At 36.7% G+C, this 1,153,433-nt stretch overlaps 2 protein-coding genes, 2 non-coding genes and 2 pseudogenes across 11 annotated transcripts; 1 reads left to right on the top strand and 5 right to left on the bottom strand.

The window, feature by feature from the left end:
• Window positions 1-155,470: 155,470 nt before the first annotated feature.
• Window positions 155,471-155,543, bottom strand: LOC133753832 (U2 spliceosomal RNA; annotated as a pseudogene).
• A 4,497-nt stretch (window positions 155,544-160,040) lies between these two features.
• On the top strand, window positions 160,041-887,351 carry PCDH11X (protocadherin 11 X-linked). Of its 8 annotated transcripts, XM_062183507.1 has the most exons (8): window positions 160,041-160,580; window positions 191,905-194,400; window positions 488,014-488,094; window positions 536,117-536,146; window positions 679,843-680,041; window positions 762,588-762,611; window positions 886,669-886,946; window positions 886,983-887,351. In XM_062183507.1, the coding sequence occupies exons 1-8, from the start codon at window positions 160,041-160,043 to the stop codon at window positions 887,349-887,351; spliced, it is 4,017 nt and encodes a 1,338-aa protein (XP_062039491.1). The 8 variants fall into 8 exon arrangements, with proteins under 8 accessions (XP_062039491.1, XP_062039487.1, XP_062039492.1 ...); XM_062183503.1 differs by having other exon boundaries at window positions 886,669-887,351; XM_062183508.1 differs by lacking the exon at window positions 762,588-762,611.
• On the bottom strand, window positions 521,267-521,401 carry LOC133753903 (small nucleolar RNA SNORA42/SNORA80 family). Its single transcript, XR_009865137.1, has one exon. It is a non-coding gene; the product is annotated as a small nucleolar RNA SNORA42/SNORA80 family (small nucleolar RNA).
• LOC133753541 (phosphoglycerate mutase 1-like) lies at window positions 635,353-635,850 on the bottom strand (annotated as a pseudogene).
• Window positions 649,277-651,116, bottom strand: LOC133753517 (nuclear pore complex protein Nup50-like). Its single transcript, XM_062184197.1, is given in 2 exon segments — window positions 649,277-650,702; window positions 650,705-651,116. Coding segments are annotated over 2 exon segments (1,368 nt in total). The 5' UTR covers window positions 650,856-651,116; the 3' UTR covers window positions 649,277-649,485.
• Window positions 887,352-991,043: 103,692 nt separating the features above from the next.
• LOC133753922 (small nucleolar RNA SNORD77) lies at window positions 991,044-991,111 on the bottom strand. The gene has a single exon (XR_009865152.1). It is a non-coding gene; the product is annotated as a small nucleolar RNA SNORD77 (small nucleolar RNA).
• Window positions 991,112-1,153,433: the final 162,322 nt, after the last annotated feature.

Consider the following 1,153,433-nt stretch of genomic DNA (forward strand, 5'->3'; position numbering starts at 1 on the left):
CTTAGTAAAGCTAATCTCAAACTCACTACAGCCACAATTGTGAGACAGTCTTGTGTTGTTTAAACCACTAAGTTGTGGTTACTTGTTATAGCAGAAATAGAAAATAATAAGTAGACACAGATATTTACCTCAGAATGTTTCTTTTACTATTGGACCTCTGATGTCACAGAACATTTTATACATGGAAAAAAAAAATAAAAGCTCAGTACTAATAACCAGCATGCCTCAAAACCAAATAGTCAGTGGTACAGCTAAAGATAATTATTGCAAATACTAAATAATTTTAATGATTTTCAGTAGGCACTCAGAAATTCATTTTCTTTACATATTGTTACACATAGGATAGGTATTATAAGCATCCTGATTTCAGATTGTGTTTTAGATTTAGAAGTCTAAACACCAGATCCCATGGCATAGCCTTGCACCAACATCACATAACACTCTCCATCAACTCCCAAGTTGAATGTCTTGAACTAAAACCCAATTCATGTCTTTAGCAGATTTAAACAATAAAAGAACAGAAAATATATCTGGGGGAGAGTGGGTGTATGTATATTATATAAAGATCTTCTGTTTATAAGAATATTAATATCATGATTAAGAAGTGAAGCCCAATACATTTCAATATTTCTTCCACATGACCATTTTAATATTTGTAAATGAAATATGAAATATATCCATTTCAAAAATAATATTAAAATTGGAAAAGCAACAATAACACATTTGTATCCTTTTTTTGCTTGCACATGCACTGGCCCACCTCAAAGGTGACTAGTTAATTCATAGCAAGATTTTAGTGTTTTTAAGATTTATTTGGGGCCAGCGCTGTGGCATGGCAGGTAAAGCTGCTGCCTACAGTGCCAGCATTCCATATGGGCCCAGTTCGAGTCCCGGCTGCTCTACTTCTGATCCAGCTCTCTGCTATGGCTTGGGAAAGCAGTGGAAGATGGCCCAAGTCCTTGGGCCCCTGCACCCGCATGGGAAGACCCAGAAGAAGCTCCTGGCCACTGTGGCCAAGTGGGGATTGAACCAGTGGATGGAAGACCTCTCTTTGATTATTTGAAAGCAGAGCATCAGAAAGAGAGAGAGAGAGAGAGAGAGAGAGCACTCTTCCATCTGGTAGTTCACTCAACAAATGGTCATAAGAGCCAGGGCTAGACACTCTGAAGCCAGAAGTCAATAATTCCATCTTGGCCTTCCAAATAGGTTTCAGGGGCCCAAGGACTTGGACCATCATCTGCTGCCTCCCAGCTGCATTAGTAGGGAGCTGGACAGGAAGCAGAATGTCCAGGACTGGAATAAACACTCAGGTATGGAATATCAGTGTCACAAGCTATGGCTTAACCTGCTGTGCCATGATGCTGGACCATAGCAAGATTATAAAAATTTAATGTTTAGTCAGTCGATCACCTTATCCTTCACTTTTGAGGACAACATGATTATGTTAGGTATTGAATATAACTTTCAACATTTTGATGTCTCTAAAATATGAAATTGATTATTTTAAAAATAGCATACAATAATCAACATGATGTAGAGAAACTATAAATCCTAAATTCCCCATAAATTTGCCATATATCTTTGATTCATTTGCATATAATTACATTCAACACAAGATCCACATTTCAAAATCAGATAAGAAAACACAGCAAAATATTTAAGTCACCAAAGTTAAGATAAATGCAAGAGTGAACAATTTAAATAATGATTTTACCACAATCTTAATCAATATCTACATAAATGTGACACTAGTGACATATCATGGGCTTATCATGAGATCTGAATTTTTTTTCAGATATGATAATGACTAAGTTACCGACTTTTCTATGTGTCAGACATAAGAATAAGTAGTTGCAATGCATTAACTTATTCAATGAAGATAAAATTAATTTTTTCACCTTACCAATGAAGAAACTGATAAGCAGTTGTAAGGGATAAGAGGCATACACTTTATGCTGAAGATTTTTTCTCACCCACCTTGTTTTCCTACATCCTATATTAATATTCATAGGCTTGGGTACCCATGTAAATTTGTGTCTGTTTTCATAGTTGTTAGTAACAATATTAAATTCCTTACCCACAGTTAGAGTTATATTCCAGAAATATAATACATCTAAAAATAACTCTTAAGTATGTTAGAGTTATAGTCTCAGTAAAAAATATTGAAAATGCTGATTTTTGATGGTTATAATAAAATTTACATAATGTTGGGGATGAGATTCTAAAAATTAGCTTATTTCAATGATAATTTTTACTCTGTAGAGGCTGTGTAGAATAGAGACTGAAAAATAAACCTTAAGCATATTATGATTTAACATAGAAATCCAATTTCATTGATCAAGATCAAATTGAATTATTTTAATTGACACTCAGAATACTAGCCTTTTCCCTTTCATTCAGTAGCATCCATTTACATCTTCTGAATCAGAATCAAAGCTTCTGGCAAGTTATTTTAGATGTGAAAATACTTAAATCCTTAACATAAGCTTTCATTTAAGGAGTGCAAATTAGTATTTTATTTCCCTGAAACACATTGATACAATAGTTTAATATTATATCTAATATTATTATTGCCAATATTACTATTTAATTTCTTTGAATGTTTAGTATGAGTGATTATGATAGGCACTTTACACGCACTATCTCCTTTAGCAACTGTTGTAAATATTATTATTATATCCATTTGGAAGATAAGTATAGCTAATACATACTGTGGACCTTCATTTGAAGTCTCAGGTTTAGTGCTCCAAGAAACATATATGTTTTTAAAAATGGACACGGTGGGCCGGCGCCACAGCTCAATAGGCTAATCCTCCGCCTGTGGCACCAGATTCTGTCCTGGTTGCTCCTCTTCCAGGCCAGCTCTCTGTTGTGGCCTGGGAGTGCAGTGGAGGATGGCCCAAGTACTTGGGCCCTGCACCCGCATGGGAGACCAGGAGAAGCACATAGCTCCTGGCTTGGGATCAGCGTGGTGTGCCGGCCGCAGAGGCCATTGGAGGGTGAACCAATGGAAAAAGGACGACCTTTCTCTCTGTCTCTCTCTCACTGTCCACTCTGTGAAAAAAAAAAAAAAAAAAGGACACGGTCTCTGTTCTTGGAGAAGTTGTAATCTGATATATTCCTTGTACTTCGTAACTTTCTCTAAAAAGTTCTATACATCATTTTATTACACCACGTTGAATTAAATCTTTGCTTTCCATTCCTAGTTGAATATAAAACAAATTAAAAGCCTGTAAGTCTTTATTTTGTTGTGCTTTTTAGGATGCTACTTGACATAAAGGAACATAACAATACTTTTTAGTGCACATGTTGCACTGTCACAGTTGTTGCTGTGGTTTAATATCTCTTTTTCCATTTGTCCTCTAAGAAGAAAAAAAATCCCCACTTTCCATTCATCTCTGAGATTATTGCAGTCTTATTTATGCTCTCATGATTTCAATTAAACTTCACTCACTAATATTGTCAGTTACAATGTAATGGCTAAATATACTGGACAATTTCATTTTCTTTTCTCATTTCGTTTAACCTCTTTGCAGCACATGACATCCTGACCACATTCTTATTCTTTAATTATCTCCTCCTCTAACTTCTGAGATGCCATTCTCTCTTCATTTTTTTACTAAATCTCTAAATCCAACTTTAGAAGTTTTTATATCCTGGTTTCTCTAACCAAGAGCTATAGATACTTGGCCATTCTTGGATCTGGTTTCTGGAACTGGTATGCTCTCTTCATCACTAAATTATAAGATGTCTTAGGGGAGGTACTTTGTGTCCTTTTCTTGTTATTCCAGTTTGTAATACAAAAGCGGTAACAAAGTAGGTCTTCCACAAATAGTGATAATGTACATTGATAAAAAAAGAAAAATCCATTGTCTGTGCAGGTTCTACAAAATCTTGTGGCTGGTTTTGTATAATAAAATAAATTATCAAAGACACAATTAAAAAAAGTCAGTGAACAAGTTTCAATATGTAAATTTAAAATATAGACATTCCTAATGTTACCCCCTGTTATCCAAGGTAATTGCTTCCAGGAATCTTCCCTCACCTCCAGTTACCAAAATCCAAGATGATCAAATTCCTAATACAAAATGGTATAGTATTTGCACGTAATCTAAGCATATCCTCCTGTATACTTTAAATCATCTCTAGATTACTTCTAATACCTAATACAATGAAAATGTTATATAGTTATTTTACTGTATTCTTTAAGGAATAATGACAAAAAGTAGTTTACATATTCAGTACAAATACAGGTTTTTTCCTAAATATTTTTAAATTCATTTATTTGTTTTATTTGAGGGGCAGAAAGACAGAGAGAGATTGGGACAGAAAGAAATAGATCTCCCATCTGCTGGTTCACTCCCCAGATTCCCAAAATGGCCAAGGCTGGGCTAGGTCAAAGCCAGGAGCTAGGAACTAAATCTAGGCCTACCACATTGGTGTCAGGAACTCAACTATTGAGCCATCACATGCTGCCTCTCATGGTGCTAGACTCCAGAGTGGAATCAGGAATGGAACAAAGGCACTCTGACCTCGGATTCAGGGGTCCCATGCAGCATCTTAACTGCTGTGCAGAACTCATGCCCCTCATAGCACTTTTCATACAAGGTTGGTTAGATCACAGATGTTGAACCCTCAGATAGGAAGTGCCAGCTATATTTCATTTGGAAAATATCAATAATTCATTATTTGCTACTTCATTGTTAAGATTGTGGCAGACACCAAGAATACAATTAGCTAACATATTCCTAAACAGTTTACAATATATCCAATGGGATAAGATTAACCAGTGAAATAATAAGGAAAAATACAAAAAAATTGTGGGGTAATAGGCACTTAACATAGTGCTTAAGGTGTCTACATCCCACATCAGAATATCTAGGCTTCATCCTAACTCTAGTTTCCAGCTAATGCAGATTCTGAGAACAGCAATGATGGCTCAAATAATTGGGTTCATGCTACCCTTTTGAGAGATTTGGATTGAGTTCCCAACTCTCAGTTTCAGATCCAACCCAGCCCCAGCTACTGTGAGCATTTGAGTATGGGAGCTTTCTCTGTCTCTGTCTCTGTCTCTATCTCTATCTCTATCTCTATCTCTGTATCTATCTCTATCTCTACCTCTTTGTCTCTTTACCTCTCAAATAAAGTATAAAAATTTTAAAATGTTACTATACTAGTTTAGATTGAAAATATTCTCAAAAGTTCAAAAAATAGTGGTAGATATTTAAAGATCACTTTAGACAAGGTAAGCTCCACAAAAATGTGGAACTTAGAAGTCACAGTTGGAAAATGAGCTTCTCTTTCAATTTTATTCATATATTTGAAAGCTGAAGAGACAATGAGGGGAAGAGGACAGGAGAGGGGAGGAGAGTTGAGTGGAGGGGAGGGGAGGAGAGAAGAGGAAAGGAGGGGAGAAGAGGAGAGGAGAAGAAGCACTCCTATCCATTGCTTCACGTCCCAAATATCCATATGCTCACAATGGCAGGACAAAGTTGAAAGCTACAGATGCAATCCAGGTCTCCTCATGGGTGGCATGAGTCCAATTACTTGAACTGTGCTTCCCATGTTCTATGTTAGTAGAGTCATGAGCTAGAACCAGAAGCTGGAGTTGGGTATCAAATCCAGGTATTCTGATGTGGGATGCAAGAGTCTTAACTGATGTCTGAACAATGAGGTCAGACATCTGTCCCTGGAAAATGAATTTTTGAGTAAAGGAAAATATGAGAAAAGCTACAGAGATAAAAAATGAGGATAGTATTTATGAAATAGGTTGAGAACTAATCTAACTGGAATGAGTACTTTATATCGTGTATTGGAAAGTGGTTTGTCACACTATTACCCTTCTGGCTCACCGAGTTTGAACTTTGTTTCCAGATAGTCTCATAAACTTCATTTTATAACCCATATGTCAGTAACCTGATTATGATTATTTACATAAGAAGATGTTACAGGGGTCAGTGTTTGGTGTAGTGGTTAAGAATCAGTCTGAGATGCCCATATCCCATGTAAGAGTGCATGAGTGTATATCCTAGCTCTGCTCCAAATTCCAGTTTCCTGCTAATATGCACCCTGGGAGGCAGCAGATGATGGTACAAGTATTAGGGTCCCCACCACCTATATGGGAGGCCTAACATGAGTTCCTTAGGTCTTGGCTTCAGTCTGGCCCAGATCCAGCTGTTATGAACCCTTGGTGAATAAACCAGCAGATTTTGATGGGATATCTCTCTCTTTCTCTTTCTCTTTCTCTCTCTCTCTTTCTCCCCCTCCCTACTTCCCTCCCTTTCAAATAAATAAAATAATCTCTTTACATTAATAAAAATAATTTTAAAAAATTTAAAAGATGTCTAATATTTATGTACATTCCATTTTTACTTAATTTTCATGATAAAAACGGAATAAATAACCAAAGCTACTATTTTGTTCTCCAATATTAAAAGTGAGATGATATTCTGTTTAAGTATTAAGGATGATTAGTATTATATTGAATAAATTTTCTGTTATTCAAAGAAATTCTAAAGTTTGTTTTCTGAATTCAACAAATACACTGCCTCTTCTCTTAATGATCTATAATAAATGATTAAAATCAAATTTACAGTTTTCTCAAAAGTATAGTTCATAACCTCATATCTCTTGTCCTGGGAATGAAGTCTGCATTTGACTTTGGTGTTTATAAAGAGAAGCAGCAAATGCATTTCACTTGCTCTTGATGTTTTATGCTTAAACACTATGACAATTTGTTTCATATTGGTCTCATTATCACTTCTAAAGTTTTAATTTGGTAGACAGGAAGATTTTTTTAATTTAATTTCAAATGGAGAAGCTGAAGCCCAAGTAAGGTCTTAGAACAAGACCAGTAAATGAAAGTGAAGTGCATTTTCAGGGAAAAAATGGCAATAATACTATTTTACTGGGATGAGGAATTTGGAATAAAAGGAACAACTCAACTTTAACCCTTTTGTAAATGCAACAATTTTAGAAGTGTGATGGAGAAGGAAGATTAGAGTAGAATTTCAGAAGAAACTAAAGATTCACCATAAATGTCATTTATTTATAATTCATTATCATTTTTAATTTACAAAAAAACATAAAGTGGTGGAGAATGAATTTACTTTCAAAGTAGGATGAAGAAACAATCTTTAAAACAATCTAGTCCTGCCACTGTGTCTGAAACACATTTGTTGCAATACAATGAGGAAACAAATATTTAAATTTTAATGCATCTATGTGGCTATGTGCATCTATGCACATAGATGCTAATGAATCTATGTGGCTAAGAAAATTTAGAGTTAGAAACATGCCAGGGGATTCCAATTCAATCCCATCAAAGTGGCATGTACCAATGCCATCTCACTAGTCCAAGTGATCAATTTCAGTTCACAATTGATCATGATAAGACTAAGAGTCAAAGGGATCACACAAACAAGACAAGTGTCTGCTAATATTAACTGATAGAATCAAAAAGGGAGATCCAACATGGGAAGCAGGATACACAGCAGACTCATAGAATGGCAGACGTCCTAAACAACACTCTGGCCTCAGAATCAGCCCTTAAGGCATTCGGATCTGGATGAAGAGCCCATGAGAGTATTGTAGGCATGGAAAGCCAAGATACCATGGAAAAGAAAAAAAGAAGAAGACCTAAATGAAAGATCTCTGTGAGTGAGATCCCAGTGGAAAGAACGGGGCCATCAAAGAAGGAGGTACCTTTCTCTGAAGGGAGGAGTGAACTTCCACTTTGACTATGACCCTATCAGAATAAGATCAAAGTCAGTGAACTCTAAAGGCTTCCATAGCCCTGGCACCTCATGACTAGAGCCTAGGGAGATTACTGACACCATGAACAGGAGTGTCAAATTGTTAAGTCAGCAACAGGAGTCACTGTGTACTTACATCCCATGTGGGATCGATCCTTAATGTGTTGTCTAATGTGCAGTGATGCTATAACTAGTACTGAAACAGTATTTTTACACTTTGTGTTTCTGCGTGGGTACAAACTGATGAGATCTTTACTAATTATATACTGAATCGATCTTCTGTATATAAAGATAATTGGAAATGAAAAAAAAACCTGGTGTTAAATTGGAAATGGCATAGAAAATTAATTAACTTTTTAAAAAAAATATTATGTAGGCTCTCTGTCTCTAATGTGCTGTACACTGTTATTTCATGCTATAACTAGTACTCCAACGGTAGTTTTTTCACTTTGTATTGCTATATGGGGCAAACTGTTGAAATCTTTACCTAATATATGCTAAACTGATCTTCTGTATATAAAGAGAATTGAAAATGAATCATGATGTGATTGGAAGGGGAGAGGGAGCGGGAAAGGGGAGGGTTGCGGGTGGGAGGGAAGTTATGGGAGGGGGAAGCCATTGTAACCCATAAGCTGTACTTTGGAAATTTATATTCATTAAATAAAAGTTTAATAAAAAATAAATAAATAAACAAAAGTTAAAAAAATTTAACAGCATTCTGAACCACAATTTTTCAAAACAAAAGAATCAAAAGGGATCAAACATTCCTACACTCTAAAAAGACATGGGAAATCTGCTTTTTGAGTTTTTATTTGATGCCATTTATAGGGGCAATCATTATTGGACAATAATTGATTCAGTTAAAGCTAGTATGTTTTTAACTTCCAAAAGCATTTAATATTATTTTCATTTAACATTGATTTCTTCCTTATTTACTGAAACAGAAACGATTGGACCAACATTATGATGGAAATTCAAAATGAAGTTTTACACCAGTTATTGATTGATGCACTTAAAACTTTGCAAGAATATTAAAATTTTCTAGTATTCAAATTTACAAATGAGTCAGAAATATATTTATTCTATTCTTTTAGGTAGCAAAATGCACAAGTGCTACTTGACTACTTGAGTTGAAGTTAGTGAATTATTTATTAAAATGATAATTAGGATGAGTCATTATGTAAGTCTAAGGAGACATGTTTATTACTTCAAGCAGAAAAAATGATTAATTTACTGATGGCATAGATAAATTCATACTTTAATTACAATTTTAATATAAAAGTATAATATTTCATTTAATTTTAATAAAATATTAAATTTATAATCAAATAGAGACTATCCAGGAACAGTGCTATAATTTCACCTTTCTTTGTCTTTCATTTAACTCCCTGTTATAACTACCAACAAAGCCTTTAAAAGTAAAAGCATCTTATGTTTGGTCAGCATTCTTGTAGCATCTTGACGGTAAATTTGCATAGTGGAAACTAACAGCTAAATAAGAGTTTGCTGTTATATATGGTTAAGAATCATTTGCCACTACCACTACCCCCATTTGGTACCAAGAGATTAATGGCCAGCTGAGGAATGTTAGGGAGAATACAAAAATAAGAATCTGGCAACCTTGTTGACATTGGGGAAATTTTCTAAATCTGATATACTCCTATTTTAAGACAGCCAAATGAAGAGCGAAATCAATAAATAATAAAGAGACACATGATATGGGGTTTTCTAAGTACAGGCAGGCCAAAGGATATCATATGTAAAAAAAATCATCAAAGTGTTTATGGAAATTAAGGTAGGGAAAACTATGTAAATTAATAGTCTTCATTTGACAACCCTCTTTGAACATTGTGTGTAAACACCAGCATGCACACTCCAACGGTTATTTCCCTGACATCTATATTTCTTTTTAAATCCACTGTTATGACTGTTTAGAAATTGACTTCAAATTTGTTATCAACTACTTATTTTATTTTGTTAAAAAAGCTTTTCAAAATAGGTTCACTTAACATAATTTTATATCTAGTAAGTGTGTATCTCTGTTGCTTCCAGTAATTATTTTAAAATGGTAAAGAGATTGGCTATTGTAATAGATAAACTCACAGAAAATAACATAAGAACTTGAGAAATTATTTGGACATGTGGCACAATATGTATACACCAGTAATGATGCAGAGCATTGTGGGGAACTCTACTCATTCAGGTGAAGGAATTTAAAATACATAATAATTCTAATTTCAAGTCTGTTTCTTAGCATATTACCTTTACCAAGTTAAATTTCCTCATCTATAAAATATAATTACTAATTATTCTACTTCCATGGAGTATTTGTGAGAATTTAATAAAAAAACAACAAAATGTGTACAAGTATTCTACAAAGAACAATATGTTATACAAATGCTAGCTACTTCTCTTAGCCCAGAAACTCTCTTTATTCAAGGGCTATGATAATGTAGTGGCATGTAAATTCAGTGACTCCTGAGATTCTCTAGAGTTGAGTTTAAAATATAAAATATATGCTTTATTAGAACACATTCATCTGAAGAAGGAGCATAATAACAACTTTCTGATAATACGTAGTACAGAAAAACCTCTATAACAAACTAAATGTATCTACTTTAGAAAAAGACATTAAAGGACTCATATAATCTGGATTTAGTCCTGAGGAGGGTAATGGGGAAATAAGGATATGCGAAAAATAATTTTTTAAAAAGTCCTATTTTTAATCTTGAGTCCTTTGCTATGGTTCTGTGATGGAGTCTGAGTCAACCTGCTGTAGACTCTTTCCTTGCATCTGTTATTTAATTTCCCTAGATCATCCTCTTTTTGTATCTTCAAGCCTAATAAAAACTTAGGGCTACAATTTATAAGAATAATGAGAGCAAAATGAAACCATTTCAGTTTTATTTTCTCCTATCAGTTGATTTCAAAATGTACTGCATTCCCACTAAACACAAAAACAAGGCCTTCCTTTTGAAGCTGACTCTACTGGTTTAGAGGTAATCATGATTGTTATATAAATTCCTGAATTAGTTTACAAAAATTGCATTACCTTTGAAATTATCAGAACTGTAAATGAAAAAAAAAATCACTACCAAATATTGAAATTGATTGATACACTCCATGGTTACATATTTGAAAACAAAATGGAAATTGAGACACAAGAGAGAAAACCTGAAATTAAAATGTTAGAAACATCAGAAAATACACTGTTAATGAAATAATGTTCCCTAATGGTGCTTTTTCATTACTGATAATTTTTGTGCTTTTCTTGTGTTTGCTAAAAAGATGGAAACTTTGAATATCTGCAATGAGAAATATAAAACTTTTAAACTCCATAAATAAGGAGTATTTTAAATGTAAAAATCAATGATTCTAGATAAGTATGTGGAATAATATAATACATTTTGGATTAATTATATATATATGTGTGTGTGTCTGTGTGTGTGTGTTAAGATGTTCATGTACTTCATACACATCTAATAAATTCCCTGGTTAAATAAATCAGTGTATGTAGGTTTATGATTGTAACACATTAAGTTGATTAATGTATTTATATGATAAATATATGAAAAATACATCTAAATCAAACATGAAAATCATTAAATACTGTAAAAGTCAAGTGTATAACAGATTTATTAAAAATTTAATTGGTTATCAATGGATACCATATTATACATATTATTACTAAAGTAAATTCAGTTTTACCAGTTGGATATAAAATGCATTTTTCTCTCTGATGACAAACCGGTTAGACATGAGACCTTTTAAAATATTTTGAGGGGCCGGCGCCGTGGCTCAGTAGGCTAATCCTCCACCTTGCGGCGCCGGCACACCGGGTTCTACTCCTGGTTGGGGCACCAATCCTGTCCCGGTTGCACCTCTTCCAGGCCAGCTCTCTGCTGTGGCCAGGGAGTGCAGTGGAGGATGGCCCAAGTTCTTGGACCTTGCACCCCATGGGAGACCAGGAGAAGCACCTGGCTCCTGCCATCGGAACAGCGTGGTGCGCCGGCCGCAGCGTGCCTACCGCGGCGACCATTGGAGGGTGAACCAACGGCAAAAGGATGACCTTTCTCTCTGTCTCCCTCTACTGTCCACTCTGCCTGTCAAAAAAAAATATTTTGAGAAAAGCCGGCGCCATGGCTCACTAGGCTAATGCTCCACATTGCGGCGCCCGCACTCCGGGTTCTAGTCACGGTCGGGGCACCAGATTCTGTCCCGGTTGCCCCTCTTCCAGGCCAGCTCTCTGCTGTGGCCAGGGAGGGCAGTGGAGGATGGCCCAAGTGCTTGGGCCCTGCACCACATGGGAGACCAGGAGAAGCACCTGGCTCCTACCATCGGATCAGCGCAGTGCACCGGCCGCAGCGCACTGGCCACGGCAGCCATTGGAGGGTGAACCAACGGCAAAGGAAGACCTTTCTCTGTCTGTCTCTCTCACTATCCACTCTGCCTGTCAAAAAATAAAAAAAAAATATTTTGAGATTAAGAATATGTTCCTTGAGTCTGAAATAAATTCTGAATAATGGAAGAGGGAAACTGCATGTGACAGAACTAGTAAAACCAAAGAGAAATCACGGAAGAGAATACATATTCACAAAAACTTATAAATTTTTAAACTTTTATTTAATGAATATAAATTTCCAGTGTACAGCTTATGGATTACAATGGCTTCCCCCTCCCATAACTTCCCTCCCATCTGCAACCCTCCCCTCTCCCGCTCCCTCTCCCCTTCCATTCACATCAACATTAATTTTCAATTCTCTTTATATACAGAAGATCAGTTTAGTATATATTAAGGATTTCAATAGTTTGCACCCACATAGAAACACAAAGTGAAACATACTGTTTGAGTACTAGTTATAGCATTAAATCAAAATGTACAGCACATTAAGGACAGAGATCCCACATGAGGAGCAAGTGCACAGTGACTCATGTTGTTGACTCAACAAATTGACGCTCTAGTTTATGGCGCCAGTAACCACCCTAGGCTGTCGTCATGAGTTGCCAAGGCTATGGAAGCCTTCCAAGTTTGCCGACTCTGATCATATTTAGACAAGGTCATAAAAGACAGGGTGAGGATAGTAACCAATGATCCTAAGAGTGGCATTAACCAGGTCTGAACAATTATACAGCATGAAGTGGGGAAGAGGACCATCAGTACACACAGGTTGGGAGTAGAGCCATTGAAGGTAGAGTAGAGGTTATGAGTGCGAAGGAATGAGGCCCAAGTGCGCTATACAGGGTCTAGAACAAAGGACAGAGTCATTATTAGAGGAGTTAAGAAAGGTGCTGTCTAAGCTACAATGAAGTTTTCTGATTGAGAGGCAAATAGAACCTGACAGAAGGGGCTTGAGTTAAGAGGCCCAGGCCTATCTATCTCTTCACATGAGGTATATCCTAAGGGAGGTCTGAACCTCATAGGGGAAGGCACTCTGTTGACTTTCATTACTTGGCTGGCCTGGGAGGAAAGCTGGCTAGGTAAAGGCAGGTGGCATCTCTAACAAGAAACTTACAGTTCTGCCAGCAATGTTGCTGACCATACTTGGCTGTCCCCTCAACTGCAGTGGTCACTTTGGAAGCTGGGCTTTAAGTCGCCATGTTTAAAATTATAAACTCCTCAACCAACAAGAGGCACTTGCTTACTTCACAGTATTTTTGAAAGCACCTGTAGGATTTTACAAGTATTTACCCCTTTAGGCCTCTGGGGCTTTCTCATTAAGATAACCATCATGTCTAGTAACACAAGATCATTAGAGCTTTTAATTCTCAAACATTTGTATTAATAGCATTTTCCATAATAGAAACTTAAAATTTAGTACCACATCACATCTTGACAGTACTTCTAATATAATCCAAATAGCCTGATTAGTTGGTGTCTCTATAAGATGAGAGACATAGGTTCTTCGATTTTTTCAGTTGGGCCCAAACTGGAAAAACCAAAGTCCAGGATTTACTGGAAATTTTAGAGACCAGATTGTTTGAAACTTTGATTTTTTGAATGCCAGTCAAGAATGCCAAGGAGGCTCAAAATCCAAACTATCTGGTTGAAATAAGATTCCTTAAAATCATGACATAACATAGACCAAATTTGATCATTGTTACAAGGTGATTATTCAAATCTTTGAAAATAAGCACATATTTAAATAACCCATAGCTCTTAATAAAAATTCAGCTGTTTTTGAACAGTTAGAATTTAACAGACATCAAGAGAACATAATAGATTACTTTAACACATTGCTTTAACAGAGCATCAGAGTTTAATTCTATGTCAAAGAGAAATTGAGCTTCCTGTGATCTTTTGCTGTGAGGTTTCCTTCCTTTACCTTCTTTCATATTGGTGACCATGTTTCTGTGTTTCTGTGTGTAACACATCTTTAAGCATCTATTGCAGGGCAGGACGAGTGACAACAAATTCTTTCAATTTCTGTTTGCTATGAAAAGTCTTAATTTCACCTTCATTCACAAATGAGAGCTTTGCAGGATATAATATTCTGGGCTGGCAGTTTTTCTCTCTTAGTACCTGGGCTATGTCTCGCCATTCCCTTCTAGCTTGTAGGGTTTCTGATGAGAAGTCTGCTGTGAGTCTAATTGGAGATCCTCTAAGAGTAATCTGACGTTTATCTCTTGCACATTTTAGGATCTTTTCTTTATGTTCCACTGTGGGGAGTTTGATTACAACACGTCGTGGTGAGGATCTCTTTTGGTCATGTTTATTAGGGGTTCTATGAGCTTCCTGTACTAGGATGTCTCTGTCCTCCAAACCTGGGAAATTTTCTGCTAGTATCTCACTAAAAATGCCTTCTAATCCTTTCTCCCTCTCCATGCCTTCAGGAACTCCTAGAACCCGAATGTTGGGTTTTTTAATAGTATCCTGTAGATTCCCGACAATATTTTTCAGATTTCTAATTTCTTTTTCTTTTCTTTGGTTTGCCTGTTTCCTTTCCTGTTCTCTGTCTTCTAAGTCTGATTTTCTCCTTTCTGCTTCGCCCATTCTGTTTTTAAGGCTCTCTAATGTGTTTGTCATTTGATCTATTGAATTCTTCATTTCATTATGATTTCTCGTCACTATCACAGTTTCTTGTTCCACTAGTTGTTTCATTTCATTTTGATTCCTCCTTAATATTTCACTTTCACGAGAGAGATTTTCTATCTCGTCCATTAAGGATTTCTGTAGTTCAAGAATTTGTTTTTGAGAACTGCTTAATGTTCTTATCAATTTTTTGTGATCCGCTTCTTGCATTTCTTCGATCTCATCATCTTCATAATCTTGAATTGGGGTGTCTTTTTCATTTGGGGGTGTCATAGTGTCTTCCTTGTTCTTGTTACCTCGGTTTTTGCGTTTGTTGTTTGGCATGTTGGAGATATTTGGTTTCTTCACTGTGGTGTTTTTTCTTGTTACACTATGGCTCTATATTAAGTGGACTGTCTGCTTTCGATGGAGCCTTAGAGGCTTGAGATGAGTGTGGACTGAGAGCTGTGTTTGGTTCCTCAGGGTTGAGAGTGTGTCAAAGATTACACTCCCAGGTTAGGCATGGTAAATCTCTCTTTCTTTCTTTCTTTTTTTGATTCAAAAGGGAAGTAATTCTGCACAGCTGAATGTAATTGGAGGTAGTTAGCAGGCAAATGATATACCCACAGGAGCCAGAGATCGGAAGCTCATTCCCAAGGACCATACAGGGAATCTGTGCTGCCCTTGGTGTGGGCTCCAATTCTCCTGCAGTCTCCCACTGGGTTGCCAAGTTAGATCCTAATCTCCTGTTATTCCACCACCCCCCCCAGAGCCAGGTTTTTCTGCTAGGCTCAGGGCCAGTGCAGACCTGAGGTCGCCCTGCTTATGACGTATGTCCAAAATGGCGCCTGCTCTTTGTCTTGCTCGCCTTTGAGAGGTGAGCAGAGAGAGAGAAACTTGTGTCCGTATAGGTCACTTTTTTTTTCCTCTCTCTCTCTTCTAGTTAGCCTGGTGAACTTTTCCCCACAGAGTTTCAAGCCTCGTTCCCTCTAGTCTCCTCTTTCCGCTTGCCCGCTGGTGTCTCGGGCTATTGAGGTTCGGCTCACCTCGCGTTCCAGCGATGGTGTGTTGATTCTGCCGCTGGTGTCCCGAACTTGTGCTCCCTCGCTCTCCACGGAGGTCCACTGTGAATCACTAGTTCCAGAAGAGTTCCCTCTGCTGTTTCTTCCCCTACTCTTCCTTGACCCTGCAGTATCTCCACTTTTATTAAACTGCCTCTCCCCTGGAGTAATAGTGTGCTCCCTTCCTATTCCGCCATCTTGCCACTCTCCCTCACCCATTCTATTTTTAAGGCTCTCTAATGTGTTTGTCATTTGATCTATTGAATTCTTCATTTCATTATGATTTCTCGTCACTATCACAGTTTCTTGTTCCACTAGTTGTTTCATTTCATTTTGATTCCTCCTTAATATTTCATTTTCACGAGCGAGATTTTCTATCTTGTCCTTAAGGATTTCTGTAGTTCAAGAATTTATTTTTGAGAACTTCTTAATGTTCTTATCAATTTTTTGTGATCCGCTTCTTGCATTTCTTCGATCTCATCATCTTCATAATCTTGAATTAGGGTGTCTTTTTCATTTGGGGTCTTCATAGTGTCTTCCTTGTTCTTGTTACCTCGGTTTTTGCGTTTGTTGTTTGGCATGTTGGAGATATTTGGTTTCTTCACTGTGCTGTTTTTTCTGGTTATACTATGGCTCTAGGTTAAGTGGACTGTCTGCTTTCGATGGAGCCTTAGAGGCTTGAGATGAGTGTGGCCTGAGAGGTCTGTTTGGTTCCTAAGAGTTGAGGGTGTGTCAAAGGTGACACTCCCAGGTTAGGCGTGGTAAATCTCTCTTTCTTTCTTTCTTCTTTTTTTTTTTTTTTGATTCAAAAGGGAAGTAATTCTGCACAGCTGAATGTAATTGGAGGTAGTTAGCAGGCAAATGATATACCCACAGGAGCCAGAGATCGGAAGCTCTTTCCCAAGGACCACACAGGGAATCTCTGCTGCCCTTGGTGTGGGTTCCAATTCTCCTGCAGTCTCCCACTGGGTTGCCAAGTTAGATCCTAATCTCCTGTTATTCCACCACCGCCCCAGAGCCAGGTTTTTCTGCTAGGCTCAGGGCCGGTGCAGACCTGAGGTCGCCCTGCTTATGACGTATGTCCAAAATGGCGCCTGCTCTTTGTTTTGCTCGCCTTTGAGAGGTGAGCGGAGAGAGAGAAACTCGTGTCTGTATCGATCATTTTTTTTCTCTCTCTTCTAGTTAGCCTGGTGAACTTTTCCCCACGGGATTTCAAGCTTCATTCCCTCTAGTCTCCTCTTTCCGCTTGCCCGCTGGTGTCTCGGGCTATTGAGGTTTGGCTCACCTCGCGTTCCAGCGCTGGTGTGTTGATTCTGCCACTGGTGTCCCGAACTTGGGCTCCCACGCTCTCCATGCAGGTCCACTGTGAATCACTAGTTCCGGAAGAGTTTCCTCTGCTGTTTCTTCCCCTACTCTTCCTTGACCCTGCAGTATCTCCACTTTTATTAAACTATCTCTTCCCTGACTATCAGTGTGCTCCCTTCCTATTCCGCCATCTTGCTGCTCTCCTATGACGTTTTAAGAACCAAAATCAGCCACTATCTAGTGAATTACAAATACCACCAAGGCCAAGAATCAAGCAGATTGAAGATACTGATAAAACTGATCATAAAATGAAATTGCAGTTTGTAGTCTGTTACAATCATTTGACATAATTGCCATTTTTCTCAGGTTGCACATGTTGACTTCTCACTGTAAGATGTGTTAGATAACCTCTTACCTAGCCTACAATCTAAACTATAAATGGTATCCTTAAATGTAAGTAAAAATATAAGATTTTTTAAAATAAGAAACTTGACCTTCAACTAAAGACAATGACTGCCTCTTTCAAGAAATAACTTCTTGTCTGGATACACATAGGCATCTGTGAATAATATCTTTATGTAGCCTTATACTATTTAAGAATTTTCAAAAGAAGGCAAGCATAGAAAATATCAGATGTCTCTACTTGTTAGAATGAATAAAGAAAACTGTCTAGTGTATAAGAGATATGGAAATTCAGTCTTCAACACTGGAAAAGCTTTTTTTCATATATGCTTCAAGTAGTCTTTCAAAAGAAAGCTGTAACTCCAAATTGATATCCTGAAATAACCATTTATACTACTGCACACACACAAGAGTGTGCTCACACATATAATGTGACCTGAAAGAGTTTTTTTTAAAGACATGCACTTAAAATAATTTTCTAAATTCAAACATTAATAATGGTAGGTAGTATTTATAGAATATTTAATATATCTTGGGCATTTTTAAAGCATTCCACATGTATCAATTCTCTCCTTACAACACAACTATGTGATCGATCCTGTCATCATGCCTAATTCTCAACTGACAAAAAGGATGCAAAAAAGTGGAGCAGGATTCAAAAGTCTGCCTCCTCATCCAAGTTCTTAAATCTTCATATCCTTTTAAGTAAAAACAACATGCATGGTTGGCAAAAACATCAATACTGAAACATTTCCTTAATATTTACAATATTAACAATAAATATATATAGGTATTGACCTCGGAGATTTTTATAACGGTATTCTAAAGAATGGTTTAACTATTCAGGTATTTCATTAAACAAGATACGTCTTCTCTAAACTTCCATATCAAGTTAATCTTCAAGCTTGTCTTATTTTCTGAAAATTACCAGAAACATAAAGATTATCTTTTTCTGCTTTAAAGGAAGTATGCTAGTTTATGTCATTCAACACGTTTGAAGCACACTCTTTGAATTGATAATGCTAATTTGCTAGAAAATATTCATCAAGCTTCTATCATGTACTAAATGCCTTGTATTCATTATCTTATTTAAATCTTACAAAAATCCTATGAGGTAACTACTACTGTTATCCTTACTCTACTGAAGAGAACAATAATAAAAGCAGTCTGTTTATTGGCAAAACATATGGTATATGAAAGAATGCCCACTGTTCATGAAGTCTGGAAATATTTGGTCTACTAAGACATATGACTTTCTCCAGATCATTTGTGTTCTTAAATGAAGTAATTTAAAGAAAAAATATATACCCAAATTCTCAAATACAATGAACTTGCTCTGTATTCTTATGTGGACTTAAAATTATTCAAAAACATTCATTTCATGTACATTAGTACATAAGAATTCTATACTCAATGTAAATACTAACTAGTACTTCACACATTTTTGTCCAGCCACAAGTCTTTTTTTTTTTTGCCAGGCAGAGTTAGACAGTTAGAGAGAGAGACAGAGAGAAAGGTCTTCCTTTTCTATTGGTTCACCCCCAAATGGCCGCTATGGCCAGCGCTGTGCGGATCCAAAACCAGGAGCCAGATGTTTCCTCCTGGTCTCCCATGCAGGTGCAGGGCCCAAGCACTTGGGCCATCCTTCACTGCTTTCTCGGGCCACAGCAGAGAGCTGGACTGGAAGAGGAGCAACAGGGACAGAATCCGGCACCCCAACAAGGACTATAAAACGGGGTGCTGGTGCCGCAGGCAGAGGATTAGCCAAGTGAGCTGCGGGGCCAGCCACCAGCCACAAGTCTTACCATATTTGTCCTAATTTAAGCTTTCATCCCTTCACTCAGGACTATAGTTTATTAATAATGTTTATTTATTTGAAAGGCAGATATAGACAGAGTGACAGATACAGACAGAGCCACCCATTGGTTCACTCCTCAAATTCCTGCAACAACTATGGCAGAGCCATCAGCCAGGTGCCAAGAATTCAATCCAGGTCTTCCATGAGGGTGGTGGAGGCCCAACTACTTGAGCCATCACCTGCTGCCTCCCAGGTTGTATATTGGCAGGAAGCAGGAACTGGAGCAGAGCCAGAACTTGAACCCAAGCACTTCAATATGGGGTGCAAGCATCCCGATCAGCATCTTAAAGGCTGTGCCAAACACCTGCCCTGGACCAGGTCTTTATTGAAAGCCATTAAAAATGACCTCCTTCCATCTAATATTCTTCATTTTATAATTTGCTCATTCACTGAATGTTCATTAAGTACTTACTATGTGCTAGACATTGTGAATATGATGGTAAATAAAAGAGACATTGATCCTTGGTCTCACAGAACTTATAGCCTGAGAATCCCTCTAATTAAAATTATACCATTGGACCAGCACCGCTGTGCATGCGGAGGGTTAACCCTCTGCTTGCTGAGCCAGCATCCCATATGGGTACCAATTTTGGTCCCGGCGGCTCCACTTCTGATCCAGCCTCCTGCTAATGCACCTGGGAAAAGCAACAAAAGATGGCCCAAGTACTTGGGCCCCTGCACCCATGTGGGTGATCCAGATGGAGCTCTTGGTTCCTGGGTTTGGCCTGGTCCATACTGCAGTTGCGGCTGGGGAGTGAACCAGCAGATGGAACATCTTTCTCTCTCTGCCTCTGTCTCTTCCTCTCCCGCTCTGTAACTCTGACTTTCAAATAAATAAATATTTTTAAAAAAGAAAAGGAGAAAAATCTAAAATGAATCCCACTGGTTCGAAGATAATTTCAAATTCCACAACTTAATATTTGAGATATTTTAAAATATGGTGTCAAAATATTTTTTACATATATCTCTTCCAGTACGGTCTAACCTAAACTCTATTTTATAGTCAGAGAAATTTCCTCATCCTGCAAATATGTAATATTCATTCCCACATCTGTACCATCTCTCACAGCATTTCCTCCATACAAACTTTTGAATGTCTTCTCCTTGGTCACAAAATAATATTCATTGTCCTTTCAGTAATAGATCATGTCTCTGCCCTGTCATAAAAATGTTCCCAATTCCTCCCACTGAAGTCTTTATTCAATGAACTACTATGAACCTAGAATTTACATAAAGTTTTCCAAATTTCATCCGCAAGGGACTTCAAGGCTCACTGAGAGCACATCGCACATTTCAGATCAAATTATGACTGTAACTCTTCCATTTAAGTTGAAAAAGAAACTCTGAAAAGATTGCATTGCATAGAAACTGATGCATGGTGTCTGTAATGTTCAAATTCTTAGGCTTCAAGATGTCTCCATTTAATTATGATGATTAATAGATGTGTGTGTTTGTGTGTGTGTGTATATATATATATATATATATATATATATATATTACACAGATATGGTACATATCCTGATACATAAAACATATTATTTTATGTAGCTAATATACTTTAAATGTAGTACATATATAATTATAAAAGAGAAAGAAGTCCATAATAAATCCCTTCCCTCTGTTCATCGATTTTTTAAACAAATAAATAACATGAAATATCAGGAACTAAATTAAGAACTACAGCATTCTAAGGTGGAATTTTATGCCCTTGTTGTAAACTCATGCTGAATAATTTCTGAGACAGTAAATTTAATAAATTTCACTTCCATGATTAAATTATATACAACAGTTAATTTTAAAATAGAAAGACTATCCACATAAGCCAGATTTTTTTTTTACATGAAGCATTGAGGAGAAGAAGAATGAGCTTGAAAGTAAATGTTTCCCCAGGATCCCTACGTGAAGATTCAACCTGGCACACACCATGATTTTAGTCTGAGCAGAGAACCCAACCATGTCAGGTTGAATTTCTGACCTACGGAATTTGGGGCTATGAAACAGATGCTGTTGTAAGCCACCACATTTGTGGTAATTTGTTACTCAGCCACATAAAATGGTAAAAGGTGAATCTGGAAATATGGATTAAAAACTTCTCAAGTATGCAGAGATACCATCTGAACCAAAGCCACTTTTACTTAAATTATCTCTCCCTCTTAAAATGTTGTCTTCTGAGCTGGCACATTAGTTTATATGATGGCTAAAATATCCTACCCCAAACTCTTTCAGAATCTCTAATCTTTCCAAACTTTTCTTACTTTTGAATACATGCTGAGAACTCCTATTATCCACATCTAAATGCAGCAGGATAGAAAAGTAAAGGAGTAGGTGTTAGCAAAGCCACACATATAGTATGAGGATAACTCGAAGTACTGGGAAATCACTCTGTTTTTAAAAGAACTCATTTCACAGCTGATCCATTGTTATGGGTTCAGTTGTATTTCCCTGAAAGATACATTGAAGTCCTAAACCCTAGTACATGAGAAAGTGAACTTGTTTGGAAATAGGGCCATTGAAGATGTAATTAATAAGACGAGGTAATTCTGGAGAAGGATGGACCCTTAATCCAATCTGACTAGTGTTCTGATAGGAAGAAGAGAGATGCACAAAAAGACAGCCAAGTGAAGGAAGAAGCAGAGTTTAGACTTAAGCTGCTGCAAACCAAGAAATTGTTATTGCTAGGACACGTTGGAATGGGCACAGAAGGATACTCTTCTAGAAGTTTCACTGAGAGTGTCATCCTGGCAATACAAGATATGGGGCTTCTACTCTCCAATATTCTGATAAGCAAAATTTCTGTTGTTTTAATCTGTTAGTTTGTGGCACTTTGTTATGGAAGACCTAGAAAACAAATCTATCCAATATGTAAGCAACGTGGAAGGACACTTTGAAAATTTAGATACTAACTGAACAGGTTTTATCATTTACAAAAGCCAAACACTGAGGAATTATTGATATGGACGAGCTGTATAATCTTTTGCTTGTATTTCCTCTTGAAATCTACAGCAGTTCCATACTTGGATTGTCCTGTAGGGGACAGGAAGCAACATAATAAAGTGATCTATTGTCATTTTATGTCTAATAGAACAAAATGGTATTTTTGGATTATTTCCTTCCTTAAGTATTTGCAATCTTTGTTATTTGAGGTAAGTAAAGTGAAAAATATCTGTTGAGAAAGCCTATATTATTTATGATGCCTCTAACAATTTCATTTCTTATTGGTATTGACCAATAGGATGAAATTTCAAGCAGTCAATGTATATTACTATAATCTTGCCACACAATTTTAAAATGTAGGATCCAGTTTCAATCATGAACATACAGATTTCAAGCAAAGAGAAAGATGTATTTTATTATCTGCTCATTTTTTAAAACAATTTCTAATGGAACAACTCTTTAAACCAAACTCCAAAATAATTGTTAGATGACAATTGTAATGTTTTGAAGTTCAGGTCCATTTATTCATACACTCTCTGGTAGAATTATATTGAGGAATATTTTTTTTCACCTGAGACCTTCTCAAAATTGTTCCCTAGTCTTAATTGCCCACTCAGTGTTGTAGCAGGTAAAAGCCACCACCTGTGGCACAGGCATCCCATAAGGGCCCCGGTTTGCACCCCGCCTGCTCCACTTCAGATCCAGCTCCCTGCTAATGTGCCTTGAAAAACAGCTGGAGATGCTCCAAGGCCCTGGGCCCCAGCTACCCACTTGGGAAACCCTGAAGAATTTCCTGGCTCCTGGATTCAGATCAGCCCAGTTCTGATGGTTGCAGCCTTTGGGAAGTAGACCAGTGGATGGAAGATATTTTCTCTCTCTCTCTCTCTCTCTCTCTCTCTCTCTCTCTCAAATAAATAAATAAATAAATAAATCTTTAAAAAGTTACCATATAACTTTGCTCAATGTAGATAACAGGTAGGTAGATAGGTTAAATAGACACATAGGTGGATTTCTAGGTAGCTTCCTAAACAGATACAGAGATTTAAGATAGCATCTTTGCGAAATAATTTGATCTTTCCCTGGAATCAACAGGGTATATAACAAAGATATATAATCTATCATTAACACAACCAAGAACATAACAATATGCATATCTTGACAGCCAAGGCATGAGCTTTCTCCATTGGTCAGCCTTTATATATTATAGAACCAAGAAGTGAAAAGAAATCTTAGTTCTTCAAGGATTTAAGATGTTGAGGACAAGGGGCCCAAAATTGAAAAGAAAATATCGACTTGAGAAAACCTGAGAAAAATTCAAGAAATTTCTTCAATAGGTCAGGCACTGAGTTAGACATTTTATTTATATTGTCTTGGAGGATACTTATATTAATAGGCTCTATGAGATAGATGTTATTAATCTACATTCCAAGGTTCTGAAAAATTCATTAAAGTATTTATTCTTACTCAAATAATATGTAGCAGATGTAGTATTCAAACCCTAGTCTGCATGTCACAAAAGTCTGTAATTTTTCGACGGTATTTGATCTTCCTTAATACAAACACAACTTGGCATCAATGAACTTTGACATAAGAAACGAAGATTTCCAGGCAAACTTTGGTCCTCAAATAAAGTACTATTTGCATACTATGACACAGTATTTTAGAGTTGATCACTGCTATGAATTCTAAGTGAAGCTATGAAACTGTTTAAAGGAGTAAATAAAATCAAATGCAGGAAAACAATGACTTTGATCCCTTGCTTTTTCAAAAAGCATGGAAACAAAATGACTCTGAATCATAGTTAAACGTGACATAAAATAAAATGATTATATTTATTTGGGGCAGAGTGTTAGCATTGAGCATAGTTTATTCACCAAGTTATTTTAATCTGTAACTAGTCTCAATCTTCTATATGAGTTGAATTTATAAGATTATCGATGTTCCTATCAAGTTCATTGTTGATCGATTTTTAATTATCTTTAATATGAAGGAAATTCAAATTTCTTTATATATATTCTGTTCCTACATAAAGCCAAATTTCTGCTGATTCAGGCAACACTTAGTTACAATCTATAGTAGTTCCCTTGATCCCTAGTTCTGTTTTCCATGATTTCAGTTACCCACGATCCAGCGCAGTCTGAAAATATTAAATGGAATACTCCAGAAATAAACTCATATTACAGCATATTGTTATAAATATCCTGTCTTATTATTAGTTATGGTTGTTAATCTCTTACTCTGATTAACTGTAAATTAAAATTTATCATAGATATCTATGTATAAGAAAAAACATGTTATATTTAAGATTTGATACTACTATTTGTTTCAGGCATCCACTAGGGTTCTTGGAATGTATCCTCCACAGAAAGGAGGGTGATTATTGTATTTAAAGTAGAAAAGTTTTAGCCTCTAGAGCCTCTGGACAAATTATATAAAATTAGTTATTATTCTATAGCAATGACTTTAATGAACCGTGGAGACACTAACTTTTAAAAGTCAGTAAATTCTCACAGCTTCTTTACCGTTCACACTAAAAAATTTACTCTTACCTGTTGAAGAAATAGACAGTTTTCAGATATGTATTCTAATTTTAAATGGAGTTTATATTTTTGTAGGATTATATATGACCATATTTTTAGTTTTAATGTCTTTAGCTATCCAGAAAGTGAATGTTATAGCCAAAGAAATACAAAAGACTACTTTCTGATTGGTACAGGCAATTTTCAAATCATGCTATTAATAGAATTACCTATTTAAAAATAAAGAAATTATAAAAAGAGCTTGAATGTAGTTCTTCCTTTTGTTTTTCAGATGACAATGAAAACCTGAATCACATTTCACAGATAATATTTAAGTCTAATATTAAACAAGAATTTAAATATTTGGATTTATTGAGACACTATTAAATTAATATATAAAGTCCTGAGATTATTTAAAAGCATTATGTTTTGCTTGATTTATATTTGTTGCTTGTCACCTACATAAAATATGATGAATCTCTATGCTTTTCATACTTTGTTTTTGTGTTTCAAATATTCAACTTACGTGGGCTTTTGTTTCATTTTTTCCATTTAATGATTAGATGCAACAAAAGTGACCCTGTAAATGAGATGAAATATCGCAGGTTTGTGCATCCTGGTAAGATATATTTAATAAATATGTAAATCAATCAATTTATCTCTCTCCTCAGGCAGAAAAGGTGTATGAATTCATAAGCATCACTTTAAATTCTACTGAGTGCACCAAAAGTATTTCCAGGAAGTATTGGAGAGGAAGTTTAAATTTTATGTTTGTCATATGGACACACAATATTGGCACCTTCATATACAGTTACTTATTCCAAATTCAGAAACAGCAAGACAGATCTGAAACCTAGCATTATTTACCATTTCCAGCCAAGTTTCATAAAGCAGAGGATGAGTGAATGCAATCAGATTCAGAATTATAATATGGTGTTCTATTCTAGTCTGACACATGAGGTAAACATTCTGCATCAACTCTCTTCATCTGATTTCAAGTCAGAATGATTTTTGTCTAACCTGATAAAACTGGCAGTCTTACACACTTTGCATCACATAAAGTATGAAAACATGCACACATATTTGTGGAATTTCAAAGCAAACCAAACTAAATAATGAAAAACATGGGCTGAAATATTATTGGTGACTATGTGTAAAAGAGAGAGGTGAAATGGAAACCTGAAGAAAAATATACAGAAGTAAATATTTTAACAGAAATCCATGGATATTTAAAACAATGATATTTAATATGACATATATTATCTACATATCTAGATTTTTTTTATTCCATGTAACTATTTTTAAAGCTTTCTAGATATGTTTTCTAAAGATGCTAATTTTTTTTCTTTTGTAAACATATCACACAATTTATAACATAGTTTCTGTATTCTAAAGGGCCTCTCAATTGTCTAACCTTGATGTTTGCATAATTTTTTCAGCAGTTTCTGAATAACATGAAGATCTGCAATTCAGCCAAAAGAAAAAGGGAAAAATGTCTTGTATTGGCAGTCTATAAAACAAGAACATATGGACGGACATACTGGGACAGTTTGATACTCTATCCAATGAAATATTTTCTTTTATAGCAAAGCATGTCTTGAATGGCACAGATGGCTTCTTATATATTATCTTCAAAAGGCTAAGAAAAAGCAAAATTAGTACCTTAGATCTGGATAGTGCTTTATAGGTTGTAAGACTTAATGGCATGCATATTTAGCAACAAAACTAAGAGTGTTTTGCCACAACTATATGGAATTTTTTAAAAAGGAAAATGATAGCAATAGTAATAGAGATAATGATATTCATGAAATATATGAGAAAATAGGAGGATTTTGCACAAATATTTCAAGGCTAAAAGATGGCAGTTAGACTGTCAAAATCTAGCGACTATCAAAATCTAGTAACTCCTTTTTTTTTTTTTTTTGTCACCATACCTCAATGAGCTTGCTCATTTCCCTTAAAAATTAATTTTAGGTCTATCAACTATGTAGCTAACTAAGCCAGAGGTAGGGAAACTGTTTTTTGCTAAGGGCCATTTGGATATTTCAAACATGGTTCATGGACTATAAAAAAATATCAACTTAAAAATTTGCTTGTTATAGGTTTATACAATTTCAAGGCCTACCAGCAGTAATCATGGCAGGGTCAGACAAAATGATTTCGTGGGCACAAGTTCCCCATCCCTGAAATATTTATTTAAAGTGTATTATGTGGTTTTTTTGTAGTAGCTATTGATAGTTTTTCAATCCAGTTATCTTTTTCTTTACTTAGCCTAAATTTTCCATAGCCAATCATAATGCACCCAGATTCTGGTACTCCTGTGTGTTATGAAAGAAGCTACATTCATTGGTACATGCCCCAAATTGTACATCTCCTCCCTCTCTTTTCCACTCTGAAATTTTTCCCAAAAGCAATTTTTAACTTTTCAGTTAAAATTTAAACACCTAAGAATAATTGTGTGTTAATTACAGAGTTCAACCACTAGTACTAGAACAACAACAACAACAACAAATACTAAAAAGGATAAAGTATTACATTGTACATCTAAAGTCAGGACAAGAGCTGATCAGGTCATTGTTTCTTGTGTCCATTTCACTTCCACAGGTTTCCCCTTTGGTGCTCAGTTGTCGCCGATCAGGGAAAACAAATGATATTTTTCTCTTTGGGACTGGCTTAATTCACTCAGCATGATGTTTTCCAGATTCCTCCATCTTGTTGCAAATGACTGGGTTTCATTGTTCCTTACTGCTGTATAGTATTCTATGGAGTACATGTCCCATAATTTCTTTATCCAGTCTACTGTTGATGGGCATTTGGGTTGGTTCCAGGTCTTAGCTATTGTGAATTGAGCTGCAATAAACATTAATGTGCAGATGGCTTTTTTATTTGCCAAATTAATTTCCTTTGGGTAAATTCCAAGGAGTGGGATGGCTGGGTTGTATGGTAGGGTTATGTTCAGGTGTCTGAGGAATCTCCAGACTGACTTCCATAGTGGCTTAACCAGTTTGCATTCCCACCAACAGTGGGTTAGTGTCCCTTTTTCCCCACATCCTCTCCAGCATCTATTGTTGGTAGATTTCTGGATGTGAGCCATTCTGACCGGGGTGAGGTGAAACCTCATTGTGGTTTTGATTTGCATTTCTCTGATTGCTAGTGATCTTGAACATTTTCTCATGTGTCTGTTGGCCATTTGGATTTCCTCTTTCGAAAAATGTCTATTGAGGTCCTTGGCCCATCTCTTAAATGGGTTGTTTGTTCTGTTGTTGTGGATTTTCTTGATTTCTTTGTAGATTCTGGTTATCAACCCTTTATCTGTAGTATAGTTTGCAAATATTTTTCCCATTCTGTCGGTTGCCTCTTCACTTTCCTGACTGTTTCTTTTGAAGTACAGAAACTTCTCAATTTGATGCAATCCCAAATGTTAATTTTGGTTTTGACTGCCTGTGCTCCTGGGGTCTTTTCCAAGAAGTCTTTGCCTGTACCTATATCTTGCAGGGTTTCTCCAATGCTCTCTAATAATTTGATGGTTTCGGGTCGTAGATTTATGTCTTTAATCCACGTTGAGTGAATTTTGTGTAAGGTGAAAGGTATGGGTCTTGCCTCAAGCTTCTGCATGTGGAAATCCAATTTTCCCAGCACCATCCTTATTCCAGGGATTAGTTTTGGATCTTTGATCAAATATAAGTTGCCTGTAGATGTTTGGATTGATTTCTGGTGTTTCTATTCTGTTCCATTGGTCTATCCATCTGTTTCTGTACCAGTACCATGCTGTTTTGATAACAACTGCCCTGTAGTATGTCCTGAAATCTGGTATTGTGATGCCTCCGGCTTTTTTTTTTGTTGTACAAGATTGCTTTGGCTATTCGAGGTCTTCTGTGTCTCCATATGAATTTCAGCATCATTTTTTCCAGATCTGAGAAGAAGGTCTTCGGTATCTTGATTGGTATTGCATTGAATGTATAAATTGCTTTTGGGAGAATAGACATTTTGATGATATTGATTCTTCCAGTCCATGAGCATGGAAGATTTCTCCATTTTTTGGTATCCTCTTCTATTTCTTTCTTTAAGGTTTGCCATCTCACTAGTCCAAGTGATCAATTTCAGTTCACATTCGATGGCTCGGATAGGTCTAAGAATCAAAGGGATCACACAAACAAGACAAGTGTCTGCTAATATTAACTGATAGAATCAAAAAGGGAGAGAATGATCCAACATGGGTTGTGGGATACACAGCAGACTCATAGAATGGCAGATGTCCTAAACAACACTCTGGCCTCAGAATCAGCTCTTAAGGCATTCGGATCTGGCTGAAGAGCCCATGAGAGTATTGTAGGCATGGAAAGCCAAGATACCATGGAAATGAAAAAAAGAAGAAGACCTAAATGAAAGATCTCTGTTAGTGAGATCCCCGTGGAAAGAACGGGGCCATCAAAGAAGGAGGTACCTTTCTCTGAAGGGAGGAGAGAACTTCCACTTTGACTATGACCCTATCAGAATAAGATCAAAGTCAGTGAACTCTAAAGGCTTCCATAGCCCTGGCAACTCATGACTAGAGCCTAGGGAGATTACTGACACCATGAACAGGAGTGTCAAATTGTTAAGTCAGCAACAGAAATCACTGTGTACTTACATCCCATGTGGGAACTGTCCTTAATGTGCTGTCTAATGTGCAGTGATGCTATAACTAGTACTGAAACAGTATTTTTACACTTTGTGTTTCTGCATGGGTACAAACTGATGAGATCTTTACTAATTATATACTGAATCGATCTTCTGTATATATAGATAATTGGAAATGAAAAAAGAAAACCTGGTGTTAAATTGGAAATGGCATAGAAAATTAATTAATTTTTAAAAAACTATTATGTAGGATCTCTGTCTTTAGTGTGCTGTACACTCTTATTTAATGCTATAACTAGTACTCCAACAGTATTTTTTTTTCACTTTGTGTTGCTATATGGGGGCAAACTGTTGAAATCGTTACCTAATATATACTAAACTGATCTTTTGTATATAAAGAGAATTGAAAATGAATCATGATGTGATTGGAAGGGGAGAGGGAGCAGGAAAGGGGAGGGTTGTGGGTGGGAGGGAAGTTTTGGGAGGGGGAAGCCATTGTAACCCATAAGCTGTACTTTGGAAATTTATATTCATTAAATAAAAGTTTAATTTTAAAAAAGCTACATTCAAATTCGACATGATTCTATAGACTCACTTATATGTCCTTTCAGCTTTTTTGCCACTGTAAAATGAACTTATAAATGTTCTAGTCAATCATTAAAAACATTATATTGGATGTCCAGCAAATAATCGTTCAATGTTTTATCTGATAGAAAGCATTCATATCGGAGCTGGCACTGTGGTGTAGTTGGTAAAACCACCACTTGCAGTGCCAGCATCCTTTATGGGCACCGGTTTGTGTTCCAACTGCTCCACTTCCAATCCAGCTCTCTGCTATGGCCGGGGAAAGCAGTGGAAGATGGCCCAAATCCCTGCACCTGCGTGGGCTACCCAAAAGCAGCACCCGGCTACTGGCTCCTGGCTCTTGGCTTCAGATGGCCACAGCTTCGGCCCTTGTGGCTATTTGGGGAGTAAGCCAGCGGATGGAAGACCTCTCTCTCTCTCTCTCTCTCTCTCTCTCTCTGCCTGTGCCTCTCTGTAACTCTGCCTTTAAAGCAAAATAAAATAAAATAAATCTTTAAAAAAAAACATTCGTATCTATTATCCAATTCAATGCAAACATACTTTAAGAAACAAATTATAGTAACCAATCTTCAAACATTTTGTAAGAAAAATAATTCTTTCTTTGGTGTCTGCTAGGGCCAACAAAATTGACCTGCAAGAGGCCAAATAATAGTAATTTCATCTATATTTAAAAAAAATGGTTAGAGGCATCATTGTAGCATATCTGGTAAAGCCACCACCTGCAATGCCGGCTTTCCATATGGGTGCCATTTGTTTCCAATACTGCTCCCTACTTATAGCCTGCAAAAAGCTACAGAAGATGGCCCAAGTGCTTGGGCCCCTGCTACCCATGTCAGAGACACAGAAGAAGCTCCTAGCTAAAGGCTTTGTCCCGTTTCTGCCCTGGCTGTTGCAGCCACTTGGGGAGCAAACCAGTGGATAGATCTCTCTGTGTCTCTCCCTTTATCTCTAAAACTCTGCCTTTCAAATAAATAAATAATTTTTTAAAAATAATATGGCCAACAGATATGTGAGAAAATGTTCAACATCACTGTCCAGCAGGGAAATACAAATTGAAGCCACAATGAGATATCATGTCAACCTTGGCAGAATGGGTAAAATACAAAATATAGACAATAACAAATGCTGACAAAAATGTGGAGAAAGGAGAACTCTTATTGTTGGAGGGAATGTAAATTAGTCCAGTCATTGTGCAAAACAACATGGAGATTTCTTAAAAAACTAGAAATAGACTTTCCATATGATCTAGTAATCCCACTACTAAGTATATACCCAAAAGGCATGAACACGTTGTATCAAAGAGATACTGGCACCACTAATGCTATAGTAGCACTGTTCACAACAGCCAAAATATGGAATCAACCAAGGTGTCCTTCATCAGATGAATGGATAAAAAAATGTAGCATATATACACAATATTACTCATCTATAAAAGACTGAAATTCTACCATTTGCAGCAAAATGGATGCAACTGGAGGACATCTTATTGAGTGAAATAAGCCAGATACAAAAAAACAAATACCATATGTTCTTCCTTATATGTGGGAGCTAAAATTAAAAATGGGAAAAATTTTTTTAAAAAAAGCAAAAAAGAAATGCCTGTGTGTATCAGTGTTATGGCAAATATAGTTTTATCAAACTTTATTTTATACCTTTATCATATCACTGGTTAGGAATGTCATACTACTATAATTTTAATGATCTGTGTCACATTGAAATTTGCTGTATGTGAGTAGAATGGTCATCTTTCTATTTGATTATTATTTAAAACCCTTGCCTATATTTACACTAAACCAAGTTCTCTTTGTTTTTTATTTGTTGGACTCTTTATTAAATGGAGCATTAAGCTCTTGACTATAATGTAAATTGAAAATGAAAAAAGACAGAAAGACAAGAGAAAGAAAGACAAAAGAAAGAAAGAAAGAAAGAAAGGAAGAAACAAAGAGAGAGGGTGAGGGTTGGTGGAAGAGGAAGGGAATGGCATATTCTTAGAATTTTATCTATAAACTATATTGAATCTGTTAAAAACTGAAAAACTAAAAATAAAAATTAATTTTACAAATTCAAAATACTTTAAAAAGAAAAATAGATGAAATGGTTGGACAACAAAGCATAGTAATTATTCAAATGATTCTGTTATTTATTTATAGCAAATCATCTAAGCTGCTAGCTAAAGAAGAATCTTTTGTGCTGTTCTCCAAATAATTGTTCTACCATTTTCATAAGTAAATGACTGATGAACTCTGTAATGTCTATATATGGATAGAGGACCTAATTTATAAATTATTGTTTTAAGCTTAAACAAATAAGAAAAACAGGCCTTACCATTTTCCCCATATCTTTGCTCTCTATAAGAAAAATTACTACTATTAAAACACTTAAATTAGTGAAAGGCAAGAACTTTAATATTGAAAATATGTAATCAAGAATGTTGTTTTTTATCAGAGAACTTGATTTATTATTAATATTTACAGATTCATAGAATGCTTTTATTAATGAAGTCACTTTTTCTGGGATATATTAAAGGCAATTATTAATAATTGTCTAGTGGTGCAGGCATTTGGTCTAGCAGTTAAGATACAGGTTAGGATGTCAATGTAGAATATCAGAGAACATCTTCTTGATAGTTCCCTCTGGCTCCTGACTCCAGCTTCCTGTTGATGCAGATTCTGTGAGTTGGCAGCCATGGCTCAAGTAGTTGGGTTCCTACCGCCCATGTGAGAGAATGGATTGTGTTCCAGATGCCCTGCTTTGGCCTAGCTCCAGCTATTGTTGGTATTTCAAAAGTGTGTTAGTGAATTGGAGCTTGCTCGCTGTACTACTATATACATCAAAAGACTGTATTAATCTCACAAACATACTATTAAATCAAGAAAGCCAGAAATAAATGAATATATGATAAATAATGTCATATATATTAGTATGAAAAGATAATCTTTGTTAACAGAATCAAGAATTGAGGTTCTCTCTTTTCGTGTTTGTGTGTAAGTGCATATTTCAAGAAGTTAGTGGAAAATAGAGTTAAAAGATGTTTATTTTGGTGCAAAAAGGTTTGAAACTTATAAACAGTTTTCTCATAACCCATATTTTCCATGAAATTTTGAATATCTCATATATGCATACTCCCTCACAAGTACTCATTCCTATGGTTCTTCTCTGGAAAACCCTAATTAAATTATTCTTAAATTAGAATGTTTTTAAAATATACTCTGGTACAGCTTTGTCCCTGGTACAGGACAAAGCTGTAAATCCCATTGGGGTAGAAGTCAGAGAAAACAAGGGGGCAGAGCAAATATATACATTATGTGTAAATTAAAATGTCTGGTATAAAGTGTAAATTTAATAAGGTCTGCTATTTTGAAAAATTTAGGTCTTGCAGAATGAGTGAAATCTCTCCCAGGAAAAGAAATCTGGGGAAGAATATTCCAGAGAGAAGAAACATTAATAACAACAGGAGGACATGAAAGTGAAAAATCAAATACTGGTTTCAAAGAATGAGTTCTGAGTCTACAAGCCTTCAGTCAAAGATCAGGCTATGTCACTCCTTAGAGTTTCCACTTAACCTAAGCATTCTAAGAATCACCTCCTTTAGCTAGAAAATAAAAGCCACATTAATAAGCAACTTTATGAGTATTTCAACCCAGCAGTCTGTCTCAAAAGCATGAGCTCTAACCTCCTTACTATATGCCCTTTACCTAGGCCATAGCAATTCTTAATTCAGTTCTTTAAGAATCTATCTACCTGATATTATTATTATCGTGATTTGCTAAACATGTAATGGTACTGCTACAACTGTCTTTTTAAGTTTACAACTATAATAATCCATTTGAACACTTATTCCAGTCACTGATATCTTGGCAAGAAAGTGTCAAACATCACTAAGCAATTCCTTTTACTGGAACTAATAGAATTCTTTACAAACGCATATTGCTATAATTTTTCCTTTTCATTTTATGGAACACTGGGCACACCCTTTTTGTCACAAGGACCTCAAGACTATAAGAATTGGATTTATTAATTAATTTCAAATTTCTGAATCAGTATAGCACTAAATACCTTTGCTCAAAGTGTGGTAGTGATTTTACGAATGTGCTAAAAATATACAAGCTATTTTTTTACCAAAAAAAAAATGCAATACCTTGATATAGTTAAGGTCAGTTAGTCTGACAGATTGCCAGAAATCCACTTTATCAACAACAGTCTTAAGATTGAAGAGGCAAACTCAATACATTACCACAACAGAAAGCAAGTTCAAAGAAGTTTTCCTTACAGATTCTATACAGGGAAGGTTCAATGAGATAGGAAAGTGGTTCCCCCATCTCCAGGTCACGTGAGGCAAAAATAAAGAATTGTGTGTGTTGTCATGGGGAGCATAGCCACAGATTGTATATATAAGGGAACAGGGTGTGGGCCAGTAAAATTTGAGGGCAAATGTCTGGTCTGTTTAAACATGGTGTTAAAAAAGTAGGGAACTCAGTCTGCCAAGTGGGATAGATGCCCCTATGTTACTATCTCTGGCCACTTAGCTTAAGCCATTTGGGTGTGGAGTCCAAAACATAATAACCAGGCAGATGCCTTTATTGTGTTGTTTCCTCCCAAAGAAGAGCATATTTGGGAAGGAAACTGAAGAACTGAGGTTAATGGCAACATGGAAAAGAGTATCAGACTCATCGTTCAAGAGGCTGTATCAAAGAAATTGATGATCACAAGGAGGAAGCCATAAATGGTTCTGAAAGTGTGAAAAACCAAATCAACTTATCTTCTTTGTTTTTAATTGAGCTATAAGATTAGCAGATATAATTAAAAAGATACATCAAAAAGTTAATGGAATGGAATTAACAGATATATTTGTTTTGGTGCAAAACTTTAGAAATCCATGTATATGAGAGGTCTTCAAAGCATTTTTGAAAACATGTGTTTTGAAAAAGAAAATTAAAGGATTTCAAAATTTTTTACACCAAAGAACATATTGTTCAATTCCATTTTCTGCAAACTTGTTGAAATTAACTTTGTGGTTAGCATCTTGGTTAAGTCAAGGGAGGACAAATTTTAAAACATGACCTAGGAAATAAGGTGAAAGGGTATTTCTAACTAAGTAGATAATGGATTATAAAAGCATATTGCTTAATGAATGACAAAATTGGAGAAAGATTTCCAGAGCTCTTAGCACATGTTTTTGCACATGATCCCGTCCTGATCATCATCATCAACAACAAAAACACTATTTGCAGATAACAAAATAGATAGGTATAGTAAATGTGTAGATGGTAGATTTAAACTCTTAAAGACATACAATTCAAAAGTATTGAATTGAAATTGAGACTATGGGCGCTGGCGCTGTGGTGCAGTAGGTCTATCCTCCGCCTGCGGCGCCAGCATCCCATATGGGCGCTGGTTCTAATCTCAGCTGCTCCTCTTCTAATCCAGCTCTCTGCTATGGCCTGGGAAAGCAGTAGAAGATGGTCCAAGTGCTTGGGCCCCTGCACCTGCATGGGAGACCGGGAAGAAGCTCCTGGCTCCCAGCTTCGGATCAGCACAGTTTACAGCAGTTGTAGCCATTTGGGGAGTAAACCAGCGGAAGGAAGACCTTTCTCTCTCTCTCTTCCTCTCACTGTCTGTAACTCTACCTCTCAACTAAATAAATAAAATCTTTTAAAAAATTAAAAGAAATTGAGACTGTGGATTTCCAAGCCTTTGTTCTCCCATTGGTGCTAAAACAACCAACCAACCAATAAAAAAAGCCTTGGGTATAATAATCATACAAGAACTCTTAGAAAACAGTCAAAGATTCTAAGAACCAAGCAAATGTCCAATTGCGAATAAGTTACACTCAAGATGGTAGGAAATGCCATGACATTTTTATTCATCTTTGTCCTACATTTTCACTTGGGCAAGTTCTCCATCTGGAGAAGGTTCTAGTAAAATCCTCCATTCTCTACCTTGAACTAGAGATCAGACAAAATATTATTTGAAATGCTCCACCTTATGTTGGGGATGCCTGAAGGATTGGTCTGTTTTGCCTGACTTTTTTTAAAAACTTCTTGAGCTCAAGTAGGGAGAAGCAGCAAAATTCAGAGCTCAACAAAGAGAATAGCAGAAAGCAATTGGGACTGACTGTAAAAGCATCAGAGGAAAAACAAACTCATAGATGCATGAGTAAAATGATTACATGAGAAGAAATACACTAGATCCTGAGCAGAAGCTGGTGTGGAACTTTCAGAAAATGGAAGACATTTAAAATCAACTGAGAGAACAGGTGAAACAAAATGTCAAAACAGGTGCAAACAATAAAACAGACAAAAAAAACCTAAAGATATCTTAAGTTCTTCTTCAAGTTGATTCCAAAGTTCATTACTAAGGTCCAGTTAATTAGTGAATGACTTCCCAGGCACAAACCAACCTACAAAGACTAGGAGATATAACATTTATCAAAAGCCCAATTTCAAGCTAAAAAACCACAAGCTTTACAAATAGCAGAAACAATCCCTTAAGAAATGCAGTCATCAGAACTACTATACCAAACTTTTAAACAGTTTAAATGAACCATGATAACTAAAGGGAATCAGGAAAATAATATCTGTACAAAATGAGAATTAGCAAAGAAGAGACATTATAAAAAGTTATCAACCAGGGGTTGGCATTGTGGCACAGTGGGTTAAGCCACTGCTTGTAATGCTGGCATCCCATATCAGAGTGCCAGTTCAAGTGCTGCCTGCTCTGCTTCCAACCCAGTTCCCTGCTAATGTGCCTGTGAAAGCAGTGATCATGGTCCAAGTACTTGTGTCCCTGCCATCCATGTGGGAAACCAGGATGGAGTTCCACTCCTGACTTTGGCCTGGACTAGCTTCAGCCATTGCAGACATTTGAGGAATGACCAGCTAATATTCTCTCTCTCTCTCTCTCTCTCTCTCTCTCTCTCTCTCTCTCTCTCCCCTCTATCATTCTCATTTTCAAATAAATAAAATATCTTTTAGAAAAGGAATGAAACAAATTCTAAAGATGAAAAATATAATAACTGATCTGAAAAGTTCACTACAATAGTGGAACATTCAACTTGAACAAGCAGAAGAAAGAATAGGCAATAATGCATAGAAGGTATTTGAAGTCTGAGGAACAAAATTAAAAATGAACAGAATTGAACAGAGACTAAGTGTTTTATCAAGCAGATCAATATATGCTTTTTTAGTAATAAACTTAACCATGGAAGTGAAAGACTAGTATACTGAACACAACAGAATGTTGCTGAAATAAATTAAAGGAGATATAAGTAAATTGAAAAACATTCACAGTTAATGATTTGGAAAACTTAACACAGACGCTATGCCAATACTCCCCAAAACAATGTATAGATTCAGTGCAATCTATATCAAATTTCCAATAACTTTTTTCAGAAATAGAATTTCCTAAAATTCACATGAAATCACAAGGGGCCTCAAATAGCCAAAAAAAATCTTGAAATTTAACTTTGAACCTTAAAGACTCATAGACTAGAAATCAATATAATATGTGTGAAATTAAATCAGACACAAGGATTGAAAAAGATATTCCATGTTCTTGCATATTTTGAATAAAAGATAAGATAACAAGTAACTGAAACAAACAAGATTGTACTAATCAGGATAGACAAATATCCAAATAATTTTTTTAAAAGTCTTTGCCTTAAAAACAGTAAGATTGTTTCTCCCTCACAGTACACGTCCTGTAAGTTCATTGTGTGTGTTGGGGAGGGGTGCTCCTCTTTGCACAGTACTCTCAGGGAAATGGCTTGTCAGTCCACTACCTGGACTGTCACCATCTACTATTGGTAGTAGGAGGCAATGTGCAGAATGTGTTTCTAGGATCTCTGCTTGGAAGTTGCACTCATCACTTTTTCTCATACTTTATTGTCTGCTCAAGGCAACTCTCATGGCTACATCCTGTGGGGAGCTACCCCCACATATAGCAGTGTCATATGGAATTTTCCACACCTAGCCCTAACCTCAGGTTAAGGCGACCTGTTTACACCAAGACTTGCCTGAGATATGCAGGTGTTCTAGACCTCTAACTGCATAACAGGATGTTATTGATGTTATCAGTTGTTTGGATTTTATGCAACCTTTTGTTTGTTACGCTATACTGACTCTGTGTAACCATCTTTGAGCTTGTGGAGCTGTGGGTATATATACTCGTTTCTTGCTGTGCTCGGGGCCGGTGGTTGAAGAGCCTCTCAAGAAGGCGGCCTCTGGTCCCTTGTCGCCAAGCTCCCTACCTTGGCTTGAAGGCTTCAAGGCATTACACGCTGATGAACGGACCGAGTACTGTGTCTTCGCTTAGTTTGTCGAGTGGCCGCCGACAGCTGGTGCCGTGACTCGGATTCACTTCATCAGGTAAGCCTCTATAGAGGGAAGTCTACGGCTGTGAGCCGCGGGAACTCAAGGGGGGCAGCTTAGCACGTGTAGGGCGTGGGAGACTGGGATTTAGCCTGGGAGCCCCTCCGATCTAACCATGGGAAACGCACAATCGCATAAGAATGTTAAATGGGTAATCAAAGCTCTGCTAAAGAGTGCCAGGACGCCGGTCGCTGGACATAACATTACAGAATTTATAGAAAGTGTCAGGAGCCATACGCCCTGGTTCACGGAGGAATGCCTCTTAACACACAGACGGTGGAGGGAGTTAAGAAGGCACCTTAAAGGGAAACAGTTAACACCTGAGGCGTGGCGCCTCTGGCGATGTATTGACCAAGCCTTTGAGAGTAATCAGGAGGAGGTGGTCCAATGTTTGCTGGCCACCTCTGAGTGCCCGGAGAAAGAGAGCAGGGCTGGCAGTCAAAGTGGAGATAGCGATATTGGAGCAGCCGCCAGAAAGGACAGGCGGGGAGGAGCTGGCCTTGAGCCATCAGCTCCCCTGGAACCCACGCCTCCAGCACCGTGGTGGGCAGATGGCCCACCACCGTGATATCCCTCAGATGGGGAGCCCCCTGACAGTGCAGACTCTACCATTTCCTCAACTAGTGAGACAACAACTCAGTCAGAGAGGGCATTTCCGGCCATTGCGAGAAAAAACAGACCCGAGCAGACAACCAGATCTAAGCCCAACTGGGGAGCCTATTATAATCCATTCCAGGTCTTTCCAGTAACTGAGGATGCACAGGGAAACAGGGGCTGGACTCCAGTTGATTTTGCCGCCCTTAAAGAACTTCAGAAGGCAGTCAATCTATATGGACCCCAAGCTAATTTCACTCACGCCGTCTTAGGCACTCTGGGGACGCAAGGGCTAATTCCCGATGACTGGAAAAACATTTGCAAGGCAGTCCTTGGAGGAGGAGATTTCCTCCTCTGGGTGTCAGCTTATCGAGAATTAGCCCGTACCCAGGCTACTAAGAATCGCATGGATGGACAGCCGGCATGGAATGAGGATATGCTATTGGGAGAAGGATGCTTTGACATGGAAGACAGGCAATGCAGGGTGCCAAGAGAGGTGTTAATTCAAATAAGGGAAACCGTGCTTAAAGCATGGAGGGTAGTGCCAAAACACTGAGAGATAAAGCATAGCCTTACAAAAATCTTGCAAGGACCCTCCGAGCCCTATGCAGACTTCATTCATCGGCTTAATGAGGCAGCAGGCATCTTATTTAACTCTGTTGATGAGGCCCTGCCTTTAGTCTCATTCTCTGCCGCTTTGTTTCAGATGTGTTTCCCTGTCCTAAGCAATGGGCTCCTATGCTGATGACCAGTTCTTTTCTGTGCTGCTGTAGTTAACTTATCTGAGAGTTTGCACGTGTCTTGAAGGTTTCATGTTTTATTGGATTTGTCTGTCTTTAATGTTTGAGTGACTACCTAATTCTAATCAGATCTAGCCCACAGCCTTGGTTACTAGTTTTTGGCTGAGCGGTTTGACTCTCTAACAGTTTAAATTCTCAAGTGGAGTCTAACAACTTTGGGACTTCCAGTAGGATCCCTGGAACTCTCAAAGAATGAGACTCTAAATTTGTTAAAGTAACAACTGTTTGAGTCAATTCAAATTATACAAAGTGTATCAAAATGTTGTAAGTAATGTCAGACCTATGTTGTATTCATGTTTTTGCTTTCCAGCTAAAGTGGTCTTACAAGTCTTTACATGTCCTGAATATGCTTTAAACTTGTTTCTTTCACAGATCTGTTTTTGCAAAAACTATAGTGTCTCTTTTTAACAGTGTCTACTTAATTGATTACTCTGCTGTTTCTAAAGTTCTCTTTTTAGCTCTGTTAAATAGTTCTGAGTTAGGTGAGGATTTTGTGTGCTAACTCTTATGTTCAAGGTTTTTTTTCTGGTTTCCAAGGTAATCTAGTGTGTACTCTACTGTCTCTGTTAAGTTCAGATTGATGAAAAGCATTGTTAAATATCATTATGATTAGATCTGGTCTAAAAGTGTTAGGATCACCCTGTCTAATGAAGGGCTATCATTTCAGGATGTTAAAAAATTCTATTCTAACCAGATACTCTAAGTTCTCTTGTCACCTTTAACGAAGTTTCTAAAAATCGAAGTTCTAAATTCTCTAAACTTTTGGTATCTCCAAAAGGGCCCCTAGAGATGTCAAAAGATATATTTCTCATCTTACAGAGATAATAACCAATTGGGATGTTTAAAAGTGCTGCCAAGAAGTAAAATGATTCAATACTCTACTAAAATTCCTCACAACCCACAGGAAATTTTTCAAAGGGGTCAAGGGAATCAAGGTTCCAAAAACATTGGGGACATTTAACCCCTAAACCTCAGATGCTCGTTAGATGGAGAGACCCTCTCACCAGACTCTGGAGAGGGCCTGACCCATTGATTGCGTTGGGAAGAGGATTTGGCTGTGTGTTCCCCATAGGGGAGTTGACTCCAAATTTGAATACTGGCCAAAAATATCGGGCCTATGCCTGATGCAAATAACAACCCACCCAGGGAGCAGTTTGCCCCCGAGGGAGATCCCCTTGTCTTTCCTCTTCCAGAAACGGACAGAGATCCAGAGGCAGGTGATGATGCAGACGCTGTGATCCTGACAAGAAGTGCCCGGCCCAGGGATGGGGGATTTGATGACCCAAATGTGATCATCAAAACACTTCAGGAAGGAGCACCGGTGGCATTCACAGATGGGGCTAAAGGAGGAACTGGAGTAGCCCTCCTAGGGGATAAAATCTTTCGAGTAGTTACCGCCTCTCCATCTCCACAGCATGCTGAGCTAGCAGCTGTATCAAAAATTATTAGTTGTGTTTCAGGACCATTAAATATTTTTTCAGACAGTGCTTATGTAGTTAATGCAGTAACAAAGTTAGGTTCACCATCCTTAATTTCCAAACATTCTACAGTCCATGCCTACTTTGAGCTGGTACAGCAAGCCCTATTTCACCGTATCGAGCCCATATTTATTGGCTTTATCAGGGCTCATACAGGCTTGCCCGGACCCTTATCCAATGGAAATGCAACAGCAGATTCACAATCTCGTTTTTTCGTAATTGGCACCGTAGTGGATCAGGCCAAGAATTTTCATAACTTATGGCATGTTAATAGTAAAACTTTATCTTTAAAATTTAAAATCCCTATTCGCATTGCAAAAGAAATTGTATGGAACTGCCCAAAGTGTGTCACTTTCCAACCTGTTAAAACACCCACTGGGACTAATCCCTGGGGCCTATTTCCTTGCCACATATGGCAAATGGATGTTACCCATCACTCCGAGTTTGGTAAATTGGCACAGCGGATACCTTTTCTGGCATACTCATGGCGTCAGCCATGGCCAAGGAAACAGTGACACATGTTAAACAACACTTGTTGCAATGTTTTGCCACCTGGGGCATTCCTAAAGTCATAAAAACTGATAATGGGCCAGCATACACTTCTCAAGAAATGAAGCGCTTTGTTCAACAATTTGGTATTACCCACATTACTGGCATTCCCTATAATCCACAAGGACAAGCCATTGTGGAGCAAGCAAATTTGTATCTTAAAACTATCATATTAAAACAAAAGGGGGGAGTAGGGCCACTCACCCGTTCCCCTAAGGATATACTTAATTATGCCCTATTTACCATTAATTTTTTAAACAAAACATCAAACGGCAAGACCCCAGCAGAACGTCACATGTTCCGATATGACAGTTTTGATCATCCCTCACAGACAGTCGACAAACAGTCCTCTGCACACTCGGCTGAGAATGATAAGGTTCCAGTCAACACAAAACAAATGATCCTATGGAGGGACCCCCAAGATAACCAATGGAAGGGTCCGTTCCCTTTGCTACGAAGGGTACGGTTTGTTTTTCTCCACAGGGAGCCTCACAACCAGTTTGGGCACCAGAGAGAAGGATCCAGCTGCTCAAGAAAGACCCAGAGGAGCAACCCTCGGAACTGTCCGCTGAACCGGCTGCAGAGACAGACGAATGAAAAGACTGTTGTGTGCCCTTTTGATAGCCTTGCTGTTAATCTGCCTTGCTGCAGCTTTGGGAATTATTATTGATTGTGCTTTAGATGTATTTGTTAGAGCTCAAAATGCTTCACGGGTATAAGATATTTGCCTTCATGCTGATGGTGGCGGGTGTTGCCTGCAATGAGAAGAAGGTGTCTCTTGGGGATTGCTTAGGGCACTTCCCTGGCCTATGCCTCTGTCCAATACCTCAGCTTACTTGCCTGTTATTATTGCTGGAAAGGCAACAGCGCACCAACTTGGTGATCCGACAGGCTATGTTGGCCATCCAGCGGGACGACCCCCATGATGAAGCGATTTGGCTCAGCATGCTGGAGCGGTAGTCAATGACGGGTAACCACTGGCAAGCACAGGGAGCAACCTAAGACAGAACAGGGAGAGGAGCCGCTCCCTGTTTCCATGATAGGTAAGCCCGTGGTGCGTTGCTGGGGACCTAAGACAGGCACGCTCTCTAGCTAGAAAACTAAAAAGGGGGAGATGTGGGGAGCTACCCCCACATATAGCAGTGTCATATGGAATTTTCCACACCTAGCCCTAACCTCGGGTTAAGGCGACCTGTTTACACCAAGACTTGCCTGAGATATGCAGGTATTCTAGACCTCTAACTGCATAACAGGATGTTATTGATGTTATCGGTTGTTTGGATTTTATGTAACCATTTGTTTGTTACGCTATACTGACTCTGTGTAACCATCTTTGAGCTTGTGGAGCTGTGGGTATATATACTCGTTTCTTGCTGTGCTCGGGGCCGGTGGTTGAAGAGCCTCTCAAGAAGGCGGCCTCTGGTCCCTTGTCGCCAAGCTCCCTACCTTGGCTTGAAGGCTTCAAGGCATTACACGCTGATGAACGGACCGAGTACTGTGTCTTCGCTTAGTTTGTCGAGTGGCCGCCGACAACATCCATTTTCAAAGGGAAATGAAAGTACCATCTTCCATTATACATAGAAAGAATAGTGATAAGTACATCTGAGTACCACTAATATCTTCTACAAAAATAAATTGAAATGATCACATAATTGCTGTAGTTATCATTATTACTCTTACCATGTCTTAGTCTATTTGTGTTGCTATAACAGAGTACCTAAGATTGGGTAACTTTTAAAGTATAAACGTTGATTTCTCACAGTTCTGGAGACTGCGAGGTCCAAAGGCAAGGCAAGGATAAATTCCATGGTCTGGTGAGGGCTGCTTTCTGCTTCCAAGGTGACAGAATATTGCCACATCCTCCAGTGCAGAGGAGCACTCTGCCCTTACAAGGCAGAAGGTAGAAAGGCAAGCAGGCCTAATGCTGTATGAATGGTCTTTTATAAGGCCTTCAGCCCATTCATAAGGCAGGTACCCTCATGGGCTAATCACCTCTGAAGGTTCCTACTTCTTAATACCATCACACTGACATAACCTAAATTTTGTAGAGGCTATACTCAAACCATACTATCATGTTTACTCTAAGCATTTCATATACATAATCTCACTTGAACCTCAGAATTATTCTATTATTATTGTCAATGCACATATGAAGATATTGAGGCCAAGAATGTTTAAAATGCTTGTTCAAAATTACAGAAGGAGTGATAGTCAAATAACTGATCAAGAATACTGGCAACATGCAATGAGGAGATATTAAGAAAATAAGTCATGTTAGTAATTTTCACATCATGTGATATAGGTAGCCAATTATTGATAAGGATGGGGCATGTGGTCCCATTTGTAAGAATAAAATGTACTGTTTGTTCCTGCTTATATGAGGTACACTGATGCTAAAAACACAGGAAATGTTTTTTATTAAAAAAAAAGATTTATTTCTTTGTTAGAAAGGCAGAGTTACAGAGAGAGAGGGAGAGACTGAGATCTTCCACCTGCTGGTTTACTCCCCAGATGGCTGCAATAACTGGTGCAGAATCAAGCCAAATTCTTTAGCCAGGAGCTTCTTCTGGGTCTCTGACATGGGTGCAGGGGCCCAAGCATTTGGATAATCTGCTGCTGCTTTCCCAGACCATCAGCAGGGAGCTGGATCAGAAGTGGAGCAGCTAGGACTTGAACCTGTGCCTGTATGGAATGCTGGTACCCCAGTCAGTGGCTTAACCTGCTGCGCCTCAGCAGCAGCTCCAGAAAATGTTCTTAAAATGCGGATAGGAATAAGAGCACACTTTCTACTAATTATATACTAACTTCCACATGTTAGTTGTGCAAAATGTCACTAGGAAAGGAAAATTGGTTTGAAAAGACTTACAGAATCAGAAATGTAGTTAGAAGGAGGATAGTTAACGGTGGCATTCCTTAGGGAAACATGATCAAAATCCTTAAAATATATATGAGGGGTATAGAACCAGGAATTGCCATTTTCTGTGAAATATTCAAAAAAGAGATTTTAAAAATTCTGTGAATTACACTTCAGTGTTCCCTACTCAACAATCTTAAAAGTGTATTCACTTGTTTCCATATGTGGCAAGCTTCCATTTGTTTGTGTTTATATTAGTTTTTTATCTTATTATAAAGTTCCAGCTCTATAAATTAACTCCATTTAAAAATATTTAAATGGAAAAAATGTTCTATTTATTTTAATTCTAATACAGTAAAACACAAAAAATTGAATGTAAATCTCATAGAAAATACTGCTGTCTGGCGCTGCAGCTCACTAGGCTAATCCTCTGCCTGCGGCGCCGGCACCCTGGGTTCTAATCCCACTCGGGGTGCCGGATTCTGACCCGGTTGCTCCTCTTCCAGTCCAGCTCTTTGCTGTGGCCCGGGAAGGCAGTGGAGGATGGCCCAAGTCCTTGGGCCCTGCACCCCATGGGAGACCAGGAGAAGCACCTGGCTCCTGCCTTCGGATCAGCACGGTGTGCCGGCCGCAGCGCGCTGGCCTCAGTGGCCATTGAGGGGTGAAGTAATGGAAAAGGAAGACCTTTCTCTCTGTCGCTCTCTCTCACTGTCCACTCTGTCCAAAAAAAAAAAAAATAGAAAATACTGCTGTCTGAACAAAACAAGCGTGGGCACACAGCAATAAAATCAGAGGCATTTGTCACTTAGAGGGATATTAAGTCACCTAAACACATCTCTGTTTTTTCAAACAAAGTGCTAAAAAAGGAAAAATAAAATGAGCCTTCCATCAAACTCCTCACTACAGGTGGATCAGCAGAAAACCAGGTTTCTGAGTGACAGGCATTCATCCAAAAGCAATGCTATGACTTTTTAAATTTTGTTTATGTAACATTTATACACAAAAAAATTTAATATTTTATGTTACACTCTATGAATAATTAAAGTATAACTTCTTTACTAAAGAAATGAATCCGTCTAAATAGATATTTACAAATCAGAATATTGCAGCTTTACATTTTGCAATCTTTTTTGTTTCTTAATATTTCTCTAAACCTCTGCACATCGGTAGAAATTTCTAGTTTATATTTGCGGCTCTATGGGTTGCTAGATTCGTTTATAACAAAGCCAGAGTATGAAAAGGAAGTGCTGCCAGGGAGTGTGAAAAGAAGATATAGCAAGATGTTTTGGAACAGCAAAGAAAAGGATGTGGTTAGGTATACAAAGACATGCTTTAGCTCAGAAGGCTCTAAGGAAAATGTCTACAGTTATCTCCAACAGATAACTCCCTCTTCATTTGTAGGAGAAATACTTCACACTCCTTTCACTCCTCATAACCCTTCTTCCACTGCTATTCTTAACAAACTGACTCATACACATCTTATTAAATATTTCTGCTGAGGTATTCTAGGCGTAAGATAACTTCTTTCTCCTAAGTATTTGCCTCATTTATTTCTTTTGTTGCCTATGCACACATATAGAGAGAGCATTTCTCATCTAGGCACTGCAGGAATTATCAAGGAAAAAAAAGGACACTAATCTGATCCTACAACTAAAGCGTGTACAGGGAGTAAACAGAGAAGGAGGTATAAGCCTAATTGCCTTGAGGAATAACGAAAACATTCCTAGAGAAAATGAAGTTTAAACTCAGTCTTCAATGACTAGTAAGGGTCTCCTGAACCCAGGGAAGCCATTAGCACCTAAAGCACTCTAAAATTTTCTTAACATACTCACTGGAAGTGGCCATTTGGCCTTGTAGTTTAGAGGCCTCTGTCCCACATTTGTATATCTGGGTTTGAGTCTCAACTCTAACCCCTGTTTCCATCTTTCTGTTAATGCAGCCCCTGGAAGGCAGCAGGCACTAGTTAAAATAATTGGGTCCCTGCCACCCATGTGGGAGACATGGACTGAGTCCCTGGCTCTTGGCTTTGGCCCCAGCCAGAGGTCATTGCAGCATCTGGGGAGTGAATCAGTGGATGGGAGCCCTTTCTCACTCTCTACTTGTCTGTGTCTCACCTGTCCCTCAAATAAATAAAGCGATAGATTTTTAAATATCACATACCATATAGAAAGTTGAAGATGAAGTCACTTTTGCACATGACAGAGAGTAGATGAGGACACGAGGAGGAATTATAGCACTCCTCATATAAGAGCACATATGTTGTCTTTATTCTGTCTACTTGAAAATTATCCCTTTCTTACATTATTTTAGGACACATGTTCAGGAAGCCTACCTAATAGTATACACTGTTCTCCAGCTCTGTAATCTACTCTGCAGATAAATTCAATGGCATAGAGCCAAATGCAACAAGAGAAAAATGCCAATTTATATGGTTGTGTTAAACCATGCAGCAGCCGGCGCGGTGGCTTAACAGGCTAATCCTCCGCCTTTCGGCACCGGCACACCGGGTTCTAGTCCCGGTCGGGGCACCGATCCTGTCCCGGTTGCCCCTCTTCCAGGCCAGCTCTCTGCTGTGGCCAGGGAGTGCAGTGGAAGATGGCCCAAGTTCTTGGACCCTGCACCCCATGGGAGACCAGGAGAAGCACCTGGCTCCTGCCATCGGAACGGCGCGGTGCGCCGGCCGCAGCGCGCCTACCGCGGCGGCCATTGGAGGGTGAACCAATGGCAAAAAGGAAGACCTTTCTCTCTGTCTCCCTCTACTGTCCACTCTGCCTGTAAAAAAAAAAAAAAAAAAAAAAAAAAAAAAACATGCAGCAACATAACATGGCTATTTTACTGAAAGAAAGGTAAATAAAATAAGCTTCAAAAAAAGTTTACAGGTAAGTAAATGGGAGACAATTCAGTTTGGAAAAATATAACCTGGATTATTTTATCTATGCTATCATTTAAGACCTAGGAACAGGCCTAAATTACTGTTGACTGTGAAATGCCCTGGAAAATGACAAAAACAAGAAACTCTACCTGCTTTGGTATTCCTGTACAACACAATGCGATTCACCTAAGCTCACAAAATTCAGAAACTGGCAACAGAAAAGGAAAACGTCAAAAGAAGAGAATATCAAAGAATTCCAAGTATACTCAATTTTTTTCTGCATAAACTTAATACAAAGAACAACCCAGTATGTTCTTCACTTTGAATGAAATTAAGAAGATGATGATGATGAAAGATGATGAGGATGGCAGCTGTAATTTAGTGAGTACATGCATTTTGTTGAGCACTATAAACCTATTACCTGACTTCAACCTTACCACATAAAGTATTTTAAGTTCTAATTTACAGATGAGAACAATGTAAATGCATTGGTGACAGCTACATAAAAATGAGCCTCTCTGGTGCTATGGTTCATGCAAAATATGAGAAACATACTATGTTCTCATTAATAAATTTTAAGAAATCTTTGTAAAATCTGATTTCAGTTAACTGCATCCAAATTTATTATTTGCATGCTAAATTAAAATAAGTTCTCCAAGGTAAAATGAAATCAAGTAGTTTTAAATGTCTTAGATAAAATATATTGTTCATTTTTTTTCAGTATGGTGACAAATCCAGAAGTGGATATTGTCAGCTGGCTTTTTCCTGTTTGACTCTTGCTCTTCCACTTCCTATGCAAGTTGACATGACTCCCACACTGGTGCCTCATCATAAGACTATGAAGTGCTGAAATTTCCTCTTCACAGTACACACACATCTCATTCTACTACAAAATACCACATACTTGTCCTTCACTACGGGCTTATATTCATGATAGTTACTGGTTTGAAGTCTCATAATTCAAGTAAAGATGAAATGTTTTTGTACTTGTATGCTTGCATCTTAATATGCACACAATAACATGAGCATTTGTTGTAATATAGGACCTGGTAAGTAAGGCATTTATTAGAAGGGTTTGCAATATGTAACATTTCCTTGAAAAACAAATTGGGAATTTACAGTGTGCAAGGCACTATGAAAGTCCCTGTTACCTCCTCTCATAACAATAAAAACATTCAACTGTCCCAGCCAGGAAATGAGATGGAGAAGGATAATGGAAACATATGCTCTGGTCCCTGTCATCACAGCACTTAGCAATGAAGTTGTTTTCTAGGAATAGGGATTCAATGTATACCATAGTTTTTGATCACTATCAGAGCTTTATCCAAGTTTAGAAAAGTGAAGAGAAAAACAGATCTGGCCTCTTATCCACACACAAGAAAATAATTATTTTCATTTTGAAAAGAATTTACTTCCATATTCAAACCATATATTTGTTTCTATTAATAGAGAGCTTAATGGAATTATGAGGGTGGATAGCAAATTGCAGGAGGCTCAAATTTTGGTAGAGTCATAACAGCCAGATAGGAGTAAGAAGCACTTGAGTTCTGTTGACTGTAGTGTGAATACAGATAAGGTTAATTTCCTATATGTTTCACTCTAAATAAAATCCTAGAAGATAGAATTTTTTGATGTTTTCACTATAAGGAAATGTTAAGTGCTTGAAATGATAAATGTATCTACCTCAATTGGACATTACACAATTCATACATGTAAGAAACATCACATAGGATCACATAAATATGTAAAATTTGTATATTTCTGTCAAATCTTTAAGTGATTTTAAAAAATAATTAAGTTAATTTAGGATGAGAGGATGAAATATAATTGAAACTACAATTTGATAAATCAAAGTGAAATCTTTTAAGAAGCTTCAATGCATAGTTGAAAATCATGTAGCATATTTTAAATACATGTCCAGATATTTGAGTGCAATTTAAGAATTGTTGCCTGGAAAAATCTTATATGTAGTTAAAAAAACTTCCTTCTTCCAAATAGTGGTTTCATTCATAAGGACAATGTTCATGCCAAAGAAATATAAAATATCTTGTAAATTTATAAGATAGTAATTCAGGCCGGCCCCGTGGCTCACTTGGTTAATCCTCTGCACCCCGGGTTCTAGTCCCCGTTGGGGCGCCGGATTCTGTCCTGGTTGCCCCTCTTCCAGTCCAGCTCTCTGCTGTGGCCCGGGAGTGCAGTGGAGGATGGCCCAAGTGCTTGGGCCCTGCACCCGCATGGGAGACCAGGAGGAAGCACCTGGCTCCTGGCTTCGGATCGGCGCAGCACGCCGGCCGGCCATAGCACCCATTTGCAGGGTGAACCAATGGAAGGAATACCTTTCTCTCTGTTTCTATCTCTCACTGTCTAACTCTGCCTGTCAAAAAAAAAAAAAAGATAGTAGTTCAAATATGCAAATATCTACATATATGCCTTTGGAGCTATAATTATTTTATTATTTATTGACAAAATAATTCAACAAATAAGTTTAAATCATTATTAACTAAGATAATATTATATACTTAAAAGATATATTAATTCTAAAAGTGTCCAATCCTATTTTTCTTGTTCATATATGGGAATTGGCTACATGCTACCTCAGAGAATGAATTTTAGACAGTGATGGCAAATTTATTTAAAGTTGTCTTCCAGCAAAAAATGATCCAGAAACCCAAATAGGAAGAGCAAAATAAATCCAGAGAACAATTTTTTAAACCTTTTACATTTGTGCAGAAACATATAACAACATAAATAGAATTCCAATTATAGTTTTTTTTTTTTAAAGGGGGGGGGGCTCTTGAAAAATGCCTGAGATGGCTGGGACTAGCTCCAGGTTTCTTTTTATCTTTCACAAAATAGATAACCTATGGGCTACAGAGAATCAGTTCTCTTTTTTCTCTTTCTATTATCAAATGACATAGCCACAAACCTGGTTTCATCAGAAAATCCAGGAGCCTGGTGAACAAAAAGCTATTCTTCTCCCACTCGGGAATAAAAACTCTTAGTGGAACTAAGAATAACAATAATGCTTATTGTAAGTGACATTGGAATTAAGATTAATATCTGCAGAGCATTTTATAATTCACAAAGTATGTTCATATATATTATATTATTTGATTTTCCAGCAAATCTATGAGGAAGAATTACTCTCATGTTACAAATAATGCTCGAAATCCCTTTCTCTATGGCTGAAAGTTTTTTTTTTTTTTTCCTGCAGAAATTTGATTTACTATGAGGGGTGCCAAAGGAGAACAATTACAGTGCTATATGTTAGACATTAAATGTATATTTCCACAGAATCTATTAAACATTCAAATGTTGTTATTCTTGATAGTGTCTTCCATTTAAAGTACTAATAATTGGTGACTTCTATTAGAAACCGAATTACCCTCTAAAGCAATAATTACAAATAAATAACTCTGCATGCACACTATTTTCTCAACCCGTTCTTTAAAACCCAAGTATCTCAGAGAGAATTTCCTACTGAGGCTCCCGTACTCTAACAATAAAAAGTCTTTTATTAGTCTAGCAAGAAAAACATTGAGTACACCTGCTTTAGAGGAATGAGAACTCCTTTCTGCAGGATGAAGGTTGTAACTGATGAAGGGACCTTTGAGAACTCCAAAGCTTGTTCACCTCCTATTTTATATTCATCTCATAAAACTGTGGCAGTTTTCCTAGTACTACTATCTAGTTTAGTAGTCAAGGACTATGTTTTGCAATAAATCATTTTCAAGCCCTTTTTGATGTCTCTTCCTTTGCCTCGGCCGCAGAATCCTGAAAACTCAAAAGTAGGATAAATCTCTCTGAAAGGGCCTCTCATTGAACAGCTGTAATAGATCTGACATCCAGACATTCAAGTTACAAGAATTCTTCTCAGTCTACCAATTCTAAATCTACCCTGGTTTGTGGACTTATCACTTCCTTTACTAAAAAGCCTTAGAAAGACAGAGATGGAATATGATATTTAGGCATATCACATGCTTTTAAACCTTTGTGAACAGTCCAATGCAACTTCAAATTAGAAAATAATTCCTATTTCAACATCCTCTGATTTTCAAAATAAGAAACAACTGTGTTGACTACCATGGACATAGCCCCATTCTAGATGTGACAGAATTCAAAGAAGTATTCTTATACACAGTGATGGCCTGCACAGAACTTCCAATGGCAGCACAAATGCCGTGACACGATCTCATTAAAGGGAGAGAGAATAAAGGTGACTGTCTACTATTAATAATATGACCTACAAATATTACAAATAAATTATGACTCATAGTCACTTACTTTATTCTCATTCTCTTGTGGTAAAATTAATTTTCTTTCTTTTTAAAAAGGGGGTCAAATTTTACAAGAAAGGTATTGGATTTAATTATTATTTTATTATTAACATATGATTGCTAGAATCTCTTACATTTAAATAACAACTTTTTAAAATGAAAGCTAGCTTCTCTAACCAGTGGAGCTATGTATAATTATCAGATCAGAAATGTAGTGAGAAAAGGAGTATGCATTAATTTTTCAGTGATCATCCGTCATTGAAATAAACCTCTGTAAAAAATGTGAGGGGGGATCTCTCTAGTGGACTGCCTAATAAAAAGTGCTTTCAACAGCAGTCTGGTCTTCTTGTACCAAAGGATATTTTATTAAAATAAAACAATATTTTGCAGCAGGCAGTTCATTGCTATATAAAGTAAACAGTGAGACAATGGAACAGCCATCAAAATAGTTTTGAAAAGATTCTATTATTTTACCAATCTCTACACTACTCCAGTGTGACTCAAAGTCCTAGGGACTGTGATTTCTTTAGGGATTGAGCATGTACTCATCAAACCTGTGGTTGCTGGAAGAAAACTCCTCAATATCCTCATGTAAGCTAGATCAACTTCCCTAGTACAGGTACAACACTGACTGCAATACCAGCATTTTGTTTCTACAAGCAGCCTATGCATTACTAAGAGAAACTCACATTCTACAAAACCACTCACTAAATAAAAAGGTGCTATTTGTCTTTTCTGTTGAGGAACAGTGTATTTTCTTCATATATTTGTTGAACTCTTTACTTAGTATAGGGTTAACCTTATAAGTATAAAGTAAACTGAAAATATATCTTTGTAAAAATTAAGAGTGGGAATAGGAGAGGGAGTAGGAAAAAGGGTTGGAGCGTGGGCAGAAGGGAGGGTAATGTGGGAAGTGTCACTATGTTCCTGAATCTATATATATGAAATATATGAAACTTGAATAACTGAAATAGAATTTTACAAAAAAGAAAAACAGATTTGAGTAGATCCTGCTTAGCATTGTGCAAAACAAACAACCAAAAACCTTAATAGAATAATACTGATTGTAAAAAGTGATAAATTCCTCCCAAATGATGAACTACAACAGTAAATATAGATTTGTATCTTGAAAGAAAAATGTGAAGTTATATTGAGAGATGAGTGTGCAAAAAGAATTTGGTATATTCAGTTCTGAAAACAAGACTAAACTTCACAAACACTTGGAGAAAATGTGCAATAAGAACTTCCAAGAAAATGCTTATGGTCATATCAAGCCTAGAAGAAGACAGTAGCAAGAATGAACAATGTGAATGTACAGTACTTTTCTGTGATTTCCCAGATTATGCTGTGTTAATGTAGTTTAGTTAAGCTGCTGGTACATGGTGGCACAAAAGGCTAATGATTAGGAAAAACCATGCACGAACTAGCACAAATTTAGCCATATAATATTCTTCAGCCAATAATATGTGTTGATGCTTAATTTTCTGCAAGGATTATGGATACATGTCTTGACACAGAGTTGCTTTAAGGAATCTGAAATATCAAAGCAATGCATGGAGAACAAGCCACAGGGAAATAGATGTAAGCAAAGAATAAACTTTGTCTTGAGCTATGGAGATTCAGGCTTAGTTTTACTACAGCATAACCCACCCTTTCCTAACTAATACAAGGAACATACAGGAAAGCTTGAAAAGCAATCTTAAGACCAGCAGTGACTAGTATTTTCAAGAAGATCTTTTCTCCCCTCAATGAAATAGTACTTTACCTTTTGAAGATTATCCACGTGTTTGCAACTTTACTGCTCCCAGATATGTTGATCAATCACAGAGCTCAGAGTCGATGATAATGAAGGCTTTGTGACATCACCCAAAAAGAGACACCTCGTTCTGCTCTGCTAGGACTTCAAGGACAGGTCACAAACTAGAATACACTGACTGGAATTACACCCAAACTCTCATATTCTCCATCATTCCCTCTTCATTAAGGGTAGCTGTGCCTTTCATAAGTATTCTTTACTTGTATAAAGGGGCTGGAAATGTTCCCCAATCAGTCCCTATTTCTTTCACTGTTCTTCTTAATTCTAGGTAAAGCTTCCATATCAGCAGCTATTTAAGCTATGCTTAATCTAAGGACCTGCCTTTAATCATGGCAAGAAGGGCAAGTGTCAAACCCTAATGTTGTCCCATTAACTAATAGTTGTGTTAAACTATTGGCAATTCCAAAGTTATTTTTGAAGGTTCTCATAATTGCTAAGTTTTCTCTATGCTTTATAGTCACATGTTAATATCACTAAAGTGTTAAGAATCTGAGAGCAACAAATCCATGTATTCGATAAAGAGAAGAAATTGGATTAGACAAATTTTTGCAGCATATTTCTTCAGTTTACTGAAATGCCTTGTTTCCAAGTGCAGTGGCTTACATCTGCTATGCCAACCCCCAAATAAATCAACATGAAAATGGTTTCTTAAATATTTAGCTACAAAAATATAATCAACTTAAAAAGCTTAATTTTTGGTATCAATTCTGTGTAACCAATTTTTATGTAAAGGCTAATATGTGTTAGGTACTACACTGGATTTGTGAATGCAAATTTAAACAAGACATTGTTTCTGATTCACAAAAAGTAGGAAGTCCAATTGTCTTTTCTCTACTCCTTGGCACCATCTACTTTCAAAATGATCCTTTCAGTTGCCACCTTACCTGAGTTTGTTCTCCTCTTTTTTCAGTGTGTGTTTTTATATTGAGGATAAATTGTTCGCAGTCAATCGAAGCCTTGAACTGATATACCCAACACTTGAGAGCACCTTCATTTGGCTCACTGAAGGTTTGGTGACTTGGAGCCCTTTTATTCTCTCTGGGAAGATTCCGTTAGTGTTAAGAAGAGGAAGCAATCTGTGCTTTTGAATCAAATCCTTCTGAGAAAGATTAGGCTTATTATTATCCCGACTATAAAAAGAAACCAGGAAATGTGTGACCATGGTCACAAAGGAAGTCAGTGGCAAAGATCAGGATTAATCTCCAGCATCTCTGCTATCTAATTAACTAAGATCAAAATAATCTTATTATTGCACCCTATGCATGCACGACTGTGAGTATTTTTGAAATTCATAACAGAAAGTAATTGATTTTTGCTTAATGCTAATGAAAAATTTCCCCTTTAAAAAATCTTCCATTCCTATAATAAGTTTACCTCATCATATAATTATATATTAAAATATCAAAGAGTTTATCAACGAAATAAGTATGATAAATTAGCATCTAAGAATAGGAACAAATTAATAATTTACAAATATATGCATTTTAAGATGAGTAAATAACATGAAGGATTGTTAACACTTTACTCTCGATCATGTATATTTAGAAAGAAACAAGTATTTGCATGTCAGAGTTGGTGCAGCAGCATCTATTTAAGAATCATTCTTTTTTCCTCCAACAGATGGATTCCACTGTTCATGTTTGAATCTGGGACAGTTTAAAAGCCTATCTCCCCTTCCCATCTGACTAAGATCTTTCCAGGAGGGAAGACAAAGCTATATCAAGAACAGTAAGGAATCTTACTTTCTGTCTTTCAAAACACTCTGGGGTAGGTGAACAAAGCAGTAGTTAGGTAGAAACAAATTAGTCCAGGAGACTGAATAATTTTAATGTGAAATCTCAAATACAACAAGAAGTGTTCATTCTTTAGTTTACAATATATACACTATGCCTTTCCCCCATATCTTTTGGGGAAGTCTTTTTTGCATATCTTTTGAAATGCTTTGCCGTTGCTACAACACTAGTAGGTTGAGAGCATCATGCTATATTAATATTTGCCCTCTTAAAGATAAAAACAAAAAATAGTGATGGAAAATAGAGTATATTTTAAAATTTGGGCTGGGGATTTAAATATCAGATTAAACATACGATAAATTCATAGACACTTAAATAATATTTAAGATAGCTAGAGTTTTATAACTGCTATTTCTCCTGTGACTGTGAAAAAGAAAATACCCTTGTAGAAAGATTCAAGGATATAACCCTTCATTATGGCTGAGTGATGTCCTAGTCATCTAGGTTTTGAAGGAACATCTTTTTCTAAATATAAAAAGTAATGTCCACCAGTTCTCTAGTGGATGTATTATTGTTGCTCAGAAGTATTTGACTTCTTTCTTCAGAGTACTGAAAGTCCATACTAAAGCCTAATTTTCCTCCCCAATTACATCTTAAATAATTGTAATTACAAGAGAAAACTTAGAAAGGGTCATTTAGTTTTAGTCTTTTTCATAATTTAACTAGCATTACACTTTCGGTAAGAGGCAAAACTGATTCATTGGTTTAATTTACCGCTATGATCATAGTGAAGGGGGGGGAGGTTAGACAAAGAAAAGATAAATGTAAAATAGAATGCAGAATAACAAGGAGAGAATTGTCCCTTCTGTGTCTGCTGTCCTAATACTGTTTGGCAATCTCCTTCATTTTAAATCTTAATTATATGAATGAGATGTGCTCTAAATCGTATGCATTTGTTGCCAAATGACTGGAAACTTGCTAGTTAAGTGTCAGGTAGAAGAAAATACTTTCTCAGGTGCAAGAAGAAGCAATGCGGTGCAGTGAGCGGAAAGAAACATTCAAACAATTATACACCCTACTGCTCCAAGTCATTTTAAAACAATATGTAAACTAATGCAATACTAACACAATGCTTCATAAATGGCAAATGGGCTCCATGAACAACTAACCTTCTAAGTAAAAAAAAATACAGTATCATTGATTTTTTTCTATAAAAGTTTAAATGTCACATCTGTTTTTATTCATAATGTGTATAATCTGAGTTTTATATATAAATAATATCCTTTGTATAAACAAACACATCATTATATTTCATTTTTATGGGACATCATTCATGATCATCTGAATGAAATTAAAATACAAAATTTTGGGACATTTATAAAAATATTTATACTTGAATTTTTGACATCCAGATATCTGTAATTTTCTTTTACTTTGTAAACATATACCCAACAACCAGAAAAATGAAATTTAAAGCTATATTTATTTAAAACTTTGAGTTATAAACTTCTAATTTCTATTATGAATCTATCACCTAAAGCATGCTTGCTACCTAAAAATGTTCTCCAAAGATCAGAAGTATCTAAATCATGTGGTAATGTCAGGGAAACACAGAATCTCAGGTGTGATCCTAGATGAACAAAATCAGAATCTGCATATTAATTGTGCAACTGGAGAAGTTTTATTTTTTAATGTATTTCTTTTTATTTATTTAAAATGCAGAGAGACAGCAATAGACAGAGGGAGGTCTTCCATTGGCTTCTTTACTCCCCAAAAGAACAGGGTTCAAAAGCATAACTCTACTTTTTTAGCTTGTTTCAATCTCAGTTTCCTCATCTACAAATGATGACAATAATTCTGACACTACTACCAGTGAATTAATAAATAGGTCAAATTAGAACTTATGTAAAAATAGGAGAGAGCAGCAAGATGGCGGAATAGGAAGGGAGCACATTGATAGTTCAGCAAGACACACAGGTTAATAAAAGTGGAGACACTGCAGGATCAAGGAAGAGTAGGGGAAGAAACAGCAGAGGAAACTCTTCCGGAACTAGTGATTCACAGTGGACCTGCGTGGAGAACGTGGGAGCCCAAGTTCAGGACACCAGTGGCGGACTCAACACACCAGCGCTGGAACGCGAAGTGAGCCGAACCTCAATAGCCCGAGACACCAGCGGGCAAGCGGAAAGAGGAGGCTAGAGGGAACAAGGCTTGAAACTCCGTGGGGAAAAGTTCACCAGGCTAACTAGAAGAGAGAGAGGAAAAAAAAAAAGTGACCGATACGGACACGAGTTTCTCTCTCTCCGCTCACCTCTCAAAGGCGAGCAAGACAAAGAGCAGGCGCCATTTTGGACATACGTCATAAGCAGGGCGACCTCAGGTCTGCACTGGCCCTGAGCCTAGCAGAAAAACCTGGCTCTGGGGGGAGGGGTGAAATAACAGGAGATTAGCATCTAACTTGGCAACCCAGTGGGAGACTGCAGGAGAATTGGAGCCCACACCAAGGGCAGCACAGATTCCCTGTGTGGTCCTTGGGAAAGAGCTTCTGATCTCTGGCTCCTGTGGGTATATCATTTGCCTGCTAACTACCTCCAATTATGTGCAGCTGTGCGGAATTACTTCCCTTTTGAATCAAAGAAAGAAAGAAAGAAAGAAAGAAAGAAAGAAAGAAAGAAAGAGAGAGAGATTTACCACACCTAACCTGGGAGTGTCATTTTTGACACACCCTCAGCCCTGAGGAACCAAACACAGCTCTCAGTCCACACTCATCTCAAGCCTCTAAGGCACCACTGAAAGCAGACAGTCCACTTAATATAGAGCCATAGTGTAACAAGAAAAAACACCACAGTGAAGAAACCAAATATCTCCAACATGCCAAACGACAAACGCAAAAACCAAGCTAACAAGAACAAGGAAGAAACTATGACACCCCCAAATGAAAAAGACACCCCAATTCAAGATTATGAAGATGATGAGATCGAAGAAATGCAAGAAGCGGATCTCAAAAAAATGATAAGAACATTAAGAAGTTCTCAAAAACAAATTCTTGAACTACAGAAATGCTTAATGGACAAGATAGAAAATCTCTCTCGTGAAAATGAAATATTAAGGAGGAATCAAAATGAAATGAAACAACTAGTGGAACAAGAAACTGAGATAGTGACCAGAAATCATAATGAAATGAAGAATTCAATAGATCAAATGACAAACACATTAGAGAGCCTTAAAAACAGAATGGGCGAAGCAGAAGAGAGAATATCAGACTTAGAAGACAGAGAACAGGAAAGGAAACAGGCAAACCAAAGAAAGGAAGAAGAAATTAGAAATCTAAAAAATATTGTCGGGAATCTGCAGGATACTATTAAAAAACCCAACATTCGGGTTCTAGGAGTTCCTGAAGGCATGGAGAGGGAGAAAGGATTAGAAGGCATTTTCAGTGAGATACTAGCAGAAAATTTCCCAGGTTTGGAGAAGGACAGAGGCATCTTAGTAAAGGAAGCTTATAGAACCCCTAATAAACATGACCAAAAGAGATCCTCACCACGACGTGTTGTAATCAAACTCACCACAGTGAAACACAAAGAAAAGATCCTAAAATGTGCAAGAGAGAAACGTCAGATTACTCTTAGAGGATCTCCAATTAGACTCACAGCAGACTTCTCATCAGAAACCCTACAAGCTAGAAGGGAATGGCGAGACATAGCCCAGGTACTAAGAGGGAAAAACTGCCAGCCCAGAATATTATATCCTGCAAAGCTCTCATTTGTGAATGAAGGTGAAATTAAGACTTTTCATAGCAAACAGAAACTGAAAGAATTTGTTGCCACTCATCCTGCCCTGCAAAAGATACTTAAAGATGTGTTACACACAGAAACACAGAAACATGGTCACCAATATGAAAGAAGGTAAAGGAAGGAAACCTCACAGCAAAAGATCACAGGAAGCTCAATTTCTCTTTGACATAGAATTAAACTCTGATGCTCTCTTAAAGCAATGTGTTAAAGTAATCTATTATGTTCTCTTGATGTCTGTTAAATTCTAATTGTTCAAAAACAGCTGAATTTTTTTAAGAGCTACGGGTTATGTAAATATGTGCTTATTTTCAAAGATTTGAATAATCACCTGTAACAATGATCAAATTTGGTCTATGTTATGTCATGATTTTAAGGAATCTTATTTCAACCAGATACTTTGGATTTTGAGCCTTCTTGGCATTCTTGACAGGCATTCAAAAAATCAAAGTTTCAAACAATCTGGTCTCTAAAATTTCCAGTAAATCCTGGACTTTGGTTTTTCCAGTTTGGGCCCAACTGAAAAAATCGAAGGACCTATGTCTCTCATCTTATAGAGACACCAACTAATAGCGCTATTTGGATCATATTAGAAGTACTGTCAAGATGTGATGTGGTACCAAACTTTAGTTTCTATAATGGAAAATGCTATCAATACAAATGTTTGAGAATTAAAAAGTCTAATGATCTTGTGTTACTAGACATGATAGTTATTTAATGAGAAAGCCCCAGAGGCCTAAAAGGTTAAATACTTGTAAAATCCTACAGGTGCTTTCAAAAATACTGTGAAGTAAGCAAGTGCCTCTTGTTGGTTGATGAGTTTATAATTTTAAACATGGCGACTTAAAGTCTTTTGTCATCCACAGTTATATATGATGTGCTGCTCATAAAACTAAAGCGTTGTTGGTTCTGTGTTTAGCTGTCCTCCTATAGGTTCCTATGGACTTTTTCCAGCTACTTCCATTGTATTCAGTACTTTGGGATGGCTCTGTAAACAGATGAAGCCAATAATGTATTAACAGTACCAACTGAGAGAAAGTATGGTTAACTGAGGTTACTAAAAACAAAAAGCAATTCAAGTCAATTGGCAATTTACAAAAAGAGTTAGATTTTAAAAGCTATTATTAAAATTGCTATATTGGTCTATTATGCTATGTTATATGTGTGTACATATTGTATGTCCACATGGGGAAATTTTATTAAGAGTTTTATTTTAAATGGCTTATAGATAAGATTGTTCATAAATTTAAGCTGCTAAAATCAATCAAAGATACATTTTAATTTGTGTGACCTGAATCTGTGTATCATATGTTTTAAACTTGTTGGTAGAAAGAAACTAAAAACCTTTTATATGGTTGTGCTTAAGTTTACTGGTTAAACAAACTACACCATGTTAGATATTTAAGAGGTGTTTTCAAATACATGATTCTTAAAATTTATAGAAGGCATTGGACCTTCTGGTAAATGTTTTCTTAAGTTGTTATCTAATGGATGAAACGGTTTGCTAAGTATTCATGTGATATTGCTATTGTCAGCAAGCGATCTAGGACTTGCTCCCTCATTTCTCTATTCTAAGCCCAACTTGTTCTTTCATTTCTCTATTCTCTTCAAGGTAGGAATCTAATTCTATTATGAAGGAATCTGTAGGACGCACAATTTAATCTTTAGACCTTATAAAAGAGATGGCTAACATTTTTCTGTCATAGCATAGCCAAAATAAGAACTTAAATAATAATCTCATAGCTAGATTCACTTCGCCATCAGCAAAGTATACAGTAAGTAGAAAAAACCTCCCTTTCAGACCAAAGGGAAAGAAGGTTTTAACGTGAGAATATAATTTTCCTCATGGGCATTGTCTACCTTAGAAAAACTACTACAGAACATGCCTGTGACTATAGACTTGTAGTTCAGGCCACCGAAGATTAGAGATGGGACACGGGCACTCCCTTGACTTGCATCCTCTGGTCTGCTTTAACACAAACCAGGAGGAAAAGAAAGCTCGGCATCAGAAGCAATGGGTGGCAGGCCTATTAATGGCTGATCTGTACAGTGATCCTCAAGGAGACCCAACAGGCCAGTCCACTGCAGTGGCTTTCAATGTGGTAAGCCTGGGCCTCAGCATAAATCAGCTTGTGAAGAGCCCTGGCAGCTCTGCCAAGAGTTGGATTACTGGAAATGGACCTGCCCTGGAGTCGAAGGATGCCCAGTTCAGTGCCACAGATCTTCTTGGCTCTAAGCTGAAAAGCCCTTCACTCAGCCCAACTTCCAAAGTGACCACTGCAGCTGAGGGGATGGTCAAGTAGGGTCAGCCACATTGCAGGCAGAACTGTAAATTTCTTGTTAGAGATGCCCCCTGCCTTTACTTGGCCAGCTCTCCTCCCAGGCCAGCCAAGTAATGAAAGTCAACAGAGTGCCTTCCCCTAGGAGGTTCACACCTCCCTTAGGATATACCCCATGTGAAGAGATAGATAGGTCTGGGCCTCTTAACTTGCAAGGCCTAAAGCCCACCAGATTATTATCAAGCCCCTTCTATCAGGTTCTATTTGCCTCTCAATCAGAAAACTTAATTGTAGCTTAGACAGCACCTTTCTTAGCTCCTCTAATAATGACTCTGTCCTTTGTTCTAGACCCTGTCTAGCGTACTTGGGCCTCATTCCTTTGTAATCATAACCTCTACTCTACCACCAATGGCTCTACTCTCAACCTGTGTGTACTGATGGTCCTCTTCCCCACTTAATGCTGTATAATTGTTCAAACCTGGTAAATGCCACTCTTAGAATCATTGGTTACTATCCTCACCCTGTCTTTTATGACCTTTTCTAAATATGATCAGAGTCGGTAAACTTGGAAGGCTTCCCTAGCCTTGGCAACTCATGACGACAGCCTAGGGTGGTTACTGGCACCATAAACTAGAGTGTCAATTTGTTGGGTCAACAACAGGAGCCACTGTGCACTTGCTCCTCATGTGGGATCTCTGTCCTTAATGTGCTGTACATTTTGATTTGATGCTATAACTAGTACTCAAACAGTATGTTTCACTTTGTGTTGCTATGTGGGTGCAAACTGTTGAAACCTTTATACTAAATTGATCTTCTGTATATAAAGAGAATTGAAAATGAATCTTGATGCAAATGGAAGGGGAGAGGGAGCGGGAGAAGGGAGGGTTGCGGGTGGGAGGGGAGTTATGGGAGGGGGAAGCCATTGTAATCCATAAGCTGTACACTGGAAATTTATATTCATTAAATAAAAGTTAAAAAAAGAAGTTATGTAAAAATAGTATGAAATGAAGACAATAACATAAAACAATATGGTGTTCAAAGGTAGAGGAGGAAGATAGTTTAAAAAAGTGGAGAGAGTGTAGTCTCAGGAAAGAGTTAAGGAAAAAAAATGGCAGAGAAAACTCCACACAAATTAGATGGACACAGTGGACCTACAAGGAGGGTGTGGACATGCACAACTCGACCCCAGAAGCCAAGAACATCAGCACCAGCCCTGATATGAGGTGAGTGCAGTCTGCCACTAGCAATGAAGCTGCAGGAAGAGCCTAGAGGGAATTTGGCTTGGAGCCCTGTGGGAGATAGCGTACCTGCCAAACTAGAGGAGAAAATAACTGGGGGAGGGACACATTTCTCTCTCCTAATCACCCTGCAATGGTGTCCTCTAACAAGTCGATAGAGGGCAGGCACCAATTTGGACATATGTAACAGTTGTGCCAGCTCATACACATGCACCCAGCAACCAGCAGAGTAGAAACTCCTGATTCTGGCAGGGAGAACTGACAGGGGGTTGAGTGCTTGTGACTGTGGGAGGCTTGTGTGCCAGGACTGTGAAAACAGTGAAGCTGCATGGGAAGGCTCAGGGTATGGCTGGGACTTTGAGAAGTCACTGTGGGCAGCACCACACACTGCGGGCTCCCTAATACCCTAGTGAGGGTCGTTGCTACAAAATCCGTGCTTACACTGAGGAATGCACAGACCTTTGTGTGGTTATTGTGGCAGCACAGATGAATATTGTACCCATTGGGGCTAGCGCCCAGGCACTGGTCTCCTTTGAGGAGAGGAAGTGAGCTGAGACTATGACAACAGAGCAGAAAAAAACCTCCCCACTGATTAAAACAAAAGCGAAGATGTATCACGTCCAACCTGAGTGTCAACTTGAACACCCCCTTCACCCTGGAGCACTAAACAGAGCTCGTTGGCCACAACCACCACACACCTTTAGGTATTCGATGAAAAAGTAGACACTCCACTAATCCACAGTGTCACAGTCCAATGATAAAAACAGCCACAGAGAAAAAAAAAACAAAGAAGAAACTGATTCGACTCTCCACAAATGCTGAATAATAAATGCAACAAGAAATAAGAATGATAACATGATCCCCCAAAAAGAACGCAACACTTCAATGCTAGAACGTGAAGATAAAGAGATTGTAGAAATGCCAGAAATGGAATTCAGAGATTGATCATAGGATTACTTAGAAGTAATCAGAAGCAAATGCACAAACTAATGAAATCCATACATGACATGAAAGAAATGTTCTCCCACAATACTGAGATCTTTAAAAGAAAGCAAAGTGAAATCTTGGAAATGAAGAATTCAGTACAAAAAATGAAAAATGCAGTAGAAAGCCTTAACAACAGAATCCATGAGAGAAGAAAGAATATCTGACTTAGAAGAAAAAGCATAGGAAATTACACAGTCAGACCAAACACAAGAAGAAATTAGAAAACTAAAAAACACTATTGGGAATCTACAGGATACTATCAAATGACCCAACATACAAATTCTAGGAGTTCCTGAAGGTGAGGTGTGGAAAGAGAGAAAGGAGAAGGCCTTTTTGGTGAAATAATAACAGAAAATATCCCCAATTTGGAGAAAGAAAGGAACATTCAAGTACAGCAAGCACATAGAACTCTAAATAGACATGACTAGAAAAGATCTTCACCATGACACATTGTAGTCAACACTGCAGTAAAACATAAAGAAAAGATTTTAAAATGCACAAGAGAAATGCCAGATTACTTTCAGAGGATCTCCAATTAGACGCACAGTGGAATTCTCATCAGAAACCCTATAGGATAGAAGATAATGGTGAGATGTATTCCAAATCTTAAGAGAAAAAACTTGCAGCCGGCTCTGTGGCTCACTTGGTTAATCCTCCACCTGTGGTGCCAGCATCCCATATGGGTGTCGGGTTCTAATCCCGGCTGTTCCTCTTCCAGTCCAGCTCTCTGCTGTGGCCTGGGAAGGCAGTGGAGGATGGCCCAAGTGCTTGGGTGCCTGTGCCCGCATGGGAGACCAGGAAGAGGAACCTGGCTCCTGGCTTCAGATCGGCATAGTTCTGGCTTAAAATAACAAGTGTTAGGGAGTGGGCATTTGGTACAGTGGTTAAGATGCTACTTGGAACACTGGCACCCTATATTGGAGTGTGTGGTTTTCAGTCGCAACTCTGCTTCTGATTTCAGTTATCTGCTAATTGACATCCTGGGAAGCAGCAAGTGATGGCTCGAGTACTTGGATCCCTGCCACCCACATGGGAGATCTAGATTGACTTCCCAGCTCCTGGCTTCAGCCTAGCCCACCTCTGTGTGACTTTTGTAGGAACTGAACAAGCAGATGGATGATCTCTGTCTGTCTCTTTGCCTTTCAAACAATGTAATACTTTGTCCATTTTAGTATTTTATTGTTCTAGTACTAGTGGTTGAACTCTGTAATTAACACACAATTATTCTTAGGTGTTTAAATTTTAACTGAAAAGTGATCCTGGTTAAATATAAGAGTGAGAAAAAGAGAGGGAGGAGATGTACAATTGGGGACATGCTCAATCGGACTTGCCCCAAACGATGGAGTTAGAAACGTGCCAGGGGATTCCAATACAATCCCATTAAGGTGGCATGTACCAATGCCATCTCGCTAGTGCATGTGATCAATTTCAGTTCACAATTGATCACACTGATAGGTCTAAGAGTCAAAGGGATCACACAAACAAGACTAATGTCTGCTAATACTAACTGATAGAACCAAAAAGGGAGAGAACGATCCAACATGGGAAGTGGGAGACACAGCAGACTCATAGAATGGCAGATGTCCTAAATAGCACTCTGGCCTCAGAATCAGCCCTTGAGGCAATTGGATCTGGCTGAAGAGCCTATGAGAGTATTTTAGGCATGGAAAGCCAAGACACTCTGGAAAAAAAAAGAAGACCTAAATGAAAGATCTCAGCGAGTGTGATCCCAGTGGAAAGAACGGGGCCATCAAAGAAGGAGGTACCTTTCTCTGAAGGGAGGAGAGAACTTCCACTTTGACTATGACCCTGTCAGAATAAGATCAAAGTCAGTGTACCCTAAAGGCTTCCATAGCCTTGGCAACTCATGACTAGAGCCTAGGGAGATTACTGATGCCATAAACAAGAGTGTTAAATTGTTAATTCAACATCAAGAGTCACTAGTTCACTCCCCAGATGTCTCCTACAGTCTGGGATGGACAGGGGCTGAAGCTGAGAACAAGGAACATAATCCATGTCTCCCATATGGGTGGCAGTAACCCAATTACTTGAGCCATTAGCATTGCCTTCCAGGGTCCACATTAGCAGGAAGCAGGAAGCAGGAGCCAGAGTTGGGAACTGAACCCAAGCACTCTGATATGGGACATGGTGTCCTAATTGCTAGGCTAAATGTCTACTCCAAAGAATACATCTTGAGCAAGAGAGAATAAGGCAGAGAAGGTAAAACAAACACAGGAAAAGGGCTAGAAGAGGCACTCCATTGAATTAGGAAGTGCTGTAGTAACGCAAACTTCTCACTCTTTCAAAGTAAACTATTTTTCTAGGTAGCATTTTATATTAGGAAACTCAAACACAGTTTTAAAGTAATTCTCATAGTCCATCTCCTACCCTTCCACTTCTTAAGGACACCACTCAGTGTATTCGTACTTCTTTGAATACTATAGATAGTTTCCTACAAACATTTATTTAGGATCAATTTTCTCATATCTTAAAAATAAAAATAAAAACTTTTGAGCACGCATTCCCATCCAGGCATGAGTGTCATCCTATATATCACCTTCTTTTAAGAAAAGCATTTTTATTTGCCATTGCCTTTCATCACTTACCAATCACGCTTTAAGCTGCTGAAATTCAGCTTATTGCCATCACTACCATGAATAGCACACCTACTACCATCACTGCAACTGCTCTTGTCATAAATAGTGTTATACTGTTTCCTGCTAAATCTGAAGGCATCTCCCAGTCCTTACTTCACTTGACCCTGGTGTAACATTTAACACTGGTAATTGCTACCTCTTTTTGAAACATTCTCTCTTGCTTGTTATCCATCACACTGCATTCTCCTAGTTTTTCTCCAATTGCTCTCACATTTTTGCTTTAGTTCCTTTTTCGAGCTGTGTGTACTCTGCAGATCCCTTAACCATTGCTATCTTCGGGCCTGTAACCCACTGTTAGATTCTGAGTCCATAAACTCCAAAAAAAATGACTATGACTTCACCAAGCAGATCTAAGCATAAGATGATGATCTCCATCCTCCCAAATCTTGTTCTTTTTTTATCTTAGTAAAGGCTATCAACATTTCTTACTTTAATTACTGTTAATGCATTCTAAATGACTCCTCCCAACCTAACAAAACTTAATACTATTTTTCACACTTCAGAAAAAGAAATTGTCTTCATTCTTTTTTTTTAAAGATTTATTTATTTATTTGAAAGTCAGAGTTACACAGAGAGAGGAGAGGGAGAAAGAGAGAGAGAGAAAGAGAGAGAGAGAGAGAGAGAGAGAGAGAGAGAGAGAGAGAGAATCTTCTATTTGCTGGTTCACACTGCAGATTGCTGCAGTGGATGAGGTTTTTAGGCTGAGGCCAGTGAACCATCTGCTGGTTCACTCCCCAACTGGCCACAATGGCTGGAGCTGCGCCAATCTGAAACCAGGAGCTTCCTCTGGGTCTTTCACGTGGGTGCAGGGGCCCAAGGACTTGGGCCGTCTTCTGCTATCAGAGGCCACAGCAAAGAGCTGGATCTGAAGAGGAGCAGCCAGGACTAGAACCGGTGCCGTAATGGGATGCCGGCACTTCAGGCCAGGGAGTTAACTCGCTGCGCCACAGTGCTGGCCCCAAGAAATTATCTTCAAAAGGCAAATAATATCATTATACTCTATTTAAAAAGCCAATTGACTTTCCAATGTATTCCTCCAACACATTATCACTCTATGCAGGGCCTTCCTGTGACAGGATTCCATCCTGAGCTAACTCTCCAATCTCATTCTTCATTACTTCTCATCTTCTACTCCATATTCCAACCATTCTAAAGTTATTCATTTCCTCAGAACTTAGTCATCTTTGTCTAGATTCTCTTTACTCATGAGTTCTTTCTTCCTTCTATGCTTCTCACCCTAAGCTAACTCCTATCTATGCTTTTTCTTTCAGCGTACTTTCCCCAATAGATCTTATTCCCATCTTGTAAAGAACATAGCAGAAGAGCAAATTTGATTTTAAGATAAGTTAATATATGAATAGCCATGGAAATACAATCTTAAGATAATAAAGACATCTAATACTTATGAAGGGTTTTCCATGTGCCAAGCTCTGGTACAAATATATTACATATATTAACTCATATGCTTATAAATAACTTATGGTCTGTATTGCTGATGTTCCCATTTTGTAGATTAATGAAATGAGTCAAAGAGAGCAAACTGAGAGCAAAATTATATAGGGAGCAAATGTTGGAACTGTAATTTGCATCTATGCAATCTCACTCCAGAGTCCAGGTTCTTAATCATCATTTAAAAATAGAATAGCTTGGGGGGGTAGCATTGTAGCATAGCAGGTAAAGCCACCTCCTGTGACCCTGCATCCCATATGGGCACCAGTTCTTGTCCCAACTGCTCCACTTCTGATCCAGCTCCTTGCTAATGGCCTGAGAAAAGCAGTGGAAGATGGCCCAAGTATTTGGGCCACTGCATCCATGTGGGAGATCTGTAAGAAGTTCCTGGCCCCTTGTCTTGGCTTGGCTCAGCCCTGGTCGTTGTAGCCATCTAGGGAGTAAATCAACAGATGGATTCTCTCTCTCTCTCTCTCTCTCTCTCTCTCTGTAACTCTGCCCTTCAAATAAATCTTTAAATATATATATAATATATATAATATATTATATATATTATATATTATATATATTATATATATATATATATATAATAGCTCGAAATGGGCATTTGGTACAGCAGTTAACAGGGCCACATCCCACACTGGAGTTCTGACTCTGCTTCTGATTCCAGCTTCCTGCTAATGTAAACCCTAGGAAGCAGCAGATGATGGCCCAAGGACTCAAGTCGCTGCCACCCATGTGGGATACACAGATTGAATTCTGGACTCCTAACTTTCATCTGACCAACCCCAGATAGTTGTGGGCATTTAGAGAGTCACCATTTGATGGAAAATGTCTGTATGTTTCTGTCTCTTTGCATCTTAAATAAATAAATTTTAAAAAATAATGCCTAAAACTTAAAATCAAACCCAGCCTCCCACCCTTAGCCAAGATGTCCTTGCCTGTCTTTCAGGATCAAAAGGAATTCGCTGAATTGAGGCAGTGATACAGCTGGCCCTACAAGGTTCTAATCACTGGACTGATGGAGTCATTTATGTCTCCAGTCAATAAAATCCTTTTTGTCCAGTGTTGTCTAGAAGGATCTGTTTAAGGAATTCCAGGTCCTGGCAGAATATAATTCCAGGCCTGGGAAGAATATAACTACCACTTGCATGTATCACACACCCACCCCCAACCAACTGAAGTCCACCTGAGCATCGTAAACATTTTCCAAGAGCACAGCATCACTGACCAATCAGAGAAAGGCCATGAGCACCACTGACCAACCAGGAACTTTGACAAAGCTGAACATGCATCTCTCAGCCCCAATTTCAGTATACAAGAATCTTTACCCCAAGCTCCTAAAGGATCCTGGGAATTCAGCAATAGTGGCCTTGTCCCATGCTCTGCATTTTGCAATAAATACCTACTTTATTCTACCACACTGATGTCTGTAATCTATTTTCTTCACATTTCAAGCTTGGGAGTTCTATGGCAATACCTCCAACTACTTTTGGGGGTTGCTCAGCATTATGCTGACACAGAATTTATCATACATCAGACTGTTCCAGCTCATGAACATATCTTGATAAATTTAATCTCAAAATACTCATTCAGCAATTGAATGACATAGGCGTAACCAGCACTAATAATCCTTGCATTGCTAATATTTGGGGAAAGGGGAATGAAAGGAGATTTCTTTCCCCAATGGAGCTATATATTGTTAACTTAAATTAAAACAGCACTAACAATTCATATTTGTGAATCAATTGTATTCAAAGTACTTACTTGAATAAGATGGCCTCTTTTTGCTCTGGGGCTCAACTATTTAAAATTATAACATTAGCAAAGCTATTTTCCAGTTTTATTTTGCACTGTAAATCTGAATGTGTATAAAATTGCATCCAATTTGAGCCCAACAAAGTAAAACAAGGTATTGACTTCCAAGGCAGCCCTTTAATCACTAGAATGAGTGTTTCAGTGGGTTTTTATATTGCAGGAGTACCATGCAAGACCACCCAGTATAACTCTGTAAATTGTAATGATGAACACTTAAGAGCTTCATCTTGAAAGAATCCTGATCGTGATTAAGGAGAATTCTTATTTCTGATACAAGCTGAAAGACCTAAATTTCCTTGGACCTCAGTTTTTGCATCTGTAAAGTTGTATGGTGGACAAGGATACATGTGAACTCTTTGCATCTCTGAATACCTGATTCTGTAAAGCCACTAACCACTTTCAAAATGCAGTCTAATTATTTTGTGATAATTCTTCCAGCCACTAAACTAATAAATGGTAGCTCACTTTTTCCTGTAGGTGAGGCATATCAGAGTAAAGCAGGGGCATTGTTTACCCTGTATTGCATATTTGATTAGTAAGGAGGATTTGCTTTCTAAAAATTGTAGCGTTGAATAAAAACTCCTTTGAGAATATCTGTATTATGTCACGTGTGAGCAGGAAATTACCATCATGATACCAGAAGATAGTGTGTTCAGAGTATTAATTATGAAGCAGTGCTAATTGAATAATGCATGGCAGTTATTAAGGGGGAGAATTTCAAGAACTGATATGCTATGACTCAAATGCCAGTCAGGAATGAGACATTATACTACAAGAGCCCAGGTACAAAGAGTCACTGGCACCAGTGAGGGTGTGTGATAGCTATCTGGCACCAAAAAAACATAGTCTGTACAGGATGTGAGCTAAAATTCATAAAGCATCTACTGGCAGAAATTGCTATAAAGCCCACATTTAGTAAGCTGCTTTTGTGAACCTTGGGTGCAAAGCTAATGAGGTTAGAATAAAATCTTCCCAGGAGGTCATCCTATAAGATTTGTTCTTTTCTTTTCAGGCATTGTGTAAAATAACATTAAATATCAAATTTCAACAGAATTACTAAACAAGCAAAGAGCAGCTTACCTACCTCCTGAGTGAAGGTGACAATAGAAAAAAAATAAAGGGACAAAAGAATCTGATTTCAGACCTTCTTACAGGGAAATACGGTTTTAATGAATGTTAGTGAGTACAAAGAAGTCAGTCATGCCATAAACTCAGGAAGAATCAAATTTACTAAGCATTTCTTTTTAGCCTTAGCAAGACTGAGTTAATGCACTAAAATATTACTATGGCAAAATATGAAACTAAAAAGATATCACAGTTACATGCTTTATTTTTAACAAGAGAAAAATTCTATTAACATCGACTTACAGTATTTCCCTGAAATATAAAACATTTCTATCTTCATAAAGGTCTTTTAACCAGCAAGGCCATGGCCTTGTAAAAAATTTTCCTGATAATGCTATTAGGAAGCTTACATTTTAGTGTGAGTGGGAACCACGGATAGGATTTCTGGGTTAATAGATCCAACCAGCTCCAAAAACATATTCTGAAAAAATATATTTTAATTAATATAATGTCTTCATTACACTATTCCTATTTTCCATAATCTCAGTAGTCACCAAAGGCATTCACAGAAAAAAATGACAAATGTATTAAGCTGCTTCCAGAGAATACTCTTCTTGATAAAGAAAAATAAATTCAAGTACAAGACAGCCTATTCTAGATGTAGAATCCAAGTCTTACTGAAAATGAAAGAAGCCTTAGAGGACTTCCAGTCACTCCAGGATATTTTTCAAAAGGAAAAATTTTGTTTCTCTGAGCATTTTGCTTTCTAACATATTCCAGCTGTCCAGTTAGGTAAGCCAGTGCAATCAAGGAGAACACAGATGAAAAGAATCAACACCAACAACAAAACCACTGGGGGAAAAAACGGGTTCCTGTCAGATAATGCAAACTTTGTAATGTGAAAATGTGAATGTAATAAAGCTGCTGATGCAATCACCTGCAGCCATTTGTCCAAAGCAGGAAAATGGCAGTGATGTTTTTTACATAAGCAGAAAAACCACGCTTTCCACTACAAGATTTCTATAACCATTATTTAGAAGGACACAGAAGCAGTAGTTCTGAACTACTGAACAGTAATACGATGCACAAATTTTACAATGGATAAGCCAGCTAACAAAAAGGAGATTTATTTCATGAAATATCTCTCCTGTCAATGTACGCCATCCACAGGGAGAAACAAAGAGCAAAGAATCCCTAAACTAGGCATGATTGACAATGCACTTCTGCCCCTTGGAACAAGCCTTTAATACCTGTCCTTGCTCTTTTCTCTGTGATACTTTCTTCCTTGTCCGATTTCCTCTTTCATTCAGATTTCCTTCTCACTCCAACCATCAAGAAAAAAATTATGGTAGAAAAAATAAAACTGTGTAAAATATAAACATATAAATCTTTTTTTAAATTTGTACTCTCATAATGTACTCAAATTCTTGTGATTATATCTCACTTTCCCTGTCCTCTCCTCCAGATTGATCAAGAATTATTTCCAGGATTGAATGCTCCAGAAGGCAGATTTATCTCTACTTTTGTTTTGACTTCTTTTCTCTTGTTTTATTTTGCTAACTATATATCAATACTTATTTGTGGAGTTAATGACTGTTATATATCTGAAAAACAAATGATAAATTAATAAGCAAAATTTTCCTTAAGAGAATCCTATTGTTTATCCCTAGCCACTCAGTAGGGCTCAGATATGAAGAAGAGAAAGAACTTTTACCCAGAATCTTTGCTCATCTACAACCATATAACATCCACTGATGTTGACAGCAGCTATTAATTCAAATCTTCAAAAAATGGTTTGGTTTATTAAATGAAAGGAAACATGTAAAAAATATTTTGAAAATGATCCTTTCTTCAAGTAAAATGAAAACAAAAACAACATAAAAGGTATTAACTCAAGAAAGGCAGGAGAAATAAAAAGTTATGGGTTAAAGAGTCACAGACATAAATAACACACATCTTTCATTTTATGGTTGAAAAAAATTAAATACCAGTGAATTGAAGTCCTTCCTATTTCCACGTGGTCTATGGACCAACAGCATAAGCATCATCTCGGATCTTGTTGGAAATACAGATTTTCAACCTCACTCTGTAGTTATAAAATCAGAAACTGCATTTTAACAAGATCCCCACTCCAGATGATTTGCATACACATTGAAGTTTGAAGGCAGTTTGTTAGAAATATTTCTAAACATGTTACCCAGAAAGCAATATTCTTAAACCAACATGTTAGAAAAAATATTTTGGAAGAAGAGTGGTTCAAGCATACTGCCCTCCTTCACAGTGAGTGAGCTATTGCCATAAACTAAATTAATACTTTTGAATTTTACACCATTCTTTCAAGCCTTTTGTATTCCAGTTAGTGAATTTCTACTTTAGAGCAAGCAGGCATATCCAAGGAATAATTCTGGCACTGGAAGAATCTGGTTTATCCCATGATAGATTCTAGAAGTTCTTATTTCCACTCACATGCAGAAGGCATTTCCAGCTTTCTAGTTTCTTCTACTTATTTGTCAACTGTAAAGCTAGTGGTAAATGAACACAATATACACACATATATTCAATCAATTATTAAAAGCAAGCAAAGAATCTAATTCTAAATGTAAATAATGTCTTCTGTTTGTTATGTGATCTTTTTGCCATAAAGAAAACATCCTGAGGTCAGATTTTGCACATCTGTTTTAGATAAAAGATGTTAAAGGGTTTTCTTTTTTTAAATTTTACTTAAGGCATACAGATTTCATGTATTTCATATATGCTGATTTAGGAACATAGTAATACTTCCTACCTTACCACGCCTCCTGTCCATGCTCCCACCCTTCTTCCTCCTTTCTCACTTAATCTCTTTCTCAATTTTTACAATGATCTACTTTCAGTTTACTTTATACTCATAAGATTAATCTTACACTAAGTAAAGAATTCAACAAATAGTAAGAAAAAAAAAGCAACCATTATGCTTAGTGAAATTAGCCAGTCCTAGAAAGACAAATACCTTATGTTTTCCGTGATCTGTGGTAACTAATAGAATACCAAAAATGTAATGTATAGGAGTGAAATTGACATTCCGAGATTCAATGATTGTTTACAGCCCTTGTCTCTACTCTTGAAGAATAGCAAAAAGATTCTCAATGATAAAAATTGCTAAGCAAATGAAAGTGTCATTGTTTACTTGATGATATGTCACATTTGGAATCTTAAAATACTATGCCACAGGGCATAGTAAAGCCATTGCCTGCAGTGCCAGCATCCCATACAGGCACTGGGCTGCCTCATTTCCAATTCAGCTCTCTGCTATGGCCTGGGAAAGCAGTAGAAGATGGCTCAAGTGCTTAGGTCCCTGCACCCCTGTGGGAGATCTGGAAGAAACTCCTGGATCCTGGCTTCAGAGAGGCCCAGCTCCGCCCATTCTGGACATTTGGGGAGTGAACCAGTGGATGGATGATCTCTCTCTCTCTCTCTCTCTCTCTCTCTCTCTCTGCCTCTCTGTAACGCCACCTTTCAAATAAATAAACAAATCTTACTAAAAATACTATGCCACTTTAGCATTTTAAATATTCTGTCTGCCTCATTCCTGTCTTTCTTCTTCATCTGTTCTTGCTAGCCATTAATGATATCTCACAGATGAAGAGAGATTTGCAACTGCTGGTTCACTCCCAAGGGCTCACAATAGCTTGGGATGAGTCAGCTGAAATCAGGAGCCTGGAACTCAATCCAGGTCTCCCAAGTGGGTGCAGTCAGTCAATTACCTGAGCCATAACCTGAAGTCTGCCAGGATGCACATTAGCAGAGGCTGGAATCAGAAGCAGAGGGATCAGGACTGGAACACAGACATGCTGATACGGGATTCAGCATCTTAACATTTGCACCTAATGTCTATTCCTATATCTCACTTTTTGTATCCCTAATTAACCATGATATAGAAAAGAATGACTGTGTCAGTAATTACAATCAACTCATTACCATTGCTCTTAATTTTCCATTAATTCAAACTAGTTGACCAATCAAAAAGAATGAAATGTTTTAAAAAGAGAAAAATGTAAATGTGACTACTTTGTGTTGTCCAAAAGGTGATTTAAAAACAAATCCTTCTTCATCTTGTTAAGTCATTGCACATTACTTTCCAATCCTTGTTTTTGATATAGTCCCATCTTGCATGCTATTTCGCTCTCCTAGTATATTTCTGACAATTTGTATCAGTCCATCATAGACTCCTCTCCAGACTTCCCTTCTTTGTTCAATACTCTAAAGGCATGTGTAGATGTTCTCTAGTTCTACTGCTCTTTCTTTTCATATTTTTCCTCACAAATCTCAATGTGCTATATGACCTTGAACTAATGACTTAACATCTCTGAGCCTCAGATTCCTCATATGCAAAATAAGGACGATAAATTAACTAACTGCCACAGTTATTAAGAGGTTTTAGTTAATACATGTTAGAGAATTTTGAACAAGCCTGACACATAGAATTCATATGACTATTTTCCAAAGCTACTTCTCCCGATTTCTGGAGACTCTTCCAATTTCCAAGATAATATGTCCTATTTTTACTGACTACCATTCCATAAAATGCCCTGATTTTCTCTCATGCTGAACTGTGGGAGGTCAGAATACAATCCTTCAGAATACGAAGGACTGTTGAGCTGAAGACAATTAAGAGGTAGATGTAGGAAAGCTATCTGCTCTCTCTATATTTGTCTAAAAGTGGAACACAGATTTACAAAGACCAAAGGTACCCTGTCCCCTTCTACCAGGGAGGACAAAGGTGAACCACTGAAAGTATCTTTGGACGCTTAGCAGCCTGATGATGATACCAGAGGAATCTACACTAACAAGCTTAACTAATTAACATTTATCTGCCAGTTATTTGACTTCTCTCACTTGTAAAGATTCAATTCCAGCGCCGGCACTGTGGCGCAGCGAGTTAACACCCTGGCCTGAAGCGCCAGCATCCCATATGGGCACCGGTTTGAACCCCGGCTGCTCCACTTCTGATCCAGTTCTCTGCTATGGCCTGGGAAAGCAGTAGAAGATGACCCAATTCCTTGGGCCCCTGCACCCACATGGGAGACCCAGAAGAAGCTCCTGGCTCCTGGCTTCAGATCAGCACAGCTTCGGCTATTGCAGCCAGTTGGGGAGTGAACCAGCAGATGGAAGACCTCTCTCTCTCTCTCTCTCTCTCTCTCTCTCTCTTTCTCTCTCTCTCTCTCTGCCTCTCCTCTCTCTGTGTAACTCTGACTTTCAAATAAATAAATAATTAAAAAAATATTCAATCCCTTTTCCTTTGTCTTTTCACTTATCTAAAAATGAGTTGTTCTATGCTGAAGATGCTATATAAGCTAGGATTCAAAGCTACCTCTTTGATAATTACTCATTTTCTGAGTGTCCCGTGTGTGTGTGTGTGTGTGTGTATGCAATAAGGAAATACGTAGGTTAATAAACTACTGTTTGCTTTTCTTTTGTTAATCTGTCTTTTGCAACAGGGATTCATTCCAAAATGTCAATAGTGCCAAGGTTCAGGAAATCCACTTGTCCTGAAAATTTGTCCCTTCCACATTCCTAAATTTTAGATGTTCACTTTGTTCTTCAGATTAAGCTGTTTCTCCTCTATCTGCTCTCTAAGCCATGACTCATTTATTAAAATCAATCTTGTCTTTAGATAGGAGGAATCTAAGGCTGACTCTATGCCCAGACAAGTGGGTTTTTACTTCATTTTCAAAATGTAGGCTCTGTATTTTGCCCCATACTCTTGAGTACTACAGTAATGAGGAGTAAAGAACTTATGCTACTCTTGCTAGTTGTCTTCTTATATCTTGCTCCATAATATCCCATGACTGGTCTCTGTACTAGCTACTAGACTTCCCATACTGTTTCCTGTTTTGAGGCTTTCACATTTTATTTTCTACCTCTCTGTAGGGTTACCTGCTAATTCCTGAGGTTGGCATTACCATTATGTTGAAAAACCCCACTAAAATTAAGAATTAATCATAAAAATCCTGTCACCTCTAGCTTCCTGACATAAATATTGTGATAACGCACAGGGTTATAAATTCTTTTTAGCCTAAGTCTAGGATAAATTTGATAAGAATTATTATATCTTTACTAATATCTCAGATTTTTTTCTTAAGTGATGCAGAAGAAAATAAATGCAGCACTTTAGAATATGTAGATTAGTTTCCACTCACTATCTGACTTTTCCCAAATCAGCATTTCAGTTTTAAAAAATAATGACAAATGATTACTTCAGTGTTCCAATTCACTTGTAACTAAATGGCAGTTTTAGAAAGAAAAAATGGTAAGCACAAGCAAAAAATAAACCAAAGGATAATAAATAAGCCACATGCCTAAAAATGCATTAGCAGAAAGAGTTACAAAATTTTCAACATCTCAGACAAAAAAAGAGTAAGTGTAGATATTCTTTGAATTCACTCACATACAGTTTTGTTGGAAAATCACAAGTACGTTGTTTAAAGCATTTCACTATTTTAGCTGTGTGACTTTGCCCCGCAGTCCATATCTAAACGTAAAAGAATAAGACTTCAGAATTTTTCATTCTCTGTTATTAGACAAAGAAGAATCATTATCATTTTCTTCACTATGTCATCTTAATAATCAATATTTATAGGCCAAACCAAACATAGTCCAAAATCACATTTCTTTGCAGAGGTCTTATTAAAAAGATAAAGCATCTTCTCTTAAATACTGTTAGATTTTCCATTTCTAAGCTGTAGTTAGATGAAATGAAATGGAGACCCATGAAGCAGATAAATGAAACTGATTTAGAGAACAAGCCGGTCATCTAATCTGAGGAATAAAACGTAATGTCTAAATAGGGATTCGTGCATGGTAAAAGTTTCAGGAAAAGGACTTTACACTCCTGAATATTTGAGTATGTTGAGTATGTTATATTAAATGCTTTAAATCCATCCATTTTGAGGGCAATATTTCAAGTATTATCACCTTTATTTTAGGGTATACTATAGATATAGTGCCCAGTGATCACTACATAACAGGACTATGGCTTCCTTTGCCATAAGACCACTTTGTTTATATGAATGAAGTTTGTCTTCAAAGTCATAACATATATGATACTTTCTCATTTCCTTAGAGATCAAATCAACCTTATGTGAGCTTTTTCCTACAGTGTACATTAAATCATAAAAGTCAGCTGGTGCTGCAGCTCACTAGGTTAATCCTCCGCCTTGCAGCGCCGGCACACCGGGTTCTAGTCCCGGTCGGGGCACCGGATTCTGTCCCGGTTGCCCCTCTTCCAGGCCAGCTCTCTGCTGTGGCCAGGGAGTGCAGTAGAGGATGGCCCAAGTGCTTGGGTCCTGCACCCCATGGGAGACCAGGATAAGCCCCCGGCTCCTGCCATCGGATCAGCGCGGTGTGCCGGCCGCAGCGCGCCAATCGCGGCGGCCATTGGAGGGTGAACCAACGGCAAAAGGAAGACCTTTCTCTCTGTCTCTCTCTCTCACTGTCCACTCTGCCTGTCAAAAAAAAAAAAAGTCAGCAATTACTCATAGATATGTGCTTTTTTTACTACAAAAACGACAAAAATGACGTGTAACTTTTAAGATGCATTCAGAAATTAAACATGTTGCTAGCCACAGGAGTTCACATTTCATGAAGTCATATCATAGTGGCCTTTTCTCAGAAAATTCAGAATCCCTAAATCTAACAAAATATAAACACAATAGCGTGCATTAAAGAAGCAAATTCTGTTTGTAAGATTTAGTGTAGCATTATTTCTTTTATTCAGTTTAGTTTGATACTTGTTTTTACATCAACATGATGGTAAGTTAACTGGAAGTTTTAACCCTCCGATTAACAAAGTTAACTTGGATTGTTGTCCTATTTTCTTCTTAAATGCGGAACCACCCTGTCACTTTAAACTAGAAAGTGTAGCCTCCATGTTTAAACCCACAGAAGAGTGACAAAGTTTCATTTTTATTAAAATTTACAACCTTACAGCAGTGTCATCCTAGCCTAACAGTATCAGAGATTATTTAGCGACAAGCCTTGCCCTTTTTATTGACAAGCTTAGGTTTCAAACCTTCTTCCCTCTGGTCTAAGTACACTGCATAGCCCAATGCATTATTGCTTTGCTGCTTAAAATGCCTAATGAATTATTGCCTCTTTACAATAAGCACGATGCTGGTTCTAGCAAGCACTTAATGGCATTCACAATTAAAATCTACCTGAAAATTTGTTTATGGAAAAATCAGCCTCATTAACAGGTTTGCCACTAAGTCCCTCATAATGCTGTTTTGTGGAAGATATTAAAGGTGAGAAAGGAAGGGAAATTGAAAGGGGAAAAAAGCTCCATAGCAAACAACTGTCTATCTTTGAGTTTTAAGGTCAGTATCACACTGACAATTGTCACAGCTACCCTTGAAAACAAAGTTACTTGGAGTGAGAATCAAAAAGGAAAACATTTGATTGGTCACTCCTAAGACTTTTCTCTGCTTTTCTGAAGAGCTTGGTCATAAAGCTATAGGCAGAGCTGCTGCTAGGTCATAAGGCCCCTTTATGTGATTTATTAAAGGCACTTGTGTTATTTTTCTATTGCTATCATAACAAATTGCCACAAACTTGGAGCTTCAAAACAGCATCCACTTATCATCTAACAGCTTTATAGGTCAGAAGTACAGACTGACTCAACTGGGTTCTCCGCTCAAGGTGTCACAAGGCTGAAATCAAGCTGCTGGCCAGTCTGTGTTCCTTTACCATAAGTTTTAGGGATGAATCTGTTTCCAAGCTCCTTCATATTGTTAGCATAATCCAGATGTAGGATGGAGGTTGCTGCTCCCTTGCTGTCAAATATTGGCTGCCTTCAGTTACTAATAGATATATTCCTTCTCACATGTCACCCTCTATCTTCTACCCAGCAAAAGGCATGCTGATTCACCCTTGTTCCTGTTATCTCACTTCCCTTTTTCTGATTACCAGAAGAAAACTTTCTATATTCTGGAATTATGGGTTTTTTTTTTTTCATTTTATTTGAAAGGTAGAATAAGAGAGAGATCGATCTTCCACCTGCTAGTTCACTTCCCAAATACCTGCAACAGTCAGAGACTGGCCAAAACAAAGTCAGCAGTCAAGGTACCGCATTTGGGTCTCCCAGAGGGGTGCAGGGGACCAAAAACTTGAGTGTGTATATCAGGATTCCATGTCAGAAGCAGAGTAACCAGGTACTTGGATATAGAGTGTTGGCAACCCAAACATTGACTTAACTGCTATCCCATATGTCTGTGCCAACTCTCTGCTTTTAAAGGAATCACAAGTTTAAATTGGGCCCAGCTCGACAATATCTGTATTTTACAGTCCAGTAAGTTTTAACATTAATTACATTAGCAACATCACTTTATGATAATATTTATGTTAGTGTTTGATTGAATAAACAAGGCCTGGGAATCTTAGGTTAAAAGATGCACAAACATCTATAAAATTCTACCTGCCACAATACCTTCCTCTAAGAGAAAATCTCTCCAGGATGCACAGTTTGGGTTTCAACCCCTACTTGCCTCACTTATTAATCCCTTGTGCTGTAAACAATTGTAGACTCATACACAGAAGCCCGGACCTGTAGTCCCTAGAATTCAAGAGGCCTTGATTTCCTCTTCTAAGAACCTCCCCTTCCCTGCCCAGCTCTATCTACTGAAGAGATCTTACCTTTATAACGGATCTTCCCACTTTATTTCAAACTTTGTTTTCCTGTCTTTAACTTTAAATGTATATTTAATAATCTGTGCATAATTGTTGCTCTGGAATACATCTCTAGGCCCAATTTACTTCATCCCCTTCAGTAATCTCAATCTGTGTCTCCTTCAGTAATTTCTGAACTAAATGAAAAGTCATCAATTCGTCAAAGTAGCACAGATTTTTTTCCTTAATTTTTTTACTGCCAAAAATATCATTGCTATATTTCAAAATAGCGACCAGTGCCATGGCACAGCAGATTAACCTACCACTTGAGATGCCAGTATCGCGTGTCAGCATACCAATTGAGTCCTAGCTGCTTGGCATCTGATCCAACTCCCCACTAATGCACCTGGGAATTAGTAGATGATGAATCAATTCCTTGGGTTCCTGCAATTCATGTGGAACTTTAATAGCAAAGATGAACTACTTTTCTACGTACCTATTTAAAAATGTTTTGCATAGATCCAGCACAAAGAAAAAAAAATTGTTTAAATTAACCAAATCCTTTTAGCAGAATTATCTGGGAACTTTATTCTCTATTCAAAGTTGTCAAATTTCTAGTGGACTGAGATCTTATTCAGAGAACATGGGAACTGAACCTCTCTCCCAGACAGAAAAATGGTTATGAACTTCCCTTGCAAGCTCTCCAATAATTTGGGCCAGGAAATAATAATTTCTGTTTTAATGTTATATGACTGTGATCTCTCCTCACACAGTGAACACTCATTTCTTCCTTCTCAACATTGTAATTCATAAAAAAAGCTTCTCAGAGCAAGTGTAGTAGCACAGCAGGTTAAGTTGCTGCTTGCAACGCCAACATCCCATACTGGAGCAAGAGTTTGAGTCCCATTCACTCTGCTTCCAATCCAGCTTCTGGCTACTGTACCTGGGAAAGCAGTGGATGATGGCTCAAGTACTTGGGCCACTGTCACCCACATGGGAGGCCTAGATGAAATCTCTGACTCCTGGCTTCAGTCTGGTCCAGACATGCTTGTTGCAGCTGTTTGGGGAGTGAACCAGCAACTGGAAAGGCTCTCTCTCTCCCCCCCATCTCTATCTCTCTATCTCTATCTATCTCTATCTCTATCTCTATCTCTATCATCTCTTTTCTTTCTCTCTCTCTGTCTCATGTGTCTGGCTTATCTCTCTCTCCCTCTCTGCCACATTATCTTTGGAATAAATAATTTAAATGAAAACATTTAAATAAATAATTTAAAACATTTAAATAAATAATTTAAATGAAAACATTTAAAATAAAATACAAAAATTTAAAAGCTTCTCATATCCATCTCACTGGTTTGTAAGTCTACTGCAACAGGGTCTTTGGCATTCTAAGTCAGACAAGCTAAATGATTAAAAGTGTGGATACAGAGCTCTGGCATGGATATATGTTTGCACTAGTTAGCATATGTTATGAATTAAGATGCAATGCAGTCTGATAGGAAAAACACTAATTTGAATTTAGGATACATGGATTTAAATTCAAGGCCTTACTCTCACTGTAAACTCTTTTACTTAGCTTGAGTCCCTGTCCTTTCATCAGTAAAATGAGAAAGCAGGCGAGGATTTTGTTCCCCAGCAACCTTTTATTTAAGGAATACAAACTACATTCATTTCATTCATACAACTTTACAAATATAGTGATTCTTCCAACTACATGTGCCCTCCTACCCACATTCCCACCCCTCTTCTTTTCCTCTTTCCTATAGCCATTCTTATTTTAAAATAAGATCTATTTTCAATTAACTTTACAAACATATCATTAACTTTATACCAAGAGTTCAACAAATTATAGGAAAAAAAAAGAAAACCTGTTCCTCAGCAGTCATGACAAGGGCTGTTTAAAGTCATTTCAACTTGAAGTGTTAATTTTACTTTTATAGATTTCCTTTTAGGTACTCTATTAGTTACCACAGATCAGGGAGAACATACGGTAATTGTCCTTTTGGGATTGGCTTATTTCACTAAGTGTGATATTTCCCAGTTGCATCCATTTTGTTGGAAATAACCTGATTTCATTTTTGTGCCACTATGTAGTATTCCATGGTGTACATATCCCATAATTTCTTTATCCAGTCTTCAGTTTACAGGCACTTGGGTTGATTCCATGTCTTAGCTACTGTGAATTGAACTGCAGTGAACATGATGGTAAAATAACTCTTTCATATGCTGATTTCATTTCCCTTGGGTAAATTCCCAGGAGTGGGATGTATGGGTCATATGATAGGTCTAAATTCAGACTTCTGAAGTATCTCCATACTGTCTTCCACAGTGGCTGTACCAGTTTACATTCCCACCAACAGTGGACCAGGGTAATTTTTTTCCCCACATCCTTACAAGCATTCTAACTGGGGTGAGGTGAAACCTCATTGTGGTTTTTATTTGCATTTCCCTGATGGCTGGTGATCCTGAGCACTTTTTTTCATGTGTCTATTGGCCATTAGGATTTCCTCTATTGAAAAATGCCTGTTTAAGTCCTTCACCCATTCCTTAACTGGGTTGTTTGTTTTGTTGTTGTTGAGTTTCTTAATCTCTTTATATATTCTGGTTATTAATACTTTATCAGTTGCATAGTTTTCAAATATTTTCTCTCACACTGTCGGTTGCCTCTTCACTTTTCTGAGTGTATCTTTTGCAGTGCAGAAGCTTCTCAGCTTGATGTAATCCCATTTGTCAATTTTGGCTTTGGTTGCCTGTGCCTCTGGTGTCTATTCCAAGAACTCTTTGCCTATGCCAATATCATGTAAGATTTCCCCAATGCTCTCTAATAATTTCATGGTATCAGGTTGTAGATTTAAGCCTTTAATCCATTTTGAGTGCATTTTTGTGTGAGGTGTAAGGTAGGGGTCTTATTTCATATTTTTGCATGTGGAAATCAAGTTTTCCCAGCACCATTTGTTGAAAAGACTGTCCTTGCTCCAGGAATTGATTTTAGCTCCTTTGTCAAAGATAAGTTGGTTGTAGATGCTTGGATTGATTTCTGGCATTTCTATTCTGTTCCATTGGTCTATCCATCTATTTTTTGTATGAGATGCTCTTGAAATCTGGTATTGTGATGCCTCCAGCTTTGTTTGTGTTGTATAAAATTGCTTTAGCTATTCGGGGTCATTTTTTATACATCTGAGAAGAATGTCCTTGGTATTTTGATTAGTATCTCATTGAATATGTAAATTGCTTTTGGCAGATTGGACATTTTGATGATATTGATTCTTCCAATCCATGAACATGGACGATTTTTCCATTTTTGTGTATTTTTTTCTATAATGATTTGTAATTCTCATTGTAGAGATTTTGACATCCTTAGTTAAATTTATTCCAAAGTATTTAATGTTTTTGTAGCTATTGTGAATGGGATTGATCTTAGAAGTTCTTTCTTGGCCGTGGCAGTGTCTGTGTATACAAAGGCTATTGATGTTTTTGTTTGTTGATTTTATATCCTGCCACTTTACCAAACTCTTCTATGGGTTCCAATAGTCTCTTAGAGGAGTCTTCTGGATTCCCTATATATAGAATCATGTCACCTACAAATAGAGATAATATGACGTCCTCCTTCCCAATATGTATCCATTGGTTTTTTCTTCTTGCCTAATGACTCTGGTCTAAACTTCCAGGACTATACTGAATAGCAGTGCTGTGAGTTGGCATCCTTGTTTGGTTCCAGGTCCCAGTGGGTATGCTTCCAGCTTCTCATACAGCATGACACTGGCCATGCATGTGTCATAAATTGCCTTGATTGTGTTGAGAAATGTTCCATCTGTACCCAATTTGCTTAAAGTTTTCATCATGAAAGTGTGTTGTATTTATCAAATGCTTTATCTTCACCTATTGAGATAATCATATGGTTTTTGTTCTTCATTTTTTAATGTGATGTATCACATTGATAGATTTGTGAATGTTGAAACAACCCTGCACACAAGGGATAAATCCCATTTGGTCTGGATTAACGATTTTTTTGATGTGTTGTTTTATTCAATAGACTAGTATTTTGTTGAGGATTTTCATCAGGAAAATTGGTCTGTAGTTCTTTTTCTCTCTTGTGTCTGTTTTAGTTTTAGGAATTAAGGTGATGCTGACATCATAGAAGGTGTTTGGGAGGATTCCCTCCCATTCAATTATTTTGAATAGCTTGACAATAATTAGAGCTAGTTCTTCTTTAAGTGTCTGGTAGACTTCAGCAACGAAGCCATCTGGTCCTGGGCTTTTCTTTGCTAAGAGGGTCTTTATTACTGATTCAATTTCTGTCTTAGTTATTGGTGTGTTTAGGTTTTCTATGTTTACATGGCTCAATTTAGGTAGGTTGTATGTGTCCAGGAATCTATCCATTTCTTCCAGTTTTCTAGCAATGTGGTTTAACTCTAATGGCTTTATCTTTGAAATTGAGCTAAGGCTTCTTATAACCAGTCAATAGTATTGTTTTTTGAAGATTAAAAAAAGACATGAAACCACTTTAAATAATCATAAGCACATCAGTATAAAAGGAATACCTGATATATCCTAGCAAGATTCTTTGAAGAACAATTTATGCTGCCACTCAGCAAATGGGTATGTTCACAAATAAGTTATTTTAATCCATTAGGCCTCAGTTTTCTCAACTTTAAAATAAGGGAGATGGCCTAAATCAGTGATTTTCTTAAAGGTATTTTTATTTTTTAGCAGCAAAACTATGACTTCAGACAAAGAATTAAGGTATCCCTGCATAAGACTCATAGAATGGCAAATGTCCTAAACAGGACTCTGGCCTTAGAATCAGCCCTTAAGGCATTCAGATCTGGCTAAAAAGCCCATGAGAGTTTCTCAGGCATGGAAAGCCAAGACACTGTGGCAAAAAATGACCTAAATGAAAGATCTCTGTGAGTGAGATCCCAGTGGAAAGAAGGAGTTACCTTTCTCTGAAGGGAGGAGAGAGCTTCCACTTTATGGCCTTGTCTAAATAAGGCTGGAGTTTGTGAACTCAAGAGGCTTCCTTAGCCTTGGCAGCTCATGACAAGAGCCTCAGGTGATTACTGAGGTCTTAAATAAGAGTGTCAATTGTTAAATCAACAACATGAGTTACTGTGCACTTACTCCCCATGTAGAATCTCTGTCCTTAATGTGTTGTATTATGAGAATTAATGGTAAAACTAGTCTTCAAACAGTACTCTATACTTTGTGTGTCTGCATGGGTGCAAGCTATTGAAATCTTTACTTAGTATATACTAAGTTGGTCTTCTGTATATAAAGATAATTAAAAATGAATCATAATGAAGAATGGGATGGGAGAGGGAGTAGGAGATGGGATGGTTTGCGAGTGGGAGGGTGGTTATGGGGGGAAAAAACTGCTATAAACCAAAAGTTGTACTTTTGAAATTCATGTTTATTTTAAAAAATTCTAAAAAAAAAAAAACAGGTATCCCTGCATAAATATCAGCCAAAATGTGGAGCAATTCAAACTAAGGGAGGCCTTGCTCATTCCACTTCTTTCTTACTTCACTCCATACCTTTGGTTCTAAGGCGCCTCTATGGATTCTGAGGAAAACATTGTGGAACATCCAGACCAGGTGATCCTGTGCTTGTCTTCCAGTTTCAAAGATCTGCTTAAAATCATGACAAATAAAAAGAGCTAGTCAATGGAATTTGTATAGAAAGTTTTTTTGTGTGTTCCAAAAAAAGAATGAGAAGTAAATTCAACCAGTTCTAACCTACCTTTCTAATTCTATTTTGTTTTCTATGCACATTTTAAATATCATGAAACACACAAAGATACCATAAATAGCATGCTCTATTTTTTTAACTGCCCTTACCTAGGATTTTGTTTCACAACCAAAAATGTGCCCCCAGTTTTTCTGACTGGTATTACTGGCACCCACTGCAATCATCCCTTCGATGATTTGACACTCTTGACTATCAATTCTCACAAAATTCTTAGAAAAAGAGATTTTAAATTTTTGTACAGTACAAACCAAAACTATAATTATATGGTTAAGTATATGATTATATGATTGACTTAAGAAAAATATCAACCAGATATTGGTTAATATTCAGAATTAAGTTTACCTTTGCTTAATCCATCTGCCTTTTTTGCTTGTATCATTTCTTCTAGGTTTCACAGATCCACTGCTATTATATTCCTGAGTGTAAATAAATTATTTCTTAAATGGTACTGCTATCAGCTTTAAATAAATTTAAAGTAACTTTTAAAAAGTGAATAAATTCAAAACTTTATTTATTTATTTATTTATTTATTTTATTTTTGACAGGCAGAGTGGATAATGAGAGAGCGAGAGAGACAGAGAGAAAGGTCTTCCTTTGCCATTGGTTCACCCTCCAATGGTCGCCGCGGTAGGCGCGCTGCGGCCGGCGCACCGCGCTGATCGGATGGCAGGAGCCAGGTGTTTATCCTGGTCTCCCATGGGGTGCAGGGCCCAAGCACTTGGGCCATCCTCCACTGCACTCCCGGGCCACAGCAGAGAGCTGGCCTGGAAGAGGGGCAACCGGAACAGAATCCGGTGCCCTGACCGGGACTAGAACCCGGTGTGCCGGTGCCGCAAGGTGGAGGATTAGCCTGTTGAGCCACGGCGCAGGTTCAAAACTTTAATAGTTTTAGATTTCAAGTTATTTGTCCTTTGATTTTTGTAACTTTAAATACTACATTTTCTTCCCAACTTAAAAAAAAAATTAGGCTTTTTGTCATAAAGTGCTTTTAGTATTTCTACTTCGCCGGTTAGCAACTAAAGCAGATAAATCCATTTATTTAAAACATCATAATAAAATGACTTTTTCCTGGCTCTCATTACAAGAAGTGCTGAATATCCATTCCAAAAATTACTATCAAATTTGTGTAATGCTATACACAAATTCCACAACAAATACCAACAAAAGCCAGTACCCCACTGCTATTAGTAGACTCACAGAAAGTCCCAGACCCCATGAGGTTGACATACTCTAGAGCACATTTATTTCTTTTAAAATATTAAAAAATAAATTGTGACCATGGAACTATATGACTTGATGGTGCTGTTCTGAAAAAAAATGTGCTGAAAAATGGTTATAGGTGACCTACAATTAATAGTGTCACTATTCAGACAAGATACATTGTTAATGAATAAGTACTTAAAAGTACTTTCTGAGTACTCAGTTCTCATATACCTCATGAATTCAGAATTGCACTTAAAACTAGACCTCCTGTATTTGTCTTAAGCTTATGACAAACTTTACCACAGGAGCCACTGTCTATAACTACAAGGGAATATTCTATCCAACTAGGTACACAATTTTAAAATTAATTGAAAGAATATATGTATATCTGAGCAAGTTTAATTTTAGAAAAGAATGTATTTGATGAGTTAAACAAAATGCAGACAGAAATGACATAGTTGGTACTATACATTCCTTCATGATTTTTCAAAAATGGCTTTGGCTAACCAAATGAAATTACATATGTCATTGATCTATTAAGTATATTATTTCCTGTGGAGAGTTTAAAAAAAATGCTAAAAATAAGTTCCAGACTTGGAATATCTTCTAGGCAGAAAACTGTTTTTCATGTTAACCAAAAGAAACAGTGGTTTAAACATTTGACTTAAGTGTCCACGGTTGACTGTTGACAGCCAAAATTAATATACTATACTATAATAGCCTAGCATGTCAATAATCTTTAAAGTCAAATTGAGAGATTACTGAGTCCTCTTGCCAAACTAAATATATACTTTGAGATATATGCTAGCTCTATTTTATGTATGTAGAAAGTTAATCTCTTAAAGAAACAAATACCATACAAAAGAAAATGAGCAAATAAATTATAACCAAGTAAAATGAGTTTCACTTATATTGTGATTAAAATCTGAATGGGATCATAACAAACCATTTTGGCATAAGGATTCTTTTGAGCGAAAGACAATTTTTAAAAAGAAACAGGAAGAGCTCTCTGTCCTCTCTCCATTGGACTAAAGGCAGGGCATAAAGTTTCCTTTGTAAAGGAAATTTCCATTTATAAAGAAAGTTTCTGTTTGCAAAGGTACCTTCCTATCCTCTAGTAGGAAAAGTGACTCTTACCACTGAAGATGGCACCAAGATGAGTACACATAAATATTATTTATTTATCATTACTTCCCAATTTACTTCTTTGTTATTTTCCCATAATTTACTCCCCTCCAGAAGCCCAAACCTCATTTTTCTTTGTCTAGTTACTTCTCCATAATTAATCAGCTTTCGTTAAAATGGTACATTAGTCCCCAGCTCTAAGCACCTCTTTTGAGTTTTTTTATTATTTTTAAGTGAATCCTAGAAAATGTAAAAATATTAACATCAATACATTTTTTATGACTTTTCTCCTGTTAATCTGTGTTTTTGTCATTTTAATTAACAGGCACCAGATTCTGAACATGACAGGATAGAGAAAAGTTTTTTTTTTTCCTACTCCACACATGCAAAATTTCTCTACAGAGCAATCAATGTATCAGTCATCTCAAGAGTGGAACTTAGCCATGAAATTACATAAGACAATATATCATAGAAGTTTAAGGCAGAAATTGAAGGAAAAGTACATGTAATTGATGTTTTAAGAGGAATTTTAATTAGAATGTAATTTAGAAAAAAATTGGACTTTGACTAAGTAACTGATATTGTTTCTTCATTTACTCATGAATGTTTTGTTACGTAGTAATGACATTCTAGTCCAAATACCTAGAACTTAAAGAACTGCTGAATGAATGTATTATTCTTATTTTCACCACTTTAACCATTCTATTGTATAATTTAAGACATGAAAGTATAAAATGTAAAATTTAAAGACAATTGGGTCTCACATTCTCTTTTGTGATAATTCAGAAATAATAATTTCATCTATTATGTTATATAATATCTCAGTAGGAATGTAAGTACCTTATAAGTCACCATCTCTCAAAGTAAGTTCAAAAGTACAACAGTAGATGTTAATGATGAAAAGAAAAGAAAAAAATCAGATTCTACAGGCAATTAATTTTGACAAATTCTGGATTACAGTTTGTTACACATTTTTTTGCTGTCATACAACTCAGAGCCTTTAATGTTAATATGAATTACAAATCCGTGGAACGTACTTCAGGAACCAGTATTTTAAGTAAGTGCATCAGTTAACTAACAAATACATGGCAAGGGTTAAAGGTTGACAGAATGATTCCTTAAGGTAGTTTTTTGTTGTTTTTTGTTTTTTTGTTTTTTTGGTTTTTTTTTTTGTTTTTGTTTTTGTTTTTTTTTTTTTGACAGGCAGAGTTAGACAGTGAGAGAGAGAGAGAAAGGTCTTCCTTTTTCCGTTGGTTCACCCCCCAAGTGGCTGCTATGCCAGCTGCGCCGATCCGAAGCCAGGAGCCAGATGCTTCCTCCTGGTCTCCCATGGGGTGCATGGCCCAAGCACTTGGGCCATCCTCCACTGCACTCACGGGCCACAGCAGAGAGCTGGACTGGAAGAGGAGCAACCGGGACAGAACTGGCGCTCCAACCGGGACTAGAACCAGGGGTGCTGGTGCCGCAGGCGGAGAATTAGCCAAGTGAGCTGTGGCGCCAGCCTCCTTAAGGTAGTTTAACAACAAACTGATGCATCTGCTTCAGTTTCTTGCAGTGAGTATTAGAGTCACCAAAATGATCAGTGAACCAAACAAATTAATTGCCCAATTTGGGTTTGATGATCCCTCACTACTAGATTTGGTGGTGTTACACTGCCTTGGTCTCTGATTCACAGCAGTCAATGTTTCAAAGAAAAAAATTTACTACTTCTTAAGTTTCCAGTTGTGTATGTGTGTGTGAATGTATATACCTAGTATTTGAACAAAATTCAGCATTTCTGATCTCTGTTTTACTTTTTGAATTTACCTACCACCTTTACATCTATGATTACTTTCAACCTTTGGCCAGTGATACTGTCTACATTGTCTGCATTTATGAACACGTACCAGGAGGAAAAAGGAGAAAGACAATTATTTCTCCCTATTGTCATTGTGATTTCAGGAAGAGTTAAGTACATTTTTTATGTCATTGCTTAGTAGTTTATATTCATTTTAACAAGCCAAGTTAAAGAAGAACTTTCTTCTTTCAAACTTTGGATTTGTCATTATTTTGAGAGTCATTAGTTTAATTAGAGCATTGTGCTAATGAGTATAAGGCCATGGATTTGAGTCACATATAGGCCAGTTAATTTTGAGCTGAAAAAATATTTCCACCCACTCTAGGACCTTTACCATTAACCAAGCCTCTAACGAAGGTCTGTGGATTTTTGTCATAAAGAAAACCTATCCTCACTGCTAAATTAAAAAAAAAATGGAGCAGTGTCATATGCATATGCGGACAGCACTTTTTTTGTCATTGTTAACTAATAGATATTTAACCATACCTCTAAATATGTACTTTACTTAATGGCGCTTTTCCAAGGAGAGAAAATCAATTTGATCACCTTTTCCTAAGAAATGTTACATATTGACCAGTAAAACCAAGTTATTCATTCCTTTATACAGGTGTGAGCATTTTTGTTTAAAGTCAATGATACTTATGTGCAGTATTACAACAAGCATAAAAGCAATTAAAAGATTCTTGGAATATTATTACTTTCTAAAAACCTACTTACTCTGTATTTTCATAAAGGAATCCCAGTCATTTTAACTTAGTCTATAAATTATGATTCCATTTTCTTCTCATATCAGATTATAAGTTAGAGCACAGAACTTCAATTACAAAAGAGAAAATCATCACACTTGCTTCTTAGCCCTTGTATTTTAAAAATAACAAAAATGACAACTGGTCTAAAGAAAAATTTTAAAGTTTGATAAATGCTCCTTTTGTATGAAATATAATATACTTAGCAGTTCAAAGTGGAAAAAATTCTAATCCAAGAGAGGATTGTCATCACAGCCCTCAAAAAAAAGATTGATTTGATAGTTCTTTATTTTATGTTCAATACAAAATTCCGTTTCATTTGATTTCTCAGGAATTTCATGTACCTTTTAAGCATGGCAGATGCTTATCTGAGAAGGAAAATGTCTTATGACCAAAAGTCCAAAACTTTTCAAGTTGATAAAGACCAGTCCCAATCCAACTTAATTTTAGTTTTCACTTTACCACTAGTGTTTGGAGATGAAGGAACACAAAGTTAGTGCTTCCAGTAATTTAGAGTGATGCTAGCAATACCTTCTTGCATGTGGAAATACTTTTAATAGTTGAATTGTTTTTATTTATTTATGTGTTTTATAAAGAATAAAATTATTGAAGGAAAAAAAAGACACTTCACCCTTTTCGTGCTTAAATTAAAGGACTACAATTTCTTCTAGAAGTATACCAAGGTTTTTGGTTTTACTTTCCCTTTAGTCCATGATGTGCCTAAGAACCTTATTCCAAAAGGCTACAGAAACTATTAAAATTTTTTCAAAATTTATGTGATTTTGCAGGACTTAGTGAATTCACTCAGAAAAGATCTGAATCTATAACTTACATTTCCATTTTAAAAGATATTTTTATTGTTTGCTGGAGGAATAAATGGAAAGCTTTCTCACATGGATAAATAAAGGTGAATCGTGGTGTTGGAACCTGGTGCTTATACATATAAGCATTCTTTTATTAAAGAACACAAAGTTACTTTGCCAAATGTGGTGTAAACATAATATTTATAGAGAAAAGAGAAGTCACGATAAATGACAACAGTGTAAAAGCTGATGAATAACGCAAACATAGAATCCAAGGAAATAGCATAGTTTTATAATAAACTGCTTAACAGAGCTCTGTGATGCTTCCTTTTCAACATTTTTGGCTGCCTATCATTTGATTACCTCTTCATATTACAATGATTTTGTAATATTAGGCTTTGGAAGAGACCAAAGTAATTGAGGGCCCCCAAGTTTAAACTCCATTAGCTTCTTGGTAAATCTGCCTATGTATTAGTTATGCAGTCAATATGTAGTTGTTGGGGCCGGCGCCGTGGTTCACTTGGTTAATCCTCCACCTGGGCGCCAGCATCCCATATGGGCACCAGGTTCCAGGCCTGGTTGCTCCTCTTCTGATCCGGCTCTCTGCTGTGGCCAAGGAAGGCAGTGGAGGATGGCCCAAATGCTTGGGCACCTGCAACTGCGTGGGAGACCAGGAAGAAGCACCTGGCTCCTGGCTTCAGATTGGAGTAGCTTTGGCCGTAGCGGCCATTTGGGGGGTGAACAAACGGAAGGAAGACCTTTCTCTCAGTCTCTCTCTCTCTCTCTCTCTCACTGTCTAACTCTGTCAAATAAATTAAAAAAAAATGTAGTTGTTTAAAATATTTCAAATAATGTAATTGAAGGTTCTATAAATAAAAAAAAATTCCTGTTTCAAAAAAAAAGATTTCAAATAAAGACATTCTGCTGTTTCAAAATATGGACTACTATATATCTATGTCTACACCTGAATCTCTACCTATATACATATATGAGGGTGCTTCAAAATGTTTATTGAAAATGGATTTAAAAGATAAGCTGTTTTGGTGCAAAAAATTTGGAATCCATGCATACAATGGCTCTTCAAAGAGTACACAAAGTGTGTACCATGAAAAAGTTGCATGGATTTCAAAAACATTTTTATCAAAATAAATGTATCTATTAACTTCACTTCTCCATGAATTTTTTGAAGCACATTAGCGTAGAGTACACAAAACATTAATATCAATTTTGACAACATTTAAGAGTATGACAGCTCCACAGGGGAGATGCAAGTTATGTGGTGGGAGGACATTTTTTTTTCGGCAAATAAATTTGAATTTACCAATTCCTTTTCCCTGTCTACCACAATTAATAGGATTGTACTTGAATCCCATAATTCACCAGCAAAAGCTATAAAACACACATGAAACAGAAAGACAATGTAAAGAATTAAAGTGTATTGAATATAGTGTTTCAATAAATATTCATTTATGAATGAATATATGAACTAATGAATGAATGAATAAATAGATATCTGTACATCCCCCTTTCATTTACCTCAATGACTGCTTTGGATGTCTAATGAAGTCTAAATTTTTTGGAGCATAATACTAAATTAAAATATTTGTATTAGCTACTCATTAAGCAGTTTATCTTTTTAAGATTTATTTATTTGGCCAGCGCCACGACTCAATAGGCTAATCCTCCACCTTGCGGCACCAGCACACCGGGGTTCTAGTCCCGATCGGGGTGCCAGATTCTGTCCCGGTTGCCCCCCTTCCAGGCCAGCTCTCTGCTGTGGCCAGGGAGTGCAGTGGAGGATGGCCCAAGTGCTTGGGTCCTGCAACCCATGGGAGACCAGGATAAGCCCCTGGCTCCTGCCAACGGATCAGCGCAGTGCGCCGGCTGCAGCACACCGGCAGCGGCGGCCATTGGAGGGTGAACCAATGGCAAAAGGAAGACCTTTCTCTCTGTCTCTCTCTCTCACTGTCCACTCTGCCTGTCAAAAAAAAAAGATTTATTTATTTATGTGAAAGTCCGAGTTACAGAGAGAGGGAGAGACACAGAGAAAGAACTTGCATCTGCTGGTACACTCACCAGATGACCACAATAGTGAATGCTGTGCCAAGCCTCATCCAGGAGCCAGGAGCTTCATCCAAGTCTCCTGCATGTGTGGCAGAGGCCCAAACACCTTAGCCATGTTCTGCTGCTTTTCCCAGGACTTTAGCAGGGAACTGGATTGGAAGTGAAGCAGTCACGACAGGAACCAGCGCCCATGTGGGATGCCAGCATTGCAGGCGGTGGCTTTAACCACTACGCAACACACCAGCCTGTTCAGCAGTTTTTATGTTCATTATTTCATCTAGTCTTCCTAAAAATTCCCAAGAAAAGTTTATTTCTTAAGACATAGTTTTTGAAATTGGAATTTAGAAAATTTAAGCAACTTACAAATGTTCCACAAACCAGAAATTCCACATAACCAGAAATTAAATCCAAGTTTTCTAGATATTTTAATTTTTTAAAAAAATTATTTATTTTTATTTTATATGAAAGGCAGAGAGACAAAAAGACACACACACACACACACACACACCTTTGATTTGTTAGTTCATTCCACAAAAACCCACTAGAACTGGGGCTGGACTAGGACAAAGCCAGGAGCACAGAACTCAGTCCAGGTCTCCCACATGGGTGGCAGGAATCCAAGTACTTGGCACCATCACCTTCATTAATGCTAATGTCCATTAGCATTACCATGGTCTTGGGAGCAGATCTGAAACTCAGTCCTGGGAACTCATACATGGGATGCAGGCATCCCCATCAGCGTCTTCACTATTTTACTAATCGCCTGCCCCTTGGCATTTAGGTAATATACACCTCAGCTGTTTCTGTTTCCTTCATGCCATGCTGTAAAAAGATAGTCAACCAAAAGGATCTTGTCATTTTAAAATTATGTTCCATGTACATTCTTATAATATTGTTTTATTACAATGTATCTTTTTTAAATTTATCCCCTTTCATTTTCATATCTATAAATTGCTCTTCATAATCCCATTTTGAAATTTGATCTAGATTTGACAAGAACACATCAAGGGCTACGTGAATGTTAATAGTATGACATAAGTATGAGAGGTCTTCAACAAGTTCATGGAAATACATGTTATGAGAAAACTATACAGATTTCAAAAAATTTTGAACCAAAATAAATTACTCTTTTTTAAGATTTGTTTTATGTATTTGAAAGACAGAGTTACAGAGAGAGGTAGAGACAGAGAGAGAGGTCTTCCATCCACTGGTTCACTCCCCAGATGGCTGCAAACGGCCAGAGCTGCACCAATCTGAAGCCAGGAGCCAGGAACTTCCCTCAGATCTCTCACGCGGGTGCAGGAGCCCAAGGACTTGGGCCATCTTCCACAGCTATCCCAGGCCATAGCAGAGAGCTGGATAGGAAGAGGAGCAGCTGGGACTAGAACTGGTGCCCATGTGGGATGCCGGAGCTTCGGGCTAAGGTGTTAATCCGCTGAGCCACAGCCGTCGACCCCAAATTACTCTTTTAATTCTATTTTCCCCATGAACATTTTGTGTATCCTGATATAAATGTACAGCGAGTAACCTCACCATGACAGGGCAGACAAGTTTGAAGAATGAACAATACTTTTATAACTATCTAGCATCATTTTTCACACTGCTTCAGAAGCTTTCCCTGGTTGAATAAATTCTTTACATGCCCCTGCTGAAAAGTCACATCATATGTTTACACAGTCAAGACACAGGAGCTCCTCCTCTAAACACACCTGTTCCCAACTTTACCTCCAACTCCAATTTGTTCCTCTGCTGCCCCCTAGAGGGCATGGGCCACAGTACACACAACTTCGCTCCTGGTTCGTCTGTTGCAGACTACCCTGCCCAAACTCTTGCCTGGGGAACTGGAGATTAGCAGTTGGAGAGTTTGGATGCCAATTTGTGTCTCTCCACCATTTGTTAACCTTCCTTTTTTGCCAGTCTAAAGACTGTAAATCATTGTGAAGGGAACATTGACTTCAATTCCTTTTTTTGCTATGAATTCTACTTCCCACACCAGACACACTGCTCACCAACCTCCAGATGTGCATTTGACTCCAATTCGAGAACTTGCAGAAAAGTCGAAAGAGAAATAACACAGACTGAGTTGTAAAAGTTATAGTATTGAATTCAAAAGACAGAAAGAGGAAAAAATGTGCTTGAAAGGACAAAGGACCTTTACTATTTTCTTCTCACTTAGGACCCTGAGTTTGCCTGTTCCTCAAGTCCCACCTTCGTATTACTGAGTCCAATACAGAGAACCAGTTCCTACACATGCCTTGGACACAAAAGACTACCTTCTACATTTTGGATTTATTTTCATTTATTAATAGCTGAATGGCACTCTAAGACAAGTTCTTTTTCATAAGAGCTTATAGTTTCTTGGTGAAACAAGTCTAGTGTAACAACTAAGGTATTGTTTATCTGGCAATGTTACCAGTCTAAAATGCCTCTCATTCCTAAGCGTTCTGTTATCTATAACAAGTAGGTACCACGTTTCAGGAAATTTTTAATTTATAATATTTTTATGCGTTGCTAACCTAGAAAGTTCTTTGAAGAACAGACTAGGACAACACAGTTTTTTTAAAAAGTCTATTTAGTACAGACTTCAGTAGCTTTTAATGTTTCTTGAAATGTTACTTTACAATTCCTGAGAAACACAGCTTACTACTTCTTCAATATTTTTTATTTAAGTATATAATTCTTGAAGTCCTTCACTTTGAAGATATACACTTCATTGTATGTGTCAATAATTGAGATGTACACCAACATTACAGCATTACTGACTAGCTTATCTTGTAAATGTACTTTTTAAAACTATTCTTTTTTATTTCATAGGAGGGGAGGGAGGGGGGGAAGGAAGAGGGGGAGGAGATAGGAAATAGAGAGAGGGAGGGATAGAGAGGGAGAGAGGGAGAGAGAGAGAGAGGGAGGAAGAAAGAAAGAGAAGGACTCTCATTTGAGGATCACTCCCTAAATGCCCTCAACATCCAGGGCTGGGCAGGGGCTGAAGCCAGAAGCTGAGAATTCAATCAAAGTCTCTGCTGTGAGTGGCAAGAATTTAGCCACTTGAGCCATCACTGTTGCCTTCCAAGGTCTGCATTAGCTGGAGTGAGGAGCCAGAGCTGGAAATGAATCCAGGTACTCTAATGTAAGACATGGGCTTCTTACTTACTAAGCTAAATTTTCACTCCCTAAATTAACTTTTAAAATATTATAACCATTATAACAATCTATTCAGGCTTTCTGCAAAATGCTAACCTTTATAAAAAGTGCCAATTTTATTCATTCATAGGAAATTTTGAAACATGTGTCATTTAAATTTGTGACACAGTTAATTTCACATTCTCTGACATTTTATTTGTAATTTTTACACAATGATTACACTTTCATGATTATTTTTGGGGAATAATTTATAATTGATGTGAGTGGAAGTGTGGGTGTTATGTAATTCAGTTGCACTGTTCAAAAATAACAAAAATGTTTGAATGACATATTATTATTGTGATAAATTCCAAAAACTTACCTGCATAATCTATACACCTCAGCATGTTTCATAGATGGCTCAAGAATTAAAATTTAATAAGAGTGTCAATTGTTAAATCAACAATGGGAGTCATTGTGCACCTGCTCCCCATGTAGGACCTCTGCCCTTAATGTGTTGTACTATGAGAATTAATGGTAAAACTACTACTCAAGCAGTACTCTATACTTTGTGTGTCTTTCTGGATGCAGTCTGTTGAAATCTTTATTTAAGTATATACTAAGTTGATCTTCTGTATATAAAGATAATTGAAAATGAATCATGATGAAGAATGGGATGGGAGAGGGAGTGGGATATAGGATGGTTGCGGGTGGGAGAGATGTTATGGGGGGAAGCTGCTATAATTCAAAAGTTATATTTTGGAAATTTATATTTATTAAATAAAAGTTGAAAAGAAATATAAAAGACAGAAAAAAATAAAATTTAAAATATGAAGCTATTCAAAGATGGCTGAATAGGGAAAAGATTTGCTGCTTATGAACAGGTGAAAGTAGCAGAAGAAAAGTAAAGGAAGTGCATTCCCAGGGGAGAGTAGAAGAGAAGTTCACAGTAAAAATTCTGCAGAATAAAAAGGGATACCATGAGCAGTGTGTAAGGTGCAGACACACAGGAGTGCACAGGGACACCACACACAATTCCTGTAGCCGGGGGCTGGAGGAGACGCCTGCATCTGCATCTGCAAGTGAGATGAGAACAGCTTGCAGAAGAACAGTCAATACAGGCCACTGGTGATATGGCCTGAGGGAGTACCTTGTAGACCACACTGACTTTGAGTCTGACCTGTAAGACCTTGTAGGAGACAGAGTATTCACCTAATTCATAGAAGGAAAAGCACATTTCTTTCTTCCCATCCTGCCACAAGGGCATCCAAGAACCAGCAGGGAGAAGGCACCATCTTGACACAATTAGAGGCTGCAAAGGCTCTCATCAGGCATCTGACCAGGGAATTTCACCAGAGGGAAAAATCCATGTTCCCCACTGACTTTGAGTCTGTCTGGGAGGGTTGACAGGGAGCTGCACACTCGTGGAGGAGTGTGAGGTTCCCCCATCTTTTCCTTTTTTTTAATTTTTAATTTTAATTTTTTTTGACAGGCAGAGTGGACAGTGAGAGAGAGACAGAGAGAAAGGTCTTCCTTTGAAGTTGGTTCACCCTCAAATGGCCGCCAGGGCCGGCGCGCTGCGGCCGGCGCACCGCACTGATCTGTTGGCAGGAGCCAGGTGCTTCTCCTGGTCTCCCATGGGGTGCAGGGCCCAAGCACTTGGGCCATCCTCCATTGCACTCCCGGGCCACAGCAGAGAACTGGCCTGGAAGGGGGACAACCGGGATAGAATCCGGCGCCCTGACCGGGACTAAAACCCGGTGTGCCGGCGCCGCTAGGCGGAGGATTAGCCTAGTGAGCCGCGGCACCGGCTGCACCCATCCTTTTCAAACCGCCAAGGAGTAGCACCCACATGAACCTGGCTTGGAAGTGACTCTGCTTTCTCTGTGGATGGGGCAGGTTTCCAAGGCTGAGTGGGTCCTCTGCACCCCGTTACTGTGAGAGCCTTGTGCACTGTAACTATGGGTATGATGTGACTTCATAATAGGGTCTAGGGTGTAGCTGGGAATCCAGGCAATTACTCAGAGCTCCTTGATGGCCTGGGGTAGATCATTGCCAAGGATTCCAGTGTAGATGGGGGTTGTACCACTGTGTGTTAACCTCCCTCACTGATCACCTTGGAAAATATGAGGTAAGGTTGTGATTATGACAACAAGAATGATCATTACTGCTCGCCTGCTGACAATAGAGCTCTACCACATCCAACTTGGGTGTCATCCTGGATTCTCCACCAACACTTGAGCAATAACCAGAGTTCACTGGTCACACTCAGCACATGCCATTGGGTATTCACTGAAGGAACAGACACTCTTCTAAGCGAGAGGGTCATACTTAAAAGATAAAATCCATCAGAGGAGAAAACCAACAAGTATTTCCACAAATACCTAAAAATAAACGCAGAAATAAAAGTACCAAGAAGATGGAAGAGAACATGACTCCCCCAAAGTAACACAACAACACTTCAATGTTAGAATGTGAAGATGAAGAATTGGATGAAATGCCTTAAAAGAAATTTAAAAGAATGATCAGCATATTATTCAAGAACAATGAGAAGTAAATTCATGAGGTAAAGAAATCCATACATGAAATGGAAGAAAAATTTTCCCATGAGATAGAGATTTTGAAAAAAATCAAACTGAAATATTAGAAATGAAGAATTCAATATGTCAAATAAAAAACAGTGAAAAAATATAGTGGAAAATTGAGGCAGAAGAAAGACTATCTGAGCTAGAAGACAAATCTTTGGAAATGCCTTTGTCAGACCAAAAAAAAAAAAAAATGAAGAAGAAGAAATTAGTGTTCAGGAATTATGGGATGCTATCAATTGACCCAACAAAAGGGTATTAGGAGTTCCTGAATGTATGAAAAGACAGAATGGATTGGAAGGCCTATTAGGCCTATTCAGTGAAATAATTACAGAAAGTGTCCCTAATTTGAAGAAAGGGATATCCAAGTACACAAGGCCCATAGAATTCCTACTAGACATGACCAGAAAAGATCTTCCCCATGACACAATACAGTCAAACTTTCAACAGTAAAACATAAAAAAAGATTCTAAAATATGCACCAGAGAAACACCAGATTACCCTCAGAGGATGTACAATTAGACTTACAGCTGATTTCTAATCATAAACCCTACAGGTTAAGAGAGACTGCAGAGACATAATCCAAGACTTAAAAGAAAAAAAAGTCAACCCAGAATACTGTATCCACAAAATCTCATTTACAAATGAAGATGAAATAAAGACATCCCATGACAAACAGAAAGAATTTGCCACCACTCATCCAACTTTACAAAAGATGCTTAAGGATGTGCTGCACACAGAAAAACAGAAAGACAGTCATCATTAGAAAAGAATGTGAAGAGAAAAAATCTCCTAGTAAGTGTACAAAGGAAATTCAAAGCAAACAATAGTAATATTTACATAAAAACTCCAGGGCCAAATCATTACTTACCAATAGTAATCTTGAATGTAAATTGGCTTAAATTCTCCAAATAAAAGATACAGACTAGCTGAATGGATTCAAAACAAAGACTCATCTATTTGCTGCAAACAAGAAACACACCTCGCCAACAAAGATACATAAAGACTGAAAGTGAAAGGATGGAAAAAGGTATTCCATACTCTGGAAAGCAAAACTCAGCAGGAATAGCCATCTTAATATCAGACAAAATAGAGTTAAACAAAAAAAATGTTTAAAAGAGACAAAGAAGGGCATTATGTAATGATTAAGGGATCAATTCAACAGAAAGATGTGACTATAGTAAATGTATATGCACCCAATGCAAGGGCTCCTAGCTATATAAAAGAAATTTTAATGAATCGAAAGGGAGACATAGACTCAATACAATAGTAATGGGGGATTTTCACACCCTATTTTGACCAATGGACAAATCAACTAGACAAAAAATTAACAGAGAAACAACAGAGTTAATCTCCACTATGGATCAGATGTACCTAACTGATATCTACAAGAAAATCTCAACCCACAATTTAAGAATATACATTATTTTCATCACTGCATGGATGAGTTATTTTGTTATTCAAAGGATGGTGGTAAGAAGTTTGTCTACTGGGATCATGGCTTTGAGCCAAGCAGGTAACATTTTATTGACACTGGGCCTAGGGCACCAGGGAAAGGGACAGGTAAGAAGTTTTCAGAGTACCAATGCTTCAGCTGAGTATTAGAGCCTAAGCACTGGTACTAGCAATGAGTATTAGTATGCCCTCACACCACTGAGTTAGATAAATAAGAAAAGCTAAGCCACCAGGTTTGGACATGGAATAAAACTCAGATTTGTTGGAATTGTTCCAAGAACACTGAACATTGGGTCTGAAAAGAGAACAAATTTTAAAAACTCGTTAATCAACAAAGTGGAGATTTCTGAAGGATACTTTGTTATGACAGGATTAGGTTGAGCCTGAAGGAGAAGTGGTGTTTTTAGCTCCAGCAACAGGGCTAGAGAAGATAGAGGCTAATAACAAAATTCAAGGTGGAAGGAGTCTAGGCACAGTATTTATTTTCTTTGCTAATTTTGTACTATACCTTTTTTTCCTCAAAAGAACTATCCTATTTTCCAGCCATTTCTGTTCACCATCTAGCCTGTCAAAAATAATAACCACAATAGGATCAATAGTGTGCAAAAATGCACCTGTGGTTTCACTTTATTTAGCAGTTAGTTATGAAAGAACAATTAGTTTAAAAATTCAAAGCATCTTCACATGGGGTACATCCTAAGGGAGGTGTGAACCTCCTAGGGGAAGGCACTCTGTTGACTTTCATTACTTGGCTGGCCTGGGAGGAGAGCTGGCCAGGTAAAGGCAGGGGGCATCTCTAACAAGAAATTTACAGTTCTGCCTGCAATGTTGCTGACCCTACTTGACCATCCCCTCAGCTGCAGTGGTCACTTTGGAAGTTGGGCTGAGTGAAGGGCTTTTCAGCTTAGAGCCGATAAGATCTGTGGCTCTGACCTGGGCATCCTTCGACTCCAGGGCAGGTCCATTTCCAGTGATCCAACTCTTGGCAGAGCTGCCAGGGCTCTTTACAAGCTGACTTCTGCTGAAGTCACACCTCCCTTAGGATGTACCCCATGTGAAGAGATAGATAGGTCTGGGCCTCTGAATTTACAAGGCCTAAAGCCTACCAGATTATTATCAAGCCCCTTCTATCAGGTTCTATTTGCCTCTCAATCAGAAAAATTACTTGTAGCTTAGACAGCACCTTTCTTAGCTCCTCTAATAATGACTCTGTCCTTTGTTCTAGGCCCTGTCTAGTGCAATTGGGCCTCATTCCTTTGTAATCATAACCTCTACTCTACCACCAATGGCTCTACTCCCAACCTGTGTGTACTGATGGTCCTCTTCCCCACTTAATGCTGTATAATTGTTCAGACCTGGTTAATGCCACTCTTAGGATCATTGGTTACTATCCTCACCCTGTCTTTTATGACCTTGTCTAAATATGATCAGAGTCGGCAAACTTGGAAGGCTTCCATAGCCTTGGCAACTCATGACGACAGCCTAGGGTGGTTACTGGTGCCATAAACTAGAGTGTCAATTTGTTGGGTCAACAACAGGAGTCCCTGTGCACTTGCTCCTCATGTGGAATCTCTGTCCTTAATGTGCTGTACATTGTGATTGAATGCTATAACTAGTACTCAAACAGTATGTTTCACTTTGTGTTGCTATGTGGGTGCAAACTGTTGAAATCTTTATACTAAACTGATCTTCTGTATATAAAGAGAATTGAAAATGAATCTTGATGCAAATGGAAGAGGAGAGGGAGCGGGAGAGGGGAGGGTTGCGGGTGGGAGGGAAGTTATGGGAGGGGGAAGCCATTGTAATCCATAAGCTGTACACTGGAAATTTATATTCATTGAATAAAAGTTAAAAAAAATTCAAAGCATCTTTTTCAAAAAGTTAAAATAATGCAAATCACCATTCCTCACCTTATGTGAAAGAAGATCTAAACATTTTGGCAATTGGAAAGAATCCTGGATTGCTATATTTTATCCAAAGACAGAAGCTGATAGCTAAATTTTAGTAATGATGAAATAAAAAAATGTTCAATCTTACATGAAAAACAGAAGTCCTATGTTGATTATCTAAACACATGTCTAATCATTTAAAATGGATGGCTGCAGTAGTCTAGTCAATGAAAAAAGCATATTTTTAATATTTTGTTAACTAGACCACAGCCATGCTTGTTAAAAAATAACGTAAAGTAGTATTCCTATATGCTTCAATGAAATATGCAGCATATTTATTTTCAAACATCAAAAAATACAACTGATTCCTCAAACCATAAAAAGGTAAATCTACTTAGTCCATAGTCATAATAGAAATAAAGAGGCTTATAAAATAAAGAAGGCTCAGAGTGGTGTGGGATTAGTTTTGATTCTTGAAAAATGTGTATTTTTATCAATCTCAATATATTGTTTTAGAAACATTATGTGATTGCTTTCATCTGTGTGCCTATTTCCCAAATTTATCACAGTAGCTGAAACCTACTTCCCAAAGAGTTGGCCAGATAGGAATTTTGATGGTACAAAAAGTATTCATTCTCAATGTCAAAATAAAACATAATAAAATAAAATATTTCTTCTTTCCTCAAAAAACAGACATTCTTGGAATCTTTTTTTTTTAGATGTATTTATTGGGCTGGCACTGTGGTGTAGCGGGTAAGGCCGCTGGCTGCAGTGCCAGCATTCCATACGAGTGCTGGTTCAAGTCACGGCTGCTCTGCTATGGCCTGGAAAAGCAGTAGAAGATGGCCCAAGTCCTTGGGCTTCTGCACCTGCATGGGAGACCCGGAAGAAGCTCCTGGCTTCTGCCTTGGATCAGCGCAGCTCTGGCTGTTGCGGCCACTTGGGGAGTTGAGCTAGCAGATGGAAGATCTCTCTCTCTCTCTCTCTCTCTCTCTCTCTCTCTCTCTCTGCTTCAGCCTCTCTGCAACTCTGCCTTTCAAATAAATAAATAAATAATCTTTTTTAAAAAGATATATTTATTTGAGAGGCAGTTACAAAGAGAGAGACAGAGAGGTCTTCTATCTGCTTGCTCACTCTCCAAATGGGTGCAACCGCAGGAGCTGGGCCCCTCTGAATCCAGGAACCAGGAGCTTCTTCTGAGTCTCCCACATGGGTGCAGGGGCCCAAGCACTTGGGCCATCTTCTACTGCTTTCTCAAGCCATTAACCGAGGGCTGGATCTGAAGAGGAGCAGCCGGGACTAGAAACAGCGCCCATATGGAATGCCGGCACCTCAAGCAGAGGCTTAGCCTAATTCGCCACAGCGCTGGCCCCATTCCTGGAATCTTTCACCTCACTGTGCAATATCTTCACAACTCAAGTAACAAACTACCCTAAATAAACAAGGTCAGAGACTGTTAATAATATTCTAATTTTGCTTCTTTTACACAATAATTTCCTCTGCTCATGTGCTGCCATCACAATACATGCAAATAACACAGAGATGAAAAGACTCATAAGATATAGTTTGCAACAATTCATCTGCAGAAAAGTGAGAGTCCAGCAAGAGAAGCATATTCTTTAGAAGCAAACAGCACATTTGAGGGCAACATCACATACCTTCAGTCATTTAATTGCATTAATAAGAGTGCAGAGCTTCAGCAAATTCAAGTATACTCATAAGGCCATAATTTCCAGATTCTTATGAAAGATACTCAACTAAGCTTCTTTCCACTGCAAGTGTGGAGTTGTTTTCCCCTAGAGTGGGAAAAATCTTATATAACCTGATTATCAGACAATTGCCCCACTCCTTAGCTACAGAAGTTTTGGAGTAGTCAGGAATTTCTATAGAAATATTTCCTTCCTGGAAAATCCTTTATCAGGTAACTTTTTGTCCGCTCCTCCTTGAGCTTTTGGTAAAGTTTCCTTCAGAGTAGGGAACCATTTTAAACTTTTCCCAATGATTCACCCAAGCACTGTAGCAAACTTCCAATATTTTATTATTTTGGTAATGTCGTAAGTCCATTCCCAGGACTAAAAATAATCTTACAAGTCATGTCCAGGAGGGAATGGAGAAGTGTTAGTTTCATTTCACAGGTATGCCCTTTTCAAATTCTTATAATCTGTAGTGGTGGAGAGGGGGAAGGGTGTTGGAAGGCCTCATTCATCTTTCTAAGCTTTCACTAATAGCACCCTCTAGTGTTTCCAGTTAAGATGTTCATCTAATCAGTATGTCTGCAGTTAAACTGACAGCATATTGCTCTGTAACCACCGGGATTTATCCCATTTCTACTTTTAGCTTCTGACGAAATCATTTGCATTTTGTGTGCCTGTACCCGTGGAAGCCTTCTCTTCATTTTTGACTTGAATGCCTTAACACTAGAAGTATTTACTGATTAAATGTAAAAGTGCCTGTATAAACGAAGATAGTAAAAATGTTTAAAATTGAAAAGCACTTTTAACTTTTCAAAGCACTTGCATATACTTTATCCGTCACCATACCAGTATACATGCATGCTTACTGCTGTAGAAAGATTTCTTTAGGGCTAAAAAAAACCCCAAATTCTTAACCAAGTGTTTCTCTTTAAGCAGTCCCTATCCCTCCAGGATTTAAATCATCATTTAATTTTATGCAACATCTTTATTTCCTAAGTCTTAGAAAGTGATAACTTTTAACAGAATGTCAGTCAATGTGCTAAGCATTATAGGTGAATTATATTATTTAAATTTCACTATAATATTTTGGGGTGGATTAGGTTATTATCTTATTATCTCCATTTTTAGAGAAAGAAACTGAAGGCTTTTGGGTAATTTTGTATAAAAATTATATAAGGCAAACCACATTTGTATTTTAAAAATTTCTAGCAGCCACATTCAAATATTAAAAATAAACAGATTAAATTAACAATATATTTTAACCAATTAGTCAAAATATTATTTCATCGTGAAATTGATATGATATTAACAAGATATTTTGTACACTTAAGTATATGTTTGTGTTGTGTTATGTCTTCAAAATAAGGTGTTTTACACTCACAACACATCTCAACTTGCAAAAGCCACATGTCATATGCTCACTAGACACATGTGACTAGAGGTTATGTTATTGGACAGCACAGGTATAGAGATTAATCTATCTCTAGCCACACAGCAAGAAAGTGTCAGACCTGGGACTCCAAATTTGATCTAAAACTAAAGTCCATTTCTTAACCATTGGACAATACTGCTTTCAATAAAATGCAATTATTGCTGATGACTTAATATTTAACTTGAAATATACCAAGTATTTTACCCAGTCTTACTGTTTCATGTCCACACATCACCTACTTTTCCAATACGAATGAAGATGCATTGATTATATTTATGTGCAATTTACAGTGCAAGTTGTTTTCTGCAATAAAAAATGGATGGAATTCAGTATGTAATAACTGTCATATGATAGATACAAGGAACTTGTGCTCATTCATCTGCATAACTTGTGCATTTTCTCTCTGCACAGAGAGTATATGGAAAGGCAAATCACAATCAGATGGCAGATTATTTGATAAGGGATGTTGCAATGTAAGGGCAATTGAAATAACAGAAAATCTGATGGGTTTCATCAATCTCATATTAAGTGTACCTTTGTCAAAGAGATGAAAATATGCATGAATAAGTATTGTCAATATTCAATCTCTTTGCGTTTTCTTTTACTGGAACACCATGACTGATCAATCCTTCTTCAGATTAACATTTTTTTTAGTTTAATCAATTCTTACAGGCCTGCGAAACATCCTTACAAGAAAATCTCTTATTTGATCCACTATTTACATATAATAACTTTATAGTTTAACCGTCAGGGACTAGGCATATTTCCATGCTTTCAAGGTATATATATTACCATAATTTCCCTTTTACCATCAGAGCAGAACTCTGGTTCAGGTTCCTAATTGGAAGGCAAAAAAAAGTGCAATAAATATCATAATTCTTTCATGTCAACTGCTCCAAGAAACAGAATCCCAAAGTCCTTTTTACTTCGTGAGGTTTTATTAATTATAAAATTTTTATGTAACCCACATTCTGAAAACTTGTAACCACACAATCTGAAGACCATATGCTGAGAGGCAGCAGAATGGTTTGTAAAGAATAGGGATTTGGATTTCCCAACTCTGCATTTTACAGCTATATAAACTAGGGCATTTTACACAGTCTCTGTTTCCTCATTTTAAAAAATAATACTTACCTCACAGAATGCTTTTGAGGATTATTAGGACAATTTATATAATGTAGATGGTGCATAAAAAGCAGTCAATAAGAGAAAAGTCCTTCTCTGTGTAGGCAGAGCAGAGTCCTCATCAGTCCTTAATCTAGAATGCCGAGAGTTTTTGCCAGGTGTCCTGGCTTTTGGTTATTCCATTGCTCATTGGTGCCACCATCAGACAGAACATAGGAGAACAGAAAATGGGGAAAGTGTTCATTATTTTCAGATGTGGATTTCTGTCAGTCTTTTCAACAAACTGAATTTCTCAGATGATTTTCTGGGTTACTTAGAACAACTACTGGAATCTCCTTGGTCTGTAAGTAATGTTTCTACCTCACAGAGATCATTTTCTATTGGGCTATACACCTCAAAGTAAATGCTGAGCTCTTTTTACTGCAGAAAACTCTAGATTGACTATGAAGCAATCATGTAGCTGAACTTAGGAGTTATACACGCTGAATGGAAGTCTGTTTCTCTTTAGCTCCACGATCTTATGCAAGCTCTATGAGCTTCAGTTTTGGGAACTGCAAAATGGGGATAGTAATACAAACCTCCTAAGTTGGTCATGGTGATTATCTTTAAATTCTTCCTAACAGTCACCAAAGGTCTCTCCCCCTATCTCAGGTTTAGATGGAAATTTTAAGAAATCAGTTAATTGGTGTCAAATGTGGATGCTATGAATAATTCTTAGTGCTCTGAAAGGGTTTTCATGGTATGGCTCTGCCATAGTGTCCTGGATCAATCGGTGGTTTTATTTTCAATGAGTTCCTGCCATCCCCTATGAGAGAGTCTCATCCAGCAGTGCAAAGCCTAAGAGTCAGAGCCGTAACCATTTGACAGCATCTCATTTCATCTCCCAGATATTTCCTAGCTCCTGAGAGGAGGACAATGAACGTGCTGGATACTATGAATGATGGAGGCAGAGTTACCGGAGGTAGAAAACACAAGTGTCAAGCATCTCCCCCAGACCTGAGCAAGCAAATATATCCTCCTGTATTCTTTTCTGCTGGTCGCCCTGGACTGCGGTGCTAATCTTTCTCCCAGTTGTGGCTTTAGGTGCTTAAAAATGCAAAAGAAAAAAAAGTAATGTGAGGAATATTTGAACCAAGGTTTTAACCTTTGAAAATAGCAGGAATTGGAAAGGAGACAGTTAAGAAGATGGAGAGGCCCACACTGGAGAAGGAAGTCATAAAGATTTGCCCTTAAATAAAAAACTTTCCGTGAGAAAGCTATTGAGAGAATCAACTCATAATAATTCGCACATTCTTTTCCTTCTTTATGTTCTATCCTTTCACGAATGCCATCTCCCCTTTCAGTCAGGAGACAAAAAACATAAAAATGGATACTATGCTCTTGGCGCCCGAAAACAGTCTACTTTTTCTCCTTTTATTTCAGCAAGGAGAGCCTCCCCCTTTCAGAAACAAAGCAATGTACCAGTAAGATAAGTTTCTCTACAGCTTAAGAATGGAAAGTGGACCACCCCTCACCTGCAAGCGGCACAGCCTTCTGGAGAAGTGAATGTGGAGAATTCACCTGGTTTATTCTCTGGCCTCTGGCTAAATTTAAGGACTTGCTCCTTGGAACAAGAATCGGAATAGATCAGCTGTGGCGGTTTTGATGCTGTTTGCTATTTATTTGTAATCCCACGACAGGGACGGGGGAATGGGCCTCTGCTTCTTGGTACTCTTGACACATCCGAGCCATAAACCAGCCACATCGCCCCCGTCGCTTCAGTGGTCTTGGGAGACCTGGCACCCTGATGCCCGCCCGGGCGTCGCCGACTAGGCAGCCAGAGCGCGCGGTAAGCACCAGCCTTGCCGCTTCCGGCTGGGTTCCTCCTTCCCTTCAATCCTCTCCTACTTTGCCAAAGCGCTGTCCACACCCGCGATGCTGCCCCCGTCCCCGGCAGCGATGCGCCTGGACCCCACTAAAGCAGCTCGCAGGTACCAACCTGCTTGAGCTCACTCTGACTTGCTTTCGGGGATAGTCAAAAGCTAGGATCTCTCCTTCACCCCCATTCACTCACCGCCCCCAGACGATCACTCGGGAAAGACAACCCAGGTCCCAGACCCGCTCACTCTTGAGTCTGGTATATGCCGACACAGCCTCTCAGCTCCAACTGCGGCTTTGCCCGGCTCCTTCCCCTACTTCCACTAGTCTGCCTTAAGTATCCTTTGTATGAGAAAATGGTGCTGCTGGATGCTTGTTCTTTAGCTGGATGGAGTCAGGGCAGCCAGCGGGATGGCGAGAGAAGCAAGCACGCTGAGTAAGAAAAAAAAAATCAAACTTCTGGAAGATAATGTAAATGAGTGAAACTTCAAGGGAGGCCTGCGAGAGCACTGAGCGTAGGACCTAGGGGAGCAAGGCATGCCCTCATTACTGCTCAGCAAAGCGGGCAGCCCGAAAGCCGAGCGCTCTCCCCAGCAGCGGGTCCCGCACGCGAGCGTGCCGCCTGCACGCATTCTGCCGCCTTCTCTGGGCGGCGAGCAGTAACTTCCCAAGCTTACCTCCGTCTCGCCCCCGCCCTTCTCCCCCGGTTCTCCGTCAGCGGGGAGGGGCAGCCCCCGGAGCGGTGGGGGATGTGGGGTGCAGAGAGTGGGGACCAGAGGGGGGTACCCAGCAGTTGGTGCTGCGCCATCCCCTCCCAACAGGCAGCCCGGGAACTGGCTCACTTCTCCCCCCCACCCCTCCTTCCACTCGCTCACCCCCCTTCCTTCCCCCTTCTCCCCCTCTCTCTAGTCCCTCCCCCTCGCCATTCAAAAGGGCTGGCTCGACACTGGCTCCTTGCAGTCGGCGAACTGTCAGGGCGGGAGGAGCTGTGAGCCAGAGCTGCACGCAGCGGCCCGCGCGGCAAAGCGGAAGGCGAGGCTTCGAGTGCGCAGAGTGGCAGTGGCAGCGGCGAGCCAGGCGGCAGGCACAGGCAGCCCAGGCAGCCCGGGCGGCCCCGACAGCCTCACAAACAGCCCGCACGACACCAGCTGCTCCGCGGACTGCGAGCTGTGGCGGTAGAGCCCGCTACAGCAATCGCAGTCTCCGTGGAGCGGGCGGAAGCCTTTTTTCTCCTTTACGTTTCCCTCTTCATTCTACTCTAGAGGCTTCGTTCACTGAGTAAGTATCCCGTGCGGGTGCCAGAGCAGACTGCGGCGGGGGAGGCATGAGTCTCGCACTCAGTGCGCGGAGGCTGCCTGCTGCCTGCGCCTGGGGTTTGGACTAGGACCACAGAGTGGCTTTAGACACGCTTCTAGCGTCCTCCCTTCCCCCTTCCCTTCCCTGGAGGGAAGGCAAGCAGCGAATCCCGGGGGAGAGCGCTAAGAGAATGTCTTTTTGGCACTGCCACCGCTCGGCTTGGTTACTTTGCGAAAACTCTCACTTTTGTCAGAAAAGTGTCCGCGCATGAATTTCCCCGACATTGGCTGTGCAAAAAGGTCTTTCACTTGCACGCCTAACAACCGGCTTTGGCAGGGCTGAGCGCAACTCTAAGACTGGGGCAAGGTGCTGAGGTAAAACCATGCCCCAGGCTCCCAGGCTCCCCTGGCGGAGGGGTCTGAGCACTGGGGCAAAGCCCGAAGCCCAGAATCCGCGTCGGACCTGAAGCGGCTGGGCCTCGCTGTGCCGGGTCTCTTGGAGGTGGTGGGGGTGGGAGGTTGTCGGCTTTGGATCCCCGCCAGGGTGGCCTGCACTCTTGGGGGTCCGACCTTGGCGCAGCGCTGGAGAGCGCTGCCCACCACAGGGCGCGCAGGGTCCCCTGGGCTGTTCCTCCTGGCACTCCTCTCCCCGCCCTTCCTTCCCGCCCTACTTACAGGGCTGTGTTCAGCCAGCACCTGCTGGATGTGGAGATGGTAGGTGTGGGAAGTGCTGCCTATCTTTTTTAAAAACAGGGCAACTTCATTTAATCGCGCAGCCCAAAGACGGCCTCCTTTTCTTATGGGAAAAAAAAAAAGACTTTTTCTAAGAGTGTAGCCGAACGTAAAAGGGTTCTTCTTGCTCTAAATAAATGACTGGTAATCCCTTAGCCAAAGCCCGCCCACTTATTCCATAAATATATGGCGTTTTCTAAGAGACCCGGAAAAAAAAAACAAACAGTTCATGTCTCCACAAAGGAATTTTTTTTATAAGATCGTAGCCATAAAACTGAAAACTGCGTCTTTTCGAGAAGAGAGGCTTCTTAATGAGAGTGCTATCGGAAAAGGTGACTTTTTGCAAGCCAGTGGCCGCAGATGGGTACGTTTCCTGAGACACTTTATCAGGGCACGGTGGCAGAACGCCCCGTGCTGGAGAGCAGACTTGCTGAGAGCGCTGAGCCGCAAATCGCCGCCTCCTCCGCGCCAGGGTGCAGGGTGCTGGTCGCTGGTCGCTATCACAAGAGTGTGTTGCAGGAGCCACTTCCAAGCCTCTCCCAAGAAACACTTTTAGAGCCTCACACAAGGTCCCTTTGCTTGCAGAATGATTCATTCCGAGCTCCGCTGCTTTGGCCGCCCTTGCGGCTTGGGGTGCAGGGCGCTGGGGTGCGCGTGTGGAGTGCGTGTGTGTGCACGCGCGCCTGCCGGCGAGCCCTCGCCTCTCCGAGCAGGGTGCCCTTCCAAAATGTTGGCTCCGAAGCCGGGACTGGAAAGTTGCGCCACTGCGGCACACACCCACAAAGATGGGAAGGAAAGAAGAGGGGCTGGGACAAAAGGAGGAGAATTAAATGGTAACTACAACAAGCCGACATAGAAATCGCCTCCTTCCTCGCGTGGAAACATCCCGAGATGGGCTCTAGACCTAGCCTTGGCGCTGTTTCCGCACACGGGAAAGTGTCGGAGTTCAGTGCTTGAAAATCCGGGTAGCCGGGGAAGGGACAGAAAGGTGAGGAGGAGGCGATGGTGTTGGCGGGGCCGCGGCCGCGCTCTTAGCGCTGCAGCCAGGAAACAACCTGAGGAGCGCGCGGGGCACAGTCCCGAACACTGGGCGCCACACCGAGGACAGCAGCGCCTTCTGACTCAGAGCGACCCACCTCCAGTTTCCTCAGAGAAGTGCCGCAGACGGGATTCCAAAGGGGGTGGGGGTGGGGCAGTCCTTGCGGGCACCTTTGCAACTTGGTAAAAACTCAATGGAATTCCACTCTTAATCTTGTTTGAAGCCGACTCGCGCAGTCAGGACAGGAAAACTCAGCCTCAAGGCTGTCCTGGTCTCCCTCTCCGTGTGTGCGGGCTGGGGGGCGTTGGAAAGCAAGTGGAAGTAATAGTGTATCCCCCTTTCTTGCCTTTGTCTGGTTCATCGTAGGCAGCGCGGATGTAGTGCGGGTGGTGGTGACGAAAGACTGGAGAGATGGACGCGCGAAGGTCTAAAGATACCTTTCTCCCTCTGCTAAATTAAGAACTGCCGCACGCGGCTCCGGCAAGCTGAGTCTCCCCCCGCCGCCGCTGCCGGCGCACTGCGCTTGCCAGGCGGCGAGCGAGCGCCTCCGCCAGCGAGGCCCGAGAACCGTGTTCTCCAGTCGCCTTCGCATGGGCAGCCCCTCCTTGTGGCAATGATGTCAGCTGCAGAACGGCTCGGCGGGCTGCGAGAGGGGTCCGGGCCGGGAGCGCGAACGGCCCTGCCCCGCGCGCTCCCCGTGCGCAGCCGCCCTCGCTTCCCTTCGGCCCTTCCCGCGCTCCCGCTCGCGGCCCCTCCTTGCGTCTCCCTGGCTCCTCAGAGGCGCTCGGAGAAGCCGGAGGCTTGAAGATGATGGGGCGCGGGGTGGCAGTGCAGGTCGGTTTTGAACCCCGAGGTCAAACACAGATTTGAGGTCTTCCCTTTTGCTCCTTCCCCCCGCGCCCCGCTGCCTTCCCTTTCCAGTTTGCACTTTCTCTATTCACAGTGAATTTACTTACTGCTTTTTAGAGGGCAAGTTCTCTGATGCCGTAGTAACAGTTACCAGTGTTAAATTTCCGCTCTTTTTCCCCGCCCCCCTCCTCCCGCCGGGCGGTACGGAAGAAGGACGTGAGGACTGGCTTAACTTGCCCGTGGCTCTCTTTGCCTTGCACAGAGCAAGCTCTCTAGAAGGCGGGCAGGGTTGTCTTCTCAGATTTGTGGGGCGGTGGGGGAGGGGTGCAGCCTCAGGCCAAGGCGCGGGGCGGGAGGGGGGGGGAGAGTCCCATTAACTGCTAGGGACTGGAAATTGGAAGTTACCAAGAGAAAAGCTCCAGCCGTGCCTGCTGCAGGGTAGAGGCCACCGTGCTCTTTATTATAAGGCTGCGCAGTCTCTTCTAGAGGCCGGAGCGCCAAATTGGGAAGATTCCGGAATAGGTTTTTGCAAGAAGGAAGCCTGCTGCGACTTCCCTTCTGAGCTTGCTCTTCTTGTTTTAAGGACCAGCCACCTGCTTTCCCGAATTTGAGGCTAATCCGTTTCCCCTGATTGCGGCCAATTCTTTCTTTAGTTCTGGGAGAAGGGCAGCAGCATGCAGTTGGCGAAGGTTGCACAGGGCAAGAGGGAGGGGACGGAGATAGGGCGTATGGAGGCATCTGGAGCCTGGAGGAGCTGAGTTACCTTCCAAAGGAAATGACATTCAAGGGGGATTGCAACAAACTGCTTACCTCCTGTATTTTGGCTTGGAGGCAGGTGGGAGATATGGGGGGAAGGGAACTAGAGCAAAGAATTCATGTGGTAAATGTAGCGCCCCCCCCTTCTTTTTCTTTTTACCTTTGATGGAAAGCTTCCCACACATGATAAATCGCTGGCAGCAAGCTAAAAGTTACTGTGCATTTGAAATAGAGGAATGGGGAGGAAACTCAGAGCAAGCATCAAAACACATTCATTTTCTAGAGCTCAATCATTTGCTAAGGATTGAAAGGAGCGCCCCTCCTTTTTATCACCTGAATGCTAGTGTGATAGGCGCTCAAATAGTGCTGGGTTTTAGAGGCTGGAAGCCCTGGCAGAAGGGACTGCAGGTTTCACATTGTTCCTAATCTTGATATTCAAAAGTTTATGTTTTTTGCAAGATAGAAATTCGCGATAGAGAGGGCTTACAGACCGCTGGTGGCAGGAAGAAATCTGGTAAGGGATTTCGAAAGCAGAAAAATACTCCTTTTCTCAGTGCAAGCAGTCCACAGCAGCCTTCAGCCAGGATTTATACGATTCTTGGGGGAGCAGCAAGGGAAGGCACACCCACAAGGAGACTTTATAGAAACCACTGGTTCTGAGCTACGTTGAGGAAATATGTATGGCTGCCACGTTTCCTATTAGTGGGAAAGGAAATTATTCAGAGAATGAATATTTCAAAGCTAATTCTTTCCAATAATCTTGCTTTGCATACTTTAAAGGTGGTGTCATCTTTTTTTTTTATTTATTCACTAAAGGATCCACAAACATTAATTAGTAACCCACTGTGCCAGACAATGTGTTAGGCTTCATGAATACAAAGGAGAACATGAAAACTGTGACGTGAGCCTTTCTGAGCTGGGAGATTCTTATAAAGCTAGGATACAATAGTGATAAATGCTCTAACTGAGCATAATGGAGGGAGGAATTAATTTTTGCGAAGTGGTTGAGATGAAGTTCATAAAGAAGACATCTCTCTGACTTTAAATATTAGGCATTCTTAATCAGTGGCAAGCCAGGAAGTATACCTGGAAGGTCATGACTCACATAGACCAAGTAAAGAAGGGTGTGGGGAAACTCGATGCCTTGCTATGGAGTTAAGAGGTATGTGTGTATGTTGTAGATACCAACCAGCTTTGGAGAGTTTTCAAATAGTTATATTAAAACAACAACATAACGTGAGAAAATTGGGCAGTAGGTGGCACACAATAGAAATATTGTTGATTGTCTTTAAGGAATCATTGAATAAACTGATGCATTGGGATAGAGAATACAGGTAGATAAGTCAAGATATACTGTAACATCTGGCTAAGAGGACAGTTGATAGGAGAGGGCCTAAAGAAAATCAGTAGAACTAATAAAATAATTCTGCTTCTGGGAAGAAAATGTCTCTTTAGACACCATGTATCCACTTTTATCATTTTACTCACTTTCCTCACCCAGTCTTCAAAATTCCCCATGTTCCACCAACAGAGTCAACTCCTTTTGGGTGGGGAAGCTCCCCATTCCTTCACCCACTTGTAGGCACATTCATTTCCATCTCAGCCCAGTTTTTACACACCTCCCCACATCATTTCTTCATTCTGCATAATTTCTTCTGTCCTTATCCACTTTGGCTCACTCTCAGTGACTAGAGTTCCTTAACTTTGGCTTTTACCTCCCCTATGTTCTAGGAAGCAGCTTTCTCTCTATCTTTTGTCCTTTCTCTTGCAGTCTTTCTCTACCCCCTCTTCCCTGTATTCCTTACCCTGTAGTTTCTGCACTTCTGTCTGCCTTTTAAGTCCTCCTCCCCATTAGCCACCTTGGAAATCTTCAGTGACCTCAAAGAAGCTTTAGAAAAACATAGCAAAAAAGCAACATCCATTTACATTTTACTTACAGACTTGTTGAATTTTCTTGACTAAGAAGGTTTCTTGCTGCCTCTATATATTTTATGCTTTATTTCAAACAAGATTTTTCGTGGAATTCCTATGATTTGTTGCATTTTTTTATGCCTGCAAATGTCTGCTTTCTTTTGGCTACAACGAGGGATTCAAATATTGTACTCTGGGGGAGTATTTTCAACTTTTCTGAATTTCTCACTGCACATTCCTGACACTGTTTCTCTGCATCCCATCCTTTCTGTCATCTTCCTATGGGTCATTCTTTTTTATGTTTCCAGTAAACGGATTCTTATTTTTATTCCTTTCTCTGTTTTTGCTTTGTGGGATTGTCATATTGGCTCAAGTTTAAATATTTTGAGAGGGCATTCCCCCTTAGCTGATTTCCTCTCATACACAAACAGGATTTTAAGCCCTTAGTCAATGTGTGTCCATACTAACACGCACAGTTACCATGTCTTAAGTGTCAAAAGAACCCTCGTTTTTTTGTTTTTCGTTTTAACTGCATTCTTAGAAAGTTTTCTGTGTGTGTGTGTGTGTAGAAAAGGGACAATTTTAATACTGTCCTTTTCTCCACATTCAGTGAGGTTGACTCAACATCACTGGGAATTGGGGAGGGAAAAAAGAATATGCTATAAAACTGGATGATACGCCCTTTCATCAAAGGCATATGTAAATTTTACCTTTGGGAAAAATAAAATATATAAGTACACTTAATTGGATTGACTTTATATTATAACATTCCAAATTACATGTCATTGTCTGAGCAGAGTTCTATTATCTGAAGACTTTATTGATCATTCAGTATCCAGAATGAAGAAACCTAGGTAAGATGCCTTGATATTCGAGACTGGCTTGCAATGCTTCAATTAATCTAATCATACTTGAAAATGGTGTTATTCTTCAATGGAAGCTCAGCATGAAGGCATCGTCCCTAAAATATGGTCATATCAAATGACCTATATGCCATGGCCCCTCAAGATTTATGCCCTGTACAACATTAATTGTAAAGCACAGGCTCATCACATAAAGAAAGCTATTTTAGGGTGAAAAGTATCTTAAGATTCAGTTACATCTGTGGAAAGACTATTCTCATTATCAAACTAAAAAAAAATGGAAAAAAAGAGTCTTTTTCAATTATGGTTTTGAATTAGAAGAGTGACTTGCCAGACATCATGAAATGCTTCTATTATTTTTTGCACTCTAAAAATTCTTAACTGTTCAAGGATTTAAACTGTCCTTTTAATTGTGTCCAATGTGTTCAGCATTGAATCAGTATAATACATTTTGAAACTAAGGATGACAATGGCTGTGGTTGTAATTTCCAGCCCAAATCTGAAAGGATGATTTTGTCCACCTAATCTGCACTGGTGAATGTGTACATTTAGGTAAACAAGAATAGGGAAAAAGAAAGAAGAGAAGAAATCCTGGGAGAGGACTTTTCTCTGTTCAATAAAAACAGTTTTATTAATGTAATGTGTCTTTTAGCATAATGATAATAAAACAATTTGCTGATGGATTTTAATTAAACAAGAAAAACTCATTTCTTTTTAAAAACTTTTAAGTGAATGGAATACAAATTGAAGTCTGAACTGATTTTTACAGTTCAGTAACTGTTTTCATAGTAAATGAAAATAAAACATTGTTTCTTCCATGCTTTTATTATATTCTATTCATTTTATTTTATTCATTCTTCTACTTAACATTTTCAGTATGTACAATATTCTATAGCTTTTCTTCTACAAAATAATTATATCATTTTCATTTCATTGAAAACATTGAATAGAAGGCATAAAAGTGGATTTTATCATTTGGGGAGACAAAAGGTCAGACAGATAAAATCTGATAAGGCTTTTCCAATTAGTTAGAGGGATGCCTCAATAGGATTGAGGGTCTTCAATCTGTAAGCCAGGACATTTGTCCACACCCAGTCTTGCCTCTCATTTCTTTGAATACCTTTCATCAAAGTTCTGAATGTAAAAGTAAAAAAAAAATGATGTCTTGGATTAAAACATAAAAATCTCAAAGATGAGTTTATTAATATATATTAAAATGTTTTCCAGTTAAGTAGCTAATTGCTTTATATTCTCCTCCTATTTAGTGTCTTTGTGCACTAGTGCCACAAAAAGTATGATAAAATAATGGGATGACGTAGTTACACAGACTTACAGACACTTATACATTTGCTTCATTTTATTTGTAGGAATAATTCAAATTATAAGCCATAATAATGACACTCCATGAAGTTTACTTAATGTAGGAAATATTTAGTATTATATTCTGTTTCATTTTTCTTTTAGGATGTCTATATTTTAATATATAATTTATTTTAGAAAATATTTGTCAATGGTTTTTAAGTAGTACTTTTTTTCTGACATGTCATTTTTGAAGCAACAGATCTTTGGTGATCAATTGCCTATAGGTTTGTGTTATACTAACCTAAAAGATCTTGGGCTTGCAATATGCAAGTCATTGTTTATTGTCTTCAAGGTTATAAACTCTCTTTTACTAGATGTTTCAGGTCAGGTAAGTGAGAGCAGAGGGTGTACTTACATTATGTGAACATAAGATATTTTATGATTCTCATTTGATTAGTATATAGAGAGTGACCTTGAGCAAATAACATTGCCTCCCAGGATTACAATTTTCTCATAAGTAAAATGAAGGAGTTGAAAGTTATTTCAAGGCCCTTTCCAATGAAAAGATGATCCTGTTTTACAAAATATAATGAACACACAACACATTCTTTCCTTATCACATGACTCTGCAAATATTACCAGTTTCACTGCCTTGATTCATTAACCATCAATAACTAAAAGTCTTTGGCTTGCCCAGTATTTTGCAATACCTTAGAAGTGGGAATTAGGCTAGGTTGTGAAGGGTGGCCCTTAAAGAAGTTTAAGAGAGTGCATTCATTGAAAAGCTTATATTCTTGGCAAAGACAATGAACAAAAACAATAAGGTAATAAGTAGTCACATTAAATTGAATTTGGTAAGTATGTATGGAGGGTCACTCTGTACACATTATAGTACATGAAGTATGGTATATGTTTCTGGAAGTGAAAGGAATCAGAAAGATTACTGAGTCCAACCTCGTCAGTTTACAAATTAGAAAATTAAGGTCAGAGATGTGAAATGAGTGCTCTGGGAATTCATGTAAGGTATCCTGTAATGGCAGTAATGTATTTACTTCACAATATACCTATTCCCTACTTTCTAGTGTATTTAGAATTCCAAAATAACATCATTTATGGCTTTTTAATTAGAGTGGGATAAAACGCAATACTAGTTTTGTATCTTATCAGAAAGTTAAACATATGCAAGACTTATTTATTTTTTGGCTTTACTAATCTTGATAATTTTCCAATCTTACTCAGATATGAAAAGTACTGTTTATCCAAACTTGAATCAGCATCATTAAAAGCACCTGCATTGTGCATATTGTGTTATGAAACTATAAAATGCTATCTTGACTTAGAGGCCAAATGAATAGACAAAAATATCAATGCATTAAATAATATAAATATTTTAACTTTTAAAGAGTGACTGAGCCTGCCCATTTACTGAAGATGGCTAGGAATACACATTCCTGGAAGGATTATTTTATTCTTATAAATGTGTAGTTACCTTAAGGACTTAACTGTACATTTCCCCAAAGGTTTAAATATAATTTGGGGAAGATATGGAGTGAAATTTCTAAAATTTGATGTGCTTGCTACATAATCTAGATTCCCTGTGTCAGGTAGTGTATGTGTGTGTGTGTGTGTATGTGTTAGGGATATGGATCAGGCAAAGGTAGTCAAGCAAAATAGGCCAAAGCAAAGCTTTCTTTTCTTTCAGGAATAACCTTAGACTATTCTGCTTTGTGAGAAAGGAGATAGGGAGGGTAGAAGAAATCAAATGGAGAAGAAAGGGAACTGTAAGAGTGTTAGGTGATAGGGCCTGGCTTTCAATTTAGTGTGAAATTTGCAACCTTTTTGAAACTTCCTGGGCTGGCTTCTCTCTCTCACATCTAATATGGTATATTTAGAATATCTTAAGTGCTATTTGGTGGTTGCTTGCTAGTTTATAAGGATCAAAAATCTTCTAAAACGTGATTATGTTACATTTTTAAAGGAGTAGCTTAGGAATAGGTAATAAACACACATACACAAGTAAGATAAAATCTTTACGTTGTAGCTGATTCTGTGGTCTTCAGGCAAGATTTTCATTGTCTTTTTCTTTAGATCAGGAAAGAATTTGCTCAGCTGAACACTGACCTTTTAATCTCTAGTCAGACTCCACAATTCTTACTGCTTTCCTTGTCTGCAACTTTTTTTAGTCCAGGAACTCAGTTTCAACATCCCTGAAATGAAGCAGCTACCATGTGCTGGCCCTTATCTAATGTGAATGCATGCAAAGCGAGACTATTTAGGGGAGGAAATTTGAATACATTGAGTATCATACACGTTGTGAATGCTGTGAATGCTCCAGAACTGCATACAAGAGTAAATAAATATGGGCATGCAAGACGAATGCTCCAAAAATGAATATCTGGGTCACTGTAACAGAGTCAAAGCACTTCAGAAAGAAAAAAAGTCAGTACACAATTTCTAAGCAATCACAATTACTACTAATGGCTTGTTATTTTAAACTCCAGTTTCTAGGAAGTTATAGTCTTCCCATGCTTGTCAAACTTTTATGTGCAGACCAGTCCTCTGGAAATCTTGTTAAAATGCAGATTCTGATTCAGTAGAATCTAGGTGAGGCCTGAAATTTTGCATTTCTGAGAAGCTTCCTGGGCATGGAGATGCTGCTGCCTCTCAGGCCACACTTTGAAGAAAGGGGCTAATTCCTAGTCTGATTAACAAGCATGAAAATGGGGAAATAGGCCATGGGTAACTTTTTAAGAGATTCAATTTAGGTATTTTGCAAAGAATGAGATTTTTAAAATAGTATACTACTATTTGCATTTTGATATTAACATTGGTTGTAAAATGTGATGTGACTGTTAGTTGAAGTTGCAGCTTAGAATAATAATTAGTTTCTTGTTAATTTTATTGTGAATTCTGTTGAATTGACTATATACATTTAAACCATTTTGAAAATTCAAACCATTGGGCATACAGTGTCAATAATTTATACGCCCACCCACCCACACACACACACACACACATATTTACATTTCCAAACAGATCCAAAAGTTGTGAGCAGTTTTAGCATAAAATAGATTTTTTTTTGACATGCAGAGTGGATAGTGAGAGAGAGAGACAGAGAGAAAGGTCTTCCTTTTTGCCCTTGGTTCACCCTCCAATGGTCGCTGAGGCCAGCGCATCTCGCTGATCCGAAGCCAGGAGCCAGGTGCCTCTCCTGGTCTCCCATGTGGGTGCAGGGCCCAAGGACTTGGGCCATCCTCCACTGCCTTCCCGGGCCACAGCAGAGAGCTGGCCTGGAAGAGGGGCAACTGGGATAGAATCCGTCGCCCCAACTGGGACTAGAACCCGGTGTGCCGGTGCCGTAAGGTGGAGGATTAGCCTGTTAAGCCACGGCGCCGGCCATAAAATAGATTTTTGACCCTATTAGTTTTTAAAATATTATCAATGAACATATCTGTTAATCATTCAGATTCCAAAAAAATTGCCAATTAAATTTTCACTTAGGCTATTTGAAGACCTTCTTTTAGTGTTTGACATTTGCAGGGTAGCAACAGAACAATTGATAGAAGTTATTTTATGTTTGGTGTTCACTAACATAACCCTCAAAGTGGTAACAGACAATGAAGTAGACACCATGCTAACTACTTTCATCACACCTAGATTTTTGTATTAGAATACAGCAGATAGCCCCCTTAAATGTAGTGATCCTTTCATTCAGAAGCAATCTGGGGAAAGTTTCATAGTTAAAGTTCTTTATGCACAACTCATCTTGGTATAGAACCAGTGTCAGATTAAAACAGACAACATTGAAAACAGCTATTGAAATAAGTTAAGTGGAAGTGCTTAAACTGTGTTTGTTAGGAAGTACACTGTTGCTCTGGCAGGGTTAGGGAAACAAAAGAAAGAGTTGTCACTTCAAATCCGTATTCATGTCTTAATTGTGGCATTGGGATTCAGAAGCCACCACCCTCCCAATGAAACTGTATTAGTCTTTTCTGAACTCTGTTACTTTAATAGCAACAACATACTTTGGTGGCAATGTGAGGATCCCAGTGAGCTAAAGGGCCAATTGGATTAAAAATGTTTTTTTTTTCCTGAGTGCTAAATGAATTTGGGTGTCTGCCAATGTTGCCTTGGGTTTCATTACTCTTAACATTATTTAATAATGCTAAGCATAGACTGTTTCCATGTGCCCGAGGAGGCATGTATAGCATCCTAAATACCACTTATTATTTTTGGAGGTGCATGTTCTAAAAAATACAAAAAAAAAAAAGAAATACAAGAAATAAACCAACCAAAAGAAGCAGATGAAAAATACAAAACATCTCAGACTCTCTTTTCAAAGATGAGAGAAGGAAACCCACTCTATCAAAAGAAATATCAGTTCTATGAATATGTGCTTTTCATATTTTGAGACAATGAGAAACAGTTGATTTAATTCACAACACTATTAAAATAAAAAAGCATAAAACAGATTACAGTATTAAAAAAAAACTTCCTTAGAGTCATACCTGGAAAAATATGAGAAAAATTTTTATAATGATCTAGCAATTATTAGAAATGCCACAAACACTGTTTTAAATGGTGTCATTTGGAGTGAATATGAATACATGTTAAGAGAGTGAATTTTTTCATATTTTTATTTATGTATTTGAGTGACAGACACACATGTATACACTCATACACACACACACAGAGTTTCATCTGCTGATTCACTCACTAAATACCCACAATGACTGGGCCAAAGCCTGAAGCTGGGAAGAAAATCCAGAGTGCCAGGAATGTAATAGTTAAGCCATTACTGGTGTCTCCTAGCGTATGCATTAACAGGAACCTGTAATCAGAAACTGAAATCAGGAACTGAACCCAAGTGCTCTGGTTTGGGGCATGACATCTTTTTTTTTTTTTTTTTTTAAGAATCTTATTTATTTTACTTTTTTTTTTTAAGAGGAAGAGGGAGATTTCCCATCTGCTAGCTCACTACCCAAATTTCTGAACAGCTGAGATTGGGCCAGGCCAGACTGAAGCTGGGAGCCAGGAACTGAATCCAGGTCTTTCCCATGGGAGGCAGGATCCTAGATTCTTGAGTAATCTCCTCATGTCTCCATGGGCACATGTTGTCAGGAAGCTGGAATCTGGAGCAGAGCTGGGACTAGAACTCAGGCACTCCACTATGGGATGTGGGTGTCCCAAGTGATATCTTAATTGCTGCACCAAATGCCCTCCCCTTAACCAGCATCTCACCTGCTAGGCTAAATGCCCCCCTGAGATTTTTTGTTTGTTTAATTAGAGAAAAATTTTGTGCAACTGTATAAAATTGTAATTTTCATGAGTTTTAAAGAAACAACAGTGAAGGTTGAATAGAATTAGAAGATAATGCCATATAATATATAATGAATGTACTTATAATTACTAATAATATTACTATAATATGATAGTAATTAGGAAAGGCCATACCTTTTTTGTTTAATGTCTATATTTATTTTTACGTACTTGCTGTTAAGCAGGATGACAGAGAGAGATGGAGAAAGATAAATCTTCATCGTCAGGTTCACTCCCCAAATGCCCACACCAGCCAGGCCTGGGCCAAGCCAGGAGTCAGGAACTCCATTCAGGTTTCCCACTTGGGTTGGAGGAATCCAAGCACTTGAGCCATCATCTGTCTCCTCCCAGGCTGCAAGAAGCTGGATTGGGGGGCCGGGTTAAAGCCCTGGCCTGAAGCACCAGCATCCCATGTGGGTGCCGGTTCTAGTCCCGGCTGCTCCTCTAATGATCCAGCTCTCTGCTATGGCCTGGGATAGCAGTAGAAGATGGTCCAAGTCCTTGGGCCCCTGCGCCCACGTGGGAGACCCAGAAGAAGCTCCTGGTTCTTGACAGCAGCTTGGGCCATTGCAGCCATCTGGGGAGTGAACCAGCGGATGGAAGACCTCTCTCTCTGATTCTACCTCTCTGTAACTCTGTCTTTCAAATAAATAAAATAAATCTTAAAAAAGAAAAAAGAAGCTGCATTGGAAGTGGAGCAGGCAGGACTTGAAATGGCACTCTGATATGGAATACAGACATCCCAAGCAGCAGTTTAATTCACTGTGTTGCAACACCCACCTGAATACTAACACTTTTAACTATATGAATGATTACATAATAATTTGAAAATACTTTTGGTACATTTTAATGTACTCCAGATTTTATTGCATCTGAATCTCACAGTTCTGTGAAACAGATATTGCAAATACACTTTTTGGTACATGAGGAAAGAGACAAAGACAAGTTTGTGGTTTTGTTTTTCTTTTTTTCCTTAGGGTCACACATCTTTTAAGTGTCAGAAGCAGCACTAGATCCTTGTTCTTAGTGCACACATTAGCTAGGGAATGAATATCATACCAGGAATCTATTTTTTTTTTTTGGTCCAGTGAGACTTTTTAAAGAAAAAAATAACAAGGTGCTACATTTAATCCTTTAAGACTTTGAAATTTGTATTAGAAAGTTTGAGTTATCACTCATTGAGTCTTATGAGGCATAATTAGAATAACATCTCTAGCCTCAGAGATTGAAAACATGTGATAACATACACATACAGTGATACGGAGCCGTAGTGGACTAGATAATAGGATGTGATCCAATTGAACAAGGTAGGCGTACTATGCTGGAAAAAAAAAATAGGATTTGATTCTAATTTAAAATAGGCTCAGAAACCAGAGTTAGACTTCTGAGAATTTTATTCTCTGTGAAGACAAAAATATTTGAGAGAAGAGGTCTGGAGGGAGCTTGTTTCAGAGGAAAAAAAAAGCAAAATCTATTACGACTATGGGTTGTCTGTTAGATATAGACTGTTAAATAATAAAGTAAAGTGTATTGCTCTGGGTCAGTCCTGAAAATGCTTGTAACCCAGAACTTCAGGAGGTTTCAGGATTATCATTTTATCTGGATTATATTCGAGCATTTCTGTAAAAAGAGTTTTATGATAGTAGTTAACCACATGGAGTGAATAGTTCTACCCTTTGGGAGGTCACACTTCGTTTTCCCTTGGAAGAACTGGATTATTAGAAGGTATGACAAAAATATCTTTTGTTGTCAGAGAAGCAAACCTTGTTCAGTTTCTTTAATGAATCTCAGGAGATAATTAGTAGACTTAAAAATATAAATGATGACACATATTCTGCCAAAGTGCTACTGAATATATAAGACAAACACTATCCCTATTGTAAGATTTCCTTAAAATTGTAATTCTTCTACATGAAACTGATATTTATGATTTTTTCTTTTTGTTTTAAAGATTTATTTACTCATTTAAAAGTCAGTTACAGAGAGAGAGAGGGAGAGACAGAAAGAAAGAGAGTGTCTTCTGTCTGATGGCTCATTCCCCAAGTGGACACAATGGCCAGGGCTGAGCCAGATCATAGCCAGGCACTAGTATCTTCATCTTGGTATCCCACCTGGATGGTAGGGGCCCAAATAATTGGAGCACCTTCTTGTGTTTCCCCAGGCACATTAGCAGGGAGCTGGATCAGAGGTGGAGCAGCCAGGACAGGAACTGGTGCCTATGGAGGATTCCAGTATCACAGGTGGTGGCTTTACCTGCTATGCCACAACACTGGCCATGTGCTTTTTTTTCTTTTTTCTTTTTGACAGGCAGAGTTAGACAGAGAGAAAGATACAGAGAGAAAGGTCTTCCTTTTTCCATTGGTTCACCCCCCAAATGGTCACTACGGCTGGCGTGCTGTGCCAATACGAAGCCAGGAGCCAGGTGCTTCCTCCTGATCTCCATGGGGGTGCAGAGCCCAAGCACTTGGGCCATCCTCCACTGCACTCCCAGGCCACAGCAGAGAGCTGGACTGGGAGAGGAGCAACCAGGACAGAACTGGCGCCCCGACCGGGACTAGAACCCAGGGTGCCGGCGCCGCAGGTGGAGGATTAGCCTAGTGAGCCACGTCACCGGCGATTTTTTTTCTTAATACTTAAAACTACTCTGTGAATTAGCTGATGTGCACATTTTTATCTTCCTCACCTTCAATTTTTTCATTTCTTTTTTCCAAATGAAGAATCAGGCTAATCTAGACTGGCCAAGGTCACCAATTTAACTAGGAGTAAGTTCAAATTCCATAAGCTTTACACCATGTCATGTATACTGGGTTACTGGTTATAGATAGCTTACCTTGGAAGTTATATAATATCTTGAAATTTCAATGAAGGAAATAGGAGACTTAGACATGGAATACAAGTTAGGGGTAACACTTCTCTGCAGAAAAAGATGCAAGTTGTGATGAGATATGCAGGCTTGACTAAATTAGCAGTATGTTCAGATACCTCACAAATAGCAATATTTTGGTAAAAAATACTTAATTTGTTTGCTGTGAGGGTTTTCTTTCTGTTATTATTATTAGCGTTTCCAAATGGAGACAGTTGGAATTATTTCAGTTCTTATGCATTATGTAATATCCTGGAATTTCTAGTTTATTTGATTATTCTTTTTCAAGTGAGAAGATAATCTTTTTTGTCTTTGTGCATAACTTATACTTTTTCTGAAGTAATTTAATAAAACAGATTTTTTTCAGTATCGACTATAATGTATACCTGCTTAAGGTGTTTTGCTTTACAGATGGTTCTATTGTTTTTCCTAAATATTTTAAATCATCTATTTATTTGAAAGTCAGGAAGGGAGAGAGACAGAGAGAGTGAATCCACTTGCTGATTCACTCCCCAAATGCTCCTAACCACCAGAATTGGGCCAGACCGGGTCAGGAGCGAGGAACTACATACAGGTCTCTCAAGTAGTGGGCAATGACCAATGTACTTGAACTGTCCATTACCTGATGCTTTTCAGCAAATTAGCAGGAAGCTGGAACTAGGATTCAAACACAGACACTCCAATATGGGATGCAGGTCTCACAAGCAGCATATTAATAGCTGTATCAAATGCCCACCCCTGGTTCCATTCTTTTTAGCATGACTTGCCCAAGGTCACAAATGCTACAAAGTGACTGTCTGGAACAGAATTTAGGATTTCCTAGTTAATGTGTCTTTCTTTATATCATACTGTCACATATTTTGCCATAATAAAAGAGCTTATAGAATTAAAAATATTAAATGTCTAATGATCATAAAGCCTGAAATGTTCCAAAGTGTATATTTGAATAGTAAATACCAAACAATGAATTAAAAGCAAAATGGTGACTCTGAATAAATTGCAAATACTTACAAATACTAATTAACTAATTTTCTGAATTAAGCCTGAATTTTATAAGACAACATTACATTTTTATAACATCTGTTATCTCGTCTATCCGATGTATCTCCTATGTGAGCTTTTATGTTGCAATCTAAACTTTACTGAAATTTCACGAAAATACTCTGCTCTATTGCAGCATAGAGATGTCTTGAATCCAAGAAGTTTGTTTGGAAGAAATACTTTATGGACAGTTGTATAGTCAATATTAACTTTAGTAACATGCCTCTCTGATTTAGGACCCCAAAATACATTAAATGTAAAATTTTAGTATTATATAAACACTATAATTTGTAGAACTTACATTTTGCTTATTTACAGAAAATTATATTTCTCCTGTGTATTTTAAAGGTGTTTGCTCTCCTGCTAAAAATGTCTAACACATTAGGCTTTTAATAGATTAATGGAATGGTGTTGCAAACTTTTGCTCAACAAACACACTTTCAAAGGTCATGCTGTTTTCAAAATATAAACTAACACTTTTGGTTAAAAGCAAGGAAATAGTCTAAAAGCCAGCAAACTCCAATTGTGTTTGTTTGAATGAAATTTTTTATGTATCTCAAATTATGTTCTTTTCTAAAAATCATGAGGATTTTCAATTTGCATAGATGTCATTTTATCTGGCACAGTTATTGGTCTACAGATTTTGTTATTTTCTCTTCTACCAGAGTCATATATTCTTTCTGCATAGAGTAAATTCTTAAACCTTTTTAAAAATAATTTTAACATCTTAACTTATTTTCCAAAGATAATTTCTAGATACAGTGTTTTTTATTATTAATAGCATGAGTGTTTTGGAACTACTATGAATAATGAAATTTTAGCTATCTTATGAAGAAAATCAATGGAGCAGAATTTGCTTCTTTAAGAAGCAACTGAAGATAAACAGAAAAAGTTGGAAACTGTTAAATGACCAAAAGGTCAGTAGCATTTTCTTAGCTCTTCTAGATGTGATTTACTTGATAAGCTTCTTTGAAAAACTAATAAGTTCATAGTAATTGAAAGATCCAGAATCAATTATCTAAAGAGAATTTATGTTTCAAATAGCAATGTCAAATTAACAAACCAAAACAATTACTTTTTGCACACTTGATAATCATTAAGTATTTTAGTTTGGTTCAAATTAACCAAAAGCTTCCTCTCTTCTTTAGTTATTAATATCTGTTTTTATCTATGCTCCTGTGAGATGAGGTATTCTAATCACCTCCATGTGATAAAAATGGAAATTGAGACTTGCCTAAAGGTACAAATATAGTAAACATTCATGTCGGGAATCAAATTCATATCTTTTTTATTTCACAGCACAAGTATTTAAGCAGAACAATAAATATAAATGTATTTTTCTATATTTTAAAAATATCATTAAGCATATTAATGACTGTGTACATGGATATTTTATTTTTATTTCTTTTTAGACAACCGATTCATATTATATCCATTTCTCAGCTGTTTAACTATATTAGGGCTGTAGAATACCATGCCTCATACAAAAAAGAACACATTAGTTAACTGAATATTAGGCTTTGATTTTTTTTTTCTTCTAGGCAGCTTAATTGTAGGAGAAATATCCTATCTGTAAAAGTCACCTGTCATTAACAATTCAGTTACAGTCTGAAAAATGTGGACACACACACTTTCAAGGGTCCAATTTAAAACCTAGACTTTCTCCTTTGATAATTCTATTTGCTGATTATATAATCAGTGTAAGCAAATTTAAATTATAGGTGGCTTATGATCTTCTTCATCAAAGATTATTGCATTTTTACTTCATTTGTATTAGAGATTTGACAGGTTTGATTTAGAGGCAGGTAGTACTTTTGATTTTTAATGGATTCTCTTGGACAATCTGAAGTTAAAAATAATAGCTTTCAGTTCTAGTCTTTGTAATGTATGTAATACTGGGATAAATACTGGAGGGATTAAAATGTCTCATAGCATTAAATAAATAAGTAACGAACATTCTCTTGAACTACAAAGGGAGAATTTACTTATTTACAATCCATCCGCATAGTACCACAACTAGTTGAATCAATCAGTTATTTTAACTGATTTTCTTACAAGTTAACTGTTGGTTTTATTTTTATGTGTACATTAGCTTCATTTCCAAAATAACTCAATTTATATTTCTACTGAAGACAAGTAAAATGTAGCAACTCCTTATTCTTTACTCATATTCTTAGGGCTTATCTGCCATGATAGACAATTGTGAGTCAAGAATATTGATCAAAGATCAATCAAAAGTATCAGGGAGAGGACATTTGACCTAGTGGTTAAGATGTCAGTGTCTCACATCCAGGTGCCTGAGTTTGCTTCCTGGCTCCAACTTCCCGCCAATGCAGACCCTGAGACACGGGATGCTGGCTAGTGTAATTGTGTTCCTACCACCCATGTGGCAGACCAGGGTTGAGTTCCTGGTTCCCAGGTTCTTCCTGCCCCATCCCAGGGTGTTGTGGGACATTTGGGGAATGAACCAGCTGGTGGGAGATCTCTCTACATATCTGTCTCTCTGCCACTCATAAGGCAAGTTTAAAATATCTTTTCTTGGATTGATTTTCTTAATTATTAACATTATTAAATAATAATGATGCCAATGCAATACAAATATAAAACATAGATGAACAAAGATGCCTCTGCTTAGTAAGTACAAACAAGGAACTTAGCATGATAGTGTTTTACTCAAGTATACTTCTATTTTAGTAGGTAAATATTATTTTTTAAATTGTTATATTTTGAAATGTTGAAAAGATTTAATCCCTTGAACCACTTTTCCAAAATACAAGTATATAAATATATATTTAAAATTCATGTTACATAATGGCTTTCAAATTAGGCCAAGAGAAATATAAATTTGTATTTAGTCATGCTTATGCACTGTATTTGAGGCCAGCATTGTAGTGGGTAAAGCAGCCACTTGTGAAGCCAGCGTCCCAATATAGGTGCCAGTTCACTTCCTGGCTGCTCTACTTCCAATCCAGCTCCCAGCTAATGCCCTGAGAGAGCAGCAGAAAATGGCCTAAGTGCTTGGACCCCTGAACCCACGTGGGAGACCCAGATGAAGCTCCTGGCTTCTGGCGTCTGCTTGGCCCAGCCCTGGCCATTGCAGCCACTTGGGGCGTGAACCAGCAGATGGAAGATCTCTCTCTCTGTGTGTCTCCTCCTATCCCCATATATATCTATATCTATCTGTCTATCTATTTATCTATCTAAACAAGTTAATACAAATATACAAATTAATACTTCCATAGATAGATAGATAGATAGATGTATACCTGACTTTCAAATGAATAAATAAATCTTAAAAAAACTGTATTTCTCTCCATGGTATTCCATACAACTTTGTTACTTGTTGAATTCTATTTTCACATAAAAAAAACAGTTTTTGTAGGGCTTAGGTTGATTTCCTGCTGTTAGAAAATATTAGCTTCAGATAGCAGTAGTGTTATGACTCAATTCTTGCTGGGATGTATTTTATTCAGATACAGATTATTTCTTCCTTTAGTATATATAATATACATAATATCTAAACTGATGTAATAAGCCATAAAATGTATTTATTCAAAAATTTTTAAAACTAAAGAGTTAAGCTCAATTTATTAGATTTTCTAATCATATATCACAAATTAATACTTAAACTATAGTCTTCTCCAGAGGCTTTATCGGCTTGGTTTTTACTTCATATGTTATATTTTCCTGATTTATCTTTTTTGTATTTATTTAAGAGGCAGAGAGACCCGGCGAGCTCCCATCTGCTACTTCATTTCCCAAATGCCTGCAATGGCCAGAGCTGTGTCGAACCAAAGCCAGGAGCTGGTAGTCAAAGCAGATCTCCCAGGTGAATGGCAGGGGCCCAGCTACTTGAGCCATCACTGCTGTTTCTCAGTGTGTGCATTAGCAGGAGGTTGGAATCCAGAGCAGATCTTGGAATTGAACTCAGACACTCCAATATGAGATGTGGGCAACCCGAATGGTAACCCAAGTGCTAAGCCAAATGCCTGCATTTCTTTTTAAGAAAAAAAAAATCTTACATCATAAGTATTTAAAGTTTGAAGAATATTCCACAAAATTGTCCTTATATTTCAACTAAGACCAGAACTTCGTTTAAAAAAAAAACACTGTATTTTCTGACCTTAAGAGGAGTTGTCTCCACAACTAAAATTCATATTACCTTAGAGTTCATAATAAATCACAAACACATGTTGTTCTGTTGAGCAAAATACCCTTTTTCTATTGAGGCATCATACAAGGCTCATAGAAGAGAGTGTGCAATGATTAGTAAGAGACTGCTTGCTATAGGAGTCACACACTTAAAATGTTTAGTATAGTGTGATAAATGATTTAAATGAGCCTGATATGGTGTTTAAAGATTCACAACTGAAGGTGGGTAATGCAGCGCAGCAGAATAAGCTGCTGCTTGAAGCATCCACATCTCAGACCAGACAGACTGCCTGTTTGAATCCTTGCTACCTAACTTTTGATTCAGCTTCCTGTTAGAAAATAAAAATAATGGTCATTCAACAGATTTCTGAGAGACTATGAAAATAAATGAAAGCATGAAAAATTGTGTTAGTTGGAGACACTGAAAGGTATGATGCTTTAAATGTTATACATTTATATCCATAAATTATAACAAATACTGAACACTGATATATTCATACATTTAAAAAGTTATATGTTATAAGATCAGTTTTGATAATACCTAAGTTGTATATTTTTCTAAACATTTCTAAACATTCAAGTGCATTTGTACAGTTATGTATATTATTCATATAATAAACATTAATATTTGTGGCTAACCATATATTTCTCAGATAAATGGCAATATAATGATGTAATCCTAAATTAAAAAATCATACATATCATACATATTAATCAAGGAAAAACAAATTAAATTTTAGCTATATAAACAATTCCAAATACATTACATGTCATCCACACTAGTAGCATTCTGACCTCTTAGTAATAAACCCACAACATTCCCGAGAGAGCTGCCAAGTTCATGTAGTATGGAAATTAACTTGATACCTAATTAGGTTTTTTCATACTCTTCCATTTTCCATACTATTGTTCTATAATTTTTCATTCTTCTGTTGAATTTTCACCATTCTTTACTCACAGAGTGAGTTGCTGAAAGATTAAATATGTTGGAAGATTAAATATGTTACTCCAAGTCACTTTTATTCTACTTCTGTTTTCTATACATGTGTTTTTTTGCCGAACAATCAATTTGAAAAATCACCTTGATCTTCTGTTTTTTTTTATACTTTTATTTAATAAATATAAATTTCTAAAGTACAACTTTTGGATTATAGCAGTTTTTCCCCCCATAACCACCCTCCCACCGCAAACCATCCCATCTCCTACTCCCTCTCCCATCCCATTCTTCATTAAGATTCATTTTCAATTATCTTTATATACAGAAGATCAACTTAGTATATACTAAGTAAAGATTTCAATAGATTGTTACTTGTTGAATTGCACCCACACAGATATATACAAAGTATAAAATACTGTTTAAATACTAGTTTTACCATTAATTCGCATAGTACAACACATTAAGGACAAAGATCCTACATGGGGAGTAAGTGCACAGTGTATCATCTGTTTTGTAAGTATTTGTTTTTCAAAAAGTAAAACAAGAATGTAAAATTAAGAAAATGTAGTTGGGCTTAATAAAGACAGCTATTTTTTCCATACTCGATATTTGACACCTTGCTTTCTCTTACTTATCTTAAGAGATGCATAGTAAAAGGATATACATCCAGAAGAATAAAATTTTGATATGTGTTGAAGTGTTTGACAAAGGGAAAACATACTTGTACAGATATTTTTCACTAGCAATTGAAACAAAAGTAACATAGGAAAGATGACTGTGTTGTAATTAGAAATCTTCAGTTTTGTGTCACAGCAGGTTAAGCCACTGCCTGAGACACCGGCATCCCATATGGGAGCACAGGTTCAAGTCCTAGTTGCTCTAATTTGGATCTGGCTCCCTGATAATGTGACTGGGAAACCAGTAGAGGATGGCCTTCGCAAGTACTTGGGATTCTGCCGCTTACATGGAGGACCTGGATGGAGTTCCTTGCCCCTGGCTTTGGCCTGGCCCAATCCTGGCCATTGTGGCCATTTAAGGAGTGAACTAGTAGATGGGAGATCTCCTTCTCTGTCTTTCCCTCTCTCAGTCACTCTGCCTTTCAACTATATAAGTAAATCTTTAAAGAAATAGTCTGTTTGTACCTTTATGTACCCATTTTTTAATGTAGTGTAAAAATCAGCAACTGCTTTCTTTTGAAAATTATGAATTTTTGTTCCTACTATTTATTTTTGTTGAAGGACACAACTAATAAAAAAATCCTATAATACATTCAGTTGATTTAAAGCAAATAATGGCTTTAACTTCAGGTATATTTAGTTTAAACTCAAGTTATTAAAAAATAGAAACTTAAAAAAGTAAGTTAATTATCTTATCCAGACCTTAAGTAAAATATTACTTATTTAGCACAGAAAGATGTAAAAGAGAGAAGTATTTATTTTCTAACTTTGTTAATCAAGAGCAAAAAAAGAGGCTCTTGAGTGAGACAGTTTCTTTATTTTTATCACCAAAAGATAAGATGGGCTGCATATTCTACCTGAATAATAGAAATTCGTTCAACACAATTTGATTTAAAAGCATTTGCATGGATATGGTAGATTTACTCTTGTTTATTTATATTCAAGGGAATGGAAATAGTCAAGCATAGAGTAAAAGGATAGAGTAAACTTTACTTTCATTAGAGAAAGTCACTTTTTATTTTAGTTTGGACTGAAGTGAATAACTTTACAAAATAAGTCCATACAAGAGCATTACATATTTTAAAATGAGAAATATTATAGCATTAGATACAGATTATACAGATATTAACATAATATGTAGCATTAAATAGCAGTCATTTGTTTTGCAAAAAATTTCTTCACTGTGTAAGTGAATTGATCTTAAGTTCTATATATCAAGCTCCTACAGTTTGCCATCAGTCCTTCAAGTGTTACAAATGACTAATATTCAACCTTAGAAGGAAATATAAATGAAAGGCGCTTAGTGAAGGCAAGAATCTTGGAGGCCAAAATATTTTGAAGGAATTTTAACTGAAACAATAAAATCCTGATTGACTTGAAAATAAAATGAAGGATTATAAAAGCTTGCTTTCATGAAGAACTGGACAATAGAGAAAATACATTGTAAAACATTTATTTATGTATGTATGTATGTATGTATTTAGCTTATTTCAAGGAAGGCACACATACACAAGCACACACACACATACACACACAGAGCACGAGGGAATTCAGAAAAATGATAGTCCTTCAAGTGGGGTAGATGCTCTTGTCCTTTATAGCATTCTTATGATTAAGTAGCACTGATGGCAGTCATGGGCAGGCAGTGGTACGCCCTGCATGCATATGTTAGAAAAGGTGCAGTAACGTGTCTATCCAAGTTGTTATTGGCAGTTTGTGTTCCACCTCAGTGGAAGTCTTCCAAAAACAGATTTTACTTTATGGAGATATCAGACAACGATTCCCTCCCAAATGGTCTTTGTCTTACATTCATTGTCTTTTCTGTACAGTTACCTACGATAGTAGTATACGTTGCACAGAGTTTACATCAATTGATTCTGTTGACTAGAATACACCTTTTTTTGTTCCTCTTTTACTTCCAGCTTTTTAAATTATTATTATTATTTTTTTGACAGGCAGAGTGGACAGTGAGAGAGAGAGACAGAGAGAAAGGTCTTCCTTTGCTGTTGGTTCACCCTCCAATAGCCGCCGCAGCCAGTGCGCTGCGGCCAGCGCAACACGCTGATCTGAAGCCAGGAGCCAGGTGCTTCTCCTGGTCACCCATGGGGTGCAGGGCCCAAGCACTTGGGCCATAGCAGAGAGCTGGCCTGGAAGAGGGGCAACCAGGACAGAATCCAGCACCCCGACCAGGACTAGAACCCGGTGTGCCGGCGCCGCAGGCGGAGGATTAGCCTATTGAGCCACGGTGCCGGCCTACTTCCAGCTTTTTGCTGACACACTTTCTAGTCTGGCTGCTGTGCCTTTAACAATTTTCAAATAAGTAATTTCTCTGCTTGTGTAAAAATACTTATGGCTCACTACACATCAAATTGGTATTATTAAGAAGACCCATACACTTCTTTAATCTCCACATATTCATTAATGTCCTTCATGAAACAGGTTTTCTTGCACACCTAGTTTGTATATTCTCCAGATATTTGTGATAAATCTTTCTTACTGATATAGTGATTTATATAGATAGTTGAATATTAATGGAAAATCTGACCAAATACTTATGCACAATCTATGAAGTTGAACTACATGAAATTGCTATTTTTATGGTCAAACTTGGTTGAACATTAGCAATTCCATACAATTCAACCTTATCATCAAAGGTCACAGAATAGAATATTTATCAAAAGGGAGAAAATGATACTTTTACTATTAATAACCTTCAAATTATGAAGAAAAACCTCAGTGGAAGTATTTCCTGACTTCTTTCTCACATATACAGATTTGTCAAGATCATTAAATAAGGCTTAAGTAAAAACTAAGGTTGGAGAAGTCTTTATGAATAATACATATTTCTGAAGAAAGTGAGATTTGTAAAGTTGAGATTTCAGATCTAATTTTAGTATAAGTTCCCGAAAAATGAAACACAATTCCATTAAATGTCCTCAGTGCAAATTACCCAGTTATGCAACGTCAATTTCAATGAGATGTAGCACAAATAAATCTATTTTCCAATTCAATTACTTGTTGAAAGAGTAGGCATTTTTCTAATAACAAGATAGGCATTTGGATGAAAGATAGTATTTAGTTCTTTCTGATTTATTGTGTTTGCCACTTAATATAGATCATAGAAGCACATGGAATAACTGTTTAACCATTTACAGAAAATTTGATTGCTGAGAAAAAGTTAAAATAACCAAACCATTTTCCATGAAATATCTTTCCCATTTTTCCTAAAGTTACATTTTCATGCAGAATAGCTCTTTACTGGGTGATGCACTTGCAAATTTTAATCTAGATTCTGCTTCTAAAACATTGCTAGATTTTGTTCTCTTATTTTTATATTTGAACTCCCAAACATATTTTTTCTTTTACAAAGTCCGTATAGTAACTGTCACTCAAGTTTGGAGTCAGATGCATATCTTGATCACTCTGTGATCTTGGACAAGTTACTTAAATGTTATTGTTATTTTAATAATTGAATACTTAATTGGAAAGTGTATTAAGATGAATCCAGTTGCTGAATGTGTCATGCTGTTTGTCACCATAGCAGTTTGCAGAAACATGGATCTTTATTTTCTTTATATTTTGTTTTAGAAGGATTAGGACTTAACAGGAATTTGCCACTGCATAAACAACCTTGGTAGCTGAGTTCAAATAGCATGAATGGAAAACTATTGAATTTCTCCAATCTTTTCCAATTATGTATTGATAGCGTGATTACTGATAAAGCCTACTGTTTGCTAAATAGTGGAAACTTTATACTTCTTGAACTGGTAGCATTACTGGCAACAGTAACCAGTAAAAATCAAGATTATTCTTTCTTGGCAGCTTAGGCAATGTTAGTATGATATGTTTTCCTTTTAAATCAAACATAAGTCTTTTCAAATGATTACCAAAATCAACCATGATTCTTTCGAAAGAAGTCATCAAAATTATTTTAAACAATATTATATTTTTTGTTGTAATTCAGAATGTTCTTTATATACAAAAATGCCACAGAGATGAAATGTCAGTGTATATTTCAAGTATTTCTTATCATTTGCAACTAGTAAAGAACTAGTAAAAAAGTAAGAAGTCATTTAAAATATCATTAATTCATTATATTAAAATTTTAGTTAAAATATGTCCCTAATATCATCTCTAGTAATGTATTTGTTAACTGAGCTGAGGAAATCCTATTTTAAAATACATGTTCCTTCATCATTCTTAAATGATTTAGTCAACATCTATGCAGATGTATATTTCGTTTCTTTTATGCCAGAAATTATATTTTATTTCTAAATTGACCACTCTCTCTAGTCAAAGATATAAAGTGTAATGGTATAATTATTTATTATGAAATTGCATGTCTATAAATATTATTTCAACTACCAGATATTTAAGTGACCAAAGTATGAAAGTTCTTTTTTTATGAAAGTTCTTTTAAAAGGTAACATAATAATAATAACAGGCATGTTATACAATGTAGTAATAAAAGATAACCAAAGACTTATTAATTGATCGGACTCAGAAAGACAAATTTTCTGAGGAGCTTTACTCGGTCTTAGCGAGAAACCCAAGAATTATATTTTTTTAAACTTTTAAAACATGATAGTACAAGGGTTTGAGAATTACTAAATATAATCGATAGCAAAATGGCTAAGAAAAATACACAATTTCTATTTATTATAATTGAAATGACAAAAAAAGATTGATAAAAGCAGTTACTGCTATTACTCCTAAAAGCTGAGGCTTCCCTTTGTAATATATAAAAATGTGACACATACCCAACTTTTTCTATTTTGCAGAATTTTATTCCTCTAAGATAAAGTAATACATTTAGAAGAGGAATTTTTGAAATCCCAAATTCTGTCTCTCCTCAAAGTATAATTTCTTTGCCTAATCTGATATTCTTTGAATACATGAATACATAAATGTACATATATAGATGTGTATGGGCATAATTTTAAATCAATATTTGTAATAACGTGAAAAAATACATTTCCAATATTTTAAGATTCTAATATTAGGACAGAAGCATTTTATTCGCTACAATTATGCTCCTTGGTTACATATATGTTAGAGCAGTTTCACAACAAAATATGTGATCAGGACAAATAAACTATAAGGCAAAGGAAATAGAATGTTTATCCCCCTCAAATAAAAAGAAAACATGATTTGTTAATATTAAAGTAACATTGGATAAATGAAGTGCCTGAACTTTTTTCTTGAATAATTTAATGTATTTTATATGAGCAACTTAAGGGACTATGAAGTGGAGACATCAGCAGGAATGCAAATTTGACAGGGGAGAACAAAGGTTGCTATTCAAACTTGATTATTTAAATTGACTGCCTTTGTAATGATATGTTGTTAAACACTTTGATGTACTTATAGTGAACATTGTAGGAATTTACTACTTTTTGAAAATTGAGAATACTCAGTTTTTTCCTGTCTTGTGATATGCCAAGCATAAAACTTGCTAGAAGAATAAAGACTGAAAGTGAAGAAATGTCTTGTGTTTGCTAAAATACATCCACTTAAAGGGTTTGATTTCCACTAGAAAAAGTTGTTTTGTTTTAAAAGGAAAGAATGGGCATTTGATGTTTCTCACCTTTCATGATTGTGACAATTCTTTTAGATATCTTAAATTCTCTAAGTGGAGATTTGTCATAATCTCCACAGTACACCTGTTTAAAAATTGTAGGTCACAGAAATCTGAAACTACAAAAAAGTTTTCTCAAGATGATAAATCACAAGGAGTGTAAATTTCAGTTACCTCACCTGTGGGAATGTTTTTCCTATTACTTTTCAACTCAAAGAGCCCCAGGTGATGGGAACTTTAATGTCTCTGAAAAACTACTTATCTGTGCAAATTGAATTTGCATATACAAGTTAGAATTTGAGTTTAGGCTTAGACCTTAACTGTTACAGGTATAATAAACAATGTGGAATTTGATACTTGACCACATTTATTTAGTGCAGGAAAAACAGCAACGAAAGAGGTTCATTTTGAAACGATTTTGCTATTGACAGGGGATAGTGTTTATTTTCTTTGTGGTTTTCCCTTATTGACTATGTGCAGGTTACACCTTGCAAAATGCATACAAGAGCAGAGATTAGACAACATTTTACTCCATAGCTTCTGTGAAATCTGAATAAGGATGAAGGGTTTTTTATTATCAGTAACACCAAGGATGTGTTCTTATAGGCCTATGTTTTCTAAGGATCAGGGCAAGACTATGAGATAAATATTCTGAATTGAACAAAGTTCAGATAGTTCAAACTTTAACACTAACATCTTAGTAAACATTACTGATATAAAGGTGCACAAGGAGAATCAGTAATTAAGACAGAAACTAAACTTGATAAAATTAATTTCATAAGCTTGAATCAACCAATTGAAATTCTGTCTATGGAGACTATTGAAAAGCAGTATGTTTCCTTTAGCTGATGTGTTAGTTGCTCCTCTCCTCAGCCATCTTCTCTGATTTTCGTCTATATTAGCAAAATTTTTGTCAGACTTTCAACCTGTTTTGGTCATGCAATTGTTTTTTGACTGTCTTAACCTTAAAATAGAGTTAGGGCCTGGCGCTGTGGCGCAGTAGGGTTATTCCTCCGCCTGCGGCGCTGGCATCCCATATGGGCGCTGGTTCTAGTCCCAACTGCACCTCTTCCAGTCCTGCTCTCTGCTGTGGCCTGGGAAAGAAGTAGAAGATGGCCCAAGTCTTTGAGGCCCTGCACCCGCATGGGAGACCAGGAAGAAGCACCTGGCTCCTGGCTTCGGATTGGCGTAGCTCCTGCCATTGTGGCCATTTGGGGAGTGAACCAAGGGAAGGAAGACCTTTCTCTCTGTCTCTCCCTCTCACTATCTGTAACTCTATCTCTCAAATAAATAAATAAAATCTTAAAAATAAATTAGAGTTATTCTTATTTCATTTACAAATCCATATGAATGACTAATTTTTTTAAAGATTTGCCATGTGTTTTATTTCTAGAGTGCTTTAGTAAATTCCTAGTCTCATGGACAGATGAGAGGGCATTTCATCATCTGGACTGATGATAATATGTTGGCCAATCAGAAAAAAAGTTATGAATGTAGTATATATTTCTTTGTGTTAATCTTTCATATATCCTTTAATGTTACTGTAGTCTTTTAATCCAGACACCTGAAATTTGTACCACTTCTTCCTATTTTATCCAATGCACACAACAGTTAGTGTCGCTAGACTCAACATGTGACAGGTAATTCGTGGTAATAATGCTGTACCTGAAATTCGGTGTTTTATCCAACATCCAATATTCCTACAGTAAATGTGCTTAGGCTTTAAAAGTAATTTTTGCTACACTTTACAATTATACAAATGTACTAGTAAGTCATCCAGCTAGCAGGGTTAAAATGGAAGAAACTATAGCATTAAATATCAGCCATCCCAACTTTATTATTACAGAATTTTTCCAGAAGGATGCTATTTTCTGAGTGGTCATTTGTAGTCAGTTATACTTTGGCTTCCATTCAATTCAGGTGCTGTGCAATTGCTCTTTAAAGGCATATCCTAAATGTGCCATCAGGTCAATCACTAATTAAAGTTATTTTCATAGATAATTATGTTTTCAACATTTAGTTTGGAGTGAATTAGTCACATCGACTTGTTGCATTACCAAGAATCAAGAGTAATTTGAGGAAATAAAAGTGATTTGGTCCTCAGACCTTTGCTACTTATGTTCTCCATGATTACAATTAATAGGAAAAATGATGAGCGAGCGAGCGAGCGAGCGAGGTCAGAAAAGTAGTGTTTTAATTCACCCACTAACACTGTAACAAGTGGCCAACATCGTAGATATTTGTTATTGGAGGTCAAAATTCCAGAATTTGGAGTTGGTGTTTTTTATGTCACTTAGAAATCCATATAAATGACTGATTCACTCACCCAGATGCCTGGGAGAGCTGAGAACTCAATCCCTGTATCCAGTGTGGGTGGCAGGGAACTAACCACTTGAGCCATCACAGGCTACTTCCCCAGGGTCTGCATTAGTAGGAAGCTGGAGCAGAGCTGGGACTCTAAACCATGCACTCTACTATGGGATGCAGGCTTTCCAGCAGCACCAAACACCTGCCCTCACCAAAGTGTATGATCTTTACTTTTAGATTAGTACCAAGGTAATAGTGGTTGAGGTGTTTTAGACCGTCTCCTAAAGCATGAAAATTTTTAATGAATCTTAGATTATATGACACTGTCTGATAAGAATCCTATACGGGAATTAAAAGAAAATTCACCTCTGTTTATATTTAGCTACACTTATAGTAGCTATTCTAGTCTTTAATCTTTACATATAGAGGCCAAGATGGAAGATTAGAAAAATGTTTAATATTCACACTTTATTAGAGGTGTCTTTAGGGAACCTAGCTCCACAATGATCATATTTATCTTTAGTACAATTGTAATTAACATGTAAATTTTTTGATGTTTAAAGTTTTCATTTTCATTACCTTTTATAAAAATATCTTTATAATCAAATAGCAACTATAGATATATAAGATTAAAATGCATCCTCTCATTTAATCTCAACTGTTTCTAACAATGTTACATTTATTCTCCAGACTTTACGTTATCTGTTCTTGACTCATCTCTTCAGTCACTCAGACTTGACACTGTTTGGATTATTTCCAGAGGAAACTTCAGACTTTTCTATCTTGCCATCTCTTTCCCTTCCAATCCTTCTTATACCTTTCACTCACTTACCAAAAACATTTAAAGACATAATTCTGGTAATAGCATATCACTTTGATTTTTCTTTTGTCACTAAACCTAGATAATGTATTATTTATCTTGTACAGGTCTTATGTCCAAAACTACTTAGCATAGTGCTTTACACATGGAGGATGCGTACAAAGTACAAGTCAACTGGATGGATGGAAGGATGGATGGATGGATGGATGGATGGATGGATGGGAAAGAATGGTGTATTAAAAGAAAACATATTTTTCTTGAGTAAATTCATACATATCCTAGATTAAGTATAGAGTGTGAAGTACTTCTGAACTATGCTGTCCAGTATGATAGCAATTAACTACACATGAAAATTTAAATTTAATTAAAATTAGAATTCATTTCTTCAGTTTTAATATCTATATTTCAAGTTGCTAGTAGGCACATGTGAATGCCGTATTGGATATAGAATATTTCTGTTATTGTCAAAGGTTTTATTGGGTTGTGCTTTTCAAGAAATTTTTGACAGCAATAGTTGAGAGAAACACATTTTTTATGAAATCATACTAAAGTGATAGTCATAGAGTAAATATTATAGGCTTCCCATTTACCATATGAAAAAAGCATAATTTATTGCCATTTATAATGTAAGCCATTATCCCTCAAAGAGGAACGCTGATATCCATATCATTGTTGTCATTTTTTTCACATCCTAAATATATGTTTTGCAATACTAATAATACAAACTCAACATATTTGAATTGGTAAGAAGTTCTCATAATTCCTATGTAAATATGCATTAAATGCATTAACCAATTTGGCCCAATTAGAATTAAGAATACAACCATATAGGCTGGCTTTTCAAAATCTTTAAAAGCTTCTTCCCTGTGAAGTCTTAGAAATTCTTTTCCAGCATATCCTACCACTAAAAGTATCATGCATATTTTGTTTTTTAATCCGAGAGATCCATAAGATCATATCGAAAACCTAGTCTTTATGTTCCTTGCCTCCCCTTTTCCAAAACTGAAAATTGTGCAAAGATCTTTAACTTTTTCTTGATTTGTAGCCCTTACAGCAAATTGGAGGGTCCTGCCATATAACGATGGACCTCTGTCATGTGTTGTCTACTTGTTGAATATAGATTTGTGGTTTCTTGAAATCCAACTCAAAGTGTTTGACCTACCACAGGAAAATCCTTTTGTGAGTAAGAAGGAATCCACAGATCACATGCCAGAGAGGTCTTGCCTCAGCTGCTCTCAACTTTGTTATCTTGTGAAGAAGCTGACAAGCTTGGGTGAGACACTGTTTTGCTATCCTCCTTACAGAATTCAACATTCCTCTTCTAAAATAATATGAATTGATATCAAGAGACATTAGAGTTAAGATCAATCTCATAACTGAAGAAAATTGAAATTGATATGCAGACAAATAATAATTCTTAGTGACATAATATGTGATTAAATTCAAGGAATGCATGATCATTTCCCTCAGAGACAGGAAGTAAATACTACTAGCAGGGATTACACTTAGTCCATATGTATAGAACCTTGAATCTGTGCTTTCTACTGTTTGATAAATCTACAAATTCCCAATTTTATACATTAGGTTTATGGAATTGTTGTAATGATTCAGTAGATAAAGCCCAATTAGTGGTCGTGTCATTTTTTATTTATGCTTTCCGTAGCAGACAAGTATAGATAGCAAATAGTTCACACCAGTTTGAACTTGGTGAATATTTTGTGCCTACATGGATGATTTGCTGCTATCAGCACTTCATCCATCAGGGAATATAAAATCATTGCATCCCTGAAACTAAAGCAACCTTGAGGATCCTGCTGTGGTACTGTCTATCTAGTGCAGCATTAGGGTTATTGGAACCCTTTCTTTTCAGTACATATATTTTATTTAAGTTTCAACTGATTACATTTTATTGGAGGCAAAGACCTTTTTCTTCCCCTTCCTCTTTTTATCCTCCATCCCACAGCTGATTGCAGAGCACTATGAGGACTGTACGAAAGTGGGTTTTAATTCAGATATTTCAAGGTGAGTTTTATATATGTTAAGTACCATTTTAGTATCATATAAGTCTTCTTTCCGTGGGTCTTCTCAGGAGTACTAACTTTATCTAAACTCCTGTTTTTCATATTTGAACTTTGATTTTTCTTCGGAGATAAGTTTCAAGTTGAAATGTTAACAATGAGAATGAATGAGAGGAAAGGGTAGTCTGTGTTTCAATACTGATTGATATCATATCAGGAGAGATATAAAACAACAACAACAACAACAACAAAAATACCACACATTGTAGTAAATACCTCCATTGGCATGGATGACCATATATGTCATCAAGGGATTGTCAATTTCTAAATTAATTATGAGAAGAGATACAACACTAACGCTGACTGACTGATGGTAAACTGTGAAGATGCAAAGTCTCTGATGGGTCACTAAGAGATGTCATTAGGATCATTAGTTATCCATGTACTGGTAAATTCCTTAAGTATCTATTTCAGACAAATATTTCTGTAGACTGCAGGCACCCTGGATAGAGGGACGGTTATTCCTCATTTTTGAATTTCCAATGTTTGCTTCAAAACATGTACTAAACAAATATTTTCCAAATCAACAAATGGGAGTATTCTAAGTAACGAGTATATGGACTTTATTGGGAGGATCATTTGATTTAATAAGCTAATAGTACATACCCCTCTCCATTTTCATTTAAGTTAATAAAAGATGTTTAGGATGCTGTTTAAATAAAACCAAGCTTGGAAATCATGTTCCGTGTCACGGAAGTTTTAACTTTTTTAGAAACTATTTAATTTTGTAGAGTCAACAATTAATTTGTCCTTAAGTGCACCTCCCTCAACCTGTCACAACACTTCCTCTATAATAAAATAACATTTTTAAAAAGAATGCATTTAAGTTCTTTGTCACAAAAACCCATTCTCAGCTTCTCTCATGAATGAGACAGAAGAACAGACTGAGATACTCACGTGCTGTTTGCCATTGCTTAAAGGAGAATTTCTTATAAGTACTAATCAGTGCTAAATTCTCAGGCATTTTAAACTGAATTTAAGGAAGAAAAGATTTAAACGATGCTATCGATGCTATTTTACATTTTTACATAATTAATATTTTGGTTCCTTTCCATTCCCTCTGTTACTCCTGTGTCACTTTCACCATTCTCTTCTGGTATTCAAATCATAGTCTCAAGTGTGCCCAAGATCTCCTGGATCCAGTGAATCTCCCTATCTCTCCTTGTCCCTTTCATTCCTTCAAGTCTCCTCTTCAATGAAGTCATTCTCAGTTCCATTCCTTCCCCCAAATTACTCCCTGCTCTTTTTGAGTGTCTGTAATTCTTTCAGATGTCTACCCAAAGCTTAAATTCTCCATCTTCCCTTTCACCCCAATTTCCTCCAGTTAAATATGAATCCCACTTTCTACAGCCTAGACTGTCTGAATACCTCTAGTTCCCTTAGTCCGTCTCAGTGGTGAAGATCTTCCCTTGCTTCTCAGTCATTCTTTTCCTCTCCTTAGTGTTCTCATTCTTTCCATGTTTCCTCCACAGTGTTTTGCATATTTTCTGTTCCTCTCATTTTCCACCAGTAACTCACAGTCTTCCCCAAATTATTCAAGCCCCTTACAAGTACTGGAACATAAACTATCACATTATTAGTCTATTTAGAAATAGATTCAATTTACAAACTGCCATGAATAAGACAGGTTGTAGCTTAACCATTGATAATATGACTTAATTTTATGCTTTATGTCTACTTAATATGCACACAACATTTTACAGATTTGATATTTAAACCAAGCTCATTTTCAAGAGAACTTGAGATATTAGAGGGAAATTACAAACATTTAGGAAGCACAGTCCATTTTCTTAGTAGTGTTTTACCATTTAGATAGCAAAGCAAAATTAAACGAAGATAAACATTTTATTTAACAAGATATTCAGTTCAAAACAACATTCTGTACAAATTTTAAGGGGTGAATAAGAAAGGCTGCATGAGTACACAAACGTGGTATTTGAGTGCACGTAACACATAGTATTAATGAAATTCTGAGATTTTGTTTCCACATTAAATAAAACCCAAGCTCACTGCTCCAAGACTTTGTGGACTGCCTTCATTATAGTTGCCATATTTTAACAATTCTTGCTCTTATACTTATTCATATATTCCCCAAGTGATGCTAAACTACGAAAAGTTTCTTAGAGGAAATGAGTTTTGAAGGCCCTGCAGTAGGTGATGACCTTGAAAAAAATTATAGCTAAATAATAGTTGTTGGCTTGGCTGAAGAGGAGAGATCACAGATTATGAATTAAAGAGAAAGGCATTTGCTAGAAGCAGCTAATTAAGGACCTTGCATGCTAGGCCTCAAAGTTTAGCTTCTCTAGAGTTCAATATGTAACAAATGAATTTTTTTATTTTCAGTTGTTGTTGTTGTTTTGTTTTGATTATTGTATATACTGTTTTTCAAAATAATTAGTATTCATTTTCCAACAAACATAATAAGTAAAAGTAGTCCATAAGAAAGTAGTGGTTCTATAGATAATACATTTGGATATGTATTGTTAAAAAATACTTTTTTTCTGAATAAAAAAATAGAGGTGGGGAAGCTGTCCTTATGTCAAATCTGACTCATTTTAACAGTTCCTCTTGAAAATTAGCAGCTGTAATTAGTGGAAAATTTTAAAGGTGCAATGTTGTAGTTGTCAGCTCTAACAAGTTTTAATTATACTTTTTATTTTAAAGTAATCAACTTTAAAGAAGTTGAATTTTTATTATTTCCAGAAGAAAACCACAATGACATAGTTAACATGTTAGTTGCAGATCTATTTCAAACATCATTTGATTTTATGGGATGGGATTGCTTCAATATTTTCAACACCGTGCTGGATTACAGGGCTTCAAGATGTATAATGATTATCCAGTAGACATAACCCTCCTATTTTTTCTAACTTATATTTGTTCTGACATACTTACTTATTAATTAAAATCATCCCATAAATCAACATAGGTTTCCTATTCAATAAAAAAAATTGGTCAATTTTAGCACTTGAAAATCAATCATAATAATATGTGGAAAATAAGTGTTAATTGGATATGTGTTTCTTGAACATGTTATCAAGAGTTATAAAACTTTCCCTCAAAATTTTTATAACCAGAATATTAACCAATATATCTTGAAAATAGTGAATTATCATTGAAATACTCTTCTAAAGCAGACTATTCATTATAAATTACAAGAAAAAATTACTTGTTATCAAGATAGAAATTACCATAAAATAAATTGTTTACCAAAAACAGTCTTTAAATATTATAAATCTAATTTAAGTCGATTAAAATTATATGAAGTGTTCAGCTGATGAGAAGTTATTTGGGCTTTGCATGTGAAATTGTGATATAAAATTTTTTAGGTGGTAGAATTGCTCATAATTGAGATACAGTATGCAAATGATTACAAATTTTTTAAGGCTTATTTTCATAGAATACTAGAACAAGAAATGATCTTGGAGATAAATTCTATTCACCTTCAATGAGGAAGTGAGGCATAGAACGATTAAATGACATATGTAGAGTCAAAGCTACTTAAAGGTAGACTTAATACTAGAATTCAATTCCCATTATTTTTCCATAGGCTTATAATTATCTTTGTGAATGCAGGATATACAAACACATTTATTCTATTTTCGTTAGTTTAATAATACATTTACTTTTTTTTTTTTTTGACAGGCAGAGTGGATAGTGAGAGAGAGAGACAGAGAGAAAGGTCTTCCTTTTTGCCATTGGTTCACCCTCCAATGGCCGCTGCGGCCAGCGCATCTTGCTGATCCGAAGCCAGGAGCCAGGTGCTTCTCCTGGTCTCCCATGTGGGTGCAGGGCCCAAGGACTTGGGCCATCCTCCACTGCTTTCCCGGGCCATAGCAGAGAGCTGGCCTGGAAGAGGGGCCACCGGGATAGAATCCGGCACCCCAACCGGGACTAGAACCCGATGTGCTGGCGCCACAAGGTGGAGGATTAGCCTATTAAGCCACGGTGCCGGCCAAACATATACAATTTACAAACATATACAACAATTATTTGGTACCAGAATCTGTTCTAAGCATTTTACATATATTAATTCACTTAGTCTTCATAATAATACTATGAGGTAGATATCTATTAGCTACATCTTACACAGAGACACATATAATTTAATTAACTTGCAGAAAATCACACACCTAATAAGTGGTGGATGATTTAAAATCAGACAGTCTGTCTTCATAGCCTATACTCCAGCATCTTAGACTAAAATTCAAATAAGTTCATCTGTCCCAGGCAGTTAATAAAGTTCATATTTGAGATTATAGCATTTTATGATTTTGATGTTTTTTAGTACTGAAAATTAATGATTATCTCAATTTTGATGTCAAATACATGTAGCAATAGCTTTAAGTGAATGATTTTGGTACAATGCTTGTGAATCCCTGAATGAATGATTTTTCTAAAGTCATCAATATTGTTAATAAAGAGAGTGCAAAAATGGATTTCTATGGAATCCTCCAGTTAATTGTGTATGGGGCAATTTTCATTTATTTTAAAATTAGAATATTAAATCAAAAGTATACTTAAATGATGCCTCTATGAAATGGATTTTTTGTTAGCATGGTAGTATTAGCTATCAACTAATTATTTTTCAAACACTTGATAATGACGGTGTAAGCAGTTGATTTTACATTTTCTCATTAATGTGTAGCACATAAAACAGAAATAAAAAAAATCTTATTTGCTGGCTTATTTTAGTGTGTGAATTTAATTGCTACTTTGAAAGTAACATTGAGCAAAAATATGTCCTTTAAGAGATACCATATTTGTATAGGTTGACATACCAACATATTGACACACTAGGAAAGAAATAAGTAACTATAAATGCAAACCAATTATAGTAACATTATGTACTGAATATGGAAAAGGTAAAAAAAAATGTTTCTTAAAATATCTATTTTATTAATTTGAAAGAAGGAAAGGGAGAGAGAAAGCGACACAGATGTTCCATCCGCTGGTTTACTTTCCAAATGTTTGCAATGCCTGGAGCTCTGCCAGGTCAAAGCCAGGAGCCCAGAACTCCGTCCGGTTATCCCATGTGGGTCGCAGGGGCCTAAGCACCTGGGCCATCTTCTACTGCCTTCCCAGGTGAATTTGCAGGGAATTGGATTGGAAACAGAGCACTTGGGACATGAACCGGCACTTAAATATGGGATGCCCACATCAAAAGTGGTGGCTTAACCTGTCCTGCCATAATGGCGGCCTAATGAAAGAAAAATCTTGATGCACAAATATCTGTTTAAGGTTACTGTTTTATGTATAATAATATAGTAAGTTCTGAAAATTGCCATAAAATTTAAATGTTACAATAGTAGAATCTCACATTGCCTGTATTTGTTCATTTCTTCTCCAATACAAGTAAGAAACAACAAAATAATAATAATAATAATAATAATAATAATAATAATAAAAGCTGACTCATACGATTTAAGGATGAATCCCCCTTTCCCTTATTTTAGGGATAAAAGAGATTAGGTGCAAGTCTGTGTATTGTACAGGGGAAAAAATCAAGGATTCTGTTTCTGTTTCAGTGCTTAGTGGCTTTTACTAGTGATTTAACTAAATTTAGACTCACAGAAACTTTTTCTTCATTAGTATTAGTTTTTATAAAAAATTCTTGTAAAAGATAACATAAAAATAATTCATCATCACTCATTAAGACTGTATCCAGCACTGTGGGGAACTTAGAGGTGAAGGGGTAAGTCTGCACAAACATAGAAACAGAGATTTTGTAAACTGTAGCAGGCAATGTACATCAGTACTCTGACCATATATTCAGAGGAGGAAGAGGCAATATGGACTGGGGGGTCAACAGAGAAGAATTAAGAGTGAAATGATAATTGGATATGGTAGAACAACAGTAACTTGCACTGTTTGATTCTGTATCACAGGTAAAGGTAATTATTCATAGTATGCATGCATTTATGATATTGCATAAAGCCACACAGTGTCAAACTTACACAGTTGTCTATTAGGATATTTGCGCTATATCCTTCAGTTTCCTGTCTGAAGTTTTTGAAGAATTAATGATTTCTATCATGCATTATATTCTTCATACTATCTGTATATGGATTATGATGGTGGTATATGAGAAGAACATGGTGAGTACTCCATAATTCTATTGAGCCTACCCAATACACTAAAAACTGTCAAGTAGGTAGTTGCATTGATGTATTACTTCTTTATAATTTTGATGTCTCAGACATATTACATTTATTTATTAGAGCACCTATTCTCGGTTTTATTGGGATTATATACTGTTTGATGAAAATAATTATATTTTAAGATACTATTTATTTATAACTGTAAAACTGATTTTTTCCCTCTCAGAGAATGTAAGGCAGTGTGATTTCTAATTTTGAAAGAGCGATATTATTTTTCCTTGAATTAACAAGTTACCAATCTCTTTAAAATACTCACTACCTAATAGTTTCAAAATGTAATGTCATAAATTAGTACTCATTACTAGATGATTTAATAATCAATTTTCCTGCATCATTTCACTTTATATATTTTTGTCCCATACCTATGAATTGACTACCTCAGCTATCACTCACTGTCCTGGATGTGCACATTCCTCAAGATTATTGACCACTTAATCTAGATCAGCATTGTCCAAGAGAACTTTCTGTAATGCCAGAAATGTTCTATAATCTGTGCTGCCCAATGATTTAGTCCTTAGCCACAATTGACTGTTGAACATTTGCAAGTAGGGAATGGAATGTTTAATTTAATTTAATAGATTTTCCTCATAAGAGCTACTAGTGGACTGTATAGGCCCAGATGTTTATAGTCTGCACATGATTGTATTGTGGAAAATATAATTTTCTTTTTTCTTCAGAAGTATAATACCATTGCTTCTAAGTTTTTATTCTTGTGCTATATGTAATATCAAGTATTGATGCAAAGCAATTTGATCACGAATAGCATTTGTCTTTATCTTCCAGAATTGTCAGTTAATAGGAAGAATTCATGCAGCACTTGATCACAGTTTCCTAGAGCAAGTGCCAGTTATAATGAGTGTGAAATATTTCTGGTTGTGATAATTTATTTCATGATCTCTCTTAAGGAGCTAATATCTCTAAGAAGAAAAACCGAAATCTTTCAGCATTTCTAATATTATTGTAATAGTAAGAAATTTTCTGGATAATACTAATGTTTATCAGCTATGTAGAAAATATAATTTAACCAAAAAGAAGTAATGGTCATTTTCCACCTATTTCATATTCTAGTTCACATTGAAATCATTATAATATAAGTTATAATTCTAAAATCCAAAAATATTTTGGGAGGCAAAGTCACACAAATAATTTGTCATAAGTATCTAATAAAAATACTGTATTTTACTTCTTTCATAATCTCTTTTCCAAAATCAATGTGAAACCAGATTTGAGAACATAAACTTAAATATTTTTGAAAATCTTCATAAATAAGCAAGATTGAAATTCTGTTATTCATAAAGAGTTCAATAGCTGAATTAATAAACTAGCAATGACTGAAAATCCCTAAACAAAAATGTCTTTTTTGGATGTATATATTATTTATTTGAAAATGCAGTGGTGTGGAACATAAGTGAAACTATTGCATTTGAGAACTGCCTTAATGTGAGAGTAACCACAACACACCACTTGCATTTCAACTATTGCTTTATATAGTGGCATTTCAATTGGTAATTTTCTTTGAATTTATTTGTTTGTGCACATACACACATACACACTAGGACACACATAGAGATTATTATTTTAAGCATAAAAATGAAACATCTCTTGGTTATTCCGCAATTAGTGTTTGTCTGATGTTTGCTAGCCAAAAAAATTAATACCATATATAATGGTGTAGAGGTAGAACTCTTATATTCTAGATATCCCATTTGATGACTTCAAGTCATTTTGAGGTTAATGCACTGCTTGATTTGTACAAAACATAAATGTAGCACATAATTCATCTTCTCATACGCTAGTATATTGCTACATAGAAAGAATACTCAATTTTTACTTGTAGTGAAAATACATGGAGAATACTGAATGAAGGCTAACAATAAAAGATATTACTTTGAATTCTTAAATAAACCCTAGTGGTGTTTGTGGCTTCCCAAATTGGAAAACATCATAGAAAGAGAAAAGAAAACCTTTAAATTGGAAGAATTTATAATTATTTTGAAAAGGCGCTGTGTTAATCCATTTAAATATTTTGTTTGCTGATAGTAGGAAAAACTGTTCTGCTAAGAACAACTAAGTGTACTTTGTAATGAAAATAATTACAGGTGATGATAGTGAATAAAATACACTCTCACTAGAAAAATTTAGAACTGTGAATAAAACAAAATGAATGAAATAATAAACAGTCCGAATTGTTGTAACGTATGCCTATTGTTTTCTTTGAGTGTCAGTAATTTTTTTCTTGGAAGAAAGAAAAAGATTAAAAACAAAAGAATTGGAGACTTAAAGCTCTAGAAAACATTTCTAAAGCACTTACTATGTGGCATAGTGCCATGTGGTGCTAAGTTAAATATAAAGGCTTAGTAATTTTTAGGGTATATTTCAAATGATTCTGGCTTTCAGATTGGAAAATTATAGTATGAAATATGATGATTTAGCAGTCATTTCAATTTAAAATGTTCTTTATGAATAAAGAGTTCTATACCTAAATTATTATTTTTGACGAACTAAATCTTCAGGTGTTGTGTATGTTATCACAGGTGGTAGAGTTCCCTTAAAAGCATTCAATTTTAAAATCCCATCTTTGTACACATTCAAACGAGCTGATAATATTGAAGCAGAACCCACCAAAATTTCTCAAATTTAGCAAGATGTTTTGAAAGCCAAAATTGAGAATTTTCTGCTTTACATTAATAACATATTAAAGATTCAAAATGTGGCCTATGTGTATAAAGAGTATTCAAAAAGTTTATGAAAAATGCATGTTGTCTTTTAATTCCATTTTTTTCCACCAGCTTTTTGAAGCAAACTCTCATTCTAGTTTATGTTTCAATTGTTTTTCTATTCATTAAGGAATTAATGTTTTCACTTTAAAGTTGTCATCTGGTTTGCTGTGGCTTTGAGGTGAAACAAAACAAAAAGTACAGAAATGATATTTAAATGTGTGTAAGAGTATACGAACTAAAAAATGGATATTACTGAATCTTTAGGCTGAGATACCTATTATAAGACAGTTCAAAAGTTGCTATGTGATTTTTGCTTAGTGGTCCATAATGTATAGCTACTTGGTTGTGGATTATGTTACTCCAAAGACGTAACAGGAGGAGCTTTATTTTTTCCCTGGGTGAACGAATGCAGCTATTAAAGATGAAAATAATCTCCTTTTCTTCAGAACAGCAGGTTGATAGATATATTTTTCTTTTCTTTTAAAAAAGTTTTTATTTATTTTAATTTATTTGAATTTCAGAGACAAAGAGACACAGAGAACTCTTCCATCTACTGGTGGACTCCTCAAAGTCTTGTAGCACCTGAAGAGGCTGGATCAGGCCAAAGTCAGGAACGTGGAGCTCAACTTTAGTCATGACCTGCTGCCACCTAGAGTGTGGGTGAGCAGGAAGCAGGAATCAAAAGTAGAGCCAGGACTCTAACCCAGATATTCCAATATGAGATGCTAGCATCCCAAACGGTGTCTTAATATTGTACCAAACACCTAACCCACTGTTCATTATCTGTTAACTAATATTTTAACTTGATTAGCTTTTCACAATATCAACTGGGATCTTGTTTTCAGCTACCATTTCCAAGACTGGTGGTGTAACTTATTTGCTTTTAACTATTGATTTTATTGCATCGTGAATTTGATACATTAGAAGTTGACACAAGTAAAATATATTAAGTTATGCAGAAGTATGCATCTATAAATGAGAATAATCTGATAAAATGCTTTGAGTATTCAATTAATTCTTAAATTTAGGAAGCTGAACAATCAACAGTAAAATATTAATTTGTATTTCTACACATAATTTAAGCATTAATATTGTGAATGTAATACCACCTATTTTTTCTGGGTAGACATGTGATTTCCTTTTAATTCATCAGTACAGGAGTTAATAAGAGTTTTCACTTCCTTTATATATCTAAAACTCAAAATAGGCTATTGAACAAATACCCACTCAACTCACAAATTATCCCAAAGATGCATATTTTAAAAAACCATATTTTGTCAACAGATGAGTTGAATTGTTATTAAATAACACCTTTCCCAATCCCTCAATTTCTTTGATTTCATGATGTCAAAACACCTCCATCATTTCACAATTTAGTAATAGATGCTAAGTCCATTAGTTTCTGTTTCTGTCTGTCTCTCTTTTCTTTTGCAAGCACTTTCCTTTTTTTGGGGGGGGGGACAGGCAGAGTTAGAGAGAGAGAGAGAGAGAAAGGTCTTCCTTTTCCGTTGGTTCACCCCCCAAATGGCTGCTACGGCCAGCACGCTGCGCCGATCCGAAGCCAGGAGCCAGGTGCTTCCTCCTGGTCTCCCATGCAGGTGCAGGGCCCAAGCACTTGGGCCATCCTCCTCTGCCTTCCCGGGCCACAGCAGAGAGCTGGACTGGAAGAGGAGCAACCGGGACAGAACCGGGGCCCCAACTGGGACTAGAACCTGGGGTGCCGGTGCCGCAGGCGGAGGATTAGCCAAGTGAGCTGTGGCGCCGACCCAAGCACTTTCTTTTTTTTTTTTTTAACTTTTATTTAATGAATATAAATTTCCAAAGTACAGCTTATGGGTTACAATGGCTTCCCCCCTTCCCTCCCACCCGCAACCCTCCCCTTTCCCGCTCCCTTTCCCCTTCCATTCACATAAAGATTCATTTTCAATCCTCTTTATATACAGAAGATCAGTTTAGTACATATTAGGTAAAGATTTCAACAGTTTGCCCATATAGCAACATAAAGTGAAAAAACTACCATTGGAGTACTAATTATATATTCCCTTTACACATGGATACCTTTGGCTAAGTAATTTATACCTTCTTAAAATATGATCTTAAAGAATTTTTAGAGTGTGAAATGTATGACCATTTGATGGAAATACTAATATGTAAATTAGTACCTGTAGATACTCACATATCACCTAGATTGAATAAAATAACTGATTTAAAATCACTTAGAGAAATTAAAATTCTACACCAAATGCAAATTATCTTTCAGATTTTGAATTTATGATTTATGATAATCTGGTAGTTGTTGAAATATATTAAAACAATTATTAGATACTGAAATAATCATGATTAAAGTCACATACATGTGTTCATATGTACTTGACAAATAATGTTTTTAGCATACAGAATATGTCTCTGGTTTGATTAATCTGTAAAGCTGTATTTCAAATGTTCCCCAAATCATATCAAAATACAAAATAATATAGAAAATATAGAAAAGTGACTTTCACAAATGGTCTTATAAGTGATGTTGAGCACTGATTAACAGATTTTGAAACTCTGTTAGAGAACACTGCACTAACTGTTGAGGAGTGTTAGAATGAATCAACAAAGTTAAGCATTTTGGACACAGAGGCAACATTGTTGGAATCCACTTCTCAGGGAAGATTAGATCCCAAAGTGTAAATCAGACATGTACAAAAATGTGTACAATAAATGAGCCCTTTGTGGAATCAGATTTAATGGAAATACTAGTTGTATATAAGTAAAGTACCTTATTAAAATTTTCACTGTGACATCTCAAATTTCAGAATGTACAGGCATTGCTGGTGTCGAATAGGGGCAACCAAATGCTCCTGAATTACTCTTCTTGCTGTGGTCAGTCCCTTTGAAAATATTGGGTTCATCAGTTGCTCCAGTTTGTCCTTCTCCCAGTGTGGCTATGTTTCACATTTTCATGTCCTAGATCCCTTAGTGTCAACCTCAAAAACTTTCTTACTGTTTACCCAGGCTATTTAAGAAACTTTACCTCTGCATGAGAACAAGAGCATCAAAGTGACTATATAATTCATCATGGTTGTTGAATGGTATATTTTTTACTCCGTGAGTCATTAAAATACTACACTTGATCTTAGCCAAAAGGCCAAGAAGCGATGTGAGTCATTAAAATAATCAGAATATGGGAGTTTAGTGGAGTTAAGATAATGGGCAGCATACAGATATTTCTTATGTTCACTAATACCCAGCTGTTTCATTCTTTTAAAGTGTTTTATTATAGTATATAAATCACTCATTCACATAGAATTAATTTAAACATATCACAAATGAGGGGCAGGTGTTGTGGTGCAATGGATTAAACCACTGCCTGTGATGCCAGCATCCCATATAAGTGTTAGTTTGAGTCCCAGTTGCTCCACTTCTGATCCAGCTCCTTGCTAATGTGCCTGGGAAAGCAGCAGAATGTGGTCCAAGTGCTTGAGTCTCTGCCACCCTTGTGGAAGACCTGGATGGAGTTCCAGGCTTCTGACTATGAAATAGTCCAGCCCTGGCCTTTGTAGCCCTTTGGGGAGTGAACCAGCAGATGGAAGATCTCTCTCACTTTGTCTCTCCTTCTCTTTTATGACTCTGCCTTTCAAATCAATCAATCAATCAAATCAATCAATTATCTATCCATCTATCTATCTATCTATATCACAGATGGAACTGCCACTATAATTGAAGGAGAATATAACAAAAACATCAAAGAAATTATGCCTTGGAAATCTGACAGATCATTTGAACATCACTTTTGTGATTTGAAACTTTTAGAATTATACATATTAGAGGTGCAGCTCTCTTACCTATTCATCCTTCTGAATTAAATTCTTCATAGATTATAAAATGAACCTGCAGGTTTGATTTTCATATCTTCATATTTTTGAGGTGTTTATTTTGTTTCTATTTTTCTCTTATTATCATTATTATAGCCCTATAAATACAACTGTTGCCTATCCAACCACTAGATACTGCCAAAAAAAGGGCTTCACTTAAATAGCACAGCTTCTATTGAAACTGGTAAAAATTTTTTAATCTCTCATTTCATTTTGCTTACTCTATCAATCTCCAAACTAACTTCAGTCTATAGTAGGAATGGTTTGCCAGGGAAGGATTAGGGAATTTAAGATTATCTTATTTTCTCATAAGAAAAGATAAAAATTAGATCCAAGTAAATGTATGTGTGTAGACATATTTTCCCTGAATACTTGAGATAAATTTATCATGCATCCATAAAACTGAGAAGTGACTATATTCATATTTAGCAACTTATTTCTCTACTGGTCATTCAAGGAATTAAACTCAGCATTTTCAGGGAAAACCCTTTTAATTTTAAGGATAATAAATTTTCAAATGATAAATGTAAGAGTTGGAGTGAAAATCTGGGGATTGAGGTTATTTAATCATGTATGTTCACATTTGGTAGAAGCAGTGTTGAGTTCAAAAATGGTTGAACGGTGAATTAAAGGCCAGCTGGAATATTTACATTATCAAATATAAACTCTAGGGGGACCAATTTTTTTGAGGTTCTCTGTTTTTCTGTTTTTTTTTTTCTTTATATGTTCCTTTTTATGTTTTTAAAGGAATTTATTAATACACTAGGTTCTCAGGGTCACAGCAAATGCATGATAATTACTACAACACAATTCTCATCAATTGTCATGTTAATGTGATAATAGTACAAAGAGAAGAGATTCCATGTAATTCACAGATACAATTCTAAGAATATAATGAAGAGCAAGATTTTTGTCTGTTTTGTTTACTGATGTACTCTCAGGGCCTAGAACTGTGCTTGGCACATAACAATTGTTGTGTAAACATTTGGTACATGAGTCACTTCACCTTCATGAATTCATTTCATCTGAAAGTAATTGCTAACTAGAAGTTAAATATCCCTTGTAGCTTGGCAATATTTTATTTGATGATGATAATAAAAGTAGAGTAGAATTAGAGTGGAATGGGAGAACTCCTTAAAATTAGGTCACTTTCTAATTCTTTTTCTTGCATAGAGATACTGCAACATGCATAGAATGTTTTAAAATATGGTTTATAGTACTCCTTTGCCAGTTGTAATATTGTGTAATACCTAAGGGTAAGATAAGAATAGAGCAGTAGTTTTAGTTCCAATTGTCACTGTCCCATTATTGTTTTTGCTTATGTTTGCATGGTATTTATAAAACTACATACATAGACACTCATATTCAGATGTCCTAGATTCACAGTGAATAGGGCACACACATATGTGTGCATATTAACTCACAGTGTCAGTGGTGTATTTTTAATCTCACACTCATAGAGTATGAGACCAATAATTCACAAGAGACCTATTGTTGAGCAGGTTTCTGTATCAGGTAGTCCCAATGCTCATCATTGAGCAAATGATGCTAAAAATACTGTAGCACAGACAACAGTCTTTTTGTGTTGTTTACTAGGATAGCGAATGTCTTCAGCATTAGCATTACTCATTATTATACCTGAAATGTTCTATAAATGGCATCAATGTCTCAACACAGGAAGATGGTTGGAGTCATAATTGTAATATTATGTGATCGGAATTTATAAAATGAGATGTTTAAAGTTTATCTAGTTTGCCTTTTGCTTCTATTTGGGATCTCAGCCATCTCATTTTTTGCAACATATGTATTTATTCTATTGCTGATTGCAAATAGGACAATTTCTTTTTCTCCCATTTTATGTCTTCCAATATTTGCATATGCACATTTCTGAAAATGCAGACATGTAGCTATGCAGTGGAACAACTGAATGTGGTGCATTGTCTGTCATAATCACAGCACAGTATCCATAGCAAGTTATTTATATCATGTCGTAAGTCCTCCCATTTTAAGACCATTACTAAAACTTTGTTAATGTTATTGATTACCAATAAATATTGAGAACTTCCTTAATTAGATACGTATGTACATTAATACTCTTCTGTAATGGAATTTTAAATGACCATCTGTCCACTCATCTTTTAAAACTGCTGAATATTTTGATAGCTGCATTAACCCCTATTTAATAATAAAAATATAACATCTGATAGTGTTTAGTGCAGTGTAATATAAATCTCATTTTGTGATTACATAACATATTACCTACAAATAACATGTAGAAGCATATCAGAATGTTTCATGATACTAGAGATTTAAAATATTTAACATATCATACTGCAACTATATTAAACAAATCAAATTGAGATTTTAGAAAGAAAATGAGAAAAATTTTGCTGACTATAAAGAAATAAAGATTTCTTGCTGAATTTCACCTGAAAAATTAGAGAATTGAGATACTTGGAAGGATTTCAGTGAGTGAAAAATAAGGGAAAAAAAGCAGCCAAGAGATTGCTTTTTTTACTAACTTTAAACTCAGCAAAATGTTTTGAAATGCCTTTCTTATTTTTTTATTTTTTTAAAAAAATTTACTTATTTTTAATTGACAAATATAATTGCATATATTTTGGGTATACAAGGTGAAGTTTTGATCCATGTATTCATCACAGAGTCAATTAAGCTAATTAAGAAATCTATTACTACACAGGTTTTTTACTGTGATGAGAACATTAAAAAATATATCCTTTTAACAATTTTTAAATGTCTAATACAATGAATTTCTTATTTTTAAACTCTATTCAGGCTCTTCTTTTAGTGAGTAATTCCTATGTCAGTTTGTGGAAGTTTTTATTTTCATATGGACTACCTTCTGCATTCTATACTCATAAGTTCTCAGACTTGGAATTTCTCCTAGCCCAACTTTCCCATTGAACTCTTGGATGTTGTCTATCAAATTTCTATGTCTAAAACAAATTTCCAGTCTCAACTGGCAGTTCCCATTCTGTATCAGTACCTACAAAGATATGGAATTCACTATTTCCTGAACCTTTTTTTTTTCTTCAAAATGCTTTAATGAGCATTTGTTTATCTTGACCTGAAAGTTGCCTCCACCCCAACTTATACCCATTATTGTTTTTCTAATCTAAGGAAAGAAAACTCTAATTCCCTTTACACATAATAGTTCTTATGTTTAGGTGTTTGTCGCATCAAGCTGTCTCCCAAAGGATTTCTTTTGCTTCAATGCAAACTACCTGAGTCGTCCCTCATATGTCATGATTCCTTTGTCCACATCAGTTTTTACATTGTGGTACCCAGAGCTGAAGATATGGAATATTGTACAAAATATTCCTTGCCAATAGAATAATTACAATTGAAATCCATAAGATCACAAACAATAATAATTACATTTTGTAATTGGTAACAAATATACTTTTTCTTAACTATTGAATTAAGTATTTTAATTCTTTGTATTTCAAGTATTTTGAATTAAATGTTTTAATTACATGTATTCCCTGTAATTATTTTCATACAATTAAAATATTTGTTATATTTCATCTTAATATAAAAAATCATAATACTTTTTGCAAAACAAATTTGCCATTATTTAACAGTGCTGATTTCATTAATATTTCACTTGATGGTTTTAATTTAAAACTGAGCATTTAGTTAACTAGAGTTGGCTTCCTAATAATTTTTATTCTTCCTCTTTTCTCCCTTTCTCTCTCTCTCTCTTGTCTTTGTCAGTATTCTGCGGGTTGATACAAAGAACTGTCACAATTGTGCCTGGTATGGACTTGTTGTCCGGGACGTATATATTTGCGGTCCTGTTAGCATGCGTCGTGTTTCAGTCTGGCGCCCAGGAGAAGAACTACACGGTCCGAGAAGAAATGCCAGAAAACGTCCTGATAGGCGACTTGTTGAAAGACCTCAACTTGTCGCTTATTCCAGACAAGTCCTTGACATCGCCAATGCAGTTCAAACTAGTCTACAAGACAGGAGATGTGCCACTGATTCGGATTGAAGAGGGCACTGGTGAGATCTTCACTACTGGCGCTCGCATCGATCGTGAGAAATTATGTGCCGGTATCATGCTGGATGCCCGTTGCTTTTATGAAGTGGAGGTTGCCGTTTTGCCGGATGAAATATTTAGACTGGTTAAGATACGTTTCCTGATAGAGGACATAAATGATAACGCACCATTATTCCCGGCAACGGTTATCAACATATCAATTCCAGAGAATTCGGCTATAAACTCTCGATATGCTCTCCCAGCGGCTGTTGATCCTGATATCGGAATAAATGGAGTTCAAAATTACCAACTAATTAAGGTGCGTTTGAAAACATGTTTTAAAAAACATTATTTCATTTTTTAAGACAAAAATCAATCAATATACTTCAAGTTTTGAGTAAGCATTACACCATTTTTTCAGTTTAAACAAGGCATGGTAGATAAAATTCATCAACACAATTTTTACAAATACATGAGAGGTATGAATTTTTATTGTGTGTCTACTAGTTTCAAACAGTTGAGCTTCCCTTAACAATCTACTTGGGGTCAATCAAAGAGCTCATCCCGTCTAGCTTGCTCAGTATCCTACTTTTAACCTGTCTAGTGATGGCTCTTCATAGGTTAGACCTAAACAATAAAGTATGGTTGAATACACAAACCTGGCTACCATTTTTCTTATTATGTTAGATAGGAAGCTTTATATTGTCATTTGAAAATGTGCCAAATAAGTTTATTGGGTGAATATAATATTCAATAATTTTTTTTAATTATGTGAGGGAGAGACAGAGAGAGAGAGAGAGAGAGAGAGAGAGAGAGAGCTTTTAACTGCTGACTCATTCTCTAAATGCCCACAATGGCCAGTTCTGGGTCAGACTGAAGCTGGTAGCCAGGAACGCAGTCTGTAACTTCCATGTGAGTGGCAGGAACCCAATAACTTGAGCCATCACCATTGCTTCTCTGGGTGTGCATTAGCAGGCACCTGGAGTCAGGAACTAGAGCTGGGTATAGAACCTAGAAACTGATGAGAGATGTGACTTCATCACCGAAGTCTTAACTGCTAGGCTGAATGTCCACCCCACAGAGCACTTTTATTACTAACATATCCGAACATGCAAAGATTAATAATAAATATTTTTCAAGATAATTTCAAGTCAAAAAAAATATCTGTAAGCACATTTTTGGTCATCAAAGTGACTAAATGTCAATGTTAAATATTTTCATTGTGTTCCAATACTTTGAAAACACACAATGTTCTTTTGCTGTAAGGGATAACTAAGCCTTTAGGCACAAAAATTCAGGTAATCCAAGGAACCTACTCTGGCTGGATTTGGGTATTGGAGTGAGGAAGGTAGGGGTAAGAACAAATGAAATATTTGATATTCTTCAAAATATGTGCAGAAGGGTCACATTTACCGAGTGAATGGGCATTATTAGTTACCTGCATGTTGTATGATGTAGTAGAAAACTCAGGATTTGGACCTGTAAGTTAGTAGAATGCAATTGAATGATCTTTAAATGTCTATAAAAATTGTGCAGATTTCACATAGATATGGCTAGAGGATTTTCAAACACTAATATTTTCTTATTCTCTGCCAGACTATGATTGACATGACTAATGTTAAAAATATTTAAAAACATATGACATATAACTGTTTTGTCCTAGAGGCTATAAAATATGTGAAAATTGTTCAACTAATGCCAATATGTTGAAAAGATGTATCTGTTTATAAATACATTCAAAATCAAAGGCTACAGATCTCTTTAACTTTCCTTTTTTTATTTCAGTTGCCTGAATTCAGGTGAAAAGCAGATGTGTTTGCTTATATGAAGCAAATGCAGATAGAAGAGGGTGAGATGATTTATAAATGAGTATTTGTTTAGGAGAGAGCCCTAATCACATCTCCTTATCATAATCATATGAAATGGAAAAATATGCAGGAGGCAAAAAGATGTGAACCACAATTTCGTTCTTACCCCCCTACTACAGCTACTACTTTCAGGCTAATATTTCTTTCTTTTTTTAAAAAAAAAGATTTATTTATTTGAGAGGCAGAGTTACAGACAGAGAGAGGGAGATACAGAGAGAAAGGTCTTCCATCTGCTGGTTCACTCTCCAATTGGCCACAATGGCCAGAGCTGGGCCAATCTGAAGCCAGGAGCCAGGAGCTTCTTCTGGTTCTCCCACGTGAATGCAGGGACCCAAGTACCTAGGCCATCTTGCACTGCTTTCCCAGGCCATTAGCAGGGGACTGGGTTGGAAAAGGAACAGCCAGGATGTGAACCAGGGCCCATATGGGATGCAGGCACTGGAGGTGGAGGCTTAATCTACTACGCCAAAGCACAGGTACCAGGCTAGTATTTCTGACCTTTGACTTCATCAACCATAATATGGAGATGATGATTTAAGTATTACAGGGGCAGAATTGGGAAGAATAAGCTCAAAGTACAGAGTAGATATACTTGGGCAGAATATTTTTAGAGATGTTTTAAAATATTCCACTACTCAGAGAAAAGTGTGTAGCAGAGTAGATACCATTTCTAAAGCAACACTGTACAGTAAAACTTTATTAAATGACACAAGTTCTGTCATCTGTGATATCCAATACCATAGCCACTAGTCACCTGTAGATGTACCGAGTACTTCAAATGTGGCTAGTGCTACTAAGGAGCTGAATTTTTAATTTAATTTAATTTTAATAGTCACATGTGGATAATGGCATCCATGTTGGACACCATAGCCTATAGCAGAAGACTTTATTTGGAAAATAAAAATTAATGCTTAAAATGAAAATGGGGCCTCATCAAGTGTAAATAAGGTGTTTGGAACAGGGTCTCTCCACCCCACTATCCTGACACTTGTGTTCTTTTAAAATGCTATACTTTAGTCAAGAAATAACTTTATCATTTCTCACTCAGGGCAGCTTAATGAACTTCCAAGAAATATCTGACTTGTCCTGAAAGCTGCTTAACAAATTCAGTCAAAACAAATAAGCCTACCAGCATAATTTTCGCTTTGTTAAAATGTGCTTCCATTTGATTTTCTTTTAAAGACTATCAGCAAATGACAAAAAGATAGTCTTACCAGACATTTCTAGATGAGTCTTGGGAATAGAAATGTTCTAAAATTGCTGTTTCAGAATGTGTGATAAGCCTAAAGTAGCACTATGATATACCTAAAGTACTGGGGCATTTGTATGGACAAATACTATTCTGACTGCTTGTTAAAAATAATGGGAATGGAACACAAAGCATAGCCCTAGGCATGCAGAGGGCCATGACATGGGTGACTTTAACTGAGTGCACTCTGACTTGCAAAAAGGCCCTGTCATGACAGCGGCATGTTGCTATGGGAAAGGGAAAATAAAGAAAAAGAAAAGAACCACGTTTGATTCATCCACAGACTATAGTAAATTTTATAATTTAAAAGTAAGTAGGCCAACCATAATGATTTCTTTCAAAAGACCCGCCGTCCTGCCAAATAGGATGAGAATTTAATTAATATTAGTTTGCTCTACTTTTGTTCAATAGATAAGAATAGCAAAATTACAGTTAGTTGCTACTAACTAGGGTAATATAAAACGTATGTGAAATGTTCAAATAGCAAAGGGAGAGAAGGGGGAAATACAGAGAAAAATTCCTGAGAAAAAAATAGGTCAATTTATAGATGAAGGGGTCCTGCTGTTGATAATTTTATATTAATTAATTGAAATTAAAGGCAGTATAATAGATACTAGTATTAAGTGTGTCAAAGTGTGTAGAATATAAACTTGCATAAGATTAAAAACTTAGAAACTTTATTTCTAAAATTTTGATTAATATATAAATATTTTAAGGATTTGATATTTTTTGAAGGTAAGTATGCTTTGGCATAAACAAGGAAAGTAGTATTATTCTACATTTTAAATATTTAGAAAGTGAATTTCAGAGTGGTAGTGCATTTTTCTTATGATCATATGACTAGTAAATGAGAGAGATGGGAGCCAAAATATGGTTTCTGACCCTTAGAATTGATCAAAAGAGAAACACACAGGAAGATGTACTGATAACCTTAGAAGCAGAGATCATAGCAAGTTCATGACATGAGAATCAGTGAGTAGACGAAGGGAAAACAAGGAGAAGGATAGGAACGCAAAAATGAAATGCCTTTTAAGTGATTCTGCTTAGTAAAAAGAAAAGCAAATTAAAACTTATCAATGTGACCTTGATGAGGTCTAATTTTCAGCTTTTCCTTTTTTTTGCCTTGTTTTGCTTGCTTCCTTTATTTTTGGCATTTTTTATTTAAGGCAAACAGATTTCATGTATTTTATATATACAGGTTTATGAACACAGTGATACTTCCCACCCTGAACTCCCTCCTGCCCACACTCCCACCCTTCCTCCTCCTTTCTCTCTTATTCCCTCTCAATTTTTATGATGATCTACCTTCAGTTTACTTTATACTCATAAGATTACCCTACACCAAGTAAAGAGTTCAACAAATAGTAAGAAGAAAGAAAAAAAAAACAAAAAACAAAAAACCACTCTTCCTCATAGTAGAGACAAGGGCTGTAAACAATCATCAAATCTCAAAATGTCAATTTCTCTCCTATATATTACATTTTCAGCTTTTCAAGCCATCATGTTTCTCTCTAAAGAAAAATGATTCATCTACTTTTGTAAGCATTTTTGATGATGCCACTCAAAAAAAAAAAAAAACTCAGATGTTAGATCTTCTCTTTGTTTTAAATAGATATTGTAATGAGAATTCCTAGTATCATTTTTTCTTAATTTGAACTATGTTAAATATTTATATCTATATACATATATATACATATATAGATTTATGTATATGTGTATGTATACGAATGTGTATATATATATATATATATATCTAGAGAGAGAGAGAGAGAGAGAGAGAGACACACACACACACTGTATCACACATGTTGCAGTATTTGAATAGGCTATTGACCATGAGTGGGAAATTACAGAATCTCTTCTACTTTTTTTTTTATTCTGATGGCCTGTTATTTATTAAGTTCTTTTTCATATTCTAAGTCTTGTTGACAGACAGCACAACATTTTTACAAACAGAAATATTCCTCAAGCAATCTGACTCAGGATATGTCCATAAACCACAGGGACCTACTTCTTTCCATGGTTGGAACTCACGGGAAATTAGTTTGTGTAATGGTGTTACATATGTCTTCATTTTCTGCTTGAGCTTTCCATGTTCCCTGGCATGTATCAGTAGTAAAATTCTTACACTAGCCCAATGACAGTGTGCTGATCAGTTCCCTTGAGGGAGGAGTGACAGTATTTCAAAGACTGACAGTTTGTGCTGACAGAGCAAGTAGATCAATTTATCCTCAGATTGGTAACCCCACTCAATCTACCCATCCCATAAGACAGCCTAATCTTTTCTACTACCCTCAAAAATAATCTAATCTGAGACAATCTTTTCACATAACAAAGCCTTTTGTCCCTTGTTTCTATTTTAATTACACATTTTCTTCACTGATCAAGATCTGTACTTGGATTTATGAAAATAAGATTATACTTAGATTTGTTTTGAAATCTTGGGTTAGAAAATCCAAATTATAAAAAAACTCATCCACCATTAAATTTAATGATCTTGATTCAAATTTCTGAGAATGAGAAATCAAATGATACATGGTTGAAACAAAAAGCAAAGTTTACTATTCTGAAAGAATTAATATTTCTTTACCATATGTTACCATAGCTCTAAGTGGCACATAAAATCAGAAGTGAGTAAATATGCATTAATATCATTACAGGCAGAATATCCTATAACAACTAATATGTTCAACAGTTTACAAAGCTTACTTAGTTTTCATGGCTCCAGCATGCTCAGAAGAGTTCAAATATAAAGATTTCCTAATTTTTTCAATTGTAAAAAGTTTTCTTTAGAAATTCACCAATTCAGCTTTAAGATTATTATGTATTCTCTGAATTCTATTATGTGCATATTAACATTTTTGATCTATGCTGAAAAGGAAAAGAGAGGACAATCAAATGGTAATGACTATTAGGTCCCTAAAAGCTGAGGTTATTTTCAGAGTGCACCTCCAGCGGGGAAAAAAATGACAACATAAAACACATTCTTTTCATAAATGGATCTTTATTAAGGCTGTCAGGTCTTATTAAAATGAGAGTGTGACACTAATAGGATTAAGTAACTTTTGACTTCATTACTATTAAGAGTCCTGGTTAGAATTCCACTAATGCCTTTTGTTAAATATACCTGTTATTAATAGTGCAACATGCAACAATATATATTAGACATTTTAGATATCTCAATTGTAAAATATATAAATTGAAGCAATAGAAAACAAATCTGATTAACTTACTGGCATCATGCCTCTTAACCTGATATTACCAACTAACTATAAAAAGCACCACTAAATTTTATTATTAGTTGCAGATTTATTGATCTGTTATTTTATTGCTTGCCATATTTAAATAAAAATCAATTTTATGCCTGCCCAGGAGAATTACTTAAAAGTGAAAATAAAAGTATATTTATACAGGACAAAATCATTTGTTATAGAATTCTTTCATGAGAACATGGGGTGTGAATACACAGATCCAGTTGGCTTTTATAATTCTGATCAATACTAATAATCTAAGATAATAAATGTCCCACTGTTGGTTGTTTACCTTGCATAAATTACTCTTTTTGCTACAAAATTTTCTATTTACTATAACTCTTTGTTCTGCTGTGGGGACACTCTCTTAGTGAACTGAAATATAATTTTTCATTAGATAAAGAACAATGGGTACATTTCTAAAGGTTTTGTTTCACAGTTGATAACATCTTGTATCAGAAAAGATGGTAAAGGCAATAAGGTCATTCTGGAGAAAAATTTCTGATTTTGTTTTAATTTGATGGATGAAATAATTTATATAGCAGATTGGGATCAGTTTCTGAAGGATTTTTTGCTGTATCCCAAAATACAGAATGCACATGAAAAATAGTTCTCACTTAAAAATTAAATGCTAAAAAATTTATATTCTCCCTTTGCATTTATCACTTTACAGCCATCTTCACAAAATCAATCAAGAAAGTGTGAATAATTAAATAATCCAGTGACATAATAATAAATCAAATAAATTGCTTTGACACAAATTACATTTTACTAGGTCTTTGCTGAAGTGACTTTTAGTTTCTGAACGTAGGTAGAAGTTACCAGAGAAGGAAAGTACTGGATTCAAATTAACTAAATAACACATAACTTTATTTTACCATTTTTGAAATGTCCTTCATTCATTGGTCTTTGCAGGAATTAGATGTTTTCAAATTTTATTCTGAAAATATATGAAAAAATATTTTTATTATAAAATGTTAAACATTAGTCACTGGAAAGCTTAGAATACATGTGAAAATACACACAGGTTTTTTTAGCATTTAAAATGATAAAAATAGAGATTTTCACATGTTTTTCATTTGCTGTAAAATCAAAGTGATAATTCCAGCTCACTTTCATTTAGAAAACTGTTACATATTTTTTAATGTATTGGAAAGATTTTTAGCAGTATTATATTTTAATTGCTGCTTGTGTTCATCTCTGTACTTGCAAGTATAGTAAGAAAAGTAGCATAAAGTTGTATAGCAGAAAATATAAACACAAGAATTATTTTTCAAAGCAAGTTGAAACTTTGTTTCATTTTACAAAATAAGGGATTTTTTTTTTTTTGACAGGCAGAGTGGATAGTGAGAGAGAGAGACAGAGAGAAAGGTCTTCCTTTTTGCTGTTGGTTCACCCTCCAATGGCCGCTGCGGCCGGTGCATCGCGCTGATCCAAAGCCAGGAGCCAGGTGCTTCTCCTGGTCTCCCACGCGGGTGCAGGGCCCTAGCACTTGGGCCATCCTCCACTGCCTTCCTGGGCCATAGCAGAGAGCTGGCCTGGAAGAGAGGCAACTGGGATAGAATCCGGCACCCCAACCGGGACTAGAACCCGGTGTGCCGGCGCCGCAAGGTGGAGGATTAGCCTGTTAAGCCACGGCGCCGGCCCAAAATAAGGCATTTTTAAAGTTGCCTATTAATAAAGTGAAATTTTGGATTATTTAGCATAAATTGCATTTGGCCTTGAAATCACATTTAATCTGGGACTTTATTCAATGCATGATAATGTCATGAACATTTTTCATCCTTCTGCTTATTTTATATATAAAGGTTCATTATTTTGAGTTCCTCTTACACAATGAAGTAAAACTAAATCATGAAAAGCTCTTCTGTCAAATTTTGTCTTACTTGTAAGAGTAACTGACAGCTAACTAATATCTTAGTCTAAGTCTAGTGATGTAAATTTAATGAGTGACCAATATGCAAAGTCTTGAGGCACAAATATATATTTGAAAAATAGCCACTGTCCTCAAGGAGCTTAATAACAAGTATTATAAAGAGTATGTTTTTACACTAATGACTAATGTAAGGAGGAAAACCTTTATTTCATTAAAAGGACATTTTATCTGGAGTTGCTCATGCTGCAATCAAAAAAGGAGTTATATTAAGTTTAATAATCATAACAAGGTTAAAATATCCAAACTTATTTTTTGTAGACTTTTACCACGTACCTTCAGGAATTTATTTTGTTACCAGGTCTGATTTTGGCATTGATACTGTTACTAACATTTATCTTTAAAATCATTTTGATAATTTTTTTTTTTTAAATTTTTGGCAGGTAGAGTGGATAGTGAGAGAGAGAGACAGAGAGAAAGGTCTTCCTTTTGCTGTTGGTTCACCCTCCAATGGCCGCCATGGCCAGCACGCTGTGGCCGGCGCAACCGTGCTGATCCGATGGCAGGAGCCAGGTGCTTATCCTGGTCTCCCATGGGGTGCAGGGCCCAAGCACTTGGGCCATCCTCCACTGCACTCCCTGGCCACAGCAGAGATCTGGCCTGGAAGAGGGGCAACCGGGACAGAATCCGGCGTCCCGACCAGGACTAGAACCCAGTGTGCCGGCGCCACTAGGCGGAGGATTAGCCTATTGAGCCACGGCGCCGGCCCATTTTGATACTTTTTAATGAAAACTGTAATTTCTGTGATAATGGTGGTAATCACATGAGTCTTTCTATTATCTTAATTCCCAAACATTATCTGTGACTCCAATTCCTTTCCTATATAATGGAATGAATTCAAATTATCCTTATATAACAGGCAGGATTATTAAAAGAATGAATAAAACAAGAAAAATCTATAAAATTTACTGAGTGCCATGAAAAATATGTTCTATAGATAATAGTTGTTGATTTTACCCTATAGTTTGAGATTCATTAAGAGTCTTCCCAATTTTTCTAAGATCTAATGCTTTATACTCTTTAAAAAGCTTATTTTACAACCTAAACTTAGTTGATCATACATATTTTATGCATGTATACAAAGAATAATACAACAGCAGTATTCTCTTTCTCAATCAATGTCCCTGGCTCCACATTTATTTCTGGATTAAGTTCAATGTTTTTGAAAGTCTTCTATTTACCTTCTTTAGCTTATCTATTGAATCAAATGTCTCCTCTTCATTTGTCTTTGCCTCCTCCTGGCCCTCCATATGACTATGATATTGCTAATGTGAGTACTGTCTCAAATACTGCTTCTACCATCTGGAATTACTTTATTTATGTCTCCTTCATATGCTATTTTAAATACATCAGATTTCTTCTCTTTTCTGTCTCATACTGACAACATTTTTGTTTATTTGTTTTGTTTTCCTATCCATTTTATTGCAAGTTTGGCTTTTTGTGGGAGAGATATGTAATAATGTATTTGATATTTTGTTTTTAATTATTCTAAATTAAATAGGCTTTAAATATTTTTAAAGCAGATTTGCTACTTTCATGGATACTAGTATGTTTTCCTTGTTTATGAAAGAGTTACTATGTCCCATGAGGACAAGAGTTTGCTTAAAAGTTAGTCCATTTAAAATGGTTTGGCCAGGAGTACACAGCAAAATCAACGGCCTTCACCCTAAAGACAGTGGAACAAGTAGGACTTTGCTGTCTACAATGGAAACAATCAACTAAATGGTTAACAGAAGAAGAAAGTGGTGCTCTAAATAATCCAAGGATGCATAAATTTTAGAAAAACAATTTAATGGATTATAGATAAGAAGTATAGCACTTTATAGTTTACTTCTGGTTGAAAATAATGCTTTATTTAAACAGCTGAATGATTAACCTGATGAATTAGAGAGTTCATATAGATATCACAAAGCTTGAAAATATAATCATGTTTAGTTACAATCTAATGAATATTCAGTTAACTCCCAGAAGTTCAACTACCTTCGATAAATAAATAAATATAAAATGAAGGCTACTTACATTGGTTGAATACACAATAATATTACAATATTCTGATGTTGATTATTTCATTCTCTAGTGATCTCACACCACTTTTCCTCTGAGGACATAAGTATTTAACAGATTTGGTGTGTTTCAGGAGGCATTTAACTTGATAATTTTATTGTAAAGAAAGTTATTCCTAAGGAATCAGCTATACATAGCCACATTACCCCATCGAACACATAATTTTCCAAGATTGCAAACCCTGCATATAACTCTCTGAGTTGAAGAAGTAGCAAAAAGATACTTTTTTGCAATTGTTTAAGATTTTTATTTATTTGAGAGGTAGAGTTACAGAGAGAAGGAGAGATAGACAGAAAAATCCTCCATCCACTGGTTCACTCCCCAGATGGCCGCAATGGCCAGAGCTGTGCTGATCTGAAGCCAGGAGCCAGGAGCTTCTTCCGTGTCTCCCATGTGGGTGCAGGGGCCCAAGGACTTGGGTCATCTTCTACTGCTTTCCCAGGCCATAGCAGAGAGCTGGATCAGAAGAGAAGCAGCCGGAACTAGAACCTGCACCAGTGTGGGATGCTAGCACTGCAGGTGGAGGATTAACCTACTGTGCCACAGACCCAGCCCCTCATTTTATTTATTTATTTATTTATTTATTTTTTGAGAGGTAGAGAGACAGACACAGAGAGGCAGAGATCCCTTGTCTGTTGGTTCACTCTCCAAATACTGTAAAGGCTGGGGCTGGACTAGGCCAAAGATAGTAATCAGAATTCAATCTTGATCTTCTATGTGAGTGGAAAAACACAACCACTTAAGCCATATCTACTCTCTGCCACTGTATGCATTAGCAGGTAGCTTGAATCAGAAGTGTAGCCTGGACTTGAACTTAGACACTCTGACATATGATGTGGGCATTCCAAATGGTGTCTTAAATACTTTGCCAAATGTAACTGTTACTTTGAATCCTTTGGAAACCATAGTAATGATATGTGAATGCACCTTTAAACTACAAGTATTCATGGGCTTGGAAAACTGAGAATGTCCTCATGGAGGACAGGATATGAAGCCCTTAGTTGTAACATTGTTGTCTGATTTCTGTATAGACTAAAGTAAACATCTGTAGTTTTAAGATTCCAGACATTTCGTCTGAAATGTGTTTTCTGCAGAAATCGTGCATGAGGTTTTAGGTATATCTAGTTGACTGAAGTTTTGCCTTAGGCCTTCAAATGATTTTTAAGATAAAATATCTAATTGGTATAATGCAAGGATTTTTTAAAGGATTTATTTAATTGAAAGGCGGTGTGAGAGAAAGGAGACACACACACACACACAGAGAGAGAGAGAGAGAGAGAGAGAGAGAGAGAGTCAGTCTTCTATTTGCTGGTTCACTTCCCAAATGCCCACACCAACCAGGTCTGAGCCAGGCCAAATCCAGGAGCCAGGAACCCCATCAGGGTCTTCCACGTAAGTGGCAGAAACTGCCTTTCCAGGTGCATTAGCAGGAAGCTGGAGTTGTCAGAATCTTTTTTTTTAAGCTTTTATTTAATGAATATAAATTTCCAAAGTACAGCTTACGGATTACAATGGCTTCCCCCCCACCATAACTTCCCTCCCACCTGCAACCCTCCCCTTTCCCGCTCTCTCTCCCCTTCCATTCACATAAAGATTCATTTTCAATTCTCTTTATATACAGAAGATCAGTTTAGTATATATTAAGTAAAGATTTCAACAGTTTTCCCCCACATAGCAACACAAAGTGAAAAATACTGTTGGAGTACTAGTTATAGTATTAAATCACAATGTACAGCACATTAATGACAGAGATCCTACATGATAGTTTTTAAAAATTGATTAATTTTCTATGTAATTTCCAATTTAACACCAAGTTTTTGTTTTCATTTTCAACAATCTTTATATACATAAGATCGATTCAGTATATACTAAGTAAAGATTTCATCAGTTTGCACCCACACATAGACACAAAGTGTAAAAATACTGTTTCAGTACTAGCTATATCATTACTTCACCTTGGACAACCCATTAAGGACAGATCCCACATGGGACGTAAGTACACAGTGACTCTTGATGTTGATTTAACAATTTAACACTCTTGTTTACGGCGTCAGTAATCTCCCTAGGCTCTAGCCATGAGTTGCCGAGGCTATGGAAGCCTTTAGGGTTCACCAACTTCGATCTTATTCTGACAGGGTCATAGTCAAAGTGGAAGTTCTCTCCTCCCCTCAGAGAAAGGTACCTCCTTCTTTGATGGCCCTGTTCTTTCCACTGGGATCTTACTCGCTGAGATCTTTCATTTAGGTTTCTTTCTTTCTTTCTTTCTTTCTTTCTTTCTTTCTTTCTTTCTTTCTTTCTTTCTTTCTTTCTTTCTTTCTTTCTTTCTTTCTTTCTTTCTTTCTTTCTTTCTTTCTTTTTTTCCCTAGAGTGTCTTGGCTTTCCATGCCTACAATACTCTAATGGGCTCTTCATCCAGATCCGAATGCCTTAAGGGCTGATTCTGAGGCTACTGCCCTTCCAGGTGCATTAGCAGGAAGCTGGAGTTGTCAGAATCTTAACTGTATTCTGTAAGGGATGCGGGCGTACTGCCTCCCAATGTCCAAGGACTTTCTTTTATAGCTAGAGCTCTTACACAGAAAATGATAATAGTTTATATGCTGGATAATAATAATAAAGCTTAGCTTTCATTTCTTTAGATTTTAAATATCTGAATTTTATTATTTATTTAATAGATACAATTTCTTGCGTTTGTCTAGAAATATGTGGTGAAAATTTATCTAATTAAAAATTTTATCCACTTGCTCTATGGGTGTTATAAATAATAATCTAATTTTCATTATTTCTGGTCTTCTCTAATTGAGACTGTAGGATTTGAGTAAACAAACTGACTCCACTCTGAGAAAAATTTTATACATAACCCCACAAAGTGACTGGCTTTACCTGAAGACATCACAAAAGTCATGGAACCTGGAATTAAAAGAGAGGCTTACGTTGGTGCAAAAAAAAATTTAGATACCTATGCATAGGTGAAGTTTTCAAAAATCCAAGCATATGCAAGGTTTTCAAAAATCTCATCACAAAAATTACACATGGGTTTCCAAACTTTTGCATCAAAATAAACATCTTTTAAATCCATTTTCCATGAAATGCTCTTGTATTTAGATAGTGAAGAATGCATTTTTAAAAACTTACCGGATAATCTCCTGTTATTATCAGACAACTGTGGAATTTTATGAAGCAATTATTTTTGTATTTTTTTTCATCTGAAAGAAGTGCCTTAATTAGATTAGGGAAAGCAGTAAGGAAACATAAACCAGGTTGTTATATAACCCTAAAGTTATTCCTTAGTGTCTCCACACTTAACTGCATAATATTATTGACAGTTGTTTCATTTGTTCCTGTTGTTAAGCTTACTTAAACTTTAAGTTGTTTTAATGAGTTAGTGATAGTTGATTCACTCATAGAAGTGGTACTTTGGCACACTGAGTTATGTTACTTCTTTCTCACAACAGCTTTTGTGTTTTGTGCGTACAAATTGATATTGAGAGATTTTGTTGTTGTTGTGATGTTCTCATAAATGATTGCATGTGTCTGTGCTTTCCCACATGGTTAACAAGTGCTGTTTCACACACATACACACACATAAACACACACACACACGCTCGTGCTCTAACAGTCGTTGCTTAAAAATATATTTGTATAGTTTGATGATCATTTAGGGCATGTATATTTTTTTATAAGTCCTGCTTTCTCAAATGGTTTTCTACATGGGCAGTGGGCATGTGGTATGACCTATAGAGTTCAGACTTAATTTGTAGCTTAAAAAGTATTATCTTTGTGTATTTTTTCTATATTTTTACATCAATTCGATACTCATCTGTTTTCTTGTTACCTGTTTGCATTGTATAAGATGAGCATGATCATATAATTTATCATTTAATCTAGGACAGTTTTGAAATTGAAATTTAAATAGAGCAGCTGGCATTTGGCACAATGGTAAGACATCACTTGGAATACCTGCATCCCATATTGTAGTGTTTAGGTTCAAGTCTAAACGCTATTCATTATACCAGTTGCCTGTTAATGTGCATCCTGGGAGGCAGTAGGTGATTATTAAAGTGATTAGGTTCTATCACTCATGTGGGAGACCTAGAGTCAATTCCTGGCTTCTGGCTCCTGGCTTTGGCTTGACTCAGCCCAGCTCTTTTAGGTATTTGATGAGTGAATCAGCAGATGAGATTCTCTCTCTCTCTCTCTCTCTCTCTCTCTCTCTCACCATCTCTCTCTTTTGACTAAATACTAATTTTAAAAATTGTAATTCTTTATTACTATAATTCTTGCTTTAAAAATTTATTTGACAGGTAGAATTAGAGACAATGAGAGAGAGAGAGACGGAGAGAAAGGTCTTCCTTCCATTGGTTCACTCCCCAAATGCCAGCCACGGCTGGCACTGCGCCGATCCAAAGCCAGGAGCCAGGAGCCAGGAGTCTCATCTTGGTCTCCCATGTGGGTGCAGAGGCACAAGGACTTGGGCCATCCTCCACTGCCTTCCCAGGCCACAGCAGAGAGCTGGACTGGAAGAGAGGCAACTGGGACTAGAACCTGGAGCCCATATGGGATACCGGCAGCATAGGAGGATGATTAACTAAGTGAGCCACGGCGCCAGCCCCTATTACTATAATTCTTATAGTATCAATAAAAAATTAAATAGAGACAACCTGAATACACAGTCACAGTATTCAAAACCCCAAGTTTCTAGACTGGCTCCTTCTTTGACATTCTACTTTCCATTTCCTCTTCTTCCTAAAGATTTGGTCTACCTTGGGTGAGCGAACTGCCATTTCCTGTATGACATTATAAGGGTCAACTATTATTTGCACAAACCCTAACTGCACTCTCCTTTTATTTTAGCTGAACAACTCTCACAATGAGTTATCTCAGTTGGCAAAAGATTAGCTTGTGAAGAAGAGTCATCTGGCAGAAGATATACTGTCATCAAATTTATATAGGGTGAATCATTTTCTGAGCTGACATTGTTCATCTTACATAGTGTTCACTAAAGTTAAACAGGCAAGAAAAGGAGACATAATTGTGTTGCACTGACTCACAAAAAGTAGGAGGGGTTACATTTCTGGTGAGATTTCTAAACAGTAAGATTTCAGGAGCTAACTGTGTTATTGAATTCCTTCTGTACCCATTTTTTCTGAATAATAATTTGGAAGCCATAGCTTGGAGAGAGGTTAAGCTACGGAACTACTAGAGCACCTTTCTAAAGTAGGAGTTGAGTTATAGATAGAATAGCTTTTAGTGGCTTCTGTAGAATGGCAACTTTACCTGTCTGGACATATTCTTTTTTTAAGATTTATTTATTTATTTGAAAGGCAGAGTAACACAGTGAGAGGAGAGGCAAAGACAAAAAGAGAGAGAGAGAGCGAGAGAGAGAGAGAGAGAGGTCCTTCATCTGCTGGTTCACTCTCCAGATGGCTGCAACAGCCGGAGCTGTGCCGATCCGAAGCCAGGAGCCAGGAGCTTCTTCCAGGCCTCCCACACAGGTGCAGGGACCCAAGGACTTGGGCCACCTTCTACTTTCCCAGGCCATAGCAGAGAGCTGGATTGGAAGTGGAGCAGCTGGGACTTGAACCGGCACCCTTATGGGATGCCAGCACTGCAGGCAACGGTTTTACACACTACACCACAGCACCGGCCCTGGACATATTCTTTATAAAGTCTCTATTTTCCTTCATTATATTGATTTGAATCTAATTGATACCATCAATATGTAATCAAATTTGTATTTGTTATTTCTCTCCATTCATCAACATTACCAAAAATGTTGTCATCACTAATAACTCAATCACATTTTGCTTTTCTTCATGGCTTTGCCTGAATTTTTCACTCCAAATTTTTGCATATTATGTTTCATATTTTATATGCACCATGTACCTTTTGATGGTAACCTAAGTACCCATTTCCTATTATAGTAGAACCAGACATTTTCCAAAGCATAAATTTAAATTTGGATCAAAAAATGTTTTAAATGAATAGAATCACTGAACCAGATATGATTCAGGTTTCCATTCTAGAAGTCAGCTATGCATATCAGTAGCATTGATCTCTTTTAAATGACATTATTCATGAAAAAGAATCAATTAAATGAATTAGTAAACACATTCTAAGTATGTTTATTTTGAAACTTGCCTTTACTTCTCGGAGATGTCATAAATATTTTAGCATGGTCCCTAACAAAAGTAATTGAATTGGATTCAAATAAGTATCTAATTAATAGAGTTGATAGTAATTGCTACAAGCCTAAATAATTCTAGTGATAATAAAAATCAATTTAATACAAATGTAGGATAGAGTTCAGTTAGCTTAATAATTTAATGGTTTAATGGTACAATTTTATTTTAGAGCAATGTAATAAAATACAAATTACTTATTATTAAGTTAGTTAACTATATTAATTGTTTTTCTTCTAACTCTTGGCAGTATAACAAATCATAATCCATTGATAGGGTTTACTGTATTTCAAAATATATATTCTAATATCAATTTTGAGAAACTATACTTTTATTAGACTTTGATAATCAAAACACAATTTCAGGCAGCTGAATGTCACTTGAATATCTAGGCTTTTTATGCATGCTATTATTTGTGAAAGTAATTTAGTATAATTTTGTAAAATTCAGTCATTCAAAACCATTGTCAACACTTTGCTATTCAATAATTAACCAAATTTTAGTGAACCATATTCCACCTCATTATCTTCTATTTTCCTTCAAAATACTCTTTAAATTCTTCCTAGAAATTCTTCACTTCAACAAATGTATATGAAGATTCCTAGAATGAATTCTTTAAAATCCAAAATTATGTGTAGGAATAAGATCAGGTCAACTCGCCAATAGATTTATTTTCTGTAATTGGTAAACTCTCTACTTTAGTTCAGATCACTGTTGTAGCAGCCTGATTCTTGGCTTTTATTACATGTAGAGTATTTTACAAGGAGTTACAAGGAGTAGCATCTTCCCTTTTCTAAGAGGACAGGTTCAAGTAAGTAGGTGTGTTTCTCTATAATAGCAAGAATTTTCACAAAAATTATTGTACATTTTGTGAGCTGTTATGTGATGCTACATTACATGTGTATGATGTCTAATGATCAAACAGGATAGTTTGCATTCCTATTTACTTAAATATGTTATTTTAATTTTGAAAACAACAAAACTCTGGTGTTCTGTAGCATGATAGAATGGCTGTAGTTCACAGGGTCCTACAATATATTTTACGAATAGCTGGAAGGAAGAAGCTTCAGGTTTCCAACTATGGAGTTGCGATGGGGAGATTGAGATCTTGATTGATCCCATCTGATCAGTACATATTGTGTACTCTTATCTGTAATGTAAGATTTTAAAGGGAGTTTCAAACTGGACTTTGTAGGTATCACAAATGTCAGTGTAATGGGCATCATTGTAAATACTTTCCTGTTTTAATAATATACTTTGTTTCATCTATACTACCTTGAAGATTTTCAGTAGTCTTGCATATATTTCTTCAAAACATTTTGCTCACAACTATTGGCTTCTTACTGACACTGCGGTAACATACAGAGACCAGATACCTACAATTTTAACATCTGTGTTGATTCTCAGAGGTAATGGGTAAGAATTATACTGGTTCTGACATATAAGACCTTAACATTAATTTTTAGTAAAAAAAAAAAAGTATTTTTAAAATGATTTTATCCACACTTCCTAGTTATCATCCTTTAATCATAGTATCTTCTAGTGTTATAAAATGGTTGTGTGAGCATTGTACTCATAGTTTGGAGTTTAGTTTTGACAATATTTTATAAGAAATATTTAAGATGTAACTTTCCCAATGTATATTTTCCAGTTACAATGAAATCTATATAGTTCTATGCTTTTTCCCCTAAAAAAAAGTGACTGTATGGATTGAAAGCAGATTTGATTATTTGAGACTTTAAATTGGTAAATTTATTCACAATACATCATAAAAAGAAGACATAATCCCCCAAAAGACCCAGTTAAAAGGAGAATTAAGCTAAAAATTCCCCTGCCAACTTTTAACTTTTGAAGCATTTATTTTATACCCCTCAGCTGTCAAGGACTGTCACATCTTTTGACATTTATGACAGCTCTTTTAGTGGGATAAAGGAGAGACATTGTTATAATAGCTAAAGGAAGAACTAGATCAGCCTCCTAGATTACCAAATAGTGATAAATCTGCTGTCATGCTTTTGTTTTTTTTCCAGTAGTGTCCACTGGATTATCTATTATTACTCAGTATGATATAGATGTAATAAGATGTAGTGAACTGTGAACATTTTTCTGTGTTTTGTCTTAAACGTATGTTTAACGAGCTTAGTAAGTCACTAAAGCAATGCATGAAATTCTAAAAATTGCATTGGAATATTATTAAATTACTTGTAAAATCTTGACATTTAAACCACTATGGTTTTTCGTAAGATATTGTCACAGATCAAATACATCCTCACTTTCATGAAAGAAATAATGAAATGTAAGGGATATTAGATGTAACTTTATATAAATATAAAATTAAAAGTTATACATTCATTCAATAAGATAAACAGAGTAGCATTATATATACATACCCTTTCAGATACTTTTAGTTCTTGTTTATCATCTATGTTTTTAGCTCTGATTGAATAAAAACCTATTGTGGAAGCTGAATCAAAATTTGATTTTGATATTTTACTTGAAACCAAAGGTCATCTGAAGAAATCATGACTTCTTTAGTTATTTTGATAGGCGCACTAATAATTAGACTAGTTGGATTCATTTAAATTCAATTGTTATATTTTACACGTGCTTTTATTTTTATCATCTCTATTTTCATGTTATTGTATAAATCTAGGCACTTTTAAATAGTAACTCCATTGGTCACAAATAATAACTAACTTGCTGCTGTTCTGCCATAACCTACAAATAATCTAAGTCAAAAGTTTCTCTTTCTAGAACATTTAATCCATTTACATTTTCATAAAAAAGTATTTTTGATCACTTAAGGTATTTTAGAAGTATAATTGATAACAAGAAAGTTGAAACACAATATATATTTATGTACAGTCTGCATACTGCTTCAAAAAATTGATGTTTATGCAAATGTTTCTCCATGAAATTTACTTGTTTCTCTCCATTTATATTTTTCATGGTCTCTTCTGATTATTCACTGAATCCTATGTTTATAATTCCATTTATAAATTTTAGAGTAAGATTTATATTTGGATATAATTTAGTCTTTTCCTTATAGGATGGCAATTCTTGTGGTGTTGACTAAGGGTATTTCTCAACCTTGTCATTATTGGCATTTGAGGTTAGAAAATTCTTTCTTGTGAGGTAGGGTGGGAGCAGTCCTGCGCTGTTAGAAGTTTATCAGCAGTCTTGATCTCAACCAAATAAATCCCAGTAACTCTTCTGCCCAGCTGTGATACCTAGGAATATCTCCGGAGTTTGCTAAGTATTCCATTGAGAAGGTGGAGAGTGCTTTTCTCCTGTAAAGAACACTCTAGACTCTCCTTGCACATCTCTGAGTGCTAAGAGCAGATTTTTGTCTTTTATAAGATTTTAGTGACTTCACGGGCAAGTCAGGTTGTTTTTGGATCTCACTCCCTAAGAACTTCAAAAGGTAAGCATTTTCAGATAACAAAATATTTCACAAATGTTTAAACAATACATGCAGTTTAAACCACTTGTCCCTTAGGGAGTCATGGTTGCAATACTGTTAGCACACACAAGTCCTCTGGTAGGAAGAGATTTGATGAAGTACTTGTCCATTTTGAAAGTTGACAGAGTGTTATAATCATTTTAAAGGTGGAAGTTACTTCCTTTTCCATGTAACTGAAAAGAACACAAAGTTAAATGGTAGAGCAGAGTAGCTTGGAGATGGCTTTCTTTTTCCAATTTCGGATGAGATTTATGTCTCATTAATTGCACAAAGATTTTCAGTATTTATTCTATTTTATATTATGTATGATAAACACATTTATTATTACCTCTAGCAAAATCTTAGCTTCTGTAATGAAGCTAATTCATGCAATGAATATTTTTATTAACCAAACATGGGTGTCCAACACTAACCTAATGTTCAAACTTAGAATAAAAAATCGGGAGGATAAAAGTGATACATATGAGGATGTTTGTTGGTATATGTGCTGTAACTGATTGGAGTTTAGCTAGTAAAGAAAGACATCTTGTCATTAACAAAATCTGTGTACTTCTAATTTGATTTAATGATCATGTAAGCATTATTCATAATATTAAAATAGTAAATTTTAAAAATTATCCTTTATTTTTAATATGGCTAAAAACAAAAATGAACACCATCTAGAATTAGGTAAATTAAAATCTAATTGATTATTCAGGATATTAATGGGGGATAAAGGTTAATATTGGTGTATAACAGACTAATAAATATATCTTATTAAAACAATAATTTATTAAGCTAGTGTTTTATTAATGGCTTTTCATTGAAAATTTTTTTCTTAGCTCTTGAATTTTATAGTATTTTTTCTCTTAAGATTGTGGCTCAGGAAAAAAATATTTTGACCATACACCCATCATCATTTTTATTTGAAATGCTATTATGTATTTTAAAATACCTATGTTTCAGTGAGTAAAACCATGATCAGTTTGGTTGATCTCATCACTGTCTGGATTTGCAAACAGCTGATTAATTGGATATGGATGGACGTTTTAGTTGTTTGATTGATTTACATAGTTGCTGGATATTTCACCATTAAAAAGAAAAACTTGTTTTGTCTTTCAAGGCATTATTTTAATTAGTCTTGGAGAAATTTCATGAACATTACTATTCTTGGGATGGAGGCAAGATATTATAGTGAATTGATACCCTGATTAAAGTGTGTTACTAATTGCACCTGAGGGAAAATAAATACTAATGATCTGAAAATATTGTCTCTCCCAATTCAAACTGATTCCAAACATAATAAATTACTCCTAGAATCAGTACCATGGGGCATAGTGTTTGCTGGTAAGAAATACTTCCAGTAAGTTAGAATAGGTTAAGATTCTTTAAGTATTTAAAGAGTAGTTATGCTTACAGAACACTTGCAGCTTTTTAACCTGTTAAAGAATTATTTTTTAAAAAAGATTTATTTATTTGAGAGGCAGAGAGAGAGAGAGAGAGAGAGAAAGAGAGAAAGAGAGGAGAGAGGTCTTCCATCTTCTGGGTCACTCCCCAATCACTGGAGCTGGGCTGATCTGAAGCCAAGAGCCAGGAGCTCCTTCGGGGTCTCCCATGTGAGTACAGGGACCCAAGCACATAGGCCATTTTCTGCTGCTTTCCCAGGCCATTAGCAGGGAGCTGGATCAGAAGTGGAACAGCCAGGTCTTGAATCGGCGTCCATTTGTGATGCAGGCAGAGGCTTAACCTACTATGCCACAATGCTGGCCAGCACCGGTCCATTGAGGGATTCTTTTAAGAAGAGTCAGAGATAATAAAGAACCTGAAATCATCTCAGAGGATGCACAATTTCCTTCTAAAATGTAATGAGAAAACATTTGGGTATATGGGGTTGAGTTCTACTTTCCCCTAAAGTAAAACAGAATCAGAGGTGAGGCCTTTTGAATATCTTGAGATCTAGCTAGCCCATGGATTATAAAAATAATGCTGACTAAAAATGGTCTTAACTGAAGCTTTCTCTGTTTTAGTGGAAAGGGGGCTACTCTCTGTGGCCTAGTATTTGTCCTAAACTTTTCTCTCTTTGCTCCGTTTATCCCTTATCTCAGATAGCTGTCACAACTCTTCCATGCTATGCACCACATTCCTTGACTAGTCTTAATGCCAATAAAGAATATGCATTTGGGTTAAAATGCAGATTTATGAAAACACACATCTGAGATTCTCAGTACTTCACCTCCACTGAGATTAACATACTCTTTTGGTTTGTTTGAAACCTGCTGGGGGAAAAAATACCCAAGTTCTTTTGCCTCTTCCTTGCCATCTTCCAACCTTCCACCCAACCTGTGGAGAGCTGACTCTATTTGTTGGCTTCCATTATACTTCTCTAAAACCAGACCACTAAGAAATCTGGAACTTTCATTCATGTATATGAACGACGTTTTCATGATCAACAATAAAAAATATATTGATTATAAGATTTTTCTGTCCATCCATGAAAATATTAGTGATTTCCAAATACTCACCAAGTCCTTGCTTAGAATAAACCATTTCTGGTTAGTTACTGGCAATTTGAAACTCCCATTTCATTCAAAAAGCAGAAGATTTAACTTTTCTTAACATGATCCAGGGACACATTCATCATTTAGTTAACTTCCTTCAGGAAATATTTCCACCATCCTTATCGTGATCTATTTAATCAGTAGTCAGAGGCTTTGATGTACAGAAGAAATGGCTTTTTCATATGGTATAGAAACTGAAATCCTCTTTTGGCAAAAAGATTTTTGGGCTTTGAGGATACTAAGTCCTGGAGAAATTGGTTTAGACCTTTTAACATTTCACAAAATTGAACTAATCAGAGTTAGAAACACTGAAGATGCTCTGAATCTTGACAGATAAATGCCTTCATAAAACCTTAGGTTATGTAATGGTGTTTTACATTTCCTGCAAGTTAGCTTATGTACTGACTTCCTTTACTTAAAGTTTTCTCTGACATGCTAGACCAGAAGCATCTTGAATTTTTATCTTTCAAATATAACTAAGCATTTAGGTTTGCAGTAACATTTGTTAGTGAAATACACTTTCCGTTTTTTTGATAACTAATTTTTGATAGGATTTGATCTAATCACGAATCCTATTAACCACTAGAATGCTACCTTACTTGCTTTGAATTGTTCAAATAAGTACACAGCAACATAAAATGCTTTTGGACTGTTTCTAGAAAATTGTTTTTTAAAAGAACATCTTTATTTAAAGAAAATTTTATGAAAGACTTCTGTGAAATATAAAGTACATTATACCATCTGTCAAAGACTAGAAAAACTGAATTCCATGTTTGAGAATTTGATAAATCTTAACTTATACATTGAAATAATTTTTTCTTATTTATTTTATTTTAAAATTGACTTGTAAAATCATATATATATTTATGTACCATTAATATTTTAAATGGTATTTCTTGCATTTCTTTTTTCACTGAGTGATATTTCCTTAGCATGACAGAGTAGTTTTTTTTTTGGGGGGGGGGCAGGGAATAAAACCTGTTTATCAGTGCCTCAGTGTTTGGGGATCAGGATACCTGAGGTTTAGGTATTTGTTTTTTGTTTTTGTTTTTTTTTTTTTTTCCACAGTAATTTCCTGATAATTACTTCATGCTGAGAGCTCTTCACAATAGTTCTTGCCACACCAGAAAGGCCTCCTTTTTGAGAGGTTAATTGTAGTTCAGTGAAAAAAAAAACATTAAACTCAAAGTGAAGAGACTTTTATTTAAAACATGGCTCTGCCGTGAACTCTCTGGCTCATCATGGGCAAGTCAGGAACCTCACTGAGCCTGTGTCCTTCTTGTAAAAGGAGAAGTAAGGCAAGATGATATCCAAAGTCTGTTCTAATACTAGTGTTCTGTGATTCGATATACTATATTTTTGTTTTCTTATGAATCCAGCTCATCTAAGTTGAGCACCGGCAAACAGCTGCTAGAAAGAGTTGATTAGCCACAATTGGGAGTGACATTTCATTTGTTTTGCATGTCATTTCAATTAAAAGCAGCTAGTGATTAAAATCACATGCTTGAAAATATATTCTTTCAAAGAAAATATTTTCAAATAAAATGCAACACATTAAAATCTCTGGGTCAAGTCCAATTTGTATTTTAAACAATTGCATAGTATTAAGTGTTTTTCTGTGTAATAAGATGTGATTAGCTTTTCAAGGGTTAGAATCTGGAGGGACGGAGAAAGAGAGAGAGAGAGAGAGAATGAGAGAGATCTTTCATCTGCTGGTTCACTCCCCGGATGGCCAGTGCTGAGTCTGGGCCAGGCCGAAGCCAGAAGTTTTGAATGGCATCAGAGTCTCCTACATACTTGGCAGGGGCCCAAGTGCTTGGATCAACTTTTGCTGCTTTGGTAGGTACATTAGCAAGGAGCTGGATCAGAATTGCATCAGTCAGGACTCAAACCTGTGCCGTTATGGGATACTGGTTTCCCAGGCAGTGGCTTAACCCACTGCGCCACAATGCCAGCCTCTGTCTCACTTATTAATCTGTCCTCATGACTGTAACAACCCAGAAAGCTTCAAATAAATTTCCTTTGCTCCAGCTCTATCACAAATTTCAACTAACACTTTACAGCATTTTGATCAGAGTGCACATTCTAGACAATATAATCAAGTAGCCTGATTATTCTCCCATATGAAGAAAATTGAGTAGTGACAGTGACATATCTCGATAAAAAAAGGAAACAGGAGTGGGTGTTGTGGCACATTGGGTTAAACCCCTGCTTGCCATGTTTGAATTCCATCTGAATTCCACCCAGGCTACTCTGCACTTCCAATTCCAATCTAGCTTCTTGCTAATACACACCCTGGAAGGTAGCAGTTAATAGTGCAGTTCTTGGATTCCTGCTACCCATGTGGGAAACCTGGGTGGAGATGCCGGTTCGTACCTCAGTACTGGCCTTGCTCCAGGTGTTTTGGGCATTTTGGGAGTGATCCAGTGAATGGAAGACTTCTCTCTCTCTCTCTCTCCATCATTTCATATAGATGAAAACAAATAAATAAACATTTAAACAATGAAATAGTGTCTTTCACATGTATTTTACAAATTCTGAAGTAAAGGTAAGTACACATTGAGACAGAACCTAGTACAAAAACCAACAATTTTTAAGAACCTCCTTTGAGTGCCTTTTCTCTTGTCAAAAAGGAAACTGCTATGAGTGTTGAAATCTGAAAAAAAAATGAGGGAACAAAGCCAATAAAAGGAATTCCAATTTTGGGAGTAACACTAAGAAGAACTACATGATATTAATAGCATTGTTTTACTAAACAGGTTTTGGTAGGTCACATTAGATAAAATCTACAACATGTATATTCCAATCTTATATGTGGCTTCACCAAAAATTCATGCTACTACTATTGACATTTTAATGTAAATTCATTTTTTTCCAAAGAGAGCTGGTGTTTTCTTGCACATCGCTCTGTTTTCTTTAATATAACTTTAAAGTAGGAAGGGATTTGGTGACTTCAGAGTTACTGGCAGATACTCATGTGTGACTAATATCTGAGGTCATTTTATTTGTAATCCATTCTATTGTGTTTCGACAATGCTACTGATGATTCCTGAAAGAAATGTTCTCAAAATATTACATAGAATTTAAATGGCACCATGATGTTTAAAGATGTAACCAACAATTCCTAATCTCTCCAGTAGTTTCAGACAACCTATGACAAATTAAGGAATTTTACTAGAATAAAAGTAAATTCATTATAGTATCTTATTGAATTTGTGTTGATAATATTGAATGTATTTCCCTGCTGTTTTTCTAAAGTGGCTAGATTGGGTGCAGGCTTCAGCTTAGTGGTTTAGACATACGTGCCCTACATTGGGAGTGTGTGGGCTCCTGGTTTTAGTAACTAGCTCTGACATCTGACTCCAACTTCCTGCTAACCCAGACTTTGGGAGGCAGCAGTTATGATTCAAGTGGTTGGGTTCCTGCCACCCACATGGGAAACTGGATTGAATTACCGGCTCCCAGCTTCTGCCTGGCTTTGCCCAGCTGTTGCAGGTATTTGAGGAGTGGAGCAGCAGATGGGAGCTCCCTTTCTCTGTCTCTCTGCCTCTCAATAAATAATAGATAAATGAATAAATAAATATCCACAATCAGTATGGTTTTAACCACCTGAAACTATCCTCTTGCATTCTTGTGACTCAAAGGTGTATCAGTAATAGACAAAAATGAACAAACAAATTTAAAATAAGGTGTGTTCTTTATAAATCAAGCAGTGGTGAAAGCTCAGAAATAAATTTTTATTCTTTCTACTACTTTTCCTCGATCTACAGAATAAACAGCTTTTATTTAATCAGTTTTAGAATCTAATCTCTTTAGAACTATTTTTAGTACTTACTGGCACTGTATGCACTTTCTGGGCAACTGTACCAGATTTATAGTGCTGAAAGTGCTGTGTTATTTATTACCTACCAATAGGCAACAAAGTGGTGTCTTACATATGCATATGTCAGAAATGTTAACATCTACTACAGTGGTTCATTTAATTCTTTCCCAGAACAATACATAAAAAATATAGCTTTTCGTTTGGCATTGAATAACCTTTAATTTTTTTAAATCAAAGAAAATGCATCTCTTGGAGTTTCATATCTAACATCAACTTTCTCTTCTTTGATTTAAAAAATCCCTACAAAGAGTGAAAGTTTTAACATCTTGCTTATTTCAGCAGGTTTTGCCCTGGTTTTGGGACCCAAAGCTTTTTTTCAACTTAGGAAGAAATATCATTCAAAAATCAAATAAAGTTACTTATATTACATGACGTTATTAGAAAGTCCATAAATTTTTCTTGACCTAAATCTGAACTTCTAATTTTGTGTTCTTGAGATCAATGTCATTTTAAATACCAGCATCCAAAACCAATATATTGTGTGCATATGGCTTTTGCATCAGTTCATACAGTAAGCTATTTTCTTCTCTGAGGTTTTGTTTTTATTTTTACTGTGCATGTGTATTGCACAGAAGTAAAGTTTTCAATTTTATAAGTATTGTGCTGACCACATACCACACTTAGTATGTCATAATTTCTTCGGAAAATAAAGGTTTACAACTAGGTTGTAACATTTTACTAGCTTTTGACACTTCAGCTTTTATTACATCCTTGATGCTTCAGCTTTTATTACTCCTTTAACAAAATAACGTAGATGTTTCAGAAAATAACTCTGAAATTGTTTTCTAGATAGCTTTATTAAAGGAAAAGAAAAAAAAAACTCCTTAGTGAACAGTTGTAGACTATTTCTGTGCCAATATAGGCTAAGGATTAAAAACAAGTACAATCCCTGCTTTGTTTCTTTTTATCTGTTTTTTTTAAGATCTATTTATTAACTTATTTGAAAGTCGGAATTACTGAGAAAGAGGGAGAGACAGAGATAGAGAGATCTTCCATCTGCTGATTCACTCTCTAAATGGCCACAACGACCAGGGCTGGGCCAGACCAAACTCAGGAACCAGGAGCTTCTTCTGGGTCTCCCACATGTATGCAGGGACTCAAGCATTTGGGCCATCCTCTGCTGCTTTCCCAGGCTCATTAGCAGGGAGCTGGATATGAAGTTGAGTAGCTGGTGCTTGAACTGGTGCCCACATGGGATTCCGGTGCTGCAAATGCTGGCTTAACCCACTGTACCACAGTACCAGCTCCTCTCCCTTTATCTTAAAACAGGAGCTATCCTTTTAGTTCTTGCATTTGTTCATCTAAGAGGTACTTACTGAATGTGTTCATATAAAAGGCATCTTCAAAAGTGTCATGGAAATGTATATTATAAAAAAGTGCATAGATTTTGAAATTCTTTGCATCAAAATGAACTTGTACTTTGATTTCATTTTCCACAAACCTTTTGAAGAACCTTCATATACAAAATGCTATCTTCTTAGAGACAGTACATATATACAAAGTGTCATGCCATGTCACTATACACTCATACCTTTTGTATATTAAGTAATTCAAGTAGAGTTACTCTCATATAGGATAGCTAGTGCTCTCGCCAAAGGATAAACAACATTTGGATAGGTAGTAAAGGATTTCCTCAAGTAGGTAATACCTTTATAAACATGGATAAACAAATAATTCTAAGTATGTTTTGAATTCAGGATACTATAGGTGAATTATACCATACATACTACTTCTTTTTAGGACATGTCTGTACTAGAGTTAAGGAGATGATGAATTAAGGAGCCATACATCTTTTTCCCTTTTTCTCCCTTCTCACTGTCTTGATATCATGGTCAGACATGTCAGAGGGCTTAAGTTCTTTCACTGTTCAAGAGGATGTGAATATCAATTGAGCTAACTGCCATGAAGTAGAACTAATGTTGGATTCATGTGTTAGTCATATTTTATTTCTGAAGGAGATGTGACAGAAAACAGTCTTGGAACAGTCATTCAATAATGTTAGTAAAGTCATGTTGGCACCACCCTTTCATATTGTACTTAAACATCATGCTAGAATTGTTAAAAAGTATTTGTGTCTCACATGTGGGCAACTCTGGTATAAATTTCCTGGACAACATGATGTTTACATATATAAACCAATAACTCATTCATAGAGCTTTAAATATCTGGGAGAGGGGACATTACACCTGCAATCACATGGTTGAAATTGAGTGTCTTTGTTAAAGAAAACTAGACACAGTACAGTCCAATATAACTTTCTATAGTAATGGAAATGTTCTACGTGTTTGCTGTGTAACATGATAGCTACACATACAGCTACTGGGAGTTCAACTGTGGCTGTTATAAATTTGAAAATTTTATCTAACTTCAAGTCATTATAATTTAAATGTAAATCTTCCCTTGGAGTCACTATCTTATTGATTAGTACAGTCATAGAAGACAAAAGAGCAATGGGGACATTATCTATTAGATGGTATGTATATTTCATTGTCACCTTGAAATTCAGGAAGTCTGCATTTTGGGGTAGATATTTGGGCTAGTGATAACCATGCTGGTTAAGATTCTCAGGCCCCATATGGGAGTACTTGAGTTTGATACCTGGCTCCAGATTCTGACTCTTGGCTTTCTGCTACAGCACACCATGGGAAGCAACACATAATGGCTCAAGTGATTGAGTTCCTGCCACTCACATCAGAGATCTACCTTGAGTTGTGAGCTTCAGCTTTAGCCCAACCTAGGCCAGCCTTTATGAGCGTTTAAGAAGTAAGCTGGCAGATAGGAACTCTCTCTCTCTCCCCCTCTCTCAGATAAATAAATAAAAAAAGAAAAATCTATCTTCTAAGATTATTTCCATTTTACATAAAATGACTGAGACAGAAAGTATTTTTATTCTTTTTAATTCTTCCAATGCCATAACTTTGCCTTAATTTGCTTGGGAAAGCAAAGACCAACTCAAAAGTCAGGCAAACACATAAGACTAAACTCTAAATATGTAAACAGGAAGTACACAAACATAAGTGCATAAAATTAAAAGTTAAACTAGCCTGTTCTTTTTTTCCATGTGTATTATAGTCATAGTTGTATAATTGTATATGAAATCAAGAACTACAGAACATTTACTTTTTCCTTTTATACTGTGTTAATACAAGGACACTTCAAAATGTTTGTGGAAAATGGAATTAAAAGGTAAGTTTATTTTGGTGAAAAAACTTTGAAATCCATGCATAGTTGTCTTATAATACACTTTTATACATGAACTTTTTGAAGACCCCCTTTAATCTTGTGCAATACCCAAATACATTGTTTTATTTTTCTTGTGATTTGCTTGAAGATATTTACGCACATCTTTGGATTTTTTTAGTGCTAAGATTCACTTACATATTCACTTATACGTTTATTCCAATACAGGGCTATGATATGGTGGAAGAATTACATGTTGATTATGAATTTTTAGATGGCATTTCAGAAATATTAATTAAAATCACCAGCTTGCTCCAGTGTGATTTTTTTCAACTTTTGATATGAACTAAAGTGTATATATTGGTTATGTTGTTTTTAACTTATACAATTAAACTTAGAACTCTATTCTTATTTTAGTCATATGACCAATTAAACAATGTGTTTTTTTCTTGAAATGTACAGCAAGGCAAACTTTTTTCATGTTATATCTATTTACTGTGTGAAAATTGGCAAACTGCAAATTTATCATTTCTTTTATAGCATATTTTAAGAAAAATAGAATTTTATCATAGTAATATTTAATATAAAGAAATACAGTGTTTATTATTATAATTTGATTGAAATAAACTTAGTAATTAATGATAATTTTGTATTTGTAATGGCATCCCAAAAAGCTCTTAGGAAGTTTCACATCCAAAATGTCTCAGTTATGAGTAGAAAAATAGTTTCTAAATTATATTTCATAAAAGTTCATGGCATCCAATACTATTTTTATTAATTCTTTGCATGCTGATATATTGAATATCTAATATGATTGGAGCATTTGCCTAGGAAGTGGGGATATATGTTGGTGAGCAAACATTTTGCTAATGTAATGAAAAATCAACTTCTAGCTAAGATGTGAGAAAAATCAATGACAATCTAAGTATTTAATTATGATACTGATAGTAACGTCTTTATATTAATTAAGTGAATATATGCATTTTAATAAAAACTATAAAGGGAAATCATAAGATACTATTAGAGGTTTAAAAAGGCGATATTATCATATATGAGGAGGTTCAGATAGTTCGTGGAAAATGGAATTAAAAGATAATGTGCATTTCCATGAACTCTTTGAAGCCCCCTCATATATATGCGTACATGAATGAATGAATACATGTATATTTAAAGATCACTCATGTAATAGGAATCTTAAGTTCCTCTTCTGATCTTTGCTTCACACTCTCACTATCTTTTTATTCTATTCATTTCTGTCAAAATTCCGCATGTAACATTGGGCAGGAACCACCTGAGAGCAAGTCAGTACTATTCCTCCGTCAGCTGGCATATTCACTATTTGTCTGTCTAGGGCTCATCTGATTGTAGTTCAGATAGGGAAATGTTTTTTAAACATCCCCATACTGTGACTTCAGGTGCATAAAGAAAAGAAAGGTGCTGTGCCAACCTATCTTTTCCAATTCTACATTTCAGTGTGTGCCCTTTGTGCTTGCTTATTTAAAAAAGGGAGGGGGAAGTTAAAAAAATTGTATTGTTAATCTCCAAGATAATTTTATTTCATCATGTGTTCCTAGAGGAAAAAAATGAAATTCTATGTACTCATACTTTGCATAAATTTGTTATAACAGTAAATCCTTTTATTTCATCCATCTACCAAAGATTTTGACTCTATTTATTAGATGTCTTGAATGCTGCTGTCTTCGATGAATATTCTGTACTTGCTGGTTACATTTGGTGGCTAAAAAGCATATTAGATAACTGAAATCTACAGTAAAATATATTTTAATTCATTTAGAATAACCATGGTTCTTATCACAATATTAGTGATATGCAGAGTTGAGATTTAGGACACAGGTTTTCTGGCACCTATTTCTGTCTTGCTATGACATCTTACTATGTCATGTGTCTTCAAGGAATTGAAAGTTGTTCTCATTACATAAGTTAACATGGTTAAATCATTTCATGATATATATTGATATTGGTATATTAATTTGTATTAACATAGTTAAATTGCATTTCATTACATGTTTTTCCAGGGTCAAAATATTTTTGGGCTTGATGTCATTGAAACACCAGAAGGAGACAAGATGCCACAACTGATCGTTCAAAAGGAATTAGATAGGGAAGAGAAGGATACCTATGTGATGAAAGTAAAGGTTGAAGATGGTGGCTTTCCTCAAAGATCCAGTACTGCTATCTTACAAGTAAGTGTTGCTGATACAAATGACAACCGCCCAGTCTTCAAGGAAAATGAGATTGAAGTCAGTATACCTGAAAATGCTCCTGTAGGTACTTCAGTGACACAACTCCACGCTACAGATGCTGACATAGGTGAAAATGCCAAGATTCATTTCTATTTCAGCAATCTAGTCTCCAACATTGCCAAGCGACTGTTTCACCTCAACACGACCACTGGACTTATCACAGTCAAAGAACCACTGGATAGGGAAGAAGCACCAAGCCACAAGTTACTGGTTTTGGCAACTGATGGTGGATCAATGCCAGCAAGAGCAATGGTATTGGTAAATGTTACAGATATCAATGATAATGTCCCATCGATTGACATAAGATACATCATCAATCCAACAAATGGCACCGTGGTTCTTTCAGAAAATGCCCCACTCAATACCAAAGTTGCTCTCATAACTGTGACAGATAAGGATGCTGACCATAATGGTAGGGTGACGTGTTTCACAGATCATGAAGTCCCTTTCAGATTAAGGCCAGTATTTAGTAATCAGTTCCTCCTGGAGACTGCTGCATATCTTGACTATGAGTCCACTAGAGAATATGCCATTAAATTGTTGGCTGCGGATGCTGGCAAACCTCCTTTGAATCAGTCATCCATGCTCCTCGTCAAAGTGAAAGATGAAAATGACAATGCTCCTGTTTTCACCCAGCCTTTCATAAGTATTTCTGTTCCTGAAAATAACTCTCCTGGCACTCAGTTGACAAAAATAAGTGCAACCGATGCAGACAGTGGGCGGAATGCTGAGATCAATTACCTGCTGGGCACTGATGCTCCACCTGAATTCAATCTGGATCATCGTACAGGCATTCTGACTGCAGTAAAGAAACTAGATAGAGAAAAACAGGAAAAATATTATTTCACAGTTCTGGCAAAAGATAATGGCATTCCACCCTTAATAACTAATGCCACAGTCTTAGTGACTGTTCTTGATCAGAATGATAACAGCCCAATTTTCACTCACAATGAGTACAACTTCTATGTCCCAGAAAACCTCCCAAGACATGGCACAGTGGGACTCATCACTGTAACTGATCCTGACTATGGCGAGAATTCTGCAGTCACTCTCTCCATTGTAGATGTGAATGATGAGTTCACCATTGATCCACAGACTGGTGTCATCCGACCAAATATCTCATTTGATAGAGAAAAGCAAGAATCTTACACTTTCTATGTAAAAGCTGAGGATGGTGGTAGGGTATCACGCTCTTCAACTGCCAAAGTAACCATTAATGTGGTTGATGTCAATGACAACAAACCAGTTTTTGTTATCCCTCCTTCCAACTACTCCTATGAATTGGTTCTACCATCTACTAATCCAGGAGCAGTGGTCTTTCAGGTAGTTGCTGTTGACAATGATACTGGCATGAATGCAGAAATTCGTTACAGCATCGCAGGGGGAAACGCAAAGGGTCTGTTTATAATTGACCAAACATCAGGAAATATCACACTGAAAGAGAAATGTGTTGTTGCTGACCTTGGTTTACACAGATTGGTAGTCAAAGCTAAGGACTTAGGACAACCTGATTCCCTCTTCAATGTTATAGTTGTCAATCTGTTCGTGAATGAATCAGTGACCAATGCTACACTGATTAATGAACTGGTGCACAAAAGCATTGAAACACCAGTGACACAAAATGTTGAGACAGCTGATGCATCCTCACCAACCAGTGACTATGTCAAGATCATGGTTGCCATTGTTGCTGGCACCATAACTGTCATCTTAGTTATTTTCATCACTGCTGTTGTAAGATGTCGCCAAGCACCACATCTTAAGGCTGCTCAGAAAAACAAACAGAATTCTGAATGGGTTACCCCAAACCCAGAAAACAGGCAGATGATAATGATGAAGAAAAAGAAGAAGAAGAAGAAGAAGAATGCCCCTAAGAACTTGTTGCTTAACTTTGTCACTATTGAAGAAGCAAAAGCAGATGATGCTGACAATGATGGAAACAGTGTCACACTTGACCTTCCCATTGAGCTGGAAGAGCAAACCATGGGCAAGTACAACTGGGGCACAACACCTACCACATTCAAGCCTGACAGCCCTGATTTGGCCCGACACTACAAATCTGCCTCTCCGCAGCCGACCTTCCAGATCCAGCCTGAGACGCCCCTGAATTCTAAGCACCACATCATTCAGGAACTGCCTCTCGATAACACCTTCGTGGCCTGTGATTCCATCTCCAAGTGCTCCTCCAGCAGTTCTGATCCCTACAGCGTTTCTGAGTGCAGCTATCCGGTGACAACCTTCAAGGCCCCTGTGTCTGTACACACCAGACCGGTAGGTAATTTATGTGTCCTATGTAACTTTTTTACTTTATGTTATTTTAAAATAATTTTCTGTTGATTTGGAACTTTACAGAATGTTATGACTTCAAAGAGGGATCAAAATGAAAATATTCTGCAGAAGTATAAAAATAGATACATAGATTAATTTAAAAAGTTCGATAGATAATCAGAACAAAATGACTAATGATTGTAGGAAAATTGGGTGCAGAATGATCATTATAATAGGGGTAATTGTGTCTGTAGATGGCAGTGTGGCCCTTCTTGCTGGAGAATATACTGGAAAAACCCCAAAACAAGGATTGTAGCACTGTCCTCTGTACCATTTTGTGCATGAGGGCCACAACATTTTGGGCTAGATACATGATGGTGGAAGTCTTTTCAAATTGAACAAGCAGTTCTTAATACTAATGGAATTGAGAATCCAATCTTAATTTGGAAAAATTTGTGGCTGCTCAAGGAAATTAAATGACACGTAGATGTCCTCCCCCATTCTAACCCACCATGCCTCCAGATCCCTGTAAAGAAAAGTGCCATTTTCATATTAGGAACTAAAAATTATTCTGGTTCATCAAACCTATATTTGCACAATATAGTAAGAATTCGTATTAGATAAATGAAAGTATGATAACTCTAATCTTCAAGAAAGAGAATGAAGTATACATGAGATCTCTATTTTAGATACTCATGTCCATATAAATATTTGCATATTTATGTAAGGAATTCAGAGCCCTTCAGAAGACATTCTTAAAAAATAATGACTTTTGGAAAATGAAATATGTTTGCCTTCTCTAGTAGATATGAAGGAAACTATGACCATATTAAGACCAAGAAATCTGTACACAATAAATTAAAATGTAATAGATATAAAGAAACAAGAGTTCATGCTGTCTTTTTAATCTATATCACATGGAGAAATGAATGCAAATTCATCCCAGAAATTCATAATTAAATTAACTGAATTAATTATGTTTGATTCCTTAATAAAATCAAGCAATGCAATTTAACTGCACTTTTTTGTCTCACAAAGTCCTGTCACATGCACACTGTTTTATTTTGTCTGGGAAATTAAAAATGTACATAATCTCTGTTTTGGTGAATAATGTCTTAAAAATTTATTCAGGCTTAATAAAGTGGTACTGGTATTAATTAGGCATTTCCTCTTGCCAAAAATTAGAGATATTAAAGCAGACTACCAATTCAAGATAAGAGTGTAAATGATTTACCATAATTTTGGAAATAGCTTCAGGAGTGGAGATCATTCAAGGATGTGAACAGTTACATTATACAAATAACATTAAAATTTCTCTCTTATCACCTGGTAAAGGTAAGTTTTTAATTCAATTGTGGGTGCATATTTGCTACAGTGGTAATCTAATTCAGTGATGTTGCAAAAGGTAAGATGAAATAGTACCCTAGTCCGTGTGGAATTTCTGTTATGCTTTGAATGACGGGGCAGTAATTATTTCTATGTCTTTTGAGTCCCATCTACTTTTGGTGGATGTTTGATGGGCGATAAACAGAATAGATACTTCATCTATCCTCAGAGTATGTTTCTGTTTATATTTAACCATTCAAAATGGCACTCTCATTTCCCAGTTCCAATTATTCTGCTTCTTGAAAACATTTCTCAACAGAAAGGTCTCCTTTATGATAACACCTTATTGTGTTGCATTTCCAAATAACACTTTTCCTTAGGCTAAATTTGTAACTTGCTTTAAAAAGTAAGCACAGGGTGGGATTTGTGAATTACATTTGTATATCATTGGTTTTGGTAGATTGACTCACAAAGCTACTCAAAAGCACAAGTTCTGGTTTAATCTATTTTCAGTGGCACAGAGATGTTCTATGAGTTAGACTAATTTTACTTAGCTATATGAACATACAGTAAGCAAAGCATGCATAAAGGAAAATATTGAAATACTTTACAAATAAATTCATATTTTGTTTTTTAAAATATTTTGAAAAGTCATAATTGATAACTCTTTCCCATGATGGCATTTTTTTGTTATACTGCTAAGATATCATATTCCTATGATGGCATTTTTTGTTATATTGTTAAGATATCATAAGACAAATGGCTCCATGAATCAGACAAAACATAAAAAGTAAATGCTCATGAGAATGAGTTATTGGTTGTCATTAGGTTTTTATTAAGTGAAAGGACAATCTTATAATCAGTGAGTTCTCACATGCCTTAGGTGATTTTTTCCCATTTTAAAATATAAATAAATCATAAACTTTTTATGCCATTAGTTAACAGTAGTTTTGTATTCATTACTAAATATTTTGTAGACATAAATTGGTGAGCTTAGGCAGACTAATTTGATGCTAAAACTAATTTGAATGCTTCATTTTGTGCTACATCTACAGTTTCCTTCATTCTTGCCATCTACTCTTCAATTTGTCATTAATGCTAGAAGAGGCATCTTATATTCACTGATACTGCAGAATGCTAACAAGATAAGTGAGCATTGAAAAAGGTATTATGTATTTAAAAATTCAAATACAGTAGGTGTCTTCTTTTCAAAGAAACATCATAGAAAATGCGGAAAAGTGTCAGCAGTACAATAAAAGTTCATTGTTCCTTAAGGAAATTCTGACAGTAGAATAAAATATTACTGTAGCAAAAAGTGGAAATATTCTACTTTACTTTAAACAAAGTGAGAAATACGTTTTCAAAAGGAGAATTAAGGGTGGTATTTACATTTACTTCATTACTCATTGAGTAGGAATATGGAAGTGGGGACATAAAATGGTTTTGGTAGATTGTTGGATGTAAGACTATTTATTAGAAATTTTATATTGTGAAAGGGGAATCAAATACAGATTTTTTTCTGACTCTGGTGTTCTGAAAAAATATGAAATGTTTATTAGAAAGGAATGCATATATTGCATTAAGTTGCCTTTACTTGGGGAATATGATGCACCTTTTTGCATATGTTTTTACATGAATTATGGAAGACATTTTGTGTTTATTGTAGTAGAAATGAGAGACGTGAATTTAAGAGAATGATTTATCAGATTATTTTCTATGAAAACCTTTCAGAGCAAATATTTTGTTGTTATGGCCCTAGAAAAATAATGAGTATAAATAATTGAGAATCAGTGTTGATGATTGTCATATAAACATTTGCAAAATAGAGGAGAAAAAAATTAAAGCCTAATTTTTTTAGGGCTTTCTATATAGCTGTCACTGCTTTAGACATATATTTGAGGTACCTTATTCTCCCTCCCTCCTCTAAAAATTTCTAACAAATTTCAATGATTTGAGTTGAAATAGTCTTGTGATTTAGAAGTGAGGTACAAAGAATGGTGAAAGATTGACATAGATATAATTTATGGATGAAACTACATTGTAGATATAATACATGGATTCAAAATGAGAACAGCATTTTGAGTTAGCTTGGAATAACATTGGTATCCACTATTGTTAAATTCAAAACTTTGATTTTGTGCATCTGTATTTTGATAATGTGAATTTTAGCCATGTAGCATGCTTGGCAAATAAGATTCCTAGAACACAACCATCTGATTTTGATAACATGTTATTTTTCTTGTCCTAGACTGATTCCAGGACATCAACTATTGAAATCTGCAGTGAGATATAACTTTCTAGGAACAACATAATTCCATTCCTTTTCCAAAAAATTTCAATGATTTGTGATTTCAAAATTTGGCTAAGATTATTAATTTTGTAATCTGGGTTTCCCACTATACAAGCAAGCAAAACAAAAACCACATTAAAAATGATGCCCCAATTGAACCGTGTGTTACTTTAGCTGTAATCTGGTAATCAAAGCTTAAAATTTATGGAAGAAACAGTGTAGTGCAATAATAGAGTTCTAACATGCTGTTTCTATGTTTGCTTGCTCTGAATTTAAACAATGGTAATGTAATAGAATGCTGTCTTGTACATACTGATGGTTAATATATCGATCATGAAACCTGGAATTACTTGCCCAGTCTGATTGCTGAAGAATTTAAACATCATATCCAGGAGTTTGGAAATGAAGCTGAACTATCCAAACTGCCCTCTTAAAGGTATCCAGGGCAAGAGATATTTTTAAGACCAAACAAACAAACAAAAAATGAAAACAAAATATTTAGTGCTTTAAACTAGCATAGTGTTGCCAAGAAAATCGTTATAATTACCCAGCACTCTGCTTAAAAGTTGGATGATAGAAAACAATTTTACTTTTTTTTAGGTTGATTGTAATCATGTTGTTCCACTACTTTAATCGTTAAAAAATTTTTTTGTTGTAATCATGTTTCCTTTTTCTATAAATACGTAAAAAGAACTTTTTCCTATTTTTATCTACCAAAGGAGAATGTAAAGTTCTTTATACTCCCTGATACTTTGAGAAGATGCAATAGTATTTCTTGAATATGAAACAGAACTTCAATCACATGAGTGTAGAAACACGGCTTTAGGCAGAGTATTTGAAAAATATTATATCTTAATTTTGAAACTACCTAGGGAATATATAAGCACTAAAGTCACATTTAAATAGATTTATTTTCTTTCTCTGGCATTAAATTACAGAACACATATCATTACTTTCATAATCTGACTTTCAAAATGTACTCACCTTTTACACCATGTTGATTAACTCATTTCCTACACAAAGGAGTAAATGTTTTGAATTTGGTGTACATTGTATTTTATTGAGGAAAGAATGGCATATTCCAATTTTATACTATATTCTTTAAGCTGCTTATGACTTACTAACATTACTAACAGAATTTAAAAAAAACACTCTTGATTTCTTGGGACATAAAGGGAGTATAAAGGACCTTTATAATCATGACATGACATAACTTTTTCTTCCTGAATTTTCATTCAAATGCTTATTTGTATATTTTGTCTTGAAAAATGTGAGTAGGATTTTGTCTGTCATGTATGTACATTAAAATCAGAGTATTATTTGAAGTGTTCTTTGATGTAAAAGTATTTAGAAGAAGTTCATGCTGTATTTAGCATTTCAAATTAGTATAATTCTTGGGTATATTCGATATAGATAATATTTTAAACACATTTATGTTAAAATTTAGTGTTCCTATTGATTTGATATGGAATCTCTTATACCTCCAATGCTGTCAAGTTCCTTGAACGTATGTGCTATCTGGCTGCTTAAACAGTTAATAGCTGATTATAGTGTCTGTGAGTGTAACTACTTTTACTGGTAATGACAGATGTTACTTTAAGTACAATATTATATTGCAAAAGATAATTGTAGAAAAATGTTAAAAATTAAAATTTACCTTGGTACAAGTTATTCACATAGAACAATTTTACAGTTCTACCACATTTCTTTTTCATAAATTAAATATTTTAGTTTAATTCATATCATTCCCAAGAATGTCAAAATTGAGCCAATTTAGTGTACCCCTAAAGTCATTGCCCTGTAAGTATCAAGATATACTGAAAGTGTGAGTTTCTAAAATCCAGAGTCTCAGTTTACTTGTAAATAATGAAACTCAAGAAAGTGAATCAGGAGTGTAAATGTCCTATAACAAACTACCATAGCTTCATGATCATTTGTGTATGTACTTATTATGTAAATGCATTTAAAATACTATGTCATGGCTACCTCGATCTCTCAGTTTCTGTACACTGTGTGAGTTAAGGGAGAATACTTCATGTTTCTTTCACTGTGTGCCCTTTCCTTTGTGACTGTAAAGAGAAAATCTCCTCGTCACCCCTTTGTATGTATGAAGAAGAAATATCTTGAAATAATTATCCAGAATCTCTTTAAAGCATTCCTCAATGGTTTTGTGTGTCTTCTTTGCAGAAGATGAAAATAGAAATTTTATTTTTAAAGCTGTAAGTTATTCCATCTCTCAGAATGCAGCTTCTGTGAGAAAGGAACTTCTAAACTGATTTCTTTCCTACTCTTTGTGCTAAAATATTTACCCATAAAGGCCAATGAGGATTGGAAATAAACAGTATTTAAAATTGGGCCATCAAAGAAAATGGATTTTAGTTTTGTCTATTTAATTGTCCTTCATATATTCTTTGCTTGTGTTTAAAGGAATAATATTTCCATTTGAGAATAATATGGAAGGCATTGTAGCTAGCTTTTCACAGAAGCCAAGCAGGATTAAAATTCTCATTTCCTACTTGTTTCCATCTTACCAGTTAAAATAGTGGCACTTGTAGTTTAGCTGATGCTATTATTATATGTTTCTAACCCCTTGTGTTGGCATTAATGGCCACTTGGAATATTCTCAATGAAGTGTCCTTGGCAGTCTCTGTGGTTCTTATTCTAGTCAATGAATAGAAAAAGACAGAAAGATTACAAATCTTAAGATTAGTATTGTAGATATAAAAAATTTTTTGTGAACTTAAGTTATTGAATCAGAAGTAGACTGATTAGCTACAGCATACTTTATACTTTCTACCCTGCAAGCATTCTAAGAAATACTAATTTTAAATTAAAATCTCTAGTACATAAATTGAAAATAAAACAGTGAAATGCATTCCTTCATTTTACTTTAAATATAAAACTTTATTTTTAAATTTAAGACATTTAAAAAATTTTATTTTGGACAATATTTTATGTTTAATGATTTAAGTATACCATTATAAAACAATTTAAATTTCATATGATAAGTAGTCTTTAATGTATTGTGTTCTGTTTTTTCTGTTGACCACCCTGTCTATATTACCAATGAAAATGCATGCACTTCAGAACAACCCTTAAACACTGAACTTTGATTTAATCAGGTAACCACTATTCTGTGCAATATTTACTGTTCATTCCAATATAAAATACTACTGCCTCATTTTCCTATTTTATCCCCTATGATCCTCACTGTTTAATTAGATGTTGCAATTGTACATCTAGCTGAGTGTGATGTGAAGCCTGATCTCAACTGCAATGCTACAGAAGCAGACCTTATGAACTCTTATATGATTAAAGCCACACTCTGTAAATGCTTCCTGTAGGTGCTCCTGTGTAAAGACATTTTCCTAGATGTTGTGGAGTTTATTCTTTGTTTATTTGAAGTATTATTTAGTTTTCTAGCATATTCAAAGGTGCTGTGATAACTGAAAACTGTATGTGTTATACAAATCACTATTTAAGAAAAAGAACTATGTGCAATTTGTTTTTTCACTCATTATGGGTGTTCATGAGATTTGTGATTTAATGGGGTATTTATAATTAGGAATAGACTTCAAAAATTCTAGAGTAGCTATAGGCTTTTATTTTTATTATACATGCAAAACACAACCAATTTAGAAAAATTCAGAAAATTGCATATAGATTTTAAATGAAGAATTTTAAAGTTATTTGTTTTTATTGCCATCTATGTCTGTAAATTCTTTATAACTTATTTAGTAATTCTGTTTGAAGGCTCTATAACTTTTGGAAGTGGTGCATTTTAATCTTACAGTATTATTCCCTTCATTTTATATTATGAACTGCACAAGATTTTTTACACTTATTGAATATCAACATATTTATTATGCATATTATTTATTTTTATAGATGTGTGATTGGACACAGTCATGTAATAGCATAGTTTGATTACTTGGCAGTGTAATACAGAGACATGCTACATATCTCTACCATAAGATTAACTTCCCTTCAGGTAAAATATCGTTTTCATTAAAAAAACTTTTTTAATTAATAAGAATGCCATCTTCATTTCCACCACATTTTCCTTTATCAGGCACAAGCAAGTAATTTAATTATTTCCAAGAATTCTTACAACCAACTCTTTCACCTCTTCCATATTATAGATTTTCTCAATTAAAATTACTTAAACTGTACCTTTTTAGATAGCTAATTATTCACACATATACACATTCTATCCAAATAGGAATAAAACTTTTTTAAGTGGAAATATCACATTTCATTAGAATTCAGTTAGTCAAATTTGCATAGTAATGAAAATGAAGTATTTCAATGAGTTTCTTGGGAACATTTACAATTCCTTATACTTTAGCTTTATATTTATTAATTATTCATTTATTTATTTCATAAAACATTACTCACTTTGAAATTCAATGTTTTTAAAAATTTTCATTATTTTACCTCAAAACTTGATGAGAACATTAAATGACAAAATAACACTTTAATTTTACACTTAGTTAGGGAAAAGTTTAAAAATAATGCTTTTACCCTGTTCAGTCACAGTTAAAAGTAAACAAATGTGCAATTCTGATAACAGTACTTTTACAGAAATGCATAAAATAAACTTTAACATGTATCTACTTGTTTTATTGCATATTAATTCTAACTTAGTTACATAATCAATGTAGATCACCATTTCAATTATTCATTATAAATAAGAGAATTAATCATAAACATTGTCATCTTGCACAACAAAATTTCCAGGAATTCAATTACATAGCTCAAAGAGTTGTTCAGTGTCACAAGCTTGAAGTAATTGAAATTTTTAAAAAGTTTGACCAGCTCTTTTGGCATGTAAACATATAGACTTATTTTCAAGGGTGGAGCAACTACACAGAAAGGCTTCCATGAACTCTGGAAAATTAGTCTATGAGCCCCTAAATGAGAAATCATATGATTATTTCATTATTATTTTCAATCATTTGATCACTGTCACTCAAAACTCATTGTCTGAATCTAGAGTAGTTGATGTTTAACAACGAAGTTCCACAAGGTGCTACAATTCAACTTTACATTTATAAATTTTATTTGTTTATAAGGTTACACACACATTCATTTCAAAATTATAGAAATTATAGGGAATACACAATTAAGATGTAGGTTTGGAAACTGAAACATAAGCTTTTATCTCATGTCTAGAAATAAATAAACTTATTTGTGTGTCTAAAGGAAAGCTGATTTTAATTTGATGTTGAAGTAATTATAAAATAGTTTGACTAAAATGGATTAGTATATGTATAAGCATACATATGTCTGCATATATGCATGTATGTTTTTGTAAAATTTCTACCAGAAAAAAAAGTGATAGAAACTTCATTTTAAAGATAGCTTGTTCTAAGATGACACATCTACATTCACAGTGATATTGTCTCCTTTTAAAGCGTTATGTCCCACTTCAAACTATAATCATCGTTTATCCCTTATATCATCCAATATATCATCTTTCATTTGGTGAAGCTCCTGTCATATTAAGTGCATTATGAATATGTGCTCATATGATTTTTTCCTTTTAAACCATGTTACCTGGCTGTAATGTAATAGCAGTACATCTCTTCACCATGTTTCCCTATTCTGAATGATCAATGTCCAATAATATTAAAGTATACATAAAAATTAAATTCCTTTTTGTTATCTACATACTAGTGTATATTCTCCTTCTCTTGTAAAACAAAAAGCAAAGACAAATTATTCTTCAGTAATAGACAACTTCTGCTAAGTTAATATGACTAAAATATATCCAAGTAAAAGTCCATTAAATCAATCCTCTTTATTTTGCATTAATACCTTTCTTAATTGTAATACTTGTGAAAATAAAAGAGATATGTAGCTTGCTGTTAATTCTCTGTACAATGTCAAATTTTCAGTTTAAGGTTTCTATAGTATTATAGGTCTAATTCATGTTTTCACCCATCATTTACATGCATACACACCTTACTATGTATATGTACACACACACACACACACATTTTTGTAGATTATGGATTGACATGCATCATAGGAATAATTGACGATATCATATAGAAAATGTGTACAATTTGATGTAATTTCTGTTTCTGAGTGGCATTAGTACTAAGAATGGTATTTGAAGAAAAACAGTAAGATTAAAATTGTGAAGATTTAAATTCAAGTGGACACATAACAGTCACCTTAAAATTTTTGCTTTCCTTTATATTTTGTAGCTGTGATTTTAAAAAAGAATAAACAGATTTTGTGTGAATAAATTAGAATGAATATTATAGAGCATCTTTCAACTGGAATACATGTAGACACTAACACCTGGTTGTATTTTATGTAATTTTGATGCATAAAGTGTGTATAATCTGTATTAAGTGAATATCTATAAATAAAGTTGTTTCTGCATTGCAATAACACATCTTCTGATATTTTTTGAAGTGGTTGGTGTCAGCAGGGGCTACCAATTTCATTAACATCATCAAAGATTCTAAAATATTTTATCTCAGTAACATCCTACATTCCTCATAACATAACACATTACTTATGTTGAATTAACCAAAAATTTACTGACACTCCTATTCACCAACATTGTGAGGTAACTGATCCTTTTCAAATCACCTAGAGCAATGAAGAAGACAAAATTAAATTGTGTTTACTAAAGTTTTAGTTTTGTGCATTTTTCATAATTTAATTCATTGAATATTGGTAATATGATATAATTTGTTAACCACCATATTAAATAAAACATGCTACATGATGAAATTTACCATGTGTTCAAATCAGACTAAATATTTCTCGAATTCTTACTGCAAGCAAGACAATGTGGAGAATGTTGTTGATTACAGTGAGGGATTGGCCATGAGGGGTAAGGATGCAGGGCAACTGAGGCCCTTGATGGCTGCTATTAAAACCTAATGCCCAAGGAATTTAACTGCAAGTATGTTAAAAAAAAAAACTCTGTATTTTTCTGTGCATAAAAATCTCTGAGTATACCAGATTTTTAAAAAATCACATGAGACAAAATACCAAACCTCAGTTTTTAATCATAATAGTTAGAAGAGTGTGTGTGTGTGTGTGCGTGTGCATGTGCGTGTGTGTGTGTGTGTGTGTGTGAATATCACTAGTGAATCACCTTGCAAGTATATATTTGGCCCTACCAGGAATGTATTTACCCTATTTCAGAACGAATCAGCAACACTTTCCTCTACTCAGGCACATTCAAGTAGATCAACAGGATTTGTTGATCTCACTTCTAAAATACATCTGACATTTGTCCCTTTGCCACTTCCTTTTTTCAGATCTTCATCACAAGTCACTTGTTCCACTATTAACAAGTTGTTTTACTTTCTACTTTCATCTGTCCTTTCAAATTGTTACCCCCTATCCAGAATGTGCGTTCTAAAACAAAGATGTGATCAAGTGAAGCCTGTGACAGAAAAGTTCTGGAGTCTTTCTCCATTGCATATAAAGCCTGAGTTGCTGCATTTTTCAGAGGACTTCACAATCTTAACCAGGTCAACTTGTCATCCTATCTCCCACCATTCTTGGCCCCCTATATTTTTTCACAACTACTACCCTCTGTTCCCTGACCATGTCATGTACCATGCACTTTTGTGCTTCAAAAATCTGCACATTTTAACAGAACTAAAATGACAAGGTGCTTTGTACAAGACACTGCTATGGAGACTACAATTATAACTAAGCCATGATTAGTGATGTAGAAGAGCAATTGCAGGGATAAAGCAAGTTGAGAAATCATTTTAATTCCAGAGAGAATATGATAAACTTGAAAGATTACTACCTGTGGTTTTATTAAAAATAAAAGAAGACTGGATGATATCCTTTTTCTTTCATGTTTTTCTGATTTCTTAGTGTTGACATACATAATTCTTATAATATTAAAACCCATCAATTAAATGACTAGATCCTATAATCTTTAAATATTAGTTTCTAAAATCTATTTCCAGAAAATTACTATTACAATACTTTTATTCACTAGTTTTAGAAAAACTTATTTCAGCTATTTGGATTTACATTACATTTCCTGTTATGGAGTTGTACTCAAAAAGTATCAAAGGAAAGCATAATTCATTTGTTGGTCTGGATGTACTCTGTATACATAGGGCTGAGAGAACCACATGCTACTTATAGACATTTTAGCAAAAGAAGCAACTCAGTATGAGATTTTTCCAAAAACATTGCCATTATGCTATATGGCAAGAAAAAGATTTCCTTGTCCTCTGTAGAGATTTTCCAAGTTGTATCATCATAAATACATAGATATTGACAACTATGGTTAGAACATTATATATATATATATATATATATATAAATGTATATATATATTATTACTGTTTTACTGAGATATAATGGTTACCCCATATAGAAATCATTTTTCATCTCCTCTAAGCTGAAAATCAGTTACCAATTTTGTAAAAACAGATACAGAAGGAAAAAATAATGAGATATCAAATGTAGATGATGTCTGAATTATAAAAGAGTAGAGTACTCCTGAAAATTTAGAAACCACATATCTCTACTTAAAACTGCGAGTGACATATTTATATGCAATTTTAAGAAATGTACTTCTTGGCACACACAGTGAAAGCAAATATACCACCTGCTTCCTAGAAATAGAGGAGATGAAAATAAACCACCTAGTTCTTAAATTAGTCCTTTTTTTCCCTTTTGTCCTCATTATGATGAGGAAAAAAAGGCTTTCTAAATTATATGCAAGAAGCATCCTGGGAGATTGGGTTTTGTTTTGGTTGGGTTCTCTTTCACATCTTTGCTAGACAGTCTTATATTAAGATGCTGGAACACTAGCTTTAGTATAACAAATTTCCAAAGTATCTGATGCTTTGCAAAGATTCAGCACTCATTTCATCTATTTTTGTAAAGAGCACCATCAGGAGTAAGAAGATAGCTCACTTATAATTATTGAGGATTGTCTAACCATTCAAGACAAAGTAACAGCAGTTATTAACATTCTTAAAGTCAAAGACTATTTTCTTTAGTGCGTACACCTTATGCACTCTATAAAGGGGTAGTCAAGTGAATGATTGGATTTAAGGTTAAACACTCAATAGCATTAAAAAAGTAAAGGAGGACCATATTGTCATATTTCAATTGAAAGTAAATCCCCCTATATTTGTGTTATTATGTATTTTTTCTAATTGCTTCCTTCAAGGCAATGAAAGAATTATTATAGAGAATTATTATTCATAAAACATACCTCTTTTAAAAAATATGACAGAACCCCAAATTATTTTTCCTTTGATTTTTCTCTTAGAAAAAATTCTATATTAAATTAATGTAACTGAAAAAAGTAGCATAACTAAATGCCAAGTCTGTCTTCACTCTATTCCTATTTCAACTCTTTTTGTGTTTGTGTGTGAAATTTCAAATTTGTTACTGCATTTGTGGTTTCATGGAGAAAAAAAAAATATCCCGATACGAAGTCCCAAGAAAAATTGAATATAGATTTGTCAACATTCCTCTTCTTTAGGTTATTCTGGTATGTGAAATGTGTTAGACCACCAGACTACCACCTATGGGTATAGTCATACTAACATGGCGTTGTGTCCTTTTTTGTCTTAAGATTTAGTTTTTATTTGAAAGGCAGGATTATAGACACAGAGGGAGAGACAGACAGAAATCTTCCATCCACTGTGGTTCACTCCTCAAATAGCTGCAACAGCCAGGGCTGGGCTTGTCCAAATCTAGGAGCCAGGAACTTCATCTTGGTCTCCCACATGCGTAGTAGGTCCCCAAGCAAGCACCTGGGCCACCTTCTGTTGCTTTCCCAGGTCATTAGCAGGGAGCTGGATCAGAAGCTAAGCAGCCGGGACGAGTCAGCACCCATATGGGATGTCAGCATTGCAGGCCTCAGTTTAATCCACTACACCACAATGCCACCACTTGTGCCTTGTCCTGTTAATACACATAAGAAGCATACTATAGGTCAGGTCTCACTTCAGTCAGAGTAACCTTGTGACCACCATGTTCACGGAGAGACATGTATTTTGTCTCTTACCTAATTTCCGTTCATCCTGTAAGATAAAAAAGAAAAAGCCTTAATCACCTGTACAGTTTCTGTGTAAAGTGATCCTTTTCACCCTAGAACACAATTCTCTACTATCCTCTCTTACAATATATTTTTAAAAGATTTATATATTTATTTATATTTATTTATTTATTCGGAAGACAGATTCACAAAGAAAATGAGAGACCAAGAGAGATGGAGAGAGAGAGAGAGAGAGAGAGAGAGAGAGAGAGAGAGAGAATCTTCTATCTGCTGGTTCACTCTCCAAATGACCACAATTCCAAAGCAGCCTGGAACTACATCCAGTTTCTCATAAGGGTGGCATTTGGATCATCTTCTGTTGCTTTTCCGGGCATGTCAGCAAGAAACTAGATCGGAAGTGGAGCAGCAGGAATTCAAACTGGCACTCATCTGGATGCTGGCTTTGAAGGCAGCAGCTTAATCTGCAGTGCTACAATGCTGGCCCCCCCTTATAATACATTTTTATCAATAGTATCACCCTCTGATATACTTCAATCAAATCAACTGAACTCTTATTCCTTGAGCAGTGGTAATAATGCTCATCACAATGTAGATATACAGTATGTGCAGAGTAAAATTTATTTATCCACAAAGCCTGTTACTCTGAAAATATATTTTTCACGTCGATGGAAGTGCAGTTTGTAGGGCTAAAACAACGTGATCGAATTGTTTGAACTGAGATTGAGACAGGGAGAGGGTGCTACTCCTGGAAAGATCAAATGTCTAACAGGAAAATGTCACAGCCAAAAGGTTAAAACCGTGGATTCTATCATTTCCTCGGTTTCATCAACCTGTTACTTAGTTTGCCTCTCCGTGGAAATGCCTAGCATTGGCCCTTGTTCAACTCATCATTCTTGAATATTCGTTCCATATTTAACCTTCTCCTCTGTTAGAAACATCGAATAGTCAGATATATTCCCTCTGAAGATGCCCCCTGAAGAAGGGAATGTTACAACTGAGAAAGATCTCCATATAGGTTCAATTTCCATACAGAGATGTATAATACTAACATTATATGCAATACATTTTAAGTAATACGCATATAATACATAATATATATGTTATATATATTATATATATGTTATATATATAATATATATAACATATACATTTTAAGTGATACGCATATAATACATATATATGTTATATATATATAAATATATAACATACATATATGTGTGGATATAGATATATGAAACTAGAGTGAATACAACTTAAGTCAAAAATTTAGATCCCAATTTCAAAAGAAAAACTAAAATGAAGATTATATTCTTACAATAGGAACAAATGTTTCAGATTTCAAGAGACCTTTTACTTGAATTATGCTTATAATGCTCTCAAATCTGCTGCTTTTATTATACTGACCAATCTAAATCTGATGCTTGTAGTATTTTCTAAAATCTTTTTTAAAATTTATTTATTTGAGAGACCGAGAGACTTAGAGAAGGGGAGAGAGAGAGAGAGAGAGCGCACGCAAGCGCAAGAGCAAGAGAGAGCTCATCTTCTGGTTCTCTCCCTACATGCTAACAAGGGCTGAATCAGCAGGAAGATGGAGTTAAGGAGATGGAATTAAGTGCAGCTACTCCAGTGTGTATGACCGTATACTAACTGGCAGCTTAACCGCTGAGCCAAACAGCTGCCCACTATAATCTTTATGTGATTTGTAGATTCAGCTGCGATCTTTTATTTTAGAGATAGAATGGGACCTTAGTGATAATGTAGTGTCCTAGTCTGCCTCTATAATTTTATAAATGGTGAATACAAGACTGTGAGAGTACTGACCTTTGTTGAGTACCTATTTGTGTCAGTCAGTGCGCTAAGCACCTTATTTATGTTACTTGTTTATCTCAGAGAGGTTACAGAGCTAGTAGCAGAGCAAGGCTCTATAGCTAAGTCTAGTTGACTTAAGTTTTCCCTCTGCTATTCTATATCACAATTCTGGCAGTACTACAGCTCCTGGGGCTTCTGATAGGAGGTCTACAAGCCCTTCACTTTTAGCACTTTACTTCAAAACCTGCTTCTAGATTTTTCCAATTATCTTCAACACTTTCCTAGACTCATTCTCTTCCCTTTCATCTCAGGCACCTGATTTTGTACACGGTTATTTTTTCCTCAGTTTTTACAAAGCTGACAATCTGCATGTTCATTCTGGAAGATGCTATCATCAGTAGATGTATGCTTAGCAGATGTGTGCCATAAGACAGAATTTTCCATGAATAGGTCAGTTGGAAATATGCAAATAGCAGACAAGGAAGTCTCTCTTCTTGCAATTTCTCCCCCTTCTGGAACAATCTTTGAATGTAGTGAATACCCAAAAATGTTTGAATGAACTTTCTGCAGGTTATTTGTTGGAAATCCCTCTTCCAACTCTGCTTTTGAAATGTTTAAAATAAAATATTAATTCTTATGTCTTGTTTTTGGTAAACCACAAGATGATGTTGACAAAGGAAGGCATATATGAGTATCACAACATTTAAATGCAGTCTCTATTTTAATTAATAATAAAAAAGAAAAATTTAATAAATTAAGTACAACTATGGATTTTTAAGCCTGATTAGACACATTGGTAATATCAGAAACATATAATGTGGGTCAATGCTATCTAGAAAATCTTATCAAAAGTTGCTAAATGAAGTTCAATGTGAATTTTCATTTTAACTATTCAATTTATTCAATTCATGTGTAGTAATTGAAACATTAATTTTTAATACTGTCCAATAAGTAGTATACCATATTATTGAATACATTTGGTTCCAAATAGGCAAAGTTCAACAGTTGTTTAGGAAGCTGCATTAACTCCTAAAGACCACTTAGGGAACATATATCAGATGCCTTTGCTGTATTAAATTCTGAAAGTACAAATTTGCAAAAAGAAGGAAAGGATTAACTCAATGAAATTTTGTGACTGTCTGTTAGGTGCCAGACATAAAGCTAGACACACTGAGAAGTAAGGTGTGGTGGGGCATGCTGGACGTTAGAGTCAGATCATTTTTCAAATCTATATTTGCAGGCTTTTAGATGTACAATCTTTGTCTTCTTTGAAGCAAAGCAGCTTCATATGTCCAATGATATCAAGATATTCAGTTAATATGATTGTGAGGACCAAATGAATAAAAATATACACAGCACAGTATAGACATAAATAAAGTCCCCATCCCTGTTGAATAATTCACCTAATCTTAAGAGTTAGATATTAATATATACTCACTTTATAGATTAAACATTCGAACAAACTCATCTCATAGAGCTTCAACAATTTGCCCAAGCCTAACTTAAGCCCCTATACCACAGCTACCTCATAACAAGAGTCTAGGTGATTCTATTTTATTAGCTGCTTAGCTAGAGTTCACCAATACAATAGTATGGTTGCCTCTTGATCTCTGCCATGTGTGTCCTTTATAGGAGCCCAAGTAGTGATATTGAGTATTGCTCTGTGCAATGGTGTTAAATTTAATACCCCCTCAGTTGTAGGTGTATGACTTTTTCAGTATAACTTGTAAAAACAATTTTATGTTAATAAATGTGAAAATTATTAACAAAGGTGGCTTAGTGCTAGGATAATAAAAACTCACATGAAGATAAAATGAAGGTGATTTGCTTAAGATCATGCAGTTAGATTTTATAGGAATTAGGTGAAGAGTGTTAAGTCCCTGCTTTCAGTTCAGAATTCTTCACAATACAGCACAACTTATTTAGTGTGTAATAACTTTCTGACCTGAATAACAACTGTATTGAAATTACATTGAATAGTATTACAATTAGAACGAACTGAAAAGCTTACAAAAATAAAACTCTGCTAGGTGAAAGACCATGGTTGCTATTTGACTTTCCTGTCTATTAGATCTAGTTGTGACCTTGAGGGTTCATCATCCCCCTCTGAAAATCAGTGTCTTCGTTGGTAAAATGGAGACAATGTGCTATTCAGAACCTCAAATGAGGTGATTTTCCACAAAAAATTTTTTTTTGAAAAATGAGAGCCATATATAAATGATGATTTTTATCAATTATATGTAACTAAACATGCCTTTAATACTGCCCTGCAATCTAGTTTCCTCTCTCACAAGACACCAAAAAGGATGGGTTGTTGATGACAAATATCTTATTAACAGTTCATGCAAATATCCAAAGTGGCCGACTTTTGATTATCTGTGGGAGTCTAGAAGACTCCTGTGTTTCAGAATGTTACCTTCTAATTTGTGAATTGTATTTTATGAATTATTTTTTTGAATAGGTCATAGCACATGGAATGAAATTCCTTAAAACCATGGATTTTTCATGACACTTAAGGAAGATTGGATAGCTTCCAGAGGCAAGGAGGAGACCTTTGGAGGGGACAGGTTTATAATAAAATGATAAGAATATGGCTTCATATTTGATTTCAAAACATTAGCTGTTTTTCTCTTTTCTCTTTGAAATTGAAGAAAAAATTCCACTATTCCATGTACAACTTACAAAAGAGAGCTCTTATTAAAAAGTTGTCCAAGATAAAATGTTGAGACAAAATCTCATTTGGAATGTGGCTTTGTTTAGATGATTTGATTACAGTCAAAAAGCTGCATTTTTTTTTTTGCAACAGTTGGGTGACTTCCCTACCTTTACCCATCCAAGTAAAGTTCAGCATCAGCTTGTTGGTTCAGATATTGGTTATCAAGCTATATATATATATATATATATATATATATATATATATATATGGGGGAGGTGTTGGGGGGCATGCATTGTTCATCATGGTAGCTACACTGCTTCTGATCCAGCCTCTTGCTAATGCATCCTGGAAGACAGAGAAGGAAGCTTAAGTGTTTGGGTCTCTGCCTCCCATGTGGGTGACCTGGATGGAGTTACGTGCTCCTGGATTCAGCCTGGCTCAGCCCTGGTTGTTGCAGGTATTTAGGGAGTGATCTGGTGCATAGAAGATTTCTCTCTCTGTGTTTCTCTTTCTCTTTCTCTCTCTCCCACTCTTTCAAGTAAAAAAAAAAACATAAACATTTAAAAGCCATATATGTCTCAATATAAGTAGTGTTACTAGAGTTTAGGTGCAACATGATTGGAATTCACATCCAATGGAAACTGAATTGCCTAAAATATAGTATGAAACTTTATATTATGAATCATCTAGAATCTATTAAATAACTTTTTCAATTAAAACTTATGTTTCCATCATAACCTAGTGCTAATCAAATTATTTATATTGGATTATCAAATTAAACCATACAATTGTAAGTTTCCAGTGGATAGTTGATAGATTTTTCAACTAAGGTGACAATTTTTTTTGTTGCTACTATGCTTAGTTTTCATGATTAAAAAATTCATGGTAGAAAATTTGGAAAATAAAGAAAAAGCACTGTGATGGAAATAGAAATCGTATTATAATTGTGCCACTCAAAATTAACACATTTTAGCATTTGGACAAATAGTATCCCAGTTCTTTTTCTATGTATAAATGTATATATTTGAAACTTGTATATTATTTACAATGACAAAAATTTGACAATTGTGTTATGTTAGATATTATTCTCTTAATTTCTTCATTTTAAAATTAAGTAATTAAAAAACTCTAGGCTTACATGTTGTACACCTAAAAAAATTAATACCTGAAATACAGGGTGATATAGGAGTAACTGCCATTTTCGGTTGAAGAGAAAACTCACTGTGGGCTAAAGTATATTGGGAAAGACTCACAGAGGATATAAACATGCTGTGGACCTACAATAGGATTTGGGAACATGGAGAAGAAGGCCGAGTCTCAGTCTGCAGGAATTAAACAAGCTAAAGTACATGTCACATTTTGGGGACGTATTTTCAAGCTACCTTTGAGATAAATTAGGAAGATATTAAGGTGGTATTATTGGCATGCTTATGGAGATAATTGATATCTAGTCAAAGGAGTTTTGATATTCATTTTTGGAGTACTATTTCTCATACATCCTACTCAACCTACTCATGAACTATATGTGTTTCCTGAATTCCTGTTCACTTCTAAAAACATGAGAATCTAGTGTGTACCCCCATCTTTCCCTTATTCACAGTCCTCATTTAGTTATCAGTGGCCTCCTAAGTGCTAACTTCAAAGGGTATTTTTCATTCACATACTATTCTACTCCATTTAATATTTTTTCTCATTTATTCACCCCTTTTGAACTTATGTTCTCTTGGCTTCCATGATATACCCTTATGTGTTTTTTTTATATCTTCTCTTAATTCTAGTTCTTTTCTCTGGGTACCTCATCATCTGTCAATAGCATAACTTTGTTTTCTTAAAGTTATAGCCTCACATTCTTCATTTCATATATGACCTATATCCTGATGAGTTATAATCTACATATATAGTTCTGGCCTCTCACCTCAGTCGTTGATATATCAAACTCCTCTATGGACATATCTCTGTCCACAGTAAATGGAACTACAGATGCAGCTAGCTCCATAAGGAATTGATTCCCTTCAAAGCCTTTTCTCCACATCTGGTCCTTTAGCTATGTCTACTAATTCACTTAAATCACTCAAGTTAAAAACCTAAGCTTTCTTCTCCACCATCCCCCTGTCGAATCCCAATAATTTTTTTATGATTTTAAATTCAAGTTATTGTTAAAATAATAAAAATGGCCAGTGCCGTGGATCACTAGGCTAATCCTCCGCCTGCAGCACCGGCACCCCGGGTTCTAGTCCCGGCTGGGGTGCCGGATTCTACCCAGTTGCTCCTCTTCCAGTCTAGCTCTCTGCTGTGGCCCGGGAGTGCAGTGGAGGATGGCCCAAGTCCAAGGGTCCTGCACCCACATGGGAGACCAGGAGGAAGCACCTGGCTCCTGGCTTCAGATTGGCACAGCGCGCCGACCGGGGTGGCCATTTGGGGAGTGAACCAACGGAAGGAAGACCTTTCTCTCTGTCTCTCTCTCTCACTGTCTAACTCTGCCTGACCAAAAAAATAATAATAATAAAATAAGAGCAGATAATATTTTTGAAAATTTATTGTGTTAGAGGCATGGTGTCAAAAACTTTAAGAACGTTATTTCATTCAAAGTTCATGTGAGGGTACTTCAACATTTCAAGGAAAATGCAGTTGAAAGGATAAATTTGATTTGGTGCAAAATTTTTGAAATACATGAATATTTTTTCATGATGTGTACTTTTTCAAGGGCTTTCATATTACAGACGTAATTTTCCCTATTTCACTGATGGGGAAAATGAGACCAAGCCTCACAATTTATCACACAGAGAGTAATCAGTAAATTTTTTTTTATTTGACAGATAGAGTTAGACAGTGAGAGAGAGAGACAGAGAGAAAGGTCTTCCTTCCATTGGTTCACCCCCCAAATGGCTGCTATGGCCAGAGCTACGCCGATCCAAAGCCGGGAGCCAGGTGCTTCTTCCTGGTCTCCCATGCGGGTGCAGGCGCCCAAGCACTTGGGCCATCCTTCACTGCCCTCCCGGACCACAGCAGAGAGCTGGACTGGAAGAGGAGCAACCGGGACTAGAACCCGGCGCCCATATGGGATGCCGGTGCCGCAGGCAGAGAATTATCCAAGTGAGCCACGTTGCCGGCCTCATAATCAGTTAAAATTGTAAATTTCGTTAAAATCAGTAAATTTGATATTTAAATACAAATATTTTACTTTTAGATTCTGCACTCATACACAAAGGGTAGCATTTATTACTTGATATCTCTACTACACTCTCAAATTTTAGTCCCCTTTATATTTTAGATGGACAGTTGCTATACCTACATAGCTGGCATTAATATATGTAGTCTTATTCCACTAAGATTACATCCACACAGCCAATGAATGCAGTATTTCACTTGAAATCTTTCATTATGATCTCATAATTTTTAGAATCAATACCCTAGTTTTTTAACACAGCATACAAAATTCTCTGTGATGTGTTCTTTTCTGCCTCAGATATCATGCATCACTGGTTCATAGTTTATGCTTTAGGGATATCAAATTAGTTGTAATTTTCGACTACACAGCATGTTGGTTTTAGTTTCCACAAATGCATTCATACTTTTCATGGTGGAAAGGTATACTTTTTGTTATTCTATTTACACAGTAAACTTCGAGTGATTCTTTGTGACTCAGCTCAGGCTCCTTTATGGATACATATAAGAATATGCATATGAAATTTTTGTGTAGGGAAATTATATGTTGCCAAATATTTGGAGATAATTAAGGATCATAATGGAAAATGGAAGGCAAGTTTGAAGGTAGGTAAATTAGTTTGAAGAATGCTGATTTAAGACAAAGATAAGAGATAAGGTCCAGGACTAAGGTAGTGGAGTTTGGAATTGAAAATTGGGACTCTCTCACTCTCTCTGTCTCTCAAATGAATAAAAAATTTAATAAGTAAAAATAAGGACTGGGGCCAGGCATTTCTGCCTAGCAGTTAGGTTACCCACATCCCATAATAGAGTACCTAGGTTCAATGCTCATCTCTGAAACCTGACTCCAGCTTCTTGCTAATGCAGTGTTGGCTCAAATAACTGGGCTCTTGCCACCTATGTGGGAGACCTGGATTAAGTCCCCAGGGTTTTGACATTTGGTGTGTAAACCAGAAGATGGGTCTCTCTCTCTCTCTCTCTCTCTCTCTCCCTCCCTCTCTCTCTCCCTCCATCCACTCATCCCTCTCAAATAAATAAGAAAATGGGTGCTAATGAATAAGATGGGGGTAAAACAGGATAAAATTATTTCTTACATGATTAAAAATTTAAGGTAGTTGGTTGGAGATTATCAATTGGAATTTGAAGTAACATAATTAAGAGTGTAAGTTCTATAAAGAAGTGGGAGTTAAGGAGATACAGAGCAAATGTGTTTATATCTACATTGTATATACAGAGAGATCATTCTTCCCTTAGATTTTATTTATTTATTTTTGAAATGGAGAGGCAGAGAAAGTGACGTAGAAAGAGACATATACATAAAAAATGAAATAACTCCTATTCTGTGGTTTATCTGTCAAATGACTGCAATATTTGGGAATGGGCCAAGGTCAAGGCCAAAGCTGGGAGCAGAAAGGCAAGTACTTGAGTTATCACTGCTGCCTCCAGCAGGAAGCTAGAATCAGAAACTGAGCTGGGTACCAAACCCGGTACTTTGACATGATATGTGGGCATTTTAACTACTAGGCTAAAGGCCCATGTCTCTATTTCCTTTTTAACTGTGTAATAAGAGATGAACAAATGGGCGCAAGTACATAGCTATATTTTATCACCATATAGTTAGTTGTAAGCAATCCAAGTATGATTGATTGATTAATAAGCAAAGAATTTTTTCATTTAGCATCTGATTTGAAAATTATAATTTGTGTTCTTTGTTAAATGACTCCTTGCTGGCTATAAAATAGTATACATTAATTGAAGAAAGTTGGAAGATGCAGAAAAATAAATAAAATAGAAAAATCATAAAAATTAACTACAGCCCTACAAATTCAACAGTAATAAATGCTATTAGTAGTACAAATTCTTTCATTTTTTTCCTTTGTATGTACTGTGATCATTTTTTGAAAAAATAAGGGTCATTATTTTATGATTTTATTAAGTACACTTTTAAAATGAGATTTTTGATGATTATATAATATTTAAATTATATAAGCATGCCATAATAAATGTAGTTATCCAGATTTCTGGATTTTCTCAGTTTCATTCTATTATAAACAATGCTATAATGAACCCTAAACATAAATCCTTCTGGGCATTGAACCAATAGGCAACATCATATTGCACAGAGAAACACTAGATACAATTTCATTAAAATCAATAATAAACTACCACTTCTTTAAAATTCTTTTAGACATTGCATTCTAAACAATAATACAGGGGAAGCAGTAAATACTAAAAAAGGAAAATACAGTACTATTAATATTTGTAGTTTATAATAATCTTCTATTGAGAAAGAACAATAAGAACTTCTGGTAGTACAAAAAATAAATGCTTTTAAAAGTAAACTTTGGTCATGTGTGTCAAAAGATGACAATACTACGCCTAGAAATTTATTATACAGTTGAATATGAAAAAAAAATTTACCATGACTGATTTTAAAAGATCTTCATATATCATGTCATCAATTATCAATTCATCTAATAGATAATGTGTCATTATTACTTTTTTTTTTTGGACAGGCAGAGTAGACAGTGAGAGAGAGAGAGAGAGAGACAGAGAGAAAGGTCTTCCTTCGCCGTTAGTTCACCCTCCAATGGCCGCTGTGGCTGGCGCACTGTGACTGGCGCACTGCGCTGATCTGAAGCCGGGAGCCAGGTGCTTTTCCTGGTCTCCCATGGGGTGCAGGGCCCAAGCACTTGGGCCATCCTCCACTGCATTCCCGGGCCACAGCAGAGAGCTGGACTGGAAGAGGGGCAACCGGGACAGAATCCGGCGCCCCGACCGGGACTAGAACCCGGTGTGCCAACGCCACAGGCCGAGGATTAGCCTATTGAGCCGCAGCACCGGCCCATTATTACTTTTCTATGTTATATATATAATAGCTAATTTTGTACAAAAATAATTTTGATAGAGAAATTTACAAAGTTGAGATTTTTCAATTTACTTACATTTTCATATCTAGTTGGAAAATAATACATAATAGTGGTTTGCTTTCAAGAATGATATTTAATCTTCCTTTTTAAGTTTTTCTCTATGTCAGCTCTACATACTTTCTACTAAATAGTGTAGACACATATCAACCAATTTTCTCAAAGTTAGAAACTTTATTTCCTAAATAATCTTAATCATTCACTTTTGTATATGTTCAGCTATGCCATGGTACAGTTCAAGAAACAAAATGCTGTTCACTTTAAAGTGGTTTTCTCTGCATAATTTTTATCTAAATTAAGTATATTTACAATTAGTCTAGTCTAGTTTCCATACATATGACTTGTCATTGTCAATCCAGAAAATTGATGTAGATGTCTGATACAGGATACGATTTTCTATGAACATGTAACATCTTTAAATTATTGAGACATATTTAAAGTAGAAATTGACATATTCAACATTATAAAAAGTTAAAAATGTGTGCAGAAAAAATCATATATGTGTGCAGTTGACCCATTTATTCAATATTGTGATAGAGAAGACACCATTAGCTTACAAATTGCTCAAGAAGTTGACATCATTTCACTACAAAAATGTAGATATAAAGTCTTATACTAATAAAATTCAGTAAGTATATTGAAATATTTGTTTTATGTGCTGAACATGGACAGCTAGCCTAATAAGCAATTACATATTGAAGATTCTTCAGCATTTTCCTATTTTGTTTTAATTTAGAAGGAAAAGGACTTCACCTTCTATCACTAATAGAATGAGGCAAATGAGCTGAATCATCAGTGGCCCAGTATATTAACCATTTTGATAAAAGTGACCTTTTATTTGATCACTGTCTAGACCAGTGATTCACAACACTGGTTGTGCATTAAAATTGCATGTGGAGGTCAGAATGTATCCCATGAGATTGTGCTAGAGCAGGTCTGCTTTAAAGCTTAGCTATCTTTATTTTTTTATCAGCTTGACAGGTGATTTGGATGTGCAAATAGGGATGATAATCACTGAACACTAGCCTACATCTATTAGTTGAGTTTTCATCCACATGTTTGAAATATTGTTCATTAATAAGTTTATATTCACTAGATTGAACATTTCAAAGGCAGAAACAATGTCTTTATTAGCTTTTTATCCTCAGTAACCAGCTTAGTTTTCAACAGATGGACAATCAGGGAATTTTATTTATTTGTTCATTTACTCATTATTAAACAGCCACATGAACTCATTAAACCAATAAATAACCATGGCATTGGTTAGATTTCTAGAAAGTGACAAACATAATGTGAAATTCTTATTTAGATATCAAACCCAGAACTTCTTTGGGGACAAATATTAACATGAAACTTTTTTTTTTCCTAAGGATGGGTCCTTTGAGGAAAAAAAGAATCATTTTTGCTACAAAAGCATTTTCACCAATAAGGTGAAAATGGACACACTGTTCATTTCTGAAAGGATAAATTTTAACTAACTTGGCTTGCTCAATAATACACAGAAAATATATAGTGTGTAATTCTATCTTTAAAATAAAATAATATGCAAGTGGAAGCATAAAAATCATGTGAGACACCTTACTGTTTTCACTAGTGTAATTCTGAAACATGAGCAGGTATGATACATATTAATGTGGTTTTGTAAATAGTTTGCCTATATACTAGGTAAAGTGAAGCTGGTATTTACTTTTATTTGCTGAGTATCTTCTGAATTTCTATTAGTTTTCCAAAGACCGTTGGCATAAACACGTACAGCTAACAACATCCTCAACACACACACACACACACACGCACGCACACACACGCGCACACACATACACAAACACAATGACTTAATTTTATTGTAGTAATTGCAATAGGTTTTCAAGTTGCCAAGGTCTTAAAGACTATTGATGCTTTTCAATTTATAATTTTTAAAAAATCAAATGCAATATCTTGCAGATGTAAAGAATAGGTTCATTCACTTTAGCTATTTCTTTTGCAGTTTTTCAATCACATAGTTGCACAATTCTAAAACAAACTGTACAAAACATTCAAGACAAAATAGTAAATAGCATATTATTAAAGCTATTTCATTCCTTTAAGAAGAGGCAATTTTACACGGGCCAATTCAGAACAAATTTTCTAAATGGTTTGCTCCAAAATTTATATCCAGAATAAAACTAAGCAGAACTTTGCCTTCAGTTTACCAAACTACTTTGTTCAAAAAATAAGTTTGAAATGATATAGTTAAAAGAAAAAGATAAAACTATTTTGCACAGTTAAGTATTTCCAGTGACATCTACATTGTAAAAATATCAGTCTCTCCATCCTGATCCTCTTCTGTCACATTTGATTCTTCATATGTTAATACGTCCCATTTTTAAACAATTTCAATCACAAGAGACCCAACAATTCATCCAATGTATTAACAAATATCTGTGGCACTTAATATTTTTGAAGGAATTCTCTTACAGATCTTGTAATGAACGGCTGATTTAAAAAGGTCTCGCTGATAAACAGAAAGGTGTAGGCATGTATTATGGCTTGCTAATGTCAAAGGAGAATTCAGGCTAAATATTTGAGTTTAGCAACTTTTTCAATTTTGATTTTTAATGTAATTTATTTGAGAAGCAGAAAGGCAGAGAGAGAAGGAGAGGGAGAGGGAGAGGGAGAGGGAGAGGGAGAGGGAGAGAGAGAGAGAGAGAGAGAGAGAGAGAGAGAAAGAGAGAGAGAGCCTGCAGGCATCCACTGATTCACTTCCCAAATTCTTGCCATTGCTGGACTGGAGGGGGGCTGAAGTCAGGATACAGAATGTGATCCAGATCTCCCCAGTGCGTGGCAAGAACCCCAATTACTTGAACCATCACCATGGCCTCCTAGGATCTGCATTGACAAGAACCTGGAATCAGAAGTCCCAGGTGGGTGCTGAACCAAGCACTCTGAAATGAGATGAAGGCATAAAACCACTAGGCAAAATGCCCACCCCTCACAATGTTTTTAATGTCTCCCTAGATTCACAATCTTATCTGATATTGTCTGATTAATAGTTGAAAACTTCAGTTCAAGAGAGACCTAGTTAATTGGCATGGCATATTAGATTCCTAATTTGACTGTAAAGATGGTATATTACATGCTTATGTTGCCTGCCTTTTTCTTCCAGCTTTATGCAGAGTATAACAACAAATACAAATTGCGTATATCCAAAGTATACAATGCGATGTTTTGCTATATGTGTACATTGTGAAATGATTACCACAATCAAGCTAATTAACATATCCATCAGTCCGTAATTACCTTTTTGTGGTAAGATTATTTGAGATATACTCTCTTAAATTTCAAATTTACAGTGCAGTATTATTGATTATAACCATCATACTGTATGTTAGGTCTCTTAAGTTTTCGATTGCATATTTTATGGCATCTTCTTTGAGGGTCTCTCTGAGGGCCTCTCTGAGGGTCATTGTCTAGTAGTTTCCAGCTTTTTAAGCCAGTTTCATTAAGATATGAGCCCTAGAATACCAATTTTTTAAGGGTACCAACATGCTCTCACTAATTGAAAGGATTACTGATGAGCATCTCTACATTTCTCTCTGGTTTCCCTACAGATATAAACATAAGATTTCACTTTACATAGAGCAATAATAAAAAAGAAACACTTGTGTTTTTCTTTTTGGGACTTCCTAGTTTCCAGTAATGGAACTTTGAAAGGTTGACACTAATATTGAATTCTGATATAGATTCCTTTTATAAGCATGGTCAAAATATCTTGCTATTTGAACATAGCCATTTGCATGTGCAGTAAAATGTTGCTACAAGAGATCTCCAATTATCAGTGGTAGATACATTTATCCATATATTAAAGCAAGTCCATAATTCTTCATAAAAATTCACAAAAATAGATCATTTTTCAAGCTTTAGATATATACTATATGACTCCTTGTTACATTCTTTTTTTTCAAAGAATTATTTTATTTATTTGAAAGACAGAGTTCGAGAGTTCGAGAGAGAGAGAGAGAAGTCTTCCATCTGCTGATTCACTCCCCAGATGGCCGCAATGGCCCGAGCTGCACCAATCCAAAGCCAGGAGCCAGGAGCTTCTTCTGGATCTCCCACGCTGGTGCAGGGACCCAAGGACTTGGGCCATCTTCTACCGCTTTCCCAGGCCATAGCAGAGAGTTGGATCAGAATAGGAGCAGACAGGACCAGAACCAGCGCCCATATGGGATGCCTGTGCTTCAGGCCAGGGTTTTAACCCTTTGTGCCACAGAGCCAGCCCCAACTCCTTGTTACATTCTAAAATTAGCATTTTCACCTCCCCACACCCTGATAACATTGCAAGATTATCTGCAAGTACAGCAAAGCATTTAAGATAAAAATTTTGGAAAAATTTTATATCAAATATCTCTTAATCACTTTTACCAACAGCATTGTCTAGCTTGTAAAGTTCAGCAGTGGGAAATAAACATTTTGTTTTCTATGAAAGTACTTGACCTTTATTTAAAATGTCACTCTCACCTTATTCCCTAAGCATACTCATAATTTTTTCAACTAATGATGCATAAAGCAGGGTGGCAAGTTTATTTTTAAGTCAGACATCATTTTTAGATACAATTAGTAAAACTATCGAAATAGCTCAATATTGACCTTATATGACTGACTAATTTACAACTTATTTCAGGAAATGTTAAAAAAAAAAAAAGCACCAAAGCTAGCTTAATTTAGAAGATTTTGAAAGTAGAGTTTGTTTCAGAACTTCTAACTTATCTGAATTTCAAAACAGGGCTTTTATAAGTTTATAATTTTTAAGTTTATTTATTTATTTATTTGCAAGTGAAATAAAAAAAATCCCAAAGGTGAAGCTAATCCAATCTGATAAGTGTTAAATCTTTTCTTTATCACTTTCTACACATGTAATTTCAGTATAGATTGAGGTTCACTAATATGAAAATCTGAAATTTGAAGTGCTCCAAAATCTAAAACATTTTGAATGTGATGTTATAATGGAAAATTCCACACTTGAGATCATCTGACAGGTCACAGTCAAAATATAGTTACCTAAAAACACTGTATAAAAATACTTCCAGACTATGTGTATAAAGTATTTATGAAGTATAAATGAACTTCGTGTTTAGACTTGACTCCCGTCCCTAAGATATATTCCCAAATCGAAAATAAATACTCCAGAATCGAAAATCCAATATATTCATGATCCCAAGCATTTTGGATAAAGGTACACAACCTGTAATTGGATTTGCTTAAATCTACTTTCCACATACAGTGTTAAGTCTATGCCTTGCTTATTTCCATCAAAAAAAAAAAAGCTTCATTATTTTAAAGCAAGTTTTTGGTGAGTATATTTACTGGTACTTTTAAATATATTCTAAAAAATAAAAATAAAAAAATAAATAAATATATTTTGTGTATGATATCAGGTTGTTGTCCTTTTCCCCCAAACATTAAGAATGCAATGTGGCCTTTTACTACATTAGCAGCCATCATTCAACATAGCATCTAGAGAGAAATATTGATGAAAAATTAAATAATATAAAATAAGTCAATGTATCTATGGACAAGGACTAGGTTGAAGTGAGTTAAGGCACCTAGGCACAAAATTATGACGCATTCACTTTCAATGTTGTGCAAGTACTCTGACAGAGACATTTCCTGTCTCATTGTGTACCTAACCGAATACACTGAAGCAAACATATAGAAAATTCATTATTTTTCTTACTGCACTGAAAAATATTAATCTTATCAGAGCAATTACTTATACTTGACTCACCCGAATGAGGATTATACATCATTCTCAGTTAATTTCATCAGTATGCAAGGCATGAAATATACCACTATATTCTCATGTACCAACTACTGAAATACAAATATATATATAAATACAACTTTGTCAAAAATAATCATTTCTTTTTATAAAATGCAAAGTCTTCTGTGTCCTGATCCATGAAAATGGATCGTTAATATCTTAAAGATGAACTGAGAGCTTGAATGACTTGAATAAATAAACAGTGTGTACCAAAAGAGTATAAGATGAAAAGGAAGATAGTTATACCAGACTCAAGTTCTACTGATTAAAAATGTCAGGTGCATTCTTCTTATCATCTCAACATCATTATAGCATTACAGTCATTAGAAATGTTATAATTACTAAGGAGGAATAGGATTTATAATTGAAAGGAAAATATAGTACATTATTAGCAAAGACAACATATTAGGCCCAACGCTAAAATGTACACAAAAAAGTGGAAGAGGCATTACGGATGATATAATAGTGAGCAGACATGGAAATAGGGTTCATGAGTGATTAGTCAAATCCACTCACTGTTGCCTCTGTTAGTGACTTTTCCAAAACTAACCTGCCTTATCCATTCATATCACTTAATTCACCATTATTTTGCTGATGATGATGCCAGTAAGCATACATAAACATAAAGGTGCACATGCACACATACTTGATATCAAATAGCTTGATATTTGAACACATACTGAAGGTTTACTTAAATTTTTCCATTTTCTTTGGCTGTGGAGGTGTGAATATAGCCATAATTTGATATTTTTCTTAAGCTTGACAAGCTGTTTAGAAAAAAACACTTTCTAGCTCTAGCAAATGACAGATTTTAGAGTCACACCGACAGTTTCTGTCTTCCTTAATAATATGACTAAAACTCCATAAATTTGATATGATGTATTTTTAAAGTTCACTTAGGTTTACACAAAGATACTTGATTTTAGATTTATTTCTGAAATTCGCAAACACATAGGGATTTTGTAAGCTCATTCAATGTGAAGTAATGAAATTAGCTAAGTGGGAAAAATCAAGCTTATCTCTAGAGGTTGTTTTTAAATAATTAATTGAATGTACATGCATAAAAGCTATTAGGGACCCAAAGATTCTGAACCTATTAAAAGGGAGAGTCTAATCAGTTCATTATTGCCAAAGTTAAAAGGAAAGTGGTTTCAATTAATTAGGGTATGGAGATTTGTTACACCAATTCCCGTATTAGTACATTTGATAACTCAGTAATTCATGTATTATCTTCCTGCCAGTTTGTTGAGTTTTATGGGTATTTGAATATTTAAAAGCAGTTAATTATTTTGTCTTGTGAGATTCACAGATGACTGAATAAAGGCACTTAATGTGTGTGTGTGTGTGTATTAGGAGAGATGTGAAGAATGAAGAGAGTTCCATCATTTTCTATGTGTAGATCTCTCAGGCTGTTTCCTTATCAATACAAAAACAATGCTGCATTCTTTTGTTTTTGTTTTTGTTTTTGTTTTGTTTTTTTTTTTTTAGTTATGTAGTAAATTCCCACTAACATAGCAGCTTACAAATACTCATTTGTTACCTTACAATGCTATAGATCAGAAGCCCAAGCAGACTTGGCTGAGTTCTTTGCTTAGGGTCTTACAAGGTCAAACTCAAGGTGTTGACTGGACTGGCTTTTATCTGGATTTTCTGGGGTAGGATATTTTTCCAAGCTCAATCAGATATCATTGGCAAAATTTAGGTCCTGAACTGAGATGCCACTTTTTTGTGCTGGCTCTTAGTTCCCAGAGGCAACTCTTAGATCCTTGGATTATGGCTCCCTCCATCTCCTGCATGTTGAACCCCTTTCACATTTTCATTTGTGAATTTTTATTTCCATTTATGAAATTTTGTTATACAACATATCTGTTAAAAATTTGCTATTTTATTAACTTTTCTTTTTCCTTGACATCTATTTTCAATATTTTTGCTAACTCTTCCTGTTATTTTCATTTTGTGTGTTTATATTTAAGTATGATCTACAAGAAGTAAAATGAAATTAAAATGGTATTATCATAAACTAAATTTAGATACTTTTATATATTTTAACAGTAAATTTGTAATACTTGTTAATCTACCAATAAAGTAGAAAAAGAGAAAATGCTGCTAGAATAATGAAATTCAATGCTCTAAAACACTAATTTTAAGAAAATGACTATACTTATTATAGAGTGAATTGTGAATTGTGAATTTTAGGTAGTTGTATCTGTTCCAATTCTGTGAATGATCTCACACTGTGACTAATTACTTAACGTGCAAAATGATTTGGAAAATGCAACACATTTTTGGAATTATTTCACTTAGCAATATAACCAGACTTTTAAATTTTCCAATCAAATCAATTAGAAATTGTCAGTAATTAAAATCGACATTCTCAAAATAACCACAAGGTATTTATGGCACTTTACAATTTCTATATACTCAATGGTTATTTGGTAACTTTCTAGAGATAACTCTACAGAAAGAAAAGTAGAAATTTTTTGTCTGATCATGTATATTGTTTTGGGTTTACAAGTGTTTAATTATTATGGGTCATTAAAACCACCAATATGTGGTTTGAGAATCTGTTATATACCTGGTATTATACTGGATGCTTGGAATACAAGGAAATATAAATTATGATCCCTCCTGGATATGTTGACAGGTCAGTAAAAAATTATAAGATTAAGATCAATTAATGCATTAGAGTTTTTCCTCATATATAGCAATTTTTTAAAAAGTTTTGATAGATTTTAATATCAGTCATTTGAAACTTGTTTTGCTGCTTTTGATAGTTGAAGGAGTGGGTAAGGATTATTGGAAGCCACAACTATGATTATTCAAGCTTTAGGGATATGCCATAGGTTAGAATTTCATAAAATGAAGTTAGAAGACATTGATAATTATGTAAAAATTTTATAATTTCAATTGAAATATGCTAACAATATAATCAAAAGGTTAATTATTATTTTAATGAAATATTTTGTAAAAATAAATGCAATTAAAAAGAATAATTAGAACTTAGGCATCCCCAATGACTTTGAACACCTCTTGCCTGGATTGTTGAGGAACAGTTTTTTGTTTTTTGGTTTTTTTTTTTTTTTTTAGTTTATTCCTTTCTCTTTTTCTTTCTTATACAAAGTGTTGAACTCTTTACTTAGAATAGAGTTAATCTGTGTATAAAGTTAAATGAAAATAGATCTCAGTAAAAAACAAGGCTAGGAACAAGAAAGGGAAGGTGAAAAGGGGTGGGAGTGTGGGTGGGAGGGCGGGTATGTTGGGAAGAAGTATTACGTTCCTAAGGCTGTGTTTATGAAATGCATGCAAATAAATAAAATAAATAAATTTAAAGAAAGAATTTAGCCATCCAATGTGTTTAGGAATATTTAAAATGGGTTTATGTTCAACTGGTAAACTATTAAACATATTCAAATATTGTTTCTCTGCAATCATGGTGTAAGCAAATTATGTTAAGCAAATAATTATCTGAATTCAAACAGCAGTCATCATTTATGTTCACTAAACAGATTTTCCCTGTTCTCCTAAAAAGAGTTTCTTCATTACTAGTTGCTAATACAGTGGATTCTTGTAAAATAATAAAATTACACAATCTGGCCAATAGGATTTCTGTTAACATTGATGTTTTACTACTTGTTCTTTCTGTCTTCTGATTATTATTCAGGTTTCTTTTCAATAAAATAAATGCCTTGATATAAATTTCTGACATTAACATTTAATTAAAAAACATCTTTGAACTAAATGTTGGAGGTGACCACATAATTTTAATTGAAAATTTAAAAAATATATGAATACTTACAGGTGGGAGTGTAAAGGCATAAGTCATACAGCCTAGATATTTTCAGTTGTATGAAGAAATAAAGTTGGGATGCATATACACAAAGGTATGCCAGAATTTCATGGAAAATAGAATTAAAAGATGTTTATTTTGGTGCAAAAATTTTGAGATTCATGAATTTTTTTTTCATACTACACATTTTCCATGAGCTTTTTAAGGACTCCTTGAATGCATGGGTTTTAAAAATTTTCATACCAAAACAAAGTTATCTTGTAAGTCCATTTCCAGAAACTTTTGAAGGACCCTTTTATTTTTCATTTTTGTTAAAGTGCGTTTATTTATGTATTTTAATTTAATTTCATTTATAGAAATTTAATCACAAAACTCTTGGTTTCTGATATACTAAAATAATGCTAAAAGGAGTTTATAACTCTTGATGCCTAATATCATTTTCCATCTTCATAGCCACTAAGGTCCTGTGTTCTGATTCTAACTCCAAAATAACTCACATATTTCCACGAGCAGTTCTGCTACCTTAATTCAAGCCCCTATTTCCTTATTTGTATATTTTGTCACATTTTTCTTTTACTTACGTGAGATGTACACCTACATTACCTTTTACCTTAACTGTTAACATAGTTTCCCAAATTGTTCTCCTAGCTCCAAGCTATGTCCTATTCAACCTATCCAACCAACTGGTGCCAGAATCATCTTCATATCATTATATTGTAATAATATTATCCTCTTCTCCAAACTTCCCATCAGTTAATGAAGCAGCTACAGACTTGCTCATCTTGTGCCTAAGATCCTCCATGATCTTAGCTCTTGCCTGAAATTTTCTATTCATTTCTCAAAATCTCCTTACCTTTTATAGCATGCAAATTAAATGTATGCAGTCTGTAGAGTAGATTCACATTTGAGACAATTAAAATTAGTTACCAGCATTTTCCTATAGATGTTATAGATTTTACAATTTGAGTCTTGGATTAATATCTTATTTTTTCAAAAAGTATTAAGACATTTGTAGGTATTCTTTAATCCCTATGATGAAGTAACAAATTGAGGCAGCACATTTATTTCATATAGTATTCTATGTTCATAACAATTTCACCGGGGCCAGCGCTGTGGCTCACTAGGTTAATCCTCCGCCTGTGGCACCGGCATCCCATATGGGCACTGGGTTCTAGTCCTGGTTGCTCCTCTTCCAGTCCAGCTCTCTGTTGTGGCCCAGGAGGGCAGTGGAGGATGGCCCAAGTGCTTGGGCGCCTGCACCCGCATGGAAGACCAGGAAGAAGCACCTGGCTCCTGGCTTTAGATCGGCATAGCTTCGGCCGTAGCACCATTTGGGGGGTGAACCAACGGAAGGAAGACCTTTCTCTCTATCTCTCTCTCTCTCACTGTCTAACTCTATCTGTCAGATACAAAAAAATAACAATTTCACCATGAACAAGCTAAACCATATAATTTAAATTTATCAGAATCTCTTTTATGATGTGTGTAATGTATATTTCAGTTGCAATGCTATAAAACATTCCATTAAAATCTTAACTAACTTGGAATAATAGTGTATAAATAGTAAAAAAAATTCTATAAAACAATTCATTTTCTAGAATTCCTGAACTTCATATATTTATGTTAGCAAACATATATTTCTGTTAGTTTAACATTGTAAGCCACATAAAGAACTGAGTTTCTTACTCAGATAATTATAATGATTTAACTCTCAGTTCCTTTTTGTTCATTGACTATCGAATTCAAAACTGCAGTTTGCCTCACTGACCTACATTGTTAGATTTTTCAAATTATTTTTGGTAAATTAGCATAAGAGGGAACGTAAAAAAAATAAGTGCAATGTTTGTTACTAAACTTATCTGGTGAAGACAAGGATGTTTATTTTACTTTTAAAAATATTTTAGATTTATTTACTTATTTAGTTGAAAGGTGGAGTTACAGAGAGAAGGATATAGACATAGAGGAGAGAGAGAGAGAGAGAGAGAGAGAGAGAGAGAGAGAGAAACCATCTGCTGGTTTACTCCCCAAATGGCTGCAAGGGCCAGGACTAGGTCAGACCTAAGCCAGGAGCTAGGAACTGCTTCCAGGTCTCCCACATGGGTGCAGAGGCCTAAGCACTTGGGTTATTTTCTGCTGCCTTCCCAGGTGCATTAGCAGGCAGCTGGATGGGAAGTGGAACAGCCAGGACTCAAACCGACACTCTGATAGGATGCCGGCCCTGCAGCCTGAGGCTTAACCCACTAAGTCATGTTGCTGACCCCCAAGAAGTTTCTTTTAAGTATTGAACATAGTGCCTCGTCCTAAAGACCTGGTCATCCAATAGGGAGAGTTACCATTAATATCTGAAATTAGATGCTTGGCTGGAGATTGTGCCTTGAGATCTTTGATTAATTAATTTTAGACCTATCTGAAGCTAAAATTATTGTTTCATTTGAAGTTGTTAATCAGTTAATTATCTCTGTTCAATTTATTTTTACTGCTCACAGGTCACTTACCTTTAACTCCATTGCTTTTATTGTAATATATTGTTGTCATATTTTTGCAATAATTTTAACACTTTACCATATTTACTACATATGTAAATATTATATATTTATACAAATTCATACTATTTTTCTTGAAAGCAGGGGTGGATGTATTAATATCAAATAACCATAACATGAGGAAAGAAGGCCATATTATTATCTAAAGAATAAATGAAGATGACTTCTATGATATGACATCCACACAATTTTTATACTACATATGTATTAACTTCTACATTAGAGAGAAAACATTTGGTCTTTGTTTTTCTGTGTCTGTCTTATTTCATTTAAAATAATGACCTCCAATTTCATTCATTTTGTTGCAAATATCAGGATTTCATTCTTTTTGTGGATGTGTAACATTTCATTGTGGGGTGTATGTGTGTGTGTGTATACCACATTTTCATTATATATTTATCCATTGTTGGACATCTAAGTTAACTTCATATATTTGCTATTGTGAATAGTGTTGCAAATAACATGGGAGTGTAATTTCTCATTTATGTGCCGACTTCATTACCTTTGGATATAAATTTCCAGAACTGGGATAGCTGGATCACTTGATATACCTATTTTTAGTTTTTTGAAGATTTTCCATTTTGAGACATCATATTGTCTTGTTTAATCATATTTCTTGTGTTCTATGCTAATATTTGTGTATCTAGATGATCTGCTATTTCTATCACTTTGAGAGGATGATTTTGGTGTATTGAAGTTGTACATTTGGATATTGGTTTTGGTCAACTTCTTTGTCTTTAATTCCAGTTGTATTCCATAATACAGTTTCCCTATGCATTTTTCACAATCGTGGATGATAGCATTAGTCAGAATCTGAGGCACTCCTGTGGCCCTGCCAAGTTTCTGGGAACTCTGCCACTCTAGTCCCAGACTGTCTCCTGTGGGAGGAACTGCGGTCAGGAGTTTCTCAGGTGTTGGGAGCAGTCTCTGCTGGTGTTGGGACTAGGCCTGGCACAACAACTCCAAGCCACTACCCAAGTCGGGAGCTGGAGTTGTAACATCAGCACTGGCTCCTAGAGTAGGTTGTGGCCATGCATTGCCAACCACTGACTGACTCCAAAGACCCAAGAGGAGTGTTAATGCTGAGTGGGTAAGAGTACCCCAGATACTATTTCAGAGAGTGGCTGGATCTGTGAGAGTGACTTTGACTCTGGGAGGGGAAAAAGGGTCCCCCAGATGGTGTCCCAGAGAGTGGTTGTATCTATGAGATTGACTTTGGCTCTGAAACAGTGGAAAAACTGGACCTAGGCCACTCTCTGTGGCTGAGATGGGTGGGGCACAGGAACCCTAGACTGCAGCCACAGTAAACAACAGTACAGGAGCCTTGGATGGACATAGAACCTTGCAGCTTCCATGAGAGGAGCTGAATGGCCTGGAACACTGTGCTGGGTCTTGATGAGGTGCAGAAACTTTGGAAGAAAACTCCCAGCTAGGGACTGATGCAATGAACTGTAAAAGGCATGGGGTTCCTGTACAAAAGCCCGAAGTGAACACACTGCAACATGGAAAGCCTGGGGCATAGTCTTAAACAAGTAAGCATTAGTGCTGGGCAGATCACAGAAAGCCTGAGCCAGAGACCTCAGCAAGCCAGTGGTGCACAGGAATGGTTGTGGAACAGAAAGCCAAGGCCAGAACTCTAAGCAGGGAGCTAACAGCGCTGAGCTGTAACTGGGTATAGAAATCTTGGTTCAGCAAAGGCAGTAAATGAGCAGCACACTGTGCTGGTCATGGTTCAGAAAGTCCAAGCCAGAACCCCACATGAGTGTGGAGTGGCAAGAGCTGAGAGTGATGTTTAGGTTGTCTGGAATGCGGAAACCACAGCAACTGTCATTGGGAAGCCCTGGAGCTCAGTCTACAGGCTTTCTGCTGTGCTAATGTTAAGTGTGGGCTGGGTATACTGCCTAGAGAGAGCACACTGTCCTGAGCATGTTTATGCTCCAAAACATGCACATTGTCCAGAGAGTGGGTACATCACCTATTGCACACTCAGACACTATGCAAAAACTATCGCTAGCATGCAGGGAGCTCTGAGCCTCAGTGGATAGACTGGGTTAGAACGCAAGTCTTGATAGGCACAGATTCAAGCCACAACAAATGATATTCCTAGAGGTCAGAGGAAGGAAGGCTGTAGGGAGAAGTATCCCCAAGTCTGAAGGGTCAGGCCCCCTTACTTCTAGGATCCAGTAGTTGGACATCCCAGGAGCCCTGCTTCCACAGCCTCCTGAGTGATCTAGGGTGCTGGGAGTCTCCTTGCTCTGTTGATCCCAGTTGGACCTGTGGGACTCAGTCTTCATTGTGAGATTACAGGAATGTCTGTGGGTCCAGGGAAGAGGAGGGTTTCTGTCTCCTAGCACAGTAAGGTTTCTGACAGTTTCTCAAGGTGTTGCCACACTGCCACAGACTATATTCTGAGGGTTGGGGGAAGAGACAAGGTGAGTTCCTTTTCCGAAGCAACGGGGATGTGAGTTTTCCAAGGAGCTCTCCTTACTGAGCCCTTGATCTGTGGTGACTGGATTCTCTACTAGCGAGAACTGCACTTGCAAAAGATTTGTATAGATGGGCTACACCCAGGCTCTGCTGCTTACTTTTTCTCTGGCAACATGGAATCTTCCAGGTTGTAAATTCAGTTGCCATTTGCCTTTGTTCCCCTATCTGTGCTGCTGTGCTTCGTCTCAGTATCCTACTGGTGTACCCACTGTTCCAGTGAATTCAGGTACTCTTCTCCGGCACATGCCTCTGCTTTTGAGTCATTTCAGTGGAGGTGGAATCTAATATTAGGCTTGCCAATTTAGCCATTTTGAACTCCCAATTTTAATATTTCAGTCAGGTTCTTTGTATTCCCAAGGAAGTTACTATGTAGCAAACAGTAAATTGTATGCCTCATTTTAATGGTGTGTGTGTGTGTGTGCGCGCACCTAAGGGGTTGGGTAGAGAATTAAGGGTCATGTCATAATTCTGATATTATAAGGATTACAGTTGTTGAAAATCTTAGTGTTCATGGCACCATACTCGCCCTTAAGTTGCAAGGCTGTATTTACCGGAGAACATTCTATTTAGAGTCTGCAACGATTGATTTTAGTTCTTATTTTGCCACTAATAGCACTGTGAAGGGTCTGGAGTTGAGATGCAACAGGTTAAGCCACCACCTTCAATACCGGTATACCAAATGAGCCCAGATTCTAGTCCCAGCTGCTCCACTTCCTATTCAGCTCCCAATTTATGAAATTGGGCCACTGCCACCCACTTGGGAGACTTAGATGGAGTCCAGGCTCCGGGGTTGGCCTGGCCCAGTTCTGAGCGTTGCAGCCATTTGAGGGATGAAGTAGCAGACAGAAGATCTCTCTCTGTCTCCCTCTCTTTCTGTAACTCTGCCTTTTAAGCAAATAAAATAATTATTTTTTAAAAAATAGCACTATGAATTTGGTCAAATTTTTAAATCTCCTAGACTGAGTTTCCTTTTTTGGAAGAAAGATGCTTTTTAAATATTTGCCATAACTTCTCACTCTGCCCTGTTCTTGAAGAAATATCAGGCATATTAGTGTTTCACATTTACTGGGTGATAGCATGAGCAGAATGTCACATGTTATTAACTGAAATTCTGTTTTAAAAATGCTTATCTTAAGCATAATTTTTCCAGCACCCAGAGAAGTGTTCAAAAAGCTCATGGCAAATGCATATTATTAAAAAATATGATTTTCAAAAAAGTATCAAAATAAATGTATCTATTAATTTCATGAACTTTTTGAAGTTCATATATGCTCATCTTCCAGGAAGAATATTAGTTGGAAACTAAAAATTTGAAAATTGGAGGAGGAAGAAATCTTGATAATGATAAATAACTGAGTTAGATGTGGACCAAACTGTAGTTGAGCAAGAGGCATTTTATTTATGTATGTATTTGGGGGGAAGAGAGATAGAGAGCTCCCATCCAATGGTTCATTTCCCAGATGCCTCCAATGGCTGGGGCTGGTCCAGAGTTAGAACCAGGAAGTGGGAACTCAATCCAAGTTTCCCCTGTGTGTGGCAGGAACCCAATTAATTGCATCATCACCACTGCCTCTGAGACTCTGCATTAGTAGGAAGCTGAAATCAGGAGCTGAGGCTGGGAATTGAACACATTCTCCCTGATGTGGAATGTGAGCATCCTAACTGTTGATCTACATGCCCTCAATGTTTCTCTCTGGGTCTGGAATCTGTTTGGGGACTATTGCTACAGGGATATACACTGTAAAAATATTTGTTTCACATTTTGCACTAGTGCTATTTTCCACTTATAACCAAGGAAAGTTTTCAATTACTTTAGGAAACATTTGCTTTATTAAAGCTCCTGATAAGTCAAACAGATTTATGCGGTTTTCTTTTTAAGGATATCACGGGCACATGATAAACACTTTCCCAAACAACCTCTGGTGTTCTGACTCTCTTTTCAAATGTTATGAAGAATTCTAATCCAGGGAATACAGTTCAGAATGATACAGACTTAAGGGAAGTGCACGTCCCATTGGTTTTTCCTGCTGGGGCAGTCAAGATAGGATATCATACACAGGAGGGGACACAAACCCTGCAGGGAGACTGGAAAAAAAAAAGTGAAAGCCATAAAATTAGGGAATACAAAGGAACAGATTACTTTTCAATTCAGTAGGGGTCTGTAATTCTACACTGCTCAGGTGCAGATGAAAACTACTCAGGTCAAAATCAAATCGTTTCAGTAAGAGATAGCACTATAAATAATGAGCTGTTCTCTGGTGAGTCAATCACTACCAACTGCTTGTTTAAAATGTCAGAGCTGTCAAGGTCAGTTGGTGTTCAGCTGATGGCAGCACTGACCTAGTGTCGCTTACACACAGTCTATAAATTAAATTTGAAGTCTCAAAAAAGGATTATCTTTGTTTCTAGAAACAATATTTGAATCAATAATGTTTTAGGAACTGCAGCAAAAGAGTGATGTGAGTTGATTCAAGTTTACAAGGTGGAGACAATGGTCTATTAAAGCAATTACATTAACACATCAGGCTAGTTAGAAATCAATATTGGGGTATATTCAGAATATTTGCATATTTTTCTAAGTCATGGCACCTTTTGGAAGTTGTTGTTTTCAACGCAATTTACAGGCTACAGCTTTTAAATGACATCCTGATAAAAAGAGAGCCCATCTAAAAAGAAGGAAATAAACATTAGGTAGAGAAATGATTGAGATTTGGGGTTGATAAATACTATTCTTGCATTAAGTATTAGAGGAAAAGTATGTGTGCTCTGAAAGAACTGGCAACTTGCAAAAGAACACACTCTTTTGACTTGTCTTAATAACTTTCAGGTATTTTTAAAATAGGTAACTGATGGAAACTCAGCTAGTTGAAAACTTGCTTAGTTACACATTCTGTGAGCCTGATGGACTGTTTTGATTATTTTTGCCCTTTACAGAGGAAGTGTAAAGTAACACTAATTAAAAGCTTTTCTACTGAATAATCCATGTGCATCACCTTCCAAAATTTAGCTTGAGGGGCCTACATTGACAAAAACACATTTTATTCCCTTCACTTAATTTCATTAGTGGGACTACTCTTTGACTTTGTGGGGACATTTAGGCTTTCCTCCAGAGCATGTTAGAGCACAGAACGATTAGCAGAGCATTTGAAGTAACCACAGCTCAGGGATAATGGGAATGAGCCCTATAGCACTGTGCAAGCACTGGGGCCATTTATAGATGTTCTGTGCAATGGTGGATAAAATAGGGACACTATATAGTACCAGAGGCATTTTCTCCAGAGCCTTCAATAAGTCTCCTCTTGCTAAATAATTCAAATATATATTTTGGATTTAGCAAACAATTGAAAACAAAGGACAATGAAGCTTTAAAAGGCAATTTTGCTCAGTCAGTAATTTCTCAGTTTGAAAAGGAAGGAGAATATGTAAAATGATCTTGAGTTGCCTACTGAATTGCTAGAAGTAAGAGTAAAGGCAGTGAAATCTAGCACTGCACACACACACACACAAAAAGTCAAGGTATTTTGTCCTTGTTGCTGCTGTTGTTATTATTTGCTTTGTAATGTTTTCTTGAGAATTGTAACATTTTATACTGCATTTGTTATTTGTATTTTGCTTTGAATGTAACAGTGATGCTGAAAAAAATCCTGAATTTAGCTTGCTTTCTTAATTTTTTTCTCCCACTAACCATAATTCTACTGTTCCTATGCAGCATTTGCAAGCATTTGGTACAAGCTGAATCTTGAGATACCCATATCACATATTGGATTACCTGGATTTGTGTCCCAGCTTTGCTCTTGCTTCCAGATTCCTGCTAATGCGCATCCTGGGAGGCAGCAGGTGGTAGCTCAATTAATTGCAAACCTGCTACCTATGTGGGAGACTGGGATTGGATTCTGGACACCAGGATTCGATTTGAATCAGCCCTAGCTGTTAAGGGCATTTGGCAAGTGAGCGAGCAGATGGGAAGAGATTCATTCTCTCTCTCTCTCTCTCTCTCTCTCTCTCTCTCTCAAATACATAAAACTAAATAACTCAACTTTTAAACATTCTAAGTTAGGAAATACTGGAAACACATGCTTTTGGCTCTATGGATTTCCATAGAGAATCAAAAAGGTACTAGCAAATTTTGCCACAAAGACTCCAATGATGGCTGATGTGTGGATGAATTCCCCATTAACAACTTTGTCCCCCAGAGCATTCTAAGAAATACTTGATCCCCTCTCAACTTTTTTAAGTAGATTATTTTAGTGAAGTTTTAGGTTTACAGGAAAATTGAGAGGAAGACACAGAGATTCCCTGTGTACCTCCTGCTCCCACCACGCATAGCATCTTCCAAATGAATGCCAGAGTAATACACTTGTTATGATTGATGAACTTAAATTGACATATCAGTGTCATCCAAAGGCCATCATTTACACTAGGGTCCAATCTTGGGGTACATTCCAGGAGTTTGGTGAAGATATATATTATTATGGTATGACAAAGTGTAGTTCACTACCCTAGGAATCCAATCTGTTCCTCTTGTTTGTCCCTTCCGTCTCTGCCTCACCCTGGCAGCCACTGATCTTTTTACTATATTTGTGGCTTTGTCTTTTTCTAGAACATCAAATAATTGGAATCATACAATATGTAGCCTTTTCTGAGTGGCTTCTTTGATGTAGTAATGCAAATTTCAGGTCCCTTCATACGTTTTCACAGCTTAACAGCTCTTTTCTTTTTAGCACTCAAATATTCCATTTCTGAATGCATCACAGTTTATCCATTAACCTACTGAAGGATACTTATTTTTCTTCCAAGTTTTTACAATTATGAATAGAGCTGCTATAAGCATCTGAATGCAGATTTTTGTGTGGATATAAATTTTCAATGCTTTTGTACAAATAAATACCAAGAAGCATGATTATTGGATGATATGGTTAGTAATACGTTTGGTTTTGTAAATAATGGTCAAACTGTCTTACAAAATAACCATAGATACTCTTTCATTTTGAATATGGCAACAGACAGTATCTCAGCCATTTTATGTCTCAGTTTTTCTATAATATAGAAATGCCCTTTATTTTAGTTAATATTTGGTCACACATGCATGTATAAATTTCCATTTTTAGACCATTCTGTTTAATAACATATTTAGTAGTTGTGATACCAGTCAAGATCTCTTACTGTTGATTTTAACAGTGCATTTTAATTTAAATTAGACATTTTAGATAGTTTCAAAATTTAGTATAACTCTATAATAATAGCTAACATCTATATAAAACTTAACTTTGTGGAACACACTGCTCCACTGACATACATGAATATCATCTCATTTGGGTAATATTATTAATTCTTTATTACAAATTAGGAAGCTGAAGTAAAAAATGGTTAAGTGACTTGTTGAAGATGACACAATAATAAAGTGGAAAAGCTTGAACTTAAATACAGTCAGGAATGGGATGGGAGAGGGAGTGGGAGGTGGGATGGTTGCGGGTGGGAGGGAGGTTATGGGGGTAAAAAGCCTCTATAATCCAAAAGTTGTACTTTGGAAATTTATATTTATTAAATAAAAGTTTAAAAAAGATGAAAGATAAAATATTTACCAGTTATTATGTTAAAATATAACTATTAAATAGTACACACATAAAAAAATACAGTCAGTATAGTTCGGGAGTCCATGCTGTTAACTTTAAAAATATAGTAGCCATTCTTTTAACAATAACGGGGCTGGTGTTGTGGTGTGACCAGTAAAGCCTCCACCTGTGATGCCAGCATCCCATATAGGCACTGGTTCAAGTCCTGGTTGCTCCACTTCCAATCCAGCTCCCTGATGACCCAAGTCTTTAGGCTCCTGAACCCACATGAGAGATCAGGAAGAAGTTCCTGCCTAAAGGCTTCCACCTGGGTCTGTTCTGGCTGTTGCAGCCATTTGAGAAGTGAACCAGTGGATTGAAGATCTCTCTCTCTCTCTCTCTCTCTCTCTCTTTCTCTCGCTCTCCCTCTCTCTCTCTCTCTCTCCTCCCCTCGTGTGTGTGTGTGTGTGTAACTGCCTTTACAATAAAGAAAATAAATCTTAAAAAGATATATATATATATATTTACTTATTTATTTTTTATTTATTTGAAAGGCTGAGTGATAGAAAGAGGGAAGGAAACAGAGAAAGAGAGTGAGAAAGGGCTCTTCCATCTGCTGGTTCACTCTCCAAATGCCCACAATAACCAAAGCTAGCCAGGCTGCAGCCAGGAAACAGGAACTCCATCTGGTTTTCCCACATGCATGGCAAGAACCCAAGGAGTCAGGCCATCATCTGTTGTCTCCCAGGCAAATTAGAATGAAACTGGATTGGAACTGCAAAAGTAGTCAGAACTTAAACTAGACACTGTGACATGGGATGTGGATGGCTTAATCCACTTACAACCTGGCTCCTATAGTAACCATTTGTAAGATATTTTAGATAACATAATCTTAGGACTTTATTGTCCTTCAAAGCTTAAATCACTTTGGCATCATAAAATCTTTAACAAAAATAAACTATGCAAGGCATATCTTATTCATTTTTTTTAAAAAAAGGTTTATTTATTTAATTGAAAGGTAGGGTTACTGAGAGGCCGAGGTAGAGAGAGAGCGAGAGAGAGAGAAAGAGAATCTTCCACCTGCTGGTTCACTCCCCAAATTGCTGCAATGGCTGGAGCTGGGCCAATACAAAGCCAAGAGCCAGGAGATTCCTCTGGGTCTTCCACTTGGGTGCAAGGGTCCAAGGACTTGGACCATCTTTCAGTGTCTTCCCAGGCACATCCACAGGGAGCTGGATCAGAAGTGCAGCAGCCAGGATCCGAATGCGTGCCCATATGGGATGCTGGCACTGCAGGCAGTGGCTTTACTTGCTTTGTCACAGTGCTGGCCCTTCTTATTAACTCTCTTAAGGTAGATTCAAAGAATATGTGATTTTATATAGACTCTAAGAAAAAAAAAAAGAACACCTTCTAAAGATTCTAAATAAAAAGGTACAGGTTCTCAAATTAATGAAAAACACAGACCTATTCATAGTATGTGAATTTCAGTGTAAAAAGTACACATGTATAGTACTATGAAGAATAATGGCATCCCAAAGATGAACATGCCCTAATCCCTAGAACCTGTGAATATTACACCTTTGAGGGGAAAAGTACAGTGGAACTTGCAGGTGGAATTAAAGCTCATAATCAGGTGAACTTAAAATAGGTATATTATCTTGAATTATGTAAGTAAGTCCTATTTAATCACATAATTCCTTAAATATGAAATAGGGAGGCAGAGCAGTAGATCACAGTGGTGGGGTGTTAGAAAGACTGGCGTGACATGCTGTTGTCAGCTTTGAGGATGGAGGAAACATATCATAGTCCAAGGAATGGGAGTGGCCTCCAAAAACTGGAAAGAGATTTATCATAGAGCTTCCAGAAAGGAACACAGCCCTGCTGACACCCTGATTTTAGCCAAAGGAACCGAGTTTTGGTTTTTGGTCTACAGAATTGCAAAACGATTTGTGTGATATTAAGCTACTGGTTTGTGACAATTCATTACAGCAGTGTTAGGAAATGAATTCACAGACACAATTTTGTTTCAATTGGAAACTACATCTTTTGTCATTTAGGCCAAATGCATAATATATCTTGGCCAATGGCTGATTTTCAGTCTATTTGAGCTTTTTCATCTTTGCCTTTATCTGGAATCTATTGCTAGAGTAAGCAAGTGAGTATCTTTTGCTTACCCTTTATAAACACACTGCTTCCTCCTAGTCTCATCAGCAATTTTGTGTGTGTGTGTGTATGTGTACTAAGTAAGACAAAACAATGAGCATCAAAACATATAAATGACTACTGGTACTACAGAAAATCTACAACATAAAAGAGCATAATTACTAGCAAACATCTCAGTGAGTATCAACTTAAATGTAATGATGGCAGTCTCAACTTCATCATGGTTTGAATTCTAGTGAACTCTTAGAAGAAAGTATCAATATTAAGATTAAAATTGGCAGATATTATAAACATTATGAATATAGAAATGTTGGCATTGAGAATGAGCTGCATTTTCATTGAAATGATAATTTTTGATCTAGTTATCTTACTGTCCAATTGTTCCTTGACCCCCTTTGGTGTCAGGCATGATCTGTTTAGAACACTGATTTTTTTCAGAGCAAATATCACGAAGATTGTTGGGGAAGGCTAAAAAGCAAATAAGTAGTTTCCAAATTTTCAGTGAGTAATTTACTGTTAAACACATTTTATTCTCAGATAAAATTGGAAAATTTATTGGAGCGTTTACTCATAGTTAATAATACTTCTCCTTCTAATAAGCAGGATTCTCAGGATTGAGAAATAAAATATTGCCAAAGTTTTCAAGTAACTATTTCAGGCAGTATGTGTCATTAGAAGGCTTGAATTCTAAGTTATCATGGCAGAGTTCCCATATCCTGAACTGATTTTCCCTTTTAAAAATTTACTTGAAAAGCAGAGAGACAGACAGAGAGACAGGGAACTTCTATCTGCTGGTTCACTCCCCAAATGCTCACAACAGCTGGGACTGGGCCAGGCCAAAGCCATGAGTCAGTAATTCAGTCCAGGTCTCTCACATGGGTAACAGAGACCTAAGTAATTGAACCATCCATATTGCCTCCCAGGGTGTGGATTTTCAAGAGACTACAATCAGAAGCAGAGTCAGAATGAGAACCCAGGCACTCTGATATGGGATGTGAGAATCCAAATCAGTGTTAGAATAGGATGGGGAGGAATCAGTTGATTTTTTTAGTATTGGATAAGGATGGGGCTGGCTCTGTGGCGTAGCAGGTAAAGCTGCTGCCTGCAGTGCCAGCATCCCATATGGGCGCCGGTTCAAGTCCCTGCTGCTCCACTTCCGATCCGGCTCTCTGCTATGGCTTGGGAAAACAGTGGAGGATGGCCCAAGTCCTTGGGACCCTGCACCCACATGGGAGGCCCAGAATAAGCTCCTGGCTCCTGGCTTCAGATCAGCGCAGTTATGGTCGTTGCAGTCATCTGGGGAGTGAACCAGGGGATGGAAGACCTCTCTCTCTCTCTCTCTTCTCTCTCTCTCTGCTTCTCCTTCTCTCTGTGTGTAACTCTGCCTTTCAGATAGATAAATAAATAAATAAAAGTATTGGATAAGGATGACTCTCTTGATGACACGTTCTCCAAGTGCTTCGTGTATTTTCTTAGTTGAAACACTTAGAAAACTGAATGGAATCTTTATGTATTATTTAGCGTTATCCAGAAAAAAGAGAATAAATAGGATGAGGTCAACCAAGATTATGGAGAACAATCTGCCCTACCCAAAATTCAACATTATATATTAATTCTATGTGAAAAGCATCTTCCAAGTTGGCACATAAATTAATTGTCTCATTGTATTATACAAAACATTTCATACCACTGTAGAGTAACCATGTATTTGGGTGAGGTTACTATTTTACCCTGGCTTCTTTGTCTTAATTTTTCAATTTTGTTTTATAGGACAGCCAAGTGATTGAAATTAAATAGATATATTTTCTCTAAATAATTATATATTCCATATGTAATCCTATTGAAGTGGCATTTTAAAAACTAACAATGAAGGCAAAAATATTTTGACAGATGGGAAGTGTAGCTTTATTCTAAGCATATATTATATAGATAATTTAGAACACATGCTGGATAATGCATGCACATGCACACATACACACAGCTGTCATATGTATGTCCTGAGTATATGATGTTCCCTAGTACATAATAATATTTTTGTGTAATTATCAACAAAATAACGAAAATATAGTCAATGTGATCCCATATTTTTGTCATTAGCAGTTAGATAGCATTCCTAATTCACCATCTAACTATGTGTCAAACAGTTTCCTAGTGTTTTACATGTACTAACCACTTTAACTCTCATAAAATATCTGTATGATATAGATTCCATCATCTTCTCCATTTTATAAATCAAGAAACTGAGGAACAGAGTTTAAATAATTTATTCAGGGTCTCAGAACTAGTAAGTGGTAAAAGAGTCAGCTTTTTTTTTTTTTTTTTTTTTTTTGCTGTACTATTAAACTATACCTCCATGCAAAGGAGATTTTATTTAAAAAAATAGTCCTAGGGGGATCAACCTTTTGGCATAGCAAGTTAAGCTGCCACCTTCAATGCCAGCATCCCCTATAGGCAATGGTTTAAGTCTTGGCTGCTCTGCTTCTGAACCAGCTTCCTGCTAATGTGCCTGAGTAAACAGCAAAATATGGCCCAAGTGCTTGGTCCCCCTGCTACCCACAAAGGAGATTTGGATGTAGCTCCTGGCTCCCGGCTTTGCCTGGCCCAGCTCTGGTTATTGTGGCCATTTGGGGAGCGAACCAGTAGATGGATGATCTCTCTGTCTCTCCTTCTCTCTATATAACTCTACCTTTCAAATAAATTAATAAATATTTTTTTAAAAAAAAAAATGTCCTTGGGGACAGGCACTTGGAACAGTGGTTAAGCACAGCTTGGGACACTTACATCTCAGAGTTCATGGGTTGGAGTCTCAGTTGAATTCTAATTTCAGCTTCCTGATAATGCACACCCTGGGAGGCAGCAGGTGATGGCTCAAGTACTTAAGTCCCTGCCACTCACATGGAGATACAGGTTGAGTTCCAGCTTCCTGGCTTAGGATTGTCCCTGGCAAGTCCTAGCATTTAGGGAGAAAACCAATGGGTGGAAGACCTCTCTGTATCTCTTTCAAATAAATATTTTAAAAAAAATCCTTGTTATGTGACTGTTGTAAACCTAAATGTTAGAGATCTTAGACTCACAAAGGTAGAAAAACCTTCTTGTTCAATTCCTTCACTTCATAAATGAGGAATCTTGGGAAACCAGAGAAGTGAAAATGACTTGTCTAAGCTCATGCCCCAATCCTTTTATATCTGTCATAACATTTATGAGAAGCACACCCATTGCAGAAGGCTGACAGCAGATAGGGAAGTAGAAAATAATACTAAGAGAGGCAAAGTAACACCTTCATTATCTAGTTCCAGGATCTGATCTGCTGCTCAATTAGGTATTGGCTTAGACATGAGTAGATTTCATAATTCACAAGTGTAAGGGAGAAAGGATTCAAATCAGCGCCCTGTAGTATGCTAGAGGAGTATTAATAATCCATCTCATGCTGTAAGGTAGCCTTAGTCTAATTTATAGTCCAAATAAATGGTCAGATAAAAGTACATATATTTCTCTGCACTTATTTCTCAGTTAAAAATAAAAAGTTGAGACACACACACACACACACATAGCCTGGACATTAAGTTTCAAGGTTTAATTTAGTGATTCTTCTTATCTGTACTCATTATTGACAGCAGGCTGTGAATACGTTCTTGAATGCTGCCTTGAGTAACACTTCCCTCACTATGTATATGAAAAGTAAACTATTTATCTTCAGATTTTGTGAAATGAATAACCTAATGAAACTTGGCTCTTGTGGTTTTCATTCTTTAAAGCCACCCATAGTAATAATGTAGCCTTATATCATGCTGGAGAGCCTAATTTATTCATATATATTATATACAAAATGCTTATTTTGAATAGAGAAGACGCTAAAGGGTTTCTGATTAAATTTATCAGACATGATGAAATGTGCAAATGATTATTGTAAATCAAGACACAAAATTGATCATAGATATTGCTGTGAGAGAAAGGAAATAGGATTTTATTACATTTACTAAACTTTAAATTTAACAGGAACTTGCCCAGACAGTACACTTTCAGATATCCTCGAATTATGATTCAACAATTTGTGGTTGGGTGTGTGAGGAAATGTTGTTATAGAGGGAAATGAATGGCTGGTATAGCCTAGCTTAAAATGTAAATGTCATGGGTAAGAGTTCATAATGAATGATAAATGCCCTGAAAATGATACACACTGATGTTGATTTCTTTTCACGTGTTGTGATCTGATTAAAAAAAATCCTTATAATTCACATTATACAGGATGGCTTCAATTTATGGAATTCACTACTCAGGGATGTCTTAAAATTAATCTAATGCTGTGGGTAGATTAAGGGAGCAAATGAATTACATAAGATTGTTAACAAAAACTAAATAGGAACAAATAAATCATATATTTAGGTACAATGTACAGGAGTTTTTGTTTTTGTTTAGGATATCTTCTATATATAAACGTCTTAGGACCTTGTTGAAAAACATTTTTGTGAGTTACACACCTTAGCCACCCTAAACTGAATATGATTAATGGTGCTTAGCTTAGGTGGCAATGAACAGCTTATTTCTTATTTACTAACTTTGAAAATGAAAGCATACAATTAAATTCTGACAAAATCAATCTTACTTGTTTTTTTTTCTAAAAAATGAAATGACCTACTCTTCATATATTTAGAAAAATCATTTCAAATAATCTGATAGTTTGAATTGTTTGGTCTATACTGCTATCCCTAACATTGTTATGGGAAAACTGTGGCAGCAAACATATTGAACATATTATTACCTTGGTTCTTTGTCTCACATGGAAGAATTTCTAGTCCGACAGAGAGATTTAAAAAGATTTAAATATTTTTAAAGACCTCCAGCCAGAGCGGCATGGAAGGGGACTTCCAAGGGAGGAAAAAAAACCCAAGGAAGACTGTGGCACTCAAGTTTTTAAGTACAAGGAAAAAAAAAAAAACTTGACAATCAGATTGGCATTCAGTTACCAGGTGGGGACAAAACCCATCAAAAGACCTGATCTACAATTCTCCACCCTGTCTGGCTTGCTCATAATAAAACAAAAAACCATCCAGAAGGGTGGGATAGGTAACTTGTTTTCACAATAAACTATGAGCTCAGTAATTACCACTCTCTTGCTATATTCATGGTAAATTTGGAGATTCCTAAGGAAGGAAGGCAAACATTTTATTCTTGCTAAAGGTAACCTTTTGGGGGGAAGCAAGCATTCTACACCCCAAACTCCACTGCGACCACCCTGACTAAATATTAACTCATCTGACTCCTCACAATATCACATTTACCATTCACTTGATGGGCATATATCATGAGTAATAAAAGGATAAGCAAGGTTTGTTAGATTCCTACTACGTGCTAGATAGTAGGGTAACACTTGAACATACACAACACGAGAGCTCTAAGAAATACATTTTCTTCATATCCCCATTATTTAGATAAGAAGAATGAACACTGAAGCCCAGAAATGCCTAAATAAATTGCCCAAGATCAACCTAAGAAATAATGGAGCTAGGATTCAAGACCAGCAGTGTGGCTCCAGAAATCCTGTTGTAACTATCATTATTGATTACCATGGCCATATTGGACAGCAAAACAGATCACATTTTTACCAGTACATTTATAGAACACTTAGACATGTTAAAAGTAGCAATCTGGGGAAAATAATAAAAGTAACTTCACAGCAAAGAAAGTACAAAGGAAGTCCAACAGAAATTAGTATGTTTAGTGTTTATTGTTTGAATAGTTTCCACCAATCTGTGTGGAAAGATATGTCATGAAGATTTAGTCAGCTCTAGAGAGTTTGGTGTCCTAGGAAGCTGACTTGTTTTTTAGTACTGCTTTAATCCATCAATGTTAGGAAAATTCACAATATGTGAGTGATTGTGGGTTCTTCAAATACTTGGCAGACATACAAAGTTTACCCAAAGAGAACAGCAAGCAGAGTGATTTACTTAACAAGAAGATGTCATAAATGCTAGAAAACAAGTTGAAATTTAAGAAATGGAGAGAAAATGGATTAATTATATGCTAGAGTATATACATGATCGCTCAGAATAAATCCAGGAATTACAAAGACAATAAAAGGAATTATACCCAAATAAGAGAAATTTCTTTGTGCCAAAACACTCTTTAGAAAAAGTGTTAGATTGAGTTAATATCTGTAGATGGGTCTCAGACAAAAATATTCTATGGTTTAAAATTCGGTAGAAAAAGGTAGAAATTCAATTTTTTAAAAAAGATTTATTTTATTTATTTGAAAAGTACAGTTACATGGGGCTGGTGCTACAGTGTAGAAAGTTAATTCTCTACCCGCAGGGCCAGAATCCTCCATATGGGCACCGGTCTAAGTCCCAGCTGCACCATTTCTGATCCAACTCCCTGCTGATGCACCTGGGAAAGTAGTGGAAGATGGCCCAAGTGCTTGGGTCCCTGCACCCACGTGGGGGACCCTGAAGAAGCTCCTGGCTCCTGACTTCAGCCTGGCTTAGCCCTGACCTCTGTATCTCTGCCTTTCAAGTAAAAAAAAAAATTCAAACAAAGAAAGGTACACTTACAGAGAGACGGACAGAGAGACAGAGACAGAGACAGAGAGACAGAGAGATCTTCCATTCGCTGTTTCAACCCCAACTGGCTGCAATAGCTAGGGATGAGCCACACTTAAATCACAGTCAGAGCTAGGAGCCTCTTTGGACCTCCTGAATGGGTGCAGAGGCCCAAGGACTTGGAAGACCTTCCACTGCTTTCCAAGGTGCATTAGCAGGGAGCTGGATCATAGGTGGAGCAGCCAGGACTCAAACCAGTGCCCACATGGGATGCCAGTGTTGTAGGTGGTGGCTTTAGCCGCTATGCCACAACACCAATCCACAGCAATCCATTTTTTTAAATTTACTTGACAGATAGAGTTAGTGAGAGAGAGAGAGAGACAGAGAGAAAGGTCTTCCTTCCATTGGTTCACCCCCCAAATGGCCGTTATCACCTGCTCGCTGTGTCAATCCGAAGCCAACAGCCAGGTGCTTTCTCCTGGTCTCCCATGTGGGTGCAGGGGCCCAAGCACTTGAGCCATCCTCCACTGCCTTCCCGAACCACAGCAGAGAGCTGGAAGTTGGAGTGGAAGAGGAGTAACCGGAACTAGAACCCGGCACCCATATAGAATGCCGGCGCCACAGGCAGAGGATTAACCAAGTGAGCCATGGTGCGGGCCCCCAGAAATCCATTTTTAAAATGCTTATTTCTGTGTGTGTGTGTGTGTGTGAGAGAGAGAGAGAGAGAGAGAGACAGAGAGACAGAGAGAGACAGAGAGAGAGAGAGAGAGAGGGAGAGAGAGGAGAGAACAAAGAACAGACAGAACTGATGTCCACTTGCTTAACTCCCTAAATGCCCTCAATGGGTAGGACTGTGCCAGGCTCAAGTTGGAAGGCAGAAACTCAACCCCAGTCTCCCACATGGGTGTTAGGGATTCAAGTACCTGATCCATAAACTGCTACTTCCCAGGGTGCACATTAGCAGGAATCTGGACTAGGGAGTGGAGCCAGGAATCAAATCAGTCACTTTGATTTAAAATGTGGCTGTCCCAGCCAGTGTCTTAACTACTAGCCCAAATATTCACTTAAAAAGTTCATTTTAATGGTAAAAACAGTAAACAAAATTTTGAAGCATTCCTGATAGTAGTGGTGAATCAATGTTCGTGTGTGCATGCTTGTATGAGAAATACAAGTAGGAGAATAAAAGAAAAGAAAATCATGTCTCCTATTACACTGTGGAGAGATATAGTAGAATTATACAGAATAACATGTTAGTCCGAGGAAGGCTGGAAATATTTTTGGCAAAAGAGTAGGAGTGAGAAAAGGGATCCTCTTCACAGAAATATTATTTATTCTTTGATAAGACAAAAGGGAAACTTTAGGATCCAATTAGTAGTCACCAAAAGTGAAGATAGAGGTCAATAGCCCTTAGCTACAAAATGCAACAGAGATGGTAATCCTCCCACAAACTCCAGTTATGACTTAGTTTTATGTAATTCGCAAGTACAATGACAATTATTTCTGTTGACTTAGAACTAGAGTTCATGCCTTAATTTGACCTTTGATGTTGGAACCAGAATGCACGGTGGGTAAGCTTTGCAGGTGGCCTAGTGTCTTCTCAAAGTTGCTCATTACACTGTACATTTCATAAGAGCAGTGCAATTGTTGTGTTCAGACTTGAAATCTAAACAAAAATCTATATATAGATGGGGAAATTCAGTGTGGCCACTCCTATGGTTAGCCTTCAGTAGACTTAGAACTCAAAACATATAGCATTTGAAAGACTATGTCATCCTAGAGGGAAAACTTAGAAAACAATGTTCAGGAAAAAGGAACTTAGGTTAACTTAATCTTTGGGGGTTCATTATAGCTAATTTCTCATTTTTCTTTCCTTTTTCAATGGGTTTTACCATATGAGTATGTGATCATTAATTTTGAATTAACTGTCAACATAAGTTGACATGAAAGAAAACCTTTGTGAAAGTTTTCACTTTGTTCCAATTAACTTTTCTATAATAAGAGGCAGTAAAACTATGTTCATGTTGAGCTGCCAGGAAAAAAATTATGAAAGGCAAAATAATTATGTTGAAAACAGAGTGCTAATGTACTAGGAGTAATTAGCAGTAACCTATGAGTAGAGCTTACACAGACAGATTTTATTTTATTAGAAGGCAGATTTTTTTTAAATGAAATAGAATGAACTGTGTAATGAAGTAGTCAGATTCCCAATACAGAAATTGTAAAAGCAAAGGATGGATGGCCATTTCCAGAAGATTCTGCTGAAAGTCTTCATAAGAAGTTTGTGCTGTATGAATTACAAGTCCACTTCCACCTCTGTGTGTTTATAAATTTATTATTTATTTAAACACTTCTACCTGCAAAAGCACAGCACTTTCCATGTGTATTATCTAATCTCTTGTCAATAGTTTCACCTATAGATACTTAAAATAATGTTTACCTTAGCTGATGAATGCAATTGAAACTCACAAAAGAGTCTCATTTTAAGGAGTTAAACATTTTTCACCAGTAAAAAAATAGACTATCCTATTGTTTTATGATCTGTTCTTGGCCAAAGCTTAGCCAAACAAAAGTTGTAGTTGTAGAATTCTGTACATGATTATATGGGAATGGAAAGGAAGAGAATGGGAATGGAAAGAAGAAGGAAGGAAGGAAGGAAGGAAGGAAGGAAGGAAGGAAGGAAGGAAGGAAGGAAGGAAGGAGTGGAGGGAGGGAGGAAGGAAATTAGCATGCCCCTTTGTGATTTTTGGAGATAGAAATGAAGGAAAGAGGATAGGGCAGGGGTAAAAGTTGAAAAAGGGGAGGAGAGCTTGAAGAGAGAAAGGAGGTAAAAAGTAGATGGGGAATAAACAGTAAAGGTGAAGGGGAGGGGCTGTCATTGTGGCAGACAGGGTAAAGCCTCTGCCTGCAACCCAGGTATTCCATATGGGCACCAGTCCCAGCTGTTCCACTTCCCATCCTGCTAATGTGCCTGGGAAAGCAAATGAAGATGGCCCAATTGTTTGGGACCCTACATCCAACATGGGACACCTGGAGGAGGCTCCTCACTCCTGGCTTCTGCCTGGCCCAGCCCTGGTCATTGCAGATATCTGGGGCATGAACCAGCAGATGGAAGATATCTCTGTATCTGTCTTTGTCGCTCTCTTGCTCTCTCTCTCTCTCTCTCTCTCTCTCTCTCTTTCTCCCTCTCTCTCTGTAACTCTAACTTTCAAATAAGTAAATAAATATTTTTTAAAAAGATAAAGTGTATAAACATGGGAAGAGATAGGAGAGAGGAGGAAAGTTAAAAGAAAGTGAATGGTTGAGAGAAAATGTGGAGAAATGGAAGGAGTCAGAAATAATTAGCAAGAGAGAAAAGGGGAGAAGAAAGGAGAAGGCAGAGAGAAAGAAGGAGGGAAGGGTAGAAAGATAGACCAAGATATGGAAAAGTGTGTGTGTGTGTGTGTGTGTGTGTGAGAGAGAGAGAGAGAGAGACAGAGACAGAGACAGAGAGAAAGAGAGAGAGAGAAGATTTATAGTTACTTTATACTGAAACATACCCTTTATTAGGTAGTACCTACTTAATAATGCAAAAACCTTTTCAGTAATATACTACAATAATCCTACATTAAATTCATGATTCCATTACAAGTAGCTTTCAAACAGGAAGTAGAGACTGCTTATGATTGTCACTGGTGGCGGCCAGCTTGCCTTGGCTCCTTTTTGCCAACAGAGTAATGAATTATAATTCCGAGAGAGGAACATAAAATTAGTAAAGCAAAACTTTATTGAAATACACTTAAGAGAGGAGTGGCTGGCTGGCTGGTGGAAAGCACATGGGCCCCTGTAAGGATAATAAAACGAGGTATGTTCCAAGGGAGGAACGGGCCAGTTGATAGTAAACGTGACAACACTTCTTCCTAGTTTGGGACTTTTATCCCTAAAGTATGAGATATGTTGACATGTGATGTGGCCCAGATGCTCCTGATTGGCCTATAATTGACAGCTGGGAGTTGCATACCTTTGCGCTCTCTGCACATGTGGCTAGATTTTTCTGGTAACTGAGTTCCCGTATTATCATAACACTTTAACCACAAGTTAAACCACAAAGTGGATGATCTTGGGTGAGTTACAACAGACAGAAGGTTCTTGGATTCACCCCTAGAGGAGGGTCTTCTGACACCTCCCAAGTCGTTCATGTCTACTTATCTGACACTATCATGTTTCCATCCTTTGTTTCCACACATCTTCCAGTAGTATAAATCTTTACAATTACTCTCCTTTTCTGTACAATTGTTCCTTCACCTTTGGATGGAAAATTCTCCTTTAATGACCAAGTGAGGAAATGAATACTTACTGCAGATGTCATGAAAACATTTATCATAAAAGATTGTTTCAATTCTTAACTTCCTAAATAGCACTTCTTATATTGTAAGGTTATTTTAGAATAATGAACATGGGTCTATTTTGAAAATATCTTCTGTTAAAAGTAGACCTATGCCTTGCAAAGCTGTTGCTACTTTTTTTCCTCTTTTTGTTGCTACATCTGATTAGTGCCAATTGGAGGACTGCAGTAATTAACAAGCTAAACTGTATTCAGAAAGCTCAGACTAGCCAGAACAAATTATCTCCTCCTCTGCTACTAATAGCCTTGGGAGAGAGAACTGGCTACTCATTGACCAGGCAGTCTTAAAGAAGGAGCAAACTATCTTAGTAAAATGTCAGAGGCTGTTTTTATGCATATGATATTATTTCATATAGTGAATTTTTATAGTGATATTGGCAATTCAAATATCTACAAAGCATTGTTTCAGCCTTCAAATACATTTTAGTACAGTTCTCTATGCAAATATTTTAAGATTTTCCACCCTTGATGAGTTTTAAAGCAAAATTCTTTTACTAACAAAAAAGAAGCCAGTTTATATAAGAAAGGCAACATTAATGTTAGCTAGTAATCCTGATCTATTCAGATGCATTTTTATTAAAATATACTCCAGTTTCCTGCTTTGTTGACAAAATCAATGCATATTTATGAACTAGTTAGGTAGTAAGCAATTATTTCTAAATTTGTTGGCGAAAAAGAATTGCTGAATAGGATAGTTGGTGTGAATAAGTGATTATTTTAGGTGTCAGACATGCCTAAGCAGATCCCATTTTGCTGGAAATCAGTGTTAAATTCTCCTCATCACAAAGTTTCCAGTGAGAAAGTAGTAACAACCATAATGTGGACAATTAACACAAGTAAAAAAAATAAGGTTTCTAAGCTGGGACATCCTTAATGGCCTTTTGTTGAGTGTGTTTTAGAAAAAGGGAGATAGCAAAGTTGTGGTTAAGGATATGTTTCCAACTAAAGAAAAGATGCTAAGTCTGTTAATTAGGACAACAATAGAAATAACATCCCAGACACATTATTCTTTTTCTTAAAAGGTAGCTAAATATTTCACCTCAGCTATTTAAATCTTTATTTCCTTCTTAAAATGGGCTTTGTCTGTGGCTGTTCCCTTTGCCCTTTGATAATTGTCTCTTAACCATGGGAATGTTATTGTAGAAGAATTTCACACCCCAAGTGATAAGAATCATTGATTAGTACCATTCACATTTTATTGGTGGTGGTGGGGGGGGACTTAGTTCCTTCTAGCTTGGGTTAGAATAGCACCCATAATTAAAGATGTCTGTCAGCTGGTTTTATGCCTCTAGTCTTTTTCATTTTTTTAAGATACTCTCCTCTTTTTGAAAGAATAGCCTTTTTTTCCCTCTTAGATCTATACTTCTCCCTTTGTTTCTTTCCAAAATTGTAAATTCTTCACACAGCACTCCACCCTTAGCTAGCTTCCCCCTACACACTGTGCTGAGATTTATCAATATTAGTCCTGGGATGCCTCCGCGTGTCTCTCTGGACTCCTCTAAAGCCTACTGGGGGTACTTATTCCATTCTTCAAACCAAATGACAACAGTTCACGTTAGATTTTAAGTCAGTATATGGTCTCAAGATTTCACTTTGCAACACATGAATTCAATTATACGTTCAGGCAGAGAGTAAGTAAATCTGTTATAAATATCAAATTGTTCTTATGCATGTGCCTTGTATGTCAGCAATCCCAATTGAGGTCAAATCGCTTGCTTGTTTGTTTTTTCCTTAAGAAAGACCAGTGTTATTGTAGATGTTCTTAATTGAATTTTGTCTGTTTGGGCCTGACAGTCTTAGGAAAATCATAGAAATTAGATTGGAATCTCACTGTAGATAGATTAGTAAATTTAAACTGAAATAACACAGTGTCCACAAGAAATCACCCAAAGATGGAAAATAAATTGATGTCAGTTACCGGACAGCTAGGAGAGCAATTAATTTCATAAAATATATCTCAGATTGTCACAAAGAAAAATCATTCAATAAATGCAGCTTAATGAAGATTAGAAATTAGAAAGGAAACAATATTTTTCAGTGCATGTTAATTCAGGTAAAAATATCTCAGCAAGATGTGCTATGCCAATTACATATCAAGCCTAGAAAACCCAAGGTTTAAAAAGTTGTTGTTTACAAAGATGAAGCATGCAAGTGACAGGACATGTTAACATGTTTTCACTTTGTCTTGGCTTTAGAGATGAGAAATATCTTTCACTGGAGTAGACCTAGTACAACAATTTGCAATAATAGGAGGACTGTTTCCAAAGAGATAAGTCAAAAGCAGATCATGAAATAATAGATATATTGAAGAAAATATTTTAATGTTCATAGTTTGCAAATGATCAATTTTCTTTTTTTTTTATTAAACTTTTATTTAATGAATATAAATTTCCAAAGTACAGCTTACGGGTTACAATGGCTTCCCCCTCCCAAAACTTCCCTCCCGCCCGCAACCCTCCCCTTTCCCGCTCCCTCTCCCCTTCCAATCACATCATGATTCATTTTCAATTCTCTTTACATACAGAAGATCAGTTTAGTATATGTTAGGTAACGATTTCAACAGTTTGCCCCCATATAGCATCACAAAGTGAAAAAAAAAATACTGTTGGAGTACTAGTTATAGCATTAAATAAGAGTGTACAGCACATTAAAGGCAGAGATCCTATATAATATTTTTTTAAAAATTAATTAATTTTCTATGCCATTTCCAATTTAACACCAGGTTTTTTTTTTCATTTCCAATTATCTTTATATACAGAAGATCGATTCAGTATATAATTAGTAAAGATCTCATTAGTTTGTACCCACGCAGAAACACAAAGTGTAAAAATACTGTTTCAGTACTAGTTATAGCATCACTGCACATTAGACAACACATTAAGGACAGATCCCACATGGGATGTAAGTACACAGTGACTCCTGTTGCTGACTTAACAATTTGACACTCCTGTTCATGGCGTCAGTAATCTCCCTAGGCTCTAGTCATGAGTTGCCAGGGCTATGGAAGCCTTTAGAGTTTGCTGACTTTGATCTTATTCCGATAGGGTCACAGTCAAAGTGGAAGTTCTCTCCTCCCTTCAGAGAAAGGTACCTCCTTCTTTGATGGCCCCGTTCTTTCCACTGGGATCTCACTCACAGAGATCTTTCATTTAGGTCTTCTTCTTTTTTTCTTTTCCATGGTTTCTTGGCTTTCCATGCCTACAATACTCTCATGGGCTCTTCAGCCAGATCCGAATGCCTTAAGGGCTGATTCTGAGGCCAGAGTGTTGTTTAGGACATCTGCCATTCTATGAGTCTGCTGTGTATCCCACTTCCCATGCTGGATCTTTCTCTCCCTTTTTGATTCTATCAGTTAGTATTAGCAGACACTTGTCTTGTTTGTGTGATCCCTTTGTTTCTTAGACCTATCCAAGCCATCGAATGTGAACTGAAATTGATCACTTGGACTAGTGAGATGGCATTGGTACATGCCACCTTGATGGGATTGTATTGGAATCCCCTGGCACATTTCTAACTCCATCATTTGGGGCAAGACTGATTGTGCATGTCCCAAATTGTGCATCTCCTCCCTCTCTTTTTCCACTCTTAAATTTAACAGGGATCACTTTTCAGTTAAAATTTAAACTCTTAAGAATAATCGTGTGTTAATTACAGAGTTCAACCACTAGTACTAGAACAACCACAACAACAACAACAACAAATACTAAAAAGGATAAAGTATTACATTGTACATCTAGAGTCAGGACAAAAGCTGATCAGGTCATTGTTTCTTATAGTGTCCATTTCACTTCAATAGGTTTCCCCTTTGGTGCTCAATTGTCGCCGATCAGGGAAAACAAATGATATTTGTCTCTTTGGGACTGGCTTAATTCACTCAGCATGATGCTTTCCAGATCCCTCCATCTTGTTGCAAATGCCTGGGTTTCATTGTTCCTTACTGCTGTATAGTATTCTATGGAGTACATGTCCCATAATTTCTTTATCCAGTCTACTGTTGATGGGCATTTGGGTTGGTTCCAGGTCTTAGCTATTGTGAATTGGGCTGCAATAAACATTAATGTGCAGATGGCTTTTTTATTAGCCAAATTAATTTCCTTTGGGTAAATTCCAAGGAGTGGGATGGCTGGGTTGTATGGTAGGGTTATGTTCAGGTTTCTGAGGAATCTCCAGACTGACTTCCATAGTGGCCTAACCAGTTTGCATTCCCACCAACAGTGGGTTAGTGTCCCTTTTTCCCCACATCCTCTCCAGCATCTATTGTTGGTAGATTTCTGGATGTGAGCCATTCTCACCGGGGTGAGGTGAAACCTCATTGTGGTTTTGATTTGCATTTCTCTGATTGCTAGTGATCTTGAACATTTTTTCATGTGTCTGTTGGCCATTTGGATTTCCTCTTTTGAAAAATGTCTATTGAGGTCCTTGGCCCATCTCTTCAGTGGGTTGTTTGTTTTGTTGTTGTGGATTTTCTTGATTTCTTTGTAGATTCTGGTTATCGACCCTTTATCTGTAGTATAGTTTGCAAATATTTTTTCCCATTCTGTCGGTTCATAGTTTGCAAATGATCAATTTTCATGGACAACTAAATTATTTTCTTTTTTAAGCATTTTTATTTATTTATTTATTTGAGAAGTAGAGTTACAGACAGAGAGAGGGAGAGACAAAGGTCTTCCATCTGTTGGTTCACTCCCCAAGTGACTGCAACCACCAGAGCTGGGCTAATCCGAAGCCAGGACCCAGGAGCTTCTTCTGGGTCTCCCACGTGGGTGCAGGGGCCCAAACACTTGGGCCATTTTCCACTGCTTTCCCAGGTCATAAGCAGAGAACTAGATCAGAAAAGCAGCAGCTTGGAACATAAACTGGTGCCCATGTGGGATGCCAGTGCTGCAGGTGGCGGTTTAGCCTACTATGCCACAGTGCTAGTCCCTAAATGATTTTCTTATAATTGATAATTCCTTTTGTTAAAATTTCCCAACTTTATACTGTCACTTATCCTAAGGATTTTTCCCAAGTAGCATTTATTTCTGAAATTTATATGCTATTTTATATTAAAAATGAGCTTCAGTTAATTTAATGACACAGAATTACATTGCCATAACATCTTAGTGTTGAAAATATCTACCAAAACTGGTCACAGTTTTTGTTACTATTCCTTTTGAGGGGGAGAACATAAGTTTCTTTGTCCTATCCAGATACTGTTGTTCTTCAACCAAATTATATACAATCCAGTAGTGACTGAGACATTTCACTATGATGAGATTTACTGGGGTAATATTTCTACAGGGTAATATTTTCTATTGTTGATGGGGTATTAATTTTTATGCCAGGCTCTTGTCATGCACAAAGACAAGAATTCTTGGTGCTGACACATATATGGTAAATTTTATTTAAAAGTAAAGCAAAGGGGCCAGCGCTGTGGCACAGCAGGTTAATGTCCTGGCCTGAAGCACTGGCATCCCATGTGGGCGCCGGTTCGAGACCTGGCTGCTTCACTTCCAGTCCAGCTCTCTGCTATGGCCTGGGAAAGCAGAAGATGGCCCAAGTGCTTGCCCCATGCACCCACGTGGAGACCCGGAAGAAGCTCCTGGCTCCTGGCTTCGGATCAGCAGAGCTCCGGCCATTGTGGCCAATTGGGGAGTGAACCATCAGATGGAAGACCTCTCTCTCTCTCTCTCTCTCTCTCTCTCCCTCTCCTCTCTCTGTGTAAGTCTTTCAAATAAATAAATAAATCTTAAAAAACGTAAACACACACACACGCATGAGCATGGGTTGCCCCACATAGAGATAGTAATCATGAACCGGCATTTAGCCCAAAAGGAGAAAAGAGGTGGGGCAGGAGAAGCAGAGAGAGCACCCCGGAACCACCTGCTGTCATGGTCTCTGGCAGAAGAAAGAGAGTGAGCAACTCCCAGCACCTCCTTTTATGAGGCAGGGGTGATGCCTCTACAGGCATGAAGTGACCCAGGAATTTTATACTTCCATAGATTCCACATGGAGGTCAATATACATGTTTTCATGGCATCTTCCTTGCCCTGCCCTGGATTCAGGAGGAAGCAGATGCATCATTCAAAAGGAAATGTTTTGATTGACAAGTAGGAGCATAGGGTGGACTGGTCCACATAGGGTGGACTGGTGGTGGCTTGCAGGTACCTCCAGCTCAGCAGATCCTAAACTAGTGCTTGCCTAGCCCGTAACAAAAAGAATTGGAAAGCAATGAAAAAAACTGTAATTGGTCATCCTCTGAGATGGAAATTTGATTCATCTGAGTAATTTTAGCCTTCTTAACATTTAACAGATGCGTACACAGACAGATGCATGCTTGGGCCCTTAATAATTTTCTCATTCCCTTACAAATTAAAAATGCATTTTTCATTCTTGGCTAGCTCCATTATGAAACATATAGCTCTTTCTGAAACCAAAACTATAGCCTGCCAATCATATGATATAGTTAAGATCATTAAGAATAGTCTCTTGTCTAAAATTATGTTTACCATTGGCCATTTTCTTGAAGGTAACATTTGAACATGTTTGCTTTATGACTTTGAAAGTCCAGAAGGAAATGATTAATTATTGATTTGTGATTTAAGTTCACTATAGGCTAAATTTCTGTGTTATCACAGTATTAAACCACAGATCAGGTTCCTTATCTGCAACAAAGTGTTATTGAGAAAATGATTATGATTGAATTGTCTTTGCATTTGTCTTCTCCTTTTTCAGAACATTCTCATTTTGTTACATTAACTCTATTATTTCAATACAATACATGCTATTGTAATTATCTAGATGATGATTTAAGTAGTTTAATTCAAAGTCACTACCAGCAAAGGAATCACTTTTATTAAAATATAATGGCCTTTAAGAGTCTGGCTTGAAATTTAACACAACTTCTGAGATAATTGCCACTTAATATGTATCTGTCTTTCTAAAACTATATGCATATTTTATGACTGGAGAAAAGTTTAAATGCACTGAGTTTTTTTGTTCAACTATCCCTGTATGTAATGAAAAGGGAGACAATATAATGAGTATTTTCTCTAAGTCTATAACTGAGTATATGTGACTATTTTCCATCAAAATAATAAGATTTACCAGGATTATGTTGTTACATTTTCACAAACATAGCAGGATTGCAAAAAACTTTTTTAACCTAATCTATGAATCTTTGGTTTGCTTTTTAATATTTTCTCCCTTATTTTCTTATATCATTTGTAAAATGAACCTAGAAAGTAAAATCAGAATAATTTTTCAGTGCTTCAACTGTGGGGACAAATGTTAAATGTCAAGTTTATTCATTATGAAAAAATATCTTTTAGTTCAATGAATTCAACAAAATTTAAGAGGTCTGGGTATTGATTGCTTATGAAGTGACTACTATCAGTCTTACTAATCCAGTTTGTCCAAATTCTTATGAATCTTAAAAATCTAATATGAGAAGGCATACTGTTTACTCACATTACTTTGAATAATTGTCTGATTTTCATTTAAAAATGTATTAATATAAAGATAACAGATTTTATACATTCTATAAGCACAGTTCCAAGAAGACAGCCACACTTCTCTCACTCCTTGTCATTCTAATATTTATAGCTTTACTGTATCTATAGAATAGTGTTTAAATTTATTGGCCAGGTGTCATTAGTTCCAAGCTTCATTACACTGTCTTTGCCTTAAGTGACTAAAATTTTCCTTTATTCATAGTGTAATTGTAACTTATGGTATACTTTTAGCCATTTTTCTCTTCTTCATCAAATTTTTAAAATTCACCTCAATTTCCTCATGCAAATACGACCTTTACATCTCATGCAATTGAATTAAATTTATTATGTATGTCTATTTGTCTAGTTGAGCCAATAAAGTCACCATTAATTTTAAATTGACCATTTGATGCTATGCAATTTTTCCCACATTAAAAATACTGGTGCTAGAAAATGACATAATGAAACAATACTGGTTTGCTTTAAAAATTCATAAGCTTCTATTATGTATATAACTTAATATCATATTCCCAAAAGAAGGGTAATGTGTGAATAAATATTGTCTCTAATTTAAAGTTGCTACAACTTTCCTTTAATATCTGAAGGTTGGAAGAGTCAAAGTAGCCTGAAACTTCTAAACTGGAACCTACACTACATGTTTTTATAAGATACATCCTCAGGAGCATATTTGTCGTGTAAAAGACTTCTTCAGAACATCCACTTTGGCTCAAGGTGGAATAATGAGCAAGGTTTACACTACTGGCTGAAACAATTGAAAATAAGAGAGAAAGAAAATATACGAAATGGCATTTTTCAAGAAGTAAACTTCAAGCATTGAAGAACAGTGATCCCTGAAAGACAGGAAACCTCTGAGACAAATCTAAGATTGCCAGTTTACAATCTCAAGGGAGTTCACAGGGCACAATGCAGGTAGAGGTGATCCAGTTGGAACCTGGACAACTCCCTGAAATGAGGAAACAGAGATTAGAAAAGCTGAGGAGAATATGGTGGCTAGGGTTTCTAGAACAGAGTACGGAAGGGAAGAAAGTTACACACTGAGTAAACCCTGGGGGCTCAGCAAAGGATCTTCCTTGAGTATTCATCAGTTCATCCATCAGTGCATATGAAAGGAAAGTACCCAAAGCCAGGGAAAAATCATCTAATCGTACTGTAGAATAGGGCCTGATTTCCAAATTTAATGACAGCTCACAAAGTATATAATATTAAGGACCTACCTAACAGCACAAAAAAATAAGAAAACCACAACCACCACAGCGTATCATAATCAAATTGCTCAGAATCAGTGATAAAGAAAAAAAAAAAGTTAAAGCCACAGAAAGACAAGATGCATTATAGAGAGAGCAGAGATGACAACAAACTTCTTATCTGAAATGATGCAAGTGAAAACAAAGTATAGGAACATCTTTAAAGTGTTAGAAGGAAAAAGAGCAACCTAGAAATTTACTTATAATGAAAATCTCTTTCACAACTGAAGCCAGAGGTGGGAGTTTGTCTCAGCTGTTAAGATGCCCTTTGGCATGCCTGCATCCCATATCAGAGTGCTTCCTTCAAGTACTGACTCAGCTTCTGTTTCAGCTTCCAGCTTATGTGCACCCTGGGAGGCAGCAGATGATGGCTTATACTTGGGTGCCTGCCACTCAAATGGCAGATCTGGGTGGAGTTTCTTAGCTTCATCCTGGCTGAGAGAGACTGGCTGTTGAGGACATTTAGGGAGTGAGCCAATGGATGGAAGATATTCTCTCTCTCTCTCTCTCTCTCTCTCTCTCCTTTTCAAATAAAATAAAAGGAAATCAAAAAGAAAACTGAAGACAAAATGGAAGTACTTCTGATGTACAAAACCTGAAAGAGTTTATTACCATCAGATTTATGTTTTAATAAATGTTAAGGGAAATCCTTCACGCAGAAAGAAAAATATAATAGACAGAAATGTGAATGCATACAAAAGAATGGGGAGTGCCAGAAATGATAATTACAGAGTAGATACATGAGATATTTTGTATCATTTTACTCTCTTTTCAAGTAACTTGACTCTTCATACAAAATAAATGACAAAATATCGTGGAGTTTATAATATACATAAGAAAAATGTATTTCAAGAATAGCTTAAAGGTTGTGAGAGGAAAATGGAAGTATGTGATGGTAAGATTTTTTTTTTATATTATGTATGATGTAGTGTAGTATCACCTGAAGAAAGTCTGCAAGTGAAAAATAAATACGACTAGTCTTAAAGCAATGGCTCCAAATTTTATCTAAAAACAACTAAAGGTAAAATTGAGTCATAAGCATATTAAATCCAAATAAAAACAGAAAAATAGGAAACTATGAGCATTATAGGACAAAGAAATAAAGCAAATAGTACATCAACTTACTTCTAAATATATCAGTAATCACATTAAATATAAAATGTCTAAATACCTCAGTAAAATGTGAATATTATCAGATTTGATAAGACTGTTTCATGCAAAAATATACTTTGGGCCGGCGCTGTGGCTCAACAGGCTAATGCTCCACCTTGCGGTGCTGGCACACCGGGTTCTAGTCCCGGTCAGGGCACCAGATTCTGTCCTGGTTGCCCCTCTTCCAGGTCAGTTCTCTGCTGTGGCCAGGGAGTGCAGTGGAGGATGGCCCTAGTGCTTGGGCCCTGCACCCCATGGGAGACCGGCACCTGGCTCCTGGCTTCGGATCAGTGTGGTGCGCCGGCCGCAGCGCAGCGCGCCAGCCGCGGCGGCCATTGGAGAGTGAACCAACGGCAAAGGAAGACCTTTCTCTCTGTCTCTCTCTCTCTCTCACTGTCCACTCTGCCTGTCCAAAAAAAAAAATGTACTTTGAATACAAAGATAAAATGGGTTAAAAGTAAAATGACAGAAAATTACGTACCACGTAAACTGTACCATGTAAACTATAGTCTAAAGAAGTTAAAATGGTTACTTAATATTAGAAAAAATAGATTTTCAATTAACAATTCAAATAGGGACATAGAAAGTTATTTAATTATGATAAAGGTATAAATTCATCAAGATGATGTACTAGTCATTTATAAATGATCCAATAGCTAAACTTCAAAATATATGCAACAAAAACTGAATAAAATTCAGGGAGAAGTAGAAAACTAGAAAATTATAGTGGGGACTTTTAATATTCTCTCACTAATCGATACAACAAGTATAGTGAAAATCAGAAAGGATATAGTAGACCTGAATATTACTGCCAACTAACATGAACAAATTGACAGTTATTAAACATCATACCCAACAACAGCAGAATACATTCTTTTCAAGTGTTCACAGAAATCAACTCTGTTTTTGACTATGAAACAAGTCTAAAATGCATTTGAAAATACAAGTCATAGGAAGGATATTCATTCACCACAAGGAAAGTAACTAAACATCAATAATGGATTGATATCTGGAAAACGTTTTCAGTAATTGCAAACTGAATACCATGTTTCTAAATCAATTATAGGTTTAACAAGAAAATATTCAACTGAATGAAAATGAAAATATCAATTTATCAGATTTCGTGGGTTGCCACTATCTTAGGAAAAACAGAAAATTTTATAATGCTTTTCATTAGAAAAGAAGCAGTACAAAACGACCTCTGCCTCAAGGAAGAAAGAACAGGCTAAGCTCACAAAGAAATCAGAGAAAGGAAATAAATATAAAAGCCCAAAACAATGAAGTTGAAAACAGAAAAAGAAAACAAAAAACAAAATTATTGAAACCAAAGGCTGGTTCTCTTTGACAAAATCAATCAAATTTATGATTGATAAATCTCCAGCCAGGTATCATAAAAAAGTTGACAGAAGAACTAACTTTTAATATCAGCAATGAGAGAGGTGACATCATTACAGACTCTAAAAGGTATTAAAAAGATAAAAAGGGAAATATCATAAACAACCTTTTGTCTATAAATTTGACAATTTTCATGAAATGTGTAAGTTATTTGAATAACAAAAATACATCTAAAGGAGACATGGATAAGCTGCTTACCCTTGTATCTATTAAGGAAATGAAATTTTTCGTCAAAAGTCTTCCCACAAAGCAAACAAGCCCAGATGGCTTTACTTGGGAATTCTACCAAGCATTTAAGACGTCATATTACTTCCATAAAAAAATTCCAAAAAGTTGAAATAGAATACCTCTCAGCTCATTCTATCCAGCAAAAATTATCCTGGTATGAAAATGAAATCAAAGCAAAGAAAGCTAGAGACTAATATCCTTAATGAGAATGGATGCAAAATTATAAACAAAGTAATATGTAATCAAAAACAACAGAGTATGCTTATGAATTAGTTCAGATCATTCTAGAATGCCGAGATATTTTAATTCTTGAAGTCTATCAGTATTATTAAACACTTAAATTTTTTATCATGCCATGGAAAGAAATGGAGGAAATTTAAAAGCAGACTACTAATTCAAAGAGACCAATATGAAAAGGTTACACACTGTGTGATCCCAATCATATGATATGCAGGAAAAGGCAAAAGTATGTAGATAGCAAAAGATTGGTGGCTGCCAGGAGTTGGGAGAATGGGTGAATAGGTAGGAGTGGGAGTGGAGAGATAGGGCGTGAATAGCTGGAGGGCCAAGGTGAAATCACTCTGTTTGCTAACATAATGGTGGATATCTGTCATTGCACATTTGTTCAAATTCAGAAAATGTACATCAGGTGTAAGCCATAATGTAAACTATGTACCTCAAGTTATATTAATGTGTCCGTGTAGGACTGTTAGTCGTAACAAATGTACATCTCTAATGAGGGATATTGGTGATTGGGGAGGCAATACATGTGTTGTGGTTGGGAGAATATGGGAAATATCTGGATCGTTCTCTTAATTTTTCAGTGAACCTAAAACTGTTCTCAAAAGTAAAGTCTATTAAAGCAAATTTATACTTATACATTTTATCATACTAAAAATATAAAAGGAAGATTACACGATCATATAAGAAATGCAGAAAAGATGTTTGACAAAATTATCCAATCCTTATAAAATTCCCAGTAGAGTAAGAATACCAAAGAACTTTTATAACCTGATGCAGTACAATTATGAAAACTTACAGCTAACACCTAATAGTGGTATAAATTGAATGCTTGCCCTTCAATATTAACAACATAAGCAATTATTAAGCAACTGTTGTATTAAATGCTAACAATGCAGTCTTCAATCTGTCAGTACTTCATATTTGACATTTGAAAACAGAATAGCCCTGATACAATTAAGAGAAAGCATATAAACCTTACTAGTCATTATGCTCCATGCTTCTTTTAAACTAAAAAAATAAACAATACCAGCCACAAGCCACAAGCCTGTTTTCAGTTTTTGAAATAACCATTAAAATATCTAATATACTCAGTGAATACCATCTGTGATTTTACCTTAGCTGGCTTAATGATTTTTCTTTCAGAAGTTCATGTCTCAAAGCTATATCTCTGAATTTTTCTTTTGTTTTTGTGGTTGCTCTTGCTCAGTGCTTTGTAACAGCCCTGCAACAGCTTTGCCATTTTAATACACAATTAGACCTCCTTGATCACATCATGCTAGAATTGGGGTTAACTACTCTACAAACAAAACAGGAAATTGATACTAATGTGTGAAGTGAGTTGAAGTGACTGAATTTAATTGTTAAGCTATACTCACAAAAACAAGTAGTTTAGCTTGAAATTCTAATAAGGAGAATTTTTGGGTACTGTTAAACTTCATTAGATTTGTCTATACACCATAAAAATGCAGCTATTTTTAAACTGTTTTGATGAAAGCTATTGATCTGTACCACATCAAAAACTGTTAAAAATGTTTTTATCTGACTTCCCATAATAGGGATATTCACAAAAAAATAGAGATAGTTCATTATTTTTTAAATGAAGAGACATAAAATACTTAAAGGAAGTGATTTTCAGAAGAATTTTGTAGTATAACATTATGTGACAGCGAAAATGCATTGATATTTCTTCATTTTTCTTAGATTTATATACATTGGCTTTATCTGTGGAAAATAGAATGGAATAAATTCTTACAGGTTGTAAATACAAATAGTTTATTTTAGTTGATCCATCAAAATCCATCAGTAATAGACAAAGAATTATGTATTGGTTTACTTTTCTAAACTGATTAATTTTTCATTCATTTGAAAGAGAGACACAGAGAGAAACACACAGACTGAGAGAGATCTTCCATCATTTTGGACACTCCCCTCATGTCTGCACAACAGCCAGGGCTAGACCAAGCCAGACTCAGTAGTCCAGAACACGATCTGAATCTCTGATGTGGGTGGCAGAGATCTAAGTACTTGGGCCTTCCTCTGCTGCTTCACAGAGCATCATTAGCAGGAAGCTGGAATTGGAAGTTGTACCAGTACTCCAGCACTCCAATATGGGATGCTCATATCCCAAGCAGCACCTTAACTGCTGTGTCAAACGACCACCCCTCTGGGTGGGTTTACTTTTGAAATAGAATTACATATTTAATAAAATCATATAAAATGAACTAAGATGTTTATCATTTAGCATAACATTATCATTATTTAACAGACTATAATCCTTCTTTAGAACTTTTTAAAAGGTTATTTCATACTATTAAAAATAAATTATTTTCAAAACAAGTACAGCAATCCATTGAGTTCACATCACATGACACATAGTGCTGTAAGATTATATTTTAAATTCCAGTGCTCTGAATATCTTTATATTAGCTGCTTATGAAAGTGGCTTTCTTATTTTCTCTAAATCTTGATAGACATGATATGTATCTTCCTTTTTTTAAAAGATTGATTTATTTATTTGAAAGTCAGAGTTATAAAGAGAGAGAAGGAGAAGCAGAGAGAGAGAGATAGAGAGACAGAGAGAGAGAGAGAGAGAGGTCTTCCATCTGCTGGTTCTCTCTCCAGATGGCCGCAATGACTGGATTTGGGCTGATCCGAAGCCAAGAGCCAGGAGCTTCTTCCAGGTCTCCCATGTGGGTGCAGGGGCCCAAGGACGTGTGCCATCGTCTACTGCTTTCCCAGGCCATACCAGAGAGCTGGATCAGAAGTGGAGCAGCCTGGACTCGAACTGGTGGCCATATAGAATTCCAGTACTGCAGGCGGCGGCTTTACCTGCTAAGCCACAGCGCTGGCCCCTTGTGTACCTTCTTAAATGTCAAATGATGTTACTGTTTTATATAAATTGGAAATGATCAGAGTTTTGAAAATACAGTACCCCTATGAAAAATTAATATCTGGAAGTGTAGATTAAGGAAAAATAATATTTGGGAATAGGATGAAAGGCTATATGACTTGATGAATTTTATTTTTACTTTGTAATCCTTCAGAATGAAATCTCTAAAATATGCAAGTAAACAGTGTGACAGTAAGAGAATGCTATGTCAAATCATTTCGCTAATGCACAGGCAGTCAAAACTGAAAGGCTAAGATTTCATGGTGGTGAGAAGAAAATTTAAATAGCTTTACTTTTAAAGCGAATAAAACCCTAAATGAAATCGTTAAATTTCTAGGGCCTCTTCAACCCCCCAGACACCAAGGCCAGTTTTCTTGTACATGATGAATTAGATGCCTACTATTTTTGTATCAACCTGGAAAGAAGGCAATTCTCTATTTCCAAACACGAGTCAGAAGACAATCCATTATAATCAATCTCAAGAATTTTAAGGGTGAATGCATGCATTTGCTAGTGTTCTCAAAATGCAACCTATTCATAGCCTCACACAAGGGAGCTTCAAAATGTTTGTGGCAAAGCTGAAATAAAAATAAGTTTGTTTGGATACAGACATTTTTGAAATTTGTATTTTTCACAATATACATTTCCCATTAGATTTTAGAAGACTTTATATATGAAATTTCATATTATTTGCATCACAATGAACTATTTAATTCCATTTTGTTTTTTCAAAAGATTTATTTTAGGGGCCTATGCTGTGGTGTAGTGGGTTGAAGCCCTACCCTGTAGTGCTGGCATCCCATATAGGTGCCAGTTCAAGTCCCAGCTAGTCCATCTCTGATCCAGCTCCCTGCTAATGTGCCTGGGAAAGTAGCAGAAGATGGCCTAAATCTTTTTATCTATTTGAATGACAGAGTTACAGAGAGAGGTAGAGACAGAGGGAGAGAGAGAAAGAGATCTTCCATCTTTGGTTCAATCCCCAAATGGATGCAGTGGCCAAGGCTGGGCCAAATTGAAACCAGGATTCAGGAGCTTCATCCATGTCTCTCTTATGTGGGTGCAGGGGCCCAGGGACTTGAGCTGTCTTCTACTACTTCCCCAGGCACATTAACAGGGAGGGGGATCAGAGGTGGAACAGCCAGGACTCAAACCGGTGTCTATATGGTATGCCTGCACTGCAGGCGGCTTATTCTGTTATGCCACAACGCCAGCCCCTAATTCCATTTTCATGAACTTTTTGAAGTACCCTCACATGATAAATATTGTTAGTTCAAAACAATAACAAATCCGTGCTTTTGTTACAGAGAAAGCATTATACTAGACCTTCATAGCAACTAAAACTTGTCTTCTAAGTTTAGGGTGAAATAGAACGTTTAGCCATTGTGAGATTTTTGTGTATTTTCAAACCCACTTTGGATTATCTATACCCTGCCTCAAAGCTCTGTTTCTAGTTGTACTACCATATGTCAGGTTTCACATTTAGCATGAACTGCTAATAACCCAGGCTCTAGCTCTACAGCTTTTAGCATGTGTTATAATGATGTACTTTTTGAAGTATCAGTTATTACCTACCAACTTGCATCCATTTTAATTGACATAAAACCATAGTACATATTTATGGGGTACTATGGTGTTTTGATATGTGTATACAACATGTAATTTTCAAATCAGAGTAAATGATCGTGAAAAATAAAAAAAAGGAACTTTGTTTCTGTCACTTGTGCTTATTGTTTGAGGGTTTGGTTTTGGAAGCAAACCTGCATCTTTGTTCTAATGTGTGCAATTTATTCAACTAGGAAAATCTTGTGTGTTTCAGTGAAGTGCAGGTTGAAACAATGTATATTTTTTAACATTTAGCAGTAATTTTTATTTTTCTAATTATGATTATCCTTCTGTTACTTTCTCTTTGGCAAATTCTCATCCTTTTCTTCTTTTGTTATTATCCACTGTGACTATTTGAAATTTCATATGGAGACCTAGGTGTACTTGTAGGTGCTTAAATGAAAGCGTATCAGGTTAAAATTCCTGAAGAGATACCTCAATACAATCTTTATTTTATTTAATGCAATTGCAGGATTTCCTCCCTGAATATGTGTTTCAGTTATAGTGTAAAAAAAAATGTAATTTAACTCTAGAACAGCGAATGTAGGAGATCACAGGTGCATTTAGCACATAGCTGATTCTTGGTAATGGGCAACCAGGGGATGCAGTTACCATAAAAACATACTATCAAAGCATTTCTCAGAAAGACTTAGAGCTATACTGGGATGCAGGGTCTTAGTCCACCTGAACGAGGATGGACTGGGCCCGAGGAAAGGTAAGTGCGCCGCTCGCCCGTTCCCCAGCCTCCCCATCCCGGAGACAGACGCAGTGGGGAGCCAAGTCTAGTAGCAAGGACTCATTTACTTTGTGCGTAACAGTACCTTTTTTATAACACAAAACTGCAGAGTCATTGGGGCAGGGCTAAGGACCAACCAATCACTTAAAAAAATCACCTTACCGGGGGATTTCTATAGGACTAGCCATATGTCTATACACTTGTTACTAGTTTTGTCACCTCCCCTGATGTTGCACAACCAATTAGTTTCAGTGGTAAACAACTTTAGATTCCGCCCATCTTACTTCCTCTGGGCACCATCTTACTCGGCTCCGCGCGGCTCTGTTCTGCGCAGCTCGGGCAGGGGCACCCGGGGGCAGCTGCGCATGCGGAGCCCCCGGGCCTGGCCTAGCTGCACCATGGCTGCGCTCATGCCCCGCACTGGGACTTGTTACCAAAAAATTTGACATTAATTATGAGGTGTGTATATGTGCACTTGATCATGCCAGCAAAGGGAAGATATGTATGTGGAGTATTGCAGTCTAAAAAACCTTGATAATTAATTCCCAGAAATGGTTGTTTCCAATTTCACCTGGATGTAAATTTTAATGTAAATGAAATACAAGCAACTGTAGGTAAAGAGAAATCTAAGAATAGAAAAAATACAGAAGCCCTGCACTTCTCTGCATTCACACTGAGGACCATACGCGCACTTACGTGATGTTGCATAAATACATTCTACAAAAGCTTCATTATCTTTGAAGGTAGACTCCATGGTTGGAGGCAGTTTTATGTTTGAAACTTGTATCTTCTATATGGTTATTTCAGATAAAATAACATAATTTGGCAGCTAACGAGTGGCATAATTTTGTAGCTTGAGATTTAAAAAGAAAAAAATCTTAGGGAGGAGGAAATGCATATAAAAAAATTTTCCCCCCTCAGGAGGACTACAGGGTGGGACTCTTTGTAAGCAAATCCTTTCTCTACCACTCTCCTGGGGACATACAGCATGATTTCCCCCAGATTTTGGCTTGGGAAATGCACAAATATAATTGAATCTTGTCACTTCCGGTTAGCATGTGGAATATAACTGCCTTAAACCATATTCTCTCTAGGTACACACTTCTAGTAATTTGGGCAACATGCTGATAGCCTCCTGATTACCCCAACTTGTTGGAATCAGAAGGCAATTCTGTTTCTGTTGTGAAGATCAGACCCAGTCGCCAGAATGGAAATGCCTTCCAGGCATTTTGTTTTAAGTCTTTCCACTCCACCCCTGTCTCCTTCCTAATCTAGGCTCCTAAGGGCCCTGAAATGTTTTAAGTTTTTGCTGTATGCATGCTTTGCTCTATGATCTGTCATACTGAATATGAAAGCGTGTGGAGAAGGCGGTAAGAAGCTTTCATAATCTTTGGGGATTGATTGTCTCAAAGAAGAGCCTTAGAAAAGTGAGTTGAAGCAAAGCAGCGTAACAAGTACAGGAGAAGACTAAAAGAATTAATTCACAGTTAATCGGCTAAAATTCTCAAAGCATTTTTGATTTAGGAAAATGCAGGGAGAAAAAAGTTGCAAAAGAAAGCAGTGTGTTTTCTATGTAGATGAGATAACTATGAAAGATAGTATTACATAGGCTGAAGCATTTAAAATTTGATTTCATTCTATCCTCATAAAAGAAAGATTAGTGACTAGGAAAAAAATAAAAAGAAACTTCATACAAGCAGTTTAAGATTTACTTATTTATTTATTTTTTATTTGAAAGGCAGGGTTACAGAGAGGCAGAGGCAGAGAGAGAGAGCTCTGACAACCAGTGGTTCACTCCCCAGATGGCCGCAACAGCTGGAGCTGGGCCCATCCGAAGACAGGAGCCAGGAGCTTCCTCCAGGTCTCCCATGCAGGTGCTGGGGCCCAAGGACTTGGGCCATCTTGTTCTGTTTTCCCAGGCCATAGCAGAGAGCTAGATATGAAGTGGAGCAGCCGGGACTTGAACCAGTGCCCATATGGGATGCCGGCACTGCAGGCAGCAGCTTTTATCCACTACACCACCACGCCAGCCCCAAGCAGTTTAGTAGAGTGGAAACATGCCTTACTGAGAGTTAGTGCTTCAGTTCCTATATTGTATTTGTGACTTGGATGATTGTGAGTAAATCAATCTTTAGGACTTCAGTTTTTTTCCACTACCCATTTAGGTAAGAATAGATGACATTTAAAATCCACCCCAGATAAATTTTAATGATTTTATATTTAATAATTTTTAGATTTTGTTTTAAAGGATTTATTTATTTATGTGAAAGTCAGAGTTACACAAAGAGAGAATGAGAGGCAGAGAGAGGTCTTCTATCTACTAGTTCACTCCCCAACTGGCCGCAACGGCTGGTGCTGTGCTGATCTGAAGCCAAGAGCCAGGGGCTTTTTCCGGGTCTCCCACATGAGTGCAGGGGCCCAAGGATCCAGGCCATCCTCCACTGCTTTCTCAGGCCACAGTAGAGAGCAGGATCAGAAGTGGAACAGCGAGGACTTGAACCAGTGCTCATATAGGATCCCAGTGCTGCAGGCAGTGGCTTTACCTGCTACACCATAGCGCAGGCCCAATAATTTTTAGATTTTTATTTATTTAATTTAATATTTAGTTGAAAGGCAGAGAGAGAGAGAATATCTCCCATTCACTAGTTCACTCTCCAGATGCCTGCCATGGCCAGGACTAGGCCAAGCCAAAGCCATGATTCTGAACACTATCTAGGTCTTCCATGTTGGTGGCAGGGACCCAAGTACTTGAGCCATTTATTTACTGCCTCCCAGGATGCTCATTAGCACAAAACTGAATCTGAAGTGGAGGAGCTGGAATTTGAACCAGGGCCCTCCAAGTGGGGACTTAAGCCACTGAGCGAAATGCTCATCACTCTTATTTCAGAATTTAATTATTAAAGGACTATAGCAGGATTATTATTAATTAATTGAATAATTGATGTTATAAAAGTTTAGAGGAGGAAGAAATAAACAAAAGCTGCAATGATTCCAGGAGTGTTTAGGGAAGAGGCAGAAATTAAACTATATAGATTTCATTAGCTTTAAAAGGAGGCTGGAATTTTCATAGGCAGACATAAGAAAGAAGACAAAAAGGAGAATTCTGAAATGATGAGGAGAATGAGAGTGGTTTGTAGGTAAGCCAATAAAAAGACCAGCCTGATAGTAGTGGTGTTCAAAATGACACATTGTATAGGGACTGTGTAATTTAGCCAGTTGTACAAGCATTAAGTTTTCACAGAATGTATTTCAAGACACAAAATATTTTAAATGAAGTGGAATATTTTATTACACTCTCCTTGAGACTGTAAGCTCTATGTGATTATTGTCTGGTTTGCTTATTTTTTATTCCCAACACTTAGAATACTGGCTGGAATGAGAATACATTTTGCCCATATTAAAGTTTGCTTTAAATAAGTCAGAATTTTTTTTTTTTTACTTTTTGACAGGCAGAGTGGCTAGTGAGAGAGAGAGGCAGAGAGAAAGGTCTTCCTTTTGCCATTGGTTCACCCTCCAATGGCCGCCACAGCTGGCGCACCGCGCTGTTCCGAAGGCAGGAGCCAGTTGCTTCTCCTGGTCTCCCATGGGGTGCAGGACCCAACCACTTGGGCCATCCTCCACTGCACTCCCTGGCCACAGCAGAGAACTGGCCTGGAAGAGTGGCAACTGGGACAGAATCCGGCACCCCAACCCGGACTAGAACCCAGTGTGCCGGCTCCACTAGGCGGAGGATTAGCCTGTTGAGCCACGGCGCCGGCCAGAATTGGTTTTTACATATTGAAAAATGGGAAATTGTCCATTCCTTGTAAAATCACTCCCATGTATTGAGAGACATACGGAAGTATGAGCAAACTAATTCTTTCAAAGGGAGAACTCGACACTTTTCTACTTTTCAGCTAAAGGCATTTATGACCACAGCTTAAGAATTAGTAAATAACACATCTTCATTTTTCAAGTAGAAATGGTAGCTAGACATCCATGGTTTATTCTTTTTTCTTGGAGCATTGTGTTAAATGTGAATGTACCTACATTTTATATGTGTGTGTGTGTGTGTGTATATGTGTAAATCCTGCCACTAGAGTAAAAGCCATTTGAAAGTCAACACACTACAACCTGCTGTTTGATATGGAACACTGTGTGAGAGTACCATTTGAAATAGTTTAAAACAGCAGGAAACAAGTTTGACTGACATTAACTGAATTTGTGTGGACTTCATTCTATTCTTTCATGTAATTTTTAAGGTCACAATTCTAATATTAAACATTCTAAAATTATTTGCATAGCCATCAATACTAAGAAGAAATAGGCAGATGTTCTTTGGACACAAATTAGTCCTGCAGAGGATTACTAAGTTTCCTTTATGTGTACTGAGTTTTAATTTAAAAGACATTTTTCAATTGTCTGAAATTCACTTTTAGGAAGATGAAATTTTCTTTTCTTTTTTAAAAGATTTATTTTATTTGAAAGACAGTGTTACAGAAAGAAAAGGGAGAGACGGAGAGAGAAAAAGAGTAAGCTTCCATCTACTGGTTCACTTCCCATATGGCCATAACAGCCCGGGCTGGGCTGGACTGAAGCCAGGAGCCAATAAATTCATCCAGGTCTCCCACATGTGTGCAGGGGCCCCAACACTTGGACCATCCTTTGCTGCCTTCCCAGGTCATTAGCAGGGATAGGAAGTAGAAGAGTTGGAATTTGAACTGGTGCCCATATGGAATACCCGAGTGGCAGAAGGTGGCTTAACCTACTACACCACAGTGCCAGCCCCAGCGAGATAAAATTTTCAGTAATTTCAGAAATTTTAATGCAACTTCTGGTAATTTCATATTTCTTTTCTATAAGTCCAAGAAGCACATAATGAATAGTAGATCAAATCAATATACATGATTTTTTTTCTCTTATTTAATGAATGAAACCATGGATCAATATACATTTTCTAAAGATTCTCAGGTAAGGATTTGCAACTTCTGTACATGTTGGCATTGCTACAGATGACACTTTTGCTAATGTGCTCCTTGGGAGGCAGCAGGTGATGGTTCATGTAGTTGGGATCATCCAGTTGAGACTAAGATAGAGTTCCAGGCTCCTGGCTTCAGCTGGGCCCAGCTCTGGTTGTTGCAGTCATTTGGTGAGTGACCTAGCAGATAAAAGATGAGTTTCTATCTCTCCTGCAATTTACTTCTAAATTACAAATCAATAAATATTTTTAAAAGGCAAACACAAAAATAAAGAAATATGAAGAATCATCAGCAATAGTGGGAAGGAAAGTTTCTAGTTGTTCCTTCAGGAGCCATTGCCTGGTATTGGTGTACAGCATGCTGTAGTAGCAAAGTCTGAACTTGCTCATTTTCATGGCTGCTACTAGGGCAGTACCACGGATATAGTAACTGGTATTTCCAAACCTTTTGCTGCTGCTGATGTTCATTAGAATTGGAAGCCTAAAAGAAAACTCCTCAAATACCTAAGCACTGTTCTCTACCTCTTTACCATTCTTTTATATAGGAGAATGGGCTTTATGGAAAGCCAAATTGTAGCAAATATTGCTATCTATTCTGAATAAAAAAATATGTAGGTGGAACATACACTTTATTTTATTTATTTATTTATTTATTTATTTTGACAGGCAGAGTGGGCAATGAGAGAGAGACAGAGAGAAAGGTCTTCCTTTGCCGTTGGTTCACCCTCCAATGGCCGCCGTGGCCGGCGCACCGCGCTGATGCGAAGGCAGGAGCAGGGTGCTTCTCCTGGTCTCCCATGGGGTGCAGGACCCAAGCACTTGGGCCATCCTCCACTGCACTCCTGGGCCACAGCAGAGAACTGGCCTGGAAGAGGGGCAACCGGGACAGAATCCGGTGCCCCGACCGGGGCTAGAACCTGGTGTGCCGGCGCCGCAAGGCGGAGGATTAGCCTAATGAGCCACGGCACCAGCTGAAACATACACTTTAGAATGAATATCTATAACACAAATAGATTGGATATTTGTTACGATTGACAAGGGAGGAGGTGAGTAATCAGTAGTCCCTTCAACGTACAAGTAATAACACTTGAGTTCCACTGTGGGGCATAAGATTTGAGGTAAGTTGAACAAAAACATTTAGGTGACTTTTTCTTGACTATCTCAATTCAACAATGAACATTTTTTTTTTCTATTTGCCCCTCTCCTTGGGTCAGTTTAAAGACTTCTCATTTCTGCTGAAAAGAAATTACCGTTTGAAATTTGAAAAACTATAAAACTGCCAAGGAATGAATAAAGCCAGAATACAATACCTCTTTCAATGTGTTGTTTGTATAACTATATTGGAAAGGGAAAAACACATGCTTGCTCTGGGATATATCAGTAGAGAATCTAATAACAATCTAAACTGAGAAGATGCAGAGGGACCTTGAAGAGATAGATATCAGACTGATATTTTAACTAAAATGAACTGGCAGATCTGCTAACTTCATTATTAGCGGACCTGACTTTACACTTCTGCCCTTTGTTATCTCAATGCAAACTGGCTCCAAGTGGGTGGGATGAGGAATCAGAAATTGAACATCAATCAGTAATCTTTTATCACTGCTAATTCTCATTAGAGATCTAATGGCGAATCACTATCTACCTTTGAAATTTAGATTTTACTCCCACATAAATTTTAGTATTTTGTCTATAGGTTTTACTTTTCTGTAAGTCTTAAGACCCATACACCCTGATCTTTGTATATTGCTTTAATATAATTTGTCTGGGGATGCAGCTAAGACTAGTTTGTTACATTTCTGCTATTTGGGAGGTTATAATATGTAGCTTTGATAATATGAGTCATGTTGACATCTACAAGTGTGTAAGATTAATGTGTATTAAATGCATGAATGGCAGCATTAAAGTTAACAGTGCTAAGAACATTAGTTTAGCTCTCAATCTTGACATATATTTTGAGATTATAATGAAAAATGTTAGACAGAAATGCTAATAAGATGGACCTTAGTACAAAGTGGCACGGTTCTAGACAGAAAGTACATTTTGACTAGCTATTTATAGCATATATGAAAAAGAAAAACAAATCAACATGCTTATTTCTTTTCTTTCTGAAGTTCAACTTAACTTTTTATTTAAAATTCAGGGTTTTCCCAATATTTACTTTTTGTGGTCTTCTTTTTCAAGCTTTATTGAGGCATAATTGACAAATTAAGCTGTATGTATTTAAAACATACAACCTGATGATTTGATATAGACTTACATTGTGAAATAATTACCACATCAAGCTAATTAACACACTCATCACCTCAAATAGTTTGTTTTGGAGAGATGCATAAAATCTACATTCTTCGCAATTTCAATTGTACAATGCACTATTATTAACTCTAGCCACCATACTGTACTTTAGATCCTCTTATTTAGTCGTCTTGTAATTGAAAGTTTGTATCTTTTTCACTAGCATCTCCCCATTTTCTACACCCTCTAGTTCCTGGAAACTGCTATTTTACTCTGTTTCTGTCACTTCGACTTTTTCTTCTCTCTTTGGAGTACACAGAAAAGTGATGCTATACAATATTTTTCTCCTTTTCTCCTTTTTATGCATGAACAATGTTCACGGGTACATCTATACCACCTTTTCTTACCCACTCATCTGTCAGTGGACATTTAGATTGTTTTGATGTCTTGACTGCAGTGAACAATGCTGCAATGAACAGGGAAGTACAGATGCCACCTTCTGAGATACTGATTTCATTATCTTCCAGTATACATCCAGAGGAAGCAATGTCACATCATATGGTAGTTCTATTTTTAATTGTTTGCGCAATCTTCAAACTGTTTCTCATAATAGTTGTACTAATATGCATTCCCAATAACTAATGCTCATCTTTTAACTTTTTGAAAACAGTCATCGTAAGAGATGTTGAGCGTCTTCTGAAGTCTATTTGTTTATCTTCTTTAGAAAAATGCCTATGCAAGTCCTTCACCTTTTTTAATCAGACTATTATTTTTTCTACTGAGTTACATGAATTTCTTATAGATTTTGCATATTATCCTCCTTTTACCAAAACTAAAGCCAAGGAACTCCCTTCACTGTGTTTCATTCTAAGAGCATTATTGTTTAAAGTCTTTCATTTAAGTCTTTAGTGTATCTCAAGCTAATTTTTGTAAGTGACTTGAGAAAGGATCCAGTTTCATTTTTGGTTTGTATGGATACTCATTTTTCCTAGCATCATTTCTTGAAGAGCTTGTTAATTCCCCATTGTGCGTTCTTCATATTCTGTCAAAGATTAGCTGACTGTATATATTCATTAATGGGTTTGTTTCTAGGCTCTCTTCTTTTCTATGGCTCTATGTATCTGTTTTTAATGATGGTGCTGTATTGTTTTGATTACTACAGCTTTGTAATATAGTTTAAAATCACCAAGTGGGATGCCTGCAGCTTCATCATGATAGACCTAATGGACATAGATGCAAAATTCTCAACAAAGTACTAGAAAAATAACTTTGAAATCATATAAGGATCAACACTACAATCAAATGGTATTTATTCCTGGGATGCAAATACATGAATTTATACAATAAAGAACATCAACAATAGAATCATCTCAATAAATGCAGAAAAAACATTTGACAGACTTGACAGAATTCAACATCATTTCATGTTAGAAGCTCTCAATTAGTAAAATAAAGAAGGAATGTTTCTCAACATGATTAAGTCCATATTTGACAAGTTAACAGCCAGAACCATACTCCACAGTAAAAATCTAAATATTTTTTCCCTAAGTTTAGGAACAAGTGATGTGTGCCCACTCTCACCAGTTATATTCAACATAGTAATAGAAGACTGAGCCAGAGTAATTAAGCAAGAGAAGGATATAAAACAAATCCAAATTGAAAAAGAGACAGGCAAATTATTTTTAAACCTAAACCCTAAAGACTCTACCAAAAAAAATTAGAATTAATAAACCACTTCAGTAAAATTGTAAGATATGCAATCAAAATAAGAAAATCAATTGTATTTCTATATGCTAAGAATGAATTATCTGAAGGAGAAATTTGGAAAGCAGTGTAATTTATAATAGAAGTCAAACCAATAAAATTAGGAATAAATTTAACCAGGGAGGTGAAGATGTATATACTGAAAACCTTAAGACATCAATGAAAGAAATTGAGGACAAATGAAAAGAAAGATAAGCTGTGTTTTTGGAATGGAAGAATTAATATTATCAAAGTGTCATTACTATCCAAAGCAATCAATAGATTCAGTGGAATTCCTTACCAAAATTCCAATGACCTATTGTTATACAAATAGAGAAAACAATAAAAAAGAAACCACAAAAAAACAGTCTAGCCAAAGAAATCTTGATAGAGATTATTCACTTTTTATATTAACAAGTTGATTATATATCATCAGAGTCTTGCCCAAGATTATTAATATTGCAAGGTTTCACCTAGTTATTTAGCTGGAAAAATGCATATCGAGTATTAATAGGATGAGGCTAGGTTATGTTACTGAAAAATATAATTTTTAGAAAATTATTATGACTTCATGAAGATTGCTTGGAAGATAGTCATGATGGTTATACTATTGAAGTTCATACTCATTTAATTTGATTTTCCACTTGAAAATATTGCTGTTAAATTTTATCCATCAGCATGACTTCACAGATTGTTCTAGAGCATATTCCTTCTTCATCTGTATCTCTCTGGCCTAGCAACATGCAATTTGAGATGATCTGTAATAATTATAATTCCAGCTTGGACCTTAGCATCTTCAGGAATAGTAGATACCTTTTTCAAACAGTAGGTATAGATAAGTGTAAAGATGAAGGAAATTGCTTACAGTTAATTTAAATGATACTAAATCTTGCTAGCATCTGAGGGTCAGTGAGTTTCTGTTCTTTCTAGAGATGGTTTTGTGTAATGATGAGAGATAGTGAATTGACAATAGTGTTGACATTTTAATGATGCATAGAAAAGGGAAATATTCTATTTATTTTTATTTTCAGTAGTTTAAAGGACATTAAGTTATTTGGAAAAAAACACTGGGTAAACAAAGTTATTATAAAGAAAGAACAAAGATGCAAATTTATGTCAATCCTCTGTTTTAGAGAATAGGCAATGACATATATTGAAAGACAGTACATGAGAAAGAACACAGAATGATAGCAAATCATGAGTAAGAATATTGTTCTAAATTTTACCTATTTGTAAGGGTAAGTTACCTTTGAGAACATACAAGAGTAGCAATAGAGTTCATTCAAACAACCACATTTTATCATTCTTTTATGTTAACACATGCTGATTGGTCCTTGCAAACTAAGTTTTTGACAAATTCTTCCTTTCCCTCTGCATTCATAGCCAAAATAGTAATTAGAGGCCATGTACATTAAATGCGAAATTCCTGACTTTGGCTTTGTTGACAGCAGGCATTAATTAGGTAGAGTGCCTTCTATATACCCTTCTGAGCTAAACTTAATTTATGGTTGAGTAAGCTAGGGACCAAACAATTAAGTGACTTGACAGAGAACAGAGTCAGTTTCACTATTCATGGAAGCTGATTTCTTTATTCCAGTTTAGAATGAATTCATTCACCATCTATGTTTCTTTACATCTATTTTGTAGAAAAATTTCTGCTTCAATTAATAAAGTTCATTAACCACATTGACTTTGAGAAGAGATTATAGAACTATAATTTTGGTTCTTTCTAATTTTTAAAAAACCACATTGTGTGAGCTGAATGTATGAATACTTGATGCTTTGGGAGGTAAATTAATTTATTCCGAATATTATTTCATAGACTATAGAGGAGATGTGTAACTCATCTGTTATTTTTATCTTTTTTTTTAAGAAAAGTTGCCTTTCACTGGTGTTGGGTAAGGGGAAATTAAATTTAAAGGAAATATGCTGAAAGGAAGCATTTTTTCTGCCAGTCCTTTCTCTCTTTCTCTGTTACTTCTGTGTGGTTATGGGAAGGGCGCGTTTGAGCTGTGTTGGGGAGAGCACTGTGGGAAAAGGAGACAAGGACAAATATTATATGTTTCATAGTCAGCTTTCTATATTCTCACACAGCTGACAAAGTACAAAAAGAAGCTAAACCATCATGAATTTAGGAGTGCTTTATTCCATTGTCTATCTAGACAAATCAATATTTCAACTATTAAAAGTATATCAACAATTACAACTTAGTATTCCTCTTTTTGTTTTTTGCTTATTTTAAGTTTGTATTAGTTTCTAAATTGACAATATTGTGTATGCTTTTGTTGTACAACATGCTGTTTTGAAATGTGTATACATTTTAGAATGGTTAAATTAAACTAATTAACATATGTATTACCTCACACATTTATTTGTGATGAAAACACTTAAAATATACTATGTTAGCAATTTTCAAATATAAAACACATTGTTGTTAACTATAATCTCATGTTACATAACATATCTCTTGAATAATTATTTCACTTTATAGATTAAAAAGCATGTTCATATTCTCTTATTTCATTAACAATTCTGATAAGAAATATTATTATTCTGATTTTAGTGATGAGAAATTTAGACTGAGTTTTCACCTTTTTACCCAGCTAATAAGGAATAATAACAAGATCGAATAAGGTCTTTTGAGTACAATTCCTTTGCTTTCCTTTTACTTCTGATTTACAAAGTTAATCAGAGTTTTGAGTGGTGGAGTGTACTGAAAACAAGTGTACTGACAAACAAGGCTTCACATATGGGCTGACTTTAAAAAAATTAACACTAAACAACCCTTGTATTTAGATAACAGAAGTGTTCTTAATAGTGGTTATCTCTAGAGAGTGGATTCAGAAAGAGACTTTAGTATTCTTCATATTCCCTTCTATGCTGCTGTTTTAATATTCTTTTTTTTAAAGATTTATTTTATTTATTTGAAAGACAGAGTTACAGAGAGAGGTAGAGACAGAGAGAGAGAGAGAGAGGTCTTCCATCCACAGGTTCACTCCCCAAATGTCTGCAATGACAGGAGCTGAGCCGATCCGAAGCCAGGAGCCAGGAGTTTCTTCCAGTTCTCCCATGTGGGTGCAAGGGACTAAGGACTTGGGCCATCCTCTGCTGCTTTCTCAGACACATAAGCAGGGAGCTGGATCGGAAGTAGAGCAACTGGGACAAGAACCAGCACCCATATGGGATGTCAGTGCCGCAGGCTGGGACTTTAACTTGCTGCACCACAGTGCCAGCCCCCTTAATATTCCTTTCAAAATGTATATGCAACCCATCTCCAGTATAAATAGTAGAACAACAGTTGAACTGCCTTAGATTTGTATGTGGAATTTGTCCCTTCTCAGAATACACCAGATCTGTTTATTTTTTCTTTACTTTGTTATCCCATTTATCAGTTGGAGTAATTGAATCAGAAGTAATTAGAGTATTACCCAAGATGTCATAGCTGGTTTCTATATAGTAGTTATCTCAAGTTCCTGATCCTAGGACAGAGCTCTTTTGACAGCAAAAGTTAGTTTTCACTTCCGTTGTAAATCTCTTCTCGGCCAGCGCCATGGCTCACTAGGCTAATCCTCTGCCTGCAGTGCTGGCACCCCGGGTTCTAGTCCCATTTGGGGTGCCAGATTCTGTCCCAGTTGCTCCTCTTCCAGGCCAGCTCTCTGATGTGGCCTGGGAAGGCAGTGGAGCATGGCTTGGGCCCTGCACCCGCTTGGGAGACCAGGAGGAAGCACCTGGCTCCTGGCTTCCGATTGGCGCAGCGTGCTGGCCATGGTGGCCATTGGGGCGGGGGAGGGGGGGCGTGAACCAATGAAAGGAAGACCTTTGTCTTTGTCTCTCTCTTACTAACTCTACCTGTCAAAAAAAAAATCTCTTATCTTCAGTCTTCGCTGAATTATCCTGAGTCTAACTGTTCTTTATAATCAGGTTTCAGGCATGCTTAACCATTTACTTTTCCATGTTATTGTCAAATGCCCTGATGGCCTGAAAAATGTGTATGTAACTTTGAAAAAGTCTTACTTTCAACTCTAGAAGAGTTTATCAATTAGGAAGGCTCTTGCTCACCATGCCACCTTTAAATATTAGAGCAAACATTGTGATTTATGATATCACAGTGTCATAAATTTAGAAGTTAGTGACCTAGTTCAATTGTACTTAATGAGTTAAAATGCAACACATATGTATAAAATGACATTATTAAATTTTAATGCTGGCAGAATTTGGTGTGGCCTACAAATAAAAAAAAAGGTCATTCCTTACCTTTTTATCTCTGTTAGAAAATGTGAAATCTTCCATTTTAGCCATGATCTTTCACATTGTAATTGAAATATAAACAAAAGATGTGTATTTTCTTTCCTGGCTTTGTTCCAATTTGCATAATGATTGTAGATTCTGGCAGACACCGAATGCTTAAGTTTTCAGTGATACACCTTTTAATTAAAATACTGTACAGCATGATTGTATAATACCAGATATCTCATTATTTCTCAAAGGGATGTATTTGGCATAAAGAATAGTTGTTTAAATGATGGTCACCTTAGAGAGTGGCTTAATTATATGAGCTTTTCTTTGACTCTGCAGAAAAACACTTTGCAAGCCCAAGGGCAACATTTACAAATATATCTACATGTCAAAGCAGCTTTCCTTGTACCAATTTGCACCATAAAATTAGTATCCAAACAAGTCTTTGCTCATTGTATTTGCATTACTTAGAAAATAGCATCTTGTTAGATTTAAAAAAAATATATGTGGTTCTTTTCAAAAGTAACATCATAGTCACATTAGTAAAATTCATGAGTAAATTTGAAATTTACTCAGCATCCAGGTAGTGAGGATGATCAAAGACAGGTCATCCTATACAACATGGTCTAGTAAACGGGTGTTGTCTGGAATCCTAATTCTACCAGTTCCTGCTATGTGACCTGGGATAATGTATTTATTCTCCAAGAAGCTCAATTTCTGTATCTGTAAAATGGCTTACTTAAATTAGCAACAAGGTAAACTTCATAGTGTAGTGACTACTATGTGCACAAGAAGTGAGTTGTGATGATTGTTCTATTTTTCAAAAGCATTAAATGCCACAAAACACGATGCAGCAAGAAAGAAAATTACTTGGGAGCAGAAATCAACAAACTGGGAGAAGATGATTAATTATAAGGGAAATTAAGGATACCTTTTAGAGCCAGCATAGGTGTTATGAGGGTGTGAAATCTAGTTCTTTCTTATATTAATGGTATGATCTTACGTGATTTATTTGCATTTTTGTGACTCAGTTTTCACATCTAAAATCTGAAATGAACTTTGATAAGGCGAATGCATATTACACAGTGTTTGACCTCAGAAACTTCTAATAACTGTTAGTTACTTTCAGATCTTCAGTGGATTGTGAAGTCCAATTGCCAAAAAAAAAAAAAAAAAAAAAAAGTGAAAGGCTTGTCAATTGTAGTAGCTTGTAGATTCTGCTTACTATTATCATAATTTCAAAATACATTGACATTTTTATAAATTTGTTCCTTTATAAGAATATGTAAAGTGAAAACAATGTAACTACCACTTCTTTATTTTCATTATTAAGAAAACATTGAAGGAGTGTTAAGATATATATTTCAAGTAAGCAAAGCTTTCTTTTCTTTTTTGATTTTGTACTCAGGGAATTTTTCTTGATCTTTTTCTTCAAAGAGAGCAGAGAATTCATTTATGTGAGCCCGAGGTCATGATTATTACAAAAAAGAAGAAACTGAACAACTTTGCATATTTCAGTCAAACAAAATAATTCAATTAAGCTTACTCAGTGCATCTGAGTATTTTAGCAAGGTTGGAAAGGACACTCGACTCCTGCTGTCAAGGGGGGCTCTGTAGACATTTATGTGTGGATTAATATGGTACTCGATTTCTAACGTGTGAATAAGCTCCAAATCAGAGAATTTTGTCAGTTACACAGTCTGGAAGATAAATTGGTCACTGAGGGTAAGGTGACAGAATTTCTGATATAAGTAGCCATATGATCAGGAAAGCTTTAACTCTAATGATAACATGACTGTTTCTTCTAGAAAACAGTTACCTCACCTCTAGTGAGTAATTTGTCTTTTGAGCTTAATGCATTAGCCTCTTAAGTGACTTTTTTTTTGCCTGTTATAAAAACTAGTTGGCAGAATTCTGACTGTGAACAAGAGCTGTCAGACAAGCCTTTTATATTTCCTCCATCAGCTAATCTTTTGAATTTTCAACTTTGAAAGCTTAGGTGAAATTAGGAGAAAATTTGTTTTACTGTTTCTATGATCAGTTTTTCCGATGTTATTTTTTGGGTGTGGTTTGTCCCTGAAAGGGTGATGTATTTGAATCTGGTCCTCAAGGTAGGTGGTGGTAACTTTAAGAGATGGAGCCTAATGGGAAGTGATTGAGTCATCAGGACAACCTCTTCCAAAAGAAGTAATGTAGTTCAAATGGGAGCCAGCTAGTTCCCATGTTCACATAAGAGAATTTTTTTTTTCAGATTTATAGACAGTCTTTGTAAAATGGGAAATAAAGAGTTGATACAAATCAGATAAACTCAAAAAATAAACTTTATAAAATTCCTGTTGATTTCTTTTCATTTTTGTTGACAAAAATTATATATATTTGTGTTATTCAACATGTTGTTTTGATATATGTATACATTACAGAAGGGGTAAATTATACTCTTTGAATATATTGCTATTAACTGCAGTCACCATGATGTATAATAAATCTCTTATGTGAACAAATCTTTAAAAGTAATGGTAAAAGTAAATGAATTGTCTGGATTAATCTTGGATCAGTCTGATAACTATCTAGTCCTTCTATGTCATGTATTCTGATATTTATATGTCAATTATCTTAAGTAATATATAAAAATTCATATTAAAATAAATTCATTGATTTTGCCTTAAGTGACAATGAGTACAAACATTGACTATGCTACACATAAGCTATAGAACTTTAGGTTTGCCCTTTGAAAATATCCCATTATATCATCCTGACTTTCTTGTCAAGAGGAGGAAATAAGAAAATATATGTATATAACTTAGCACAGGTAACTGACACACGGTAAGCATATATAGCATACACCCTTTACCTTCCCTTGCTTTTCTTGTTGGCAATTGTAGCAAAAGTATTACCACAACTCTAGAAATCAAATTACAATTTTCTGATAAGTTATTTTATCTGATAATATAATAAATGACAAGAATATTTATTGGATGTTTATGTTCCAGATACTCTTCTAGGTCCTGGACATGATACGTTGGCAAACAATAACAGGAACAAAATGTGACTGTCTACACAGCACTTACAATCTAGGAGGGGGAGAGACAGTATTAAACACTAATCTAATTACTAAATATTAGAGACTATTCAAAAGTGATAATCTTTTCAGAATACTATAGATGAGATGAGGGGTGCCAGGAATTGTGGTTGTGGCTATTTTGCAAGTGATCAGGGTTGGATTCATTGACAAGATCACATCTGAGCAAATATTGAATGTGGTGAGGGAGTTTGTCAAGCAAATATCAAAGGAAAGAACTTTCTAGGTAGAGGGAAGATCTAAGTACTTATGTGAAACCGTGACAGGTATGTTCAAGAGACCATAAGAAGGCCTGTGTGATTAAAGCAGGTCAAACTAGTGGGGAATGGTAGGAGAAGACAAAAGGAGGGCATGTTGGTGGTGGCAGAGGTGATATCTTAAAGGGCCTTGTAAGAAGCCACTGTAGGGACAATAGCTTAACTCAAGAATGAAATAAGGAACCATGCCAGGCTTTTGTTAGAGGCATAAAGTAATTTTATGTGGATTTTAAACGGATGACTTTGACTGCAGTGTTGAGAATAGCAATGGTGCAAGCAGAGACTGATGGCGGTAATTCCCAGGAGAAGGAATGGTGACTTTTACCAGAATGAGAGCACTGGAGGTAGTGCGATGTGATCAGAGTCTATATTTATTTGGAAGTAAAGCTGGGATGATGTCTTGGGAGATGAAAATTTGAGGTGTAAGAAAAATAAAGATGTCAAGGTGACACTTAGATTTTTGGCTTCAGACACTGAAAGAATATTGCAAACTGTTGAAATCTTTATACTAAATTGATCTTCTGTATATAAAGAGAATTGAAAATGAATCTTGATGCAAATGGAAGGAGAGAGGGAGCGGGAGAGGGGAGGGTTGTGGGTGGGAGGGAAGTTATGGGAGGGGGAAGCCATTGTAATCCATAAGCTGTACACTGGAAATTTATATTCATTAAATAAAAGTTAAAAAAAAAGAAAAAAAAAGAATAGAATTACAATCAACTGAGATGAACAAAGCAGGCAAGTGGGGCACGGAAAATATCAAGAGATGTAGAAAAGATCAGGAGATCACTTTTGGACATCAACATCCAGGTGGAGATGTTGAGTGAGCAAGTTGACATAGGAATCAGAAATGTTGGACAGAGGTCCCACAGATAGCATTTGAAGGGCAGTATTTACAAAATGTAACTGAATATGAAAGTTATTAGGAGATATGTACTCTACTATTGACCACAGACCTCATCGTCTCATAATATCTTATATTTGGAGGTCTTCACATATTTATGATTTTTGCTTTGTTCCTAATAAAAGCTTGGCTGCTATGGGATTGTGACCCTTAGTCAATAAGTGTACTTTTGCTTTGGCACAGAGAATATAACCAGATGGATTCTTGAAAGCACAGTTCCTTCCATTGTTATAAAAAATCCCTGAAGTAACTTGAAATCAATGAATTTTTCATCTAAATTCATGTTCCTCTTAAAGGCCAGAGATACTTTCTTTTTATTAGGCCATTAACTAACAACATTCTTGTTAGGAGGAGCACTTGGTTTGTAATTTGGCATGTCCTTATCCCTCCTCACAGCAGATAAATCTGAACAGAAAGGTTAAGTGTCTTGCTTAAGGTTGCACAGCAAGTGGTCAACTTCGGTACGATCGATCAAGATTCTAAATTCTCACGGAACACTTATTTTTGGAGGAGCATAGTTGGTCTTCTGACATGAAGTCCTCTGTTTTGTTATATTCTCTAACTACTTGTTCAATTAAACTATTCACTAATCACTTGGGATATATGAGGCAGACTATGTACATGCCAGTAATACTTGTAAATTGCAACCATTTCTGAAACCAGGAAATGCACTCAAATTGTGTGCTTAAATGTATCAGAATTACATATGGTGCTTTTTATCACATTTAGTAGTTTTCAAGATAATATTTATCCATATTACCTTAGTAATAATTTATGATCAGTGTAGCTTAAGTGAGGAAAAGCCATATTAATGCTCATCTTTGGTTTTGAGATAACCACCTATATTCAACCTATTATCTTATCATCCATTAGAATTCCTCCTTTGTCCAGAAATTACAAAACCTTTAGAATTAAATCTCTGTAATTCCTCATGTATGTTTCCCTCACCCCAATTCTAAGTAGACACCATGTCTACAACTTTTCCTACCACTCTATGGTTGTAGCCAATATGCCCATTTTGATGTAAATTGCAGGAGTAAGAGGATTTATATTATAAAGGTATATAAATGTCATTTTTAGTTAGATAGTCATTTCAGCCTCTGTCGCTTCTATAGAGCAGTTTTGTTTTATTTATCTGCCCCCATTTACCTTACAAAAATAGAAACTGTAAAAAAAAAGCATCTGATTTCTTTATTGATAGGGTCCAACTGTGATTTCAGTGTGTTAAAAAATAATAATATTGACTTATAACTATTAGCATTTATGCAGAACAGTGAATAAAGGGCCAAGATTTGCTTTTGCTGACTGGAGTCAGTGAATACATATTATGGCATTTTAGTGAATGCTTGATATCTCAGTGCCTCAGGACAGCAGGAGCAGTCCCATTCACCACTCAAAGCGATCTGGAATTCATCTTCTCTTTTTTTACTTCTCATTTATCCATCCCATAATTCAAAATGTCATCATCCTTTCTCTTCCATATGGTTTAAACAAATTTCCATTCTTAAAGCAAATCCTGTCTGTAAAGATGCTTGGCCAGCATAGTTTCCTTATTGTTATTTAAAATTTAATTCTGGGGGTAGGGATGGGAGGATTCACTTTTGCCTGATTTTCAGGGCCTTTGGGAGCACTTGCATATGGAACTCTTTTCTAGACCATTGTGACTCAGCCTCCTAATTGATTTTCCCCCTTTAAGCCATCAGTCCTCCCTATCAGATTAACCCTCTTTCCCCAGACAGAACCTTCTACACAATGATTTGAATTGTGTAACTCTCCTTTGGAAATCCCATCGCCTGCCCTCTTGCATGTGGGGGAAACTCCAGTCTTCTTAACATGGCGGATGAGAAGTTCCATCCTGGGATTCCAATCACTTTTTCCAGTCCCATCACTTCCACAGTTTTTTAACCTCCTGCCTCTAGGGCATGTACCGAAAACTAAGCACTCCACACTTAGCCCCTTTTGCCTGAGGGCTCTTTCATGTCCCTTTGTTTGCCCTGTTTTTACTGCCTTTGACTTCCTCCCTGACCTGGAAAATTCTATTCTTCTACTAAGCCCCATATCATGTAACAATTTCTTTGTGAAGTGTTTCCTGAGTCTCCTTGGCAGTTGAATCTTTTTCTAAAAGACTACCAATCGCACTTTGCACATAGCTTTGTTGTAAGACTTATCATAATGTGTTTTAAGATTAATGTGCCCCTGGCTTCATTTGGCTGTACAGGGAGCTCCGTGATAAGTAAGGTTGGGGCTAATTCACTTTGGTATCGCAAGCACCCAGCAATGTCTGGCACATAATAGCTGCGCAAGGGATGCTTCTTGAATAGGTGAAAGAGGAATCTCCCTATTTACTCCTTACTTGTATTCTGTTGGCAGCTGCTGTCTCCCTGCTTGTCTGCCTGATCCTCCTATCACCTCTGAAGCTTCCTCATGGCATTTTGCTTATTCATCTTAACCTGTAGCCTGTGACTTCAGAGATGGTGATAAAAATGGAGCCAGAGCTCTGTGATTGATTATGTGTAGACACTGAAGTTGGGTTTGGCGCCAGCATCAGTGACAGCAGCTGCCATCATTTTTCTCAGTTCCCAGGATTTCTTCCAATATCTCGGCGTAGTCTAATTCTAGAGCTATCTCTGATGATTTAAGGCTTATGGTATGTGTAATTCAGGACTTCATTTCTGCACTTATTATGTGAAATATGCCTTCCATAAGGGCAGTTTTGTCTGTTTAAAATTTAACAACAAATCAAATACGCTGAATTTTCTGTATATGTGAATGCATTAATGAGAAACTATTTCATGACATCCAGATAAAAATCAGATTGAAAACAGAGTATACTAATGATATCTTTTTTATATGTCTGTAACTAACATGAACAGAGTATCAGTTGTGAATAAATAACCATAATAAAACTCAGTAGGTTTATTATTGAGAGTGAGATTGCATAAATTCAAAAAGAACGAATCTGCTACTTGGAAAGATGAGACATGGAATATGAAACTGGCAAAGTTAGCCTTCTGGGGTTTAAATTAAGGTATAGTAATTTGCATTGCTTAAAAATATTAAGGACAACTTAATACTTTTGCTAAACTGTAAGTGCAAGACAAGAAAGAGTAATGATAGGCTGTTGCTTTTTATAGTGTCTTCTTTAATGTATTTTCATTTCTCCTTCCTATCAACAACAGTTATGTAATAACTCATCTTCTTTTTATCATGAATATAGAGCATACACTTTTTATAGATAGGGAAACAGAAGCTCAGGAATCAAATGACGGGCTCAGAGACATACAACTAGTTAATGACAGGACTGGGCCTACCATCTAGGTTCTCCCACTCCCAGACTGAGGATGTTAACCTTATTTTATGCTGTTCCTCTTCATTTGATTTTTTTTTTTCTAGAGTGTATGCAGTTTTACTTACTAAACAGAAAAGATGCTGTTTCTCTATAAAGTGATTACAAATTGTGTGGAACTACAGTTATCATAGTTGTTTCTACAAATGATTGAAATGCAAAATATTGAAAATGCCTTATCTTCACTGCCAATGGAAGTAAAACCAAATGGTAATTATGGAATAACAAAGTAGTCCTATAGCAACCATTCTAATCGTTCAATCCTCAAAGAAAAGGAAAGCATTTTAAAAAGCAATGAATTAATTCTGTTTTTCAAATACTGACTCATCAAACATGAACTGAAAGGCTCAATAATCAACAGTTCCAGGATTGCATCAGAAACTGGGGAGACATTGATGAGATTACCAAATGGTATATCTTATCCTGAATTGCCCTGGTTTAAAATTAGCAAGGATATGCTTGGTCTCTAATTTCTGAGAAGTAAAGACAGCTGTAGCTGTTTACCCTAAGTTTAGGACTAAATAGAATTGAGTGAAAGCAAGAAACGGAGAGGAAATTTTAGCATTTTAAAAGCTGACAGCTCTAACCTGAACCAGAATATTTATCTTCTTAAAATAGTCCTACAACCCTAGGTCAGGCCATTCCTTCTTTCTTAGACTTTCTTGGAGTACCCTCTGCAAACTTCTCCATTAATAATATCTGGCAATTTCTTTCAAAACACAGAGTTGAGTTTACCCAAAGTAGAAGAATTTCCTTGCTCAATCATATCCCATATTAATGGTTTCTCAACAGTGTTCATGGATCTTTCGAGCTCTATATCTTTTTTATAATTTTTAATTTATTTTTAATTTCATTAATATAAAGAGAACAGATTTCAGGTATAATTCTAAGATGATAACCACGCTCTCCCCTACAATCCCCCTCTTTTCTTCCTTTCTTTTTTCTTTAATTTTTGCCAAAGCATAATTTCAATCCACACTATAATCACAGGTTTAATGCACTACTAAGAATAATATTCAAAAAGAAAGATTAGAGGTCCACAGGAGTATAAACATGAGCTCAAAACAGTGGGTATCTTAGAAAAGTAGTTTTAACAAGTGACATTTGTTAAAACTTGAGGATTGTGTAGAACATTTTGTGTTTCTTTGATACAGGTTGTGTACTAAAGTGATAATACTGCATTATTACATGCTTTATATGAAACTGGAAGGAAAGAAGGAATAACGGATGGAATCTGATAATTCATTAATTCAGAAAATAAAATTGAGTACCTATCGGATTGGAAGTTCTATGTGAGGTTCTTGGGTTATAACTGACAGCTTATTTTTTATTATACTCCACCATGCAGCCATTGAATGAAGAACTGAATAAGGGAAAAATGAAAGGGAAACAAGTTCCATAAAACTGATCACTATCTCAGCTAATTTTTTTTTTTATTGTTCGAAGGATACTTGAGTTGCCCTTGTGGAAATCAAATATTCAACAGGGATTTATATTTGTGGTTTCTTAAGTGCTGTGGAAGTCTACAATGATGCAAGACTCAATAAAAAAAGCATGACTGGCTACCTGATAAGTTTGTCATTGCCTCATGTAGTTGCACAAAATGACTCCTTAATTAGAAAAAAAGATAGTTTGTAATGAGAATGTATATGTTTTGTTTCTAGATTGCCACTTAAACTTCTATGCCACAAATAGAATCAACTAATAAAATGAAGAATACATGAATATATTAATATAAAAGATAAATAGTATATGTTATAAATTGCAGACAAAATGGTATCATAGAAAATTGGTAATAAAATATGGAAAATATTTATCATATAAATATAGAGAGTGTGTTCTTAACTCACTGTTAGCATTTAAAGTTACATTTGAAGTCTGAATTGAATCATGAAAATTATACAGATTATTATTTCATATGGAATTAGATTTTTTAAAACTACAAAATCTACAAGTAGCATTCTCTAAGTCAGTTATTTTCTTTAATCTTTGGATTATTTTGGTATTATTATTAAATCAGGGAGGTTTTTATATGCGATGAAATCCATGTGGCATGTCTGCCCTAATTTTTACTATGATGCATTATTGAAAACTTTTTAATAATTTTTTACTCATTAGAATCATAGCAATCTAGATATTTCTTTACTTATTGAAAAAATATAATGCTGCCTGTCAATTTCAATAGCTATATATTTATTTTAATGGTGTAGTGTATTTTGAAATATGTGTGTAGCTTTATCATAGTGTTCATTTTATTCTTTAAAACATTCTTTTAATATTATTTTAAAAATAAACTTAAAGAAACTCCTTTCTATCTACTTAATGATTTGTGAAAGTTCCTGAGGTAACCCCAGGGCTATGTTGTGCTTGCTGAATATTTTGTGTGTTAAATTTGGCACTCTGAGCTAATATTTGGAGATCAATTAGCTCTAGGAATCCTGTTCCACCTGAATTGCATGTCTGTTCTTCTAGACATGTTTTTTTTTTTTTTAATTTTATTTAAGGTATATAAATTTCATGTAGTTCATATATACAAACTCAGGAACATAGTGATACTTTCTACCCTCTCCTCCCTCCTGCCCATGCTCTCATGAACATCCTCTTCTCTCTCCTATTCCCATGCTTATTTTTTTAAATTTTATTTAATGAATATAAATTTCCAGTGTACAGCTTATGGATTACAATGGCTTCCCCCTCCCATAACTTCCCTCCCACCCGCAACCCCCCCCTCTCCCGCTCCCTCTCCCCTTCCACTTGCATCAAGATTCATTTTCAATTCTCTTTATATACAGAAGATCAATTTAGTATAAAGGTTTCAACAGTTTGCACCCACATAGAAACACAAAGTGAAACATACTGTTTGAGTACTAGTTATAGCATTAAATCAAAACGTACAGCACATTAAGGACAGAGATCCTACATGAGGAGCAAGTGCACAGTGGCTCCTGTTGTTGACCCAACAAATTGACACTCTAATTTATGGCACCAGTAACCACCCTAGGCTGTCGTCATGAGTTGCCAAAGCTATGGAAGCCTTCCAAGTTTGCCGACTCTGATCATATTTAGACAAGGTCATAAAAGACAGAGTGAGGATAGTAACCAATGATCCTAAGAGTGGCATTTACCAGGTTTGAACAATTATACAGCATTAAGTGGGGAAGAGGACCATCAGTACACACAGGTTGGGAGTAGAGTCTAATGATCTTGAGTTACTAGACATGATAGTTATCTTAATGAGAAAGCCCCAGAGGCCTAAAGGGTTAAATACTTGTAAAATCCTACAGGTGCTTTCAAAAATACTGTGAAGTAAGCAAGTGCCTCTTGTTGGTTGATGAGTTTATAATTTTAAACATGGCGACTTAAAGTCTTTTGTCATCCACAGTTATATATGATTTGCCGCTCATAAAACTAAAGCGTTGTTGGTTCTATGTTTAGCTGTCCTCCTATAGGTTCCTATGGACTTTTTCCAGCCACTTCTATTGTATTCAGTACTTTGGGATGGCTCTGTAAACACATGAAGCCAATAATGTATTAACAGTACCAACTGAGAGAAAGTATGGTTAACTGAGCTTACTAAAAACAAAAAGCAATTCAAATCAATTGGCAATCTACAAAAAGAGTTAAAGATTTTAAAAGCTATTATTAAAACTGCTATATTGGTCTACTATGCTACGTTATATGTGTGTACATATTGCATGTCCACATGGGGAAATTTTATTAAGAGTTTTATTTTAAATGGCTTATAGATAAGATTGTCCATAAATTTAAGCTGCTAAAATCAATCAAAGATACATTTTAATTTGTGTGACCTGAATCTGTGTATCATATGTTTTAAACGTGTTGGTAGAAAGAAACTAAAAACATTTTATATGGTTGTGCTTAAGTTTACTGGTTAAACAAACTACACCATGTTAGATATTTAAGAGGTGTTTTCAAATCTATGATTCTTAAAATTTATAGAAGGCATTGGACCTTCTGGTAAATGTTTTCTTAAGTTGTTATCTAATGGTTGAAACGGTTTGCTAAGTATTCATGTGATATTGCTATTGTCAGCAAGCGATCTAGGACTTGCTCCCTCATTTCTCTATTCTAAGCCCAACTTGTTCTTTCATTTCTCTATTCTCTTCAAGGTAGGAAACTAATTCTATTATGAAGGAATCTGTAGACGCACAATTTAATCTTTAGACCTTATAAAAGAGATGGCTAACATTTTTCTGTAATAGCATAGCCAAAATAAGAACTTAAATAATAATCTCATAGCTAGATTCACTTCGCCATCAGCGAAGTATACAGTAAGTAGAAAAAACCTCCCTTTCAGACCAAAGGGAAAGAAAGTTTTAAAGTGAGAATATAATTTTCCTCACGGGCATTGTCTACCTTAGAAAAACTACTACAGAACATGCCTGTGACTATAGACTTGTAGTTCAGGCCACCGAAGATTAGAGATGGGAAACGGGCACTCCCTTGACTTGCATCCTCTGGTCTGCTTTAACACAAACCGGGAGGAAAAGAAAGCTCGGCATCAGAAGCAATGGATGGCAGGCCTATTAATGGCTGATCTGTACAGCGTTCTGCCCTCAAGCAGACCCAACAGGCCAGTCCACTGCAGTGGCTTTCAATGTGGTAAGCCTGGGCCTCAGCAGAAGTCAGCTTGTGAAGAGCCCTGGCAGCTCTGCCAAGAGTTGGATCACTGGAAATGGACCTGCCCTGGAGTCGAAGGATGCCCAGGTCAGAGCCACAGATCTTATTGGCTCTAAGCTGAAAAGCCCTTCACTCAGCCCAACTTCCAAAGTGACCACTGCAGCTGAGGGGATGGTCAAGTAGGGTCAGCAACATTGCAGGCAGAACTCTAAATTTCTTGTTAGAGATGCCCCCTGCCTTTACCTGGCCAGCTCTCCTCCCAGGCCAGCCAAGTAATGAAAGTCAACAGAGTGCCTTCCCCTAGGAGGTTCACACCTCCCTTAGGATATACCCCATGTGAAGAGATAGATAGGTCTGGGCCTCTTAACTTGCAAGGCTTAAAGCCCACCAGATTATTATCAAGCCCCTTCTATCAGGTTCTATTTGCCTCTCAATCAGAAAACTTAATTGTAGCTTAGACAGCACCTTTCTTGGCTCCTCTAATAATGACTCTGTCCTTTGTTCTAGGCCCTGTCTAGCGTACTTGGGCCTCATTCCTTTGTAATCATAACCTCTACTCTACCACCAATGGCTCTACTCCCAACCATGCTTATTTTTTACACAGTTCTATTTTCAGGTTACTTTATATTTGTAAGGTTAACCCTACATTAACTAAATAGTTCAACAAAAAGTATGAAGAAAAAAAAAAGCACTATTCCTCAACAGTTGAGACAAAGGCTGTTAAAAATCATCACATCTCAAATGTCAATTTCACTCCTTTAGATTACCTTTTAGGTATTCTATTAGTTACCGCAGATCAGGGAGAATATATGGTACTTGTCTTTTGGGGACTGGCTTATTTCACTCAGTATAATTGTTTTCAGTTGCATCAATTTTGTTGCAAAAGAGAGGATTTCATTTTTTTTTTTTTTGCTGAGCAGTATTCTATGTTGTATATTTACCATAATTTCTTTATCCAGTCATAGTTGACGGATATCTCTGTTGATTCCATATCTTAGTTATTGTGAATTGAACTACAATAAACATAGGGGTGCAAGTCACTCTTTCATATGTTGATAACTTTTCATTTGGGTAAATTCCCAGGAGTGGGATGTCTGTGTCATATGGTCTATCTATATTCAGATTTCTGGGGTATTTCCATACACTATTCCACCATGCCTGCACCACTTTACATTCTCACCAACAGTGGATTAGGGTACCTTTCCCCCACATCCTCACCAGCATTTGTTGTTTGTTAATTTATGTATGAAAACGATTCTAACAGGAGTGAGGTAAATCCTTGTGATTTTGATTTGCATTTCCCTGATACTAGTGATCCTAAGCATTTTGCATGCATCTGTTGGCCATGTAAATTTCCTCTCTTGAAAAGTGTCTATTCAAGTCCTTTGCCCATTTCTTAGCTGGATTTTTTGTTTTGTTGTTGTTGAGTTTATTGAGCTCTTTATATATTCTGGATATTAACCCTTTATCAGTTGCAAAGTTTGCAAATATTTTCTCCCATTCCATCAGTTGCCTCTTCACTTTACTGAGTGATTCCTTTGCAGTGCTGAAGATTCCCAATTTGATGTAATCCCATTTGTCCATTTGGGCTTTGACTGCCTATGCCAGTATCTTGCAGAGTTTCCCCAATATTCTCTAGTAATTTGATGGTATTGGGTCGTAGATTTAGGTCTTTGATCCATTTTGAGTGTATTTTTGTGTAAGGTGTAATATAGGGGTTTTGTTTCATACTTTGTGCATCCAGAGATCCGATTTTCCCAGAACCACTTGTTGAAGAGACTGTCCTTGCTCCAGGGATTGATTTTGGCTCCTTTGTCAAAGATAAGTTGGTTTTAGATGTGTGGATTTATTTCTGGACTTTCTATTCTATTCTGCATGTCTAGAAAAGTTCTGAGTTCACTACTGCTAGGCAAACCAGGAGAATTACCTCTTGGGGATAACGTTTTGCTTTTTACTTTTTCCTTTGGACATTCCTAGGTCATGTGAATAGTATCAATTGAGATAACAAGCTTTTAAAATGCAGATCTGTATTTATAAATTCTCAGCAGAGAGGTTTTTCCCACTTCAAGGACAGACTAAGATAGGCATACTTCCTTGGGATCTCATTGATTTGATGTGCAACTTTTAAAAATCCAAGATGTATGTAGAAGGAGGCTTCAAAAAATCATGAAGAAATGGAATCAAAAGATAATGCACATGTTCCATGAAGCCCCCTCATAGCTCTTCAAAGTCTTGATTTTGCTCAGGTATCTCATTTTCAGAATCTCACCTCAGGTGAACCTAAGACAGCCTCTTGCCTTTTATTTGCAAATTAATCACAATCCCCAAGGTTTGAGGACTTGTAAATTCGTTTATTTGCAAATTAATCACAAGCCCCTTGGTTTGAGGACCTGTTAATTCCTTCTCCCCTAACATTACCACAGGGCAGCTCAGTCTTTCCTTGTTTTGTTCTTCTCAGAACATATTTCTTTCTCTTATGATTAAAGTAATACACTTAAAGAGTGTTACTATATTTGAGTTTTGTAGAAAGACAGTTTTGTGTGTGTGTGAGAGAGTGTGTGTGTATCTAATCTATCATACCACTAGAAATTAAAATCTACTATCATTATATTCTCAGTAGTTTCATTTGCCATATGTAGGGAAAAACGTACTCAAAACCTATTTACCCCTTGGAATGTTTGCATTCTTCAAAGAATATTGCCATATTCCATAGAAATTTGCAGAGTTCTCTGAGCTTTTTGTTTTGCTTATACCTGGACTTGACTTTGTAACACATTTTCCTGTCTTCTTTTCTGCCTTCCAGGTTTACATAGTGACCTTTTCAGAAGGAAAGGATGTGCTGTACAAAACTATATGAAAACAAAAGCTACATCTAACATGAAATCTACTTTATAGCAAAATTTAAATTAATTCAGAATAAAAATAAGCTAAATGCTAAGTTAAATGCTAGTACAGAAATTGTCTTTTTTAAATGCATCTTTTTTAAGAGCCTGAAATGTCTGTTGGAGAAGCATAATTCTTTCATGAGAGGGTTTCATGAAGCACAGATGTTTTTCTGCCTCCCACAGGGATATATACCACCACAGTGAGGACAGCAGATGCCTCTTCTCCCACTTTCATATCTGGCTTCATTCCTTTCGAATCTATTTCTTTCAGTGATTAGCTCAAATAAGCTTATTTCAGTACAGATAACCTCAGCCTCCTCTTGAAAGTAGACTCTATGGGATGAGGTAAGGAAGAAATACACCAACTCATCTAAACATTCTGACGGTTCCAACTGCCAATTTTTCATAGGGTATCATTTTAAATTCTGCCCACCAAGAAATAAAATATCTAAGAATTCAAACTCCTTTGGGAAATAAAGATAATATAGATTTAAATTTGTTGAATCAAAATGTGCCAAACTCATTTTAAATTATGTATGCATCAACCATCTTAAAACTTAGTCTTTATATATGTCACTAACATTTTGTCAGTGTCATCTGAATCATATTTATGCATATATTAGTTTTTTATTGCTGGCATAAAAGATTTGGTGGCTGAAAACAATACAACTCCACTTACTATTTTAAAGTGTCTAAGGTTAGGAGCCTCACGCAGATCTCTGTGGACTAGAACCATAGTGGCAATAGGATTATGTTCCTTTCCAGAAGTTCTAGGAGAACATTGATTAACTTGCCTCTTCCAGCTTTTAGAAATCACCTACCTTCCTTGCCTCTTGACCACTTCCTCCATCTTCCGAACAAAAACTTTGTTTTGTTCTTACACTTCTCTTCACATCTCTTTTTGATTACATTTGGAAAACATTTTCCTCTTTTAAGTACACATATGATTAGTTTGGGCCCATAATCCAAAATAATCTCCCAATCTCAAGGACCTTAACCTTAATCCCATCTGTAAAGTCTCTTTTGCCTTATGAAATATAAGTCATAGGTTCTGTAATTGGAAGATGGACATCTTTGGGGGCTATCTTTCTGCCTACCATTTTCATGCAATTAAAGTCTTGCTCTCAGCTCTCTATTAGTTTGCCTTTAGAGAGTTGCCAATGTAATCAAACCAATTCAGTCACTACCATTATGATGCAATTTTAACTAAAATATTTTAGTTAAATCCAGACTTAAAATTAAAACTGCATCCTCAAAAAGGATTCATTTTAGTATTCAAAAATATTTGTTGAGCACCTATAGTTATAGTACTAGACAAACTGGCTCTTAATCACCTTAAATTGAGTTAGGCATTATTAGACTTAATGAGTGTACTGTTTTATCATATGTACAGATTATTTTGGGCAATTGCTTATAGAAAAGAACCTTAAAAAGTCTGTGGAACAATGCAATTAAATAAAATGTTTACTTTCATGCCAAAATATTTTTAAATTTATGCATTGTTGTTTCATAATACACTTTTACATAAAAGTTTTGAAGACCCCTTCATATTCTAAACCTAGTAAGTATTTATGTAAAAGCTTTAAAACTTTAAAACTTCTCAGGTTGCTATTTTTTCTTTATTTCTTTTATTTTTGAGAGAACAATATTTTTTTTCTTTTTTTATTTAGTAAATATAAATTTCCAAAGTACAGTTTATGGATTACAATGGCTTCCCCCCAATAATTTCCCTCCCACTCGCACCCCTCCCATCTCCCGCTCCCTCTCCCATTCACATCAAGATTCATTTTCAATTATCTTTATATACAGAAGATTGACTTAGTATATATTAAGAAAAGATTTCATCAGTTTGCACCCACACAGAAACACAAAGTGTAAAAACCTGTTTCAGTACTAGTTATAGCATTACTTCACATTGGACAACACATTAAGGACAGATCCCACATTAGGAGTAAGTACACAGTGACTCCTGTTGTGGGCTTAACAATTTGACACTCTTGTTTATGGCGTCAGTAATCTCCCTAGGCTCTAGTCATGAGTTGCCAAGGCTATGGAAGCCTTTAGGGTTCGCGGACTTTGATCTTATTCCGATAGGGTCCTAGTCAAAGTGGAAGTTCTCTCCTCCCTTCAGAGAAAGGTACCTCCTTCTTTGATGGCCCGTTCTTTCCACTGGGATCTCACTCGCAGAGATCTTTCATTTAGGTCTTCTTTTTTTTTTTTTTTTTCCAGAGTGTCTTGGCTTTCCATGCCTAAAATACTCTCATGGGCTTTCCGCCATATCCAAATGCCTTAAGGGCTGATTCTGAGGCCAGAAGTGCTATTTAGGACACCTGCCATTCTATGAGTCTGCTGTGTATCCTGCTTCCAATGTTGGGTCGTTCTCTCCCTTTTTGATTCTATCAGTTAGTATTAGCAGACACTTGTCTTGTTTGTGTGATCCCTTTGACTCTTAGACCTATCAGTGTGATCAATTGTGAACTGAAATTGACCACTTGGACTAGTGAGATGGCATTGATACATGCCACCTTGATGGGATTGTATTGGAATCCCCTGGCACGTTTCTAACTCCACCATTTGGTGCAAGTCCGATTGAGCATGTCCCAAATTGTACATCTCCTCCCTCTTTTATTCCCACTCTTAAATTTAACAGGGATCACTTTTCAGTTAAATTTAAGCACGTAAGAATAATTGTGTGTTAATTACAGAGTTCAACCAATAGTACTAGAACAAAACAAAAAAAATACTAAAATGGATAAAGTATTACATTGTTCATCAACAGTCAGGGCAAGAGCTGATCAAGTCACTGTTTCTCATAGTGTCCAATTCACTTCAAAAGGTTTCCCCTTTGGTGCTCAGTTAGTTGTCGCCGATCAGGGAGAACATATGATATTTGTCTCTTTGGGACTGGCTTAATTCACTCAGCATAATGTTTTGCAGATTCAAGTTTATGTTTATAAAATTTTATTATAAATTATTCACACTACTATGACTATTTTACATCATGTGATAAAAAGTAAAATCTCAATTCATAATTTGTACTAAATATTATGAATTTTATAGTAAATTTCATTTTAATTTTAAAAATAAAAATGTAGAGATTTATTAGAAAAAAGTATACATGTTTTAGACAAATTTTACCATAATGTAGCTTTTTTGCACTTCAAAAATGTATTGCATTTATTGTTAGGGCCAATTTTCTGATTTAATCTGGTAAGTCACTGGGTTTTCAGAATTGTACATTACAGAATAAAATAAAATATTATACTCCTGAGCCAAAAATACAGTTTTTTCTATTGTGTAAAGTTTTGTCAACTTAATAAACTGCTTTGAAAATTAATTAGTTTTTATTTCAATGATATTTAAAAATTAAAACATTTTGAAATACACTAAGGCTTATAACAAAGCTCTCACAATGGAGAAGATAATTTCCCTTGGAGAGAAATCATGTCTTATTCATCTTTGCATCTCTCATGGTGTGATGGTGATTTTGTTGTTATTGTTGTTTAATTTATGAGCTGTGAAGATATCAAAGCCCAAGCTAAAATTCGATAACCCTGAGAAAAAATTCTGCATCAGAATTCTGCCACTAGTATACTTCATTTGAGTATCAATAATATAAGATACAGCAGTAATATTATATCAAATTAATATTATATGTGAAGACTGAAATTTACTTTAGCTGAAATTGATCACTTGGACTAGTGACATGGCATTGGTACATGCAATCTTGTTGGGATTGTATTGGAATCCCCTGGCACATTTCTAACTCCACCATTTAGGGCAAGTCCGATTGGGCATGTCCCAAATTGTACATCTCCTCCCTCTCTTTTTCCCACTCTTATATTTAACAGGGATCACTTTTCAGTTAAATTTCAACACCTAAGAATAAATGTGTGTTACTCTCTTCTTCTTATCCTTCTTTCCATTACTTTATTTTTATAATATATTTTCTCTTTCTCTTTTCCACATCTAGTCCTACCTTCTCATACTGAAGTTATTCAAAACCTGCTACTGAAATTGGCTCCATTAATACAGCTTAAAATTTTTTAATGGTGATACATAATATTCTCATCTTCCCTTTCTCAAAAACGCTGCAGACAATTTACTCTCTCTCCTGTACAAATAACCATAATCTAATTATACTAATCAATTTACATATAGTAATCACATTAGCTGTGATAATGATAATATGTATCACCTGGATTTCTATTTGTATTAATAGCAAGTATCAATAATTCTCAAGTGGGCAACAGTGTGAAGCTGATTATGTGTTCAAGTGATCAAAGATTAGGCTGTATTTGATTAAATGAAACGCTTGGAGATTTTCCAATTACTTTTGATCTGCAAAATAGAAAATACTTATAACAAATCTAAAATTAGAGCATCATATTTGTTTTATCTTTGTAGCTCTGTTGTCACTGTCTGAGGGAAGTCACCTGATTATAACCTCTGTGTACCTTCTAGTACCTCCATATCAAATACTATATAAGACATATCTACAGAGTTAGATAACATATTCACTTCACTAAAATAGCCAATGCAGTTATTTTTTAAACCATTTTTTTCAAATGAAGATGTTTCTGGGGCTGGCTCTGTGGCACAGTGGGTTAATGCCCTGGCCTGATGCGCTGGCATCCCATATGGGTAAAGGTTCTAGTCTTGGCTGCTCCTCTTCCCATCTAGCTCTCTGCTATGGCCTAGGAAATCAGTAGAAGATGGCCCAAGTTCTTGGGGTTCTTGCACCCATGTGGAAGACCCGGAAGAAGCTCCTGGCTCCTAACTTCAGATCTGCTCAGCTCTGGCCATTGTGGCCATCTGGGGAGTGAACCAACAGATGGAAGACCTCTCTCTCTCTCTGTCTCTACCTCACTCTGTAACTTGGTCTTTCAAATAAAAATAAATAAATAAAGTACCAACTCATGGATAGCACTGATTTAAAAAAAGATGTTTCCATGATGTTTTAAAATTTTCTTTCTTTCTTTCTTCCTTCCTTTCTTTCTTTCTTTCTTTCTTTCTTTCTTTCTTTCTTTCTTTCTTTCTTTCTTTCTTTCTTTCTTTATTTTGAAAGAGAAGGGGAGAGAGAGATCTTACATCCATTGGGTCACTCCCTAAATGCCTGTAACTTCCAGGGCTGCAAACCTCTTAAGCTAAGGAGTAAGTACTAAAGGCATAAAAGGCTCTCATTAGGACAAATAATTTGTTGGTGTCTTGGGTTATAGAAACATTCATATATTGTCATTTGAAGCACTAAGCAACTAGTGTGAAGCACTTACTACTACAGAATTAAAAGAAGTATAACATTTCGAGAAGACTTTAAGTGTAATTTACAGAAACATATCCCCAAATGAGTAAGAGAGCAGGTGAACTTGATGGTTTAAATCAAGGTCAGCAATAATAAATTATGGTTGCTTCTCAAAGTTTGAGTGCAATAGCATGTTTAGAGTCTTTTTCATAAAGAAGACTGGTTGAAGGGAGACTGGGTAGAACCTAGATGCAGTTTTCCACTCAATGAGTTTTATTTTAAAATCAGAATCTTTAGTCACCTTGGGAATTTATCTTTATTGAACTCTCTAAATAGTATCTTTGGAGGTAAGAAAATATCTTCTATACTCACTTATGAGGTTCTTTCTGTAAAATAAAACTTTTGAGCAAAGACATCTGCTTTCTTAATGCACTATATTTCTTTGAGAATACAAAAACATGATGGTAAATGCTTATGTGGATCTGTTGAGGGCACTTTCTAGTCTCATATGTAAAAACTTGCTATAGTTACTCTCAGAGGCAGATAAAATCATGGTCTTTTTTATATCCCCACAGCAATTTGTCCATATCTCCTTTAGGGTACTTATACTGTAGTGTAATTTATATGTTCGTACTTACATCTATCTGACTGTATTTTAAACACCTTTGGGGCAGTGACTATGATAGTCATTATTGTAATCTGCCTGTCAGTTAATATATGTGAATTGTATGACTTGTATCACCCTTTCTCATATACCCCACTGTGCTGATTCATGGTAGGCTCTCAATATTTACTGAATAAATGAAGTTGCATTTGAACTTTGAAATGAGTTGAGCAAATAATGACTATTCCTATGTATCAATAATGCACTTATCTTTACATTTTTCTAATTGAGACTCTTTACCTACCTCAAACTGACCAATAATGCTGTAGTATCCTATGTAGTCCACATGAGGGTTTGATTGAATTCTAAATATCCAAGTGAAATTAGGTCAGGGTATTGTGATCACAATGGTGCAGTGTACAGAAATCAACCTAGTATCTCAGGGTTCTTCAAAGAGAATTCTTTTACTACTCTGGGAAGGAGATACCCATTCTTGGGTTTCCAAGATTACACTTCTTGATTCAAATGTACATCTTTTTCCCAGGGGCCAACTGTCTCAAAGAACCCTCAATCAAATTTGGTTTTGCATCTGTTATTACTTCATATACTCAGACTTATTATCGCTTTTATGATTTAGAAATCTACTACTTAGGGTTAGATAGTTTTTCAGGCTACAGAGAGCCTGATGATACCCTATTGCATTACATGATAATGTTTTTCACACAACGTTCAGAGAGAGATCACTTTCCTTCATAAATAGGAGGCCCAAGATAGCCTAGCCTTCTCGATTCCAATGTCATTTACCCTTCTTAAATTAAAAATGGTACTCATTAATTTTCCAACATTTCTTCTCAAGAAAAAGAAAAGGAAATTGAAACAATACCTACTCTAATTTTAATCCCGTGTAAGAACGATAGTGTGGCCGGCGCCGTGGCTTAACAGGCTAATCCTCCGCCTTGCGGCGCCGGCACACCGGGTTCTAGTCCCGGTTGGGGCACCAGATTCTATCCCTGTTGCCCCTCTTCCAGGCCAGCTCTCTGCTGTGGCCCGGGAAGGCAGTGGAGGATGGCCCAAGTACTTGGGCCCTGCACCCACATGGGAGACCAGAAGAAGCACCTGGCTCCTGGCTTCGGATCAGCGAGATGTGCCGGCCGCAGCGGCCATTGGAGGGTGAACCAACGGCAAAAAGGAAGACCTTTCTCTCTGTCTCTCTCTCTCACTATCCACTCTGCCTGTAAAAAAAAAAAAAAAAAAAAAAGAACAATAGTGTGACTTAACTACAGTTACAAATAAAATATTTTCCTATTCAATTAATTTATGAAATTCCAATTTCATAATTTCATAACAAATTATGACAAAAGTAGATTTAACTGTTTAATTGGCTTCTTGAATCTGATTTTCTTTTGGCAAATTTGAAATTTTGTTCTATTATTATGTCTTTTTTAAAATGATTTATTTTATTTTTGTAAGGCAGAATCACACAGAGAGAGAGGAAGATACAGAAAGAGAGAGGGAGAAAGAGAGAGAGAGAGAGATCCTCTGTCCACTGGCTCACTCCTCAAATGGCCGAAATGGCCAGGGCTGGGCCAGGTCTCCCACGTGGAGATAAGCGAAAAGGCAAGGGGGGGAGGGGAGAGGGAGATATCGACCTTCTGTTGGTTCACTGCACAAATGGCCACAAAGGCTGGGGCTGAGCCAGGCCAAAGTCAGGAGCCAGGAGCTTCTTCTGGGTCATTCACATAGGTTGCAGGGGCCCAAGGACTTGGACCATCTTCACCTGCTTTCCCAGGCACATTAGCAGGAAGGTGGATCAGAAATGGAGCAGCTGGGACATGAACCAGAGCTCATATAGGATGCCGGCAAGTGCAGGTGGTGGCTTAAGCTTCTATGCCACAACACTGGCCACATTTTCTGATAATTCTAAAATGTCTGTAATTCTAGTGTTGGTATATGTTGTCTTCCCTCATTCAGGTGATTTTCCTTCCTTGTTATGGTGAGTTATTTTCAATTGAATTCTGAAACTTGTATGCAATATGAAAGCCTGAATTTAACTTATTTTTTAACATTTATTTTATTTATTTGAAAGACAGAGTTACAGAGAGAGGTAGAGACAGAGAGAGAGGTCTTCCATCCGCTGGTTCACTCCCCAATTGGCCGCAATGGCCAGAGCTGTGCTGATCCGAAGCCAGGAGCCAGGAGCTTCCTCTGGGTCTCCCACGTGGGTGCAGGGGCCCAAGGACTTGGGCCATCTTCTACTGCTTTCCCAGGCCATAGCAGAGAGCTGGATGGGAAGAGGAGCAGCCAGGACTATAACTGGCACCCATATGGGATGCCAGCGCTTCAGGCCAGAGCTTTAACCAGTACACCACAGCGCCAGCCCCTGGTTTTAAGTTAAAGTTGCTGAAATCCAGTGGGAATGGAAGTGGTGTGTCATTACTGCTAGATGATGGTGGAAGCCCAGCTCCACACTCAGCCTCAGTTGACACCCAGCAGTTGCAGGCCTTCAGTTTTCTGCTGGGTGGGATTAGGAGGTCTCTTTTCCTCAGTGGGCATCTGATGATATCACCCTTGCCTGGGGGAGCACAGTAGACTCATTCCTACTTGCTATGTGGCCATTATAAAAACCATGGGGGACTGACCTCAGTTCTGTGCAGTGGTGACTAGTGTGACCTTTCATTAGCTCTTTTCTGATACCATCTAGTTCAATGGGAGGGGAGAGGGGCATTTTGTGCCTGCTAGGGCTGTGTGCGTATGTGCTAAAAGCATGGGTCCCTCCCTCTGCCTTTGTTGACACCTAAAAGGTTGAACAGGTTCCTTCTTGCTACTAGGATAAAGTGGGAGTTCTGACTCTCCATTAGGTTTCCACAGATAGCTTTCTGGCTAGAAAGGGTAAGAGTGACTCATTACTACCTCCCCTGCAGCCCTAGGATGAGGTGATAGGAGTTAAGACCATTGTTACAGCCTGGAAAGGATGGAAAACTAGAGCCTCCATTAGACTGGTATGTATTGAAAGGAGGCCACATTGTTTTTTTCTGTGGTGGTTGGCGGGAGTCAATAAGTTATTATCTAATATTTCATTCTGTGGTTTTTGGCTACTAAGAGAAAACTTTTTTTGGAGGTCTATCTGATGATGTTACCAGGGTGCTGGCTTTTCCAGTATTAAGTCTGAGATACATGAGTTAAAAAGAAACCCAGGGAACTTAACATGATATTTTCCCTTGGGTTCTGATGTCCCCAGCACTAATCTAACTTCTCTGAATGTTTCAGATTCTTATGTTTTCTTTTACACAGTGTTCAGCTTTCTACTTGTACTTAGCAGGAAACAAAGGAAAAAATGCAATTGCTGTTTTTTTGTTATATGTTTTTGTGTGATATAATAAATTTTATTGATTAGGAACCCAATAAAATAGTATATAATAATACAACATGTTGCTATTCTGTCATTACTTTTAAAAAAGTTATTTATTTTAAAGGTAGAGTGCTAGTGAGCAAGGAGACAGAGAAAATCAGAGGTCTTCCATCCACTGGTTCACTCTCCAAATGACCGCACTGGCTGGGGCTGGTTTGGACCAAAGTCAGGAGCTCAAAGCTCCATCCAGTTCTCTTACATGGTTGGCAGGGGCCTAAGTACCTGGACCATCTCTTGCTACTTTTCCAGGCACATTACCAGGGGCTGGATAGAAAGCACAAAAGCCAGGACTTGAACTGGTACTCTGAGATGGGATGTCAGCTTTGCAGGCAGTGGGTTATCCTGCTGCACACAATGCAGGGGACTTCTGGTTGCTTTTAATGTATCAGGGAGATGCCTCCCCTTATCTACAGTTTGGTTACTCAGTGGTGTAATTCATGTAAGAAAAATAGGATAAATGAGTAATTCTTCTCTTTTACTTACCAGTTTATAAAATACTGAGTTATTTTTGTCATCCTCAAAGAGAAACAAAGTAGATTATTTTCGTATCATTCTGAATTTATAGGTTTAAGCATGTTTCATGTGTTTAAATGATTTAACATTCTTATCTTTATTGAAGCTCAGATTTCTAATTTTTGAGTAATTCTTCAAGTTGTCTCCTGAGTTTTTTGACAAAAATCTACTAGTCTTTATATCTTACTTCTCATCTGGTAAAATATGATGATAAGAGTTTGCCTCATATTTCCTGGATTAGACCTTGAGTCTGTCACCATTCTAAAAAGGTCCCTTTTCTTTTTATGGGCAATAATATTTTGAAACCATACTCTAGGTGCTATGTTTGTTCATTGCCACTGGTCGAGTTATTATTTATGGGCCTTTTCAGTGGCCAAAAACATGAAATGTGTGTGTGTATGGTGTGTGTATACACAGACACATATATATTTCAAGATAAAATGCTTCATATATTTACACTAATGTTTTTTTTAAAGACTTATTCATTTTGAAAATCAGAGTTACAGAGAGGGAGACACACACACACAGAGTGAGAGAGAGAGAGAGAAAGAGAGAGAATCTTCCATCTGCTGGTTCACTTCAAAGATGGCCACAAGGGCTAGCGCTGGTCTAGGCCAAAACCAGGAGCTAGGAGCTTCATCAGAGTTTTGGGTGGCTGCTTTTCCAAGGTCAACAGCAGGAAGCTGGATAGGAAGTGGAACAGCTGGAACACAAACTGGTGTCCATATGGGATACTGGAATTGTAGGTGGTGGCCTAACTTGCTATACCATCTGCTTGTTTAGTATTCTACTGTCCACTGCAACTTGGGACAGGCCAGGCCAAAGTCAGGAGCCTGGAACTCAGCCCGGGTCCCCTACATGAGTGGGAGAGTACGGAGAAAGTGAACCACCACCTGCTACCTCTCAAGGTGCACATTAGCAGGAAGTCGGTTTGGAAGCAGAGTCAGGATTTGAAACCAGGCATTCCAGTATGACATGGAGTCCCAAGCAGGGTCTTTTTTTTTTTTTAATATTTATTTGAAAGGCAGAGTTGCAGAGAGAGAGAAAGAAAGAGATTGATCCTCCATCTGCTTGTTCACTCCCTAAATGGCCACAATGGCTTGGGCTGGGCCGGAACAATGCTGGTTGCCTGAACTCTATCTGGGTCATCCATGTGGGTGGCAGGGGATAAGCACCAATGCTCATAGGTATGCCGGCATCGCAAGCAGCAGCTTAACTGCTTGTGCCACAACACCAATTCCTCAAGCCTTAACTGCTAAACCAAAGGCCTGCCCCTTAGAAGAAACATTTCTGAAATGAATGTTTCCTTTTATTTCTGATTATTTCCTGCTTTCTGTCACCTCATTTTCCCCTACAATTTCTAACTTTGCTTTATATTGTTCTTTCATGTATTAAATAGTTTCCTTGATGTCTTTTGGTTATTCTCAAGTTGTGAGTTTTAACCTTAGTTCATTTTTCTGAGTTGTACAGATACTGTTCAGCTTCTGATTTTCTTTTATCTGATAGTAACTTTATATGAGCTTTTCCTCAAGAATATTCCACTCATTCTTAAGTGTACTTAGATTTCTTGTACTTTTAAATGGAGGCAGGGTACAAGGAAGCTCCCGGGAGCTGCTTTCGTAAGTAGCAGTAACTTGATAGAGTTCCCTTTTCTGTGTGTTCAAACATGGTGACTTGCCTTCTGAGATTTTACGGCGCTTTTTGCTTCTCCCACTTGGCTGGGCTCTCAGCTTCATTTTGTCACTATTGCCTCTATCCTGCTCAATTTTTATTCCTCACTAGGAAATTTTGTCTCATAGTAGTACCTTGTTCTAAAAGGATGCCCTCGCGAGTCATTTGCAGAAGTTCATCGGGGTATACCACTGTAGTCCCTTCAGTCATTAATGTTTGCCTCTTGAACTTACCCACTTTTGAAGGGGCTCACAGCTTTCTCAATTTTGGCTGCTGTCCATGGACACCTCTTTGTTATTTTGGCATTTTTCTCAATCACTTGTTTTGAGAATCATGGGAATGTCTTGTCACCTATTTCAGTTGTAAATATTGTCACTGGGTTGTTGTTGTTGTTGTTGTTGTTGTTGTTGTTTTTTGCTATCTAGTTGTTTTGCATATTTTTCTAAGGCAATTCTGCGATTTTCAAAAACTTTCACAACCATCATCTTCCCAGAAACACCTTTTATTACACTTACTCTGCTCTCAGTTTGAGAATGAGTATGTTGTCTTTGTCTTTTTCTCATAACAGTCCTATGGACAAATATTATTATTTGTATATTTTATTTTATTTTGAGATGCAAAAAGCATAAGGAAGAGAGAGAGAGAGAGAGAGAGAGAGAGAGAGAGAGAGAGAGAGAGAGAGAAGGGAGAAAGTTCTCCTAATTTGTGGTTCACTTGCCAAATGCTTTTAAGAGACAGGACTGCACTGGGTCAAAGTCATGTACCAGAAATTCAATCCAAATCTCCCACAAAGGTTTCAGGGACACAACTACTTGAGCCACCACCACTGCCTCCCATGGTTTGCTTTAGCAGGAAGCTAGAATTAGGAGCTGGACCTGGAAATTGTACACAGGCAATCTGATATATCAGATTCCTAACCAGTGCTGTAACCACTATATCAAATTCTGGCCCTTATCTCTATATTTTACAGGAAACACCCAGGAATAAGTTTAAGTAACATAGCTAGTAATTGGTGGAATAAGGACTCATCTCAGGTCTGATAAATATTAAATTACATTTTTAAAAACTATTTTAGATAGTACTTCGCTACTGTTATTAAATGGGATGTAGTTTGAGATGGAGCTTGGGAACAATGTATTTTCCCATTAATTTATCTATTATTAAAACAAACACTTTACTGGCACTTACAATGTGGCAGATACTGCACTTAGCCCTGGAAATGCAAGAGTGAAAAACAGTGGTGAAGTCCCTGCTGGGAAAGCAATAGAAATTGTTAAATCAAGAGATAACATTGGCCTCTTGGACTGTTCCCGTGTTCACTTGCAGGCGTAACTAAACATTTTGCAACCAGCTTTGATCTGTTTGCAAAGATGAGAATACTGAGCACACTAAGGTGAAATTTGTTGAAGTTTAGAGTCTGCAGATTAACAAGTTTACCAATTCTGTATTCTTCTTAATTAACTTCACAATGTGATGTGTTAACAGTAGACTGGTTTGTATTTTATGAAAAGTAATTTTGAACGTATATTACCTAGTGCTTTAAGCACCTAAACAGAAATTAGAGCAATATGTCCTTTATTAACTTTGTCTTTACCTATAAGGCCTGTGATTTATTTCAAAGATTAGAGAAAAGTTGCTATGACTACCACTGTTTTGAATTATCTTTTTCTAGATGGGAAGCTGGATGGTAAATTAATATTGTTTCTAATTTTTAGAACTTCAAGCTATGAATTCAGCTAAAATTCAAATTAGAGTCTTAGCTTTTCTCTCCCTTTCTTTGAGAAAAAGAAATTGAAGGGTAAGGATGCCACTACATTGGAATGGCCTCTTAGGGTCTTTTTCCCTCCTCCTTGGCTGCAGAACCAATACTTGTTTCTGGTAATTGGCCTGACTTTATTTATGCTTATTATTAATGCTAAGAATGAATATTTTTTCCTACTGCCGTAATTCCATCTAAACTGATCCTCTATATCATTTTATAAGTTACGGTAGAATATATATATATATATATATATATATATATATATTTAGCTTGGTGAAATTGGCAGAAAAGGGTAGAATCTTGTGTTGATAGCTACTTCTTTTCTCTTTCTTTTATTTCCAGCTTTATTGAAGCATGATTGACAGACTGGGAGGTACTCACTGAATCAGATGGATACATGAGTGGCCTACTTGTGATAACTGTGATCTCATTGCAGTGTTGATTTCAATAATCTAGCACGGCATGTTTTTCTCTTTTATTCCTGTTTGTCCTTACCGAAGGTGTATATTCTTGGATAAGGCTACAGGAGTTGCTGTTCTGCTTCCAACATTTCAGAGTAAACAAGTTTAAATGATATCATTAAAACAAGTCTAGTTAGAAATATAGAAGTATAAGGTGCTGTTGCATAATAGGGTGGTGACAGATAATGTTAATATATCCCTATTTACAAAAAAACAGGAGATAGGATTTTAAATGTTTTCACTATAAAGAAATGTTAAATGTTCTAGGAGATTGATATATTTCCCCTGATTGGACATTATGATATATATATATATATATATATATATATATATATATATCACATGATACCCCATAATTACATACAGTTTTTATATTTCTGCTAAAATTTTTAAATAAAACTATTTTAGGGCCAGCGCCGTGGCTTAACAGGCTAATCCTCCGCCTTGCAGCGCCGGCACAGCGGGTTCTAGTCCTGGTCAGGGCGCCGGATTCTATCCCAGTTGCCCCTCTTCCAGGCCAGCTCTCTGCTATGGCCCGGGAAGGCAGTGGAGGATGGCCCAAGTCCTTGGGCCCTGCACCCGCATGGGAGACCAGGAGAAGCACCTGGCTCCTGGCTTTGGATCAGCGAGATGTGCCGGCCGCAGCGGCCATTAGAGGGTGAACCAACAGCAAAATGGAAGACCTTTCTCTCTGTCTCTCTCTCTCTCTCACTATCCACTCTACCTGTCAAAAAAATTATTTTAGAAAGAAAATAATATTAAAAAAAGTTAATATTAACTTTCATATTAGCTGGCAAACCAACTTTTAGCTAATGACTGAAGAAGTTATTTTTTGTGTGTATATAAGGTTTAAAATCAGGAGGCTGCTGGCAGACAAACAATTCATCTCTTACCAGGTAAGAAAGTAATGATAAGAGTTGGATCTACAGATTCTATTGTAACGTTACACTCCTTTTACATAATTAATGAATATTATGACTTTAAGTATGACTTGGATATTTTGCTTGATGATTTTAAACAGTCTATTTTTGAGTCTAGATCTTTAGTTCTTTTTTTAAAAAGATTTATTTATTTATTTGAAAGACAGAGTTACACTGAGAGAGGAGAGGCAGAGAAAGAGAGAGAGATTTTCCATCCGCTGGTTCACTCCCCAGTTGGCCGCAGTGGCTGGAGCTGCGCAGATCCGAAGCCAGGAGCCAGGAGCTTCTTCTGGGTCTCCCACGTAGGTGCAGGGGCCCAAGGACTTGGGCCATCCTTTACTGCTTTCCCAGGCCATAGCAGAGAGCTGGATTGGAAGAGGAGCAGCCGGGACCAGAACCGGTTCCCATATGGGATGCCTGCGCTTCAGGCCAGGGCATTAACCCGCTGCGCCCCAGCACCGGCCCTCAGATCTTTAGTTCTTCTGGATTTAAGTTAATCACCTTGTTTCTTGTTCATGTAGAGCTCTGCCATGATGCCAGTGTAAACAGTGAAGTAAAGACTATATAATATTTAGTCAGTTTCTATTATACTTAGACTTGCATTTAATTACGTTTTTGTTTCTTAATATGCTAAATTTTGTTACTATAATTTTCTTACAGGACTCTGCATTATTACTTATAAGTAACACAGACTTGTACTGCTCAAAAGTAAAATATATTCACTGGTGAAGAAACACCAATAGGCCTGCTTTAGAGAGTAGTCAAATTAAAGCAAAACTCAGCTTAATCAACTCTTTCATGCTTAGCCACTGATAAAGAAAACAGAACAAAGTCAGTACAAAACATGCAGACTAATTATACAAATAATTTATTCTATACAAAATAAATGTTTTGGCTAAACTTGAACATAATATTTTCTGGGTAACCTGCAAACTTTCAACATGCTCCTTTTATTAACTACATTTGAAAAGTCTAAGTTCATTCCTATTATTAATATTAGACATGGTTATGATTGCATTTAGCTTCAAAAGAAGTATTCTAGTTCGATTTTTCTAGCTTCCAGGTAAGAATAATGGAAATACAAAAATACAATTGTTTTTTCCATAGTCATATGAGTATTTTATACAGTTGAGTTGTAAAATTAAGAGCCTATTTTTATGTCTTTGAACTTGAAATTTGTAACAAGATACTCTATCCTAAAGCTTAATGTACTAATCAGCAACAAAAATGGCATAGAGTATGACCTGCGTTAAAGAAACTTTGGAAATAATGAAAAGTATAGTTTTTTTTTTTGAGTGACATACTGTTACAATGTCATCATCATGCTAAGAAGAAAACAGAAGGATTTTTATTACCAATTATATTTTTCCTATTTCTTATTTGTTTCTATCTTAACATCAAGAGTTTGGATGTCATTATTTCTACTCATTGACTGTAAACATAAAGTTTTCCATAAAGTCAATTGATAATATTCCACATATAATTCATTGTATAATATATATATATATATAAAGGTTTATTTATTTTTCTTGAAAAGCAGAGCAAGAGAGAGAAAGAGAGAGAGAGAGATAGAGAGAGAGAGAGATCTTGCCTCTGTTGCTTCACTCCCCGAATGGCCAAAACAGCTAAGTCCAGGCCAGGCCAAGGAAAGGAGTAAGGAACTCCTTCCTGGTCTCCCATGGGAGTAACAGGGGCCCAAGCACTTGAGCCATCTACCACTGCCTTCCCAGGTGCATTAGTAGGAAGCTTAAAAGAAACAAATAAGCATGCAGATATGGGATGTAACTCACATAACATTGCAAACAGCAATTTAACCTGCTGTGCCACAACACCTGCCCTCTCACTACGTATTTTGCATTAAGCAATTTCTAGTTAAAAAAACCACAAATTTGGTCTCATGATGTTACAAAATATTCTTATAGAAAAATAAAGTCCATTCTCAAGTATTTCATATATTTTAAATATACTGATGTCTTGAAATTCTCATAAAAGAATGCTATGATAAGACCAAGTTTTTAAAGTGATGAAAAATAATGTCCCCTTTCAAGAAATAAGCAAATAAGGAACTGTGCAGAACAGAAGAAATATTGCCACAAATTATCAACTATCACTTAAAATAGGTAGTACATGAGTTGCTTTACTTCCCAAATGTAAATAAGTCTATGAATTTTGGACACCGAGATAAGTCAACATGTATCTAATCTAAAGTGATATCACCATTGAAATATCTTTTTACTGCTTCTTCGCTTACAGATGTAGCCAATAACATGGTTGTCCATGCAGAGATATTATAAATTAGTCCTAATAATTGGTATGTCAGAGCTCTTTTACTCTGTCAGAGAATTATTTCATTACTTCATTACTTGATCCAAATATTTTCTATAGTACAGAATAGCTTGGTCTTAGGTGTTCAAAATGTTTGATTAAATGATTCTACAAGGTTGTTATGTACAGGTAAAGGAGTCATAACTTCTAAAAAAGCAAGTTATTTTTATCCAGAGGTGCAATTTTTATAGTATATCACTTGTCTCAATATGAAATGCACTTCAATTTTGAGAAGGGATATTTTTTTGAAAACATATGGGTTGTAACTTGCTTGACCAACTTCCATATTTCAAGAGACAAATACAATACATGAAGTGTACAATAGTATCCTGAAAAGGAAGTTTATGGCCTTGAAGGATTTTACAATATATCAAGGAAATATATTTCTCGCATTAATATCCTTTCCCTTGTCTCCACCTTCATGGTTTGATTGCTTAATGTATAAAGTACATTAGGTGAATGCATATAGATAGCCAAAACAATGCTCTGTTATTATATTCAGCAGTAGAAGGAAATTTGGAAATCATTTAGTGGAAATCGTCTAGAGAACAGTGACTTGCCTAGTGTCCACAATCTCGTTAGTGGTATAGTCAGTTTTAGAATTTAAGCCTACTTTCCATACACATTCATTTTAATGTAGTTTTTATTTATCCTAGTGAATATTCTAATATCTAAAAAAGCAGTTCTTGTTTTTGGTGAGGTTTTTTTTTTAAGATTTATTTATTTGTTTGTTTGAGAGGTAGAGTTACAGACAGAAGGAGAGACAGAGAGAAAGATCCTCCATCCACTGGTTCACTTTCCAAATGGTTGCAATGGCCAGGTCTGGGCTAATCTGAAGCCAGGAGCCAAGCGCTTCTTCTGGGTCTCCCATGTGGGTACAGGAACCCAAGCACTTGGGCCATCTTCTACTGCTTTCCCAGGCCATAGCAGAGAGCTGGATTGGAAGAGGAGCAGCGGGGACCAGAACTGACGCCACAGGGGATTCTGACACTGCAGGGGGCAGCTTTACCCGCTATGCCACAATGTTGGCCCCCTTGGTGAGGTCTTGAAAGTTAGTCATGACATATGTGGCCATTGCATCAGCCTAATACGTAAACTTAGCACATATTCTTTGTACTCTAAAACTTTTAGAGACAACTTGATTTTTCACATTATATGAAATAATGAAGTGTTGGTAAATACACAGAACAGCTGTGTGTTCATAAAGACCGTGTGTTATTTTGTTTAATGTAGTAATGTTTTGATGTGCCGCTGAGTAGCTTGTCTTTGAGAGACAGTAAAATGGCAGCTGGTTTTACCCTAGAAGACCTCTTACTAGAGAAATTCCAGCTGTGAATATATGATACTTCCTTAAATGGGCAAAGAGACGTTATCCCATATGTAAAATTGTTCTCCACATCTGTGCTGCTTTTAGGAAGCATATTCTCTTCGTAATTGGCTTCTATAAAAGGACTTACCATTGAAAATAAAATGTAGAAAACTGATTTTGTGCAAAATGTTTTAAAATTATTGGAATGATGATTTTAAGAACACCTTTTGCAAATGTGATATTCTTGAAAAGATAAATTTATACTTATATTTGAATGGAGATAGATCCAATCATTGTCAAAGAAGTAGCTAACTTAACATGCCTTTATAAATGTCCCTGCCTAAAATTATTTGTGGGCTTACAAAGTAGACCTGACACATGTCTGTAGTATCACTGGGGAAAAGTCTGTTGGAGTTGGTGAAAATATTATAATGCTTCTATTCAATGATGACTGATAGTCATACTTTACCATGTACTGAAATGAATGGATACCGACAACTATAACAAGTAGTCAAATGCTTATACTGAGGCAGGTAGATGCTTTAGTAGATATTAGGAATCTATTTATCTTATTCTTACTATCTGTTATTGTAGCACATGGGGAGCAATAGAGGTTCATCATAAAAATGAGTGGAAAAACATTATATGAGAGCATTGTGATGGTTGAATATCAATCCTAAATGTTACCCAGATTTGTTCATTAGATAAATTTGAGAACACTTCAAAAAGTTTAGAAAAAATAAAATTAAAAGATGTTTATTTTTGATTCAAATTTTTTGAAATCCATGCATAGCTTTTTTTCTTTTTTAGAATTTTATTTAAGTTATACAAGTTTCATATAGTTCATACATACAGATTTAGGAACATAGTGGGATTCCCTCCCCCTTCGCCCCATGCTCCCACTCTTCCTCCCCCCAACTCAGATCCCACTCTTAATTTTTACAATGATCTATTTTCAGTATACTTAATGCTTGTATAGTTAACCCTACTCTAAGTAAAAGAGTTCAACAAATAGTATGAAAAGAAGGAAAACAAAACAAAACAAAAAAACCACTGTTCCCTCAATGGAAGAGACAAGGGCTATAAATAATTATTGATTCTCAAAATCTCTATTTCACTCCAGTACATTACATTTCATGTATTCTACTAGTTACATCGGATCAGGGAAAACATATGATATCTGTTTTTGGGCACTGGATTATTTCACTAAGTATAATGGTTTCCAGTTACAACCATCTTGTTGCAAAAGATAGAATTTCATTTTTTTACAGCTGAGTAGTACTCCATAGTGTATTTATACCATAATTTCTTTATTCAGTCAACAGTTGATGGACATCTGGGCTGATTCCATATCTTAGCTATTGTAAATTGTGCTGCAATGAACATGAGAGTACAGATAACTCTTTTATTCTGATTTCTTTCGGTTTGGATAAATTCCCAGTAATGGGATGGCTGGATCATATGGTAGGTCTCTATTCATATTTCTGAGGTATCTCCATACTGTCTTCCACAGTGGTTGCACAAGTTTACATTCCCACCAATAGTGGACCAAGGTACCTTTTCCCCCACGTTCTGGCCAGCATTTGTCATTTGTTGATTTCTGTAGGGGAGTCATTCTAACTGGAGTGAGGTGAAACCTCATTGTGGTTTTGATTTGCATTTCCCTGATGGCTAGTGATCTGAGCATTTTCACAAGGGACTGTTGGCCATTTGAATTTCCTCTCTTGAAAAATGCCTGTTTAAGTCCTTTGCCCATTTTTTCACTGGATTTGTTTTATTGTTGTTGAATTTCTTGAGCTCTTATGTTTTCTGGATACCCTTTATCAGTTGCATAGTTTGCAAAAATTTTCTCCCATTCTGTTGGTTGCCTCTTCACTTTGCTGAGTGTTTCTTTTGCAGTGTAGAAGCTTCTCAATTTGATATAATCCCATTTATTAATTTTGGTGCTGATTGCCTGTACTTTTGGGGTCTTATCCAAGAAGTCTTTGCCTACGCCAATGTCTTGTAGAGTTTTCCCCCATGTTCTCTAATGATTTAGTGTTATCAGGTCTTAGATTTAGGTCTTTGATCCATTTTGAATAGATTTTTGTGTCAGGTATAAGGTAGGGGTCTAGTTTCATACTTTTTGCTCATAGTGATCAGGTTTCCCAGCAACATTTGTTAGACTGTCCTTGCTCCACGGATTGATTTTAAGTCCTTTATCAAAGATAAGTTGGCTGTAGATTTTTTTTTTCTGTGTTGTGCATTTTCCATGAAGGCACTGATAGATATCTGTAAAGTTGTATAGATTAAATACAGTCTTTTAGAGTATGTTTAAGATTAAAATATAATCATAATAACAAACTGATATACATTAATATCTTATACTAAATAGGGCATACTATAAAGGTAATGTTAAAAGTTTTTAAACTCTTTTCCAGAACATAGAATAAAAAATGCCATTGCCTTCAGAACAATTACCCTGGAATGCAACTTAAAATTAAATATTCCAAAAATGGTCTAAAGAATAGCATCCCCTTTGTGGGTAGTGAATATAACCTGTTAAGATAGCTCCCTGGAAATAAACAGGATTTGTTCAAATATTTGCTTTGATAGGTTTGTTTATAAAAATAGACTTGTTTTAAGCTATAGCCATTTCTTATGTGGTGTCCAGTTGTGTTGAGTGTATAGAGATGCATGCATACTCAGAATCCCCCACACACACACACACGTTGCCTTGTAAATGCAAAGAAGAATCTCATTTCCTATCTTCCAGTATCACTATAGCTTTATTCATAGTGGTACATGTATGAGACATGAACTTGTAATGTAAGTCTTCAAACTATGACACATGGCTATGTTCAGCCTTCCCACAAGCAAGAGACATTTTCTTTTACATATTTTAATGTTACAACAAACCAAAACAAAGATGTTTTATGATATATGAAAATTACATGAAGTCATTTTAGTGTCTATAAAGTTTTATTCGAACCTAGCCACAACTATTCGTTTGTTTAGATTCCACATGAAAATGGCAGAGTAGTTGCCAGAGAAATCATCTGGTCCAACAAGCATAAATGATTTGTTATCCGATCCTTCACAGAAAATTTTTACTGACCTTTGCTATAGATCAGCCACATTGGAAGAAATGTTAGGAAAAGAGGGGAAGCATATCCCCAGGGACTCAGAAAATATTCATTATCAAGTTTTGAGAGAAAATTACATGGGTTTAAAAGGGATAGGAATGAAGTAAAATATTATATTCATAGGTTTCCCTCTGAAATTTGGAGAGACAATAATAAAGTTTCAACTTCAGGCATTAAACCACTGTGAGCACTGTATTTCTGAGTAGTATGTTTTGTATGTCAAACATTGAACAGGGTAGAACATCAGTAAAAAGAAGAAAAGACAACTTATGACTTCATTCTATTACTTGATTTCTTCTCCATCTGTTATGCAAGCTGAGAAACTACATATATCTCCTTTAAGAGGGACATGATTGTTATGTGGTAGTCCTGTTCTCTGACTAGAGGGTATGTACAGGGGAGGAAGGCAGCTACTCTGAAACTGTAAGTGAGCACTTCTAAGCTATAAAGGAATGCTTCCAAGTTCCATGTGGAGAATTACATACACTAGGAATTTAACCTCTGATTTGTTAGCCTTTTCCCTGCTTTTACAGAAATGTGACTATGATGAGTAGTCTACCCAGTCATCAGGGTTATGTGTTACCATTTTAGTGACAATGCCTACTATTTTGTTGTGGAATATGTTTCAACTTTCTTGTGCTAAAAGTTTTAGTGTGTGCGTGTCTGTGTGTGTCCATGTAATAATGCAGATACAGAGTCTGCACATATAAAATGTGTGTTCTTTGCACGTTGTATTTATGCATGCATGTGACCCAATGATAGTGTCACTGCTGTAGCAACATAATAATTATTGGTTTCATATAATAAAATTTAGCTTTCTTATTTTGGGGGGTACATTTACCAAGTTTTGTTGTGTAAGAAAACCTCCAATTGACATATAAATGCCCTTACAGTATCCAAATTTTCATCTACTAGCTGTACAGATACCAAATAATATAGAACGGGGGGGGGGTCAAAGCAATTTTCACTGATTGCTTCTTACTTGAAGGATAGGAGAAATGCAGACCAAGTTAAATGGCCCTGGAGACCATGTGTATTATGGCCAAGAAAGACAGAAATGTGAGTAATAAATTAGGTTTATTAGATCTTGTATATGGTGTAGCAAAAGAAGCATGAAAGTGATACCATATAGCTACCCTTTTCATTCATCCATGAATATTAGATTTATCAATTATGCTTAGTGGTTAATCCATGCATGAAAGAGACATTACAAAATCTGAACAATCCTACAGTGTAACTGCAAAAATATATTTGATACTCATATAGGCCAAACTATAGTAATCCAGAGGGAATTGACTTAACATTCAATATTTCATCCAAGATGTGAGTTCCAATTTATTGTTATAAATGTGTATAGGACCACAGCTATATCACTGAATTGCAAGTATATCCACTTTACTATATAGCTTTTTTATCATCTGAATTACACAAAGTTAATATTTATTGTCTTCTTGCTGAAAACGTATAGGCTTTTACCTCTTGACTTTATTTTCTCTTTCAGTTTGTCACAGATGCGTCATGACTCTGCTGCCTCTTATTTGCTGAATTCCTTAAGAGTTGTTTTATCGGCTCTCCCAATATCTAACCTTAGCCCTCCAGTCTAAGTTCTGAGTTTCCTAAATAATATTATTTGATTATCTCACAGTATCTAGTGTAATGCTCCCTTCTTACCCAATGTCATCAAAGCTTATTAACTAATTAGAAAGTAAATGTTAAAATTTATTTAAAGATCATACAGTGAGGGACATCTCTGACAATCAGCTGAAACTTCTCTAAGTATATCTGTAGGTAACATTACATACCTTATATTCTGTAATATAGTGACAGTAAGGATTAGGGAAGACTTGAAAATTCAGTCTTTATTTTTAAGCTTCTTACTTGTGAATTGAAATCACATCTAGGTTTATTAACCCATCATTTTTCTTTTTTTATCTTTTATTTAATGAATATAAATTTCCAAAGTACAGCTTATGGATTACAATGGCTTCCCCCCCTCCATAACTTCCCCGCAACCCTCCCCTTTCCCACTCGCTCTCCCCTTCCATTCACATCAAGATTCATTTTCAATTCTCTTTATATACAGAAAATCAGTTTAGTATATATAAAGATTTCAACAGTTTGCCTTCACATAGCAACACAAAGTGAAAAAAATACTGTTGGAGTACTAGTTATAGCATTAAATAACAGTGTACAGCACATTAATGACAGAGATCCTGCATTATATATATTTTTTTAAAAATTGATTAATTTTCTATGTAATTTCCAATTTAACACCAAGGGTTTTTTTTTTCATTTTCAATTATTTTTATATACATAAGATCGATTCAGTATATACTAAGTAAATATTTCATCAGTTTGCACCCACATGTAAACGCAAAGTGTAAAAATACTGTTTCAGTACTAGTTATAGCATTACTTCACATTGGACAACCCATTAAGGACAGATCCCACATGAGATGTAAGTACACAGTGACTCCTGTTGCTGACTTAACAATTTGACACTCTTGTTTATGGCGTCAGTAATCTCCCTAGGCTCTAGTCATGAGTTGCCGAGGCTATGGAAGCCTTTAGGGTTTGCCGACTTTGATCTTATTCTGATAGGGTCATAGTCAAAGTGGAAGTTCTCTCCTCCCTTCAGAGAAAGGTACCTCCTACCTTGATGGCCCCGTTCTTTCCACTGTTAACCCATCATTTTTCATGACCTTCCCTATTTCTACCCTGGTCTGAGGGACCTTTACTTTCACCTAGATTTTTCCTGTAGTCTCTATTAACGGTCCCTTTAATGCCATACTTGTATTCTACACTATCTATTGTCAACATAGCCGCCAGAGAGTTTCTACTAAAAGGAAACAGCTAATTTCTCTGTTCAATCTAAGGGCTCCACTTCTCATTTAGAGCAAAACCCAAGGTCCTTACAATGGACTACAAGATCTGCTCTCAGCTTTGCCAATGTGAGTCCACTCCTATTTAATCTCCTCTCCTACCACTTTCTCTGTCAGTCTAGCCTGTTTTGCTTTTCTCTATGAACTGTCATTTAAAATTATCACATTTCCTTTCTAAAATACTGAAGCTGAAGTACTCATGAATTACTTTCTATTTGGTTGCCCCCTAGGACTCAACAGATGTAAACATTAGAACAAATGTGGCCAAGATCATAGGAATAATAGTGGCCGCATCAACAAGCTGTATTTGTTCCACTTCTCAGTTTTCTTTGCGTAAATACAAATTATGCCAGGTTGGAATGGAGAATCAATGAGCCATTGTGAGCAACCTACACACACTGTTGGTTTTGACTTTTTTTTTTTTTTTGTATTTTTGGTGTGCCAGAAGGGTACCATTGAAAATCACTGCTTCAGTGCTTGAAAGAGTTTATGTAGCTTCCATAAACGCTAATTACACTCCCTGCGAGTAGCAGTGCACTTGGAGAACCTGGCTCAGTTTGTTGGTAAAATGCACATCTGCTACAGGAATGGATAGGGACAACTGCTGATGAAAAGAGACTTCAGTGACTCTGGTTCTTCAGAGAGCACTATGAGAGCAAGTTTACTGATTACAAAGTGCTTAGAGATTATGTTCAAATTCCAGTGTGCCTTTTATCACCCCTCCAACTGATAATTAAATGAACGTAGTTCACATGATTTTATGTGATCCTATCCACCTTTCCCCCATACTCACGTTACTGTCAGCTGCCTTGCCTTCCCAGCTCACTGGATTGCAACCAGTTTCTACTTGAGTCTTGGACAGTCAAGGGAGACTGACAGTTCTCCTTATTTCTGGTTAAAATCTAACATATATGACATCATTGAAGGTGGAGGAAATTAGGCACTTAAAATTGATATGAGATTGGGAAGCTGCCAGTCATTTCAATTCTTTTGTAATAATTTATCCAAATCTACTATATTTAAGATTACCACATCCACTTCTTTTAGGTTATTAATTCAATCCTAGTAGGGATGAGTTGTTCTTTAGATTTATTTAGCATATGCTGTTTAAGGAACCCTCTTTGCAGTGAAATGGGGGATATGGAGTATATTTCAAAAGCATTTCTGCCTTTAGGTTGCATTAGATGTTTCTGAAAATAAAAAGAAGCAATGTTGCTGAATGACCATTTGCTTTACCATAATTTTGACAGTGTAAAGCCATAACGTACAAAAAGAAATCTTTCTTGTTTGTCCCATTTCAGACTGGGGTGCTGTTTGATTTTGGAAAATCTTGTTAATAAAACAAAAAGAGGAGCAATAGAGGAGACGAAAAGGAGATTTAAACCTTTTGGTAAAGCTATATTTCTAAATTCTAACTGACATGTTTTACACTTTTATCATGTTTCCTGGTGGGGAAGAGATTTTACCAAGTATTAATGCATTCAGTGAACTAAGAAATATTTCCTCATTCAATAATTACGTAGTTTCACCATTAACACAAAGCGATTGCAAAGCTTTTTTAATATTTTAGAAATTTCTGATTATGTTATTGGTTATTCATGAAATTTTAATAGCTCTTCACATTAAAACAGAAATAATACCACTTAGTTTTAATTTGACCATCCGCTCTTCAGCAAAAAAAAAAAAAAAAAAAAATTAAGAAAGTGTCTCTTTAAGAAAATAACCCTTTGAAAAGTAGATGAGGGCCGGTACCTTGGCTCACTTGGTTAATCCTCTGTCTGCGGCGCCAGCATCCCATATGGGCACCAAGTTCTAGTCCCGGTTGCTCCTCTTCCAGTCCAGCTCTCTGCTATGACCCGGGAAGGTAGTAGAGGATGGCCCAAGTACTTGGGTCCCTGCACCCACATGGGAGACCAGGAGGAAGCACCTGGCTCCTGGCTTCAGATCAGCTGGCCGTAGGGGCCATTTGGGGAGTGAGCCAAGGGAAGGAAGACCTTTCTCTCTGTCTCTCTCACTGTCTATAACTCTACCTGTCAAATAAAAAAAAAAACAAAAACCAAAAAACAAAAAACAAACAAACAAACAAAAAAACAAAACTAGATGAACACTGGCGCCGTGGCTCAATAGGCTAATCCTCCACCTGCGGCGCCGGCACACCAGGTTCTAGTCCTGGTCGGGGCTCTGGATTCTGTCCCGGTTGCCCCTTTTCCAGTCCAGCTCTCTGCTGTGGCCCGGGAGTGCAGTGGAGGATGGCCCAAGTGCTTGGGCCCTTCACCCGCAGGGGAGACCAGGAGGAAGCACCTGGCTCCTGGCTTCGGATCAGCGCGGAGCGCCGGCCACAGCATGCCAGCTGCAGCGGCCATCAGAGGGTGAACCAACGGTAAAAGGAAGACCTTTCTCTCTGTCTCTCTCTCTCACTGTCCACTCTGCCTGTCAAAATAAACAAACAAACAAATAAATAAATAAATAAATAAATAAAACTAGATGAACATGTAGCAGACGGCAAACTACAATACCTAGTTAAAATAATTTTCTTATAAAAATGCCAAACTTGCATTTTTCTGTTAAGTTCTATGACAAGAGCATTTTTATGTTTTGGTCTTGATATTTTGCTTCAAATCAATCCAGTGCAAATCAATGTAACAAAAATTTATTATATATTTAAGGATTTGAAATCACAGCCCAGAATATCCACCTTTCCCTAAATGTTCACATTAAAAAAAAAAGGACAATGTAGAGTGATGTGTTTTGATAAACAAGAAAAGGAGCAGTACTTTAGGCACAATTTCTTTGACTGATTTTAATTCAGCATGTACATATTTTGCATTTGCAAAAGGATGACAGAGAACCATATAACTACTACTATTGCTTAAAAATTGGTCTCTATACTCATTTTTATCGCATGGTGAGATACGTGTTTATTAATAAATTTTAATAAAATTTATTTTATTTATTTGAAAGACAAAATTGCAGAGAGAGGTAGAGACAGGGAGAGAGGTCTCCCATCCGCTGGTTCACTCCCCAAATGGCTGCAACAGCTGAAGCTGAGCCCATCAGAAGCCAGGAGCCAGGAGCTTCTTCTGGGTCTCCACGAGGATGCAGGGCCCAAAGACTTGGGACATTTTCTGTTGCAGGGAGCTCGATTGGAAGTGGAGCAGCCGGGACTTGGACTGGCACCGATATGGGATGCTGGCACTGCAGGCAACGGTTTTAACATGCTGCGCCACAGCACTGGCCCCTAAATCTATTTCAGGAAATATAAAATTTTAAAGTAAATAGAGTAAATATATTTATTAATTATAATATTGTGTGATAAGAACATGAGTAAAAATATGTCCTATGCAATCCATTAAAATTTAATTGTCTTTTGCAACAAAATGGATGAAAATACTGTAATGTATGTGAGCAAAATTGACATTTCGAGATTTGATTATAGTTTATAGCCCTTGTCTATATTCTTGAGGAACAGTGGTTTTCCTACTTACTACTTGTTGAATTTTTATTTAGTGGAGGGTTAAGATTGTGATTATAAAGAAAATTGAAAGTATGTCATAGTAAAAATTAAAAGAAAAATAAGAAAAGAAGGAGGAGGGAGGGTGCAAGTAGGGGAAGGAGAGATGGAGGGTAGAGTGGGAAATATCATTATGCTCTTAAATCTGTATATATGAAATGCATGAAATTTATCCTATTTATATAAACAAGAAAGTAATAAAATTAAAATTCTGTCAAAATTAAGAAATACTGTCTAAAAATAGAATATGATATCTTAAACTATTGCTATTAAATTAAAATACATTATGGACTATACTGTCCCATTCTTTATTGAACAATCAGAAACCTTTGACTAGAATAAATTATCAATTAGATGTACTTACTTGGCTAAATACATGCATAAAGGTTAGTGGAAAATTAATCTGTGTTAAATGAACATATACTGTAAATCAAGTATCAGGTCTCAGATGAAAATGTATATAGTGAGAATCTGTGATCTCTGATCTCTGAGTATAAACTCTTTTTTTTTTTACGATTTATTTATTAATTGGAAAGGCAGGCTTACAGAGGGGCAGAGGAAGGGGGAGGAATCTCTTCGATCCATTGGTTCACTCCCCAAATGGCCACAACTGCCAGAGCTGTGCTGATTTGAAGCCAGGAGCCAGGAGCTTCTTCATGGTCTCCCACATGGGTGCAGGGGCTAAGCACTTGGGCCATCTTCCACTGCTTTCCCAAGCCACAGCAGAAAGCTGGATCAGAAGTGGAACAGCCAGGACTCAAACCGGCTCCCATATGGGATGCCAGCAGTGCAGGCCCTGGCTTTTCCCACTACGCCACAGCACCAACCCCTAGTATAAAATCTTTGACAACTGTTATACACACACACACACTTTTTTGTCTGATGAACATCTACCATGGACTTTCTCTTAATGAACCACATTTTGCAATTGAATGTCCAGTTCCAAAAACTTTGAGAAAAGATTGTAGTTAAGGAAGGTATAAAGTTGTCACTCATTTTTAAGAGGAAGATTCATTGTTGTTCAGTTTATTGTATCATTTAAAATGACCTAAAATAATACAGCATTTTCCACATTAGATATTTTCATAATGTTATTTAGGAAAGATATTCTACCTTTATTTTTGAAATGGATGATATTTGTAAATTAATATATATTAAACTATATATAAATATGTGTGTACATATTTATTTATAATTATTTAAAAGTTAATTTTGGAAATTAAATATTGCCTCTTTTGACATATCAGTATTGAAAGCAATAGCACTTCAATGCACAAATAATTTCTTTAACATATTTTGCTTCTTTAGGCTTTGTTTCACTTGAAGTTGCATTACAATTTGTACAATTAGTGGTTATTGTTCTACTTTTCCCCTGTCAGAGCATGTAAGGAGATGTTGGGTAAAATGTGGATGATTGGGTTATATATTCATTGACTCTATGCATAGTTTAGGGCCAAAAAGAATTGCTGGCAGATTGTCAGAGTTGTTACCCACAAGGTCGATCATTCTTAAAATAGTTCAAAGCTTGTGTTTAGGATTGAACACTTTCACAAAACAGATACACTGATATTCTCTAAGTCCTTCATCAAAGTATTAAATGGTCTTTGCCTTTCAAGCTTTCATGGGCCATTGGTTCATGGTGACGGAGTTAAAACCTGGAGCTAGAAAAATAAAATGAATATATGCAGAAAGATAATCCCAAGGCTGCTGTAATTCATAAGCAAATGTTCACTGTATGAAAAAAAAGACCTCACAGAAATAGTAAGTTGTCAATTTATCAGTCAAAATGACATGATCCGCACAAAAGTTCAATTTTATATAAATCCTAATACAAAATTTTAATTTGAGTTTAAATGATTTGAGCTTCATTGACAAACATACTATCATAGGCATAACTTTCTTGAGATTTAAAACAGCAGCATCAACGTATTAGGTATAATCTTGCGTTTATAGATGAGTGGTAGAATTAATGAGAAAAATCCTGACTTATTTATAATCTTGCAAGGCTGAAATACTCAGTAAACTATTTGTTCAACTTGTAGATTTAATATAAATGTGTTGTCGAAATTCCTAAGGATATAGTCTAGTTGCCTGGCAATAGATTGTAGTGAAATTCATTTAAAGTTCATTGAACATCGGAAGGATGTAATTTATTTAAATCCTCCACTTATTAAATCAGGATTTGACTTTTTAAAATATTTATTTTTTCCAACTAATGAAACGGACTTGAGAAGAATTAGCAAAATCTCCATAGAGTTACGGCAGAATAATTCTGATGACAATGTTGTCTATTCAAGCTTTCACTGATAGGAGCTCAAGTCTGAGTTGAGACAAATATATTTATTGATGTTTGAGGATTTTTTTATTTGATTTGTTGCCCTAAAGATACTAAGTTTTAAATGTTTTCTTAACTTGCTAATACCTCCTTTTTCTGAAAAATAATTAGATAATGTCCTTTACATTTAATGTGTATATAGTAAGAAAATGTTACTGTGGATTTCTTAATAAATAATGATATAGGTAGTAGAATGTAGAATTTTTGCATGAATTTATATTAATATGTAGGCACTAGACTTTTAAAGTATAACTATATGACATTTTATAATATGTAAAAATTTGCTGTCAGATTTTATGTATTTGTTTTTGCCCATCTCACACTCTTTTTTTTAAAAGATTTATTTTTTTAATTAGAATGTCAGAGTTACACAGAGACAGGAGAGGCAGAGAGAGAGAGAGAGAGAGAGGTCTTTCATCCGATGGTTCACTCTCCAATTGTCTGCAACAGCTGGAACTGCACTGATCCGAAGCCAGGAGCCAGGAGCTTCTTCTGGGTCTCCCACGTAGGTGCAGGGGCCCAAGGACTTGGGCCATCTTCTATGCTTTCCCAGGCCATAGCAGAGAGCTGGATCGGAAGAGGAGCAGCCGGGACTAGAACCGGCATCCATATGGGATGCTGGCACTTCAGGCCAGGATGTTGACCAGCTGTGCCACAGCGCCGCCCTCCATCTCATACTCTTTTGATTTTATAGTTTTTATTACTGTTTGCATCAAACTTATCTTCTCATAGTAATTCTTCTGAGAATTCAAATCTTAAAATTTTGGGTGTGATCTTTAGTGAGATATCGTCAAGACCAAATTAATGAGTTTTTGTTGTTAAGAAAAATGTCTTTTGACCCAATGAAGCTTGCTACTACATTGTTTTCTGATTAATGTAAAAATAATGAAGATAAAAGTCAAAACAGTAGGTGTTAAAACAAATTATTTGGGGAATTTTTATTGGCATCTAATAATGTGCTATAACAAATATACAATGTGCTATAACAAATATACAATCATGTTTTGTCAGCCCTCTCATACTCATTATTTCTTTCACTGAATTACAGAAGGGATTTTCCTAGGAAGAAAGCCCATTGTTCCTAAGTTAATAATTAGCAGTCATCAGGAAAGATAAGCTTTAAATTAAATCTCAATAAAACTGATGATGCTTGTTCTAAAATGACGACAAAGAATTCTTTCTTTCTCCTCCTGCTCTAATAAATGCATTAGATATAAATACAAATTTATACCAAGTACACAGTGCCTTCAAAGAGGACATTGAAAGATGAATTATACCTGATGCCTGATTGCAGGGCGCTCATAGTCAAATCAACATAGGTTAATAATTATAGGCAGACAATTAGAAATCTAGGGAGAAACTGATAGATTCCAGGAGGGAGACACAGAAGCTGCGGCATGGGAGAACAGAAGGAGAGATCTATTTAGGCAGGAGGACTCCTAGTAGAGGTGCACTAGAGCAGATTGTTGAAAGGACGTTTGGACATGTGGGTCATTAGGAAAAAAGATGTTCTAGAAATAAGAACAGGACTATTAAAGGCACAAATGCAGGGAATCTTTGGTGTGTGCTTACACAGAGAAGAGCTAAGTTTCTTTGGGTTAAATGTATAAAATATTTTTTCTGGAAGGAAATGTGAAATAGCAAGTTTGGCCTTTGGGTCCAGGTTAAAGAGTTAGATGGACATTTACAATTTTGGGAGTGGAGAATCCAAAGTATATTTAGGAAGTTTATTTTGACAAGAGTTCCATTAAGAATTGGTGTTTATTATTCTTCACTATACTTACATTTCTAATCATGAGTACACTGACAGTGGTGTGCTGGAGTCAACTAGTGTTGCTAGTCAGAGGCCATCTTGCATAGCTCTCTGAAATTCCACCCAGTGATACGTTAACTGAAAACAGGCAGTAGTGGGGGTATTTATACCACAGAAGTTGGCACATGCTAAAATACAAAAAGGGTATTTTTCACTCTTAGAGAACAGGACATAACATTTTGACCAGTACACCACTGGATGGACTTGACACACTGTTAGTTTCTGATTGATGATTTTAAGAAACAGTATTTGAGAGGCAGAAAGACAGAGACAGAGGGAGAGGGCTTCCATCTGCTCATTCACTCCTCAAGTGCTTGTAGGGCAGTCTGGGGAAAGGAGCTAGGAACTCAATTCAGGTCTTCCCGTGTGGATGGCGGGGGTTCAACCCTATGACCTATTACCTGCTGCCTCCCAGCGTCTTCGTTAGCAGGAGCCAGTAATTGAACCCAGGCACCCTGATATGGTATGTAAGTACCTTAACCACTAGGTCCCCTCTCAGTGATGGTTTTTAAGTGTATAGGATTAAATTCCAATTAGACCTTTAAAATTAATGATAGACTTTTCAGAGAATACAAGGATATGATCATTGTTGCTGTATTGTGAAAGGAAATGATGATCTACCAAACACAGTGACATTTTGATTCTCTAAGGAATTAAATTCCCTGAGAAATTTAAACTTTGGGAAGCACCATCAATTCCTTAGAGAAAGTTAATTAAAATACTATGTTTATTTTGCATTGGTATTGCTCATGTTGTAGATTCTTGTTTTTTCCTCCAGATTGATTCAAACAAAGAAAGCATGATTGGAGTGTCAAGGGAAATAAGCTATATATATCAAATGAACAAAATAAATGCCTAGTGTGTTTATAGAAAGACAACACTAATATTTTACTAAACTATTTTACTTAAAATAGCACCATCTTTATAGAAGATACATTTTATTTTTTAGAAGATACATTTTTTAACTTTTATTTAGTAAATATAAATTTCCAAAGTACAGTTTATGGATTACAATGGCTTCCCCCCACCCATAACTTCCCTCCCACTCGCACCCCTCCCTTCTCCCCCTCCTTCTCCCATTCCATTCACATCAAGATTCATTTTCAATGATCTTTATATACAGAAGATCAATTTAGTATATATTAAGTAAAGATTTCATCAGTTTGCACCCACACAGAAACACAAAGTGTAAAAACCTGTTTCAGTACTAGTTATAGCATTACTTCACATTGGACAACACATTAAGGACAGATCCCACATGAGACGTTAAGTACACAGTGACTCCAGTTGTTGACTTAACAATTTGACACTCTTGTTTATGGCATCAGTAATCTCCCTAGGCTCTAGTCATGAGTTGCCAAAGCTATGGAAGCCTCTTGAGTTTGCTGACTTTGATCTTATTGCACCAGAGTCATAGTCAAAGTGGAAGTTCTCTCCTCCCTTCAGAGTAAGGTACCTCCTTCTTTGATGGCCTGTTCTTTCCACTGGGATCTTACTCGCAGAGATCTTTCATTTAGGTCTTCTTTTTTTTTTCCAGAGTGTCTTGGCTTTCCATGCCTACAATACTCTCATGGGTTCTTCAGCCAGATCCGAATGCCTTAAGGGCTGATTCTGAGGCCAGAAGTGCTATTTAGGACATCTGCCATTCTATGAGTCTGTTGTGTATCCCGCTACCCATGTTGGATCGTTCTCTCCCTTTTTGATTCTATCAGTTAGTATTAGCAGACACTAGTCTTGTTTATGTGATCCCTTTGACTCTTAGACCTATCAGTGTGATCAATTGTGAACTGAAATTGATCACTTGGACTAGTGAGATGGCATTGATACATGCCACCTTGATGGGATTGTATTGGAATCCCCTGGCACGTTTCTAACTCCCCCATTTGGGGCAAGTCCGATTGAGCATGTCCCAAATTGTACATCTCCTCCCTCTCTTATTCCCACTCTTATATTTAACAGGGATCACTTTTCAGTTAAATTTAAACACGTAAGAATAATTGTGTGTTAATTACAGAGTTCAACCAATAGTACTAGAACAAAAAAAAATACTAAAATGGATAAAGTATTAAATTGTACAATAACAGTCAGGACAAAGGCTGATCAAGTCACTGTTTCTCATAATGAGAGAGGTTTCCCCTTTGGTGCTCAGTTAGTTGTCTCCAAATGCCCATCAACACTAGACTGGATAAAGAAATTATGGGACATGTACTCTATAGAATACTATACAGCAGTCAAAAACAATGAAATCCGGTCATTTGCAACAAAATGGAGGAATCTGGAAAACATTATGCTGAGTGAATTAAGCCAGTCCCAAAGGGACAAATATCACATGTTCTCCCTGATTGGCGACAACTAGAAGATACATTTTAAGATAAACTTTAGTAAAACATATTCATTAGTATCAGAAATCTTGATTCATATCTCTTCTCTATAGTTGCTCCCAAGGGCCAGAAGATTAAGCCTCCACCTGTAGTGCTGGCTCCATATGGGAGCTGGTTTGAGTCCCTGCTGCTCTACTTCACGTCCAGCTCCATGCTGATAGCCTGGTAAAGCAGTAGAAGATGGCCCAAGTACTTGGGCAGCTGCACCCATGTGGGAGACCTGGAAGAAACTCCTGGCTCCTGGCTTCGGATGAGCCCATCTCAGGCAGTTGCAGCCATTTGTGGAATGAATCAGTGGATGGAAGACCTCTCTTTCTGTCTTTCTCTCTCTCTGTCCATAACTCTGCCTCTCAAATAAATAGATAAATCTTTAAAATATATATGGTTGCTTCCAGCATACTTTCACATCAATTTAGGTGGTGCTGCCATTACATTTAAAACTCATTATACTTTTCCTTTGAGCTCACACAATGAAATTAAGATAAAATAATAAAAATGGGAAATTATAAATGCTCATTTATATATACACATAAATAGATGCAAAAAAATAAAATCCTAAGCAGAGAAAAAGGAAAGGGCAATGATTTATTTTGAAAGTCAGACTTAGAGAGGAAGAGACAGAGAATGAGAGAGAATTTTACATCCATTGGTTCATTCCCCAGATGGCCACAACAGCCATGGCTGGGCCAGGCTGAAGCCAGGAGCTTCTAACGGGTCTCCCACTTAGGTAGAAGGGGCCAAAATGCTCGGGCCATCTTCTGAGGCTTTTCCCAGACCATTAACAGGGAGCTGCATTGAAAGTGGGGCAGCCAGGACACAAACTGACACCCATATGGGATGCCAGCATCTCAGGCAGTGACTCTAATTGCTATACCACAATGCCAGCCCCCTTCACACATTTTAATAATTTTTTTAAAGATTTATTTATTTATTTGAAAGAGTTACACGCAGAAGGAGAGGCAGAGAGAGAGAGTGAAAGGTCTTCCATCTGCTGGTTCACTCCCCAATTGACTGCACAGGCCGGAGCTGCACCGATCCGAAGGCAGGAGCCAGGAACTTCTTCCGGGTCTCTCACATGGGTGCAGGGGCCCAAGGACTTGAGCCATCTTCTACTGCTTTCTCAGGCCATAGCAGATTGCTAAATCAGAAGTGGAGCAGCCAGGACTCGAACCGGTGTCTATATGGGATGCCAGCAATGCAGGCAGCAGCTTTACCCGCCATGACATAGCACCGCCCCTACATTTTAATAATTTTTAAGTGCTCACTATATCCTTAGCATAGTACATCCTCTGTTATAATACAAAGTATAGTACACAACAAATATACTGCTTTTTTGCCCTGGACCCACTTGCTACCCCCGTGCCTTCCGTGTGCGTATCCTTTGGGCCACCCGCCCCATGCTTTCTGGCCTACATGTTCCTCCACGTGGCTGGCTCCTGGTACTGGATCAGAAGTGGAGCAGCTGGGACTCAAACCAGCACCCATATGGGATGCTGGTACTGCAGGTCACTTCTATCACTTCAGTTGGCACAAAGGAGGATGTCACCACCCTACGCCAGCAGATCCATTGCCTTACCTTTGCCTTCCTCGCCCCACTGCACCACCAGCAGCACTGCCCTCTGCTTTCCTCCCAGCCGTGCGCTGGGCCCCTGCAAAGGCATGCGCAGGGAGGATGCCTGGGATTGGTCCCTGGGAACGCTAGGATTGCAGGGAAGCGCAGAGACCCTGAAGGGGACATGACCTCTGAGGAGCACGTGAACTGAGCCACTCCCCTCAGGACTCACTTGCAATTGAATTGGATTTGTTTTGGGGAAGGGGAGATTTGAACACAGAGACAAACCAGCAGTAGAATTAAGATGTAGGGCTGGTGCTGTGGCATAGCGAGTAAAGAAAGCTGCCGCTTGTAGTGCCGGCATCCTGTATGTACATCCGTTTGAGTCCCAGCTGCTCCACTTCCAATCCAGCTCTCTGCTATGGCCTGGGAAAGCAGTACAAGATGTCCCATGTCCAGAAGGAACCAACTCTGGTGACACCTTGATCTTGGACTTCTGGCTTTCAGAATTGTGAGTCAATAACTTTCTGTGTTTAATCCATGACTCTTATAGTACCTCCTAAAGGTAGATCCAGCAAACATATATTAAATCTGTGTACTGAAAATTCTCAAGAGTGGGTGTTTACCCTGGTGGTTAGGATATCCATATGCCACATCAGAGTGACAGTGCTTGTCTCCCTGCTCCAGCATTGCCACCAATGCAGATCCTTGGAGGCAGAGGGGATGGTTGAAGTAATTGGGTTCCTGCCTCCCAGATGGGAGACCAGGATTGTGTGCTAGGGTCCTGGGTCTGGCCCCAGCCAGCCCAGTTGTGGTGGGCATTTAAAGATGTGAAGCAGCAGGTGGGAGCTCTACATCAATCTCTTGGTCTCTTCTGTCTCTCTTTCTGTGTCTCTCAAATTCTAAAAAAATTAAATACATATACATCTATATAACAGGTTAGTACTTGGCTAAGTCAAATTTACCTTCCTTAGCCTAGAATATTTAGATCACTACTAGTTTTGGTAAGAAATCAATTCATATAGTGTCATCTTATGAAATGAATCTAAATAAACAACTCACTAATCCTTATAAAAGATTTACATATCAATGTCTAATTGACATTCATTTGTGAACTGTCAATGTAGGTTGAGTACCCCTTCACTGAAATGCTTGGAGTCCTGAAATGATTTGGATTTTGGATTTTGTTGGATTTTAAAATATTTGCATATATATAATGAGATACCTTGGAGATAAGACCCAAATCTAAACATAAATGTATTTGTTTTATAGACACTTTATACACATTGTCCAAGGGTAATTTCTGCAACATTTTAATATTTTTTGTACATGAAAATTTCACTTTTGGTGTCATATTTGGCATTTTGGAATATTTCCTTTTCAGATTTTTAGACAACTGATGCTCACCTTGTATAGATTGCATGTCAACCAGAGCAATATAACTCTTTCATATTGTTTTGAAGAGCTTATTGTGAAATTATTACATAATCATTATAAAACTAAGTACAGTTCTGGATTTCCTATACTGCCATACAGATTAATTTTAGTAGCAATGTTATACTGCCTTAGTATTTATTAGCTATGATGCATTGTCTTTGGTTACACGACTGTCTTCTCTGCTCCTCATTCTCATCACTCTTTGCTATAGCATCCTATAGTTGCTAAGAGCTCAGTCTTGGAGGATTCTCCCTTATTCATTAGCCATGTGATTTCATGAAAATTCTTTACCCTATTGCTGATGCAGTCTCTTTGTGGGGTTGCTATGAAGAAAAATAAATAAATGCAAAGTTCTTAGAACAATGCCTCATGCATGATAAGCATCAGGTAAATGTTACCTATCATTGTTGCTGTGAACCAAGTACTATTCTAAAGTCTTTGCAACTCTAATGAATGGCACAAATAAAAGACTCACTTACAGATAAGGAAGCTGAAGCATCAGAGAAGCTCAATAACAAGTCAGTGGGTAGGTCCTCCTCATGGAAAATACCAATAAAGTCAGTTACAAGAATACTTCAGAAAGTGTGTTCTTTGGAATCCTGGAACTTATTACTTCTATCTTACTGTGTTTCTCATACCTGCCATCCAACTGGAAAATGGAATTAAAAGATGAGTTTATATTGGTGAAAAAAAATAAAATGTGCTAAAATAGTCATCTTATATTGTAGTGTACAACTTATATTTGGAATGATTTACTTGATGTCTCATTTGTCTTTTCTTATGGTCCTTAAAACTTAAACACTTTTTAGTCTTTATCCTCTATGGATATAATCTGTAAAACCTGGGATTTCACTCTAGTAATTCTCTATATCTTGATTGATCTGGTTTTGGTAGACATGGCCTGAAGTGCTACTGGGCCTCTGGATTGATATAGTCTTCAGCCATATTTGGTAATCAATACATTTAATATGACTCTGTTCTTTTTGCACTTGAACTTTGGCTCTATGCTTAGATGCATTTTCACTTTGGTTGGGATATGATGCTATTGTGCTACATATTGAAAGCTGATATATGACACAGTGAAACCTAAACAGAGTATATTTATGGCTTAAATTTCCAGGTTATATACAGAAGAGTGAAGGACACTTTCTTTTTTTTTTATTATTTTTTCCTAAAAAGGCAGAGTAAATAGTTTCTTCCATCTTCTCATCTTCCAGACAAATTTGAAATCTATTGTGGTTAAGAATAATACAGAGACAGATTTTTGGAAGCCTAATTTAGGAACATGCACACTATGTATTTTCAAGCCGTGAGAAGAGAGGGTTTTTAACATCTCAGAAAAAAAGCAAGCATTTCCAGCTCAATGAATTGTCAAAATCAAAGTAGCTATATGCACAAGAGTCATTTTGGGTTACCCACTCCTTTTACGGATGAATGTCAAGGGGAGGATGCAGGGCTATATGGGAGAAAAAAGAATATTTGCTTTCAGAGGTATGGGAGGGAAAAGAATATTTGCTGACTATCTTTTCTTTTTTTCTGGTCAGGCTAAGGTAAAGTCATTTGTAAATGTTTCAGAAGAAGATTCTTAATTATATAGTGAATGTGTTAAAATGCAGGACATTCATAGTTCAGAAGAAATGACTGATATCCTAACTTATTGAGGTTTGGATGAAATATATGATCCAAGTACACATCAATTGAAAATACAAATAATTATTGCTTGTCAAGTGATATGAAGCTTTTTTTTTCCAAGAAAAATGCCTTCTATCTTTTCCCCAACACCTACTTTCTCATTTTGGTTATATTTAATGTCTGTTTTCTTTCAAATAATCATTCCCTAAATCTTTGAGACCAGAGGACTTACATCTTAGAGGACATAGCTAAAAGTAAATGAAACAAAAAAATCTTTATTTTGGAGAACATGCTTTGTAGTTTTGATGAGTAAATGCAGGGCAACTAATGTTTATAAGTCACAAAATTAATTACCGAACAATTAGAAACTTAGTTATATTAATTAATGAGAAAGCGTATACCATGTTCTTTTTGCATAATTACTTACTGTCAGAGGCCACCCGACAAACCACACGGAGACGCAGCACTCAGTCAATTCATCACGTTTATTGCCTCGTCGCGTTCCAGGCCAAAGTAGGGGGCCCGGAGATGAGGGACTGGAGGCCGTCTCCCTGGGGAAACTCTTCAGCCTCCAGCAGCGAGCACCAAGAAACACAAGGATATATACCCCAGGCCCCATACAGTTAACATTCATTGGGTGCAATCATGCATAGCACAGGAACAAAACAAGTTTACAAGGTAGCAAAGATCAGGGTACAAGCTCTGCTGATAGAACAAAGAACATCATAAACCTTCATCAAAAGTCACATCCTGCCTACAAAAATGTAAAACAAAAAGTCTTGTGCCTTCAAAACAATAAACACAGAAAACAGAATTAGCTAAGGGACAGCCTCAGCCTGCTGCATCTCATGTCGGGCCAGGGCCACTAGCCCCGACATCTCCCCCTTCTTGTTTGTAAAAGAATGGCCTGGTGTTTATGGTAACCGGTGTCTACACTGTCCAGAGGGCCGCGGGGGAGGGCCCATCCCCCACAAGACCCTCGCATGTTAAACGCTGAACGGCGTGGACTCGTGCCTGTCTTAGGTGCCCCGCAGCGCTTACTCTGCTTACCCATCATCAAGGATACAGGAAGCATGTCCTGCCCTCTGTCTTAGGTTGCTAGAGAAGCCTGTGAGTGCTTACCCGTCGTTGACTACTGGTCCACCCTAAGAACAGTGTAGGAGCAAGCAGTCAATGAGGCAGTTAGGAAGAGAGAGACCGAGGCTTCCACGGCATATCACATACCACAGCCCCCTGTTTTAGAGAGTGTCCTTGAGGGTATGTACTGTCCTTTTGATAGCCTCTCTGAGCACATTGGAACGGTGGGAACGTTTGGTTGTTTTACTTCACATCAGTCTACAGGCAGGGATAGGTAGGCAGGCAGAAGACACAGGTTGTGGGGGTTGGCTCCCCACAACTTACCATATGTGTCAAAAGGCATGAATTCCAAGCAGAAATATGTAGTAAAACATTAGTAACATTTTTAGTTACAAATGCTATGTTCAAAATATATGTTAGAAAATAAATTCATTCTGTAGTATTGGCAGTTTGTGATTTCACATCAAACACAGTTTTAAAGGTTTTCTTAGGAAATTTTAGGAGATTCACATAATTGAAATTGCAATTCAAATATTGAATTGAGCCTTTAAAGGATTAAGGTTGCATTTGCAGATGGGAAAAAGAAAGCAAGATCTGTAGATTAATAAGTTTTTTACATTAAAATAAATTCATCAGTATTTCAGTTGTACTAAAGTGATTGTCCCTTTCCACATTTTGTAATAGAAATTTCATAGCTTTTTAGGCAAAATTTAGTATATTCTAGCATCAATGATTGTTAATATAATTTATTTTAGAAATTTAACAACTGATTTGTCTTTAAATCAGAAATTCTATTGATATACACATTATGCATACTAGTATTTTTACAACCAAGAAACACACAGTTATTCCTTTGTTCCTTTACTTACTATTTCAACCATAATTATGACAGGTCCAAGAAGTAACATTGTCTTTACTTCTTAGAAAAACTGGCATCCAAACTTAGATAAAAATATTTTGGAGCATACCAGAAGATATTGATGAAAATTTCAGGTTTGCTTTTCCTTGTGTCATCTTATTAGCATGAATAGGAAGTATGGTAGTAGAAATCCCCAGCATGGAATTCATGGTTTACTGGAAGTATGTCTTATTCTTTGTTTATTTATTTATTCTTCATTGTAGAACACACTGTGTGTGTGTATATTTTGTTTTTTATTTTTAAAATTTTATTTAAGGTTCATTTATACAGATTTAGGTACATATGATACTTTCTACACTACCCTCCCTCCTGCCCATGCTGCCACCTTACTTCTTCCTCCCTCTTCTATTCCCACTGTTAATTTTTACAAAAATATATTTTCAGTTTACTTTATTTTCATAAGGTTAACCCTATACTAAGTAAAGAGTTCAACAGATAGTATGAAGAAAAAAACACTGCACCTCAACAATAGAGACAAGGGCTGTTAAAGATCATGGATTCTCAAAATGTCAATTTTACTCTTATACACTACATTTTAGGTAATTATTAGTTACCACAGATCAGGGAAATTATATGGTATCTGACTTTTTGAGACTTACTTATTTCACTAAGTAAAATGGTTTCTAATTGCATCCATTTTGATTCAAAAGAGAGGATTTCATGCTTTTTTATTGCTGAGTAATATTCCATACAGTATATACCATAATTTCTTTATCCAGTCATCAGTTGGTGGATATCTGGGTTGATTCCATATTTTAGCTAATGTAAATTGAGCCACAATGAATATGGGGGTACAGAGAACTCTTTCATCTGCTGATTTCATTTTGTTTGGGTAAATTCCAAGAATTGTCATTGCTGGATCATATGGTATATATATTTTCAGATTTCTGGGTTATCTTCATATCATCTGCCACAATGGCTGTACCACTTTGCATTCCCATCAACTGTGGATTAGGGTATCCTTTCCTCACATCCTCACCAGAATTTATTGTTTGTTGATTTCTGTATGAGAGCCATTTCAGCAGGAGTGAGATGAAACTTCATTGTGGTTTTGATTTACATTTCCCTGATAGCTGGCAATCCTGAGTATTTTTTTCATGTGTCTGTTTGCCCTTTGAATTTCTTCTTTTGAAAAATGTCTATTTAAGTACTTTTCCTATTTTAACTGCATTGTTTGTTTTGTTGTTGTTGAGTTTCTTGAGCTCTTTATAGATTCCAGATTTTAATACTTTATCAGTTGCATAATTTACAAATATCTTCTCCCATTCTGTCGGTTGCCTCTTCACTTTGCTAAATATTTCTTTTGCAGTGCAGAAGCTTCTCAGTTTGATGTAATCCCATTTGTCAAGTTTGGTTTTGATTGCCTGTGCTTCTTTGATCTTTTCCAAGATGTCTTTATCTATGCCAATGTCTTTCAGAGTTTCTCCAATGTCTTCTAGTAATTTGATTTATTGGGTTGTAGATTTAGTATGGATTCTAGAACTAAATGTTGAGTCTTGATCCTTACTACTTTTTAGTTGTATGACCATGGAAAAGTCAACTAATTTTTCCGCATCTCAGGTTCCTCATCTTCTTTTTTTAAGATCTATTTATTTATTTGAAAAGCAGGGCCGATTCACAGCCAGGAGTCAGGAGCTTATTCCGGATCTCCCACATGGGTGCAGGGACCCATGGGCTTGGGCCATCTTCTCTTGCTTTCCCAGGCCACACAGAGCTGGATCAGAAGTAGAGCAGCTGGGACTCAAACCAGTGCTTAAATGGGATGCCAGCACTACAGGTAGTGGCTTCACCTACTATGCCACAGTGCCGGCCCCAAGTTACTCATCTTATAAAATGGAGATATTAATAACAAAACTGATCAAACAAGGTAGTTGACCTAAGTGTCAGAAAAGCAGACTGTAAACCCATTAATTACAATATATTTTGTGACATACATATATTTATTATTCTAGTACCGAGAATAGTATCTAGCAGACACAGTATGCAAATAATAAATTTTAAAAATTGAATATTAAATTGTGTGTTAGAAGTTGATTATATTTCCCTTGCAATTTCTGTTCCACATTATACTGGGACACCATATGGCACCAAGATGGGCCACGTGTGCTAATTCACATTCCAGTGCAACAAATATTTCTTAAAAGAACTATGTTTCATGGTTTCTCATCTGTGTTATTTGTATGAGCCCTTCTATTTAATATCTTTTTCTGTTTTTAAAAGTTTTATTTTTTTCATTTGAAAGGCAGAGTTACAGAAACAGGGAGAAGAGAGAGAGGGGAGAGAGAGAGAGTCCTTCTTTCCACTGGTTCATGTCCCAGACGTCTTCAAGAGTCAGGGCAGAACCAAACTGAAGCCAGAAGCCAAGAATTTCATCCAAATGTATGGGCCGTACAGCTCTGCCTTCACAGGCATGTTAACAGGGATCTGGATGGAAGGCAGAGAAATCAGGACTAGAACTGGAATCATATGGGATGCTGGCATTTCAGGTGGCGACTTAGCCTTCTGAGTCTCCACATTTGCCCCATCCTTGTTTTTTTTCCATTTGGTACAATAAGTTTTTTAAAAGTTTATTCAAACAAATTTATATACAATGACTATTAGAATTCCAGAAATCCTGTGAAACCAAATAATATATTAAAACAATAAATGAATGGAAGGATGGATAGAAGGATAGATGAACATATATATTACATGGAATATAGTTTGAAAACATTATTATGAATTCAATTTGTAGTAAAATCAGGAAGAAGCTTTTGCTAATTCTTCCTTTTAGCTTCAACATATGATAAATCTTTTTGTCTTGAAATATCTCTTATTTCTAACTCACCAGTGTTGCTTTATAATGGTCATTGCCCTTCTTTCTTACTGGAAACTGCATTAACAAAATTGTTTTTAAGGCTTTAATATTAAGATGCATTTGTACCTCAAAAAAGAAAATGTTTCCCTGTGTTTGTGGCATGAGGAATGATCCAGCAATGATTTAAAATCTAAGTACAATATGCACTAAATTCCAAGGTGGTAGAAATGCATTTACAAGAGTATTTTAAGAACTTTACTAAAAGTGGAATTAAAACACCAGTTTATTTTGGTGCAATTTTTTTGGAAATTTTTTCAGAATATGAATTTTCACTGAAATTTTGAAGACCTCATGTATGCATGGATTTAAAAATTGTTTTTCACCAGAATAAACCTGCATCTTAATTCTATCTTCCAATAACTTTTTGAAGCAACTTCATGTATGTTAATAAGTTGCTTATAAAATATTATGAATTCCTTGAAACATGTGTTTCTGTGTGGAGGACATTTTTATTTTTACTTTACTAGTAACAACATTGTGAAAAAATCCACAGACCTGCGTTCCTTTATCTAGATGCATGCCAAGATGTGAAGGAGTATGATTTTGCACTACTAAAATTGAACAATATTGGTCTCAAGAAATCCCCAAAGTACCGGGTAGCTGTTAGAGTACGATGTTTCTAAAGCTGCCATATATCAGAATTTGGTAAAGTATTAGAGGAAGCCCAGGTAAATAACTCCAAACATCCAGGTTAATAACGAAAAGAACATGTTTGATAGTTCTAATGGTTGCACAACCCAGTGAATATACTAAAAACTAATGAATAGTGTGCTTTAAAAGATGAGCATTTGGATTGTGGATTATATCTCAATAAAGCTGGTGAAAGTGCACATACAAGTAATTTTGCACCTTTCTGAACACTTTCAATTTAGCTATCACTCAGTATGTTTTCCTTAGTCTCCATTCAGCTCCAAGGAAAACCAGCACATATACACTAAGGATTAACAAAGATGTAAAATTCTGCTTCCATTTATCTCTCTAGTTTGTTCCTCAGATCATTCTTGTGCCCTTACTATGACAGAGGAGTTGAAATGAATACCCAAGTTCTCCTGCTTTAGCAAACCTGTGCATTTAGCTAGTATGATCCAACAAATGGAACTCAATGTAGATTCTTATGATTGAAGAAAATAAAATAGGCACAATATGTTTAAAATCCTTGAACGTTACAGTAAAAATGAACATAATGCTTATAAGGGCCCCATTTAAATGGTTTGTTCATAATGGTTTGTTGAAGTGAAATGAGATTGGATGACACTAAGTCATTGAAGTTTTTTTTTAATGTTTTTGCAAAGACTTTTTAAATTTTTAAAAAAAAGATTTATTCATTTATTTGAGTTACAGAGAGAGAGGGAGAAAAAGAAAGAGGGAAATCTGTCTTCCATCTTCTGGTTTACCTCCAAGATGGTTGTAGCAGCCAGCGTTGGGACCAGGCTGAAGCCAGGAGCCAGGATCTTTTTCCAGGTCTCCCACGTGGGTGCAGAGGCTCAAGGACTTAGGCCATCTTCCACTGCTTTTCCCAGGCCACCAACAGGGAATTGGATCGGAAGTGGGGCAACCAGGACACGAACCAGCACCTATATGGGATGCTGGCATTGCAAGTGGTGGCTTTACCAGCTATGCCACAGTGCCAGGGCTAAAATCGTTTTTTTAAATGAGTGTGAGCTTCTTGGTTTTCAAATCTGCATTAATCAATTTGCTCTTTTTAATGTATTATGAATCACAGAGTGACAAAAATCACAGGAAGGTAATATTAAGGTCTAAAAAAGTCTATTAAAAACAATACTATATTAAAAACAATATCATATTTTTAATTCATTTTTTTCTCTATCAGCTTTGCTTCTGCATTTATACTAGGACTTACAAGGGTAGTGAACCTCTTTCTGCCAAGAACCATTTGGATAGTTATAACATCATTCGTGGACCATACAAAATGATCAACTTAAAAATGAGACTGCTATAGATTTATTGAATTTCAAATCCCACCTGCGGTTCCTTTGGCAGGACCAGACCAAATGATTTCATAGGCCTCATATGGCCCATGGGCCAGACATTCACCAACCCATACACAAAACAGAAATTAAAGTAGTAGATATACACACCCTACAAAATTCTAGTCAGCTTGATAGGTATGGAATTGTCTACTTTTGCTTTTCTTTCCAAACTACAGCAAATATTATATGTTAGTAGTATCAGTTTTCAGTTATATTCTGTATACTTGTGATTAATTTGAACTTCATCATTTTTATACTTTTTCTTCTCTGAAAATTCCTCACTTTTAGCAGAATGTCTGACTTTTTCCTCTCTATTCAGATTCCCTGAGGTATACACTTTCCAAACTTTATGAAGTAAGACAAATTTATATTATTGACATTTTGACTTAAAGTAAGAAAACATCTTCTAGAAATGAAATCATAATATTTTATAGCTGTAATTAGATACAGAAATATTTCTCCATTGTGAAAAAATCTGTGAATATTTAGCTTACTAATAAAAGTTTATTGAATGCTAAGTATGTGTTTTATGAAAAGAAGTCCTTATTATTTGTGTATTAATGTTAATTATGGTACTACTCATAGATTTACATATGTAACTTATCATTTGAATTTAAAAAGTTATCAGAAACTATTCTATTACATTTCAAATGTTTCTCAAGTCCCCTAAGTGTGGTTTATTGCATTAGAAGAAGACAATTTACCTTTTATTTGAATATAGGCTTTAAGGTGCATCATGCGGCACAATAACAACACAGAAAGCAGCCTAATAATATACATTAAGTTATCAACCTATTAGTTTTAAAAATAAGTGTAAAATTGACTTTAAATCAGATTTTCCAATATTTTATATTCTTCATAATGGTGATTAGTGATTACCTATCCATGCTTTCTGGAATTATAAAAATTTGCAATTATGATTGGAGATGTTCTGAAATTAACCAAAACCTCAGATATTAACTATGATTTTTAAAAGATTTATTTTACTTATTTGAAAGGCAGAGTTACAGAGAGAGAAGGAGAAACAGAGAGCTCTTCCATCTGCTGATTCACCACTCCCCAAATGGTCTCAACAGCCAGGGCTGGGCCAGGCCAAAGCCAGGAGTTAAGAGGGTTTTCAGGGTCTCCCATGTGTGTGCAGGGGCCCAAGTACTTGGGGTGTTTTCTGCTGCTTTCCCAGGCACATTAGCAGGGAGCTGGATCAGAAATGGAGCAGCCAGGACTCAAACCAGCCCTGATACAGGATACTAGAAATGTATACAGTGGCTTAATCTGCTATACCACAGTGCCAGCCCCTTAAATAAAATTTTTATAGCTATTGATTTTGTGACAATAGGCACAGAAAAAACTAACATTGAATTTAGAGTCTAATATCTTGTTAGCTTTTTGTTTTATGTATGATAAATATTTCAGTAAACACATAGTAAATGTATATACTTGTGAGGTACAAAGTGGTGTTTCAATACTTGCATACAACATGCATTGAAGTTAGATCAGTGTGATTAGCATATCTTCACTTCAGATGTGCATTATTTCTTGGTGCTGAGAAGATTCAAAATCCTCTCAATGAGTTGTTTCTCCATCCTTCCCTCCCCCACACCCTTTATGTGCTCTGGTAACTACTATTCTGTTCTCTATTTCTCTGAGATCTATTTTAACTTCTACATATGAAAGAACACCAAAAAGTCCATGGAAATGCATATTTAGGAAAAATTATATATGCTAATACTAACTGATAGAATCAAAAAGGGAGAGAACGATCCATCATGGGAAGTGGGATATACAACAGACTCATAGAATGGCAGATGTCCTAAATAGCACTCTGGCCTCAGAATCAGCCCTTAAGGCATTTGGATTTCACTGAAGAACCCATGAGAGTATTGTAGGCATGGAAAGCCAAGACACTCTGGAAAAAAAAAAGACCTAAATGAAAGATCTCTGCAAGTGAGATCCCAGTGGAAAGAACAGGGCCATCAAAGAAGGAGGTAACTTTCTCTGAAGGGAGGAGAGAACTTCCATTTTGACTATGACCCTGGCACAATAAGATCGAAGTTGGCGAACTCAAGAGGCTTCCATAGCCTTGGCAACTCATGACTAGCGCCTAGGGAGATTACTGACGCCGTAAACAAGAGTGTCAAATTGTTAATTCAACAACAGGAGTCACTGTGTACTTACTCCTAATGTGGGATCTGCCCTTAATGTGTTATCCAATGTGAAGTAATGCTATAACTAGTACTGAAACAGTATTTTACACTTTGTGTTTCTGTGTGGGTGCAAACTGATGAAATCTTTACTTAATATATACTAAATCGATCTTCTGTATATAAAGATAATTAAAATGAATCTTGATGTGAATGGAAGGGGAGAGGGAGTAGGAAATGGGAGGGGTGCGAGTGGGAGGGAAGTTATGGGGGGAAGCCATTGTAATCCATAAACTATATTTTGGAAATTTATATTTACTAAATAAAAAAAGAAAAAAAGAAAAAATTATGTATGGATTTAAAAAAATATTTGCACCATCGGTGGTGGGTCGTGGGATGGAGACTACTGTGGTATAATGGGTAAAACCGCTGCCTGTGACACTGGCATCCCATATCAGTGCCTGTTCCAGTCCCAGATGCTCCACTTCTGATCCTGCTCCCTGATAATGCACCTGGGAAAGCAACAGAAGGTGGCTCAGATCCTTGGGCTCAGGCCCTCACATGGGAGACCCAGAAGAAGCTCCTGGCTCCTGGCTTTGGACCAGCCTAGCTTCAATAAAGACATTTGGGGAGTGAACCAGTGAATGGAAGACCTTTCTCTCTCTCTCTCTCTCTCTCTCTCTCTCTGTCTGTCTCTCTCTCTGTAACTCTCCCTTTCAAATAAATAGTTTTTAAAAAATTTGTACCAAAATAAGCATATTTTTAAATTCGCATTTCCATGAAACTTTTTATTTTGTTTGGTTTAAAGATTTATTTATTTGAAAAGCAGAGTAACACAGAGAAAAGGAGAAACAGAGAAATAAAGAGATCTTCCATGTACTGGTTCACTTTCTAAATGGCTGCAATGGCTGGAGCTGGCCCAGTATGAATTCTGGAGGCTGAAACTGCATCCAGGTCTCCCACAAGAGTGGCATTAGTACAAGTACTTGGTTCTTCCGCCAGTACCTTTTCAGGTGCATTGCAGGGAGCAGAGATAAAAAGTGGAGCAGCCAGGATATTAATCAGTGCTCTGATATGGGATGCTGGTGTCACAGATGTTAGCTTAACCTTGTATGCCACAACACCTGTCTGCCACATAACTTTTTTTAAAAAAACTTTTATTTAATGAATATAAATTTCCAAAGTACAGCTTATGGATTACAATGGCTTCCCCCCCATAACTTCCCTCCCACCCGCAACCCTCCCCTTTCCCACTCCCTCTCCCCTTCCATTCACATCAAGATTCATTTTCAATTCTCTTTATATACAGAAGATCAGTTTAGTATATATTAAGTAAAGATTTCAACAGTTTGCCCCCACATAGCAACACAAAGTGAAAAGATACTGTTGGAGTACTAGTTATAGCATTAAATAACAGTGTACAGCACATTAAAGACAGAGATCCTACATGATATTTTTAAAAAATTGATTAATTTTGCCACATAACTTTTTAAGTCACTCTTGTTTAAATGAGAACATACAATTTTTGCTGTTTTGTGTTTCACTTATTACACTTATCATTAAGTACTCTACTTGCATGCATGCTGTTGCAAATCACAGAGTTTCATTCTGTTAGTGTGACTGAGTAATATTCTTCTGTGTATGTATACCACATTTTCTTTGTCCATTAATTCATTGAGGAACACTACAGTTGATTCTATATCATGGCTATTTTGACTACTGCTACATTAAACATTGAACTGCATATGCCACCTTAACATACTGGTAGCATTTCCTTTGGATGTATGAACAGTAGTGGGATAGCTGGATTAAGTGAAAGTTCTATTTCTAAGGTTTTTTTTTTTTTTAAGGAACTTCCATGCTGTTCTCCATAGTAACTATACTTATTTAAATTCCTACCACCAGTATGTGAGAATTCCACTTTCTCTGCATGTTAGCCAGCACTTTTTTTTGTCTTTTGGATAATAACCATTCAAAGTGGATAGGATAGTAATCATTGTAGTTTTGATTAGTATTTACTGGTAATTAGAGATATCGAACAGTTTTTCGTGGTGGTATGCATTATCTTTTCCTGAGAAATATCTACTCAAGTTATTAGTCAATTTTTAAACGGGGTTTTTTGGTCAAAATTGAATTGTTTAAGTTCATTATATATTCTAGAAATTAATTCCTTGTTGGATGAATAGTTGGCTGTATTATTACTGTTACACCCATCTTCCAAATGAGAAAATGAAGGCTCAGAACCAATAAACTTGTTTTGACTCAGATTGTAAGACCAATCTCTGTTCCTTATGACTTGACTTATTTTTGTCCCAGCTAAGAATGAGCTGTTGTTAATAGCTGGTATACAAAGGTATCTCAAAAGGCTCATGGAAAATAGAATAAAATATATAAGTTTAGTTGGGTGCAAAAAATTTGAAATTTGTGCATTGTACACATTTCCATAAACTTTTTGGAAGACATCTTTATGACCACTAGGTAGTATAGACTCTTGTCATAGTATTTTCTATATAATGTGAATGAAGATGACACAATACATCAAAAACACCACAGTGTATCTGAAAACCTTTAACAATGGGCACTTTGATATTTAAGCTTGTTTTATTCTGACAATTGGAAATTGTGTCATCTTAATATTTTTCATATATTTCAAGATAGCTTTCATTATATACCAAGGTTTTACTTTATTATTAAATTAGCACTAAAATTTCCCAAACAGAAATAAAACAAATAAAATAAAGAACATTCATGGTGTTTAACTCAGTTATCAAATCAGCAGCATAGTATAATTTTGCAAATTGGGTTTTCAATTCTGAGTTTACATCTGTTTGGCATGTGTTAAACTTACATCATTCACATATCTTGAGGATAAAATTTATCATTTACCTTTATAGTGAGGTTACTTTACATATACTGGCAGTCTTCAGAAAATAGGCAATTTGCCCATTATACTGTGGATTCAATCCTAGGCCAGTTATTTTGCCTTCAGCGTTAAAATTATTTTAATCGTGATGATAATAGATGATTTCACAGCCACACACACACCTGATAAGATTGCAAAGTCTTTTTAATCTGTCTTCCGTTCTTCCCCTATATGTGCTGCTCTTCTCACATGTTCATCACCATGCTCAAGTTTTGGGATACAACCTTCCAGTTATCTCTCCACTTCTTTCAGGCCTACTCATTATAACTCAATTCTCTAGAGCCCCATGGCTAATGGAGACAGTCACAGAGCTGGATGCATTAAAATTAGCAATTCTATTTAATTTTTTTGTTTTTATTAGTTCAACTAATGCCTAAAGGATTGGTGTTGAGAGATGACAAGAGTTTTAGAAAATATTTTTGGATATGTTTTGTGAAATTCCCTATATAAGCCATTAAGAATTTGTAAATATTATGAATAAAATGAGTTATATATATGCAAAATCACATGTGCATGTTTAGGTGTGATGAATTTCTATATGTGAGTCAGTGTTTAAACAGTAAGTAAAGCCAAATTGTCTCATTTTTATAAAAAATTTTTATTAGGCCGGCGCCGTGGCTCAACAGGCTAATCCTCTGCCTTGTGGCGCCGGCACACCGGGTTCTAGTCCCGGTCGGGGCACCGATCCTGTCCCGGTTGCCCCTCTTCCAGGCCAGCTCTCTGCTGTGCCAAGGAGTGCAGTGGAGGATGGCCCAAGTGCTTGGGTCCTGCACCCCATGGGAGACCAGGAGAAGCACCTGGCTCCTGCCATCGGATCAGCGCGGTACGCCGGCCGCAGCGCGCTACCGCGGCGGCCATTGGAGGGTGAACCAACGGCAAAAGGAAGACCTTTCTGTCTGTCTCTCTCTCACTGTCCACTCTGCCTGTCAAAAATTAAAAAAAAATTATTAAAAATTCTGGACTCATTAGGAGATATTATACTTGGTGATTCATATTGGTATCATATTTAATAATTCAAATATTCTAATTGATGTGTGTTTATGTTAGATACTGATGAAAACTCAGATTTACAGTAAAAACATTGCAACCTAATAAATATTCAGGTTCAAAATATTGATCTTTATTTACTTTTTCTGTGATTTGTATTCTCCAGAAATTTGATATCACAGTTCAAAGTATAGATTTCTGTCTTGTCTGAATGGTTTACAATGGTCATTAACAGCGGCAGACTCTTAGAGGGGAAAGGAAAATATGTGTTTCCAAATGTTTTCCAAGAATAAAAATCCAAAGAGTTGAATTAGACTTTGGATCAAGTTAAACTGATGGTTGTTATATGATACAGCTATAGAGCTATTAAAATCCACCAAAATGCTGATTCTATGTGTCTAATAAACATTTGGCTGTATGACATGAGTGCATTAGTTTTGTGCTTAAAAGCAAAATGGCTGAAAGTTCCAAATAATATATAAACATGGTAGTAACTTGATACATACTGTGGACAGTAAATATTGTGTGCCAGAAAATCTAAGTACAATAATGACACTACTTTGTACTTTAGGAGACTTTCCCATATATTATTTTCTTTGATCCTCACAACCCTGTTAGTTAGATAAGGCAAGGATTATTAATGTCCATTTAAAGAGAAAGGTGAAATTCAAGAAAGTATTTTTAACTTTTCTAGGATGTAAATTCAGGCCTTGTTGTACTTTCAGTATATCACATGGCATGTGACTACTTGGAATCTCATTTTAACCCTTTTGAGGGTAAGGAGCAATTGTAAAATACCTATATAGCCTTACAATATGTATGTAGATATGAAGACTCATTGGTGATAATGAGAGTTGTATCAAATGAATTCAAAAGTAAAAAAATTCCATCAGTTAAGCATCTTATTTTGGTTCTTTGTCTATTTTCAGTATGCAAAAATATGTGTAATGTTGCATTGGGGGAAAATGTACATAAATATTATACCTGTACAGAAGAAAGTATGATATACTGGTTTTTATGATGAGGAGGGCAGCCAGACTTTTGATCCTAGAATTATAATCCTGTAATTTAGATCTCTTCAATAATTCTGGAAGCCTGCTTACTTATTTCAGAAGTATTAAATGTCCATTTACTCATTTGAAAAACATCATATATATTCTAGATGCAGCTAAACTCATCTGCTTTGGTTGCATATAGTATGATATGTACAATTAATTGAATATGTAAGTGCTTCCTTGATCTAATTAGGCTGTTCTGTTTTATTCATAGGTACAGAGTGTTTCAAGCACTAAAATTGTATCATTGAAAAAAAGTTTTCCTTTAAAACATGGATTAGCTAATTACTTGGCGCTTTGAGACAATTTCATCTATAATATGATTAACCCTCAGTTTAAAAATACTGAAAACAAAGTTTTTAAAATAAAAATTTCTTCCTTTATCAGTTCTGTGTGTCATAAAAAGTAAAAAGAACTCCATATAGAATGGGACAGTTTCTCGACATTTTAGATGATGATATAATTTTGGTCATTTTAGTTAAAAACTTTTTGAAGAGTATGTTATCATAAACTATGCTTTCCCATCTCAGAAATCTAACCTTACTTAGTAATAATTTACATACAGCACAACGTGCCAATTTTGATTCTACATTTCAACATGTTCAGACGAATTAACAAACTCAAATAATCACTACCATCAAGGTATGGGACATTTACATAGAACCAAGTAGTTCCCTTAGGTTGTTTTGTAGTTAGTCTTCTCTCTTCCTAGTTCCAGGCAACTACTGATTGCTTTGAGGCACTATAGGTTAGTTTTGCCTATTCTAGAATTTCGTATAAATGGAATGACATAGTAATTATAGCTTTGTGATTGCATGATAAGCAAGGAACATATTAGATGTAAATTTAACTGTGCATAAGTTTTTATAAAATGACATTTCTCTTGAGCTTTAGTAATAACGTGAAATTTTAAAGCTGAAGATATTTGATATTATGCTGTTCCTCAACAGTAGAGACAAGGGCTGCAAACAATCACTGAATCTCAAAATGTAAATTTGACTACTATACATATACATTTTAGGTACTCTATTAGTTACCACAGATCAGAGAAAACGTATGGCATATCTTTTTGGGATTGACTTATTTCACAAAGTATAATGGTTTCCAGCTGCATCCATTTCTTGCAAAAGACAGCATTTCATTCTGTTTTATTACTGAGTAATATTTCATAGTGTGTTTGTGTTTATATATATATACATATGTATATATATATACATATATATACATATGTATATATATATCATAATTTCTTTATCCAGTCATCTGTTGTTGGATATCTGGGTTGATATCTTATCTTAACTATTGTAAATTGAGCTGAAATGAACATGGGGGCACAGATAACTTTTTCATCTACTGCTTTCATTTTGTTTGGGTATATTTCCAGCAGTGGGATGGCTGCATCATATGGCAGATCTATCTTAAGATTTCTGAGGTATCTCCATACTATCTTATTTTTAGGCAGTCTATGGAATCCTAGTCTCACCACTTTTTAACAAAGACTAAATATTTTATATATAGAACTTGTCCATCTCAACTTCCAAACTGAGTGATCTTTCAATGCTCTGTTTTATACTAAACTCTGTTGAAGCATAGGTACAAGCATTGTAAACACAGAAGTGGCACTTCAAGGTGTTAACAGGATAAAAAAGTATTTTTGGTGCCTATGTCTATTGATATAGAAAATTATTAAAATTGAAACATTATGAGTATACTATCTAGTCAAAGAAGAATGTCGATAAACTATAAATTTCTTTTTATTTATTTATTTATTTTTATTTAGTGAATATAAATTTCCAAAGTACAGCTCATGGATTACAAAGGCTTCCCTCCCCACAACTTCCCCCCTACCCGCAACACTCCCCCCTCCCACTCGCTCTCCCCTTCCATTCCCATCAAGATTCATTTTCAATTCTCTTTATATATAGAAAATCAGTTTAGTATATATATAGATTTCAACAGTTTGTCCTCCCATAGCAACACAAAGTGAAAAAATACTGTTGGAGTACTAGTTATAGCATTAAATAACAGTGTACATCACATTAATCACCGAGATTCTGCAAGATATTTTTTTAAAAAAAAGATTGATTATTTTTCTATGTAATTTCCAATTTAAAACCAAGGTTTTTTTTTTCATTTTCAATTATCTTTATATACAGAAGATCGCTTCAGTATATACTAAGCAAAGATTTCATCAGTTTGCACCCACACAGAAACACAAAGTGTAAAAATACTGTTTCAGTACTAGCTATATCATTACTTCACCTTTGACAACCTATTAAGGACAGGTCCCACATGGGACGCAAGTACACAGTGACTCCTGATGTTGATTTAACAATTTAACATTCTTGTTTATGGCATCAGTAATCTCCCTAGGCTCTAGTCATGAGTTGCCGAGGCTATGGAAGCCTTTAGGATTCGCTGACTTCGATCCTATTCCAACAAGGCCATAGTCAAAGTGGAAGTTCTGTCCTCCCTTCAGAGAAAGTTACCTCCTACTTTGATGGCCCCGTTCTTTCCACTGGGATCACACTCGCTGAGATCCTTCATTTAGGTCTTCTTCTTCTTCATCATCTTTTTTTTTTTTTTTCCCCCAGCGTGTCTTGGCTTTCCATGCCTAAAATACTCTCATAGGCTCTTGAGCCAGATCCAAATGCCTTAAGGGCTGATTCTGTGGCCAGAGTGCTATTTAGGACATCTGTCATTCTTTTTTTCAATTCTCTTTATATACAGAAGATCAATTTAGTATAAAGATTTCAACAGTTTGCACCCACATAGAAACACAAAGTGAAACATACTGTTTGAGTACTAGTTATAGCATTAAATCACAATGTACAGCACATTAAGGACAGAGATCCCGCATGAGGAGCAAGTGCACAGTGGCTCCTGTTGTTGACCCAACAAATTGACACTCTAGTTTATGGCGCCAGTAACCATCCTAGGCTGTCGTCATGAGTTGCCAAGGCTATGGAAGCCTTCCAAGTTTACCGACTCTGATCATATTTAGACAAGGTCATAAAAGACAGAGTGAGGATAGTAACCAATGATCCTAAGAGTGGCATTTACCAGGTTTGAACAATTATACAGCATTAAGTGGGGAAGAGGACCATCAGTACACACAGGTTGGGAGTAGAGCCATTGGTGGTAGAGTAGAGGTTATGATTACAAAGGAATGAGGCCCAAGTGCACTAGACAGGGCCTAGAACAAAGGACAGAGTCATTATTAGAGGAGCTAAGAAAGGTGCTGTCTAAGCTACAATTAAGTTTTCTGATTGAGAGGCAAATAGAACCTGACATAAGGGGCTTGATAATAATCTGCTGGGCTTTAGGCCTTGTAAATTCAGAGGCCCAGACCTATCTATCTCTTCACATGGGGTATATCCTAAGGGAGGTGTGAACCTCCTAGGGGAAGGCACTCTGTTGACTTTCATTACTTGGCTGGCCTGGGAGGAGAGCTGGCCAGGTAAAGGCAAGGGGCATCTCTAACAAGAAATTTACAGTTCTGCCTGCAATGTTGCTGACCCTACTTGACCATCCCCTCAGCTGCAATGGTCACTTTGGAAGTTGGGCTGAGTGAAGGGCTTTTCAGCTTAGAGCCAATAAGATCTGTGGCTCTGACCTGGGCATCCTTCGACTCCAGGGCAGGTCCATTTCCAGGGATCCAACTCTTGGCAGAGCTGCCAGGGCTCTTCACAAGCTGACTTCTGCTGAAGCCCAGGCTTACCACATTGAAAGCCACTGCAGTGGACTGGCCTTTTGGGTCTGCTTGAGGGCAGATCACTGTACAGATCAGCCATTAATAGGCCTGCCACGCATTGCTTCTGATGCCGAGCTTTCTTTTCCTCCTGGTTTGTGTCAAAGCAGACCAGAGGATGCAAGTCAAGGGAGTGCCCGTGTCCCATCTCTAAACTTCGGTGGCCTGAACTACAAGTCTATAGTCACAGGCATGTTCTGTAGTAGTTTTTCTAAGGTAGACAATGCCCATGAAGAAAATTATATTCTCACTTTAAAACTTTCTTTCCCTTTGGTCTGAAAGGGAGGTTTTTTCTACTTACTGTATACTTCGCTGATGGCGAAGTGAATCTAGCTATGAGATTATTATTTAAGTTCTTATTTTGGCTATGCTATTACAGAAAAATGTTAGCCATCTCCTTTATAAGGTCTAAAGATTAAATTGTGCATCCTACAGATTCCTTCATAATAGAATTAGTTTCCTACCTTGAAGAGAATAGAGAAATGAAAGAACAAGTTGGGCTTAGAATAGAGAAATGAGGGAGCAAGTCCTAGATCGCTTGCTGACAATAGCAATATCACATGAATACTTAGCAAACCGTTTCAACCACTAGATAACAACTTAAGAAAACATTTACCAGAAGGTCCAATGCCTTCTATAAATTTTAAGATTCATGTATTTGAAAACACCTCTTAAATATCTAACATGGTGTAGTTTGTTTAGCCAGTAAACTTAAGCACAACCATCTAAAATGTTTTTAGTTTATTTCTACCAACACGTTTAAAACATATGATAAACAGATTCAGGTCACTCAAATTAAAATGTATCTTTGATTGATTTTAGCAGCTTAAATTTATGGACAATCTTATCTATAAGCCATTTAAAATAAAACTCTTAATAAAATTTCCTCATGTGGACATAAAATATGTACACACATATAATATAGCATAATAGACCAATATAGCAATTTTAATAATAGCTTTTAAAATCTTTAACTCTTTTTGTAGATTGCCAATTGATTTGAATTGCTTTTTGTTTTTAGTAACCTCAGTTAACCATACTTTCTCTCAGTTGGTACTGTTAATACATTATTGGCTTCATCTGTTTACAGAGCCATCCCAAAGTACTGAATACAATAGAAGTGGCTGGAAAAAGTCCATAGGAACCTATAGGAGGACAGCTAAACACAGAACCAACAATGCTTTAGTTTTATGAGCGGCAAATCATATATAACTGTGGATGACAAAAGACTTTAAGTCGCCATGTTTAAAATTATAAACTCATCAAGCAACAAGAGGCACTTGCTTACTTCACAGTATTTTTGAAAGCACCTGTAGGATTTGACAAGTATTTAACCCTTTAGGCCTCTGGGGCTTTCTCATTAAGATAACTATCATGTCTAGTAACACAAGATCATTAGACTTTTTAATTCTCAAACATTTGTATTAATAGCATTTTCCATTATAGAAACTTAAAGTCTGGTACCACATCACATCTTGACAGTCCTTCTAATATCATCCAAATAGACTGATCAGTTGGTGTCTCTATAAGATGAGAGACATAGGTCCTTCGATATTTTCAATTGGGCCCAAACTGGAAAAACTAAAGTCCAGGATTTACTGGAAATTTTAGAGACCAGATTGTTTGAAACTTTGATTTTTTGAATGCCTGTCAAGAATGCCAAGAAGGCTCAAAATCCAAAATATCTGGTTGAAATAAGATTCCTTAAAATCATGACATAACATAGACCAAATTTGATCATTGTTACAAGGTGATTATTCAAATCTTTGAAAATAAGCACATATTTAAATAACCCATAGCTCTTCATAAAAATTCAGCTGTTTTTGAACAATTAGAATTTAACAGACATCAAGAGAACATAATAGATTACTTTAACACATTGCTTTAACAGAGCATCAGAGTTTAATTCTATGTCAAAGAGAAATTGAGCTTCCTGTGATCTTTTGCTGTGAGGTTTCCTTCCTTTACCTTCTTTCATATTGGTGACCATGTTTCTGTGTTTCTGTGTGACACATCTTTAAGCAACTTTTGCAGGGCAGGATGAGTGGCAACAAATTCTTTCAGTTTCTGTTTGCTATGAAAAGTCTTAATTTCACCTTCATTCACAAATGAGAGCTTTTCAGGATATAGTATTTTGGGCTGGCAGTTTTTCTCTCTTAGTACCTGGGCTATGTCTCGCCATTCCCTTCTAGCTTGTAGGGTTTCTGATGAGAAGTCTGTTGTGAGTCTAATTGGAGATCCTCTAAGAGTAATCTGACGTTTCTCTCTTGCACATTTTAGGATCTTTTCTTTATGTTTCACTGTGGTGAGTTTGATTACATGTCATGGTGAGGATCTCTTTTGGTCATGTTTATTAGGGGTTCTATAAGCTTCCTGTACAAAGATGCCTCTGTCCTTCTCCAAACCTGGGAAATTTTCTGCTAGTATCTCACTGAAAATGCCTTCTAATCCTTTCTCCCTCTCCATGCCTTCAGGAACTCCTAGAACCCGAATGTTGGGTTTTTTAATAGTATCCTGTAGATTCCCGACAATATTTTTTAGATTTCTAATTTCTTCTTCTTTTCTTTGGTTTGCCTGTTTCCTTTCCTGTTCTCTGTCTTCTAAGTCTGATATTCTCTCTTCTGCTTTGCCCATTCTGTTTTTAAGGCTCTCTAATGTGTTTGTCATTTGATCTATTGAATTCTTCATTTCATTATGATTTCTCGTCACTATCAGAGTTTCTTGTTCCACTAGTTGTTTCATTTCATTTTGATTCCTCCTTAATATTTCACTTTCACGAGAGAGATTTTCTATCTTGTCCATTAAGGATTTCTGTAGTTCAAGAATTTGTTTTTGAGAACTTCTTAATGTTCTTATCAATTTTTTGAGATCTGCTTCTTGCATTTCTTCGATCTCATCATCTTCATAATCTTGAATTGGGGTGTCTTTTTCATTTGGGGGCGTCATAGTGTCTTCCTTGTTCTTGTTAGCTTGGTTTTTGCGTTTGTTGTTTGGCATGTTGGAGATATTTGGTTTCTTCACTGTGGTGTTTTTTCTTGTTACACTATGGCTCTATATTAAGTGGACTGTCTGCTTTCGGTGGAGCCTTAGAGGCTTGAGATGAGTGTGGACTGAGAGCTGTGTTTGGTTCCTCAGGGTTGAGGGTGTGTCAAAGATGACACTCCCAGGTTAAGTGTGGTAAATCTCTCTTTCTTTCTTTCTTTTTTTTTTTATTCAAAAGGGAAGTAATTCCGCACAGCTGAACGTAATTGGAGGTAGTTAGCAGGCAAATGATATACCCACAGGAGCCAGAGATCAGAAGCTCTTTCCCAAGGACCACACAGGGAATCTGTGCTGCCCTCAGTGTGGGCTCCAATTCTCCTGCAGTCTCCCACTGGGTTGCCAAGTTAGATGCTAATCTCCTGTTATTTCACCCCTCCCCACAGAGTCAGGTTTTTCTGCTAGGCTCAGGGCTGGTGCAGACCTGAGGTCGCCCTGCTTATGACGTATGTCCAAAATGGCACCTGCTCTTTGTCTTGCTCGCCTTTGAGAGGTGAGTGGAGAGAGAGAAACTTGTGTCTGTATCGGTCACTTTTTTATTTTTTTCCTATCTCTCTTCTAGTTAGCCTGGTGAACTTTTCCCCACGGAGTTTCAAGCCTCGTTCCCTCTAGCCTCCTCTTTCCGCTTGCCCGCTGGTGTCTCGGGCTATTGAGGTTCGGCTCACCTCGCGTTCCAGCGCTGGTGTGTTGAGTCTGCCGCTGGTGTCCCGAACTTGGGCTCCCACGCTCTCCATGCAGGTCCACTGTGAATCACTAGTTCCGGAAGAGTTTCCTCTGCTGTTTCATCCCCTACTCTTCCTTGACCCTGCAGTATCTCCACTTATATTAAACTTTCTCTCCCCCCGGACTGATAGTGTGCGCCCTGCCTGTTCTGCCATCTTGCCGCCTCAGGACATCTGTCATTCTATGAGTCTGCTGTGTATCCTGCTTCCCATGTTGGATCTTTCTCTCCCTTTCTGATTTTATCAGTTAGTATTAGCAGACACTAGTCTTGTTTGTGTGATCCCTTTGACTCTTAGACCTATCAGTGTGATCAGTTGTGAACTGAAATTGATCACCTGGGCTGGTGAGATGGCATTAGTACATGCCACCTTGATGGGATTGTATCGGAATCCCCTGGAACTTTTCTAACTTCATCATTTTGGGCAAATCCAATTGAGCATGTCCCCTATTATACATCTCCTCCCTCTCCTTTTCTCATTCTTATATTTAACCGGGATCACTTTTCAGTTAAGATTTAGACACCTCAAAATAATTGTGTGTTAATTACAAAGTTTACAAAAAAAATACTAAAATGGATAAAGTGTTACATTGCATATCAACAGTCAGCACCATAGCTGATCAAGTCACTATTTCTCATAGTGTCCATTATACTTCCACAGGATAAACTATAAATTTCTAAGAACTATACTACACAATAACTTACTTGATATAAACCTGCTTATTATGAAAGGCATATGCACTAATATATGTAGGGGATAATTACTAAGTATGAAATTTCTCAACAGAATTAAATGTGACTTGAAGAAATACTAAATATTAGATACTCACTTGTCTGTGGAACGGATTCTCTTACACCCCCCCCCCAATGTATTAGGATATCTTGCCTGATGATAGATATGCTACATATACTCATGCTTATAAAATAAAGCCTGTCTCTCTTCTAAAGCACCTGTTTTTTTTTCTTGTCTTCATTGTCTTTCTTGTCTTCATAATATTAAAATATTATGATATTAAAATATTATGAAGTACTTAAATAATATTCTGTAGTTAAAGGAACATTATTATTTTAAGTAAAAGGCAATTATTCAAACAAGCTAATTCAACTTTGCCTTCCTAGAGAAAATAGCTTTAAGATCTTAATTACAAATTATTGAAGAACTCATCTAATCCTTCTTAATCCTTGCTGCACATTAGAATTACCTGGGTGGGTTTTAGAAGATACTGATGCACTTACTCCTCATGTAGGATCTCTGTCCTTAATGTGCTGTACATTGTGATTTAATGGTATAACTAGTACTCAAACAGTATTTTTCACTTTGTGTTTCTATGTTGGTGCAAACTGTTGAAATCTTTACTTAATATATACTAAACTGATCTTCTGTATATAAAGAGAATTGAAAATGAATCTTGATGTGAATGGAAGGGGAGGGGGAGTGGGAAAGGGGAGGGTTGCGGGTGGGGGGGAAGTTATGGGGGGGAAGCCATTGTAATCCATAAACTGTACTTTGGAAATTTATATTCATTAAATAAAAGTTAAAAAAAGAAAGCTTTCTAATTTTGGTACTTCTCAAGTTTTAAAATTCTGTTATTTGTATTATTTTAAATTTTGCACATTAAATAAAATTTATTTTTAAATAAAAAAAAAAGATACTGGTGTCAAGGCCCCACAGATATTCTGATTTGTAGATATGGGGTATACTAAGTGTAAGTAATTTTTAAAGCTCTATAGATTATTCAGACATAAAATTAGAGTTGAGAACCAATAGAATAGATATTTAGATCTCCTAAAGTTTTGTGATCTTAAATTTCTTCTGCTGCTGGTGAGAAAAAAATCTTAATTTGTTATATATGAAGTTACTCTAAAAAGTTTATGGAAGTGCTATGGCATAGTGAGTTGAGTTGCTGCCTTCAGCAGTGGCTCCCATATGGATGCCAGTTTGAATCTCAGCTGCTTCACTTCTGATCCAGCTCCTTGCTAATGCACCTGGAAAAGCATAGGAACATGGCCCAAATGTTTGGGCTCCTGCACCCATGTGGGAGACCTGGATGAAGCTCCTGGCTCCTGGCTTCAGTCTGTCCTATCCCTGGGCATTGCAGCCATTTGAGCAGTGACCCAGAAGATGGAAGACTTCTCTGTCTCTACCACTGCTTCTCCCTTTCTGTAACTCCAGCTTTCAAATACATAAATCCTTTTAAAATGTACATAAAATATGAAATTTTGTTATGAAAGTGTTGACATCCACTCACATTTTTTCATAACATACATTTTCATAAACTTTTTAGTCTTATTTTTATTTAAAATTTGTATGTCTATATAGGGAACAAATTTCATGTATTTTATATATATACAGTTTTAACAGCATAATGATACTTCTTACTCTTCCTCCCTGCCTCCCTTAGTCACACTCACCATTCCTCCTTTTTCTTTTCTTATTTTTCTTTATACAATGACATACTTTCAATTTTCTTTATATTCACAAGCTTAATTTGCCACTAAATAAAGTATTCAACAGGTAGAAAGTAGAAAAACCACTATTCTTCAAGAGTATAGACAAGGGATGTAAACACTAATCAAATCTCAAAATGTCGATTTTTTTCATTCATGTTACATTTTTCCATAAACTTTTAGAAGACTGCTTGTATATATAATTTCCACTTTAAAAATATTTTATTTATTTATTTGAGAAGTAGAGTTACAGACAGAGAGGGGGAGAGACAGAGAGAAAACTCTTCCATCTGCTTGTTCACTCCCCAAAGGGCCACAAAAGCTGGAGGTGAGCCGATACGAAACCAGGAGCCAGGAGCTTCTTCCAGATCTCCTAGGTGGGTGCAGGCGCCCAAGCACTTAGGCCATCTTCCATTGCTTTCCCAAGTCATAAGCACAGAGTTGGATCAGAAGAAGAGCAGCCAGGACACAAACTGGCACCCATTTGGGATGCTGATGCTGCAGGTGGAGGCTTAGCCTACTATGCCACAGTGCTGACCCCTATAATTGAAATTTTTTGCACCAAAATAAACTCACATTTTAATTTTGTCTTCCATGAACTTTTTGAAGTACCTCCATATTAGAGTGACCTAGGGATCATCAGGATCTTTGAATGGATGCAAGGAATTCCATTGTGCTGCCAAAGCTGAGGATTGCTATTGTAGACAAAGAGACAATGGTCATGAAGAGAAGTTCCAAGTATAGACTCTTTTCTTCCCCAATATTTTTTAATGACAGGGTACTTAAAAATGTTTGTAGAAAATCTGCATTATTTTAAAACTCCATTCCCATGAACTTTTCAAAGGATCCTTATATGTGTGTGTGTATGTATGCTTTAAGTAGAAAATTTGTTTACATGACCACAGAGGTTGAAAAGTCTCCCAGTAGTCATCCGCAAGCTGGAGAGCCTGAGAAACTGATAGGTAATGAGAGTTCAAGAAGCTGACTGATGGTACAGCCTCTAGTTGGACCTCCTGACAGCAGCTGGTTCAAGTTCCATAGTCCAAAGGCCAAAGAACCTGGAGAATGATATTCAAGAGCAGCAACCTGAATAAATATGCTCCACTCAGAGGAAGAAACTAAGACATAGAGCGACAGCTTTTTTTTCCCCCACTTCCTCACTTTACAGAATGGTGCTTGCCCTCATTGAGCTTGGTCTTTCCCACTTAGTTTGTTGACTCACATGTCAATCTTCTCCAGAAATACCCTTACAGATACACACAGATGTATATTTTACCAATTTTCGAGGCATCTCTCAATCCACTGTAATTCACACTCAAAATTAAACATCATATCCCAGTCCCATGTATCTCTATTGCTACAACATTATGGATTAAGTAAAAGACAAAGTCAGAACACTTGAATTCACTTGAGCTTAGCCAATTAACTTGATTTTCTATTTAAAACATTTATTTTTATTTTCATTTTATTTAAAAGGCAGAGAGAGAGACAGAGACAAAGATGGAAAGACATAGAGAGATCATTCATCCACTGGTTCACTCCCTCACAACAGTTGGGGCTTGACCTGGATGGAGCCAAGAGCCAGGAACTCAACCTGGGTTTCCACATGGGTGGCAGGGACCAAAGCACTTGAACCATTACTTCCTCACAGGGTGTGCATTAGCAGCAAGTAAGAATCAGAAGTGGAGCCAGGATTCTAACACAGGGCACTTCAGTGTGGAATGCTTCACCACTCACCCCAAATATAGACTTTTTCTGAAACTCAGTCTTTACTTATTTTAATATCAAAACTAAGAAATAGCTATGATCATTTGATGCAGTGACTTAGATGCCACTTGGGATGCCAGCATACCATATCAGAGTTCCTGGGTTTGAGTCCTAGCTCCTCTCCCAATTCCAGTTTCCTGGTTGTATACCCAGGAAGGCAGCTAAAAATAGCACAAGTACTGAGTTCCTGCCACCCACAGGAGAGTACTGCATGGGGTTACAGGCTCCTAGCTTTAACCTGTCTTCAGCCATGGCCATTGCAGGCACTTGGAGAGTAAACTAGTGGATGGAAGATCTATTTGCTTTTCAAATAAAATTACAAAATTAAATTTTAAAAAGCAAAGTTCACTCTATTAGAGAAAAAGAAGAGATAATCGTATGTGGAGTGTTTCCTAAAATGCTGTTGAAATATATTGTATTATTTATCCAACATTATTTTAGAATAATTTAGAAAATGTTTAGAAGAAAGGAAACAATCTAAAGCATACCATGTGGTTTAGAAATAGTAAATAGGGGACCAGCGCTGTGGCTCACTTGGCTAATCCTCTGCCTGTGGCAACGGCATCCCATATGGGAGCCGGGTTCTAGTCCCGATTGCTCTTCTTCCAGTCCAGCTCTCTGCTGCGGCCTGGGAAGGCAGTGGAGGATGGCCCAAGTGCTTGGGCGCCTGCACTGCATGGGAGAACAGGAAGAAGCACCTGGCTCCTGGCTTCGGATCGGCGCAGCGCGCCGGCTGTAGCAGCCATTTGGGGAGTGAACCAACAGAAGGAAGACCTTTCTCTCTCTCTCACTGTATATAACTCTACTTGTCACATAAATAAGAAAGACAGAAAGAAGGAACATTGCATGAAAGATAGTGATTCAAAAATTCTTTATATATAAAAAAAGAAATAGTAAATAGGCATCGATGCATTTCAAGGGCCTTGGATCTAGTCCTGGGTCCATCTATTGCAATATTCTCGAACCCTTCACTTTACTTCTGTTGATTCTCTTTTAAGGGGTAAAGTAATAACTGATTGTGCCTCTTTCAAGAGTTTGTTCTTAGCATTAAATTTGCATATGAGAAACTGCATTCATATGTTTATGTTAATATTATTATCAAACAAAACTTGAACATAGTAGAACTATTTTTCTCTACTCTTCTTATACAGAAGAGTTTATCTGAATATTTACTTAGGAAGAAAAAATTTCCTTAATTGTGTTAAAATTGTTAATGATTAACTCAATTCCATAAAGGATACATTTAATTTTGTATACACCTGCACAGAAAAACTATAATTGGTGGAAAATAATATAAAGGTACTGTTCTTAGAAAAACTACAAGCCAGCACCATGGCTCACTAGGCTAATCCTCCTCCTGTGGTGCCGGCATCCCGGGTTCTAGTCCCAGATGGGGCGCCGGATTCTGTCCCGGTTGCTCCTCTTCCCGTCCAGCTCTCTGCTGTGGCCCGGGAAGGCAGTGGAGGATGACCCAAGTCCTTGGGCCCTGCACTTGCATGGGAGACCAGGAGAAGCACTTGGCTCCTGGCTTCCGATCAGTGCGATGAGCCGGCCGCAGCGGCCATTGGAGGGTGAACCAACAGCAAAAAGGAAGACCTTTCTCTATGTCTCTCTATCTCTCTCACTGTCAAATTCTGCCTGTCAAAAAAAAAAAGAAAGAAAGAAAGAAAGAAAAACTACATTGGACTAAATTTCATATTATATCATCCTTATGATTACCTGTATCAGTCATTATCCCATGGAATATATGGTTTTTTTCTAATGATACATAGTAAATCGCTTCTAAAACATACCTGCCTCTACTGTGAATCAAGTCTTTTCTCCAAACATTATAGAAACAATGCTTGGGGTGGGCATGTGGCATAGCAGTTAAGATGGTCACATCAGATTATTTGGGTTCTATGCCTTACTCTGGCTCCCAACTGCAGTTTCCTGCTAGTGCAGACCCTGGAAAACAGTGATCAGTGATTGAGTCCCTACTATCTGTGTGGTAGCTCTGAAACGAGTTCCTGACTCCTGGCTTCAGTCTGGCCTGGAACCAGCTGTTGCGGCCATTTGGGGAGTAAACCAGCAGATAAGTGCTCTATTTCCCCTTTTACGCCCTCTGTTCCTTCAATCCTTTTTCTTTCTTCTTTGCTTCCTTTCTCTGTTTCTTTTTGCCTTTCAAATATATCTGCTTTTCAAATAAAAATTAACAGCAATAGTCACTTTGGCCACAATTTATATGTTCAGTCGTTGAACTTCGTAAGGCATGGTGAAACTATGGATATTTAAATCACATTGCCTCCTTTAAAATAAATTTCTTATGCTTATATAGTTTTTTTTTTTTTTTTGACAGGCAGAGTTAGACAGCTAGAGAGAGAGAGACAGAGAGAAAAGTCTTCTGTTGGTTCACCCCCCAAATGGCCGCTACAGCCGGCGTGCTGCGCCGATCCGAAGCCAGGAGCCAAGTGCTTCCTCCTGGTCTCCCATGCGGGTGCAGGGCCCAAGCACTTGGGCCATCCTCCACTGCCTTCCCGGGGCATAGCAGAGAGCTGGACTGGAAAAGGAGCAACCGGGACAGAACCGGCCCCCAACCAGAACTAGAACCCAGGTTACCAGCACCACAGGCAGAGGATTAGCCTAGTGAGCCGTGGCTCCAGCCTATGCTTATATAGTTTTAAAAATGTTTAAAGTATCTAATAATACTAAGTGATAGCTATATATATATATATATATATAGCACTGATATGAAGAAGTGTTATATATAGTTATATATATAGTTATATATATATAAATATTTTATATATAAATATTTTATATATATATAAAAGTTATATATATAGTTATTTTTTTTATTTTTTTAACTTTTATTTAATGAATATAAATTTCCAGTGTACAGCTTATGGATTACAATGGCTTCCCCCCCCCAATAACTTCCCTCCCACCCGCAACCCTCCCCCCTTCCGCTCCCTCTCCCCTTCCATTTGCATCAAGATTCATTTTCAATTCTCTTTATATACAGAAGATCAATTTAGTATAAAGATTTCAACAGTTTGCACCCACATAGAAACACAAAGTGAAACATACTGTTTGAGTACTAGTTATAGCATTAAATCACAATGTACAGCACATTAAGGACAGAGATCCCACATGAGGAGCAAGTGCACAGTGGCTCCTGTTGTTGACCCAACAAATTGACACTCTAGTTTATGGCGCCAGTAACCATCCTAGGCTGTCGTCATGAGTTGCCAAGGCTATGGAAGCCTTCCAAGTTTGCCGACTCTGATCATATTTAGACAAGGTCATAAAAGACAGAGTGAGGATAGTAACCAATGATCCTAAGAGTGGCATTTACCAGGTTTGAACAATTATACAGCATTAAGTGGGGAAGAGGACCATCAGTACACACAGGTTGGGAGTAGAGCCATTGGTGGTAGAGTAGAGGTTATGATTACAAAGGAATGAGGCCCAAGTGCACTAGACAGGGCCTAGAACAAAGGACAGAGTCATTATTAGAGGAGCTAAGAAAGGTGCTGTCTAAGCTACAATTAAGTTTTCTGATTGAGAGGCAAATAGAACCTGATAGAAGGGGCTTGATAATAATCTGGTGGGCTTTAGGCCTTGTAAATTCAGAGGCCCAGACCTATCTATCTCTTCACATGGGGTATATCCTAAGGGAGGTGTGAACCTCCTAGGGGAAGGCACTCTGTTGACTTTCATTACTTGGCTGGCCTGGGAGGAGAGCTGGCCAGGTAAAGGCAGATGGCATCTCTAACAAGAAATTTACAGTTCTGCCTGCAATGTTGCTGACCCTACTTGACCATCCCCTCAGCTGCAGTGGTCACTTTGGAAGTTGGGCTGAGTGAAGGGCTTTTCAGCTTAGAGCCAATAAGATCTGTGGCTCTGACCTGGGCATCCCTCGACTCCAGGGCAGGTCCATTTCCAGTGATCCAACTCTTGGCAGAGCTGCCAGGGCTCTTCACAAGCTGACTTCTGCTGAAGCCCAGGCTTACCACATTGAAAGCCACTGCAGTGGACTGGCCTGTTGGGTCTCCTTGAGGGCAGATCACTGTACAGATCAGCCATTAATAGGCCTGCCACCCATTGCTTCTGATGCCGAGCTTTCTTTTCCTCCTGGTTTGTGTTAAAGCAGACCAGAGGATGCAAGTCAAGGGAGTGCCCGTTTCCCATCTCTAATCTTCGGTGGCCTGAACTACAAGTCTATAGTCACAGGCATGTTCTGTAGTAGTTTTTCTAAGGTAGACAATGCCCATGAGGAAAATTATATTCTCACTTTAAAACTTTCTTTCCCTTTGGTCTGAAAGGGAGGTTTTTTCTACTTACTGTATACTTCGCTGATGGCGAAGTGAATCTAGCTATGAGATTATTATTTGAGTTCTTATTTTGGCTATGCTATTGCAGAAAAATGTTATCCATCTCTTTTATAAGGTCTAAAGATTAAATTGTGCATCCTACAGATTCCTTCATAATAGAATTAGTTTCCTACCTTGAAGAGAATAGAGAAATGAAAGAACAAGTTGGGCTTCGAATAGAGAAATGAGGGAGCAAGTCCTAGATCGCTTGCTGACAATAGCAATATCACATGAATACTTAGCAAACCGTTTCAACCATTAGATAACAACTTAAGAAAACATTTACCAGAAGGTCCAATGCCTTCTATAAATTTTAAGAATCATGTATTTGAAAACACCTCTTAAATATCTAACATGGTGTAGTTTGTTTAGCCAGTAAACTTAAGCACAACCATCTAAAATGTTTTTAGTTTCTTTCTACCAACAAGTCTAAAACATATGATACACAGATTCAGGTCCCACAAATTAAAATGTATCTTTGATTGATTTTAGCAGCTTAAATTTATGGACAATCTTATCTATAAGCCATTTAAAATAAAACTCTTAATAAAATTTCCCCATGTGGACATACAATATGTACACACATATAATATAGCATAATAGACCAATACATTAATTTTAATAATAGCTTTTAAAATCTTTAACTCTTTTTGTAGATTGCCAATTGATTTGAATTGCTTTTTCTTTTTAGTAACCTCAGTTAACCATACTTTCTCTCAGTTGGTACTGTTAATACATTATTGGCTTCATCTGTTTACAGAGCCATCCCAAAGTACTGAATACAATAAAAGTGGCTGGAAAAAGTCCATAGGAACCTATAGGAGGACAGCTAAACACAGAACCAACAACGCTTTAGTTTTATGAGCAGCAGATATTCAAATTTTTGAAAAAAGCACATATTTAAATAACCCATTGCTCTTAATAAAAATTCAGCTGTTTTTGAACAATTAGAATTTAACAGACATCAAGAGAACATAATAGATTACTTTAACACATTGCTTTAACAGAGCATCAGAGTTTAATTCTATGTCAAAGAGAAATTGAGCTTCCTGTGATCTTTTGCTGTGAGGTTTCCTTCCTTTACCTTCTTTCATATTGGTGACCATGTTTCTGTGTTTCTGTGTGTAACACATCTTTAAGCATCTTTTGCAGGGCAGGATGAGTGGCAACAAATTCTTTCAGTTTCTGTTTGCTGTGAAAAGTCTTAATTTCACCTTCATTCACAAATGAGAGCTTTGCAGGATATAGTATTCTGGGCTGGCAGTTTTTCTCTCTTAGTACCTGGGCTATGTCTCGCCATTCCCTTCTAGCTTGTAGGGTTTCTGATGAGAAGTCTGCTGTGAGTCTAATTGGAGATCCTCTAAGAGTGATCTGACGTTTCTCTCTTGCACCTTTTAGGATCTTTTCTTTATGTTTCACTGTGGTGAGTTTGATTACAACATGTCGTGGTGAGGATCTCTTTTGGTCATGTTTATTAGGGGTTCTATAAGCTTCCTGTACTAAGATGCCTCTGTCCTTCTCCAAACCTGGGAAATTTTCTGCTAGTATCTCACTGAAAATGCCTTCTAATCCTTTCTCCCTCTCCATGCCTTCAGGAACTCCTAGAACCCGAATGTTGGGTTTTTTTAATAGTATCCTGTAAATTCCTGACAATATTTTTTAGATTTCGAATTTCTTCTTCTTTTCTTTGGTTTGCCTGTTTCCTTTCCTGTTCTCTGTCTTCTAAGTCTGATATTCTCTCTTCTGCTTCGTCCATTCTGTTTTTAAGGCTCTCTAATGTGTTTGTCATTTGATCTATTGAACTCTTCATTTCATTATGATTTCTAGTCACTATCAGAGTTTCTTGTTCCACTAGTTGTTTCATTTCATTTTGATTCCTCCTTAATATTTCACTTTCACGAGAGAGATTTTCTATCTTGTCCATTAAGGATTTCTGTAGTTCAAGAATTTGTTTTTGAGAACTTCTTAATGTTCTTATCAATTTTTTGAGATCTGCTTCTTGCATTTCTTCGATCTCATCATCTTCATAATCTTGAATTGGGGTGTCTTTTTCATTTGGGGGCGTCATAGTGTCTTCCTTGTTCTTGTTAGCTTGGTTTTTGCGTTTGTTGTTTGGCATGTTGGAGATATTTGGTTTCTTCACTGTGGTGTTTTTTCTTGTTACACTATGGCTCTATATTAAGTGGACTGTCTGCTTTCAGTGGAGCCTTAGAGGCTTGAGATGAGTGTGGACTGAGAGCTGTGTTTGGTTCCTCAGGGTTGAGGGTGTGTCAAGGATGACACTCCCAGGTTAGGTGTGGTAAATCTCTCTTTCTTTTTTTGATTTAAAAGGGAAGGAATTCCGCACAGCTGAACGTAATTGGAAGTAGTTAGCAGGCAAATGATATACCCACAGGAGCCAGAGATCAGAAGCTCTTTCCCAAGGACCACACAGGGAATCTGTGCTGCCCTCAGTGTGGGCTCCAATTCTCCTGCAGTCTCCCACTGGGTTGCCAAGTTAGATGCTAATCTCCTGTTATTTCACCCCTCCCCACAGAGTCAGGTTTTTCTGCTAGGCTCAGGGCTGGTGCAGACCTGAGGTCGCCCTGCTTATGACGTATGTCCAAAATGGCGCCTGCTCTGTCTTGCTCGCCTGTGAGAGGTGAGCGGAGAGAGAGAAACTTGTGTCCGTATCAGTCACTTTTTTTATTTTATTTTTCTCTCTCTTCTAGTTAGCCTGGTGAACTTTTCCCCACGGAGTTTCAAGCCTCGTTCCCTCTAGCCTCCTCTTTCCGCTTGCCTGCTGGTATCTCGGGCTATGGAGGTTCGGCTCACCTCGCGTTCCAGCGCTGGCGCGTTGAGTCTGCTGCTGGTGTCCCGAACTTGGGCTCCCACGCTCTCCACGCAGGTCCACTGTGAATCACTAGTTCCGGAAGAGTTTCCTCTGCTGTTTCATCCCCTACTCTTCCTTGACACTGCAGTATCTCCACTTATATTAAACTTTCTCTCCCCCCGGACTAAGTGTGCTTCCTGCCTATTCCGCCATCTTGCCGCCTCTCCTATATAGTTATATATATATAGAAGTTATATATAGTCAGCTATAGGTTTTGAGTTTTCAAAATGTGGTCATTGGTACAAGATACATTATCAATGCCTTTTCAGAAATAAAATTTTGGCTACACAGCAAAGATGATAGAAGACCAGATAGACTGTCCACAGAGATTTGTATATTTGGTGATATTATTCACAAAGAAACGTGTATAACATGCTTGTTTTACTTTGAGCATATGCTGAAAATGGGACAGATATTTTATATTCTATATCTAACACAATGAATTGAAACTTAGAAACAAACTGGTATAAGGAGTGAGAATGTAATATCTTACCTTATTTCATCCACCTTACCTACATTTTATATTGTAAGGATCTGCAAAGAAATTATTGAGTAACCTGGAGGTAATGAAAAGGCAATTTCTTTATCCATGTGAACATAACAAGACAAATTATGAGATCAACAGATACCTGATGGTCATTATCAAGTAATGTCAGTTTTTGAAGACTATGAAATTCTAGATGAAGTGAGTAGCCTAATTAATGATGGGAGAGTTAATCAAGATGTCTCAGTAAAGATGGAAGAGATTTGTTTTGTACAGCAAAATAGTTGGGTGACTAGAGTAGGGGATGGTTGTTCTCATTTTGGACACTTGGGAGGTAAGGGGCAAGAAAAACCATCCATGTATGGTAAAAGTGACTACAAACAAGTATTTGACAATGTTTAGGTATTCTTTCCAAGTGGTTCATGTGGAATAATAGAATGCAAAGTGATTCCCACTGGGTTCATTTATTTTATTTTCTTATGATGAACCATTCAAAACTGCTTGATTTCCATGAGATCTGCTTCTCAAAACATCATCTTATAATAATCTGAATTAGAATTATCTGGGGAGTATGTTAAAAGTAAAATGTTGATTCAGGGGGTTCTTGGATCTGCAACAAGAAAAATATCTACTTTTTTTCTCTTTCTCTTTTTTAACATAAAGAAAAAAATCTTTTTGGCTCATCACTCTGATCCAAGGTTTATGGCCACCTCTGATTCTGACCTCGTGCTGGCAGAATCCTGAGCAGGTACAGGGCATTAACAGGGACAGGGCATACAAGAGAGGCCTACCCAACCTGAATGATAATTTATAGCAGAGGTACTCTCGAGGTAACCCATTTACCCATCAATCCCTTAATTCCATGAAAGGATTAATCCATTCAAAAAGACAGAGCCTTCATCACCTCTTAAAAACATGGGGGTACAGATAACTCTTTCATATGCTGACTTCATTTCCATTGAGTAAATTCCCAGGAGTGGAATGGCTGGATCATATGGTAGTTCTATATTCAGATTTCTGAGGTATCTTCATATTGTCTTCCACAGTGGCTGCACCACTTTACATTACCAATAGTGGATTAGGCTACCTTTTCCCCTACATTCACATCAACATTTGTTGTTTATTGATTTTTGTATGAAAGCCCTTCTAATGAAGGTGAAGTGAAACCTCACTGTGGTTTTGATTTGCATTTTCCTGATGACTAGTTATCCTGAGCATTCTTTCATGGATCTGTTGGCCATTTGGATTTTCTCTTTTGAAAAATGTCTGTTTAAGTCCTTTGCCTATTTCTTAAGTGGATTGTTTGTTATTGAGTTTCTTGAGCTCTGTATATATTCTGGATATTAATCCTTTATCAGTTGCATAGCTTGCAAATATTTTCTCCCATTCTGTCAGTTACCTGTTCACTTTGCTGAGTGTTTCTTTTGCAATGCAAAAGCTTCTCAATTTGATGTAATCCCATTCGTCAATTTTGGCTTTGATTGCCTGTGCCTCTGGAGTCTTTTCCAAGAACTCTTTGCCTTTGCCGACATTTTGGAAGATTTCCCCAATGTTTTGTAATAATTTGATGGTATTGGGTTGAATATTTAGGTCTTTGATCCATTTTGAGTAGATTTTTGTATAAGGTATAAGGTAGGGGCCTTGCTTCATACTTCTGCATGCAGAGATTCAGTTTTCCCAATACCATTTGTTGAAGAGACTGTCCTTGCTCAAGGGATTGATTTTAGCTCCTTTGTCAAAGGTAAGTTGGTTGTAGATGTGTAGTTCAGGATCTTCTATTCTGTTCTATTGGTCTATTGCTGTTTTGTACTCATTCTTTCTTTATAGCTGAAGAATAATCTATTGTGTATATATGCCACATTTTCTTTGTCCATTCATATGGGGATGGATACACTGGTTGATTCCATATTTTGGCTATTAGTGAACAGTGTTGCTGCAAACATGGTAGTGCAAGGTATCTCTTTGATACAACTATGTCTTTTGGGTATACCCAGTAGTGAGATTGCAGGATCATGTGGCAAGTCTATTTCTAGTTTTTCCAAAGAATATCCATATTGTTTTCTCATTGGATTATTTGGAGATTTTGTTGTTTTTCTTGAGTTGTCTGAATTCAATATATATTCTGTATATTAATCCATTGTCAGATGTGTAGCTTACAATTTTTTTAATTCTATAGGTTTCCTTTTTCACTCTATTGTTTGCTTTGCTTTGCAAAGAATCTTTAATGTAATGAAATCTTATTTGTCTATATTTGCTTTTATTTTCTGTTCTTTTGGGGTCTGATCTAAAAATCTTGGCCCATACCATTAGCCTAAAGTATTTTTCCTATGTTTTCTTCTAATATCTGCAAATTTTAATGTCTTACATTTAGGTCTTTAATTCATTTCAAACTGATTTTTGTACAAGGGAATAGAAATGGTTCTATTTTTGTTTTTCTCCAAGTGGATATACTTCTGTAATGAAAGACATTTTTATAGTAAACTATGACATGGAACATTGAGAAAGAATCGAAATGATGGCTTTTTTGTTATTCCAATTACATGAATTTAAAATGAGGCCATATTAAAAGATATACTTTAAAGTAGAAATAAACCTTGAGGTATTAAATTTTGATATTTTTCAGGAAATTTAAATGAACTAATTTATGTCTGCAATTGAAGAGGAAAAACCAACTTCCGTGTTTCCTATGGTACACTCTGAAATAGTTTTTAAAATTATAAATACATTAGTGCTAAATAATAGAATGATTTTTCTTGATGGGTCACTTCTCATTCTCCACTACATGTGGGTATGTATTATATTTGAAAAATATGACATACTGATTCTCCTATTAGTCATCCAATTTAATTTATTGGAAAACATATTTCTTTGTGTGAAAACATAGTTATAGAGTCACAGATCAGGGATGGAGACAATGCAATGGCTTACCCATTGCATTTCTAACCAGTTGATATTACTCCACCTATTATGTGTTTGAGAATTTTTCCTATCCAGTATTTAATTTCATAATGAATCATCAAAATGGTATTAATTCCAGCTAAAACTGTCATTGTATCTTGTGTATTTAGAAAAATTACTTTTTTTTTCTTTCTTGTTTTCCTTTCTCAATATTATTCTACCACTCATAATTCTGTCTATTCCGGGATTAAAAAGCAATGTTTGTGTGACAACACAGACACAGAACATGGTCGCTTCCTTTCCCTATGCTGTCTCTGTAAGTATCCACTCAGAGAGTATAGAGCTTATGAGTAAAAATCAATAGAAGCAATAAAGCAAAATAAAATTTCACAATATTTGTGTGAAGGATATTTCCATTCTTGGTAGTAATTACCAGAGGAGTGGTGTTCTCTCTTGCACATGGTTGGACTCCACATTCAAAGATTCAGAAATAGTGTTTCTAGTTTGTACCTGGGTTTCATGGAGGCTTAAATTAGATTTACATAAAAACTAGCTATGTTATTTTCTTAGGTGAGTGGGTCTCAATTTTTTTGTGTTTAGAAAAATCACCTGAGACTCTTGATAGCATGTTGATTTCACACTCAGAAACAGTAAATTAGTAGGTCAGAGGCAAAGTTTTGGAAACTATATTGCCAACAGGTGCCTCAGCACCTTAGGATTCAGGTGTATCTTGGACTTGGCTTTGAAAAGCTTCACTTAAGGTCCTACCTATACTGAGTAAATACCTTGTATTGGATGAATTTTAATGAACAAATCATATTCACCTCTGGCACATTGGTGCCACAATGTGAATAATTAGTGTGTTGAATTCAAATAAAGCAACAGAATGAACACTATTTAGGTGACTCAGATTTTAAAAAAGAATTCTTTCAACAACTTCAACTTCATTCAAAAGCATTCTAGCTTTTTTGGCCTTGAATAAAGTTTCTCTCGCAGGGTCAGTCTGCTTCAAAAGCATCTTTGTCAACCATGAAATGGGCTTTTAAGAATCGACCAAGTTCCAACCACATTTTTTTATCTGACAATATTCACAAAAATTCAATGAGCGTAACTATCACTTTCACTTTTCACCAATGGGGAAATGGAGCTGCATAGCAATCAATTTCCCCAAGCTGTGCATTTAGTAAACACATGAGCACACTTCAAGCATACACGTGTAAGGCCTTGAGTCTATTTTCACTGTACTTGACACTAGTGTACCAAGATATTAAGAATAAGAATCAGAGGTGTGGGAAAGTGCGAATGACTTCTTGTTAGTGTGCTATACATTATTTTGGGTATGAAGGAAGAGTAAGATTGTAGTGAAATCAATTCGGTCAAAAGACATGCTTGCACCATCCTTGTGACTGAAGTATTTTATCAGAATGGGCATAGACAATGTTAGAAAGAATTAGTGTAAAAGATGGAGAGAAAGGAAGTCTGTGTAAGGAACTATGTTAGTTTCTAACTCAAACATTGTTCCAATGACAGCAGGTTTATAGTCACTAAAAATGGTCATGCATCATTTTGCTTGAATTCTTTTTCTAACATTTTGTCTGTCTCTGAGAGGAAACCAATGAAATACTACAGCAATTGTTTGTAATTGTCGTGAGCAGATGAAGATGAGCCAAACTTAGAGATCATTCCTAGTGCAATGTAGTGAGAAGCCAATGTTTATCACGCAGAAAGGGAAGCAAAGGATTCAGCTATAGTTTGCTCGGGAATGTTTCCAGTAAGGTCTGTGATCAGTTAAAGTGGTTCTTCTGCTGTATTTTACTGAAATTCAACGTTGATGCTCACACTGTGGAACAGACATGTTAAAAGGGCTGGAAAAAGATCAGTATCATAAAGGCAGAATTACACCAAAAGGGACAAATAACTGCCGCTCCATAGCCTTTGTGGGACTGAGGGATCCCTCATCAAATATGTAAAATACTCAAGTTACATTATTTCAGTAAAACCCAAATAGAGTCATTTATTTTTATGGGCATTTGGCTTTTTTGTTTCTTGCCAGCTCACACAATGTTCAGAGCTGAATACATAAATACAATAAAATTGACATCTGCCCAGCTGGGTTTACTCAAAACTTCTACGTCCTCGATTTTTATTTTCTGGCACATCCTCGATTTTTATTTTCTGGCACACACACATACACACCAACACACACACACAAACCCCCCAAAGCAAAGTCTTTGTGCATTCAAATAATCTTTTAGACACTGAAAGATGTGGCATTTTGGAACAGGTACTAAAAATCATTTAGGAAGTACATATTATTTGATCAAGAAGGCTTTCTTTTCACTCGATGCATTGGAAATAATTTCATAAAGTCATTCTGAGCTCCAAAACTGTGGTGTTCAATGAAACAGATTCATTTTTTAATCCTAATGTTAATACATCTTTTACACATATCATTCCTTCAACAAAACAATCCACCATCTACCATGGACCAAGCATTATGCTAGATGCAAAGGAATAATGGTGAGCAAAACAAAGTGGTATTGGCCCTCATCGAATTTCTACAAGGGTATGTCAAAAAGTTCATGGAAAATGTGCATTATCTTAGACAGTTTTTCAGAGATCTCTACAGCCATTATGTCCTCTCATCTTTGCCATAGTTACTGTCATGACAACCAGAGTCTTTCTTTGAGAGGTTTATCTAGTATTTAGCTTCTTTGATGAATTCATGCAGATCTTAACTCATCAGTGGTCTGCTACAAGTCTAAACTTAAATTGTAATCATCATAATTGTAATTCATAATCTAGGATCTTCGAGGACAAAGAAGCTGAGCCAGGTCAGCTTTCATATTGAACTTTTTAGATAATCCATATTTTTTTCATAACCTTCACATATTGTGTACATTAGTAAGCTAGAGTTTACCTGTTACATGAATAGAGGGCAACACAATACAATTGAACGAACACCTGAGCAAACATAAGGAAATAGAAACTCTATTATTTTGTCACCATGTGGTATTGTCAAATCTGTTTCCATCTCATGAACTTCAAATTCCTTGAATATAAAATCAGGGTAATCAACTTCATGGCATTTCTCTCTTGCTCCACAAATATGTGACCATATGATATTGAGAATATCATTTTCAAAATGGCCAAGTGAAAATATTTGTAACTGTTCATACCAAGCTATATTCATGTAGGCTGCTTATGGTAAATATTTCTAAAAGCAAAACAAAATGAAAGGCAGGAATGAAGGGTGGAACAAAGGAAGAGGAAACAAGTAAAATAAATTCATCACATAAATCTCACTTTAGTGTACAGTACATAAACTCTTAAAATATAAGAAACATATAAGGATATTCTGTGCTAACTTCTTAATTGAACTTAAATAAATATTCAGATCTCAATGCTCCCAGTTTGGCAAAATCAGGAATATCTTTATTTTTGTTAAAACTTTGTATCTTGGCAGGAGCCAGGTGCCTATGGGGTACAGGGCCCAAGCACTTGAGCCATCCTCCACTGCACTCCCTGGCCACAGCAGAGAGCTGGCCTGGAAGAGGGGCAACCGGGACAGAATCCGGCGCCCTGACCGGGACTAGAACCCGGTGTGCCAGCGCCGCAAGGTGGAGGATTAGCCTAGTCAGCCGTGGCGCCGGCCTAAAACTTTGGACCTCCAAAAACTTAAGTGAATATTTTCACAGTTTGTTCATTATAGTAATAAAAATGTTTAATTGTAATTTACATTATTTAAATTGTCATATCTTGAGTGCTTCAGTAGGGAAAATGAGTGCTTCATAAATATTATTATTACTGTTATCATTAGCACAGTGCTTATTCCTGGAAACAAAGTAGAGAAGTGTTTCCCTGTAGACTCAATTGATTATTAAAACTGTTTTGGCTGTTTCCTGTATGAGTTTTTTAATTCAATACTCATCTGATGCCAGAATAGATAAAAGATACATACATATGTGTGTGTGTATGTATTCAATGCTGTGATTTCATCTTTGTTTATTTTAATTTTTTAATAAGTATCGTCAGTTATGAATAAATGTCTGTCTTTTATTTACAGAAAATTGAACTTCTGAGTCTTTTTTCTCTTCAGAATTGAGATACTGAAAGACTTGGCATCTTTACAGTATTTCAGTTTAAGCATTCCAAAGTATCTGCTCACATTGCAAAATATTTATAAAATGTTTTATCTAATGTAATTAAATCCCAATAGTACAGAAAGATAACATCCTTCCTCATTTTTCACTTGCACAGATAACACTTACATTTTATACAATTTCTGCTCTACTTTTTGAAATCCAACATTAGATATGTGTATGTGTTTTGTTGATTTAGGTAAGTTTTCTTGAGACACGTGTATAATATTTGTAGGGGTACTCTCTTCAAATTGTTGTAAGGGTGCTAATGAGTGATTCTTAGGATGTTTGGCAGAATGAGGGCAGTTATAAAAAGGAAGAGCAACACTGTATAGCATAATACCACTCTTCTCGATTAACAGTACTTTACATTAAAACTTTCGCTCGGCCGAGCAGCTGACTATGCTAATTCTTCACAGTTGTGTTAAGCCTTACTCCGTTTTTTTCCCTAATCCTACTTGCCAGGAATAGCATGAGAAAATGAAAATTTTCAAGGTCAGTGAAAATGAGATCCCATGGCTGCTTCATTGGTATTGTCACTAAGTGTATTCTTGCATATTTGTTTCTTGTTTATTTTTTCTGTAGATTTTGGTCTGAATCTAGCTCTTTCATGATTTTGTCCACACATACCAACACAAACTTGTATAGAGTGATCATGGATCTGTCTAGCTAGCTAGCTAGATAGATAGCCACTTATCCAAATGCTTGTTTATTGTTCCTCTCCCTAATTCATAAGAGACCAAAGGAATCTGTCTCTCCCCAGAACCTAAAATACTGTTTGCATCAGAGGAGGTGTTTAAAAAATAAAGTTGATTCTCACTACTGGCAGATTCTGATTTATGAATGCACTTACTAAAATTTATTTTTAACCCTCAAACAATTTGCAAGGTCTTTCAGAAACATGAGCAGAACAGGAACAGATTTGAGTTGTTTCATGTGCAGCTTTCCAGTAGAGGCTTATCAAGGTAACGCTCTGCAGTGTTTCTGTTCTAACACGTACATGGTCCAAAGATGGAAATGGGATACTAGGGGACAATGTACTATAGTTTAAGAAGCTCTGACTGGGAGCCCCTTGAATGGAGTTGAAATCTCAATTTTGGTAATCTCTTGGTGCAGTGTCCTGAAACAAGGCACATAAAGCTTATGAACATCATTTTTCTCTTGTAAAATAAAAAAGAATCTACTAAGAGTTGTTTTTAGGTTTTAAATGATAATGTACATGAAATATATACATATGTGTTTATATATATATATATACATATACATACATACATACACACACACATACTATATGTACGTATTTACTCTAGGAACCATGATTCAATATTGGCCAATTCAGTGCTCACAGCTACTTTTTAGAACATAAACATAAACATAACTTACTGTATTTGTTGAGTAAAGGAATGAATCACTGACTCAGAATCTGTAATTCATACTATTTATTGTATGACCATTTTACATAAATGGATGCTAATTAATATCCAATGATTTCACAAAGACTGTTGTGGTAGGAAGAATATCTTCCCAAAGGGTGTCTACGTTTTTATCTCTGGAACCTATGAATATGTTAGATTACATGGCAAAGAGTGATTATGGTTTTAGATATAATTAAGATTATTATTCAGGTAGCCTTAAAGTAGGAAAATTACCTTTGATTATATAAGTTGCCCCAATGAAATCACAGGCGTCCTTAAAAGTAGAAGAGACAGACAGAAGAGGGAAAAACAGAGAGATGGCAGTGTGACAAGGAGTTGGCTCAATACTACTTTCCCTGAATATGGAGGAGCATCATGATTTAAGGAATGTGGATGATGTGTGGATTCCAGAAAAGAGAAATAGATTGTCCCCTAGAGTCTCCAGAAAGCAATGCAGCTGTACTGACATCTTGATTTTATGCCAGTGAAACTCCTTTCAAATTTATGTCCGCTAGAGTGGTAAATTAAGAAATGCATGTCATGTTAAGTCACTGAATTTGTGATCATTTGTTACAGTAGCAATTGGAATCCAACACACATGACTACAAAGCATAAATTGATATTTTTTGCTGTTGTTTTAGTCTGCGTATATAAAATTAACCTGGGGCTAAAAAAAGAGTCAAAGAGCAACATCTTAACTGAAAACGTTTTCCCTTCAATATCATTTGTCATCACAGGGTAAAAAAGGTTGGAAATAACAACACAAATTTAGAACTGTACCAGAGGCAACTATTAGATACAGAAGAGGATTTATCTTGACAACTGTAAGAGATACACAATTTTACCTCTATTCTTTTAGATTTTTTTGATTGCCTGAAAATTAAACTGACATAAGACAGATCAACAGGAGAAAGACATGCAAATTTATTTAATAAAATTTTTACATATCATGGAATCCATCATAAGGAATACAGTCTCAAAAATAGAGTTGAACACTTCCATACAGAATTGGACAAAAAGTAGTAAATTGTGGAAAAGTGACAAGGCAAAAGGTCTTGTGCTACGATAGTTAATTGAGTAAAGAAATGACTAGGAAGATAAGGGTTAGTTCAGCAGGTTTGTTTGTGCAGATTTCCCTCAGCCTCAATTTCCTGTGCTTGATGATAAAAATGTTATTTTCCTTTTGCTATAGGAAGAATGTCGTTGACAAGGGAATTTCATCTCCTGCTTTTAAGAAACAGAATGAAGTTCAGTGTGATCTTGTGTCTGCTGTATTTCAAGGACATTTAGTTCAAAATAATTCTTATACCAAAGTAACATATTTTGGAATGATGTGTTCTGAATTCCAATATCAATAAAGTATACACTCATTAATTTTAAGTCCCAGAGAGGGTTAGGTCTCCTATTTGGGTCATAAGATTTTTTACAATTACAATGCAATATTATTAAAAGACTAAGATCCGGAATAGTGCCTCTCATATCATTTCAATCCCCAGAAACTCTGCATCAATACCTACTATAATATAGTATCAGGAAACGTATTAAGAGAGAAGGAGAGAGTGAAGGGGAAAGAGAGAAAGAGAGAAAGAGAGAAAGAGAGAAAGAGAGAAAGAGAGAGAGAGAGAGAGAGAGAGAGAGAGAGAGAGAGAGAGAGAGAAAATTTGACCCCATAAGAATATCAGCAAAATGAAATACCTATGTCCCTAGTATACCTGTCAATGTTTTCCTCCCAAAACCCATTTTTTATTGAGAAGAATTCATATGACAATGATATATGAGGAGTGAGATAGAGATAAGGAACTGGTACCAAATACATAATTCATCTAGTGTTGATCAATTAAGCACTTAGTATGTGGCTAATCATTGTGGGCTACAAGAGAGATCTATGACTCACTCCAATTTCACTAATAACTTGCAGTCTAATTGGGAAGATAAAATGCACACAGACACATCATCATTAGTATGATGTAATATATAATTAAGCACTAATAAGTATGGCACTGGAAATTAGAGCATAACATAATAAGATACCACTTTAGCTGAGCCAGTATGATAGACAAGCACACGTGCACACACACACACACAGAAATGGATATTGGCTTTGAGGCCGATACTTGATCTCGAAGCATACTGTTATATAATGGTTATTCAATTTACAGAAGTGGCTCAAATAATGGTAAAATAGATGGAAAACATAAATTGCTTTATGAATGCTAAATGTGATAGTTTTATTAGAAGAAACAAAAGTACATGGCAAGCTGAGTTCTTTACATCATTTATTTCAATTTATCCTTATAACAGTTCTCGGAGGTAGACACTGTTGGTTATTTTTTTTTTTTTCACACTGTTGGGGAGACAGAAAATTAGGATTATGTAACAATTCTAAAAATCAAAATTATTATGTAAGAAAACCAGTGCTGGAATGCAGACCTATGTGACAGCACCATCTCTAATTTTGTGCACTTGAGGAGTTGTAAAGTACAGAAGACCAGGTTGAAAGTCTCAAACATTTCACAAAGGCTTTAGCTGATAGCTAAGAATACTTCTATAGGAAACAGATATTTGCATATAAACACACAACTCTCTGAGAATTTATTTCTTCAACAGTTTAAACTACCATTCTCCTAGACGCTTCCATATTTCTTTGATGTAACTATGTGAAACGCTGAAGCACACATCAACATCTAAAATAACTTGTCTGAATACCATGAAAATGCAGTAAATGGCATGACAGGCTTTGTTCTGGTTATCACATGGATAATATGAAATATTTAAAATATATTATATGGTAGGATATTCGCATTAAATGCTTTGTAAGATATACTAAAAGGATAATGAGTGTACTTTGTTAGAAAACAGGGAAATGTCTATCAGTGAGCCTTAAAGAAAATGGGTACATGGAGACATTCACCATATGTGAAAGCTGATAGATGATAAAGAATCTGTAAAATCTAAACTCTATTTAAGAATTAAATATGAAATATTTCAGAACAGTATATCACATTTCAATAAGCTTGTTAATAATTAACAGATATTAACTGGTAAAGGTATGTACTATCAATCTCAAGTTCAAACTAACTGGAAGAAAAAATATATTTTGACAACAAATAGCTGCTCTGGCTTTCCAACATTTGCTTCATTCATCTTAAAAAATGAGTATTAGTTGGGGGCTGGCGTTGTGGCGCAGTGGGTTAAAGCCCTGACCTGAAGCGCCAGCATCCTATATGGGCGCCGGTTCTATTCCTGGCTGCTCCTCTTCCAATCCAGCTCTCTGCTATGGCCTGGGGAAGCAGTAGAAGATGGCCCAAGTCCTTGGGCCCCTGCACCTGCGTGGGATACACACACACAGAGGAAAGGGCTTCAAAAATGTTCAGGAAATGTGAAATTAAGAGTGAGATTTTTCCATAAACTACATATACATAGCTTACATATATAAAATGTAGATTCATGTCTTTGAATAGTAGCGGGTTAGAGCAGGTTAGTGCCCTGGCCTGAATCACCAGCATAGCATATGGGCGCCGGTTCTAGTCCCGGCTGCTCCTCTTCTGATCCATCTCTCTGCTGTGGCCTGGGAGAGCAGTGGAAGATGAACCAAGTCCTGGGTCCCTGCACCCACGTGGGAGACCCAGAGGAGGCTCCTGGCTCCTGGCTTCGGATCGGCGCAGCTCCTGCTGTTGTGGCCATCTGGGGAGTGAACTAGCGGATGGAAGACCTTTCTCTCTGCCTCTACCTCTCTCTGTAACTTTGTCTTTCAAATAAATAAATCTTTTTAAAAAAATAAGTATTAGTTCCACAAATATTCAAATTGTAACAATTATTTCGGGCTCAAAGATACACTGAGATTGTATATTCAAAATATGTAACTCCAAATATGTAAAGTTTGATGTGTGATGAATTTGATCTCACTAATAAAAAAGGAATGAAATACACTACATATTTGAAGTTGCATTAATATCTGCAGTGGTAATGCTACATTATAAATGAACAAAAAACTCACTGTTAATTGTTTATATTTCCATGATAGGAAATCATTTTGGTAAAATGAATCCTGTTAGTTGTTTGATTTAAATTAAAATTCTAATAAATTTTCATAAATTAAAAGATTTACTACCAAAATCAAAGAAAGGAAACTGCTATTAATTTAAGGAAGGTAATTGGTATATATACCATAAACATTGGGTAATTTAAAAATAATCCAAAACCCAAAGTTGCATCTTGATTTTAGAACCAGAACACTTGTTTACTAGTAAGACCACAGCTTCTAACTAGTATGACTCCGGCAATGGTCTTCTCACTTCTGGTAACCTCATTTCCTCATCTATAGAGTGGTGTTTATTAGATTTTTATTCACTGTATTTCTTGCTCTAAAATTCCAAATTCTTTAGGTTTTGCTGACCTTGGTTTACATAATTATTGCACATTTGTGAGGAAACTGCAGAATTCAATTTGCTATATTTGAAAAGTGAACTGGACACATTGATTTTTTATATGTTGGTAAAAGCTGAATTTTCTCAGATATTTAATGTTCATAAAGATAATTAACTAATGATTAAACGAATAAACAAGGGAGGAAACTGAGATCCTTAGTCATTTAAAGTATTCAGTCTTGAAATACTGCAAGATATGATAACATTATATCTTACTAATTTCGGAGAAATCAAATTAAAATATGCATTCTGTCAGAACCACAAGTGCTTAGATGACAGGCCTGTGTGGTTGAAGTCTCAGATTATATTAATACTGTTAATGGTCACAGTAATCACTGAAAGATTAGAAATGGGCATCTTGTCAGGGATAACACATTTCTCTAGGAAATATATAGTTGGATGGAAATGTGTATGAGCAGACATAAAACAACCAGAAAATTAGGTGAAGTCGTGCAATTCTTTAGTTTACTATATTTTATTTATTTTTGAATTTTACTAAATGCTGACAGCGTATCTTAAAAATCCTGTAGTAGTGTCTTGGATCATCCTCCTTGTAAAGAGAAGTGTATTCCAGCTTTGAAAGCTGTACCTAAGTCTGAAGCCCATTAAAAACAAAATATAACAACCCCAAAAATGAATTAAAGTAATTTTACAAAATTGTAATTTGAAGGACTTCATGGCCTTAGGAATGAGGCTGAATTACACTTTCATACATTTTTTACGATTTCAGGGAAAAATAATAGCAGTATGTCTATTTTAAGTGTGAGGAGAAATTTCAAATACATAGTCATGAAAACTACAAGCCGGAAAATGTATAAATTTTAAATATATAATTTCCTTAAATAATATTATTACTTACATCTAAATTTACAGAGGTTAAAAAAACCCTCTAAAATTTGTCTTATCATTCTTTTAGATTGTACTAGATATTATATCCTTTTTAAGTTCAGGGGTCCTAATTCTCAGGATTCATCTTAAATTTTTCTTAATGTATAATTTTAAAATATGGATAAATGATAATTATAACATTATGAAATACATGTTGTAGAGGACAGGAGAATTTGGCCAGAAAGTTACCGTATGAATAGCTTACTTTATTTAAATAGTTTACTAGCTAGAATATTTTTCTTAAGCCAACCTTTTATGATAAAGATAGTCTAGTTTTTGTAGCATTTGGTAGGGTTTGGTTAAAAGTGATTAAAATATTTCCTAACATTTCACTACATTAAGATAGTCTAGTATTAGCTAACATATCCAGGGGCTCAAAAGGTTGCACTTAATTAATTCACACATAAAATTGAAACGGATTTTAGTACAGTCATAGGAAAATTCCGTGGATATTTTAAATGTACCTGTAAAAGAATTGCAAGCACTTGATTGGCCTACCAGAGTTACACTACTCCTTGACTCTAGAGAGCTTTTAAGAAAGTGTCATTATATAATCTTGCACCAGTGGGATAATTTTTGTAGTCATAGTTTGGATCTTAAATGACTTTAGACTGCTTTCTTTAACATCACCTGAGTCAATCGTTCATTTAATCACAATTTTATTAACTGATATAAGATAAATATGATTTGTTATATTTCATCCTGGTTGGTTGGAGTTACAGTGTTGAAAGAGAAACTTTAGATAGATCAAATTTAACAGTTTCTCTGAGTAACTCATGAAGTGGGCAGCAATCAGAACCAGAAGAGGTTTAGAAATTCCACCCAGCAGTGTGAGCAGTGAATTTTTAAAGATGAAACATAGAAGCAAAGAAGATAAGTAACCTGATTGGCTAATATTAGGCCAGTTGTCTTATTTGAGCATGGTGTGACAAGGTATTTACCTTATTTGAGCATAATCTGATCAGTTGGCTGCCTGTGAATGACTAAAGCATGGTGCTTGTGATTGGCTAAAACTTACCTGCTTGTTCCAAAGTACGTTTCTGTTTGTTTGTATACAAAATTACATAGTGGTTTGTCACATAGGAACAGAAAGTATAGACAACCTCAGGCTATTGACCTCCTGCTTATTTAATTGAACAAAATTAATCTTTAATTGGATCTTGAACTGAAGACTTTATTTAAATTTCCTTCTCCCTGTTCAACATTTCTGGTGCTAGTAATTCATTCTCTGGAAATCTCTTCTTAACCTGGTTGCAAAGAAAAATAAATAAATAAAAGCTACCCACATGCTATGGCTGCCTGTGTTCTCTTACCCTGTAATTCTGCCATTACTTAACAATATATGCTCAGCTATGTTAAATCATTTATAAACCCCATTCTCATATTGTAGAAGCAAAGAAAAAAAAAGTCCAAAAAATTCTACCATCTGGCATATTGAAGACTTTGAAAACTAAACAAGGAATATTAAGTTATGGTTATTTTTTTCCTTCTCAAATGCACCTATGAAAGAAAGAAAGGAGAAAAAAAACCAAAATACTATAGAGCTGAGACTTTATAGTATTAATTCACTTACACCTATCAATAGTAAATGTTATTACAGGGATACTCTTACCTGGGCTATCTAGTAGATTAGCTAGTAGCTATGTGTGGCTATGAAGCATCTGAAATATGGTTAGTCAAAATTGAGATGTTTTCTAATTGCAAAATTCTACTAAATTGTGACCACTTAGCATAAAAGAATATAATGTAGGATGAAAGAATATAAAATATCTCATTGTTAAGTTCATATTTACTGAATGTTGACATTTTAATGTTAGATTGGATTAAATAAAATACATGATTGAAATTAATTTCAGCTATTTCTCTTTCCTTTTTAAATTTTGGCTACCACAAATAACATACATAGCTTCTCATATATTTGCTGTATTTCTCTCTCTCTCTCTCTCTCTCTCTTTTTGAGAGAGAGAGACAGACAGAAAGGTCTGGCGCCCAGACCAGGACTAGAACCCAGTGTGCCGGAACCGCAGGCGGAGGATTAGCCTATTGAGTCACGGCGCCGGCCCATATTTCTCTTTTATATTAAAAGTGGTATGGAGGATTTTGTCTGAGGTTCTCTTGACATCAACACATTTGGATGTCTTGCTTCTAGCTGATTAAAAATTTAATAACAAAGGAACTGCACTTTATGTATTTTCATATTAAATATATGAAAGTAATACTATCATAAATCACATGCATATTAACATTAATCTGTTGAGATAATCTAGAAACTTGGAATTTAACCATTGATTCCACTTTGAGGGGCTATTATTTGCTGGGCCAGCCACAGAAATGGTGATAAGTGCTTAATTGATAAAGCTCCCAAAAAGTTTGAATCATAAAGGAGTAAGTAGATTAGACAACATAGGTTATATAAACAAACAATACTAAATGGAGAATAAACACAGTTCAACAAGGTTTATAGTTTTTGCAATGGAAGATTTACTTACTTTATGCCCTTGCAATTCATATTTTTCTTGAACTAAAGACTAGCAAATCTTTTAAATATATTTCCAAATTATGAGCAAAGCAGCTACACACATTTCATTATTTTAATATATTAAGTATATTTTGTGATAGACAAATTTTTACATGGCTCATATCTAATCAAATCAAGACACTGATTTTCAAATGTTTACTCAACTGCTACTCTGTCATTTAATGTTGGAATTATACCCCAGCCAACTAAAAAAGGAATTCATTGTATGTCAAATCTAAAATTTTGTCCTCTAAGTGTGTATTTGCAATGATACTAATAATGACTAATCCTGGATGATAAATAGGAGTTAACGAATGGTGATTTTAATTAGTTATTTTGAAAATATCTTTTTTGTTGAATAAATTCAGTTGAACAAATAAGATGCAACTTAACTGAGTAAATGAGATCTTGATCACCTGAGTTATCTTTTTTTTTTTTTAATTTTATTTTTGACAGGCAGAGTGCACAGTGAGAGAGCGAGACAGTGAGAAAGGTCTTCCTTTGCCGTTGGTTCACCCTCCAATGGCCGCCGCGGCCGGCGCTCTGTGGCCGGCGCATCGTGCTGATCTGAAGGCAGGAGCCAGGTGCTTATCCTGGGGTGCAGGGCCCAAGGACCTGGGCCATCCTCCTCTGCACTTCCGGGCCACAGCAGAGAGCTGGCCTGGAAGAGGGGCAACCAGGACAGAATCTGGTGCCCCGACCAGGACTAGAACCTGGTGTGCCAGTGCCGCAAGGCGGAGGATTAGCCTATTGAGCCGCGGTGCTGGCCCTACCTGAGTTATCTTAAAACCACTATCATTTTAATATGGGACTTCCACTTTGACTACATTCCTGAAAATTTGAAGTTATAGCTGCAATATTCAGTAGAATTAAATAAGAAATATCTATCATAAAAACTTGATTTAAAGTGAAAGGATTAAGTAGATTTAATAAATCCGCCTAGTGATAATTTATTTAGAGTATATATTTCTGAACAATATGTCTTTTTTTTTTAAAGATTTATTTATTTATTTGAAAGTCAGAGTTACACAGAGAGAGGAGAGGCTGAGAGAGAGGTCTTCGATCTGCTGGTTCATTCCCCAGATGGCGGCAACGGACAGAGCTGTGCTGATCCGAAGCCAGGAGCCAGGAGCTTCTTCCAGGTGTCCCACATGGGTGCAGGGGCCCAAGGAATTGAGCCATCTTCTACTGCTTTCCCAGGCCACAGCAGAAAGCTGGATTGGATGTGGAGCAGCCAGAACTAGAACCGGCACCCACATGGGATGCCGGCACTTCAGGCCAGGGCGTTAACCCGCTGCGCTATAGCGCCGGCCCTGAACAATGTCTTTCTGCTTGAAATTTTTTCAACTATGTGAATACTTGTACAGTTCTCATATTTGTTTACAAATAACCAAAATACATAGCAACAGTTATACCACTGTTTGCCATCAAGTATTAGATTGCCTTTCTTTTAGAAATTTTCCTTCTTTCAGTACTTTGATACTTGTCCTAGGAAATCATTAGGTGCTCATCTGCATGTTTATTCATTTAGTTAGTCCTTGAATTATCTGACAATTCTCATTTTAAATAAAAAGGAAATGGGTTATAAGGAGATAAATTACTTTTACTTATCAGAGTTCACCAAAATTATGCTCTAAAGCTCAAAGACACTTTCGATTTATTACCTAGTGTGTAATTGAAGAACCTACATACATCTGGGAAATACCTTATACATACAACTCAGAATACCAAAGTAGAGAGACAGTAACTGACTGGATTTCCCTAGTGTGAAGTATGTTTCTTTCATGGAATGAGTGAAAAATCCCCCAACAACTTTTTGTTATTTTTATACCCCAATTCTATTAGAATTGGACTTTATTTCCCTCTACTGACAGGACACTTTACTTTGTGACATACTCATCTGTTTTGGAGATCTGTGTAGTGTCCAACAAAATGCTACCATCTTAAATATAACAACACATTCATATATTAACCTCCTAGTGATATTTTCACATAATTAACACTCAGATACCAGAAAAGAAGATATTACTAAAACAAAACAAAACAACCTAGAACAGGTTGTTCTACTTGAGAGAAGAATGGAGAATGAAATAGCCCTTGGAATTAGAAAATATCTCATCTGAAGTCAATTTCTTGTTACTAGATAGTATGCAAGAATTCTTTCAAATGTTTCCAGATATGTTATACCTAGTATCATAAGAAGCATAAACATACTGACTTTATGACTTTATAGCTTGATTATAGATCATTTGTAAGACAATTATAAACTGTGATGTCACTATACACACACTGTAGTATAGGAAACAATTAGGTGTTTTTAGTATAAAAAGAACTATGTTATCCATTCATTAAAACTGAGAACATGTAGTCTTCCTAAATAGTAAACAGTTTACATATTATATACTGGGTGGACATCTGGCCAAATGGTTAACTACAAGTGGATACTTGGGTTTGATCACCTGCTGGAACTCCTGACTTCAGCTTCCTGCTAATGCAAACATGAGGAAACAGAAGTGACGGCCTTACTGATTAGATTCCTGCAACCCACATGGGGAGACCAGGATTTAGTTCCCAGCTCCCAGCTTTACCAGCCGTTACAGCCATTGTTGGCAGAGAGTGAACCCACCACTGGGGACTCTTTCTCTCTCTGCTTTTCAAATAAATAAAGAATATATGTATAATAACTTGTTTTCTGTACAGCCTAATCTGAGTAGATGTTAAATCATTATTCTCATGGTAATATATAATTATAATTATATGCTGTTAATGTCATAAAATTTTTAAATCAATGTTCCATGGTCTTTTGAAGTTAGTTTCTGGGGGACATTTGAAATAAAATAAAAACTCACATTTTACATTCCTTTTGGGAAATGGGCCCATAACTGCCCTGAGGCAATTGTTTGCTTAACTTTTTTCCTGCTTCTCTAGAAAGAGATCTCTGTCACAGCAGGTGATTTGAGTTTTGATTAAATGAACTGACAGACTTCTCAGAGCCTGATTCAGCATTTTAATGCATTGCAATAAATCTTTTGTAATTTGCTCCCATTTTTTTTCAAGATCAGCATCTTGATTTTAACGCTGGTAAAGCCACATCGCTACTACATTTAATTTTTCTACAGACTATTTTGAACCACACTATGAAGCATTTCACACTTATACGTGTTGGAAATATCAAGGTATACCACTGTATGTACAAAGAGCTGTACCTGGATTTGAGTATTTTCAGAAACAGTTTAGGTACATTGTACCCTTTTTCTTGAGGTATGTGAAGCTAATGATAACACAGTTTTTCAGACTTATGAATAATGGCAAGATATTTAGTAACAAGGGCAGCACCATAGGAACCCCCTGCAAAGTGAGTTCCAAATGGTCCTAGAGTTTATGGATTAAATTTCAAACCTCATTAGTAGTATAAACAGCTTTTTGGCATTTACAGACACCTAGAAAAATGTCAGTTTTGATTTATTGATGTTCCAGCTTTAGCATCAAATATAATTGTCCTTTATTTAAAATGATAGACTAAAGGAATACTGATGAGAATTTTAATAAAAATGAAAATTGGAAAAATAGCTACATGAATGACTCAGACATAGGAAAGTGGAAGCCAGACCTTGAAGTTTTACAAAAGTAAGCATTACTGAGAAGTGAGGCAGACTTTAGATAAACTTGAGAACCCTGAAGTAGGAAATACATAACAAGTTGTTTTAATTGCTAATGCATTTGTATTAACAGGGCAATCTATGACAATTGTGATATCAATAATTCTTGAGATATGGTTAAGGAATAGACAAAACAACAAGTGATGATATTGCTAGACAAATGGAGGTCCGGTAATTGTCTCAGTATCAAATTCTCATGTATAATGACTTTTGAAGGTTGAGGTTTATGAGAGCAGTTCATTATGTATTTCAAACAAAGCTCTATTTTGCTATTGTTCTTCCATCGACTCGAGTAGTAAGCACTACGGCTGAAATTGTGCCCAAGGGAACCCATGTCTACCAGTTGGTTAACCTTGTGACATTCCACTAAAAAGCACCAAGTTCTTTTGAAATACATAATTCATGAGCCTCTCTGATTGTTTAGCATTGATCAGCACTTGAATAAATTGAGTTGCTATCATATTAACATAAGTGGTAATGCTTTGCTTTCTTTCTCTTCTCTCTCTCTCTTTCAATCTTTCTTTCTTTCTAGTTATCAATCAAGTTGTTCACAGATTTCTGTAGTTCCTAACACTGGAAGTCAGTTTAGAAGATAGCAGAGCCATGAATCCATCTGTAAAGTACATTCTTACAACTGTTTACATATTCCATTTAAATTCTCAGATTAGTCTGCAAGTATGGATTTGTTCTCAGACTTCTTGTCTTCTGTGTTGTCAGATATGTCTATCTTGGCATTTTTCAACTCTATAGATAATTATTCTCAAATGTAGGTAGGTTGATGTGGTTTTATAATTGCCCACTATGTCATCAGGCAAGGAAATGTAATTTGTGCACTCCAGGACCTGACAATGTAATGCACTGAAGACACCAGCCTTTCTAAAAGGAAAATAAATGGATATAATTGTGACCTCCTCACATATGGGCAACTGTGACTATTGTGTGGCAAGAGAGTACATTTTCATCCCCCATGCTGAAAAGTGAAAAGAGGAATCCATTTGAGAATGTACTTTGGAAGGCAGCTATGTTCACTACTATACCACCAACCCATGCAAGAATGTACTTTGATACATAGATACCCTTTCACTGTTTTTCTTTTTCAGTATAATTTGCACATTTTTAACCAGGTAACAATCTTAGAAAGAAAGCGTTACTAAGTACAAGATGGTTTCATGTGGAGTTTGAAGTATACCATAAATTTATTACTGTGCTAATGTCAACTGGACAATATTTAAATGATCATTTCACATATGGATAAAGGGTTCCATAGTAATGGTAAGAATCCCACAGATGAAACTACTCTTATTCTTTTTTAAAAAAAAATTTATTTATTTACTTGAGAGGTAGAATTACAGACAGAGAGAGGGAGAGACAGAGAGAAAGGTCTTCCATCCACTGGTTCACTCCTCAAATGGCCACAAAGGCTGGAGCTAGGCCAATCTGAAGCCAGGAGCAAGGAGATTCTTCCAAGTCTCCCATACTGGTGCAGGGGCCCAAGCAGTTGGACAGTCTTCAACTGCTCTCCCAGGCCATAGCAGAGAGCTGAATCAGAAGAGCAGCCAGGACTCACATCCACTGTTGAAATTTGGATAGGAGGTCATGCATATGGTGCAGCGGTTGAGTTGTGGTTTGGAATGCCTGCATCCCATATCTCCCAATTCCAGGTTCCTGCTAAGACACTTTCTGGGAGGCACGAGGTGACCCCTAAAGTGGTTGGGTCCTTGTCACTCACATGGGAGACCTGGATCGAGTTCCTAGCAGCTGGTTTCTGCCCTTCCCAGAGCCAGGTGTTGCTGTCATTTAGGGAGTGACCCAGAGGATGAGAGATCAACTGTCTATCTGTCCCTCTCTTTCCATTTTCTCAAATAAATATCATTTTCTTAAAAAGTGAATAAGTACAAATATCTCATGATTTCATACCTAGTCACATACCTCTAGAAACTAATCCATGAGCGCTCAGCACTTTTACTGGTTTGTTCTTCAGGAATATAGCTGCATGAAAAGCAGTAGCCTTGGAAAATTAGCTGCAGATTTACCATTAAAAATGGTAAATGTCTAGTAGAGCAAAAAACAGGCAAAGGATATCCTTTGATTCATCAGCGAAAGTGACTCAATTTTCCAGTGGGTCTTCATTTTTGAGACAAATTTATAGTGATATGATATAGATTAACCCCCTAAACATTTTTTAAAAAAATCTTTTTTAACCAATATAATAAAAATGTCAGCATTCCTCATTTAGTTAGCTTATTACCTGGCATAAATAATTTAATATGCATTTGTTTAAACTCATGGCTTCACTTTTGTCTTAAATCTACCTGTTCTGATTAAATGTAAATTATATATAAATTTTTAATCTACAAACTTTCATTCCTTTACCTCTACTCATATTTTTCTATTCCAAAATATTCAGCATATATTTTTGGTTAACATTTCATGTATGTTAGTTTAAATAACTGAAAACATGGACAATAACATTTCATGAAGCTATTCCATTGAAAAACATTTGAATCATAAAATAAGTAGAGATGATTAATCATTGTAGAATATTTCTTTTATATATTATAAATAAGTTTGATTTTGAAACATTATCCTTTATTTAAAAATTTTTTAAAACATTTATTTATTTATTTATTTATTTGAAAGGCAGAATTATAGAGAGGCAGTGGAAGAGAGCGAGAGAGTGAGAGAGAGAGAGATCTTCCATCTGCTAGTTCACTCTCAAATGGCCGCAACAGCTGGAGCTGAGCCTATCTGAAGCCAGGAGCCAGGAGCTTCTACTGGGTCTCCCATGCAGGTGCAGGGGCCCAAGGACTTGGGTCATCTTCTACTGCTTTCCCAGGCCATAGCAGAGAGCCGGATAGGAAGTGGAGCAGCCGGGACTCAAACCTGAGCTCATATGGGATGCCGGCACTGTAGGCAGCGGCTTTACCCACTATGCCATAGTATCAGCCCCTATTTAAAAATCTTGTAATGCCTTCTGACATGCAGATGACACTCAGCTTTAATGACTTATCTCTATCTTTGAAAATATACAGTTATTTCTGACTAGTTATGTCTCTCATTCTAAAGGAATGTACAAAAGATCAAGCTGTGCAAAAAAGTCTTACTCCCCCTCATATTACACCCTGAGACAATTTGAGTTTCTTAGCATCCAAATGCTCTATCATCTCCCTTGCTAGGCTGTCTGCCAATTGGGTGATTATACTTCCCAAGTCCCTAGCAATTCAACATTTAAAACAGTTTGATTTTGCAAACAGAATTCACGAGGACAATATGTTTTGTCATCATGAATATCCTCTGGTTTTGGAAAAAAAATAAGTTCACTGATTTTTATATGCTTGGAGAACATTTTCAAATAAGTAACAGTAATTTCTAAAATCTAGAGATTAAAAACATTAAAGTGCTCCTTTAATTTAACTTGTATGTTCACAATTTTCCCCATCTGATTATCAACACTTAAATTATGTGAAAGATACTTTATCCAAGAGCAAAATTTGCAGTCTACATGGTAACATTTTCATTATTATCAAATGAACATAAATCAATAACTGATTTCAGTGGTGATGTCATCTAATGAAAATGCAAGACCAAACCCCAAGTTTGCATCCTCTCTTCCCATACTCCCCAATGACCACCACAGTGACACCTCCACCACAGAAATATTTCAGCTGTCATCAGTGTTTTGACAAAGCATAATACCCTTTATTTTCTTTTGTCCACTAGTTTTTATGTTTTCCCCCTGCAATTCATGTCCTTTCTTTGTCTCTTGCATTTTTCTTCTCTTGATAGTTTTATGAAAGTTTATTGTATCTGTCATCAGAATTCTATTCCTAATACTAAATATCTTTTTATTCTGCAGCAATATCTCCTGTTATTTTCCTCAGAATATTCTAGGTTGTTGTCTTGAGGGATATGCCCTGGAATGACCTACATCTTTTTATTTATATTTAATAAAATAAAAATATTTCATTATGATATGAGTGTGGCACATCCCAAAGGACCAAATGTGAATGTCACTCTCATGCTGTAGTTTTTGTTGAATTTTTCATCTAACAGTAACATTTTTTTCATGTCATGACTATAGTCCTAAACAAAGTCTCCTTCAAAGCTTAAAAGAGTGGGAAATCTTAGACCAATTGAGTACCCGGCGGTTCCTCATATCTATGTTTGAAATTAAAATCATCTATAATTTTAAGAGATGTGCCATTTTAAACCTTATGTCCTGCTCATCATGGTAGTGACTGGGCTTTTTAATAATTAAATGTATTCATCTAGTGAAATTGCTTCTGGATATTGACAAGTTAGAAATCGTCACATTGGTAAATCCTCCATTTTCCTGGAAAAATCTTAAAAATGTTCTTTAAATGGCAACCAAGTTGACTCAGACTTACTTTCTCTATTCAATTTCCTGGACAAAGAGGATCATTGACTGCTTTTACTAACCATCGTGCATATTTGTTTCAGGGAAAAAAATCAAGATGTTCTATATCTTTTGTCAAGTTATTGAATGCAGTATCACAATAAAAGAGATTGAAAATCCCAGAATCCTACAGATTGTTGTAACAGAGGTTATCAAGAACAAGATATTTCCTTTACACATATTTCAAAAGGAAAATAAGGTCGAATTGAAATATTGTTTATATTTTTCATAATGCAAGTCAGTTTCTGGAAGATCAATCTTCATTCAAATTTAAGATAAGCAGGGAGTGTATACCTCATTCATAGATTGAAGAAGTGGAGATCCATTCTGAATGATGTATGAAAGCTCCTTTAACCTTTATGAATCAATATACAGGGTATTTTGAACACATAGAACAGTACATTCACCTGCTCTAATGGAAAATATGTGAACAGATTGAATTAAGAGCTAAGTTTACAAATATTTTAGAGGACCTGGGGTGGTGTGTTCATGTGTGTTTACACACATATATGTACATGCACACACTGTGTCTGTACACATAATAAGGATATTATGTATTTCATTATACAGTGTTCTTTGGAGTAACATTTAAGGAAAGTTGGAAATAAGGCGGACTTGATTCTTATGAAACTGCCAAACACAAGTCAATATCTACTAGACTGAGTCTGTTATCTTGTAGATAACATTTTAGTTAAAAAGAAGATATAAAATGTTGATAATTTGTTGACTTCTCTCTTTTATCTTGTTATTTTCTCTTCCCAGATTAGAAAGCAAAATTTAAAAAGTCCTCAGGGAAAAAGCAAGGAAATGCATTCCTTTAATTGAACTATTCCCCAACACCAATAGGTTTTCTTTATCCTTGTGATTTCCTCTAAGCCTCTACATCTCTGATGATTTTATATATTCATGCAGAAAATTTATTATTTAACAGAATTGATAGTTAATATACAAAGCTATAGATTAGGATGACAGCTAAGAATGTGTTTTGTAGCACCCCATAGAATTTTTTTAAAGATAATGTGCATTTTCCGTGAACTTTCTGAAGTCCCTGTCATATATTCTTTTTTAAAATGATTTTACTTATTTATTTGAACGGTTGAGTTACAGACAGTAAGAGGGAGAGACAGAGAGCAAGGTCTTCCATCCGCTAGTTCACTCCCCAGATGGCTGCAACGGCCTGAGCTGCGCCAATCTAAAGCCAGGAGCCAGAAGCCTCCTCCGGGTCTCCCACGTGGGTGCAGGGTCCCAGGACTTGGTTCATCTTCCACTGCTCTCCCTGGCCACAGCAGAAAGCCGGATCAGAAGACGAGCAGCTGGGACTAGAACCAGTGCCCATATGCTGGCGCTTCAGGCCAGGGCTCTAACCAGCTGCGCCACAGCACCGGCCCCCCACCCCCATAGAATTCTAAGACATGAATCTACATTTTATTTTGTAAGCTATGTATATGTAGTTTATGGAAGAATCTCAGTCTTAGTTTCACATTTCCTGAACATTTTTGAAGCCCTTTCCTCTGTGTGTGTGTGTATTTATTCAATTAAGTTAACCATAAAACATAGATGTTGAACAGAAAAAAAAAATAATGTAGCAGATGATGACTCATTCATGCTTGGGATTTACTTTTATCCTTCCTACATCAGCATTTCTTGACTCAACACCAATAAAGCAGTCAAAACTACATTTTATGTTTTGAAGTTATCTGATCAGAGCTGGACCACAGAGGGGTCAGTGTTGTGGTGCAGTGGGTTAAGCCACTGCCTGTAACACCAGCTTCCCGTATGGACAGTGGTTGGAGTTCTGGCGGCTCTGCTTCCAATCTAACTCCCTGCTGATATGCTAAGGCAACAGAGAATTGCCCAAATACTTGAGCCCTACAACCTTGCTCAGCCCCAGCCTTTGCTGCCATCTGGGAAGTGAGCCAGGGGATGGAAGACCCCTCTCCCTCTCCATCTTCCTCTGGGTCGCTCTGCCTTTCAAACAAAATACATCTTTAAAAAATTGAGCACAGAAACTAAATTGAGTTTAGATTCGATTCCAATGATAGATAGGTAAGCTCTCCATAAATGTGTTTCAATAGCAGTATGAATAGAATAAAGGAAACTATTGAGATACCATACATCTTCATTTCCACTTTGTTTTCACTAAACACTACAAACTTTTATTTAAATTAAACAAGCATTAGATATTTAAACTAAAAGGCTAAGCTGAAACATCATGTTTGAATTTGCTCATCATTTTTTTCTTCCCTTGGGACATGATCGAGACTCTCATCTGAGGTTTAAGCTCAGGCGGGATTCTCGAAATGTCCTTAGTATTGCCAGAAATCCATGGGGCTGGCTGGCTGTGGCTGTCCAGTAAAGCTCCAAGTGCACTTTTTAAAATTTATCATGGAAAATGCATATGGATATTTGTATTCCTAAAAGCATAATGCCATGGCATATTGGCCACATCAAGTATATTTAATAAGTACAGCCCTATAATTCTTAAAAGTACAGCCCTATAATTCTTAAATGTTTCACAAAAAACATCTCTAAAAACTGCTCTCCTATCTTCATCTTTTTTTAGAATCTTGGCTTCTTCTGTCACTTCTCTGTTAGAATTGTTCGTTCATAACTTGGCTCAGTAAGTGCTTTGTGTTGTTATTAATTCAATGTGTACAGCTGTTTAGAAACTTTAACTGAAAGTCTGTATATGTTTGGAAATGAATCCAATTAAGAAATATAAATGGCATTTCTTTCCAGCTTGGCAGAAACTGTGTGTGAGAAATTATTGCCAAAAGTTTATTGCTGTGTCTTCTTTTCAGTATGCCTCCTTCAAACTTCATGGCAGTAAATGCCGAAGAACCTCATGTATCAAACTTACAGCAAGCTGTGAGCCAGGTGTCTTCAATTGCAGGTCATATGCTGAGACACATTAATCATTTTAATCTTTTGAATAAAATTCCTGAAAATTGAGTAATCTTAACATCAGTGAAACTATGGTTGCTTAGAAGTTATTTCTCCTGACTCCTGAATTCTGTTATACCTTCTGCCTGGAACAGCAATGGTGAAAGAATGAGGCACAGTTTTTGGCTCATGGAAGGCAGGTGAAACATGTTTTGAGTAAATTTAGTGTTAGCACTTTGAGAGCAGAGGCCAGAGCCATACTTTTGCAAAACACTCAACCACATAGTCTATTGCTATGCTTCCTGCTGTTATTCAGGGGAAATCTGTTTGTATTTACAAGCTGAAAACTTGTTTGGGAACTTGTACTATTCTTGATAGTCATCAAAGCAATTTTCTTGTTCACTATGGTATGTTATATAGGTGAAAAGAAGTGGCCTTCCATATAATTTATCTGAATATCAACTTCAAGTTTCAAGCCACCTAGGAATAATTCAAAGTCTGGTTAAAGAGAATAGATATAATAACACTTTCTACCATATTGACAGGGCTAGTATTGACAGTATTGAACAGAATTTGTGGTTTGTATACTTTCTCTTAAGTGTGCTTTCAGAGTTTTAATTTTTTAATTCACTTTAAGGTTTTGGATAGGTAATATATTTGAATCATTCAAACATCAAACCCATCTAACAGGATTTACATGCTTATGTATGTTTCCAGTTTATTTATGGTGATATAAGTACATATTCATAGGATGTGTCACAGTTGTTAAAAATAATTTCTTATAGTTGGATACTGGGAGTTATTTTCGATTTTAAAATGGCAAACAGTGCTGTAATGAAAAACTTTGTATATGTATCATTTATACATATTCCTAGAAGTGTGACTGTTGATCAAATGAGCATGGAATCAATTTATCTCATTCTAGAAAAATGTTACTATTCTTATTGGAATTACACCAAATTTAATATTAACTGAGAGAGTCATTAACTATAATGCTAAGCCTTCCTATCCAAGATTACATCATGCCTTTTCCTTCATTCCACTCTATTTTTGTGCCCTAAATTATTTTAAAGATATTTCTTAAGAACATTACTCATTTCTGGTGATGTTTATTCATAGAGGTTTTATCTTTTTATTGTTGCTATTGTAAATGCTCTTGCACTCTTAGCAAAGTTATTATTGAAAATGTAGGAAATATTAATATACTGAACAAAATCATAAGTGGCCTATAGTATATTTTTATCAAATTTTTGCTAATATATGTTAACATTAAATGAATAGTTACTTTTCTTAGTAAGTTTATGACACCTAGTATAGGACTGAGCATTCTAACATATTATCATAAAAATTTCCTAATTAAGGAAATTAAAAAGAACCATTTTATCATTTAGTGATTTATCTCCTTTTAAAAATTCAACTACTGAATTAATTCTATAGTTAGCAAGATATCACTTACATTTGCTAAGCTCTTCTCTGGGATTTAGCTGTGTGACACCCTTTGATGTTAATGGGATCCATTGCCTAAATCTCCATGAGCAGCTTGGAAATTTAATATGTCTGTGAGGCAGTAATGTCATAGCTGCTGTATTTTTCAGATTTCTTTGTTCATTTCATTTCTTTATTTCATATATACATATATACACATTTATGTGCAGTCATAATAATAATAAGCATTTTTCATCTTTAAATCACTTTTTAAAGGTTGACTCATGAAATCTAACACTTTTTAAAGGACGCAAATAATTTTGTCTTCTTTTGAGTTGAATGACAGTAAGATACTGAGGTCAAATAATTCACAAAGTTAAATAAAAGGTGATTATTTGAACTGTACCCCTGTTGGCCACAGGCATAGACCAAGTCTGAAGGGAAAACCTGAAGCAGAAAATTAGTTAAAGAACCTTGAAATGGGTAGAAACACTTTTGCTCTCAGCCACCTAGCCTACAAGTCAACCTGGATAGCCTTGGATTTGCTGTGATTATCCTACCACTTTATTTCTTTCCTAGTTCTTGTTGTACAATAAGAAAGATTCTCTCCAGTTTGCATTAATAGTGCAACTTCAAAACATTGCATAAATAAATGTCATTTCAAATATTTCATAATATAAATTTAGGCCAGCGCCGCGGCTCACTAGGCTAATCCTCCACCTGTGGTGCCAGTACCCCGGGTTCTAGTCCCAATTGGGGCGCCGGATTCTGTCCCAGCTGCTCCTCTTCCAGTCCAGCTCTCTGCTGTGGCCCTGGAAGGCAGTGGAGGATGGCCCAAGTGCTTGGGCCCTGCACCCGCATGGGAGACCAGGAGGAAGCACCTGGCTCCTGGCTTCAGATCAGTGCCACGCACCAGCAGTAGTGGCCATTTGAGGGGTGAACCAACGGAAAAGGAAGACCTTTCTCTCTGTCTGTCTCTCTCTCACTGTCTAACTCTGCCTGTCAAAAAAATTAAATATTTAGCACTATTATTGTTGTTTATAACAATTCTTATTCTAGAGAAGTTGGAAGTAGAAGTACTATTAACAATATAAGAAAATTTTTGCAGAAGGGAGATGATGGCATTCCAATTAAGAGATACAAAGGCAAAGCTCAATTAAGGCATGGAACTACTAAAATATTATACTTAAGTAAGTAGATACATAAAGTTGATTATTATCATATGAATAACTTGCTAGTACTAGTAACCAGTATAAAATGCATAGGAAATCACTAGTCAAATTAATTTGTCAGTTTTATTTGATAGTTTATACAATGTTTTTGTGAGTAAACAATATGAATCAAAAGAAAAATGTAATTTTGATGTTAGGAAGCAGTATTTGACACGTTCACAGTGAAAAGTACTTAATAGTGAAAGAGTCTTGGGTGTTATTTATTTTATGAGCATCAAGTAGTCCAAGATCTGTATCAGAAAGTGTACCTGGTTGAAAATACAGATTTCCTCGAAATGTCTACATCAGTATCCAAGGAAATATAGGATAAGCTTCACTGGTTCAATACTCCTTTTTCATTAAGACGATGCAATGGTAATAAACTTGCAAGTACATTCAGCTACCTTTCGCTTGTGATTCACTCAGGAGAAATTAACATTGTAAGAAAAAAATAAAAGGAACTTAATGTTTCTAAGGCTGAGTGTCTTGGAAAGACAATGCACTTTAAGTCACTGTGCATCAATTTTGATTACCAAGTAGGGAAATGAAATTAATTTCTAGTGGAGACTTAGAAAAATATGAAACAGTGTCATAATGATGTTATTTTTCTGCAGTGTTGAGTGGTACCTTCCATATTTCAACATTAAAAACTGTCCCTCAATCTATCAATATGGATTAATGTTTCACCATAGTGGTATAAATATAACATAGAGTGTTCTGTTTCCCACTGTAATCTTTACCACAAAGATTATGTTTCATGGCAAAACATAGGAAAAACTACTTTAAAAATGGGATTGCAATAATGGATCCATAAACATAAACTCATTCTTTGAACTATTAAGTGTCAACCTTGTTATACAATATGTTATTCTTTTTGGTTTTCAATATGCCATGGGAAGTAGGAATATAGAATTAAAACGTGTATGCAATTATGGTTAGAATTAGCTAAAATTATTCCAAAATGTGGATTTATAAACACTGAATAGCATTATATACTAATAATTTATTATAATTAAAATTTTATAATATTTTGAAGTTACTGTTTGAAGATCTGCTTATTGATTTAGATACCATAATTCATCTATTAGCCAGTGGAGCTACAATTCTTTTTTTAAGATTTATATATTTATTTGAAAGTCGGAGTTACACAGAGGGAGAAGGAGAGGCAGAGAGAGAAAGGTCTTCCATCCGCTGGTTCACTCCCCAATTGGCCGCGACGACCAGAGCTGTGCCAATCCAAAGCCAGGACCTAGGAGCTTCTTCCGGGTCTCCTGCATGGGTGCAGGGGCCCAAGGACATAGGCCATCTTCTGCTGCTTTCCCAGGCTATAGCAGAGAGCTGGATCAGAAGTGGAGAAGCCGGGAATCGAACCAGTGCCCATATGGGATGCCGGCACTGCAGGCAGCAGCTTACCCACTATGCCACAGCACTGGCCCCAGCTACAATTCTTCCTTTCTAAAAACTTACTTCATAATTGGAATAGCTATTTTCATAGATTGATTAGTATCTAAATATAAATCAATCTTTTAAAGGACTCGTTTTAAATTGATACTTGAAAGCTTGTAGGTAAAACATATTAGAAATGCTAAAAAAGTTTCATGAGTATGAAAATGAAGATACCTTTTTTTTGTTTAGGGTAATTCAGTTGGAATGAGTAAATCTCAGAATTTTATGAAGAAAGAGAAAAATAAAATCTTAGGTTAAGTTTCCATAATACAAAGGCCAGTATAGTCTAGTTACGAAAAAAAAAAAAAAAGGACATTTTGTATTTCAGAAGATATAATATTCCTGACAGCTCCAAATATCCTTTGCAGGGTCTCCTTTATTTTCTTAGTAAGACATCCAGGTAACCTTTATTAAATTCGGTTAATCTGTAAATCCAGCCATCCCCTGGGATACTCGGGGCCTTTGGTATCTCCACAAACAGCAAATATTTTCACTTTGGAGAGTTTCTAAATCCTTGGACGTCTTGGCAAAAGGAAGGTTGTTATGAGTCTGACTTAGTTTATTCTGCATCAGTGATATTTTATTACTAGCATTCTCTGTAGGTTTGAAAAATATGAAAGTAAGCTCTATGTTAGCCTTAAAATTTCTGAGCTGGATTTGAATCACTTAGAGCTAAATTTAAAGAAAAAAAATTCTCCCTGCTTCAACTACTTTCTTTTTTTTTCATGGAAAACTGAAATTATAAGTTTAATTTGGTGGAAAATTTTATTGAAATCCATGCACAGTTTTTTTTTTTCCAACGAAACCTTGCTACTTTGTAAGCATGTGTTTTCCCAAAACACATGAGTTTTAAGAGTGACAGTAACAAAAAAAAATGCTTAAAAATTTCATATCTCACCTTAATGCTTTTAGTTATTGATAAGAAGGGAGCTTTTTTTCTTTTCTCATGAAAATGCTGCTCCTCTATTGCAAATTCTAATCATGTTAGCTGGATCTACTAGTCTCAAGACAAAACTTTGATGCCAATTGATGGTAGTAAATTTTCGCAACTTAGACTCAATAATCTACATATTTTCTTAATTTTAAGACAGCCATACAAGAAGGAGGAAATGCTTAAGAAAGAAAAAAATCATAAATTTATCCACTTATCTTCAGTCACAGAATCAGTAAACTGAAAGATTCTTAGAACATGAAGTCGAAGAACATCGTTTTCAAAATGGAAGGCTGAATTTAAGAATGATAACACAGTTTTCCCAAACACATATTTATTGAAAAATTGGGGTTAACACCATCTCAAAATCCCACTCTTGTGCTCACTTCACTAAGCTCCGCTGATTATCACTCAGCCAATCATTACAGGGAATGTCAAAAACAGAAAAGGAACGGGAATACAAGTAGTCTCTGTGCTTACATAGCTTAGAAATAAGGGAGATGACATCTCTGTAAGATCAGGGCAGAAAAGATGAGTGATATTTGTCCACAAGACAGGTACATCATGCGAGGCTTGTATGACTGGGTGAGGATTGGCAAATGGCATAGGTGAAGTTGTGGTAAGAAAATAGTACATTACAGTTATCATAGTGTCATCCTCTTAAAATTTTAAAAGAAATCAATTTGCAATACTTTTAGAAATCTTAGTATTTTTTCTCAATGAAAAATGCAAATGAATTAAAATATAGATGATATTATATAATTCCCACTTATGTCGTGTGTAATTTGACCAATATATTCATTTTTATATAAGGAGATTTATATTGTTCTCACATGTCATTTTGATATAATTGTTTGGTTTGGTTATATTATTTCTAAAAATTATTCTCTTCTCTCGTTTATTCCACTGTGATATTTAATTCAGTTTTACTAGGCTCTTAATAATGAGTTTGTAGGAAAGATGATATTTGATCTTAATTTGTTCATTTTTCAATTATTTAAAAGCATATTTGACAGGGAGAGAGAGAGAGAGAGAGAGAGAGAGAGAGAGAAACATAGGGGCTCAGAAAGACAGCTCCCATTAGCTGGTTCACTTGCCAAATGCCTGCGGCAATTGGGGTTGATTTGGGATCTCGATTCCGGTCTCTCAGCTAGCCAACAGGGACACAACCACTTGAACTATCACCTGCTGCCTGCAAAGTCTGCATTGACAGGAAGCTGAAATCAGGAGCTCACACTGGAAATCAAATCCTGGTACTCCAATATGGGATGCAGGCCTCTGAACTAGCGTGTTAACCACCAGGTCATACCCCACCCCTCAGCTATTTTTTTAATCATGATATTTGAATACTAATTATACTTAATTATTAAAGGCGATTATTTGGAAACTTCTTGAAGAATTACTCAGATTGTTTCAGTGTGAATTAATTGACTTTAAAGAAGATGATTATATTTTTGGTGCAAGAGATTAACATCTGTGGAGAATATTTTTATCCAAAACATTTCTTTTATTACTCCACTTCCCTACCCAAGAACATATAATGACACTTTTTTAGCTTAATCAGACATTTAAAAACTATTTGCAGATCTTAAATATTTGAGGAAGGTCAGTGAGTATATGTGGGCTACATCTAGGGGAGGGAGTAGTACTCTTCCTTCAACCACAATGGTTACATTTTATCTATTTTTCATATTGTGGCTTTGGTACTTTTAAGTTTCCATTTAAAAGGAGAAGAGGTATGTTAAAAAGTTTAAATTTTTCAGATTTTTAAAAAATTCCTTGCCTAAAGGAGAAGACTGTTATTCAAAGTTTTCAGCATCCTAATTATATTTTCTGCTGCTTCTTCCTCTATGTAAACTTGTTGTCAAATCCAAGCCTATTTCATATGCATTGTCCAAATCTACATTGTGAATTCTTGCTCACTGCCTTTGTGTATACTTCATATTGGAATCATTTATTTTGTGGTCTCCACTCTCTTCCCTATCAAACATCACCTGTCCCTCCATTTTTAAAAATCTTCAGAAATTTTTAAGTGATGCCTAAAAATTATACAATTTTTGAGATACTGTTTTAGGATTCCATACATTTATGCACTATTTAAAAAAAGATTATATTGGCTGGCACTGCGGCTCACTTGGATAATCCTCCACCTGTGGCGCCAGTACCCCGGGTTCTAGTCCCAATTGGGGCGCCGGATTCTGTCCCAGCTGCTCCTCTTCCAGTCCAGTTCTCTGCTGTGGCCCTGGAAGGCAGTGGAGGATGGCCCAAGTGCTTGGGCCCTGCACCCGCATGGGAGACCAGGAGGAAGCACCTGGCTCCTGGCTTCGGATCGGCGCGGCGCACTGGCAATTTGGGAGGTGAACCAACAGAAGGAAGACCTTTCTCTCTGTCTGTCTCTCTCTCTCACTGTCTAACTCTGCCTGTCAAAAAAAAAGAGATTATTTATTTGAAAGGCAGAGTTACAGGGAGAGAGGGAGAGGAAGAGAGAGAGAGAATGAATCAATCTGCTGATTCACTCTTCAAATGGCCGCCAAGGCCAGACTGAAGCCAGAAGCCTGGAATTCCATCTGGGTCTCTCACATGGGTGGCTAGGGCCCAAGTACTTGGGTCATCTTCCAATGCTTTCCCAGTAGCATTAGCAGGGAGCTGCATTGGAAGTGGAGCACCTGGGATTCTAACTGGTGCCCATTTGTGATGCCGGTGTTGGAGGCAGTGGCTTAAGCTGTTGTACCACAACACTGGCTCCAGGTGTCTACTTTTTTTAAAGTTAAAATCAGAGTAAATATATCTGTCTTCTCAAACACTTTTTGCCTTAGCATTTATCATTTCTTTATGATGAAAGTATTCAAAATCCTTTTGTCTAGCTTTTTTTAAAAGAAAAACATAAGCTCCATTATCATTATCTTTAGTCACTCTACTGTGCAACAGGACACCAGACCTTCTTATTCTTGTTCTTGGTACCCATTACTCAACTTTTTTTCCATTTTCCCTTTGCATTTCCCTCCCTTGGCTCTGTTGGTCAGAATTGTACTTTCGGTGTATAGGAGATCACTTTTTTTTAAGACTGAACATATGACTGACATCATCTGATAGTGTTTTTCTGTTGTTGTCTTATTTTATTTAATATAAAAACCTGCAATTCTATACATGTTGCTGTCAATGATAAGATTTCATCCTTTTTATGGCTGAGTACTATTCCATTGTGTACATGTACCACATTTTCTGTATCCATTCTTTTGTAGATAGGAACTTAGGTTGTTTCCATTTATTGACGATTGTGATTAGTGCTGCTAAAAATATAAAAGTACAGGTGTGTATCACCCAGATTGGTTTTATTTCCCTTGGATATATACTCAGTAGTGGAAGCACTGGGAAGCTAGCATATGCTAGCTTTATTTCTAGAATTTTGAGAAACCTCCATGCTTTTTTTCTACAATGGTTATATTAATTTATACTTCCACCAAGAGAATGCTAGGGTTCCTTTTTCGCCACATTATCACTAGCATTTGTTGTCTTTTGTCTTCTTTATAATAGCCAACCTCATAGAAATCAGGTTATATATTAAACATTTATTCATTTATTTATATTTATGTATATTATATATTTTATATATTATATATGTTATACATTTATTATGCATTTTCCTGATGGTTAGTCATATTGAGCCTATTTTCATGTGGTTGTTGGTTATTTGAAAGATTCAAATAAATAAAATCCGAATGGAAAAGGGAGACATTAAAGTTAAACTTCACCAATGAGGTCTTTTGAATCATAATAGCTGGAAATGACCTCTCCACTAATTCATTCAACTCCAATGTCAATTAGCACCCATTCTCATCACTAGTTTATACTGCAGTTGTCTTTTTAGACTACATCAAAATGATCTTATTTCAGCACTCAGTAAATGTGTATTGATTGAAAAAACAAGTGAGATGCTCATGGATCACAATTTTTAACAATAGAAATAAAGTTTAATTTTATTTGGCCAGTTTCAAGCAGAAAGAAAGCAAGTAAATATATGCACCTGAATTTGTCTTATCTGTAAAATTAGGGTTCATAATTTAATTTCCATGACTTCCTTCAGGCCATTCTTCTTACATTTTTAGACTTGTGAAATATAGAGTAAAAATTCTCAAAAAATAATGCCATATTTACACAAAAATTCTCCAGAATAACAAATACAGAAGATCTGTGTATACTCATGGAAGTTTTCTTTGAAATTTACTGTCTTATTTCTTCCTATAACGAGTGGGAAAGGTGATAGATTAACTTTTAGCTAAGTAAAGAAAATAAAAGTAACTTGAAAATGTAGAGGTTGATTTCGGTAGCAGTGGAAAGTCTTCCGTGCATTAAACAGAGAAGAAAAAAAATGCCTCAGAAGTACATTTTAAGAGAGCTATATTCAATTTCACAGCAAAGATTCAACATCTCTGGTAACCCCTGGGTCCCTTCAATGTAGTGCTCTAATTTATACATCAAAGTGGAAACAAGCATGCTGAAACATAAGGCCTGAAGAAACAACTCAATGTTTCTATAGAAATGTAGTTCAGCAGTTACACAGTCCATGAAATGCTCATTAACAAGCTGAGGCAATATGCACTGAGTATACAGGTTCACCTTTGCATATTAATGAGCAATGTGTAATAACATTTATGGCTCTTTCTGCTCCACATGCAGGGAACATTGAGATTAGAGCTGGGCTATATAAATGTCAGATGGATTTATGATCATGCATACTGCTGTTTTAAAACAGTAGTCTCTTAACAGTCACAAATGTCCCATTTATATGCAGGTAGTTGGCACCTACCTTATTTCTTGAGCCACAGATTATTTTCGCTGTAGATTTTCAACCTACAATACAGATCTACCACCAACAGTTTTATGCCCTTCAGAAATAATGCAATTGTGGTTTTCCTGCTGTAATAAGGTACATTATCCTAATATTTCATAAAAATCTTTCATTTAAAGGGAACAAAGATGTCAGAAAAAATCAAGCTAACATGTCACTAAATAAGACTTAAGTGCTAAAATTAAAATATGGTCTTCTGCTTTACTGCAAGATGAGATATCTTCAACATAAAATCTCAAAGCCTATAAGAAGGGAAGAATATACATTTTTATTCACTCATTTTAAAGCATTCCTAAAGACTTTAAAACCAGAAAACTCATCAAGAAGTCCACTGTTTCCTCCATCTGTAGGAATTCTTCCTTGACAAGCCCACCCTCACAGTGCTTCTCCATGTGTGCTTTCGAATATGAATTACATATGTTTCTATTAAAATTAATGGTTCTATAAACATTGTCTATTCTTCACATTCTAAAATTCATTGTATTTGTATATGCAAACTAAGCATCCATATTTATTGGTTTGGTTGTAATACAGTCTTGAGCTATCTAATAAATTACTTTTCTAAAACATCAAAGTGACATGATAGAACCAGTCCTATCAACAGCAAATTACCTATATTTTTAAAATATAGTATTGGGCATAGATATTTTGCATTAGCCAAAAGTACTTTATTAGAATTTATAGACTATTATAAATATAAAGATAGATTTGTGAGAGGCCCTAATAATTTCATAATTTCCCTGAAAGTCAACTCATCAGTAACAGAGCCTAAGATTTTCCATGTTATTGTAGTTTTTGTCATTATTTCTATTATTTCCAAATAAACTGATTTATAGAACACCTATATTCAAGCCAATTTGAACAGCTAACACATTTCTTGGCAAGTACTGTGTGTTCTTAAATGCATGTTGAAATATAGCTACGCATTTGCCATTTAAATTTTACATTTATTAATCTGTGTGGTTAAATCACCTTTTAAATTTTTTGGTAAACTAAACGAGGCTTTGGCACAATGATATATTCGTCTTGTGCTTTTTGAGAAAAGATATAACTTTGTGGTCTTGATACATATTGCCAGGTACATTAACATGATATATCATAAAAGTTTCAAAATGCACTGTCAAGGCAGAACAAGAGGAAAAGGGGGCAGAAAGTGTATACTGATATACTTTTCAGATAATACAAAATGGTCTCCATATCATCTATCATATGTAATATGGTGTAAATGTGATGACTTGTAGAATGACGTTGTTTTCCAACATTTCCAAGATATTGGGGTAAGCAAGGAGATAAGTGTAGTTAATATGAAGGTTAGGAGTGGGTACAATTTTATTATGGAAGAGATAAATTTAGATACTAATTATTAAATTCGTGTTTTCCACTTTTTGGTTATAAGGTTTCTATTTTTGTTGTGTCATTATAGTGTAAAAGCATTGCCCTTCATTCACTCTATGCTTTACCAGTTGGGCAACTTGTGGTTTCTGCAACATGAACAACATTGTCCTGTATCCCAAATTGGGGGCAAAGTTTTTTCTCACCTGAAATTCCTTCCCATCCTTCCAAATCTTTACACCGTGCATATTGACCTGTGTAGCTTTTTTTCTTTGATACCAGACCAATTTTCTCTACCAAACACTCTTGATTTTTTTAAACCTAGAAAAATATCCTTACCCTTCTCTTATCTACTACAGTAAGTGGTTGCTGTTACTCAGTTGATCACAATCTAGTCATTTTTGAAAGCTGTAATTTGTGGCCGGTGCTGTGACTTAGCGGGTAATGCCGCCTCTTGCAGTGCCAGCATCCCATATGGGCGCTGGTTCGAGCCCCAGCTGCTCCACTTCCAATCCAGCTCTCTGCTATGGCCTGGGAAAGTAGTAGAAGATTTACCAAGTCCTTGGGTCCCTGCACCCACGTGGGAGACCTGAAGAAGCTTCTGGCTCCTGGTTTCTGATTGGCTCAACTTTGGTCCTTGCAGCCACCTGGGGAGTGAACCAGTGGATGGAAGACCTCTCTTTCTCTGCCTCTACCTCTCTGTAACTCTGCCTTTCAAATAAATAAATAAATCTTTAAAAAAAGAAAATCATAATTTTAAAGTTGTGAGTAGGGTCCATACAATTTACCATTTTCACAATACCTACTCAATCTGTAAATGTTGTAATTCCTTGCATCTCAATGTTATGGAACCATTTACCTTTTTTTCCTCCAAGATTTTTATTTTGGTATAATAATTTCCTATGGCACTAGATATCATCTAAATACTGATTAATATCCTTTGTCTCTAAACTTTTGTGTGTGTGTATATATATATATATATATATATATATATATACTTTACATTTGTACCAGCATAAATCATAGGTATCTTGAATTTTACCGGCTTTTCTATTACATCAAACCTAGTTAAGTCTTCATCATCTTTATATCAATAAATGTGACTAATATCAGCTTTGTTTCCATCTTAATTTCATCTACTGCAATCTCCATTCCATCTCTCAGCAAATATTGTTGATAATACCTGAAATCTGTCTTACTCGTCAGCTTCACTGACATACCTCAACCTGGCATTGCTCATTCACCAAACACTATCCTTTGGATCTCCTAAACGGTCACCCAACTTCTACTCTTGCATTTGTTTCAATACCTTCTCAGAAAAGCTAGAGTGATGTAACAAAACAGAAATCAGATTGTAATGACTTTTCCTTGCAGTTAGAATAAACCCAGATCTTTCCCATGACCTATAAGGTTCTATGAAACTTGTCTCTTATCTATGTCATTGACCTCACTTCATTCCACTATATTCCTTGCTGACTGTATATTCCAGGTGCATTGACCTTCATTTTTTTTAAGATTTATTTATTTATTTGAAAGGCAGAGTTACACAGAGGCAGAGGCAGAGAGAGAGAAATCTACCCGATGGTTCACTCCTCATATGGCCGCAACAGTTGGAGCTGAGCTGGTCCAAAACTCTAGCCAGGAGCTTCTTCCGGGTCTCCCATGTGGGTGCAGAGGCCCAAGCACTTGGGCCATCCTCCACTGCTTTCCTAGGCCACACAGAAAGCTGGGTCGGAAGTGGAGCAGCCTGGACTCGAACTGGCGCCCATATGGGATGCTGGCACCACAGGAGGAGGTTTAGCCTACTATGCCACAGCGCCAGCTTCTTGACCTTCATTTTTAATTGTATCAAACAAGACAAGCTCTGTCCAGCTTCAGGGTTTTTGCCTTTGCCATGCTATTTGCCTAGGACACTGTCACCTCCACCTAACTTCACATTCTTTAGGTTTCAGATTAAAAGTCACTTCCTCAGAATTGCTATTCAAAACACTGCTGCTAATCAGATTCTGTTAAAATATCTCATTCTTCTTTCCCTGTATTTCACGTGTCATATATTGTAATTAAGATGTACCCCAGTGATTATAAAATCAAGTTCTATCGGAACTAGGTAGATAAAACAGATGGGTGTAAGGGGCTTGGCATAAAACTGTATGAGTATGATGAGGATGAGAGAAGACAATGTAGATCTAAAAGGTACAATAAGTATTTAGTTTCAGGTTATTTGGGAGTACCACACTAATGTTGGAAGTATTCCAAGGTGTTCAAGGGAAATAGGGAATACGAATGTGAACATTCATATTTTTAATTTTATAAGATAATATTTTTAAGATGCTGTGTAGACCAAGCAAATCATCATGCTCACCATATCTGGGTCTGGGCTTCCAGTTTGTGGCCTGTAATTCATTCAAGAATTGATTTGTCTATTGCCTGTCTTACCTCCCAGATTGTGAGCTCATTGTGGGTTAGGAAACATATCTACCTTGTTCATCATTGTACCTCCACTCTCTAGCAAACTGTTAACGCAATGATAGAAACCTGTACATAGGAAGAATTCAGGAAATATTTATTGCATGAATAGATGAATAGTTTTAAGTTTTATGCACATACTATTTAATCATCTGAATGAATAAAATGAAATTTAATATAGAATTATTCAAAAATAATAATGCAGTAGAGGTAGCGACATTTATTTTGCTAATTCACTGTGGATGGTTCCAATCAAATATGAAAATATATTAACACGGTAATTCTTATAAATGTGATATTTTCAACATAAGTGATATTGGGCTATTTTATTCAAAACAATGAAGTAAATAAAATTACAACCATGTATGCACCCATGAAAATTATTCATATTGATTTTATCTATCGTAAATTCCTATAAAATCACAAAAAGTTGACACTGCCACAGGTATGCTTGTCAATATTCAAACACAAAGGAGAGAGTTCTTTTAGTCATTATTTCAGAAGATAGTAATAGGACTCATTTTGATGATTGAGTTATTGAAATTTTTCCTCATCACTTTATAGGTACATTATGTAACAGTAGGCTGTTTATTGCATGCATTTTAAATGGTGCTTTTAAAAAGTGAACTAAACTATTAACACAATGGTAGATGCCTGTTATTTACAGAAGATGTTGCAATGAACTAATGTGTATAAGACATTTGTTTTTTTAAAAAAGTGAACTTGATTATAAACTGACACTTTTGATTTGTTCAAGATGACATTGAACTAATTAAGATTAAAGAGAAATAGAAATAGTTTTTTAAGCACATCTGAATGTTTTTGTGCTATTGTTTTTAAACATATTTCTTTAATTATATCGTGATAATCATAAGTGTTTTCCATTATACATTAAAATACAAATATTCTCTTTTGATTTGCAATAGAACTCTATCTAAATTAAAGGTGTGTGTTTGTGTTAGATTGGGTTTTGAGGGAGAAAAAGTTTAACTATGGGGGGATGTAACTTAAAAAGAGATATCTTAAAATTGACGTTCTAGGAAGAACATATAATTCTTCTTTTGTTCAGAATATGCTAAAAATATTTCACTACTAATGATGTCAGTCTTTCAACCCAGGGAAGCTGAATTTTGTTGCCAAGTACTAAACTTTTTATTAAATACATCATGTGATTCAGATATAATCCAATACAAATCGTTTCTTTTTTACCTTTCCTTAATAGACATATGTGACACAGAAAGGTTCACAAATGCTTGAAAATTGATCTTATGTAAATAAATGAAAATGTTTTCATGAGGGGATAGAAAAATAAGATATATGGTTCTAATTATCTCTAGTAAAAACATGTGTTTTCCTAATATATTCATTTATGAGATTCACTGCATATTATTAAAATGTATATTTTTAAATTATAATTTATAGTATCAATAAATGCCTATAATATCCCAAGTAATTTGGGGAATTTTTCCTTTTCTTTTAATATAGAAGTTGATGATGGACTAATCCTAAGATGCAAGAAATTTGGATCTTTCAATTATTTGACTTATTTGTTTTATTCAGTTTGATTTAGATTTATTATCTTTACAGTATTTGGTTATATTTATGCTAAAATTAGATTGTGAGAATTGAAACGTCAGTCTTCTTTTTTTAAGGAAGGCAGAATTTAAATAATCATTTAAATATTGCATCAGGAGCAGTGACATAAGTATCCTTCCCCCTTCTTAAGAGTTGTGTAAATTTATCCAAATGTAAACTATCAGATCATCACAGAATTATTATTTTTCTGTTGCTGTTATAGCAGTTACTGAATAAGTTAGACTCAAGGTGAAATGGAGATCTAGTTATTTAAAAAGAGTAAATATCCAAAAGATTAATTTTGTCTCAGGAGAAGACATTTTGATTTAAATTACATTGATTTGCAATTCAGTATGTGAACATTTGTCAAAAAGTTACTTAAAATCTCTGTTCTTCAAACTTCTGAACCAATGGCTCTACCAAGTAAGACATTATGCTTACTTATAGTGAATGTGGAAGCAATCCGAGATACTAATAAATGTTATACAAATATAAAATATTGTTCTGATGGGAATATGAGATAAGTAATCTTTATTGAAAGAGGAAGTCATTGATCTCGCATGTCTGAATTCATTCTTCTCGGGTTTCAATCATTCAGGAACATACTTAGTGAAGAAATGTTTTACAAATTGTACCTTGGACAGGGAAGGAAGACAGAGGTGTCTATAACTAGAATTCTTACATACAATCTCTCAATATTAGTTTGATAAGATGATCTCCTGTGAATCAGGAACTGTTCACAAATTTGAATAAACAATTGGACAGAATGCAGATTATGTACCAAAATTAACTCATTTCACATTTTCTAATACAATTATTTACCATTAATAAAAGACTTTTGTAGAGGATATAGTTATTATTAGAAAAACATAATATTCTGAACCTAAGTATAAAAGAATATAAACATAAACAGGCTACTAGAGATGTAATTTTCACTTTTGGAATTGATATTTGCCATATATTTCCCTAAAATAAGCAAATAAATAAAGCAATGCATTCTTATTTTACTCAGTTTTTATTTGTATATGAGTATGATAAATACAGCATATTTCTAATTAATCCCTTGATATTGTAGGGGAGGACCACAAATCTTTTCCTTCTACTCATCTTATGTTCATTGCCTTGGGGTCCATTAAACTAGACTGACAAAAGACAGATTAACAAGAGAAAAGCATACACATATATTTAATGTAAGTTTTAGGTAACAAAGGAGCTTTCATAAGAACATGAAGACTGAAAGAAGCAATTAAGCCTGAGCATTTTTTATATTAGATTTTATGAAGACTGAAGTGATGGGAAAGTGTGATAGGACAAAAGGGGTATGTAAGATCAGAAAACTGAGGGAAACTTACCCTAAGTCTGTTCATTCAGATTTCTGAACTTTCCTGTGGGTATGGGGAGCGCACCTCTCATATGAAGGTCCTCTTTGGCTCTCTCTTTCCTTCCCTCCCTCCCTCTCTTCCTTCCTCCCTTCCTCCCTCCCTCCCTTCCTGCCTTCCTTCCTTCCTTCCTTCCTTCCTTCCTTTGGGGAGAGAGAGAGAGAGAGAGAGAGAGAGAGAGAGAGAGAGAGAGAGACGAAGAGACATACCAAGGTATCTTCATTTACAAGTTTATTCTTCAAATGCTTGTAGCCGCCAGGGCTGGTCCAGGCTGAAGCCAGGAGCCAGGAACTCCAACTGGATTTCTCGCATTAAGTAGCCAGGTGCACATTACCAGGTATCTGGGATCAGGAGAAGAACCTGGACTCAAACCTAAGGCACTCTGATATGGGATGTGTTTGTCGCAAGCAGTGGCATTACCTCTGTGCCAAATGCCTGCTCCTCATATGACCCGCTTTGTGCTAGAAGGGAATGTCACAATATCCTTTCAGTAACTGCTGTTTCTCAAAGTCCTTCACCTTAAAGTAGTCAATATGTCAAAGCATCATATTTTGAGGTAACATGTTCTGAACCTCAACACTAACATTCTGTTAGGATAGTTTTGTACTGCTTGATTGTGATCTTTTCCTGAGCAAATAGCTCATAAATGTATATATATTTACAATTTAAGATGTGATTTTCTTAATACGTTTCTATATGTACACATATAAGATACATGTAATATATGCATGCATGTAACATTAGAAAAATCAGATCGAAATTTTGAAGATTGAAATTGTTCATTAAATAAAAATGCAAATATTGGCAGCATTCTTCCTTTAATATTATTATTCAGTAATACAGTATTATTGCTATAAAGCATCTCACTCATTTATTCCTAAATTCCCATTACCTACAAAAATTCCTTGGATGACTATATAGTCTAAATCACATTTTAGCATCTCGCTTCCAGATCAGTGGATAAATTATCTGTTTATGTATTTTGTGAAATTTTATTGTTGAATCAGTTTTGATATTATTTTTAGAAGTAAGCTTTTGGAATTTCCTTGGTATATTTGCTTTTATATGTTTATCACATCAATTATGATTAGCACAACCAGTGCTTTGTGATCAGAATATTTATTTTTATATGATGAAATATATATCACATCAGCATTGTTGGATAGAGTTCATACTCTCCTTGTAGTGCAGTAGGTACATTTCCCTAGTAATTTGATTTAACTCATTTAGTGTGCTGATGCGCTTCTACTGATTGAAGAGGCTATTTATCCATTCAACTATGTATAAGGCACATAAACATCTACTTATTTTAGGCTGTATGTTGGAACACATTCTTTAAATCTAATGTAAATGAATAATTTTCTTGCTTTATAAAGAGTAGTTCATTAACATTAGGACAATATCTATTTTATTTACCCCTAATTCTCAAAGGGCAAATAAAGTGCCTGGTGCATGATACGCATGCTTAAAAGATTTGTTGAGTGAGTGAATGACTGTATTGTTTCTGTGGAAATGTGGGTAAAGATATTTTACCTTCAAAAATATTGAATATTGCATATATCAACCTGGGAGTAGGCTTTGGGCTGGAGAAACTGGGGTCATTTTAGATTTTAGAGCTAAAACAATTATAGATTCAAGTAGCAAATTAAAGTATGCTCTACACTTCCGTGGACTTCTTCAGAATATTTCAGTTATGGGTACAAAATATTTTATCACTTAGCGGGATGTACTCTCAATATAAAAATAATACATATTGAATCATAACAGATACTAGAATTGTTGCCTAGACAAGGTTATTTTCTAATTTTTTTGATCATACTACTTAAAAATGAATAGTTTTATTATATTAACTTGTGATTAATATTTATTGAGCTTGAAGACATGCACAGTGTTCATTTTACCTGTTGGAGACATAAGGTCAGGCTGAATTTTTTATGGACTCAAATGTTCAATCAAAGGAACAAAATTTTTTAAAAAGGCTAGGGAAGATTTATTTATATGGAACACAGCAAGAGTTATAAATTCCTTCTTCAGTCTGTTGAGAAAATAAACTAGTATGATCTGGAGAAATTTTTATTTCTTTAATTTTCAGCTCCATTCACAGTTTTCCTTAATCTAAGGAATTAATGTAAAAGATAAACTCTCTTGATTAAGAAAAATTCATATCCTTTCCAACTGATAATTTAAAAATCTGACATTTCCTAGTATTTAAAAATGCCCTCAAGTAAGCACGTATTTAAATGCAAAGCAACATAAAACCAATATTATTCATTGTTTTTTTGAGAGTTTCCAAAAAGGAAAAACAACATAATTTTAATTTCATGTAAAATAATTCCACAATTAATGACACTGCACATTGTTTTATATATTATGAGAATATAATCATATCAATCAGAGTTTTAGTGTTTAAAAATCACTGTAATTAACTGAAAAAGATGCTTAATGTCATTATGCTAACAAGTTCTGACTTCCTCTATGAATTGGGAACCATTATTTATATTTTGCTACTATCAAGAGAGAATGTTTTGTTCACATTAATCCTGATAAAATTCAGCTGTTTTAGAACATTATTTTGGAACTTTTCATGGATACATTTATAGGCAGCCATAAAATGTTAGTGTTTATTTGATATGTTTAGTTTTATTAGAAACCACACACCTTACAAGAACAATGCAAGTAGTCTGTGCAAGATATGGGCAACCTAGGGTGGGTGTGTTGCTATGTTACAGTAGGTTAAGCTGCCACTTATTATGACAGAATTCCATCTTAGAGCACCAATTCGAGTCCTGGCTCTTCCATTTTTTAATACAGCTTCCTGCTAATGTGCCTAAGAGACACTGGAACATGGCCCAAGTACTTGGGCCTCTGCCACCCATATCTTATACTCAGAAAAAGTTCCTGGCTCCTGACTTCCACCTGGCCCAGACTTCATGACTGTTGTGGCTATTTGGGGAGTGAACTAGCAGATAGAAGATATCTCTCTCTCTCTCTCTCTCTCTCTCTCTCTCTCTCTCTCTCTCTCTCTCCCATCCACCCTGTGTGTGTGTGCATGTGCACACATGCTTCTCTTTGTCACTCTGTCTTATAAATAAATACATCTTTTTTTAAAAAAAAAAAGATTGGCAGACTGTGACTATGTCAGAGGGGAATAAATATACCTCCTGGAAATGGATGATGCTTCATGATGACATTGATTGCTTTGACAATATTTTTAAGAAAAAAGAGAGAGGGAGCCAAGAGAAAGTTGTGTTTTGTTTGAGGAAAGGACGTTTCTAGTTATTTGAAGGGAACAAATATTTGGAAATAAAAACAAGATGCCTGAGAGAGATTTTATCATATTAAAAGATGGTACTGTGGTTGGATCTTAGTTTCCCATTTCACTATGAACTAATCAAATAGCAGCTTTTATGTGTTTTATAGTAGAATTATGTTACTGGTCTTCCCTGAGACCAGGATTATTCATCCTATCTTCTGTTTCTCTCTTTAATGTCTCTTAACAAAAATGGTGATTCACATCATTCATTGTCTCATCAAATCCTATTTGTTACAATAGTAGCTTATTTAAACACAGTTTTTTCTTTGGTTAGATTTATATTATTTATTTGAAAGGCAGAGTTAACACACAGAGAGAGAGAGAGGTCTTCCATCTGCTGGTTCACTCCGAAATGGCCACAATGGCCTGGACTGGGCCATACTGAGCCCAGGAGCCAGGAGCTTCATCTGGCTCTCCCACAGGGTTGCAAGGGCCCAAGCACCTGGGCCATCTTTCACTGCTTTCCCAGGAGCATTAGCAGAGATCTGGATTGGAAATGGAGCAGCCAAGACACAAAATGAAACCCATTTGTGATGCTGGCACTGCAGGTTGCATCTTGACTTGCTACTTCACAGTGCCAGTCCCACTGCATTATTTCTAAGTAACGAATGGTAATTTTTTCATATTTACTAACTGCTCTTTAGTACATGATTTTTGGGAATTTGTGTAGAAAAAAATTCTTTTTGAAAAGAATCTTATTCATATTGTTTTATTATTCCTGTAAGAGTAATAGACTATGGGGCCGCCGTTGTGATGTAGCAGGTAAAGCTGCTGTCTCTATTGCCGGCATCCCATATGGGCACAGGTTCAAGTCCCAGCTGCTGCACTTCCAATCCAGCTCTCTGCTATGACCTGGGAAAGCAATAGAAGATGGCCCAAGTGCTTGGGCCCGTGCACCCATGTCCGAGAACCAGAAGAAGATCCTGGCTCCTGGCTTCAGATGGTCGCAGCTCCAGTCATTGCAGTCATTTGGGGAGTGAACCAGAGGATGGAAGACCTCTCTCTCTCCCTCTCTCTTTCGCTCTCTCACTCTCTTACTCTCTCTGCCTCTGCCTTTCTGTAACTCTGCCTTTCAAATAAATAAATAAATCATTAAAAAAAGAGTAATAAACTATGTCACTCAAACACTGGAGTATGAATATGGTTTTTGTTTCAATTTAAATACTATCTTTTTTGAGAAAGGCTTGTTTGTTTATTTGAAACTCAGAGTTACAGAAAGAGAGGAAGAGAGTCATCTTCTATTTCCTGGTTTATCCCTCCCCCCCCCCCCACAAATAGCAGAAATGGCCAGGGCTGGGCCAAACTGAAGCCAGGAGACAGGAATTTCTTCCATGTATCCCACGTGGCTACAATGGCTCAAGCACTTGTGCCCTCTTCCACTGCTTTCCCAGGAATATTAGCAGGGAACTGGACTGGAAGTGGAGCAGCTGGTACTTGAATGAGTGCCCATATAGGATGCCAGCATTGTAGGTGGTGATTTAACCTAATACACCAGAACACCAGTCCCAAATATTATCTTGAGGGACAGACATTTGGCACAGTGGTTAAAATACTGCTTGAGATGCCTGTAACCCACATCTGAGTGCCCAGATATAAGTCCTGGCTCTGTTCCCTGTTCTGGATTCTTGCTCATGTGTATTCTGTGAGGTAGTAGGCGATGGCTAAAGTAACTGGGTCACTGTTACCCACGTGGGAGACCTAGATTTTGCTCCCAGCTACCACTTTTGGCCTGGACCAGCTTGGGGATTTGGGTACTGATTAAGTGGATGCCACATCTCTGTCTGTCTGCTTCTGTCTCTCTCTTCCTTTCAAATGAACAAAATAAACCTATAAAATATAAACAAATATTATCTTGAACACTATCCAAGAAAATCATCATATGTTGTTTTTGTACCACAGCTCAGCCTATAGTCTGGCAATTGTTATATACAAGGATGTGTGCATGTGTGTGATAAGAAGTCAGTTGGAGGATCAGCCTTTTATGTATAATAATTAGAATGAAAATTATAATCTTAGTAAAGTAAATCTGGACTGTCAATTTTTGGTAATGAGAATGTAATAATAGAGCAGAGAACACACATACTATAATTTGAAGATGACATACGCAAAAAATGTCATTAACTATAAACAAAAATATTTGGGAGTGGGTGATAGGTTGTGCACTTATAATTATTTAATCAATAATTGGTTTTCATTTGCAAATTACAAGCACATGGCAAAGACGTCTTCTGTGTTCAAATTAACACTGGAATGCTGATTAATCCTACATTAGCTGTTAAGTACTATTCATTAGCTAGGCAAAGAAATAAAAGTCAAAAATATTGTTGTAGATATTGTAGGTGACATCTGAGCAAAGAATTTAAAGAGATCAGGGACCAAACTAGGTGGATATTTAAGGAAGCCTATCTCAAGGAGAAAGAAGAAAAACAGAAAGGCAAACTGAGCCTAATGTAGACAGTATCTCTGGAGCTCATCAAGCAAGAGGAAGAGGAAGTAAGAGAGAAGATCAGAGAAAACAGGGGGCCAGATCTCCCAGGGTACTATGCAGGTGCAGTCAGGAAATTATGCTTGTTTTTGGACAGCCTGGGAGCTAAGAATGGTTTTTACATTTTTAAATGGTCAAAAAAGATTCCAAGAAAAATAATAGTACTTTGTATGTGAAAATTTCATGAAATTCAAATTTCACTTCCATAAATAATGGCTTATAGGAACACAGCTATGCTCAATCTTTTTGGTACTGCCTATGACTGCATTGATCCCACAAAGAAAGAATTCAGTAGTTGTAACAGAAAAAGCCCAAAATTGTTACTATCCATCCTTTCACAGAAACTTTGCCTACAGAGCCCAGTTGTAGAACCTTGCAGCCCATTTTGAGGTCTTTACCTTTATTTGAAAGGTAGACTTACAGAGAGAGAGAAAGAGATAGAGAGAGAGAACTTCCATCTGCTGATTCACTCCCCCAAATGGCTGCAATGGCCAAGACGGGGACAAGGCAAAGCCAGGAGAAAGGAGCTTCATGCAGGTCTCCCATGTGGGTACAGGAGCCTAAGCACTTGGGCCATTCTCTGCCACTTTCCCAGGCACATTAGCAGGGAGCTGGATCTGAAGTGGAGCAGCTAGGTCTAGAACTGGTGTCCATATGGGATGCTGACATTGCAGGCTGGCACAATGCCGGCCCAGAAGCCTTTGGGAACTCTTGGATGGTTTTTGAGGAAAGGAGTGGTAACAGTCTGTTTCCTTTTTTATATAGGATCATTTTGTCTGCTACATGTTATGTTCATAACTTAAGGGTATATGAGGTGAGTGACTTTGTTTTTGGCTTCACTAAAATGCTTATTTTCACAAGAAACAATCTAATATGTGAAGATCTTTTTCTTCTGTGCAGTTTTGTTTTTTTTGACAGGCAGATTTAGACAGTGAGAGAGAGAGAGAGAGAGGTCTTCCTTTCTGTTGGTTCACCCCCCAAATGGCTGCTACAGCCGGCGCACTACACCGATCCAAAGCCAGGAGCCAAGTGCCTCCTCCTGGTCTCCCATGCGGGTGCAGGGCCCAAACATTTGGGCCATCCTCCACTGCCTTCCGGGGCCACAGCAGAGAGCTGGACTGGAAAAGGAGCAACCGGGACAGAATCCGGCGCCCCAACCGGGACTAGAACCCAGGGTGCTGGCACCGCAGGCGGAGGATTAGCAAAGTGAGCCACGGTGCTGACCCTGTGCAGTTTTTTTACACTAAAAGCAAGTGTACTTATAGGCATCTGTGTATATACACTCACATGTAGAATAATATGCATATTAGTATGCTGATATAATAACCATACTTGGTTTTGTTAAAGCATAAAATGATACAAACATCCTTTTTTTTTAAAAAAAAGATTGATTTATTTATTTATTTGAAAAGGCAGAGTTACAGAGAGGAGAGAGAGAGAGAGAGAGAGAGAGAGAGAGAGAGAAAGGTCTTCCATCCGCTGGTTCACTCCCCAAGTGGCTGCAGTGGCTGGAGCCGGGCCAATCCAAAGCCAGGAGCCAGGAGCTTCTTCTGGGTCTCCCACGTGGGTGCAGGGGTCCAAGGACTTGGCCATTTTCTGCTGCTTTCCCAGGCCATAACAGAGAGCTGGATCGGAAGTGGAGCAGCCTGGACTTGAACTGGCACCCATATGGGATCCCGGCATTGCAGGGAACGGCTTTACCCACTATGCCACAGCCCCGGCCCCCAAAGATATTCTTTTGTAAAATAGTCACCTTGGAGGCCTTGAAATTCAAGTTGAAGAATATCTGCAATAGCAAAGATCAAGTAGAAGCAATATTAATTGTTGTGAGGTATCATGTTGTCCTTAGTTCCAGCAGGCAATGAAGCATATCGGCTTCTTATAAGATGCCATGAATATAAGAAAACGGGGCCAGTGTTGTGGTGTAGTTGGTTCAGCCACCATCTATAATGCCAGCATCCCATATGGGCACCTGTTTGAGTCCAGGCTGCTTAACTTGCAATCCTGCTCCCTGCTAATGTGCCTGGTAAGGCACCAGAGGATGGCTCAAGTCCTTGGGCCAATGCACCCATGTTGAGAGATCCAAATGAAGCTCCTGGCTCCTGGCTTCAGCCTGGCCCAGCCCCACTGTTGTGGCCATCTTGGGGGTGAACCATAGGATAGAAGATTTCTCCTTCTATCTCTCTGTGTGTAACTCTGCATTTCAAATAAACAAAATAAATTTAAAACAAAAGAGAATGTTTCCTTGCATGTTTTTGGGGTGAAAAATCCTATATTTGGTAACAGACTTATTGAATTATAATAACATACCATGCAATTCACCCATTTAAAGTGTACAATTCAATAGCTTCTAGTATGTCCACATACTAAAAGTGATGCAGTCATAGTCACAGTAAATTTTAACAAATGTTCTTCATCAATCTGAAGAAACACTATGCTTGGGAGTGGACATTTAGCCTAGAAGTTAAGATGCCTGCTTCCCATACCTGAGTGTCTGGGTCTCATCCTCACATCTAGCTCCTGACTCCTACCAGGAGGAAGCAATGATGGCTACAGGAGTTGAGTCCCTGCCACCCATGTGGGAGATCTGGATTTGCGTTCCTTGCTGCAGACTCCAGTCTCGGCCCGGCTTCTGCCATTGTAGGCATTTGGGAAGTGAAGCAGGTGGGAGTGCTCTCTCCCTCTGGTGCTCTCTCTCTCTCTCTGCATCTTAAATAAATAACAATCTAATTTTTAAAAATTTAAAGAAACACTGTACTTGTTAGAGTCATCTCTTAATCTTTCCTTTCCAACCACTCCCCCAGCTAAAGGCATTAAATAGTCTGTAATCAGTATCTATAGATTTGCCTATTCTGTGCATTTCATATACATGGAATAATGTATGAAAGGTCTTCCTTTTTCATTGGTTCATCCCCCAATGGCCGCTGCGGCCGGCGCACCGCGCTGATCCAAAGCCAGGAGCCAGGTGCCTCTCCTGGTCTCCCATGCGGGTGCAGGGCCCAAGGACCTGGGCCATCCTCCACTGCCTTCCCGGGCCACAGCAGAGAGCTGGACTGGAAGAGGGGCAACCAGGACAGAATCCGGCACCCCAACCGGGACTAACTAGAACCCGGTGTGCCAGTGCCGCAGGTGGAGGATTAGCCTATTGAGCCGAGGCACTGGCCCCTCTCTCTTCTCTATAACTCTGCTTTTCAAATAAATAAATAAATATTTTTTAAAAAAACCCTGGTATGCTGTCAGTTGTACTCTAGCGTCAGAATCTATTTTCATTTCCATGTTATTGTTGCAACATATATATAACATGCCAGTAAAATTATAAAATTAAAAAATTAAATTAAATTTCCCCTAATATGTACATTGGAAATATAAAATCAAGTATAGTATATAAGGTATTCTCTAAATACTGAAATAACCTAGAATAACAGAACACATTATAATTATTAGTTTTTATACTGGTCTTGGCTTAAAGAAATATTAAATGAATCACAAGTTTAAAATTCAATGAGCATTCACTACACTTATGACATGTAATGGGCAATCACTTGCAGTATTGAGTCTAAATATTTACTTTTGTAATAATCTAGCTAATTATTGCATATTGCACTGCATGCATATAGAAGAATAATTATTTTAGTATTCCAATTTCTAATACTTTTAGGACAGCGTGCAAAAAGAAATCTGAGGGTGAGGCCTAGCATCAACATAACTTTCCTTGTCAACAACTTTCCTAGACTTTTATGTATGCGCAGCACATTTGAATTTTATTGGACAGAGGAGAATGTTCAATCTGGATGCAAATGTTTTGGCTAATTGTTAATGACAGTAGCAGGGCTTATGTCCTTGAAAATGCATTTACATAGAGATTATTTTCACCTCTCTTTGATTGGTAGTGTAGATATAGCAAATAAACATCTTGATTTTTCATGAAAATTGAACTCTTTTTTTTTCTTTTTGGAAATAACCAGTATTAAGATTATCTACAAATAATGTATGGTGCTTTTTGAAAAGATAGCCAATTTTACTTCAAAAATTTTTTTTTGATCAGAATGACAGTATCTGTAGCAACATGTAGATTAATGAAATAAAGCCTAAAGTTTTTCCTCAATAAACTGTCTATGAGACAGCAATAAGAAATGCTTATCAGAAGGAGAGTTAATCTATGCACTGTTGCTGTAGATCATTTCAGAAAATTTCTGAAAATATATAAATAGTTGATAAGTAAAAAGACTATGTAAAAGTGAGTGTTTTTGCAGCATGACTCAGCAGGGAATTTAGCATGTGTATCTTTATTTCCAGTATGCTGTTACACTGCCCCGGATCTATCAATACAGAGAGGACAATTTGTTTAAATTCTACCCAACCATTCATAAAACATAAAGTAGTTGTAGAAATGTTTGGAAGAAAATGTTAGTGTTTATCTATTGCCTGTGCACTCCTATTTTCCTATTTTTCTTTCAAGTGAAAGTGTAAATATCTTCAAAATTTCTAAATATATTTTCAAAAATGGAGTTTTGAAATGTGCAGTAGACTCCTATATGTATATATTGGAAAAAATGTGAAAATATACATATGACTATGACCCTATCAGAATAAGATCAAAGTCGGTGAACCCTAAAGGCTTCCATAGCCTTGGCAACTCATGACTAGAGCCTAAGGAGATTACTGACGTCATAAACAAGAGTGTCAAATTGTTAAATCAACAACAGGAGTCACTGTGTACTTAATGTCTCATGTGGATCTGTCCTTAATGTATTGTCCAATGTGTAGTGATGCAAAACTAGTACTAAAACAGTATTTTTACACTTTGTGTTTCTGTGTGGGTGCAAACTGATGAAATCTTTACTTAGCATATACTGAATCGATCTTCTGTATATAAAGATAATTGAAAATGGAAAAAAAAAACTGGTGTTAAATTGGAAATTGCATACAAAAGTGATCAATTTTTAAAAAATATCATGTAGGATCTCTGTCTTTAATGTGCTGTACACTGTTATTTAATGCTATAACTAGTACTCCAACAGTATTTTTTCACTTTGTGCTGCTATGTGGGGGCAAACTGTTGAAATCTTTACTTAACATATACTAAACTGATCTTCTGTATATAAAGAGAATTGAAAATGAATCTTGATGTGAATGGAAGGGAGGAGGGAGCGGGAAAGGGAGGGCTGCAGGTGGGAGGGAAGTTATGGGGGGGGGAAACCATTGTAATCCATAAGCTGTACTTTGGAAATTTACATTCATTAATAAAAGTTTAAAAAAAAGAAAATATACATATGTACACTCATATTTAACCTACATATGAATGTGTTAAACAGACATTTTTGGGTTCAATAATTATTCCCAAAGCCATGTTATCAGTATTGATTTTTAGTTCAACATCTAAACTTTTAATTTAATCTCTGTTCAAAAGCACATTTAAATACGTATTACACTGTGCTGTATTATTAGATAAGAAAGGCTATTTATAAAACTTTACTACCTACAGATTTTATATACCAGCAACACATTAAAAATATATATTCTACAAAACTCTGGTGTAATTTACCAAAAAATAGAAAATGAAATAAAACAGAATATAAAATATAATTAGTATTGTATATTTATGTCACTTTTTCCTAGTCTTTAAGTAAAGATCCCTTTTATACTTTTTTCTGGTGTTTAAAACATCTACCAGGGCAAGTGCTTGGTATACTCATTATTGATGCCATTTGAGATACCATCATTTTATATCAGAGCGCCTCGTTTCAGTCCAGGTTCTGCTTCTGATCCAGCTTCCTGCTAATACACACTTTGGGAGGCAGCAAATGATGGCTCCAGTACTTGAATCCCTTTCACCAACTGAGTCAGCTCCTGGATTCAGCCTGGTCCAGTCCTTGTTTTACAAGCATTTTGGGAATGAAAGAGCAGAGAGTACATCTAAATAAGGCAAAACTAAATTTTAAAAATACAAGTTAAAAAATCAACCCATGAATTATCACAAATCTTAGCTAATAAAACCTAGATAGATAGATAGATAGATAAATTTAACAGAGTTCCGTGCTATAAAGAGTGGCTGCACAAAACAGTTTATTTGGTAGTACAATATATGTAGCTTGTGATTCATCCTTTCAGTTGGCATTCTAAGGGGTACTTGAGAGAATTTATGTGAAATGGAGATATGCTGATAACTATGTGTTTTATTCTCATTGTTATAGAGAAAAAGTTGATGAGCGCATACACAAAGCCATAGGAATTCCCTGCATAGGTAATATACTTTTTTTTTTTTTGACAGGCAGAGTGGACAGTGAGAGAGAGACAGAGAGAAAGGTCTTCCTTTGCCGTTGGTTCACTCTCCAATGGCCGCCGCGGCTGGCGCACTGCGGCCGGCGCACCGCGCTGATCCGATGGCAGGAGCCAGGTGCTTCTCCTGGTCTCCCATGGGGTGCAGGACCCAAGGACTTGGGCCATCCTCCACTGCACTCCCGGGCCACAGCAGAGAGCTGGCCTGGAAGAGGGGCAACCGGGACAGAATCCGGTACCCCGACCGGGACTAGAACCCGGTGTGCCGGCGCCGCAAGGCGGAGGATTAGCCTAGTGAGCCGCAGCGCCGGCCAATATACATTTTTATAATAAAAAATTTATTTGAAAGGAAGAGAGAGAGGGAAGCAGGGATCTCCATTCCATTTGTTCACTCCTCGAATGCCCACAACTGTATCTCAACTGTTAGACCATATACTTGCCCTAGTAATACACATTTTTATTCACTATTACTCTATCATTAATTTTTTAGATAAGACATCATCATTCTGTTGCATTTGTGTCTGTATACAATGACAACCTCTATAGAATCCCTTTTGTTATTATTCAAAGAAGGCCAGACAGGTAAGGAGGAGAAAACTACTGATTTGATTTAATTTAGTCAATTTTTCTTGACAATCCCCTCAGAATAGTGAATTAAATTAATGAAAATTTGATATGAATGGTATGCAAGAGTTTATTTGTAATCAGTAATATTGAATGCTGTATAGCTGGTTTTGTTTAAGTTCTAGATCCCATTTTTTCATTGTTTAATGCCATTTACCAAAGTGTTAACATTGCAAATTGGAATGTTGTATTAGTATGAGACCATAGCTTGATTGAATGATGAATCAGCAAGTGTAAAGTGGAATATGAGAAATTATTTAATTTATTTCAAAATATATAAAATAAAAACAAGGGAATACTTTTAGGATATATCACAGGTTAAACTAAGCACTTGGGCGTATATTATATATATATATATATATATATATTAAACACACACACCCTTCAAAATATTTGCCCATCCTAAAAATATATAGAATTTATTTATTGGACCTTCTTAATTTGACAGCCTTATTAGGATGGTTGTAATCTTTATTGTAAATTTTTGTACTAAACAGTGTATGCACACACATAATGAGAAAAAGTTTCTGGAAAATGGAATGAAAAATATATTTGTTTTGGTGCAAAAATTTTGGAGATACAAGAATCGTTTTCTCATAACATGTGTTTTAAGTGACTGTTTTGAGGACTCCCAGTATGCATGGATTTCAAACATTTTTACCAAAATAAATTTATTTTTAATTCAATCTTCTACAAACTTTTTGAGTTACCCTTGAATATCCATACACACACATATACATCCGTACACACACATATATACATGCACACGTTTATATCCATTTTAATATTATATAAATTCTTATTTTCCTCATTCTACTTTTCCCAATCTTTCAGTTTTCCTTTTTCTTCCTTTTTTTCACAAATTCCAGGTGTTTAACACAATATGACAAGCCAATATTAGAAATTATTTTAAATATTGCATATGTTATTTTTATGATATAGTTTGTTCATTACTGATTATTCTGTTAAGGCCATATGTTACTACATACTTGTCCTTTTTTCACATAAGTATACTCATTTACCTAATTTTAATCACCCCAAAGTAATCCTTTGAATATTATAAGTATTTTGAAATTATTATTCTCAACACAGGAGAAAATTCTATGCATTGCACTACTTGCAAAATTTTCAAACCAAAAAACTGATTGCTGTCTAAGGTTACACTGATGTCAAAGTGCAAAATTTATAGACTATGAAAACAAGTGAGTTTCACAGATATTTCTATTAAGTTTGTTCTCAGTATTTTAATAGTGACACCAGTGTATCCATATGACAAACTCCATAGAGGACATTTCATTTGCAAATGTTTTTCTTTTCTGTAGTAGGAAAGGAAAACCAATTTCCTAGAATTTTCATTCTCTTCCATAAGCCAAATGAATTTGAATCTACTTTATAAAAAAAAGTTTTCCAGGATACAATTCTGAACATCATTTTGAAGTAAATCACAGAAGTCATCTGTTAGCATTCTACTTTTGAAATGTTAAATAAAAAAAGAATAAAACTTCTTCTTATATAAATTACTTCATTTAATTTGTGAATATCATCTGCTAAGATGTCTGCTTTTCTTAAAATAGCAGATGGAAGTGGAAATAGGGTGGCCGGCGCTGTGGTGCAGCATGTTAACGTCCTGGCCTGAAGTGCCGGCATCCCATATGGACACCGGTTCCAGACCTGGCTGCTCCACTTCCGATCCAGCTCTCTGTTATGGCCTGGGAAAGCAGTGGAGGATGGCCCAGGTCCTTGGGCCCCTGCACCCATTTAGGAGACCTGGAGGAAGCTCCTGGCTCCTGGCTTCGGATCAGCACAGCTCTGGCCATTGCAGCCACCTGGAGAGTGAACCAGCAGATGGAAGACCTCTCTCTGTGTCTCTACCTCTCTCTGTAACTCTGTCTTTCAAATAAATAAAAATAAATATTTTTAAAAAAAGAAAGTGAAAATAGGAAGGAACTATATCCAAGACCCACACTTTAATAATCAACATCATGTATATATACCTGTATAATTGATTTACATATACATATATTTATAAATACATGTACGTGGAGCCTCCAGATGTTCATGTCAACAAAGAGTATAAACAATTTTGTTATTTCACATTTTAGTTTTCACAAGCATATGTAGAAAGCTGAATTAATATTTAGATTTTCCTTGGGGTAAAAGGAAGGTTGATCTCTGACTCCTTATATTATAGAAATCGTTATCTAGAGAAGCCAAGTGAAACAAAGGATTTATTTTTAGGCATTGCTTGACTACAAGCTTGTTTGCAGGGATTTGGTTGCTATTTACTGAGTTTTTTCACAGGGGATTTCAATATGATAATGTCACTGAGCCCAATTTTAAAACATTTACAAAATCAAAGAACCTTGGAGTTGAAAAAATCCTTGATGTTCATCATGTCTAAACTCCATTTCATATATAAAACAGCCCTACAACATCTTTCTCATTATGCTCATGCCAATAGATTTCATGTGTGACATGAAGGAAGAGTTCAGTGACTCTTTCTCAACAAGTTCAAATTTACATTGAAGCAAAAGCTTCCTTTTTGTAATCTGGAACCTAAACAAAAAGATAAAACAACTCAACCAGCACACACTGTAGGAATTCTCTTCCTGCCTTTTCACAGGCTAGGACACTGATGTCCACAAAAGTTGTGTTTACTTTAACCTATCAGGAAAAGAGTGACATAGTATTTCAAAATGCTCAAATGAGTAAAATTAAGCAGAAGAAAGGAGTGGTAGGAAGTTAATATTTGTAGTAAAGCCGCTGCTTGGGACACACTCATCCCATATTAGAAGGCCTATATTCAAATTTAGATACCATCCTCCATTCCAGCTTCCTGCCCATGGGCAGCCAGGGAGGCAGTAGGTGATGGCTCAAGTAGTTAGGTTCCTGCTAACTAAGTGGGATACTCAGATTGAGTTCCTGTTTCCTGGTTTCAGCTCAGCCAGGCCTGGTTGTTGTGGGTGAATGGGAGATCTCTCTGTTACTCTCCCTCTTCCTCTCTTTCTGCCTTTCAGATAAGGAAAAAGTTGAAGGGAAGAAAAGAAAAGAAAAGGAATATTATATGGTATTTACTGTATACACTTTATAGTTCATATTGCAAAATTGCTATTGCTTTATTAGTTCTGCAAACATATATGTAGTTTTTAAAATACCGTCCAAAATGCATAGTTATCATTGGCTGCTACTTTTTCTAGCTTATTTGGTAGTTTTACACTTTGACATTTTCCAACCATATCACCCAAAGGCAGCTTTCAGATTTGGTCTCCTACACTATAACTCTGAAAGACCAGCCACTCTGATGTCAGTAGTACTAACCTTTTACGGAATTACTTAATTTAGTTCTGAATTTTTTTTATTCTTCATGAAACTAGTGGGTAGTGATGAGGGAATAGCTTTCACATGTATTAGAAAATTCAGCATTGATAATTGTCTACCCATGACTTTGGTGAATTGATTTAAACTTCTGACTTTTGCACTGAATTGACAATATTGAAACCGAAATGACATAGGGTCATTGGATTTTATATATATATGTCTCTAGGGACCTGTCAAACAGTGCTACCATTCTAGTCAACGTTTATTCTTCCCAGTACTATTGACCCAGCTATTTCAATTGCTTTATCTATTAAAACCATTGAATAATCACCATAGTGTTAGTCTGGGCATAGGCTTGGTTTTCAAGTGGACATAACTGGTAGACAATGTGATGATTGTGCAAACTAAATAAGCTAATTGTATTTAACAAATACAAATACAATGTCCCCATTTTTATATTCATTAAATATAAACAAAGTGAATCAGAAAAGTGTGAGGATAGCCCTAATAAAGATTATGAAAAGTTGGAATGCTCAGAGAAGTGCTGCTGTAGTCAGTTGATGAATATTTATCAGCCAAAATATCCACATCTGTTATTTATTTCCCTTGTTATTTATTTTGATTTTTATGGTCTGTGTACAGGAAACTATAAGACAGTGTTTCAGCTCATAGAAATCACCGGACAGTATATGTAAAAGCAACAATTTCAATACTTAAAAAAAAATTAGCAAAGGCTCTTGGACCACCTAATATTACTTTGCTTTACAAATGGCTCATGCAGAAGATAGTCAAATCATTTTATTTAAAAAGGTCACAACTATAGGAAGAAGAAAGTGTGCACTTTAATTATAGAAAATATGGAGAACTTATTTCCAATATTGCCTGTTTAGCAGTATCAAGTCCTAGTATTTGACACATGAAAGAACTCAAAATTTAAAAAATAAACAGATTAATGAACTGGTCTTATTCAAGTAAACTATTATTATAAAAATGTACAAATTTGCTTGGGAAATAGAGACTTGAAAATTAAATTAAATTTTGTATTGCTCCAGCATTCTCCTACCCTATTGGATATTTGGGTATACTTCATGATGACTTAATAATGTTTCTTCAGCAGTTTCATAATCTTTTGAAAGATGTTTCAGTTCCACATGCTTAGCCACTATTTTTCAAATAAAAATGTCAAGCTGTTCCAAAGTTTGTTTTTAAAAAATGTATAATATCTCCATTTGGAAAATGCAAAAGCATTAAATTGTTGTACAGCCTCCGGTCTAGTGCTTTGTAAATGTGCTTTGCACATAAGAGACAACCCTGGGATATATATATATTTTATCAAAATCATAAGACCTAGGAAAATTCCATAGAACTGCCATAAGTAATATTTTTCATAAACATCACATTTATAGGGTTTTTAACATACTCCTCTTTTCTTCCTGCCTATGACAGAGAATAGGACTATAAACACTGAACTATTATTTTGAAATTTAATTTTGACAACTGAGATTCCTTAAAGGCATTCCAGTCAGGTACAACAGTCTTTCTTTTCACCCTGGGAGTCTATTAAACTGGAAAAGTCTGCAGTGGCATAAACTTGCTTGCTTTTTGGGGATGGTGTGGGGGCAGCTTACAGCGCTTCCTTACACGCCACTAATGCTAAAGCTGAAAGTCAAAATGCCTCCCAAGAAGATCATTATGGAATACTGATTTTTCTGCCACTAATTAATGTCTTTGTTTTCTACAAATTCATATCACTTTTATTCTGCAAGGAAAACCATTAAGCATTTTGGACTGGACTTTTTGGGTATCTCTATACACAAGTCATCAGTGCTTAATTACCCTGGTGATTATTTGTTTGACACTAAAGACACTCGGATTCTATAAATACTGTATTTACTATATCTTTAAATGCCACGTAGACTTTGAGGTTTGGATAATTTGGAGGTGAAAATACAGCGTTAGCAACATTTGTTCAGAGAATGAAGGCAATAGATGTAAGAAAATGTTAAATGGGAATATTTTAATTTTGCTGAAATGGGAAAGATAAATAGCTCAGTAGAAACTTTATCATTTTACTTTGAAAAGAAAATTGGAGGGTGAAATGATTAATTTCTAAAATCATCAGCAGAAGCAAAACCAAGAATGCAACTGTTGATCTACATTAGAATCATAGAGAGAGGAGTGAGATCTCCCATCCATTGGTTCACTCCCTGAATGGCAGCAAAGGCCAGGTCTGGGTGAGAACAAATCCAGGAGCTTCTTCTGTAGAGTCCGCTATTTGTTTGGAAGCTTTACTTATTTGATTTTCTTGACAAGCCCAAATAGGTTTTCTTTTTTGTTTTTTAAAGATTTATTTATTTATTTGAAAGTCAGAGTTACACTGAGAGAGAAGGAGAGACAGGGAGAGAGAGGTTTTCATCCACTGGTTTACTCCCCAGATGACTGCAACAGCTAGAGCTGCGCAGATCCGAAGCCAGGAGCCAGGAGCTTCCTCTAGGTCTTCTCACGTGGGTGCAGGGGCCCAAGGAGTCGGGCCATCTTTCACTGCTTTCCCAGGCCACAGCAGAGAGCTGGATTGGAAGTAGAGCAGCTGGGACTTGAACCGGCGCCCACATGGGATGCTGGCACCCCAAGCAGCGGCTTTACCTGGTATGCCACAGCACCAGCCCACAAATAGGTTTTCATTAATGCAAAAAGTGACTATGGAATGCAGTTGATTGTGTTAAAAGAAACTTTTAGATAATATCATCTAATTTGATTTTTAGTAATTAGATTGAAACATGGTATATGCTTCCCCAACATAAATCAAAGAAAACATAATAGATGACAAATAAGCACAAGATATTAACAACTTCAGTCATTAAGTAAATGTGATTTTTAAAAATATTTATATGTTTGAAAGGCAGAGTTAGAGAGAGAGAGAGAGAGAGAGAGAGAGAGAGAGAGAAAATCTTCCATACACTGATACACTTTCCAAATGTCTGCTTTGGTCAAGGTTGGACCAGATCCAAGTCAGGAGCCTGGAATTTCATAAATTGTTCTTTCTCTGATTATTTAGACACTCTCCTCATTTGCCGAATTTTCTGTTAGTATGTAAGAATAGCACCTATAATAGAATACATTACAGCTGCCTACTTAACATAGCTACTAGGGGCACTCCTAGGATTTACATAAAATATATATTAAGAAATTATTATTTTATTTCAAATACATGTTTTTCTATCACTTAAAAATCTTTCTCTCTGTAATATTATCTGCAAGCATGATTTCAGAACTTGCTTTGAATAAATTGGCATGCTTATATACTTAAAACTGTTTTTCTGAGTGAAAAATCAGGACCCTAGAAAATTGCTCCTACATATGGCTATCTGTATATCACATAGCCTATTTGTTTAGATAATTAACTCTTAAAAATTTGAGGGAAAGTTTGCAAATGCAATACATTCAACCTGAGTTTAAGAGGTATATCACAGCCATAGATGCTTTATCTTTATATCTCATTTTGCATAATTCATAGTTTTTGATGTTGAAAGTAGAATTGAATGTATGAAATAGGACATTCAAATTGAAAAAACATGTACTTCAACTTTGCCATGCTAACTTTGAGAAACAAGAGTGAATATGTATAATAAAACATAACTTCTCAAACTATGGTTCTCAAAGTTGCCAGGCAAAACAGATGGGTACTGTTTCTGCTGCCATTGCTAATTATGGTTATGGGTTACAAAGCCCATATCTCTGCAGTGTCTTATTACAATTATGAGGGCTGGACCTGGAATAACAACCAAACCAGCTTTTTGGAGCTAATGTCTATTTTCTGTTCAAATGTAGAGATTAAATATACATATTTACATCAACATACTGTGTTTGTATCAGAAAAATATTTGTACATTGTGAAATATCTCTAGATTTTTAAAAAAATCCAGACACTTCATTTTGTGCCAAAGATATAGCCTGGAATAAGAGATTTATGCAGATATCATTTTTAAAGGCACAATGACAAACTCAGTTCCAGGAATTTTTAAAGAAATTTTTCTTTTGAAGTATAATTTGAGCACAATAAACTGTACATATTTAAAATTCAAGTGAAATATTTTTCAAACATAAACAAGAATGAAAACCTTTCATTTGCAGCAAAATGAATAGAACTGGAGGTCCTCATGTTAAATGAAGTAAGCCATACCTAGAAAGATAAATGATACATGCTCTCGCTCTTATGCCAAAGTTTAAAAAAAGATGATGTGAACTTAGAGCAGTGATTACTAGAGGCTGGGCAAGGTGAGGAGAGAGGGAGTAGAGGGTGGCTAGATAATGGGATAATGGGTACCAAACATAATAGGGAGAAGTAAGTTCTAGTGTTCCACGATAAAATGCAACAAATATATTGTTTAAAAGAATGTATTACATATTGTATGAAAAACTAAAAAGGAGGAGCTCATAGGCTACTAATTAAAGAAAAGATAAGAAAACATAAATACTAATTACCAGATTTGTTCAGTCTACCCTGTATATATGTGTACCCAATAGCCACACAGGTATTACATGTCAATCAAAAAATTTTAAAATGTTCACTTAAGACATTTTTGAAATACGTGAAAATATTGCCACACAGTTAAAATAATTAAAAAACTCATCATAACCAACGTTTCCAATAAACACTTAGACCTTCTTCCTTCTCTATACCCTTAAACAAACAACCACTGATCTGCTTTCTCTCAATATGTATTGCTTTGCATTTTCAGTAATTTTGTATCATCTAAAACCGTACAAGTGCTATTTTGTGTATGTGCTTGATTTCTTTCACTTACTGTGATATTTTCAAGATTTATCTGTTGTAGCATATATTTCATTCCTATTACTTAATAATATTTTATTTTATTAATAAACCGCAGCTCACTTAACAATTTAGTTAATGGACATTAGTGTTATATCCTTTTTGTCTATTACAAATAATTGATGAAACAAATATTCATGTAAAAGTTTTTGTATGGATATATGCTATCTTTTCTCTTAGAAAAATATTTGAAAATAGAGTGGATAGATCATGTGGCATATATCCACGTAAATACCAAACTGCCACACTGTATTCCACAGTGGTTGTGAAATTTTTCATCTTCATCATCAGTGTAAGTTCCAGTTAACTCACATTCTCATTAACATTGGGTGTGAACTGAATGCTTTATTTGAGATTTATTTATTTACTGGGGAAAGAGAGAGAGAGAGAGAGATCAAATTTCAAATTGTTCAGTACACAAAATGGGCACAATGGCTGGGGCTTGTCTATGCTGAAGCCAGGAGCCTGCAACTCCATCTGGATCTCCCACTTCGACCATCTTTTGCTGCCTTCCCAGGTGCATCAGCCAGGAGTTGGATTAGAAACAGCAGCTGGGACTGGAACTGGTACTGGATATAGGATGCTGATTTGCAAGCAGCAGCTTAATCCATTGAGCCCTTATGCATGTCTTTAATTCTAGTATGACCTCATGACTTAAATTTACATTTGCATGGGGCTGGCATTGTGGCACAGGGATGCTGGCATCTCATATGGGTACCAGTTTAAGTCCCTGTTAACATGCCTGGGAAAGCAGTGGAAGATTGACCAAGTGGCCCCTGCCATCTATGCAAGAGACCCAGATAGAATTCCAGGCTCCTGACTTGGATCTGGTCCAACCTTGGCCAAAGCAGACATTTGGGAAGTGTACCAATGTATGGAAGATTCTCTCTCTCACTTTCTCTCTCTCTAACTCTTCCTTTCAAACATATAAATATTTTTAAAAAATACATTTACTTAATGACTGAAGTTGTTAAATATCTTGTTTTTATTTGTTATCTATTATGTTTTCTTTGATATAGTGTCTGTGTGATGATTTTCCCATTTTCTTATTGAATTATTTGTCCTGTTATTAAATTGAACAAGTTCTTCACATATTCTTGATGAAAATCTTTTGTTGGTTATGTATATTGTGGATATCTTTTTCCAGTCTGTAGTTTGATTTTTCAATTTGACAGTGGCACATTTTCAAAGCAAAGTTTTAAATTTTGGTGAAGATGTAATAATTTTCTTTTACAATTTTTGATTTATATGTGTGTTCTAAAGCAGCTTTTCCTATTTCAAGACAATACAGATTTTCTGCTATGATTTTTAAAAGTTTAAAAATTGTATGTTCTATATTTAGGTATGCTTTCTATCCATTTAATTTAATTTTGTGTGTGGTATGTAGATAAGATAAATGTTATTTGTTTAAAAAAAAACTGTGAAATTACCCACATTGCTCCCATTTATTGAAACAATTTTTCCATCCAATTGCATTAGCACCCTTTTCCAAAATCAGTTGACCATATATATGTACTATATTTTTGAATTCTTTATTCTGTTCTGTTGATACATATATCCAGCTTTTTATTTTTTTCAACTTTTATTTAATAAATATAAATTTCCAAAGTACAGCTTTTGGATTACAGTGGCTTTTCCCTCCCAAAAACTTCCCTCCCACCCACAACCCTCCCATCTCCCGCTCCCTCTCCTATTCCATTCACATCAAAACTCATTTTCAATTATCTTTATATACAGAAGATCAACTTAGTATATATTAAGCAAAGATTTCAACAGTTTGCACCCACACAGAAAAACAAAGTGTAAAAGTACTGTTTGAGTACTACTTATAGCATTAATTTACATTGTACAGCACATTAAGGACAGAGATCTGTAAATTTTTTTAAACTTTTATTTAATGAATATAAATTTCCAAAGTACAGCTTATGGATTACAATGGCTCCCCCCCCCATAACTTCCCTCCCATCCGCAACCCTCCCCTTTCCCGCTCACTCTCCCCTTCCATTCACATCAAGATTCATTTTCAATTCTCTTTATATACAGAAGATCAGTTTAGTATATGTTAAGATTTCAACAGTTTGACCCTACATAGCAGCACAAAGTGAAAAAATACTGTTGGAGTACTAGTTATAGCATTAAATAACAGTGTACAGCACATTAAAGACAGAGAACATACATGATATTTTTTTAAAATTTGATTAATTTTCTGTGCAATTTCCAATTTAACACGAGTTTTTTTTTTTTCATTTTCAATTATCTTTATATACAGAAGATCGATTCAGTACATACTAAGTAAAGATTTCATCAGTTTGCACCCACACAGAAACACAAAGTGTAAAAATACTGTTTTAGTACTAGTTATAGCATCACTGCACATTGGACAACACATTAAGGACAGATCCCACATGAGACATAAGTACACAGTGACTCCTGTTGTTGATTTAACAATTTGACACTCTTGTTTATGGCATCAGTAATCTCCCTAGGCTCTAGTCATGAGTTGCCAAGGCTATGGAAGCCTTTAGGGTTCGCCGACTTCGATCTTATTGCGCCAGAGTCATAGTCAAAGTGGAAGTTCTCTCCTCCCTTGAGAGAAAGGTACCTCCTTCTTTGATGGCCCTGTTCTTTCCACGGGGATCTCACTCACTGAGATCTTTCATTTAGGTCTTATTTTTTTTTCCAGAGTGTCTTGGCTTTCCATGCCTAAAATACTCTCATGGGCTCTTAGCCAGATCTGAATGCCTTAAGGGCTGATTCTGAGGCCAGAGTGCTATTTAGGACATCTGCCATTCTATGAGTCTGCTGTGTATCCCGCTTCCCATGTTGGATCATTTTTTCCCTTTTTGATTCTATCAGTTTTTGTTAGCAGACACTAGTCTTGTTTGTGTGATCCCTTTGACTCTTAGACCTATCAGTGTGATCAATTGTGAACTGATATTGATCACTTGGACTAGTGAGATGGCATTGGTACATGCCACCTTGATGGGATTGTATTGGAATCCCCTGGCGCATTTCTAACTCCACCATTTGGGGCAAGTCCAATTACGCATGTCCCAAATTGTACATCTCCTCCCTCCATTTTTCCCACTCTCATATTTAACAGGGATCACTTTTCAGTTAAAATTTAAACACCTAAGAATAATTGTAGCCGGCACCGTGGCTTAACAGGCTAATCATCCGCCTTGCGGCACCGGCACACCAGGTTCTAGTCCCGGTCTGGGCGCCGGATTCTGTCCTGGTTGCCTCTCTTCCAGGCCAACTCTCTGCTGTGGCACGGGAGTGCAGTGGAGGATGGCCCAAGTGCTTGGGCCCTGCATCCGCATGGGAGACCAGGAGAAGCACCTGGCAGTGGCCACTGGAGGGTGAACCAATAGCAAAAGGAAGACCTTTCTCTCTGTCTCTCTCTCTCACTGTCCACTCTGCCTGTCAAAAAAAAAATAATTGTGTGTTAATTACAGAGTTCAACCACTAGTACTAGAACAACAACAACAAAAAATAATAAAAAAGGATAAAGTATTACATTCTACATCAACAGTCAGGACAAGAGCTGATCAGGTCATTGTTTCTTATAGTGTCCATTTCACTTCAACAGGTTTCCCCTTTGGTGCTCAGTTAGTTGTCACCAATCAGGGAAAACAAATGATATTTGTCTCTTTGGGACGGGCTTAATTCACTCAGCATGATGTTTTCCAGATTCCTCCATCTTGTTGCAAATGACCGGGTTTCATTGTTTCTTACTGCTGTATAGTATTCTATAGAGTGCATGTCCCATAATTTCTTTATCCAGTCTACTGTTGATGGGCATTTGGGTTGGTTCCAGGTCTTAGCTATTGTGAATTGAACTGCAATAAACATTAATGTGAAGACAGCTTTTTTGTTTGCCAATTTAATTTCCTTTGGGTAAATTCCAAGGAGTGGGATGGCTGGGTTGAATGGTAGGGTTATATTCAGGTTTCTGAGGAATCTCCAGACTGAGTTTCGTAGTGGCTTAACCAGTTTGCATTCCCACCAACAGTGGGTTAGTGTCCCTTTTTCCCCACATCCTCTCCAGCATCTGTTGTTGGTAGATTTCTGAATGTGAGCCACTCTTGGCGGGGTGAGGTGAAACCTCATTGTGGTTTTGATTTGCATTTCTCTGATTGCTAGTGATCTTGAACATGTTTTCATGTGTCTGTTGGCCATTTGGATTTCCTCTTTGGAAAGATGTCTGTTGAGGTCCTGGGCCCATCTCTTAAGTGAGTTGTTTGTTTTGTTGTTTTGGAGTTTCTTGATTTCTTTGTAGATTCTGGTTATCAACCCTTTATCTGTAGCATAGTTTGCAAATATTTTTTTTCCCATTCTGTCAGTTGCCTCTTCACTTCCTGTTTCTTTTGAAGTACAGAAACTTCTCAATTTGATGCAATCCCAAATGTTAATTTTGGTTTTGACTGCCTGTGCTCCTGGGGTCTTTTCCAAGAAGTCTTTGCCAGTACCTATATCTTGCAGGGTTTCTCTAATGCTCTCTAATAATTTGATGGTTTCGGGTTATAGATTTAAGTCTTTAATCCATGTTGAGTGGATTTTTATGTAAGGTGAAAGGTATGGGTCTTGCTTCAAGCTTCTGCATGTGGAAATCCAGTTTTCCCAGCACCATTTATTGAATAGACTATCCTTATTCCAGGGATTGGTTTTGGATCTTTGATCAAATATAAGTTGGCTGTGGATGTTTGGATTGATTTCTGGTGTTTCTATTCTGTTCCATTGGTCTATCCATCTGTTTCTGTACCAGTACCATGCTGTTTTGATAACTACTGCCCTGTAGTATGTCCTGAAATCTGGTATTGTGATGCCTCCGGCTTTGTTTTTGTTGTACAAGATTGCTTTGGCTATTCGACGTCTCCTGTGTCTCCATATGAATTTCAGCATCATTTTTTCCAGATCTGAGAAGAATGGCTTCGGTATCTTGATTGGTATTGCATTGAATGTATAAATTGCTTTTGGGAGAATAGACATTTTGATGATATTGATTCTTCCAATCCATGAGCATGGAAGATTTCTCCATTTTTTGGTATCCTCTTCTATTTCTTTCTCTAAGGTTTTGTAGTTTTCATCGTAGAGATCTTTAACGTCTTGGTTAAGTTTATTCCAAGGTATTTGATTGTTTTTGTAGCTATTGTGAATTGGATTGATCTTAGAAGTTCTCCCTCAGCTGTGGCATTGCCTGTGTATACAAAGGCTGTTGATTTTTGTGCATTGATTTTATATCCTGCTACTTTCCCAAACTCTACTATGAGTTCCAATAGTCTCTTAGTAGAGTTCTTTGGGTCCCCTAAATACAGAATCATGTCATCTGCAAAGAGGGATAGTTTGAGTTCTTCCTTCCCAATTTGTATCCCTTTAATTTCTTTTTCTTGCCTAATAGCTCTGGCTAAAACTTCCAGAACTATATTGAATAGCAGTGGTGAGAGTGGGTATCCCTGTCTGGTACCAGAAGAGATCTGTAATTTTAATGAACATTTTAAATTTTTATATATTTATCTTCATTTTTTAATTTAAAACTTTTTATGAATTGTTTTGGATTATTCTAAGTCCTTTGCATTTCAATATAAATTTAAAAATCAGATAGTCAGTTTCTATAAATGTCCCATTTTCTTGATATTAAGCTTTCCAATCCATGAATATAGTATACAGATATTCCTCAATTTAAATTGATTCAACTTTTTTTTTTACCTTTTTGATGGTGGTACAAAAATGATGCACATACATACATACATTCACACATATAGAAACTGTACCTCAAATTGTGAATTTTGATCTTTCCCTGGGCTAGCAATAAACAGAAGAATATTTTCTCATAATGCTTGACTGTGCGACAAAGCTTCAAATTCCAGTATTTAATCATGAAGGGATACAATCAATATTCATTCTACAGCAAGAGTGGGAAGGTCTTTTTCTGCTAATGGTCATTTGGATATTTATAGGATCATTTGTTGGCCACACAAAATTACTGACTTAAAAATTAATCTACTACAGATTTATGAAACCTTGAGTGCCATCTAGAGTTGCCTTGGCAGGGCCAAATCAACATATTTCACAGGGCTTATATGGCCAGCAGGCTGGACATTCCCTGCACTTACTCTATAGCAGACTGTATTACTAAGCTTTTATATTAAGTAGGTAAGTATATCAACATTATCAATGTACGATATTTTTAACTTCGATGGATCTGTTGGGACATAATACCATTGTTGAGAACATCCGTATTCTTCTAGGTATTTAGATCTTATTTAATTTCTTTTGGTAATAATTAGTAATTTTCAGTGTAGAAATCTTAGGTAATCTCATTATTGGGTTTATTCCCAAGGTATTTTACGCTGTTCAGCATGAATATAAACTATTTATTGACATTCATGTTCCAATTATTTGCTATTACCATATAACAATAATGTATATATATATATGTATATGATCATTATTCTCTAATCATGAAATCTCACTAAATTTATTGATACTTTGTAGTTGTTTTGCATGTTCCCTGGGATAGTTCATTAAACAAATCTATCATTTGCAGATGAGGCAGTTCTACTTATCTTTCTCTGATATTTATACTTCTACTTTTGCTTGTTTTTCATATTATTCTAATTCTTACCACATTTGGAGCAATGTTGAACCAAAGTGATGAGAGCCAGTTATCCTTTTTGTTCCCAGTTTCAGTGGAAATTATTCAGTCTTTCTACTTCACATATGATCTTAGCAATAATTTTTGCTTGAGGTACCTTTTAAATTTCAGGAAGTTATCTGTTATTCTTACAATTTTTAAAAATATGAAAAGATATTGAATTTTGTCAAATGTTTTTGTGCATTTATTTAGATAATTTTTTTATTTTGTTAATATGGCATAGTTATTTATTTTCTGATGTATTTTGATCCCTAAGTCAGTCATTTTTTCATAATCTATGTTAGTTTTAGTGTTTGCTTTCAGAGATAACCAGTTAACAACAAAATTTCACTTTAACATTTATTACTATTGTTATATATATTTCATTTTCTGTTTGAAGACATGACTAAGGAACAAAGGTTTTTCACCAATACAAGCAATTTCTACAGTCACATATGCCATCACATTTATTTTGTTAATACATTACATTTCTATAAGCTATTATTCTGTAAACTTGAGTTTAAATATAGCTAAAGTTATCTATGTGCTTTCTAAGAGTATAGGTCTAAATATTTTTTTTGACAGGCAGAGTGGAGAGAGAGAGAGAGAGAGAGAGAGAGAGAGAGAGAGAGAGAGAGAAAGGTCTTCCTTTTGCCGTTGGTTCACCCTCCAATGGCCACTGCGGCCGGCGCATCGCACTGATCTGAAGCCAGGAGCCAGGTGCTTCTCCCGGTCTCCCATGCGGGTGCAGGGCCCAAGGACTTGGGCCATCATCCACTGCCTTCCCGGGCCATAGCAAAGAGCTGGCCTGGAAGAGTGGCAACCGGGATAGGATCCGGCGCCCCAACTGGGACTAGAAAGCGGTGTGCCGGCGCCGCAAGGCGGATGATTAGCCTGTTAAGCCACGGTGCCGGCTAAAATTTTAAAGGTTAATTTGACCAGTATAGGGTAAGAGGCTATAATAACATTATAGTAAGAATTTAAAAAGTATGTGGATGAGGAAAACTGAATATATTTGTGTAGATGTGTTCTAAAACCACACCCATGTTTGGCAGCTATATCTTTTGACTTCAGCATTCCTATTGTTGGATGGGCATCTTGCCATACTAACAGATGTGTTGATTGTGTAGACTTGCCAAGGAGGCAGAACGCACATGAAAACAGTAAAGAACTTATGCTGGTGCTTAGGAGGACTGCACTGTTGTATGAATGTGCTTTGACAAACATCAGTGTTTGTATATTTATATTCCAACAGTTCTTTTCTGTATTGAGGTTAGAAAACAAAATCATTTCATGCCAATAATTGACTAAGGTATCACCTGTGTTTGAGTTTGTTTTGAATGTTAGCCAGAGAATCCAGTCAAAATAATTTAATATGTTTTTCAGTTGTACTTTGAGTAGGCAACTCTTTTCCTCAAAGTTTTTTTTTTAAATACTAAAACATATTTATATTTTCTTGCTTCAACTACATTTAAAGAACACTTCATGACTATTCTGAACACTAAAATATCTCAAATGGTAGAAGGTGAGTCATAAATAAAATGTGATTTAGAATTACATTTTCAGCTTTTACTTTAAGAGATAAATATTTTTTATTTTGTACATATCCACAAAACACTGATAGAATGATCTTATGAAGCCCACTTCAGAATATCAAAGCTTACTTCAGGTCTCATTCACCGAAGTCCAAGAAATAAAAAATGCTAAATTTTAATCTAATCAAAATATTAGAAATCATTGCATTTCTTGTCATACTAGTAATACTAACTACTGATGAAACTCACAAAGATTCTTTTGAAAACAGGGCTTGTAGGGCACATTTAAAACTGTTATCATCATCTCTGTCAGTTGACCTACAAGAGGAGTTGGCTAAAATTTTAATTTTAATTTTAATTTTCGTCAACTAAAGCGAACTGTTGTAAGATGCCATTCTCATCATAAAGTATGATGTCATTTTCTATTATATAAATGTGTGTGTCTGTATTTTCTTTTATCAAACAGACAAGCTAAACAATGTAAGAGAATATTTAAGTACAATTAAAGTTGCATTTAAATCCCAGACACTTTATCTTGTTTGTGATTATTCAAAATAATCATGCTGCCAATATGGTTATTTATATTTCAAATTGTGTATTATCTTCATTATTTAATGGTTTCCTACATTCAGTGTATTTAGAAAGTGAAGGGGCAGAGGTGTATTCAGATAGAGAGTATAACAACAAAAATTCTATCTAAATAAATTCAGATTTTTGGAGAGGACTAGTGTTTTTAATACCAACACCAATTTTACAAGAAACAGCAGACATAGAAAAAGTAGCAAGGAAAACCAATTGCTTTTATTTTAAAGCTGTTTTATTACAAATTTATTATTTTAAAATAAAAAGCAATAACAGAGGAGCACACAAGCACACTAGCAACAAACAACAGAAAAGACAGTTATACTGGGAGAATAATCCCAAAAATTAATGGCTTTGGAAATTAAAAATGTGAGACATAAATGAACATCCTAAATATAAATAAAGTATAAAATATCTTAACTTGAAGAAATTATGCAAAAGCCGTAATGTAAATTTAATTGTTATTCAACTGATGAATGAACCCTGCTGTGACTAGGTATGTATTTGTAAATGGAAATCCATCTATCTGTCTATTGATTAGGAAGTAGGAAATTTGACCACTAGCTTTCTCAGGTTTCATTCTATTGTTGGTCAACTCTATGATATAATAGTATTAAATAGTTAAGTGATTTAAGATACTTCAGGGTAATATATTTAAGACATTCCTGTATAGGATATCTTCCACGCCGTTAAGAAAAATGCAATTTAGTACGTGACAAATCAAAGTTAAATTCCAAGTACTTACTTTTTATCTTAATCTACTTTTGTTAATTTTCCTGAGACAATCTGATTTATGCCTATTGTTATGATATATTAATATACATATACATTTCATCCTCAAGGGTTCACTGGTTAGAGATACTATACTCTCTTTAGCTGTTACTTTCTCATTAAAAAATGCTACAGGGAGGATTCAAAAATCTGCCATGTCAAGAAGGCTGAACTGTAGGTTAAATAGAGGTGAAATTCTACAATATTTTACAATCAAGTGTGATCCTTTAAAAGTCTTCTTTATCTTAATACATGTCAACAAAACAAAATCGTTCCAATTCCTCAGGCCAAAAACCTTGAAGTCACCTTCTTTTTTTCATACACACATTCAAATCATCACAAACATTTTCAGTTCTTTTTCCAAAATATAACTACAAATCTGTCACTTCTTATCACCTGTTCTACCCCCACTCTGGTTAAAACCTCCATTGACTGCCACCTGGATTATTTTAATAGCCTTCTAATACTTCTCCGCTTCCTTTCCTAGCCCTCCATTTCAGTTCTCAACTCAGCAGCCAGAATGACTCTGCTAAAATGTAATTGAGATCATGCCATTCTTGAGTTGAAAAGATGCCTCCATTTTTTTTTAACTTCCACAAAGTAAAGGAAAAAGTGTTTACAACAGCTTTAAAGTGGTAGAGGACCTGCACAATTAGTACTTTTTTTCTGTTATCTACTAGACTTTATCTCCTGCTCTTTGCTTCCTTGCTCACATAGCTCCAGCCATCCTAGCCTCTGAAGTTGCTGGATATGACTCTGATTTGAGAACTACATGGGACCGATGCCGTGGCACAGTAGGTTAATTCTCTGCCTGCAGCACCGGCATCCCCTATGGGCACCGGGTTCTAGTCTCAGCAGCTCCTCTTCCAATCCAGCTCTCTGCTGTGGCCCGGGAGGGCAGTGGAGGATGGCCCAAGTCGTTGGCCTCCTGCACCAACTTGGGAGACCAGGTGGAAGCACCTGGCTCCTGGCTTCCGATGGGTGAAGCTCTGGCTGTTGCGGCCACCTGGGGAGTGAACCAGCGGACGGAAGACCTTTCTCTCTGTCTCTCCCTCTCACTGTCTGTAGCTCTATCTCCCAAATAAATAAAAATCTTTAGAAAAAAGTATCAAAACATGGATCCCTTTAAAAAAAGAACTTCATAATAATTTATTACATTGCTTAAAACTCTATTTGCAAAATATTTATATATACAGTCTCTTGAGCCTTCAAATCTTTGCCTAAATACCAATTTTTAGTGAGATCTTCCCTGAGTATCGTGTTTAAAATTGCAAATCTGGGGCAGGAATGTGGCCCAGCACTTAAATCACTGATTGGGATGCTTGCATCCCATATCAGAATGCCTGCCTCAACTTCAAGCTACTCCACTTCAAATCCAGTTTCCTGCTAATGGATGTTCTGAGAGGCAGCAGGTTATGGCACAGGTTCTAGCCTCATGCCACCCATGTGAGAGACCCAGATTGAGTTCCAGGCTCTTGGAAACACTTTTGACCTGTCCCAGTCCAGCTGCTGTGGACATATTTGTAGTGAACAAATAGAAGGAAGATTCTCTCTCTGTCTCTCTCTCTCTCTCTCTCTCTCTCAAATGAAATGGAAATATATAAGCTTTGGAAATTTTTAAATACTGTTTAAAAAAATTGCAAATCCCTCCCTATACTCACATTCATATCCATGGCAGTCCCCATAATCTTCCTTTTGTTTTTTCAAACCACTATTTCACATACTGTGTTGTTTACTAATTTTCAATGTATGTATTTTACCCCTTCTCACTAAAATCACTGTGAGAACAGACATTTCTAGCTTGTCAGCACTTAGCACAGTTCATGGTCTATAATAGGCGCTCATAAATATTTCTTAAATAAAAGAATGTAGCTTATGTCTTGTTCTCATATTTCTGCAATATTAGAGCTGTTTTCCTGTTCCTGTAGGGATATTCCTTCCTCACATAGTTTACCTTAACACACTTGCAATTTGTTTACTCATTATGTTTTTGTACATATATGCATTTGAATGCTTAAAATCATATATGAAAAATCAGTTCACACTCACGAAATAAGTATCCTAACATGCTGTCTTCATAAGTCAAAGGGCTTTAAATGACTTCTGTAAGAAATTTGAATACACCTTAAATTAACTAAAGCAAGTGCTGTATTCAGCTAATGCATTACCACTCCAGAATTAATCTCTGGAATGCAATGCTTATGGTATGTTCCATATAAATACATAGGTTTAATAATGTAGAAGATCATTATAGAACATTTCCCAAACCTGAAACTTAGAAAGAATCTTCTAAACCAAAGACCCTTAGCTTTGGGAGAAATACAACAAGGCTTGTGGCTTTTGTGAATGTCTGTGTTAAAACAGTTTTCAATTAGTGAGATAAAGGCCCTGTCCTCCCTCATCTTAAACTTATCAAATGATTTGTCTTCTATTATTCCTCTGGTAGATACTGGCTTAATTGTATTGTCAACTACTTATAAATAGTCTGTGCCTTTTTTTCCCCTAGTGAAGATTAATTTTATGTGCTTTTAATTACTAGGCAAGGATTAAAGTGAAGTACATATATCCATTTAACAGCAAAGGTCTAGAAGGATTGGTGTATAAACCCAACAAAAATAAGAGAGGGTGTTATAATACCTGGGCAGTCAGCATAATTAACCTATTTTAAAGCACATTGAGATACCATTCAAAATGAACTAGTTTTTGGCACTATGTTGATTTCTGTTAAAATTATGTCTACATTGAAAATGAAAAAGTAATTACTGGTAGACGCAAGTGCTTATTTTCTACTTTTCTTTGACTTTTAGTTTTGTAAATAACATTGACTCAGAAACTTAATTTTATACCTACAAGCTTTATATCTTCATTGTACTGATTTAGAATTTTTGATTTAGATTTTTGATTTAGAATATAATGTCAATAATATTTGAACATCAACTATGATACTTAATTATACTCTTTACAAGATGGGAAAGAATCAGCGACATGTTGCAGCCAGTCCGTCAAAGCCTTTCGGTTCCAGGACAGGAAATTACAGGAATGGTTTTAATGGGTTATCATTTAAAAATCCTTACATGCTTGACCTGCAAAAGAAATGTATTTCATTTATAGTTGACTCTGTTCACTTTATTTGACATTGTGACTACTAACTTGGATTTTAAGATTAATTGAATGACAATATTCCCTAATCTTTCCTCCAGAATAAATAATTTTTTTATATTTGGTAAGCTATATTTGCTCTATTTGACTATGCTGTTTTGCACGGAGTGTGCATGAAATTTTGTAGACAAAAACAATTAAAGATTATTAAAACAATTCAGTGTTATGGATTTTGCAACTATAGTCAAATTAAAGTGCTAATCACTCTTCTAAATAAATATTAAGAAGTATTAAAACTTTAGCAAGGAAATAAGTAAAATAATATACAAGAAAAATGAAGGAATACTGAATGAATGAATAAAGTATAGATCTCCCAGTTTCAGATGTGGATGTGGGAGGGTTTGTGTGTTCTTTCTGATATGAAACACTGCAAAAAAGATTCAACATGTTTAGTACAGAAAAACATCCTACATGGTGGAGAAGAATCATATCTCTGGATGTATAAACTCATCATGTCTTAAAGTTTCTGTAATTTGTTTTGTTAACAACCAGGACAGGATTTTGTTTCTCAGAAGAATAAAATGCAAAAGTGTCTGTATGTTTTGTTGTATAAAAGGAAAGTTTCCAGAGCAATAAAAAGGCATTTGGTCCTAAACTAATTTTGTTGGGAGCAAAAACTGAAATAACTTATTAGTGTCAAAAAACAAAATTAAAACAAACTTGTTTAAAGATCTGACTCTTATTACAGATTATGGAAACAAGTGGCATCTCCTATAAAATAGAATACAAAACAGAATGACTGCTGCACTAGAAATGGCAGGACAATTGGTTTTTGTAAGGGGGTAACAAAGAAGCAGAATAAAAAAATGTTGTATTGATCAACATTAGATTACTTTAGGTTACTTTTCTTTTAAGGATTAAGGCAAAGAGCATGTCTTTATTACACTGGCTCAAGTTGGTCACACACTTTTCAATTAGTTGCTATGAATTTCCTCTTCTCAGGAATAACTGAGCTGTTTGATATTGTGGCACATAGCATAAGTGGCTCCATTTTGATTTAGTCTTTTAGATCTCAGTCCAAAACAACAATCTGCCACATATTTTATTTGATAGTTGATTGGTTTGAATATTCAACAACCAGAAAAAAACTCATCCCAGCATAATGTATCTTCTTAACATAAATGATACATCTCTATGCCATAAGGTAATTTTAGTAACTGAATTGTATTGCCATCTTTAATAGTCTTCTGAAATTTAATCTAGAAAAATAAGTTTTTTTTCCAAATGTAACTTGATAATTCTATGGTTAGAAAAATTTTAATAAGAATTATCATTCAATTTCCAAGTACTCTACAATTATATCTCCACCTGCTTAAAGTTAGAAACATTTATGGCACTGACTTCTATTTACTGAGATCAGCTAATAATAAGCTAATAGTGCACCTAATTCTTCTTTTGTTATTGTTTTCATGGTTTGGTTTGGTTTTGGGTTACTAAACAGCAGGACTTTATTATTGAGTCAGAATGCTAAAAAAGTGCTTTAGCTCATAGTTACTAACATATTTCACCATAAAGAATCATTAAATTAAATTGGGGGGTGAACCAACGGAAAAGGAAGACCTTTCTCTCTGTCTCTCTCTCACTGTCCACTCTGCCTGTCAAAAAAAAATTTTTTTTAAGTGACATTGTCTGTAGCTCAGATGCAAGGACGCCATACATAGTATATATTACATGAGAAACACATGAGAAATACATGATTGTATTATAGGATTAAGAGTAATTGGCTCAATGGCACAATAAAAATAAATAGTTTTAAGATATCATAAATAGACACACTAAAGATCATTCCTAACATACATTGAACACCAAGAGATTTTTATTGCAAGCTCAATATTAAGTCTTTGCAGTTTAAAGATGCTCTGAGAAGCAGCAATCTCTGTGTGTATTTTGAAGGATGAAAATGAGTTGAGATCACAATCTGATTTTCTATTTGATTGATACTAATGACAATGAACAAGAACCCCTTCAAATAAAACAGCCTCTGCAATACTGTTAATGTATTCTCAAGCCATCTTTCCTATGGGATTTTGATGTCTGTACAGGGCATTTGTCATTACAAAACCTATCTTTTTTTTCCTTGCTCTATTACATATGTAATGCCCCACTTAAATGGAATTAGGCAGCACATGTGAAAGAGATTCAGTTCAAGAGGCTATTGGCTTTGTTGTAAAGTGCCATGAATGTACCATAATTATATACAACCCTACATTGCTTCTGATGTTCGGTAATTATGACCAGTGATATATATTATTGATTTTAAAGCAATTTAGAACTAGTCTGTGTTCAGATTTGAGTAGCTACGTGCACTGTAATTGCTTTGGTAATGTGTCTGTGTTATATTTAAATGCTTAAGTATGGCTTTCCAGCTAATGAAAAATCATTGTTTGCACTTTTGCATTTCTAGTACTTCCTGTTGTAAATGCATCTACTATAGCAGGAAATAATTTTCATGAAATTCCTAAAAGGATTATGTGACTATTACCAGATACACAGGGTTTGCAAGGGGAATTTTGTTAAAAAAAAAACTAAATAAATAAATAAAACTGAGACTGAAAAAGATGCCTTATTTACATTATTTGCATTATATAAAGTCAATACCAGCTGATAGTCATTTACCAAATTCTAGTGTATTGATAGGATTTGAAAATGACATTGTGTTGCATAAAATTAGTCTTCAATAGTGTATAGCTTGTTAAATACAATGCATGATAATATTAATATAAATTAAATATGTTTCCAATTATTTTGTGCTCACTTCTGCAGTATGTATACTAAAATGTTTCCAATTATTTTTGTATGCATGTGTATCTTATTAATGTTTTGAAGCTCAACATTGTATTATTTTATGTCATCATACAACCATGAAATATATTTTGTGTATTCCCAAAGAGAAAAAACTTTTTATGAATATATAGTAGTATATATGAGATTAAGTGCTTAGAATATACAATGTTTGTTAATATAATTTCCTCATCAACCTACTGTAGTCTTATTTTTTATAAAAATTATGTACCTCTTATAGTTTGATGTTTTTTTCTGATATGTGTATATTTTAAAAATATAGTAATATCTATGCATTTGAATGTCAGAAAATATTAACTATATTACTCCTTCATTTAAAATGTGTTTTACAGAGACTTCACAATCTTGTACCTTCTGTTATATTTCACATGGAGCTCTTGATAATAATTCTCATTTCAATCATTTAAGCAATACCCATATATCAAAACAAATTGACTAGGCAGAAGTTTTTAAATATCAGAACATTTTTTAGCCCACATAGAATTTCCTGTAACACGTCTGTTATAAGAAATTCATCTTGACAAAAGAGGCAATTAGCTTGCTGAATGACAACAGGAAATGTCACCAATGGCTGTAAACTGATGATTCTATTCATTATCATGTTGGCAACTCTCCTTATTATGATCATTAAAATGATCACTTTCCTGTAATTTAAACCTGCACCTGCATTTCTCTTTGCTGAAACTTCCTAACCTTAGGTGTATACTACAGTTTTACCTGCTAATCTTTCCTTCCTTTTCCTCACTTAGCATGAAGCACTTAAAGTATCCTTAAAGTATCTCTTAAAGGATTCTCCATAAACTATAAAACTGTTAGTCTTATTGCTGACAGGAAATCTTCACTGAGGAGATTTTAAAATATACATAGAAAAATACCACAAATGAACAATTTTAATCTAGTTCAGAAAATAAGCAATCTCGGGGCAACCAAATCATAAAATCAACATGTGAAATATCTATTCTTGTTTCAATTGAAAATGGTAATATATGTATTTTGGCTATTTCTTTGTGAATATCCATTCTATAGGTAAATGTCTAATGATCTTTAACTTCATGGAAATGTGTGAGTCTAAGAAAAGCCAAAATCGAAATTTATGTGCCTAATTTTACCTCATATCAATGTTGTTGTCTCGGTGTTACTAATTTTCCATGCTGTTTTAGGGTAAAAATAAAAACTAATAATAAAATGTTATTAGAGACATTTCTTTATTGTTCAGTGGAAGATTACTTTGACCACCTAGTTTAACTACTGGAAAGATCTGACTGCCTATTTCATTGTTTCTTACCATAATTGTTGGTAATGTATTTTCTTCCAGTCCCCAAAATTGATCATTTGGCAAATTTGAAGAGTGTGACATCATTAAATTCTACTTTGTAAGTGTTTAAATAAGATTGTTCAACGTATAATAGAAAATGTGTAAGTATGAATTTCGTGAGTATTTATTGGGTTATTGAGAGAAAAAAGTAGGTTAGAACTTTAGGAGATAAGAAGTAAATTAGTTGGGGCTGGTGTTGTGGCATAGCGAGTAAAGCCGCTGCCTGCAGAGCCGGCATCCCATATGGGCGCCGGTTCACGTCCCAGCTGCTCCACTTCCGATCCAGCTCTCTGCTATGGCCTGGGAAAGCAATGGAAGATAGCCCAAGTCCTTGGGCCCCTGCACCTGCGTGGGGGACTAGGAAGAAGCTCCTGGCTCCTGGCTTCCGATCAGTGCAGCTCAGGCCTTTGCGACCAATTGGGGAGTGAACCAGCAGATGGAAGATCTCTCTCTCTGCCTCTCCTTCTTTCTCTGTGTAACTCTGACTTTCAAATAAATTAATAAATCTTTTATAAAAAAGTAGACTAGTTTGCATTGTAAAAGTTATCTGTTTGTTTACTTTGCCAACAAATTTAGAGAGCACAGTAATCCCTTATACTACATAAATGCCAATGTTGGCAGAAAATTAATAAACAAGCATGAGAGTGTACCCTTTCTTAGTGGTTTACAAGGACAATGAATTAGTTTTCCATTATACAACATAAACCCATTGAGTTGAATTATTGTTACTTTGGATATCATTTTCTAGATGAGAAAAAATTAGGCTCAGGTAGATAAAGTTACTTTTCTAAGTTCACACACTTGGGCATAGCCTAACTAGAAGTAGAATCACAATTCTATTGTATTAAATATACTTTTGGGTTATCATGAAGTCAGCTTTGGAGCTGACTTTGTTGGTATGGCAACTTTCCCTGAAATTTTCAAAGTTTGATAATAGTTCTTTATCTGAGACATGTGTATGTGTGTGTATGTGCATGTGTTTTATAACCATTATTTAAATCATATGGCATACTATATTGAAGGACTCTCTTACCGATAAAAATCCAGAAAAAAACATGGTTTACTTTCTTCAAATTGAAGAGAATATATACACAAATATTTTCTTAAGCTGACTTTGGGAAAAAAAAAATCTTCTTTGTTGCCACCATTTTGGCAAAAAAAAAAAATTGCAGGGTCAAAAACTGAGTACATTTCAACCCACTTGGAAAGTTGGTACAATGGTAGAATTAGAGAAGCATCATTGTACTTTCTCATTCCCACCTCAATCTTAGTCCTGTGCCTCTCTTCTTTGTATTCAAAGTCCGCTAACATTTCCACTGTAGATCTACACTTGATCCAATGCCTCAGACCACTTCGAGAAACATAGACCTCAAGTGAGCTTTATAACTTTCAAGAGCATAAGGAAAATATGAGAAGCTTTAAAAATGCACAGAAATGCATATTATGTAAAAATTGTGTGCATTTCAAAATTTTATTCATCAAAGTAAACTTATCTTTGAATTCCATTTCTGCATAAATTGTTGAAATATCTTGATATAGTCAAAACATTCTCAGAGCTCACCCAAAAAAATTCTTTTTCTTGAAATTTGTACAACAAAATAATAGAGTTATCATGTAGTCAGATATATTATTTGTAAACATTTTCTCTCATTCTGTCGGTTGTCTTTTCACATTATTGATGTCATCAATTGAAGCACAGAGTCTTTAATTTTGATGAACTCCAAGTATTTTATTTTTCTTGTCACTTGTGCTTTTAGGGTCATATGTAAGAAAACGTTGTTTAACCCTAATTCATGAAAATTTACACTTATATTTTGTCACAAGCAGTGATCATTTTATTAAATTTTGATCTATGATCTATTTTGTGTTAATTTTTATGTATGATATCAGTTTTGCATTGTACTAAATTTTTGTCTGTCTCCAAGAGTCAGAGAGAAGGACCAGAGCTGTTGTGTAGCAGGTAAAGCTGCTGCTTGCAGTGCCAGCATCACATATGGGCACCTGTTCCAGACCCAGCTGCTCTACTTTCTATCCAGCTCTCTGCTAAGGCCTGGGAAAGCAGTGGAAGATGGTCCAAATGCTTGGGCCCCTGCACCTGCATGGGAGACCTGGAAGAAGCTCCTGGCTTCTGGCTTAGGATCAGCCCAACTCTAGCCATTGCTGCCATTTGGGTATTGAACCAGCAGATGGAAGATTCTCTCTCTCTCTCTCTCTCTCTCTCTCTCTCTCTCTCTCTCTCTCCCCACCTCTGTTTCTTTGTAACTCTGCTTTTCAAATAAATTTTTAAGAAAAAGGGAGAGAGAAAGAAAGAGTGAGCGAGCACATTCTTATTTGCTGGCTCACTCCTCAAATGTCTGTAATAGCTGAGATTGGGCCAGGCTGAGACTAGGAGCCAGGACCTCAATTCAGATCTGTGTGGGTGGCAGAGACCCAGTAACTTGAACCATGTTCATTTACTGGGAGCTGGAGTCAGGAGCAGAGCCAGGACTCAAACTCAGGCACTCTGAGGTAAGATGAGGGCATCTCAAGCAATGTCTTAACTGGTGCTCCAAATATACAACACGTAAGTCATTCATTCATTCATTTATATAAAAGGAGATGATTCCATGTGCTTCATAGAAATTTAAGAACATAATGATACTCCCACACCCTTCCTCTCTACTTTTTAATTTTTCTTTTAGTTTTTGTTATGATACGCTTTCAATTTACTTTATATTCATTGTGTCAATTCGCCACTAAATAAAGAATTCAGCAAGTGATATATAGAAAGACCACCATTACTGAGGAGTATTGAAAGGTCTATAAATAATAATCAAATCTAAGATCTCAATTTCACTCGTAGACATTACTTTTTTTGGTAGTCTATATATTAAATCAGAGAAAGCACTTAAACATGATGGAATACTATGCAGCCATAGTGCAATACTGTCTTTCACAACAAAATGGATTGAATTGGAGACCATTATGCTTAGTGAAATAAGCCAGTCTCCAAAAGACAAATAACATAAGGTTTTAAATTGAGAAGTGGGGTTTTCCAAAGTTCTTTTGCAAGGTCATTTTGACTGTTCTGGGTTTCTTGCATTTCCATATGAATTTTAGAATTAGCTTGTCAACTTCTGTAAAAAATGCAGTTACAACTTTGATAGAGATTATGCTGAATCTGTAGGACAGTGTGAATAGTGTTGCCACCTTAACAATATTAGGTATCCTGATCCATGAACATATGATATCTTTCCATTTATTTAAGATTCTTAGATTTGCTTAGACAATGCTTTTAATTTCCAGTGTACAAATTTTACACTTCTTTTGTTAAACTCATTCCAAAGCATTATATTCTTGTATATACTTCTATAAATGGAATTGCTTTCTTAATTTCATTTTTGGATTTTTTATTGCTAATATATGGAGACTCTATTGGAATTTTCTATATAAAAGATCCTGTCCTCTTAAAATAGAGATAGTATTATTTCTTCCTTTCCAATATGGATGCTGTTTATTTCCTTTCTTGCCTGATTGTCCTAAGTATAACCTTCAGTGCAATATTGAATTGAAGTAACAGGACAAACATCCTTGTCTGATTCCTGATCTAAGTCAGGAAGTATTTAGTCTTCACAATTAAGTATGATATTATCTGTGGTTATTTCACAGATATCCTTTATCAAGTTGAGGAAGTTATTTTATATTCCTTGCTCTTTATTAGTTTTATTATCAAGTTGTGGTGACTTTATTTTGTCTTTAGTTAAAGATTTAGGTTGATATTAGATTACTAATGAACACATGTCACATTGTGCAAAATTCAGTAGAAGATAAGCAAAACAAAACTTCATGAGCAAAATACTTTATTTATGCAGATGTTGGCATGTTGATACCATTGATAAAAACTAGATTACTGATCTGGGCACTAGAAAGGCTCTAAGAAAACTGAGTTGCTTAGAAAAAGATCCAGATGATTTTTTTCTCTTATTTTTTAAAAGATTTATTTAACTTGTTTGAGAGAGAGAGAGAGAGAGAGAGAGAGAAAGAGAGATCTTCCATCTGTTGATTCATTTCACAAATGTCCACAACAGCAGGGGCTGGACCAAGCCGAAGTCAAGAGCTGAGAGCTTCTTCTGGGTCTCCCGTGTGTGTAGGGTTCCAAGGACTTGGGCCATCTTCTGCTGCTTTCTCAGGCACCTTAGCAAGGAGCTAGATTGGAAGTGGAGCCACTGGTGTCCACATGGGATGCCAGCATTGCAGGCAGCAGCCTTATCTGCTATGCCACAATTCCAGTCCACTAGATTATTCTTAAAGGAATACAGATTTCTTCATATTTTTCAAAGGATTGAGTCTTAACAATACATGTATGAAAATATTACAGCCCTTTGGCACTGTATGATTACTCCCAGATTAGTTAAGGAAATTGTATAACTATGGCCACCAATTCTCTTTCTAAGATTGTTTTCCATAAAATCTCCAAATGACTCATAAATTTACTTTTAAATTGTCCAGCAGATTGCTTCAGTACACTAAAATTTAAAATTTTATAGTACTTTTTGTCTTTGTCTATACACAGTGGCAAGCAGAAATTGTCCCTTGTCTTAATTTTCCATGAACAGATAGAATATCTCAAATTATATTTCCTAGCTTTAAGTTTTCACTGAAGGACTGCTTTACCTAAATGTTAGGAAAGACATTAGTCTTTCTTTTTGAGAGTCCTAAATCATTAATAAATGCAAAGCAATGCAGGGCATTGACTTTAACATTAGATTGCTTTTATATGATGTGTCCTGAAGCTCTAGGATTTATTCCAGGTAAATCTGTGCTGAATTAGCCCATTGTGGGTTTTTATAAAGATATTAAAAGAACCATTCATTTTTGTTACTGTGTGAAGCAATCATTGTTTTGAATTTCATCTAACAGCTTCTTGGTTTGTTAGTAGATAATCATATAATCTGACCGAATAGTACTATTGGTTCCTTGAAAATAAACAGTGAGAATTGATCAGGTAACATGCTATTTTTAAAAATAAAGAAATTTGTTTTTTTTAAATTTATTTATTTGAAAGGCAGAGAGAAAGACAGACAGACAGATATATGTTCCATTGCTGGCTCACTTCCCAAATCTCCAAAATGATTTGGGCTGGGCCAAGCCAAAGCCAAGAGCCAAGAACTCCATCAGTGTCTATCCCATGGATGGCAGGGACCCAAACACTTGGGCCATCTTCCACTACACATTAACAAGAAGATGGATCTGAAGTGGAGCAGCTGGGACTCTAATCAGTGCTCTTATGGGATTGTAACATTGCAAGTGGCTGTTTAACACAAGCCCCAGGTCACATGTTATTTGTGATTTCAACATACAACAGGGAAATAGTCACATAGAAAAAAAGCATATGGAGAACTTAATTTCCTACTTTGGGCAGGCATTGTGACAGAGTGGTTTAAGCGTCCACTTGCAATGCAGGCTTCCCATACTGGAGTGTCTCTCCCTTGCCCTCTGTTGCTCTGCCTTTTAAGTCAATCAGTCAGATAAATCTTTTTTTTTAAAGTCCTACCATTTTCGTATGAGTGATTTTCTTTCTTGAAAAGACTGATTTTAAAAGCTATGACTTCAAGTATATTTTGTAATTCTCTTTAAAAATCTACTGAGGAGAGAAATCATGAAACCAGTTGCTGGCCTAGTCAAGAGGCTTTGTAAAATGACAAGACAGACTAAAGCAGACCTATTAAGAAAAGGGACAGATACAATGGTCTGTAGTCTCTTGGAGGGAAATCAGAAGCCCCTTTTATTTTTAGTTTAAAGATGAGCTTCAGAATAAGAGATTAAAGATCAGAATGATTACAAAGAATTTTAGAAAAAGATAATAAACCTGTAAAATCCAGTTTTAAATAGGCAAAGGAAGTTAAGAGAGAATGCATATATGAGAAGACTGTATGCTAAAACCAAGGTAATTTTCTTATAAATAAACAATATAGTTGTCTAAGATATAGCTGTCTAAGAATAACAGTTTTGCATGTCATCCCAAATTTACTATATTTGCAATGTATAAATCTTCATACCATCTTTCACCTATATTTCTGAAGCTTCTTGAATGCAGATGGTTAAGTTGTTAAACTACCAAAGTAAATGTTACTACTTTATGTTAAGATACAGAGGCTGAACCAGTTTTTTGTTCTACTAAGTATGCAGAATTACAACTTTATAGCTTCTTGTACTTCAGTAATGAAAAATGATGGTTTCCCAGCAGCTATTAAATGTGGTTAGCCACAACAGAATAATTCGAAGAAATTTAGTTCCAGCATAAAAGCATCGAAAATAAACAAAACTTTAAAAATGTCACTTAATCATTGAGGGAGAAGAAAGGTAGATATTGCACATCTGCAGCTTCTCTGAACACCTGCCACAGCCTAACATAAAGTTCAACTTACAGGAGAAAAAAATGTCTGATTTTTCAAGTAAGTCACGAATTGTAAACCAGAATTTTGGATGAGTAATTAATCAGATTTAATGGGTACATAGCATTCAAATGCTAAGCACCTTTAGTTAAAGACTCCTAAACTTTTGAAGCAAATATGAATGATATTTAGAAATTATCACTAGCTGCTGAAGATAGATACTTCTGAAAGGACACACATAAATATATATGTGTATATATATTTATATGCATATATGTGTATATATATTTATATACATACATTTATTTACATATATATATATATATACACTCCCCGTGTGTTTGGACATGTCTGTGATAACCTTAAATCCCCTCAAATAACAATTTTCCCATCTATAATTCCATGAACACAAATTATCCAGATTGATTTCCACTTGTAGTAAAATATTTCAGTTTAACTTAAGTTACTATATTAAGGTACTATTCTAAAATCACAGAAGTAAGTGGTAAAAATGAAACTAGAGCCCCAATTCCTCATTTTTTATTTGATCCTTTTTACTACAACCCACTGCCACATTATGAGATGAGCAGAATGAAGCAAAGTGAACAGAAACAGCTGACATATGGTTCATCAATGGAGTGTCACCTTGGTTCCAAAAAATTTTGAATGTACCTAGAAACTGATTTTTCAGATTGAGGTTAGACAAAAATGACAAGATTTGAAGATACTTTTGACTTGATTCTTATTATTCATTGTAACGGATTCTATTAGAGCTTTAAAATCATCACTGAAAATGCCAGAAGAATTTAATGGCTTAGTCAAATCATAAGCTTGTAGATATTTTCAGGCAATGTGTTGAGTTGCTTAAAAAATAAAGCGTCCTGAATCTTCCAAGTTTAACTTTCTTCTATTTCTACCACACCTGCCAATGTATACATCCCTTCAGTATACTCTAACATGCAGAATTGTTTGAAGAAGGAGATCCAGAATCAACATCCAGAACCTTTGTCAATTTTATGTTAGCATTTATATCCTTGCTCGTAAATCCATATGTAGTTTTGTAATTGAAACCATCCACTAATTAACTGGATAACTTAAAATATTCAATATATCCTTTGTACAATGCCATGAGCACAAATAAGCATACAAAAATAAGTTTCCCAGAATACTATAAAATACATGCAATCAACATTCAAGACCAAGTTCATCTTGAAAGAGGAAAGTTTATTTTAGGTGGAAAAAGAGAAAAAATAATATACATGGGGATATTACAATATCCCTATCTGGGCTAATAGCTTCAGCCATGTTCTGTAATGTTCTCTAGGCTACACACTACAGATTCTTAGAACAGGTTTCCACACTTGGGGTATCAGGAAGCAGGCAGAGATCTCACTGTAATTGGCAGTTATTTTAACCTTTAAGCTAAAAGACAGTGATTCTTAATCAGGACATAGTCTGAAGTATGATGCTGTATGTGTAAATTTCTTTAGGGAATTTCTTGTGCAAACAATGAACCTATAGATGTTAGAGAGCAGAGGTGAAAAGCTGAGCAAATAGTGTCACATTCTGACATTATCGCAAAAGATTCTTTGGAGCTAAAATCTGTAATTGAAATGGTCTGTAACACTCACCCTGAGGTGATCTATTTCCTAATAGGCAGTAAAACGTACAAAAACTAGGCAGTTGAATGACTGTTTTTAAATGTGTCATGATTCAGCCAAATATTTTTCCCCTTTGGGGCCTGCCCATATACATTTTAGAAATAAATTTTATTTAAGTACTGGAACAATAGTCATTTTACAAGTTGAATTTCTGAATTTTAATGCAACACTCAAACAAAACCTGTAATAACTTAGTTGAATATATTTTTGTTTCATATTTTAGATAGTATATAAAGATTCCATGTTATCACATTTAATTGAAAACTTATTTATTCATATATATCCAATGTGTATATATTTATACATGTGTGTTACATAAAGCATATTTACAACTATACATTTAATTTAAAAATTATATGCTAGTTATAAATATATCATGCATATATATATATATATAATTTGAAAATGGCCTATATATGGTGGTATTGGAATGTTTTTCACGTTTTGGTTTACTCCTCAGACACTAACACTATCACCTACTTTTTCACCCATGAGTTTCCTTCTGTAGAGTCTTTATCTGATGCCAAGAAAGATTAGAAGCCTTGGATGAATGAGTTGTAACAGGGGTTTCTTGATTTATTTTCTTGTGATTTTTTTTTTTTTGACAGGCAGAGTGGACAGTGAGAGAGAGAGACAGAGAGAAAGGTCTTCCTTTGCCGTTGGTTCACCCTCCAATGGCCGCCGCGGTAGGCGCGCTGCGGCCGGCGCACCCCGCTGATCTGATGGCAGGAGCCAGGTGCCTCCCCTGGTCTCCCATGCGGGTGCAGGGCCCAAGTACTTGGGCCATCCTCCACTGCACTCCCTGACCACAGCAGAGAGCTGGCCTGGAAGAGGGGCAACCGGGACAGGATCGGTGCCCTGACCGGGACTAGAACCCGGTGTGCCGGCGCCGCAAGGCGGAGGATTAGCCTAGTGAGCCGCGGCGCTGGCCTATTTTCTTGTGATTTTAAAGGTAACATTTCACATGTACAGAATTGAAGATGTTGTAACAGAAATTATTTGAAATCTATTTTGTGAACAGTGGAAATCCTAGGTACAATAAAACCATGTAAATCGTTGTAATCACAAAGGCTCTCAGAATAATGAAAATTAAAGAATAATGTCTGAATTTTGCAGCTTACTGTAAACACAGAACAGTGAATATTATTCCATAAACCAGGATAGCTGCAGATGTTCAACCACATTAATTATTTGCATTCATTCTTTTCTGATTCAGACATGGTATAATCATAGACTCACATATCATGTCTCAAGAACTAAAAAATGAATTTATTTGATATTCAAAATTTTTTGGTATTATTCTGTACTATTTAAAGAGTAGCCTCAGCTGGCACCGCGGCTCACTAAGCTAATCCTCCACCTGCTGTGCCAGCACCCTGGGTTCTAGTCCCGGTTGGAGCGGCGGATTCTGTCCCAGTTGCTCCTCTTCCAGTCCAGCTCTCTGCTGTGGCCCGGGAGGGCAGTGGAGGATGGCCCAAGTCCTTGGGCCCTGCACCCTCATGGGAGACCAGGAGGAAGCACCCAGCTCCTGGCTTCAGATCAGCGCAACGTGCCGGCCGTGGCAGCCACTTGGGTTGGTGAACCAACGGAAGGAAGACCTATCTCTATCTCTCTCTCTCTAACTGCCTGTCAAAAAAAAAAAGAGTAGCCTGATGGACACTGTCCATACTTTAAATATTTAAAAAAGATTTATTTATTACTTATTTGAGAGACAGAGTTACAGATGGAGAGAGGGAAAGACAGAGAGAAAGGTCTTCCATCCACTGGTTCACTCCCCAAATAGCCGCAATGGCCAGAGTTGCACCGATCGGAAGCCAGCATCCAGGAACTTCTTCTGGGTATCCCATGTGGGTATAGGGGCCCAAACACAGGGGCCATCTTCTACTGTTTTCCCAAGCTATAGCAGAGAGCCAAGACTTGAACTGGCACCCATGCGGGATGCCAGTGTCACAGGCAGAGGTTTAACCTAGTATGCCACAATGCTGGCCCCCATACTTTAAATTTTGAAAATGCCAAGGTATTCCAGTGAATCCAGGCATTTATAGAAACATATACAATGAAATACATCATTTCTAAATTGACTATGTCTTTATACTCCTTAAAATTAATCAGATAATTATGCAGCCCTTCACTTTCCATGGGCTAGATTCCAAGGTTCCTATGTTCTAAGGCTTATTTAAAATTTCACATAATATTGACCCCCATTTTGATTTACCAAAGTAAAGAATATGGCTTTGTATACACAGATATTTCCCAAGTTCATCTAATAATTTCATCTAATAATTTAAATAATGCATTTTACCACTTAAGTACATGCCAAACAAAATTCACTGTAATTAAGAATAAAGGCTACAAAGGAAAGATTTTTGTTTCAAAGCTAATTCAAGACTATTTCAAGATTAAATGATTTTTGCATAAACAGATATTCATTCAGATGAGGTATTTTCAAAGATTAACTCTACATTTTCATTAATGTTCCTTAGCATATATGTTAATTCATTGGTTTATTATTTGAAACCATTAGTTTCCTAATCAATAATATCTCTCTTAAAAGCTCACATGCATGGAGAAAGAAAAAGAATGAAAAAAATTTACTAAACCAAGACAAAAGACCACATTTTCTAAAATTTATAAACAACAAAAGTAAAAGATGGCTGTTTTGATCTTAAGTTTCATCTGAATTATTTAATTTTCTATTTGACTCTGTATATGAAAACAAGACAACATGGAAAATTTAAAGTATGTGAATGTTACTAATTACAGTATGACATTTATGAAAGATAGAAAGACATAGGCATGAGGTTTAATTTTCCAGAAGGCAGAATACATGAAGTTGCCCTCTTTGCAGAAGTATTTTTGTTTCCCTTCATTTTATTTTATATATCTGTCACAAAGAATAACAGAAACATTTGAAAAATTTAACCCATCTGAATATTAAAAATGAATATAAACTCATTGTACTGTTAACCATATGAACGTGCGTATAATAAAGACACGTCTTTATACTGCTAAGCCATATATTGGAATAACCTGGGAAAAATAGTGAAATCAGTTTTATTGAAAAGGCTTTGGTTTAAAAAATGTCACAGTTTCTCATCATGAAAATGCTTTTTACTTTGTGTATAATTTACTTAATGGAATAGGTAATGTTAAACATGAATTCACATTTATATTGTGTCATTCCTTTGAGCCAGTAGAGGTACTACAATTGTAGAAATTTGAAAAAAATATTTGAGGATACCGATAGAACATCTTATACTTCTTCCAACCAGGACTTTTCGTTATGACTCTATTGAAGGAGCAATCAGCAGCAAGTACAATACTTATCTCTATGTTGTTTTACACAATTATCAATTTTAAGTTCCTGTCTCAAATGACCTTCTTCCAGCATTCAGATCAGTTGATCACTCTACTTGAATTAGTTCCTTCAATTTGCTTCCTGGACTTCACTCGCTCTTGTGTTTTTCTTTATAAAGTTAGCATCTTTTAAAAAGGTATATTTATGTATTTGAAAGGCAAAGCACACATGCCCGTGCGCGCGCGCGCGCGAGAGAGAGAGAGAGAGAGAGAGAGAGAGAGGGGCAGGCGGGGGTCATGAACTTTTTAAAATCTGATGTCTTATCATGTCACATAGAGTAAATGTTAATGTAATTGTAATGACACAAAAGATCCTATATGATCTGACAGGACTTGTGCCTCTTCTCTTGTCTCCTATGCATCTATCATCTTTGATCCTTCGAGTCTAGCCACATTGGTCTCCTTGCTACTGAGTGGACACACCAAGTATGTTCTTGTGTCACAAACTTTGTTTTCTGTTATGTCTTCCTGAGATTCTCTTTCCCTTCTTGTGCATATAGATTACTGTTTTTGTGTCTGTTAGGAAAAGAGGCACAGAATTGGTGCCTCCTCACATGGGGAACCAAAAATGCTAAGTAAAGAGGCACAGAATATATATCTACAGCCAGGCCGAATTTATTCAGAGAAAGTAAATCTGCAGAGGTGGGTGACCAACTACACATTGATGGAACATGTGGCTGAAGGCCCCGACCCCAGTGGCCAGGCCTTTTTATATTTTAGGAGGACCAGGGATGGGGGTGGGGGCAGGGGGCAGCAGGTGGAGGTGAATTCCTGGAACTGGTCTTTCTGGTGGACTGTTGGGCCTTGGGAAACTGGAAAGAATGCAGGGGTGGGGTATGAAGGCAACAGGGTGTGAGAACCAATTGAGATTCAATGGTAAGGAATAAACTTCATTGTTTATCTATCTTTTGGATAATGAGCCAGAATGGCTGAGGCTTATATCTGTTCCATCAGTGTCTCTCAGATCACTGCTCCTCAATGAGTCCTTCTGATCACTGTACAAAAAAGTGATTTCACTCTTCAGAAATTTCCATCCTCCTTTCTTATCTTAAAGATTTGCTCACAGCATTGAATATTATAACATATAGGCTATACATTTTGTTTTCATGTTTTATTATCTTTTACATTTGTTACAGAATATAATTATCTTTTACATCTTTTACATATCTTATAGAATATAATCTGCTTGAGGATAGAGTTTTTATGATATTATTCATAGCTGTATCCCCAGCATGTAAAACAGTATATACCACAGAGTAGGTGCTCAGTAAATATTTATTAAACAAGTGAGTGAATAGGTATTCCTCTGAAGTATCTTTGTCTCTTGTGCACCACTTAGTTCACTAGTGATCTATTCTTTTTTTTTTTAATTTTAAAAATTGTTTTATTTATTTGACAGAGTTAGTGAGAGAGAAAGAGACGGAGAGAAAGGTCTTCCTTCCGTTGGTTCACCCCCCAAATGGCCGCTACAGCCGGCGCACTGCGCCGATCCGAAGCCAGGAGCTAGGTGCTTCCTCCCAGTCTCCCATGCGGGTGCAGGCGCCCAAGCACTTGGGCCATCTTCCACTGCTTTCCCGGGCCACAGCAGAGAGCTGGACTGGAAGAGGAGCAACTGGGACTAGAACCCAGCACCCATATGGGATGCTGGCACCGCAGGCGAGGATTAACCAAGTGAGCCACGGCGCCAGCCCGTGATCTATTCTTATAATTTTATATACAAGTGTGAGGAGTTAGGTGGGTTAATAGATAGTCAGGGGATCCCAGTGGAATTTTGGTGTAAAATATTTGCTTCCTTCCCCAAAACTTTATCTTTAGGAAGAACAAACAGGCTGCCCTCCTTCCTTCGGACTCTCCAAATTTACTATGTGAATAGCAGGGGAGCTCTTACTGAGCTCACAGTTATTGTGAAAACAAGTTATCTATCCCACCCTTTGCAGGCAAGACAAGATGGAGAATTGTAAATAAGGTCTGTTGATCATTTTTTGCCCTGCCTGGTAACTGAATACCAATCTGTCTTTTTTTTTTTTTTTTGCCTTTGAAATTGCCACCAGTCCCCTTATGGTCTTCCTCTCTTGGAACCTCCCTCTTTGCTGCTTTTTTTTTTTTTTTTTTTTTTTTGGACAGGCAGAGTGGACAGTGAGAGAGAGACAGAGAGAAAGGTCTTCCTTTGCCGTTGGTTCACCCCCTAGTGGCTGCTGCAGCCGGCGCACAGTGCTAATCTGAAGCCAGGAGCCAGGTGCTTCCCCTGGTCTCCCATGCGGGTGCAGGGCCCAAGCACTTGGGCCATCCTCCACTGCACTCCCGGGCCACAGCAGAGAGCTGGCCTGGAAGAGGAGCAACCGGGACAGAATCCAGCGCCCCGACCGAGACTAGAACCCGGGATGCCAGCGCTATAGGTGGAGGATTAGCCTATTGAGCCGCGGCGCTGGCTTCTTTTCTGCTCTTGACAGCAGGTTTTCAACCTAAATAAATCCTACTTCACTTTCACCCATGTGCCCACATGATAATTCTTTTGCACAAGACAAAGAACCTAGGTAACAGTAATTTCTCCACTGCGCTTTTCCGGTAACACAAGGATGCTTCAAAAAATTCGTGGAATATGGAATTAGAAGATGTTTATTTTAGTGCAAATTTTTTCTGAAGTCCATGCATAGATTTTTTTTGTTGTTGTTGCTGTTGTTGTTATAAAATCCATTTTGTACAAACAACTGATGTGTCCTCACACTTTGGAGCTATGGTGAAAATGTAGGTAACTGCAAAGGCCATTGACTTTCTTAGATGCTGCTGACCTATCCACGTTTATCACCTAACCAGCAACTTCAAAGCTGTGGTTGTTGTTTAAAATGTTTTTTTGTCTAACCAACTTACTGAAGTATTTCAGACTACCAATGATGTGAATGATATTAAACTGATAGTAAATGTATTAATTTAATTTCCGATGGGGCTGTGCATATGCCTCAAATCTAGTGACTTAAAGCACAAAGTTTTATTATCTAATAGTTTAGGATGCCATAAATTCAAAATGAGGCTAAAATCAAGGTGTTGGCAAGGTTCCTTTCTTTCTTGAACCTCTCAGGGTGAATCTTGTTTCTTGCCTTTTTCAGCTTTTAGAGGCTGTTCATAGCCCATAGTTCATAGCTGCACCAATCCGACCTCTATTTTTCACATTTTCTGGGACTCCCCCCACTGCCTTTATCTTTCTCTTACAAAAATGCTTGTGATTGCATTAGATCCATGCAGATAATTCAGGGTAAACTCTTTATCTCAACATCCTTAATTTAGTCATATCTGCAAAGTCCCTTTTGCTATATAATTTAATATAGTCACAAATTCAGTGAATAGATTGTGGATATTTTTGGGAAAGAAACATTAGTCTGCCTATGACAGAGGGTTGAAATATTAGTGGAATGAACTTAAAATGGTGACAAGAAACTGTGTCAAAATGTAAGCAAATAGAAAAATGATTCCCAAGATAATATATGGGTCTTAATATGAGAAGATCATTATTTTTTATGTTGTTCCTACCCTCTGCCAATAGTATTGAAAGAATAGATGCTACAAACTAGTCTAAAAGTTCAGATTTTCACCTAAGCAAAGATATACAAAAACCTTTGAAATTTGATTTAGAATATTGCCAGGTCTTTAATAAATATCATAACTGGATTGTTTCAAGTCTGGGATGACTATTCAAGAGACTTTTATGTACTCTAAAGTTTGGATAATCCAAGATATAAACATGATAACCTTTGTTCTTCTCTGTTGTCATACACATGAAAACATTCTATGTTGATTTTTATACTCAGGAAAAACTGGAAGCTGAAGGTGATGACTTGGATGAACTACCTAGGGAGAGTGAAACCTATATGTGAAAACTGATTACATAAAGTTCTTGAAACACCCTGGAGGCCAAACGTCTAATTGAGACAATTCTCACTTCCTTCCAGGGGTGAAGCTTACACTTATTTTTACCCATTGGGGAAAGTAAGAAGTGCTATAATCAATTTGGCAGAGGTCAAGAAAGCTGTGACTAGACATCCTGAGTGGAGTGACTGGGGAAATGATGAGACATGACTGACAAGAACTCTTCTACAAGCTCCTGTGCTTTTTACTTCTTTCTAGGCTCTTCTCTCATTGACATGTCCAGCTTCTACATTTCTCATCATTACAGTTATTCCATTAGGCTGATACCTTGGGTCTCCACAAATGCAAGTTCAGTCAGAGGGAATTAGCACAATAGAGCATTGACACTTGAGGATATTTTCATCAAATTGAACTGTTATTCACTAAAAAAGATCCTGAGAAAACAAGCACCAGCAATACATATTTGATGTAATAATACAGAAAGGAAACTTACACTGGACACTTGCTGAGGGAGAACAAATCCAAATGGGGTATAACAATGAAGGGAACACTGGGACAGCCATTCAGTTTTTTCATGATTAGAAGAAAATGGCATCATTTATAGTAGTTAGAGCATATTGCATGGGAGGAGGGCATCATTTGTTAATGTTTCCTTTTATTTCATTCATTCCTTATATTTAACCAGGAAAGAGGATAGATGCCATTTGAGAATGAAAAGAATTCTGAGACTTAAAAGTTTGAAGAAAATAAGTGAAGCATATTTGTAAACCAACTTATTAAGACATTGACATTTATTAAATTTACACACAAAAATAATCTCAAAAATTATTCCAAAGGCACTGATTTTATAGCACGATAAAGCAGAAATGTGAAAACTTTTCTCTCCAGTAATATGTATCTGCAGTACAATCAGATATATGTGACTTTTACCATGATTAGGTATACGTGGAATATATTTTACTATAGTCAAATTTTATTGGCATAAAGTTACACTTATAAGCGTTTTAATCTGGAGGCGTGACTAAAATTCTAAAACTTGCGGGCACTCTTAAAAATAGCATTTATACATTAATTTATCCTAGCATTTGGCAGAAACATGTAATTTGTCTTAAGATTCTATGGGAATGGTATTGGACAACAGGGACATTTGTAACAGTAAAACTGCATGTATTACTTATGCATGTCCTATACAGATACTACACTGAAAATTGTTAATTTTTAAAGATATATTTCATGTTTTTGAAAGGCAAAGTTACAGAAAGAGAAAGAGACTCTTTAATCCACTGGTTCACTCCCCAGATGGCCTTAGCAACCAAGGTTGGGCCAGGCTGAAGCCAGGATCCAGGAGTTTCATCCAGGTCCCCCATGTGGGTACAGCAGCCCAAGTACTTAGGCCATCATTCACTGCTTTCCCCGGCACATTAGCAGGGAGCTGGATTGGGCAGCCCAAACTTGAACTGCCACCCAAATATGATGGCAGCATTGTAGGTGTCAGCTTAACCCATTACACCACAACATCAGCCACAGACAGTGGTTAAATTTTGTCTGCATGTTGGCCCTGTGCATTTCTGTAGATATCTTCTGTTGTAAAAACACTTGGTTTAGAAATTATGTCATTTAATTAGCACATACCGCATTTTTTATGTGAAACAGTTAAAGTATCACTAAACATATTTTTTTCTAGCTTTCCTCTTAGTATATCACTTGATAGCTTCATTTAAAACTTTATATGATGTTTTTATTTCTGTCCTTTTTTTTAGTGTAATCATCCCTCAAAGCTACCATGATTATTTTTATCACTGATTCTTGACACTCAATGTTTCAGTTGTGTCTGTAAGATATTATTTTATTAAAAATAAGCAGGAGATACATTAATTAGTTTTCAGTGTCTCAAGATCTTTGAGACTGTGACACTGAATGGAAACACATTAAACATTGTGTGCATGTCACGTGATTCAAACTCAGCCATCACTTTACATTCTACATGCTACAATTCTATCTGGCATATAGTAGGTGCTCATTAAATGTGTATTGAATGATTTTTTTTTATTTTATGATAGCTTTTTCATCTCTAACAAATCAATTACTGATACTGGTTGCTACTCCAACAAACAAAGTACCTATGATTTCTTGTCTTCATGGAATGTATAAGAAGCTAAAATAGATGTTCTTACACCCACAAGTTGACTGTCAATTAAGTTGATTATATTTTATTTGAATAGACAGGAAATAAATTTTAGCATCTCTTGAGTTCTTATGGCATCTACCAAGTAGTATTCAAGTTGCTGTGTACACAGATCTGCTTAATTCTTACCAATCCATGAGAAAAATGTTATCACTTTCTTTTAGGAGTGAATAAAATGATACTCAAGTATGTTAATTCATTTATACCAGGTTTTATAACAAGTTAGCTTTCACAAATGCCATTTGCATTTAGTTTGGTGTGACTCCAAAGTCTGAGTTTATAAATTCTATGGTGTTTTTACATAGCTGCTTATACTGCTTCTTTGCAAAAACAAAACCAAATCTCATTACAAATAAAATGTCAAACTTGTTATTTAAAACTTATAATATGTATGCAAGTCTTCAACTAAAAGACCCTTTATGCTATTAAAATGATTGAGATATTATTTAATCATGTCAGGCTAAGAGTGAAGTAGACAGTTTAAGAAATAGTACCTTAAGGCCAGAGTTGTAGCACTGCAGGTTAAGCTGATGCTTGCAACATCAGCATCCCATGTGAGTGTCAGTTCAAGTCTGGCCTGCTCCACTTCCCATCCATCTCTCTTCTAATGTGCCTGGGAAAGTAGCAGAGGATGGCCCAAGTGATTGGGCCCCACCACCTATATGGAAGAACTAGATGGAGTTTCTCGGTCCTGGCTTTGGCCTGGCTCAACCCCAGCACTTGCAGCTATTTGGAGAGAGAACCAGCAGATGAAAGATTGCTCTGCTTGTGTGTGTGTGTGTGTGCGTGTGTCTGTCTGTGGTTTTCCCCATCTCTTGCCCTTCCCCTTTCTCTGTAACTCTGCCTTTAAATAAGTAAATAAATCTTTTTTTTAATTTTTTTTTGACAGGCAGAGTGGACAGTGAGAGAGAGAGACAGAGAGAAAGGTCTTCCTTTGCCGTTGGTTCACCCTCCAATGGCCGCCGCGGTAGGCGCGCTGCGGCCGGCGCACCGCGCTGATCTGATGGCAGGAGCCAGGTGCTTCTCCTGGTCTCCCATGCGGGTGCAGGGCCCAAGTACTTGGGCCATCCTCCACTGCACTCCCTGGCCACAGCAGAGAGCTGGCCTGGAAGAGGGGCAACCGGGACAGGATCGGTGCCCCGACCGGGACTAGAACCCGGGATACCAGCGCTATAGGTGGAGGATTAGCCTAGTGAGCCACGGCGCCGGCCAATAAATCTTTTTTAAAAAGTAAATAATACCTTCAGAACTGTGTTGTTAATTTCATTTATTTCTGTGTCACTGTACGCAGTCAGCACTGCTACACAATTACATTTTCCTTTGCTCTCAAAGGGATTTCAATATAATTGCCTTTCTCATCTGCCTTGATATTCTTCTTTTGTAGGTATATACTGGGTGTACTTTTCTTTTTTAAGCAAAATTCCAATTGGCCTAGTAAACAAATAAATATTTCCTTGATACAGTTGATGGGAAAATAATATGGAATAATGATCATAAGTTAATGATTTATGGAATTTTGCTTCCTCAGAAATCTAGATCACTGACTTTACCTATTTCCCTATTTTAACCAGTCTTGAGAGACCGTTTAAGATAGACTCTGCTATTAAATAAACTGAAAAGCTTTGAATCAAGTATTTTAAGCTTAGAAAATCTAATATAAAGAGCATCTGGTTTTTGTCAGTGTCTTGCTGAAGTTTTTGTTATTTTTATGACATTGCATTATGCAGTTTTCCTAATGCTTTAATGCAAAAAAAAAGCAGTGCTAATTTTTCTACCTATGTGTAAATTAACTCTAATTTAAAAATTCCATTTCAAAAGTTTCATTTTTTTCATTTTTATTTTCATTTAAAAGATGAAGAGAGATATTCCAGCTTCTGGTTCACTCCCCAAATACCCATGGTAGTCAGGGCTAGGCCAAGCCCAAAACAGGAGCCCAGAATGCAATCTGGGTCTCCTAAGTATGCTAGGGATCCATGGATTTGAGCCATCATCTACTGCTTCGCAGGATATGCAACATCAGGAAACTAGATTGGAAGCAGAATACCCAGGACTTGAACCAGGGACTCTGATTTGGGATATAGGCATCCCAAGTGGTGACCCAAAGGATGTGCCAGATACCTGCCCTTTAAATTTCCATTTTTGTAGTTGTTCATTATCCTTTGTTGTTGTTGTTTGCATGTTTGCCCTAAACTAGTGTGGACTCTATTTTGTTGGTAGTATGTTACCCAACTCCACAGCTACTCTTCTAAATTTAATCAATAATTGCTCAGGATTGGGTGGGGCCAGGTGTGTAGGCCACATTTCTTTTTTACTTAATTGTTTTTCCAGTCATATTTTAAACAGCTAATGTGATTTTCTTTCTTATTATGCTTGTTATTTGTCCATCCTTAATTAATAGGCTTTCCTCTCTGAATATCCTTTTATTCTTTGTTCATATTCTTAACTAATTGAAGTAGATTGTAGAACAATTCAGGTCAAAATATTTTCTTGGTATATTACTTGAGATTCTTAGAAGGATATCTTGAGAAATTAGAAATCTATTATTATATTAGGGAATTTAATATAATCATAATACATATTCAGAAAGTTCTTACACAAGTTTACTAACACCTTGGTCTTAGTATGTTTTTTAACCATAAAAGTCATCTTAATTCATTACTGGCTTATTGATATAAATCTAGGAATTACAGCTATATTTTAGCAAGCAATACTAATGAATGTTTTAAAAACAGTGAATTGGTAAACTTTGTGTTGAAAACTAATTTTAATTAATAGTTTATTGTATCTACGTGAATTACTTTTAATTCTTTAAGATTGGACTTATACTTCACAAAACCAAGTTCTCATGGTAACAATGAGGACCTATAGTTGGCTATATTTATGTTGCCTAATCATTCTATATAAATGACATCTTTGAAGAACTTCAGGAGAATTTCAAGAGAGCAAACTCCCAATACAATTTTCATTTGAACATGAAATCTAATGAGATTTTATTTCGATCTATTATGTGAAATTTTATTGGTTTTGAAAACAGATTTTTCTAAAATTTTAACATTTAATAACCAAATACTGAATGCTGGAAATAAATGTTTTATGATATGACTCTTCATATAAGTCACAACTTTTGTAATGAAATAGAGCTATTCTCTCCCTGTCCTACAATTGAGTCTAATGTCTTATTAGGAGATAAAAAAGTATACAGTTCTTTAGTTCTTACTTGTAATTGATTTTCAGAAAAGAAAGTTGTCATAATTTCCTATATTGACAAAATGTCAAACTTTCTGCACATATTATGTGTGCACACTGAAAGGTATAGAAAAGTATAAGTCTATGATTATATTCTCCATTTAAATAATTGCTGTTGTAGAAACAATAAACACTTGTAATTTATAGTTAATCACATATTTGCTTAACATTCAGGAATTACCTTATTTTAGTACGTAATTGAAAGAGATATTTTTAATTTGACAAAATCATTAGGAATACTTCCTGAAAGCAAGTCCAGGCTGATGGTACTGATAAAAACATTAATTTGTATGTGTGTTCTAGTGAATCTGAAAGGTTAATCAATCTTTACCATAGATTGGGGTGGTGGTAATTAAGCTCAGTGTTATTGATACACAACAAATTCTCTTCATGATAGCATTCAGTTTATATTCAGTAGGCTGCTGTTATGATTTTTTCTTGATGGAGTTAAGAATGATGCCAATAATCTAAACTCCTCTTGTTATATCATGCTTTTCATTGAACATGAAATCTTTAGGAGTTTAGCTTCATCTATTGCATATGTATCTATAAATGGTGGGGATATTATAATTTGTTAATAATTATAATAACATTTAATATCTGACCACAAATTTTTCCAAACTATTTCTATATGTTTCTTCTTAATTTCAAAATAACATTTTTTATATTTCATATTAAACATTGCTGTAACACATAATAAATTATCATATTTTGCCATTAAAAAGATTGATGCATGGAAGTGATGCCAAGTTAGAGATATAATTTCAAAGTGTGCAGTAAACCTCTGGATTATTTTTACAGTCACAATTCCTAGAAAAGTTTAAAAGTAACTGTTTATATAAAAATCACCCTGCATTAAGCTGCTGAGTAACCAATTGATTATACTATTAGAACTTTTCTGTTCTTATTACAAAAATATTCTTAATTTTTTAATTTATTTTAATGGGAGAGAGAGAGAAAGAGAGAGAGAGAGAGAGGGAGAGAGAGAGAGAGAATCTTGTATCTACTGGTCCCAAATGCCCACAACAGCCCTGGTTGGGCCAGGCTGAAACCAAAAACCTGAAACTCCATTTACCACATCGGTAGCCAGGACTCAAATAATTGAGCCATTATTTGCTGCTTCCCAGGATGTGCATCAGCAGAAAATTAGATCAGAGTGGAGTAGCTGGGACTTGAACCAGATAAGGGATGTGGGTGTCCCAGTGGTAGCTTAACTCACTGCATCTCAATGCTTCCTGGGGGGAAAATATCTGACTCAGCATTTTACCACCACCCTTACACATGCTCTAACAACTTAGAAAATTCTTGAAAATGTGTAACTGTTCTGAATCATAAATTAAGAAAAACTTTTAATGCATTTGTAGCCACCTTTAATGAATTAGAGGCCACTGAAGAAATTAGTCCAGGCACTAATTTTTTTTAAAGTCTGTCCTCCATACCCAACTGAAAAACACACACTTTTAAATTTTAACTTTTTAATTCTTTATATATTTTTAAAGACATATTTTATTTTATTCGACAGAGTTACAGAGAAAGAGAGAAAAGGAGATAGAAATAGAGATCTTCCACCCGCTGGTTCACTCTTCAAATGCCTGAAATGGCTAGGGCTGGGCCAGGCTGAAGCCAGGAGCTTCTTCTGGGTCTCCCACATGAGTGCAGGGGCCCAAGTACTTAGGCCATCTTCTGCTGCTATCCCAGGTTGTTTAGCAGGGAGTTTGAATGGAAGTGGAACATCTGGGACTCAAACTGGTACCACTACGCCACAATGCCACAATGACTACTTATATGGCCTGGCACGCTCTTATTTTTATGGTAACTACAATGACAATAATTAGTTTAAAAATGAATATTCAGGTGGAGTATTTAGCCTTACCATTAACATGCCAGTTGGGATGCCTGCATCTGATATTGGAATGTCTGGGTTCAAGTCTCAGCTCTGCTCCTGAGTCCTGTTTCTGTAGTGTGTACCCTGTTAGGAAGCAGGTAGTGGCTTAAGTAGTTGGGTCCCTATCACTCATGATGGAGACCTGATCTGAGTTCATGTCTCCTAGCTTTAGTCCCAGCTGTTGTGGGCATTTGGGTAATAAACCATCAATGGATGGGAACTGTCTCTCTTTCTCTTTCTCTCTCTCTCCAAATATATATATATATATATATATATATATATATATATATATATATATAAAACTCTCTGCTGTGGCCTGGGAAAGCAGTAGAAGATGGCCCAAGTCCTTGGGCCCTGCACCCACGTGGGAGACCCTAAAGAAGCTCCTGGCCCTGCCTTCGGATCAGCGCAGCTCCTGCAGTTGTGGCCAATTGGGGAGTGAACCAGTGGATGGAGGACCTCTCTCTCTCTTTCTCTCTCTCTCTCTCTCTCTGCCTCTTCTTCTCTGGTAACTCTGACTTCCAAATAAATAAATAAATCTTTAATAAATAAATAAATAAATAAATAAAAACAAGAACTAGAGTTGAATGTTTGGCTAGCAATTAAATCGCTGCATAAGATGCCTATGTTACATATTAGAGAACTTGTATTTAATACTTAGCTTCAGCTCCCGACTTCAGCTTCCTATAATCCATATCCTGGGAGGCAGCGTGATGGTTGAAGTAATTGAGTTCCCATCACCCACGTTGGAGACTTGGATTGTGTTTTTCACTATTGGCTTTGGCTTCACAATCAAGGCTGTTTTGGACACTTGGGGAGTGAACCAGATGATGGGAGGTCTCTTTCTCTGTCTGTCTCTGTCTCTGTTTCTATCTACCTCAAAAATAAATTAACAAATAAAGACTTTAAAAAGTATAATAATTATTTGAAAAACAAAGACTAGGGATGAACTAGCATTTAGGACACTAGCATCCAATATCAAAGTTCTGGGATTCAAGTCCTGGCTCCACTCCTAATTCTGTTTCCTGCTACTGTGGACCCTGGAATGCAGCAAGCAATGCCTCAAGTATTTGGATACCTGCCACCCACATGGCAGATATGAATTGAATTCTGGCCTTGGGTTGGCCTGTCTCTGGCTGTTTGTGACATTTAAGAAATGAACTAGTAGATGGGAGCTTTCTCTGTCTTTTTCTCTTTCTGTCTCTATGCTTCTCAAATAAATAAGTAAATAACATAAAAATAAAAATTAAATAAGAACTAATGAAATTTCTCCTATTGTGTGCATGTGTATGTGTTTGTGTGTTCATATTTATTTTGGCAGAGTTCTTAAAAATAATTGTCAGCTTTTGGTATGAAATATTTTTCTACTTTGAGGAGTAATTTTGAGCCATTCTTAAGAAGTGAAGGTAAGAATTAATACAATGAATTAACAGACATAAATTAGTCTTTTCTGGCATTAAACATTAGCTGGGGCAGGCATTTGTGGGGCAGCAGGTTGCCACCACTTGGGACACCCGTATCCCATATTGGAGTGCCAGTTCAAGCCCCAGCTCCTCTGCTTCCAATTTAGCTTCCTGCTGGTGCACCTAAGAGGCAGCAGATGATGGCTCAAGTACTTGGGTTCCTGCCATTCACTTGGGAGACTTGGACAGAATCTTGGCTCCTGGCTTTGGCTTGACCCAACACCCACTGTTATGGGCCATTTGAAGAGTGAACCAGTGAATAGAAGATCTCTCTCTCTCTCTCTCTCTCTCTCTCTCTCTCTCTCGCTCATCTTTCCTTTCAGATAAATAAATAAACTTTTAAAAATAAGCATAGTTACTGACATTTTTTGTTAAGTCTCAATATTTTAAATATGAAGGTTCAGATTCAACTTATTGGTTTAATTCATTTACTCAAAACTCATAACTCTTCTATATGACATATGATTTAACTGGTTTTCAGTAGGAATATCAAAATATGAAAATACAGAGAGAATTATGGTTTTGTGCTGTTTTGTTTTTGTTCTTTCATGTGACAAATAAGAGTATGCATTCATTTTCAAAGTTTAGTAAACTTAAATTATAAATAAATGAGAAAATTCATCCTTCTTGAAGTAAAATTGATAAGCTGGGACTAAATATAAATTGCCTGAGAAATAAATATTACACTTTATTTTTTTAAAATGATGACTGTAACAGCCGCAGTCTCCCCTAGGTGCCCCAGAACAGGCCACCTCACAGACATATATGATCACTGGGCCTCACTATCTAGATCTGGGGGCTTGTGAGGATCAGAGCCCTTCACAGAAACATTAAGGAAGAGCTTTGGCAATGTGAACATTTCACCATGTCCAGATAATCTGTGTGAAAGCATTGTTCTTCTGTGCTTCTATGGATGACCTCTTTGTGCGGAATGATAGCTTTATCCTTTTTCACATCATTATGTTTGCTGGGGGAAAATCCTGCTGTGCTACATCATAATAACATGTAATCTTCTTGCTCAGTTTAGCTGAGATTTAAGGAGACTCTGTTCCTAGAAGCTGTTCTTTAAAGCCTGATCTATAATTTTGCAGAATCACCCCAGCAGAAGAGCAAGAGGCTTTATAAGAGGGATACAACCATTAAAACTCTTAAACGAAGATTAGTTTCAAGTTTTACAATCCAGTACCAAACCATCTGGCAAATCTCATGTCAGGTTTTGTTAAACCTCTGAGCTTTCTAAGTGTTAATTCATCCCCCTTCTATAATGTCCCCCCTTCCCTAAACACACAGGCGCACACTTGACTTGATGATTAAGATAAAAGATCTAATTAAGTGCTCCAAGCTTGTTGATTTTTCCACCTGGTGATTTGTTACCCTTGAAGACAATTTCAAAATAGCTGTTTGCTTTTGGCAGAATCCTTGGAATCCTTATGGATAAATGAATATATCGCTCCCAAATTACTCCTCTCTTTTCACCACATCTCTCTTGGGTCTTAACCATATTCGGAAAGAGGATCTGCATTTTCTTGATACCAAACCACTTCAGAGGGACTCAGACCAGTCTCAAAAATATTGTACAAGCCTATGGAATAACCCAATTGTATTCTCCGTAAGACTTTATCGCTGTTGCTTTGATGATAGCAGTTAAAATAAATTTTAGTTTGTATTAACCTGATGTGAAATTGTTTCTCTACATTACATCTGTGGCTATCAAATTTTTCTTTGCATTTAAAAACCTGCATCTCTTGACAACAGTTAACAAGTAAAAAAAAATATACAAAGAATAACAAGAATTAATTGTAGGACATAAGTGCCCCCAATTCATAATGTCCTGTCTATACCAGAATGCTAATAAACAAGGGTTTGCATGTCCCTTTAATTCTAAGTAATGTGTGCCAATTATCCTGTGGACAGAAAACATTAGTAAATTGTGTATTTTCTGACTTGGCTTCATCTCTACAAAACATGACAAAACTTCAGTTGCAAGATTATATATCGGAATGTTTTACTCTGTGTAACTTTTAAGGAAATCTTAAAGTTGTCATATTTCTTCAAGCTTGTAATCTGTACATTACTTTTATGAAACAGAATATCTGAAAGATTCTTTAAAGTTTAGGCTGAATAGCAAATATCAAACTCCATGTTTAAATTCTTTCCTTTTTGCTTCCCCCCAACCATTTTCAATAATTTTTAAGCAGTTAGAGGTGCTTTCTTAAAAGATTTTGTTTGGGAAACTCATTCTAAATTTTCAATAGTCAATTTGATTTCAAATGTATGTTTATATTTTGTATAGACATTCTTAAATGTGATTCATATTGGTTTTCAAGTTTTGCAGCTTTCAATAAATCAACAATTTATAAAACCAACTTTCCTCTGGGGAATATCAGTTAAATTCACAGCATACTTCTTTTTCCTGAGAATTGTGTATTTCAAGATGGCTAGAAAACAGGATCTTGAATGTTATCACTAATGATATTAGCAAATATATGTGCTATTTATCCTGATTTAACCATATTATATTTCACATATGTTGAAACATCACATTGTGACTTTACTATATGTCATTCATAAGTAAAAATTTAAGACAAGGAATTTATCTATAATCAAAAGTCTTCTTTCAACTATAAGTTATGTAATAATTGAAAACAATAAAGAATAATTGATGTCTCCCTTCCCTGTTCCTTCCACCTTCACCCATCACATTACTGTGCTGTTTATTGTAGTACTGGTAAATTTTTAATTTTTAGATATACATAGACGCCAACATAATTAACTGAAATTTTCAGTTTCAAAAATGTTGGGATGTTTCCTAGAACACTACTGAGAGAATTGTTGCTTGTTTGGGGATAAGAATAGGAGACAAGGCCATCATCCTCTATCACAAGCTGGGCTACTGAATGTCTTTCTCTTGTGATTGAAGTGGCAACTCAGTTAGGAAAGAGAGAGGGAGAGAAAGAGTTGATGACTCTAGATGGCTTCTGCTACATGTTATTAAGGAAGATACAGCCATAATAGCCCAAGTCAAGGGGATAATTATAAAGTGCCAAGCTCTTTATTATAGAAACTCAATGTACAATGATCCTATGAGACTCATACTTTTATATTCTTTTCACAGTTGATGAAACTGAGAGTCATTTTAAATAACTTGATGGAGTTTGTAAAAGTAGTAGACTATAGAGCCAAATGTGGATTCTAAAGGCCCTATCCTTTCAATTGTTGTATCATATTTTTGAGCAGATTTAATCTCTTTTAAATACCTACAAAATCCTGCTTAGATATTACTTGCCATCTCCTAAATATAAAATAGAAAGGACCTTAAGAAACATTAAGGAGAGCAAGAATTTAAAGTTTTTTTTCTCTTTTTTTTGTAAATCTCTGGGTTATATTCCCCACAGTTGGAAACTGTGCTCTTTAATTTATTACAAAAATTAAAAGTAGATACTGAATTGAGGCTTTTAATGTGAATATTTCAATTGTATATGTAATGGGGAACAGAAACACCAAGTCATACTTTCAAACTTTAGTTTTTATGTATGTTATTTGCTTGCTAAATTTTTTTTAAAGATTTTTTTTATTTATTTGAAGGGCAGAGTTACAGAGAGGCAGAGAGAGAGAGAGAGAGAGAGAGAGAGAGAAAGAGAAGAGGAGAGGAGAGGAGAGGTCTTCCGTCCACTGGTTCACTCCCTAGATGGCCGCAGTGGTTGGAGTTGCACCGATCTGGAGCTGTACCCATCCAAAGCCAGGAGCCAGGAGCTTCTTCTGGGTCTCCCACACAGGTGCAGGGGCCCAAGGACTTGGGCCATCTTCGACTGCTTTCCCAGGCCATATAAGAGCGCTGGATGGAAAGTAGAGCAGCCCAGACTGAACGGGCGCCCATATGGGATGCTGGCACTGCAGGCAGTGGCTTTACCCGCTATGCCACAGCACCATCCCCTTGCTTGGTAAAGATCTTGGTTTTTGTAACTAAACAAATGACAATGAGGGAAAATTTTATAAATATAATCACTAGAATAATCATGTCTTTAGGCATATATTACAATGCCAGATACACATAGGACTCCTCTTCCAAAGGTGTTTCAAATGCTGGTTTCTTTTTCCCTAACCTGTAAATATGTCAACTAAATGGCAATCTAATAATAATAGTAATTATCTATTATAAGATCACTTGTGATCTTTGACTACTGTGACAAGTTAGAATATCAAATCTCCATAAAACTTGAAATTCCCAGGGTGCATATGTTTACCTAGAAAATGGCAACATAGTTATATTTCTGTAGAAAACCTGCTACTTTAAGAAAGAAATGTGATTTCCAAATACACTGAAGCTTCTAGATTCTTTTTTTGCAAGATTTTGAAATAATGCAATATTGAGAGTATAATCAGAAATACCATGATGTTATTCTGTTGGTGACGTTTTTACCATTTGGTTTAACTTGAAATGAAATTTCCAAGTGATAGAAGGAAAAAATTCATTCCACAATTCTTCTTTAGATACAAGATTTTTTCACAACAGTCAGGCTTGTTTTACCACACATAGTGGTTTTGGGATTAGTAAGGCTAAAGAATGTAGTTAATACATCAAGTTCCTAAAATGCAAATTCTGTGAGATACTGTAAGGAAAACACTTGAGAAGAACAGCAAGAAGCACCTGCCAGATTTAGAAGGTTCAACTGAAATCACCTTGCTTCATAAGACTTTTTGCCAGGCAGATATATTTTGGAAAATGAATTTTACTCTTTTAGGTCACCTGTAATGGTTTCTTGTCATTTTCCTCAAAGACTAAATCCTTTGACAATAAGTCAACTGACTATTTTCCCTATTTATTGGAAAAGGTATATCATTGTAAATATTTTTAGCTAAAATTCACATTTTTGTCAATAGAAATTTGGCTAATATTCCGTTTTGCTTCAGGCAAGCAATTGGAGGAGACGTAATAGAGTTTGGGACATTTACTCTGAGTCAGTGCTCCTTATGAGCCAGCTTCTTCCTACATTCTCCGTAAATAAAATCATTCAAGCAGATTATAGACAGTTTTTAGACCATGAAATTTCTAGATTGAGAAAGGTGAAATAATATAAATGAACACTTTTACACTTTTTCTTTCGTGTATGTCTATTTATTTTGGCCAACAGGTAAAACAAGGTACAACTATGCATGCTTAAATGAGTTAATGCAATTTAAAAAAAGATCAGGCTCCCTTCAAATATCTAACTAATCATCTCTAACTCAGACATAATAAGAAGATCCAATATGTATCAATCTTTTTCTTGGAAATATTATTTTTATTATTAGCAGTAATACTAGTAAGACTCTAAGAACTCTTCAAGATCATGGGTAAGACACACTTCTCACTTTTTTGGCACTGAGCGCTGTCTTAATAGGAACTGGATTAAAATGGGGCTTAAATCTACAAAGACTGATTATTATAAAGCACTTTACTCTTTTCTTGACAGTTTGACATCTAATTCCATAAAAGGGAAGATACAGTCTGATTCAGTATGTGGTACATGTAAGGAAACAGAAATGCAGATCTGTATTTTATTTCTCAGGTGTCACTGATAAACCATATTTCATTTTCTGGAAACACTCAAGCATAAATGTATTTGAGCACTACGATTTCCTGCAACTGCCATTGCTCTCACTTGCATTGTAGTGAATCCTCAGCAATAATGTGGAGACATTTTATTAGACAATTTCCTAGTTCTTAGTTTTGTGATCATGAGATTTTGACAGGAGGAAAAGGAATGATAGGGAGAACATTGGCAGGGATGAGGCATCATTTTACTGTTGCTGTATTTGTACAAAATACATTTCTATAAATTTTCCTAATATTTCAGTGTTGAAGCATACTACACCATAGACATGTTTAATTGCAAAATTTAAATGGACAAGATACATCCACATAGTTTTAAACCCTTAATCTCTTAAAGTATCACCTTTGCTTAATTCAGTGGCCATTAGAATGTAGCATTATGCATTTGACAGAAGACGGCCCAGACAGACATCAAGCTGATCACAGCTGACAGAGAATACTAAAATCAGATGCTTAAAATGTGCATAGGAAATACAACTCAAATAGATCAGACTTACAAAAAAAAGTCAAATATGAGACCTGAGCACAGATTCTGCTGAGAAACCAGCTAACATGTAGCTCAAACACAATCGAGTGTTTCCATTTTGTTTCCCATATAGATATAAACTTACCAACTGGTTTTGCTCGTATATCCACAGTATGCACTGAGTTCACTTTTGCATATATTTGTCCTAACATTCTCCTACATTTCTTTGGCACATCAGTCATATTGATCATATCCTGGGTCCCCCTATGTTGAGACTATGTTGCTCTCTGCTAAAAAAAAATAAACAAAATCTAAAACTCCTCTCCAAAATCTGCCTCTAAATCCTCTGGATTTTACTTATTTAAAAAATGTGTGCAATGGCTGTAATTATCAGTCTGTGTTTTTCTTCCCTAGTTCAGGGATATGCAACCTTTTTTCTTAAAGGGCTAGAAGTAGCTATTTGTAAAATGAGAGTAAACAGATTTCCACAATTTTATATAAAATTCAAATAATAACAATAATAGTAACACATTATAACTTTTACAAACATAGATATACCAATAAGGTGTTACACTTGTGTATCTCATCTCTGAAAATGTTTTTTCACAAGGATGGGTACTGTTAAATCCTGATATCAATCCACAAGAATGTGGTTTTAGTTGAGTATATCTATCTCTTGGAAGATATTTGTAGAGTTGTATCAGATTATTTCCTTGGTTTTGCTACTTAACATATCAATACACTGAAGAGTAATTGTATGTATTATTGAATATTAAGTAAATCTCCTCAACTTTATATTTGTTACAACTCATCGCAAATTTGCATGGGGATCGAGATTTTGTTTGTGTTAAGGTATGACAATAGTGGAGTATATAAAACAGCTTGTCATCACTTGTGATTCAAACAACTTTAGTTGTCAAAATAACTTCACTGCTGTATACGTTTTACATATATAAGCCTTGTTCTGCCTTGTAGGCTGATTTATTATGAGACATCATTAAGTTTGCAGCAAAAATTAATTCCCAAGGTGATTCAATGTTTGGTAATAATGGTTGAGAGTACTTCTTCTTATTCAGTAAAATTACACTCTTGGCCTCAAGTTCAAAATATTTCCATAGAACTGTACATTGCTAAGCCATCCAGATGCTTATTTTGTGGAACAAGTCAGGTTACCCAGCTTGTAATTTGGCAAACGTTTACAGAAATACAATGATTCAGTTACAACAGTGAATGAACTTCACTATTGACTCTACTGCTTCAACAGCATATTTTCCACAAGGTACTTGTTGATGTCTAATACCATAGGCTTTAAACACCTTCTATTTTTATAGGCTGTGCTTTGTACAAGTATGTTTCTTCATGCTCCACACATATTTAACTATCAGTCTTAACACTTCATAGCAGATCCCACTTCAGATTTTACTGAATCCATCTTTTTGAAAAATTCTTGCTTGTTCTATTCCACCCAGACTATTCACAGACTAATTCTAAATCCCCTTCAAACTTGGCATCTTTTCTTCATATAAATGGCAAGTGAACATTGTTGGTAACATCTGTCAACTCACAAAGGGATAAGGAAAACCTTTCCAAATAATTTATTCTTTTCTTTTTTTTAACTTTTATTTAATGAATATAAATTTCCAAAGTACAGCTTATGGATTACAATGGCTTCCCCCACCATAACTTCCCTCCCACCTGCAAACATCCCCTTTCCCGCTCCCACTCCCCTTCCATTCACAACAAGATTCATTTTCAATTCTCTTTATATACAGAAGATCAGTTTAGTATATATTAAGTAAAGATTTCAACAGTTTGCCCCCACATAGCAACACAATGCAAAAAAATACTGTTGGAGTACTAGTTATAGCATTAAATAACAGTGTACAGCACATTAAGGACAGAGATTCTACATGATATTTTTTAAAAAATTGATTAATTTTCTATGCAATGTCCAATTTAACACGAGTTTTTTTTTCATTTTCAATTATCTTTATATACAGAAGATCGATTCAGTATATACTAAGTAAAGATTTCATCAGTGTGCACCCACACAGAAACATAAAGTGTAAAAATACTGTTTTAGTACTAGTTATAGCATCACTTCACATTGGACAACCCATTAAGGACAGATCCCACATGAGATGTAAGTACACAGTGACTCCTGTTGTTGACTTAACAATTTGACACTCTTGTTTATGACGTCATTAATCTCCCTAGGCTCTAGTCATGAGTTGCCAAGGCTATGGAAGCCTTTAGGGTTCGCCGACTTCGATCTTATTCTGACAGGGTCATAGTCAAAGTGGAAGTTCTCTCCTCCCTTCAGAGAAAGGTACCTCCTTCTTTGATGGCCCCGTTCTTTCCACTGGGATCTCACTCTCAGAGATCTTTCATTTAGTTTTTTTTTTTTTTTTTTTTTTTTTTGCCAGCGTGTCTTGGCTTTCCATGCCTATAGTACTCTCATGGGCTCTTCAGCCAGATACAAATGCCTGAAGGGCTGATTCTGAGGCCAGAGTGCTATTTAGGATTTCTGCCATTCTGTGAGTCTGCTGTGTATCCCGCTTCCCATGTTGGATTGTTTTTTCCCTTTTTGATTCTATCAGTTTTTGTTAGCAGACACTAGTCTTGTTTGTGTGATCCCTTTGACTCTTAGACCTATCAGTGTGATCAATTGTGAACTGAAATTGATCACTTGGACTAGTGAGATGGCATTGGTACATGCCACCTTGATGGGATTGTATTGGAATCCCCTGGCACATTTCTAACTCCACCATTTGGGGCAAGTCCGATTGAGCATGTCCCAAATTATACATCTCCTGCCTCTCTTTTTCCCATTCTCATATTTAACAGGGATAACTTTTCAGTTAAAATTTAAACACCTAAGAATAATTGTGTGTTAATTACAGAGTTCAACCACTAGTACTAGAACAACAACAACAAAAAATACTAAAAAGGATAAAGTATTATATTGTACATAAACAGTCAGGACAAGAGCTGATCAGGTCATTGTTTCTTATAGTGTCAATTTCACTTCAACAGGTTTCTCCTTTGGTGCTCAGTTAGTTGTCGCCAATTAGCTCAGTTAGTTGTCGCCAATCAGGGAAAACAAATGATATTTGTCTCCTTGGGACTGGCTTAATTCACTCAGCATGATGTTTTCCAGATTCCTCCATCTTGTTGCAAATGACCAGGTTTCATTGTTTCTTACTGCTGTATAGTATTCTATAGAGTGCATGTCCCATAATTTCTTTATCCAGTCTACTGTTGATGAGCATTTGGGTTGGTTCCAGGTGTTAGCTATAGTGAATTGAGCTGCAATAAACATTAATGTGCAGACAATTTTTTTGTTTGCCAATTTAATTTCCTTTGGGTAAATTCCAAGGAGTGGGATGGCTGGGTTGAATGGTAGGGTTATATTCAGGTTTCTGAGGAATCTCCAGACTGACTTCCATAGTGACTTAACCAGTTTGCATTCCCACCAACAGTGCGTTAGTGTCCCTTTTTCCCCACATCCTTTCCAGCATCTGTTGTTGGTAGATTTCTGGATGTGAGCCACTCTTGGCGGGGTGAGGTGAAACCTCATTGTGGTTTTGATTTGCATTTCCCTGATTGCTAGTGATCTTGAACATGTTTTCATGTGTCAGTTGGCCATTTGGATTTCCTCTTTGGAAAGATGTCTGTTGATGTCCTGGGCCCATCTCTTAAGTGGGTTGTTTGTTTTGTTGTTGTGGATTTTCTTGGTTTCTTTGTAGATTCTGGTTATCAACCCTTTATCTGTAGCATAGTTTGCAAATATTTTTTCCCATTCTGTCAGTTGCCTCTTCACTTTCCTGACTGTTTCTTTTGAAGTACAAAAACTTCTCAATTTGATGCAATCCCAAATGTTAATTTTGGTTTTGACTGCCTGTGCTCCTGGGGTCTTTTCCAAGAAGTCTTTGCCAGTACCTATATCTTGCAGGGTTTCTCTAATGCTCTCTAATAATTTGATGGTTTCGGGTTATAGATTTAAGTCTTTAATCCATGTTGAGTGGATTTTTGTGTAAGGTGAAAGGTAGGGGTCTTGCTTCAAGCTTCTGCACGTGGAAATCCAGTTTTCCCAGCACCATTTATTGAATAGACTATCCTTATTCCAGGGATTGGTTTTGGATCTTTGATCAAATATAAGTTGGCTGTGGATGTTTGGATTGATTTCTGGTGTTTCTATTCTGTTCCATTGGTCTATCCATCTGTTTCTGTACCAGTACCATGCTGTTTTGATAACTACTGCCCTGTAGTATGTCCTGAAATCTGGTATTGTGATGCTTCCGGCTTTGTTTTTGTTGTACAAGATTGCTTTGGCTATTCGACGTCTCCTGTGTCTCCATATGAATTTCAGCATCATTTTTTCCAGATCTGAGAAGAATGGTTTCGGTATCTTGATTGGTATTGCATTGAATGTATAAATTGCTTTTGGGCGAATAGACATTTTGATGATATTACTTCTTCCAATCCATGAGCATGGAAAATTTCTCCATTTTTTGTATCTTCTTCTATTTCTTTCTTTCTTTTTTTTAAAAACTTTTATTTAATGAATATAAATTTCCAGTGTACAGCTTATGGATTACAATGGCTTCCCCCTCCCATAACTTCCCTCCCACCCACAACCCTCCCCTCTCCCACTCTCTCTCCCCTTCGATTTGCATCAAGATTCATTTTCAATTCTCTTTATATACAGAAGATCAATTTAGTATAAAGTATCTTCTATATTTTTCTTTAAGGTTTTGTAATTTTCATTGTAGAGATCTTTAATGTCCTTGGTTAAGTTTATTCCAAGGTATTTGATTGTTTTTGTAGCTATTGTGAATGGGATTGATCTTAGACGTTCTTCCTCAGCCGTGGCATTGCCTGTGTATACAAAGGCTGTTGATTTTTGTGCATTGATTTTATATCCTGCTACTTTGCCAAACTCTTCTATGAGTTCCAATAGTCTCTTAGTAGAGTTCTTTGGGTCCCCTAAATACAGAATCATATCATCTGCATCTTTTTTTTTTTCTGAGTCACTATTGATGCTCCTCTCCAATGCCCTGATTTTTTTTTACTGTCTTTACTTGTCAAAAGGCTAATATTATTGTTTGTTTTATCCGGACACAGTTCTTCAGCAGTTCCAAGCAAACATGATTTAATTCCCTTGCCCTTGGTAAGCAGCTTTCTTTGTTTCACTAACAATGAGCCTTTCAGAAACTTACTTTGGTCACAGCCTCATTTTTTGTTTTCTTTTTACATTTTTGTGAAGAAACTATGCTGTGCTGAGACACTGAATTTCAATTTTCTAATTCTTTCGATTGTTGCTTTCCTGAGTTGGGATATTGTGATAAGTGCTTAAACTAGTAATATCAACACATGTTTTACTATTTTGTCACAGATATGCTTAATAAACATGATTTATGATATAATTTATAACAGAATAATTCTTGCTTGGTTGTGTTGAAAGTTGATGTTCCAGACTTGATTTCTCCTTTTGTCTTTTTTTGTCATAAAGGGCAGATACTGATAGTTAAAAAAAAAAGAAAGAAAGGAAAAACATTTGTCATGGTGAGGTGATACATGTGGCACTTGAAAACTTGTAGAATGATAGATGTATCACTACAATTTGTAGTGTGTTGAACAGGGGTTGAAATCCTGAGAATGTGATATGTTTGATATAAAGTCTCTGCCACAACTACTTATCTCTGCTTTTATAGCTCAAATGCATCCAGCAATCATAGAGTTGGATTTTCACAGCCTTTTTGAAAAATCTGTCCCTTTCATAGATCAAATGACAACTATTTACTAAATCCTTTGTGTTATATGCTAAAATTATATATACTGAAAATGTGTGTCATATACATTAAGTTTTTAAAACCAGAAAACAGGGAAGGTATTAGCTTACTTGTTAATCTGCCGATTGAGACAAACAAGTCCAATATCAGAGTACATGAGTTCAATTCCTAGCTCCATCTCTTTATTCCAGCTTCCTCCTAATGCACACCCTGAAGGTCAGTGATGATAATTCAAATAACTGGCTTCATATGCCACCATATGGAAGACCTGGATTGAGCTCCTGGCTTCAAGCTTCTGGCTTTGGTCCAGCACAAGTCCAGTCCCAGCCCTCCTATAGGCATTTGGGGAACAAACCAGCTGATGCTCCCCCCACCCCCTTCAAATAAAATCAGTCCAATGGTTAAGATGCTCTTGTCACACGTGGGAGTACTTGGATTCAATTCCCAGCTCCAGCTCCTGACTCCAATTCAGATAGGAAGGCAGCAATGATGGCTCAAGCTATTGGTTTCCCTCTGGCCCCAGCTCAAGCCATCATGGAATTTGAGGATTGAATCAGTGTGGGAGCTTTCTCACTTTCTCTTTCTTTCCCTGTCTCTCTCTGTCTCTCAAAAGAAAAAATAATGTATGAAAACAGAAAACTTACTCTGGCCTGAGGTAAATTACATGGATACAGACATAATCTTACCAAGACTGATAATTGTTCTCAGTTGGTAGGTTAGCATCTGTGTATTGCTTCATAAATTCCTTGGGATTTATCACATCTATTAAATATTTTTATATGGCAGATAGCAAATTTGTGTTGTGGTGGCACACACAAGATAGATAGATTTTAATTTGAGACAATGGCACATTCATAAATATAACTTTTTAAAGCCATCCAGTTGTAAAAGCATTAGACTAAAATCTCTCTGGCTTAAATTTCTTCCACTTAAATATTTTAAATTGTCCTCCACAATTCCATTCATATGTATAATAGACCACTTAAGTGTAAACCTGAAATGTCAATTCCATGAGAAAGTAAATATCTTCTTTCTTCTCTCTCCTTTTTTAAAATGTTTAGTACCTAATGCTGTTCCTGGCACATGCAAACCCTCAATAACTTACTCATTATGAACTATGATGTCTGGAAACAGTTTTTTCAGAATATATTTTCCCTGTGTTTGATGCTTGTGTGAAATGCAATGTATTTTTTTACTCTTAACAAACAAGTTAAAAGTCGTTCTATTTTTCTTTCCTTCTAAAGCCAATGAAGGAGGCTGTGAGATCTCATACCCCCATGAAAGAGTCAACAACTGTAGAGATCTGGACTCATCCTCAACCACAGGTAAGAAAGAGAAATACTTTTTAAATGATTCTTATGACTATATAAGAAAATAGTGCTTCTCCATGTGTATTCTGTGAAGTTTCTTCAGGTGGTTTTGTGTTGGACCCTAATGTTGAAAATATGACAGTGATTTTATATTTCTTTCTCATGTAGTTTGATAATATTTCTGAAGCTGGTTTGTATGTTTGATCAAGTACAATCATTCCTCTAAAATTATCTTCTAAAGGATTGTCTGATCTAAGGATATTTAAAAATAGTTCTGAGATCTTGGATTGAAAAAAAATTGAAATCTGTTATATAATATGGCTTATTTAAGGTTTAACACAACACAGTACAACTTGTATTATTAATTATGCAAATTTTAGTAAAACCTCATTAGTTCTGAGAGAAGTCAGTCTGAATTTGTTTTCAAAAAATAATTCGTATTTTTATTTAAAAATTGTAAAGGTGTATTTTATTTATTTGAAAGGCAGAGCAATAGAAAAGGAGGGAGCTAGTGAGAGAAGGAGAGAGAGAGAAATACTTTCTGTCTGCTGATTCATTTTCCCCAAATCATTGTAAAGCTCAGGGCTGGGCCAGACCGAACCAGGAACCTGGAACTCCATCTGGGTCTCCCACGTGGGTGGCAGGGGTCAAAACACTTGGGCCATTTTCTGCTGCTTTCACAGGTGCATTAGCAGGGAGCTGGATCAGAAGAGGAACAGCGGGAATTGACCCTGGACTCATATGAATGGATAGTCACAGGTGACAGCTTATTGCCGCGTCACAATGTTGGCCACACTATTTCATATTTGAGACTGGCTAATTAACTATAATTCATAACTATATAGGCAGGGATGTAATGAGAAATTGAAGACTGTCAGCACCCAAACTCTTCTGCACAAGTGCACTGCCCAACCCCACTCCCTTCTGTCCTGGTCCAACAGGGCCACAAGCTTGGCACACTCACTTCCCATCACACACTTGAGTCTCACTTCCCATCATGCACCAGATGCCATGACACTTTTCTAGAGGTGATCATGTGGGCTGTAGCCCCATTGCAAAATCCACCTCACCTGACTATTCAGTTAGGGCACCACCCGCCTACCCTATAAAACCCAACTTTCACAGGGGCATTTCTCCCTTGTGAGGTGAGGTTGCCTGCACTCCTTTCTGGGTGCATACTATTCCTTTGAATAAATCTTGCTTTCCTACACACCTCTACCTATATCTCCTTGATTTCTTTTACGGAAGAATCTGGAACAAGCCCAGCTAGGGATTGTCTCCCACACAACAATAATGTAAGGTCCTGAATCTGACCCCTTGGATAGCAAATTACTACCTAGTTACTTTCAAATGTCTTTTACTTGTTATGGAGGAAATACATTCAGAAAATGTAAATACATTAAAGGCGAATCTATAGTATCCAGCAACCCAAATGTAGTAGGAGAATCACATTTTTTATTTATTAGTTTTTGTGTGCTTCTGAAATTCATGAAAGCCATGTATTCTGTAATAACAGGATTAATTTCTGCAACTCTTAATTATTTTATTAATTTATGCACTGTGAAAAGAAATGATTAATTTTATAAAGGTAAATTGCAACCTAATTTCTGTCCAAAGTTTCACAAGTTTTAAATTGCTGTTTTGATAAACTTCTAACACTCTGACTTTTAAGTCTGGCACCTCTGCCTCTGTTCAAAGAAAACTGGTTAGGGTGCACAACATAAGGTGACCATAATATAATAAACCCATCTACATCTGTATCCAAGAGACATCTCAGAATTTTATTATCATTTTTATCAACTCATTGATTAAGAAATGATTGCAGTCTTCAGAATATAAATTTTTAGGAAAAATACACAGCTTGAAAATATTTACCTTAAACTTAAAAATTAAACCTACCAACTACATAAGTTATGACTAGGGTAAACAGAGGTCATATGGAATCAAACTCTTATAAAATTCTTGTCTTCCATGAATAAGATGTTCAATCAGTGAAGTTTTTATATAGCCAATTAGTTACTTCTGATTATAATCTACTAAATGAAATGCCAAGTAATTAACTCTAATTATTTCTCACCAGAAACTCATTCTTTGATTTGTTAACAAAGTTAAAATCTTGTTAGAGACTTAATCACTTCTTACATAGTGGGTGCTTTTTGTTTGATCTTCATTTGTTAGGTAAATCTGTTAAGTATTTGACAGCTTTGATTGTCTGAACCTTGAATCCCAATTTAAGATACAATATAGAGTGATGGGTTACACTGTATATATAGCATTACCAAGCCCAGGATACAGATAGGGAGTTTTCAACCTTGCTTTTTATGAACATTGGTGTTACCTTCACAAACTATAAAGAAAATATTTTTTCTATGAATAAGCTTTTATGATTCTCTATGAAATTACTCATCTTTAACAAGATATCCATTACTCACTTGGGGGATTTCATAAACAACTTTCTGAAAATAGAAACTTCTGAAACTAGAGTGTAGCCTGAAAATTAAATTATTTCTATTCCTCCACTGAAATCTTTAAATTTTTTGATAATGTATACCTCAGCCATTCATCTGGTAAGTAATTGAAATTCATGGTACAGATACTGACCTTGTGGGCTTACTTTTCTTTAAATCAGGAAGTGACACAATGGTGTCTCATAAAGCAGAATGGCTCCTAGCTGTAAAAACTAATTAAAATTTCAGGTGAACTATGAAATCATAGGTTCTTTATCTTTGGTAAAGAGCGTTAAAAAAAAAGTACCCATTTCCTAAGAAAAAATTAGCAGTTTTGTTAGAATCTTTAGAACATATTTAGATACACAACTGAAATTCCAAATTAGATTTCTAAAAGATAGTGTGAGATTTAACATCAGATGATAAATCTTAGGGCCAGAATTGTGGCATATTGGGTTAAGCTTACACCTGTGATCCCATATGGGCACTGGTTCTGAGTCCCTATTGCCTCACTTCCAATCTAGCTCCCTACCTGAGAAAGCAGTGAAAGACAATACAAGTCCTTGGGCCCCTGCACCCATGTGGGAGACCCAGAAGAAGCTCCTGGCTCCTGGCTTTGGCCTGGCCCAGCCCCATCCATTGCAGCCATTTGGGGGAGTAAACCAGCAGATGGAAGAACTCTCTCTCTCTCTCTCTCTCTCTAACTATGCCATTCAAATAAAACAAAAAAAAATATAAATTTTTTTTGACAGGCAGAGTGGACAGTGAGAGAGAGAGACAGAGAGAAAGGTCTTCCTTTACCGTTGGTTCACCCCACAATGGCTGCTGTGGCCAGCGCGTTGTGGCCGGCGCACCGCGCTGATCCGAAGCCAAGAGCCAGGTGCTTCTCCTGGTCTCCCATGCGGGTACAGGGCCCAAGCACTTGAGTCATCCTCCATTGCCTTCCCAGGCCACAACAGAGAGCTGGCCTGGAAGAGGAGCAACTGGGACAGAATCCGGTTCCCCGACCGGGACTAGAACCCGGTGTGCCAGTGCCGCAGGCGGAGGATTAGCCTATTGAGCCACGGCGCCGGCCTATAAAAAATTTTAAAAAGGAAGATTTGTCTAACAGAACACCTTTTAAAAGTATAAGCGCCAATGGGGTCATAAATGTTCACTATAGTAAACATGGCAGCATCTGTTCAGTACTTAGAAAAAATAGTTACTCAAAAAATGTGCATTGACAAACTTTGCATATACATTTACCAGCTTTGCATGTATACATTTGCCAATTACAGTGGATTTCTTTTTTATAATGTGCCATTTTATAATGGCTTGATCTTTCCCCTTCCACAATAAATTCTCCTACCTTCCTGGACTTCCCCTGATTCATAGCAATGATAATGTTAAATTAGCTAGCAAATCTAAAATTTAATAATATTCTATCAAAAAATTGGAAAATAAAATGTATATTTCTTAAAGTATTTTTCTGCTTTTTCTTATGACTCAATAGCAATTGTCTAGCTTGTGAAAAATTCTTCTAAGATGACATTCTGATTATGAATATAGATAATATCTTGGTTACCACTGTACTTCATTAAATTCATGTGTATTGAGATCATGTTTTATATTCCTTGAGAAAGAAATAGCTCAGAAGAAAAGTACTGGGCAACTGCTGAAGAAAGGGTATGAATGGTGAATGGACCTGTGGCTTTACTTCAATTCCCTCAGTCTTAATGGCCACAGCTAATGATTTCTATGTTTCCTACAAGGAACATAAATGACTACTGGCACAGAACGTAAATAAAATAGTGTAAACACTGTGAAGTGATACAAAAGAGATAAGAAAAATAGAAAGAATGATACTTGAAAAGATGATAGAAGTTAAATATGGCAATAGAATTTATTTCTTTTATTGGACAAAACTTAAAACTCTTACTATGTACCAAGAATTCTTGTAAGAAATTAAAACATTAACTCATCTAAATCTCAGCCAAAACTTAGAACTACTGTTGTCTATTATTATTATTTTGTCTCTTGTATAGATTAGGAAATTGGGGCTCAAGGAGATGCTAGTAAGTACTGAAGACAAAATGTAAACTCCTTAAGTCTGGCTCCAAATCACATCTTTTTAGCATCAATGTGATAATTTCTCACTGAGAATGAAAAGCAATAATGAAATGTGGTCCCAAGCATGGAATATAGAACAATTAATCATTCAAAAGGAGACTCTTCTGGCATGAAACTAATTTTTTTTCTATTCAATCAAAGGTACACTCTTACATATTTACATATAATAAAATAAGATAACTCTTATATGATGCTGGAATAAAAAGTAAAGAGCAAAAAAACCATAAAGAATGCAAGGTGTGCGTTGTTATCGAGTAGCTGGTTAAGCTGCCACTTAGAATGCTGGCAAACCATATTTGAGTCCTGGTTACTCCACTTCTGATCTACCTTTATGTTAATGCATCTGCTGGAAGCAGCAGATGGTAGCTTACGTGCTTGGGTCCCTGACACACAGGGAGAGATCCAGATGGAGTTCCAGGCTCCTGGCTTTTCTAGCTTTGGCCTGGTCCAGCCCTGCCTGGTTGACGCAGGCATTTGGGGAGTGAACCAGCTGGTGGATGATCTCTCTCTCTCCACACACACACACACACACACACCTCTCCTCCCCACCTCCTTCCTTCCCTCTCTGTCTTTCAAGTAGATGAAAATAAATATGTATTTTTAAAAAGAATGCAAAGTATTGAAATAATTCCCCTCAAAGTTTAATATTTAAAAATATTAAATCTCTCTTGATAATCCCTAATAAAAATCTTTCTGCAGGATGAGAAAGGCTAATTAACAGTGGTAGCATGTGAGTATTTCTACAGTTTTAAAGAATTACCTTCTAATCTTGAAATTGTGACTAACAGGATCACTCATTCAATGTGCTAATAGTAAATTCATTTGATACAGTAATTGCTACACTAATCTTATATTTTACCACACTACCATTTAAGAAATCCACAGGAATTTAGCTACTCAGTTTTCATAACATAAAACCAGCTCTTATAATTCTTTCATATTCCAAATGACTTATCATTGCTGATAGAATGAGTTACAAAAGTTCGAGTTTTTATTTTGTTTATAAATAAAACAGCCAAAAGGGAATTTAGAAACTCCGAATAACGGTCGGTGTTAGTGTCCTCTTCTTTTGCCAGGAAGACAAATGATAAATGAAGAAAATTGCCTTCCTAGACTACACATAACTGAATCCTCAAATGTTACACTCTATTTGGGCAACATTTTACACTGATGTTAATATTGTGTCTGCTCAGTAGAGCCATTTGCGATGTTAGCAGAAGAAGTATTTTGAAAACAATTCATTGGGGTCATGAGATCACACAATGGTTTCTAAGGTGAGCAGACCCTTAACTTTCTTTACTTGCCAGCCACAGTTTCACATCATACAATATGTTTGATAATGCTTTTAAAAAGCTCACTTAGAAATTTGTTGGAACCACACACTTCATAATTCATGTTATCCTCAAAGCCCAAAGCATATATCTTTTGGCTGGAAATTCAATATGTTATTTTGTTATTTCTGTATGCTGTATAGAAAAGTGCATATTCTAGGGGAATGTATGGTATGCTAATTATCATTAGGAAAGGATTTGAGATCAGAATTTATTCATATTTTCATCCGGGAAATTTTGAGTCATTTTCATTTTCAAGGGCAATGTTGTAGAAAGCCTTAACTTCCAAGTCAGGTTTAGAGAGGACTCTTTACATTAGAGAAATACTATTTTTAAAAAAATCAACACACAATGATACCATGATGTGGCAACATTATTTGTAAGTGTAAGATTCTCCTTTTAGATTAAAGGAAACTACTAAACATTATAGATTTTTCCATTGTCCTTGACCTTTAGTGATGTGAGCATTTAATTTTAAACATTAGTAACTTTCATTTTTAAGTGATTATTAAAGGCATCATGCTAAATACTCTGTAGTAATTTTTCCTCAGTCTTATAGCAGATTTTTTGAGGTGTTGTTTTTAGCATCTCTTTACTTAGTTGAGGAATCTGAAGTTCAGAGATTAAATGAAGTACATGATGTTGCACAGCTTCCAAGTATTTATATAGATGGATTCAGACACAAGTATTCTAATTCTAAAGTTTATTCTATTTACTTAAACATACCCTGCCTCCTATTGTTACTATATTCATATGGAATGGTTCCTCAGTCAACGTGTATGCCAGGTGTAATCAGACAACCCTAGATTCCCATGGCATGTTAATGAATCTCAGCAGCAGAGCAGATGGGAGTCACGTCCACATATAAAAGGCTTGGTAGCACCCACAGCAGATGAATACACAACACAACAGATGGGGACCATTCTTCTGGAACTCTTATACCACAAGATGTTGGCAACCAGCTTTGAAAGGAAATAGCTAACTATGATGTGCATATCTACTGATTATTAGGCTTTGGAAGATAAATACAAAGTTTTAATATTATTCAGGATAATAATAATTAAGACGAATAAAATATAGATTCTCAGTTTTCAAATATAAAGAAGTCAGGAATGAATTAGCTTTTATCTCATGATTCATTTGTTTGCACAGAGTTTTGGATTATGACTCATAAGTCTGTGCATGATTCTTCTAACCATGCCTAGCACCCAAGAAAAGCAAACTGTTTTAATCACAAAGAGAACCTCATTGATGACTCTGAAATCAAGTACTAAAAGCTCATTTCTGTGTTTATCATGGGGACTCATCAGGAAAATATCCTGGGGGTGAAACTAAGGTCAAATTGGGAGAAAAATAAATACAGGGCATACATAGCATTAGTGTTGGGGCCATCATTCTTGGTAAAGAGACTTATCCTTAAAGGAGGGTTGCCAGCAGGACCCATTAGAATATCCAAAAGGGTATATGATCACTCAGACTGAACTACAGAAGTTCCCTGTTTTGGTGGCAGGGAAAAGATGTAAGCAGTTCTGGTACTCAGGGTCAGGCAACCGTTTTGTATGATTCCTCTTGTAGTAATACCCTATCCAGTGACTCTCCTATTCACTATATAGAGAGCCTGGGACGAATGGCAAGCTATTTGAATTTGTTTCACATATGTAACTCAGGGATATGACATTATTGTCATTGATTTTCCTATCAAAGTTAACACATTAAAGACTTCAAGGGGGCTGGCGCTGTGGCATAGCAGTTAGGCCTCCACCTGCAGTGCCAGCATCCAATATGGGTGCTGGTTCAAGTCCCGGCTGCTCTGACTTCCTATCCAGCTCTCTGCTATGGCCTGGGAAAGCAGTAGAAGATGGCCCAAGTCCTTGGGCCCCTGTAACCACATGGGAAACCCAGAGGAAGCTTCTGGCTCCTGGCTTCAGATTGGCCCAGTTCTGGCTGTTGCAGCCATTTGGGAAGTGAACCAACAGATGCAAGATCTCTCTCTCTCTCTCTCTCTCTCTCTCTCTCTGTGATTCCACCTTTCAAATAAATAAATAAATCTTTAAAAAAACTAAAAGACTTCAAGGTAGGAACATGATAGATGTTCAGTAAGCAGGTATCCAAATCCCTTTTTTCCCTCCAATCCCACTTTAAAATCAGAAGATATTAAATGTAGCAGGGAAATATCCCAGGCATATGAACTGAGCAAATGAATCTGGCTTAGGAAACATGAATATTCAAGTGTCCACCATCACCCAGTACACTAAATTCTGTGCTCATGTAATGAGTACATCTCAAATCATCTCAAAGTACTGCCAAGTTGGTGCAGGTTGGTTCTGGCCCAAAGTAGAGTTGGCCTTAATCTCTGGCAGTTGAGTAGACTTCAGCACTATCTATACAGGAAGATTAGATAAATGCCAGAAACATATGTCTTTGCCTGTTTGTTGATTTTGGCAGCAGTTATTATGAAGAAAAGAAATTTAATTTAAGTTTACATATTACTTTCTCAGATCATCATATTATATGCTAAAAATGCTTTGTTTTGGTAAATATAAAACAATTATAAGATTACACAATACAAAGATTATCTTTGAGAAAATATCACTGAGTTAACTCAGATATGTAGTAGCAAATATATAGGTTTCTAGTTACTTTGGTACACCTGCTGATGTAATCTAGAGCTACATTTAAAATAATAAAAACAAAAATGAACCTTTTCAAAATCTCACCTGTAGTCCTATTACCTGACCCAATGAGTAGCTAAATTATTGGTTTTAAGCATAATCTCAGCACAAACTGTTACACTTAGTATTTTTTAAAGGAACATACAATGATAGCGAGCTTTTTAATGTGATGTGGAAATATTTTGCCTCATGACTTTCACAGATTACTCAATCTGAATGTTGAATTTCTCATTTTGGGACTTTCATTAGAAAACACTCTGCCTCACATGTAACTATGTCAAATTGCTCCATTTGTTAGTGCCCAAATGTCAGAAAAGCAATGCTAGAACAATTTAGCAAGTTGTATGCCTCTAAGACTTTCAAGATTTTCCTGTTTTGTTTTGTTTTCTATTTTTCTTTGACTTTGCAGTACAGTCCTTCTCTCCCACTGATATTTCCTGCTGATAATTCCTATTAGTGTGTATTGTAGAGCATTCTTATCTCTCTGCAGTTGTCAGCCCTTCTCTCTGATACACAGTTCTTTTTTTGTTAACTAAAGTTATTGAAAACAGGGTAGGACAACTGACGACACGCCATTCATATCGAAACTCACTAGATTTCTGCAAAGATCTTTAGTCGAGTTTGACTTATCTTAGGAAAAATTCACAAGTGTGAGTTCCCAAATATATTTTTTCAGCATATTCTTTATTGTAAAGCTGCAGAACACATCACCTGGACTGTGGCTATAAAACTCTTATTCCTCCCTGCTCTCAGACATCTGTTATTCTTAGGTGGCTACCATATTCTAAATTCTAAATCCCAACATCAATTACAGATTGTTCTAGCCTCAACAGTCTTCAGTTTCTTCATTGCTTTATCACCATAAAACTAATTGTTTTTTTCAAAAGCAATTTTTTAAAAAAATATTTATTTATCTGAGAGGTAGAGGGGGAGAGCGAGAGGGAGAGGGAGAGAAAGAACTCCCACCTACTGGTTCACTCCCTAAAGGCCTGCACTTTCTTGGACTGGATCAAGATGAAGCCAGGAGCCAAGAATGCTAACTACAGCTCCCATAGCAATAGCAGGAGTCTGCTTACATTGAGCCATCATTGATGCCTTCCAGAGTCTGCATTAGCAGGAAGCTAGAGTCAGGTAGAGTGTACATCCCAAGTACTCCAACATGAGGCATGAGCATCTTAACAGATGTCATAACCACTCAGCTTGATGCCTTTCCTCAATACCTGATAATTATTATTGTTATTATTATTATTTTATTTAAAGCATTAAATTCTTTTAAAAATTTATTTCTTTCCATTTTTATCTAAAAGGCAGAAAGAGAGAGACAGACGCAGAGAGACAGGAAAACATAGAGACAGATGGAGAGATATCTTATATCCACTGGTTAACTACAAATGTCTGCAACATCCAGGGCTGGCCTGGAGCTTGATCAAGGTCTCCTATGTGGATAGCCAGGACCCAGGTACTTTAGTCATCACCTGCTGCTTCCCAGGGTATTAATTAGCAGGAAGCTGAATCCGAAACATAATAGCTGGGACGGACTTGAACAAGGCACTCTGCCATGGGATGCAGGAATTCCAAACAGCAGTTTAACTCCTGTGTCAAACATCTGCCCCTTTGTAGAATTTTTTAATTTACATTATTTGAAAAGTAGAGGCTCAATTGGCTAATCCTCTGCCTGCTGCACTGGCACCCCAGGTTCTAGTCCCGGTCGGGGTGCAGGATTCTGTCCCAGTTGCCCCTCTTCCAGGCCAGCTCTCTGCTGTGGCCTGGGAGTGCAGTGGAGGATGGCCCAAGTGCTTGGGCCCTGCACCCGCATGGGAGACCAGGGGAGGCACCTGGCACCTGGCTCCTGGCTTCGGATCAGCGCGGTATGCTGGCCGCAGCGCGCCGGCCGCGGTGGCCACTGGAGGGTGAACCAACGGCAAAGGAAGACCTTTCTCTCTGTCTTTCTCTCTCACTGTCCGTTCTGTCAAAAAAAAAAAAAGATACATACACACACACAAACATGGTAGCGGTGGGTAGGATGGACAGACAGAAAGAGGTCTTGCATCTGTTGGTGCACTCCCCGAATGCCTGCAATGGCTAGGGACAAGGCAGCCCCAAAGGTCAGAACTTGGAATTCAATCTGGGTATCCTTTGTGGGTGGCAGGGACCCAACTACTTAAGCTATCACCTTCTGCCTCCCAGGGTGCACATTAGCAGGAAGCTGGAATTGGGAGTAGAGCTGTAGTCACTCTGATATGGGATGTGGGCATCCCAAATGACATGTTAACCACTAGGCCAATCCCCCACCCCAACACCTGCTAATTTTTAATTCATATTTATGGTCCAATCAATCTGGAATCTGCTTTCTTGAATTTTCCTTATACACCCTTACCTATTTATTTATATATGTATCTTCCTTTCCAAACAATGTTTTTCCCTCACTACTACCACTGGTTTCATCGTCATCTCTTAAGGCTCCCGGTGGGCAATGACTTTTCTATTCTTTGAGCTCCTCTGACACTTTGTGCCTTTACAGGCTTTAATCACACACAGGTTTATATTTCAAGTATCGGTGTTCATGTCTTATTCTCATACTACAAGGTGAGTTTTGGAGAACAGATTGATTTTTAACTCTATACTCCACACCTAACATAGAATCTTGTACTCACCTGATGTTTTTCAGTGCCAGATATATTGTTCTTCTCTCACCTATGCACTAATATTCCCCTACACTTTTTAATAGAGGCAATATATCATGTTGGACAAGAGCCTGGACTTTGGAGTCAGATAACTCTTTGTTTAAATACCAATGTTGCATGATTAGTCATGCAATCGTCATCAACATATTTTATAGCTCTGAGTTTTATTTCATCATTTGTAATGACAATGATAATTATACCATTTCTTCAGGAATTGTTTGGAATCATATCAGATAACCCATATGAAGTACTTTATACAATGACTGGAACATAACTGTTCCACCAATTGAGTGCTGGATCATATTAACACCAATACACAGTGTGAGTGTCAATTAGATAGTAAATTTAGTTGTTCCTGCTTTATTCAAATGTAGCTTACTGTTAGGAAGATTCTCCTCTTTCTACAAATCAGCATTTTATAACTGAATGCAGTTTCATTCATTTCTTTATACTTTCTTTTATGGAAAAAATTCATGCTGACTTGTCTCTAAATCTGTGTCATTTCACAGATAGTTTTCTATGTTAATTTTAAACTCTCCAAAGATGAAGATTAGTTATTCTCCAAAACTATTAAACCGTCCCCTTCTTTGGCAAGAGTAGAGAGGTAGGACTTGATAGAAGAGCTCCAAGAAGTAAAGCTATTTTACTTCTTTGCTGTTGGTCCTAACTGCTGCCCTCCAGAACTCCATCAGTATTCTTGGTTCATGCAAGGTGAATCTGAAACATGATCAAATGAAGTCTGCTACTTGGAGACCTCAATAATCGACATACTATTTAAATCTATATTTAAAAGATCAACTATAAATAATTTGCTCACAACCATCAAGTGACCTTTTAAAGTACTCTATACCACAAATTGGGGGTAGGTTATTTCTGTTTTTTCAAGATTTATGTATTTTAAAGGCAGAGTGACCGAGAGACAAAGGAGAGTGAGCGAGATCTTCATTCTGCTGGTTAGCTACCCAAATGGCTGGACACCCAGATGGGCTGGGCCAGGCCAAAGCCGGGAGCCAGGAACCTCCATCTGGGTCTCCCATTTGGGTGGCAAGACCTCAATTACTTGAGCCATCATTCCCTGCTTCCCAGCTGCATTAGCAGGGGAGCTAGATTGGATATGGACACTCTTATATAGAATGCCAGTATCCTGCTGCACCACAATGCTGCCGCACTCTTTGTTCTTCAAAAAAAATTACCTGTTAATATGAGAGCTATCTTTCTATTCTGTGAATTTACATTTTACAACCTGCTTGGAAAGAAATAAATACTAAATTTGCATGAATATGGGATTTAGTGATTGTTCCTTAATGCACATGTTGTATGTACCATGGGGGATACCACTGAAGATCTCCCTGGAAATTTGCCCTTTTGTGTAAAGAAAATTGGTTCCTGTAAGAGGGTGATTTTGTTATTCTGATGCAAGAAATAAGCACAAATCTCCTATATTTCCTCCCATGACCCACTCCCCCTGCATTGACCTTAGGATATTCTAAAGAATTGGATAACTGGGGTGGGTGTTTAGCATGCAGCTAAGTAGCCACTTCGGATGCCTGCACCCCAATCAGAGTGCCTGGATTTGAGTCCCAGTTCTGATCCCAATTCAAGCTTCCTGCTAACGTGTACGATGAAAGGCAGTAGATGGTGACTCAAGCTATTGGGTCCCTGCCACCCACATGGGAGACTGGATTGAGATCCCAGCTCCTGGCCTTGTCTTGGTCCGGCCTCAGTTGTTGCAAGCATTTGGAGAATGAACCAAGGAATGGATGATGTCTTTATGTCTCTCTGTCTCTCTCTGTGTCTCCATTGCTCATTCGGTCTCTCTGCCTCCAAAGTAAATCAATTTTTAATTCAAAAAGAAAAAAAAAAGATTCACAATCACTGAATATGCACCCTAGGTGTCATTTACCTTGGTTCTGCCTTAAAAAGTTATCTAACTGGCAAATAGGGTGTGCTTTGGGAATCCTGTGGGTGTCCTCCGAACAGCACAGCTTCTCTTTTTATTCTTTGCATCACCTTGGAGTCTTTGGCATCGTTGTTATACATAGTATGGAAACATATTGTGCTTCTGATGATATTTTTTCTATTGCAACAACTTTTAAAACGTCTCTTGTTGTTAGTTTAAAAGGGAATTTTACAACATGTCAAATGCAAATTTTTTCTTTTAATATTCTAATAAAAATGTCTTTGAGAGGTAGCTCTTCTCTGGCGATATAATTTACACCTGTACAAAATGCATTTTGCTCTAAATGAAGGTAAATAAATTATTTGTGCCATATGTCCCACTCTCTCTGCCTGTTTGATATTTTTTAGAGTAAGCTGTTTGTAGTACTTCTCTCTTGTTTTATTGTCACTTAACACAATAATTCAAAAAAGCATTTATTGAGTGATTAGTTTATGCTAAGTCCTGAGGCAAATACTGGAAATATATTTATGAAAGAGAAAAGAACAACAACAATAACTACAAGTGTTGTCCAGTAACTCAAAGCTTAGTAAGAAATAATCTTGTGCCAATGATCAGTTATTGAATATGAAAAATAAACAAGTGCTAAATAGTTGAATAACAGGCTGTGACCATGCAAAGCAAATGATTGGTTGAATTTGATTAGAAGTGTACATTAGGAAAAATATCTGGTTAGTAATGGCATGGGAGTTGGAATGCAAAGATTAGAATGCTAAGGATGAGGCTAGTTCAATAGCACAACATTTGCAATTTTTTAAAATATACAGTGTTTTGTAGTTTGCAGACCCTCCATTGGCAGTAATAGTAATTTTTTCCCAAGCTCACATAGTAGTTAGTAGCAGAGTTTGAGGCATTTTCCTCTTGTTAAGGAATGTATGTCCTGATTAACAGACTTGTCTCAGTATCTTCAGGAAAAGCCTTCACTTGAACTGCATCCAATTTAGAATGAATTAGATAATTATGTGGAATAAAGACAAGAGAGATTAAATATCAAAATCCATTCTTGGTTGTCAGCTATTGAAAGATAATATGAACACAAAATTCAGAAAACCACAAACTAGTACTTTGAAAATGTTAAAGTACACATGCAATGTTTGTCCCTTTCATTCTTTTGACACATTTTTATCACAGATGAACATAAAGTTTCAGAGCTAAAGTTGTCAAAGCAAGTAGTTATGCTTTCAAGTGGCCTCTTTTTTGTTGTTTTAAATTTAATTCTTAGAAGAAATTTTTGAAGCAGGTAAAGAATTATCCCCAGTGAATCTGTAATGTTAGTATAATTTGTGAGTATATTAATTTTAATAATGAAGAGATCAATGATACACTGTGAGCTTCAGCAGGCTTACAAGTGATTGTATCTATCACTGTCTTGTCACTTAGACACACTGACCCACAGAAATTATCAGCTGACGTCCAAGGAGTACATCTATAATTCTGCATCAGAATTTGACTTCTTGACTTTCTTCCAGCTTTCCTCAGCCTCTTTTATTTCATGACCAATTGCAACACCTGATCCCTGCATTGGTCCTCTGAAATAAGCTAGTTTTAACTCTGTTTTTGGAATTTTTCCTTTTCTGGCATTACTTCGTGTGTCAAGATCTATAAACGTGATGCAAATTTCAATCAATTGCTGTCATTTATAGTCACCCTAATTTGTTTTCTGTTCAGAAATAAGTTCTCTGAGATAATGTGATAATGCTACTGTTTATTCTTAACAATTCTAAAGCTGTTGGGTCTTGTGCATACATTATTTGATCTTTACTCTTTCAACAAAAAATCTTGTATCTTTTGTTCATTTAGAAAAAAATATGATTAATCTGTTTTATAATCTAAACTTAAGTCTGAGATCCTTTAAAAATCAAGCCTGTAATTTAAATTATTATATTTCTCAGTTTACATTTTTCTTAGTGAGAAAAACTAATTTGTAAGTGTGTGGGGGTTTAATTATTCAGACCGTGGGAGCTTCACATTTGTTTTTATACTTTCATAGATACTACAACATAGAAACTACAAGGATATGGTAGCAGCCTATAGAATAATTATGCAAACCATTACAATGTTGAAAACTAAATAAGCATATTCATTTAACAAATGAAGAACATGCATCTATCCAAAATGAAAATTAGATATGTATACTTTATCAAAAAGACTGTATCCCTGGAAGTGAAACATATAACAAACTGTTATAACAAGACAGTTAGTATCTTAATAAAGTGAAGTAGGAACTGATTCAAAGGAAGTGGAAAAAATCTACATTATACTGTTACATTTACCTTTCCATTTTTATGTTCACAGTGTTTAAGGTAATGTAGTGTTATCAACATGCGGTCTTAGCCAAAACATATTGATCTAGATATTTTGTTTTCTGATAGGTGCTAGTTAGTTTGATCTCTAAACCCGTGTTAAAATTCTAACAGACTGGCCGGCGCTACGGCTCACTAGGCTTATCCTCCTCCTGCGGTGCCGGCACCCCGGGTTCTAGTCCCAGTTGGAGCACTGGATTCTGTTCCAGTTGCTCCTCTTCCAGTCCAGCTCTCTGCTGTGGCCTGGGAATGCAGTGGAGGATGGCCCAGGTCCTTGGGCCCTGCCCCCACATGGGAGACCAGGAAGAAGCACCTGGCTCCTGGCTTCAGATTGCCAGCTGTGGTGGCCACTTGGGGGGTGAACCAACAGAAGGAGGACCTTTCTCTCTGTCTCTCTCTCTCACTGTCTAACTCTGCCTGCCAAAAAATAAAAAATAAAAAAATAAAAAAATTCTAGCAGACTATGTTCCAAGATCTTGTAATGCTCAAGTTATAAACTTATATTGATAAATTGAATCATCCAAATATCCAAAACAATACAGTGATATTTTACATGTTCTCTAAAATATATTTAGGACTCACTTTAACTTTTAGTGAGACAAAGAAAACAGGTGCTTGAAACTTAGAAGTTAAGACCATAGGATATTCCTAAGTCTGCCCCTGTGATTCTAACTATGTTCAAATTTGGCAGAAAAATTCTGCATTTATTTCCTTTCCATTCAATTCTGTTTCACTTTGGGGAGACAATGAAACATACACAGTGGATAAAACTCATGGGCTTCGGAAACAGGAAGACCTGGGTTTTACCCTAAGTATGCAATAATGGACAGATTAGTTAATTTCTCTAAATTTCATTTACTCAGGGGAAAAATGGAGATGATATTCTCATACCTGCTGCATTGGGCTCTTGAAAAGATTAAATTCAGTAATGCATGTAAAGTCATTAGGGCAGTACTAGGATATAGCCAAAGCTCTAAAAGAGCAGCTGTTTCTGTTCCTTGATTTTTTTTTATCTAAGAAAGGACATTATCTAGGCAGCTTACACTGTTTATCTTTGAGAACTAGCAACAACCTGGTTTTTCCCCACTGAAAAATGGTGATTAATTCCTTCACTGTGAGATACCTCTTCATTCCTTATACACATCTGAACCAAAGCAATTAGTCAAATTTTCAGGTGTGCATTATAGAAGATAAGGAATGTATAGATACTCAAATACTACTTTTTTCTTCCAGCAAACATATGTCTTGGTCAAAGAATAAACATTCACATGAAAAAAAATCACAAATCTTCTTTAATCAAGTGCTAAATCATGCATTGCAGACTTTGGGTACCATACAGTTGAAGTCCCAGTGAGACTAATGTGGGCTATAGTACTTAGTAAACACGTGTTAGAAAGGTGAGATTTGTTTGAGCTGAGCCTTTAGTGACAAGAGTGATTTGGATAGGAGAACAAGAATAGGGCAAATATTCTATTGGACTGTAGAGTAGAAGAATTGTCAGCACCATAAGCAAAGGCATCACAGAAGGAACAAAAATGACATTTAAGGCAGCGGAAGTAACAATCAAATTATAATGACAACATGCACTAGCCATCAGGTCTCCCCTCATTTTACCAAGGTCTCATTTTTCTTCTCAGACAATTCCCAGAGATGACTGAGTGGTGGGATTGCTTGGCACAGAAGAGTTTAAATTTGTTTTCTTCCCTGCTAAGTGATTCTGAAATATAAATGTTAACGCCTAGAGAGTTGAGCTTTCAGCTTACAGTGTGATTCCATAAGGGAGTCATTAATAATGTCAGAATGCATTAATGGCCTAGAGAGGAGAAAAACTCCAGACTTGAAACTTTTACAACAGCACCTGAAATAATTGTTAACTAATACCAAAGGAGTGGTAGAGTTGACACGATTGTTTTTTTCTGTATATAATTATATTATAACTTTTCCAATTTTATCTTAAGTCATTAGCCATTTAGGACAATGGCAAGTCTAAAATAAGATTTTTAAGATTTTTTTCTAGATATATTGAAATGAAAACAAAGAAGGAAGCTGGTAAGTAAGCCGATTTATTTCTTAAAGAGTGAACTTAATTACTTTGTGGCCTAAGTCCTGGTATTGCCAGAGAAATTCTGTTATTTGGGTTTATAATCTCACTTTATTGAAAATAGTTTTCTGGTCACACTAAGAAAAGGCTTCCAAGAAATGCCTAATTAGATACAGTTTATAAAACCTTATAAAAATGAGTTACAATCATTTTCAAGTAAGAAATCCAAAAATGTGAATTACTTTATTGCTTTGAACTAATGTACTATGGATTACACTGGGTAATTAAAATCAATGGAAGGCAATCACCATACATTTGAATAATCTAAAGGTGAGATAATAGCTTGTATTTCTATGAAAAAAAATCCTTGTCATTTTTGAAATATATTTATGCTAAAATACTTGAAAATGTTTTTAAATATGAGGAAACATTTTAGAAAAATATAAATGGGCAAGATGCATGAACTCTCTTTTTTCATGAAATTTGTGTATCAGATGAAGTGAAAGTATGATCTTAAGACAGCTTGAACAGGTGTACTTAAATTGTCCTCTGGAACTCTAGTTTTCTCATTGTCTAACTTTTGTTTTATGTATCTCAACTTTGTTGCAGTGAATTTTAGTCTATGAATATGAACATATATAAGGGTACTTTGTAGAAAAATGGAAATTTATTTTTGTGCAAAAAAAAAAAAAAACCTTTGAAATCCATGAGTAGCTTTTTTTTTCCCCACAATGTGCATTTTCCATAAACTTTTAAAATGCCCTCCCTGAATCTTTCCTGTTGGAAGGCAACTGCCTTTCCAGTTGGTTTGGTGAATATGGATGTTGCTAGACTGACCAATAAGGTTGGTATCCTGGGAACTTGTTCCTCACTTTTCAGTGACAAAAAGACAATGAGATGAGGTTGCTGTACATCTTGCCAGTGCTGTTGATAAATGCTCTGCCACTGTCAACACATTATTCCAGAGAATCCATATGCTGCAAGGAAGTTCCACTTTGATTCTCCACTGCTAGCCATGTCTCAGGAGACTATGGCAGTGCAGAACATCCATAAAGTACATTAGTCACTATTTTAGGGCCTTCTTGTTTGCAATCTTCTATAGCCGTTGAATACATTCTGCAGATATAAGAATGTGGCAACAGGGATTTAGCGGTGAAAACACTAAAATTCTACACTTACATTTTTGAATATGAAAAGTGCAGGCAGCAGCTTTGGGCTGTTTTCTTTATTTTTTTTTAAGATTTATTTATTTTATTTGAAAGTCAGAATTACACAGAGAGAGGAGGAAAGGCAGAGAGAGAGGTCTTCCATCCGCTGATTCACTCCCCAGAGCCGTGCTGATCCAAAGTCAGGAACCAGGAGCTTCTTCTGGTCTCCCACACGGGTGCACCAGTCCAAGGAGTTGAGCCATCTTCCACTGCTTTCCCAGGCCATAGCAGAGAGCTGGATCAAAAATGGAGAAGCCAGGACTCGAACCGGCGCCCATATGGGATGCCGGCACTGCAGATGGTGTCTTTACTACCTATGCCACAGCGCCATTGGGCAGTTTCAATACATACTTCATTTTATTGTAGAAAATTTGTCAGTATAATATAGAACTTCATCAGACTAGAAAGGGAGAGGACTCTAAATTATTTCTATTTTGTCTTTCTTACTAGAGAGGAAATATTTTCTTTGTTTTCCCAAATGTCCTCATCTTTCAAAGAAAATTAGAAAGTTCTTTTATATTGTTTACTAATTAAAAGAGTAAGGTACTGGAGGAAAAGTTCAGTTATTTAAATTCTGTAATTCTGTTTTTGTTTCTCTTCTTGGTTCATTTTTTTAAAGATTTATTTATTTATTTGAAAGAGTTACAAGGGAGAGGAGAGGCAGAGAGAGAGAGAGAGAGAGAGAGAGGTCTTCCATCTGATGGTTCACTCCCCAGTTGGCCACAATGGCTGGAGCTGTGCTCTTGGTTCATTTTAAAGGAATTGATTAATACATTAGATTCTGTAATTATTTATTATATGTAAGATTTGGTATTGTATAATTGAGAAAAATTATCAGTTTATTTGAAAGAAAGGTCATCCCTGATCATTTCAATTATTTTAAATGATTTTAAGAAATTATAGTAATGGTAGTAAAAAAAAAATGCCAGTAAGAGACAAAGTGGGTGATATGTGCAAAGAAATAAAAAAACTAAGAACATTATCTTTTGTATTAAAATTACAAGGTTTTCAATATATTTGCATTTGCCATTTGCAGCTGTCTAGAGATACAATGATGTACAGGTACAGTTAAATATGTGGTTTCTGTTCTCCAGTTCTTAACAATTACTTGAGTGATAATCCAACAAGTACAAAAAATAGCTTGTGTATGTAAAATAGAGATTATTGGGAATATGTCCATTTTAAGTTCTTATGGACATAGGCTGATTAGGTACATTTCTTAAGGATGCTACTTTTCCATGAAAGGGCGTATTGCATAGGACTCTTTTGTGTAAATGCTCATTAGTGTATCATGGACAATCTCTTAAGTACATCTTTGAGCCAGAGAAAACAGATAAGCCTCATTTTGATCCAATGTGTCTATGTGGAATAATTTCCATTTTGGGTCACAATTGGAAATTTGGGAAATTTTTTTTGTAATTTGAGAGGGAGAAAATGAGTGGGAGGGAGAGAAAGAGAAAAAGCACTCCCATCCATTGGTTCACTGCTCAAATACCTGTAATGGCTGAGGCTGGACCAGGATGGAAGCTTGGAGCCAGGAACACAATTCAGGTCTCCTGTGAGGGTGGCAGGAAACAAATTACTGGAGCCATCTCTGCTGGTTTCCAGGGTCTGCATTAGCAGAAATCTGGAATCAGGAACCAGAACTTGGGATCGAACCCAGGTACTCTGATATGGGATGCAGGCATGTTAACCAGCATCCTAAGAGCTGAGATAAATGTCCACCCCTGGAGAAATATTAAGACAGTAATGGTCCATGTAGTTTTCCAAATGTTATATATCAACTTTGTGTAGAAAGATATATCAGTACATTTGAGATGCATCCATTCTGTGGCCATGACATGTATTTCAGCTATTATTATTAAATGATTTAGGTGTTGAGTAATTCTTTGATTTTTGATGAGCAATGCCATAGAACAGATTCATGGCAGTGTATATTACAAAAGCCATGCTCACTGTTCACTTATCCTTTAAAATTCAATACAATGGTCAGTAGTAAAAGAGGCAAAGAGAAAGCACATGAAATCCTGTTTGCCAGAATTACAAACCAAGACCCCTATGTAGTCGAGCCATCAAGACTATTGTATATTGTCATGTACTATGCTGAACCACTAGATGGTGCACTCTGCAACTTTGTTGATTTCATATTTTCCCAAATTTTCAAAAATATCCTAAATGCCCTGTGTATACAAGCCACTTAAGTGCACCTTCTAAAAATTGTTAGAAATGTAGGATGTACTACTAGCAACTCTGTATCTCTGCTACCATATGAATCTCTGCTCACCAGCTAATATGATTATGCCAACTGTGGGGGAATTACATGTATACATGCAGAAAGGCACTCACCCTTTTTTTTTAGATCATATTGGCATACAGATGAATTGAAGGGTGAAAATGTAATATAATTTGTCACAACTAGGAGAAAGATGCTCATCCTGGTCTTTAGGTACTGTAAATAAATTCAGTACCAAAATGTGAAACTACCCCAACTCCTCAATCCACTCTTACTCATAGTTTCTTTGGATTCATTGCACCTTGAACCCTACCTAGTGCTTCCTAGAACCACACTCAACTGTGTTCTCCTAGATAATAACTACTATTATAGATTGCTTCCTTATATAGGTAATATTACATGACAGCAATAAAGTATGATCTCATCTACTTATTTTTCTTCTAGCACCATATTTAGTAATGCATAGTACTTTCCTTTTTTGTTTAATAATATCAAAAGTATCATGTAACACTTTACATAATATCTAATATTCAATTCCTCATCAATCAAACAAACAATGTGGCATAGGGTATTAGATGTTTCTCTTTCTGCTTTAATTGTCATGCAAGGTCAGAGTTAAGTTCATGGTTCAACTATAAAATCAAAATGCTATGAGTTATGATAGTATCTGTGTCTCAGTTCTTATGTTTATTTCTTTACTTTTCTTTAACTTGAAGTGATTTTATACTGTGGTTTCTTAGGGACAGATAATTAATATCATTGAAACTGAAGCAGACACACATTTTATGTGCGTGTGTTTTAGTTCACAAAAAAATATTTCCATTAAGGAAATATCACCGGGAAACAACATAATGAAAGAAATACATTAAAGCTGTAAGTATCTTGAACCCAGTACGTAATTTTTCTATCCACAAGAATTTTAAGTGTGTTTGAAACTTGACTAGTAAAGGCCACAGTGGGTCTTTGCTGCAAGAGTAGTCATGATTCAATTTTACCTTTACTACATATTTTTACAGCATACTTCAATCTCATTGTCATATTCACTGATAAAGAAAAGTAGTTTTTCCAAATGAAATGTAACCCCAAGTTTATGACTGTGTGAAGGCATGATGATTTCAATTTTCTGTGGCAATGAAGGCATGATTTTAGCAGCTTGAATTGCACAGAATAATGAAGTATCTCTAGATCTAATATTCAAGGACACTGTAAAGGAGCAAAGATGGGGGCAGGTGTTGTGGTGCATCAGGTTAACCCTCCACTTGGAGTGCCAGAATACCATATGAAAGTGCCTAGGACAGAGTCCTGCCTCCACTTAGTACACAGCTTCCTCATAATGCACCCTTTGGGAGGCAGCAGATAATGATTCAAGTAATTAGTACCTGCCACCTATGTGGGAAACCCAAATGGAGTTTCTGGCTCCTGACTTTGGCCAGGCCTAGCCCTGGATCTTGTAGGTATATGGGGAGTGAACCACTGGATAGATTCTCTCTCTCTCTCTCTCTCATAAATAAAAATAAATTAATAAACTAGGGAAAATGGAACAGAGATTATCTAATTAAATAATATTGTTACAATAAAAGTCTAGGATGAGAAAAGCATTTCTCACTTTTCTAGAGTAATGATATTCTCTTTAAATTATTCTTTTATTTTTAGTTAATATAAACTCTGTAACATTGAATGCATAATCTTCACCTTTGCTTAGCTATGATATATCAATAGTTATACAACTAAAAAGTACCTCCAAGAAAAGTCACAATTTTTTTTAGATTTATTTATTTATTTGGAAAGAACCATTTCAAAGTGAGAGAGACAGAGACAGAGGCAGAAAGAGATCCTCTACTGGTTCATTACCCCAAATGGCCACATCCACCAAGGCTGGGCCAAGCTGAAGTCAGGAGCCTGGAACTCCATCTAGGTCTCCCATGTGGGTGGCAGAGGCCCAAGTACTCAGGCCATCTTCTGCTGCTTTTCCAGGTGCATTAGCAGGGAGCTGGATGGGAAGTAGAGCAGCCAGGACTCAAAATGGCACTCATAGGGGATGCTAGCCTTAAGGCTGCTGCTTAAGTTGCTGCATCTAGAAATAGTTTCGACAGAGAGGTCTGAGGCAGCAGTTGCCAGATTGTCAAAACAAGGAACTCTTGCAACCATACCAGAAGAGAGGTAGAGGGGAAATATACACAGAGAGAGTCACACATTATTTTTAAATTTTATTTATCTTTTTTAAGGCAGAGAGGCAGTGACATAGATAAACAGACAGACTGATGGAGAGATCTTCCATTTGCTTGTTCACTACGCAAATACCTGCAATAGATAAAGCTGAGTCAGGTGGAAGCCAGGAGCCAGGATATCCCACGTGGGTGGCAAACACACAAGTACTTTAGTCATCACCTGCTACTTCCCAGGGTGTTTATTAGCAGGAGAGTGGGATCAATAGCTCACCAGGTATTCAAATCTAGGCACTCTAAGGGATGCAGGCTTCCCAAGTGGATCTTAACTGCTATGCCAAAAGCCTTCCCCAAGAGTTGTGGGTATTGAGGCATGAATGTGCTTACTAAGTGCACTTTTTAAAACAGGATATATCAATTTTTTTTGACAGGCAGAGTGGACAGTGAGAGAGAGAGAGACAGAGAGAAAGGTCTTCCTTTGCTGTTGGTTCACCCTCCAATGGCCGCTGCGGCCGGCACACCACGCTGATCCAGAGCCAGGAGCCAGGTGCTTCTCCTGGTCTCCCATGGGGTGCAGGGCCCAAGCACTTGGGCCATCCTCCACTACACTCCCGGGCCATAGCAGAGAGCTGGCCTGGAAGAGGGGCAACCAGGACAGAATCTGGTGCCCTGACCGGGACTAGAACCCGGTGTGCCAGCACCGCAAGGTGGAGCATTAGCCTGTTGAGCCACAGCGCCGGCCCAGGATATATCAAATTTAACATACAGAGTCGTTTCATCATGCATCTTACTGTTGAAACTCAATCATCTATTGGAGTCTAGCTTTTAGAGTCTCTTTTTCAATGGGCTGTGTACATACCCACCCACCCCACACACACCAACACCCAATCTTCAGCCCTTTATGATAAAGATGGTGAAATACATAGAGTATCACATTGTTTGATTAGGATGAATTAATGAATGATATAAAGTTTTACTGTACTCATAGCTCCAAGCATTTCTCTTTTTCTTTTTTTCTCCCTCTGTTATGGGCATTTACCTTTGAGACCTGGGATTTCTTAAGTGAGACATGGAGAAGCCAAAAGGAAGAATTCTCAAAAGAAAGAATTTTTATCATTATTAAAACCATGTCGCCGGCGCCGTGGCTCAATAGGCTAATCCTCCGCCTGCAGCACTGGCACACCGGGTTCTAGTCCCAGTCGGGGCGCCGGATTCTGTCCCGGTTGCCCCTCTTCCAGGCCAGCTCTCTGCTGTGGCCCGGGAAGGCAGTGGAGGATGGCCCAAGTGCTTGGGCCCTGCACCCATGTGGGAGACCAGGAGAAGCACCTGGCTCCTGGCTTCGGATCAGCGCGATGCACCGGCTACATCGCGCAGGCCGCAGCAGCCATTGGAGGGTGAACCAACGGCAAAAGGAAGACCTTTCTCTGTCTCTCTCTCTCACTGTCCACTCTGCCTGTCAAAAAAAAAAAAAAAAAAAGAAAAGAAAAACAAAAAACCCATGCCTTCATTAAGATACTATGCCTTAACAGATAACAAAAGAATTCCTTCTCTTCTGAGTTATTTTAATTTTAAAGGACAAAACATTTTTATGAATTACATGATACCTCTAAAATATGTTTTAATATATATTTTAGAAAAGTGGCTTCAGAAGTAGGTACTTTTTTACTGAAAGACCATATGAACACAATTTTAAAAGGCAAAGAAATACAAGATTCTGAAGAAGCTGCTACTTGAGATAGAAGCTTCAAAAGGATGGATTTTTAAAAAAAAAATTGAAAGTGCATATGAATATAATAAAAAAGAAAATGAAATATAAGCACAAAATATTTTCCTTTTTAATGTAGCTATATTACAGTCTATGAATACAGAAGCTTGCTGATAAAGAACATTCTGGGTCATATTCTTAGATTTTCAAAAGTAACCCTGAGACCCCCTGAGGGTTTGAATGATTGAGTGGAATTGAGTTCTAGCTGTCAGGTCTGGGTATGATTTCAGTGACTATATTAATTCTTGCCAATTAGGTAAGAGTTTTGACAAATAAATTTCCTTAATCTTAATGCAAGTATTTTCTGTTCAAAGTGGCATAGCAGGTTAAGCTGCTTGCAATGCTGGGGTCTCCTAGTGCAAATTTGAGTCTTGGCTACTATGCTCCTGATCCAATTCCTCCCTAATGGGTCTGGGAAAGCAGTAGAGGATGGCCCAGGTACTTGCTCCCTGCCACCCATGTGGGAGACCAGGATGGACAAATGAATCAGCAGATGGGAGGTCTCTTGCTGACTGTCTTGCTCTTTGTTTCTCTATCAAATAAACAAATATTTAGTAATAAAAAAGCTGACTTTTTAGTCTTTTTTCTCCCCTTTATGAAGGAAGCACATATAGAGAGAGCTTTGAGTAAGTGCAGTGTTTCTCTGCAGGCTTTATCAAAGTCTACAATGGCAAACCAACATTACTATTTTCGATAATAATGGTCATTAAGAAAAAAAAACAAGAAATAATATGAGAAAACTATGAGATAAAACACCAAGTGCAAAAACAAAATTACAACATCTGTGCTAAAATAGAGAATGTATTTTTGAGTTTATTTTATTTGTTCAGTCTCCATTATTACTTACATTATGCCACTTAAAACAGAAGATTTCTTTGAAAGGGAGGTAGATAGAGACAAATACACACACACACACACACACAGAGAGAGAGAGAGAGAGAGAGAGAGAGAGAGAGAGATCTTCCACCCACTAGCTCACTCACCAAATTACCCTAACAGTTAGGTCTGGATCAGGCTAAAACCAGGAGCCAGGAACTCTGGCTGATATGGGACATACGCATCACAAAGGGCAGCTTAACCTGTTATGCAACAATTTGGCAATGCTGGACTCAATAGATGGAATTTAGATATCCTGGGGTTTCAATTTCTTAAGTTACTTAAAGAAAAGATATATATCAAGTATATCTTTTCGTTTTCAACTGATTCCAATAGTCTGAATTTTACATGTAGAGATCAGTCAACACTTCACCATTAATTTTCACTTCCATCAATGGTGAGGGAATAATTTTCACAGAGTATATTGTTTTGTTTTGTTTAACATTAAGACTAAATCCACTCAAGATAATTGTTGTGAATCTAAAGGTAAGAATTCCTGTTTAGAGGATCATTTATTTAGGAGCCTTTTTATGAAATTTTGATTTAAACAATATCATTAAATCTCACTTTGTTTAAACTCTATGCAATAATGAGGTATTTCAAAGGATTTCATTCTTTTTAATGTCAAGAATTCATTGTCCATTATTCTTTTACCCACACTAGCTTCATGTTATTTAAAATTTTCTTCTAAATTTTGTTTTCTCTTGGTTTATTTATATTTTTTGTTTCAAAATTGGCATGCATATTCATTGTTCTAGTACTTAGTGTTCAGTAGGAGGAAGTATTTATTTAAAAATACATTTCTAAGATTGTTTAATATAGTGAAATATCCCTCACTATGTACCTGAAATTCATGATGAGAGAAAATTAAACCTATAAGAATCAATAATTTTATCAATTAATTCATTGTCAGTATTATAGGCTCTGCTGATTTTAGCGAGGTCACCATGAGCAACTTATTAACTTTCTTTATGACACTTAATCGCATAAATTCAGTATGTTGCATTTAATTCATCTGTAAAGTAGGAGAGTGACATTTCCAATGGAGAGTATTATTTGGAGAATTTCATAAGATCATGCATGTAAGGCTTCAGCATAATGTCTGGCACAAAGTAAACTCTGAATAAAATTCATATTTATAATGAAGTTTCTTTCTAATATTGCTGTATTCCAATTGTCCATACAAAGACAGAAATTCAACAGAAACCATAAGAAGCAGGTGTTTGGTCCAGTAGTTAAGTCCCTGCTTGAGATACCTACATCCCATATCAGAGTGCCTGGTTTGAGTCCCAGCTTCTTTGCTTCAGACCCAACTTCCTGCTAATGTACATCCTGTGAGGCAGCAGATGATAGCTCAAGTACTTAGGCCCTTCCCACCCGGACAGATGGAGTTCCTGGCTCCTGGCTTTGGATTAGCCTAGTCCTCAATATTGCAGCCATTTGAGAAATGAACCAAGGGATGTAAAATCTCTATCTCTGTCTTCCAAATCAATAAGTTTGCAAAACAAAGAAGCCATAGATTCCTGTTAGGAGAATATCAATGTTTGCTAAGTAGCTGTAAAGGCTACCATCTTGCCTTACCCACTAATATCTCCACAGCAGTGATTCTCTTCTCTATCTTTAGTTATGATTTTGTTGTTTCCTTTGGTTTCTGTGTATTTAATAACAGATGATGAAACAAGTCCAGCATTTATAAGATCAATTATGCCAAGGCACTGATAAAGCAAGTCAACTACTTGTCTGGTCAGAATAATACAATGGACAATTGCTTATAGCTTCAGAACAGGAATGAGTTTGCCTAGTGATGGCATTTATCTGTGGTAGAGTCTTCTACCTATATGTTTCATATTTTCATCTGTCATAAACAAACCAAGTTTATCTCACCATCTTATCTAGAGAAAGCTCAGAGGCTTTGAAAAGTGAATTTTCTACAACAAGGTAAATTTTTCACATCTTTGGAAGAGAACAAAGCTCACCAAAATTTTATGTTCCTAGGTCATGCGAAGATTTCAAAAATTTAACACATTTTTTTGAAACTAAAAAAATTACAAGATGTACCATGTCACCTTGAAAACTTTGGGTATTTGTATTGCTTAAGGAGTCTAACATTAAAATAAAGTTCAATAATTTTAATGCATGTGTATGTGGGTGTTATGTATGTGTGCATTATAAAAACTTTACATAGATATTTAATTACCTAGGTTCATGCTTCATGTTTATATAACATTGGCATTTGGAGAGAGCATCATGCTCAACAAGTAAGATGGCATATATAACTTTAAGAAGAATTCAGACAGATGTACATTGAAGTCCTAATTCTATCACTTATAATTGGACTAATTTGGGGTGAATTAAATAATATCCCTGAATCATAGCTTCTTCATCTATGTAGTGGGAGTTAAAGATAATAAAGATTATCTCTTTGGATTATTGCAAAGGTTAAATTACATAAATGAATAAAAAGTTGCATAATTATGTTTGAGTTATAAACTCATAAATTCTAAATGTTGCTATTGTTGTTTAAAATTATTTTCACCATTGTTCATACATATGATTAGGTAATATACAACTATATAGACTTTAAAAACATTTCACCTCAGTTACATGATTAAAGAAATAATATATAAAATGCATGTAAAGTAACAGTGTCTAATAAATAAATAGAAAGTGTTCAATAAGTAGCATATTAAAAGTTACAAATACAGCATATTCCTTACATACCTACATTCTTTAGCAGCTATTGGTAGATACTCACATGTCCAAAATGTGGCTGGTGAATCCAATATGCTCAGAACAAAGCATTCTAGTCATTACTTTAGAAAAATAAATTACTTTGCAGTTTTATGTTTCTTTGCCATCTATAGATATCTGTTACTTTTCTACATGTCCTTGAAATATCTGCTGTATCTATCTTATTTGCAGTAATTTCACTTCATCTCACTAGATATTATTTGCTTCTATTTCCATCCCTCATTCATTTCTCTTATGTTTAATTTTCACCTATGTCTCATATATTGGAATTTGGGAAGAATTCTATGAAACGAGTGGATCCCTCCTTAAAAGTTGATTCAAGAAACAGAAGATTAAGTCTGGGTTATTGTATTTAATATACAATTTCTTATCTAAAAAGAATTATGATTATGCCTAACATCTGACCATTTATTTTTGTTTGCTTGTTTAGTTAATTCATACATAAATTGTGGTATTGCAATCCACTGGGCATAGATTTAGAACTAATATAGATGGTCAGTGTTACTCAGATGTCAAATCTAAAACCCATTCTGCGGTAACGTAAACTGGTTTCAAATGGGAATCACATATGCTTTGTAACATCCATGGGAAATTTCAATTTCTATCAATTTTAATATACCCAACCATGAAAATTAACTTGAGTACTAATGTGGAGGTATTGTAATTGAAATGATAATTTCTTGTCTATAAGACTTCTTAAAGGATCTTAATTCAATCATGCAACTGTATTACAGACAATACACATTGCTCTCATTCGAGACAACTAAAGAGATTGATGTGCCAACCTTCAGCTCATACGTTAACTGACCCAACTGTCTAATAGAACATTGTAATGCAACTCAGAGCACTTTATTTCTACTTTGTCACGCACTATACATTGTAGTTATTTATTATCTTCCATTAAACATTTCTACACCTTCTAACAAATGCTCAGATGAATTACACCTATGACTAGTAAGACCTTTTATGCTTCCACTGAGACTAGTTTATTGTTGTACAGATTAACAAGCCTGTTCTCTGATATTGCTCACCCTTTTTGGTTGTTTTTCTTTTTATCTTAATGTTTAATTAAAAATGTTCAGAAATACAATAAAGTTTAAATAAATATAGACACATTCGTTACTTTTCAATTGCTAGTTAATACATTTCTTAGTGTCTTAAAAAACCCACAAACATATCATTTCACAGTTTCTGTAATTAGAAAGACCAGGCATAGAATAACTGGATTCTCTGTTTAACGGTCTCACTGGGAAGAAATCAAGATATCAACCAGGACTATTGTTCTCACCTGGAGGTGGAGTCCTCTTCTACATACACCAGTTGTTTTCAGAATTAATTTCCTTCCCTTTGTAGGACTGACACCCCTGTTTACGGCTAGCTATAGGCTGAGAATAATGATCTGCTTCTGCAAGCAACTTACAGTTCCTTAGCACATGATGTTCAACATTGGCAATCCCAACATGGATGCTTATTTTCTTCCAGAACACCTGCTCTACATCTCTTTGAATCCCTTTTCTTTGATCAGCTAAAGAAAACCATTTGCTTTTAAAGGACTTACCTGATTAGGAGACACACTCTGTATAATCTTCCTTTATGCCATATAATAGCATGTAATCATGGGTTTAATATTCACAGGTTCTACCCACAATCAAAAAGTGGAGAAGGTGGCAAATCACTGGGAGTCATCTTAGAATTCTGCCTATCAGAGTTCAACACCTATATACTGTTATTAACATTATTCATAGTTTCATTGAAGTATAATTAGACATATGATAAAATTTACTCATTACTTCTTAAATTTCAAAGCTTGCATTTTAAAATAAATTATTCACTTTAATGATCATTTGGCCAATTTACTCAATCATAATGTTGGCATAATGATCAAAAGTGTGTCTCTGTTAATGAAAAATTGTGCAAGCCTGTTTTTATAACTTGTTGTAGAATAAAGAGCAACTTTTTTGTGGTTAACTTTTCTCAATCATTTAATGTTTGATCTATAATTATTAAAACTGTCTGCATGTCAGGCAACCAGTGTTTCATACTGGCCCAGATTACTTTTTTATTAATCTCAGCAAAAATCTTGAAATTATAAATGAGAAGATAGTTTGTATCTACATTTTTAATGCAGGTTACACTGCTTCAGAAGAATCTTGCTTAGTATATATTCATGTGATGATACACAGGGGCTTATATTAAAATAGTAATGATAAAGTTGCACTGATTTTAATGGTATGCATTTAAATATAAATGAGAGAATAGTGGTCCAAATAAATTCCATCATAATTTCAACAGAGTTATTATAAATTAGGGTCACCTTGCAAGAAGTAATAAAGGAGACCCATTGACTTTGATGTTTATTGAGGATAAATACAAATGAGGGTAGTCCTAAAAATGTGGAGATACATATATATAATATTTTTCTTAAGCAAACTACTAAATAAAATTAGAAGCACTGGAATGGATGCATCAACTAAGAGATGGTGTGCAATGACATATGAAAAACAATATATCCTTTTCAATGAATCTAATCTTGGCACTAATGACACACATGAAAGGTATGCTGTGATGGAGTCAAATGCAATCTTTCTCCTGATGAGATCTTTCCAGTTTCTTGGTTAACCTTTATTTCATTTTCTACTGTTTAATTATTCCTGGCTTTTTTTTTTAAAGATTTATTTATTTGAAAAGCAGAGTGTGAGAGAAAAAAGAGAGAGAGAAAGAAAGAGACAGAGCTTCCATTCCTTGTTCACTCCCCAAATGGCTGCAAAGGCCAGAGCTGGGCCAGTCCAAAGCCAGGAGCCAGGAACTTCTTCCATGGTCTGCTATGTGAGTAGCTGGGGCCCAAGTGCTTGGGCTATCTTCTGCTGCTTTTCTCAAGTCATTAGCAGGTAGCTATATCGGAAGTGGAGCAGCTGGGACAGGAACTGGCAGCCATATATGATGCTGGTGTCGCAGGCAGCAGCTTTATCTGCTATGCCACAGCCCTGGCTGCTCCCCACCCCCTCCTTGTAATTTCTTTAAACTCAATGAGGATTAAAAAATATCCGGTTCTTAACAGCTTGTAAGATTGTGAAAAGTGAACATCCTCCTCAGTGGATATCTTTTGCACCAAGGACAATGTTTATAGTTCATATATTTTATCCCAAACAGGCCAACTTGTTGTTTCCTTAAAATTCTGATTTTCCAGCCAGTGTCGCGGCTCACTAGGCTAATCCTCCACCTGCGGTGCCGGTATCCCATGTGGGCACTGGGTTCTAGTCCTGGCTGCTCCTCTTCCAGTCCAGCTCTCTGTTGTGGCCTGGGAGTGCAGTGGACGATGGCCCAGGTCCTTTGGCCCTGTACCGGCATGGGAGACCAGGAGGAAGTACCTGGCTCCTGGCTTCAGATCGGCGCAGCACCGGCCGCAGCGTGCCAGCCGTAGCAGCCACTTGGAAACCAACGGAAAAAGGAAGACCTTTCTCTCTGTCTCTCTCTCACTGTCTAACTCTACCTGTCAAAAAAAATTAAAAAAATAAAAATTCTGATTTTCCTAAACTACTTTCTTTCTTTTTTTTTTGGGGGGGGGAACATTTTATAATTTTATATATAAAAATCTCATTGAGAAACCATGTAAAATGACAGAAATATCCACCTTACATTAAGAGTCAAAAAAAAAAAAAAACAACAAAAACCCCACAAACACATTGAATGTAAATTTTAATTATAAAACAAGATTATGAACAAAACATTTTAAAGTAATCTCAATTATTTGGCAACTTATCACATCATTGCAAGAGACAAATGAACTCAAGATAGCTTTGATTTTTAAATTATAATTTGTATGGAGATAATTCCATATCTACATGAAGTTGTAAGATTTCTTGGACTCTGTGTTGACCTAACATCCTGCAAATTTATAGTCTAATATCATAGCCAGGATATTGACTTTGGAGCAATTCCTATTTCAGCCATGTTATACATACATTTATATGTGTACATTCAGTTCTGTAGAATTTTATCACACACACACACACACACACACACATATATATATATTCCTATATCTACTGTCACAGTCAAGATACTGAACAACTGTATCACCAAGATGATCCTTCCTATTGTTGCCCTTTTATAACCGTACTCATCTATGCCCCACAAACTTTCCTCATTCCTAATTTCTTTTTTTAATATTGAGTTATTCTAGATGCAGAGAAACAGCTCCCATCCATTGATTCACTTCCCCAAATGCCTCCAATAGCCAAGGCTAGGTCAAATGCAAAGCCAGGAATTGGGAATTTAGTCTAGGTTTCTCACATTGGTGGTAGCAACAGTTATTGAAGCCATTACCACTGCTTCCTAGTGGCCGCATTAATAGGAACTTGGAGTTGGAGGTGGGTATAGAATCCTGAAACTCTTACATGGGACACAGGTGTCTCAGTCAGCTACTTAACTGCTCAGTCAAATGTCTTCCCCTTCTTCCCCTACTTCCGACAACCATTAATGTGTTCTAATTCTTAAAAATTTGTGATTTTAAAAGGTATATAAATGAAATCCCATCAAATATATTCTTGAAGGTTGGCTTTTTTCACTCAGCATAGTTCTCTGGAGGGTCATCGAAGTTGTTGTGAGTATAATTTGTTCATTCTTTGTAAACTTTTTAAAAACACATTGTGCAACCTTTATCAATTCTCATAACCCATAGGTAAGGAAGCCAGGCAATGGTTCAAGGCTGCTGTTTACCCTGTCATGGGTACCCTATGAAGGCCAAAGAGAAGGGCTTGACATAAATCATTTACCATGCTCAGTTCATTCCTTTTCATTACCCCTTAGTATTCCATGGTATTGATGTATCACAGTTTGTTGTCTAACCTTTTACGTGTTGAATGGCACCAACACTGTTTTCAATATTTGACTATTATGAATAATCTATGGACATTAACATATAAGTTTCTGGATGAATATAAGTTTTAATTTCTCTGAGATCAATATTTGAAAGTGTAATTGCTAGGTCATATGTTTAGTCTTGTATTGTCAAACTGTATCTATACTATTTTTAATGCCATGAATAAAGTATGAGCGATTCATTTTCTCTGGAACCTCTCCAGTATTTGGTGTTGCTATTCTTTATACATTTAATTTTAGCATTCTGATAAATGTGTAGTGATATCTTATTGTCATTTAAATTTGCATTTCTCTGATGGCTAATTATGTTGAACATCCTCTCATTTGCTTGTTGCATGTTTCTAAATAACTTATTTTTTTCCAATTTGTATGCCATTTATTTCATTTTCTTGCCTTATTGCATGGTTCAAATGTCTAGTACTTGAGTAAAAATGTTGAGAGTGTGCATCTTTGTTCCCAATTATACGGGAATGTCAATCAGTCCTTCCCCATTAATTATGATGTTAGATACCAATGTATTTATATAATATCTCTTTAATTTTTAGGAGTAATGCTCTTGTATTGTTAACCTGCCATAAATTTCATCATGAATGCATATTTATATTTATCAATTTTTTCTGTTAATAGGATCATATGATTTTTCCTCTTTATGATGTGGTGTATGACATTGGTTTTCAAATGTTGCACAAGACCTACATATCTATAATGCTCTTGGTTTTGGTTTTGTTTTGCCTTTCTAAGTTTCTAAACTATTGGATTGAGGACTTAACTCATTTGGTATAAACATGCACTGCTATAAATTTCCCTGTCAGCATTACTTAACACAAAATAGTGTTATTTATTCTTTTTGATTCAGCTCTGTGGATAGTTTTATTTCTATTTATATATTCCTTTTGACTTGATGGTTTAATAGAAATATTATTTAACTTCCCTATATTTAGAGATTTCGCTTTTTCCTGTCTATTCTTGATTTCTAGTTTGATGCTATATGGTTAGAGAATACATTCTGTATTGTTTCAGTTTTTTAACTTAGTTGATGATTGTCTCATGTCTCCAAATAGGATCTGTCTTTATGAAATCTTTATGACTGAAACAAAAAACAAACATTTGTGGTGTGCTGAGGTAGAATGTTTTATATATATATATATATATATATATATATATATATGTTCAATTAATATCATCAATACATCAATTAGATGTATCATCAATACATCAATTAGATACTATTCATTGATGGTGATTTTCATTTCTTCTCTCTTGCTGTTCTTCTGTCTTTTATATCAATTGCTGAGAATGAGATGTTGAAGCCACAGCTATAATTTATGTCTGTCTTTTTCTCCTTTCAGCTTTATCATAAGTTTTTGCTTCATATGTTTTAAGGCTCTTTTGTTTGTCACACACACCTTTTGGATCTTTATGTCTTCTAACTAGACTGAATATTATTATGTTATGCTTCTCTTTGACAATTTTGTTTCATGGGAAGTCACATAATTTGTTAATATAGACACACTTTCTTTGATGAATACTTGCATTATATACATTGTTTTCATCCTTTTAATTCCTACCTCATTAAGTCAATGATTTGAAGTGAGTTTCTTGTAAGCAGTGTATACTTGGGTTGTGTGTGATTCTCTTTTATCCACTCCATCAATTCATCAATTTTGTCTTTTGATTGGTATAGTTTGATAATTTACTTTTAAGGTAATTATTTATAGGTCAGCTCTTAAGTGCAATCCAACTTCCCACTAATGTATCTGGGAAGGCAGCAGAATATGTCTCAAGTACTTGGGCTACTGGCTTTGGCCTTGTTCTGCCCCCTGGCTGTTGCAGCCATTTAGTGAGTGAATCAGGGAATGGAAGCTCGCTCTCTCTCTCTCTCTCTCTCTCTCTCTCAAACACACACACATATACACACACATACACAACCAACCACTCAGTCTTTTTTTAAAAAAAGAAAATGAAGTGCTATACCTTGGACACATGCCTTTGTGACAAACGAAAGAATCAGAGTAAAACCATGCCTAGGAACAGCACAAATACTGTTACTATAAAATTTTTGTAGATTATCAGCCAGAGCTGGCTGAGATTCATTTTCCTCCATTTTTTGGAATAAAAGAAAATAACCAAGGTTGTCATTATTGTGAGGAAAATGTCTTCATGTTCCTGAGGGTAAGTTTGATCTTCTTCTAAATTAAACTAGATTTTGTCAGAGAATTTTTAAGGGTGTACTGGTTTATTGTGTTACAGGATATTCCTGTAGAAACCATTTTTAAGTTTTGCTGTCTAACTTCACAGTTCTAGTTATAAAATATCTTGCTTTCTTCCTTCCTAAGCTTGCAATGATTACTTTCTTTCCAGGTGATGAATGTGGATAAAGGCTGGCAATTACAATTTCCTTAATCACTTAATAATTTGGGTCCACAGCTCAAGCAAGATTTTAGACATATATCCAAAGGAATCATACAGAATATTCTATTAATCACTGCATCCTTAGTGCTGACAATGCCTCTTTCTAACAATAGATCTAATCATTTCAAGATGAACCACAATTAGAATGAATATCATAAAAAAGCTCATCATTCTGGTCTAATATTCTGATCCCATGAGTGTCAAATAGAAACCTTTGTTTCACTACTGATTTCATATTAAGAACTGTGCATTAAGTCATGTGGCTCTGGAGATTTAGACATGTTTAAAGCCCTTAATAAACTCAGGTTTTTACTTTTGGACTGCTGATACTAGCTGAATAAAATGATTTCTTAAAACATATGCTTCAGGCAAACTAGATTAGTATTATGCAGTTTTCTATAATTCATTTTCATGAGGCAGTGAGTCACATGGGACCCCAAAGTTAAAACTGCCTTACCATCTTTTACTACCACTCAAGGCACTTTTATATTCATCAGCAATTAGTTGATCACATCTAAGTAGTTTTAGTTGCTGACATGGTCAGTAGATTGTAAGATATTTCCTTGTTTATTATAGTGTTCTCAAGATTCCACATAGTGCATAGTTAAAATGATGGTGATCATGATGATGATGATGATAGCTGGGATTTGTTGAGTGCTTGCTGTAGGACAATGTGTTAATTGCTTTACTGTGTTAACCTCATTAGCCCCCACAGTGACTCTGTCATGTCATTACTATTATTATTGGTGTTTTACAGAAGAGCAAACTCCAGCACAGATTAGAGTGGTTGAGCAACTTGCCCACTATCATAGAGTTAAGTAAGTGGTGGAGCTGGTTTTTGAGCCTGCACTCATTTTTTTTTAAAAGCAGGACCTTTTTTATTTTATTTGTTTGAAAGTCAGAGTTAAAGAGAGAGAAAGATATCTCTTATCCGCTGGTTCACTTTTCCAAATAACTACAACAGCTGGGGCTAGGCCAGGCTGAAGCCAGGAACCAAGAGCCAGGAATTTCATCTGGGTCTCCCCATTGGTTGTGGGGGGCCCAATCACTTGGGCAATCCTTGGGTGCTTTCCCAGGCCATTAGGAGGGAGCTGGATTGGAAGTGGAGGAACTGGGTCTCAACTAGCATCCATATGGGATGCCAGCATTGCAAGAGGCAGCTTAACCCTCACAACGTCTGCCCCTGAGCCTGAGCTCTTAAGCATTATGTTTGCCACATTGTAGACACTCAATGAACACTAGTTGATTGAAAAATTACATCACTAAAGTTCCCAAAGAATTACAATTCATGCATTCTTCCTAGAATATCAACAATAAACAACCAATAATAAAAACCAAACTGTCTGAATACAGAGCTCTGCTGAGAATAAACTCAGCCAGAGTTAAGTGGAATCATCAGTAATTTTATGTTGAATTGGAAGCTGAAAATAACTTCAATATGGCAAATTGGAAAAAAAAGGTAAATCTACATGATAACTTCACAAAGCAGTGAAAATTGTACAAGCTTAAAATATTTTAGATACTTTAGAGCTAAATACTGTGAAGACGCCTGAGGCAGATGAGCCTCTAGGGAAATGAAATACCTTTTTAAATAAAGCTCAGACCCTATCTTATGCAGTTTTAATGTAAGCCTTTGATAATTCAAGACTTCATAGATCACTCAGGAGGATAGCTTTTATTTCTGTATTATGGAAATCTGGCAGCATCATAGATTGGACTTGAGCTATGGTAAATATTAAGTTGTGCCTTTAATTAATGTTCATTTTATATCTCTGCTAAAGCTGTAACTAAATATTTAGAAATTGTTTTGAGATAAAGTTATGCATTACCTCTGTAATAAAGAAGGGTTTCTAAACTGTTTGAATACTGTAAGTATCATGGTTATCTCTATTCCTATCTTCATTCTGTTATTGAGACTAGAATCTATGAGGGCAAAGATAACTATGTCTGTCTTGACAATCACTGTCCTTACTTGCTAGCCTGGCTAGTGAATGGATTAATTTCTAAATAGCCTGGTGAATTGATAAATGAATAAGTTAGAAATGGCACAGGAGATAAAAATTCATTCCAAGCTGTAGATTTACTGGTTTTGCCACACTAGTGGAATTAGGTTGTCAATTCTTGGCCTTTTCTCAACACACAGGATACTCTTTGCATATGATGCATCCAAAACTGGGTAGATATCTGAAATGATTGAAAATTTGTCAATTGTACAAGTTGATAGTTTGCATGTATTATAGCAAATGAATTGATTAATACTCAGGGCTCCATGTAGTGGAGCTGGCTATGAAACTTGCATATGTACAGATCATAATAAAATTCTAATAACTAATATAAATTTAATTGTAATTATTAAGATTTATGTTATTTATTTAAAAGGCAGAGTTACAGAGAGAGAGAGAGGGAAGGACAAAGAGAGAGGTCTTCCATCCTCTGGTTCACTCCCTGAATGGCCACAACAGCTGGATCAGGCTGAAGCCAGGTTTCCCACATGGGTACAGGGGCCCAATCCCTCAGGCCATCTTCTAACTTCTATCAGTTCCTAGGACTGCTGTAACAAATTACTATAAAATTTGGTGGCTTAAAACAAAATTTTCTCTCATGGCTCTGTAGTCTAGAAGTATGAAGTCGGGGTGTCCTCAGGGCCATGCACCTTCAGAAAGCTTCAGGCTGGAATTCTTCCTTGTGTTTTCCAGTCCTTGGCATTCTTGGTTTGTAGTTGCTTCACTCCATTCCCTGACTCCATCTTCACATGGTCCTCTCTCTCTGTCCATTTGTCTCTTTTTATAAGAATAATAGTCATTGGATTTGGGGCTCCCCTATATATACAGGATCATTTCAAATCTATATCATTACCTAATTATATCTGCCAAAATTCAATCTCCAAATAAAGTTGCACTTTAAGGTAGGAGTACACGTAAATTTGGGGAGGACACTCTTTTACTCAATACAGCCATTATGTATCACTGGAATTGATAGTGTTGAGACAGGCTTAATGAAACTTATAAACTAATAAGAAATTCAATTATAAAAAAATGAGCAGCTTCATGCTGAGCTTTATTTCCTTCAGTGATTTAAAATAAAGTTGAAAAGTCCATAGGGAATGCATTGGAATTGCAGTTTAACCCAGGATTACTAGAGGATATGAAATAGGAAAACTATCTCAGAGCCAGCTAGGAATGCAGAGAAACTATTTGTTAACACTAGAACATACTATTTTTTCCCATCTAGGACATAAGCAAAAAATAGCAACCAGTATCAGACAATTATAGTAACTTCTTAGCATGTTATTAACTAAGGGATATTACATTGAAACTAAAAATTTATGGATAAATGAAAACACATACAACTATAATGTATGTTCAAGTCATTATCAAATCATTAAATATTTAATTAATATTTAGACTAACTGGCCGGCGCCATGGCTCACTAGGCTAATCCTCCACCTGTGGCGCCGGTACCCCAGGTTCTAGTCCCGTTTGGGGTGCCGGATTCTGTCCTGGTTGCTCCTCTTCCAGTCCAGCTCTCTGCTGTGGCCCGGGAAAGCAGTGGAGGATGGCCCAAGTGCTTGGGCCCTGCACCCACATGGGAGACCAGGAAGAAGCAGCTGGCTGCTGGCTTTGGATCGGCACAGCGCGCCGGCCATAGCGGCCATTTGGGGGGTGAACCAAAGGAAGGACGACTTTTCTCTGTCTCTCTCACTAACTCTGCCTGTCAAAAAAAAAAATTAGACTGTGGGATAATTTAAGTTTCATTTAAGACCCATACTAATGAACTAGTAACACTGTCTAAATACCTTTTTGTCTATCCCAGAGTTTGATAATGGCCTTTTAAAAATATATCTACACTTATGAGAGACTGAGATAAAAAGAGAGACACAGAGAGAGACATGGGGGGAGAGAGAACTCCCCTCTGCTTGCTCACACCTCAAACGTCTATGATGATTGACGATAGCCAGATTAAGCCTGTAGTGTGGAATGCAATTCAGGTCTCCCATGTGGGTGGCAATAACGCAATTACTTGAGACATCATGTCTGTTTAGCAGGGTTTACACCAGCAGGAAGCTGGAAATGGGAGCCATAGCTAGGAATCAAACCCAGCTGCTTAAGTGCTGGGCCAACTGCCCACTCTGATAGCTGACTTTTAAATTTTTATGTCTTATTATAAATAGTTTTCTATGCCTTCATTTAGTATGAAAACGAGATATTTACAGAATTAAGCAATTCAGTTGTTGTTGCATTTTGAAAAATACATCCCTCTACCAAATAAGAAAAAAAAATCATTTGCATTTTGGTGTTTATTCTTATAATCACTTTATTGCTTTGATGTTATTTTGCAAACATCTACAAGCTATAATAGAAACAATGCAATATCCTCAGCCAGATTTTCACATTTCACAAGGATGACATGTTTAAGATGATCTGTAATTTAAAATGATATTGGAGACAGTTGCATATGTCTTTAGCAGCAAACAAACCAAGGTATCTTTATGCAGAATTCAAACAATTAAAGATGCAGCTTTGCTTTGACTGACAATAGTATTTTCATAAAGCAAATGTGTCTGTCACAGTACTTTTGTTACTGTCATAGTATAAGAGTGTTTCAGGGCAAGAGTGGGATTTTGAATAAGCCAAAAGCATAATGAGAGAAAAAGGTTCAATTGTACTCTTCCTCAACTGTGGCTCCTGGAAAGCTGGAAATTTGGTATCCTCCATAGTACTCTGTTCATATGTAATCCTGTAACTTTGTTAGGTTGGATCTAGCACCCATCTTGAGAAAAGCATTGCTTTTTTCCTCTCCATTTGACTCTATTCTGATACTTTATATAATCCCCACATGTTCCAATTCCAAGATGCAAGATACATACACAAAAAGAATCAATTCAAACTAGATGCAATCTAGTAATCTCAATGACTTTGTTATAAAGCGACTGCAATATCATTGTCCCTCGAAAGTCTATCTCTTCTTCCAACTGTATTTTCTTTCAGACTTTAACAGTGATATATGATATTTTGGAATATAATAAATAATAACGATAACATTTTAAAAAGTCTCATTCAAATTAACATAGGAAATTTCTTATTAAAATATACATTTCAAAGAATGAGCAAATGCATATAAGGAAATGGATAACTTCAATTCTCTAAAAGGATGAGTTTGCAGTTTTTTGACTGGTATCTTAGTATCATGGAAAATGGCATAAAGCTCAGATAGAAGAGTCAAGCTACGTAACTTTATTAATATGATTAAAATCATTTTGTATACCAGTATACACTGTATAAAAATATTTGGACAAGAATACTGTCTAATTAGAAAAATTCTAAGTTATTGAGGATTAGGAGAAATTTGAACTCTCAAACACTACTGGAGAGAATGTTATATAGTGCGGCTGGTTAGAAAAACAGTGGAGCACTTCCTTAAACAATTTAACATAGAGATATTCTATGACTCAACAATTCCTCTCCAAGATATATACCAAAGAGAAATTAAAACATATGAAACTTGAAGAAATTAAAACACAGAAATTTTAGTAGAACTATTCATAGTAGCCAAAATGCATAATTAATCTAAATATCTATTAGTCTTTAAACAAATATTTACATACATACAACAGACCATACATACATACAAATACTTACAACAGAATATTTATTTGACAATAGGAAAGAAATGAATTACTGAAACATATTACGACATGAATAAAATTTGAAATCATTGCACTAAGAAAGAGAATCCAGTCAAGACTACATATTATATTATTTCATGTGTATGTACAGAATTGGGAAATTATATAGAGACAGAAGTTAGGTTAGTGGTTGTTTAAAGCTTTGAGAAATGGGAGGGAAAGGGGTGATGTGAAGTGTCCTTTCTAGTTTTTTATTTTTAGTGACATAAAAATTACACATATCATGGGGTACCATGTGATATCAATATATGTATATATTGTGTAATGTCAAAATTAAGACAAACATCTATTTCATGAGGTTCCTTTTTGAGGTAGTGAGGGTGTTTTAAAATTGTGATACTTAAAGATATAAGTGGATATACTTCATAAATATTGAACTGACACATTACATGGGTGAATTTATTATGACCAATAATATATGATTATATTATTATAAACAAGGTAATAATCATGGTGATATTAATAATACTAATATGAGGCCGGCGCCGTGGCTCACTTGGCTAATCATCTGCCTGCGGTGCCAGCACCCCGAGTTCTAGTCCTGGTTGGGGCGCCGGATTCTGTCCCGGTTGCTCCTCTTCCAGTCCAGCTCTCTGCTGTGGCTGGGGGAGGCAGTGAAGGATGGCCCAAGTGCTTGGGCCCTGCACCTGCGTGGGAGACCAGGAGGAAGCACCTGGCTCCTGGGTTTGGATCGCCACAGTGTGCCGGCCGTAGTGACTATTTGAGGGTGAACCAACGGAAGGAAGACCTTTCTCTCTGTCTCTCTATCTGTCTCTCTCTCTCTCTCGCTAACTCTGTCAAAAATAATAATAATAATAATATGATTATATATCAATAAAGGTGTTAAAATGAATTACTCTTAATGATAGGTGGCACATATATGACTCTTAAAAATGATAGCTACTGTTTAAAGTACTTAGTTTACTCATTTAACTCTCCTTACAAATACCCTGAAGTAGGAACTCATACTTCTCCATTCTACAAGTGAAAAAACTAAGAAAAAGGATAAGAATAAGTACCTGGGATAATACAGGTAATAAGTTTTAGATCCAGGGGTTGAACCGAGATAATATGAGTCCAGAACTTATGCTTATAACTAAGATTCATAATTAATTAATAAACATTGGCTCTCATTTTCTATCATCATACAGTTAAAAATAGAGTATATCTTATTTTTAATTCAGTCTGTAAATATTTATTGCTGACCCACCTTGTGCCAGGCACATTTTTAGGCATCGAGGACACACAGTTTCTTCAAAGTTTGTGGAATAATGGAATTAAATAATATTGCACATTTTCCATGAACATATTGAACACCCCTTATAGCAGTATTACAAATTCTAAAATTAGAAAAGAAAACCCTGCTTCCATGGAGTTCACATTGTAGAATGTGAACTGTAAAAGCCAGTAAACCTATTTTTAAACTGTTCCTATGTGTCTTACACGTAGAACAAATAAGTAATATTCTTATCCTTTTTGATCCACATTTTTCCTCATCTGCAAAATAGAATGATGAATTGTGCACATCAGAGAGTCACTATAAGAATTAAATGAGTTGATACTTATAAAGAATTTACTAAAATGCCTCATAATAAATGAAAGATGATGAAACTGATGGTTGTGGTATTAATGCTCTTGTAAATGTTGCGGTCATTATTACCACCATTATCATCAATAAATGTAGTTAATGTACTGGCTTTAGTTCAGGGAGGAGATATATAGTCTTCTAGAGTTTGCTTGAATAATGACATATAGTTAATTATAAAACTAGCATTACAACTTGAATCTTCTGATTTCAAATGTCACATTTTCTTTACTACCATACAAGGGCACTTGAAGAACTTTGTGGAAATTGGAATAAAAATCTATTTATGTGGATGTGAAAAAGTGTGAAATCCATGACACTATCTACACATTTTTATATATCTCTCAAATTTAGGGAAACAGATTAAGATAATTAAAATTTCTAGATGCATTCTGATAAACTTGTTCTTTTGAAGTGGTGATTTGCATTTTAGAAAGGTAAAAGACAATAAGCAAACATGTTGAGGAAGAAATTAAGGCTTATTGTTATTATTATTAGATTTATCAGTGCCTTTTCTTTGAAGGGACCACCAATCTAAGTTGACAAATGAATAGAGTGATGAAATATAATGTCACATGTATCATTCTACCAAAAAATAAACTAGGTCATGGTAGTTGTGTAGATTGACATCCAGTAAATATGAACTATGCTTAAAATTGTGATTAATTTCCACTATTATAGTAACTATGTACAGATTGGAGAAGGTATTCCACATGGGGCAATATTAGAAACCTGATTCAACAGGCTTCTAGTCTCTTATATTATAAACACTCTCACACACACACACACACACACACACAAAGATAAGAAGCATTCTTCACAGTTTCTTGCATCAATAGATAAGCATTCATTGAGGATCTACTAGTAGGGGACACAAAGGGTCTCTTTGCTTGTATGTCATCAAATAATAATTAGCCTCAAGTGTGAGTTGCTAAGAGGAAAGCTTTACTTATTTGTGACAAATAGAGGAGACAGTGTGAAGCTATAGTTCCCTAAAGAAACTGCCTCCCTGAGAAAGAGTTTGTCAGTGCTTTTATAGCAAGGGTTAGCAAAGCATCCAGGATGCTAGAAACGGGGAGCAGGAGAGCCCTCTCCTCCTCGACTAACATACATCTTCATACATTGTACATTCAAAAACCAGATTCAGGCTTGTCTTGTTTGTGACGGTATGGCCCCCGTTGAGCACAATGTTGCAGGATAAGCTTTCCTGGAACATCCTCAAAAAATAAGTTTAAGCAACTAAAAGGTCTCATATTTTCTGCCCATGTTAATGTGCCCCAGCTCCATTGCCTAAATTCTACACTCTTTTTTTTTTATAAATCTTTTTTTTTTTTTGACAGGCAGAGTGGACAGAGAGACAGAGACAGAGAGAAAGGTCTTCCTTTTGCCGTTGGTTCACCCTCCAATGGCCGCCGCGGTAGCGCGCTGCGGCCGGCGCACCGCGCTGATCCGATGGCAGGAGCCAGGTGCTTATCCTGGTCTCCCATGGGGTGCAGGGCCCAAGGGCTTGGGCCATCCTCCACTGCACTCCCTGGCCACAGCAGAGAGCTGGCCTGGAAGAGGGGCAACCGGGACAGGATCGGTGCCCCGACCGGGACTAGAACCCGGTGTGCCGGCGCCGCTAGGCGGAGGATTAGCCTATTGAGCCGCGGCGCCGGCCTAAATTCTACACTCTTGATTACACTATGTGTTCACATTAGTAAATCTTTTCATTTTGACCATGACATTTAGAAGAGATATCCTAACATTGCCGGTCCTACACAACATTGCCAGCATAATTCTGATGAGTTTATGGTTAAACCTAGACCATTACCAGACATTTCGAGTTCATATTTCACCTGATCCAGCAGACAGATATTCAGTAATAATTGGTGCTTATTGTAAAGAGATTGTTGGTATTTTTTAAAAAGTAAATCTGTGCTCATCACATGCATTGTCTTTGGTACATATTGATTTCTATTTAGTTCATAATCAGCATACAAGGTAGTGATGTAGGATAAGTTCTAATATTCTTGTACTGCAGTAGATTTCTTCTTCTTTCTGGCACCTGTATGCAGTGATATGCCTTCCTTGACTTCTACTTCTAGTCTTACTCACTTTATGACTAACCTTAGTGGTCCAAACTTCCTATAACTTGTGTTCTAGAGAGCAGCTACTCTGTAAGCAGCAGCAGCAATGAACAGCAATGCCCTACTTTAAGCCTTAAGGAAAAATAACATCTGTACTTTATATAGATAGAAAAAGGAAAAGAGAAGTTGTAGACCTAGAGATGGAAAAAAAGAGTTGGTATGTGCAGAGAAACTGCACAAAAGTAGCACTCCTTGGGGTTACAGATCTCTTCATCTATTGATGTCATCCTTTGTGCTTGAGGTCTAAATGCACAGGTCCCAAACAGGCAAAGCTAATGCATCTGATTCCCACCAATCACAAAAGTACAAGATACAGAGGAATACAAAAATCGTTTGATCTGGTTTCATTCAACTGAATGGAAAGAGCTACAACCTCAACGAATACTTGAATAACTCTTCACTGTGGTGACTTGACATCGTTTTCTACTGTACTGCTTAATACAAGTACTATGAGACTTAGAAGAGAACTAACTAAAAAATTTAGAGTGTTCCTCTGGTTAGATCATACTCTCATTGTTAGAAAATGTTGTTACTCCTTTTACACATTATATTTTGCAGCTCTTTTTCATCAGTTATATTCAGTTAGTATTATGAACCTGCAAATTTGGGTATGGTAAAAGAAGTGTTCATCTATCAGTGTTAAGAGTATTTGCTCACTATAGGAATTTGATAAGAACATGTGAGACTACATGAATAATGCATATTATGGAAAAAATTGAGGCAATAGACATTCAAACTGGTTAGCTTTTCTCCCTGTCATCAGTGTGTGTGTGTGTGTGTAGTTTGGACAATGATTTTGTTCAGTTAATATGGGTCATTTGGTGGCCAATCTTTAAAGGGGAATAAAAATTAGTGTTTCTATTAAAATAGAAATTTTAAGGATGCTTTTCTCTTCTTTAAGCATTGATTTGTTTTTCTGTCATCAAATCTGATATCAATTTGTTTTTGCACAGTAGTCAGCCGATTGCAACCTACTAATGGTGACAGATTGTGTCATGTTTGTGTGGTGTGGATAAAGGCAAAGAGAATGATTTTACTATTTCCCACATTATCTATTTTAAGCTTTCCTCAATATAAATTCTCAAGTCCAAAGTAGCACTGCATAGGCAATGTTCTCAATGAAAATATATAATTTGGAGGTATAAACACATATTGTAGAGTTGTCTCAAAATGTTCACCAGCCTTATAAAATGGTTAAGTCATCAATCTTTTAATAGTTCTCTAAATAATTAACCAAGATAGATATGATTAACATTTTTATATCTTTTGTTAGGTTTAACACTTTTGTATTGCTCACTAATAAATGGTAAAACATCTAACTAAAATCTACTGTATTCTTGAAAGTCATTTCTAATGGAACAAACATAAAAAGATCTATTGTGATTCTACAAAATAGAGAATTGTATTTTTTAATGTTGTATTCTTAGATGCTATTTAAGTTTTAAGATTTTTTTAGTCTCTGAGATTATCTCTTTTGGTAAACTTAAAAATTTAATCTATTATTTAAGTATGGTCATTCATAATAAAGAGAGATATAAATAATGATTTGTTGAAGACATTAAAATCCAAGAACATGTACTTGGAAGAGATTACTCAAGGCATTATCCTCAGGCTATACCTTCACAGACAAATTGAATTCTGCCATTGAGTCATTGATGGTTGAATTTGCTGCAGTGGAGGGACAATTTGAATATTGTAGTCTAAAAATCAATACTCAAGGTGGCAGGACAAAAAAAGTACACCTTTATTTTCATGGGTAATAGAATTGTGCTTATGTGTGGACACTTTTCTCAATTCTAATTTTGGAAACCTAAGATATATTAAAGTAACAGGAAAAACTCACCCTCTTGGAATAAATCAATGAATAAAAAATAGAGTATTCATACTCTTAGTATAGTGACTATAATTTCTTTTTGTACTTACCCTTGTTTCAGTATGAACCTAATCTCTCACCCTGATTTTCTGTAAATCTTTTTACTCAAAAAGACTCTCTAAGGAACTTCCATATAACTTTAGAAAAGACAAGACACTGAGAAAAAATTGAAGAGAAAGGACATTTGGGAGCATCATTAACTAGAAATGTAGACATTTGGTTCACTTTTATGATATTTTCATTCTCTAAAAAGAAAAGGGAAAAGGGCAAATGGTGTAAATATTTCTGGAATCCTAAAAAGTAAAATAACCTGTCTCCCAAGGGTGGTTGGATAAAACAAGGAGGCTTAAATACAATGAACAAAATGACTTCATTGTTATAGTTTTAAAAAGGATTTAGTTAGTGTTAACATGCCCTTAAGGATCACCAAAATTATTGATTTAACACTTAAAGATAGTGTGCTATGTTGATATTTCTTATGTTTCTCCCAATGCATGCATTTCCAGGCAGACTAATTCTTCTCACTTTAATTAAAAATGTGATCATGCTTGAAATAAAAGCCCAATCATTTAAAAATGGATAGAAAATAAGTGATAATGCAAGAAAACATCTAATTGGAAGGGTGCCTTTTCTTGGTTGATGCATATATAGACTAAGTCTATAACCCAGTTTTTAACATGGCTCTTCACATCGCTGCATGAGATTTACAGGGTGATTATTTCCCTTTACTGAAACTGCTGAGGAATGCAGCAGATGAAAGAAGCACAAACAGCAGAACAACAGACTGTATATTACTGATTTGGAATATTGACATGCTTTTTTTAAAAAGATGTACTTACAGTAACCAAATTGGAGCTGATTTTTGTTTTTGTTTTTGTTTTTGTTTTGTTTTCCTTTGCTTCCCTTGCCACCATTTTAACCTAAATCAGCGGAAATCCGAGGGGAAAAAGGCAGGAAAGGTAAGATTATAAATTCCAAAGAAAATTGATTTCAAAATATGTTCTGTTTTTTGTTTTTCTTTTTTCTTTTTTTTTTTCCTTTTTTTTTTTTTTTTTGGCTAAAATTCCTGAAGCTATGGTAGTTAATACATGGAGTTGAAACTGTAAGTATTTAAGATGACATATGTTATGGTTCTGCCTTAAAAGAGACCCAAGCTGAGCTGTCTCTACATTTTGTATCACTTACAAAGTCCTGGAAGAAATTTTCAAGTCTTATTTTATTTTTCACCAATACTTTCTTTTCCTGCTGTGCCAAAACAACATACTGTTGACAGCATCACTTTATGAATGTTCTGGCAATAGTTATTTTATGATCAATTTAGCAATAAGAAAGACCAATTTTGGTGTCAATTCACTTTTTAACACTGACAGAAAAAAGTTAGTGACCGTGTATGAAGTCATAGGGTCACAGGAAAGAATACTATGACTAAATTAAACATGTTTAATTACCAAAATAATGGTCCTAGATAAATGATTTTAAAATTTTATCTTTCGATATGAAAAGTTTAAATTCTGTTCAAATATATCTGAAGAATATTCTAGAAAAAAGAATAAACTATTTCACACATATTGGTAAATTCTAATTATCTCATTAGTTACACTAAACTGCCATGAAAATTAAGGCTTTTCACTTGTTCTTTCCTAGCATTTATGCCTTGTTGACCTTACCATTTTTAAGGTTGAAAGAAATGAATTTCATTTAAATTTCTGATAGAAGGTATTTTGGAAATTAAATTAGGTGAGCTTTAAACATGATCTATGGTAGGTACCAGAATATCCCCATTAGTGTTACCAAGTTAAATGTGCATATTCCTTTTTTTTTTTTTTTACTTGAAAGGCAGATAGTTACAGAGAGAGGGAGAAGGGGAGAGAGAGAGAGAGAGAGAGAGAGAGAGAGAGAGAGAGAGAGAGAGAGAAAGAGGAAGAGGAAGAGGAAGAGGAAGAGAGAAAGAATCTTCTATCTGCTGATTTACTCCCCAGATGGTCACAATGGCCAGGACTGGGCCAGGCTGCAGGGGCTAGGAACTTCATCTGGGTTCCCACATGGGTGCAGGGACCCAAGGACTTGGGCCATCTTCCACTGCTTTCCCAAGCGCATTAGCTGGGAGCTGGATTGGAAGTGGAGCAGCTAGGACTCAAACCATGCCCATATGGGATGCTGAAGTTGCAGGTGGTGTCTTAACCCACTATACCACCACACCAGCTCCTGTTTTTAAAATTTATAATGTTTATATTTTTTAAGATAGAATACATTATTCTAGCTTGAGAAACCAAATTTGATGTTTGAAAAGAAACTTGACAGAGTTCTAGAGTATGCCAAAAAAAAATGATTGGTTAGTCTTGGATGCCTTTATCAAGTATAAGAATTACCTAAAAATGTGTTTTCACTGGGATGCTAAAATGTATTTCATTAATGTTTGAGAGATAAATTAAAATAGCAGCATCAGAGAGTTTTACATCAATAGACTTCTGAGACTTTTCAAATGTCTCTTTGAACTATATTGAGTAACACTATGGCCACTGGGTGTTGAATTTTTGAATGTCACCTCCTCCCAGAAGACAAGAGTTCTTTAATTCAAAGGAAAGTGTTTCCCTTGAGAGAGAGAAATACCACAGATTTGCGGTGTCCTAATATTTTCAACTGTTCAGGCAAATTTGGAAATTGACCTACTGATAAGTTATTTAAAAGTTGGAATTTTGAAGAAAAGACATATTTGTAAATTTTATCTAGATTTAGATTTTGTAAATTTTATCTAGTGATTCTATAGAGAAGTGTTTTGTTTTAAAAAATTCAGACTTTGCAGATGGCATCCTGGTATGGACCCGTGTTCCCACTCAGAAAACGTTTAAATCATAACATTTAACAGTTCAATAGTAGATTGTAAAATATCAATGTAATCATAATATAATGAACAAGGGAAAATTATATTCTTTGTAAATAAAGATTTCTCTATTTTTAACATTTATTTATTTATTGGAAAGGCAAAATTACAGAGAAAAAGAGATTCCATCAGCTTATTCACTCCCCAAATGCCCAGAACAACCAGAGCTGGGCCAGGCCAAAGGCTGGAACTCCCTCCAGGTCTTCCATATGGGTACAGGGCCCCAAAAACTTGGGCTATTTACTGCTTTCCCAGGTACGTTAGCAGGGAGCTGGATTGGAAGTGGAGCAGCCGGGACACTAAGCAGCACTCATATGGGATGCCAGTATCACAGGCAGCAGCTTTACCAGTTACACCACAATGCCGACTGAGAAGGATGATTTCTTTTGTCAGATAAAAGCAAATCTGGACTTATCATTCAGAGAAAATACAGGGAAAAGAGACATGGGGAGATGATTGGATTTGAAATCTGCTAGGGTCTCAAAACGTAATTTAAAAGGCTGTTCTTTTATAGATCAGGAGAACCAAGTGGAGATAAGCAGAATCTTTTAAGGGAAAGTTGGACAAGCAAGGGAAATGTTCAATAGCTCGGTGTGGTCCAGTTGAAAAAGGTCTCACTGTGGTCAGCTGAGTCCCTGGAGAAGCTGCTGATGGGGACATACTACACTTTTGTAGTGATTTCTCTGACTTGGGGTGAAGCATGCCTGTAAGAAGGAGAGTCTTGGCTAAACTTTGGTCAAGACAAAGAGATGATTACAAATGGGCAGTTTTGAACATTTGGTCATTTTCTTTTCCTGTGAGCTTTTTACATAAAAGTAAACATAATAAAAATAACCTACTTGGGCAGGGCTTTACCTGTAGCACCTAAGCACTAGTTAAGAAGCCCACTTCCCGCATTGGAATACTCATCTCCTGTTCCTGACCCCAGATTCATGCTCATGCAAGCCATGGGAGGCTGAAGTGATGGCTGAACTAGTAAATTCCCACAACTTACATGTGACACTGCCTGTCTTTATATATCTGGCTGTCTTTCAAATGGATGAATAATAAGTAATCTTAAAAATTAGCTTATTGGCCAGCGCCGAGGCTCACTAAGCTAATCCTCCACCTGCGGCGCCGGCACTCCGAGTTCTAGTCCCAGTTGGGGCACCGGTTCTGTCCCGGTTGCTCCTCTTCCAGTCCAGCTCTCTGCTGTGGCCCAGGAGGGCAGTGGAGGATGGTGCAAGTGCTTGGGCCCTGCACCCGCATGGGAGACTGGGAGGAAGCACCTGGCTCCTGGCTTCGGATCTGCACAGCACGCCGGCCGTAGCAGCTATTTGGGGAATGAACCAATGGAAAAGGAAGACCTTTCTCTCTGTCTCTCTCTCTCTCTTATTAACTCTTCCTGTCAAAAAAAAATTAGCTTATTAATATTATGCTCTCACTGTTCCAAGCACTGTGTGTATATGTGTACACACATAACTATTTGCGTGTACATATGTGTATAAGCATGCTTATACCTACGTATATCACTTATGCATATCCAAATACATCCTATATACATATTTAAAACTCATAATAATACTACAAACTCCTCTGCAGATGAGGAAACTGTAGTACAGATAGTTTAAATGACTTGTCCAATGTTATGATGCTCACAAGTAGTAGAGCCATAGTTTCAACCCATGCAGTCTTTTTCTTATTAAAAAAATTTAGAATTATAGAACCGACATTTCCTTCATGTCAAAATAACCATTTTAATGTATTTTAGTAATAATATGCAATATATTTAATGTCATAAGGTGCTACACAGCTGCTGCAGACCTATCATCAAGCTGTTTTCACAACTCTATAGTCAGTCCATACCTAACTTGATGTAATATAGTTAATATATACCATGGAGATTACTTCTGTCCTCTGATGCCCTTTAGTTTTGGTTCGTTGCATTTATGTATAGCTTTTGAAGGGTATTTTGGATATTAAATTCAAGAAGCCATAAACCTTAAATATATTAAGTGTCAGAATATTCATTAACTTTGGATTTATTGCAAATGTTTCCATAAAAAGTTGAATTAATCTCTTGAACTCCTGAGCTTCACCTATTTAGTTTTTTTTAATGAATTATAAAATATGGCTTTTATGTTCAGTTTAATTCAGAGTAAGTGAAAAATATAAGGACCCTGCATTTGTAAAAATGTAAAGCAAAATGCTATCTTGGCTAAGAATGTAGTATCTAGATAAGTGCTTTATCATCCTTTAGATGCTAAAACATCAAAGGACAGGAAAATTTCTCAATGACTTCCCTAGATTTAAATTTAAATGACTTCAGAGGCCTTACCAAACAGGACCTATTTTATATTACAAATCAGAGGTTTAAGTTACAAGAATAGACATTTTGTTCTATTTTAAAAGATTATATTTTGCAGAGAATCTAGTGTCATACAGTAGAATCAAAGGAAATGCCACACTCGGGCTTCATTCATTCTGTGGCTGGTTGATAGCTGATTTAAAAGCTAATAAGGATGACAAACACATTTGAACACATAACTACCCGTGATTAAATAAATAATGTAAGCAATGTTTATTTTCAACTAAAAGAGAAAAGTACAATTTTATGAATCTAACAGTTTTTGTAAAGAAATTCCCTTTATTTTGTGGCCTTTTGATTCAATCTACTGGCTTTTCCCTCCTTAGTCAGCATTAACCTGTAAATCTCCATGTAGACATTTTTCTTTAAGATCCCTCCCCTCTTTTGCTAAATCTGAGTTTAAATTGCCCTCAGGCTTTGCACAAATGGCCAGTCTTGTTAAAGACTATGTTCACCAAAGTGCTAAACTGAAGATGGCAGAAACAGAACTCACTGAGATTCTCAAAGGAGTATATTTCTACTTTCTTTATATCTGCCTGAGGTGAATTTACAAAGTGGCTTCTTTTTGACTAGTGTAGGAGATAAAGAAAGAGTACTTACAGTAACAGTACGAATAAAAGCCATTCTGTCACCCGCCCATCTTCTTCAAGATTCCTGTCATTTGTATAGTCATTTGCTCTAAGGCTACATGAATATGAGGGAGGTAATGAGAATACTGTGTGAACATGTGTTAAATACCCATTTTTGGCTGGTGTCTCCAAAGACCTTCATATTCTATTCTGCTCAACAATCCAGGAATTTTTGGAAATTATTTCTTCAGAAATTCCACTGAAAGCATAATTTAGGGGTTTCAATATGGAATGTCAGGTTGAGATGCTTTTTAGAGGTTATCTCCCAATGTGTCCTCACATCTTGCCTTTAGTGAAAGATTACTTTCATACATACTTTTTTGGAACATTATGATATAGCAAATGCATGCCGTTAAATGTGTAACAATTATGAATGCTATTTTACCAATTTTCCCTATTAAATATTCATTTTAGTATTGTTAGTGTTATGAGAAAATTAAATCACACTAAGATCTCTAATTTAGCATTACCACCTAAGGAAACCCATTTACCTTCGTGCTACATATATTCCATAGATAGCCTTTCCTAAGAACATTGTACTACACATACTCTGTGAGGTTTTTTGTAGAGTCTCTTTGCAGCTATTTATTTGGCTTTGGAATATGGTCTGTACTCCATGGGTGATGACTGAAATTTTGCTAAGTGGTGGATAATTTCAAGGACACTTTAATAATTTTTCATTCTCCTTTCCTGCTCAATTCCATTCTCATTTGAGACTTATAATGGCACCAACATTCAGTAGCCATCACCATAGGTAGATTTTATTTTGTCTTCTATTTTGTATGCTGTTTTTATTGATTCTGTAATCCTCATGTGTACATATGTACATTTCTTGAACCTCATGATTATAAGGGCTCCATAATTTCTAACATAGTCCTCACTTTCTGTGATCACAGCTTTGTTAGCTGCTTTATATTATCCTGTCTGGTTAAGGTAAGCTTTCCTTTCATTAGGTTCTGCAGTGAACCCAACCCTCTCCATTTTGCTGAGTTTATAAAATCCCTTCTGGCTACATTTATCTCCCTGTCTCATCATTGCTATCCAGGGCTTCCCACTTTATTTGCAGTAGTAAGTTGCAACTATAGATTACCCCACACACACATTGTATTCACCACAGCCTGCTGAGTACTATGTGGGAACAACATCAACAAAAACTACAAAATTGTACTGAAGACTTTGCTTATTACACATTAATGGTAATAGCTTCAGTTGGGCTTTTGGTATTGTTCAGAGTCTTTTTATTCTTCTCTCATTAACTTTGTATCCCATGCCATGAATGACTGTTTCTTTAAATTCTTTTCACAATCTCCAGTTCTGAATTATCAGCAGATTACTCTAGATCCTGCTATCGTAAAATAAAAACTATCTTTGCAAACTCAATATAATTCAGAGTTCTTTCAGATCCCATTTATTCCATCTCATCTCTTGAAATATATAGCTTTTTAGTCTGTATATGCCCTGGCCTTTTTACCTTTAAAATCTGTAAATATGATTTATCAGGAAAAAAACAGCTACCATCACAAAATATTGCTGTAATTCATTACTAAATTAAGGGAATTGATTACCCATATTAAATATAGTTTACTCTCCACACATTTCCCTGCTATAAGAGAGGATCATTTAGAATGGAATTATTTTGTCATTTGTCTAACATTTTTTGCTTGATACATCCAGAACTTTCTGTTACATCTGGCATTTTAACCACAGATTCTCTCTTGGTGTTTCTGGAAACTTCCATAAAGGCTTCTGTGATTTCTCCACCAACTTCTCCACATAAGTATAATGTATATACCTGGATTGTGACTTAATGTTCAATACATATTTCTTTGGTATCTCTTCAATTCCTATCATGTATCATTTTAAACTTCTTATAAACAGTATGCTTGTGAAAATTTTCATTTGAAAGCTTCAATAAGAATTTAGCAGAATTGACTTAATCCAAAAGAAATTATTTAACAATTCTTTGAATTAAATATGGAGTATTCTACCCATGTAGTAGCAAATGCTGATTCAACAAGGATTTGAAAATCTTCCTGTCTGAATCCTCCAGTTTTATTTAAATAGAAAGAAGTATGCTCAGTAAATGATTAACTCTTCCTTAGCCCTAATTCAAGTACATGTAATCCCATTTTGGTGTGTATAAAAGTATTAAGGAAAAATCAATACTGTGCATTATTTTAATACTCTGATACTCTGATACTCTGAATCTTTTTTTTCAAATACTGTTCTATGAGGTCTCAATTAGCTGAACTGGCCAATTTGGACTTTATTTTTTCAAGAACTTGCTAGTCTTTTTTTTTTTTCACTCCTGAGGACTACATCCCTTTTCTCATCTGACTAAAAACTTTAAACTTCACATCAAAATCTTCTAGGCCCTCATACTTACCATTGTCTCACTTCACAGCATCAAAATTCATCCATTATCTCATGGAGAAACAGATGTTTTCACTCTGTGTGTGGTGTGGTATTGAGGACGTTCTGAAATAAAATCATCCATATTCATTTCAGCTTTATGCTCTATTCTGAATGTAAAGGAAACAATAGACAGTGAAACCTTAAGTAAAATAAGTCAGTGTTTTAAAAGCCTTTGAAACTATATTTTATTCAAAGCAATAGAAAAGAAGAAAGCATTTTTAAAAGTTTATTTGCATAGCACTTTAATATATATTAAATACACTATTCCCAGGTCTTCAGCTTTACAATCATGTTAGATGTAGTTACAAATTCAGCTTTTTGCATATGTGCTCTTTTTATTGTCACAGATTGGGCAGTTTTTCATTCCTTTTTTAGTAGCAACTGTTAGAAGCCATTACTTCTCTTCATTCAATGCCACCTGAAGTCAATACATAAGTTAGAAAGAAACCTTGTCTATGGCCGGCGCTGCAGCTCAATAGGCTAATCCTCTGCCTGTGGTGCCGGCACGCTGGGTTCTAGTCCCGGTTGGGGCGCCGGATGCTGTCCTGGTTGCCCCTCTTCCAGGCCAGCTCTCTGCTGTGACCTGGGAAGGCAGTGGAGGATGGCCCAAGTCCTTGGGCCCTGCACCCGCATGGGAGACCAGGAGAAGCACCTGGCTCCTGGCTTCGGATCAGCACAGTGCGCCAGCCGCTGCGCTCCGGCCAAGGCGGCCATTGGAGGGTAAACCAATGGTAAAGGAAGACCTTTCTCTCTGTTTCTCTCTTTCTCACTGTCCACTCTGCCTGTCAAAGAAAGAAAGAAAGAAAGAAAGAAAGAAAGAAAGAAAAGAAAAGAAACCTTGTCTGGTGCTATCTGTGACAACTCAACAACTGATACATTGAGACTGATCCTCCAAACTATAGAGCTCTGATTCGAAGTAATGTCTCTGGTTTCAATCAAACAATTGAAACATCTACAATTCCATACTAAAATTATATTTTTATGCCAGAAACAGTGACTTAAGTGCTTCTGGGGGAGGGAAAACTTACCCCTCAACATTCTGAAGGGTAACTGAAATGAAAAGGCAAAAGACAGATTAATAAGGAGAAAAAGCATAGAAATTTAACTTGCACAATATGAATCTTAAACAGGGAGTCAGATAGCTGATGCTCAAATATCCTCTTCAGAGGGGAGAGAAAAATGGGGTCAAGGATGCCGTAAGCAATTTTAGAAGGGCAGTAGATGACTTTTAGGAGAAAAGCTTGAGCAGACAGTGGTCTGAGACAAAGGCATTCTCTGTTCTGGGAGAGGCAGCTACAAATTGTGGGAATGAGCTGAGGGACTTTGCTTGAACAAAGTTGTAGACAAAATCTCCCAGGCAATCTCTGTGCACTGCCTCAGAAGAGACTTAAATTTTGTCTGACAGTGGTGATGATTTTCAGTCTCTTCTCTTCTTTGGTAATTCGTCTTTCCTGGTTATTTAATGAGATGCCTAGGGAGGGCGTTTAAGACTACTGCATTCCTTTTGGAAGAAGTTTCCTCGGTCAGATAAACTAAGTTCAGAAATTGCTACTCCTTGTGCTTGGGGGTGACAAGGAAGAGAATGATAGAAAATCCTTCAGAGACAAATTCTAAGGTCTTCCAATGTCCTTTGATTCAATAGTGCTTAACGTGCCCAAACACCACCATACAGTGAAGTATCGCTTTCTTACCCCAGCTAAACTAATGAGAGAGAGAACTGAAACAGAAAATAGGGGGCAAATCATTTGATTTTCACTTTCTTAATTCCTATCTTTTGATTTCAGAAAACAAGTAGTCCAGAAAACTTTCCTAGGCAATTTATTAGATAATATTTTCAAATGCAATATGTGTCATGTCATTGATAGAGAGATACCTGCTGCTTCCTTTCCTTTGGAATAATAAATTAACAAACCATATTTATTCCATCAGATTGTTGTAGGGAACAAGGTCTCTGGCTGGTTTTATTCCAGGATCCTCCCTTCACACATGAGCGAATTCAAGGTTGAGGCATAAATGTGTAGGGAAGTTGAATTTATTTAAATGGATAGTATATATTCAGACACGGATGTAGGCAACCTCTCTCTATGAGGAGAGAATAGCAGCTACCCCCACCAAAGTTTGGGTGGTCCCTTAATAGGGTAAAAGTGGTATCCTAATGAATATCCAAATGGAATGGAGTTTGGGGAGTGCTTCTGTGCACATGGAGATCTCCAGAAATGTGTCATGGTGTCTTCATGTGGGGTCTAGCATACACATGGTCATCATGACTCATGCATGTTGGGAAGTCGGGCTTAGGAGCATAATATTGGAAATAGGCATGCTGAGCCTGTAGCCATGTTGGATTGACACAGAAAGGGTAGGATTTGTACAGTGTGTGGGTGTTCTATAAAAGTTGCTGGCAGTCTCGCAGTTCCTCTGCTTACTACATTCTAGGCCTAGCCAATATCAAAGTCATATCTTTTTCTTCATGGCTGAGTTAAGGATTATTTTTTTTCGTTCTCTGTTATTCAATTATCACCATTAGATGGCAGATCTTTTTCATTACCTATTGAATATGTCTGTCATATTGACATGTACAATTATTATACTGCTGTAGGGAAGGAAAAATAATTTTCTCCTCCACCCTTCATAAGTTTTTAGCTGTGGCTTCCTTTAACAAAGCATAAGAAACAGAAAAAAAATCATAGTTTAATAAGCCATTTACTTCCTATATAATTAGGGAAGAACCCAAAGAAATGAGCATATATGAAAGAATTACCTTTGACTTCTTACTTAAATACCATGGCTCCCTTGAAATAAAGAAAGGAAGGTTTAGTTAATATGAGATGGTCAAGAAAAGCACCATAAAACAAAGGTAATATTTGTTATGCAGATTTAACAAACTTCTGTTAACTGAGAGTGCCTAGTATTTTGTCATTCTCTTCCTTGTGCAGAGAGGAAGCTACCTTTATGAATGGAGATTTCCTTTATAGATTTAAATTTGTCTAACAAAAGGGTAATTTCTTCTAGTTTCTGCATCTGCAGTTTCTCAAAATAACAGCTCAAAATATTCTGTGTGCCAACAAGGCATATTTTGCGATGGCATTTTCTGGTCCTTTATAGTCATATTTGGCATGGCAAGTCCTGAATCCCATTACCATGTGATTGCAATGATGCAAATGATGCTGGCTTTTCAGATTATTCTTATAGTCATCATTTTATAATCTTTAGAATAATGACATGCTCGGATCGTTATTGTATCTTTCAAGTATGAAAAGCACTTCATTGTCTTAAAGATAGTTTATTACACATGTCCCTTAGCAGATTTGAGGACTAGAACAAGCACATATTAATTCCCAAAGAAATGTAAGTAGATTAGATCTTTGGAGGTGCATGAAGCTTAGTGCTACATTACAGTACTGGTTCAACTATTTTGTCTATTTCTATGTCAAAATATCTAGATAGAAGAGTACAAATATAAGTGGAATTCTTAGTAGTGGTGACTTAGGGGCCTCTCTTGTTTTAAGGATTTATATATGTTTCAAAGGCAGATCAGCAGAGAGAGACAGAAAGATACACAGACAGGCAAACACAGAGACAGAGAGATCTTCCACCCACTGGTTCACTCCACAAACGGCTGCAACATCAAGGTCTGGGCTGCTCTGAAGCCAGGAGCCAGGAATTCCAATCTTAGTCTCTCATGTGGATGGAAGTGGCACAAGTACTTGGACCATCCTCCGCTGCCTTCCCAGGCACATAAAGAGGAGGCTGGATTAGAAAACAAGTAGCCAGAACTTGAACCTGCACTCCCATATGGCATCCCAGTGTTGCAAGCAGCAGGTTAACCCACTGAGCCATACCACCAGACCCCAGGATGGCCTTTCTTTTCTTTCAAGTGCATTTATATAGGAAAAGTAAAACATTTTCTTCTGAACATGTGTTTTTGCAATTGAGTTAGCAGAAGTTTCTGAGTCAGATATTGAGATGTTTATGAAAAAGAATTAAAAATTTTAAATCTCATATCTTGTAACCATTAAGTTACATATATTACTTTTGACATAGTTCCCTGTTTTCATATATCTGTCCTTTATCATGCATCTACTTTTTAAGGTGGGCAAATTTCCTGCTTAACTCACAGGAAGCTTCTGGCAATTAATTATCAGGATTATAATTATACTAGTCAATGTCCTATCCTATTCTTTGAGGATCACTGTGAAACCAGTCTTCCTAATTTACATGAATTATTTGTTTATTGCTTAAGAGATGCTTCTAGGATTAATTTTAATGCTTTAAATAGAGACATTGAAGTGGTAAAGACTACAGTTTATTGTTAGGATATAGAGAATTAATAATTAAAGTTGTCATCTAAGTTCCTGTAGTCTATACCTAACAAACCACTTGAAATCTAGTAAATATTTAATGAATGCTTGTTGTCATTTATTTAACAGACATATATGGAATAATTTTTATGTGCCAGACTCAGTGCTTAGTGATGAACATATATCCAAAGAAATGACATAGACTCTTTGCTCTCAAAGACCCATTGCTTAGAAAACATATACAAAGCAAAAACTCAATCTGATATAATTAGATAGAGTATATTATAATAACATTACAGAATATTATTCTTGAACAAAACCAAATTTTACTTATATTTACTGAGTTTCTCTTTCCAGTTTACTCATTTAGAGGTGAGGGCTTCCATAAATTCACAAATTTTTGTGTAAAAGATATGATCTTCCTGTTTATGCTTATATTTTGGAGCACTTACATTTGACCTCTTTTTACTTTATGTCAGTAATACAAGCCATTGGATTTTTATTCTGTTCAAATGGCATCCCCTTTCCCATTATACTTGACTTCTCCTGGCCTAAAGTATTTATCAGATACCCTTTAATAGCTTGTTTTATTATTTATGAGTGAAAGCTATTGTTATCCAAATATACTTTAAACATTGATTTAAGAGTTGGGTTTTCTCCTTGAAGTGCATAATGCTTCAAACAGTGCATCTCTTCACTAACATGACAGATTACCCTCCTTATTTTCCTGAAAACAAGATGTGTAGTGGAGCAAATCTCAAATACTGACCTTCTGTATTTTCCATAGTAAGCAGATGTGAATTCAGTGCTGTAAATCTCTAACATTAAAGGAACTATCTCTAAGAACTGTTTCATATTTTGTGCTAAAAGTGATTGTGGGGGATCGTTTGTTGTACAACTCTGGAAAAGGTTTTGTATCATTTTTATTGATGATAAGATACCATCTATATAATGCCCGTGTAAAGTTGGTTGAGTGTTAAATCGATTTCAAACACTCTGCTTCAGATTAGCCGTAAAAATTACAGTGGCTATTGCAAAATAGGAAATCCCTTAGAAATTTCAGCAGTGAAGCTATCTGCAATAGTTAAAAAGAAAAAGACAATTCATGTTAGAAACCAGTGCAAACTTTCTAAAAAAACTTCTAGTGGGCATGATTTTTGGCTATCGTTAAGTTTTGTGAAACAAGTAAATAGCAAATATTCAATAATTCTGATTGTTTCTCCAGTAGCTTTGTTCGTTAATGTTGCTAACTGCACAGTGATTCTCAAGTGGAGAAGGAGTTTTGGTAGGGCTTCTCAAGTCTGGCTGCATATTAGACTTATCAAAGGATTTTTGAAAAACTGGCAATGTTCACTTTAATTTCAGACCAATTACATGAGAATCTGTAAGGTAAGAAATTGGTATTTTTCAAGCTCCATAGATCTGTCAAATACACAGTCAAATTTGAGAACTACTTTAGTCAATTCTTACTGCCTTCAATTTGGATTTTGTGAATTTTGCTTCTATGGCCAAATTTCTCTACAACATCCACAATTTCAACAAAAATAGCAACAAGAAAAAATAGGTCGGTTTTGGCTTTTTTATGGATTTTAGTAACTATGGTAAAAATTATATTCTGATATAAAATATATAGCCCCCATCCAATTTACGACCAATTGCCACAGAAAAAGCAAGTCATGATTAGAAACATGAGCAGTTGGCAAAGAGGCTATTTATTGTTAATTAACAAGGTGTAGAGTTAGCATTGCTTTGTGACACCCTCCCAACTGGAGAAAGTAGTGCATTCAATATACTCATTCAAAATCTATGAACGTATAATAGCTGAGTAACATTTCCATTCTTCCCATGACAATATTATAGGACTGTTAGACAAATGAAAGCTTTGTTGTTCAGGAAAAGATGACAAGAAAATGATCAGAATAGGAGGTAGCAGGTTGAAATTGGGACACAAATGGATAACAGGGTAAATTAAAGGTAGTGGAGACCAGAGAAATAGATAAGAACTGGATGGCAGTGTAGTATTGATCATGCAAGTGATAAAGCTGTGTGGACTAATAGACATGAATACATTTTGTCTCATGTATAAAATGTACAAAAAGCAATTATACACTACTGTGACCTAAAGAATGTGCACTGATCTTTTACTAAGCAATCATTATTCAAGTGGCTATTTTCAAGAAATCTCTTTAAGCTTAAAGATGAACTTAACCCCAAAAACCTTTCAGGTATACTTTGCAGCATATTAGAGAGATAAGAGAAATCTCTTAAGTATAGAACCTTTTCTAATCTGTGCTATTATATTCCATGCCCATACTAATTAATATATAAAACTTCTTTACGGCCGGCGCCATGGCTTAACAGGCTAATCCTCCGCCTTGCGGCGCTGGCACACTGGGTTCTAGTCCCGGTTGGGGCGCAGGATTCTATCCCAGTTGCCCCTCTTCCAGGCCAGCTCTCTGCTATGGCCCGGGAAGGCAGTGGAGGATGGCCCAAGTCCTTGGGTCCTGCACCCCATGGGAGACCAGGAGAAGCGCCTGGCTCCTGGCTTCGGATCAGCGAGATGCGCTGGCCGCAGTGGCCATTGGAGGGTGAACCAACGGCAAAAAGGAAGACCTTTCTCTCTGTCTCTTGCTCTCACTATCCACTCTGCCTGTCAAAAAAAAAAAAAAAACTTCTTTACGTGACATTTAAATATTTTAAGTAGTTTATTCATTGTCCATTGAGTTGTTACAACTTTAGATTCTTTAGATTATTGGTACTTTTTTTTTAAGATTTATTTTATTTATTTGAAAGACAGAGTTACAGAGAGAGATAGAGACTGAGAGAAAGGTCTTCCATCCGCTGGTTCACTCCCCAGATGACCGCAACGACCAGAGCTGCGTCACTGAAGCCAGGAGCCAGGAGCTTTTTCCAGGTCTCCTATGTGGGTGCAGGGGCCCACGAACTTGGGCCATCTTGTACTGCTTTCCCAGGCCATAGCAGAGAGCTGGATAGGAATAGGAGCAGCCGAGACTAGAACCAGCGCCCATATGGGATGTTGGCGCTTCAGGCCAGGGCGTTAACCTGCTGTGCCACAGTGCCGGCCCCTACATTATTGATACTTTTTACTAGCAGGGAATATTACTGCTTATTATGGATCCCTGTTGATATTTTTTTAAGATTTATTTATTTATTTAAAAGTCAAAGTTACACAGAGAGAGGAGAGGCAGAGAGAAAGGTCTTCTATCCAATGGTTCAATCCCCAGTTGGCTGCAAAGGCAGGAGCTGCGCTGATCAGAAGCCAGGAGCCAGGAGATTCTTCTGGGTCTCCCACACGGGTGCAGGGGCCCAAGGCCTTCAGCCATCTTGTACTGCCTTCCCAGGCCACAGCAGAGAGCTGGACCAGAAGTGGAGCAGCCAGGTCTCGAACCAGCGCCCATATGGGATGCTGGCACTGTAGGCAGCGGCTTTACCCGCTAGGCCACAGCACCGGTCCCTCCCCATTGATATTTAATACTAACACACTAGAGATTCAACTCACTAGGACAGTTTTTACTATCTACTATAGTTGTTTGACTCATTTGCATTATCAGAGAAAGCAACCATGTCATGTTCTTCTGTTTCCATTGTGTTTTGCTTAAACTTTCTTCCATATCATCACTCTCCATAAAAGTGTTCTCAATGGATTGACTCTACACTGTCATAGGCACAGCATCTCATCATTGCTTCCATATACCAGGGTCTACTTTCACTATTTGCAGTTATCTCACCTTGTTTTATTCAAAGTAATTGATGGCAACATTTAAGTGATTATGTTATATGTGTGTTCATATACTAAGAATTCATTGATTTGAGAGGTGTGACCTAAAAGATTAGAAGTGGAAAAAAGGAATACTGTTCAGATCTGGAAGAGCTCACCTGCAATTTTAATTATCTCCTTTGAATTTGTATGACCTGACAATATCTATGCAAACTTTTCAAATGTAGATTTTCACTATTTTGAGAAAGTGCTCAAGAGTAGATTCAATATTTTCTCATATCAGAAACACAATTCAGAGATTGGCCATCAAAAACTGAACACCTTTCTAGACATAAATTAACATACATTCCCTCAAGTCAAGAGAAAGGAAACTCATTTGCGGTAGATTAATTTGTTAGTTGGGAATTATTAATCCACTGGGAGTGCATTATCCTAAAGCATTAGAGACAATACCATTTGTCTTAATTTATTCTTTATCCCATTAATGCAAATGCATTTTTTCTTCCTAAGAATTTTTTTCCTAAGTAGAAAAATCAGTTTACTGTAATGCACAGTAATTTCCTGTTTGAATTCAGCATATTGGATTTCTATCTAGCTCTCTGTACTTGAAGATTTGTTGTTTTATATACTGCTTCATTTCCAGCAATGTCTCAATAAAGGACATAGAAATAATTCATTGTTATTAAACAGAAATAAAATCATTTATATTAAATGTAGATGACTTGCTATTGTCAAATGAAATTTCATACATCTATTATACTTTTAAGGCTAATAATAATGTAGATCATCACATTTGTCTGATACAAGTATCTATACTAGAAACAAACATGATTTGAATGTAACGGTGTTATTTTTAAATATAGTTTGCCTTAACAGAAATTGAAAAAAATCTGTTATCATTGAAAGTAGAAGACCAACCTACATAATTATAATAAAACATTTTCAATTTAGTTTTAAGTATGCAATTCCTCTTAGTCTGTGATCTAAGGCTATATTTTTACTCCTAGGCACTTTGCCCATTTTTATTGTTTTTAAGTGGGCAGCATGTAAGTATGAGCAACGTAGGTTGGAAATCAGAAAATCCAAGATTTATTAGCTATGTGATTTCCTGTTGAACTATGTTTTAAACTGAATTCATTGAAGTAGTTTTTCTGTTATTCAATGATTTTAATCCTCTATTTTTGCTTCTAATTGTTCTTTCATTACGCTCCAGCTTTTCATAATGACACATTCTTATCCATTCTTTACCCTTAAGATTATGCTTGTATAATATGAAAATAGCTTTTCTGGAAAGTAAACATATCACCTACTAACTACGATGTTAATAGTAACAATATGTCATGGCTTGTGTCTCAGTTTGGTGGCACCTCTACTTTTCTGGGGGCTCCTCTTCTGCTCTCATAGCTTCACTAAGCATCGTTCCACGCAGAGGTGCCAACCTTGCAGCACAACTGTGCCTGACCTTTCAAGGTTTCCTTTGAAATTTCAGTGGAATCCGCCATGATCTAATAACCCTTGCATTGTGCCTGCTTACAAAGCCAGCATCATATGACTGATACCAAGGTCTGCCACCAACAGGAGCAGTGCCTGGACCCAGCAAGGCACATTCTGGAGTTGACCCTGGGTGATCAGGGTGCCCTGAGGCTCTTTCCTGAAAGGATTCTGCCATGGAAGATCTTTGAAACAAATTGGTACTCTGATGGGACAATGATGGGAAGGTCTACCTCTAATACCCTGGATATTACTCTGCCATTATCTTGCCAATTAACACATGGTTCCCATTCATCTAAACTATTTTCTTTAGCAAAGGGTTTCTCCTGTGCATTCTGTCCCAAACACACTTTTTCTTCATTTCTTCCTGACCAGCCTGAGCATTTTCCAAATCTTTCTGCTCTGTGCTCCTGATGCACACTGTAAAACTTACCAATAGCAGCCAACTATATCTATGCTGCAGCCTGAACATTTTGCTACCTTGAAATCTCCTGCACCAAGCAAACCAGTCCACATCTTTCAGTTCAGACTCACTGAAAGTGTCAGGGAAGGGGCACAAAAATGCCAGGTTCATTGCCGACATATAACAAGGATTGCCTTTAGTTCATTTCCCAGTGGAATTCCATCTCAGAGTTCATTGGCATGGCCTGTACTGTCTACTTTGTACCACTATTCTGGTCTCCTGTTCACTCATCAGAATTATCCATAAAGGTCTGCTTATAGTCTTCTAAGCTTTCTCTAGCCTGATCATCCAAATTCTCCCAGCCTTTCTCATTAAACCAATTCTGAACACTTCTCAGTGTCTTCAGGTATAGTTAATAGTGACAACCCCATTTCTTGGTGCCAATTTTCTGTAGTAGTCAGCTTCACATTGCTTCAACTGAAATACCCAGGAGGAGCTTCTTGGGAAGGAAAGGGTTTATTTTGGCTTACAGTGAATAGGTTCATAGTTTCGGATCCAGTACACCAGTAGCCTGGTGTCTGATGGAGGCTCAAAATGGCAGAGCAGGTACAGAACAATCACATGGTGAACCAGGATAAGGAGAAAGAAACCAGAACAAACTCAGCTGAAATAACCAACTCTCTCCTGAGAGCTACTTTCTGAGGCCAGCCCCCAAAACCATAAAGACCTCCCACCAGGGACACCTCACAGCTGCCTTAATTAAATCGAGTCTCTAGCCTCAGTCCTTCAACTTTTAGCAGAAGACTCTGAAGTTTAAATGTCTACAGGAGTTTGGAGGGTCAAGTTCTGTTCAATTCACAGCATAACACTATAGAAATAAATAAAGACTAGGTAGAAAATGAGTTCTTTTGAACAAACAAATCCTTTGTGGCATAAAATAATTAATAAAAATTGTTAGATTTTAAAATTATGCCAGAAGAAACTATTTATTAGGTGAGTATTAAAAGTGGGGAAAGCTTGACATCTATTCTAACATCACTGCTGAAAGAAATCTATGAAATAGGAAAAATAGGAATTGTTTTCAGCAGATGAGCCAATGAACTGCCAAGACATATTAAAGATCATAAGGAGTTCCCTCTGTAGTATTCTAAATATGAGCATCTGTGTTTTAAGTAGCTGAATCTTAAGTCTCTTAGTGATGATGGTGATGGAAGTTGGGTAGTGACGGAGGATAAGGATCATTTTTACCCTGTACTTGTTGGACTTGGCTGTACCTTTACTGTGTATATATTTTAACCATACTGCAGCTTATCTCCACATCTTAATCAAGGATCATATTCATTAATTCTTCTTATTTTACATTTTGTCTTGGTGCTTTTGATAAACACACATGCATACATGCATGCACAAACTCACACATCCAAACATACATAGACAATACTATTTTCATTATGTCAACTATTCAGAAGGTTGAATCTGTACCTCCATTTATCTAATTTTAATGTGTATTTTTGTATATGCATTGTGGCAATTACAAAGCACACTTAAGCAACTGACATGAAGTGATATATTTTATGGATTATCTTTACTAAGTTGGATCTAGAAAGATAATTGATAGAAATAAATAGCCAACTAGGAATAGCAGGTATTAATTTGGTTTAGTGATATACAATTTGTAGGGATAATTAATATCAATAAACCTTAAAAGTCCTAAGTTATGAGATATTAAATTATATTTGGTGATTGAGTCCCATAATTCCCTCTCACATGACTCTACTTCAATTAGTAAAAGTCCAAATTGTTAACAAATGAATTATGAATATTGACAAAATAATAGTCCTGTATTTTCAACTCACCTGCGTCTTGAATCATGGTCTTACATATTTTTAAAATAATTGTCCAGTGGCAGAATAAGAATTAGCCTACTGTATCTAAAATACAATGGTGTGTGATATGGGGATCCTAATTTATCCATTCATCATGAAAGGCCACTATGTACTATGACCTGAATTAGTTATTGGATTGTGACATATGCGAACAGATATAGACTTTATGCCTGTCAGTTAAATTTTCTGGACCCGAGTTTCTTTGAGATATACTAAGAAGAAAGGGAAAAGTTGGAGGAGGACAATGAGAAAGAAGATGAGCAGCATGGGAGGAAGAGTATAAGAAAAAGAAGAAAACAAGAAGAAAGAGTAGAAGGGAGGGAATAATAGGTTTTAAAATAATGTTTTTAATGGATGAGAAGGCAGGTATTGTGGGAAGAATTACTAGGTTCTTAAAGTTGTATTTATGAAGTGCAGGCAAATAAATCAAAAATAATAACTAGAGGAGAATGGTTTGAAGATTCCTAGCACACAGAAATGATAGTATTTGAAAAAGATGGAAATGCTAATTACTCTTATTTGATCATTACATATTTTATTTTTTTATTTTTTATTTTTGCAAAGATTTATTTATTTTATTTGAGAGGTAGAGTCACAGTGAGAGGGAGAAACAGAGAGAAAGGTCTTCCTTCCGTTGGTTCACTCCCCAGATGGCCGCAACGGCCGGTGCTGCGCCGATCTGAAGCCAGGAGCCAGGCACTTCCTCCCAGTCTCCTACGAGGGTGCAGGGGCCCAAGGACTTGGGCCATCTTCCACTGCTCTCTCAGGCCATGGCAGAGAGCTGGATTGGAAGTGGAGCAACCGGGACTAGAACCAGTGCTCACATGGGATGCTGGCACCGCAGGCGGAAGATTCACCTACTGTGCCATGGCACCAGCCCCAATAATTACGTATTTTATGCAGGTACCAAATTATCATACTATACCCCATAAATATGTACAAATATTATGTGCTAATTAAATAAAAAAATTAAAACATCAAAAAATACTGTTTCTGGAATAATTAATTCCATAGGGTCTACTTAACAAATATCTGCCTGTAAAATATCTAATGAATTCCTAAATTAAAACTTTATTTTGGATCTTAAATTTTAAATTCAGGAATATGCCTTCCATTTTTGCTACTGGAAACTATGTTTAGGTTTCTACTGCCTGATTTTCTTCCCCTAGGATTCCATATCAAGTTCCACAAATCATGTTGTTCTCAAAATCAAAGTGATTAGTATTTTTCATGATCTGGTGAGCAGTTTTGTTTATTCAGTCAGCCCTCTGTGTCTGCAGGCTGCAAAACCATGAATTTAACCAACTGTGGATTAGAAGTATTCACAAAAAATGCATCTGGACTGAACATGTACAGACTTTTTTGTTATTATTCCCTAAACAATATAATGCAACAACTATTTAATAGCATTTACACTGTATTGGGTATTAGAGGTAATCTAGAGATCATTTTAAGTATACAGGATGATGTACATAGATTATATGCAAATACTATCCCATTTTATTATAAGGAACTTGAGAATTCAGACTTTGGTACATGTTGGGTTTTTGAGCCAATCCTCCAGGATGCTGATGTTTTTATTGCTATATAAAATACTATGCTATCACATATATCATTTCTAAGAATATTTATTCCATTCATTCACCTTTTGCTATCTATAGAGGCTTATATGTACTCTTTGAGCTCTTTATCTTAGAATCATTAAATTAAAAATTTTGCTTTTACACAAAGTTGAGAATAGAATGAAGGAAGATACTTTTTTTAGTGACGTCTATTTTTTTTGTTGTTTTGAAAATGTTTACTTATTTATTTAATTTATTTGAGAGACAGAGAGTAAGCTCCCATATGCTGGTTCAATCCATAAATGCTCACAACAGCGAGCTATGCCTGGCTGAAGCCAGGAGATTGGGAACTCAATGTAGGTCTCTCAAGTGGGTAGTAGGAATCCAACTAACTGAGCCATCACTGCAGCCTCCCAGAGTGTGCATTAGCAGGAAGCTGGAATCAGAAGCCAGGACTTGAATACAGGTGTTCTGATATGAGATGTGGGTACCAAGCAGCAGTTTACCCACTAGGCTAAAAATATGACCCTCTTTTTTTTCTTGATAAACATTAAACAGTGTTCATTAACTGATTTAAAAGTTTTCATTGTAAAAAAAAATGTTGCTTTATTGTTTTACAAATTAACTAAATTATCCATGTTTATTGTAATACATTCAAAAGTTCAGACTCTGCAAGTATGAACTGATGAATTTGCCATTGTGATCTTATTGTCGCAATTAATTTTTCTAATAAAATTCAAATTAAAACACCATGCAGGAATTCTTCAGAGAGTTCTGTTGATAGTCATTGTAGCCAGTTACTGCTAACATAACTCAACCTGTGACCAGTGTAAACTATTCTTATTATCTTTTACTACACTTTGGAGAAACTTGGTCAAATTCATGTTAATCACTATAATCTCGTACTTATTCCTATTAGTTCTATTCCTATTAGTTGAGCTTTCTAATTATATTAATCAAAACTAAAAATTCAAAGCAGCAAAATGGGATATAATTTGTATAAGACTGGATCAAGCTATTGCATATGTAATTTGCTATTTGTTTTTTAAATAATTAAATATTTTAACTAAAATAAGTTATGCTGATACCTACTGCAACATTTCTTCTGTTATACTTTATTAGACTAAAACATATAAAACCATATATTTTAATCCACCACAAATCTCCAGTTTTTAGGAAATTATTGAGTCTCATTTGGACAGGTACACCTAACAACTACCAGCAAACACAGGATGAGAACAGTTTTTGCTGAAAGGCAAGGCTGCTTTTTTTCCAGAAGATTTTAAGCAGGCTAAAGTTGTGCAACCAGAATATTTCTACATCCTACAAAGAGCAGTTTATTTTTGTGTTTGAATAGGATATTTTCTAATGCAATCCATGGATTTTATTTGGGGGATAATCTGGAGTCAACTCTCAATGGGTTTTTACAGAAACTTGTGTAAAAATGAGCTGGAACTCTGGGGTCTAGTGCATAAAACACTATCTTTTTGCATCTGGGACCACATTTCAAATTTAATCTGAAAGACTTGATGAGATATGCCAAACTGCCTGAAAACAATTTGGGTAGCTAGTGAACTGTGGTATCTGGGGGCCCATAGATGCTAAAAGCACTTTTCTTCTCATTTTCCCTCTGCTTTCTCACTCCAAATAACTGCAGGTTACATATATGCAATCTATACTGATACTGCAATGAAGATACAAGCAAAGACACTTTGTATCGTAATGAAAGGTGACATTTACCCAAGGGATAGTTTATTATTATTGCTGCTTTTGTTGTTGTTGTTGTTCTTATTATTGCTATTGTTAAAATATCAGTGTGCAATATGATGCATATATACTAGCAAAATCTATGGTACTGATCCAACATTAGGGATTGTCTGACAAATTGAAGCATATTTTAGTAAAAATAGTAGGACAATCTAGGTATGTAATAGTGTATGTCAATGCTATGAGTTTTTTCAGAGAACTGCAATTGAAAATGAGGAAATATTTGACACAAATTATCTATCCTCCTCTCATATGTGGAGTATCCATTAGGAAAGAAATTTCATCACCACTTCATCATACTTAAGTGGCTTTTGCTTTGCTTCTTATTAATTAACCCAAGGAAAAATTGTTTACTGTTGGTGCACAGAAATAACCCAGCACCTCACCAAATATTCGGAATTATCCCTTAATTGAGTGGTGTTGGTGGTTAGCAGTAATCCACTTGACATTTTGAAAATACAGTGGGAAGTCAAGCATTGTTCCTTTTAATGTTTTGAATGAAATTTAAAAAGAAAAAATAAATAAAAGAAAAAACACATGGATATAGTGCACATAGACATCTTCAAAAGAGACCATATCTCATTGTACAATAAGTGGGATTCTTTACTTTCACATTGATACTTAAACAATGGTAAGTTCCACAAAATGATTTTACTAGTTTCCATTTCTGGAGACTCTCTATTAGAGATTTCCTTTTTTTCCTTTTCCTTTTTAATGCTCTTGAAAGATAATAAAAGAACAAAGTAACAACAACTGAAAATCAGGAATAGAAGTAGATAGCCAAAAGTGAGTTATAATTTACCAATATAAGTTCCCTTAAACAATCTCACATCTACAAACCTGAGTGTATTTTCAGTGATCAAATGGGGCCATTTTCTACCCGGGAACACATATTATACTCATCTCATTGGATTATTGTAAGGTTTAAATAGTATATATTAAATAAGTTCATGTATTTAAAAATAGTTTTAACAGCACCTAGAACATAAAAGTGCTATGTAAAGTTTATCTATTATCACTTTATTAGTTGTGGTATCCATATGATTTAATACATATTATTTACATGACTTTAAAATAATGAATGCCAAATTAATAGCTTATTGTTGAAACTACTGTAAATAAAAATTAGAACATGGACATTGTACTTCTGTTCTATATCTCTCAACATATCTCATTTCAGTATCCAACATCTGCATCATTTTCTCCCCACGCCAGCATTTAATGCCCTCTTCCACTGAAAATACTGTGCCATCTTATATTATCCAACATTATTTGGACAACATCCTGGAATCTAAAAATTTTCTTCCCATCTCTCTTCCTTTAGATTTTCCTGAATCAACATTTTCTTACCCAATTCCTTATTTCTTTAGGCTTTGTTGTACCTAATAAACCGATAACTAGTTCTACTAAAATATATCCATGCTATTGGATTTAATGTATTGCAGCTCTCAGAAGTGCATTCTTCTTTTTCATAGGGAAATCACAGAAGCAATAATGAATGACCATCTGTGGAATTTTAGTCTTTTTTCAAAAGATGTGTGATAATTGGTCTTTTCAGTAGCCAGTTGGTGTCTACAATGTCTACAGGAAGAAATATTCCATTATCGAAGGATTTTCTCAAGTCACTGGTAGACATTGACCAAGTTTTTAATTTTAATTTTTTTTTAATTTTAAGATTTATTTATTCACTTGAAAGGTAGAGTTACAGAGGTAGAGGCAGCAAGACAGAGAGAGGTTTTCCATTCACTGTTTCACTCCCCAAATGGCCACAAAGGCCAAAGTTGGGCCAATCTGAATCCAGGAGCCTGGAGCTTCTTCCAGGTCTCCCATGAGGATTCAGGGGCTCTAGAACTCAGGCCATCTTCTACTGCTTTCCCAGGCCATAGCAGAGAGCTGAATCAGATATGGCACAGCAGGGACTCAAACCAGCAGACATAGATTGCCGGCACTGCAGGTGGAAGCTTTACCCGCTACGCCACAGCGCCCGCCCCAGCTACTACCAATTTCAATTTAGTTACTTCTTCTAGGTCTGTTTAGATAAATTTCAGAATCAAAACATTTGTTTATATTTTCTCATTAATCAGACAAGCTTCCATTTCTTTGTACATGCCTTGGTGTTTGTGTTGATTATATTTTATTGCAGAATTGGAAAACAAACATCGTGGGCATATATTTAATGACTCTATGGTTTATTTTATGAATTTGATGCTAGGCTTTAATCTTGCTATAAGTCACTCAAGAGGTTTCATATTATCTATTATCCTATTTCAATCTGTACAGCCAAACGCTTTTTAAGAGGGTAACATGGAAATGAATATATTTTCTTAATTTTATATCAATTAATGATTTTATAATGTGAAGGAAAAAATAATGAATGTTATTTTGAAAGATAACTCTGCACTTACTCTAACTACACTTTATATTTAAGAATTTTGCATCAACTAAAATACTTAAAATATTTGTCTTAATAATAGGTTTTGTATATTTTGTCTTCTAGTGAATTTTCTTCTGAAGCTATCAAATAAAATTTCCACTTAATCTTGCCTGCTTCAGTTTTTTTAGCTACTCTTCATACACTACATAACTTAGTTGTGTTTACTGAAATTTCTTCAAGATTCAACATTGAGATTTTATTCAAGTATTAAAAATATTTAAATTGGCCAGCGCTGTGGCTTAACAGGCTAATCCTCCGACTTGCGGCGCCGGCACACCGGGTTCTAGTCCCGGTCGGGGCACCGGATTCTATCCCGGTTGCCCTTCTTCCAGGCCTGCTCTCTGCTGTGGCGCAGGAAGGCAGTGGAGGATGGCCCAAGTACTTGGGTCCTGCACCCCATGGGAGACCAGGAGAAGCACCTGGCTCCTGGCTTCGGATCAGCAAGATGCGCCGGTGGCAGCGGCCATTGGAGAGTGAACCAACGGCAAAAAGGAAGACCTTTTACTCTCTCTCTCTCTCACTATCCTCGCTGCCAGTCAAAAAAAATTAAATTAGAAAGTATTCTGAATACATCTGCTATTATTACAGTGAATTTAGGCTAATATATTTGAATCACACATAGAATCATCTATCTATGATCTTCCAATTAGTGCAATATGCAGCACCGATATTAAATGTTTATTAAACTTAAGGTTTTTTTTTTTAACTTTTATTTAATGAATATAAATTTCCAGTATACAGCTTATGGATTACAATGGCTTCCCCCCCCCCATAACTTCCCTCCCACCCGCAACCCTCCCCTCTCCCGCTCCCTCTCCCCTTCCATTTGCATCAAGATTCATTTTCAATTCTCTTTATATACAGAAGATCAATTTAGTATAAAGATTTCAACAGTTTGCACCCACATAGAAACACAAAGTGAAACATACTGTTGGAGTACTAGTTATAGCATTAAATCACAATGTACAGCACATTAAGGACAGAGATCCCACATGAGGAGAAAGTGCACAGTGGCTCCTGTTGTTGACCCAACAAATTGACACTCTAGTTTATGGCGCCAGTAACCACCCTAGGCTGTCGTTATGAGTTGCCAAGGCTATGGAAGCCTTCCAAGTTTGCCGACTCTGATCATATTTAGACAAGGTCATAAAAGACAGAGTGAGGATAGTAACCAATGATCCTAAGAGTGGCATTTACCAGGTTTGAACAATTATACAGCATGAAGTGGGGAAGAGGACCATCAGTACACACAGGTTGGGAGTAGAGCCATTGGTGGTAGAGTAGAGGTTATGATTACAAAGGAATGAGGCCCAAGTGCACTAGACAGGGCCTAGAACAAAGGACAGAGTCATTATTAGAGGAGCTAAGAAAGGTGCTGTCTAAGCTACAAGTAATTTTTCTGATTGAGAGGCAAATAGAACCTGATAGAAGGGGCTTGATAATAATCTGTTGGGCTTTAGGCCTTGTAAATTCAGAGGCCCAGACCTATCTATCTCTTCACATGGGGTATATCCTAAGGGAGGTGTGAACCTCCTAGGGGAAGGCACTCTGTTGACTTTCATTACTTGGCTGGCCTGGGAGGAGAGCTGGCCAGGTAAAGGCAGGTGGCATCTCTAACAAGAAATTTACAGTTCTGCCTCCAATGTTGCTGACCCTACTTGACCATCCCCTCAGCTGCAGTGGTCACTTTGGAAGTTGGGCTGAGTGAAGGGCTTTTCAGCTTAGAGCCAATAAGATCTGTGGCTCTGACCTGGGCATCCTTCGACTCCAGGGCAGGTCCATTTCCAGTGATCCAACTCTTGGAAGAGCTGCCAGGGCTCTTCACAAGCTGACTTCTGCTGAAGCCCAGGCTTACCACATTGAAAGCCACTGCAGTGGACTGGCCTGTTGGGTCTCATTGAGGGCAGATCACTGTACAGATCAGCCATTAATAGGCCTGCCACCCATTGCTTCTGATGCCGAGCTTTCTTTTCCTCCTGGTTTGTGTTAAAGCAGACCAGAGGATGCAAGTCAAGGGAGTGCCCGTTTCCCATCTCTAATCTTCGGTGGCCTGAACTACAAGTCTATAGTCACAGGCATGGTCTGTAGTAGTTTTTCTAAGGTAGACAATGCCCATGAGGAAAATTATATTCTCACTTTAAAACTTTCTTTCCCTTTGGTCTGAAAGGGAGGTTTTTTTCTACTTACTGTATACTTCGCTGATGGCGAAGTGAATCTAGCTATGAGATTATTATTTAAGTTCTTATTTTGGCTATGCTATTGCAGAAAAATGTTAGCCATCTCTTTTATAAGGTCTAAAGATTAAATTGTGCATCCTACAGATTCCTTCATAATAGAATTAGTTTCCTACCTTGAAGAGAATAGAGAAATGAAAGAACAAGTTGGGCTTAGAATAGAGAAATGAGGGAGCAAGTCCTAGATCGCTTGCTGACAATAGCAATATCACATGAATACTTAGCAAACCGTTTCAACCATTAGATAACAACTTAAGAAAACATTTACCAGAAGGTCCAATGCCTTCTATAAATTTTAAGAATCATGTATTTGAAAACACCTCTTAAATATCTAACATGGTGTAGTTTGTTTAGCCAGTAAACTTAAGCACAACCATCTAAAATGTTTTTAGTTTCTTTCTACCAACAAGTCTAAAACATATGATACACAGATTCAGGTCCCACAAATTAAAATGTATCTTTGATTGATTTTAGCAGCTTAAATTTATGGACAATCTTATCTATAAGCCATTTAAAATAAAACTCTTAATAAAATTTCCCCATGTGGACATACAATATGTACACACATATAATATAGCATAATAGACCAATATAGCAATTTTAATAATAGCTTTTAAAATCTTTAACTCTTTTTGTAGATTGCCAATTGATTTGAATTGCTTTTTCTTTTTAGTAACCTCAGTTAACCATACTTTCTCTCAGTTGGTACTGTTAATACATTATTGGCTTCATCTGTTTACAGAGCCATCCCAAAGTACTGAATACAATAAAAGTGGCTGGAAAAAGTCCATAGGAACCTATAGGAGGACAGCTAAACACGGAACCAACAACGCTTTAGTTTTATGAGCAGCAGATCATATATAACTGTGGATGACAAAAGACTTTAAGTCGCCATGTTTAAAATTATAAACTCATCAACCAACAAGAGGCACTTGCTTACTTCACAGTATTTTTGAAAGCACCTGTAGGATTTTACAAGTATTTAACCCTTTAAGCCTCTGGGGCTTTCTCATTAAGATAACTATCATGTCTAGTAACACAAGATCCTTAGACTTTTTAATTCTCAAACATTTGTATTAATAGCATTTGGTTTTTTATGTTGGAAATGATACTGTTTTACCAACTTGGTGTAGCAATGGCTAAAACAAAGCATTGAGGTATCACAAAATTAAATAGTTATATTTCTATGGCTTAAATGACAATTTCCAATTATTTCAGTTTTTGCTTACAAATAATTACTTTTGTACTGATTATCATGAACAAATGCACTTGGAATGGAAAGTAAATATTGTTTTATACATTCTAGTGACTATTATTGGTTGAAATAAGAGGTAAAATAAATTTATGAAGATTTTCACAGATAAATAAATAGTAAACAGTGGCTAGAACTGGGGCAGAGACTTGGATTCAGTAAAGAAATGCAAATATGCTTTATACTTCAGAGATTAGGTAATTAGTGGACCATCTTTCCCAAGTCAAATTTATTAAATAACTGCCTAGTTTCTCTTTTCTTGTTATTTTATCAATGATCATAATAACTTTATATGAAATAATTAGAAATTACCTATCAGTTCACATAATATAATTTCCCAGGGAATTATTTATTTAAGATTTTCTAAATAATATTTATTTTTGAAATATTTTAAAGGAATTAAGTCATAGGAATCTAAAAGACACATTATCCAAAATATTTATTTTATAGTAGTTGCAATGATAATGATGGCATTTGCAATTGTTATTAATCATAGCTGCAATTTTAACTGATTAATTTTGTAACAGTTAAAATTTAATAATGCTCAATGCAACTGTTCTCATTTGTATGATATTTCATAAACCATTAATGGATCAGATTAGTGAATATTCATTACACATTTGTTGCTTACCTTTGACTTGCATATATGTATATTGGAGATGATCAGATATAAAAGTTGCTAAGTTTTACAACCAATTGCGTACAAGTAGTTATTTCTTCCACCGGGATTGGAAAGAGGTTAAAATTAGTACCTTACTACATAGATTCACTCAGTAATTAAAATAACATTGTCAAGGCTATTCAATGAGATAGCCAGAAAGCAATAATTGACTTTTAGCATTTGGTTTTATATGCACGTGTTTTAAACTTAATTCAGATTCCACTGTCTAAAGTAGCACATCCTATAATTTTATCACAAACAAGAATAGTCACATAAAGATATTTTTATTGACTATATAGAAAGCATAGACTTTCTATAGAATACGTATGTTGACCTGTAGAGAAATCAAACTTGCCAGTTGTAAAATCAGGAGATTAAGTATGTGAAGAAATTGTCCTCCTATATCATCCCATTTGTCTGAAGTAAGTGTAATATTTTTCAATGACTAACCAGTGTCATAACTGCATACATAAGTATTTTCAAAATTGATAAATAAATCTAATTGAAATCACTTGACTGTTTTTACCAATTACATTATTTCTGTGTGCAAAGTTATATACAGCATTTGCACTGGTATATTCATAACAGTGTACCACTGAGTATTTATTGCTTGTAAGATTTACACTTCTGAAGTGTCAAAGTAATTTACAGAGAGGATGCAATTAGTGGATGAAAGATGAACTGAGAAATTTTCACTTGCTAAAACATATGGATATAACATTTTACTCCCCCCAATTTTTTTCTTATGGAATAATAAAACGTCTCAGTGTGTTTAAAGAAGAGAAACATATATCCAGTGGCCTATATACACATTTGGTAGCTTTAAGTAATTAAAAACAGTTTCAGAAAAAAAAATGAATGCTCCAATTTGTCAAAACGCACAGAAATTTTACCCTCCTACCATATAGAGGGACCTCACAGATGGATATACCACATTTGTAACTTTTTAGGTTCAGTACAACGTAGCTAGCACACATGTGCTGTAACCCAATTTCAATTTTTTAAAGTCTATGCATATAACCAATATAGAATGAAAATAGTTATGGGGTCTTAAACTAGCAAAATGAATCATCTAATTTTGCCATGCCACTTAACAATATGCCAGGAATAATTAATTTTTAATTATGTAATATGTTTCCCCCTTTTGAATAAATCCCGTAAACTATTACTAAAATTATATAATTACTTGTTTCTTTGAAAATGACAAAATAGTGCTTTTATAACAATGCAAAGAGGTAGAAAATCATATCTTGAACAAAAGCCTCAGAGACATGATTTATGACTTTTGCAAATACTTCAAAACAGGACTTAGTCTACTATATGCCACTATGAATAACTGTGCAGAAGATGAGCAACACTTATTTAGGCAGCGAAAGACAGTTTTCTAAGTTTAAAACATTGTGAAACTCAGATGAATTCAGACTCTGTCCATATTCAACTCTTTGAAAGCACAGTTACACAGTTATTTCTCTGAATAGGTCAGAGTTTGAAAAATAGAAAGACCTTAAATCAAACATTCAACAGCTGTGGTTGTCTTCTCCTTACTCCTTTTATTTTAGAATGGCTCCCTTCATCATAGAGTACTGATTTTGTACAGTAAAGTTGTTGGGCTTGATTAAAAAATGAGGAAGGATGGAATTCTGGTTAGTTAACGGGAATAATTATGTACACAATCCTGTGATGTTCATTTCTTAAAGTGAATAAAATAAAATAAAGATATACAATAAAATAAATATAAAAATAAAAAATATATTTTATAATACATAAAATATAAAATAAACATATAAAATAAAATTATAAAAATAGAGTAACCCATACTATGAGTGAAGTGCTTGCTTAAGCCATAGAAAATATAATTTAAAATATAATACAAAACTTTCTAAAAGTGATTCAGCAGTTCCATATGCATCTCAGTGATTGACAGAGACCATTATGACTATCAATCATCTAGTTCCTGGGGAGATAAATAAGGGTTAAATGAAATTTGTAGTGGAGTTGTGGGCAAGCAGTGTTTACTATACATTTCATCCAGAAGTTTTGGCAAATGTCTGTTCTTTGTTACCACTTTTTAGTTTTGAGGGAAGAGCAAGCAGCCAATCTTCGTCAAGGAAAAAGATCATGTTTTGTAGTCACACAAAAGCCAAAGGTGGAATGTATCTTTCCTTTTCTTTCGCGTCCCACCTGAAATCCAGGGAACAAATTAAGAAAGAAAGATGGCAGAGATGAAAGTGTTGAATGGTTGAAATGAAATGCTAATTCAAAGAAGTGACTTTTCCATCATATCAGAAGCGAGCCCCTCCCTGGATCTCAAGTGGGAAATGTGGTAAAACAAAGATCCTTTCAACCTCTGACCTTTGTATACTCTAAATTACCATAATTGTTTTTTCACTGTGAAGCTTTGCTGCCTTCTCCTCCTTCAGAACCAAGCAGTGTACCTCAGGAAGAGATACTTGCCAACACTATGGTTGAATTAAAGCAAATGCTGCCTACCTATCCTTCTGTCTGCTACAAATCAACAACAATTTCCCCAGCAGAGCTACAGTGATTTTTTTTTTTTAATTTGGATTGTAGATGGGGTAAGAGGTAGCAAGCTGGGCTGCTGCTATAAACCTGAGGCTTTTTTGATTCTAGTTCAATGGCAAGAGTGGGGACCAGCCCACAACAATGATAATCCAAGGCCTCTTCTTTCCTTCTATTCTCTTATTCCATAGTTTGCTCTCCCTTTCCTTCTCTATCTTGTTTCTCTTCAAAAGCACCATTATCTTTTGTTAACTTTCCCCATCATCCTTCTCTTGTTTCCTCCCTTCTTTCCTGTTTTTTTTTTTATTGTAATTCTTAGTTTTAAGCTGAAATTTTGATTTCATGCTGGTAATCATAGAATACATTTCCCTGACTGCTTCAGGAGGTATAAAAACAATTTTCAAGAATTTTGGAATAAGAATATGATCATTCTAATTCTAGTTATCTTCCCAGTATGCAAAACTAGTCAACAGTGGCCTGCTGGTTACAGTCAAAGCTATGGGAGATCAGTTTATATTTCAATAAACTTCCAAGCTCAATAATAAATAACTTAAAATATGTTTTTTTGGTTGGCTCTTCAAGTGTATTCCTTGTTAGAAATATGGAAAAGAAAATCCTCAAGTGTTTTGAATTGAGTTATTTACCTACATCTAAAGAGGAAGCAGTGATTTTCAAAAGTTAAAAAAAAGACCCCTTTTACCATATGTGTAGTTTTCAATCTGAAAAAATATATATAACCCTCTCAGCCACCAATTACAGTTGTACATGTTCACAAGTCTAGCTCTTATCTTCAAAGCTCTTATCTCAGTTCTACATCTTTTTGTTCTGCTATGTTTACAGTATAGTTAAGTTTGAAAGCCCAAAGGGAGAAGTAAAAGTAACACCAGAATGAAAAATTAAGAATAGCTTTACAGCAATTCTAAACTCTTCCTTCATCACAAAGGGAAAGGAAACAAAACAAAACAAAACCCTAACTCAATTGAGAATTTCTTGGAGTACTTGTGATGAACAAAGATAATATATTATTGTGGGCTCTCACATACCTGATTTGCCTCACCTCCTTTCTGTGTCAAACATCAACACAGGCAGAACTGTAGTTACTAAAGCAAATTGCAAAACTGTGACAAAACCTGTTAACTTTAAAGAGTATTCATCTCTTGTAAAGCATATTTAGCTCAATTATGTAATAGAGAGGTTTTTGATGTCTCTATTCTGAAACTTAAAAGTCAGTAAATAATTTAAGGATCATCCGTCCTCATCATTTTACAGATGAGGAAACCTAGGCCTAGAAAGGGGGTTGATAGTTGACTTATTTCCAAGACTACATTAGAACCAATATCTATTGACTAGCAACTCTGTGACAATGCCTCTCCTGAAGATTATGGAAAGTTTGAAATAAGCCTGGTTAATTTCCTGCCCCTTTATAAGACCCTTTGTCTCTATAATAACTTTTATCTTATCCCATGTGCTGTGTGTCTCATGGGATTCTGGCTGTTTAGTTTCTTCATTATTGATCTTGTGACTCACATCTTGGCTTAATTATTCCCCCTTCAGGGGAAATTGCATTTTTTCCTGGATTTCTATAAACGTGGTGTTTTAAGTGAAACAGTGAATCTCTAGTAACTAAAGATAGTCATTGTTATAGGATACTCTAGTCATGGATGTATACAAGTGTAGATAGCGGTTATTTGGAAAGTTGGTGTTTCCATCTATATTCTTCCAATATATTTCCTATATACCTACTGTGTCCTATATATAAAACCAGCCCTGAGTGCTGAATGCAGGAGATTGCTTTTGTAATTTTGTTCAAACCATTATTCTCTTTATGCTCAAAGAAGTGCTTTTTACAATCTGAAAGTAGGCACCAGTTGGCTCTAAGTATCTTCTACCTTATTTTAACTTAGGTTGAATTTGCCTAAGAGAAATTCCTGAATGGTTAGGAAAAAAAATTGAATAGGAAGAGGAAAGCAGGAAAGTAAGGAAGAGGATATCATTTTGGCATGCCCATTAGTGATTAGAACTAGATAGAAAATACTGTTTGTCTGATCTGCTAATTGCAAAACTAGGTCACAAATGATGGCATTTAAAAACATCAGTCTGTCTCCTTCAGTTTACTTTACAAGATGTGGTAAATACTACTGCTTTTTAGTTTATTATTTTTATTTATTTATTTATTTGACAGACAGAGTGGACAGTGAGAAGGAGAGAGAGACAGAGAGAAAAGTCTTCCTTTTCCGTTGGTTCACCCCCTAATGGCTGCTGCAGCCGGTGCATCGCGCTGATCTGAAGCCAGGAGCCAGGTGCTTCTCCTGGTCTCCCATGCTGGTGCGGGGCCCAAGGACTTAGGCCATCCTCCACTGCACTCCCGGGCCACAGCAGAGAGCTGGACTGGAAGAGGGGCAACCGGGACACAATCCGGCGCCCTGACCGGGACTAGAACCCTGGGTGCCGGTGCCACAGGCGGAGGATTAGCCTATTGAGCAGGCCTGGTTTTCAGTTTATTAAGGATTCAAAGATATAAAGACGATGTTGATCTAGAGAGAAATATATAAAATAAATTTACATACATATTTGAAAATTTTTAATGGTGAAAACACAATATAACCTATGAGTGTTCTTCCTTTATGAATCGGAAGGTACTTTCCTTTTTCCTCTTGAATGTTTCTGATTGTCAGATATGTCTTTAATTGGGGGGGGGATGTAGATATGTGTAGTGTTGTATCTAAGATACATTTGAAGATATCCGTGTAAGCCTAATTGCTTCACAATTTTGTGTAAAATAACTCAGGCTGGAGAAGTGTGTTCATTTGAAAACATAGTCACTGATTTGAACTCATAAAACACAGTGTTAGGAGGTTTTGTATATCGTGGTAGGGGACAAAATGTTAATTTGTTTTCAGAACTGACAATCAAATTTATTTAACCAGTTAGGTACTCACCTAACGAAGTTCTTTGACTTGCAATTTCCACAGAAAGTACACCCAAGGGAAGGAGGACGTTGCCTCTTTCATAATAAGCAAGTGAGTAAACAAGAAAATGATGTGAGCTTTGTGTTTTTTATTATTCTAGAAAGTATGACTATCAATAAAAATGAAAAAAAATCACTTTCTCTACTATCTACCCTGGTGATTATTCAGAAAATCAGCTTTGAATGAAAGGAATGCAAAGTATAAAGCATATGTCTTTTTTAAAATGTTAGCAGATGGTCATATACATTCCAAAAAGAATATGGGCCATTATATATTATACAAGGAGTTACATATGAGTATAATAGTTATATTAGATGTATAAACCATATGAGCACATACTTTAATCTCCGTCTGAATTATGGATGCAAAGAATCATTGACATTTTAGAACTAATGAAGTGGCTGATTTTGCTTGATCAATGTGTGAAGATCTGTCATATTCTGCTGCTGAAAATAATTCACTTCAGAAAAAGTATTTAATTGTGAAATCAACAGGCAACTTTTCACTGAAAACAACAGAGAGTTTAGAAACTGGAGCTATCCTTGATGGATTGGCATGTCACTGGAATATCTTATGTGCATACCTCTTATCTGCTGAATGCTCTCACTCTCATTACGTTTCTGCTTATGAAACTTTTCATAGAGGTCATCAGGTTAACTGTCATATTTTTGTTGAAATAACTCAGGAGACTTCTTACTTTGGCATATAAAGGATGATTTTTTTTTTGACAGGCAGAGTTAGACAGTGAGAGAGAGACAGACAGAAAGTTCTTCCGTTGGTTCATCCCCTAAATGGCCAGTATGGCCAGTGCGCTGCGGCAGGTGTGCCGCGCTTATCTGAAGCCAGGAGCCAGGTGCTTCTCCTGGTCTCCCATGCGAGTGCAGGGCCCAAGCACTTGGGCCATCCTCCACTGCACTCCCGAGCCACAGCAGAGAGGTGGCCTGGAAGAGGAGCAACAGGGACTAGAACCGGCGCCCCAACCGGGACTAGAACCCTGGGTGCCGGCGCCGCAAGTGGAGGATTAGCCAAGTGAGCCATGGCGCCGGCCGAGGATGATTTTTCATAGATGCTTCTCTTAATAATTAAATAAAACTGTCACTTATTGGAGCAACAATCACCTTGAGAAGGAAAACAAGAAAAATCAAAAATAAAATGTTCAAGGAAGATAGTATGTACTTACGTCTTGCTTTACAATCTTTATTGTTGGTGACCTGCACCACCAAAACCCTCCCCAGAAGAACACCATTAGACCCACACAGAATCACTATTTGGAACAATGGGCAAAGAAGAAAATCGCTTTATTATTGGTATTCAGAGAATCAAGAAGTGCTGGAAAAAACTGCAGCAAGAGTCCAACATGAATTATTAAGTTCCTTCAATTTGTTGACCTTAATGAAAAACAAAGTGATTTGAACTAAGAGTAATTAACAAGAGAGAGCTTATCTAATAAAACCAAGAAAGAATCATATTTGTTTCAGGAATCAATAACAGCCAGTGACTGAAGATCATAATGGAACCATTCAGGAAAACAAAGAGCTTTTTGCCAAGGCAGTTGTCATGCCATACATGTGTGCATCTGTGCAAGGATTTTTAAATTTCTCCCTTGAAAAAAGAGGAAAGAGAAAATGCACAGTAAATGTCGAGGAATGTAATACTTAATCTGGTAAACTGCCCAATAGTGTAATTACAGCCAGTGCAAGTCTCTGCTGTGTCTGCAAAATCCATTAGCAAACAATTTCAGGGAGCTAATCAAATTAAAAATTGTGTTTCCTTTAAGGATTTGTAAAAAATTGTATGATTTTTTTTTATCATGGTTATCATGTCTCATGGCTACATAGTCTCAGGATGGAACAGCATTATAATATCTACTTACCCAGAAAAAGTTGAGCTGACAAGAAAATATTTCAAAAAAAAAACATATCATATGTTACATTCCATGAGTTTCTGGGAACAACTATTGCATTTCTCAGTGTTCTTAAGTGGGTTAACAATGTCCAAAGTTCTAATTGACCATGAACTTGCACCAGCTAAAATTTTGTTACATGAGAGATTTTTCTGTGGAAAATAAAATGAGGAGAAAATGAAGTAACTGGCATATCTCAGTGACACCAAAATGTCATTTTTGATGCCAAGTTTAAGAAAAAATTGTGTGTGGGGGGGTGGTATATGACACAGATTTTCATTTAAATAAAATATTCCGATGTGGATAAAAGTAAAATTTAATGCAACACTGAATAAAATTTAATGAATGAGTCACTTTGGAATTATAATGGAAACAATCACCTTTCTTAATATGAGTCAGTTTCTATTCCATTTATAGCACAGGCTTAAATAGTTTGTTTTATTGTTTTATGTAGTATGTACATATATATTTTTGTTCTAAGGATTTTAGAACCCCTAATTGGCCTGTACTTACTACTCTCATGACATGCACAAGTTTTTGCTCTTTGGAAATGGGGAAAATCGAGACACAGTGGTTAATTCAGTTCCCTTGATATTCAGAATTCCATCACATTAATTAGCTGGTAAATTACATAGTCGCATTTTCACAAAAATATTTATCTTATTAATTAATTATAATGAGAGTCAGGCTGGTACCTTTGTGCTTTAACAGTTTTTATCCTGATGCCACTGTTATCTATATTCTGTGTAAGCCGACTAAATCAGTAATGCTGGATGCATTAAATTTTGTGACTAATTTTTTGCATAAAATAAATGTAAATAAGTTATTTAATACACTTGTTCATATATTAGAATTGTTATTTACTTATTAACACATAGAAGTATTATAAGTACAGATATAAAAAATAGTAAGCAGAGTTAAATGGCCAAACCAAACACAGTGATGGTGGTAGGTTAGAGTGCATAGGAGTTTGGACACTACTTTGGATACCCCTCAAATATTCATGTACTAAAGGCTTAGTCTCTACAGTGGCACTGTTGGAGAGTGGTACAACCTTTAGGAAATGGGACTAGTGGGAAGTCCTTTGGTCATTTGAGGCATGCCTTTGAGTTGTTAAAAAAGTCTGACTCTGGACTCAGTCTCTATCCTCTCTGCTTAGTGACTCACCAAATGACTTTTCATCTGTACATACTCCACTATCCACCATAAAGCCTTTACTAATGCCTGAATCATTCCATTTGTACTTTTAATCTCTGTAACTGTGAGCAAAAGTAAACCTCTCCTTCCTTCCTAAGTATCTTGTCTCAGGCACTTCATTTTAGTAATGAAAAGCTGACTAATACAAAGAATAGAATATTGAGATGAATCGGCTCTTAGTATGTTTTCATTATAATGTACATATTTCTCTTAAAATGTCAAGGGCATAAAAATAAATTCTAATAACTTGGGAATTTATGTCATCAATTTGCATACATTTTTACAATTCTCATTATATTTCTACCTAAATCCTATCTTTTATATCAAGATACTTTTCCAAACAATTAAAAACAGTGGAAAAGGAAGTAGGACAATATTCTAATGTTAAGACACTTGATATGGCAATGTGATGAAAATCTGAGATACAAAAGACCCATAGAAACTTAAGTGTCTAATCAGTTAATGTTTACATATATAGGCCTAGAATTAAAGGTTGCAGACTTATACCATTTATCTGGTCTCCATTGAATACAGAACTAATACTGTAAACACATTTTTACAAACTATATTGGCATGTGAAAGCACATCTTTATGTTTTCTGCTATGAAAGCAGAATTAAAAACCAGAGAGTTTCCTCCAAATTAAGGACATTACACAAAATACTTGATTAATAATCGTAAAAATTATTTAGGTTAACAAAAACAAGAAAAGTGTGATAAAATGTCACAGCCAAGAGGAGTCTAAGGAGTCATGATTACTAAATATAATGTAGAATCCTGAATGGGATCCTGAATCAGAAGAAAGATGTAAGGAAATAGAAATAACATACAAGGCCCAGCCTACTGGCATAGTGGATTAAGTCACTGCTTGTGACACCAGCATAACATATGGACTACCAGTTTCATTTGCAGCAGCTCTGCTTCCAATCCAACTTCCTGCTCATGTGCCTGAGAAGGCAGCAGAAGATGGTCCAAGTACTAGAGTCCCTGCCACCCATGTTGGGGACTAGAATGGAGTCCCTGACTCCTGGCTTTTGTTTGCTCTGGGACTTATGGCCATCTAGGGAGTCAATCAGGCATATAAGATTGCTCTCACTCTCTTCCTCTTTGTTGCTCTGCCTTTCAAATAAAGAAATACATAAATCTTTTGTCAAAGAAGAAATAAGTACAAATTATTTAATAATTGTATATAGGCATACTGGTTTCATTAGTTGTGGCAAAACGTATTATACTAATGTAAGGGTGTGTGTGAACTATAGGGGAAATGGATGTCATGTGTAGAAGAACTATCTGGACTAGCATTACAACTTTCCTGGAAATCTAGAAAAATCAAATTTATATTAGAAATACTGGAATATTTTGCCTTGGTATCAACTCTGGTAACACTAATCATTTGTATCCCAATCTATCTTAAATATTTCATCTTTTTAGAGAATATACTCCTTACTTAAGGACACAACTACTCCAAACATTCCAGTACTTAATGCTAATGGAAATTGCAATTTTGTTCATATATTTGAGGAGTTGTGGACTTAGAGAAAAAACAAGTGAATCTAAAGTGACCACAAAGGGAAATTTTCATAAGCTATTATTCTGCAATTTCTACATGCTAGTTCTCATCAAGTATACCTTAGTGTTTTCATTTGGAAAACAAAGGCATCTTCTGAGAGAACTACTATTTAGAGATGTATAAAAATAGATTGTAATTGTTGGATTCAGGGCCCTGGAGAAACATCTTTGGTGAGCAAGATGCTATTATTACCTAGAATTTTGTACAATGAAGCATCTCACATTGCAAAAGCTAACAAAGTCACAGGAGTTTTCACTTTATGAATTTTTACTTCAGCTATTTTAAGCTGTTCCTGAAGTAAAAATATTAAATACTTAGAAGGAAGTCATCTATTTTGTGCTTGTTAATTAGCTAGAATAAGTGGATAAAGTTTCATGAATGGCCAAGAAAAGAATTTCTACTGAAACCAAAAGTGTTGAGAAAAGTTTGTATGAGTAATAACTTAAATTTTGCAAAGGATAAATGCAAATAAAATATGATTCATGAAACAAGTGATAAAATAAATACTAAACTGTGAGTAATCATAACACTCCAAAAGCATTTGAATATCATCCAAAAAGTTAAGTGTTATTTATCTTTTTCATATCTAAAAGTGAACAAAAACTAAATGAATTGAAGAATACAACCAATTTTTATATATTGATCTTATACCATGCAACCTTGATAAAAATTTTTATAGTTCTAATAATTTCTTGGTACTCCTTAAGAATTTTTATATATAAGATAATAGCATCTGCGAATAAAAATTTTCACATCTTCCTTTTCAATATGGATGCATTTATCATTGTTATATTATTAGTATTATTGCATAATTGTCCTGGCTAGATCCTCCAGTACAGTATTAAACAGAAGTGGTAAAAGCAGACATCGTTGTTATGTTCCTGGTCTTAGCAAGAAAGCATACAATATTTTACCATTAATTGTTACCTGTGGGTTTTCCATAAATGCCCCTTATTATGTTGAGGAAATTCCTTTCTATGCCTTGTTCGTTGAGAATATTTCTGATGAAAGGGTGTTGTCTTTTCCAAGTTGTGGTTTTTTTCTGTTTCTTTTAAAATGATCCTTTTTTTTTGTCTTTTATTTTATTGATGTGGTCTATGATCTATTTTCCTATGTTGAATCACTCTTGTATGCTGGAAATAAATCCCACTTGCTCATAGTATATAGTTATTTTTAATGTGTCTTTGTATTTGGTTTGCTGGTATATTTGAGAATTCCTGTGTCCATATTCATAAGAAATATCGGTCTATAATTTCCTTTCTTTGTGATGTCATTGCCTGGTTTTGGAATCAGGTTAATATGGACTCAGTCAATGAGTTAGCAAATGTTTTTTTGTCAGTTCAATTTCTTGGGATAATTTGTAAAGATTTATGTTAATTCTCCTATAAATGTTTGTTAGAATTCAACGGTAATACCATCTGCTCCTGGATTGCTCACGTCTCTGATTGCTTCTGCTTTAGTTGCTAAACCTTTTTTGGAGGCAGAGGTGCTTCAAATCTTTATAACCTTCCTTCCTGGGTATGGAACCAATGCCTTAGAAATGATGAAGCAAGGAAGACTGTGGCCCTAGTATTCTCAGTGGCATCTCCTCCAAAGTAAAATTTCTATCAATGAGTTGGGGCAGGTAGAAAAAGGAAGCCTCTGCCTCTCAGCTGTATTCACCTGGAACTTAAGGTCCACGTCATTCAACTGTTGGCAGAATTAGACATGCTCAACTTATGATACCCCAAAAAAAGAAAGACAGCACTCTAGCTGGGAGCTGAGTGACATCAAGCCCTGTGCTATTTTTTTTGTAAGATTTTATTTATTTACTTAAAAGGTAGAGTGTGTGTGTGTGTGTGTGTGAGGGGAGAGAGGAAGAGAGAGAGAGAGAGAGAGAGAGAGAGAGAGAGAGAGAGTGAGCTAGTTCTTCCATCCACTGGTTCACTCACCAAACGTCTGCAGCAGCCAGGGATGGATCAGGCTGAAGCCTGGAGCCTGGGAATCCATATGGGTGTCCCATAGGGGTGGCAAGAACCCCAAAAACTTAGCCATCATCCACTGCCTTAGCAAGAAGCAGAGTAACTGGGACCCAAACCTGCACTCTGATGTGGGATGTGATTGTCCCAAATACTGGTTTCATTCACTGCCCCCAACACCTGCCGCTAGCCTTGTGTCCTTGAATGCTACTGTTTTCAGTGGAATTTGAGTCTCAATGAACTAAGAGGGAGAGGTATGACAAACATTTTCATTCAAATACCACAGTCTTATTTTTCTTACATAGTCGCAGCAAATTTTCTTGACCAAGTATTCCTTTATTTTTGGATGTCCTAGGACCATTTTCAGAGACTTTAAATGTCTTGTTTTGGCCCGTGCCACAGCTCACTAGGCTAATCCTCCGCCTGCGGCGCTGGCACACCAGGTTCTAGTCCCGGTCAGGGCGCCGGATTCTATCCCGGTTGCTCCGCTTCCAGTCCAACTCTGCTGTGGCCCTGGAAGGCAGTGGAGAATGGCCCAAGTCCTTGGGCCCTACACCCGCATAGGAGACCAGGAGAAGCACTTGGCTCCTGGCTTCGGATCAGCGCGGTGCACCGGCCGCAGCGCGCCAGCCACAGCTGCCATTGGAGGGTGAACCAAAGGTAAAGGAAGACCTTTCTCTCTGTCTCTCTCTCTCACTGTCCACTCTGCCTGTTAAAAAAAAAGAAAAAAAAAGTCTTGTTTTATGATTTTTACCAACTTTGTTAGGGGATAGGTTCAGTGAGCTCTTTAGATATCCTGCTGGAAGTCAGTCTTTATCCTATGATCTTAAGAAAAGGAATATAAAGTCAGAGTTTATCAGATAAAACAATTTTTTTTTTCCAGATAGGCTAGAGTTTAGAGTATAAGGCTACCAGAGATGTTAAGGGCCTTGTATGTCATATTACGAAATTTGAAGATTATCCTTTAGGCAATGCAGCAAACTTGTATCCTCTAATAACTTGCATGGTATTAAAAATAATTTTAGCAGCAGTTTGGAAGGGAAATTGGACAGTTAGCCTAGATATATACAGTAAATGTCTCGAGAGCATAAATCATGATTCCAAGAGTAGCAAGGAATGAATTCAGGAGAACGTATTGAGACAGAAAGATGAGAAATTATTGATTGCATATGTATATGGAATATGGGACTAGAGAACATTTGCTACTGGAATAATACTTTTGAACTAACTTCTGATTTCAACACAGGTAAGAACAAACTTGAAGCAGACAGTAATGAGTATGGTTTTGGAGACATTGTGTTGCTGTGACTGTAAGACTAATGACGAGATATCCAGGAGACAGCTAGAAATATGCCTCTTGGGGTGGGTGTTTATTTGATGTAGTGAGGCCCATATCCCTGAATTTGAGTTCTGGCTCTACTTCCAATTCCAGCTTCCTGATAATACTCACCTTGGGAGGGAATAGGTGATGACTCAACTAGTTGGGTTCCTGTCACCCACACAGGAGACCTGGATTGAGTTACCTTCTCCAGGAAGGGCATTCTTGACAAGATGCATGCCAATACAACTTAAAGAAATACTACTGGTAAATACTATATTTAAGAACTATAGTCTTATATGCAGGTCCCATTTTGCATCTCACACCATGAATATATTTGCATGTGTTTTGCAACTGCAAGCATGTGTTTAAATGTTTCTAAGGACCCAGGTTTTTAAGAAATGATATCTATCAAACCTATAAAATAATGAAATTCCATTATCATCTTTTAAAGATATTTTTTCTGTAGTAACTTCCATACTAAGAAGCTTCTTTTCTTTCCCATGAAGAATACAACTAACATTAATGGTTGAATTACAATCCAGAACATTCCCTTGTAATGCAGTTGACACTGATATTTTACAGTCATGCCTCACATGATAAACAGCACCTATGTGAGTTCAGATATTTATTACAATGCAACATGTGTTTTAAATGACTAAGCTGAGCTATTTTATATTGGAAGCATGAGAACTCTTAATTCGCAATGGAATGAGAAATTCTCCCAGCAACAATGTTTTAAGAAAACAAACACAGAATATTTAAAGTTAAGTCACAAGAATACAGTTTTATTCTTGTATTGTGTTTGGTATCTTATGCCCAGCATCACACAGGTTGGTAAGTTATATATAATATTAATCAGATACCTGCACAATTTTTCCTTTATGCTCTCTGATTTAGCCATTGACTTATTGTTGACCAGAATAATTAAATATAATTTGCTTTTATTAAGGCTTTTACAGTATTTGTTGAGAGAATATAGCTATCTACCTTTGATGTGAGATATAAAATTGGTGATCTTGCCATCAATTGTGGTCTTCAAATTTATATTATTATGCAAACAAAAATTGAACTTCATTGGAATTCATTAAATTGATAACATTCTGTATAGATACACCAATTTTATTATTAGCTGATATTTATTGATGGCATTGAAAAAGAACCATTTAATGGTAGAAACATGCTACTTATGATGTCTGTATAAATGTTAGATGTTTTCATTCATGAATGTTGTAATTCAATTCATGTGAAATGAAGAGAGTATAATTATATAAAGAAAACATTAATCTTAATATATTGTCAGAGCTACGGAAATCCTTAGGGATTACTTAGTTCACCCACAAAACCCCCACATTTTCAGATGATGAAAATGAGAATCAGAAACATTAAGTGGTATTCCTTGGTTGAGAAAAATGTCTTATTTTTGGAAATGGGACACCATCCTTATATTCTGACCTCTTTCTACTATATCCAATATTCTTTCCTCACTACTATACTACTATACTATACTCACTACTTATGTTAAAACTCATAAAAATTGTTCAGAGAGCAATACAGTAAAACAACTATATTGATCCATTCTTCTAGTGAATTTGAGATGAAAAGAGGATGAAGTTGAATTGAGATCAACTTAGAAAAATGACAGCTTCCTAGCCCCCATAAATTAGCCATGATTGCAATGAATATAATCCTGCAGTCATTTTTTTTTTTATGTTTCCCAAGAGACGATGTTGGAAAAAGGAATATTTGAAAGCAGTCTGTTACACTCACATCTGTCTATGCCCAGACAATTGAAAAACATTTTTTTCTTGTTGTGTTGGTATATTTTACCAAGGCTTCACTTCTTTTCTCACGGTTTTGAAAGCTACAGGTCCAAGTTGAAGGTGCCATCAGGGTTACTTTCTGGAGAGATTTCTGTTCTAGTTGATGTCCACCTTCTTTATATGTCCTCAGATGGCTTCTCTGTGTGCATGCAGAGTTTGGTGTATCTTCCTCTGCTTATAAGAATAGCAATCTCATTGAATTAGTACCCCACATTTAAGACTATTTTTATATTTTTAACCTTAAGGCCAGAGGCAGGTATTTTTAACCGTAAGGCCCTCAAATAGACACATTTGAGGTTAAGGTTTCTTTTTAAAAATATTAATTAATTAATAAATTTGAAAGGCAGAGAGAGAGAGAGGACAGAGAGATCTTCCATCTGCTGGGTCACTCCCCAAATGGTTACAACAGCCAGGGCTGGGCCAGGCTGGAGTCAGGTGTCAGAAACTCTCTGGATCTCCCACATGGGTCGTAGGGGTCCAAGTATTTGGGCCATCTTCCTCTGACTTCCCAGGCACGCCACATTACCAGGGAGCTGTATCAGAGGTGGAATAACTTAATTTGAACTCGTACTCTAATATGGGATGCAGGCATCCTAAGTGGTGTTTTAATCGGCTCACTAAAGTGCCTGCACTTGGACATTAGGTTTTCAATATCTGAATTTGGGAAGGGCATAATTCATTTTGTTATACCTGCTAATACAGTGATTTGCTGTTACTTCATCATCACCTCTGTTACTCACAAATCTTTAAAATGGAATCTACCTAGAAGAATAACTGGCACATGCTTGTGTGTTACGAAAAGGTAGAATGCGATTGAATGACACAGCACATTCAAATGAACTGCCATTCTTACATTTCTTACTTTCATAGTGTGGTTATTAAAAAATTAATCAGCATAAAGACTTCTTGAAAAGTAGAAATTCTCTGAAAACTTTTGAACCAAGGTAAAAGTGGATGACATTGATAGTGGATACATTTTATATTTTTTTATAAAAATATACTTGTTATATTGTTGAAAAGTGAATTTTGCTTTCTTTTCATTATTTATTATACTTTGTATGTAATGATCATTTGGAACACAATAGAAAGAACAATGTTCCCACTTGGGTAGAGGAATGATTCTATATCCTTATAAATAAATCCTCTTTGAAACTACTGTAAAATGTCTTTGAAAGCCACTTTTATTTAAATGTGAAGCAATAAACACATCCATTATTCAGAATGTTTGCATTCTAGTTCCTAAGGAAGGAGACATTGGGTTGTTGAGTCATGTATAAGTAGAGATTTATGCTGTTTGTACTGAAATTGTTACTGCAGAAAGAGACAGAGACAAAAACAGACACAAGATACAACATATAAATATACATACACTTATACATACATATACACAGAGATGAAGCCAGAGACAGAAACAGAGATAAGATAGAGACAAACAGATCATATAAAAGTCTTGCGATTTTGAATCAGCATTTATGATTAACATCCTTGTATGGAATCATCTTAGCGTCCTGTAGGACTAGTTAAATATTTCAATGCTAAAAAAAAGAGAAAGCTGCCTATTAATAAGTATAGAAAGCTAATAGTTGAAGATGTTTCACAAATGCATGATTAAGAATGGAAAAATTGTTCATTTTCACTGTGTGAATACATTGGATGGTAATGCTTTTGATGGAGTTTACCTGATTTAAATATATAACAATAGATCTTACCAAACTTTTGAGAAATTTAAAACTCAAACCTGGAACAATCAGACAGAAGATCAATAAGAAGATAGAGAACTTAGGCAACACTATTGAAAAATTAGACCATACAGATAGATATAGATATAGATATAGATGTAGATATAGATATAGACATAGACATAGATTTGAAATATAGCACTACACCCAACATCAGAATACAAATTTTTCTCAACATACATTACATGTAACACTCTCCGGGATAGACCGAATGTCAGTTACAAAATTAATACATATTTTTAAAAGTACAAATTATGCTTCTCTTCTTTGCCCTGGCTTCTTGCCAGGAGAGGACTAGCTGTAGCCCTGCACCTCCAGGGCACATGGCCTTCAGATGCCTTAGATACTCCTCCATGTGGCTGGCTCCTGGTGCTCGAACTCAACTTCTGGGAGTAACTAACCATGTATGGGACACAAACGTTGGCAATGACCGAGACTGCTCCAGCTCACAAAGCAAATTTGTTAGATAGGATAGACAGAGACTTCCGGACCCTGGATAGTCAGGGCCTGCACTACGCCCCTCATAAGCAGGAAGCAGTTACAGAAGAGATGATTTGATGCCCATCTACTCCCCTTAGGATTAAGGGGATGGAGTCTCTGAGGGGGGAATGAAGTAGACAGGCATACAGGTTAAAATCGATTAGGCTTATGAACTTGAAGACCATGCCTTCGCCACACCCCTGTGTGACCTCACACCCTACCTGATACCTTCACCGCACCCCTACCTGGCCACACCTGAGTGCCCACCAGCCAATCAGGTTAATTAACCACTCCCCTTTGGAAGTGGGTTAAAAGCCTGGGACACAATGTGTCAGGCCTTTTCTTCTTTTCCCTGGCTTCTTACCAGGAGGGGGCTGGCTGTAGTCCTGCGCCTCCAGGGCAGGTGGCCTTCTGGGCCACCAGCCCTAGGCTTCCTGGCCTAGATCCTCCTCCATGTGGCTGGTTTCTGGTGCTCGGTATGAACCCAGATTTACCCCTCTCTCTTAGATAAAGCTCTCACTCTCCTATGCATCTTTCTCACTAAATAAAAGCCTAAAATGTAAAAAAAAAAAGGTAGAAATTGTGTAAAGTATCGTTTCTAATTAGCATGAATGAAACTAAAAATCAGCTGAAAGTGCAAAATATGTGGAAATGTTTTAAATAACCAATGGTTAAAAGGAGAAAGCACAATGGAAATTACAAATTTTCATGATAATGAAGACATAACACCAATACTTACAGGATGCATTGAAAATAAAAATGAATCATTGCTGGGTCTTAGTCCACCCGTACAGGATGGACTGAGTCCGAGGAAAGCTAAGTGCGCCGCTCGCCCGTTCCCCAGCCTCCCGATCCCAGAGACAGTCAGACGCAGCGGGGAGCCAAGTCTAGCAAGGACTCATTTACTTCGTGCGAAACAGAACCTTTTATAGCACAAAACTGCAGAGTCATTGGGGCAGGGCTAAGGACCAACAAATCACTTAAACAGTCATTTTTTATGGGGGGCTTTCTATAGGACTAGCCATATGTCTATACACTTGTTACTAGTTTTGTTACCTCCCCTGATGTTGCATAGCCAATTAGTTTTAGTGGTAAACAACTTTGGATTCCACCCACCTTACTTCCTTTGGGCACCATCATGTAACTAATTTCCCCACAAATCATAATGAAGAATAGGATGGGAGAGGGAGTAGGAGATGGGATTGGAGTGGAGGTGGGAGGGTTGGTATGGAGGGAGAACCGCTATATTCCTAAAGCTGTACCTATGAAACTTGTATTCATTAAATAAAAGCTTTCTTAAAAATAAATAAATAAAGCTGCATTTGCCTGGGGGAAAAAAGAAAGTAGTCTAAGAGACAAATCTATAGCTATAGACAATTGCATAAAAAGAATCTCTCACCCATAGTTTACTAACACCATGGGAAAGTAGAAAAAGAAGAGCAAACTAAACCCAAAGCAAGCAGAAGGAAGGAAATGATGAAGATTAGAGCAGAGATAAATAAAATAGAAAATAAACAATAATAATAGAGAATATCCATGAAATCAAGAATTGGATGTTCAAAAAGATCAACAACATTGACAAAATTCTGGTTACATTAATAAGAAAACAGAGAGAAGATTCTAATAACTAACATGAAGAATGAAAGAATGCCTGGACTACTGTCTATTCCAATTCTCCTTGGCTTCTCTGTGTAACATTCATTCTTCTTGAGTATGGAGAAGAATTGCTTCTGGAATGAGGGGGTTATACACTACTATCATATACAATAAGTCAGAGAATTTCTTTGTGATTCTCTCCTAAACAGAAAGGTAGGGGAAGAAAAACAAATTTAGTGGTTGTCCTTAGAGGAGAGGAATTCTAGTATCTATGACCTACCTTGGGGAAAAGGAATTCTAGTTTCTATGGCCTGCCTTTGGGGATAAAAGAGAACAAAAAAAGATGAGTAAGATAAAGGTTAGAAAGAGACCTTTTTCTGAGACTCTTCCAGTGTTCAGTTTAAAGTACTCAGACTGTCAAATTGCTATACATTGGGGTAACATTTTCTGAGCCCCAACACCATGTACAGATTCAGTGCACTCTGTCAAAACGCCAGTGGTGCTTTATGCACAAATAGAAAAATATATCCTAAAAATCATATAGAATAGACAAAACAATCTGGATAAGAACAAAGTTGCAAGTCTTGGGACAGGCATATAGGCAGCAGTTAAATCTCTGCTGGGAGTGCCTGCATCACATACTGGAGTGCCTGATTTGAATCCACTTCTGATCTTGTTTCCTTCTAATGTATATCCTGGGATGTGTCAGATGACGGTTTAAATAACTGGTTCCCTGCTACCACATGGGAGATCTGGATCGTATTATGTGCTCCTGGCTTTGTCTGTCTCTCTGTCAATCTATCTCTCTGACTTTCAAATAAAATGGAAAAAAAATTTGGAAGTCGCATAATTTCTGATTTCAAAACTTACTACAAAACTACCATAATCAAAATAGTGTGGTACTGATATAAAAACCAGTAGAATAGAATAGAAATCCCAGTAATAAACTGTTACATTAGAACTGGCTTGAAAACTTAATGGGAAACTGAATTAAAAGATAAAAGAGTGGGTTGATAAGATGCCACTTGGAAGGCCCACATTCCATATCGGAGTGTCTGGTTTCAAGTCTCAAATATCCTAATTCTAGACTCCTGCTAATGCACACCCTGGGAGGCAGCACAATTACTTGTTTCCTTGTCATCCACATAAGAGACCTGAATTGTGTTTGTGGCTCCTGTCTTTGGCCTAGCCCAGCCCTAGTTGTTGTAGGCATTTAGGGAGTAAACCAGCACATGGGAGATCTGTTTTCTTTTTCTCCCTATTTCTGTCTCTCTGCCTTTCAAATTAATTCAAATTAAAAAGATAAAATATAAATGTTATTTTTAAATACAAGCTCCATAAAATTCAAGACACTTTAAAATATTACCTATTTGAAAGGCTGAATGAATATATGATTGAAAAAGATCTTCCATTTGCTGGTACACTCTTCAAATGGCTGCGACAATCAGAGATTAGCCAGGATAAAGCTGGGAGGCAGGAGCTCCATCTGAATCACCTACATGGGTGTCATGGATCCAAATACTTGGGCCATCTTCTGTTGTCTTCCAAGGCACATTTGCAGGGACCTTGATTAAAAGAAGAGCAGCCACGATATGAACCAGCTCTCCAATATGGGTTGCCACCAAAACAAGTAGTGGCTTAACCCACAATGCTGGCCCCTCAAGATACTTTTGATGTATCTTGCAATGATGTTATCCATTTAGCCTACCCTGAAGAAATGAGAGTCCTGGAAATTTAACCATATGAATGCAGTCTTTTGGACATTATTAACTGAAGAAAATTGAGTGCTCTTTAAATATTACTTTTGAGAGTAAGAAACAAAGAAGTCAGAAGGAGACAGATTGGGTCTGTAAGGTGGATGTCTAATGATTTCCTATTGAAGCATTCAGAAAATTGCTTCTGGTAGAGGAGTGAAATGGAGTGGAATGGGCAGAAAGCATCATCATTGTGGAGTAGGACTCTCTGGTGAAGCTTTTCCATTACTTAAAATTTTATTTATTTTTTGGCTAAAGCTTTGACTAAGTTTCTCAAAACACTCTCTTAGTAAGCAGATGCTATCATTCTTTGGCCCTCAAGGAAGTCAGCGAGCAAAATGCCTTGAGCATCCAAAACAAAAAGCTGTTGACATGACCTGTTTTTTTTTTCTTTTTATAAGCTATTTATTTATTTGAAAGGCAGAGAGAGAGTTAGAGTCAGACAGAGGTCTATAATTCAATGGTTCACTTCCCCAAACACCCACAGCAGCTGGAAATGGGCCAGGATGAAACCAGGAGAATAGAACTCATTTCAGGTCTCTCACCTGGCTGGCAGGAATTCAAGTGGTTGAGCCACCACCTGCTGCCTCTCAGGATGTGCATTAGAAGGAAGCTGAAACTGGGAGCAGATCCAAGACTAGAACCTAGGTACTCTGATATGGAGTGCACACATCCCAAGCAGTGTCGTAACTGCTATGTCAAATGTCTGCCCAGCACACTAGGTTAATCCTCCGCCTGCAGCACCGGCATCCCATATGGGTGCCGATTCTAGTCCCAGCTGCTCATCTTCCAATCCAGCTCTCTGCTATGGCCTGGGAGAGCAGTGAAAGATGGCCCAAGTCCTTGGGCCCCTGCACCCACTTGGGAGACCCGGCGGAAGCACCTGGCTCCTGACTTCGGATCGGCACAGCTCTGGCCCTTGTGGCCATTTGGGGAGTGAACCAACGGACGGAAGACCTTTCTCTCTGCCTCTCCCTCTCACTGTCTGTAACTCTACCTCTCAAGTAAATAAATAAAATCTTAAAAAAAATAAAAATAAAATGTCTGCCCAGACCTTTTCTCTTGACAGACCCACTTTTGCATTTACTGGATGACTGTCTCTCTTGATAGCAATTGCTTTGATTTTCTTTGGCTTTAGGATCATACTGGTATAGCCATGTTTCATCTCATGCTACAGTTTTTTAGGGAAATGCTTCAGAATCCTGATGAGATTTGTTGAAAATTTCCATTAAAATCTCTGTTTTTGTCTGCATCTGGTGTGGGTGCAACAATTTTGGCACCAATCAAGCAGAAAGCTTGCTCCACTTTAATTTTTCAGTCAGAATTGTGTAAACTGAACCAACTGAGATGTCCTCAGTGCTGGCTATTTTTTATGTGATTAATCATCATTCTTCTTTAATGATGGCATGAATAAAATTAATTTTTCCTTGCAAATTGATGTGCTTGGTCTGTCGTTGTGGGCTTCATCTTCAAAATCATCTCATCCCTTCTTTATATGAGTTATCCAATTGTAAGCTGCTGATTTCTTTGGGGCATTGTCCCTGTAAGGTTTTTCTAAAGCATCATTGATTTGATCAGTCTTTTACCAAATCACCACTGTAAATTTGATATTCTTGCTTCAATTGTAGCAGAATTCATGTTGCTCTAATAGGGACTCATTCCAAACTGATGCCTTATTCTTCTTATTGCCTCAGACTAGATCATGTTAAGACATGCCATTTCAATTAAGTATGAGTTTGTTTTGATGCAAGAAAATTTTGAAGTTCATGCATAGGTTTTTTATAATATGAATTTTCCGTGAAGTTTTCAAAGATCCCAAATGATTTTTTCCAAGGGTATCAAGAGTATTCAGTGGGGGAAAGGATGGCTTTTATAACAAATGTTGTTGGGAAAACTAGATATCTAGATGCAAATAAATGAGGTTGGACTCTTACCTTATGCAAAAAGGATCATAAAAGACCTATCTATATGAGGTAACACATTAATCTTTTAGAAGAAAACTTAAGGGGAAAGTTTCATGCCACTGAATTTGACGGTGATTTCTTGATTATGTCACCAGAAAGACGGGAATTAAATCATTAAAATTTTGTATATTAAAGGATACTATCAACAGAGTGAAAAGACAATCAATAGAGAGAGAAAATACTGTAAATCATATATCTCATAGGGAGTGGATATTCAGAACATATAAAGAACTATATGTCAACAATAACCAAACTAAACAACCTGATTAAAACATGAGTAAAGGACTTGAAAATCACATTTCTCTAAAGATGTTATGGAAGTGTCTAGTAAGCACATGAAAAGATGCTCAATATCATGAATCATTAGGACAATACTAATCAAAACCACAATGAGTGACCACTTTATATTTGTTAGGAAGGCCATTATCAAAAACAAAGAAAAAAGGAAAAAGAAATAAAAGTGTTGGTGGAGATGTGGAGAAATTGGGAGACTTATGCATCACTGGTGGGAATATAAAATGATACAACTACTATGAATCTGCTGTAGTGGTTCCACAAAAAAATAAACATATAACACACTTAGTATATAGCAGTTCCACTTCTGTGTATAAATATTAAAGCATTGAAAGTACAGACAAAATAGATATGTGTACAGCCTCATTAATAGTGGCATTTCACAATAATCAAGAGCTAGAAGCAATCTATGTATCCATTGATGGATGAAAGGACAAACCAATGTGATATGTATACAAGATGAAATAATAGCCTTAAAAATGAAGATGTAACTTGAATTCAGAATGCTACATGAAGTAAGCTACTCACAAAAGGACAAATACTGCATGATTTCAATTTGTTCAGCTAATTATTAAAATCATAGAAATAGAAAGTGAGATGGTGGTTAGCAGGGGCTAAAGGGTAGAAGGATACAGAGTTTTGTTTGATGGATACAGAGTTTTCTTTTCCAAAAATTATAGAAATGGATGATAGTGATGGCTGCACAGAAATGCATGCACTTAATACTATTGAACTGCACACTTAAAATAATGAAAATAATAAATTTTACATTATTTTGCCTCAATAAAATTGGTTAAAATTGTAAATTTCATATTAGTTCTGTTTTACAAAAATCAAAGAAACAAATGTAAAACAAAACTCAAGCATGTATCTCCTGACGGTTTGGAAATTGAATGGGACTTTTATTCCACTATGGAAACAAAGGAAAGCACTTGCTAACAGTGCACCTCTCACTACTAGGGAAATTTCTCCAAGACATTATCAGTTGGGACAAAATGCAGCTTTCTGTATAGCAGCAGTTTTCTATTTAATACTGACCTAGATTGCTTTCTGCTGTTTTCCAAACACCTGATCCTTGATTGTGTAGGTTTACACTTTTACAAATTGTATTATTAGTTTTTAAGAAAAAGAATAGTGTAGCTCAATCTCCAGATACTGCAGCTTCTACTATCCCTCAATCTATCCATCATTTCTGTTTCCTGCTTTGGTTTTCCTCTCCTATTTTGCTCTACCCAGGTCACTATAGTGCTGTGTCTGATGTGTCCTTCATGACCTATAAACTACTTCAGTTCTCCTTTATGACCTGACTTTACACAAATATATCCACCATTTCTAATATTCTTTCACGTTTTGCCCTTGGGTTCAGGTTGAAATGCAGAGTGGTAAAGAGATTGGACTGAGAGCATTCTGTTAAATTAAATTTTGAATTAAAACTTTTCAATTGTATCAATGTCATCACCTTCTAAAATTGTTTTCCATCATAAACTTGTATCCTAATGTGGTTTTCACTGTGTTGATCGCATTTTTCTGAATTATAATATTTTAAAATTTATTCCATTCAGTCTCTGTCTGGTATGGCTGTAAAGAAAAAGCAATGAGGATAAATATAATCTCAGAATATGGTATATGAATCCTCTTAGAATGAAACACTTTTAGAATAAGTATAATACTAATCTTTCAAAGTCTTATCAAGTAAGAAATAAGGTAATTTGTGAAACTCACATGAGACATAGTAGGCTTTCAGTTACAGTGGGCCCTTTACTGTTTCCCAGCAAAATAAAATTAAATTAAAAAAGCAAAAAATTAAAAATTAAAAGATCAGAAAGCTAAATAAAATATAGAGTCAGCCTTCTAAAAATGGAGGTTTGCTACATTAGTAAGTTGTCAGTGTTTTCTAAGTACTGGTGAGTATGTACACAATATTTCTTGTCTTTTTGTGATTCATTTGCTATCTTACTTCATGTGTCTTCAGCAGAGGAACTTGTTGGAATATGTAGCTCTTCAAAGAAATGAGAAGAAAAAAGAACAAAACCCTGGTAATCAAATAAATAGATTGAGATTGTGCAGATAAATTTGGCAACTGGCAGTAAATCTCTAGAAAAATTATGAAATGTTTATTCACAGCAACTCACAAGACTTAAATCACTAAGAGTGTTTGTCTCATGCATTACAGACAGTAAACATTTATAGTGAGTGTGGTGGGATTTTGACCTCAAAATTCAGTTTTATAATTTTAACATGAGACTTTAAAGTCTTCTATTTTGTTTCTTTCAATGAAAATTAAACATGCATTTTTTTCTTATTTGTATATTACAAATGGATCAGGCATACAAAATGTATGATTGGAAAGCAACAGGATACTAGCAATCTGCCCACGATAAGAGGGTAGTTTTCTTTGCCTTTTTAGGCTAGAAAAAAGAACCGCTAGTTACTACTATTGAGAAAACAGGGCAAGGAAAATGTCATCTTTTGAAAATTAAATACATGCAGAGTAGATAAGTAAAAGTAAAATCTTGGCTGAAAATTATTTAACATAAGCAAATTTGACATTATTGTAGCTTTAAAGTCTGTCATGGTGTCCTTTGAAATGAAAGGGTTAAATCCGTCCATGTAGCAACTCTTTCCACTGTTGGTTATAAAAATTTTGTGTACATGGTTAATTTTTCTATTTTGTTTTTCCCCACAAAACTTAATTGTTTACCTTTCCACAGTTTAGTAAAATTCTTGACATTGGATAGCTATAGTTTTAGGAAACATGTAGAACAAAGTAGGAAAATTGAGAGATGTTTAATATCATTGTCAACTGAGTTCAAAGAGGGGTTTGTATGTGGTATGAAGAAGATATTTCATGTATAGCTGTTTCCAATTTAACTACATAAAATTATTCCAGTTCAACATTCCTTTAAAATAAAGTTGTTGAAATTGAATTCAATTTTTGTATTTCGTAAATGCGAAAGTTAGAGATTGTGGCCACTGGGGAAAATGTTTTGACTAATGTACTATCCAAATTAATAATATCACTGACATGAATACTGTATCATCTTCAAATAAGTTATTATATATGAATATTAACAGTATAAGAAGGTGCCTACTTCAATTGTTTTTCATTTGTAGGAATGGCAAGCAGTTACTAAAACTTTAGAAATCTGAATGAGTTTCCACCAGGCAGATTTCATCTTCACAATCTGTAAATTTGTATTCCAGTGAATTATGTTGCTTTCTAAAAAATGTCATTTTGTATTGTTTACTTACTACTTTTAGATCAGTTTCCTATTAACACAAGTTCTGTTTTTTAAATGAGAGTTATTAATCATGGTACACCCAAAGTATGAAATGCCTAAAACTTGTTCAAGAATTGAGGCTTAGCCTAGTGTGTTTTAAGGGTCTGTAGTTATTTAGTGAAATACATGAACCTATTAATGATGAGCAAATTGCTTGATTTCCTTGACTATTCCCTACCTAATGGTCTCTTTGTTAATACTTACATTAGCATATATCGATTGTTTCTGTGTTTTCCCCGTAATAGTTTCTCTTTTGTTTTTCTTAATTAATTTATTTACTTTTGAAATTCAGAGTTACACAGAGAGAGAAGGAAAGGCAGAGAGAAAGAAAGAGAGAGGTTTTCCATCCACTGGTTCACTCCCCAATGGCCACAATGGCTGGAGCTGCGCTGATCCAGAGTCATGAGCCTCCTCTGGGTCTCCCACATGGGTGCAGGGGCCCAAGGACTTGGGCCATCTTCTACTGCTTTCCCAGGCCATAGCAGAGAGCTAGATCGGAAGTGGAACAGCCGGGACTCAGACTGGTGCCCATATGGGACGCCGGCACTGCAGGCGGCATCTTTACCTGCTACAACACAGCGCCAGCCCCAATAATTTATCATTAGTCCTAACTTGGGTGGACCAAAGTCAGCTCATTGATTGTTGTCAAACGGACAATGATAGCATTTCTGCAGTCTATAATTTCACAGTTTTTTTCTATAACCTTTGCTGAGTACCAATTGTATAATAGGAGCATTACAAAATATTCTACCTGAAAGTAGTATTTTTAGCTCTGTTTGTAGGTGAAGAAACAGAGCCATAGAAATGTTGAATAGCTTGGTCAAAGTCACACAATCAGTGGCTGATGGAGAAGACAAGTCTGCGCCCATGTGACCAAAAAAAAAAAAAATCTGTGCTCTGTCCATCTTTAAGGACAGATGACATTTAATAAGCATACTTCAAACAATTTATGGAAAATAGAATTAAATGGTAAGTTTATTTTGTATAAATATATTTTGTATCCATACGTAGTTTTTTTAAATAATATGTACTTTCCATGAATTTTTGAGAGCTTTTCATATGCATGGATTTCAAATTTTTGGTACCAAAATTCCTTTTTCCACAAATTACTTGAAAAATCCTCATAGTTCTTGTGATCCTTCCATTTGAGTGTGTGCTATCTAATTTTTCTAGAAAAAAAATCATTGTATAATTTTCATTTAAATTGTACTGATTCACACATGCCCAATAACGTTCATGCAGAGTCCTTAAATATATCATCACACACAACATTAGCTTTTGTAAACCTTGTCCCAAATGTAAAGCACTGAGATTTTTGATAAATGTTAATTATGAGAATAGGGCACTAAGACTGTCTACGAGCCTATGAAGATTGAAAAGAGCAATGTTTGGAGGACCAAGATAAATTAATGTTTTCATGAGAGCCGCTACAGGTTTGGATTGCAATATGTTTAAATTTGAATGCCTTATAATATGCTATGATTTGAGTTTCCATTTCATTTATTTTTCTTTCAAGTGCTAGCATGAATTTTGAGAATCTCCATCCCTGCCTCTGGGAAGTGGATGCCAGAGGAAGAGTGCAATCAATATGTGCACCTCCCAGAGAGCTCTGAGCAAGTTGAATCACTAAACACCATTCAAATCTTTGAACTTTTATAGATGCGCATGGGTGCACAGTGTTATTAGCCACACACTCTATGCCTTACTAAAATATTCTGTTACATGTACCATTTACTCACGCCAGACCTATACAGCATGAAGTGCCGTAAAGGATTGACATTTGTCTGTTAAATTTTAATCAACAGAAATCCAGTGTAGCTATTTCAAGCCCTCTTTTCTTAATGTTTTTGTTTGTTTGTTTGTTTTGTTTGCCGAGTGGGTTGTTTGCTTGCTTATTAACTGGAGTCATCTAATAATTTCAGTACCATAGGATTGGCCTCAGAGAAGTTAGCTTAAGCTTTAACATCCTTTAATGAAATAATTAAATCCTTTAATTTTTGGAATTTTTTCTTCACTTATTGTTGCTGTATTTTCTTAACTGTAACCACCTAAAAGAGTTGAGAAAATTACTAGGGAAATTTAACAAATGTATAACAACCAAAACAATTATACACTTTATATTCTTACTGGAATGGATTTGGCAAATACATACAACATAAGTACTGCTTTTATTAACAGAAAGAATTACTAGTGTTATTATAAACTCAAAGAAAATTTAATACCATATCCTTTAATCATCAAATTCTAGATGCTAAAAATTATAAATGCACAGGACATGGTGTGTCCTTTATGAACCCACAGTTTAGTGCAGGAGGAAGACAAAGATACTATAGATTATAGTGCAATCTGTTTATTTACTATTTTGCTTATAATTTAACAAATTTTGGGGCCGGTGCCGTGGCTCACTTGGTTAATCCTCTGCCTGCAGCGCCAGCATCCCATATGGGCGCCGGGTTCTAGTCCCGGTTGCTCCTCTTCCACTCCAGCTCTCTACTGTGGCCCGGGAGGGCAGTGGAGGATGGCCCAAGTGTTTGGGCTCCTGCACCGGCATGGGAGACCCAGAAGAAGCACCTGGCTCCTGGCTTCGGATCAGCGCAGCACGCTGGCCGTAGCGGCCATTTGGGGAGTGAAGCAGCGGAAGGAAGACCTTTCTCTCTGTCTCTCTCTCACTGTCTACATGTCTATAACTCTACCTGTCAAATAAAAAAAAAGTTTATAACAAATTTTGCTTATAATTTAACAAATACTAGGCAAATAATGCTGTGGTAATGACTGTCTGGAAAAATCATGGAAGGATGCATGGAAGGCCTAGGGAAATGTTTTATATGCAAAGGCATGGCTTCCTCTGGAGCTGATTAGAACTTATTTAACAAGAGTTAAGGTTATATGCCACAGCACATGGGGATGTAAGAGAGATAAGGAAAGAAGCAACATATTTTCCTAGGTTGAAAACATAATAGGTGAAAATAAAGATATTTAAATAAGAAAAAAATATGGGTTTTAATTTTAATATAGTAAAATAGATTAGGTTATTTTATATATTTTATATATTAGGTTATTTTATATATTTTAGTGAAAGTGTGGTGGTTTAGAGACAGCAATGCTGAAGGTTCTTTAGGAGAGTTGAATGTTCTATATTTGCCAAATGACCATTAGATACAAATGTGTAACTTGACTTACCAATGTCATAGTTACATAGTTACATCGTAGGGAAAGTTGATCGAAAATTCCCTGTTTCTGTCTCTCTCCCCATACTTACACACACGTGTGTGTGTGTGTAAACATGTTAATTATATATATATATAAATAAATAATTACATTACTTTTAGGCCATCTATGTAGAAATAGTGATTTGAACACTGTACACACAGGTTATATCTCTAAATACTTTTACTCCCTTACACGGAATGGGGGTTTGGTGCGGCCATGAAGTTGGCCAATTAAGAGACCCACATGCTGTATTTAAGTGCCTGGTTTGAGTCTCAGCTCACCTCTGTTTCCCAAGCAGCTTCCTGACCATGTACACCTTGGGAGACAGCAGGGAATAGCTCAAATACTTAGGACCCTACCACCCATGAGGGAGACCAGGATTCAGTTCTGGCTTCCTGGCCCAGTCCTGGCTGTTGTGAACATTTGCAAAGTGAACCAGTGGATGAAAGATCTCCTTCTATGTTTCTCTGAGCATCTCTCTCTCTTTCTGTCTCTCTGACTTTCAAATAAAATTAAAATAAATTTAAAACATTTTAAAGACTTTTACTCATTACCAGTAGTTTATTTGATTTTATTTTAAAGAGAAACACCGTGTAATTAAAGAAATGGTATGATTATTATATACAATCCTTTGTCTCTGCTGACACAAATAAAACTAATTCCATAATCCCAGCAGAAAATTGCTTGATTTGCAGAGAAACCTCGTGATCTCTCTAAATAGAGCAGTAAATGCTGAATTTGATGAGTTAATCAGTCAAAACTTCTTTTTTCTTTTTAGGCATATGTTGAGCTTATTGTTTAATAAAATTGGAATTTCAAATCAGTAGGTCAACAATGTGTCTTCAATAAGTGGTAATACAACAATGGGCTATCTTTCAGGAGGAAAAATAATTGGATTCACTACACCAGACCAAACAGGAAAATATATCCAATAATATATAAATTTTCTATAAAGTAATATATTTCAAAGCAAACTTTGGAAATCTGTATGTTTGTGGAGACTTTTAAACATAAGGCAGTAAATCCTGAAATTGTTTTAAAACCAAATATTTTTGGCTCTGTAAATATTAAATAGTCTGTACATCAAAACATAGCAAAATAGTTATGAATCTTAGGTGAATAACACATTTGATAACACATATGAAACCTTGTTGATAAATATGTTAAGAAAGCACAATTAAAAAGTAACTTTATTGAGGCCAGCATTCTGATTAAGTGGATTAAGCTGCTGCTTGGGATGTCCATATCCCATATCAGAGGGCATAGAATCAAGTCTCACTTCCCTTTCCAATCCAACTTCCTGTTGTTATGCAGCCTAGGAGGCAGTATATGATGGTTTAAGTACATGGATCCCTGGTTCCCACATAGGAAACTCAGATGGAGTTCCTGGCTCCTGGTTTCAGCCTATCCCAGCCTTGGCTGTTGCAGGCATTTGAGGAGTGAACCAGTGCATGGAAGTATCTCTTCTCTTTCTCCTTCTCACTCACCCTCTCCCTTCCATTTCTCATCATTTTAAATAATACAAATAACTTTATTAATGCCAGAAAATCCATCCAAGTAAAAACAAATGTGATTACTGGAAAAATTTTAGAATCATTGCTAAGGGAAAGAATGTCTGGTATCACTACTACTTTAAAATGTCATTTGGGAAATCCTGAGCTTTTTGGTATGATCAGAACAATGAAAACAAAAGTACATACTTGAGGGGAAAAAATTCAAGATGTTGGGGGTGAGTATTTGGCATAGCAGTTAACATATCACTTGGAATGCCTGCATCCCAATTCAAATAGCCTGGATTTTAATCACTGCTCCCAATTCCAGCTTTCTGCTAATGAGCACCTGGGAAGTAGCTAGTGACATACCTCAAGTAGTTGGTCCCTGTCACCCACGCGGGAATCCTGGATGGAGTTCCCGACTCCTAACTTCATCCTGGCCCAACTTCAGTTATTGAAAATATTTGAGGAATGTATCTGAAGATAGGAGATATCTCTTTGTTTCTCTCTCTTTACCTTGTAAATAAATTAATTAAAGGCACAAATATTTAAGTAAATTTCAAAATTTCCAAAAAATGTAACAATGCAAATGCAAAGGAACTCACTTATAAAGTTTACTATGTTGTTCAAATAAATAAGAGGAAATAAGGGGAAATAAAATCCTAGGTTTAAGATTGATTGAATGGAAACGAAAGACCACTGGTTATGTTTTAATCACAGCCTTATCCTCTGGGCCAGTTCTGCCTTCAGCTCCAGCACTGAGTTGATCCTATAGCCTCTTCCAAGCTATGTGGTGGGAAAAGAGTTTTCAAATACTTATTTTTCAAAAGAAGTTCTCAAAATATCTTTTTATATCCAAAAAAAATTAAAGTATGATATAATAATTTCCTATGCAGGTCAGCCGCACCAGTCGAACAGAACCTGAAGGAGGGAGTGGGAATGAAAAGAGGGACAAGGGCGCAGAGAATGGAGCCAAGATAACAAGGCTGATCAAGGCTCGTTTATTCCAGTGTTTCAGAAATATTTATACATAACCAGCTGTAGCTCAAGGCAACACAGAAGTTAACAACACATGCAAGCAACTTATCAGGCTTTCTGCAACATAGTCATACATAGTCAATTTTAGCAGAGTGTTCTTATTTTGATCATTCTCCTTCAACATGGGAGTACATGACTTTCTCATCCCAGGAATTCCACAAGCCAAGACTGACCTTGACTTGTCTATGACTTGTCTATGGGCTTGCCTACAATTTCCCTTCTTAAAACAATTGGAAACTTCTTTTTATTAAAAGACAGATCTTTGATTCTGTGCCCAATATTTCATTCTGGTTTGCAATTTTATTAAACATTATTAGCAATTTTAGTGTCATTGTGACAAACATTTATGAAATAATAAAAACAGTGATGTCAGGCTTTTTAATTATTAACCATATATTAATCTCTTTAGAATTCTTTATAAATAATGTACTGAGTCAAAACTGCTCTGAGACTGATGGACTTTTGATAAAATTGAATTTATTTTGTATTTGTATTCCAAGTTCTAAGGGATTTAGAATTGGTAGTTTGGAAACTTTCCCCCCTCCTCTGACCCCAGGCTTCCGCTAAACAAAGTAACATTGTTTCTGAATGTTTAATCTGATAATGATCCTGTAGTTACTAAAGGATCAATCTCTGATAGGCATTTCTTCACTGTTCCCTTTTACACTGAAAAGCTCCATTCAGGTCTTCAGTGCCAAAAATGGAATAGAAAGTTCATGTCTCAAAGACAGCCAAACACAGACTGTCAGAAACAATTACAGTCAAAGAGATAGGAAGTCATCTTTAAAACTGTTAGGTCTTAAACATTGGAGTTGGAGAGTGCAAATGTGAGTGAGATGAGAGTAACAAAATGTTAATTGGAAAGAATGTGCTATAATCACCCGTTCTGAAATCCCACCTCCCTGGCCAGGAGTACCATTTGTGTTAGATGTGAATGCGCATGGTTTTGATAGACAAAAACAGTTGGACTTGTCTTTAGGGGTTCCTTCTCCATTCTCTTTTTAACCTATGATGTGTATTTCCGCATTCCTTCCTCAAATTTATTCAGCGTTCTACCAGTTCTTTAAGGAAACTCAAAACTCTAAGCTTTATAAATGTGCTCAAAGTTCTTTTTAAGTCAGCGTCCCCCGCCAACCTCTCTCTCTTTTCTTTCTCCCTCCACCCCCTCAATGTCCCTCAGTTCACACTATTTCTTAAAAATCAGAGTATGCTGGCCTCAGAATCAGCCCTTAAGGCATTTGGATCTGGCTGAAGAGCCTATGAGAGTATTTTAGGCATGGAAAGCCAAGACACTCTGGAAAAAAAAAGAAGAAGAAGACCTAAATGAAGGATCTCAGCGAGTGTGAGCCCAGTGAAATAACAGGGCCATCAAGGTAGGAGGTACCTTTCTCTGAAGGGAGGAGAGAACTTCCACTTTGACTATGACCCTGTCAGAATAAGATCGAAGTCGGTGTACCCTAAAGGCTTCCATAGCCTTGGCAACTCATGACTAGAGCCTAGGGAGATTACTGATGCCATAAACAAGAGTGTTAATTGTTAAATCAACATCAAGAGTCACTGTGTACTTACGTCCCATGTGGGATCTGTCCTTAATGGGTTGTCCAATGTGAAGTAATGATATAGCTAGTACTGAAACAGTATTTTTACACTTTGTGGTTAGGTGTGGGTGCAAACTGATGAAATCTTTACTTAGTATGTACTGAAGCGATCTTCTGTATATAAAGATAATTGAAAAAAAGAACCTTGGTGTTAAATTGGAAATTACATAGAAAATTAATCTTTTTTAAAAAATATCATGCAGGATCTCTGTCATTAGTGTGCTGTACACTGTGATTTAATGCTATAACTAGTACTCCAACAGTATTTTTTTCACTTTGTGTTGCTATGTGAGGGCAAACTGTTGAAATCTTTATATATACTAAACTGATTTTCTGTATATAAAGATAATTGAAAATGAATCTTGATGTGGATGGAAGGGGAGAGTGAGTGGGAAAGGGGAGGGTTGCGGAGGGGAGGGAAGTTATGGGGGGGGAGCCATTGTAATCCATAAGCTGTACTTTGGAAATTTATATTCATTAAACAAATAAACAAAAAAAATCAGAGTGTGGTCATAGAATTGGCAATATTTTCCAGTCTTCAGTAAAATATCTTAACTGTTTCTCAGTTGGAAAAATTGCTGGATACAAAAGCAAGGAATAAATATTTATGAAGTATTTTGTAATAGGATTCAAAACTCTGAAATCTAAGCAGTTCTATTAGATCTGTTTTTCTTCTTTTTCTAATACTTTTGTGTAAAAAAAAAGACTTTAGTGTAACAGACAACCTTATATACTTGCAGTCATAAATGCTAGAGTTTAGCTCATGTATTCCCTATTTACTACCTGCTTGAAATTTAGCAAGTTACATAGCTTCTCAAAAACTCATTTTTTTTTTTCTATCTGGAAACAACAATAATGGTAGCTACCTCCTCAGGTTACTGCTAGTAGTAAATGTAATAATAGACATAAAAAACCTAAACATACAATATTTCATTCTATGTGTTAGTTATTGTTCTTAATAGTACTGATAGTAGAAGCAGTAACAGAAAAAATTAATATTTCTGAAAATGGAAGATTCCCATCCTCTTATTTATAGTCTTTTTTGTTACTTTCATCTTTAAACTCATAGTATTTTAATGCCATGTTTATTTGGTCCTAAGAAAAATTTAGGGCAATCAAATTTGCACCACAATTCTCTTGGATAAACCCTCTTTGAATAAAATCATTCTATCAAAATTCACCATCTGGATGAAAATGTTTTCCTCATGTTTTCATTGCCTATCTGCATTTCAAAATTGGTCTGTTTTTATCCTTTGATTCAGAATTTGTCACATCCCTGAGAATTCTGTATTTTGTAGCTAAGCTTGATTTTGCCATTCTTTTTGACATTTGTCAACCAGAAAAGTCTTGCCTGTGCAATCTAGCAATCAAAAACCACATGAAAACAGAAAGACAAAAATAGGAATAGTCAGTAGGAAGCACTTTTGCCCAGACATTTCTTCACTCCGTGATTGCATAGCCAAGCTCAGGGTTTGTCTTTTGAAATACACAGATTTGTGATAAAGAAAATACAGTGCACAGTTGCATAAAGGCTTTTTGTTTGTCTGGTGGAATGCTTTTTACTCCAGCTCTGGTGTGAGGTCAATGTTTGACATCGTCTTCAGTGCAGGGCAGCACCTTGATTATTTCAAAGCACTTTAGTTTAGGATTGGGTTGGTATAATGCCCAATTATCTAAAATCACAGCAAGTCTTCTACTGTCTCTCTAATTATAGGAAAATTGGCTCTTGTAGAACAAAATGAAAAGAATACCATTCAAGGTGAAGTCAAAAAGTTTGCAATTGTCACTTTCACATCAATTTTACTGATCAGTTAAAGGACAAAAAAAAAAAAAAAACTGTTAACATCCTTAAAGACCATAAAGGAAATCCATAGTCATTTAAAGACTTTACAGGCACTATACCATGAAAAAGTCCTATTCATTGAAATTGGGCATGGTTGTCTTCTAGAGCACTTTGTCCCTCACAAAATGTAAACTTCTTTCTAAATATATTCTAATTTTACAAACAGTTTGCAGGTAATCTCATTGCTATGTAGATGCAAATGTAAAACAGAAAGATTCCATTAACCATCAAAAAGTTTTGTGGTAATATTTAGATAACCACCTGAATTGTCTGTTCTTATTTTTGTGTTTGATGCTATAGAACTTGAAGCAGGCTCCTGATTATCTTAAGAGTAGCAGACTCTATCTCTTTCTGTAAGTTAATCATTCATTATAAATGTGTGCCTGTAGTATATGTCCTGAAAGTATCCTGCAAAATCGTCAGTTTATTTTTTTTTAAAGATTTATTTATTTATTTGAAAGGCAAAGTTACAGAGAGGCAGAGAGTCGGAGAGAGAGAGAGAGAGAGAGAGAGAGAGAGAGAGAGAGGTCTTCCATCCACTGGTTCACTCCTACATGGCCGCAATGGCCAGAGCTGCACTGATCCAAAGCCAGGAGCCAGGAGCCAGGAGCTTCTTCTTGGTCTCCCACATGGGTGCGGGGGCCCAAGGACTTGGGCCATCTTCTACTGCTTTCCCAGGCCACAGCAGAGAGCCGGATCAGAAGTGGAACAGCTAGGTCTCAAACCGGCTCCCATATGGGATGACAGCACTGCAGGCATCGGCTTTACCTGCTAAGCCACAGCGCTGGCCCCTCAATTTAATTTTTGATCAAGATAAACAAAGATCAGTGCATGAGTACTTTGAAATTCAGGCTTTAGTTATTCAATGAGAAAGCAAAGTATAGTATTCCACAATTCGAATTGGATTTTAAGATTTAGGTCTTCTAATTACCAGATGTGAGACCATGTCCCCAGTATTAAATCTTGTGTGCTTTTGTTATCTTCTATGCTAATGCAGATAGAATGCTAACATAGATAGGATTATTAAGTGAAACAAATGAGATTTTACATGTAAAGTGCTAAACTTGAGGCCTAGAGCATCATGAGTACTCAGTATGAGAGAGCTGCTATTATTATCAAGCATAAACAAACAATACTAATGATAGAGGGAGACTTTTTTTCAACTTGTGTGCTAGTGGATAATTACTATATTTTGAAATATATGCATTTTAAAAAAGAAAAAAGAAATACATGCATTTATGCTGAACACTGCCTATGCCTTCTTACAATATTTACTTTCTTGTTTTGCTAAGCATAATGAGATAATTTTGATCAGTATTCATTTATATATTGTATATATCAATGTAAGTTGTATATTCCATAAGTTAATTAAAGTTTCCATGTCCCACCACAATTGCTACCACAATTAATGGCTTTGGGATTAGTTACAAAATCTTACATGATGTGATGTGCTTTTAGGTGCTGAAATAAACACAGTACGATGACTTACTCACACCTCCAACACTGCTCAGTTTTATAGATGGTATAGAATTACAGCATGTGTCTATGGCAGTTGGCTAGTGAGAATAATAAAAGATTATGAGCAATCTTTATAGACAGAAGTTTTGGCTCTCACTCCTTTCAGTTTTGCACCTACCTGTGCCCTGCTCCTATTATAGAACTTGTGTTGTAGAGAGGAAGTGGAAAGATCTAACAAAGATCTCTCTCTCTCTCTCTCTCTCTCTCTCACACACACACACACACACACACACACACACACTTTTTCAACTAAATCAATCGCATGAAGAATATATAAATCATAAAGCACTAGGCTTACTAACGTTACTAACAATTAAAAGCTATCTAAAAGATTTATTTATTTATTTGAGAGACAGAGCTACAGAGAGGCAGAGGCAGAGGGAGAGAGAGAGAGAGAGAGAGAGAGAGAGAGAGAGAGAGGTCTTCCAATTGCTGGTTCACTCCCAAAATGACCGAAATGGCCAGAGCTGTGCCAATCCGAAGCCAAGAGCCAGGAGCTTCTTCAAGGTCTCCCACGCAGGTGCAGGGGCCCAAGGACTTGGACCATCTTCCACTGTTTTTCCAGGTCATAGCAGTGAGCTGGATTGGAAATGGAGCAGCCAGGACTCCAACAGGTGCCCATATAGCATGCCAGCACTGTGGGTGGCAGCTTTATCCACTATGCCACAGCGCCGGCCCCCAAATAGAGCTTTTTAAAAATCATCATTATAGGGCAAGGGTTGTGGTGCAGCAGGTTAAGTCATTGCTTGAGATGCCAGCAACCCGTATTGGAGTGCCAATTCAAGTCCTGGCTACTCCATTTCTGACCCAGCACCCTGCTAATGAGCCTCAGAGGCAGCAGATGAGGACCCAAGTAGTTGGGCTCCTGCCACCCATGTAGGAAATCCAGATGGAGTGCCTGGCTCTGGCTGTTATGGTCATCTGGGGGAGTGAACCAGTAGATGGGTCTCTCTCTCCCCCTCCCACAGTAAATAAATAAAATGTCCAAATATATCTACTCTTCCTATACATCATTGAAACAAGCAAGCCTTAAAATAGTTCTTGACAAAGATAAGGAGTTACCAGTGGTTTTCAGTATTATTGTTTTCATTATTAACATTACTGTTAATACCACTAGGAACATTTTTTGGAAGAGGCATATTATCATACTATGGACAAAAGAATGACAGACTAGGGAATCAAAGAATGAAAGCAGCAGTGAAATGATGAATGGTGTACATTCTAATTCAGTTTTTTTATTAATTTTTTTGACAGGCAGAGTGGACAGTGAGAGAGAGAGTCAGAGAGAAAGGTCTTCCTTTGCCGTTGGTTCACCCCGCAATGGCCACTGTGGCCAGCGTGCTGCAGCCCGTGCACCGCACTGATCCGAAGCCAGGAGCCAGGTGCTTCTTCCTGGTCTCCCATGCAGGTGCAGGGCCCAAGGACCTGGGCCATCCTCCACTGCCTTCCCGGGCCACAGCAGAGAGCTGGACTGGAAGCAGAGCAACCGGGAGAGAATTTGGCGCCCCGACTGGGACTAGAACCCGGTGTGCCGGTGCCACAGGCGGAGGATTAGCCTATTGAGCCACGGCGCTCGCCTAATTCAATTTTATTTTAATAAATGTTTTTGCTGTCATTAATTGGTGTTATACCCATTAGATCTATCCAGTAGATTATGTTTTCTTTCTCAAATTCCATGTTGCCTGTTCACTGGAACCATCAGGAGAAACTATTAACTTAAAATTGAAGATACATGTACAGCTACTTTGCTTAGTTGCTGGGTAATGACACTATCCTTTCTAGGTTATCTGTTTGCTTAAGCGAGAAACTAACCAATTAACAAGCAAGTGCATTGTAATAAACAAATACTTCATAAAGATTTCATAGAGAGAAAAATCTATTCCTTTACATTTAATGCTATCACTAAGCTCATATAAACAGAAAATATTAGTGCTTTTGTTTTAAAATATAAATAAGATATTTCTTATATGGACTCAATTAAAAGTATGATGTATTTTGAACACTAATCTGGAAAGCTACTGGGTGGTGATATTTTTCCCTTGATGTCATACTACTTTGATAGGCTGGTATTCAAACTGTTGTGAGAGCAGAAAGAGGAGCAGGATTTTTCATTTAGCTTCCTCTGTAAGATGAAGAAGGAATCAATAAACCCACAGATCCATTTCACATGCTGGCTTCCATGCATTTCTCTTCACTAGTGACCTGGTGACCCTCTGTATAGCAGAGTGCTCTGTGTTTATCTTTGAATCTAGCCCATTTTCCTTGACTTTCAGATACTGGTATTCTACTGGGAACACAGCTATGTGCCACTAGAGAGAGGTTGGTAATCACTCACTAAGACAACCTTTTTCTGTGAAACACTTGAATTTCTCCCTATTTCAATAATACAAATAAAATGGGATTATTTAATACATTTTTTCTATTTCTCCAGGCTTTAAAAATAATCCAGGACAAATTAATTATGTTAAAAATCAAATTAAATCAGTATTCCAGAGAGTATTTTAGGTCATGATCTAATCTAAGCTCATACATTCTGTACTTCTTTGATAAAACTATCTTGAGAACAGTGAATAGTGTGTCACTGCTTAAAGTTGGTGGGTTAGGGTGCAACTGTCATAGGGTGAGAATCTCCTGGTTTAAATGTTGGAGGTATTAAAAAAAAGACTTTCACCTATTTTTTGATGGATTGGAGTATGACATTTCTAGTCCAGTTACAGGTTCTGACAAGCTGTGCTAAAGTCACTGATGTCTGCCCTACCGTGTTGGCTAGAATGCTCAGGTCATGCATGAAGCCACCCCTGTGCACCTGATCTTTGGTGTTAACCTGACAACCTGTTGCTTGAAGGCAGTCAGTTAATTTGGTGGTGTCCAGCACTTATAAATCAACTTGGCAATCCCTTTCCGCAGTGTCAATAGAGTGAACAATCTGACTTCATAGGTCAGATAAATGTACTTTCATTTATAGCTTTGGAGCTTCACAGCACTCTGTGGAGTTATCGAAATAACTCAGTGACATTCTTCTATTTTTCTTTAAATGCCTTCAGGTAACAGAAGTTCGACTATCCTGAGTAATGCTCATATAAAATTTATTGCAGAGTTAAGATCCTAATATAGAAAGTGCAACATTGTAGTACATGATAATATTATTTATCACCATCACCTTGAGTACCATCATTAACATTCTTCAGTTTTGGGGACAAGGAGCTATCTGATTGAGAAGGATAGAAACTAACCAACCAATGTCTTTAGAGATGGTTTTGTACTTGGAGACATTGTATGGCTAAGAATTCTAGAAATCGTGACTCCTATTCTTATTAATAACACATTATCTTAAATGAAATAAAATATCTGATCTTAAATAAAATAAATGAATACAAAGAAAATAATAGATCCAACAACTCTTCTTTTTCTCAAAGGTATTATACATAAATTTCAGAAAAAGCAGTAGCTATATGTGGTAACCAAGCATAATATCAAGTTAGTCTTCCTATGCAAAATAATTCTATCAACAAGGAAAATAACACTTTAAACAATAAGTTTTAGGAAATCCATCATTCCAATTTAAGTAGCAAATTTTATTTCAAATGATGATACCAGCTAAATGAGAAAAAAAGATGCTCACCATTTTTTCTCATATTGCTCTAGTTTTGTCCCTGTACCATATAGAAACCACACTATGTCCTGGGTACCCCTACAGCTATGACAAATGCCACCCTCAGTAGATCCCTGACTTGCACCTTAGTAACAAGCTGAGTCAGCACAAAAAGCTTGTCTCTGCCTCTGACGTGTTCCTCAATCCTGCTATCCATTGCTTGCCCAAAGCCATCTTTTATTAATTTTATCCATGCTCCAGAATGTTCCCAGTTTCTACTTCATTACTAAAGCACAAATGCCTGTTGTATTTCTGCATACTAGTAACAATCAAAAATCAAACATGGATAGAAGGCTTAAATATTTTTAAGATCTCAGTTGTCCTGGATTTTTAAAAAAATTTTCCTGTACTCAGAAACAAATTAGGACAGGGTTTTTTTTTTTTGTTTGTTTGTTTTTTGTTTTTGTTTTGTTTTGTTTTTGTTTTTTTTTTTTTGGTAGGGGGAGGGATAAAAATTGTCAAGCTCATTCCTGAGTTCATATGAAAATACAAAGGAAGTAGAATAACATAATCAACTTTGAAAAAGAACAGTGTTGAAAGAGTTAACAGTACCTGATTCCAAGTTTTCTTAATTCTATAGTAATCAATTAAGTGTAGTTTTTGCAACAAGATGAACAAATAGATCAGGGGGATGGAATAGGAAGTTCTGAAATAGCACACACATAAAAAATAACTTTTCACAGGTGTACAAAAGCAATTCAGGGGGAAAAGTAAAAGTCTTGCCAACACATGAATAAGCACCAGTGAAAGAACAAATTTCAATTTGCATCTCACCACATATGTAAATATACAAAATTTAATGAAGTATAAATCTAAATCTAAAACTTGGAACTAGAAACCTTCTAGGAGAATACATAGGAAAAGATCTTTCTAACCTTGAATTATATGACAATTCGTTATAAGCAACACTTAAAAAATAATGCAGTTGGCATCATCAAAATTAAAAATTTCAGCATTTTGAAAGACACAGAGAATGGAAAGACAAACTATAGAGAAAGGAAAAATATTTACAAATCATATTTGATGAAGAATTGATATTCAAAATATATAAAGAACTCTCAAGGTTCGGTAATTTAAAAACAAACAAAAAATTGAAAAAGAAAGGCCAATGGATACTACAAGGACTTGGGGAAATTTTACAGAGGAAAGTGTATTATCAGATATTTTGTTCAAATGTTCCTCATTTGTAATCAATCTACTTTTTTAAAATTGTTTACAATTATAAGGAAAATGTAAAATAAAATAACATTTAGAATACTTACAAATTCTCTATGCAAAGTGTTCCTGAGGATGTGGAGCAACTGGAACTCCCTTACATTCCTGTTGCAAATATAAAATTGAGCATGTTGAAAAAACATTATTGGGCACTTTCATAAAATGTCAAACATAATCCTGAATGACTAAGGTCATTCTTCCTTTAGTCATGTCCCAAGAGGAAAAAAAAAGCTACATGTCCATAAAAGAATTGCATAGACATGCTCATACCAATTTCTTAAAATTATATTCAAAGTCTAGAGACCTCTCAAATGTCTACCAACAGGAAAGAGGATAAATAAATTGTGCTAAATCAGTACAACAGACATATAGTCCTTGATAAAAAGTAATAACTAATGATATAGATAACAACATGGATGAATATCAATATAATTATCCTGAGTAAATGAAGCCAGACAAAAGAGCATGCAGACTGAATGAATCAACTTATATGAGACTACAGAAAAGGAAAACTAAGCTACTGTGCCAGAAAGCAAATCAGTACTTTCCTTAGGGAGGCAAGTGTTGAGGAGTAGGAGAAAGGGATTATAATCAGGCAGATGAAAATTATTAAGGGTGAGAATATTGTAACTATCTTGTGTAAAGTATACTTCCTTGAACACATACATATGTAAAAAATTGTGTGGTGCAGTTTAAATATGCTCAGCTTACCCTCTGCCAGTTATAACTCAACAAAGATGTTTAAAAATACTTTTCTTTAAATAATTCTGATATGCTGCATATAAAATGATGTTTTATTAACTTTATAATTATAGGAAGGTCTGAATCCCTTACAAACAATAGTGATTGAAAGCCTGTTTCCTGGGGCCGGTGCTGTGGCACAGCAGGTTAACACCCTGGCCTGAAGCGCCGGCATCCCATATGGGTGCTGGTTCTAGTCCCGGCTGCTCCTCTTCCAATCCAGCTCTCTGCTATGGTCTGGGAAAGCAGTAGAGAATGGCCCAAGTCCTTGGACCCCTGCACAACATGGGAGACCTGGAAGAAGCTCCTGGCTCCTGGCTTCGGATCGGCGCAGCTCCGGCCGTTGTGGCCATCTGGGGAGTGAACCATCGGATGGAAGACCTCTCTTTCTCTGCCTCTCCTCTCTCTGTGTAACTCTAACTTTCAAATAAACTTTCAATAAATCTTTTTTAAAAAGCCTGTTTCCTGTCTTAATATCATTTATAACCTGTTTTCTTCCCTTTCTCTGATTTTTTTTTTTTTTGCATTACCTACCTAGAGTATGCTTAATCTTGTGTTAGTTATCTGTGATAGCTTTGGTGTGCCAAACACACACACATAAAATTTTGCACCTGTCCTCAAGCAAACTTCAGTTGAATTGAGGGACAAATCTGTATATAGAACAAGAAAATAATAAAGTCATTATGAGATATTTACCCAAGAGAAACGAAATCAGCATGTAAGAGTTTTCTGAACCCTCATGTTTATTGCAGCTCAATTCACAATAGCTAAGATACAGGATCAGCCCAGATTTCCATCTCTGTAACTCTGCCTTTCAAATAAATAAATAAATATTTTTAAAAAAAAGATAGTGTGTGCTTTAGAGTCAAATATTATGTTACAAACTATAAGTAACATTTGAGTTTTGAAAAGAGAAAGGTCAGTGGATACTACAAAGTCTTGGGAAAATTTTACAGAGCAAATCAGATATTTTGTTCAAATGTTCTTCCTCATTTTTAATCAATCTATTACTTTTTTAAAAACTTATTTTATTTTTTAATTATTTATTTAAATTATTTGAAAGGCAGAAATAGAGAGAAGGATGGAAAGAGAAAGAGAGCTATCTTTATCTGCTGGTTCACTCCTACAACGGCCAAAACGGCCAGAGCTGGGCCAGGTCAAAGCCAGGAGCAGGAGTTTTTTCCAGGTCTCCCACATGGGCGCAAGGGCCCATGTACTTGGGCCATCTTTTGCTACTTTCCCAGGTGCATTAGCAGGGAGCTGGATGGGAAATGGAACAGCAGGGACTTGAGCCAGCATCCAATGGGATATCAGCACTACAGGTGGAGGCTTAGCCTTCTACAGCACCATGTCTGCCCCTCAAAAAAAATATTTTAAAACTACTTCCTCTTCTCTGACTAATCTAGTGTTCCCTCATCCTTTCAAGTGTGTTGAACTCAATTTTTCTAAATTAATATGTGATATGAAAATCTATCACTTAACTGTATAACTGTAACTCTGTAATTCAACTCTATAACTGTAACTCTATAGCTTGCAGTCAAGAATCTGTTTTTCTGTCTTCTTTTTCTTCCTAGCTTAATTCAAAGTTTAGTAAATAACAGACAGTCAAATAAGTAGCATTATCTAGCACACATTAATTACAATAAATGCCATAAGTAGGATTCCTATTTATAACTTGAAGTCTATAATTATAGACTATTAAAAAGTCCTGTTAATATAGTCATACTGAAATCACTACCACTTGTGAATTGTTTTCCAAATATTGAAAAGCTAGGGTCACTTAAATTTCTTGCAGAAAATGGCATTAATATTCAGTGTAATGAGATTTGTATAAACAAGATAAGAAAGCAAATAAATATTATCTAATGAATATTTCATCACTTTTTTCACAAAGGCACTTATTTATTGGTTCATAGGGGAAGCTTCATTTTTAAGAATATTCAGATTATATTTTGTATTACTTTCCTAAACCTTTGGGTATGTGTGGGTGTGCATGCCCACAAACACCTCTAGGTGTAAATTTACAAATGTCACAAAAAGAACGTAAGAAGTGGGTTCTCTGGGTTTTTAATTTGAGCTCTTAAAGTACCTAACAATTGTATCCACTCACTCCTGATGCATACTGGTTTTCAGTAAGTGAAGACAAATCAATAACAGCAATTACTGGGTGTTATTTACCCACATATGCTATCAAGTTCTAGAGTTAAATGTTATAATCTATCCTTATCATGTGCTTTTATAAGACATTGTGTTAATTAATAGGCAATGGATTGGGTTAGTGGACCAATATTTTCAAAATTGTTGTTTCAGGAACAGCAGCAGCAGCACCTGAGAATTAGAAGGAAGTGCACATTCTTTACTTTTTTTTTTAAGATTTATTTATTTATTTGAAAGTCAGAGTTACACAGAGAGAGGAGAGGCAGAGAGAGAGAGAGAGAGAGAGAGAGAGAGAGAGAAGTCTTCCATCCAATGGTTCACTCCCGATTTGGCCACAATGGCTGGAGCTGCGCCAATCCAAAGCCAGGAGCCAAGAGCTTCTTCTGGGTCTCCCGTGTGGGTACAGGGGACCAAGGACCTGGGCCATCTTCTACTGCTTTCCCAGGCCATAGCAGAGAGCTGGGTCAGAAGTGGAGCAGCCAGGTCTGGAACCGGCACCCATATGGGATGCCAGCACTGCAGGCCAGGGAGTTAACCCATTGCTCCATAGCGCCAACCATGAAGTGCACATTCTAAGGCCCCAATCCAGACATACTGAATCAAAAACTTTAAAGATAGACCCTAACAACTGATGTTTTAACAGATGTCCAGGTTATTCTGATGTATATTCAAGTTGGAATTTTCAGATCAACTGGAAACTTAACCTGACTTAATGTCTACACATTCAGAGGGATGAATCATTAAGAAACACTGCCATACTAAATCTAGGGTAAGAGTTAGTAAGAGTAGAAACATATATGTAATGTATACATAGAGGGAGTTTAATGCCCAGACTTACCATGAGTTAGTGATAAGAATTTAAGCAACTAATGTCATATTTCTGTGACATAATTTCCATGTCTGCAAAATGAGTGAGGTGATGTTGGCACTTGATGGAACAGCATTCTTGTGAGGTTTAAGTGGGCTAATGCATATGAAATATTTGAATTGCAGGGTATTAAATCCTACGATTGTGTACGAAAAATCTTGTTTTGGCTTTCTTGTGGCCCAGAATACAAAGCTGACAATTGATTCCTGTATATGAGTCATAGACTGATTAAATCATTCCTACATGTTTGAGAAAGAATTCTGCACTAAAGAAATAAAGTTTTTCATGCATTCAGTTTACAAAAAAAAATATGTTCTAGAAATAATTTTCCCTTGAAGTGAATTTTCTGCTATAAGGTCATATGTGCCAGCATTAGTAAGTATATCAAAAGAACTCACTTTGAGAAATCCTTTTTGAGGTAACATGGGCATAAAGTAGGTTTTATGGTTGAATACAAATTATAGACAGCCAGCACAGATCACTTGTTTAATTTCAGGTGACAAATAGCCTGATTTTGTTTAAATATTTTCTGCTTCATTCAGTCCTTTGACACCAATTCATCACTTAAAAATTATCTCTTGTACTTCTAGAAAGAAAAGTTCAATTAAGAAAGACACATTTATTAACATCTTCAATGACAGAAAAACCATGAAGCACTTTACCTTGATAGAAAACCAGCAACTTATCCTCAGTGTTGAAAGTTGGAGTTGGCACCTAGTTTAACTCTGTGCTTTTGAAATTCAAAGGCCTTGGAAAGCTTCCATTTGGGGCTCTGGAAATAGCATTTGCATTCAGACTATTTTTTTCTGTCTCTAGGGGTTCAGGGATTTAGGGTCAATCAGCTGCAGGTAGGGAGAAAGCAAAATTCAGCTAGTCTAGTCTCAACATGATATAACACCCCCTCCTTTCTTTTTCAGTTTGAAGACAAGAAATTATTTTTTGAACATTGGATGTGTGTAACCACCTTGATTCTATGTAAAATCAATTTTTTTTCAGGGCTCTGGGCATAGAAATAACTACTTTCAATTCCAAATGAGCACAAAAGTCCATAATTTTAGGCCTCAAGTGACTCTTGATCCAACACAAGAGATTACTTTTCTATTTGGTTCACTTGTAAGTAGCTTCTTATGTTTTAAATCAAACTTGCATCTATAATAAGGAATCTAAAAGTAATATGCTTCAGGCTTTGATTCCTGAAAGTTGTCTGAAAATAAGTGAAAATGAAGGCATTTGTGGGAAATCGAAATATATTCATCTTGAACTGGCTTTGCATGCATAGGCATGTTTTCCAATCCATTGTTGGACTAGAAGCAACCAAATGATAACAAATCTTAAAAGTGAAAATGAGCTTCTCTCTAATCTGCAAGTATCAGATCAATAACACTCCATCTGTTAATGGAGCAGGCCAACACACTTGAGTATTCCAAACTGTGTGAAAATCACACTTAAAATGAGTAACAGAAAGCATCTACTAGAAACATTGTGCAGAAAAGTTTCTTTAAGTGTACTTTGTTGGTAAGGCTGAGACTTTACCATAATGAGGCTGTTTCTTTCTACCCAGTGTCTTATAAATGTTTATATGTTTGTAAATGTGTGTGTGCATGTATGTGCATATGCATAGACAGATATGGGGTTTGTGGATGTGTTTATGAAACATCAACAATAGTGATTATTTGACCGTTAATACATAACTTCTCTTTCTGCCAGAATTTAATATCTAAGTTTTGCTTGGTGTACCATTATGCAATCAGTGGCATAAAAATAAGACTAGAATCCCCATTGATGATGCTATCAGTAATGGTTGTATTAGGAAAGCTGTAAGTTATCTTTTGAAAGTTAACTGGTGAGCTATATTTTAAATGTTTGTATGGGACTCTTACCACAAGGGAACAATTATAGGAACAATCTTAGAGATTTTGTTGATGGTCACTATATTACAATTATAAAGAAGCAGTCTTCTAGACATAAATCTCAATTATAAAAATAATTACTATAAGAAAAATGACTTGATTTATTCTTATGTTATTCTAATACACAGGGAAGATCCTCTTTCAAATTAAATCTCTCAAGAACATGCACACAAAATTATTTGGAAACAAGGATGCTTTTAAGGTTAGAATAAGATTGGACCTTATGTTTTTGCAGGTTTTAATGACAATGCTGAAACAGAAAACATTTATCATAGAAAACCATAGATATCCCATGATTCTGAAATACACAAAAAAAGCTTATTTATATGAAGCATATGTCCAAAATCTTTAATTAGTAATTAGTAATTCACATTATCTTGATGTTGTAGATATTCAAACCTAAATTCTAACAATGAAATTCAGTTATACATTTCTTATATGATTTTTTAATGATTTTTGCTATGATGTTTTCTGGTTGAGCTATAAATTCATTAACTTTTGATATGTATACAGTGGAAAATGTATGTTGTGACAGTAACTCTACCTCACATTCCCTCAAATTCTTCTAAGTTTCCAAATACTTATCACAGTTATGAGGTGCACAATGCATGAAAATTTCAATAACACACTTATCCCTTTGTAGTTGAGTCTCTTCTAGTAAGATTTTGATCCAATTAGTTCATAGTAATATATTCAGCATAAGTTGTGTTAAGAAATAGTCACAAGCCTGTGGGCTCATTAACTCAATCCTACCAAACAACTCATACAACACAGTTTTGGATGTAATACCTGACAGTGTCATCTCCTAGCTTTATATCATGGTGTGGAGGGATCTACAGGCTTAAAATACTGATGTCCTACCCCAAGTGACCGTAGGTTTCTCCAAAAATTAACGGAGATGTGAAGTTCCTCAGCCTTTGTAAAATTAATAAATTTGATCCTACTTGAACTATAACATATTTGGCAGTATATAGTAGAAACATCTATGGCTAAAGTGACTGGAAATAGCTGGAACACTGAGGCTATTGTGTCCATCATACAGGTGATATTATTTCAACTTTATCTTTTAAGGTAAGAAATTTGCATTTGTTAACTAGGAACCTATCACCATGTTCTGCAAGATCCTAATGTCTTGTACTATTGACATGTTGAAAATTTCCACAAGTTCTATGTATAGCACTTGGTTTATAGTGACTGACAATAAGTAAATATGAGCTCTTACTGCTCTGAAAAGTTAATAGACTTACGGTTTTGGATATTCCATTAGCTTTTCAGAGAAATCACTATATTTTTCTCCTTAATACCACTGAGAAAAAAATGTTGACATTCATAGGTCATTTCTTCACCCAAAATTTATTGAATATCCTTAAAGCACTTATTGGCCCTGGCTTACAGAACCCAATAAGACAAGACTCCAGCTGTTGTGAAGTTCATAATCAAGAAAGAAAGGCATGACAATTTAAAGATATAATACAATGTGAATAAAATATATGACAGCCATATGTATTGACATAAAGGTCTACCAAATAATGGAGGAGGAAGTAAGTCAACCTAATTAAAGTAAATCCCTAGATATTAATTGATATAACCAGGTTTAGATTCCAGAGACAACGTCTTTAGGGAAAATTAAAGTGATTAAGTATGGGTTAATGAATAAAAGATGATGATTTACTGTGGGCAAATTGAATGACTATATATATATATACACACACACACACACACACACATTTTACATACCTGTTATTTACAGTGTTTACTTTGTTCAAGGAACCACACTAAGGAACAATGACGCAATTAAAAGCATAGAAATAGGGCTGGCGCCATGGCACACTAGGTTATTCCCTAACCTGCGGTGCCGGCATCCCATATGGGTGCCGGTTCTAGTCCTGGTTGCTCCTCTTCCAGTCCAGCTCTCTGCTGTGGCCCAGAAGGCAGTGGAGGATGGCCCAAGTGCTTGGGCCCCTGTACCCACATGGGAGACCAGAAGCACCTGGCTCCTGGCTTCGGATCAGCACAGCACTGGTCATAGAGGCCATCTGGGGAGTGAACCAACGGAAAAGGAAGTCTTTTCTCTCTGTCTCTCTCTCTCTCACTGTCTATAACTCTACCTGTCAAATCAATAAATAAAATCTTTTAAAAAAGCATAGAAACAGAAATCCCTTCAGAATGTGCATATATAAATTAAACAAATACATACCTATACAAAGAGATGAGGAAAACAAGGCTTCATGAGTACAAAACACTTTCTAAAGTACACAGGTTTTTTTGATTAAGTATATTCTTCTACAATACATTGTCCTCTCAGGTCTATATTTATATATTTAATAATAATAAATATGGAGATATGCTTCAAATGTTTTAAAATAAAAAAATTCACACAAAGAAGGCACAATTAAAATTTCTAAGTCTTGTATTTAAAGTTTAATCACCCCTTCAAATAAAACAATAAAGCAGTGAACATTTTTTCATAGAAGCTTTGTTCAAATAACTAATACAACATTAATTTCTTGTTTCTTAGTTAAATTTAATAAATGATTGTACCATTTTAGAGAACTTAAGCTATCTTCTATATTGATAATTTATTTTGGGATAGAAAAGTGGAAAATTTGCAGCTGTGGAGGATTGGCACAATGTTTCTTTTTTTAAATTGAGTAATTTGAGCCTGAGGACAGAAAGACATCTATGTAAAAACAAGTAGAAGCACACAATCGTATTTATGAGATTGGAAAAAATTTTTGTGAGCCCACTACTCAATTTTATACAACATAATATTGTTCTTCAAGTGGCATAGACAAGTAGAAAAATTAAACATGGAAATACTCATGAAAAACCAATTGATGATCAAATCAAATTGTTAATGTCTATTGCTGTAAAATAATCTGCGATAAGTGCTGGGCCATATTGGTTGATGTCCTGAAATGCAGGTGTTCAAAACTAATTTTCAAATGTGTAGTTTGCTTTTCCTATAATCCTAATTACTGGGATGCTGACAAAAGCTACTAATTTGAATTAATTTAACTTGATAAGAAATTTAAAAATTGAATAAAAACATATGAAGATAATTATATTATTCCATTTATCTTCTGTGATAGGTTATTGAATTATTTCATTTTATACTCTTTAGTTGGTAATCTGAAGATTCAGAATAAACAGTTGGCCAGTTGTGACTATCTCTCTAATGAAATTTAATATTTAAGTATAATTGTGATGAAGACTGTTTACTAAAGTTGGGTTGGGTCTAGACACCTATATTTGAAACTCAAATATCTATCTCATTTTTTAATGTATAAAAGCATTCCTGCACAGCCCATTTTCCAGATAAGTTTGTATGGAAAGGACAAGGAGTTAATAAATCTGATTAATCAAATAATAAGGAATATGAAGATACATACAGATTTAATGGAAGAGAGCCAAAGAGTATGGGAAGAAATGTGTATCATTTCAGTTTGGTGTATGATTTTACTGCTGTATCTGGGTGACTTGATTTTTAGTACCAGGACTGAATTGAACTCCAGCTGCTATCACATACAAACATGGCATGTAAACATATAATCAAAAGCCACTTTGAGTTTGATACAGGGAAGCTGATTGTGTGCTTCTTTTACATTGCAGTTTTTACTGGCTGGGAAATAATAAATTTGCAGAGGTTACAAAGATAAAACCACAGAAAAACTCATTTGGGATATGAAAGCTTTATGCCATTTTTCCCACTGATTCCAAGTCTATTTCTATTGACAACTTATTGTATGCTTTACTTAGTGGAAGTGTTAAGCTTGTGATTATAAAATAAATTCAAGGTGTGCCATTGTAAAAATTAAAAGAAAAATAAGAAAGAAAGAGGGAAGGAGGGTGAGAGTGAATGAGGGGAGGGAGGGAAGAAGGGAAGGATGGGAAGAATCATTATGCTCAACATTATATAAGAAATACATGAAATTTGTTCCCTCTGTATAAATAAAAATTTTTTAAATATATTCTCAACATAATAAATGTATGAGTGGATTCCTCAAAATATTTGGAAGAAATGTTTTAAAGAATAAAGAGATTTTATTAACTCCAGAATGCTGTTAATTTATAATTTTTAATTCTTATTAGTTTCAAGAACTATAGTAGTCACAGTAGAAGAAATCTTCAAAAAAGAGAATTGTTTTCCCAATTAAGGTCCTAGTCTTGATAAGTATCTTCTTTCCCACAATGTATGAGTTCAACATGCTATTTGTCATTTACATCTGTCCTTTGGATTTACTCTGCAATTCATTAAAACTCATTCAGTATATTACAGAATGTGTGAACACATTACATGTGGTACTGATAGTTAATTAACCACTCCCAAGCACATGCTAGAATAGTATCAAAATGTTAGTACCTGCAATTTATTTTTTTTCTTCTAAAATTACTAGCTTCTAATGTTGGGAGTAGCTAATATATATTTTAAAATGTTTAAATCTAAGGAAAATACATATAACTCCATTGTCAAGATAAAATTTTTTTTTTACTTTCAACGATAGTTTTTGGACTTTTCCTTTGTTTAATTTAAGCAACAGATACAGATAGGATTCTTGCATGTACTTTAAAGACTGCTGATACTATATTGGCAATGAATCTATCAACTCGTATGGCAGATTCAAGATTAAGTTCTTAAACCGTCCATGACATTTTGAAGTAGACCATTTTTGTTGTGGAAGAAAGAAAGAGGAAAAGGAAAGGTCACAGAATTCTTATCAGTCAGTCATATCATTCTGTAAAATAGAAATGTCTGTTTAATGTCAGTGAGCAACTCAGATGGGGATTCATGGGTTATTTGTTGGGGCAAAGCATCTTTGCCTTATTTTACACCTCAGGGTTTATAATCCTTTAAACGTTGCAGTAATAGAATACTCAGGCGCTTACTATACAGATCCTCTGTGAAACTATTTCCTTTTCCCAAATCTTTTCCTCCCATAATATAAATAAAACCTAGACAGATCCAAGAACCTGAACCTAACTTCACTGTCTTCTGAGAGAGCAGCATTTTGTATTAATATTTAACCAGTAACACATAGAATTATATGATTAATTAAAACATAGACATTTGTAGCAGACTACAGAGAACCTTTAACAACAATGTGTATATGTATTGGCTTCCGACACAACAGTAATATATTGAAAAAAAATTTGATTGGATTTTTTATTTGAGTTTCAATAATTCATTCTAGTCAAAGGAGACTATCTCAGCCCATTCATTTGGTAGCAGCCATAGATATTATGTGAATAGACAATGCTTTAATTCACTGTTTTGTCAATTTTCAACACACATCTTTCTGTACAGGTACTCAAACCTTAAAAATGACCTGTAGCATGTTTTCTCTTAGGAAATATTTTGTATAGTGTCCAGTAAAATATGATTATTTCTAATTAGTATTATGTTGATTTTCTGTTATTTTCAGATATGAAGGACTAGATTTCTGAACTCAGTTTCAAGTAATTCACTTGAAATATTTAGTTATATTATGTATCTTTTATGCTAAAATAATATTTCACTGCTATAATATGTGCTTAAAATTATATTTTGTATCCTTAAGTGCACATTGAATTACAATTGCTTCTTACTTTATAGAGTTCCCAATTTCTTGCATTTGTGCACCTATTTGTGCATGTGTTCAAGTTCAGCCATAAGCTATGTTTTTCCTAGTAACAAAGGTTACACTAATCAATATCGTATAAGTAAATTATTCATAGGAAAGTAACCCATTAAGTGATTTAAGAAAATGTGTACAATTAGATATAATTATATATGCACATGGCTTGATTTAATGCCATAGCATTAATAGTTAATAAAGAAGTCTTTTCAGTCCTTTAACGCCACAAAAATTCTCTGACAGAAGGCAAAGAAGAAAACAGTCTGTAGAAAAGAAAGAATACTTGGAACCATAATAAAAAATACAGGAGCTTTTGTTTTGATAGAAATTAATTTCCTAAGTACTCCTGCAAGTTAAGGAAAACAGTTGACCTTCGGAAACAATGTAAATCATTTATCCCCAGGTCGATGTCACCAATATAATTTGATACAACGTATTTCCATCTCCTGCAGCTGAGGGTTCTGGCCTCCTAGATGATTTAGGATCAAGTCTGCATCCTCATTTTCAACCTAAAGTATAATCTGGCTTCAGTCAAAGTGTATGTTCTTAGAAAAATCCTTTACCGTTTGTGCTAATTATCTATATTATAGTGTGAACATAGTGGATTCCTCAAAATATTAAGGTCTTTAATCGATTTGTGAATCAATTTTTCTCATTCTCCCATGTGGTGTAGTTTTGAAACCTTAATGCTATTCTTGAAGACAAATCATGTTTTAGATTATGGACTAAACAGATTACATATTTGAGATGTTTATTTATTTAACTTATTGATTATATAAAGACTTACTGATTTATTTGAAAGGCAGAGTTCGCAGAGACAGAGAGAGAGAGAGAGAGAGAAAGAGAGGGATCATCCATCTGCTGGTTCACTCCCAAATGACTGCAACAGCCAGGGCTAAGCCAGGCTGGAGCCAGGAGCCTGGAACTCCATCTGGGTCTCCCACATCTTTTGCTGCTTTCCCAGGAGCATTATCCGGGAGCTGGATCCAAAGAGAAGCAGCCAGGTCACCAACTGGCACCTATATGGGATGTCAGCTTCGCAGGTGGTGGCTTTACCGGCTAGACCACAGCGGTGGCCCCGATTTATTTACTTTAATTACTTAATTAATTAGAGAGAGAGAGAAACAGGCAGGCAGTGAAAAAGAGAGATAATTTCCATTCACTACTTCACTCTCCATATGCCTGCAATAGTTAGGGCTGGAACAAGCTAAAGCCAGGAACAGTGAACTCAATCCTGGTCTCCCATGGGATGGCGGAGGTCTTAGCACTTAAATCATCATCTTCTGCCTCCCAGGGTGTGCATTAGCAGGAAGCTGGAAATAGAAGCAGAGCTGGGACTCCAACCCAGACACTCCTGATAATGGAATGTAAACATCGCAAGCAGCATTTTAACCCCTGTGCCAAAATTCACACTTCCATTTTGTTTTCTTTCTTTTTTTCTTAACTTCTATATCCTCACAGCATAGAACAGTTTCTAATGCACAGTAGATATTGACTAGATATTTGTTGAATGAGTATAAATGCAATTTTGTGGATTTAAATTGAGTTAATTAGATAATGTGATTTGAAAATTGACTGAAAAATACATTATGTAACTATTTGGAACCACATGCTACCCTGTCTGACAAATATAATTTTACCAATGTCTGAAAACATTGGCTATTGCCTAATTTTAATTTTTTTTAACTTTTATTTAATGAATATAAATTTCCAGTGTACAGCTTATGGATTACAATGGTTTCCCCCTCCCATAACTTCCCTCCCACCCGCAACCCTCCCCTCTCCCGCTCCCTCTCCCGTTCCATTTGCATCAAGATTCATTTTCAATTCTCTTTATATACAGAAGGTCAATTTAGTATAAAGATTTCAACAGTTTGCACCCACATAGAAACACAAAGTGAAACATACTGTTGGAGTACTAGTTATAGCATTAAATCACAATGTACAGCACATTAAGGACAGAGATCCCACATGAGGAGCAAGTGCACAGTGGCTCCTGTTGTTGACCCAACAAATTGACACTCTAGTTTATGGCGCCAGTAACCATCCTAGGCTGTCGTCATGAGTTGCCAAGGCTATGGAAGCCTTCCAAGTTTGCCGACTCTGATCATATTTAGACAAGGTCATAAAAGACAGAGTGAGGATAGTAACCAATGATCCTAAGAGTGGCATTTACCAGGTTTGAACAATTATACAGCATTAAGTGGGGAAGAGGACCATCAGTACACACAGGTTGGGAGTAGAGCCATTGGTGGTAGAGTAGCGGTTATGATTACAAAGGAATGAGGCCCAAGTGCACTAGACAGGGCCTAGAACAAAGGACAGAGTCATTATTAGAGGAGCTAAGAAAGGTGCTGTCTAAGCTACAAGTAATTTTTCTGATTGAGAGGCAAATAGAACCTGATAGAAGGGGCTTGATAATAATCTGGTGGGCTTTAGGCCTTGTAAGTTAAGAGGCCCAGACCTATCTATCTCTTCACATGGGGTATATCCTAAGGGAGGTGTGGACCTCCTAGGGGAAGGCACCCTGTTGACTTTCATTACTTGGCTGGCCTGGGAGGAGAGCTGGCCAGGTAAAGGCAGGTGGCATCTCTAACAAGAAATTTACAGTTCTGCCTCCAATGTTGCTGACCCTACTTGACCATCCCCTCAGCTCCAGTGGTCAATTTGGAAGTTGGGCTGAGTGAAGGGCTTTTCAGCTTAGAGCCAATAAGATCTGTGGCTCTGACCTGGGCATCCTTCGACTCCAGGGCAGGTCCATTTCCAGTGATCCAACTCTTGGCAGAGCTGCCAGGGCTCTTCACAAGCTGAGTTCTGCTGAAGCCCAGGCTTACCACATTGAAAGCCACTGCAGTGGACTGGCCTGTTGGGTCTCCTTGAGGGCAGATCACTGTACAGATCAGCCATTAATAGGCCTGCCACCCATTGCTTCTGATGCCGAGCTTTCTTTTCCTCCTGGTTTGTGTTAAAGCAGACCAGAGGATGCAAGTCAAGGAAGTGCCCAAGTCCCATCTCTAAACTTCGGTGGCCTGAACTACAAGTCTATAGTCACAGGCATGTTCTGTAGTAGCTTTTCTAAGGTAGACAATGCCCATGAGGAAAATTATATTCTCACTTTAAAACTTTCTTTCCCTTTGGTCTGAAAGGGAGGTTTTTTCTACTTACTGTATACTTGGCTGATGGCGAAGTGAATCTAGCTATGAGAATATTATTTAAGTTCTTATTTTGGCTATGCTATTGCAGAAAAATGTTAGCCATCTCTTTTATAAGGTCTAAAGATTAAATTGTGCATCCTACAGATTCCTTCATAATAGAATTAGTTTCCTACCTTGAAGAGAATAGAGAAATGAAAGAACAAGTTGGGCTTAGAATAGAGAAATGAGGGAGCAAGTCCTAGATCGCTTGCTGACAATAGCAATATCACATGAATACTTAGCAAACCGTTTCAACCATTAGATAACAACTTAAGAAAACATTTACCAGAAGGTCCAATGCCTTCTATAAATTTTAAGAATCATGTATTTGAAAACACCTCTTAAATATCTAACATGGTGTAGTTTGTTTAGCCAGTAAACTTAAGCACAACCATCTAAAATGTTTTTAGTTTCTTTCTACCAACAAGTCTAAAACATATGATACACAGATTCAGGTCCCACAAATTAAAATGTATCTTTGATTGATTTTAGCAGCTTAAATTTATGGACAATCTTATCTATAAGCCATTTAAAATAAAACTCTTAATAAAATTTCCCCATGTGGACATACAATATGTACACACATATAACATAGCATAGTAGACCAATATAGCAATTTTAATAATAGCTTTTAAAATCTTTAACTCTTTTTGTAGATTGCCAATTGATTTGAATTGCTTTTTCTTTTTAGTAACCTCAGTTAACCATACTTTCTCTCAGTTGGTACTGTTAATACATTATTGGCTTCGTCTGTTTACAGAGCCATCCCAAAGTACTGAATACAATAAAAGTGGCTGGAAAAAGTCCATAGGAACCTATAGGAGGACAGCTAAACACAGAACCAACAACGCTTTAGTTTCATGAGCGGCAAATCATACATAACTGTGGATGACAAAAGACTTTAAGTCGCCATATTTAAAATTATAAACTCATCAACCAACAAGAAGCACTTGCTTACTTCACAGTATTTTTGAAAGCACCTGTAGGATTTTACAAGTATTTAACCCTTTAGGCCTCTGGGGCTTTCTCATTAAGATAACTATCATGTCTAGTAACACAAGATCATTAGACTTTTTAATTCTCAAACATTTGTATTAATAGCATTTTCCATTATAGAAACTTAAAGTCTGGTACCACATCACATCTTAACAGTACTTCTAATATACTCCAAATAGACTGATTGTTGGTGTCTCTATAAGATGAGAGACATAGGTCCTTCGATTTTTTCAGTTGGGCCCAAACTGGAAAAACCAAAGTCCAGGATTTACTGGAAATTTTAGAGATCAGATTGTTTGAAACTTTGAATTTTTGAATGCCTGTCAAGAATGCCAAGAAGGCTCAAAATCCAAAATATCTGGTTGAAATAAGATTTCTTAAAATCATGACATAACATAGACCAAATTTGATCATTGTTACAAGGTGATTATTCAAATTTTTGAAAAAAGCACATATTTAAATAACCCATAGCTCTTAATAAAAATTCAGCTGTTTTTGAACAATTAGAATTTAACAGACATCAAGAGAACATAATAGATTACTTTAACACATTGCTTTAACAGAGCATCAGAGTTTAATTCTATGTCAAAGAGTAATTGAGCTTCCTGTGATCTTTTGCTGTGAGGTTTCCTTCCTTTACCTTCTTTCATATTGGTGACCATGTTTCTGTGTTTCTGTGTGTAACATATCTTTAAGCATCTTTTGCAGGGCAGGATGAGTGGCGACAAATTCTTTCAGTTTCTGTTTGCTATGAAAAGTCTTAATTTCACCTTCATTCACAAATGAGAGCTTTGCAGGATATAGTATTCTGGGCTGGCAGTTTTTCTCTCTTAGTACCTGGGCTATGTCTCGCCATTCCCTTCTAGCTTGTAGGGTTTCTGATGAGAAGTCTGCTGTGAGTCTAATTGGAGATCCTCTGAGAGTAATCTGACGTTTCTCTCTTGCACATTTTAGGAACTTTTCTTTATGTTTCACTGTGGTGAGTTTGATTACAACATGTCGTGGTGAGGATCTCTTTTGCTCATGTTTTTTAGGGGTTCTATAAGCTTCCTGTACTAAGATACCTCTGTCCTTCTCCAAACCTGGGAAATTTTCTGCTAGTATGTCACTGAAAATGCCTTCTAATCCTTTCTCCCTCTCCATGCCTTCAGGAACTCCTCGAACCCGAATGTTGGGTTTTTTAATAGTATCCTGTAGATTCCCGACAATATTTTTTAGATTTCTAATTTCTTCTTCTTTTCTTTGGTTTGCTGTTTCCTTTCCTGTTCTCTGTCTTCTACGTCTGATATTCTCTCTTCTGCTTCGCCCATTCTGTTTTTAAGGCTCTCTAATGTGTTTGTCATTTGATCTATTGAATTCTTCATTTCATTATGATTTCTCGTCACTATCAGAGTTTCTTGTTCCACTAGTTGTTTCATTTCATTTTGATTCCTCCTTAATATTTCACTTTCACGAGAGAGATTTTCTATCTTGTCCATTAAGGATTTCTGTAGTTCAAGAATTTGTTTTTGAGAACTTCTTAATGTTCTTATCAATTTTTTGAGATCCGCTTCTTGCATTTCTTCGATCTCATCATCTTCATAATCTTGAATTGGGGTGTCTTTTTCATTTGGGGGCGTCATAGTGTCTTCCTTGTTCTTGTTAGCTTGGTTTTTGCGTTTGTTGTTTGGCATGTTGGAGGTATTTGGTTTCTTCACTGTGGTGTTTTTTCTTGTTACACTATGGCTCTATATTAAGTGGACTGTCTGCTTTCAGTGGAGCCTTAGAGGCTTGAGATGAGTGTGGACTGAGAGCTGTGTTTGGTTCCTCAGGGTTGAGGGTGTGTCAAAGATGACACTCCCAGGTTAGGTGTGGTAAATCAAACTTTCTTTTTTTGATTCAAAAGGGAAGTAATTCCGCACAGCTGAACGTAATTGGAGGTAGTTAGCAGGCAAATGATATACCCACAGGAGCCAGAGATCGGAAGCTCTTTCCCAAGGACCACACAGGAATCTCTGCTGCCCTCAGTGTGGGCTCCAATTCTCCTGCAGTCTCCCACTGGGTTGCCAAGTTAGATGCTAATCTCCTGTTATTTCACCCCTCCCCCCAGAGTCAGGTTTTTCTGCTAGGCTCAGGGCTGGTGCAGACCTGAGGTCGCCCTGATTATGATGTATGTCCAAAATGGTGCCTGCTCTGTCTTGCTCGCCTTTGAGAGGTGAGCGGAGAGAGAGAAACTTGTGTCTGTATCGGTCACTTTTTTTATTTTTTTCCTATCTCTCTTCTAGTTAGCCTGGTGAACTTTTCCCCACGGAGTTTCAAGCCTCGTTCCCTCTAGCCTCCTCTTTCCGCTTGCCCGCTGGTATCTCGGGCTATTGAGGTTCGGCTCACCTCGCGTTCCAGCGCTGGTGTGTTGAGTCTGCCGCTGGTGTCCCGAACTTGGGCTCCCACGCTCTCCATGCAGGTCCACTGTGAATCACTAGTTCCGGAAGAGTTTCCTCTGCTGTTTCATCCCCTACTCTTCCTTGACCCTGCAGTATCTCCACTTATATTAAACTTTCTCTCCCCCCGGACTAATAGTGTGCTCCCTGCCTATTCTGCCATCTTGCCGCTATCTATTGCCTAATTTTTTAAAAAAATTATACTTCATTTAAATTCCTGAAGATGTGTATTTATACCTTGAATACAGATGAGAAGGAACTATCAGGATGTGTGTAAAAATTATAGACATGTGACCATTTTTGTGCTTCTATATTTATTTTTATGCTACCATACTTTAAAACATATCAATTCCACCCATATCACTCATTATTCTCTTCTTTTGTCATGAAATATTTCTGTACTGATAACAAAAATTGGAATGTTTTCTCTAGGTTTTCCATTTTACTGCTAGCAGCTTTGGAACTTATATAGACTACTTTGCAATTCAAAAGAGATGAAAGAACTTGTGAGTTGATTTCAAACTTCTGAGTAACCTCTGTTTAGCTAGATGTTTACTTACTGTGATTACAGGTCCATTGTTTTTCAGTCTTAAGAGACAATTATCCTTAATCAGGTACATCTGTTTCAAGAGCTAAAATTACCTCTGTTTTACAAGACTCACTTACTTTGAACCATCCTTTTGACTGAATTCTAGTCCTGTAAAGCACTTTTATGTCAGTTCCCAAATAATTTCAAAATTCCTTATCTGCAGAATAATTTGTGCAAGAGTAACTTAGACTAGATTTATCTAAAGCATGACTTAATTTCATCTCATGTAAATTAAAAATATTCTATTTAATTAAAAATGTTTTTGTATCACCTAAACTTAGGGCGAACATTTAATGGTAAATTTTCTTTCCATTTCTTTACCTATCTATAAAATTCAATTGAGTAATTGTCTAAGATTTGTATCTATGCTAAACTCAATTTTATCTTCACTGCTCTCAGTGTTATTTATAGTGTATTACTAATTATTTTTTTCATTTATTAAACTTTTATTTAATGAATATAAATTTCCAAAGTACAGCTTATGGATTACAATGGCTTTCCCCCTCCCATAACTTCCCTCCCACCTGCAACCCTCCCCTTTCCCGCTCCCTTTCCCCTTCCATTCACATCAAAATTCATTTTTAATTCTCTTTATATACAGAAGATCAGTTTAGTATATATTAACTAAAGATTTCAACAGTTTGCCCCCATATAGCAACACAAAGTGAAATAATACTGTTTGAGTACTAGTTATAGCATTAAATAACAGTGTACAGTGTATTACTAATTATATTACTTAAACATTTGAATAGAGTACACTGGGCTTAGGCCAAATTTTCTAACTCAGTGATTAAACATTGCTTGCTCATTTACTGCAAGTATCCTGTGAGTCACGGATGAGTTGAAATGCATTTTCTTTCAATTCCCTTCACAATTCTTTACTGTGTCTGATTTTTCCTTTCACCTAGACAAATCTGCTTGAAGTTGAGCTCCTGTAGTGTTGGGTACAAGTCACGCTGATTTATTTGTACAGCAACCATTGGCTAAAAGGATGTTATGGTTCCTTGCGATCATCATTTCACTCCCAGACATCGCCTATAAAGTATCATATAGATTATGAAGAATAGCTGTGAAATGTTTAAATGGAAACTTCTATTTTTAAGCACTGGAAAATTGACGGGAATAACTCAATCTGACTATATGACCACACTCTCTATTGGAGAGTAAGTTATTTCCAGTTGTCCTGCAACCAGCACAGTAATGTTATTTATTATCATCATGATTTTCTACTTTATACCATAAAAAATACTGTTTTGAAGACAGAGGGCTTATTTTTGTACTTCATCAAGTGACCAGGCATCCTAAATGGATTGAGATCTTTGCCTAGAGTTAACATGCTCCTAGAGAAGCCATAAAATTTTAGATGTGAAAGGATAATAGAAGCATATTATATTCCCAGCTTTCTCATTTGACAGATGAGAAAACTGATGCCAAATGAGATTTGAATTACTCCAATATACATGGACTACACCTGGAACTGGAACTTTCAATTTAAAACCAAAGGCTCTTTCTACTCCATTACACTACTTCATTAATTAAATATATCTTAAAATTATTCCTAGGCATCATAAAGGATTCATTGTAAGATTTCTTTTTAATCTTGAAGTGTGGGTGTTGACTTACATATAATCAAAGAGAAAAAATATTTGAAGTTCACTGCAGTTATACCTCCAAAATGAAATTCTCAAACATTTGTAGATATTTGGTGAACGAGAGGAATTCAGCATGGTAGAGTTATAAAAGCCTTGATAAATGTGAGTTCAATCAATAAAATAATAACAATGGTTTTCTTGTGTGGCTTATAAAATAGCAATGGAAGCCGGCGCCGTGGCTCACTAGGCTAATCCTCCACCTTGCGGCACCGGCACACCGGGTTCTAGTCCCGGTCGGGGCACCGATCCTGTCCCGGTTTCCCCTCTTCCAGGCCAGCTCTCTGCTGTGGCCAGGGAGTGCAGTGGAGGATGGCCCAAGTGCTTGGGCCCTGCACCCCATGGGAGACCAGGAGAAGCACCTGGCTCCTGCCATCGGATCAGCGCGGTGAGCCGGCCGCAGCATGCCTACCGTGGCGGCCATTGGAGGGTGAACCAACGGCAAAAGGAAGACCTTTCTCTCTGTCTCTCTCTCACTGTCCACTCTGCCTGTCAAAAAAAAAAAAATAGCAACGGAAGATCTATCTGAAAGAGAAACAGCAAGATGTGAACAAAAAAGAATCACTGAAATAAATAGTCCTCATTTATGCTAGTCTGTAATTAGAGTTCTATTTAATTAGTAATATTTATTGATTTCATTTTCTAAAAGGAACTGCTATTCTTGTAATCTTTATCTCCCTTGGTATCTGATGAAATCCAGGATGATTATGTTTCAGAGAAAAAAAAAGTTGTTGAAAGAGAATCTGCTTTTTTAAAAATAATGTGGGGCTGGCACTTGCCACTGCCTGCAATGCCAGCATCCCCCATGGGCACGGGTTCGAGTCCCAGCTGCTCTACTTCTAATCCAGCTCTCTGCTATGGCCTGGGAGAGCAGTAGAGGATGGCCCAGGTTCTTGAGCCCCTGCACCTGCTTGAGAGATCCAGAAGAAGCTCCTTGTTCCTGGCTTCAGATCGGCGCAGCTCCAGCCATTGAAGCCATCTGGGGAATGAACCAGCAGATGGAAGACTTCTCTCTCTGCCTCTGCCTCTCTGTAGTTCTGCCTTTCAAATAAGTAAATCTTAAAAAAATAATGAAAAAGCAAAACAAAATTCTTCACTATATTTGAAGGCTACAAATTAAAAATATACTTAAGATTTTTATTAGAATAATATATTATTAATTGTGGCATAATTATTTCCTTATTTATTAATGAGTTAAATTGTCATTGTAAATTCTTGAGAACTCTTGCATTGCTTGAAAATATCATATAATGTAATGTACATATTCTGTGTTCTATATCTGGCTCACAGATATCTAGTGTTTATCATGACCAAGCATTAGCTGCCTAAGGATCTATTCGGAAATATATGGAGGCAGTACATTTTGCATGTTTGTAACTAATCATTGACATCCAAAAAATGCCCTATCTGATCCTGAGAATGTGTAAATACACACTATTTATCAAATCTGCATATAATTATTGTGAATTCAAAGAAACCACCCGCAATGTTGTTTTATACATACCCAAGTGTTACTACTTCTATAGCCTCATATTTCAGCAGGCCAAGCAGTGTGCATACAGAATGAGAGAATAACTCCTGTTGTCTCTTTTGATTAGACCACTAGGAGCTCCTTCTATGTCAGTGCTCTTGGTAAATGCGTCAACTTTTATACCCTAGAGGGAACCCTAGGAGATAATTTGGGGAGCAAAGCAAAAGTTGTATCATTTTTCTCTATCCCTTTGATGCACTAGGAATTCATTTACTTTCTTCACAGACTGGTCTTGCTTTGCCAGTAAAAAAACTACAATTTATATTACTTTATAAAAAAGGAACCATTAACAACATTAAAATGTTTAATGTCTCTAAAAATGTGGTATGTAATTACCTAATACTAAATTATTTAAAGAAGAAAAAAATACCAAATTTAGCTCTAATATGCCTGGCTATATGTAATATAAATTCCATTAAATTAACTATTTATCTCCAGCTTTAAAACTATTAAGTGAATAACTTCAAAATATTTCCCCTATAGTTACAAAATAATTTATAGTAAAATCACTTTGCAATAATAAAATTAAAAACCAATGCACAGTACTTGCCTGTTGATACAATAAACAACAAATATAATAGCATGAGTGAAAATAGAAAACAAGTTTGCTCAGTTGGGGGAAGATGTATTTTACAAATGAGGTAATGGCATCTGTTTATTTTATTACCATTCCAGTATTGTTTCCATAATAAGTGAAGAAGAAAATTGAGAAGCTTAAATCTTATCTCTTTTAGCCCTACTAAGGGAAATATAGCTGTTAAACTATTAAGGAATGTGGCACAGAGTACCTTACTAAGGAATTACTGTGATCTTCAGAACAGGGTCTCAGACCATGTCTGTTCCCTAGATGTCTGTGTAAAGTGAACGTCATCTTTAAATAGTAATTGCTATTCTCAACAGATGGTCCACATAAAGATGCTCACTCTTGGTGATCCACAAACCATACTGGAGATTGGCCCTGTAAAAGGCAGCAGGAAATGCTCCGGCTCATGGAGACCATGGTTCCTCTGGAACAGCAAAAATGCAGTTAAGTACACAGTCCTAAAAGCAGATTCAAGATGGATGAAAGTTTACAAACTCACTACTCACTTCAGTGCTCCGTGGAAAATAGTCTTTGTTGTTGTTAAGTGAATCACCAAAAGTAAGATTTCTTTTAAAACTGAAAAAGTAGGCCATTATTAGAATTTCTGGTTTTTTCCTTTTTTTGAATTTTATTTATTTATTTACTTATTTATTTAAATCTTAGGGGAAACAAACTTCATATATACATATTTAGGAACTTAGTGATACTTCCCACTCTACTCTCCCTCCAGCCCACTTAGTGAGTTCCTGCCTTTTATTTTGCTTTATTTGAAAAATGCAGTTGCATGTGACTAGCAAAATTAAGAAACAGGATTCTATAACTGAGGATGTAATTCTTTATCTTAGTTATGCAATCTGGAAAAAATAATCTGGTACTCCTGTCACCCTATGCTACGGTCTGAATATTTGGGTCCCCTCAAAATTTCTATGTTGAAATGCTCAGCCCTCAGGTTGTAAAATTATGAAGCAGGGCCTTCAGACGGTGATTAGGTCATGAGGACAGAGCCTTAAAGAATGAGATTAGTGTTGTTACAGGAAAACGGTGGCAGAGAAATTATTATTACCTGCATTCTTGGTCTCACATGGAAGAAGAATTTCCAAGTGGACAAGGCAAAGAGAAAAGCAAGATTTAAAGGTTTAAAAGCAAGAGACAGACCTCCAGCCAGAGTGGCATGGAGGGGGGCTGCAAGAAAAGCAAATCCGAAACACACCAGGCACTGGGGTTTTTAAGTACAATTTCGAAGGAAAAAAAAAAATCTTGACAGTCAGATTGGCATTCAGTTACTAGGTGGGGACAAAACCCATCAAAAGACCCGATTTACAATCCTTTTTCCTATCTGGCTTGTTCTTGATAAAACAACCACCATCCAGAAGGGTGGGATCAGTAACTTGTTTTCACAATAAACTGTGAGCTCAGCAGAAATCACCACTCCCTTGATATTCTTATGGAAAATTTGGAAGCTGTCAAGGAGTGGGGAGGTAGGCACTTCTGTCCTTGCTAAGAGACAACCCTTGGGGGAAGCAAGCACTCTACACCCCAGATTCCACTGGGACCACTTTGACTGCCTATTAACTCATCTGACTCCTCACAGTGATTGAGTCATGAGTACAGAGTCTTAGTGGATGAGATTAGTGCCTTTATGAAAGAGCCCTAGGGGGCCAGCACTGTGGTATATCAAGTAAAGCCGCAGTCTGCAGGGCCAGCATCCCATATGGGCACCAATACCCAGAAACGTGAGAGATAATTTTTTGTTGTTTACAAGCTACCCAGTGTGTGGTATTTTATTATAGCAGCTTGAACAGATTAAGATATCCAATATCATTTCTATCAATCTCATTCTTTAAAAATCTATTTTTCCTTATTTTGCAGCCGTTAAGTCTTCAGCCTGTTCAGTTTTTTTTTTTTTAAGAAAGATGACATTTCTCTCTCTGTTTTTTAAAGATTTATTTATTTATTTGAGAGGTAGAGTGATAGACAGAGGGAGAGACAAAGTCTTCCAGGAGCCTCCTCTGGGTATTTCATGTGGGTTTAGGGGAACAAGCACTTGGGCCATCTTCCACTGCTTTCCCAGGCCACAAGCAGAGAGCTGAATCAGAAGAGGAGCAGCAGGACATGAACCAGCACCCATATGGATGTGGCGCCACAGGCAGAGGTATAGCCTACCATGCCACAGCACCAGCCACCTTCAGCCAACTTGTAAATGCTTAAGAGAATTGAAGATGTTGAAATTTATTTTTCAAGGATGTATTTTATATTTTTTTAACTTGCACATATACTTTTGATACAGTCAATAATAGTGGAAATAAAACAAGAGGCCTGGAAGGTGGGGAAAGGGAAAAACTTAGGGCATATTCAGAGGGCAAAATGGACAAGAATTGCTGATGTCTTGTGTATGGTGTCAAGGGCAGGGAACCTCAAGAGATTTACAGCAGAAAATATGTGAAGAATGAGGGAAATGCAATATGTACTTTTTGAATGGTGATTTTGAAGTCTATGAGCAGTCAGTTGGAGATCTCCAGTACATAGATGGAAAAAATATAGAACTAAGTCTGAAAAGAGATATTGTATGGTTTTGGCTCTTGAACTCATGCAGATATTTAAACCCCACCTTCATAAGTTAAATGTACAGAGATTAAAAGCTTAATCCAATTATGGGGTTTAAGAGAAGGGCACATTGGGAGTTCTTTAGGTCATTGGGAGCATGCTTTCAGATGATAATTCTCCTGAGAGGGCTGGTTATAAAAGCTTAAGCTTGGACCAGATCATGCTCTCTGCTTCCTAGCTCACCTTGTGACCCTTACTCCACACATGCTATGCCTTTTCCATATGCTGTCCTTATCAGTGGGCCAAACCAATGGGGCCACACAAACTTCTACTTGAACTGCCAAAACTGGAAGCCAAACCAACCTTTTCTTTTATAAAGTTAGTTGTCTCTGCTATTTCATTATAGTGATGAAAAGCTATTACAAGATGTCTGAGTGGCTGGAGATAAAGATGATAATTGAAGATAATGGAGTAGAGAAAGATTCTATAACATCTTTTTAATTTTTATTGATATAAAAATAACAGATCTCGTGTTTTTCATAGATACAATTCTCAGAAAATAATCATACTTCCCTTTCTCCCTCTCTCCCTTAACCACCTCTCCATCTTTTCTTTTTTTCCTATAATTTTGCAATAACATAATTTCAACTTTGTAATCACAGGCTTAAATCACTACTAACCATAATGTTCAACAAGTAAAAAGTACACCCTCTTAATGTACACATTCATTCATGTGTTCAGCAAAAGCTTTTGAGTATGTTATATGCTACAATTATAATGGTGAGAAGAAAATAGTTTTATTGTTATTGAAAACACAAAGATGTTCAAAGTGTGAATTCATTTAAGGCAGAATATGTCCTTTGGCATTGTCAAATCCAGATTCTTTTAGGTCCTAGATTTCTATTTTACAGATTTTTTTTGAAAATTTTTTGTTATATTTTGCCAGGCAGAGTTAGACAGTGAGAGAGAGAGAGACAGAGAGAAAAGTCTTCCTTCCATTGATTCACTCCCCTAATGGCCGCCACGGCCAGCGCTGCGCTGATCCGAAGCCAGGAGCCAGGTGCTTCCTCCTGGTCTCCCAGGTGGGTGCAGGGACCCAAGCACTTGGGCCATCCTCTACTGCCCTCCCAGTTCACAGCAGAGAGCTGGACTGGAAGAGGGGCAACCAGGACTAGTACCTGGAGCCCCAACTGGTACTAGGACCCGGGGTGCCAGCGCCACAGGCGGAGGATTAGCCTAGTGAGCCATGGCACCGGTGGTGAAAAAATATTTTGTGAAAAAAACGTTACAATTCTTCTGGTAACTTGTTCAATCTCTTTTTGTTTTCTTTTTTTCCCCGCTGGATTTATTCTGGCACAGGAATTTTATTATTGTATATTTCTTTTGCTCTCCATATAACCCATGGTTTATACTGTGACTTAAAATATTTAGATTTCCTCTTAACTTAAATGTTATCACCACCACAATCTGGAAACCCACAGACATGAAAACATTCTCTTATGCTTACAGATGAAGACAAAAGCATGATCTTGCACAAAGTAACATTTTCTCCTACATCTGTTTGTCCTTCTTATTTTCTCTTAGCATTTCTTATCTAGGCTCTATAAGTTTTTAATTTTTTTTAAGATTTTAAAATTTTATTTGAATGGCAAAGTTACAGAGAGGCAGAGGCAGAGAGAGAGAGAGAGAGAGAGAGAGAGAGAGAGAGAAAGAGAAAGAGAGATCTTCCATCTCTAGTTCACTTCCCAAATAGCCACAATGGCCAGAGCTGGGCTGATCCGAAGCCAGGAGCCAGGAGCTTCTTCTAGGTCTCTCAGATAGATGCAGGGACCCAAGGACGTGGGCCATCTTCTACTGCTTTCCCAGGCCATAGCAGAGAGCTGGATTGGAAGTGGAGTAGTCGGGATTCGAACTGGTACCCATAAGGGATGCTGGCACTGCAGGCAGCAATTTTATCTACTAAGCCACAGCACCAGCCCCAAGTTTTTATATTTCTTCATTACAAATTCTACTCCTAGGGGGCCTGCTATTAGTTTTTTTTTTTAACTTTTATTTAATGAATATAAATTTCCAAAGTACAGCTTATGGATTACAATGCCCCCCCCATAACTTCCCTCCCACCCGCAACCCTCCCCTCTCCCGCTCCCTCTCCCCTTCCATTCACATCAAGATTCATTTTCAATTCTCTGCTATTAGTTTTAAAAGAAGTTTATACTTCAGGCAGGATCATCTTAACAAACAAAGCAAGGGCGTTACGGTTTCATCAATCCTCACTAACCTGCAGTCCTTCAGCCTTATAATCTGATTCATGTGAAAAGCTGTCATCAGAAGGCAGTAGCTATAGTGTACAGTTTCCCTAGAAATTGATTGTGACATATCATTCAGTAGTGGTGCCTCATGCCTGGGGCAGGCATTGCTATTTTTTATCTCATCTCATTTGTGTTCTTTTAGGCTAAGTGCCCTTTGTTGGGGAAATATACATACATATATATATATATATATATATATATATATATATATATGATTTGTTTGGGAATGAATGTGGACAAACCTACTTTCTTTGTATGAGAGTTAGTTCCACCTTTTGAGATATTTAGGGGGATTAGTTATTTGTGATGAAGATTAATATAGTAAAATTTTGTATCTCATTATTTGGACTTATCGATCAGAAGGAAAGTGAAAGCAGTGTGAGAACCAACTGTAATTAAAAGTCTATAGGGTACTACATTAGCTTAAAACATCTAAATAGATTTCTCACAACAATTAAGGATAAATGTGTCCCTTGATACATATACACAATGAACAGCTTGGATTGTCTTATTTAATTTCTTACACAGTACAATAAACACAGACTAATGGAATTTAACCTGTAGTTTAAAGCAAAGTTCACATCTCTATGATAAAATTCAGTGCATCAAAAATCAGTGTTTTCACCTGACTTAATGTCTGATCCATTTCGTGACACAATAGATTTGATTGGTTCTGCTGTCAAAGACATACAGAGCCAGCAAATGAACTAAAGTATACACAATTCAGTGGCTGCAAGCTTATGGAATCTAGATATCTCTTCATCATTACATTTTGAGCTATTTGTATAGTAACCAGATCTTACTAAAACAAGCAAACAAAACTATTATCTAAGAACATCACATAAGCAGAATTATTTTATTATAGATAGAATGTCATAGATAAAATACCGATGCTTGTAGAAGTATTTGAGGCTTCTATTAACGTAATAAACGTTTCTTAAAAAACAGTATTGGCCCATTAAAAAAACATGGTTATGTCGATCCTCATGCTTTGGACTGAGCAGGTACTTCATGTGTCTTTTTAAATGAGTTGTCAGATCCTAAGATGCCTACAGATGAAGTCAGTGTGACCTGCGCAGAAGAATGGTGGGCAGGGATGGTGTTCCTTAGATAGTAGTCTGCAGCTCCCCTTCACTTCTTAGCCTTTCTCTGAGCAGTCAAAGCTTATATAGCTTTACACAGTCTCTTCATCCCCCAGGAAATGCACGAGCTTGATGGACTTCGATTCTTGTTCAATTCAAGGACAATGTGAATATCTGTTGACAGATTCAGCTCCGTGACAGCCTCTTCAGACAGACCTTCTGGATGCTTGACAATGGCCTGAAGAATACTGCCTGGGTTGCAATCAGTGCGTGTTTTCCCTACTTGGACTGGAGAGCTGTTTGTTCATTCCAAAAGGGCAGAGATGTGATGGCAGTGTCCTTAAGGTCTCCAGTGATATCTGCAATCCTTACTGAGGTTGCTTACAAGGGATGGTTGAGCTCCATCAGAGGTGTTAGGACATCCACCTCCAAATTTTTCCCTGGTCTTACCATGCTTGGCAGCAGTTTCTGCCTTATTGAGGCCAGTCAGACCCTGACACTACCACTCACTGAGGTGCCAAGTTCTCACTACTGGCAGCTACATCTTGTCAATAATCCAGCATTGTCCAGAGGATCCAAATTGCTCTGAGGTGAAGCAGATATTAAATTCATACCTGTCTGTGATGTTTCATCTTAGAGTCATCTTCCAGGATCAGGTCATGGTTGTTCCAGCTACTGATGTGGTTGCACAAAAAAAAAAAAAAAGTGTTGTCAAGGTAGACATTTAGCCTAGAAGTAAAGACTCTGGTTAAGACTCCCACATCACACATTGGAGTCCCTGGTTCAATATCTGCTTCCAGCTCCTGATTAACATTCCTACTAATGCAGATCTCAGGAGGTAGTGGTGATGGCTCAAGTAGTTGGCTTCCTGCCACCCAAATGGGAGACCCGGATTGTATTCCCAGTTCTCGTCGTCATACCTAGGTGAGCCCCACAATTTTAGGCCTGTGGAAGTTCTACTCAATGTGAACTAACTCTCTCTCTCTCTCTCTCTCTCTCTCTCTGTCCCCCAAGTCCTCTACCTCTCCCTCTCAAATACATAAATTAAAAAAACATAAGTTGTCTGTGAGAGCGAACAAATCAATGTGTCTAAGCATAAATTAATCCTTCTATCAAGTTTGCTAGCATCTTTTTTCTTCTCCATACGAAATCATTTTTTACAATTATCTGAACATGAAAAATGTGAAGTATTTTATAAAGCTAAAAATACAACTCATTTAAAACCATATTGAGTCGAATTGTTTCCTTTTTATAGAAGTGCTTGTACAGTACTTTGATCATTTTGTGAAAGTGAAATATAGCTTTATCCCTCTCTTTTCTGATGTTGCTTTTCCCTTACATTGAAAAATTATTTTAGGGTAATAGCATCATTTCTATTTCTACAACATTTGAAATGCTGGAAGATTCTAATACTCAAACTATTTTGAATTTGTGTAGTATATTGCACATGAGATAAACATAATAGTTATTTATAGGAACTAGTATTATCTAAATTTTATATCCATAAATCAAGTAAGCAGTTGCAGTTTGGAGGAATTATTTAAAATATAGCTGAAGAAAAATTTGACATAAGTAATTTCAAGGATGATGCTTTAGTATCTTTAGTATAGAAATGTATTACTTCCTTTTATTTTGTAAGTTTTCTTTTTATATAAGCAAAACCAACCATCCAGTTTTTTAAAAAAGCTTATCTCCTACTCTGTAGTGCATATTTAAAACTCTTTTTATTTTTACTTTTTTAACATTTCACCAATTCACTTTAGTTGTAGACACTAACACACATAGATACTATTTTTGTAATACATATTTAAAAAGACATTGCACCATTCATCAATCCATAAAATCTGTTTAATGTTTATATGCTTCAGGCACTATTCTGAGCACTGTAGGTTTCATTAAGTTACTAAGGTGTCATTAATATTAAAACCAATGAGTGCAGCAAACAAAAATCATTACTCTTCTGGTCCCAGATTTCTAAGAACTACTGGAAAACATACTTTTGAAAGCTGCCTGTGTATGACCACAAGTTCATATTTTCTACCTAAACCAGGGCTCTTAGTGCCTCTGGGCAACATTTTTATTAGCCCTCTTATTATTTCTTATTACATTATATTCAGAGATTGATTCAAAATATTCTCATTCTTTTCAAACTCCTAGTCCTACCCTATGCCATTCATAATTTTCCAGATGTTATCTCAACTATTATTTGTTTAAGGAGATTGCCCAGCTTCGGTGGTTGCAGCCATTTGAGGAGTGAACGAGTGAATGGACGACCTTTCTCTCTGTCTCTCCCTCTCTCTGTTTGTAACTCTGCCTTTCAAAGAACTAAATTAAAAAATCTTAAAACATAATAATTCAACCGTGTTTTTAATCTTTACACTTCAGAATATTTCTGAATCATTCTGTTCACTGATTTTTATTCATGTCTTTGAGGAATATGTGTTTCTCTCGTTTAAATTCTCCCCTTTTTTGCATCATTGCTATTTCTCTATTTGATCTTCCTGTATGCCTATGCATTATCAGGTATCCATTATTTTAGAAGAAAATAAAACACTCTACATATCTTAAATCTTGCTTTCCCTTCAGACATTTGCCAGAATTCTTCACTTTCTTTTCCTACAAACTACTTAAAAGACCATTTTATAACTGCTTTCATAACATGTCAACTCTTTAACTTCTTGCAACCTGGAATTATCTTTTACAATGTAACTGATTCTATATGCTTAGAGGAAACCAGTGATTATCAAACTCTATTGTCTTTTGTCGGTTCATACCTTCTATAAAGTTCCTGATTTATCAGGTATTTTTGTTTTTTCCTGTTCCCATTTCATACTGCCTTCTCTTCTCTGTACACTTGATATATCCAATTGTTACCTTTTTAAAATTTTTGTATAATACAAATAACAAAAAAATTGCTACCTTAGTTATTTTAAAGTATATGGTTCAGTGGTATTAACTACATCACCTTGTGCAGCCATCAGCGTCACCCATATGCAGAACACTCTTAAGGTTGTAAAATTGAAACTCTGTATCTACTGAATAATGATGCCCCAGTTTCCTCCTTTCCCAGTCCCCTGGCAAACATCATTATACTTTGTGCCACTATGAATTTGATGACTGTAGTTACCTCATATAGGTGGACTCATATGGCGTTTGCTTTTGGTGACAAGCTTATTTCACTTGATTATATCCACAAGGTTCATCCATATCGTAGCATATGTCAGAATTTCCTTCCTTGTCAAGGTAGAATCACATTTCATTGTATGCCTGTACCACATTTTGTTTATCCATTTATCTGTCAATGAACATTTGGGATTCTTCTGCCACATAAATATATGCAAGATTTATTTCCGAGCTCTCTATTCTATTGCTATAATTTTGTCTTTAGGGTAATATCACAATATTTTGCTTTTGTTTTTGCTTTTGTTTTGATCACTGTACATTTGTAGTAAGTTTGGAAAACAGAAAGTGTGAGATTTCCTAAAATATTCTTCTTTTAAATATTAATTTGGCTATTTCAGGATCCTTGGTATTCAGTGTGAATTTTAGGATAGATTTTTCAATTTCTTTTTTTTTTATTTTTTATTTTTGACAGGCAGAGTGGACAGTGAGAGAGAGACAGAGAGAAAGGTCTTCCTTTTGCCGTTGGTTCACCCTCCAATGGCCGCCACGGTAGGCGCGCTGCGGCCGGCGCACCGTGCTGTTCCGATGGCAGGAGCCAGGTCTTCTCCTGGTCTCCCATGGGGTGCAGGGCCCAAACACTTGGGCCATCCTCCACTGCACTCCCTGGCCACAGCAGAGAGCTGGCCTGGAAGAGGGGCAACTGGGACAGGATCGGTGCCCCGACCGGGACTAGAACCCGGTGTGCCGGCGCCGCAAGGCGGAGGATTAGCCTGTTGAGCCACGGTGCCGGCAGATTTTTCAATTTCTGTAAAAAAATAACATGGAGATTTTGATAGGTGTTGCATTGAATATGTGTATTGCTTAGGAAGTATGGAAACACTAACAATATCTTTTGGTCTGTGATATGGAATGTCTTTCCACTTATTTGTATCTTTTTAAATTTCTTTCAGCAAAGTTTTGTAGTTTTCAGTGTATAATCTTTACATCTCCTCGATTAAATTTCTATGTGAATGTCGTTTTGATACTATTGCAATAGAATGTTCTTAATTTTTTTAGTATTGTTTATTGTTTTTGTTCAGTAACTCTATTGATTTGGGGCATTGATTTTTTTTATCTTATACCATTACTGAATTTGTTTCTTAGTCCTTACAGTTTTTTGTGTGCAATATTTAAGATTTTCTACATATAAAAAGATCATAAATTGTGTAGAGATAATTATGTTTCCATTTTTAATTTGGATGATTTTTACTCCTTTTCCTTGCCTAGTTGCTCTGACTAGGACTTTCAGTACTATGTTGAATAGGAGAGTTGGAAGTGGCCACTTCTATGTTATTACTAGTCTCACAGAGAAAGCTTGCAGACATTCACCATTGAGTATGATGTTATCTGAAGGCTTTTCATACATGACCTTATAAACTTCTATTTCTACTTGATTGAGTTCTTTCTGCATGAATGTTGAATTTCATTCAATGCTTTTTCTTTATCAATTGATAGGGTCTATTATTCTTTTAATTCTGTTAGTATGCATGTTATGTTGATTAAATTTTGAATGATGAAGCCATTTTTGCATTCCAAGGATAATTCCTAACTGGTCTGGGGGTGTACTCCCTTTAATATGCTGCTGAGTTCTGAATTCTATTTGACAGTATTTTGCTGAGGAGTTCCACTAGGGATATTGCTCTGTGACCTTCTTAATTTCCTTTTTAAAAGATTTATTTATCTATTTGAAAGACAGAATGACAGAGAGAGGGAGAGATCTTCCATCTGCTAATTCATTCTCCAAATTCCTGGGTTGGGCCAGGCTGAAACCAGGAGCCAGGAATTGTGCCTGGGTCTACAACATGGGTGGCAGGGGCCCAAACACCTGACTCCTGGGTGCATTAGCAGGAAGCTAGATCAGAAGTATGGAGTAGCCAGGAATCAAACAAGCACTGCAGTATGGGATTTGGGCATCCCAAGGGTAGACTTACCCTGCTGTGTTATATCTGTCCCTAGTTTTCTTCCCTTTTACAGTCTTGGTCTGGCTTTGTTATCAGAATAACAAAGAATATATAGAATTCTTTGGAAAGTGAGCATTTGCCTTCACATTTTTGGAAGAGTTTCTTGATTGGTATTTATGCTTCTTTAAATGTTCAATAAACTTCACCCGTAAAGCCATCAGGTCCTGGATTTTCTTTGTCGGGAAGATTTTGATTACTGATTCAACCTCCTTACTAGTTATAAATTGGTTCTAATTTTCTATTTTTCAGGATTCAGTCTCTGTAGGTTGCATGTTTTTAGGAATTTATCTATTTCATATGTGTTGCCTAAGTTTTTGACATAGTTCATAATACCCATAATTTTTCTTACTTATGTAAATTGATTGTAATATTCCCTCTTTCAGTTCTGATATTAGTTATTTGACTCTTTTTTCTTAGTAAGCTGCATAAAAATTTTATTTATCTCAGGAAGGCATTTGGCACGGTACTTAAATCACTGCTTGTGGCACCCACATCCTATACTGGAGTGCCTAGAGTCAAGTCCCAACTCTGCTCTCCCTTCCAGCTCCCCTGCTAATGCACATCCTGGGAGGTAGCAGGTGATGGCTCAAGTAGTTCAGTCCCTATCCCTGATATGGCAGACTCACACTGAGGTCTCAGCTCTTTGCTTTGGTCTGGCCTAGCCCCAGCTGTTACAAACATTTGAGGAGTGAATCGGTGGATGGGAGATCTTTGTCTTAACCTCTCTTTTTGTCTCTCCACCATTCAAATAAATAATTTTTTATAAATCCCGGAGAGGTGGCAAGATGGCGGAATACGAAGGGAGCACATTGATAGTTCAGCAAGACACATAGGTTAATAAAAGTGGAGATACTGCAGGGTCAAGGAAGAGTAGGGGATGAAACAGCAGCAGAAACGCTTCTGGAACAAGTGATTCACAGTGGACCTGCGTGGAGAGCGTGGAAGCCCAAGTTCGGGACACCAGCGGCAGACTCAACGCACCAGTGCTGGAACGCGAGGTGAGCTGAACCTCAATAGCCTGAGACACCAGCGGGCATATGTCATAAGCAGGGTGACCTCAGGTCTGCACCGGCCCTGAGCCTAGCAGAAAAACCTGACTCTGGGGGGAGGGGTGAAATAACAGGAGATTAGCATCTAACTTGGCAACCCAGTGGGAGACTGCAGGAGAATTGGAGCCCACACTGAGGGCAGCAGAGATTCCTGTGTGGTCCTTGGGAAAGAGCTTCCGATCTCTGGCTCCTGTGGGTATATCATTTGCCTGCTAACTACCTCCAATTACGTTCAGCTGTGCGGAATTACTTCCCTTTTGAATCAAAAAAAAAAAAGAAAAAAAGAAAGAAAGAGAGATTTACCACCCCTAACCTGGGAGTGTCATCTTTGACACACCCTCAACCCTGAGGAACCAAACACAGCTCTCAGTCCACACACATCTCAAGCCTCTAAGGCTCCACTGAAAGCAGACAGTCCACTTAATATAGAGCCATAGTGTAACAAGAAAAAACACCACAGTGAAGAAACCAAATATCTCCAACATGCCAAACAACAAACGCAAAAACCAAGCTAACAAGTACAAGGAAGACACTATGACGCCCCCAAATGAAAAAGACACCCCAATTCAAGATTATGAAGATGATGAGATCGAAGAAATGCAAGAAGCGGATCTCAAAAAATTGATAAGAACATTAAGAAGTTCTCAAAAACAAATTCTTGAACTACAGAAATCCTTAATGGACAAGATAGAAAATCTCTCTCATGAAAATGAAATATTAAGGAGGAATCAAAATGAAATGAAACAACTAGTAGAACATGAAACTGTGATAGTGACAAAAAACCACAATGAAATGAAGAACTCAATAGATCAAATGACAAACACATTAGAGAGCCTTAAAAACAGAATGGGCGAAGCAGAAGAGAGAATCAGACTTAGAAGACAGAGAACAGGAAAGGAAACAGGCAAACCAAAGAAAAGAAGAAATTAGAAATCTAAAAAATATTGTCGGGAATCTACAGGATACTATTAAAAAACCCAACATTCGGGTTCTAGGAGTTCCTGAAGGCATGGGGAGGAAGAAAGGATTAGAAGGTATTTTCAGCGAGATACTAGCAGAAAATTTCCCAGGTTTGGAGAAGGACAGAGGCATCTTAGTACAGGAAGCTTATAGAACCCCTAATAAACATGACCAAAAGAGATCCTCACCACGACACGTTGTAAGCAAACTCACCACAGTGAAACATAAAGAAAAGATTCTAAAAGGTGCAAGAGAGAAACGTCAGATTACTCTCAGAGGATCTCCAATTAGACTCACAGCAGACTTCTCATCAGAAACCCTACAAGCTAGAAGGGAATGGCGAGATATAGCCCAGGTACTAAGAGAGAAAAACTGCCAGCCCAGAATATTATATCCTGCAAAGCTCTCATTTGTGAATGAAGGTGAAATTAACACTTTTCATAGCAAACAGAAACTGAAAGAATTTGTTGCCACTCATCCTGCCCTGCAAAACATGCTTAAAGATGTGTTACATACAGAAACACAGAAACATGGTCACCAATATGAAAGAAGGTAAAGGAAGGAAACCTCACAGCAAAAGATCACAGGAAGCTCAATTTCTCTTTGACATAGAATTAAACTCTGACTCTCTGTTAAAGCAATGTGTTAAAGTAATCTAAAAACAAAAAGCAATTCAAATCAATTGGAAATCTACAAAAAGAGTTAAAGATTTTAAAAGCTATTATTAAAATTGCTATATTGGTCTATTATGCTATATTATATGTGTGTACATATTGTATGTCCACATGGGGAAATTTTATTAAGAGTTTTATTTTAAATGGCTTATAGATAAGATTGTCCATAAATTTAAGCTGCTAAAATCAATCAAAGATACATTTTAATTTGTGGGACCTGAATCTGTGTATCATATGTCTTAAACTTGTTGGTAGAAAGAAACTAAAAACATTTTAGATGGTTGTGCTTAATTTTACTGGCTAACAAACCATGTTAGATATTGAAGAGGTGTTTTGAAATACATGATTCTTAAAATTTATAGAAGGCATTGGACCTTCTGGTAAATGTTTTCTTAAGTTGTTATCTAATGGTTGAAACGGTTTGCTAAGTATTCATGTAATATTGCTATTGTCAGCAAGCGATCTAGGACTTGCTCCCTCATTTCTCTATTCTAAGCCCAACGTGTTCTTTCATTTCTCTATTCTCTTCAAGGTAGGAAACTAATTCTATTATGAAGGAATCTGTAGGATGCACAATTTAATCTTTAGACCTTATAAAAGAGATGGATAACAATTTTCTGTAATAGCATAGCCAAAATAAGAATTTAAATAATAATCTCATAGCTAGATTCACTTCGCCATCAGCGAAGTATATAGTAAGTAGAAAAAACCTCCCTTTCAGACAAAAGGGACTGAAAGTTTTAAAGTGAGAATATAATTTTCCTCATGGGCATTGTCTACCTTAGAAAAACTACTACAGAACATGCCTGTGACTATAGACTTGTAGTTCAGGACACCGAAGATTAGAGATGGGACACGGGCACTCCCTTGACTTGCATCCTCTGGTCTGCTTTAACACAAACCAGGAGGAAAAGAAAGCTCGGCATCAGAAGCAATGGGTGGCAGGCCTATTAATGGCTGATCTGTACAGTGATCTGCCCTCAAGGAGACCCAACAGGCCAGTCCACTGCAGTGGCTTGCAATGTGGTAAGCCTGGGCTTCAGCAGAAGTCAGCTTGTGAAGAGCCCTGGCAGCTCTTCCAAGAGTTGGATCACTGGAAATGGACCTGCCCTGGAGTCGAAGGATGCCCAGGTCAGAGCCACAGATCTTATTGGCTCTAAGCTGAAAAGCCCTTCACTCAGCCCAACTTCCAAAGTGACCACTGGAGCTGAGGGTGAGGTCAAGTAGGGTCAGCAACATTGGAGGCAGAACTGTAAATTTCTTGTTAGAGATGCCCCCTGCCTTTACCTGGCCAGCTCTCCTCCCAGGCCAGCCAAGTAATGAAAGTCAACAGGGTGCCTTCCCCTAGGAGGTTCACACCTCCCTTAGGATATACCCCATGTGAAGAGATAGATAGGTCTGGGCCTCTTAACTTACAAGGCCTAAAGCCCACCAGATTATTATCAAGCCCCTTCTATCAGGTTCTATTTGCCTCTCAATCAGAAAACTTAATTGTAGCTTAGACAGCACCTTTCTTAGCACATCTAATAATGACTCTGTCCTTTGTTCTAGACCCTGTCTAGCACACTTGGGCCTCATTCCTTTGTAATCATAACCTCTACTCTACCACCAATGGCTCTACTCCCAACCTGTGTGTACTGATGGTCCTCTTCCCCACTTAATGCTGTATAATTGTTCAAACCTGGTAAATGCCACTCTTAGGATCATTGGTTACTATCCTCACTCTCTCTTTTATGACCTTGTCTAAATATGATCAGAGTCGGCAAACTTGGAAGGCTTCCATAGCCTTGGCAACTCATGACGACAGCCTAGGGTGGTTACTGGCGCCATAAACTAGAGTGTCAATTTGTTGGGTCAACAACAGGAGCCACTGTGCAGTTGCTCCTCATGTGGGATCTCTGTCCTTAATGTGCTGTACATTGTGATTTAATGCTATAACTAGTACTCCAACAGTATGTTTCACTTTGTGTTTCTATGTGGGTGCAAACTGTTGAAATCTTTATACTAAATTGATCTTCTGTATATAAAGAGAATTGAAAATGAATCTTGATGTGAATGGAAGGGGAGAGGGAGCGGGAGAGGGGAGGGTTGTGGGTGGGAGGGAAGTTATGGGAGGGGGAAGCCATTGTAATCCATAAGCTGTACACTGGAAATTTATATTCATTAAATAAAAGTTAAAAAAAACATAAAAAAATAAAATAAAAAATAATAATTTTTTATAAATCCCTATAATTTTTCTATTTTTTTCCTATTTTCTATTTTGTTTATCTGTGCTCAATCTTTATTTTTCCCATTTTCTGCTTTCCTTGGAGTTAGCCTGTCCTTTCTCTAGTTCTTTAAGGTGTAAATTTTGATTATGGCTTTGGTATCTTTCTTCTTTTAAATGGAATCATTTAAAGCAATCTGATTCCCTCTTAGCACTTTTTTTTCTGTATCTCCTAAGGTTTTGTATGTTATGTTTTCATTTTCATTTGTCTCAAAATATTTTGTTATTTCCCTTGTAATTTCTTCTTTGACCAATAGTTGTTTAGTAGTATGTTATCTTCCACCTATTTATGAATTTTCAAGTTTTTCTTTTTCTTTGGTCAAGTTTCATCTCACTAGGGTTGCAAAATATGTTTTATTTTACTTTAGTCTTATTAAAGTTTTTGTGTTGTGGTGAAATATATGGTCTATCCTGGAAATTTTTCCATGTGTACTTGGAGAACTATATGTACTCTGTTGCTATTGTGTGGAGTGTTGAGTACAGGTCTGTTAGGTCCATTGGATCTTTAGTGTTGCTGAAATCCTATGTTTTCTTATTGATGCTCTTTCTGATACTTCTATGCATTATTCAAGGTGATATATTGAAGTCTCTTACTATTTTTATAGAGCCCCCTTGTTTCTCTCCAATTCTGCTGGTGTTTGTTTCATATGTTTAGGAGCTCTGATGTTTGGTTTGTATTTAATATATGTTGCATATATGTGTTTTTTTTTCATAATATGTGTTTTCACAAACTCTTTGGAGACCCTCTTATGTACATGGATTTAAAAAATTTTTGCGGCCGGCGCCGTGGCTCAACAGGCTAATCCTCCGCCTTGCGGCGCCGGCACACCGGCTTCTAGTCCCGATTGGGGTGCCGGATTCTATCCCGGCTGCCCCTCTTCTAGGCCAGCTTTCTGCTATGGCCTGGGAAGGCAGTGGAGGATGGCCCAAGTCCCTGGGCCCTGCACCCGCATGGGAGACCAGGAGAAGCACCTGGCTTCTGGCTTCGGATCAGCGCAAAGCGCCGGCCGCAGCGGCCATTGGAGGGTGAACCAACGGGAAAAAGGAAGAACTTTCTCTCTGTCTCTCTCTCTCTCTCTCACTATCCACTCTGCCTGTCAAAAAAAAATTTTTTTTTGCACCTATAAAAGCTTACATTTGAATTCCATTTTACAAAAACTTTTTTTTTGACAGGCAGAGTGGATAATGAGAGAGAGAGACTACAAAAACGTTTTGAAGTATCTTCATATATTTATAATAACTACGTATTACTGATGAATTGTTTCTTGTAACAGTTTTTAGTATGAAATCTATTTTACTTGATATTACTATAACCATCTCTACTCTCTTTTGATTACTATTTTCATGGAATATCTTTCCCCATTCTTTCACATTCAATCTATGTGTCTCCTTAGATATAAAGTGAGTCTGGTGTGTGTGTGGGGGGGGCGGGGGGAGGGGACTGGCATTGTGGCCTAATGTGTTAAAGCTGCCACCTGCAATGCTGGCATTCCATATGGGCACCAGTTCCTGTCCTGGCTGCTCTACTTCTGATCCAGCTCCCTGCTAATGGCCTGGGAAAAGCAGCAGAAGATGGCCTGGGTGTTTGTGTTCCTGTCACCCATGTGGGAAACACAGATGAAGCTCCTAGCTCTTGTATTTTTTTTTTTTTTTTGACAGAGTTAGACGGTGAGAGAGAGAGAGAGAGAAAGAGAGAGAGAGAGAGAAAGGTCTTCCTTCCATTGGTTCACTCCCCAAATGGGCACTACAGCTGACGCTGCACTGATCCGAAGCCAGGATCCAGGTGCTTCTTCCTGGTCTCCCATGCTGGTGCAGGAGCCCAAACACTTGGGCCATCCTCCACTGCCCTCCCGGGCCACAGCAGAGAGCTGGACTGGAAGAGGAGCAACTGGGACTAGAACCCGGTTCCCATATGGGATGCCAGCGCTGCAGGCAGAGGATTAACCAAGTGAGCCATGGTGCAGGCCCTAGCTCTTGTCTTTATTGCGGCCATGTGGGAAGTAAATCAAGAAATGGAAGCTCTCTTTCTCTCTCTCTCTCTCCCTCCCTCTGTGTGTGTGTGTGTGTGTCTCCCTCTCTGTAACTTTCACTTTTTTTTTTTTTTTGACAGGCATAGTGGATAGTGAGAGAGAGAGACAGAAAGAAAGGTCTTCCTTTTTGCCATTGGTTCACCCTCCAATGGCCGCTGCGGGCGGCGCATCTCGCTGATCCGAAGCCAGGAGCCAGGTGCTTCTCCTGGTCTCCCATGCGGGTGCAGGGCCCAAGCACTTGGGCCAACCTCCACTGCCTTCCTGGGCCACAGCAGAGAGCTGGCCTGGAAGAGGGGCAACCAGGATAGAATCCGGTGCCCCAACCGGGACTAGAATTCGGTGTGCCAGCGACGCAAGGCAGAGGATTAGCTTGTTGAGCCACGGCACCAGCCGTTCTTTTTTTTTTTTTTTTAAGATTTTTTTTTATTTATTTGACAGGTAGAGTTACAGACAATGAGAGAGACGGAGAGAAAGGTCTTCCTTCCATTGGTTCAGTCCCCAAATGGCTGCTACGGCCAGAGCTACCCCGATACAAAGCCAGCAGCCAGGAGCCAGGTGCCTCCTCCTGGTCTCCCATGCGGGTGCAGGGGCCCAAGCACTTGGGCCATCCTCCACTGCCTTCCCAGGCCTCTGCAGAGAGCTGGACTGGAAGAGGAGCAACTGGGACTAGAACCCAGCGCCCACATGGGATGCCAGCGCCACAGGCGGAGGATTACCCAAGTGAGCCACGGCACCAGCCCCAACTCTCACTTTCAAATAAATATATATTAAAAAAAAACAAAGTGAGTTTGGGGCAATGGTTAGGCTAGTAGTTAGGACACCACTCATGACACCCATGTTCCATGTTAGGGAACCAACTCTGGCTCCTGCCTCCGTTTCCTGATAATGCAAACAGTAAGAGGCAGCTGTGATGACTCAAGTAATTGGCTCCTTGGATTGCATTCCTGGTTTCTGGCTTTGGCTCCAATCCAGCCCTGGTCATTGCTGGCTTTTGGGAATGAAATAGAAGATAGATGTGTGCTTTTCTCTCTCTCTCTCTCAACTTAAACAAATCACATTTTGAAATAGTATTGTCTAGATAGTATACACTGGAATTCTAGTTTTTAATTCATCACTGTTGCCATTTTGTTGTTTACTGTATGTTATTAATTTTTTCCAGGTATTGACTTTCTTTGTGTCTATTTTCTTTTTAGTAGCAACATGTTTTGATTTCCTTTTCATTTTCTTTTATGTGTATTTTATGGATATTTTTTATGTTTAGTTACCATGAAGATTGCATTCAGCAGCCTAAAATCTTAACCTAAACTTCTTACAAGAGTTCTACTCCAATATAGCTCCATTCATCACTTGATGCTATTATGCCACAAGTTACATCATTATATATTGTGTACTCATGAACATACATTTATATTATTTCTATGCTTTAGGTTTTAAAATAATTAAGGTATAATTACAAACCAAAATATAATATATGTATTTATATAAAATTTTAATATATGTGTGCCTATTATTTATCTCACCTGATTATATTTTCTTATGGCTTGGAGTGTCTGTGTAGCATCTTTTCATTTTCCCTTGAAGCACTTAACATTAGCATTTCTTGTAGGACAGAACTAAACTTCCTTTGCTTTTTAATGTGAATTTCCAATATCCCAAGTTTGCAGGACAGTTTTGGTGTTTATAGAATTCTCCATTGACATGTTCTTTTTTTCTCTTTCTCTCTCCCTTAGTACTTTAACTATGTCATTGCAAGGCCTCTTGGTCTAAAAGGGTTTCAGCTGAAAAATCCATGGGTAATCTTAAGGATCTCATGTATGGGAGTTGTTTATTATCGCTGATTTCAAGATTTTGTCAGTCTTTTTTTTTTCACTTATGGTTGGTTTAATAAAGAGATGAACATTTAAAAATATTCCCCCAAACGTCACTCAAGTGGCTTTACGCAGTGGTTCTCAAGAGGGGAGAACACGGTTTGACACGGAACGTTCCAAGGTTTATTGGCCTTATCGATCGTCCTCACAGCAGTCTGAAGTGATGGCTGTGCTGAGGACGTCAGAGCAGGAGGCGGCGCCGGGGGCGGGGCTCAGGCGTCCTTCTTCTCCAGCAGAATCCGGTGCAGTTCGTCGGCGTCCTCGTTTGTCTTCACCCGAATCAGCATGGTTGCCGGCGTGCTGGCGCTCTTCTCGTCCGGGGGGGGGTTGGGGACGCAGACGATCAGCACATTGTTTTTCCCTGTCCGGCTGCAGGGCATGTTGGGTAGGATCAGCACATTCAGCAGTATGTTGCCTAGGTTGGTGTCGGCCCGCACCAGCAGCTGTGTCTTCTGATTGGCTGTGGGCTTCAGATGCAGCGTGCCCACACCCTTCTCCTTAAACTCATTGTCTTTCTTGTAAAATAGTTTACACTTTTTGGAGTAAAAAGCATCTTCCTCCTTCACTTCAGTAACTACTACTTTGGGCGGCTCATCATTCTCTTCTTCATCTCCTTTGCTTTCATTACTGCCACCTTCTGCTTGGCTCTCTAGCGTTTTAGTGGAAAATGGCGAAGCAGCGGGTTTACTCTGGGTACCATCTTTGCTGAATAAACTGGAGTTTCCAGGGGAAAATGAAAATCCAGTCAGGGCACCAGAGCTCAAGGAGCCCAAAACAGAGCTATCAACTTTCTTGCCAAAACTAAACGAGGCACTTGTCGCTGCCAGTGGCGTCTCCACCTTCTTGTCAGACGCGACCTCCATCTTCTTGTCGGACGAATCCTCAATTTTGTTGCCAGGAAACAAAAATGCGGATTCTTGCCCTACGTTTGTTGAATCAAACAGGGAAGGAGGCTGTGTTTCAGCCGACATTCTGTTCATTTCATTTTCGGAATTGCTACTGCCACGCTGCTGTTCAATATTTGCCAAGTATTTCTCGTAGTCTTTGAAGATGGGGCTCAGGTCACAGAGCGGGTTTGTGTTCACGTGCTTCACTATCCAATCCCGAACAGAGCAGTTGAGGGCCGCCAGCTGCTTGTGGTACGCGCTCGCCGCCAGGCCGGCGGGCAGCTGCGGGCTGTCGCCGTTCGTTTTGGGATTTGCAATCTTTTTATCGAGCAAAGCAGCAGGGCCATTTGCAGTCACAGAACCAAAGACCGCCTTGGGCTCTGCTGCCGCCTTTGCGCTGGTGAGCGGAGGGGCACTTGTGCTGTTTCCATTGGACAGTCCTTCTAGGGGCTTCCCTCCAGGGCCTCCACCAAAGCCAGAAAACCCTCCTCCTCCGGAAGGCACCACCAAGCCTTTAAATCCTTTAAAGGCCCCTCCAGCATTTCAAATCCAACATTTCTACGCTTTGCTTTCTTTATGGCTCTATTCTTCAAGACTTCCTCACTGGCCACTGAGAACGTCCCCACCTCTTCAGCTTCATCCTCTTGATCCCAATTCTTGTCTGTCAATTCCTTCTCGGCAATTCTTTTGGCCATTTTTTCGATCCTGCCCGGCGGCCGCCGCAGCTCTCGCTGGGTCGTGGGCGCGGCGGCGAGCGGGGCCCAGGTCGCGGTCGCTGCCCGGTCACTTCCGGTGCGCCGGGAGCCTCGGAGGACGTCGTGGTCAGCAGGCCGGGGGTCCCAAACACCATGTCCCCGGGGCCTCGTCTCTCCGCGCCCCGCAGCGAGGGGATAGCGGCTCTTCAGCCTGAGACCGCCGGGATAACAGCCCCCGACGCGCCCCGCGACGCCATCTTGTAACTCCGATTTTGTCAGTCTTTGTCTTTAGAAAGCTTGATGATAGTGTGTATCTATATGGGTCTGTGGATTTATCTTTCCTGAAGTTTGTTGAGTTTCTTTTATTTATATATTAATGTCTTTCCTCAAATTTTAAACATTTTCAGCCACTATTTCTTCAAATAATTGTTGCCTCTTTCAGGCTTTCTCATTCTTAACTGCCATAATATGAGAGTACTTCAAAAATCCATGGAAAATGGAATTAAAACATAAGTTTATTTTGGTATGTTCATGGAAAATGCATATTTGTTATGAAAAAATTACATATTAATTTCAAAAAATTTCCACCAAAATAAACTTATCTTTTAATTCTATTTCCACAAATATTTTTGATATGCCTTTGTACATATATTGATCTGTTTGCTGATGACCCATAAATCCTTTCAGAATTATTCATTTTTCTTCTTTTTTTTAATTTTTGGTTCTCAATCTCAGTAATTTCAAATGACCTTTCTTGAAGTTTATTGTTTTTTTCCTTTTGCCTGCCTGAGATGTTATGAATCCCCTCTAGTATTTTTCAATTCAGTTATTATACATTTCAGTTACAGACTTCTGGTTGGTTCTTTTTTATAAATTTATTTTATCTTTGTTGATATCCTCATTTTGTTACTGTATCATTTTCCTAATTTTCTTTAGTTTTCTGTGTTCTATTTTAGCTCACTGCTCATATTTAAGATACTTGTTTTAAAATCAAATAAGTACAAAGTCTTATTTTTTGCAGTCTATTTCTAGAGATTTATTTTATTCCTTTGAATGGACCATGATTCCCTGTATTTTTGTATATCTTGTGATCTTTTGTTGCAAATTGGACAATCTAGTCTTTGTGGACTGGCTCCATGCAGGGGAAACCTTTTACCAATAGGCCTGGTTTGAATGAGCAAGGTCCTCTCAGGCATTTCTCAACATGTCTTTGCCCTGTGTCCTCTCTATTCCCTTTCCCCATACACACTGCTGCTTCTAAATGTCTTAATGTCCCTGAGAGCTCATTCCTGCTTTTTTTCAGGGTCTAAGGTATTCTATTGCGTTCTTCTGTCTATAGTCTCTTTTCCCAAGGCATCCTTGACTCTGCAGCATCTCTGAAGCACCCCTAAAGCTTTCATATGCCCTGGTGCCCACAACTACTTTGTTGGACTTCAAGTTGATAGCCAAACTATGCCACTATTACCGTCAGTGCAATGGGTCAAGCAAGACAGAATCTGGTCCCAGTCAAGACAATGTTGGAAACAAGTTCTCTATCTTCCTTCCTGAGGGCACTGGTAATTGTGTAACAACTCCCTTTTAACTACAGTGCTGGTGAGAGGATGGGACAAAGGAAGTAAAATGCCATGAAACTTTCTACCATTTGGACAGTGTTTTTTTTCTTGTTTGGGCATTATCTTGCTGCAGAATCTTCATTGTTTTCTGAAATTCTCAGAAAGTAGCTTTGGTCAGGATGTCGTTTACTTATTTTTCTGTAGAAAAATAAAAGCCTTGAACATTGGAGTTCATTATTTTGCTAACATCACCAGCTGACATCCTACACTGTCAGTATTTTTTAACTTGTCTAATTACTTCATGTTATATTCTTGAACCCCATCTTCCCCTTCTATCCTATTTTCAATTTTCTCAGTTTTAAAAATACTTCTTGAGTTTTAGCAATCAATAACTGTTAGTTTTTTTAATAAATAATTATCTCTGTTCTCATATGCTTCCTGTATTGGAAATGACCTTTTAGAGTGTAGATGACTTTTCTTCTGAGATCCAAAAGATAATTTCTAGTTGTTTGTTTAGCATTTCTATGTGTTTATTCATTATTGAAATGATGCAAGTAAAAAAAGAAGATACAACTTTCAAATTTTTTTTTTGACAGGCAGAGTTAGACAGTGAGAGAGAGAGAGACAGAGAGAAAGGTCTTCCTTTTTCCGTTGGTTCACCCCTCCAAGTGGCCACACTGGTCAGCGTGTTGCGGCAGGCGCGCTGCGCCAATCCGAAGCCAGGAGCCAGGTGCTTCTCCTGGTCTCCCATGTGGGTGCAGGGCCCAAGGACCTGGGCCATCCTCCACTACCTTCCCGGGCCACAGCAGAGAGCTGGACTGGAAGAGGAACAACCGGGACAGAATCCAGCGCTCTGACCGGGACTAGAACCCGGTGTGCCGGTGCCGCAGATGGAGGATAAGCCTAGTGAGCCGTGGCGCCGACCTTCAAAACTTGTTTTCTTTAGTTAAAGCACACAACAGAAGTTCCATTCATTATGCCCTTTATATTCCTTAGATATGTCACTTAACTCAGGCGTGGTACTCTTTTACAAATATCAGTCCTTAAAAAATTACGAAATCACACTTTAATTGTATACACACACACACACACACACATATATATAGCCTTTTACCTGCTAAATTCTTGATATTGTCCAAGTCACTGAGTGTATTACAGTGAACGAGAACAATAAAAACCTCTGTTACCCTAAAGGATAGATCATAAACATAGTGTGTTAGAGGTATTGACATACTGTATGTAAACTAGGGAAGTATAGGTGGACACAGTAATGCTAGTTGAGGGGTGTATGGGTGATTTGATTGTTCCTGAGCACAAGAATTTAAGTAGGGCTGGCGTTGTGGCTTAGTGGGTAATGCAGCCACCTGCAGTGCCAGCATCCCATATGGGCACTGGTTTGAGTCCCAGCTACTACACTTCTGATCCAACTCTCTGCTATGGCCTGGGAAAGCAGTGGAGGATGGCCCATGTCCTTGGGCCCCTGCACTCACAGAGGAGACCGGAAATAGCTCCTGGCTTCAGATTGGCGCAGCTGCAGCCATTGTGGCCAATTGGGGAGTGAACCAGTGAATGGAAGATCTCTCTCTCTCTCTCTCTCTCTGCCTCTCCTCTCTCTCTCTCTGTAACTCTGACTTTCAAATAAATAAATAAATCTTTAAAAAAAGAATTTAAGTAATTTTGGATATATAAGGAGGTTAATCACTTAGATTTGGATCCTAGTGCAAACACAGATTTTGTGAATGAGATGATTGAAAGGAAGTCCACCACAAAACACACCAAACACTGCAGTTAGAAAAAGGTTTATTGTCGGGTGAGGGAAACCCAACAGGTTGCCTTCCCATGCACAGAGAGAACAGCAGCCTATATGGGGAGAACAGGTCTTATACAGCTTTGCAGAGGTAAGGAAGTGGGAGTGACAAATCCCGTTAGGGTGGGGGTGGAGCTGACACTTATGATTGGGCCATTTGGTCACCTGATTTCTAGTAAGCCAGAGGGGCTTGGCATGAAGCTTATTGTACAAAAATGGCGACAGGGTCAGAGCCTAAGATGGTGCTACAGATAAGACTGTACCATTTTACTAGCATTGATCTTATCACATTTAGATGCACAGATCAGATTTGAATCATCTTTATAACCCAATAAATAATACTATATATTTTTTCATATAAAAACACAAGTGATAACCAGCTGAGTAAACTCACGCTCTCTCTCTAAAGCTCAAGTGAAGTCAACATATGCTAATAAGAGAAGAAATTAAAGCCAGAATCTATGTAGGATAGGGAGGAATTAATGGTTATCAGTGGCAGAATCTCCTTTTTGCAGATCTCATAAAAATGTGGTGATAGACATCGTGAACAAAAAAGAAAAATATTCTTGGAAGAAACATTATCCTCTTTGTGTGTGATAACTCCTATTTCTTCCCTTTGATAGACAGAAGACAACAATCTAACCGTCTATTGTAAACTGTTTTGATGAACTGTTTTAAGATGAATTGAACTAATACAATACAAAAAGTGAATTCACCTATAGATTCCCCACTGCTACTTTAACTACTGTTTGCATTAATGATAGGACCCAGCTTCAATTACATCTTATTTGTAGCTGGAAGAAAATAACTCAAAATTACTGCTGTAATTTTTTAGAAACTCTGATCTTAAATGAATTCTATTGGTTGTTACTTAGTTCAGACTTTTTTTTTTTTGTGGAGCTTCTTGTGAACTACTACGACTTTTTCACTGGATTCTGTCTTAGTTGTTTCAAAGAATTAGAAAAAATATATCCATTTAAAGCATTGTATCTATTGATTAATGTGTTAACAACTTTTAATCTAGATCAACTGTCTCTTACTTTCCAAATGTTAGTTTGGAAGACACCATTCCTCACAAAATAAAACAAATTAAAACAAAACAGTTGAGGAAAAACACTTGATTACTTGTGTTTGTTCTTAAAAGCACTCACATTTGAAGTGAGTTGTAACAGAGATTCACAAAAGCTGTCATTAATACCTCAATGTTTCCATTAATTATGGCACACTCAGAGATACTTCTTCATTCTGGGTACCTTAACACTAATATTCAGTTTGCTTTTAAACTCTGTGTCAGGTGGCACACAGCTTTGGCTATCATTTATTTTTCAATGCTTCCAATGTAAAATAAAATTATATGAAATTGTGGTTGTGCCTGAGTCTATAGATTAATGAGGTCAAATGTGAGATTGAAACCAGTGAAATTCAATAGCCAATAATAACATATGTACCCCAATCACACAAAGGAAGAGGGACATTGAGAATGCAAACATTTTATCCTGGGATGATAGAATAGCACCAGAACAGCAGTACTAGAGTTAAATTGGAGTAAAACCCTGTTTCATTTTTGATTTCAAATAGGATACCATGACATTTTAGTGTTCCTTTAACTGTGTTCATTTTCACTAGGAAGATAATGACATTGAAAATTCTCACTAAGTATCAGCTATGTCCCAGGTACCATATGTTATAAGCTGTTCTTGCAAGCAAGAAGTTTGCAATTTAGTTGGAGAAGGCATGTACATGAAGGTTCAGGCAACACTACAGGTGTGATGATAATACAGCAAACACCAATAAATATGTAATCTCTCAATTTTAGAGAAAGTAAAGTTCTAGAATCCAGGAGCCGGGAACTCCATACTGGTCTCCCCCACATGTGGCAGGGGCCCAAGTAGTTGGATTGTCTTCTGTTGCTTTTCCAGACACGTTACCAAGGAGCTGGATCAGAAGCAGAGCAGCCAGGCTTGAACTGTTAATCCTAAGTTTGATGTGGGCATTTTAGGCAGCCATTTAACCCACAGAGCCACAATGCTAGTCCCAGAACAGTTTTTTTTTTTTTTTTTTGGACAGGCAGAGTTAGACACTGAGAGAGAGAGAGAGAAAGAAAGGTCTTCCTTTCTATTGGTTCACCCCACAAATGGCCGCTACGGCCAGCATGCTCCAAAGCCAGGAGCCAGGTGCTTCCTCCTGGTCTCCCATGCGGGTGCAGGGCCCAAGCATTTGGGCCACAGCAGAGAGTTGGACTGGAAGAGGAGCAACCAGGACAGAATCCGGCGCCCCAACCGGGATTAGAACCCGGGGTGCTGGCACCACAGGCAGAGGATTAGCCAAGTGAGCCGTGGTGCCAGCCAGTTTTTGTTTTAACTATAGAATATGTCTTATTGCATTGTGTTGCCTTAGGACTTAATTCCCAGTGTAAGTATCTGGTTTTTTGTATATTGCAGTTATGTTAAGCATATTTACTTATAATGCTATATATATGAATTGATTGTTAATATATTGAACTTAAGTAGCTATCATACTTTTTCTTTGAGAAAGGATCAAATACCATGTAATTTGAATGGAGATGGACCATCACAACAGAAATTAAGAAAAGCCTGATTTTAATTATATGTAGAACTGAGAAGACCCTGGTTTTTCTGATGACACTGTTAGAGGGAACAGCTTTTTTTTTTTCTTAAGATTTTATCTATTTATTTGAGAGGTAGAGTTACAGACAGAGAGAAGGAGACACACGGAGAGAGAGGTTTTCCATCCGCTGGTTCACTCCCCAAATGGCCACAATGGCTGGACCTGAGCCAATTTGCAGCCAGAAGCTAGGAGTTTCTTCTGGGTCTCCCCTGAGAGTGCAAGGGCCTAAGCACTTGGATCATGTTCTACTGCTTTCCCAGGCCATAGCAGACAGCTGGGTCAGTAGAGGAGCAGCAGGGACAGGAACAGGCACCATAGGGGGAGGCTTAGCCTGCTAGGCTATAGCACTAGCCCCGGGAATGGCTTTTAAATGCACAGAAACTCAAGAGATTTGTGTTCCATTTATGTAAAATCATAAGAGTGATAGTTCCTTGCTCCAATTATATTTAAAATACTCAGCACATATTTTCTCACTAATTATTTCATACTTCTCTATGTACACATTTTATTATTGTTCTCTCTCTCTCTGAACTTGATTTTTAAAAAATTCTCTGATATTTGACTGATTTACCATATCAAGGCAGTATCATCTGATTTTGAGAGAGCAGTTGTAGTTTAGAAACATCAGATGGTTTTATTTTTAAAAATTCTAAAAATTATTTTAAAAATAAAAATGTTATTTTTATTAATTTCTGCAGAGAAGGTGGGGTGGGGGAGCGAGAGCGAGAGTGAAAGCAAGAGCAAGAGCAAGAGCAAGAGCAAGAGCAAGAGCAAGAACGAGAGAGAGAGAGAGAGAGAGAGAGAGAGAGAGAATCTTCCATCTGAATAATCTCCCCAAATTAACTCATGGGTCCAGGCTGGGATACACCAAAGCCAGGAGCTTAGGACTCTATCCGGGTCTCCCACATGGGTTGCAGGATCCTAACCACTTGAGTCACCTACTGCTGCTTGACCAGGCATATTAGCAGGTAGCTCGATTAGAAGCAGAGCAGCTGGGACTTGAACCAGTGCTGCAGCTTAATCCGTTGGAACACAGCACTGGCCCCAGAAGAGTACATTCTTTATCTTAAACTGATATGTTGTGACTAAACGGAAATAAGAACTAAATTAGTATTGTGACTATTTCAAAATAATTATACTACCACGTGTTGAAATTTTTAAAAATGGATTTATTAGGTAAAACAAAATTAGTATATAATAATTGAGGTCATGAATACTTGATAATCTTCAAAAACTTATGTAGATCTAAGATATCTCTTGCTTTAGATTCTGCAGTTCTGAAATTCTAGGAATAGTGTATGCATTTTAAAGGGATTTAAGCCTATTTCATTGCAAATATGGTAACATTTTAAAAGAAACCTTATTTCCATAGAGTTGATCAAATAGTTGATAATGGATTTTCATTTGTTTCTAGTATGTTTTTAGATGGTTTAGAACATCTCTGTAAGACATAAATTAACTCACATTGTGTGGTCTGTTTATAGTCCACTTACTGAATTTTTTGTATTCATTTGTGTACGAATGTTCTTGTTAATATGTGAGATTGTATATATATATATATATGTGTGTGTGTGTGTGTGTGTGTGCATCTTATATTACCTTCAATTTAAAAAAAATACACATTTCCATGCACACTATTTGATTAAAAATTTAAAAAATAAATGAATCATCTGGTATTTCTAACTCAACTTTGACTTATCTATTGTTGTTGCATTTTCAGAGATCAATAATGAGATTTTGTAGTTCTTTTGATTCTATTTCTATATTTTAAATCATAAGGATGTGTGTGTATGTGTGTGTGTGTATGTTTGGAAGTAAAAATATTTTCCTAGTGGTGAAGCAATTGACACTTGCATTTATTTATAAGAAATAAACTCCAGCTGCTATCAGCTGTGTTAAGGTCATATGAGTATTTATCCTATGAATCTGTAGGAGAAACTAATCTTAAAATGGCATAGAGAATTGCTGCTATCTTGCTTTCCATTTCCTGCTAATGCAACAAGAGCACATTAGACATATATTTAGTCTTGAGTTCTCCTAATGCACATGTTGTTCCATGTCAAGAAGCCATAGCTTTCAACAGGAGTAGGTACTTTAGAAATGAGTTATACTGCAAGAGATCTGAATCACTCTCAAGAGAGTTTTATTTTGGGAAATTGTATGCAACTCTATGAATATCTAATTCCTTTGGTTTATGTTGACCACATTATATTTCTTTTTTTATTTATATTAGCATGATCAGATATATTTCTTAATTTAGGTTATCATTTAAGTTTGATGGAAATGACTTCTAAATCTTCAATATAAAATATTTCAGTAAGCATTTAATAATTATAATATGTTTACATTTTGATAAATTTGAGAGACTAATTTTAAGCATATGCTATTGATAGATCATTAAAAAGCATATTATTAATAAGATATTTGTTTAAATTAAAGAAAAATAGAAAGATAACTTTGGTTAGTACTTAGGTGTGATTATCAATATTTTAAAAAATTTGCACCATAACTTAACTATTATATCATTTGATTCAAACTAGCATACATCATATTGATGTTCAGCTTGGTATTTTATAAACATATATTCACACACTGATAATGGGAGATTAAAAATAAAACACCTTTTTGAGACTGATGTAGGGAAGCAAAATTTGACTTCTACCTCTTAGGAGCTTTAAGCCAAACCTGAAAATTAAACTGACATAAGATAGGTCAACAGAAGAACAGCACATAAATTTATTTAATGTAAGTTGTACATAGCATGGGAGATTTCCTAAGGAAATGAAGACTCAAAGATACATTGGAGTAAATTGTGAAAATGTGACAAGGCAAATGGCCTTGTTAGTTAGGCTAGTTAATTGGGTAGCAAAGTGACTGGCAAAATAATGGTTAGTCTAGCAGGGTTTGTTTTGTACAGATCTCCCTCAGCCTCAATTTCCTGTTCTTGATGATAAGAATGTTATTTTCCTTCTGATATAGGGAGGACATCTTTCACTAGGGAATTTCATCTCCTGCTTTTAAGAAACAGAATGAAGGTCAGAGTGATCTTCTTGCACCTGCTATTTTTCAAATGCCTTAGCTCAAAATAATTCTTATGCCAAAGTGGCATATTTTGGAGTGATATGTTCTGAACTCCTTCATTACATTAGATTTCAAAGTAAGAAAAGAGAGAATATAACTCTTAAAGTGATGCTTCTGAATCTTAAAATCACTAACAGAAATTATAATGTAGGCTATTCTTGAATGATGTTAAGAAGTATTAACCATTTGCATTTTTCCTAACAACTCATCAATAATCATATAATCATACCTAAAATATCAGTATCTTTAGTCCTTAGAAATTTGCCTATATATTTTAAACTAAAACTAAAGAATAATGTTTTACTAAATCAACTGAAATTTTAAAAGTAAGAGAGTATTCAAGCACATTAAGTGAATTGGGTTCATTTGCTTTCAAGTCTTCATGGCACACTATCCTAGGAACACATTTCGCTCCCCTAGTTCTAATAATTAAAATAATAATAATAATTTCCTGTTTATTGATGTTGAAATACAAAATAAGTATAATGTTTAGAAATGTTTAGATATAGTTTTATTTAATGAAGTAATCAAAGGTATGACATATATTTTCAAAACATCTTTGTGCATTTCTTGAGGTATTAAGGACTCTTTTTTTAGAAAGCTTTTATTTAGTAAATATAAATTTCATAGGTACAGCTTTTGGAAATTAGCAGTTCTTACCCCCATACCCCCCTCCCACCCCCAAACCATCCCACCTCCTACTCCCTCTCCCATCCCATTCTTCATTAAGATTCATTTATTAATTATCTTTATATACAGAAGATCTACTCTATATTAAGTAAAGATTTCAACAGTTTGCACCCACACAGACACACAAAGTATAAAGTACTGTTTGAAGACAAGTTTTACCATAAATTCTCATAGTACAACTCATTAAGGACAGAGGTCCTACATGTGGAGCAAGTGCAAAGTGACTCCTGTTGTTGATGTAACAATTGAAAGTCTTATTTATGACATCAGTGATCACCCCAGGCTCTTGTCATGAGCTGCCAAAGCTATGGAAGCCTGTGAGTTCACAAACTCTGACCTTATTTAGACAAGACCATAATCAAAGTGGAAGTTCTCTCCTCCCTTTGAACAAAAGTACATCCTTCTTTGATGGCCCCTTCTTTGCACTGGGATCTCACTCAGAAAGATCCTTTATGTAGATCATTTTTTTGGACAGTGTTTTGGCTTTCTATGCCTGAAATGCTTTCATGGGCTTTTCAACCAGATTTGAATGCCTTAAGGGCTGATTCTGAGGCCAGAGTGCTGTTTAGCGCATTTGCCATTCTATGAGTCTGCTATGTGGTCTGTAAAAGACTCATTTTTGTATTTTTTATTTTTGTCTTCAAAAAATGAGTCCTATAACTGCATGTTTTCCTGGTTGTTTCTTTTTTTTTTCAATATGTATTTTACAGATAATATTAATTCAACTCTTTTAAAATACGTATACCAGATTCCAAGCTTCTAAAGATTATCATCAACTGAATAATGTACAAAGTCATTTTATCCTTTCCCTCCTATATCACTGCCTCAGGTTTCCACATTGTAAATCAAATTTCTTAATCCCTTTCTTTAATACAAGAACAGTCTATCCGCTGCTTCCCAGAGAATGCTCACTTCTTGATTCCAGATAATTGCTCTTAAGATTACTGCTATCCCAAAGATCTTTACTAGTGAAGAGTCTTTTATTTCCTCTTAATAAATAAATGAATACTATGTGGAAACAGCATAATTTGTTCATAATTTTACATTTCCAGTTTGTTAATTGATTCAATTTGTTTAACTGAAGAATTGTTTTCCTAGTGAGAGAGTCTTTTATCATTGGTTCAGTTGAGAATAATATAAAGATCTGCATCTGAGATGTTTTCAAATGTATAAGTTTATGTGAGTAACCTCAACATTAAGTTCAGAATTCTAGGATGCTTTGATGGGCAGAGACCATGAAAGTATTTATTCATGTTTCTGTCTCTTGCACTTAACATGGATTCTAGTACATTGTTCACATTTAACAATGACTTTGGAATGCAGCTGAATGGGAATTTAAAATGATAATTTGGGGCCAATGCTGTGGATTTGTGGGTTAAGCCCTGGCCTGCAGAGCCTGCATCCCATATGCAGTCCTGGCTGCTCTACTTTCAATGCAGCTCTCTTGCTAATGGGCCTGGGAAAGCAGTGGAAGATGGCCCAAGTGCTTGGGCCCCTGCTATCCATGTGGGAGACCCAGAAGAAGCTCCTGGCTTCTGGCTTTGGCCTGGCCATTTGGAGAATGGGCCAACAGATGTAAGATTTCTCTCTCTGTCTTCTTTCTGTAACTCTGCCTTTAAAAAAATGATAATCCATATCACCCTCTATGAAACATAATTCAGATACTATGTTATCCATATTTAAATTGTATGAAAGATTTATAACATTTTCTAATGGGGGCCATCAAACTGAATTATTAGTAACTACCTTGAAGTTGTTGGTGTAAAGTATGTTAGTGATTTTTTTGTTACCTATGAGTAAGCCAACTTATGTGATTTGTTCAAAAAAAATTGGCACAACAAAACTCTTTAAAATAAAATTAAAATTTAAAAGCTTCTAAATATTTGGGATGATTAAATTTAAATTAAACATGAATATTTTGATATTTTTAAGAGTTTACTTCATTTATTTTCAAATCATTCTATTAATTTATATTCTTAAGAATTAATTCATTTGTTTATTTTATATTACTATTTTAAACAATTTTATTAGTGCCGTGTAGTAAAAGAATATTTTCAATTTTAGGTTTTAGTATGCTTAAGTGACTTTTAATATGTCTTTTTAAAGGTTGTTTTTCAAATAACCCCAGGAAGGAATCAATAAATATTGAAATATTTTTATTTTTGAAAAGAAATGTGTGTGTATGTGTGTGTGTATCTGTACTTTCAAGATATCTCCTTTTGGCCCTTCCCTACCCTACTGAGTCTTAGGTAATATTTTTAAATTTATAGATCTCAGTATATTTTGATATTATTTAGATCAAAGTCAGATCTCTTCCATCAAATGGACCACAAGCAGGCATTTCAAACTTGTTTTTAAACTTGTTTTTAGAAGTCAATTGACTGTATATATGAAATACATGAAATTTGTATACAACTTAAATAACATTTTTAAAAAACAAGTCAATTGTGAGTTGAACAATTATCTTTTTCTTAAACTATTAATTATTTATTTTGAAAGTCAGAGTTACAGAGAGAGAAGGAAAGTTAGATATGAGAGAGAGAGAGAGAGAGAGAGAGAGAGAGATCTTCCATTTGCTGGTTCACTTTCCAGATGGCTGCAATAACCAGCACTGGACCAGGCCAAAGCCCGGAGCCAGGAACTTCTTCTAGGTCTCCCACATGGCAACAGGGGCCCAAGCACTTGAGCCATCTTCTGCTTTCCCGGATCATTATCAGAGAGCTGTATCAGAAGTGGAGAAGGCAGAATATGTACTGATGGCCATATGGGATGCCCAGTGTCACAGGCAGCAATTTTACCCACTGTACCACAGCACAGGCCCCATAAATTGTCTTTATTTTGAATTTATCCTAATTGTTATGACCATCTCATAACTTCAGAATTAACCCTTTCACCATTAAGTTACTTGTGTCATTGTCTCGAAATGATGTCATTATTTTGCTTTGTTACCACAACAAAATTTGAATATTTTCATAGCTAAGCAATATTAGAATCGCAAAAAAACTAACCTAATTTGACCTAAACACATTGAATAGATTGAAGATTTGCATTTTCATGAAACTATCGGACCAAAAATATTCAGCAGCAATAATATACAGCAAATTCATCTCTCAACAATAGAGCTAAATTAATTCTTTTGTGTCATATTCCTATCAGGAAGTTGTAAAGGATTATAAGTTGCCTCGTTGCCTGTGGTTGCTAAGTGAAGGAGAAATCTTGACTGGCAAAATATTTTGAAAGGGCTGATGTCAAAACGAAAACAAATGTTAGGAGTCCACCACACTGTCTATCAGTAAGAGAAATAGCACTTGGTCATTTCTGGTTGTAGTATTTCTTTTTCCAAAAAGAAAAAAAAATGCTGTTACTTATTTCTAGAATAACAGTGTTGTAATATCATCAACTATAGCATTCTTTCCAATTTTAAACATTAGCTGATTGCATTTTCCAAAATAACACCAATTCTAATTCCCAGCCCTTATGTCATAGACTAGTGAGTCATATATGTTTTACATTAAGATTTGGAAAAATGTTCAGAATCTTTTTTTCAAAATACTGCTATCTGAAGTCATGTTAGGACTTGATAATTCTAAAAATATTTTCAGTTATCCAAGGAATATTCTATATAATTGCTGGGTACCATTACATTGATTCTATGTGATGGTCACTTAACAATAATTGTCAAGCTGTAAGTAGAAAGCACTAAAACATATTATTTTGAAATATGATAGAAATTTTAGAGCTCTGGAGATAATAATAATCATAAAATGTGACCTGCTATATTTTGTGGGATATAATATCTTTACAATTTATATATGCTAAACAAAGTCACAGACTGTACTACAGAAATCAGAACTTTTTAAGACTCACTGAATCTGACCAGTGGTTGTATTGACTGTTAGACCTGGAGTCATTATATTTACTGAGAGAATTATAAAGAAAGGTGCACAACACTGGAGGCTTCTAAACACTAAACTCTTTTAGCAGGAATACTTTCTGTGTGCAAAATTCACTCTAGCAATAGCTACTAATTAAAATGAATAGAAAGTGAATTGATAAAACTATGTAAGTAAGCAAATGTGGTGACTTGAAAATGTGAAACTAGGGCCCTCCATTGTGGCATAGTGGGTTAAGCCTCTGCCTGTGACACCTATATACCCTATTTGAGACCCAGCTGCTCCTCTTTTGATCCAGTTCCCTACTAATGCACCTGAGAAAGCAGTGGAAGATGGCCCAAGAGCTTGGGCCCCAGCATACACGCAGGAAACCTGGAAGACGCTCCTGGCTCCAGGCTTTGGGCTGGTCCAGCCCTGGCCTTTAAGGCCATTTGGAGAGTGAACCAGCAGATGGAAAACCTCTCTCTCTCTCTCTCTCTCTCTCTCTCTCTGTTTCTCCCTCTCTGTAACTGACTTTCAAATAAATAAATAAATAAATCTTTTTAAAAATAAATTTAAAAAATATGAAACTATAGAAAGTGTCCAAAGATAATTAATCTACTTTCCTAAGAGTGAATATATTCATGCTTCAGAATTAGTCTTTTTTTAATGTACCCTTACAATTCTTGAGTATTATGGGACTTAATTACTCAGTAGATAACAAACAATAATCATGATTTCTCTGGCGAATACAATCCATTTTTGATATACAAAATGAGTATATGAGCAATAGAAACTGCAGAAATGCTACCATTAATGCTTTCAGGTGTCTTGGAATGGCTAATACTTTATTGTTAAAATGATATTCTTTTGTGCACATCCATTTTTGATAGGAAAAATGATTTAAGTATGAGACATTTAAACTGTTAGTGGAGCACAGCCACTTTTTTTATTTAAAAGGCATAAAGAGAGCGAATGAGAGAGAGAGAGATAAATTTTCTATCCACCTGTTCACTCCCAAAATGCCCACAATAGCTAGAGCTGGACCAGGCTAAAGCCAGAAGTTGGGAATTCAATCTGAGTCTCCCACACTGGGGGCAGGGAACCTAGTACTTGAGCCATCCCTTGCCACCTCCCAGGGTGTACATTAGCAGGAAACTGGAACCAGAAGCAGAGTTGGATCATGAACCAAGGGACTGGAACCCATAGACTCCTATATGGGATCTAGGTGTCCCCAAAAGTCTTAACCTCTATGCCAAATAACCAGCCCAGTTTGAGACATTTTATTTTGTATTTCTTTTAAGATTTATTTATTTATTTGAAAGTCGGAGTTACACGGAGAGCGGAGAGGCAGAGAAAGAGAGAGAGGTCTTCCATCCGCTGGTTCACTCCCCAATTGGCAGCAACGGCCGGAGCTGCGCTGATCCAAGCCAGGAGCCAGGAGCTTCTTCCGGGTCTCCCATGTGGGTGCAGGGGCCCAAGAATTTGGGCCTTCATCTGCTTTCCCCGGCCTTAGCAGAGAGCTGGATCAGAAGTGGAGCAGCCGGATTTCAAACCGGCGCCTGTATGGGATGCCAGCGCTTCAGGCCAGGGAGTTAACCTATTGCTCCACATCGCTGGTCCCAAACACATGCTCTTTAGACACCTTATCCATTAGGCCACGTGGTCTCCGCTTTGTATTTTCACTAGGAGTTATCTTGGCTCATTCATATCTTAGTGAGTATTGAGGTAGCAGATGTGATTAAACAGAATTTTGTGGCAAAATGAGATTTGTAGTGCATAAAAATTATGAAATGATTTTTAAAACTTTTTCTAATAAGAGATTATCATGAATTAGAATTCCACTAATTTAATGTGATCAATTTATTTTAAATGCCAGGACAATAAAGCCTAGTTAGAATATATTTATAAAACTTAAATCAGTATGCTTTCTTTACTCATAAAATAATGTTTTCTAAATTTGCAAGCAAAGGGCCATGTCTTAGTCCATACAGGTTAATGTAACCAAATACCCTACACTAGGTGGTTTGTTTATAAACAGCATAAATTTGTTTCTCATAGTTCTAGAGGTTTAGAAATTCTAGATTAGAGTACTGGCATCTAGTGCCTGGTGAGGGCTCTTTTCCTGGATCATAAACTCATGTTCTCACTGTCTCATCACATGGTAAAGGGAGAATGGTCTCTGGAATCCTTTTCTAATGGCACTGATTCCATTAAGCACAATCAGAGGCCCCACCTCCCTGTAATTTTAGGGATTAGATTTCAACATATGTACGAATTTGTGGAGGACACATTCACTCTACAGCGTCTCATATGCTTGAAATCACTGGAGTCTTCCCTCAGACCTAATCAATCAGAACCTGAAGGTTCAAACTCAGAAAGCTGCGTGAGTAACAAGTTAACCAGGTGATTTGTATGTAGCCAACGTTTTTAAAAATCACTGGATAGCTTACTTGTTGTTGTAGCCAGCATTCAATTTTATCAAAATCACGTCTTTTAATTTCCAAATATAATGAAAGGCACAAAAATGTTATTATAAAAGATTGAAATAATATGTTTGATATAAATATGTGAAATTCATTTGAAGGTTTTAGGCTTGGAGACTTCATCTTTCCGTTAGTTTATATTCCCATCTTAAATTTTGAGTTTTTTTTAAAGAAATACATGTCAATAACATTTTATGATCAATGAAATAGTGCCATGTGAATCTACTCCTGCGGCTACAGCATAAGAATAATTTGTTATTTTGGCACTTTATCAATAACTTTGAGAGTATTTGTAATAGCATCTATGTGTGTGCACATATGGATGTGTTTGTGTGTATGTGTGTGTGTGTTGTGTGTGTAAGATGTGTAGGTGTGGTAGACAGTATGGTTGGATAAATGGATATTCACCCTAACGCTGCTTGCTACTACCTTTCATCACTGACAAATTTTATTGCTGGAAGATGCAGCTATTTTAATTTACTCTTTGATTACCTATGGGGATTATAGGACTTCAAATATTTTTTTTAAATGTGGGGAAGAGTTCAAAGGAAACACTGGTCTTTTCATCTCATATTAATTTCCAAGAAGTGACACATTTTACAAGACTAGCAGTTGTTTTTGATGTGCTGATGAATACTAGGTAAAGAAGATGAAAAAATATGTTTCATGTATTATAGAATGGGTCTAAAACAAACATGTTACTAATGTCCACAGACTAAAACACTAAAGTAATTTCTAGCATACTAGCTGGTGTGTAAACTCTCCAACTTTTTAAATAAAATACTCTAATCATCATTTTTAAACTGCTATTTGTTCACCATCACATACTTTTTTTGTTGTGATTTCTGCTAACATTAAACAAGAGAATATTTTGATCAAAATGTTTATGTAATTGATGACAATGCCAGTTCTTTTTCTCTTTTAGTGTATGCTACATAACCACTCCAATCTATATAATTCAAGCCAGAAACCATCTGTTGCTTGAATGACATTTGGTTTGTTTAAAATGCTTCAATTAAACAGACATGTTGTGTAACTATAGTGATGGGAGAATTATTTTGCAAATAAAAAGAAGTGACACCAGAGGCAAAGAACTATTCAAAACAAAACTTGTAGCTTCTTTCATGGAAACAACTTTTCAAATCATTGAACAACTAGAAAAAGTTAACTATTGCCTACCATTCTGAAAATAAAATTGTTATTTGGATCACATGTGATCAATGAATCCATCGTTTCCTAAATCGATTTTGTCACAGACAATAGAGAATTTTCAATAATTTAGGCCTGCCCTTGCAAATAATCTAATTATGCAGACAGATTTCATAAGTAAAAAAGAAAAGAGTTAGTAACACGGTAAAAGTTCTGAAAGCTATGTCAAATTAGGATGAAATTTTTAGCTTGGAAAAGGAAGACTTGTACATGAGGCTTAACTATCTTCAAGCACTGGAAAACTTGTCATGTAGAAGAAGAATCACATGTATTCCATGTAGCTACAAAAAGCAGATCTAGGGATAATTGGTAGAAATTTCTCCTTCTGTCATTGTTTTCATTTCTAGCAGCTAACAGCCCATCTAATACACTGTGAGCTGGAGAACCAGATAGCCAAGGTTTTTAAAGTTGAATATAAAAACAGAGTAAGGCAAATATGATTCTGAGCATGAACTTTGTGATAAGTATTTAAGCAATTCACATTGCCTTTATCCCTCTCAGACTTCCTGGTATGTGGCTATTTTTTGGATAGTTGAGTCTTCCAGAAGAGAGCTTCTGGATAACTCATGGCTCATAAATTCAAATGTAAGTCACTAAATATTGATGTGGTCAGCATCAAAGCCAATGCAGACATTTCTTCTATAGTTGTTTTTATTCATATTTGGATTTTTCATTGAGACCATGGCCTGCTTTTAGTTTAAATATTTGGTTTTAGTATTACTTAATGGCATTTTGGGATACATGCCAATTTCAAGGCATGTTAGTTTCAGTTCAGTCGTATTTTAATTGCTAGGCAAACATTTGCAATAATGCTATTTCATTTTCAAAGTTCACACAACTCTGATAATTGCCAATTTAACAATTTACAATCAACAGTATCCCTGAGAGAAAAGTTTCATCCTCTCTCCAAATAAGATTATTTCTTTTATGATTGAGCAGAAATAAATCACGATTCAAGGAAAGATGGCTTCCTTTAATGCCATGCAGTGTTTTAATGACCAATATGTCTGATTCTGCTCCGCCAACCCTCCATTTCAAGTATCAGGAGAAATGTAATAGCCACATAGTCAGGCCTAGGAAGACACCTAATTCTGGGAAAACTGAGCATCATGATGAACTGCCTGTACATACTAGTAATACGTAATGGTACTAAAAATGGGGGAAAAAAAGCCTTGAAGAATAAAAACTTCAGAAACATAATGTGAAAGGGAAAATAAGAAATGAGACAGACTATCCAAATTTTATGAAATAGAACAGTCGAAACAATTAAACCAACTGATCTATCCTGCAAGATGACATGAATTGGAAAAGTGGGAGGTTTTATGACTACAAATTACAGGGTGAAATACTAAAGGCCTGCTATAAAATGAAAAAGGCCACTGTGTCATGTGGGAGATTTTGCACTGGGAATTACGATCTTCAAATGAGATATATGTGCTGGCCCTACAATGCAGATGCAAACCTTTGATTGAGTTTTTATTTTCTCATTTTACTTTTTGATGAATTGAGTACTTATAAATTCATTTGCTAATAGACCATACCCATGGAAAAAACAGAAATCCTTTGACCTTCAGAATGAAGCTGTTGATTACAATGGAATACAGGGATTCTGAAATTTAAAATATGCTTAAGTTTGATATTCAGAATGTTCTATATTACAAATCAAAAACATTCCTGCATATAGTAAACCTTAAAAAATGATAACCCTACCAATGGTTTCCCTTTCTAATTTCTTACTGTGAATCTAAGGAAGATTGGGTCAGGTTATATTTGAATGGAGCAACGGGGAGTGCAAGGTTATGTGATAACTTTGAAAACTTTGACAAGTAATTCTAATGAGCTTTCTAGAGCATGATACTCAAGCACTTCATAATGAGAATCACAGACTGGCCTATCTGTATGCCACCTCTCTGGTGCCAGATTAACCTTTCTAAAATGTCACTTGCATCATGTTATGGAAATGTAACGATATTCACCTGATGTTCACTATGGAATTATGCTTTCATGAGGTATAATGGGCACAAGAATGTTGGGAATTTGATATTTTAGGTATTTTGCCTGTAAATAATTCATCTAAGTGACACCACTATAATTTGTTTACTTTTACTTGTATGTTCTGGAATTGTAATTGATTTGAGCAAAAAATTAGGTATGTAGATTTTGGAGAGAGGCATCCAGTGCTTTTCTCTCAGCTATTGGCAGAAAATAACTAGGCAGCGTAGACATTTGTTCATAAAAAATTCAGGATTTATCTCCAACTCATAAAGTAACCATTACAGTCAACAGATTTGTTTTAATTTGTATGCCACAGCTTCCTTGAAGGGCTGCAGACAGATAAATTATGACACGGTCATTACCATAATAGCCCTTTTATATTGCACAGCAATCATCTTCAGCATATAAAAAAAGAAAATTATTTATCTTTCTGAGAGAATTGAGGAATGATTTTCATGAGATAATTAATAATTCTATATACTTTTATATTGGATAAGAAAAATACCTCCGTAATTTGAATACTCCATATTATGGACCTGAGCAGTGAAATGACACCGAAGATTAAAAACCCATATGTTAAAAAGTAAAGTGTTGGGAGGAGGGAATCGGATATGGGCATCTGGCCTAGAGGTTAACATGCTGCTTAGAATGCCTACATCCCTTGTCAGAATGCCTGGGTTTGAGCTCTGGCTTTGCTCCTGATCCCGGTTCCCTGCTAATATGAAACCTTGAAGGCAGCAGGTGATAGCTGAAATTCTTGGATTGCTGCCACCTGAACTGAGTTCTCAGCCCCTTACTTCAGCGTGGCCCAGGTTTGGCTATTGCAGACATCTGGGGAATGAACCAGCAGTTGGGAGCTCTCTTTGTCTTTCTCTTTCTGTGTCTCTCTGCCTCTCAAGTAAATACATACATACATACATACTTACATACATACATAGTTTTTAAAAAGGTAAAGGATCAGTGAGTTAAACCAAGTTTCCAAAATTTACTACAAATGATTTGTAAATGCTAAAACTTTTGTTTTAGTTTGAGTTCTGTCCAAAGTATCACAGACTACAAAATTCAGCCTTAAGCAGGAATCATTAAAGTAGCAAGAGGGAAAAAACAACTAAGTGTTCCGATCTTATCAAGAGTTAAAGTTTTGCACCCACATCACATATTGGAGTGGCTAGGTTCAAGTCCAGGCTCTGCTTCCAATTCAGCTTCATGCTAATGTGTACACTGGGAAGCAGTGGGTGATGGCTCCAGTCGTGGGGTCCCTGACACTCATGTGGGAGACCTAGATTGAGTTTCAAGTTCCTGCCTTCAGCCTAGCACCACTGACATTCAAGGAGTGAACCAGTGAATAGATCTCTCTCTCTCTCTCCCCCTTCCCCGACTCCCTTTTCAAATAAGAAATATAAGTTATTTTCTGGAAGCTGTTAAAACAATTCTTTAACAACTAAGTTCTAATAGTTTCTTTTAAGACAATATTTTATGACAATGGACAACCTAATTAATCACACCATGTACATTCACACATGTGAATTCATTGAATATAAAAAGAATACATTTAATTGATGACATTTGATTGCCCAATATGGATAATAGAAATAGATAAATCAATATTTCAGACTGTAGACTTTAAAACTGGGAATTGCAAAAGAAATCAAATCTCTAATATGAGATTGAACATTAAACCATTTTAGCATGATATAGAACACTTTGTGATAAAACACAGCATGATCTACAGTTTAGGCATTTTGATAATTGCTAAAATTAATATAAACAATATGTCCTATATTTAAACCTGCAAAAATGTCAAATATATGACTGCATTTCAGGAACAAGGTGGTGGTGATGCTTAGAGGTGTTTCTTTGTGAATTCAGAAAGAGGTAAAAGCCAGTGAGTTGTGTTCACTAAAAGGAGTCCTTATCAACCCACTCATTCTCTCTTATTTAGCCGTAAGGGAATTCAGTTTGCGAGTATCAGTAGGGTCGGAGGTGAGTATATGGCTGGGTTAATTATAGATTTTTCTATGGCATTCCTTTGCAACAACTTTAGTAAGCTACTGGCACAGATGTCCTGGGATGGAATATCTTTTTTTTTTTTTTTTAAGGGAAATGGTTAATTGGGAAAACCCAGCAGGCCAGAGGGAAGGGGCGAAGAAGGAAAAAGAGAGAGAAGGAGAGAGAGAGAGAGGAGAGGAGCTAGCAAGGAGAGAACAGAGAGAAGAGAGATGAGAGGCGAAGAGGAGAGCAGAGAGCGCAGAGAAGAGAGAGCGAGAGAGCCACGTGTTCAGGAACAGGTATTTTTGAAACTTTGCCAGAGGGCGGGCAGGGAAGCAGGAGCAGCAAATCCCATTAGGATGGGGGTGGAGCTTGACACTGGTGGTTGGGCCATGTGGCCACCTGGCTTCCAGCAATGGCGGCTGGGGCGCCAGGTGTCAGGGTGTAGATCGCACCATAGATAAAACTGTGCATTTTCCTAACATTCCCACCTTTTGTTTCTTATAAAACAGGAGTTGTATGGGATTACATTAGTCCCAAAAGTCCAGGAGGGGTAGAGGGAGACGATGATTTATCTTTAGAGCTACTTCCTGCTGACTTGGGGTAATGAGGTACTCTTCACTGGCATGGGGCGATGTCTCAAGCAGCTGTCTCTTGGGTGGGGAGCCTAGTATATCCTTGTAGCAGCATTTGGTTGAATGCCCGGTTACTGAAGGCCTTGGTTCGTTCCATTATCACCTGCTGTAAACACTTAAATGGACACTGTAGTATAAAAGACAAGGTGAGAATAGCAACCAATGATCCTAAGAGTGGAATTAACCAGGTAATGAGAGGATTTCATGGAGGAGAGGAAATGAGGGGGGGTCTCTGGACCCTTGTGAGGACTGTTTGATGGACATGGTTTAAAGCCGATCCCAGCCAAGACTGGGAGAAAAACCACTCAACTTTTGCAGATAGAGGGGTTTGTCTATGGAGAAATTCTGAACAATCATACAACATTAAGGGGGTGGAGAGGACCATCAGTACACACAGGTTGGGAATACAGCGATTGATGTAAGAGTAGAGGCTATGATTATAAAGGAATGAAGCCCAAGTGGTCTAGATACAAAGGACAGAGTCATTATTAGAGGACCTAAGAAAGGTGCTAAGCCACAAGTAAGTTCTCCGATTGAGAGGCAAATAGAAACTGAGAGAAGGGGCTTGATAATAATCAGATGGGCTTTAAGGCCTTGTAAGCTATGAAGCCCAGACTCATCTATCTCTTCACATGGGGTGCGTCCTAAGGGAGGTATGAACCTCCTTGGGGAGGGCACCCTGTTGACTTCCATTACCTAGCTTGCCTGGGAGGAGAGCTGGCCAGGTAAAGGCAGGTAGCATCTCTAACAAGAAAGTTACAGTTCTGCCTGCAATGTTATTGACCCTACTTGGCCATCCCCTCAGCTGCAGTGGTCACTTTGGAAGCTGGGCCGAGTGAAGGGTTCTCAGCTTGGAACCAGCAAGATCTGTGGCTCTGACCTGGGCATCCTTCGACTCCAGGGCAGTTCCGTTTCCAGTGATCCAACTCTTGGCTGGCAGAGCTATCAGAGCTCTTCATGAGCTGACTGCTGCTGAAGCCCTAGATTTCCACATCGAAAACCACTGCAGTGGACTGGCCTGTTGGATCTCCTTGATGGCAGATCACTGTACAGAGCAGCCTTTAATAGGCCTTCCCCTTGTCTTTACATTGCTTCTGATGCCTAGCTTTCTTTTCCTCCTGCTTTTTGTTAAAGCAGACCAGAGGATGCAAGTCAAAGGAGTGCCCAAGTCCCATCTCTAATCTTCGGTTGCCTAAGCTAGAAGTCTATAGTCACAGGCATGTTCTGGTAGTGATTTTTCTGAGGTAGACATGCCCATGAGGAAAGCCATGTCCTTACTTTAAAACTTTTTTTTCCCCTTTGGTCTGAAAGGGAGGCCTTGCCTGTTTACTGTGCCCATGGCAAAGTAAGTCTAGCTGTGAAATTATAACTTAAGCTTTCATTTTTGCTATGCTATTACAGAAAATGTTAGCCATCCCTTTTATAAAATATAAAGATCAAATTTTGCATCTTGGAGGGTCCTTCAGAATAGAATTAGTTTCCTACCTCGAAGAGAATAGAGAAATGAAAGAACAAGTCGGGCTTAGAATAGAGAAATGAAGGAGCAAGTCCTAGATTGCTTACTGACAATAGCAATATCAAATGAAAAGTGATTTCAACCATTAGATAACTTAGGAAAACATTTACCAGGAGGTCCAATGCCTTCTATCAATTTTAAGAATACATGTATTTGGAAACATCTCTTAAATATCTAACATGGTGTAGTTTGTTTAACCAGCAAATTCAAGCACAAGCATATAAAACGTTTCTTTTTTCTTTCTACCAAAAAGTTTAAAACATATGATACAGAGATTCAGGTCACGTGAATTAAAATGTATCTCTGATTAATTTTAGCAGTTTAAATGGATGAGAAATCTTTTATCTATAAGCCAATTGAAACAGTTCTTAATAAATTGTCCCATGCAGTCATACAATATGTATACACATATAACATAATAGAACAATATAGCAGTTTCAATAATAGCTTTTTAAAGTCTTTAACTGTTTTTTAATTTACCAATTGATTCAAATTACTTTCTGCTGTTAGTAACATCAGATAACCGTACTTTCTCTCAATTGGTACCTGTAATACGTTATTGGCTTCATCTGTTTACAGAACCATCCCAAAGTACTGAATACAATAGAAGTGGCTGGAAAAAGTCCACTGGAGCCTATATAAAACTGTGGATGACAAAAGACTTTAAATAGCCATGTTTAAAATTATAAATAATTTAACCAACAAGAGGCACTTGCTTACTTCACACAGTAGTTTTGAAAGCACCTGTAGGATTTTGCAAAGCATTTAACCCTTTTAGGCCTCTAGAGCTTTCTCATTAAAATAACCATCAGGTCTAGTAACACAAGATCAGTAGACTTTTTAACTTTCAGACATTTGTATCAGTAGCAGTTTATATTATAGAAACTTAAAATTTAGCACCACTTCACATCTTGACAGTACTTCTAATATAGTCCAAATAGCCTGATTAGCTGGTGTCCCTACAAGATGAGAGACATGTATATGTCCTTCGATTTTTTTTCAGTTGGGCCCAACCTGGAAAAAACAAAGTCCAAATTTACTGGAAATTCCAGAGTCTAAATTCTTTGGAACTTTGATTTTTGATTTTTTGAATGCCTATCAAGGATTCCAAGAAGGCTTAAAGTATCTGGTTGAAATAAGATCCCTTAACATCATGGCATAATATAGATCAAATTTAATCATTGTTACAAGGTGATTATTCAAATATTTTAGAATAAGCATATATTTTAAATAACCCATAGCTCTTAATAAAAAAACTCAGCTGTTTTAAACAATTAGAATTTAACAGAGACATCAAGAGAACATAATAGATTGCTTTAACTCATTGCTTTAACAGAGGATCAGATTCTAATTCTGTCATAGGGAAATAGATTAAAAGCTTTTGTATCCAAGATTTAACTTTCCTTACCAAGCGCACATTTTGGGAAAATATCTCTTTTTCACTGATATTGCCTTGCTATTTTCCTCTGTAGGTAAGCAAGTGAACACAAAACTCCATTTCCCTTACATTAAAAAGTAACCCCTACTTAATCTACATAACTCCTACTTCTATTGAATAAATACTTCTATCAAATAAATGAAATACATATTTTTAAAAGATTTTTATTTATTTATTTGAAAGGCAGAGTTACACAAGAGAGAAGGAGAGGCAGAGAGAGGTCTTCCATCCACTGGTTCACTCCCCAGTTGGCCGCAACAGCCGGAGCTGTGCCGATCCAAAGACAGGAGCCAGGAGCTTCTTCCGGGGAGACCCGGAAGAAGTGCAGGGGCCCAAGCACTTGGGCCATCTTCTACTGGGTTCCCAGGTCATAGCAAAGAGCTGGATTGGAAATGGAGCAGCCGGGACAGAACCGGTGCCTATATGGAAATCCAGCACTGCAGGTGGCAGCTTAGTCCACTATGCCACAGCACCAGCCCCAACCTTTTTTTAAATGCATAAATGTCTGTCCACAATTTTGAGGATGATAAATTAATCATTTTCTAAAACCTTAGAATTATCTAATCTATCAGTAAGTAATTTTTTTCTGTAAAAGAACAGATAGTAAATATTTTAGGCTTTTTTTAAAGATTTATTTATTATTTACTTGAAAGTTATACAGAGTTACACAGAGAAAGGAGAGGCAGAGACAGAGCGAGAGGTCTTCCATCTGCTGGTTCACTCCTCAGATGGCTGCAACAGTCGGAGCTATGATGATCCAAAGCCAGGAGCCAAGAGCTTCTTACGGGTCTCCCATATGGGTGTAGGGGCCCAAGGATTGGGCCATCTTCTACTGCTTTCCCAGGTCATAGCAGAGAGCTGGATCGGAAGTGGAGCAGTTGGGACGCAAACCGGCGCCCATATGGGATGCCGGCACTGCAGGCGGCGGCTTTACCCACTACGTCATAGCAGCGGCCTCATATTTTAGGCTTTGTGAGCCAGATGATATTATCTGTGTCTCCTTACTGATTCCTGAAATTATAGTGTAAAAGCAGACATAGACAATATGGAAGCAAACACACTGCCTGCATCATAATAAAACTGTGCAGATGAGAGCCAGCATTAGGTGCAGTGGGTTAAGCCTTAGTTTGCAATGCCAGCATCCCATATTGGGGTGCTGGTTTGAGTCCTGGCTGCTCTGTTTCCAATCCAGCTTCCTGCTGATGTGCCTGGAAAAGCAGTGGATGATGGGCCAAGTAATTGGGTTCCTGCCACCCATGTGGTAGTGGGTGACACAGATGGAGTTCCAGGCCCCTGGCTTGACACGGCCCATCCCTGGCAATTGCATCCATTTAGAAGGTAAACTAATGTATGGAAGATCTCTCTCTCTCTCTCTCTCTCTCTCCCTCAGTCTCTGTCACTGTGCCTTTCAAACAAATAAAAAAAAAAGAATGCAAGAATGCAATGCCTTATTTAGTACCTTTAAACTCTAAACCCTAAATAGTTAAACTTTTTCTAAACTTTCATGTAAGTTTATGCTTGTTCCAGTGGCCCTCTAGTACATAGCTTTATTTCTAATAATAGTGTGATTTGACAGGCTAGTAATCTATGTGTTTCAAAGTCTTCTCACATGATTTAATGGTTGTTTGATCTATGAGTGGAAATTCAGGGATCAGTGAAGTATTTATTCTGATTATGTCTGTATAATGGAAATATCAGAAGATGACCTAAAATTTTTCTTACTCTTTTTACCATGGATTCAAGATACAAAGACTGACAGAGAGTAACTGATGAGGTAATCATGCCCCATCATGAGAATAAGATATTTTAATTACATAACTTCCCTGAGCAATGATTTAAATTCTTGAAGGTACATTGTAGTGCCCATATAGGATGTTGGTGTTGCAGGTGGTGATTTTACCTGCCTCGCCACAATGCCAGCCCCTATATGGATCTTTTAAATGATTATCGCTAATTTGCATCTTTTTTGCTGCCAGTAGTTTAGAGTCTTGACTCATCTATCGTTACCCAGTGAACCATCCCTAATGTTTGGAAATATAAAACCAATTTTTTTTCTCATTTTTTAGTTCAAGAATTTGAGTAATGCACTAAAACAGTAGCCATCTCTGTTTAACAATGACTGATGCCTCCATTAGGGTTGCTCACATGTCTGGAGGTGGCTGGGATAATGCCAATGAAGCCGTAAGTTGAAATACCCATAATGATTCTTTACATACATATCTGGCTCCTGAACTGGAGTGGCTGCAACAGTAGGAACTCCAGGCATTGCCCTCTCTTTTTCTTCAGTTTTTCCACAAGGCTAGCTCAAGATTCTTCACAGTATGCCATCTCCCAGTAGTAAGACTCCTTTCTGTATAGCTTGTTTTCCCCAGAGTCAGCAAGGCAGAAGCTGCCTGATTTGATTACACAGGATTTGCCCAGATCCAATGCAATCATCAGTTAATTAAAGGCCTGAATACCAAGAGATGAAGTCCATTGGGGAAGCTATTTTTGGAGACTAGGAACATATAACAATGCTGTAAACAAAAATATTATTGCATTTAGTGGAGATACTGACTTTGCTGTGTGTCATGGATTTGTTTTGCAAACTCAATGCTTCATCTTTATATTTTGACTTGTATATATTTTGTATATTCCACTACAAACACCATTTATTGTGATACTTGTGGCTTGTTCTTTTAAATATATTTTAAATTTTTAATTGACACATAATAATTGTACATATTTGTGGGGTGCACCTATAGTTTGTTTTTATAATTACCATCAAGTGTTATCCATAGCATGTAACTATTTTTGTATTTTCAGAGTGCAACCAATTTAAATTAATTCCAATATAAAATCTTTTGCCTAAGATTCTTCTAAAAGTTGACTTGCACTTTTTTTAATGGCCAGAGGTCCTAATTAAAGTTACAATTAAGCTATCTTCTCTCTCTCTTTTTTAAAAAAGTTTTATTTACTTATTTGAGAATTAAAGTTACAGAGAGAAGGAGAGACAGAGAAAAAAAGTCTTCCATCTGGTTCACTTCCCAAGTGGCCGAAACAGCCAGAGCTGGGCCGAACCTAAGCCAGGAGCCAGGAGTTTCTTCTGGGTATCCCATGTAGGTGCTAGGGCGCAAGCACTTGGACCATCTTCCATTGCTTTCCCAGGTGCATTAGCAGGGAGCTGGATTGAAAGAGGAGCAGCCAGGACAGGAACTGGCGGCCATGTGGGATGCTGGTGCCACAGGTGGAGGCTTAGCCTACTATACCACAGCGAAGGCCCAACTTGCGCTTTTAATTTCCTAAACCTACTTGATCAGTTACATTATTGATATTCATTCTTTCAACCCACCTGAATCATTTATAAACCAATAAGTTTTTGTTATATTTATAGATGCTTATTACTCAAAAAATGAATCATTGTGAAACAATAGCTATATAAATCAGTTAAAATGATTATCAGAATTTCCAGTGTGCTCAAATTCTAGAGAGGCTGTCAGCATCTTGCTTTAGAACAAGTTGAGGGGCCAGCACTGTGGCACAGCAGGTATAGCTGCCGCCTGAAGTGCTGACATTCCATATGGGTGCTGGTTTGAGTCCCGGCTGCTCCACTTCTGATCCAGCTCTCTGCTATGGCCTGGGAAAACAGCAGAAGATGGCCCAAGTCCTTGGGCCCCTGCATCCGCATTGGAGACCTGGAAGAAGCTCCTGGTTCCTGGCTTTGGATGGGGCCAGCTCCGGCCATTGCGGCCATCTGGGGAGTGAACCAGTAGATGGAAGACTCTCTCTCTCTGCCTCTGCCTCTCTGTAACTCTGCCTTTCAAACAAATAAATTAATCTTTTTTTTTTAAAGAACAAGAACAAGTTGACTTTTATTCTGTATCTGGATGTTCCATGTTTAGAAACATAATGGAATCAACTCTGTTGCTAGATGAAGCAGTTTTGAACACAGAACTGGCTGTTTACAAAGGCCTGGAATTGTTCACAACTCAAGATAATGTTAATGTGGCTCCACTAGATAGTTGAAATAACACATTTACTAAATTGGACGCATTAGGTAATTACTCAGATCATAGTTGAAATCCTGTAATTTTCTTTCTTCCTTTCAGTCTCAGCGACGTGTCACATTTCACCTACCAGAAGGCTCTCAGGAAAGCAGCAGTGATGGAGGACTGGGCGACCATGATGCAAGCAGCCTTCCCAGCACATCCCATGCCCTGCCTCTGGGCTATCCTCAGGAGGAATACTTCGATCACGCCACACCCAACAACCGCACTGAAGGGGATGGGAACTCTGATCCTGAATCTAGTAAGTGACACCCTCCTAATCACTTAGCATGAATTGGTTTACTGCCTATGCAACTCACATTATTGTAGCTACAATAACACAGTCCTGTTCATTATGTTACTGTGAATAGTAGCACATTCGTAAAAGACAAACATACAGAATTGGGTGGATTGCATACATTTAGCAGTTGATAATATTTGAAATGTGTAAGCATAGCTCATCTAAAAGATGCTTATTATAGAATTTAGTAGTCACTTTGTTTAGACATAGGTAGGATTTTTTTGTTGATTTATGTGTGTCTTTGTGAGTGATTAGTCATTTTATTTTATTCATTTATTTGTATAGGTATAAATTATTTTTTAATTTGTATAGATTGTTTTCTAGGTTTTATTTTTATTAGAGATAACAACTTTTGACAATTCCTGACTCTAATACAGGAGAGTTGGTCTGAGATTTTTAATAATCTTCAGAAATCATGTACCCGTGCCATATTACTGTTTACAAAGAAATTAAATTTAGTCACTTCATAGAAGGCACAAAACTCCTTTTGCAAATTCCAAAGATGTTGAAGCCTTTAAAAAAGTGTCATGAGTTTGATATTAGCAAGTTTTATTTAATTCATTATACTGAATATTGAGCAAGTATCCTCAGTTCCATATAATTTTGATAAATATGAAATTAGATAAGATATATGTATCTTAGAAGATTCCCCAAATTCCAGGAAGCTAAATACATAAAATTGTGTAGGTACAAAAGATACTACCATAGATATGTGATAGAAAAGAGTCACAGGGACAAACAAATATATCTTTAAAATCTGGGACAAATAACAAGCATAAACATAGTATAAACTAGAAAATTTTAAAGGTTATTTTGAGTATAATGAGTGTCTGGATACATAGTTTAAATGTAGCACCTAGACTTTAGAACATAATGGCCTCCCCATAATGTTTTAGTTCTCTGTTTTTAAAATTTCAAATCATGACAGAAATGGGTTGGTTAAATACAAAGATGTAATCTATAGTCACACAATGCCGATGACAATATAACATCAACCTTTTTATTGTCTACAAGTGTAGACACTTGATATAAAAGGGTGGTTTCAATATAAAAATGTTAGAGATTTTAAATGACTGAATTCAGAAAATCCTAAACATCTGCTATTTTCATGTTCAGTTTTATACTTACAATGAATGATGAACATTCATTGCAAGGATTACAAATTCTTGTATAACATGCATCACTAATCTACCTTTCATTTACTTTGTACAACACTGCTTTATGTTTTCTGGTATAAATACATAATTGTGATTATATTCAGTATTATAATGAAATCAAAGCCAACTTCTAATAAGAAAATTGTCATAAGTAACATAAATACAATTAATAAAGATTTCCTTAATCTTTTCTCTTCTAACCTATCATTTTAATTGTAGGCCTATCACACGCCTACATGGATAAGAATATAGAAATTATGTAAGCCTCATTCTTATTAACTAGAAATAATTGATTAATTTACATATGGTATGAGTCAGTCACTAAGTTCCTTGTATAGAGGATTGCACAGCAATAGTTAAAAGAATGGTCTCAGAGTAAGTATCTACAGCTTGAATCTATCCTTGAAGCAAACTTCCAAGCTGAGTGAGACTAAGATGGGCCATAACTGACAATAACAGAAGAATTGCACATGTTAGAAATTATAAAACAGTTAACTAGAGCAATATTGATCTCAATTATATGTAGTAATAAGTACTGTTAAAGAAATATTCAAATGCAACATTCTTTACAAGAACTGATTTTATGTATATTTATAGATATAAATGCTAGCACAGAATATTAGGTGACATATTTAAGGCCTTTTTTTAAGCTTGCTTATACTAGGGACTAAGTATTTCTCTCATAATCATACTAACACTATTATTTTGATTATTATATATTTTCTTCATAATTCTACTACAGGATGAAGCAATTGCAAATTCCTTGTTAACAAGATTTTTGCTAAATAGATTTTCTTTTAAAACTGGGATAGTTGTGGGAAATAAATATAGTAAGGCAGATAACACATTCTTGCTAGTTGATGTTTTAATAAATGTATGCAAAATTTAGAGATAACTAACTGTTATTGTTCATTTCTGCACAAGTCTAACAATATTGTCAGATCAGTGCTTCTGTCATTTTAACTATATATAACGCTAAAATCTGCTCTGCTACTAAACCTGAAGCCTAACTTTAACCCATGTTCCAAGATAATTTTTGCAAGAAGCTAAATATTTCACTTGAAATGAAGTTCTTTTATCTTAATATGGCATACCGGTGAGATTTAGGACAACGCGTGTGTGAGTGTGTGTGCGTGTGTGTGTTTGTTGATTAAAGAGGGGAAAAAATGACTGATATAGCATTCACCATAGCAAGGTAATCTCTTTAGGCTAAACCATCAAGGTGCTTTGATTCTTCAAAAACAAAGTCTATAGCTCTGAAATAGTACAAAGTAATGGGTTTTGTGATATGGAGCAGATGCCAATAAACTGTGCCGTGTTAGTCAATAGCACCATGAGTAGGAATGCAAACTGCTAGAGGAAGTAAGTGCTGTCCTTAAGCAATGGAAGTAATTTATGCAGCTCCCATCTCTTATTTTGAAATGTATTACATCCTCAATCTGCTTTCTTTCCTGCTAATGAATTGCCCAAAATAGCACATGGTTCTGAAAATCCCTTGTAAGTTCACAAAAAGATAGAAATACAACTTTTATGAATAAGATTTTCCTCAAAATTTGCCAGAAGGATTTATTAATACTCTTTTAAAAATATAGTTCCCTGGTTGATAAAAATCTGCTGATTATATGAAGAAATTATGCAGTCTATTCTCTTAAGTCTTTTACCAGGAATATTAACTTTCCTTTTTAAGATAAAGAAGAAACAAGCAAACTCAATCCAATTATTTTTTTTCAGTAGACATATTTATTAAAATATCCTGTCTTATTCCATTTGAAAGCTGTGTGAATTTTTATATTTCTCAGTTGCAATCTCCTTACTTTTAGCCTTTGGTATGAAGGTCAGTTAATACCACTCAATGTTTCCTAGGGTAACAGTGTATTTCAGATATATAAAATGTTTCTATAGAGAACCAAATCAGTTTTCAGTTTACCACCCATAAATCAATTCACTTGCAAAGAGAATTCTTTGAATTCTAAATTCTAAAATGAAGGGAAAGGGGCTTAGTTTAACCAATGTTTTAATTTTCTTCAACTGCAAAAGTTATGTCATCTGCATTTTTAGAAACCTATTCATTATATATCATCATTTCCTACATAAAGTTGCTTGATCTAAAAATGTCTTAGCTGGTCTAGTGCCTAGTATTTGAGCTTAAATTGACAAAATATTGATGTGTAAAATTTTATCAAAAAGTATTTGCTAATATTTTTCTTTTATTTCCTCTTATACAATACTTATTTCTGTGATACAAAAGAAATAATCTAGAGAGTTCCAAAAGCATTTAGGACTAAAGAAGTTTTGAATTTAGAATAAAGAGGAATGCATTTTGTCACTAACTTAAAAATGATAAATCTTCTAGAGTATATCTCAGGTTAGCACATCTGTGTGACATTCATTTTTCTTTCACTAGATCAAGTTTGCTTAACATTCTAACACTTTACCAATTAACCCACAAAAAAGGATGTAATTAATCTTTCTCTAGCAACACACTTTGATTGATCCTCTACCAGTACCATAAATAGTTGGTTTAAAAAGTGAAAGAATAATTTGATGGACTAGAGTGCTACTCAAAGAAATGCCAAAATTTCTTGGTCTACTAAGACTTTTGACATGAGTAACACTAGGGTAATTATTGCTTGAACTTTTCATTAGTTGAACAACTAATTCTGAAAGTAGACAATTGGTAAAATTTTTAAAAAACTAGGGCACTTTAAAGAATTACCTAATAACAGATCATTAATACTTAGCTTTTCTTTCTTTTTTTAAATTTATTTTATTTATTTGAAAGAGTTGCAGAGAGGTAGAGACAGAGAGATAGGTCTTTCATCTGCTTGTTCACTTCCCAGATGGCCGCAATGGCCAGAGCTACGCCGATCTGAAGCCAGGAGCCAGGAGCTTCTTCCAGGTCTCCCATGTGGGTGCAGGGGCCCAAGGACTTGGGCCATCCTCCATTGCTTTCCCAGGCCACAGCAGAGAGCTGGATGGGAAGAGGAGCAGCCAGGACTAGAACCGGCAGCCATATGGGATGCCTGTGCTTCAGGCCAGGGCTTTAACCTACTGCACCACAGTGCCAGCCTCCCAATACTTATCCTTTCATAGTTATGAACATCAGTTATCTAAAAGCAAAGTAAAACTATGCAAATATTTTTACATGTACATTCTGATGTACTAAATACTATAGAAAGAGTAGTGATTGTGCTAATCATCCATCTAAAGAATTCAAGGAAAAATGATTCAGTTAGTTGGAAAAAGAGGTATAGATGAGTGTATTTACGAGAACAGTAACAATACCCCAGGGGATTTTGATATCATAGAAAAACTTTAAAATCCAAAGTCTAGGAAATGTTAATTATATAACTGTTAATAAGTTGTTTTTGCTTGCTGCTGTCTACCCTGGAAAATTTTACTCCATAGACCGCCTAATATATCTTTAGAATGCATTTTTGAGGGAAGCCATTCACAAACTCATGTATTAAAATAAAAAGAAAAGCAAATGCAATCATTTTGCTAATACTGTTATATAAACAACTAGGAAATAAATTCAATTCAAAAAAGAGAAATTTTACTGTTTTTAAAAGTTAAGTGTCCAGGGGTCGGCATTTTGGTGCACTGGGTTGAGACTCTCGACATCCCATATTGAAGCACTTGTTCATGTCCAAGCTGCTCTGTTTTCAATGCAGCTTCCTGATAATGTGCCTGGAAGACACTGAATGATGGTCCAAATACTTCTGCTCCTGCCAGATGGGATTCCTCACTCCTGGCTTCAGCCTGGCTCAGACCCAGCTGTTGCAGCCATTTGAGGAGTGAATCAGTGGATGGAAGACTCTCTCTCTCTCCATCTCCCACATCACTAGGCTTTTTATTTTTTTTTTGAAAAATTGATTCTTGAGCCAAAGCATTCTGTCTCTGCTGGCTACATGCAGAAGGTCCTTGACTTAAGATAGTTTGACTTAGCAGTTTTCAACTTTACAATGTCATGAAGCAACAGTATTTTAAAAACTGTGTTTCAAATTTTGATGTTTTTCTAGGCTAGCAATATACAGGACTAATTTCTTGAGATGCTGAGCATTGAACGCAGCTGAGTTCCTAGTCAGTCACGAGATCACCAGGTATAAAAAAAATGATGCCATTCTGTGTCCTGTGTCGCTAAGCTAGGATGTTCAGTGAGTTGTCAATGTATTTTGGACTTAAGATACTTCTGATTCACGATGGATTTATTGGGACCTAACCCCATCATAAGTTGAGGGGTCATCTGTATTTTAAAGATTGCTTACTAGAACTGTGTTAGTTGTTAGCCTATATAATAGTGACAGTTCATAAGGAGAATGGTTGTAAAATAATTTATATCAGCTTAGGGCTGTCATAATGTAGGAGGTTAAGCCACTGCTTGAGATGCCAGCAGTGCATATGGGTGCCAGTTCAAGTCCTGGCTTCTCTATTGCCCATCCAGCTCCCTGCTAATGCATCTAGGAAAGCAGCAGAAGATGGCTCAAATGTTTGGATTCCTGTGGCCCACATGGGAGATACAGAGGAAGGTCCTGGCTCCTGGCTTTGGTCTGGCCCTGCACTTGCCTTTGTGGCCATCTGGGGAGTGATTCAGAAGATGAAAGATCTCTCTCTCTCTCTCTCTCCTCTCTCTGCAACACTTTCAAAATAAATAAACAAATAATTTTTTAAAAATCAGCTCAGCAAATCTGAAATCATATATCTTGAAAATTTAATACATCCATTTTTTAAAAAAAGATTTATTTATCTATTTGAAAGTCAAAGTTACACACAGAGAGAAGGTGAGGCAGAGAAAGGGAGAGAGGGAGAGAGAGAGAGAAATATCTTCCATCCACTGGTTCACTCCCCAGTTAGCTGCAATGGACAGAGTTGTGCCGATCCAAAACCAGGAGCCAGGAGCTTCTTCCAGGTCTCCCATGCTACTGCAGGGGCCCAAGGACTGGGGCCATCTTCTACTGCTTTCCCAGGCCATAGCAGAGAGCTGGTTCAGAAGAGGAGCAGCCAGGACTTGAACTGGTGCCCATATGGGATGCCGGCACTGGAGATGGCTGCTTTACCTGCTATGCCACAGTGCCGGCCCCATCCATTCGTATTTTTGAGATGTGATGCTATTATCAGTGATATCAGTTATTTGGTTTAAAGGACCTGAACACAACGTTCCTGGGTTCTGGAGGTGGAGGATGAATGCTTGCTATATTTTATTTCTTGGCCAACAGAAAATTATATATAGTGTTATGCTTCTACTTAAATAAAAAAAAATCTTTCCTTCATATGGAGTGATATTTTTAAGGCAACAATAAGATCAATGTCACTGTATTCTTTTTTAAAGGGAAATCATTGCAGTCATTCATACTGTTTATGACTACCAGGTTATTTTAGTCTTTGTTGTTATATAAATAATAGAGAAATATCTGTATATAAACAGACCATAACAGGTGTTAATAGATTAGAAATAATGGCTCCACTCAAGAGTTCAACTACCTGCCATTGCTTGAGAGAGAATAAGGGACACTTGCTAGTGATAGTAGTCTATATAAGAAACAGACTTAAGCAGATGTAAACAGAGATCCAGTGGCAGATGCCCTGTGGATTGTGTTAATTTTATCACATAAACTGTTATGCCTTCAAAAAGTCAATCTTTCTCTACTCAAGCTTATGAAAGTTTGGAAATACATCACAACAAGAAAATGTGTGAAACAAATTTTATTATACTATCCTATCATATCCAGCTTTCCTATGTGGGAAATGTAATCACAATGCAGACCAATTGAAAAATGGCATCTAATTTGAAGTATCTAGGCTTTGTGAAGGCAATGAAGGATTTATACTAGAGATAATCTGAAAAAAAGCTCACAAAGGTCATGGATCAAGATGAGAAGTATATCTTTAAAGTTTGAAACTTGAAGACGTTTACAGGATTCCATTTGGGTGACAGCTTCTAAAATGAGTGTATCTTTAGTATCTTGAATCTAATATGGATTAGATAGAGGTTTATCACTCAAAAGCAGACCACTCTAAGTAAAGCAATTTCTTATCTTGTCTTTTCTGTTTGAAAATGACAGGCACTGGGAACTTGGCACAAGCTGCCAATTGAAAGCCAATGCCATAAGGTCTAGAATGTCAGTAAGCTTGAATAACCACCTTCAGTGACAGAATAGGTGGCCTTCTCTTCACAATAAGCCTTCCTTTGCTTCTAAATTTTTATTAGGCTACCTATACCATATAATAAAGTTCATTTGACATTTATGTTTCTATTATTTATGAGCCATGAGGCAATTCATTTTATGACCTTCTTCTGTCTTTTTTCTGCTTCTTTTATCTTACTTTCACTCCTCACTTTTCTTTGAGTATAGGAGATTATTTGCCATTTGTTCCTTGTTGTAGTTCTTTGAAAGTCAGTGTAATCAGGCAAGATGCAAGTTTTGGATGACTTGTAATATTCAATAGTGTTATCCACAAAACAAGTACTTATTTTAAAATAATTTATAAATTTTAATGAAAGAGGAACATGGTAGCAATGCATTTTTAATCTTCATGACACTTTTACATTGTGCAATAACTTGCAATTTTCATAATTGCTTGCATCAACAGAACACTTAACAACTAGTGAATATATCAAGGAATTCATTAAATAATGAATAACTATGGACAATCTGTCTTGCCAGGATTTCTGTGATTTGTTGTTTTACATCTTTATTGAATGCTGAAGATTCCCAATAGAGAATAGAAGTGGCAGTGTTTGCTGAGCCAATTTTTTTCCTGTTTTAATTAATAATCTTTTTAATGTCCCAGTTCCACTGGGCACATGAACTTTTCTGACAGTTTATTTTTATCAATCTTATATTAGAAAAATTTTTAGGTTCCATTAAAAAGTTCTAATGAGTATATATGAAATTAGTCATTAGAAGTTTTTTTCTTAAAAATTCTACTCATACTTTTTACACACCTCAAAAGCTATGAGGAAGATGGTGATTTTAAATGTTATCTTTTGAGTATCTATTTAAACTTTCTTTAAAAGAATTTCTATTTGCACTAATAATTTTATTATAATATTTCATTTTTAAATCAGCATTAAAACTCCTTTCCCCACATTCATGGCAGATAATTTCTTTTAGGCCAGCATCATTTTTTTATAGGTTTCTAATCCACACTTTGCAATTAACTTGCTCTATGACCTTGGATAGATCTTTTAACCTCACTGTGTTTCCTTTTCCTTAGCTACAAAATACAGGGTTTGCATTCATCTGGAATTTCCCTTCTAGGGTCATAATCTTGCAACTATTAAAAATCTGAAATGTGCATGTGTGTGTGTTGTCTTTTCAATTTTCTTTGAATGTTTAGAGCTCTAAGGGACCTTGACTGCCATCTAGTCCAGCCTCTTCATTATGCAAATGACAGAACTGAGATTTAGCCTTTTTAAGCAATAATGTCCTAAACTGAGATTTGATGTTTGTCATGTTCCAAAATAGAAGACTCTCTAATGTTGGTAAGCAGCTACCTTTTGCAATTTAAATGAAGCAACTCATTGAGAGTAGACGAGTATAAAATTTGAATAGTGATCATTGCCCAAGGGAAATGTTGTGATATATCCATATGGAAAACTTTTTGTTATACAAGTACATGATGAGGATTTGCATTAACAAAAAAGTTCCCATTTAGCATCTTCTGCAACTGAAAGGGCAATTTGAGCAACATGGACTTCTAATTTATAAAATTACTGTTAGTGCTAACCAGTTAGCTTTATTGGAGAAATTGTAAACATGCTGAATGATAATGATCACCATGTCAGGAAAGCTAGCTACTCTATACTATTGTAACCTAACAGATTAATTGTGTGTGTGTGTTTGTGTATGTGTGTGTGAACTGCTTACAGAGAAACTGGAATTAAAAAATGAATTTTACATGCTAAATTTCCTCTGAATATTGTGAAAAGTTCACAAAGAGAATCTCAAGGAGGAGAAATACAGAATGAATACATATATTCCCCCCCCCCCAGTCTTTATGCTCTAAACTCAACTTTTCCTCTGAAAATCATGTCCCATTCATTTTATGCTACTTTCACATTCTAACAAAATGATGAAGTTGCAATTATCAGGGAACTGATTTTGAAAGACTGAGTTAATAGTGTGCCATAGTCTTTATAGACAATGATTAGAATTGGAGATTGGGGCCAGTGCCGTGGCATAGCAGGTAAAGCCACCACCTGCAGTGCCAGCATCCCATGTAGGCGCCGTTTGAGTCCTGGCTGCTCCACTTCCAATCCAGCTCTGTGCTATGGCCCAAGTCCTTGGGCTTCTGCACCTGCGTGGGAGACCTGGAGGAAGCTCCTGGCTCCTGGCTTCAGATTGGCTCTGCTCCGGTAGTTGCAGCCATCTGGGGAGTGAACCAGTGGATGGAAGGCCTTTACCTTTCTCTCTGTCTGCATCTACTCTCTGCAACTCTGCCTTTCAAATAAAAAATAAATAATTTTTTTAAAAAAAGAACTGAAGATAAAAACAGGATAACTATAGGAACTAAACATGAGCTCCATTATGCTCAAACCACTAATTTATATGAAGAACTTTGTCTTACAAAGTACGTAACCTTTTATTTATACTAATTTATGACATGTTAGCTTGTGGTCTAGATTGAGAAAGTCATGCTAAAATACACATATTTTGAGAAGAATAGTAAGAATAGTTGATGATCTTGCAAAGAGCATTACTTTTACAGGACAAAATATCATCTGAGCATAGAAAAAATGGTGAGCTGTAACTGATTTCAGAAGAGTAGAGTGCTACTCTTAGGCTCATTAGTAGGGTATTGCCAGGCTCTGGTTCAATATGATTTTTGTTTAGATAGTGCATATTTCCAGGGTTGGGATTAGGCTGTGATTCCCTTAGATTTACGCAAGTAGCTTAATCTAAAATTGATTTCCATGATTCTTTCCTAATTGATAGCTCTATTAAACTGTATCTTGCAAATATCTTTGGAAATTGTGTCCACTAATGCATAAACATCTTGGCTTTAACTTGAGTGAGGAATCAATTTTACAGAGCACATACATGTTGTCTAAGTCTAAAGAATGTAGATTCTTATAAAAATCATTTAAAGAACCTGATTTTCAATACTAAGTTAAATATTAATAATGGATTTCTTTGCCTAATTCAGATTGTATTTTAAAAAGCACTCCTTCCTGAAACATGAACTCATCAAAGACCTGAGTCTTTGCATCAATCATTATGCTTTTATTCAGCTGTTTATGTTTAAATTGCTTTGTTCCACAGATAATTATCTATAAAAGCTGCTTTTATTAGTTTAGAACTATTGCAAGCTTTGTAGTACCAATGTTTTCTAATCTTCCCCAGCCCCCAATGTTGATTCTGAATTGAATTGGACAGGAGAACAGGATATATTGGAAAATGTCACACAACTATCTGTTTTTATTCAAGTAGAAAATTGGAGTTTCAGGATTCAACCGAAATTGAGTCCAAATATTGAAATTCCAATTAAAAATGCCATCATATTGAACTATTAAGTCTTCCCTTCTGAAGAACCAGCCATTACATTATTGCAGAACAGCTTAACTTCTAAAATATAATATCTGAAATCCAAATATCATGGGGAAAGATCTTAAACACACTGAGCCCAATTCAATGCCCATGTAACTCTTTGAAATATCCCCTCAGGGTTTCAAAGGATATGAACTGTGGCTAAGTAAAAAAACCTTTCATCTAGAAAGATCCCATAATGCCCAACAGTCTGAAGTGAATCTGTCTATACATTATCACTCAATATAGGGTAAAAGAAGACTGCTTTTAGGGCAGAGAATGAAAAGCCACTACATAGGTGAAATTAATCACACACTTTAAACTGAATTTGCTGAGCCTCTTTACCACACTATTTTTGCAAAAGAAAAAAAAATGTAGTAAATTCACAACAAGACCTTAAGAGATCTTGTTTTTAAAACAGCTTACATATTTCTTTGTTTGCCACTCCCAGGTTTTTGTTCTGAAATTGGAGAATTTTAATACTCATTTGATTCTAAATAATGCATTGAGATGTAGGAGGTACAAGTAGGTTTCATTGTCCCCTATTCTGTCTTGGCCTCCTATCTACAAAAGAAAGCCTAATTGCTATTGCAGTATGTATGGCTAAATAATTATTTGTGAAGAGAAGCATACAGAGTGGGACTGGGCTACCTGTATTAGAATATCACCTCTAGTCTTATTAGTGGTATGACATTTGGTGAGATATTTAGGCACCCTACACCTCAGCTTTCCTCATCCTAAAAATGGTGATAATAACAGCAGCTACCAATACCACTGTGGTATTGAATAAGTGTGTGTAAATAAGTGTATGTCTGACCATGTTTATAGCATTTATAAATACATATTCTCATAATATAGTATTTCTCATTTTTAGGTGCATACCAACTGCCTGGATTTCTTGTTAAGGTGCTCACCTAGTAGTCTGGGGTGAGGACCTGAAATCATGTATTTCTAACAAGCCTTCAGGTGATAGGGAAGCTACTGGTCTGGGGAGCACACTTTGGGTAGCAAAGTTCTAATAAATGTATCACTGCTAACCAAAATATAGATGAGGGAGAATAGTGAAGCAATCAGCCATGACTAATCACAGTATTAAAAAGAACTCATGATAATCCGTGGTAAGGCCTTGAAAGATACTATTTTGTATTTTAAGATATATAAAATTTTACTATAATGGAATTTATATTATAGACATTTTGGGATAAGTCATTCAGTGGCATAAAATTATAGGGAGCTAGTGTTATGGTGGAGTGGATTAAGCTTCTTGGAGTGCCCACATCCCATATGGGGCATTGGTTCAAATTCGGGCTGCTCAGCTTCCAATCCAGCACCCTGATAATGCATAAGGGGAGGCATCAGATAATGGCTCAAGTGCTTGAGTCCATGCCACTCGGATGGTGTTCCAGGCTCCTAGCTTTAGCCTGGCCCAGTCCTGGCTGGTAAAGTCATTTGGAGAGTGAATTATTAGATGGTAGATCTCTCTCTCGCTCTCTCTCGCTCTCTCACTTGTTTTACCTTTCCAGTTGATGAAAATAAATTTTAAAATTATACTAAAACAAACAAAAAGCTCTTTAAAAAAGAAATACAGGAGGCCTGTGTTGTAGCCTAGCAGAGAAAGCTGCCACCTACAATGCTGACATCCTTTATGGGTGCCAGTTTTGGTTCCAGCTACTCCACTTCAGATCCAGCCCCCTGCTACTGTGCTTAGGAAAGCAGAGGCATATGACCCAGGTACTTGACTCATGCAGGAGACCTGGAAGAAGCTCCTGGCTCCTGGCTTTGGCCTGGCTCAGCTCCAGCTATTTTGACCATTTGTGGAGTGAACCGGCAGGTGGAGGATCTCTCTCTCTTTGTCCCTCTCTCTCTATCTCTAACACTACCTTCAACTAAATCTTTAAAAAAATACAGGGAGTTTTGAGGTGTTAATATGTATTCATTTGGTTCTTCAATAAATACATTTTCTCTCTCCTTTCTGCACACACGTACATGCACATGCATGCACAAGTACACACGTTATTTGTTCTGACACCTTTTATTTGAAAACCAATGCATTCCATGTTTATGTCACTCACATGCACAGGTGACTATAAATGCTATTTTTAGTCTAGATATTTGAATATACGCAAACTTCATTTCCAGGAAACTAAGATGAACTACAGGGCAGATCGAACATGTGCAAAATTGAGTGCTAGTTTTATTGTTAACTAATTGAGTCAGCAAACAAGTATGCACATTAAGTCATTATGCATTCCATTACACAAAAACAGATTAAGGACTCCTCTGGATCATGGCTAGTGTTGATTTTTCTGATTTCTGTGTACACTTATCAAAATGGAGAGGGTAAACTCAAAGGAAGCCAAGAAAGTCACAGGAAGTTGATGAAAAGAGAGAAATAAATTTCCTATCGCATGTGGGACCTGGACTGCTTTATTTGACTACTTTTGCATGTATCCCGAAGAATCTGCATTTTGTATATGCCGATTGAGTCATAAAAAAGAAATGTCCTGTTGTTAAAGTCCTAATAGTTTTAGGAAGCATATTTGCTTAGCAATTCAATGTGGATGTATTCTATGATAGGAACTTTAATTGGGTAACTGCTGATTATGTGTGAGTTTTATCTCTTCCTTTATCTCACTGCTTACTAATATATCCTAGTTTAGTTTGAAAGAGTGAAGAATTATTGACTGATTATTTGTTCTCGCATGTTGTTTTATTATCATCATTCATTTTCTTTGCAATCTCACCCTCCCAGTATGTTTTAGAAGGCTCTGTGCCTCAAGTCTAATGGACATAAAATGAAGGGAAGTTGTGTTTTTAGTATGCATGATGCTTTCTGAATATAGATGCTGAGGGAAATTGTAAGCAGATGTGTTCTCATCTCTCATGGTATATGGCTCTTTTTAGTTCATTGTGGGAACCAAAGATAGTCAAGTACTAGTCCACACTGTTGCTTATTTGAATGAAAACTGCATACAGTTGAAAATTCATTAATTACTTTATTTATCTCAAATTATTCTAAGATTCTTAAATTGACCATCAAAACTTTCCCCAGATATGAATAATTTACAATCTTAACAATAGTAACAATAATAATCATATGTTCAAACATAAATGGTTCATGTGTAAATTTACAGACTCCATAATTTTCTTTATTAGAAGTGGGCTGATAGATTTCCCAGGATAGGTTGATAATGTGTTACTGCTAACTTGTAAATCAGGCTTACCCTCACCTCACACACCACAGGCATAAGTGAAAATAAAAATTTCTCCTCAAGGTGATGATTGAATATATTGAAATTGGAGCAAACTGTTGTGCTCTCAAAAGGATAAAATAAGAATATTTAGAATTTTTTCATTTTCCCAAATTTTCACAGAAAAGAACTACCTTTAATATTGTGTGTGTGTGTGTGTGTGTGTAGACATGGTAGCCCATTTTTTTTTGCCCTATCACAATAGCATTTCATTGTTAGGGTTTTTTTTTTAAGATTTATTTATTTATTTGAAAGTCAGAGTCACACAGAGAGAGGAGAGGCACAGAGAGATAGAGAGAGAGAGAGAGAGAGAGAGAGAGAGAGAGAGGTCTTCCATCCACTGGTTCACTCCCCAAATGGCTGCAATGGTAGGAGCTGTGACCATCCAAAGCCAGGAGCCAGGAGCTTCTTCCAGGTCTCCCATGTGGGTGCAGGGGCCCAAGCACTTGGGCCATGTTCTACTGCTTTCCCAGGCCATAGCAGAGAGCTGGATTGGAAATAGAGCAGCCGGATTTCGAACCGGCGGCCATATGGGATGCCAGCACTTCAGGCCAGGGCGTTGACCCACTGCACCACAGCGCCGCCCTTTTTTTTTTTTTTTTTTTTAATCATTTTAAGTTTTGAGTATATTTCTCTTCCCAATGACTGTTTTATGTGATTCAGATCATTTCATTGTACTATTTATGGTGATTTATTGCCTGGAACTCTACAGAACAAATGCCTTTTTTTTTCTAAAAAAATTATAGGTGAGCACAAAAATGTGTTTAAATAAATGAAATTTGTTTTAAAGTATTTTACCTGAATTTAGTAAGAAACTGATGTACATTTAGAATGCTGAATGCTCTATCAGAGTTCAGCCTTAGCTGATTTATAACGAGTAATTATCTAATGAAGATAGTGTTAGGCATGCATGAGAGTTCTTGAAGCAATGATTTGCAGTTTGACAAATTACTGTAGATCATATGATAATGCCTCATTTGTATGCTTTGTCCTCTGTCTTAAATCTACATATTTAAGCAAATACTGAAGTGGCTTTAAAAAAAATAATCATTTGTGAGGAAAAGTAAATGGCCCTTAGATGGATATATGAATTAATCTTTAGTGTCCTTTTTAGATTACTCCTTCCTATGTTTGGATGAAAGATTAGTTTTGCGATCAAATTAATACATACACATCTATTTAGTACTGTGTATTCGGTGGATAGAACATGATTATGAAAAGGGGGACCTGCGATATAGTCTAGTTGCTGTTGGCAATCTGTGTGACCTAGAAGTCTGCCATTCTTTTGAGCTTATGTTATATACTTGTCAAATAACAGGCTCAGACTAGCTCCACATTTTTATGGTTCAATTTTCCTACACATAGCATGTATTTGCTTTTAAATGGCAATTGAAATTTTTTCTACTTTTCTTCAGCTATTTACATTGATATGTAAATCTTGGATAATAACTATCACTAATAACTGATATTCATACCAAAAGATTGAATCTAAATGTTCTTATTGAATTAACAGAATAAAGTGGAGTGTTAAAAATGTAACACAGATGGAAGTAAAAATCTTAGGATACCTAAAAAATCTCATCAACTAAATATTTAGAGGTATATATCTCATTGAATTATTCTGATAAACAAGTATATATGATATAACTTTGACAATACAATAGAATATAAAGGATACATTTAATTATCACAAGCATTAATAAAATATTTTAAAACTTCATTATAGTACTCTATGATATATATTGCTTCAGTGTCAGTGATTCCTAAGCATTGAATAACAATAGAAAATGTCTTAAAAATTCTGATAAAACAGAGTACTTAGTAAAAATATTTTCTAAAAATAATTATTGTAGCATAAGAAAATCTTTAAAAAATTTCATATTTTCAAGGGTAACATAAATAATACAAATAACTATTATTTTTCATGTACCATTTATTAAAAAGGTGGGATACTCTGGGACTTCTTTATGAATGAAAGGAGGAGTTCTGATTAAATAGAAATGAATAAATATTCTGTATCATTTTCCATATGCAGTTGGCTCATGAATTATGCCATTCTATCAGTGTCTGATGTCATCAAAAATGCTTAATGCTTTTTAAGACTTTTTCTGAGCTATTTTGAATACAGAGCCATCCTTAGAACTTTAATAAATCCAAATTACAATTTTTTCTTAGGTAGATACAAGATGAATAATGAACACTGTATTTACAAATGATTCTGTTGTATTTGTTCTTCCACATATGGTTATAATTTCATACATTTTGCCAAAACTATAAATAAACACATTTATATCACCATTAAGAAATGAATTTGTTTAATAGATGGAGAAAATACCATTTAGACAAATATTAGAATGAAAATATATGGACTTTTTCTATGAACCTACTGAGCGTTTATACATTCTATGGGTCAAGGATAAGCCTTACTCCTACCCAGGACTGATAAATAGAAATGATTATTTCATTAAATTTCATTGGTGGTGAGGAAGGAGGATGTGTGTGGTTAAAGGCAAAGTTAATTACACAGTGTTTTCTCCTGTAATACACTATGCAAAGACTTGAGGTATTCAGGACAGGGCTAGCAATAATGCATTTTATTCGGAGGATTAGTATAGGTAAGAAAAAGGAAGAAATACCATCATGTGAACCTAGTCTTTCACTGGGAGCAATTAGGAACTCTGTTCAAAACAAATACATACACATATACTGTTTTCATAAATGTTATGTATTTTGTGTTCTTTCTCTTAAGAAGGTTCTTAAGACCCCATGGCGCCAGCACTGCAGCTCACTAGGCTAATCCTCTGCCTTGTGGCACTGGCACACCGGGTTCTAGTCCCGGTCAGGGTGCCGGATTCTGTCCCGGTTGCCCCTCTTCCAGGCCAGCTCTCTGCTGTGGCCAGGGAGTGCAGTGGAGGATGGCCCAAGTCCTTGGGCCCTGCACTCCATGGGAGACCAGAAGAAGCACCTGGCTCCTGGCTTCGGATCAGCGCGGTGCGCCGGCCACAGCGTGCCGGCCACGGCGGCCATTGGAGGGTGAACCAACGGCAAAAGAAGACCTTTCTCTCTGTCTCTCTCTCTCTCGCTGTCCACTCTGACTGTCAAAAACAAACAAACAAACAAACAAAAAAAACACATGGCAATGTTATATTAAAAACCTATACTATGTATCTGACATATCCCTGAAGCTAAAACACTTTATATATCTTAAAATCAATTGAAATAGAGTTTCTGTGAAATGTAAATATACAATATGCTAGAAAAACTCATATTTTCTTCTCAAGTCATTAATATGACTACAGAAATGATGATAGCTTTCTTATGATAGTTTTTTGAAGTTTGTTGAAGAAATTTTTGTTTTATGTATATTCTCAACTTTTTACATTTTTACTATTGAGTGAGAACTAGACTATCATTCTTTCCTGATAACTCAGTATTAAAAAAACATTTTCTCCAGAAGTATGGCTTTTTTCTGATGTTAGTATAATATTTAGGGATGGCCACTTTGATAGGATTTTTAAAGTGTCTTATAGTTATATAATATATATAAATAGTGTCTTAAATTATATCAAATATAAATATTCTTTGTCCTCTTCTTATTTTTGAAAGGTTTATTTACTTGTTTGAAAGGCAGGGAGAGAGACAGAGAGGAGATTTTGAAAGAGAGGGAGAATGCGAGAGAGAGACTCTTCCATCCACTGGTTCACTTCCCAAATAACCATAATACTCAAGGTTGGACAAGGTCGAAGTCAGGAGCCTGGAACTCCTTCCAGGTCTTTCAAGTCAGTGGCAAGAATTCAAGTGTTTGGTCCATCATCTGCTGATTTCTGGGTGCGTTAGCAGGAAGCTGAATGGCAAGCACCAAGCATTCTGATACATGTTGCAGGTTTTCCAGGTGGTGGCTTAACCCTCTGTGCTACAACACCTGCACCTCTCTTCATCTTGTTTCATAACTCAATTGGGAAATTTCTGTCAGGTTTGTATTACAAAACTGATGTGACAAAGATCACTCATAAATAATGTAAGAAACAAATACCTTCAATAGGAAGCTTATTTTTTCAAAGACAAAGGAAAGAAAAATCATAGCTAAAATATATCTTAAGGAAATCAAGCTGTTATTGATTTCTATATTGTGAATGTTGTTTGAGAATCAGCTTTCCTTCTGAGATTCTAGATCACTTTCCCCAACCTAAGTGCTTGTATTTATTGAAGACAAACATCCACTGATGAGGAATTGTTTCAGAAACTTATTCTAGACACATAATAACGCAAGGAAGAGACTGAAAACACAGTAGTTTAAAGACTAAATGTACTAGATTTCCATAGATTCTAAGAGAATAATGCTTTTCAATCCATGAAATCTTACTAGAATGCTTCTTAAATTACTGATAATGGAGAATTTCCAGAACAAAGTAATACAGTGAAGAAATGATGAACCATAAATCACTAATAATATATAACAAGCCTATCTTTATCTAATTTAAGATAAAAATGACTTACTGAGACATTTTGGCAGAGTAATGCTGTCTGTCTTGAGATAATGAAGTTTGCCATATCTTAGAAAATTTTCAGTTTCCTATGAATGCAAATCAGTCTTAACTGTTAATTTCCATCTAGATCTTCAACTATCAAATATGCAAACTTCCAGTTATTTTGACTCAAAACATTATGAGTTGTTGCTGTGTATACTGAGTGTCTGTTTACATGTGTGTGCAGGGATATGTGTTGGAGCTTCACTTGGTATTTACCTTGTAGAAAGTGAATTTATAAGTCACTCCATGCATTCCTCTCATGGGATTAAAAATAAATCTATTCTGGTTTCTCAGTCAAGTTGTAAATACCTCATTTAGTCTGCTACAACAGTAACTCATAGAAGAGAAAGGTTGCTTTTCCATATTTTACCTCTGGTCTCATCTTATGTCAGTGACTGCTGATTATAAGTACTATTAGTGAAACAGAAATCAGCATGGAGCACTCAAGTTGCTTTTCAAATAAAGTTCTTGTTTCAGCATTTAGTTTCCCAAAAGGCTTTTAATCAAGGTTATGGGAAAGTCCATAAACTTTCTGCTGAATATTTAACAAGCTGGAGGTCACTGAAAACATGTCTTATCAAGGGCAAGTGAAATGAGATTGCAATCAGGAAAAAAGAAGATGATAAGCAAAGTTTTGTCTCCTAGATAAAATCTAAGGAGAAAAATCAAAGTGATTCACATTTTTGAGTTTCTTTTGTTGGATTTAATTTTACTAGTTTGAGCCATCATTTTCAAAAATGGTAAATAGGACTGAGGAATTCATTTGATTTGAATCACTAACTAATCTTTAAGATGACGATTAGAATTAATTCTGCACAATGGTGATAGTGGCAGAATTTAACTAAGAAGACCTTAAGCTTTCACTGTTTAATTTTAAAAGCATAATTCCTTTTGATAAGAGAAATGTTATTAAAATTACAAATGCCATGTGATAATAGTATATTTTTAATTGACCCACCCTACTTTTATTAATCTGTAAACCAAAAATCTAATGAAACTATGTTTCCACCCTCACAAGAATCAAAAGTTATGAAAGCTGATATCAAAAGAGATTTTAAAATACTTACTTTTTTTCCAACATGAAATATCTGCAGCATTGTTTGGTCTATTGAGAATGATGATGAGTGGCAAATACAGAAATGCTTGCTTTGGATTTTGAGACATGTACTAATATTTTGGTGGATTCAGTTTGATAAGGGCAAATTATGATCAGTTATACGTCCATTGTGAGATATGAATGAGTTTTCAATCTATCCTTATGAAATAACCTATATAGTGAAGATAAACCTTTTACTGGGTCACATAGAGATACAGAGTGAAAATTTCAGTTATACTCATATCTACTCTGACTGTGTTAGACCAGACTGAATTGGACTCAATTAACCCAAGGAGAGACTTGGTGATGCAAAAGCAAAGAAGTTTATTGTTCTAGTTCAAGCTAGGGTCCATGCTTCCAACCATCGCAGAGGTCTTCTGATGAGGACCCCTCCTGTTTCCTTTGTGGGGTTTATGTAGGGTTTTTAGAGACATTCTATACATTATAGCACCATTCAGCAAATCATCTCATTCCATGGGAAATTCAAAGAACATCTCTTAAAATTGATTAGTGCATCCAGCGGCAAGAATGGACCTAGTAAAGGTGGTTGGATGGCTTTTGGGGTTGATGCTTTTTAAAATGATTGGCTAAAGTATAGGGTCTGAGCCACTAGGGTGTACGTGCCAAAGCGCAGGGTTTCGGGATGTTATCAATCACCTTAACTGCCTGAAAAAACACCTGGAACTTTAGGTATTTCCCTGCTATCTGCTGATTGGCTGTTGCTAGGGGAGCTTATCACATGGGGAGTTTATCTTTCTTTTTTCAGGAGCTTTTGGCTTAGGGTTCATGGGCTGGTCAGGCCTGAGTTACAAGATGGAGACCTAGTCTAAAATAGCTGTGCCTTGATCAAGGCTCAGGTTCTTCAACTGTTAATTAAAAAAAAAAAAATCAATGGAAGATATTTATCCATGCAATGCTTTCCAAGTTTTGATGTATAGTAAAAGCATGCTACTGTTTGCTACTTGTCTTACAGGTATATGTATGGAAATAGGAACTTTACTCTTTTTAAAAATAAAATATTGCTTTTTTAAATGAAAGATATGCAGGAGTTAAAACAGATGGCCACTTATCACCTTGCTGCTTACATACCCATGGAACACTTCTAGCAGCAAATTGTTGTTTTGTTAGGGAAAATGGCGGCAGAGAAATTATTACTATTATTACCTTGGTTCTTTGTCTCAGATGGAAGAAAAATTTCCAAGCAGACAAGCAGAGAGATTTAAAAAGATTTATTAGAATCAAAGACCTCCAGCCAGCAAGGCATGGAGTAGAGCTTCCAAGAGAGGCAAAACCCCAAAAGGACCCTGTGGCACTGGGGTTTTGAAGTACAATTTCTAAGGAAAAAAACTTGACAATCAAATAGGCATTTAGCTACCAGGAGGGAACAAAACCCACGGAAAGACCTGATCTACAATTCTCCATCCTGTCTGGCCTGTTTAGGATAAAACAAAAAACCATCCTGAAGGGTGGGATAGGTAACTTTTTTTCACAAGAAGCTTTGAGTTCTGGAAGAGCTCCCTTGCTATTCTCATGGCAAATTTGGAGATTCCAAAGGAAGGAAGGTGGCCTGTTTGTTCTTGCTAAATATAAGGTTTTGGAGGAAGCAAATATTCTACACCCCAAATTCCAGTAGGACCACTCTGACTACCTATTAACACATCTGACTCCTCACAGTTTGAGCCTAACAACTAAATTCTACTCATCCATCTAGAGAATACCTAGGATAGACAGTATTGGAGAACAGACTTTACTACATATAATGGAGCCAGCTCTGGTGCCTGTCATTTGGTATAGGGAAGCATACAACCAAAAATATTTAAGGGACTTGCATGATTTGTTGTGTCATGGCAATTTTCAATGTATGCAAAGAATATTCTGTATTCATGCTGTTATTATCCCTCAAACTTCCTATGAAGAATAACGATATACATTATAAGTGGTATGTAGTTGCGACTTCAAGGAAGTTACATATTTGTGCTCCATCAAATTTTCTCTGTATAATGTACATGATGCTAGTATCTACCTCATTGGACTATTTTGAGGACTAAATAACATAAACAATATGAAACACTTAATACCACATCTAAAAAAATGCTAAATAACTTTGTGGTGGTAATAATAATACTTTCCTGGGGCCAGCATTGTGGCACAGTGGTTTAAGCTGTCACCTTTGATGCAGCATCCCATATGAGCCATGGTTTGAATCTCGGCTGCTCCACTTCTGATCTAGCTCCCTGCTTATGCACTTAGCCCATGTACTTGAGTCCCTGTCACCAACATGGGAGACCTGAATGGAATTCTAAGCTCCTGGCTTTATCCTCGCCCGGTCCTTCTCATTGTGACCTTTAGGGGAGTGAACCAGCAGATGGAAAATCTCTCTGTTTCTGTCTCTCCCTCTCTATGTAATTTTACCTTTCAAATAAGTAAATAAATCTTAAAAAATAATAATATATATTTTTCTAGTCAGATTCAAGCTTCAAATTTCCTCCACAGAATCATATGAACTCTTTGGAGATTCATTTGTCACTGTCCTGAGCAAGAAAGGCCATAGGAATTAGTCCACTGGATAAAGGACACCTCACTGATCATTTTATCTTCCTAGGTCAATCTGAAATCGGAGAATGACCCCCTAAAATTCATGCAAAAAATGTGCTATCTGGGGTGCCACATATGCTACTGGGATTTGGGATGCCATATGATTTCACGATATGCTTACTAATAAATCCCCACTATTAATAAGCCCAAGAGGGTTCTTGCCTAATATTTAGAGAATTCTAAATACCGGCACAGATAAACAAGGCAGCATGGTACATTTTAAGCTTTTATTTAGTAAGAAAGATGCATAGGAGAGTAAGAGCTTTATTAAGGGAGAGAGGTAAATCTGGGTTCATACCAAGCACCAGGAACCAGCCACATGGAGGAGCATCTAGGCTAGGAAGCCTAGGGCGTGTGACCCGAAGGCAAATACGCCCTGGAGAAACAGGGCTACAGCCAGCCCCCTCCTGGCAAGAGGCCAGGAAAGAAGAGAAGGGCCAGACACACCGTGTCCCAGGCTTTTAACCCACCTCCAAAGGGGAGTGGTTAGTTAACCTGACTGGCTGGTGGGCACCCAGGTATGGACAGGTAGGGGCATGAGGTCACACAGGGGCGTGGCAAAGGTATCAGGTAGGGTGTGATGTCACACAGGGGCGTGGTGAAGGCGTGGTCTTCCAGCTCACAAACCTAATCAATTTTAACCTCTATGCCTGCCTACTTCAAATCCACTCAGGTGAATAAGTAACTTCTCTGGTTGGTTCTTTTTTTTTTTTAGAAGATAGTGGCTATTTTGAATGAGTTTTGAATGACTTTAAATTGAATGAGTTAACCAATTGCTTTGTTTTCATATGAACAGAGATTTAGTTGCATTCTTGTACACTATTTCAAAGAACATTAATCTGGCTTTTAAAGTCAAGAAAAATATAAAATGACCCATGATATCACTACCAAGATAATACAAGTTGTATAAAAAATAAGAGTAACAACATGTGTGCACATGGTAAAATATAAATGCAGCTATAGAATATGAAAGGAAAAGTCAATATCTCCCTCAGTACCTGTCTTTCATGCTTATAATGACCTCTTACTATAATGACTTCTGTTAAAACCTTTTTGTTTTCTCTCTTCAAAGTCTATATACCAGAATTTATGTATTGGTGTATAAATGATTTTTAAAATATTATCCAAATCGAGGGAGTGGGAGAGGGGAGGGTTGCAGGTGGGAGGGAAGTTATGGGTGGGGGGAAAGCCATTGTAATCCATAAGCTGTACTTTGAAAATTTATATTCATTAAATAAAAGTTTAAAAAAAAAGATTAGAACCTGAACATGGCAAATTGTCACCACCTTCACCGCTCACCTGAGCCACTTTAATATATATATATATATATATATATATATATATATATATATAATCCAAATTAGAAACACTTTACATGGGTGTATGTGTCTTGTGATTTTTTTCACTAAAAGTATGTCTTGAAGAATTAGTTACATCAAAAAGGACAGATATGTGTCATCATTTTTAATGGTAACATGGCACTGTGATTAATTTATTGTTAATTTATTTAATCTGTACCTGATCATTTAGGTGATGTCCAGGTTTTTGCTGAAACAGATAATGTTGCAGTGAACATTCTTTAATAGTCATTGCAATGTTGTTCTACCACTTGAAAATCTGTCATGAAATCAATGGAATTGTTAGAGAAAAGATAGATGCATTTTTATTATTAAATTTTTGAATCATTTAAAAGAGAGGATAACAAAACATCATTGTATACAATCTCTCATATTTTAAAAGCTTATCATTCAGCCATGACAGAGCACTCATTTTATTTTATTTCATTATTCATTTATAGAGAGATAGAGATTTTTTCATTTAGCATGCAATAGCTGAGGCTGGACCAGTGTGAATCCAGAAGCCAGTGACTCAATATGGGTCCCCACATGTGTGGAAGGCACCCAAGCACTTGAGCCTGATGCCTCCCATGGTGTGTATAAATAGGAAGATGGAATTGGAGGCAGAACCAGGTCTTGAACTCAAGGATTCAGATATGGGACACAACCATCCCAGGCAGAATCTTACCCATAGCACCAAATGCCTGCCCCTTCTATTTTTTTAAATCTAAAAAAATCAGAGATCCAATTTCATACCTCCAGTTTCTCCTCTGTTGCCAATCTCCTTTCCTCACTCCAGAAGTAACCCATAATTTTGATTTTGGTATTTATTCCTCCCAATTATCATATCATTTTTATTATATCTATAATACATTTAAAATGATGTCTTCCTAGACATGTCTCACTGCCACTGACTGTTTTTGCACAGTCTTATATAAGTGGGATTTTTTGTATTGTGAATATGTAAACCCAGTTCCTTCACTACCACTGCTGTATAGTGTTCTATTGCAGGAACATTCCACAGTTTACTTCCCTGTTGCTATTTCCCATTTATGCAGTTTGCAATTCTTGACAATTACAAAAACTGCTGCAAAGAATAATAATAATCCTTGTATGTGTTTCCTGTTGCTCCTGCTTGAAGTTACTTGAGTATTTACCTAAAATTAGAATTATTGGGTTGTAGCTTGTATCTTCAGTGTATCCAGAGTATCTCAGTAGTGCATGAGAGTTTCTTTTCTTTCTTCTTTTTTTAAGATTTATTTATTTATTTATTTGAAAGGCAGAGTTACAGAGATGTTGTAGACAAAAACCAAAGAAACCAAATGGCATCAGAGGCTTCAGTAGAAAGGCACACACAGTTTATTTATGCATGTGGGCTGGACTAGACTCCTGTCTCAACAGCCAAGCCCCGATCCTCTGTCTTTCCCTACTTTTGTAACCTAAATTTAGCAAGGCAGTAAGGCAGGGGAGCACACTGTTATCTTAGGCCCTCTGGGATTAACAATCACAACTGCAAGGTAAGATGGTATTACATAGAGGAATAAGTAAATTATATATAACTTAAAGACAGTTTCAGGAGGCACACACCTTCTTAGGTACATGGCTAGGGCTTATCTATGCCACTATGGCAGGTGGAGAAATGGTTTCTAAAGTCAGTATGGATTTGCTTAGACACAGCTGGCCCTTTGATAACATGTGGGAGGGAGTCTGTAGCATTCCCATGAACTAGCTCCTTTAATGTCCAGCAGGAGAGTGTCTGTAACAGAGAAAGAAGAAAAGGCAGAGGGAGATAGAAAGAGAGAGAGAGAGAGAGAGAGAGAGAGAGATCCTCCATCAGCTGATTCACTCCCCAAATAACCACGAGGGCCAGGGCTGGGCTGGGAGGAAGCCAGGAACCAAGAGTTTCATTTGGGTCTCCCATGTGGGTGGCAGGGACCCAAGCAGTTGAGTCATCTTCCACTGCTTTCCCAGGTGTACTTAGCAGGGAGCTAGATTGGAAGTAGAACAGAGTGAATTCAAACAAGTGCCCATATATGATGCCTGTATCACGGGCAGCAGCTTAACCCACTATGAAACAACGCCAGCCCTCATGAGAGTTTCTGTTACTTAAGCAATGCATAGTTATCCAACACTCGAATTTTAATTTTTCAATTTTAATTTTGCAATTTTTTTGACAGGCAGAGTTAGACAGAAAGAGAGAGAGAGAGAGAGAGAGAGAGAGAGAGAGAGAGAGAGAGAAAGGTCTCCCTTCCGTTGGTTCACCCCCCAAACGGCCACTAACGGTGGGTGCACTGCAGCCAGCGCACCACGCTGATCCGAAGGCAGGAACCAGGTGCTTCTCCTGGTCTCCCATGCGGGTACAGGGCCCAAGGACTTGGGCCATCCTCCACTGCACTCCCTGGCCACAGCAGAGAGCTGGCCTGGAAGAGGGGCAACCGGGACAGAATCCGGCGCCCCAACCAGGACTAGAACCTGGTGTGCTGGCATCGCAGGCGGAGGATTAGCCTAGTGAGCTGCGGCGCTGGCCTAATTTTGCAAATCTAAGCTGTGTAAAATGATGTATTATTATGGCTTTTAGTGTATTTTTTTGCTTATGAGTAAGTTTGAATATTGTTTCAAAAATATTTTAATTATGATTTTTGTTTTCTCTTTATTAACTTTAATAGATATTACCAATGTTATTAGGCTATTTTTTCTTATTTATCTTCATGTTCTTTATGTAGTTTTAATAAGCATTTCCTAATTTGTATATGGCATGTATCATCTTTTGATCTTGTATCCATCGTCACTGTATATACACTAGAAAAACATGTTAGGAGACATTGCTGATCTCCGTGATATAAAGTATAATTTTTTTACTTTCCCACTAAATGTGTATGAATTTGCTCTTTCCCTATACTCCTTTAAGTGCTTTAATTTTGCCAAAGTGATGAAATTTTCCATATTTATGGTTAAGACAGAATATCTCAGCATGTCTTAACATGTGTTCTCCAGCACATTAATTTCAGATATAAAAATTCCTTTATCATTATTTTGCAAAATATAAGATGTTTACAAATAATTGTAGTTTTTTTTTAAATAAATCCCCAGAATTCTTAACTATGTAAAGCTGAATGCATCAGAAATTAACTCACATTGTCAAGTTTATAAAGAAAGAGGAATAAATACCTGACGTGTTAGTGTTGGCCATAGCTACTTAAATTACTGTATTTATGAGAAATGCCTCATTTATTACTATTCTATACAGAAATACATTTTATACAAATTTATGTAGATGTTATCAATGTAGATAGCCTTAAAATATTTTTAAAGATAATTGGCTAAATCTATTTAGAGTGATACAATTTAAGCTTGGAAGTAGCAAAATTACACTAATATGTGATTTGTTATATAATTTCTGAGAACGGAATGGGGGCTATTAATTGCTACTTCAAAATAAGTTTTAAAGTATTTTGATGGAATTCATTTTGCTACCATGACCTCATTTGATTGTAGCTACACTCATTTTAATCACAGAGGACCATTTTGTAATATGTTATTTATGTTACCAAATGGGCTGTTAGAATTGACATACATTATGTGTCATCCAGTAGTATGATTGATGTTATCATAGATCAGTAGAGGGCAATCTTAAATAGTAGCTCTATCATCTAGATATAAACACACCATAGAATATTAAAGCTAGGACTGAGTTTAATATTCTGTGTCGACACTGCAACACTACACTTCTCCCTTTCTTAATTGCTTTTTTCGGATTCAAGAGGGAGAAACTTTGTGGAGAACTGTTTTTTTGTTGTTGTTGTTGCTGTGATTATTTTATTCTGTGAATAAATTCTTACTTCAGGAGTAGGCCATCTGAATTTTGTGTATTGATGGAAGTATACTGTTGATAAGGCAAGTAGATGACAATGGGGGAGTATGTGGTTTGGTTGGAATGATAGAGCTATGAAATGTTTTCCCTTCCTAACTCTGGATTACAAAAAGCTTCAAACTCTGTGGTCCATAAAATTGCAAGAGATACATTATATTGAAATCATTCTTCTCTAATAATTGAGTTAAAAAGTAACAGTGGCTAAACTCATTGGTGAAGATTTGATTCTTAAGTGTGTTTGATCCACATTTCTCTCAGTTAATTGCTTTACCTCATTTTGCTTGTGCTTATTCTATTTCAATTAGTGGACTCTTAACATTTGTATTTACTGAAAAAATCAATGCCAAGAAATTGCTTATTCAAGTATTCAAGACTTATGCTTTGAAGTGTAAAATATTTATCTTTTCTCCAGCATTTTTTTAAACATTTTAAAAGAAACATATCATTTACACACAGGACTTGTGATAGCAAAACATCTAACTGGAGATATGATTGTAGTAATAACAGTGTTAATTATTTTTTAATAAATTTAGAAGAATATGTCCTGATAGTATGAAGGCTTCAGCCTCTCTAATTACCCACCCCCATAGTGGAAATCAGTATAATTTATTTTAGAGAAGCATCTCAAAAAAATCCATTTCAGGTTTTTTTTCCCCTATCATTGTCATTGAATAAATTGGTAGCGAGTAACATAATTAAGGAAGGAAAATCACACTTAGGAATCACCAAGTGTGATTATCTCTCCCCCTCCCCCCCATTGTTTACTGGTAGGCATCCCTCTAGGTGTTAGCAGGAGATAGAGTGAATCACTTTTCATAGCACATACAGGGAGTGACTTTGCTTAGGTACACACTGTCGGTGTTGAGAATTAGTTGCACAGCAAACAAAGGCATATTCTGGTGATATTTTCAAGGTGAAATTCGTATTTAAGTGCTACTCTTCACATAGAATTGCCCCTGCGGTACAAACTAAGGGGCTTTACTGCTATGCTTTTATGAAAGGGATTATAGACCTCCTGCTGGAACCCCATCTTGCCTCTCCTTCCCAAAGACGCCCCTTTTCAGCATGAAGCAGCCAGAGCAGTCATCACCCAGTTCCCCCTAAAAAGAAATTAGGTTTTCAACCTTCTGGAGGTGGGAATGTGAGGAGTCAAATGGGTAATAGGCAGTTAGGGTGATGCTCTGCTAGAAATTTGGAACAGTGAGGTGCCTGCTCCCCTCTCACACCAAAAAGGTTATCTTTAGCAGATCAAAGTGGCCTGCTTCCTTAGGAATCTCCAAATTTACAAATTTACCATGAGAATAGCCAGAGAGTGGTGATTTCTGCCCAGCCCTTCTGGATTTTTTTTTTTTTTAATCATAAGCAAGCCAGACAGGATGGATAATTGTAAATCTGGTCTTTTGTTGAGTTTGTCCCCACCTTGTTGATTGACAGTGTGGTCCCCAAGACTGTACATAAAAACCCCCAGAGCTATGGGGTTCTTGGAATCTTCCTCTCTTGGAACCCCCCTCTTTGTTACTCTGGCAGGAGGTTTCCAACTTAAATAAATCCTACTTTATTTAAAAAAAAAAAAAACAGAAAGGGATTATAAGAAAAAGGTAAAGATAACTTTGAGGAGAGGAAGTAGACTCCTTGAAGATACATAGGAAATTCTATTTTATGATTATCATTAATTGTGGGCTTAAAGGACATAGCCTGTAAATCCAGAAAACAAAGCATGGTATCAATCATTATAAAAAATGGGAAAAATTAGAGATTGTAGATGCTCATATTTTGGATCAACAATGACAAAATGTTGTATGGAAGTGGGAAAATAGGGGAATGTGTGTAAGTCCTTACTAGGACTGCTTCATGCAAGGATCTCAGAAGATGTACTCGTGTTTGATGCCATCAAAGGGTACTGGTCTTCACTTAAAGAAAAACAAAATCTGATTCTTAGCAATAAGAAAGAGGTATCTGCAAACCCCCTAAGAAAGCAATGCAGATGCATATGGTACCAGTCAGAAAAAAAAAGGCTTAATTCAAGAAAAGTCATTGCCATTTACATTCTAATATTAGCTGTGGAAGCAAAGTCAGCAGATTGCATTTAAAATGATATCTTGCTTACTTTATTCTTGGTGTTTTATAACATTTATTTTAAAGCCAATATAAGATGAGGAAGGAAGATTCTAAAACCCAAAATGTACTGTAAGAAATCATTGTCAGAGAAAGTTGGAGTTGGTCAATGTTGCAAAGACACATTTAACTTACATTTTCCCTGAGGTTGAATAAATTAGCAAAAGTATATTGAAAAGCAGAAAGACAGATGGCAGACAGACAGAATGCCCACCCACTGGGTCACTCCCCAAATGCCCACAATGGCCAGAGCTGAAGCAGACCGAAGCTGAAAGGGAGCCAGGACTCAAAACCAGGTACTCCAGTATGGGATGTAGACATCCCAACAAGGGCCTTAACTGCCAAGACAATCACCCACCTGAGGATGTGCTGTTTTAAAGATTGATAGGAATTAACAAGAAATGCAGATAGAATAGTGTTTCAGAGACAAATAAGGAGATACAATGAGGGCTACTATTGTTAAATTTTGAAAGAGAGAGAGAATGAATATGAATCTATTGCCAAAATAAACATCCCTCTTTACCTTGTGTTTGTCAGCTGAGAGTATTTCTTTAGAAAGGATGATAGTTCTTTGTCCTGTGTTTGCCTGCTGTAGCTCTCCTTCCTATTGACTGTCTGAAGAGAAGACTGAATTCACTTTGTAGGCAATTGTCACACTGATACCAGGATTTGTGACTTTAAAGTGTGATAAAGTCATGCATTTGTCTGTCTCAAACTCTATTGAGATAGTATATTGTCATATGGAGCGTTAATTGTTGACAATTTCTAAAGATATGAATTTGATCTTTAAAATAAATAAAATAGGAGCAGGAGTTTTGTACAGCAGGTAAGTGGCTACTCAGGACACTTGCATCACGTACTCGGGTGTCTGGTTGGCGTTTGGGCATCCCAATTTCTATGCAGCTTTCTGCTAATGCACACCCTGGGAGACAGGGATGATGGCTTAAGATTTCCCTAGCCACCCATGTGAGAAACCAGTTCCTGGTTCTGGGCTTTGGCCTGGCCCACTTCCAGGTGTTGCAGCCATTTGGGGAATGAACCAACGGAGGGAAGATCTGTCTCTTTCTGTCACTCTGCCTTTCAAATAAATAAAAGTAAAACAATACACTTGTGCCCTTAGCATTTATTTCTTATTGCCATGACCACATTTCATACAGCCTTGCATTTATAGTACCCTCATCTAAAGATTTATTTGGTTAGAAGTACACATGTTATATCCTATGATGTAATTAATTTATTGGCAGGTTTCCTTATGGTTCAAGGAAGAGTCTTTGTGGGTGCATTAATTTATTTTTAAGTGGAGAAACACTAATACACTAATCATACTCATTCTCTTTAATACAGGCTGCTAAAGGCTATGTATGTACATATGTTAGGTGATTCTCTGACCAGGAAAGCTCTATTTCTCCTGAGAAACAACTTTCTCTTTCTCTTTTTGACTGTGTGATTAATTTACCCAATAATACTCTCTCTCTCAGTCTCTGTGTGTGTTATATTTTCTGTAAAGCACAGAACCAAATCTGTGGCCCATTTAAAGCAAAGTGAGAATGTTTAATATGTTTAATTGTTATGTTGCTATTACTCCTAGATTCTTTAAACGTGCTATTTTTTCTTTCCTACTTTTAACTTTTAAATTGATTTAATTTTGTCAAATAATGGGTTTCTTTCTTACCTATTTGGTTTTGACTAATGGTGAAAATAATTTTGGGGAGTGTCAGGTGTTAAAACAGACAAATTAATAATAGATATCTGACAGTGTTCACACCCAGAAAATATGGATCCTTTACTCCTTTGAACATTAAGAGCCATTCACATTTGACTAATTGAATCTTTAAATAATAGTAATATATTCATGTCATAATTATTATCATCTCTCAGATGTCACTGGGGAATTGTTCACAGTGTCACTCATCTTGCCACCAACTAGGCATAATTACTTTATTGGCAATAAACTAGATATGAGGGTTTTTCCCCTGATCTAGCAAGAACAGAAAGACAAGTTCTGCCAGTTAAAACATCCCTAATTCCCAAAAACCTCATCTGAGAAAAGGAATACATCACTAAGTAATACAGAGAATTCAGTCTGATGTTCTCTATTGTTCTGCAACTTGATGCTAGGCCATGAAAAGGGGCAGTAGGAGAAAATGGAGAGAGGGAATACAATTATATTAGGGTTTTGAACGTCTAGGAATACAGATAAAACAACCTTATTCAAATAGAAGTCTAATAATGCCCAAAACCATGCTGACAATTCAGCATTTTGCTCCTTTAGTATCCATCAAGAGTGTTCATGCATTTAATGTATATTCATTGCTCAACTAATGTGTGAATCACCTTATTCTAGTGACTAGCCAAACAAAGCAAAAGCCAACAAGTACTTCACAGAGCTTGCTATCTAGCTGTCCTCTAGTCCAGTAATTGAAAATTGTGGCATGTTTTCTCTACATTTATATGTATATTCATATTTACATTTCTGTCTCAAAGATAATCATATTTTAAAAATTCATATGACTATGCCTGCTTGTAGAATTTTCTGTCCTTTATAACAGACATTATTATCCTTCAATAAAAGGTGCATATTTCTATTTTATAAGTAACTATTAATTGTGCATGTCTTTTACTTTTTAGCAGGAATACAAACTCAGAAATTATGTTCTCAGAATGACAAATGTCTTAATTGTAAAGATAGGCAAAAATATCACTTACCTATCATTTAACAAATGGTGATTATTTTCAGATTGTTAATAACCAGTACTCCAACTAAGGAACCTGAGGAAAGAGAATTTTTATATGCAAGTATATTAATTCAAATGTAGTAATTGTGATTCTGATAGTAGTTTTAAATATATCTATGATTTTAAATTTGTAGAAATACTAAGAGAACAGAAGAGAGAGTTCCCAAAATACTCTACATGGATTTTTTTTCCCTTTTAAAAAAACTTGTTTGAAAGGCAGTGAGACAGAGAGAGAGAGAGAGAAAGAGCCCAGAAAGGGATCTCCCATTCGCCGGTCACTTCCTAAGTACCCATAGCAGCTGGCTCTAGTTTAGACCATAACTGGGAATCCAATCTGTGTTTCCCACATGGGTTGCAGGAACTCGACTGCTTGACCCATCACCTGTTCTTCCAGGGGTAAGCATTAGCAAGAAGCTAAGATAGAGAAACAGAGGAGCAAGAATTCTAACCCAGAAAATCCCACGGAGGATACGGGCATCCCAAGAGACATGTGAACCACTGCACCAAACGCCTGCTCCTTCACTGAGTCTTAAGATTCTTTTCTTGACTGAACTGTAGTTAGACTCCTGAACCTTTTCCTAGGTCCATCTGTGCACTTCCTTGCAAAACAGTTTTAGCAAGAATCCTGATAAGTCAGTTTAGCAAGAACTTTCTCCCTTAATATCTCATCACCCTAGATATCAGATCAAGTCCCAAATCATCCAGTATCACCCAAGTAATGTCTAATCACTTTGGCCTGCCTTCAATCAGAACCTGGTTATAATATTGGTTTAGCTGGACTTCCCCTTACCGCTGATGTTTCTTTTTACTAATTTTTCATCAGCTCACATCCACCCTGCTCCTTGTCTATAAATTAATACTTGCTGATGCTGTGTTGGAAATTGAGCCCAATCTCTCTCCTGCACTGAAGTCCCATAGCAGTGATGCCAGTACCTATTGCAATGATCCTAAGTAGTCCTCCATACTGTGCTTCAACAAGTGTCATCAAAAATTATTCTTTAACATTTTCTCCTATTGTGACTATTAAATTCTGAGATTTGTATTGCATGTTTATTTTAATTAATGAATGATTATTGATACTTTATTATTAACTAAAGTCCTTACTTCATTCAGATTTCTTTGGTTTTTATCTGATGTGCTTTGACTGATCCAAGATCCAGACATTGCTATAGATACCATGTTATATTTAGTCATGTCTCCATAGGATCCTCTTAGCTATGCCAGTTTCTCAGACTTTTCTTGTTTTAGTTGACCTTTTCAGGATTATAGCTCAGATATTTTATAGACTATCCCTCAATTAGGATTTATCTGGTGCCTTTCTCATGATTTGTCTAAGTATATGTTATTTGTGGAGGTAGACTACAGAGGTAAAGTACCATTGAGATCTTATATCACAGTTACAAGCTGTATGCGTGACTTATTACTGATAAGCTTGATCACTTGCCTGATATATTGTTTGTCATATTTGAACACTATCAAGATACCCCATTTTTCCTCCTTTCTGTTCTCTATAGCTCATGCCTTAGGATTCAGGAGTGATGCTGTACCTCCTTGAGGATAGAATGTCTGTATATATTATTTTGAATTCCTCCATATGGAAGATTTGTCTCCTCTTTATTTATTTCATTTTTATATCAACCTGGACTCATGAATATTTATTTAATACTTGGGTTACAAACAAATACATTTTATTTATTTTGTTGCTCAAATCATTCTATCTTTGGCCATCAGGAGCTCTTTGGAGTTGACTCTGTGTCCATTTGACATACATCCATCATTGTGGCATTTTGAGTATTTTTTTTTTTAATTTGTAACACTAAAGTATACTAAAGGTATCTTTATATTATTCATTTTTTTTCCTTCCTGCATTTCATTTTAGGTTGTTTCTATTGGAAAGTCTGAAGATATTCTGATTTTTTCACCAGTTGTGTCCAGATTACTGATATGCCCCTCAAATATATTCTTAATTCTTATTACGATAGTTTTAATTTCTAGCATTTCATTTTAAATTTTACTGTAGTTTGTATCTTTCTGCTTCCACTACCTATCTGCTATTTCATGTTTTCTATTTTTCCCATTAGAATCTGTATTATATTATCATAGTTACCTCCTGATTTATAATTCCAACATCTATGTCATATCTGAGCCTGGTTCTCATGAGTTCTTTGTCTCTGTAGACTATGTTTTATTTTTTCTTGCCTTTTGGTGTGACTTGTGATGATTTGTTGAAAGTTGGGCATTATGTGTTTGGTAATAGGCATTGAGGTAAACAGATCTTTAATGTATGGTTTTATGTTAATCTGGCTAGAAGTTAGGCCGTGACTAATGTTTGCTTTACGTGTAGGTGCCTGAGGCTTCATATTCTTCTGAGGTCCTTGCCTTTGTGTCGCTTCTTGACTTTCAGCTTCTATCAGTACTGTTCCTCAGAGTAACTGTGTATATCCAATTCTTTCAGCTGAAATACACTGCTGTTTTAGTAGACCCCTATTTGTGTGCTATAAAGAATTGAGGAGAAAGTTCTACAATCTTATGTCTAATTCTGAGTCTTCTAGTGAGTCTTCCTCTAAGGACTGTGACCTTCACAAGTGCTATAGTTTCTCACCTTGATACTATTCCACACTTCTTAGGTAAGAGAGAAATACAAGAAGGGCTGGAAGGGGAAAAGTTTCTTACCATCAGCAGAGATAAAGCTCTGATAAACTCTTTTCTCCTGGAGAGTAGGCTTTTGCAATGGATAAATATCTGGAAGTATTTTATAATATATATATATATATATATATATATATATATCTTGCAACATATATTTTGCAATATTTCCAAAATCATCAAGGAATTTCCTTCCCTTCTCCCTCCCTCCCTCCCTTCCATCCCTCCTTTCTTCCTTAATTCCTTCCTTCCTTTTTTTTCTTTCCTTATTTCTCTCTCTCTCTCTCTTGATTTAAATGCAAAGTTATACAGTGGGAGAGATCTTCCACCCACTGGTTCACTCCCCAAATGGCAGTAAGGCCAAGGCTGGGCCAGGCCAAAATCAGGAGCCAGAAACTCCATGAAAGGATCCTATGTGGGTGGCAGGAACCCAAGCACTTGGGCCATCTTCTGCTGCTTACCCAGGTGCAGTAGCAGGGAGCTGGATCAAAAGTGGGGCAGTCGAGACTCAAATTGGTGCTAACATGGAATTCATACATGGCAGCTTAATTCACTGCACCACAGTGCTGGCCCAAAAAAGGATTCTTTCTCAAAGCTTCATCATTAACACCTGAAGTTCATGAAATTGAGCCTTCCCAAAACTGAGTGAACAGGAGTTTTTCATTTTCATGACAGTTGACACCTAGCCTCCAGCAATTTGCCAACATTGACAGATGCGTGTTTTCACCAGCTTATGGCTCCAGTAATTTCTGCTCCAGGTAAGCATTTGCTGCCTGTAATTCTCTGGTTTTGGTGTCTTTCTGGATTTGGGGCTGTCAGATGACCCTGAAATCTTAGTTTTCTAATTGTTCCAACAAAAATTACTGATTTTCCATTTCTTAAAAATTTTCCTTTTGTAAGGTTGGGAGTGATGACTTTCATGTTCTTCACATATCAAAATGGACCCTAGCAGTTGTCTTAAAGTGTTAGAGTTATTTCAATAAAAATATATTCAATGGCATTCAATATTATCAGTTTCTATGCTCTACTTATTTCTATCTTCTTCCCAGATGATATTTAATAATACTGAATTAATTCTTGAGAGCAACTTTAAATAGCCACAGTGGATACACACAGAAACCAAAATTTGTAGCATTATCATTTCTATTGAAATTTCAGAGACCTAATTTTTTGAATAGGAATTTGAAGTAAGCCACCACTACATGTTCAATGTAATTATTTTTCTTATTTAATGTAGCAATGTTTATGTTTGGAACAAATACAGTATATAAGAAAACTTAAAACAGATATAGTAGTTTTTACCAGAAAATTCTATAACTTTCAAAGTTTTAAAGATCAGTCCTTATGTTTATAAAATGTTTACATGATACCACCATTTTCATTATTTCTTTCTTGTTTAGAGATGTCCTATTTAAGAAATGTTTGACAATATAAATTGCCAATTATGGGCTATTACTATTATTATTATTTTTTGCCAGGCAGAGTTAGACAGTGAGAGAGAGAGACAGAGAGAAAGGTCTTCCTTCGTTGCCGATCCGAAGCCAGGAGCCAGGTACTTCCTCCTGGTCTCCCCTGTGGTTGCAGGGACCCAAGAACTTGGGCCATCCTCCACTGCCCTCCTGGGCCACAGCAGAGAGCTGGACTGGAAGAGGAGCAACTGGGACTAGTACCTGGCACCCCAACCGGACTAGAACCCTGGGGTGCTGGAGCCGCAGGCGGAGTATTAGCCAAGTGAGCCACGGCGCCGGCCTATATATTTTGTTAAAGTAGTCTCTTAAAACCTTGGATTTATTATTTATTGTTCAAAATTAGTTTTATTTTTCCTGATTCAGTCCTCATGTCCCCAAGTTAATTTATTACTGTTCCACAATGAAATTCACAAAGATGATTTATAATCTTTGATTATTTCCTAAATCATAAGCTATCTCGAATTTCTAATGAAGAGTTTGGCAACTTTTAGATCTATCTATATATATATATTTATCGTTTTCTCAAGAGATTAACAAATTCGACCAGTCTTTTTGAGAAGTGCATTGTTTGATAGACACATTTTTCTAACAAAGGTCTTATTAGCATAAAGTGCTAGCCTTCATCAACTCACAGTTTCTCATACCATGGTAGAATGGACCAGACAAGAACTGTTGTGGAAAATTTGTAAAATGTAGCAAACTAAATGCTTCAGTACTACTTCTAGTGTAATTAGTAGTGATATCAGTGACTTTTATCATGTCCATACTGTTCATGGAACTAACATTTTATTCTCAAAAACAAAGTGGGATAGAGTTTAATATCTCAAATTTAAAGGTTATTAAACTGAAGTTTAAAGAAGATAAGTTATCCCAGTCACACTATTAAGACATAATGGAACCAGTGATATACCATCAGCTCAAATATCTGTATTTAACTAGGATGTGATCCTTATGCAAATGCATTTGTTTATAGTTTTATCACTTTGGCACATAGACATTGATTATGAATAGACCAAGAAGAAACACAGTTTAGATATAACAGACTATTTCAGGGAATCATCATTATTTTGATTTTAAAATGTTGCAGTTTTCCAGAAGAGTCAACCACACTTAACTAACTAGAATCAAATGGCTGCACCAGTATTACATCAAGTTTTGAGCCCTAGAGAGCAATTCTTATGCAAAAAATAACATGCAATTGTAGTGGAGTTTTTATTCTTAGTCAAATTCATTGGCCTTAAATTGAAAAAAAAATATTTCTACAAGGCAATTATATTCTAATCTCAGCATTTACCTTTGAGGCAGTCTGTAATTTGTTATTTATTTTAGTATCACCTCTCAGTTGTAATCAAGAATGTGTATGGTTATCCATGTGGAGTTCACCACATCTTTTTGGAAGATAAGTGGTCCTCCTGAAAGTAACAGTGCAACTCAAAGAGTGAAACATTCTCCTCTGACAAGGTACTCCACTCCCTCATTTCACTGAAGTGTGAATGGATAATGAATGAGATATACATTTCACTCAATACCATATGATTCAGAGAGAAAACAAGCTAAAATAATATAGGAAAGTATTGAAGAGTACTACATTTCAAACCAAATCCCTATGCTTGTGAGTGAAATGTATATCTCATTCATTATCCATTCACACTTCAGTGAAATGAGGGAGTGGAGTACCTTGTCAGAGGAGAATGTTTCACTCTTTGAGTTGCACTGTTACTTTCAGGAGGACCACTTATCTTCCAAAAAGATGTGGTGAACTCCACATGGATAACCATATATGTTCTTATTATTTTGTCCTTTTACAATAACTTCCAAATATTTATGAATCTTAGTTCATGACATTAATGCACTGACTGAGAAAGAATTTAATTTCCACTTCTTTATGAGAATTAAATGACTGGTCCCTTAATTCAAGTACAAGTATATCAATTGGCTTTTATGCATATTAAGTGCATTTATTTTTTATTTGATAGGTAGAGTTATAGACAGTGAGAGAGAGAGAGACAGAGAGAAAGGTCTTCCTTCCATTGGTTCACTCGCCAAATGGCTGCTATGGCTGGCGCTGCGCTGATCCGAAACCAGGAGCTGGGTGCTTCTTCCTGGTCTCCCATGTGGGTGCAGGAGCCCAAACACTTAGGCCATCCTCCGCTGCCCTCCTGGGCCACAGCAGAGAGCTGGACTGGAAGAGGAGCTACCGGGACTAGAACCCGGCGCCCATATGGGATAGTGGTGCCACAGGCGGAGGATTAACCAAGTGAGCCACAGTGCTGGCCCCTTAAGTGCATTTTTTAAAAAGGACATTTTATGCCTAGTACTTATGAAAGAAAAAAATGTTGAAATACTCTAAAATATAAGTCAGCTTTCATTTGCATCAGAGTAATCAAGAAGATATAGTGCAGACAACTTGAAAATATTTCCAATAGAAAAGGTTGTAAAGACTTTAGGGCTGAATTGTTATAGAATTCAAGAAAAGAATAGGATTTTTTAATAACTACAATCACTGGCCTATTTAGATACTTAACTCAATAGCAATCATGCAAAAGGGAGTTCAGAACACAGTTCAGGCTGAATGTGTATTTAAAATACTAGGTGAACTGGTACAAATTACAACTACCACAATTAAAATATTGATACACCACAATACATTTAAATGAATAGAAAAAATGTTTTCTTTCAGAAGCATTATATTGTTAGAGAAGACTAAATATCCATACTTATTTGTCACCTTGTATGATCAGAAAAATTGTTCTAATATGTATTCGTGGAGCAGTGTTTTTATTTTGATTACTCACTACGTTATACTGAATATATGTGTAAAGAACCTTCCCAAGATTTGAATTAAAAATATTTCTGCTTTTAACTGCTTAAAGATCCCAGGTATGTTGTTAATGTGTGTATGTTTATGTGTTTTCCTTTATTCAGATCACCTATCAATATTTAGTGTAAAAAAACTCCTACAAATTCAGTAGAAAAGAGAAGAAAAGAAAAGCCTATGTTTAAAACAAGAGCCTGGCTTACTTGAGAATGAAAATTAAAAAAAAATGTTTTCACTTTTTAAAAAAATTCATGAGCTTTTTTTGAGAACATTATACCTGGCATTTCTATTTATTCTAGTAACTGAATATGAGTTAAGAAAAACCAAAATTGTACATAATTCATTGTGTATTCAGCATCCAAACTACTTTAGTGTTTTGTTGTTGTTGTTTAACATCATCTCATAATTATAGTTTTGGTATACTGATGGTATACTGAACAATTTCTTCATTGTATATAAATGCATCTCATTGATTTTTACAATGAAAAATGACAGAGGTAGGTGACAGAGTTTTGTTTTTGTTTGTTTTCTTTTTTGAAGTTATGGTAGCCTTTTCCTGAGTGATGGTAGAGTGTGCATTATGGGTTGGGTAAATGCCATCTTCAGATAAATTTTACATTAAAATAAAGGCAACAATAAAAAAAACCAGTAAACTTTAATAAGGTTAATTGCACTGTAAAAGTCAATTAAATATTCAGTTTTACATAAGTAAATACTTCCAAAGTATTAATCATTTTCTTTTCATACGTATATTTTTCAAATACAGTGCTAATGGCTTACTAAGCAGATAGTTGCCAAATTAGTATTATTTGAGGTTTGTGTAAATTCACTCATTATTAGAACAAAAGTTATGTACTCTGCGTTGGTCACAGTCAGTATGGCTCCCAAAATGTGTCAGTAGTTGAACTAAGGAATGCATATACTAGCCATGAAATAAATCTTTTTATAACTTACAATATTGAAATAGAATTTTTTCTTTTTTTTTTTTTCAAAAAAGTGTTTAGGGACTACTCAATATAGACTTAAAAAGTGTATTTTAATGTTCAAGGAATTCTAATCAGTACGTGTAATTTTTGTTAAACTCTATTTCTGCTCTTTGCTCTTTCTAAACTTAAGGGCAAAAAATGACTGGTTAAGGAGACTGTGAAAGCATTTAAGGTTATGAATATTGCAGAGGCTTAGCTAGTTGCCTAATGTGTTTAATTACTATTGAACAACTGCCAAATCACTTTGGTTTATAGCCAGGGTCACACACTTCTGCTTTCTTCTTTTCTTCCATTTTTTTTTTCTGTCTCTTTCTTCTGCAAAAACTTGCTCTTATTTCATACACTGGAAGGTTAAGTCATGAATATCCCACTCCTAAATAGTGGTTTACTACATCAGATGTATTCAATTTGTTCTTTTCTTAATATAGGCTTTTTTGGGACTCAGCTGGATAAAGGTTTTTTTTTAAATATGTTTTCTGCATGATGTTGAATAACATTCAGCTAACCTTTCATTAAGATACATTGGCATATGCTTGAACTACTTTTCACGATAGCCATCCACCAGTTCACTTCCTTACCTTTTACTTATTCTTTATTTTTCTTTTAGTTATTGAATCTTAATACCCTTGAAATTACTAGTAGCTTCTACTAGTAGGAGTGTGGGAAATTACTATTAAGGTTGGTTGCCTACTGAGACAAAACTGTCAAAATAGGGAAAATCCTTGATTATTCATAACAGCAGATAATCACAAAGTATAAATGGCAGGGTAATCACAAAAGCATGTCTGTATTTCAAATTCAACACATTATATATATATATATATATATATATATATACATATATATATATATATATATATTTTACCCTAGAGGCAATAGCAGATATAGTTTCTTGATTTTTTTCTTAGATATTTAGGGATTTGCTATGATATTTAAATAATAGGAAATCTGCATCTTGAGGCTTTAACAATGCACTTTATGTATCTCCTATCCTTTGATGCACATGAATTATTCATGTGGACAAAGTCTTACAGCAAAGCAACTTTTAGGATATTGCCAAGCACTTTATGCACATTTAGGGTACTATAAAATACTTTATCCTCACCTTTTGCTTGACCATTCAAAACATAATAGAAATCATTTTATTGTTGGAAAAAGAAATAATTCTTGTGGCATACAACTTGCATTGAAGTGAAAGAATATTTACCAAATATATCATCTGTTGATCTTTTTAATATCAATTTGTAAAAAATATAGATATTGTCATTATCATAGTAGTTGCTAACATCAAGGGATCATTTAGATAATAAGGCCAATATACCTTGAAGAAAAGTAGAAAATATTTCTTAACCTTGAACATACAAGATTAGTTCTCATGAGATTTTTCATAAATTATTCATATTATCCACCTAGAATGGCATCAAATTACCTTGGCCGTCTGCATAAGGGACTTCAATGGAAATTATAGCTATGTAAATTTAATTTTAGTGCAATGTGGCATATTTAGAATACTGAGAAAATGGCACCAGACAACAAAATTTTATGATCTATTTAGCAGGGGGTTCATAACTTACCACTTGCTTTCCAACTGGCGTTTTCCCACATTCACTTACTGTCATAATTCAATTAACAATTGGTTTACTGGAGGAGAGGTTGACAAAAAATGCCATTTCATGGACACAGGTTCCTGGGGCAACAAACCAGAGTCTAATCTGTAAAAACAGCCAGCTTTCTACAAATAGGGGCTCTGCTATGGAGTATTCACTGACATAATCAGAGTAAATGCAATTTTTAGGAGACAGTTCATTTAAAAAGGCACCAAACACAACAGAGAGACAAATGAAAATATATGCACTAAGAATATACATACTAAGAAATATAAATAACCTGACAATTTCATTTTTTAAATTTCTTTTTTTAGATTTATTTATTTGAAAGTCAGAGTTACACAGAGAGAGGAGAGTCAGAGAGACAGAGAGACAGGTCTTCCATCTGATGGTTCACTCCCTAATTGGCTGCAACGGCCAGAGCTGTGCCAATCCAAAGCCAGGAACCAGGAGTCAGGTGCTTCCTCCAGGTCTCCCACATGGGTGCAGGGGCCCTAGGACTTGGGCCATCTTCTACTGCTTTCCCAGGCCATAGTAGAGAGCTGGATTGGAAGTGGAGCAGCCAGGTCTCGAACCGGCACCCATATGGGATGCCAGCGCTTCAGGCCAGGGCGTTAACCTGCTGCACCATAGCACCAGCACCTAATTTTTTAAATTTCTAAGATGAGGCCGGCGCCGTGGCTCAACAGGCTAATCCTCCGCCTTGCGGCGCCGGCACACCAGGTTCTAGTCCCGGTCGGGGCGCCAGATTCTGTCCTGGTTGCCCCTCTTCCAGGCCAGCTCTCTGCTATGGCCCGGGAAGGCAGTGGAGGATGGCCCAAGTCTTTGGGCCCTGCACCCGCATGCGAGACCAGGAGAAGCACCTGGCTCCTGGCTTTGGATCAGCGTGATGTGCCGGCCGCAGTGGCCATTGGAGGGTGAACCAACGGCAAAAAGGAAGCCCCAACCGGGACTAGAACCCAGTGTGCTAGCGCCGCAAGGCGGAGGATTAGCCTAGTGAGCCGCGGCGCCGGCCTGAATTTTACAAACTTTAGAGGTAGAGGAGGTGAGAAAAAATCAACCAAATAGACTAAGAAAAGGCAGTATTGTATAAGATTAAAAACTAAGAGTCAATGGCAGATCTGAAACCACATGAAGACATATATCAAGAAAGGAGATAAAAGGAATAAAATAAGTTGTTCCTCGACAGTCAGGACAAGGACTGATCAAGTCATTGTTTCTCATAGTGTCCATTTCACTTCAACAGGTTCCCTTTTTGGTGCTTGGTTAGTTGTCACCGATCAGGGAGAACATATGATATTTGTCCCTTTGGGACTGGCTTAATTCACTCAGCATGATGTTTTCCAGATTCCTCCATTTTGTTGCAAATGACCAGATTTATTTTTTTTTACTGCTGTATAGTATTCTATAGAGTACATATCCCATAATTTCTTTATCCAGTCTACTGTTGATGGGCATTTATGTGGATTCCAGGTATTAGCTATTGTGAATTGAGGTGCAATAAACATTGAGGTGTAGACAGCTCTTTTATTTGCTAATTTAATTTCCTTTAGGTAAATTCCAAGGAGTGGGATGGCTGGGTTGTATGGTAGGGTTATATTCAGGTTCCTGAGGAATCTCCAAACTGTCTTCCATAGTGGCTTTACCAGTTTGCATTCCCCCCAACAGTGGATTAGTGTGCCTTTTTCCCCACATCCTCTCCAGCATCTGTTGTTGGTAGATTTCTGTATGTAAGCCATTTTAACCGGGGTGAGGTGAAACCTCATTGTGGTTTTGATTTGCATTTCCCTGATGGCTAGTGATCCTGAACATTTTTTCATGTGTCTGTTGGCCATTTGGATTTCCTCTTCTGAAAAATGTCTATTGAGGTCCTTGGCCCATCTCTTAAGTGGGTTGTCTATTTTGCTGTTTTGGAGTTTCCCGACCTTTTTGTAGATTCTGGTTATTAATCCTTTATCGGTTGCATACTTTGCAAATATTTTCCCCATTCTGTTGGTTGCCTCTTCACTTTCCTGTTTCTTTTGCAGTACAGAAACCTCACTTTGATGTAATCCCAATTTCTTCTTTCCCCTTCTCTTCTTTCCTCTCTCCTCCTCTTCCCTATCTGCCTTTCTTTTCCCCCCTTTTTTCTTCCTAACATCTTTAAGCTTTTTTTTAAAAAAAATTATTCTACTTCTTTAAGAAAGCCAAATGTGTTAATGAAATAGGAGGTTAAAAAAGGAGAATGATTTTTCTAGCACCTTCTATTTTTTTATCTTTAGGCATGCACAACCACACTCAAAGCTACTCCTAAAGCCATATAATGCTAAAAGCTTTAGGGTTCTAAATTCTTTATAGCTTAAAGACCTCTAATATTTCAGAGAATAAAATAGCTTAAATATCCTGAGATGGGAAAAATATACAGTAACCATACAGATTTATTTCATGAATTTCAGATTGATCGTGTTATGAAATTTCTCTTTGTTTTAAAGATTTATTTTATTTATTTGAAAGACAGAGTTACAGAGAGAGGTCTTCCATCCACGGGTTCACTCCCCAGATGGCTGCAATGGGCAGAGCTGTGCCGATCCGAAGCCAGGAGCCGGGAGCTTTCTCTCGGTCTCCCATGTGGTTATAGGGGCCCAAGGACTTGGGCCATCCTCCACTGATTTCCCAGGCAACAGCAGAGAGCTGGATCAGAAAAGGAGCAGCCAAGACTAGAACCAGCGCCCATATGGGATGCCGGTGCCCCAGGTCACGGTTTTAACCCGCTGTGCCACAGTGCCAGCCCCAATATGAAATTTCTCTTTTCTCTGGGGTATTGACCAATACACTCAAATGTTAGTTGTTTATGAGTCCAGATAAAAATAGTTTTGAATTTCAGTTCTCATATTTACCAGTTTTTTAAAAATTTGCAAATGATTTTATAACTGTGATCCTGTTTGCTACACTAGAAAATAGGGTTTACAATAATGCCTATGTTCTGAAATCATTGGTGGTTTTAAATGGTACATGTATATACCCTTGTGTTAATTATGTTACTACTGGTATTGGAATTATTAACATCAATGATAGTCTTCCAATGGAAAACAGCTTTCTGAAAACTGCAAACATATTAATCATGATTGTTTCAGAAATTAGCCACAAGTAGGACCTACGAAGTATTAGGGGACTAGTCAACTTAAAATTCAGTTAGTGACATCAATAAATAGAGATAAGATATGTAATTATAAGAAATGATATATTTGTTTTAAGACGTGTAGCATGAGTCCATATTCCATCTTAAGAAATTAAATTCTTCTAATTGTTATAATCAAATTGAACTTGCTATTGGACTGTTCAACCACTGAAATGGAATTGAGACTAACAGTGATATGCAAACTTTTGTTAGCTGCTAATGACCATGTACTGATGTCATTGTAATTTCCTGTAAAATATAAAAATGGTATAGCGTTTCTGGCAGGTGCTACATACAGAGTTGTAATAAAACTCTTGCAAAACAAGTGTGTACATTGTAAAGAAATTACTCTGTTTTTTTCTGTGGGAATTGGTAGGCCTGATAAGCATGAATTTAATTATGCATCTGTGTGCATGACTGGTTGAGTGATATGGCAGTGTATTGCTTTGTACACATTTCTGTGTATTCCCTCCTGTTTGTCCTGCTGAGTGTTATTTTCTTGCCCAACCTGCCAAAGAGAGAATGAAGTTTTCCCTCCATAGCTTCACTGTTCACAGGAAGACAGAAGCATGCAAGAGCATGTGCAAGGCAAAAATACCTGTTATTATGTTTGCCCTTTTCTGGTTTTCCTCTTTATTTCCTTCTGTGCCTTTGATTTCTAGACAAAACTCTTAAAGCATTTTTTGGTATTACCCCCTTCCACCTGGAGATTAGACAAATGATTGAATGCCTAAAACACCATAGCCTTTGTTCATCAATATTTACAAAGCATTTCTTCTTTTTTTATAGTATCGTGACCTCTCACAAATTTACTTATTTATTTTCTCTCTGTGATCATTCTGGTACTGTTGTGCCATCTGAAAATTTAGCCTTTTAGCTTTTTTGATGGTATAATTAACATGAACTAAATCAATCCAGCTTGTACTACAGCTGTCAAGGCACCTGGGTATTTATAATTTTACCCTCTCTTCTGCGGCAGGAGAACTTTCATAACACATATGGTGGGGTGAATCTGGAGCAGATGGACTCATATACTCTGATTTTCGATAAGGCAAGAGGGGATAGCACTCCATAGAGCACAGATACCACTCTATCAAGGCTACCAAATTAAATGTGTCCTATACTGGACTATCCCTGGCTGTGACTAAATATATTCTAAATGATTTAAAGCTGGGTGTTTTTTTTTCTGTTTTTCTTTTGGTCCTACATTTTAAATGAAGATAAAATTTTAATTTGTAGAGTAAATGAACAATTTTCTTGGCAGAGATCAATGACTAGAATAGGCATAAATTGACTTTTGCATGCATTTAGAAGACCAGAATGTTAAGTGGCTTCCCCTTTTATCTATATGATAAGGCTTATCATGACCACTGAGAAATCTAGCAGTAATTGAAATGAAACTCTGGGGGCATAGGAAGCAACCTAATACCTGGAAGTGACAATTGTTGTGTCCTCTATGGTGATGTTTAAAAAAAGAAACTTGAGAAGTGTTGTCAGCCCTACAAAGTGCATGTGCTCCTACAGCCTCCTACAGAATTATGGCAAATCAGTAGCACAGATGAGGCAGCTACCATCCTGTGCGTTTATGTCAGAGATAACTTTGTAGTCTATTTAATGGTATCTGCATCCATACCATTTAGGAATTAATAGGCCATTACTGAAAACCAAGATCAGAGAATTAGTGAAATTTCAAAATGGATAATCCACACCTAGCTAATGAATAGCTAGGGTAGATAGAATTTTAAATGCTTTTTTATTGAGGCTCTTGTTCATAGTGTCCCATGCCTTTTGGAGGGAAGAGAGATCAGTGATTTTCAAGGGGGCTGTGGAGGAGGAGGGTGAGTGGGTAGGAATGCTCTTGCAGGGGGCACGTAAACTGAGAGCTGATGAGCTCTTTCAGATTCTCTGAGTTCCCGTAATGTGGTGCACAGCTTTGCGTGGAATCAGTGGTAGTCTTCTCCTAACTCAGGCTGGTTGATATAGAAGAAAAGTTGAGAAGTAATTGATGACTTTTCTTCTAACACAGTAAGTTCTCTTAAAATTTCCAGTATGTTAAACAACAAAAATGTTTTTTCAGTTCTAAGAGTTTCTGTCTGTGTGGAAGCATCAAGTATGCTTCTTATGAGAATGTGAAACTTGCCATCTGCTTCAATGTCTTTGGAGAACAGTTATCAATGACTGCCTTCCAGGGTTAAAATTAACAGTGTTGAGCCTTTTGTGCTGTAAACATCTTTGGGATTTCATTTTTTGGGATTTCGTTCATTGTGAAAATATCCTCTAAATGGAATTCTGCCAAATTTGAGGTCTTCTTGTGAGTTTTTTGGAAGTCCATTCTAATATGCTTACTGTTTCTCTTTTGATTACATTTTTGGACTTTTATATTCTATTTTCATGTGTAAGATAGAGATAATACTAAATGGAGTTTAGAAAAAAATTATTAGATACAAAATATGACAGTTAAGAGCCAATACTTGGGGCCAGTGCTGAGGCATAAGCAGGTAAAAAAAACACACACACACACACACACACACAAAAACACCAACTTCAGTGCCAGCATTCCCATATGGGTGCTGGTTTGAGTTGCGGCTGCTCTACTTCCAATCCAGCTCTCTGCCATAGCCTGGGGAAGCAGTGGAAGATGGCCCAAGTCCTTGGGCCCCTGCACCCACATGAGAGACATGGAATAAGCTCTTGGCTTCTGGCTTCTGACTTCTGGATTTGGATCAGCCCAGCTCCAGCCACTGTGGCCATCTGAGGAGTGAACCAACAGAGAGAGCCGGAGACAGAGTTCTTCCATCTGATGGTTCACTCCCCAATTGGCCACAACAGCTAGAGCTGCGCTGATCCGAAGGCAGGAGCCAGGAGCTTCTTTGGGGTCTCCCATGTGGGTTCAGGGGCCCAAGGACTTGGGCCATCTTCTACTGCTTTTCCAGGCCATAGCAGAGAGCAGGATCAGAAGTGAAGCAGCCGGGTCTCGAACCAGTGTCCATATGGGATGCCGGCGCTTCAGGCCAGGGTGTTAACCCGCTGCGCCATAGCGCCGGCCCCTGTTGTTTTCATTTTTCCTACCATTTATTTCAAAATATTTTAAAGTCATTCTTTTTTACCATTTAATTGATTGAAAGTAATGTGGCACCATTTTCTTGAAATTTTTATGACTACTTTTTCCAATAACTAGCTGTAAATTTACAATGATAACTTTCAACAGAAATATCATTTAGAATGGTTCAAAAGACTTAATAAATAGAATTTTGCAATCCAGTTCTACTTTTTAATATATCTTTTAAAGATTTATTTATTTATTTGAAAGGCAGTGTTACAGAGAGGCAGAGGCAGAGAGAGAGGTATTCCACCTGCTAGTTCACTTCCCAGATGGCCACAATGGCCAGAGCTGAGTCGAACTGAAGCCAAGAGCCAGGAGCTTTTTCTAGGTCTCCAATGCGGGTGCAGGGGTACAAGCACTTGGGCCATCTTCCACTGCTTTTCCAGGCTATAGCAGAGAGCTGGATCAGAAGTGGAGTAGTCGAGATTTGAACTGGCGCCCATATGGGATGGTGCCACTACAGGCGGTGGCTTTACCAACTAAGCCACAACTCCGGCCCCCAGTTCTACATTAAAGAGGATAATTGAAAACAGTTTTCCATTGTAAAGCATGTGATTTTGTTAGATAAGCATTAAACCAAAACTACATTTTCAGAATTGAAAAAAATTCATCATATGTGTTTATAAATATAACATTTATCAAAGTGCTTCATTTTCATTATTTCTTGTGTTCCCCTTTGTAGATGTTTCAGTGCTTGATATGAATTTGGACTTAAATAAATACTTATTTTGCCGACAAAAAGAGCAGTTTCTAAAGAATTTCTGCCTGAAAATTAGATAATTTCCATGGGCACCCCTTGTTAAAGTGGAAGATGGAGTAGATATTTATATATTAAGATATATTACAGCTAAGTAAAATTAAAAAATAATTGTTTGGTAAAAATAACTACTTAGTATATTGACAGTGTCATAACAGCTGGCTTATTACTACTAGTTATGAAGTTTTATAATTAGGGCTCTGAGTCATTAGAGAAATGCACAGGAAAATCTGGTGAACAAACTTTCATAAGTTTTCAAAGCTAATACTTTTAACTTTTATGGTTTAAGTCAATTAAAACTTAGTTTTGAATTAAATCATCTTCAACACAATTTCAGCTGAGATACAGTAAGACATATTTATTACTCCGAAGCATACTACAAATCCATTTCTGTGGATTTGGATATGGCAAATGTAATTTGTTCGAACAAGGAATAGACAATAAAATGAACTACTTTAATTTCTGCCAGTAGAAAACAGCAAGGGAGGGATTTGTAGTAGATTTTCTTGTTATTTGTTTTGCAGTTTGTTTCTTTGCTTTTTTAAAAACTGTCATTATAATTGCTGCTAGGTACAATGAGTCAACAATAAACCAATCAGAAAAATTTTATTAATCATTTGCTGTTTCAAAACTTCAATATCTTCTTCCTGCTTTTGGCCCAAACAAGCAAATAAAATAATGAGAAAATGAATCATTAGCACACAAAAATATTTCTTGTTTACGGTAATAATGATAATAATAAACAATACTCAACCTTCTTTCCTGACTGTTGCCAGTGGATGATCTATGTTTTTTAAGCATATTAGTGAGGTCAGCTTTCATGCTCCCAAACCCTCTTCCTTTAGAATAATTAACATGAGGTCTTGTGAATACATGTAGGAGATGTAAGGCAGCTAGAATTTGTTTCATAAGTCTTATTGTTTTTTCTCTTAGATTTCCTGCTCTGGGAACACCTGTGTAAGGAGTAGTTTTCACAGAATTTTGCCAAAATATCAGTGTTAGGGAAATTTATAGTTGGTTTCCAAAATGACCCTCCCTGTAGAATAGGACTGTTCAAAGTCATTACATCATGAAGTGTCAACTTCACTTCTTAGATTCTCTTTTAGGTGCTCTATTAGTTACTCCAAATCAGAGAGGACATATGGTATTTGTCCTTTTGGGACTGGCTTATTTCACTAATTATAATGGTTTCCAGTTGCATCCATTTTGTTGCACAAAGCAGGATAGCATTTTTTGTTTATTGCTGTGTAGTATTACATGGTGCACATATCCCATAATTTCTTTAACCAGTCTTCAGTCCACAGCCATTTTGGTTGATTCCATATCTTAGCTATCGTGAATTGAGCTGCAATAAACATGGGGGTACAGAGAACTCTTTCATAAGCCAATTTCATTTAATTTGGGTAAATTCCCAGGAGTGGGATGAATGGGTCATATGGTAGGTCTATGTTCAGATTTCTGAGGAATCTCCATACTGTCTTCCACAGTGGCTACACCAGTTTACATTCTCTCCAGCAGTGGATTAGGGTACTTTTTTCCCTACATTCTCACCAGCATTTGTTCTTTGTTAATTCCTGTATGAAAGCCATACTAATTGGGGTGAAGTGAAACCTCATTGTGCTTTGGATTTGCATTTTCCTAGTGACTAGGATCCTGAGCATTTTTTCATGTGTCTGTTGACCACTTGGACTTCCTCTTTTGAAAAATACCTGCTTAAATCCTTTGCCCATTTCTTAACAAATCTTCATTCGTTTCCAGAAATTTTTTGATTTCTCTTTTGATTTCTATTTATTGATTTCTATTTATTTATTTATTTATTTTTGACAGGCAGAGTGGACAGTGAGAGAGAGAGACAGAGAGAAAGGTCTTCCTTTTTTGCCATTGGTTCACCCTCCAATGGCTGCCCCGGAAGGCGCACTGCGGCCGGCGCACCGTGCTGATCCGATGGCAGGAGCCAGGTGCTTATCCTGGTCTCCCATGGGGTGCAGGGCCCAAGCACCTGGGCCATCCTCCACTGCCTTCCCGGGCCACAGCAGAGAGCTGGCCTGGAAGAGGGGCAACCAGGACAGAATCTGGCGCCCCAACCGGGACTAGAACCCGGTGTGCCGGCGCTGCAAGGCAGAGGATTAGCCTGTTGAGCCACGGCGCCGGCCTTCTCTTTTGATTTCTTCAATGACCCACTGTTCATTCAAGAGCATGTTGTTCAGTCTCCATGTGTTTGCATATGTTCTAGAGAATCTTTGAGTTGTTGATTTACAGCTTTATTCCATTGTGGTCAGAAAAGATGCATGCTATGATTTTGATTTTTTTGAATTTGCTGAAACTTGCTTTATGGCCTAGTATGTGGTCAATCCTAGAAAAAGTTCCATGCACTGGGGAGAAGAATGGGTATTCTGCAACTGTAGGATGAAAAGTTCTATAGATATCCATTAGGTCCATTTGGTCTATGTTGTTGATTAACTGTTGTTTCCTTGCTGATTTTCTGTCTGATTAATCTGTCCACTGCTGAAAGTGGGGTATTGAAGTCCCCCACTACTGTTGTTCTGCAGTCTGTTCTCCCTTTAGATCTATTAACATTTCTTTTAAATAGCCAGGTGCCCTGTAATTAGGTGCATATAAGTTTATAATAGTCACATCTTCCTGTTGCATTGATCCCTTAATCATTACATAATGTCCTTCTTTGCTCTCCTGATCACGGCTATTTTACCATATTCTGCTGCAGTCCAGTCTCACCTCCATCTCAAAACTGCCTCCCACTCCGGCTCTCAGTTCCTGCAGTCGTGTCTTGTGTCTGTTTTGTGCTGTGTGTTCGAGCCTTCCACTCAGGTCTGTGGTATTCCTCTTTCTCTTGTATGATTTCCGGTGCTTTTTTTCTCAAATTATCCCCTGAGAGTGCACTTCCTACACTTATTTTTTATTATTTATCCCTAGCCTAGCCCAGTATGTCATTCCCTTATCCAACATCTTGTAAACCCCTGAACATCATTTTTAACTTGTTGAAAACCACAGCATAAAAACAAGATTCTTTGTATTTTAAGCTAAAGTTTATCTATTTTTCTATCTACCCTATTCTTCTATTTATAAATGTATGCCATCATGCACAAACACACATTGTCATTTACCCATATGTTGCCTAACATTTGATTGAACAAGAAACTGAATGAAAAGAACATGAATGAACCATCTTCCATAACTACCACACATGCATATTTTTTCCAAAAATCACAGCAAAATTTTATAAATTAGATGACACCACTTTTTTATTGGCATAGCTTAAGAGGAAAAAGACAAATCTTAACTATCGGTTCTTGGCAGAGTGTGTTAAATATTTTTACTGACAGTGAATTAAATTTAAAAAATTAAATGACAAAAAGTACACTGAATTTTTTTTTTTTGACAGGCAGAGTGGACAGTGAGAGAGAGAGAGACAGAGAGAAAGGTCTTCCTTTGCCGTTGGTTCACCCTCCAATGGCCGCCGCGGCTGGTGCGCTGCGGCCGGCGCACCGCGCTGATCCGATGGCAGGAGCCAGGTGCTTCTCCTGGTCTCCCATGGAGTGCAGGGCCCAAGCACTTGGGCCATCCTCCACTGCACTCCCGGGCCACAGCAGAGAGCTGGCCTGGAAGAGGGGCAACCGGGACAGAATCCGGCGCCCCGACCAGGACTAGACCCCGGTGTTACGGCGCCATAAGGCGGAGGATTAGCCTGTTGAGCCACGGCGCCGGCCAGTACACTGAAATTTTTTTTAAACTTTTATTTAATGAATATAAATTTCCAATGTACAGCTTATGGATTACAATGGCTTCCCCCTCCCATAACTTCCCTCCCACCCGCAACCCTCCCCTCTCCCGCTTCCTCTCCCCTTCCATTCACATCAAGATTCATTTCAATTCTCTTTATACACAGAAGATAAATTTAGTATATATTAAGTAAAGATTTCAACAGTTTGCACCCGCATAGAAACACAAAGTGAAACACACTGTTTGAGTACTAGTTATAGCATTAAATCAAAATGTACAGCACATTAAGGACAGAGATCCCACATGAGGAGCAAGTGCACAGTGGCTCCTGTTATTGACCCAACAAATTGACACTCTATGGCGCCAGTAACCACCCTAGGCTGTCGTCATGAGTTGCCAAGGCTATGGAAGCCTACCAGGTTTGCTGACTCTGATCATATTTAGACAAGGTCATAAAAAACAGGGTGAGGATAGTAACCAATGATCCTAAGAGTGGCATTAACCAGCATTAAGTGGGGAAGAGGACCATCAGTACACACAGGTTGGGAGTAGAGCCATTGGTGGTAGAGTAGAGGTTATGATTACAAAGGAATGAGGCCCAAGTACGCTAGACAGGGTCTAGAACAAAGGACAGAGTCATTATTAGAGGAGCTAAGAAAGGTGCTGTCTAAGCTACAATTAAGTTTTCTGATTGAGAGGCAAATAGAACCTGACAGAAGGGGCTTGACAATAATCTGGTGGGCTTTAGGCCTTGTAAGTTAAGAGGCCCAGACCTATCTATCTCTTCACTTGGGGTACATCCTAAGGACGGTGTGAATCTCCTAGGGGAAGGCACTCTGTTGACTTTCATTACTTAGCTGGCCTGGGAGGAGAGTTAGCCAGGTAAAGGCAGGTGGCATCTCTAACAAGAAATTTACAGTTCTGCCTGCAATGTTGCTGACCCTACTTGGCTGACCCCTCAGCTGCAGTGGTCACTTTGGAAGTTGGGCTGAGTGAAGGGCTTTTCAGCTTAGAGCCAATAAGATCTGCAGTATACTGAATTTTTAAAACATATTAATGGGTACCTTGAGTAGTGATGAATATCCATACTCAAAATTTAAACTTCCTTATTTTTGGTAGTTTACCTGCTAAGAATTTAGGAGAAGAAAAATCATTATCAGATAAAGTTACTTGGACATAAGTTGGTAGCAAAATTAAAGAATCTGTAGGTGCTGGCATTGTGGCACAGCTAGTTAACACACCACCTGTAATGCCGGTGTCCCATAGCTCCCTTCTAATGCTCCTGGGAAAGCAGCAGAAGATAGCCCAAGTACTTAGGTTCCTGTACCATGTGGGAGACCCAGATAGGTTTCTAGGCTCCTAGCTTTGGACTGGCCCAGCCTGGGGCCTTTGCAGCCATTTGGGAAATGAACTAGCAGATGAAACCTCTCTCTCTCTTTCTCTCGTTCCCTTTCTGCCTCTCTCCCTCTCCCCCTCCCTTTCTCTCTCTCTCCCTGTCTTTGTAACTCTGACTTTCAAATAAATATTTTTTTTTAAAAACGAATCTGCAACAATTTGGGAACAAAAATGTTAACTTTTGTACAAAGAAGGAAAACTGAATTTGTAAATTTTAGCTGCAAACAAGAAACTTTCAATGTTAATTCAGATGAAATCTACATGGAGAGAACAGCATGATAAATAAAGTAGGTTTTAAATAGATGAGCAAAAGAAAATAGAAACTAATGCAAAAGTTCATGGAAATGGAATTATAGGGAAAGGTTTTTTTTTTGTATGAAAATTTTAGATTCCCTCCATAGTTTTCTCATAAGACTCATTTTCTGTGAATTCATAGCAGACCCCTCATATGAGTGTATTTCAAAATCACATCAAAATGAACTTATCTTTTAATTGCATTTTCCACAAACTTTTAAAAGTACCTTCACAGAGATGGCTGAAATGTATTGTCATTAGAGCAAGAAATATAGTTGAAAAAATCTCTTACAAAACATGGATTTAACGCTACTTTCAATAGACAAGACTATACTTCCATGAGGTCTGTTGATATGAGACCCTTAGCTGTCAAGCGGGAAGAGCGACGGCATCTCTTGACAAGAAACACTGGAGACAGGCCTGATGAGCATGTCCGTTTATTAGCAATCAGGCACAGACTTTTATAGGGTAAGACAAGGAGAAAAAACCTGGGGTAGTAACGACAATTCTATAGGGCAGAAGGGGCAGTGTGCCAAGTGACCCCTAACCACGTAGGTCACGTAGGCCACATGGGCCCCTGGGATCCTTTGTGAATTTGCCCACATCCGGAATGTGGGAGTTGCTTATAGGCTCTCTGTTTATCAGTTCTCAAGGCACAGCCACAAGGCTTCCAACAGGAAGGGGGAATGGGGAAAATGGGCCTGGAGCTCCTGCTGCCTGCCACCAGCAAGGCTCTGCGGTCCTTCCAGTAGGCATAGCATGCCATGCCCTCCCCACCTCTCGCATGGACAGGGCAGGCAGTCCTACTGGATCACCCACAATTCCAGAAGCTAGAAATATACATAAGATTTTCAGTTCTCCTGATTAAATATGCAATCTGTCTACATGCTTATGCCTTACAATAAATCATCTTGCACCCATAGTCTTAGGAGTATACTACTTAGGGAATGAAAAAAGCACTAAGTCTGATCTTATATTGTCTATAATTTTAAAACAATTTAACATTAGACAAGCACCGACTATCTTAGAAGGCAGCAATGACAGTGTGTTTATCCACCGTAGTGCTTCCTAGTGGCATCTCATCTCAGGACAACTCAAGGGGCATATAGCACTGGGCGTGCCACTGAGACTCCTTTCAAAACTGTGCCTCAACACACTTATTTTGCCTGTCTATGAGTATGAACTGAATGTGTGTACATATTTATAATAAAGAAAGTCTTTATTATAGTGCTAAAAGAGCACTATGATCTTTTAGTCTCTGAAAGAAATATCAACTATCTGCCTAGTAAAATAATATTCTAAGTTATTTCATCTGATTAAAATGCCTGGGATTTAAGACTTTCTATATTCTCTTTGTAATTATAAAATAATAAGTTCTTGGGCTTGCCACCTGACACATTTCATTAAGGACAGGGTAGTCATCAAATGGAGGTTTGTGGGCTAGCAAGTGTGTTTTTTTAAAGATTTATTTTATTTATTTGAAAGTTAGAATTACAGAGAAAGGTTGAGACAGAGAGAGGTCTTCCATCTTCTGGTTCGCTCCCCAATTGCTGGCAACGGCTGGAGCTATGCCGATCCGAAGCCAGGAGCCAGGAGTCTCCTCTGGGTTTCCCACGCGGGTGTAAGGGCCCAAGGACTTGGGCCACTTTCTACTGCTTTCCCAGGCCATAGCAGAGAAGCCAGATGGGAAGAGGAGCAGTCGGGACTAGAACCAGTGTCCATATGGGATGCTGGCGCTTAAGACCAGGGCTTTAACCCGCTGTGCCACAGCGCTGGCCCCTAGCAAGTGTTTTATAAGGATGGTAATGTATTAGCATTTACAATCTATAATTGTATTTCACTTTTACAGATTGTGTGCACATGATATTGAGGACAATGCCATCTCACCTCAAAGAAAATGGCGAGCATACTTAACTTCTTGACATTGTTACCACTAGCAGTGTAGGCTGAAAATATGCGATGATAATGATAATTTTCAGAGATGGGCATTTGAGGCAAGCATAAAGAGGCAAGCCTTGCATTATGTGTATAAGCCTTGCATTATGGCTAAAGATCAACATCAACAATAGAAATAGGTGGTTAGAAGAATAGTATGCCAGTATATCATTCTTAAATTTAATTAAAGGTTATCACATATTGATTTCAGTAAATTTGCATACCTTTTCAAGAGATGTCAGTAAAATTTTGAAGTCTGGGCTTCATTGGACATCCACTAGGAGAAACAAAATATTTGAAATGTAAATGTAAGTTCAGAAAGTTAGACAATGATAATTGAGGGAAAAATCACCTTGCTTAAAATAAATACATAATAGACCTTAATAACAGAGACATAAATTTGACTAAACATGATGTGTTAATTGGCCATGTGTGTCCTCCCTTCTCTCTTTAAACTAAACATCTGCTCATTAATTAATTTTACTGGCTTCTATTAAGTGTATCATGTGCTCTCATTGTGCTCTCATTGACTTTAAAAGAAGCATAAGGGAAGATCTCTCACGTGAAATGCCCCACAGTTTTAAGTGGAAACAGAAGTCCTACTACAGGCCTCGAGTTTCTCTTATGTACTGTGTAATATCTATTTCTCTTGTATGGTATTCTTACAAGACCTAAATTGTAACTTAGAATTAGTCTGAAAGAATGCAAAGGTCGGGGGCTGGCACTGTGGCTTAGTGGCTAAAGCGGCAGCCTGTAGTCCCAGCATCCCATACGGGCGCCGGTTTGAGTCCCAGCTGCTTCACTTCGATCCAGCTCTCTGCTAATGGCCTGGGAAAGCAATAGAAGATGGCCCAAGTTCTTAGGCCCCTGCACCCGCTTCAGAGACCCAGAAGAGGCTCCTGGCTCCTGGCTTCGGATCGGCTCAGCTCCAGCCGTTGCAGCCAATTGGGGAGTGAACCATTGGATGGAAGACCTCTCTCTCTCTCTCTCTCTGTACCTCTCCTTCTCTCTCTGAGTAACTCTGACTTTCAAATAAATAAATCTTTTTTTTTAAAAAAAAGAATAAAAAGAATGCGAAGGTAGAAAAACCTGCTATAAGACTTGGTTAAAGTATAGCTCGCAGAAAGAAGAATTAGAAAGGTAAAAAGCAAAAATCAAACAATTACAAGTAGCAGGTTGGGTGGCAGTATTATTTCAGTGTACTGGAAACAATAAGAGAACCACTGCTACATAATGGAAGATAAAATTGCATAGAAAAAATTGTGTGCCACCATGAATAGCCAGCTTTGTGGTTTAAACCTTACATGATAGGTAGTAAGATATATAGAAGCAAAAAGAAATATATGAGACTGTGGCAATTCCATATTATAAGAAAATTTAGAGGTTATATGTTCCATCTTCATATTCAGTTGAATAATCTAGTCCACATATCATCCTTTCTTTAACCCTACTTTAATTTCTATACCAGTGAAATTACAACCTGAAAGAAGTCTTTCATTGTCTTAAAAATTACATGCATATTGAATAAGCACATAGTTTAGACACACGAGACACTAACCAAGCTGACTGCGTGCTGTTGCTTTCACCAAGTGCAGTTTCTGTTAAGGGAAATGATGCTTTGTTCTACTTCATTTCACAAAGTGGATAATGCTGAGACAGTCATATAGGTTAGTGAGGCTCAAGATATTCAACTCCAAACTATGTTACCTGGGCAAACTGAGTATTTTATGATAAAGGGATTTGAGAAAACAGCAGAAGCAGGAAGGTCACTATCACCTCCCTCTCACTACAACCCTAAAGAGGGAATAAAACCTAAGAAAGATTTTCTGACCTTCCCCTGAAGCAGGTACTATCACCCTCATTAGATAAGTGTCTTCTCTATATTTGGGAAGAGAGGAACATTCTTAACTCTGAAGACAAAGGATCACAGAAAAGAATCTGAAAAACAGCGTTTGCTAACTTTCCTCCAATTTATTACCATTAGATCATATCCTCTTTGTCCAATCATATTTCTCCACAAATGTCCACTTCAAAAAAACCTAGCCATAAAAATACTCAAGTTCATAGTTCTCAATGAGGTTTCATTTTCTTATGAACGCTTTCCTGTATGTTGTTTTATCTTGTTAATTTATCTTCTTGTTATAAATACCTCAAGCCCTGAACCTAGGATGGACGAGGCAAATATATTTCCAATCCTCTAAAGGATAAAAATAAGGGCCGGCGCTGTGGTGCAGTGAGTTAAAGCCCCAGACTGCAGCAGCCGGCATCCCTTATGGGCACTGGTTCATGTCCCAGCTGCTCCTCTTCAGATCCAGCTCTCTGTTGTGGCCTGGGAAAGCGGTGGAAGATGGCCTAACTTCTTGGGCCCCTGCCACCAGTGTGGGAGACCTGGAGGAAGCTCCTGGTTTCGGATCAGCTCAGCTCTGGCCCATTGGTCATTTGGGGAGTGAACCAGTGGAATGGAAGACCTCTCTTCTCTCTGTAACTCCTCTGTCTTTTCAAATAAATGAAATAATTCTTTTAAAAAAAGGATAAAAATATTATGCATGGATTTACAAATCATGATACTGCAAATGGACTTGCACAGGATTTTTAAATGTTTTGCGTTAGGAAAACAAACAGGAGAAACTTGGCCTTTAAGTGAATATCAGACTGTGCATAAATATATAAGCCAGAATTCATTTTGGCTTCCTAGGTGCTATTGTGGATTAATGGCATTTGTGTAATTAAGCTTGGTTATGAACTTCATAAAAAATGAAGAAAGAAAAAGCAGTGTCTCTAAGATCACACCTCTGAAGGTAATAACACCAAATGGGCTGCAATAATAAAAACAATTTAGCTCTTGCATTGTCCTAGCAACCACCTTGAATTGTAGCCACTCCTTTTACTCTGATAGAGCAGTCCAAAGCTTAAAAGGACAACAAAATATGACCAAAACTTGGAGGAGCCTGGCCTGACTACAGACTTCCATGTGATGATAGGAAAAAATTCAGGCTTTTTGATTGGCTATGGGTCAAGTCAGCTTGCACGTAGTAGTAAAGTAGCTATGGTTTTGAAAAATTTATCCAGGAAAAAAATGAAAAAAAAAACTTGAATTTAAAAATAAAAATTTGGCTAAAAAAGTTTTCTTGTTTATATTTAAGATACATGCTATTTACATAGTGATTCCTTGAAGCATTTCAAATATTCTGTGAACTTATGGAGAGTTCAAGTTTAGATAGGTAAAAAGGTATCTATACAGAAACCTCAGCTCTTTCTCATCTTCCTCCATTCCTCTGTCTTCTTCTTTTCTTTCTTTGCATTTACTTATGCATTAGAGACATTTTAAATGAAATTATTCCCAACAGAATACTATACTTACAAGCTTTGGGAGATTAAAAATTTTTTAAAAACAATGATCTAAAAGATGTGTAAATCACAGGACATTACATAAGAGTATAGAGAGTAAAAAGTTACCTTTCAGAACCATTTGTACTAGATAATTACACTGTACCACAATGCTGGGAAAGTTAGTTTTTTTTTAAATTTAATTTCCTTCTCCTTTATTATGAAATGCTAATGTACTTTCCCATTTTGAATTATCCAGTGCCTCATGTTTAATATTAAATAATGTTAAAGATTAACTTTTCTTTTATAAAGTATGCTTGCAATGATCTCTTATAATTTGGAAGATCTCATATTTTTAAATATCACAACTTGCTTAGAAAAGATGCAAAGCAAAAATTAATTCCAATGTTTATTTCAATACTTCATACCAGGAATGTTTCTGAGATTTAGTTTCAAGGTGTATTAATGACAGAATTGCTTGGAGTCCACTTTAGAAAGTTGGATAATATACATCCTAAAGGAATTAATTTTGTAGTGGTAGATAATGCTAGCTAACATTTTAAAGAATACTAATATGGAAGGTGCCACATTCAGATCTTGAATAAAATTGCTAAAAATGCTTGTAGTTAAAGGTGACCTTCACAGACCAACTTTATAGAAACTTAGATAACTGAATAAAGAGTTGAAATTACTCATAAATAAAAGACAATTAAGGGAATTTTGTTTATTTTTTAAGCACAGCATAAGACATAACAACTAAAATGATTTTCTCATCCATGAGTTATGTGTAATAAGTCTAATTTCTATTTGACTGTGTGGTAAAATGAACAGTTATTAGGCAAAGAGATTTGAATATTGCCAATGACAACATACATTTAAATAATACCCCAAATTCAAATTGCAACAAAGAAGTACCTTGCATGAAGTTAAAAAGGCATAAATCATCTAAATAATAGACTACGTGAAAAAGAAGTACTTTGATATCTTTTATCACCAGGAGTATATTAGAGTTTTGGGCATCATGAATTATGAAGGTTGTAAAAAAAATCTAGTATTCAGAAGAGAGAAAGAAAAAAATTACAGTGAGAAAAAATAACTGAGAAGACACATTTTAAAGCAAATGGGATGAAGAAAGGCTGTAAAGTGATTTTAAAACTGTGTTCAATATTGTAGTTATTTAATGAAAACAGAATTTGAAGATGAAGTGTTCTTTATTTTCACTAAATATAGGAGAGGAAGTTGAATTAAATTATAATTAGAGATTATGCTACATCTAAGGAATCACTTCTTTATGGTAAAATAGACTATTGGAAAAAAATGTGCCTGGTAAATTATGGAGCCACCTCTCTTGAATATAATTAAGAGTAGGGCTTGAAGCACTGACACAAATGACTAAAATTGGCATGCAGTGAGGAAGCAAATGGAATTAGGAAAATTTTGTTTTTATTTCTATGCTTTGATTTCATGATAATCCTGAAAGAGTAAAACTTGTCATCTAATATTCTCAACTTCAATAAAGCTCTTAATTTAATCTAATGTTATTTTTGTGTGTGTCTGTATCATGGGGCAATATTTGACCAAAGCCATGCCAGACTTCAAATTCCTTGTCATTACTTAATAATGCTTGGAATTTAATATTAGAATGTCATCTTTAAGGCATCGTGAAGCAGAAGTATCAAAAGAAAAAACAGGGAAAAACACCTTTTCTTCCTAAATATCTCCTGGTGTTTAAATGATTCTGGATCTTGTAGCTTCTTTCCTACGTAGTGTGCAAACAATATAGTTCTTCTCAAATTAAACAGACTCTGAATTGAAGATGTATAATATGAATTTTAGACAAGACTGCCTTGAATTTGTCATATATAATTTACTCTATCTTTTAAAATGAAAACTGAAGAGACTGCATATAGGTTTTAAAAAATGGGCCGGCGCCGTGGCTCACTAGGCTAATCCTCCGCCTTGCGGCGCCGGCACACCGGGTTCTAGTCCCGGTCGGGGCACTGATCCTGTCCCGGTTGCCCCTCTTCCAGGCCAGCTCTCTGCTGTGGCCAGGGAGTGCAGTGGAGGATGGCCCAAGTGCTTGGGCCCTGCACCCCATGGGAGACAAGGAGAAGCACCTGGCTCCTGCCATCGGATCAGCGCGGTGCGCCGGCCGCAGCGCGCCAACTGCGGCGGCCATTGGAGGGTGAACCAACAGCAAAAGGAAGACCTTTCTGTATGTCTCTCTCTCACTGTCCACTCTGCCTGTCAAAAAAAAAAAATTGTGTCTGTGTGAAGGGAGGAGATATTTCATTAACTGTTTACAATTTATTAATTTTGAAGGTAAAAGTTTTTGCATGGTAGATGTAAGTACTGTCTTAGGTCATTTTATTGGTTTTTAGTCTTATAGCAAATTTATTGCTTATTAACTGGCAAAATCATTGCATTTAAAAATATATGGCAGCAGATTTTCATATCCTTTTAGAATGACTCACATAAATAAATCTGCTCTTTTGCAGATGGCTTTGTCATTCCTCAGGCACCATTTAAATGTGATGCCACAGATAGGGCTTCTTTAAACTCCTCTTTAAATGACATATAAGTCATTACTTCTATCTGCCAAACCTAACAAATAAATGTTTGGCATTCATCCACTCACTGAACTGGCTCGGTGTCTCCTGATTCCAGCTTTGCACTAATACACATCCTGAAAGGCAGCAGGGGATGATGCAAGTAGTTGGATCTCTTTGTCATCCACTTGAGAGACCTGGACTGAGTCTCTAGTTCACTGATATTTGTGTGTTTAAACACTCTTGAAAAACTCTCTAAGTATTAAATATTTCTAGAGTTTTATGGGGCTTTTCCTGAATCATCTGCATTTCTCTTATTCAAACAATTCTATAACAAGAATTTATACACCTTGCCCTTTACAAATTTTTCTGAAAAAATTCAATTTCATCTTCTTTGAGAAAAATATTTTCGGGCTGCCACTGTGGCATAGTGGGTAAAGCCACGGCCTGCAGTGCTGGCATCCCATATGGGCACCGGTTTGAGTCTCAGCTGCTCCACTTCCGATCCAGCTCTCTGCTATGGCCTGAGAAAGCAGTGGAAGGTGGTCCAAGTCCTTGGGCCCCTGCACCCACGTGGGGGACCTGGAAGAAGCTCCTGGCTCCTGGCTTTGGATTGGTGCAGCTCCAGCTGTGTGACCAACTGAGGAGTGAACCAGTGGATGGAAGACCTCCCTCTCTCTCTCCCTATCCTTCTCTATCTGTGCAACTCTGACTTTCAAATAAATAAATAAAGCCTTAAAAATATTTTTGCATTCATGTTTCATGGATTTACTAAGATTTTAATTAAATTGCTTCACTAGCAATTGCAGTGGATATATGAACACAGATCTAACTTTTCCTTAGCAATACATGAACACAGATCTAACCTTTCCTAAGCAGGAAACTCATTTTGACAGTAGATGTGAATTCGAACACTCTAAATAGCTTCCTAGTTAAGGATATGCAGCTTATGGAGGACATCAAGTCAATAAGTTTTATTTACTGAAAGGGCATATGAGTATATGAGTTGTTTCATACAATTAGTTGGTTAAGTAGAGGTCTGTCACTATTGAGACAGAGTAGCACAATCAGTTGTATAAGATTTCATTACAAAAAGCAAAGTATTTATAAATCTAAACTCTTGATGCTTCTAACATCTCAAAAAGTTTATTTGAAGTCTGTACACACCCTTTCTGGTTACTTGGTTTTTGCATGACAGTAGCACTGGCCTGTACTCACAGATACAAATTTTGAATGAAGAATGTGTTAGGTGCAATGATGTTTAAAGTAGCTAAAAGAAGTACCCCTCAAGCTTTCATGTGCAGAGGGATCCACCTATGTGATCTTATTCAGATACAGACTCTGATTCACTAAATTTTATGTTATGTGGATTTTGCTACAGTAAAAAAAGCAGAAATTTGATTACATATCCTACCAATATGATCATTTATTCTGAGCATAGATTCTATAAGTCGTATTTTTATAAATTTATGTAGTTGATTCTATGTATATAGACAAATTGAGGAGCTGATTTAAATAAGAAATCATTTTAAGATTTATTTTTACTTAATTTGAAAGGCGGAGTTACAGATAGAGGTGGGGGGAGAGAGAGAGAGAGATCTTCCATCCACTGGCCCACTCCCCAAATGACTGAAACGGCCAGGGCTGTGCCAGTCTGAAGCCAGGAGCCTGGAGTTTCTTCTGGTCCCACATGAGTGGCAGTGGCCATTGCACTTGGGCCATCTTTTGCTGCTTTTCCTAGGCCACTAGCAGGGAGCTAGATCTAAAATGGAGCAGCGGGGTCTGGAACCGGCACCCATATGGGATGGCACATCACAGGCACTATGTCACAACATTGGCCCCCAATGAAACATCTTAGAAGTGCAAAAGTTAAGTTTATTTTTTGTCACAGAGGAAGAAAATGTGTTTGCTTAATAGGCACATTCCCAAATCTTTATAAGTCTGAATTTAACACTCAAAAGGCTCTATGATAATAAAAACAAAATTATGACTAATAGCAATTAATTTAGTGAAGAGCCACAAACTTCTGATAATCTAAATTGTTCATAGTTGACTATTTAACAGTATTTGTTGGATAATTGTAAAATACTCTAATAGGGGCCAGCGCTGTGTTGTAGTGGGTAAGGCCACCACCTGCAGTGCCAGCATCCCATATGAGTGCCTGTTCAAATCCCACTGCTCCACTTCCAATCCAGCTCTCTGCTATGGCCTGGCCTGGGAAAGCAGTGGAAGTTGGCCCCAAGTCCTTGGGCCCCTGAACCTGCATGGGAGACTTGGAAGAAGCTCCGGGATCAGCCCAGATCCAGCTGTTGCAGCCATTGGGGAGTGAACCAGCTATGGAAGACTTCTCTCTCTCTCTCTCTCTGCCTCTCTGTAACTCTGCCTTTCAAATAAATAAATAAAACTTTTTTTAAAAAAAATACTCTAATAGATGGAAATAAAATTTTTTCTTTAATCATGTCAAATTATTCTTAGGCTGAATTCAATGATTTTTAAATGATCAACATGTAGGAAACAGGGAGATTATCAGTAGCTATTCAAATTTGTTTAAGTTTCTTCTGCTAATTACATAATATTATTTCTATTAGTCTGAGGTTATTCCTACAAGTGGTATGATAAATGAAGAATTGATGGAATTGATATTCATATAAAGGAATTTAGGGATTCTCTATAGTAATATCTAGGTGAAGAGATACATACTTGGGTAGAAAGAAAGACAGACAAATATATATTTAGAGTAAATGCCTTCAATATATTTATTCATTTATTGACTAGTTCATCAAAAAATATTTATCCAAAGAAAGAATATAACCATCATATTCAGATTGTCTAGATCCAAATATTAATAGCTTTATAACTTGGAGTAGTTTGCTTGTTTTCTATCATCTAGGTGAGAATTAACAGTAAGAATGAAAAGAATTTTGAACTTTTTTTAAAAAAGAAAATTCTGCCAACCTGATCACATGAGTGAAAGATAGTATTTGAGCACTACAGTGCAAAGCTGAAAAAATAAGAAAATAACAAAAAATTATACATAGTGGTACATACAATATTATGTAGTATAAAATAATATATGACGTTATACTTAGAGTATCTCTGTTCTCATTTTACTTCTATTCCCTTGTTTTTGCTATTCTCCTCTTTCTTACAAGTTCCCTTACACACTTAGTGAATGACCCATATAGAATTACAATTATGTTGCCATTTTATGGTTATGTCAATATTTATAACAGTGTTTGAGGTAGATAAGTTCCTCTCCTAAATCTATCTTATGAATGTGACCGGTAATGATACAACTTATGCAGTATTAAATATTAATTTGAGATTATACATTAATAATATAGAACAAGTGACTTCCTTGATTGCTAAGTCAATGTGAACTAGTGAAATAGCTTATTTTGTTGTCTTACTTGTGTGATTAACATTCACTTGAACGTCCACATTGCACAGCATAGCACTAGAGAAAATTACAGCAAATACCATAGTCATGAGTATCTATTCTTAATTTCATCCTAATTAATATTATTTTATGCAAATATAAAAGGGTGAATTAGTACCTTAAATGTTTGAGGTATAAACATGCACTGACCTTACAAAGTAAATTAAGTCAGTGGAGTTACCTACCATGCAAGCAATATAACGGGAAATATTAAAAAATTATGTCAATTATCTTTGTGTTTAGTAGACAAAACTAGATATTTAAAAATGGTTAAAACAAAAAGTCATAAAAGTGAAATTCACATCAAGTATTTAATCAACGTAATTTTTTTTCTGTTTTATGATACTATGTATAGTGTGTTTTAGACTTCTTTCAATTGTCTAATAAATGATTTTTGAAAAATTGTTTCAGCTGAGACATTCTATGGATGTCTTAAAAACTAAAGAATGTATTTCTTTCACTTTCAATAGTGTTTAAAATATTTATTCTTTTAAAAAAATCTATGTATTTACTTGAAACTCAGAGTTACAAAGAGGCAAGAGAGAGAGAAAGAGAGAAGGAGAGGTCTTTCATCTGTTGGTTCACTCCCCAAATGGCCACAATCACTGGAGCTGGGCCAATTCAAAGCCAGGAGCCTAGAATTTCTTCTGGGTCTCTCATGCAGGTGTAGGGGCTATCGACTTGGGACATCTTCCACTGCCTCCCCAGGCCATAGCAGAGAGCTGGATCGGAAGTGGAGCAGCTGGGATTTGAACCAGCACTCATATAGGATGCTGGCACTGCAGGTGGTAGCTTTACCCACTGTGCCACAATGCCGGCCCTTATATTTACATTCTTAAAGTTAGGGCTTGTAAAGTGATTGCACGTTTCTGCAAATCAAGTGAAATTTATATGGTCTTTTGACCCTCATTGTATTGATAATATTTTCATTGACAATCTTGCCCACTTGCTATTTATGTATTTGTGTAGATATAATTTGCTTGATCATATCTTAAAATTTAAAATATCAGTGATAATTCCAGTGAACTGATATTGTGATCTGTATCTGTACTTGTACAGAGATAATTAGTTTGGATTAATCACTCATAGGAAAACACCACCTCATAAATAAATTTTCAGAAATGCTTCAGTGAAATTAAAGCATTTATACAGCATAACAATGACAGAAGTCACAAGACTGCTTGTAAATGCTCAACACAGACTTATACATTAGCATGTGCATATATAAAAACGGTGCCAACTGGGGTCTGATCATAACTTTCATTGTTCCTAGTATTCTGAGTACAAAACAAGGCCTAAAACCAATGAACAGATTTAATTTCATTTATTTATTTATTTATTTATTTTTGCACAATGAATTTCAGAATGATTATTTACTGTTTTGGATTTGGGAATGCTCCCCCAAACAAAGTAAAGTTAGTAATTCTAGTTATTCTTCCTTCTTTTAAGATATAGACAGTTCTTATTGGTAGAGAATTTATGGCTTGGCAAAACGAAGTAATGATGCAGAAAGATGTTCACTATGAAAGATAGATAGGACAAAAGTCTGAAAATAGGGCCATTTAGGAAATTTGTTTTAAAAGGGTGACAAATAGATTAGATATGGGCAAAAAAAATGCAGAATTTTTTTTTCTTTTACCCTTAGCCTTAGTGGTTTTTTTTGTTTAGATTTATTTATTTGCTTAAAAGGTACAGTTACAGAGAGAAACAGAGAGATCTTCTATCTGCTGGCTCACTCCCCAAATGGCTTCAACAGCCAGGGCTGGGGGCAGGCCCAAGCCAGGAGCCAGGAGCTTCATCTTGGTCCCCCATGTGGGTGCAGGGGCCCAAGCACTTGGGCCACCGCCCACTGCTTTTCCAGGTGTATTAGCAGAGAGCTGGATTGGAAGTGGAGCATCTGGGACTCAATCAGCGCCCATATGGGATGCCAGCACTGCAGGTATTGGCTTAACCAGCTCCGGCTGTTGCGGCCACTGGGGAGTGAAACAGTAGATGGAAGATCTTTCTGTCTCTCCTTCTCTTTGTAACTCTGTCTTTCAAGTAGATAAATAAATTTTTAAAAAAGAGAGAGAACTTTTCTTCAGTTTCCACAAATAAAAATACGTGTTCAAATTGAAGTTAATACTAGTTTAAAAAGTGAACACAGATAATTTCTCTGCTCTATACAGGACAAAGATTAAAGCAGAATAGGAAAGCACTGCTTCTTAAGGATCAGAGGACACATCTTCATCTCATAATGTTTCATCTGAGTGAAATGAGCATTAGATGATTGCTGTGCTTTTTAAATAAACGTCTTGAATGGTCATGGTTTAGATTCTTAGGCTAAATTTCAGTCAACTTCTTAGCAATACTAATCTGCATATTTGAGCTAATTTCTGCATGGATTCCCTAACCTGGCTGGCAGAAACATTATCATTTTATGTTTGAAGAAACTTAAGAAGTAAAAGGAGAGATTAATACTTAGGAATTCAAGCGAATGCAGAATCAAATTTATAGCATATAAAAGATTTATATTTCCTTCCTTGTTATGTAAAAAGTAGATCTCAGGCAATATTTTATCTCTTAGTGGTATGCTCTCATTTTGTAAATCCCAGAAATATAATATTTATATTTTGAGTATCCAAAGAGCCATTAGCTTGAATCAGTGTCTTCTAATCATGAAGTGCAGATGATTTCTAAGGCAGACTACATTTGGTTTATTCAGAAAACCTTTTAACATGTCTTGTGCAGTCAGTTAATCTGTCAGACTGATAAAATAAGTCCTTCATACTCCTTCTCCTCTTCCTGTGCATATAAGCTTTTATTTAATTCAGTTTGAAAATAGCTTGCTTCTACTTTTCATTTCCCCTTCATGTTTGTGGCACTGTCTTATGCTTTGTTCTTTGCTGATATAAAATATTTATCAAACAAGGGGCTTGGTGCTGTGGCGCAGCAGGTTAAGCTGCTGTCTGCAGTGCCAGCATCCCATATGGGTGCCTGTTCGAGTCCTGGCTGCTCCACTTCAGATCCAGCTCCCTGCTATTGTGCCTGGGAAAGCAGTGAAGGATGGCCCAAGTGCTTGGGCCCCTGCACCTGTGTGAGAGACCCAGATGAATATCCTGGCTCCTGGCTTCGACCTGGCCCACCCCTGGCCATTGCAGCCATTTGGAGAGTGAACCAGCCGATGGAAAGTCTCTCTCTCTCTCTCTCTCTCTCTCTCTCTCACTGTAACCCTCTCAAATAAAACTTTAAAACAATTATCAACATACCAACTAAGAAGATTGATTTGCCACAGTAGATACCCAATATATTTCACCACATGGAAAATGTCTCTTTTTGCTTATTCCTAAAATCTATAGCCAGATTCCCATATGTCAAGTTTATTCATTGATACTTGAAATGTAAAATCAAGTATTTCTATGGATAGCATTTATCCCTGGACAATGATTGGCGTTCAACATTAAATTTAAAAATAATTTGGATCTAAACAAAAAAATAAGTTCTTACTTCAAGTCGACCTGAATTTATATTTTATTTCATTCTTATAATTTTGAAATGGAAAAATATATATACTGCAACACATTTATTTTTAATTTCATCTGCAATAATATGTCCCAAGTTGCTAAAATCATAACATTAGCCTGAGACTGTGTTTTATATATGGCTTATTATTGCAAGGTTTACTCCTTTCACAAATGATAGCATACAATAATACAAAAACTAGCAATTGGTTCCAAGAATATGAAAATGTCAGAAATGTCCCAATAAAATATACTTTAGACAGATAGAACATGAAGTATAAAAAATAATTCAATACTGTAACTTTAAAATTAGCAGTGTAGGGCTACCATTAAACTGATATTAATTGATTGTAATTACCAGAAATCATAACTTCAGTATGCCCTAGTATAGCTTATGAGAATGTGCAAACAAATTCATGAAGGGAATTATCAAGTCAGATTGCATATCTGACACCATAATTTCTCTTTCACCTATTTCATTTGCTTAAATATGTAATATGTAAATATTAAGATGTACCTCCTAAGATAATCTATTTACCTAGAATTTTAAAAATTATCCATCCAGATACCCTTTTCTAAAATGGTACATTCAGACAAAAGTACTGTCAATAAGAAACTTTCACTGTCATTTTCATTTGTGGAGAATTTTGAAGTGAAATTAATACAACAATGCTTTTGGAGAAGCAATTTTGTTTTTCTTACTGATTTTTAAAAAATGTGCCATCATTTACAGAGCTCCTTAATTTCTGCCACAATAGATGATAAGACAGATATTTTGGAATGATAATTATATGCTCTATCTCCTTTTCTAGATTTTATGGTATGTGGAAGAGAAAAATGTATGTACCATCATTTAAATATAAATATGTGTAATGGAAATATAAAATTTTCTCAAATAGGATAAATCTGTCTCCAAACAGTGCCCTAGGCTGTATGCAAAGCTTAATATTTTAGAAAGGCATATAGTCAGACATAAAAATAAAGTACCCTATGGCACTCACAAAATAGATTTCCACTAACTTTATTTCTTAATGAAATAAAATCTTTTAGTGTTTTAGTAAAATGTATGTTCCTAATGGCATATCCTTATGCTATATAGACTTTAATTACCTACTGTTTACTTTACATTACAACACATTATTTTTAAAAACTTATTTATTTGAAAGAGTAACAGAGAGATGGGGAGACAGGAGAAGAATCTTCCATCTACTAGTTCACTCCCCAAATAGCTTCAACAGCTGGGGCTGGGCCAGGCCAAAACCAGGAGCCTGAAACTCTGTGTCCCCATCATGGGTAGTAGGGATGCAAGCACTTGAGCTATCATCCCTGCCTCCCAGGCACATTAGCAGGAAGCTGAATCAGAAGCACAGAGTAGCCAGGACTAGAATCAGTACTCCAATATGGGATACTGGGTTTCCCAAGCAGTGACTTAACCCACTGCACCATGATGCTCACTCTGCACTACAACATATTTTAAAATCAATTTGTAACAGGAAAAATTTTGGCAAGCATGTGAGGGAATGATTCAAAGGATTTTTACTCTAAATGGAAAATTTTAAACTCTTATTCATTTATTTATTTGAAGGATAGAAAGAGAGAGGGAGAGAGAGAGAGAGAGGTTATGCATCTTTTGCTTTACTTACCAAATGCCTACAACAGCCTAGGATGGGCCAGATGAAAGCCAGGAGCCAGGAACTCAATCCAGGTTTCCACATGGATTGCAGTGACTCAACTACTTGAGCCATCACTTGCTGCCTCCTGGAGTATACTTAGCAGGAAGCTGGAATCAGAAGACGATCCAAGATTCAAACACTGGCACTCCAATATGGCATGTGGGCATCACAGGCTGTGTCTTACTGCTATGCTAAATGCCCACCCTGGGAAATTTCTTTTTAAAAGGAAGTGTTATTATATTACAGCATATGCCTATGTCTCTAGGTATAATTGAAGTTCATCCTTGTTATTTTTTATGTGTACAATCCAAAAAGTTTGTTGACAAGCCAGCCAAACTTCCTAATATCGGATACACTGATTAAAAGAAAATCATATTAAATTTCACAAGGAAGAGATGTAAAAACTTAAATCCTTTAATAGCATAAGAAACTGCACACTGTTACCTTGGAGGCATGTATTCTGTCTGCACTATATCATGTGAAGGAACATACTTTAGAAATCAATTTCTCTATGGACTCAAAGACCAGATACAGCACCAAGTCCTATTTTAAAATTGTCTTCGTTTAGAATTCATCCACTCAAGAACAGATTGAGTATTCAAAGGTGTGAAATGTTTGAGAACTGCAATTGTTTCAAACATTTTGGCTAGCTTAGAAGCAGATTTCAGAAATATTGATATTCTAATATTTTCTCTGCCAAACTAAAAAAAAAAAAAATGTACCCAACCATCAAACTTTTGCTTTTGGAATTTCTCAAGGTCATTAAAATTTCTATATTCTCATAATTGCTTCCTGAATCTCTCAAAGCAGTATAACAAAGGCCATCAAACTGTTTATATTCTATCAGTCATTTTTGTGAAAAGTTCAGAGTCCTTCATGATTCACATTTCTTGAATTCCTCTTTGGAAATCAGCACAATCTTTTTAAAAAGGAATCATCATTCTTAAATGTCCAAACTAACTCAGAAAAACTGGAAATTAACATTTGTGCTGCGAGAATAACTTGACAAAGTGATTAATTAAGTGCTACTGGAAAAATGTTAGCCATCTCTTTTATAAGGTCTAAAGATTAAATTGTGCGTCCTACAGATTCCTTCATAATAGAATTAGTTTCCTACCTTGAAGAGAATAGAGAAATGAAAGAACATGTTGGGCTTAGAATAGAGAAATGAGGGAGCAAGTCCTAGATTGCTTGCTGACAATAGCAATATCACATGAATACTTAGCAAACAGTTTCAACCATTAGATAACAACTTAAGAAAACATTTACCAGAAGGTCCAATGCCTTCTATAAATTTTAAGAATCATGTATTTGGAAACACCTCTTAAATATCTAACATGGTATAGTTTGTTTAACCAGTAAACTTAAGCACAACCATATAAAATGTTTTTAGTTTCTTTCTACCAACAAGTATAAAACATATGATGCAGAGATTCAGGTCACATGAATTAAAATGTATCTTTGATTAATTTTAGCAGCTTAAATTTATGGACAATCTTATCTATAAGCCAATTAAAATAAAATTCTTAATAAAATTTCCCCATGTGGACATACAATATGTACACACATATAACATAACATAATAGACCAATATAGCAGTTTTAATAATAGCTTTTAAAATCTTTAACTCTTTTTGTAGATTGCCAATTGATTTGAATTGTTTTTTGTTTTTAGTAACCTCAGTTAACCATACTTTCTCTCAGTTGGTACTATTAATACATTATTGGCTTCATCTGTTTACAGAGCCATCCCAAAGTACTGAATACAATAGAAGTGGCTGGAAAAAGTCCATAGGAACCTATAGGAGGACAGCTAAACACAGAATCAACAATGCTTTAGTTTTATGAGCAGCACATCACATATATCTATGGATGACAAAAGACTTTAAGTCGCCATGTTCAAAATTATAAACTCATCAACCAACAAGAGGCACTTGCTTACTTCACAGTATTTTTGAAAGCACCTGTAGGATTGTACAAGTATTTAACCCTTTAGGCCTCTGGGGCTTTCTCATTAAGATAACTATCATGTCTAGTAACACAAGATCATTAGACTTTTTAATTCTCAAACATTTGTATTCATAGCATTTTCCATTATAGAAACTTAAAATTTAGTACCACATCACATCTTGGCAGTACTTCTAATATAATCCAAATAGCCTGATTAATTGGTGTCTCTATAAGATGAGAGACATAGGTCCTTCGATTTTTTCAGTTGGGCCCAAACTGGAAAAACCAAAGTCCAAGATTTACTGGAAATTTTAGAGTCCAGATTGTTTGAAACTTTGATTTTTTGAATGCCTGTCAAGAATGCCAAGAAGGCTCAAAATCCAAAATATCTGGTTGAAATAAGATTCCTTAAAATCATGACATAACATAGACCAAATTTGATCATTGTTACAAGGTGATTATTCAAATCTTTGAAAATAAGCACATATTTAAATAACGCATAGCTCTTAATAAAAATTCAGCTGTTGTTGAACAATTAGAATTTAACAGACATCAGGAGAACATAGTAGATTACTTTAACATATTGCTTTAACAGAGCATCAGAGTTTAATTCTATGTCAAAGAGAAATTGAGCTTCCTGTGATCTTTTCCTGTGAGGTTTCCTTCCTTTACCTTCTTTCATATTGATGACCATGTTTCTGTGTTTCTGTGTGTAACACATCTTTAAGCATCTTTTGCAGGGCAGGACGAGTGGCAACAAATTCTTTCAATTTCTGTTTGCTATGAAAAGTCTTAATTTCACCTTCATTCACAAATGAGAGCTTTGTAGGATATAATATTCTAGGCTGGCAGTTTTTCTCTCTTAGTACCTGGGCTATGTCTTGCCATTCCCTTCTAGCTTGTAGGGTTTCTGCTGAGAAGTCTGCTGTGAGTCTAATTGGAGATCCCCTGAGAGTAATCTGACGTTTCTCTCTTGCACCTTTCGAATCTTTTCTTTATGTTTCACTGTGGTGAGTTTGATTACAACATGTCGTGGTGAGGATTTCTTTTGGTCATGTTTATTATGGGTTCTATAAGCTTCCTGTACTAAGATGCCTCTGTCCTTCTCCAAACCTGGGAAATTTTCTGCTAGTATCTCACTAAAAAGGCCTTCTAATCCTTTCTCCCTCTCCATGCCTTCAGGAACTCCTAGAACCCGAAGGTTAGGTTTTTTAATAGTATCCTGTAGATTCCTGACAATATTTTTTTAGATTTCTGATTTCTTCTTTTCTTTGGTTTGCCTGTTTCCTTTCCTGTTCTCTGTCTTCTAAGTCTGATATTCTCTCTTCTGCTTCGCCCATTCTGTTTTTAAGGCTGTCTAATGTGTTTGTCATTTGATCTATTGAATTTCATTTCATTATGATTTCTTGTCACTATCACAGTTTCATGTTCTACTAGTTGTTTCATTTCATTTTGATTCCTCCTTAATATTTCATTTTCACGAGAGAGATTTTCTATCTTGTCCATTAAGGATTTCTGTAGTTCAAGAATTTGTTTTTGAAAGATTCTTAATGTTGTTATCAGTTTTTTGAGATCTGCTTCTTGCATTTCTTCTATCTCATCATCTTAATAAATAAGAGCTTAAATAATAATCTCATAGCTAGATTTACTTCGCCATCAGCGAAGTAAACAGTAAGTAGAAAAAAACCTCCCTTTCAGACCAAAGGGAAAGAAAGTTTTAAAGTGAGAATATAATTTTCCTCGTGGGCATTGTCTACCTTAGAAAAACTACTACAGAACATGTCTGTGACTATAGACTTGTAGTTCAGTCCACCGAAGATTAGAGATGGGACTTGGGCACTCCCTTGACTTGCATCCTCTGGTCTGCTTTAACACAAACCAGGAGGAAAAGAAAGCTAGGCTTCAGAAGCAATGCGTGGCAGGCCTATTAATGGCTGATCTGTACAGTGATCTGCCCTCAAGGTGACCCAACAGGCCAGTCTACTGCAGTGGCTTTCAATGTGGTAAGTCTGGGCTTCAGCAGAAGTCAACTTGTGAAGAGCCCTGGCAGCTCTGCCAAGAGTTGGATCACTGGAAATGGACCTGGCCTGGAGTCGAAGGATGCCCAGGTCAGAGCCACAGATCTTATTGGCTCTAAGCTGAAAAGCCCTTCACTCAGCCCAACTTCCAAAGTGACCACTGCAGCTGAGGGGACGGCCACGTAGGGTCAGTACCATTGCAGGCAGAACTGTAAATGTCTTGTTAGAGATGTCACCTGCCTTTACCTGGCCAACTCTCCTCCCAGGCCAGCTAAGTAATGAAAGTCAACAGAGTGCCTTTCCCTAGGAGATTCACACCTCCCTTAGGATGTACCCCATGTGAAGAGATAGATAGGTCTGGGCCTCTTAACTTACAGGGCCTAAAGCCCAACAGATTATTATCAAGCCCCTTCTGTCAGGTTCTATTTGCCTCTCAATCAGAAAACTTAATTGTAGCTTAGACAGCACCTTTCTTAGCTCCTCTAATAATGACTCTGTCCTTTGTTCTAGACCCTGTCTAGCACACTTGGGCCTCATTCCTTTGTAATCATAACCTCTACTCTACCACCAATGGCTCTACTCCCAACCTGTGTGTACTGATGGTCCTCTTCCCCAATTAATGCTGTATAATTGTTCAGACCTGGTTAATGCCACTCTTAGGATCATTGGTTACTATCCTCACCCTGTCTTTTATGACCTTGTCTAAATATGATCAGAGTCGGCGAACTTGGAAGGCTTCCATAGCCTTGGCAACTCATGACGACAGCCTAGGGTGGTTACTGGCGCCATAAACTAGAGTGTCAATTTGTTGGGTCAACAACAGGAGCCACTGTGCACTTGCTCCTCATGTGGGATCTCTGTCCTTACTGTGCTGTACATTTTGATTTAATGCTATAACTAGTACTCAAAGAGTGTGTTTCACTTTGTGTTTCTATGTGTGTGCAAACTGTTGAAATCTTTACTTAATATGTACTAAACTGATCTTCTGTATATAAAGAGAATTGAAAATGAATCTTGATGTGAATGGAAGGGGAGAGGGAGCGGGAGAGGGGAGGGTTGCGGGTGGGAGGGAAGTTATGGGAGGGGGAAGCCATTGTAATCCATAAGCTGTGCATTGGAAATTTATATTCATTAAATAAAAGTTAAAAAATAATAATAATAATAAAAGTGCTACTGGAGAAAACTGTTAATAAAATAATGAAAATAATGTGATCACGTAAAGTGGGTTTTTTCCCCCAAGATATTTAGTTTTATACATACCAGAATTTTCCTTTTTTTTATTTGTAACTGTCAGAAGGAATTATTATGATTGCCTAGGTTCACTCCTTTTGTTTTGAACCATATAAAACATCGAGGCTAGATTTAGAGGTTGATTTTTTTTTCCTTAAATGTCTAGGGGAAAAGAGGAACTACATTGAATTTCTCTTTAGAATAAAGCTAAATTGCTAATTACTATTTTTCTAAAGGCAGTATGTTTTCTTTATTTGCCAAAACAACATTTTAATTCCTAAAATATGTCCTCCTCTTTTTCTAGTCTCATAAACTGGTGTGTACTTGAGGAAGTAAATTGTATAATAGTCATCTAAATTCGAATTTCCTAAAACTGTATTCTAAAAGCACTTATCTTTTGATAATCTCTTCAGTAGTATCTTCTTAAGGACCAGCAAATTGTAGCATTTCATAATGTGTGAGTTCTTTGATAGAAACAAAGTGAGTTTTTTTTTAGATTTTATTTATTTATTTGGGAGGCAGAGTTACAGACAAAAAGAGAGAGAGACAGAAAGATCTTCCATCTACTGATTCACTCCCAAAATGGCTGCAATGGCTGGAGCTGGGCAGAAGCCAGGAGCCAGGAGCTTCATTTGAGTCTCCCACGCGTGTGCAGGGGGCTCAAGGACTTGGGCCATCTTCTACTGCTTTTGCAGGCCATAGCAGAGAGCTGGATTGGAAGAGGAGCAGCTGGGACTAGAACCAGCGCCTGCTTGGGATGCCGGCACTGCAGGCAGAGGCTTAGCCTGCTTCGCTGCAGCGACAGCCTGAGACAGAGTAAATTCTATTCTTACCTTTTTCTCCAACCAGGTGTGTGTCTTAGATGAACCATTTCATTTCTCTTGGCTTTATTTTTTCATATGTGTACTGAGCGTGCTGATCAGATGATGTCAAAGTCCCTGAATTGTGCACTCTTTTTATTATAGATAAAATGTATAATGTATCTGTATACTTTTGAAGTACATGAATACTGTTAACATAAAAAAAGACCTTTTGAAATGCTATCCATTATGGTGGACCCAAATATTTCCTCTGAATAAAAAGTAGAACATATATCCAATAACTTGTGAACTAGAAACATTTTGTGATAAATTGGGAAAATAAGTTAATTTCAGGAATCGAAAATGTACACCACTAGGCTCTGAAGGAAAAAGAGCCACTTGATATTATGTTATAACATGAGTTTGGTCAACTAAAGTTCTGCTAACATAGAAAATGATAATTACATGTTTAGTGAAAATGCTTTAATCTTTATGGTTTTAGTTACTTGTGTAACAAACTATGTCTTTAGTTGTTCTAAAATTCAAAATGAGTGTTGCTTTGATCTAAGAATAACTTTTATGGACACTCAGGTCACAGAAGTATATGCATGAAAAATTCAATATACAGAAATGAAGAATTTATTTTATTTCATTTTTATTTGACAGAGTTAGACAGTGAGAGAGAGAGAGAGAGAGAAAGGTCTTCCTGCCATTGGTTCACCCCCAAGTGGCCGCTACGACCGGAACTACACAGATCTGAAGGCAGGAGCCAGGTGCTTATCCTGGTCTCCCACGTGGGTGCAGGGCCCAAGCACTTGGGCCATCCTCCACTGCCCTCCCGGGCCACAGCAGAGAGCTGGACTGGAAGAGGAGCAATCAGGACTAGAACCTGGTGCCCATATGGGATGCCAGTACCGCAGGTGGAGGATTAACCAAGTGAGCCATGGTGCAGGCCCCAAAGAAGAATTTATTTTATATTTGCAACCTTTCACTGTAAATAAATGCTCACTGGGGCCACCGCTGTGGCGTAGCTGCTACTTGCGGTGCCGGCTCAGTAGAAGACGGCCCTAGTCTTTGGGCCCCTGCACCCACTTGGGATGACCGGAGGAAGCTCCTGGTACCTGGCTTCGGATCAGTGCAGCTCCGGCCATCGTGGCCAAGTGGGGAGTGAACCAATGGATGGAAGACCTTTCTCACTCTCTCCCTCTGCCTCTCCTTCTCTCTGTGTGTAACTCTGACTTTCAAATGAATAAATAAGTCTTAAAAATGCTAATTGTATTAATCACCTTGCAGCTTTTTTGTTTGAAGCCTTAACCTTTCACACAGTTTGAACAGAAAATTTGATTTGAACGACACTGTTTTTGTGGTTCAGAATCCATGCAATCTGCATAAGTATAATAGTGCCACAGCTTATTAGTTTTGCAATCAACAGGAGATACACTGGGGTGATTTGAATTATAAATCAAGAAGAATTGGGGTTTTTTGGGGCACATCTTGTAGAATGTTATAAAATTAGCATTACTCAAAGAAAACGAGGTATTGGTCTATTAGTTTGGCATTATACATTTCAAGTGTATTGTTTTTATTTTTTTATACTGATTCTGCTATATTTGGTGATCTTCACTACATATTCTTGTGTAGCTTGAGATAAGAAAATAAATTAAGAAAATTGTTCTCAAAAGTTAGGCCTTAATAACATAGAATATGTGTTGGGTTTCAGATGAATTGAATCTTGATTGCTCAGATTTTTCTTCATATAAGAAAATATAATAAAAAGTGTAATGTATTGAGTTAAGGAGGAGACATACGCAAATATGTAGTCACAAATATTTATTTCAAATATTATCTATCACTTGACTGTAGTGGCAAAGACACCTGAGTTTTCCAAACAAGTGTCTTTAGAAGCAATTTTAATTCTTTCCCCAAGAAATGATGATCCTTATTTAAAAATTGGCTTCCTTAAAGTATCTGTCTTGAATGACTTTAAAAATAACACATGACAAAACACTGCAGCTGTTATTATTTTATTCACATAAAAGCATTTATAGATTGATACATGATACTTCATCAGCAAACATTAGGCCAATATCATTCATTTTGTGATGAGCCTTTTAACTTTTAAACTATTTAAGCATTATCTATTTATCAGAAATTCAGTGTCACATTTAGCCATATATTTCTAGTGCATATCAAGCACTTAAATGTTTGTGTAAGGGATATGAAGGAAATATTACAATATGTGAGTACAGGAAAATATAAGATGTTTAAATTTTGTTCTCATGATAAATTTTAGCAATATGTGACTTCAAGAGAAGCATTTTTTCACTTTAAAAAATGTTCACTTGGGGTCACATTGTGGCATAGTGAGTTAAGCCACCCCCTTCAGTGCTGGTATTTCCATATGGGTATGGTTTCCATCCTGGCTGCTCCACTTTTGATCTAGGTCCTTGATAATGTTCCTGGAAAAGCAGCAGAGGATGGTCCAAGGATTGGCCCCTGAACCAGCATGGGACAGCTGGCAGAAGCTCCTGCCTTCTGGCTTTGGCCTTGTCCCACTTTGGTCATTGCAACCATTTGGGGAGTGAATCAGCAGATGGAAGACACACACTCTCCCTCTCTCTCTCTGTCACTCTGCCTTCCAAATAAATAAAATAAATCTTTAGAAAGTGTTCACATAATTTTCCAGTACAAATGCCCAGTTATTTCTATTTTACTTTTTTTTAAATTATTATTTGGAAGGCATAGAAACAGAGATAGAAAGACAGGCAGACTGGTTCTCTAACTCATATGCCCACAGTCGCCCGGAACAGACTGAAACCAGGAGCCAGGAATTCAGTCTAGGGCTCCCACATGGGTGGCAGGGACCCAAGTACTTCAGCCATCATCTGCTGCCTCCCAGGTGCACATTAGCAGGAAGCCAGAATCAGAAACAGAGCCAGGATTCATACCCAGGTACTCTAATATGTGATATGGGCATTCCAAGCACAGTGGCATGTTAACTGCTTCACCAAATGTCTATCCCTGTTTTAATTTATCAGCTAAGATTATTTATTTGGTACATTTTCAGAAAATAATTTTAAAATTAAATTATCCTTAAATAAGCAAATACTATTTATGTTAACATTAATTTTTATATTATTGTTATATTTTTCAAAGTAAAATAATACCTTATTAAATTTAGTAACAAATTTAATTATAGAATATTTAATAACTTGAAAAGAATTTCCTTGCTAAAAACAAAATTGATATTTAGATATATACATCTTCTATATTCTTATTATTATATTTTACATTATATAATCTAGTCACTTATCTAGTTCTGGTTGGATTAATACAAAATTTTATTTTAGTCATATGATTCACATATACTGTAGTATTTCAAAGGATAAGGATTGTGCTTATCTTCACTGTGCAAAAATATTGAGCAGTATGGATCCTTTAAAAATGTCATTTATATGAAATCTGCTAAATGTCTAGTGGTTAAGATGCTGGCAGCCCACATCCAAGTACTTGAGTTCCATTCCCAGTTTCAGTCTAGTATAATCCCAGTCCGAGCCCAAGCCAGTGAGGGTATTTGAGGAGTGAACCAATGGATGGAAGCTGCCTCTTTCTGCCTCTCTCACTCTGCCTCTCACATAAATAATTCAAAAAAAGAAGAAATGTTGGTGCTGGCATTGTGGCTTAGGATGTTAAGCTACCACCTGCAATGCTGGCATCCCAAATGAGTGCCAGTTTGAGTCCTGGCTGCTCCACTTCTTCTCTAGCTCCCTGATAACACACCTGGGAAAGCAGCAGAAGATAGCCCTCCCACTCATGTGGAAAACCTGAATGGAGTTCTAGGCTCCTGGTTTCAGCCTGGTTGAACCCTTACTATTGTGGCTCTTTGGGAAATGAAACAGCAGATAGAGGATTCCCTCCCTCCCTCCCTTCCTCCCTCGATCTTCTTTATAACACTGCCTTTCAAATAAATAAAATAAATCTTTTAAATAATGTTACTGATAAACTTGTAAGCTTTACATCTTAATTAAAAAGCACTCTGAAATTTAAAGATACCTTTGGAGATGGGTTTGATTGTCATGCAGAAGGAAATCCAAATAATTATAATAAATGTATCTATTAATTGCTGTGCTAGCATGTAATAATACACATATTTGCCTATACAGGGGAAAATGTTTCTTGTTTTGACTGTGTATCATGTGATAAATTCAAGTGTTTCTTCAGAGTCAGTCTTGAAAATTGTATGCAGAATCTGCTTACAGTCCTGAGTTTGAAGGAAAATTGATTAAAATTTGAATTGGATAGCTTAGAAACCAATTTTCACTTTTCAGCTTAGGAACTAAAGGTCTCAAATAGGTTTTTAAAATGTGTTTGTTTTCTTTGTTATTGTTGTCATGCCACTTGTTTTGCTTCTTTTATTTGTACCTCCGTACCCTTAGAAACAAGTTTAGAGCCATAACAGTCCTTTTTTTCTGACCTTTTCAGCTACCAGATTAGAAAGGATTTTGATCACTAAGGTCTAGACCACAGTGAAATTGCAGTCTTAAAAATGAAAAGCAAGTACTTTATGTTCTCTGCCTAAGGCAGTCCTTTTTTTTTTCCCTCTGGTATATTCAAAAACTCTACACTTAAAAATTCTAAGAGTTAATTGTTATTCCAAAGATAAATTAGAATTGTGTGTGTGTGTGTGTGTGATTCTTATCATTGACTAGAGTCATTATTTTGGGGGTGGGGAGTTGCAGAAATCTATTTAGACGATCAGTTCTACCTGAAATGTCCTGTGAAAGCACTGTTTTTTTTTTTTTTCTCTCTCTCTCTTCTGTACTTCAGGTTGTATTACCATGAAATTGCATTTCTTATAAATGAAACACCTTATGGTGAAAAATAAATGTTCTGTGTATATGACAATGACAGAAATATTGCACAATGCTCTCTCACTAATCTATATGAGTAAAAATGTTACTTACACCTTTTTTTCTATCTCTGATCTATTACTTCTCTCTTAGAATTTCACATATCTTCAGTTTTATGATCTACTTTTATCCAAAATTGATTTTAGACAAGTTCAAAATGTTTTTAAGCTTTTTTCCTTATATAAATATTATTAAATATGACCCAAAATGTATAAGTGAGTAGGAAATTGATTATACTGTTGGCCTTAACATTATGAATAAACTTCAGATCATTACAAATCTAAGTTTTTGCAAGCATTATTACTTTGTTTAAAAATAGGCTTTGCTAATTGTTTCAGATCAAGCATGATCTTACAATATTTTGAAATAATGCAAGCTCTGAGTTTATCTAGAGAATAATATCTTTAATTCACTGTATTATTCTAATTGTGTGAAAAATATGCAAATAGTTATATTTTAGAAATTGTTTTTTAAACCATGATAAGAAAAATTCGGTTGGGCATTCTCATGCCAGTGTGTATTGACTTTTGATCTCCCCAGAGCTATTTTCCACATCAGTATTTGGAGGTAGAGCAAACTATTAAGTGAAAAACAATGTTTTTCCTCATACTACATTTTCAGTAAGAGGTTCCATGAGAGACACTGGCATTTCAATGCACATTGTCATCACAGAAAATGAAGCTAGAAAATCTATTGGATTCTTGCAAAATGTTTAGTCCTTTTAAAAAATATGTAAAAGCACCTTGCTTTAGGAAAAGGACAAATCATTACTTTCTAAGATGCCAGCATATTGTATAGGCTTGGTCAAATTCTAGAAAAACATATTATAAGGGACTATCATGGACTCTCGGTCCTTATCTATCTCATTCATCACATTCTCTGTAAAAGGAGGTTGAAAATATATTACAGTTTATATTTACTCAGTTATGCTAATGTAATCTGCTAAAATGTAGTATTTATTGTGTTTAACTTTATTAAAATCTCTTTTTAGCTTTCATTCCTGGACTAAAGAAAGGTACAGTGGAAAATAATCCATACCATACCCATGGTGCATGTTTCATTTTAAAATAATTACTGGCTTGTGTTTAAGAACTATTTGTTTTTCTCTTCTCATAAAACAACAGTTTCAACTGTTTGCTTCAAACACATTTTTAATATGTTTAAAATAAACTGATATCTAGGAAGGATATTCAGTTAATTAGATATGTTGTATACCCGGATGCTTTTTCCAAATTGTGAGTCATCCAACTTTAGAAAGCAAAATTAATATGACCCTAAAGTTATTTATTTGACATGCAGTCATTGCTTTCAAATTACCTATGGATTTAATATTCAGTTTTTCCACCGAAAGTATAAGCACTTCAACATTTTGTCTGAGGAGGCATTTAACATATAATTCTAAATTCTGTATTTTTATTCATTTTATCTGCAACTTGTATATGCATGCCTAACAAAATAATCTAAGTTTACATTCCTTGTGAACTTGTAAATAATATGCAAGATGAATTTTCTTTGCCAAATTTTAATGTATAAATTATATGTGAATCTATACTAAGTTAAGGTTGACAGAAAGCACATTTCTTGAAACATGGAGTTTAAGCAATCAGTTAAAATGTCTATAATTTTATTGTTCTGATAAAATTTTAAAGTGTTACAAAATATGTGAAACATTTTAAACATATTTGCATTCATTGTGTACATATAAACATTTCTTTATTGTCCACTTCATATTTGGGGATATGTCTGTCTTAATGTTCCATTGCTATTTTAAATAATTTATTTCTATTTATACACTTTTATTTTAAACTGCAATTTATAATGCATTGGTGTTTTGATCAAATAAAAATAAAATAGCACTTAAAGAATAAATCTTCCTGAAAACAATCATAAATCTAAATTGTCGTGTAAAAGGAATCTCACCTTTAATCTTTAATTGACATATCAGAAATACTAAGAGCAAGCTCTATTTTTTGGGGGGTGTTTTAAATGTTGCTTTGGAATCTTTATATAGAAGTGTAGCAATTATTTTGTGATATTGTATAATCAATTCTAAAGTCCATGATAAATTTTTGGCTATCATTTAAATAGTGAAATTTTAAGGCAAATATTGGATTACCCTTAAAACTCTGAGTAGTCAAGGTTTAAATGGGTTATTCAGGTTTAAATGGATATGTTAAATATACTTTTTATTTTGTGTCTCCCCTTCTCACTGGTCTTTAGGTATCCCCTGACAGTATTCAGGAACTACAGTTATCTAATAGTCATGGGGACTTGTTTGTGTGTGTTGTACAAAGGTGTTTTATTCATAACTACTAAGAAGTACAGTGGAAAGATTATTCAAAAATGAGTTAGGAGTTCTGATGGCAATCCTACATCTTACTAGATGTATGTACTTAGCCAAGTCGTTTAAACTCACAGAAGCTTTATTTTCCCAATTTAGAAAATTGCAATAATTGTATGTCTTTGAAGCATGATGATGTAATATAATAATAAAAAAACCCTAAAATAGCTAGCATTTGAATGTGTATTGTGTTTTTTTTTTTTTTTTTTTTTGACAGGCAGAGTGGACAGTGAGAGAGAGAGAGACAGGGAGAAAGGTCTTCCTTTTGCCGTTGGTTCACCCTCCAATGGCCGCCGCGGTAGCGCGCTGCGGCCGGCGCACCGCGCTGTTCCAATGGCAGGAGCCAGGTGCTTCTCCTGGTCTCCCATGGGGTGCAGGACCCAAGGACTTGGGCCATCCTCCACTGCACTCCCTAGCCACAGCAGAGAGCTGGCCTGGAAGAGGGGCAACCGGGACAGGATCGGTGCCCCAACCGGGACTAGAACCCGGTGTGCCGGCGCCGCAAGGCGGAGGATTAGCCTATTGAGCCACGGCGCCGGCCTGAATGTGTATTGTGTTCTAACCAATGTTCCTGGTGACTAAGTCTCAAATATTTTTAATATTGCTTCCACTTCTATGTGTAGGATATATTATTGTTCCCATATTTTTTTATTTAATGAATATAAATTTCCAAAGTACAGCTTATGGCTTACAAGAGGTGGAAACTGTAGAAAAGAAAAAAGTTAAATTAAAAAATTCATCTGATAATCCCTTAAGCATTATACTTCTGTAAGACATTACCATTACTCCAGATCTTTAAATCTTCATTGGTATACCATTGACTAATTATAATTGCAATTGAACTCATACTTTAAATTTTGCTCTTATTAAATATTAGTTATTTCATACATTCATAATACAGTTGGGCTCTAATTTCAAGTTACCCTGCAAAATCATTGTGTCTTTTATTGTTATATTTTATTACAGTTTTCATATTATGTTTTGTATATCTTCTTGTCATTATCAGCTCATTTGAGTATAGTTGCTAATATTTACCTCACTTAGTACAATTTCTTAGGCATACTTCATAGAATTAAATGTTACTATACATGAAGAAAAAGCCCTTTGTGACCCTAGTCATGAACTTATGAAATTAGTATCATTTCTTTCATTCATTTTTTCTGCTGAAGGTTGACTGATTTCCAGGAATGATATTGGCTTGTTTTCCAAAATATGTATGCGTTTCTCCTCATTGCAAATTACATGCATGCAGACAAGCACTTAGTAGTAAGACAATCATTTCTACTTCTGGAGATGCCTTACTTTTCCCCAAAGAAGAAATTGTAGAAAGATATTTGTCAACCCATTCATGGCAAATTTTTTGTACCTCCTCTTGAGGAAAATACATATTTGTAAACATTGACAAGTTAATACTTTCCATTGTATTTGTTTGCAACTTCACTTTTCCCCACACATTTCAAGAGCAAGAGTTTCAGCTGTATCTTTTACATTTTCTGTTGGCATTGCTGTCTAGAATCAGTAGGCAGTAGACTGTCAACTGGTTTGCCTACCTGCAGTCATGGGTCAGTTTGTTGTCTACAGCAGTGCTGCAGTTATCCAAGGTGATTTCTGATGTATCTTTATTGTGTTTTATGGGACAACCTTTACCCTTTTGGCCTTCAGTTAACCATCAAATATCTGTTCTTGAACAAATTTTGGATACTTCTTGTTAGTATTCAAGGGTCAAGGGTAGTTTAAGAGTTTATTACTTTGGGCTTGAAATGCTGGATCTGAGTCAGAGATAACTATGACAAGGGTCAAGCATGTGAGGGAAAGTTAGGTTGAGGTGGAAGGATCTAGGAGAATGTAGGAAAATGGATTTTTCTCTCATACAAATCTAACTTTATCTGGCTGCTTATTTAATAAGAGTTTGTGACAATAAAATATAGTTCACCTTTATGCATGATAGATATGGAGATTTTCAAATGTCAATTAATGAGAAAATTAACATCATTCATAGGGTATTTTTCCATAGACAGGAGTTAATGAAAAATGTGTGTGTATAGTTTCAAGTAACAAATTTATGGCACAAGCCATAATATTAATCCTTTCAGGATAATTTAATATTTCCCTAAATTCTCATATAAAAGTACTAAATCAACATGAGGTTTTGTTGGTTTTGTTTTAGATTACTAATAGTAGACTTTAAAATGTCACAGAAAAATATTTGTGAAAGGAATTAAGTCTTATGTAGCATTAGAATTTGGATATTTTAAGTTCTAAAATTGTCTTCTTCAGATAATATATGACAAGTTAATTTTGCCATATTCATTATATATTGTACATTAACACATGGAGCTAGAAAAAATTTGTATTGTTTCCTAATGTGGTATTTATAATAAGACAAAAGAAGGAAATTTTGTATTATTTATCATAAAAAGTAGACAAGAAGAGAATAATTAGTATCATTTTGGAGGCAATGAAGAGTTATTAAAGTTAGTAAATGGTTGTAGTACTGCAGTGTTGTCATTCTGATAAAAACTTTTGGCATAGATTTTAAGCAGCATAAAATCTTTGAAGAGCAAATGAATTCTTTAAACTTTTTAATTGTATGTAAATGAATTAAAGGGCATTGCTAAATGACAATCACCTTCTTGTTAGCAAAACATGACTTGTGAGTTTAAATGAATCATAAACATTGTGGAAATTCAAAATACTTATTTCTACTATAGCTAATACAAATGATAATCTTCATTTCATAAAACATAATTTTAACATATACAATTCCCTCTTATATTGTCTTGAAATTGACATGAGAAAAAGATAAAATATTGCATTGGTTTGTGTATAAGTATCACATAAAAAGCTGGACTTTTTTGCTTTATAAATATCAAGCACAACTGTATGGCATATCAAAATATATCATCTATGTGAGAAAAATATTAGTATTATTACTGAATATAAACAACTTTTCACAACAAGAAATAATACTTATAATTTGTTATAATGTACATACCTTCATATAAAATTTTTGTACTAGTTATATGGTATTCTTATTAATAATACATCAAATTTTGTATTAATAATATGAATATTCAACTAACAAAAACTTAGTCTTATTTTTTGAATTTAAAAATATGAGTGTCCAATACTTATATCAGTATCAAGTACAATAAAGCAGATTATTTTTTAAAAATCTAGCCTATTTGCTGACTCATGAATAAACTAAGCACTTTTTTAAGTATAGGAAGCTACTGTGCTAGGAGCAGGAATTTAACCTAGCTGTTAAGATCCCTGCATCCCCTAGTTGAGTACCTGTGTTGGATTCTCAGCTCAGGCTCCTGACTCTAGCTTCACAGTAATGCAGACCCTGGAAGACAGTAACGACTCACTTAACTAAGTTCCTGCCACCCACACTGGAGACCTGAATCATGTTCCCCACTCCTGGTCAAGTCCCAGCTGTTGTGGGTATTTAAGTAGTAAACCAGTCAATTTCTCTCTCTCTCTCTCTCTCTTTCTCTCTCTCTCTCTTTCTCTCCCCCCCTTCCATCCTCCCTCCCTCCTTCAAATAACTTTCAAAATATTTTAAGAAGAATTTACCTGTGCTGGCAATTATATTTCTATCTTGTTTTTTTCCATCCCATTTAAATCCCACACACCTTTCATGGCCAAATCTAGGAAAGATTCCATGAGTATCCAGCTGAAGTGCTAGCTAGCTGTAAGAGTCAGTTGCATGGATTATATTTCCACTTGACATGTTGTATTTTACATCATTTCAAATTATTTATTTGTGTACATTCAAGACAGAAAGGTGAAATGAAGATCATTTCTTATACCTGTTTGTATCTGTTAAACATTCAATAAATATGGAGTGAATAAGTGTGTCCAGAATAATTAACTAGTCAGTTATGACTACTCAATTAACTAGTCATAAAGGAAGACCCAAGATTGTGGAGATATAATCACACTATGCAACTAATGTTAGTTGCATTAAATTATATATTATAAAGCAAGAAAAGTGTGAATACTAAGTATCTTGCTAATGTTTTGAAATGATTTTTAAATATATATGTATGTATATATATATATGCACACATATATAGAGGCTCATTATGCTGTATTTTTCACTGTTGCAAACATTTTCAATTTTGTTTACTTATAATTCAGTACCATTAAAAATATTCTGAATAGTGGCCGGAGCTGTGGCATAGTGGGTAAAGCAGCTGCCTGCAGTGTCGTCATCCCATTTAGGCTCTGGTTCGAGTTCCAGCTGCTCCAATCTTTAAATTTAAAAAAAAAAGTTCTATTTATTTACATGAGAGAGTTACAGAAAGGCAAGGAGAGAGAAGTCTTCCATCTGTTGTTTCAGGAGCTTCTTCTGGGTTTCCAACATGGGTGCAGGGGCCCAAGGACTTGGGCCATCTTCTGCTGCTTTCCCAGGCCACAGCAGAGAGCTGGATTGGGAGAGGAACAGCCAGGACTCGAAATGGAGCTCATATGGCATGCCAGCACTGCCAGCAGAGGCTTTACCCTCTATGCCACAGTGCCGGCCCCAATAAATGAATCTTTCAAAAAAAAAAAGACACTAGCATTTTAAAAGGTTTATAAAAATATTCTGAATAAATCATTATTAAATCTAATAATTTTCTCCTTACATATACAACTGACAGAATATAGTTAAGATATATATATATATCTATACCCCTATCCCAATTTTTGAAGTGCATCCTTCATGACTTAGAGCAATGCTGCCTTAAATTTAAGGAATTCAAATAAACGAAAAAAAAATCAAGACTTATATTTGTATCTAGTGTCTATACTTGTTTACCCTTTAAAAACATTTTCCTCTTTGTGAAAACATAATCCTACTACCTGTATTCATGATGAACTTGTATAGAAATTTGTTTTCAAGGCCAGCTTTGTGGTGCCATGGGATAAGCCATTGCCTGGGACTCTGGCATCCCATGAGTATCAGATTATGTCCTGCCTGCTCTACTTCTAATCCAGTTCCCTGCTAATGTACCTGGGGAAGCAGCAGAAGATGGCCCAAGAGCTTGGGTGCCTGCCACCTGCATGGGAGACCAGGATGGAGTTCCATACTCTTGGTTCCGACCTGGCCCAGCCCTGTCTGTTTGGACCATTAGGGCAGTGAACTAGCAGATGGAAAATCTGTGTGTGTGTGTGTGTGTGTCTCCTTATCCCTCTGTCACTCTGCCTTTCAAATAAATAAGTAAACCTTTAAGAAAAAAGTTTGTTTTTCAAGAATATCTAACATTTAAACTGGAAAATGATTGATTCAGTGCTTACTTATCAATCCAACTCTCACTTCATACTTTACTTTTTAAAAATGTATTTTATTTGACTTTATTTTAAAAATGGTTTATTTATTTATTTGAAAGGGAGAGTGACAGAGAGCTAGAGACAGAGGGGGTCTTTCATATGCTATTCACTCCCCAAATGCCCACAACAGCTGAGAGTAGATTAGGCTAAAGCCAGAAGCCAGGCTTCAACTGGCATTTCCATATGGGATGTGAATATTCCAAGCAGGTGCCCTACCTGCTGTGCCACAACACACACTAGAGAGGTGGAGGGAGAGAGAGAGAGAGAGAGAGAGAGAGAGAGAGAGAGAGAGAGAGAAATTCCCATCTACTGATTAACTCCTCAAATGCCCCCAACAGCCAGGGCTGGACCAGGCCAAAGTCAAGATCTGGGAACTCAGTCCAGGTCTCTCATGCAAGTGGCAGGCCACTAAACACCCGAGCCATCTACTTCTTTCCAGCATGTACATTAACAGGAAGCTAGAATTAGAAGTTGAGTTGACACGCAAACACAGGCCTTCTGATATGGGATACAAGCTTCCCCAGCGGCATCTTAAGCACTATACCAAATACCCACCTCATCATTGTTATTTTTAGTTTTTTACAAAATTAATTTTTTTTTAATTTGTTTGAGAGAGAGAGAGAGAGAGAGAGAGAGAGAGAGAGAGAGAAATTGTCTACTTGCTGGTTCACTTCCCAAATACCTACAAAGGCTAGGACTGGGCCAGCCTGAAGCCAAGAGCCTGAAACCCATTCTAAGTCTCCCATGTGGGTGCAGCGATCCAACTACTGAAACTACTAAATCGGCTGTCTCCCAGGGTGCTCTTTAGTACGAAGCTGGAATCAGGAACAGAGCTGGGTCTCAAACCTAGACACCTCAGTTTGGGATGCCAGCATCACACAATGCTATATCAAATGTCCATACTGTACTTAATTTTAATCTTCATTCTCTGGGTACTATTATCTCTCTTGCTATATGAAATGGATCCTGAATGATGATTCAGTATTGCAGAAGTGTTTTTCTTTCTGTTCTGACAATAATCATGAAATTAATCACTTTTGGCTTCTTATCTGGATTTACTGTGTGGCAGAACATTTTGATGGAAATACAGTTTACAAAGTATACAAATGGGTACTTTTTGTTTGCTAGATTATATGCAAAGACTGATCATTGAAAAGGATATGTTTTCATTAGGTAAATTGTTCATCTGAGACAATAGACCAGGAATCTTGAATTTCAAGTGATACATCATCATCGATTTTGATCATCAGAGTCAAATAGAAATATAATGGGCGCCACGTATGTAGTTTGAAACATCTGGTGGCCGTTTTTTTTCAAATATTTTATTTATTTTTATTTTAGAGGAAGAGACAGAAACAAAGGTCTTCATCTGCTGCTTCACTCCCCAAGTGGCCACAATGGTCAGAAGTGGGCCGATCTAAAGCCAGGAGTCAGGAGCTTCTTCCAGGTCTCTCACATGGATGCAGGGGCCCAAGCACTTGGGCCATTTTCCACTGCTTTCTCAAGCCATAGCCTAAAACTGGATCAGACGAGGAACAGCCGGCACACAAACCAGGGCCCATATGAGATGTCAGCACATAGGCAGAGGCCTAGCCCACTATGCCACAGAGCTGGCCCCAGCCATATTTTTTTTAAAATAGAGAGAAACAAGTGAAAGTAAACTTACTAATACATCTACTTAACAAAATATGTCCAAAATATTACCATTCCAACATGTAATCAATATAAAAATAACAAATGAAATATTTTACCTTCTTTTTCATACTGAGTCCTGAAATCTTGTATTATTTTATACATACAGCATATCTCAGTTCCAAATAGCTGTATTTCAAGTACCAGAACAGCTATGTGTAGCTAGTGACTAGTATATTAGCTTTAGATTCTTTTCAAAGGCTAAAGATTAACTAGTCAGTTTGGTCTTGGAATCCGTCAGTTTGATATTACACCTTGAAGAAAAACAAACTCTTGGAAGCCTTGAATTTATGCTTGCTCATCTGGGAACATTTTTGACCAGATTTGCCAAAGTTCAAAGAACAGAAGCCATTGGTGAGAAGTGCTTTAGTTGAGTTTTACTGCTGTGAGTGATGGTACGAAAAAAAAAATGTTGAATGTGAAGGAGCAAAGAGCTATATAGATCAAAGTCAACACTTTCAATTGCCCACTTTGTGTCATATATAGGAACCATAATTCTTTGCTTTCCTTGAAATTCTTGTGTAGCTTTCAAGAGAAGTGAGCCCTCCGAGAACACTGACTGACACTAGTTAATCTGAAGGCTACACAAGCATGGATTATTTTAGGTATCATGTAGTATTTTTTTAATAGTCCAGATTTATTGTTTCCAGTATTGGAACCAGAAGGCTGAAAAGTTTTTTCCTCCAGTTTATATAAAATATGCTTTAATTTGAAAAGATTATTAATATAGTTTGACATGAAAATGTGAATGTTAAGAATGCTAATTCTGAATAAAATTAAATTAGAGCCCATAATAAATCTGAAATATTTAAATTAAATGTCTACAGGTGTTATCCATGGTGGCCGTGACGACAGGATATGTTTTGTAGACTTACTGACAATGTTTGTGAATAGTGCTATGTGTCAGAGAAAAAATATTTATTTCCTCACTTGAAAATCTGTACCTTTGGTCCAAAACATCACCAAACTGGAAACAGAAAATGCCTTCAAAATAATGAGATGCAATGTACAATTAATAGGGTAACATTTAAGTAAATCAATCAATACAACCATAAACTCAATCAAATCCAATTATACCATTGCTGATTGGAAAAGATGTGGAAGACAGTATTTTTTTTATAAAGATTTATTTATTTATTTATTTGAAAGTCAAAGTTGCACAGATAGAGAAGGATAGGTAGAGAGAGAGAGAGAGAGGTCTTCCATCTGCTGGTTCACTCCCCAGTTGGCCACAACAGCCGGAGCTGCGCCGATCAAAAGCCAGGTGCCAGGAGCTTCTTCTGGGTCTCCCACGCGGGTGCAGGGGCCCAAGGATTTGGGCCATCTTATACTGCTTTTCCAGGCCATGGCAGAGAGCTGGATCAGAAGAGGAGCAGCCGGGACTAGAACCGGCACCCATATGGGATGCTGGCGCTTCAGGCCAGGACGTTAACTCACTGTGCCACAGGGCTGGCCCCAGACAGTATTTAGTTATTATTTACATCCAAGTGAAATTCCGAAAATATATCTTAACAGTTTGAAGCTTAGAAAAAAGCAGTTGTTGGATGCTTTACAAAGTTGAATTTACACAATTAATTAACAAAATTTATATTAACAAATTGCCCAGATCTGGTCACTAGCTACACATTATATTAATAAAAGTTATGTTTTCTTTGCAGTCAGTATTTGATGCTATATTCCAAGAATAATAATAGTGTAGACAAAAAGAGGGAAGGAATGGGTAACTTTGTAGAACTTGTGTTAAGTGTTTTCCAAATCTAATAACTTGAGCCTTGAGCTTATCTAATGTATTTAAGATATTAATAATAATAGTATTACAAAAAGTAACAAAAGTAAAGATTTTTAACAGTAGCATTCAGACTATGTAAAGACTTAACAATGAAATACGTAACATATCTGTGTAGAAAAAGATAAATCAATGCAGTAAAATAGTATGTTTATGCATATGTGAATATTAAACATGATTTAGAAACAATAAAAACAAGAGATAAAGTTATGCACTATTAGACAAATGGTGTTGAAACAGTTGGCAAAATATTTGGAAAAAGACAATCATTCCAAAATATAGTTCCAAGACAATTATAATAAATGAATGGACAGTGAACCTGGGACCATGTAATTTATAAGAAGATATAACTGAATATTAACCAAAGGACTATGTGTTACTTTAATATTTCTTTTCAAATATCATTATAATTAGTGCAAAGCTATTCCAGAATAACTCTAATAAAAAATGTAGTTTAATTTAATTACTGAGATTAGTTCTTATTGTGACACTATGAAAACTATTGTTTTTTCTGCTAGTTTAACCAAAAGTTTTAGTTCTAAAGTAATTCTGTTGTTATTAATTTAAATATTGTCATTGATATATTGTTCTTGTAAAAATATTGCATTAAGTAATATTTATTTTCTTCATTTTTATTGTAGTTAATGATGATAATTTTTAACTTTCAGTGAGCAGTTACAACACTTTATTCATTGTTTGAATTTTAAAGCATCAACAGAAACAGCTACTTTTATCAACAGGCTATTTCTAAAGAATGATTAGAAGATTTCTTCAAACAATATTTGATCAACTAGGCTTGTATTGGTAGATGTGGCCTGATTGTTCACTCAGTGTTAATGTGCCTTGTATGTATAGCTTCTGGGAATCTTTGCACACTCCTGCCTTTTCACTCCCTTCCTTCTCTCTTACAGGTCTCTTGACCTGTCTTCTTCCTCTTTTTTAAAAAAGATTTTTTTAATTTTATTTGAAAGGCAGAGTTACAGAGAGAGAAGGAGAGAGTGACAGAGAGAGAGAGAGAGAGAGAGAGAGAGAGAGAGATATCTTCCATCCACTGGTTTACTCCCTAAATAGCCACAACAGCCAGATCTGGGCTAACTCAAAGCCAAAAGCCAGAAAGTTCATCTAGAACTTCCATATGGGTTTCAGTGGCCCAACAACTTGGGCCATCCCCTGCTGCTTTTACAGGCACACCAGCAAGGAGCTGGATCTGAAGTGGAATTGCTGGGACATGTACTCATGCCAATAAGGCATGCCAGCATCACAGGTGGCGGCTTTACTCACTATAGAACAGTGCTGGTCCCCCAAATTATATTTTAGCACAATGTTCAATGAGATACTATGTAAGAAGATTTCATATATGATGAGCTTGTTTTTGGATAGCATATAGATAAATATAAAAATAAATCCTAAATGGGGTTTCTGGCAAAACTGCATTATCATTTTCAACATCTCTTTAATATAGACAGAGGCATAAGGCATAATCCAGAGAATCTCCCCAAGCAGGCTACTTTTGGGCTGTATTCTTACATTCATGCTATATGATTATATACTCAATTTAAAAATCAAAATATTTTGTGAGTAGTTCCTTCATGAAAAATGATATTAATGCAATTTTATTTAACACCCTATAAACATAATTACTTTTGAATTATATTTGCAATAGCATATTCTTCTACATTTCCTGGGCCCCAGAAGTCATTAGAATTGTTTGACTCAGATAATACAACTACTTAACCAGATAATCAAATTTCTTAAATGTAAAAGCATTTTCCCCTAATCATTAGTAACTGTTTTATCCAGTCTAATTTATTTTTTAAGATTAGTGCTATGACCCTCCTGACGTAGTATTTTCATAGAGTTACTTAATCCTCCCAAAAGGTAGTATAACAATGAAGAGAAAGTACTACCTGGTTTTATATATTCATCTGTTCTCTTCGGTTTCTATGTAAGAACTGTGAACTTCTATTTTATTGATAGTATTGTAATATTAATACTTTTGGTTACATTTTTATTTATATAAGGGGAAAATTATTGCATATATACAGTTTTAAGAGCATAATACACTTCCTACCCTACCCTCCCTTCCTCCATCCATCCCACCCTCCCTCCTTCTTTTTAATTTTTCTCTTAATTTTTACAGTGACATGCTTTTAATTTTCTTTATAATTGTAAGCTTAACCCTCTACTAAATAAATAATTCAACAAGTAATAAGTAGAAATCCACTGTTCCTCAGGAGTATATAGACAAGGACTATAAACAATAATCAAATCTCAAAATGTCAATTTCACTAATATACATTGCATTTTTCATACTATGTATATTAGTTACCACAAATCAGGAACAACGTGTTATTTGTATTTTGGGGACTGGCTAATTTTATTAAGCACAATCACCAGTTGCATATGTTTTGTTCTGAAAGACAGGATTGTATTCTTTTTTATGGCTGAATAGTATTCCATTGTATATGTATAGGTGTGTATATATATGTGTGTATATATATATGTATATATGTATATATACCATAATTTATTTATCTAGTCATCAGTTGATAGACATCTGAGTTGATTCCATATCTTAGCTATTGTGAATTGAGTTGTTATAAACATGGGGGTGCAAATAACTCTTTCATATGCTGATTCCATTTCTTGTGGATAAATTCCCAGGAATGAGATTGCTGGGTCATATGGTAGATCTATTTTCAGAACTCTGAGGAATCTCCATACTTTCTTCCATAGTGGTTGTGCATGTTTACATTCCCACAAACTGTGTATTAGGATATTCTTTTTCCCACATACTCACTAGCATTTATTATTTTTTCATTTTTGGATGATAGATATTCTAACTGGTGTGATGGTGAAACCTCATTATAATTTTGATTTGCATTTCCCAGATGGCTAGTGATCCTGGGCATCTCTTTATGTTTTTGTTGGCCATTCATATTTCATCCTCTGAAAAAATGCCTGTTCATATCCTGAGCCCATTTCTTAACTGGATTGTTTGTTTTGTTGTTGAGTTTCTTGAGCTCCTTATATGTTCTGGATATTAATCCTTTATTACATGTATAGTTTGTAAATATTTTATACCATTGTGTCAGTTGCCTCTTTACTTTGTTGAGTATTTCCTTTGATGTGCAGAAGCTTCTTAGTTTAAAGTACTCCCATTTGTCTATTTTTGCCTTTATTGCCTGTGCTTCTGGGGTTTTATCCAAGAACTTTTTGCCTATTCCAATGTCTTGCAGTATTGCCTTTATGTTTTCCTATAATAATTTGAATGTCAGGTCTTAGATTTAGATTCCGATCCACTGTGACTTGATTTTTAAATAAAGTGTAAGGTAGGGAAATTGTTTCATACTTTTGCATGCAGAGATCCAATTTTTCCAACACCATTTGTTTAAGAGAATGTCCTTTTTCTCCAGGGAGTGAGTTTAGCTCATTTATCAAAGGTTAGTTGGTTCTAGATGCATGGATTAAATTCTAGAATCTCTAGACTGTTCCATTGGTCAATGCATCTATTCTCTTTTTAAAAGAAAAAGATGCATTGTTTTGTTTGAATGTCAGAATACAGAGAGACAGAGAAGCAGAGAAAGAAAGTGAATCTGCTGGTTCATTCCCCAGATGCCTGCAATGGCCAGGACTAGGCCAGGACGAAGCCAGGAGCCAGAAGCATCCTCCAGGTCTTCCATGTGGGTAGCAGGGCCCAAATACTTGGGCCATCCTCCACTGATTTTCCCAGGCCACCAGCAGGGAGCTAATTGGAAGTGGAGCAGATGGGACATGAACTAACACTCATATGGGATGCCAGCATTGCAGGCAGTGACTTTACCAGCTATGCCCCAGTGCTGGCCTGAAAGGTCTATTCTTGTGCCAGTACCAGACTGTTTTGATTATAACATGTCTTTTTTGACTATAGCATGTCTTGATATGAGATATTGTGATGCCTCCAGCATAATTTTTATTGTTTAGGCTTGCTTTAGCTATTCAAGTTCTCTTGTGATTCCACATGAATTTTAGGGTCATTTTATCCAGATAGGATAATGAACATATGATCTTTTTGTTGGGATCATATTGAATCTGTAAATTGCTTTCAGTAGTATGTACATTTTGATGATATTAATTCTTCCAATTCATGAACATGGAAGATTTTTTTCATGTTTTTTGTCTTCTTCTACCTCCTCAGTGTTTAGTAATGATCATTGTAGAGATCTTTCACATCCTTGATTAAGTTTATCCCAAGGTATTTAAAACTTTTTGTAATATTGTGAAATGGGAATGATCTTACAAGTTCTTTCTCAGCGATGACATTGTCTGTGCATACAAAAGTTATTGATTTTTGTGTGTTGATTTCATATCCTGGAGCTTTGCCCAAACTCTTACTAATTCTAATAGTCTCAGTGGAGTCATTTTGGTTCCCCTATATATACAATGTATTTTGCATATGTTGAACTATCCCTGCATACCAGGGGTAAATTCCAATTAGTTTGGGTGAATGATCTTTCTGGTGTGTTGTTGGTGTCAGTTAGCTAATACAATACTAATCCTTACTTCCAATCAAATGGTAATACAAATTCAGCATTATACTATGAAACTTTTGCTTGCTTTTCAGAATCAATTAACAAATATTGTTCAATTAATTGAGTTAAGTAATACTTAAGGGCTATACTGGAAGTTGAGAAATGCTTTTCTACTAATTAACAAATCCTATTCTAAGATTTGTTGCATTGTTGTGAGGTTAAGTTGTAGTGTGAGTTGCAATTTATTCAAATTTTCTGTGTTTTGCCTGGAATACAGCTTTTGTGAATGTTGTCTCTATATATTCTATTCAACCACTCTTCCAAAGTATACAATTCACGTTTTTAGTATGTTCATAAATTCATTCAGTTTTCACATGTAAGTATGATTAAGTGTGATTAAGTATGATATTCCACTTTTTCTTTATGCATCACTTGATAGACTGTGGATGCTTCCACTTTTGGCTATTATGAATAAGGGAGCTATGAGAATTTATGCTCAAGTTTTTGTGTGGATATGTTTTCATTTATGTTTGGTGTATCATTACAAGTGGTGTTATGGGCCCTATCATAATATTATCTTCAATTTAGAGAAGTAAGGTCAAATTGCTTTCCAAAGAGCATAATTTTACATTCCTTCTTCCTCATTTAAGGGTCTTTGTGACTCCATTAAGACCGCTGAGATAATACAAGATAATATCCTTTCTTCTTAGGAAAGAGTCTGTAATTAAAACTCTTAATGTTCCTGTTTTGTCATTTGTAAAATATATAAACTCAAACTAAATTTTATGGCTCTTGTAGGTTTTATGTATGACATTATGATAATTTAGATCTATACTTTAAAAAAGTGATGTGATGAATTTATAAATTAACAGACATGAATTATCACAATTCTATGAAGATAAAAAGAATCCTTACAATTGTGATAGATGGTTTATTTGAAATTCTTTGTAGCTAACCAATTTCAGACTTATTGAGAGATTACTGGAAAAATGGTATTTTCTCTGTGCTTCAGAATTTAAATTATTCCTCAACGACAAGATCTGGCCAGTTGGCCAACAGACAGTGTACCTTGGCCTACAAAACATTAGTCTCAGCGATTTTACATGTGAAGTCGGCATTGCTTTCCAATGATCATTATGAGTATGAACAGCTTTCCTTTGAAAGGAGAATGAGAGTACATAAATAAAAAAGTTCTTCAACATTATACTGTCTGCACCCTTGGTTAGTTTATGAACCCTCAAAATACAAAAAGAGCCAATGATACACTCATCATTTCCAAAACAGAGAATATAGTTTCTTCTAGATTTGGTATTCTGATAATGACACTGATTTACCATCAACATTTTTCATAGTAGAAGAGGGAAAACATAAGAAGAAAAATGGTATATAATTTATTTAATATCAAAACCCATATGTAACTATTTGTAATTTTATCCTTGGAATAAGAATCATGTTGTACTTGTTTTGTTTAATTAGATGATGGTAGTTACATGTACTATATATCATATATATATATATATATATGTATATACACATTGAACTTTGTATTATTTTGGAATAATTTTAGATTTAAGGAATATCTGTAAAGGAGTTACAGAAAATTTCTGTGAACTGGTTATCCAAGTTCCCCTAGTGTTAACATGCTATGTAACCATAGCATATTTATTAAAACTAAGAAAATAACATTGCTAGAACTCTATTAGCTAAACTACAGACACAATTCAGATTTTCCAACAATATTCTTTGTTCTAGGACTCCAGGATACCACACTCCATTTAGTTGTCATGACTTCTTTGTGTTTTGTAATTTGTGAGAATTTATCATGAACTTGAAACTTTTAAAAAAATATTTATTTATTTGAAAGTCAGAGTTACACAGAGAGAGAAGGAGAGCCAGAGAGAGAGAGAGAGAGAGAGAGAGAGAGAGAGAGAGGCCTTCTATCAGTTGATTGACTCTCCAATTGGATACAATGACTGGAACTATGCCGACCCAAAGCCAGGAGCCAGGGGCTTCTTCCACGTCTGCCATACAGGTGCAGAGGCCCAAGGACTTGGGCCATCTTCTTCTTCTTTTTGTAAAGATTTATTTATTTTTTAAAAATCAGAGTTATACTGAAAGAGAAGAGGCAGAAAGAGGTCTTCTATCCAATGGTTCACTCCCCAGATGTCCACAATGGCCGAAGCTGCACTGATCCAATGCCAGGAGCCAGGAGCTTCTTCCGGGTCTCCCACGCGGGTGCAGAGGCCCAAGGACTTGGGCCATCTTCTACTGATTTCCCAGGCCATAGCAGAGAGCTGGATTAGAAGTGGAGCGGCCAGGACTTGAACTGGTCTATTGAATTCCCTGTTGTAGATATATAAAATAAATGGAATCTTATTTGGAGTCTTTTGTGGCTGTCTTCTTTTACTTAGTATAATGCTTTCAAGTTTCCACTCAGAGAATGCATCAGTATTTTAATTCCTATTTATATTGTTAATTCTAATGATAGTAAAAACCCTAAATAGCATAAGATTTACTGAGTTAACCAATTTTCTAGTGTAATGTTCAGTAGCCTTTTTATGTAAATGATCACATTGTAGATATATAACATATGTTGTTAGCTAGTAGTTAGTTGATAGATATCTAGACTTATTTCTCCTTTTTGGTTATTATGAATAATGTTATCAGCAATTGTGTACAAGTTTCCTTGTGTACAGATGTTTTCAGTTCTCTTTGAGATATACTTGGCAGTGGATTTACTGAGTCATATGATAACTCAGTATTTAGCTTTTTTGGGAAAAAACAATTTTCCAAAGCAGCTGCATCATTTTACATTCCAACCAGCACAGCATAAAGGTTCAGGTTGCTCCACATCCTCACTAACACTTGCCTTTTTTCATAGTTACCATAGTGAATATTCTGTGGTATGTCACTGCAATCTTAATTTGCAGTTTCCTAGTTATGAATGATGTTGAGCATCTTTTTATGTGTTATTGACCATTTGTATATTTTCTTTGAAGCAATACCTACTCAAATTCTTTGCCACTTTTTACTTGAGTTTTCTTATTTTTTGAAGTTTGTGTTCTCTGCATATTCTAAATACATTCCCTTGTCAGATATATATTTTGCAAATATTTTCTCTCACTTTATATTTCATCTTTTTATCTTATTAGTAGGGCTGTGTAAGGAAAAAAAAATGAAATCCAATTTTCTTTGTTTTTTGCACTTTTTGTGTCATTTCAGGGAAACCATTGCCTAGGCCAAGATCACAACAATTTGCTTCAATTTTTTCTTCTAAGAGATTTGTATGTTTAGATTTTACATTTATGTCTATGATCCACTTTTAGGGGTCTACTTGGTTTCTTTTTCATGTGTAAATCTAGTTGTCCCACAAGAATTTATTGAAAGACTATCCACTCCCACATTGAATTATATTATCTTATTGTTATACTTTAAAATTGATTTATAGATTAAGTTCCTACAAAATTTCTTGAATTCTATCTCACCTTTGTTATTGGTCACTTGTACAAATTCGCAACTTACAATATTAGACTTGAATGGTGATTCAGTTGGAGAGGGACATGAAGATATGAACATTAACAATGTATGTCTTGGCTTTAAATGTACAATAAGGACTGAACACTTATCCTTCCTGGTGCTATAGGACATTATTCAAGGGAGGGCATAATGATTTTTAGTGAGATATTCATTTGGTGTCCTATAGTAAGATTAGGAGATAATAAATGTACCTCATGATCTAACTAACCTCAAAATCTGAAATTGCATTTATTCCTTTTGGCTCTATTCTTTACCCTGACCAGAACTCTTAACATATTCCAGCTTTTTCATGAAATACTGTGGTGTTTAACATTTTTAAACTCCTTCTGTCTTCAGATTTTTGTTATATGGTTTATGTACTTCTATGTTCTGAATACATAGATATAATATTTCCTTGAAAGTAGGTTAGTAGATACTAAACATTTAAAAAATAATGGCATACTATATTTTGATTTTCAGTATATCAAAAAAGCACAGCAATTCTATGACCTGTAGAGATTTCCAGCAATAATAATTTATAGCTAATGCTGTTTACTGATTATCTTGCAAACAAGTCAATCTGTCTGTGCCTCCACTCTTTAAGTAGCAGTCTTATAGCTGAAATACAGTCTACTTTATTAAAATAACCTTTCCTGCCATAATATACTCTCTCTGAAAGATACAATAAATGATAGAGTGCAAATAATGTAATTAATTGCAATGCCATTTTGGAAAAAAAATTTACATGACTTTAAAATTATTTCATGTAACTTTAATCATTTTCAAATTAAGACACTCTTGATTCTATGTTATATCACCAGGATAAGAGCTATCTTTGAATACACAAGATTATACACATGCCATGTTACAAATACATTTGATACTCACATTTTATCATTGCTGATAGTTCAAGAAAAAACAGACTGAGATATTTTTACTGTTTCTAATTTACGGTTTTCTCTAAATTCATATGCCAAGTATCTATGGCAATTCTGAGTGGGTTAGATGACTGCACCATTGTGAAGCCATATCACAAGTGGGTGTCAACTTAGAATATGTTCTGAGCTTAAAGTAGCACCACAGTTCTATGGGTATATAATGAGAGCATCTGAAACAAGTCTCTTTGAAGAATAGCAATAGAATTCTATGGGTGGATGGAGGGAAAATGAAATGGGAAGACATTTACTAGAAAAATTAATATACAGTCAGAAATGCTGTGCAATCAGAGCTTATTCCTAGAATTAAAATGTGTACTCAGTGGTTTTAAAAGTCAATATAATGATGATTGTGTAAAGTCCTCACCTTTAGATGATTTATATGTAGACTAAAAATTATATCCAAAAGCATATTTTATAACAGCATATTTTAAACAACAATTTACCAAAAATATTTAGATATCCCACATCCATTTTGTCAGCATTTGATTTGGTACATATCTGTGCACATATCTTTCTTCATTCTGCTTTTATTCAATAGCATGAAGTTTAAAGAATATCCCTAAAATCTTTGTGGCTTTTTCTTTTATTTTAGCTTAAGTGGAAAACAATATTTAGCTTAAGAGATTTCCAATTCATATAATACTTGTTTTACTTAATGTGTAGAAAATGGTGGAGTTTTATCCTTACCTTTACTGATATTTATTTGATATTTTCAGAGTATTTTGGAGTCTCAGAATTTCATTTAGAGTGTATGAATGAGCATAACAAAAAATAGCGTCTCTTCACTTCTTGGAAAAAAATATCTTATTAAACATTTACTGATTATGTAGACAATCTGTCCCTAATAACATCCTTTTTCAGTAACAGCATTATACAAGTGACAATCCATTAAAAAATTCTTCCTTTTATATAAGCAACTATTTCAGGGAAATTGATGTTTAGATTTTTTTTTAATTGGTCTGCATTGCTTTGTTTACTTTCAGTTGTTCTTGTTAAAAGCTGAGAGAAATGGTAAGTAAAATCTAGGAAACATGCAGTTAATTGAAGTTCCAACTCCTTGCTTGCAATATCCTTAGCCTTGTGTAGCTATAAGCATCAGTTCAATTTAATTTCCTATGCTCAAAACGAACAAACAAGTTTCACTTTATTTGTTCATAATTCAGTCTCGTAGAGAAATTACTTCTATGTAGATAAAGGTTTGGTTTAAACATTTGAGCAACAGTTGGTGTTTGACATATTTCCTATCCCAGTGTGATTATTTCTGATTATATATGATTTTTTGCTACAGAATACCAACTACTAAAGAAGCAGTGACATAGCAGCGTAATATAAGGGGATTTCAAAAAGTTTCTGGAAATGGAATTAAAGTATAAGCTTATTATCTTGTGTGAAAAATTTGAAATCTATGCATTGTTTTTTCATAATTATAGATTTTTCATGAACTTTTAAAGGCATCGTCAAATGTAACTGTACCTTTCTGAACTTTATTGCTTCAGGAAGAAGCATGGTTCAGTGGAAAGAATAACTAAACTTAAATTCAGAGTTCATGGCTAGGAATAAAATTTAAAAATTTTTTTGCATCATCTTAGTATGTTTTATTTGTAATTGTAAAAAGTATAAACCATGAAGTACAACTTAAATGTAAAGAATAAGAGATGACTGATTTAAAAGTATGAATGTTTTGTTAGATGATATTCTTTTGTGCCTAGATATTGATAGGTATCTTGATGATGAAATAATTCCTCTTGTTTTTCTTTCCCATATTTTGCATGGTGATAATTAGAGGTAATGGATTAGGGCTTTGGTGATATTTTGTGCTGGAAAACGTAATATTTACTCATTTTTAAGGTGTGTCTCCTTGATGCTAAATCAGCATTTCAGAAGTGGTATTAAGGTGATGAGTATCAATTTTCATTGGCTTTTCTTTGGTCTGTCACAGTCAGGTTGTTTAGCTATGATAATATAGTGCAATGTTAATACAGTTTCAATTCACATTGACTAATACAATTTTGGACAACCAAAGTTTTAAGATTAATGATTAAAACTTTGAATAGTTGTTTGTATTTATTTGCATATAAATAACATATGAGATAAGTTCCATGAATTTTCATAAATTGGTACTTTAAATATGCTTGTTATATAACGTGAAGAGAAAACATAAAAAATCAATATGGATATGATTTAGCACTTTAGAAGAGCACTCTTAAACTGTATTAAAGCTACCTGATTTCATCAAAGGTTGAGGGGTTTTTTAATGTTAAGAATTACTTATTTTCATTTATTTGAAGGGCAAACAGAGAGAGAGAGAGAGAGAGAGAGAGAGAGAGAAACACACACAGAGACAGAGAGATGGCCATCTGCTGCTGCTTTACTTTCCAAATGCCTGCAATAGCCAGGGCTGGACTACATTACAACCAGGATCCAGGACCTCCATCAGATTCTCCCTTGTGGGTAGCAGGGACTCAAGTAATTGAGCTATTCTTTGCTGCCTCCCTGGGTGCATATTAGCAAGATACTGAATCATAAGCCAATGTGGAACTTTAACTCTTGCATTCCAATATGTGATGCAGGTATTGAATTTCAACATGCAGAATATTAAAAATATTTTTAAGTTTAATTAGTGTTTGCTAGATTCAACATGCTTTGTAGATACAATTCTAAGAACATAATGATATTCTCCTCCTTCCAACCCTCCTTCCTTCTCTATTTCTGTCTTTATTTTTTTTCTGGTTTTGCGATAGCATAATTTAAATTTATGTTATGGTAGAAAGGCTTAATACTTCACCAAATAATGTTTAACAAGTAAAAAGCAAAAATACCCTAGTTTAGTGGGAATATGAACAATGGCTGTAAACAATAATCGACTGAAAAAGTGACCATTTCACCCATATACAGTAAATTTTAAAGTAATCACAGCTCATTAAAACTATACTAGTATAACATTCTTAACCATTTGTTTCACAAAGGTATAAAACAACATTTTATAAAACTATTTGCAACAATGCTTATACACAAAGACATTTCTTTCTTTTTCCTTTTTATTTTAAGATTTATTTATTTATTTGAAAGGCAGAGTTACAGAAAGGCAGAGGCAGAGAGAGAGAGAGAGAGAGGTCTTCCATCAGCAGGTTCACTGCCCAGATGGCTGCAATGGCTGGTGCTGTGCTGATCCAAATAAGAGAGCCAGGAGTTTCTTCCAAGTCTCCCATGCAAGTGCAGGGGCCCAAGGATTTGGGCCATCTTCCACCGCTTTCCCAGACCATAGCAGAGAGATGAATTGGAAGTGGAGCAGCCAGGACTCAAACTGGAACCCATATGGGATGCTGGCACTGCAGGTGGTAGCTTTACCTTCTATGCCACAGCACTAACCCTTCTTTGTTTTTAAATTTTGGCTCCCACATATAAGGGAGAATATGTGATATTTAACTTGTGGTGTCACAATGCCTAACCCAAAGCCAAATTTTTGACATTGTTTTAAAAAATATTGATATATAAATATTTGCAAAGTTAAGGCCAAGAGTTTTCAAATAGGTTTTCACAGTTATAATTTATTATAACAATTAAAGTTGTAAGTATGACAGAAAGTCATAGTTAGAGCAGTTTTTCACTGATTATCTGCCTAAAGTTGTTAATAACATTTCAAACATTAACTGACATAACCAGTCAATAATGTATTTACTTCAGAAAAAATAATTATTAATATTTCTGTAGGAAAAGATCAATAAGTCTTCTTTTTTTTAGATTTAGTTGTTTATTTGAAAGTCAGAGTTACACAGAGAGAGAAGGAGAGGCAGAGAGAGAGAGGTCTTCCAACCACTGGTTTACTCCCCAGTGGCCAGAGTTGCGTTGATCCAAAGCTAGAGTCAGGAGCTTCTTCCGGGTCTCTCATGCAGATGCAGGGGCCCAAGGACTTGGGCTATCATACGCTGCTTTCCCGGGCCACAGCAGAGAGCTGGATCGGAAGTGGAGCAGCGGAGACTTGAACCAGTACCCATGTGGGATGCCAGCGCCACAGGCTTTACCTGCTATGTCACAGTGCAGGCCCCCCAGTGTTAATTCTTTATGTAGCAGAACTCAGGGCCAGTGTTTGCCTTCTGGGACTGCCTTTTCTTGTATTAGATTACCCGACTAAAGAATATTTTCAGAATGCAGATCAGAGTATATAAATAGAGTTAACTATCTGGATACTTCTTCACAAGTTTAACAAGGAAATTAATTATTATTATTTTACTTGTTTCATCGTTAAGTAAAGTGACATTAACTACCCAAAATACATGAGGTACAAGAAAATACAAAACTGCCTATTGGAACTGAGCAAGATTCACTGAATAATACTAAAGGCATTATATTTAACAAAGCAAGCATTGTAAATTTACTAAAATATTATTTATGAATGTCTTCACTATGGCTGAAAAATAAGGCTTTCATGAAGATCATCCAACATAAATATATTAACTAATTAGCAGGACACTAGTCACTTTTAATTTATCTCATGTAATTTATCTCTTTGTAATTGAAACTAATAGTTTTTATCTCTATATCAGGAAATGTGGAATAGAAGTATGTTACAATTAATATTAGTAAAATACGTATAGTAAGTTCTCAATATATACTAGCTGCTTGTTGCAATAAATGGATAGCTGAATCATAAAAACTAAAGATGATGGACATACAACGCAAAGCTTCTAGAAAGTAAAGTGACTCTTGCAAAGCCTCAAGTTAAAATACCTATACATGATGACATTCAATTCCTCTTTTTAGAAGAAAATATACTAATTTTAGCCAGAATATTCCAATCATAATTGCATTAATATTCATAATTCATTTACTTTCTTTGCCCTATTCAGTCTGTTTTTTTTTTCCTGGAGAACTATTTTGCTTGCACAAATATATTGATAGCAAATCAACTTACCAAATATTGCTCATTCTTATCATTGCTCACCCAATTAAGTACACAAATTGAAAACAACATTTTTAGCAAGTCTTTAAGCAGTGGTAAGAACATCATCTCGTCAAAGAAGGATTTTAGTATATCCTCTTAGAGATACTATATTGCAGTTTTCCAACTGTTATATAATCCTGCATTAAATTTTAAATTGATGTATTACATCGTGAAGCCACAGGACCTCATGATTGTAAATAACATGCTTGCTTTCTTTAGCAAAGCTTCAGTAACATGACAAATGTATAAGCTTTTCAATTCAGAAACATGCTTTCTACGTTTTAAACTTGAATTTCAAAACACACACACACACACACACACATCCCAATTGGATTAGACGCTTAAATATTTCAGAAAGGATATAAGAAAGGATTCTAGAAATCTTAATATGGTTAAATTTTGGGGCCAGAGCTGTGGTGTAGCAGATAAAGCCACCGCCTGCAGTGCTGGCATCCCGTATGGGCGCCAGTTCAAGTCCAGGTTGCTCCACTTCTTATCCAGCTCTCTGCTGTGGCCTAATATAGCAGGAGAAGATGGCTCAAGCCCTTGGGCCCCTGAACCCATGTGGGAGACCTGGAAGAAGCTCCTGGCACCTGGCTCCTGGCTTCAGATCTGCAAAGTTCTGGCCATTGCAGCCAATTGGGGAGTGAACCAGCGGATGGAAGAACTCTCTCTCTTTCTCTGCCTCTCTCTCTCTTTCTGCCTCTCCTCTCTCTGTGTTACTCTGACTTTAAAATAAATAAATAAATCTTTTTAAAAATGGTTAAATTTCTTTCCCTAAGGACTTAAAAGTTAGGTCCTACTTGTTTAGTTAATATCTCTGAGGATATTGAGAAAGACATAGTTCTATATAAACATGCCCATCCTGACTTTCTTCAGATTCTTTTTTTTTTAAGTTTTATTGTATTTATTTGAAATGCTGAGTTACAGAGAGAGGCAGAGGCAGAGAGAGAAAGAGAGAGAAGTCTTCCATCCACTGGTTCACTCCCCAGTTGGCCACAACAGCCAGAGCTGTGCAGATCTGAAGCCAGGAGCCAGGAGCTTCTTCCAGGTCTCCCACGCGGGTACAGGGGCCCAATGACTTGGGCTGTCTTCTGCTGCTTTCTCAGATTATAGCAGAGAGTTGGATTGGAAGTGGAGCAACCAGGACTTGAGCAGACACCCATATGGGATGGTGGGTGCTGGCCCCACTCCACTGGTTGCCAGCCCCTCTTCAGATTCTGAAACAAAAAAAATCAGATTATTTTATAATGTTACACTGTTTATTTAATAATGCCCTGAGATGAAAAAAAAAATGTATTTTTAGGTATAGCACTTATTAGAAAAGTGACAGAAAAGAAATAGGAGGGAATCACTAAAATCTGTTAATAGTGACATCCTCACACTGATTTCTTGTTTTACCCTTTCTCTTTCTCCTGGTTCTCATGAACAATATCTTATAGCTGGGTTTCAAAATCTAGGTCTACCTGTCCAATATTGTAACTATAGAATTCTTGCAATGTGGCTAGTTTGAATTGGTATGATTTTTAAAGAATAAAATACATATAGAATTTTAAAGACAGTACTAAAACAGAATGACAAATAATTTTTGTTGATTATTTGTTAAAATGGTAACATTTTATATAATATGTTGAATAAAATAAATATTGTAGTGCTATAATATGTCATTATCTTTGCATATAGAAAAATACAGAAACATGTCATATTTTAAAATAACTATAAGTTTAAATTATTATTATTTATAAATGTATTTAAGTTTTGATTATAAAAAGAGTATGGCTTGCTTAGTAATAATTTAGTTAAAAATTCTTAGCCGTTACTCTGAGTCAAGCCTTGTGGTAGGAGCTGGGGTTTGGAAAAAAAGTATATTGAATTCTTTGATTCCAGGAAAGATTTAGGTTCATAAGCAGAGAATTTCAATATAGTATAGCAAGTGAAGAAAGGGGCATGAAAAGCTTTTCTCCTCTGGAGAAATTAAAAGGCCACTCTGACTCCAAGCACAGTGAGAGAACTAACATTGTTCTCTTAGTATGTGTAACATTGGCAAGCTAACGATGTGTACACACCACTGACAAGAATGTTTCACTATTGGGTGAATACCTAGTAATTATGTGATTGAATTCCCTTCCAATTTCTCTAAAATCCTGAGTAGAAGTAAAAGGCAGATCTTCTTTTTTATTATTCATTTTCTTTTTTTTTAAACTTTTATTTAATAAATATAAATTTCCAAAGTACAGCTTATGGATTACAATGGCTTCCCCACCCATAACTTCCCTCCCACCCGCAATCCTCCCCTTTCCCGCTCCCTCTCCCCTTCCATTCACATCAAGATTCATTTTCAATTCTATTTATATACAGAAGATCAGTTTAGAATATATTAAGTAAGGATTTCAACAGTTTGCCCCCACATAGCAACACAAAGTGAAAGATACTGTTGGAGTACTAGTTATAGCATTAAATCACAATGTACAGCACATTAAGGACAGAGATCCTACATGATATTTTTAAAAAATTGATTAATTTTCTATGCAATGTCCAATTTAAAACCAAGTGTTTTTTTTTTTTCATTTCCAATTATCTTTATATACCGAAGATTGATTCAGTATATACTAAGTAAGGATTTCATCAGTTTGCACCCACACAGAAACAAAAAGTGTAAAAATACTGTTTCAGTACTAGTTATAGCATTACTTCACATTGGACAACACATTAAGGACAGATCCCACATGAGACATAAGTACACAGTGACTCCTGTTGTTGACTTAACAATTTGACACTCTTGTTTATGGCGTCAGTAATCTCCCTAGGCTCCAGTCATGAGTTGCCAAGGCTATGGAAGCCTTTAGGGTTCACTGACTTTGATCTTATTCTGACAGGGTCATAGTCAAAGTGGAAGTTCTCTCTTCCCTTCAGAGAAAGGTACCTCCTTCTTTGGTGGCCCCGTTCTTTCCACTGGAATCTCACTTGCAGAGATCTTTCATTTAGGTCTTCTTTTTTTTTTCTTTTCCTGAGTGTCTTGGCTTTCCATGCCTAAAATACTCTCATAGGCTCTTGAGCCAGATCCGAATGCCTTAAGGGCTGATTCTGAGGCCAGAGTGCTATTTAGGATATCTGCCATTATATGAGTCAGGCAGATCTTCTTAATGCTTTGTTAGCACTATATTCCACAATCCTCTCTTGGGTCAACCTCTCCATGTTAGTAGCTTCTTCTCAAGGTGAGAGAGCATCTGTAGATTTTAAGAAATGAATCCTGTATTCTGAGTGAGTTTTTTTAAAGATTTTTTTTTTGACACTCAGAGTTAGACAGTGAGAGAGAGAGACAGAGAGAAAGGTCTTCCTTCCGTTGGTTAACCCCCCAAATGGCCACTACGGCCAGCGCTGCACAGATCCGAAGCCAGGAGCCAGGTGCTTCCTCCTGGCCTCCCATACAGGTGCAGGGCCCACGGACTTGGGCCATCCTCCACTGCTTTCTGGGGCCACAGCAGAGAGCTGGACTGGAAGAGGAGCAATCGGGATAGAACCTGGCACCCCAACCAAGACTAGAACCCAGCGTGCTGGCGCCACAGGCGGAGGATTAGCCAAGTGAGCAGCGGCACCAGCCAGATTTTTTTTTAAATTTATTTGAAAGGTAGAGTTACAGAAAGAAGGAGAGAGAGAGGGAGAGAGAAAGAGAGAATCTTCCATCCACTGATTCACTCCCCAAATGGCCATAATGGCCAGGGCTGGGCCAGGCCAAAGCCAAGAGCCAGGAGCTTCTTCAGAGTCTCCCATGTGGGTGCAGAGGCCCAAGTACTTGGGCCCTCTTCTGTTAATTTCCCAGGTGCATTAGCAGCGAGCTGTGTCAGAAGTGGAGCATTTAGAACTCTAACTGGCTGCTATATGGCTTAACCCACCATACCTCATTGCTGGCCCTTCTGGGTGGATTTTGTTTAGTGTTTTGAGTAATATCAAGTCAATGTCTTTTTAAAATCACGTGACTGTAAGCTAACTGCTGTGTTATTCAACGATATCTTCCAAATGCCACATTGAAGCTATTCAATAAATATTTATTCAGTGAATTTTAGCCGATAGTAGAAATATTTTTTCTGTTTTCATGGTAGAGTATATGTGTTATAGGTGTCTTGCAAATATATACAAGGTCCATGAACAATAACTAAGATGGAATTTATATATATATTTTAAAGATTTATTTATTTGAAAGGCAGAGAAAGAGAGAGAGAGAGACACAGAGAGAGAGAGAGGTCTTCTCTCCACTGGATTGTTCCCCGATAGCCACAACAACTGAAACTATTCCAATCCGAAGCCAGGAGCCTGGAACCTCCTCAGGTTCTTCCATGGGAGCACAGGAGCCCAAAACTTGGGCCATCTTCCACTGCTTTCTCAGGCCATAGCAGAGAGCTGGATCAACATGAAGCAGCTGCGACTCAAACCGGCACCCATATGGGATGCCGGTGCCACAGGTGGAGGCTTATCCCACTATGCCACAGCACTGGCCCCTGAGTTTATATTTTGATCTAATTATTAGAACACTTAAAATAGCAATTGTATACATATATATTTATATATACATACACATGCATATCTATGTCTTTAGTAGAATCCAACTTGAGTAAGCAGTTGTTTGTATCTCAAAATTTGCATTCAAAATAATTTCAGTGTGGCCTGTAGCAAAAGGCCAATTCTGTCTAAATTTCATTGTAACAAAACTCTTACTGCTAAAAAGAAATTATACACTAGGCAAATTCTGATTGGCAGGAATTCATTCAGTTGTTTCAAAAGCCATGTTATATGGACTCTTCTGGATTCTATCACAGGAGGAGAAGAAAGAGTAAGTAGACATGATATAGTCACATTTCAAGACGCTGATTTAGAATAACAGTTTTCCAGAAAGTGACACCTGCATCTCTGTGGGGATGATTTCACACACAAGATAAATTGTACCTAATCCAAATGGCCAGATGCACCCAGACCCTGAATGCGAGTACAGACCTACATTCATCATTTTTAGAGATGCTGTACAATCACATGATTTTATATCCAAACTGATGATTTAGCTCTCTTGACTCACACTTCCAGTCTATAAATATCAAAGCCATGCTAATTAATTTTTAGCATCACAAGAGAGTGTTATTTTTTAATGTAGTTACAGTGGTATGCAGAGATATAATGGCAAATGAAATATTCCCATAACTTTTGGCCTTTTTGGTTACTGCTATGCCTGAATAAAAAAGTGCATGAAGATATAATATCTCTGTCATTATAGGCTGACAAAAGGCACTTACCATCAGCTCTTATCGAAATTGACTGGCACAGGCTTAACTAAGTAAGTTGGCTTAGGGAAGACACTATGGCTTCTTAAAGACCTCAGCCCAGAAGCCCAGATATACTTTTGCCTGCCTGGTAATTTATCATAGACTTTTTCCTTTATCCCTTCTCTTTTCGTTTCTTTTTTTCATCTTGGTCAGAATCAATTTTTTTAGTTTAGTCTGTCAATTTCTGCATGTATCCCTGCCCCAACTTTTTTATTCCATTTGAGATCCTCACGTAACCAAATTGAGGGCAGAGTAACATACTTTTTTTCTGACTTCTATGTGTTCTTTGCATCAAAAATATTCTTTTCTTAATATTTTATTTATTATTTTTTCAAATAACATTTTAAAAAATCATTTTATTGTATTTATTTGAAAGGCAGAATTACAGAGAGGCAGAGGCAGAGAGAGAGGTCTTCCATCTGCTGGTTCACTCCCCAAATGGCCACAATGGCCGGAGTTGGGCCGATCCGAAGCCAAGAGTCAGGAGCTTCTTCTGGGTCTCCCACATGGGTGCAGGGGCCCAAGCACTTGAATCTTCCTCTACTGCATTCCCAGGCCATAGCAGAGAGATGGATCTGAAGAGGAGCAGCCAGGACTCGAACCAGTGCCCATATGGGGTGCCGGTGCTGCAGGCTGGAGCTTTAACCTGCTGCTCCACAGTACCAACCCCAGAATATTCTTAAACCATCTACATCTGCACACTTTTGGTGCAAGGCTTTTTTTATAATATACATTTCTATGATCTTTTTGAAGATCTCTTATATGCATGGATTTCAGAAGTTATTTGCAGCAAAACAGCCTTATCTTCCAATTCTATTTTTCCATGAATTTTTAGGTACTCTAATATAATAATTTTGAAAAATAAAACTGGGCCGGCGCTGCGACTCACTAGGCTAATCCTCCACCTTCGGCGCTGGCATGCCGGTTCTAGTCCCGGTTGGGGCACTGGATTCTGTCCCAGTTGTTCCTCTTCCAGTCCAGCTCTCTGCTGTGGCCCGGGAAGGCAGTGGAGGATGGCCCAAGTGCTTGGGCCCTGCACCTGTATGGGAGACCAAGAGGAAACACCTGGCTCCTGGCTTCGGATCGGCACAGCACACTGGCCGTAGCGGCCATTTGGGGAGTGAACCAACAGAAGGAAGACCTTTCTCTCTGTCTCTCTCTCTCACTGTCTAACTCTGCCTGTCAAAAATAAAATAAAATAAAATAAAATAAAATAAAATAAAATAAAATAAAATAAAACAAAACTGATATTCAAGGCAGACAGATATAAAACAACTTAATGACTATGGTACAGTAATGTAATCCAGGATTCAAGCAAAAGTATCAAAGGTTTTACTGAAGCATGTGGATGTATAACTAGTACTTGTAAAGATCATCAGCATATTCTTCCTACCTCTGGTGCTTAGAACTTGTACTGAAAAATAGGAAAGATCATTGTCCTCAAAGAGTAAATGACAGGGGCCTGCGCTGTGGTGTAGTGGGTAAAGCCACCACCTGGAGTGCCGGCATCCCATGCAGGCACTGGTTCAAGTCCCGGCTGCTCCACTTCCAATCCCACTCTCTGCTATGGCCTGGGAAACCAGTAAAAGATGGTTTGAGTCCTTGGGTCCCTGCACAATGTCTGAGACTTGTAAGAAGCTCCTGGTTCCTGGCTTCAGATTGGCACAGCTCTGGCCGTTGCAGCCATCTGGGGGAGTGAATCAGCAGATGGAAGATCGATCTCTCTCTCTGTCTCTCTCTGTCTCTGTCTCTCTCTCTCTCTCTCTGCCTCTGCATCTACCTCTCTGTAACTCTGCCTTTCAAATAAGTAAATAAACAAATCTTTAAAAAAAAAAAGAGTAATGACAGCATCAGAAACAGATTAGTAGAGAAGTAAGGAGATGGATTATCCTTGGAGTAGATCATTTAATCATGTGATTTCCAGGAATAAAACTTCAACTATAATTTATATATCCTTTCTTAAGACTCAGAAATTTATGGAAAATATTAAGTCTCTAATTATTAATAGCAGGAAAATATAGTTTATGTTGGCTATATCTGTACTCAAATGTCAGGAAACTCCTCAGTTTTGAAATTAGCAGCAAAATATACACTAATTGGAATATTGCAGTCTTTAGAAGTGACAAGTCATGCTCTTTTGAAGTTTATGTTTGATCCTCAAACTTACATATTTTAGCTGCTTATAAGAATTAGCATGATCTGTGATTAATTAGCTTTATAATTTTAATTTTTGTGTATTTATTAATTTCTTGTTAATTGGTTCTGAGCCTCTGGGTACAACTTGAAGGTTTAGAAATTACTTATCCTTCTACAATAAAATAATAAGCCACTTACACTTTAAGGTAACCTATATCATATTAGGATGACAGTGTTTTTACAATAGTAAGCCATAGAAATGTTATTATAATTCAATTAATTGTAATTCTAAGTGTAGTCAACTTTATTGTAATGCTATTTTTACTTAAGAACTGCTAGATACGAAATTTAGAATTAAATTTCCATGTATAGTTCCTCATTTCAGATAATCATTTTATTTTCCTCTGTCTCAAAATTTCTCAGAGTGAAATATTTACTTTGGAGAAAGCTACCTTTTTGTGCATTAATGGCTGAATCCAAACTATCACTGTGTTATTAAGTAGAAATTCAGGTAGCAAAATTTCCTCAACTGGGTACGTAACTCAGGGGTAAGTGTGCTTTAGATTGAATTCTGTGCTTAAAAAGGAAGGGGAGTACTTTGTTCAGATAGTTAGCGCTAACTACACAAGCTAACACATCTAGCAGAGACATCACACCTTTGTTAAGAAATCCTTCCCACAGAAAACATAACGTATATGACCAGGTCAGCAGTGTTTAAGTTTAACCACGAGCTTTGTCCTTGCTTATCATCCATTCTATGATCCTGGTGAAACTAAACACATGTGTTTTGATAATTGGAAGCAGTTATATATTTTAAGTCTATTTCTTTTTTAGCCCTAATAGCAGATGAGCAAGATCAGTACATCAAATTTTCAGAAACTTCAGTGTGCATTTGGTGAAACCTGGAGATTTGCGTTCTAGTCCTAGCTCTTTTCTATATTTTGAAAAAAAAATCATATAGATTGTATATGATTAAGTGGCTCTGCTGGCAGATGAAGAGGATTTTCCCATCCTCAACTAATGCTTCACTCTCTGGATTGTTGTGGGACTCAGATGGGAAGTAGTTCAAGGCATTGTGAACATAATTGCTTGTCTCAGATGACTAAGTTGTAAAGTTATTCAGGCTATTTCTAAGGCTTCAGGTTTTCAAATTTTCGGTTCATCTTACACATTGGCATGCCATAGGCATACCAGAGCCGGCTGATTTACTAACATGACAGTAGAGACTAACCAACAGGTTTTAACTTTCTTAGAATACAACTAGGCCTCTGAAAATCATCACCTTGAGGCCCCCTAAAGTATTAATTGTGTCCCACAAGTTGCTGCCCTGGAGAAGCATCGTGGCATAGTGTGGGAGGCAGAATATTGCCATGCTTAAGTCAGTCCTAGATGCTAGAATGTGTGTGTGTGCCATTATGTGTGCCATTATGTGTCCTTAACCTTGCTGAGTTTTATCTGGAAATAAGTCTGCAGAATGTCATTAATTAACAAACTTAACAATTACATTTTATACATTATAGTATTATGTAAAAATATAGATATGTCATATAAATTTTATCAATTTGTATATAATTTGTTAAACAGTATATATGAAATTCAGATAGCATAGGTGCTGAGAGATGAATGAGCTGAGTTTTTATCTGGTTGAGGAGGGAATTTGCCACTGGGGTGGGGAGCAGGTAGAAAGCAGCTAGCAGGAGAGTAGGGGGCTCTTTGAAGCCTCTAGGAACTTTCCTCTTACCTGTTTCCCAAGCTGTCCTGTGCAGTTTATCTGTTGACCAGTTGCTTTGCAAGGAGTCTGGAAGGATCTGGTTCTTCACCAAGGGTCTCAGCTAAAGGGAGGAAGCAGGGCAGAGGAAGGAGGGGAAAAGGGTTAGGGAAGGGGCAACATGCCCTTTATTCCAGCCCCTAGAGGCAAAAATGAAATGGGGCGTGGATTTCATCTGGCTACTTCCGGCTGAAAAGGGGCCGAGTGGGTGCTGGGGTTTGCCTCTAGAGCCTGAAGTCCTCCTCGGGTTTTGAGGGAAGGGGCTGGTATCCTTGAGAAATGGTGTAGCATCATGGTCTTCACCTGGTCTTTCATGTGGTTCTGTAAAAAATTTTGGGATAAATTAAATAGGGATGGTTCAAATAGCAGGGCCATAAAGATGACCATGACGGGCCCAGGAAGAGGAGTTAACCATGCCCACTCTCCCAATGTAGCAGTCCACCGCATGTTTTGTTGGTTTCAGCCTGTGCTTGCTCCAGTAGTCTATTTTTTAATTTTGTTTATGGAGTCAGTTACCACTGCAGACTGGTTGGCATAATAACAGCACTCTTCTCCCAGGAAAAGACAGGTTCCGTCCTACTGTGCTGTTGGGAGATCTAGTGCTCTCCTGTTTTGTAGGACCATGGATGCCATGGAGTTTATTTGTTCTTGTAAGGCGGAAGCCACCTGGTAGAGGCTTTCAAAGTCAGTGTCTATTTGTTGGACTGATTGGTTTAAGGAGTGCTGAGAGAAATTTTTTAACAAAGATCTAATCAGTAGGAGCAACTGTCACTAATCCTGGGGATGACAATGCATTTAAGCAGAAAGTAAAAAAAGATATTTGCAGTCACATATTTGAAGTCACAGGGAGACAAGCCTGGGGCCAAGAATAAGATTAAAGTGAGGGTGAAAAAGTTGATCCCCTGGCTCTCAAGTGAAGTCAGTGAAGGTTCCTGGAGCCAGAGATCTTCGACCACGAGTAGTCAGAACAAAATTTCTTAAACTCTGTCTTTCTGTTTCTTGTAACAATCCCTTCTTTCGTTTCTCAACAGCTTGTTGTTCATTTCTTTAACTTATCTATCACATTTCTGAGGGACAGTCCAAAACTGAGAAAATGCTCCTGAATATGCAATCCTCTTTATAAAACATACTCGAAAGCCTATTATTTGATATTCAATACCGTGTGATTTCTCTCAATGTAAGCAAATAATTATTTTGTAATGTTTTCATCTTTCAAAGTCAGAATCATATGAAACAGATTTTCTAAGTGTCTAATTACAATATATTTCTGATATGAATATATAAATGCATACCACATACATATACCAAAGATCACACGGGATGAGGCTACAACAGGGCTCAGTGAGATTCTTCGTTTTGCTTGTGAGACTAAGAAAAACACAGTCTAAAGCGTCATTTCAGTAAGAATCTCAAAGTAAGATCACTAAGTTCTAAAGACACACTATACACACTGTATCTATAGTTGATAGTACTGTAACATACAATTAAAACTCTGTTCTGAGTGTTGATTTCACCCGAAGTGTTCTCATGACAATAAGATGCATGTTCTTTAAAAAAGCAGTCATAAATAAGGGATAACATTGGCTTCCCAAAATAGAAGATAGGGCATTTCACATATCTGTCTGTTTTAATCTCATTAGAGGCCAATAAGGGAGAAATGCATTCATTTCCAGTATAAAATTCACTTGTAGGACCAAAAGGAATGAGGGAATTATATTCACCCCTTAAATTCTCCATAATACAGCAATTAAAGAAATTAAGTAGTAAAACTTACATAAAATTTAACCACTTGATTTTTACAATCATGTTATGCCAACGCTTTTTAAAAACGAATAAAAAAGTAATTTTCTTTCCCTTCACAAAACTAGGTAATATAAGTCAAGGAAAGCAGGAAGCATCTGTTGAAGAGCCAAACACATAGCCTTACCAACAAGTCCATTTTACTATTTTGTATGTTATCTATTCCAAAGGGAATTGCTAGAGTCACACCCTGAACTCATGCACAATTCAACAAATCCCTTAAGCAAAGTCAGGGTCAAAGTATTGGACATGAAATATTAAAGAGGTATAAATTGTTTGGAACCATTTATTATAAAATAACCTGAAGCTCATGCAAATATAGTCATTTCTAAGTCCTTTTCACGTCATTTGTGATTCAAGAGATGTATTTTGTCCTGGCCTCTCAATAGGATATCATTGCACTTTTGTCGTCTCTGCATGAACTGCCAAGCAGTTTCATAGATCAGAACATCTAGCCCCTGTTAGGAGTATTAAATGTCACTGTCAGTTTATCCTATGAAAAATGAAGTATATGTTAGTGGGGCTGTCATACCATATGTATAAACAGTTCACCTTTCACTTTGTTTCAGTAGAGAGAGGCTGACATTTGATTTTTTTTTTTCTACTCAGCCTTGTTTTCTCCAGTGAATATTACAGGCCAGCACCACTGTAATCCATCGTTTCTCACTGACAATACTGAATTTACATAATGCATTCAAGAAAATGCATTGATCTACAGCTATGCCCTCTTTCTGGAATAAGGCATCAGGGACTGCACAGTGGTGGGAGCTTTGTTCTGGAAACTAAACTATTAATAATGTGTAAGACTTATGACTGGTTCACCAGTGTTATCATTAAAGCTGAACATAATCATTTACATTGCAAATATTCATTTTACCACCATATGTACATAAGGGTACTTCAAAAATTTTGTGGAAAAATTAAAATAAAAGATGTTTATTTTAGTGCAAAAAAATTACACACACGCACAGAGAGAGGGAGAGAGAGAGAGAGAGAGAGACAGATCTTCCATCTGCTGGTTCATTCCCCAAATGGCCACAACAGCCGGAGCTGTACTTATCTAAAGCTAGGAGCCAGGGGCTTCTTCCAGGTCTCCCACGTGGGTGCAGGGGCCCAAAGACTTGGGCCATCTTCCGCTGCTTTCCCAGGCATATTAGCAGGGAGCTGGACCAGAAATGGAGCAGCCAGGACTCGAATTAATACCCATATGGGATTCTGGCACTTCAGGCCAGGGCTTTAACCCACTGTGTCACAGTGTTGGTCCCTATTTTTATTTTTTAAAACAAATGTTTAACTGATGTATAAGAATCATATTTGTGGAATGATGTTTTGATACATGTATGTATACACTATGTTATGTCTAATCAGGGTAAATATATCTATTTTCTCAAACATTTAACATTCCTTTGTGGTCACAACATCCACATCCTACCTTCTAGGTTTTTTTTTATTTTTATAAAGAAATATATGACATATTAACATTACCTAAAGTCTTTCTACTGTGCAGTAGATTCCTAGATCTCATAGAAGTTAAAAGTGTAATGATGATTACCAGAGACTGGGGAGAAGAACAGAGAAAGGAGTGGGGAAATGTTGATTAAGATGTGCAAAATTATTAGGAGTAAGAAGTTCCAGGGACCCATCATATGCATGGATTCAAAATTTCCATGCCAAAATAAACCTATCTTTTAAAATTATTTATAGATTCATTTTCATTTTATTTAAGGGCAAAGAGACAGAGACAGAGAGAGAGCTCTTCCATGTGTCAATTCATCCCTCAAATGCCTGCATTAGAGAGTATGGGCCTGGCTGAAGTCAGGAGTCAAGATCTCCATCCAGATCGCCCACATGGGAGGGAGAGACCCAAGTGCTTGAGCCATTATCTGCTGCTTTCTAGGATATGTGCCAGCAGGAAGCTGGATCAGAAGTGCAGTGTCTGGATCTTGGGCCAGGCACTCCAACATGGAATGCAGGCATCCCAAACGGCAACTTAACTACTGCACCAAAAGTCCACTCCAAAAGAAGCCCATCTTTTACCCACTACGGCACAGTGCTTGGCCCCAAGAAGCCCATCTTTTAATTTCATTTTCCATGAAAGCACCTTCATAGATGACAGGGTGATGTTCTACAGTTGGTGACTCTGTACTTGATATAAAAATGCCATTAAATTGGTATTGCATCCACCATATCCAAGTAATTTAACTTGATAATGTGAAAGCTGAGGCTCAAAAATGCTAAGTAACTTGCTTGTACACACATAATGAATTAAACAGAATTGATATTTAAACCCTAATTTGTTATTCTAAGTCTCAGGTCTTTTCTCATTACACCACACTGCATTTAAATAGTGAGGTTCCTTTAATATTTGTACAAAATCTTTATATACTGATGCAGCCTTTTTCTCCAGTTGCTATTCTCTTTTAACAACTGATGCAAATTGCTTGGTGTAAGAAGTCTTCCGTGACCTGCATCCAGTCTGTCTCTCCATACTCATCTCTTCACTTGCCTCTCAATCCCAATGCTTTAAACAATTCAAAGAATTTCATGTTTACTTAATGATTCATATGGTTTCCTGTGTTTGCTTCTCTGCTACTCTCTTTGAATGTCTACTTCGAAAACACTTCTCATTCAACCCGTAGTTGGAGTCAATTTCTTTGTAATGCTTTCCACCACTCCCGCCTTGGATAGAATTAAACACTCCACTTGGTGACCTTGCATACAGTATGTGGACTCCTGATACAGCAGTTAAAATAATTAACAATGTATTTTTTTTAAGATTTATTTATTTATTTGAAAGGCAGAGTTACAGAGAGGCAGAGGCAGAGGGAGAGAGAGAGAGAGAGAATCTTCCATCTGCTGATTCACTCCCCAAATGGTAGCAACAGCCACAGCTGGGCCTATCCAAAGCCAGGAGCTTCTTTGGGGTGTCCCATATGAATGCAGGGGCCCAAGAACTTGGGCCATCTTCCACTACTTTACCAGGCCATAGGAAAGGAACTGGATAGGAAGTGGAGCAGCCAGGACTTGAAACAGAGCCCATGTGAGATGTGGGTACTGCAGGCAACAGCTTTACAAGCTATGCCACAGTGCCAGCCCCTTATGTTTGTTTTAATGAGAGCAAATATTCATTAATAAATAACTTCAGCCAATATAGTAATCTTTCAATTTTTTTCCCATCCCATATGATATCGGCTGTTGGCTTGTAATAGATAGCCTTTGTAATTTTGAGAAGTGTTCCTTCTATACTTAACATGTGGAGGGTTTTTATCATGAAGGGTTGTTTAATCTTACCAAATGCTTTCTCTGCATCTACTGAGATGACCGCACATTTTGTTCCTTCATGTTATTGATGTGATTTATGTAGTTAGTTGATATGTGAACATAGAACTACCCTTGCATTTCTGGGATAAATCTCACTTGATCATGATGTGTGATCTTTTTGATGTGGTTTTGGATTCGATATACAAGTATTTTATTGCAAATATTTGCATCTTTGTTCATTAAGGATATAGGTCTGTAGTTTTCTTTTCGTGTCATATCTTGGTTTGGCTTTGGTATCAAAATTATGCTGGCCTCAAAAAAAGATTCTGGCAGAGTTCCATTCTGTTCAATATTTTGGAATAGTTTGAAGAGTATTGGAGTTACTTCCTTTTTGAATGTTTTTAGAATTCAGTAGTAAAGCCATCAAGTCCTGGGCTTTTCCTTGATGGAAGACTTTGGATTACTGCTTCAATCCCTTTGTTTATTATGGGTCTGTGTAGGTTGCCTATATCTTCTTGAGTTAATCTTGGTAGGTTTTATGAATCTAGGAATTTATCCATTTCTTTGAGGCTTTCCAATTTATTAGCATATAGTTCTTCATAGTAATTTCTTTTTTAAAAAAGGTTTATTTTATTTATTTGAAAGTCAGAGTTACAAGAGAGGAGTAGAGACACATACAGAGAGAAAGAGATCTTCCACCCACTAGTTCACTCTCCAAATGGCCACAACAGCTGGAGCTGAGCCAATCTGAAGCCAGGAGTCAGGAGGCTCTTCTGGGTCTGCAAGGTGGGTGTAATGGCTCAAGGACTTGGGCCATCCTCAGCTGTTTTTCCAGATGCATTAGCAGGGAGCTGGACTGAAAGTGGAGCAGCCAGGACTCGAAACCACATCCAAATTGGATGCCAGTGCTGCAGATGGGGGCTTTAACCTGCTGCACCACAGTGCCAGCCCCCATAGTAGTTTCTATGATCTCTGTTTTTCAGTGGAAGGGAGGAAGGGAGGGAGGAAGGGAATATCATTATGTTCTTAGAATTGTATCTGCACATCACATTGAATCTGTTAAAAACTAATGAAAAAAGAAATAATTGGTACATTAACAATTGCCCATATGTGTGCAGCTATATAAGTTTTATAATATCTGTATTCTTGAAACTATCACAACAATCAAAATTGTGACTGTATTTTTCATCCTCCAAAGTTTCCTCATATTCTTATCCTCCACTTCATTAAATACCTTTTTAGTTTATAGCAGTTAATTGGTAAATATTCATTGACTGTCATAACTTTCTTAGGCAATATAATTTCGTGGCATATATAATATAGAGTGTCATTGTTCATGATAAAAGTTAGATTGATTTTTTTAAAGATTTATTTGGTTACTTGAAAGTCAGAGTTACACAGAGAGGGGAGAGGCAGAGAGAGAGAGAGAGAGAGAGAGAGAGAGAGAGAGAGATCTTCCATCCAATGGTTCACTCCCCATTTGGCGGCAACTGCCGGATCTACACGGATCTGAAGCCTGGAGCCAGGAGCTTCCTCCAGGTCTCCCACGCGGGTGCAGGGGCCCAAGGACTTGGGTCATCTTCCACTGCTTTCCCAGACCATAGCAGAGATCTGGATTGGAAGTGGAGCAGCTGGGACTCAAACTGGCGCCCATATGGGATGCCGGCGCTTCAGGCCAAGGTGTTAACCCGCTGCAACACAGCACCATACCTTAGATTGATTTTTAATATCTAAAAATAGGAAAAATTTTTGACAATCTCTAAGAATCAAGAAGAATAGGAAGCAAGTATTCATGAATTTATTCTACATTTAAGAACTGATCATTCTTTAAAAAATCCCAGCAGCTTAGCTCTAGCTGAATGGTTAGTGCTTTTTAACCAGAATGGAGGTTAGTTAATTATAAGATTGTGTAAGCTGAATTTATGGTGATGAATGAAGATGAAACAACTCTTGAAGTTAGGCCATCTAGAAATTAATTGTTAAGTAAAAGTAATTCTTAGTTTCAGAGCATCAATTAATAAACCATAACTTGTATCATACATAGTTGCCAGCAACCAAATAAGTGATGATGATTGTGCAAGCTTTTCCATCAGAGACATGTGCTGTTTGTGACTCCAATCAGGTATAACTGCATAAGAAGTATTCCCTAAAGATAACAATGGATCATGGAATATGGTAAGAACAAAGTTATGGCGATGTAAAAACTGCTTTCTCAACAGTGAGAACAGGACCAGACATGTAAACATGCATACCATGAAAAAAATACATGAATTTCAAAAATTTTTGCACCAAAATAAACATTTTCAATTCCATTTTTCCATCAACATTTTGAAGTATTCTCATATTGCTTATCTAACTATGTTCTTCTTTCACTATTGGGTCTTTAAAGTATTATACTCCAGAGATTCTAAATGGCTAACAATTTTAAGAATGCACTGTACTCTGTCCTTACACAAATTTGCAGTAAAATTCTCTAGAATGCTTTTCTACCTCTTTCCAGATAACTTTGCCTAGTTAACTCTCAGGCTATAGCTCTACTTTTGAAGTTATCTCCTGTAAGAAGACATTACCGGTTGAACTACTTTATTTTCCAGAATGTTGTGAACTGTTATTGATAAGGAAAACCAGAGCCAGACAAAAATTAAGGTGAAAAAAAAAACAAAACAAAACAGAATTTATTCAAAAACAATTACAATAGAGAGAAACAGTATAGAACTGGACTAAATTCCAAATTCAACCAGGACAAGTGGAAATTACAGCCAAGGATCAGGTTGTGGGGGAGGGTTGGTGGATGGTTGGAGAAATTTTTGCTATACCAACATACTGATATAGAACATCCCCTAAAACTGGTTGGAGGAGTTGCTACAGAGCCCACAAAACTGTATGTACTCACCAGATATACAGAAAGTCAATCACTGACACTGGATTCATGGAAAAAAGGAGGTGGTTATTGCAAAGTGTAAATCAAGGAGCTGGGCAGCTGTTCCCTAATTCCAGGGCTCCCTGGGGGCAAGGGGTAAAGATTCTTATAGATTGAAGTTGTGGCTGAATGCTACCTGTTCAGGTGATGTCCAAGTTCTTGGTTTGTCTGCAGTGCTCCTGAGATTCCTTTGGTTGATGATATCATGTCATTTAGGGAATTTTGATGATTGCAGAGTGGGCATCAGTCAGTCTGTGGTCTAGGTGCAAGTGGTAGTTACCTTTTGCTACAGATCTGGAATTCCTGGAAAAGAAATCTCTCAAACCAAGATGGAACATATTATATATTGAAGAAGCAAATGATGTCATGGGTCAGGTGATTAGAATCCTGTAGGGCCAGCCGCACCACTCCCTCAATTCAGTGAGCTAATCTAAGAAAGCACTTGATTTGCTATCAAAAAGGTAAGGCATGGACACTTTAAATTAAAGGAGGGAAACCAGGGGATACTTAGACCTACACAATGGTTTCTAGCATCTGCATTCAAGGCACACTATAGAGGCCAGGTTTCACTAACAGGATACTTGCAGATGGCAGGCAAGGATGACCAGATATGGAAGCTGGGGAATTCTTGCTAAAACTGAGTTAAGCATGCCTAAATACAAGGCCTAAACACAAGACCTAGTTAGGATAAAAGCTTAGAGGATCCTAATTATAATTTGGTCAAGTCTTTGTTAATTCCCCAACATTCATCACACTGCACTGAAATCCCTTTTTAGGATTTGTTTTGCATATTTTCCCCTAAACTGGAAGCTCCAGGAAGGTAGGTACCATTTTGCATTCAATATTAATTATTCATGAAGAACACAGTGTTTGGCATATTCAATTAGTGCATGTTTATTGAATTGAAATTAACTTTTTAAAAGTCCAGAAGGTAAGAGAAATGTAATTTACTACTTTTTAAAAAATATACCTTTAGTGGCAGATACTCATTAAGAATTAAATAGTCGGGGGCCAGTTTTTGTGGTATAGCAGGTTAAGCCACTGCCTGGGACACTGGCAATCCTATATGTACTAGGGCCCCTGTACCCATGTGGGAGACCCAGAAGAAGCTCCTGGCTCCTGGCTTCAGATCGGCACAGCTCCGGCCGTTGCAGCCATTTAGGGAGTGAACCAGCAGATGGAAGATCTCTCTCTCTCTTTCTGTCTCTCCTTCTCTCTTTCTATAACTCTACTTTTCGAATAAATAATAATAGTAATAATAATAAAAAGAATTAACTAGTGATATTCTATAGTCAAATGTTAAGTACTTCAAGATATAAACTTTTGATTGAAGTCTTTACATTTATTTAGTAATTATAAAGATGAGAATTATTTAGTTTAATTGACTGTGATCTATCACTAAAACTTTAAATATTGCTTTGATTCAAGCAGTATTATAAAGAATTGCCTTGTTTATATTAAAAACAAGGCTAAGATAGAACTAACTCCAATGTCTCAAGTTTTGTTGCTAAGCATTTCAATACTCCAAGTATAAAAAGTACTATAAAAGCTACTATGTCCTTAATTCTTCCATGAATTGATCATTTAAGAAAAATATGTATGTGACAACAAAAAGTCTAATTTGCTTCGTAAGAGAAAAGTCAAATTCTCAATGATTTTTTTCTTCAATTATTCATTCATTGCTACATTAACATGTAAAGACACATTCCTTTTATATTTAAATTCATTATTTTATTATTTTAATACAACAATGCAGTAGCTTTACATATATCTGCAATTTTTTTAGAGATTTTATTTATTTATTTGAAAGGTAGAGTTAGAGACAGAGAGAGGGAGAAACATTGAGAAAGATCTTCCTAACATTGGTTCACTCACCAAATGGCCGCAAAGGCTGCAGCTGGGCCGATCTGAAATGAGGAGCAAGGAGCTTCTTCTAGGTCTCTACGTGGTTGCAGGGGTTCAAACACTTGGGCCATCTTCCACTGCTTTCCCAGGCCATAACAGAGAGCTGGATCAGAAGAAGAGCAGCAGGGACGTGAACTGGCACCCATATGGGATGTCGGTGCCATAGGAAGAGGCTTAACCGACTATGCCAAAGCTCCGGCCCCTCCTTGTTGGCTTAAACTGTAAGTATAATAAACATTTTTATAGGGTATAATGATAATTCCATAATTGGACCATTATCTTAGATGTCCACAATTATGCATACCCTGAGACTTTTCTTTTCCTCTCTTTTAAAGTTATTTTATGAATGTATGCTCATTCAAAGAGATAATTTAGTTTGTCTTAAGTCCAGTAAACTTATTCTACCTACAAAAGTAACAAAGCATAATGAAAAATGGCAAAGTTTTCTATAGCAAAGATGCAATCCTATTGGGACAGCATGGCATCACATATGGTATGACAAACTACCCACTCTTTATGGACACCTGTGGTTCACTAACAGAATGTGCTGAATTATTGCTAAATATATAGACATTTGATACTTTTAAACAAATCTGCTACATTTTATGGTAGTGGGTTTTTGCAAATATTTTGTTGCCCGCTTTGTTAAAAATTAAAAAAAAAAAAAGCTATGACAGAAGAATGAAGCTTCGAGTCTGTTTACTGCATTAGTCATTTAGTTAGACTTATAACACACTGTTGAGTCAAACAATGTAGTAATTAGAATCCTATTGCTGTGTTTTTTATACTTGTGGATAACATAGCACTTTTCATAATATGTTTAAAAGTAAATACCACACTCATATACCTGAAATGCATCTGTAAAATAAGAAATGAAAAATATAACATGACCTAGTTATAAAATTCCCCTGGAAGATAGAGCCCTCAACTTGAACTGCAATCTGTTTGTTATTTCACTTATGCTGACATCAGCAGTATATTAGATATTTTACACAAATGTGAAATTTCCTCTCTATATTCTTAAGTAACTTAGAGAGCTGCAAATCAGTATAATTTTTCTAGCTACTTCCTTAAGATATTCCTGAAAAGAATTCCACAAACTTTTTTGCCATTAAAAATTCTTTCTCACTGTTTGATTCTGGTTCCTTTTATGCCTTATCTCTTTTTGTTAAAAATCTGAATCAGTTAATTATATGGAAAAACAAGCTTCCTAAGAACCAGAAAATAGAAATTGTGTGAAACTTGTCTATGACCAGTTATTGAAAGGGAAAATGTGTTCATTATCAATTTGATATTTAAGTTAATTTAGATTTACTTCTCTTTGCTTCTTACAAACGAATATGAAATTATCACATATGTGATTACATATTCACACAATTTTTATAGTGATTTTTGGTTCAACAAAGGTTGTGGATTAAAATAAAAGAAAGAATAAAATAAGTGAAAGTACTTCTCTTCGTTTGGAGTTTCAAAAGCCAATGGATTATTATTGCCATTATTATCAATAATGCACTTTAAAAATACCATCTTAAGGAGGGGACAAGTAATTCCAATTTTCTTCTGACCTTTACAATGCATGACCACTGTATTGTATATAATTTTCTTCAATTGTGAATCCAGTTTTCACTGTATTTGCTTCGTAATTCATTTCTAGTGCAGATACTGTATCTTCATAGGATTTATTTATTGATAAAATTTCTGCAGATAATACAATTTTTCTTATAATTGATACTCTGCTGCAGTATCCTTTGACACACAGTGAAAATTAGACTTAAAATGCAGTCAAGTTGTAGAATGTTTTAAAATGGTTGCATTCTACTTTTTTCATCTGCCCATCAAAGCACTTTATTCCTCAAAAGAGTGTATTCCAAGAATCAGGATTCCATTGTAAACAACCCTGGTAAAAGTGAGGTTTAATTTTGAAAAAGAAATTACCTGAATCTATAAAAAGCCACTGATTTCGCCTACCTTTTATTATCCTTTACACCACATCAATTTCTATTCTTCAACTGGAAAGGCATAAAATATAATGGAGGAGGTGAATGTATTTCTAGTCGCTTTTCCTAGAGGAAAAGTAACTAAGCTCTTTTGTTGAGGATGGTAAACACCCTGGGGAGATCCTGCAAGCAGAAGAAGCAATGTTGGAAACCTGTGACAACATAGAGAACTAAAAATTTAGACAGGATATCAAGAATGTGAGCACGAGACAGGATGGGGAAGAGTTCTGGGTGTCCAAATCAGAGCAACTTTTCAGCAGTTTCCAGGTGGGTGTTCATGATTGTCACTGAATGTTGTTGTTTGAATCAAAAAATCCAAATCACAAAACATTCAAGTGCAAAAAAAAGTCCTGTCAAAAATGCATTCCAAAACTAAATATCTGCCTCCATCTTAAGGATTATCATCCTTTCATGTCGGACCAGGTTGATGAGAGCTGACTTGTTAAATTTTTTGCTATGAGAAATACACATTTTTAAGTGAGATGGATTTCTTTAGAAATTGATGTCTTATTCCTTTAAAAGCAAAATACTGGACACAAAATTCAGCTGAGTCATCTAGTTTTACATATGGGTATTAGACAGTTGATTAGTGCCTAAAGAAAAACTCTCATGTGTAAACTGTTTGAATGATGTTAACATTGCAGTGAATACGCCAAGACTTCAATAATAGCCCTTAGAAAGGAAGCAAGGATTTAAGCTAGCCTGATCTTAAGAGCATGTGGATTCAAAAGAAAATAACAGGAAAATAAACTCCAAAAAACACGAGAATATTAACATTGAACCACAGGACTTCTTAGCCACCAATATAGGAATAATATTCTCACAATGAATAATACTTTATTAATAGTTTACAAAAGATAAAAACCAATATTTAAATAAAATATATTAGTACAAGTCAATATAGGGACAAAGAAACTAGAATGGTAACAAAATAGTCACCTTTAATTTGAATGTGTGCCTGAAAACAATTTTGCATATAAAAAGGAGTTTTAAATTGGTCAAAGAGCATATATAACTTATATTGAGATTAAAACAATGAATTTTAAAAACTTTCCTCCCTGAATCAATACATTGCATATCACCTGGAAAGTAAAGAGTTTTGCCAAAATGAGACATTGGCCACTTACTCATGTCAGCTAGAAAAAAAAATACGTTTTGTGTTAGCCATTGCTCTGTTGTTATGATTATGTGAGACAAAAATTGATGTACATATTGGGAAAAATACTTCACAGCGACCTATTTTTATTCACTTTCATAGCAATTTCCCAGGGAAACAAGACATTTCAAAATTAAAACAGCAGCAAGGAAATCATTTACTAAAGTGAAGCTGAGGAAAGCAAAAGTGACAGCAGTTATAGAAAGCGGCAGTAGCTCTTGAAGTTAAGCTGCTCTGTCACATACCATCAATTGGACCATTATCTGGTGCAGGAGAGCTGTAATAAATTGTCAGATTTGCTTCTTAGCTGAAATGATGGGATGGAAATTGTGCAGTGTATATGAGGTTCGGGTGGGGGTGGGGAGAGTGGTTATATCAGATTTGCCCACATGTTAAGTCCTACAATGACTGACACTCTGGCACTAAAATACAATTTCTTCAAATAAATCATAACTTGAGAGGCTGGGTATCCTAATTCTTTAAGGACAAAGGGTCAGATAAAAAAGAAAGTGCTATTAATAGTGACAAAAATATTTACCTTCCCTTTTTGAGATATTTTCTTATTATAATTCCACAAAATAATTTCTACTTCAGATTCTCCTCTCCTCCGAGATAAGTATCATTTGAGAGTCGTCTGCATTCTTAGCTATGACAGCTTCCTAGTTATTGGTTATAAGAGGTAACATTGCCTCAGTAATATTTTGCTTACTTGTTTCTTCTGTATTTCAAGAAGGACAGCATAACCTATGGGGAAATGCACAGGACTGCAAGTCAGATAGCCTGGTTTGAGGTCTAGATCCTTGTCTATGGGAGATGTTTTATAGCTGTTAGTTTGTTTCCTGTATCGTGGAATCAAGACTTGTTGGGGTAGCCAAAGATCAAGTTGATAAAAGCTCCTTTGCATAGCATACAAAAGCACTGCTAGGAAAACTGATTATTAATTATTAGATAGCCTTATAATTTTCTTAAGTCTTGCATTTACTGGAGCTTTACAATCTCTTTATTTTTTTGAGAATAATATTGAAATGTGCCAAGACTTAAAATAAACAAGATATAGCCAGAATCTGACTTCACAATTATAGTATATTTAATAATAGAAAATGTCCTTTTAGGCATTTTAGTTTGTAAGTTTATAATTGTCATACTTGCATGAAAATAAACATGAAGGATACAATTTGAGGGAGAGTGAAAGAAATAATTCCTCATTTAGAACAAACCTAAATCTTGATAAAATAGGAATTTATAACTCATTGTGGGCAAGATAGAAATACTTAACTAATAGAGGCCATCACGAGGCTAGAACCTCTTGTCTGTAGAGGTGTCCTAAACTGAATATTTTATTTTGTTCCTGTAGTTTTATCTAATGAAGTTTATTTTCTCTGCTTCCTGAATAACAACTTAGCAATAAGATAATCACTTGATCTGTGTCAATATGGTTAAAGGAATGAAATGAAAGGCCAACAATCTTGCAAATGTCAGTCTCTGAATCTTTTAAAGTTAACTATCAGTACAAATTTGGGAAATGGGTTTTTGTCAGAATTATCCTGAATTGCTTCAAATCTCTACTTTGCTTAACTTATGGAGATGCAACCTGAGGGCATTTAGTGCATTACTGCCAATTTTCGAGGCACTAAATTGTCCCAAAGAGGCTTTGAAAAGGTGACTATGCTGCCAGAGCAATCTAACTTATTTCCAGGAAGTGATTCAAGTATTGCAATGAATCTGACTTAGTATTCCTAACACTGTTTCCGTGTATTAACAGTCTGCATCTTGGTGGGTAGTTCTAGAAGGTGCACGTTCTCTTAATAGAATTCTCCTGCTTGTGCATTTTATTAGATTGTTAAGAAATTCAGTTCATATTATCCTAAGTCATTTCAGGATTTTTAAGTACAGCTTCCCCAAACACATCATATCCACTCTGCTTTTCAATTACTGTGCATGAAAGGTATTCTTAAATTATGGAAATCCATTCTCAGGCTTTCAATTATCTTAAGTGTTTATCTCAAAGAAGTGCACATTTAGCAATACCTCTTAAAGTTGCTGAATGTTCAGACCACAGACAACAACACTGAGTGTGGTCAATGGTACTATAGGCCAATATCCCCAGGTATAATTTAAGAGAGGCAAAGGCTTGTCGGTACAGAGTTTTGCATTTCTCACTGGATGTCCTGTCTTTGCCTGTGGCCAATATACACTCCTGTGCAGTCTCTCTGGAAATGTGAGTACACCTGAAAATTGCAGCTATGTGTGTTACAGATCTGAGAGTCCTTTCTATGGCAGCTGTATGATTTTAAGATCCTCAGTAAACTATATTGACTTCAGTAAGAGTGAGTTACAGGATGTTGTTAGAACATGTCATTGGCAGTTATTTACATAAGAAGGGACAGCAGAGAATCTTAAATCTCACAATCTCAACTGTAGATAGGAAGGGGGCAAATGGGCAACAGTAATGTGACTGAGAGAATGCAGCTTTGGAAGAGTAAGTCTGAATCTGAATATTATATTCATTAGCTGTTAGCCTAGTATGTTTCAACCGTAAGGGAGAATAATGAAATAAGGTGAAGTAAAACACTAAGCACAGTGACTGTCATGGAGTGTTTTCCAAATTTAGCGCAGCTATTGTTGCCATTTTTGCTGTCATTATTATTCCATGGATAGACAAAACGAGGCACAGAGAAGTTAGTTGAAAGAGATGTGTCTGAATTAATTCAAGACTTTTCTATCTTGATGTATTTTAGTGAAAGAGAACAAAGGCAGGGCACTGTGATCAGATTTGCCTACATTTCTTAAGAAATAATTCAGCATAGCAGAAAATGCCCTGAAATTCCACAATGCATTCGTTCTTTCTTGATGGTCTGAATACTGTTATCAAATGCTAACAAGGAACTCCACACTCCTGGAAGATGAAGGGATGCCTAAGAGTTTGACAGCTCCAGCTTCTTGATGGCAAACGTAGCAGAAATTCAATAAGCCTTTGTCTGTGACATCATATAATAATGTCTGTTGCTTGTCTGTGCTTCTGCTTCAGGTATTCCCTGAAACATGGATCATTATAAAATGATGATGTGGGGAGCCTCTTCCCTAAGTATGTGTTGTTATTTGATGCTAAAGCAGCAGATTACAAATCAGAACTTTTAGCAGTCTCACCATCCATGAAGCTGATTTCACATACCATCTGCTATGTGAAGGACATACTGACATAATTGTCTGTTTTCTCTAAGGCGTCAGCACATTTGTGAGATACCTGTGCTCCTGAAAGCAAAAGAATACTATCTCCACGGTCCATTGAATTGAATCAGTACTTCTTACTATGAAAAGATAGATGTATCACCAGAAACTGTAACAGCTTTCAATGACTGCAACATTTCCAAGATCAGTAAATGGTGGCTCACATATTAATACTGGGAACTATTTGCAGGCCAAATGTAATTATACTAAATTCATCAGACTGTTCTTCCTCATGTTAAAACGTTTCTAGAGAGCCAACTAAAATGTCTTGAGGAGACTGGGTTTATGAAATATGGAATTCACATGAGTTTCTCCTTAGAGCTAAATTATTTAGGTAAGATAAAATTACTAGAGGAATGCTGGAAGGATGATATATGAAAGAAAGAAAAATGTTTAATTAACGCTATAGTTACTATCTTTGTATCTACAGGCCATAAAACTTAGCCATCATTCCACAGCGGGTGTACAGAGTGTTGAAACACAATAGGAAGAGTAATGTTTTAGTAAATTTATTAAATTGAATTATTTTGGATTACTTTGTAACAGGAGATTAAAAATTTTGTACAAAATGATAGGCAACATTATGCAGTGGTTGCAGCCGTGACTGTGCAATCAAGACTGCTACATTTTTACTCTCTGCTCACCAAATATTAGCTGTGTGATCATAGGCCAACTTATATAATTTTGCCTTGGTTTTCTCATCTGTGAAATGGAGATAATATTTGTACTTATATCATTGGAATGCTTTGAGGTTTAAATGTCATAGTGGGTGCTTTAAATGCTTTGAGGTTTAAGTGTCATAGTGGGTGAAGCCACTGCCTGCAGTACCAGCATCCCATATGCATGCCAGTTCAAGTCCCAGCTACTCCACTTCCAGTCAACTTATCTGCTGATGGCCTGGGAAAGCAGTAGAAGATCACTCAAGTCCTTGGGCCCCTGCACCCACGTGGGAGACCTGGAGGAAGCTCCAGGCTCCTGGCTTCAAATCGGCCCAGCTCCAGCCGTTGTGGCCATTTGGGGAGTGAACCAGTGGATGGAAGAACTCTCTCTCTCTCTCTCTCTCTCTGCCTCTCTGTAACTCTGCCTCTCAAATAAATGAGAGTCAGAGGCACATTAGGAGGGAGTTGAATCAGAAGTGGAGCAGCTGGGATTGAACTGGCAGGCAGTGGCTTAACCCAGTATGCCATAGCTCTGGCCGCGGTAGCAGCCTTTATATTGTGAGAATTCTGAAAATATTATCATCAAGAAAAATTCAGAAGCTTTGGCAATAAAGGGAGAAATAAAGTTTATGGACTTGATAAAACATAATGCTTAGTGAGGAATTCCTTAATGCTTTGTATTACACACACGAAAAAAATGTTAAAAATCTGACCACCAAGTAATGTAAGATTTTCTATATTTTTAGCCATAAAAACTCTAGCATATGATTATTTTTATTGAGAATCTCAAGCAAAGCCTGGAAATGAGGGTTCAGCGTTTATAGATTCCCTTCTTTCAAACTTTTCCTTCTTTAAAAATTTTCAGTTTGAAAAGCACTTGCTTTTCCTTTTGCATTCTTATTTTCATTAGGATTCTCACATTAACTTTAGTATTTCAATCTTTATTATTTGAAAATTAATTAAAATATAAATTACAAATTTATCCATTATAAGTATACACATCAATGATTTTTCAAAAAGATGTATTTGAGAGAGAGAGACAGGGAGAGAGAGATTTTTCCATCTGCTGGTTCACTCCCCAAATGTCTACAACAGTTGGAGCTGGACCTGTCTGAAGTCAGGAATCAGGAGCTTCTTCGAGATTTCCTACATGGGTGACAGGGACCCAAGGACTTTGGCCATCTTCTGCTGCTTTTCCCAGGCAGGGAGCTGGATTGGAAGTGGAGCAGCTGAAACGCCAACTGGTGCCTATATGGGATGCTGGTGTCACAGGAGGTAGCTTTACCTGCTACACCACAGCGCCAGCCCCCACTTCAGTGATTTTTAACAGATTTACAGACTCGCACAACCATCACTAAGATCTGATTTTAGACCATTGTCATCACCTCAGATAAGCTTCTTTGTTCCGATCCCTAAATCTCTGTGGTTGTTAGTATACTTTCTGTCTCTACTGTCCTATGATGGAGTTTTAATATAAATGGACTCAAGCAGTATGCAAGCTGACTTCATTTAGCATAATGCTTTTAAGGTTGATACGTTTTATATCATGTGCCAGTATTCATTTTCTTTTTATGTTGGAATAATATCCTATTGTATGAACATACCACATTTTGTTTATCTAGTGAGCAGTTGATGGTCATTTGGGTTATTTTCACTTTTTGGCTATTATGGGCAAGACTGCTATGAACATTCATGCAAAAGCTTTTGCTTTTAGAAATTTATGTTTTCATTTCTCCTGTGTATGCAAGTATAGAGTTTCTAGGAACTAACAGGCTGCTTTCTAAAGCAGTACCATTTTACATTCCCACCAGTGTTATGTGAAAAAAAAAAAGGCTTAACAAAATCAGATAAAGTTTGGCTTCATCACGTCAGTTTTAGTTACAAATATTTAAGAGCATCTAGCCTAACAGTTTTAAGCTATAAACAATTAATATTTAGAAATCACCCTTGTCCTTCAAAATTGATTATAACCCTTGCCAGGGCAGAGCTTCATCTCATAGGAAAAAGTGAATCTTCAAATGACATTATCAAACCAATCTTATTCATGAATAGAGAATCCAGCCATTATGTTAAATGTTTCAGAGAAACATGTATTGAACATATTTTTTTCATTTATTTAGTACTTTAGTCTTTCATTTTATAATAATATATTTGCAAATATCTTAAATTGTTCAGTGGCTATGTGGTCTAATATGAATTTAATTAAAAGGGTACTTAATCTAATTCAAATCTCCTTATATGAAAAGGTACCCACTCTATTGAAAGGAATGGCTTGTTTTTTTGTGTGTAACAGCAACAATCATCATTTCTCAAATGATGCACTCAAATTTAGTGCTTGGATACATATATCTGATATTTTCATTGGTGGTTCTTTTCCTTTGTAAATATATCTGGGTAAACAACAGACCAAAGAAAAAAGAAATTCTTCTCTTGCTGTTACACTGCTCATCATTTAGCAAATGCATGATAGCTCATATCCTGTTTAAGTAAAGAGGAAAGACTCACAGGCCCTTATTTTTCTATAAATTTCTCTTTTGCCAGGTGAAGTCTAGAGAATTCCATCTGCCTTGGAGCATAATTAGAGAAGTGACTGATTCATATCTTCTCAGCTGTGTGAACATAATTCTGCCTATTGAATTGAGGGGTTGTTAATCCCTGGCAATCATGTTTGTGCCAAGTTGATTGCTGAGCTCAAAATATTTCTAGTCACAGGAGGTTGAAAAAGCATGTGGATTTTAGAAAAGGAACAGTGAGAAGATAGTTATTCAAAATGAAAAAGGAACAGGACCAAACAAAAGTCTTGATGTGGCAAAGTTTAGAAAATAAAAGATTCTGTGAATTGTACCAGTGTACCCCTGGGGGAGATAAAGAAATAAAACTGGGATTTTTCAGCTTGATTAGAGTTTGACTTATGAGCTTTTTTTCTTAACAAAAGTGGAACGTGAGGAGAATAGGATTTACCTTCTAAGGGAGAAAAGTATTTTGAAAAATGCCTTCCAGTTCACATAGTATCTAAAGATTGTTTTAAATATACAATGCTGAGAATTGAAAAAAATCTTGATAGAAGGAAAACATCACTGAATCATATGATTATACTATGGCTTTTATATAGGTTTATTACAGAAAATTTAGAATTTCAGTGTTTTTAAAGTATGCATTTGCATTCCATTTATACAGATAATCTCTGTCATATGAACTCTGATATTTTTCAACTATTCTATTAATCACCTCCTGTGATATAAAACAAAACATACAACAATATTAAACGACAATGACAACTTAAACTACAACCATCCAGATATAAAGATTCATTTCCGGAAATGCTAACTTTCTTGCATTTGCCATCTGCCATCTTCAGGACCAATGGAGAGAAAGGAGCTCACATGGCAAGCTACATACGTGCAAGGTATGGGAATCTATATTAGGCATGACTAGTTATTTTCCAACAAATGACAGTTGCTAAATAAGGGAATTACCACTTGTGAAAGACTGTGAGAATCTAAGCCTGAACTGATTCATTTGAGGGATTGTCCAAGTAGAATAGGAACTAAATAATGTCTCATAAAAGTCAAGGGTCTATTAACTGTGTTTCTTATCAAGGACAAATTAGAGAACTGATGTAATCACCCACATGATTTGAACCCTTCTTGTTCTTACCCCATCTTATAAATTTTATTCTTCCATCTTATATTAAATTGTAGATTTTTTATAAACCAAATTAAAATAAAAGTTTGAGTGTGTGTCTGTGTGTTTGTGTCTGTACAAATGTGTGTATCTCAAATTTCAAAAGTAAACTGAAAGTGCATCAAAGATTTCTTTGCAGACCAATTCAGGCTCTTGAGGAAGTTGTTGACAGACAATCATGATGCACCTACATTACATTACTATCCTTTTAAATTAATTAATTTATGAGAAAGAGGGAAGGAGAAAGAGCACACTTTCATCTGCTAGTTTACTCCCCAAATACCCACAATGGACAGGATGTGCTAGGATCAAAGCCAAGAGCCAGGAACTCAATCTAGGTTTCCTGGGTGAGTGGTAGGCTCCCAATTACTTGAATCATCACCACTATCTCTCAGAGTCTCCATTAGCAGGAAGCTGGAGTCAGGAGCCAGAACCAAGAATGGAAATCAGGAACCCCAATGCGGGACATGGGTATCTTGAGTGCTAGGCTAAGTGTTCACCTCTATTATCCTTTAGGAAAGAAGTTAATGGTGGAAACTGTGCTTAGCCTTTGTGATAATTCAAACATGGATCATTTTGTCTTCAATGACAAAACTGAGATAAGAAAATTAATAATGTGAACTAGCTTCCAAGGTAAATACAATATTCCATATCACTCATCTCAAATATTTAACATTAAGAATACCAATTGTATAAAAATAACTGATTTTATGGTGTATTTGTGTCTTTATTAAATTATATATTGCTCTATTTTTATTTCTAATAAAATATATTGCTCTAAATACATACAAGAAAATTTACTTGCTAGAGTATTAGTTCAAATATTCCTCTGAAGTATACGTCTTCTTTAATCTTCTCTTCCTAACTCCACTTCCTGCAATTCACAGTTAGACCCATGAAAATTTTGGCAAAGTAATTCTTCCACCTGATTCAATACATTTCCTTGTGTATTTGCAAAAAAATGTTTTGAAATATTAAATCCATAAAAATGTTCCCAATAATCCTTTATTTCAAAGACACTTTTTTAAAAGGATGCTATTATAGTGCAATAGCAGTAGTTTCACTCACTGAGGCTCAGCTCTATCTTCTTTTGGTAAAAATTGCTTGAACTAAGATGATAGACTAATCCTCTTTCTCTCTCTCACTGTCTCTCTATTGGTTGTTTAAAAAAATTAACATGTGAAGGCTGTCACATCATTTCAATATTTATATAAAAAAGTTGAATTTTTTCCCTATTTGCCCTAAATCTATTTGTTGTAAGTACTTCTTTGAGTGTAAGTATACTTTTAGATTAAGAAATACCTATAAATTCTTTTAAACTGAGAAGCAAAATGCTGTGATATATTTTCTCTTTTTGAAATGTCCTTCTTTCCATGTTTGTTAAAAGCTAACAATGATGCTGCTTACTTGCTCTTCCCCTACCATGTGCATATTACTACAGTTTCCATAGAAACAACAATCACAACTTTATATATATATATATATATATATATATATATATATATATATATGTGTGTGTGTGTGTGGGGGGGGGTATACACGTATATATACATACTGTATAAACTCAGTTCAGTGATTGCTCAGGAATCTGATTTGGATCAATTCAATTGGGCCATTTATCTTCTTGAGAAGACATCACAACAGGCCCTCTTGTGACTGAAATGGAGCTGATGTTTGTATTCTCCACTTGGTCCAAGCACCTCTTTGACTTGTTTGTATAAGGTCTAGTTCCTTGATCTCACAAAAGTTGGAATGGTCAGGCCCTTCAGGAATACATCCTAACTGACTTGTTAAAGACCTCTATGGGACATATATGCAATGGAATATCATTCAGCTATAAAAAATAATAAAATTCTATCATTTGCAACAAAATGGATGCAAATGGAGGACATCATGTTGAGTGAAATAAGCCAGATCCAGAAAGACAAACACCACGTGTTCTCTCTTATATGTGGGAGCTAAATTTTTTTAAAAATCCAAAGAAAGAAAAGAAAGAGCTGCATTTGTGCATCAGTATTGCTGTTAATATATTTTTGTCAGTCTTTGTTTTATACCTTTGTCAAAACAATGGTTAAGAATGTTATACTACTATAGTTTTAATGATCTGTGATTACATTGAAATTTGCTGTATGTGGGTAAAATGGTCAACTTTCCATTCAATTATTGTTGCAAGCCCTTGCCTAAACTAAGATCTTTTGCTTTTTATTTGTTAAGCTTTTTATTTGATGAAGCATTAAGCCCTTGACTGTAATATAAATTAAAAAATATTTTATCCCAAAAACTAAAAAAGAGAGAGAGAGAGAGTGATGGAGAAAGGGAAGGTGGAATGGAGGGAAGAAAGGAATATCATTATATTCTTAGAATTGTATCCATGAATTGTATTGAATCTGTTAAAAACTAGCGGGAAAAAACTGGCCGGGGCCATAGCTCAATAGGCTAACCCTCCACCTGTGGCGCCGTCACACCGGGTTCTAGTCTTGGTCGGGGCGCCGGATTCTGTCCCGGTTACCCCTCTTCCAGGACAGCTCTCTGCTGTGGCCTGGGAGTGCAGTGGAGGATGGCTCAAGTGCTTGGGCCCTGCACCCGCATGGGAGACCAGGAGAAGCACCTGGCTCCTGCCTTTGGATCAGCGTGGTGCACCGGCCGCGGCGGCCATTAGGGTGAACCAACGGCAAAAAGAAAAAAAAGGAAGACCTTTCTCTCTGTCTCTCTCTCTCTCTCACTGTCCACTCTGACTGTCAAAAAAAAAAATCTAGGGGGGAGGGGAAACTAAAATAAATAAATAAATAAAGTTTAAAGAAGTAAAAAAAAAAAATTTAAGAAGACCTCCTGTGATCATGTTAGGAAAGGAACACTTTGCTAGATACAAATCTTTCAGAGAACATTCAGGATGGCTTACTCATAAAAGATCTTTCAACTTCTGGTTCTGCTTATTAACTGTAAACCTTATTTCATCATCCATAAAATGAGAAGCATCATAGTGATTATTTTATTTTTTGTGATAATACAAAGGCACCGCATGTCAATTCCTTCATTCAGTGTATTAGGAGCTGAAGAAACATGTACAGATTAGCTGGGGAACTTACTTAAATTCACATGACTAGGGAGTAATGAAAGAAGTCAGCTCATATGAATTGAAGTAAAACTTGTATCTGTCCTATTGTAGTGGCCAATGGTCTTTATTATCTACATCAAAACAGATAACATATTGACCTTCTCCTTCCCCTCTAGTAGCAGCTAAAATGTGCATTGTCTTTATTTTACTTTGTAATTCAGCAAGTACTACACTCTGTCTTGCAAGGAGCTCAAGTATCATTAATTTTTACTCTTTCTTTGCTACAGCTAAAACATCACTAATGACTATAGATTCATTAGATAGACAATATTAACCTATCAGTTGTAATTAGCTCAATTTGTAGTTCAGATCCAGAAACAACATGACATCACATTGTTTGTATTTTTAAGTTGTGACAGGAAAGAAAATCAAAAGTATATCTTTATTATTAGTTAATTTTTAATAAGCTTGCCATATTCACAGTGATCTGCTCATATTTTCTCTTTATTCCTCTCACTCTTTCTTTTTACCTTCATCGTGGCTCCCTTTAAGTACCTTTTAACAGTAAATACTTGCCTTTTTATATGATTCTTTTGGACTTTGGAGGGTTTATAAACAGAGATGACCATAATATAAATAGCTGTAACACAGTGGCTGAGAAATGATATCGATGAGTATTAAGCATTTTCTTTGTCCTTTGGGGTAGGCCAGAAGGAATAGATGATTGGCTTTTATTATATGAATGAAAGAAGAGATAGATTTATAAAAATGAATGAGTAATGAAAAATATGCTGATACATACAAATCTCTTAGGGATGGGGAAGAGAAGAAGACAGGAATCAACGTTAACATTTATTTTATTCATAGTAAATGTTATTTTATTGCATTTAACATTCTTGTGTTGATTAATTTACATACATTATGGCTAATTTTAAAAATAGTCCTTCTGAGGAATAGGAATTAAAAACTCACTCGGAAGCTTAAGAAAATGTGACTGGGGACTCTGAGACAGCTAATTAACTTTCCCACAATCAAAAATTGTGAAGTGCCAAAACCAAATGAATCCCAGGTCTGTGTGTTGCTAATACTAATGCTTTTCACAGAAGTTGATACCACATGGATGAAAGGTATCCAAGAGTTGTTCTCACCAGTTATGATTTGTCTGTTCATAAAGTATAGGTTTCTGACAATCACCCAGAGATGGGCCTAAGAGTGAGCTAAATATGTAGGAAAAGAAATAAGACAGGCCATATGCACTGTTTTAATGATCACTAATTAAATATTGCATTTGAGGCAAAATTGCTGAAAGTTACAAAGGAAAACTTCTCAGACTGTTTTAGAATACTGTAAATTTGGTTGGAGATGATCTGGTCTGGGATATTGTTAAGTTCATGGGGATATTATGTACATATGCATATTCTTTAAAAGGCATCTCATTTTAAAATCTTCTCTCTCAGCATAACATCACAGTGACAGGTACTCCATGTTGTTGCTATCCAATGTCATATCAACTTTTCTCAAAGATGCACTGCTTTTCAAGCAAAATGATATTTATTACTTTGGATGAGTCACCTCTTTTGCTTACTACTTTGCCCACAGGCTTTCTTGAATTCTTTTCTAGATATACATGGAATTATAGTTGGTCTGTCTCTAAAATTTCATATTATTAAATTTGCTCACAAATGATTTATCGACTCATCTCATTATTTTTCTCTCACAATATTGCTGGATAGCTGTGAGCCACATTTTCTTTTTATAAATAGTAAGAATCATGTTACACATTTCTCACATCTCATAAAAAAGATATTACATGAAGATAGGAATTTGACATTAACTAGTGCTATCACCAGTGCTTAACTATGTGACCACTAGCGATTACTCCCAGATTCTGTGGCAAGGAATTTCTCCTTCTTTGTTTTGATCAACCTGCCCCCATGGAGTTCATGAGACCTCTGTATGGGAAGGATCAGTCTCCCTAATGAACATGCATCTTCCCTTTTAAGGACTTCCATGGACAGATATTTTGTTCAGTAAACCTTTTCGGCATTTAATAACTCACAACATGATAAAGTTCTTTTACTCACTCATGATCACTTTTCTTACTTCCAAATGCAATGCTTTTCGTTTTTTATTTGTTTTCTTTTTATTCAGCATACATTTGCTTTTCATGTGTGGTTTTGGTTTTGTTTTTGTTTGTTTTTTTCCTAAATGAAATGATCTCTGTTTCTTTTTCTTTTCTTCTAAGATTGAATTTTCCAACCAAGATGTGCTTTTTCAGACAACAGATAAGCTATTTTTAATTATGTAGTGCCAAGGAGGATAAGAGGCATATGAACACTTAGCACATCAGAAAACAATGGTTTGCTGTTCTAGAACATTTGGAAGGTGGTTTCAAATGCAACTATATGTTGGTCAGAATCCTGGCTTCTCTTATTACATGTTATGTGAAGTTTTAAACACCATGACACCTCAGTTCCCAACTACTTTATCTCCACTTACACCCTGGAAAGATCTCTTGTTCATCTTCTCTCAGTTGCTCTGGAGTTATGAATCAAGGTTTATAACGTAAAAATAACATATTAAGCCATAAATTAGGCCAAGTTAATAGGGGCAAATCCAAACTGACAAACTTTCTATAAAATATAAACATCTCAGGTATCCAAATTCTGCACTTCTATTCAAAACTGAATTTTCTTTTCTTCATTTGTTTTCCGGTAACATTTCCAGAAAATACATACTATGTTCAAACTATGAGAACAAATAATATTTATGTGGTTTATCCTCTTATTTCTGACATGTTATCCTCAAATATAGGTATTGAGTCCTACCTACCAGTTATCTCATCCCATTTTTGTACTCCTACCAAAAGATTTGTGTTTGGTTTTCTTTGGAGTGGTAGTTTTCAGGGTCAATTTACTCTTTTCTTTTCTACAACCACTGATTAAACTGATCCTGGTGTTCTGTTTTCTGTGCTTTCAACAGGCCCTTGTTCCAATCTCTTGCTATTTTGTGCGTCATTCACTTATGTCTGATAACTGAGCAAAGGTAACAACCTGATAGAGTGTTTAGAGAATATCATGTTTCAAGTGTGTATGGTAATGCCAGAGTCAAAGGCCACAGCTTGTACTTCTGTCTTTGATCATGACTTTGTTTTTCTGCTAGGAGGAACACCGTGATTTCTGATAATTGATCCTCAAGCTACCCAAAAAGTAAATCTGACAATAGGAAACAACCTTGTAAAGCTTTTCCTTACTTAGTTAATAAAAGCCAATGCCAGAAGAGAGCCCCCTTAAATGCAAACTAAGGAGAATATTCATAAACTATTACATGTCTTCAGTCAACAAAAATGAACTTAAACATAGTGTGTGTTGTGATTAATACTGGTATATCCCTTTTATCCATACTGAATTTTCTTTTTGGTAACTAGTAACTCTTCCTTCCTGAATTATATCTTTGTTTCTAACTTGACAAGAAACTGCCTGTTTTTGTCCTTACAGGCATACACAGGCATGATGCCAAGGAAAATATGAAAATAATTCAAGCATCACAAGGGTGATGCTGCAAAAAATTTCCAAAATAAGACTTTTCTGAACATGTTACAATTATCTTATCAGTTTTGGCCAACCAGATACAAAGTGCTTATTAGGAAGTTAATACAGGGGCTGGCGCTGTGGCGCAGTGGGTTAACTCCCTGGCCTGAAGCATTGGCATCCCATATGGGCGCCGGTTCTAGTCCTGGCTGCTCCTCTTCTGATCCAGCTCTCTGCTATGGCCTGGGAAAGCAGTAGAAGACGGCCCAAGTCCTTGGGCCCCTGCACCCGCGTGGGAGACCTGGAGGAGGCTCCTGGCTCCTGGCTCTGGATCGGCGCAGCTCCAGCCGTTGTGGGCCATTTGGGGAGTGAACCAGCGAATGGAAGACCTCTCTCTGCCTCTCCTCTCTCTGTGTAACTCTGACTTTCAAATAAGTAAATAAATCCCCAAAAATAAAAAATAAATAAATTTAATACATTCTTTATCAACCTTCCTTTACCAACATCATAGTGATATCCTATTTTGAAGTTGGTCTATTAATTTTTAATTGATAATCATTAAAGGAAAATATTTCAATGATAATGTAACTTTTGCCAGAGAATAGAATTCATTCGTTGTGTCATTTCCAGATTCTTTGCTCCATTTTTTTTTAAAAAAGAGAGGATAAAGCACAGAGAGCAGAGAAGTTGTTTACCTAGTGGTTAAGGTGCCCACTTCCCACATCAGAGTGCCTAGGTTCATGTCCCAACTCCTGATCCCAATTCCAGCTTACTGTAAATGGAGACCTGGAAAAGTAGCAGGTGATTTTTCAAATATTGGGGTTCCTGCCTTATACATGGGACATCTTGATTGAAGTTCTGGCTCCCAGCTTCAGCCCTAGTCCAGACCTAGCTATTGCAGGCATTTGGGATGTGAACTAGTGGTTATGAGCTCTCCATTTCTGTCTGTATCTCTTCCCTCTTCTCTCTCTCTCTGTCCCTCTCAAATAAAGACTAAAATAGGCACAGAGCACTACGAAGTAACCTAAGGATTAATTGTGATACAAGACTAAGAATTCAGTACTTGGGCTGCAGATTCCCTGCTGTTCCCTGTAGCCAAATATTTCTCGGGTGCCAAAATACAATAGGTCAGCATCTGAACTTTGAAGAGAGTACCTGTCCTTGAAATAAAAGTCATTCTTAATTCATCACAAGAGGCTTATGTCCTTGTAGACTGACTTTAGCATTTCCTTCCTTTCTTTTACCACCTGGAAGATTTGATATATGGTCCCAGTTCTATGATCATTAACAGGTTTTGGAGTACTGTAAGTGGTGGAAACCAAGTAAGGAAACGGAGAAATCTGTAAGTCTTCCATGAAGCTGAGACCTTAGATGAACTGCAATTTTTATGAGCTCTGCTCCACTTGCTTGCTTAATAGCTCACGTTTACATGGGGGAGTCAGTATTTTGGTCTGTTATTCTGTGTTCTAGTTCACAAAAATATATCATCACACTTTAAAACAAAATCTGATTTTCCTGAAAATGAGAGCTTTTATGCCATGGAATTGGTGGTGAAAGAGAGAAAAGCACTTTTACTGCTAAATTCTGAATCCCTATGGTAAAAATTTACATTGATTGTACTCAGCCAATGCACATGTATATTTAGATTCAGACTAAAAACAAATGTGCTTTATCCTAGTAGTAAAAGTTGAACTTTTTGGTTTTCACTTGTGGATAATTTTACATGTATAATTTCTAAATATTTACAATATTATTATTGAAATCTTTGTATATTTAATTAAACATTCACTGTGATATCTGATGTAATGTCTTTGACAAGTAGAAAGCTCAGGAGTTGCATTTAGTGCCTTATTAGGCAAGAATACAAGAGTGAAGTTTTTAAATAAATTATAAATCATAGAAATACTGATGACAGATGACATGCATAAATGAAGATGCCATTTAAAAATTAATGAAATATATAGAAATGAAATCAGTATCTCTTCTTAGGGATATTATGAGTACAGTTTCCCATGGAGGATCTTAGAAGTCACTGAACACATTTTCTCTTGCTGAATTACAGATGGTGTTATTGCCATATATTTAGAAAGCTTGTAGTATATTTTAAAGTGTGGACACTTTCACAAATAGACTAGGTTTTTTTTTTTTAATATAGGCTAATTAATTTACTTAAATTATCAGACTCCAAGCTTAAAATAAAAACATCTTAAAAGATCAGCATATAAAATATACTCACCTATTCAAGTATCCCGACCATAGAATCCTGCCCAAGGGCAGGTATCTAATGTAATTACTGTTACTTGAGAAAGATATTCATTCATTCACTCACTCATTCTTTTAACCCAAATATCTGAATTTCACTCAAATTACAGCACTCATTTTCTTCCTTTTAGTCAGCAATTTCAAGCATATTTATAAGCAAACTATTGATTTATTATGAACGAATGAAAAAATACATGAGTGAGTGAAATGAACTACAATCTCACAGATTTCTAGATAGCACTATTAGAGCTAAAGGCATTCTCTATTCCAGAATGAATAGATACAAGTAAAAGAAAAGTAACAGAGCTACCTCTCCATGATCTCCTTGACTTAGACACTATTCAAAAGCAGAATGAGACTAATAACTGGGAGACTACTGGTGAAAACAGTCTCTGATTGGTTAAAAGAATTTGATCAATTTTCCAAGAACAGGAAGTTACAGAATGTATCCAGCAAAATTGAAAGAGAAGTTTTCTTTTAAGAAAATTAAAATATGCATGCACACTCCAGATGTATTTTATGAGTCCTAGGTTGTGACAGGAGTCCATAGTGAAATTCCTGCTCAACTCATTCTCACATAACCCTGAAAGGACTATACTTCTGTGTTTTAATTAGAATTTGAAGTATTATGTTAAAAATCTCTGGGAAAATATGGAGTAATATTTTCAGAAAAGTTTTGAGGATGAAAAAAAGAACATTTAGTTGTCTTTATCTATCAAACACTACGTATGAATGTATACTGTATGTCTTGATATGAAATAAAAATACCAGTACTGAAATCTAGAAAATGAGGTACAATTTATGCCCTAACATTTGTTACATTATTAACTGCTGAAAGAGAAGTACAGGATTGATAAAAGTCACAGAGGGAATCACTGTATGAGGAAATCAGAGCCATACAACAACAACAAAACAGTCTTAGATTTCTGGCTGGACTAAGGGTAGAACTTTTTAAATGCAGCAGTTTTTCCTGAAGCATTATATTTCACACTGCGGAAAGCTGCCCATTTTATGGGTTCAAAGCGTGCTCAATTTTTTTAAGGAAATCAGGAGAAAATAACACAGTAGGATTGATGTTTACAGAATAGATAGTGATTGGTGAGCAATCTGTGTTGATGTAACAAGCGAAACACCATTGCTTGTTTCTGGATGGGTTATTCATGCTAGATGCATTAGTCAGGGTTTCCAGTGTTAATTTAGATTTATTCCATGGCTGCAAATGTTATACTAACAGCAGAACATGGCCATGATACCTTTCAGAGAAATGCTAATCACAGTCCACTGAATCTGTTTGTATTATTTAGTGCCATTACCACACCTAGAGCTTTCCAGGTTTTGATTTCTCTGTTATTTATTTGTGTTCATGGATCTTGGCAATGCATTATAGCCTTTACACTGTGATAATAAAGAATGACTACAGCAGCAGTAGTCAGTCTTGCTCTTGCCTAGAGTAGTGTTGGGATGAGGGTGAATGTGCAGAGAATGAATGAATTTTAAATTGTGAATAATGAAATATAAGTAGCCAAGAAGAGTTCAGCCATCGATTGTCTGGGTTTCATTGGCTACAGCAAAAGGAGAAAGAATGATCTTACTAGAAAAGTGGAAGCTGCGTTTCCTAAGGTATAGTAAATGAACATTAATACAAAGATGGTTTTAAAAAGTAGCAATAATTAAATACAAATACTCTATTATGAGGCCGGAGCTGCGGCTCACTAGGCTAATCCTCCGCCTGCGGCGCCAGCACACCAGGTTCTAGTCCTGGTTGGGGCGCCAGATTCTGTCCTGGTCGCTCCTCTTCCAGGCCAGCTCTCTGCTGTGGCCCAGGAGTCACTGTGTACTTACGTCTCATGTGGGATCTGTCCTTAATGGGTTGTCCAATGTGAAGTAATGCTATAACTAGTACTGAAACAGGATTTTTACACTTTGTGTTTCTGTGTGGGTGCAAATGGATGAAATCTTTACTTAGTATATACTGAATCGATCTCCTGTATATAAAGATAATTGAAAGAGAAAAAAAAACATTGGTGTTAAATTGGAAATTGCATAGAAAATTAATCAATTTAAAAAAAAATATTATGTAGGATCTCTGTCCTTAATGTGCTGTACATTGTGATTTAATGCTATAACTAGTACTCCAACAGTATTTTTCACTTTGTGTTGCTATGTGAGGGCAAACTGTTGAAATCTTTACTTTATATATACTAAACTGATTTTCTGTATATGAAGAGAATTGAAAATGAATCTTGATGTGAATGGAAGGGGAGAGGGAGCGGGAGAGGGGAGGGTTGAGGGTGGGAAGGAAGTTATGGGGGGGGGGGAAGCCATTGTAATCCATAAGCTGTACTTTGGAAATTTATATTCATTAAATAAAAGCTTTCAAAAAAAATGGGAAGTCCTTCCTTGAGCCGGAAAAAAAAAATCAATTTAGTAAGAGTAAATCACTAATTTAAAAGTTTGCAGGTTTTGCACAAACATGGTCTTATCAACTCCTTGTAGGTTTCCTCTAAGGATTTAGGACTAAATGTAATGCCTTAAATTAAAATCAAGACTGTAAAAAAAATATCTATCCCAATATGCCAGGAACAAAGGGTAAGACATCCATAGGCAGTATAAAATATGCCAAACTTACCCCTTTGAGCAGAATATCATCGTTCCAACTTTTTCCACTTCAGATGTCAAAGTTATTTTGTCCATTACTGAGGATCATTTCCTGTAATATAAATCATTGACTGACCCTAACTATTTTCTGAATAAAATCTGAAATCTATATATATACCCTTAGTGAATTTACTTGCTTAACTCATATTCTACATATTATTTGTATAAGCTATCTTTTATCTGTTATTAACATATATCATGCTCTGAAAGTTTGCTCAGTAAGATTTTATGAAGAATTGATGTAAGAATGCTTTTATGAATGTATTAAATAAGCAGGTAAATATTTATACAAAGATGGAAAAATCTAATTTTCATAATATTTGATATACCAGAAAACTTAACATGAAAAATATTATTAAGCGACTGACCCATTTATGCAATCTTCCTTGGCTCTGAGCTTTTCTGAGTTAAGTGAGAGCCTTATATTGTCACAAAAATAAAGTCAATTATCTTTTTCAGAGGAAAAATCATGAAAGATCATGGCCTAACAGTGTGCCTGAGGGACTGGAAATGAAAAGATCTTTGAGTTCATTAATTTTACTAATGTAGATAATATAATACCTATTTTTCATTGGTGTTGTAAGGATAAATGAGATTTTCTGTCACGCTGCAGTAATGCATTAGAAATGGCACCACAGAGCCTCCTCAATAATCATGGTAACCTACTATAGGGACAAAGTAGACACTGGGGAAAATAAGACCTACTAAATGGAATGTGATGAAAGAATTATAGACGAATAGAAATACATTTTAATTGTGGAAGAACCTATGGTACCTTGAGAGAATCTAATCAGCCTTTTTCTATTTAAAGATCCCATTATTTAGCTGATGTACAAAGGTTGACTCTTGATAAATTTGCTCAGTCTCCCAAAGTGACCACTAAAAGGGGAAGGAGGATACCAACAGGCAGCTCTTTTAAGACAGAGATTATCAAATTATTCTAAATTTTTCCTTAAGATACTAGAGATATAATGTTATCTTCATTATTCAAGTACAAAGAGTAGCACTAACATTTCTTCAGTGTCTAAAAAAAAATTTCTTCACTAAATACAATATAATAATGGATGTCCTACTCTCATTATCACTATCATACATTTGAGCATATAGAATAGACAGCAGAGACAAGATGTGATTCCTTGGATTGAAGTGAATCAGTCAACAAAGAATAGAAATGGAAGGAAATATATAGATAAAGTTCAAGTACAAACAACAATAGAAACTGAAAAGGTGTTCACATTTGATTGCAGTGGGGTTTAAAAAAATATTAAGGTGGTCTGAAATATGTTGAGGAGTATTGTATTTAACAAGGAGAACATTTTCTTTCTGTATTGACTGAAATTTTAAACATTCTGAACTATTAAAAGTGAAACAGCACTGTCTTTAGAAACCTTCAAAAGTCAAGATAGAATAAAATGAAATGTTTCTGAGAGGGAAAAGTGAAAATACGAATAATAATAAAATATGGCCTTAACACTTGTGATGCTAGCACACAATTTTGTTTGCATGACAAAAACATCCTTAATTAATCTTTATTGAATACTCTATACTAGGCCCTGTTCTGGGTAGTTGATTTCTATCAAAGGACAAATGCCTTGCCCTCTATGAATTTACACTTTAGTGATGAAAGACAGAAATAAACGTTAAGAAATAAGTAAATTTTGTAATATGTTAGAAGATGTTAAGTGTTTTGGGAAAAAAATAATAGTGCAGAGGTAGGAGGACTGCTAGTAGATTTTTAGGGTTAGACCCAATTGTAATTGTCAATAAGATTGTCCTGTCCAGGTAAGCCCCTTGAAAAGGTGATAATGTTTCAAGACCTGAAGCCAGTGAACATATTTACTGGTTACATATAAAATCTACATTTCTTTAGCTCATGTAACTTAAAAATTGTTATCTAGTGATCTTTAATAGAAGGAAAATCATTTCCTTACACATTTCTTTTTTTAACATTTATTTATTTATTTGAAAGTCAGAGTTACAGAGAGAGAGAGAGAGAGAGAGAGAGAGAGAGAGAGAGACTTTCTCCATAATATAATTATAAAGTTTGAATGCATTTCTTAGGAGCTATTTTGTAGAAAAGATGTTTTTTAAAGTAAAATCTTAGTAAGTACAACTAGGTATTTCATGAAAAATTTGTTATTATTTGCTACTGTATATATTTGGTCAAGTGAAAAAAAGACATATAAAATTGAATACAACTATTAAAAAATCTATGGTGAATAAACCTATTATGACTCTGTTTTTTAAAAATACTTATTTATTTATTTGAAAGTCAGTTACAGAGAGGGTGAGCAAGTGCCAATTCTTCCCCAGATAGCACAATGCCTGGGGCTGGGCCAAGCAAAAGCCAGGAACCCCATCCAGGTCTCCCACATGGGTAGCAGGGCCCCAAGTTCTTGGGCCATCTTTTCCATTGCCTTCGCAGGCACATTAGCAGGGAATTGGATTGGAAGCAGAGCAGCCAGAACTTGAACCAGGGCTTCGATATGGGATGTCAGTGTTGAAGGCAGCAACTTAACCAGCTGTAGCAAAATGCTGGCCTGAAAGAAAAAAAAAAAGACTTAGAATAGCTGCCATAGACTGTGGAAAGATTGTTATTTGTATTAGGAATATATGTTAAATAATGATATGTGTATATTTTATTTTGCCAGTAATTTCATAAAAAATATGCAATATTGTTATTGAGGTGAAATAGTTGTGATAACTCAAGTCCTTTGTTGAAACTATTAAACCACCTTATTCTATTTTTGTCTTTTTAAGAAAATATCATACACTTCCTTTAATTTCATTTCCTGTGTGGCTCATGGAAATAAAATTTATGGGGAAACTGACATGTTAACATTAAAAAAGATTATAAGGAACACAAATTTACTGATGACACTACATCTCAAATTCTATAAAACAAAATACTTTATAATGACAACATCTAGTTGAAAGGAAGAACTCTGGAACCTACATTATTCACCTAGGTAATATGAAACCTTTGAGAAAGTAATAAGCCTCTTAAAATTTTCTGTCAGTTTTATGCAAAATAGTTCTAGAGTTGAAAAGACTTGAGAAGATATTTTTGTGAACCTAAATCATTTTATGTAAATTAAACTGATATTCTCAAATGTGTATGCTTGATAGTGTTATATCATACCACAAGAGTAATATTCCTATTTTTGTCTCAATTTCTCATTAACTAATATTTTGTTATATGATCTGTTTTAAGTTATACATGCATATATTCACTTCTAAATCATTTTTGGACCTATAAGTCTATTGGATATAAATTCTACTCTGGAAAGTACACATGACCAAAATAAGACAGGGGTGAGTGTTGTGGTGCAAACCATTGCTTTCGTTACTCACATCCCATACCAAAAGTGCTGGTTCAAGTCCTGGCTGCTTGGCTTCCAATCCTGATTGTTGCTAATGCATCCTGGGAGGCAGCAGATAATAGCACTAGATGGGCCCCTACCATCCATATGGGAGATCTGGATGGAGTTCCAGGCTCCTGGCATTGACCTGGCCCAGCTCTAGCTGTTGCAGGCATCTAGGGAATGAAGATAAGGAACATAAGGCTCTTTCCTGTTTTCACTCTCACTCTCACCCTCACTCACTCAATTTCTCATTCTGTCTCTCAATTAGGTGATTGAGCCTGCCTTTCAAGTAGATGAAAATAAATAAAAATCAGCATTTTGGAAATATCAATACAAGTCAAAATTTTGAGACACAACATTTATAACTACAATTGCAATTTTATTTGAACATAATCAGACTTTTATTGGATATTTGTAGTAAAAAAAAGAATATGAGGGCACTTCAAAAGGTTCATGGAATTAAAAAATAAGTATAGATGAAAATAAATAAAAATCAGCATTTTAGAAATATCAATACAAGTCAAAATTTTGAGACACAACATTTATAACTACAATTGCAATTTTATTTGAACATAATCAGACTTTTTTGGACATTTGTAGTAAAAAAAAAAAGAATATGAGGGCACTTCAAAAAGTTCATGGAATTAAAAAATAAGTATATGTTGGGGCAAAGAAAAATAAAAAGAAACCAGTGCATAGGTTTTCCATAATGTGCATTCTCCATGAACTTTTTGAAGACCCCTTGAATGCGATCTTGTATATGATAAATTTGTGGGTTTCCTATCATTCTTGTGATGGTACTGTTGGACCTCTCAGAAGAGATGCCCACTTGCTCGAGAGGACGCCCAGAAATCCAGACTCCAAACCAGCTGATGCAAAAAGCATGAGGTATTTATTGTACGTTTGCGCAAACGGGCCCCCCACCTCAGGCAGTGAGGAGCCCTGAGCGGCAGTTTTACACAGGTTATATAGGCAACGAATTAGCATATTCCTAATGCATGCATAGGATTGGTCAGTTCAGAGGGACCGTTAGCATATGGGAGAATGCTGGCGAAGAATGCTGGTGGAGAGTGCTGGTATAAAATGCAGAGGTGGCACGGGATTGGTTGGTTCGGAGGGACAATTAGCATACCGGAGAATGCTGAGGGAGAGTGCTAAGGTGTTACAGGATTGGCCGGTCGCAGTGACATCATAAGTGTGCGCCTAGAGACCCTCCGAAGGGAGGGGCAGCTCTGCTCTGGGGCGCGCCCAGAGGTTTCCTGGAGGGGAGGGGCAGTTCTGCTCTGGGCGTGCCTAGAGGTTCTCTGAAAGGGATTGACTTTTCCTTCCCAGAGAACGTCCTGCCCGCTAGACTCTGGGGAACATCTAACCTCTTAAGAAGCCCCTGATATTTGCCCAGGCCTAGTTTCTTGTCCCTCTCCCCCATAAGGGTCCTTCATTACTTTCTACTCAGATGCAAAGCTGTTTTTCTTTATGAAGCACTTTTTAAAAATTTATTTGAAAGGCAGAGTTTACACAGAGACAGAGAGAGGGGTAGAGATAGAGAGAGAAGAGAGGTGGAGAGAAAGAGAGATCTTCCATCTACTGGTTCACTCCCTACATGGCCGCAGCAGCTGGAGCTCGTTGGTCCGAAGCTAGAAAACTTCTTCTGGGTCTCCCACATGGGTTCAGGGTCCCAAGGTCATGAACCATCTTCCACTGCTTTCTCAGGCATATTAGCAGGGAGCCAGATTGGAAGTGCAACAGTTGGGACTTGAATTGGCACCCGTATGGGATGCCAGCATTGCAGGCAGCAGCTTTACACACTACGCCACAGCACCAAAAACTATTTTTCTGTAGGAAATGATTTCTTAGATTTTGTTGCTTCAACCCTTTATTTCTTGAAAAATGCATACCGTTTTTAGAAAGGACTCTTTCACTATGTGAAAGCTATACAGTTCTAAATATAGAATTATTTTGATACATACTTGCATTTTCTTTGAATCAATTCCCAAGTTATTTAGTTGCACCTCAACTTAGATTTACTCTAAGTGTATTTTGTATGATTATTATATAGTATATCCTTACATCATATAATTACAATGACAAATGTATCATCAAATTTACCATAAAAATCATTGCATTAAAAAAAAGTATGATTAACACCTAGTCAGTTGAATTGTCCTATTCCTAAGAAGTATTTTAACATTATAGGGATAAACCCTTCTTTTGAAAAGAACTGATCAAATATCACTTCTAAATCAGTATTAAGACCTCCTAATATGTAGCTGCTCATTAGGAGATAAGGAAGCTCTGTGAGTTGACTGTGATTGAGCCTGCAAATAAAAAACTTAATTCCAATGATTCTTAAACATTTATTTTCACTTCAAAAGTTTCTGCATTACCATAGTGTGTATTCCATTGTTATACTAATACGACTGTTAACAACTTTCAAACTTTAAAAGTTTATAAAAAGTAAATACAATAAAAATACAATTAAACACATGTTTATTGTAAAAGTACAATCAAAACATTTTCATAATTTTTTCTTTGGAGCTCGTCATAAAAGACAAAGTTTTGTGAGGATAAGTATATTATCGACATGTTTTTAAAAAATAATTTGGAAAGTAGGAAATGATTTGAAGTCAGCTAATATATGAGACACATAACATTCTCCTTTTAGATGAAAGAATAAAACATCACTTTCTGTGAAAGCAGGCAAAACAACATCAACAAATGGGATGTTTTTAACATTAAAAAAAAAAGATTGTCATTTATTTTCTGGTGACTGATGTATTCTCTGAAAATCCTAAAGCCTATCTTGCAGTGGAAATCTGCAAAGTTCAATGCAGTTTTAATAAAAAGAATACATGATCTTCTTTAAAAATGCAATAAAGAAAATATCATTTTACTCTCCTGAGACCCATCTTTCTAGATACTTCATAGTTCAGAAGAAAAATGAAGTGTTTCAACCAATTCTGTTATTAATGATCCTGAACAGGATTATTCATCATAAGCCATCAAAATTTCTCAGCACACAATTTCATCTTTCAAAAAGTGTTCTTTAAATCTGGATTATCAAACCACTCACTTCTACTTTTCCATTTAGAATACAAGGAACTGGTAAAATTTTCTGATTTCTTTAATTATTTAAAAAAAATCTATAATCACTATTCTATGTAAAGTATTCTGAGAATCAGGACACAGCAGTCTTTGTTCATGCAATAGTGTAAGGCTACTTTAAAAGTTCATTATTAATGGAATTAAAGGTTAAATATATCTTGATGCAGAAATTTTTCTTTAAAGCCATGCATAATATTTTCAGAATATGCTTTTTTCATGAACATTTTGAAGACCCCTTATATGCATGGATTTCAAATTATTTTATAGCTAACTAAATTTGTCTTTTAATTCCATTTTCCATAATTTTTTCTAAAAAAAGTTTATTATATTACTTTTTTGAAAGGAATAGATTCAGAGAGTGTCTGAACTTTTTGAAGTAGCCTCCTATACTGCCCTTAAAAAGTTAACTCTTAGTAATTTTTGAGGGGCCAGCGCTATGGCGTAGCAGGTTAACGCCCTGGCCTGAAGCGCCAGCATCCCATATGGGCACCGGTTCTAGTCCTGGCTGCTCCACTTTCTATCCAGCGCTCTTCTGTGGCCTAGGATAACAATAGAAGATGTCCCAAGTCCTTGGGCCCCTGCACCCACGTGAGAGACCAGGAAGAAGCTCCTGGCTCCTGGCTTCGGATCAACGCAGCTCCGGCCATTGCGGCCAATTGGGGAGTGAACCATTGGTTGGAAGACCTCTCTCTCTCTCTCTCTCTCTCTCTCTCTCTCTCTCTTCTCTCTGTGTAACTCTAACTTTCAAATAAATAAAGAAATCTTTAAAAAATAATTTTTGAAATGTTATTTTTAAACATTATCATGATTACCTGTAGATACATGTAAATTCTTTAAATCCTGATTACAGGCAAATATTATATAAATTGGGTTGCATAATATCAAGGTGATTTAGATAATCTAACAGCATTAGATTGCTACTCAAATCAACATTTTTGGCCCCACTATTCTGAAAATATAGACATGTTAAAAATATATGTGATAAGATACTTTGTTTTCAATACCACCTTCCCCTTAATTTCTACTTATCACAAAGAATAATAAAATATTTACCTAGCTTATTTTCAAAACCTTCTAAATAGGTTAGAAGATGTTTTATGGATTCATAAGACTAAGATGAAAGTTATTATTTAGAAAAAAAATTTATCTTAGTACATATCGTGGGAAAATAAGAGCTAAGGCTATATTTTAAGGGACAGCATCCAAAAGTCGATCTTGTTTTCTAAACATGTGGAAGATGAATAAGAAAATAGAGGTGCTAATATAAATTTTAAACCAAAGAACTTTGTAAATAGCATAGATAATGGAAGGGAGGAAGGAAGGAAGAAAGAAAGGAAGGGAGGGAGGGAGGAAAAAAATTTTTTTTTTATTATTTGACAGGTAGAGTTATAGACAGTGAGAGAGAGACAGAGAGAAAGGTCTTCCTTCTGTTGGTTCACTCCCCAAATGGCCGCTATGGCCGGCGCTATGCCGATCCAAAGTCAGGAGCCAGGTGCTTCTTCCTGGTCTCCCATGCAGGTGCAGGAGCCCAAGGACTTGGGCCATCCTCCAGTGCCCTCCCAGGGCACAGCAGAGAGCTGGACTGGAAGAGGAGCAACCAGGACTAGAACCCAGTGCCCATATGGGATACCGGCGCAGCAGGCGGAGGATTAACCAAGTGAGCCACGGCACTGGCGCCCAGGAAAAAAATTGAAAAATAGTATCCTCTAGATATTTTCATTCCCTTCTTAGATAAAACTGGTATGTTCGGGAATTCATGTGGGACAATTGTTAAACACCTTTCTCACCATGGCCTCAAAAGTATTGGAATAAATCCCTGAGTTTCAAGCAGTTACAATTCCATTATTGAAAATCCCACTTCACGTTTGCCCGATAGCAACATGCCTTAAAGGAGTGTGCATTTTAAGAAACTAGCTTTTTTCTTAGCTGTATAAGTTACCCTTGAAGAAAATTTAATTTTATTATCCACCAAATTATATTCTATGAAGAACACTGCCTTTGGAGAAGAGAAGAGAAATTCTTACTATGGTTAACACAGTGCAGCAAATTATTTTGTCTTTGATTTTTTTCTTTACTTACTGGGATTAGAAAAACTTTGGAAGGTGTGTTATATTTAGTTAGTAAAATACATCATGAATTCAACACAAGGTGAATTTTGCTTTGATTATATGTTTTTCATTTGTTTTCTTTTGTTTTGTCTTACCCACTTTGGTCTTCTCTCATGTTAATAGGTACCATTAGAAACATGTTAACAATTAACCCTATCAGAGAATTCTGTTTTCATTTGGAAAGTTGAGTATATTCAACTACAATAAAAATAGATTTTCTTAGACTCAGTTTGATTAAAGGTCCTAATTTTTTAGTTAGAACCTTTCTAAACATCAAGTACTAGGAATGTTTTTAATAATGAAAAATTTACTGGTGTATATTAATTAACAGAGCAATTTTAAAAAACAAAGAAAAATGTATAAATGAAATTTTTAGAATTAGTTTAGATTTCATGTTTTTACTAGTGACCCAGACTGCTACAATTCATATTTCCAGATTCATTCTCCTCAAAACCCAGGCAGAGTATGCAGATGCTTTTCTCTTTCTACTGCTTTCACTCAGATTCTATGACCTTTCGAAATGGACAAAAAAGTCTATTGAGGGATAGGCATCTTCCTTTCAGTTTAAATGTAGCTTGGGATGCCTGCTTCCTATATTGAAGTGTATGGCTTCAAATCCTGGCTCCATTTCTGATTCTAGGTTCCTTCTAAAGCATACCCTGGGAAGTAGCAGGCAATGACTCAAGCATTTGAGTACCTGACATCCATGTGGGTGACCTGGATTGTGTTCCTGGCTCCACGCTTCAGCCTGGCCAAGCCACAGCTGTTACAGAAAATTGCGGAGTAAACCAGAAGATGGAAGATATCTCTATCTCTCTGTCTATGTATCTAGCTATCTAGCTATCTACTCCTTTCTCCTTCTCCCTCATTTTCTCCCTCCCTCCCTATTTGCCTTTTAAATGAATATAAATAAAAATTAATGAAAATGAATATAAATAAAATATTTTCAAATGAAAATAAATAAAAATAGCTTTCAAAGAAAGCCTATTTATTAGTGTGCAACTTTTAACACCACAGTTGGTAAGATCTGCTGTCCAAAAGCATGCTTCTATATGGTAGTCTGCAAAAAAAGGCCATCACAGCATTGGATGCACTCTGTGGGAGAGAGTAGGGAGAAAGTCTTGGTGATAACCATATGGATTTTGTCCACTAGGGGAACACATAAGGGTTTACTTTAGTGCTTATCATTCAATTTCTGCACGGTAACTTATAATTTAAAGGCTTATTGTTTTCAAAGACCATTAATAATTTACCACATAAAGAAAATATATAGGGGTGGGCATTTTACCTAGAGGTTAAGATGTGATTTTGGATGCCTATATTCCATATCCATGTTCCTCATTCAAATACTGCCTCTGTCATTGATTCCAACTTCCTACTAGTGCCCACCCGGAGAGGCAGCAAGTTATGGCACAAATACTTGGGTCCCAACACCCACATGGAGACCTAAATGGAATTCCTGGCTCTTGGCTTCAACCTGGCCTGGCCCTGGCTGTTGCACACATTTGGGAGATGAACCAGCAGACAGGAGATCTCATTCTGTGTCTTTCTGCTTGATTTTTTCTTTCTCTGTCTTTGCTTTTTTTTTTTTTTATTTTTCTTTGACAGAGTTAGACAGTGAAAGAGAGAGACAGAGAGAAAGGTCTTCCTTCCGTTGTTCACCCCCCAAATGGCCACCAAGGACAGAACTTAGCCGATCCGAAGCCAGGAGCCAGGTGCCTCCTCCTGGTCTCCCACACGGGTGCAGGCACCCAAGCACTTGGGCCATCCTCCACTGCCCTCCCGGGCCACAGTAGAGAGCTGGACTGGAAGAGGAGTAACTGGGACTAGAATCCAGCGCCCACGTAGGATGCTGGCACCGGCCCCATGTCTCTGCTTTTCAATAATCAAATTAAATAAATCTTTCATAAGTAAAATTTTAAAAGAGATATGTTGTCTATCAGATAAGATTTGTAAAACTAGATTTTTAGTATTACTGATTCAGGGGTTAAATTCTCGAATGAATATTTAACCCACTGATATGCTTAGAATTCTCTTGTCATGAGAATAAATTTAAGTAAGTTTTTTGCATCAGAATCTGAGAGAAAAATCAATAGAATGAGTTTAGATGTGTGATTGCATACTAACATTTTAAGTTAAGAATATAAGCTTATGATCAACCTTAATGGTTTAGTTTAAAGATAGTATTTTCTTTGTTATCTTTTTCTCATAAATTATGTGCTAGGGAGTAGAAGAAGAATTATCACTAGCCTTCAGGCACTGTTGATGCCAATCTGCTCCTTTCTTTTAAAAGTGTGTGTCAGCTAATGAACTCCTGAATATTCAATTCAGATATGTGGTGAGCTGATCCTTACACAAAATGAGAGCATTTTTCATCTCTAAAAAACTAGAGAAAAGAAAAATAATTACATATTATATCTGAAGCAATCTTAAGGATTCCAGAGCTCAAATTACTTACTTTGTAGATGACAGAACTGAATCCTAGATTGAATGTGACTTATCCATGATAACACATTTATTTACTTATAGAAAAAAAGGTTACAAAAGCAAGAAAAAATTTTTGGACGAATTAATATCCTATCAGAGTCTGGCTGGATGAGGTTAAGGTCAGAGAGCTATGTACCATCAGAGGAGACTACATGTATTTAACTTGCAAATAATGTTGTTCTCCATCAACACATATATAAATGGAGTCTTAGACAATTCTTAACTCCATGTTTGCATGAGAACTCTTTTTCAATAAAAATTTTGAATGATATTTTTATAGCACACTCTTAAAAGTGACTGGAGGAATTTCTTTAGAAACCCCCAAACTGGGTCTGCTTGCCTGGGGTGCAGCAAGCCAATTACAGACACCAGGATGATGAAAGAAAGCAGGTGTTAACTGCGAATGCAGAACAAGGAGCTGCGAAGCTATGTCTTAATTCTCAGGCTCTTCAAGAGATTAGAGGTAAAGGTTCTTACAGACTGAACTTGCAGTTTAGAGGTTCAGCTAGAATCTAAGTTCCTGGTAGGTCTGCAGTGTTTGTGGCCCTCATTCAATTTGTTGGCAGCATCATGTTCTTTAGCGAATTTTGATTATGTGAACTTAGCTTTTGTGCAGGTGGTCATTACGTTTTTCCCATGGCCTGGGTTTCCTAGAAAAGAAACCCTTCTAGACAAGACTGAACATCAAGATGTGACCTACAGGGGTGATAAATGATACCATGAGTCTTGTGTTCAGGGACCTTGTAGGGCTGGCTGTATCACTCCCTCAATTCAGTGAGCTAAATCTAGTAAAAGGTTTATTTAAAATCATAAAATCAGGGCAAGAAATCTTTAAGCTAAGGGAGGGAGGATGGGAATCCTTGAGAGACTAGGACATGAATTCAAGATACTGTATATGGGCTCGGTTTTGATATTACTGTAGTTTTTTTATTACCAATTCTTGTTCTGAGAATGGAAAGCAAATAACAGGAAAATTTGGCTCTTCTGTGTTATTCAAGGAAAAACAATAAGATAATACCAATTCCTCATTCTACTCTCTTAAAAATTACAGATGTTTCTTCACTCTAAATTAGATTGCTATACAATAGTAATTCATCAAATGAAGAAAAGAAGCCAAGTTCATGTGCATAGTAGAAACTATGTCGAGTGTTTTGGTGTATGATGAAATTTTATATTTCCTATCAATAGTTTAAATCACACAATTATTTGAACACTGTCCTCCATTTATAGCAGTATATTCTCTTTTTATTAGAAAAATACATATTTCATAACAGAAAGTGGGCTCTAGATACTACCCTTAATATTGGGTCTATAGCTTCAGGAGCACATTGACCCCATATCATCTACTCAGCATTTAATTATTGTATTACAAGGGCATGTCATCTGGACTGCAAAAAGTGATCTGCTGCTCTCTTCTCTGTCTCTTTGCAATGTGCCTCAGCACAGTATCTTATTGTCCTCCTTGGAGCAATAATATCACTCATCGCTGCAGGAGGAAACAATTTTGCTCCTCAGGGTGGACATATTTATTGCACCTTTAGGGAAATCCAGCAAAAAAGAAGTAGTTTCCAGATAATTTCATCAGAAAATACTATTACCATCCAAAACTCTACATAAATCGCTTTTTGGGAAATGTTAACTCTTTTTTTTTTTGAGTTACAGTTGCATCATGATGATTTTATAAGAACTGTGAAAATTAATCACGTATTTCACTATTGTTTCATTACTGTCAAGATTCTCAGGTAAACTATTTAGAATATGACTTAAATGTGAGAGATGAGTGATAAAGGGAATTAGATATAAAATTAAAATAAAACATGATAAAATCACAGCTGGTCTTTTTTAAGTTTAACATTAGGCAATATTTGTTATTTGGAAAAATACTATTTAAATTCAGATTATACTTTGTGATCATCTGGGTTTTTAAAATATTATATTGTAATTTAAAGAAAAAATATGAATGAAAGTCTCTCTGCCTCCCTCTTTCCTTTCTCACATGTTCCATCACTTTTTCACATGTGAACATTACTTATAACTGCCCTTATACCATTATGAACATTGACATTTAGTGTTATTGTCTAGCCAAGCTTTTAGATGATAAGTTCTTACCTTAAGAAAAAAGATAATTGGTCATTTTTTTCATTTTTAAAATTTATATAAGGTGAATGAATTTCATGTATTTCATATATACAGATTTAGGACCATAGTGATACTTCCTACCCTACCTTCCTTTCTACCCACACTCCTTCCCTCCCTCCTCCTTCCTTTCTTATTCTTTTAATTTTTATAATAACATACTTTATATTTATATTATAATCATAAGCTTAACCCTCCACTAAATATTTAACAAATAGCAAGAAGAATAAAAGCATTATTCCACAACAGTAGAGACAATGGCTATAAACAATAATCAATTTTCAATATTCCATAGTGTATATATACCATATTTTCTTTATCCAATGATTGATTGATGGATATCAGGGTTGATTAGATATCTTAACTATTGTGAATTGAACAGCAATAAACATAGAGGCACAGATAACACTTTCATATGCTGATTTTATTTCCTTTGGGTAGATTCCTAGGAGTGAAATAGCTGGGTCACATGACGGATCTATTTTTCAGCTTTCTGAGGAATCTCCATACTATCTATCACAATGGCTGTACTAGTTTGCATTCCCACCAGCAGTGAATTGGGAACCTTTTTCCCCACAATCTTGTCAGTATTTATTGTTTGTTGATTCCTGTATGAGAGGCATTCCATAGGGGTGAGGTGAACCCTCATTGTGGTTTTGGTTTGTATTTCTCTGATGCCTAATGATTCTGAGCATTTTGCATGTATCTATTGGCCAGTTTGAATTTCCTCTCTTGAAAAATACCTGTTCAAGTCCTTTACCTATTTCTTAACTGGATTGTTTATTATTTTATTGTTGCGATTCTTGATCTCCTTATAAATTCTGGATATTAATCCTCTATCAGTTGCATAGTTTGAAAATAATTTCTCCCATTCTGTTGGTTGCCTCCTCATTTGGTTAAGTATTTTCTTTGCAGTACAGAAGCTCATTAGCTTAATGTAATACCATTGGTCTATTTTTGCTTTGATTGCCTGTGCTTCTGAGGTCTTTTCCAAGAAGTCTTTGCCAATGCCAATTTCTTTCCCCATTGTTCTCATCTAGTAATTCAGTGGTATTGGGTCATAGATTTAGATCCTTGATTCATTTGAATTGATTTTTGTATAAGGTGTAAGGTAGGGGGTCTTCTTTCATACTTCTGCATGTGGAGAGGCAATTTTCCCAGCACCATTTGTTGAGGAGACTGTCTTTCTCCAGGGATTGATTTTGGCTCCTTTGTCAAAGATTAACTGGTTTTGGATGCTGGATTGATTTCTAGGGATTCTATTCTGATCCATTCGTCTACATGTCTATTTTTGTGTCAGTACCAGGCTGTTTTGTTTATAACTACCCTGTATTATACCTTGAAATCTGCTATTGTGATGCCTCTGGCTTTGTTTTTGCTGTTTAAGATTACTTTAGCTGGTCAGGGTCTCTTGTGTTTCCAAATGAATTTTAGCTTTGTTTTTTCTAGATCTAGGAATAATGTCATTTGTATTTTAATTGGGATCACATTCAATCTGTCATTTGCTTTTGGTAATTCAGACATTTTGATGATATTAATTCTTGCAATCCATGAACAAGTAAGATTTTTCCATTTTTTTGTGTCTTCTATTTATTTTTTAAAGATTTATTTGTTTATTTGAAAGTCAGAGTTACACAAAGAGAGAGGAGAGGCAGAGAGAGAGAGAGAGATCTTCCATCTGCTGGTTCACTCCCCAGTAGGCTGCAATAACCGGAGCTTTGCTGATCTGAAACTAGGAGCCAGGAGCTTCCTCTAGGTCTTCCCACGTGGGTGCAGGGGCCCAAGGACTTGGGCCATCTTCCATTGCTTTCCAGGCCATAGCAGAGAGCTGGATTGGAAGTGGAGCAGTTGGGACTTGAACCAGTTCCTATATGGGATGCTGGCACTGAAGGCTGCAGCTTTGTCTGCTACACCACAGCACTGGCCCCTCTTCTCTAATTTTAATTATTTCTTTCTTCCTACTACTGTTGGTTCTGGTTTGTTGATGTTTTTTAGGTCATTGAGATGCATTAACAGCTCATGTATTTGATTCCTTTCCAATTACTTGACATAGGCATGAATTGCTATAAACATCCCCCTTAACACTGCTTTTGCTATATACCATATGTTTTGATATATTGTATTGTCATCTTCATTCATTCCCAAGAATTTTTTGATTTCTCTAGATTTCCTCTGTGACCTACTGTTCATTCAAGAGCATGTAGTTCAGTCTCCATGTGCTTGCATATTTCCTAGAAATTCTTAGGTTGTTAATTTCTACTTTCATTTCACTGTGTTCAGAAAAGATACATGGTATGATTTCAGTGTTCTTTTTTTATAAAAAAGATTTATTTGTTTACTTTGAAAGTCAGAGTTACACAGAGAGAGGAGAGGCAGAGGGAGAGAGAGAGGTCTTCCATCCGCTGGTTCCCAATTCCCAATTGGCCTCAATGGCAGGAGTTGTGCCTATCCGAAGCCAGGAGCCAGGAGCTTCCTCAGGGTCTCCCACATGGGCGCAGGTGCTCAAGGGCTTAGGATATCTTCTACTGCTTTCCCAGGCCACAGCAGAGAGCTGGATTGGAAGTCTAGCAGCCAGGTCTCAAAGCAGCACCTATATGGGATGCCAGCACTGCAGGTGGCGGTTTTACCTGCTGTGCCACAGCACTGGCCCCCATTAATTCAGTGTTCTTAAATTTGCTAAGAAGACTTGCTTTTTGGCCCAGCATGTGGTCCATATTAGAGAAAATTCCATGCACTTAGGAAAAGAAGGTGTATTCTTCAAATATGGAGTGAAATGTTCTGTAGATATCAGTTAGGTCCATTTGGTCCAGAGTGTAGACTAAGTCTGTTCTTTCTTTGTTGATTTTCATTCTAGTTTGTGTCCATTGATGAAAGTGGGGTGATGAAGTCCCTCATTACTATTGTATTGGAGTCTATGTCTCTTCTCTCCCATTAGATCTATTAACATTTTTTTTAAATAGCCAGGTGCCCTGGCATTTGTTACATATATATTTATTGTAGCCACATCGTGCTGTTAAATTGATCCCTTAATCATTATGTAGTGACTTTCTTTGTCTCTTTTAACAGTTTTTGTGTTAAAGTCTATTTTGTTTGATATTAAGGTGGCTACTTGTGCTCACTTTTGCTTTCCATTAGCATGGAATATCTTTTTCCATCCTTTACTTTCAGTCTGTGTGTACCTTTGTTGGTGAGATGTTTCTTGTAGGCAGCAAATAGATGGGTCCTGTTTTTTAATCCATTCAGCCAGTTTTTTTAATTGGAGAATTCAGGCCATTTACATTCAAAGCTATCATTCATAAGTAACAACTTGGTCATGCCATTTTTCCATAAGTATTTCTATTGTTTGCTGTGGATTTCCTTTGTACTTTTACTACATTTCCTGTCTTCACATTCTTTCATAATGATGACTATCATTTTGTGTTTCTGTGTGTAGTACATGCTTAAGCATTTTTTGTTGTTGTTATGGAAGGTATTTATTTCACCTTCTTTCGTAAATGAGAACTTTGCAGGGCGCAGCATTCTGGGTTGACAGTTTTTTTTTCTCTTAAGACTTGAAATATATCTTGCCATTCTCTCCTAGCCTGTAGGATTTCTGATGAGATGTCAACTGTGAGTCTAATTAGAGATCCTCTGAGGGAAATCTAGCCTTTGTCTCATGAACATTTTAGAATCTTTTCTTTATGTTTTACTCTTGAAAGTTTGAATACAATGTATCATGGTGAAGTTCTTTTCTGGTCATGTCTATTAGGTGATCTGTGTGCTTCCTGTACTTGGATGTCCCTTTCTTACTCCAAATTAGGGAAGTTTTCTGTTATTATTTCACTGAATAGCCTTTCTAATGCATTCTCTCTTTCCACAACTTCAGGAACTCCTATGACCTGTATGTTTGGGTCTTTTGATAGCATCCCATAAATCTTGAAACTTTTTAATTTTTCTAATTTCTTGGGTTTTGTTTTGGTCTGAGATATTTCCAAAGACTTATCTTCTTGCTCAGGTATTCTTTCAAGTCTGTTGTTAAGGCTTTCTACTGTATTTTTTATTTGACATATTGAATTCTTCATTTCTAATATTTCAGTTTGATTTCTCTTCAACATCTCTATCTCATGGGATAATTTTTCAGCCGTGTCATGTCTTTAACTCATGTGTTTGCTATGATCATTCTTTTGAATTCCTTTTTGAGCCTTTCATCAAGATTAAGAAATCTTCACATACTAATGTTGAAGTGTTGTCATTTTGTTTCTAATGAACATTCTCTTGATATTAAACAGAGTGTCTGTTTCTAGATAGTTTTATCAGTTCCATCTATAAATAAGAAAAATTATGTGAGTCCACGAAAAAATATTCATTTTTTCATCATTGTACAGACAGTTCACTGTTCACCATATTTTTAGTATCCTTTAAGATGTCAGTTTGGCAGTGCAGAAACTATGTTGACACTCTTATTCTGTTTGTGTCAAGTTCCAATAGCTTCAATAAATGTAAAATATTATTAATATCAAAAGCCTTTCTACATCTTTTCCTGCTCCCTACATATCCATTTTAAATTCTGAGTGTCATCTATAAATTATGATTAAAGAAAGGAACTCAGTCCCTTCTTGCAGTTTTTTTTTTTTTTAATTCTTCCATATAACCTTCTGGCATCTTATCATCAGTGTCCAGCATAACATTTGTTTATGCTGTCAAATCTATGATAAAATGATAACCTTCCCCAAATTAATTTCACTTAACACTAGTACCTTCTAGAATGTGAGCAAAACTCACTACTTCAATATTAAATTTTGCCTCCAGCCATTTTTTCCTTATCTCCCATAATGCTATAGGAAATAGTCATATAAATGATGACAGAACCAACAACACATTAGGTAAATTATATTTTTATTCATTAGTTCAAAGGATAAAACTGTACACTTTTTTAGTGACTTGTTTGTCCCATTAAAAAATATTGCAAGTATTACTAGAGTTATTAAAATGATAGAGAAAACAGCAGTCAAAACATAAAGGTCAGAATGTATTTAGAAATGTCTAATCTATTTCCTTAATATGTGAAAAAACTAGCATAATTGTCACTTATTAAAATCAAACTTAAAGTGTACAATTCAATACTTGAAAGCATATAACAGGTACTTCTAACCACAGTAAAACTAGATATTATATACAAAGACTCATTGTGTATTCTCACACAGTACATTTTGAGGCCCAAAATACATTTGTCAGTACTTTATGAGGGATACAAAATTGTGCTTTCTAAATCTCACAGTAATGTTCAATTCAGAAGTTACATGTGCATTATAATATGTAAATAGATATGTGTGTACTTAGATCTTTTATTTTTGCTTTCCTAAATTAAATTTCAATTTAATACCTTATACTGCATTATTTAGAACTTTCATTTATGGCTTGTAAATACTTATATGTATATTAGTTTATTACATCTTGAACATGAGCAGAATTGTCATTTCCTATCAGTTATTATTTACTTAGACAGTGTTATTATTGCAGGTTAGTGCGAGGATGATACCTATACCATTCAATCTGAAATTACTCTGTCCAGTGCTGATACTGACCTTCAACATTGTTTCTTGATATGTGCAAATGAGTTCTGAAATGCTAGATGAAACGAGAAGCTTTTTGAAATGATGAACATTTCCAAATTTGTGGGATCTATGTTCTGATTCCTTGAGTACTCATATAAAATGCTCCTTAAAAATAAGTATTTCTACCCTGAGTAGCACTTTTTTTTCCTGATTTATCTATTCTGAACCAAATGTAATGACTCACTTAGTCTTTTCTAGACATTTCTCTTCTGATGGCAAAAGAGAACAAACAATATCTATGCTTTAGAATAAATAAAACAAAAGCATCTCACTGAAATATCAATGAAGAGAGACCCAATTGTACTACTAATAGTGCAGCATCTATTTTTGAAAAAGCATATTAGATGTACTATTAAAGTGCTGACATTTTTCCTTTTATAATGTAATAGCTATCTACCTCAAATAACTAAGTTTTCCTCTGACTTATATAGTTACCAAAAGAAGTATGACTACATTCATAAAAGTTTCTGGAATTCTAGAAAACTTTCCAACACAACTTTACATGTTACTCAGAATTGACAAAGAATGAGCAGTAAGAGCTTCATCCATTTAATATCCCATTCTGCCATAACTAGAAAAAGTTATTTTTTAAAAAAATACTTATTTATTTATTTATTTGAGAGGCAGTGTCACTGACAGAAGAGAGAGAGAAAGGTCATCTATCTGCTGGCAAAAACAGTTAAAGCTGGACCAATCCGAAGCCAGGAGCCAGGAAATATTTCTGGGTCTCCTACATGGGTGCAGGTGCCCAAGGACTTGGGCCATCTTCCACTGCTTTCCCATGCCATCAGCAAAGAGCTGGATTAGAAGTGGAGCAACCAGAACTCGAACTGATGCCCATATGGAATGCTGGTGCCTCAGGGTGAGGATTAACTTACTATGCCACAGCAGAGACCAAGAAGAGATTCCTTCTTGATTCAGAGTCTATTTCACCCCAATGGGAAGAGCACAGATCATCACTGTTCCAAGGAAGATTCCTGATATCACAGGCAATCTATGTTAAAGGTGGATTATATCTTATATATCAGCTACCACAGTTTTTGAAAATATTTTGCACCAAAGTGCCACTAATAGCAAAGGAGAATAAACTGGCCACTCTGATGACCTATGAGTTCTACAAAACATAATACTTCTTATAAGTATTGTTTTAATTGTTGAAAAACCAGGTGATTCTGCATTATGCTTCTCAATATTTTATATACACAAGAAAATAAATGCAATTTTAAAATTTATATTTTATGCATACTACTCTCCTTAAATTAAAATCTGTTAATATTCTTACAATGAAATATTCAAATTTAGGCTAGCATTCAAGGCCCTTTAGAATCTGGACCTATATGAGTTAATACCTCATCAACATTTAGAATCAGAAGGGATAGTATCAATTTCATGGTTCAAACATGTACATTCAGTTTTTGCCTCTTCTGTAAACTTCCATTCCAGAAAAACTGACTAAAGCACTTCTCAGGTCTTAGTTTTTCAATTAATGTATTTTATTATTATTAGTTTTTTAATTTGATATCACTTATCTTCTCTTAACTTTTCACAACTACCTCAGTGCCTACAAAAAATGATTGATATAACCTTCCAATATCTTGTAATGGATCCCCTACATTGCATGTTCCCCCTTTCCAACGTGTGCTATTCTCTTACTGTAAAGTATGAATAGTCATGCAGAGGAGCCTTAATTTTGCCTGTTTGCCTTTATATAGGCTAGCTCTTCCTAATGCCACCATCCTACTTTCCCACTCAGTCTTCCATACTGTTTAGTTCCTCCTTTGTGACTTTAACCCCCCCTCCCCGCCCCATAGCTCAACTCTTGGATTAGCACTTTCTGTGTAATTATGTGTTTATGTATATGTATTCTCCATTAGAATCCCAGAGCCCTAATAACAAGGTTCATGTGCTGTTTACCTTTTTTCAGCAATGCTTAGCACAATACCTGATGCAAGACAGGAGCTTCATAACTTATTAAAAGCCAGACTGAATATTAGTATCAGAAAGAAAGTTGAATGTTCATCCAGGTGTACAGCTTCATTTATGCAGAAAAGAATATCTAGGTTCAGACTACGTGTTTGTAGGGCTGCGACCTTGTTTGGGATGGAAGGAATTCTTTAAATGTGCGGGTCAAACATGTAGAAGTGTTTGACCCTTAACATTTATTTTAGAAACTTAAGTAGGATCTATGATGGTGGTATCTAAATATTCAGATTTGTTTATGATGAGTAGATATTTTTTAAACTCGCCTGTTTTCCAAGTGACTTGACATTTTGACAGAGAAATGTCTGATATTTTCTCAAATGTGATAGTAGTATGATTCTGATATAAGCAAAGGAAATACAAATCATAAAGATTAGAAATTTCAATAGAATATTTTAAAATTCACTCTAGGCTGTGCTTGCTGTTTGAAAGAAGTCAAGATCTTAAAATAACACATTCAAAACCAGATAAGTGGCACCATTATATTTCCATATCCATCATTTCCCAGCTGCTTGGTATTTACATAGCATTTGTATTAACATGACTTTTATTCAATCTTAGCAGATTTCTGTCCTTCTCATAGTTAAAATAATTATTTTTTTAATTTTTTTTTATTTTTTTATTAAACTTTTATTTAATGAATATAAATTTCCAAAGTATAGCTTATGGGTTACAATGGCTTCCCCCCTCCCATAACTTCCCTCCCGCCCGCAACCCTCCCCTTTCCCGCTCCCTTTCCCCTTCCATTCATGTAAAGATTCATTTTCAATTCTCTTTGTATACAGAAGATCAGTTTAGTATATATTAGGTAAAGATTTCAACATTTTGCCCATATAGCAACATAAAGTGAAAAAACTACCATTGGATTACTAATTATAGCATTAAATAGCAATGTACAGCACATTAAAGACAGAGATCCTACATAATTTTTTTTTTCAAATTAATTAATTTTCTATGCCATTTCCATTTTAACACCAGGTTGGTTTTTTTTTTTTTTCATTTCCATTTCTCTTTATATACAGAAGATCACTTCAGTATATAATTAGTAAAGACCTCATCAGTTTGTGCCCACAGAGAAACGCAAAGTATAAAAATACTGTTTCAGTACTAGTTATAGCATCACTTGGCTTTAGACGACACATTAGGGACAGATCCCACATGGGGTGTAAGTACACAGTGACTCCTGTTCCTGATTTAACAATTTGACACTCCTGTTCATGGCGTCAGTAATCTCCCTAGGCTCTAGTCATGAGTTGCCAGGGCTATCGAAGCCTTTAGAGTTCGCTGACTTTGATCTTATTCCGATAGGGTCATAATCAAAGTGGAAGTTCTCTCCTCCCTTCGGAGAAGGGTACCTCCTTCTTTGATGGCCCCATTCTTTCCACTGGGATCTCACTCACAGAGATCATTCATTTAGGTCTTTTTTTTTTCCATGATATCTTGGCTTTCCATGCCTGCTATACTCTCATGGGCTCTTCAGCCAGATCTGAATGCCTTGAGGGCTGATTCTGAGGCCAGAGTGTTGTTTAGGACATCTGCCATCCTATGAGTCTGCTGTGTATCCCACTTCCCATGTTGGATCTTTCTCTCCCTTTTTGATTCTATCAGTTAGTATTAGCAGATTCTTGTCTTGTTTGTGTGATCTCTTGGACTCTTAGACCTATCAGAGCTATCAATTGTGAGCTGAAATTGATCACTTGGACTAGTGCGATGGCATTGGTACATGCCATCTTGATGGGATTGTGTTGGAATCCCCTGGCACATTTCTAACTCCACCATTTGCGGCCAGTCCGATTGAGCATGTTCCAAATTGTTCATCTCCTCCCTCTCTTTTTCCACTCTTAGATTTAACAGGGATCACTTTTCAGTTAAAATTTAAACACCTAAGAATAATTGTGTGTTAATTACTGAGTTCAACCAATAGTACTAGAACAACAACAACAACAACAAATACTAAAAAGGATAAGGGACCTTCATTCCTAAACTGTTATGTTAGAAGCTCCTGGAAGGTCCATTTGCTTACAAACTTATGTTTCTAAGTGACTATTAGAATATACACCACTAAAAATTTAACACATTATTGTAGCATTGACTTTCTTTTTTAAAAAAAAAAATTATTTGAAAGGCAGAGTTATGGAGAGAAACACACACACACACACACACACAGAGAGAGAGAGAGAGAGAGAGAGAGAGAGAGAGAGAGAGAGAGAGATTGTCCATCCACTGGTTCACTCCCCAAATGAACACAGCAGCCTGGGCCAGCCCAGACTGAAGCCAGGAGCCAAGAGCTTCCTCTGGGTCTCCCACAAGGGTGCAGAGACCCAAGCACTTGGACCTTCCTCTGCTGCTTTCCAGGTGCTTTAACAGCAAGCTGTATTGGAAGTGGAGCAGCCAGGACTCGAACTGGCGCCCATAGAGGAGGCTGGCACTGTAGGCAGTGACTTTACTCGCTACACCACAGTGCTGTTCCCAACACTCTAGATGTTGCACTATACACATTTTCCATAAGCTTTTGAAGATTTTTCACATTTCATGGATTTCAAAGTGTTATGCATCAAAATAAACATCACTGGGGCCAGCACTGTGCAGTAGCTGGTAAAGCCACCACCTATAGTGCCAGCATCCCGTGTGGGAGCCAGTCCAAGACCTAGCTACTCTGCTTTTTCTTTTTTTTTCTTTTTTTGACAGAGTGGACAGTGAGATAGAGAGACAGAGAGAAAGGTTTTCCTTTTTTGCCGTTGGTTCACTCTGCAATGGCTGCCACGGCTGGCGCACTGCGGCCAGCACATCGCGCTGATACGATGGCAGGAGCCAGGTGCTTCTCCTGGTCTCCAATTGGGTGCAGGGCCCAAGCACTTGGGCCATCCTCCACTGCACTCCCTGGCCACAGCAGAGAGCTGGCCTGGAAGAGGGGCAACTGGGACAGAATCCGGTGCCCCGACCGGGACTAGAACTGGGTGTGCCAGCGCCACAAGGCGGAGGATGAGCCTATTGAGCCGCGGCGCCGGCTTACTCTGCTTCTGATCTAGCTCTGCTATGGCCTTGGAAAGTAGTAGAAGATGGCCCAAGTCCTTGGGCCCATGCACTCATGTGGGAGACCCAGAGGAAGCTCCTGGCTCCTGCCTTTAGATCAGCGCAGCTTCGGCCATTGCGGCCAACTGGGGAATGAACCAGAGGATTAGAAGACCTCTCATTCTCTTTCTCTGCGCCTCTCCTTCTCTCTCTGTGTAACTCTGACTTTCAAATAAATAAATACATCTTTTAAAAAATATGCACTTTTGAAGTACTCTCATAGAATAAACCATAGGTTAGTTTCAGCCTTTTATGAGTGATATATTGATACTAAAATATTTTTTAAACTGCTTATAAAGGCTATATTAAATGTCAAGAATCATTAAATATGGTTTTATCACAAACAGCACCATTTCAATAGGGATTCTGGCAATATACAACCTAAACTGTCATAATTGTGCAAAATATTTTCTAATAAAATTGAGAAATTGAACAGATGCTAGGGATGGCAGTTAAAGTGCTCGTTAAGATGCCTGCATTCCCAATTGGAGTACCTGGGTAAAATTCTGGGCTCTGGCTCCTGATTTCAGTTTCCTGTTAATGAAGACTCTGGAAAGCAGATATGATGGCTCAAGTAATGGCTCATGTAATATCTAGTCAACCGTGTGAGAGACCCTAGATTGAGTGTCTGGCTTCCAGCTTCAGCCCCTAGTGTCCCCAGTTCAGCCCTGACCTTTGTGGCTGTCTCTTTCTCACGCTCTCTCACACTCTCTCACATTCTCCTTCCCTCTCTCTCAAATAAATATTTTAAATAAAATATAAAAAAAAACAGAAACAGTAAACAATGAAACCACCAAGGAAACCTAGCCAATTATAAGGCAGATTATTTTATGTTTTTAAAAGTTATTTGCTGGTGATTAATTTCTGAAGTACCACTCCTAGGTAAAGCAAAATTTACAAAATTATTTATCATTTTAAATGACTATATAGTAGGATTATTTTTAAAAATTTTATAATTGCACTCAAATTTCACTTACTTGCTCACAATTTTCAAAGATAATGAAATTGAATATTTTAACTATTCCCTCAGCATTCACTAGTTTTTATATTGACTTTGATTTTTCAGAAAAGAAGTGAAGTATCACATAGTCCTGTCCTACTATTCAGTAATCTACAAAAAATCATTTAAGTAAAAAGAGTGCAAGATTTTGCATCTTAAGCAAAAAGTTTTAACTCTTGTTTCTGTTACTTAGCTGCTTGGTCTTAATAATTTATTTATCCTCGTGACTCTCAGTTTCATCTTCTAATGCACTGAAAACAGTTCTTACTTTAGGGGAATGCTAAGCTGATTAAATAAAATATTTCATGAAATGTACCAGACACTGTGTTTGACAGTTGGTTCATAATAAATGTTATTAATCCTTTATTGAGGATTAATATTGCATGTTGAACTGTGTGCCACAGCTCAATACACACATATGTGTACTAAAATTTGGTTCATTTTGTTCATTCTGTGGTGTATGTTTATTGGTAAAATTGTAGAAAACACTAAACACACAAAAAACACTAAAAGTCACTTAAACATATCTATGGTGAAAATACTGGTGTGATATTGTTTTTTATTCTAATCTTTTTATATAAGAATATATGTGTTTTGGGTTTGGTTTTAGGTTATTGGGATCATATACTATTTGATACTTCAATTTTTTAAAAAAATATTTATTGGGGTCGGTGCCATGGCACAGTAGTTTAATCCTCCACCTGCAGCACCAGAATCCCATATGGGCGCCGGTTCTAGTCCCAGCTGCCCCTCTTCCTATCCGGCTCTCTGCTGTGGCCTGGGAAAGCAGTAGAAGATGGCCCAAGTCCTTGGGCCCCTGCACCCACATGGGAGACTGGAAGAAGCTCCTTGCTCCTGGCTTCCGAGCGTCGTAGCTCCAGCCTTTGCCGCCACCTGGGGAGTGCGCCAACGGATGGAAGACCTTTCTCTGTCTCTCTTTCTCACTGTCTGTAACTCTATCTCTCAAATAAATAAAATAAAATCTAAAAAAAAATTATTTATTTGCAAGTCAGACTTAGAAGGGGAGAGGAGAGACAGAGAGATCGATCTTCCATCCACTGGTTCACTCCCCAAATGATTACAACAGGCTGGGCTGGGACAGGCTGAAGCCAGGAATCTAGAGCTTTATCTGATTCTCCCATGTGGGTGACAGGAGCCCAAATAATTGGGCCATCTTCCACTGCCTTTCCCAGGCCATTAGCAGGGAGCTGGATCAGAAGCTGAACAGCCAGGAGGGGGCCAGTGCTCAAGTGCCACCGGGCGGGCCTGAAGAACTCCGCGTTCAGCTTCACAGCCATGCTCATGAGGCCCGAGTACCGCAACAAAATCGATGTGAAATACAAGAAGATCAAGGCGATGGTCAGGAGACCCGACACATCCAAAGCAGAAGAGGCCGTGACCCCCATGTCCGTTCTGTGAATTCCCTCTCCTGGAGTGTGAGCTCCTCTGTCCTGGATGTAAAAACAACATCCCATACTGCATTGCGACCGGTCGACACATGTTGAAAGATGACTGGACCGTGTGCCCGCACTGTGACTTCCCCACGCTGTACTCGGAACTTAAGATCATGTTAAACACTGAAAACACATGCCCTATGTGTTCAGAAAGACTAAATGCTGCTCAGCTGAAAAAACTCTCGGACTGTACCCAGTACCTGCAGACAGAGGTGGAGCCGTGAGGGCACATGCGCTGCAGCTCTACCGTTGCTGAGAAGATGGCCTTGCTTCCACCCTGGTGAACTTAAGAGATGCTCCTTCCTGGACACAGCAAGATGACGCACCGGCGACTGCACCCAGTCAGCACACTCCACTTCTGTGGCCTGAACAACGGAAACACAACCTCGCCGTTCATGGTGTATCTCCTCTTCAAAGTTTCCCATACTCCATGCTCTGCACTGTTACACTGACCCATGGCATAAATGTAAATATTCACCTTTTTGATATCTTTTGTATTTTGAAATATCTCCTCTAAAATAAAATTGTTGACTAAAAAAAAAAAAAGAAGAAGAAGAAGAAGTGGAACAGCCAGGAGAGGGCCAGTGCTGTGGCACAGCAGGTTAAGCCATAGTTCCAACACAAGCATCCCAAATGGGCACCAATTCAAGTCCTGGCTGCTGGTTTCAGCCTGGCCCAGTGCTTGCTGTTGTTTCTATCTTGCTAGTGAAGCAGTGGGTGGAAGATATTTCTCTGTGTCTCTCCTTCTCTCTCTGTAACTCTCAATTTCAAATAAATAAATAAATCTTAAAAGAAAAGAAGAAGAAGAGGAGGAAAAAAGTTGGAACAGGAACCGGCAGCCATATGGGATGCTGATGTTGCAGGTGGCAGCTTTACCCGCTATGTTACAATGTTGGCCCCAATATTCTCGTTGTTTTTTAAATCCAACATTATACTCTAGCTTTTGCAATGTCATTAACTATTTCTTGAAATTTGTATTTTAATAGCTATATTTCATTGTATGTCCTTTATTGCATTTTTATTCCAGTTAAGTAAATTAACATTTGAAATCATATATCCCTTGAGACATGTTGCATTATATTGTACTTTTTCACATGTTCAACATTAGCATAAGTAGTGGTAATCATTTAAACTTTGCAGGAACTATACTACATGAGTGAATTTATATTCATGTACTCCTTTGTTTTTAAATGATGGAATTTAAGTTTTATTGTATATAATAAACATTTTCTCTGTAGATATTTACATGTATGTTTTTATGTGAGTACCTTGCTAAAAACTTTCTTAATAGTTTTAATTGTCATAAATTGGAAGTATATTAATCCATATTTCATGAAATATAATTATGGATAGAATATCAAGACAGAAAAGATGTATTGTCTAACATGAATCACTTGCTGTGTTAGCCTATTGACTAAAAATTTATAACTCCTTGTGAATCAATGGTATTTCTGAACAGCTAAACGAGTCACTCTCAATCAAGTTGCTCCTTGGAGTTGCCTTTAAGAAACTCTAATTCATCACTGTATGCAAAAACAGTTCAGCGACCTGATTGATCATTATAGCCTCATGATGGAAGAGAAAGACTGGAAAAAAATTTTTTTTGGAGAATCAAAATTTAATTGCTTTCTGTATCTTTATAACATCTAATCATATGCACATGGACATTTGTATACTCACAATGACATACATCTTTAATTTAATGACTGAAAGTTTACACTTTATAAATCATAGCTCAGAAAAAAATCTCTTTAAATGGAAAATTTTTTAAATGTAATCAAATTCAACCTGCACATTGTAACTTTATTTGTGCCTCAATTTCGAATCACCTCTATTTCATAACATTCTCATCTTCTAATTCTCAAATAGGCCAGTTGGTAGGAAGCTTGCTCATAGCCATAATAAATTATTCTCCCACGGAAATATAAAACTTTTCTTCAAGTCTGATAATTTTTGATGAATATATTCTGTTAACATGAGCTTGAGTGTAGGCACTAGGCTATAATGAATTAACTCTAGACATACAAATAGTATTTTGAAGAGAAAACAGGCTAGAAAGTAAATAAGACCAGAGAACAGAGCATAAGTACGCATATAACATTCTTCAAAAGACCTCATTTTTAAAATTGTTATTTTTAATTGAATATTGTGCAAGTCTGTTTTGTGTTGCTATAATAAAATATATGAGAATGAGTGCCTCATACTCAGAAGAAGTTATTGGGTTTTCAATTCTGGTGGCTGGAAAATCCAACCAGCATGGTTCCAGGATTTTGCATGAGCCGCCTATATGGGTCACACCATGGCAGAGAAACAGAAAGGGGACTAACTGTGTGCAGAGGGGAAATGTGGACCAGCCAGGAAGCAAAAGAGCAGGAAGAGCCAGACTGGCTGTTTTGCAACAGCCAACTCTCGTGGGAATTAACCTGGTCTTCTGAGAGCTACATTGATCCCTTCTGAGCTTGCTTGCTATCTTTGTGATCTAATCTTATTCTAAAGGCCTCATCACCTTAACACTCTTACATTTGGACAAAGGTTTACAGCACATGAATCGTTGGGGACATACTTAACCATATCCAAGCCATAACAAAGAGTAACAGTGATGAACAATATCTTGGAAACATTTTCATAAATTATACAACCTGTCTCACATTTTTCATATTGATGCCAGAATTAATTTAAAGGTTTTACAAAACCAGAATTCATCTTCACCTTTAATTCCTGATCACAAATAGTGAGCAAAGCATGGAATAAGTGCTGTAAATTAGCCCCCATTTCATCCCCTGCCTGTTCTGAGAGGAGTTTGACCAAATGCTTAAAATTTCCATTTATGTCTCAGAAGTAGAAATATATACTTGGTCTGTTTAGCTTTAACTGTGACTTTCACTATGATACTTTTAGTTGTCATTCCCCAGTAAATGTGGGATTTCTATTAAAATAGTATTTTTGATAATTTTAACATTAATATCTTAAATTAAAAAGAAAAACTACTTGATAGTTTTGACATACTTGAGGTCCTAGATATAAGAATTGCCATGATGAATCAGAAGAAATATTCCAGAAGAAAAATAGGACTATATGTATGAGCTGGTAGTTTTATTTGGTTCAGGATAGATTTTCATAAGCATCGCTGCTGAGAAATTGCCTGTATTTATTGCAGACTTCAACTCTTATCCACCACCACCCCTGACTCCATCACCTACTCCAGATGCTCTAAGTCTTTCTCTATCACTTGGCTCAGCAGGAAGGGGAGAGAAATGACAAATGTGGGATAGGAACAATACAATAGATTGAGTTAAATAGAATATTTGAAAACAATATCACATAAGTGGACAATGAACAATAAAATTCTCAGCTAAATGATATTTGATATCATGTGAAAAATGAACTAAATTAAGACTTCAGATTAATTTGACCATATACATGTAGATTAAAATTTATAGTTAATATATAAACAAATCTTTCAAATGTGACTTTAAATATCATTTTCAACATTCCATTGAAACAAATAGATTATAGTCACCATGCACTACTATTAGAAATAAAACATAAACTAAGGCATCTCACTACCAAATTTTTTATTGCAAATTATCAATCAGGAGTTTACCATATTTGTAGATTTTATGAGAGTTCAGAGCAGTTCTTAATAAGCAGCTCTTTCATAACAGACATAAGCAACAAAAAGCTAGCAAACCCAACTGCTAATTGGCCAAATAAGGCTTGTATAAGTTTTCTAAAGAGAGGAAAGATAAATAAGAGTGCTGATTACTAATTTCAAGAGTGGTTGAATTTTATGCATCTATGTCTATCATTAAGACTGCATTTTCTTAACAGCTTAGATATTATTATTATTATTTTATTTGTAAATTAATTATAATGGAATTTCTTATCAAACAATGAAAAACAAATCAGGAAAGTAGAATGCAATTTTTAAAAGAGAAATTCAAGTATTCAAAGAATTTATTCACATTACTTTCCAGAAAAGATCTGAAGGTAACCTGTGATACAATTCTGTAACTGTGCATTCTAATTTGAATCTTAAAAAATCATTTTATGTTTGCAAACGTGAATTGAGTGCTTTTGAATGGAGAATACAGCACACTGCATGTTGTATTCTTTAACCAAAACTCCATAGTTAAGAAACACTGAATTGGGAGAGAAGAGAACCGGGTTTTAGGCCTGCCTCTATGTCTAACTAGCTCTGAGCACTTGAGCAGTTCACTTAGTTTTCTTGGTCTTAGTTTTTTATTGTGCAAAACAACCAAAGGATCTCTGAAGTATCTTCAATTCTTCACAAAAAAATGAAAAAAAAAAAAAAACCCTACCATTCCATTTAAAGGAATTGGTGTTGGAGGAAGGGAACTGACCTAGCATTTATTGAACAATCCATGACAATATAAAGCAATACAGAAAAAGAGCTGCTGTTCAGCGTCATTCACTCTGTAAGGGCACCTAAAAATTGACAAACCCATTCTTGAGCTCTGGAAGGGCATTCATTCAACATATAGTGAAACAGGTACAGCATTTATGGTATGGTGGTAATACAAATTTACAGCACAATCCAGTTTTGAATTGTGTTTGTAAAGATATCAAAAGGCATTTTCATCAAAATGCTTTAAATAAAGCCAATTAAATAGACACCACCACGGCACCTGTTTCACACATAATCATTTTGTCATTAAATGTTGTCAATTTCTTGGAAATAAAAAAGTATAATAAGGGAATAAGGCTAACTTTTGTAGGATTTTGATGTAAAGAAAATTTGGAGGGCTTTTCTGATTGCAAATATGTGTTTAAAAAGAGAATCATGGATATAATCATAAGAATACAAATTTAGTGTCTTTTATGCAGATTATATTAGTTAAAATTGAGCATTCTATATTGCAAAGGGAAAAATATAGTTTAAATGCACGTTCATGCAAAGTAATGCAGTTTTTATTGTTGTTAGGTATAATCCATGTGTCTCATTTAAGACTTAGAATGTATTTTTCTGATAAAATTGGAGTATTTAAAGTGCCTAAGTCCTTTCCCAAACTAAAAATACTTTGCAAAACACAGCAACATTGTAGGACAGGAATAAGTTCTAAATGATTTACATCATGATGTGGAGAGTTAAGGTAAATAGGTTTCTCTTTTCTTTGGAAAAAAAAAGGTTTGCTTTTCAATGCTAAAAGCATTCTTATTATGTACTCAGAGCTAGATTTCCAATGCTATTAACTGTCCTGTTAGACTGAAAATAGAGAGTTTTTTCTTAAACTCAGTACTAAAAGTTTCAGTGAAACTAGTGAATGATGGTCTAATTCTCTTTCAAATTATTTGGGGAAGAAATAGTTACATTTCTTTATATAACATAGAAGCTGTTCACTCTGATGGTTTATAGTCAATTTATCAAGACCAATAAATATGAAATGCCTTCATTATGTTGCGTTAACTCAGCCTGGTAATATGCAAGTTCCAAGTTAATTAAGGTAGTTATTGGAGTTTCATGGGATGGGGATATGAAAATCCTTAGCCAAAATTCAAATTATGCATTAAGAATTCTCTTACTCATGAGTGGAATATATATAGAAGATGAAAGAACATCTATTCATCCTCTCAAACTAATATAGTAAAACCCCTCAGTTAATTTTCAATTATTAAAATGCCCTTCAAGTCTTTTAATATTATCATCTGATGTGATTGATTTGATTGTTCGTCCAAATCACATGCTCTGGCATGAGGTGATTAGATTTACTGAGTGCTGAGCTAAATAGTTATTTGTATAATTTCAATGACTGCTTATGTATTTATAAAAGTTTGTTTTGACAACTAGTCTATTGTATTTGGTATCCTGATAGGCAGGTTTTCTGTTGAAGATTACTATGAAATTATGTTGGCAGTATAACCTTTGGAAGTTTGATTCAGCTAGCTAGCACAATACTTACATCCAGGTAATGGATACTTATTTCAAAACTGGGAAAGTGTTGGGAAAATTATCTGTTTTTAAATTTTTTAAAAATTTATTTGAAAGTCAGAGTTAGAGGGGGAAAGGATCTTCTATCCACTGATTCTTTCCCCAAATGCCTGCAACAGCCAGGACTGTACCAGGTCGCAGTCAGGAGCCCGAAGCTTCTTCGAGGTCTCCCATGTGCGTGACAGGGGCCCAAGCACTTGAGCTATCTTCTGCTGCTTTTCCCAGGCCATTAACAAGGAGCTGGATAGGAAGTGAAGCAGCCAGGACACGAACCCATACCCATGTGGGATGCCTACATCACAGGCGACTGCTTTACCGACTAAGCCTCAGCACCAGCCCAGGAAAATTATCTTCAAGCATATGATAATGCCTTTAATATGATAACAAAGGCATTTTTTTGTAGTTTACGTAAGCTAAATATTCCAAAACACTTAAAATATAAGAGAGGCAGATATACCTTTTTAATAATCAGTTTAGTTGGGGCCAGTGCCGTGGCTTACTTGGTTAATCCTCCGCCTGTGGCGCCAGCATCCTATATGAGCTCCGGGTTCTAGTCCCAGTTGCTCCTCTTCCAGTCCAGCTCTCTGCTGTGGCCTGGGAGGGCAGTGGAGGATGGCCCAAGTGCTTGGGTCCTGCACCCACATGGGAGACTGGGGGAAGCACCTGGCTCCCGGCTTCGGATCAGCATAGCTCTGGCCGTTGCGGTCATTTGAGGGGTGAACCAACGGAAGGAAGACCTTTCTCTCTGTCTCTCTCTCACTGTATAACCCTATCTAATAAATTTTTAAAAAATCAGTTTAGTTTGCTGTTTTAAACACTAATAATAAGAATTCCATGTATAAATTATTTTATGAACATGCGTTAGAATATATATGTGACTAAGTGAATGCATTATTTGAATATTTCTTAAATAATTTTCTAAATAAACTCTTATCTTTGCCAATCTGATTAACTAGTATCATAGGCTCTATCATATTTCTCTTTTGCTATCAATTAATTTCTATACTCCCACCTCTATTTGTACCAAAATGGTTGAACATTTTCAAGGATTTGTTTTCAATTTCTAATTTTTTATAAAGTGAAGGAAATGTTTTAAATTATTGAAAATAAATTGATGATGTGCAAAAATAGAGATTGTAGTCTTTTTCATTTTCCTCTTTTACCTAAGGCTATAGCTGACTTTATAGAATAGTATATTATTATAGCTCATTATTAAAGTATGTGCTTACTATTCAGAAAATTGATGTCTATCTTTGTGTTTATATAGAGTTATGACTGAAATGGGAAATAACATTGTACCTGTGGCCTAAATACAATTTAAATTGTTGCCATATCAACTCTCTCCTATCACCCAGATTCCTACAAATGTATTTTCAGAATGCAATTAAAAAATAAGCCTCATCCAAGTGTTTAGCTAGTATCTGCATGATAAATAAGCAAATACACAACACAGGAAAATTTTACATCTCTTTGGTCCAAACTGATATGAAGTTCTTAATCTTGATCCATCATTTCAATATATTGAACCCTGTGACTCCAAGCCTCGGGCATTGACATAAACTACTTGATCTTCCCAGAAGCAAGTTTTGTAGATTGTGTGGCGAGTTATATAGTGACTATTGAGTGAATTCTGCCATTACATACATAAGCAAAATCTCTGTTTATACACTTTTTAATGTCAGAGGCATATTAATGTGTGCTTTTTATATTTATTTTGTCACATTATAATCTATATTATTGACAATCAGCAGTTGTTGCTTTTCATATATGTAGAACCAAGTAGTTTAACCTATAGGTGGAAAAATGTTTGTCAAAAGTTATTTTTACTATTCAGAGCTTGATCCTAAAGATGCAAGGAAGCAGTGAAATAGTGAAGTACAAAACATTTAAACTGTTAAGTAGAAATATCAGATGATATGCATTACTAAGAAACACAGTTTTACAATGTTAATTTGATAGTACAGTGAATTCAGATTATGCCACTGAAAATTATTATGTGTTTGAAATAATTTTCTTTATTAAATAGGTTTTAAATGACTTTAATTCAAAATATTTTTTATCTCAGATTGATGGGAAAATTATAATTCTTATATTATTTCTGTTTGTCGATTTGACTAGAAATTTTCTTTTCATTTGAAATGCTGAATTTTTGCCTCAAAGACCATTTTGGTGATTTATACTTTCTGCTGCAACTACCTAATAAGAAAAATATGTAATTGCTTTTTTTAACTTTTATTTAGTAAATATAAATTTCCAAAGTACAGTTTATGGATTACAACAGTTTCCCCCCATAATTTCCCTTCCACTCATACCCCTCCCATCTCCCGCTCCCTCTCCCATTCCATTCACATCAAGATTCATTTTCAATTATCTTCATATACAAAAGATCAACTTAGTATATATTAAGTAAAAATTTCATCAGTTTGCACCCACACAGAAACACAAAGTGAAAAATACTGTTTCAGTATTAGTTATAGCATTACTTCACATTGGACAGCACATTAAGGACAGATCCCTCATGAGAAGTAAGTACACAGTGACTCCTGTTGTTGACTTAACAATTTGATACTTTTGAGTTCGCTGACTTCAATCTTATTTAGACAAGGTCATAGTCAAAGTGGAAGTTCTCTCCTCCCTTCAGAGAAAGGTACCTCCTTCTTTGATGACCCCGTTCTTTCCACTGGGATCTCACTCACAGAGATCTTTCATTTAGGTTTTTTTTTGTTTTGTTTTGTTTTGTTTTGTTTTGTTTTTGTTTTTTTTCCAGAGTGTCTTGGCTTTCCATGCCTAAAATACTCTCATGGGCTCTTGAGCCAGATCCGAATGCCTTAAGGGCTGATTCTGAGGCCAGAGTGCTATTTAGGACATCTGCCATTCTATGAGTCTGCTGTGTATCCTGCTTCCCATGTTGGATCCTTCTCTCCCTTTTTTATTCTATCAGTTAGTATTAGCAGACACTACTAGTCTTTTTTGTGTGATCCCTTTGATGCTTAGACCTATCAGTGTGATCAATTTTGAACTGAAATTGATCACTTGGACTAGTGAGATGGCATTGGTACATGCCACCTTGATGGGATTATATTGGAATCCCCTGGCATGTTTCTAACTCCACCATTTGGGGCAAGTCCGATTGAGCATGTCCCAAATTGTACATCTCCTCCCTCTCTTATTCCTACTCTATGAGAAACAGTGACTTGATCAGCCCTTGTCCTGACTGTTGATGTACAATGTAATACTTTATCCCTTTTAGTATTTTTTTTCGTTCTAGTACTATTGGTTGAACTCTGTAATTAACACACAATTATTCTTAGGTGTTTAACTTTTAACTGAAAAGTGATCCCTGTAATTGCTTTTCATTATAAGTATTACCATGATTTTTGAAGCATTCATGTATACTTTTATTTATACTCACTTTCCTGTATAAATAAATGCAATATTCACACCTACTTACATCTACTTGTTTACATACCTGAATAAATAAAAATAAATTTTGATGATTTACACTTAATTAAGGTGGCAATTAGGTCCTACATTGAGGTGTAGTGGGTTGAGACTACACTTGCATTAATGGCATCCACTATGAGCCCAATTTGAATCCCAGCAGGTACACTTCCAGACCCAGCTTCCTGATAATGTGCCTGGAAAAGCAGTGCGAGACTGCCCAAGTGTTTGGTCCCCTGCACACATGAGGGAGACGTGAATGAAGTTCTAGGCTCCTGACTTTGGCCTGGACCAGGCCTGTTGAGGCCATTTGGAGAGTGAACCAGTCAGTATTTTTACATTTCTGTGAAAAAAAGTGTTTTCAGAGGAAATGAAGTCTTTACACATTTGATTATGTATGGTTAACATTTAAAATGTATATAAAAACTTGAAGAAGCCCATGATAATCATATATCAACTATAAAATATAAATGAACTATGGGCACACATATGCATATATGTGAATGGATATGTATGACATCAATCTTGTTATTGTTTTGAGTGGTACAAATGTAAGGCATTGATGTTGTAAGTGCCAAGTATTCATGTTTTCTATTAGCTGTGTTCATATTCATTGGAACATGACTAATGGAATCTAATAAAACTTTCTAAATTATGTGATATACAAAATGTAGCAGTTAAGAGACATGAAAAAGATTTCAATTATACTTTACAATATTATAAATATTTGGTGAGTCTAGCTAGGAATAAACACAGTAGTTGAGCATTAAAAATTTCTGGCTTTATATTGTTTCTAAACGTGTAATGTTATCAGTACAATATAGATTTTGAAAAAAAAATATATATATATAGTACTTAAGTAAATAACATGTATCCCCATAAAGCTATAATAAACTTCTTAATATGCAGTCATTAGGGTATAAAACATTTCTCTAAAACAATACTAGAATAGTATATTGACTATATCTTAAACTGATTTGATAAAATGTTAAGTAATTCTAATAGTGAATTTCATTTTACAATTTATGAAACCACACATCATGAAATTTCTAATTCAAAAATATATATACATAATGTATATAATGATCTCTGTGACTCTGACAGATATTACAAAAATTGGAAAAATTTATATTCTTGTTTGATATTGAAACTGTTTTGGGGATAAATACAAAATTATAGACATACTTTGTATTTATTGATTTTTTAATGCACTTTTACTTTTAACAGCTTTCATTAGAATAAATCAAACAGGATTTGAGTGTAAAACATATTTTATGATACAAAAGCTATAAAATCTCTGTGCACTTCATTAACGTATAGTAGTAAAAAGTCAAAATTGCATTAGTGTTTTTCTCACAAGTGCAGATCCTTGGTCACAGGTAGTGTCAAGCAGGAAAGTGTGAATATCTCAGTATAATCCACGACTGCCCTCAGAACAACTCTTCAGTTATCTCCCCTGTTCCCTCTGAATCAGTAAAATAATTTTTTCAGCTTAATATTTTATTTATTTTTGAGATAACACTTCAATTTACATTATACTCAAAGGCTTATTGGCTCAGGAGAGTACTTTTCATAAAAGAATAATAATTCATATGTTGGGATTAAGATGATCAGAGAAACTGACTGTACTTCCATAAGTGCCTGCATTTTGTAACTGAGCTGAAGTAAACTGAAGCACAAAATGAACATCCACAGATTTACCAGAATTTTTCTGTATAGTCTAACCTACATGAATATAAAAAATATTAGAACAAAATAAGTTAGTTACTCAAGATGTCTTTTCTAAAATCATGTAAGACACTTGTCGGAGAATGTAGGGGTGAGCTGAGGTGGTCCAATGAGATGTAGAAGTGAAACTGACACTTGAGAAACAATGATTTGATCAGCCCTTGTCCTGACTGTCAAGGAACAGCTTACTATTTTATTCTTTTTAGTATTTTCTTGTTCTGCTTAATACCATTAGTTGAACTCTTTAATTAACACACAATTATTCTTAGGTGTTTAAATTTAACTGAAAATTGATCCCTGTTAAAAATAAGAGTGGGAATAAGAAAGGGAGGAGATGTATAGTTCGACACACACTCGGACTTACTCCTAATGGTAGAGCCAGAAACGTGCCATGGGATGCCAAATCCCATGAATTTGGCATGCACCAATGCCATCTTACTAGTTAAAGTGATCAGTTTAAGTTCATAATTTATCATAAAGATAGGATTAAGTGTCAAAGGGAAATCACATAAATAAGACCAGTGTCTACTAATAATAACTGATAGAATTAAAAAAGATACAACGATCCAACATGGGGCATGGGATACACAGCAGACTCATAGAATGGTAGATGCCCTAAACAGCACTCTGGTCTCAGAATCAGCCCTTAAGTTATTCTGATCTGGCTAAAAAGCCTATGAGAGTATCTCAGGCATGGAAAGTCAAGACACTCTGGAAAAAAAAATGACCTAAATGAAAGATCTCTGTGAGTGAGATCCCAGCAGAAAGAACAGGTCATCAAAGAAGGAGGTACCTTTCTCTGAGGGGAGGAGAGAACTTCCACTTTGATTATGACCTTGTCTAAATAAGGTCAGAGTTTGTGAACTCAAGAGGCTTCCATAGCCTTGGCAGCTCTTGACAAGAGCCTCGGGTGATTACTGACGTCATAAATAAGGGTGTCAATTGTTAAATCAACAACAGGAGTCACTGTGCACTTACTCCCCATGTAGGATCTCTGCCCTTAATGTGTTGTACTATGAGAATTAATGGTAAAACTAGTATTCAAACAGTACTTTATATTTTGTGTGTCTGTGTGGGTGCAGTATGTTGAAATCTTTACTTTGTATATACTAAGTTGATCTTCTGTATATAAAGATAATTAAAAATGAATCTTAATGAAGAATGGAATGGGAGAGGGAATAGGAGATGGGGTGGTTTGCTGGTGGGAGGTGGTTATGGTGGGAAAAACCGCTATAATCCAAAAGTTTTTACTTTCAAAATTTATATTCATTAAATAAAAGTATAAAAAAAGAAATTTGAGACAGTGTTTGTCAAGGTATGAGAATTTAAATTAATGGATTTAGTTTTAAGAGGAAAGATCTCTTCCAACCACCAGAGTACATGGCTTATAATGTTAGTAAATGTATAGTATGTAAGTAATGTATCAGAAATCTATCATTAAAATGTTAACCTACCATATATTCAGGATTTATTACACTATATGTTTGAGAGTAAATAAATTATCATTGATTTTTGAACAGATATTGTATACTTATAGAAAATTCACAGACATATTGTGACATCATATTACGACTAAGCTTGCAGGATAAAATATAGTACACTCATATAAATTTTCGTTTCAGGAAAACAGCAATTTTTAATTTAAAAATACTCTTAACTATTACAAGAAGCATACTTACAATAAAATATCACTTCTAGCTTACTTGAAAGTCAAATGTAACTGGGTAGCTTGTGCTTTTACGTGCCAAATCTGGCAATCTCACTTAAGAAACACCCTCAAAATCCCTTTGAGTTGTATATAAGAACGTGGACCTGGAACACACTCTCATAACTGCTACATTTGTATTAACTATAATAATATTATAACGTATTCCTAGCTATGTGTCCGCAGGGCTCGATAACGAAATTGTTATTTATGTATCATTGTTCGATCTACCCAGAAAAGTGATAAAGGGAGAAATTATTCTATATAAAGATAGACATGTTATATAAAAGTAGGTAGTTGAAAAACATTCTTATGAGAAACAGCCTATAGATTTTTTTTTAATTCTTTGTATTTTGGCATCTGTTTTCCAATGACATGTCATAGCAAAGACTGTGACTACTTTTAGGTACTGACAATGGAAAATGCTCATTCCTTGACATCTTTCATGAATTTGCTACACCCTTAGCTAAAAGTTAAGAAAAAAAAAAAAACCTGAAACTAGACTCATGAATATCAGGAGTATATAAGGGTTCATGTATAGAGTCTACAGATAGTTATAAAGTAGTAAGATATGAATTATGAACCTTTTTCCAACAAATTGGGCAAGTTAGAAGAGAAAGACAAACTCCTTGAAAGACACAAGCTAATATAGGTCTCTCAAGAAGGAAATACAGGGGCTGGCACTGTGGCGTAGTAGGCTAAGCCTCTACCTGTGACGCCAGCATCCCATATGGGTGCTGGTTCGTGTCCTGACTGCTCCTCTTTTGATCCAGCTCTCTGCTTATAGACTAGGAAAGCAGTAGAAGATGACCCGAGTGCTTGGGCCCCTGCACTCACTTGGGAGACCAAGAAGAAGCTCTTGGTTCCTGGCTTCGGATTGGCCTGGCTCTGACCATTACAATCATTTAGGGAGTGAACTAGCGGAGGGAAGACCTTTCTCTCTGTCTGTAACTCTACCTCTCAAATAAATAAATAAAATATTTAAGAAAGAAAAGAAATTAACCTTGTTAAGAATGCTCCCATAGGCCGGCGCCGTGGCTCAATAGGCTAATCCTCCGCCTGCAGCACCAGCACACTGGGTTCTAGTCCCGGTTGGGGCACTGGATTCTGTCCCAGTTGCCCCTCCTCCAGGCCAGCTCTCTGCTATGGCCCGGGAAGGCAGTGGAGGATGGCCCAAGTCCTTGGGCCCTGCACCCAATGGGAGACCACGAGAAGCACCTAGCTCCTGGCTTTGGATCAGCGCGGTGTGCCAGCCGCAGCACGTCAGCCGCGGCCATTGGAGGGTGAACCAATGGCAAAGGAAGACCTTTCTCTCTGTCTCTCTCTCTCTCTCTCTCTCTCTCACTGTCCACTCTGTCTGTCAAAAAAAAAAAAAAAAAGGAATGCTCCCACAAAGAAAATTCTAGACCCAGAAGCCTTCAAAGTGAAATTCAGCCAATATTTAAGAAAAAGAAACAGTTCTAAACAAATGTTTTCAGAAAATAAACGAGGAAAGAATGCTTTGCAAGTCATTAACAGGGTCAGGGTCAACATTATTCCGAAACAAAATCCATTAAAGAATGAAATAAAAGAAAAATATCAAAAGAACTAGAGATAATATCCCTCATGAATATAACCCAAATGATAAAAGTCCTTTTAAAAATCTAGAAATAATACAAAAATGAGACCTTTATTAGGGACTGAGATTTATTCGAGGAATTCATGGTTTGTTTAACATTCAAAATGTCTTTATAACTCACCCTATTAACATAGTAGACGTAGTACCTGACCTTGTGGTGGTAAGAGTAGAAGCAATATCAATAGCCTGGCTCTTTCATGATTTAAAAAAAAAATAGATTTTTCTGTTTTTTAAAGAGAGTTATTTTACATCTACTGGTTCACTCCCCAAATCCCCACAACAGTCAGGGCTCAGCCAGACTGAAGCCAGGAGTCAGGATCCCTTATTCTTGAGGCATCATCTGCTGCTTTCCCAAGCACAGTACCAGGGAATTGGATGGGAAGTAGAGCAGCTGAGACTCCAACAGGCACTCCAATATGAGATGCAGCAGTTGCAAGCAGCAGCTTTAGCTACTATGCCACAACACCAGCCCTGCAATGACTATTTTTAAACCAAAGTTTGTTGCCGTAACAAGTCAAAGCAAATCCATCCTTAAAGACTGTAGGGAACTAAATCACTAAGAAACTTAATCATTTACTGAAAGGATGAAAATGTGAGGTTAATGAGGTCATTCTTAATAAAACAAAGAACATGCACATGTACTGAATTGCACTTAAATGGGATACGTATAATAAGCCTGGTAGTTGGAATTAAAATTCATAGTGTGGAAAGCCAATTTCAGGAAAAATATATTGAAAGAAGTATTCTGTTCAGCTCAAAGAACATGTCCTCACATTCCATTTTAACTTATACCCTGTGTTTCACATGTTTTATGTATTTCTGTGTCGATTTATCAAGGATAATTTTTGGTTCATTTTCCTCAATTGAGAAGGAATATTGCCTCTAGGACTTTCTCTTCATTTAAGGTCCCACTTAATTATCCAAAAGACAGTTCACCCTTACTGATAATCTCCCCATATCTATTTCTCATCTTTACTTCCTCATTACACACACTACAATCATAGCTTTCTTATATATTTATGTATAAAACATGCATGAACATGCATATACAAAGATTTTTCACTTATGTTATCAAACATCTGTGACTTACTCATCACCTTCATCTTATATGGAATAAATTTGCTATCATTCATAAATTACATACAAATCTTTGAATCAAACACATTTCTTGAAATCTCATTTTTCCATCCGCTAGTCTGTTATTTTTTAAAAAGATTCACTTATTTATATGAAACGCAGGGTTACTGAGAGAGAGAGAGAGAGAGAGAGATCTTCCATTGGCCAGGGCTGGGCCAGGCCAAAGCCAGAAGCCAGGCGATTCTTCCAGGTCTCCCACGTCGGTGACAGGGTCCCAAGCAGTTGAGCCATCTTCTGCTGCTTTTCCCAGGCCATTAGCAGGGAACTGGAGCAGTTGGGACATGAACTGGTGCCCACCTGCGATGCCCAGGTCGCAGGTGGTAGTTTTACCTGCTATGCAACAATGCTGTCCCCTATTTTTAAAGAACATGATTGTTTTATTATAATATGGCATTTTATTCATCTATGCATTGAGATTTTACTTTGCTGTGGAGAAAGTTTTATTTCAGTGAAGAACATACCTCATAATTCTCTATGCTATTTTGGCACATACACTTGCCTTTGACATCTTGTACAGGGTAATTCAAATATAACTTGGCTTCAATGCAAACATCAAAGTTGTCGGTCATTTGACTGAACTTGCTTCACTCCTTGCCCATCTTACATCAGTATAAACATTCTAATACTTGCTGATTACAAACTTCAGAGAGAGAGCATATTAAATATATAACATGTCTAATATATCACCGGCGCTATGGCTTAATAGGCTAATCCTCCGCCTGCAGCACCAGCACACTGGGTTCTAGTCCCGGTCGGGGCACCGATCCTGTCCCGGTTGCCCCTCTTCCAGGCCAGCTCTCTGCTGTGGCCCAGGAGTGTAGTGGAGGATGGCCCAAGTGCTTGGGCCCTGCACCCCATGGGAGACCAGGATAAGCACCTGGTTCCTCCCTTCGGATCAGTGCAGTGCGCCGGCCGCGGCGGCCATTGGAGGGTGAACCAACGGCAAAAGGAAGACCTTTCTCTCTGTCTCTCTCTCTCTCACTGTCCACTCTGCCTGTCAAAAAAAATATATAATATGTCTAATATATCTGGAACACCAAAACTGCCACATCTAAAAAACTAATTAAAAATAAAAATTTTCATGTGATATTTAGAGTCCAAGTATAAGATCTGTGTTAATAAAAGCAAGCAATTAGCTTTGTCTTTTGGTCAACTTACATGTACAGAACAAAGTTTTATAAAGAGTTGTTTTTTTCAATGATATGTATATAAATATAAACACAACCAGAAAACAAGTACAAGTATCAGGCATTCTGTGCTTCAAAAAGGAAAGATAACATTTTTTGTTTTCTCCCTTGGGTGAAGACAGCCCCCATAATAGACACCAGGGACATAATTAGTTTAACCAATTAAAATACAAAGATGGTGAATAAATGCTCATGTCCCATAATATTTGGCTAAGGTAAATCAAAATTCATCAAATATTGCTTCCAAGTAATATAAAACAAAAACAGAATGTGTTAATTCCCACACATCTACTGTCTGGATAATAGTTCATAAACACTGCAGTGTGAGGAAAAACTAGAAAATTTTTCACAGTTCCTCTCAAAGTTAGACGGATTTAAGTCACTTTGGAATAAATGTCTCCACAATTGCTTCATCATGTACTTTGGCAGTCCCAAAGCCTAGCAACCTAGATCAACTTAAAGTTGATCCTAGCAGTGAGGAACATCTGGCATCCTTGTTGAACCCTGTTCTTACTGGTTTTCTGTTTAACACACACCTTTAAAGGAAGAAACACCTTCTCCCTTATGGTTCCTGAGTACTTAACAATGACTGGTGATAGCTGTCACTTTCTCTGATGTATATTTTTTTCTTTTTAAAGTTTTTTTTTATTTGAAAGGGAATGTTACAGAGAGGGAGGGAGGGAGAGAGAGAGAGAGAGAGAGAGAGAGAGAGATCTTCCATCCACTGGTTCACTCCCCAGATGGCTGCAACGGCCAGAGCTGTACCAATCAGAAGCCAGTAGCCAGGAGCTCCTTCCTGGTATCCCACGTGGGTGCAGGGGTCAAAGGGTTTGGGCCATCTCCTACTGCTTTCCCAGGCCATTAGCATGTAGCTGATCAGAAGTATAGCAGCGGGGACTCAAACTGGTGCCCATATGGGATGCTGGCACCACAGATGGTAGCTTTACCCACTACGCCACAGCACTGGCCCCCGTACATGTTGTAAATATAGTTTCAGTATAAAAATCAATTTTATAGAAATTAAATTATTTAAATGGAATGTCCAAATAAATTAGATATCTGACTTTTCTTTCTATGGACATCTTTTGCAATGTCTCATGGTATTATATATGATAGAGTTAATACTGAAGTGTATTTTTAATTAGCATCAAATTGTATTTTTTATGAATCTTTGAATGTATCTTTTCCTACATTACATATTCTTTATGTCATAAATTCAAAAATATCCATGCTGTAGCTTGTGTTCATAGGCACTTTTGAATAGCATATTTTATTTATTTAACTTTTAAGATTATTTATTTGAAAGGCAGAGATACAGAGTGAAAGGGAGAGACAGAGAGAGACACACACACATCTTCCATCCTCTGATTCACTCCCCAGTTGGCTACAATTGCCAGGACTGGTCAAGCTGAAGCTAAGAGCCTGGAACTACATCAGGGTCTCCCACGTGGTTGGCAGGGGCCCAAGAATTTGGACCATCTTGTGCTGCCTTCCCAGGCCATTAGCACAGAGATGGATGGAAAGTGGAGCAGCGGGGACTTGAACTGGCGCTTATATGGGATGCCAGTGTCACACATAGTAGTTTAGTCTGCTGTACCATGATGCTGGCCCTTCGATGACATATTTTTTAAAATTACTACCACATTTAATTGACTATACATCTCTTTATTCATTAAAATTAACATATTTCCCAAATGCAGTTCTTGAATAAGTAACTGATAGTAAATTAATGAGTAAATGCTTATGCTAAAGAATTGCTATGGGGCTGAAACTGTGGTGCAGTGGATCAAAGCCCTGGCATGCAACACCAGCATCCCATATGTGTGCCAGTTCAAGTCATGGCTGCTCCACTTCCAATCCAGTTCCGTGCTAACACTCCAGAGAAAGCAGTGGAAAACAGCCCAAGTGCTTGGGTGCCTGCATCCACATAGGAGACACAGAAGAAGCTCCTGGCTCCTGGCTTTGTTTTGGCTCATCTGCAGCTCTTGCAGCCATTTGGGGAGTGACCCAGCAGATGGAAGATCTCTCTCTCTCTCTCTCTCTCTCTCTCTGTGTGTGTGTGTGTGTGTGTCTCTACCTCTCTGTGACTCTTTCAAATATGCAAAATAAAACTTTAAAAAAAGATAATTGCTATAATGCCATGGGTGATTTTATGCTAATGGTCACCTATGAGTTTCTGAAATAACATGTACTAACATTTTCACCTGGAACAGTCTTTTCTAATAAGTAAAGTGATCACATTTATTGTTAATGATGCAGGGTTCTAAAACACTCATTATTTGAGAAACTTAACACACTTGCAAGAAATTACCAGAATTTATCACAGAGGGAGTTTAAAAAGGTAGCATTGTTGAATCTTCAAAGGAAGAGAACAAATTCTGTTGCTCCTAAGTATTCAAAAGAGGGGAGTGGATTAAAATTGAAGGGTGAAGATTTAGCCAAATTATTCCTTACATAAGCAATGTCTCAATTTTCCCAGTCTAAATTAATACCAGTTTCCAGCATAATAGAGTTGCAATAGTTATTTCCCTACTCAATTCATTAGAACAAATTAAATGAAGTACAGGATTATTGGATGAATGAGATTGGCTACATTTATTGGTTATTAATAATCTGTATGCTTTTACAATATCTGTGTCCAAAGAGTACTTCGTCCATCTCTCGAAAGATTTCAGTCTGACAGATCCTCTGTTAAACTAAGAAATGTTGAAAGGCATACCAAAAGCAATAGCCCTGATCTGCTTTCAACTTCTCTAAATGCTAAGTCCAGTATATAAATCAAACCTCACAAGGATATTAAAAAATAATAATCTGCCTCTCAAGAAAGGGAAAACATTGCCCTTTCCAACCTCAAAAGCCAAAAACAAATATTGATTTCTGGAGAATACTTTGAATCACAGTATCCCTAATATCATAATGTTTTGCACCAGATTATCTATATATTCACAAATGTTATGTGTATAATTTCAACCACACCCATATTGTGAAATGATAAAGGAATTAAACATTTGGAATTCATGTAGATTTTTTTTAACTTTGGATATATTTGGGCATTTAAAAAATTTATAGTCACATGATGTAGAATAATATGTCACAGAATATTCAATATTATTATCCATGGGTTTATTTTAGTTGCTGAGGTAATTCAGAGGATTTATTATTGTTTTAATCAAATCTAAACTTTTAAAGGGAGAAAACAAAAATGTTTCTTAGTGGCTATCATTGAATCAGTGTAAGTTTGTCACAATCAATTTTGCTAAGGTCTCAATAATATGATAATATAGAAAACACTACATTTTTTAGTTAGAAATACTACCAAAAACAATGAAAATTGTGCCTCATTTTTATGGTTATTGACATAATAAGCTATATATTCATATATGCACATTATTTCAAAATACTTGGCAATTATGTACAGTTTACTCTGTAGGGTGAAAGTTGTGCTTCTTTTATCATTTTATCCTAATTGAAATCTTAAATTGCTTATATGAAGATTTTCTTAAGCTTTATTGTTGTTAAGCTAGGTAAGTTATTTAATTTATGCTATATAAAAATGAAACTCTGGAGATTTCAGCAACGGGCCTAAAACATCATTATAGAACCATAGATTGATTGTAAGTCTGTTGTAAAGTAAGCATCTCAAAGTGTCAATTTAACTCATGTAGAGTACCTTTTAGGTACTCTATTAGTTACCACAGATTGGGGAAAATATATGATATTTGACTTTTTGGGACTGGCTTTTTTCACTAAGTATAATGGTTTCCAATTGCATCCATTTAGTTGCAAATGACAGAATTACATGGTGTTGTTGTTTCTTATTTTTACCACTGTGTAGTATTCCATAGTTTATATATACTATTATTTCTTTACCCAGGCTTCACTTGATGGACATCTGGGTTGATTCCATATCTTAGCTATTGTGAATTGAGCTGCAATAAACATGGGGGTACAGATCACTCTTTCATGTACTGATTTCTTTTTGTTTGGGTAAATTGCCAGGAATGGGATGGCTGGGTTATATGGTAGATCTATATGCAGCTTTCTGAGATATTGCCATACTGTCTTCCACAGTGGGTACATCAGTTTACGTTCTCACCAACAGTGGATTGGAGTACTTTCTCCAAACACCCTCACCAGCATTTGCTGTTTGTTAATTTCTGTGTGAAAGCCATTCTGACCAGGGTGATGTGAAATCCCATTGTGATTTGCCTATCCAAATCCTTTGCCCATTTCTTAACTGGATTATTTGTTGTGTTGTTGTTGAGTTTCTTGAGCTCTTTATAGATTCTGGATATTAATCCTTATCAGTTGCATAGTTTACAAATATTTTCTCCCATTTTGTTGGTTGCCTCTTCAGTTTGCAAGTTTCTTTTGCAGTGTAGAAGCTTCTCATCTTGACGTAATCCCATTTTTCAAGTTTGACTTTGCCTGTGATTCTGAGGTCTTTTCCAAGAGGTCTTTGCCTATCCTAATGTCTTGCAGAGTTTCCATGTGCAGAAGTATGAAACAAAAATCCACTCAAAATGGATCAAAATCCTAAATCTATGACTCAATACCATCAAATTACTGGGGAACATTGAGGAAACTCTAATAATACTTTTATTTTTAAAAAGATTTATTTTTTATTTGAAGGGCAGAGTTACAGAGAGAGGGCGAGAGAGAGAGAGAGAGAGGGCGAGAGAGAGAGAGAGAGAGAGAGAGAGAGAGAGAGAGAGAGGTCTTCTATCCATTGGTTCACTCCACAAATGGCCAGAGCCTGGCCAAGCAGAAGCCAGGAGCCAGGAGTTTCTCCTGGGTCTCCCATGTGTGTGCAAGGGCCCAAGCACTTGGGCCATCTTCTACTGCTTTCCCAGGCCATAGCAGAGAGCTGGTGGACTTGGACCAGTGCCCATATGGGATGCCAGCATGGCAGGTGGCGTCTTTACCTGCTACATCACAGCACAGGTTCCTCTAATGATAATTTTATGGTAAGCCCCAATCCCATCACTTTCCTAATGTTCAGTTACTCATGTCGCTTCCAAAGTACTATCTTGGTTGTGGTCAGTTCACTCAATTTGTTCCATGCAAATCCTAGAAAAAATAAATATTAGGTGAAAATAGGATCACTCATCTCATGATATGGTTTTCTTATGTATTATTTGTCTGCTCTGGCTAATTTCTTTACACGAATAACTTGAAACTATCAAATTGCACAAATTATCTTCAATGTACTAGTGGAACTTTAAGTCACACAAATCTCAAAATTACAAGTTCATATCTGTATTGAATGTTTCAAATACCTCTCGTATGTATTTGGACCATATTAAACCAAACTGTGACATGTAAGCCTAGTAGAACAAGTCATATATTTCTATTAGGCTTGGGAAGACCAAATGATAAGTGTTTCAGGACAGTAAAATTTTGCTGAAATCAATATGTCAATTACAACCTGATATTCTCTTAAAATAACATTAACAATCCTCAGTGATACATCTGGGAAATGACTGAAAGAGCAAGAAAAAGAGAGATCAAACACAAATTTACCAAAATATGTCATTCCTTTTCATGAGAGTTCAGCTTTGAACATTAATCAAATGACATGTGGAATTACTATCAGAGATTAACAGATAGATTAAATGGAACAATTTGGAAATCTGTATAGTGAACATTCAAATTTTGTCGGGATAACATTAAGGGAAATGTCTATAAAATATGTATTTGTCCCCAAATTGTTAGATGGTAGAGAATGATTTGGCACATCATTGAAGCACATTTAGTCACATCTATAAACTTGATATCTGAGTTTTGAAATACTGGGATTTGCTCCTCTACTTCTTGAAACACGTATTTTACATCAGCCCATTAAAGAAATATGTTAATAGATAATTCTGAAAAGCCATTTAAAGTTCAAGTACAAGCATTTAGAGTGAAGGAAAAGGTCTGTCCAAATGAATTCAACATCATAAGGGCAGATTTTCTTTCTGAGCCAAAACAGATGAATTATATTCTGACAGTGATCTTCATTTCATTGTGCTAAAAATATATTTCAATATACTGTCATTTTTCTCACTCCTTCTCAACAATTGCAGATGGTAACTGTTCACTTGTAAATGGTTTCCAAGGAGAGATATTGGGGAAGTCTTCCGAGCAATATATTCTTTGTGTCTGCTGTTTTTATCGCCTGGCTGTATATTCCATTTTCCCAGTATACTGCATTTACATTCATGTTGACAGAATTTTTGGACATCACTTAAATCATAAATTTATTTCAAGTTTCCTTTTCAGCCTGACAAAATGATCAACTATGTTACTGAATCATGGTTTCCTTCGAGAAGAACTACAGTGATATCCATAGGGTGTTTGGATGTTGCATGAGCATAATATATTTCCTAGTAAGAATATTAATTTCTTTGACGTTGAATGTTATTCATGAGTTTCAGAAGCCTTCAAAAAACATTGGTTTTAGTTTAATTCGCTAGATTCCACTAATTCACAATGCAGATTCTTTTCAATTTGAACTGAGTTAATCTGTGCTAATCGCATACTTTCTCTTTGGGAAATAGCTTGTTATGTTAATTAAAAGGTGTGAATCATATTAAGGAAAGCTGTATAGCCCACTAAAGGAAATATGTTTTAGCAGCATTCAGTCACATAGAAATCTTTATAATATTTAATTATAATTTTTTATGCTTTTGTTTAAAATTGACTTACCAGTATTGCTGTATTTGTATACATTTAGGTATATGGCAGTGAAGTTTCACATTTATTTTAACTAAAACTAAGATTTTCACCCACACATTCTGAATTACTGAGATTAAGTACATTTAGCTAAAGATGTGATTTTTTTAACCTATTGTAGATGCAAACGTATGTTCTAGGCAATCCTTCCACCATAAGTCTGAATGTAAGAATTGCATTTAGTAGCTCTGAATAAATGATTTTATCTTTTTATTGCTGATGAAAGATTTTTGAAAATCATAAATATTAATAAATATAGAAATATTTGTTATTTAAAGAAAAAAGAGAGCTCTTAAAACAAATAATATCGCTATGACGTAGCAGGTAAAGCCACCGCCTGCAGTGCTGGCATCCCATATGGGTGCCAGTTCGAGTCCCGGCTGCTCCGCTTCTGATCCAGCTCTCTGCTATGGCCTGGGAAAGCAGTGGAAGATGGCCCAAGTCCTTGGACCCCTGGGAGACCTGGAAGAAGCTCCTGTCTCCTTGCTTTAGATCAGCGCAGCTCTGGCTGTTGCAGCCAATTAGGGAGTAAACCAGCGGATGGAAGACCCTTCTCTCTCTCTCTCTCTCTCTCTCTCTCTCTCTGCCTCTTCTTCTCTCTGTGTAACTCTGACCTTCAAGTAAATAAATAAATCTTTAAAAAAAAACAAATAATATCAAAAAGCCTGAGCTTATTTGTTATTAAAAGTTTAGAACTAAATTGATGGAAGTTATATTTAACTAATACTTGTGTTGATTTTTATTCAATATGAATCGAGGATAAGTGATTAAATGTAATAGAAATTTTGAATCATTATCAAGGTGAATTTTTTGGAGAGCATTTCAACAGATATACCAGATTACTCATGTTTTATACTGTTAGTATTGGAAAATACTATTACAATGATCCACAACAGATTTTGGAAGGAGTTTATGTGAAGTATCATCTGTTCATATAAAAAAATTTGTGTCAACTGGTTTCCCATTTAATCATAAAACCTTTCAATTTATGAAAACCATATATTGTATGCATCATGAAATCACATAAACCATATCAACTTTTAGGCCTCTTATTTTTCTGAAATTCTGTGTGTGTCTTGTTACTTAATTTCCCAAGTTTTGAAGAACTTTGTAAAATTGTTGGTGCAAGTATTATCATTTGAATTAATTTCTTTGCATATTTGGTTTTATTTTTTAAGGACTAAGTCTATCTGGTGAAATATTACTGATTATTGACATCACTTGTTAATGGTTTTATGAGTAGTTACATGCATCTTCTCCCCAGTGAAACAAACATGATTGATGAAAATGACTTTAAAAAACTATATAAAGTTTCTGAAAAATTGTCCTAGGAGCAAACAGCAAACTCAGAAACACTTATTCAAGATAATTTATGCTCTGCCAAAGCAGTGAGAGCTGTAGCATTTGAACCATGATCCATACCTTCCCCATTAGTTCAACGTGACAGAAGCTACATGCTGAGCAGAGTTATCCAAGAACATAGAACTCCCCCCTCCAGCTCCTATTCTAAGATTAAGCTATTTTCCAAGGAGGGGCATACTTCCAGGATTTTTCAGCCCTATTAGCACTATGTTGCAGAAGGTCTGTTACCGGCAAGAGTGCTTTAAGAATACTGAGCCCCAATTGCCTATACTCCAACTTAGTCCTAGGGTGGAAATTTCATGCTAGGACAGGTAAGCTGAGAATACCAGAAGCTGATTCATCTGTTCAGCACTCTTCCAATCTAATTGAAGCAAGCTATTGTCCCTACTATAAGCTTCCATGCAGTGGCCACAGATTTGGCAAGGGAAGAAAGATATACCATAAAAACAAAGAGCTCCAAAACTTCCCCAAAGAGCATGAACTGTATTTGTAAGGAAGTGTGGGGAAGTTCAAGCTAATGGAGTTTCCAAATCCAATGGATATTTTGGTGGTAAAAAATTAAGAAGAGGATAGTAGTTCCATGAGAGGGGAAAAAAAAAGACTGTAGACCAGTTAGTTGTAAATTTAGCAGAAAGAACCTTGTAAAGAGACATAGAAAAAGAAACAAGACATCAACATGTTGCCTCAAAAAACCATCCCTGCAAAAGAACCTAAAATTAATTGGATCAGGTTTATGAGCAACTTATGCACAGGACATTGCCAAAAAAGAAACAAAAACAAAAACAAACAAAAAAGCCCACTAAAGAATCATCCAATGATTAGCGGAACCAAACAGGCTGGATATAATTGCAGCCGCAGCAGATAATTTAACTGAGACATCAGTGTCCAACGCTGAACTCTGGTGGTTGCCATCAGTGACTTCATATTAAGCAGATAAGAGATTTAACTAATATAATTCAGCATAGCAACAAAACAGATAAACAGAGAAAAGTAATATGTGGTCTCAGAGAACGAAAGGTTACTAGTATCCACAGTTAATGTAATATTTTTATCTAAAATGCCTAATTTTGACATAATTATGATATATACAAAGAAATAGGAAACCGTGAGCCATACATGAAAAAGCAACATGAGCAACAAAAGCTTACATGTGTGTCTTGATGTCAGATTCAATAGAAAAAGACATCAAAGCAGACATTGTACACATATATGTTCAAAAATCTAAAAGAAACCATGCTTAAATGAGTAAAGCAGAATGACAATATACCATCAAATCCAGAATATCAATAAAGAAGTAAAAATGTAAAAACACCAAATGTTAACTTTGAAGTTGAAAAATACAATAACCAAAATAGAGAGGAGCAATAGCGGATTTCAAGAATCCAGAGAAAGAATCAGAAAACTCAAATTTAAATTTTGGTTGAGATTATGCAATCTAAATAAAAGAGCCAAAAAATAAAGAAAAAATGGGAAATGTGAGAAACCATTAAGTGCACTTATTCATGAGGAAAGGAATTATCTGAAGGAAAGGAGGAAGAAGGGAGTAGAAATAATATTAGGAGAAATACTGACTCAAAAAAACTCAAATTTCGTTAAACTCATTGATATGTATAGATAAGAAGCTCAACAAACTCCAGGTATGATAAACATAGAGAGCCACACTTAAGCATGTCCTATAAAAATACTGAAAGAAAATATTTCAAAAGGAGTAAGAAAAAATGACGTGTGTACGTGGGAACCTTAATAAGAATAAAAGCAAACATCTTAGCAGATATGATAGGTGCCAAAAGGCAATGGTAAGCCATATTTAAGAAGCTGACAAAAAAGAAAAAAAATGTTAACCCCTCATTTTATATCCAGTGAAAATGTCTGTAATAAATTAAAATGAGTAAACCTTCCTGGACAAACAAGAAAATTCATTGAGTCCCTTCCTTACCTCAAAAACACACATGAAATGACTCCAAATTGGTCATTAACCTTAATATAATAGCTGAAACCATAAAACTATGAGAAACATAGTAATACATTTTTGCCTTGTATCATGCAAAGCCTTTTAAAACCTGATACCATGAGTACAAACAACAACAAAAAAGGAATTAAGCTTTGTCATTTCAAGAATTTTGTATTTTAAAGGACATCATGAAGTGAAAACCAAAGAATGGGAGAAAATATTTGTGAATCATATATCTTTTTTAAAAGATTTATTTATTTATGTGAAAGGCAGAGTTACAGAGAGGCAAAGGCAAAGAGAGAGGTCCTCTGTCATTGATTCACTACCCAAATGGCTGCAATTGTTGGAGCTGGGCCGACCTGAGGCCAGGAGCCAGGAGCTTCCCCCAGGTCTTCAATGTGGATGCAGGGGCCCAAGGACCTGGGCCATTCCCCACTGGTTTCCCAGGCCACAGCAGAAAGCTGGGTCAAAAGTACAGCAGCCAGGTCCTGTACTGGCACCCACTGCAGGCAGAGGCTTTACCCGCTATGCCGCAGTGCCGGCCCCCTGAATCATATATCTTATGATGGACTTAGACAAGACCATATAGATAAAAAAGAGAAATTGTACAGCTCAACAATAAAAAGACAAATAATCTACTTTTAAGATAGGTAAAGGATATGAATAAGCATACCTCCAAATAAGATAAACTAATGACTAATAAGTGCAGAAAACGTGTTCAGCTTCATTAGTATTCAGTAAAACGCAAATCAACATCACAATGAGGCACCACTTCTTACTAGTATGGCTATAATAAAAAAAGATAATAAAAATTAGCAGGTATGCAGAGGAATTGGAACGTTTATATATTTCTGCTGTCTAAAATAGTTAAGTCAAATTGGAGAAAAGTTTGAAAGTTCCTGCAAAGTTAAACATAGATTGGTCATTTGACTTAGTACAAAAACTTTTACACAAATGTTCATAGCAACATTATTCATGATAAGTAAAAGTGTAAACAATCCAAGTATCAACTAATGAACAGATAAATAAAATATGGTATATCTCTCTAAAGGAATACTTTGGATAATAAAAAGGAATTGAGGGGTCAGCGCTGTGGCACAGTGGGTAAAGCTGCTGCCTGCATCGCTGGCATCCCATATGGACACCAGTTCAAGTCCTGGCTGCTCCTCTTCTGATCCAGCTTTCTGCTGTGGCCTGAGAAAGCAGTAGAAGATGGCTCAAGTTCTTGGTTCCCTGTACCTGCGTGGGAGACCCAGAAGAAGCTCCTGGCTCCTGGCTTTGGATCAGCTCAGCTCTGGCCGTTGCAGTCATTTGGGGAGTGAACCAATGAAATGGGAGACCTCTCTCTCTCTCTCTCTCTGGCTCTCTCTGGCTCTACCGCTCTCTGTAACTCTTTCAAATAAATAAAATATTTTTTTTAAAAAAAAGAAAGAAAAAAAGTTAAGACAATAGGGTGACCTAAATAGATAGTTTATATGAAAAAAATTTTTTCATTCATTTGCTGTACTCTTATCTCACCATCATCATGTACACAAAGGAAAACCGCTGTCATTTTGCAGTTTTTACAAAGGTAGAAAATGTGTGAGGCTGAATGTCTTATAAAACTTTTGATTTGTAATTTGTATTATAAACCAATCTCCTATCCCTTTCCCATTTTTTAGTACTCCTACCCATAATTTTCAAAATGATACTTAAATTCGATAACACTGCATTAAAAATATTCCAAACAGTAAGTGCACAAGGAGAAAATACAGTATTTCCATTGAATACTATTTCATGTGATTAGAAAACTTTATTTTTTGGTAGAAAATTCTGAACTGAATATATTAGGTAAAAGTTGACATACAAAATGTAGAATTTCTTGGTATTTGCAAAATACTGCTACTTTTTTTTTTTGACAGGCAGAGTTAGACAGTGAGAGAGAAAGACAGAGAGAAAGGTCTTCCTTCTGTTGGTTCACCCCCAAAATGGCCGCTACTGCTGGCGCACTGCATCCATCCAAAGCCAGGAGCCAGGTGTTTCCTCCTGGTCTCCCATGCGGGTGCAGGGTCCCAAGCATCTGGTCCATCCTCCACTGCCTTCCTGGCCACAGAAGAGAGCTGGACTGGAAGAAGAGCAACCGGGACTAGAACCCAGTGCCACAACTGGGACTAGAATCCAGGGTGCCGGCACTGCAGGTGGAGGATTAGCCTAGTGAGCCGCGGCGCCAGCCATATCATTACAATACATTCAATCCGGTCGTATAGTTCTTTCAGTTTGGAGAAATGTATCCACCATTATCTTCATGACAGAGAACAGTTTCATCACCCGGAAATTCCATTCTGCTGCCCCTGCTATTCACCCCTTTCTCTACTCCCAAACCCTGGCAACCACTGATCTGCTTATCATTCCTATAATTTTACCATTCCCTTCCTCTCTCCCCCCTCCTTCCCACCCTCTTTCCTTTTCCCTTTTTTTTTGTTTTTTTTTTTTTAGTTATTCAGAAAACATATTTTAAATTTACATTACAGGAAAAGGATTTGATACTTCAGCAAATAAGAAATTTAATAAGTAAAAACCAAAAAGACCCTGCTTTAGTGGGAATATCGACAATGGCTGTAAACAAAAATTAATGGAAAAATGACCACTTCACCCATATACAGTAAATTTTAAAGTAACCACACATTATTAAAACTACAGTAGAATAACATTCTTAACCATTGGTTTCACAAAGTTATAAAACAAAGTTTTATTTTTAATATTTTTTTTTATTTTTTTTAACTTTTATTTAATGAATATAAATTTCCAGTATACAGCTTATGGATTACAATGGCTTCCCCTTCCCATAATTTCCCTCCCACCCGCAACCCTCCCCTCTCCCGCTCCCTCTCCCTTTCCATCCACATCAAGATTCATTTTCAATTCTATTTATATACAGAAGATCAATTTAGTATAAATACTTCAACAGTTTGCACCCACATAGAAACACAAAGTGAAACATACTGTTTGAGTACTAGTTATAGCATTAAATCAAAATGTACAGTACATTAAGGACAGAGATCCCACATCAGGAGCAAGCGCACAGTGGCGCCTGTTGTTGACCCAACAAATTGACACTCTAGTTTATGGCGCCAGTAACCACCCTAGGCTGTCGTCATGAGTTGCCAAGGCTATGGAAGCCTTCCAAGTTCCCCGACTCTGATCATATTTAGACAAGGTCATAAAAGACAGGTTGAGGATAGTAACCAATGATCCTAAGAGTGGCCTTAACCAGGTCTGAACAATTATACAGCATTAAGTGGGGAAGAGGACCATCAGTACACACAGGTTGGGAGTAGAGCCATTGGTGGTAGAGTAGAGGTTATGATTACAAAGGAATGAGGCCCAAGTGCACTAGACAGGGTCTAGAACTAAGGACAGAGTCATTATTAGAGGAGCTAAGAAAGGTGCTGTCTAAGCTACAATTAAGTTTTCTGATTGAGAGGCAAATAGAACCTGATAGAAGGGGCTTGATAATAATCTGTTGGGCTTTAGGCCTTGTAAGTTAAGAGGCCCAGACCTATCTATCTCTTCACATGGGGTATATCCTAAGGGAGGTGTGAACCTCCTAGGGGAAGGCACTCTGTTGACTTTCATTACTTGGCTGGCCTGGGAGGAGAGCTGGCCAGGTAAAGGCAGGGGGCATCTCTAACAAGAAATTTAAATGTATTTAAAAGGCAGAATTAGAGAGAGGCAGAGACACAGAGAGAAATCTTCCATGTACTGGTTTACTCCCCAAATGCCCACAGTGAGCTGGGCTTGTACAAGCCAAAGCCAGGAACAGAACTCCATCTGGTTCTACCATGTGGATGCAGGGGCCCAAGCACTTGAGCCATCTGCTGCTGCTTTCCCGGCACATTAGCAATGAGTGGAATTGAAACTGGAGCAGCCAGGACTCGAACCAAAGTCCATATAGGATGTTGATATCACAGGTAGTGGCTTAACCCACTGCACCACAATGCTGGCCCAAAGGCTATTTTATATTAAAATTTTAAGTTCCTCCAATTGTTTCTTCTTTTTAAAAATTGTTTAGCTATTCTAATTCCTTTCTCTTTCCATATAACAACTTATATGGAATCAGCTTACATAGAATCAACTTATATAGAATCAGCTTGTTGATACCTGCAAAAAACAAAAGAAGGTATCTCGGATTTTTGTTGAGATTACACTGGGTCTACAGATCAACTTGCGGAGCACTGACATCAAAGCAGTAGTAAATCTTCTAAGCTTTGAGTATAGTACATCTCGTCGTATGTTAAATCTTCGATTTGGATTCAAATCAGTGTTTTATCTTCAGCAATAGATGCTGCATACATTTTGTTAGATTTATACCAAATTATGTCTGTGGATAGAAACAGCTTTATTTCTTTCCAATCTGTAGGCTTTTGATTTCTTCCTTTGCTTTATTTAATTGTGTAAACCTTATAATACAATTTTAAATAGGAGTTATGAGGGTGGTCAACTTTACTGTGTTCCAATTTTAAATGGAAAGAACTCAGTTGTTCACCTTTAAAGATGATGTTAACTATTAGCTTGTAAATGTTCTATGTCAATTTGAAGAAGTTCTTGTGTTTCTAAATTTGCTGAGAGTAGAATGTTGTCCAAATTATTTTCACTTTTATTCTAATTGATTAATGGTGTTGTTCATGTCTTCTATATTATTACTGGTTTTCTATTTGTTTGATCAAGTTTGAAGAATATTGTAGTCTCTGATTATCAATATGTCTATTTTTCCTTTCATTTCTGGTTGGGTTTGCTTCTTGTATCTTGAATCTGTGTTGTTAGCTGCTTTCACACTTAGAATTGATTCATCTTCTTGGAGAATTGGTCTTTCTATTGTTATATAATGTTTTTCTTTATGTTTGATAACATTGCTTTCTCTCAAGTCAACTGTTATATTGATATAGTGACCCCATCTGTCTTTTATGAGTCTTTATAGGGTGTCCTTATTGATACTTAGTATCTACTGACATTCGAAGACTTTAGAGAAATCTTACAAATGAGTTTTAGAAGACATTAGAGTTTACAAATAATGCTATGGATATGTAAGTTTATTATTTTGCTAATCTCTGAAAAAGACTACAGTAATCAATTATTTTGGAAAACTAAAAGGAACATTTTACAGTTCAATAAGCTACATTTTCAAATTAGTTTATTCGATAAAAATTTGGTTAACTATAATTTTTAGTTTCTTATATGTTCCTATGATTTGCTTTCTCACTCACTTTACTTTTATATCTTCTCTCCATGTTAGTTAGGAGCCATACTTCAACTGACTTGTGTGTATAAGATAGATCATCAACAATAGTTTCCATTTATAGTCACAAAACAATTAAAGATATCTACATTTAGGGGACTAAGCCAAAAGACCTTAATTATAAAAGTGAGACCCTATTCACCCCATTGGTTATTTATATTTCTCTAGGAATTATTATTGACAAATCAAGTAGCAATTGTGAAAATACTAGAAGTTTCAGCTGTATTTATAGAGAAATTGTTAATTTTTCCTGTAGCAGTATGATTTAAGTAACTAAAAAAAGCCTTTGAAATATAAATATATTTTCTTTTTTGTTTTCCCCCACAGCTGCAGAAATAACTGTCCAGCCAACTGTGGAAGAGGCCTCTGACAACTGTACCCATGAATGTCTCATCTTGGGCCATTCTGATTCTTGCTGGATGCCAGCTTCTCTGACCCATTCCAGTCCATCACAAGGACAAGCCTCTACTCTTTGCCGTAGCCCACCCCTGACACAGTCCACTCTTCGCCGCCGCAGCCCTCCGGTCACACAGACCATTGCTCTCTGCCACAGCCCTCCTGTGACCCAGGCTATTGCACTGTGCCACAGTCCTCCACCAGTGCAGGCCTCTGCTCTCCACCACAGTCCACCTCTAGCACAGGCTACTGCACTTTGCCACAGCCCACCAGCAGCACAGGGCTCAGCCCTCCGCTATAGCCCTCCCCTGGCACAAGCTGTTGCAATCCGCCGTAGCCCCCCTCTGCCACAGGCTGCTACCCTCCATCGCAACCAAGCCCAACCACCGATGGCTATGCAGCAAGGCTGGGTGCAGGGGGCTGGGGCTGATGGACTGCGCTCTCTTGATCAGAGCGTGCAAGGTAGTACAAGAGCTCAGTTTTATACCATGTCTGAAAGAATTCATCACAGTGATGATTCAATTAAGGTCATTCCACTGACAACCTTCACTCCAGGCCAACAGGCCAGACCCTCTAGGGGTGACTCCCCCATTATGGAAGAGCATCCATTATAAAGCTAAACTAGACAGGATGTACATAATCCAAGTTTAAGGTCCAATTTCCATAATTATTCCAAATTGATAGCTTTGTAAATAGCTCTGTAAATAAAAACGGATACCAGAATAAGTCTGGAGCTAGACCCTTAGTCAAAAGTTAAAATTAAGTGTACAATTTATTTAATTCAGAATCTTTATTTAAAAACAAATTTAAAAATTCATGTCCCTCTGTACAGAAAGGCTTATCATGACAGAAATTAATATATGGTGAATACTATTTCTGATGTACTGTTTTTTTTTCATTTTTTAACACCATGTGCAATATTACTGATTTTTTTTCTGTTCTAATTTTTGTGGACACAGTACATAGCAAGTGGAAAACTAGCAAATATCTGATTTTCCAAGTTTACCTTTAGTTTATCTAAACTTTTGTTGAGATAACATTAGAAGGTATAAGTACTGTACCCTTTTTGTTAGTCTTTTTGTTTGATGTTGGTTTCTTATTTGTCTCCAGGTTTTTGTTATTAGTATCTCTACCTTTAAAAATGCATAGTAGGTACTGTAAATATCTCCTAGTTTTTGTCTCTGCCCTGTTTTTTATGTTTTCTACCTTTATGGCAAGAATATATTGTTGATATAATTTGTATATGCATTTTTGGTAAATATATATAAACTGTACAGATCTAGATTTAAACCTATTTCTCTACTCTTCAGTAGAGTTCGAGACACTGAAGTGCAATATAAGTGCCCAAATTAGGCAATTATTTGCTAAAAAAGGGCCTCTTTCTTTTTTTTAAATTACCTTTGTAGTTTAGTGTAAAGTACATCAGAAACAATATTTTATCTGTCATTTTAAGCCTATTTTCCATTATTAATTGGACCTTTACCTTCTTGAATTTGTATATAAAAATCACAAGGAAGGTGGATGCCTTCAACACCAGATTCATTTATAGCAATGACTGTAAACTCTTATTTTCTAGAGAAGATCAGAAAGATTTAAATGTTGATTCGACAGCTCCATAGGCTTTTATCGAAAGATGTTCAGTAAAAACCACAGATGAATAAATAAAACTGTATATAAAACCATGTATTTAACTTATAAGACTAAGGGGATTTTACCATTCTAGCTCAACTTACTGACGAAAACCACTGATAACAAGATGAGAGTTAAGAAGGAACTTTTCAAGATATGTAATTATCAAACTACATCAAATGTATTACAGTGTAGAATTTCAAAGAGATGTGCAGAGGGAGAAATAAGGTTCATGACTGCTTCTTGGGGTGGATAGAAATACCCCAATAGCACACAAAAAAAAAGAAACCAACAAAATCTAAGATATGAAACAAAATATGTCCTACCAAGCAAAGAATACAGTAGTATTCAAGGGAAATATTAGTTTCCTTCCATTGCCTGTTCTTTATTTTCTGTTTTCATCCTCCTAAGTGGCCATTATCGTCTATGTGCACATTTCATGAATTTATAGAAACACCTCCCAATTAATTTTCCTCCATAACAAAACCAAGAAAATGTCTTGTTTCAGTATCACACTAAACCAAGAAATAATTGATGTTTTGGGGGGGGAGTGAATATTTCTTGTTGATTAAACTAGATGTAGACTTTGTAATGTGTAACTTGAAGATACGTAATTTATGATTAAACCGTGTGTAAATGTTGTAATATAAACTGTGATAAATGTCTAATTTCATTGGTGAAGGTTTCCACTGAATGTTGAGGAAGCTTCTCTTAATGTGCCCGGCAGGTTAAGTAGCGTTTTAAGAATACATTGTTCCCATTGTGAAGCTCTTTAATTCATATTTGATTTGGTGTGTAGAATAACTTCTTGACTTTTAAGTACTAAAGTTTAATTAGTGAAATCTCCGATTAATTGGTATTTGTTTCTCCTTTGTATTTATTAACATTCCAAGGGATTTGGAGCATACTGGTTTCCCAGGTGCATGTGAATCCTGAAGGACTAATGTCTGAAAATTCACTGAAATAATGTCATGTATATGTATTGCTATTATTGTTGCTGTTGTTATTGTTGGCAAAGATTTTAAACCTGGGGGAGATTTTTAAAACCCAGAATGACAAAATCCGTGCTTCCAGTAGATTTTAGAATGTGTTTTCACTCAAAAAACAAAACAAAATAAAACCAAAAAACAAAAACAACTTGCAATGATTATGCAAGTGAGATTTTTTTAAATTTTAATTATTTCTACATTTTTTTCTTTTCCATACATTTAGTTAAGTTATGATCTACACACACAAATTTAAAAGGAGATAAAAAGAAGAAGCTAAAACAATACTAAAAAATCTGTCAGGAATCTGAAAGCTTGCTATCTATGTTATTAGAAACCAGAATAAGAACCAAAGTAAAATTTTGGGAAATTTTTCTTTTCTGATGGTGTGATTTATTCAGTTACTAGGGAAGCTCTTAAATCCTCAGGTTAAAAAATTTGTGAAGTTTTCTTACCTTTCCTAGACATATAGGAATGAACAAATATGCTTTTATTGCCCTTTCTAACTCTGATTGTATAATCGGATTTAGATTGTGTTTAGAATCTGAAATGACTGGGCACCCTCTTCTGGCTTTGTGTCAGAGAGGCATTGATTGGAAGCAGGCTGAAAGTAGCCAAAGAGGCAAGGGGTGTGAGCCCAGTTTTTCTCCCCTATGCATTCTCTTTCTAAGCTTCCACTAGGTCTGGCTTTGGAAACCCATAACTCCAGGGCTTCAGATCTGATGAGGTCTTTCTCATCACCTTACAAACTCTTTCTTTGAATGGATGGACAGAGCTATAGGTTGACAAATCTCACAGGTGGCTTTTCTGTTGTGTAAAAGATACATTCTTTATACTGGAAAATGTTTCCCTTGAAAAAAGAAAGATTAGATTTGGCTTAAAACTAGAAGTTCAAATTGAATGATACATGTGATAATAATATGTTCAGCCATGCTGCTTATTCTATTTTGTGGCCATATTCAATACATTGTGCTTATTAATTTTCTAGCTATAATATTACTGTATGTTTGTAAGTATATATTCAAATGTGTATCTTATATGCTAAGTACATACATGTTCTTTTCTTGAACTTTATCTTCACGTTTTAACTAATACTGTGTCAGTGTATTAAAAGTAGCCTTTACATATGATACCAACATTGTAATAAATTTAGTGAGTACATCTTGTATAGTCTCATTTAGTTAAACATTTTATTTTTAATTATGTAAATTTGGTTAGAAAAAGATGATTGTTAAATAAGTAGTGCTATTGTGTAATGGTGACAGTTATGAAGAGCCTCTGCCTTCCCGAACTAATATTTGTCACACACTTGCATTAAAATGGGAAAAAATTGGGCTAAAAATCATAAATTGTGCAGTCATTAAAATGTAATCATGTCACGTGCAAAATGTCCTCAGTCCTGGGAAAATTAAGTGGGTATGACTCATATAAATACTTAAACATTAGTTTTTTTATTCATTATATTAAGGCTGAATGCACATTTATTTCCTAATACTCACGTATAGACATCTACTTATTTAGGTTTTTCCTTATTTATATTCATCTAATTTATATTTTTCATTATGATTATCATTTATCCTTTGAAGCCAGTAGTTTTTGCAAACAAAGTTTATAATTATTTTTAAACCTTGTGTCATAATCTTTAGGCATTGTTTTTGCTATTTTCAACTGGCCCAATTGGCCTGGAAAACATGGGACCAAGAGAAGCTGAACTATATTTGGACAGGAACCTTTTTATATCATGTGCCAATTACCACACCAGAGCAATTTTTGCAGAGGCCTTAAATATTCATTCACAGTAGTAGCTTTCTTACACTAACCATCCATGTGCTTTCTATAAATATGATTTTTAAAAAGCAGTGCAAGTTGACAACAGCAGAAGTAGTAATGAAAAGGCTGCTCAGAAAAATGTGTGTGCACAAATGAAACAAAAATTGAAGGCAATTGTTTAGTGACAGTATGTGATACTTTTAAGAATAAAATGTGTGAAATTTATGCTATCCCTACCTTAAATATTTGGAATTTAATGAAATATGTATTTATGTTTGTATTTGGGGAAGATTCCTCCTCTGTGACATCATACAGCATCTGAAAGCGAACAGTATCCCAAAGCAGTTTTCGCTATGCTTTGGAATTGAGAAGGTTGGATATTGTGTGGCTCAGGATGGCGGTATGTAGTCCAGTGGCAATTGTGTATTAATTGTTCTATTTTGGGTTCTATATTGCATGTTTTCCTATTCATTAATATTAATAAAGTAACTATGAGAAATAAAGATGCATTTTTATTCTTTGTATTTGATCATTAAACAGACAAAGGTTTTATTTTGTATTTTAAATTTATACAGAGTAAACTATACTTTTTCTCTTTCAATGGAATTTTTTGAATTGAACACCATTTCAATTATTTTTCTAAGTTGGTGAGCAATACTGTAATGTTTTTGACCATTTACTTGGCATCTCCCAAGACCAACTTAAGAGACATTTACTTGTTCCAGGATAAGCCTATCACCTCATTTAATGTAAAAGCCATCAGAGGATTTCTCGGTAGGATTTTAGGTGACTAGGAGACCCAGGTAAAATAATTTTCTCATAATGTAGATAATACTTCTGAAACAAAATAATTTCATTCCTTGCTTCATTTGCACTTTGGCTAAATGGAGAGAATTCCAATATGTTTAAACCTCTCCAACTGCGCAATATCACTAATTATGCAAACACATTTTGCACTTTTATTAGGCTCAAAGTTTGGTTAAGAATTACAGGGGTAGGTGTTGTGGCACAATGGGTTAAGCTGCTGCTTGGGACGTAAGCAGTCCAAATCGAAGTGCCAGGGACACTGGGACAAAGTCCTACATCTGTTTCTTATTCTACTTCCTGCTAATGTGCACCCTGGAAGACAGCAGTGATGATGGTTCAAGTACTTTGGTCCCTGCCAGCCATGTAGGAGACTTGAATGGAGTTCCTGATTCCTGACTCTGGCTTGGCCCAGTTTTGGCTTTTGTGGGCATTGGGGGAGTAAATCAATGGATTAAAGATCTGTCTCCATCTCTCTCTTCTCCCTCACTCTCTCTCTCTCTCTTTCTCTCTCCATCTCCCTCTCCCTCTCCCTCTTCCTATCTCTCTGTCTTCCCCCCTTCTAGTCTACCTTCCAAATACATAAAAACATAAAATCTAAACTAAAAAAGAAAAAAATACTAAGTGCCTAGTCTAGTGCTTTTTGTCTTTTTCCTTTTATTTTCTTTTCTCCTTCATCTTTCTGTTATTGTGATATCTATTCATTCTCACCAAGGATTAGCTGGTGAAAGAAACAAAAACATTTAAACCACACAACATTTTAACCTCTATCAAAAAGAGACTGGAGTTTTAGAATCAGTAAGTTAATTTGGTTTATTTCTCATTCTGACTCCAGCCATTCGGGAAAAATACAAAAATTAAAGTGACTTGTGTGTGAAGTAGGTTAAGAATCACAAGGTTACATATAGATATTTTCACAATAACCTTGGCAATAACTATAAATATGAAAGAAAGAATGAATATTATAAATACATACACAGAATGGGAGAAAAATACCCCACTAAAATAAAAGTAAAATATATGTGAGCTAATATTTACTTTTATTAAAAACATTGAAGTTACTACTCCTATTGTAAGAACTGTTTGCACCAATTGATAGCATGAATTATTGATGGTTTAATGGCAACTGCTTCAATGAATCAAATCAAAACAACACTGAAACAGGCAAGTAGGTACAAAATTTTATTTCTGTATTTTGGGTAACAAACACATAATCATTTCAAATATCCGAAGATCAATACCTGCAATGAAACAATTGTAGTTTAACTGGTGTGCTGGCTTAATTCCTTTCTTATCTGCCAAAGTAGTCTAAAGCAATTTGAGTGAAAACAAAAGTAAAAGAAATAAAGAAATAAATCAATAAATGGAACTTTAATCCTGTCAGCAACTTAAGTAACTCTAGAATCCACTCATTGTATATTTTCTTCATAAACTTCTTGGACAGCTTTAGATTTATAAAAAATTGTGAAGACAATACCATTTCTAGATACCTCACTGACAGTTTCCCCTATTTTTAACACAGTCTGTTTGTTACAACTAATGAGACAACATTGGTACATTTTTATGAACTAAAATTCCATTCATCCATTTTTTTTTACCTATTTACTTTTACTTTTGTTCCAGGATCCCATCCAGGATTGTACATTACATTTAGTTATCATGCCTCCTTAGGCTTCTCTAGACTTTGACACTTTCTCAAACTTTCCTTAATGATGACTTTCACAATTTGGAGAACTACTGGTCAGGTATTTTCTAGAATATACATCGACTGAGATCCTACTGGTGTTTTTCTGATGATTAGACCAGGATTTTGGGTTAGTGAATGGAAGACCTCAGAAGTAATGTGCCTGGGGTCAGCACTGTGGCATAGAGAGTGGGGCCGCTGCCTGCAGTGCCAGCATCCTTTGTGGGCACCGGTTCGAGTCCCAGCTGCTCCACTTCTGGTCCAGCTTTCTGCTATGGCCTGGGAAAGCAGTAGAAGATGGCCCAAGTCCTTGGGCCCCTGAACCCATGTGGGAGACTCGGAAGAAGTTCCTAGCTCCTGGCTCCTGGGTGCAGATTGGCACAGCTCTGACCTTTGTGACCAGCTGGGGAGTGAACCAGCAGATGGAAGACCTCTCTCTTTCTGCCTCTCTTTCATTCTCTGTGTAACTCTGACCTTCAAATGAATAAATAAATCTTAAAAAAAAAGTAATCTGCCCAACCTTATCACATCATGTAAGGGATAGTACACTTTTGATTTTGTATAAATTAGTATTTAGCATAATTTCACTTTAGATTTGAGTTTCACTTTTCACCATAGGAAGAGAGATTCACAATTGCCTCAAGTCTATGGTACACTCAGGCTCAGGGCATCCCTATGACATGTCCACCCTGGGGTTGAAATCTCTGAAATAATTCAGGTCATTCTTCTATCAGCTTCCTATGTCTCAAACAGACAACCACCTTAATATTTTTGTTAACATTTCGTTTTTAATTTTGTTTTAGCTTTATTTGCATGCACGTGCGCGCGCGCGTGTGTGTGTGTGTGAGAGAGAGAGAGAGAGAGATTCTACCTACTGCTTCACTCCCCCAAATGCCCGTAACAGCCAGGGCCAGGCCAAGGCCAGGAGCCCAGAATTCTGCAGATGCCACAAACCCAACTACTTGAGCCATCTCCTGCCACCTCCCAGGGCCTGCCTTCTCAGGAAGCTTGAATCACAAGTGAGCTGACACTTTATCCCCGGTACTAAAATATAGGATACAGTTGTCCCAAGCTGCATATTAACTATTGTGCTAAATGCCCACCCCAACATTTCATTTTAATCAGTCAGTCTCTAATAAGTAACTCAGACTAAAGTATTACGAGAAACGGTAAAAGTGCTTTCCTTCCTACATTAGCTAAATAGCACATGGTGCTTGATGATGGTCCACCAATGATTAAAATTTCAAGAATCGTTGCAAGTAGAGAGAGAGCCAGAGCTCTTCATGACACAGATAAATACAATCCAATAAGCCAATTTTCATTGCTTTTTGGATTAGGAAAAAAAATGCTAGATTCTCTTTTTTTAAAAGATTTATTTTATTTATTCAAAAGAGTTGCAGAAAGAGATAGAGGCAAAGAGAGAGAAGAGGTCCTCCATTTGCATGCCCCAAATGACCATAATGGCCAGAGCTGAACTGATCTGAAGCCAGGAGTCAGGAACTTCTTACAGGTTTTCCACATGGGTGCAGGGGCCCAAGCGCTTGGGCCATCTTCTACTGCTTTCCCAGGCCACAGCAGAGAGCTGGATTGGAAGTGGAGCAGCTGGGACTCGAACTGGAGCCCATATGGGATGCCGGCACTGCGCAGGCTGGGGCTTTAACCTTCTGTGCCACAGCACCACCCCCAAAATTGCTAGATTCTGACAAGTTTCTTTACTCTGAAGATGTGCAGACATTATTGTGGTAGATTGATTATTATAAGATTTATTGATGCTTTGAGGTTCAGGTATATCTATTAGGAATTATCAGCTAGACATTATCAAGAAAGAATGTTGCTGAAGATGTGCCTTATTAGAGAAAACTATTGGTTCATTCCTTAACTCTTTTTTTTTAATTTCACACTTAAACCAATTGGCTCATTGATACCACATCTTTGGAAATCACAAAAATTTATTACCACGTCATACACTCAAGATGGGGAGGAAAGTGATTTTTTTATTATCTAAAAGTTGTGGCTTTCACAATGCTTCCATAAGAGCAGTTCAAACTTATGGAAAAAATTACACTGCAAGAGTCCAAAGTAGATTTTTTCCACTGTATTCTTTATTCATAAGAATAGAAAAAAATCAATTACTGGATGACATGTGTGAGTGATTTTTAGGTGGAAGAATGATGATGCCTGTTATTGTGTACTTTCCTATGAAAGCATCCATGTAGTCAAACACAATGAAACTAAGAGCCGAAGTCATCCTCTGATCGTTTCTGATTACTAAAAGTCATTCTCTTACAGATTACAGTTCAGCTACACACCTAGAAGGGAGGATATGTTTAAAGGATAAGCCATTTGCTCCCTGAATAGCATTAACTCAGCCAGTTGTTTCCAGTAGCTGTCAATTTCTTTTCATGCACGCAGGACTATCCCTTGCATAGAAGCCACACTGAACTATCCCTTGCATAGAAGTGTCATTGACAGAAGCTAAAGTTTAATTATAAAGAGGGAGGATTCAAAGCACTTGGCCTATCAGCCACTCACATGGAGGGAATGTCCAGTTATCCTAATAGGTTTTCCTGCATGTGATATTGAAACTAATGGAGAAAATAAAGAAATAGAAAATCTTATTGTCTCTGAGATCAAGAATATCACTCTATATTCATAGCAGAGTCAACTCCAGCAACTTGAGTTGGAAGGAACTGAGAAAGGATATTGGTATTTAGAGATGGCTAATTGTATGTGTCACTAGCATATTAGTCATCTTTTCATTATTGCAACTAAAATCCTGAGGGGAGCTACTTAGGGAGCAATAAGGTTTATTTTGGCTGGCAGTTTTGGAGATTCAGAGTCCAAGATCAAGTGGCCCCTTACTTTGATATCTGATGAAGTCAGTGGATGGTGGAACACTAGCAAAGAGAATCACGTGAGGGGCCAGGAAGCAAAGAGAGAGAGAGACAGGGAGCATATTTAGTGTTTTTTTTTCCCAAGATTTATTCATTTATTTATTTGAGAGGTAGAGTTACAAACAGAGAGAGGGAGAAACAGAGAGAGAGATGTCTTCCATCTGCTGGTTCATTCTTCAAATGGCCACAATGCCAGAGCTGGACCAATCCAGCTGAAGCAAGCCAGGAGCCAGGAGCTTCTTCCAGGTCTCCCACGTGGGTGCAGGGACCCAAGTACTTGGGCCTTCTTCCACTGATTTCCCAGGCACATTCGCAGGTAGCTGGATTGGAATTGGAGTGGCCAGGACATGAACCAGCACCCATATGGGATGTTGACACCACAAGTGGAGGCTTAACTTCCTACACCAGCATGTTTAGTTTTTATAACCAGTCCTCTCATGAGAACTAGCTTCAAAGGCCAAGCTCTCAAAGAACTAAAGCCTTCTACTAGGTGAATCTCCCAGACACCATAAATAAATCATACCTTGACTCTTAATACATCAATCATTAACATTAATCCATTATCCATTAACATAACCCTATGTGGGGTTGCATGTGTTGGGGAGATAAATCAATCCTGTTTAAATCATAACAACAAGAGTAGTCCTCAATACTAGATACTCGCTCAACAATAGGTATGGATGTTGCTGTCAAAGTATTTTGATTAGATTACTTTAATAAAAAAATTCATGTATTTATTTGAAAGAGTTATAAGTAGAGGAGAGACAGAGTTACAGGTCTTCCATCTATTAGTTCACTCCCCCAGATACCTGCAATGGCCAGGGCTGGGCCAGGCTGAAGTTGGGAGTCAAGAGCTTCTCCCAGGTCTCCCATATGTTTAAGAATTTTTTTCAATGATGCTCTGTTTGTTCACTCCACAAATGGCCACAATGGCCAGAGCTGCGCCATTCGGAAGCCAGGAGCCAGGAGATTCTTTTAGGTCTCTCACGTGGGTACAGGGGCCCAAGGACTTAGGCCATCTTCCACTGCTTCCCAGGCCACAGCGGAGAGCTGGATCAGAAGTGGAGCAGCCGGGACTTGAACCGGCACTCATATGGGATGCTGGAACTGCAGGCAATGGCTTTATCTGCTATGCCACAGAGCCGGCCCTAAAAAAATTTTATTTTAAAAAACATTCTCTGGGGCTGGCGCTGTGGCGCAGCAGGTTAAAGTCCCAGCCTGCAGCACTGATATCCCATTATGGGCACCTGTTCGAGTCCCAGCTGCTCCTCTTCTGATCCAGCTCTCTGCTATGGCCTGGGAAGGCAGTGGAAGATGGCCCAGGTCCTTGGGTCCCTGTACCAACGTGGGCGACCCGGAATAAGTTCCTGGCTCCTGGCTTCGGATCAGCTCAGCTCTGGCTGTTGCAGTCATTTGAGGAGTGAGCCAACGGAATGGAAGACCTCTCTCTCTCTGACTCTACCTCTCTCTCTGTAACTCTGTCTTTCAAATAAATAAAACAAATCTTTAAAACAAACAAACAAAAATATTCCCTTACAACCTCCAATAGACAATTGAGTGGCAAGAGTGGATCTGCTTAAAGGGGAAATGTATTTTCTAATTTTCTGTGTTTTCCTCTGGTGATAGTGTTATGATTAATTTTCACATATTTGTGAGTTTTACAAATTTCTTTGTTATTTGTTCTGAATTTCATTATAATATAACTAATGAATATTTTTAAAATTTTATTTAAGGTAAACAACTTTCATGTATTTCATATATACAGATTTAGGAACATAGTGATGTTTCCCACCCTACCCTCCCTCCAGTTCTTATGATTTCAGTTTCCTACAGCTTGTGTTTGTGACCTAGAATTTGGCTTGTCCTGCAGAGTGTTCAATATATGTTTTACATGAAGAGAGGGATATTCCATTGATTTCTGCAATTCTTCTATTTCCTCATTGATAGTCTCTCTACTTATTTTATCTTACTAGTGAACTGTGTATTTATCTCATTCATCACTTCAGTTTTTGCTTCATGTTTTTGGAATACTGTTGCTATGTTCATCAATATATGTAATTGTATCTTCTTGATGGAATAGAAACTTTTATCATTATATAAAGCTATTCCCATCTCTAGCCAGATTTTTGTTTCAGAGTACATTCTACCTAATGTTTGTATGGACATAGCAATTTGTATAATATATCTTTTCCATCATTTCACACCCAAACTATTTTCAATGTCTGATTTTATGTCCTTTTTTCTGTAGACAGGTTATAGTTGGATGTTTAAAAAAAGTACTTATCTATTTGAAAGGTGGAATGACAGAAAAAGAGAGGAGAGACAGAGAGACAGAGACAGAGATCTTCCATCTACTGGTTCCTCTCACAATCGCCAACAACAGCCAGGCCTGGGCCAACCCAAAGTCAGGAGCCTGGAACTCCGTCAAAGTTTCCCTCATGAGTTGCAGGTCCCAGGTACTTTGGCCATCTTTTCCCTGGTTCATTAGCAAGGAGATGGATTGGAAGTGGAGCAGGTAGGACTCAATTCATTGACTTGCAGGTGGTGGCCTAACCCACTGTTTTTTACCTAGACTACTTTTGCCTTTTGATTGGAATGTTTAACCAATTTACATTTAATAGCAATGCTAATATTAATTGGGTTTATGTCTGAAATTTAACTTTTTATTTTCTATATGCCTCATTTCTTTTTTGTGCCTCTGTTTCTCCTTTACCATGTTTTTCACATTAAATCAATATTTTCTATGTTAAGATTTTAATTGTTTTAATGGTTTCCCCACCATATTTTTAGTTATTTTCTTAGTATCTGTTCTGAATTTTACTAAATGTCTTATTAGAATTTACTTCAAATTTATAATAAATTAATTTCAAATTGAAAGGATATTTCTATATAATTCTATAATTTTCCCATAAATTTTCTATTATTGTTGTTCATCATCTACATGTGTTATATATCTGAGAATATTTGCCATGATTATTTTTTGTATAGTTTTATGTCTTCTAATGAAGTTGAGAGAAAAAATAGTATTAAAGTTTTTTTTTTAAAAAAACTTGTTATATTATCCTTCTTATTGAAGATTCTGATTGTCTTCCTTTGTTCCTGTAGATGTGAGTTATCAACTGGAGCTACTGCCTTATTCCAACACAATTTATCTCCCACTTACTTGCTTTGGCTGTAATTGTAAAATATATTGAATTTCTATATATCATAGATGTAACAATATCATATGTTGTATATATACAGCTTCATGCAATTGCTTTTTTATAGGAAGACACAGATAAGCAATTATACTCTCTCATACAATTATCTTTATAATTACTGTTACTGGCACTCTGATTTCAAGCAGATATACATTCCTGTTTGGAGTCTCTTGATTTCAGGCTGAAGAATTTCTTTTAGCATTTCTGTTAAGTGGTTCTATTGAAGTGAATTTTCTGTTTTTGTTTATCTGGGAATATTTTGCCTTTCCCATTGTAAGATAGTTTTGCCACTATATAAGATTTTTCATTGGAGGGTTTTTTTTTTCTTACAGCATTTTAAATATGTTATTCCATGAAGGGCATTTGGCCCAGTATTTAAGCTCACATCCCATATTGGAGTGCCTGGGTTTGAGTCACAGCTCCACTCCTGATTCCATCTTCCTGCTACTGCAGACCCTGAGAGGCACCATTGATAACACGAGTAGTTGAGTTCCTGCCATCCACAAGGGAGACCTGGATTGAGTTCCTGGCTCTTCAGCTCCTGGCTCCTGACTTCAGCCTGGCCTATTCCGGGCTGTTTGTGGGCATTTGGAAGTGAGCCAGCACATAGAAGATCTCTCTCTCTCTCTCACACACACCCACATACACTGCCTATCAAATGAAAATCAAGTTGACAATTTATTGGTAACAATAAATGTATCTTTCCACTTTAATTTTTATAATGGGAATTCAAGCACTTAATTGTATTGGGGTTCCCTTATACATAATGAGTATTGTTTCTCTTGCTGCTACCAAGATTTTCACTTTGTGATGGGCTTTCAAGTTTAGCAATATACGTGTGGTTATGAATCTTTGTGTTTCCTTGGTGTGCACTGAATTTCTTGCATGTGTAGGTGTTTTTCATCAGGTTAGGAAGCAAACCTCAACTTGATATTTGATTCCTTTGGGCTTTAACAACACTCTTTGGAATAAATTGCTCCACAGACTAAAACAATTAGATGCTGGCCCCTTTGTAGGGGTGCCTGTTGATGATAGTATTGTGAGGAGTCAGACTGGTTAACAAGCAGTCAGGTTGGTCCTGGTGGAAATTGAGGATGGAAAATGCCCCAAGTGCTTGGACCCTTGCACCCACATAGGAGACCTGGGAGAAGATTTTGGCTCCAGGCTTCAGATTGGCCTAGCTCAGGTCCTTGTGGCCATCTAAGGAGTGAACCATCGGATAGAAGATCTCTCTCTCTCTCTCTGTCTCGCTCTCTTGGCCTCTGCCTCTCTATAACTCTGACTTTCAAATAAATAAATAATAAATATTTTAAGAAAAAAAGATTTATTATTTATTTATTTGAAAGTCAGTTACACAGAGAGAGGAGAGGCAGAGAGAGAGAGAGAGAGAGAGAGAGAGAGGTCTTCCATCCAATGGTTTACTCCCCAATTGGCTGCAATGGCCAAAGCTACGTCAATCTGAAGCCAGGAGCCGGGAGCTTCTTCCTGGTCTCCCACGTGGGTGCAGGGGCCCAAGGACCTGGGCCATCTTCTACTGCTTTCCCAAGCCATAGCAGAGAGCTGGATAGGAAGTGGAGCAGCCCAGTCTTGAACTGGCACCCATATGGGATGCTGGCACTTCAGGCCAGGGTGTTAACCCACTGCACCACAGCGACGGTCCCCAATAAATAAATCTTTTTTTTTTAAAAAAAAGAAAGAGAATGCTTGCTTCCCCAAAAAATTATCTAGGCAAGGTCAAAAGTGTCTGCCCCATTCCTTGGGAGCTTTCAATTTTATCATGAGAATAGCAAGGGAGTGCTCATCCTTCTGTGCTCACAATTTACTGTAAAAACAAGTTATCTATCAAAAATAAGATTACAGTTCAAGTCTTTTGATGGGTTTGTCCTTGACTTATAACTGAATGTCAAGATGATTGTCAGGTTTTATTTTTTCCCCCAAATTGTGCTTAAGCAGCCTCTCTTGGAGGCCCCCTCCAGGCCACTCCACTAGAAGCTCTCTGATTTAAATAAATCAAGCTTTTAAATACATTTTGCTTTTCTCTCTGCCTTGTCCACATGGAAATTCTTCCATGTGAGACACTGCCATTTCACCCATAACAATACCTGTTGAGGTTTGTTATGATTGGTGAGGTTGAGCAACATCTCATATACCTTTTGGCCATTTGTACGTCTTCTTCAAAGAAATGTATATTTAGGGGGCCAGCATTGTGGTGTAGTGGGCAAAGCGGCTGCCTTCAGTGCAGGCATCCCATATGGGCATCAGTTCGATATCCCAGCTGTTCCACTTCCTATCAAGCTCTCTGGGAAGGTAATGGAAAATGACCCAAGTCCTTGGGCCCCTGCACCCTCGTGGGAGACTGTGTGGGAGACCTGGAAGAAGCTTCTGTGGCCAATTGGGGATTGTACAGTGGATGGAAGATCTCTCTCTCTCTCTCTCTCTCTCTCCCTCTCCTTCTCTCTGTGTAACTCTGACTTTCAAATAAATAAATAAATAAATATTTTTTAAAAAGGAAATTTCTATATGTTTCTTTTACAAATTTTTAAATCAGGTTATTGCATTCTTGCTATTAAGTTGTAGGATTTCCAGATATATGTTATTAGCCTCTCATAAGATATATTTGTTACAGGTGAAGACTGAGAAGATATTATTATCTCGGTTCTTTGTCTCACATGGAAGAAGAATCTCCAGGTGGACAAGGCAAAGAAAAAAGCAAGATTTAAAGGTTTAAAAGCAAGATATATTAAAGTCAGAGACCTCCAGCCAGAGTGGCATGGAGGGGCCTCCAAGAGAAGCAAAACCTGAAAAGGCCAGTTGTGCTGGGATTTTTAAGTTTAATTTTGGGGAAGAAAAAAAAAAGTATCAGTCTGACATTCAGTTACAAGGTGAGGACAAAACCCATCAAAAGACCTGATTTGCAATTCTTTATCATGTCTGGCTTGCTCATGATAAAACAAAGAGCCATCAGAAGGGTGGGATACCTATTGTACTTTAGAATAAACTGGGAGCTCAGTAGGAATTGCCACTCCCTTGTTATTCTCATGATAAGATTGGCAGCTTCCAAGGAGTGGGCAGGCAGGTACTTCTAACCTTGCTAAAGATAACTTTGGGGGAACATTTTTCACCCTCAACTTCCACTGACTGCCTGTTAACCCACCTGACTCTTCACCTATTGTTTGTAAGTATTTTCTCCCATTCTATAGGCTGCCTTTCCTTTTTTAGTTGTTTCCTTTGCTATGCAGAAGCTTTTTAACTTGATGTAGCCCTATTCATCTATTTTTACTTTTGTTACCTATACTGTTTTGTTACCCATACCTATACCTATACTGTTTGCCTTGTATCCAAGTGGAGATGGATGGGGTAGGTTCTTCATGCAAGAAAGAATTCAGATGTGAGACAGAGAATAGTGGTAAGCAAGGTAGCAAGGTTTAATGGAGGTAGGGCAACTGTCAGAATGGATGGGACAGAATCTGAGTGCCCAGTTACTTAGACTGAGGAAAGCAAGGTTCTATGCTTAAATGGAGAGAATTCACTTGGCAGGCCAGGCAGGAAGCTCAGGAGAGAGCTGAGAGCTGAGACTGTATTCAGGCATCTGCTTCTTCCCATCCTGTTTCTCCTATCCCTCCTCCTCTTCCTCCAGGACAAAGGGTCTGCTGAGTGTGAATTAGGTGAAATCCCTCCCAAAGTTTCACTGCTCAGTGCTACCAGACTGGGGAGCCCATCTGGCACCAGGCAGAGGAGCCTACCTTGGAGGAAGGTTGTGAAGGTTTTATTGCTCCATGCTATCAGGCCAGGTAACCCATTTGGTGCTGAAGAGGGAAGATTGTCCTGGGGAGCTTTCACTGGGCAGAGGGCTGAGACTACCTCTAAAGTTATGAGTCTAGGCAGAACTTTGCAGTATAAAGTACTGGGCTGTTTCTCAGGCTGTTGGCATTCTTTTCTGAAGACTCTTTTGTTTTCCTTAAGCCCCTCTTCACAGACACATAGCCTAATTTCTAACATAGGCTAATATCAATATTTAGGGGCTTTCCTCTGGTGTATTCTTCCAGAAAAAATGTCTATTTTTTTAGAAAACTTTTATTTAATGAGTACAAATTTCACAAGTACAACTTTAGAAAATAGTGATTCTTCCCATCATACCTGCCCTCCCACACCCACTACACCCCATTTCCTCCTCTCTCTCCCATTCCTAATCCCATTCTCCATTAAGATTCATTTTCAATTAACTTTATACACAGAGGACCAACTCTATACTAAGTAAATATTTCAACAATTTGCACACACACAAAAAAAATATAAAAAACTGTCTAAAATAAGTTTTACAGTTAATTCTCATAATACAACTCATTGAGGACAGAGTTCCTGCATAGGGAGTAAGTGCACAGTGACTCCTATTGTTAATTTAACAATTAACACTCTTATGTATTATGTCAGTGATCAGTCGAGGCTCTTGACATAAGCTGCAAAAGCTATGGAAGACTTTTTTTAAAAAAAATTATTTATTTATTTGAAAGTCAGAGTTACACACACAGAGAGAAGGAGAGGCAGAGAGAGAAAGAGAGAGAGAGGTCTTCCATCCGTTGGTTCACTCCCCAATTGGCCACAATGGCCGGAGCTGTGCTGATATGAAATCCGGAGCTAGGAGCTTCTTCTAGGTCTCCCACATGGGTTCAGGGGTCCAAGGACTTGGGCCATCTTGTACTGCTTTCCTAGGCCATAGCAGAGAGCTGGATAGAAGTGGAGCAGCCGGGTCTCAAACTGGTGCCTATATGGGATGCCAGCACTGCAGGCAGTGGCTTTACCTGTTACACCACAGCACTGGCCCCCCTATGGAAGCCTTTTGATTCCACAGTCTCCGTCACTATTTAGGCAGAAAAGTACACCCTTCTTTTATGGCCCCTTCTTTCCACTGGGGTCTCACTCACAGAGGTCCTTCATGTAGTACATTTTATTTTTTGCCATAGTATATTGGCTTTCCATGCCTGAAATGCTCTAATGCGCTTTTTAGCCAGGCCAAAATGCCTTAAGGGCTGATTCTGAGGTCAGAGTGCTATAGAGCAATTGTCTTTCTATGAGTCTGCTGTGTGAACTGCTTCCCATATTGGAACATTCTTTCCTTTTTAATTCTATCAATTGTTATTACCAGACACTTGATCTTATTTATTTGATCCCTTTAACACTTAATCCTTTCTATGTAATCAGTTTAACACTTAATATGATCACGCTAACACTTAATGGCATTATTACCACCCAGCTTAATGGGGATTGGAGTCCTATGAAAATGCCTATATTTCCAAATAATTTGATCCATAGAAAAAGATGAATACTCCAAGGTTCATTTTATGACCAACAAAGTCTTCCTACTTAAACTGACAAAAGACGTATAAAAGGAGAAGTCTCTAGCAATTTTAAATGATAAACATAAATGAATAATGTAAGACAAGCATTAGGCAATTAAATTGAATAATAAATTAAAAGAACAATGCAACATGATGACTGGATATATTTTATTCTATAAATGCAACATTTGTGTTTCTTTAGGAAATCTGTCAATGGAGTTCACTCTTTCAATTAATTAATTGGGAAAATGTATGATTGCATCAATTGATGTCAATGTTGAGCACTCAACGCAAATAAATATGTAGGTAATAAAAATTCAAGATTTTTTCAGTGAAACTAAGAATAGTTAATGATGAAATCCCAATTTTCATTACTATCAGTAAAAGATAAATAGCTGTTATCTCCATTATTTTTCAATAGTGCTTATGAAATTCTGACTAATGCAATAAGATAAGAAAATGAATTATTCTGTATACATTTCAAATAATTGAAGAAAATTATTTTCACAAAAATATTCTAGGAATTACAAATATTCTTATAAAACTAACTAGAAAGTAAGAAAATTTGATACCACAATTATAACCAAATTTTTAAAAATCAAGACCTTTTTATGACTACATAATTGAACATAGAAAAGAAAAACACCTTATTCATGCAAATAATACCACCACATAATACTTAGAAGCAAACTTTAAGGAATGGGGCAGGATCTATATGAATAAGACTGTAAAACTGCATAGAAAAATATAAAAAGCTATCTAAATGAAGACACAGCCATGTTCTCAAATAAGAAGACATAATGCCATCAAAATATCTGTACCTCATAAGTTAATATATTTCTTTGCCACATCTAGTAATCATCTAAATGGAATTATTATTTTTGGATCTATGTAAAATTATTTTAAAGTTCAAATAAGTAGTTTTGAAAAATATGAGTAATAATGGTCTCACCAGATGTTAAAATTTACAGTCCATATGATATAACTCTGAGGCAGAAATAGAAAAATAGATCTTTGAAAGGGAATAATTACAGAGTCTAGAAATAGATCCAAGTGCATACATAATGTTAGTTCAAATTGAGTTTAACTGTGAAAGAACAAAAATAACAGTGACTGTAAAAAAAGACAATTTTCTTTCTTTCATTCATTTGCAGGAAATAATTTCAGGCTGGTATGCAATACTACTATGTCAATGATACTGTCTCCAATCTTCTTGTTTCATATTGTGTGGTCTCAGTTATCAAGGTTATTCATGACCCAAGAATGTTGATTCAACTCTACTCATTTCACCTGGATTATATTCAGCAAGAAAAAAAAATAGAAAAATAAAGACAAAATGTCCTCCTGTTAGGGTCACTTTCTGACAATGCTACATACCACTTCCACTCACCTAGAATTTAGTCAACTGGCTACACCTAGTATAAGGTGGTTGAAAAATGAATAGTCATTTTGGGGAGCTCTGTTTCACACTGGGAAGGAAAAAGAGGAGGAGAGCAGAAATTTATATAAACAATTAAAAATCTCTTACACATATGACAAGGTTAGCATTTCAAGTTAGTGGGAAACGATGGGTTATTCCAGTGCTTCTCAGCCTTTTTCATGTATCAGAATTACCTGAAGGGCTTCTAATCACTCAGTTACTGGGGACCACTCCCAGAGTTTCCTGTTCAGAAGGTCTTGGGTTAGGTCCAAGAATTTTGCACTTTTAAGAAATTTCCTAAAGTTGTATACAGACTTTAAGGTGAACCCCATGATACCCATGATGTGTTGTTTAGTCTAGTGAAATTCTTCTTGAATTTTGACTGGGTCTGTGGTTGGCTTCCAGCTAGTAAAATATAGCAAGAGTAGTCAGATATCTGATTATGTATATGTGGCAATAGATAATGTTAATATATCATTTGTTTTTCTGTTAAATTAAAAACTAGAAGGTAGGATTTAAATATTTCATAAGGAAATATTGCTTATTAGAGGAGATTGATTTACCTTGATTAGATATGACACAATGCATATATGTATCAAAACATCACATTATACCCCTAAATATGTATAACTTTTGTGTCTTAAAATTTTATATAAAAATTAAAAACAAAATAAAAATTTATGCAGGGATGTATGACAGATTATATATACTCACAATTTGTTTGATAGTACTCCAATTGAAAAGGACATCAATGACATTGACCTTGAATTTGGGTGGATTCTGAATGCCTCAACCATTAGAATACAATAGAATGATGTTGTGCCGTATTTGAGGTTCACTTCTTAAAACTGGTGCTTGCAGAATGCTTGTTCTTGGAGCCCTGGAGTGCCACTACTCCACCACAGAGATGACTTGCAGATAAGATTACATAAAGAGAAAAAGACCGACCCACATAAGTGCTGACTTCCAGCCACTGCATCTAAAGTGCCCATCATGACAGTGAAGACATTTTGGAACTTACAGATGGTGTTAGCTGTAAGCTGAATATCAGTGAGTTAACTCAGTTAGTACCAGGTATCCATAGTGGAATACTTGCATGAAATAGAAATGTTCACTCAATCTGTTGATATATACAAATAAGTTGGTCTCTGTATTTCAGGGACTGGAGAGCTGTTGAATTTTGCATTTAATATAAAGAGAGATAGGAAGGCTTTCCTAATTTATTTTTTTTTAATAAAAGCCCTAGGATATATATTAGTTCTCCAGAATCAGCATGTCTATTTGGGGAGGAAATTATGGTTTTCCCAATCAATAACAACTTCTCTCGCAATTTCATGTATAATATTATTTAAAGAGAAGATGTGTTCTTAACTTGTAATCTGGAAAGTATAATCTTGGTATCAATGTCTTAGTCTATCTAATACTGCTATATCAGCACACCATAGATTGGGTAATTTATAATGAACAGAAATATGTCTGGCCTGTGGTTTTTGAACCTGGGAAATTCAAGAGGCAAGGACCAGAATCTGACAAAGGCTTTCTTGGTGTGTCATAACACAGTGGAAGGCATCTCATGGATAGGAGAGAGAAAGGGAGAAAGGGAGAAGCCAATCATTTCCTTTATTAAGGAACTCACTCCCAAAATAATGGCATCAATCCACTGTGAAGACAGAGCCTTCATGATCCAATAATCTCTTAGGGTTCCCACCTGCAGAGATGGTTGCATCATGGAGTAAATTTCCAGCATGTGGATTTTGGGGACACACTCAAACCATAGCAAACAGTCTAACTATTTAATGTTTAATGCAAATAGTATCATGATGAAACAAATAACATAATCAAATTGTAAGAAATTCTCAAATGTTACTAGCCTGAACTCTTCAAAACGAAAAAAGACACATTAAGATAGAGAAACTCTGATACAAGGAGGCTAATAAGGCGTGCATTGTTGTACAGTGGGTGAAGCTACTGCTTCTGATATCAGAAACTCTTATTGGAACACCAGTTCAAGTCCAGATGCTCTGTTTCCAATCCAGCTTCCTGCTAATGTGCCTGGGAGATCAGCAGATGATGCCCAAGTACTTGGACCTCCGCCACCCATGTGGGATACCACGATGGAGTTCCTGGTTCCTGGTTTTGGCCTGGCTCAGCCATGGCCATTGAGTCATTTAGGGAGTGAAACAGCGGATTGAAGATATCTTTTTCTCTGTGTTTCCCCCTCTCTCTCTATCAGATTGCCTTCCAAATAAGTAAATAAATCTTTTAAATAAGGAGGCTAATGACAAAACTGCCTTTGTCCATTTGAGGTGCTCTAACAAAATAACATGAACCCCTTGCTTATGAGCAACAAAAATTTATTTTTCACTGTTCTGGGGCTGAGAAGTCAAAGATGAAGGCACCAGTATATTTGGTGTTCAGCGAGAGTTCACTTTCTGGTTGATAAATGGTACCTTCTAGTTGTGGCCTTAGATAGTCAAGGGGGTAAATGAATTTCTTTCTACTTATACCTAGGGCACTAACAACTGCTAAAGGCTCTGGCCTCATCACCTAATCATTTCCCAAAAGACCTGCTCCCTAATATCACTTCGAGGGTTAGAATATCAAGATATGAATTTTGACGGGTAACAAGTATTCAGACCATACGATCAACCAAGTGAAATGCAGGTTTCTTGATAGATTGTGATTTGAGTGTGGGGGGATGACAAGGACTACCTCCTTGGTCAAATTTTAGTCAGATGCCTCTGATTTCTCTTTTCAATTAGGAGGCATTTTCCTTGGGCTACCAAGCCAAATTTTAGCAAATAATTCTGTTGAACCCAGTTTTAGAATTCTATTAATCACGTTGATACATAATCAAATTGCTCTTCCCCAACCTTTTATATCTAATCATATTTCTTACTAATTTTCTTTTTTTAAAAGATTTATTTATTTTATTTGAAAGTCAGAGTTACACAGAGAGAGGAGAGGCAGAGAGAGAGAGAGAGAGGTCTTCCATTCACTGGTTCACTCCCCAGATGGCCACAACAGCAAGAGCTGTGCTGATCCGAAGCCAGGAGCCAGGAGCGTCTTCCGGGTCTCCCACGGAGGTGCAGGGGCCCAAGGACTTGGGCCATCTTCTACTGCTTTCCCAAGCCATAGCAGAGAGCTGGATTGGCAGTGGAGCAGCAGGGTCTCGAACCAGCGCCCATATGGGAGGCTGGCACTGCAGGCCAGGGTGTTAACCCGCTGCACCACAGTGCCGGCCCATTTTTTTTTTTAAAGATTACTAATTTTCTATTCACTGACTTATTCTGCCCATTAACAATGAATCCCAGCTGCTATTGCTACATTTAAAGTAAAGCTCAATTCTGTGTTAAATTCTACCTAAATTCTGCAATTTTTAACGTTTCCAATACGATTTCCCTTTAAATAGGGGACAATTCCATAGAACATTTATCTGACATTCCATGTATTCAATTTTAGATGTGATTATTATTTTAGTATCTTGGGTGTGATAATGATATCATCTGTATCCTTATCTTAGGAGATATATGTTGAAAATATGCATGATGTCTGAAACACACATTCAAGTGATTTACCTCCCCTCTCAAATGTGTACATGTGTGCATATGTGTAGATGGAGGACAAGGATTATAAAAGTGCTCCAATAATACTGCAATTTAACTTTCCTATGGAACTTGACATTTTCAAAGTAGTTGAAGAAAAACAACATAATACCTTCTTCAAGACAGTTAACAGCTTTTTAAAAAGATTTATTTAGTTAGTTGAAAGAATTACAAAGAGAGCAAGAGACACACAGAGAGCAATCTTTGACCTGTTGGTTCGCTCCCCAGATGGCAGGAACAGCCAGGGCTATACCAGGCTGAGCCACAAGCTTCATTCATGTCTCCTATGTGAGTGGCAGGGGCCCAAGCACTTCCTTTGCTTTTCCCAGGCTTTAGGAGAGAGCTGCCTTGAAGTGGAACAGCTGGGACACTAACTGGTGCCCAAATGGAATGTTGACATTCACACAGCAGTTATACCGACTTTGCCACCATGCCAGCCCCAAAAGTAGTTACTTCTTTTTAAAATTTATTTTATTTGCAGAAAGAGAGAAATAACTCATCTGCTGGTTCACTCCCCTGGTTCCTGCAACAGCCATGGCTGGGCCAAGTCAAAACTAAGAGCTGAAAACACAATCCAGGTCTCTCATCAAGATGGCAGGGATCCAGGCCGGCGCCGTGGCTCACTTGGCTAATCCTCTGCTTGCGGCGCTGGCACCCTGGGTTCTAGTCCCGGTTGGGGTGCCAGGTACTAGTCCTGGTTGCTCTTCTTCCAGTCCAGCTCTCTGCTGTGGCCTGGGAGGGCAGTGGAGGATGGCCCAAGTGCTTGGGCCCCTGCACCCACATGGGAGACCAGGAGGAAGGACCCGGCTCCTGGCTTTGGATCGGTGCAGTGGTGGCCATTTGGAGGGTAAACCAACGGAAGGAAGACCTTTCTCTCTGTCTCTCTCTCACTGTCTATAGCTTTCTCTCTGTCTCTCTCTCACTGTCTAACTCTGCCTGACCCCCCAAAAAAAAATAGGGTTGCAACGACCCAAGTACTTGCTGCCTCCCACGGTATGTATTAGCAAAATGCTGGACAGCAGAGCAGAGCCAGAACTCCCCCCTCCCCCCTGCAGCCGGACACTCTACTGTGAGAAGTAGGTCCCAAGGGATTACTTACTTGCTGCACGAAATGCCCCACCTCAGCAGCTGTTACTTTCATTACAGGAAATTATGAAAAAAAAAAAGAAGAAAAAATGTAATGCTTAGCTTTTTAAAATCACACATACACACAGGCATACACACATAGCTTACTTCATCAAATGTAAGATGTGATTGACTTTAACATGCAATGTTATATACTTTTAAAAAGAAACCTGCCACTTAGACTATGACAGAATAATTTAACAGTGATTGCTCATGGTGAAATGCTTTAATAATAATCCCGTGCCGCATATGGATGGGTTATATCAGTCTATCATTTCATTGAATTTTCTTTCCTTTATTCCCAGGATTATGGAAATTTCTTATATGTTCAATTGCATTATTTGTAGAGTGACTGGCAAACTCTTTGCACATATCTCTCTAATGACTTAACAGAGCTTAATTCACTTGTATTGGGCTCTTAAAGCACATAGTTGTTGCTTTGTAAGAAAAATGAAACTGAACACTATAGTGGACACCGTAATGCCCCTTTTGATTCCTTTTCAAAAATGAAGGATGCAGTCCCCAGCTACCAAGAGTTCTGCCACTAGACACTCTTCAGCTGCAAGCTTTTTTCAGAGTCGTCTTGGTTAAAGACAGTTGCAGCCAACCACTGGAAGAAAATATGTGCAAATCATGTTTCGGGTAAAGGATTAATATATAAAGTATATAAGGATCCCACAAAGATGATAGCAAAATATAAACAACCTGATTAAAATATGGACAAAAACCTTGAATAGGTATTTCTCCAAAGAAGACATGCAAATGATTATTAGGTGCATGAAAAGGTGCTCAACATCATTTGTAAATGCAAATTTCAGATGCTCTCAAGACACAATGGTAACTAAATTAGGGGATGTTTATGTTAATTAGCTTAATTGAAGTAATCATTCTAAATATGTATATCAGAATATCAGGTGGTACACTTTAAATATATATATAGTTAATTGAAAGACAACAGTATCTGAATTTCCAAATAATATCGGTTTCTGTGAGTAACATTTACACTAAATAACACTATATAATTCACAGGATTGTCAAATGTTAAAGTAAAGCATATACTTTCATAGTTTTTTTGTCTGTTTGAATTTACTGTTTTTCATAATAGTTTTATATACTTTTCTAAAAAGTTTCATTCTCTATATTTCTGCTGTCCAAAACACTGACATTTTCAGATTATGTTATTAAATAATTGACATCAATTTTACAATATTTTGAAAGGCTAAAGTGTCTGAAATGTAAGCATATTTATGCTTCCTATAGACAAATTGTTGTTGCATTACAAAGCTATTTTCAGAATTAATTATTCAAGATGTGAGAAAATAAATTACAATAAAAAATAACTTTATCCCCAAGATGTAATGCTATAGGAAAAGTCAGGCAAGGCTGGTGTGTGCTGAGGGAACGAGCAATCCTGAAGCATCAGCAGTTTAAATTGCATCAATCCTGTTGAAGGCCCAGGTGACTCTCCAGTGCAGCACCAGTGCTAAGTCTGGCCTTACTATTCCAGGTTTCTTTGCTTCTAAGGCACTTCCAACTCTACAGGCATTTCCACAATCATCATGGTGGAAGAACAAGCCAGAGATTGGAGTAAAAGCAACTAAATACTTCTACTGGACAATGAAAGATCAAACATTGCAGGTCAAAGCTATTCAACAGACTAGGTCAAATTTTAACTGGATGGGTGATGCAGTACTCTTTTAAAAATAAAAAAAAATTATTTATGATTTTAATGGCAGAGTTACAGAGAAGCAGAGACAGAGGTAGAGAGAGAGAAGTGTTCCATCCCTTGGTACACTCCCCAAATGGCCCCAATGGCCAGAGCTGGGCTGATCTGAAGCCAGGAGCCAGGAGCTTCTTCCAGGTTTCCCACACTGGTGCAGGGGTCCAAGGTCTTGGGCCATCTTCTACAGCTTTCCTAGGCCAGAGCAGAGAGCTGGACCAGAAGTGGAGCAGCCAGGACTCGAACTGGCATCCATATGAGATGCCAGCACTGCAGGTGGCAGCATTACCTGCTATGCCACAGAGCTGGCCTCCATGGAGTAGCAGTCTTGTGTGCCAGAATATAGAGAAATAAGTATATGTGAATAATAATAATGCCCACTACTGCAACTGATAACTACTATGCACAAATTTTTTTAAAGCTTTTATTTAATGAATATAAATTTCCAAAGTACAGCTTATGGATTACAATGGTCCCCCCCCCCCCGGCATAAATTCCCTCCCACCCGCAACCCTCCTCTTTCCTGCTCTCTCTCCCCTTCTATTCACATGAAGATTCATTTTCAATTCTCTTTATATACAGAAGATCAGTTTAGTATATATTAAGTAAAGATTTCAACAGTTTGCCCTCACATAGCAACACAAAGTGAAAAATACTGTTGGAGTACTAGTTATAGCATTAAATCACAGTGTACAGCACATTAAAGACAGAGATCCTACATGATATTTTTTTTAAAAAATGATTAATTTTCTATGTAATTTCCAATTTAACACCAAGTGTTTTTTTTTATTTTCAATTATCTTTATATACAGAAGATCAATTCAGTATATACTAAGTAAAGATTTCATCAGTTTGCACCCACACAGAAACACAAAGTGAAAAATACTGTTTCAGTACTAGTTATAGCATTACTTCACATTGGACAACACATTAAGGACAGATCCCACATGGGACGTAAGTACACAGTGACTCCTGTTGTTGACTTAACAATTTGAAACTCTAGTTTATGGCGTCAGTAATCTCCCTAGGCTCTAGTCATGAGTTGCCAAGGCTATGGAAGCCTTTAGGGTTCGCCGACTTCGATCCTATTCCGATAGGGTCATAGTCAAAGTGGAAGTTCTCTCCTCCCTTCAGAGAAAGTTACCTCCTACTTTGATGGCCCCGTTCTTTCCACTGGGATCTCACTCACAGAGATCTTTCATTTAGGTCTTCTTTTTTTTTTTCCCAGAGTGTCTTGGCTTTCCATGCATAAAATACTCTCATAGGCTCTTGAGCCAGATCCGAATGCCTTAAGGGCTGATTCTGAGGCCAGAGTTATGCACAAATTTTGTAATGTAATTATTTTAAAAGGTTTACTCTAATTTTTTTTTTTTAGTTTGAAAGGAAGTGAGAGAGGGAAGGAGAGAGAGACAGAGAACTGCCATCCATTACATTCACCTGGCACAGGTGAAGCTGGAAGCTGGAAAGCCAACCCAGGTCTCCCACAATTATGGCAGAGACCTAGTACATGAGTCATCACAACTTCCTCCCAGGGCATGCATTAGTGCTATGCTGGACTCAGAAGATGAATCTGGAACCAAAACCCAGGTACTTCAACATGGAATGGGAGTGTTTTAAACCATTCACTCTAGCCTTTCCTTTTTAAATTTAGAAACTATGAGTATCATTTTTCATTATGTGGATATAAAAGCCGCCTTGTCTCAAAAATACACAGTAAGCCCCAGATAGTTATTCTTTCTCAGAACTTGAAGGTCATTTTATACAATCTTTGACCTGTCTAAAGCTGAATTTTCTTGACAATTTGCTTCTTCACAGCACTTGAAGTTGTTTACTCAATTGGTTGGCAAGCTGAGGCTGATTGTTGACTCTGAGCTAAGCTGAGGCTATGAGCCAGGGATGTTGGTTCTTCAGTTCCTCCCCAAATGGGCCTTCCCACCTGGCTTCTTGGACCTTCTTGTAGTAAGTTGGCTAGATTCTAGCAATCAGAAACCTAAGCCAAACAAAAATGATGTTATCACATTTTATGGTCTAGCCTTGGAATTTACATATTGTGACATTTGATGCACTCAAAACTGAAATCAAGGTCAAATTTTAAGAAGATAATAAGAAAAGCTTTTGGGGTATGGCTCTCCTTTAAATATACAATGTAATAAAAAGGTTAAGACCAAATTGGGTGAAATCATCTTACAGTTCAGTGGAAAAGCAAATAGCTTAGAATAGCCAAAATCATAGAAATATGAAAATATGGAAAAAATAAGGAATATTTAGCCTTCCAACATACCAAAACAGTATGGTATTTTAAAAGTATGAATAAATAAATCAGTGGGACAGAAAAAGAGCCCAGAAGTAGATCTTAGTATATAGGGAAACACATTAAAAAAGATTATTTTATTCAGACAATAAAAATGGTTTATTCAATAATGGAATTGGCACAACATGCTTGGATTACTATAAAACATCATATTTGGAACTAAATTCCAGTGATAATTAAATATGTAAATGCTAAATGTAAAAGCTTTTTTACATTTTAGATTGTATATAATTAATAACCTGGGAAAAATTCATAACACAGAGAATACAGAAGCCACAGAAGAAGAGAAAGATGTGTTTGACTATCAAAAAATTCAATTTTTATTTTGACAGTACATATATATACAAAGTCAACAAATACATGCCTTTTTTTTTGGACAGGCAGAGTGGATAGTAGAGGGAGACAGAGAGAAAGGTCTTCCCAAATACATGCCATATTAGAAAAAATGTATGCAAGACAGGTAATAGATAAAACTGATGTTGAAAAAGTACAAATTATTCAAATTGACAACAAAAGACAAAAATCTAAATAGAAAGATGAATAAATGGTGTAAGTAGATAATTAACATACAAAGAATGCAAATGACTGATGCACATACATATGAATTGAAGCCTAAGGCCTCTAGGGGGGAAATTCAAATTAAAATGGCAATGAGTTAGTGCTTTCGCCCAGTAGACTGACAAAATATTTAAAAGTCTGCAATACCATTCCTGTGGAGAATCTGTGGACAAAACAGTTTTATTCATTGGCAGTGGATTTGTGAATTTTTATAATCTGTTTGGAAAAATAATCTTGCTGGAGCTTTAAAAGATAAATGAAAATACATCCTCACTGCTCCACCATTTTTAATTCACTTGGTTCTCTCTCCCTTCCAGTCTTTTCCCCATCTCTCTCTCTCCCCCCATCATGTTCCCCCTCCTTTCATTTCCTTCCCTCTCTCTGTGCTCTATTCTCACTTTTGGTCTATCTGTCTTCTTCTCCTCTCTTTCAACACTCCTGCATCAGGGAATCTATACAATAGAAATGCATTTACATAAGAAAAAAATTGGCAAAATGTGATACAATATGAATAAGAATCACAGAGTGGAATACTACAAAGGCACTTTAAAAAACAAGTTGGTGATACATTAGCAGATTTGCCATAATCTTCATAATGGAATTTTAACCAGGGGAGCAAGATGCAGAGAAATAAATATACTACAATTATATTTTGTTAAAAATGAATTTGTGTGCCTGAACATGTTTGTCTATGAACACAAAATAAGATATGAAAGGATCCAAACCAGCTTCTGACCATTGGTTATCTGGAGGGGATAGCTGAAGTAGATGCAAGGAGGTAAACAAATGAGTAGTAGGGATCAAGAGGCAGGATGAGAGTTAATGAGTAGCCTTGATACTCACATTGAATAAGACATTTATTTAAATAGATAATAGTGATTACTACATGTAACATTTTAGCAACATATGCAAAAACACGCATTAATATATTAATTATATTAATATATACTAAAGATATAATTAGTCTATTTCTTGACTACATAGCTCTATGTGTATTTATGTATCTATGTATCCTCTATTAATTTATGTATTATCTATCAATCTAAAATCTATGTAGCTAGTTATATACCTATATATGTACACGTACTTTAAGGAATATGGAAACATTAGTGTTATTTACTTGTTTTGGATGGAATGTTGAATAAATTTTCTATTTTTTTTAAAATCTGCAATTGAGGCCGGCGCCGTGGCTCAACAGGCTAATCCTCCGCCTTGCGGCGCCGGCACACCGGGTTCTAGTCCCGGTCGGGGCACCGATCCTGTCCCGGTTGCCCCGCTTCCAGGCCAGCTCTCTGCTGTGGCCAGGGAGTGCAGTGGAGGATGACCCAAGTGCTTGGGCCCTGCACCCCATGGGAGACCAGGAGAAGCACCTGGCTCCTGCCATCGGAACAGCGCGGTGCGCCGGCCGTAGCGCGCTACCGCGGCGGCCATTGGAGGGTGAACCAACGGCAAAAGGAAGACCTTTCTCTCTGTCTCTCTCTCACTGTCCACTCTGCCTGTCAAAAAAATAAAAAAAAAAATTTAAAAAAAAATTTAAAATCTGCAATTGATACCTACATTGGGCACAAGAACTAAAATGCATCCACCAAAAAAATACAAGTAATTGCAACTATTTTACAGTGCCTATGCCTCAGTTTTTATTACTGTGTACTTAGTATTTCCTGTCCTAATTTTTCAGTTAACTTTTTTTATATTTTTACCATTCATTTTTCTCTAATACTTTCATAATACTTTCTTATATTTTCCTTTCTCCAAGTATAGTCTCTCACATTTTATTTATTTGATTTTTTTTGTGCTTTATTACTTCACTTCCAAAATCATGTGTTTATCATTTAAAACTCTTAACAGGTAGCTGTGCCTTTGCTATATAGGAGTGGTGCCCAAATTCTGCACTATTATTGCCTGCTCTTGGTTCATCCCTGTTATACCATTAATATCTATATTTCTAGGGGCCATTTTATATAATGGAAGACTCCTGCAGCAGTGAAGAGCTTTGATTTCCTAGAAGAAAAAAGTTTTGAAGATTATGTAATTGTTCTACCTTCCATTTTAATGTATGATTTGTTTCTTTAGTTTTCTATCCTGTTTTGTACTTTATCTATAATAGATTTATATTATTATTTTATTCTTCTCAATTAGTCTACCTTCTATTTGCCACATATTTTACTGTATTATAGATACTTTTCTCATACCAAAGTTATCTATTAATTGTCTTATAGTTTATCTTCTTTCTCAGCATCTACCCCAATGCTTTACCAACTTTTCCATTATTTCTATTGCCAGTAACACCTTTTATCTACTTTTATATCTGTCTCCTGTCCCTATTTCTGTCAGCCATGAAAACATTTCATTTTTGTATGGAATAGGTATTGACTTATATCTTATACTGCCTACAAGTTAAAATAATAATACCAATAATTTATTGAGAAACTATTGTATTTAATATTTGTCACATACATTCCTTTATTTAAGCTTTAAAAGATTTTTAAGAGGGAGAAATTATTATATTCATTTTCAAAATAATGAAATTATGGTTCCTAGATCTTATGTCCCATATCATTGACAGTCATGCATGTAAAGAGGTCAAGCTACTGTCACATTAAAATCATCCTGTTTCCAAGTCTTATGTTGTCCACACCATACACTCAGATGATTTTAAAAACATGAAACATAAACACAAATACACATCCCTCTCTTGAGGAACTTGCAACAAAATTCCAAAATTTTTTATAGAAATTTAAATTGAATTGATAATACATAATCAGGCATGATATGTATTTCAGACTAAAATGTTAAAATGATGTTAGTGTGATGATATCTTGGAGGATTTGAATCATCTGCTAGGACAAATTTTAGAAAAACATTTCTTTAAAGAAGGACATGATTCATATCTTTAACTTTGTAATCCACAAGGTCTCAGTTGCAATTACTCAACTATATCCCAGGGGAAAAAATGATCATAGACAACATGAAAAATATGGTTCTCGTTGTGTTACAATAAAACTTTATTTTAAAAAAATTGTCAATGATTTAGGTTTCACCTACAAGAAGTAGTTTGCAGATTTCAGTTAACCTGTCAGGTTGCATTGTACAACAGAAGCTACAGGGTGCCTGCACATACACAGACCCAGGGGAACAGAGATTATAGGCAGAGAAATAGAATATATAAAGACCTAAAAAGAAACAGAAGTGAGATTCTTCTATGGTTTGTATGTGGTTGCCCCATATACATAGGTTCATGTTCTGGGAGTTTGGCCTCCAATGTAATGGTATTGAGAAGCGGTGGAAACTTTAAGAAGTGGAGCCAACTGTGAGGCAATTAAGTTTTGGAAAGCATTAATGTCCATCATTCAGGAGTGGATTACGTCTTATAGGATTGGTTTGGTTTCATGAGAGTGGGCTGTTAGAAAGTGAGGCCAACCCACATGTTTATTCTCTCCCATGTGTTTAGTTCACAGTTTTTGCACATGTGCTAGCCATTTGATGCCATCCTCTATGTTATGACACAGCCTGAAGCCCTTGCAAGATATGATTTCTTTAACTTTGACATTTCAACCTTTAAATCTATGAGCCAAAATAAACTTCTTTTTCTTATAAAGAAGCAATTCTCAGTTATTTTGTTATAGCAACACAAAACAGACAAAAACAGACTCTTAGGAAAACTAGGACATTTAAAATAAGCCATGTATCTGAAAAAAAATGGTAAAAATAATCACATGCATACACCCAGGGACCACATTTTCACTGAGACATCCTGAGAAAACCATAAGCCTTCATGTCATGCTGATTAGTGAAGTTATTCCCCTGCATGAACCACTTGGTAAAGCCCGAGAGAGTTGGCTGTGTTTTAAACGCCCACTGTTCACCAAAAGATTATAAAACCGTACAAAGAAACAAAAGAACATAGCTCAAGGAATAAAATAAATCTACAGAACCTTAAAGAAACATGGGCCTCAAATTTTACTTAACAAAGACTTTAAAACAAATGTCTTAAATATGTCCAATGAAATAAAAGGAAAAATATAGAGGAAAAATAAAGAAATCCAGGGGAAAAAAGCATTTTGACAAAATGAAGATATCAGCAAAGAGACACAAAAGATAAAGAAAACCAAAGAGAAATCTGAAGCTGAGAAACATAATAACTGATTTGAAAAAAATCACTGGAGTTTCAATAGCAAACACAACAGGCAGATAAAATAATATGGGTGAAACTGTTAACTTCCCATTTTACCACTGCTTATGATCTCTGCCTATATTCCTGCTAACGTAGAATCGTGTACCAGAAGCCAGGAACTTCTTCCGGGTTTCCCACACGGGTGCAGGGGCCCAAGGACTTGGGCCATCTTCTACTGCTTTCCTAGGCCATAGCAGAGAGCTGGATCAGAAGTCGAGCAACCGGGACACAAACTGGCACCCATATGGGATGCCAGCACTGCACAGGGTGGCTTTACCCTCTACACCACAGTGCCGGCCCCAAGTAAATTATTATATTAGAATTGTATCTATGAATTTTATTGAATCTGTTAAAAACTAAAAATACTAAAAATAAATATAAAAAATTTAAAATATTGTATGAGTAGAAAATAACTTAAAAATGAAGAAAAAAGATAGCTTAAAGAACTTACAGAAGGATATTAAGAAGATCATTATAAACAGCATGGATATCTCAGAAAGAGAAGAGAGAAAAATGAGCAGAAACATTATTTGAAGAAAAATGGATCAAAACTTCTCAAATTTGAGGAGAGGCACACCTTTACAACTACAAGAAACTCACTGAACTCTAGGTGGAAAAAAATTAGACTCACTTAAAAAAACATAATAATCAAAATGTAGAAGTCAAAGATAAGCAGAGAATCTTGAACAAAGAAAACTTTCATGCTATAGAAGTTTGAATTTAAATATGATTATCAGTTGATTTAGTAGCAGAAACTGTTCAAAGTAGAAGAGAGGGAAATTATATACTCAAAGAGTTGCAAGAAATACTGTCAGCTGAGAAATCTATGTCACAAAACAGTCCTTCAAAAATGAGGGCTAAATTAAGACATTCCCTGATAACCAAGAGCTGAAAGAGTTTATAACTAACACAACTGCACTAACAAAAATGCTGAAGAAGGGTCTTCAAGTAGAAATGAAAAAGGTACTAGACAGGAGCTTGAAACCATAACAAATGTAAGTTCTTTAAAGATAAGTATATGAACAAGTATTAATACTTGTATTATTATAATTTTGAATTATAACTCATTTTTTAATTTATGACTTAAGACAAAATAGAAAAATTAATCATAAATCTGATAATTGGCATAAAATATATAAAACATAATTTTATGATAAGAATAAATTAAAGCAGAGCTGGTGGAGGTATACAGTTTGTACATGTTATTGAACTTAATTTGCTATCAGTATGAGACAGATTGTTGGAATTTTAGGATGTTTAATGGGATATATTCCTAGGATAAAAGGATTATTCATCATAAGAAAATAAATAGACTATGGGAAAAGAAAACATGTTCATCTCAATTGATGCAGAAAAAAATTAATAGAATCCACATCTTTTCATGATAAGAACATTAAAAATACTAGGAGTAGTACTGCAACATAATTTGGTCATACATAAAAAGTTCAGATCAAGTATCAGACACAGTGCTGAAAGGTGAAAAACTTATCCTCTAAGATAACCAAGAAGACAAGGATACCCATTTTCACAACTTCAATTCAACTTAATAGTGTAAGTCTCAACTAGAACAGTTAGGCAGGAAAAAGAAATAAACGTCATTTGAATTGGAAAATGAAGAAATAAAATTATCTCTGTTCATATACAAAATGATATTCTATGTAGAAAATTAGAAAACTTCCACACGTCTTTAAAATATTCAAACTTACATTCATATTCAGGAAAGTTGCAGGACACAAACCAACTTGCAATATTCATTTCCATTTTTATACTTTAACAATTAACTATCTAAAGGGCAAATCAAGAAAAAAAGTTAGTTTACAATAGTTTCAAAAAGAACACAATACTTAGGAATAAACTGAATCAAAGAGGATAATGATTTTTACCTTGAAAACTAAAAAATGTTTTGAAAGAAATGAAAGACATCACAAAGAAGCGTAAAGATATCCTTTTTCATGAATTGACAGATTTAATACTGTTAAGATATCAATACTTCCCAAAGTGGTCTACAAATTCAATAACAGTTCTATCAAAATTCTGTAGCATTTTTAAGAAATAAAAAAATTCACTATCAAATGTGTATGAAATATCAATTGGATCTTCAACAAGGTAAAGATGTAAAGCAGAAAATTGAGGAAAATTATTTTAAAATCTTGTATCTGATAAAATGTGAATATCTAGAATGTGAAGAGAGCTTCTACAACTCGATAAGAACAATAAGAGATAAATAAAAGGCAAAGTATTTGAACAGACATTTCCTCAATGAAGATATAAAAATTGCCAACAAGCACATAAAAAGATTCTCAACATTACCAATTATGAAAATGAAAATGAAAGCCACCATTGTATACTACCTCCTCTCCATTAGGATGGCTAACATCAGAAAAGGGAAAATTCCAAGTTTTATTGAGAATATGAAGAAGTTGAAACCCAACTGTCCTGTTGGTGGGAATATGAAATATTGTAGGCATAGTGGAAACAATATGGCAGTTCTTCATGTAGCTAGCCATAAAAGTAACGTGTTATCCACGAGTTATCACTTCTTTGTATGCCCAAAAACATTGAAAGTAAGGTCTTTATGTTGTTTGTACTCCTATGTTCATAGCAATATTTATAATAGCCATAAAGTAGAAGTAATCTAGGTGTCCATGAATGTCTGAATGCATTGACAATTTGTGAAATGTCCATAAAATGGAATATTATTCAATCTTAAAGAAGGAAGAAAATTCTGACACATACTACAATATGGATAAACCTTGAGGATATTATACATGTTAAATGAAATAAGCCGGCCTGCACCGTGGCTCAGTAGGCTAATCCTCTGCCTGCAGCGCCGGCACCCCCCCTGGGTTCTAGTCCCGATCGGGGCACAGGGTTCTAGTCCTGGTTGCTCCTCTTCCAGTCCAGCTCTCTGCTGTGGCCCGGGAAGGCAGTGGAGGATGGCCCAAGTGCTTGAGCCCTGTGCCCACGTGGGAGACCAGGAGGAGGCACCTGGCTCCTGGCTTTGGATCGGCGCAGCGTGCCGGCCGTAGTAGCCATTTGGGGAGTGAACCAATGGAAAAAAGGAAGACTTTTCTCTCTGTCTCTCTCTCCCTCACTGTCTAACTCTGCCTGTCAAAAAAAAAAAAAAAAAAAAAGAAAAAAGAAAAGAAATAAGCCAGTCACAAAAAGACAAATACAATATGTTTCCACTCATGTCATGTACCTAGAGGAGTCAAATTCATAGATACAGAAAGCAGAATGGATAGAGGAAAATGGAGTTATTGCACAATAGTTTACACAGAGTTTCAGTTTTACAAGATGAAGAGCTCTGAACACGGATGTCATTAATGGTTGCAGAACAATGTGAATACACTTAATATCACTGAACTTTACACTTAAAAATGGTTAAGATGGGGTGGGTGTTTCACCTAGCAGTTAGGACACTTGTGTCTCATATCAGAGTTTTCCGGTTTGGGTCTTGGCTCTCCTTTCGCTTCCAGCGTCCTGTTAATGCACTCCATGGGAGGCAATGACGATAGTTCAAGTCACTGGATTGAATTCCTGGCTTTAGCCTTGGTCCAGCCCTGGTCATTGAATGCTTTGGAGTGTGCTCTCTGTCTTTTTTCCTCTGAAGTAAATAAATAAAAGCTTATACAAAAGTGTTAAGATGGTAAATTTTGTGTTATTTTTTTGTAATTAAAAATCTAAAAATGAAATACTGCTAAATAATTCTAGTATTTTTGTTTTGTCTTTTTCTCATTCAGTCTACTAGTTGAAAAGGATCAGAAAAATGGTTTCAGACTAAAAATGTCCATGTGAGTTTTTAGCTAATAAGACACCATTTCTGAATGTGATATTACATTTACAGCATATAATTTCCAACCTAAATCAATTTCAACTTCTATTTTGAGGGGGGAGTAAGAGGGAGGAATTTAAGAAGAGTTCTATAAATAAAGAAGAACATATACCTTAGGTCAATGTTTGGTTTGTTTGCTGGTTCTGCTACAGACATATTTACTCTGACCCCGATTTCTCTAATACAGAAACTGGGATGATAGTGTGAGTGAAGCACCTACGTAGAAATAATACTAAGTGGAAGATCTTCACAGAAAAACAAAAACATCAATGTCTATTCCTCTTAATCTGAACAGTGGCTAGGGTTTTAAAGGAGATGAGTTTGACCAAGAAAGAAGAGACTAAAAAAGAAAAAGCATATAGAACAAATTGTAACATTTCTTCAAGAAATTTTAAGGTTTCTGATTTTTTTTTTGACAGGCAGAGTGGACAGTGAAAGAGAGAGACAGAGAGAAAGGTCTTCCTTTGCCGTTGGTTCACCCTCCAATGGCCGCTGCAGCCGGCGCACCGCACTGATCCGAAGTCAGGAGCCAGGTGTTTCTCCTGGTCTCCCATGGGGTGCAGGGCCCAAACACTTGGGCCATCCTCCACTGCCTTCCCGGGCCATAGCAGAGAGCTGGCCTGGAAGAGGGGCAACTGGGACAGAATCCCGCGCCCTGACCGGGATTAGAACCCGGGGTGCCTGGCCGCAGGTGGAGGATTAGCCTAGTGAGCCGCGGTGCTGGCCAAGGTTTCTGATTTTTTAAGAATGGCTATTTCGTGGAGAGTTAAATAAAATACAAACACTATTCTATTGATTTCTCAGTCATTTATGTGTTTGTATTGCAAAGTAAGATAAGTAAGAGATCACTGAGTATTAAATGGATTTTTTTGTGTTAGTGTCATAGGAATGGATGTGGGAAAAGAGAACCTTCCAAAGTAATAAATGTAACAAATAAAGGACAAAAAGTTAGATACAAAAATTAAGTAAGGAAACAAAAAATGAATTTCATCATATTCTTTTTCAGAAACATCAGAATCACTAAAGTGGATAATTAATGTAGTAATTACTCATTAAGTAGAGCAGACACCATTGTGTTGGATGCACATGATAATATGCTTCACATGAAGACATTTTAAAGTATGTCAGGCTTCTCAGAAACTAATGATCTTAGATGTGTATGCATAGTTACAAAGTCTAGTATTCTTTCCATTTTCAAATTATACAAAAATGTACTTAAAATACATTCTCCTGAAGGCAACAGTCTCAACTCTCAGCTGTAGCAGAAAAAAAAAAAAAAACAGGCAAAATTATTAACATCAGTAGCAAAGTAGCAAGAGTAACAATTGAGGAGAAATCTAGTTTGGACAGAATAGAATTAATTCAACATATCTTGGATGTTAGATGGGCCCCCATACTGCTTTCATTTTCATTTTGGAGTCCTAGAACAGAGCTTTAGGGTTTATATTCTGATATATTAAGGAACTGAGGGGAGGATGATTTTAATGAATTGAAGAGCAAATGGAAATCTACTTTTTTTTCTGCAACTATTATTTAAATGGTTATGAATCTGGATATATACATTATCATGCCTGTATCACAAAACAATGAAAAGTAACACTGCAAAAATAAAGCTTTCCTTTTTAATTTTTTCTCCACCCAATTCTCTTTGTTAAGTGCTACACTTTCAAAGAAATACTTTTTTTTTACTTTATTGTTTGCTTTTTTCCTTCCCACTGTGACAAATATTTTATATAGGTCATTTGAACCATCTGTGCACAGGGGCAGTTGTAAGAGTAAAAAGTTAAAATTTTTTCATACTAAAAACAAGCCAGAAAGTAAACTCAAGAGACTTCTCACTTTTGAATATAAAATAGTCTTCAAAAATGCATTGTGACATTTCTGAGATTAGGAGGTGCATATATGCATATGCAATGATATTAAGGAATTATTATTAATTTTAGATGTGATGATTGCATTGTGATTATGTATACAAACAGTTCTTATCCTGGAGAGACATACATTTAAATATCACATAATATAATTATATGATTTAAGTCAGAATAATATCCCGTGGAAAAAGGTGGAAAGGACTGGTAAAAGTATACTTTAAACAAGAGAAGATAAATATTAATTTTTAGGCTTTGTGATGAGATCATGTATCCTTATTATAAAATTCTTTATAAGTTTGAAACTTCCTATAGTGAAAAAATTCCCATTGTAACAAGTTTTGCTCAACTTTTACTAATTTTTAAAGATTTACTTATTTATGTATTTTAAAGACAGAGAGAGAAAGAGGGAGGGAGAGAGAGAGAGAGAGAATCTTCAATCCCCAAATGACTACAGCACTCAGGGCCAAGCCAGGATGAAGGAATCCTGAACTTCATTTGGGTTTCCCATGTGGCTGACAGGGACTCAAGTATTTAATGCATCATCTGTTGCGTTCCTGGTGCATTACCACTCCTATTTAGGATGCGTGCCTCCCAAACTGTGGCTTAACCTGCTGTGCTACAATGCCCACCCCAGGATTTATTAATTTTGAAGAAAATGTTTTATATATTTGACATGGATTATTATACTTTTAAGGGAAACTTTCAGGTATGAAAGTATTCTGTTCTTTTAGGCACCTAGTCCCACTTTAGCTGTCTAACTTTCTATTAACAGCTTCACTGAAAAATTACAAAGGTTTTTCATAGACTTCTGAGGTCCATGGCAGCATTAGCTTAGGACAAGAAGACAAATAAATGTGTTCAGTCTGCTATTTTCATCTGGAAACTCCACAGAATATATTTGAAACATAATTTTTTTTTCTGATAGAGTTGTAAAAATTGAGAGCATCAGACAACCAATAAACAAGTTGTTATGGTTTGATGCCCGCCCCCCCACCAAAAGCACATGTTGGAAACTTAATCCTCAGTGTAGCAAAGTTCATTCTAATACATACTCTTATGAATGGAATATTTCTCTTTATAAAAGGAATTGCTGGGGCCAGCACTGTGGTGCAGCAGGTTAAAGCTCTAGCCTGCAGTGCCGGCATCCCATATGGGTGCCAGTTTGAGTCCTGGCTGCTCCACTTCGAATCCAGCTCTCTGCTATGACCTGGGAAAGCAGTAAAAGATGGCCCAAGTGCTTGGGGCCCTGCACCCTCAGGGGAGAACTGGAAGAAGTTCCTGGCTCCTGGCTTTGGATCAACTTAGCTTTGGCCATTGCAGTCATCTGGGGAGTGAACCAATGGATAGAAGACCTCTCTTTTTCTCTGTGGCTCTACTTCTCTCTGCAACTCTGCCTTTCAAATAAATAAAGTAAATCTTTTTTTTAAAGGAAATGCTGCAGTGGGTGCTATCTTTTGCTCTTTCACACTCTCTTTGCCCTTCTGCTATAGAATGACTTGGCAAGAAAGTCTTCACCAGCTACCAGCCCTTTGAACTTGGACTTCTCAGCCTCATATTACCCAGTTTGTGCTATTTTGTTGTAGCAGTGCAAAACATACCAAGACAGGAAATTTGTACCAGAAGTCGAGCATTACTATAGCACATACCTGAAAATGGGGAGGCGGTTTTGGAACTGGGTTATGGTCAGAGGCTCAGTAAACTGAGGTGAGCACTATACAAAAACTATATTGCCATGAGTAGTGTTAAAGGTAATTCTAGTGACAGCTAAGTAAAGAAAAAAAAACTGTAGAGAAACTATGGAACTTCAAAGAGTGGTCATTATAAGAATGCTAGTAGCTTTATGAATCAAAAAGGCAATTCTGATGAGGTAAGATCTGAACAACATATGCAGAACAAAGGATTGGGATCCAGAGTAAGGGCTATCCTTGACACAAAGCGTCAAAGAACTTGGCTGAAATGTGTCCCTTTGTGGGGATTTTAGGAATGCAGAAATTAAGAGCAATGAACTAGGATGCTGGGCTGAAGAAATATCTAAGTAACAAAGCATTCAGGCCACTACATAGCTTCTTTTAACTGAATGCAATAAGATGTGAGAGGAGGTAAATTATTTGAATATAAAATTTATAATTAAGAGGGAAACAGAACTTAGAGATTGGAGGACTCACACCCTGCCCACCTAAGCAACAAAAATATCTACAAGAGTAAGGCTAAGGCAACATTGATGAAGGGCTTATTATAGAGAGCAAGAAGCCAGGTGCTATTCGTCATGACAAAGGGAGAATGGCTTCAAAGATATTGCAGAGAATTTCAAGGCTGCCAACTCCCCGCATAAATAGACCCAGAGCTGTCAAAGAGCAGAACAGTTTTGGGGGGTGGTCTAGAGCACCCTCCATGGGCTCGCTGCCCATGGTTGCCTTGGACCCCACATTGTAGTGCAGTATTGCTCAGATGCCCCAGCTGTGGCTCAAGTGGGCCCGGGTGAAGCTCAAGATGATACTCCAGAAAGTGAAGCAAGTAAGCCTCAGCGATGTCAACGTAGTGCTAATTATTCAGGTGCACAGAGTGTATGGGTGGGGGGCCATGATGGCCTCCAGCTAGTTTAAAAGGGATGCATCAGAGACTTGGGAACCCACGAAGGGACTTGTTATAGTGGTAGAGCTACCACAGAAAGCCTCCACCAAAGCGATGCCTAGTAGAGCTGCCAGTGCATGGCTGCCTCAAAGATCCAAGAATTGTAGAGCTGCTAGTGTGCAGCACCAGACTTGGAAAGCTGTAAGTGTGAGACTCCAACCTGTGGGAGCTGCTGGACGGGCTGAGCCCAACAGAGGCATAGGGCAAGGTTGTCCAAGGCCTTGGAGATCCAATCCCTGGCACAGCTTAACTGGAAATCAAGACATAGAGTCAAAAAAGATTATTATCAAGCCTTAGGATTTAGTACTGTTCACCCAAATGGGTTTGGATTTTCTTGAGATAGTTATCTCTTTTTTCCTGAGTATTTCACTTTTTCAGAATGGGAATGTCTACCCTGTGCCAGACTCAGTATTATATTTCGAAAGTAGATAACTTGTTTGACTTTATAGGCTTATGCCTGGAGGGGAATTTGCATCAGAACAAATCACACCTTGAGTCTCACTTCTACCTGATCTAATTGAGAGACTCTGGACTTTAGGTTAGTGCTGGGACAAGTTAAGATTTGGGAGATATTGGGATTGAGTAAATGTGTTTTGCATGAGAGAATGACATAAATTTTGAGTGACACAAGTGGAATACTGTGTTTTGAATGTGTCAGCGAAAAGCATGTGTTGCAAACTTAACCTCCAAAGCAAAAATACTGGTAGGTGGGACCTAATGGGAGGTGTTTATATCATGAGGGGTCCACTTTAATGAATGGATTAACACAGGTCATAAGAGGTCTTAACATTGGGAGTTCATCTCTAATTCTCTCTCGATCTTTTCCACTTCTGTTATGGGATGGCACAGGAAGATGACCATTGAAAGATGCTAGCACTTTGATCTTGAACTTCTCAGCTTCAAGAACTACAAGAAAACAGACTTCTGGTTTTTGGTAAATTACTCAGGCTGTGTTATTTTGTTATAGCAGTCCAAAACATACTAAGACACAAGTTAATAATAGTCATAAAATAGTCATCATTATGGAAAATGTTGTCTCATAGACTCTGCAATATCATCCACATTTATCACACTACTAACTCACTGTTCTATTAATTGTAGTAAAATCATTACAGTAATTTAGCCTTTGATATATATATCAAATATATATATATATATATATATGTACATATATATAGCCTTTGATATATTGAATTCTCTAGTGTTTCACTTAATGTGGGGCACGAGCGCGGCCAGGCCAGGCCCAGCCCGGGGGGCTCCGCATGTGCAGCTGCCCCCGGGTGCCCCCGCCCGAGCTGCGTGGAACAGAGCCGCCTGGAGCCAAGTAAGATGGCGCCCAGAGGAAGTAAGATGGGTGGAACCAAAGTTGTTTACCACTAAAACTAATTGGCTGCGCAACATCAGGGGAGGTAACAAAACTAGTAACAAGTGTATAGACATAGGGCTAGTCCTATAGAAATCCCCCCATAAGGTGATTTTTTAAGTGATTGGTTGGCCCTTAGCCCTGCCCCAATGACTCTGCAGTTTTGTGTTATATTTTTTTGATTAAACTTTTATTTAATGAATATAAATTTCCAAAGTATAGCTTATGGGTTACAATGGCTTCCTCCCTCCCATAACTTCCCTCCCGCCCGCAACCCTCCCCTTTCCCGCTCCCTTTCCCCTTCCATTCATGTAAAGATTCATTTTCAATTCTCTTTGTATACAGAAGATCAGTTTAGTATATATTAGGTAAAGATTTCAACATTTTGCCCATATAGCAACATAAAGTGAAAAAACTACCATTGGATTACTAATTATAGCATTAAATAGCAATGTACAGCACATTAAAGACAGAGATCCTACATAATTTTTTTTAATTAATTAATTTTCTATGCCATTTCCATTTTAACACCAGGTTGTTTTTCTTTTTTATTTCCAATTCTCTTTATATACAGAAGATCACTTCAGTATATAATTAGTAAAGACCTCATCAGTTTGTGCCCACACAAAACGCAAAGTATAAAAATACTGTTTCAGTACTAGTTATAGCATCACTTGGCTATTATGCAAAAGGTAAATGAGTCCTTGCTACTAGACCTGGCTCCCCGCTGCGTCTGACTGTCTCTGGGACCTGGAGGCTGGGGAACGGGCGAGCGGCGCACTTACCTTTCCTTGGACCCAGTCCATCCTTGTACGGGTGGACTAAGACCCAGCAACTTAACACAGATTTTTCTTTGACACAGTCTTGTATTTTCTATACCCCTTTTTTCTTACATTGCATTTTTAAGTGCTCACCTCAGTATTTTTTCTGACATATTTTTCATAAAAGTACGTATCTCAAGTTATAACAATAGAGCATACTCTTTGGGAAACATTTGGCAATACATTGGTAAAGGTTTATGACACAGCATGACTGGTTGAAAGTTCATGTCCTTTGATAGAATTCAATACAATCCTTTCATTGTGGAGGTCCTGTATTTGTTAATTAAGATATCTAAGAGTACCAAGTGTATTTTTTTTTCCATTTAGTATGTCTCATCAGTCATAGAAATACAGCCTTGTTAAAAATTTAAGAAAGTCAGGCCGGCGCCATGGCTCACTAGGCTAATCCTCCACCTGCGGCGCCAGCACCCCAGATTCTAGTCCCGGTTGGAGCGCCGGGTTCTATTCCCGGTTGCTCCTCTTCCAGTCCAGCTCTCTGCTGTGGCCCGGGAAGGCAGTGGAGGGTGGCCCAAGTGTTTGGGCCCTGTACCCGCATGGGAAACCAGGAGGAAGCATCTGGCTCCTGGCTTCAGATGGGTGCAGCGCACCAACTGCAGCGGCCACTTGGGGGGTGAACCAACGGAAAAGGAAGACCTTTCTCTCTATCTCTCTCTCTCACTGTCTAACTCTGCCTGTCAAAAAAAAATTAAGAAAGTCAAAGTAATATTGGAAATTCTCTGGGAGTATTATGAGGATAAACCATAACTGAAATATTCTACCTAGATACAGTTACCTAGATAATCCTAGGGAAAAGATCTCATTCTAAATTCATAGCAAAAGTGTATTTTTATATGGCTATTCTTGTCAGAACACCAACTTCTCTTGTCAAATCCACCAAGATTGCTCTTCATGTCATGCTGTGGCTACCTGGCATTAGTATGTCTATGATTTTGAGAATTGCTTCCCCTGAATGTTTCCTATTGCCTTTCTGAAAGAAAGATTTGTAAGTGAAGTAATAAATTATTAATGCCACATGTCATAAAGTAAAGTATATTCTTTTTCAGATCTCTATTCACTAATCAAGAATAAATGAATGCATCTGAATTATTCAAAGGACCTAAAATTATACAAATTGTACTCAAATTGAATATTTTGAATATTCTATTTAAAATGTAACAAAAGTTATCACTCTTCATGTTAACTTATATTTTTACTGGTAAGTCAGGTTTTCTTTTTTTTTTTTTTAATTTTTTGACAGGCAGAGTGGACAGTGAGAGAGAGAGAGACAGAGAGAAAGGTCTTCCTTTTTGCCGTTGGTTCACCCTCCAATGGCCGCCGCGGCTGGCGTGCTGCGGCCGGCGCACCGCACTGATCCGATGGCAGGAGCCAGGTGCTTCTCCTGGTCTCCCATGGGGTGCAGGGCCCAAGCACTTGGGCTATCCTCCACTGCACTCCCTGGCCACAGCAGAGAGCTAGCCTGGAAGAGGGGCAACCGGGACAGAATCCGGTGCCCCGACTGGGACTAGAACCCGGTGTGCCGGCGCCGCAAGGCGGAGGATTAGCCTAGTGAGCCGCGGCGCCGGCCAAGTCAGGTTTTTACACAAAACATTTAACAATGTATCCTTTATGAATTAAAATGAAAAGAATATTTTATAAATTAGGAAATCTGCCTCGAATGCAGACTAGAAAGTTAGCTATGTTGACATTACAAGTTTATTTTACTAGAATGAATCTCAACAGGTCAGATTCCAAAGCATCCTATTCCCTACCTTTAGCCAAAATTCAATCAAGGTTGCCATAATAATGTGATATTTTTGCATAACAAGTGATGTTTGTTACATATAACATGTAGTTATTAATGACTACTTGAAAACTGGATTTCTGAAAATGTTACACATTAAAAAATAATCATTCAGTGTAATTTATTATGCTTTTCAAAGAGTACAAGGCTTGTACCTTAGCTATATTAGATTATAAAAATACAGGGCTAGAACTAATCTACTTTTGTAGTATCTGGTCTTTATTTTGTCCCATGTCATCAGTCTGTAGAATGGATATGCTACATTTATCTTAATGGATTTGATATTATAATTGGTTAATTTTTCAATCAATTACCTAATCTCTCATACTGTATTGAAGACAAAGATAACATCAGGCTTATAAGTATTTTGTGTTATTTATCATAAAAGGTTACTGTAATGCTTAAAGTATTTATTGTATGCAAATCATAGTGCTGTAAAAACAGTGATAGTTGGTGCTGTTAGGATTATAATTCACTCATCTGCATTTACACAAAACTGTTCTGCCATCCTTTACAAAGTCTACCATAGATGCCTTACAGGATGTACTTTTCCTTTCCAGGATAGGAAATCTATTTCTATAATGGTGAAGTAGGCAGGTATACAGGTTAAAATTGATTGGATTTGTGAACTGGAAGACCACACCTTCACCACGCCCCTGTGTGACGTCATGCCCCTACCTGATGCCTTTGCCACGCCCCTGAGTGGCCTCATTCCCCTACCTGGCCACACCTGGGTGCCCACCAGCCAATCAGGTTAATTAACCACTCCCCTTTGGAAGTGGGTTAAAAGCCAGGACATGGTGTGGCCCGGCCTGCTTTTTTTTCCCTGACCTCTTGCTAGGAAGAGGGCTTGCTGTAGCCCCATGCCTCCAGGGTGCATGACCTTCGGGCCATGTGCTCTAGGCTTCCTGGCCTAGATGCTCCTCCACGTGGCTGGTTCCTGGTTCTCGGTATGAACCCCTATTCACCTCTCTCTCCTAAATAAAGCTCTCACTCTCCTATGCATCTTTCTCACTAAATAAAAGCTTAAAATGTACCATGCTGCCTCGTTTATCTGTGCCGGTATTGAGAATTCTTCTCTAAATACTAGACAAGAACCCTCTTGGGCTTATTAGTATTGGGGATTTAGTAATAAGCCCGTGGTGAAATCGTAAGGCACCCCAAATTCCAGTAGCACATGTGGCATCTTGGATAGCATTTCTAGGGAACTTTAAGGGGCCACGTTTCAGTGTGAATTTTAGGGGGTCTTCTCCAATTTTGATTTCAATGGGGCACTGTCTTTCTTTTAATTCCTTTGTCCAAATTTGTAAACAGTCCTTCTTTTCACAACCATTATTGAAACCCACTAAAACCTCACAATTCCATTCAAAATTAGAAAATATCCTGGAGTACTCATGCTCATCTCATCTTGATTAAAGTGTTAGAGTACTCTTAGGCAGAGACTTCCGTAACTCTGTTGGGTAGATGCTAGTTTCTACTCCAACATGCATGTTCTTTCTAAGTACTCAGTCTGTTTGGAGATCAGCAATTTCTATTGTCACTCTTTCCAATAGATAAGAGTTTTAGTAGAAACAAAGAATTGATATTTGAAAGTATGTGCACTGAAGAATAACTATTCCATTTATTCTCCCTCTCCTAAAAGTAAAAGCTTTTAAGTTCCAATGTCTAGCTTCCACATAGTTGTATTAATCATTGGTAATTCAGCTTTCTCAGAGTGAAATTTTCTGAGTGCTAGTATTTGGACATACACCAACAGAACAGAATTACCAGATTTTAGTCCAAAGAAAGCTCCCCCTAAAGCTGTTAGTAAGCAAGGCTCGTCCACCTAAATAAGCTTCTAAGATGTCACTCCAACTTTCAAATAAATAAACAAATCTTTTTTTAACAGTTTTTAAAATATGGTAACCCTGGTAATGTTAGGAGGAGTCAGATGGGTTAATAAGCAGTCAGTGGAAATCAGGGTTCATTTTTTTAGGAATCTCTAATTTTACCAAGAGAATAGCAAGAAAGTGGTGATTCCATCCTCCTGAGCTCAGCTTATTGTGAAAACTAGTTACATATCTCACTCTTCTGAATGTCTTTTTTGTTTTATCATGACCAAGCTAAACAGGATAAAGGAGTGCAAATCAGGTCTTTTGATGGGTTTTTGTCCCCATCTGGTAATGGAATGTCACCCTGATTGTCAAACTTTATTATTTCTTTTCCAAAATTGTGTTTAAAAACCCCATTACAATTGGGCATTTTTTTCCCTCTCTTGGTGCCCCCACCCCCCACCCCATGTCACTCTATTTGGAGGTCTCTGAGCCTAAAAAACTTACTTTTAAATCTTTAAATCTTGGCCGGCGCCGTGGCTTAACAGGCTAATCCTCCACCTTGCGGCGCCAGCACACCGGGTTCTAGTCCTGGTTGGGGCACGGGATTCTATCCCAGTTGCCCCTCTTCCAGGCCAGCTCTCTGCTATGGCCCGGGAAGGCAGTGGAGAATGGCCCAAGTCCCTGGGCCCTGCACCCTTATGGGAGACCAGGAAAAGCACCTGGCTCCTGACTTCAGATCAGTGCGATGTTCCGGCCGCAGCGGCCATTGGAGGGTGAACCAACGGCAAAGGAAGACCTTTCTCTCTGTCTCTCTCTCACTATCCACTCTGCCTGTCCAAAAAAACAAAAAAAAGAAAAAATCTTTAAATCTTGCTTTCTCTACCTTATCCGCTTGGAAGTTCTTATTCTATGTGAGACAAAGAACCAAGATAATACCTTCTCCATCACGGTTTTACCTATAAACATGTGAGGGGTCAGACGGGTCAATAAAAATAGTCAGTCAGATTGGTCCTATGGAAAATAAGGAAAAGGAGAGTCCCCCTAAAAGGGTGCCAAATGCTTGCTTCCCCCCCCCAAATTATCTTTGGCTGAGATCAAAGTGTCAAAGTACTGAATCCCACTGCATGTTTCTCCTCAAAAGCTGCCTTTAGCAAAACAAAAGTACTTTTCCCACTCCTTGAGCTTCCAATTTTATCATGAGAATAGCACTGATATCAGGAATGACCCCCTAAACTCTATATGAAAATGTGGCCCTTAAAATTCCCCAGAAGCGCCATCTAGGGTGCCATATATCACCATATGCTTTTTAATAAATCACCAATAATAATAAGCCCAAGAGGGTTCTTTTCTAATATTTAAAGAAGAATTCTAAATACCGGCACAGATAAATGAGGCAGCATGGTACATTTTAAGCCTTTATTTCGTGAGAAAGATGCATAGGAGAGTGAGAGCTTTATCTAAGAGAGAGAGGGGGGTAACTCTGGGTTCATACTGAGAACCAGGAACCAGCCACCTGGAGGAGCATCTAGGCCAGGAAGCCTAGGGCATGTGGCCTTTGGGCCACCCTCCCTGGAGGCACAGGGCTACAGCAATCCCCCCCTCCCCCCAAAAGAGGCCCAGCTTTTAACCCACTTCCAAAGGGGAGTGGTTAATTAACCTGATTGGCTGGTGGGCACCCAGGTGTGGCCAGGTAGGGGCATGAGGTCACATAGGGGTGCGGTGAAGGCGTGGTCTTCCAACTCACAAACCTAATCTATTTTTTTCTATTTTTTATTATTTAATAAATGTGAATTTACAAAGTGCAACTTTTGTATTGTTGTGGCTTCCCCCCCCAACCTCCCTCCCTCCCGCGCCCTCCCTTCTCCCACTCCCTCTCCCATCCCGCCCTTGATAGAGTTTCATTTTCAATTACCTTCATATACAGAAGATCAACTTAGTATATACTAAGCAAGGATTTCAACAGGCTGCCCTCACACAACCGCACAAAAACCTAATCTATTTTAACCTGTATGCCTGCCTACTTCAGCACCACCTTTCTGAGTTCCCAGTTTACTGTGAAAACAAGTTTCCTATCCCACCTTTGTATGGCTCTAGCCGAAAGCTGGAAATGGGAGAGGAATTGGGACTTGAAACATTCACTTCAAATAGAATGCTGGTATACCAAACTGCATTTGCATAGATGGAAAATTAGCCATTATAGAAGAAAAAATACACATACCAGCTATTTAAAATGAAACTGATAAGGAATTAATAAACAATGTAAATAAAAGGTCTGCTCTAGTAAACCTATAAATGGGGTCCACAAAGGTAGGGTGTAGGGAGCTAGGAAACACTTGAAGAAAAAATATTTTAAATATTATAGTCACAAGCCATACCTAGCAGTCAAGAATTGCGAAGGGTCTGATATTTTACTCTACTTGCAAATAAACAAGTTAATCTGCCACAGTGTCAAGTTTGGACAAAAGATTTGAGACTCATGTATCAAGGATAAAGGAAAGTTTATTACTGTCAGGGATAGTAGACATAATATCACCATTTTTGCACTTGTTTCTGGTCACAACTTTCCATAGGCTGATGTAAAGAAAGCCAGTTGAAACCATCTCATACAAATTGCTAGCATTATAGAAAGAAATCTTGAGTTTATGAGACTCAAATCTCTTGTATTGGGCTCTAAATTGCTGTGGGAAGAGACACTGTCTCAATCTTTGAAGATTGTTCTACATGCAAATGAGGCTGTCCAAGGGTGCTGGGGGTGGGGGGGTCTGTGGGCCCCTCAGACATACGTGGAAAGTCCTTCACAAGCAGGTTGCTAGCAGTGGCTGGAAAGTCTGTCTCCAGACCCACCAGCATCTCCCCCACTAATACTTCTTATGCTGCATGTGTGACCTTGCAGCTTTAAATCACACCTTCAGGGTGGGGGTGATCTTTCACTCAGAGCTGACAGAGGAAAGGGCTGGGGCCCTGGGGAGAGTCAGACTGGCTCCAGGAGATCCAGACTATCTTGTGTGAGCCTTGTAGTTTTAAATCACGCCTTCAAATTAGCTGCAATTTTCCACCCAGTGCTAGCTGAGGAGGAGGCTGAACCCCCAAAAGGGAGACAGGCCATCTCGAGGAGACCCCTACTCCACTATCTCCATGAGCTCTAAGCCAATCAACACACAGTAATTGAAACCGCCATCTAAAGGGCTTCCCCATAGAATGACCCAATGGAACAGAAAAAACAGTAATGCCTTAAAAACCCTGCACACTTCTTCAAAGCCAGTGACCCCCTCTGGCACTCTGCCTGGTCTCCTCTTGGACCAGATGCTTTCTCTGTTACTTGCCAATCAAATAAAAGTTTCTAATCTGTCTAAGAAAAGTTTCTGCCTGTTTGAAACTTGTTTCCTGGCTTTTTATTTCAATACTAAGCTGAGGAAAAGAACCCATGAAACTCACTCCTGCAACCACCCTCCCCTTCACCACCAGTAATAGCAAAAATCATTGGCAGGATTGTCCAGAACAAGGGATAGTTAGTACCTTACTGGCAAGATATGCAAAACAATACAGCATCCCCATAAAATCACTTGCTTACAGTAATTTTTGAAATTAACCCAAATTTAATAAAAAGTGAAAATTCAGATCTTAAGGTGCATGAGCCACCTTTGAAAGGTTTTAGGACCATATGCAGCTGTGGGCTACCATACTGACAGGATATGGAACATTTCCATTGTTCAAGAAACTATTTTCAAGAAGAGTGGCTCCAAATCATATGATAGCAATAATAATGTGTAACTATGATAAAATAGATAATATTTATTAAACATTCACAATATTCTATACTCTAGATTCATTATCTAACTTAATTATCTTTCTAGCTTTATAAATTAGTGATTATAATTTCCATTTTACAGTGTGGGAAGCATCATTGTGTTCTTAAATCTGTATATATGAAATACATAAAATTTGTTCCCGTATATAAATAAAAATGTATAAAGAAAAATAAAGTTATTGACATAAATGAATTTTCTCAAAGAAAAAATTTTTTCTTAAGCTCAAAACATTTTCTTAGATATCCCTATCCTTAGATTTCATACTCTAGGCTTACGTCTTCTATTTATCTATTCTGTTTGGTATTATATGCTTACCTGTTTGCATTATTTCCAAAGATGTGAAAAAATTACATTTTTCATTGTTAATTCGTTAATTAATCATTTGTTAATTTTTCATTGTTCATTTATTGTTTCATTGTTAATCCTTTTCATTGAAAAAGTGCAAACACTATATAAAATAAATAATAACTTATTCAGTGGTAGACATTGTGGCAAAGTGGATTAGCCACTTGAGACATCCACATTCCATGTCAGAATGCTGGTTCAAATTGTAGCTACTCAGTGCTTCTCATCACCCTTCCTATTGATATGCCTAGGAGGCAGCAGAAGATGGGTCAAGTACTTGGGTTTCTGCCACCCACCTGGAAGACCTGGAGGGAGTTCCTGGCTCTTGGCTTTAGTGAGGCCTAGCTCTGGCTGTTGCGGGCATTTGAGGAGTGAAGCAGGAGAAGAAAGGTACATCTCTAACTCTCCCTTCTCTCTTTCAGTCTGCCTTTAAAATAAAATAAATAAATCTTAAAAACTAATAATTTACTTTAAGGAATAATGAAAACAAAACTCCATCATCTCTGTATATTCTACAATCAACTCAAATACATTGACATTTATTTATCTCATGAAGGTACTTTGAAAAAATTTGTGGAAAATGAAATTAATAGATGAGTTTGGTTTGATATAAAAGAATTTTTGAAATCCACGCATAATTCTTTTTCTGAATATTCATTTTCCATGAACTTACTGAAGGCTTTTCATAGACCAAGGAAAAGTTTTCTTAGTTTTTGTAAATTTGAACATTTTGTCTATTTATTTCTAGCCATCTGATGGTTTTCCAGAGTTTATTTTTTATTTACAGGTAAAAATTATTTACAATCAAACTTTGAAAATGGATATTCCTTTCTTTTCAATCTGATCAATTCTTTGAAAACTGATTGAAAAACTCAAAATAAAAAGTTTGGAAGTAGTTAATGTATTACTGCTTTAAAATCCTCTCAAGCAGTTAAGATGCTTTTTATAGAAGCATCATTTAGCACAAAGCACAGAAGACGGACAAGGAATCAGGAGCTAACAGGATGGAAGACCCTGGAGCTATGTTTACAGATCCTTGCTGGTATATTGTGCAGTTTATTCACTGTGGCTTAAGGTAAGGGGCAAGCAAGCATTCACCATTCACTTCTCCCATCATTTTCAAGGCTGTTTACTAGAAAATAGCAACTGGTAAACAAAGAAGTCTTTGATCCCTTTCATTTATTTTTTTAAAATTATTTTTAAGGTAATAATATCTCATAGAGTTGAATCAGTGTGTATCTCTCTCTCTCTCTCTCTCTCTCTCTATATATATATATATATATACACACACACACACACACACACACACACACATGTAAAGCCTTTTTCCATCTTCGTCTTTATTTACACGTAAAATTGAGAAGAAACACCACCCTTGGGGTATTCTCTGAGTAGGGAAAGAAAAGAAAACATATTTGGTTTGAGAAAGGAGTCTCATCTAAGAATTTCATTTAGTTATATTGAAGAAAAAATGTAGTTTCAAATCTATTTTTTTGTGTAGCTTATGGTTGATACATCTATAAACATTTTTTTGTTGTTTTGGAGAATGCATGAATGTATTTTCTTATCCATAGACCTCAGTCTACTCTGCAGGGTGAATTATAGCTGTAACAGAGTTCTACTACTTCTGTAGCCAACAGCAAAGTAAGAGGAATGATTTCCATATATTCATCTTTAGCTATTTTAGGAAGGAATCACAATAAATGTGTGAAGTCACTTAAAGAATTCGAAAGGGTCTCATCTCAGCCTGCTGCAAATGCAGCATGATGGGGCTTCTAAGAAACCTCTCATTTGTGAAACTTCAGGTTTGTCTTACCCAACCTCTCATAGAGGGACAGGGAGCCTGCTGCTGCTGGTGAATCCTTCCTCCTCCAGAAATACATATGTAGCTCTCCACCCTAACATGCACACACACATGCTGGTTAGAAAATGACTCAACTCAATACTTATCTTGCTGAATTGGCCATCTATAGCACTTTATCTCCATCATCTGAAAAAGCCTCCAGCTTTCCAAGGAATAACAGGAAATCCCAACATTACTTGTCTAAAACAAATAGCCTTAAGGCCTCCACTTGCCCTAGCTGACCCTCCATCCATTCATTCCCAAATGGATAGGGAAGAGACTTTAATCACTGCTTACCAGTTTCATGGGAGAATGTGAAAAAAAATATATTTTGAATCAACTCAAACCCACTAACAATGCTGATTCACCTAGTGCAGGAGTTAACAGACTCATCAGAGAAAGCAAAAATGGACCTATGTGAAGTTTTATGGGTGGAAGACATTAGATGATGATGTGGACTATGGTGAACTAGAAAATGTAGTCACTGAGGCTGGTGTTGTAGTGTTGTGGGTTAAGCTGCCATTTGGCAACCAGCTTTCTGCTAATGCACCTGGGAAAGCAGAAGAAGATGGCCCAAGGTACTTGGTCCTCTGTCACCCATGTGGGAGACCTGGATGGAGTTCTAGGCTCCTGGCTTCAGCCTGGCCTAAACCTGGCTGTTATGGCCACTTGGGGAGTGAACTAGTTGGTAGAAGATATCTCTCTCTATCCCCTTGGCTCTCACTCTGCCTTTCAATTTTTTTTTTTAAATATATGATCTGTCCAAATTAAGGGTCTTGGGTTTGGGGCTTACTTATCTAGATATCTGGATTAGTGTACAAAATTAAAATAAGTATGCAATGATTTTTATTTTATCAATACATTAGTAGTTCAACAGAGAGCAATTAAATTAATTAGCAATTAAAGTAAAGTGGACCAACTTAACTAGATGTTTCATAGAGGAAACAGGAGAAATCTTTGAAAATATTCTAGAATATATTTTCTAAAATACACTTAAAAATAAGTATAGATTTCCATAAAAGAAATAATTTCTCTGTGTTATAATTTTATTAGTATCAAAAATTATATGAAAAGATTCATTCTGCTGCAGAATGGACACCACACAAAACATTATCTGTCATCTATCTATCTATCTATCTATCATCTATCATCTATCATCTATCTGTCTACCTGCTTATATACCTACCTATCTAATTCATTCAATATATTTTAAATAGAAAATGTATATTGTCTTCCAATGTTGGGAACAGTGCAAATAGTGATAATATGAGCAAGCCACAAATATTACTATTTTTTCAGATACACACTCAGTGTTTTTACACATTACCGTATTAGATTCTCACAACAATACTATAAGTTTGTTACTATTATTATCTACATTTAGACAGAAGGCTTAAGAATAGTGGTGTAAGGCTAGTTAATAAGCAGTTGAGCCAGGTTTGAGCACTGCCCAAGCTCTTTAAAATTTGAAAATTTTTGAAAGGTTTACCCACAATACTGAAGCTATAGACCCAGATTATTTTGAATATCATTCAATGAAACTTTCAAGTAATAAATTATTCTATGTTATTTAAGCTACTGCATAGCATAGACAGACAAGGAAATAACCTCAATTCATTCATGAATCTAGAGAAATAGTGACAATGAAATATAATATATTTAACAAGTTAGGGGCTGGCATTGTAGCATAGCAGGTTAAACTGCCACCTACTACACTGGCATCCCATATGTGTGCTAATTCAAATCCTGACTAGTACACTCCTGATATAACTTCCTACTAATGCACTGGGAAATGCAGGAGAGGATGGCCCAAGGCCTTGGGTCCCTGCACCCATGTGGGAGTCCCGGTTGAAACTCTTAGCTCCTGGCATCATCCTGGCCCAGCCCTGACCATTGAAGCCATTTGGGGTGTGAACCAATGGGTGGAAGATATCTCTCTCTCTCTCTCTCTCTCTCTCTCTCTCTCTCTCTCTCTTTCTCTGTCTATCCTACTCTCTCTGTAACTCTGACTTTCAAATAATGCAAATAAATTGTAAAAAGAAGTTAACAATAGCTTTATCTTTACCTTTATGAATTGAAGTTCTGTCTTTGTTAGCTCAGTATTGTGGTGTAGAGGGTAAAGCCGCTACTTGCAATGCTAGCATCCCATAGGGGTGCCAGTTAGTGTCCCAGCTGCTCCACTTCCAATCTAGCTCCCTGTTAATGTGCCAGGAAAAGCAGCAGAAGATGGAGCAAGTGCTTGAGCCCCTGCTACCCTCATAAGACACCTGGAAGAATCTCCTGGCTCTTGGTTTCACTCTGACCAGGAGTGGCTTTTGCAACCATCTATGAACTGAATCTGTAGATGGAAGATCCTCTCTCTCTCTTTCTGTCTCTCTCTCTTCCTTTCTCCCTGCAAGTCTGCCTTTCAAATAAATACATAAATCTTTAGATCAATATTTGATGTATTATTATGCTCAGGCACTGTGGTACGGACGAAGCTAAAAAATAAATGATTAGTTATTGTCATTTTAAGCAGATAACTGTATACAAAATTGCATATCTAGCTTGTTCACTACTTTATCTTCAGTATCTAACATAGGGCCTGTTATGTATTAGACTCCAAGGATTACTGAGTAAATAGTTTAATGAAACTATAAGAATAGATGAAGAATCTTAGGGAAAAATTATTTCAAATTTGAAGAAAAATATGTTAAAACCTATTTTTTTATTTTATTTTATTTTTTATTTAATGAATATAAATTTCCAAAGTACAGCTTATGAATTGAAAAGGCTTCCCCCCCCACAACTTCCCCCCCACCCGCAACCCTCCCCTTTCCCACTCGCTCTCCCCTTCCATTCATATCAAGATTCATTTTCAATTCTCTTTATATACAGAAAATCAGCTTAGTATATATAAAGAATTCAACAGTTTGCCCTCACATAGCAACACAAAGTGAAAAATACTGTTGGAGTACTAGTTATAGCATTAAATCACAATGTACAGCATATTAATGACAGAGATCCTGCATGATATTTTTTAAAAAAAGATTGGTACTTTTCTATGTAATTTCCAATTTAACTCCAAGGGTTTTTATTTTTTTTCATTTTCAATTATCTTTATATACAGAAGATTGCTTCAATATATACTAAGTAAAGATTTCATCAGTTTGCACCCACACATAACCACAAAGTGTAAAAATACTGTTTCAGTACTAGCTATAGCATTACTTCACATTGGACAACCTATTAAGGACAGATCCCACATGGGACGTAAGTACACAGTGACTCCTGATGTGGATTTAACAATTTAACACTCTTGTTTATGGCGTCAGTAATCTCCCTAGGCTCTAGCCATGAGTTGCCAAGGCTATGGAAGCCTTTAGGGTTCGCCGACTTCGATCCTATTCCGACAGGGCCATAGTCAAAGTGGAAGTTCTCTCCTCCCTTCAGAGAAAGGTACCTCCTACTTTGATGGCCCTGTTCTTTCTACTGGGATCACACACGCTGAGATCCTTCATTTAGGTCTTCTTCTTCTTCATCTTTTTTTTTTTTCCAGAGTGTCTTGGCTTTCCATGCCTAAAATACTCTCATAGGCTCTTCAGCCAGATCCAAATGCCTTAAGGGCTGATTCTGAGGCCAGAGTGCTATTTAGGACATCCGTCATACTATGAGTCTGCTGTGTCTCCCCCTTCCCATGTTAGATCCTTCTCTCCTTTTTTTTTTTCCTTTGGTTTTATCAGTTAGTATTAGCAGACATTAATCTTGTTTGCGTGATCCCTTTGACTCTTAGATCTATCAGTGTGATCAATTGTGAACTGATATTGATCACCTGGACTGGTGAGATGGCATTGGTACATGCCACCTTGATGGGATTGTATTGGAATCCCCTGGCACGTTTCTAACTCTATCGTTTGGGGCAAGTCCGATTGAGCATGGCCCCAATTGTACATCTCCTCCCTCTCTTTTTCTCATTCTTATATTTAAACGTGATCACTTTTCACTTAAGATTTAGACACCTAAGAATAATTGTGTGTTAATATCAGAGTTCACAAAAAAAATACTAACATGGATAAAGTATTACATTTTACATCAACAGTCAGCACCATAGCTGATCAAGTCACTATTTCTCATACATAGTGTCCATTACACTTCCACAGGTTTCCCTTTGGTGCTCAGTTAGTTGTCACTGATCAGGGAAAACAAATGATATTTGTCTCTTTGGGACTGGCTTAATTCACTCAGCATGATGCTTTCCAGATTGCTCCATCTTGTTGCAAATGACCGGGTTTCATTGTTTCTTACTGCTGTATAGTATTCCATAGAATACATGACCCATAATTTCTTTATCCAGTCTACTGTTGTTGGGCATTTGTGTTGGTTCCAGGTCTTAGCTATTGTGAATTGAGCTGCAATAAACATTAAGGTGCAGATGGCTTTTTTATTTGCCAAATTAATTTCCTTTGGGTAAATTCCAAGGAGTGGGATGGCTGGGTTGAATGGTAGGGTTATATTTAGGTTTCTGAGGAATCTCCAGACTGACTTCCATAGTGGCTTAACCAGTTTGCATTCCCACCAACAGTGGGTTAGTGTCCCTTTTTCCCCACATCCTCTCCAGCATCTATTGTTGGTTGATTTCTGAATGTGGGCCATTCTAACCGGGGTGAGGTGAAACCTCATTGTGGTTTTGATTTGCATTTCCCTGATTGCTAGTGATCTTGAACATTTTTTCATGTGTCTGTTGGCCATTTGGATTTCCTCTTTGGAAAGGTGTCTGTTGAGGTCTTTGGTCCATCTCTTAAGTGGATTGTTTGTTTTGATGTTGTGGAGTTTCATGAGTTCTTTGTAGATTCTGGTTATCAACCCTTTATCTGCTGCATAATTTGCAAATATTTTTTCCCATTCTGTCGGTTTCCTATTCACTTTCCTGACTGTTTCTTTTGCAGTACAGAAACTTCTCAGTTTGATGCAATCCCAATAGTTAATTTTGGCTTTGACTACCTGTGCTCCTGGGGTATTTTCCAAGAAGTCTTTACCTGTACCTATATCTTGCAGGGTTTCTCCAATGCTCTCTAATAATTCGATGGTGTCTGGTCGTAGATTTAAGTTTTTGATCCAAGTTGAGTGAATTGTTGTGTAAGGTGAAAGGTAGGCATCTTGCTTCATTATTCTGCACGTGGAAATCCAGTTTTCCCAGCACCATTTATTGAATATACTGTCCTTACTCCAGGGATTGGTTTTGGATCCTTGATCAAATATGAGTTGGCTGTAGATGTTTGGGTTGATTTCTGGTATTTGTATTCTGTTCCATTGGTCTATCCACCTGTTTCGGTACTAGTACCATGCTGTTTTTATAACTACTGCCCTGTAGTATGTCCTGAAATCTGGTATTGTGATGCCTCCAGCTTTGTTTTTGTTGTACAAGATTGCTTTAGCTATTCGAGGTCTCCAGTGTCTCCATATGAATTTCAGCATCATTTTTTTTCAGATCTGAGAAGAATGTCTTTGGTATTTTGTTTGGTATTGCATTGAATCTGTAAATTGCTTTTGGGAGAATGGGCATTTTGATGATGTTGATACTTCCAATCCACGAGCATGGAAGATTTCTCCATTTTTTGGTATCCTCTTCTATTTCTTTCTTTAAGGTTTTGTAATTTTCATCGTAGAGATCTTTAATGTCCTTGGTTAACTTTATTCCAAGGTATTTGATTGTTTTTGTAGCTATTGTGAATGGGATTGAACTTAGAAGTTCTTCCTCAGTCACGGCATTGTCTGTATATACAAAGGCTGTTGATTTTTGTGCATTGATTTTATATCCTGCTACTTTGCCAAACTCTTCGATGAGTTCCAATAGTCTCTTAGTAGAGTTCTTTGGATCCCCTAAATAAAGAATCATATCGTCTGCAAAGGGGGGTAGTTTGAGTTCTTCCTTCCCAATTTGTATCCCTTTAATTTCTTTTTCTTGCCTAATAGCTCTGGGTAAGACTTCCAGAACTCTATTGAAGAGCAGTGGTGAGAGTGGGCATCCCTGTCTGGTACCAGATCTCAGTGGAAATGCTTCCAACTTTTCCCCGTTCAATAGGATGTTGGCCATGTGTTTATCATAAATTGATTTGATTGTACTGAGGAATATTCCTTCCATACCCAGTTTCCTTAGGTTTTTCATCATGAAAGGGTGTTGTATTTTATCAAATGCTTTCTCTGCGTCTATTGAGAGAATCATGTGGTTTTTCTTCTGCAGTCTCTTAATGTGGTGTATCAAGTTGATTGTTTTGCGAACATTGAACCTTCCCTGCATACCAGGGATAAATCCCACTTGGTCTGGGTGGATGATCTTTCTAATGTGATGTTGCATTCTATTGGCCAGAATTTTATTGAGTATTTTTGCATCTATGTTCATCAGGGATATTGGTCTGTAATTCTCTTTCAATGCTGCGTCTTTTTCTGGCTTAGGAATTAAGGTGATGCTGGCTTCATAGAAAGAATTTGGGCGGATTCCCTCTTTTTCGATTGCCGTGAATAGTTTGAGGAGAATTGGGGTTAATTCTTCTTTAAATGTCTGGTAGAATTCAGCAGTGAATCCATCTGGTCCTGGGCTTTTCTTTGTTGGGAGGGCCTTTATTACTGTTTCAATTTCTGTCTCAGTTATGGGTCTGTTTAGCTTTTCTATGCCTTTCTGGTTCAATTTAGGGAGGTTGTATGTGTCCAGGAATCTATCCATTTCTGATAGATTTCCTTGTTTGCTGGCATACAAGTCCTTGTAGTAATTTCTGATGATTCTTTTTTTTTCTGTGGTGTCTGTTGTTACGTTTCCTTTTTCATCTCTGATTGTATTGATTTGAGTCTTTTCTTTTTTTAGTTAGTTGGGCCAATGGGGTGTCAATTTTGTTTATTTTTTCAAAAAACCAGCTCCTCGTTTGGCTGATTTTTTGTAATGTTTTTTGGATTCAATCCTGTTGATTTCTTCTCTGATTTTAATTATTTCTCTTCTTCTACTAGCTTTGGGTCTGGTTTGCTGCTGATTTTCTAGATCCTTGAGATGACTTGAAAGCTCATCTATTTGGTGCCTTTCCAATTTCTTGATGTACGCACCTATTGATATAAACTTTCCTCTTAACACTGCTTTTGCTGTATCCCATAGGTTTTGGTATGATGTGCTGTTATCCTCATTTACTTTCAGAAAATTTTTGATTTCTCTTTTAATTTCTTCTATGACCCATTGTTCATTCAGGAGTATGTTATTCAGTCTCCATGTGTAAAACCTATTTTAAAGCTATAAAATTTAAGAGTTTTGAACTAATATAGAAAAATTGGTCAATAGAGTCCAGAAATAGAATAAAAATACATGAGAATGTATATAGAAAAGGCAGTGTTTCAAGCAATTACTGACAAAGAATGAATCATTCAATAAATTATGATAATTAAACAGTTGGGAAAAAATAGCACAAGGGGCCAGTGCTGTGGTGTAGCATGTAAAGCTGCTGCTTGCCATACCAGCATCCCATATGGGCACTGGTTCAAATCCTGGCTGTTCCACTTTTTTTTAAGATTTATTTATTTATTTCAAAGGCAGAGCTACAGAGCAACAGAGGTAGAGAGAGAGAGAGAGAGAGAGAGAGAGAGAGAGATGTCTTCCATCCACTGGTTCACTCCCCAATAATTTAATTTTTATTTGATAATAATATGTGCGACTATCATACAAAGACAAGCTTTACCGGGGGAGGGGGGCGGCAAGAAAATATAAAGAATCAACTAAGTTTAGGAGATTAAAATGGTAGCTTTTGGTAGTGATAAAATTTAAATCAGTTGCTGTATATCATGCAGTGCTGCTTTCTCATATTTCAGATTAAAAATACTTCTACCCAATGTTAATGGCAGAGTTTCAGCAAAACTCTGAATTTCAACTTCCTTTTGAAGTCTCTGATCCATCTGTACTTGTGTTTCCATTTTTCTCTTTTTTGGAATGAAACTTTTATGCTAATATCATGTTTATCTTAGCAGGCATGCTAAAATTGTTACATTTGAGCCAATGATAATTCATCTACTCAATCAAAATAGAGATGTACATTAGGAATAATTCCTGACCTATGAGATATTATATATAATGTTGATAATTGTCCACCATAGCTGGCCATAGCATTATTCCCCTAACTGTATTAAGGGGGAACGGGAAGTAAATAGTCATCCCTAACTTATCTAACTGAGCTTTTTAAAAGGAGCATGCAATGATAGGCTCTTAAAAGTAAAATACTCTAAGCAATTAAGGCAGAGAAGAATAACATTGTGCCAAAACACCCTGTCCTTTATTCTTCTACTTTTGACCCTAGGCTAGATAAAGTTATGATATATGACATCTTCTATTGAATAGATGTGTCTGACCACTGCTGCTTTGATATTAAATTATGTTGGAGCACATCTTGGTTGTAGCAGGGACCCCATCTGTAAGTTTCTTTTTCTTTCTTTCTTTTTTTTTTTTTAAGATTTATGTAAAAGGGAGAGTTACGAAGGGAAAAAATGAGGGACAGAGGAAGATCTTCCATCCACTGTTTCACTCCTCAAATGGCCTCAATGGTCAAGGCTAGGCCAGGCTGAAACCAAGAGCCAGGAGCTTCTTCCGGGTCTCTCGTGTGGGTGGCAGGGGCTCAAGGACTTGAGCCATCTTCAGCTACTTTACCAGGAACATTAACAGGAGCTGGATTGGAAGTGCAGCAACAAGATTTGAACTGGCACCCATCTGGGATGCTGGCACTGTAGGTGGCAGCTTAACCTGCTGTGCTACAATACCGGCCCCTGTAGTTTCTTAGACAAAATGAAAACACTGAGAGTTTCATTCAGGTCTCAATGAATCATGCAAAAAAAAAAAAAAAAAACAGGATACATATCTTAAAATTCTCCTACCACACCATAAGATGCCAACCATTTTTGTGATAATTCCCTACTCTCTCCTCTACTCTTTTGACTATAATTAGACCCTACTTCCCTTTGAATCAGAATTGTTGATGTTACATCAGAAAAAAGGGTTACATTTTACATGATCTAGTTAAATTCAAGTTGCTTTAATTATTGGCAGATTTCCAATTTTTAGAGATTCGATTCTTTTATGTTGCTTGGTGAAAAATGTTCTTGAATCCAATGATATAGTATTTATTTTGCTTTGTCATAATATTTCATATCACAAAAAGCTTGATATTCTTCCCCTTCATACATTCCCCAAAGTGAAATAACACATGCAGAATCTTAAGCAATTCTTTATTATTATTCTTTATTTTTCTTCAAAGCATTCCTTTTTATAATTTCAGGGTCTGCACATTCATTTTTCTTAATTTTTTGTTTCCTTATTAGTCAGTTTTTTTATGAAACAATTGCTCCTTTCAGATGTAGACCCTCTACTATGATTTTAAAAAGATCTTTATCTGTAAATATTTAAAATTAATCTGGCTAGAACGCCAGAAAATTGAGAATCTTCACAAGCAAAATGAACATCTCAGGTTGTAATCCAGGAATATACAAACTTTGTAAAAACATCCTGTTTTGGATCTGGCATTTTGGCAGGTACAACAGGTTAAGCAGCTACTTGTGACATTGTCATCCCAAATCAGATTTCCAGTTTGAGTTGCAGCTGCTCCATTTCTTTTTTTTTTTTTAACTTTGATTTAATGAATATAAATTTCCAGTATACAGCTTATGGATTACAATGGCTTCCCCTTCCCATAATTTCCCTCCCACCCGCAACCCTCCCCTCTCCCGCTACCTCTCCCCTTCCATTCACATTAAGATTCATTTTCAATTCTCTTTATATACAGAAGATCAATTTAGTATACATTAAGTAAAGATTTCAACAGTTTGCACCCACATAGAAACACAAAGTGAAACATACTGTTTGAGTACTAGTTATAGCATTAAATCAAAATGTACAGTACATTAAGGACAGAGATCCCACATCAGGAGCAAGTGCACAGTGGCTCCTGTTGTTGACCCAACAAATTGACACTCTAGTTTATGGCACCAGTAACCACCCTAGGCTGTCATTATGAGTTGCCAAGGCTATGGAAGCCTTCCAAGTTCCCCGACTCTGATCATATTTAGACAAGGTCATAAAAGACAGGGTGAGGATAGTAACCAATGATCCTAAGAGTGGCATTTACCAGGTCTGAACAATTATACAGCATTAAGTGGGGAAGAGGACCATCAGTACACACAGGTTGGGAGTAGAGCCATTGGTGGTAGAGTAGAGGTTATGATTACAAAGGAATGAGGCCCAAGTGCACTAGACAGGGTCTAGAACAAAGGACAGAGTCATTATTAGAGGAGCTAAGAAAGGTGCTGTCTAAGCTACAATTAAGTTTTCTGATTGAGAGGCAAATAGAATCTGATAGAAGGGGCTTGATAACAATCTGGTGGGCTTTAGGCCTTGTAAGTTAAGAGGCCCAGACCTATCTATCTCTTCACATGGGGTATATCCTAAGGGAGGTGTGAACCTCCTAGGGGAAGGCACTCTGTTGACTTTCATTACTTGGCTGGGCTGGGAGGAGAGCTGGCCAGGTAAAGGCAGGTGGCATCTCTAACAAGAAATTTACAGTTCTGCCTGCAATGTTGCTGACCCTACTTGACCATACCCTCAGCTGCAGTGGTCACTTTGGAAGTTGGGCTGAGTGAAGGGCTTTTCAGCTTAGAGCCAATAAGATCTGTGGCTCTGACCTGGGCATCCTTCGACTCCAGGGCAGGTCCATTTCCAGTGATCCAACTCTTGGCAGAGCTGCCAGGGCTCTTCACAAGCTGACTTCTGCTGAAGCCCAGGCTTACCACATTGAAAGCCACTACAGTGGACTGGCCTGTTGGGTCTCCTTGAGGGCAGATCACTGTACAGATCAGCCATTTATAGGCCTGCCACCCATTGCTTCTGATGCCTAGCTTTCTTTTCCTCCTGGTTTGTGTTCAAGCAGACCAGAGGATGCAAGTCAAGGGAGTGCCCGTGTCCCATCTCTAATCTTTGGTGGCCTGAACTACAAGTCTATAGTCACAGGCATGTTCTGTAGTAGTTTTTCTAAGGTAGACAATGCCCATGAGGAAAATTACATTCTCACTTTAAAACTTTCTTTCCCTTTGGTCTGAAAGGGAGGTTTTTTTTTTTTTTTCTACTTACTGTATACTTCGCTGATGGCGAAGTGAATCTAGCTATGAGATTATTATTTAAGTTCTTATTTTGGCTATGCTATTACAGAAAAATGTTAGCCATCTCTTATAAGGTCTAAAGATTAAATTGTGTGTCCTACAGATTCCTTCATAATAGAATTAGTTCCCTACCTTGAAGAGAATAGAGAAATGAAAGAACAAGTTGGCCTTAGAATAGAGAAATGAGGGAGCAAGTCCTAGATCACTTGCTGACAAGAGCAATATTACATGAATACTTAGCAAACCGTTTCAACCCTTAGATAAGAACTTAATAAAACATTTACCAGAAGGTCCAATGCCTTCTATAAATTTTAAGAATCATGTATTTGAAAACACCTCTTAAATATCTAAGATGGTGTAGTTTGTTTAACCAGTAAACTTAAGCACAACCATATAAAATGTTTTTAGTTTCTTTCTACCAACAAGTTTAAAACATATGATACACAGATTCAGGTCACACAAATTAAAATGTATCTTTGATTGATTTTAGCAGCTTAAATTTATGGACAATCTTATCTAAAAGCCATTTAAAATAAAACTCTTAATAAAATTTCCCCATGTGGACATACAATATGTACGCACATATAACATAGCATAATAGACCAATATCAAAATCCAAAATATCTGGTTGAACTAAGATTCCTTAAAATCATGACATAACATAGACCAAATTTGATCGTTGTTACAAGGTGATTATTCAAGTCTTTGAAAATAAGCACATAGTTAAATAACCCATAGCTCTTAATAAAAATTCAGCTGTTTTTGAACAATTAGAATTTAACAGACATCAAGAGAACATAATAGATTACTTTAACACATTGCTCTAACAGTGCATCAGAGTTTAATTCTATGTCAAAGAGAAATTGAGCTTCCTGTGATCTTTTGCTGTGAGGTTTCCTTCCTTTACCTTCTTTCATATTGGTGACCATGTTTCTGTGTTTCTGTGTGTAACATATCTTTAAGCATCTTTTGCAGGGCAGGATGAGTGGCAACAAATTCTTTCAGTTTCTGTTTGCTATGAAAAGTCTTAATTTCACCTTCATTCACAAATGAGAGCTTTGCAGGATATAATATTCTGGGCTGGCAGTTTTTCTCTCTTAGTACCTGGGCTATGTCTCGCCATTCCCTTCTAGCTTGTAGGGTTTCTGATGAGAAGTCTGCTGTGAGTCTAATTGGAGATCCTCTAAGAGTAATCTGACGATTCTCTCTTGCACCTTTTAGAATCTTTTCTTTATGTTTCACTGTGGTGAGTTTGATTACAACATGTCGTGGTGAGGATCTCTCTTGGTCATGTTTATTAGGGGTTCTATAAGCTTCCTGTACTAAGATGCCTCTGTCCTTCTCCAAACCTGGGAAATTTTCTGCTAGTATCTCACTGAAAATGCCTTCTAATCCTTTCTCCCTCTCCATGCCTTCAGGAACTCCTAGAACCCGAATGTTAGATTTTTTAATAGTATCCTGTAGATTCCCGACAATATTTTTTAGATTTCTAATTTCTTCTTCTTTTCTTTGGTTTGCCTGTTTCCTTTCCTGTTCTCTGTCTTCTAAGTCTGATATTCTCTCTTCTGCTTCGCCCATTCTGTTTTTAAGGCTCTCTAATGTGTTTGTCATTTGATCTATTGAATTCTTCATTTCATTATGATTTCTAGTCACAATCACCATTTCTTGTTCCACTAGTTGTTTCATTTCATTTTGATTCCTCCTTAATATTTCACTTTCACGAGAGAGATTTTCTATCTTGTCCTTTAAGGATTTCTGTAGTTCAAGAATTTGTTTTTGAGAACTTCTTAATGTTCTTATCAATTTTTTGAGATCCACTTCTTGCATTTCTTCTATCTCATCATCTTCATAATCTTGAGTTGGGGTGTCTTTTTCATTTGGGGGCGTCATAGTGTCTTCCTTGTTCTTGTTAGCTTGGTTTTTGCGTTTGTTATATGGCATGTTGGAGATATTTGGTTTCTTCACTGTGGTTTTTTTTTTTCTTGTTATACTATGACTCTAGATTAAGTGGACTGTCTGCTTTTGGTGGAGCCTTAGAGGCTTGAGATGGGTGTGGACTGAGAGCTGTGTTTGGTTCCTCAGGGTTGAGGGTGTGTCAAGATGACACTCCCAGGTTAGGTGTGGTAAATGTCTCTTTTGTTGATTTGAAAGGGAAGTAATTCCGCACAGCTGAATGTAATTGGAGGTAGTTAGCAGGCAAATGATATACCCACAGGAGCCAGAGATTGGAAGCTCTTTCCCAAGGACCACACAGGGAATCTCTGCTGCCCTTGGTGTGGGCTCCAATTCTCCTGCAGTCTCCCACTGGGTTGCCAAGTTAGATGCTAATCTCCAGTTATTTCACCCCTCCTCCCAGAGTCAGGTTTTTCTGCTAGGCTCAGGGCTGGTGCAGACCTGAGGTCGCCCTGCTTATGACATATGTCCAAAATGGCGCCTGCTCTTTGTCTTGCTCGCCCTTGAGGGGTGAGCGGAGAGGGAGAAACTCGTGTCCGTTTCGGTCACTTTTTTTTTCCCTCTCTCTCTTCTAGTTAGCCTGTTGAGCTTTTCCCCACGTAGTTTCAAGCCTCGTTCCCTCTAGTCTCCTCTTTCTGCTTGCCCGCTGGTGTCTCAGGCTATTGAGGTTCGGCTCACCTCGCGTTCCAGCGCTGGTGCGTTGAGTCTGCCGCTGGTGTCCCGAACTTGGGCTCTCACGCTCTCCACGCAGGTCCACTGTGAATCGCTAGTTCCGGAAGAGTTTCCTCTGCTGTTTCTTCCCCTACTCTTCCTTGACCCTGCAGTATCTCCACTTTTATTAACCTGTGTGTCTTGCTGAACTATCAATGTGCTCAGCAGCTGCTCCATTTCTGATCCAGCTTCCTGGTAATGCACTTGGGAAGGCAGCAGAAGATGGACCAAGTACTTGAGTTCCTGTCACCCATGTGAGAGACCTCAAAGGAATTCTAAGCACCTGGCTTCAGTTGTGACGTTTGCTGCAATTTGGGAAAAAGTGAACAGCAAATAGAAGATTCTCTCTCTCTCTTTCAGTTTAATAACTATTTTTAAAAATAGAGTTTATATAAAGTAATATATAAACACATTCAGATGCTCTAATACAATAAGGCTGGCAATTTTATCTCTACTAAGAGGGTTAAAAGACTAAAGTATTAAAAAGAAGTCTAGTTGCAAAAAATTATTAAGAGATAAAAATTACAAAAATAAGTGTATTTTCTTAAAAAATAGCATTTTTGCTGAGCATGCACCAACTTTTTAAAAATTTATTTTATGTATTTTAAAGGCAGAGAAAGACCTATCTGTCATCTACTGCTTCACTCCCCAGATGTTCACAAGAGTCAGGAGTAAGCCAGGGGTCAAATAAATAACTCAATCCATGTTTCCCATGTAAGTGGCAAGAACCTAACCACTTGAGCCATCACCTTCTGCCTCCTATGGTGCACATCAACAGGCAGCTGGAATCAGAAGAACGAAAACATGAACTCAGGCACTCCAATATGCAATGGAGGCATTCTTAACAGTCTTTTAACTCCTGAATCAGATGCCTGTCCCATGTGTAGATTCTGATATCAAAATATTCAAGATTAAATTTGGCAAAATAAATGTCTATCTATATATCTATCTACAAAAGATAAAACAATGGCTAGCATTGTGGCATAGTAGGTTAAGCTGCTGCGTGCAATGCTGACATCCAATATTATAGTGGCAGTTTGGGTCCTGACTGTTCTGCTTCCAATCCAGCTCCCTGCTAATGCACCTGGGAAAGCAGAAGAAAATGGTCCAAATGCTTGGATTTATTCCACCATATGGGAGATCTGGATGGTGTCCCTGGCTCCTGGTTTTGGCCTGGCCCAGCCCTGACTGTTGTGGCCATTTGGGGAGTGAACCAACAGATGGAAGATTCTCTCTCCATCTTTCCCTCTCTCTCTGTTGCTCTGCCTTTTAAATAAGTATAATAAATCTTTAAAAAAAGGAAAATATGAGCTGGTGCTGTGGCATAGCAAGTTAAACATCCACCCCCTGCACTGGCATCCCGTATGGGCAGTGGTTATTGCCCTGGTTGTTCCACTTCCCATCTAGCTCCCTGCTATTGGCCTGGGAATGCAGTAGAAGACAGCCCAAGTGCTTTGGCCTCTGCACACTTGTGGGAGACCTGGAAGAAGCTCCTGTCTCCTGCTTCAAATCTGTCCATCTCTGGTCATTGCAGCCATTTGGGGAATGAACTAGCAGATGGAAGACCTCTCTTTCTGTCTCCCCATCTCTCTGTCTTTACCTCTGTCTCTATAAATAAATAAATATTTAAATAAATATTTTTATTTATAAATATATAAATATTTTTTATAAATAAATAAATATTTTTTTTCAGGACCAGCACTGTGGCACAGCGGGTTAATGCCCTGGCCTGAAGTGCCGGCATCCCACATGGGCACCGGTTGGAGACCCAGATGCTCTAGTTCCCATCCAGTTCTCTACTATGGCCTGGGAAAGCAGTAGAAAATGGCCCAAGTTCTTAGGCCCCTGCACCCGCTTCAGAGACCCAGAAGAGGCTCCTGGCTCCTGGCTTTGGATCAGCTCAGCTCCGGCCGTTGTGCCATTTGGGGAGTGAACCATCAGATGGAAGACCTCTCTCTCTCTCTCTGCCTCTCCTCTCTCTGTGTAACTCTGGCTTTCAAATAAATAAATAAATCTTTAAAAAATAGTTTTTCAAATGTTTGCTTTTAAAGATTGATTTATTTATTTGAAAGTCAGTTATACAAAGAGGGAAGGAGAGACAGAAAGAGAGAGAGAGGTCTTCCATCCACTGGTCTACTCTCTAACCGGCTTCAATGGACGGAGCTGCGCTGATCCAAAACCAGGAGCCAGGAGCTTCCTCTAGGTCTTCCCACGTGGGTGCAGGGGCCCAAAGACTTGGGCCATCTTCCACTGCTTTCCCAGGCAACATCAGAGAGCTGGATCGGAAGTGGAGCAGCTGGGTCTCGAACTGGTGACCATATGGGATGCTGGCATTACAGGAGGCAGCTTTACCTGATAAGCCACAGCACTTGCCCCTTAAATAAATATTTTTTAAGAAAGAAAATACAAGAAGAAAAACAATGTAAAATTGCACTTCAAGGAGCTAGAAAATGAACAACTGCCCAAAGTTAATGGAAAGAAAGGAAATAACAAAGATTAGCATAGAAATTAAAGTAATAGATTAGAAAAGCAACAAAAGACTTAATGAAATTAAGTTTTTGAAAAGGTAAATAAAATCATTACTTAGGTAGATTAATAAGAAAAGCAGAGCTCAAGCAAGTAAATAGGATCAGAAATAAAAGAGGAGACATGACAACTTATATTTCTGAAATAAAAAGCATCATATGAAACTACATGAACAATGATATGTCAAAAATAGGATAGCCCAGAATAAATGGGTGAATTCCTAGGCACATACTTCCTAACAAGACTGAATCATAAGGAAGTGGAAAATCTGTATAAGCCAGTAATGAGTAAGGAAATTGCATCATCAGTAATGAAGTCTACCACCAAAGAAGGGACTGGATGGCTTCACTACTGAATTCTGCCAAAGATTTAAGAAACTAAGATATGAATTTTGGAAAGCAAAAGCAAGCTATCCCTTTTTGCAGATGAACTTATCCCATATATTTCAAGGAAAACTTGAATATTCCACCGTGGAGGAGGGGAAGAATGTTAGTTCTAATAAATATTTTCAGTAAAGTTACAAGATACAAAATAAACACACACAATTTGATTGGATTTCTATACCTCAATGCTTATAATGATGCATTTGAAAAAGAAATCAAGGGGCCAGCACTGTGGCGCAGTGAGTTAACTCCCCAACCTGAAGTGCTGGCATCCCATATGGATGCCGGTTCGAGACCCGGCTTCTCCACTTCCAATCCAGCTCTCTGCTATGGCCTGGGAAAGCAGTAGAAGATGGCCCAAGTCCTTGGGCCCCTGCACCTGCATGAGAGACCCGGAAGAAGCTCTTGGCTCCTGGCTTCAGATTGGTGTAGCTCCGGCCGTTGAGGCCAGTTGGAGAATGAACCAGTGAATGGAAAACCTCTCTCTCTCTCTCTCTCTCTCTCTCTCTCTCTCTCTTTCTGCCTCTTTTCTCTGTGCAACTCTGACTTTCAAATAAATAAATAAATCTTAAAAAAAAAGAAATCAAACAAATGATCCCATTAGCAGTAGCACCATAAAGAATAAAATACTTTAGGTATAAATTTAACCAAGGAGCTGAAATATTGCTTTACTGTAAAGAAATACGGCTGAAAGAAACTGAAGAAGACACAAGTAAATGGAAAGATATCTCATGTTCATGAATTAGAAAAGACTGTTTCAATAATGTTCATACAAAATGATCTACAGGCTTAATGCAATCCTTATCATATTACAATGTCATTTTTCTCAAAAATAAAAAAATCTAAAATGTGTAGATTCCAAATATCCAAAGCAATCCTTAAATCCAAAAAGCAAAGATAGAGGCATCACATCATCTTATTTCAAATTATCTGACAATGTTATAGTAATCCAAGCAGTATATTACTGTCATAGAACATACACACAGACCAATGGACCAGAGCAGAGAGCCTAGAAATAAACTCAAGCCTACACAGACAACTAATTTTTAATCAAACCCCTGAGAAAACACAATTAGTAAAGGATAGACTCTTTATTAAAGTGGTTGGAAAAATTGAATAGATGCAAAAGAATAAAACAGCTTCTTTAACTTACACGATACACAAAAATCAACTCAAACTGGTTTGTAGATGTAAACATAACACTAGAAACTATCAAACTCCCAGAAGGAAAGATAGGAGAAACTTTCCTTGACACTAATCTTGACAATGATTCATTTATTTATTCTTGTATAGGACACCTAAAGTACAGTCAATGCAAGCAAAAATAAACAATTGGAACTGAATAAAACTGAAAAGTTTCTGAACTGCAAATGAGTAGATCAACAAAATGGGAAATACAGTCAAAAGAATGGATAATAATATTTATAAACCATATGTGTGATAAAGGGTTAAAATTGAAAATATATAAAAAATTCACACAACTCAATACAAAAAAAATTACTAACCCAATTAAACACATGTAAGACTTGAAGAGACATTGTCCAAAGAAGATACCAAAATGGGCAAAGGATTTATGAAAAAGTTCTCAACATCATTCATCATCAAGGAAGTGCCAATCACCTCACCATCTGTCAGGATGATGTCCTAGTCTGTTTTCAGTTGCTATAACAGAATATCTGGATCTGGGTAATATATAGTGGTTAGAGATTTACTTAGCTCAAAGTTTGAAACCTGGAAGTTCAAGATCTGGCAGCCTCATTGGTGTGGCCTCTAGTAATGACCTCATGGTGGACGACATCATAGCAAGAGTATGTGCAAGAGAGCATATTTAGAGATTGGAGCCATGGAGAGTCAGGGGCTAGGCTCTATTTTTTTTTTTTTTGTAAAATAATTCTGCAGGAACTATGCTAATCCCTTCCACAGGCAGTGTTTCAGATAACCTAACCAGCTTACACAAGGCTCCACCTCTTAGAGGTTCTACCATTTCCCAACATCATCATACTTAGGACCAAGATTCGAACACATGAACTCTTGAAGTACACTCTCAAAGTATATCCAAACCATAGTAGATGGCTTTTCTAAAAAAACCCAAGAGGCAGCAAGTTTTAAACAGGATGTGGAGAAAAGGGACCTCTTGTACACTGTTGGTGAGAATGCAAATTGGTACAGCTATTATGGTAAATAGTATGGAGGATTCTATATAAATTAAAAACAGATAAATACCCTTTTCTGGATATATACATATATCCAAAGGAAAGGAAATGAGCACCTTGTAGAGCTATCTGTACCTTTATGTTTGTTGCATTATTAACAATAGATAAGACATGTAATCAATTTAAATGTCCATTGAGGTATGACTGGATAAAGAAATTGTAATGAGTATACATTTATATATATATATATACACATATACATATTATGTATGCCTATATACACATATACATATTGTATATGCATGTATATACACATATAAACCTATTATGCTTTATGTTGCATGTACATATATCTACATGTCATATATGTATGTGTGTATATATAAATATATATGAATATATACAGTAAAATATTTATGTATGTATACATACAGAATATTCAGCACTCTGTGACATAGATGAAATTAAATTAAGTGAAATAAGCAAAACAGAAGGGAAAATACCATAATACATAATCTCTTTCATATATAGAATCTAAAACAAAAATGCATGCTTTGAGTCAGAGACTAGAATAGTGATTACCATTGATACAGGTGGAGTGAGGGGGGTGGATGGAGGAATGGGGAAATGGACGTGAATGGGTATTGCATTAGTCAGATTTCATTGCTGTAAAAAAACAGCTGAGACAGGCCATCTTTATAAAAGAAAGTTACTTATTTAGATTTTTGAAGACTGAGAGTCCAAACAGCATTGTGCACACTTTTGCAAGGGCCCCTGGCAGATATTAGGAGAGTGCTGGGAGCAAGCAATTAATACTGCCAACCAGGAAGCTAGAGAGAGAGACCCAGGGATTAGGCTTAGACTGCTAAAACACCTTATCCTCAGAAGAATTCATTCCAAGAGACTAGTATTGCCTTCTGGGGGCAATGTCCTCAATGACTTAAAAATCTACCAGGCCCACCTCCTTAATGTTTCACATCACATCCCAGTACTGCTAGCCCAAGCACCAAGCACCTAGCACCTAACAAAGAAACCCATGGAGGGGAAAAATAACATACAAATGTCATCCAAGCCATTGCAGGCATGATGTAGCAGTTATGTAAGATGAATATATCTAGAAATCTAAAGCATGAGGACTGTAGTTAATTATATATTATGCATATACTGGAAATTTTCTAGAAGAATAGATTATAAGTATTGTTACTACACACACACAAAGACAGCTGTGTGTGTTGTGTTTGTAAGAACCCTTTTTGTACACTCTAAATTTACACAATAAAACCAGCCTCTCAACAGCCCCCTCAAAATTAAGGAAAAATAAATGATGATTTTTGCTTATCTAAATTATACATTAACACCAAATCTTGGAGTAAAAATGGAAAAAAGCTGAGGGACATTTTGAGAGTATATCAGGATTTTATAATAGCAAGATTGTGAAGACCACAGTTATATTCAAGACAATGTTAATATAATTTTTATTCCTTTGTTTTCCCTACATCAGTTGTAATGGATATTTATAGCTGAGACATGGTTCCACCTTCTTTATTTTAGCCAAAACCTTATTGAGTATTCTCAAACTTTTGTTTTCATGTAAAATAGGAAAGATGATCCTGGCCATTTTGTTGCTGCACAGACACATCTTTATTGCAAAACAAAATGTTCCTGAAGCTTTGTTTGTTTTTGTAATCTTCTAGTCTGTGATAAACCAGAAAAACCACCTTTCAAAGCTTATTTTACTCTTTGGAAAGAGGAAAGACAGTGGCTAGTGCATTTCTAGTAAAAGGAAATTCACTTTACATATTACCATAAAAAGATTAATTAAGCAAAAGAAAATTGAGAAAAAAAGTCAATTTTTCATGTATACCTTACTCTCTTTCTGTTCTTCATTAGCCTACAACTAATTAAGTTGTTATTTAAAGCAAACCAAAGTGGATTTTAAAAACTTGCTCTTTTATATATCTTTTGTTTATCTAAAGAATAAATTGTTTGCATTGCAGTAAGATTCAATCTTTGGTAAATCACAGAAAATCCCATGAAGAAAAACTTCAGATTCTTCATATTTTACTTTGCATATAAATTGACTCTTGAGTAATTCCACATAAGTCAAAATTACAATTTTCAACCCAGAATGAAAAGGATTAAATATATTTACTTGATCATTCTTTCCCTGACAGAAGAGCTGCCTAAACAGAAACACCATAGACAAAAAAGAAGTATAATCTATCCTGATTCTTCCATGTGTAAACTTAGATACACCATTTTTGCATCTCTTGTAGAAGAAATACATTTGATTAGTTTATGTCTTTTTCTCCGCAATATTTGAAAAGTAAATTTTGGAGATGCCAAGTTTATTAAAAAACAGTGCATTCCGCGATGTACTTGGAAGGGCTAAGGCTTAAGCAACATTGAAACTTAAAAATTATGTAAGGCAGGAGTCCTTTTTTATCTGTTGCTTAGCTAGATCTATTGATTTATTATATGATATCTTTGATATTTACATTTGATGGAATAATGAATTTCAAATAGACACATTTTTGCAATTGTAATGGTTTTCCTTAAAATCTTATGTATGAATACTAAGTTTATTTGGATAGGGATTACCAACTGTGTTAGTGAATTCCAAAGTTCTCAAAACCACTGTGTTACAAGTTTTCTTTTCATTCTTCTTTTTTTTAAGATTTTATTTATTTATTTGACAGTTAGAATTATAGACAGTGAGAGAGAGGGACAGAGAGAAACGTCTTCCTTCTGTTGGTTCACTCCCCAAATGGCCACCACGGCCGGAGCTGCGCCGATTTGAATCCAGGAGCCAGGAACTTCCTCTGGGTCTCCCACATGCGTGCAGGGGCCCAAGCGCTTGGGCCATCCTCCACTGCTTTCCCAGGCCACAGCAGAGAGCTGGACTGGCAGTGGAGCATCTGGGACTAGAACCAACATCCATATGAGATGTCGGCGCTGGAAGTGGAGGATTAACGTAGTGTGCCACGGCGCCAGCCCCAACAAGTTTTCTTATGACTTCATTCTCTACCCTCACTCTACTCAGAGTTCTCTACCCCAGTCAAACCTCCCACAGTGCTTAACACTATGTCTGAGCAGTATGGGAATGGAAGTCACCTCCTTTACAATATTCCCTCACATCCTTCATTCAATATTTCCTTTTTTTTTGTTCATTCATTCTATAAATATCTAAAGTGCTTTATGTACCAACTAGTCCACCAGTCATGGAGGGTACAATGGTAAAGAAAATGGACATTTGCTGCCCTCAGATGCTTCCCATATTCTTCTAGGTGGCTGATCATCTATTATTATATTCAATGAAGATATTGGATCAATTAATTTTAAGTGTCAATCTTAAAATATATCCAGACAGATAGTAAGATATTATTTCTGAGTATGTCTGTGAGAGCGTTCCTGGAAGAGTTTGGCAATTGAATCAGTGGAGTAAGAAAGGTCTGTTCTCACCCAGGGTGGTCAGGCATCATTCAATCCATTGAGGACTCAGATAGGAAAGCTGAATTTTCTCCCTCTTCTGGAGCTGGAATAACCATGTTCTCCAGAACTTGCACCGGTCACATCACAGGAGTAAGAACTGGTTTCCCAGGTTCTGAGAATTTCAGACTTTGAATGAGCTGTGTTACTAGTTCCCCAGCATGCAGATGACCTATTTATGGAAATTCTTAGCATCCACAACCATGTGAGGCAATTCCCATAATAAATTCTTTCTCTGCTTCTCTCTCTTACTGGTTCTGTGTCTCTGAAGAACACTAATGTATTCTTTTGGATCCTCTGAAAATCATTAAGAGTCAGCCTATAGTGAATCCGTGTTTATTGCCACTCTGGCCCTAGTCAAGGAACTGGTTGAATTCCCACTCACTTCACATATACTAACAGATGTTTTACACTTCCAGTCCATACATAAAGAAGCCTAACTTATTTGACATTATAATTCAACTAAATGATTTTTGAGTACTTTATAGGCATAAGAAATCTATTAATCACTACATAGAACACAAACAGAAGTAAGATTTTCTATGTTCTTAAAGTACTCACATTCTAACTGAGGCAATTGGAGATAAGCCTATATCATTAGTAAGAAAGTTAAGCAAGTGAAAAATAGCTAAAATAAAAACCAGGATGGGAAAAATGGCATTAAAATATAATGCATATTATATTTAAACACATATAAAATATTATATTTATATGTATTAAATATAATGCATATTATAATGGCATAAAATATAAGGCATATAATGGTATGGGAAACAAATGAAGAAAAGATCATATTTAATTAGATGAATTCAAAAAGGTTTCATAAAAGAGGTGAGATATAGTTAGTTATAGAAATTTTATATGCAGAGTTCAGGATGGGTACAGAAGACATTCCAGAAAGATGAAGTGAAAAACGCATGGAGGAAGCAAACCATGAGGTAATGAAAAGTCCAGTATGTGGAACTACACTTTTAGAAAAGCTAGCAGGTTAGATAAATGGAATCCTAAAAAAATGGTTAGAAACCAATTGACATGAGCCTCAAATGCAAGGTTGAGTAGTTTAGAAATAATCAGATAGCTGAGTAAGGGCAAAGTATGTTTTTCAGTAGGGTGACAGAATATCGGAAGCTTTACTTTAGGAACTTTTTTTTAAGATTTATTTATTTGTAAGTCCGAGTTACACAGAGAGAGGAGAGGCAGAGAGAGAGAGAGAGAGAGAGAGAGAGAGAGAGAGAGAGAGAGAGGTCTTCCATCTGCTGGTTCACACCCCACTTGGCTGCAATGGCTGGAGCTGTGCCAATCCGAAACCAGGAGCCAGGAGCTTCCTCCAAGTCTTCCCATGTGATGCAGGGGCCCAAGGACTTGGGCCATCTTCTACTGCTTTCCCAGGCCATAGCAGAGAGCTGGATTGGAAGAGGAGAAGCCGGGACTAGAACCGGCGCCCATATGGGATGCCGGCTGTTATATATTAATGTTAGCCATCACAAAACACACCGAACACCGGAGTAAGGGAAAGGGTTTATTGAGGAACACCCAACAGACCGTAGTGAAGAGGCGGCGAAGGGAAAGAGAGAATAAGAGAGAAACAGAGAGGAGAGGAGCTAGCAAGGAGAGAAGAGAGAGAAGAGAGAAGAGAGGAGCCAAGAGAGAGGAGAGAGCAGAGAGGAACCTAGAGAGAGAGCCAAGAGACCAGCCATGTGGCCACCTGGTTAAAACTGCGCCAGTTTCCTAACACCGGCACTTCAGGCCAGGCTGTTAACAGTGCCGGCCCCAGGAACTTTAAAAAAAAAAAGATTTATTTACTTATTTGAATGACAGAGTTACGGAGAGGCAAAGGTGGAGGCAGAGGCAGGGAGAGAGAGATCTTCCATCCGCTGGTTCACTCCCCAAATGGTCACAATAGCCAGAGCTGGGCCCATCCGAAGCCGGGACACAGGAGCTTCTTCCAGGACTCCTACATGGGTGCAGGGGTCTAAACACTTGGGCCATCTTCTATTGCTCTCCCAGGCCATAGCAGAGAGCCGCATCTGAAGTGGAGCAGCCAGGTCTCGAACCGGCACCCATATGGGATGTAGGCACTGCATCAGTACCAGCCCCTACTTTAGAAATTCTTAAGAGATTTATTTATTTTAAAAAGTAGAGTAACAGAGTGAGAGAGAAAGAGAAAGAGAGAGAAGATAAAGAAATTCTGTCTGCTAGTTCACTCCCCAAATGGCCTTAACAGTCATGGGCTGTGCTAGTCTGAAGCCAGGAGTGAAGAATTTCATTCTGGTCTCCCACATGGGTATCAGGGTTTGAAGTTCTAGAGTAATCTTCCACTGGTTTCTCAGGCACATTAGCAAGAAGCTGAATCAGAACAGATCATGGGCTGATGGTGTAGTGTAGTGGGTAAAGCTGCTGCCTTCAGTGCCGCATCCCATATAGGCACCAGTTCCAGTTCTGGCTGCTCCTCTTCTGATCCAGCTCTCTGCTATGGCCTTGAAAAGCAGTAGAAGTGGCTCAAGTCCTTGGGTCCCTGTCCCCACGTAGGAGACCCAGAAGAAGCTCCTGGCTCCTGGCTTCAGCTCAGCACAGCTCCAGCCACTGTGGCCACTTAAGGAGTGAGCTAGCAGATAGAAGACAAATCTCTGTGTCTCTGCCGCTGCCTCTCTGTAACTCTGCCTTTCAAATAAATAAATAAATGTTTTTTTTTTAAAGTGAGTTATCCTACTGTGGTAGCTTCTTAAAAAAAAGAAAGAAAGAAAAAAAAAACAGGTCAGATGGGGGAATTGTACTGGAACTCCAATATGGGACGCTGATGTCAGGAATATCATTCTTCTAGAAGGGTAGAGTAATTTGCAAGTATGCAAGATAAAGACATGGAGACCAGTTAAGAAGCTCTTAACAACAGCATACAATTGACTCAATCAAGCCTGAATTTGGGTAGTGGCAGAAGAAACAAAGAACGGATAAAAGCTATCCTGCGGAAACTAAAATCAATACAATTCAGCAACTGGTTGACCATAGGGAATAGAAGAGAGGAAAGAATCAAAGATGATATAGAGATTTCAAGCCTGAATAGGGCTGTTGGAATAAATTAAATGTCAGGGAAATAAATTGTCTTGAGCAAGAAAATGAGGAGTTCAATTGTGAAAATGTTGAATTTGTAGTTCCAGTGAGGTGGAAATATGAGTGAAGCAGTTGACTGTGCAGATATCCTCTTCTAGAAAGAGATTAGGACAGAAGATATAGCTATAAGGGTCATTTAAATGGAGGAATAGTTGGAGCTATGGATTTATGTATAATTTTCCGAGGAATAGATTCTTAAAAATAAAAAATGACCAGGAGTGTGTGAATAGAACCTTAAGGAATATATAAAAGCAGTGATATTCAGTCTGCCAAAATTGATAAAAGATGAAGTATAGATAAAAGTTACTAGGACATAGAAGCGAAGTCCATAATAACTCATGTGATGGGCTCACAAAGTATATTTTTATGAAGAGAAAATATTGAGATAAAGCCAGAGATGTCCAGCAAACAAGTGGGCTCTTCCAATAGAACTCTCCTGGTAGGGAGGTTTAACAAACTATACTTGACCTTTTAAGAAAGCTTAGTTGGGCTGGTGCCGTGGCTCAACAGGCTAATCCTCCACCTTGCGGCGCCGGCACACCGGGTTCTAGTCCCGGTTGGGGCGCCGGATTCTATCCCGGTTGCCCCTCTTCCAGGCCAGCTCTCTGCTATGGCCCGGGAAGGCAGTGGAGGATGGCCCAAGTCCTTGGGCCCTGCACCCGCATGGGAGACCAGGAGAAGCACCTGGCTCCTGGCTTCGGATCAGCGTGATGCACCAGCTGCGGCGGCCATTGGAGGGTGAACCAACGGCAAAAAGGAAGACCTTTCTCTCTGTCTGTCTCTCTCTCTCACTATCCACTCTGCTTGTCAAAAAAAAAAGAAGAAGAAGAAAGCTTAGTTGATTTATGGACAATCTAAGAAAAATATATTGTGTCCGTAGCATGGACTTTGAAAAGTGGTGAAGTCTACATAGTCTGTAGAACCAAAAGTATGTAAGATGGAGTTCCTACCCTGCCACTTACAAGCCATATGGCTTTGGGCTAATATCTTAACTTCTCTGTTACTTAGTATCTTTAAATGGATGATTGAGAAAATATTACCCCATAATTTTGCTGTACTGATTACAAAATTTAAAATTCAGTAAATATATAGAACAGTTCTTGAGACTTCATAAGTTATCTTTGTGTTACAACAATGAAATTCCCAGGAAAAACTTTCTAAAGAAAAGAGATTAATTTCAGCTCATGGTTTTGAAGGTTTGCAGTCCAAGACAGGAAAGCTTCATTGGCATGGCATCTGGTGATTGTGCTCTTGTTGACAGAGTTTAGTAAGCAGCACAGAGCATCACATGGCAAGTAGGAGTGCACTTGTGTCTCTGTCCATGTGGTCTTTTAAAAAGCCACTAGAATTTAATTATGGGAACTCCATGATAACAACTCAATTCAATTCAATCAACTTCTGAAGGCCCCTCCTATAAATACCTTAATTGGAGTAAGTTTTGAACCTCTTAGTAGCATTAACATAAGTTTTTTTTTTTTAAAAGTTTTTTTTTTTCATTATTTGAAAGGTAGATTTACAAAGAGTAAGTCCCCAAATAGCCACAACAGCTGGGGCTAGGCAAGGCCAAATCCAGGAGCCTGGAACTCCATCCAACTCTCACATGTGGGTGGCAATAGTCCTACTACTTGGGCCATCTTCTTCTACTTTCCCAGGCTCATCAACAAGGATCAGGATGGGAAGCAGAGCATTTGGCATTTGAACTGGTGCTCATATGGTATGCCAATGTTGCAGGCAGCAGCTTAACCTACCTCACTACCATGCCAGCCTCTGGTGCAAAAAATTTTGAAATTTGTGCATGGAGGGATTTTCAAAAATCTCATCAAAAATTCATATATTATTTTAAAAAAACCCTGCATGCATATAATAAACTTTCAATTCCAAGTTTTTCATAACTGTTTTGAAGTACTCTCATATTTAGTAGACCAGAGAAATAAGAAAAGCTAACAAAGAGTACAGAAACATAAGTAAGATAGACATGAGGAGAATGTAGTTTTCCAGAAGCCAACGAAGAAGGAATTCCTCAAAGTATGGAAGTGTCCACAGCTTCAAATTCTGCAAAAATGTCAAGAAGTATGAATACTGACAAAACAATTGGATGTGGAAACCAGAGCATCATTTGTAGCATCTCCAAATGTGTATGCAGTACAGCAGTGGTGTTAAGGGACTGACTGGAAGAATTGTGAATGGCTAGTGAGGAAGTGGAGACAATTACTGTGAAATCTCCTCTGGAGGAAATGTGGAGTAAGAAAAACAGACAAGATAGTACCTCAAAGAAGTGATAGGGTAAGTAAATGATTTTTCTTCCAGTGTAGGGAGATTTGTTTCATATTTGTAGACACAGCAGGGAAACCTGATGCAAAAAGAGATGAAAAATTCAAGTAATAGAATAATAAACAGATCATCATAGAATAAAGGCAGATAAGAGCTGCCTTATTTTATATCTGTCTCTTTTAATTTCAAGGTATAGAATCTTACTCTGACTATTTCAAGCTTTAGGCATAATGTAAGGAGACATATGGAAAAACTTGTGATAGTACTCCCATGGAATCCAAAAGATAAGCAGTACAATAGGCATATTTCAAAGAGTCAGGAAATATAAACAGTTCGGAAATGAGATTATGAACTGTTGACTATTATAGGAACCTCTGAAGCAGTTGCTCGCAAATTTTCATGTTAGTGTGTGACCATTAATATAACTCAATCTCTGTGTTGGATTTTGATGTTTTATTTGTGTCTATTAATTTTTCCTTTCTATGCACTGACTACCTTTTAGTCAGTACATTTTCTTTCTGCTCTGAAGTAAACTCAATTTATTATGCATTACTCACCATATGCCAATATTCTTGGATTTATTTTATCATAAAATCTTTTTGTTTGTGTGTAACATTGATATCATACAAGAAAGTCTCAATTTTCTACCAACCCATGAAACTTACTTTATTGTTCCCTTTGCTCTTTCACCCTTTTATGTACATGCTTTCAGCTTAGCTCCCCTTTATTAACTATATCATTCTCTTGAGACTCCTAATTTAAATTTCTTAAAAAGAAAATCTGATTGGCCTCGTTTATTCACATTTTTCAGAATTCTTCATGTTTCATCTTCTTATAAACTGCAGCTCAATTTAGGGAATGGCTTCTCTTTGTGAGTTGAATACTTATAATCTGATACCCTAAAGCTGAGTATTAATCATGGAAAAGTATGGCATGTGACATCATGTAGCAGAACATATCCAAGAAATAACCAGGGATCACTTCTTCCATCAGGGGTCTTGGTGAATAAAATTAAACACAGAGTGGGCTTTGATCTAGCAGGCACTTTATTGGACTAGTTGAAAAAATCTTTGAGTTAAATAAATTAACATAAGGAAACCAAATCTATTTCTGAAATACTTTTCAGTTTTATCTTTTCCTCTTCGTTTCCATCAACAGTAAAATGATGTACTGATCTTATCATCTTATCATGTTTTATCCCAACCATAGCTAACTTGTCTCACTACCTCTGATCTTTTCTCCATTCCAAGCTGTAGCCTACAATGATTTTGAAGTTCTCTTTCTAAATTTCATACTAGATCATATGACTCTACTATTCAATATATTTAATAGAAATAAAAGCTATCATTTGAAATTTGGGCCTGAATTCTATTCTCTTCATAAAATGTAGTCTTTTTTAAAATTTTATTTCAAAAAATAGATTACAGTGGCCACTGTTGTGGCAAAGTGCAGCCACTTGTGACACCAACATCCCATATTAAAATGCCAATTTGAGTGTTGGTTGATCAATTTCTGATCCAGTTTTCTGTTTATGTGCCTGAAAAAGCGATGGTTGATGGTCAAATTGCTTGGAACCCTGCTGCCCATGTGAGAGACCCAGATGGAGTTCCTGGCTCATGGCTTTTGTCTGGTCCAGCCCTGACTGTTGCTGACATTTGGGGAGGGAACCGACAGATGGAAGACTCTTTCTCTCTCTCTCCATTTCAAGTAAGTAAGTAAATAAATAAATCTTTTAAAAATATTTATTTTATTTATTTAAGAGTTATAGAGAGAGGCAGAGATAGAGATAGAGAGATCTTCCATCCGCTGGTTCATTCCTCAGATGGCTGCAATGGCGAGAGCTGCACCTATCCCAAGCCAGGAGCCAGGAGCTTATTCCAGGTTCCCATGCGGGTGCAGGGGCCCAAGGACTGGGGCCATCTTCTACTACTTTCCCAGGCCATAGCAAGAGCTGAATCAGAAGAGGAGCAGCCAGGACTAGAACCTGCGCCCATATGGGATGTCAGCTCTTCAGGCCAGGACTTTAACCCACTGAGCCACAGTGCTGGTCCCCAAAAAATAAATCTTTAAGAAGATATTGTCATCTATCTATAAAGATACTGATAGAAAAATCAAGTAATTTGAGCAAGTAAAGTTAATAAGTGGAGAACCTAGGATGTGTACTAATGCTTATTAATTTAATTATCACTTCAATATTTATGATTTTAAATTCTATCCTATACAACTTCCTATGACCTGCAGCAAGAAGCTCAAAATCCTTATAAATTAATTAATATTATTTTAAAAACCTTCCAACGCATTTTGGAGGCTCATTTCTTTCCTTTATCTTTAATCATGTACCTACCCTTCCATTTAGCCACAATGAGTTTCTTGTAGCTTTCTAAATACATCACTTTTAAATAATGTCTCTTATTTATTTCAAACATCTATGCTGTTGTAAGTTCCTTCTAATGTATCTTTTTATATTTAAGAGCTGCAAAGCTACACACACACAGACACACACACACAAGGGGCCTTCAAAAAGTCCACAGAAAATGTATATTAGGAAAAAATGCATGGATTTATCTTTTGCACAAAAAAAACCCTTATCTTTAATTTGCATTTTTCCATTAACATTTCTAGTAACATTTTATGTATGTGTATTTTTTTTCCAGAAATCCCTTATAACTGCAGGTATTTGGCTACAGTACATAGAATTCTAATTTCTTCTTTTGGACCAAAGATTCCTATTCCTGTTTATTTAGTCAAATAGTTTTAGGAATAGCTGTGGTGGAATTTTACAAATGAAGACCCAAGTGAGTTTATGTTAATATATGGATATTATCTGGGTGGATCTGGCTCAAATAAGTGAGCCTTTAATTTTTTTTAATTTTCAAATATTTAATTGACAAAAATTGTATGAGGTACTTCAAAAAGCTTATGGAAAATGGAATTAAGAATAAATTTACTTGCTCACAAAATTTTTTAAAACTCACATACAGTTTTTTCATAATATGCATTTTCAATGAACTTTCTGAAGATCCCATATATATTCAAGATGCCAATTTAATGTTTTGATGTACATATACAATGTGTAATGATTACAATCAATTTAATGAACATATTCATCACCACACATGCTGTCCATTAGATCTCCACAACTTTTTCATCTTGTAAGTGAGTGTTTGCGATCAATATATCCCCATCTCACTTGTTCCTAGTCCTAGGCTGCCAATATTTCTACCTTCTATTTCTGTGGGTTTGGATTTTAAAAATGTAAAAGTGAGATCACACAGTATTTGTTTTTCTGTGCCTGGATTATTTCACAGCATGCAGCAGAAAACTTTCTTCTTTGGTAGCAGAAAGGAATGTCAAAAGGAATTGAAGCAGGAAATGGATTTTGCTGGTTATGAAAATGCAGGTGATCACATGAAAGGAGCAGAAGGTAGCTTCTAGGAACTAAGACTGAACTTCTATTGAGAGCCATTAAGGGGGCTGGCACTGTGGTGCAGTAGTTTGATCCTCTGCCTGTAGTGCCAACATCCCATATGGGCCCTAGTTCTGGTAGTAGCTGCTCCTGTTCCAATTCAGCTCCCTGTTATGGTGTGGGAAAGCAGTAGAAGACGACCCAAGTGCTTGGACCACTGCACACATGTGGGAGGCCAAGAATAGGCTCCTGGCTTCAGAAAGTTCCAGCTTTGGCTATGTGGCCATTTGGGGAGTGAACCAGCAGATGGAAGATCTCTCTCTCTCTGCCTCTGCCTCTGCCTCTCTGTAATTCTGCCTTTCAAATGAATAAATAAATCCTTTTTTAAAGAAAAAAGAAAAGATTCTAAAAAGTGCATGATAGAAATACCAGATTACTTTCAGAGGATCTGCAGTTAGACTCACAGCTGACTTATCATCAGAAGCCTCATAGGCTATAAGAGAATGGCAAGAGATAGTCCAATTCTTAGGAGAAAAAAACTCAACAAAGAATACTGTACCTTGGAAAGCTCTCATTTAAGAAAGAAAGTGAAATAAAGACCTCCCATAACAAACAGAAATTGAAAGAATTTGTCATCAGTCATCCAACCTTACAAAAGATGCTTAAGAATGTGCTACACAAAGAAACAAAGAAAGATAGTCATCACTACAAAAGAATGTGAATGCAGAAAATCCCTCAGTAAAAGTATAAAAGATATCCCCAAAGTAAACAATAGGAATATTTATGGAAAAATGGCAGCACCAAGTTGTTATCAATAGTTACCTTGAATTTAAATGGCCTCAGCTCTCCAGTTAAAAGATACAGACTGAACAAATGGATTAAAAAAAACAAGACCCATCTATTTGCTGCCTATAAGAAACACATCTCACCAACAAAGATACACACAGACTGAAAGTGAAAGGATGGAAATAGATATGCCATGCTAATGGAAAGCAAAAACAGGCAGGTGTTGCCAACCCAATATCAGACAAAGTAGACTTTAACACAAAAACTGTTAAAAGAGACAAAGACAGGCAATATATAATGATTAACAGATGAATTTAACAGGAAATGTGCCTATAATAAATGTATACACACCCAATTACAGAGCACTAGGCTATTTAGATGTTAATGAATCCAAAGGGAGACATAGATTCCAATACAATAGTAATGGGGGACTTCAACACCCACTTTCATCAATAGACAGATCAACAAGACACAAAATCAACAAAGAAACAACAGAGCTAACTGACACTGTAGACCAAAAGGACCTAACTGATATCTACTGAACTTTTCACCCCACAGTTGCAGAATACATATTCGTCTCACCAGTGCATAGAACTTTTTCTAGGATAGACCATACACTAAGCCATAAAGCAAGACTTAGCAAATTCAAAAAAATTGAAATCATACCATGCATCTTCTCTGACCACAATGGAATAAAGCTGGAAATCAACACTTGAGAACCTCTAGATCATATTCAAACACATGGAGATTGAGCAACATGCTCCTGAATAAAGAGTGGGTATTGGAGAAATCAAAAAAGAAATTAGAGTCTTCTGGAAATCAATGAAGACAACCATATATCATATCAAAACTTATGGGATACAGTAAAAGCAGTGTTAAGAGGGAAGTTGATAACAACAGGTGCCTACATGAAGAAATTGCAAAAGTAACAAATAAATGAGCTATAAGTGCATCTCAAGGACCTAGAAAAACAACAACAAATCAAACATAAAATTAGTATAAGGAAAGAATCAAAATTGGAGAAGAAATAAACAAAATTGAAACAAAAGATTTTTTGAAAAAAAATAAACAAAATTGATACACCATTGGCCCAACTAACCAAAAAAAAAAAAAAAAAGAGAGAGAGAAGACCCAAATCAATAAAATGAGAAATGAAAAAGAAGGAAATGTAACAACAGATACCATAGAAACAAAAAGATTTTTCAGGAATTAATACAAAGTGCTGTAAGCCAACAAATTGGGACACCTAGATGAAATGGATAGTTTCCTAGACAGATACAATCTAACAAAATTGATTCATGAAGACATAGAAAACCTAAACAGACCAATAACAAAGATGGAGATTGTATCAGTAATAAAGACCCTCCCAACAAAGAAAACCCCAGGACCAGATGGTTTTACTGCTGAATTCTACCATACATTTAAAGAAGAAATAACTTCAATTCTTCTCAAGCTATTCAAAGCAAGAGAAATGGAGGGAATCCTCCCTACTCCTTCTGTAAAGCCTGAAACATTTAATAACTAAGCCAGACAAAGATACAACAGAGAAAGAGAACTATAGATCAATTTTCCTGATGACCATAGATGAAAAAAATCCTTAACAAAATCCTAGCTTATTGAATTCAACAACACATCAGAAAGATCATTCACCTGGGCAAAATGGGATTTATCCCTGGTATACAGTGATGGTTCAACATTCACAAATCAATGTGATAGATCACATTAACAAACTGAAGAATAAAAACCACATGGCAATCTCAATAGGGGCATAGAAAGCAGTTGAAAAATATATCATTTCATTATGAAAACCTTTAGCAAATTAGATATAGAAGGAACATTCCTCAACACAATCAAGGCAATTCATGACAAACCCATGGCCTGTATCCTATCGAGTAGTGGAAAACTGGAAGCATTCCCCCTAAGATCCAGAACCAGACAAGGATGCCCACTTTCATTGTTATTTAATATAGTCCTGGAAGTTTTAGCCAGAGACATTAGGCAAGACAAAGAAATCAAAGGGATACAAATTGGAAAGGAGGAATTCAAATTATCCCTATTTGCACATGGCATGATTCTATATAGAGGGTATCCAAAAGAGTCCTCTGAGAGACTATTGGAACTCATAAAGGAGTTGGGTAAAATGGCAGGATATAAAATCAACACAGAAAAATCGATAGCCTTTGTATACACAGAAAATGCTGTGGCTGAGAAAGAATGCTTAAGATCAATTCCATGCACAGTAGCTCCTAAAAGAATTAATTACCTTAGAATAAATTTAACCATGAATGTCAAATACCTCTATGATTAAAATAACCAAATATTAAAGAAAGAATTAAAAGGCATTAAAACAAAGAAAAATCTTCATGTTTGTGGCTTGCAAGAATTAATATCATCAAAATGTTCATACTTCAACAGTCCTTGTCCTGACTGTTGATGAACAACTTAATACTTTATCCCTTTTAGTATTTTTTGTCCTACTTAATACTATTAGTTAAACTCTGTAATTACACACAATTATTCTTAGGTGTTTGAATTTAACTGAAAAGTGATCTCTGTTAAATATAAGAGTGGGAACAAGAGAGGGAGGAGAGGTAAAATTTGGGACATACTCAATCTGACTTGCCCCAAATGGTAGAGTTAGAAACGTACCAGGGGATTCCAATTCAATCCCATCAAGGTGGCATGTACCAATGCCATCTCACTAATCAAAGTGATCAGTTTCAGTTCACAATTGATCATAATGATAGGTCTAAGAGTCAAAGAGATCACATAAACAAGACCAGTGTCTGCGAATACTAACTGATAGAATTAAGAAGGAGAGAATGATCCAACATGGGAAGCAGGATACACAGCAGGCTCATAGAATGGCAGATGTCCTAAACAGCACTCTGGCCTCAGAATCAGCCCTTAATGCATTCGGATCTGGCTGAAGAGCCCATGAGAGTATTTTAGGCATGGAAAGCCAAGACACTCTGGGAAAAAAAAAAAAAAAAAAACGACCTAAATGAAAGATCTCTGTGAGTGAGATCCCAGTGAAAAGAACAGGCCATCAAAGAAGGAGGTACCTTTCTCTGAAGGGAGGAAAGAACTTCCACTTTGACTATGGCCTTGTCTATATATGATCGGAGTCGATGAACTCAAAAGGCTTCCATAGCCTTGGTAACTCATGGCAAGAGGCTAGGGTGATTACTGACACCATAAACAAGAGTATCAATTTGTTAATCAATGACAAGAGTCACTGTGCACTTACTCCTCATGTAGGATCTCTGTCCTTAATGTGTTGTACAATGTGATTTAATGCTATAACTAGTACTCCATCAGTATTTTTCACTTTGTGTTTCAGTGTGGGTGCAAACTGTTGAAATATTTACTTAATTTATACTAAATTGATGTTCTGTATATAAAGTGAATTGAAAATGAATCTTTATGTGAGTGGAATGGGAGAGGGAGCAGGAGATGAGAGGGTTGAAGGTGGGAGGGAAGTTATGGGGGGAAAAGCCACTGTAATCCATAAACTATACTTTGGAAATTTATATTTATTAAATAAAAGCTTAAAAAAAGTTCATACTTCCAAAAGCAAGTTACAGATTGAATGCAATCTCAATCAAAATACCAATGACATTCTTCACAGATCTAGAAAAAAATGATGCTAAACTTCATATGGAAACACAAGAGACCCAGAATAGCTAAAGCAATTGTATACAACAAAAATAATGCTGGAGGCATCACAATACTTGATTTCAAGACAGGACAGTTATAATCAAAACAGCCTGGTACTGGAACAAAAACTAAATTGTAGACTAATGGAACAGAATAGAAACTCCAGAAATCAGTCCTGACATCTACAACAAACTTATATTTGACAAAGGAGTTAAGATCAATCCCTAGAACAAGGTGAGTCTCTTCAACAAATAGTGCTGTGAAAACTGGATCTCTACATGCAGAAGTATGAAACTAGTCCCCTTCCTTTCTCATTATACAAAAATTCACTCAAAATGGAACAAAGTCCCAAATCTACAACCATATATCATCAAATTACTGAGGAACACTGGGGAAACTCTGCAAGACATTTGCATAGGCAAAGAGTTCTTCTTTCAAAGACCCCAGAGGCACAGACAATCAAAACCAAAATTGGCAAATGGGATTACATCAAGTTGAGAAGCTTCTGCATTGTGAAACAAACACTCAGCAAAGTTAAATGGCAACTGACAGATGGGAGAAAATATTTGTAAACTATGCAACTGATGAAGGATTAAAATCTAGAATCTGTAAAGAGTTCAAGAAATTTAACAAGAATACAAGCAATGTAGTTAAGAAATGGGCACAGGACTTGAACAGGCATTTTTCAGGAGAAGAAATTCAAATGGCCAAGAAACACATGCAAAAATTCTCAGGATCACTGCCATCAGTGAGTTTGACCTCACTGATATTAGAATGGCTGATGCCAGTGCCGCGACTCACTTGGCTAATCCTCCGCCTGTGGCACTGGTACACCAGGTTCTAGTCCTGGTTGCTCCTCTTCCAGTCTAGCTCTCCTCTGTTGCCCAGGAAGGCAGTGGAGGATAGCCCAAGTGCTTGGACCCTGCACCTACATGGGAGACCAGGAGGAAGCTCCTGGATCCAGATGGATGCAGCGTGCAGGCTGCAGCATGCTGTCCGTGGTGGCCATTTGGGGGGTGAACCAACGGAAGGAAGACCTTTCTCTCTCTCTCTCTCTCTCTCACTGTCTAACTCTGCCTGTGGGAAAAAAAAAACAATGGCTGTCATACAGAAATCAACAAACAACAGATGGTGGAGATAAAGATACTCTAATCCATTTGTTAGTGGGAATGGAAGGTGAACTGGTACACCCACTATGGAAGACAGAATGGAGATACCTCATAAATCTGAATGTAGACCTGCCATGTGATCCAGCCATCCCACTCTCGGAAATTTACCCAAAGGAAATGAAATCTTGATTATTTTGAATTTGAAAACTGTCCTAAACAAAATGGCTTACATAAAACATCATCCATTTGGGAGGATAGGATGGAGTTTCTGACTTCTAATTTTAGCCTGGATCTGACATGGTCATTGTGAGCATGTGGGGAGTGAATTAACAAATCGAAGAGAAAAGGAGAGAAAGGTAGAGAAAGAAAGAGATCTTCCATCCATTGATTCCTTCCTCAAATGGTCCCTACAGCTGGGGTTGGGCAGCTTAACCCACTGTATCACAGTGCATGTTCCAATAAAAAAAATCTTTTTGATAAAGTGTGCAAATGACTTTATTCTTTTTTTTGTACTCACCTATTCTTCCTGTATTATTTGAAGGGCAAAGTAACAGAGAGAGAGAGAGAGAGAGAGAGAGAGAGAGAGAGAGAGATTGAGAGAGAAAGATGTCATCCCCAAAGATCCACAACTGTTAGGGCTAGGCCAGAGATAAGTCAGGAGCCTGGAGCCAGGAGCCAAGAAATCCATCCAGATTTTCCACTTGGCTGGCAAAGATACAACTACTTGAACCATCATCTGCTGCCTCACAGGATGTGCATTATCAGGAAGTTGGATTGGAAGGAGGAAGCAGAACTCAAACCCATGCACTTTGATATGGACTAAGATGTCCTAAGCAACTCTTAGCCTGATGTGCCACAATGCCTTCTCTGCTCTCAGTCATTCTTTTGACTCTGCATCATATTATGAGTATTATGAGTTGTGTGTTATTCTCTTCTCCTACATATCGTTTTCTTTCAAGAAGCCTGAGAGATGTTCAAAGACAGAGCAGTATATTTCCATGAAAAAAAATGATTAGCAATAACATACTGTCTCAACTGTAGTAATTCAAAAATTTAAAATTTTGCATGGTTATGAGAATTAATCTCACAGACACATTTAATTATCTACCAATGTTTTTAGTGTAACCTCAGATGTGCTAAAACACTGTCAAGTCTTCAATATTATTGGGTTTTTCTGTTAGGGCCTGTCTATGACTGTGTCGAATAGTAATAAAAAAACAATAAAAATTTTCCCCTGCCCAAGATTTAATATAATTCTATAATCTCATTTCATTTACCTTAACTCAAACTACTTCTTTTTTAAAAGATATTTTATTTATTTTAAATGCAGAGTTACAGAGAGAGGTCTTCCATCTGCTGGTTCACTCCCCAAATTGCTGCAATGGCCAGAGTTTAACCCATCTGAAGTTAGGAGCTTCTTATGGGTCTCCCAAGTGGGTGCAGGGGCCCAAAGACTTGAGCCATACTCTGCTGCTTTTCTGGATCGGGAAGTGGGACAGACAGGATTTGAACTGGTTCTCATATGGGATGCTGGCTTCATAGGCCAAGGCTTTAACCTTCTGTACCACAGTACTGACCCCTGAACTGTTTCTTTAGATAATTCAGTCTATCTCTCCTTGGAAAGCTCTGATATCTTTTCAGTTTTTAATGTTCTGTCTCCCTTCTCCTGATACTTTTTCAGGTGGTTTATGGATATGCTTAGGAGGGAGGTGGATATGGCTCATGGGACTGACCTGTAGGACAGTTAAAAGGATATGGGATTTTTGGTAGCATTATGGAGCCCTTTGGAGGGCATCATTGGCCCCTCTGGATACCCAATAGTTTTTCTGTGATGTTTCCCAGAATGGTGAATGTTGAGGTGAAACTGGTTTATTTTGCTTTCCAGGGGGTAATGTGCTGTATCTACTTGTGAATTCATGTTTTTGAACACAGACTCCTTATCTCAAAGACTCAATCCATGACTGTCTCTCTTCATTGTAATCCTGGTTTTCTGGTGCTCCAAAAGTGTTCTAACAATGGACTCTCAATGAACCACACTAGAACTTCTAGGTTCCCATTGTTAAGGTTCTACCCCACTCCCCAACATGAGCTTGGGGAAATGCCCAAAGTCTTCAAACTACTTGCCTCGTACTTATATTTCACTATCTTAGTTTAAACTTTGTGATGAAAGTAGGGGCATATAAAAATTCTTCTGTGAGATAGCAAGTCAGAAATTGAGCCTATGTGTGTTTGTAAGACAGTCCTGAAGACCAGCGCCTACTGCGGAGCTCCAGAAACCCAGCATCTTGCACTTCAAGGTCCTGTCCTGACCCTGATAACCAGGCCTTCCCCCAGAAAAGCTCCCAGGAGAATTCTCTCCTTAGCACCAAATAGGTTATCTGACCTGATAACATGGAACAATAAAGCCTTCTCAGATGTCCTAAGGGAAGCCCCCTTACTCTTCCCTGGATGCCAGCAAATCTGGAGAGGAATTTGCTAATTTTCACCCAACAAACCCTTCTGCCGGGACTCTCCATCCTTTGTCCTGGAGGAGAGGAGAAAGTGGGTAAACAGATGCCCTTAAAAACCTACGGAGTCCAAAGGGACTGCGCTCAGCCCTCTGCCTCTCTGCTGAGCCATCCTCCTGGCCTGCCCAGGAGTATTCCCTCCTCTCAACCATGTAACCTCGCTCTCCCCTAGTCCGAGCGACTGGGCAATCTCTCTCTGTCCCTTCCGTTCTGATGGATGCCCTGTCCCCAGTAAAGCCTTATCACTCTGCTCTCTGTCTCAAGCCTGAATTCTTTCTTGTGTGAAGACAAGAATCCCATGGCTTCCACGGCCTTCCCTCTGGTAACACTTCCAGAGGCTTTCAGCCTCCGCTTAGTGTGTCAAAATTGCTAATCTTTTTTGACAAGCAGAGTTAGAAAGTGAGAGAGAGACAGAGAGAAAGGTCTTTCTTTTTCCATTGATTCACCACCCTAATGGCCGCTATGGCTGGTGTGTTGTGGCCAGCGCACTGTGCCAATCCAAAGCCAGGAGCCAGGTGCTTCCTCCTGGTCTCCCATGCGGGTGCAGGGCCCAAGCACTCGGGCCATCCTCCACTGCCTTCCTGGGCCACAGCAGAGAGCTGGCCTGGAAGAGGAGCAACTGGGACAGAATCTGGTGCCCCAACGGGGACTAGAACCCAGGGTGCTGGTGCCGCAGGTGGAGGATTAGCCTAGTGAGCCTTTGCGCCAACCAAAATTTCTAATCTTTACATCTATCCTATTTCTCCATTCCCAGCTGTTTGTTCTAGTAAAACTTTGTGGAAGTCCTGGTTTCTGATCTCCTAATTTTTCCTTGTCACTCAATTTTCCTTCCCAGAACTTACGGAACCAGAATGAATTGACTCTCCTCCTTTTTACAATCTTAGGAAAACTGTTATTTGAAATTTTATAGGAGCCAGCACTGTGGCGTAGCAGGTTAAGCTGCCACCTGCAGTGTCGGCATCCCATATGGACACCAGGACTAGACCTGGATGCTGCACTTCTAATTCAGCTCTCTGCTATGACCTGGGAAAGCAGTGGAAGATGGCCTAAGTCCTTGATCCCTTGCACCCACGTGGGAGACCTGGAAGAGCTCCTGGCTCCTGGTTTCAGAACTGCACAGCTCCGGCCAATGTGGCCAATTGGGGAGTGAACCAGAGGATGGACGACCTCTCTCTATCTCTCTGTCTCTCTCTCTCTCTGTGTGTGCTTTTCCTTCTCTTTTTGTGTTAACACTGAGTTTCAAATAAATAAATAAATCTTAAAAAAAGAAACTTTATAATAAAATCAACTAAATCTGTCTCTTGATTTCCTAAATGTTCACTAAAGTTATTTAAACAATCATTTCCACTTGTCTGATTTTTAACAACCGTTCTCTTTCTAAATAATTCAAGAAAGTCAATTTTGACACTCATGGTTGATCAAGGAAATTGATTGTGTTAGAGAAATTTGATTCCTTGAAGACTTAGAGGTGGAAGTCTACAAATGAACAGTGTTCAAGAAACAGGGGAATTAATTTAATTATTTTAATCTTTCTAAAATACACTTGATGATAAGAGGATACTTGGAAATCTTGTTACATGAAACGGGACAGATATTGATGGTACCAAATCAAATAATGTCATGATTGTTTTGATAGTAGTATATCATGATTGATTTTGGTTTTTGTGAGTTGTCATAAGTCATGTTGTATTGAACTATAATTACTTTATCAATATGAGAATTGCCCAGTAATGAGGTAGGCAGACGAATGAGACAAGCATATAGGATTGACTAGTCTCAGAAACTGAAATAATTCCAGTGTTAGCATAAGGGACCATTTCAGATCACCAAACGTTGTTTATTATATATCCTAGTAGGAATTATCTAAAGTGTCTGAGGATTCCTTAGTAGAACACTGATGAAAAGTTAATTACTAGGTAGAAATAGTGAAAAAAAAATTTTCTTATAGAAGGAAGTAAGGATGAAAAGTTAAGTGTAGAAAAAAGTGAAGAAAGAGGAAAAATGGCAGGATATAACATTTCAGACCATCAGAAGTGAATTAAAAAGAAAGATATTATTTTACTGAATACCTCCCAACAATGAGTATATGATGAGCAGAAATACGGGTCCTTCAGGGATCCTGAAAAAGTTTTTGGAAATGCGTATAATAACAAAACTATGCATGGATTTCAATCTTTTTTTTTTTGCAACAAGATAGATTATTTATTTTGAAGCAGAGAGACAGACAGATAGACTGAGACAGACAGTTCCCATCTGCTGATTCACTCCTCAAATGCCCACAGTGGCTAGGTCAGTGCCAAGTTGAAGCTAGGAGCCAGGGGCTTGATCCAGGTCTTCCACATATACTTCAAACATCACCTACTGCTTCCTCCCATGGTGTACATTAGCAGGAACCTGGAATCTGAAGAAGACCCAAGATTTAAGCCCAGACCAGGCACTTCAGTATCAGATGTTGACATCCCATGTGGTGTCTTAGCTGCTGCATCAAATGCTTACCAAATTTGTCTTTTCATTTTTCCATGAACTTTTGGAAGTACCCTCATGTGCACCAGAATGCAATCGCAGAAATGTCCATAACTCAACTATTTCTAATACCCAGAAATTAGAAATAACCTTCATGATCATTAATAGTGAAATGAACCCGAAGAAAATTCATATGCAGGAGATTTCAGACAATGAAATACTAGGAAGAATTTAAAGTGATCAAAGGGCTACTGTATACAGTAATAGACTAATATTACAAATATAATCTTAATTCAAAAAGTCAGTCACAAGACAATATGTACTGTAAGATTCAAATGATACAAACTTCAAAACTGGGCTGAAGTCACTTACAATGTTAGAAAGGAGGGTAGGAATACTGACAGGTGTGGGGCACAAAGGGGTCTTAGTACTTGAAGCAATTCAGTGTACACCGAATTAGTTAATTCATCTACTTGTACTTTTACAATATGATAACATTACAGTGTGCAGGTTCTTTTTCTTTTCTTTTTTTAGATACCCATTTTGAAAAGGCACAGACAGGAGGCAAATCACAACCCTAGTACGAGGGAAACGGCTAAAGACCTAAGTGAGTCTGTAAAACTGAGACAGAGTCTCAGTTTCCAAAATGCATTCCACATTTTCCTTTCACTGTCAATCATACAAACAGGACTTTAAATAAGAGGGTTAACGGGAAAGTGACAGAAGAATTGAGGTTTTCCTGGGATATTTTTCAGTCATTACTGGGTCAGTTGGACATTTTGGGGGCATTGACAGTCTATGAAAGAAATAAATTGCACAAACCTCTCTAAGGTTTGCACTTAATATGGTATGCTTAGTTGAGTTTTTTGTCAAGATGTCATCTGAGCAAACCACTTTGAAAAAAGTAGTTGAAATCATCTTTAACTCAGAGATGTGAATTCCAATCTCTAAGCTGAACATCTTTAGATAATAATTAATAGCCTCAGTTAGGAGTGGGAAAGGGGCCTGGGTCAAATGTGGGAAAAAATGTAAAAATTAAGTATCTGTTTTAATTTGGTGCAATTGTCATAAAAAAGTACCACAGACTGGGTATCTTGAATAAGAGAGTTGTATATATTTTCTTAGAGTTCTGAAGGCAAGAAGTTCAAAGGCAAGGTAGATAGGGCTATTTACTTCTGAGTTCTCTCCCCTTTCCTTGTAGATGGTCCTCTTTCTCCTGTGTCATCACATGCCCATCCCTCTGTATTTGTTTTGTGATCTCTTATTTTTATAGACAACAGTCATATTGGATGAGAGCATGTCCTAATGACCTCATTGTATTTCAACTACTTCTATGAATTCCTCAGCTCCAAATACAATCACATTCGGAAGTGCTGGAGGTTATGATTTCAACATATAGATTTTAGGGGAATACAAGTCAAACTATAGACTGTACCTATACCAATATGTTATATAAGTAAAGTAAAATAGCTTATTACTATAAAATTAATTTTAATATTGGTTAAGCATAGTAACTTCTATGAAGGAACAATCACCATCCCAGGACAAATGGAATTGACATAGAACTAAATATATCTATATAATGGAGAAGTCTTATGAGAAAGCAATCCCTCTGGCACTTCGATCTTGGACTTTGAGTATCCAGATCTATGAGAAATATATTTCTTTTTTTAAGATTTACTTTATTTATTTGAAAGACAGAGTTACAGAGAGAGGAGGTAGAGACAAAGAGAGAGGTCTTCCATCCACTGGTTCACTCCCCAGATGGCCGCAATGGCTGGAGCTACACAGATCCGAAACCAGAAGCAAGGAGGCAGGAGCTTCTTCTCAGTCTCCCACGTGGGTGCAGTGGCCCAAGGACTTGGGCCATCTTCCACTGCTTTTAGAGGCCATAGCAGAGAGCTAGATTGGAAGAGGAAAAGCTGGGTCTAAAATAGGCACCCATATGGGATGCCGACACTTCAGGCCAGGGCGTTAACTGGTGTGCACAGCACTGGCCCTGAGAAATACATTTCTGTTTGTCTTAGTCTATTTCTGCTGCTGAAAAACCCGAGGGACCCTTACTCTGGTGTTTGGTGTGCTTTATGGTGAGTGTGGCTAAGAGCTAATTGCAGATCTCTCACTTCTGTACACATCAGCTTTGCTTGCTAATGGTTGGGGGTAAAAATGTTGCCAAACTAGAAACAAGGAACTAAGCCTGAGAACAAAGAACTGGGCCCGATCTCAGGCAGGTTTCACAGACGCCCTTCCCAGATGTTCCACCGAGATTAACGGGCAGAACATTCCTTGGGTATTCTGAGAAAATAGCCCCCTTACCCCCCACCCGGGGCATCCACTCCCCCTCTAAAAGGACCCAATGAGTACCCATGGTAACGTTTAAACTAGCCAATCAAGCCAAACCCCGCAAAATACGTTAATCCTGTGGTTTTTGCCTTTAAAAGATGGTTGTAACTGCTGCTCGGGGCTTCTCTTCACCTCTGGTGACAGGGAGCCCGTTTGCGCAAACGCCTAATAAAATCCTCTTGCTTTTGCATCTACCGGTCTGGAGTTTGAGTCTTTGGGCGACCACCCGAGCACATTGGAATCCCAAACTTTGGGTCCATCACTGCCAAAATAAAAATACTTTAGACTGGATAATTTATCAAAGACATTTATTTCCGGAATTCTGGAGACTGTAAAGTTCAAAATTAAGATGACACCATTTTTTGGGTCTGATGGGAGCCTATCTTCATAAATATCATTGCTGACAGCTTTCTCATAGGACAGGAAAGGCATAAATGCTATGTGCTCACATTGTGGAAAGAACAGAAGGAGAAAAAGGGACTAGGGTGCACATTTTGGCCTCTTCTATAGGAACTCTAATCTCATACTTGAGGGCATACTGCTCATGACTTAATCGTGGCCCTAAAGTCCCTACCTCTTATTGAGTGCTAGATTCTAACATATGAATTTGGGAGGGATACATACATTCAAACCACAGTACAGCTATTTAAGCCACCTAGTCTATGCAATTTTGTTACTGTAGCCCTAACCGACTAGTTACCCAAATATATAGTTATGCACAGAGAAAAGCAAGATTTATCTAAGTCAGAGACCTCCTGCCAGAGTGGTCTGGAGGGGGGCTCCAAGAGAGGCAAAACCAGAAGGGTCTTGTGGTAGTGGGGTTTTTCAACACAATTTTTTGGGGAAAAAAAAACCTGACAGAAAAAAAAAATGACATTCACCTAACAATCATTTACAAGGTGTGGACAAAATCCTTCAAAAGACCTGATTTGTAATCTTAATTGCCTTGTCTAGCTTACTCCAGATAAAACAAAAGAGCCATTGAGAGGGTGGAATCACCACTCCCTTGCTACTCTCATGATAAGATTGGAAGCTCAGTTTTTTTTTGTTAAAGGCAGCTTTGGGGGAGAAACCTGCAGTAGGATTCAGCACTTAGATCTTGATCTCCCTGAAGTTAACTTTTGGGGGAAGCATTTTGCACTACCTTAGGGGAACTCTGCTTTTCTATTTTAGTTTTAACAGAACATCATGAAAAAGCAAAAGTTTAAATAAGGGAGAAGAATGGGAAGTCACAGGGAGATATGAGTTTTGGGCCACAAAATTGGACAAATTTGTTTTGTGGTTTTCCATTACAATTAATATAGATGGGTTGGAGTACCTGTAAATTCTCTTATCTGGGCAAATCACCACGAATTAGCTAAATAAATCTATGATTTGTTTAAAGAAGCAAATCTCAGCATAATTTATGAAGCGTTGTTGCATCAAGCCCTACTGATATCGGACAAGACCCCCTAAAATTCACACTAAAACGTGGCCCCTTAAAATTCCATAGAAATGCTAGCCAGGGTGCCATATGTACTACCAGAATTTGGGGTGCCTTACAATTTCACCACGGGCTTATTACTAAATCCCTGATATTAATAAGCCCAAGAGGGTTCTTGCCTAATATTTAGAGAAGAATTCTAAATACCGGCACAGATAAACAAGGCAGCATGGTACGTTTTAAGCTTTTATTTAGTAAGAAAGATGCATAGGAGAGTGAGAGCTTTATTTAAGAGAGAGAAGCGAATGGGGGGTTCATACCAAGCACCAGGAACCAGCCACGTGGAAGAGCATCTAGGCCAGGAAGCCTAGAGCACATGGCCCGAAGGTCATGCGCCCTGGAGGCATGGGGCTACAGCAAGCCCCTTCCTAGCAAGACACCAGGGAAAAAGAGCAGGCTGGGCACACTGTGCCCCAGGCTTTTAACCCACTCCAAAGGGGAGTGGTCAATTAACCTGATTGGCTGGTGGGCACCCTGGTACGACCAGGTAGGGGAATGAGGCCACATAAGGGCGTGGCCAAGGCATCAGGTAGAAGCATGAGGTCACACAGGGGCGTGGTCTTCCAGTTCACAAATCAGATCAACTCCAACCTGTATGCCTGCCTACTTCACTACTATCCCTTTGTGTGTGTTTGTTGTAAGGGGAGGTATATTATTATTTGTGATGGCTGGAAGTTTTTAATTAATATTGAACATTGCTATGCTTTTTTATATGTTGAAAACAGTCTATTTATGAAATGTAAATGCAAAGGTTTAAAAAAGAACTCACAGTATCATCTTGACTTGAGATCTTTTTTCTATGTATAATGCTAGTTCTCTTCGAGCTTTATAAGACAGAACTTAAAAATTATATATGTATTTTCATTTTATTTGAAAGGCATAGCGACAAAGACAGATAAGAGTGTCATCTGTCTTCTAGTTCACGCCCAAAATGTTTAAAATGGCCAGGACTGGGCCAAGCCTAAGCCAGGGGTCCAGAATCTAACCCAGGTCTCCCATGTGGGTGGCATGAACCAAGTACTTAGGCCGTCATCTGTTGCCTGCTATGTGATACATTAACAGGAAGCTGGAATGGGAAGCAGAGCTGAAATTCCAACCTAGGCGCTACAATATGGTATGTGGGTGTCCCAAACTGGCATCTTAACTAATATGCCAAATGTTTGCCCCAAAAGTTTATCTAAGCAATCTCTTTTGACTATACAGCAGAATAGCTGATTTTATAAAACAACTTTTCAAAGAACACTTAAAATATTTCTCCCAAGACTTGCATTGATAACCATATCTGTAGTGTGTTGTTACAAAAAGAAACTAAACAAAATCAGGTTACTATTTAGCATTCTCCTGAGACCTGTTCAAAGACATTAAAATCCTAATATTATAAGTTTATACATCTCTCTCTGTGTGTATGTGTGCACATGAAGTAGTTGGACTTAATATTCATAGATTTCAGGAAAGATCTCTCTCTCTTCTTCTTCTTCTGCTTTTTCTTCTCTCTCTCACACACATACACACACACACACACATGCACCTCTAGTTTTCACTTAGCTATATTGTTATTATGAGCATATATGGTCTCTAAACTGTGAGGGAATCAATATATTCTGGAAACAGCACAGTTATATCATGCTTGCTTCTTCTGTTTAGCATCATGGTTGTTTAGAGTGTTTCATAGAATTTATGAATCCCATGTTTTGTATAAGCATGACTTAACTGTTTCTTTTGCTTTTTTTATTGGAAACAGGTTTTGGGGAATGTTTCTATATTTGTCAATATAATGTACACAGAAGAGTAGAGTAGAACAATTAGAAATTGTATATAAGGGTAAAACAAATGGTAGTATTATAAAATCATAGTAAACAGATGTCATCTGTGGTTGCATGTAATAATGAAAGAAGACAATTTAAAATATGCAGTTATTTAATCAAGCAAGGTATGAAAAATATGTAGAAACATGAAAAAATTCAATTTAACATCTAGTGGATAGCTTACTTACATTTTGTAATTCTATTCCATAAAGAACATAAACACAATGGAAACACTAATCTATGTAACTATGATATTGCTATCAATGACTTGAAATAATGGAAGATCTGGTAACCCTTAGACTTTTGAATGGGAATAATTGGTTGATGCAGATACCGTCATATTTTGGGGGGAAGAAACTGTAATCTTTGTGATGAAATCTAGTGTACCAAAATATTTGTCACTCCTTAATACGTTTCTGACAGTGAAGACCTTAAATAAATTTTTGGCATAGTTTCTTGACAAAATTAGAATAAAAAGATGCTATTGATGGAAATTAAGTAATCATATGTGGATGATCTAAGTATTTGGAAAAGATACAATTTGAAGTTTCCATAAGCAAAAAAGAAATGTGCAAATAGTAATTGCAGATTTTCAAGGTATCAGTAGGTTATATATTACAACAACACTACAAAATGTTTCAAAATATATTGGTTCTATTTTCAATCCATTTATGAATCTTCAGAGGTCAATGAAAATTTCAAATAGCATTTCTTTCTTTTCTTCTTTTTCTTAAATATTTATTTATTTATTTGAAAGTCAGAGTTACACAGAGAGAGAAGGAGAGGAAGAGAGAGAGAGAGAGAGAGAGAGAGAGAGAGAGAGAGAGAGAGAGAGAGTCTTCCATCTGCTGGTTCACTCACCAATTGGCCACAGTGGCCGGAGCTATGCAGATCTGAAGCCAGGAGCCAGGAGCTTCTTCCAGGTCTCCCACATGGATGCAGGGGCCAAAGGACTTGGGCCATCTTCTACTGCTTTCCCAGGCCATAGCAGAGAGCTGGATAGGAACTGGAGCAGCCAGGACTCAAACTGGCACCCAGATTGGATGCAGGCACTGCAGGTGGCAGCTTTATCCACTATGCCACAGTGCTGGCCCCAGCAAATAGTGTTTCTATGCTGTAGAAACATTGAGAATACAGTGTGCTCATAAAGGATTTGCATCTTTTCTTGGGGAAAACAATTTTGGACATGTTTAGCTATTTTTCTATTGAGTATGTTGACCAGTTCCATTTAGCTTCCTTTCTGTTCCTCAAGCAAAGTGTTTCTATTAACCTGGTCCTTCCCACAAACTTTTTTTTATTATTCATAGGTAAATCATATTTACTGGTTAATACGTATTATAAACCCTAAATTACACAGGATATCATTCAGTTTATGAACTATTTTTAGTTAACAACTCATTGTTTTTTTTTTTTTTTTCAACATTGACTATCTCTTGTAATACCTCTGATGAGGTTGGCCAGAACTGTAGTGAACTAAAAATTTGCTTGCTTACTAATAGTTTACATGGTTGGATCTCATGGTTAAGATGAAATGATCATCTGTGTTGTTTAATTGTGTGCTCTCTTTGGATCCTATTACTGTGGGTAATCGAAAATCTGCTATGTGATTTCCTTAGCATAAGTACAATATGCAGTTTTTTAATCTTGTTGTCAACTTAAATTTCTTTCTTGTTCTTACAAAAGAAAAACTTTGTTGTAATGTAATACCCTACTTCAGTTGTGTCAGTGTGTTTTTCAGATGTAAATTTTTTTCTAAAGCTAGGTAACTCAAAAGAACATTTTTATAATACCATGTCAAAATTACTGTATGTATACTTTAAAGCAGAATATATTATACCTTGTTTGTAGAAAAATATTTTTTAAATAATTAGTTCTCTGAACTTCTAAAAGCATGGTTTAAACAAGTATGTTGCCTTTTGTTACTTTAAAAGTTTATGCAAAGACTTCAAAAAACACTTGTTTTTCCCTAAAGATTGCATGCCATTTGGCTATGCGGTGTTTTGCAAGTTATATGAGTCTGGGTGTCCTTGGATCAACAGGATTTCATGACAGCTTCCTTGTACCCACATTCAGTTTAGGGAATAGAATCTCCCAAAAGTACAGAGTTTGGGAAAGTCATGTAATCATCTTTTCTAAATATAGCTATCAATTGGTGAACTCAGATCACTTTGTCATGCCATCAGCGTTCAATCAAATTCAAATTATACTTTTTTCTGTTCAAAAAATCCTAAAAGAAGATACTAGCTGTCAGTTAAATGAACAGTTAAATTAGAAATAGAACAATACACATGGACACAATTATTTAGTTTTCTAAATATTTCTGAGCTTTACCTAATTTCTAGATTCATCTTAACAAGACATATGTTGGGTTTTATTAATAAGAGACTGGAAATACCCACTTTGCAATTTTCTGTGCTGTTTTATTTAACAAAACAGTGCCAAAATACCTAGACATTACCGTGGGAAAATTAATAGGCAGAATAGAATTCTTAAAGTAAAGTACAAAAAATTTTATAATAATCTCCTTAGATGCATATTTAGAACTTTTGAGAAAACTGTCAATGAATGAAAAAACTAAGAAATCATAAAACTTTGAAAATTTAATTATTCTCACATTGATGAAAGGCCATGTGATGAGACTGCTAGAGATTCTGAAATGATAATTTCTGTTTGTTGAAAATATTTTTACTGAGTGTCTGAATAATGTACCAGGCACCACATACATGAAAATGTGCAGTTCCCATGTATTAGTGAAAATACATACATATGCCATGGTAACAAGCAATTCCATATAACTACAAAAGATGAAAAAATAATCATAACCCCCACCCTTTTAGAAGCAGAGGAAAATAAGTGGCCCAGAAGTCCATGCAGGATTCCCCTTTGTTCATTACCAAATGTCAAGTCATTCTCTTCCCCTCATGAAGAACACAAAATGTGCCTCTTAAAGCCCAGAGCTTTTGTTTTATATGTAAGAGTCTTTATATCACAGTCAGATACAACTTTGATTATTCTAAAGACCTATGAACTAAATACCCAAACATAAACTGTTGGGACAGCAAAGAGTAATAACAGCAAATACTCCCATTGTGAAAGACCAGGAAGTCATTAAATGTGCATAACAGTCACTGGTACATAGAATTTCTGAAATAGGGCAGAGCTGCCTTGAGGGTGGAGAATGCTCCTTTTTTATGTCCTTCTGCCCTTCTGCCCATGATTTATCTGTATGCTTGTCTCCAACTCTGGAATATTCTCCATCTGTAATCTTCCTTGGCCTTATGTGAAGAGAATATTGGGAAATATTCTCTCTCCAGTCTTCTTCCTATATATAGATGACCCAAAGCATATTGCAAAACTTAAAAAAGTAGATATTTCTAGTGGTGATTTCTGATATCTTTGGCAACAGTGGAATGCTGTGATCTTTAAAAGGAAAATCGACATGATAAATATGTTAAAGTTCATTAAGTCATCTAAATTTAGTGATTCCAATAAAAATACCATCAAGCATTTTTGAAGCTATATTTTGGTTTCATTTAGTGAAACCCACAAGTAAGAATACTAACAGAAATCCTGAAAAAATAGAAAGGTTGACAGTAGGGTAAATCCTACCCTAAACCAAAATATATTATCATGATTCTTTTTTTATCCCCAGATACATCAGAGCAATGATATATCTCTTCAGAATTCAATCTGATGAACTATGCAACCATCATAGTGTCCATGTTTGTTTCATTAAATAAATGGGGCATTGACATACAATTAGGTGCATGGATCAGTGGGCCAGAACAAAATAAGTAAATGTTGTATATGATAAATATGACATATCAAAACAGTTGCAGGAGAGTACAAGGAGGTGGACTTTTTAAATAGTAATATTGAGGGGCTGGCGCTGTGGCACAGTGGGTTAACACCCTGGCTTGAAGCACCAGCATCCCATATGGGCGCCAGTTTGGACCCGGCTGCTCCTCTTCCAATCCAGCTCTCTGCTATAGCTTGGGAAAGCAGTAAAAGATGGCCCAAGTTCTTGGGCCCCTGCACCCGCATGGGAGATCAGGAGGAAGCTCCTGGCACCTGGCTTCAGATCAGCGCAGCTCCAGCTGCTGCGGCCAATTGGGGAGTGAACCATCAGATGAAGACCTCTCTCTCTCTCTCTCTCTCTGCCTCTCCTCTCTCTGTGTAACTCTGACTTTCAAATTAATAAATAAGTCTTAAAAAATTAGTAATACTGAAACTCCAGGACAGCAACACAAAAGAAAGCAAACTTGATCTGTTTCTCACCCCATCTACCTAGGCATTTTTCAGGTGGATGAGATTGGCATTCAAATCTGGCTGAAGAGCCCATGAGAGTATAGCAGGCATGGAAAGCCAAGATATCATGGAAAAAAAAAAAAGACCTAAATGAATGATCTCGGTGAGTGAGATCCCAGTGGAAAGAACGGGGCCATCAAAGAAGGAGGTACCCTTCTCCGAAGGGAGGAGAGAACTTCCACTTTGACTATGACCCTATTGGAATAAGATCAAAGTCAGCGAACTCTAAAGGCTTCCATAGCCCTGGCAACTCATGACTAGAGCCTAGGGAGATTACTGACGCCATGAACAGGAGTGTCAAATTGTTAAGTCAGCAACAGGAGTCACTGTGTACTTACACCCCATGTGGGATCTGTCCCTAATGTGTCGTCTAAAGCGAAGTGATGCTATAACTAGTACTGAAACAGTATTTTTATACTTTGCGTTTCTGTGTGGGCACAAACTGATGAGGTCTTTACTAATTATATACTGAATTGATCTTCTGTATATAAAGAGAATTGGAAATGAAAAAAAAAACAACCTGGTGTTAAAATGGAAATGGCATAGAAAATTAATTAATTTGAAAAAAAAATTATGTAGGATCTCTGTCTTTAATGTGCTGTACATTGCTATTTAATGCTATAATTAGTAATCCAATGGTAGTTTTATCACTTTATGTTGCTATATGGGCAAAATGTTGAAATCTTTACCTAATATATACTAAACTGATCTTCTGTATACAAAGAGAATTGAAAATGAATCTTTACATGAATGGAAGGGGAAACGGAGCGGGAAAGGGGAGGGTTGCGGGCCGGAGGGAAGTTATGGGAGGGGGGAAGCCATTGTAACCCATAAGCTATACTTTGGAAATTTATATTCATTAAATAAAAGTTAAAAAAAAAAGATTGAAGAGTAAAAGAAATTCCAGGAGTGTGCATTTGGACTAGTGGTTAAGATGCCAGCCAAGATGTCCATGCACAATGGAGTACCTGGTTTCAATTCCTGGCTCTAGCTCCTGCAAATGCAGAGCCTGGGGGGATAGCAGTGATGGCTTGGGTGATTGGATTTCCACCACCAATGTGGGAGACCCAAATTGAGTTCCTGGCTCCCAGCTTCAGTACCATTTGGGGGCCTTTGAAAGCATGTGGAGAGTGAAACAGCAGATGGAAATTCTGTTTATCTTGCTTTTTTTCATCTGCCTGCTAAATAAATAAAAGAAACACACACACACACACACACACACACACCCTTCACCTATTTTCAGAGCAAGGAGTCTTTATACAAATTTTAATCTGTGACTATCTTAAAGTTTACTGTATACGGGTGAAGTTGACATCTTTTCATTTGATGTTCCCTTGCCTGTGTACCTATGGTCTTTGTTGCTTTTTGTTAGCATTTACTATAATGTAAAATAAAAATATGCTATGTCAAAAATAAAAAAGGTCAAAAGTAATAATAAGGTTTTTTTTTAAAAAATTATTTAACATATACAAATTTCATATATTTCATATATACAGATTTAGGAACATAGTGATACTTTGTACCCTACCCTCCCTCCTGCCTATACTCCCACCCTTATTCCTCCTCCCTCACCTTTTTCTCCCTCTTAATTTTACAAAAATATTTTCAGTTTACTTTATACTTATAAGATTGACAATACACAAAATAAGGAGTTCAACAAATAGCATGAAAAAAAAACACTGTTTCTCAATAGAAGAGACAAGGGCTGTAAACAACCACTGAATCTCAATATGTCAATTTCACTCCAATATATGACATTTTAGGTAGTCCATTAGTCACCACAGATAAGGGAAAACATATGGTATCTGTCTTTTTGGGACTGGCTTATTTCAATAAGTTTAGTGGTTTCAAGTTGCATCTATTTTGTCGCAAAAGACAGAATTTTTTAAATTGGTCTGTAGTATTCCATAGTTCATATATACCATAATTTCTTTATCCAGTCATCAGCTGATGGACAACTGGGCTAATTCCATATCTTGGCTATTGTGAATTGAATTGCGATGAACATTGGGTACAGATAACTCTTTCATATGTTGACTTCATTTTGTTTGTCATTGATATTTTCATTAGGATCTCAGTGAATCTGTAAATTTCTTTCACTAGTATGTACATTTTGATGATATTGATTCTTGCAATCCATGAACATGAAATATTTTTTCATTTTTTGTGTCTTCTATTTCTTTCTTTAATGTTTTGTAATTCTGATTGTCAAGATCTTTCATCTTTTTGTTTAAATTTATTTCAAGGTATTTAATTTTTTTATAGCTATGGGATAGATCTTAGAAGTTCTTTCTCATCCATGGCATTGTGTATACAAAGGGTAATGATTTTTCTGTGTTGACCTTATATCCTGCCACTTTACCAAACTCTTTTTTATGGGTTCTAATAATCTCTCAGTGGAGTCTTTTGGATCCCCTATATGTAGACTTGTAGACTCATGTCATCTGCAAACAGAGATAGTTTGACTTCCTCTTTTCCAATTTATACCCCTTTGATTTCTTTTCTTGCCTAATAACTCTGGCTAAAACTCAAAAGTATTGATTTCTAATGATATTTAAAAACATTTGTTTGTCTAGAGATGTCTACTTCAGCAATTCAAAATAAAAACATCATTAGTAAAAAGCATAATTATGAATCAGCTTAAGGATTCTTTGAAATTCCTTTCATCCTTAGAATATTCCCTAGTAGGAATATTTCATCTCAAAAATAAAAAATGTTCAAAAGTAATAAAAAGTTTAGAAGTTTTGAAAGTACCAGTTTTAGAAGAAAATAAGGGTGAAATAAGTCTATTGTCTGTAAACAGTGACTATCTCTGAGACTGTGATTTAATAAACAGATGTTATAAAGGAAATATACATAAATTTGATATTTAACAGCAACAATAGTTTTACCTGGAAAAAATCATACACACACAGAGAGACACACATCAATTGGCAAGTTGTGGGAAATACAAATATACCTTATCAGAAAAAAAGTGTTTGAAGAATCTTGGTATCTATTACCTATCTATGATCTCTCTCTCTCTTCCTTTCTCATCTGTGGAGTGAGACAGAGACAGATAATTGCTTTTAAAAAAGATCACTGAATTCCTAATTTTCACCTGGAAATTTCAGTAAGAGCTCACGATGTAGTTTATATTTTAAAGGTGCCTATTCCTTACATTCTATTAAAAATAAAGATATATCTTGTTGTGTTGAGTAGCACTAACACTGATATGATGTTCTTTTAGAATGACATCCCAATTAAGCCATTTAGAGATCCTTGGAGAAATAGACAATAATAGATGTAGTGCACAAAATGTACAAAATGAGCCTGCAGCATGCTATTGTGCCAAGGTCAAGAAAACTATAAAAAATTATTTGGATGATTTTAAACAGCTTTAGAAGCCTACTTTAAAAGCTTTTTACTGGACAAATTTGGGATAATCTGAGCATCAAAATAATAATAACTACAATGGATAGAAACATATCAGATAAACTAAAATCCATGAATTAATTATGTTGATTTACAAGGCAGATTTACTCTGTAGATTTCTAGAGATTCAATTTTGGAAATTGGCACATAAGAGAAAGAGTCAGACAGTTATTCTGTCTCTGTAGTACAAATTGTTTCTTAGGCTAATCAAACAGTTAATGTAGAAAAGTTCATACCTTTAGAATTATGTCAGCTAATGAGGAAACAACAGATTTAGTGTATCACCATTTTGCAAACCCTGGACCATCATGAAAACACATATGGAGGACTTTACCATGAATATATTAGGCTGACACTGATGCACTGACTTGGTGATGACATTGATTGGTCGGTTGCACTGACCAATCTTGTCATTACTATAAAAGAGAATGAACCTGGGGATATAGTTCAATTGAAAATTATATAAACCCATGATCCACTGGCTAAAAAGCCCATGAGAGTATTTCAGGCATGCATGGAAAGCCAAGACACTCTGGAAAAAACAGAACAAAACAAAACAAAACAAAAAACACCTAAATGAAAGATGTTTGTGAGTGAAATCCCAGCAGAAAGAATGGGCCATCAAAGAAGGAGGTACCTTTCTCTGAAGGGAGGAGAGAACTTCCACTTTGACTATGGCCTTGTCTAACTAAGATCAGAGTTGGCAAACTCAAGAGGCTTCCATAGCCTTGGCAGCTCATGACAAGAGCCTTGGGTGATTACTGGCGTCATAAATAAGAGTGTCAATTGTTAAATCAACAATGGGAGTCACTGTGCACTTACTCCCCATGTAGGGTCTCTGTCCTTAATGTGCTGTACTATGTGAATTAATGGTATAACTAGTACTCAAACAGTACTTTATACTTGTGTTTCTGTGTGGGTGCAAACTGTTGAAATCTTTACTTAGTATATACTAAATTGATCTTCTGTATATAAAGATAATTGAAAATGAATCTTGATGTGAATGAGATGGGAGAGGAAGTGGGAGATGGGATGGTTGCAGGTGGGAAGGTGGTTATGGGGGGAAAAAGCTGCTATAATCCAAAAGTTGAACTTTGGAAATTTATATTTATTAAATAAAAGTTAAAAAAAAATAAACCCATGATCCATGAAATACTACTGTCAAAAGAATGCACCTGAGAAGTCTTTAGATCTAACAACAATCTGTATGAAATCCAGGAGATAGTGACCGAGGAACATATTCAACAATATCATGAAAACATAATCTACAAAATGCTGAGTATGTATAGATACAGCACTAGGTCTCAAACTTTAGTGCACATTAGCATGTTGCTGGACTCTTCCCCCAGAGTTTCTGATTCAACAGGTTTGGAGTGATTCTCAAGAATTTGCATTTCAGGGAAGGTGTTTGTTTCAGCAGTCAAGATGTCCCTTGGAACATATGCATCCCATATAGGAATGTCTACATTTGAGTTCCTGTAATGCTTCTGATTCCAACTTCTTATTTGTACAATCTGGAAGGCAGCTGATGATGGTCCAAGTACTTGATTCCCCATCACCCACATGGGAGACCTACATGGAGTTCCAGGCTCTGGGCTTCAGCCTGACCTGGCCCCTGCTCTTGTGCATATTTGGGGAGTGAACAAGTGGACGGAAGATCTCTATCAGTCTTTATACCTCTCAAAAAAGAAAAAAGAAAGAAAGAAAGAAAAATTTGAAAAAAATCTGCATTGCTAACAAATGTTCAAGTGGTGCTGAAACAACTGATTACCCATCTAAAATAAGACTTAATGGCTGCTTCAACAGATATGCAAAAATGGCAGATTAAAATTCTTTTAAGAAACATGCCAGCAAACTGGCATCTGTGGATCCCGTTCAGATCAGATTTGAAGAAACCACTGTAAAAAATATTTACAAGAGAACTGATAAAATATGTTTGCTGACAATTAATGTTAGAAATTATGATTGAATGTGTTGCCACAGTGATTCTAGAACATTTATCATCTGAAGCACTTGAAGCACTTTGTAAAACAAGTTTGAGGACACCAACTTTTACAAAAGCAGAGTTTATTTGCATAAAGTCAGCAAAGGAAGTAGGGACTACTGCTCCAAAATACTGCCCCACCCTAGCAGAGAAGAGATTGATATAGGTACAGAAGCAGAAGGTGATGAGTGATGGGAGAGGCCTTGGATTAAATTTAGATAACATTCTTGATATGTTTTTGTTCTTGCTCTATACTGACAGATTATGAAACAATCTGGTCTTGTGGTCATCATAGGATGTATATGTCATTGGTAGACTTGGTGCTAGAGTTTGGATATTAGTTTCAGTGCGCCTCAAAGGGTCAAATGTTCAAGGCTTGCTCCTAGGGTGGAGATAGAGATGGGAGGCAGACAGGTTCTTAATACAGGCAGGTACAGAGGGACAAGGGGCCCTGAGGAAGAATGACACACTCATTGGAATCACCAAAAGAGGTCACATTAACCAAAGGCCCTGACCACCACTGACCTGTTTGAGCACTCCATGAAATCCACTATGCAAAACAAGTTACTCAGACTCTGACCTAAGTGGCTCACAATAAACGTTCAGTTTCACCTCGTTAGCTTAACTATGCAGAAAAGGTGAGTCTGTCAGCTATTCCCTGAGTGATTCATAGGTTTTCAACTTATTAGCATACATAGTAACCAGTTCGGGAAAACTCCCTGTTTAAAAACATATAAAAACCCCTAGAAACTACCACTTCTTCTGCCACCCCTTCTGGGACCCCTCTTGGCCCTGCCAGGAGCTTATTCTTTTGCTTTCCTTTTTCACTTAATAGACTTCCTTCACATTATTCATACTTCTTTGTCGATGTGCATAATTCTTTGATGTACATAATTCTTCCCAGGTCATGAGACAAAGAATCATGTGGAGAGAAATAGCTCTAACATAAAAAAGCTGTAACATTTCTAAAAATGTGGCCAAAACAAACAAACAAACAAAAAAACGACAACACTACAACAGTGGCATTATTGAAAGAGGATGGAGACTGATCCAATGATGGTACTTACAAGGTGGTCCCAGGGTGTGAGTTGTGGCCCAGGGGTTAAGCTGCTGCCTTGGAGATTGGCATTGCATTTGAGTGCCAGTTCAAGTACCAGCTGTTCCACTTTGATCCAGCTCCCTGCTGATGGCCTGGGAAGAGCAGTGGAGGATGGCCCGGGTGCTTGGGCCCCTACTAGCCATGTAGGAGACATGGAAGTGGCTCCTGACTCCTTGCTTCAGCCTGGCCCAGTGCTGGCCATTGAGGCTATCTAGGAGGTGAACCAGTGAATGGAAGATCTCTCTCTCTGTCTCTTCCTCGCTCCCTACCCCCATAATGCTCCCTTTCAAATAAATAAATAAATAAATACATCTTTAAAAATAAGGTGTGTTCAGTGGAAGTCCTTACATTGTTGCAGAATTGCCATAGGAGGTGTTTTTCTAGAGAGTGTTGATTTTATAAGCCTGTGTGAATACTAGCTGTTCTCTCTCTGATTCTTGGCTCATTGTGTTGTCATTCTTCTGCAGTTGTTCTGTTAGGTAGGAAGTTAGAAATTAGCCGGCCGGCGCCGTGGCTTAACAGGCTAATCCTCCGCCTTGCGGCACCGGCACACCGGGTTCTAGTCCCGGTTGGGGCGCCGGATTCTATCCCGGTTGCCCCTCTTCCAGGCCAGCTCTCTGCTATGGCCCGGGAAGGCAGTGGAGGATGGCCCAAGTACTTGGGCCCTGCACCCACATGGGAGACCAGAAGTACCTGGCTCCTGGCTTCGAATCAGTGAGATGTGCCGGCCGAAGCGGCCATTGGAGGGTGAACCAACGGCAAAGGAAGACCTTTCTCTCTGTCTCTCTCTCTCACTATCCACTCTGCCTGTCAAAAAAAAAAAAAAAAGAAAGAAAGAAATTAGCCTATGTGTGTGTGTGAGGGGCCTGAGGAAAACAACATCTGCAGAAGCTCACCTCGGAAGCAGCCCAGTGTTTACACTTCAAAGTCCTGCCCAGACCCTGATAACTCTCCAGGTGGTCTCAGCCCTTCCCCCAAGGACAATCCTCTCTCCTCAGCATCAAATGGGTTACTGGGGCCTGACAACCTGGAGCAATAAAGCCATTACAGCCTTCCATCATGGCAGGCACACTAGGGGAGGTGCCTCTGTTCAGCACAGGTGGGCTCCCAAGTCTGATAGTACTGAGCAGTAAATCCTGGGGAGGAATTTTCCTAATTTGCACTCAGCAAACCCTTTGTCCTGGAGAAGGAAGAGGAGGGGAAGGAGAAACCAGGACCTCCTTTCCCTTAAAAACTCCAATCTGAACAAAGACCACATACTCAGCACTCAGCTCTCTGCTGTGCCACCCACCAGGACTGCCAGCTGTATTTTTACATTTAACCATATAACCTTGCTTTCTCCAATATGAGTGACTGGGAACTCTGATTCTGTCCCATGCATTCTTATGGATGCCCTACCCAATAAACCATGCTACTTTGCTTACCACTGCTCTACATCTTCTGCCAAATTCTTTCTTGCACGAGGACAAGAAGCCCACACTATGATCTTCGCTAACAGTTCTAACATGCACTGTGTTCATCTGATGCCTGATCACCGAGGTTGTCCAATCATGGACTGTGAACCTCCAAAACCCTGAACCAAAATAAACTTTCTTCCTTCAGGGGCTGGTGCTGTGGTGTAGTAGGTAAAGCCACTGCCTGCAGTGCTGGCATCCCATATGGGCGCTGGTTTGAGTCCCAGCTGCTGCACTTCTGATCTAGCTCTCTGCTACGCCCTAGGAAAGCAGTAGATGATGGTCCAAGTCCTTGGACCCCCTGCATGGGTGTGGGAGGCCCGGAAGAAGCTTTTGGCTCCAGGCTTCGGATTAGCTCAGCTCTGGCTGTTACAGCCATTTGGAGAATGAACCCATGGATGGAAGACCTCTCTCTCTCTCTCTCTCTGACTCTGGCTCTCTGTAACTCCGCCTTTTAAACAAATAAATAGATTAAAAAAAAAAAACAAACTTTCTTCCTTCATAAGTAGATTCAAAGTGTTACAATGTCAAAAAGATCAGTAATACACTTGGTAATGTCTGCCTTGTCTTAAATGGAGAATTGTTTTTTGTAAGAAACAGGAAATTTTCTCTGAAAAATGACTTGTAGATGGTTGACGATTATATATCAGGGTTGAGGAACTTGCTTTCCTATTGTTAGCAGGGAAAGCAAGGATCCTCAAGAGAATAACTGGGTTCTTATTTGGGGGGGCCCTGTTACAAGTGCTTGTATATGACAGGAAATTTTTTGTGAAGTATGTATCTTAGAGATATAAACTGTGTAATCATTGATTAAATTATACAGAGCTTTCATGGGGCTCTCTGTACCCATAAAGATTTAAAATTTTCTAAAATAAAAATTGATTTAAAAAGATCAGTAGTTATACTCTGTAGTCCTTTTTAAGATAGATGCTCAAATGTTATATAAATTAAATTTTATTTTACTACTTATTATAGATGAGTATGATTTTTATACATTCATACAGACTTTTATACACACACACACACACACATATATATATATATATATATATATATACACATACACAGAGAGAGCGAGAGAGCGATATAGTCAAGAGGAGAGCGTCAAGAGGACATAAGGAGAAAGCTGGTCAAGAGTCTTATTGTACGCCACTTCTTTTTCCTTCAATTTCGAAGGAACTACCTTGAGGCTGTCAGTCTTCTCTTGGAAGACCACACACTTAATAGGATCTTTGTTCTTAGTTACTTTATTCAATTGAAAGGTTTCATTGGATACCACACACTTAAACAAGACTTTTCCCAGAGGCAATTTTAATCAGATTAAATGTTTTATTGGGCATTTGTTCCTCAAAGCATTTATCACTCTTATCTTTCATGTTTGGTGCTCAAAAGCAGTAGTCTTTTCAAACACTGAAAAGTCCAGAATTTTTGAACTTCTCTCTTACCATTCCTTTTTGGCTTCCAAACTGGTGAGTTATTTCCAGAGCTCCTCTTTTTCTTGTAGTAATGTGTCAAACACCACAAATAACAACTAACACAAATTAATAACATTTTGTTCTCTATTGTTTTCCAATTACTTTTTTTTTGCTATAGAATCATGTCATGTGTTCTGCTTTACAATTTATCAAAGATTAAAAATTTTCCAAATATTTTGCCACTGCATAACATGATTAGCCATCTTTTCGGGTTCCAGTATCTCTTATTTTATTCTGTTTTTGCCATAACTGTACCTAAAATCAGATTGAATTTTTTGGTGTTTATCAGAGTAGGTTGGACTAAGCTGCAGCTACAAAACCTGCCAAATTTCTGTGGCTCAGCACAATCATCCAAGGCAGAGGTGATAAATATTCCACATCCTGAGGCTGCACCATTTGGAATATGTGTGCATGTTACTTGAAGTGTGTTTCTTTTTAACATCCCATTATGGTGCCCATAACTGTGTATGATATACTACCTAACTCCAAGGGAAAGGAAAGTATAATCCTGCTGTGAACCAGAAAAGAGAAAATACTCCACTGGATATTAATGCATATAAGAAACTGTACCAAATCCTGACCTCAAGGATCATGGATCAGGTAGGCTGTTAAACTGAATTTACAATACTAAGTGCTAACTGGTATAAACGCATGCTGTGTGCTGTGAAAACATGGTGAATGGTGTAGAGAGTCACTGTTGGTCTTGTCTATTCAGGTATCCTTTCCCCACTCTTCCTCAGGGATCAGAAACCCCATTTTACGTTAAACACAAGGATATGCATATGTTATATTAAACTCATTTTATAGTATGAGGTGAGACTAATATCTACCAGTCTCCCTCCCTTTGTATGTAGTATGACCTTGTGACCTAGGTTTGACAGTATAAACTTCTCATGCAATTACAAAGGAAAAGTCCTGGTTGGCTCTTATTATAATTGTAAGATATGTATCTGAAGCCACTGGGTGGGGGGCAAAAACTTGGTCATTAGCTAGAGGAAGCGCATTCTGAGATGTAGCAAAAGATAAATGGCAAGTGCCTCTGTTTGGGCCTATGGCTCCAGCTGTTCCTGAGTCCAGCTGCAAACCAGGGTTTCCAAGTTCCATAAGATAATATGTTTCTTTTCATAAATCTAATTTGCATGGAATTTCTACAATTTGCTATCAAGGGCATTGATAATAATCCAGAGGAAGTAGGCCATTTAGGTACTTGAGTTTTTCATAGGAATTATGTAAACATACAGAAATTGTAGACAAAAAGGAAAAAAAAGTGGAAATACACAAAAGGTAGCTCAATTAGGAAAGTTGCATGTATTTAAGTGTGTATGGTAAGAGGGTAAAATTTGTATACTGGTATAGAGAGATGGAGTAGTATGAAGAAAATCCAGAGATATAACCAATTTAGTTCATAAAGAGTCATATTAGTAATAAATTAAGTAATTTTTGTCCAATTGTAAAAATTAAAATTGGAATATCTTGGCCTTCTCCCACTTCTTTCTTTATTTCTCACATTTCCTATCTCAAGGTACACATTGAAATATTGATACTGGTGTGCTGGAATGCCGAAGTTCCAATACATAACAACACTTTTTCTGACAAATTTTGCAGTATTTTTTCTGTTAAATTAATTCTTCTTTTTAAATCTTCCCTTCATAAACACAGCACTTCAAATCTCCAGATATAAGTGATGCTGGCTTGTGAAATGTATCTAAATGAGACTTAAAACTCAAGCCCTAGCCTATGATCTTCTTGGGGAATTTTAAAGGGAAAGCCAGACCTCATGAAACAATCCCTAGTGTTATATTCTAAGCTTTAGTATTTCCTGTTTATGCCTCTTCTTACTTCCTGCACTCACCCCTGTGCCTGAACAAGGAGAACTTGTTCCCTTTTAAAAATTTCTAGGACTGCGGATTCTTCAATCTTTCAGGACAATGGAGGACAAGGGGTTGAGGAGGTTTATGACTTAGCTCATCCACTCTTTTAAATTATCCACCATCTGAGCCAGGCTGCATCACTGTGCTATTATTCTGCTGCCCACAGCTACAAATGGATATAGATTTGAGAGAGAGAGAGAGAAAGAGAGAGAGAGAGAGAGAGAGAGATATGGAGAAGTCACAGTATAAAACTTCCAGTGATATCTACTACCTGTGCTCACTAAGAACTGGGTGTCCTTCCTTCCCTTTTGGGCACATGGAAAACTGAAGTTCTCTGTGCCCTTGTAGTAAGCAGGACAGGAGACCAATTCTGATCTGCAAGCTACAAATGAAAGCGATGTGTGTTACTTTGATCTGAGGCATGAAATTCCAAGTGAATCTCTTCCTTTCCCTGTGGCAATGATTTTGAAAACATGTTCTGAGAAGGGAGGGGCTGTAGAATAAAACTGACCTGGATCTCTACTCAACATGTGGACAGCAGCTGCTCTGGAGCACCAGTTTGAGCTGCAGCAGGCTTTGTGTGAGCAAGAGGAATGAGTGTTTATTGCTTCCTAATTGAATATTTGTATTTTTGTTATCCCCACAACACAGGTCATCCAGATCCACTTCCCTCCACAATATCCCCTATTGATGGTACCAGGCCCTATGCCCATGTAAAGTTCTATCTGTCTTCAAATATTGACTACCATTTATCTGCATTATCAGGAGACTCTTAGTTCTACTACATTTTTGATCAATCTTTGCATTTAATTTATAATATCTTCACATTGGATTCTCTGAAAGGAGTCACAAAAATCATTTAATTTTCCATTGGATCTATCAAGTGTTTTTATGGCCTAAAATATAATTCACATTAAAATGAAATTTATCTCTTTAAAGTATACAATTCAGTGCACTTTAGTATATGCATAGAGTAGTGCAGTTATCACTAATTCCAGAACATTTTAATCTCCACAAAGGAAATCCAATATGCATGACAATTATTCTCCATCCTGCCCACCTAACACCCTTGCCAATCTATGTCTCAATAGTGTTCTCTGTTCTGGACATATCATACAAATAGAGTCAAACTATGTCTTGACTTTTCTCATGGGTTTCTTTTCTTTGTTTTCAAGGTCCATCCACACTGTTTCATTTCCTTATTGCTTTTTATGGCTGAATAATATTTTGCTGGAAAGAAAAAGAACATTTTTATTTATTTATTTATTTATTTTTTGACAGGCAGAGTTAGACAGTGAGAGAGAGAGAGACAGAGAAAGGTCTTCCTTTTCTGTTGGTTCACCCCCCAAGTGGCCGCTATGGCTGGCGCATTGCGGCCACTGTGCTGCACTGATCCAAAGCCAGGAGCCAGGTGCTTCTCCTGGTCTCCCATGAGGGTGCAGGGCCCAAAGACTTGGGCCATCCTCCACTGCCCTCCAGGGCCACAGCAGAGAGCTGGACTGGAAGAGGAGCAACTGGGACAGAATCTGGCAATAGGGACTAGAACCCAGGGTGCCGGCGCCACAGGCGGAGGATTAGCCTAGTGAGCCGCAGCGCTGGCCTGAAAAAGAACATTTTAAAAACTGTAGTCAACATGGGTATTTAGATTGTTTACACTTTCTGGCTATTAAGAATAATGCTAATATGAATACAAAAGTATAAATCTTGAGAACATGTATGTTCATTTCTAGTAGGTATGCAAGAGTAGACTTGCTGGCTCACATAATACTTTTTTTTCCTAACTTTTTGAGAAACTGCCAAACCATTTTCCTAAGTGCTTGCACTCTTTTATGTCTTGACAAGCAAGTATGAAGGCTCCAATTTTTCCCCATCTTTGCAGTACTTGTTCAGCCTTGTTCCAAGTCCTTGTCCTTAAACTGAGAGAAGCTGCAGGTCGAAGGCCATGTTTGTGACAACTCAAGGAGACTATTGACCTGCAGAAGCCTGCAGCGATAAATTGCAGGCAAAGATATACCAAAGACCATCTGAGGCTTCAAGGAGAAGTAGATTTGGGACTCTTTGGGAAATCCAGACAATTAAAAGCAGCCATGTATTCAGAAATATGAAAGCCTCATGCAAGTCCTACAAAGGTGCGTGTTCAAGAAAAGAACAGAGAAGACCTTAAACTTTAACCTCAAGCTAATCACTAGACTCAGAGAAAGCCTAGCTAATGTGTGAAGAATTTCTCTGGCGGAGAACCTGTCTGCAGAGACAGAGAGGTAGCTGTTGTTTCAAATACTCAATTTCAACAATAACAAATTAAATAGGTCTGCAAAGAAACAGAAGATTGTGACCCATGCAGAGGAAAAGAATAAAGCCACACAAACTATCCCTGAGAAAACCTGGGTATAAAACTTACTGGACAAAGACTTAAAAGCAGCTGTCTTAAATATGCTCAAAAGCACACTGGGTTCTAGTCCCGGTTGGGGCGCTGGATTCTGTCCCGGTTGCTCCTCTTCCAGTCCAGCTCTCTGCTGTGGCCCGGGAGTGCAGTGGAGGATGGTCCAAGTCCTTGGGCCCTGCACCCGCATGGGAGACCAGGAGAAGCACCTGGCTCCTGGCTTCGGATCAGTGTGGTGCACTGGCTGCAGTGCTACGGCGGCAGCGGCCGTTGGGGGGTGAAACAACGGAAAAAAGGAAGACCTAGACCTTTCTCTCTCTCTCTTTGTCCACTCTGCCTTTAAAAAAAAAAGAAAGAAAGAAAGAAAGAAAGAAAGAAAGAAAGAAAGAAAGAAAGAAAGAAAGAAAGAAAGAAAAGAAAGATAAAGGCAAAGAAAGCTTTAAGGTGGCAAGAGAAAAAAAAATTATACGTACAAGTGTTCCTCAATAAGATTATCAGCTAATTACTAATCAGAAACTTTGTAGATCAGAAGGCAATAAGTTGATGTATCTAAATTTCAGAAAAAAAAGCCCCAAACCCTCTAAACTGAGAATGCTATAGCTAAGAAACTTCTCTTTCAGTAATGTAAGAAAATTTAAGATATGCCTGATAAGGAATGCTAAAGGGACTCTTGAGGGTTGAAACCAAAGGGTGCTAAATAGTAACTTGAAACAAGATGAGGATGTAAACAATAGTAATAAAGATATATGGATATGAGAAAAATACAGAAAGCAGTTTTACTCTAATTTTGTGTTATAACTCTACTTTTCATTTTAATAGAATTTAAAAACAAATGAGCAAAAAATTATAAATCTATTAAAAGGTATACAAGGCATAAATGTATAGCTTATGACAACAATAGCATAGCCTTAGCATGTCATCAAAGTTAGGGTGCTATTAATTCAAATTAGATAGTTAAAACTTTAGGATATTGTGTGCAATGCCCTTGGCAACACAATGAAAATATGTTTAGACTATACACAAGTGGAGACAAGAAAGGAATCAAAATTTGCCACTAAAGAAAATCAACTAAACACAAAAGAAGGCAATGATGTAATAAATGAAGGGCAAAAGGCTTTAAAACATGCAGAAAACAAATAGCACAATGGAAAAATTAGGTCCTTTCTTATAAATATTGATTTTAAATATAAAGAATGAAATCTTCCACTCAAAAGATATTTATTACTATGATAGTAAAAAGACAATACTCAACTATAAATAGAAACTCTTTAGTTGTATAGACTCATGCAGGTTGAAAGGTAAAAGATAAAAAAAAGATAATTCATGAAAATAAAAAAATAGAGCTGATAAGGAAATGTTGATATAAGAAAAATATTTTAAACCAAAATGTTAGAAGACATAAAAAATGACACTGTATATTGATAAATGGGTCAAGAGACATATAACTATTGCCACAGTTATATACCAATATCAGAGCTCCAAAATATGATGGAAACATCAATCAAATTTAAGAATTAGATAGTTTCATAATAATAGTAGTACACTTCAATATGCTAATTTTAATAACGTATAGAGCAATCAGACAAATGAGTAATAAGGAAATAGAGGATTTTATCAACATCATAGATCAACTGAAGCTCAGAGATATTTAGAGGCTTTCATTCTGTAGCAACAGAAAACACCGTGTTCTCAAGTCCACATGGAACACCCTCTAGGAGATACTATATGTTGTGTCAGGAAGAGTCTCAATAAACTTTAAAATGTTTTAATCCTACCAAATATAGATTCTGATAACAATCCAATGAAACTATAAATCAGCTATAAAAGGAAAACTGAAGAATTGAGACAGGTTGAAATGAAACAACATAATTTTTAAGCCAGTACATAATCAAAGAATAAATAACAAGGGAAATTAGAAAATATGTTAAGATGACTGAATATATAAATCCAATATATCAAAACTTATTAAAGGAAGTGGAAACAGAACTAAGAAGGAAATTCATAACTATAAATTCTCACACTAAAAAAAATCTCAAAGGAAAATAACTAACTTAGAGAATAAGAATGAGAAGCACAAATGGAGAAACAGCAAAGATAATGAAACCATGTGATAATTATTCTGAAAAAGTCAACAAAATTAAGAAACTTCTAATTAGACTGAGAGAAAACTCAAGTTCTTAAAGTTGGGAATGAAAAAGAAGACATTGCACTTTATTTTACAGAAATATATAGGATTATAAGAACAAACTATTGACAATTGTGCCATAAAATTGGATATACAAGATAGAATAGGCAAATTCCATATAATACAATGTAGCAACCCTGAATCATGAGCAAATAGAAGATCTGAACAGATATAGAATTAGTAGGAGGATTGAATAAGTAAACAAAAGCCTTCTGTCAAAGAAAAACTCTGGACAAGATGGATTCACTGGTGAATTCTATCAAACATTCAAAGGAGAAACAATTTCAAATATTCCCAGTATTCTCAAGGTCTTTCTTTTCTCCTCCTCTTTTTTTTTCCAAAGATTTGTTTCCTTATTTTTTTTCATTTTTTTTAACTTTTATTTAATGAATATAAATTTCCAGTATACAGCTTATGGATTACAATGGCTTCCCCTTCCCATAATTTCCCTCCCACCCGCAACCCTCCCCTCTCCCGCTCCCTCTCCCCTTCCATTCACATTAAGATTCATTTTCAATTCTCTTTATATACAGAAGATCAATTTAGTATAAAGATTTCAACAGTTTGCACCCACATAGAAACACAAAGTGAAATATACTGTTTGAGTACTAGTTATAGCATTAAATCAAAATGTACAGTACATTAAAGACAGAGATCCCACATCAGGAGCAAGTGCACAGTGGCTCCTGTTGTTGACTTATTTTTAAGGCAGAGTTACAGACAGAGGGAGGGAGAGCTAGAGAGAGGTTTTCCATCTGCTAGTTAATTCCCCAAATGTCCTCAGTGCCTGGAGCTGCACCAATCTGAAGCCAGGAGCCAGAAGCTTCTTCCAGATCTCCCACATGGGTGCAGGAGCCCAAGCACTTGAGCCATCTTCCACTGCTTTCCTGAGCCATGGCAGAGAGCTGGATAGGAAGAGAGGCATCTGGAACACAAATTTGTACTCAAATGGTATATAGGTGCTGCAGGGGGAGGCTTAAATTACTATGCCACGGTGCCAGCATCCCTCATGTCCTTTAAAAAATTGAAGAAGAGGGGCAATTTCCAACCTCATTGCATGAAGCCAGCTTTGCTATGATAATGAAGACAAAGATATCAGAAGAACAGAAAACTGTAGACCATTTCCTCTTATAAATATTTTTTATAGAAATTCTCAACAAAATACTGCTGAAGTGAATTCAGCACCATGTTAAAAAGGATTATACACTATGACCAAGTGAGATTTATTCCTGGGATGCAAGGATGGTTCAACATATAAAATCAATTAATGTAATATATCACATTAAGAGAATGAAGGAAAATATTGATATGATCATCTCAAGTTATTCAGAAAAATATTTTTTACAAAATTCAAAACTCTTAATTAAAAAATCTAAAAATTATGAATGAAAGGAAACCTCCTCAAAATAACAAAATATTTCTTTATAATGTTATTTATTTTATTTTTTATTTATTTGACAAGTAGAGATATAGATAGAGAGAGAGACAGAGAAAGGTCTTCCTTCCGTTGGTTCACCCCCTAAATGGCTGCTACGGCAGGCGCTGCACCGATCCGAAGCCAGGAGCCAGGTGCTTCCTCCTGGTCTCCCATGCGGATGCAGGAGCCCAAGGACTTGGGCCATCCTCCACTGCCCTCCCGGGCCACAGCAGAGAGCTGGACTGGAAGAGGAGCAACTGGGTCTAGAACCTGGCACCCATATGGGATGCCGGAGCTGCGGGCAGAGGATTAACCTCGTGAGCCACGGTGCCGGCCCAAAATAATAAAATCTAAACATGGAATTATCATATGATCCCACATTTGGACACTTAAGTTTATATTAAAGGAAAATGAGAGCATGAACTTGAACACATATTTGTATGCCAATGTTCATGGCAGCTTTATCCACAATACCCAAAACATAGAAACCAACCAAGTGTCCATCAGCAAATGAATGAATAAACTAAATGTGATATATGTGTACCAGAGAATATTATTCAGCTACAAAATGGAATGAAATTCTGATACATGCAAAAACATGGCTGAAATTTGAGGACACTGCATTTATTGAAATAAGCCAGACAGAAAATAAGAAATAGGGTATAATTCCACGTATATGAGATACCTAGATTAGGCAATTTCACAGAGATAGAAATTAGGTTAGAATTACTTAGAGGAAAAGAAGGGGAATGGAAAACTATCACTGGATGATTATAGAGCTTAAGTTTTGTTTTTTAAGGCTCACTTATTTATTTGAAAGGCAAAGCAACAAAGAGAGAGAGAGAAAAAGAGAGAGAGAGGAAAGAAAGTAAGTTTCCATGTTCTAGTTTACTCCACAAATGGCTGCAACAACCAGGTCTTGGCCAGAATGAAGGCAGTAGCCAGGAACTCAAACCAGGTCTTCTACATGGGCAGCAGAGGGCACAAGATGTAAGTCATTTTCTGCTCTACTCCCAGGCACATTAGCTAGCAGTTGGATTGGAAGTGGAGCAGCCAGGACTTGAACCAGCACTTTAATATGGGATACCGGTGTAACAGCCATGGCTTAACCTGCTGTGCCACAATGTTGGACATCAAAGCTTATGCTTTTGATAGAATAATTTTGGAAATCAATAGTGGTATAGGCTGTACATGCTGTGAATTGAACTTTACAGTTATAATGGTTAAAATGGTATGACATATATTTATAATCACAATAAAAACAAGTTAATTAGTACAAAAGAAAAACATAAAGCAATTTTTAAAGTGGATTTAATAATCTGTGTCAATGTTTTCATTGCCTTTTGTGAGGAGTGCAAATTTGGAAGTATGAGGTTTCAAACAATCATGAAAAATACATAATATGGAAAAACTATGCATGCATTTCAAATTATATTTCAGCAAAATAAACTTATCTTTTGTTTTAAGATTTGTTTATTTGAAAAGCAAAGTTACAGGGGGAGAGAGAGAGAGAAAGAGAGAGAGAGAGAGAGAGAGATCTTCCATCAGCTGGTTCACTCCCCAAATGGCCACGGTAGCCAGGGCTGGGCCAGGCAGAATCCGGGAGACAAGACTTTCATCTGGGTCTCTCACATGGGTGGCAGGGACCCAAGCATTTGGGTTATGTTGTGCTGCTTTCCCAAGTGCATTATTAGGGATCCAGAGCAGCTAGGACTCAAACTGGTACCTACAAGGGATGGTGGTGCTCCTGGCAGTAGCTTAACCCGCAGCACCATGGTGCCAGCCTAACTTATCTTAAAAATGTACTCATTTGAGAGGCAGAGAGACAGAGACAAGAAAGAGAGACATATGGAGAGAGAAAGTTCCCATTCACTGGTTTATTACTCAAATGCCTGCAATAGTTGGTTCTGGGCCATGCTAAAGCCAGGAGCTGGGAACTCAATCCAGGTCTCTCATTTCTGTGCCAGGGACCTAAGTAATTGAATCATCACCCACTGTCTCCCAGGGTCTGCATCAGCAGGAAGCTGAAGTCAGGAATTAGAGCTAGGAATTGAACTCAGATATTCCAATATGTGACACAGGCATCTTGACTGGTCAAATGCCTACCTGCAGGGTCTTAGTCCACCCGTTCAGGATGGACTGGGACCGAGGAAAGGTGAGTGCGCCGCTCGCCAGTTCCCCAGCCTCCCGATCCCCGGAGACAGTCAGACGCAGCGGGGAGCCAAGTCTAGTAGCAAGAACTCCTTTACTTTGTGCGTAACAGTACCTTTTATAACACAAAACTGCAGAGTCATTGGGGCAGGACTAAGGACCAACCAGTCACTTAAAAAATCACCTTACCGGGGGATTTCTATAGGAGTAGCCCTATGTCTATACACTTGTTACTGGTTTTGTTACCTCCCCTGATGTTGCGCAGCCAATTAGTTTTAGTGGTAAACAACTTTGGATTCTGCCCATCTTACTTCCATCTTACTTGGCTCCACACGGCTCCGTTCCGCACAGCTCGGGCGGGGGCACCCGGGGGCAGAATCCTCGGGCGTGGCCTGGCTGCACCACGGCCATGCTCATGCCCCACACCTACCCCTGAATATACATTTTGTTGTTGAGAGAGAGAGAGAGAGAGAGAGAGAGAGAGAGAGATATGAATTTCACCCACTTGTTCATTATTCAAATGCCCACAGTAGTCAGGGATGGTCTGGCCAAAGCAAGAAGCATTGAACTCAGTTCAGTTTTTCTATGTGGATGTTATGGACTCAAATATTATGCCATCACCTGCTGCCTCACAAATGTGCATTAGCAGAAAACAGGAAAGGAGAGCAGAACTGGGACTCAAACACAGGTATTCTCAAACTAGATATGGGCATCCCAAGGGGCAGCTGAACCACTGCCCCAAATGCCTTCCTCTAAACTTATCTCTTAATTCCTTTTCTCTATGAACTTTGTCAGGTACACTTGTACTTGTCATATAAGATACTGCCTTTTTTACCCTTTTTAAAAAAAATATTTAAGGCATACAAATTTCATGTATACAGATTTAGGAACATAGTGATGCTTCCCAGCCCACCCTCTTTCCCACTCATGCTCTCACCCTTCCTCCTCCTTCCTGTCCTAATCTCTCTCAATATTTACAATGATCTACTTTCAGTTTATACCCATAAGATTAACCCTACACTAGGTAAAGAGTTCAACAAATAGAAGAAAAAAAAACCACTTTTCAGGGCTGTAAACTATCATCCAAGCTCAAAATGTCAATTTGACTCCTATACATTGCATTTTTGGTACTTTCAAAGTTACCTAGTTACAATGTATAGTCCAGATTGGAAACCACACATCCAAAGAAACAATGATGACCTGGATATCAAATAAAGCTCTAGTTGAGATTTGAGGAAATGGCACCATCAGTATACACATTTTCTTTTAACTATTGAAATATTTAGATTCAATCCCTTCCTGTGTATTTGTACCAAAAGAATGAGTGTGGCATGAAATAATCCAGTGATCTTTTTTGTCCATAAATTTTTGTAGACTTTTGTAAAAGAAATAGGTGTGCTTAAACTGTGTGTTGAAAAGAACACACCATGTCCTTATGAATGAACATTACATCAATAAATGTGGTTTTAAAAGTCTGAAGGAGGGGCTGGCGCTGTGGCGCAGTGGGTTAAAGCCCTGGCCTGCAGTGCTGGCATCCCATATGGGCACCGGTTCTGGTCCCGGCTGCTCTACTTCCGATCCAGCTCTCTGCTATGGCCTGGGAAAGCAGTAAAAGACGGCCCAGGTCCTTTGGCCCCTGCACCCACTTGGGAGACCCAGAAGAAGCTCCTGGCACCTGGCTTCGGATCAGCTCAGCTCTGGCCGTTGCAGTCATTTGGGGAGTGAACCATCAGATGGAAGACTTCTCTCTCTCTCTTTCTCTCTCTCTCTGGCTCTACCTTGCTATCTAACTCTTTCAAGTAAATAAAATAAATCTTTTTTAAAAAAAGAAAAAAGTCTGAAGGAACAATTATATGCCTTTGCATCAGGAATTACAATGACAAATATTGAAACAAATCTATTTGATATGCATATTTTGCTTGAAATAATTTCTTTGTAATGAGTCTAAACTGAAAGAAAATAATTGCATAATTTTATTCCCTTAAAATTTGCAAAAAATATTATCAATGTTCTGTTTAAATGCACATATTTGTGTTAATAAAGTGAATGTTTACAGTGGGTAAAATATATTTTAAAACTTTCAACTTCTTGTTAGCATTATCTTCTATAACTGTGTGTGCTTATTTAAGAACATATTTGAAAATTATTTTGAGTTTTTCATTTGAAGCAACTGAACAATGTCATGCTTTTGTTGCTAACTCTGGCAGACACTTCCTTAACAAACAAAGAGGATGTAAAGCTATGAATTTATATTTAATTTGTCAATATTGATTTATTTCAGCCCCACCACACAACTGTTGATTATCAGAAATAGTATGTTGTCTTCAGTTTTCAACAGAATGACTTTTTAAATATATATTTTAGTTGCTTGTCAACAGTTTAGGTTCATATTTAAATTAAGTTTCAAGAAATAGTGATTTTTAAAATTGGATTGCAAGGAAAGCTTTATACATTCCCACACCGTGGTAATTATCTACAAATGCATCCCTATTGTATTCTTATGGTTTTAAAAAATTCAATTTATCTGAATTTTTGTAAGAAACCACTTTATATTTCCATTTTCCACATTTTTTAGAGGAGAAGTTCAATTTTAATAGCCTCTCTTACCTATCTTTTTTGCTTGTTGAAGTGGAAATTCATCACAATAAACATTTGACTAGAAATCTATAAGAGCTGATAACATAATAAGGAAGTAGTTTGTTGTCTCTATAGCTAGTACATAAAACTCAACAGGCTTTGAGACTTCTGGAGAAGAAAAATTATACCCTACCAATCATTTTCATAGTCACATCTTTCCCTTGAAGCATTTGAAATGCCTGATTTCTTACTTATTGGGTAATTTAAAAGTTAAGAAATGTTTTCTGTTTAGAGATGCTTAAGATATTTACTCATAAATTAGGGGCTCTGAAAAACAGTTGTGTTGTTTAACCTTACCCCTAATTCAGAAAAAGGGCCCTATAGTACAGTTTTCAAACAGGGATTTTCATTACAGAGAATGACTACACAGGACTTAAAAATAATTTCTTGGAATTGATTTTTCATTATAGAATATATATTCTGGAAGCAATTCAGCTAATTTCTTAAGGCTTAATTTTTGAATCTTTGGTAAAAATAATTCTTCATTATATTGGTATTTATGATTACTGATGTTTATGCAATTAGCATCTTATTTATTTAGATATGAAACTAAATAGAAATACATTTTTAAAGATTTATTTACTCGTTCGAAAGAGAGAGAGAGAATCTTTGATCCTCTGGTCCACTTCTCAAATGGCTGCAAAGCCAGAGCTGGGTCAGGCTGAAGCCAGGAGCCAGGAATTTCAGAAAGCCCATTGGTGTCTCCCACATGGGTGGCAAGGACCCAAGTACCTGAGTCTTCAGTCTGCTGCTTTCCCAGGTATATTATCAGGAAGCTGATCAGAAATGAAGCAGCTGGGACTTGAATCAGCATTCTGATATGTGATGTCTGTGTCAGAAGTAGTAACTTATTTAGCTGCAGCACAACATTGGCCCCTAGAAGTATGTTTTCTTTTTTTAATGACAGAAAGCAATCTGTAAATGACCACAAATCTACCTGCCTTTGTCAATATAATAACTTTATGATATTTATGAGTCTTGAGACTGGATCATCATACATAGTTTGTAACACATTATCCCTATGTATACTTATTCTGTGCTTTGCTATTTTTAAAGTTCTATTTACATATTTGAAAGTTTATATATATATAATATATATATATATATATATATATATATATATGAAGAGAGAGAGAGAGAGAGAGAGAGAGAGAGAGAGGCAGACCCAGACCCAGAGAGAGAGCTCTTCCTTCTGCCACAAATGGCCACAATTACTGCAGATAGGCTAAGATGAAGTCAGGAGCCTGGAACTTCATCTGAATCTCCCATGTGAGGTGCAGGGGTACAAGGATTTGGGCCAGCTTCTATTGCCTTCTTAGGCGCCTTAGCAGGTAGCTGGATCAGAAGTAGAGCAACTGGGATTTTAACTGGTGTCCATATGGGATGCCAGCTGGCAAGTGGAAGCTTAATCTGCTGTGCAACAAGTTAGCCGTTGTGCTTTGCTATTCTTACTTGTAGCCTTGATAATCCGTCTCTCTCTTCTTAACAGTGATATAGATTGTCAAATAATATTTTTTCTGGCATGTAGTTGCCATATTATTTTTGTTGTTTGTCTATTTAATATCAATTTTCCCCTTCCTTCTAAACCCAAATCCGGATTTTTGTTTCTACATGATTCCTGGGAAGCTAACTCTATTCAGATCTTCAGCAGTCTATTTTGATTAGTATAAACTGAACAGATCCAGTTGTATTTCAACAATTGTTATTGACTTCATATAGCAGGTGAAGAGATTTCTCTTTCCTGATAGTTAATGGAAAAGAAATTTTATTTGCGTAGTTGTTTGCTCCTGAAATGTAGAGACTATGAAGGGGTCTATGACTGACACACCAAGGATGACAATATGGAGAGAATCTGCATACTGGAAGGGTCATTTAATTTCTGAATCAATGAACGCCAGGGCCCACTCTAACATGAGAGTTTCAGAAACAAGAAATAATATTCTTCATTGTATATCATAATCTGATTCGAGGTTTTCCATTACTTTTAGTTAAACCATCTTTTTTTTTTTTTTCTTTTTTTTTTTTTTTTTTTGACAGGCAGAGTGGACAGTGAGAGAGAGACAGAGAGGAAGGTCTTCCTTTTTGCCGTTGGTTCACCCTCCAATGGCCGCCGCGGTTGGCGCGCTGCGGCCGGCGCACCGCGCTGATCCGATGGCGGGAGCCAGGTGCTTCTCCTGGTCTCCCATGGGGTGCAGGGCCCAAGCACTTGGGCCATCCTCCACTGCACTCCCTAGCCACAGCAGAGAGCTGGCCTGGAAGAGGGGCAACCGGGACAGGATCGGTGCCCCGACCGGGACTAGAACCCGGTGTGCCGGCGCCGCAAGGCGGAGGATTAGCCTATTGAGCTGCGGCGCCGGCCTAGTTAAACCATCTTAATTGATATAGAAGCCTTGCCTTTCCATGATTCATCTAAAGTTTCTGTCCTGACTTATTTCAATGGGTTAGTTGCAATAAGTTAAATCTTGGAGGAAAATGGCAAAAAATACTAGTATACTCATATTAAGTTGTCTTAAATTTATTTTCATAAAATTTATATATATATACATATATATATTTACATATGAAAATTGAAGCTCAGAAAAGTTTGGTTACTGCTCCCTGGCTACTTATCCCTGGCTCAGGATTGAGATATGAGATTTCTAGCAATTAGTCTACTTCTATTTCATTTTATTGTATTTAATTCACTTGGTCATCAACAAATACTTAATAAAAATGTATTTCATACCAATACAGACCTAAATACTGAGAAATGAACAATGAGTAAGATAGAATTCCTTCTTCCAACAAGACCAGAAACAAAAGTGGAATAAACCAAGTGGAAAGTTAAAATGCAATGTGATACAAGTTATTGAAATGATAGTTAAACTGTTCTATGGATAAATAGAAGAGGGATATATGATCATGATGGTAGGGGTGGGGATATAAGTATGAAGAATGTGAGAGGGGCCGGTGCTGTGGCTCACTTGACTAATCCTCTGCCTGTGGTACCGGCACCCTGGGTTCTAGTCCCGGTCAGGGTGCCAGATTCTGTCCTGGTTGTTCCTCTTCCAGTCCAGCTCTCTGCTGTGGCCTGGGAAGGCAGTGGAGGATGGCCCAAGTGCTTGGGCCCTGCACCCGCATGGGAGACAAGGAAGAAGTACCTGGCTCCTGGCTTCAGATCAGAGCAGCGCTGGCCTTAGCGGCCATTTAGGGAGTGAACCAACAGAAGGAAGACCTTTCTCTCTGTCTCTCTCTCACTGTCAATAACTCTACTTGTCAAATAAAAAAAAAAAAGAATGTGAGAAATGCTTCTTGGCGAATATGACCCTTCAGTTGAGTCTTGAGGTACAAATAGGAGTAATCCAAGAAAAGAGTGCAAAAATGGAGAAGTCTATACAAAGGGAATATCACTGACAAAAAGCATACAGGCAAGAAAGGCCATGGTGTATATAGGAAAATGCAGTTGTTATGTGTATGTAGCCAGAGATGAGAGTGGTAAAGAAGATAGGAGTCACCCCACTGTACACTGTATATTTTGTTGAACCATTTTCCTAAAGAATAAGATTAGTTATCAGAAGGTTTAAAGTAAGGGAAAGCAAAATCTAATTTTTGGTTTCCTAGAAAGAACATTTTGATGGTAAGCAAAAAATAAGACTGGAAGAATTATCAGGAAATACCCATTTCATGTAAAAACTGATAGGAATTTTTTTTCTCTTTATCCCTGACTTTTTAAAAAAATATTTAAGTTATACAAGTTTATACAAATTTAATGTATTTCATATATACAGATTTAGGAACATAGTGACACTTTCCACCCTGTCTTTCCTTCCACCCATGTTCCAACCCTTCTTCCTCCTCCCTCTCCCATTCCCTCTCAATTTTTATGAAGATCTACTTTCAGTTTACTTAACTAGCATGAAGTTAATCCTATACTAAGCGAAAGAGTTCAATAAATACAAAATGAAGAAAAAAACACTGTTCTTCAACAGAAGAGACAAGAGCAGTAAATAATCATCAAATCTCAAAATGTCCATTTTACTGTAATACATTACCTTTTAAGTACTCCATTAGTTACATCAGATCAGAGAAAAAAATATGGTTTCTGTCTTTTCAGGACTGGTTTATTTCACTTCCAATCACATTCATTTTGTTGCAAAAGATAACTTTTTCTTTTTTCTTTCATTCTTTCTCTCTCTCTCTCTCTCTCTTTCTCACAGCTAAATAGTACTCCATAGTGTATATACACCATAATTTTTTTACTTAGTCAGCTGTTGATGGACATCTGGGTTGATTCATATCTTAGCTATTGTGAATTATGTTGCAATAAACGTAGGGGTACAGATAACTCTTTCATATGCTGATTTCTTTTGGCTTGGATAAATTCCTCAGAGTCGGGTGGCTGGATCATATGGTAGGCCTACATTCAGAGTTCTAAGGTGTCTCCATACTGTCTTCCCTCGTGGCTGCACCAGTTTACATTCCCACCAACAGTGGATTAGGGTGCCCTTTCCCCACATTCTCACTTGCATTTGTTGTTTGTTGATTTCTGTATGAAAGCCATTCTAACTAGGGTGAGGTGAAACCTCATTGTGCTTTTGATTTGCATTTCCCTGATGGCTAGTGATCCTGAGCATTTTTTCAAATGTCTGCTGGCCATTTTAAATTCCTCTCTTGAAAAATACCTGTTTAAGTCCTTTGCCCATTTCTTACTGGATTGTTTGTTTTGTAGTTGTTGAGTTTCTTGATCTCTTTGTAGATTCTGGATTTAACCATTTATCAGTTGTGTAGTTTGCAAATACTTTCTCCCATTCTGTCAGTTGCCTCTTCGCTTTGTTCAGCGTTTCTTTAGCAGTGCAAACACTTTACAGGTTGAACTAAACCTATTTGTTAATATTGGTTTTGATTGCCTGTGCTTCTGTGGTCTTTTACAAGAAGTCTTCTGACAGGCAAAAATTTAAGGCAGTGGCAATGAGAATGGCCAAAATAGGTTTTTAAAACTTTTCAGGGATTAGATTTCATAGAATTTCATAATGAATGGATATGAATGGTGACAAATATGTAACAGTCTAGAAAGAATCATCAGGTTCAAGTTTGAGAGAAATGAGTGGGTTGTGTCACTATTTTTAGGGAGGAAATAAAACAACTAAGATGATAGAAATGCCAAGTTCATGTTAGACATTTTGGATTTGCAGGGGTGAATTCATGGATTTGTAACTCAAAGAACACTGCGTATGCAATTCCAACTACCATAAGGCTTCTGGGAAAACTAAAAATATGAATTGCACCTCAGTTTCCTCTTATTAGGGTAAATGTGTATAAAAGCTAAAATATAACTATGATAACTATAACATATTACTACCTATTTTTACTTGGAAAAATACTGTATTTCATATATAAGTGTATAAAAGCTACAAGAACTAAAACTTTGATGAGACGAAGATTTTCATTTAAAGAGAGTATCATTATTATGGAAACAAGAATCTCTGAGGACATATAATCAGTGAAGGAGAGGAATTGATGATAAAATCAATGAGAAGTCAGTGACAGCTAAACATACTTCCTAGAAATAAATCTGGTACAAAGCCTCAACCACAGAAGCCTCTGAACTTTCTGAATTCTTTCACTTTACTTTTGCTCTTTTCGTAATACACTATTCTATCAGGAAAGCCTTTGCTCATCCAACAGCTTTAAAGGTGATCTGAAGAACAGTATGCATTATGAGAAATGTGATATCTTTTCTATCACCAGAGGAAAGAAACAGGATAATGCCATCTGGAGTCTTGGGAAGATTAAACAGTAAATATGGTAAGAATGTGGAATAGCAAATGCACAGAACATTAAAATGTGTCTTCTCTTCAGCAATGGATTTCAAACAAATAAGATTCAAAGCACAAAATGGTTCTGTTTTATCTCTCAGAAAAGTAGAGATTAAGGTGAATGAATTTTGAAAACTTATTAAAATTACACTTTGAAGCTAATCATATTCATTGTTGAGTTTTTAAAATAGGTTTTCTAATATAATCCTGAAGAACATTATTTTTGTGAAATAATTCTAAAATAGCATTTGCTTTCTTATTTTAATATTACCATAGAGTAATGTAGCAAGGGGCAACAGGAGGCTGTTTAATACACATTCCATTAATTGTAATTATTTCTTTTATTCATGTGATAAGATTATTCTTAAATGAAACTATTATTTTATGTAAAAATAAGTTTTACACATTTTTGAAGGAAAATATTTCTATGAACTTCTATACTGTTTGTATCTGGGCACTGAAAATATTGCCTTTCTAGAATATCTTTTCTTATTAAATTCACACTCTACTTTTTATGTACAGAATGTTAATCTTTAACTTATAACAAAAGCATGGTATTTCAGTCACCTTTTGTTTAAAATAGGGAAGCCAGATTTTTAAGTTTGCTGTTTTTCATTAATGTTTTTACCACATATATCATTTGCAAACTATTTGTGGCAGATCTTATTTTACAAAATGGCCACAGGAATATTTCTTGTCTCACATGATTTCCCAGAATTTTAGCATTTTCTGTGAAGTGGTGAATTCTATTCCCCAACCCTCTGTGAACCTGGAGTGGCTTGTGACTGCTCCAAGTGATCGACAGAGTACAGAAGTGATGCTATGTGACTTTTTTTTTTTATTTGACAGGCAGAGTTAGAGGTAGACAATGAGAGAGAGAGAGAGAGAGAGGGAGAGAGAAAGATCATCCTTCCGTTGGTTCACCCCCCAAATGGCCATTACAGCTGGAGCTACGCTGATCCGAAGCCAGGAGCCAGGTGCTTCCTCCTGGTCTTCCATGCGGGTGCAGGGCCCAGCACTTGGGCCATCCTCCACTGCACTCCCGGGCCACAGCAGAGAGCTGGCCTGGAAGAGGAGCAACCGGGACAGAACCATCGCCCCATCTGGGACTAGAACCCGGGGTGCCAGTGCCGCAGGCGGAGGATTAGCCTAGTGAGCTGCGGCGCCTGCCACTATGTGACTTTTGAAGCTAGGTCACTGAGAAATTACAACCTTCATCTCTCTCTCTCTCTCTCTCTCTCTCTCTCTCTCTCTCCCTGTGTGTGTGTGTGTGTGTCTGTCTGTCTGTCTCTCTCCCCCTCACTTTATCCCAGGGCACTTACTTTTGGAACACAATTATCACATGAAGCGGTCAGATATAGAAGTGTTCTTGTACGAGAGCCTCAGTTAAGGTCTGTAGCTGTGAGACTGCATGAGCATCCTCACATGTGAGTAGATCATCCCTCAGATGATTTCAGCTGCCAGCCTTTCTTCTGTTTCATTTATTTGTTGTTCGGCAAATATATTTTTGATGTCACACTCTGACCTCATGACTTTAAAAACATTTTGTCGTGTCTCAAGATTATCTCTGTCAACTGGACTCAGGTAGAGATTCTTCCATTTTATCTGATGTTGATAGGGAATACAGACATCTGAGACCTCCACTGTTCTTGAAAATCAGACATGGATGATAGTTGGTGCTGGTGTTGACTCTTATCTCTGTTGTAGCTGTTGATCAACTGAAGTCTCCTTCATATAGTCTCTCCATTAAGTGTAGGCTTCCCGCAGTATGGTAGTTGAGTTCCAAGTGGGACTGAAACACAAGCTTTGCAAAGGAAAGGAAAGGAAAGGAAAGGAAAGAAACTGGTCTGTTCCAGAAATCAGGGACAAAGACTAAAGTATTCATCTCTTATTATAAATTATAATATTACACCTCAGTTTTACCTTTCACTGGAAAGATAAATATATTAATTACATTTTGTTGCTGATAAGCCTTATATGGTCCATTGCTAATTACTGTTTGGATGTTAAACAATGTTAAGGTTTATTGTGCTCTTTTATTTATTTATTTATTTTTGCTTCTGTAACTCTTAATTCCCTATGTATTTCTTTTTAATGGAAATTTCCCCTAAGAATGTTTGCAAATAAGGTTATATGTAGTTAAACAGTTAATATTCTTTGTGAATGGAAATTTTTTTTCCTTTTTTTTTTTTTGACAGGCAGAGTTAGACGGAGAGAGAGAGAGAGAGAGAGAGACAGAGAGAAAGGTCTTCCTTTTCGGTTGGTTCACCCCCCAAATGGCTGCTATGGCTGGCACGCTCTGAAGCCAGGAGCCAGGTGCTTCCTCCTGGTCTCCCATGAGGGTGCAGAGCCTAAGGACTTGGGCCATCCTCCACTGCCTTCCCGGGCCACAGCAGAGAGCTGGAGTGGAAGAGGAACAACCAGGACAGAATCTGGTGCCCCAACCGGGACTAGAACCCAGGGTACAGGTGCCGCAGGTGGAGGATTAGCCAAGTGAGCCGAGGTGCCGGCCATGATGGAAATATTTTCACTTCATCTTCTCATTTTTCTACCAGCTTAAAGAGAATTGTGTGATTGAGTTTCTATACTTTAAATTTTTTCAAAATATTTTTCCATTGTCTTCTTGCATCCATTGTTTTGTGAAGTCTGATGTCTAAATTTTATATCTAAGTGCTGTTCTTATTTGTTTCCTCTAGAAAATTTTCACGATAAGAGTGAATACTTAAACCTGATCTAGCTCAATATTTTTATTTTTTCTGTATTTTTCCTGTTAAACTCATTACTGAGTCCTATCTTTTAATGATTATGTTTTTCATGTGCAATTTTTCTATGTGGCTCTACTTCACGGAAGCTTAATCAGTTTCAAGTTGCCATTATCCTTCCGTTTTTCACTGAAGATATTCACAGTGGCTATTTTAAATTTCTTCTCTGATTAGTCTATTAATTCTGCTACTTGGTTATGTGTTATACAACTTTCAAATTTATTGCTTATTTCGAGCTTAATTTATTTATTTTATTCATATTTTATCTGTATCCGTTAGTATCAGGAAAAATTCAGATACTCATGGATAAAGATTACATGAACCTATTATTTTCTTTATGTTTTTAAAGATTTTTATTTTATTCATTTGAAAGAGTTAGAGAAAGAGGTGGAGAGTGGTCTTCCATCCTTTGATTCACTTCCCAAATATCTTAAATGGCTGAAACCAGAAGCCTCCTCTGAGCCTCCCACATGGGTGCATGGGCCCAAAGATTTGGGCCATCCTCTGCTGCCTTCCCAGGTATACTAGCAGGGAGCTAGATCAAAAGTAGAGCAGCCAGGACTTGACCCTGTGCCCATATGGGATGCGGGCACTGCAAGCCAGAGCTTTAACCTGCTGTGCTACAACACCAGCCCCAAAGTCCACTATTTTTTTTATATCTACATAAACTCACCTACAGAGGTAACATCTTTCTTCGAGGCTTACCAAGGACATACACTGGAGAAAATTTACATAAAATAGGATTTCTTCTGGGCTATAATTCCAGTAGCTGTAGACTACATCATATTTAATTCTCATATGCCAGTCAATGTAGAAAATTATTTATTCCATCGTTTCTTGGGCTCTCGCTAACCACATGGGAGACATGGAAGAGGCTCTTGGCTCCTGGCTTCAGCCTGGCCCAGTGCTGGCCGTTGCAGCCATCTAGGAAATGAAGCAGCAAATGGAAGATCTTTCTCTCTCTCTGACTCTTTCAAATAGATAAAAATAGAAATTTTTTTAAAAAATATAGTTAAGCATATACAAAATAATGGTACATATTTATGGGATACAGTATGATCTTTCATGACATGCACAAGGGTGTCTCAAAAAGTTTGTGGAAAGTGCTCATTATGAAAAAACTATACATAGATTTCAAATCTTACTTTGAAGCAAAATAATCTTATCTTTTAATTCCTTTTTTTCTATAAACTTTTTGAAGTAGATATTGTGTGATGATTAAATCAGGACAATTAGCATATCTGTCACTTACAACACTCATAATTTTTGTTGTAATAACATTAAAATCCTCTCTCTCAGTTACAGAGAGGGTTTTTTTTTTTTGAACAGAAATTTCATTCCTAGGATGTTTCAAATTGTGATTTATCTCTACCTGAGGAGAGGCATAAAAGCCCAGACCCAATATCGTGATGCTGCTACTAAGTTTCTCTCTATTTCTCTCTTTCTCAATCCGTGTGTGTGTGTGTGTGTGTGTGTGTGAGTATGAATAAAACTAGAAATCAGAACCAGGGCTTTCAGCCCCTGTTCTGAGGCCCACAGTGGTAATGGCTGCCTGTGTTGGAAGCTGAGGGATACATGCTTGGCTGGGTGTGGCTGGCAGTGGGAGCAGGAGAGTGACCCAAGCTCTGAGCAGCTGATCACCCATCCCTCTGTAAACACAGGATAAGAGTTATTCCAGGGGCTGGCGCTGTGGTGCAGTGGGTTAATGCCCTGGACTGAAGTGCCGGCATCCCGTATGGGCACCGGTTCTAGTCCTGGCTGCTCCTCTTCCCATCTAGCTCTCTGCTATGGTCTTGGAAAGCAGTGGAAGATGGCCCAAGCCCTTGGGTCCCTGCACCCACATGGGAGACCTGGAAGAAGCTCCTGGCTCCTGGCTTCGGATTGGCACAGCTCTGGCCATTGCAGCCATCTGGGGAGTGAACCAGCAGAAGGAAGACCTCTCTGTCTGTCTCTATCTCTCTATAACTCTGTCTTTTAAATAAATAAAATAAATCTTTAAAAAAAAAAGAGTCATTCCACTGCACAAGAGGAGAAAGTATTTTCTTTTCTCAGGGATTTGGCTATTCATGGTCACTTTCGATTCCATATGAATTTGAGGAATTAATTTTTCATATATGCAAAATATTCAGGTTTTTATTGGGATCACATAAATGTGTAGATTCCTTTTGGTCAATATTACAGTCTTAAGTCTTCTAACCTGTGAACACAGGAGTTTTACATTTGCTTAGGATTTCTTTAACTTTATTCAGTAATGTTACATAGTTTTCTGTGTATAAGTCTTTTCCCTCCTTGGTTGGATTTATTCCCAAATATTTTATTTTTCTGAAGGTATTGTAAATGGAATTTTCAAAATATTCTTTTAGAATATTATGTGTGGAAACACAACCAATTTATAAAATTTGTATTTTATTTTTAACTAACTTACATTAAAATTATATTTTCTTGATTTTTTAAAAGAAATATACATCTCACTAGTCCAAGTCATCAATTTCAGTTCACAATCAATCACACTGAGAGTTCTAAGAGTCAAAGGGATCACACAAACAAGACTAGTGTCTGCTAATGATAACTGATAGAATCAAAAAGGGAGAGAATGATCCATCATGGGAAGCGGGATACACAGCAGACTCATAGAATGGCAGATGTCCTAAATAGCACTCTGGCCTCAGAATCAGTGCTTAAGGCATTCAGATCTGGCTCAAGAGCCCATGAGAGTATTTTAGGCATGGAAAGCCAAGACACTCTGGCAAAAAAAAAAAAAAAAAAGCCTAAATGAAAGACCTCTGCGAGTGAGATCCCAGTGGAAAGAACGGGCCATCAAAGGAGGAGGTACTTTCTCTACAGGGAGGAGAGAACTTTCACTTTGACTATGACCTTGTCTAAATAAGATCAAAGTCAGCGAACTCAAGAGGCTTCCATAGCCTTGGAAACTCATGACTAGAGCCTAGGGAGATTTCTGACGCCATAAACAAGAATGTCAAGTTGTTAAGTCAACAACAGGAGTCACTGTGTACTTACTCCTTATGTGGTATCTCTGTCCTTAATGTGTTGTCCAATGTGAAGTAATGCTATAACTAGTACTGAAACAGTATTTTACACTTTATGTTCTGTGTGGGTGCAAACTGATGAAATCTTTACTTAATATATACTAAATTGATCTTCTGTATATAAAGATAATTGAAAATGAATCTTGATGTGAATGGAATGGGAGAGGGAGCAGGAGATGGGAGGGGTGCCGGTGGGAGGGAAGTTATAGGGGGTGGAAAGCCATTGTAATCCCTAAACTGTACTTTGGAAATTATATTTACTAAATAAAAGTTTGAGAAAAAAAGAAATATGCACTAGTGTATCATTATCTAGTCACTCCATTTTGCAATAGAATAGTAGAACTTCCAGATATCTAACATTTCATATTAATTAATCAGACTTTCAGCATCTTTTCCTCCCCGCTACTTTGCTCAATCTCTCGTAACTACCAGTATACTATTTTGTTATAGGAGATCACCTTTTTTATATGTGACATATGAGTGAAATATGGCAATTCTTGACCTTCTGAGCTTGGCTTATTTAACTACTATAATGACCTCCAGTTCATTCCATGTTGTTACAAATGACAAAATTTCATTCTTTTTACGATATAATAGTGTTCCATCGTGTATATGTAGCACATTTTTTTATCCATTCGTCAGTGGATGGACACATGGGTTGTTTCCATTTCTTGGCTGTTGTAAATAGTATTGCAATAGACATGGGAGTTCAAATGACTCTGACAGTGATTTCATTTTCTTTAGATTGATTTCTAGATCATATGGTAGTTCTAATTTTAGTCATTTGAGGAGCCTTCATACTGTTTTCACCATGACTGCACAAATTAATGTTCTCACCAACAGTGTGCAAACATTCCCTTTTCTCCATGTCCGTGCCATCATTTGTTATTTTTATCTTTTTGATAATACCCAAACCTACTGGAGTGACACGATACCTTATTTTGCCTTTGGTTTACATTTCCATGGTGATTAGTAATGTTGAGCATATTATCTTGTATCTGTTGGCCATTAGTACATCTTCCTTTGAGAAATGTCTGCTTAAATATATTACCCATTTTTAACTGGATTATTTGGTATTTTGCTATTGAATTGTTAAAGCAGAATCTGACTAATGACCCTTGACCTCCCTATAGCTGGACAGTTGTATCTTTCTCTAGGTTTGGAACATTTTTTGTTGTCTCTTTAAATAAGCTTTCTTTGCTTTTGGCATTCTCAAGTCCCTCTTGAGCCGCAGTTACTCAAATATTTGCTACTTTTGTGCTATCTAAAACTTCCTCTAAGATTTTTTCTTTCCTCTCAATTCTTTATTATTTTTCTCCTCCAACTGTGTATTTTCAAATAGCTTGCCTTCAAGCTCACTGATCCTTTCTTCTGTTTGATCTAGTCTATTGATGCTTTCTAATGTGCTTTTGATTTTACTTAGTATAGTTATCAGTGGATGGATTTCTGTTTGAGTTTTTAAATTCCTTCCATTTTTCTGTCAAGTCTCTCAGAGTATTAAATCATTTATATGTGTTCTTTAGTTCATTCAATTTCCTTAAAATAGGTATTTTAAATGCCTGATCTGAGCATTTGACAATATCAAATTCTAGGTGTTTGGTTTCTGGCACTTTGTTTTGTTCCTTATGTAAGGAATTGATTTTTTGAGGGTGTTTGATGGACTTTGGCATATGACATTGTCTGCACATTGAAGGATATTTTCCACTATACTTCATTATCTGCCTTTGTTGTGACTTCCCTTCTAGAGACTCTAAGTAGTCCATTTATTTTCTCTGAGTCTGAACACTTTCACCACATCAATGTTAGGTGATGCTGTAAGTCATAGTCTTCAGCAACTCTGTTGCCAGACTGCCATCAATGATGCCCTGAGCTCAGATTTTACCCAAATCCAAACCTGGCATGCCATTCGGAATGAACAAGGGGGGCATCAAAAAAGGGGTAGTCCATCACTACAAGCATTCCCCCTGAGGCTAGGCCTATGGCCAGCCACCAATACCACAATGATAGATCATACCCCAGATCCTCAGCCCACACATACCAGTGAAGCATGAGCTTATGCTTCAAGGTCTGTCTGTTGCCAATATGGGCTCAAAATGGATCCAAAGCTACTGCAGCTACTCACAGCTGAGACTGGCTTCAATGCAAACCCTTGTGTTGGTCAACTGGAACTTTAGGACTCCACTTGGCACCAGGACAGTTCCAGAAGTTCCATGCAAAGGTATACTAGGGACACGGACTGTTAGGATCTACCTAGTGTTGGGTTTTACCACCCTGGCATCGAGTCCAAAGACATAGTTCTATGGTTCTTTATTCTGTGCCCAATGGTAGGAGAAGGGTGATAAAGGCAGTTTCTTGGCTTATACTGGATTATACCTGGGTCTTACAGTTATCAAGTCTTGTGCAATCTCCGAGGTGCTCACCAGGCCCATGTGAGGCTGCAAGTGATATACGTCAAGATGAGTCCATCTCACTAGGGCACAGATCTCTGATGCCATAGCAAGTGTAAAAGCTCCATCTTCAGGCACTGACCTCGTGACCAGGATCATCAGGATGTCTTCAATATTGGTTTTTACCAGCACGACCATCATTGAGTCCTAAGACAAAGCCCTGGTGCTCCTTGCTGTCTGCCTAAGAATTCAGTTTAGGGGAGAGGTGGATAAAGGCAGTTGCCTGACTGCCCATACTGGTAATAAGTTAGGACACACCATCTCACAGTCACAGCTCTGCATAATATTGACGATTCATGCCACACCTACAAGAGGTTGAAATGTATCTTTCTCACCAGAACACAATCTTAACCTGATGTTGGGGCAAGTCTAAGGGATCTACCTGCAATCATTGGACTGAGGGTAGAGGCCTTTGTGCTTTATCAGGCACTGGATCTCACAGTGGTTGTCCTGGCTCCAAGCTACAAATCAAAGTCATAAATGTTCTTTCTTGCCTACTCAGCAATTGCAGTCTTGGTCTGGTGGCTGTCTAAGTTTGATAGAGGGTGGTGGAGGTGTTCTTCAGCTGCCCAAGGAGAGCCCACAAATCTCAGTCTGAAGATATGAGACTGGGGAGAGAGGCTGTGTCGGGCACTGTGTGTGTGTGTGTGTTTTGTTTTGTTTTGTTTTTTAATCATGATGGGCCTGGTACTACATTTCAAATCTAAAGTCTAGATTTAATTCACTCTCCTTCTCCCAAGCACGAGGTAAGGCATCTCTCTCCATGCTACTCTAGTTAGATCTTTGGGGAAGGGATGAGGTAGGCAACATTTTTCTTCCTAGTGCTTTCAGTGTATACCTTTTTATTATTCTTCTAAACCCAGGCACTGTGATCTCTCACCTGGCTTTTGAGCTCTTGTGAAGGCAACTTGAATTGGTGTCTTTGTGGGGAGATAATCACCTGTGAACATCTTATTCAGCCACGATCTTTCTCTACAAGTGATTTTTGTGAGTTGATCCTATACACTGAAAAAAATCTCTGAATTCATTTATTAATTCTATATTTTTGTGGTTTCTCAGGATTTTGTAAACATAGGGTCATACTATCCACAAATATAAATATTTTGAAGTTATTCCTTTGTAATTTGAATGTATTCTGTTTCTTTTTGTGGTCTAATTGCTGTGGATAGAGCTTCCCATCCAATTTTGAATTGAAATGGCAAAATCAGGCTTCCTTGTTTTACTCCTGATCTGAGGAGGGGGGGGTGAATTTCCAAGTTTATGTCAGATGTGAGCTGTGGGTTGTTCATACATGCCCTTTATCATGGTGAGCAATTTTTTAAGAGGGCAATTCAAAAATTTCATGAAGAAATTGAATTGAAAGGTAAGTTTACCTTGATTCGATTAAAAAATTGGAAACCCCTCCATGGTTTCTCCGTAATACACATTTTCCGTGAACTTTTTGAAGAACCCACATAGTTTTAGAAAGGTTGCCAAAGGATGGTACATTTTATGAAATTCCTCCATGCTGTAATTGTAGTGTATTCATTGCTTTTCTTCTGTTTAATCACCTTTGAATTGCTAGGATAAAATCTACTTTATTATAGTCTATATCCTTTTAACATTATGTTGAATGTGGTGGGGTGGTATTTTGTTAATGATTTGTGCCTGTATATTTGTAAGTGGTATTGATCTATAATTTTCTTGTGATACTTTTGTCTGGCTTTAGTTCTCAGACTAAAGCTCATCTCACACAATGAGTTAGGAATTGATCCCTCTTATAGTTTGAAGAATTTTTAAAAGTAATTGTGTGAGCCAGCGCTGCGGCTCACTTGGCTACTCCTCACCGGCTGTGCCAGCACCCCGGGTTCTAGTCCCAGTCGGGGAGCCAGATCCTGTCCCGGTTGTTCCTCTTCCAGTCCAGCTCTTCTGTGGCCCGGGAGTGCAGTGGAGGATGGCCCAAGTGCTGGGCCCTGCACCCGCATGGGAGACCAGGAGGAAGCACCTGGCTCCTGGCTTTGGATCAGTGTAGCTCCAGCTGTAATGGCCATTTGGGGGGTGAACCAACGGAAGGAAGACCTTTCTCTCTATCTTTCTCCCTCACTGTCTCTAACTATCTGTCTCTCACTGTCTAATTCTGCCTGTCAAAAAAAAAAGTAATTGTGTAATCCTTTTCTCAATGTTTGGTAAAGCTTACCAGTGAAGTCATCTAGTACTAAACTTTTCTTTACTGGAAAGTTTAATACCACCTCAATCTCTTTACTTATTATAGATATTTTCAGATTTTCTATTTCTCTTAAAGTCACTTTTGGTAATTTGTGTGTTTGTTGAAAATTGTCAAATTCATCTAGGTTATTTAATGTTTGTATGCAACTGTTCATCATATTTTCTTCTAATCCTTTTTATTTCTGTAAGGTTCAGCAATAATGATTCCATTTTTGTGCCAATTTTGTTGACCTTTTCAAAAAATTGACTTTTGGTTTTCTTGAAACTTTATTGTTTTTTACTTTATCTCCATTCTGATCATTATTGTTTTCTTACTCTTGTTATCTCTGGGTTTAGTTTGCTGTCTTTTTCTTGTTCCTTAAGCTATAAGACTAGTTTATTGCCTTCAATCATTCTCCTCTTTAATAAGGCACTTACAGCTATAAACTTACCTTAGCAGTTCTTGCTACATGCTAGCACATTTTGCTGCACATGTGCTGTATGTGTGTTTAAAAATTACTAGATATATTTTTACATGAATTTGGGGTTTATAGGAAAATTCAACAGACATTATTAGTGTTCTCAAATACCTGCTCTTATTTTCACATGATTTCTTCTATTCTTAATGTTTTTAATTAATGTAGTTCATTTTTTAAAAAAAATTATTTGACAGATAGAGTTATACAGTGAGAGAGAGAGAGAGAGAGAGAAAAAGAAAGATCTTCCTTCAGTTGGTTCACTCCCCAAATGGCTGCCACAGCCGGAGCTATGCCAAATCAAAGCCAGGAGCCAGGTGTTTCTTCCTAGTTTCCCATGCGAGTGCAGAGGCCCAAGCACTTGGGCCATCCTCCACTGCCCTCCCAGGCTACAGCAGAGAGCTGGACTGGAAGAGGAGCAACCGGGACAGAATCCAGCGCCCATATAGGATGCCAGCGCCACAGGCGGAGGAATAACCAAGTGAGCCACGGCACCAGCGCCTAATGTAGTTCATTTTTTAAAAAGATTTATTTATCTATTTGAAAGGCAGTGTTACAGAGAGAGAGAGAGAAGGAGAGTTAGAGAGAGAGAGAGAGAGAGAGAGAGAGAGAGAGAGAGAGAGAGGGAGATCTTCCATCTGCTGGTTCACTCCCCAAATGGCTGCAACAGTCAGGGCTGGGTCAGGCTGAAGCCAGGAGCCAGCTGTTTCTTCTGGGTCTCCCATGTGGGTGCCAGGGTCAAGCACTTGGGCTATCCTCCACTGCTTTTCCCAGGTGCATTAGTAGGGAGCTAGATCACAAGTAGAGTAGCTGGGACTGGAACTTTAGTTCAAATGGGATGCTGGTGTCGATGTCAATTTGCTTTTGTAATCACATTATATCATATGGAGTAATTTGTTCTAATTTACCACTGTATAAATATAACACAATTTATACATTTAGCAGTTGAAGAGCCTCTTAATGACTCTGATATTTGGCAACTATGAATAACACTGGTATAAACATTCATCTTCATATTTTTATGAGTTTCACTTTGGATAAATATCCAGGAGTATGAGTGCCATATTAAAGAATTTGCCAAACTGTCTTTCAAAGTCAGTGAAGATGTTCTCATTCCCAGTATGAGTACATGAACATTCCTGTTTTTCCACATCCTCATCAGCATTTGATATTGTAAGTAGTTCGGGTTTTTCCACTCTAATAGGTGCATAATAACATTTTGTTGTTGTTTTTGTTTGCAATTTCCTAATGACATGTAATGTTGAACAACTTTCCTTATGCTTATTCATCATCTGAATAGGTCCACTGTTTAAATCTTTTGCTTATTTTTAATTGGATTGTTTGATTCCTTACTATTTGCATTCTAAATATTCTTTTTTAAGTATTATTTATTTATTTATTTGAAAGGCAGAGTTACAGAGAGGCAGAGGCGGGGAGAGAGAGAGAGAGAGAGAGAGAGAGAGGTCTTTCATCCACTGGTTTATTCCCCAGATGTCCACAATGGCCAGAGCTGCTCCAAACCGAAGCTGAGAGCCAGTAGCTTCTTCTTCTTCTTCTTTTTTTGTTTATTTGACAGAGTTTACTCCCCAAATGGCCGCTAAGGCTGGCGCTGCACTGATCCAAAACCAGGAGCCAGGTGCCTCCTCCTGGTCTCCCATGCGTGTGTAGGGCCCAAGCACTTGGGCCATCCTCCACTACCTTCCTCAGCTACAGCAGAGAGCTGGACCGGAAGAGGGGCAGCTGGGACTGGAACCCAGTGCCCACATGGGATGCCTGCGCCACAGGCGGAGCATTAGCCGAGTGAGCCACAGGGCCGGCCCCTTGCATTCTAAATATTCTGTGTGTATTTTAGATATATGAGGGTACCTAAAGAAGTTCATGGAAAATGCAATAAAAGGTTTACTTTGATAAAAAATGTTTTAAACTAATATTTACAAGTCTTCCAAATATTCATGGAAAATGTTTATTGTGAAAACCCATGCATGTATTTCCAAAAAGTTTTTGCTCCAAAATAAATGATCTTTCAATTACACTTTCCACAATTTTTGAATTATTCTCATATGTCTATAATAAGATGTGTTTTATAAACATTTTATCCCAGTTTGTGTCTTGCCTATTCGTTTTTCAGTCTTAAATTTAATCAAATCAAGTTTATCAATTATTTCTTCCATAGGTCATTCTTGTGATATTTTATCTAAAAAAATCATTACTAAACCCAAGTTCACTTAGATTTTCTCCTTTATTACCACTTAAAACTTTTACATTTTGGGGATTTATGCTTAAGTCTAAGATCCTTTTTGAGAAACAATTAATTAAGATCAGTCCTTAAATCCTTTATTCATCATCTATTTTATTTTATTTTTCTTTGTATTGGATATACAATGAATTCTAATATCCTTTGTAGAAAACACTATCCTTTCTCCATTGAATTTTTTTTGTAATTTGTCAATAGCAAGTTTACTCTATTTGTGTGAGTGCATTTCTGGGATTTCTGTTCTGTTCCATTTAACTGTTTTCCTATTGTTTTGCAAATACCACACTGTCTTGATTTCTGTAGCTTTTTACTAAGTCCTGAAATCAAGTGTGTGAGTCCTCTTCCTCCTCCTCCTCCTCCATAGTGTTACAGTTATAGGTCTTTTGTCTTTCACATAAACTTTAGAATCAATTTATCTATAATTACGAAGTAACTAGCTGGAATTTTGACAGAGATAGTTTTCATTTCAAAGATCACTCTGAATAATATTAAGTCTTCTTAGCTCTTCATTTATTTCTATCTTCATGATCATTTTTTCTTCCGAGTTTTGTAGTTTTCTTCATACTGATCATTTAAATGTTGATATAATTCATTATTCCTTTTAGAAATCTTTTGATTGATTATTTGGGAGTTTTCTACATAGAGAATCATGTCATTTCTGACAAAAGACACTTTTATTTGTGCCTTCTCTATATCTATACTTTTTAATTTCCTTTTTCTCTAATTGCATTTGCTACAGCTTCAAGTACAATGTTGAATTGCAGTGGTAAGAGTGAATATCTTTGCCTTGCCCCAGTCTTAGGGATAGTTCCTCTTTATTATAATTTGCTGTGATATTTTATCATCAATGAGTGCTGGATTTTGTCAAATGAGTTTTTTCATCTATTGATATGCTCACATGATTTTTCTCCTTTAGCATACTGGTGTGATAGGTACTGTTTATGTTACAATATCAGTAGTAATATGAATTACCTGGTTTGAAACAGAAAGAGAAGTCAAAAGAATATAATAATTTTCTAAGTGAAGCTCATTAAAATTTGGTTAGGATAACATCCCTGAAATGCCACCTCTGACCATTCCTGGTACAATGTCTCAAATTTCATCTGTGAATTCTGAATAATTTCTAAAGATCTCTGAATCTTTGGGTTACTCTCTGTTTTCACATTTCTTCCCAAGATTATCCAATTGGCCTGTATGTGGACATGTATACATTGGACATTAGGAGGAAGGAATAATGAATTATAATGCTTCCCATTATAATTCTCTTTTCCAGAATAAGAAAGATTTAGAGATGCACATTATCCAAACAGTATCCAACATACAGACATTAATAAATGAACAAACACTACACCTCTTTATTCATTTTATTCCAATTCATCTTGAGGAAATTTATTGCAAAGCAACTTTACATTTTCTTTCCTCTATGGCACATGTCTTAGCTTTACCTTACTTTTAACCAACAGTTGAAACTTAAAAAGCTTATCTATTATTTTAATTTTATTTGAAAGGCAGGTAGACAGAAAGACAGAGACAGGGATACTCCCTGGTTCATTATCTAAATGCCCACAAGAAGTGGGGCCAGGCCAGGCTGAAGCCAGGAGCATGGAATTCAATCCAGGTATCCCACATGCATTTCATGAACCCAAGTATTTGGACCACTATATGCTGCCTCCCAGGGTACACATTAGCCGGAAGTTGGAGTCAGAAACAAAGCTGGAACTCAAACCCAGGAACTCCAATACGGGTTACAGGGATTTCAAGTGGCATCTTAACCATTGTACCAAGTGCCTGCCTGACATTTTTTTGACAGATAGAAAAACAGTAACTGTCCTTGTATTTTTTTGCAAAAGGAATTATGTTGATATAAAGTATGTACTTAGGTTAGTGTCCTATCTATTCCCTTGAATTTATAATTCTAACAAAGTGTACTAAAAATCAGATTCATTGAATCCACTATCATGAAAATAACAATTCTCTCTCATTCATGTACAAAATTACTTTTAAAAATCACAATAAAAAAGTCATATAGATGAGCATCAGAACAGTTTTGGCTAAAATGTCTGACAGTGACATCATCCAGAATGGGGGTAGTCTTAAGAAATAATTATTTAAAGCCTGCTAAAAAGAGTACATCAACATTAATTTTTACATGCTATTTAACAGCAGTGAATCAGCTTGCCACTACATAGAAAGTTTTCTGAAATATCAGTCAATGTGTAAATATTTATATATTGTGTGTGAATTTTCCAAACTACAACTGGTCAAAAAATTCAGTTGCTGTTGTCAAGGTTTTTTATATACATACCCATATCTATGCATTGTATTTTATAATTTTATATATTATATTTTAAAATGCATAGATATGGGTATGTATACACACACACACACACACATATATATATATATATATGTATATCTATGTGCTAACATATGCACACATATTCTGTGGAAGTTTTATCCCACTAGCAACATCATGATTAGTATATTAAAATTTCAGTGAAAGTATGTATCAAACATTGGAAATAAGAAATCCCCATAGATGTATGTTTTCTTCCATATATTGTGACAAGATTGGCAGGGATTTAGATTTAAAGATCTAATAGGGCATGTACTTTTAGAAACAATGTATTAAATGATAGAAACAAGACAGGAAAACCTGAGAAATAGCATTTATTGCTTTTAGAAGATAATATTTTAATTCTGATAAAAATAATGCCTTAACTATTTGGTATATAGATACTTGCTTATGAATATCTGATTTCTTGTTATTTGATTAGTAAATGTTATCAAACCAATTACATTTATAAATAACTCACAATTACATAAGACATAATGCAAATATAGAGCTGTGATATTTAGCTTATTTTAGTCAAATAGAATAGAATAGAATTCTCTCAGGTTGCTTCAAGGGATAAATAATGCATGTCACATTTGGTGTTAAAAGAAAAAATAATTTTGTAGAATAACAAGAAAAATTGTATAATGGTACATCTGTAGACTAAATGCAGTTTAGGAATTGAAAGTGCACAATCATTTGAGGTCAAGATTATTATATTTGTCCCTCAGCAACATGGATTCATTAAACTTTCTCCATTGTGACAATTTTATTTCTCTTGTCTTTGCTTCTTTCTATTTTTGTTACTATCAACAAACAGCCTCAGCTTCTGTGAGTTTTTTCTATATATATTTTCTTGTTTCATAATTTCTTTTCCTTACTCCCTCTGTATAATCACAATTTGATTTTCAGATTTTCTTTTTGCTATCAATTATTATATTGTTTTCCCCACATTTAATTGTTTGCTTGGTTTATTACTTCTCATTTGATGAAGATTTCCATTTCAGATGAGCTTATATTTTATAATGAAGATTTCCATTTCAGATGAGCTTATATTATATAATGATTGCCTTTGAGTCAGGTGTTCCAGCCCTAAGTCTTTTGAGTGTGGCTAGTAGATAGGTTAACAGACTTCAGTGCACGACAACCTAGAGCTTCTTCCTTGAAAGGATGCTATATGAACAGTAAGAATATATTCGAGCAGAAGTGACTGTGTCATTAGTAGGAACTGACTTAAGAAATACTGTTTAGGCCAGCGGCTCACTAGGCTAATTCTCCGCCTGTGGCGCCGGCACACCAGGTTCTAGTCCCGGTCAGGGCATCGGATTCTGTCCCGGTTGCTCCTCTTCCAGGCCAGCTCTCTGCTGTGGCCCGGGAGTGCGGTGGAGGATGTCCCAAGTCCTTGGGCCCTGCACCCCATGGGAGACCAGGAGAAGCACCTGGCTCCTGGCTTCGGATCAGCGCGGTGCGCTGGCTGCAGCGGCCATTGGAGGGTGAACCAATGGCAAAAAGGAAGACCTTTCTCTCTGTCTCTCTCTCTCTCTCACTGTCCACTCTGCCTGTCAAAAAAAATACTTTTAGCTTTTGCCTCTTTGAGAACAATTTAAAATATATGCAGAGTCAGGATCTTGTATCCTCATTAGGCAAATATCAGCGCACACACACACACACACAATGTGTGTGTGAGAGAGAAGAGAGAGAATACTCCCATCCACTAGTTTACTCCCCTGTAATAGATGGGGCTGGGTCAGGCTGAAGCTAGGAGACAGCAACTCAATCCAGGTCCCCCACAGGGATGGCATGGAGCCAACTATTTGAGCTATTATCATTACCTCCCAAGTCTGCATTAACAGGAAGCTGGAATTGGAAGCCAGAGTCCAGATTCAAACCTAGGTATTCTTTATATTTTACCTTTTGTTTTGAGATAACATTTTTAAATTATATTATATTCATAGGCTTAATGATCCACTAAAGAGTTCAACAAAATAAAATTTATTGGAAATGGCATAGAAAATTAATTAATTTAAAAAAATATTATGTAGGATCTCTGTCTTTAATGTGCTGTACAATGTTATTTAATGCTATAACTAGTACTCCAACAGTATTTTTTTCACTTTGTGTTTTTATATAGGGGCAAACTGTTGAAATCTGTACCTAATATATACTAAACTGATCTTCTGTATATAAAGAGAACTGAAAATGAATCTTGATGTGAATGGAAGGGGAGAGGGAGCGGGAAAGGGGAGGGTTGTGGGTGGGAGGGAAGTTATAGAAGGGGGGAAGCCATTGTAATCCATAAGCCGCACTTTGGAAATTTATATTCATTAAATAAAAGTTTAATTTAAAAAATCCAGAAAAATAGGCAAGGGCTATAAACAAAAATTGAATAAAAAGATTTTCAATGTCACTCATAAAGTAAATTTTAAAATAGTCACAAAATCATTAAAACTATATTAGTGGGGCCAGTGTTGTGGCATAGCAGGTAAACCTGCTGCCTGTGATACTGGCATCCCATATGGGCACCAGTCCGAATCCCAGCTGCCCACTTCCAATCCAGTTACCTGCTAATGTGCCTGGGAAAGCAGTGGAAGATGGCCCAAGTGCTTGGACTCCTGCATGGATGTGGGAGACCCAGAAGAAGATTCTGGCTCCTGGCTTCGGATCAGCCCAGCCCTGGCTGTTGCAGCCATGTAGGGAGTGAACTAGCAGATGCAAGACCTCTGTATCTCTCTGTGTCTCTCCCTCTCTCTGTCTGTAACTTTGCCTTCAAATAAATAAATCTTAAAAAAAAACCTGAAGTAGTATAACAATTTGTCAAAGATTTTTTTAAATTTTTTATTTAGTAAAAATAAATTTCCAACGTACAGTTTATGGATTACAATGGCTTCCCCCCACCACAATTTCCCTACCCCTCACACCCCACCCATCTCCCGCTCCCTCTCCCATTCCATTCACATCAAGATCCATTTTCAATTATCATTATATACAGAAGATTGATTTAGTATATATTAAGTAAAGATTTCATCAGTTTGCACCCACACAGAAACACAAAGTGTAGAATACTGTATCAGTACTAGTTATAGTATTACTTCACATTGGACCCTAATTTAAGGACAGATCCCACATGAGAAGTAAGTACACAGTGACTCCTGTTGTTGACTTAACAATTTGACACTCTCCCATTCCATTCACATCAAGATCCATTTTCAATTATCATTATATACAGAAGATTGATTTAGTATATATTAAGTAAAGATTTCATCAGTTTGCACCCACACAGAAACACAAAGTGTAGAATACTGTTTCAGTACTAGTTATAGCATTACTTCATATTGGACCCTAATTTAAGGACAGATCCCACATGAGAAGTAAGCACACAGTGACTCCTGTTGTTGACTTAACAATTTGACACTCTTGTTTATGGCGTCAGTAATCTCCCTAGGCTCTAGTCATGAGTGTCCAAGGCTATGGAGGCCTTTTGAGTTTGCCGACTCCGATCTTATTCCGATAGGGTCATAGTCAAAGTGGAAGTTCTCTCCTCCTTTCAGAGAAAAGTACCTCCTTCTTTGATGGCCCGGTTCTTTCCACTGGGATCCCACTCACAGAGATCTTTCATTTAGGTCGTCGTTTTTTTTTTTTTTTTTTTTTTTTTTTTTTTTTTTTTTTTTTTTTTTGCTGCAGTGTCTTGGTTTTCCATGCCTACCATGCTCTCATGGGCTCTTCAGCCATATCCGAATGCCTTAAGGGCTGATTCTGAGGCCAGAGTGCTGTTTAGGACATCTGCCATTCTATGAGTCTGCTGTGTATCCTGCTTCCCAATCTGGATGCTTCTCTCCCCTTTTGATTCCATCAGTTAATGTTAGCAGAAACTAGTCTTGTTTGTGTGATCCCTTTGACTCTTACACCTATCAGTGTGATCATTTGTGAACTAAAATTGATCACTTGTACCAGTGAGATGGCATCTGTACATGCCACCCTGATGGGATTGTATTGGAATCCCCTGGCACATTTCTAACTGCACCATTTGGGTCAAGTCCAATTGAGCATGTCCCAAATTGTACATCTCCTCCGTCTCTTATTCCCACTCTTACATTTAACAGGGATCACTTTTCAGTTAAGCTTTAAACACCTAAGAATAATTGTGTGTTAATTACAGAGTTCAGCCAATAGTACTAGAACAAAACAGAAAAAAATACTAAAATGGATGAAATATTACATTGTACATCAGCAGTCAGCACAAGAGCTGACCAAGTCACTGTATCTCATAGTGTCCATTTCACTTCAACAGGTTTCCCCTTTGGTGCTCAGTTAGTTGTCGCCAATCAGGGAGAATATATGATATTTGTCCCTTTGGGACTGGCTTAATTCACTCAGTATGATGTTTTCCAGATTCCTCCATCTTGTTGCAAATGACTGGATTTCATTGTTTTTGACTGCTGTATAGTATTCTATAGAGTACATGTCCCATAATTTCTTTATCCAGTCTACTGTTGATGGGCATTTGGGTTGATTCCAGGTCTTAGCTATTGTGAACTAAGCTGCAATTAACATTAAGGTGCAGACAGCTTTTTTATTAGCCAATTTAATTTCCTTTGGGTAAATTCCAAAGAGTGGGATGGCTGGGTTGTATGGTAGGGTTATATTCAGGGTTCTGAGGAGTCTCCAGACTGACTTCCATAGTGGCAGAACCAAGTTTGCATTTTTCCCCACATCCTCTCCAGCATCTGTTGTGGGTAATTTTTGAATGTGTGCCATTCTCACCGGGGTGAGGTGGAACCTCATTGTGGTTTTGATTTGCATTTCCCTGATTGCTAGTGATCTTGAACATTTCTTCATGTATCTGTTGGCCATTTGGATTTCCTCTTTTGAAAAATGTCTATTGAGGTCCTTGGCCCATCTCTTAAGTGGGTTGTTTGTTTTGATGTTGTTGAGTTTCTTGAGTTCTTTATAGATTCTGGTTATCAACCCTTTATTTGTAGCATAGTTTGCAAATATTTTTTCCCATTCTGTCAGTTGCCTCTTCACTCTCCTGACTGTTTTTTTTTTTTTTTTGCAGTACAGTAACTTCTCAATTTGATGTAATCCCAATAGTTAATTTTGGCTTTGACTGCCTGAGCCTGCTGGGTCTTTTCTAGGAAGTCTTTGCCGGTCCCAATATCTTGCAGGGTTTCTCCAATGCTCTCTAATAAGTTGATGGTGTCAGGTCATAGATTTAAGTCTTTAATCCATGTTGAGTGAATTTTTGTGTAAGGTGAAAAGTAGGGATCTTGCTTCATGATTCTGCACGTGGAAATCCAGTTTTCCCAGCACCATTTATTGAATAGACTGTCCTTACTCCAGGGATTGGTTTTGGATCCTTGATCAAATATGAGTTGGCTGTGGATGTTTGGATTGATTTCTGGTGTTTCTATTCTGTTCCATTGGTCTATCCATCTGTTTCTGTACCAGTACCATGCTGTTTTGATAACTGCCCTGTAGTATGTCCTGAAATCTGGTATTGTGATGCCTCCGGACTTGTTTTTACTGTACAAGATTGCTTTAGCAATTCGAGGTTTCCTGTGCCTCCATATGAATTTCAGCATCATTTTTTCCAGATCTGAGAAGAAGGTCTTTGGTATCTTGATTGGTATTGCATTGAATCTGTAAATTGCTTTTGGAAGAATGGACATTTTGATGATATTGATTCTTCCAATCCATGAGCATGGAAGATTTCTCCATTTTTTGGTATCCTCTTCTATTTCTTTCTTTAAGGTTTTGTAATTTTCATCGTAGAGATCTTTAACGTCCTTGGTTAAGTTTATTCCAAGGTATTTGAATGTTTTTGTAGCTATTGTGAATGGAATTGATCTTAGCAGTTCTTCCTCAGCCGTGGCATTGCCTGTGTATACAAAGGCTGTTGATTTTTGTGCATTGATTTTATATCCTGCTACTTTGCCAAACTCTTCGATGAGTTCCAGTAGTCTCTTAGTAGAGTTCTTTGGATCCCCTAAATAAAGAATCATATCATCTGCAAAGAGGGATAGTTTGAGTTCGTCCTTCCCAATTTGTATCCCTTTAATTTCTTTTTCTTGCCTAATAGCTCTGGCTAAGACTTCCAGAACTCTATTGAATAGCAGTGGTGAGAGTGGGCATCCCTGTCTGGTACCAGATCTCAGTGGAATTGCTTCCAACTTTTCCCCATTCAATAGGATACTGGCCGTAGGTTTTTCATAAATTGCTTTGATTGTATTAAGGAATGTTCCTTCTATACCCAGTTTGCTTAGAGTTTTCATCATGAAAGGGTGTTGTATTTTATCAAATGCTTTCTCAGCGTCTATTGAGAGAATCATATGGTTTTTCTTCTGCAGTCTGTTAATGTAGTGTATTACGTTGATTATTTTGCGAACATTGAACCATCCCTGCATACCAGCGATAAATCCCACTTGGTCTGGGTGGATGATCTTTTTGATGTGTTGTTGTATTCTATTGGCCAGAATTTTATTGAGAATTTTTGCATCTATGTTCATCAGGGATATTGGTCTGTAATTCTCTTTCAATGCTGCATCTTTCTCTGGGTTAGGGATTAAGGTGATGCTGGCTTCACAGAAAGAATTTGAGAGGATTCCATCTTTTTTAATTGTTCTGAATAGTTTGATAAGAAATGGAGTTAATTCTTCTCTAAATGTCTGGTAGAATTCAGCAGTGAATCCATCTGGTCCTGGGCTTTTCTTTGTTGGGAGGGCCTTTATTACTGTTTCAATTTCTGTCTCAGTTATGGGCCTATTTAGGTTTTCTATGTCTTCCTGGTTCAATTTAGTTAGATTGCATGTGTCCAGGAATCTGTCCATTTCTGATAGATTTCCCTGCTTGTTCGCATACAACTCTTTGTAATAATTTCTGATGATTCTTTTTATTTCTGTGGTGTCTGTTGTTACATTTCCTTTTTCACCTCTGATTTTATTGATTTGGGTCTTTTTTTTTTAGTTAGTTGAGCCAATGGTTTGTCAATTTTATTTATTTTTTCAAAAAACCAGCTCTTCGCTTGGCTGATTTTTTGCAATGTTTTTTTGGATTCAATCCTGTTGATTTCTTCTTTGATTTTAATTATTTCTCTTCTCCTACTGGGTTTGGGTTTGGTTTGCTGCAGTTTTTCTAGATCCTTGAGATGCTCTGAAAGCTCATTTATTTGGTGCCTTTCCAATTTCTTGATATAAGCACCTATTGATATAAACTTTCCTCTCAACACTGCTTTTTCCATATCCTATAAGTTTTGGTATGTTGTGTTGTTATCCTCATTTACTTCCATAAAATTTTTGATTTTTCTTTTGATTTCTTCTATGACCCATTGTTCATTCAGGAGAATGTTCTTCAGTCTCCATGTGTTTGCATACTTTCTAGGGATTCCTGAGTTGCTAATTTCCACCTTCATTCCGATGTGGTCTGAGAAACTGCATGGTATGATTCTAATTCTTTTAAATTTGCTGAGATTTGCTTTATGGCCTAGTATGTGGTCAATCCTAGAGAAGGTTCCATGTACTGCTGAGAAGAATGTAAAATCTTTAGATGTAGGATTGAAAGTTCTGTAGATATCTGTCAGATCCATTTGGGCAATAGTATCGATTAAATCTGCTGTTTCTTTGTTGATCTTCTGTTGGGATGATCTGTCTATTTCTGAGAGTGGAGTATTGAAGTCTCCCAGTACTATTGCATTGGGGTCTAAGTCTCCCTTTAAGTCCCTTAATATATCTTTTAAATAAACCGGTGCCCTGTAATTAGGTGCATATACATTTATAATAGTTACATCTTCCTGTTGAATTGAACCCTTAATCATTATATAGTGCCCCTCTTTGTCTCTCTTAACAGATTTTGTGTTAAAGTTTATTTTGTCTGATATTAATATGGCTACACCTGCTTTTCTTTGGTTTCTGTTGTTGTAGAATATCTTTTTCCAACCTTTCACTTTCAGTCTGTATGCTTCTATGTTGGAAAGATGTGTTTCTTGTAGGCAGCAAATAGATGGGTTTTGTTCCTTAATCCACTCAGCCAGTTTTTGCCTTTTAAGTTTAGATTTCAATCCATTAACGTTCAATGTGACTATGGATAGGTAGTAACTTTGCCCTGCCATTTTCCCAAAGATATTTTCTAGTATGTGCTTTGAGTTTTCTATGGTCTTTTACTGGTAGGTTTTCTTCCTTTACCTTCTTTCATATTGATGACCGTGTTTCTGTGTTTCTGAGTGTAACACATCTTTAAGCATCTTTTGCAGGGCAGGACAAGTGGCAACAAATTCTTTCAATTTCTGTTTGCTGTGAAAGGTCTTTCTTTCACCTTCATTCACAAATGAGAGCTTTGCAGGGTATAATATTCTGGGCTGGCTCTTTTTCTCTCTTAGCACCTGGGCTATGTCTCGCCTTTCCCTCCTGGCCTGTAGGGTTTCTGTTGAGAACTCTGCTGTGAGTCTAATTGGGGATCCTCTGAGAGTAATCTGGCGTTTCTCTCTTGCACATTTTAGGATCTTTTCTTTATATTTCACTGTGGTGAGTTTGATTACAACGTGTCGTGGTGAGGGTCTCTTTTGGTCATGTTTACGAGGGGTTCTGTGAGCTTCCTGTACTTGGATGTCTCTGTTCTTCTCCAAACCCGGAAAGTTCTCTGCTAGTATCTCGCTAAAAAGGCCTTCTAATCCTTTCTCTCTCTCAATGCCTTCAGGAATTCCTAGAATTCGTATGTTGGGTTTTTTAATAGTTTCCTGTAGATTCCCAACAATATTTTTTAGATTTCTAATTTCCTCTTATTTTCTTTGGTTTGACTGTATGCTTTCCTGTGCTCTGTCTTCTAAGTCTGATATTCTCTCTTCTGTTTCACTGACTCTGTTTTTAAGGCTCTCTAATGTGTTTGTCATTTGATCTATTGAGTTCTTCATTTCATTTTGATTTCTCTTCACTATCACACTTTCCTGTTCTACTAGTTTCTGCGTTTCATTTTGGTTCCTCCTTAAGATTTCATTTTCACGAGAGAGATTTTCTATCTTGTCCAATAAGGATTTCTGTAGTTCAAGAATTTGCTTTTGAAAACTTCTAAATGTTTTTATCATAAATTTTTTGCAATCAGTATCTTGCATTTCTTCTATCTCATCATCTTCATAATCTTGGCCTGGGGTGTTTTGTTCATTTGGGGGCGTCATAATGTGTTCGTTGATCTTGTTCCCATGGTTTTTGTGTTTATTGCTTGGCATTTTGGAGGAATTTTTTGAATTATTTCCTTACAGTGTTTTTTTTTTCCTTGTTATACTATTACTGTGTTAAGTGGGCTGTCTGCTATTGGAGTAGCCTTGGTGGCGTGAGATGTGTGATGGCAGAGAGCTCTGATTAGTTCTTCAGGGTTAGGTGTGGTAGATCTCTCTCTCTCTCTCTCTCTCTCTCTCTATTTATTTATTTATTTCTTTATTTTCAGGTGGGAAGTAATCCACACAGCTGAGCAGAATTGTTGGTAGTTAGTTTCCAATCTCTGGCTTCTGTGGGTATAGGAATCATCTGCCTTTTTTTTCCCCCCCACAGATCACCCAAAATATCTGTGCTGTGCTCAGTGTGGGTTTGGATTCTCCTTCAGTTTCCCTCCGGGTTGCTAAGGTTTCTGAATTGTAGCATCTCTGGAGAGTAGTGACCTCCATGAACACTCTCACCCCATCGTCTCTCTATTTTTTTTCCCCACCTCAGTTCATTAGTTCTACCCTTTTATTAAATCCTAACCTCCTGGTATTTCACCTCCCCCTCCCCACCGGAGTCAGGATTTTCTGTTTGACTTAGTTTGAGCTCAGCTCTGAGTTCATGTGCGGCCCTGTTGCGCACAACTCTGACGTCACACACAGCCCTGAGGGCGCGCACCTTTTATGCATATCGTGAATGGCGCCTGCTCTTTGTCTCTTGCCCGCCTTTGCTAGGTGGGCGGAGAGAGAAACTCGTCTGGACTGGTCCCCCCCCCCCCACCCCTATTTCTCTTTCTTCTCTCCTGAAGTTAGGCTGGTGAGCTCCCTCTCTGCTGCTTCCTCAGCCAATGTCTCGGATCACTGAGCTCACCTCCAGTGTGGATGTGAAGGCTCGGAGCCGGAGCCGCGAGCATCCTTGCTCTCGCCGCAGGTCAGGTCGTCTGTGTCTCCTCCACTAGATCCAGAGGAGTTCTCTGCATTTTTTCCCCTGGGCCCTTCCCTGTATTCACTGCAATTCCTCTTATATCAACCTATCTTTCCAGGATTATCAATGTGCGACTTCACTATTCGCCACCTTGGCTCCGCCCCCCTGTCAAAGATTTAAAACAAATGTTGACAAAACACTGTATTTATAGCAAAACTAATACACACAGGCATTTCTTTCATTTTGGGTTTTTGATTTCTTTCCATTTTAGCTCCTACTTATAAGGAAGAGAATGCAATATTTGTCTTTCTCTGTCTGACTTTTTTCATCAACATGATGCCCTTCAGTAATATTCATTCTTACGCAAATGATAGAATTTAATTCTATTTTTAGAGGTAAATAACATTACATTATACACACACACACACACACACACCACAATTTCTTTATCCATTAATCTGACGATGGACACCTTGGTTGATTTTATATTTTGGCTATTGTCAACAGTGTTATTATCAACATGGTGGTGCAGGTGTTTCTTTCACAGAATGTGTTAACGTCTTTTGGGTATATAACCAGTAGTGGTATTGCTAGAAAATATGTCAAGTCTATTTCTAGTTTCTTTGAGAGATCTCCATACTGTTTTCCACAGTGGTTGCACTAATTTATATTCCCAATAACAGTGTATAAGTGTTCCCATTTCTCTATAACCTTGCCAGCCTTTGTTGCTCTTTTTTCTTTTTAAATTTATTTATTTGAAAAGAAGAGTTGCAGAGAGATGTGTGTGTGTGTGTGTGTGTGTGAGAGAGAGAGAGAGAGAGAGAGAGAGAGAGAGAGAGAGAGAGACTGACTTTCCATCTCCTGGTTCACTCTCCAGATGGCCACAATGGCTGGAGCTGGGTCATTCCGAAGCCAGGAGCCAGGAGCTTCTTTCCAGTCTCCTACATATGTGCAGGGGCCCAAGGACTGGGGCCATCTTCTACTGCTTTCCCAGGCCACAGCAGAGAGCTGGATCAGAAGTGGAGCAGCTGGGACTTGAACTGGCACCCATATGGGATGCCAGCACTGCAGGTGGTGGCTTTACCTGCTATGCCAAAGGGTGGGATCCTGTTCTCTGTTTTTGGAATAGCCATTCTGATTGGAGTGAAATGATTATATCTCATTGTGGCTTTGATTTACATTTCCCTGGTGGTGGTGATAATGAGCATATTTTCATATATTTTTTGGACATTCATATTTCTTTGTGTTCAAATTCAAATTTTATGATGAGACACAGTGTCATAACTATTGTCTTGACCACTAGTTCAAATGCTCACCACTATTAGAATTTTTAATTTGACAAAACAGGAAACAAACCTGAATAGTTTAAGCTACATACCAATAAAAAACAAAGAAAAAAAAAACGTAGTTCATGGGAGTGAAAGTACACTGACTCATCCCTCAGGCTCAAATAAATGGCTTAACATCAAATAATCTCAAAATAACAGAAAAATCTAGAATCAGAATGTCAGATGCCACCATAGCTGTCTCTTTGGCTTTCATGTCTTCTTTATTTAGCATACCTTATTTTATAATGCGACCTTTGTCTATATAATAAAAGATGCGTCCAACAACAGCTCTAGATTTATGTACTTGTGACCAAAAAGGAAAAGGCTCTTAACTAACAGTATTAGAAAAGTCTCATAAAAAGGCTGATTGTCTTAGCTTGGTTTAAGGATCTATCCTTTGACTATGAATGGAACTCACAGTGGTAGGGTTACGTAAAAGAGTGGCAAGTCCTATTTAGTCCCCTATGATTAAAATGGAGAGAGAAGCAGCTCCTCCAAAGAAACGTGGGGAAGAAGGTATATTTCAGATATAATCTAAGATTACTATATTGGCTGAAGTTATTTATTAATGAATATTTGCTCTCATTAAAACAAAAATAAGGGGCAGGTGCTGTTGCATAGTAGGTAAAACTGCTGCCTGCAGTGCCAGCATCCCATATGGGCACCAGTCGAGTCCTGGCTGCTTCATTTCATATCGAGCTCTCTGCTGTGGCCTGGGAAAGCAGTGGAAGATGGCCCAAGTCCTTGGGTCCCTGCACCCATGTGAGAGACTCGGAAGAAGCTCCTGGCTCCTGGCTTCGGATTGGTGCAGCTCCAGCCGTTGTGGCCATCTGGGGAATGAACTAGTGGATGGAAGATCTTTCTTTCTCCTCCCTCTGCCTCTAGAACTCTGCCTTTCAAATAAATAAATAAATAAATAAATAAATAAATAAATCTTTTTTAAAAAACAAACATAAATGAATGAATGTAAGAATTCATTCAACGCCAAACCATTACCAAAACTTTATATAATTCCAAATGCATTATTAATACATGCAGCAAATTCTTGAATTGTTTGAAAATATATGCTAGATGGGCCGGCGCCGCGGCTCACTAGGCTAATCCTCCGCCTTGCGGTGCCGGCACACTGGGTTCTAGTCCCGGTCGGGGGGCCGGATTCTGTCCCGGTTGCCCCTCTTCCAGGCCAGCTCTCTGCTGTGGCCAGGGAGTGCAGTGGAGGATGGCCCAAGTCCTTGGGCCCTGCACCCCATGGGAGACCAGGAGAAGCACCTGGCTCCTGCAATCGGATCAGCGTGGTGCGCCGGCCGCAGCGCGCCAGCCGCACCGACCATTGGAGGGTGAACCAACGGCAAAGGAAGACCTTTCTCTTTGTCTCTCTCTCTCTCTCTCTCACTGTCCACTCTGCCTGTCAAAAAAGAAAATATGTGCTAGAAATGTCGTAAAAATTTCAATGTATCACTTAATATATTTAAATTAATTAAAAAACTTTCAATGCTAAGCATCTGCTGCATCTGTTGCACTCTTGATCATTTGAAGTATCTCCTGATTTGGATTTGAAAATTATGGAATGTCTAAAAATTTATTTAAGTTAAGATTTAAAATATTAGTGTGCAATAATATCATCTTTCCAAGTTTTCACAAAATGTGTGTTATATGCCTATGATAAGTCTCAAGTCAACATTCTAAATGTATTTCTGTCATTTATGCTATCATTTATTTCTAAGACATAATTTGAGTCATTAAATGGATATTTCTGAAGGTTAGATGAATGCTTAGGTATCATAATAGCAAGCTGTCTTCTTATTTCAGAAACACATGAAGTGATGTTTATGGCTTTCAGTAATTTTGGCCTAAAAAACAAGATGGAATTTTATAACAAAATTTCCCATTAGTCACAGTATCCAATTTTAAATTTCATCTAACAAGTAGGATAGCTTTTAAATGGGAAAAGCTTTTCTCTCTTAGGTCAAGAAAATGTAATCTATTGAAATTAATTTCATGACTATATTACAATGAATGAAGGATGAGCTATAGTATTTGTCATCTTTATTAAGATTGGTGATGATGCTGAATACTTGAAATAAAATAAGATATGAATTTGGAAAGTAAGTTTGAATTCACTTTCCAGGTACCATCCTTTTTTTCTCTCTCTCTTTTTCTTTCTTTCTCTCTCTCTCTCTCTTTTTTTTTTTTTTTTTTGTGAAGCCAGAAGGCCTAGGAATGAAGCCCATGGGAGGAGTTATGTCTCTGACAGAAACTGAATCAAGGACCACAATCTAGAGCGGGCCCCTGACAAATATAATAGGTGGAGACTTTCACCACTTCTTTAAAAAAATTACTTCCATTTACTTGTTGCTAGGGGCCCTGAAAGAAGCCTGCTGATTCCAAATGACACCAGACAACTGAGAAATACATTTCAAATTATATCAGACAATTGAAAAATAAATTTCTTCCCTACAGTCCCTTAAATCCACCACTCAATAAGAAACATCCGTGGCTGACTTCTGTGAACGCAGAAGAAAAATCACAGGCTGGTATAGGGTAAAGGGTAGTTTGTAGAAGGGAAACAATTACTATTCTGGTTGATATAATGGGAAAAATAAGAGAACATAAATTAACACATAAAACCTCATAGATATATGGAAAAGGCAATAAGCCTAAGTGAAAAGAAACAGCATGTTACTCAAATTTAAAATTCATCAGACGAACTGCTGCTGTCCTTTGGATAGGATACATATAACCTTGGGAAAATGTGAAGACATAGGAATGGATGGTTTTTAAAGGAATACATTTGCAGATCTTCAATTTTCCTGCATACATTCTTCCATAAAGTTGACCTGTCCTGAAATGCATCTCTGAATGAGTCATCATGCATCATTAACTTTTTATATCTCTGCTTTCACGGTTGCCTGTCTCTTACTTTGTAAAAGAAAGACTCACTTCTCACCTCTCTTGAGTCTTTATTGTCTTGTAATTATGTACCATTAAAAATTATAAAGATAACTTGATACAAGAATACTTTTTATAAGAATTCAGTTGATCATGGGAAATTTTTAAATGATTATTTTCAATTTATTTACATGCTTTTTCCCCCAGAGAAGTAAGAAAGAATACTAAACAAAAGCTTTCAAACAAAGATAATTTACATCACAATGGAATTCTGGGTAGCAGCAGAAATGAAAATAAAGATACTGGTGGGCGAATGTTTGCCGCAGCAGTTGAGATCCCCCTTGCAACACGGGCATGGCATAGCAAAGCCCCTGGGTCTTGTCCTGGCTCTGCCTCTGCTGATGGCTTGATGGTTCAAGCACATGGGTCCCTGCCAAAAATGTGGGAAACGCATACTGAATTCTGGGCTCCTGGCTTCAATGTTACCCAGCCCTGGCTTTTGTGGGCATTTGCGGACTGAACAAGAGAATGGAAGATCTCTCTTAGTCTATCTGTTTCTCTCTGTGTCTCATTCAAATAAATAAAATTTAAAAGAAAATAGGGGCCAGCACTGTGGCACAGTGGGTTAAGCCACTGTTTGCAGCACTGGCATCCCATATGGGTGCCAGTTTGAGTCCCAGCTGCTCTACTTGATCCAGCACCCTGCTAATGCACCTGGGATGGCCCAAATGCTTGGGCCCTCACCCATGTGGGAGCCAGATGAAGCTCCTGGCTCCTGGCTCTGGGCTTCGGCCTGGCCCAGCCCTGGTCATGGCAGCCATTTGGGGAGTGAACCAGTGGATGGAAGGTCTCTCCCCTTTCCCTCTCTTCCCCTCCTTCTCTCTTCCCCCCTCTCTGTAACTCTTTCAAATAAAGAAATAAATCTTTAAAAAATTAAAAGGAAAAAAATGAATGCAATTTTAATCTCTTGGAGAGGGACTTTTTTGTGGTTTCTTTTATTTTCTTTCCTTCCTTCCTTTCAATAGTAAACATCATACTACCATACTAATTAGATTTCCTGAATACATTTAAAAGAGTTTTGTCACATTTGGATTAATAATGAAATACAGGCTGAGTATTCCTTATCTGAAATGCTTGGAATTAGAAGAATCTCAGATTTCGAACATTTTAGACTTTGGAAAACATACATATACTTAATGAAATGTCTTTGGAATGGAACCTAAGTCAAAATAGAAAACTCACTTGTTTCATACATATCTTACCAACATAACCAGAAGGCAATTTTATTTTATTTTTTTTAACAATTACTTAATGAACATACATTTCCAAAATACAGCTTAAGGATTACAATGGCTTCCCCCCCATAACTTCCCTCCCACCCGCAACCCTCACCTTTCCCGCACCCTCTCCCCTTCCATTCACATTTCAATTCTCTTTATATACAGAAGATCAGTTTAGTATATATTGAGTAACAATTTCAACAGTTTGCACCCACATAGAAACACAAAGTGAAAAATACTGTTTGAGTACTAGTCATAGCATTAAATCACAATGTACAGCACATTAAGGACAGAGATCCTACATGAGGAGTAAGTGCACAGTGAATCCTGTTGTTGACTTAACAAATTGACACTCTTGTTTATGGCATCAGTAATCACCCTAGGCTCTTGTCATGAGATGCCAAGGCTATGGAAGCCTTTTGAGTTCACCGACTCTGATCATATTTAGACAAGGTCATAGTCAAAGTGGAAGTTCTCTCTTCCCTTCAGAGAAAGGTACCTCCTTCTTTGATGACCCGTTCCAGAAGGCAATTTTATAAGATCTTATTAGTATGCCTGCATTTTGGTGGAGACTCATCACATGAAGTCAGGTGTGGAATTTGCCACTTGTGTCATCATATCAGCCCTCCAAAAGATTCAGATTTTGTACATTTTGGGTTTTGGAATATTGGATTAAGGATGTTCAACCTGTATTTACTGTATGCCACAAATTATATCCTTTATATCTTTAAATCCTATGATAAAAATATGAAATTTCAACCTAAAATTGTGTGTGAAAAAGGCACTGTTTTCTTCCAAAGTTTTATTTTAATTTAAAAAGAACTTTATTTACAGTAATGTTACAAATATAGTACAGAGCATTCATGTGTATCCTTCATCAAATTTCCCTAATGTTAAGTATCAGGCATATCTACATCATTCAGGCCAAACTAAGTGATTAATGTTGGTACAATTTTATGAGCTACAGATTATTTTACATTTCCAGCAAATTTTCTTCTGATGTTCTATTTCTCTTCCAGGATATGACTCATTGACCACATTAAATTTAGCCCACAATTATTTTAAGAACAATGCAAATAAAATAGTTCAAAGAATGATGATCTATAAACTGAACTGGAGGAATTATTTAATAATTCACAAAATAGTACAAATAAATTAAAATTATACATAAAAATAAAGAACAAAAAATTAGAGGCCAAATGCAGGACAGTGTGTATGAAAATAAAATCAAATCCAAGAAGGAAGGAGGGAAGAAAATTGATTCTCAAAAACAATAATTAGAATCCTACTGAATTTTGAACAAACTGAAAACTAATTGCATTTTCATATTAAAAATATACCTAATACCAGAAAGCACTATCAAAGCCCTCCACTTGAATATGTGCTGGCAAAATTTTTAAAATACAAAGGCAAAAAGGAAATTCTAACCTCCCACAATAACTATACTTGCAAGTAATGACTGTCATGTTGCATTGAATTTCTCATTTGTATAAGTGAAAGCTAGAATTTGAGAGAATATTGGTTCAATTTAAGACTTCAGTTGGTTGAATGAGATTCCGTCCACTTTGGGTAGGCCTATCTTGCTTTACTAAATCTACCAATTCAAATGTTAATCTCTTTCCAGAAACACCTTCACAAAGCCAACTACAACAAAGTTTGCCCAACAAATTTTCCCCCACTTCCACTCCATGGCCTAGTGAAGCTGACAAATAAAATTTACCATAGCTGTTCACTAGAAGGCTTAAATGTGAACTCACTCAAAAACACTTTGGTGGAAATTCAATAATACTCTACTGAAAACAAATTTAAATTGGAACAAAGATATCAAGGTAGAAGAAGAAAAAGTATCAGTAAACTCAAGCTAAATCTAAAGATATGATTAATGGGCTTGTTGATTATAATTATTGTTCAGAAAGTTATTGAGATGTGAAATGCGTAATCAAGGTAAAAATAACAACAGTTAGAAACCAACTTTAAGATGACTCTCAAAATCCCAAGAGCTTGAAGGTAGGGTTCAGTATTAAGAATTGGACATACACTAAACCTCTTATCTCAGTACTCTGTGTGTGTGTGGGTGTGTGTGGGTGTGCACTTGCTGTTATTGGTGGGTTTGGAAATGAAATGTAATTAATTGGAGTAAAAACCTATAGTGATACATGAGTATGTGTGATTCAGTATATTTAATCACCTAATATTGTGAGGCCATATTATGGTAAAGTTAGTTAAATGACTTGAATAAATCTTTCAGCTATCATAGGGTTCTGGATTCCTGGCTGCATGATTCAAATCTCAGCTGCCATTCTAGCCTGATTTATTTATCTAAGGTGACAATTCTGGCTCTTGTGGATAGCTGAAAATTCCAGAATAGTGATAACATGTGTAGTTGGGAGAAAGAGGGATGTGGTCACTCCCACAGAATAGATTGTCTAAAATTTTCAGCAATTATAAACTATGTTAAATGAATGCTAATATTTTGATAGCAAGTCATTAGAAAGGGGCTGGTGCTATGGCATAGCAGGGCAAGCATCTACAGTGGTGGCATCCCATATGGATGCTGGTTTGAGTCCTGGCTGCTCCACTTCCAATCCAGCTCCCTACTATTGCGCCTGGGAAAGCAGCAGATGATGACCCAAGTTCCCACCTATTTCATCTAACTTTCCACTCTAAACAAGAATATATAAATGCCTATGTCCAACAACATTAGAAAAAATATTGCTGTTTATTCCAAAATTTCTTAAAAGGGTTTTATATAGCATGCTACAGAAATTTTTCTCTAAAGTATCCTTCTATTCCAATTTTGGCAAGAAAATAATCCCGTATCTGATAATATCTGTCATTGATCTGACTCTCTGTATCATGTGTACCTTCTCACCATTGAGCTTCTGCTCTATACGTTCAGTCTTACTACCTTCCAGTTTGGAGTGTTCATGGGAGATTCCTCTCTGGTTACCAGTCAATTTTAACATTCTAACATGGTGGACTATTTCTAGAATTAAAACACTCTTGGTCATGATACTTAATATGACTGGTTAAGACTTTGCAGGCTAAATGGCTTCTATTCCTTGTTCCTCTTTCTGTCCAGTAAAGTGGTATTGCAATTTTGCTACACCAATAAAAATTGACTGTATTTTAAATGTTTGGAAATGTTAACAAGCTCCCATATTTTCCATTTGAGGATGTACTTACTTGAAAGGATGAGAGAGAGAGAGAGAGGGAGAGAAATAAAGAGAGAGAGAGAGAGCAAGAGAGACAGAAACAGAGATTATCCATATGCTGGTTCACTCCCTAAATTAGCCAGGAGCCAGGAATTCAATCCAGGTCTCCTAAGTGATAGCCAAGATACAGGTACTTCAGCTATCTTCTCCTAACGTGTGCATCAGCAAGAAGCTGGAATCAAAAGTAGAGCAGGAACTTAAACTTAGGCATTCCAACATAGGGTGCTAGCAACGCTCCAAATAGTGACTTAACTTGTGCACCAAATGTCTGCCCCAAGTTCCTATCATTTTAATAAACATTTTTCTTAACCAACACACAATATTACAATGATTTCAAGGTTACACTAATGTCATACCTGGTAGTATGGAATAATTGAAGTAATTTAGCAGTACTGCTAGGAGTCATGATATTTAAGAAACTTATCCTCTTATGCTATTCCTTTCAAGCCTTACTTAATTGTTATTGAAGATAGTCAACTTATATTAATTCTCCAAATGGTTGTTATTTTTAGTCTCACAATGAGGATAATGATCCCTAATGAGTTTTCTCTCATTCCTCTGCTACTCCCACTTTTATCCCCTCCCCAACACCAGGTTGTTCTTCAACTGTCCATTAAAAGCTTAGTTAATCCTGAATATTTTTGTGAGTAGTTCCACTTTCCAATGAAATATGCCATATGGACTCTACCTAGACTGATTATTTAAAAGACCTCAGGTCGTCTCTCTTAAGTTTTATGTATTTATTTTCATTTGCTTCTTGCTTTAGCCAAATTATAAAATTCTGTCATTGGTATTGGGTGCCATCTGTGAATCTCTCAGGTGCTTGTTTCATCTAATAAAACATTTTCATGTATGCTAGGTATGTAGAATAAGCTTACAGTTGGTATATGAGAGAAACCAAACTCTTTACATACATAGTTTAGTTCCACTAAATGAGGGTATACTTTGCTGGGTTTGAATTTGAAATGCCTTTCATGTTCTTTGGAGTTGACTCATCATTAGCAACATTTGTTTATTAAAAAGTGTTTAAAATTAATCTATATGAAAACCTTGGGAAGTATGTGGTAGTAATAAAATGGCAAAATTATATTGGGTAATTAGAGAGTTAATTTTGTATCACACATTCTTACAGATGTCACTGCTTCAATTGCAGCTTGCGCTCTCTGTGATAATTTATTCCCTGCTTCAAATTGTTTATATGAACACGTGGAAAATTTTTCTTTGTGGCTACAAGGAAACAGATGTCAAGTTTCTGCAGATGGAATCTCAAGTACAAATGGAATGAATGTGGCAGAGTTGTACACAGGCAATTCAGAATAGCAAAGAATTATTGAGCAATGTTTTCTCATGGCAAAAGCTGATCCCTGGATCATAGACTTTTGAGGCAATTGTATTCCCTTTCCTAGACCCTTCAGGTAATATTGTAGTAAGATACAAAATTATAGTTACTGTTTAATAGAGAATGTTTTAATAAACTTCTTTAGAACTGTGACAAAATACTGAGTAGATTAGGTACTTGAGGATGTAGATCATTGTGCTATTGTTTAAGACTTGAGATTTTTTAATCAGTCCAATTTAATGATCAGAATTCTTCTCATCCAGTGTATTATCCATCTCAGGAGACAGTAGAATATGGAGATTAAAATCAAACCCTTTGAAGTAAAGAAAATCTAGATTTTAAGCCTTTTTCTGTCACATATGGTCTGAAAGATTTGTAAAAGGTTTAGCATCTCTCTGCCTCAAATTTTAAATTTGTAGAATGGGAGTAACTTATATTTGCCTCATAAATTTTTAAGATTAAATGAAATAAAACTGAAAAGAGCTTAGCATTTTATTTGTCAATTGTGTTAATCAGCTGTGAATTATTGATATGTTAAAGGTAGTTCTTTTTAGATTCAATACTCAGATTTAAATTACCATTAGATATATCATGTGTAGCTTTTTTTTTTTTTCATCTCAACAGTGGCATTTCCAAAACAATTTTCACCAATGATTATTTTTAAATATCAATTTATTTGAAAGGGATAGTGACAGAGAGAGAGGGAAAGAGAGAAATCTTCTACCCACTTTACTCCCCAAATCACTCCCCGAATGCTCCATAGCTGGGCCTGGGCCAGGCCAAAGCCTGTAGCCAGGAATTCCATCTGAGTCTCTCACATAGGTGTCCAGGACTCAAGTACCTGACCTATCATCTGCTACTTCCTAGATGCATTAGCAAAAAGGTAGATCTTAATGCTGGATTGAAAGTAGAGTAACTAGGACTTGAACCAGGCTCTCCAATATGGAATGGTGGCATTCAAAGTGACAGCTTAACCCACTATGCCACAATGCCTATCCCTCAACAACAGTATTGAATATTTAGTACACATGTGATTGTGTTTCCATGGCAGAGTGTGTTTTTATGACTACGGTGATTCTTTTTTGGTGGGCTACATCAAGCCCAGTGAGCCTTTCTTTTTCTTCTCTCCCTTCTCTCCCTTCTTTCCTTTCCTTTCCTTTCCTTTCCTTTCCTTTCCTTTCCTTTCCTTTCCTTTCCTTTCCTTTCCTTTCCTTTCCTTTCCTTTCCTTTTCCATTCTCTTCTTTTCTTCTTTTCTATTTTTTCTTTTTTCTCTTTTCTTCTTCCTTTCTTTCCCTTCCTTCCTTCCTTCCTTCCTTCCTTCCTTCCTTCCTTCCTTCCTTTCTTTTGAGCAATTAATAAATTTCAGATTTTTCCTTGGTGCTGTAAAAGATAAAAACAAGCACAAAATATGGTTCTTTCAAGGAGTTTTAATTTATGAAAAGAAATATGCTACATATGCAGAAATTTTAATTACCAATTTAAAGGAGTGTCCCAAATGTTAGGTACAATGTTGTTCAGTGTAGAGAAAGCATGGATTTAATAGGAAGAGAATCATTATTTTCTATAGTATTCTTTGGTGATGAAATTATAGAGTTTTGAAACACATTGAAAATTTTAGAAAATAAATATTAATCTAACCAGTAGAGTTTTCTTTTTCCCTAATAATTGAGAGCAGCTGATAAAAGTTATCATTTTCTAGCAAATAATCTTAATTATAGCCACATATATATGTATTTTAAAAGTGAATCTGGAGTAACCTACTATTTTCTTTTTTAAAAAATGTATTTATTTACTTGAAATTCACAGTTACAGAGAGAGAGGGAGACACACACACACACACACAGATTTTCTATCTACTGGTTCATTCCCCAGATAGCCAGAAGAGCCAGCATTGGGCCAGGACAAAGCCAAGAACTTCATCTGGGTCTCCCACTTGGGGGGGAGGGGCCCAAGGAGTTAGGTCATCTTCCACTGTTTTCCCAGGTCATCAGCAGAGAGCTGAATCAGAAGTGGAGCAACTGGGACTTGAACTGGCTTCCATATGGGATGCCGTCATTGCAGCCAGAGGCTTTACCCGCTATGCCACAATGGTGGCCCCAAGAATAGTTATTTATGACATAGTAAGGATCATCTTCTGGTGAGGACTGATTTGAAGGAAAGAGGTAGTTTCTGACTATTTTATTTGGTTTACAGCTGACTGTGGGAAGTAATCTCTGTGAGAATGGTTCATTGATTCCACAATCACAAACATTAATATTGTATGCCTCTAAATCCCTCTAAATTAAAATTTCCAAATGGAAAAAGGACATACTTCCTACCACACTATTGTAGACTTAATTATGCATTATTCTTTTAACAACTTGGGTGCAAATGTTCTGAAATCTTATTGAATGGGTTCTCTTCCTCTTTCATGTATAACTATAAAGTGCTTGAAGAAATGTTTTATCTGTTGTTATAGGGTCGACATCAAATGAAAATTGCTGGAAAGATGTTTAAGCAAATACATTCCCGTATGTCAAAAGAAAAAATTCTGAAAAATCATGTTTAGGAATGCTTAAGTGAGCTTTGTACTTTATTCAAATGCAATGATAAAGGGTTTCCTTTTTGTGAACTCAAAGTATAAATGTTGTCATGCATATTGTCCCATGAACAATACAGTATTTTTACTCAATTATTACATATCAGAAATTCTAATATACTATCACTAATTTCAATGTATGTGATTTATTTGTCATACATAGTATTTATAAGTGTTATAGGCTAGTCTTTTTTTTAAAAAAAAACCTTTCCATGTATTTGGAAACATTTGTTATGTGGCAAATTCACATGTGAGAACAAAGAGAATTCACTAAGGTGATGAAACACCAGAGTCATATGAATCATCAAAATAACCAATAAAATATCCCTTTTACTTCCTTAGCTTTTCTTTCCATTTGGAGCCAATTATCTCCTCTGTTCCTGTTCTTTATACATTATCATGGGACATAGTCACTCCATTGGACTGCAAAACACTAGAAATTGTTATGTTCATCCTACTGTGTTTTGGTATTCAATATCCAACCCTCCCCTCATCTCCTTCTCACCCTTCCCAGTCTATAGAAATCACTATTTGAATTTGGATTAAAATTATCATTTTTTTGGTACCTGGAGTGGGGCATGAATAAAATTATGATTTTTAAGTTCCATATCTGAGAGAGAATATATAGTGTTTGTCTTTCTGTATGGCTTATATCACTTGATATGATGCTCTTCAGTTCCATTCATTTTGTGTAAATGTCAGGGCTTAATTCTTTTTATGGCATAATATTCCATTTTTTGTATACCTACCATTTTTTCTTTGTTCATCTATTAACAGAGACTCAGGGTCGATTCCATATTTTGTTTTGCTTGGTGGTTTTAAACAATACATATGTGTTGACATGTTGAATTATAACCCTAAAATGTGAAAATACTGTAAATTCAAAATTTAACATTACTTCTTATATATTAAAGGTCAGAAAGTATAATGGTAAAACCAATTCAGAAAGCATTTTAGAAAAAAGTTTGTTAAAAGGAATTTAGACATTCTTCAACATATTCTTCAATATTCACCAAGCCTGGAGTGAGCACTGTGGCATGACAGATTAAGTCATTGTTTGGGGCACCTGCATCCCATATCAGAGGATCTGATTTGAGTTCTGCTTACTACACACTTCTGATCCAGCTTTCCATTCACATTCCTGCTAATGTGCCTGGGAGATAGTAGATGATGGCTCAAGTATTTGGGCCTGTGCCATCCATATGAGAGAGCCGGATAGAGTTCCTGGTTTCTGGCTTTGGCCTGGCCCAGCCATAGCTGTTGTGGACATTTGGGGGAGTGAATTAGTGGATGGAAGATATCTCTCTCTCTCTCTTTTGCTACCCCCCGACCCCGGTCTCTTGGTGGGAGACCCTTAGCTGTCAGGCAGGAAGAGCGACAGTGTCTCTTAACAAGAAACACTGGAGACAGGCCTGATGAGCATGTCTGTTTGTTAGCAATCAGGCATAGACTTTTATAGGGTAAGACAGGGAGAAAAAACCTGGGGTAGTAACGACAATTCTATAGGGCAGAAGGGGCAGTGTGCCAAGTGACCCCTAACCAATAGACTTATAGGTCACATAGGCCACATAGGGCCCTGGGCTCCTTTGTGCAACTGTCCCACATCTGGAATGTGGGAGTTGCTCATCGGCTCTCTGTCTATCGATCTTAAAGGCACAGCCACAGGCTTCCAACAGGAAGGGGGAATGGAGGATATGGGCCTGGAGCTCCTGCAGCCTGCCAGCAGCTAGACTGTGAGGTCCCTCCCAACCTCCAGCTTGGGCAGGGCAGGAAGTCCCACGGGATCACCCACACCCCCCCCCATCACTCAGCCTTTCAAATAAATAAATAAGTAAATCTTTTTTTTTTAAGATTTATTTATTTACTTGAAAGAGTTACACAGAGAGAGAAGTAGAGGCAGAGAGAGAGAGAGATAGAGAGGGAGAGAGAGAGAGTCTTCCATCCGTTGGTTCACTCCCTAGATGGCCCAAATGGCTGGAGCTGTGCCAATCTGAAGCCAGGAGCCAGGAGCTTCTTCCAGGTCTCCCACATGGGTGCATGGGCTCAAGGACTTAGGCCATCTTCCACTGTTTTCCAAGGGCATAGCAGAGAGCTGGATCAGAAGTGGAACAACCAGGACTCGAACCAGCACCCATATGGGATGCTGACACTGCAGGCGGCAGCTTTACCCGCTACGCCACAGCGCAGGCTCCAATAAATCAGTAGATCTTAAAAAAAATAGTCATTATAGTCTCTTCCCAAACCCCAGTTAAAAAGCTGTTGACACATTTTAGATATTTGTTACAGTATAATCTCCACCTTAATGTTAAGATATGAGGGTACTTCCAAAAGTTTCTTGAAAACTGAATTAAAAGGTAAGTTCATTTTGGTGCAAAAATTGAAATAAATACATACATAGCATGTAAGCATTCTTCAAAAGTTCATGAGAAATGTGCATTATGATATATCTATGCATGGATTCCAAATGTTTTATACTCAAATAAATGTATATTTTCATTTGATTTCCCACAAATGTTTTGAAGTACCCTTATATATTTTATTTTCAATTATATAACATTTTATTAATGGTATATAATGAAGAGTTTCTTTCTCTGATTTTAGCCTTATGAGACCAGGAGTAAAGAAAAAAAAATCAGTAAAATCTAGACAGATTTCTCATCTAAAGTGATATAAAACAATTAATTTATTTTGTTTAAAGGTGGTAGAGTTGTAATTTTTATGACAGTGTCTTAGTCTGCTCAGGCTGTCACAACAAAATATCACAGACTATGTGGTATTTTCTTGTGTGAGCTCTCTTCCTTGTTACCTGTTGGCTACTCTCTTCTCATGTGTTCACATGACCTCTTCAGAATGTAGGTGAATATGTGTGTATGTGTATGTGTGTGTGAAAGGGGGAGAGGACAAGAGAGGTAGAGGAAAAGAGGGGAGGGGAGGGGAGGGGAAGGGAGGAGAAGGAAGGAGAGGGGAGGACACAGGAAAGAAAAGAGGGAGAGAGTTCTTTGGTGTTTCTTCTTACAAAGTTACTAGTCCTATCAGATCAGTACCACACACTTATGAGCTCACTTAACCTTAATTACTTCCGTACAGACCTCATGTCTAAGTGCAGCCACAGAGAGTTCACAGTTTAAAGTATGGATTTTGGGAGAACACACTGAATCCAAAATAGATAGCAAAAGAAGAACAATACCACACATATAAGAACTAAGGGCTGGCGCTGTGGTGTAGTTGCTCCACTTTTGATCCAGCTCTCTGTTATAGCTTGAGAAAGTAGTACAATATGGCCCAGCTGCTTGGGCCCCTGCACTTGTGTAGGAGACCTGGAAGAAACTCCTGGCTCCTGGCTTCTGATTGGCCCAGCTGCGGCTGTTGCAGCCATTTGGGGAGTGAATCAGTGGATGGAAGATCTCTCTCTCTCTCTCTCTCTCTGCCTCTGTAACTCTGCCTTTTTTTTTTTTTTTTGGGACGGGCAGAGTGGATAGTGAGAGAGAGAGAGACAGAGAGAAAGGTCTTCCTTTTTGCCGTTGGTTCACCCTCCAATGGCCACCACGGCCGGCGCACCGCGCTGATCCAAAGCCAGGAGCCAGGTGCTTCTCCTGGTCTCCCATGTGGGTGCAGGGCCCAAGGACTTGGGCCATCCTCCACTGCCTTCCCGGGCCATAGCAGAGAGCTGGCCTGGAAGAGGGGCAACCAGGATAGAATCTGGCACCCCGACCGGGACTAGAACCCGGTGTGGCAGCGCCGCAAGGCGGAGGATTAGCCTGTTAAGCCATGGCGATGGTCAACTTTGCCTTTTAAATAAATCAATAAATCTTTTTTTTTTTAAGTTGTATTGTCTTTATTTTTTTGAGGAATCTTTTTTTTATTAAAAACTTTTATTTAATGAATATAAATTTCCAAAGTACAGCTTATGAATTATATTGGCTTACCCCCTCCCATAACTTCCCTCCCACCCACAACCCGCCCCTTTCCCGCTCCATCTTCCCTTCCATTCACATCAAGATTCATTTCAATTGTCTTTATATACAGAAGATCAGTTCAGTATATATTAAGTAAAGATTTCAACAGTTTGCCCCCACATAGCAACACAAAGTGAAAAAATACTGTTGGAATACTAGTTATAGCATTAAATAACAGTGTAAAGCATATTAAAGTCAGAGATCCTACATGATATTTTTAAAAAATTAATTAATTTTCTATGCCATTTCCAATTTAACATCAGTTTTTTTTTTCATTTCGAATTATCTTTATGTACAAAAGATCGATTCTGCATATACTTAGTAAAGATTTCATCAGTTTGCACCCACACAGAAACACAAAGTGTAAAAATACTGTTTCAGTACTAGTTATAGCATCACTTCACATTAGACAGCACATTAAGGACAGATCCCACATGAGATATAAGTACACAGTGACTCCTGTTGCTGACTTAACTATTTGACACTCTTGTTTATGGTGTCAGTAATCTCCCTAGGCTCTAGTCATGAGTTGCCAAGGCTATGGAAGCCTTGAGAGTTCGCCGACTTTGATCTTATTCCGATAGGGTCGTAGTCAAAGTGGAAGTTCTCTCCTCCCTGCGGAGAAAGGTACCTCCATCTTTGATGGCCCCGTTCTTCCCACTGGGATCTCACTCACAGAGATGTTTCATTTAGGTCTTCTTCTTTTTTTTTCTTTTCCATGGTGTCTTGGCTAAGCTCATCAAGATTATAAAAAAATGATTTAAATTATAAATAATATAGATGAAATAAAAACATTACTTCAGACCCTAGGGATATCATTAGGGTGTCATAAATAAGTGCACTTGAGTATTTTATGAAGGAGAAAAAATATTTTTGAAGATGAAACTAATCAAAGCTGGTAGAAATGTAGAAAATCCCCAAAGTGTAATATCTAGTAAGGTAATTATTATCGTCATTAAAGACATTGACACGAAGTAAAATTTGTGTCCAGATAACTATACCACAAAATTATCTCAAAATTATAAAAAACAATTACAGAATACATATATGTTTGCACAAAATAATACAAAAACAATTTTCTAATTCAATTTTATGGGATCAACATATCCCAGATACCCAAATATGGCAAGATTTTATGAAAAGGAAATTTGTTTAACAGTCTCTCCCAAAGACAGAGATGTAGAAATATTTAACAAAATATTAGATATTGAATACAAAATATATAAAAATGATAATGATACAAAGCCATATGGGATTCAATCTAGGAATACCAGGGTGGTTTAACATTTCAAAAATTATTCAAAACAGTTTACCAAATTAACAGAAAAAAGGAGAAATATATGATAATCTCATTAGATTTAAAAAAAATACTTCTAGAAAGATAAGGTAATCATATGGCTTCCTGCTTCTTTTAATCAGTACTACTATGCCTCAAACATTATATATAATGTTTTTTTATAACATAAGAAAATGTTTAAAGATTGACAGGAAGCAGACAAGCTAGAGATCTCAGAACTCAAATAAAAACACCTGAAGACTAGTTTCCTGGGTTGATTGTCACCTCACATATCCATGAACTTGAAGCTGAAAAAGCCTGGCACCCAGAAATGGTACTGGCAAAGACTTCTTGGAAAAGAAGCAATCAGGGAAATGCAAATCAAAACCACAATGAGGTTTCACCTCACCCTGCTGAGAATGGCTCACATTCAGAAATCCACCAACAATAGATTCTGGGAGGATGTGGGGAAAAAGGGACACTAACCCACTGTTGGTGGGAATGCAAACTGGTTAAGCCACTATGGAAGTCAGTCTGGAGACTCCTCAGAAACCTAAATATAACCCTACCATACAACCCAGCCATACCACTCCTTGGAACTTACCCAGAGGAAATTAAATTGGCAAACAAAAAAGCTGTCTGCACATTAATGTTTATTGCAGCTCAATTCACAATAGCTAAGACCTGGAACCAACCCAAATGCCCATCAACAGTAGACTGGATAAAGAAATTATGGGACATGTACTCTATAGAATACTATACAGCAGTAAAAAACAATGAAAAGCAATAGTCTTTTGAATAGCTGTTATATCAATCCCAGCCCACTAGTAAAAGAGGGGGCTCTATGCCCTCCCCATCAGGTGTCCAAGGAGTCTAAGTAGGAAAAATTAGATCTATACTTCTAGTAGGCAGTAACAAGCTGCCTCCTCTGCTGTTCCTCTGTTGGAGCAAGGAGACAAAAATTAGCTAAAACAGAAACTAAGATACAGAATTCCATAACATAATACTCAAAATATTCAGGCTTCAATTATAAGTTGCAGTCATACCAAGAACCAGGAAAATCTCTACTTAGAAGAAAAAGATAATCAAAACATGTAAACACCAGGATGACAGAGATATTAGAATTATCTGACAAGTATTTTAAAGTAGCCATCAAAAAATGCACCAAAAAGCAATTAGGAAAACATTTGAAGCAAACAAAAATTAAAAATGTCATAAAAGAAATTGAAGTTATGAAGTAGAACAAATAGTAATTTTAGAACTGAAAAATATAATAACTGAAGGGAAAAAAAGATGTCAACCAAGAGTCTTATACTTAGGAGAAATGAGAGAATGTAATGCGTTACTATAAAAACAAAAGCCAAAACATTTCATTACTACTGATTCTGCCATGAAAGAAATTTAAACGGAGTCCTTCAAGTTAAAATGAGAGGAAACTGTATACCAAGTTAAAGCTTTATGGCAAAACAATGACTTCTGGCAAAGATGAGTACATGAGAAATCATAAAAACTGATATTGTACTTTGATTTGTAATCATACATTTTATGTTATGTATGACGTAAGAGACAAACGAGTAAATAATCATTAGTGTATGTTCAATATGCACAATATATAAAAGATGAAATTTTATGACATTAATAGCAAAAATAAGGAGCTGGGAACAGAGCAATGTAGGAAAATAGTGATTGTATGTTTTTGAAGTTATGATGGTATAAATTTAAGTTAGACTTTTATAACTTTGGAATATTAAATGGAATCCACATGGTAACCACAAAGAAAGTAGTTACAGAATGCACACAAAAGGAAATGTGAAGGAAATTTAAATTTCACTAGCAAAATTAACTGTACTTAACGAAGAAAGTAATGCAAAAACTTGGCAAAAACATTGTCATGAATATTGAAAACAAATAGCAAAACAACCAATCATTCCTTAACAGCAATTACATTAGGTATAGATGGATTACACTTTCCAATCAATGGATAGAGTTTGGAAGAATGATTTGTAAAATGTGATCAACCACTTGTCTGTAGCAGATTCACTCTATGTTCACAGTCATAAAGAGACAGAAATTGAAAGGATGAAAAACGATAGTCCATAAAAATAGTAACCAAAAGAGCATGGGTGCTATAAAATACACAAATAAAGTTTAAGAGAAGGATGAATGCATATAATGTATTAATAAATGGTTTACTATACCAAGAAGATATAAAATTATGAACACATAGGCACACAATAACAGACCATCAAAGTATATGAAGAAAAATGAGCAGAATTGAAGAGAGAAATAATTCTACAATAATAGTTGGGGATTTCAATACTATACTCTTAATAATGGAGATGGTAACCAGACATAAGATAAAAATAAGAAAATAAGAGACTTGAGTAAAAACAATAATCTAACTTTATCCAACAGACATATGCAGATAATCCTACCAAAAAGAAAACATACAATATGGCTTTTTTTTCTCAAGCATACATTGGACATTCTCCAAAATAGACCATATGTTGAACAAAGTTTAAGTCTCAGTAGATTTAAAGATAGCTATTATTTTACATGTCCTCTTCAATCACAACAGGATGAAATAAGAAATTAATAACAGAAATGAAACTTGGGAACAGCAATGCTTCTGAAACTCTGCTGAAAATCTGAAAAAGATGGAGCATATTCAGACTCATTCTATAAATCCAGCATTGCCTTAATACTAAATCCAGACGAAGACACTGTAAGAAAACTACAGAACATCTTTTAGGGATATTTATGCAAAAGTCTTCAACAATATTATAAAACTTAGTTTTTTGTTTCTGGAGGGCAAGAATACTTCCACACAGAAATTGATCAGTAGAAGGCATCACATTAATGGACTGAGGCAAAAATGAGAAAACCTGATCATCTCAATTGATGCAGAAAAAGTATTTGACAAAATTAGCATGGTCAAGACACTCAATAACTACAAATATACTATTTCAATATCATAAAAGATTTACTTGAAAAACTCACAGTGTTATACCCAAAGCGAGTCATATAGAAGAGCTACACAAGGCTTCCATAGCCTTGGCAACTCATGACGACAGCCTAGGATGGTTACTGGCGCCATAAACTAGAGTGTCAATTTGTTGGGTCAACAACAGGAGCCACTGTGCACTTGCTCCTCATGTGGGATCTCTGTCCTTAATGTGCTGTACATTGTGATTTAATGCTATAACTAGTACTCAAACAGTATGTTTCACTTTGTGTTTCTATGTGGGTGCAAACTGTTGAAATCTTTATACTAAATTGATCTTCTGTATATAAAGAGAATTGAAAATGAATCTTGATGCAAATGGAAGGGGAGAGGGAGCGGGAGAGGGGAGGGTTGCGGGTGGGAGGGAAGTTATGGGGGGGGGGAAGCCATTGTAATCCATAAGCTGTACACTGGAAATTTATATTCATTAAATAAAAGTTAAAAAAAAATAAAAAAAAAAAGAATTTGGAACGAGTTGAGTCACAGAAAAGCGCCACACATTGGAATTTGGAATGAGTCTTTTATTTAGCAGGTGGCCAAGAGCAGGCTAATGCCCCAAGATCTCTCCACCGGAGCAAAGGCAAGGGTCTGTCTTTTAAAGCAGAAAAGCACAATCGCATTTGTGGGAGGGACAAATGGGACCAAGGATCAGGCAGAATACTTAAATGGTAATTTTAGTGAAATACTTGAGGGTCATTATAGTTAACATAAGACTGAGAAACTTCTTGAGGTCATAGTTTTAGAGCATTTGCCCATACTTTAATGGGTTCTACCTACATGAACTCTACGAGATTACAAAGGTGAAGATCAGAGAATTGTCTCCTCATGGACTTGGTAGAAACAGGAGTAGGTGTATGCCAATAACCAAAGGCATACACACCAGCACAGGTAATTTATAAAAAACTTTATCCCAGCAAAAGAATTTATTCCACTGCTGCCACTTCATGGTTATGGTTGGGGGAGAACTAAGAAACACTTCTGGAGGTCAAAGTCAACAGTATACATATCCACTAAATGACTGAGATTTAATTGTAATATTATGGAATGCTCCTCCCACCCCAGCCCTCCAAACATTACCACCATGCCAACAAGAGCTCTAGTAAAATAACAAGGGATTACATATGAAAGACATGCAACACACAGATTCTCTCTGAGATGGAGTATTGATGATGGCCAACTTAAAGAGAAGAGATAAAAATAGGTACACTAAAAAAAAAAAAAAAGAAAAGGAAGAAAAACAAACAAACAAAAAAAAGAAAAAATAGGTACACTAGAGGAATCTGAAGCCTCATACAAATACAATTACAGACTACTTCAGGCTCTATTACACCATACATCATGTATAGTTTCCAATGAAATTTATACATGTTAGAAGAAAGAAAAACCAGAAAAGAGGTCTCTGATGAAATAAATTCCTTGTGTTTAGACTACCCAGACTCTGTTATTTTCTCATTTCAGCCCTACCAAGCTAATATGGTTGCCATTTAAACCTTTTATGGATTTTGCTCTTTGGTCCATTTTGAATTATTTTTTCCATACAGTGTAAGGGACTATTTCTTTTGCACACGAATATCCAGTTTCTCAACACTTTTTCCTGAAAAGATGATCTTTCCCTGTGTTGAGCTGTCTTGACATCTTGCGGAAAATCAGTTGAACTTACATGTGAAAGTTTATTTTGTGGCGCTCCATTGTTCCATGTCTGTCTTTATGGCAATATGCACTGCTTTCACTACTGTAGCTTTGTTTTATATTTTGAAATCAGAAAGTGTGGGATATCTACTTTTATAAATATTTTTCAAGATTTATTTGGTTATGCACATCTTCTTGAGCTTTCACATGAATTTTAGGACTGTTTTACCTATTTCTTCCAAAAATACATTAAGATTTTGATTGAGATTGCATTGAATTTATAAATAACTTTGGAGATGATTGACGTCTTAACCAATATTAAATCTTCTAATCCATAAGCATGAATGTCTCTCCACATATGTGACTTCTTCAATATATTTAAGTGACATTTTGCATTTTTCAATAAACAGATCTCCCATCACTTTAATTAGCTTATCCCTAAGCATTTTATTCCTTTGATATTATGGTATGTAAAATTGTTTTATTAAATTCATTTTAATTTTATTAGCATATAGAAATACAGTTGATTTTTGTGTGTTGTTTTCATCCTACATTTTGTTGAATTTATTACTTCTAATAGTTTTTAGGTAAAATATTTGGTGTTTTATATCCATTTCATTGGAGAATAGAGATTATTTAATTTCTTTATTTTAATTTGGATGCCATTGTCTCTCTTTCTTGTCTAGATCCTTTGGCTGGAACTTCCACTACTAAAGTGAATAGAAGTAATGGAAGCAGGTGTCTTTTTACCTTGTTCCTGATCTCCACTTTGATATACAATCTATGACAACATTCTGACCTATGCTCCATACAGTTGAGACAGAAACCATGTGAATAGCCATCACATCAATCTGAATACTGTAAGCAAATTCAAAATTCAGTTCTTTTCCATCAATCCCAAAGGAGGCATTGAGAATTGGGTGACTTCCTTCTCATCTAGGTACACAACATGTGGGAGAGTATGGAGAAGATCAAACAAACATGCCACAAAACTTTCTACAGTTTGAAGTATTGCTTTTTGTTGTTTGGAGGATCAAGTATTTTCTTCAGATCCTTTGTTTCTAACATTCTTACAAAGCTACTTTGGTTGGAATGTTGCTGTTTATGTGATGCTTCCATGTAGGAGTGAGGACCTGGAGTTTCCTAGCCCATTGTCTTGGAAACGTCATGCTGTGCAGACACGAGTTTTTCTCTATGGTTTCACTGTAGCACATTTTTCATAGTTCTAAGAATTCATGTATATATGGAGTTGTTACTTAACACAACAATTTACTGTTGGTCTATTTGTCTATACTTGTTACAATGCCATACTTTAGTCTTTTTTAAAATTTTTTTATTAGAGAAAGAGAGAGAGAGAGAGAGAGAGAGAGAGAGAGAGAGAGAGAGAATGCCTATTCACTTTACTAATTCAATTCCCCAAAGCCAACAATGAAGATGAATGAGCTGGGCCTGCAACTGCAGCCAGTAACTCAATCCAGGTCTCCCATGTGGATAGCAGTAACCAAAACTAACACATTGCTGTGAACTATAGTCTGAAAAATTTTTGATGTGCCCTTTCTCTCATTTTTTAAATCAGTCTGACCAGTGGGTTTTTTTTGCATATGATTAATATTTTTTAAAGACTTATTTATTTGAAAGACAGAGTTACCAAGAGAAGTAGAGATAGAGAGAAAGAGGAGGGAGAGAAAGGTCTTCCATCTGCTGTTTCACTCCTCAAATGGCTGCAATGGTTGCGTTAGGTAGGAAGTCAGTTATGAGCTTATGTGTGTGTGACATAAAGGCCTAAAGTGAAGACATCTATGTCCAGCATATGTATCTGCATCTCAAAGTCATCCTGACAATGTTTCAGGGGCAGCCCAGAGTTCACATCCTGCCCTGTCCCCTTCTACCTGATAACCTGCCAGGTGGAGGTCCCCGCCCCTTCTCCCTGACAAATCTTCCACAATCTCCCAGATGCAGCCCAGTATCTGCATTTCAAACACCCTGCTCTGGATCCCCATTCTCCAGGGGGTCTTGCTCACCCTTCCTCTAAACTCAGGGTGGAGCCAGCTAGGCTTCCTCCTGTCTGATACCTTCAGAGGAAAACTCAGAAGTTTTTCTATTTACATCCAAAAAGCTCTTTGTTCCAAGAGGAGCAGAGGTGGGGAAGCAAGACCCATCTCCTTAAAAACCCCCAGCCTCCACCAGACTGCGCGCTCAGCCCTCTGCCTCTCTGCTGAGCCGCCCGCCTGCCTGGCCAGGTGTAATCTCTCCATTCAACCATGTAACCTCGCTTGCCTCCCCCCCCCCCCCCCCCCCCCGAGCGACGGCACTCTCTCCCAGGTCTTGTCTGGAGAGGTGCCCATCCTTTCTTACAGATGTCCCTTCCCTAATAAACCTTGCTATTTTACCTCCCACTACTCTATGTCTCACGCCTGAATTCTTTCTTGCACGAAGACAAGAACCCTGCAATTTCTCCAGTAACAGTTGGAGCTGAGTTGATCCAAAGCCAGGAGCCAGGAGCTTCTTCTGGGTCTCCATGTCGGTGCAGGGGCCCAAGGACTTGGGCCATATTCTACTGCTTTCCCAGGTGCATTAGCAGGGAGCTGGATCAGAAGTGGAGCAGCCAGGTCTCGAACCAGCACACATATAGGACGAGAGCACTGCTGGCTAGGGCTTTAACTCACTGCATCACAGCACTGGCCCCATGACTAATCTTTTCAAAAGAACAAATTCCTTTCTTGTGATTTTTATTCTACTGAACAATAATAATTTCTGTCATAGATTACTAATTTTCTTCATTATAATCTTATCTTTTATATTTCCTTTATGCTTATTTTCTTGTTATTTTCAAATTTCTTAATTTAGACGTATTTTCAGTCATTATTATTTGAAAATGTCTGACTACATTTTCCTAAAAGTATCACTTTGCGGTATCCTGAAAAGTTCTATAAATCATATTTTTATTATTCTGATATAAATTATTTCAAAATTTCATTATGATTTATATTTGAGCAACAACTTAGTAAATGTGTTTTTGTGTTTCTGTAAATATGTTTATAAAAATGTAAAAATTATTTCTAAATTGTAGTGTAATCAGAGAACATGTCATTTATGACATTTGTTTGTTGAAATTTGTTGGGCCCATAAGTCAAAATGTGAATAGTTTTCCATAAGTATCTTTTGTATGTTTTAGAAGAATGTATGCATATTCCTCATTTTTTGGTACTGAATACTACATGTTATATACTTCTGATAGCCATCACAGAGCACACCGAACAACAGAGTAAGGGAAAGAGTTTATTGGGGAAAATGCAACAGACTGGAGGGAAGGGGCAAAGAGGGAGAAGGAGAGTAAGAGAGAAAGAGGAGAGAGGACAGGAGAGAGAGGAGTAAGAGAGAAGGCTAGAGAGAGTGAGCAGGAGAGAAGAGCTAAGAGAGAGGAACCAAGAGAGAGAGCCAAGAGAGCAGGGAGCAGGAGAGCCAAGAGAGAAGAGCCAGCAGGAGAGAGCAGAGCAGGAGAGAAGAACCAAGAGAGAGGAGCCAAGAGGGCCACGTGTTCAGGAACAGGTCCTTTTAAAACTTTGCCCGAGGGTGGGCAGGGAAGCAGGAGCAGCGAATCCCATTAGGATGGGGGTGGAGCTTGACAACAGAGGTTGGGCCATATGGCCACCTGGCTGCCAGCAATGGTGGCTGGGGCAAGAGCTTGGGATGTAAATCAGGGTGTAGATCGCACTATAGATAAAACTGCACGGGTTTCATAACACTACATATGGAGCTTCAGTGGTACAATCAGCAGTAATAATACACAATGCTATATGTGATAATTATATCATGGTTATTGATAAACATATATTTAGTGATTTAAAATAGACAAAACTCATTGTTGTTGTGTCCAAATTTCCCAATCAATGCACAAGGCACAGTCGCGGATGCAAAAGCAGAGGTTTATTTGTTACCAGCCGGCTGGGACCCCCTACCCGCACACAGCTCTTTAGCAGTGCACAGGCAGAAGGCCCTCTCGTTTGCATAAGAGAGGTTTTTATAGCCTCACACTTACAAGGGAGCAGGTCATCTCCTATGTAGGTTACCTTCTTATTCTCTATATGGCAAGGTATTGGGACCTAACATGTTCATTGGTTAATTTAAACATAAAGGCTATGTACGCTATGTGGTGGGAAGGCCACACAAAGGAGATGGCACGGGGAGGAACTGGAGGGAAGCATCAGGCCATAAATTCCAGAGGAGCTGGTGGGGGGCAGGAGGTCCTAAATTCCAGGGGAGCATAGCAGGCAAGCAAGCAGCCAGAGTACAGAAGTGGTACTCGCATTTAGCAAGCTAGGAACTCCAACGCCTACAATTGTCTTATGGTTCTGAAGCTTTAAAGTCCAAAACGATCTCACTGGGCTAAAATAAATATATTGGTGGAAGTGCATTTTCTCTAGAGAATCTAGAGCAGGATCATCTTGCCTTTTCTAGTTTCTAGAGACTGCTGATATCCTTGGCTTCTGGCTCTTTCCTCAGTCTTCAAATCCAGCAGTTGTCAGTCTCTCTCTCTCTCTCTCTCTCTCTCTCTCTCTCTCACCAAGTATATTTTTTTAACTTCCAAAGATCCTTATGGTGACAATAGGTCTACCCAGATAATCCAGGATAATGTTTCCAGCTTGAAACTTTTTGTTTAAACATATCTGTATTTAAAATACCTTTTGGCATGTAAAGTAACATTCACACATTTCACATTTTGGAGATTAGAATGAGAGTATCTTTGGAAAGGGGGTCCTTTTGCTGAACACTTCTAATCTAATCACGCCACCCATGGGATAATTTCTTTCTTTTTTTTTTTTTGACAGGCAGAGTGGACAGTGAGAGAGAGACAGAGAGAAAGGTCTTCCTTTGCCATTGGTTCACCCTCCAATGGCCGCCGCGGCTGGCGCGATGCGGCCAGCGCACCCCGCTGATCCGATGGCAGGAGCCAGGTGCTTCTCCTGGTCTCCCTTGGGGTGCAGGGCCCAAGCACTTGGGCCACCCTCCACTGCACTCCCTGGCCACAGCAGAGAGCTGGCCTAGAAGAGGGGCAACCGGGACAGGATCGGTGCCCCGACCGGGACTAGAACCCGGTGTGCCGGCGCCGCAAGGCGGAGGATTACCCTAGTGAGCCGCGGCGCTGGCCTGGGATAATTTATTTCTGCTCTACATGTTTTCATCCTCTAGTAAGTTAGTCCTGTCATCTTCACATGATAGAGGTTGGGTTTTCAGCAGGAAGAGGTTAATCTCCAATGACCATGAGCAATTTATAGGATTGACCCCAAAGTCTTTGTGGGAGTGTTATGGGTGAAATGGTGGTGGAGAAAATATTGTAAGACCCTAAAATTGGTGTCCCACAGAGAGAGAGACCCCCAGAAGCACGAATTCCACTCCAATCGATGCAAAAGCAGAGGAAAGTTTATTACATCTGCGCAGATGGGCCGTCTCAGTAACACTACAAAGCAGTGCAGAGAGAACGACCCCGACCATCAATTGCCCAGAGTATTTAAGGCTTAAAACCACAACATTAGCATATCTCCACAGCATTACAAAAAATCACAAGATAAACCACAGCATGACAAAGAATCACAAGGTAAAGGGTTTTTCCAGGGTAAAGGAACAAAGTACTTGGGCAAGCACAAATACGGGGTCATCGTGACCAAAAACTTAACATAGCTCCTAAAATAATTATCACATGCTCAATTATCTCATAAAAGCATTAACACAATCATCACATGCTACAAGTTCAGCTAAAGTTCAGTTATCTTATAAAAGCATTTTGCAAGCCCAGCTATTTTGCACAGAAGCAAAACAGTATGCAGTTAGCTCAAGCAACTCCATTTTAAACCCAGCCTGCCTTACTCTCTCAATATTACCCTAGTTCTTTGTCTCACATAGAAGAAGAGTTTCCAAGCAGACAAGCAGAGAGATTTAAAGGCAAAATTTATCTAAGTCAGAGACCTCCAGCCAGAGTGGCTTGGAGGGGGTTTTCAAGAGAGATGAAATCCAAAGGGGCCAGTGGTACTGAGGTTTTTAAGCACAATTTTGGGGAAGATAAAAATTGACTTTCAGTTTTGAAGGAACAAAAATCATCAAAGGACCTGATTTGCAATCATTTATCCTGTCGGACTTGCTCATGATAAAAAAAAAAAAGAGCCATCAGAAGGGTGGGATACCTAATTTGCTTTACAATAAACTGGGAGCTCAGAAGGGTGGAGTCACCACTCCCTTGCTATTCTCATGATAAGATTGGAGATTCTTAAGGAAGTAGGGTGGGCACTTTTAATTTTGCTAAAGATCACTTTTGGGGGAATAAAGCATTTTGCACCCTAAATTTCCACTGGGACTAACATGACTGCCTAATAACCTGTCTGGTTCCTCACAGGAGGGGCTTATACAAGGACATGGTACAGAAAAAAATTATTTTGGGAAATTACTGAAAATTTTACACTGTACAGTAATCTTACTTTCTCAGAACTTTGAAGTTATGATTGATTCCATTGTATTCTACTTTCTAGCAGTTTATTAAGAATTTATTCTAATTGCAATTACTATTCCTTTTTAGTGTGGTTTCTAGACCAATAGTCATGTTTTTATCATGTCTAGAAAAAGTTTCAGCTGTTATCTTTTAAAGATACTGTCTGTCCTTCAATTATCATCACTTCCTCCATTTGTGACTTTCCTTAGACAATTGCAAGACTTTTAAGTTCAAATCTCTGTATACATTAACATTTTTACACAGAAAGATTTGCCATATCCTTATTTCCTGAGTTGTTATTTAGATAATGTTTGCTAGTGCAATTTTTTTTTTGACAGGCAAAGTTAGACAGTGAGAGAGAGAGAGACAGAGAGAAAGGTCTTCCTTCCGTTGGTTCATCCCCCAAGTATCCAATATGGCTGGCACGCTGTGCCAATCCGAAGCCAGAACCCAGGTGCTTCCTCCTAGTCTCCCATGTAGGTGCAGGGCCCAAGGACCTAGGCCATCCTCCACTGCCTTCCTGGGCCACAGCAGAGAGTTGGACTGGAAGAGGAGCAACCAGGACAGAATCCGGTGCCCCAACTGGGACTAGAACCCAGGGTGCCGGTGCTGCAGGTGGAAGATTAGCCTAGTGAGCCACGGCTCCGGCTGCTAGTGCAATTTCAGTTCTTCAATTCTCTCTTGTTTATTCTGCACCTTCTTCTGCCACATGTGGTAATTATTATGTTTCATATTATGAAGTTGTGCTTTGAATATTATAGAGTCGATTGTTCACTTCTGTGATTGCATCCTTTCTTTTCAACATTATATGTATATTTATTATACATTCTGTTTCAAAGAATGTCTGAAACCCTTAAGATTCTAAATCTATTGGTTTTCCCCTCACTTCCTTTCAATTATAGTAGTTTGTTTTATGTTTTGTGTTATGACCTATGTTTATGAGGACATTTCTAAATGTTAATTGCTTGAGTTTCTAAATGGAGATGGGGAAACATTCTTGCACAAAATACTTGGTTTGTTTTCTATTTCTATTAGTATCCAGTCAATTGAACTAAGATCAATCAGCTTTACTTCAGGGTCTTAGTTTAGAGCTTAAACCCAATTTTTCCTTTTCCTTTTCAATCTAAGGATCTTTTCAGATAGCAATCCTACCTCAGGCATCTCATAGTGTTTCTATTCCTATCATACATAATTAATATATTTCAAAGATTCTTAACAGGAACGAGAGACTGCTATATTTCCAGTCATCCCACAGGAACATCACCAAACTGCTCTTCGTCTTCAATCAATCTGATCCAGAGTATACATACCCTGCCCTGCATCAATGTCCTGTATCAGCAGGAAGTAGCCAGAAAGAAACCAGTGCTCCATCTCCCTATCTATGCTCAGAGTCAGCATTGACAGAGCAAGGACATAATTCTCAGAATCATTTTAGCTCTTTGCTTGAAAGCAGATCCAATCCCCCAAGGAACTCCCTAGCCCCTGCATTCTTTCTCAACTCAGCTCAATATCACATCCTGTATTCTTCCCCACTCCACTCTCTGTATTCTTTTCTAGTTAACCTGCACACAGAGAGGAAGGTCCACCAAGTTTGAAAAATGTAGGAAAAGCTAGCACCTCCCCCCGCCACCGCACTATGGCCTTTAGCTGGCTTATGCTATACAAACCCAGGCAGCAACTAAATTCTTGCTCTTTGCCATGTGCTCTCTCTGTGAGCACACCAGCAGTTAGCCATCACTGTGAACTTGTTCCCTATTCCCTTTGAATAGATTCATTATGACTGTAGGGAAAAAGAAGCAGTGGTAGAGACACAAATGCAGGGAGAGCATATACATACATGCTCTCTTCCAGTTCTCTTAAAACACATTGCAGTCTTCGTGTATTTTTTTTTAACCATAGCAAAAACATGGTGGAAAAATTATCAGTTGACACTTGGCTTTGGAGTTATGGAGACAAAAGAGAGAGGTTACACATTTGATGAAGTGGAGCATACATATTCAGTAGAAAGGGAAAATTTGTTACTTAGCTCCAGCATCCTGTTGTCATTCAGTAGCAACTGTTCAATGTTATTACATCTTTTGATATTTAATATAAGCTAAAAATCCAGCTGTATCTGAGAAATATGATTTTTGGCAATGAAATAAAATATTAAAAAACATCATGCAAGTTAAAATTGTGAGTCCCAAATTATCACATCTATCAGAACAAACTTGGTATAATAGTTGGTAACTTCTCAGTATGCATCAAAGTGTGAATTTATGGTAGATGGTAATGAACATAAAGTTCGGAAATAGTAGTTGGAGCCAGACATTGGAAACATTGCCAAAGTGTTATACATTATTCAATAAGCAATGGGAAAATTTTGGAGACTATTAACATTAAGTAGCAAGACTTAGCGTTTCAAGAATAATCAACTTGTGATATGAATGATGTACAAGAATAAGAATATCTAATTTATTTGGTAGAGAAATCATATCAATAAAAATGTTTTATTATATACTTTTGATATATGTATACTTAGTTGGCTATAAAGTATATACATATTCTGTTGTACTCCATGTGCACATTATAAAGTTACTCAAAAATAAAAATTTAAGAATGATGGAATTAGGATGAAGTAAATACTACTTTAGAATGTATTTCTAACTGTGATGTTTTGCACTACCATTAATCAATGTCTCATAACATATACACTTAGGAAAAGATTCCAACATTAGAGTGATAAATATATATTTTAAATATTTTGGGGCCAGCACTGTGGCATAGTGGGTAAAGCCACCGCCTGCAGTGCCAGCATCCCATAAAGGGGCCAGTTCGAGTCCTGACTGCTCCTCTTCTGATCCAGGTCTCTGCTATGGCCTGGGAAAGAAGAAGAAGATGGCCCAAGTCCTTGGGCCTCTGCACCTACGTGGAAGACCAGGAAGAAGCTCCTGGCTCCTGGCTTCAGATCAGCACAGCTCCGGCCGTCACTCCCAACTGGGGAGTAAATCAGCAGATGGAAGACCTCTCTCTCTCTCTCTCTCTCTCTCTCTCTCTGCCTCTCCTTCTCTCTCTGTGTAACTCTGACTGTCAAGTAAATAAATTAATCTTTTTTTTTGACAGGCAGAGTGGACAGTGAGAGAGAGAGACAGAGAGAAAGGTCTTCCTTTGCTGTTGGTTCACCCTCCAATGGCCACTGTGGCCGGTGCACCGTGCTGATCTGAAGCTAGGAGCCAGGTGCTTCTCCTGGTCTCCCATGTGGGTGCAGGGCCCAAGCACTTGGGCCATCCTCCAATGCACTCCCTGGCCACAGTGGAGAGCTGGCCTGGAAGAGGGGCAACTGGGACAGAATCCGGCGCCCCAACTGGGACTAGAACCCGGTGTGTCGGTGCCGCAGGCAGAGGATTAGCCTATTGAGCCGCGGTGCTGGCCAATAAATAAATCTTAAAAAAAAATTTTACTTGATATTCTTGAAAACAGGAATATGTAGGCAGATATTTTTGTAGATCATGGTTTGTTTCTGAAAGTATGCTAAATATAGAGTCTTACGTGAGAAACAATGTAATAGAAAACTTAATAATACTTACTGAGAATTTGGATTTAGAGAATTATTCAGGAAGATGTAAAAATAATTCTGAAGTTTGAAGACTGAACACAGGAAAAAATTGGTGATTATTACTAAAAAAATTTTTTTTAGCATGTTGAGAATGAGGTCTTGATGGAACACCAAAATGGAAATAGCAAGCTATCAAACAGAACTATGAGAAAAGTATTTCAGAGCAGTTGGAACTAATTATATAAAATTCACACAAAAGCAATAGATATTTTAGATACTGAGATATGGAATAAAGTGAAATGAAATTAAGGGCACAGCCTTACATTTAAAGAGTAAGAGAAGAAATAAAAATAAAAATATAAGTAAATATTTAGCCTAGCAGTTAAGATGATTGCTAAGATGCTCACATTTCATTATCATAGTGTCTGAGTTTGATGCCTGGTGGCTGCTCCTGATTCTAGCTTCCTGCTAGTACAAATCTTAGGAGACAGAGATGATGGCTCAAGTAATGAGTTCCTGCCACCCACATTGGAGAACTGGATTGAGTTCCCATCTCTTGGTTTTAGCCTGAGGATTCAGACCCAGTCATTGAGAGCATTTGGGGAGTGAACCAACAGAAGGGAGCTCTGTTTGTCTTTCTGTCTCTCTGTCTCTGTCTCTCTGATTCTCAAATAAAATAAAGATTAAGAAATAGGTGAATTATTTTTGTAAAAATTAGAAAAAGAAAAATGGTCTAGTTGAAAAGGTGAGAAGATAAATATAATAATGAGGGGTTACAGTTGATAAAGTTTAAAGCATTTCAAGAAGAAAGTCAAATTACTATCTGAAAAGATAACAGCTTGGTAGAAGAGACACCACATAGATATATACTTTTATATATGTGTGTGTGCGTGTGTGTGTGTGTATTCATGATAAGATACTTGCAGGAATTTGAGGATTGGCTTTTCCATTTCTGCAAAAAGGCTGTTAGAATTTTGATATAGACTGCACTGAATCCGTAGTTTGCTTTAGATAGTATTGTCATTTTAAAATAATAACTAGTCTTCTAATCCTTCAACATGAATGTTATTCCATTTTGTTTATGTCCCCTTTAATTTATTAAAGTGATGTTTTTCTGTTTTCATTGTATGGGTTTTTTTACCTGTTTGGTTCAATTTGTATGGTTTTTATGCTATTGTAAATGAAATTACTTAATTTCCTTTACAGGTTGTTAATTTTTTGCTGTATTATTTTTGTGTTGATCTTGTATCCATAAACTTTGCAATCTACAACTTAAGAACAAAATACCAAACAAATAAAAACTTCCAACCAAGGGACTTGAATAGATATTTCTTCACAAATATGCAAATAGCCAAATAGCACATGAACAGATGCTAAGCATTATTAGTTATTCATTTAATTCAAACTAAATCAAGAGATACCACTTCATTCCTACTAGCAAGGCTACTTAAACAAACAAACAAAAATACAGAAGCATTCCATTTGGCAAGGATATAGAGAAATTACAACCTTTCGACGTTACTGTTGGGAATGTACTGTTCAGCAGCTGTGGAAAAGTTTGATAGTTTCTTAAAAAATTAAACATAGAATTACCATATGACCTAGCAATTCTATTTCCAGATATATTCTAAAAAATGTCATTACTGAAAAAAATACTTGTATATAAATGCTTATGGTAGCATACATCAAATGGAAAGTTTTCAGCCATAAAAGGAATTAAGTACTGATACATGCTTCAACTTGGAAAACATTTAAACTAAGACTCAAAATTTCACACACTGCATGATTCCATTTAGATAAAATATTCCATATGGGTTAGTCATAGAGGTAAAAATCACACTGGTGGTTTCCACTGGCTGAGGGCAGGACAAACGGGGAATAACTGCATGGGATATTATTTTGGGCAGGTGAAGATATTTGAAATAACATAAGGGTCGTGGTTTCATAGCAGCATAAATGCATTGAATGATATTGAATTATTCATTTTTGAATGGCTGATGTTACTTTATGTGACTTTTACTTCAATTAAAAAATTATCTGAGGGGCCAGTGTTGTGGCACAGTGGGTTAAGCCACTGCCTGTGACAATGCCAGCATTCCATATAGGCACCTGTTCAAGACCTAGCTGTTCTACTTCTGGATCAGCTCCTTGCTAATGTGCCTGGGAAGGCAGCGGAAAATGACCCAAGTGCTTGAGTCCCTGCCACCCACGTGGGAGACCCTAATGGAGTCCAGGCTACTGGCTTTGGCCTGGTCCTGTCCACAGTCACTGCAGGCATTTGGAGAGTGAGCTAGCAGATAGATCACTCTTTGTCTCTTTGTCTCTCCCTCTCTCTCTGTAACTCTGTCTTTCTCATAAATACATAAATCTTAAAAAAATCATGTGAGCTGTATCTCATTTCCTTGAACCTAATCAATCTGAAGTTTAGATTTAATGGTTAATGTTCTCCTTACTCTGTCAGATAAATATAAAACCTGATGGCAAGGTCTGACAATGTTTTAGTACAAATAATTGGCAAATGAAAATTTCTGGCAGGGCTAGTAAAATATATATGATTTGCTATAGATTTTGCTTGACTGCCTTGACTAACATAATTATAAACATATCTTCCTCCTACAGGATTCTTTTAGTATACTTATAATGGCACTTCTTTATGAATTTTACATTTTTATAATTGCTTAATTTTTAAAAAAATCTTAATTATGTATATAGCTGAAGTATAGTGCTCAAAGGACTCTTATTGAACATCCATGGTTTTCTTTCTGGAAGAAAGTGGTCTTGTTGAAAGTCATTTTGAATCCCACATCTTCAAAAATATTATTATAATGTACACATTTTCAAATGATCGATCTTTTTTAATGGAAGAGTACCTAGGGATTCTGAAGCAAGCTCATTGATAAGTAGGCTGTCTGTCATACTACCATTTAAGGAAATGTCTTTGGTTTTGTGTTTCTATAAATGGACCATTTTAATCTGAAACATCTGTGTCTGACTTACAATGATACTATATTATGTAACTGTAAAAATCATTCCTCCTTAATGACTATTTAGAGTAAGTGCCATTGAAATAGATGAAACTTTCTTTAGAGGAAACTCTCCCTTCCTCAGAGTTGAATAAAGATACCTTCTATTTCTCTCCAAGCAGGTGCAAAAGATACAGTTACAGCAGTCTTGGAGTTTGCTAGAGCTAAATTTTGTCATAAAACTTCATATTGCGCTAGATGTGCCATAAACGTTAAATGGGTACTGCAACACACTCTGTAAGGCTGGAATGAAATGCCAAGCAATAAGCAAACCTACGAGTCAGAATTGATACTTCAGAATGTCAAAGAATGTGGTTTTAAAAGAAAACTTACTTCAATTATCTTACTGGAAAATAAAAACAAGAATAGAAAAAAAGTGTTCAAAACCAGTTTCTATGGAAGCTGTGGTCATTCTATGGGACTGTCACAGTCCAGTTCCCAAGTCTTTATCATCAAAATGAGTGGGTAGTATTTAAAGAAAATTGAATAACCCTGAAAATAAATGTTTAATAAGGCGATCTTTACTTGATAGAGAAAATAAAAATTGAAATACTTTCCTAAGACTAATTTTACATCTCACGTTTCCATATATGTCATTCTACATGTAGTGTTCTGTTATTTACGAACGGATGCCTTCAACAGGTTTAAAAATACGTTATGAGGTATTTTTATTTGGACAATTCCTATTACTATTGCTGTCACTGTGATTTTGTGAGGTATTTGAGAAAATTACAGTAATTTGTTAGCTTGTTATGTTAGGTTTGTGATTTCTTACAAGAAAATTAAATTTGATTAGAGAGAAGTAGGGAAATTAGTTGTAAAGTATAAGAAATCTGAAGTATAATCTCCATATAAAATGTATTCTATCAAGATTTCTGTTTGCACAGACTTTAAGATGTTCTTGGAGCCTACAGTAACAGAATCTCTATGGATGTTACCCAAAGGCGAATTCATAAAGTCTTTGCTGGAGATGATGCTTTTTAACTTATGGAGGAAGTGTTGAAGGAATTTATCAGTAATTTCAGAATATGAATGCTCAAGAACATTTTATTTTACAAAAGATTTTTAAAGATTTATTGATTTATTTGCAAGGCAGAGTGACAAGAGAAAGAGGGCGAGACAAAGACAGAGAACAGAAAGAGAGAGAAAGAGAGAGAGATCTTCCACCTGCTTGTTCACTCTTCAAATGCTTGCAACAGTCAGGGCTACGCCACAGCGACCCCAGGAGACAGGAACTCCACATGGTCTCCTTTGTCGGTGGCAGGAACCCAAGTACTTGGGCCATCATGAGCTGCCTCCTAGGCACATTAGTAAGAAGATGGATTGGTAGTGCAGAGTAGCCAGGACTCAAAGCAGGCCCTCCAATATAGGATGTGGGCATTCTAAGTGGTGGCTTAACTCATTGCACCTCAACACTTGCCCCAGCAAGCGCATTCTCTCAAAGTAGTTGTTGCATAACATCAACAATATTGACTAGCTTGAATTCCACACTATCTGTTGGGCAGTCTTCATTAAATACCCTTTCTCACTCCTTAAAAACTAAAACAACAAATGGACTCTTGACTTCAAGGCCTTATGCAGAGAAGATATCTGTCTCTGGTAATCCATCATCCTTTGTCTTCTTTGAGTAATAACACCTTGATTTCCTTGTATAGGATTGTCTCTTTCAATTGTGATTAGTCATTTTGTGATGGTTCATCAAAGTATCCATCCCTTCCTGAGCCAAATCGTGGTTAAAAACCCATGTTTAACCAATTACAGTCTCTTTTGAGCAAACTGACAGAATGACAAAGTGGTTACATTTTGCTTCATTCTAGTAGAAGCAGTGTAATATACCTGTTATGTGGATGAGTAGAATGTCCTAGTTGTTACTCCTTTTTTCTTTTGATTCTGAGACTTATATCTTTCACATAGACAGGTAGACAGACAATCTTTCTATTGTTTAAGTTATTCAGTCATTTTTTTTTTGCTTGCAAGCCAAGGATCTAGTTGACAAAATGACTTATAATACTACCCTTACAAGGTGCTTTTGAGTGTTAAAATCAGATAAGGAATAAAAATGCTTAGTATCATGTGAAGCACATAGGTGTCTATTAATATTAATGATAGATAAAATGAATTGAGCTTGGCAGTACTGAGCAATTCACAGATATCTCACAGTTCTCACTATGTATCTATGAAATACTTTTTAACATTATTTCTGTTTTATAGGTGAAGAAATTGAGACAATGAGAGCCCAAACTCTTACAGCTAATAAGTAGCAATGTTGGGGTTTGAAACTTGGCAAAGACATGCATATTTATACATTATATTTTAATCCTGTTCCTCATTTTCTCATATGGGGGTAAAGAAGACCAATTGGTGAGATCATTTTCTTTTTTTACAGTGTTGAATGCTTCTAACTTCTATGTCAGAAATGCTGTCTCTAACAGCTGCTTCTAAATAGCTTTGTGTAGTATTAAAGTATCACTCTATTAATTAGTTCTTTGCTAGATGTGGAGTCTGTTGATGGTCATTTATTGACTAGCTTATCCATATCAGTAATACCAGCTAGCAAGGTGTGTTCCCAAAGACGTGTATTTCCTTCTCCTATGTGCAACGTGGGAAATATTTAAGTAACTGGATGCAACTGTATCTTCAGTATTAGATACATAATAAGTCTATTTAATTAAAAAAAACAGTATTTGAACTTTGGAAACATAATTATGTTTTTCATAGAAGTGGAATGGTTATGTCTTTTGTAAAACACTACTGCCTCATTCTTGCTTAAGATTCTTCTAGGTTTCTGTCATAGCTACAGGCCTCTAGGGAATGGACCTAAGTTTTTTTTTTTTTTTTTAATTGCATGTAATGAAACCCTTTTGGTTTAGTTGCCATAATAAACCAAATGCTACATTAAACAATTGTAAGCAAGAAATAGGTAATTTTAGGGGCTGGCACTATAGCATAGCAGGTAAAACTGCAGCCTGCAGTGCCAGCATCCCATATGAGCACTGGTTCAAAACCCAGCTACTTCACTTCTGATTCAGCTCTCTGTTATGGCCTGGGAAAGCTGTAGAAGATAGCCCAAGTTCTTGAGTCCCAGTACCTGCTTGGAAGACCCAGAAGAAGCTTTTGGCTCCTGGCTTCTGGCTTCAGATCAGCGCAGCTCTAGCTGTTGAGCCCTTTGGGATGGAAGGTTCTCTCTACCTCTGCCTCAGCCTCTGTAACTCTGTATTTCAAATAAATAAATTAAGCTTTTTTCAAAAATAGGTAATTTTACCATTTTTTCTTCACATAGGCTAGAATGTGCTAACCGATCACATTTACATTTTTAAAAGATTTCTTTATTTTTTATTTGAAAGACAGAGCTATAGAGAGAGGATCATACACACACATACACACACACACACGTACAGAGAGACAGAGAGAAAGAGAGAGAGATCTTCCACGTGCTGATTTATTCTTCAAATGGCAGCTATGGCTGAAGGTAGGCCAGGCTGAAGCCAGGAGCCTGAAGCTTCTTTGAGGTCTTCCACATGGGTGCAGGGACCCAAGTACTTGGGCCATCTTCTGCTGCTTTTGTAGGCACATTAGCAGGGAGTGGATCAGAAGTGGAGCAGCCATGTCTTGAACCAGTGGCCTTATGGGATTCCTGGCACCACAGGTGATGGCTTAATCAGCTTTGTGACAATGGTGGACCCTCACATCTACATTTTTGAGATAGCATCAGGTCATCCTATTCTCTCAAAACAAATAATTCACCAGGAAAAATATTGCTATATCAACTATGGAGGAGAAGGGATGCTAACTGAATGCCATTTTAGGTTGGAATCAGTCATTTTTTCCCCCTCTGTTGTCCTCAGGAAATTGTCTGATCAAGTGATCCTTAAAATATGTTTCATAAAGCTTGGACTTCAAGTCATTAACTGAATTGCCTCTTGAGGATGACAAATGATGTTTCACAATGCCTCTAGGTCTTTCTTTAGCTTCAGACACAATAAGGACATACTTAAATTTTCAAATAAAAGTACATTATTTTAAATGAATCTGCCAACCTTTCTAGTTAAGGAATATTTTATCCTTCCAATTTTGAATAAAACTTTGCGTATCTCAGGGATGAAATGAGAGATGATGGGTGAAAAAGAACGTATGTGTTGATGACTCAAAAGTCTGCACACCTCATTTTGGATTGGTAACCTTTAAAATGTTTTAAATATGTTTAGTCATAAAATTAGTCATTTTCTTACCACAGTTGCAGGAATCTTCTTTAACTGATAAAGTTCTGCTTCATGTTCTGAGGACCATGATTCTTTCATATTCAGGATATGGCATTATATATTTGTATATGTGCACAAAGGAATTTCATAAAGTCCAAAGAAAAATGTAATTGAAAGGTATGTTATTTTGATGCAAAAATTTTTTGCAACCCATGCAAGTTTTTTGATGATACATATTTCCACTAACTCTTTAAAGATTCCTTGCATATCTCTTTCATATTTGAGGTCTTAGGAGTTCCCTATTAATTTAGTCTACAACTAACCTCTGATTAAGTTGATGAGAACTTTAATACATATTATAAACAAAAATACTTGCATTTTTTTCACTGAGTACCTAGTACATACGAGGTTATATTCTCAGTATTGATGATACAGGAGAGAATGAAAAAATGATTCCTACTCTGGCAAGGACTACCAGTTAGTCATCCTGGCTTAGTGGTTTTCCTCAGGCTATTTGTATCTTCCCACTCAAAACTCCCAGGCTCATGTTATACTTTCTTTTTTTTTTTTGACAGGCAGAGTGGATAGTGGGAGAGGGAGAGACAGAGAGAAAGGTCTTCCTTTTTGCCGTTGGTTCACCCTCCAATGGCCGCTGTGGCCGGCGCATCGCGCTGATCCGAAGCCAGGAGCCAGGTGCTTCTCCTGGTCTCCATGCAGGTGCAGGACCCAAGCACTTGGGCCATCCTCCACTGCCTTCCCAGGCCATAGCAGAGAGCTGGCCTGGAAGAGGGGCAACCGGGATAGAATCCGGTGCCCCGACCGGGACTAGAACCCGGTGTGCCAGCGCCGCAAGGCGGAGGATTAGCCTGTTAAGCCACGGCGCCGGCCATTATACTTTCTTTACATGATGGAGATATCAAGCTTCTTCCTCCTGTCTTTTATTTATATGTTATTGTTTTGGTCCACACCCACCTCCATAAACTACTAAGGCATTGAAATCTAACTTAAAAAAATAAAAATAGCAATAAAAAATGTAGGCTGTAGTTCTAGTTCATTTTCTAACCTACTATGTGAACTTGGGCATCCCAGCATCTCAGTTTGTTCATCTTCATTGAATTTTCAGGAAGGACATCTGCAGTCTCTAAATTGCAATCAATTTTCTACAGGTTATTCATCTTCATGTGTCTAGCTGATAATTGGCCATTTCTTAGCTATCTTATATATACATAATATTTGTTAAATGGATCCTATAAAGGCCTCTCCTAGGTTGAAAATGCACTAGAACTCTTGTTCATATGTATCACTTTATCTCAAACTTGTTCTTTTTTATTTATTACTTAAGCCGTTGTTTTTCTCTATTCTTTCTTAAGCTCCATTTCTCATCTGGCTCTTACTTTATCTTCTCAATGATATTGCATACTCTTGGAGACACTCAGGGCTCAATAAATGTCTCTTAATCCTCAGAGATTTCCAGATTAAATGCAAGATGTTACTAATTTTGACTTTTCTAAACAGTGAGTAATTTCTTGTATAACTATGGTCCATCAAGTATTAACAAAAGTATGTCATATTACTAAAAAAAATTTCTTCTTTATTTGAATCTCTAATTTAATTTGCATCATGTATTTTGATTGGCTAAATGTGGCAACCCTTGACTATCTATAGGACATTTGTTACTTATATGATCAAATAATAATATGTGCATTGGTCTTTCATTGTTTCTGCAATATTTGCATGCTATATTTCCAATTGCTATTGTATTTTAAAAATATATTTACTTTTGCCATTGATAGTTTTATGTCTAAAATTTAGTATCACCCCCCACACTCCTTTATTTTACAGGTCTCAAATTCGAAGCTTTATCTTATTCCTTTTTGACTATCACCCATTATATGTAAAACTTGCCAAGTCTTCTTTGCAATTGAGTTCATCCATTCATTTCCACATTCCTCACTACATTTGTGCCTTGTGTAGCATATTATTGAAAAAGTGAAAAGCATACTTATCAAATTTTTAGATGGTCCAACTTACAAATGGGCAATTAATGTTGCAGGACAAGGAAACTAGAATCCCTTGACTGATAGACATAAACTAATGAAAAGATATAAAGTAGAGATAGATGAAATGTTCTGCTACTCTCCTTTTTAAAAATCCAGTTGCAAAAGTAGAAGATGGGAGGAAACTTACTTGCAATGCAATTTCTCTGTATCATTTTTATTTTTATTCCATTTCTAATTATTTGAATTTTTTGAATGTGTATTATGCCATGTTTTAAAAGAATTCTAATTCTGTTTTCTCAACAGCCTTCTAGGGTTATTGTTAGTATTTTTCTATTTTATAGATGAGAAAAAAACTTCAGAGAACTGCCCCATGTTATTAGCACATTATATAACCACTTTATTCATAATCTCACCACACTGTAAATAACACAAATTCCCTTTAAATAGTTAATGTGACAATCATGGGAGATTGGATTAAGGTGGTGGAATAGGGGCAGAGCTAGTTACTTTAGTCTACAAGAAGATATTCTAAAGAAAATGGAAAGAGCACAGTCTCAGCGAAGAGTTAGGGAGAAAAAGGCAGCGGAAACTCTACACAAATTGAGGGACACAGTGAACCTACATGGAGGGTGTGGACATGCACAATTCAGGACCCCAACAGCTGAGAGCCTCTGCACCAGCATTGGAGAGTGAGGTGACACCAGACTGTTGCAATCCAAACCATTGGCAAAAAAGCTGCAGAAATAGCCTAGAGGGAATCCGGTGTGGAGTCACAAGGTAAGTAGTGTACTTGCCAAAGTAGAGGAGAAAAAACAAAGGTGGGGACACATTTCTCTCTCCCCAATCAACCTGGAACAGTGTCTAGTAACAAGCCAATAGAGAAGGGGTGCCATTTTGGACATACATAACAGCTATGCCAGCCGGGGTCAATGCCCAGCAACAAGTCAAGCTGAGATTCCTGAGTCTGGTGGGGAGAACAGACAGGGGGCTGAGTGTTCATGATTGTTGGAGGCTTGTGTGCCAGGACTGTTTAAACACTGAGGCTGAATGGGAGGACTTAGGGTGTGGCTGGGACTTTGGGCAGTCATGTGGGAGGCTCCACACACACAGGGCTCCTTGGTTACCTGGTAAGGGACATTGCTAGGGAATCTGAGATTACATTAAGGACTTCACAGATCCTTTGTGTAGTCCTTATGACAGAGCGGACAAATAATATACCCACAGGGGCAAGCGCCCACGCACCAGAAGGGTACTATACAATGATTAAGGGATCAATTAAAAAGGAAGATGTAACTATTTATAAATGTATATGCACCTAATTAGAGGGCACATGGCTATTTAAATGAAATGTTATTAGATATAAAAGGGAGACATAGACTTTAATACGGTAGTAATGGGGGACTTCAACACCCCACTTTTAGCAATAGTCAGATTAATGAGACAGAAAATCAGCAAGGAAACAGCAGGGTTAATTGATAGTATAGACCAAATAGACCTAACATGTATCTATGGAACTGTTCTACAGTTGCAGAACACACATTCTTCTCACCAGTGCATGGAATTTTCTCTAGGATTGACCATCTGCTAGGCCATAAAGCAAGTCTCAGCAAATTCAAAAAAATCAAAATCATACTTATACGCAACTTCTCTGACCACAATGCATGAAAGCTGGATATCAGCAACTCAGCAATCTCTAGAACATATGCAAACACCTGGAGACTGAACAACTTGTTTCTGAATGAATGGTGGGTCATAGAGAAATCAAAAGGGAAATAAAAAAATTCTAGAAACAAGTGAAGACAACAATACAACATATCAAAACTTATGGGATTCAGAAAAAGCAGTGTTAAGAAGAAAGTTTATAGCAATTGGTGCTGATATCAAGAAACTGAGAAGGCATCGAATAAATGAGCTATCAATGCATCTCAAGGATCTAGAAAAACAACAGCAAACCAAGCCCAAAACTAGTAGGAAAAAGGAAATAATTAAAATTAAAGAAGAAATCAGCAAAATTAAAACCAAAATAAATAATACCAAGGATCAGCAAAATGAAGAGCTGTATTTTTGAAAAAATAAATAAAATTGGCACACCATTGGCCAATTAACAAAAAAAAGGAAAAAGACCCAAATCAATATAATTAGAGATGGAAAAGGAAATGTAACAAAAGACACCACAGAAATAAAAAGAAGCAACAGAGAAAGAAAACTACAGACCAATTTCCGTGATGAACATACACACAACACTCCTCAACAAAAGTCTAGCTAGTCGAATCCAATAACACATCCTAAAGATTATTCACCCAAAGTGAGATTCATCCCTGGTATGCAGGGATGGTTCAACGTTCACAAATCTATCAGTGTGATACATCTCATTAACAAACTGAAGAACAGAAACAATATGATTTTAGCAATAGAGCAGAGAAAGCATTTGACAAAATACAACACCATTTCATGATGAAAATTCTAAGCAAATTGGGTCTAGAAGAAACATCCTCACCATATTCAAGGCAATTTATGACAAATCCACAGCAGCATCCTATTGAATGTGGAAACGTTGGAAGCATTCCCACTGAGATCCAGAACCAGACAAGGATGCCCACTCTCACCATTGCTATTCAATATAGTCCAGGAAGTTTTAGCTAAATAAATTAAACAAGAAAAAAATCAAAGGGGGTACAGTTTGGGAAAGATAAAGTCAAACTATCCCTAGTTGCCGATGACATGTTTCTATATATAGGGGATCCAGAATATTCCACCAAAAGACTATTGGAGCTATAGAAGAGTTTGGTAAAATAGCAAGATATAAAATCAGTACCAAAAAAATAAATACCCTTTGTTTCCCCAGAGAATGCCATGGCTGAGAAAGAACATCTAAGATCATACCCATTCACAATAGCTACCAAAAAAATCAAATACATTTGAATAAATTTAACAAAGTATATCAAAGGACTCTACAATGAGAATTACAAAACATTGAAGCATGAAATAGAAGAAGATACAAAATATATGGAAAAAACTTCCATGTTCATGGGTTGGAAGAATTAATAACCATCAAAATGCCCATTCTTCCAAAAGTGATTTACAGATTCAATGTGATACCAATCAAAATTCCAAAGACATTCTTTTCAGAGCTAGAAAAAAAGGTTGCTGAAATTCATATGGAAACACAGGAGACCCCAAATAGCTAAAGCAATCTTATACAACAAGAACAAAGTCAGAAGGGTCACAATAGCAGATTTCAAAACATGCTACAAGGAAGTTATAATCAAAACATCCTGGTACTGGTACAAAAACAGATGGAGAGACCAATGGAACAGAATAGAAATGCAAGAAATCAATGTAAGCATCTACATCCAACTTATATTTGACCAAGGAATTAAAGCCAATCCCTGGAGCAAGGTCAGTCTCTTCAACAAATGGTGCTGAGAAAAGTGGATTTCCATACGCATAAGTATGAAGCAGGACCCCTATCTTACACCTTACACTAAAATCCATTCCAAATGGATTAAAGACCTAAATCTATGACCTGATACTATCAAGCTATTAGAGAACATTGGGAAAAACCTGCAAGACATTGGCACAGGCAAAGAGTTTTTAGAAAAGACCCCAGAGGAATAGGCAATCAAAGCCAAAATTAACAAATGGGATTACATCAAATTGAGATGCTTCTGTGTTGTGAAAGAAACACTCAGGAAAGTGAAGATGCCATCAACAGAAAGAGAGAAATTATTTGCAAACTACATAACTGAAAAAGGATTAATAATCAGAATATACAAAGAGATCAAGATAATCCACAAAAATATCACAAAAACCACCCAGTTACAAAAGGGACAAAGGACTTAAACAGACATTTTTCAAAAGAGGAAGTCCAAATGGCAACAGACACATGGAATAATGTTCAGGATCACTAGCTGTCAGGAAAATGCAAATCAAAACCACAATGAGGTTTTACCTCACCCCAGTTAGAATGACTTTCATACAGAAATCAACAAACAACAAATGCTGGTGAGGGTGTGGGGGAAAAGGTACCCTAATCCACAGTTGGTGGGAAAGTAAAGTGATAAAACCACTATGGAAGACAGTATGGAGATAACTCAGAAATCTGAATATAGGCCTACTATATGACTCAGGCATCCCACTCCTGGGAATTTACCCAAGGTAAATGAAATCAGCAAACAAAAGAGTTGTCTGCACCCCCATGTTTATTACAACTCAATTCGCAATAGCTAAGACATGAAATCAACCTAAATGCCTGTCAACTGAATACTGATAAATTATGGGAAATGTACTCTATGGTATATTATATAGCAGTAAAAAGAAAAATGAAATCTGGTCATTTGCAACAAAATGGATGAATCTGGAAAACATCATACTTTGTGAAATAAGCCAGTCCAAAAGGACATAGACCATATGTTCTTCCTTATCTGTGATAACTAATAGAACACCTAAAAGGAAATCTGTAGAAGTGAAATTCACATTTTGACAAGCAACGACTTAAACAGCCCTTGTCTTGACTGTCAGAAACAGTTTTTCTTTCTTCTTTATATACTATTTGTTGAACTCTTTACTTAACATAGAGTTATTAATATGTGTATAAAGTCAATTGAAATTGATCTCAGTAAAAAATAAGAGTAGTAATAAGAGAGAGAAAATTAAGTTTGTAACAGTAAAGCTGTATAGTTCTGCATATATTCCTACAGACATACTTCTAATGGTACAGTTTAAACACTTGCCATGGGACCCTAAATCTCTTTAAGCTGGGTGGTAAAAATGTTGTCTTAAGTGTTAAAGTGATCATATAGCTAGAATTCAGTGTTAAAAGGATCATATAAATGAGGTCAAGTGTCTGACAATAATAATATAATTAAAAAGGAGAGAATATGACAACAGAGGAAACAGTCCACACAGCAGACTTATAGAATGACAATTGTTTTAAATAGCACTCTGACCTCAGAATCAGCCCTTAAGTTATTCTGGTTTGGCTGAAAAGCCCAAGAGAGCATTTCAGGCATGGAAAGCCAAGACACTGTGGCAAAAAATGTTCTACATGAAGGATCTCTGTGAATGAGACCCAAATGGAAAGAAACAGTTATCAAAGAAGGATGTACTTTTCTCTGAAGGGAGGAGAGAACTTCTACTTTGATTATGGCCCTACATAAATACTGCTAGAAACTGTGATTTCAAAAATCTTCCATAGGGGCCGGCACCATGGCTCACTGGTTAATCCTCCGCCTGTGGCGCTGACATCCCATATGGACACCGGGTTTTAGTCCCAGGTGCTCCTCTTCCAGTCCAGCTCTCTGTTGTGGCCCAGGAGGGCAATGGAGGATGGCCCAACTGCTTGGGCCCTGCACCCACATGGGGGACTAGGAAGAAGCACTTGGCTCCTGGCTTTGGATAGGTGCACGCTGGCCGAAGTGTCCATTTGGGGGGTGAACCAACGGAAGGAAGATCTTTCTCTCTGTATCACTCTCTCACTCTCTAACTCTGTCAAATGAAAAAAAAAATCTTCCATAGCCTTGGTAGCACATGTCAAGAGCCTCTGGTGATCAGTGACATCATGCATAAGAGCGTTAATTGTTAAATTAACAAAAGAAATCATTGTGCACTTACTTCCCATGCAGGACTTCTGTCCTCAATAACTTGTAATATGAGAAACAACTGTAAAACTTGTTCTCAAACAATTTGTGTGTGTGTGTGTGTGTGTGAAATTGTTTAAATCTTTACTTAGTATAGTGTCGGTCATCTGTTTATAAAGTTAATTGAAAATGAATCTTAATGGAAAATGAGACTGGGAGTGGGAGAGTGAGGGAAGAGTAGGTGGGGTGGGATTGGCAGTGAGAGAGCGGGTATTTGGCAAGAATCTATATTTCTAAAGTTGTACTTTTGAAATTTGCACTCTTTAAATAAAAGGTTTCTTTGGGAAAAATAAATAGTTAATGGATAAACTGAGTTGTAGTCATACAATGGAACATGCTCAGGATGAAAGGATCAAACCACTTATATACCTAACAATTTTGATAAATCTCAAAGATAAGGTGATGTAGTGCAAGCATAAGTGAAGTGACACTTTTAAAACAAACTTCAAAAAAGTCTAAAAATGTATATATATTTAGGGATTGGAGCTGTGACATAGTGGCTAAAGCCACAGCCTGTGATGCTGGCATCTCATATGGGCAATTGTTGGGGTCACGGCTGCTTCCAGTCCAGCTTCCTGCTACTATGCCTCAGAAAGCAGCAGAAGATGGCCCTGCACCCATGTGGGAGACCCAGAAGAAGTTTCTGGCTTCAGTCTGACCCAGCCCTGGCCATTGTGGCCATCTGGGGAGTGAAGCAGTGAATGGCAGACCACTCTCTGTGTTTTTAAAACAATAAGAAAATTAACATTTAATTCTAAGTTGTTCTTGATCCTGCAGATAGCACTAGAAATTTCATGGAAATGTGCTCAAACACTGCAGAAGCCATCTTTCTCATTTATTTATAGATTTTCGGTGATAAAACCTACCAGTAGTATGGCTTCTAAAAACATGGGGATATGATTGATGATTTGCAAGGTAATTCTGCCAAATCGGCTAAGAAGAAACATCTGGTATGCTTCAAACCTGTGAAATTATTCCATATGTCTGTATCCTAGCCTTTACATGGAAAACAAAATAATAGAATCATCCTGTTCACCAATCTATCTGGTAAAATACCGTGAGTTTTTTTTTTTTTTGAAAGGAAGGTTAGCTAGAGATAACTTTTATATCTAGAATTTTATTCAAGTAATTTAGCTCTATTTATTTAAACAATTAAACATTGCTTCTGTAACTGTGTTGACTGGGACGGGTGTAGGAGTATATTATTATATTAATGACTAACTCATCTATAGTTGAGTATATAGCAGGGAAATGGAATGAGTTTAAATCAAGAATGAAGAATCCCCTCTTCCTTCCGTTTTAACCAATATCAATTTTGATTTCATAGACATTAAATTTGAAACTTTTTCTGTCTGTGAACATAACGTTCATTTATAGTGAACACTTAATCTTGTTTCTAATTAAATCTCATCATGACTTATTGTTTGGCTAATATTCTTGATGACTTTCAGTTGCTAATTGCATCTTGGCTTTGTTGTACTACATTTCATGAAACTTGTAAATGTATTTCTCTACCTCTGCAAATCCTTCATATCACTATGTCAGCAAGTACTACAATTTGTTGAGGAGGTAGTAGTAGAAAAAGCATTTCCTCCTTCAAATATGACATGTGGTGTATTACCTGCATGGGCAGTATTGTCAGGGGTGTGGTTTTTGACCTGCAATGCATTACTTGCTTGACTGAGTTTGGGGTTGTTTATCACCGATGACATATTTCTCTCCCAGGAACATACCATTTATCTTGTCACTGCTTTAAAACAGTAAATGGTGAGATGAACCTGGAATTTTCAAGCAATTTGTGAAGAAATGAAAGAAACTATTTCAAGTTCTATCCTATGTCATCAAAAGCAAACTTTATAGTGTATTTCCAATGTGTGTGAATAAATGCTAACCTAATGTAAGACAAAAGTATATCAGGAGCTCTGTGCATACAGAGTACCTATTTTACTATTATGCTTAGTGCTCATGAAATGCAAATGATAATGAATAAATCATTTTTGTAAAGATTTATTTATCCTTTTGAAAGTCAGAGTTACACACAGAGACAAGGTGATGCATAGAGAGAGAGAGAGAGAGAGAGAGAGAGAGGAAGAGAGAGAGAGCGAGGTCTTGCATCCACTGGCTCACTCCCCAGTTGGTCAAAACAGCCAGAGCGGCACTGATCCAAAGCCAGGAGACAGGAGCTTCCTCCGGGTCTCCCACGTGTCTTCCACTGCTTTCCCAGGTCATAGCAGAGAGCCAGATCTAAAGTGGGGCAGCAGGGACTCAACCAGTGCTCATATGGGATGCTGGCACTGTAAACGATGGCCTTACCTGCTATGCCACAGTGATGGCCTGTAAATTATTTTTTAAGCCAAAAATAGAATCTTTTGTAGATATGGAACTATTTTCATGTGCTATTGAAAAATTTGGAGATCATGTCTATATCCTTATTCTTACTTGAAATCAATATGTTTCTATCTTAATATTGCCAATATCACTTTAAAATATAAATAAATTTCAATACGCTTAATTTATACTAGTAGTACTTCCTTTTCCCCTTTCTTTTTGATAAGATATAAATATGTTTTTTTCCCATGATTTGTTAATTTGGGAACACAAAACTGAATTCTGTTTTGAGAAAAAGATTGGCTCAATCCCTACCACCCCATCATACTTTTTACTATTCTCAGTATAATATCAAATGGGACTGTGTGATGTCTTATCATCATTTTTCTTGATGCTACAGAGTTTCAGCCACAATAATTTCCCAAAGCCATCACTTTTGTTGTTGTTTGGGAAGGGTTGATTGCAAAACAGTGGTTGGTGATTAGAGACTTTGTTCCTTTTTCACAACAGGAATGGTTTATGTATTTTTTCTGTGATAGAGTACTAGAGATTGATTCATTCTTTGCTTAAAGAAACATTTAGTATAACTCTCTGCATTACAATGATATCATAGATAATTGAAGTCTCTAGTAGATTCAAAATCTTGATTTTAACCATGTCTTCCAAAAAACTGTTTTTTAAAGTCTGCCAATATCAATTAAAGCAATCAACAAATTGCTTTATTCATTAGGTATGATTTATCTTTTTTGCTTCTATACATACATTATGTACATATTGAACAATAGTTTTATGTAAGCAAAGATCATTTCATACTTATAAAGTAGACATCAAGAGAATTCATAACTGCTTTTTTGTTCAGAAAAGACTATCCCTGATTTTGGTACCACATATTCTTGTTTCAGAAATGATTTAGTATTAATCAAAGGGATCTCTACAAGGTGACTTCAGTGGGACCAATTTTATAACCATAGGTTTGCAGCTGTCATAATTGTAGTCCAAACTGCATTCATAGTCTTCTCTAGTAATTATATGTATAAACATATAATTTTCTTTACTCATTCTGTAATTTCATATGGGAGACAAAAATCATTCTTCCCCTACTCAACACTTGAGGTTAATTTGTTTTACCAATTAAACCTCTTAAAACACCAAACACTTTCCTGAATGTTATTTGAAATCCAGTCATATATGTCTTCCATTTGACTTGGATTCAATATATAAGAATCTTAAAATAAAGAATATATTTATTTCAACTCCATTATTCTATTTAAACAACTCTTTCTTTCCTCATATACTATCTGCTTCAACTTTGATGACAATCCATACACACAATAGATTTTTTTTTGAGCTGCAATTATATGTCATGTTTTGTGCCAGGGCTAAATCAAATAATAAAAATGATAAACATCCTTCCCTCATGAAGCTATCATTATATCATTTGCATTTGGAGATGGTGATGGCTGGTTATTTTATACTGTTGGGTATATTTATTTTGTTACGCTCACGCCTCCCTTTTTTTGCAATTCCCAGTAATTTTTTTCAAATATCATCTAAAGTTTTTTTAAAGAAGTTATTTTATTTATTCAAAAGGCAGAGTTATAGATAGATAATGAAAGAGAGAGAGAGAGAGAGAGAGAGAGAGAGAGAGAGAGAGAGAGAGAGATGGAAGGGTGGTCTTCCATCTGTTGGTTCACTCCTCAAATGGCCCCAACGGCCAGGGTTGGGTCAGTCTGAAGCCAGGAGCCACAAGCTTATTCTGGGTCTCCCATATGAGTGCAGGGGCCCAAGGACTAAACCATCTTCTGCTGCTTTCCCAAGCACATTGACAGGGAGCTGGATCGGGAGTGGAGCAGCCTGGACTTGAACAGGCACCAATATGGAATGCCTGCTTCTCAGGTGGTCGCTTTACCTGCTAAAATTTTGTCAATCATTAAAAATACTTTAAAATTTGAGGTAGAATTTAAATATGTAAGAAAATGATAGATCTCACATATGTAGTTTGATGAGGTTTCATAATTGTATAATCATCCTCTATTAAGCGATTAAATATTGTCATCACACAAGAAAGATCATTTTGTCCCTTTTCTTTCAACTCCAGCCCCAATCCCAAGGAACCACTCTTATAAATTTTGCTTATTCCAAAAGTTTAGATAAAAGGAATCATAAAGCATATACTTTTTTGTCCATCTTTTTTCTTTCAGCCTGATGTTTCTGAGGTCACCTTGTGTTGTTACATGTAACCATACTTTATTCTCTTTCATTACTGGTATTTAATTGTGTGACTATATCTAAATGTTTGAATTTATTCCCCTATTGATGGATATTTGTGTTGTTTTGGGGGCTATCATTAATAATGTTTGTTGTTGTCTGGTGCCATGGCTCACTAGGCTAATCCTACGCCTTGCGGTGCCGGCACACCGGGTTCTAGTCCCGGTCGGGGTGCCGGATTCTGTCCTGGTTGCCCGTCTTCCAGGCCAGCTCTCTGCTATGGCCCGGGAAGGCAGTGGAGGAAGGTCCAAGTGCTTGGGCCCTGCACCCCATGGGAGACCAGGAGGAGGCACCTGGCTCCTGCCTTCGGATCAGCGCGGTGCGCCGACCACAGTGCGCCAGCCGTGCTGGCCATTGGAGGGTGAATCAACGGCAAAGGAAGAACTTTCTCTCTGTCTCTCTCTCTCACTGTCCACTCTGCCTGTCAAAAAAAAATAATGTTTGTTGCTGTTATGAATTTTATAAATGCTCTTTTTATAAAAGATTTATTTATTTCAAATGCAGAGTCACAGAGCGAGAGTGAGAGCGAGAGTGAGAGAGAGAGAGAGAGAGAGATCTTTCCATCTGCTGATTTACTCCCCAGTTCTGCCAGAGCTGGGCTGGTCTGAAGTCAGGAGCCAGGAGATTCTTCGGGACTGCCACGTGGGTGCAGGGGCCCAAGCACTTGGGCCGTCTTCCACTGCCTTCTTACTCCCATTATCAGGGAGCTGGATCAGAAGTGGAACAGCCAGGAATCAAACCACTGCCCATATGGGATGCCGGCACTGCAGGCATCAGCTTTACCTGCTCTGCCACAGCACTGACCCTATAAATATTCTTGTACAAACCATATTGTACACATTTTTATCATTTATATTGGGTAAATAACTAGAAGAAAGATGGCTGAGTGACAATATGGGAATGCATATCATTTTAGAAGCTGACAACCATCTTTCTAAAGTAGTTAAACAATTTAAACTCCCAGGGTCAAAGTACGATAGTTCCAGTTGTTCTAGATACTTGCTGTCTAAATCTATTTGGGCTGCTATAACAAAACACCATAGATTGGGCAACTTATAAACATAAATGTATTTCTCATAGTTCTAGAGGCTGAAAAGTTCAAAATCAAGGAACTAGAAGTTTCATGGTCTGATGACAGCCTGCTTCCACATAGACAGCCTTTTTTTCACATTAACCTTACATGGTGGAAAGGGAAGAAGGTTTCTCTTACAAGGGTATTAATTTCATTTGTGTGGGTTCTGTGTCCACGACTTAGTCACCTCCCAGAGAACCTATTTCCTAATACCATCAACACAGGGATGAAGATTTTTGGGGGACATAAGCATTGAGATCATAACATTTGCCAATATTTAGTATTGTCATTTTTTAAAAAGTTTTTAACATCCTAAAGGTGCGTCTTGAGAGTTAGTACCTTTTCTTGTGCTTTTTTTTTTACATACAAGCAGGTGTGACCAGAATGATTTTCCATCTGGCAAGGAAGGCACTTTTTGTATACTTTTTTCATGTTTTTGTTGTTGCTGTTGTTTCATCGGGAAAATTAAATATAGGTACTACATCTTATTCATGAGCATAAGTCCATAGATCATTTAGTTTTTAATATTTTCCTAATGTAAGCATGTAGAGTTCTGATTATTGCCCCAGCTGCATCCTATACATTTTGATATGTCATGTTTTAATTATCACTGAGTTGCAAATGTGCTCCAATTTTCCTTGTAATTTCTTCTTTGATACATAGATTATTTGAAAGTATGTTGCTTAATTTTAAAATATTTATGTTATCCATGCAGCTTTCATAGTGATTTTTAATTTAGTTTCATTTTGATCAGTGAGCATAGTCTGTATAAAATTTAGTGCCTTAAAATTAAGGGTCTTCACATCCAATTATATGGCTTACCTTGGCAAGTATTTCATATGCTGTTGAAAGGAATACAGACCTTCTTTTATTGGGCTTATTGTTCTATCAGTGGAAATTAGCTTGAAAGTTGATAGTGTTGCTCAAGTTTTTTATATTCTTATGATTCTCTGCCTACTTTTTCTATCAATTTCATAGAAAGACATGAGTATCTTAAAATACAGCTGTAGACTTGTCTATATCTCCCTTCAGATATAATTTTTATGTATTTTGAAACTGTGTTATTTGTTAAATACCTATTGAGGATATTTGTCTTATTGATGATTGACCCTTTTATCACTAAAATTTTCTTTCTCTATTTTAGCATGTATTATCCTGAAATCTGATTTCTTAGATATCAATATATTCACTCTAGAGTTAGACAGTGAGAGAGAGAGAGAGAGACAGAGAGAAAGGTCTTCCTTCTGTTGGTTCACCCCCCAAATGGCCTCTACGGCCCATGCACTGAGCCGATCTGAAGCCAGGAGTCAGGTGCTTCCTCCTGGACTCCCATGCGGGTGCAAGGCCCAAGCACTTGGGCCATCCTCCACTGCCTTCCTGGGCCACAGCAGAGAGCTGTACTGGAAGAGGAGCAACCGGAATAGAACTGGTGCCCCAACTGCAGGTTGGCACTGCAGGTAGAGGATTAGCCTAGTGAGCCATGGCGCCGGCCTCACTCTAGATTTCTTTTTTTTTTCTTTCTTTTTTTTTTTTTTTTGACAGGCAGAGTGGACAGTGAGAGAGAGAGAGAGAGAGAGAAAGGTCTTCCTTTGCCGTTGGTTCACCCTCCAATGGTCGGTGCGGCTGGCGCGCTGCGGCCGGTGCACCGTGCTGATCCTATTGCAGGAGCCAGGTGTTTATCCTGGTCTCCCATGGGGTGCAGGGCCCAAGCACTTGGGCCATCCTCCACTGCACTCCCTGGCCACAGCAGAGAGCTGGCCTGGAAGAGGGGCAACCGGGATAGAATCCGGTGCCCCGACCGGGACTAGAACCCGGTGTGCCGGCGCCGCAAGGCAGAGGATTAGCCTAGTGAGCTGCGGCGCCGGCCCTCTAGATTTCTTAAGTAGGTTTGCTGATCTCCTATGGTTTCCATGCCATTGTCTCTCCCCATTCCAATCACATCTAAATAGCACTTTCAGGGTAGTCCTCACAAAATGCCACTTTTTCATAAAGCCCTTACAATACTTGTGGGTCTTCACTTGTTTTCTATTACATATAAAATGTGAATGCCAGTCCATGTCATGCATGAATTTCTATCTTGCAGCCACATTTGTCATTTAAAATAGTTTCCCTAACACTTTCATAGAAGACATCTTTGCGTCTTTTAAAATGGTCTGAAAAATCATAGACTTCGATGTGGTTTGTCCATTCTTATCTATGGTAGATTGAATTAGTGGTTCTTATTTTTACTCACCACAAATCCACATTCTTTACTATGTAGCTTTTGTAGTTCCTTGCATCATATTCACAGTATACTTGCCTACTGGTTGACTTTAGACTTAGCCATGTAATTTGTTTTTACCAACCAGATAAAACATGAACAAAAACTTGAAATTTGTTTCCAAGACTGAGCATTTTCTTTGCGATTCTGTCATCACTATGATATTTTAGTTGTCCTGCTGGTGTAAGGAAGATATAGCTCATGATCAAGGTCTTCAAAGCTGAACCAAGGTCAGTTAAGATCAGCTGAGATTAACCAACCTCCAGCTGACCTACAGAGGCTTGAGTGAGAATAAATTGTTGCGGTTTTAAGTCACTGGGTTTTAGGGTGCATTTGCAACCATTTCATATCAATATTTAGCTATGTTACATCTATATTTTCTTCACAGTCTTCTTCTCATCTATCATCAGGTCTCTTAGACATCTGGTAATTTTACAAGTTCTGTCTAATTCCTCCTTCCCTTTCAATGTTCCCTTACAATTCAGCTGATTAAGATTTTTTTCTTACAGCTAACGATTACACAATGTGTATGTATATAAAAGCATCACCTTGTATGTCTTGAGTATACTTAATCTTTGTCAATTAAGCATTTTTAAATTAGAAATTTTACCTTTTATTTAAGGAGTACAAATTTTATAAGTACAACTTTAGGAATATAGTGATTCTCCACACCTTACCCACCTTCCCACCCCTATTCCTAAATCACCTCCTCCTCCCCATCCCATTCCCAGTCCATTTTCAATTAAGATTCACTTTCAATTAACTTTATACATAGAAGACTAGCTCTATACTAAGTAAAGCTTGCAACAATTTGCACATACACACACACAAACTATTTGAGAACAAGTTTTATAGTTAATTCTCATAATACAATTCATTGAAGACAGAGGTCCTGCATGGGAAGTAAATGCACAGCCACTCCTGTGGATAACAACACTTTTATGTATGACATCAGTGATCACCCGAGGCTCTTGACATGAGCTACCAAGGCTATGGGAACCATTTGAATCCACAGTCTACGTTAGTATTTATTTATTTATCTCTTTTTTAAAGATTTATTTATTTATTTGAAAGTCAGAGTTACACAAATAGAGGAGAGGCAGAGAGAGAGAGTTCTTCCATCCTATGGTTCAGTCCCCATTTGGGCGCACCAGCCAGAGCTGTGCCGATCCGAAGCCAGGAGCTAGGAGCCTCCTCTGGGTCTCCCATGCAGGCACAGGGGCCCAAGGACTTGGGCCATCTTCTTACTGCTATCCCAGGCCATAGCAGAGAGCTGGATGGGAAGTGGAGTAGCCAGGACTAGAACAGGCGCCCATATGGGATGCCGGCGCTTCAGGTCAGGGAGTTAACCCGCTGTGCCACAGTCCAGCCCCTTTATCTCTTTTTTTAAAAAGAAAGTTTTTATTTAAGGAATACAAATTTCATAGGTACAGCTTTAGGAATATAGTGGTTCTTCCTCCTATACCCCACTCCTATCCCACCTCCTACTCCCTCTCCCATCCCATTCTTCATTAAGATTCATTTTAATTAACTTTATATAGAGAGGACCAACTCTATTTTAAGTAAAGATTTCAATAGTTTGCACTGATACACAAACAGAAAGTATAAAGTACTGTTTGAAAACAAGCTTTATAGTTAATTTTCATAGTACAACTCATTAAGGACAGAGGTCCTACACAGGGAGTAAGTGCACAGTGATTCTGTTATTGATTTAACAATTGACACTCTTATTTATGACATCAGTGATCACCCGAAGGCCTTGTCATGAGCTGCCAAAGATATGGAAGCATTTTGAGTCCACAAACTCTGCCAGTATTTAGACAAGGCCATAAGCAAAGTGGAAGTTCTCTCCTTTCTTCAAAGAAAAGTACATTTTTCTTTGATGGCCCCTTCTTTCCATTGGAGTATAACTCACAGAAATCCTTCATGTAAAAATTTCCTTTCACAGTGTCTTGGCTTCCCATGCCTGAAATGCTCCCGTGGGTTTTTCAGCCAGACCAGGATGCCTGAAAAGTCGATTCTGAGGTCAGAGTACTGTTTAAAGCGATTGTCATTCTATGAGTCAAGTGTGTGGACTGCTTCTTGTGTTGGAATATTCTCTCCTTTTTAATTGTGTCTATATAATTGCCAGACACTTGATCTTATTTATATGATTCCTTTAACACTTAATCTTATCCATATGATCACTTTGACACTTAATATGAGCACTTTAATACTTAAGATAGCATTTTTACCACTAAGCTTAATGGGGTTTGGGGTCCCATGGCAAGTTTTCAAACAGTATCCTTAGAAGTAAGTCCATAGGAATGTATTCAGAACTATTCAGCTTTACAGTTACAAAATTCCTCCTCGCTATCTCATTCCCACTCCTATTTTTTACTGAAATCAATTTCAGTTGACTTTATATACATAAGATTAAGTCTATGTTAAGTATAGAGTTCAACAAATAGTGTGAAGAAGAAAAAAAAAAAAACTGTTCCTAAACAGCCAAGACATGGGCTGTTAAAGTCCTTGCTTCTCAAAGTATCAACTTCACTTCTACAGATTTCCTTTTATATGCTCTATTAGTTATCAAAGATATAGGAGAATATATTGTATTTGTGTCTTTAGGACTAGCTTATTTCATAAAGTATGATGTTTTCCAGATTCATCCATTTTGTTGCAAATGACAGTATTTCATTTTTAATCACTATATATTATACCATAATGTACATATCCCATAATTTCTTTATCCAGTCTTAGGCTGACATAAATCTTAGCTATTGTGAATTGAGTTGTAATAAACATGGGGGTGCAGATTTGCTGATTTTATTTCCCTTGGGTAAATTCCCAGGAGTGGGATGCCTGGGTCATACGGTAGGTCTATATTCAGGTTTCTGAGTTACCTCCATACTGTCTTCCATAGTGGTTTTATCACTTTACATTCCCATCAATAGTGGATTAGGGTAGCTTCTTCCCCACACCCTCACCAGCATTTGTTGTTTGTTGATTTCTGTATGAAAGTCATTCTAAATGGGGTGAGGTAAAACCTCATTGTGGTTTTGATTTGCATTTTCCTGACAGCTAGTGATCCTGAATATTTTTGCATGTGTCTGTTGCCATTTGGATTTCCTCTTTTGAAAAATGTCTGTTTAAGTCCTTTGTCCCTTTTGTAACTGGGTGGTTTTGTTATGTTGTTGTGGAGTATCTTGATCTCTTTGTATATTCTGATTATTAATTCTTTTTTCTCTCTTTCTGTTGATGGCATCTTCACTTTCCTGAGTGTTTCTTTCACAACACAGAAGCATCTCAATTTGATGTAATCCCATTTGTTAATTTTGGCTTTGATTGCCCATTCCTCTGGGGTCTTTTCTAAAAACTCTTTGCCTGTGCCAATGTCTTGCAGGTTTTTCCCAATGTTCTCTAATAACTTGATAGTATCAGGACATAGATTTAGGTCTTTAATCCATTTGGAATGGATTTTAGTGTAAGGTGTAAGATAGGGGTCCTGCTTCATACTTATGCGTATGGAAATCCACTTTTCTCAGCACCATTTGTTGAAGAGACTGACCTTGCTCCAGGGATTGGCTTTAATTCCTTGGTCAAATATAAGTTGGATGTAGATGCTTACATTGATTTCTTGCATTTCTATTCTGTTCCATTGGTCTCTCCATCTGTTTTTGTACCAGTACCAGGATGTTTTGATTATAACTTCCTTGTAGCATGTTTTGAAATCTGTTATTGTGACCCTCTGGCTTTGTTCTTGTTGTATAAGATTGCTTTAGCTATTTGGGGTCTCCTGTGTTTCCATATGAATTTCAGCAACTTTTTTTTTCTAGCTCTGAAAAGAATGTCTTTGGAATTTTGATTGGTATCACATTGAATCTGTAAATCACTTTTGGAAGAATGGACATTTTGATGGTATTGATTCTTCCACCCCATGAACATGGAATATTTTTCCATTTTTTGTATCTTCTATTTCTTGCTTTAATGTGTTGTATTTCTCATTGTATAGATCTTTGACATACTTGGTTAAATTTATTCCAAGGCTTTTGATTTTTTTATACCTATTGTGAATAGGTTTGATCTTAGAAATTCTTTCTCAGCTGTGGCATTGTCTATGTGTATTATTTGTTGATAATGTGTATTGATTTTATATCTTGCTATTTTATCAAATTCTTCTATAGTTCCAGTAGTCTCTTGGTGGAGGCAGTTGGATCCCCTATATATAGAAATATGTCATCTGCAAATAAGGATAGTCTGAGTTTCCCCTTTATAATTTGTACCTGTTTGATTTCTTTTTCTTACCTAACTGCTCTGGCTAAAACTTCCTGGATTATATTCCTTGAATAGCAATGGTGAGAGTGGGTATTTTTGTCTGTTTCTAGACCTCAGTGGGAATGAATCTGACTTTTCCCCCATTCAATAGGACACTGCTGTCTGTTTGTCATAAATTGCCTTGATTGTGTTGAGAAATGTTCCTTCTATATCAAATTTGTTTAGAATTTTCATCATGAAAGGATGTTGTATTTTTTCAAATACTCTCTCAGCATCTATTGAGATAATCATATGGTTTCTGTTCTTCAGTTTGTTAATTTGATGTATCATATTGCTTGATTTGTAAATGTTGAACCATCCTTGCATATCAGGGATGAATCATACTTGGTCTAGGTTAATGATCTTTTTGATGTGTTTCTGGATTCAATATGCTAGAATTTTGTTGAGGACTGTTGCATCTATGTTCATCAGGCAAATTGTTCTGTAGTTCTCTTTTTCTGTTGCATCTTTTTTTGGGTTCAGAAATTAAGGTGATGTTGTTTTCATGGAAAGAATTTGGGAGTATTTTCTCCATTTCAATAACATTTTGAGTAACTTGAGATGAATTGCAATTATTTCTTCTTTAATTGTCTGGTAGAATTCAGCAATGAAGCCACCCAGTCCTGGGCTTAACTTTTTTGGGAGGCTCTTTATTACTGATTCAATTTTCATCTTGTTTATGGTTCTGTTTATGTTTTCTTTGTATTCATGGCCCAACTCTAGTAGGTTGTATGTGTCCAGGAATCTGTCCATCCTTCTATATTTTCCAGTTTGTTGGCATACATCTCTTTGTAGTAATTTTTGATGATTCTTTTTATTTCTATGGTGTCTGTTGTTATATTTCCTTTTTCATTTCTAATTTTATTGATTTGGGGCTTCTCTTTCTCTTTTTTTGATTAGTTGGGCCAATGATTTATCAACTTTATTTATTTTTTCAAAAAAATCAGCTCTTCGTTTTGTTGATATTTTGTATTGCTTTTTTTGGTTTCAATTTTGTTGATTTCTTTAATTTTTATTATTTCTCTTCTACTTGTTTTGGGTTTGTTTTGTTGTTATTTTTCTGGATCTTTAGGGATGCATTGATAGCTCATTATTTGGTGCCTTTCAAATTTCTTGATGTAGGCAATGATTCTTGTAAACTTTCTTCTTAACACTGCTTTTGCTGTATCCCATACGTCTTGATATGTTGTATTTTCTTCATTTGTTCCCAGAAATTTTTTTATTTCTTCTATGACCCACTGTTCATTCAGGAGCAATTTGTTCATTCTCCAGGTGTTTGTATATGTTCTAGAGATTCCTAAGTTGCTGATTTTCAGCTTCATTGTATTGTGGTCTGAGAAGATGCATGTTATGATTTTTATTTTTTGAATTTTTTGAGACTAGCTTTATGGCCTAGTATGTGGTAAATCCTCGAGAAAGTTACATGCACTGGTGAGAAGACTATATTTTGCAACTGTAGAATGAAAAGTTCTGTAAATATCTATTAGGTCCATGTGGTCTATAGCATATATTAACTCTGGTGTTCCTTGCTCATTTTCTTTCTGGTAGATCTGTTGATTGCTGACAGTGGGGAATTGAAATTCCCCTTACTATTGTATTTGAGTCTATGTCTCACTTTAGATCACTTAACATTTCTTTCAAACAGCCAGGTGCCCTGTAATTAGATGGATATACATTTATAATAGTTGTATCTTCTTGTTGTATTGATCCCTCAATCATTACATAGCATCTTTCTTTGTCTCTTTTAACAGTTTTTGTGTTAAATTCTATTTTGTCTGATCTTAGGATGGCTACACCAGTTCTTTTTAAGTTTCTGTTAGCCTGGAATATTGTTTTCCATCTTTTCACTTTCAGTCTGTGTGTCTTTGTGAGATGCATTTCTTGTAGTCAGCAAATATATGGGTTTTCCTTTTGAATCCATTCATCCAGTTTGTGTCTTTTAACTGGAGACTTGAGGCCTTTTACATTCAAGATGACAATTGATAAGTAATGACTTTGCCCTGCCATTTTCCCATAAAATTCCTATTATTTACTTTGGATTTCCTTTGTACTCTGAGATTTTCTGTCTTCACCTTCTTTCATAGTGATGGCTATGTCTCTGTGTTTCTATATGCATCACATCCTCATGTATCTTTTGTATGGCAGGACAGGTGGTGACAAATTCTTTCAATTTCTGTTTGTTATGGAAGGTCTTTATTTCACCTTCGTTCATAAATTAGAGTTTTGCAGGGTATAGTATTCTGGTTTGACTGTTATTGTCTCTTAAATCTTGCAATATATCTCACCATTCTCTCCTAGCCTTTAGGGTTTCTGATAAGAACTCTGTGAGTCTAATTGGAGATCCTCTGAAAGTAATCTGGTGTTTCTCTTGTACACATTTTAAAATTTTTTCTTTATGTTTTACTGTGGAGAGTTTTAATTACAATATGTCATGGAGAAGATCTTTTCTGGTTCATTAGTTCTATGTTCTTCCTGTTTGGATGTTCCTTTCTTTCTTCAGGTTGAAGAAATTTTCTCTTATTATTTCACTAAAAAGACCGTCTAATAATTTCTTTCCATATCTTCAGAAACTCCTAGAACCTGTATGTTGGGTCATTTGATAGTATCCTATAGATTATCTATAGTGTTTTAGTTTTCTAATTTCTTCTTGTGTTCGATCTAATTTTCTGTGCTTTGTCTTCTATGTCAGATATTCTTTCTTCTGCTTTACCAATTCTATTTTTAAGGCTTTCCAGTACATTTTTTATTTTTTTCTATCAAATTCTTCATTTCCAAGATTTCATTTTGATTTCTCTTTAAGATCTCAATTTCATCGGAGTTATTTTCTTTCATGTCATTACTTTGTGCATTGCTTCTGATTATTTCAAATTAATCCTTTGATCGATTTTTTAATTTCATTTCTGGCATTTCTTCAATCTCATCATCTTCACAATTTAGTATTGAAGTGTTGTTTTCACTTGGGGGCATAATGTTTGCAGGGTCTTAGCCCACCCAAATGAGGGTGGACTGGGTCCAAGGAAAGGTAAGTGCACCACTCGCCCGTTCCCCAGCCTCCCTTGATCCCGGAGACAATCAGACGCTGCGGGGAGTCAAGTCAAGCAGGAACTCATTTATTATTGCGCAGTAAGCCTCTTTTAAAGCAAAAAACAGCAGAGCTATAGGGGAAGGGAAGAGAAGCCAGTCAGTCGTTTTAAAGGTTACCTTGTCATGTGCTCGGTTTCCATAAGGTCCACACACTGTTCACGTGCTGACGTCATCTCTCCTGATGCCTGTGCCCAATCAAGTTTTCTTGTAAACAACTTGGACTCCACCCACCTAACTTCCTCTCGGCATCATCTTTGCCACCCCCTGCAAATGTTGTTGTCCATATTCTTGTTTATTGAATTGGTGTGTTTGGTATTTGGCATTTGTAGAGATACTTGTTGGTTTCTTCTTCTTCTTTCTCTCTCTCTCTCTCTCTCTCTCTCTCTCTCTTTTTGCTATGGCAGCTTTTATCTTTGGACTATGTGTGGATTACTGGAGTGTCTGATTTCAGGGAATACTTAGAGGGGTGTGGTGGGTGTGGCCAAAGAGTGAAGCACAGTGCTTCATGGTGAAGGGCATGTCTGACATGACACAGCCAGGTTTGGTGTGGTAAGTCTCTCTCTCTCTCTCTCTCTCTCTTATTATCAGAGGGTAGGTTTCTTCTTTTCTGTTGGCATAGACTCAGCTGAGCTCCTCTCTTCAAAGGAGAACCATGCCTTGGCACTAGCCCCAGTGGGTATAATATTCATCCTTATTTCTACAAGTACCACACAAATATCCGTGCAGTCCTCCATGTAAGCACAGACTCCCCAGCAATGTCCCTCACTAGGGAACCAGGGAGCTCTGAGTATGTGGATCCTCCTATAGAATTGCCCATATCTGAGCTACATCCTGAGTCCTCTTACACAGTCTCAGTGTTTTCAGAGTCCCAGCACAAAAGCCTCCCACTGTCACAAGCATCCATCCCCCTGTCTGTTCTCCCCACCAGACTCAAGAATCTATGCTTGGTTGGTTCCTGGGTGCGGACACAAGCTGGCTTAGCTGTTATGCATATCTCATATGGCTCCTGCCTTATGTCAGCTTGTTACAGGATGCCATTGCAGGGTTATGGGGAGAGAGAAATGTGTCCCCTTTTTTGTTTTTTCTCCTCTAGTTTGGCAGGTACACTATCCCCCATGGAGCTCTAAGCTGGATTCCCTCTAGGCTCTTACTGCAGCTTTTTTGCCAGTAGCTTGGGCTGCTGCAATCTGGTCTCACCTCACTCTCCAACGCTCATGCAGAGCCTCTCAGCTGCTGGGATCCTGAGTTGTGCACATCCATGCCTTCCACGTAGGTCCACCATGTTCCTCTAATGTGCATAGTTTTCTCTGCTGTTTTCTCCCTAACTCTTCCCTGAGACTGCACTCTTTTCACTTTTTTAAAACTATCTTCTCCTAGACTAGAGCAGTAAGCTCCCTCCCTGCTCTGCCATCTTAATCCCATCAATAGTTCATTTTTTAAAATATTTATTTATTTATTGAAAGGCAGAGTTACAGAGACAAAGAGACAGAGGAAGAGACAGAGAAATCTTCCATTTGCTGGTTTACTCTTCAAACAGCTGCAACAACCAGGGCTGTGCTAAGTTGAAGCCAGGAGCCAGGAGCTTCTTCCTGGTATCCCAGGGCCTAAGCACTTGAGTCATCTTCCACTGCTCTCCCAGGCACATTATCAGGGAGCTGGATTGGAAGTGGAGCAGCTAGGACTTGACATCAGTGCCCATATAGGATGCCTGTGTCACAGGCAGTGGCTTTACCCCCCACACCCAAATGCTTGCTTATGTATATGGTTTATTTGGTAAATATAAATTACTGTATACAGTGATTCATGGGTTTGTCTTCTATCCTCACTGGTTTTACAGCATTCTTGGATTAATGAGTTCTTTATGACTCTGTAATAAGTTCTTAACCATCACCTAGTATTTTGTAATATGTGTGTTTTCCCAGATTTCTTCACACCCTCTTCACAATCTCTTTTGTTTCTGTATCATTTTCTTACTCTTGTTTCTTAAGGTAATTCCTTAACTCTCTTTTTTAACTTTACTTACTCTCATGTATTTAAGAACATAGTAGCTGGAACCAGAGACCCTAGCCATGACCTAGGACAAACCCTCAATCCCTATTCCCTTCAGTTTCCTCTTCTATAAAGTGATCATAATAATAGTTCCTAAGTTTTTATGTGGTTTAAATGAATTTATACATGTAGCAGACTTAAAACAATAAGCTGAGTAAATGTTAGCTACTTAATAATAGATAGTTTTGGGGCTGGCTTTGTGGTATTGAAGGTGAAGCCACCACCTGCAGTGCCAGCATCCCATGTGGGTGCCGGTTTGAGTCTCGGATACTCCACTTCCTATCCTGTTTTCTGCTGTGGCCTGGGAAAACAGTGGAAGATGGCCCAAGTCCTTGGGCTCCTGCACCCACATTGGAGACCCAGAGGAAGCTCCTGGCTCCTCGCTTTGGATTGGTACAGCTCCATCCATTGAGGCGAATTGGGGAGTGAAACAGCAGATGGAAGACCTTTCTTTCTGCCTTTCCTTTTCTCTCTGTGTAACTCTGACTTTCAAATAAATAAATAAATCTTTTAAAAAAGAAAAGAAATAATAAGAACATGTGAAATTGGCAAGTTCCATGCAGATTCCCTGCCCTAAGTACAGACTACTGTAGAACATTGAGTATAGGCTTAGGATCAGCACAGCTCTGTCTATTGCTGCCATCTGGAGAGTGGGCCAGCAGATGGAAGGCCTCTCTCTCTCTCTGCCTTTGCCACCCTGTAACTCTGCCTTTCAAATAAATAAATAAATATTTTGAAAATAATATATGGCCTCAAAAATGACTTATTTTTAAATTGACATGTAAAAATTAGACATATTTTTGGAGAACATGTGATATGTCAATAGATGTCTGTATTGTGCAATGATATATCCTGATAATCATACTTATATCCTCAAACATTTTTTATTTATAGTGAAAATATTCAAAATCCTTCCTTCTTCCTTTTTGAAATATATAGTACATTATCATTATCTATAGTCATCCTGCTGTTCAGTAGAGCACCAAAACTTTCTCATCTAACTGTAATTTAGTACCTGTTTTATTGCAGTGGTTTTATAGCTTTTCAACCCATGTCTTTAGTTCTGATTTCTCTCTTGTTCATGTACCATACCCATGTTTTAAACTGCTTTTGGGACTTCTTTTCTTTTTACCATCAGTACCACAGACTCCATAAAAATGTAAAAGCAATCTGCATTTCCCTTTCACTTTTGGATAAAGATCCGATTTCTGTAAGGAGTGTGTTTTGTTCCTCTAGCATTGAAAACAGGAAACATTAGGATGATGGTTGACTTTTCATTTACTTTTATGTCTTGCCCTATCCATTTCCCCCCAAACCGTCTCAAATTCATCCTTTTCTTTGTACTTTCACTACTAACACTCCAGCACAGGTTCTCAATAGCTCATTCCCAGATTAGCACAGTATCATTTTAATTAGTCCCATTCTATCTAGTTTCTTCACGTTAAGTCTAACCTAATTACTAGCCTTCCTGACTAGTATCTGCTTCAATTATTTGAGTCCAAACCACTTGTCTAACCTTATCTTATCATTGCACAAATTATGGATTCTCTATTTCTTAAAGTTGTTTATTCCCTCAGTTGGCCAATACCCCTTCATGGTTTAGTATCATAACACAATGATATTAACAACATTCAGTATTTGATCATCCACATTAGAATGCTGTCTATATTAGAATATTAGATCTAGAAAATAATTCAAGATTAAGGAATTGACTTAACTTTACAGATGATGAAACTGAAGCCGAGAAATGATTTACCAAGGCCACTTAGTAAGTTAGTGACAAAACAGAGGCTAGACTCAAGCTCTGTGTAATTCTTTCCATTATATCATGATACTTCCCATTCACATATTTTTTAATGGAATCTAAGCCTTGGTTTTAATAGCAAGAAAACCTAACTACTGAATTAGGATATTGTTGCTTTTTGATCATTGCGTGTATCTTATACAAATAGACTTTAAAATATGGATACAGAAACCATGCTTTAAATTACCTTTCTTTACAAATTCCTCATCTTATCTAATACAGATCTGAATGTAGAGGTGGGGCAAAATAAATATTGTTGTTTTATGATACAGAACTGTAAATGTACATGTTATTATCTATAGATCTTAAAGTTTATGATGATATCATATAAAAGCTTCTATTATTTCATTATATGCTGCTATATTTTAATCAAAGAGTCGACATATTGTGAAGAAAATATCAGTATGCTCTATTGTGAAGATTTCTTAGGTTAAAGAGTTTCATGTTTAAGAATGAAAAATTTCGGTATGCTTTTAAAAATTTTGTTAAGATTTTTTGTGACCTTAAAATAAATGACTAGAACATGATTTATTCCACCTAAGTTTGTTAAAATCTTAGTCATCCTTAAGGTACAGTTCAAATATTATCTCCCTTTTAAAGCTTTCCAAGTAAGAAACAATTATTCTCTCTTATATCACCTAGGTTATACTTGTATTAGGCAAGTTTTATTCACCTTTAGATTATTTTAACTATTTATTTATTTGAAAGACAGACTTATAGAGAGAAGAGGAAGACAGAGAGAAGGAAGAGGAAGAAAGGGAAGGAGAGAGAGGTGGAGAGGAGAGTGAGAGAAAGAGAGAGAGATATCTTCTATTGGTTGGTTAACTCCCCAAATGGCTGCAACAGACAGGGCTGGGCCAGGCTAAAGCCAGGAGCCTGGAACTCCATATGGGTCTCCCATGTGGGTGACAGTGGAACAAATACTTGGGCCATCTTCTGCTGCCTTCCTAAGTGCATTAGCAGGGGGCTGGATCAGAAATGAAGCAGCCAGTACTTGAAATCGGCACTCATATGGGATACCGGTATCACAGGTGACAGTTTAGTCTGCTTTGCCACAATGCTGTTCCCACATTTGATAGTTATACGTTTGTATTTGCTCCCTAGCTATGCAGAGACTGTACATTAATTTTTAAATTTCAATGAACAAAAGTGTAGATAGTGTTTTTTTGAATGGATAGCTTAATTTAAACAAAACTTGTGTGAGTTTATGTGAATATTCATGTACCTTCTACCAATGCATAAGGCAAATTACAAGACACTGCCTACAAAGTGTAATCACTGTTTGATATATATTCCAAGCAATACCTCCTAATCATAAATCAATAGGTTTCATACAGAAAACAATTAAACTGCTGAGGGGACTTGTGTATTTATCACACAAATCAATTTCTCAAGAACCTATAAACTCAGGAAACAGATCAATGTGCTTAACTAACAAATCAGTTTACTAAAGACAAAAAACCCACAGTCTATTACTTAACTGAATCAATAGTCTTAAAAGAAGCCGGTATTAAAAACAGTAAAAATTAAGGTTTATAATTGGTTGGAACTTTGTTTTTACATAAGGACTGGCAACTACTTGGATTGATCCAAAAAAAAATTGTGAAGAGTGTCAGTGTTCTTCCATCTCTCATTGCTTACTTTCTCATTTTCCCAGACAAGGGCTATCTCCACTACCTTGTTCCCAAGACCTAATTATCATCTCCACCTCCTATAGTGGTGCTCTTTCAGAATCACATTGTCTCATTTTCTTATTGTTTTTTGTGCCTGTTTTTACCTGTAAAAGTGGTGATCCAAGATAATGTCTATTGTGTGGCTCCAGGAACTCACAATTTCACATAAATTCTCCCAGTAGAAGACAAGTAATACAAATTTAGGAGCTCTGTATAAAACTCTTGCAAATAAGGTACATAATATTGCCCATTATCACTCTGACTAGTATTGCTATTTTCACATCATTAGATATGAATGGGTTTTCTCAATTGTGAAATGGGCTTACCAAGGCCTACTTGAAAATTTTTTTGAGAATGAAAATATCATGTGTATGTACATATGTGTCTAATATTTGTATATATACCTTTGTACCTCTTCCAGTGTGCTGCAAATACTATTCCTCTTTATCCAATAAACTAAACATTTCGTTATTTAATAGAACATTATCATTATCGCAGCCATTCTTTAAATAGTTATGTTTCTTTTTCCTTGATATACCCTAGAAATCCTCCCTCCAGGTCTGTGATGAACAGACTGAATGTGTGTTCCAAATGGAGTGATTCACTTATACACTTTTGTATCAGCTTTTACTAGTTTTCTCCATGGAACACATTTTACAACTTGCTGGGACCAGTGCTGTCTGTGACACAGTGGGTTAAGCCACCACCTGCAGCACTGGCATCCCACATGACCTCCAGTTCCAGTTCCAGTTACTTGACTCCATGCTCCAACTCCATAGTAAGGCACCTGGGAAAGCAGTGGAAGATTTATTTATTTATTTGAAAGTCAGAGTTATAGGGAGACAGGGAGTTACACAGACACACACAGACACACACACACACAGGCCTTCCATTCCCTGGATGGCTGAAACATCCAGAACTGGGCCAGGCTGAAGCCAGGAGCATCTTCTGGATCTTCCACATGGGTGACAGGAGCCCAAGCACTTGACTCATCATCTGCTGCTTTTCTCAGGACATTAACAGGTAGGTAGATCAGAAGTGGGGCAGACAGGACATGAACTGGCACCCATTTGGGATGCTAGGATCACAGGTGGCAACTTTACCTGCTATACCACAATACCAGCCCCATAATCAAATCTTTTAAAAAATTGCTAAAAATGGAGTTCCATGTTTCATGAAATTTATTTTAAGTACACAGTATACTATAATTCCTGTGTTAGATAATCACAATGCATATTAGAATAACATAGACAGACACACACACAAACACACACACACAGGTGAAAGAGAGTTTGACTTTCTTTCATTCAACATTTTCCAAATTTCTTTCATCGTAGAGTTTTTGTTTTTAGAGAAAATATTCGAGGTGTGTTACTTAGTGTGGAATCTTAAATCACTGAGGAAAAGAAAATAGATTACAAATATTATGATTTAGATAAGATAGAAATTCATTCTCTTCCATGTAATTGTCCAGAGATAGACAATCTGGATATGACAGAACAGTTTTAGTCCTGAAATTTAACAGAGAGCAAGCATTATCCTAGTTTGCTGTTCTATCATCCTGAATGTGTGGATTCCAATTTCTGGTTTAATATGATTGATCCCCAACTTGCCTGCACTGTAGCTTACAGAAAGAATAAACAGCAAGAGAAATAAATCCTTTTACTTTTAAGCGCATGACTCAGAAGTGACACACCTTTGTCATTGAAAACACCAAACTACCAAGTGAGGTTAGGAAATGTATTCATGGGTTAAACTAAAAACTAAGTTTCCTATTTGTTAGAAGAGGGAGAATTGTAGTAAATAATCAACCCATATTCTTTGCTCTTAGAGCAGACCAACCTTTCTCTATAACAATGTTACTGAAAAAGTGCATTAAAGAATATAAAAATTTAGCCCTTCTTGTGTATTTATGTAAGTCTAAGAGACCAATGGAGCTACTTTCCATAAATACCAACAAAATAAATCATATGGTGTTTGTACCAAGTGTCTCACAATGATTACACTTCTTTCTGATTGGTTCCTCTTTTGATTCATTTTAAATTTTTGGTTGTTTACTGTTGGACTTCTCATTTACATGAATTCTGTCATTGTCTTTTTTTCAATATCTGTTCATTTCTGCTCCTCATTGTCTTCTTTAATAATTGCTATCTTGGGTTGAGATTACTAAATCTGCTTTCTGCTTGTTCAAGCCTTAAATTTCCCCCCAAACTTCTCTTTCAGACTTAATCTCCAGCCTCTGGCTAACCTTCCTTACAACCTACAAGGAATGTATGCAGACAGATAATGTATGTATTGCACACTGATGTTTACTTGTGACAATTTATTTTTAATTTTTTTTCTAAAGTGAATTCTTTTTTTAGATTTATTTATTTATTTGAAAGGCAGAGTTACAGAGCAAGGTAGAGTCAGAGAGAGAGAGAGAGAGAGAGAGGTCCTCCATCCACTTGTTCACTCCCCAAATGACCACAATGGCCAGAGCTGAGCTGATCTGAAGCCAGGAGCCAGCAACTTCAGGAACTTTTTCTGAGTCTCCCATGCGGGTGCAGGGGCCCAAGGAGTTGGGCCATCTTCCACTGCTTTCCCAGGCCATAGCAGAGAGCTGGATCAGAAGTAGAGCAGCCAGGACTCGAACCGGCGCCCATATGGGATGCTGGCTCTGCAGACCACGGCTTTAACCCGCAGCACCACAGTGCCAGCCCCGTGAGCACAAATCTTTAACTTTATTGCACTTTGTATTGTTAGAAAAAGGTACATGTAAGACAGCATGAAACACACTAGACTGTGGCGAGAACTCTGTGTCATTTCCTACAACTAACACAGGGGTAGTGTTTCCTTTTGTGACAACACTAATAGGCCCCAATTTCAAGTTACAGTTTGCTTTTCCAGTGTATCTTTGAGTTTGTTGGTTCTCAGATTTAGGTTTCTGTCCCAAACCTCAGTTCTGGAACAGAACTGGTACTGGATTTATAAAGAGAAGATTCTTATCCAAATAGTGATGAGTGGTTCTTTGAAGAAATTCTGCAGAAAACAAGTTTTATATTATATCTACAGAGTCCACATTCCTTTTTTTATTTCAGTGCTTCATTGAGTGTTTATTTATACTTTTCCAAAAAGCACAATTTTATTTACCAATAATTCATATTTATTCATGTTGCTATTTATTCAAGGGATTTAATAGCTTTTTTTCAAATTCATAAGTACTATCATTTCAAGGTTCTGAAACATTTCTATCTGGATAGTATAATCTATTTATCTATCCTCATTGTACTAGAACTATGTCTCAACCATTCCTAATGATTTGATTTCTACATATTCGATTTCACTGAACACTTGACATTAGTGAAATTTGAGTTAACTTTTCTCTACATCTTGGACCATGTATGCAGAATTCATAACATTTAGAACTTCCCTGAGACTCTTCAAAGAAGTTCAATCTTACCAATTGGAAAAATATTTTAATGTGAAATTATATTACCAGCATGAAGTGATATACATAGTTGGAAACTCCTAATAGCAACCAATGATTCGATTTCTCCTTAAATTCTTCTTCAGTCCTTCCTTCCTTGGAAGTGAAAAAAGAATAGAAAGAACCATGGCAGAAATAATTACTTTCTATAAATTCTAATATGAATTTGCTCTTTGTTTAAAAAGAAATCCAATGTGAGAAAAGAAGTGTTGATTATTGTTGAAAAAGTGTCTAGAAAGTAATGAGACAATAGAAAGTAATAGAATGGATGAAAAGAATATATTACTTTTGATGTTTAGAATCTTTTAATTCATCAATTATGTTTGTTTGTCATATACCTGGACCAGATTGAGCAAATGGAGTTATCTGTAATCATGAATTTTCTGGTACAAAAAGGATTTGTTTTAATCATGCAACACTGCAGAGACATACATATTAATATAATTGCATTTCATTTCTCTCAGTGAGACATAAAAATATGTAAGGATAATCTTTTCAATTACTATTCATTACACCAATTATCTTAAACTTGCTGTATTTATACTGTCTTATTTCTCAAAAAGATTTGGGTCAAATTCACACATTTACATTGAAAGTGTGATGATTTTTTTTTGTTTTGTTTTTCTGTTTTTAATTTTATTTTATACTACTAAAAGTTGGGAATTAACTGTATGCAAATTATTTCTATGGCATTTTTCTTTACAAGTTGGTAATGATAATCTAATATTGTGAAGTGTCAAGTCTAGTAAAATTCAGTATCATTTGTATGCATATTTATATGAAGGGTCATGATGGGGATCTCATATATGGATCTATCCAAGCAACCTTGGGAATACTGGAATAAGTCATGAAGGTTTTGTTTGTTTGTTTGTTTGTTTTTTCCAGGCAGAGTGGATAGTGAGAGAGAAAGAAAGAGAGAGAAAGGTCTTCCTTTTTGCCGTTGGTTCACCCTCCAATGGCCGCTGCGGCCTGCGCATCTCGCTGATCTGAAGCCAGGAGCCAGGTGCTTCTCCTGGTCTCCCATGCGGGTGCAGGGCCCAAGCACTTGGGCCATCCTCCACTGCCTTCCCGGGCCATAGCAGAGAGCTGGCCTGGAAGAGGGGCAACCGGGATAGAATCTGGCGCCCCAACCGGGACTAGAACCCGGTGTGCTGGTGCCACAAGGCGGAGGATTAGCCTGTTAAGCCACGGCGCTGGCCAATCATGAAGGGTTTTAAAGTCCTATTGGCATGAGGATTTTGAGGCTTCTTGGTGAGACAGTAAACAATATATTATTGTGTTGTAAGACAGAATAGATACTTTAAAAGGCCTTAACTAAACTGTAGAAATTTTTATAAAATGCATACTTTAATCCATTTCTAGACTAGTAGAAGGTAAAAGGAATTCCCAAGTAACATCATCATGGCAAACAATAGGAGTTAAAATCCTTGAGATGAAACCAGAATGAGGAGTTCTGAGTAGTGATTGACAGCACAAAATCAGAGTTACTGTAAAACCAACAGCCACAAACAGTGCGGCACTTTAGAGAAAAAGTCTCCAAGGAGAGCAGTACACCTAACACCATAACATGAAAGGAATTTAAAGTGAGCCCAGGTCATTAGTATGTCCTAAGACAGAAGCAACTGCAAATCAAAGCCTGCCATATATATGTCTTTATATTGCCACAGATGAAGATCAGAAATATACTTGTACTCTATTAAAAACTACTCAGCAATGAAAAAAATAAACTGTCATAATTGAAGGTCAACCTGAAATAAACCAAAACCATAATAACAATGAATTTACAAACCTAGACTTAAAATAAGAAATATCAAGTATATATAATAATTAACTAAATTTTAAACAAAGTGATATGGATTTCAAAAATGAACAAGGAATATTTTAAAATGTGATATTAACTTGATGAGCTTTTCCAATTCTGTTACTATGCAAAAAGTTGAGAGACTATTGGTCCCAAGAAATTCTGAGAAAAATAAAATAAGCTACAGATAAATGCTTTACTGTTTTGATCCATTAGATTGTTGAGGGCGCAAAGGAATTGAAATAAATTCCAGGAAGTGGAGGGGTTACTTTTCAGCCATAAACCTATGTTGATTCATTTTATATGTGAAACAGTCCATGAGGTGCTCAGGTTGCTTAAACATTATTTTCAGATGTGTCTGTGTAGATGTTGCTCAGTGAGATTAATGCTTGAATGGGTAGAATGAGTGAAGCAGAGTGCCTTCCCCGAATGAGTGGGTCTCCATCTGTTGATGGCCTGAAGAGAATAAAAGGGTAAGAAGGAATTCTTTCTCTGTCTTCAAGCTGGGAGATCTGTCTTCTCCTACCTTTACACTTGAACTCAAAATGAAAGTTATCAGTTCTGCCGGCTCTCAGGCCTTTGGACTCAGACTGGAACTGTAACATTAACACTCCTGGGTCTCCAGCCTACCAGATAAAGATCGTGGACTTCTCAGCCTTCAAAATCACATTTGCCAATCCAGAATAACACAAAACCCAACATACAATGGTGGACAGGTAAAGCATATGAGCCACAGACATTCCAGCAGAGGGGAGAAGTGGAAGGTCAATAACAAGTGACTAGTGTAAAATCCAGACATGCAAACTCCAGCCAAAGTTCTTTGATTAGGTTTCAAAGCCTAGGAATAATCCTTTGTGTCTTTTGGCTCAGCCATCTGAATCATTATTCCTCTCATAGAAAGTAGCATGTGTTTTGCAGCTCAGTCTGCTTACTGCCAGTATAATTTTGTGGACCCAAGAGACACTTTTTATTTTCAATCCTCTGTCTCCTTTTTAGTTCAATTTTGCAATAAACTTCTCAAGAACCTTGTGAGCCTTCCACATATTTCAAAAGGATTCACTCCAGTAGACAAAGGAGAATCTCACTGATCAAGATGACCACTCCTCTAATTTTGGCTCCTGCTCAGTGAATGAGTTACGGTACCGTTAAATTTCCAAGTGGTCCTCTGATTTGATGAAGAGACTCTATAAGGTGTATCCTTAATCTTTTCAAAGAGCCCTTTATGTGATTGAATACTCTGATGTTTTGATCTTTCAAGACAGAGTTATAGAGTCACCCTCATCCTTTTTTCTGGCGCATACTTTCTTAACAGTGAATCTCCTCATTTAGAGTATTTGCTGTCTCAACAGGCTGACAATTTCCAAAGCTGTCAAGTCTTGCTTCCTTTCTAGACAACATTTCTTCCCTCAATTTATCTGTTTTCTCTCAGGTTTACTACAAGCAAAAAGAAGAACAATGCCATATATTCAAACTTTATTTGGGAATCTTCTCACTTAAGTAAGTTTATCACTTAAAAATTCTCTTCACATAAAGTCACATTTCTGATAAGTCCTCTGCTTATATAAAATTACAATCCTCTTTTCTTCAGTTTCTAGTACATTCCTCCCTATATTTTGTGCTCTTACCTCTGGCTTCTGCTAGGTACAAATCTAATTGTTAAGGTGATTTAAGCCTCCTCATTCATGCCCACAAAAATATCAGCTATCACAGGACAGCATCATGGTGCAGTGGGTTAAGCTACAACCTGTGATCCCAAATGGGTGCCGGTCCTGATTTCTCTACTGCTGATCCAGCTTCCTGCTGATTCACCTGGGAGAGCAGCATATGATGGCCCAAGTACCCCTGCCACTCCCATGGGAGACCTGGATGGAGTTTGAGGCTCCTGGCTTTGGCTTGGCTCAACCCTAACTGTTGCATCCTTTTGGGAAGCAGATAGAAGAGATGTGCGTGTATGTGTGTGTGTGTTTTGTGTGTGTGTCCCTCTTTCTCTGTAACTCTGGCTTTCAAATAAATAAGTAAATATTTTAAAAAATGTCAGCTACTACACATTGCACTTAAAGTTTTCCCCATAGTTTTAGATACTTACAATAAGTTTTTTAACTGCAAAAAAGTGGAAACTAAAAAAATCTGCAAAGAAATAAGTTTAACTTAGAATTCAAACTCCAGCTAAACAAAAACTGAGTTAACTCTTCATATTCAGTTAAAGACTTATTGAAAAATATACTCTAGGTAGAGGGAAGTTGAACTCAGTTGAAAGAGAATGTCGACCACAGAACGCCAGTGCACTTAATAAAAGAACAATACTTATTTGATGAAGTAATCATAAATGAGATAGATTAAAGATCCTTTAACATTAATTTGTATTGTGAATTGCAATGGTATGCAAAGTATACAAATATCTGTGCTAGTCCCTGCTTTCAAATTTTATGGATGTATACCTAGAGGTGCAATTGCTTGAACAGTGTTTTGCGGAACTCCATACTGTGTTCCACAACAGCTATACTATTTTACATTCCCACCAGAAATGCACAGGGCTTCTAATGTCTCTACATTCTTGGCAACATATTAACATAATAGTTAACATAATGGGTATGAACTGGAATCTCACTGCAGTTTTGGTTTTTGTTTCCCTAATGATTAGTGGTATTGAACATCTTTTTACATGTTTGATGGTAATCTGTATATAACCATATGTATATATTGTTTGGAGAAATATCTGATTCAGTCCTTTGCCCATATTTCAGTTGAGTTGTTTTTCGGTTACTGAGTTGTAGAAGTCTATATATATTCTGGATATTAGTCTAGTCCCTCACTAAATACATGATTTGTAAATAGTTTTTCTAGTCTCTGTGCATCCTTTTTCCCCTTTGTTGATAACATCTTTTAATGTACATTTTTTTTATATTTTATGAAGTATAATTTAGTTTTCATTTCTGTTGCCTGTGCTTTTGGTGAAATGTCCAAGAAATCATTGCTTAATCGAATGCCATGACTTAGAATTTCACATATATTTAAAATGTCTCTGAGTTTATTGTACTGATATTTCGGATTTCAGGTTTATTGTTTATTTTGGATTCAGATCTATTATCCTGTGAAATTGACAAACATCTCCTTAAAAGCTCTTTTCATTTTCCTGATATTAAACTCAGGAAACAATTGAGGACTATCTATGACTCTAACAGACAAAACCAAATTTCATTTTCTTTTTTAGTATGTGAGAGTTTCTTATCATAATGCCATAGGTATTTCTTTAATTTAACAATTATCTATACAATCACTGACAAATTCAAAACATATTTATTGACAGTCTATTATGTATCAGTTTTTACAGTATGCTGGGAAAAAATGTGAAAAATCTGGGGATTGGCATTGTGTTGCAGTGGGTTAAGTTGCTGCCTGTGATGCCAGTATCCCATATCATAGAGCACTGGTTCAAGTCCCAGGTACTCCATTTCAGATTCAACTCCCTGCTAATGTGCCCGGGAAAGCAGTAGAAGATTAGTCAAATGGTTAGGTCCCTGCCACAAATGTGGGAGACCTGGGTGGAGTTCAAGGCTCCCAGCTTTGGCCTGGACCAGCCCTAGCAATTTTGGCCATCTAAGGAGTGAACCAGCGGATGGAAGAACTTTCTTTACCTCTCCCTCTGTCACTGTCACTGTGCTTTTCAAATAAATAAAATAGATCTTAAAAAACTGAAAAATCTGTATCCTCAAATTTCAGAGGAAAAGATACCTCTGAGAGTTTTTATTTTTTTATTAACAGTAATTGTACATATTTGTGGGTCACAGTGTAACTTTTTTCAATAATATTTTTAAAAATATTTATTTATTTGTTTAAAAGGCAGAATTACAGAGAGGCAGAGGCATAGGGAGAGAAAGAGAGAGAGAGAGAGAGAGGTCTTCCATCTGCTGGTTCATTCCCCAAATGGCTACAACAGCCAGAGGTGGGATGATCCAAAGCCAGGAGCCTGGAGCTTCTTCTGGGTCTCTCACACAGGTTCAGGGTCCCAAGGACCTGGGCTATCTTACATTGCTTTCCCAGGCCGTAGCAAAGAGCTGGATCGGAAGTGGAGCATCCGGGACTCGAACCAGTGCCCATATGAGATGCTGGTCCTGCAGATGACAGCTTTACCCACTATACCACAGTGCTGGCCCCACAGTGCATTATTTAAATACATGTATACAGGGCCGGAGGAAGTTTCTGGCTACTGGTTTCAGATCGGCCCAGCTCTGGCCATTGTGGCCATCGGGAGAGTGAACCAGCAGATGGAATATATCTCTCTCTCCCTCTTCTCTCTCTATCTCTCGGCCTTTGTCTCTCTGTAACTCAGCATTTCAGGGAAATAAATAAATCTTAAAAAAAAAGAAAAGAAAGAGTTACAGAGAGAGAGGAAGAGCCAGAGAGAGAAAGCTTTCCATCAGCTGGGTTACTCTTCAAATGGCCACAATGGCCAGCACTGGCCCAGACCAAAGCCAGGAACCAGGAACTTCTTCTGGGTCTCCCACATGGATGTAAGGGCCCAAGTACTTGGGTCACCTTCTGCTACTTTCCCAGATGCATTAGTAGGGTCGTGTATCAGAAGTAGAGCAGCCAGGACTCAAATGGGCAGTCATATGGGATAGTCATATGGCGTAATTGTAGGCAGTGCCTTAATCTGCTGTGCCACAATATTGGCCCCTAGCCTCATTTTTTCAGATGAGAAAAAAAAAAAAAAAAGAAGTGGAGCACCTGGAAATTGAACTGACACCCATATGGGATGCCGGCACTGTAAGTGGTGGCTTTACCTGCTATGCCATAGCACCGGCTCCTGTAACTGTCTTTCAAATGAACAAATGTTTAAAAAATGATAATAAAATGGGGTCAGTGCTGTGGCGCAGCTGGTTAACACCCTGGCCTGAAGCGCCGACATCCCATATGGGCACCGGTTCTAGTCCCGGCTGCTCCTCTTCTGATCCAGCTCTCTGCTATGGCCTGGGAAACCATAGAAGATGGCCCAAGACCTTGGGCCCCCGCACCCACGTGGGAGACCCAGAAAAGGCCCCTGCTCCAATCGGCGCAGTTCTGGCCATTGCGGCCACCTGGGGAGTGAACCAGCGGATGGAAGACCTCTCTCTCTACTTCTCCTCCCTCTGTGTAACTCCGACTCTCAAGTAAAAAATAAATCTTTAAAAATAATGAGGATAACAGCACAACATACCAAAACCTATGGGATACAACAAAAGCAGTGTTAAGAGGAAAGTTTATATCAATAGGTGCCTACATCAAGAAATTGGAAAGGCACCAAATAGATGAGCTTTCAAGTCATCTCAAGGATCTAGAAAATCTGCAGCAAACCAAACCCAAACCCAGTAGGAGAAGAGAAATAATTAAAATCCGAGAAGAAATCAACAAGATTGAATCCAAAAAAAATTACAAAAAATCAGCCAAACGAGGAGCTGGTTTTTTGAAAAAATAAACAAAATTGACACCCCATTGGCCCAACTAACTAAAAAAAGAAGAGAAAAGACCCAAATCAATAGGATCAGAGATGAAATGGGAAACGTAACAACAGACGCCACAGAAATAAAAAGAATCATCAGAAATTACTACAAGGACTTGTATGCCAGCAAACAGGAAAATCTATCAGAAATGGACAGATTCTTGGACACATACAACCTCCCTAAATTGAGCCAGGAAGACATAGAAAACCTAAACAGACCAATAACTGACACAGAAATTGAAACAGTAATAAAGGCCCTCCCAACAAAGAAAAGCCCAGGGCCAGATGGATTCACTGCTGAGTTCTACCAGACATTTAGAGAAGAACTAACTCCAATTCTTCTCAAACTATTCAGAGCAATCGAAAAAGAGGGAATCCTCCCAAATTCCTTCTATGAAGCCACCATCACCTTAATTCCTAAGCCAGAAAGAGACGCAACACTGAAAGAGAATTACAGACCAATATCCCTGATGAACATAGATGCAAAAATTCTCAATAAAATTCTGGCCAATAGAATGCAACAACACATCAGAAAGATCATCCACCCAGACCAAGTGGGATTCATCCCCGGTATGCAGGGATGGTTCAACATTCGCAAAACAATCAACGTAATACACTACATTAACAGACTGCAGAAGAAAAACCATATGATTCTCTCAATAGACGCAGAGAAAGCATTTGATAAAATACAACACCCTTTCATGATGAAAACTCTAAGCAAACTGGGTATGGAAGGAACATTCCTTAATACAATCAAAGCAATATATGAAAAACCCACGGCCAACATCCTATTGAATGGGGAAAGGTTGGAAGCATTTCCACTGAAATCTGGTACCAGACAGGGATGCCCTCTCTCACCACTGCTATTCAATATAGTTCTGGAAGTTTTGGCCAGAGCTATTAGGCAAGAAAAAGAAATTAAAGGGATACAAATCGGGAAGGACGAACTCAAACTATCCCTCTTTGCAGATGATATGATTCTTTATTTAGGGGACCCAAAGAACTCTACTAAGAGACTGCTGGAACTCATCGAAGAGTTTGGCAAAGTAGCAGGATATAAAATCAATGCACAAAAATCAACAGCCTTTGTATACACAGGCAATGCCACAGCTGAGGAAGAACTTCTAAAATCAATCCCATTCACAATAGCTACAAAAACAATCAAATACCTTGGAATAAACTTAACCAAAGACGTTAAAGATCTCTACGATGAAAACTACAAAACCTTACAGAAAGAAATAGAAGAGGATACCAAAAAATGGAGAAATCTTCCATGCTCATGGATTGGAAGAATCAATATCATCAAAATGTCTATCCTCCCAAAAGCAATTTATACATTCAATGCAATACCCATCAAGATCCCGAAGACCTTCTTCACAGATCTAGAAAAAATGATGCTGAAATTCATATGGAGACACAGAAGACCTCGAATAGCCAAAGCAATCCTGTACAACAAAAACAAAGCCGGAGGCATCACAATACCTGATTTTAGGACATACTACAGGGCAGTTGTTATCAAAACAGCATGGTACTGGTACAGAAACAGATGGATAGACCAATGGAACAGAATAGAAACACCAGAAATCAATCCAAACATCTATAGCCAACTTATATTTGACCAAAGATCCAAATCTAATCCCTGGAATAAGGACAGTCTATTCAATAAATGGTGCTGGAAAAATTGGATTTCCACATGCAGAAGCTTGAAGCAAGACCCATACCTATCACCTCACACAAAAATTCACTCAACATGGATTAAAGACTTAAATCTACGACCCGAAACCATCAAATTATTAGAGAGCATTGGAGAAACCCTGCAAGATATAGGCACAGGCAAAGACTTCCTGGAAAATACTCCAAAAGCACAGGCAGTCAAAACCAAAATTAACATTTGGGATTGCATCAAATTGAGAAGCTTCTGTACCTCGAAAGAAACAGTCAGGAAAGTGAAGAGGCAACCAACAGAATGGGAAAAAATATTCGCAAACTATACTACAGATAAAGGATTGATAACCAGAATCTACAAAGAAATCAAGAAAAACCACAACAACAAAACAAACAACCCACTTAAGAGATGGGCCAAGGACCTCAATAGACATTTTTCGAAAGAGGAAATCCAAATGGCCAACAGACACATGAAAAAATGTTCAAGATCACTAGCAATCAGAGAAATGCAAATCAAAACCACAATGAGGTTCCATCTCACCCCGGTGAGAATAGCTCACATTCAGAAATCTACCAACAACAGATGCTGGAGAGGATGTGGGGAAAAAGGGACACTAACCCACTGTTGGTGGGAATGCAAACTGGTTAAGCCACTATGGAAGTCTGTCTGGAGATTCCTCAGAAACCTGAACATAACCCTACCATACAACCCAGCCATCCCACTCCTTGGAATTTACCCAAAGGAATTTAATTTGGCAAATAAAAAAGCCATCTGCACATTAATGTTTATTGCAGCTCAATTCACAATAGCTAAGACCTGGAACCAACCCAAATGCCCATCAACAGTAGACTGGATAAAGAAATTATGGGACATGTACTCCATAGAATACTATACAGCAGTAAGAAACAATGAAACCCAGTCATTTGCAACAAGATGGAGCAATCTGGAAAACATCATGCTCAGTGAATTAAGCCAGTCCCAAAGAGAAAAATATCATTTGTTTTCCCTGATCGGTGACAACTGAGCGCCAAAGAGAAAACCTGTTAAGTGAAATGGACACTATAAGCAACAATGAACTGATCAGCTCCTGTCCTGACTTTAGATGTACAATGTAATACTCTATCCTTTTTAGTATTCGTTGTTGTTCTTGTTGTTCTAGTACTATTGGTTGAACTCAGTAATTAACACACAATTATTCTCAGGTGTTTAAATTTTAACTGAAAAGTGATCCCTGTTAAATCTAAGAGTGGAAAAAGAGAGGGAGGAGGTGAACAATTAGGAACATGCTCAATCGGACTGGCCGCAAATGGTCGAGTTAGAAATGTGCAGGGGATTCCAACACAATTCCATCAAGATGGCATGTACCAATGCCATCGCACTAGTCCAAGTGATCAATTTCAGCTCACAATTGATAGCTCTGATAGGTCTGGGAGTCAAAGAGATCACACAAACAAGATAGGTATCTGCTAATACTGATAGAATCAAAAAGGGAGGGAAAGATCCAACATGGGAAGTGAGATACACAGCAGACTCATAGGATGACAGATGTCCTAAACAACACTCCGGCCTCAGAATCAGCCCTCAGGGCATTCAGATCTGGCTGAAGAGCCCATGAGAGTATAGCAGGCATGGAAAGCCAAGATACCATGGGAAAAAAAAAAAAAAGACCTAAGTGAATGATCTCTGTGAGTGAGATCCCAGTGGAAAGAACGGGGCCATCAAAGAAGGAGGTACCCTTCTCCGAAGGGAGGAGAGAACCTCCACTTTGACTATGACCCTATCGGAATAAGATCAAAGTCAGCGAACCCTAAAGGCTTCCATAGCCCTTACAACTCATGACTGGAGCCCAGGGAGATTACTGACGCCATGAACAGGAGTGTCAAATTGTTAAGTCAGCAACAGGAGTCACTGTGTTCTTACACCCCATGCGGGATCTGTCCCCAATGTGTCGTCTAAAGCCAAGTGATGCTACGACTGGTACTGAAACAGTATTTTTATACTTTGCGTTTCTGTGTGGGCGCAGACTGATGAGGTCTTTGCTAATTATATACTGAAGTGATCTTCTGTGTATAAAGAGAATTGGAAATGAAAAAAAAAAAAAACAACCTGGTGTTAAAATGGAAAAGGCATAGAAAATTAATTATTTTGAAAAAAAAAATTATGTAGGATCTCTGTCTTTAATGTGCTGTACATTGCTATTTTATGCTATAATTAGTAATCCAATGGTAGTTTTTTTCACTTGATGTTGCTATATGGGCAAAATGTTGAAATCTTTACCTAATATATACTAAACTGATCTTCTGTGTACAAAAAGAATTGAAAATGAATCTTTACACGAATGGAAGGGGAAAGGGAGCGGGAGGGGGGAGGGTTGCGGGCGGGAGGGAAGTTATGGGAGGGGGGAAACCATTGTAACCCATAAGCTATACTTTGGAAATTTATATTCATTAAATAAAAGTTTAATAAAAAAAATAATGATAATAAGGAATATCTAGCTCACTGCTGATCTGTGAAGATAAATGAATTACTCTGAGTAAATAATTTAGAGTAGTGCCTGATACATTTTTCCCATCAGAAACCTTTTATTTAAGGAATACAAACTTCATACATTTCATAAGTACAACTTTAGGAACATAGTGATTCTTCCCACCCTACCCGCCCTCCCACCCACACTCCCACCCCTCTTCCTCCTCCCTTTCCTATTCCCATTCTTATTTTTTACTAAGATCTATTTTCAATTAACTTTATACACATACAATTAACTCTATATTACGTAAAGAGTTCAACAAATTGTACAAAAAGAAAAAAAGATTTGGCTGATACATTAGTACTAGGTATTAAACACCATTCACATTTAAAAGATGAATTAACTCAAACTATGAAGTATGGGAACATCACATAAAAATACCACTCAACTCCAACATGGGTAGTGGGGCCCTGGGTAAAAAGCAGCTTTATAGAGAAGAAAGAAGGAAGATTTAACTTGGAGTTTGAAGGATGAATAGAAATTTTGTAAGTGGGAATGCCAATGGAAAAGAAAATGCATTTCTGGAAGAGAAAAATTAAACCATGTGAAAGGGCAGATGTGAGAGCATATACTACAATTATTTTTGAATGCCTAGAATATAAATTTTGTATGGGAGTGGTTAAATAAGGTTGAACATGTTAGCAGACACTCTAAGACTTAGGCCTTACATTCTTTAATAAGGAGATTTAGATTCCCCAAAGAAAAATTAGTAGTATATGAATAGGAAATTCAGTGCATACAATTTTTAGTAAATTTGTATGTAAATGAAAATCATGGTTCCTTGTGATAAGTTTCAGACAAGCATGGAAGATATCAAGCTATGCATCCAAAGTAAAAAAAAAAAAAGATGTAAATTGTTATGTTTGCCTTAGAAGAGGTAATTAAAAATAAGCAATCAAAGTAAATCCCAAATGGAAAAAAGAGCAATACAAAAATTGCTATTCCATAAAGCTCTGTTATGGAACCACAGTTTTTCCAACCAAATGCTGAGAAGATTCCTTGGGAGTTCCTTGAGAAGGCTATGCACTGAATTTTTATGTGGATTCTTAACTTGATATTAATAAGGATACTAGACCACATTGAAGACTGCTTAGATCTACCTGTAATACCCTCTACAGTTATTTTCTGGTAATCAACTTACACAGGATAGTTATTTTTTCAAAAAATACATAGATGCAAAAATATATTTTAATGTATCATAAAATTTCCCATTTAGCTTAATCATTACATACAGACATAATACATATGAGAAACTTATAAAATGTATTTTCTAATATTTACTCCAATATATGTCTGAATAAATTATTTTTCTGCCTATGTCTAGAAAGAGATCAAAGAACTATTACTATAGGGATTTTGCCATATTTCCCATCAAGAATAGGATTTCTTCCTTAGGGATCTTGATGATCTAGTACAGGGGTTAGAAACTTTTACTGTAAAGGGCCAGATAATACATATTTGACTTTGCAGAATAAACAATTTTTCCTTTAGGTACTTCTCAACTCTGTCAACTCTGCTTCTGTAACAAAAAGCAATTATAGGGGCCAGCACTGTGGCCTAGTGGGTTAAGCCTCCTCCTTTGCCACCAGCATCCCATGTGGGTGCTGGTTGGAGTCCCAGCTGCTCCTCTTCTGATCCAGCTCTCTGCTTTGGCCTGGGAAAGCCGTGGAAGACAGCCCAAGTCCTTGGGCCCCTGCACCCACGTGGGAGACCTGGAGGAAGCACCTGGCTCCTGGCTTCATATTGGCCCAACTCTGGCCATTGTGGTCATTTGGGAAGTGAACCAGTGGAGGAAGACCTTTATCTCTGCCTCCCCCTCTATCTGTCTGTAACTTTCTTTCTCAAATAAATACATATATCAATAAAATCTTTTAAAATAAAGCAATTATAGATACTACATAAAGGAATGACTGTGGCTGCACTCCAACCCATTCTAATTACAAAAACAAATGGTGGGCTGGATTGGGCCATTGGGCTACATTTGTTGACCCTGATCTAGTATATTGCACTCCTTTGAAGTATAGTACAGTCAAGAAAAACAATCTATCTTGTTAATGCATCCTGGAATGGCTTGAGTGTTTGGATCCCAGGTAGCTACATAGGTGACCCAGATGGATTTTCACACTCCTGGCTTCTGCCTGGCCTAGTCCTGGAGGTTGTGGACATTTGTGGAGTGAATCAGTGGATGGAATATCTCTCTCTCTTTCTGCCATTCAAGTAGATGAAAATAAATGAACATTTTTAGAATTTATCTTAAGACAATGTTTATTTTAGAACTTAACTTGTTGCCCTTCAGAATGTATATTCATTTAAAAAAAAATTTGACCCACTTACCTCCATGACCCTTGACATCATTCAGTGGGCCCATAAAAAAAGTGACCATAGTGGCAGAAATAGAGGTTACACACAGGATCAGGAACATGTACTTCCGCTCATGAAGGATGACCTTGATATGGCCATCACTGAATGGGCAATGTGTCAAAACAGGTTATATTGGTCCCACCCAAGGCGATCAGCCATTTACTTGGTGGTAAATTGATTACACTTTGTCCCTACACTGTGGAAGGGACAGTGTTTTACCTTTACTTAAATAGATATTTCTTCTGGATGTGGATTTGCCTACCCTGCACATGATACATCTACCAAAATTACCATCTATGGAATTAGAGAAGGCCTTACTCACCATAATGATATTCTACATTGTATTGTTCCTGATGGGCCTATGCTCATTAAATTCATTGATCTTACTCTAGTCCTCAACATGGTAAATCAAATGGCTTTATTTATAGGAAGGTGGAATGATCTTTTGAAAACTCATCTACAGTGCATGCTAGGTGACAATACCTTGTAGATCTGGGGACAGTTTATCTAGAAGATTGTATATGCTCTGACTTAATATCTGGTGGATATTGCTCCTTCTCCAATAGTCAGGAATCACAGGTTCCAGAATCAAGGTGCAGAAATGGCAGTGGTACCTCTTGCTGTTACCCCTAATGATCCATTAGAAAATTTTCTGCTTCCTGTTTCTATGAAATTTTTGTTTTGTTTATTTATTTGTTATATTGCTCTTTTGAATTAGAGGTATTCAATCCAGAGGGATGAATGCTTCCACTAGAAGATGCAGCAGTGAATGTTATTGAAGTGGAAGTTAAGGCTGCCACCTAGCCACGTGAGACTCCTAATGCATCTAACTCAATAGGCAAAGAAAGCAATTTCTCTGCTGGTTACATAGATTGATCCAGACTACCAAGGCAAAATTGCAATATTATTCAACTCCATGAACTCTGATTTTGTAACAAAAAGGAATTATATTGATCATATCACAATATAGACAGAGAAGAGAGCATCTGGTATACAAGAGGTCCCTTAGTATGCCTCTTAGTAATATTCTACGCTGTGATTAAATTCAGTGTAAGAAATCAAAAACCTAATTGAGACAGGTTTACCAGTGGCTCAGATCATTCAGAAGTAAAGGTCCGTTATCAGTTGAGGTTCTTGTGAAATGAAAAGGGAGTACAGAGTGTTTAGCAGAAGAAAATAGTTGTAAATACTATGATCACTAGGCCACTCCTTGGAATTTACCCAAAGGAAATTAAATTGGCAAATAAAAGAGCTGTCTGCACCTCAATGCTTATTGCAGCTCAATTCACAATAGCTAAGACCTGGAATCAACCTAAATGCCCATCAACAGAAGACTGGATAAAGAAATTATGGGATATGTACTCTATAGAATACTATACATCAGTAAAAAAAACAATGAAATCCAGTCATTTACAACAAAATGGAGGAATCTGGAAAACATCTTGCTGAGTGAAAAAAGCCAGTTCCAAAGGGACAAATATCATATGTTCTCCCTGATCGGTGACAACTAACTGAGCACCTAAAAGGAAACCTGTTGAGGTGAAATGGACACTATGAGAAACAATGTCTTGATCAGCCCTTGTCCTGACTGTCGAGGAACAACTTACTATTTTATTCCTTTTAGTATTTTTTTTGTTCTACTTAATACCATTGGTTGAACTCTTTAATTAACACACAATTATTCTTAGGTGTTTAAATTTAACTGGAAAGTGATCCCCGTTAAATATAAGAGTGGGAATAAGAGAGGGAGGAGATGTACAGTTTGGGACATGCTCCTTCAGACTTACCCCTAATGGTAGAGTTAGAAACATGTCAAGGGATTCCAATTCAATCCCATCAAGGTGGCATATACCAATGCCATCTTACTTGTTAAAGTGATCAGTTTAAGTTCATAATTCATCAAAAAGATAGGATTAAGTGTCAAAGGGGTTACATAAATAACACCAGTGTCTGCAAATAATAATTGATAGAATTAAAAAGGAGAGTTGAGCCTACATGGGAAGCAGACTCATACATAGAATGGCAAATGCCTTAAACAACACTCTGGCCTCTGAATCAGCCCTTAAGGCATTCAGATCTGGCTGAAAAGCTCATGAGAGTTTCGCAGGCATGGAAAGCCAAGACACTGTGGCAAAAAAAAAAAATGACCTAAATGAAAGATCTCTGTGAGTGAGATCCCAGCGGAAAGAAGGGGCCATCAAAGAAGGCAATACCTTTCTCTGAAGGGAGGAGAAAACTTCTGCTTTGAATACGGCCTTGTCTAAACAAGATCGGAGTTTGTGGACTCAAGAGGCTTCCATAGCCTTGGCAGCTCATGACAAGAGCCTCGGGTGATTACTGACGTCATAAATAAGAGTGTCAATTATTAAATCAACAACGGGAGTCACTGTACACCTGCTCCCCATGTAGGACCTCTGTCTTAAATGTGTTGTACTATGCGAATTAACGGTAAAACTACTACCCAAATAGTACTCTATACTTTGTGTGTCTTTGTGGGTGCAGTCTGTTGAAATCTCTACTTAGTATATACTAAGTTGATCTTCTGTATATAAAGATAATTGAAAATGAATCGTGATGAAAAATGGAATGGGAAAGGGAGTGGGAGATGGGATGGTTGCAGGTGGGAGGGAGGTTATGGGGGCAAAAGCCGCTATAATTCAAAATTTGTCCTTTGGAAATTTATATTTATTAAATAAAAGTTAAAAAATAACAAAAAAAGAAATGAAGATTGTAACTGTTGTATTTCCTCTTTATCTTGTTATGAATATGTTTATATGTACATATAAATATATTAAGCAAATATGTTTTGCTTTGACTCTCTTATCATACAACATAAGATGTGCTGATTTTCTGTCAATATTTATTATTAGCTTTACATCATATTATATAAGTGAAGTGATATCAAGAAAATAAATTCTTCAGGGCAAGGGATTGGTGTGTTTTCAGCTGCATATATAACATAGTTATATCATACTAAGTGGAATTATGACCTTGTTATTGTCTTCATTTGGTGATTATATGTGGTTTGAGAAAATGTCCATGGGTGTTAAACTGGTAAATGGTGAGCTTATGGCAATTCATTTTATGTATCAACTTGTCTGTGCTAAGGAATGCCCAAATAGCTGGTCAACATTATTTTGCATATGCTTGTAAGAGTGGTTCCAGAGGAGAATAGCATTTGAAGTGATTAAGTAAAGCAGATCATCCTCATCAAGGTAGATGGGCATTATCAAATCCATTGAGGACCAAAATACAGTAAAAAGTTAGAAGAAATATGAGTTTGATCTATCTTTGTGATTTGGCACTTCTATTTAGTGTCAATTAACATGGGTACTCATGGTTGCCTGGCCTTGGAACTGAATTATACCACTGGTTTTCCTAATTCTAAAGCTTGCAGGTGGCGGATTGTGGGACTTCTCGGCCTCCATAATCATGTGAGCCAATTCCTATAATAAGTCTCCTCATATATATGTATATATACGTATATAAACAAGGAAGATATATATGTATATATAATTGAATATATATGTGGATATATATATAAATATATATATATATATATATGCATATTCTGTATATCTGGAGAACCCTGGCTACTAATTTGGTGCTAAATTTTTTTTCTATGTCTTTTTTTTTTTTGACAGGCAGAGTAGACAGTGAGAGAGAGAGACAGAGAGAAAGGTCTTGCATTTGCCGTTGGTTCACCCTCCAATGGCCGCTGCGGCTGACGCGCTGCGGCCGGCGCACTGCGCTGATCCGATGGCAGGAGCCGGGTGCTTCTCCTGGTCTCCCATGGGGTGCAGGGCCCAAGCACTTGGGCCATCCTCCACTGCACTCCCTGGCCACAGCAGAGAGCTGGCCTGGAAGAGGGGCAACCGGGACAGAATCCGGCGCCCCAACCGGGACTAGAACCTGGTGTGCTGGCGCCGCAAAGTGGAGGATTAGCCTAGTGAGCTGTGGCGCCAGCTGGTGCTAAATTTATTAACATTCCACAACTAAGCTTTTAAAGAAATACATTATATATTTCAAATTATTTATATATTTATGCACAATAGGTAATAAATAGATCTTTTATACACTAAAATTGCAAATCTGTCTGCCAGTTCTAAGCCAAGATCCAGTGAGATTATTCTTCTGTAAATATCATCTTCTTATATAGCCTCCCAGGTATAGTCTGTATATTTATAAAACATGTATTTCCTTCCATAAATGGTACCATGCTATAAAAGTCCTGCAACACCTTACTTTCATATTTAACACTTTACCTTGGTTATTTTTATGTCTCACAAAAGAACTTCCTTATTCCACTGTTGTTGCTACACTTTTGAATGATTTCCAATCTTATGCCATTATTAAAATACTGCAATGCATGTGCTTTACATTGCACGTATACAGGACTATAGTAACAGGATATATTTTTCAAGAAATTACTGAGTCAAAGAAATGCAGATATCTTGCTTTGGGGTTGTCAAATTTTACACTCCCAGTGAAAGAATATTAGAGTAAAATTATCTCTACCTACTATCCAATGCAATGGGCTACCTGGAATTCTGAAAACATCTCATTGTAATTTATTTGCAGTCTACTTATTATCAGTGAATTTGATCATCTTTTCATATGCTTTTTAAAAAATTATTTATTTATTTGAATGTCAGAGTTACACAGAGAGAGAAGGAGAGGCAGACAGAGAGAGAGAGAGAGAGAGAGAGGTATTCCGTCCGATGGTTCATTCCCCACATGGCTTCAACAGGCAGAGCTGGGACAATCCGAAGCCAGGAGCCAGGAGCTTCTTCTGGGTCTCCCACCTGGGTGCAGGGGCCCAAGGACTTGGACCATCTTCTACTGCTTTCCCAGGCCATAGCAGAGAGTTGGATTGGAAGAGGAGCAGCTGGGTCTAGAACCGGCGCCCATATGGGATGCCAACAATGCAGATGGTGGCTTTACCCACTATGCAACTGCGCTGGCCCCTCTTTTCATATGTTTTAAAGCAAAGGACCCCATTAAAACTTGGCAAGTCATTTTGAATTGTGTACCAGCAAAATAAGATATTTTGTAGCTGGAAAAATAATTAAATTGGAGTCTGATAGAGTATTGTAGTGAATACTATGGAGCTCTACACAGATCCCCTCTTTAGGGTTGTTGCATCCATCCCCTAGCTGTTTATGAATTGCTTATTGACATGCCAAAGCTATATTTCTCATGGAAAATTACAGTTGTCCATACAAAACTGCTTCACTCGCACTTATGCTCCCTATAAGAGAAGCAGCCTGCAGCAAATGACTGCTATGCAAAATCTCAGGCCTGTTTCGCTTTGAGCAACCCTGATGGACCATCCTAGTTCCAGAGCTATAACCTGTTGTGAACCACCTAAATATTAATTGAGGAATCAGTTACTTAAGGTCACTGTATTGTTTCTCCTTCTAACCAATCGTGAATTTTTCACTTTAATACAAGCAAAGCACTGCTCAATAAACTTTCTGCATGCTAATTCCCATCTCAGAGTCTGCCTAGGGAACCTAATTAACATAGTTGTTGGCAGGTGTGAGCCTAGGTAGCAAACTCTAAAATGGGATTTTGGTTCTGGATCACTTTTCCACCAGCTGGCAATGGGAACAGATTGAAAATAATTTGGAAGTCTGTTGGACTCCTCATTTGATACAGGATTGGCTTTAGAAAAAAAAAAAAAAGAACAGAAATGTGGTGGATTAACAAGATAAAGGCTTTATTTTATCTTCATTAACAGTCTAAGTAGACCAGAATGGTGGTTGCATTCTGTTGGAGATACAGACTCAGTTTATTTTTGTTATTATTCCAATCTTCCAGCTTCCTGGTAGTGTGCACCCTAGGAGGCTGTAGATGATGCCTCAAGTAATTGGGTCCTTGCCACCCACATAGGAAACCTGAATAGTTTCCTAACTCCTGGCTTCAGCCTGTTTCAACCCATACTGTTGTGGACATACAGGGGGTGAACCAGTGGCTGGGAGCTTCTCATTTCTCTCTTGGTATCTCTCTCTCTCTGTCTCTCTCCCTCTTCCATCATGTGTGTATCTGCCTTTTAAATAAACATGTTTTTAAAACGTAGTCCTTGTTCTTTCGTACTTCCTTGTTTCTATTCTAACTACTCCAAAACTCTTACTTAATGGAAACTAGTTAATGTTCACAACCCTCTATGTTTGTGATGAAGAGATGTGTAATCCTATTTAATAGATGAGATCAGGGAAGATGAAGTGACTTCCTTGATGCTAATATAATTATGGGTACCCAGGGGAGGTAAGTTTTCTGACTCTTACTCTTTCCCAGCTGACACATCATTACATTTAAGTATTCTGTAGCATTTAATCTTCTGGGAATTCAAAGACATTTCAAACACACAGTTGATGAGTAATTTCTTTTAATTTTTTTTTATCTGAAAGGCAGAGAGAGAGAGAGAAAGGGAGAGAGAGATCTCCCATTCACAGTGTCACAGCAAAAATGATTATAAGAGCCCCGGGTTGGGCCAGGAAGAATCGAGGAACTCAATGTGGATCTGTCACATTGGGTGGCAGGGAGCCAAGCACTTGACACAGCATTTACTGAATCACATGAAGTTCATTATCAGGAAGCTGGAATCAGGAGGGGAGCCAAGACTTGAACCCAAGCACTCTGATACAGGAAGCTAGTGTCCTAGGTATTGTCATAACCACTATCTCAAATGCCCACTATGCCAATTTCCTTCCCTATCATGTGCAATATCAATGTTAACCTTGAAGGTTAAAGGATGGGACAGGGGGCCAGCACTGTGGCTCACTTGGTTAATCCTCTGCCTGCTGCACCGGCATCACATATGGGCACTGGGTTCTAGCCCCGGTTGCTCCTCTTCCAGTCCAGCTCTCTGCTGTGGGCTGGGAGGGCAGTGGAGGATGGCCCAAGTGCTTAGGCCCTGAACCTGCATGGAAGACCAGAGGGAAGCACCTGGCTCCTGGCTTCGGATCGGTGCAGCGCCGGCCATGGTGGCCATTTGGGGAGTGAACCAACGGAAGGAAGACCTTTCTCTCTGTCTCTCTCTCTCACTGTCTATAACTCTACCTGTCAAATAAAATTAAAAAAAAAGGGACAAAGGGAAACTCATAATCATGGTCATCAGTGAAGTTGTACAGGAATTTCCATTAAAAGGTATAAAATTGGCTCTCTTAAGTGTATTCTGTCTTAACTTGCACTTGCTTTTCCTATTTAACAGGTTTTGTTCACATATGAGAATTTAATAAGAGGATGCATTCATATATATTATTTATAATTTAGTAAATAAAGTACTATAGTACCTAATCATTAATACTTTTTTTGTGAGGGTAGAAATGTGGAACTTTGTTGAATTTAATATTATTTCTTTAACTTTATAGGAAAAAATTCATCTTAGTTATATAATAGAAATATTATAATTAAAATACAATTTAAGACATTTCCTAAGTCAAGTAGAGTGAACTTTAACTAGGATAAGTGTAAATAGTTACTATTTCAAAAATAATTGGACAATAAAATATATGATTCAACTAAGCCAGGTGACTATGTTTCAGGAGGAAAGTTAACAGGGGGAAATCAGTGTTAGTGTAGATCTGAGTATACTAATTGTGAAGAGATAGCCACCCGTCCACTCAAAGTACGGACTCAGACTCAGGAAGTACAACGGAAGTGAAACTTTATTAATGATTTTGCAAGACCAGGTGCCTGGTGGGCCAGCACACTGGGGTGGTTTACAGCACGCTACTTATTTCCTAGCATGCAAGTCCCTCCCCTGGTTCCTCATTGGCTGAGTAACTACAGGGTTACAATCTTCACAGCATTTGCTTCAGCTCTTTTGGCCACTAAAATCCTGTTCACTAACTTTCGGGTGCACATAACCTAGCTATTAAGCTAGCTAATTGTTTACTCCCAGCTAAACATCTTACTTTGAAAACAAATCAAATGCTTACTCCTCACAATCTCTTCTGTTTTTCTTTTTACAAATTTGGACTCAGTTTCATTTTTATTTGACAACTTTCTCTCTTTACCTTCATGTATTCTGAGTAATGCCAGGGTGAACAGAATTGCCAATTGAACTAAAACAATTCCCAGTAACAGGACATGGAGGCTCCTCTTTTCACAATATCACCAGACATCAGCCCAGGGTATAAGGAGAGCTGAGTAATAACCACCGCCAGGCTCACCAGTAACATTCAACATGCATGTGCAGGTTGACAGTTCCTTTAAGGGTATATTGAACTTCTCCTCCTACCTGGAAAGACAAGAGGAATAATTCATGTTCCCTATGGACAAAAAGGGCATTGTTCTAGAATCTGACCTGTGCACTGTCGGAAAAACCAATGACAGGCTTTTGCAAGTCTTGTTTACCCATGTCTCCTTGTCCTGGTACAGAGCTATCATGCATCAGGATCAGTCTCCCACCGTAAGGGAAATGGAACCACCTGTGCCTGAGGTAAGGGCTTGTACTGAAAATTTGACCCATTCTACCAAGGTATTCCCATATCTGCACCCTGTAATAAAGGTGTCCCTGCTGATCTCCTTCCTCCTTCAGTTCATTATTTAACCTAGCCAACCCACAGTCAAACTTTGCTCAGAGTCACTTTTACAGTGGTCTCAGTAATCAGAGCACTTGATATGTGCCCTCCCAGTGTGGTTGGAAGTTGTCTTCCTTCCAGGTCGTAATCAGCACTAAGTTGCCAAGGTGAAAGTGATTAACTGTGAACTTAAGGAGTGGAGTCTCAGCAATGAGTCCTTTTAACCTGAGGGGTGATCAGTCTTCCCACCTTAGGCATTTGCACAACCTCCACACACCTGCTTAGTGATGATATAGATTCCCACATCCCCATAGTCACTAGGCATTGCATCAAACATAGCTTGTGGACCCCAAAGACTCCCTTCCTCTCTCTGTCTATAACTCTACCTCTCAAATAAATACATAAACACCTAAAATCTTTTAAAAATGTTTCTGACCTGATGTGGCATGCTCACTACCAGGGTCTCACCAAAGGTAAGTTTTCTGCACTCTTTGCCTAACAGGGTGCTGGCTACTACCACTTGTCCATTTCAGGCCATCCTCTAGAGAATTAGATGGAAGAGTTTGGAAATAAAAGCAAAGCTTGTCTTTTTCATCCCACAGCCTGGTCTAGTGTCACAAACAGATGGAATGGTTTCTCTAAGGAAGGGAGGGCCAGGACTGGAGTTGTAACAGGGCCTCTTTCAATTCTTCTACTGCCTCAGTTTCTTCTGGAGATCATGGAAAGGAGTCAGGTTCTTCTAACAATTTGTGATATGGAGCCTTTGTCTTTTGAGCATAAGAGTCAGCCTACAGTCTGCAATAACTGACCAATTCAAAAAGCTTTCTGAGTTCCCTTTTTGTTTTTGACAAAGTCAGACTCACTATAGCTGATATCCTCTCACGGTTGATTTTTTGCGTTCCTTTACTGAGTGTCCCAAGTATTTTACCTCTTTTTCTATAAACTGTAGTTTACTTTTGGGGACCATAATCCTTTCTTTCCAAAAAAGTTAAGCAAGCTTATAGTGGTCTCTGACACTTTATACCTCTTCTTTCCTGAGATTAGGAGATCATCTACTTATTATAGTAACTGAGTTTCTGTGGAAGGTTGGAACTCTTCCAAGACTTTTTCTAACACTTGGTCAAATATATTTGGGGCTTCTCTAAAGCTTTGTGGTAACACAGTCAAGTGGCATTGAGGTTTCCATCGATTTTCAGTATTTTCCCATTCAAAAGCAAAAAAGATCTCTGCTTCCTTGGTCTAAGGAACAAACCCCAAATGCATCTTTTAAATCCATCACACTAAACCATTTGTGTTCATATGAGATCTTACTAAGGAAGGTGTAAGGATTTGACACTATGGGGTGGTAGGCCTAGATGATTTGATTTATAGCTTTTAACTACTTGTCTATACAACCCATCAAGTTTCTTCACTTGGAGAATTATGGTATTGTACAATGACATGCAAAGTTCTAGTAATTCATCTCTGATTAACTGCTCTATTACTGGTTGTAAACCCTTTTTCATTTCAATAAGAATAGAATATTGTTTTCTACAAACTACCTCTCCGGGTTGTTTGAATTTAACTTGTAATGGTGCAATTTTTAATGCCCCCCTATTATCCTCTCTTACCCATGTTAGGGGATCAATCTCTCCCTCCTCCTCCTCAGGATACCCATTAGTACTTTTATTTGATCTTTGTCTATTCCTAATCCTAAACCTAATCTCACAATCAGATCTCAGATGAAGAGATTAATTCCTGCCTCAGGTGCATGGAAGAATTACCCCTCAAGTTATTCTGATCACAGTCTGATTAGCATTTTTTAAAGTATTGGAACCAGAACCCCTGCTCCTTTACCCCTGACACTGCCAATTTTTCCCTGAAGAATTCTGTATCCTTTAACCCCTTTATTTTCTTGTCCTCCATCTTAAGAGACATAGAGAGAGGGAAGACATGATAAGGAGTCCCAAGGATTTACACTGGGACCCTCTTCCAGCCTTTTGAGGGGGAGCATAGGGGTCAACTTCATACAGCAGAGAGCATAATCTATTTTTTGTAAGGATGGCATTTTGTTTTTCACATAAAAAATAGAGTCTGGCACATCCAATCTTTATCAGAGCCAAACTTGGGCCAAAAGACCAAGGATTCATGAACTGGGTCTTTAGAAAAATAAAAACAACATTTTTTTTCTTTTCTTTATTCACGGTCCAAAAAGTGTCTCCCCAGGACCCAAACATTCTCCTCATTGGGCTATCTGTGGAGTGTCAGAGGGGCCCTCTTCAGACCCCCTTCCTTAGACCTAGACTTATTTCCCAATTTCAACACGTCTCTGTCTGAGTTACCCTGTGCACTCAATCTCCCGTAATAGAGATTTCTTGCTCACAACTCAGAGTTGTCCAAGGAGCTCAAAGACCTTCCCCCGACCATAGTGGCTGTTTCTTGCACTCCCTGGACCCACTTCATCTGTCTCTGGCCATTTCCCTTGCAGGGGAACGAAATTGCGTGCTGGAACTCCACACTTGCTTCATATCTAGTATATATCTCAGTCACACACACTTGACCTCTAAAAGTACCCAACCACCAAGGCAGTACTTATAGTCTAATTTTTGCTACCTTGGCTCACTCACAAGGTTGCCTGTTTGCTGTGGTACCTGATTTTTCTTTTCTGTGTTGCCTCTGCTGTCTTCTGAATAACACTCTTGGGCTTTTATGTGGCTTCTGTGGTGAGATGAAACACCTGAAAAGAACAGGCCACCAAAAATTGGGTGAGACATGTCTCCTCTTCTGCCAGAGTTCCACTCAATGCAGGCACAGAGATCCTGGACAAGCCTCAACAGTGTAAGAAACAGCCTCACCTACCCACTCAGAGGATGGACTCAGACTCAGGAAGTGCAGCCAAGTGAGACTTTAATGATCTTGCAAGACTGGATACCTGGTAGACCAGCACCTGGGGTAGTTAACCTCAAGCTGTTTATTTCCTAGCATGCAGGTCCCTCCCCTGGTTCCTCATTGGCTGAGGAACTATGGGGTTACAATCTTCTCAGCAATTGTTTCAGCTTTAGCTGTTTTGGCCACTAACATCCTGTTTGCCTAAGAACTTTCAGGTGCATGTAAGCTAACTGTTATGCTAACTAGTTGTCTTCATCACAGCTAAACATCTTACTTTGAAAATGAGCCAAATGTTTACTTCTCACACTATTGTTTTCAGTTTGACTGATTCAGTAGGTTGATTCATGTTTTTCTATATGAGCCCTTTTTTGTACTTGATTTCCTATCTAGATTGTGTACTACCTACTCTCTTTCCATTCCTGGGGGAAAAATTCAGAAGTGTGGATAGATATTTCCACTAGTGTTTTGGATCCTAATTGCTCATGCCTCTGGCTTCCCCTAATCATCATATGTACTCAGTACTACACTTGTCAAATTACATCAGAGGGCTCCAAAGACTCCATAGTGTTGAAAGGAATTGCTGGAAGGTAAGATAGAGCTATGGTAACATTAAAGCTGATCTATGGAATTAATTTAGTAAATATGAGTAGAAAGTCATTATAATTATAGAGAAATAAACTAAATAGAACATTTTTAAAAAGCAGAAAACATGATGAAGAGAGATAAGTATTTGCTTTGATAAAAATAAGCAGAATGATTCATGTTAACCTTTAATACCTTCATCATGTATAAGAGATTTTAACAAACCAAATAATCTCCATAAAATATTGTCAATATGCCAACACAAAAATATGCCTCTATTTTTTATTCATCTATAAAATGGAAAAATCAATACCGACCTTCCTATCTTAACTCACAAAATTACCACAAGAAGTAATTAACTAAATGTAAGCATGCAAAGTTTTAATGCTTCACATCAGCCTAAGATTGCTATGTGTGTTAAAATTATACCAAGACTATTAAGTTCAACACACATATTTGTATAAGAAATAGTAACAATGCTAATGGTAATGGTAATCTGTGAGTCATTAGATCTTAGTGATTTTAATTTTAAAATAACTTGTATTTTTAATTTTCTAAAAGTGATTTTATAATAAAAATGAAAATTGAATACATAAAGGTGAAATTTTTTCACTTCAGTTGAAACTTTTATCATAAAATTGATCATGTTTCTTATTTTAAATGCTGTTTTGAAATAGTTCACAAACAAAACACTCGAATAATGAAAACATTGGCTGTGACAGACTATTATATAGCAGGTGATATTTTTGAAAAATATAACTATTTTAACACACCAATTAATCCTTATGTATTACCAAATGTAATACAAGAATAAGAGAATGTTATTGAGATTAATGCTATGCAAAAGGAATCTATACAACTGCAAGACCATATTCATAGTTTAAAATGTATATTTATACAGATTTTGCTCTGGCCCTATTCAGTAGGTCTGAATTTACAATTGTATTTATTTAAAATACTATGTTTGCACCACATGAAAATACATAATGTGTAAATAAATTTATGAGATAATAGCAGTACTTTCACTCAATCTGAGTTTGAAACCATTTCACAAATCTATGTAGAGGATGTGTAAAGATCATCAGAATATCACTAGCTTAAACAGTTTTCATTCAACTCTTTTTCTGCAATTCATGAATGACCTTTGCATAGCACAGGAGTAGTGAAGGTAAATACAACTCAGTAAGTGCTGTATTTATCTGGGTTTCTTTGGTGTATATATATGTATATAGATTTATTTCCATAATTCATGCAGAGATGTAGATCCTCTTTCTTCTAATAACTAGTGGCCTTGGATATACCAAGTGGAAGAAAATTGATCAAAGTGTTTAAGCTATAAAACAGAAAAAGTCTCTAGGGACTTGCTCAAGTAAAATCTGAAACAAGAATGATGCAGGGCATGTACTAGTTTTTCCAAAGATATATGGAAGCTGAGAATATAGTCATTTCAATGCCTATGAATTAGTGGGTGGTAACTTTGATTTACTATATTATATATTTGATTCAGCAAGTTATGTATCTAATTTAGAAAGTTATGTTTCTGGTTCAAGAGGTGATGTATCAGATGCATGCAGGACATCTAATTCAGCAGATGATATACCTTACTCAATGCATGATATATTGGATATAGAAAGTAATATATTTAATTCAACAGCTAATATATCAGATTCAAAATGTGATCTATTTTTCCTGTAAGTAATTAATTTATTCACAACCAATTTATCAATTTTAGCATGAACTATACCATGTAAATTATTTATGTATACAGGATATGAATTTTATAAATATAAATTTTCAAAGTAATTCACCAATCCCTAGATTACTTTGACTCTTGTTACTCCAATTCATACATTTTTAAATGGTGTTTTCTGAGACCAGCTACTTCAGAGTACTCAGTAATGTTTATTAAATGTGTAGATTCCTCAGATCTACCACAGACCTAATAAGCAGTAGGGCTGAGTAACTGCCTATATAACAAGGATCCAAGGTATTTTGTTCTTAAAACTCTACGTTAGAAACAAGATCTATTAAAGCAGTGAAGAGGAAATTATGATGTTTTGGTAAGTAAGAATAAATATATAATTCAACCTGAACTGATTTGAAGTTTTCCTTGCTGTAATTATGGCAACACCTTGTCTTTTGTCTATACTACTCCTAACACAAGATTAAAAGATGCTGTTTAAAACTCACCTGTGACTGGCCTTAAATAATGATCATACCTTCCTGTGGCCTGAGAGAAAGATTGAGTGTGCTCACATTATGAGAAGCAAGGACTGTTTTTCAGGGCATAGAAGAAAACAGTCATCTAATCTGATTTCTTTTTTACTTCAAGATTATGGGTTCCGACATGCTTATATATGCACTTACCATAATCATGAGAGTTCTACACTTTCAAACTCTTCCTTCCAGAGCCACATTAGAATTGCATTTTCCTCAATCCCTTGAGTTATGTTTAGCCATATGACTTGCCTTGGCAAATGAAGTCTGAACAGAACTGATGTATATCACTTCCAAGTAGAAGCTTTAACAGTCAACATGTGTATGATTCCCAGGCTTCTGCATTCCTAATGAAAATGTTTCTTTGGATTGTCTCATCTCTCTTTGACTATCTGTGTATATTAAATATGCATGGGAAGCAAATAAGCTTTCTTTGTCTTCCCCAGGTCTTCAGATAAGGAGGATCCATATCTGAATCTGATGTGGGGATTACTGGGCCTGACTCAGAGGTCTTGGATTTTTAGTTCCACATAATCACTAAATGAGATTTTTGTTTTGCTAGCCTCCCACCCTGAGGGTAGGAGTGATAGTATTCTGCGTAAAGAAAGGGAGTGAACTAAATCTTTTGTTAACAGAAGGGAAGATTCTGGTAGTCATTATTATTACTCACCATTTACTTCTGGCTCTCATTTATTTGAGTCACACAATGAGGCTGGACTTCCCTGTCTCCACAAGGTTAGTTGGGATACTAGACTAGCTTAAAGCAATAGAATGTAAGGATGTAAGTTGCCTTTCATTTCTGAATTGAAGATTTGGAAATCAGTTGCATGTTCCTACATTCTCTTTGCTTTAACCAAAATGGTTAGCAGCACTGTGGATAGCAGCTTCTCTTTTAGCCTGGATATTATAGTGAAGACAAAATAGAACACAGATCCTTGCTTACCCCTGTTAGATATGCAGCAAAAGGAAGAAACACAATTTTCTTTACCAGTTTGCCTTCCCACCAACAGTGAGTTAGTGTCCCTTGTTTGGAGTTTCCTCAGGAACCTGAATATAACCCTACCACACAACCCAGCCATCCCACTCCTTGGAATTTACCCAAAGGAAATTAAATTGGCAAATAAAAGAGCTGTCTGCACCCCAATGCTTATTGCAGCTCAATTCACAATAGCTAAGACCTGGAATAAACCTAAATGCCCTTCAACAGAAGACTGGACAAAGAAATTATGGGACATCTACTCTATAGAATACTATACAGCATTCAAAAACAATGAAATCCGGTCATTTGCAACAAAATGGAGGAAGCTGGAAAACATCATTTTGAGTGAAAAAAGCCAGTCTCAAAGGGACAAATATCATATGTTCTCCCTGATCGGTGACAAATAACTGAGCATATAAAATGAAATACAATTCATATAAAATGAAATACAATTTTCTTTCTTTAAGCTAATTAGATTTTTTTCTAAAGATTTGCTTTATTTATTTGAAAGGAAAAGGAAACCTGTTGAGGTGAAATGGACACAATGAGAAACAATGTCTTGATCAGCCCTTGTCCTGACTGTCGAGGAACAACTTACTATTTTATTCCTTTAAGTATTTTTTGTTCTACTGAATACATTGGTTGAACTCTTTAATTAACACACAATCATTCTTAGGTGTTTAAATTTAACTGAAAAGTGATCCCCGTTAAATTTAAGAGTGGAAATAAGAGAGGGAGGAGATGTACAGTTTGGGACATGCTCAATCGGACTTGCCCCAGAGTTAGAAATGTGCCAGGGGATTCCAATTCAATCCCATCAAGGTGGCATGTACCAATGCCATCTCACTAGTCCAAGTGATCAGTTTCAGTTCATAATTGTCATAATGATAGGATTAAGAGTCAAAGGGATCACATAAACATGACTAGTGTCTGATAATACTAACTGATAGAATTAAAAAGGGAGAGAATGATCCAACATGGGAAGCGGGATACACAGCAGACTCATAGAATGGCAGATGTCCTAAACAGCACTCTGGCCTCAGAATCAGCCCTTAAGACATTTTGATCCAGCTAAAAAGCCTGTGAGAGTATTTCAGGCATGGAAAGCCAAGACATTGTAGCAAAAAAAAAAATGACCTAAATGAAAGATCTCTGTGAGTGAGATCCCAGCGGAAAGAACGGGCCATCAAAGAAAGCAATACCTTTCTCTGAATGGAGGAGAAAACTTCCACTTTGACTATGGCCTTGTCTAAATAAGATCAGAGTTGGCAAACTTGAGAGGCTTCCATAGCCTTAGCAGCTCATGACAAGAGCCTCGGGTGATTACTGATGCCATAAATAAGAGTGCCAATTGTTAAATCAACAACAGGAGTCACTGTGCACTTACTCCACATGTAAGTTCTCTGTCCTTAATGTGTTGTACTATGTGAATTAATGGTATAACTAGTATTCAAATAGTACTTTATACTTTGTGTTTCTGTGTGGGTGCAAACTGTTTGAATCTTTATTTAGTATATACTAAATTGATCTTATGAATATAAGGATAATTGAAAATGAATCTTAATGTGAATGGAATGGGAGAGGGAGTGGGAGATGGGAGGGAGGTTATGGGGTGATAAAGCCACTATAATCCAAAAGTTGTACTTTGGAAATTTATCTTTATTAAATAAAAGTTGAAAAAAAAGAAATACAATTTTCTTTCTTTAAGCTAATTAGATTTTTTTCTAAAGATTTGCTTTATTTATTTGAAAGATAGAGACAGAGAAAGAGATCTTCCATCTAGCAGGTCACTCCCCAAGTGCCACAATTCCCAGGACTATGCCAGGCTAAATCCAGCAGCCTGGAGCTCTATTCAAGTCTCCCATGTGAGTTCCAGGAGCCCAAGTACTTTCCCAGACACATTAGCAAGGAGCTATAACAGAAGTGGAGCACCTGAGACTCAAAACAGCACTCATATGGGATGCCAGCATCACAGGTAGCAGCTAAGCTCACGGTGTTGTGGCACCTGCCCCAGTCAATTAGATGTTTATGTTATTTGATACTATAATAAAAACTGGTCCTTACTGACCAGCACAAAACATAAAAGGACCTTCTAATTTTATATTGCAGAACTGTTTCTTATTTGTAAATGTTTTGCTGCAGTCATGTTCATATTTAATCTATTTTCAGTCAGCTGAGTGACCTACTGTTAGATATTTTTTAAATTCTGATTTCTATACCATCCTATGGGTTATATCACTTATTACCATTTCTACAAAATCTGGGAGTTCATTTTCCTATGTTTTGACTGCTTCTTTAATATGACTTGAAAGAAAATTTTAATCCTTGGCTGTGGTAAAAATATAAAGGGCTTAGGAATTTTAAATCACACTCACCATTCCATAGAAAATCAAAAGATGACAAGAGACTTGGCATCTTTAGATATAATCTTTTATGCTTAGTTATATGATCTTTTATTTATTATCATTAGCTTCTATTCCACTCCATAGAGGAGGATACACTGTTATGGGGAATGAAAATTACCTAAATAAAGGGTCAGAAAACTAAGACCTGCAGGTGAAATATGGCCTCACATTTTTGAAAAATAAAGCCCTCAACCTAAGAATTTTTTTTTACATTGTTAAATGGTTGAAAAGAGCTAAAAAAATTTTGTGACTCATGAAAATTATATAAAATTCAAATTTCTATGTCAATAAAAAACTTTTGTTAGAACACATGCATCATGCTCATTTGTTAACATATTTTACTTGATTACTTTCATGTTACTGTGGTAGAAGTGAGGTAGGAGCATGCCACAAATACCAGGTAGTCTGTAAAACCTTACATAATTACTGTCATGCACTTTACAGAAATGTTTGCCAATTCTTGGTTTAAATGATTAATGTTTTGATTGTCTATAATCAAATAATTTTGATAATATTTGATTTTTGATGCTATAAGTTGATTGCAATACCATTTTTGTAACAATTGGCATTTCATATTAATCTTCTATCACCACTTAATTTTGTTAATGTAACTAATCAGAAGTGATGGCTTTTTTAAAAAATTCAATTTGAAAGGCAGAGGTATGGAGAGAGAGAAAGAGAAAGAGGAAAGACAGAGAAATCTACCATCCACTGGTTTACAGCCCAAATGGCTGCAATGGACATGTCTGAGCCAGGCTGAAGCTAAGAGCCAGGAGCTTCTTCCTGGTCTCCCATGTGGGTCCAGGTGCCCAAGCACTTGGGCCATCTTCCACTGCTTTCCCAGGCATATTAACAGGGAGCTGGATCAAAAATGAAGCATCTGGGACACAAACTGTCACGGGAGGGAAGGCCGTGGAAGCCATGTGGTTCTTGTCTTCATCAAAGAAAGAATTCAGGCGTGAGACAGAGAGCAGAGTGATAAGGCTTTACTGGGGACAGGGCATCCATCAGAAAGGAAGGGACAGGAGACAGAGAGAGAGCCCAATCGCTGAGGAGAGAATGAAGTTACATGGTTGAGTGGAGAGAATACACCTGGGCAAGCCAGAGAGTCAGAGGGCTGAGCGGGCAGTCTGTTTGGACTCTCTAGGTTTTTTTTTTTTGTATGAACTTGTGGTTTTTAATATATAGCAATACATACATATAGAAATACAGTCATAAAAAGATGTATGCACTTTTATACGTAGATATATTCACCCGTTCTGTATGCTCAGGGGTCTCAGACAGAAATACATCTGTAACAGTGGGCATACCTATCACATAGATTTTTGCTTCTACATGTTATTTTCCACTGAAAAGAAAACTAGTCTCCTAGAAGAAATAGGTGACCCTAGGGCTTGGCCATACAAAGAATGAAGATGAACCAGAAATATCTCATGCCATAAAAGAATTACTCAAAACAAGGAAAGACACAGAAGCTAACCTGCATGGGATTTCACTGTACAAACTAGGACAATTTGAGAATAAAAATGAATATAATATATAATATTATAAAAATGAAGATAAAAAAGAGAATAAAAATGAATAATGATAGTAACAACTTTTAATTATTTTAAATAGGAAACTATTATCAGTTGAATATATTAAATTATATTGCATATACTGAATGTTTATAATTACTAGATATTCACATCATCTCAACATAATTCTGCAAAAATACTGGTTGAAAATTCAGTAAGAAGTGTGTTAATAATCAGAGATAAGATAGTGGACAAGGGAATAAATCGAAATGCTGTGTTAACAGCTACGGTGCTTTGACAAAACAGAGTGCTACTTTGGACTCTCTAGGTTTTTAAGGGCATCTGTTTACCCAGATGCCAATTACCTCCTCAGATTTGCTGGGCCAGAGTAGGTGGGCTTCCCTTAGGGTGTCTGAGAAGGTTTTATTGCCCCATGTTATCAGGTCAGGTAACCTATTTGGTGCTAAGGAGAGAATTCTCCTGGGAGTTTTCCCTGGGGGAGGGCTGGGACCCCCTGGGAGATCATCAGGACCTGAGCAGGACTTTGAAGTGCAAGATGCTGGGCTTCTGGAGCTTTAGCAGTAGGTGCTGGTCTTCAGGCCTGTCTCACAAATACACATAGGCTCAATTTCCGACTTTCTATTTAACAAAACCAGTGTCCATATGGAATACCAGCACTGCAGATGGTGGCTTAATCCACTGAGCCACAGTGCTGGCCCAGTGGCGATGGATTTTTAAGGAACCACAATAAAGTTGGAAAATCTTTGATAATGATGTTTCCAGCAGAATGTTTCAATAAGGGAAAATCCTCAGAGAACATGGAAATCTTTAATTTTGCTTGTGCCAGTATTTGAAATTCACATTTTATTTCATTTATCTTGAAATCATAATGTGATTAAAATGACCTTATACTGCACAATATATCTTGGAAAATAGCATTTTGTATTTTTAAAAATTAAAATATACTGTGCAAAGATTTGTGTTCTTGCCAAAAATGTTAGACTAATATATTTGAAGTTAAGAATTGTAAAAACAAATGACTCATTCTAATATTAAATAGGCTCTATTCTGTTCTGAAATTGCTTTAATTTTTGTTACTTTAGCAATATTTAGAAAACAACATCCTTTTACATAGCCAGTGTTCCAACAATATTTCTTTTAAAATATTTAATTTTTACTTATTTGAAAAATGAGTAACAGAGAGAGAGGCAGTGATAGAGAGATTTTCAATCTGCTGGTTCACATCCCAAACAGTTGCCAGAAACTCCAATCTGGTCTCCCATGTGGGTAGGAGGGGATCAAGCACTTGGGGTATCCTCTGCAGTTTTCCCAGGCACATTAGGAGGAAGCTGGATGGGAAACAGAACAACCTGGACTCAAACAGGAGCCCACATAGGATGTTGGTGCACAGGCATCAGCTTAACCCACTGTGTCATAATGCTAGCCTGCCCTGCCCCCAACACATACACACTATTTATTAAATATGTTTTACTTTCTGCATTCTGTAAGAGTATTCATAACACCATTGTCAATGAATAATTGACAATATGTGTGTAAGTTTAATTCTGGGATCTTTATGCTGTTCTACTCACCATCTTGCTTTTATTACTACAGCTTTGTAATATAGTTTGGAATCAGAATGTATGGTACTGCCAGCTTTACTCTTTCTAAAAATTGGTTCTGCTATTTGGGGTCTTTTTGCTTTCATATCAATTAAACATTTATTCTATTTATGTGAAACATGAAATCATTAGTTTTATAGAGATTGCATTGAATGTGCAAATAGCTTTGGATAGTATGGATATCGTAACAATATTAATTCTTCCGATCTGTGAGCAATGAATATCTGTCAAGTTATTTGTATCTTCTCCTATTTTTCCTTCAATGTCTTATAGTTTTCTTGATATGCCTTAACATAGATCTTTTACTTCCCTGGTTAAATTTATTTCTAAATATTTATTTTTAATGCTATTATACATGGGATCAGTTTTTTATTTCTTTTTCAGTTAGTACATAATTGGTATTAAGAAAAACAGCCAATATCTGTGAGTTGATTTTGTATCTAACAACTTTATTGAATTTATTAGTTCTAACAAGGGTTTTGCTTTATTTTATTTTTTTTTGATAGAATCTTTAGGATTTGCTACATAAAAGATCATATAACCTGCAAATAGAGACAATTTAACTTCTTCCTTTCCGATTTGAATATGTTAATTTTTTTCTTTCACTATACACAAAAATTAACTCAGATGCTTGTGTCGAGGTGGATTAAGCCACTCACCGTAATCCCAGCATCCTATATTGGAGCCCTTTTTCCAGTTTGGCTGCTCTACTTCAGATCCAATTCCCTGCTAATGTGCCTGGGAAAGCACCAGAAGATGGCCCAACTGTGCTTAGGCCACTGCCACTCATGTGGGAGACCTGGATCAAATTCTAGGCTCTTGGCGTAGGCCTAGCCCATTCCTGGCTATTGTGCCGATTTGGGGAGTGAATCTGCAGAGAGAAGATCTCTCTCTCTCTCTCTCTCTCTCTCTCTCTCTCTCTCTCTCTCTTTCTCTCTGTGATCTCCCTCTGTCAGTCATTCTGTGTGTCTATCTTTCAAACAAATAAATAAATACAGAAACAAAATTTTAAATAATCAAGAGATAGCAGGTGTGCATAAAAGGGAACCCTTGCAAACTGTTGATGATAGTCTAAATTAGTGCAACTACTATAGAAAAAAGTAGGGAGGATCCTAGAAATTTTAAAAATAGAACCACTCTACAATCCAGTAATACCACTTTGGGATATATTCACAGGAAATCCAGTGAATATCTCCAAAATATTTCTATACTGCCGTTTTCACTGCAACATTCAAAATAGCCAAGATACTGAAACAATCTAAGTGTTCATCAACAGATGAATGGAAAAAGAAAGCATGCATATTGATATGGCAGATTATTATTCAGTCGTAAAAGAAGAAAATTCTACCATTTGGGACAACACAGGTGAAACCTGGGATGTTTTGCTGAGTGAAATAAGTCATACATGGAAAGACAAATAATGTGTGATCTCACTTATATTTGGAATCTAAAAAAAAACCAAACTCCTAGAAACAGAATAGAATGGTGACTGCTAGGATTGTACTTTAAGGGATATGGGGTGATTTTGGTCAAATATTACAAGCTTTTTCTTGTAAGATGAGCAAGTTCTTGAGATCTAAGGTACAGCATGGGTAGTGATATATGTGTTCATTTTAATGTGGTGACCACGACACAATGTGCATTGTAAACATTGAGTATATTCAATTGCTATTTGTGAATAAGTGCTTTCAAATAAAAACAATAAACAAGATAGTAATCACTAAAATCAAAGAAATGTTAGGTAGGATAATGACATTTTCTCATTATTTTCCCTCCAGATTATTCATTTATATGACAAATTCAAGGGGAAATTGGAAGAAATTTATAACAACTAATGATTAACTCAAGTTTTATGATTCAAAGCATGAAAGTAAACTATAGACTTGAGTATGTGCCTTTAAGTTATCTGACAGTACAGTCCGTAGAAAAGGCCTTTTTGTCAGTCAACTCTTGTTTGAGTGACATATTTGTCATGTTAGTCTTGTAACACTAGGCGGTTTTCTTTAAATTTTCTTAGAAACCTAAA

This window comes from Lepus europaeus, chromosome X (assembly GCF_033115175.1).
Source record: "Lepus europaeus isolate LE1 chromosome X, mLepTim1.pri, whole genome shotgun sequence".
NCBI classification, from domain to species: Eukaryota; Metazoa; Chordata; class Mammalia; order Lagomorpha; family Leporidae; genus Lepus; species Lepus europaeus.

Coding starts and splice junctions, on each gene's coding strand:
- PCDH11X (XM_062183503.1), top strand. CDS start 160,041: ATGGACTTGTTGTCCGGGACGTATATATTTGCGGTCCTGTTAGCATGC. Junction 536,147..679,842: donor AGGGGAAAAAGGCAGGAAAG/GTAAGATTATAA, acceptor TCTTCCTTTCAG/TCTCAGCGACGTGTCACATT. Junction 762,612..886,668: donor CATTCCTGGACTAAAGAAAG/GTACAGTGGAAA, acceptor TTTCCCCCACAG/CTGCAGAAATAACTGTCCAG.